This window comes from Pleurotus ostreatus (genome assembly GCF_014466165.1).
Source record: "Pleurotus ostreatus strain PC9 chromosome Unknown scaffold_10, whole genome shotgun sequence".
In the NCBI taxonomy this organism is placed as follows: domain Eukaryota; kingdom Fungi; phylum Basidiomycota; class Agaricomycetes; order Agaricales; family Pleurotaceae; genus Pleurotus; species Pleurotus ostreatus.
The window spans coordinates 219,883-1,257,191 of record NW_023503165.1 but is presented as its reverse complement, the minus strand read 5'-3'; the positions used below and the strand labels follow the sequence as shown (position 1 = coordinate 1,257,191).

Genomic DNA, 1,037,309 nt, shown 5'->3' with positions numbered 1-1,037,309 from the left:
TCACAGGTTCTTCTCGAGTCTAGCGCGACACACCACACTGTTCCCTCTGGCGGCTGACCCAAGTATCGCGAGGGACCTGGTGCGGTGGCCTGGACGACAAATATAGGGCCTTGAAGTACCCCAATGGGGGAGGGGTGGAAGTCCGTCTCTGTAATAGGTGTTGACAAGAGCCCAAGTAAGGGAGCTAGCCTGACATCGTGCTGTCCAAGGTCGACTCCCCTGGTTGAGTTCATTTGTCTGGCAGTGTAATATCTGAATTAGACTGAACGCCCCCCGACGAAAAGTAGAGTGTATAGTTTTTGGATGGAATGAAAAGAACTGGCTCCCCGTCGACCAACTTCTTGAGGAACAGAAAGTAGAGTGTGCATGTCTTCCCTGTTCCTGGCTGTCCGGTTAGCACCACTCCATGGTGCCATTCGTCCACATGTTGGAGGCTGTCGTAAACTCGGGGCGTGGTAATCTCTGATAAAGAGTCGTCCTCACGTATGATATAGATCACTGTAGACGAGGGAATCCAGATCAATGACTTGGCCAGCCACCAACTGTGCCCCCCTTTCTTTGTTATCCCACCAGTCGTTCCAGAGCCGGGAAAATGGACCGTCATCGGATCTCCATGAGGCATCACTAAGAGAGTTGGGTTGCCAATGAGTGAGAGACATGATGGCGGAAGGCTGAAATAGCCCCTATCGAACTTAGGTTTCTCGACAGTGACACTGTTATTGTAAGATTGTGCGTCCGAGGGACGACTCGACTGGAAGGCCTCCGAAACTTCACGGATGTAACAGCATAGACGTTGGGAAGGAGTACATATGTAGAGTCTATCTAGAATTACAAAACACCAAACATCGTAAAGTCGTCCTCATCATACGCTTTTGTCGTGGTTATAAAGACGTAAAATCGCACTCGTAACATGCTAACATATAATCTATGCAGAAGAAATGTGGCCGGAGGGTGGGACGTACTTCCCGCTTCCCTTCGTGAATACGTCCTTCAAGAAAATTCCCATTCACATCAGCCAGCGCGATGGCGCACAATGAGTGGATGTTTACGTACCTTGACAATGCCCGAAAGGATTTGACTGAGCGCTTCACGACTTTCCCAGAGAGGGTAGATTACGACAGAAATCGCGGAGAGGAAGGTCCAGATGATACCGATCACGACCCACGCCGTAAGACCGCCCACGCCGTAGATGGTTTGCGCAAAAAACAACGGTAGTGGGACAATAATGATGAGTACAAGGAGCTGTGTGGATGCAGCAATCAATAACTCCTCCCATAGGAATCGCGACACAGACATACCAAAGCTAAAGACGAATAGGAAGCAAATCTGAAAGCACTTTGCAATTTAACGGGGTCGAGATCGTCGGTCCCCTCAGAGTCAGTGAAGGAAGGTGAAACGGAATGAGCGTCCATGTTTTCTCGCTTCTTTTCCACTTCATCGTCGAGGGAAGGGTTGACTTTTTCTTCGTGGTGACGGCGGCGGGCGGGGTTGTTGATCGCGCGAGTGATATCGAAATCGAAGTCATCAGGCCACTGAACAATAGGTGTCGTGAGCTTTCATCTCGGGAGAAGGGATTCGTACACACAATGAGCGAGGATACTGTGGCTATGATAGCACCAACACCAATAGAAGCCAAGTTTCCAGCAAGCATTTCATAGTCGCCTAGATAGATACATAATCAGCATCGGTTGGTTTGGAATGGTTACGGCGATGATTACCTCCACTAGTCTGTACGTTATGATCGTCAGTGTTGTCGGCTTTCGTAGGCACAAGTATGACACATACCACGACATTGATCTCTCCATCATTCAGAGAGCTGGTGGTAACAAGCCACGCAATGACTCCCACACAGAAGCCGGCGACGGCACCTCCGATGCAGCCCCACTTGTTTGCTTTCCTCCACGTAATGCACAGCGCAATGGGGGCCACGGCAGATCCAAGGATGACGCCCATGAAGGTCTAGTACGAATGAACGGGTGAGTACACCGGGAAGCGAAAAGGAGAGACGCGAAGGACTTACGTATAACCATCCCATGGACACGCCGATGTAGAAGAAGATCGTTCCCGCGACGCCCATAACGATGCCAAAGAAAGCAACCTGAACATAGATCGTAAGAGCCCCATTCAGGTGATAGAATTCAAACATACCATGTAATGACCCATCCTGAGAATCTGGTCCTCGCTCGCGTGAGGATTGATGTACCTCTGAAGGGGTATCGTAAGTGACAGGATGGATATATGAGTCGACATACTGACCTTGTACACATCATACGTTAGGACAGAGGACACTGCAATTAACTCGGCCGAGGTCGCCGAAGTCACGGCAAGGAAAAGGAGGATGAGCAGGGCAGCAGCACCTGACTGCCCCAGAAGAGCACTAGCGGCGGCGGAAGCGGGCAACCCAGCAGAGACGTCTGCCGGCGTGAGGACTTGCATGTCCGGGTCGCCTCGAAGAGCAACCGCCGCGAGACCCAACGTAGTCGCAAACGTGAATGGAATTGCGAACCTGAATCATAAGCAACGTGATTAGATTAGGACCGGAGTTTAATTTTGTTAGAGGGAGACATACCAAGCAAGTCCACCGAGCAAGTACGCCTTGACGGTGCTCCCCGGTCGACTCGCGATAGCCCGTTGCCAATACGCCTGATCCTGGAATACAGTCGCGAAATTTCCGATGATGTTGATGACGCCAAAGATCAGCCCGTTCTTGGAGCGCATGGTGAGGTAAGAGCCATGGGCATTTCCATCGACGGGGGTGGCCGCTGAGGCGGCGTCCAGGAGCTCATGCATACGGGTGGGAGAGCCGATTTTGTCGGACGTTGCGTAGACGGTGAAAACGAAGACAAGTATAATGGCGAAGAGGACTGTGGTGTGCGTGCTGAGATGAGAGTTAGCGTCTGGTCTTCCATGTACGTATCGGAGCGAGGGACTTACTAATCGCATAGAAGCGTTGACCGCATACCACCAACGACCACATAGATAGCAACTCCCAAAGGAATAAGGAAACACGCCTAGAAGAGACATCATAACAGTCGGTCCCGTAGTCATTGATCGAGAACAACGGCTTACAGCGATGGTGCTCATCCCAGTCAGGGCCGTGACCGTGGCAGATCCACCCAATATCAACATGCTAGATACAATGATATTGGTAGCGAGGCTAAACGGTCGTGTATTAGAGGGCGATTGATCGGCGAAGAAGGAAGCGTACCCGAAAAACATGAATATGCCGTGAGCGGCAGCTCCCCAGCGTGCTCCAACTATCTCCAGCCAAGTATGAGCGTAGGGAGCGTTGAGCTTGAGTTTGGCTGCCAACTGTGTCGTTTTTCGTCAACGAAGGACCTCGGCATGGCGGAGAGATACACTAACCATCGCAAAGAGCAGAACTTGAACAGTGGCGCCAGCGCCATACCAGTACGGGCCAGAGATACCGAACTTGTATGCGACAGCACTAGATTGCAGCTGTGCTCGTAGAAGCGTGTGTGAGGATGGCGTCATCAAGTCAAGGATAGAGGCAGGTACTGACCAAGGTAGCCGCCCAGGTCCAGGCAGAGACAATGCCAGAAGCAATCAGTCCCGGCTTCACACTACGCGAAGCACTACTGAATTCTTCGGAGTTCTTGGGCGAGAACGCAGTGTATCGAGATTGTATGGCGGTGAGCCCGATCATAAACACACTGAAGAATAGACCGATCCCTAAACACGAAGGGTCAGCACACGATCAAGATCGAAGTAGGAAGCGGCAGAAGCCACCGAGAAGCGGATCCGGATGAAGTGAGAGTCAAACGATCTTACTCACCGACGACTTACGAAACAAGACCCATGTGAACGAATCAATTCGCGACTCTATGATAATAAGATGGCGTGACATACCAACGCCATAGCCCGCGCCTTGAGGAAGTACGTGTTCCGACATGCGAGGAATGGACAGAGCAAGCGACTGGGGTGCTTCTGGACTTGATCGCAAAGATAGAAGGCCAGACATCGTCGTTATATACTGCAACTACACGGCCGAAGCTGGAGGGAGTCAGACCCTAGCTCTCAGGGCACTTTGAAAAACGCAGGCAGACGAGGTAGCTCTTATCTGAGAGTTAGGTTTAAGCGCAGAGATAAGGATGAGGTAACTTGCATGTGGGTGTGGCCTCCCATGCGGTATCCGAAATTTTCATTGGAGAAACGGTTCGAGGAGGGAAGATAAATACGCCGCAATTGCAATTGCCGCCAGTCGTGGCGCGGCATGGCGTTGAAGTGTTCGTCCATAGATATCATCGTATCGTCGTTTCCTCGAGTACTACAGATAGTGCGATATCGAGAGTCTATCGCCCCGCGTTGAGAATGGCTGTGAATTCGGGTCCATCAACGCTTCCTGTTCCCCATTGGTCAGTGTTTGAATGATGGCCGCGATAATGCGCACCATATACTTCATATAGAGTAGCCGCTTATTGCAAGTCCGGGACCCCAACCTATGATATACTGTTTCCATTTCGTGGTACGTGCTATGTGGCTTAGATGCCTTTGGCCTGAATTCACGGTTTTAATCCTGAACAACGCCGCCCAGCGCGCTCGGCGTCACGTGCCTCTCGTTTACTGCTTTCCTTATTTGGACAAATGCGCCTTTTCTCACCGCCCTCAAATGCGCCAGTCAACTCGATATTATTTGCTCGTTTTCGCGACTGTGCTCATACTGGCCGCCCTGGCACTCCTACACAGCGGAGGGACGTCCGTGCGTCTAGCAAATGCGAGCCTCGAACGGCTGTGTGGGACCGCCGGCTTTAGCGGAGGCGCCTACCTTGATCAGAAGAAGCCGGCGGTGAACAGCGACGACGAGTCGGTCTCCGAAGGTGAACTTGCATTTGGTTTGCATGTTCAGGAACTCGCCAGAACGTGGAATCAGCATGAGACCAAATTCATCAGGGGGCGACCAGGTTTCAGTGAGTACCTCCGGCCTCCATTCCCAAGGTGCTCCCGCTGTATGGTGGCGAAGTGATGTTCCAGAACCTGTATCTCCACAATGGGACTTTCTGTGGGTACATTGCACGGTGATACATCGCTTAGTCGCTGAATCAAGGCTTCAGATGCCATCACGTCTCTTCCAGAGTCGATACCCGAGAGTTCGAGGGTTCTGTGCGACCCGCCTGTTCCAAGGGAAAAGTGGGTTGACCACCCTCCAGCAACGGCCCAGCGATGGCAGGTGCTCACCCCTGCTGAGGCCGAACAAGTCCTTGGCAAGCGCTCAGCTGGAGTTCTGGCTGGTACTACATTTCTCTTCAACGACGGACCGGGAAAGGAAGGCTTTTTGGGTGCGCATATACCGACGATTTTGTTGAAGCACGACTGATTTCGCTCTAGGACACTACTTGTATGCGTACTGATTTACTCACTGGCGACGTATTTACCTCTTCTAGTCACTTTGTAGCCGAAGCATTCGCTGGTGCGTGGCGGGTATATACATCCTCACCTTTATCCCTTCTTCGGAATACCGCTGCCGACATCGTATTTCCCTCACGCTTCATGCTGCCTCGAGGGGACGACTGGAGAGATGTCCGGGCCAACCTTAACACGTACGTATCTGCCTCACCCTGCAATACATCCGTCCGGGCCGTACACACAGGGACTCAAATACTCACCAATTCGTAGATGGTTCCTGAACACGGTCCTCCCCAACACGGCCGTGGAGGATATCTATCAATGGGAAGGTGAATTTCACCTCCGCGTTGACGCTTATCTCGCACAGTAACTAGACGACGATTAGACCGCGCCAAGTCGAATTCGGTGCATGTATTTTCCGAGATCATCATTGTCGACCGATGGACTGCACACCGAGTCCCAGGGAGTGAAGCGCAGGTGTGGAACAAGATGACCGCCGGTGCGCTTGCCTGTCCCTCTGTGCTCGCGCCGTGAACCAAAGTCGTTTGTAGATATCATGGCCTCCCCGGCGCCTTTCGACTGGTGGTCGCCTCTCCGACACTCGCTGATGCAAAGGATCGGCATCGAAGGAAATGCGCGGAACAGACCCGTCATCACCTACATCGATCGGTGCGTTGCTCTCCCCCTCGTGCGGATCGACGGCCCTCACCCCCTCGCAGGCAGGCCACAGGGCGGAAACTCGTCCAAGAAGACCACGACGCCTTTGTCACGGCGCTCGCCAAGTTCGGCGAGGACCACGACGTCGAGATCAACTCCGTGCAGATGGAGCACCTCTCCAAGGCGGAGCAATTCGACATCGGCACACGGACGGATGTAAGCGCCGCTCTCCTCCGCTGCGCTGTGCTTGACACGACTACCGGGCAGATTATGGTGGGCGTGCATGGGAACGGGCTGTCGCACCAGATGTGGATGAAAGCGGGTGGGACGGTGCTGGAATGTGCGTATGGACGATTCATGCGAGGATCGGATGCTGACTGTCGGATAGTCTACGATACAGGCGGTTTTATGCGTGAGTTGTCGGCTTTTGTCGTCTCGTCGTCTCGTTGATATTTTGTGACCACAGGGGATTATCAACTGGTGCGTTGGCTGGCGGTCCTGATGGCCTCGTTTGACGTCTCTACAGCTGGCCGAAGCGATGCACCACACCCACTACGTTATCTGGAACGACACCATCCACGATAAATGGCGGGAGAACAAGAGTGCGCGCTCCTGTGCGACCCGGGGCTTCACTGACTGGATTGTTCGACAGAAACATTGATGACGAAGAACTTCAACAACGTGCATTTGCACACGCCATTCGTGATCGAGTTGCTAGATTCTTTGGTCAAACAGATGAGGGGCTGAGGGTTATTGACTACGAGACTACCATAGATGGCAATGGATGAGCTATTTTTGACCGTGGGAACGAAAACCACTGAAGGCGAAGCGCCCGTTTCCTGGCCTCAATTGGCGATAGTTTCCCCTTATGCGGCGCGTTCAGTGTACCGAGCGAGCGGGTGGGGCCTTCAAGCACCTTGCACCAGTTTCCTGGCCCCACACGGCGATAGTCTCCTCAGTTTGGTGTACCGAGCGAGTGGGTGCGAGCTGGCTTCAAACTACGTTAGTCTCCCCATGTTGAGCACACCGGACAAGCGGGCCTGTGAGGAGGTTGGTGGTGAGTAGAGGCATAGTTTCCCACTGCAACGAACTTGCGTTAGTTTTGGCGTACGTGGCCGTGTTGACTCCATTCAGCGAACGCAACTCCACCTGCAAATCCCAAGTTAGTCGCGCCAAGACACTCTGCATGAACAAACTCACATAGAAGGCTATTCGGCGTCAACTGCTTCCAAGCCTTCGTTTGGGGAAACGGACACCTGTAACCTGCTTGCACCCTCGTCGTTCGAGGCACTGCAGGCGTCGAAAACAAGTCAACACAGGAACAAAACTGGGACCTCATGATTATGAAATGCAAAGTCCGGAGGGTTCGCAGAGAAGGAGGACTACTGGGGAGTTCCACCCTAAATGTCGAGATTGCGCAAGACCGCGGGCAGGATAACGACGGCGCTCGAATGCAAAACAAGTCTTGGCATCGCCAGATGATTCACCGCCATTGAGGACAGCGATGCATCCGATTCTTGGCATACGAGTTCCGTGGAGGCGAACGAAGCATCGCAGGGTGATGCAACACCCAAGATGAGGGCAGGGGAGTGCACAGACTCATTGTGATGGCGAAGGATCACAAGCAGGACGACGAAGGTGCTTGATGCCATAATACGGCGCTGACATGAAGAGGAGAGAGACTGGGGGTGATGATATGATGCACTGCGACGAAGGACGACGACACATGCAGCTGCTAAGGCACAGGCTCCACGTCAACAAGAACAAGTCCATTACCGATACAGAGGAAGGGAACGAAGCACCGAGGGATGACACAGCATGCGATCTAACGAGCTAGCCATGCTAGTGGTGATGGAATAAGATGGCGAGCAGGATAACAATGGTGCGCAAAGGCGAAACGAGTCTGGGGAAGGCGAGATTATTTGCTGCTAATGAGGAAAACAGTGTGTTAGACTCCTGGCTTGCGAAGTCCACAGCAAGACAAACAAGTCCAGCCTTGATGTAGATGAAGGGAACGAAGTGTTGGAAGGTGGTGTCAAGCGTATGCACAGACGACTGTTGACAAGATATCTTTGTCATGGATTGTACAGGGGACAAGTACGGCGATGTTGGGCACCAGATGCGATCTATTGGTTGTAGAATCGGTGAACCGGAGAGGTAAGGTGGCGGCGGACATGCGGACATGAGGTGATTCGTAACCCCATGACAGCACAGACATTGTAATTGACAGAGTGTTGACAACGAACTACCAAAGAGACGTCTTTGTTGTGATGATTGTGGAATATGTGTGACGATGGAGATAATGGACGGCGAGTATAGGCAAAGTCGGAGGCGCCATTTGTACCAGCAACACAGAGAGGGAGTCGACAATGAGACAGAGCCCTGAAAGGAAACACAAAGAGTCAGCATCCGCTACTACACAGTGAACCAGGGTACGTACGACATGTTCTACTTGATTCCAAACACACAGGACTACCAAAGGACCAGCGTGCTGTGACGATGCTGCAAGACAACAGCTCCGCAATGTGGGTACGTGAGATCTGCAAGATGAAGGGTGACGAAGGATGTTGACAACTTGAACGTTCGAGTGTATGTCAATCCAGCAGGCATGCGACAGCCTGGGAGCAAGGCTCAAATGTGCGTCCCATCTTGTATGTGGGCAGTATACAGAGTATACAGCAACCGGGTGTGGGAAGGTTATAGCGATGGTGTGTGAAGATCGCAAAACGAACAGTATCATTGAGATTGCAGAGCACAGTCAAACTAGTCACTGCCAGGCGGCGAGTCGTGTCTATCAATTGATTCAGCACCAAAGCAGTAAGACTGATAAACTCGGAGCAACTCACCACATGCCTGTAATCAATCCAACAGACATAGATCAATGAATACCAGCGAACAGGGTGTGCTCCCACAGTGTTCGCAACCTGAAGATGAGCAGACTATGAGCACAACATTGTGGACATGAAGACAAAAACTTACGCCGAGTGTCCTGCTAGGGGTTCAGTGATTCAGGGGGTCGCAAGGGGTGTCACTTGAGAGCGTGCGGATGTCCAACCAAGAGCAGCAGAGTGTGTTGTGGCAATGAATGGTGACAAATCGAGTGCTACCCCCGCACCTAACCAGCATAATGGACGGCTGATGCGAGGGAATAGGTGAGCTTCTATCCTGCTCAGATAATATTTATATGTTTCAAAGGGTGTACGTACCTTGCTACCTACCAGATAAATCTATGGTCGAGGCGGCAAGTCTCCGATCACGGACAGCTATCCCACATTCACTTCTGTGTGAACTGTGAGCAAATGTTCACCGCCGCTTGACCGCTGATTTGCAAGCAGATCTAGAAGACTATATGGTGGCAACCGCACATTGCCACCATATCATCGTCTAGACCTGCTTGCAAATTTATCCGTTGAATTATACCCTACAGATATGTATCAGTAGCCCGAGTCCAGATCTCAGCAACGGTAAGGATACAACAAGTATTCCAGACCATTGCCTCCATGGAATTACAGCAATATACTCAAATTTCACCTACTACAGGTTCGCACTCCTGTGGTACCTAGATGTACCTGTACCAGCGCAGCGCCGTTACAGCATCAAGAAGCCACCCTAAAAAATCAGGCAGCCAAGCGAACTATAGCAACTGATTTCACCGGAGTCTATCCCGAAGTATACCAGATCTGTACGTTGAACGCAGTTGTACAGAGTGTTGGCATTGCTCAGTGTATCTTTGCTTTGAGGAACTCAAATTTACTGTTGGCTTGAATGAGAAATCTGTCAAGAACAAGGGTATTAGTGCTATAGTGCGGTAAATCATAAGCGTGATTGAGTAAACTCCACGGCATCCGGATGTGGACATACTCTTACCTTAATGAGAACACATTTGTTGTGAACTTTGACACGCAATGTCTGCAATAATTTGAGCATGGCAGCTCATAAATTTATATCTACGAAGGACCTCAAGTAAATACAGTAAGCTCGGAGATTTTTGACTGCATTTCATGGTGTTTGCAGTGTTGGAATTTTGTCAAACTCATCGCAACAAACTGTTGGTCACAAGTACCTTGAACATACTTAACTTCGTGGCTCGCATTGAGATGGCCTGGTCCTGTTCAAGTAAACCAAGGCCACATCGTTACCACAGACATCAATATCTCTCAAGTCTTGCCTCTAGGTAATCACAAAGATTAGTAAAGAGCGAACAGGAAGGATGGTGCAGCGGTACCTTGTATCTCTTGCTTGATCTGCTTGATACATTTACTTGCATGTATACTTTGGGGACAGGCATATGCGATCTTAATCTAGTGCCAAAATTCTGACAGCAACTTGAGACTGCGACAGAATTACCATTGAATAACCTTCTTTGCCCAGGAGCCTTGCGTCGCCTGCAAACCAATATCCGAACCCATTTTGGACTTGATCGAGTTTGGGAACAGTACACACGAATTACTGCACCATGTTAGGATAGTTGATCAGGTATTCACTGATGCTTTATGGCTCATTGTCAGTCGGGTGATTCTACATCTCGACTGATACTTGCAATTTGAGAAGCACGTCAGCATCCCATATTGTCTACAGGCCAAGCAGGTAGTGGGTAGTAGACTGCACTGTGCAACTGTCGTCCAACGGTACAAAGACGACATCATGATCAACATTGATTCGACCTGCGCATGACTCACCTGTATGATACTTTCAGTGGTGTGAACTTCAACTCATTATTTGCGGTGCCATCAAGCTCTCAAGATCACCGTCTGACAACCCCCACTTATCGGTTGGTTTGCACACAAAGTCATATTCATTTCTATCTAATGACACAGTGCTGCAAACGAACTACACCTCAATTATCTACTATGCAGGGTGCATTCGGGCGCGTTGGAACAGTTCAAACGGGAGAGCTGCCTTACAACTAAGTCACGACCATTGCCCATGCTGGAAACTTGCGACACGAAGCTTATCAAGGAAGGGGGTGGCGCGGGAGTCGCTGGGAACGTAGATAGATGGTGAGTCCTCGCCGATCACACATTATATTGGCAAACATAACTAACAGGCTAGAACATGAGAGATGCGTCCAATGGGAGAGCTTCGCACAATGATATGTACTCGAGCTATCTGCGGGTATCTCGTAATTGGATCCTTTGGTGTTAGCAACGGGTGAAGTTTGATGATTGTCTGCTTCTGTAACGCAGGAGGTGTGTCAGATGGAGCACATGGAAGGCGGTCGGATGGACAACTCACTACTGCCGTGCTGACTTCTCTACATGGACCACATTCTGGTGTTACAAAGTGTGGGAGAAGGAAGGGATGTTGTTGCGTGGGTCGTTTGGAATGTCGACAGATGGGGAGGTACTCACTTGACGCCGAACAATACCCACTCACAGGTCGTCGCGAATCTAGGCCATGTACAGCAGGTGGATGCCGTATCTCATTCATCGAGTCATATTGAGTTCTTATGCCCTGTCTTTAGCATCCCGAAACATCAAATGCACGTGTCACTGCTTCCACAACCACTGCTGGTGCAAAGAAGGAATGGGTGTAGGTCGTTGGGAATGTTGACAGATGGAAGGTTGCTCAGAGGTATATTCATCATTGCCGAATGCGCTGGCAACGTTAGGTGATTATGGGCATGAGATATCAAATAAACAACACACAGATTGCCTCGAATCTAGGCCATAAGTGCTAGGCTCGACGGAGGTCACAGCCACGCTTTATGCCATTTGCCGTGTTGGGCTCTTGTGGCCTCTGCTAACGTCCTCAAGGAGGTGTGGGATAGGGAAGGGTGGCATGGCGTGGGTCGTTGGGAGTGTTGGCAGATGGCGGAGATGTTGCAGTTCGTACATTGCAGAAGCAGCCACAAGGTCGGGTGAGTCGTCCCAAGAGTACCAACAACGATCATCCCAAAACGCGCAGCTTGGGTCGTCAAATGCAGAGACTGATATTAGCATGAAGCGCACGAGAGGAGAAGGTACTCACAGGGATCGTCACCACCACGCTCCAAGTGTTGGAAAGCCAGCTCTTGCGTTGGGTTGGTTGTTGGGCACTGCTGCCGCGCTGCACTTTGTACCTTTCAGAATAAACAGTATTGGCGAACTTGTTGTCAGCGTATAGCCTTGGCGGGGGAGCTGGGTGAGGTGGATGCTGGCGAAAATAAGCACAGGAGGCACGAGGACGAAGGGGGGGAAGGGAAAGGGGATCCAAAGTGTCTCTACAGCTGTATTGGCGATATCTATGTGCGCGACTCTGAGAACTGTGCTGGTAACTTGAATGGACGATCTAGACGCTGTACCCCCAATCCGCTAAAGTTGGTGCTGCGTCAGCTTCTTGTTCTAGCTTCTGTTTCGCAAATCTTCTGGAGCGTCTTTGCCTGTTTCTGGCTCCCACTCCACGATCGTTCTGTTGAACTTCTCCGTCCTCAGGTTAGAAGGACGACGAATAGCCGACCCTGAAGGTAGGAACATCCCACTGGCGTCATTCAATATTGTCGGTGTCCATGCGTTCATCCCCGTTTGCCTCATCGTCCTAGTGATCGTCCTATAATTAATATCGATTGGAATACCCGGCAATCCAAACAAGTTAACGTACCTGTACCACGCGGTTGGGCTATGCGTCGGCTATTCTTGGTGTCTCCGTCTGGAACAGCGTCGAGGGCGACAGGCGAGAACTCCCTGGGCAAGCGCATGAATAGATTACGGACTACGGTATCTGTAGATAAAAGATCTACCGTAAGTGTTTCGTTGCGGGCGTATTCCCAGTATGAAGCACGAGAATGGCGGGACTTACGTGTGTTGGTGCGCATCATCGGGTCAATACTGAGGCGTCAAGTACGCACAAATAAGCAGCATTATCCCATCGCCACACAGAAGCCTCCAAGTGAATTTGGAGTTGGTTTGCATTCCAATCGTGGTATCGTGAGATGGCTGGCATGGTCGCATTCTCGCCATGACTCAGACAATTTGCTCCACAGGCTCTCTTAGTGTTTCCTTCCCGCCCATATGCAAGCCCCTTGCCGTTCGAATCTCGAGTCCTACCATCGTGTATGGTTCACTGACCCTGCACAACCACATAGCCGAGCGGATGCGTCGACACGCAGTAATTCACTGGCTTCGGCATTACATTGCCATGGATCTATGTCTGAAAATCAATTAATCGTTCTGGTGTCAGCATCAGGGCGTTCCCAGCGAAATAACCAGGTGAACGTACATGTCTAGATCCTTGTTTGTACCTGCCCGCGATTCGGACTGTTTCGTTAGAGATTCTGGGCGCTGGAAATTCTCGAACACGAGCTCTTCCCAGCGAAATCAATGTGGATGCATACCTGTATCCCGCCCAATTTGTGCTTCTGAGTTGCCCGTTGGGGATTCTAATCAGCACCGAGGGTAGCACATGTGCCCGCCGCATCCCCTGGCTATCGTATCGCCCATCTGTCGCGTGAACTCCCCTGGGGTGTTTCCGTCGTTCGTTCGTCACGTATGTACGCAATGTCCCTGCATCTCAAATCGTGAGCAACTTCCTGAATGGATAACCGAACCTGCGCACAATCAGGGCAAGCTTCGACGCAGATCGTTGCCGTATTGCACCAGCATCTGTTGTCCATACGGCAGCGCAGTCGATTGGTCCCGCATCGTATCGTATCGTATCGTGTATTCTCGACGTGGGCCTCGTCGTGTCTCGCCTCGTCTCTCCGTCAAGCACACGCATGCGTGCACGCGCAAGTACGTTCACAGCGTCTCCACCTTTCGCGCCCTGACGTTCTGGATCCAGGAAGTAAATCAACGTCAATCAGAACACTACATAACTGCAAAAGCGTATTTACCTCCATACATCCATACATCCATACACAATCGCTACACGATCTTCCATGTGCAACGTGCATCCCCAAGGTCACGCCACCGCCTCCCTCCGCCATCCCCATTTGCTGAGCTATTGCTACCGCCGACGCCGTACCCGAATCCCCATTCGCGTTTCCGTCCCGGTTGCGAGGTCGCGCTCTGGAGAACGTACACGTACATACTCCCCGAATCGTGTCCGTCGCCTGCCGTAACACCCACCCCGTCTCCCGGTCCCCTGCACCCACTGCGCCCAATCGCGTGTGGCACCCGTGGAACATCCGCCTCCGTCGCGCGTACGTGTACGTAGACATGGAATTGATGTGGGAGGGGAACCACGTTCGCGTTCGGGCGGCGTTACGCAAGTTCTTGCTTGGTGAGTTCGATGTGTTTCAACGTACGTGGAAGGACTGGGATCCAGATGTCGGTGTGAAGTGCTGCGCATAGCCTGCGAATTAGAACATGAGCACGAGGATCTCATCACAATCAACGCTTCGCTGCAGGCGCGCTGCCTTCGCATGCAAAGAACAGAACGGCGAACGATAAGATCGGGATATCAGAATATCTAAACTCACAAGTTACCCGCATCCCAATTTGCTTCATTTCATTTCGTTTCGGCGTAACCCATTTCCTCCACCCGTCCGTCGAACGTTCGTGTGCGTCCAGAATCAACTCGGGCAGGGTAAAGGGCGAGGGCGAGGGCGAGGGCGAGGGCGAGGGCGTAACCTTTCACGCACGCACGCCATCTCCGCTCAACGTCCAGCCGCAGTTCGCCGCCCAAACGGAGACAGAAACGTTGCCATCAGGGACTTGTGTCCTGATGATGGGTTCCCTCGCCGTCTTCGCATTGCAAAGTCTTGCCGTCGCGCCGTATTATGCGCACACCGAGTTGTTGTGTAGATGGTAGCACCCCAAAATTGCGCTGGTCGTGGTGCGACGCTCCTTGTTCTCTTTCGCCTCGCCTCGCCTCGCCTCGTCTCGTCTCGTCTGCCCGTCCAACACGCACACACGAGTACGTTACCCACCACCTCCCACGCGCGAACTCTGCAAACGAAACACAATCGCGCCGCCGTGGAACCGCGCTTGCATCACTCACGACTGCGCCTGGATTCAGGAAGTAAACCAAAAACAACCCCGAAATAGATCAATTAATCAACGATAATACATATGACCGTGTAGACCTACCACACACCCACATGCCCACGTACATACGTGATCTCCGCATCGCCACATCTCCCGATCTTCTGCCTACTTTCAACATTCACGATTCACGATTCACCGTTTACCCCTTCCGTACATCCCCTTCCTCCTTCACTCCCCCCTTCCTTTCTTCGCACCGCCGTAAACGAAGCTGCCCGTGTAGGCGTAGGCGTAGGCGTATCCCCATTTCCCATTTGCCCTTCGCATTTCCGTCCTGGTTGCGTAGTTGCGACCCCGAATCTCTCCACGAATCAATCTCTTCTGTACGCGCCAGTGCAGCGTCTGGACTGCCGTAACAGCCACCCCGTTTCACCTCCCATTCCCCTTCGTCCTCACTCCCCACTCTTTGTCCTCACTCTTCACTCTCCCGCCTCCCGCCTTCACCTAATCGCAATCGCAAATCGCATCCCGTCGCCGCTCCAGCCTCCAGCCTCGTCACTCCACGTCCACGTCCACGCTCACATCCGCATTCCCGTTCACGTCCACATCGACGTTCAACGAAAGCTCCCCGTTACACGTTACCACGACGCGTATTGGATTGGCGGTATTGCCGTGGGATTGCGATTGCGATTGGCATCTCAATCTCGCTCTCGAATTCAAAGGACCTCGCGCATTTGGACGTTTGGACGTTTGCGCATTTGGGAAAGTCGGGTGTTTCGATGGAGATAGGATGCGATACGCGTGAGTTCGGAAACATTGGGGTGAGTCCGGAGTCTGGGAGAGTTCGCGGGAGTTGGGAGAGTCCAGGTGCGTTCGCGAGCGCCCAACCCCATTCGGTATCGAGGGCTCGAAAACTATAAAAACCATACATCAGCACTGCGAAATGGCAACAGCAGTTCGGTGTTGAACGTTCACATACCTCTGATCCTCCCTTTCTCGCTTTCCCTCCCTTCTCCGCTGTTGCCTCCCTTCTCCCCTTTGTCGTCCTCGCGGCTTCGTCGTCCTCTCGTCGTCATCGCCCCCTCAACCGTTCCCCCTTTTCAGCTGTCGACGCTCCGCCGTTCGCCGCTCCCATCGTCGCAGTGTTCGAGCTTGAAGAGCCCGATGTTGATGCCGACGACCACACTCAACTTTCAGTCTCCTCACAGTTTCGCTTGGTGAGTGCCGATGTCAACCTGGCAGCGCGAGATAGATCGCCAACTGATATCCGCTTTGGTTCCCTAGCCTTGACGTTTCTGGGGACTCGCCCTCGTCGTTCCCCATGGTGAGTAGCGCCTGGACCCTTGGGCGGCCGGATGGGAGATGCGTCGACGTCCATCGTGTTGGTGACTCTCACTGTGGTGTTTGTGGTGGTCGTTCGGCGTCTGCTGACCTCTGCGGAGACAATAGGCCGTGCGTGGCCAGGGTCTTGGTGTGTAGGCATGGGTAGGAGTGATCGGTGGTTGTGACGGCGAAGTGGACCAAAGGGCGCGTTGGGGAGGTATCAGTGTGGAGGGAGGAGGGAGCTGGTAGCGGTGCAGGTGAGTGGATGGTTCCTGGTGCAGTGGTTGGTCGCTGGCGTTCTGGGTGCCGCTGCAGGTGCGCTTTGGAGAGTCTCGTCGGTCGTTTGTATGCGCGGGAGGGGGAGCTGAACGTTGAGCGTTGAGGTTAGCCAGAATTGTCTTTCCCGTCTGTCCCTGTGAGTGCCCTGCATGAGATATGGCTTCGCGTGGGTTGATGTGTTGGTGGGATAGTCGTGGACATGCGTATGTGAGGTTTGGCAGGATGAAGAGTTTCTGGCTAGGTAGCATAGTGTGTGCGTAGCTAGTCTTAAGAGTGCTTGACGTGGTCGTGTATGCGATCGATGCTTCGAGTGTTCGAGTCGATGACGTTGGGAGTCAGACACAATATGTGGCTTAGATGCCACTTTGGCCTGAATTCACGGTTTTAATCATGAACAACGTTGCCCACCTTGCTCGGCATCACGTGCTGCTCGTTTACTGCTTTCCCTATTTGGGCAAGTCCGCCTTTTCTCACCGCCCTCAAATGCGCCAGTCAACTCGATATTATTTGCTCGTTCGCGACTGTGTTCATACTGGCCGCCGTGGCACTTCTACGCAGTGGAGGGACGTCCGTGCGTATAGCAAATGCGAGCCTCGAACGCCTGTGTGGGACCGCTGGCTTTAGCGGAGGCGCCTACCTTGATCAGAAGAAGCCGGCGGCAAACAACAACGACGAGTCTCTCCGAAGGCGAACTTGCATTTCGTTTGCATGTTCAGGAACTCGCCAGAACGTGCAATTAGCATGAGACTAAAATCATCAAGAAGCGACCTGGTTTCAGTGAGTACCTCATGGTGCTCACACTGTATGATATGTTCCAGAGCCTGTATCGTGCAATGGGATGTTCTGTACGTACGTTGCGCGACAATCTGTTGCTAGCAAGTCGTCAACTCAAACATCTGTATCCCTTCACGTCTCTTCCCACTGTTAGACAAGTTAGTTCAAGGATTCTCTGCCACCTGCCTGTTTCAACCGAAAAATAACAGGCACATTTGTCGGCCATCCACCAGCAACGGCACCGCCATTCAATGTGGTTAAATCATGTCCTTTTCCACATGTATCTCGAGTTCTTGCCACTAGTTTCGCTACTTGGAAAGCGAGGTATTTCACATATTCCCCCAATTCCATTCACTTGCAATGATCTAGCTACGATAGTACCTGCAAGCGTGTCGAGTTTACTGACAACTTGTTTACATTTTCTAGTCACTTTGCAGCCAACCCGTTCGCTGGTGCGTGGCGGGTATATACATCCTGGGAATACCACTGCTGACACCGTATCTCCCTCACGCTTCATGCTGCCTCGAGGGGACGACTGGAGAGACATCCGGGCCAACCTTAACACGTACGTATCTGTCTCACCGTGCCGGCCGTACATACAGGGATTCAAATACATAGATGGTTCCTGAACACGGTCATCCCCAACACGACCGTGGAGGATATCTATGGTGAATTTCACCTCCGCGTTGACGCTTATCTCGCACACTAATAACCAGACGATGATTAGACCGAGCCAAGTCGAATTCGGTGCATGTATTTTCCGAGATCATCATTGTCGACCGATGGACTGCACACCGAGTCCCAGGGAGTGAAGCGCAGGTGTGGAACAAGATGACCGCCGGTGCGCTTGCCCGTTCCTCTATGCTCGCGCCGTGAATGAAGGTCGTTTGTAGATATCATGGCCTCCCCAGCGCCTTTCGACTGGTGGTCGCCTCTCCGACACTCGCTGATGCAAAGGATCGGCATCGAAGGCAATGCGCGGAGCAGACCCGTCATCACCTACATCGATCGGTGCGTTGCTCTCCCTCGCGGGGATCGACGGTCCTCACCCCTCGCAGGCAGGCCACGGGGCGGAAGCTCGTCCAAGAAGACCACGACGCCTTTGTCACGGCGCTCGCCAAGTTCGGCGAGAACCACGACGTCGAGATCAACTCCGTGCAGATGGAGCACCTCTCCAAGGCGGAGCAATTCGACATCGGCACACGGACGGATGTAAGCGCCGCCCTCCTCCGCTGCACTGTGCTTGACATGACTACCGGGCAGATTATGGTGGGCGTGCATGGGAACGGGCTGTCGCACCAGATGTGGATGAAGGCGGGTGGGACGGTGCTGGAATGTGCGTATGGACGATTCATGCGAGGATCGGATGCTGACTGTCGGACAGTCTACGATACAGGCGGTTTTATGCGTGAGTTGTCGGCTTTTGTCGTCTCGTCGTCTCGTTGATATTTTGTGACCACAGGGGATTATCAACTGGTGCGTTGGCTGGCGGTTCTGATGGCCTCGTTTGACGTCTCTACAGCTGGCGGAAGCGATGCACCACACTCACTACGTTATCTGGAACGACACTATCCACGATAAATGGCGGGAGAACAAGAGTGCGCGCTCCTGTGCGACCCGGGGGTTTCACTGACTGGATTGTTTGACAGAAACATTGATGACGAAGAACTTCAACAACGTGCATTTGCACACGCCATTCGTGATCGAGTTGCTAGATTCTTTGGTCAAACAGATGAGGGGCTGAGTGTTATTGACTACGAGACTACCATAGATGGCAATGGATGAGCTATTTTTGACCGTGGGAACGAAAACCACTGAAGGCGAAGCGCCCGTTTCCTGGCCTCAATTGGCGATAGTTTCCCCTTATGCGGCGTGTTCAGTGTACCGAGCGAGCGGGTGGGGCCTTCAAGCACCTTGCACCAGTTTCCTGGCCCCAAACGGCGATAGTCTCCTCAGTTTGGTGTATCGAGCGAGTGGGTGTGAGCTGGCTTCAAACTACGTTAGTCTCCCCATGTTGAGCACACCGGACAAGCGGGCCTGTGAGGAGGTTGGTGGTGAGTAGAGGCATAGTTTCCCACTGCAACGAACTTGCGTTAGTTTTGGCGTACGTGGCCGTGTTGACTCCATTCAGCGAACGCAACTCCACCTGCAAATCCCAAGTTAGTCGCGCCAAGACACTCTGCATGAACAAACTCACATAGAAGGCTATTCGGCGTCAACTTCTTCCAAGCCTTCGTTTGGGGAAACGGACACCTGTAACCTGCTTGCACCCTCGTCGTTCGAGGCACTGCAGGCGTCGAAAACAAGTCAACACAGGAACAAAACTGGGACCTCATGATTATGAAATGCAAAGTCCGGAGGGTTCGCAGAGAAGGAGGACTACTGGGGAGTTCCACCCTAAATGTCGAGATTGCGCAAGACCGCGGGCAGGATAACGACGGCGCTCGAATGCAAAACAAGTCTTGGCATCGCCAGATGATTCACCGCCATTGAGGACAGCGATGCATCCGATTCTTGGCATACGAGTTCCGTGGAGGCGAACGAAGCATCGCAGGGTGATGCAACACCCAAGATGAGGGCAGGGGAGTGCACAGACTCATTGTGATGGCGAAGGATCACAAGCAGGACGACGAAGGTGCTTGATGCCATAATACGGCGCTGACATGAAGGGGAGAGAGACTGGGGGTGATGATATGATGCACTGCGACGAAGGACGACGACACATGCAGCTTCTAAGGCACAGGCTCCACGTCAACAAGAACAAGTCCATTACCGATACAGAGGAAGGGAACGAAGCACCGAGGGATGACACAGCATGTGATCTAACGAGCTAGCCATGCTAGTGGTGATGGAATAAGATGGCGAGCAGGATAACAATGGTGCGCAAAGGCGAAATGAGTCTGGGGAAGGCGAGATTATTTGCTGCTAATGAGGAAAACAGTGTGTCAGACTCCTGGCTTGCGAAGTCCACAGCAAGACAAACAAGTCCAGCCTTGATGTAGATGAAGGGAACGAAGTGTTGGAAGGTGGTGTCAAGCGTATGCACAGACGACTGTTGACAAGATATCTTTGTCATGGATTGTACAGGGGACAAGTACGGCGATGTTGGGCACCAGATGCGATCTATTGGTTGTAGAATCGGTGAACCGGAGAGGTAAGGTGGCGGCGGACATGCGGACATGAGGTGATTCGTAACCCCATGACAGCACAGACATTGTAATTGACGGAGTGTTGACAACGAACTACCAAAGAGACGTCTTTGTTGTGATGATTGTGGAATATGTGTGACGATCGAGATAATGGACGGCGAGTATAGGCAAAGTCGGAGGCGCCATTTGTACCAGCAACACAGAGAGGGAGTTGACGATGAGACAGAGCCCTGAAAGGAAACACAAAGAGTCAGCATCCGCTACTACACAGTGAACCAGGGTACGTACGACATGTTCTACTTGATTCCAAACACACAGGACTACCAAAGGACCAGCGTGCTGTGACGATGCTGCAAGACAACAGCTCCGCAATGTGGGTACGTGAGATCTGCGAGATGAAGGGTGACGAAGGATGTTGACAACTTGAACGTTCGAGTGTATGTCAATCCAGCAGGCATGCGACAGCCTGGGAGCAAGGCTCAAATGTGCGTCCCATCTTGTATGTGGGCAGTATACAGAGTATACAGCAACCGGGTGTGGGAAGGTTATAGCGATGGTGTGTGAAGATCGCAAAACGAACAGTATCATTGAGATTGCAGAGCACAGTCAAACTAGTCACTGCCAGGCGGCGAGTCGTGTCTATCAATTGATTCAGCACCAAAGCAGTAAGACTGATAAACTCGGAGCAACTCACCACATGCCTGTAATCAATCCAACAGACATAGATCAATGAATACCAGCGAACAGGGTGTGCTCCCACAGTGTTCGCAACCTGAAGATGAGCAGACTATGAGCACAACATTGTGGACATGAAGACAAAAACTTACGCCGAGTGTCCTGCTAGGGGTTCAGTGATTCAGGGGGTCGCAAGGGGTGTCACTTGAGAGCGTGCGGATGTCCAACCAAGAGCAGCAGAGTGTGTTGTGGCAATGAATGGTGACAAATCGAGTGCTACCCCCGCACCTAACCAGCATAATGGACGGCTGATGCGAGGGAATAGGTGAGCTTCTATCCTGCTCAGATAATATTTATATGTTTCAAAGGGTGTACGTACCTTGCTACCTACCAGATAAATCTATGGTCGAGGCGGCAAGTCTCCGATCACGGACAGCTATCCCACATTCACTTCTGTGTGAACTGTGAGCAAATGTTCACCGCCGCTTGACCGCTGATTTGCAAGCAGATCTAGAAGACTATATGGTGGCAACCGCACATTGCCACCATATCATCGTCTAGACCTGCTTGCAAATTTATCCGTTGAATTATACCCTACAGATATGTATCAGTAGCCCGAGTCCAGATCTCAGCAACGGTAAGGATACAACAAGTATTCCAGACCATTGCCTCCATGGAATTACAGCAATATACTAAAATTCCACCTACTACAGGTTCGCACTCCTGTGGTACCTAGATGTACCTGTACCAGCGCAGCGCCGTTACAGCATCAAGAAGCCACCCTAAAAAATCAGGCAGCCAAGCGAACTATAGCAACTGATTTCACCGGAGTCTATCCCGAAGTATACCAGATCTGTACGTTGAACGCAGTTGTACAGAGTGTTGGCATTGCTCAGTGTATCTTTGCTTTGAGGAACTCAAATTTACTGTTGGCTTGAATGAGAAATCTGTCAAGAACAAGGGTATTAGTGCTATAGTGCGGTAAATCATAAGCGTGATTGAGTAAACTCCACGGCATCCGGATGTGGACATACTCTTACCTTAATGAGAACACATTTGTTGTGAACTTCGACACGCAATGTCTGCAATAATTTGAGCATGGCGGCTCATAAATTTATATCTACGAAGGACCTCAAGTAAATACAGTAAGCTCGGAGATTTTTGACTGCATTTCATGGTGTTTGCAGTGTTGGAATTTTGTTGAACTCATCGCAACAAACTGTTGGTCACAAGTACCTCGAACATACTTAACTTCGTGGCTTGCATTGAGATGGCCTGGTCCTGTTTAAGTAAACCAAGACCACATCGTTACCACAGACATCAATATCTCTCAAGTCTTGCCTCTAGGTAATCACAAAGATTAGTAAAGAGCGAACAGGAAGGATGGTGCAGCGGTACCTTGTATCTCTTGCTTGATCTGCTTGATACATTTACTTGCATGTATACTTTGGGGACAGGCATATGCGATCTTAATCTAGTGCCAAAATTCTGACAGCAACTTGAGACTGCGACAGAATTACCATTGAATAACCTTCTTTGCCCAGGAGCCTTGCGTCGCCTGCAAACCAATATCCGAACCCATTTTGGACTTGATCGAGTTTGGGAACAGTACACACGAATTACTGCACCATGTTAGGATAGTTGATCAGGTATTCACTGATGCTTTATGGCTCATTGTCAGTCGGGTATCTGAGTGATTCTACATCTCGACTGATACTTGCAATTTGAGAAGCGTGTCAGCATCCCATGTTGTCTACAGGCCAAGCAGGTAGTGGGTAGTAGACTGCACTGTGCAACTGTCGTCCAACGGTACAAAGACGACATCATGATCAACATTGATTCGACCTGCGCATGACTCACCTGTATGATACTTTCAGTGGTGTGACCTTCAACTCATTATTTGCGGTGCCATCAAGCTCTCAAGATCACCGTCTGACAACCCCCACTTATCGGTTGGTTTGCACACAAAGTCATATTCATTTCTATCTAATGACACAGTGCTGCAAACGAACTACACCTCAATTATCTACTATGCAGGGTGCATTCGGGCGCGTTGGAACAGTTCAAACGGGAGAGCTGCCTTACAACTAAGTCACGACCATTGCCCATGCTGGAAACTTGCGACACGAAGCTTATCAAGGAAGGGGGTGGCGCGGGAGTCGCTGGGAACGTAGATAGATGGTGAGTCCTCGCCGATCACACATTATATTGGCAAACATAACTAACAGGCTAGAACATGAGAGATGCGTCCAACGGGAGAGCTTCGCACAATGATATGTACTCGAGCTATCTGCGGGTATCTCGTAATTGGATCCTTTGGTGTTAGCAACGGGTGAAGTTTGATGATTGTCTGCTTCTGTAACGCAGGAGGTGTGTCAGATGGAGCACATGGAAGGCGGTCGGATGGACAACTCACTACTGCCGTGCTGACTTCTCTACATGGACCACATTCTGGTGTTACAAAGTGTGGGAGAAGGAAGGGATGTTGTTGCGTGGGTCGTTTGGAATGTCGACAGATGGGGAGGTACTCACTTGACGCCGAACAATACCCACTCACAGGTCGTCGCGAATCTAGGCCATGTACAGCAGGTGGATGCCGTATCTCATTCATCGAGTCATATTGAGTTCTTATGCCCTGTCTTTAGCATCCCGAAACATCAAATGCACGTGTCACTGCTTCCACAACCACTGCTGGTGCAAAGAAGGAATGGGTGTAGGTCGTTGGGAATGTTGACAGATGGAAGGTTGCTCAGAGGTATATTCATCATTGCCGAATGCGCTGGCAACGTTAGGTGATTATGGGCATGAGATATCAAATAAACAACACACAGATTGCCTCGAATCTAGGCCATAAGTGCTAGGCTCGACGGAGGTCACAGCCACGCCTTATGCCATTTGCCGTGTTGGGCTCTTGTGGCCTCTGCTAACGTCCTCAAGGAGGTGTGGGATAGGGAAGGGTGGCATGGCGTGGGTCGTTGGGAGTGTTGGCAGATGGCGGAGATGTTGCAGTTCGTACATTGCAGAAGCAGCCACAAGGTCGGGTGAGTCGTCCCAAGAGTACCAACAACGATCATCCCAAAACGCGCAGCTTGGGTCGTCGAATGCAGAGACTGATATTAGCATGAAGCGCACGAGAGGAGAAGGTACTCACAGGGATCGTCACCACCACGCTCCAAGTGTTGGAAAGCCAGCTCTTGCGTTGGGTTGGTTGTTGGGCACTGCTGCCGTGCTGCACTTTGTACCTTTCAGAATAAACAGTATTGGCGAACTTGTTGTCAGCGTATAGCCTTGGCGGGGGAGCTGGGTGAGGTGGATGCTGGCGAAAATAAGCACAGGAGGCACGAGGACGAAGGGGGGGAAGGGAAAGGGGATCCAAAGTGTCTCTACAGCTGTATTGGCGATATCTATGTGCGCGACTCTGAGAACTGTGCTGGTAACTTGAATGGACGATCTAGACGCTGTACCCCCAATCCGCTAAAGTTGGTGCTGCGTCAGCTTCTTGTTCTAGCTTCTGTTTCGCAAATCTTCTGGAGCGTCTTTGCCTGTTTCTGGCTCCCACTCCACGATCGTTCTGTTGAACTTCTCCGTCCTCAGGTTAGAAGGACGACGAATAGCCGACCCTGAAGGTAGGAACATCCCACTGGCGTCATTCAATATTGTCGGTGTCCATGTGTTCATCCCCGTTTGCCTCATCGTCCTAGTGATCGTCCTATAATTAATATCGATTGGAATACCCGGCAATCCAAACAAGTTAACGTACCTGTACCACGCGGTTGGGCTATGCGTCGGCTATTCTTGGTGTCTCCGTCTGGAACAGCGTCGAGGGCGACAGGCGAGAACTCCCTGGGCAAGCGCATAAATAGATTACGGACTACGGTATCTGTAGATAAAAGATCTACCGTAAGTGTTTCGTTGCGGGCGTATTCCCAGTATGAAGCACGAGAATGGCGGGACTTACGTGTGTTGGTGTGCATCATCGGGTCAATACTGAGGCGTCAAGTACGCACAAATAAGCAGCATTATCCCATCGCCACACAGAAGCCTCCAAGTGTATTTGGAGTTGGTTTGCATTCCCATCGTGGTATCGTGAGATGGCTGGCATGGTCGCATTCTCTTGCCATGACTCAGACAATTTGCTCCACAGGCTCTCTTAGTGTTTCCTTCCCGCCCATATGCAAGCCCCTTGCCGTTCGAATCTCGAGTCCTACCATCGTGTATGGTTCACTGACCCTGCACAACCACATAGCCGAGCGGATGCGTCGACACGCAGTAATTCACTGGCTTCGGCATTACATTGCCATGGATCTATGTCTGAAAATCAATTAATCGTTCTGGTGTCAGCATCAGGGCGTTCCCAGCGAAATAACCAGGTGAACGTACATGTCTAGATCCTTGTTTGTACCTGCCCGCGATTCGGACTGTTTCGTTAGAGATTCTGGGCGCTGGAAATTCTCGAACACGAGCTCTTCCCAGCGAAATCAACGTGGATGCATACCTGTATCCCGCCCAATTTGTGCTTCTGAGTTGCCCGTCGGGGATTCTAATCAGCACCGAGGGTAGCACATGTGCCCGCCGCATCCCCTGGCTATCGTATCGCCCATCTGTCGCGTGAACTCCCCTGGGGTGTTTCCGTCGTTCGTTCGTCACGTATGTACACAATGTCCCTGCATCTCAAATCGTGAGCAACTTCCTGAATGGATAACCGAACCTGCGCACAATCAGGGCAAGCTTCGACGCAGATCGTTGCCGTATTGCACCAGCATCTGTTGTCCATACGGCAGCGCAGTCGATTGGTCCCGCATCGTATCGTATCGTATCGTGTATTCTCGACGTGGGCCTCGTCGTGTCTCGCCTCGTCTCTCCGTCAAGCACACGCATGCGTGCACGCGCAAGTACGTTCACAGCGTCTCCACCTTTCGCGCCCTGACGTTCTGGATCCAGGAAGTAAATCAACGTCAATCAGAACACTACATAACTGCAAAAGCGTATTTACCTCCATACATCCATACATCCATACACAATCGCTACACGATCTTCCATGTGCAACGTGCATCCCCAAGGTCACGCCACCGCCTCCCTCCGCCATCCCCATTTGCTGAGCTATTGCTACCGCCGACGCCGTACCCGAATCCCCATTCGCGTTTCCGTCCCGGTTGCGAGGTCGCGCTCTGGAGAACGTACACGTACATACTCCCCGAATCGTGTCCGTCGCCTGCCGTAACACCCACCCCGTCTCCCGGTCCCCTGCACCCACTGCGCCCAATCGCGTGTGGCACCCGTGGAACATCCGCCTCCGTCGCGCGTACGTGTACGTATACATGGAATTGATGTGGGAGGGGAACCACATTCGCGTTCGGGCGGCGTTACGCAAGTTCTTGCTTGGTGAGTTCGATGTGTTTCAACGTACGTGGAAGGACTGGGATCCAGATGTTGGTGTGAAGTGCTGCGCATAGCCTGCAAATTAGAACATGAGCGCGAGGATCTCATCACAATCAACGCTTCGCTGCGGGCGCGCTGCCTTTGCATGCAAAGAACAGAACGGCGAACGATAAGATCGGGATATCAGAATATCTAAACTCACAAGTTACCCGCATCCCAATTTGCTTCGTTTCGTTTCGGCGTAACCCATTTCCTCCACCCGTCCGTCGAACGTTCGCGTGCGTCCAGAATCGACTCGGGCAGGGTAAAGGGCGAGGGCGAGGGCGTAACCTTTCACGCACGCACGCCATCTCCGCTCAACGTCCAGCCGCAGTTCGCCGCCCAAACGGAGACAGAAACGTTGCCATCAGGGACTTGTGTCCTGATGATGGGTTCCCTCGCCGTCTTCGCATTGCAAAGTCTTGCCGTCGCGCCGTATTATGCGTACACCGAGTTGTTGTGTAGATGGTAGCACCCCCAAATTGCGCTGGTCGTGGTGCGACGCTCCTTGTTCTCTTTCGCCTCGCCTCGCCTCGTCTCGTCTCGTCTGCCCGTCCAACACGCACACACGAGTACGTTACCCACCACCTCCCACGCGCGAACTCTGCAAACGAAACACAATCGCGCCGCCGTGGAACCGCGCTTGCATCACTCACGACTGCGCCTGGATTCAGGAAGTAAACCAAAAACAACCCCGAAATAGATCAATTAATCAACGATAATACATATGACCGTGTAGACCTACCACACACCCACATGCCCACGTACATACGTGATCTCCGCATCGCCACATCTCCCGATCTTCTGCCTACTTTCAACATTCACGATTCACGATTCACCGTTTACCCCTTCCGTACATCCCCTTCCTCCTTCACTCCCCCCCTTCCTTTCTTCGCACCGCCGTAAACGAAGCCGCCCGTGTAGGCGTAGGCGTAGGCGTATCCCCATTTGCCATTTGCCCTTCGCATTTCCGTCCTGGTTGCGCGGTCGCGACCCCGAATCTCTTCCGTACGCGCCAGCGCAGCATCTGGACTGATGTGACAGCCACCCCATTTCACCCTCACTCTTCCCATTCCCATTCCCCATTCTTCGTCCTCGCTCTTCGCTCTCCCACCTCCCGCCCCCAATTTCACCTAATGGCAAATCGCAATCGCAATCGCATCCCGTGGCCGCTCCACCCTCCCAACAACTCGTCTCTCCACGTCCTCGTCCTCGTCCACGCCCGCATTCGCATTCGCATTCGCATTTGCGTCAACGTCAACGTTCAACCAGAGCTCCCCCGTTACGCGTTACCACGACGCGTATCGGGAGTATTGCCGTGGGATTGCCATCTCGATTTCGATTTCGAAGGACCTCGCGCATTTGGAGGTTTGCGCGTTTGGGAAAGTCGGGCGTTTCGATGGGGATAGGATGGAGTTCGCGTGCGTGTGCGCGGGTTCGGGAGTTTGCGAGGGTTGGCGTGAGTTGGGAGTTTGGGAGAGTTTGGGCGGGAGTTGGGAGAGTCCAGGTGCGTTCGCGAGCGCCCAACCCCATTCGGTATTGAGGGCTCAAAAGCTATAAAAACAGACATCAGCACTGCGAAATGGCAACAGCAGTTCGGTGTTGAACGTTCACATACCTCTGATCCTCCCTTTCTCGCTTTCCCTCCCTTCTCCGCTGTTGCCTCCCTTCTCCCCTTTGTCGTCCTCGCGGCTTCGTCGTCCTCTCGTCGTCATCGCCCCCTCAACCGTTCCCCCTTTTCAGCTGTCGACGCTCCGCCGTTCGCCGCTCCCATCGTCGCAGTGTTCGAGCTTGAAGAGCCCGATGTTGATGCCGACGACCACACTCAACTTTCAGTCTCCTCACAGTTTCGCTTGGTGAGTGCCGATGTCAACCTGGCAGCGCGAGATAGATCGCCAACTTATATCCGCTTTGGTTCCCTAGCCTTGACGTTTCCGGGGACTCGCCCTCGTCGTTCCCCATGGTGAGTAGCGCCTGGACCCTTGGGCGGCCGGATGGGAGATGCGTCGACGTCCATCGTGTTGGTGAGTCTCACTGTGGTGTTTGTGGTGGTCGTTCGGCGTCTGCTGACCTCTGCGGAGACAATAGGCCGTGCGTGGCCAGGGTCTTGGTGTGTAGGCATGGGTAGGAGTGATCGGTGGTTGTGACCGCGAAGTGCACCAAAGGGCGCGTTGGGGAGGTATCAGTGTGGAGGGAGGAGGGAGCTGGTAGCGGTGCAGGTGAGTGGATGGTTCCTGGTGCAGTGGTTGGTCGCTGGCGTTCTGTGTGCCGCTGCAGGTGCGCTTTGGTGAGTCTCGTCTGTCGTTTGTATGCGCGGGAGGGGGAGCTGAACGTTGAGCGTTGAGGTTAGCCAGAATTGTCTTTCCCATCTGTCCCTGTGAGTGCCCTGCATGAGGTATGGCTTCGCGTGGGTTGTTGTGTTGGTGGGACAGTCGTGGCCATCTGTGTGTGAGGTTTGGGAGCATGAAGGGTTGGTAGCTAGGTGGCGTTGGCGGTGCGTAGCTAGTCTTAAGAGTGTTTGACGTAGTCGTGTATGGCATCGATGCTTCGAGTGTTTGAGTCGATGACGTTGGGAGTCGGCCGTGAATGACGTGCTATGTGGCTTAGATGCCACTTTGGCCTGAATTCACGGTTTTAATCATGAACAACGCCGCCCACCTTGCTCGGCATCACGTGCTGCTCGTTTACTGCTTTCCCTATTTGGACAAGTCCGCCTTTTCTCACCGCCCTCAATTGCGCCAGTCAACTCGATATTATTTGCTCGTTCGCGACTGTGTTCATACTGGCCGCCGTGGCACTTCTACGCAGTGGAGGGACGTCCGTGCGTATAGCAAATGCGAGCCTCGAACGCCTGTGTGGGACCGCTGGCTTTAGCGGAGGCGCCTACCTTGATCAGAAGAAGCCGGCGGCAAACAACAACGACGAGTCTCTCCGAAGGCGAACTTGCATTTGGTTTGCATGTTCAGGAACTCGCCAGAACGTGGAATTAGCATGAGACTAAAATCATCAAGAAGCGACCTGGTTTCAGTGAGTACCTCATGGTGCTCACACTGTATGATATGTTCCAGAGCCTGTATCGTGCAATGGGATGTTCTGTACGTACGTTGCGCGACAATCTGTTGCTAGCAAGTCGTCAACTCAAACATCCGTATCCCTTCACGTCTCTTCCCACTGTTAGACAAGTTAGTTCAAGGATTCTCTGCCACCTGCCTGTTTCAACCGAAAAATAACAGGCACATTTGTCGGCCATCCACCGGCAACGGCACCGCCATTCAATGTGGTTAAATCATGTCCTTTTCCACATGTATCTCGAGTTCTTGCCACTAGTTTCGCTACTTGGAAAGCGAGGTATTTCACATATTCCCCCAATTCCATTCACTTGCAATGATCTAGCTACGATAGTACCTGCAAGTGTGTCGAGTTTACTGACAACTTGTTTACATTTTCTAGTCACTTTGCAGCCAACCCGTTCGCTGGTGCGTGGCGGGTATATACATCCTGGGAATACCACTGCTGACACCGTATCTCCCTCACGCTTCATGCTGCCTCGAGGGGACGACTGGAGAGACATCCGGGCCAACCTTAACACGTATGTATCTGTCTCACCGTGCCGGCCGTACATACAGGGATTCAAATACATAGATGGTTCCTGAACACGGTCCTCCCCAACACGGCCATGGAGGATATCTATCAATGGCAAGGTGAATTTCACCTCCGCGTTGACGCTTATCTCGCACACTAATAACTAGACGATGATTAGACCGCGCCAAGTCAAATTCGGTGCATGTATTTTCCGAGATCATCATTGTCGACCGATGGACTGCACACCAAGTCCCAGGGAGTGAAGCACAGGTGTGGAACAAGATGACCGCCGGTGCGCTTGCCCGTTCCTCTATGCTCGCGCCGTGAATCAAGGTCGTTTGTAGATATCATGGCCTCCCCAGCGCCTTTCGACTGGTGGTCGCCTCTCCGACACTCGCTGATGCAAAGGATCGGCATCGAAGGAAATGCGCGGAGCAGACCCGTCATCACCTACATCGATCGGTGGGTTGCTCTCCCCTCGCGGGGATCGACGGCCCTCACCCCCTCGCAGGCAGGCCACAGGGCGGAAACTCGTCCAAGAAGACCACGACGCCTTTGTCACGGCGCTCGCCAAGTTCGGCGAGGACCACGACGTCGAGATCAACTCCGTGCAGATGGAGCACCTCTCCAAGGCAGAGCAATTCGACATCGGCACACGGACGGATGTAAGCGCCGCTCTCCTCCGCTGCGCTGTGCTTGACACGACTACCGGGCAGATTATGGTGGGCGTGCATGGGAACGGGCTGTCGCACCAGATGTGGATGAAAGCGGGTGGGACGGTGCTGGAATGTGTGTATGGACGATTCATGCGAGGATCGGATACTGACCGTCAGATAGTCTATGATACAGGCGGTTTTATGCGTGAGTTGTCGGCTTTTGTCGTCTCGTCGTCTCGTTGATATTTTGTGACCACAGGGGATTATCAACTGGTGCGTTGGCTGGCGGTTCTGATGGCCTCGTTTGACGTCTATACAGCTGGCGGAAGCGATGCACCACACCCACTACGTTATCTGGAACGACACCATCCACGATAAATGGCGGGAGAACAAGAGTGCGCGCTCCTGTGCGACCCGGGGGTTTCACTGACTGGATTGTTCGACAGAAACATTGATGACGAAGAACTTCAACAACGTGCATTTGCACACGCCATTTGTGATCGAGTTGCTAGATTCTTTGGTCAAACAGATCAGGGATAAGCAACGTTAGTAGGTCTGTACTTATTTTTTACTTTCTGACGTTTTAGTAGGCAGGGTTGTATCTCTAGTCTTGTTTCTTTATGCTATGTAGTTCGCGATACCGACGGTCATTTGTCTGCTGATACAGCATACTTAGTGGATCTCATCGGTACACAATGAACCCGTCCGCTGGTTCCAGCTCGCTCTCACGTTCGTCCTCCGGACCATATGCATACGCCACGAGGCGTCCGTTCTTCACCATCTCACGTTCAACGGCCTTCATTCTTGCCGCCTCAAACACGTCATCTCGCACTTGCACTCGCTCTTCCTCGAAAAGCTGCTTTATCGACCGCGACATATCCTCCCGCACGAACCACCTCAGAAGGTCCCACTCCGGGGAACCGATCTTTCTCCCTGCATGGGACCGCCCCAGCGCACTCCTCGACATCCCGCACGCCATCTCGGATCGCATCAAGGCGACTTGCTTATGCGAGATCGCCTTACCTGTGAGGGCCGCCCATTCTTTGTCCGAGTGGGGGCAGTCGTAGAGCGATTGAGCGACAGTGTAGTACGCGGCGAGGAAGAGGTGATGTGGTGACGACGAAGACACCGGACAGGAGTGGGCTTCGAGCATCCATCCGAGGGTCGCGAGCGCTGCAAGCGCTGCAGATAGGGGCGCTCCCGAGTCTCTGATGAGGTGTTCAATGAACGTGTCTAAGGCGATATTCGGGGGAGTGAAGACAGGGCGGTGGCGTGGTGGGTTGTTTCGCATAAACTTCTTCGTGCTTTCAGCGCAATGGGTGGCCAGCCGCTGCTGCACGTCTTTCCAGGGGAACTGCATTCATCTTAGGGGGGAAAGGGATGAGAATGGGCCATACTTACGTCCGATCGGGCGCTACTGGTCGTTGCGGCCACTTTGTGGCGAGGTGCGTTGTTGAGGAGTGTTTCAAAGATCCTGGTCATGGTCGTTAGGTGTAGGGACGTTGCAACTTCTCGACGTTTAATCAAAGTTTGGCTGACCCCGTTCTGTATTTGTCACGTGGCCGTGACTTGGCTCTCCGAGTGAGTCCCAAATTTCTCTTTGCCTCCATTCCCAGGAGATTGACAGCCTTCTTGGCCAACCTCCAGAGAGCTCGATTGGCTAGATCTGATTGATTAAGCCTTGACTGTTGCGCTCGGATTCAAACGCTAAAGTGCTGGCTATAAATGAACTCTGAACTCACTGTGTCACATGTCGTGTTCTACTAGTGCGTCGAAGTATTCTATACAGACTTCTGCTCACCGCCAAACGTGCTCGCACCGCGTAAAGATAGGCGGCCGAGAGTCTGCCGGCCGAAGCCATACGCATACTGGTTCCTCTCGCATTAGTAGTATGTAACCGCCCGAGTCGATGAGCACTTACACCAGAGCAATTCCTTTTCTCACGCTCAGATGCTTCTTACGTCCCGCCAGTGCCCGACAACCCCGCAAACACTGCAACCTTCTGGCTTCTCTGCGAGTTCCATACTTAGTGGCTTATAAAAAGTCACACTACACCCGTTTCAAGTCCGGATGCACCTTAAAATAGGCTCTCAGCCGCTCAACCGAGTGGGCGATGAGGAAATCTGGCATCGAGCAGATATCTCTCTCGCCCTCGGTGGGGCTTCCCGCGATCTAGCATCCGATACTACCGCATCAATACTGGATCGTGTGTTCTTGCCTCAGCTCACTGAGCATCTGACTCAATCGGATGACAATACGCCGGCACTCTAACGTACGTCGAAGTGCGCCCTTACCAACTGAAATTACGATCGCGACCGATCTCGGATACGGGCATGCCCACTGTCTCACAAGTCTGGTTCATTCTTCTGAACGACTCGGTATGCATGATTGAGTTCCTACTCCTCCCTTGTTTCACCTCCGATCTCGTATATATAGAGTACATAGGGCTCATGAAATGACCATCCTCCTTCAACTACTACAGCTTCTTCCAGATGAACCACTCAGTCCTCATTGTAAGCGACGTAACAGTTGTGGTGGTAATGCGGGCTCATGTCGAATCTAGGTCGGTGCAGGCCCAACAGGACTAATTTTAGCTATCACCTTAGCCTTGAATGGCGTCCACGCCCGAGTCATCGAGAGGGATACAGCTCGCAAGATTGGCCAGCGAGGTGCGGGAATCCATGCAAGTGCTTGTACCTTGAGGGACGTGTAACTTACTGATGGCATACCTTATAAAGCCTCGGAGCCTGGAAATGCATCACTTCCTCGGCACAGCGTCGGACATCCTGTCCTCCTCCTCGCAGATTCCCCAGATGGCGGCCTACCCGATAGGCGGCAATGTTCCTATCAAGACCATGGACATGCTCAGCGACGCGGCAGAACCATCGGACGCTTTCCCTACGGTGAACACAAATCCCGTTTACTGACTACGTTCCATGCTAATTGTGCCCTTTCAGACCCGGGCAGTGATGCTTGGCCAGGAGAAGCAAGTTGAGATCCTTACAGCCCACCTTTTGAAACTAGGGGGCGTTGTAGAACGCGGCATTGAGCTGGTTTCCTTCGAGCAGTCCTCCGAACACGTTTCTGCTGTGTTGAAGCGATGTGGGGACGAAGAAGTGACCGAAGAACGGGCGACCTTTGACTACCTAGTCGGCACTGATGGTGCTCATAGTCAGACTCGCAAGCAACTAGGGCTCAGCTTTCTGGGGGAGACACGAAAGGCTCAACAAATGATCATTGGTGACGTATATTTACGCGGCTCTCTAACTCACGACCAAGTTCGTCTCTTTCAACCTGTACTTTTGCGACCCTGGCTAATTTGTTACTCGTATTAGCCCCTTTGGCGCATCTGGGGCGATATGTCTTCGTCATTGTTCGTCAATCCCTTGGTTTACTCCCTTAGAGAAAGCTCAAATGTTGCTTATCAATCTACAGCCTTGCTCTCCGCCCTGTTGTCGAGACCCCGGGTCTTTTCTTTCTTTTCATTGGCGGCCCCGAAGCGAGTCAAAGCATCTTATCTGACCACGAAGAACTTGTTTGTTATTTGAGGAGGACGTCCGGCCGGCCTAACTTGGATTGCGACAAGCCCACATGGCTGTCTCCGTATACGTGAGCCGGTTTCATCAATGGGGAAGCGGAGCCCACTAAGATACGAAATTTAGTCCTAACGTACGCATGGTTGATTCGTTCCGCAAAGACAGAGTGTTTGTAGCAGGAGGTGTGTACGCTGCAGCACTGCGTATTGAGCCTTCGAATTAATTGTACACACAGATGCGGCCCACGTTCACAGCCCTGCCGGTGGTCAGGTACGCAGTTGTATTGAACCGGATAAAGTAAGTTTCATGTACTGACAAGCGTGAAGGGATCAAACTCGGGGGCCCAAGACGCCGTGAGTGTTAATCTGAGAACGTAGACATTTGCTCATCTTCCGTAGTTCAATCTGGGTTGGAAACTTGCTCTCGTCGTTAAAGGCCTCGCAAGACCCCCTTTGCTCGACTCTTATAACGCCGAGCGGCTTCCTGTCATCGCTGAAATGCTTCAGCTCACTTCAGCACTCCACGACAAGACGTTCAAGGCCGGGTTGGACGACCAAGCGTGGAAGAGAGGCAGCCACTTGGACCAACTTGGCGTCAATTATCGTGGTACTCCGTTCGTCCTGGACGAGATTGAGGGCAGGCCACCGAGCACCAGCAACTGCTACGATTCAAGACCAAGTGGTGTATTGATGGCGGGCGATCGTGCTCCCGATGCTTCGTCGCTCATCCCCAGTCGAGGCGTACTCACCGGCGATCGGCTATTCGACATATTCAATGCAACTCGCCATACTATCCTCGTCTTTACCGGACAAGAGAGCGACCCTCAAGCATCGCTAGTTGTACAATTGCTCAAGGCTTACCCGCCGGGCCTCTTTAAGTCGGTCGCAGTCTTACCATCAGATTCGACAACTAGCTTAGATGTCGGGTTTGATCTCGTCGTCAAGGATGGACAGGGGAATGGGTATGCAGCATATAAAATTCCCAGCGACAGTACAGTTATTGTAGTCGTGCGCCCGGACGGCGTCATCGGGGCGATGCTGACCAACTGCGATGGGCTGCATCGATACTTAGACATCATATCCTTCTGACGGCTGCTTTAGTGTTATAGCTTTCACTCAATTCCATAGCATCCGACAGCTCTCCATGTATGGCAAAGCAACGATATCAATGGCCCTATTTCAAGACGAATGCTCACTGGAAGGCCAAGTTTTTGTGATTGAGCACATGGCCAAATCAATCCTAGATCCCCGGCAACAGTCGTAGCAGCGGTGCGCACTTCCTGTCACTACTTTCTCATCGTCAGTCACGGCCGGCTCGAAGTCGAAGCCATTCACCGTAGCCTGCCCTCTCAACATGCCCCAAACACTTCCCTGGGAGATTTGGATTCAAGTTGTGTCCTATTTATCAAAGGACCGGGAGACGCTATACACCGTTAACATGTCATTGTATGCGATTTCTTTGGATGCCCACTACAAGACCCTGTGGGTAAAGTACCCTGACAAACGCACAATTTCGAGGCTTCGAACGGTGCGGTATGTAGTCTCAGCCTTCCCACCTTAATTCACGGTGAAGCTGATTGCATCACAGAGACACAGTTTCTATCGCGGGGCGTGTTCACGGCCTAAACATTATTTTGCAATATCATGTTAACACTTGGGCGGAAGTCACTTGCGATAACTCCCCTGCCGAACGACCGACGCTAACACCTTCAATAGCCTATCGGAGGCCTTCCTGCTCCTACGCGCTCTCATCCTTCCAACACTATACCTGTCAAACCCCAGCGGCTCGGATCCCGAATGGAACATCGTGTGTCCCTTCCCCACAACTAATGTTGCTTTCGAACTGATGACCTTTATTGCCGAAAAGGGAAACCGAGCAATTGTGTAGCACAGCCTCTGACCCTCCCACATATGACAATGCCACTCTGGAGGTTAAGCAATAATTCAAAAAAACCCTTGTTGCGTGCTGGGAATGGTAGGGGTATCCAAACTGGAGCACCATGTTGAATTGTCCGAAATTTTGCAAATGCTTGCCCCTGTTGACATAGGAGCGTCTGAACCAAAGCGCCTGGCTTCGCCGACATTTATTTTTGTCATATATAAGCGCCGAAAAATCGTCTCCAGCCTTCTGACCGTATTGACCGTACCATCTTCTTAGCCTCGCCTGCCACCCAGCCCGCTCTACATTCACTAAATATATGGCTAACCCATCTTAGACCCACTCTCACGGATACCGGAATTTGATCCTGCGTTTGTACATTTGATAAGCACTTGTCAAAATTTACAACTTCATGTCGAGCCCCACCACCAACAACAACCCCAACTCTCTGGGACGCAGAAGTACTCTGGGTAGTGTCCTAGACGCATCGGAGGCCCTCCTGACCTTAGTCAAAGATGTGAGCAATGTTGTAGCAGTGCCGTACATGCGGGACGCCGCGGAGGTATCCCTTGGCTTCCTGAACATTGTCCAAGTAAGTTATCCGTAGTCCACCCACAAAGCGCCAGGCCTCAGTGATGTTAGACCATCAGGGAGAGCAAAGAGGAATGGCAACGCTTAGCTGAAAGCGTAGCTCGGCTTGTATTAGCAGTGGCGACGAAGGTTCATTCCACTGGTTCACCTACTCTCGACGGCGATACTATGGATCAAGTCTGGGAGCTCAATAAGTGCGTTCAGATCACTTATACGAAGGCTTAATAGTCATTGATCCCTCCCAGCATGTTGTTGAAAGTCCGCGAAATAGTGGAAACGATGAAGTCTCGAAATCTCTTCAAACGTATTATAGGATTCAGAGATGACGCAACTAAGCTGCAGCAGCATCGTGCAGATTTGAAGGTCGCAATAGATGTTTTCATGGTGGGCTTTTTCCACGCAGCAGGTTTCGTGTTGCGATGTTGACCCTGCCTATAGGTTCGTGCGGCAATAACCAATGCAGAAAATGTGCGGAAAATAACGACATCGCAAGATACGTTACTCACTGGGCAACGGAGCCTTGACGCGAAGCAAGACGAAGTATTGTCAACGCAAAGAATGACAAATGAATACCTACAAAAGATTGATACATCTATCAACGCCCTGAAGACGAACTCGTCGGCACCCTCGTCATATTCGACTAGTCCCGCTACCCCCGGGAACACCATGCTGCTACCCCCATTCTTCCCGGAATCGCCCTCCCGTTATGCGATCCCTTCTAACAGTAATTTCGCTCATCTCCTACCCGCGCACGCCAATATCACCACCATTGCTGGGGATCATGTCATAAACAACATCAATATGGTGACCTCCAACAGACAGTCTCATCAAGTAACAACCATCAATACAGTCAACTCGCACAATGCGTACATAGGGCCGATGGCTTCGTCGAATACCAAAGGTATGCGTTCCGCATCAGTCGTCAGCTCATTATTCAATACCTCCTGTAGGCCAAAGAGGCCGGCGACAGAGACCTTCTCTCGTTACAATATCTCCTAGAAAGGCGGTGCTTGGGTAGTGCCATTTGCAGTTACGTGGTCCTTGTTTTGGATTAGTAATGGTTCCTTGGTGCCCGAGTTCACTTCCAATAGTCACTTTCTACTCTTGTTGTCGGTTAGACGCAGGATCCGACGGCGATAATGGTCGAAAAGCTTAATGGAACAGTCTCCTGGTCCTCCGGTTTACAGCAACAGCGATGCGAATAGCTTTCTCGGTACATCTGAGGTCGCTTCTCCTCGGCAGCAACGTCACGGGGGTTTCTCTAAGTTTGTTGGGTATCCGAGTAAGTTTTCTCAATTTATCAAGGCTGGGTGGTTTGGCAGTTGGGGAGAACAAAGACGCCTGCGTTTGCTCGGCTAGAGATATCAGGCAGTGGCCTCACTGATTCGCCGAAAACTAACTTTACCTTTGTTGTAGTGAAGCAAGGGTGGCGAGGTCGTCGCCGTGCTGTTCCCTTTCCTGGATCTCATGCAGACTATTAGCTTCAGGCGGGTTAAGGAATGGCCGTTCGACCTCTCTTAGTGGGCATAATTAGATATACCATCGATTCACCCATATGCTCGCCTCCACAGTAATCACCGCATGAGCTCTCATGTCGATCAATAAGGCATCACGATTCGTTTGGCAGCCTTAAAGGAGGCCCTCGAACGCATTATCATTATCTCGTTATCGCAATGCTCCGAGTTCTATCAACGAGGGAAATTGGCATGTCTGCCTTGGGGTGCGTGGAGTGGAGTGTTGGCAGTTTAGTGAGCATCTGACCCCCCGGCTGTATTTCATCAAGAGACCGCGGCGCCTGGATTGGCAGTGCTCCGGCTCTGCTCAGTGGGTATCACTGTTAGGTCCCCCGCGCTATCTCCTCATGGCCGACAAATGCCAATGCGTGATCCATAGTATATCGACTATACCTCTTCCGGGTCAACTGACTTATTCGCCGTCCCCAGGCAATCGATATCTCGCCATGGGTCGAGATATAAGTGAAGGCGCTGTCGTGTGACCTATGCTTCATAAACCCAAGAGCAAAATGCATTTTGCTTGTATCACTTACCCCCATTTCTCACTGTGGGTGATTGCATGAAAAGGGGAGTATCTGTAACGCTCCTAGTAGCGGAAATTTTCGTGGCAGCGTAGCGTATCTGTACAAAAACAAACAACGAAAGGAGGCAGTAAGGGGAAATAGGGAGGGTGATCTGCCTAAAACAGATGGGAGCCTTGGCGCCTCGGAAACAGGCGGGCGTTGCGGTTTACACAACTTCTCTTGTATCCTGCAAAACATAGAAGAGAAAAAATTATGAGCAGGATCAATTTACCGTCCTTCCTCGACAGCGCCCCATCCACGGAAGAGGTGGACGTGAAGATACAATCCGTACTGGATCAAATAGCCCGCTTACACGACGATGTTCGCTCTCTGCAGCGATACAAAAACGCGCAGCTATCCGCTATCTCTAAACTTCCCATCGAGGTCTTGTCTATCATATTCGGACTCCTCGCGATGCCGGAACCTCCTCCCCCTTCAGAAATCTACACGAAACCCTACGCCAATCTTCTCTCCATTACGCATGTTTGTCTTCTATGGCGCCAGGTTGCGCTCAATTCCCCTCGATTATGGAGCTGTATATACCCCTCAGCACCACGGCACCTCGTCAAGATGTGTTTGCGACGTGCTGGGTCCTGCCCACTCTACCTGTATATCGACCGCCTAGGGGGAGATCGTGTATTTTCCACGCTCAAGTATTCCGACCGTCTGAAGGAGATCTATATATTTCGTTGCACGCCCGAGTGGCTGAAGCAGATTGCCTCCACAGGCGCTCCCAACCTCGAAGTGCTTTCTTTGAGAGATGTCTCACACTTTCGTGAAACCACATTTCAGTTCGCCGCGAACCCATTTCCGGCGTTGAAGCACCTGGAATTGCCCCAATGCATCCCCAAGCTCAACATGGCGTCTCTCGCATCCCTCCGCTCCATCAACATAGGCTCCATCAACCGGCTCATATCTTCAGCGCGTGCCCTACGACCTGATATCGCTGAATTTTTCGCCGCATTAGATAACCTACCCTTCCTATCATCTCTCGTCCTATTTCACACCTTTTTACCTCCCAGGTCGACGCATCCGGTACTATCCATAACCCTCCCCAGCTTAGAGTGTCTGTGCATCACGCACAAAGACAGGCGCGTAGTTGCTGTGGTGCCATGTATCACGATGCCCCGCATCAAAACCATCAAGCTCACTATCGAGAGCGCCACATACGGGTTTGATACCTCGCTGCTTAGTACGATCTACGCGAAGCTTCCCATTCTCGCCGACTCCCACTCTAAGTTCCACCTAATTACCGACCGTAAAACGGCGAAGTCGAAGGTACAGCTTTGGAGGGATTGCCCTGGCGAAGAGCTCGATCAAGTGGAACCATTTTTCGAGCTGAGCGCTCCTGGTATGGAAATTCTGACAATTGTTCCGCCGACTACCTTGCCCCCCATCCTTTCATATGCCTCCGAAGTCAAGGTACTCAGCAACGACCGCCTTGCCGTTTACCGTCAAAGTCTCCTCTGCAGTCTCGCAGATGTAACCGAGCTTCACGCCGACCGTCTTATGGACCTGGTCATCATTTTATGCGACAATCACGCCGGTTTGATATGTCTGCCGTCCTTAAAGAAGATGGTCCTTACCGCTGTGACGCCGATAAAGTATAGGCATAGCGTGATAGATAGGTTGAAGAAGGAGTTGGAAGCGAGGAGGGCGATAAGTGCCCCTATTGAGACTTTCCGTTTTCCTGCTGATGTATTTTCATTTGATGAGATAGACTCGTTTAGGCGTCTCGTTGATTCCGTAGGAGTTACTGTCTGACGGCTCGAGGTCGTCGTACTCACCCCTCTGAACACAAAAGTCGCCGTTCTGCTTCATGTCTATTACGTTTTATTCGTTCATGTACAAGTACATCCTTGGTACCATGTCATCGATCATCCCTGATAGCGCATCTCTACTTCCCGAAACACCTCAACTCGCTTGGTTATGACGAACCCGAGTTTCTGAAAAAGCTTGATGCTAGGTGTGTTCGATTCCGAGATGCGCGTTACTAATGATCTCGGAGGGATGGGCAGTGGGGACTCGGAGAGACGATGTGACGTGTCCTGGGGCTCAGGCTCTGATGGTGGAGGGAACGCGCCCGAAGGTGACCCTGTAGTAGCATACCCCAACATAAGCTGCAACGCTTCAATCGCCAGACCTTTACGACGCCAATCGGGTTCTAAACATCGAAGGAGAAAATCTTCAGTATACAGTGACTCATCCCTAAATTGGGTTCCTACTTACCTGCGATCATGATCTCAACTTCAGCTTCGAAATCGTCTTCTACGTCCCCATCCTCACGGTTGTCCCGACGACCACCTTTAAGGAACAGATTGACATCCCCGATCATGAGCATCGATTCCAACCTTGGATCACTCAGACCAATGAGATTGAGACGCGCATCATCATCATCCTTAGCGGTAGCAGGCGGGTGGTTGGGGGCAAGGATGATGAAGGTCAACTTGTCTTCGTCAATCTGCCATTTTTCTAAATCAGCAGCAAATATTTTAAGCAACCACCACGAACTTTATACGTCTGGATGAGTCTTACCTTGCATGGAGAACTCCTCTTCCAAAGAAAGAGGCTCACTGGCCGTGAGTTCCCTGAGTTCTTCGTTTTGCATCCATTCGTGGTATTTCTGTGCAGAAAGTTGGTAATTTGATGTGGATTCAGCGGAGGCAACTTACGTACAGGGACGTGGTGCTTTTCGTATGGTACGAGCACCACTTTTCTCCCTTCAAGCACGGTGTTTTCGTTTGCTTTCATCACGGTGATTCAAGTTTCACTGCCACCGCTGCGGCAGAATCTGGGCCAAGTTCCATGCTTCCCGATTCGGCCGTAACTCACTTACATAATCAATTCGCACTTGCCCTCCAGCAGTCACCGACGGACCAGCGACGAGTCACTTTACATGTGCCCCACTCCGTAATTTCCTAGGCCCAAGCCCGAGCGCGCGCAATGCCCAAATTTTCTTCTTCTCTCGATGACCTGAATTACAAGCCAAAGGCCTCCTCATCTTCGATCCCCAAACGGGCGCGAAAACGCGTCAAACCCGATCATCCTATCAATAACCACTCCGGAAGTCCTGGAAAATCGGCAGGCAGGTCGCCGGACGCGACGTACGATGAGAAGAAGGACATTGTTTACCTGCACTTTGCTGGCATCCCTCGGAGCAGTTACTATGCGTGCCTCCTTAACACGCGATTCATTCCCTCGTGCGCAGGGATGGATCCAAAGGAGCTTGTGCGAAACGGCGGAAGAGATGATGTTGAAACGGCCCTACGGAATGCTGAGATATTTGGCATGCCGCCAGCGAGAAGAGCTACTGAACGAGTAGCGGAGGGTATGTCCTTGAACTGGTTTCCTTGGCCCCCCGCACGACCACGCGAGGGATATTCTGAGCTTGGCCATAGACCGGGGAGCAGTGGTGAGGGCGACGGGGATATATGGGCCGGCCCTCCTATACCCTTTCTTGACGACGATGCTACGGTCGTGGATTTTTGGTCTTCCCCACACTTAGAGGCGGCGAATAACGCTGATCGCGTGCCATCCCCGACCCCGACACGAAGCAAGAAACCAAGTATATCTCATAAGAAGAAGGTTATCAGCCAGCCTACCCAGCGAAAGAGGGCGATCATTCCCGGTAGTCCTATTCCTCCAGAGAAGAGTGTGGGAAGTCCAAAACGAAGTTCGGATCAACCTCAAGTCAACGCGTCGCGGGTCAAGCGCGATGCAGCCGCATTCAATCTAGCCTCAAAGGTGATTCGGTCAAAGGTAACTAATGATCGATCTCGACGCGACGCGTCCGAGGCAGAGGATGATACGCCCATGTTCGTCCAAGGCTCATCATCTATGCCCTCGTCGACCCCCTTCAGAAAGCCGACACATCAAGTCGACACGCTCCAGGAAGATAACGATACGCCTTTTTTCATTCCGGGCTCAACATCTACGTCCCCTTTTGGAGATTTAGAACGTCCATCCTCTGACAAAGCGTTTGCTAGTACAGCGTCTCCTCCACGGTTTGAGACCCCTACCGCAGAGGTTCGTGAATCCGTAAACTATATGTCACCTACTCCTTAATATTTGATCCAGATGGATGAATCGGCTTTGTACGACTACCTTTATGGGTTCGGAGCTCCCATAGTCAAGCTTCCGCCTGCCCGATTCAAAGACGATACTTCCGAAAGCGCACCGACGGTCGTAAATGAGGAGCCAATTGTACTCGAAACGCGTTCAAGCCCGGTCCACCTGGACTATTCCGACTACCTACATCAAGATGAACTTCCACCTTCCCAATCCGCGAGCGACGCCGTTGAGGGCGCGACAGCGGCAGTTAATGAAGAAGAAGCGGGGTGCGACACGCTTCCAAGCCCATCTAGCAATGACTACCTTCAGCCGTCGCAATACAATGACGATGTGCCCTTGAGCGCAACGGCGGTAGTAAACGACGAAGAAGCGCTGCACAAATCGTCTCCAAGCCCGATCCACAATGACTACTCCGACTACCTGCATTCAGATGCCCTTCCACCCTCCCACTCTCGTAGCGACGGGTTGAATGCCCACATGAAGGACGATGATGTCCCAGCGGCCACCCTTCCTAGTGTGCTCATAAGCCCAGCTCGTAATAACTATTCCGAGTATCTCCATCCAGACGACGACCTGCCACATCCTCCCCTTGGATCACCCGTGACACATGACACATTTAGGCAGAATGAGTCGCAATTAATGGACGAACTATTTGGTGGTCCATATCCCTTGTCCGACGAGGAAATTCACCGTTCGCTTGTGAATACACCGCCGCCTGCCTATCATGGCACGATCGATCCTGTTTTGCTGGGGGGCGGTGAAGCCAACGACGATGCGCCTATTCTTGAACAAATTCACTCAGCACCATCTCAGTTGTCGCTCTCCTGCTCATCCTCTCGCCCACCCACCCCGCCGCCGCGCAATTCGACGTCTGACCCCATTGATGCACCACAGTCCCAAGAGGCAGACACCGAAATGGAAGACGCCGCATCACTAAGGAAAGGCAATTCTGAAAGTCATTTACTCCCTACTACCGAGTCAAGTATTCCCGCAAAGACGCCCTCTTCCTCGCGGACCCACGATGTGCCGCCTTCTCGCCGGTCCGCACCAAGGACCTCAACTGCCCCTCCGAAAGTAGTTGTTTGGTCCGTCCGTCCGAAAGATGCCAAAGGTCAAGAACTTCCCTTTCCCCAGCGAGTAGGCCGACAGTTTGATTTCCCTGCGGCGCCCATCCAAAGGTTCTGCCATCAATGTCGAAATCGACCGGGCAGACTGATGATGAACTGCACATGCGGGAAGGACTTTTGCATGCGATGTGTCATGATGAGGTTCAGTCCGTTTGGTTTGCTACTAGCTGCTCTCTAACTAGAAAGACAGGTATGATGACCGGATATTTCCTTTCGACGCATCTGCAAAAAACCGACCCTGCCCCATGTGCATGGATATCTGCAATTGCACGCAGTGCTGTCTTCGGCGGAAAGAGGTCTACGTAAGTTCAGTAGGTGCATGCGTTAAAATTGTCGGCGAACCGGACAATTTGGTCCTGCCTCCGCCGAAATTGAAGTCGAGGCACAAACCCTCTTTGAAGCGGAGGGCATCAAGGTCGGTTAGTCCACCACCCGATCGACCTCATCGCGTACACAAACGACCCACGAAGTATCGATCTCCCTTGCCTGTTCCCGATTTCCCTGCTCCTGTATATCAACCAATGCCTCTCCCTGCCGGCCCTCTGGCGTATTGGGCGACTATCTATGGGATGTCCGGACAGAAACTGGCTACTGCGTTCACGGGAGGTGATGCCGCTGAAGTTGTCATCGTCAAACCAATACAACCCCCAACCACTATGGTTGCAGATCAGCCTGCGCCCCACTCAACAGTCCCTCGCCGATTCGTGGGTAAAGTTCAACCGTCGTGGGGATATGGACCAGATCCATATGTTACGGATGTGGAGTCAGACTCACTTCAAGGAACAAGAGTGAGGAGGAAAGGAAAGGAACGACAGCGGAAGCCACCGTATGCGCGTCGATTTATCGGCGACCCGTCCCTGTTGTACGCCAAATTCAAGGAGGACACGTCAGAAACCCCCCCTCTGTCCAAGGATTCCAGCGATGATATATTGGGCCTGAGGGACAGCTCCCCTTTGACGCCAGTCCCTAGCACGCCAGGATCAGATGTCGAGTGGGTGTCATGGGAGATGCCTAAGCTATCACCGGCAGCGGCGGCGACGGAGGCTCCCAAGCGTTCCGTGAGTCTGGAGGACAACGACGTGGCTAGAGCCATCATGTTGGCACTTTCCTCCACCGCCCCTTGGCCGGCACCAGTCGCACAATCGTAGGTATGGGACTTAAGCTGATACTGATATAAACTTCTGTCCACGTTTTTGGGTACTTTGTATATACACATCCCTTCTTGTTTCTGCAAGTGACCAAGCAAATGATGCTGCAGCGAAATATGCCTGCTATCCTATATGTTCTAGCAGGTTGCCTGTGTTGGCACCGTCACGCACACCCTTATCACACCCCGGACTACTCTATGTCGAATATATGAAGGGAGTGATAGCATCGAACCGTTGTCGTCCATATCGTGGTTTCTCCTGGCAGTGTGCATCTCTGGACGAATGTTGGGTCGCTCTCGCCTCACGGTGTACATTCCAGGCTTGCTTCTAGCTCCCAAAGGCGAACCCACTTCAGGCGAAACATTAGGTCCTGATGTGTCTCCGTATTCCTGTCTCAAGTAGGGCTCGATATCTATATACAGGAACAGTCAGCCTTGTGCAAATAGTGAGTTATTCGTGACACCTACGGAGTTTTGATTCCTGGCTACTTCTAAACTTAAATTTGGAGAGTCTTGATCGGTAGATAACACACGCTATTACCATGAATACGACTAAGGCAAGTCCTACACTGAGTCCAGCGACTGCTTCTCTTGTGGGACCCCCGGGACGGCTTTCTGATGCATTCGTTGGTTGTGGGATTTGATCCACACTAAGAAATGATCAACGAAAGGCGGTCCCGTTATTATTCCACTGACGAGCTCACGCTTGCGAGGTGGTAGCATCCTGACTGGAACGCAGCAAAATATAGCCCGTCAACGCGTCGCCATCGTGAGATAGCATTACCAGCAGGGCTCACAAAGCAGATACGGTACGAGATATCAGGTTCGAACTAAACGGGGTCAGGGGATTGTTTGTGGTTTGGGGAAGACTCACAAATTTGGCGTAGTCACTGTGACTTCAACAACATTATTGACATTGACACTGTCTTGACTTTGACTAGAGCACAGCGAGATATAATCATGATGATGGTGAAATAGTGCCCTACGTTGCAGTCACGGTGCGAGATATGGCGTCGTCTGGACCAGACGACGTTAGAGGAGGTAGAGTCACCGTAACTTCGACAATACTGCCGACGCCATCGGTCCTGGTATAAGGCGTCGAGCTATTGTAAGCAACATAATGCGGGCCAGACAAGATATCGTTGAAATGGCTCACACTGCAGGAGGAAGATCCGGAGGTACGCTCCTACGGACGGGTCAATACGACAATGGACAAATACATACTAGCGTGAGTGGCTCACCTAGTTGGGAGCGGGACCCGAAGCGAGGGAGATGAAAAAGCAGATGTGAGCGTCATCGGGTTCAATAGTGAGCCCGAGAGCGAGAGTATGGGCTCCTCGATGTTAGACATTTACTTAACTTATACAGCGCCGGGAGACCGTCAACGATCGGGGAAATTGTTCGAGAGGAAGGAAGGTGAGATTAGCATAGATACCCCACGCCCCATACATGTATGAGACGAAAACAACGTATGGGTAGGAATCACCTTAGCTACTACATCAGCTTTGGGCAATGTCTATGAATCAAGGAAATACCAAAAACCAAGCCAACGAAATGATACTGATGGACCGGCCTTTGGCCTTCTCGACATAAATCAGTGCCATTGAAATCATTGTGGATTTGGGGACCGGCCGCTACGATTTGAGCTTGTTCGACCGATTTTCAGGCAAAGATCCAATTCAAGTTGGCGACAGGCTCACGGGCAATGGCACAACCTCCCTGCGGGTCAACATTCACTGCTATAGATGGCGTCAGGATGCCCACCCTCGGCGTAAGACGATGTTGGGACCCTTCTACGCGTACCGGCTGTGTAACGCTCGAGGGAGGCCACTCGATTGATTTCAGTCAAAGAGTGTTGGCTTGAAACAAATCAATCAAATCATCATTGATAGCCGTTCACTACATAGAAGGCTCACCGACACAAAATAGTAGTATATTACAGTTGCACCGTATCGCCTGCAGGAGACTGATGCACTGGTCAAACGGTACAAGACAAAACTTGCGGAGACACTAGACAGGAGGAGCGTGAGTGACGCGCCCTTTTGATCCGGAATTGTGGATATATCCGCACCACCGGTAGTAAGGTCTGCAATACTCAAAGTATTTGTCTCGTCAGCACCATGAATGATCAGCACATTAATACCTGTCCACGACGGGGTAAACGGCGAATATATAATAGCCAGCCCCCCGCGTTCCATACCCATTTGCCACTGAGTGAGTACCACATGTTGTAGATCGATAATGAAACTGATATGGCCAGTGAATCACGGAGAGAGTAGAGGCAGTGGATACTTTATCGGACTCGAACCATTCTTAGCGATCAGGGGAATACCAATAATTATAGATGAATTGACCGCATAGCGTCGACAAAAATCAACATCAGGATTCATTTCGAAAGGGGGATGGTCGAATGGGTAACGATGATGGATATTTAGACTGGTCGCGTAGTGCTGCGTGATATACGGGTCGCACGAATCCCAGGCGTGAATTGACTTTCTTCTTCTGTCTTGCATCAGGAAAATACTGAATGGTGGCCTCTTAAGTTGCAAGCACAACGGTTGGATGGAAATATGCCCTACCCACCCAACAAAGTGAGGTTTATCCATCAACAGCCACCGACCTCTATAAAAAAAGTCAGTCATTTATCCTGATGAAGCAAGACTGACGTTCGTACGTTGCACCATCACATCAATTGTATCTGCAATGGTATGTTAGAGTTGGCGACGATATTGGATAAGACATATATACCATTATCCTCCATATCCAGTGATGCGGGTGTGTCATCGTTGTTTATTCTCTCTCCTTCGTACAAGAAGCTAGTCGCATATCAGCAATCAGTTGGAGCGAATAGGGGGCATGTGTTCAGACGTTCCAGATAGAACGGCGGCGCTGACTGCAAAATTCCACCCATAAACTCACCGAATACTGCCTACATCTTTCCCCACTTTGTTCGCATACGCGCCTTGCAGTTTACTCAACTTGGTGCTGCGTTTTATCTTGAAGAAGATTTCTTCCCCAGTAGAGCTTGCGACCTGTACATCATCAGACGCAAGGATCACAGAAATTACTTGAGTTTCGTTGGCTCTTGGGGCCAGAAGAGCACGAACGGACCTTGATATTGATAGTGGCGTTGGCGTCTTCTGTTTTGACTTCATCTTGGGGCGGGGGGTTCTGCTCTTGGTCAGACATTTCTTTCAACGAATTCGTGTAGCTCGTCTGAGATAGTAAATGAGTCAAAGTGGCTAGGAGGAACAGGAGAAAGGAGGGAATGCTCAATCGTGATACACTCTATATATAGCTTAAGAGATTATATAAGCGGAAAACAGGAGCCCGTAAAGAAATGAAGAGACGAGGAGGAAGGGCCTCAACTGAAGAGTATGTACTGATAAACAATTATCGAAATAGTGACGATTATCCTACCAATGGCCGGAGCATAAAATAAGAATTGAACGAACGAACGGTCTTCAACACTTCACCGCGATATGTCCTTTTGTACCTTCGACCGCTTCTTGCTACCTTTCTTCGTCTCACCGGCTCGACTCAGCCGCTTCTTCGCTCTCTCGTACTCCAAGTCCTCGTCACTCGAGTCCTTCCACATATCTATGACTTCACCGTTGTTGATGCTATCTTCATGGTTACCCCCTTCGGCCTCCTCGTCTTCGTCGTCATTGATTACTGGAGGGGCTGCATAGCTTGGTTTGAGAGAAACCCGTACACTCTTTCTTCTTTGTACTTTCTCCTCGGCTTCTTGATCAGCAGCGGCGGCAGTTGATGCAGATCCTGGTATTGTGCCGAGCGGAGGTAACGGCTTATGACTGTGTGGGCTTGGGGATGAGTTCATCGTTGTTGTCGAGGCGGAAGCACTCGAAATGTCCGACATGGCCATTGCCGGGCGACCGTTCGCAGCACTGATCCTGGGCGTGTCATCACCTTTGTGGAAGCTGTCGGTGTTGCTTTGTACGGAGGTTTCGAAATGGGGATGAGTATGAGGCACTTCAACGTTCGATAGAGCCGTTCCAGCCGTGGGTTGACACGTCGGTTCATTATCATCACCATCAGAGTCTTCGTCAGCCGTCAACGCTTCATGCACCGTCTCGTACGAAGCAGAATCCGAATCTGAGTCAACTTGATCGCCATCGTTGATGATGTTAGAGACTTTCGCTTTCCCCTCGCCTTTACCCTTCAAGCTCCTCTTCCTCTCGCTCCCTACGGCAAGCCGACCGCCTTCATCGAGGTCCCGAACAGTGGGGTTGACTGCTTGAGACTGCGCCACGACTGCGCCTGTCCCACTCCCGCTGGCTGCAGAGCTCCCACCAATGGCACTCGCACTCGGCGGTACACGTCCACCCAGAGTCATCGGCGAAGGCGACCTCGAGCTTGAATGCTTCAACGCGCTTTTGAGCGGCGATTTCGCGGGTCTACTTCTGCCGACAGCACTACCGCCTGAGAGACCGCTATCCAACGACCCGCGAGGGGATCCGGAGGGCATCGTCGTTGATAAAGGGGAGGAGGATCTCGGTGGAAATGCTAGCGCCGACACAGATGACCCTGCGTGAGGTCTTGACGTCGGAGTAGAGCTAGCAGACAGATGGAGGACGGATCCCGGGGCTTGAGGGATCGCAAAGGGCGTTGTAGCATTTCCGTTGGTATTTGAATTCGCAAGACTTCTTTTACTGGTGTCACCTTGACGGGGGCTTTGCGATTTGGAAGGAAGGTCGTCGGCGCGTGAGCTATAGCTGGAGGCCTTGGTATGGCTAGAAGGATTCTGACGCTCGGTATTCCCTGCAAGCTCATTCTCCAACTCCCGTCTCCCAACACTCGGTGGCGCTTTGACATCCATCAACCCAACCAGCCCACCACTCAGCGCTGAGGAAGCAGCGCTCGATGTCGACGGCATGTTTGAATGCGACTTGGATTTCGACCGTACCAATGTCTGGCCTCCGCTACTGGCGGTGACACCCGAGCCTCCTACAGCTGCCTTCAAATCGCTACCCAAACCACCTCGCCCTCTATTGGCCGAAGCCATGCGGTTAAGACGGGCCATATCCTCGACGATAGTAAGTAGCGTCATGCCTTCGTCTATACTTCCTCGAGCCCCGCTATAGTTTTGACTTGGCGTGCGCGACCCAGCGCCAGAGCCATGGCCGACAGAGGAAGCACGTCGATGGCCTTTGCCTGAGCCCACATTCGAAGGAGACGGGGCCAGAGCCGAGATAATGGGTACACTCATCGCACTGCTCAATGATGCTTTCCTTTGCAAATCGCCCTGGTTACTACTACCGCCACCTGCAGAGGGATGAGTCCGTGGGGGTGGCGACGAATGCAGCGGAGGGGGTGAAGCCAGTGGCTTCGTTGGTGGCGGCGTGACCTGCAAGACAGTCGCGGGACGCTTCATAGACAAGGTCCGTTTGGGGCTTCCAGTGGGTCTATTTTGGTCGTTGTTTCCAACGGTACCTCTGTTACCGCCATCCTTACTGCCGACGCCGCCGACGCCTGTAGCATCTACGTCATCCGTACTTGTTTTCCGGTTGTTCTTCTTCCCCTTCTTCCCCTGCCCCTTCCTCAGCTTATTCCTCGCTCCGCTGGGCGAGCCAGGCGCACCCAACGTACTCGTACTCCCATTCATCGAGGGTCTTCGTACTGTCGCTCCGCCGATCGCCACCCCGCCAGAGGCGAACGAAGGAGCAGAACCAGGGGTATTGTGCGCAGTAACAGTCTGCATGCTTGACCTAGATGGGCTGGAAAACATCTCGCCTAAATCCCCGCCTCCTCCTCCTCCGGCATCACTGTCGCTGTCCCGCCCTTTGCCCTTCCGCATCATGTCCTTCAGATTATCGTTCGTCCTCGTTTCCCACTTCCCACCACGCCTACTCCCTCGCCTGAAGAATCCGCCACCTTCCTTCTCATCGTCATCGGCATGGACTCCGTTGGGGCGTTGGTCCCCTTGGTGGGAGTGGGCTTTCCCAGGCGAGGAGTCCTTCGTAGGCGAGCCGTGAGTGAAGAGCCCGCGGATGCTGCCAAAGAATCCCATGCCTAAGCTCGTTCGCCGTTCGCGTTTGCTGGGGCTCATCCCTCCACTTCCACCCCTCCGACCAATGCCCACTCCGTTGGTCTCCTTCGCTTTCTTCGACGATCTGCCAGTGGCGAACCTCGGATTTTCGACGACAACAACCCTTGCATCCTCAACTTCCTCGTCACTACTGTCCTCTTCGACCTCACCTCTCTCCGGAGGCTCTTCGCTCTCGTTGACTCGCATCTGACTACTGCTTGCGCCAACTCCCTTGCTAGTGTCTGCACCTACACTCCCTCCGACGGCAATGACACCTTCGCTGGCACCTCGGCGCCCCTCTGATTCTGACAGATACGATCGCTTCACCCCACTACCGTGACTCCAGCTTTCCCTCCTCTCCCGCCAGCTATCGCGTCGACCGCCCAGCAGCCACCGAGAGGTAGGAGTGACGGGCAGCGAAGGGGTAGACGTGTTTGTAGCTGGCGTGAACGAGGGCAACGACATAGACGTGGGAAGCGCGAGCTCAGAGATAGCGTGTGCTGGTGGGATGTTAAGATGGTGTTGAAGATGCTGGACAGGAGATGGTTGGCGGAAATGGGGACGCTGTACCCCATTCGCGTTGTCCGTCGTATGGTCTTGCGTGGTCGTTCTGGTGGTCGCAGTCTCACCAGTCTCCGTGGTTGTCGTAGCATGGGAATTGACGGACCCTCCGACATCCAGGAACTCGGCATTAGAGTAAATATGCTGACTACTTGGTCGAGGAGCGTTTATGTCGACTATGTCTGTGTTCGGAGGAGGCAGAGGGAGTAATGCAGGAGAGTGCGAAGGTAACGGTGGGGGTGATGAAGGTAACGGTGAGGAAAAGCGCGGCGAGTTCTCTCGTTCCCTTTCTTGATGGTCGGGGGAGGTACCAATCCTCGGCTCTACATCAACGACGTCACCCCCGTTGACTTGAGACACCGATTGGGAGGGGGCGAGCGAGGATGTCGCCGTGGAAGTAGAGTATTGAGATAACGAGACAAATGAGGCATTCGAGGATATGTAAGATAGACGATGTGTGTCGTGTTGATTTACTTGCGGGAGGGGTTTGCTAGATCCTGATAAAAATGCATGAGAATACGCAAGAGGGCCCGAGGAAAAAGAACACACCTGCAGAGCCAGTGCCCGAAGTTGATAGAGGTGGTGTATGGACCTGACGCGGTTGAGGTTGTGAACCGTGTGATTGAGCACTCGCTCCCGCTACTGGCGACTGGTATAGTTGAAAGGGTGAGTGCAGAGATAAAGGGCGGCGGTTGGGGTCTATGTTGTAGAACGAGTGATCAGTCACATCACGTAGATTCGAAGCAATGGCACCAACCGTTGGCTTCCCTGGCCGTCAATGATGCTTGTTCAAGTACGCTCAGAGCCCGTTGTCCTCTCTCAACCCAAATTTGTCCGCATTCCACGATACCCCTACACCTCCCCATTAAGGCTTGTTCTACAACATCGCCTCGCCTCTTCTCTAATTCGCGTTCCTTGGCCGTGAGGTGCGCCTCGCAGGCCTGCAGCTCCGCCTGTGCCGCGTTTAGTTTACTCGACGTCGCCGTAGACGAGAATGGTGAAGGGAAAGACGAAGATGAGTTCGAATGGGGAATCGAGGCGCGTTTCGTGGATTTCGAAGCTTTAATGAGTCGGTTGACGCTGGTGCCGTAGGCGTCAGCATGAATCGTCAAGAAAGTTCAAGTTCATAACTGACTTACAGAATATCTCTGTCTCTTGCGACATTCCCCACTTCCTCCTCAAGCTTTTCGACGCTTTTCAGCACCTCTCTCCCTTCCTTTATCTTCCCTTCGTAGCCTCTCAACGCATCATCGACGGCTCTCATTGCCTCCACCACGCTCATAACGAGCTGAGCAACGTCTGCTGACGAGCTCGCCGCGTAAGCTTCATACAGAGTTATAGAAACATGGGAGGTGTTAAGGAGCGAGGAAAGCGACGACGAGTAGAGCGTTTCTTGCGAGATCAGGTTTGTGAGAAGGAGTGAATTGGAGGACCTGTGTACCATTAGGACATGAGATGATTGTATTGTGTGCTGCGCGTCGTGCGCCGTGCGTGCAGCGTGCTCAACGCGGTTCGGAGGGACGGAGGTAAAGAATCCCAATTACGTAGTTCGGTGATCGTCACTGTCGCTTATTGACTGTGGGAATATTTTCAATTAGCACTCCTCCAGTTCGATGCCTTCTTGAAACGATAATCGTTATATTCTAAAGCAACAGTACCCTCATTGGCTCTGAATTCTTCTTTCGCTCAAATGGACCCACGACTCGTTTACATTCTCTCGCTTACATTTGCACTAGTACTGGAAAATATGCCATCGCGGCAAAATGCGCCATGGTAGCTTCGTGTCAGACTTAGCTTCCAATCAAGTTCAGAATGCTAATCATAAGGAGCCTGACATGAAATGACAATTAATCGGAAGGTAGCAACGCGAAATTGTGGATTGCCTAACTTTGGAGTTTCAACGTATTCCATGGTGCAAGCTTTGGGTATCGGAGGTAAGCACAGTGATTTGTAGAACCTTACAACATCTGGTTGAATAATTCGTTCATCCAGGCTGATTCAAAGCCAAATTTAAAACAAAACAACAGACGCTATCTCAGACACATCTCCGAGCCCTGATATCTATACCCCGATTTTTCGGGGGGCCGAGTCGTCACGACCTCCAGTTCCCAACGTAAATGGCTGCCCGTGCCGACGTTACCAGCGGTATCAGCGTTGTTTCAACGTCTCTACAAATGGGCCGAATCAGCGGTCTATATTGCATCAACATTGTTTTCGACAAGGGTGGTACATTGTGCTTGTTCTATGCCGCACAGACAATGCCATGTCACATGTACGCTCGCCGAATTTCTGCTGACTAGCATGATCGCTTCGTTATCTCGCTCGTCCATGGTCCGTATGCTCGGCTTCTTACTCGCTTCAATATGACGGGCGCCTAGAGAACAGTTGGTTCTTGGACCCTTCGTGAACTCTGGGTGGATTCTTACCGGTTACCGGTTACTCGTTGCTCCTCAACCGGATATATACTTACCTGGAAGCTAGTATTGGACCTTGTATGCACCACCCAATCCCCAGCTTATCCCATACCTCATATCCCATCCTCCCTTCCTGCATCTGTCTGCATCCGCGATCATCATCGTTTTCCGAACGGTGGCCACGGAGCTCAGGCTAACGAAGCTGAATCTGCCGTCGATTTCAGCACTTTGAATTGTATCGCAAGGTCAGATCGTCGACAGCGGCGATGCTTGGGGACCAAAGTCTTGCGGACTGGGCCAGGTAATCCCTGACTCTCAATAGGATGGATACTATCCGTACCTCTTTATTGTACGGTCAGTGCCGCCCCCAGAACCACTTGATCAGTATGCTGATAATTTCTCACTTCAGATGGCTCGCCGATAAGAAATACTCTAAGAACGTTCCATATTTATTCTACGTATTGAGCATCCCGTTCGTCGCTGGGTGGCAAAGACGGGAGCCGCTCCGACAGGAGAAAGGTGGTTGAAGTGATTTCGAACGGTAAATCAACCTCGAATAACGTAGCGGTCAGGTCTGTTGGTCTCATCGTCTTCGTTGCAATATTGATTCTGAAATTACTACTTTATATAATTAGATGAGCGTCTAATATAAGCGCTGTGCTTCCCGCCGCACTAGCGCCACGGCTCATCTTTAACCACTCTCTCCCCGTCGTTCCTCTACGCGTCGGCACTCCGAACTATCCTTCACCCGCCTTCTCTTTCATCTGCCTCGCTGCCGCGCCATCTGCCATCTGTATTCTGGATCTTCTCAACGTCTATTTCTCCATCAATGTCATAATACTTGCCGCCGGGGTACTAGATTGAACTAGATTGACATGGCAAAGTTATCTACCAATGTGGGGTGTGCGATCGCCCCCGACGTCGACGCGAGATGGATCTTCTTACCCCGCACTTCTCCCTCTTGGTCGCCGGTGCATATAGCGTCCGCGCACAACATGATCGGGATCGTGGGGAACGCTTTGGTTGTCGTCCGTCGTCGTCAATTCCCCTATCAGGCGACCCCGCCGCTATATCGTATATTGCCTTTAAATCACCCAAGATATTTTTGACGCGAAGTAACTCTCACCGAGTGTTGGTATAACTCTTCAGACCGCCAACACGCGTGCAGCACACACGACACATTTCATACGTTAAGAGTTGCGAGTCAAAGCGACGGGAAAGGCGAGGAGTGCGTTGGGGCAAGAAACGCACACAACCTTGTACTTTGGTGGCAACAAATTGATCTCCTGGTAGTGAATGGTCTTTGGAGAATGCGAGGAACAATGGTACGTGATATTGCGAGGATGGCGTCCCATCGGATGACCGCTGCGGAATGCTCATACATCTTCGGTCGCAGACTCACGTTTCCCTATCCCCGTCTCCTCGGCCGTCCCTTCCCCATTCCAAGTCAACGGGGTCGCCCTCGGAACGTGTGGGGAAGCTTCGACATAGCCAACCCCATACACGCCCTTCCTCCTCATCGATCCACTATATTTTCCGTTTTCTGAAACAGAAGAAATCTCAACCCCAGTCCCCTGAATACACGGCGAACGTCCCTGAATATTTCCCCTTGGTGTGGTCTGCGCAACAGCTCGAAGAGGGATCCAATCATTCATTCATCTAGATGCGTCGGTCTACATGGGAGGCGTAGCCCCGCCGAGGCTGGCCGACGTTGCTTCGTCGAATTTCTAGCTTTGACTGTTAAGGAGTGGTCAGGGCATTCGGCGTTGTAAATACACGCCGTGTCCCAGGCACTCTGGGCTGGTCGCCCCTATAATCCTACCCCTAACCTTCCTTCACCTCCTATCTTGATCGCGACGCAACGCATTCTGGAATCTCCGCCGCGCCCCGTCATTGTGCACTGTCCGTCTACCGATTATGCTGCTCATCCACCTACTTGTTCGACTTTCTACTGCAAGTGATATTCCACGTTATATTGTTCGGTGAATTTACCATTTAATGTTTAGCGTTAGCGTGAGTGTATACGTTCTACTTCGGTTGAAATTTTCATGCTTGTTTAGTGCGATCCTTCGTCCATACGCCACCGAAATCCGCAGACTCTCAAGTCGTGGGTGGCGACGATGCCTAAATGATTCATTCAACCGGAGGTCGGAAGCGATTTGCGTTAACCATACTAGAACGGAAGAGAACGACGCTAATATATTTACGCCTATGCGTCGGAAGTTAATTGGAAGAATTCGAAGTCGGATTGGAAAGAAGAGAAGCTTGAAGTTGACCACCAGGTAAGTAGGGATCATGTAGTATGTGACTATCGCATATGTCTTACATAAATGGATAGCGAGCCTATCGATGAGGTCTTGGTCGTCTCTTCGTTCCCCTCATCCTATCGTTCCTTTCATGGACGGTAATCAGCGGACGTGTCTTCGAGATACCGTGCCATGTCATGGTTTATTTTAGTTGGACAGTCGTATCAACTTTCCCTCGGCCTCGGGTTTTTCACAATAAACGGTATGTGGCACCGAACAACGATCCGAAGCTCCATAAATACGGCAAGCATAGGCGTGCGTGTGCAAACCCAGGTTTGAATATGGATACAGCAAAGCAAGAACGCTCAAGAATCCTAGAATACGCTGATAGGAAATCCCGACGTCTTCCATCATAAGATTAGAGGATAACATAAGTCAGCTGGCGCGATTTCGTCATTCAAACGCGAGTACGTGTGCGCAGTCACCCTCATACTTTCCGGGGTAATAGCACGCAGAATACATCCGGGAATGATTATCAATCGCCCTCATACCCACATTCTAACGAGAATCAACGTCTGTTTTTCAATCACTTCCTCCTACAAAGGCAAAGAGACAACTAGCGCTCAGCTGTATGCGACGACCTGCATCTCCATGAAGTAAAGCAGGATATTCCCCGTCCTTTCTTCTGATGACTGATACACACATCTGGTGGATGTCATAAATGGAGAAGGGAAGGAGAATGCCGGATTATTCTACCCCACTGTGGGATATGTTTTCCGGAGTGATCAATGATTTCCGACCTACGGGCGAGCTCCGGCGCGTGAATCGTTGATGCGTGCCACCATCTTCATGGATTCATGCAATCCCGTACTAAGAGAAGCGCATCGTACGCGCCGCCTACCTATTAATCACTATCACTTTAGTCACCGAATGAGCCAAATTGTACGAGTTTGAAACGCCTATCGGACGTGTTCAGGTGAAAGCGACAAATTTCAGCCTCTAGTTCCAGGCCTCACTCAGTCTTCCTCCTAACCCATCATTTTCTTGCAATCTCTTGTAAACTCTTGACATTCCTTGTGCATACGTATACCTCTCCGAGCTCCATCTGTACACAGCAACCGCTCAGTAAACGTTCCTGAGTAAGCCAAATCTCGCAAACGCGGGTCCGAGGATCGCACATTCGCGGCTGCTCTGGAGGTCGGTCAATTCGGATGGATCCATATCGCATTAAAGTCATTTGAATGATTTGGATTTATTCACCGGGGAGGCGGGGAAGGGCATAACTGGGCATAATGACGGTTGTTTGAGTCAAGGTCACGAGCAAGCTATGGAATGCTTGGAACCTGGGGTTCTGGGGAGCTCTGGAGACTGTTGGTGGCGTAGGCTGATGTAGGAATGTGGGTCAGTAGGAATGGCGTAGGGCCCCCTTAGAGGGCAGGAAAGGCGTTCCGATGTCTGTGTAAATGCGGGGTCGACGCGTCGTTGTCCGTACCAAGAGATTCCATGTCTGGCACTGAAGGCAAAGAAAGAGACTAGGAATCGACTGGAAGAGGAGGATGGCGGCACGGCGGCCGACTGGATTCACGGGATTCCCTTTCATCCGTGCATGTTTTGGCACGAAATCTGAGATTGAATCTAGATGGGATATGGTGGGGTTGCAGGGACCGATCATTAGCATCCCCACCGCTTACAGAGAAGAAATGGTCACCAAGCGAGATCTAGAAGAACCTATAAATAACTGGGGGAAAGAAGTTGAAATTTTGTGGTTTCATCGACCAATCAAGCCCCCTCAGTCGCTCACTCTCATCTTCTCCACTCACCTCCACCACCTCGTCAACACCAGCGACGATGAGCTCAACCCACACCGACATTGAGAAAGGCCATGTCGCCCACCACGACCACGAAAAGTCTGCTGTTCACCACAGAGACAACGCCCCCAACGGCGTTTCAAACTCCCCTGCTCAGGCGTTCCCCCGCCCGTCCACCTTATCAAACCCAGGCCCATTGTGAGTTGCCTCCTCTCTCTCGTCGTTGATTCTTGCTAACATGATGCAGGGGCTTGTTTTCTTTCGCGTCCACGACATTCATCCTTTCCATGTTCAACATCTCCGTCCGCGGCATCCCAGCTCCCAATGCCGTTGTTGGAATGGCCATATTCTGTGGTGGTCTTGCCCAGCTCCTAGCTGGAATGTGGGAATTCCCAAGAGGAAACACATTCGCTTCGACAGGTAAGTTGATGTCAATCTACTGTCTCCCTCATCCTAGTCTGTCACTTCTTACCTCATTGACTCCCCATTCCCCTACTTCCTATCCTCTTTCCCCCCTTCCCCCACCTTCTTCCCATCTTCTCCAGCCAAGCGTTGACACACCATGTGCTACCCGGGTCTCGACCCGTGCTTCGGCCATGATGAGATATATCCCCGTCTCATCCAATTCAGATCGCCAGATCATTATCACATTCGCATTTTTCCAATGTTTATTTCCCTCTTGTGATTTGCTTGGACTCTACTCACTTGTTATATCGTGCCGTAATCTGACCCTACTTCGTTTCAGCTTTCACCTCATACGGCGCATTCTGGATGTCCTATGCCACCATCCTCATCCCGAGCTCTGGCATCATCGCAGCCTACCCTGACACCGAGTCCTTTGAAAACGCCATCGGTATCTATCTCTCCGCATGGATGATGGTCACATTCTTCTTCTTCATCGTCGCCCTCCGCAAATCTGTCGCATTCATCGTCCTCTTTGGGTTCTTGACGGTCACCTTTGCGTTGTTGGCTGGCGGAGCCCTGGGAGCCTCCACCGCTTCTCATACCGGCGGTGGATATATGGGCATCTTCACGGCGTTCGTCGCATACTACATCGGGGTGAGCGAGATGTTGACGTCGGAGAAGAAGAAAATCTTCACGTTGCCTTTGGGGGCTTTCTAACTATCTGTATGCGCGAGGGTTCTCCATGGGGTTCGTTCATCAGACGGCAGCAAGGCGTCGCCATCACTGTTTATCCTGTCCATGTCAAGTACTTATGTAACTTTTACGATCACTCACGTTCGACTACGTTCGCCGTGCAATACCAAATATTCGTTCCGAAGCATGTCTTCTCCCCTAAGTCTTCCTTGTTGATTCACCTTCATCTTCATGACGTTCTGCAGCATGCTACATGATACCTCCCAAAGTTCCGCGCATATATGTACAAGCAAAACTGAGATCGAATGATGAGACAGTGACGAAGGGCAACATACTGGTCGAAACGTGGCGCCGTCCTACATGTTCATGAGAAGCGCCGACGCGGCGCGCAGGCCGGAGGCGGTCAAGCCCAATGGCAGCCGGCTCATGGTGGTAGCGGAGGAAATGGAGGAGATGATGGGGGTTGGGAAGGAAGAAGGGAAGGAAGAAGGGCAGCGTCGAGCTAGAAATGTACCTTTAAGTATAAGTACTAGCGGAAGCGCATTGGTTGTCGCGTCGGTCGCGTTAAGGCGCGAGGCGGTTGCCAAATAATGACATCATGCAAGGTGAAGCGCGTGCTCAACGTCGGTCAAACATCGGTGCCACAATAATATTCCTAAATATACATGAATATACCTGATGAAGGATTATCGATGTTGAGTGTATTATTGTCGGCTGAGGCATACTGAAGCTTACAATTACATGAAGTCCTCCGCCTACCAAAATATCGCTCTGCCAACACCGTCGATGGTAGGTAAGAAATAGGCAGTTAGCATCTCACGGGATCAGGAGAAACGAGGAGTGCGCTGAAAAAACGAGGAATGCGGGGGATGGCAAGCTCGCAATCAGATCAAGTGAAGGCCCTTAAGAATAGCTCAAAGGGAAATGGATGAACAGACGGCGGCAGCATGGGAGGCGAGGAGGGAGGAAGTAAGTATGAAGCGGCGGCTTGGCGGCGGCACACCCATTCCGCTCGGCATCCACTCACCACAGAGCAAATCGGCACTCAGACGGCAGGGTGCGTCAGGGTGCAATACGAATGAGGACACGGCGAGGGCTGAAACTCGTTGATTGCAGGATTCGGCCATACGGGTCAACTTGGATCCTGGTCTCGGATTGCACCTTGCCTTGTTCTTGAGATGCCGTCGCTTGTTGGATATCAATCACTATCAATCAGTGTCGGTACGGAAGTGGGTGTGGGTGTTGCCTGAATCTGATTTATGGGAATAAAGATGTTCCACCGCGGACCGGAGTCAATACTCCCCTCTCTTGCAAGCGAAATAGTGCAAACTTCTGAGTAGTCGAGGGAAATCAAATTGAAATATGGACGTACACGACGGCAAGGGGTTAAATACCCAAGGTAACCAGTGCTCACAAACTACGATGCAAATCTTGTGGATAACAGAGTGAGCTCGTGTGTGATAATTAGCAGAGAAACCGCCCATCCTCCCCGTTCACATCATTCCACGTCACACTCGCACTCTAAATATACGCTACGAAGTGGCCAGGAGCAGTAATTCGGCGGCACCAGGCGACCGAGGGACAATTCTGCAGTTATACGGCTTCGGTCCATTGCATGAGATAAAACATCAGCAAATTTTGACACTCGTGAGGGACTAACAGACCTGATGGCGCCGCTAAGATGTTCCACTGTCGGCGGAACAGCGTTCCCTTCCGCGGCGACTTCAGGGAGGATCGAAAAGGTTGCCAGCGTAGTGACCACAACAATATAAAGAAAGCTCTCAGCAAGATGGATGCCAGGACAACTTCTGGGCGATAGGCTGTTTGATTATCAGCGGCAGTAAACCGTGATATAGGGAAACTTACCTTCTACCGAATCCAAAAGCCAATGTCCAGGGATCTGGGGGCGGCTGGGGAAGCGACGAGCGCCTCGGTTCCATATGCCGTTCAGATGTGAATGCCATAGGATCGGGATACCATTCCTCATTATGGGTCAACGCCCTAAGAGCGTTTGACTTGTTATAAACTTACCCCCTTGCTTTCACGAGTTCTGGGGATCTGAATACTGACCAGTTGTTCACCATAACGACAGTGTTCGCTGGGATGAAGTAGCCTCTGTATTCGTCGTCTTTGCTGAGACTGTGGGCCGCGAAGGGAACTGCTGTATTCCACCGCCAGATTTCCTATCATCATGCAGGTTCAACTAGTCAAGCTGATGAACAAAGTATGATACCTTGATGATACAATCAATGTATGGAAGGTACGGTCCGTCGTTGAATGTAGGAAGACGGTCGTTTCCTACGATATCATCGAGTTCTTTTTGGGCTTTCTTTTGGACTTCGGGGTGGAGAGTCATGACAAGGAAGAAATTCTCTAACGTCGCCATCGTAGTGTCGGAGCCCACTAACAAGAGGGCGGTCAGATATGGACCGTAATAGAGGGACAGTAATGCAAAACTCCAAACAAATCTCCAGGCGACCATTTGAGGGTGTTAATCTCTTCAGGTGTCAGTTTGCTAGGGCCACCTTTCTCTTGTAGCACGAATTGGACATACGACGTAGGCGCCGTCCCGTGTGCCTGCCTCGCGTGGTACCTATAAGTAAACAAGGAACCCAGAATAGCCCACCACTTTCTCAACAACTTCGTCATATAAACCACGGACCATTATCTTTGACAACTTCCTACATTTCTCAGCCTCGCGATGGAAGCTCATGCCTGGGCACCACTTCGGTAGGAACTTCACTACATTAAGCTGTACATGGAGGTGACCGACGAGTACTGTTAGATCATCTAGGAGGTATGTGGGGATCAGAGACTCACAAATGGGGACTGCATCAACGAGGTAGTAATTTGGAGTGATCGAATCGGCCAAGTAATGCATAACACCCTTGCTTGCATTCAGTAACCGGTCATCTGCCTCGTTGCCTGTTTCGAGTCGATGACCATATGCCACGGAGAGAACTTCCGAAGCAGAGGCTCTGACAGAGGAACTTCGTTTGACATGTTTCATATCTTTATAGGTATGCACGCACCTCCGTATATTCTCCAGAAAGCTTTCAGGATCGTCGAGATTACTCCTCGCGAATGCTTGAGCGACTTGTTCCTGGAGGTGTTGGTGCTCAGCTACACCAAGGGCGCTGACTTGACCCTGCACTGTGCAGCATCGCCTCGCCGCTCGTACAATGATATTTACTCATGATCATGAGAGGTCCAAAGCCACATCTGCGAAGAGAGGAGAGGTGGTGAGGACGTGATCATGTGGATGCAGCAAGCGATATCTTGCTTACAACTGTCCCATAAGTCTTTTCGGACGATCAGAGTAGATAGCAGAACGCTTCTCGAAGAGATCGATGGCAGCCTCAAGAGAGCTGAGCACTAGTAAATTCCTGCCGAAAATAAGAAGGTACACAACGTCGCCTATCAAGATGATATTAATTTTGTCGATACCGCATTCTGTATTGGAAATGCGCACCGTATAGCTTGCCTCACTCTGTGAACTTCACCCATGGCCTGTCAACAGGGATATCGAAGAAGTTACCAACTATTGGAGCCCGTGGAGGACCAGGGGGAAATACTGGACGTCTTTTGCGCAAAGTCCAGCACAGGGAGGCAAAACCTAGATCGAAGACGACTATGGTGATATAGTGGGACATGGGGGAACTGATGATGAAGATGATTGCTTGCGACTTACCAGAGCTCTCATTATATCGGCTTGTCGGGCTGATATGCTAATTGATAGATTTATCTGAAGTGTGAACCACCCCTGTTTAGACCACACTCCATTGTACGTGTACCCCACTCCTGCCGTTGATAGAGATCGGGGATACAGCAAGTAGTACCGATTGATCATACAGCACAATAGTAGTATTCCCAAGCTTCTGAAGCGAAGGAGGGGTCGTACGTCGAATCACCTTGACGAGGACATTGGCTCGATCAGCTGAAGGCTTGTTACGAGATTGCATGCTGGTATAAATCGGTGATAGAAGATGGGGGGAGCGCCAGTTTCGTATGTATCAAGAGATAGCATCAATCAGGCCCTTAATCCATGTACCGATGGAGACTGACGACTGCCCTTCCAGCGCGGTCCAGAGTCTCCAGTTCTTGTTGTGTAGTCAGCGCGCTCGTTGCCCAAACGCTACCCACAAGGACAACGTTCATTAGCCACCCTTTTGAATTCTCGAAGAATAATGCGACGGACTCAACTAATAGAGATGAACTTTCCTTTGAAGCTGCAGCGGCTCGTAACGGGGTCATCTCACTGCCCTCTTTAAAGCGAAGAGGAGATCGGCTTCTCTGGTACGAATGAATTAAGGCGTCGAGGAAGACCACGTGAGAAACACCGAAGCCTTCGAGCATCGTTGACGCCTTCAAATCCAGTCAGGTAGATAGTAAAAGACGTTTGTTTGCGCCCATCATCCGATTCATCTTGAATGCCACATGGCCATCCTGGTATGCTCGTATAAAATAATGAAATATGTGAGCATCGAAGATTATGATGATGAGTTAGCCCGAAGCTATGCCCTTGTACTCCCAATGGCACATAATATGTCAAAGAGCAGCATGTCCTGTAAAGCGAGTTTGGTCCGGGCGAGGTTGTGGCGCATAATTGGCAGAGACACAGGGAGACCGCGTGTCTTGATTCGAGTCCCAGTGAGTCTGGAGAGTAGAATTTGGGAAAATCACGATAAGGACGGAAGTACTGACAGGAAGAAACTTGCAAAAGGGTAGAAATGTTCAAAGGCTGAAAACGTCCAGGCATCAAATATAAGCCAAGCATACGGCTTTCACCAGAATCCTGTGATATGGCCGTACCCCATAACTCTACCTGGGTTAGGAAAGTCCAATGGGGTTGAGGTTCTGAAGTTTAAATTTACTTACGTGCACTATCCAAATCGTGTCTATCTAGAAGTTGGTTGTATGACCTGTGTCCCCTACTGAACACAGGAAATCAATTACTAAACTCCGGGGATGGTGAAGCATACACAGACCCGAAGAAAAAATGTTATAGCAGCTTGGTACAAAAGGATTGAAAGTTACATTGAGTGTGTGTTACGGGACGAGTCGCTAAAAGTCAGATGCTTTAAGTACGCAAGTATAGGCGAATTGTAACCCAGAATGGTAGCACGGTTGCACATATTTCGATTAACAACCAAGTAAATGTATCGGAAGGGTAAACATAATGGGAATGGAAAGGCCGATTAAACTCTCGCGTAGATTCGCAAGATAAATGTAGAATCACGATGACCAACCTGATTACTGCTGCTTGCAATCGTCGGGCTTGACATCAGTAGCACCGCCGGCCGCGGCGACACGTCTGCGAGGGACGGGAGGGCCGTCGTCATCATCATCGTCCTAATCGATACACATGAGTCACATCAAAGAAAGTAGGGGAATGGGAACGCACAGAATCGTCAAATACATCACCATCCTCATCCTCGTCGTCGATATCTTCAAACTCATCATCCGAATCCATGACTTCATACTCCAGAGCCTTTCCGGTGAAATAGTCGACGGCTCGGGGAATGATCTATACTCGGAGATATTACATTAGATTGCCTTGCCAGATTCGGACGAAACGCGCCTTTTCTTTGAAGTCTTCACCAATCTGGTAATCAACTTCCAGTTTCTCATCCATCTCTTCGAGGTCCTCTTCCTCGATATCGCCGTTTTCGATGGCCTCGTCGGAGGGTGGCACGGGAGGACTGAAGAAATTGAAGAATGACTCCGCTGGTCGTGTTTTGCGGATCAATCGAGTGCGATTAGTGTCTAATAGGATACTCCTGTTAGTGGCTGCTTGAGATTCCAAGTGGCTCCTTACTTTTGTTCCGCTGCTTCTTGATCTCGAACTCTTTCGTCAAATCCTTGTCGTCTTTCCACTTGATCTCAGTTCCGATCGCACGATCGTAGACAAAATCGCCAGAGTACCCCACTTCTTCCTGGTAGACGTATGTCTTCTCGAGGACCTCGTTGTCGAAGTACTCATTGGGGCTGAAGGTGAACAACAGTTTGAAGCCTGGTTTGGAGTCAGGCTTGTCGCTGGGGAGATATTCGATACGGATGTCGGTAAGGTGCTTTAGGGCACCAGCATCTCGATCGGTAATGAGTTCCGAGAGAGCAGGGTGATTTCTCAGTGCAGTTAACCAGAACTCGGGGATTCCAGCTGGCGCATCCTCAGATGCTGGTGCGTCTTTCGGAAGCGGTGTGTAGTCATCGCCGTCATCCTTAGCAGTCTGCTTTTCGCCTTCCTCAATTTCCTCTGGCGTGGGCTCAGAAGTACCTGAGATGATGGCGTGCCGACGCTCGTACAATGGCACAGCGAGGGCTAGGTACTGCAGAACCTAGGTGAGATCAAGTTATCAAGCAACCGAGCGGCCTCACCTTTTTCTCGAGCTCAAGGCACTCGCGTTTGTACTGATTTTGTAGTTCGTTCTGTTTGACCTGTACGCCTTTCAGTGCCTCGACATTCCGCTTTGTCTTCACCGGCAGGCTCTCCAAGTAACCTGAGCTCTTGCCGACCAGACCGGCCAATCTTCCTTGCACCAGCCCTAACATGGCCGATTGGATGGCAGCATCTTCCGATTCTTCTGCAGGCTCGTTATCTTCAGAAATATCAGGTACTGTTGGACGCGAAAGCCCTGACGAGATCGGCGCGTGGGTCAGAGGAGTGTTCTGAGGCGTGGGCGCCGTGATGCTCGATTGCGAGATCGGGACGTTCGACGACATTTTTTCTGGAGAAGAAGGCAGCAGCACCGTAGATTTGAAGCCTGGGTTTTGGGGACACAAAGAAAATCTGGCGGAGTTTCGGAATGTGCCCCAGCGTTTAGGAGATAAATTAGCGCCCAAGTCCACAGGGATCGGGATTGACCACTTACGTCCTTGGTCTGAGTTCACTCAGCAGGCAGGGAACGAGGGCCAATGTAATCTACAGGTGGGGTAAGGGTTCCTTGTCTAGGGCTCAGCTAAACGAAATAATATAGATCCGTACGCTCGCTGCGAAGTGCTAATTGTTGAATCCAATGTCATCTAAGTACTGTGAACGTCTGCTAGTTGATTGAGCTGCTACGAAAAGGCCAGACTCTGTAGAAAACCATTCGGTCTCGAGAGACAGTGAGCAGAGAATCTAACTAACTCGCACCAGTCAGGGCGCCATGGTTCAGACCTGTATACGTACAAAGGTTGAAAGACTTGGTGATAGATCTTCCTGGACTGCACCATCGTGTTGTATCAACAGGGGATATTGTGTACACATTCCAGCACTTGTAGCATACACATTAGGGCTAGGGGTTAACATGATGAGAGGGGAAATCGAAGTGTAGACTTACTACAGCGTACCCAAGTTGCGACAAAGGGACACTCTACTACTAGCCCCGGCAAAAATGAGTGACCCTGGTATTGATACAAGTCAGGAGCCGTGTTATCGGAGCATCTAAAAAAGCATCTAAACGACGTATATAGCTAGGAAATGGGGGGGAAGGAGCAAATCAATGGATACGGGGGATGCCAGACGATATGATTTTCTATTTGTCATTGTCACAGTTTGTCTGGGCCTCGAGCCACCTTGAGAGCGTAGCTCGCATCAAAACAGCATTTGAAGGGTGTAGGCTGTCAGTGCCGTGATGGACAAAAACATGATGATGTACTGAGGGATGAGGAAGGCTGAGAGATGCTCTGCCGACCCTGTCCCACTGTATACTTGCGTCAGAAAGACCTAATGACAGCAGTGAGCCACATTCTACGTAAACGGAGTATACGTACCTGCGTCGTCGCTGTGGGCAGGCACGAGAAGAAGCTATCAACGGGTGTTTCGTCAACAATAAAGAATGAACTTAGCGAGAACCTCCTTACATGCACACGAAACGTAACACCTTATCTTCCTCTCTAATGACGCCTGCACTGACGAGACCTTGGCATATCAGCACACCGAGCACGGGCATGACGATAAGTTTGCCGATGGCCAGCCAAGCGATAGCGCCTATAGGCAGAGTCCGCCATTGGTTCTTTGGGATTTTGAGCCTCGCCAGAGCCGAACCGAGACAGATCAGGCCCAGGGGGACAGATGCGGCGCCGATGAACGTAGCGGTGTCGATGATAAAGGCCAGAGGAGGCTGACCATCGGGGGCGGGTGGGATATGTGTACCAGGGACGTCTACGAACAATGCTTTCAGCTGGGGCACCACGGCGATAGGAAATGCAATGATGATAGCAATGGAAGCTGGGGTGCATAGGGTTCGAAGGACGGCCACAAGCTTAGCGTACACGATGTTCCGTCGCCTGTACCGAGTGATAGAGTGCGTGTCAGCAGCGCTAGTTGGCTGCCCTCCCTCTGCCGACTCGAAGTTGGCTACCACGGTGGGGGCAGGCGAAGTTAAGCGGGAGGGGCCCGGAGAGCTGACAGCAGACTTGATGGGCTCAGTTACCACTGTCGTCGCATCCTCGAAGAACGAGACATGTTTCTTCGAACGGGCGCCGCACACAGTCGGGGCTTCGAGCGTCGTTGTGCAAGGTTCTTGAATCTTCTCGTTGACATTGCTAGCGCCTTCTTCGCAAGACGGGGCGCGTGAGAGTGAAAGGCCAGGACTGAATTTCGCTAATGGGTGAAGGATCGCTGAAGCCCACTTCCTGTGTTTCCTCCGCAACACTTCTTTGACTTCCTCGTCCTCGACTTCAGGGCCAACGTAGTCTTTTGCGACCCAGCTATGGCCTCCACACGGGAATAGCGTCACCTTCGATGAAGAATAAGGTATATCCATATGCAACCGAATGAGGCCACTTACCATAAAGACGAGAATGAAGGCGGAGACATATGCGACGGACAGAGTCTGATCGCTGGAGCCGTTGAACGGAGCGGCGCCGGTGATGCTCATGAGGACGGAGGTGGCTGAAGCAGACAGTGCGTGACTGAGTGACCATGCATGGACAAAGTGGTATGGGCAGACGCACGTATGTCTCCGTAATTTCCCCACCCGCCGGCAACCAGTATGCCGTACCGGAAACGATGAGGCGTCCAGTACACCTGCTTTATGATCCACGCAATGACTATGCCTATGGCTTCGTACAATACCGCAACGAGAACCAGCGGACCTAAGTTGAACGACATGTCGTCGTGATGGTGCGCCGAAGCATAGCATATGCCGCGTAACGAAAAAGAAAAAGGAAACAGAAAAGAGAAACCGTCATGAGTTCAGTCAATTCGAGCCAAAAAAAAAGCAGCAGAGTCGATGCATCTGACGGGATGCACACCTAGAGCGCCAATGTTCTCGGAAGTAAAAGCAGGGACGATCTTCGAAAACATCAAACAAGGTAGTGCGATGTTCTGAATCCGGGAATACATTTCAGCGTTAGTTCTAGTGTGCATGGACGCCAGACCCACCAACATAATTTGTCCCGCCCCCCGCGCTGCTATGGGTGGGAAAATGTCCGCTTTTGTGATAGCAAAACCACATCCACCGCAAATAACTCTATATTCTGCTTTAGGGCATGTCTACATAGGTGAAGGATGGCAAGTACTCACAGCCGTATCAATGGTCGAAGCGAAATCCATATCAATGTCCCCACTGACAACATGTGCTCCGAAATTCGAATGTAGATGTGAACAAGTGAGAAAGCGATTCGAGCGTCGAAGCGGAGCGATAAATATATGCTTCTCCACAAATGCGGGCCGACAAACCCGGCGGGCGCTTGATAAACACCAGTCAGGTACCCTGCAACCTTGGAACTTGCCTACATATCGTTGTGTAGAAAACTACGAGAGCATTGCGTATCTCATTGCGTACATATAAGACACGCGGAAGAATCTGCTTTCTACCTGTTCCGCCGATTGAGGGATTATTGATCAACAGTGCTGGATTAGTACGCACATGTTGTTAACTTACGATACTCAATCCTCCTTTCGTTCTTCGTCCACCATAACATTCTTCTCGACGGCTGAGGTGGCTTCGAAAAGGGCAGACCCAGTCTCCTCGCGAAGAATGTATGGCCCCGTCAGCGCCACCGATACGAACGGGCTAGTAAGCATGAGATACGGAACATCCGACAGCGCCCGGTCATCGGAGATCCGCTTCGTCGCCGTCCAAGCGATGAACGAGACTGTCGTCCAGATAACGTCCCAGCCAATAGACGACTGCGCTGGGTGTGAATAAAGCACGTCCCAGGCCGCGGAGAACAGACCAAATGGAGAACCGCTACCCACGACCTTGCCCCCTTCCAGGATCGTGTGTGTCCGTATCGCGAAGGAGACGAAGAGGACGAGCCCATACAGCGTCCGGACGCGTATAGGGCGTTGTTGGTGGGTGACATATGGGAGGAGGAAAGGGGGGAGGAGGGGAACCACGAGAAGTGCATGCATGACGAGAAGATTCGGCAGGAATGTACGGGACGTAGTGTATGGACTGAGTCCGACGGTAGCGAGCGCAAGAAGGACGCTCACCCAGAGGGTCGCGGGTGCTCTGGACGAGGACTGTTTGGCGGCCTCTCTCGGTATTGGGGAGGAAAGAATGGCGATATAGAAGAGATTGGAAGCTACAGATATAGCTACCAATTGTCCGAGGAGCATGTACGCCCACACGTGTTCGACGCGGTGGTATGTACCTGATGTATGCGTGCGATGAGGATGGCTTTACCTAAATTCAAAATACCGCTGACCTTCGGACGCAAGGATCACCGTCCAGCAACCCACGGTGAATAGGCATAGCTGCTCGCTCCACCACCAATTCAAAGGTCCGTCACAGACGGCGTACCAAGCCTGCTTAAACAACTGCGTATTGACCAGCCACTGCGCCATTCGTTCGATAAGGGGAGCGCTCGTGTTTGGGTAGATGGACTCTTCGTAGTTCACAAAACTCCACTGACTCTCGGTCAGAAGAACACGGGAATCCTTGAGACGCATCACGCACTTGCATGAACTTAAACATGTCTGCATTTATCTCAGCAGTAGCCCGACAGCGAATGGCAATGCAGCACTCACAATACCACGTATGCGCGAAAGAAAGTGTCGTCAACGAAGCGAATAGCGTGAGTTGGCCCCAAGATTTGGCAAAGGCTTGCTTTGAAATGTTGCTCAGGATTAAGTGGAATAGCCAGAGAATACAAAAGAAGTATAAGGCAAATACGGTCAACGCGACGTATCCTACAACTTCCATGGTTGTGGCCGTCGATAGAGTCGCTTAGTTGAGCGCTCAGGCTCATTACAAGCAACCCGCTCTGGCAATATCGGACAGACACGTGATTATTTAGGGACCTTGAAGTTGAAGACTTCAATGTCCATCTACTCGCCACTTGAAAGGAACTTCCAGCTCAGATGAGGTTAGTTACGAGCAATCTTAGCAAAAATGTCAGATAATGGACGAAATAGCCATTGTTGATGACTTCTGGCAACTGACGTAGAAGCCATCATCTTCGAAACATGTCTCAGCATGCCATTGCGATTTTGCAAGATCCTAAGAGATCATTAGAGATACTGAAGGTTCTTCAACATACTCTCAGTCTATCTGACAAGTTGCCCCACAAACTTGGGTAGGTGTATTCAGTTGTTTGGGACGGTGAACGACTCAGTGTGGTTCGTTTGTTGAAGTGAAGCTTTGCGTTAAATTTGACTTTCTGGTATGCGGGAGCCAGATTCAATCAGCAGTGGGATACGTTCCGAAAATTAGAGTGTTAGTGAACGGTAAGATATTGTGGAAAGCGGCAGATTGTTCTCTTCCAAGTTTGTAGCGTACCGGAGCGAACTGAGCAACGCCAAAGGAGTCATCGTAGAGATGCTAAGCGAAATCTTCAAATATGTGAGATGAGGCAACGGCGGTAGTCCGGGAGAAAAGTAGAGATTTTCAAGCTCTAGGCGATGAAGGCAAGGCATCTCACGACGCGGGATCAACGAGGATGTAAGTACTCACGGGAGTGACTTCATACAAATAAGGGTTGACTGTAAATTTTACAAGCGTGATATATATATATATATATTCCTTTCAATAGCTGTACATTTGACGACCTTTGCGCGTACATATTTTCATCTATATGGGAAGTCTACGCAGGGATAGGGATCTCAGCTTGGGGAGTAAGGCGGACAGCGTGGCGTCTGAGGCGCTTGTCGAAGTCACCCACGGCGGAGTGGGCCGTGACGCGGTTGTCCTGTAGATAAATTAGTGGTGAGGCGGTCGAGATATGGCTGCGAGGCATACCCATACGACGACAGTTCCTGGAGTATAAGTCGCGCGGACCTGGAAGTCGGAACCCTTGGAGATATGGTCGAACAGGAACTTCAGGAGGTATTCAGATTCTTCGACCTTGAAGCCAACGATGCGCTTGGTGAAGCCCTGGTTGACGTAAAGGGCCTTCTCCCCAGTGACGGGGTGCTGACGGACGACGGGGTGCTAAAGGACGGAAAGGGATTAGGGGGCTTCGTGGAGGCGAAATACCCCACATACCTCAGTCTCGATGGGCTCGCGGCGCACGGGACCACCCCTGGTGCGAGAAAAGTCGGCCTGAGGAACAGCAGAGTGAACGGCGCGAAGGCCTTCAAGGCGCTTCTTGAACTCGGGGGAGAGGCGATTGTATGCCTCAACCTGCGAAAGGAAAAGTGTGTCTCCACCGTTGTCGGGCTGTACATGGGTTAAAGGGATGTCATCCGGGTGAATATCGATACCTACTTGATCGAGGATGAAGAAGAACGTTGTTCCGGGCGTTTGTTTTTCGTATGACTGAAAGGCGGGACGGTTAGAACATAGGAGGAGATGATACTAGTTGAACACTTACGACGTCAGAATGCCAGCTGGTTTGGTTGATGCGATCACCTCCGAAATATTCACGGAAGACGTCGTATTCAGCGTCACGATAAACTATGACAATAGGTGAGTGATCATTCATCGCAATTCATTGTCTTTTTTATGACATACCGACGTGGAACTCGGGGTAACCTTTGACGTTTCCAGAGGTTGGATGCCTTTGGATAGGGCCAAAGTGTCTTGAAAATTGCGTCAGCGGGTTGCATTCCCAAGAGAACGCACGTCTACTCACCTCGCGATCTCGATCTGCCTGTCGGGACTAAGGTCCTTGAAGTCTTGGTCCCTAAACAAGAGCACTTTGCGCTCGGCAGTGAACAGGGCCAACTCATCCAGTCCCTCCTTGCTCAGCTGAGAGATCTGGACGCCGGTGATCTCAGTGCCCAGGTATGGGGTCACATCTTTAGTAATGGTGTTCGGCCCAAGAAGGTTGGGCTTCTTGGGGTCAGCGCGGCTTCCGGGATCGGTGAACTCTGCAAGCCCTTGTTAGCCAAAATCCTGAAGCAAACATTATGATGATCAGCTCACCGAAAATTTCAGTAGGAGGGAACTTCTCGTTCACGTCGAAATATGGTAAGTAAAAGGGATACGATGGTCCATTCTAAGGTTGACGGTTTCAGTCAGTGAATGCGATTGAATAGTTAGGCGTGACATACTTTTGCGGTCAAATTAGCCTTCAACGAGACTATTTTTTCCGTGACGCCGTTCTCGGAGGCGGTAGTCTTGTCAGCAACAGAAGGGGCCATTTTGTGTGGAAGAAGGGTCGGGTAGATCTAACTGCAGTGGATGCTGAGATGTTCGTGACGACCTCGAGGTTTTAATATGTGTTTCTCCACGGCCGAAAAGGGGTGCTCCCAAGCATGCCATACCGAAGCAATATGTGCACACAGGCACAATCGCAATTGCTTGCTTATCTCTCACCAGAACGAGGACTGCATGGAATGGTGGAACATATGACAATCCCAGACGCTCATAACGCGCTCATGCTACGGTTTAGTAGATATGACGCATTCGGCGGGATCAATGGCGTAACCGGCATCTGGAAAAGCAGAAACCCCGAATAGTCAGCAAGTGAAAAGCAGTGTCGTTTATTGGCTCGACTCCAGGAAGTATGGGGCCAGGGAGGTCGTCGAACTCGCCCGAAGGAAAGAGTGTGATCGACCCTGAATATTGTATCATATCGGACATAATATCCAGGCCGTATTCTGTTGTTATTTCAAATTCTGGAGGTGATTGGGTGGTTGTGCTAACGATGTCCTGGACGTATGTTGATAACGAGCACCGCCGTTCTTCATTTACACCCGCAATACTAGTACATCTCTCCGATGTCTTCATACCATTCCTACACCGATCAGTGAAAATAAAACACCAAGGCGTTTGAACATGCTCACCTGTGGCTTCTCTTTGATGAATCTAGCCATCAACGTTTTGCACGCTTCATCATCTACCACGAGAACATCCACACCACGGCTGCGCAGCAATTCTTCTTCACCCTTAAAGTTCGCGTTTTCTCCAATAACGACTCGAGGGATTTTGTAAAGCAATATGGCGCCGGAGCACATGCTACAGGGACTATGTGACCGTGCCATTCTAGCCACGACGACAAGACATTTGCGGGGATTGCGCGTACCTCAGCGTCGTGTACTGGTGATATCAGGGAGAATCTAGTTGTCTAATCGCAACCCGTGGCAAAGCCGTACCATGGTACATTCTCTGTAAACCTCAACAGGCAACCTTCCCGCATTCTCTAGCGCTGATGTTTCACCGTGCAATGTCGCCGACGACTTTTGAAGGCGTAAATTACGTCCCGAGGCTAGGACATCCGCCATACCATCCCGAACCCGAACCAGGGCAGCGCCGATAGGGATTCCTCCTTCTTTGTACCCATCTTGCGCCTCTTGAAACGCGACGGACAACCCCAGTTGATCTGCGCTTTCCATAGAAGTAGTTCCACTTGAGATGGGAGGAGCGGAAAGGATGTTTCACAAACTCTCACGCTGGAACAGTACCAGTGCACGCTTGTTGAACGTTGAGCGTTTGAACCGCCAAAGCAATGACTCTGGCAATCTGGCTAGATCTGTCCTCTCGCTGCGGCCGACTAATGATGGGTCGTTTGGCTTCGCGATCCCTAGTAGGATAGCTCACTAATCGTAGACCTTACACGGCTACTCTTCGTACCGGGTGCGGGGTGTATCTGAGCCTTCTCTCTCACAACCGCCGCCAAATATCGACTTGTGAGTGGGCCACTGCTGTGCATGGCAGGTACGGGTCCTTTTTTTGTCTATTTACATAAGTGTATATGAAAAAATGAAAATAGATAAAACAGCACGATCTGGAAGAGAAAGAAAAGGGCTGCATCAAGACATTATCGCCCGAACTCTGGGAGAGTGTGTGTATATAGCCGAGACTGCATGCATTGACCTGCAAACTGAGAAATCACAGCTGGCATAAGTTGACAATCGACTTGCGCACGTTCGACAGAGCGTCGCACTCACCGGTTTAGGCTCAACAGCTTTGGAGCAGATAGTGGAGAATTGTTGCCGCACCTCTTCCATGTTCAGCGGGTACACACCGAATGCAAGGTTGCTGTCAGCTGTCAGCCCCTGAGTTTCTGGGCAACCGGTTGAGGACAAGGGACAGAGGCGTCGACCAGCACACGACGATAACTGCGGCCAATCGCTTCTTCACACCCGTCAAGTAATCTGCTGACCTCGAGCTGGTCGACATAAACACTGAGCTTGACCCTCGGGGAGTACTTGCCAAAGTAGTCCCGGCAGGGAGGACAACAACATCGACTATTACATACTGACTGAGAATAAGAGACCGACAACATCACGAAGTATGTACGATTGTTCTTACCTATACCTAATCATCGTACCATCAGGTCGCCAACAGGGAAGGCAAGACAAGAAGGAGATTAGGAATAGAGGCAGGAGCATGCCCACACCCGTTGCTGCGCTAAACGTATCTCTCGCTGACGGTAGTCGAAGCCAACTTGCGTTTCTTCACGAACACTTTTGGCTTTTTACGGAAATGGTCACGATGACTGGTGACGTGGGCGACAACACAACAACCAAAATCTACCTGGTAATTCTAATGCATTACGTCCCAGGCTTCTGCATTAGCCGTGATGGAATAAGTCGTAGAAATTAGATATAGACATATGATAGACTGCAAACTGGGCCTGGGAGAGGAGACAGCGCGATGATGATCACCTACAGAACCATATCGGATGACCCCGCATCGAATGTTCCTTGCTGACTGACGAGTGGTTCAGCATCGAGAGCGCATTCACTATCATCGGGATATTGCAATTCAGCGTCGAGAATGGAGGCGCACTGAGCATCATCGGGGTATTGCAATTCGTCGTCCGAAAGAGACGTTCTTTGTTGGGACGGGCCAAGTGCACCAAGTCCGGGGGCAGATGTCGAATCAGGAGTCATAGGGGCGGCGACGCATCGCGTCATGCGGGCCACATTCTTCAGACATCGAGCTATGTTTGCTCGGTGCTGGCGCAGGGCACCATTGCTAGAGAACACCCTCTGACAATCTGGGCATCGAGGACCAACTGGTATCTTGTTCGGGCACTTGCGCTTTTGGTGGCGCCTAATGACGCCTCGCATGCCTACCTTGCCGCATTCGCACGTAACAATTTCTTGATCGTACTGTTCACGTTTTTTAGCATGCGCGAAGGAGGAACGTTCAAGCGTGCAGAATACTTACGATGATTTTCTTGTGTACCTTGGCGGGGATTGGCGCCTTGGGTACGCTGGGCTCGACCGGTTGAGCAACGAAGAGTGGTAGTCCAAGTCTATTTTGCGCTTGTTCGAGCGGTGGCAGGGGGCCTTCGTTCCAAGCATACGATAGAGCTGGGCCTCGGGCAGGCTTATGTTCCTCTGCAGCGAGCTCGTCGATGAGCCGCATCGACCACATCGTGTCTTCTTCATTAGGGATACAGATTGAAGAGGGTGCAGGCGGGAGGGATACAGCAGAGCCAGCAGTTCCTGGGAGGGCAAGGTATTCCATGGTATTGAGCGGTGAGGGTATCTGCGACGTTAATTGGAAGGCAGACTGAGACTGGCTTCATCCTGCTGCCTATGCGTTAGTACATATACTCAGTACATACGGACAAAGAGCCATTCGTGGGGGCAAAGCTCAAGTGGCCGTTTGATGTGAGCATTGACCGTGGTGTTGTGGCTTCGATAGGAAAGGAAGGTCTGAGTGGCGGGAGTGGAAGTGGCGAACGGTGGCAAGGGTGCATCGTGCTTTGGCCAAACATCTTGCTGGTCACAGAAGGGCTTGAGACGAACCCGTGGAAGGTTTCGAGATTTCGGTAATCGATCATGTATAAGTGCTGGGCGGGAGTAATACGTCGCTCTACAACTTTCCGTATGGAAACACTTCCTCTGTTTTCCGTTCCAGTTATCTGAGACACGTACGACCTTGGGCTTGTTCAGGCCAACAGCAATATGCGAGTCTCCTAAAGTCTCCTGAAGAAGCCAGGGGTCCACGTGGAAGATGTCGACATTGTCGCCAAGGTTCTGATTGTTGACAAGAGGCTGGCTGTAGCCATCCGTCCGACTTGATTGATCTGCGTTCGCCCTCGTCGGTTGAAAACTCTGGGATGACTTCTCTTTCATGTCGCGACAACCGAGCGCGGAGATCGCGCAAGGGCGGATAGGTCTCAGCGCGAGAACAGTTTTTGCCAGAATGATTGGTGGGTAATTGAGTCAAATTCATGGCTTTCACTGCAGAGGAACCAACATAGAGTAGATTGCATTCAAGCTGGAATTGTGCGGCTCAAATTACTCACTTAGGATAGCAGCAACTGGAGGTCGAGAGAAACGTCGCAGACGTCGACGAGGAAGGGGAAGAAGAAGGCACTGATACCGCTTAGCCTCTAACGCAACAGTCAACAACCTAGCTGCCAACATCTCGGATGGATACAAGTGATCAAAATATTCAACATCGCGCCTGGATCGAAGGACCGGGAGAGTCCGTCAGTTCACATGATGAGCATGAACCAAAGCATGATGGTGGCGAACGGTTGATGGCACTGGCGCTTATTGTGGCTCAATGGAAAACCATCATTCGCTCGCCACATGTTGGTGTCGGCCATCAATGTATCGAAGACGTCAACAAGCTTAGCGAAGTGATAGTTCCTTCTCATCAGCAGGCAACGGACCCAAGGTAGTAGATCCCTGGTTTCAGCTCAAACATCACCGACTGTATTCTATAGGTGCCACATGGGTTATGTACTATGTGCTCTTCTGATCGTTGCCAACAGAGTCTCTAGCTGAGATATATGAGCGTAACTAGCATGGGCACTTGACCATTCATCCCCTTTCCCCTCGTTCCTTCGTTCTTTTGACGCGTAGTCGTCCCTTTTGCTTCGTTTCACCAGGCCGGCCTACTTTTTATTATGATGAAGTACCAATACTCGTTGACCGTTTTATTCCTCGCGTCTGTCGTGCACGGTTTGAACGATTGGTCAAAGGCCTGTCTGGACGGCGAGTGCTCCTATGACCTCCCGAGCACAGATGGATCCGTGTCCGGGACATTAAAAATAGTGGGCCCCTTCAATCATCGTGAATCTATGTTCCACTGACGTGTAAGATTAGTGGGGTTCACCAAACGCGATCTCTGATATCACCCCCGCTGCTGGCTGGACTATACTCGGCTGCGACAGCAATGCACTCTCCCAGGATATCCGTCTCGTGTGTGAGACCGATGATCCTGACTCTGGGTGCAACCATCTACTGCAAAACTCAGCTGTCGGGAAAATTGTACGCTTGCCGGAGAACGTATGTGAAGAAATCCCTATCTTCCCTTATCCTGCAGCCGTTCCTTAACAACAGTATTACACAGTGCGGTGGGAGTGCCTTTGCCAGGGTCTCTCGGTCCTGGGTGCACGAAGACCAGACAATCCCTTCTAGTATCGCGGCGCGAATCGTTCGACGGGCTAATGCTCAGCCTGAAGTCCGTGGCCTGGCACTTGATACAGACTTCTCGAAGGTTGATCCATCACAGTGAGTGATCCTCGCTGGAGTGTGAACTGAATCCTCATTAATCTTCGTAGAGCTGGCAACGTATCCATAGCTATCCAAGGCGCGACTATTCCCGGTGCCAATGGAAACCTGACAATAACAGCTCCCAACGCATCAAGACGTCGCAGTCGTCTGTCTCGCCGGGGCTTATTTGACTTTGTGGAAGATGCATTCGACAGTAAGTGGATTAAATGGCCTCCTATGTGAGACTTATATTTTCTGTGTGCATCTCCCAGAATTCAACTCTTTTGACGAGTCCATCACAAAATCTCTGCCTCCCATCGATGTCAACAAGAAATTTCCGCTACTTGATCAGAAGGTCTCGTGCGGCGCCTTCGACGCATCTGTGAAGGCCGACATCAACACGGCGGCGCACGCTTTGGTCACTGTTCGTAATCATCTTCCTTGAATCCGTTCACTACTTATGAACCTACAGGTTGGTATCGCTACAACTGGGACTATCATCCCGCCTAAGTTAGACGAGTTCGGCCTTTACGCATCCCTTAATGCTGACTTAGACGGCACTTTGACACTCTCTGGATCTGCTTCGGTGCGTAGGTACCGTTAAATTGTGATCTTCTCTGAAGTAATAATCTCTTGGCAGGGTGCAATTGATTCGGGTGCTCAGACTCTGTTCCAGGTCGGTATTCCTGGGCTTGATTTCCCTGGGTATGTTCGTGATCTCGCTATTCGGACACACTGCTGACGGATGTGCAGAATATTGAGCATCGGCCCTACGTTCAAGATTATTGGACAAGCCAAAGCTGACCTCGATATCAATATCGACATGACGGTCGATCTGTCTTATAAGGTGGATGGGGCGAAGTTATTCTTCCCTGCGTCGAAGGGACACCCCTCCGGAGGTGGTTTCAAGCCTAGAGAAACACGTACGTATCATCGTATCAACCATCGTCCAGTTCATCCTGAACAAACTGCTTCCCAGCGCTCAAACTCTCACTTAGCCCATCGTTTGCCTCCAAGGGTACACTTGAAGCCCATGTGATCCCAACGCTTGACTTTGGCATTAGCGCGCTTGGTGGCATTGCTGAAGCTACTGTGTCCCTTGACTTGGATGCCAGCGCTCAGATGACGTTGTCTTTAGATGCCAAAGCTACGGGGAGTGCTACTGTAGCGCGTGAAATTGGCTCTAGTTCTATCGAGCCTCCCACGAAGCGTGCCAAAGTGTCAACCGCTGGGTCCGCCAGTGTGAATGGGTGTATAGACATCGGCGCCGCCCTTAATGTGAATGCAGGAGCCGATGGCTCGTTCTTCGGGCTGTTCAACAAGTCAACGAAAGTCAACCTCTTCAGCAAGAGCTTTGATTTGTTCAAGGTTTGTTCACTTTCTCCATGCCGAGCTCGATTGATTTATTGTGTCCCACCAGAAATGTTTGGGAGCTTCTACTGATTCCGCTAGCAAGAGAAGAGGGATTGCGTCATCCAGTGCATTTGCCAGACGAAGTACCGGCCTGAGGGGGCGAGCTCTTTCTTGCCCTGCTGACAATTCTGGAGCGAACTTGATCAGCGTGGTGGATACGATCTTGACTGGATTGGGGTAAGCTGACTTCATGACTTCATATTCACGTTCTCTAGTAATTACTCTTATCCTCTAGCGCATAGTGTCTAACCGCTACCGAGTGCTACGTTGGACTTTCTCTGTACCTTTATTCAATCTCCCTAATACTGTTTTCTGTATTCATTGTTAACCTAATACTCCATAAACCCTAACCCTATGAAACGACGCGGTGCATCAAGTCCGTTTCTGATTTCTTCTCGCTTTCTACCATGCCAATATGACCAACGCAGAGCCACTGCAACAAGTCAAGTTGCTCGCCGCGCTGCGTAGCGGCGACCCTGCTCTTATTCATCCATTTCTGTCGGAAATCTCCAAAGATTCCAAAGACACGTCGCTCGCTACTAGCGACGCCCTCAACACCGGCGCCGCGGCACTCCACCTCGCGATCCGATGTGCCTCTTCAGAGACCGTAAATTTACTGCTTGCGCACAGAGCAATAGACCCGAATGGTGTACACCCTCCGGGCTCTGGGACGACACCGCTCCACCTTGCAGCAGCAACTGGTCGGGCAGACGTTGTACGATTGCTCCTCGAGCAAGAAGGGATTGATGACACGAAGCTCGATGCTCACGGTAGAAACTGCAGGGACTTGGCTAAGGGGAAGGATACGGCAAAGGCCATCGATGGTGAGCTCATACATTTCTGTGGAAGCGGCGAAGCGAAGTGAACAGGTAGACTAACCGTTGCGCAGACTCGAGGGCTTTCTTGAATGCATCATTTCGCTCGCTGCTACGATCCTACATCCTATCACCCCTGCCAGATCCAACAGCGTCACCAATACCACGTACCACGTCCACTTCATCCACTCCACAAACGTCTAACTCGCGCCCAATACCGAATACCCAACTTATTGCACTATTATCCTCTCCACGTGCTCGCCACCCTCTCCTTAACGTCAATTATATCGACGATGCGTCTGGCTTCTCCCTGCTTCACGCTGCAGCCGCTCGACACGACCTTCGCATGATCGAATCTGCAGTTCGATCTGGCGCCGACGTTTTCGTTCGTGACGCTCGTGGTAGAGGCGTAGAAGAGGTAGTGATTCTACGCCCGGGAGGAAATAGTTCTCAGTCTAGAGAAACCTTAAGCAAAGGAAGCAACAAGGAATGGAAAGCCGAAGGGGATAGGATCAAAGTATTTCTTCGCCAATGTGAGTGCTCATTTGTGTTCAGGATCATTGGGCTAATCTAGTTCATCTAGTGGCAAACCATGATACATCCCTTCTGCAACCCTCCTTGTCGCCCATTTCGCATTCGGAGGCGTCTTCCAGCCAACACCTTCCTGTCCCAACCGGCCTGAGCTCTAGTTCAAGTGGCCTCACGACTATTCACGCGCAAGCCACTCATGGACTAGCAGAGCCTCCGAGTCTGAAGGGCTACTTGAATAAATATACCAACGTCGCGAAGGGGTACAACACGCGATGGTTTGTTCTACGTGATGGCATCCTCTCTTGTAAGGCTGTGAATCCACATCTTCTGCGGCAGTGCTCTGATATTCATGTAGATTACCGACACCAAGATGACGAGACCATCGCTTCCCGCGGTTCCATCTCGATGAAGACCGCGACGCTGAAGATATCGCCCGGAGATGCCCGCAGCAAGCTTCGCTTCGAAGTACATTCAACCCCGTCTGGTGTGTTCAAGATAGTCAGCTCTTAATCGACAGCATCGTCTCATTTGCTGAATTGCATAGCGGCGTCACATTCGGCAACTCCAGCCCAAAGGTGGTATATGAAGGCAAGCCACCCCGTTGAAGCTGCAAGGTGGGTACAAGCTCTTGGACGGAGTATCGACTGGTGGCGTGCTCGGGAGCGCGAAGAAGCTGGCATTATGGCCAATCTCGACCACAGTCGGGTCAGCGTATTGGCGAACGAGGATGCAAGAAGTCGAAAGAGTGGCGACAGTGAATGGAGCAAATCCTCCATCCTTAGGAAGAACTTGAAACCGGGCCACGCACTCGGGCCGAAGGGAAGCGAAAGCGATAACTCCTATATCGAGGGCGGTATAGGGAGTGGACATGGGTTGGGTTCGAGCTCGTTGCTTAGTTCTGCCAGCAATTTTGGTGGGCGGACTATGAGCGCGAGTAGCGTTGATGTCAGCATGAGGCATCGAGACAAGCACGGTCGACTGCTGCAACCAGGAGACGAAACCGATGCCGGGGAATCGTACCGATCACAAAACGATGAGGCTTCCTCATTCCACCGCCCGGACGACTATGATGACGACTCTGCGTCGCACGAACATGGGGACGAATCGAATGCAGATGACTCTGCTTCTGGCGATTCCGGAACGCGCGGCCCACCTCACTCGCAGACATTTGGGCTCCATGCGAACAGTCTTACGGCACAGATGGAGATTCTCCTTGCTGCGCTTGGGAAAGCTATTTCCGATAACCCAACAGCCTCTACATCTACAAAAAGCCTGCTTTCTAACACGCACCAGTCGTTGACGACGCTACAAAGTCTTCAGACCGAGTACATAACGATGGTTCAAGCTCGTGAAGAGTGGTATGTCCGGCAACTAAGGAACGAGCGGAAACGACAGAGCGTTTGGGAAGAGAGCTTGAAAGTTGTGGTGCAAGAAGGCGAAGTCTTGGAGCAAGAGCTGCGGCGGCGTGCGCGTGGGAGGGGAGGAGGAAAAGATAGTCGAATGTTGGAGTTCGGAATGGGTCAAGGTGGTACAGTGAAGGCTGGTGCGATGAAACTGCGGGCGAGCAGAATCTTTGAAAGTATGGGTGATGGACCAAGCCTCAAGCCCGGTGACACGGTCAAGGATAAGCAGCCTTTAGTTGATACCGCCGCCGCCGCCGCGCCAGTCACACAACCAGAGCAACCTTCCCAAGCACAATCGTCTCAAGCTTTGACTGAGTTGCCTACGGAGAGAAAGCCCTCGTTACAAAGCCCTCGTGCCTCCTCGTCGAGTATCCCAAGGAAAATACTCTCTCGTAATGTCAGTGGTGGCACACTAAACGCACTCAAATCTTCGGGTGACGCGGAGGACGAAGGTGCCGTTGATACAGACGAGGAAGACGAGTTCTTTGACGCCATCGAATCAAATACACTACCAAATCTCACGATTCCTGAACCTTTGGCCAGCCCATCGCATACGCAAGATTCTATTCTCGGGGGTCCGTCGACTGAAAAGGCTGACATCGAGTCTTTTGACGCTGTAGCGAAGAAACTTGGCCTTAACCTTGACGTTGCTCAGTATGCCAGTTACACTCAACTACGCACGAGACTTGCTTTGGATGCAGACAATCGGCCCAGTACGAGTCTGTGGAGCGTCTTGAAACACAGTATCGGCAAGGATCTCACTAGGATTAGTTTCCCCGTGTTTTTCAATGAACCTACGAGTATGCTACAGCGGATGGTGAGTCACTCATTTATCATCCCTCAATATGTTGTCTAATGTTTTCAGGCCGAGGATATGGAGTTCTCGGAATGCCGTACGTGCTAGCTCGAAGCTATTATCAATCATACTCAATATTCATGTCTCTGCAGTTGACGTCGCTGCTAAAGAAACGGATCCACATAAACGTTTGGCCTTCGTTGCCGCGTTTGCGATGTCCAATTATTCATCGACAATTGGCCGTATAGCTAAGCCATTTAACCCTATGCTCGTGAGTTGTCAAGTGGGACATGGGTGCGTCCGGTCGTTCTGATTCTCCGTCGTCTTTGCTAGAGCGAAACGTTTGAGTATGTGCGGCTTGACAAGGAATATCGTTACATGTCTGAACAGGTTAGCCATCATCCACCCATGTCAGCATGTTGGGCGGAGTCTCCGAATTGGCATTACTTTGGCGAAGTAAGTACCCACTTTCCGCTGTTCGCCAATATCATTAATTTTTTTTTCAGGTCGACGCGCAGAACAAGTTCATGGGTAAATCCTTTGAGATTCGGCCTACCGGTATAGCGCACGCAGAGCTGCTATTGCCTGAGGAACTTGCGCCACATTACCCTAAAGGCAAGGGACCTGTCGGCGAAGGGAAAGTAATCGAGCACTACACTTGGAAGAAGGTTACAACCAACGTATCTGGATTTATTCTTGGCTCCCCGACCATAGATCACTATGGTGATATGATCGTTAGTGGAACTTTGTCCCCTCATACAAGAATCTAGCTAACTGCATCAATAGGTCACTAACCACCGGACCGGGGATCAGTGTATCTTGACGTTCAAGCCGCGTGGCTGGCGTGGAAAGGATGCGTACGAGATCAGCGGTCTCGTTCGTGACTCCTCCGGCAATGTTACGTATGAAATAGCGGGACGCTGGAATTCTCAGCTCATTGCCAGACGAGTCGGGACCGGGAGTGGTCTGCTACATCCCGACACGTCGGTCATCGACCCTCTATCGCCCTCTATCCAACCTGAATATATCCTACTTTGGCGGAACTCGGAAAAGCCAACAGCCCCATTCAACCTCACGCCGTTCGCTATAACGTTGAACGACTGTCCTGATAGCTTGCGTTCGATTATTTGCCCCACTGACTGTCGCATGCGACCGGATCAACGGGCGTTCGAAGTTGGACTTTACGAGCGAGCGAACGATCTCAAAAATGCACAAGAGGAGAAACAACGGGCAACGCGCCGGGCTAGGGAAGAGGGACGGTTACCGCCTCATAGACCGAGATGGTTCTCTGCGGAAACGGATGGTGATACTGGGGAAAGGGTATGGACTCCGTCTAAAATTGGCGATTCGTTGGAATACTGGATAGAAAGAGAGAAAATATGGAGAGAAAATGGCAAAATAAGCTGGAAGGACGTGGACCCAATTTTCACCGAAGCGGAACTGTAAAAGACCTGCAGCGCTGGATCTTGTACTAGATTTATATTATAGTAGCGTTTGTTAGGCGATTACTGTATGGATAGAACATTAATGTACAACTGTAGAGGCTGTAACACACTGCATCGCACCACTGTGATAAGCACATACGTATATCAAAAGAAGTAGTATGGGTGAGTTGTACTACAAACTACATATTCATAGATCCATATTGGCTGCTATTTGTTGAAAGAGAGGGAGCCCAGAATAGTTGAGCTCTTGCCACCAGAGGGGAACTGACAATCCATAGTCCCGACGTTGAACCAGGCCTGGTTCTTGGGCCGATGACATATAGCGGCAGGGATCGAGAAGTGATCGTTTTTGCCTTCTCCAATATGTCGAAGGCAACGATCGCGGCCTCTCAAGACCCCAAAGCCAAACTTATTATCGAAGCTACCTCTCACGCCCTCAACCTACCTGACGAACTAGCTGGTGGTATTGGATGGCATACCTATTTCCCGCATTCGAGCCAGGACTCAGGTGACATTTGATAGTAGCTGTCCCCTGCGATAGATTCGTAGCACTGCTCTTCAAGTCGTGCCATCTTTGTGGCAGGGTTATGAAAGTGGCCTGGATCAAGCTACCCTCGACTAGCAACAAACTCCATTCTGGGACGCGTTCTGGGGTGTTTCCTCTCCCTGCCGCCTGAGTAAGCATCGGCCATGAAGAACTCGACGAGCGTTGAAAACTCATAAGAGACCCGCCCGTCGTCTTTGCGCACGTTCGGTGGTGACCGGTGACTTACAAGCGAGTGTTTGCTTTTTTGACCACATCTGACGTTGCTAGACAAGAACTTCGTGCGTGAGTTAGAGATTATACAAGGAGCACACACAGGAGGCCCCGGCTCCTAGTATCATATAGCAATGCTGAAAGATGTAGGAAGCGCTTCCCATTCTGAAATGTGGTTCCCAACAACGACACTGCTTAGCCGTGCCCCAAAATATAGTGAGAGATACTTTGATATCATAGGTGCACGCAAGCCTCAAGAAGAAAAGCCACCTTTTCGTGGCGGCGGAGTCACCCACAACACGAAACTTTTGATGAGTGACTCACTCTTTGATTAGGCAGGGATGTCCGTATCAGGCCAAGTGAAGGGAACGGATAGTTTCTATAATCGGGTGTGGGGTGAAGCCATCTGATGCTGATGGAAACTTCAGTGGGTGCTTCAGGTTTTATTCTGATGGAATGTGCACACCTGTCCATTGTTCTCGTTGGAAGTAATTAAGTCTGCACATAGGGGTCCATATTTGCTCCCGCTGACTGTTGATGTCTAATGCACAATGACTCGATCTGTGTATTTTGTAATTCGTTAGCCCAAGAACCATGCCTACTTCGACGCCCGGACTATCGATCTGTCAGTCGCCAGTTGGTGGCGCGAAACTGCCAAGTACGATAGCCTCCATGGGATGAGTCAACGTCGAGTGACAACAAATGTAAATCAGGACCCACAGGGTGAAGCAAGTGAATGCTTTCAGGAAAAGATATCGAAAGATCTTGGGAAGAGCAACTTGCAGGGGACAATTATCATCGCATCACAGGTTCTGAGCCATATATTCGGTACGCATGTCAGATCAGGAGCAAAACCCCTGCGGTACATGTGTTGCACTGCGGTACATGTGTTGCAAACATGTTGGAGGTGTCAACAATCTCCGATTGCAATTAAGTGGATTTCCATGGAATGACGTTAGTGACATTGCTGTGTACGTTAAGTTTGAGGGCCAGTGCTCTCGGGGTGGGCCGTATACATAGCTTCGAGGACTTCTGCCGCTCGCGGGCTTTTTGCGGCTGCACCCTTGATGTTACGAAAAGCTCCTGATCCCGAGGGCCATTGTGGCCCAACATTTCTATTCGATCTCCAAAAGCTTGAACCACTACTCAGCGCTCAGCACCCACTGCCATAAACGAGAACGTCGGCTAGACAAAAGTGACTTGAATAACAGTCCAACGATGCTACATATATGACAACACAAAGCCAATATGAAGCATATCAATTCTGTTTTGCCGACTTCCGGAAATGACCATACCACTTCAGGTCAGGAACCAAGTCGTCGGGGAGGTTGAGAGTATGTGCAACAGCAGCAGTCACTTCCTGGAGTCTCGGTCCCCGCACTGCTTCAAGATTTTTCTTCGAGGCATTGGACGAAAAGTAGACAATTAGGTCATCCTCCCGCACGTCGTCTCTCCAAGCTGGTATCGTGCGGACCGTTGGCCTTAAGCCGCTGTTGTCCAATTACAGGATAATTAGCAGCTACCGCAGAGCCTTGGAACACAACCCACCAATACTTCTTCCCATAACCGAATGCCCGCCAACGTGGCGTAATGCAGCGAATTTCGATATTCACCGGTATGGTCGGCTTCGTGCAGTCAGGGTCTAAGAATGCCTGCAACTGATGAGGAGTGATGCGCCAGCCCAGAGTGTATGGAGGGGTACGATACCCTCCAGGCGCCATTGAGCCCCAGAGGGGAGGGATAGTGGTTGGATCCAACGTCTCGGGTGGGTTCTTCGCCATACTACGCGTTTCTCGTGTCAGAGAGACCCATGACGAGCTCAATATGTGAACTCACAATTCACTGGCAATTGCCTTGCCGTTGTCAGTCATGGTTGGCTTCAATGTGTTGATGATAACGGCTAGTGGTTGAAACGGTCGATTCTTGAATTAGTCGGACTCCCAAACACGATCACATGATCGTTCCATGTATGGACGTCTCAGTAATCGACCCAGCACACGGGACATGCCGTGATTGGTTCCAGGGTGAAGCTCCAACACTACTTTCCTTATTCGGAACGGCGCTCCTAGCATTTCATGGTGACTCGAGCCTATATATCTCCGATCGTGTCCACCACATAATCACAACAGATAAATAGACGTCGGGCCGGGTAATCAACGCCACAAAAAATCCCTTGGAAGGACAGGGTTGGCATCTTCCTCGCCCTTCTCCGACACTCTTCGAACTGATGCCGAGTTCTGGGAGAATTTGTCAATCGTCCATCACAAGGCGCGCGCACACACACACACACAGACATATATATATCGATCTGAGTGCAGGAATGATATCAGACACACTGATGGACACCATCTGGTCCGACTTCTGGGCGACAGCCGTGCTTCTACCCCTCACGTTCCTCCTGTCCATGCTCTTCAACGTCCGAAGGACAGAAGACAGCTCGTACGGACTTTGGTCAGCTCTCCTTCTTCAACTCTGTGATAAACGCCTCGACATCTTCGTCCTCTGCCCCCAGTACAGACTATATGTTCCACGTCATCCGAACAATCAGCCAACTGATGCCGACACATCAATGGTCACTACCTCCGACAGCCAAGCGAAAGGCGTCATTGTCGACAACTCGCTCATTCTTCCCGAAATCCAACCCGTTCACTTGGGGGATTATTCAAATCTGCATCAATACATCAATCACTTCTTGAAATCCCCGCAGCCAAGCTTCTCGGAAATCGATGTACACACAACCAACGCGAAGGTGGCTGTGATTGTAGAGCAGAAACGACCTCCCTCACGTCACCCCAAGGATATACTCAGTTATTGTCAGCAGCTCAGCAGGCTGCTGCGCTCGGCCGCCGAGCAGGCCACTGATCAAGCCTGCTGTCTGTTCTCAATGCTGAACTACGGGCATCAGGAGGAAGTGATACTTATTGCGGCAACAGGGGCGTGGTGGATGTTTCGTTTGAGCCGTAGAAGGGAGGTAGACACGCCGTTCATTTATGAAGATTATACGCTCAAATTCTCCCCGGACGAGACAGAAGAACAAGAGGAAATGGGGGATGCCCCCGGCACCGATGGAGAACTCATGCATCCCGCCGTTGCTAGGCTTTTAGCACGCTTTCCATTGCCTTCAGAGGAGATCGACAACAAGGACGAACATCTAATCGAGGCACGGAGATTATATCATCTGCGAGAAAAAGCACGTCGGGATGACATAGCTGATGGCACAGCGCGTGCGGACCGTTACGCAAGAAGGAATTTAAGGAAAGAGAGAGAGAGAGCGGAAAGAGCTGGTATAAGAATTGGAGACAGGTGGAAGAAGTTCGTGAAAGATGTTGGACAAGGCCCATACTCTCCCGAAGACGTTGACATGTGTGTGAAATTTCAACAAGAGATGTACGCAGGCTCGCACCTTCTTCCCTGCCACAAGTTCGACGACCAGCTCGACCCCGACGACGACAGGCTCACAGAATGGACCGACCCGATGCGCTTAGGGAGTCCGATTTCCAACAAGTACATGGCGTTTATCAAGGCCTACCTCGATCGCCTGGCCAAGGAGGAGTCGAGGCGGCGGGGAGTGTAGTAAAAGTTACGGATACTTCTCGAGTGTTGGGGTAGAAATCGGTGATGGGTGTTATGTTCTATGCTTGTTTGTCTCAACTGGATATGTATCAGTCTCGATGGTTCTGCGCGAAGATGGTTGATTATCCCTGTCGTCGAGAAGGCATGTCGACAGAATGTGGGGATCAACTGGGATTTAGTTCTGGCGCTGATATATATCACCAGTGAAGGCGATCGGACTTCATTTATCGTCCGGTCCCCCATGACAACCCTAGAGGTAGTTGAATGGAGATAATGTGGTTCAGAACGCCTGCGAGAATACACAGCGTTCATGTGAGGCACAAGGGTGGGGGAGTGTAGCGATACAGCTGGAAGAGACGTATAAGATATGAATGATTCACGAGTGGAGAGGTGCTTTGTTGTCTCGACCAGGACTGCAGGGAGCCTTGTATCAGTTGCCGTGAACGGTGGACAGACATAGTTTGTTTTCGCTTGATATACGCAGCTTTTGGGAACCAGTAGCGCGAGCTAGCTTCAACGGAGGGAGCGTTCGGGAATTAGGATGAATTTGAACAATATACTGTGCAAGTGGTGGGGGTAGTCCAAGACACTGAGGTACCTCGCTATCGTGTTTACCTGCAATCCTACAGGGGTGATGATAGATGGCGTCTTTCCTATTCACATACTTACAAAAACAACAACGCTCTACAAGGATCTGATGGTCAGGGAACTAAGCTTTCAGTATCATATAACGCCCGTCCAAGAATCAACAAGATCAGCAACGCAGTACCCGTTGATGGGCACATACTGCTTGGTGATCATCTTAATGACCTCTTGGGCAACGAGCCCCCCGAGGAACGCCGCAGTATTCGGGAGGTCTGCGAACGGTGCGCGAACACTAAAAAGAAGGTAAACAAATCGCGGACGGGTCAATCGGTGTGGGTACATACACCTCTCCGACGGCATCGTCCCAGCCTTCTAGCAGCTCGGGGAGTATCTTCTTCGCTTCTGCCGTGAGGGCGTCTACTGTGGGCGTCGCGGTGGGGTTATCAGAATGGAAAGTGGCCAAGGCAGAGAGGGCGAGGTGCGCGGAGACTTGTTTGGGCAGAGTACCGACTGAGTTGGCTGACAAAGGGAGCGGCTGTGAATTGAAGCAGTGTACTGCGTAGCGGAGCAAAGCATACCCAGCGCTTCTTTATCACCATTCAGCGCATCCCACAGCTTTCCTTTGAGGAGTTTCAAGCCGTGGGCGTTCTTGACGAAACTATCTACCAGATCGCTGGGCACCGGCGCAGCAAGGAGCTTCTTGATCACGCCCTTCTCCTCCTCGGCCTTCGTTTTGTACAGCTTCTGAAGATGGACGTAGTTCTCTGTATTACTCTTCATATCGGGGAGCGTGCTACTTAATGGTAACGCGTAGGGTTCTTGTTGGGTGAACTCCTTGAGGGCGGCGAGGAGGACAAAGAAACGAGGCGTTTTTGGTGTGATGTTAGTCAGTCTCGTATCCTGGAAGAGCTCGGCCACTTCGGATGGAACTGTCGTTGATGTCCAGCATTTGTATGCCTGGGCTTCTGCCTCGTCGAAGTTTTCCTCGTCGGGTTTGATCTTCATGGCGACGATAGATTTCTTGAATTCTTGCTTCTCAGGGTATGTTTGTGGGGGCAGTCCACCGTGCTATTGATATTCAGTTGTCGTCGTATACTGGCGGACACAGGGAGACTCGCCTCTGCTTTCCAATCTTCTAGGGCTTTGACAAGGATGACAACGTAAGGGATATGAGAGTGCTCCGTTGGATCCATGGTCTTAAAATCCAGCGACTTCGCGTATTCGAGAAGCCCAGGAAAGGCTTTATCAATACGAAGCGAAGGCGCGGTTTCCGAGTGCGATTCAATGACTGTGGTTCTTTGAAGCAGCTAAACCAGTGGGATGAAGAATGAGTACACTCACTAGCGTGTTCGTGGTATTGGATGTAGAACTCGGCTAGGAACCCTGATGACCGAATCACAAAGAGACATGGATGAGAATCGTCTGACCATAGGAAAGTCGCCAGTCGGTCCAGCAATTTCGAGTCCAGGTTGTGCGCAACGACTACTGTGAATCCAGAGATCCATTCTGGGTCCGTATCCAGAACCTCTTCCAGTGATCTCGTATCGGCCATCCCCTCTACACCATCGTTCAGCTCCAGAAGCAATCTAACCTCCTCTTCGGCTCGAGATTTGCCAATACTGTGGGGGCCGTTGAGAAAGAAGTTGTTCCCCGCATCAGCAGGCGTGACTTTGGATGGATCCAGGATGGTGAAATGGCCGATTCCAGGGAGGACAAGGTTCTTTAGCGTTGAAGTTGATGTTGCTGTCCCGTTAATGACCAAGACGCGCGATGATTCTAGTGCATTTTGCCCCGACGCAGCCCAAAGACTTCACAGATAGAGTATGTATCGCCGAAAGTCAGATTCCTGGTCAAATTCTACGCATCCTGGACGCACTCACCGAAGTTGTCGATCGTAGCGACGCGCCTTGTTATCTGGAGGCCCAGTGGCATTGCTGGTGATTTGATTGACATTCATCACAGCCGATATGAGGATCTGTTACACACATACGTTGGCGACAAAGCCGTCGTGGCTGTTTCGATATCTTGGGATTCCTTCATCAGGCGATGAGAGAAAGGATGATCAATGAAGCGCTCGGCTCGACCTCGTCTCGACCATGCATAAGCGCTGAATTACTAACAGGATCAAGCGCGCGGGCTCCAACAATAACACAAAATCAAGCAATCTGGAGAGGGAAGAAACTGCATGTTTCGTACAAGTGGTACAAGTGTATCTACAGATGATCACCACAATGCTGCCCTACCTAATTAGAACTGTCGATGTCGAAACGTTCGTGCAAGGTCGATGCGCTTCGCCAGATGCCAGTCACGATGCTGGTAAGTAGAGGTAATCTCGGCGCGCCTTGCTGCAAGACAGACAGGCAAACTCAGCAGGAGCTCAAGTTACAGAATCCCCTATGCAGCCACGCTCCAAGACCTGCGCCTTCGTCCAGCTGTCTCGACCTACTGGCATCGATTTGCCAACACCGTAGAGTCCCGATGCGTGATGCGTGACGGAGTCGAGTGGTGCGGGAAGGTGAAATGGGTTGCAATTATCGTTACACGATCTCCTCGAGGTAACCTTGAACGATTAGATGCTCGATGTCCGCCCGTCTGACCATGAACCTCTGCCCCTTCTTGAAATCGATACTCCCCAGCTCCGTCTGAATGACCCCACAATCCTTTACCACCTTTACCAGCACATTCAGATCTTTGATTGGTCGCTCGATGCCCGCCATAATATCCAGCTCGTTTGTCCCAAGGTCGGCTCTGTACTCCATCACACTATCATGGTATTGCCTAAGATAATCGACTTCGTGGGGGGATAGCTTCGATCGAATATCGGCGTTAGAAAGTATATGCGGCAGAGCTCCCCCGACAGCCCAATACATGTCACGAAATCGTTCGACGCGATGGGAGTGATAGGCAAGTAGACATCGCTTGTTTCGGTTGATAGCAGTTTGAATTATGATGAGTCCTGGGGGTGGCGGCGTCCCTTCAGGAGCATCAAGGCTTTGTAGAACGAGAGGATCGGCGGCGCGTTCAAGATCTCGTTGTTCTCGGATGATTGACCTGACGAGCGGATCGTTATATTTTAGGAGAGTATCTGTGGCTGTAGAACGGCGGGATTCCAGTACAAGTTGAGTGGCGAGGTCCCCAAATTGACGCGCCTCAGCCATGGCAGTATGTGGTTCGCAGCGAAGCTTGATGGCACTGTGACTTGATTCAACTTTACTAACCGTGAGAATGCTGCGTGAATGACTATTGCTGAGTCACTAACAATCTCACACTGCCCTTTGACTCAAGCTACATCTACAAAAGCTAGGTGAGCTGTCCGTCTCCTGGTTCGCTACTCCCACTTACACAGAAAAAGATGATACCTCGAATATAAGACCCAAATCCCCCTTCACAATGACCCTTTGTCTACACCATCGCCCTTGTAGTACACCATGTTTGGCGAAGGAGAATCCGAAAGCCCGCGAGTACCCAGCCCATGGGACTCGTTTATATCCACGCCGCCAGATGGCTCGCCTCGTCGCAGCCCAAGCCCAGCCAGTGCAATTACATTACCCAAACTTGTACCAGAGAATGATGACGGTGAGTACGGTATCCAGCATTCCCAGCACTGTTTACCCATCGACTGTATAGGAAATGTAGAATACAAGCTCCAGCTCATCAACCCATCTCCTGCTCGCTTTGCTCGTCTCGTCACCCAACTCAAATGGCGACTACTCGAAGGCGGAGGCCAAGCCTACTATGAACTCGGAGTGTCAGACTCTGGCGAACTCATTGGTCTCTCGAGTTCCGATCTGGAGCGCACGTTGGAGACCCTAGAGATGATGGCTGGAGAAATTGGAGCAAGTGTTATTGTAGTGAAGGAGGTCGAGATTCCCCAACGATTGCTACCTGCCAGTCCCAGCGAGTCTACCACTGACGTGGAGACGTCAGGGACTGAATTCGAGGACACGGAGACCGAGACCGAACCAGACCTACCCGAAGATTCCATCAATCGCGCGCATTCAGATACAATATTCTCCATGGACAGCGACTTTGAGGAGAGGAGCAATACTCTGGAAGTTCCTGGGGCGTCGCCACCAGTGGCACTCTCCCTCGAAATCGCTTCGGTTTATAAACCACGCCCCTTCCGACAGCGTGTCCATGATCCTCGAAACATGATCGTGCCAGGCAAGCGGGACAGACATCACACCAATGGCGAGAAGCGAGGTCTCGCCTCTACCATGATGGCCTCTACTGCGACGAAAGAACACAATAATACCTCTCTATACTCCAAAGAAAGTAAGTCCCTTACTCGGCGACAGGCTAGGGACAAGCGAAGGGAGGAACGCCGTGCTGCTTTGATGATCACCACTCAGGCTGGAGAGGCGGATGAATCATCCGTGTCCCAGCGACTCCTCGATGAAGTCACGGAAGGTTTGGAGAGTCTGCACGTCCCAACCTCGCATACGTTAGCTCCTCATATCCATTCACAAAATGTTCGAGCAGACCCACATGCCGACCTCTTACCATGCGCGCCTGGTCAGGACCGCGCAAGCATGAATTCTCCCTCGGCAGTCGTTCCTGCAGACTCAGAAAGGGAACACCTTCACCCCGGCGACACGAATAATGTGCCATCTGTGCCGACAACTGTCGGTTCGAGCCCCAGGTTGATAGTTGAAGCGTTGGTGGTTCGCAAGATGTCCATCGAGGAGGCATACTTAGACTTCGGCGGATTTCAGATCACTTGAATCATTGAGCATACCGACACTTCGCTCGAAATTGCCGAAAAATAGATGTCTTCCAATATGCCTGCGTCGGTCTACTACATTCTACCTCGTGTAAGAAGACTTCACAAAGACAAATCACATCCTTCCTTTTGTTCCGACCGCCGAAGATGAGCATGCCACTTCAGGTCAGGAGCCAAGCCGACAGGCAAGTTGAGAGTATGTACAGCAGCCGCAATTATTTCCTGGAGTTGGGCACCCTGCACTACTTCAAGTGTCGCCTTCGAGCCATTGGACGTAAGGTTGACAATCAGGTCATATTCCCTCGCGTCGTCCCTCGCCGGGATGGTGGCGACTTCCGGCTCGCGTCGCTGTTGTCCGATTACCTGATGATTGACTAGCTGCATAGCATTGGAGCACAACTCACCATAAGTTCTCTCCGTATCCGAATGCGCGCCACCGTGGTGTAATGCAGCATGTTTCAAAATCTATCGGTATGGTCGTCTTCGTATGTTCCGGTCTAGGCAGGCTGCCAGCTGGCTGTGGAGGAGTGAGACGCTATCCCAGAGTGTATGGAGGAGTACGATATCCTCCGGGAGCCATTGAGCCCCAGAGTTGCGGAATTCTCTGAGGTTCTACGGGTGGACTCAACGGCATGCTGCGCGTCTCTCGTGTCGTCATGGTACCGTAGGAATATGAAGATTAGACGTACAGGTAACCAGAAAGCGGCATCCTAGTGTCCGCCATGTTTCTTCTTTCGACTGATACCACGATAGAGATAGAACAACTATGTCACGGTCAGGTCACCCGTGAAGCTTTTAAATTGAAGCTTGTTCCCTCTTGTTCCCTTGCTTACACTTGCGACCGTGGATGTTACCCTCCATCCTTACCTGAGCTTTTGGTCGTAACCAAGTCGTTCCCATCGTGGCAAGATGTATTTATGCAAGAAGTCGAAGACTTCAATTTTCACATCGTTTTCGGGATCCAACAGTCCAGAGAGCTGATCGTAGGTCAACCGCCACCCTAAGTAGTAAGGGGGAGTGCGGTATCCTCCGTGAGATGAACGCCAAACGGGTGGAATGGTCCCTGGCGCCAAGGTGGCAGGTAGACAATTAGTAACCGTAACGCTGGATGATAAGAAGTTGGTGGTCGTCAGTCCAGTAAATACTAATGCATACCTATTGACCAGCTTGCCATAGTTTGACATTGCTTAGGACGTGGCGATGGGGGATTAATAGTTTCGAAGTTGCTGTTTGGAATCCTACACTTGTGATACAAGTAACCTGAGCAAACCTGTCGTTACCGAAGCGATCGGTCCGCAAGAGGGCAGGTGGGCAGCATATTAAGTTGATACGCGGGCCATCGGACTATGAGTCACAGTTCCACCGTTGCAGACATAAAAAATCATGACTCGCGTCAACACGTAGCCAAGTTTCTCCCATATCGGGCTTGGGGGTCGTTTCCATGATCCACAAGTTCAGTGATTTGTTCGCATGGGAGTCACCGGCATAGATAGTCAGAGGCGAGGTGAGGTACCATCCTTCTGGCGTTGGTGATCGCCAGACGGGGGCATTTCCTCGGGCGGCTGTAAGGGGACACTCCTATTTTCTCCTATTCCCCCTGTCCCGCCCCCTTCCTCCTCGTTCCTTTCCCCTTTCCTTCATCCCCTTTCCTTTCCTTTGTCCCCTTACCTTTCCACTTCCCTTCCGTTCACTCCCTTCGCATCCGAGCCCCGTCCGGTGGCTCCAAAGTCTTCCCGCACTTCGGACTCACTGTAAGGGCAACCTCAAGATGGCCGACAGCGCAGGCCTAGCAGAGGGAGAATCCAAAGTAATGAATAAGACTAACTACAATACATGAGAGAGCTGCTCACCTAGCAGAGGGAGAATCCAAAGAGAACAGGATAAGGATTCTCCATGCTAGGAAGCGAAGTATATACTGTAGTAGCGTGAGAGGAATGCAGGATAACTGTACAGTACACCAGCCACAAGTCCGAACGGATATCACAAGGTACAAGGAAACATGTGATAATGAAGTGGAGGGTAAATGCACAGGAGTCGTGCCAGCGACTTGGGGAAGTAAGGGCGAAGAGTAATGAAGTGGGGGGAAAGGATAGAGGTAACCCGGACGAGCCCCGAGGAGTATAGACGAGTCCGAGCGAGTCCGAAGTGTCCGAAGCGAGTCCGAGGCGAGTCCGAGGCGCGGGAAGACTCCGGAGTCACCGGACGTGGCTCGGATGCGAAAGGAGTGGGCGGGAAGGAAGTGGAAAGGAAAGGAAGCGAAAAGGAACAAAGGGGAACAAAGGAAATGTAGGTAAGAGTCCATGGGATGAAGGAAAGGAGAGAAAATAGGAGTGTCCCCTTACAGTACCGACTCCAGCTCCCTCTGGGCTTATCCCGCCTCCACCCTGTCTTCCCCATGGTCAAACTCTTTCCCTTCGTCCCGGACCCCATTCCAGGTAGACGCCCTGTTGCTCCACCCCCTCCACAGCTTGTTGATGGAGAAGAAGAGCATGAGGTAGAAGAGGTCCGTAATAGCAGACGGTTTGGTCGGGTCCTGAAGTATCTGGTACGCTGGCAAGGCTATGGCATCGAGCATGACTCCTGGGAGCCTGCGAGCAACCTCCAGCATGCTGCCCAGAAGGTCAAGGACTTCCATGATCGTCATCCGGATGCAGTACGCTCACTCTGGACGAGTCCGACGACTCCCGCACCGCTCCGGATGATGTTATGGCCCGGTCTGTCCCGAATACTATCTTTTTCGATATCTTATCTAAACGCGCAGGACACGCCTATTACTAATTCACATTACGGTACCTTAGTAAGATCCTCACGCACAACACATGTCCGCAGTACATTACCAAGCGCCTCATGGAATCGGTGCGCGTTCCATGGAAAGACGGCTGCAGTAGGCATGTAGTAGTACATGAGGGTTACGCATGTATTTTAGTATTTAAGCACCAATAACAGGCCCTAGAACGCTAGCTCGTTCTCTTGGGATTTCCACTAGTAATAGTGAGAACTAAGTCAACTAAAGCTACTTCGTCTATTCTTTTGGTTTTAGTATTCTTGTGGGAGCCACGTTAGTCTTTGACTAGTGTCGCCCTAACAGATGACTCCTACAGCACTGGACCAGTCTTGGGAGCGTTGGCGCAGTCGGAAGGCTCCGGGCTCTGTGCAGTCGTACTTCGACATCTTCTCGCAGCAGTCCGGAGTTTCGGGGTTGGTGAATTCGTGGCGCGGCAGGCAGGAATCTTCGCGTCGGGTCGCCGCAACCTTGAAGGGGGGGTGATGTAAGGGGACACTCCTATTTTCTCTCCTTTCCTTCATTCCATGGACTCTTACCTACATTCCCTTCATTCCCCTTCGTTCCTTTTCGCTCCCTTTCCTTTCCACTTCCTTTCCACCCACTCCTTTCGCATCCGAGCCGCGTCCGGTGACTCCGGAGTCTTCCCGCACTTCGGACACTTCGGACTCGCTCGGACTCGTCTATACTCCTCGGGGCTCGTCCGGGTTACCTCTATCCTTTCCCCCCACTTCATTACTCTTCGCCCTTACTTCCCCAAGTCGCTGGCACGACTCCTGTGCATTTACCCTCCACTTCATTATCACATGTTTCCTTGTACCTTGTGATATCCGTTCGGACTTGTGGCTGGTGTACTGTACAGTTATCCTGCATTCCTCTCACGCTACTACAGTATATACTTCGCTTCCTAGCATGGAGAATCCTTATCCTGTTCTCTTTGGATTCTCCCTCTGCTAGGTGAGCAGCCCTCTCATGTACTGTAGTTAGTCTTATTCATTATCCTTTGGATTCTCCCTCTGCTAGGCCTGCGCTGTCGGCCATCTTGAGGTTGCCCTTACAGCTGGAAGATTGTATTGTCTGCGAGAAAAGGCACGCCAGGTTGACATGGACAACAGCGCGGCACGTGCAGACTGTTACGCAAGAAGGAATTCAGCGAAGGAGAGGGAGACGGTGACAAAAGTTGGTATGAAGATTGGAGACAGGTGGAAGAAGTTTGTGAAAGACGTTGGACAAGGCCCATACTCCCCCGAAGACATCGATATGTGTGTGAAGTTGCGACAAGAGATGCATGCGGGCTTGCAGCTTCCGTTCTGCCACAAGTTTGATGGCCAGCTCGACCCCGACGGCGATAGGCTCACACAATGGACTGACCCGATGCACCTAGGGAGTCCGATTTCCAACAAGTACATGGCATTTATCAAGGTGTACCTCGACCGTCTGGCTAAGGAGGAGGAGTTGAGGCGGTGTAGAGTGTAGTAAAGTTGCAGTCCTTGAGTGTTAGGGTAGAAATCGGTGATAAGTCCCATTTTCTATGCTTGCCCGCCTCAACTGGATGTGCAGACCTATACGTGTATTAGGCCCGATAATTCTGTGTGTCAACGCTCAGTGTTTTGCCTAAGTCTGTGTGAGTCATAAAATAATGACTTAGCCGGACCTAGGCTGGAATATTTACCGTAAAATGACTTGAAAATGATTTTGTGGGTCCCTTTCGGGTATTGAAGAAAACAGGTCAAGCCAAGTCTGTTAGTGTCTAAGTCAGTCATGGAAAGTCAGGCCACCATGTTCAATGCAACAGTCGCTCATGGTCAGTGATGGTCAGGTTAAGTCAAGTACAAAACCGTTCTCAGGCAATAAAATACATATATTCGTACTAATAGTAAACATGATGCAATATATATATATAATAATACAGTACAGTCTATTCGCTTCTTCCATCGCCAATGGAGGAGGACTCTAGAGTAATGTTTAGCAATAATTTTCAACTGGTTGGCTGGAGGCATCACATTGACGTTGAAATATAAGGTACTCACAAACCCCCTCTGTGTCCATGGCATGATGATTGCATGTATTGAGTGGTCTGGAAGCTTGAACTTGAGTATGAGAGTCGGAATAGTTAGCGAAGCGCATAGGGGAATGGGAATCCTGCCAGTAGTCTGTTTGCCAGGTGTGTGGATCCAGAGAGTTGGAGCAGTTGTTATCCACACGGTGCGTTACAGCGAGAAGAGATGTCAAGAGCTTCAATTCGGGGCCACATTGAATGCCACAAGTGTTGTGAACGGTTGTTGAAGAAATAAGTGGACATTGGGGATGTTGGTGAGGAGTTGAAACGTCGAAACGTTGAAGTCCAACAATTGAACTGGCCATCGAAATCAAAAAGATTATGTAATTGAAGACAGGGGAGCACCAGCGCCTGTCACCAGTATTCATGCTCTTCCAAGTCTCTCATCTCGTATCTAAATACCCCTGCATTATCCGACATTCAGCACCCTCAAGATACCCCCTTTGTCACTTCCTGAGAAACTGCTCTTAGGCTAGAGCCTTAATGTTCTCTCAATTAATACATCTTCGCCCCTGGGATTAGTTCCCCTTACATAAGCAATGTCTGAATCCTATTACTTTACGCTCCCATTCCCAGTCAAACTAAGTCACTGTAAGTTTGCTTTTCACTGACTTAGATTTCGTCGTGACCTTCCGCACAAGATCAAAAGAGGAAGGTGCCGGAATTTTTACATCAAAAGTACGGAAACTGACGAATTCCATCAAAAAATGGACTTACGTGGACTTTATACTGACTTAGGCAAAATACTGAGGTCAACGGTCGATTATCCCGACCCCTTATGGTTGTTAGGGCTTTGTCTAATAGCTTTATACCTTAATGTATCGTCCATACGAACTCTCATGCTGCTGTGCTAATCAACTTGATTCTTGGACGGGGTCCTAAAGGCGTGTTGTCTCTTGGTCAACATGAATAAGAAAGAAGCCATCACCAAGATCACCACCTGCGTAGGACTGTAGGCGAACGCGGGTTACACAACACAAATGTGCATGATCAATCACTCCCGAAGGGAACGGTTTGCACCGTACACCCCGGGCCCCGCTCATTCGGCTACAATCACAACATGGGTGTGTATTCTTGATACGGACGCCCCCGCCGAATTGTAGAGTGAGCCACCCATCGAGATTCCGTGTCAGGACTTACGTGGCCCTTGCCCCAACGGCCGAGTATGACACCCTGAATCTCCCAGATGAAACCCGGTCTTGGGTGGCCGTGGTATACGTACTCTCAATATGCACGAGAGGACAAGGGCGATGCCATGCATTGTTCGGGCCATTGACCTCATGATATAAAAATACAATATCTGTACCTAGTGATAAGCCTGAATGAGTGATAGTAGAGACAGACGCTAACTATTCAACCTCTCTTTCGGCATGACGAAGACATCCTTCAAGTTCGTGCTCTTCGTATCATCACCAAGTACATGTGGCTGAGGAAGTACGACACAAACAAACTGCTTTCATTCATTCAACGTTTCATATAATCGATATACCTACTTCCTGGAATCCTATCTCTTCGCCTCGTTGAAATAATGAACACATTCCTTACCATGGAGTGCACGCTCCTTCGCTGCAGCCTCCCTTCTCGCACTCTCTATTTCGTCATGCTTCTTCCGTGTTGCCGCCTCATCAGGAGAGGTGATCACGTCGAGACCGCTCTCAGGCAAGTCATCTCCTTCGTCGTCAGACTCGTGGCTGTCGTCAAGAAATTCTTGGGTGTAGTCCGAAAGATCAAACGGGCGGAATGAACTTTTCTTCCTCTCTAGACGAAATTGCCACCATGAACCAGACGCCCCAATCTGCTGCTGGTGCCCAAACTTAGGCATCGCAAATAGACAATCGGCTTGGCTCGATACTTGGTCGGTAGCTTTTTGTAATAAGCGGAGAATGTCTGAATAATGAACTTTGATATTGGGGGATGACGAGAGGGGGGGTCGTTTCTATTCGATGATGATCGATACCGTGGCGTTCGCAGTGCCTATGTTGACTTCCGAGAAGGATGATTGTTTAGTCTTGAAGAAGAAGCCGAAATGTTCAAGCAAACTGGGACCTTTCTCGTTGGGGGGGTCGTGTGAGCTCGATTTCCGGTAAAATGAGACAATTATCTACGACGACCCCTTTGGCTTGACGGTCAAATTGGGTGCGAGTCGATGATACGGATTCGTCTGGTTTAAACGCTTGTTTCGGTGATACATATAGCTCGTATTGAGGGCATATGATGAATACATCGAGGTTTAGGTTGCAGAGCTGTAGTAGCAGAGTCGTCGAGAGTGCGTACGAACTGTTTTCCGTCCGTCGTACGTTGAATATGGTTGATAGCAAGAAGGAAAGGGGAAGCACTACCGCGCTTCCCAAAGACCTGCTTAGGGAATCCATCGAGTCGTAGCGTTGTTCATCAAACCAACCAGGTTATGACGAGCTTGACTTTCTCTGATCATCGATGGCCCCGAGTCATCACTGTTTTCCAAAGTTCTGGAAACTCACCGACGGAATTGGTAATGCCACGCTAGAGCTGTTTATAACTTCCGGATACAGATCTTGTTTATGCGCCTAAGTAGCTAATATAAGCGAGCGGCGCCCCGATGCGTCATCCTCTCCACCCGTTCGCTTCAGGTTATGACCGCCATCTCCGCGGACACTATCGCCAGTCCCACACATGTCATCATCAACAAAGGCAGAGCATTCCACTTCGCGAAGGTCGTCTGCGTGATGGTGATTCCTTTCTGCTTCAGAATGGTTTGCCAGAGTAGGCCTGCGAGACTCGCGCTGAACGTAAAGCTGACGGCGCCGATGTTACTTGCAACGGCAAGCGCTATGGCGCCAGCGCGATCACTAGCCGGCGGCAACTGAGCGGCACGAATAACTTTCGTGAGGAGAATAGTGGCCCCAATGTTGGTCCCAGATATGTTGCAGAGGGCGACACCCAGGACACCAATGAGCCAGACGACGGGGTGCATTTGGCGGTCAGTTGCGCGAACTAACCAATCGGAGAAGAGCTCTATCCATCCTTGATGGGTCAACGCTTCGATGAGGATGAACTGTGAAAATGCGAATGGCACCAACTTGAACGGCAACCGAGGAAGAGCAGTGAAAAAGGTTGGAAAATGATGGGATAGAGAGTATAATTTTGATTTCTTTTTGTCGTCACGCGGATCATTAGATGACCCGGGAGGAGGTAGTTCGTTAGGTGTACTCGTTCTGTGGGTGAGCCCGGGAGCCTGAGCAGGCAAATGCTCAACTGGGGTGGGAGATTCGGTGCGAGTTGGGAGAACCATCGTTTCCGAGGCGCCAAGAGCAGACCCATCTACAATCGTCAACTCTGTTCTCATAGTCGAAAGTAGGGTCTGAGTAGGCGCGTCATTAGCGTGACTGAAGTGTTTAGATAGCTGGCGAATGGCAGTCTCGTCTGAAGGAGCGTCTGGAACAGGGATGGTGTCCGAACCAGAGTCCGCAGACCGTTTGCGCTTCGGACTGGTCATGCCCAACATGGGAATCCCTTTGATGTATCGATAGTGGTCCCAAGAAATATCGAAGATAAATTTGGCGACGGCGAAGGGGAGGGTGATCATCCACACATCGACATGGAAGAAACTGACGATGATTATGACTATGAGGCAACCAGCAAGTAGGATGCTGCCGACTAGAGCGCCTTTCGGATCGAGGAGGACTGATCGGACATCCAAGTCCCCCGTGACCGGGAGGTTTTTCGGAATGTACTTTTTACTGCGGAACTGGATAGCGAGAGCAACGAAGCAGAAGAGGCTGCATCCCAGGAATGGTAGAATTGTGTACGCCGTGAATGCAACATTATTTACTCTGAAGCCTTCGCAGATGACAACATTGGTTGGGTTCCCCACGAACAGGACCATGCTGGCAGTGTTGGCAGCCGCAAATTCGGACATAAGCCAGGACACAGGGTCGAGCTCTGCAACCTTCGTGTAATACACCAGAAATGCTGTTCCAGACAGAATGATGGGGTCGTTTCCAAGGAAGATGCTGAGGACCGTCAACATGAGGTAGAAGTAGAGGTAGAGCTTGTATCCGTTCGAACCGCCTTTGTTACTGACCCAGAATGCGGCGGACTGGAGTATCCCAGTGATGTCGAGGGTGATGGCCATGTACGCCAGAGAAAAGAAAAGGATGAGGATGTTGTATGGCTTCACCCCGTCGACGCCTACGATGCCATTGCGGATCTGAGTCGGCCCGAGACATTGCGCAGCCCATAGGATGGCGATGGCGATGATTGGTGCTGTGGCAAGCCCTAGGCCGACCCGCCTCGTACCGAAGTATGGTAGTCGGACATGGAAGGAGACTGGGTGGATTACGAAGAGTATTGAGATGATGAATATCACCAAAGTGGCGATTGAACGTCCGGTGATCATGCCTTTGCTATACCGACCTCAACCTACAGTAACACAAAATCAACCATTAACGTGGCGCACAAAAGAGTTCACTCACCAATGAGACCTATTAGATTCGTGGAGGTGCTCTCCGGATATCATCCAGCTTTCCCTGGTATATATTCTTCGGCCGTCCACTGCTTGCAACAGAAGGCCTTGTAACTGGCTGCAAGAACCAGAGTTGCAGTGATGACGACTGGCCGCAGGAGCGCTAGTAGGCGTTGTTGGGCGCTCCACAGCAAGTTCTTGAAGCTTGGCAGGCGCTAGTGGGTATTTTTTGGATCCATTGATAATGCTGTTGAGACTCGAGAGCCGCCCCCGACGTGGTAGGCACGGTGGGACCATCTCGGAGTAGCTGTGTTAACAAATGCAAGTGTATCACCGGTGTATGAATCTGATACTCAAATTTATTCCTAGTGGCAGGGACAACCCATTTCGAAAAGAACGAATATCGGGTGCAGCTGAGTACCACGAGCACCGTGCATGCCACCTAGCATGACAACAGGTAGGCTTGATTTGAGGGCTCTCGTCAAATGGATAATATGAGCACTAATCCACATGTACGGGCTCAAGATATCGAGACAGGCCCGGATGCGACAACAGCCTCAAGGGCAGAGCAGTCGTACGTATCGTTCACAGTTGTCGACAGCTACACTGCACGAGTGAAACCATGCGACAGTCTAGCGGATCTTTGACGAGTATCAAATTTCCAGCTCAGCCATGATTTTCCCGGTTTACCATCCGCCAGGTGGCATACAGCTTAGAGGTTAGAAGATGCAATATGTTGGATAGCGCGAATGGCAGGCGCTAGGCGGTGAGGCTGACTGGGACACTCACCAGGGAGCCTCGCGGCTGGGTCGAGCGAAATCAAACAGCATGGTCACGTCAGTCTAAAGGTTGGTATAGCCCACGTAAACATCAAGATATGGGGTAGACGTGTCCACATCCCCTGGTAGGTCTTCTCTCACTGGCCGAATCAACGGATAGCCGAATGCGGTGACCCGGAGTGTGGTACGCTGTGGTACGCTACGGTATCGATATACCGATCTATTTCAAGGTGTAGCCGAAGGAAGATGCTAAGCTACCCTGACTAACTACCATGCTAAAACCTTAGTTTCGAGGCCCTTCACACAAGCTTTTGCCTCATGATGGACAGACAGCTGGAACGATGTCAGTGAACTATGGTGATGATTGCCCCGATCCATAGGGGGTCTCCTTGTATTTAAGGGGGTCCAGTTGACCGTAGATCCTCAGCAATTCCAGCCAGCCCAACAGTGAGTAAATGACTCATTCTCATCCATACATATTTACTTACCACGCAACTAACAGGCGGTCAAGTTCGCTTCACATCGTTCGTTGATATACTATATATCATGTCGAGCGTTACTAACCTATCGCCTCCATCGTTTACAGAGTCGACATGCGTCCTGCCTTCATCCTCCTTGCCCTCGCCGCCTTTGTTGCTGCCAGCCCCCTCCAGGCTGCGACTGGCACCGGCATTGTCGCTCGCTCCGTCGATAACACCGATGCCGTCGCTGTGGAGGCTTACTACGACTGGCTTCAGACGCAGGACGAGGCTAGCGTGGAGGAAACTCCTGCCTTCTTCAAGAGCGCCCTCGCCGCCGTGAAGAACGCCGCCATCACCCATGGCAAGGCCGCACTCTCCAGTGTCGTCGCCTCCGGGTGCGATAAAGTACAGGAGAAGCTGGCAGCTCGCACTTCCGAGCTCGCTGATGATATCGTCGAACAAGCCTATCAAGATTGGCTTGATTCGATTGATGGCACCACCATCTACGCCACCCCAGAGTTCTTCAAGAGCGCACTCGCTGCCGTGAAGACCGCTGTAGTCGCCCACGGCAAAGCCGCAGTCGCCGACCTCGCAGCACAGGGTTGTGAGCACGTCCAGTCGAAAATTGCTGGCGCAGGTGCCCCTGCTGAGGAGCCGGCGGCTTAATTGCTGGTGTCAGAACTCTACATACAGCATTGTGTTTCCGGCATGTTGTATATACACGGTCATTAATTACCAGGGCCTGATAATTAATCTCTCTATGATACTGCGCATCTCAATTGCCGTCAAATTGCAAGCCTTCAATTGCCTTCAACGCAAGGCTCTTCATTCCAGTTTTCATTCGTCCCTACCCCTAACATTAAATAATGATAATGCCACGTGATAAACGCGAAAGAAATCGTGTTGGAGTCTGTTGGAGTGACTGTCCCACCCACCACCAGAAGCTCGCTGCCTGTGCACAGAATTGATTGACGCACTGCTCAGATCGACCTCGTGACAAGTATCGCACATTCTCACGGAAGCCAAGCCATCATCCTACTAACGCTCACCATGTGTAGCATAATTCGACAGCTTCGTGGTCGGAACCCTGCCTCCTACTCCACCTCACTTTCTCCATGGCTCGAACTGTCTTGGATATACCACTGAAGCAAAGTTCGAGACGCTTTATATCAGTGCCAACTCCGTCGCATCGCCATGCAGCACCCTCAGCACCTTGGCCATGGCTAGACTCTAGCACATCGACGGATGTCACGTCGGATGATGCTGGAAAGCCGAAGTGTCCACATCCTGAAGGCGAGTGCGGGGGATGTTGGTACGGATACCCCCAAACTTTGTTTCCGAATTGGAGGGTAGACCAACAGAGTAAAAGCGGGATTCGGAAAATCATCCAAGCGTCTTTTTCTGGTCACAAAGACAAGTCTATCATATATCGGCTGGACATGTTGGCAAGCGGTGTATTTGAGGCCCAGGAGCCTTTGGACTTTGCAAGTCAGTCAACCGAAACGTTGTGGGAACAAGTGCAGGAACGGGTGAGTGTTCAGTCCTTGCCGCGTAACAGCTACTGACGCCGTACAGCGGCCTGAGGGGACACGGGTTCGTGCTTTATTTGTAGAAGATTTGTCGGGTACGACCCTTCAGATGCTTGGTACAAGGTTCGTTTCCATATTCATCCTCCGCTCTAAAACATGTATTCACTTTCACTGAAGATACAAGATCGAGCCGTTCTTCTTCTCGTCAGCCTTGAATTGGATACCTACGCGTTATCAGGAAGAATTACGACATGGGCAGGGGGATCGTATGTATCTTTTATTTCCGACATCTTCGTATACTCAACATGGGCAGATATGACGCTAGTCCTCAAATTTGTGAGCACAAAGGAGATCTTGCCCCCGCAAGGGGTTGTCACTGCTCCTCAGAGCCCCACTACGACCGTTTCCGCTTCCGCTGGCCGATCTCTGTATCCTGACGACCCCGCTGAAGAGCTCGTAATTGACACGCAAAAACCTCTCTATCTTCGGTCCAGTTAGTATATAACTTCGTCTGTTCCAGCTTCGACTTATGGGTAGCTCAGGCTCCGACACAAGCATCATATATCAGGACCTCCTGGCTCTCCATGTGATTCGTTCGAACAGTGGGAGCACGATCCTCTCCTATCATGCACCTCCGTCAAAATGGAATAGTACGTCGGCGAAATTCTTGTGCGACCGCATCAGCGTTGCCGGTCGAAGCGTGTATTGGCAACATATTTTCCGCAGCTCTCAAGACCCGACCTGTGTGGTACTCTTGATGTTATGGCACGCATTTTATGCTTGGGACGAAGCGCTCGAAGTCCTGTACCGGCATATCTGTTACTTGGTACGCCGGAACTTCTTCCTCATCGATCCATTGTGAACAATGACATTGATAGTCGATAGGAATCTGGTGTAATGAGCACGAACGACCCGAAAATGACCCACGAGCTCCACGTCATCCGAGCTCATATATTACATTATGATTCTCTTCTGGGTGATTTTCGCAAGACCATCCAGTTCGTAGAGAAGATACACAATCCTACCTTGGTCACCACAACGGTGACTCCGTCGTCGTCGTCTTCGGCAACTACATTAAATGGGGCCAATGACGAATGGAAGGACTTGTTGCACAAGGAGTGTGCCCATATGCTTAGCGGCGTTGATAGACTGGAGGAAACCCTCAAAATGCACGACAAGCGGCTAAGGAATGTCATGAATCTGGTACCGTACCTATCATCAATAGCTTCCCCACCCTACTAAACGTGTCTGTTGTAGACCTTCAGCCTGGTGAACATCGAAGATAGCAAGCGTATGGCAGCGTTGGCGGAAGCAACCGGAAGAGATAGCGCTGCGATGCGGCAAATATCCTCACTTACGATGATTTTTCTCCCAGCGTCTCTTGTAGCGGTTGGTCTTCCTCTTTCCTTTAACCACAATCGTTACTCACTATTTACGCCGTGTAGGCTGTCTTCGGCATGAACGTAACAGAGATCAACGAAGGTTCAATCCCCCAATTCCATACATACCTAGCCATTGCCATCCCTCTTACCATCTTCACCATATGGGTCACCGTGGCCCTCCAATTCCGGAGTCAGATCATCGCCAGCAGAGAGAGGAAACAGAAGATGAGCCAGGGAAGCGATTTGGAGACTTCCTGGGAGGACGACGAGAGTCTATCGGCTTGGTCAGGGCTGTGGTGGCCGATCCTCTTGGGGAAGATATGGATGCGAAAAAAGAGGACGCGCGGAACACAGGATGAAAAGGAGTAACGTAGTATGTTATTCATGGCTACTGCATGACTGGCTTCATTTGATGTTATTGTACCCCGCTTTAATGCAGCAGTATTGTCTACTTATAGATCTATCTCCCGGCTTCCGACCGCTCATTGGAACACGGACGTCTTTCGTGAGCCCCAGAACTACAGCACTTTCAGGGCCAATTAGTACTCGGGTCGACCCGTGGGGTAGAGTCAGTCACCGTGCCCTGGTAGCATATAACCTCCCCTTAGTTTCGAAATATTCACCGCATTCTATCCTCGTGTATAGGCACCTCGAGACTCAATTCATTTGCGCGCGCAACAGATACAAGTACATGTCGACGGAGAAGTAAAGAAATATTTTTGTTGGTTTTCTGTTTAACGAAGAGAAAGGATAGACTGCGGCAAGCTTGAAGCACTGGCTGAAGTAGGATGTCGTCAATGATTTGTCGAGGTGCGAGAATCGAAAATTGGCAAACGTACCTAAATTCGGGAGATTGTTTCAGGCAGCGCTTGCAAGGAGTCCTGCACAAATGGTCACGGTCATTCCTATGGTAAATAATTTCCGGCAACGTCGCGTAAGTAAATGCCTTTCTTTTACCAATACAGGGAGTGCAACTGAGTGCAACTGACCGTTCGAGCAAGCCGTAGTGCATGCGATCGACCCAGCCGGGCAACCATTGTCACGCGCAATGGTGATGGAGGGGGCCAATCCTCCCAGTGATCCCCCGAAAGAGATACCATCGAGATGTTCTACAACCCCACCGCAGATGCTGTCGACGCCTGGCCCGTCTAGCGTTCCACTAACTGGTACGGGAAAACCTGGTACGACATCGATAATGCAGGTCACATCGATGGCTGTGACAGAAGCTACGGTGTGGAAGGTAGCAACAACGGCGGCGGCGACAAAGGTTGCAGTGAATTTCATTGCTTCGCGAGAGTGGGTGTGTTATTGGATTAGTTACTCGGAGGTGGAGTGAGGAAGCTGCTTTACTGCTAGCTTGACGGGCTTTTTATACGTTTGCGAACCAAAGACGGGCCTGACCTGCAATGTCGAGTGCATGCCGACAACACGACCAGTAGCCAGAAACGTGCGATGCTACGAGTCAGGACGACGTGCAAAGACGGTATGATGTATCGTGACAGCAGGCCCTGCTGTCAGGTGGTTCTTCTCTTTGCCGTATTCTGCCTTATCGTTTCGCTGCTTCGTTTCAAGTCTAGATATCTTTCTCCTCCATCGAGTATAGTCGAGGTACCTTCAAGTTTTGTGGAGCGATTCTGTGCATGTGGGCTTTTCTCCACAGAGGGTCTTCGTATCCAATGTAGGCCCAATGGGCAAGTCCTCGCTCAAGCACCGCACTCATATGGGCCCTGCTAACAAATAAACTTTTGCTTCCCTTCGCGGGAGCAATAACGATTATAAGACATGAACTGCGTAGTGCCTTCGATTACGTGGTTGTGAAACCATTCAACAACGGATTTCACTATTGGCCACAACACAATTTCTTCAGCATTACACAGTAATGGTTTATAAGTGGTGATAATAGTACTCAAAGTAGCCGCTGAGAATGGAATCAAGATCCAACGGATGTTCTTGTTGAAGATTGATGATGATTGGATAAACAAAGGCAATGACCTTGTCACCTTCAATCGGAACCAGTTCCCTCGCGAACGCCACCTTGTCGCTTGGGCGATATGTTGCAGAGCCTAAGTGACATAAACCCATTTCGGAATGACCTGAACTAGGCTGTAAATGTCCATTTGAGAGTCCGGCTCAAGAATAGACCTATTCAATAGGGGTCACCTGAACGACCATGCTCCGATAAACTTGCGTTCCTGTGGCTTATATTTGTGCTGCATATGGGAGCTGTTCCACGACCGTTCCAGAAGCTGTTACATGGGTGTGTCATTGGTGCGAAAGTACATAAGTCCCATTCGGGGCAGGTAAAAGTAACGCGGTTCCGGGCGCCACTGCAATCTTCAAATGGATATTCAAGACGCCGGAAGCCCCAGGCTCACTCAGAAACTACAGCACCAGCCGGAGGTACGTGGGTTTAAGAAGGAAAGTGATGCGCTTGGGTTCTACAGAGATGTTCTACCGTACGGATATGTACCACGTGCCACACGGATGGACATGCTCAAGCCGATAGCTCGTACGCAAACGCGACAGCTAATTTTGCGAACTGAATTGAATGTTCCCAAGAGAACCCAGGTGCCTCTGTGGTATCGTCGATCGTATGGAAGAGTGGGTTGCGGGTACGGCCTTCGAATGGCATTGCGGCTGGGAAGCCTTGGCGATGCCAGGACGCATGGTCAGAGCATGCATACCCACACTGACATTACGTGATTATCAGTGGATAGCGGGTCAAGGGGGATGGCTCCTACCTGTGCAGTGGCCACGGGGAGACCAATGTATTCGTCGATGAGGCTTTCGATAAATTCATTGAGGTCGGGGTCTGAGAAATCTTGGCGTATGACGATGACTTCTTCTTCGCCAGGTTTTGTGCTGTTCAGAATTTAGCAAACTCGACGGGGCCATACAACGGGGAGAGGGCCTCAGTTCAATGGTGCTTACTATGCGTTCATATCCAAGTTCATGTAGGCATTGACCTCGATTCCATCTGCCTTATACTTCTTCGAGACAGCATCCGAGCCAAGAAGCCCGCCTTCTTCGCCAGCATACCAATGGAATTCCAAAGGCGTAGCAGGCTCGAAACCAGCCTCAACCAGGGCACGGAGGGTAGCGATCACGTTCACTGACCCAGAACCATCATCATCGGCTCCTGGCGAGCGATCGCTGGCGGGATCCTCAAGCTCTCCACGCCATGAAACAGAGTCGATATGAGACCCAACGATAGTAACAGGGGCCGAGGAATTTTGTCCATTGAAGTGAACAATCGTAGATGTTTGAGGAAAGTCCGCATGAGTAAACGCTTCTGCAGTGATATCGTCGCGGCCTGATGTAATCTATTTTATCCGGTTGGCGAAGAATGAATTCACAAAGAGCGACTGAGTGGAAAGCAAGAAGTCACACTTACCTCTTCTACATATCCAAGGAGCCACTGACTAGCCGCCGCACCGGTCGTAGAGTTGTAGAACCTCGTATGAAAATTGGACAAAATGGCGAGATCAGCCTGGAGGTCAGAAATGGAGAGGGTGTCGATGACGGCGTTGACGACTGGTTGATGGGTAGGTTTGCCAACTTGAACAATATAATTAGCGTAAATACAGTGACAAACCGAGGAAATTACTCACATTTAGATTTTAATGGGCTTGCGTTGATGGAGGCGAGTGAAGCAAAGGTCAATGTTAGGAACAACATGAAAGACATCGTGGTGTGTAGGTAGATTTGGTCGACGGTCACTATAGCCCTCGCAGTGGCGATCATACTAATGCTGTTGCATATTTATATAGCATTGGCAATGACAAGCCTCAGCACTGTTCACCCATGCATGCCAACACTGAGCGCAGCATGCTTGAAGGCTTAGCGACGTGCAAATACACTGGGGTAGTCGAGAGCACAAGTCCATGCTCCGGCGCGATCCCTACGCGAAAGAGAAATAAGTTTGTGGAACGTTCTATGGTGCAGAAGGCACACCTCTCGTATAACCCAGACCCAGCGTATCGATGAGTCCTGACAGACCCCGAGTCAATGTCATTTCAAAGGTCGCATGGGACAAAGACAGGAGATAGAGAATATTGAGTGCGAGTATCTGGTTCCATGCCATCATACGTGGGCCACCCTCATGGACACAAATTCCAAGAACCTAATCCGATGATGGCCGCTACACTCTAGGTATGGTGATCGCCGTGAGCGCACTGATGTTGTGACTGTTACTGTGACGAGGTCACGCATTCGAAGCGCAGATCAAGCGCGACGGCTCAAATTGTAGCTGTACAAGCGTACGCCCCATGGGACCAGCTCGACAAAAACCACTACCACCGCCAGAGATCGTGTTCCTCATAATTCAAGATACAACTTCGAATGACTTGCACTCGCTGGCCATGACCTGTCGGCATTTCCATCAGATATGCCTACCCATATATCTTCTACACCACGACATAGACATATCCAGCGATTCACTTTGGCTGCAACCGTCATCCTTTGGTGCCCCCCTTCACTCCATGAGTCTTTCGTGGTTATTTCTTGGAGCCAAGTTCAAGATGGTGACCTGCTACTTTCCAGAGTGGAATGTACTCCATCCCTCTCCTTTGGAAGACATGCGTATTTTCAAGCAGTTTCTCCTGAAGCTGCGAAGCGTCTCCAGGCTTTTGTTGTGTTTTCGCCTCATTTCTACATCGGAACTCAGTTCCTCCAGCATGATTGATTATTTCAAGTGGCAAACTGCCCTCAGTGATTTGCTTGACGTTGCTGGGACACGATCGCCATCTCTCTATATACGGTGGGACGGCCAACGCAATGGGCATACTGGATATAATTTTGTAGCCTCCAATCTGTTACTTCGCCTCTATCTGCGATCATCAAGGAGGCTCATCACAGTCGATTCATTAGATGTGTCGGCCCCACCACCCTTTTCCCAGTTCTCATTATCCAACCTATTCACAGCGCCTTCCATTACCTCACTGGTCCTCAGTAACTACAGCGCGTGGACGAGTGGCGCTTTGCAGGGCATCCATCTACCCAATTTACGGCATTTTGATGTTCAAGGGTACAAATCCCATCCAATTCTACCGCTACACGCCTTTCTTCTGCGGCATCCTCCATTACTCTCACTTACGATCGATCTCTGCCTCCGCCCGTCACTCAAGGATGAAGCTCCCTTTACAGAGGACATGCTTCCATGCCTTACCACGCTGTCCGGCGACGCTGCCTCCGTACTATGGATGCTCGACAGTGATCAAGCCCTCCCAGATCTCACCTCGATAACATTATCGTCGCCCTTCATCGAGGATAGATATGATCGAGATATCCGCTATCACCAGGCTGTCTGGGTTAAATTAGCCTCGCGCAAAAGACCAACGTTGTCATCCCTCACCATTCGCGATGCGCAAATAATCACGCGACTTCTGGGAGTGGAGAAGTCGGGATGGGTTTTGGACGCACCGCTTCCTTCAATCGAGTCATTGACTCTTGAGAGTGGTCGCCTGGACTGGCCAACACACTCCGACGGGGATTCTTCCCCTCCTGACGCCCTCCGAGCGGCGGCTATGCGTTCTCTCCCAGGGTGGTTGGCGAAGTTGTTCCCCAACCTGAAGAATCTGAATATAGAGCACCTAAAGCTTCCGACCACCGGGGCTTTGAGAGACGTACTCCTCGTGAATATGAGGAATATGTGCCCCGGGGTGACTTTATTTGACACCGCCAGGCAACAGCGACTTTAATGAAGGACCTCGCGGTTCCAGGCACAATCGAGACGTTTGCTATCACATAGGTGAGTACGGTAGCCCCTGTTTCGCTCTAATGAACACTTAAGGTCTACCCACGCATCTAGTAAAGGCGTAGTTGACCTGTGTTGTAACTTAAACTGAGCGTTCACTCCGTGGAGTCAACCTGTGTGTAGTGGCTGCGGTTGTACCATACTAAGGCCCTTGTTGACACAGAATGCACCCAGCAAGTCGCAGGAAACCCAATAATATTGAATTATGATACAGGTATGAACTCTGGGCATTATGTGAGTCTAGTATGTGGACGCGTGTCATCTGTTCGGTTGTAGATAAGATTCGTCTAGTTCATCAATCATATCAGTCATGAAGCATTACATCTGGTATGATGATTTTGCCCTAATCCTCGCTCCATATTTATAGAAGACGAAGGGGATCGGGATGATCGCTACTGACACCAATGCCAGCAGCAGACCAGCGTACTGGAAGCCTAGTCCGTGGAACATTTGGTTCACAAAGAGTGGAACCATAGCACCGCAGATGGACCGCATGAAGGTCTTCGCCGCTAGGGCTGAAGCCGCGATATGTGGGTAAGAGTCGATGATATATGAGTTGGCAGACACGTAGATGAGGATCATGGCGAGGCCGAATACACCGCCAGAAATGCATGGTCCTGTTCAGGGTACATCAAATCATTGTGAGTAGGAGATTGAAAGATTAATGTACATACCCATAAAATTGACGTGAGCGTACGCCCCCGTGAAAGCGAATATGAAGAGCGCGACCGGGAGGAGGCTGTGATGAATATAGGCAACGGTCAGTACTATAAGCAGGAATGTAAGGAGGTCCGTACATAGATCCAACCATCATAAGATACAAGCGGGCTTCAGGATGGACTCCGTTAACCGTCGCTTTACGATACATCTTCTCTTGAAGCGGAAGCAGACATAAAGCGATCCCGATACCAATCTGAGTGGGCAGTTCAACGTTGGCGCAAAAGGGGTAGGAAAGTTGGGATATGGCGCGCACCATGATGCTAACGAAGGTGATCCCAGTGAGACCTGCACTGAAACCTCGGATTTCGGCAAAGGCAATGGGGAAGGCAAAGAACAGCAAGTCTACATCACAACAGTCAGATAAATCGAGGGGAAGTAACATAGGTTAGATTCTCACAAAGAAGGCTGTAAACGAAGGACAGATCTTCAGAAGCACATCGTGAGTGAGCCGATCATTTACTTCCGTCTAAATTGAGACTTACAGATGGACATGAAGATAACGACGGGCTCGACGACGAGCATCGTTAGCGGCCGCAAGAGCGCGATCTTCAATGTCTGGGACAAGGGCACACGCTGTAACTCGACTTCCGTAACGTAGGTGTCGTCCCCTGTGTCCTTTCGGAGTTTTTCCGCTTTGCGTCGGAGTAGGAGATGCGCAAGGCTTTCTGGGATGAAGAAAGAAAAAGCAAAGCACACGCCAACGAAGATGAAGAGGACCCAGTCTACGTTGTACGCGTCAACGTTGTAGTCCCCAGAGGAGAGAAAAAAGGCGTACAAATCCACCGCCATCCAGCGCGCTCGCCGATCCAGCCGCCAACCATCGGCCCAAGACACGGACCCATACTAGATGATGTTGAATGATCAGTAGGGTACAAGGCATATTGCCGTTGATGACATACAACAAAGTCATAGAAAATACTGCCATGGGAATTCCACGCTGCTCAACGCTCCAAACATCAGCAATACTAATTTATTGTTAGGTGAGTATAGAACTTTATTTGATATCTCAACATGGCTCACCTTCCTCCCACGTTACACATCGGCGCGGAGGCTGCGATTCCAGCGATCTGCCGACTTACGATGAGTGTAGCGGCGTTCTTGGCCAGTGGTCCAGGCAGAGTGAAGATGAAATAGAGGAAGAAGCTAACGCAATACATCGGTGTTCTCCCAACTACCTCCGACAGAGGGGCGAAGAAGAGCGGCTACATGAGCTTCGATGAGTGATGTGCTTCTGAAGAGGATATCGGGCTGCACTTACACCGACACCAAAACCGATAACGAAGCAGGTAACGCTGAGGTTGATGATTTCTTGGGTGGTGTGTAAGTCTTCAACAGGGCCCTCCATGCTGTGAACTATTCAATCAATCTCGTTGAGATCCAAAGCATTAGTCCTGCGTACTCTCCAGTGACGATCGAGCTGCCTAGCGCCACAGCAAGACACAAGAACGACGCCGCCATAGTGACGAACCTTAATATTTTTAGATTAGATCTATCACCCGAAGGCCACGGGTAGACGCGCATAAGCGAAAACCTTGGAACTCACCACTTCCTAGCAGAAGACCATTCACGAGGGTCTTCGCCCGTACCTTTATCAAACGTCACGAAAGTGTAATCGCGTTGCGACGACGCGACTTCCACATCCTTCTCAAGGGTTTTGTCGATCGCTGATGCCATAACGATATCAGGGGAAGGATCGAAGGCTTCGTCCTTGCCGTCTTCAAAGGCAGTCTGTAACGATGCTCGATGGGATGGAGAGGGCGTCGTAAATGAAGAAGACATCGCCGAAAGAAGGGATGGAGGAGGCAAGGAATTCTTAGCGACCTCGGGCACATTATATAGGTTCAAGAGCAGCCCGTTCGCCGCGACCGGGCGACCCCATCGGGTGCAAGAATGTAGCAGTGCACAGGTGACGATATGGCCTTTATTTTGAGGGCGAAAGTTATTCCGGTGCGCCGTGTCGGCACGCAATGGTACAAGTAGCTGCTCCTGCGCGTCGTATGCAGTAACAGTGCCTAAACGTAAAACTATTATCGGTTGTGATGAGTACGCTGTATTAGAAGAGGGCAAGCCGTTCTTCGATCTGGACACTTTTCTTACACGGAGAGGTGCTGGAAAAGTTAATCCCGTTCTTCATACGAGGATTCCGGGTGAACTGGCAGTTTATTAACCGGTTGTCCTTTGTCGAGAGGTCGATAAAAGCAGTATACACGCAGAGGTGTACGCGGCTCATAGAAAACGCGTTATCTTGGCAGCAATGATATCTCCTGAAAACATCGTAGAGTGTAATCAATGATTACAGCGTCATGCGCACCTTTCGCAATTAAAAGGGTCACAGACACGTACGATTTCATGAATCAACGATGTTTTATCGAGAAGACGGCACAGACTTGACCCGCAGTGCGATCTATCTTGCAGCTCGCATGATGTGTTGCACAAGAAGGATCCCCAATGCCATACTTGGAAGACGTATTGGGTCCAGAACAACAGCAGTTAATCTAAAAGCGGTAGGGTGATCAGCACGAAACCCTGTCCAGGGCAAGAGACATACATGCTGAGCAGTACTTACTACTAGGTACTGCTACCGGCAGTGAGTTTTGGGACACGGATGCTCATTGCGGAAACTACCGCCCATGAAGGACGTTCTTCGTCCATACAAAACCCTAGATTCATCAAGAATCTGCTTGGGCTACGCCACACCGTATGCTTCAGCGAAGGTTCGTGATCTGACAGTGAGTGATGAATCGATAAAAATGTAAGTCGGCTATTCAAGTTCATCCGTGCCCGTGACCCTGCATTCTTGCCCCCTGTTCCTCAAGGCAATACCGCCGGCCCAAACAACTCCGGTGCTATATCTTGGATCTTCCCATCCAACACTGCGCAGTACGCGGTACGTCCTTTAGGTATGGACGAAGTTCAAGCCTGCATCTTTGACGTTTTCGGGACTTTGGTGGATTGGCGCACCGCGATCATCAAGGCTCTTGAGTCCGAGGGAAAGCGCTGTGGCGCATCACGTACGCAACTCACATACCATTCAGTCTATCGATACTGACTGCGCCTCCACGCACCATAGCTCAAACAGACTGGGAGGCCTTTGCCAATGAATGGCGACAGGGATACATGCGCAAAACGTAAGACATCTTATGCAGGTTAAGCAGCCATTACCCCGACGGTAACTGCTCATAATCACGGCGCGATACTAATGAATGAAGACGTGAGATTGCTAATGGACTCGTCGATGGACCACTCAACGTCGATGTCCTGCATCGAAACGTACGTATCTCGGCGCACCGCATCATGATATTCGTACGGAATAATGATTCAAATTCAATATCTTCCAGATCCTCGAGGAAATGCTGGCGTCAAGTAAGTGGAATGGGCTTGGGAAGATTTGGGGTGACGAGGACAGGAAAAAGTTAACTCTGGCTTGGCATTTCCTTGATGGTCCGTAAAGTGGGTACCGTCGTGGCGAGCACGCTAACTTCCTGTTCTCAGGCTGGGCAGACTCCTCTGAGGGTCTCCATGCATTGAAGCAAACAAAAATCATCGCCGCACTATCGAACGGGAATGTTCGGCTGCTCGTTGACATGGTTTGCTTTCTCACAGGTATACCAAATGCTGTATTAAGTTCCCACCTTATAGGCCAAACATGCAAACTTACCTTGGGATGCAGTATTATCCTGCGAGCTTCTGGGCTCTTTCAAACCGTGCGTCAAGCTTCAGTTTCGAAAGTTCAATTATTTACAGCCGGTGGTATAGCAACCCAAAGACATATCTTGGTGCAGCGTATCATTTATCGCTCCCGCCCTCACAGGTGGCGATGGTCGCTGCTCATATTTATGACTTGCGTGCTGCGGCAAGTCATGGGATGAAGACAGTATATGTCCGTCGAGGCGAAGATATTGTAGATGAAGTGAAAAGCAAGGCTGACGGAGGAGAAGTCGATGTTGTAGTCAATTCGATCACTGAATTAGCGGCCTTGATAAACCGTGTATAGTCCAGCCTATCTACATGACGATGCGATGTTGTATCTCCTGGGGCCCCTATACCCCTGTTCAGGAAACCCATTGAAAGTGAACAGCTGAGAACTTCAGCTTGAACGCTGACGCGAGCGGACATCGGCGTTGCGCGCCATGAATGACATTCAAGCATTCATCTTCGATGTGTTTGGCACAGTGGTGGATTGGCGCACAACCATTGTGGAGGAGCTGAGGGTACAGGGTGATCGGTGTGGCGCAAGTTCGTGGATTCACCAGTATCAGGCCTTTTCCGAGTCCTTCTTTGACCATACAATTTGAACTAGGTACGATTAATTGGGACGAATTTGCTGGAGACTGGAGATCGGCGTTCTGGGTCGCAACGTAAGTCCACTGTGATAACGTAGAGCCCAAGCTCTAAACAGAGTCCTGAGAACCTGCCCTTTCGACTTCAGAAATGAGATTGCTGCTGGAGGGAGTGGGCCCGGAAGCATTGACGCTTTACACCGAAAGGTCAGACAAAGCTCCACGTTCCAGTGCAGGCCATTGCCATGCTGACGGATATACTGTGTCAGCTCTTGGACACAATGCTTGAATCGGAAAAGTGGGCAGACCTTGGGAAACTCTGGGATGATGAGCACCGAACTATCCTCACGATGGCCTGGCATAGACTCAGAGGTAATGTACATTCTTATGATGGGTTTTTTGGACGTTGCTCATAGCATGGTCAGCCTTTCCCGACTCTTCCAAAGGACTTCACGCGCTCAAGAAAAGCAAGATCATTGCGGTTTTATCTAACGGAAACATGCGCTCATTGATCGACTTGGTATGCTGCCTGCACCTTTACATTTACCCTATGTTCCGTTAACTTCAGCACGATGCCTGGAATAGGCCAAGCACTCGAATCTCCCATGGGACGCCGTGTTGTCTACAGAGCTTTTTGATACATACAAGCCGTGAGTTTGAGTAACTGGCGACAAGTTACCCCATGTTAACAGGTACTAAATCTGATACTATCATAGGAATCCCAAGGTCTACCGTGGCGCAGCGTATCATCTTTCTTTGGAGCCCAGACAGTGCGCAATGGTCGCTGCCCATGTTTTTGATGTCAAGTCTGCTGCCAGTAACGGCATGAAAACGGTATATGTGAGACGAGGCGAGGATCCGCTTTCAATGGAGGTCAAGAGCAAAAAGGATGGTGGAGAGTTCGACTTGGTAGTTGATTCTATTGAGGAGATAGCTGGTCTCTTTGCACAGTAATCAGTACACTTTCCCATCTATTACTGGCCTTTATATTCCGGACGGGGTATGACCACTTCAATACGAAGTTCGAAACTCTAACCAGATTAAGTACCCCTAGCCCCTGAGAGTGTACTTACTTGCGTGACAGTGACAGCGTGACCAGAAAACTTCTTTCTCTTCTCCCATTAACCCATCGACGATCCCGAGGTGAGTTTAGCATTTTGAGGGCTTCATTGCTGGCTTTTCGTTTATTCTTTCATTATCTGATGAAAAGAGCGCACTCGCTCCAAACCCAGCTCATTGAGGAGGGAGTAACGCCCCAATAGCCCTTGATATCAAACTGTTTTCTCTGATTTTTTCTCTCTGTTTCGTATCTGCTTCTCTTCTTGGGATCGCAAAGCTGATCAATGCTTTTTGTAGAGGTCTCAAGTGTGCTCTTTACTGGGTGAACGAGGCGCGTGTACACTGGTCAACTCTTTTTAGGACACCCGTGTATTTTGTTATCGCGTGAATTCAAACCTTTTTGCTACCTTCTTAATGATTCAGAAATATCGTTTCGCCGCCTACCGAAATCAGATTGAACCCGTCCTCAATACTCTGAACTCACCCATTCACAGCCTTGGGCTCTGATGTAGCTTTCAGGGTCACTCAATTTGTTTCAAGGGCTCGGCGTCGCACGGTGGTACTGAGAACCATAGTCCAAACGCGATTCAAGACGATGCTCCCACAATCTGCACATAGTCTTCTCACTACCCCAGCAAGTTGCTCCTAGTGAGCACGACGAGGATGCCCTTATCGATCGCTCAGGAATGGAAACATATAGACGAACATTCATGGACAAGGCCACTCTGGTCAGCCGAAAGGGTAGGTAACCAACCACTGGTCTAACACCAGCCAGTCGTTGACCCAGAAGGCAGTGTCTTGACAATGATAGCACGAAAGGCGATGGACTCTACAATATCACTCGAGCGATCTCTTTTTCTACGTCGATCCCGAGAGAAATTGTCACTGAGGAGCTTGTTGCTCAAGCGTGGATCAAGACTCGTCAATTGAAGCCCGAAGTTGGCGTTAGGTTTACGCCGGATCAGGTGTCTGGGGCAAATCGCATGCAGGTAGGTGCGATGACTCTGTCTTCGCGATTAGCAATTGTAACCTTTTCCTTACCAGTATGATGTTATCTCATCGGAGGACGAAGAACGACAATGGCTTGAAGACACGCTTGTCTATTCAAAGTCTAGCAACTGGCGAACCTTGTTCAACAGGTGCATCGGACGAAGCCTCGCCACAGGGACTCGAGGTGGATCTGCCTTGCTTGTCTTCGTACCGGGCGTCGAATACCACATTGCTATCATCAACATCTCCCATGTCATTAACGACGCCACCGGCAATCATGCTCTCTTCGCCACGTTTCTCCAGTCCCTGCTTGACGTGGCTTACGCCCCACAACCAAAACATCATATCTGGGGAGAAGAAGTCTCTCGTCTTCCTCAGAGTGCTCAAGGCGCGCTCGAGGAAGTGATGGGCAAGGCCACGACGGAGCAGCTGCGACTGGGAGAAGAGCACTACAAATATCAGCTGTCGGCCTTCTCAAAGCGGTATATTTCCTTCCCCATCCGCGAGAACTTTAGAGACTTGCCGCGGACGACGGGTTATGCACACATCTCCTTGGATGAGAGGGAGACGAATCACCTCCTGAAGAAAGCTAAGTCCAGAGAGATATCCCTGACCTTCGTCATCGTCGCTGCTTTGGGCGTAGCGATGGAGAAGCTGTTCGGTACCAAGACGGAAGAGGGATCCGTTTTCATGTTCACATGCAACACTCGAAGATGGTCGAACCCCAGCGAACGTAACATTGCGTCGTCGATGGCTTCCGCTATCAACTTCGTTTGGGCTCCCAAGGAACTCAAAACAGATATTGGTTCCGTGGCCACGGCAGGAGCCGCTGATAACGTTGCTTTGGAAGTATACGCACGCCATCTTCAGGGCGAGTTGAAAGCCATGCTGAATACGCCCAAGTCGGTTTGGGGATACTCGTATCTTACTCCGGGGTATTGCGGGGCACTTGATAACGTTGACTGGAATCAACCGCGGCCAGCTGGGTTGGCGGTGTCCTCGCTGAACAGGATTGAGAGGGGTCTCCCTGATAAATACACTAGTAAGGACGGCGAACACACGATATCCCTTGCACCAGATGGGTACCGCGTTCAGCTCAGGCAGATAGGTATGCACACAATCTTATTTCACAGTGAAGCGCACTGAAGTCCTTTTAGATTTCCAGCCGTGGTCCCACATATACACATTTCAGGGTAAACTTACTGTCACTTTGGAGTTCTGCGTCAAGTACTACAAGCCGGAGGTTATGCAGAGGGTTCTTGACTCTGCCAGTGACATACTAAAGAGCTATTCTTGCCGGTTGTAATTACGTAACGTCAGAAGCATGCTTTACAGCTTGGATGGTGGAACAAAACAAACGTTTAACGTTTAACGCAGCAGCGTATCCGGAGATGCCACAAGCCATTCCAAGTGGCACTGGTAACCTTCCAGCAGGCAGATCGTAACACTTTAATGGGACTCAGAAATGCTTGGATACAATGAACGCAGGATCTATACGTCAAGTTAGATATACGATACATTGGTTATGCCAGAATCTACGATCAACGTGTAGAATATTCGGGCGAAGCAAGGATGTTGGGAGCAAGGTAGGTAAAGGTTTGATCGTGGGCGCTGGCGCCCACTAAAGCGGCGCAGCTTCGTGTGCGTCGTAAGCGTAGCAGGATCTGCATGTCAACTAGGAATACAGACCAGAGCTAAGAAATACAAAACGGACGTCTCAGACGTAAAGAGCATAAATAGAAGCAAAAAAGAAACCCAGGAGATCATGATACACAGTGAAGGGCGATGGATAGGGAATGTATTGGGTAGTGATTGGTGCGATGGCGTGTTGCAGTGGTGGATGATTGATGTTGCAAATGCAGAGTGCATGCGTATGTGAATCGTAAAGTCGTTAGAGTGTGCGCTCGAAAAGTGGGAGAGAGAATGCGAGGAGAAAGCGAAGGAGGCTTAATGCGATCGCTTGGCCATTCGGACGAACTTCGAATGTCTGCGGACGAAGGATGTGCCGACATCGCGACGAGCTGCTTCGGACTCGGCTCTGGCGTACGCCTCCGAGTAGAGTTGCTCTGGCGATGGGGCGGCTTCGGGCTCAGGAGCAGCCTCACGCTTTCTCTGTCTGCATGTCTTGGTTGTCGATTTAGGGGTGGTGGTAGCGGCTGGGGCTTTCTGAGTTGTCGTTGCCTGGGCGGCTTTGGTGGAGGCAGTGGCGGCCTTCGTTGTTGCTGCAGCTTTCGTAGTAGCAGGAGCGGGCTCTTCTACGTTACCGGAACCAGCGACCAAGGAAGCGATCTTAGGACCGGGCATCTGGTAATCGGAGGCGCGGCCGCTGTAAATCTAGGAAAGGAGTGGGCGGTTAGATATGTAAGGGACTGCGATATCAATCAAGGGAACTTACACCCTTGCCAGTGATACCGGAGTCAGAATCCTTGTAGGCCCCGGGGAAGGATACGAGCTCGCTAGCCTTGGGAACGCCATTCTTGTTACCGCCGACCTTAATCTGCGTGCACGAAGGATAGAACTCGGCCTTGGGAGCCAAGTGCAGAGCGATGATTTCATGACGGAGGAGGTAGTTTCCAGGAGCCAAGTTCTCAGGGAGGGTGAACGAAACGGGGGCGCCGTTCACTGCAAATTCACTATCAGTACGTGCGCCAGCGAAAGAGAGAGAGATGAGAGTAACTTACTGACGTCCTGCTGGAACCATTGACCGTTGCTCTTCTTGCCAGCTTCATGGATCTTGAACCATTTAGCATCAGCGGCATTGAACTTGTCGCATGAGACTGATCCGCAGGAAGCGAGGTAAGTCAAGGACGGGCCAGTGTTGTGAGGCCACTAGAGACGAATGATTGAGCAAGCTAACATCCAAAGAAGAATCTGTTTGACGTACTCTGCCCCCTTGTCCAGTCTTCCAAACGATGTCGACGGAGCTGCCAGGGTTAGCGGTGGCGACGAGAGCTGCTTTCTCGGCTCCAGGGCCACAAGTAATGTGCGATTTGGTAGCTCCATAATTCGGGTCTTGAGTGGAGATCCTCCTGATGGCACTTTGGAACTTCTTGCCGCTTGTAGGATCCATTCCCTTGTAAGTCGTTCCATCGATTTTCACGGAGTCAACGTAGCCATGAGCGGCAGCTTGAAGAACGAAAAGCGAGGAAGCGGCGATAGCTGCTACGAAAAACTTCATCTTGAACGGTGGTGATAAGCGACTGATACCGAATGAGGGGGAAGTTCAGAAAGAATGAAGTGAATGAGAGGAAAGAGGAGGAGGAGGAGGGGATAGGAAGAGCGCACGCAGAAACGACGAGGAAGGGAGGAATGAAGAAAAGGCTTGAGACTCTGAGTTTATAAACTTTGAACCAGTCAGGACTCAGGGATGTCCGCTTTGGGTTAGCGAGGCAATTGTTCGGTGTCAACTGTGCCTTCTTTTGCCTTTTTTATAGGGGACAACGGCACCTGCGGCCATGGCACCCCGCACGAAGTTCGAAACGCCCAAGTCGATCCTGAAGTCTGCAGGTGGTGTATGACCGATAATTCCACTCTGTGCATGGATTTCAAGCGTCCATAGGTGCAGTCCCCGCCCGATGCCCACTCGGCTCACATGTTTGTTCCCTCCGATGCATGTCGGAGCTGTGAAACCCCTGATCAAACACTAGCGTCAAAACAAGCGTCAAACGTCGCACCTTCATTGTCCCCCACATTGTTCGAAATCGAAAAGTTTGAGCCCTATTCGCCGCTTTTACAAGGTTTTGGATTTGATTCGATTCGCGTGTACGACTGCGCCGGCCTCTAGATACGAGGGATTGCCTCTTGATTTCGATCCCTTAACGACGAAAGACTTCTTTCTTTCTTTCGCTCCAACTCCACAGAAGTCATATTCCTGCCAAATCTTCATGTGCGTCTTTTATGGCGTGATTGAAGAGGCTCGATCCCTTAGCCTCCGGATCCCCTCTTTGCCCGAGGACTTGTGTCGAACTCAACAACGCTCATGCGGTGTACACCGCGTAGATATCTCACAGCCCAACGACTATGATTAGCTGTACAATTCAGCAGGGGTCTGGCAAACCCGCCACTCGAAGTTTGAGCCTGGTTGTTATGCGGAGACGTTACTGTCTTTGTGGCGTTTATTAATTGACAATCTCTGTACAATGATCAAATCAATAGCGTTAAATTTCATAGCTGTGCTCGACAACATAGAGAGAAGAGAAAAGAAAAGAGATGGACGTACACCTATGAATGTTCTAATGCAATTGGCTTATTGATGAGCAGACAGGATGTCGACTTTGGCACGACGACCCGCCGGGGGCAAATTCTTGCCACTTTGGTAAGACAGGGACTCGGCACGGGTTGATTGGGAGAGACAAGGGCAACCCATGTATGGGAAAAGGAAGGCGTTTATGTATCCCCTTCATGATCTTCCTTCCCTCCAAGTTCATGAGTAGTTTGCAAGGGCGTGGCGACTAACAAGCCCCATTATTCGCGCATTCCAGGCTTCTAGATTATCCAAGTTTATCTAGCACCTGTTTGTCTCTCGATGCTGCCAGGAGCGACAGGGAACAAGTTAGCTCTGGAATCCGCAAAGTCACGAATATATTAAGGCCGAGCCTGCGAAGTATCTTTGTCCGGAATTAGCCAAAAGCTGGTACAATGCCTCCGGGGTGTCGGTGTCCATGGGTGCTATCTGAAGCTCCTTCATTTGTGGTGATGGTGGTGTTAGGTCAAAGTAAGCGGTGGTGCTCTGACCGTGAGGCATTTCCCTTGCTCATGACAAGCGCCCGTGTGAAGGAAGTATATGCTAGCGCTTAGCTGTTCCCTGGTCTCTTGCTTTCAACCACATCCCCAATTATCTGAAATATTCTCGCTAGACAGCAATTAGCGCGGCCATGGCGCACGGGGTGGTGCGGAGAATTGAATTATCCGTGTCCGTCGCGTAATTTGGTTGTCTGAACGCGCCACAGTGCCTGTCGAACTCTTCCTAAGGAAAGGGAAGTGATATACCCATCGGCCTTCACGCGGCGCCTTCATATAGGGCAAGGTATTCTCCCCATGGTCCACACGGCTCCGGGGATTCGTCTTTTGATAGGGCTACGAGGCGCATCGGTGTGTTTCTCGTGTTTCTCCCGTGCTGTCAGTCTGGTTGCCAACTCTAACAAACACAGGAACCCGTATAGAATACTTAGAAGGATAAAGATCGCTGCAAGATGCGTCGAGTCAAACCGCCAATTTGTCATAGAAGCTTGCAACACGCCCGCACCATTGTGCGCGATACCAGAACATGATACCGGATGCACCCTACTAGCCTACTGCGCTAGACGGCATTTCTGGCTGAGGGGGGGAGGTACGAAATGTGTAGCAGCTACACTGATCCCCAAACTCAGCTAGTAGCCACGAGGATTGATCATTACTCTATCCATACGCCTGGGACGTCTCGTGAGTATAACCTTGAGTGGGGAGACTTTCTATTGAATTTGTGCTTAGATTCACAAGAAAGGGGGTTGATTTCGCCTGCGTTTATTCGCCCGACCAATCAACATCGACTTCCAATTCACGAGTAATATGCGGTCCACCTTCTCCTTACCTCGCCGTCAGAGAAATGGCCTCGACCGGCAGCTACGGCGCGAGAGTTTCCAGATGTTCTAATGGGATAATACAGTTGAGAAACCCGGTTTCTGGGGTTTCTCCGCGTAACTTTGGAAACCCCTAGCAACAATGCAAAGTGGAGCGGGTTGCGTCGGCCGGGAGTCCGCCCGGAACATGCCTAATATATCTTAGCTCCCAACTCCGAACCTCGCCCTTTGTGTAAGTATGGCATGCCACGAAGCGCCCGGTGACTTGAAGCAGGCTCATTTCAAAAATTAGAACATGCCGGAAGGGCCCTTCATGGTGTTCAAGCAGGGCTACCTCAAAGTACGAACCCCCAAGACTTGAATATACTGTAAGACTAATTGAGCGATACAAATAAGTTACGCAGGCCCCTCTCCACATCACTAGACCGTGATCATTTGACGCAACTCACCTCTTTCCGTGTTCAAGCGCACCAGGACAAGAGGAATGGTGTCGCTTGTCACTCCAACGAACAAGTTCATGAAATGGCGTGGGTTAGCGCAATTATTCTGCTTTCCGACTCCACACGACGCCAACGGGCTCAATAACCTCAGGCTCGCGCAATACCGCACAACTGCATGAATGAAAGGATGCTCGATAGGGTAAAGCTGCTAGACACGTCGGAGAGCTATATAAACCTGCCCCACCGCTCCTCGCTTCCTCAGCAAACTTTTAGCCACTCACCAGTAGTAAGCACTCCTCTTCTTCCTCTCTTCCTATCTTCTAATTCGAGTTTTTTGTCTACAGGCTTTATCGTCAGCCACCAATCACAATGCGCGTCGCACTCTTCGTCCTCGCTTTCGCCGCTGTGTTCGTCCTCGCCAGCCCCAACGCTGACAAGAAGAAGAAGGTCAAGAAGCCCGCCGCCGCCGCTCCCGCCGACGCTGCTCCTCCCGCCGACGCACCACCCGCTGACGATGCTGCTGCTGCTGCCTAAAAGGGGATAATCACACTTACATCCCGGTGCGCTCGCTCTGACAGCGGCCCCCGCGTTCCCCAGCCCTCAACAGAGACTCGACTCGTCCAAACTCTGGACACTTTGCACTCGAATGATGTCGATAATCCACCCGTAGTATAGTTAACGAACTATTTGTCGTGCGCACTGCGCCCAATAGACCGTTACTTGCTGCCTTTTCCAAATCTTATCGTCACCGACGAGCCACGACGATCGCAAGGCAGCGGACGGAGGAAGTGAGAGGCATGAGAGATGAAACGACCTCACCAGGCCCTTGAGGCTTGTGCACCCGCAAGATGAAGAGGGAGAAGGTATGCTCCTGCCCTGCGGATAGCAACAACCTAAATAATGTAGAGGGGAGTCATTGTCGAGCGAAGACACGGACCCTCATCCCCATAACTCCCCGTGAAGAATCTGCACGCGGAGAAGGACCGAAACTTTGTGATGCCAATTTCAAGCCCGCCCCATTAGTGACTGCAGCTTAATATTTAGGTAGGATTGGCACATATTACTTCAAGCTCGCGACTTGGTATACGGAGAACCAAATATTCCTTACATTTTCGCTTCCACACCGGCCGGAGTGAATATGGCCTCGCCGGAAGACACACCCCGGTTTCTACATTGGTAAAGTTTATTTGAAGGGGGTTCTTGGGGTTTCTCCGAGAAACCGGGTTTCTCAACTGTATTATCCGTTCTAATGGCACATTCCTCAGGCCGAGCTACCCCAAGCCAATAAAGGCTAATTTACGCCAGAAGGCACTCTTGTTTCTGATGTTTGTCTGACTCGCCTAGTAAGTAATATTTCCTTCACTTATGCGTTAATGCCGCTTAGCAAACGACTTTCCTCGGCTACCGTAACGGTCTTCCATGATTAAAGAAGTCTTGCTAATTCGTACAGGGATTTCAGAATGGCTTGAATACCGGAGCTGATTGAGTGCGAAAGGAAGTCGGCGGTTCTCGATTTTACCTTACCATATCTTGATGGAAGGGAGAATTTACCCAGGCCGTCGATTACCGAGGATTGTTGATAATTTCTACAGGTGGCTAGTATTTTATGGGTACGTTCTGAAGAGATTAGGTCCCTCCATTATTGAGAGCATCGATTCATTGAAGTCTTCGAAACGTCTTTAGATTGACCTGGAGCAGATGCCGCTGCTTCTGACGATTCATGCCTGATGTTAACGGTGAGAATCAATCACAATACATTGCGTTCTTTCTACTGAGATTGCTTTCATCGAGAGGATACCCATTATCGTGGGGATCGAAGCTGCCAATAATTAGTCTTATTCGCCGAAGACGTATATGGTTTACTTTGCCGGCGAGTAGAAAAGTAATTAGGTCCCCGTCGTGTGGTGTGGACCCGATTCGGAGGTTCTCCAATTCGTCATCGATAGCTGGATTGATATGTTGTTTTCAGGATCCTAACCATGATAAACAGATCAATGTATATTGAAGCGAGAAAACGGCCTCCTTATAAATATAAAAAGCAACGAATCAACATGTCCCAAACTATATGCGAATACACAAACAGCCCTATCAAATCTAAAAAATGTCCTCAACGACGCGAGTGAGTGTATCTACTGTTGCGAGTAGTGTAGAGGCTGATGAGCGATGTTTTCTGCAGGGTCGATTTCAAGGTGCTCCCGCTGATAAGTCTCCATTGGATAGTCGATGCCATCTGACCAAGCGCCCTCAGCCGCAAGAGATAACTTGTGGGAGGCTTCGACGGTGGGAGTCGAGTGCATTTGATCTGGATCGCTCCAGGCAGACTCAAACCCTTGCTGATGCTGTCTTTCGATGCCCGAATAACCCAGGAAAAATTGAAATTCTGCATTAACCCCCATTTGCCCCCCGCTGTCCCGTTCGGTGTATGTTGCGGAACTGGGCGTTACTGGCGATGAAACACTGCTTGCCGACGCTGCGCTGTACGTTAAGGAGCTTATAGAGCTACGACTTAAATCCGACTCCATCAGCAACCTCTCGGCGTAGAAGAGGAAAAGCTCACTTCTGTGTGTGCTGGTATTGGCCGTGCTCCATGTTCAACTGCGCTGGGATGGTCGCTACTGGGTGGTGAAGCTCGAGCATCGCCGGGTGGAAAGGTTGCTGTAGCAGGTAGTTCATCTGCCCTACCTCAACCTCGCCATCACGGGGTGGTGTGTTCGTCTGCAAATGGCTGCCTCCCACGGCGATGTCGTGGTCAACACCATGTTCTTGCGGCCAGTATACAGGAGCGTGATTGCCATGTTCGTCAAAGACTGCGAATGGTTGAGAATTGCTCCTCTCTCGATGCAAGACCTCCGCCTGTACCAAGGACGCTTGCTCGGCTGCAATCTCCCGTTGGAAATGGTTCGACTCGGTGTCTAAACGTAAGTGAGGCGGCTTTGGTCGCGAAGATTTGATCCTCTCGGCTGGAATAGTGACGTTCGAGGGAGGCGACTGCTGCAGTGAACTCTTCTCGGGGGATGAAGACGGCGCAGATGGCGCGCCACTGGACGATTCACTTTTGCGGCCCGAATCTTCTGCTGCTAGCGACGCGCGGCGTGAGTCAGACACGGACGAAACGCTAGGCTTCGATTTAACCCTATTGGGTCCACGAACTCTACCCTCCTTGGCGTACTCGCAGACCAGACCTCTAGTGATGCAGCGCTGGCACGCGGGATGCTCCCCGCTACACTGCAAAGATACTTGCTGTCAATAACGAGTGCTCTGTGTACACAAAAGTGACTTACTTTGGCTTTTCGGGTACGACACTTCTCACACGCCTGGGCAGTGCGAAGCCGTGGGTGCTCTGGGGTTCGGTAAAAGATTCCGGTAGTAGGGTCCAACGATCCCGCCAAGGTTAGCCGTTGGTTGTTCGTTATTGCTGGTGCAGGAGGCGGGGTGAGGCGAGGTGCCTCAGGAAATGACGAGCCGCCAAGCGTCCCATAGGTCAAAGGCGAATCTGATGCTATGGTGTGGGGGTCGACGCCTCCCCAGCCGTTCTGGTGGTGGGGTTGACGAAGGTCGTAGTCGTAGAATGACTGCGGCGCGTAGAGGGAATGCTGGGGTACTTCCGGTCCCCGAGGTGTATACTGCGCGTTGGAGTAACTGTCTCCCTCGTGACCTGAACCCATAGGGTAATGAGAAGAGGAAATGTGGGAGGCTGGCCGGCCGTAGAAGCTGCTGAGTTCTCGAGGATCATCCATTGCTAGCGAAGGGAGTGATTGCATGGAGTGGACTGAATGTCGCTTATAAGGATAGCTGAAGTCTGATTTGGTGTCGTACGATGGTCCACACATGAGTAGCCGGACGTCGGGATACGACATACTTTATGGAGGGGCGATGTTGAAAGTGGGTTTGAGGAAGGAGATTGAAAGGCTATTAATTGAGAGCGAGTTAAAGGCGTGGGGTGTTTGGCATGCGATGTAAAGTAAGGAGCTTGCTTTATGTTGCATGTACCCGATCCGTACAGATTCGATTCTGGAATGATCGGGCGCATGAGGTTGATAAAATAAAGGAGCTATTTACCTCAACATCCAGAAGGTAGACGAGATATTGCTACGCGTGGGACAGGGCATCAACGATACCCCCTATTTCTCGGACGACGGGGCTCAAGGCTGTCCAGCAGCGATTGTCACGGAATCAACAACTCTCTGCTCGATTGTTTGGTCCCAAATTTGCTACAATATCGACCACTCAACCTATAATTGCCGCTTTGGGCTCGGGACATACCCGATCGGTAGTCCTACAGTGGTAAGTGTCCCTTGATTGGCCGCGGATCGTCAATTCTCATCTCCTTTACTTCATGATCTCCACCTCCCGCTTTCCAATCGTGGGGCTCTCCAATTTTCAAACATACGCCATAGGTTTCTGGGAGGCTGGCGATTGAAAGCCCCGGGTTGGTTTTATCATGCGGACTTGAAGACACTCAATGCACTCGGCCCAGCGTCTAAAGTTTAACATTCTGCGAGTTTATTTAGATATTCAGGTTAATTATCCAATAATTTTGGGATAGTTTGCGGTGGCCAATGTCCTTGAGCCTTGAGGAGTAGTCCCAGCCTATGGGTCTAGGGGTGTGTGAAATAATGCCTCGAAGAGTCTGGAGATGTTAGGGACTAGTACTCACGAGAGTAATCAAATTTGACAATCAATATCCACAGAACTGGTATGTTGGTCGCGGACATGTCGGTCAAAGTGTCACGGGAGTGGTCGAACTCCGTGCCAGAACGGACGCTGGCTATGCGTTAACAAGCCGGCTCCTGGACGCCGCTCGGTACCGGCATAAACTTGACAAGCAAACGCACTTATTCAAGTCGCATATGCAGCCCTTCTATAACGTCCTCATAACGACAGCTAACACCCTGGAGTTGAGGTCAAATACTTTAAGCTCTAATAGCTAAACTGCTAATTACGACACCTTTCATAGGCCGTGCACCGAGCGGACAATTCGTGTTGAAGGGCTCCCTGTATTTCAAAGTACTTACACAGGCACAGAGGTTTGAGGTAAATATTTCTCGCAGGGCGTCATCGGGACAAGGGCGGTCTGCTTGCGTCATGGGTGTGCACCAGGAAACCTTGGAGAGGCGATAGAATGATAACCCAAGGCCAAACGAAAAAGGGGTCATTGAATTATTTCGATCGGTCACCATACAAGCCTGTGAGAGTGGAAATGAGCATCGTTGGATGACACGCCCATCGAAATTAGCTCACTCCTAGCAAGCGTATCATGAGTAATGATGTATACCTAGTGACACAACAGTCACGAAATAATGGAGCCCCCCTCCTATCATGGTGCTCACGTCTGCCTTGATATCTTCCGTAAATCATAAGCACAAAGATAGAACACGTTAGGGGGGTTCTGAATCACGATGCTTAGGACTTGGGTGAATAATTCACCGTTTGGTCACCGCAGAGTTTTGATGCCATCGGACGGAAACTACCTTTCGGTGAAGTTAACCTTCTCTCGTGTGGGTGAGATCAACGAAGACGGCGCCGCTAATTGCAAGAGAACATAAAATTTGACACGTCAAGGGCGTTCGATGTCAAATACAGCTTCGTCGTGGAGCGATAGTCGGTGTCGTCCGTTAGATGCTGGAATAAAAAAGAAGGAGGAAGGGAGAACCATGGTGGGCGGAGTATATTGGCTTTACTCACGTCGGGTCGAGGTTCCGGGCTGAAGACCTGAGAGCCTATTGATTCAAATGACTGACTCGCCCGTACGTGTATCCCGCAAATCCTGGGATGAACGTCCTTACAAGTCACTGAGATGTTGTGGTTTTTGGCTGCTCGGTTCACGGAGGCGTGCTGGCGGGGAGGTCGTTAGGAGTGATGCAGTGCCGATGCTTTGCCGCTGTGCATTTCATCGTATGAATACGGCCTAATGGCGACTGGATGACGCCTGAGGGGGAAGGTCGTACGTGATGAATTACGTGGGACGTGGCATCGAACACATCGCACGGTGTTTAGTTGCGAATCTGAGGATCAGACGAGCTTTTGCAGTCAGTGCACCTTTTGCATCCATAAGCTCAGGATAGCACCGTTGCTTATGGTAAAGCATCTCGTGGGCCAAGCCGTGTTAACGGAGTTTTCGGTTGAAATTTTAGGGGAGAGGGAGGTATTCGGTCGGTAAGCTTATAACGCGCGGAGTACACTGAAAAACCGCGAGGGTTGGTTTGCGATAGGCGTATTGGGGTAATCGATATTGAGATCGGATTCGGGGATCAATCGTTCGGGTCATCATGCTTCAGCTCGCTCCTATGTAGAGAATGCCCAGAAACGGGGTGTAAGCCAATATACAAGTGAGAAGCCAAGGACACGCACCGTTGAAATTAAGCTGACTATTGTCAATGCGAGCTTGGTGTGTCACGTTGTCGAGAGGATGGCTTCCATCACGTAGCGCATTCATACCAAACACCAGATGGACTTATAACAGGCCTAAAGACCAGAAACACGACACCGAGGCTCATGTAGTACGTTCTACCTGCGGTAGAACGTACTACATTTCAGAGCGGTACCCAAAACGATTGATTTCAGTAGCGTCGATCAAATAGTTACACAGCAATTCCAAATAAACTCATGACGGTCTCCTAGTGCGATTCCAATGAGTATTTGGGTAGTGTTTGATGTAATGATACTTACTTGCTTTGATGATTACGCAGCGTTTGAGGGGAAATTTTCAAGCTTTACAGGAGTGCTGCACCAAGTGACGCCGTAAGCACTCCCACCTAGAGCGAACTAACTAATGTAACATCTTGATAAATCTACGTTGGCGCGGATTAAATAGTTCTAGTGATGGTCTATGTCAGTGACACTCTCAGGAGGGAAAAAGAAGTGATTCGACTGGTGGTAGCTATCCAACGGCATGGGAATCGGGCCTGCAGGCAGCATGTCGACCTGAGGGTATTATTTAGTCACAAGGAATTTCGTTGTTACATTTGACTATAGCTGCCAGTGGATGGGAGGGGATGTCGCATCACGTGGTCCTGGTTCAAATGGATACAGGGGGTGATCAGTATCAATGTATGTTGTTCCGAGTAATCCACGACAAACATACGCGACGGGGGACGTTCGACAGGCGCAAACCGTTACGCACTTTGAGGCGGACATGCTTGGCCGCCTTGCGAGGTCGTAGACAAGGGTGATGAGACGGGGCGTTCCACTATGTGCTCATGGATCACCGACCCCGACGTTCTCATGTGCTGATGTGGATGAAAAAATCGATCGGATCCTGGACCCAACTTATTCTGTGGGAGTCGGCGTGGGGTTGAATTCATATAGGCCTCACAAGGCCTTCCATCTCTATTCTGGGTCATCGCTTCGATGTGATTAGGCGTGGTTCTGTCCCTCTTACGGTGGGAGATGCCCGTCTTGAAGAACCCTCGCGGCCACATGATGTATATTAGGTGTATCTTTGTTCCCTGATAGCTATAAATTAGCTGTGGCCTTGAAGCTAGATCAAGTATCCGAAGCTACCATGAGGATTTCTTTTGTTCTAACACTTCTGCCAGCTCTCGCACTGTCGGTTTTAGCTAGCCCGACTCTAGTCGATGGTAAGTAAAATTCCCGACGTATATTACATCAGTGCGCTGACAGCTCCACCACAGACGCCACAGCTACTCTATGCCCCGGAGGAACTGTGCTCTCTACGTCCTTTATAGGAGAGAATAAAAACGTTCAAGTCAATCAATTATATTGCCCCGCAGACAAACAACCTCGTGTCGCGCGCGACCTCAAAGTAAGGCAGGCGAATGTATGCGGTGCAACATGTAAGCGACTGCAATTTTGCCTCTAGGATGGATCACAGATTGATACAATTTTTACAGGCAACACCAACTGCTTCTTGCCTGCAGGGGGTGGTCCAGACCCGAACGAGTGCCATATCATCGCAGACGCCCTGCGATTCGAATCTGAAAACACAGGTATAATCACTCACGAAGTAACCCGTGGGCATATCGAACTAACCTCAAACTATTCTAGGTGCCCTCTTCCAGATTGGCACCGGGGTACGTTCATGTTCGATTACTTGCAATCGCAAATATTGTGCTAATAGTTGATCTTGCTTAGTCAAACAATACCATCACTATGCAATTCAGAAGTTGCCTCTCGTTCTTCCGCAACCAGGACTTCGTCTCCTTAACTTACTGCCGTTTGGACTGGGTAAGCATCAAGAATATGTAGTGCTCGCATCGGTTACTCAGCACCACACAGGCCGACGTTATCGACTTCGTCGCTCCCAACTGTCAAGCGACGCAGAATGCCCATGGTGGCAATTGTGTCGCCAGTGATCAGCGATGGTTCATCCAGTGAGTTCTATCCTTCTCTGCACAAAGCCCGTCAATTGAAGTACATGTGAAGGGTTCAGCACTCTTGAGAAGGCGACGATTGCTCACTTATTTTAGTGCTACTTCAATACAATAGTAAACATGAATTCACGACTCTTGCCTGTAGCTCGTGACGGATTACTGACGTCGCATCGGTATAAGTGGGGCCGAATGCGCCACCGTTCCGAGCAAGAAGAGAAGTCCCTTCGATTGTGTATTCGGGCTGAGCGTGAATAAGGGTGGATCCATCCCGGAGATGGACTGACCACCTAAGTATGTACCACCGCTCCTCACTGGTGTATGTTATCCACTGTCCGAATGTTCACGCCAGGCAACGCACCCTTGATTACAGTAGCTTTCGGAGTATACATACTATCGTACTAGCACAGCGTCAGGGGTGACCAGAAGCGGAAGAATTGGAGATTCAGCCGTACAATTTTGGCTCGTCAGCGAGCTCAAAGGAAAGGGGGTGGGTGAGAGACCTTGTACCTATAGAAGAATGGGAAAATAAACAATACTCAAGAAGTTCTGAGCTGCGCGGGAAGTTCAGCGTCTGTGATTTCCTACTCATCAAAACAGAGGCGAATAGCGAGCAATAATAGGGATGCATTAGCTACGTTCAACTAACCAACTTGTTCGTCTTGATATCAAATGAATTTTCGATAACTGCGAAGGAAGATACTTGCAAGAGCTTGAAACCACGACAGGAAGCCTCATTTTCCTCGGAAAAGGACACATCCTTCTCAATGGATGATGTAGGGTCATGGACGCAAAAGATAGGCAGTTATTATATACGAAGGCGATAGGCACTTAACGGCATAATTGATCATAGACGGCCCCAGTGGTAGCAGATCATATGATGAGGACAATCACTTGAACGTGGGCCAGTGGCTTTGCCTGCTAGCGGGTAGAGGCATCAAGCAGGGAGATCGAAGTGAGTGGGGAAGTAATAGCTTCGTGTAGTCTAGAATACAGCCTCGGGACTGGCAGCGGGCCGAAAGTTGGTCCACTAAAGGAATGTTAACGGGGACGACCAATGAGTGGAACACGGCCAATTAGTAAGAAACGCAATCTATAGGAATGCCTGCGTACTACATATCTCAATGTGATGCTAACCTATAACTTGAAGCGGTTTCCTGATTAAATCGCTCTCCGATCAATCTCACCCCCACAAAATCCGCGCTTCCTGGTTCAAGTCAAGGTCAATCTGATTGATGACCAGCTTCTCCGTCGTCGGTACGTAGTGCCAAGTCGTGTCTCGGCCTTGTACAGTCACACGCTGAGGTTTTGTGTGAACTCCCAAGATTGTAATCTCGTGCATCCGCTGCTTGATGTCAAACCTCCCTCTGCTGCTAATGGCCAGGCTGGCACGGCTTGCCATAAAGTTAAGGATCCTGTTGCTTGTCGGTGGAATACTGACCCCGTCATCAACGTAAGCATGTCCGATTGCGTCACCGTTCCGGGTGAGTGAGACAAGAAGAGAGTAAGGGCCCTGTCGGGTTTCTTCGATTGTGTAACCGGGCTGAGCATGAAGAAGGATGGCGGATCCATCCCGGACATGGACATTGATATGGCCAAGAGGCGCTGGAAGAGTCACGTCGCCAGAATCTGTGCCGTCCACCACTTCGTGCGTCCACCAGTCGCGCCAAATGACAGAGCCTTGACCGGGGAGTATAGCTACAAGGCACGCGATGATTAAAGCGACAGCGAAAATTGCTGGCAAGTGCATATGCTCACCCTCGACAGTTGTAGAATTAGGGGTGAGAACAGGGGTGACCAGGATGTCTCTTCCTACCAAGAATTGTCGGTCCAAGCCGAACAACTTTGGCTCATCAGGGAACTCGAAGAAAAGGGCGCGGACAGGAGGCGTTCCAGCCATTGAAGAATTGGCAAACAGAGAATACTAAATAGAATTATGAGTTTTGAAGTTGAACGTTGAGTGTCAATCGTGTTTCATACCCAGTAAGGCAGAAGCGAATATCGAGCGGCGATGGCTGTGCGAGAAGCATTGGCTACGCTATCCCATCTATATGGTTCCTGGGGTATGGCGCCCAGGATATTATGGTTTCGATAGAAAGGGGTGAAAGCGGCCAGTTGCATCCAACGGTTACAGAGTTCCTCGTCCGAGTTCCCGTCTTTTGGCGGCGTCAGCGTGTGTACATGCCAAGTCAGATGCAGATCACCCACTGAATCCACAAGTGTCTGCCCCGACGAAAGGTATTTGAAACAATTGGAATTGCAATACACCTTGAATGCTGAAATGCATGTATTGCCACTTACTGAAGTTGTCGCCTAGCTATTTTACGGGGCACGTCAGAGCAAGGCAGTTGAAACCCAGAGGAATGAAATCATACCCAATGCCCAGTCCACTTGCCAGCAGAAGCGAATGTGGAGCGAGAGATGATGAAAGGACGTTGATCTGGGTGGAGCTCCAACAGGGCACGGTGAGTAGCGATTTCTTCCATCAGACCCCACAGGTTGTGCACGTCTATCTCGCCCGAGCCATCGGCATGTGTGGCATTAGTCGCTAGTGCATGTTCAGAGAGGCGCCCGAACCCTATGGTTTCCTGTGTTAATGCATCGCATTGACGTGGTTCTAAGAGGTATACCATTGTGGATAGTGTATGGCGGCGTGTTGACGTTGATTCCGCTTTCGGGGCCAGCATCAAAGCTACGCCGTTCGAGTTCAACAGCTGGGGTGCACGTTGATCGACCATCGACAGTCATGTTACCACTCGGTCCAAAGAGGGATGAATTGTAACTGTGTAAAATCTTAATCAGGGTAACCGACGCAAAGAATACCGTCTCACCACTCTGGGTAATCTACGATTAGATTGCCAGGCTGCCCAGGAAGGAGGAAAGGCACAGATGTGTTGCTGATATTGGTGTTACTGCCACTATAGGGGTAATGTAAGTCGGAGAATTTTGCAAGAAGTTGAACGCGGGGATTTACCATGAGCCATCGCAGAAAGAGCTTGCCTCGTTCATATCCAACCATATCCCGGCAAACTGCACCCCTAAAGCAGTCCAATTCCGAAGAGCATCTGTCCACCACTTCTCTGTATTGTTTGCGAACCAATCCGGAAAGACCTGTAGCCAACGTCAAACAGATTGGTCTGATACAAGGAAACAGGAGGCGTACAGTGTAGCCAGGCCAGACCTGGCCAACGTATTCTGACCCATCAGGATTAGTGATGAAGACTTTCCTGTTAGATAGGATCAGATGGCGTGGCAACGGTGTGGCAGCAAACTGGCAACATCATCTTACTCAATTGTTCCTTGCGTGTAGGGATCGTACTGTTTTTCGGGGTTAATAAGCAGATACATCCGTCTCGGATGAAAACTCACGAGATCAGTCTCATTGACCTGTTTCGGTATAGCAGCATCAACAATTGGAATATCTAGTTTTCATAGGAGGCTTAATTAAGCCAAGTTCAATTACTCGAACGAACTAGGCACTCACATTTTTGATGATTAGCCGCCTAGGTCAATGGTTATTAGATAAATGATAGAAATGTCTTGTGGAGGAGACTGTACCAATTCAAGAATAAAAGCTCTGACATCGTCTGCGGGGAACGAGACGGGATCAGCTGTAAAGTCTCTAACGGCATGATAGAGATCAATGTCGTTCCACATGACTATGCCACACCCGGATCAGTCTAATCGTTGTATGTCAGGACAAGCCAGACTCACCTTCTAGCGGAATGTTGGCGGCTTTCATAGCTAAAACTTGTTGACGTGTTTCATCAATATTTCGATAGCCCCATCTAGAATAAGGTTGAGTGGTCTATATTGTCAAGGTCGAAAGGCGACTAGACCTGCACAAATGGAATCCAAATCCCCAAATGGGCTGCCAAGTGGGCAACCCGACTAATACTCCGTATTGTTCAATGACATCCTGAGGTGTTGGACCGGAGAAGAAGTAGAAGTCAAGCACTCCTCCGATCATCCTATACTCTACTAAAGACACGGCAGAGCCTGGAGGCGTCAATAGAAGGATATCTGCTCCTGCGGCACTTGAGGTACATAGAATTCAGTCATGAACTATTGTAAGGACTTGGAGGGATGGAATCACCTTAGAAGGAATACACCGTGCGAGTTGGACTTCTTTGTCGTGGCATTGAACCGGTGTTCCAGGTACACTGGATGCGATCCGTAGCTGGATTGTTTCGGTAAGTCGAGGACTTGAGCAACATCACTGACCGAACAACATACATGTTTTCGTCAATAGGATCCGCAATGTCTCTTGCCCACATCGTTTGGACGGTGCCGGGGCCACTATGCCCACCCACATCTCTCCTAAAACCACTGCGGGCTACCACCTCACCCAGGCCATAGATATTAGCATCAAGTGGCAACGCTGATGTCAGCTGTACGCGATAATCAGTAATTGGTAGGGCTAACTGAATGCTTCTAGATACGAACTTGAAGATATTGGTCTTCGAACACGAGGGGAAACCCGTCTAGGGCTGTGCTGTTATCAGCAGGGATAACGGGGGCTATTGGAGCCTTTGGAAGCGAGGAGATCCTGGTATCGAATAGAGGTGTGGCTCCAGGTTGGGATCGTCGCGTAATCCAGAACGCGAAAGGAGAGGCATCATAGTTAAAAACCAAGTCGGAAGAGTCTGGTGGAGAATGGCCACGTGGGCGAGAGACAACCGTCTCAGGAACTACATACTGCAAACCATCGGTGTCGAAGATGTTCACATGAAGCCTGTTGAACATTAGTTAATTTCCCGAGTCGTAACAACGGAGCTCACCTAGTTCTCGACTCATGGGTGACTTGGATTGTCAGGTTGACAACGTCACGTCCAAATGCGTTGCATGCCGGATCAGCGAGGGAAAGTTGGGCTGTGAATCCAAAGTCACTTTCCTTTAGTTGATGGAGATTATAACCTTCGAGTTTTTGTTTATCAGCTTGGACTCGATCCGTCCACCAGCTAAGCTACGCACCAGGGCATTGCGAAACGTTGAAACCATTCGTTTCCGATGGGCTTTGGTTTGAAGGATCGGGAAGTAGCTGCCTTTGCAGAACTGAAGGTTTCCTTGCAAATGCCCCAAGCACCAAAACCGTCAAAAAAGCGGCCAAGGGAAGCATGATGAACAGGCTAGTGCTCTCCGTGTATACGGCCACTTCTTGTACACTACGGCTGGTCACCTGAATATCGTCGGGGTGTGATAACTTTTGCTTCTTTACAGAGGGGCTCCACATGGTGTATGTCGCGTAGACCTTCGAAGTCTCATCTATTTATTGAGAAACAAGTAAACACATTGGAAATGTCCCTGCAGCAATTACATCCGAGTAGAAAGGCACGAAGGGTTCAGGCCGGGCATCCTACACCATGGCATGAGCAAGTCTGTAGTACTCAGTATGTAACTGACCTCCGAGGGTGACTTCAGGCTGAAGGGCGAGGGAAGGCGAGATAAGCGGTGACGTTGAAAGGAACCCCTTGGGGATACATCTTGGCCCCATGCCCCTCGACTTTGACGGGCATCAAGGCAGGGAATAGTTAGGGCTGTCTTCGCCCGGGCCCCACACGGCCGTGTTATGGTTGTGTAGAAGTAAGTGCAGTACTTGCGAACACCACGACGTTTCGGAGTTCAGACTCTTCGAGCTCAGCTCATTGCCGGAGTCGTCCGATTGTACGCCAGGAACAATGAGACGATAAAGTCTTTGTCGTCAGAAAGAGTCTGGTAAGATAAATTAAATTGCGTTGGTTAGAAATAACTACTGACGTTACAGTTCTTAGGGAATCGAAGAATTCCGTTCCCGTACGTGGCCACAGAAACCTGATTTCCCTGTTGATTTCCCAGCAGAAACCCTAGTAATATTCGGAGGTGCGGTCAGCGTGTCTCACTGCTCAACATCTATGCTATAGCCGCTTTCAAGTGGGTACATGATTGCTAACTGCTTCAATAATGTGATACTTAATTAATGCCTAGTTCCACAATTCTCCATGTTGAGTCCCTCCCGTCTGGCCGAAATCAAGGCAGAAGAATCCATCATCATAACTCAACTAGAAAGCCTTCGAGAACGCGACCGCGACCTGACTACTCTCATTGGCCAAATGGAAGCCATGCGCACCGATGTCCAAGCCAAATCAGCCTCCCTCGAAGCACAGTTGAAGAAGCTTAAAGCACTCGAATGTTCCATAAATAGACTCCCGAGCGAGCTATTGCTCCATATATTCGACATTTGTGTGGTGACTGATACTATCAATACCAGGCAACCGACTTACCAAGGTGTCGCCCTGTCTGTCTCGCAGGTCTGTGGTCTCTGGCGGCGACTCTGCTTGGCAACGACAGGTCTATGGACCCGGTTACAGTTCGAGTGTACGAAATCAAGCCTGAAAATCGCCGACCTTTTTCTACATCGTTTAGCTGGGCAGCCGCCTGTCGAGATCACATACCAATGCTCCAAGGGTGGCCCGCGAGACGACTCCGTCGAGGATCTCATCTTGGACATAGTGGATACATACTCCCCCAGTTTGAATTCATTGACCTGGAAAACACTGGACTCTAGAAACCTTCCTCTCATCATCACCCTTGTCAACCGGCCCGCCGCATTATTGGCCATCCGACGCCTCCATATCTCTTGCGGAGCTGCTCAGATTGCTAATCATGCACGACAGGAAGAGCGCGCGCGGCGCAAAGTCCTCTTACCTTTCAGTTCCGACAAAGAATGGACCTGTTCCCTGGAAGAACTCCACTTGGATCATATCCCCCTTTCCTTTCTCTCGTCATTCCTCTTTACGAATCTTCGTTTTGTAGAACTAAACTCGACCGGATCAGCGCGTCCCCCCATTCACCTGTCTGTTTTGCGGTCCTTCATCTCGACAGCCAGACAACTGGAGGTGTTAGTCCTTACGCAAATCCATATCTTATTCCCGGGAGAGGACGACATTCCGACTTCTTTAGAACCCGTAGAATCCCCTTCGTTGAAGCATATCGAATGGAACGGCCAGCTCTCCTACACAGACCTGCACAAATTGTTTCGTCTTCTCCACTTCCCGTCCCTGGAGATAATCGACATCTGCGTAGACAAAATAAGCGACCATGGAGTTAGATTGGGCGCAGAGGGCATAATAATCTTCAAGTGCCTCAAAGAGCTCTACATCCAGTTCGAATGCGACTTCGATAACAACAAACACGAGTCCTCACTACGATGCTACGCCTTTCCCCATCTACAGAAGTTGGATCTTATCAATACTGGTCTGTGTCCTATCCATGGCGCTGTGCCGCGACTCGAGCAAATCTTTCGAGACCCTCGTCTACCACACCTTACGCATCTCACGCTGTCACGCTATGAAATAACGACCTCGCAGAGGACGGCAGTTCAAGCGATGCTCGGCTATTTGCCTGCCCTGACCTATCTGGGTTTGGATACCTGCGTCGGTGTTGGGGTGATATTAGGTTGTCTTGCGGACCTCACGGTTATCACCACGTTTGCAAAGGACGGTCCCGGCAAGGGCATCATGTCTACGGGAAGTCCCAGGGTCAAAGTCTGTCCCAGATTAGAAATCCTGGCTTTTTGGAGGTGTAACGACTTGGAGATCGAGGACCTCCGTGCTGCCATAACGGCGCGAAACAAACAATATGAGGCAATGCCCGGACAAGAACAGGACGATGATATCTCTTCGCGGGCCTTGTCAAGGAAGGAAAAGAATGCCCAACTTTTGAGGGTCATTAAACCGTTGAGGAAGCCTCGTTCCCGGCAGCACGGGGGGCCACGCCAGGATCAGGCCAAGATAGACCTCGAACCGTCATCCGTGACCCACATGGACCATGGCGTACCCTTTATCGGGGTCCCAACTCCCACTGCCAATGTCATCCATGTTCGGATCGAGGGCTGCGAAGCTGTGAAGGAGGAGGAAGCGTTGTCGCTTGAGGAACTGGGGGTTTTAGAAGTAGCGTGGAAAGAAAATACGGAAAGAAAGCCTACGTCTTCTTGATAACACATCTAACTTTAATACGAGCTCAACATTCGCTATATACAAGTGACTGCTTATTACATTGCACTTCATTCAAGTTTCGGCAAGGGCGTCGTATGAACGATTAGATATCCATAAATATCCTCGTGTGTGTGTCAAGGACACCTTTAGTCTAACTCGTTGGATACTCCCAGACGCTGCCTTCCTCCAGGTGGAGCCTCTGTGACGGTCGTTAGGCATGTCTTCAAAACCCCCGAAAGCGGAAATATTTGATTGCTCACATTGTTTTCCATGGGAGTATTCTTGAGTGCTTCGAGGACGCCTTTGGCTGACCATGCCTCGAGTTCCGCAACTTGTTCAGGAGTGATAAAAGCCTGCGAGGTGCGCGAAGCGAAGACGAGTTGGGCTGCGGCTGCTTTGATCACTGTGTCGGAATCAGCCAATACTTGTGAAATGGGCTGGTTCGAAGACGCCGATTGATGAACTGTGGGGGAGACTGGGTTGGTGGTAAGCGGGGCTGGAGTAGGCTTCCCTGCGGGTGTATGTCGTCCCCAGCATGCGGCCAAATGGAAAAGGTGGAACGTTTCCATCTGATCATTGTGTACGTGTGGAGGGAAATTAAGATCAAGTCATGGGCATGAATGAGCGGGTAAGTGAGAAATATAGGACCGGGTAATCACCTCCAGCGTCGCTAGGTCCTTCGACGAAGCCGATAGTTGTTCTATCAAGTTCTCATTGTGATCCGGAAACGAGGTCTGTCTTCCCTGCGACGAATAGAAGCTAGCGGGTAGTAGATTAACGTCAATCCTCCGCGTCACGAAGAGGGAATTGCCGCGAGCATGCTAACCTATCTGCGGAAGCATTCACAGTACCCGTGACAATGCTAGTGTCTGAACCAGCTGGACGAGCCGCTTCCAGAGCCTTATGAACCTAGTTGCCTCACATCATTTATGCTATCCACAAATGAACAAACAAAACCATGTTTATACCTCGCGGTGGAGATCCGGATCGGCAGCGACCTGACGAAAGGGCAGACCGATGAGACTCGACGAAAGTAAGAAACACGATGACTTGAATTCACGGGTTTACTGATGCGATACGCTGGATCCGTGCAACTGTCTGGATCGCTAAAATTGAAGTCGACGTTGCGGGACACCGCGACGCTGGCCTTAGGTACAACAACGGAGCCCACAGGGACATTAATGAGCGCGCCGCAAGATCCAAGTCTGTGGAGATTATGTACATCAGATGTAACATTGGCAAACTTTAACGCGCGCCCTTACCTGATCACAGCCATGTCGCCACTGATGCATTCCCGAACTTCTCGTACAAAGAAGTCCATATTCGGACTACCCATCCCGATGCTTACGATAGATACTGGTGCGCCTTTGTATCGGCCAGTGATGGTCAAAAATCCGCGCTCGGAGGATAATCTGAATGGCTGTGGAGACTCATCGAGTAACTTCGCGATAGTCTCAGCGCGAGATGGGGAGCCAACCGTAACCTAGTAAGGCCATGATTCGAGACACGATCTTCTTGATCTCTATCATCAACTTACGATGCGATTGGCGACTTCGCCTGGCCGAAGACCAAGGTGATATACTCGGTGATCCGCAGTACGGGGGAAATCTATTCGCAATGATGATCAGACAATTTGAAAGTGACAGTGATATGTGATGTGTCCGACGTACTGGCGTCTGTAAGAGTGTCCTTCATGGTGAGCGTCTGAAATCAAGAATCCTTTGGCGTCGTGACCGCAGAGCGCTGACCACAGGGTCGAGAACTGTGCCATGCTTCGGGCTCGCTCGCGGGGTTTCAAATCCTGGGCGGCATTGACCTGGACGCCTCGGCAACAACGTACACTTGAGCTACAGCAGCAGCACTGGCAGTATGAGGCGACCACCACGTCGTTCGCGTCTTCTCCGCATGTCGCCCACAATGCCCGTCGCGCCCCGATGGTCAGCAGACCGTGTGCGCCTCTCATCCAGCCTAAGCCTCAAAAGGTCCAGGGTTCGTACACCGTAGGAAAAGCTGTTGTGAGATTCTACACCCGATTTATCGACGACATTGGTCTGAAAATTCATCGAAAAAGGCAAAATAGCTGCAGGACAAACAAAAGAAAGCCTCTGGCTTGGACTTACGGCAGGTGTGATTGGCCTCCCCATCCCTTCGCCGTATTTACGATAGGTACCAGCGCTGATGCGTGTAGCAGACGAAGACATAAGGGCCGCTCGTGCAGTGCGATTTTGTCGAAAACTTTGAGTTACATTATCGTCGCTGTCGCTGTATCCACTGCCTAGCCGGACTCCGTTCCATACGGGATTTCGTCACCACGTCTCGCAACAGGACCGCCTAGAGTAACGTAAGTTGCTTGCCCATTATCCCGTACGGGCTAGATCGCTGTCCTCAACTCAGCCTGAAGGGTCTGCGAGTCGCAAACGTTGGCAGCCAAGACTTTCAAGAGCTCAGAATGACTTTCCTTGATTCTCACTGAAGTATTCTCACCATAGTATAAGACAGCTGGCCAGCCAGTTAGCGTACTGTGCGTCACGCGAACACATCGATAAATAAGCATCATAATTCCCCGTGCTATTTTCATGATGCGTTCTGGAACCGTTCTCAGGAGACTCCGGGGGAGCATGTGTGCTGTCATTCTTCTTCGGATGTTTAGGCACTTTCGGCTGCAATGTATGATTGGTAAGTGAGGTTCCACCCTAACCGTGCCACTGTACGTAAGGCTTCGCAAATTGGTTTATCTGGTCACCCTCCATGCTTACCCTTCTTTAGCCTTCCAGGTTCGTGCTAGGTCAAGGAACTTCCGGTCAAAAAGTCTTCGCTGCTGTTGGAAAAGGTTGCTGCTTGATGGGCTGATGATGTCAATTTCCGATGTTACCTCTCGTTGTTTGACAGGGGAGAGGCGCGGACATGGTACCAGTGATCCATGTACGGGTATCCAACTGCTGGGCTGATCGGCCAGTCTTCAGCTTGTCAATCACCAAGGTACTAGAAATGCCAGCTAGGATACCAAAAACGATCACACCGATGAACTCACAATCAGAGCTTTGCCCGACTTTGTGTCAGTCCCCGTCGTCGTATTCCGTGCGGGCCCAAGCGCCCGTACCTTGATGGCTCCCTTGACTCTTTGTTTGGAGTATAGATATACCACAGGTGAAACCTATGAAAACGTGGTGCATGAATTTGGTCTGCGATGGCAAGACGACCCAAACTGGGAGCTGAGTCAAACAAGAAACTCGAGCGCGTACCGACCGACGTCTCCTCTTCGGGACCGTAATACCACAGCCATCTAAACCCGATCCAGAAAGCTTATTGTAGGGTGCATCCCACGGTCATAAGCCTGGCAAATCACGATTATGGCGCCTCCAATCTGTGAAATCTTGTCGACGAGAAATTATTCGAACCAGTCTCGACTTAGGCTGGCCTCGCGGTACGCAAACCGCTTTGCCTGGAACTCTGCAGAATATTAACACGAATTTACCGCTGCCGCGTCTCCCAAAAATTTGAACCTCCGATGACTACAACTCCGCTTCTTCCTGGTTCGTTGTTAGTCCAGAGGACTCAGGAGATCCGAGCTCGGTTGATCTATAGTTCTTGGATGTGAAAAGGCTAAACTTGCGGACATGCGTGGCAGATGGTAAATAAATGCACGCTCTGGGCCACAAAAGCACGCGAACCGTGGGGTCGACAGCGACCTCGGAAGAAAATTTGGAGGGCTTCATTCCCGGGATAGATGGAGTCGAGTGGTCACGGTGAGCACAGCCTTTGGTGAAACATCAGAGGTCAACTGATTCAGGCTGATTCTGCGGAGGGTAAGCGCCCTCGGACCTAGCCGAAAGAGGTATGAAACCGTAGTTCCGGTCAAATCAGAAATAACAAAAATTGCAAAATTCGTGTCTAAAAGCGAAGACCAAGGCGGGGAATCCGCTGACCGTGCCTTGATAGAACCCTAATGTTTGCGTTCCAAAGGAGTCTCAAGGGTTGTCAAGCGGTGTCCATGTCAGGAGCGATCATGAGCTCCGCGAACCAGATTCGTTCATGATCAAACTGGATTGGAACGAATTTCCTGGGATAATACGTCAACGACCTTTAACAGTACTACAACAACGCAGAAGCACGCTGCCTGCTTCATGCTAGCGAACAGCAGCTCCTCCCTACAACATCTCTCCCGCATCGCTTTCCGCCCGTCAACCTTATAGCGATCCATCTCAGTCCTTCAAACTCCCGATCTCCCTCTTCAACAACCCATATTTCTCAGTTACGTCCTGATCTTAACCCCCCACTACTCAGGTCTTGAAAGCCCACTGTTTCCTCGTCAAGTCCCCCCGCTACGCTTTCATATGAGTCGCTTCAACGGTACATATACACCCCACCCTGTACACCCGGACGCCGCCAGTGTATATCCACAGCACTCAATCACTATGCATCATGAAGAACATGGCTCTCAGTCGGGCTCAGATGACGGCGGGGCGTACGGGGCGTATGTTGATCCACCAAGGGGAGAGGTCGAATTGGATGGTGAGCGCTAATTCAACAGCCCGTCGCTCCGGGCTCTTATGTTTGGAACTGTAGACGACTCCAATTCGTTGACTTCGCAAACACTAAACACTGATGGCACACCGAAGCGTCCAATGAACGCTTTCATGATCTTCGCTCGTAGGCGGCGGCCCCAAGTATCAGCAGAAAATCAGTCCATGCGCACTGGAGAAATCAGTAAAATATTGAGTAAAGAGTGGAACTCAATGGGAACGGTCAATTCTCTATCTCCATACATCCTCGTATGACCTCTGATGCACATTTTGATAGACCGAAAAGCAGTTCTACCTGGAACAAGCCAAAATCCTGAAGGACAACTTCAATAACAAGTACCCCGACTATGTATATCGTCGACGTCCCAATAACACACGCAAGAAGCGCAGGGCTGACTCTGGTAGCCATCTGGTCGACCCTACAGCAGTGTCTGACCAAGGAGACGAGCACCCCCCTGGTGGGGAGTACGGCGAGCCATCCCCCGTAGAAAGCGAAGTTCCCTCGTGTTATAGCGCCGATCCATCACATCCTCGTGTTTCCGCCCACTCGTCTACTCCTTTCAACGAGGCTAGTGGATTTAGTTCGCCCGTTGAAACGCCCAACCCATCATATATGTATTCCCCCGCGGAGGAGTCCTTCTCCCACAACGACAATCGCTCAGGCTACGATGTTGGTCAGAGGCGCTCATCTCAGGACCCGATCCCATCCAATAATTCCATGAATGTCAGCCGACTACCGCCCTCCCTTGCCTATTATACGCCCACATACCACCCGCAGCCGTATCCATATATGTCAGAGCAACCCAGCCACACCAACGCCGCCTGGGACACTGGACCGAGCGGACGAGCCAACTCGAACAACTGGTCGGGCGGCGGTATGGAGCGGCAACTCTCTTCCCATCCAGGGCCGAAGCTCCATACATACTCGCCGACAACTACGCAAGTAGGTTGGCCACCTCAGTCGCCTAGCGCTAGTCCTGGCGATATGCCACACCAAAACGCTCAAAATTTGTTGCCGACGCTAAGTTCGCCGTTCTTTCCGGTCACTCAACCGCAAGGGAACTATGCGGGCACAACCTCGTCTGGATCTCCCCATTCCAGCTCCCCATCACCCTATAACACCACAGCTGCGGCGGGTGGAGGTAACACCTCCCATATGAGTCACGCCAGCGCTGCCATGCCAAACACTAGGCCTGATTCCGGGTATGGCAACCGAAGCTATACGGGATCATCCAATATGCACGGGTCGTCGATGGGATCTTACTCATCCATCTCAACGCAAGACAATCATCCATATCAGCGAGCAATGCAGAGGGGACATCCTCCCCTTCCGCAGTTGACCGACACTCACTCACTCTCCCATCATCAACCCTACCAGCCGTCCTCCTCTCCAGCAACATCCAGAACTCCGTTTTGGCCGAGGGAATCATAAATCACAGCCTGTCGCTGTGCTTGTATATAGATATTCACCCTGCATCGTCCCGTAAATTTCCTCTCCGCAGGCTTCCTGGGTTATTATACGTGGTTTCTTGTGTCATTTTCATCCATACGCACTCTGTAGCAATACCATAGAGCCAACTTCCGATTCATGTGTGCCATTAATTTAACATACCGCTTAGTTATTATTTGCACTTGCTGTTTATCACATCCGACGTAGTTTTGCTGTACATTCGCCTCGTTAATGTAGATAGATATATTCGGACGTAGTGAAATAAATGGTTTACCGTCCCCAGTAACACTACCTTTCCTGAGAGTTAGATCCACCCAGGGACCTCATACATTTGCTACCCTGGCTGCCCCCCAAGAGGTCACCGCCACCGATTTACTTCTTCACTGGATCCAGCTCAAGCACGGCGGCCGACGCTGTTGGAATTATCATTTCGTCTATTTTGATCCCGCGGCTAGCAAGATCTTGCCAAGATAAGTTATCGATACGGATGATCGACACCGGCTACCTTTGTGCCGGCGGTAGCATCATCAGCACCTTGTATTTGTATTCAATTCAATTCCCTTAGTAAAAAGTGCGTCCGTGTCCGGACCCGTGCAGATTATTGGCTCTTCACTTGCCCGATTGAGTTCGGAGAGCCACTCAGCACGCAATCGCGGATTTTGAAACGCGGCACCGGCGAAACAGGTTACTTGATTGACGCATTGGCAGGTAAAAGCACCAGAAAGCACTTTGCACATGCCGAGAACTTGGCCGAGAAGCTAATAATACAGTATTGGAAGAAAAAATGAACGTCCGTGAAACAACGGCGTGCTGTCCATGATCTGAGTATTGGAAATCTTATGGGTGGAGGTTGATGCAGAGGATACGAACATCAATCTGCATTAAAGACTGTGGCTACTTGATGACCACGGCACGTCGCTCTGTGATGCTGCGTCACCTTATTACTTAGTGTGAGAACAATGAATGCCTCTCATGCATTAAATCACGAAACACTTCGTTGCGCAGGCCGGACACGGTATACGGAGGAATACCATTGGCTGAGCTGACGCAATTGAAGAATGCAATAACGGCAACCTTCCTCGGAACTCCCTTGAACGTCCCATGAACGCGTGCCCGAACTTCGCAAGGCAAAGATCAGGCTAGAACTAGCGGAGGAACGAGCTTCGAATGAATCCCTGGAAATATCAGCAGTGAAAACCAAAAGGTTGCTTGATATGTACATAATACCTGCGTGCCATTGAAAATCACGTACCAGCTAGACCACCACTTTCAGTATCAAGGTTTAAAGGTAAATTGACACCTAAAGCACGCAGGAAGTCCTTTCTATTTCTATGGAGTGACCAAGAAACCTTTGGGCGGGTATCTTCAACAGTGAGGTGCGACGGGAAGGGTTGAACTTGGATAGAAGACACGTTGAAGGGCCTAAGCTTTATTGCACTGGTGACTGTATCATAGTCGGGAATGCGTGTTGTTTCCCTCTATGCTTGTTGCACGCAGGGGACCGACCCCTAAGCCGGCTGCCGGGTTTGCCACGAGCCGTCCCCGAGTGCTGACCGAGTCCCGGTCGGCTACTTTAACTGACCTTTCTGACCGCTTGAACTTCTGTACCGTTCGAAATGGCACCCACAAGTTATGTTACGCCAATAGTAGATTCCACTGCAATCTTCAAGCCAGATATATTCAAGGGCAAGGTGCTCTTTTGCACGGGTGGGGGTTCCGGTATTTGTCGGGGGATGACAGAAGCTGTGGTACGCCCGACCTTACGCTTCGCAACCAGCCTCACCGTGACCGGACGCTCACGCACACAGATGCGACACGGAGCCAGTGCGGCTATCATTGGACGGAAGTGAGTTTGATACACCCAAGTTGATCTCTCTGTAAATTAACTCGGCACTCAGAATTGACCGCTTGACGCAAACAGCCAAGGAATTGGCAGAGGCAACTGGCTCAAAGTGTATACCAGTGCAAGCCGACGTTAGAGACCCAAAGGCACTTCATGCTGCAGTTAAACAGACCATAGATACTTTCGGCAGAATCGACTTCGTAATCTGCGGTGAGACAGGCTGTCTCTTTCGCAACGAATCGCATTCAGATTGCCTTCTCCTAGGTGCTGCTGGCAATTTTTTGGCTCCGATTGCTAGCCTCTCGGAAAACGCATTCAGAACCGTCATCGAGATTGACACCGTGGGTCGTCATGGATTCTCTCGCAAGTTGCACGGCTCCCTGACTTCTAATGGGTAGCTCGGGACTTTCAACACCGTCAAGGCAACTATTGAACACGTTCGACGTTCCAAAGGCTCCTACATCCACGTTAGCGCCACTCTTCATTACAAGGGTAAGGGTGGTGGTTTCCTTGCATGAGCGTACTACAATGATTGCTATTACCCAGGTACACCTTACCAGGCTCATGTGTCTGCTGCGAAAGCGGCCGTAGACGCCCTGTCTGCCGTCATCGCCGTCGAAGAAGGACCTCATGGTGTGCGCTCGAATGTAATTGCCCCTGGGCCAATCAGCGGTACCGAAGGAATGGACCGCTTAACACCAAAATCAGACGATGCCCAACGCCGATTCCAAAGCACCCTTCCCGCTGGTCGTTTGGGTGACATAAAAGATGTCGCTAACGCCACCGTCTTCTTTTTCAGTGACGCGGCCTCTTTCATCACTGGCCAAATTCTTCCCGTAGATGGGGGTAACGAACATTTAAGGACCACGTCGCTGCCATACCCCGAGGCCGTGCTCGACCCAGGGAGCGTGCTGAAGTTGATCCCAAAATTGTGAACAAACTCTTACTGTAGTGGACTCTATTGTAACGTATCTTGCATGTGTACGAGAACATTAACCCCGACTTGCTGGCTCTCCTTGTGCTGTGATCTCGGTTGCTGAGGAACTTTGCTGATCACCCCTGGTATCGACATGATTAGCATGTCCATATGAATGACGAGATACGGCAGACTCGCCAAATTGCGTTTAATTGTCGCATCCCTTGATCATGATATAGACATGTACATAAAAGTGTCACAGTTTCACCATTCCCAGGAAGTAAGTTACGAACAGTGAGGACGGATCCGCAAATAACAGCATTGTGGTTGTATTTTTGCCGACTGCCATATTCCACATACATGAGCCCGCGCACACGGACGTCAGAAGCTGGCTATTAATCTCATGCAGGCCTCAAGCCCCTGCCCGTGTAGACTCATGACCAGAGGAGTAATTGTTTGGGGGAATGCCTTAGACTCCCAGTTCCTTTCTACATACACATGGAGGTAATCGTTTACCTGAGAGACCCCGATCGGTGGAAATCCCACTGAAATTGATACCCCAGCTTTACCACCCGTCATCATCAGAATCTTCTTCCTCATATGTCTCCAGTTATGTAAAATTACATGCAGGTATCCACGCCAGACACAAGTCATCATGGATAGTTCCGGGGAGATATGAGAGCCTTCTACCCAGAGCTAGGAAGCACCTGACGCCACGTACCGCGCGCTGGAATCCAAGAAGCATGCAAATGCCCGTACATACAGGCAAGCTATTTTGTGAACCGGTTGAACTGAGCTGGTGCGTGTCGAGTTGGCCCTCAACCACCGTTCCGGTTTGTCGTCCAGACTCCTTAGACAGGGAACTAGCGGCGAAAGGGTGGAATCCTTGCGGAAATCTGGGGACCCTGGTTTGTGGGGGCACACGAGGGACCCAACGGATGGACTTGACGAGGGAAAGTTGATGTCTGGTGGGACTAGTGCTGCTCGATGACGCTCTGGAGCCGCCTCGTCGACGGTGTGCAGACAATGGAGCACGTTGTAAACATGCTGCACAACCCCGCAGTCGAAAAACGCGCCCGGGAATGACGAGGCTTCGGAACCTAAACCCGAGCGGTCAAGTTCCCCAGATGCAGTGGACAAAGAAGACGCTAGGCAGATAACACACCCGAACAGTGTTGGCTGATGGCAGCTTCCTCGATTTGGCAAGCCTCTGAAAATCGGCATTCGTTGATAATGGTTATACACGGCTAAACTTTGAAGTCCGCTAGTACTTCTGGTAACACGACGAGCAGTGCACCGCATGTGTCGTTGCGCAGATGAGTCGCTCATGCTATGATGGGTAAATCACAGTTGACGTCTTGCTGCCGAAATTTGGACGAAACGCCAGCTAGAACTCGTCAGGTCCGTATCAACGAAGGACATCGGTGGCACATGCGAGTAGCGACGACCGAAGAATGGCCGCTAAAACATAGGAACAAGTCTCCGATCGAAATGCTTTCTGAACAAAAACCACTGGCGGTGATTGAAGTGCAAGTTAGCCGTTAAAGTTGTATATTTCTTAGTGGGTAGTGTAGAAAGAAGCTTACCTTAGAGCGGCGGCTTTTAGCTCACTTCGAAGAAGTAACGCCATGCTTCGTTTAAAGAAACCCACAGTTATTTGCGGTATTTTCTCAGCGTCTAGTGCGACGGGACCCGCACACAAGCATCAGGTCCAGGATGCGTGATCTCGCCACGGGCACGCCCGTCTAGAAGAGGGTGGAAAGGATACATCTGAGAGCCTGATTAAAAAGCAAGTAACTTGACCCAACTCACATCGACGGCCTAAGCAGTCAGCGCTGCGAGTCAGGAGGTAGTGTACTGCTAGCAAAGAGTCAGGTGCTTGATTGGCAGATCGCGGTGTCGTTTGTTGCGGTAGGCAGGCGTCCTGTGATCGACTTCCCATAGTTTGTCGGGCGACGGTTACACGATGCACCCTCGTGATCTATTCTTGCTGGAAGGAGGGTGATTGGGGAAGTAAACGAGGTTGTGGGGCATCGCCGTCAGTTCTCCCGAAATTTCGCAGACCTAGGGGTGCAGCCTTTGGAAGAGACGAATAGCCTCTAATGAGGGAAATAAAGTTGGGAAAAGGCCCGTGCATCTTAGATAACATGTACCGAGATTACTGGGTTCGCTGAGTAAGGCAGGTCGGGGGTATTATTCTTGGGAGTATGTTCGAGGGTGTGGTGGTGCTCGCATGCAGCGTCAATGATTGAGCAAGGGGCAGCTCATGAGGGATCCGTAAACCAGGTAAACGTACAAGGAAGAACTAACAGAACTCGGAGCGAAGGAAACATTCGGGTGGTCCCGTTGCGATAACCACTAGGGAGGCATGTTCAAGTGAGGATGTTTTGTACCAATCGGATAGTTGATTTTACACACCTACGCGGGCCGCGCAGGGGGCTAATCAAGGCCAAGGATCCCACAAATTGGCACCGCAACACGGAAGATGCGTTCAAGTTCACGATAGGACGCCTCGAATGAGCGTAATATTTTTCCTGGCGGAGTACCATGGAACAATGCTTCGGAGTGATCCAGAGGAGGTATGGGGGGCGTGTTGGTATACTTCTGAATATCGGAGTAAGTTTAAGCAAGCGCAACGCAAACCGCAGTGGAAGAGACCATGTAGCTCTCACGCGTTATCAAGGTCGCTGCCCCCCAGGTGGCAACACGGAGCTTCGAATTCACAAGTTGTAGCATTGATAGAAAGGGAAAGTGACAGGGCACTAACGGCGTGAAAGTTGTGAGGTAATATTAAAGCGACGCATGGAAGATGATAGAGTGTCTAGATGACCAATAACCTGTCCATATAAGCAAGGCATAGAGCGACGGATGCTGAGTGGACAAAGGTGGTGAATATAGTCAGCCTGTGGCGACAAGCTACCGTTGAGTAGAGAACGTACGAGTGAACAATGTCCAGAGCACTCTACGCAGGAATCATCAAATCTCCCCATGTTCTCACAGCTACAATGCCACCAATAAACATCCCAACGCCAGTAACAATACTGATATTCCCGCTGAGTTTTTCGGGTGCCCAAATTTGTTCGCGAAGGAACCGAGAAAATGCTGATTCGTCGGGGTCATGAGCGGCGCGCCGAGGTTGAATTTGAGGGACAAATGATGGGACAGCGTTTGCTGGTGCACCGCGACGAGCCATTTTGATAGAGCTATTGCACCGTCAGCAACAACAACAACGCGTCTACAAGTCTGAATAAACCTGTGCTTTCGTTTCAGTGAGGGAGGAGAAGGAACCTTTTTTGCGCGTGAAGCGGCAGCGCTCGTGGGTATTCGCCTGGTCGAGGTCACAGTATGTCACGGTCCATGGCGTCACAGGTCCTCGCGAAGACGCGACTTCCCCTCCATCGTCAACGCCGTGGTCATTTCGTCGCGCTTCTAGAGTCTCATCAAGGTGGAAATGTTTGTATCTCAATATATAAGATGGCTCCCGGAAGCTGACTTGTTTCGCACTATACTACCAGGTCTACCAGCATTGACCATGATGCCATTTACATTCCTCCCCGACGGCGAGCACGTTTTCTCGCACTAGTGGTGGCGTAAAAATAATAAATGCTGATCGCGGACGTGCTGGCTTTGCTGTGTCGCCTTGCCACTGTACGGTGGCAAGGTTGAAGACAGCCGAAATGTACGCCTCCTGACGCCCAGGTCTATATTGAGGAATACACGTTGCCTCTCGATACCGCTTGCTTCTGGATCCAGCGGACAATGCGCTAGTGGCGCGCGGAGTGGTTGTCCAGCACATATTGCGCTAAAACTCTCGGGCCCGGCTTCAATGCTTCGCGTACGTGCACACATACACTTCGATGAGGTGGCGCATATATATGCCCCAAGCTTGACTTCGGCGTCATTTTCCACGCCTTTTTGTTGAACAGCCCCCGGAAGGCCTAATGGTGAAGCTTTCGCCTCTGTTATACTCAGCGCCATTCTTCTTTCAACTCGCACTTGCCGATCCATTACAAGATCTTTGCGAAACGCTTCGCAGTCTGGGACTAAAGAAGCTATCATCTTATATATCCGATGTCGCAGCAGCAAATACTCCTACTGGCCAGCACTTCATCGGTATTCTTTCGATGGGCAACGCAGGTCCGATGACACTCTTTGCACCAACCGATCAGGCTTGTGAGTACCGTCAACCCGCTGACCTGAACATCGATTGACACGAATATCAGTTGATAACTTCGCGGTCAAGCTGAACCCCCCAGAACGTCTCGCCAGCATCCTTTCATATCATTTAGTACATGGGCATTTCCCTCTCGGGATCGATGACGGCGTACACGACGAATCATTTGGTGCGCCACTGCCAACGGCGCTACCACCAGCGGCAGTACCAGGCGTCAACCAACCAGCATTAAACCAACCCGGAGTTGGCGGGCACCAATGGCAACCAGGTACAAACCAACCAGGCATAAACCAACCGGGTGTTGGGGGTGGACAACAATGGCAACCAGCCATAAACCAGCCGAGCGTGGGCCAACCCGGCATAAACCAACCCGGCATCAACCAACCTGGCGTCGTAGACGGTCAACAATGGTCTGGTACAGGTCAACAATGGCAAGGGGGTGAACAACAGTGGAATCAAGGCGGCCAGCAAGGTCAACCTGGCACCAACATGGGCAACCCAAATGTCTATGCGAGCGACCAGGGTCAATCTCCTACAGATGGGCAGACACCAGTCCGCCGCGAGGAATCTGAATCGCCTATTCCAGACCTACAATCCGCAATTGGTATGGAAGCTTCGGCTCTTCGTTACCGATATCTGACGTTAGCATTCTAGTTGGTAATCCTCCTATCCCCTACAACACCCCTAATCATGTCACCATTGGTCGTTCCACTCTTATCGACTCGAAATATGTGATGCTGGAGGGAAAGGATCGAGGACAAGTGGTAGCGTGGTCTAACGTTACTGGAACAGATGGGAAGACAAGGATGTTGAACCAAGAGTAAGTCGGCTCCATCCGTGTTTCGCTTTCCAGTGCTAATGTACCCCTAGCTCGGACTGCCCTGTTTTGAAGTCGACGAAGTGGAAAGAAATCATCATCAATGTCGTCCCTGTGGTCCTTTATATCCCCGGTTCTCTGCCCCAGCTGCTTATGAAACATAAACTTGTCGCCTTCAAAGCTATGCTCAAGGAAACAACAGCGCCCGGGATGCCCATGAAGTGCGTATACGATCATTGCACTGTCCCACAGCATCAGTTAATCACTTACGCCGCAGTCTCCTCGATGCTCTTGATGCTAGCAATGGATACGGAAGCCATGGCTTCACTATCTTCGCGGCTTCCGATGAGGCCGTGATGCATGCTAAAGAAATGATCCCCGCTATGACCCTCAATGACCCTCACGCAATGGCAACTGTTATGCAGAATCATGTGAGACCACAATCTTCAGACTCGTACCCAAACGATCCTAACTGACGAATAATAATAGATCATTAACGGCACAACCATTTACTCCCCTACTCTTTGTTCATCCACTTATCCTTTTTACGCCATCGCCTCTTCAGGCGGTCCTCTTACGTTCATGGTTAACAATACTGGCACATTCGTTACGATCAACCACAACGATGGAGGACCCATTCATAGCGCTAGGATCCTGTCAACGGAACTTCTCGCGCATAATGGTGTGGTGCATGTTGTAGATTCGATACTCATGAGTCCATACCGGGACGATAATGCGGCTTATGCGGCGTAAGCTCCTTTTACTTCTTGTTTTTCCGGCTCTAACTTTGGGTTATCATAGGTACAATCAGGCTGCTGCGATGGCTAGTCAACCATTCATACCGGAACAGGGACCAGTGGGCCTACCTACATCCCTGCCTATAGGGACCGGTAACGGAATCGGTGGGGGCGTTGTGATTAACGCCGCCCAGAGGCATTTTGACAATCTGTTCAATTTTGGCGGATGGGATCTGTCCAACTACGGTGTGGTTTTGAGTATATTGACGGGGATATGGTTCACCACCGTACCCTTTTAAAGAAATCGATCTCTGATTGAGACATTGTCAATTCGGCTTTCTTGACGGACACGATCTTCCTATACCTAACTAGCATGCACATACCCCATTTATGACCTCACAGTTTCGAGTAGTTACATTCAACGGACCTTATACAGCTAGAGTATTATTGGGATATGCAGTTTTACAGACGCCTTGAGGCTTTAATACATTTATTTGTGTCTACTGTGTCAGTGTTCGTGCTCAGTAGACATGATGGGTCAAGTTGAGTACATAGCGGATTCATTATAGGTGGATATTGCTCGATTTCCGTCGTGTATGGGAAACTCGTGAGCATGGAATTCATACTTGAGTCATGTCGGCGTAGATTTCCCACTGCCAGACTCAAGATTTGCACTTGTAACGCTTTGGCTAACGTCTTCCATATTTCGGTTCTGCGAAAGGTAAGTGGGCTTCGGTTGACTCCGTTGAATGCTTCTGATAATGTCGCTTCCTGTAATCGCAATAGGTGGGCATGTGAAGACAGGGAGCGGTGTCTATATTTAACAAATTAGTCTCCCAAACCATCCAATGGGGTCACCAACAAAGTCCATACCTGCGTCTCAGTGTAGATGTTGTTGTGCAGCTCTGAGCGCAAGGCATTTCTAGAGTTGAGGGTCTATAGAACGATCGTAAACACGCCGCACGACACTGCGAGGGGTCAAAACCAGTTACCAGGAGGAGTGTATTCCTACGCGAGTGACAATGGGTGAGTACAGATCCACCGAAATACATGCGCACTTACGTGTAGATTCTTCCAAGGGGCTTGTGGAACTTTAATCAATCAATCAGATTGCGCAGGGTAGTTACTCACAAAGGCAAAGATGGCATGATAATTCGTGCCCGGAAAGACGGTCTAGTATTCTTTGATCAGCAGAAGTGTGGCACTCTCGCCCGAGGCGACATACGAAAGTCACCAGGTCCATTACCTATATAGATAGAACCGGTCAAAATGATCTGATTGACAGGTACTTCAGGAAGACTTACACAGAACAAAGATCCAAAAGCAGCCGTCTCCACAGACGAATGGATGAGTCGGGTGATGACGTTGTCAGTGTCTAGTCAGAGCTGTCGACGTCTTCCAAAGCTCAAAAATATTGCACACTTACGCTTAAAGCCCGTACGGTTCTTCGAAAGGTGATACCATAAAAGAACACTAGTGATCAAGTCGGTAACTCTTCCCGCGGCTTCAGGGGAACAACTAACGTAATGGTCACATCGCAGATGACAGCAGTACCAAGCCAGGAGTCGACGATGGGGACTAGCTGAGAAAAATGGACGATGCTGTGTTCGTAAAATTAGTCCATGCTATCATCCTCTGGAAAAATCGATGCACCTCAATAATTCGAGTGCGCCAGCAGAAGCAGCTATTCCAGTCGCAAGCTGAGCAACGGACAACAATACCACGCCGATGTACACTTTCCATGAGCGCGCGAATTGGTAAATGCGCCAGGCTAAGAAAGCTTGGATAGGGCATGATGCTCTGGTTCATTGTTAGTTCGCATGAAGATTGAGGTGAAGAGGAAATTACCAACAGGGAAGTCATAAGCGGCGTGTAAGAGAACGGCCAAGGGGCCGCAGTCAAAATATCGCGATTCCCGAAATTGTCGACTGCGTATAGCCACATCAGGTAGATCGACGCGCCGGTATGTATCGTATCGAGTGACAGGACCCATACGACGAGCGCTCTAAAACGGTGAACGAGAGAAGTACAACAAGAGTAGCAGAAAATAAGCATCAACTGACTTGATAACCTTTCGGTCGTTGAAGCCTGATGTATAGTAGGCAACCGATTGTAGTACGCATATACCATAAAATAATACGTTGAGGACCACAGCGATTAGCACAGGCCCTAGGACGTGCGTCGGGTGCGGCATTAATGAGGATCCAGGCAGGTGATATGAAACCAATGAGCGAAATAGGGATGTTAGAGTAGATTGACGAGCATGGGCTACTCACCTTGCCTTTATACTAATCGGCGGTATTGGAATCGAGTACCCCGATAGAGATGTTGGGAGCACAGACAAGAGGAAACCAACTGGAAATGGTATGGCCAAAGGACGACTGACACCTGGGGCTTGACGCAATTGTGGCAGTGGTTAGAAGCGAACTTCAGGCTTGAGGCAGAGAAAATAAAGGGAACATGTGGGTTTGCGTGGGCGCGGAGGTTCTGACATAACTTGCGAAGCTTGATCAAAATTAAGCTCGTGTAATCAGTATATCGATGGCAGGTTCGTGGATGCGCGTGTAGTAATTGGGTGCAATATCGACGCGCAAGTTGATATCATGGTTTTGGTTTCTCAAGATTTGACAGCTCCTAAACAAAGTGAAAGTGCAGTAAGGCGAGGATCGAAGTGGGAGGACTAAACTTGAAGCGATGATGGAGATCTTGTCCGTTCCGGTGGCACTACCATTAGGTGCACACATAGCTAGAACAACTTGAATACAAAATATAGGGTGATGTCATTCCGTCGAAGATACAAGCCAAGGTCATATATAGTTCAATTCGAGCACCGACCATGCGTCGAGAATTTTAGAATGGTGCCAACCATGGAAGGGGGGTGTTTTCGTTGCCGTAGGACATCAACCCCTGCGTCTTGGATGGGAAAGAAGGCGAAAATAGGAGGGGAGTTTCTCCCAGGGAAACGAAGCTATCGATATCTTGTGGGGTGACAACGGCGAGAAGCGACATTCACCGGCGGGTAGCGAGATGTAGTAGAGAAGATACGGATTCCGATCTTGTCTCTGACATCGCCAGAGAAACGTCATCCAATTCCGCAGGCGATTTTCTAAGATGAATAATCCCGGAGCAATTTACCACCTGCTTCCCTATCGTAAGGCCCTAACATGGTTTCGCCGCCGATGGCAGCGCCACCATTATTGATGGTACTGTTTGCCCTTCTCCTGGGAGTGTCGTGACGTAGTGATACATGAGATACGCGGCGTATTACAGTCCTTTGAATCTGTCTTAAAGGCGCGGATGATGCAGACGGTCCGGATTTATTTGGAGGAGGTGGAGACGTGAGAAATGGAGGAATTTGTGGTACTGGCGGAAGATTCCGTGGAACGAGGGGCGAGCATGGTGGCAGTCGCGAGAGAGCAGTAGGAATCTTCGTCACAACCGTGGCAGAACGTGGGCGAGAATTAACGTTAGCTACTTGCCCGGGCAAAGGTGGAACGGCGGGAATGGGCGAAGCGACTCGAGATTGTGATTGTGAATATTTGTGAAGGCTGGCAAAAGACGATCTTCGTGAAATCGACGGGGATGATGATTGACGAGGTGACGCTGCGCCTCGAGATGGTGTAGTTGGTGGCGGTATTGACAGAGGAGACGGTCTTTTTCGCATAGGCTTGGTTGATGTTACGCTCGCTTGTTGAGTTGGACTTTGTACCAAGGTTGTTGCGCCAGACGATCGAGGAACACGTCTTCCAAATGCAACATTAGTCGTGGCCGGCCGTCCTTTACCGAATCGCCCACGAACTCGGAGCAAAGCATCGTCTTGAGATGGAAGCACCATTCTCGAACCGAATGTAGGTGTTCCACATCGTGACCCGGCGTCCTGTGGCGTATGACTGGACTCTGCATGTTGTTTAGCACCAAGGGCAGTGCATTCATTCAGCCTCAAATCGCTGATGCCATCGCTAGACGGAATAGGCACAGGAACGGCGACGATATACCCAAACAGAGATCCAGCAGCGTGGGTGACTCTGACAACTTTCCACCCGGATGAGCGCATGAGGGCCACCACCTCGCGTAGAGTGCGCTCTTGACTGTTGAACGTCACTTGCATCTGTAGTCCAATCAAGCGGACGTTGCATCGTGGACACGGTCCGCGGATCAAGTTCCATCAGTTATTATCGATTGGGCATAGGGTTCATAGACGGAAAAGATGAGATGGTTCAGGGGGGAAAATGTGTCGAAACCCACCGTTAGATCCATCCAGTACGCATTCGCGTTCGCTTTCCCCAAGTTTGCTAGTAGAGGGGTAGGCGCTAGCCTCACTTGCACCCCCTCGACCCCTTCTGTCATACTGTTGTCTACCTCGCCATTGGCAGTTGTGCTGCCCTCGTTCCTGCCCGTCGAGGTATGACCAACACTATTGAATTCTTCACAATGTTTCCCCTCCGAGCGTTCTTTTCCTTCCTTCGGCAAGCCAAAATTGTCGGCGCATGCTAAGGGAAGGACGAAGTCCGCGATGACTAGCTTTGTGGCTGTCGTAGCCGCTTTTCGTAATTCCAGAAGGATTCTCCTAGCAAAATTGTCAGGCCAGTCATGTAAGACCGCACGTAGGAGAAAAATGGCAGCGCTCTTGATTGGCTGCGGACTGAAGAAATCGTGAACTTGGAATCTGGCGGTTCCGCAATCCAGGAGCTCGGGTCGTTGGTCGCGCCAAGCCTATGCGAGTTGACGGGCAATGTGTGAGCTCAGTGGCATATAACACAAGGACTAAAACCGTGAACCGTGAACAGACCTTTTCACCCATTTTCACTACGACAGGACGATCTTGGATTACGAATTTAAGGCCTAGGTCGATGCCGCCTTCACGCATGGAAGCAAACTCGTTCGCCAGTAACATTGATGTCGATCCAATACCTCCTCCTACATCAACGATAGTGCTCCCGGGGGGCAAGGAGGCCCAATCGAAACCTGCAGGAAGGGGTGTGTGAGCGAGGGCCGTGGTAACGAAAAACCATTAGACTAGAAAGAACAGCCGAGTTGATACGCTCGAAATGAGATGACAGGAAAACAAGCCAGACAAAGGGCTGCAAGACCGAAAATGGCTTTAATGAATCGGACAGAAACAACTGACCATGCAAGATTGCATATGGCGCCTCCCACGATGCCGTACCAACCATTGCTTTGCCGAACCTCTCCAATCTAAACCTGCTACCTTGGGTCACATCCTTCTCAGCGGTCTTCTCTCGCGGTGATGGCAGACTTTTTCGGGACGCTTGGTCATCCTGCACGCGGTTTTCCACAGCCCTTCCACTATTGACCATAAAGGCCGTCTTTAGGTCTGGTACAAGCTCCGCTCCAAGCCCGTCTGTGTCCAGAGGAGGCCCAGAATCATCCCTAGGGTGGAGTCATTGCGCCGGAACAACGGGTTCATCGACGTTCGTTCATGGTAGCATTACAGTCAGATAAAAGTGTGCAGAAGTTTGAGAGCATGGGGACTCACCCTTCAAGCCAGCCAAAGAAACCGGCGCGGGTATTGAACGCGAAATTGAACGGCGTATGTACGGGCTCTCGCGAATGTTTGGTTTTGTCTGACAGATAATATGCTTCTGTCATATATGAAGCAGCTTTGAATAGCTCATCGGTGCTGTAAAGAACCTTTTATCAGATTTTCTGCCTCGGATAACTCGGGATCACATGGGAGAGATGCCGTACCATAACCCAACAAACGCTGCTATTCCATTAGTATCCTCGTACTTCTTCTCTGGACTGAATCAATTAAAACAAACGGGGTCAGCCCATATGTCAAGTAAAGCCACGAACAGAGGCACAGCGGTCTGAAACTACAGACACCGCGGCGTTGAGTTTTTGGGGCGTATGGAGACGAGGAAACGGACAGCAACACGGCTGAATTCTGTCCAATATCCCCGATCAATCAAAGGAAAGTGCGATATGGCCAAACGAGCTTTCGCGACAGTTCCCCTACGGAAAAAGAGGGCCAAGGACCCATGCGGCTGCAACGTGATGTTCGCCCTGGTGCTGAATGGTTTACTTCCAAAATAGGTGCAAGCAGGAAGGAAAGCTTAATCCTGAAGCTCAAGCTCAGGCCCCGCAACGCACATGAGCCCCATTAACCACGCCCTCATAGACTTTGGCAGCCATCGAGTGACACGATGGACGGGATCTGGGTAAGACGACGCACCATTTCACGCGCTCGTCGTAATCTTGATTGGAAGTTGGCATTTCGTCACGTGTGAACGTTTGCGTTCCTGTTTCCAATGTCCCAGTGGGTGCTCGTTTATTCTCACCGAGAAGCCAGGCGGCGTCCTTGCCTGTATCGACCACAGAGGAGATTCTGTTCAAGGCGAATACATCTGGTCGCACCTCGCGCAGGATGTGGTGAGTTGCGAGGAGGCGAAGAACGTGCGCTAAGAGGATGGGAATGGGTGAGTTAGATGAGCGGATTTGGTTAGCTCAGATGTCAAGGTTTGGAATTGAATTGGAGCCGCATCACACAACAAGGTAAAAAAGACGAAGGGGGATAAGAGGGCACAGAAGAGAAGTTGAATTGAGGGCGAGGTGTATAATTTACGTCCAGGTTCGAAGCCCCAATGCACAAAACACGTGATAATGTGATGAGAACGAGACTCACCTAGCTTACTTGCATCAACTCCATTCCTTTCAGCAATCTTCTCAACATGCAGTCCATCAGGACCAGCCTCGCGAAGTATCTCAGGGACGTGGCTTGCCTCGAAAAGACGCATACATGCGGGAAGATGATACTAAAATGAGCAAAGAGATCACTAAAATGGCTATTGCATCGCACAATGAAGATTACCTGCATGACGGCATCACAGATAGTAAGAAATGGCGTTTGCACCATCGCAGCCAATTGGCCAGACGCTGCAACGATCCGTCCGATTGATGTAGCTATCACTGGGTGGGAGGCGTTCAGCGTTTCCGCTGGCGAAGATTTGTCGTATGATGCATCCAGAGATGGGAAATCAAGATGTGGTTGGTATGATAGCGAGGGCGTGGGGGGCGTTTGGAACGCAAGATATTCCGACGATGGTGTTGGTGGATCGGATGAAGACGAAGAAGGTGAATGGAGGAACTTCGGAGGTGGTAATTCTAGTGTGCGTAGAACGTGTCGCCTCGGCGTATGACTGCGTGATGCTGGTGGTGTCGCTGTATCCTGATGTCCGGGCATCGTTGAAGCTGACGAGGCTGTGGTACTCTGGTCTTGAAGGGAATCTCTGCGGGTTCGATTACGACGAGAAGGTGACAATGCAGCCATTGATTGCCAAGTCCTTAGCGTTCGCCGTGAAGATGCAGGAGTCGCTGGGCTGGGCGTGTCTTGTGATATTGGAGAAGGAGGAGGCGAGTTGAAGGTCATCCTGAGCCTGTCTTGGGCTGGAATCATTTGTACTTTGGCCTGAGATGACTTCTTGGTACCCTTGGGCGAGAAAGGCGCCCCTAGGCCCAATCCCGACACGCCTTCAAGGCTGATACCGTCTTCACGACAATTACTTTCGAGGAGGTCCTCTAGACTTTCTTCTTTGGGCGCATATAGGATGTGATGTCTGCGTATGTCGTCATCTGGCGTATCCATGGGGTAATACGGCGTCGAGGGCGTTATTGGAGATGGAGACGGTGCTGGAGTCGGAGACTGTTCTCTGGGAGGCGCGCCTGAATTCTCGGCGTAAACACGTTCGATGTCAGTTATTGCATCGCCGATAATTCCATGCAATGCGCGGAGTGTCGCAAAAGTCATATTCGAGATTTGAACGGGGGCACGGACAGGCTCCTCGCGATGAGGAACGAGGGGGGGCAGTATCGATTTCGCGAGCGAATTGGGGCAGTACGGCGGCAGAGATGGTGGCGGTAAGAAAGAGAGAGGTCCACTTTGGTCCACTTGTGCGGCAAGACCAGTCCAGAGGGGATCGCAATCGGCCGAGGGTGACAGTGGCGAACGCTCCGGCAGGATATATACAGAATTATTATCCTTTTGCGCAATCTGCTTGACTTTCCATGCCCGAACGAACCAAGGTGTTTGACAGTCCTGAGTCTCCGCGCCTATTAGAACGCATCATTCAAAAATCTCTATTCGACAATCCTGAGTCCATCCGCCGTCCGGTCGTTGGAACAATGCTCCATTGGATGGGCCAAGACCATCCAGCAGTACCAGGACAGCAAGCTCGAACTAGAACAAAACCCTAGTATCACCGGGTCGTCGAACGGGGTGGGAGCAAAGGGGGTGTCACTGACGGCAAAGGAGTTATTGCGATGATCTGCGGTTTTTTGAGTTCTTCTCGGTACCTTCCCATAGACTCTGCAAAGCCTTTGCCAGATTTTGGCTCATGAAACTCTGGTTATCTCGTGCCGTAACGGACCTGGAGGCTTCTGGGTGAACTTTTATCTAATATCGTGCGCAGCGCCGCCTGTAAAATCTTGTGCACAAAGTTTCTTGAGAAGATACTATGATAGAAGTCAATGCATAATGGCTTGTCTGAGCTCCAAATGTGAAATAACGTAGTTTCGCTGACGACTCGTGTAGCCTCTCCCTGTCGCTGCGGGCTGCGCTGCCATGTTGGAACGCGGAAGATGTTCGGGATCGGTGGTGCCGGCTCCGGTAACTTCTCGGCCAAGTTTTGCGTTTATCCCAGTTACGGGGCAGTCAATATATATCGACGCACCGCAAGGTGTAGTACATGGAGAGTCCCTTCGTTGCTGAGTTAGTTGGCTAATAACTCAAGTACTCAAGTACTCTGACGTCACTTGTTGAAATAACGCTTCTGATATTGACCGTGGGAGAGACCTTAGCGTACATTAACGTCGATAAACAACATTATGCTTCAGTCTTTCAGTCTCTTGTGCGAAAAGCAAGGACACTCAAGAAGGAGCGACTGCATACCTGAGGCCATAAGGCGTTACAACTCAACGGAAGTCAGACGACCCCGCACATGCTCAGGTCTTGATCTTAACCCTCATCTCGGTCTTCAGCTTGTCAAATATACTTTGAGGGACATTCCGGACGTTATTTGGTTGGCCGTGGACAGCAAAGGCAACGCGTGCGCGTGAGTTTTGTATTCGTATGGGTGCAGACATCCGGGCACCACAAACTATGGAGAAGGGCCCGCCACTTTCGAAGGTTAGCCTAATACATCAGTTCGGCAGGTAAAGCACACCCATATCGCGATGAAGATTTTGAGCGAAGGTCGCATATTCTCTATTCCACGGTACAAACGAATAGGATAATGGCCTCCCGTGGTAAAGGGGGGGGAAGTTTCTTCTTGTTGATGTGCGCGCCAGAGGCCAGGTCCCCGCACTTGCTCTGGGGTGGATCACGGATAATGTTATAAGCCTAAGAGTTCGAAGACTGAATAAGCACGGTGATAGCCAGTGATCTCCTACCAATCTCCCACCGAAGCCGGGGTTTAGACGTACGTCGCTTTCAACATACATAGCAATTGTTACACATTTATTAGGTTCTGTCCAGTTTGCTTCAGAGAAAACGCCACTGAATGATAACGAGGAGTGAGCCTAAAAGAGTTACGGATAGACATATACATAGTTAGTGACGGAAACGGTATCAGACAGCAGAACGGTAGTTCCATCGTCCGCCACTCGGGCTAGCCACAGGAAGCCGTTTGAGCTATGGGCAAATCAAAGAACAATGGACCGAAGCCACTTGCAGACCAAACACCTGTAGGTAGAAGGTAATGTCGATTACTTGAAGCATCATCGCGTGTAGAGAACTGGTCTATATCATGTGCATAGCAGAGATACATCATTGATATATTGCTATCAGCCCCACGCTGCTGTTGTACTAGGGAAAGACGTCAATTTGATATATTGGAAGCACGAATTTAGGTCAGAAAATACCTGTAGTTGACAATCAGGTGTCCATCCGTAGCAAACGACTGAGGAGGTATATCGTCAGCAGAATGCTCGTGCTCAAATAGTGATAAAAACCTTGAATAGATTCGACACTGTGTCATCAGGGGCAGGCGAGAATGCCAGGTTGATGTACGTGAACTGGGATCCGAATGAACACGCAAAGCCGAAATCTGGTGTGAATGTAACGCACCAGTGGGTCTCCTGTCTTCCAACCCAATTCCTTTCGCAAGAACTGAATCACAGCCTGAAACCTGTTCGATGCGGTGATCTTGTAGAAGTTCTGCTTCATAATTGGCGCATTTCCAACAGCTTTGAAGCGTACGACAACTGTTCGAATAGTAACGTCAGCTAACAACGAGGGAAGACTACTAGGAGGGGTCACCTTTGGCTGGATCCTTCTTCTTATACGTCTCCAGAGCAGAAATGGCCTCCTCGGGTATCTGGCTAGCTTCTTGGTGAGCCCATGAAGGCAATGATCTAATTGGCGTGTCTGGTGCCGCACCCGCCATGATGGGACGGAGGAGGAATCATTGTTTGTCCCAGGGGTCCCAAGCATACAAAGGTCCCAAGCGCCCATTACGAGCGCTGCTGTGTTATACCTGTCATTTTAACAGATTTTTAATTTTAATCAGAGTCTCCCGCCCGAGGACCGACCATACAGCGAATTTGTAACAACGGCATAGTTAGGGTCATACATAATCAGTGTTTAGCATAATCCATCGAGTCCGAACTACGAAAGCGAAATATCTGAACGAAGGGACTACAACTACATAAAAATTCTACAACATTAGTCTACAATTTCATGATCATCTCCCAATGACGACACTGCCGTAGCCTGCTTTGGCACCCCAGAGCTTAGCTTTACCAAACTTCGTACCGGCGAACGGATTGGGCTTCAGAGGAATATACTCAGCACCCATCCGGCCGACTCCCGCCGCACCATACCCGTACCCGTAAGCATAACGGGCGCCTTCATCTGGGTCGGCCAGATCATCGGATCCATTAACCATAACGTCTAGCTCCCCTTCACCCTCCAGACTCATGTCCTCGTGAGCCCAGCGAACAAGACGTCCTTCGTCTACGCGGAAGCGATGATCAGGGAGCTGGTCCGCATGATTGTCTCCAGCCGATCTCGCACGGCGTTTGGCAGCGAAACGGAGAAGCGGCGAGTTAGGGAGAGGGATCATGAGGAGGGAGCGAAGAGGTGTAGGTAGGATGGAAGGTCTACGGATTACCAGGGCAGAGATGGCCACAATCGTCAACCTGGGTCTCATGTGAGCAATCAATCAGGCGCTCTTGCAACGGAACGTACCCGGCAAAGAAAAGAATGCGAAGGATTTGTCGATGGGACGTGTGGGCGGGAGGCACAAGGTTCTGCTCTTCATCTTCGGAACCGCCATCTTGATCTTCTTGGTTACTTTCGTCAGTGCCTCCTTCTTCAAGGGTCCCTATTTGGTCGAGGTTGGCACTGCTGTTGATGACATGCTCACAGGCGTGCGGGGTTTCCCAATCAAATGAGTGCACCGATACGTCGCCCTGTTGTTCCTCTGAACGAAATGAGATCTGTGGAAGTACTTGCGTCAGGATCCTGAACTATTGTGCGGCGGTGTACAGCTGTGTAGGCTGCTGTAAGAAGATGTACATTCAGGCACATTCTGCATCCAGCGGAAGCAGCCAGCACGATCGAATCAAGGTACGAGGTGATGCGCAATGAGCCTTACCTCTGTCAAACTACGATTGCATTTGAAATGTATTTTCGCCTGAGCCCTGGTTGGCGACGGAGTTGAGAGTTCATCAAGGCTTGAAGTCCAGACAATTCCCGTTTCTGCGTAGAAGATAAGAATGATGAGTGCGGGTGAGCATTAAATCGCAATTCACGGACCAGAATCGGCGACGGATACGTTGTGCGGGCCAGCTTTATGGTTGTAATCCGTCAGATCACGACTTCCCTTCGCGAATGGACGCCCTCACCTATCAGGCATTCCAACGCGCGACCACACTGAGGCACGGCGCCAAGAGGATCAATCAGCACGATATTAGAAACGTCGAATGTTCATCCAGGCGCACCTCTTCCGATTCTTCTACAACAGAAGATCCAAAATCAAAAACATATCGAATATGCCCTGAGTCCTTATGGTTACGACTTATTTCATCGCCTGAACCAGCAGCGAGTCGATGGGCCACTTGGGTAGGTGCACCGAGATCGATAAGAGGGCATAGATTTACAACAGACATGTCGTGAGGTATTTGATTACTAGGCCCGGGGCCGACCCTACTTCGAGTGACCTTAAGTTTCGAAACGAAACTGCACCGGCTCCATTGACTCTTTACCCCCGCCTGACTTTCAATGCTGGCAGGGGAAGCAGTGGAGAGCTCGGCGATATTGAGAAGGAGAAGGCTGAGGAAAGATGGCCATAGATATCGCTTGCCTCTGGGTATCATGGAGTTGGTGGTGGTGGTGGTGGTGATGGTAGAAGAGCAGAGTCGCAAGTGTCTGACATTCTTTCCATAGACAGCAAGATAGACATCACGAAAATCGCAAGGGCATGAGGACCAAGTCCACGATCAAACTGTGGCGGGCGTCAGGCCTTTACTCCCCCCATTAGGAAAGATTCCTGCACCCATGACCACAGGCGCTTGAATATTCGGCAAAACAGCCTGGTACATGGTGTTTCACAGAACTCCAATGACAACTGCATTGCTGGTAAAGTATCTCTGCTATCCTCATCTACTTGTGCCTTTACTCAAGCTTCGCTCACAGCCTACAGGAAACCAATCGTTGTATACAGGAAACAGAAAGCGGTCGTCGATGGCTACTACACCAATAAGCTAAACGTTGTCAACCAATTTCAGTGACTCGGGGTCGCGGTACCATGCATCTCGGTCCTTCACAGGATATTCCTTGCCGTGCCGCCAGTTTAGGATGGACACGTACTTCGCACCGTGTTCTTCGGGGTCCAACGCCTCGACATCATTGCTACTTTCATCAGAATCCATCTCATAGTCATCGGACTTGGGGTGGACATTGGTTGATTCATTGTTGTGTCCGCCAGAGCGCTCGTCGGTGGAGGAGTCGCAGTGAGCGGGATCTTTGGTGTCTCGATTGCCACCTTGATTGTTATCTTGTGCGCCCCTGCCCCTGCGGGGCCTTGGCGAGCGGCCTTGAGGCGCTTAATTTTGGCCGTCTTCGTTCGTCCTTCGTCATGTCTTCCTGTCGTTTCTGTAATGCGTCCCAGCGAATCAGTGTCGCATAGTCGCGTTGGCGTAGTTCATCGAAGCCTTTCCGCAAGTTAGCGTCCACGGTCTTCTTCAAGGCGAGGATGAAATAAAAGCATTCAACAAGGGACGACAGCTCACGGAGGCCCCACGAATGGGCGTCAGACTGCTGGAATTGCTGCATATATGTACGGAAGTCACCATGTACGCTCCTGCGGGAGCGACGGCACCACGTAACGCAAGAAGACTTTGAGTTCGCGGTTGCGAAGGTAAGCGGTGTCCTTCTGACCACGCTTTTCCGGGTTGCTGACGGGGCTTTCTCAGGTGCTGAAGAACCAAGAGGGGAATACGTCCGTCAACAAGCTTTTCTCGTAGTTTTTGCTTCCATCCTGTACCTTCAGCATCATCGTTTTCTTTCCGTCAGCTAAACAAGGAACGCTGGGAGCGTTACATGCACCTGCGCCTGTTATAAATCCTGGGTTTGATCCCACTTTCCAAGCGTACTTTGTCCTCTCATTTCCCGTAGAGGCCTTCTATGTACTTGCCCAGTACTGCCAGAAAGAAAAAGTACAGCCCAAATCTAGCGTACATACACGACGTAACCAAAAAGCTTGATGATGGTGATGAGATACAGGGGATCACTGAACAAAGTAGAAGTAAATGCCAGCCTAGTCTAGAGGATGACATTGCAGCAAACAAGTCCGTCTGGGAGGCATCTGGTGGTAAACCAAGTAATGTAATGATACACATATAGCGTGGGGGATTGCGGAAGGGGATTGCGGAGGGGAGAACGAGCGGATGACAACTGCGAGAGCGATATATACACAGATAAATAGCAGCTATAGCAGACCAGACCGATGTAAATCAGGATTTTTCAAAATAGGCCGTTAGCAGGAACTCACCGCGAACTACACCAAATTTAATAGGACGAGGAGTCGCCGTCGACTTTTCGGTCAACCATCGTCTCTACGGAGATAGCGACACGATCGTTGGATAATCGCTGTAAGATGAGGTGTCAGTCTCAGGAAACCACGGTGATTTGCGAAGGAATAGTAGGGGACAACGGGTCTTGTGAGAAGGAAATGGTGTGGAGGTATGGTAAACGCCGCAGGTGGCACTGTGGGAAGGGAAGAAGTACGGGAGTAACACGGACCTTCTCACTGGCTACTATCGACCGTTCAACGTCGTAGCGATTCGATTGGTTCGTGATCCTCGACAAGTGAATTGACACTGGGGTCTCGTCAACCTTGTCTCTCAGGCCTTCGCGGGCGTTCAGGCTAAAACTTATTAAGTATCATAGGGGGAGATTCCAACAGAATTCACTCACGATGCCAAGTATGAATTCAGATACACTGGGGGGAATGGTTAGATTGAACCTAACATCGGAAGTGAGGGAACCCACATTTGCTGAGTAACAGGTAAAATCCGAGGAAGACGAAGTTGTCTGGCATCGCAATATACTACGTGGGAATGAGTCTGAGGAATGGTGCAGAAGGCCTAGATGCTCACTGTAATCATCCCGAGGGTAGCATCGAGGCTGTTTCCTGATTAGCTTCATATGCAGTCGGGGATGACTGACAGGCTTACAAAACGATCAAGCCAGTGTTCACAATGTACAACATCAGCACGCGGATGAGAGAGTCAGTCCTAAAGAACTGTATCAATAACGGAATGTCCCAAAAACGTCAATAACCGACCTAGTGAATCCGGTCCGAGATTTGTATAGGTAGTAGCAAAGCGCGATCGCGACGCTACCATCGGATATAGTCCCTGCAGCAAAGTTGATGTAGAACAGTGTCTGAAGTGGGCATGAGCACGTTGCCGGGGCCGAGATAAATTACGACCTACTGAGAGAGTATCCAACTGGATGAACGACGAAATTTTGAAGGCCTTCACGGTGATCACTAGAAAACTCTCGGTTAGGATGTGAGCGTAGCCGGGCATAGCTTTGCTTTCTTACCAAGTCCGCAGACTGATATGGCCGAGGGTGCCGATGATGAGCTTAATCCACGCGGGGTGACGAGAAATGAACGTACTTAGATCGGTCAAAGAAACTGCGACCTGATCACGGCGTATTTAGCACGGTCATGCGGCGGGCATTAGCGTTAACTCACGATGAAAATTGTAAGTGGCCAGTTCCCGCTCACTGGCAGGTGCCATCAGATGAAGGTTTGTGCACACAAGGTCACCGATATAACTTACACCGGAAGGCACGGCGAGCGAACATGCTAGTAAAGGAAGGTCAACGATGCGTTCTAGGTAATGTCGGCATAAGCTTACCTTCGAATAATAAAATCGCAGACGGACTAAAAATAAGACGTAAGTTTTCTCTCTCGGCGAAAGTAAACGGCGCGTTCCATACCGTGATGGCAACATGTATCTAATGAACAGCGCGCGGTCAGAGAGGGCCTACAAGCATAGAGTGAGAGCTCACAATAACACTCCTGCAGCAGTCGTCGTCAGCTTTGGTGTTCAGAGGATACTATGTGATACCACGTACCACACGGGAGTCATGACAGCCATTGGCGAGGCGTAGTTGCTGACAAGGTAGAAGTAAAGTATATGGCCGTCCAGCACCGAATCAAACGTGTCAAGCACCCTACGACGAATGCCCAGTTAATTCAGTTGCGCGTGCCGGATAAAATATTTCTAACCATAGGGTCAGGATCTGGACCGTCAAGTCAGTCCGTTGGGCAGTGCTGGCTTGTTCTTGGAAACTCACCAGTAACTTGAATGATGGTCGGTCGTTGGATCCTCTCGAGAAATAATTGAAAGTTTGCACATTGGTGACTCCCCATAGACTACGATGCAGCCCGGTCAGCGTTCACAAGTAAAACGGAAGAAACTAGGGAAAACACTAACGCCACAGCAGCCAGACCACCAACGAGCAATGAGCCAAGCGTGCTATCGAAAGACATGGACGATGGCAATGTCACACCAGCTCCGGCCCCAGCAGCTGTCGGATCAACGTTCGCGGCCATGGTCGAAGTAAAGATGGACGAAAAGGAAGTTGAACGGAACACTACCAAAAGGTGGGGGTTCTGAGGAGACCAGCCGTCCACCTGTCCCGGTCATATATATAATCGTGCTTGGGCACCAGATCACGATCTCGAGGACCGAAAAGCTTCCACCGGAACTTCTACACAGGCTCTAAGGGCACCGATACCCACGAGGCTTCGTTTACCTTTTATGGGAAATTATGACCTCCAGGCTTCAGCGCTTCAGCTCCAGTTCCTACATCCCATCTGTCCCCGAAAACCCTGCACACTTGCGAAATTTGACAGAATGATTGGAACAGTTACTGCCTCCGGCGAATGAAAGGCCTGAGACCTGACACGATTCAACAATTGCATGGAAGTTAGAAGTCCTTCAGCGGGGGTGATGCGCCCATGAACGAAAAGCGGAGTGAGGTAATCGTTGTTGTGATAAGGAAAACGCAGGAACGATATCGATGCAAAGAGTCCTTTATGGATGTGATAACCAGTATAACGTGAGAATCGCGACGTATCCTGGGCGTGGAGTACGGAATGCTATGGAGAAGTAATCTACACAGTTGAATCAAAACAGAGCAAGCAACATGGAATATGAAGACTTCAAAGAATAATCAATGCGAAATAACTTTAAGAGCTTGTTCTGACCTTGGGCGAATGTCGACTTGGAATGGATCAGGAATTCTATAGAAGGTGAAAATCAGTAACAGCAAGGGACGAGCGGAGATATGGGTCCAGACTAGGGGGTATACGAACCTGAACACAGAGTTATTGAAGTCTACCTTCGGCTCGATCACGTTGCCAAAGTCATCAGTTGCCTTGCTGATATCGAGAGTAGCCATCATGCAGACCATCAAGTACCATAGCGAGCTGTCAGTGAGGTTGGCTCCTGGGCATCGTCTACAAAACATGAGATCAATGGACGTGAGCACATGCGAGATATTTCAAATCCACCCTGACGCGCATTGCGGGGTGAATGCGGACGACGTTGCAGGGAAGATTGAAAATATGTATCTGATGCGCACCTTCGACCAAAGCCAAATACGTAGCTCTTAGGATCCATCTTCTTCTTGGTCACATCATCCGTCTCTTCCAGGAACCTTTCCGGAACGAATGCATGGGCATTTGGATACAGTTTTTCATCTCGCACGATAGCCCTATATGGATAAACGTGGCCAGCAATTGACCATCCGTTCAAACAAATATTGGAGTGGAGTGGCGAGATGCGTCGGGACCGAATGGCGACCGTGTATCAGCAATTCCGATTGTCAGGATGGGGGTAGTTGTCATGGGGGAGCACAAAATGAACAAAGGGAAGCCGTAAGCGCAAGAACTTCTTCGTAACTAAGGAGTATCTGCGTACCAAATGTTGCCGAAAATCTGGGGGGCGACCATATGGGCGAAGAAGTGCCATGTGTGTGAAGAGCATCGTGGAAATGGAGGGGCGAGAGGCGTGCGCATACCGCGGAATTATCAAGGCGAAATTTGATTCCGTGTGGGATAGGGTGTAGTCAGTATATGTTTACATCGAAAATTTTCAAGGAAGGTACCAAGGTACCACCGGGCGGGCGACGAGAGAATCATGAACTCACAAGTGACCCCTTGGGAATGAACATTCCATTGTAAACATCATCCTCCATCAATCGGTGAGGTAAACCTGGTGTCCCAAGATTAATACGCCAGCAAGCTTGTGAAAGCAGCGATTCTCTCACTCAGTGGCACTGGTGCGGCCCATCGGAGTGTTTCCTTATACAGAGCCTCAACTAAATTAACAACATAAGATGCCATTAAACCGGGTGCCATATGTCAACGTACCGTAGGGGAGGAAGGGCCTGTCGGCGAACGTTGGGAGCCTATCAGAACCAACAACAGAATCGATCTCCTTCTGTGCTTTGGCGAGCTCGGCAGGGTACTGCATGATGGCAAGAAGGAAGTGCGAGACAGCCGTAAGGGTGGTATCTATGCTGGCAGAGTACATCGAATTGGCGGTCCATTTCAAGTCGAATTCGAATGTCTCCGATCTCTTCTCCTCGTCATCCAATAAGAGCGTAGAGCAGAACGATGGTTTAGCAGTGCCGGATTTCTGCCTGGCGTAAACAAGGAGGCCAAATTATCATAAGAAGTGGATAACTCACCAAGGACGTCTTCACAAATTCATATGGTTCATCTACGAACTCTTCCATCTTACGTTTCCATTTCTGAGCACTATGAAGGAAACCTGATCCAGGAGCCCATAGCGGAAGTTTCTTGACTGTAATGCGTTTAGGAACTGTGAATGGATGCACAGGCAAAATGGATTACACACGTGAAGGGAATATATCAACGGGCCAAATGCCTCCCCCTGACGCAATTCGATTCGAAAGGATGTCCACACATTCATCAGCAAGCTTCAAGAATTTATCGTCGCTGGAACGAAGTTCGTAGCCGTAGACAGTCGAAAGAGTGAGACTTCCAGCGTATCTGAGAGGATACTCCTATGAAACTAGACCTCCATAACTCGTATAAATGACGGGACTCACAGTTTAGTATGTTTAACCCATTCGCTAGAATCGACGAGCAAGCGTTGCAAGAAAGCTTTTGTAGAGTTTTCGATGAGGGGGAAGTATTGCGGAATAACTTGGGTACCGAACGCGCGGTGCAGGAGTTTACGTTGCCGCCTGCTCTGGTCGCCGTAGGGGGTGAACGCAACCTACACGAAATGGAAGCTACGTTAACGTCAAGCCGGGACTCGTAGGACTGCGCTCACCATGTTCTCACACCCACAACTAATTAGCCATCAACACCGGTATCAGACGTGTCCACCATGCGAATGATGGAAGAATACTCACAGCTCACAGACCATCACCAGATATGGCTTGTCGGAGTAGGTAGATCCCTTGCGCTCCAGCAAGTCGAACGCCGCTTCGCTGGTATTCAAGAAAACGAGACCTTGACCGAGTACGTGCAAGTACGTGACAGATCCTTCACAGAAAATTAGCATCGTGGTGACATCTGAGCCACTAAAATAGACGAGCGCCGAGCAAGACATCCTTCCTTCCCTCTCCGTGATGCTACTTCTCTCCGACATGTTAGGAGAAAGAAAAAGGAGGGACCCAGCACATCAAGGGCGCAAAAAATTTGTAGTATGAACACCCACCAAACTCTTTCGCCCACTTCATCGCAGGTAGCCAAAGTTCTTTAGCAGTTAGGTCCAAGATATTGCCTAACAACGGTACAGGTTTCGGGCCTGGCGGTAGTGCACCCAGGCTCTTCTTGGATTTGCGTTGCCAGAGGTAAACGGTGGCCAGGAGAGCTCCTAGCGCGACGAGTGATGAAACACCCATGATATGAAGTTAAAAGAGTGCAGTAGGTGACGATTAAGAGTCCACCCAGTGGGATATAAACAATGTCGAGCGGGGTCAAGAGTTCGTTGCGGCTGCCTAGACGCGGTGGTGGTACGGGAAAGAGAGGGAGAACAAGACAAAACAGGAACGTGGACCCGAAATGTCGAACATGAAGATTGCAGAGGGTTTATGTAGGACTAACTTTAAGCGGACGGGGACGATGGGATCACGTGGTCGTATACTAGGGAAGTAAGATCGACCCATCCCAATGGTAGCGCCCGGACGCGCCCACCAAGTCCAGATGGTCCTTCGAACCAGAATGGGTTTGTCAAAACCCAAGATAAAACGAGAACGCTCGAGAACGGCGTATTGAATGAAACGCTTATGTAGCGACGGTGAACCCTCAAACTTCCTTACTATCTTCCATAACAGTAATTTGTGAATTTTGCAGAAGCCTTTGGCTGCCGTTGGGCCGTTGGGTAAGCGAATGATCGGAGGACATCGCCGACCCTGGTACAACGAGGGAGACATCAAAAGAGGGTTACGTGTTCCGGCGTCGTAAAACACGAAGAAAAAGACTGCGTAGTATAGACTGTGCATATGTAACGAGAGACATTGCGTAACTATCGTATCGTAACCTGCAACGTAGACCGATTCAAATGTCCTAATAACTATGTACACTTAAATCGGATATAGCGGATGATCTACTATGATTTAGTCCAGTATCAATCTGCAGGGATGGCTGTATAAAATGTTGCATCTCCGTCATGGATTGTGTGCATACCTCAAGGACGTCATAAATGTCATTGACAGTCTTTTGGCACGTCAGCAGCATTTTATATTCCGTCAGGCCCACGTCAGGCCTTGACAAAGCTACTTTTTGGATGCAGTGCTTGCTCTGCTCCAGTGTTCTGCGGGATGGTCCCATAAGTAAACTGATATGGTGGCTGATGGCCTAACAACTCACTGTGTAAGGTATTCCCATATTCCCTCCATATTGACACCTCCGTCGAACCCGACCCAGAGTAAATCACTCAGATTTTGAAGAAGTGTAATGACGTGTGGATTATATATTTTGTTATCCTGAAGTCGTGTCAACATTGACCAACGGCGTTCGGGGGAAAACATACCACGATCGTCTGAAATATATCACTAACACATTTAACCCCTGCAGGTATATGCGGTACCGTAATAAACGGCGCCCAGTTAATCATCTGCTTCAACTGTGTCGAAAGGGAGCTGATCGTCAAAAGCAGATGCGCGGACGTATGTCGAGAGTCTTTTATAAAGTTGCGCCGTTCTGGGAACGTCGATTTGAGCACTTTCTTCGACGTAGCCTGCAGTTGTTCGATCTGCTCGAAAATGGTGTCTAGGGCGCTGTTCAATGACTTCGTCTTTTCCTTATAGTCGTAATGAGGAGGCTTGAAGAAATTCTTCTTGATATAAGCGATACTTCTCTCGATTGCAAGGAGAGCCGTTTGAAGCCAGTCGTATAGGAAGCGGCCCACAGTAGTTTCAAGCAAAGATTTCTTCTCCTCGACCATCTCCCTCGCAACCAAAGGTGATGTTGGGCCACCGCGGAAGCTGTCTATGATGTTCCAGGCGGCAGAGCTGGTCTTGTCGAAATACCGGCCATCTAATGGTTTGAGGGATCTCCAATATTGATTCACTTGGCGTGTTAGTTCATCTCGCTTAGACTCTTCAAGTCCCTCACCCATGGTGGGGATAATCGAGACGTTCGAAAATGCGTCTAGGCCACATATCTTCGCAAATTGCAGCATATTTTTGAGAGGGGTGGGTCCGACTCTATTGGCCGAAAGCGAGTGGAGGTATAAGAAGCCGCTTGGAGAGAGAAGTCGCTTATGCCTATCAGGGTTGAATGAGGCGAGACAATATACGCAAAGTGCGGACGTGCTGCTCACAAATTTGCCAGCCAAGTGGTGATTTTCACAAGTATATCGACGTCGTGGGTCTCGTCAAATCCAGGGGTGTCGACGAAAACAATTTGCTCCTTTGTTTGGGGGTGGGCACAACGATATGCTTGTACGTCTTGTGTACACGGGTCAAGGCCATCACCAATGACTGCCCCATCTTGCAATCCGGTTGCAGTGTTAATGAACTACGGTTGCAACAGAAAAGTCAACAAGGAAAGAAGGACTTGAAAAGGGCGTCTTACTGTGCTTTTACCGGCTCCAGTGACGCCCATCAGACTGTCCGTGAAAGCTTAGATGCACGAAACAATATGTTGTATAATCCACGCACACTATGATCTTGTCCTCTTTAGTCAGATCCTGGATTTGGACACGGCCAGGCATGTTCGTAGATGAACGGGGTGATAAAAGGCGAGTACTCGATGATTTCTGCTGGGAGAGGGGGCTCGTTTGAGATCAAGACACGGTGAGAAGAAATGACCTTACTGGTGCTGGAGTACTAGGCGAGTTACTTTTGTTTACCGTGCCTGGTACCAACCACCTGGCAATTGGGCTGCGTTTGTGGACCTTAGGATTGAGCATTGACTTTCTGTAAAATGTTTTAGATATGTCTATCGCAGATCATCAGAGAAAGGGCTCACGGGGCGACAGCTTTCATAGTTTTGCCAATACACAAGCGGGTCATATCCATAGATAATTTTCCAACCCGCAAGGCGGCGTATCTGAAATGGTCGCTATTTGTGTACACCAAGCACCATATTGGGTTGATGGGAGTCCAATACAGAAGAATTCGGTGGTAAAGGATTCCGTCAAGGATCTTCAGTAATTCTTTATGGACACTCTTTAAATAGGTATTGAGGAAGATTTGCTGAACGTTGGAAGGATATCCCGACTCGATAGCATGTTCGACACGTTCCAGCAAACGTGCCAGGATGCCAAGGCTGCGACGAAAGTCGGGGGAGTTGTTGAGATTGTGAGGAGTTCTGATATCGAGAAGGTGGCTTTTGATGCAGAGGGCGAGTTCAGATGCCGATTTGGAGTCGTAAGCAAGGTTTGAGAAGGGTTTGCACGAGGGGGTGTCCATGTCGCCAAAAAGGTATGAGGAAGACTACGTCAAGTCGAGCTAAGGGGGTATGAGGAAATGAGATGAGGAGCCTAGCGTGCTTTTAAATGTGCCTTGAACACGCACAACCCACCAGGCGTATCGCAGCAATGTAAATCTCAGCGTCTACAAACTACACGATTTCAAGCTGCCAATGTCACGGTAAGAGGTACATACTTCGGCCGATGTCAGGGCGAGAGATGGCGCCAATAACAGAGCAAGGAGATGAAGGCGCGGTGACCCAAGGCGTTTGCATGAAATGAGGCGTCAACTTGGGATGGATCATTGAGGAATCCAACACCACACCTAAGAATAGAGAAGCCCATCCCATTGGAGCCAATAGATCCTTGTAAGCATTCGACATAAATTTGAGACGCTCAAATAGGCGTATATGGGACGATGCCATATTTGCAGGGGGTCAACACTGATAGTGGCGCGGAGAGACCGCAACGGCACAAACGTAAAGCGGCGCTGGATAGCTTGATATGCTTTATGAGTAAGGAGGGATTCCATGTGGCTTCGACGAGGCGAACTGCAAGGTCCCGCAATAAATCATGCTTGTAATGTTTAGCAGATACACTTCACTTAATGAAACAAAACATGAAACCCGATGACGAACGAGAGCAGTAAACAACACCGGAAATGAACAAGGATTGCCGTACTGCTGCAGTGGCAATCAAAGCTGGGCAGCTATGTTGTGCCCCATGATCCCGGGCCCGTTAAGTATATCCATCTCGGAGCGCCTTCAGAAGCTCTCAGAAGTCTCAATCCTGTCACGGTAATATTCTAAGCAACTCACGACACTCGTTGAACAAAGTTCGCAGCCTCGCACCTTCCACGCTCTGAGAGTGTTGCGTTCCTGACTCAGGAGTCTCCAAAGTCTTTAGAGACCTAGTTCTTAAGCCCAGCGAGCTACTCTTATCGTTTTGAGAATACCTTATGAGGCACCACACTCGAAATCAGGTTTTGCGTTCAGATCTTTCCTCGTAGATTACTGCACAATGGCGCGATGTGAGCCTCGTCGAGTTGATCCTCTTTTTACAAACATATGTTAGCGCTGCACCATTGCTTTTACCGCTAGTATTACGGCTCACCGTCCATTGGTGGAACGTTCGTTGCCTCACGTCTTCCGCATGCCGGAATCATTGTGATACTAGTTCTAGTGGTATGTCGGAAACAAGATTGTCCCGCGCCAAGCTTGATGTGATCCTGGCTTGACGGGAGTGCGCTAAGGTCTTCATGAGTTCTTGCATTCTGGCACACTCCTTGTTCATCGTAAATGACTGCCCAGCAGCGCAATATGAGCGTCTTTGAGTTAAATTTGGACGCATTGGACTCGGGGGGTTGGAGTGGGTTATAGAAGACTTGTTCTGCGGTGAAGACGAGTCAAGCCATCAACAATGAGCGCCAGAAGAGAAAAAGGCTCCGCCGACTGGGTGTGATCGGAGAGATACATACACGTGGCTCGCAGATCAAAATTTGAGCCTCGGCATCGTCGCCCTCTACGCCCGACAACGGCCTGCACCAGATATTGGTTCGCTATTGTTGGCGGCTAGAAGGAGCAGAAGTCACCAGGCCAGGGATTCCTTTGGAAGCCGCCTCCCAACCACAGCCAACCACCTGAGCCCGGTATCTAGGAGGAACGTGCGCCCCATTTGTGGATTCTTCAGTACTTCAGCTTGGACTCAAAGCTTGAGGATATCAGCTTGCTTTCCAACCCATCAGCATTGAAACTTGAAGAGGACCATGCGTATTGCACTGTCGCTGCTCTCTGTGCCCGTCTATGTAACCTGGGCCGCTCCTTCGCGGATTCGTGGGTAGTGTGGCCTCTATCCAAGAGAACTTGTCTGACGTTTTGCTTGCATTTGGCGAAGAAGTCCCTTTCTCTTCTTTCGCCGCAGATAACGATGAAATTTCTCAATTTCTGTCGGGACTGGACCCGTACCCCAATAAACCTCGGATCACGTTCAAGAACGACGGGACATTCAAGATCACCGTATTCTCGGACTTGCACTTCGGGGAGAACCCATGGGATGACTGGGGACCAGTGCAGGATGCGAATAGCCTGAAGCTCATGAGGACGGTGCTCCCAAGCGAGAGGCCAGATTATGTGTTAGTATTATTCTATGATTCACTATAGAAGCTCCGTTCATTCTGGAGGGTCTAGCGTAATCAATGGGGACTTGATCACTGGTGAAAGTACGTGCATACCAGCAGTTTACTGAGAAACAGACTTACTTGCAGACACTCGAAGATACCTTCAGGGAGAATTCGACGTCTCTTATTGACGAAATAATGGGGCCTATCAACGAGGCCAAGATTCCTTTCTCTTCTACCCAAGGCGTAAGTGTGCCACGATTGCCTCCTCGGTCGATTTACAGACATGCGGCTTACACGCGGAATACACGCAGAACCACGACAATCAAGCCAATATAACACATCTAGAGGAAATCCAGCGCGAATTGCGCGTTGCTCCTATGAGCTACACGCGTACTGCACCTAAGGGAGTTGGTGGAGCTGGAGGGGAAGGGAATTACTGGGTCCCGGTCAGTTTATAGATGAGAGGAGACTACAAACGGATATAACTTACTCTTTTCTTGAAGGTATACTACAGTGTTCATGGTATGTCCATAATCGCGCTCTGAGTTCAGGCTGAATGAAATGTCTCGGAACGTCTTGACGCGTCCAGACAAAGTTCCCGCTTTGATTTTATGGTTCTTTGACTCTCGAGGTACGATGCCTGCCCCTTAAATAAGTAAAGTCATTCATTCATACTCATTTGATAGGTGGATTCAGTCCAGGCAAAACCTCACAGCCAGTCGATGATTGGGTAGACGAGTCCGTTGCAAGGTGGCTTGAGCGTGAGACTCGAATAATGAACGATGCTTGGGGGCCCGCTGAAGGTCGACAGGCGTTAGCGTTTGTGCATATCCCCCCGTGAGTGCACATTTCCCCTTTACTTCCAGCTGATTATGAGCTGTAAAGTATGGACCCATTTGGCTGACGGACGACTTGATTCTTTTTACTTGTAGGCATGCAATCCAGGCTGTACAAGCCACCCTGGACCCAGATACTAACCCAGGTTTAGACGGTAATTCCGTATTTCCTGCTGTGCGTACAGGGTTGTACTTACGCGAATGATCGCTAGCCGATACACTGGGAGGCGGGTCGACGCAGGCTACCGTGGACTCCAACGACCTTGGCAACGACGAGGTGTGGTGGAGTGCCTTGACGAAAAACGTAAAGAACTTAAGAGCAATCGTTTCTGGACACGGTACGTTCTGAGTCTCAGTCGTCGTCATTATCCTCCAGCTCATGTTTGTCATGATGCTTTATCATACTCTAGATCACGGAAACGAATGGTGTGCTCGCGAGCCAAAGGCAGATGTAATATTCTGCTTTGACAAACACTCGGGATACGGCGGATATGGCGACCGCTCCTGGGGCTTTGGCGTTCGCAATTTCCTTTTCAACTCACCTAAACCTGAGGCCCCGCTGGAGACTTGGATACGGCTGGAATCGGGTGTTACGCGAGCGAAGGTGGTGCTGGATTCGAATTTCGATGTTTAGGCATTTATGATTAGGTGGATTGCGGTAAGTCTGGACGATTCTCTGTTGACTAGTATGGATGATGCCACAATGTTACAAGGTCTATGCCATATACCCAAGAAATGATTGAAAGACATTGTAGGCGTGCAAATGCAACGCAGCGAATGGTGAAAACAAAGTTCAATCAATTGAGATACTGATCACCCATCGACTTGATCTTTGGGTCAACCATCGACAAGATATCAAGGGTGTCTGTCTGCACGCCTAATTTCAGGGCCCCATGCATATACTGCGAGAAACTGGAAGACTCACGAAAAGTTCTTCCCTAAAGTCTTTGCCTTTTTGGCTAATAATTTCACTAACGCGGGCCAGATTAGCTGGCGAGCCCCCTCTTCGGCGATCCGTCCAACGAACTTCCCCACGAAATGTATCGCCACGCGCATCACGTATGGTATGTCGCGGCATAGGTCCTAATGGCAGAATCTAGGTTGATTGTTTAAATGGACGCAGGGACGTGGTCCGTGAATGAGAGGGCGCTCAACACGTTCAATACTTAGCAAGAGGGATATATAAGGAACAAATAACGCTGCCTTATCTTTCGTTAAAGAATGTTATTGTCACTATATACACCAATGATGCAAGACGATCTGTGCCGTCGACTTCAAACTATAAGAGGGTCGATGTCGTGTTGGCACAACAAAATGTCGGCACAACGAAATTGTGTGTTGTACATCCCACGCAACGGTACATCTGAAACAAGTCTTCCCATCGATGGTGAAGAGTCCGTAAGATGTTTGCACATGACGTTTGAGAACAAAAGTCTAGAGTCCTGAAGGAATTTGATACGTAAAGGTGTGGAACAACGAAGAACAGTTGCAATCGGCGCCGCAATCAAGATATTGATCACAGCTAATGTGGCTCTACATTTCGTAGAAGGAATACGTCCCAGGTCTCTACCGTTGCTGAAAGGCCACAGTCAAGTTGTTTGTTCCACGAAGTGAGATAAATAATGGGATACAGCCAATGTTCAGATGCTTGCATAACTTAGGCTCAGGAATAGGAATACAGTTTATCGAAAAGATACTGCGGGATGTGATGGTAGCGCCAAAAGAGACAACACTTCTGTTGTTAAATCAATGTAAATACTGATCACGGATGGGTTTGACTTTTGGATCAACGGCCGACAGAATATTAAGCGTATCCGTCTATATCGCTACACGTCAGAGCCATGCCAAAAGACGGGCGGGAAAACTCACGAAAAGTTCCTCTCTGAAGTCTTTGCCTTTCTTGCCAACGACAAAATCACTGGGTTCCCTGACTTCCATCGATGTAACGTATGCCCCCTTCATCAACTCTTCCTCAGAGGATTTCGCTAATGCGGCCCAGACGAGTTGACGTGAACCCTCCTCTGCGGTACGCGCAACGATCTTTTCGAAGAATTGTGTCACCATACGAATCCCAAACGGCAGGTCACGGCGTAACTCGGAATAGCAGAACCCAGGATCGACACTATTGACAGCGATGGAGGGGGATACATGATCGTTGAAGGATAGCGTGCTCAAAACGTTTAGAACTAAGCAGCGAGAGGTGAGTGATAGGTTAACTGTGGTGACCATGCGCTCTTACGTTTTGTTAAACAATAACGCGCGTTAGCGTCCCTGGGAGCGGGGCGACGGTCAGCGCCAACCAAATAAATCTGTAAGTGAGCTACTCACAGGGGAGTATATTTCTCTTTGCCCGACAACGCGGAAAGTACAGACGATTGGCCAAAGACGCCTTTCGGTATTTCTCCGAACTGGTGCATACCGCTAGCGACGATGGTCACCCTCGGAGTGGTCTTGAATGCCTCTGCTGTCTTCACCAACTTCGGGAGCAGGCGCAAAAGGAGTAGCGTAGGAGAGATATAATTGACCTGAAGACTATTGACCAAAATCAGCAGTATTCGAGCGTGTGGGGGAAACAAAGTGCTCACTTTTGCTCCCAGCCGTCTTCAGTGTCCTCATACCGGGGAAGGGACACAGCGGCATTATTAACGAGGATATCCAATCGTTCGACCTCCTGCTCAAATCGGTCTGCAAATGCCTTGACCGAATCAAAGCTACTCAGATCAACAAGCAATAGCTCGGCACGTTCGAAGCCAGTAACCTCCTTGATTCCTGCACCACAAATGAGGTTAAGTCATCACACGCGCAGAAATAGACCACGAACTTTCTATAGCGGCAGTGCCCCTTTCCTTGCTTCGACACGCAAGCAACAAACGTGCGGGATTCATGGTCGCGAAATGTCTTGCTGCCTCCCATCCCAGCCCAGTATTGGCACCAACCACCAAAACGACTTTGCCTGTCAAGTCGTACTTCTCCAACGGCGGCACCTTGCCAAGTTGCTCCTTGAACAGAGAGGGGATGCTTCGGTTACCCATTCTATGCCTGGTAGAGGAATTCAGCGGAAAATATTGGTATCGTAGCGAACAACGGATACAATATATACTATCTGTTAAAGATAGGGGTTCCGCAGCCGTTCATCTGGAAGCGTACGCCGGAACCGTCGTCAGCATCGTGCCGTTCAGAAACATCGCGCAACCCTTCTTAGCCGTTCCTTAGCCCTGCTTAGAAATGGGTCTGCAACAATGTGGTAGATGTGACGTGAGCACGCCAGATCCTTGCTGCGGTTTGAGGTATCATAGGTGGTTCAATTACTCATCTCGCTTTCAATATGTACATGCCAAGTCTGAATCTCGAGTTTTGCTTCCGCGTTTTACCTTCATCCGTGTAGCAAATCATATATCCGCCATGGCCTCCTGCATTCGCATGGGTCCTCTCCTAACCCACTGATCGGGTGTTAACCGTTCCACCTTGTCGTCGACGCGCACGGCGAAGAGGAGGTCATTATGCGGCGAGAATGCCCACAAAGATGGATCAGGGGCAGGCGTGGATGTTATGGCATGCATCTCGTTCCCTGCATGAAGACAATATCAGCGATGCACGAGTGGAAGGGTAGTGCGACTAGCGACGGGCTCCACGGGGACGCAGCAGTCGCGACTGTCGCCGTGATGGACGGCGGACTTACGGATGATATTATGGGTGAAGTGATCCAGATTCTACAAGGGGAGTGTAAGCGGGAGTTCAGTAGGCGGTGGTAAGAAAGTCCATACGAGATCATTCTTGTCATATCCTGATTTTTATGTATGTATAAGCATCACAGTCGCTACCCTTGAGTAAGGGCTGTACTTACCAAAGGGGTCTAGAGGATTACAAGTCAATAACAGTAGTCAATGTTGGACAGAGCAGCGCTAAATGCTCACTTTCGATCTCTTCTCCGGCTACCAAGAAGCCAAAAAAGAAGAAAGACTTCAGACAACCACAGCGCGGAGTCAGCGAAGAGCAATGAAGACATCAACGTAGCAACCGACGCACTGCTATAACCGTAGCTGGAATCGTCATCCACTGAAGCGAAGCCCAAATCTGAAACGGCTGGACGTGGATAAGTGCATGAGCGGAGTGTTCGCGCGAGATGGTGCGAAGAAGACCTACCAGAGCTAGGCAGAATATCACCGTCACTGCCCATAAGTGGAAGGAGTACCTACGAAACCGGAGTCAGCGGAGGCGTTGGGGATGCTATGCACGAAGCGGGCACTGACGAGAATGGTATAGGAGTTGTGAGCACTCTTTCTAGGCCTGTCAAGGCATCCACTAGCTGGTTGAGTGACAGAAGTAGTACATCTAGACAGGAGTGAGATCAATGACGCGTGTCTAGATTGAAATACACGAACTTTGGGTGGGGACATCAAGACACTTCCTCGCCTGAAGTGCAGAGACATACGAGCCCTAATACGATGTCAGTTAGACCTCGACGCGCTCTCAATAGCCATGCATATCGTGTACATACTAGATACAACGATATCTCAAGTGGAATGTTATGCGATATCGTCTTATTCTTCATCAATGTCCGTACTTTTGCGGCCTTCTTCCCCTCTAACGCTAACCCGTTCTTCGTCAGCCTCTTAACGATCAACGAGAAGGGAAAGATATCGAAGATCTGGCATCTTGGAGGCAAGCTGGCAGGAAGAAGATATGCCTCGTCCTTCCGATTGAGCATTGTACTCCTCACAGTACTACGACGGCGAAACATGGGATACGGCGGTGGGTGGGGGTTGAGATGGCCGCCAGGAGATCTTCCGTAGTCCGGAACGGGGCCACGCGTAGTGTTTGGCAGAGGCAGGTCCGTTTCCGATGCAGACGTTATCGTGATAGTCATTGGCTGTGGCGAGAAGTAGTCCATGTCAGGCGATGACCTGTCGCCGGGTTCCGCTGACATAGGGCGCACAACAGGAGAAGCCATATCAGGCCGACGCGGTATCCCCGCTGGAAGCGCGTACTCCGGGAGGAATTTAACGAGGTGATACAGGTCCTCATAGTATATCCCATCCTCGCCGCGAAGATAGTGCTTGATCGCAACGCTGAAGGCTTCGAGGAGGTTGAGCGCAGACTTTTTCTCGATGATTGTTCTGGCCTTCAAGGTTTCGGGGGTGAGATGTGCTGTGGGTGTTGTTTTGGCTGCATCATCTGCGTAGGTAGACCCGATGAGGCGTCGACCCGGGACTAGCAAATTGGGTAAGAAAGACTGACCTGGAACATGGAACCATATCGAGCGCGCAAAGACGCGACTAGCGTGGATAATCTGGGCCCATAGCCTTCTACCTTCATTATATCGCTCGAATGAAGATGTCGTCCTGTAGGAAACCACAAACCCGAGTATAGTACCTGTCCTAGTGGTATCTCCGCGTCAACATCGTCCGCAGTGTCGTCGAGGTTGATTCATCACGTACGCGGTCAGCATGATCGGCTTGATGGACAAGTCGTACCAGTTGTGGCTGACAACCGTAACCGCAGTCGCCCAGAAACCATAGAACAGCAGGATATGCCAACAACGAAGCAAAGCAGTCGCCAGGAGCGCGTTCACGAAGCTTGCTGCCGCAGGCCTCCGTCGAGGAGCGAAGCTACCAATATATTTCAACAAGAAAGCTCAATGACAGATGAAACATGCAGCGTACGGATCGGGAACCTTGAACCCTTGAGCCGCCATTGCCTATCGACAGCCGTGTTATGTGAAGATCAACACCGACGGCAGAGAAGGGGACTCACTGGACTACCCATTGGTGTGCTGTTGTAGGGCATCGCAGGCGGCACGTAGGCTTTAGGCAATCGAGTGAGACTGGTGCTGCGCCCTTGCATCACGTCGGGCAATAGTATGGTAACATGCTAGCTTTCTTTCACTAGTACCGCTTGCTGGTTCTGGTCGCCATGCAACTGCAGGCCATACTAACCGCCGAATTCGAGCCTCGCTGTAACGTATACCAGAAGAAAGACCGCAAGAATTATCCAGCATGAAGAAGTAATGGAATGGCTTAAAAATATTCAAGTTGGAATCAGACAAATGAATAGACGCTTGAAGGGCGGCTATTCAATGTTTTCGATTGCTTGACCTCCCTTGTTAATCAGTTGTAAGTTGTTGATGCTCGCAGTCTGCAGATAGCTCATGTATTCAACTTGGATCCCCAGACGCGCACACAATAAGTGAGTGAGTGCCAAACCAGCTTACTCGTCCGCGCATCGAACGGGTCAACACGCCACGAACGGACGGCCTCATCGTGTCAGTCGGCGATCTATGGAAAGCTACGCCGCAGCTCCCTCCTGATCTATCTGTTCGCTCGCCGTTGTTCCAGCGTACTTGGCGGCGGCGCGATCACTTTAGTGGTATCAAGCCGTGGACGGGTGGACGGGTGAACGACCCTCGAAACTTTGAGCCACATGCTTTGGGCGTTGCGGCGTTGTGAGATTTGAGCTCGACGTGCTCCACCGTTATTGTTGCCCTGTCTTCGTAGCTTCATCGACCGGCGAGTGAGCCGAGTGTCAGAGAGCCTGTGTCGAGGTCGAGTCAATGATCCCGTCTGAGAGGGGCAAGCCGAAGCAGGGACGGCTTAAACTTAAGGAATACGAGGGGAAACGAAAAGAGGTGAACGCGAACGGGAGTGAGCAATGCAAGTGAGGGAGGTACGCACCATCGGCGTTGGATACAGGTAGTGGGAACGAATCAGTTTGAAACTCACCCAGTACAGTACGGGTCGTAGCTTGGTAGGGTTCCAGGATCGGGATGTAAACTTAAACTCGCAGGGCACCTCTACCGTCCACCGTCCACGATCTCCTCTCGGCGTCGCCACCTCTCACTTGGAACCACAATACGAAACGGACACGATGACGTACCTGGTTCGCAATCGGTCTGAGACGACGGATCGAAGCAGTCAAGCAGTGGGCCGCGTATTGATCCAGATGTTGGAACTGCAAGACGCTGTCAGCGAGTCGGGTTGTAAGATGGAAATGAGCTAATTTCCCCGCTTCCGACTGAATAGCCGACGCCAACTGCGGGAACTACGTGACCGTGATAGAGTCTCTATTGCAGCACACGTTCGCTGAAGCTTGACATACTTTCTCTGTAAGCACCTCACGCTTGGGTGCGACTACATTTCAGTTCGCTGCGGACCCGTTTCCGGCGTTGAAGTACCAAAAGTTTCTTCGTTGTGGCCCTTGCCCGAAGATTGCCATGCAGCACCAGCCGCTGGGTACAGTCTGATAGGTAAGTTGAAGCGGGAGTTGGAGGCGAGGAGAGAGGCATGCCAATTCACATTTTCTGTTTCCCCGCTGAAACCACTTAAGTCGTAGTGCGTGAGTAGTCCATCTCTCAACCAGCGATGCCTCTTGATAAACTCCCCTGTGCCCTCTTCCTTCTTCCCAGCACGCCACCGAACTGCTTGGACACGCCAAGCGTACGCTTTCGGGGAGGATTCTATCTGCCATGAGTCCATGACAGTCTCGTATGCCAAGATCAGTTCATCAAACAATTTTCCCACTTATTATCGACGTCTGAGAGAAGCTCGAACTTCGTCTTGGAATATTAATGGGCTCTTAGATAAGTTTTTCCTCTACTTACCTGCCATTGGTCGCTTCACAAGCAGTATTGCTTCTTCACCGAATGTTTCCAGACGTTCCCTTCGTGTTTTGATCCACGTTCATTTGATCATCATATATAGGTCACCCGTGAGCAAACCGGCGCCTCAAACTTCCCTGCGTTCCCAAATGGAAGAGTGTCGCACTCCCCCAGAGCGCAGCAGCAGCCTAGATAGCTTTCTCGACGTATCTGAAGTCGTTCTGACCGCACTCAAAGATATCAGTGCCGTTTCTCCAGTGCCATTCTTAGGCGACGCCGCGAAGCTCTCTCTCGTTATCTTGAAAACTGTCCAAGTCAGTCTCCATATCTCCCGTATCTATACTTCGCAGCCGTTGAGCCAGGTCACTAGGCGGTCAGAAAGAATAAAGCGCTATGGACTGGTTTAGCGGTAGATATAGCCCGTCTGGTGGCTGTAGTAGCCGCGAAGCTTGACGACACCGCCTCTTGCAATCTAGACAGCGATACGCTGGATCAAATCAAGCAACTGAATCGGTGAGTCCAGTATCCCTACGTGTGCCACCCCATGGCTTCACCAGCGCCCAGCGTGTTACAGGGTATCGAAGACGCGGTCAGACGAATGGTGGCTCGAAATATCTTCACACGTATCATGGGCTCCAGAGGCGATGCAGCGAAGGTGCAAAAGTACCGCAGAAGTCTTGATCTGGCGATCGATATATTCGGGGTGAGCTTTCGCGACACGGGGGGGGGTGCACGTCGGTGGCGCTCACCGCGACGATAGGTCCGTGCGGCGCTCACGAATGCCGAGAATATGCAGCGGATTCGGTTGGCGCAACAGAGGCTGATTGCGGGCCAAGAGGGTATGCACTCCAAGCAAGACGAATTGCTCTTGAACCAGCGAATGGCGACAGCGCTTCTGCGAAAGATCGACACGAGCATAAGCACCCAGGCGGGTTCGCTGGCTTCCCCGCCGCCTGCCGTGATGTCCATCTGCCCTGAGCACGCAACGTCGGCGTCCCCCACTCACTCTGCCACCCCGTCCTCTCCGCTCAAGGGCTTTCCTCACGTCGTTCCGGAACACGCCAATATCACCGTCATCGCCGGTGACAAAATCGTGAACAACATCAATTCGGTGACCCACAATTCCCACTCTCACCGGGTGAAAACTGTCAATACGACCAATTCGCACAACACATATAAAACCGCCAGATCAGGGGGTACGTCAGCTCCTCTGCATTGCCCGCTCGCTCGCAAGTGTGTTTTGCTCACGCTACATATATAGCGGCACGGGGCAGGCGAACCCGTCAGCAGAGGGACCCCTCTCTTCATGCCGTTTGACTGGGAGCGACGTATTACGGCCGCTCTGGTTCTTCGACTTCGATTTACTACATAGTGGAGGCATTGTGTTTTAACCAAGAATGCACTCAGCGGCTTTATCTCAGCCTTGGGTCTCGTGCTCTCTCAAAGAGGCATCGAAGCGAAGAGCGAAGAGCGGGTCCCGTGTGGGCAGGTGGCAAGCGATCAACACCAACGCTCTGGCTCCATCTTTACATCGCGATGAGGCAGCCGACGCACCCGGATTATCGCTCAGTGCTTCGTCCAACCCAGGTACCATTGTCCAATACTGGGTCCCATACTCATTGGTATTGCTGCTTGCATGCAACCAGGGACGCCTCCGCCTATCGATAGCTAGTTGCTGTAAGTCGGAGTGCGGCCGGGTTGGGCACGCAGGCGTACGTAGATGCGATACAGCATGCTGCCCTCGTGCACTTCAACGCCTGTGCAACGTGCCATCTACAAATAGCGAAAACTCCATAACGCGGAGGCCGGCGGCGCCTCGCTCACCCATGCATGGCATCAGCAACATCAACATCAACAAGAAGCGAGGAGTGCAGGCTTTGGGGCCCTTGTGACTGGTCACCCGGCCTGGGGCTGGTCCATATATAAGCTAAAGGGCACCCTTCCCAGTGCTGCGCTGTGCCTCCTGCTCTTTCCGTCCTGCTGACTGCTCGTATTCGCACAGATATAAAGAAAGCGGCTCCCAGATTGCCTTTGAAGGCACTATCTCGCAGACTCGCACCAAGACGGTGCGGAACGCTAATAGCACACGCCTGCCTCAATGGGAGACCCAGAGGCCCTGTGCCCGGTAAGTGTACGCGGACGTGCTGACCCAAGAAGGCGATCGGCAACAGCCTCGAGATTTCAAATTCCTGGACCTGTGGCGAATTCATCTCAGCTGCGAGTAGTGTTAGTGTAAGCTAACAGCTGCCATATCCCCAGATTCGCACCGAGATATCTCACAGCCAATGCCTTTCCTGCTACGGCGGCGTGATTCTGCTATTCTTGACCGTATGCCTGCGTATAACCGACGTTTTCAAATAACTGATCAGAAGTGGTTAGAGCAGGGATAGTGTTAGGATTCCTACTGGACGACTTCGCCCCGGTTCGCCCCTCGAAGAGTATAATGAAGGCAGAAGACTCACAGGTTATCATCACAGGTTTTCATGTTCTGTGTTGTCTCCGATCGCCGTTTGGAGTGACTATCAAGGACCTAGTGAATCCTCTTGGATCTGCTGGACGCTCTTCGGGAACTGATCTGTCTTCGCCTCCGAAATCTGGCTTTCCCTCTAACGCATGCTCACGATGAATGTGGGTTAGAGATACGCTGGTTGACTAATCCACGTTCGCTATCAACAACATGTTTTTCTCGGAGACTCCCACTATCATCTTCGACTCGCCCTTCCGAGCGCGCCAAAGATGTGGTCATCTCACTGATCCGCCGAATCGACACCGTGGATATGATCATCTCTCGGAGCGATGGTGCATTTTTTATCTTCCCGCACACTACATTCTCACCATACCCCTCCCCTCCCGGAGCAAGATCTGGCAGTTCAGCGTAGCGATTCCTCGTTTTCAACTTGTGTGTTTTATGACCACCTTAGGCCTCCTATGTACGAGTGCCTTCGCACAGAGTTCTTATGGTATTGAAAATTTACAACAGCACTAAGCTCTACAAAATATCATGCTACATGGTCCTGCAAAGTATCGATGGCAGCGTGAATTTTGGGAAGGAACTGCGTATACATCGTAGCAGTCAGGATACCCAAAGTGAAAGCTAGGGGGACTTTCAGGTTGTCCAAGATAGTAGCAACGGTTTCGCCACCCTTGGTCACCTTTGCCGCATCCTTCGGGGTCGCTGAGACACCGTCTTTCTTGGGCGCTGGCGATACGGGGTTGAACAGACGAGTGGAGGTCTGCGCGTAGAGCAGAGCTGGGAGGCCGTCTAAAGACGTTGCGTTGTTCTCCGCCCAGTAAGATTTGAGGCCCTTCTTTGGGCGAGGTGGTTCGCTAAGAGTCGATGGATCTAAAGCGAGCTCGGCGTCGCGGTCGAGGTTCTGCATCGGGATGGACATATCAACCAGTTTGCTACGGTGGCCTTTGAAGTCGTAGTAGGGGACGGCGTATCCGCATGACTATTGTGGACAGTGAGTCAAGAAAGATTCAGGACGTATTGAGGATGATGCGTACCGTGCCGACTTTGTAGACGTCAACCATGATGACAGCCCTGGAGCCTGGCTTGCGCACGGATGGCGGCAGGAGTTCTTCGTACTCTGGTGTACCGTATTCATAGACGGTTCCTTCGTGAATGTCTCAACGTCACATTCAAGATGTCCCCTGCGGCTGGTACTCACCTTTCCCGAACAACCTCACGATGCGTGGAAGACCCTCGAATGCATTGAACAAAATCGTAATTCTCCCATTCTCTCGTAGATGGGCGATAGTCTCATTTCCTATCGGAATCCAAGCGCAACCCGTCCATATCAGCTACGACGAACAAGTTCCAGCGCTGCGAGAATCGCACTCACCGCTCCCAGTCAGATCCTCGTACCACACTCTGCGCGAATCCACGACATGGAAGGAGCCTTCCAGCCCTTTGGGCGAAACGTTAACATGACCGTCGCTCTTCAGGGGGGCTGTCGACACCCAGAACATTTGCTGCTTGAGGATCCATGTGATGAGATTTTCGGGGATTTCTTCGAAGAATTGGCCCATCGTGTGTTCGTATCGCAGGCAGATACCTGGTATGAGTCAAAGTGGAGGTTGGTGGCGACCCACGCGGGTGTCGCAGTCAGGGGAGCTTGACGCAGGATACTCCCATCAGCCAGTGGTCAGCGCTTCAGCCAGTAGGGCAACGTGCTCGTAAGTCCTTTAGTACCCCACGCATCACGCTTGCTCCTGCAGCCTTGAAGGTACTGTGCATGGCAGCATTCGAGTGTAATGTCCGTATCAGTGGCGACCGCAAAGCACTATGATAAGTTGAAGATACAGTGGGGACCTTGTCGCCGTGTGGCGCATGATACGGTTTGTCAAAGAGTCCGCGGTCACAGACCCCATAGGTACCCCATTATGGCCAGGCTTCGAGTTCTGGTACATTTCTTCTTAGATAAAGTCAAACCCGTTATTTTACTATTATTAGAGCCAAGACCCGCCCCCGTCTCGTACAATCCCAAGTTATTTAGAGTGCAATACGCCCGTATGATCAAATTAAAGATTCTTACCCTCGAAAGTCTCTCTGGGCCCAGAAACCACAAGAAGGGGCAAGTTTGATAGCAATATGTTCTACGGACTCAGCTGATATGTTCCTGCAAGGAACAAAATCTCCCATGGACAGCGTCGTAACGCATAACGGCTGGGTCCAGACGCCACTAAGCCCGGAAGACGGTCTGTACTATTAGTGCCCCACAGTGCCTCCGTGTCCCCCTGGAGGTGACGGAGAATGAGTTACGCATTCTTGCATTTTGGGGTCAGCGGTAATATGACGCCTTCATCACAGAGGGCGCCGTGTATCCCACCTGGCTATGTCTCTGTTGTTTTGTTATTTCCGGGGTGGTGAGAGAGAGAGCAGATGATTCGCTGAGGTACTATGATCGAAGGACTTAAGCGTACCCCCAGAATGAAGCTAGCACTCACACAATTAATCGATGTATGATCAACACCCCATCGCGTAGTCGACCAGCGCTTTGTTCCGCTGCGGTGAAACATAAATGCAGACTACGGAGCATCCATATGCATCTTCCACGAGGAACCAGCTTCGCGAATTCCTGAAGAATGGAGGGACCATCGAGTCGGGCAACCCTTGAAGATTTGAACAAAGGCGCGCCTCAGCAAATCCAGATCGGTGCGTGGATGTCACTGATGTAGTCCTTGATCATGATCATAGGCTGACCGACATCGAGGTAACGCCGTACTGGGGTAAATTCATATCCTTTGTACTCGGGAATTCAAGACGCGCGACTCCCTGCGGCATTTCATGATCACTACAGATAATCAGCTCTGATACACATATGCATTTCGATTTATGCTACGCACCGTGCTCTAGGGGCCCAGGGGGCGTTCATTTCGACGATCCTTCAATCGGAGCTGAGACTCTTTATGATGAGCATTAAAATACTGATGACTCGATAGACGGGCGGAAATGAGATAGATATCTCTATCTAACTTGATATAGACGTCAAAGCTGTATACTTAGTATCCGTAATTTCGATATTGCGATGAGCCTGAGCTTGCATGCACAATTGCACGTTTGAACGGGGAAACCTTGTACTGCATTGTTCTATAATGGGCCACCCTTAACTAACTAAGAAGTAGACTTCTCGAATTGATGGGTTTAGAGGGATATCGTTGATATTGGGGTATCGGTGGATTCGGAGTCACTGGGAAGGTTCAAGTCCGAAGTATCTTTGCCTGATCCCCGTGCCCGTCTGGAAAGGACGGGGTACTTCCAGGTTTTCTTGAACTCTCGCAAGGAAGTTAAGAACGAAGGACATTGGAGGGAGTAGAAGAACTCAAAAAGGTAATCTGCCAGGGATGGAGCCTCAACCGATCCGATCCATGAAATACATCCGAGTACTGGAAGCTGAAGCTGTAAAGTGTACACACATTGGCGTGCGACGAGAACACGCAAGATAGAGTAATGCCGTCAGGAGAACGTACCCTCATTCCACGCTGATGACGAAGGCAATTCAGGAGAGGCGGACAGAGAATCCCACAGAGGAGTAGGACTTGCGTTTCAGCTCGCTATGATAGGGGTAGGCTCACCACGTCCTCGCCTCCTGCGTGAGACGTGAGATAAGGAGTCAATCAGCCTGCGGATGCATGCATGCCCAGGACGTTTTCTAATCGCCACAAAGGCACACTGGTGGAGCTCGTAGAATTAGAAGACCCGCGAGCACCCTCGAGTTAACAATAGTCTCCGCTCGGTCACAGTCGACTTTACGTGTAAACATCTCGCGATGAGAATGCGGCACTGAAACGATATCAGTTAATATTGCAGTTCTGAGGACGATAGATCGCAGATAAGACTCGCTCGCTGGCTGAGATCAATATTCGGACTCACCACCTCAGTAATCGCAACGCGTGCCGCATGATCACCGATGCAACGTTCGCGGAGTGATGCGAAGTCGGGGAGATGCCAGATATGTTTTGCGGACATACTGCGATAGCTAATAGTTCTAAATTGCGATGTGCTGCATATGCATGACGTCCGGATAAGCCGGCCCATTGACCTGTACGGTCCATGAGCGAATCGAATCGCAGGAATCAAAGTTTGCTTGGGGCCGGCGGGAGAATGCCATGCCTAACATAGGCCAAGACGGATTACCACAACGATCATATACGTCTAAGGAAGGTAGTAGTATATACACCGATTCGTTAGTGATAGCAACGCATCAGAAGGAAAGGAATACTTTTACTCACCACCCTGGGTTCCTGGTTCTCGCTCGCAGACGTCAGTTAATTTGTACCGAGCGTTGTGGTGATGAACTCATACAACAAACGTAAGCTCTAAAGCCAACTAGACGCGACTCCGCGGGGACCATGAAGTCATGGCCAAAGGGTCGCAGCGAAACGGGAAGAAGCCTAAAGTATCGATACTGAAAATTAGAGATCATGATGCAAGATGACATGCTTGAGAGCACTTCTAGGGGAAGCATGCGGTACGTAGCACTCCACCGCCAGCACCCCATGCGACCGTCGATTAACTTGCTGATACACGCTGCACGCTAGACGTCCATCGCTTGATTCTTCAAGTCCGTGTGCGTTAGCAACGACTGCTATCGGTTTATCCCGAATTCAATCGAGTTTCCCAGTAACCAGTAAAGTTGAAACCACAGCGGGACGTGAACCTTGCTGGCTCTGCCAATTAACAGACACCATACCACACATATCCATGGGGGCAATAGCGTTGGCAGCTGAGCCCCGTGAGATGCGTCAGCCACCAACACCCATTTTAGCTCTGAGCCCGAGGAAGGCCCTTATCCAAGATCTCCGCAACTCGACATGTATGAGAAACTCTTCGTCGCCGGCGGAATTAATTTTGACACGCCACTAGATGTGCGGTAAGTCCTTCATGTTGGCGGCAGGGATTTAGAGGGGGAACCTCGATAGAAACATTAATCCACGTAGCAGCAGGGTTGAAACATAATACAGTCACTTTGCAAGTCACATGTTTCCAAGACCACGGACAGTCCCATCGCATCTGACGTCGAGCAGGCGACAACCTGAAACGCCTCCGTGGAGGGCAGATAGACCAAGAAGTAGCCTGACACGAGACGAGTGTGGACGGAAGCAACCAGAAGATCCCTAGACCAGAGTACGCAGCCGCATCGCCAGTTTCAGTTACGAGCATTTGATATCTTGACACCGATACGCAAAGTCCATGGCGAACGTGGCCTGGGTACGTACAACCGGTAACCAGCAAACTGCGGACCAGCCACATCTTCCCTCTCAATGTACATGAAGATCTGCGCTAGGGCACGCTAGGGCATGCGGATGGTCGAGTGACCGGCGGTGGTGGAATCCAGAGGAATCCCTGGCTTGCCGCGGCAGGGATCTGCAGCACTAGAGCCTGGAGGTGCATACGTTGACGACCAGTTGTCTTCTCCGGGGACTTTTCCGGGGACTTCATGGACAAAACGTGACAAGAAGACATATTCTCTTCTTCTTCCCCTCACAAGAAGCAAGGAAGCGTGTCCCTCCAAGGCACTTTAAGGCACCCTCCGAGCCCGACACACGATCTGCTCCCTTCCCTCCTTCCCCTTCCATGTCGTGCCCGGTCACGAGGCGTCCCATCGTCTGCGGGCTGTCCTTCTTTGAGCGACCGACGTCTTTCCGCCCAATGACCACTGAGCGCTGAGCATTGATGCACCAATGCCCAATTGATGCCCAATCGAAAAGCCTTTAAATCGATGAGATCGCTCCACAACACCGTGATCCAGATGTACGGATACGGATTTTTTGACAGGTTTTCGCCGAGCAGGGCAGCGTTTCCAAACTTCAAGCCCACTAGATAATGATAGAGATAAATCACTGACAGATAGACCAGATGGACCGACCGCCCGGGCCCGCGACGAAGAAGGCAATGTCGCTCCTAGAGATAGTGCGCATGACCGTGAATAGCAGTATGAAGTGTCGACCCGAGTAGATGGAGATTGGCGAGTCGCGATTTCGATTTCGAGATTTCTGCCTGATCATGATATTCACGGTATTCATGATTTCATGATAATCAGAGACCCTTCCAGCATGAGACGTGAGACGTATGTATATGGAGGTGTGTGTGGTATACACGCGCAAGCCTGTCGAGCTGTAGCTGGGAAAGGCCTAGTTTCATATACGTAGTTAAGGAGTCGTTCCCGGCGGCACTGTGCGGTACCTGCCTCGGGAGTTAACGCGTTGACTCGTCCTGATCCTGATCGCAAGGAGACAAATCCCAAGTCAGTGCTCCGTCACCGACCTGCCAATCTTGGAGGGAAAGGTGAGCTCCGGCTCTTCGTGACCTTATCGCCAACGTTAATGTGCCTGTCTGCCTTCAAGAATCTGAGTGATCCATGAACGTGTCGATGGTGCGTCGACCCTTTGGAAACGCAACTGCAAGGTTATCTGGATTATGTGGTTATCCTATCGATGAGAAAGAAGCGTTTGGACAAAGAAATGCCAGGGTTGCGGGAGGAAATGAACAGGGTGCGTACCGTGTACGAATTCTCCAGCGTACACAATGTGACAGGCGACCAACTCGTGATATACACGTAGTAGGCCAGAAGAACGTTCGGGTACCGGTAGAACTCGAATGTTCGTGAGCCTTCCAAGGACCAAGCGCAAGTTCTACAGCCGTGTGGTACCTTCGTTTCGTTTCGTTTCGAATTGATGGGATGCTACGCTGTTGCTGGTCAGTTGATCACTGCAAATTAGGAGGACGCAGGCGTACGTACATCTGCGCCTTTTTCGGTACGGTAGCCACATCCGGCTAACGGCAGCCCAGAAACACAGAAATTCGGGAATCTAGAATCCAGAACCCAGAACCCACGCGTCACAAGTACGTCGAGAAGAAGCTGAGGAACTCTACAGCAGGGTCGATGTCGGGAATAACGCGTAACGCGTATGTAAGGGGAGATCGGGACACGGGTTACGGGAAGCGGGCTGAAATGGGGTAGGCGGTAGAAGACGGCGAAGATCACCACGAAGAAGGCGAAGGCGCGAAGGTCCCGAACGCGGCATTCCGTTTTGATGACATGTGTTCTAGTTCTGACTTCCGTCTAGGGTCGGCCGGCCTGGTGAATATCGTGTTGTACTCGGGGCGAAGTGAAGAGATGTTTGGGAGGCGCCCAACGACCGACAAACTCGAACCACCTGATCACCTAAATCGGGCAGAGGGCGAGTGGCTAGTCGTGATCGCAGCCACGAGCAGCCACGAGCAGATGTATTCAGTTCCTGCCACAACCGCCATCAATAATCGTCAATAATTCGCGATAATGTCGCCATAAAATCAACGGGACCGGGTCTTCGCAAAACCGTGTGTACTATCATCAGCATCAGGCACTCCGACACCTCTGATCATGCTTGAGTAGTCCGTACGGAGCGTGGCCAGAAATTCGCTTAAAAAACAACTGTGGTCCACGCAGCGCACCGGTCTTGCGGAAGACACATGTGGTGGGATATCCCAATGTCGCAGAATCTGGTGCAAGGGCCACCACGCCCTCGTGAGCAACTCGTACGTTTGGATCGAGGTAACAACGCTTCAAGTTACCTCTAATGAATATTGGATATGCCACGAATCACGACCATTCCGTCGACTGTACGGATTTTCCCCGGTGCAATATACCCCTCATGGTCCTCCCACCTCGCCACCGTGGACCCCACTACTCCCCGTCCCTACTGCGTCCCACATCTCCAGGCCTATTCCTCCGGGGTTCCCTCTCGCATATACCCCTACCGCACCCTCCGGTTCCTCTGCGGCTCCGGAAAATCAGGACCCACATTCGGCATATGGTATGTTTATCATATTCCTCGTAGTCCCAAACCAGGTGGGCAAGGTACGCACCGAAATTCAGAGTCTTGACGCGTGGCGCGTGAATTCGAATGGTTCTGCCGCAGGCGTACTCTGGCTGGTCCCGAAGGTGCCTCGTCACTCGATCGTCTGGTGACGCATGATGCATGCACCCTCTAACGCCTAATGGTATCATATTAGGAGTCTATGGTACTATTGCGCCACCAGCGAGCCCGTCTGCATACGCCCGCCCATGATTATTTCGTTTATTCCTTGCATTTGTGGCATTACGATTTTTTTTGAGTTCAAAGCCGTAGTGTGATGGTGCTCCGAGCTCGATCGACCAGAGCGCTGGAAATATGATTGACTGCGTGCTTGGACATTTGGACCGGTAACGATCGCCCTCGGTGATAAACAAGACGATCCCGAGTCTTGCGGTACAGAATATGCAATGAAGGCCTTCTGCTATCTGAATTTCACCTCGATGTCTCGTTGGTTAACCGGGACGTGGATTATCCCGAAAGCTGTTCAACGTAAGGCATATGGTTAGCCAGATCATCCAAGCGTACCCTCGCGTACCCCTATGTTATCTATCTCACTGTGAGACAAGCACAGATGTTTCGGAAGTCCCTTCACCTCACGAATGTCACATCTGAAATCCACTCGACCACTATCTCCATCTCCATCATTCCATCTCCCCACTATCTCACCAGCTGTGTCACTCGCTATTTCACCCACTATCTCCATCACCCGTCACCCCCTAATCCCAAATCCCATCGATGAAGTACCCGAATCCGAGCCCCCCGCCGACACTGGACGTACGTTTCATTAACCCGTTTACCGGTTTAGCCGCTCGCCTGTAGTCGCCTGCACCACTGTCGCTGGGAATATGCAGTCCTGTTACTTACTCTCGAAAGCCCGAAATCGCCAGAAAATGCTCACGTACACGCGATTCGCGCAGTGCCGTCTCACCAGGCCAGCGGCCAATACGCCCAGTCCGCGTACACGGTGCAGCTAAGTAGGTAGTTACCCGGAATGTCCACGTCCACGCATGTTCCCAATTCCCACTGCCCACTTCCCCCGCACTTCATGTTCGCGCTTCATGTTTCATTTTACTGCGCATCTACCATATCGTGGCCCATCTGCCAATGATCCTCCGCAACCCTCCTATCAATTCTCCCATACTCCTGACAATACACACGTTCCATACGACCAACACTTCCACACGACCATTCCTTACGAACACACGAGTTACACGAAGTGCACACTCACGATGTATGCATGCACGCTAGAATGTGGAAGGAAGTCGATCGTTTAACCGTCGTGGTACCCGGATCCGAAATGAACATTGATTCCTCGAGCTCTGTTAGTCTCCGGCTGTGACCCGGCCTGCGACCTGACCTGCCCACTGGGAATATGGCTGCCAGGGAGTAAAATACGCCTCAATACGCAAGTGCCGCAGAACTACTGGAAGTAGATGCAAGATATCTCCACCTACTCCCCTGATATCTCCTAACGTCTCCTGATGCCCCCTGATTAACTTGCGTTTTCTGGAGCGCTTGGATTGAGTCATCGAGTTATCTGTGTCTATATCTACAAAACGAGGCAGGTCCCGGATGCATGGAAGGTGTTAGATGCGGTGCGATGAAGACGTGTTGTGTCGATATGAACGTCTATCTTGACGCGTTGATATCTAGATGCTCCGGAGAATGATGGACGATAATAGATAATAGATAACAGAATCTCTCAAGCATCAAAGAACGACGTCGGCGCCAACTTTCTTCGACATGCATGACCGCCTTCATCTCCATGTCCATTATACGTGCATATCGCACACGTTACGCGAGTCATCGTGAATCATGCTGCATTGTATTACAGCAAGCAAAAGAAAAGTTTCCTCTTTCCTCGAAGCTTCGAGGTCGGATATGAACTTCAACGATACTACCACCGCCCCGACGTCGACGTCGACGTATTCACCAAGAACAGCCCAGCCACGTCCAGACGCCCCAATCGAGTGCCAATTCAATTCAATTCAACTGCACGGACCGCCACGTTCACGAAGAACCGCCGTAGACGTCGGCGCCAGGTCCATAAGCAACACTAGTGTCTGCCGTGAGGGGCAGTGGATGACCTGTCCCCGGGCTAAATATACCATCCCCATCGCAGAAATCATACCATCACCACGTATCGTAATCGTAGCATCACTACCGAGTCAAAGACCCCGGAGCTCGGAGCAGATTCAGCGTCCAGCGTTCCTGCCCAGTGTCCAACGCGGCACGTCCAACGCGGCCGGGAGTTTCCTGCGCGCATCAGTACCCCAGCCCACCATCACCCAGGGCATGTACAGAGAAAAACAAAAATAAGCCTTACCTCACCCCTCACCCCTCATGTCCCGTTTCCCGTTTCCCGTTTCCCGTTTCCCGTTTCCCATTTCCCATTTCCCATTTCCCATTTCGCAGACTCCACATGTGCACGCTCCATAAAGCACTGCGCTAAATTGGCAGCGTTTCGCGAAACGCTGTTCCTGGACACGATGGATCGTGGCGGCTGGGCGGCCGGACGGCTGCCCCCGTGCCCCCGTGCCTCCGTCTCGTCCACGCCACGCAGTCCATCCGCCCATTCGTTGCTATATATACCCCTCGTCCGTCCGTTCTTTGTTCCTTCTTTGTTCGTTCGTTCCTCCCTCAGACGCGCGCGGTGCCGAGAGCACTGAGCATGACGCGTGTGGTACGCGGGTCTGGCCATGGCCATGGCCCCAGCCGGCGGCGAGCGTAACGCAATGGCTGGCTTCTGGCTTCTGAGTCCCTGGAGTCGAAGTCAGAGAGCACGTACGGTAGCCTGTGGTACGTTAGCCTGCTAATCCTGGATACGTGAGGTATTGGGGCAATGAAGCTGGAGGGCAGAGCGACCCGCGCAAGTGGGGCGAAGCAGGGTAGCAGGGTAGCAGGGTAGTAGGCACGTAGGTACGTAGCGTAACGTCGACGCATAGCGATTCTCGAACGTAGTTTGGACTTTGGACTTTCGATCTTCGAGCTTCGAGCTTCGGACGCGCACGTTGCACGTTGCACACTGCAGCTTCCGAGTCCTTCTTGTCCGGGACCTCCTGCGTCAGTGGCTTCTTTCTGGACTCGAGCATCGAGCATCGGGCATCGGGCATCTGCCACTCGACTTCTTGTTGTCCTCGCCTGTCTTGGCATATCGGCATATTGCCATATTATTATTGCCATACTGGCATACTGGCATCCTGATATCCTGATATCTTGGTGCGGTGGTGTTCCGGCGGCCCTGCAGCGCTTCGAAGCTTCAGCTTCCTCCTTTCCCTCAACCTCTCAACGTCCGCCGTAAAATAGAATAGATACGCAGATGATGCCCTCCTGTCCTGTCCTGTCCTGTCCTCTTGTTCTCCTAGGTCTCCTAGGTCTTCTAGGCCTTCTAGTTCTTGCTGTACGCGTTACGGTATTTGCCCTTCGGCTTCGATACGAGTGATCTCATCAACGCACAACACATCGTACATCGTACACCATACCTCATACATCAATACATCAACATCACACATCACACATCGTGCGTAGCATCAGCGGAGACCTTGGCTACCGTAAGCACCAGGCACTAGGCACTAGGCACGATGGTATATGTATATTGTGTATATTGGTACGCAGACACTTCGCACTTGGTTGGTGGAGGGGATTCCCGAGAGGGGGAGCGAATAGAAAGCGAGGAAGCGAGAAAGAGAACGGCGAGAACTGCAACTTGAGAACGGCGAGGTACGGAGGTCGGAGGGGGGGACTGGGGACTGAGCTGGAGGCTAGACGCGTCGAGTGCTCGAGTGCTGAGCTGCGTCGGATATGGATATGGACATGGATATGACAACAATTCGATCGCGAACGTCTTGAACATTTGACCATTTGACCATTCGAACTTTGGAGATACGAGATACGAGATACGAGATACGTGTATATTTTTTGGACTCTGCATACTTTGCAGTGAACGTTTGGACCTGGACCTAGACCTAGGCCTAGGCTCTAAACGTCCGTTGCCCCGTTCGAGCGTTCGAGTGTTCAAATAAACAATAAGAGATTCAATAAAAGATTCAAATATTCAAACGTCTAATGAGGACGAGGAGATGGACTCTGGAGGCGTAGGTGGAGGCGTAGGTGTAGGTGGAGATGGACTTGGGAGGTGGAGGTAGAGGTGCATCTGCATTCTTCGCCGTCGTCGCTGTGTTTGTGTGGATCGGGCATTGGCATTGGCATTGTGTTTGCGTTTTCGTTTGCGTGGATCTCGCATCGTGCATCGTGCATCGTACATCGTGCATCGTACATTGATCATACAGCACACAGCATAGGTCGTAGGTCGCGGTCGCAGGTCGTACGTAGACGTGTTGTTTTGGATGAGTTTGGCTTGTGGATTGTGGATGAGTAGGTAAGGGGCTAGGAGGGGTTCGAAGGGGTTAGGAGTGCAGAAGCGAAGAGAACTCAAACAAACAGGAATATACAGGGATAGATAGAGAGATAGATACACAGGAATGGATACAAATGAATAAGGAGAGACGTAGGTCGAGGTCGAGGTCGAGACTCGGACAGGCCCGACTGGACTTGCGTACTTGCGTACTTGAATAGGACTGAGAGAGGTCGAATTTTGGAGGTACGACCTTCGGAGATATGGGCTTTGGAATTTGGAGGTGCGGAGGTGTGGGTCATTTGGACTTTGCATTACTTTGCATACACATACGCCCACGCGTACGCATCGCATACTGATACGGTGCAACGGTAAACCTCTGCCCCCGTTCGCTGTGTTTACTGCATTTACTGCATCCCACTTACCTTCACATTCACATTCCTACCTCTCATTAATCATTTCTTACCTCTACTTCTTATCTTTCTACCTTACCTTTACCCTTAATTCTTTCCTTCTTCCTTTCTACCTTTCTACCGCATGTATCACTCCCCCACCAGTGCATTTCTCCACCACCAGTGCGAATGCACTCTCTGCCCTTACCGCCCTTACCGCATTCACCGTGTGTGCAGTGTGCAGTATGCGATTTGCAGTATGCAGTATGCAGTCGACCCCAGCCCACCACCCCTAGCCCCTAGCCCCTAGTAGAGATAGCGTCCTCCTAGAGCAGTGTGACATACCCGAGCAAGCACCGACACCGACAATTTGACAATCAATATTAATAATCCGGGCAACTCAACAGGCGGACAGGCCTGTCGGTGAAGAGAAGAGACGTATGCACTGGCGGCCGACTCGGGGGAACTGCAGTATCCGACTTGGCTGTGCGAGTCTCACTCACTCAACTAACCAACTCAACTCACTCACTCCCTTAACTAACCCTAACCAACTCAACTCAACCAAACCAAAGAAAACGCGTTCACGGGATGGAACCTATATAATGCGACGAGCCGGGTGGGAGTGGGAGTACAAATAGATACAGCATAGTATGTGTACGACTACGACTACGGGTACGACTACGGGTAAGTAGGGAGATACGAGAGATACGAGAGATGTGAGAGTATGGGAAATGAGAGATATGAGAGTGATGAGAATCAGAAATTCTATGTATGATGAGAGTGAGATACGTGGATGATAGAGAGTGAGATGCGACGAGACGATGACCGATTATATGCAAGTGGGAGAGGAGAGAGGAGAGGAGGAAGGAGAGGGAGGCAGCCGGAACCCAAGGACCATAAACCATAAACCGTAAACCATAAAGCTAAAGCTAAAGAGAGAAGAGGAAAGGGAAGAGGAAGAGGAAAGGGAAGAGGAGGGATGTCTACAGCGAAAACAAAAACAAAAAGCAAACAAACAAACAAACATAAAGGCGGAAAGCGGGATGGCGGGATGGTGGTGGTGTGGGATGGTAGGATGGGATGGGAGGGGAGGAGGTATGTATATGCGAGGTATGTATGAGGTATTATATGCATGATGGGTGCGTGCGCGTGTGGGTGTGCGGTGGGGAAGAGAAGAGAAGAGGAAGAGAGAGAGAGTCTACAAAGTCCCAGAAAGCAGAGCGGCGGAAGGGGAACGTTCTATGGGTGGCGCCGACCCGACCCGCGTCGAGTCGAGCCGGCGTGGAGAATACGATGCGTGAAAGGGATGGCGAGTGGATGGTGGGTGGTGGGTGGGCGGATAGTTGGTAGCGGAGAGCAGGGAGAGGATAGCGGGGAGAGGATATCGGGTAGTAGGGAGTGGGTGTGAGGTGGTGTCGAGTGTTTTACGTGGAGAACTTGGGACGCTGCGGCTTGCGCATCATGAGCGGCGAGCTCGCGTTGTTCGGCGACTCGGGCTGGGGCTGCGAGGTCGTTAGTACGGTTGATTGATTGAAGGGGGAAGGAGGAAGGGATACGCACTGGGAGGTTGTACGCCGGCGACGGCGGGTTTTGGGAGGCATGCGAGGATGCGTTTTTGGTGAGGGCGCGTTGGAGCTACGGAGGAGCGACGCAGGTTAGGTTAGGTTCGTTCGTTTTCGGGGCGGAGCGGTGGGGTGCAATGGGTGTAAAGGGTATGGAGGGTGGGTATGAAAAAGACATAGTATGTAGGGAAGGGTATGAAAAAGGAAAAAGAAAAAGAAGGGAAGAGGAAGAGAAACCCACCTTTGCCTCGCTCTCAGCAGCTCTCTGTGCGTACATGTTGGGGTGCAGCGCAACGTGTGCCATGCTCTTTGCCTGGGGCAGCGACGACAGCGACGAGGCCAGGCTGGGGAGGGCGACGATCTTGGGCTTGGACGAGTCGGGGCTCTGTGCTCGGGAGGCCATTGCGATGTAGTCGGTGAGTGGTGGAGTAGTAGTAGTAGTGGAGTGGTAGTGTGCGGAGTGTGCGGAGTTGTATATGCCAACAGACGGACTGGAGGAGTAGTAGGGTTGTGTAGTCGATCTGTGGAGTGGAGAGTAGGGAGAGGGCGAGGACGGGTGTATCTTTATACCTCTCCGCGCCGCATTTATTTCCCTTGCTCTCGCTTTGCCTGCTGCCTCATATTATTATAATAACCGCCCCCGATCCATCTCTTCCTCACAGACCCTCACTCGCCCTTTCCCCCTTCGGCTGCACCCATCGGGCAACAGATCTGCGATTCAGCGATTGCCAACGAGGCAGGCGCCAGCCCCCCGTGCCCCCCCTCCCATATCCGCCATCGCTGCTCCGACTGCCTTATCCAGCCCGTGGGCAAGTCCATCTCTGCAATATGCGTGTATTATGTATGCATCCAAGGGTGCTCCCCGAAGGGGATGATGACGCGATCCAGATCCGCCCACCAGCGATCCACGCGTCGCGCTGCAGTCCCCCATTTTCGCTCGCGTGCTTCCCACGTAGCTGGTGTTTATTATTTGATTTTGATTTTGATTTGATTATTAGAAAAAGGGATTGCTCCCACGAGCGTTAGCAGGAGAAGTGCCGTAAAGCAGTGACTACTGCCTACTGACCGCGATAAGCTGCATTGATGGTTTATGTAACCCCAATGTGTGCCATCCATCATGGGGATTGGGTGTACTGATGAGCGCGATCCTCAGCCGATCATCATCCATCATGCATCATCCCCGTACTGTGTACTGTAGCACTAGGCACCAAGTACTGTAAGTGCTCGGCGACCACGGATTTACACGAATACGAATATTCCATCTATCAACCACCCGCCCACCGTGTTCCCTCCGATCGCCTCCGTTCACGTATTCACGTACGCGTACGCCGCCTCATCTAATCTATCCGTTCCACCCAATCTACTCGCTACTCGACGTGTCCAATCTATCCAGTCTATCCTTTCTATCCAATCTACCCGACGCTGATGCTGATGCACTTTTTGGTTTTTGGTTTTTGCTTCCGCCCTGGGTTGCAAACGTCGGGATGATACTTGGTGCACGTGTTTCGCTCCCCTCCCCTCCCTCGACGTCGACACGCCACGACACGGAAAGATCCCGCCACATCGCCATATTATATTGCCAAATTGTATTGCTACGCGTCACAGTCTGACGACGTACGACGTGTCTGGCATATCCCGAAGTCCGGAGGCGACGTGGACGTGTGTATTATATGATACGTGATAGATCCATGATGATATAGGGATATGTTGTGGGGAGTATGATATGATATGCACGTGTTTCAAAAGTCGAAAGTCGACTTTCGACTTTCATCCGGAGCCATTCGCTGCGAAACGCGTTGACCGACGTCATCGATTTATCCTCGACGTAGGCTAGCAAGTCCGGACGCCAGCAGTCACACAATATCCTTTCCAGTTTTCCATCTGTTCGTCTATCGTCCATGGTCTATCGTGTATCGTGTACCGTCTATCGTCTATCGTATGCGTGACGTTTCCCTCACACCCAACACCCAACGCCCAACACCCGTTCGACGATACGCGCCGCTTATTGCTTGTTGCTTGTTGCTTATTGCTTATTGGGCGATGGGCAATGGGTGTTGGGGGTGATGATCGTCTATATCTATATCTATGAAGGGGATTATCTATGAAGGGATTATCATTATCTGAAATGAAATGTTAATGAACGTTTGGGCGTGAACGTTTGGGTGTGGGTGTTTGGGCGTTTCGACCATATCTACGCGAAGGGACGATTGACGTTGATCATCATCTTCTCTGTATGTATATGAAGGGGGAGGCGCGACGGCGTGCAGACGGCGTGGATTGTAGGGCTACTTGATGCAGACTTGACCCGATGACCTGACGACCTAGTGCAGACCTAACGCACACATGTACATGTGAGCCTGTGAGTAATAAGTAAGTAAACGAGTACGAGCACTAGTAAACGAAAACGAGCACGAGCACGAAAACGAGTAAGTAATTGAGTCGATGTGGTAGTATATCATCGTGTCATCGTGTCATCGTGTTGTTGAGTTGTTGAGGTATGGTGTAAATGAAGGGGACGAGGAGACGAGGGGAGGGCCTACATAGCGCCCACTAATGCTATATTATATGATATTTATATTTAGGGTGCTAGGTGCATAACGTAGATTGCAATTGCAATTGCGATTGAGAGTGAGAGTGAGATATGTGGGTAGATAGGTGGTGGGTGAGTGAGTAGGTGAGTGAGAGTGAGAGTGAGATATGTGGGTAGATGGGCAGATAGACTGTCGCAGCGTCGCAGCATACCACCCCAATTGCAGTAGACGTCAGGAGGGAGGGCGGGCTAGGGAATGGGGGTTAGGAACTACGACAGGCGTCTTGCTGCTAACCAACCAACAACCAACAGCCGCTAAATATCATCGACACCCGATCACTGCACCGATCCAACGATCCCTCGATCCAATGATCCCGTCGAACATTGAACATTGAATGTCGAATGTTGAGTGTTGAGTGTTGAACGTCGGGCTCAGCCACCGCCGGCCCACTATTCACTAATTACGACTTGTAACTTATGATCATTTTGCAATTGGATTTGGATTTGGATTTGGATTTGGATTTGGATTTTGCCCTTTAGTAGATACCCTATAGTAGATACCCTATAGTAGGTACCCTGACTGCTGACTGGGAGGGAGATGCGTCGCGGGACACGTCACGGGACGAGGAGGAGGGAGGAGGAGGGAAGGGATGGTAGGATGGTAGGATGGCGAACGTACGCGTTGGATATCGGATGTCTGGATATCGATGGCGCGATGCGGTGCATACTTCGGCGTGCGTGCCAGTGTGCAATGACGAATGACGAATATCATCATATCATCATATCATTATCATCATATCTGAATTCGCGCTCGGACTCGGACTCAGTCCCAAATCTCAGTGCTCAGTATTCGAGACACTGCACCGGTGGCACTCGAGTCTCGTGGAGGGGGTGGTGGCTGTGGCGATGGGGATGGCGGAATTTGAATGACGGTCACGGCCACGGTCACGGTACCTAGCACCCCAACACCCCAACACCCCAACACCCCAGCACCACGACTACGACTACGACTACGATACCAGCGAAGTACCCAAGCGCCCCGAAAACGCGTCGCGTCGCGTCCAACCCCCGGCCCCCGGCACGCGGCACGCGCACGGGTTGCAGATCGGAGATCGGACGACGACGAACTACCGGGACCGGGACCGCGACCGGGGAACCGCATATAAGTACGATTCTGCTCATACGATTCTCCTCATACCTCATACCTCGCGCTTCGTGTCCCCAGTCCCCGACACCGACACCGACACCGAAAAGCTCCCGCTCCCCATCCAGATCCACATCCACCAGACTCCAAGGCCACAGATACAGATACGACAGATACGATGGACCGTAACTCGCGAATTCTGCGCTCGGGCGGACGACGCGCGACGCACGACTGGGAACCGCGAATACTAACTATTCTCCTCGCACGCCGTTCAAACGTTCACGGTTCACTCGCCACTCGCAAGCAGTCGCAGGTAGTCACGATCACCGACAACCTCCCGCACCTCACCCCACTTTCCGCTAGCCGCTAGAACGAGCTACCGCCGCAATTTGATGCATACGAACGACTATGTATGCAGGACGGCGTCCAAACCATTTCCCGACACCGGCCGCCCCAGTCCCGCTTTAAACCTCCTCAATGTTCACCTCTGACTGCAAGATCTGAGGCTCTGGAGATCCGACGTCCCGAGGGTAAACTTAGAGATCACCAGGTTATAGGTGCCAGTGGTTCAAAGTAAGTTGCAAGTTACAAGGTTTGTTTGAACGTTTGAACGTTTGACGCGGAATTTGGACGTTTGAACGACCACGCCTCCCGTGCAGATCTTACTGCTGCAGTAGCAGTAGCGGGAGTAGCTGCAGTAGCGGGAGTAGCGAGAGTAGCAGGAAATGCGGGAATGCGAATACCCGCGTTGCTGGGGTGCTCCCCGGGCCCCCCCACCGAGCACACACCGACACCGAGCACACACCGACACCGAGCACACACCGACACGACACGACACCGACACCGCACCGACACCGCACCGACACGACACCGACACCGACACTGACCGACTAATTGGAAGCAAGCGGAAGCAAATCCCTGGGCGCGGATTCCCCGACGAGTCGGCTTCAATGTTCATTGTTGCCTCGCGACAGAACGCGGATGCGGTGAAGGTACATGTATGTATGCCTCTGAGCGGGCGCGCGGCGTATCCTCGTCACGAACGACGAACGACGAATGCACGCACGCGCTTTTTTTTTATATCCCTAAACGTACGCACGCACGCACGCACGCACGCCTTCGACGACGAACCCGGGACCGACCTACTTAAGACAGGCGAGTGCATGGGGTTAGGGGGATGTTGAATGTCGAACGTTGGACGTTGGACGAACAACCTTTCTGCCGCTCAGATTCTCGAGATCCTCCGGGTTTCCAGGAGGTGTTTCCATCCAGTATTCGTTGAACGTTCGTCTCATATCCAATCACGCGAATCGCGAATATCCAATCATGCAAATACCCAAATACCCAAATATCCGAATATCCGAATACCCAAATACCCGAATACTCGGTTTATCAGAATACTCGGTTTATCAGAAACGAATATTCGACGGAATTCCTGGGGGAGGCCCGTACTGAGTACTGATGGGCTACCGACACGGCGGCAACCAGTCGACCAGCGGAATCAAATTTTCAAATCAAACCTAAACCAAAACCCCAAAACCCAAAAGCCACCAAGAACCAAGACCAGGAAAGCAGGACTCAGGAGAGCCCTTTCAAAATTTCACCAATCACCAGCAGTAACCGATAACCGGTAACCGGTAACTGGTAACTGGTAACTACTTAGCACTGACCCTTTCCAATGTGCGAGTCCTTTGCATCTTTACGAGATTGAGACTGAGAGGCGGAGCGGGGGGGTATAGTATAGTATAGTGCATAGTGCCCCCCCGGATATCATCGGCGGTTTCCTGTTGGAGGCGGGCAGGATAGCTTCATGAATTCCAAATTCCTGGTGAAATTCTGCCAACTTCAGATGCATACCGAGTCCCGACGCCTACTAAGTAACGGGGCCTGCTACTACCGACGCCCTGCAGAGTTACCGACGCCGACTAGCGGAATCAAATGCTTACCCTCACTCAGACTCCTTCCCTAAAACCGTTAAAATGGTGCATTCCTTTTCCAGCCGCGCCTTAATACTTATCCTTATGCGCTTACGTTTCCTTTCGCTCCTTTTCGGGACACGTATGTACCGCATTGATGGCAAGGGGACGGCGATGCAGTGATGCGGTGATGCGGTGACGGGGAAGTAGGGGAAGTGTGACTGACGCAGACGGAGGCGGAGGCAAATTTTCGTCGATCGCTAGCGCGATGCGCGCACGTTGTCAGGGTCTCCCGTCTCTTAGGAGCCCTCTTAGCCCGGGTTTCGTGTTTGGTTGCGCGATCGCTGATTGGCGTATGTATATTGGAATATCAAATCAAATTAGTGTCAGTAGGATAGGAATATGATGAAAATTTGATTCCGGCGGGGTGTGCTAAGTGCGCTCGACTACCCGTTGGGATAGCTAGATCAGGAGTTGAGCACTGGAGGGGGAAAGGAGGGGTGTAGAGGATGTAGAGGATGTAGAGGATGTAGAGGATGTACCGGGAGGAGGGAACACGTAGGGAGGTAAATTGAAATATCAAACGAAATTTGATTCCGTGGAACCTCTCCGACATTCGATTCGATGCATCATGCATCATCCGCTATCATTACTCAGGGCCAAGCCCAGTGCAGGCGGGAGGGTTCAATGTTCAGACCTCAGGACTTGTTGCAGGAGAGAGGAACCAAGGAGGAACGCTAAAAAGAAACGAAACGCAATAAAATGAGAGTGGCTGAACAGACTAGTGGGTCGCGGATCGCGAAAGCAGATACGTATGATAGCGACGAGACGAGCCAATGAGATGCTGGGAGCCAATGGGACGCCGTGGCGCAGAGCCAGCGATCCAATGAGGGGGAGGCGGTAGCTGGACTGGGCAGGGAACGAGAGGAACCAATCACTGGATTGCCCTGCACTACTGCACAGACTCGTCCGTCACTCAGACGGTTTGCCAGAAACGGGGTGCTTCTGTCAGAACTTCGCGGAATGTCCCCACCACGAAGGAGAGTTCCTTGCATCGTAAATTAACGAATACTACATTTCGGTGGTTAACATGGCAGGAGAGATGATAAGATAAACGGTAACCAGCTCTTCCCCACCTATACTCCGCATAAATCCAATGTTCCGCCTACCTCTCGGATCCTCCAATGCATCACTGACATCAACATTTCATTTCAACCACCAGCCTGAGGGTGCGCGTGATCCACGACGACGATGCCGCACACGGACCTGAACGAACAATCTGACCTACGGGCAGCCTACGGGCCTATTTGGCAGTTTAGCGGTTACTGGGTCCGCGTTGGATATATATTCAAGCTCAAGATCTCGAGTTGCGTTCTGTTGCGTTGCGAACCTTATGATCGCCTGCTATAGACTGTATGCAGTAGACCCGGGGGAAGTACGCTGCAATAATCAATTATCGAGGAATCTGGGGTTTCTCTTGGAACATAGAGGATGTGGAGGGGCCTTGTATATGTACCGAGAACCGGGCCTTGGCTGGGTCTGCTGAGCGGGGAGTTTATCCGTGCACGGCGCGTGTTATACGTACAATATATGCGGAACTGGGATGAGGAGGCCTTGGTGTGCGCAGGTAGTGCGTGACGGGAGGAATTGGAGTTTATACACTGCGATACACGTCAAGTAGGTAGAGTGCACCACTATCTGCATTCAAACGTTCACGGGCAGCTCATAGTGGAGCATTGCGTCCAGACTCTCCCGCCGTTCCTGAAGGTCTGTCCTGGGATGTCGACTTGTCTCTTCTTCAACTAGTTAGCTCAGGATAGCATCGTGACCGGTTCCACTGACAGTCTGAGTGACACGGCCGCCTCTCGTAATGCGGCACCCTTATTCTCTACCCTACCCTACCTGACCCTGTCAACCTTGCCACCCAGGATGCACATACATAACATACCTATACATACCTAGCACGTTCCTTGATCTGCATCCACGAAGGACACGAAAAAGGAGATGCCGTTCCGAGTAAGGCAACGCACAAACGCCCAAAGACCAAAGCGTGCTAGTCAAGAGCCGAGCGAATACAGTTACGGATACGGATATGGGCGAGCGGATATAGTATGTTGCAAACGCAAACGCAATTGCTTATCTACCGACCCACCACATCACCCATCACCAGGCCTATTCCTGCTCTCACGCCTAGGCTCGCGAGGGCTTCCCAGCTTCGCAACATACGCCATACGGGATTTAGGCGACTGAGCCGCCCGGCCAATGGAAGCGAAGTGCGGTTGGTGCGGTGCTGCAGTGCTGCAGTGTTGCGGAGCTGCGGGCCAGTAGGAATCCAGAATCCCGATAGCGTGGCGAGATGTCGTACATACGTATGGTACCATTACAAAGTGGCAGCAATCAGGAAGCGCCCCGGAATGCAGTGATTGGTGGGAACGTGCCACTTGGAACTTGGGAGGAAGGGTGGGTGGGACAAAGCCGCAACATGCGTTCGCGGATGTACGGCATTATCCCAGGAGCTGGACAAGTAACCAATGTAGACGGAAGTCAAATCTTCCCGGAGGTAAGGTTTGAGGTGGTCACTGGTCGTATATACGGACGGCCTGGAACCTGATTCCTGAGGCTTGCCACTCAGTGCCTTGTACATATTAGTACAGAGTGCTTAGTCTTTAAGTGGACGAAGTCATCGACGAACTTAGATGTAGCTGTACGTACATACCATTCTACCTTGAAAAAGTAACAAACGCCGTGTATGTAGTAATATCCAGGCGAGGCATGTTAGAAGTCGAAGGTCTCCCACCGGTTCGACGGTCGACCTACGTTTGCGTTTGCATTTAGTTAGATGGAGATGGAATAGCTCTGATGAGGCCTTGAGGACTTACCGGACTCCGTGTGCTTACCCACGTCCGCACTTTCCTTGCATCGCACACCACTAGCGGTGACTCAACCGGATTCTCGTTAACGACGATGGCAGCGGGGACAATGAGTGGCTGGTCCGTGATGGACTTACGGGTCACTCTCATTCATTCCACGAGCGTCGAGTGATGACGGCGTGCACTTTCCTTGTGCGTTTACCAGTCCTACAGGGTGAGTCAGTTAGTGAATGACGAACCCTTGATTCGATGATTGAGCCGGACTCACGAGTCACGATGAATCCGGGGAGTTCTTGAAATGCGGCGCAGTGGCGGCTTCACGGTGATTGGCCTGAGCTTTTGAGTGGCACTGCCGTACTTGAGTAAACGATGTACCGCAATCGCATCATGTTTCCATTCAGATCCCCTTTCTTGTTGAGCGTGGCCAGCCAGCGTGGTGTAAAACATAGTTTAGGTGCACGGAGTACTCACGGTGTAGGAATGACATGCCGCTTCATCAACGGCATACGGCAATATGGAAAAGGAAGCAAGGGGACTTGGGAACAAGCATCTTGGGCTCCCCCGGATCCGAGATCGGGGGTGTCCCACGCCGCGAGTAGATGCACAGTTTTACACACGCGGGGTGGTTGGTCAGAAGCCGACCGTGTGTGTACCCGAGGAGGACGTTCCGCATTGTGGAGAAGGTGTTCAAGGTACGGCGCCTGAAATCGGGACGGCGAAAACTCCAAGCGCCCGCCCCTATACACCCCTATATGCTGAAGTGACTTCGCATTTCGGTCGACACCGAGGCATTCTGTATACTGTGTATGAGCCGCTGCTGCGATTCATCACTCATATTCATCTCACTGGTTCTCAGGAGCTGCTGCTATTCCGAGGAACTGTCGACGTCACATCCTCATCATGATCCTTTCGATCCCCTGCGTCTGCCTCCGAGAATCATCAACTGACCGTTCTCAATCCTCAAGGAGAGAAAGGCATCCACAGCAATGCTCGATGATGGAGAAGTCGTGGAATCTGCGATTATACGTGTATTGTGGGTGAAGAAGACTGATCTGACATTGCCTCCGTGTATTGATTGCGTCTGGGGTACTAAGCACACGCCTGAAATAAGTGTTCTTCCGATAAGTCAATTGAGGATTTTATACCCTCGGGCTCAATGATGTTACCCCTGTGCGCCTGCGCCGGAAGGCTCAAGACAAAATTACTCTCGCTCCACCCATCGAAGACGACATGCACTTCGTTTGGTGGGTAGCGACATTGTTCAGTGTTCTGCTCAGATTTCAAAGAACTCGAACTCGGCAACGCAACTTAACTGTAGTCGAGGTGGAGCCTCGCATAACGCCATCCGTAGTCTAATATGGATATGTACTCGTATACACCGCTGTCACTCACGGTTCAGCATGCTTGAGAATCCTACGGCGAAACGCTCCTTAAAAGTGGGGTCTTCTGACTAGAACCGATTGTGTTCTTATGAAAGCCAAACGTTAAATGACTTCCCTCATAGGACGAAGAGGACCAAGGGGCTGAAATATATTATGCTGGGCGGAAGAATGGATCTTACCCTCACGCAATTCCGTAGACCCCTCGCACACACGCACGCAGATACACACACACCTACGTGCTGTTCAGAGTCACAGATCAACATTTCACTTCTTTACGCACACAGTTAATATGTGTGGAGGGGCGTTGACGTACTTTGCTATATATAAGGGGGAGTGATCGCTTTAGTCTTTGGGTCTGCTTCAGTGAATGGTGGTTCGAACTTCGTAGCATTAGGTGCATGCCGCACGGTAAGTCGGGATCATCGGAAGTTACTAGTTACCTGTCGATGCCGTGCTAATCTTTCCCTCCGTGCCTTCTTCACGCACCCTCGGCTAGTACGTGTGTATCACTTAGCCTCTGACCCACCCATCAATATCAATCTATGTACTGACATGCGAAATGTGAATTTCAGCGAATATATCCAAAAAACACCATCGAGGCGACGCTAAGTACACTCGTCTTATTTCCACCGCATTGACGCGGACGGCACTTCCGTTTCCGAGATCAGGCCTCTTGAGCCTAGTGATACCATCGTATTGACTTAGAAATAACACAGGAGACCTGGTGACCTCTTTCAGCCGCATTGACTCCTCCTTCCTCAGCTTGCATAAGACACGGAGACGTATGGACCCACCTAGACCGCCAGAAAAGTAGCACAAAGCACACAGTCAGCCTAGCCTTCCGTCTATCCTATTCGTCGTACGGCCGGGACTATGACAAGCACACAGTGAAGACATCAGGTCAAGCTAATTCGAGTCCCTTCTGCACTCAAAAGGCATAGAATACCATTTGAGTTATTCATAGACCAACCAGCTGGTGGATAGATATCGCCATAAAAGCAGTTAGCAAATGGTAACGCCACTTGGCAACGTTTACGTTGTGGTCAGTCCCCATCGAATAGCCTGAATATATGAAGTAATTGCAATTTCTAGAGTAGATAAATTCAAGGCCAAAAATAATACAGCGCTCGCCTGGTGCCGAATAGATATCTCTTGAACGATTGAAATCACATTTTCGACGCTTTTGGCATAGTCCTTGTTCTTGTCCCCCACACCCCCGCATGCGAGTCTGTCCCATACCCCGTACACATACCCCACACCCCAAACATAACGCTCGTGTGATACATAATGGTTCGTGTGAGTTCCACGTTACTCGACAGCCTGGACACCATCGTACGCCGGCAATCTCTTGCATGCTTCGTCCCAGTCGATGGTCCCCTGCACGAGTTCCGTGACAGTCGCAATCACTTCGTCGATCGGGCCAATTCTTTGATCCATGGTGTCTCGCTCCCTGCCGAGATTTAATTCAGTTGAGGTCAGTGCTAATTCAGAAACAGAAGCGATTCCGCGCGATCAAAGGTAACGGCGAATCAGTTTCACACATTGTGTGGGCACAACGGTGTCACTCAACACGTTTCCTGCGTCGCCGCAGTCATGTGTTCTCATGTTGAAAGGGAAGAGAATGCAAAGAAGGGCCAAGCAAAGGGGGGAAAGAGACTCACCGCAGCGTCATCGTCCGGTTTTGTACGGCTTATTGATTCGAAGGTTAGTATGAACGGTGAATGACGAAACCGAAAGCTTATTTTGTCAAGAACTTACAGGCGAAATCTAGGGTGACTCCGTAGGGCGTGCCCAACTCATCATTTCGGGCGTAGCGTTTGCCGATGGAGGTGTTCGAATCGTCCACACGAGAGAATATTCCGGCATTTCTAAACTTCATTGCTATAGCAAAAAGGAACAGGAAAAAGAAAGAAGTCGAACATTAGCGAATGTGTTCGGCCGTCGGAAAGAATGTTAGATTGAATGGGTGGGAAACGAAGGACGAAGTGGAATAAGGGTTGGGCACGAGACACGTACAGACTTCATGGACCAGTGGATCAAATTCTTGCCGTGCGCTGAGAGGCACGATGAGAACTTTAGTGGGAGCCACGAGAGGTGGCAGAGACAGGACCTGGACCATCGTAGATCAGAGATGGGCTCGTGACTGACAAATCGACGTCATGAATCAGCACAGCATGGCTTACCCCGCGTTCTACATCCTGCTCTCTGCACCAGAAAGAGTGCTCCAGCAGCGTGTACAGAATTCGACCTAAACCAAACGATGGCTCGATGACGTTGGGGGTGAACTCTCGTACTAGATGTGGGCCACGTGAGACCAAGCTCAATACATATGGATCGAGGATCGAGGGACTTACTTGATTGCTTGAATGTTCTACGTTCGATTGTCAATAATTCTGGTGCGAGGGTGAATTCTTTGCCATCGGGGGTGCTAACGACCGCGGGACTGCGTGTAAAAAGCAGTCAGACGACCTATATTTCATAGAAAACGGTGGAACGACAGCGAAACGGTCCCACTGACCCTTGAGCAAGTTCTCCTTTCAGTTTCAGAAGAGCCGATTCGTCCATGGACTCAACGAGTTTTGATAATACACCGGCATCCCCTCTGAAAGTCTTCCCCAAAAGTTTTTTGTCGAACTCTGCCACTTCTTTTTCCGAGACGATTGGTTCTTTCAAGGCTTGTCTGACGACCAGAGGATGCCCAGTCTTCTGCGAGTGCACAGTCAAGTCGTACGCGGCACGATCGGCACAGCCTACACACTCCGTCCAGCCCGTAGAGTTCTCGATCTCAGCATCCCAGCAGTCGGTGGCGTAGTGAGCCATTTCGTTGGCCATATGTTGTCGGAAACGGAGTCGTTGTGGGTCGATACCAATTTTGAGGAGGAATTGATATATACGAGCCAAGAAATAGCCCAACGTCTCATTTGCGATTATGCCTTTATCCACCGCCTCACCAACGCTCATATTCACCACCTCAGTCCTGCCCGCAGCCTGGACGTGTCGGTCCAGAAGAACAAGGACGACGTCTCGCACCTCGTGGAAACGCTCGTGCCGCTTGTCCTCCGGGTCCACGAAGTGTTCTATCTCCGCCATAGTGAACTCGCGTACACGAAGCAACCCAGCCCGGGGAGAGATCTCATTGCGGAAAGACCGTCCGATCTGCGCCGAAGCGAATGGTATGCGACCGTTATTGAAATCGAGCAATCGAGAGAAGTTGAGGAAATGGCTCTGCGCAGTCTCTGGACGGAGGTAACTAGAATTGATATTAGCAGCGTGCGTGAGGGGGGCAAAATCGCGTCAAAAATCACCCTGGATGTTGGCCGGTTGGGCCAATACTGCTAGCGAACATAAGATTGAATTGCTGGGGCTCGCTAACATCGTTCCCCGTATCCGGATTCTTGATGTGATGGGTTCGACAAAGCTCACCCAGCTCTGGGCCGGAGTAATTATCTAGCTGTTATCGATAATCCATAGAGTTCAAGCCAGTACAAGGGGTCAACCCACCTTTGCGAGGATACTCTCATATTCCTTCACGACCTCGTCGGTCAGCTTAACGGCAGTGACTTTAACCTTCGATTTCTTCTTCTTCTTTGCATCCTCTCCTTCCTCCTTTGCTTTTGCCTCCAACCCTCTGGCCTCCCTGTTGCCCTCTAGTCTCCCCTCCAGCACGCCCTTAACCAGATGATCGGCCCTCAAAACCTCCCCATTGACCACGTCCTTGACCATCCAATCGGCGAATCTTGCTACGTGCCCAGATGTCTCAAACACAGGTGCGGGAGTCATTATAGTTGTATCAAGTTCAAGCATATTTTCCGAGACGATAAAGTGTTTCCGCCATTCTGAGATGATGTTGGATTGCAACGAGGAGCCTGGTGGGCCGTAGTCGTACAGGCCAGCCACGCCTGTAAACAGACATGCCTTGTAACATACGTCAATACAATCCGTTTAGTACGTACCACCATAGATTTCGAAAGCTGGCGCGTAGAAGAACCTGCGATTCAGAAGCGCCTCTAGACGGGGCTTTTCGAAGGGGTGTGCGGTCTTGTTCACAGTGCTGGGTGCAGGGGTAGCCATATTCGAGTCTGAGTCGATACTTGAAGCGTGATTTAACTGATTTTGGTCGCGCGTAGTCGAGTTACAGCGTAGGTTCACAGCAAAAGCCGAGTAAAGTGGGAGATATGGCAGAGAATGAGATCGATACGGATATTTACAACGGAGAGGGCGCGACGGTCCACGTATTGATGAAGGAACAAGAAGCAATCGCGACAGCATGCAGTCTCCGAGTCACGATGGATTGACCATGCAATTTTGACGCGATTGGCAACTTGGATGGAGAGATAAGATAACGACCATCGGATAGGATCGCGTGACTCTTTTCTAGGGGTTCCTAGGGACCTTTAGGGCTCTTTAGGGGCAACTAGAGAATGAACTATACACCTATGATATGTAAGTAGATAAATTCGTGGAGTCAGTATTTCTCTAAGTCCCTGGCAATACTTCTTTGTATCTGGACAACAGCTACCCACCCTTGACATTACCTTGAATCGCATGGTTACCGGTCACGAATCAGCATAAATCCCTCTGAGTCGGTCAGTAAAGATCATGTTCTGTAAGACCCTAGCGCCAAATTCAATGCATATACATAGACATTCACCCACTCGGCTTTATTTCATTTCGGCGTAAAGCAAGACAACGCATGCTACGCGCGGGCCGCTTGTAGCGTTTCCCGGTCATTGTCATTTCCAAGTTCTTACGCATTTCTACTGGCTGGTGAGCACAAGCAAGCGGTAGCAGTAAAGAGAAACTGTGCTAGACGGCTTGTGATATGAGCGAGGTTGTACCGATCAACCGCTGATATTCCTGGGAACTGGCTGCTGCTGCAGGCACAACGAGGAGTCAAACATGAAGGTGATCTATTAAAACGGCATGGAGCAGAGCGGCAAAAGCAATAGAGGCCTTGGCTTCTCAGCCAAGGGCCGAGCACGGAATGGTGAGATGCGGAATGCATGGAATCCCTCAAGCTGTCAAGTGTGGATTACTCGGACCGCCGCAGAGCGAGGAGGAAATCTAAGCCACTGCTGTAAGGCGACTGTTGTTCAATGTGGGTAACGGTCCGAGGGGTAGATGGATTGTTATTTCTCTTCAATGGAGATGCCGTGCGACTCAAATTTCAGACTTTTCCACAACGCCGAGCCATGCCGCCACATCACGGATCGATAAAGATACTTCCAGGGCTGAAAGACAATGACAATATTCCCGCATACGAACAAGGCCGTCTACTTCGTCAAAGTTCAGCAAATGCGGTATTGATAGTAGATACAGGCCATCGCAATCTACACGTACACAACCGACAAAGCACGGGCGCGATAACACAGCGATTCGAACATCAGACCGAGAAAAGGCGACATGCGGTCCGATCTGACGAAGATGATCACCAAATCATGGGAGAGGGGGTAAACTCTCGCAGCGCGTTCGTCCCGATGCACGCCTGCATGCTACGCCACCACCACCCATGTCACTTGCACCGTGCCCTATCCCATCACGGATCGGCTGGATCCTTCGGCGAAGGAGAGCCCTTGCCCTGGATGTCTGCCAACGCTTCCTGCATCTTCCCATATCCCTTTGCGACCCACTCCTCCGGCGGGATGCGGGCCACTTGTTCGTCTACGTGCGATGCAAATATCAGATCGTTTTGCCGGGAAAACGCCCAGGTAGATGGGTCCGGAGGGGGCGTGGAGGTGATTGCGCGTAGCTCATTGCCTACCGGAGAAAGTAGCGGCGCATATGGAGTCGAAGACGTTAGCCAACATGACACCGATGAGCGTGGAACGCAGGGGCACCAGCGCAGTGGGAACCAGGAGGATTTAACATCAGAGCAGCCCATGAAAAGTGTCAAAAGAACAGGGCACATACGTATGATATTGTGTGTGAAGTGATCCAAGTTCTGTATGTGAATGTCAATGCTACTGGTAAGTGAAAGAAACGTGCACAGGAAGCATACCAGGTCATTTTTGTCGTAGCCTGAGAGGCCGTACTTTGTGAGCGCAAGGTTACAGTTATAAGAGATTATGCAAATACGCTCACCAAAGGGATCTCAGCGACGATCGTTCATTAGACAGTACGCAGGCGGAGTGTTTTCGGGATGCTTACTTTCAATTTCCTCGCCAGCGACCAGGAATCCGAAGAAGAAGAAAGCCTGCTAGATCCCTCAGCCGCCAACATCCCGTATCAAAGTTGTCCCAGGCCTACCGTAACGACCGTGCCGGGGATGGTTAGCCAGTGAAGCTGCGCCCAGATTTGAAACGGCTATGTGAGAAAAAATAGATCATAGATAAGAACCCAAGCGTCTGATAACGAGTACGGAAGGAGAGGCCGAACCAAGAGAAGACAGAAGATAGTCGTAATCGCCCAGAGGTGAAAGGAATACCTAACATACGCAAGGGGGTTAGCCACGATCCGTTGATGATCAGAAAGATGAAATCGAGAAGCGAGGGATCCTTACGAGAACGGGATGGGAGTAGTAAGAATCCTTTCCAAACCAGTTAAGCTATCGACCAGTTGACCGAGAGAGAGGAGAAGAGAGTCTAAACAGAACAGGAGGTGCTAAGAATGGTATCCAACAAGCTACGGTGACACGCACTCGTGGTAGGAACGTCGATCGTGTGTCGACGCTGCAAGGCCGCGACGTAAGAACTCTGTGTGCTACACTTTAGAGGTGACTCCTCAAAGTGGACATAAAACATACGAGGTAGAGCGATATCTCCAATGGTATATTGTGAGAAATGGCCTTGTTACGTAGCTCTGCTCTCTTTTTTTTGGTTTTTGTGCTCTTCTTCTTCTTCAGAACTCGGTCGAGAAGAGAAAACGGAAATATGGTCAGAATGTAGTAAGAGGGAGTGAGATTCCCGGGGAGCAAATAAATTTCATCGCTCTGGGAGATGATCGTGTTCGTCGTATTGGTTCGGCGGAATGGTGGTAGTGGGAGGTCGCCATCTTTGCGGCGGTCGGGAGGGCGAGTCGAAGGTGTCGTGGCTGGGAACGGGAGCGAGCCTCCGGTAGAAACATGCTGTCGATAGCGAACGTGCTGTGATTGATCAACTGACTTTTCCTCGAGCGTGCCGCCATCGCGAGCATTGGAGGAGAAGTCAGACTTCGGAGGCGAAGACAGATCAGTTTCCGAAGGTCGTCCAGCAGGCAGTGCATATTCGGGCAGGAATTTCACTAGGTAGTATAGGTCCCTGTAGTAGATTCCATCTTCGTTGCGGAGATAGTGCTTGATCGCCACAGCGAACGCTTCTACCAGGTTTATCGCGGTCTTTTTCTCGATCGTTGAGCGTGCTTTCTCTTCATCTGCTGAAATTTCGACGCCAGGAGTTGGGGGTGCTGCATCTGTTTTAATTTCGTATCGGCGCGTGTTGTGACAAATGGCGATTGGGTGGAAGCTACCTGGAACATGAAACCAAAGCACTCTCGCAAACGACCGACTGGCTATTATAATCTGTGACCAAAGTCTTCTGCCTTCATTGTACCGTTCGAAGGACGAAGTTGTCCGATATGAGATAACGAAGCCCAGGACCGTTCCCACTCTAACCACTTTTGTTCAACCATTCGAGAGTATCGGTTATAAGCAGGTACTTACACGGTTAAGAGCGTAGGCTGGACGATTATGTCGTATCCATTGTGGCCTAGAAGAGTCACCATGGTCGCCCAGGCCCCATAGAACAACAGAATGTGCCAACATCGGCTGACTGCCGTAGCAAGAAAAGCATGGACTACGGAAGCGGCAGCCTGCTGCTCCCTCGGTGCAAACCTGGTTATATGGTGACTGTGAGCCCGTACTATTTCTAGCTGAGAAGGGGTCCTCACGGGTCAGGGACTTTGAAACCTTGAGCTTGTTGGCCTGGCACATCCGCGTCCTCCTGCCGGATACCAGTTGGCTGAGTGCCCAAATGAGGTGCAAAGTCCGCAGGCACGTACGATGTTAGTTAATGTGCCCTCTCGGTCCCTCATTGTTTCTGCAAAGGCAATCTGCAAGTCCCTGCGCGAGTACAAGTGGTCAGTAAGGTCGGAAGAGCGGGGAAAACAGTGCAGAACTTCGAAGGCAGCGAGATGTCCCATAGCTTATATAAGGATCAGCCCCGAACAGCGTGGCAGCTCACGTTGGAAGTCATAGGAACACCAAGATCTGCACTCCTCACTTCTCGTTGATGCCATGTCTCGGCGGGTGGGGCACCATCAGCCTCCGAGCTACAGAGTTTTCACCATTCGTAGATTCCGCATTTCGAGAGCATGATGATACAGCCTGGTATATCTCACCCACACACGGATGGAACGACAAACGCTCATGGATCATGCATCGTGGTCAAAGAAGGCTGCTGCGCGCGATTCGCGATTTCTCCCGATTTCTCTGCCAACAACCGGGCTGCACACTGACTTGCATCGCCTGAACTTTGAAGTACCAACAGTGCACGGGGGTTTCGCGGAGCTAGACGAAGTACGGACGGATGAGTACGTTGCAGAACCTGACATTCGACAACGATACCTGGGCATAATAAAGCGCCAAAGCGTATAAAAATAGCATCGAGCTTAGATTGCCAAGCGTAGACCAACAGAAGACACGCGAAAACATGAGAACATTGGAACATTGTTTGCCTCGTTGGAGAAACATGAGACACCGTGATGACAAGACTGATCAATCGTATATCATGGAAGGCTGCTGGCTTTGATACCCTCGGCATAGCGAACCCGAACACTTGTGAAGAACGTGGATAGGTGAATACGTCGTTGTCGAAGAGTGCGAAGGCCAAGACGAAGGCGAGGGGAACTGGGAGGTAGAAGTAGAATCAGGTACGACTATCAAGAGGGACGCAACGACGGGGACTGAGACGAAGCGAAGCTCGAGGTTGACTACGATGGCTATGGCCACGCCGACGGACGGAACGAGAGAACGAGCGATGGGGAGAATGGGAGGAAGAGGGAAAGGAAGGGAGGCGACGTTGTGCCGCCAGCGTTCCAACTTTCCTCGGCATCGGTCGCCGGTCATCGTCCAATCGTAGGTCAGCTTGGTTCTATGGTTTGAAACGAACTGACATACCTTTCGGATCCACTAGGTAACGCTCTGGGTCGATATTTGAGAGTTCGTAAGTCTCTCGCTTCGTTGTCGTTGCCCAACCTACTCTTTCCTCTTCCCCCTTCTCCGCGTCCTCTTCTCCACGTCCTCTCTTCTTTCCCCCTCTTTCCCCCTCTCCCCCGCTTGTACTCCTCCTGTGCTCCCCCACGCTCCCCCTGCTACTCGAGCTCAAATACTCGACTACTCACATACACAGCCCGCTGAACCCAGCCCTCCAACGCGCGGACACTGCGCCTCCTTTATACACCTCCTTCAGGCCCCAGACCCCAGATCTCAGAGTCGGCCGTAGACGCGTAAACGGTTTAGCACGAATCGACGCGCCAGCTGGTGGAAGTTCTCAAAAGTCAACATGAATCCATCTCGTCGTTTTTCTCCTCCGTTCGCGTCGTTTCACTTCTCCGTTCATCCCCTATCCACGCCTTGTCATGTACCAGACATTGTATATCGCATACCGGCGTAGATTGCAATACAGCTCCTCTTCCAACGCAATGGATAGGCTGCACAAGGTATCAGATTGCACGTAACGTAGTAGTAATAATACAAAACAGGCAACAATCTCATTCGACTTTATTGTGTCCGCAGCGGAATAGCATTGAATACTGACTTCCAAGTTTCATTCCACAGCCCTCTGCCCTCCCTCTGGCGCCAACCGAGAGCGCGCCAACGCCGCAGCCATAACCCTTTCCCTCTCCTCCCTGAACTGCGCCTCGCCCACGCGCTCTCCCTCGCCCCTACACCCACGCAGCGTTGCCCACTTCGCCGCATACACCAGCAGCCCGTCCGTATCCGCGCCCCTCACCCCCCTCACCGCCAGCACCTGCAGTATCAGCACCACGTGGTACAGCACCCGCACGTACGCCAGGGACCCCTCGAGGCCCTCCGCCTCGATGACCTGCAGCAGCGCGAGCGCCGGGCGCAGGAGGAGGCCGTCGGGCAGCGCGGGGCTGCCGGCCCACCGGACGATCGCGGGCACGGCGTCCGCCACGCGGCTGATGCGCAGGCGGTTCGCGTCGGAGGCGGCGGGGTCGGGGTCGGTGCAGGCGGCGCAGGCGCAGCGGATGCCGTATGGCTTGAGCGCCCTGGCGCGTGCGGCGCGCGGCTGCAGGAGCCCGCAGTAGGTCGAGGTGATCTCGGCGCCGGGGGGGATGTCGCGCACGGCGAAGAGGAGCATGGAGAGCGAGGCGCGATCGAAATATGAGGTGGTGTTCGGGCTGCAGCTGCAAAGACAGAGAAGGGGAGAGCGAAAAGGCGGGAGCGGTCAGTCGCGGTATTGGTATGAGACGACGGAGGTTTGGTGGTCTACCTGTGGTTGACCCTGGACAAGTCCTTGAAGACGCCCGCATACGTCCTGCCTATCCCCCCAATCAGCACACCCACCCTCACACAAACACGCAGCACGCACCTTCGAGACGACACACCTCGTACGCATTCGTGCGCATAACACCCGTGATGGGCCCGCTCCCGTCGCTCTGGTGCGCGTTGTGCAGCGCCGTGTACGCCGTCTGGTTCGCGGGCGCCATGCGCGCGAACGCGATGCGCAGGTTCTTCTCCGCCTCGGTGAAGGCGGCGCGCTGCCGCTGGCGCGCGGTGGCGGTGGCGGAGAACTGCATGTTGTGGCCGTCGAGGTGCTGCGCCTGCGGCCCGAGCAGCAGCGGGCGCTCGGCCGTGATGAAGGCGCCCTGGGGGATGGCGCGCGTCGCGAGCATGCCCAGGCCCTTGGACGGGACTTCGGCGATGCGGTAGGGCGCCTTCACCTCCGCGCCCTGCCCCTGCCCCTGCCCCTCCCCCTCGCCGTCGCCGTCGTCGTCGTCGCTGAGAGAGGCGAGGAGCACAGGGATCACTGGGTTCGTGTGCGAGCGGGGGGTGGGCCGCGGGAAGTTGGGGTACTCGATGAGCTCCTGCTTCGCTGCGGCGCTGTGCAGGATGCACTCGACGTTCTCTGTGAGGGCCCCGTCCTGCGGCTGCGTCGTGAATATGTTCGCCACCCGCGCGGCCGGGGGCGCGGCGTCCACCGGCATCGTGCGCAGGTCGATCGTCGAGGTCACAGTATACCCCCGCGATTGCGCTGACGACACGGAGTTGAGTCCATAGTATTATCATATTATCATATCATTGTCGAATCATTATCAAAGATTCATGATGCGAGTTTATGGGAGTTTATGTGTGTTATACTGATACTGATACTGGGGTGTATTTGGGGATTGTTGGGAGAGGGAAGTGGAGCTCACCGGTCGCGTCTTCGGCTTTGAACTCGTCGAGGAGGCGACGGTTGAGCTCCTCCATCTGGCGCATTGTGGCCTCCTCCGATCCTTCGCGGGCTTTCCCTGCATCGATCGTGTTAGCCGGCCAGCGAGGTCATCGATCCAGCCATTGGTGGACTGATGGACGTACCTTTTGCGATTGAGGCCATGGCCGTGTTGGAGATCGCTAGGTAGTACTGAGTGCAACCTGTGGATGTGGGTGCCGCTGGTAGGAAGACGATCTTCCCACAATACAAGAACAATGCAATGAAACCATCTTCGAGTATATATCATCCTTGACCCACCTGATGCTCGGAAGCGCGCAGGCCGCGTCGAGGTAACGCAATACGGTACACCCTTTACGAGTTTCCGACTATTCAAGTTGCAGTCTGAGGGAGAGCAACGACGGGGAGTCACGTTATTTATACAACACTTGCTCTTGGTGAGCGCGCATAGAGGATACACATCTGAAGATCTGAAGCAGAAACTCGAACGACTCTGAGTCTACGGATGCAAGGCGACCCGAGGGCGCCGGGGTTCCCGCTGGTCTACGGAGGCGATGGCGGAATCCTCTAACGACCTCATGAGAAATACATCCAATTCGGCTCTGAACGTGAACTTCTGTCAGCACGTCGAATGTCCGAGGCCAAGTGCAATGTATGGCCTACCGCGGTGCCCTCTTTCTCCTGCCCATCGCCCAATCAAACCCAGGGAACTTCGACGCCAGGTTGTGCCAGCTGCGGCGTTCGGTGTCGCGGAACCGCGTGCGCAGCGGCTGCGAAGGGTGTATGGCGCGGAGCGTGACACCTGGGATGCGGGGAGCGGGCAAGGGCGCTGCGCAGGCGAATGCGAATGCGAATGCGGCGAGGCCGAGGAGGAGAAGGATGTGAAGGCGGGTGTACATCATGATCGCGGTCGAAAGGTGCGAACTTCTAGTGCGCTGGTGCGCTGGTGCGATAGTGGGATACACTGGTGGGTGCGTTTGGGCGAATCGTGGGTGGGCTAGCGGTGAGTACTGTACCGCAAAGGCAAGTAGTAAGGATCAAGTCAGCCTCCACCGGTTTGTGGAGTTTTACATAAGGCGCATCATGCACTGCGCACGCACAGGAGATTTCAACGTGGTAGGACCAGCCTAGCAGTTGGTGTCTGTACTCTGTACAGTGGTGCCCGGGGAGCGAGAGGGAGGCGAAAGGCAGTCGTCCGCATGTGTGTCGGCAAGCAACCGCTTTTGAATGTTGCAGCGCCTACAGGTATCACTTTCTCACTCATGGAACCGGAATTGATGTCAGACGAACGAACATTGAAACTGTTGACTTGGGCGCTGATGAAACGATGTGGGCCATCCAGACTCCATACCGATCGTCTGGAAACTGTCAGGCTGGCGTGTAATATTAATGGTAGGGAGTGTGAGATGAAGAGTATTTACATTATCATCACGTTGATGTTTGATTCATTGGGCGTTTTCAACACTACTCGCAAATTGGATCCACAAAATTGGTGTGTCAAATGCACTAGTCATCGTCGGATCCATCCTGATCGTAATCCTCTTCCTCTTCTTCTTCTTCTTCCTCCTCCTCCTCCTCCTCCTCCTCCTCCTCCTCCTCCTCCTCCTCCTCATCATCATCATCTAAGTCTTCCGAGTCTTCTCCCATATCATCTGGGTCCACACCATCCCAGATTATGTTTGTATACCGTGACCGCTCGAGCCTCGCAACAGCGTCTTTGGTGATCTCACAATTCTCGATATACACGTCCCTGACCGGCAAATTGGAGTGCTTTCGCAGCCCGAGAAACCTCTCAAATATGTTGAATGGGTACGACTCGTCGGGATAAAAATCGCGGAATTCTTGCTCAATGATGGTGCACTCCACTAGATCGATGGATTGCAGCTTTGGTGCAGGGTGAGGCAACCCAGACTGGGGCGCCTTGACGAAGCCCTCAAATAGGGAGAGGGGGGCCTGGTCTCGGAGGCGCAGTCTTTCCAATGCCTTGCAGCGTTGGAAAATCGTTATCCACTGCGCGTCTGTGACGTCGGACTCGGAGAACTGGCCTATCTCCAAGTCAAGGACGGATTCAAGTGGCAGGGCCGAGGAGAGAGGAATGAAGGCGGCACTCTGGTTACCATACCCCATGTCGAGAGTGATGGAAAGCCTGTCGGAGATTGGAGGTCCCTGGCACGAAACAACCAGTCGAGACGATATAAAGGAGATCGTTTGCGCGGCAGGAGCGCCTTCTTCAAGGAGCCGTCCACAAAGTCGGACTAGGCTGGAAAGATCTGGTGCTCCTGAAAGACAGTTTTCGTTGGTGAATGCCACGGACGAGCTGGGCGGATACTCAAGGCTGTCAAAGATAGCAGAGGATTCAAGATCAAAGGACGTGATGGATATACGCGTGAGATTCGGAAGCTTAACGCGAGGCGGGGAGGCTCCAGGTTTGTCCCGCACCAAGCCAGTGATGTCGAGTTCTTCTAGTTTGGGAGAATGGCGGAGGGAAGAAAGCAAAGACATTGGTCGCATTGTGGACCAATCATCGAGCGAGATGGCCAAGTGCGTTAGATGAGGCAGCGGTGGGAGCTCAGAAATATTGATTTTTTGGAGAGTGAGGCGACGAAGGGAAGGCATTTGGCGGCGCATGGCAACGAGAGGGAATGGAGCAGTAGCGGATGGTAGTCCCTGATCCGAAACGATCAGGCGAAGGTGTTCCAGCAACGGAGCGCTTGCACCCAGGTTGAACCCCAGGAACCAGACAATCTCGTGCTGCATGGTTGCACAGATATCAATTTCTTTTACACGGCTTATTTCCGCCATAACGGACTTGATCATATCTCTATCGGCTGTGGCGATGTCCAGGGGACTCGTGCTGCAGTATATCCGCAGAGGCGCGGCCTTGGATCGCCTGAAGAGTTCTAGGGCGCAATCGGGCTTCGAGAGGTCGATGGAAGACCACATTCGAGGGGAAGCGAGCGCGATTTTGCGCCATTCCTGACATACGCCAGCAACGTTCAACCAGCCTGCTTCCTTGGGCGTACCAGCAGGGAGCCTCCCGTCCTTCGCAGCAAGAAATATCTGCGACAGGATTTCCGGTGGGAGTGTCGAAGTCCGGTTATAGGGTTTGGAAACAGGAATTGAGGCTTCGTCGAGAACAGTCCTCCTTGCAATTTCAGTGGTACCACGGGCTGTGGCCACGTCAATGGCGCGAATGGACCTAGATATAAAATGAGCTAACACTCGATAGCAAGAGCTGCTGTACAGAACATTATCAGAGTATGCTGGAGTGTCGATCGATGTTGAGTGAAGCTCGACAAGATGAGGATAAGCCCTCGGACCGCCATTACGTCCAAGTTACGGAGCCCCTTTCTTCGAATCTTGGCAGGATTTGTTGGAGAGAAGGGCCCGCGGAAGGCAGAACAAAATATATTGATACATATTGTACATGGCTAGCCGACGATAGACAGAGAGAAATTGGACTAGAACAATGTGGCTGCAATCCCACTGAGTATATCGACCAGCGCATCAGAAACATCGCCCCCATCCACAGGCATATCTCCGTCAACAAGGCCACCCGTGTCCACGCTCCCATCGACTCCTGCAGTATCAAACCATCCGCCCCCGTCGCCTGCAACACTGAAGCCTTCACCCCCGTCACTCATCGCACCTGTCAGCCCATCCGCAACAATATCCCCCATCGTTTCCCCAGCGACATACCCCATCGCCGCTTTGGCTACGAGTTTGGCACCAGTCATCACGGCGTAGCTCATCGCTATCCCCGCTGCTTGTTTGGCTACGACTCTTGCTGCCGATTTCATGGCCGAAGTAGCGATCGATGACGCAGCTTTCCCAGCGGTGTCGGCAGCGGCGGAGAATGCTATTTGAGGAGACTCAGGTAAAGGAGGCGGAGATGAAGATTCGTCGCTTTCCCCGGAGCTCGGAGTAGGTGGTGCATGAGTCAGGTACCTAGTGAACCACTCGTTGAGTTCTGTGGACGGAACGAGGAACAAAGACGTACTCAAACTTCATGACTTTCATTGGCTTTCCTTCCTCTAGGCGCTGAATTCGTATAGTGTGCATACCGTGTACGAGGTCCGTCTTGGTGAACACAGGGCTGCCTGTAGGGCATCTGAAGCCACGCTCGGAGAGGTCGACAGTGATAGGTTCCTTGGAGTCATCGATGTGGATCTCAACTGGAGAGCACGTCTCGCAGGAGAGAAGGCGAGCGACAAAACCAGATCCTATGAATGCACCGATAGGTAATCATAATCATAATCGCTGCGAGCATGTCTGGCACTTACCAATAAAGGTGAAGGACATCCCAGCATTCGCACCATGCGCTTCGAACAGGTCTGCGCCGCATCTATCATTGTACTCTTTGTGCCAGTACCTACCAGAATGGAGCCTGTAATTAGTACGAAGTACACAAGGCTGTCGCCCACGCACCCTGTCTTGGGGAGGCCACCAGGAAGTACGTCAACCGCCTCCACACTGACGAATGGGTCTCCCTTTGCGACAGTTGCGCAGATAACACCTAGAAAGCAGGAGAGCGACAGCCAGTGTCGGCGCAAGACATGAGTGGCCATTTGGCGAGCGAATCGGGGGGGGGGGGGGGGGGAGTGGTAAGTGAAGAAAGGCACACGTGCGGCCTATACCACAATGTACAAGTCCTCGTACCGCAGTAGACCACAAAGGTGATAAGGGACGCAAGGAGAGGAATACTTTATAATACGTCCGATGACCAGTCAAGAGGTCGTCCATTCTGAACTCGTCTTTACTGAGAGGTTTGCGAGCGCGCGATTGACATCGGAAGCCTCAAACGGAGAGGTCGATGGCGAGAGCCTTCTTGAGTCCCTCGTTGAGACCGCCAATGGAGACTGAGCCAGAAATCACGGTTCGCAAGAGAGAAGATGAGCGACGGCTCGAAAGCCAGAACCTGTAAATCTGAGTCCGTGCTCACCAATGAGTGTGATGGCATCCCAGCCTTCGTTCCATAAACCTCAGAGACGCCTAGCCCCATGTGCCATTGCACCCCCTGTGCGTACGTAGTAGCAGACCGCACATAGAATCTGCGCGACTTGATGTCCTCCAACAACGTGAAGAGTTTCTACGTAAGTTTGGTGTTCGGTGAGATTCATACTCACTGAGGGGCCCTCGTGACATCGATCTGCAACTTACCACCATGTTGAAATCCGACTATCCGTACAGTATCACTGACATTGCTCTCTCATCTATCATCGTCGATATAATCTTAGGTCTACACGCTCAGCGCTCAGCGGTCGACCAGGATGCTGAGGCTCACCGTGTTATTGACGAAGAAATTGCTGCTCACGAGGTAGCCATTCGACCCGACGCAATGCACACAGCACCATCTCGAAATTCCCTCTGGAAACCTTGGCATCGATTTTTCTTCTAGTACAGCCAGGAAACCTCACATCGCCATCCTGCCCTTTTCAGAAGAAAAACACTGGCTCGCTGTCGCCGTAGGATGCCGTCGCTGGCGCGAGATTGCACACGCGTCGGTTCTTTTGTGGAGTTCGATTGTCATTTCTCTACCAAGACGCGCTCTGATGCTGCTCGAAAGATCCAAGTCTGGACCTCTGCAAGTGAGCAGGGGACCGCGTTTCATACTCTCAGAGAGGGGAGATTGTGGCCAAGAAAGTCGTGTGTGCGGTAGAGCGTATACAAACACTCCATGTCGAGGCACGGACGGGCCAAGATGTCTTCAAGCTTCTACTCTTGAACGCGTCTGTTCCGGCGTCCCAGCTAGAGCGCTTTCATCGAAGTATCAATATCCTAGCTTTCGTATCGTTACTACGGGAAATGCCCTCTCTTCGGGCCCTACATCTCCGCAACATCGTCCTTCCCCCCGAGCTCCCATCATTACCTCACTTAACTACCTTGAGAGTCTTCGTCCCGGGCATCTTCGCTCTCCGACCTTCAACTTTACTTTCATTCAGCGCTCCCCGAAGAAATCAATGTTGCTTGTCTTGTCAAGGACGAAACACCTGAACTCCCAAGGATACGTGCCAAACTCCTTAACCTATTGCGTCTATCCATCGAAGCTGATGATCTCGAAACCCGCGCCATCTTGGCCAACCTTTCATTCTTTTACTTCATCCGACCTGTTAGAGAACCGGACTTGTCGAGTTTGTCGGGTTATGTGATTTTCTGGGTCAGGGGCAATCACCATCGACCAAGTCAAATTAAGTGCCTTCCATCCATCCATCATTTCGTTTCAGTGTCTTCAGCAGCGGGGGACATACGGGCCCCGGGGAGCTCTCTTTCGCCGTGCTATTACGACGTCGCGACTACACCGCAGCATACTCGGGATTCTTCTCGGTCTTGGCGCTACAGACCGCCCCTACGTCGACGTTAGCAGGGTTAAAAGGATGGGTAAGTCTATTCAGCGTCCGCAAGGAAGTCAAGCACCTCACCGTTTACGACGCTAACATGACAAGCCTGCTCCGGGTCTCGCGAACATGTCAGGGCCCCTCCCCTTCCTCTACTGCAAACGATCACGATATCAAAGTGTCGGTATACAAAAGGTGATCATCTGTTCGACTCATTCTTCGCTCTTAGGAATCTCCTCGAACACCGCAAACACTTGGAGATACCACTCACCAAAGCGACAATCATGCTCTGCTGCATTCCGGAGAGCGCGATTAGGGACTTGGAAGGTGAAGATTCAGCGACGATTGATTGGGAGGGTGCAGAGGTGTACTCGGGGATAGAGATGATGTGTTACGATGATGGACTCGATAACGACATCTACGCACCGGATGAGTCTAACGATGTGGCCTGTAGGCGATGTGTACAGGCTCTCTGCAAAGCCAGCTAGCATTAACTATCCACGCTCACCAGTGTCTCTCGCTCACCCAGATGCGAATATCAAAACCGGTCCTGGCGACCGGCTGCGCACACGAACGAACGGTGAATTAATTGCTAACATGCACTAGGGACATACTTCATGCACGAGCTGCATGCCAGCTTGTTACTTCATTTCATTTTCAGGCTTTCGGTACGTGTCGTACAATCACAAATACATGTGGACCATCCTCTGTCTGCAAGTTATCGTACATACCATACCGTGTAGCGACGCTGAATAGATACCTACTTTACCGCAACAACTTCAACCCCAATAACTCCATGACCAGTAACTAGAGGCGAAGATTAGATAGTAGGGAGCGACTGCGAACTGACTTCTGTGTGTTGGTGCAAGGTGGGGTCGATATGCCGGAGATATAGCATGTGCCGCAGAGCAGAGATTAATGGATCGGCTATGCGACGTGCGCATGCCCGGTTCGATGCCTAACGCGTGTTCGAGCCCGTACACACACAGCGCGTTCGAATTTCGTGACGAGTCGCGTGTCACGTGGGCACCATTTACTTCCGCCGTTCCCTCTCCCAACCACCACCACTTCATAAATATACGGAATGAACCGAATCTTCCGCAATGAACCCACAGTAGCCTAATGTCGTCGTTTCGTGTTCCGCCCGTTCGCGTTGAAGTTCACGCCAACCCCCAATCCCAGGTTGCGCAGATGCTGCACCATTATACGGCTGATTCGCATCGGTGCCGAGTTGTCCGGCGGTGACGATCGAGCCGATAGCCTAGTAGCTGAGTCGTTTTGTGAGGGAGCGCGTCGCTTGAGGTGGCATTGGCTGTGGTATCCTGAAGACGACGAATCAGAATTGGTGGAGGTACCGGACGATGTTGAAGGGGTGGAGGACGGGGAGGCGTTGGGGTTGGAGGCGGTGGAGGAAGCAGACGTCGAGACAGGGGAATCGTTGTCCGCGTTGTTCGAGGACCCCGGCGAAGTGACGAACGCCGCAATCTGAGGCCCGGGATACACGTATCGAGCGTCCGGGTCAAAGGTCTGCGCATATATTCAGCCATGGCGCACATATATTTCAATATAAGACTTACGCCAGGAAAGAAGATACCTGGATCATCGTCGCTGTACGCGCCCGGGAACTTGACCATCTCACTGTTCGTCGGCTTCCCACTACCGTTGCCGGTGATTCTGATCTGCGTACAGGATGGGTAGAATTCAGCCCCACCGCGCTGGGTTGCCAGATGGAGAGCGATGATCTCGTGGCGGATGAGGTAGTTCCCCGGGGCTATGTTCTTGGGGATTGTCACTGCTGCCGTGGCGCCGGACACTGGAGGCGGGGTGAGTACACAGCTCCGATGAGGAGAGGAAGGGAACATACTGAGATCCACCTGGGCCCACGCCCGATCACCACTTTGCTTCCTCGCGACTTGTTGGATCTTGAACCACCGCGCCTGTGTGGCATCGAAGTTCTCGCACCCCTCGTCGCCGCAACTCGCCATGTACGTCAACATAGGTCCCGTGTTATGCGGCCAGAAACTCATATCACCTCCCCTCCAGTCGAACTCCATCTTCGCGCCGGGATTGACTTGGAGTGTCTGCGCAGCGAATTGCGTGTTGTGGTTGCCGGTGGGGCCGCATAGGGTGTCGGCGTTGGCAGCGCCTTTGACTGGTTCGACTGTTGTAATGAGGCGCGTTGCAGAGGCGAAGGGAGATGGTGTGCCGGGAAGGTTTTGCTTGTAAGCCTTTCCGTCGACGGAGACGATGGCTACGACGCCATGTGCGGAGACGGAGGTAGGAGTGGAGATGAGGAGGATGACTAGGGATAGAAGGGATGTTGTTGCTATCATTGCAGGCGCGCAGCTAAATATCTATATCGTCCAGCGATGAGTACTTGAAAAAAGATACAAACAGATCAAACAGTGGGAGGACGCACATATATAGGTGTTGCCTCACCACCTACACGACGACAAAGACGAGAGAACAACGGGGAGGGGGCGAACCTCCTTCAGGCATGTAACCCTTTTCTATTTGTACACGGAGTACATGGTAATTTTTTCTCGGCCAGGCATTGTCCTCGAGGCTCGCAAACAACCTTATTTATCGACCGTGATCGATGGTATATCTCAGGTCGCCCGAGGTCCCTGGGGAGCTCTAGCGAGGCGGGAAGGGCGGCGAGTGGACTGATGGCCAGGGAGCGGTGAACGGTGAGCTGAGGAGAACAGTCGGCGCCGCTGTTCGGATCGTCGTCGAGCGCCTCTACTGTTTATTTGTACACCACACGGTCAACCATCCCTGAAACAAACAGTTAACCCCCTACGGTGGGGTGCGTTTGCGGTGAATATTTCAATCGTTATGATTTACTGAGGACTTTGTGCCTGCGATTGAATAGCAGATTCAACGTCGGCGACAGGTATGCGGTTCAAGACAACGAATTAACAACTGACTTTCTTTCTTCACCATCCCAGTTTGTCTCCGGTGATTTGGCACATTTCGATGGACACGTCCTTAACGTTTAACCGGCATCTTAAGTCGCTTTCGCTGTTTGAGGAACTTCCTGAAAGTATTAAGCGGTAGTGAAGTCTCGGGTTCGGCGTAGTGGCATCCTGATCAATGATAGGCTTCAGGTGCCACAACATCCCGACGCTATCAGTATTTGGATCCGTTCTCAGGGTCCTTCTAAAATGGGAAACATACGAACTCCGATTCTGAACCTCTATTGTCTCCTCATTGTCCGCGTGCGGCGGTGACAATGGCGGCAAGACAGCCATGCACAAAGAAACAAACAAAGAACTACTCTGCTGTATGCCAGCTCCTCCGTAGTCACACAATGGTCCAACAATTAAAAGGCCATTGTGGCCATGTCGCAGTGGCCAGCCCACCGAAGCGTTGGGTATGTATATAAATGCGAGGCTTGCCCAGCACTGACAACTTTATCCTTTACCTAGCTATCCCTCACTCGACGAGCAGTTGGACAACTTAGAGGCCTGAGGCTTTTCCGAATTTCCACTTCCAACTTTTCATACCATCGCTGTGCGATATTCCACCCTTCCTATCATCAAATCAACAATCATCCACACAGCCCTCCAAGATGTTCTCTCGTCTCTCAGCCCCGCTCACCATCACCTTGTCCCTTTTGCTTCTACTACTCCCTACGCAAACGTCCGCTCATGGTTTCGTCCGCACCGTAACTGTCAACAATACCCCATTCCCCCAGAACACCCCGAACGCGAAGCCTTTCGCTGCCGCTACTCGCCAAATCAACGACGTCTCTCCCCTCAAAGGTGCAAACAACAAGAACTTGGGCTGCGGCGCCACCGCAGATCCCAAGAAGCTCTTCGCAGACAAATCGATCAATGTGAAGGCCGGCGACAACGTTGATATTGATTGGGCTGGAGGGGATTCGGGGAACTGGCCTCACAATACCGGTCCGATGTTGACGTACCTGGCCAAGTGCGAGACTGAGGATGGAAGCTGCCAGAAATTCGATGCTACTCAGGCGAAGTGGTTCAAGATTCACCAAATTGGAAGGAAGACTTCCGGCAACAAGGAATGGGTCCAACAGGACCTCAGTATGTCCATTAATTGCGGGTGCTGGCTGCTTGTACTGACAGAGACTTAACAGTGAACGGCGCCCCAGCTACTGTCCCCATTCCATCCAACCTTGCCGCCGGGAACTACCTTCTCCGCCATGAGATCATTGCTCTCCATCTCGGCACCTCCCTTGGAGGCGCAGAATTCTACCCATCCTGCACCCAGATCACCGTCACTGGTAACGGAAATGGCCAAGCGAGCGGAAACGAGTTGGTCAGCTTCCCGGGAGCCTACAAGGATAACGACAAGGGCATCTTCTTCCCGGATGTAAGTTATCCATCACTCTCTATCCCAACAACACTTTACTTAACAATGTGTATCCTAGGCTTTTAACCCGAACGCGGATTACCCTTTCCCAGGTCCTCGTGTTGCCGCCCTCGTAGCGTCTTCCTCATCGAACTCGAACTCTACTGCTTCACCTGCCGCCGCCGCCGCCGCCTCCCCATCTGGTGCAGCGAATTCCACTTCTGAGTCGTCTTCTACCTCCTCCTCAAAGGGTGCGTGCCACAAGAAGCGAGACACCACCCGGCCTAGACATATCAGTCGCGTCATGAGGCATGTTAAGACTTCCTCCCCTACATGGTAATCGAATCACGTCTCCATCTACGCCCTCCTCTCCCCGCGAAACCTATAACCTCCGGATACCTCCTGCTCCCTTGCTCATTCCGCATTGCACCCGACCGCGCAAAGGCACGCTCCTTCAACGATCCATCACGATCACTTCACGCTCATTTCGTTCATCATTAAGTTATTATCGCAATTCACATTCATTAGCCTGTAGCTCGTAGATTTGTCATTGGCATCCACAATTGTATTTGTGCTTCATCTCACTTTGTCTTTAGTTTATCAACTTCCCTGGTTGGATAATAATATATTGGATTACAATAAGGTCTGCGTCAGTCGAGAAGAGGTCCACAGTTAGATAAGTACTAGGGAATCATGCGAACCTTCGACTTGTCGGTTTGGGTCACATTGCTGCTATAACTGACGAGTTGCCGCGTGTCTAGGAGTACTTATTTATGATGGCTCACGGCCATATTCCAAAGGAAGCGAAGCTCTCGCCTTGTGGGGGTGGTCATGCTGATAACTAGATGCGTACTATCGAACTCACTTGGAGTAGTTTCGAGCTTCTCCTTCCCATGATAATGGAACTCAACATTCTCTTCTTGAAGTCCTTCCGCACCCCGCGGCCGACGCCGCTTGACCGAGGCTGATTGAGCAAGTTGCTCACGATGAACTGGTGAATCGCTGTATACCCCAAACGTATAAATGTGCAAGGCAGGGGGACTCAATCCCTACCTCAATCCCCTTACCGACCTACTCAACCGCAATGATCTTCTCTCGTGTCCTCCCTCTCTTTATCCTCGGTCTCAGCTTTAGCTTCGTGTCCGTAGCCAAGCCCGTCGCTGAAACTGTTGCGGTCAAGCGTGCTGGGGGTGACGTTGGCACAGATGTTGCAGCGGCCCAGGTGCTTACCACCCTGAAGGCTGCGAGTGATCACATCCTTCCCCAAATTGGTGGGTCGACTCCTTGGGTATGGGGTTCATGCAATTGACCTGATTGATTCTGTAGATGATTTAATTGACAGCGGCAACGGAAACGTCGACGATTTTGAGCCGCTATTTTCGCAACTAGTCGGCGCATTCGAGACCGCCACCGCGTCGCTCACCGAACTCAAGGGTAAAATCAGCACACCACAGTCAGAGCCCACAAAGGCGGAACTCGCTGCTCTCATCGCGTCAATTATTACTGTGAGCCGCGAACCACTTATGCTACGATGTCGATGAATAACCAAAATCGTTCCCAGGACACTGCCAAGACCTTGAAGAAGGCCCCAATTGGGAGTAGAGTCCTCCGTCCGACGCTCATCCGGGTCTTTGATCTTGCGGTGGAGAAATTTCTCTTAGGCGTAGAAGGGATTGTTGGCGGTATCTTGGTCCTTCTGGCGAGCTTGTGAGTTGGGGTTTCGCTGTCATGATCCCCGGAACTCACGACCCATGTAGGGTCGAACCGGCTCTCCTGATTAGTGTTGGATTAATCCGAGTAGCTTCGCTGCTTGGGCACTCATGAGGATAGTCAATAAACGGTTCTATATTATCTTGAGTTTTTGTTGACCTTGTAAATACACCCGTTTGAATGTTCTGGGTAATGACTTGTATAAGCCGAATACAGTCTTGACATTCGGAATCCATCAATTCAATCTCCAAATTATGTGCCATAATCGTGACTTGCATCATGTGATCGCGTCGCTGTTGGCCGTCGCGTCCGCACCACTGCTTCGTTCTCACCACCATGACCTCCACCGAAGATGCCCTATTTATCAAGGAGCTCCTCAACGAAATGGATAACTCATTCTGGGACGCGGCTCCCTCCTCGCCCATCTCGTCTCCAGTCAAGGCCGCGCCGACGACTCCCAAACCCAAGGCCAAATCCACATCTGTTGACGCGCGGGATCTAACTCTGGAAGAGTTGACGCAAGGCGCAGGGGATTGGAACTGGGAGGATGACTTGCTTTCTCCGCAGAAGTCCCCGATTAAGAAACCAGTGAAGCAGAAAGTGGATTCCGCTGTCACCGTCAGTATTTACATTTACCTTACTTTCAATTAGAGGACGGAACTTACCAACTTGCAGCTGGTAAGACCAGAATTTGCGCGGTGCATTGTAGAGGCAGCGTCTGTTTCTGGTTTGCAAAAGGTTCGATTGAAGCCAGTTGTCCTCGAACGGAGGTTGACGGTCTAGCAACAGGAACTCATCGTTAAACTCGAAAGTAATAAAGAACGACGCATCGTTGTCCTTCGCGACGATTGGACATACCTCGATATCCAGAAAGGTTCGTGCAGGCGCGTCCAGCCTCGAATATGCAAATAACGCATCGTTTCAGGTGATATCGTCAGCATTGTCGGCAGCTGGGAAACCATTCCTGAATCCACGTCATCCACCACTCTATCCATCGACATCACCTCGCGCTCCAATCTCCTTGTTCATCACCCCGACATTTTGTTGACCCCAACGGCACTCTCATCCGCGCTCCAATGCCGTCGAAAACCGTTACTTTCGCACCTAGTCCGGAACCCCAACGGAGACGTAACGCCTGCTCTTATCTGGGGAAACATGCTGCACGTTGTCGTTCAATCGTGCCTTGCGAGTGGGCAGTGGGGCGACGCGCACGTGGCACGATGCATTGATGAAGTAGTCTCGAATGGCCTACTCGACCTGGTGAGGCTAGAAATTGGTGCTGAGCAAGCTAAACGTGAGATTCATGCCCGGGCAAAAGGGCTCCATGCATTCGCGCAGAACTACATATCTTCTACACCCAAGTCTTCCGCTGTCCTCACGAATACACGCGCCACTCGGTCTCAAACGGCTCTCCTTGCGCTGTCCGAGTTCTACGGCAGTGAAGAGGATATATGGTCTCCGGAGTATGGGTTGAAAGGCAAGATTGACGCTGTTGTGGAAGCAATTATCTCGGAGAGCGTATCGCCAATTCGCCCTCCTGTGGTCAACAGCCAAACTCTACCTTTCGAAATCAAAACTGGGAAGACGGTTGCTGGCATGGAACACCGGGCACAGACTATGCTCTACGCTCTGCTTATTGGTGAGAGGTACGGGGTGGAATGCCCGTCCGGCTTGCTTTATTACACGCAGAGCGAAGAAGTCGTGTCAGTCCCCGTCGGTCGAAACGAGATACGGGCGTTGATGATCATCAGGAATGAGATAGCTGCCCATATGGTCGCTCGATCGCGGGACATGGAACTGGGACTTGGTAAGGAAGGCGGAAGGCCCCCGACGGCTCACCTACCTTCGACAATCGACGACGAGCGGATCTGTAAACGTTGTAATGTTGTCAATGCATGCATGCTTTATCGCAAGGTATGACGGGTGCCGTTTCGACATTCAATTTCACATCTGAGACTTTGTATAGGCAGTGGAACGTGTGGACGACATGTCTTCCCCCATTGCGGACACTTACGCTGTGCACACCAGCCATCTCACCGATGAACAGAGTGCATTCTTCCGCAAGTGGGAGGCCCTTATTTCATTGGAGGAGCAGGATCTCGTGCGCTTCAAGAAGGAACTCTGGACTATGGGAGCCATAGAGCGCGAAAAGAAGGGACGTTGCTTCGGCTCGATGCTTGTGGACCGTTCTTTCTCTCCTCCCAACCTCGAAGCATCCAATTCTCTTTCGGGCAAGATTCATCGATTCACGTACAAATTCTTGCGGTCCCCAACCCCTTCGGGCACTGTCAATTCACTCTTGAACGGACATTTGGGCATCGGGGACGCTATCTCAGTTTCCGTAGAGCCCCATCTACTAGCCTACGCTCAGGGTTTCATCATCGACCTTACGCAACGTAGTGTCACCGTAGGCATCGATCACAACCTTGATGACGATATCCTGCGTGCTTTGATACAGCGACGTACGGGGATTAAGGTCGAGGAAGTCGTATTCCGTATCGACAAAGACGAGCTGTTCGCTGGGATGAGCCGCATTCGCGGTAACCTTGCTCAATTATTCTATGCCGATGGAGATACGAGGCGATTGGAGCTCGTCGTTGATCTTAAACGACCCGAGTTCGACGATTCCCCCGCAGCCTTGGCCGAAGTACGACGGATTCTTGACCAATACACCACTGGACTCAATTCTAGTCAACAAGAAGCTATTATCAAAGCTCTGACGGCACGCGACTATGCGTTGATACTGGGCATGCCTGGGACGGGGAAGACGTCTGTTATTGCGACAATCACCAAGCTACTAGTAGCGATGGGAAAGACCGTATTATTGGCATCGTACACTCATTCCGCCGTGGATAGTATTCTTCTAAAGCTGAAAGAAGACGAAAAGCTTCGCATCCTTCGAATCGGAAACATCGATAAGGTAAGTACTGGGATAATGCACCCGAGTATTGATATCGACATGCATCACAGGTCCACCCCGACATACGCAAGTTCACTATCTCTTCTCAGAAGAAGGCGACATCCGTCGAGCAGATTGAAGAACTGATCCTGACGCCGCCTATCGTGGCAACAACGTGTTTATCTCTAGACAAGTAAGGGTGTCGCCTCCGTTCTACATTGCATGACCGTGATGAATGATTCGTTAGCCCCTTATTTTCTCGGAGAACATTCGACTACTGTATAGTCGATGAAGCCTCTCAGGCCACCCTACCAACGTGCATTGGTCCCCTTCGATACGCAGACAAATTCATCTTAGTCGGGGACCACTTCCAACTCCCTCCTATGGTACAGCCTCCCGTCACTGTTATAGCAATTAAACTAACCATGCGTTGACTGGAAGGTACGAAACCCCCATGCGCGGAAAGGCGGCTTGGACATTTCCTTATTCCGTCGTTTGTCGGAAACACACCCGCATGCAGCGATTGACCTGGTCTATCAATACCGCATGAACAAAGAAATCATGACACTCTCTAACGAACTCATTTATAATAATCGTTTGATGTGCGGCTCCAGCGAAGTTGAGAGCAGAAGCTTGAAGCTGCCGAAGCCCGGGTATCTACGGTCCATACATAACGGGAAATCGCCGTGCAGACAAGGAGGCCAGAGTTGTTGGTTAGATAGACTTCTCTCTGAAAGGTACGCACACATCTAAGTAAGAATGAACTCTGCTGACTACCGTCTAGTTGCAAGGCTATATTTGTTGACACCGACCTTCTCCCTGCTCGCGATTCGAAACAGGGCGATCTCGTTCAAAACGAAACCGAAGCGTCTTTGGTCTTCCAACTGACTGAGGCTCTCCTATATTCCGGGATCCAAGAAGAACAAATCGGCGTCATTTCATTGTATCGGCAACAAATCAAGCTCCTGTCACATTTGTTGGCAAAGAGGAAAGGAATTGAAATTTTGACAGCGGACAAGAGTCAGGGTAGGGATAAGGAGTGTATCATTATTTCCCTGGTTAGGTCCAACGAGGCAGGCCAGGTCAGTCCTGCTCCTTCATGTATCCTAAAGCGACTCACATCGTTGCCTCTAGATCGGTGACTTGGTGAAAGACTGGCGACGAATGAACGTATCCTTCACCCGCGCAAAAGCCAAACTCGTCCTCTTTGGTTCACGCAAGACGCTAGAATCAACGCCTCTCCTTGAAGAGTTCTTCAAGCTTATGGATCTTCATCGATGGATGTTGGAGTTGCCCCCGGGCGCCGATAAGATGCATCTCCAGCTTCAGCCGCCTGGAGAAGGAGTCAAGTCAGAAGGGGACACACCAGAATCCACTTTGAAACGTCCCTCGGAGGAGCTGTGCATCACTACTGTTGGGGCGAAGGAAAATTACCCATCCACTCCGACCACTCCATCGCCAATCACCCGCGTAGGAGAAGATGGACGACCAGCGAAGAGAGCGAAACCTTCCCCTATACCTTCCCCTACGGCGCCCTTAAGTCAGCGAGGAAATGCCCGCGGCTCTCGCGGCGGTTTTCTAAGAGGTCGACACATCCTTCAAGACCTTGTGAACGACGTGAAGTAGCAACTCATATATTGTATTTATACGTACTTGTATTCCACCGGGCGGATTCCAGTTTTAAGTAAGTTTAGTGATTTGTACAAAATTGTATCCATTGAATGAAGGAGAAGGCACTTCCAGTCGGTTGACCTAGTTGTGTCGTCGACTTCCCAACTAGGAGGTTATTATAATCTAGTATCATCCAGTCAATAAAATCCACGACAAAATGAGATGAAGCACAAATTTAGACCCGACCGGAGCCATTCCGCACAGTGAACGTCAAGATTTATAAGTTGTCATTAATCGGCTTATGCAAGTCATTAACCAGCAGCATTCGAGCAGGCACATCAACTTAATTCTCTTGCTCATGAGCTCGACCAGAGGTGCGAGTGCGCCGTTGTTAGAGCAGCTTCGACTCGAGAACTTGGGGTGGTCGACTACCTCCTTGCCTCTTCATGTCATCCCTCAGGAGTTTCCCTCCCTCCGTCGCCTCCATCTCACAAACATCAACATTTCCAAACTCCCACGAATGCCTCAACTAACGCAGCTGGAAATTTTGCTCCGCGATCAGTCCGTGATCCTGTTTTCATCCTTACTCTCTTCGCTACGACGCTCCCCTACCTTGGAAGAGATTCAGATTTCCAGCTTGGTAAAGAACGATCTCGCGGACTCCCCATCGCGCATCCCTTTTCCAGAGTCCAGACAGAGCAACCTCTCCTCTTACCTAAACTAGAAAGAATCGAAATGATACTATGCACCTTCATCGAGCCGCAAAACCGCCACGCCGAACCAGAGACATCGCCATCACTCCACATTTTCGAGCGGTTCCTCAAGCAACGAAAGAGCCTCAAGAAGCCGGTCGGGGAGGTGTCTCTTGTAGTGTGCCAAATCACTCAAGAAGCGGTGGAAACCTTCGAAAAGCATGCGCCGATCTTCTGGGATGGTGAAGACACTTACTATGAAGAGGACGAAGAGGATAACTACGACTCCGATGAAGAGGATGACTACGACTCCGATGAAGAGGATGACTACGACTCCGATGAAGAGGACGACTACAACGTTGATGATATCGAAAGCATATATGGGTTGATGTTCGGATTGTAGAGATAGTCAATTTGTCACACTGCATCGATTTACGATTCTAACATAGATTCTCTGAGTCTCCTCATCGCGATCGCGCTGTGGGAGAGTGTCGGGGTCGGGAAATCTGCAGATAGCATTCGGAGCACCTCATGCTATCCAAAATGTTCGGCTAAGGGTTTGCGGACGAGGTCTGTCTGTGGCAAGTGGCGTGCCAATATAAGCGTGAACTCAACATGCAGTAGTAGACTGAATCCCCCCTGATATGTTCCTTGTAATGGTGGGCGCGTGACTTTCAAAAACTTGAGCGCTTGAGCTCTCGACTCTCCCCCCCGACGTACTCTATTCTAATGTTGCGTATACTAGTTACCCCGTTGAGCATTAACTCAGTCAGAATCCAGGTCTACTCGGGCTATTGACGCGACTGAGGTCCGACGTGCCATCGACGAAGAGATTGCTGAGAGGATTGCTCTTCACGAAGCGTCAATCCGTGATCTCAAAACCCGACGCAATGCGTATAGCAACACCTCGATACTCCCCCCGGAAGTTCTTTCAAAAATATTCCTTGCTGCGAAAGATGGGATCCCAGGTGTTCTCAAGGAAGCAAGCTGGATGAACGTTGCCGGAGTATGTCAGGAATGGCGCAGCATCGCGCTTGCTTCGCCTCGAATGTGGTCTTCAATTGATATTTCGAAACCCAATTGCGCCTTGGAATTCCTCAAGCGATCCAAATCTGCCCCTCTGCGGATAAACTGCAAAACGAGGCCCTTAACGATCACCGCGGCGAACGAAGAAATGGTTAAGTCTATTATAGCGGAAGTCAGCCGTATAGAGGAGCTCGAAATCAGCGCTATTACACAAGGCGAGATTATCCGGTTTCTGAGTGACGCTGGTAGTGCGCCACTGCTACGGCACCTTCGACTGGAGGTCTCGGTGATGTCGCCCTCCCAGGATCCATTCCTTCTCAGTTTCATCGAAATGCCTTTCCTTCGTCACCTTGATCTTGAAAGAATCAATATATCTGAATTCCCACCACTCCCTCACCTCACGCACTTGGCCATTTCGCTTACCTCTTGGTCCACAATGCGGCCATCGTCTTTACTTTCTTCTCTCCGTTGTTCCCCAAAACTAGAAGAGATCGACATTACTGGCCTGGTGAGGGATAGCCCCGGAGACTCCCTCCCGCGCGTTGAGCTCCCAAACCTCAGACATATAGCCCTTACATCCCTTGACCTTGAAGCATCTGTTATCTTCACCCACCTCGAGTATCCGCCCAGCGCATCCGTAGCATTCACCAGCCTATCCCCCCCTCTTGAAGAACCAGATCTTTCAAGTCTGGTCAAGGTTTGTGGCCGCTTCAATGAAAAAGGCGCTCCAGTCATCCATAGAGTCCACTTCGATGGTCATGAACTCGACGAGTCTCTCCGATTGGACGTTACATGTCAAGGCCCTCCGCAAGGCCCTCCGATGTGTGAAAGGCTTACCATCATTCTAGAATTGGAACTACGTCACTATTGCGTTGCCTTCGTTGCCCTCTGTTCGGCGCTACCACTCGAAATCGTCCCTACCTTGGGAGTAGGCGGGTTCCACGACATGACACAGGCACAATGGACGACCATTTTCCAGCGTTGCAAGCGGATTGAAAAACTTCGTCTCAACGATGTCCACCTCCCTGTCTTTCAGACCTTGATCAAGTCGTCGAAACGCAAAGCCAAGTCGCCTCGCCTTGTGCCTAAGCTACAGACCATCGAGCTATTGCGATGTACCTTCATTGATCCGGACAACCACTACGCCAATCTTCATGACTCACCATCGTTCACCGTGTTTGAGAGGTTCCTCAAGCAACGAAAGCACTGCAATATGCCAGTCAAGGATGTGCTTATTGAAATGTGCGAGGTCACCGAAGATGCAGTCGCACGCCTCGAGCAGTATACAGACATCGCCTGGGATGGTGAGGAGATGGACTCGGGGGAGGAGGAAGAAGACGACTATTACGACTCAGATGGATTCGACGACTTGTATGGGTTTGCAGGGTTCTAGAAGTAGTACCTGGCGATACTCTGATATTGTGAATCACAATTGTAATAAACTCTGAATTTGGAAGATGGCGAAGGTCCACCTAGGTCATAGCTTTCAAATTGATAGGCTCTGACTACTGGTTAGTCTCCCTTAATTGCAGAACAGCGTGAACGTGAGGGAAAGGAGGGTTTCAAATAATATTCGACGGACGTGAATCCTCAAGAAAACACCTCTGGACGGGCACGTTGGCTGAGTCAACAAGCGCTAAGACAATATTGGAGAGACGAGACTTCACATTCACACACGAGAGCCATCCGCTACCTTTGCTAGAGCCCGAGCCCAAGCACAACGGCCACTAGGCTTAGTCCCACACTGACCACCGACCCCCCTACTTCAACCAACCTGTACGATACTTAGCTCATAGATCACGCCAAGGGAAGAAAATCCCGACTTACATGCCAGTGACAAGGGCCAAGACGCCACCAACAAGCGCTTCCACGGCAACAAGTAAGTCGTGGAGCACAAGGTCGAGTGAGACGATCAGTGTCATGAGCGTTGGAAGAAAGATAATAGCCCGGACGAAGAGCCTGCCCAAGGTCGTGACAAGAGCCTGGTGGTTCATGAGGTTTTAGCCGTCGTGAAATATCAATATCGGTATCATGTAGCTCACAGCAATGATGTCTGCTAGGAGTGCCGCAATTTCGGAATCTGTAGGCCCAAGCTGTCGTGCGCTGACTTTTCCCTTGAGTGCTTTGAGCGAATCGCCGGCGGTGGTGAAAGACTTGGTGAGATCATGCATCAGCGGGACTATGTTGGCGCTGTTCGCGTGGTTGCTATCCATCAAAGTATCTGCAGGATGAATCAGCCAAGGTGTGCGTAGATAAAGTATGGGGAAACAGACATACTCATTTGAGAGAGCGTGGAGTCGGTCGAGGCCTTAAGGCGGGTAAGCACTGCGGCAACGTCAGCCGTGCCAACGTCGCCATCGGTGCGCTCGAGTACACTAGTTTCGGCGACGGGCTTAGCTACGGACAAGATGCTGAAGCTGAGGGCGAGGGCGAAAAAAGGGAGGACTCGAGAGAAGATCATTGTCGTTGGTTTGGGAGTGGTCTTGAAAGTTGCTTGGAAGGTCTCAAACCTGAATTGAGATGGGGATTGAATCGTCCTGGGTCCCATATTTATGCGCTTCGCGCACAATGGACTTTCCTATTTCATCGTTGATCGTGAGCAACTTGTTCGGTCATCCTTGCTTGCAAAACGTCATCCATAGTATGCGGAGCAACTCAAGACCCGGGTGGAACGACCCGCATCATTCCTCGATAATAGGATGAAGAAGCTCAAAGAGGCTACCAAAAGTGAATGCGACAGCACTGGGAACCTTCTGAGAGGTAGCACGGCCACCCATGAGGTGCCCACCAGATGGACGTTGACCATACTGAGTGATGCTAAGCATGTGGTGAGTCCGGATACAGCGTGGATGTGAGTGAGCAGGACAAGACCTTGGGAACCGCATCGGCCGTCGCAAGAGCGCAGCCGTTCGGGGACAGCAAGTGGAAAGTTCGTTCCTAGTAGGTTTGGGTTCGGAAATTTTTGCTCCACTCACTTTGTGCACATGCCGATTTTCAGGAAGAATGGCGAGCGCACTCAGTGACCACTACACAATGACGGAGTCCTATGGGGCGTGCAAGAGGCATGTGTGATAATTGGCCCGCAACGCGGAGCGCACCACTCAACGTCTCATATCTATATTCTACAGTGCAAGATTGTAAAGTGAGCGCGGATTAATGATCGCGATCAACTTACTATTGTATTAACGTCCTCTATTCACGGGACATGAGGCATGAGAAAATACCAGAAACCACGGCCTCGGAGGCGAGCAGTATTCTGTTATGGCTGTAGCGCGACTGGGAAGAAAACGCTTTGTAGGGATGCGGTGTTTTGGTACCGGTTGGTCGGTGCAATGCAGCGAGAGATCACGAAGTTATCATAGGTTTCGATGACGCTGACTGACCTGAACGAAGATAGAGTAAGTGAAAGGTTCCCGGATAACTTACGGCACTCTCCACAACTGCCTTTGACGTGATTGGGTACACGCTTTGGTGGGACGACGGGCCGCTCCATCTGTTGATTTGTATGTCTGGAAAATGTCTTCACCCACATCCTAACAGACTCTGAGTCGCCGTCAGAAGCCTCGTGTCATGGGGCGCGGACGAACAGCGGCCCAACGCCGTTTCGGTGGGTCCAAATGTCCAGGAAATCAAAGCAAATCAAGCTATCAAGCTTCCGCATTCCGACCGCTGCACCGGAGATGGTTCATCGGTTTAGACGGAAACGAGTAGAGTCGTTGAATTAAGCATCCGTCTTGGTCCTTCTCAGCGGCGTCGGACCTCGTGCGTTGTCGTTTTTGCGTACCCGCGGCATCACTACTAGATATAGTGGCGTATGCGCGAGTTTTCACTGCCCTGTCTACAATTCCTGCTCCAAAATGACGGGGCATCATAGGACGGGGCGCCCGTCTGATCACCAAGCAGGGATATATTCTTGTCTTTGTGGAAGAATGATTATAGGTGGAGCATCAGCAGCAAGTGAATTTTTTTGAGGTCCAAGGAGGAGCCAGGGCACGCACTTCGAGCGTGGCTGCTACATGGCAGCCGGAGACCGTGGATGAAAAGTTGACGGACACCAAAACAAATCTGAATCATTTATGAGTTGGTTCTCTCGGGTATAACACAGCTCCACAGTTAGCATACCTAGTGCGGATCGGTTTGTGTGAGTTGCAGCGGCCACTCGTTCATCGTTCAACCGCTGTTGAACTTGTCGGATCGGAGGGCAAATTTCAAGAAGACCGACGGTCCTCCCAATTATGGTCATAAAGGCGCTTCCGCTGCGTAGCGGTATAACTGGGAAAGACGCGTTGTCCAAATGCGGAAGTGGGTCACTGACTCTCAAATTACCATCTGCCGGCCCGCCGACATCACGGAAAACACCGAAAGGGGGCCTTCAGCCAAATTCCGTACCAGCGTCTCTTGTAAGAGGATCGACTGTCATACTCTCGAAGACAGGCTGGTCTATCAGCCTACTGCCAGGGCCCCGGAACCGTTTAAGTCTGCAGCGAACTGTCATGAAGCCAGCACAAATACCCTTGCACCGACTATTCCAGATCCAAGAATGTCTCAGGCATTCTCGCTGTTCGACTTCCGCTCTTCATCTTAGGTCTTATACACACAACTCGGACGACTTGGAACCCACACGGCGGCCTGAGCACGATGATGCCATTTCTGATGCCGAATGGGACCTTCGGACTGGTACGTACTCTTGATACCTACTGCCTCTCGACTCACGGATGCTATCAAGGCTTTGCATCCTATACCATATAGGCCGCGCGATTGATGTTTTAACGAGCACACTCCCCCATTTTTTCTCGTACGGATTGGTATCCTCAATTGATAGAGTATCTGGCACGCCTCGTTCAGTAGGCGCCATTGCCAGCGCAAATCCTCTCGACTTTCGAAACAAAGACGATGTGGAGACCATATATAGCCCCAAAATCCGACTTTCATATACCCCGCCAATTGCCTTGCCGGCGCCTTTCCCCAAAACACTACACGTCGAAGGTTTGTAACCTCTTCGTAGTGTGATGCAGCGTTTGACCGTTTCTTCGCAGGCTTGCCACTTTATCTCAGCTCAGCTGTGTTCATCAGACACACTCTAAACGCACTGTATTCCGACACGCAAGTCATATTGAGGAAAGTTGTTGTCCAAACCCCTGGATCCCGCAAATTTCTTGTTGGCGGGGAGAGTGAGAATTCGACCGCCCATGATAGCAATCGAAGGAACCGAGAAAAAAGCCTTTTCATAGGGTTGACAGTCAACGGTATAGCCAGAGTGAGCGGTGGGCTGGGTGAATGGGATGTGTGCGTAACCTTTCCCTACTAGTATTCGCTACACTATCACTCACGCATCTCCCCTCAGTAATTCCACGTACACATTCTCCCCGTTGTCGGGTCTCATACACGTCCATACCGTCGATTCCATCCAACCCGCCCCTCATCAGACGGTTTATGATGCACTTCGCTCAAGCCTTGGTAAAGTGTTTGGGTTAGGGCTGCTCGACGGTGGTGAGCCCCAAGCTGGGGGTGCTGGGGTGCGAGTCGAAGGGCCAGTAGCCTGCGAAGCCGGCTCGGTTGAGAAGTCGGAGAGCGACACTTCTCCCTCACCTCAGCCCAAAACCCCAGTCGTGTAGATCAATCCCTCCCGAGTTGCAATACCCTATGACCACCACTCATGTTTAACTTTTAAGGGCGAATGTAAGTGAGGCATGTCACTCAGCCAACAAATTTCCTCCAAGCGAGCAATCCCCGTTCAGGTTGATAGGCTAAGAGTGCAACAAGCCAGTTAAGGAAGTCAGGGGATCCATTTATGAGCCCGATTCCCCCTCATTTCTCCTCACAAGTCACGCTATTCCCAGTTTTCGCCACATGTCTAACGTTCAACGATTGACACCCAGCAGAAGACTAAGTTATTGTTCAGCCTCCTCTCCATGCCCCCACTACACCGTTCTCTTCACACAAGTCACACAGCCTTCAACACCGTTGCCACCCTTCCCAAAAATTACTATATAAGTCGTTTTCAAGAAACTGTCGCCACTCCCAATCGCGCCACCCGAAATTTCCTTATCCATCAAAACCTCAACATTCACCAATCCACCTCGTCGCGACGTCTCCTGGTCAATGAGGCTGAGCATTGTCCGACGATGTCCCTGGATGCTGGTCGCCCGACGCCTATAAGTACCTGGGCTTTCGCTCCCCATTTCTCCCATCCCGCTCATCTCAGCCTCGCCACCCCCGCATCACCAACAAGCCACTCTTCGGATTTCAGTCAGAATGCAATACGATAATCACACCTCTCCGTCCTTCTTCAGCAACTTCCTTGGTTTGGCCTACATACCAGACGACCTTACTGCTGCTCCTGCCACTGTCGATCCTCGGGCTGCTTTTCCCGTTGTCTCCTCTGGGTCTCACCTCGACGAGCCAGGATTATGGCGAATCGACAACCTCATGTTTGAGCCGCAGACAACATCGGAGAATCTCAAGCAGGCGCCTCGGTTTACGTTCCCTTGGGCAACTCTCCCTAGCAATGAACACCTAGATCTTCCAGCTGCGCTTCCCCCCCTGAACAGTGTCTCCAAGCCTCGCTCTCACCTTAAAGCAAACCGCAAAGTACGTCTCATTTTGGTTCACAAGCTAGATCCCCCTTGCTGACCATTTTCAAAGGATAAGTGGATATGCGAATGCAACTTTGAGGCCGACAAGAACTACAAGATGTCTCGCCATAAGAAGTACAGCTGCCCACTTGGCCCCAAGCAAGTGCCCCAGTGCCCCACATGTCATCGCAGGTTTGTACTGTATTTACGCCTACTCCCTGCGAAGATGCTCACGGAACCGTCTTTCAGGTTTTCGAGGGATGATGCTTTGACTCGCCATCTCGATAACCCAACACAATGTGGAAAGAACGTTGCGCGAAGACAGAGACAGGTCGCCTCCACCACGCGCCTTCAGTCACCCCAAATCGACTCAACGCCCCCTTCCGGGTGCCCTGCACCATCGCTGGCATCTGACAACTCGTCTTCAGAACCTTTTCTTGGCTTCGCCTCAGCCCCTTCTGCAGGTAGCTCTAGCTCAAACGATGCTTCCTATCAGAATGATCACTTCTATTCTTCCGATTCTCCTCAAGATGATTACACTCTCTTCTAACCAGACAACTGAGACGATCAAACGTCCGAGCATTTACCGATGCCTTCCTATGCCATTCCTATCTAGTTAGACTTCTTGTTTTATTTCCATGGGGGTTGTATCGCTGGACTTTTCCCATTCTATTTGTATTTTTATCATTTTCGAGCATCTTCACATTGCATTCACTCAACCCGGATTAAGTGAGATTAAGTGAGACTTGTCGACAAGTCATGCAGGTAGCCCCGCCCCTTTTTGTCATACAATTGCCTCCTCTTCCACCTACAGCATTGGCCCTGGTTTCACAACATTGGTACTGAACACGGGCATGCTTCTCGAGGTGATATCCCCGTTACTACAGGAGATCTACTGTTCAGAGCCCAATTCAGGAGGTCACTTGTTCGATGGCGTCGATGTCCGTCGCCGCTGAAGGCACACTCTATGAAAAGGCCGTGGCTGGATAACAGAAAGTGTGTGGCCGCCGATTTGGCTTTGGGACCCGCATCAACTTGTCGCTTCCAATCCACAAACTACCCACGGACACACTCTCCAGGATATTCACCATCGCCGTAGCCACCCTTGCCGACGATGAAAAGGTTGTGGATCGCAAGAAGGCTATCGGACGCCTAGCATACCTGGCAGGAGATTGTCTACAACACACCGCGCATGTGGAACACGTTTACTATCTCGTTTATGAAACTAGCATGGGGACAGACGATGCTAGCACGGTCCAAAGCCACCCTACATCATAGAACTTGAACTGACGGCCGGCCCTCTTTCCTCTCGGAACTATTCACTACGCCGACTCCGCATCTCCTCAGCAGCAACTTCGTGCGAGACACCACTATCTACGTTATTGGCGTTCCTCCCAGGCTCTCATGGGTGTCCCTCCTATCAGCTCACCCGGACAATGCCTGCCTTTTTCAGTATATCCAATACCCTCCTTCGTCGCGCGTACAATATCATTGCACCCGAATTCATTCAGCCCCTGTTCTAGTCACTGCGAAGATAGACAAGGTGGCTTTCATCAACTCCGGCTCTGCGCATTTCCATGTACAAGGATTCGTTGGGGAAATCACGTCGTTCGACATCGAGATTGGCGTTTCAACTTTCAATCCGGGACGTGCTCGAGGCATTCCGATTGCATGCAGCGCTCCCATCGTCAAACCCCAGACACTCGTGCTCGGCGGTTCCTTTGCAGGCATCGAGAGGACGGATTGGTCGAACTTGTTCACGCACTTTCAGCATGTACGAACTTTGGTTTTAGAGAACTTACCCGGGGAATAGTTTTACATGCTGAAGAGACTTCACGAAACGGACACCCAAATCTCCTTCCCGAAGTTGGAAAGTATCCTCTTGCGGGGTTGTTATCTGATGGTCCCCACGCCGATTTTTCTCTGGCTGGGTCGGTGCTAGAATTCTTTTACGACCGTAACGAGTTCGGAAACCCTGTCGAAACACTGGAGATCCAGGATTGTCGTATTATTGGTTACACCGTCCCGGAATTGTCGGACGTGGTCCATACGAAGTGGGATCGCAAAAGCTTGCCAAGAGACGAATACATCGCTCGCTACGGCTATGGGCTGGACGACTTCGATCCGGGGGAGATGTTCAGGTGGTGAAACAACACTACTTCTACCGAAGGCGAAATCTTATGCCTTCCTTTCTTTCATGCTGCTTTCATCCCCCACCCCTACGTGATTACTACATTACGACGAACTCTCCGATTTACGTGCTTCTCTGTTCCCCATTCGCTGGCCTACGCCTTACTAAAATTCGATACTCTATCTCATGTCGGCGGTCCCGTAAATCATACGACTTTCCGGAATGATTGTTTCTGCACCACCATTCTGGCCTGGCCTAGGTCGACAACCCCCCGTAATTCTGGAACAGCAGTTCTTTGCTTTCCGAGATCATCGATCCTGATCCTGAAAGTCTTGCACTCTCTTCTTATTTACCCGTTCATGAGGAGTTACGTCGATACTACTCCTTCTTGGTGGATCTCAGCTCAGTCTGTCCTCGGTTCCACGAAAATATGCTACTATTTTGCGGCCGTTGAATTCATCTTTCCTATTTTGTGATCGCGATCGGTGAAGTCACTCAGTGTTCAACCTTACTTCCTAACCTTCACGACCTACCACCACCGCCTAGGCGGGGATTGCAAACTACGACCGCCACACTCCTTCAAGCTATACGATAACGAACACAACCATACTATCCTTCATCACACGATTCAAACAAGATGCTCGCCTTTCTGAGCCAGCTATTGATCACTTGCCTCGCCGTAGCCTTGGTCGTTTCTGCAATCACTATACCTCAAGTTTCTTCGCCTGAGCTAGCTTCACCGCCCAGGGCGGATGCTGCAAAGGTTGTCGTTGCACATCTTATGGTTGCCAATACTTTCCACTATACCCCGGCAGATTGGGAGCAAGGCGAGTTCGCCTAACGTACATAGGACTCCTTCGCTAATTAATCCACCCTCTTCTTGATATTTGATATCTGGTAACACCGCTTACACTGATTACTTCCCGGATTTGCATCCGTAAAGATATCTCCTTGGCGGCAAGCTCTGGGCTGGACGCTTTTGCCCTCAACATTGGCTACGGCGAGTGGTATCCAAACAGTGTCGAAGCAGCATACACCGCGGCCCTCAACTATCCAAACTTCAAACTCTTCATTTCATTCGATATGACATCCATTCCTTGCTCCTCTACGGACAACGCCGATGCCATGCACGAGCTCATTGCTAAATACAGGCTTCATCCCAGCCAACTCCAGTACAAAGGGGGGCCCCTGGTATCAACATTCGGAGGCGAACATTGCTACTTCGGAAAGGAAAGCGTCAATGAAGGATGGGCGAGTGTAATGAAGAGAGATCACCCGGGGTGTACGTTTATACCCTCGTTCTTCATCCAGCCAGCGGCGTCGAAGGACTACTCCGTGCTGGATGGTATCTTTCCTGTGAGTTGTCTGCCGCTTGTTACACAATTCATTGATTGAGTCTCGTTTAGTGGAACTCCGCTTGGCCTCTTGGACCAACCGATATTTCATTCAACTATGACCGGGAGTTCATTTCAGGTCTGAGGATCGACCAGTCGTACATGGCTGGGGTATCGCCATGGTTCTTCACTGTGGGTCTCCCTCTCTCCCCTCTCTGCATCAGCATGTCTGACTAGTGCCTCAGCACTACGGGTTCCCATATAACAAGAACTTCATTTTCCGCGGAGACGACTGGCTCCTTGCGACCCGTATGGAGCAACTCGTACAAAACCGCAACGAGATTGGCCTTGTGGAAGTCATTACTTGGAATGACTACGGAGAGTCGCATTACGTTGGCCCGATTCACGGTGATCAACCTGGCTCGGAGGAGTGGGTAAATGGCTTTGACCATCAAGGTTTGTATGCCTATTCATATAATGCTCATGATCAAGCGAACTTGGCTTAACCTATTTTAGCTTGGCTTCCGTTGCTCTCTTACTATATCACTGCATTCAAGACGGGTGTGTACCCGATGGGCAAGGAGCGTATATTTCTCTGGATGCGGCCCCATCCCACCGCTGCATCCGCGTCAGACCCTCTTGGTAGGCCGGCCAACGCTGATTGGGTAAGTATATGCGCATTTTATTACTGCTTCTCATGTACTCATCTCGACTAATAACTCAGACGGAAGATTATATGTGGGTGGTCGCTCTCCTTGACGCCCCCGGAGACATCACGCTTTCGTGTGGCCCATCGAACGAGGTGACGAGCTTCACGACGCCTGGGCTTCAGAAAGCAAAATTGCCTCTGAAGGCGGACTGCCAGCCACATGCGGCGATAACGAGAGGAGGTGTGCCGGTGGTGATACTCGACCCGCAAGAAATATCGTTCAAAATGCAACCAGGGAGGTACAATTTCAATGCGTATGTTGCGGCGTCGCTATGACGAGCTGGCTAGCGAGCAATGGGATGGGTCTGGCAGGGACTTGACTGTATGAATGATGCTCAATTGTAAAGTAAGAGTAAGACAAGGAATTTTAGTTGTGAACGACTTTGGACGACGGGGTCATCGTTAATATGAGGTCCATGGCTCGGCTATGCCTTAGAACCAAAGGGCTCAGTAGTCATTCTCCATTTGACCATCCTTCGCTTCCCTGATACCACCTCGTTGCATCTCCAAATTAAACTCAAGCCCATCTTCTGATATCTTCCCAGCCCGAAGACTATCATCGACGTCTTCAATTCAATATTCAATCGCCAATGGTGGAGCCTGAGCAATACAAGCTAGGAAGTAAACCAACTCGGAACCGGCTCCACTACGTTTGTTACCGGAACAAAGTGGGTAAAACATGTTCCCCGCACCGCAAGCGATCTAAGTTTAGCAGCGATACTCGGCCGCCAGTGTCAACCAGCAATCAGCTTTTTTTTAATCACTCCGCTTGCATCGCCTACCTTGAAACGTTGGGCATTACGCCGCTATCGATTTATCAGTGTGCGGCGTGCACACGGCTCTTTGCTACCGCACAAGGATTCCTACGGACTGTGTGGCTCGAGCTCATGAGTTGTACATACTAGTACATTGTTATCAACGTTGCTAAGAGCAAATTGATACATAATAAGAAGACTCACAAGCCTTCTGATCGGTAACCCACTGCGTGTACATAACATTTTACATTTAGACGATGCCAGACTGTAATCTCGGCATGCCGAGAATGGTCTTGTCTGAAGCACAAGGCCTTCGTGGCTGCCAGCAAAGCCAGTCTCGGCATTCATCCCGTTGTCGACCAATTGTCGACTTGTGAGAAATCCTTGCGCATCTGTATGAGGCAAATCAGCCGACTTTCTGTGTTATCCTACCAACCAGTGCAAAGAATTGGATTTGTTTGTGTATGTACGCGGCAGGCGCATGCCACTGTAAGCGATTGACGGCGGTGAATGGCCGCCCAGCGCAGGATCCTGTCACGTGCATCGTGATTTCACACACAGCCTCAGTCCGAGAAGGATGATGTACAAACAAGGGCCAACAGGATCTAGGCACTCGGTGGCCTAAATAAAATTGCAAGCGTGGTGGGCGTGCCACACCTTTTCTATCCCTCATCAACTCCACCACCACATTCCTTTCTCTTCTCCCCTCATCTTCATTTCTATTCTCCTCATCCCCTCTTCCCTTCCGCTGGAGTTCTCGTGAAAATAACAATGCTTCCACGTTCTTTATTAGCCCTTTGGCTCGCAAAGCTCTCGTTGCCTGCAGCGTATGCTCAAGTGAAGCCTGGATCGTTTGTAGATGGGGGGAATACACTAGTCAGCGCGATGATGGTGAGTCACTCGCAGTAACGAGTTTTCTACTAGTGCTCACCGCGACATGTTAGATGTTCGTCGGTAACGACGAGAAAGTCTACATTTTGGACAAGGCCGAAGGAAATGCTGCTCAGGTTAACGGGCACCCAGCTTGGGGAGCTGTATGGTGCGCGAGACTTTCGATGATGGGTATGTAAGTTTCTGACCAATGGATGTAGGGACATGAACACACATACCTCGACCATCATGGATGTCAAGACCAACGTCTTCTGCGCGTCAGGCATGCATCTTCCCAACGGCTCATACGTTACCTTCGGTGGTAACGGAGCCATTGGCCCTGGGGGAAATATCGGATCCGTACCGAACAACAGAGGATCTGCCGATTTCGACGCAACGTACCAAGACTTTGACGGGGGTCGCTCGATACGAGTTCTTAACCCGTGCACATCATCAGACAACTTTGCCGACTCGAAATGTCAATGGTTTGACGACCCATCTGTTCTTTCTATGCAGAAAACCCGCTGGTACTCCGCTGCTGAACCACTTGCAGATGGAACGGTTGTCCTTATTGGTGGCTTCGTCAATGGTGGCTACGTCAACCGCAACTACCCCAACGTCGATCCTGAGTTTGAAGGCGGCGCTGCTGACTCTACTTATGAGTTTTTCCCTGCCAACGGCCGTGCTCCTCAGACGATGCAGTTCATGATCCATACCTCTGGTCTTAACTCTTACGCCCATACATTCCTCATGCCCTCTGGTAAAATGTTCGTCCAGGCCAACATATCTACGGGTAAGCCAGTACCTATACTCAGCCGAGTATCATGTCATTAATGTTCCCCGCAGTCATGTGGGATTACGACAATAACGTTGAGACTCCATTGCCAGACATGCCAAAGGGAGTCGTTCGTGTTTACCCTGGTTCTGGTGGCGTCGCTATGCTTCCTCTCACACCCGCAAACAACTACAACCCCACGATCCTCTTCTGCGGTGGTAACGATATGCCGGATGAAGCTTGGGGCAACTACTCTTACCCTGCTATCAACACCTTCAACAAGCCGGCCTCCAAGGATTGTCAACGCATCACACCTGAGCCTACAGATGGTTCATCTGCCACTTATGTTCAGGACGATGACATGCTCGAGTCCCGCACCATGGGTCAATTCGTCATTCTCCCTGATGGAAAGCTTCTTATGGTCAATGGTGGTTTGAACGGCACAGCTGGGTATGCTGAGCGCACCAACGAGACTCCTACTTACGGACAAATGCCTTTCGGTATGTCACTCGCAGCCGGTCCAGTTGGTACTCCCGCTATCTACGACCCCAATGCTCCCCTTGGCAAACGTTGGTCTAATGCTGGTCTTTCGACGTCAAACATCGCTCGCTTGTACCATTCGTCAGCGATCCTCCTTCCGGACGCATCTGTCCTCATTGCCGGCTCAAACCCCAACGTTGATGTCAACCTCACAACCGCTTTCCCTACCGAATACAGAGCCGAAATCTTCTATCCCCCATACTTTTCTGCTTCAACGCGTCCAGTTCCTTCAGGCGTACCAAAGACCCTCTCGTACGGTGGCGACTCCTTCGACATCAGTGTCCCTGCCACCTCATACTCTGGCTCCGCAAACGACGCAGCTGAGAACACTATCATCGCTATTGTTCGTAGCGGGTTTACGACTCACGCGATGAACATGGGTCAAAGATTCCTCCAGCTCAACCACACTTTCACCGTCAACAATGACGGCTCTATCACCTACCACGTCGCTCAAGTTCCCCCCAACCCAAATCTCTTCCAACCTGGACCTGCCTTCCTCCACGTTACCGTCAATGGCATCCCTAGCAACGGTTCATATGTCATTGTAGGAAATGGTCAAGTTGGCGCCCAACCCACTAGCGCGGCAACTGTGCTCCCCGCCAGTGTGCGAGTGGACAGCGCATCCGGATCAGCAGATGGTTCGACAACAGGCACATCATCAGGAAGTAACGGTAACAACAACGGCGCCATCTCGTTTAGCGCTGCGCCCGTCAGCCTTCTCGCCGTCGCCTTCGCAGCAGTGTGGTATTTCGGTCCGTCTTTCATATAACTTTGTTGATTTGACGCTTGCTCATTGTTGTGTCCCTTGTTTCAGTATAATTCCGACTTCCTCGCTGCCATCCATCTTTTGTCAAAGATGGGGGCGACTCCCACCATCTGTATCCCTTTGTACCATCCGCTTTGCCATGCTTTGCTCATCCCCCACATTCGCCAGGAGCCTTTTCGACCCTTGCGCTATCTATACTTGATCTACTTATAGTTGAATAGCCATCATCACACGGACTAACTACTTATTAACTTACTGATTGAATCATTCTCACCAACGGACAGTCGAGTAACGGGTTGTGCTTTCGAAGATTCAATTATCCAATCATCCAGTCAACAGACATTTTTCGCAAGCATTGGGCGTTCTCTTTTACTGTTGGCACTTAGATTTACCACCGTGCACACATGCCTTTTGGATAGAGGGACTGCTTCCCAGGACAAACCATGTATCGCTACCTCATTTACTCCCCCTCGCATTCCATCGTACCTCACTGTCTCTGATGCAAGCCCACGTTCCAGAAAGCTGCGTTCAGTACTTGGGATTGCTCGCCTGCTATGTTCTTAGTTAGGTGCCAATGACTTTGCGAACTGAATTATCCTGCGACACTCTGGAACCAATTATAAACCAAGCAGGTCGTCTACTCCTTTGTCTGTGGATCTCTCCGACAAGTATCCAGGAGGGCTACTCTCATTCGAAGCTTGACTCGCGAGGCGCAAGGTCACTTTGTACATGGTTACATATCCGAGTCCTACTTGGTGCCACTGACAGAATTCTGATCCTTGCTTAGCTATGGTATACGCCTTACTGTGAATATGAAGAACATGCCGAGTCTTTGGCCAGGCCATGAATAGCGACTGTTAGAGACACGGGTAGAAGTCGTGCAAATAGGCTGGAGTTGCCATCTTTCCCACTAGAAGGTAATGAATGACGATGATAAAACGGTCCTCGACTAAAGCTTTGTGTCCCCCCACACCCACAGTATGGTTTTCACGCTGCGAGCCACGCGGGTTATTCGAGCGTTCAAGAAATAGCAAAGAGTACGTCCATTCGAAGGGTATTACAACAGAGTGTTCCAATACAAGATGAGGCATGGATTGGGGTGGGCTATGAGCGATACAACAGGTCGTGTACTAATAGTGTCAATATAAGATAACGTACAATAAGAAAATGGCAATGTCCATGACACCCCGCTATACACATTTACGTCGTCGCCAAAAAAGGATGGAGATGACTCTAGTATCTGGGTATTTTGGGAGAAACGAGTTTCGGCGGAGTGGCCGCGTAGGGGTCGTAATCCATGCTTGTCCCAGACGAGCTTCCTCTTGCAAGGGGGTCTGGTATTGGCATGTCGTCTCTATACGGGGTATTCAAACTTGCGGTGCTAACGTTCCATGCCTGACTATGATTGTCTTGTTGCAAAGGAACGAATGCACTAGAATCAGAGCTACGCATTCCGCGAGGGCCAGCGGTGCCCGCCGTGGGACTCATCATAAACGAGGTCTCTGCTGCGTGGGTAGCGGCTCGTCGTCTCCGTGCGATGAATATTCCAATGAGAGCGCCGATTATTCCAACTATAGCGATAGCACCAACTATTCCGCCTACGATGGCGCCCGTGCTCACGCCCGTGCCACCCGAATTGTCGCTGCCGTGATCGGTACCAGCACTTGATGAACCGTCACCATTACCGGCTGCACTATCTAACCGTATGCTTGGGGGGAGTGCACTAGCATCAGAGGTCGGCTGCTTTCCCAGCTGGCCATTACCCAAGATTAAAAGAGTACCGTTGCTTGGAATTCCGTTGATCGTGACGAAGAGGAACGCGGGTCCAGGTTGGAAGATGTTGGGGTTCGGCGGCGCCTGAGCTACGTGCAAGGTGATCGATCCATCGCTCTTCACAGTGTACGTATTGTTGAGCTGGAGATATCGCTGGCCCATATTCATCGCATGAGTAGTAAATCCACCACGAATAAGTACCACCGTGGTATTCTCGGCCGCATCGTTCGCAGACCCAGAATACGAACTCGCTGGAACGGTGATGTCAAAAGGGTTTCCGCCATATGATAACGTCTTTGGTACTCCAGAAGGAACGGGACGCGTTGTGGCAGCGAAATAGGGAGGGTAGAATATCTCGATCCTGTATTCAGTTGGAAATACTGTGGTTGTATTGACATCGACGTTGGGGTTCGATCCAGCAACCATAACGGACGCGTCTGGGAGCAGAATAGCGGAGGAGTGATACAGTCGAGGAATTTGTGACGCCGAAAGGCCAGCATCGGACCACCTCTTGCCCTCGGGAGCATTAGGGTCGTAAATGGCGGGTTTGAGCACGGGATCGGCAGCGAGGGACATGCCAAAGGGCATCGATCCTATGGGAGTGAGGTTTGTAGCCTCAGAGTAACCCGCTGTACCCTTTTCGCCCCCATTGACCACTAGTAACTTTCCATCTGGTAGAATGATGAATTGACCCATAGTTCGCCCGACTGGCAAGTCATCGTCTTTGTTGTATGCTGGCGTAGTACCATCAGTGGGTTCGGGTGTGATACGTTGGCAGTCTCTGGAAGCAGCGATTTCCCATGTGTTTACGGCGGGATAGGAATAGTTCCCCCATGCTTCGTCTGGCATATCAGAACCGCCGCAGAAGAGGATTGTAGGATTGTAGTTGTTAGCGGGAGTCAGAGGGAGCATGGCAACCGCGCCGGAAGCTGGGTATACTCGAACGACATTTCCAGGCATGTCGGGTAGAGGCGTCTCGACATTGTTGTTGTAATCCCACAGGACTATCAGGCGTTGTCAGTAGATTACAAGCATGGAATAAAAAAGCGTACTTGTTGAGTAGTTAGCCTGGACAAACATCCTCCCTGAAGGCATTAGGAAGGTATGGGCGTAGGAGTTGAGGCCAGAGGTATGGATCATGAATTGCATAGTCTGAGGAGCACGGCCGTTTGCAGGGAAGAATTCGTAGGTAGAGTCAGCAGCGCCACCTTCAAACTCTGGATCGCGATTGGGATAATTTCGATTTATATATCCACCGTTGACGAAGCCGCCAATAAGAACGATTGTTCCGTCAGCGAGAGGTTCTGCAGCTGAATACCAACGGGTTCTTTGCATTGAAAGCACCGCAGGATCATCGAACCACTGACACTGAGAAGATGCAAAGTCATCCGAGCTGGTACACGGGTTTAGGACGCGGATAGATCTCCCTCCGTCGAAGTTTTGGTATGTTTCGTCAAAGTCCGCCGAGCCGTGGTTGTTTGGCACAGACCCAATGTTTCCTCCAGGCCCCACCGCGCCATTTCCCCCGAATGTTACATATGAGCCATTCGGTAGGTGCATACCAGATGCACAAAATACGTTGGTTTTGACATCCATCACTTCGGTCTGGTGAGTATGGAAGTTCCTTGTGTTCGAGTCAGCTATTATGCAGTGGATTTGAGAACATCACGTACCATACTGCACCCCAAGCAGGATGGTTATTTACCTGAGCTTTGTTCCCTTCGGCCTTGTCTAGAATATATACATTCTCTTCGTTCCCTACAAACAACTGGCATGGTTGCCGATCAGACGAAGGTTCACGACCCTTAATGCACCGCTCACCATCATAGCGCTGACCAGAGAGTTACCGCCATCAGAGAAAGCGCCAGGCGACTGTCCATACGCCGACCGAAGCAACGAAACGAGGTATACCGCAAGAAGGGGGTGGCGAGCAAGCATGGTCAATGAACCAAGCACGTCGACGAAGTGCAGCGCAAAGAGTAAGTTCTATTTTAAAGTGATCCAGTCCCGTGATAGAGTAGACGCCCGAGGATGCCAGGGGCTCATCGAACTTGAAACAAATACTCAAATATTCACCGTTTGTTATTTCTTATAGTAGACGAATAGTGCATGAGAATTCAACGTATATCTGCCCCTTGAGCAACGTTGTCTGCTACCCAAGGACTTGTGTTATTTAATATGAAAAGGGGGACCCTGACTGGACTTCTAATGGGTTACCAGTCCGTAACCACCCAAGCTTCTTGAGACAGCCAATCATTGCTAGCAGAGTTTCGGAGGGTAACATACTTGGTGGTTGGCGTCTATGTTCTGAAGGGGCCCTGTTATCAGAATTCATAAAATAAAGCCAAAGCATCACATACGAAGGTTCATAAATTCATCTCGAATAGTACTGCAGCTACCAAGATCCATCCACTAGAATATCGTCGAACCCAGGGAACCCACTCCTAGTTTCGTATCCATGCTTGAACAAAGTGCTTTCTGACCTCTTACACTGGTCTAGGAGCGTCAGCAGACTTCCCCAAGCACAACATATGCCTGCCGAGCCCTCGTACAGGCTCCACGGTCGGTCAGGCGCTGCCATCCTTCCTTCCGCAGTAAGTTCCACATATCTGGTGGCCAAATGCGCAAGGTGAACGGCCCGAGCGAGATATTCTACAGGGCTGTGAGCAGGAGGCCCCTCGGCACCACCCAAGTTGTAGTGCTCGACTGCACAGGCGACAGCAATGAGGGCATACACGGACCCGGCAACACCATGACACAGACCAACACCCTTTCGGAGCAGTCCATGCCTATAGATCAAGGACGCGCCTTTAGATATGCCAGACAGGATCGATGCGAACTGCGCGTGCGATAAAAAGAGGATCTGCGGTGCGTACGTCGCGCGATGAACAAGGGTGCATAGCATGAGCACGATTCCGGTAGCACCGTGGCACCACCTGATCTATTCCGTCAGCAAAAAGTAATACCATTTGTGAGCGACGCACTGTACCAGATCGCTGGACTCTGCCGGATCGACGATGTCGTCCACGTCGGGAGCCTTGGTAGGCCAATTCCCTGTGGTATCCTGGATCCGTATCAGCCAGTCGATCGTTCCCAGTATGTCCTCGGAGTGCTTCTGCAAAATACGGCCAGGGATCATCAAGAGCATATGCAGGATTCCCGCTAGACATGTGTGTATTTCAGCCTCGCATGTCACGGCAGTGAGGTACGCCCTACCTACTCCATGAGCGGCGCCGAGGTACCGTTTTCTATGCCATCGCCACATCAACGGTGGACTGCCGGTGCCATACGCCTTTGCACCGATTTTGCCACGGAGGATGATGGATCCAACAAGAGCAGCTATGCTGCTATCTGAAGCCACCTTGCTTACCTCTCCTCCCAGCCTACTGCTACATGTACTTGACGCAGTCCGGAGTCGCAGGAGGGCATATAAGGTACCCGCGCGTCCGTAGAGAACTTCGCAACCATCATCGTCCAGTAGAGAATGCTGTTCATCCTCTTGAATGGCCAACGAAACCGCATCACGAACTGTATCAAGGCATGCTGAAGCCAACGCTTCCGAGAAGTCGGGGCTCGCCTCCGAGTCCATGGTCCGTTCCACCAATAATGTGGCGAGGCCTATAGGAGTCTCCAAGAAGGAAGCACGAGATGCATCTTTAGGGCTCTGAAGGTGGGTTGAAGACGGTGGGACTGCAGCACGAAGGAGTTTGTCGGCGAGGTCACGGTGCGGAAGAGTGTGCTCTTCTATGGCCAAGCGTGCAAGGTGAATATTCATCAGGATGACTCCTATTTTGCTAATCATTAGTAGCCAACACGCTTGTTAGTCAAGGTCGCACTTACCCGCTTGTCCAATGTAGACACTGCCCTTCTCCTGGGGGTGCTTGGAGGAGATCAAGTGGACATTCGAGACAAGGGCTGACAGAATCTCTTGTATGTACGCATCTATTACAGTAGATGCGAGGTCTGGGGGTTGGTGTGAATGACGAATGTATCGCGTCCGCATACTGTAGTTGGCTGGTCGTTAGTGCCGTGAGACTGCACTGACTTGTCTAGCGCCAGATTACTTCAATATCATATCAAGATTCTAGAACTCTGACCAGTCTTTGATATAATGAGGACAACAGATCTAAATCCAAAGGTTCAACAGACATTGATGTTCTAGATATGTGTTCCAGTCACTGTACACTCTATCGATAAGATCAGCGGCCACCATATCCCGCATAAACAACTTGTCCTGCTTATCATTCTCCTCTATGTCGCGGATGGAGGCGGCCCAGTTGATCTTGGTCACTTTCCCGAGCCTGTCAATCATAGCTTTTGCGATAGAGGAATAGATTGACAAGCCTTCGAAAAGTATATCGGGGCTCATACGCTCCTTGAGGAACAATTCGACCGATAAGGTGAGGCTCGGACGAGGCGTGGTGCCATCGAAGGAACAATGATATAGGGAGAGGTGCTCAAGCTGCGGAAGATGAGTCGGCCGGTCGTCGAACGACTTCGATAGCCTTCGAACGAAGTTTGGACCAACACGCTCGGGATTCAAATATTCAATTCTAGTACCTGTGCGTACGGCCGTAATATATCCGCCCAGTCAGAGTCCAAGATCGCAGCGAAATCCGAAACGTGGAGAACCCAAACATCGGAAGATAGCAATGTTGGCCTGAGAGTATCCAGATACATCCTGGTATGTACATGTTCGATAGATGTAGTACGGACTGTTCTTCTAGTCCCGAGGGCCACACGCGTGCCCTAAGATTTATTACATATTATAAAGAAATATCGTTACTGAGATGTATAAAAAAAGCTCGGCGAAAGCGAAGTTGAGATTCGGTGTCCATGAAGAGGCACAGTGTCATGATAAAGCCGCCAGTAGATCATCTAGTTCCACCTCTACCTCAGACATGGTGAGTCGTTCGAGGGGGGAATATGACCAGCAGCGGTATAGGATGCTGGCCATCTGGCAATTAGGAATATCTTCAGTCTGCGCGGGTTTGACCCCAGCTTTGATATCCTGCATGACCAAGAAGTCACGTAAGCGATGCCGGTACGGTACATTGCCAGTTAATAACTGAAGTCTCAGTTAGAATCCATGCTATATAGTATGAGAGGGGGAAATTAATGCTCACTTCGTAGGCTGTGCAACCAAAGGACCAGACGTCCGAAGACAGTTTTGGCCGAGAGTTATCGTCCTCCAGGAACTCAGGAGCTTGCCATCTGACTGGTCCAGCTTCAGAGCAAGAAGGAGTAAACCCAGATGGCCCCATGAGGTCGTCAATGACCTGAGAGAGGCCGAAATCGCTCAAGGCGGCACGGCCGTCGTCCGTGATCAGTATATTATTCTGTTTCCAATGGTTTTTTGAGATAATAGAACAAGTACGGCGAGAAAATAGAACTCACGCCTTTGAGATCACCGTGCACGATTGGTTTTTCCAAAGTGTGGAGGTAGGTCAGACCTCTGGCAACGTCCCGTATCTGGGTTCAATTGTCAAAGGGGGGCAGAGTGAGTCAGAATCCATGAATAGCACACCAAGCTCATGCGATCGGCGTCTGGGTTTTTGAATTTCAGATATTCAATGGCACTGCCATTCTTGTACCATTGCATCACCATTGCGGGTCGTCCAGCCATATGGTATGAAGTACCGAAAAATCTGGCAATATGTGGATGGTCGAGACGATGCCAAACGAAAACCTCGCGATTCAGCCGCTATCAAGGATACGTCAGGCATCTCTGGCACAATTATGAACGAATGACGAACCTTTCGGGCCTTTACGCCGTCTTGGTCTTGCTTACTTAGAACTCTAAGTAGCTTAACAGCAACCTGAGCAACAGGACGAGCTTCGACATCGAGGCCAATTAGCAAAAGACGCAGCGACGTACCGTCATCACCGTACTGCCCCCAGATTCATCCTCCTCGGGGTCACGTACACGCTCCCACTCTCCGATGTAGATATCCGAAAAGCCCCCGTGTGCCTCAGCCTCCTTCGAAACGGTCTTGACGCACTTTGTCAGGTCAACCACGCGAAGCTCAGGTGAGGTGAGAGAATGTGGGGTTTCTGGAGTCTTGGGTGTCTCTAGCCGCCGGGCGCTTAAGGTTAATGTCTTTGGAGACGGAATCGAAAGCTGTGGGAGGTCGGCAGGAGACGGTCGAACACTATTGGACTCTTTCAAGGACATGCTCTCTCGGCGAGAGAACGTAGGTGGAATTGGCCTAGTCATGTTCTGAGGGTTTCCGTCGACGTCGTGTGGGGGAGATAAGCTAAAGTGGGAGCGAGGGTGTAAGGTCCCTGGGGAAGGTTGGATCTCGGGGAATTGGCAGTGACCAGGCACTGTGCAGAGCAGAGGAGAGTGAGTGATAGCTTTCCTGTAGACGAGCTACTGTCTCGTCAGCTAGTCATTGAAAGAGATCCACGCCGGTACAGAGGATCACTGCCATCCACGCGATCTCTCACAAGATGTCTAGTCGTGAGTATTTTTCATCAGCGTACTGCGCGCCCGAGCATGCTAAGTATATCCTAATATATCGGGATTCAGTTTCCAGGCCCATATGGCGTCTGTAATTAGTTAGAATGTATCCCATAAGCCTTGAAGCGCGCGCTGCGTACAGCTTCGATGAGTACACGAGTTCAATCGCACATCGTTTTAGCACAACAACGAAATACATGAGTCCTAGACTGCATGTTACAGAGGCTCGTCGGCAGAGATGTAGAGCACTGAAAAGCAATCAGCAACGGGAGTGCATCATTGCTGTGCTATGATTGTGAGACCAACCGTTATTGCCCCGAATGAAAGCATCGCCATATCGGTTTGTAACAGCCCCATTGACGTGTTCTTCTGTCTGCTCTAATGCAATATTCATGTAGCCATCGAGGCACGAAAGAATCCCTGATATACGCAGTCCGTGTATCAGGAATATCAATCATGACAGCATTATTGTGTGCTTACCACGGTAATCGACACCAGAGGTAAGTCTGACAATTACGCGTTTTCCAACCACGCCCTTCAAGAAGTCCGTAGGAGAGCCTGTGTGGCTTGGTGGTGGAGGGGGCTGCTGTTCAGGAGGAGGAGGAGGCGAATTGTCGTCTTCCATTGTCGCGGTCGTTTACAACGCTGTATCCGATCTTATCATCAATAGTTCACTTCCCACGGTCACTTTTCCAGTGAACTATTTTCGATCGCAGCTACAACATAGCTCTCTCCTGACTTCCAAAAGATGGACGCTCTACTAGCTAAAGCTGACTCCCTTTCCTCGGCATCCAAAAAGCGCAGACGGCCTACACAGGCGACGAGCAATAGCGCCTCAACTTCGGACTTGACATATCAGTCTCTTGTAAAGCAGACGTCTCTCCCAAAATCCCTGCGACCGACAAAAACTATCGAGAATGTCCCTACTCACAACCACATAGCGAACAAGAAACTTCGGAACAAGCTTGCTCGAACTTCAACACATGCAGCTCAGTCTAAAGCCTTGTTGGAAGATGCCGAACTGCTCTTAACATCAGAAGCAGGTAAAATGGAGGTTGAAGGGGAGATGGAAAAGACATGGCGTGTTGGGCAGTCTGAGATAGTAGAAAGTACCGGCCAAGAGGCTGCTTTAGGCAGAAAAGAGTGGAAGTTAGATGGTGGTCCGTATAAGTCACGGCATACGCGGAACGGCCGGTCGGTAGGCCTTTGTCCGATTTCTATGTAATTGATACCTATACGACTTTTTAGACACCTTGCGATCATCGGAAGAGATGGCCATGCTGCGACGTTTGACTGGCTCACTGGGCAACTGCATGCTGAACTCCAGCTGCAGGAAACATGTCGCGATATCACGTACGCTCATACTAGATTCATTGATTGATGCAGTTTGCTGATATCACTGCTAGGTTCTTACATGATCAATCTCATTTTGCAGTGGCGCAGAGGAAGTATGTATTCATCTACGACAGAGATGGAGTCGAACTCCATTGTCTAAAAGCGCACATCGAACCGACATGCCTGGAATTCCTACCATATCACTGGTTACTTGCAACAATCGTGAGCCCCCGTGCTGTCATAGCTGTTTATCTGCTCAACATCAACCCTAGGGTAACGCTGGCTATCTCAAATACCAAGATACGTCAACCGGCCAACTATTGGTCGAGCACCGCACAAAGCTGGGAGCATGTACTACAATGACTCAAAACACGCACAACGCTGTGATACACCTGGGCCATCAAAACGGCTGCGTCACGCTGTGGACACCGAATCTACCTCATCCGGCTGTTCAGCTTTTAGCCCACCTCGGACCGGTTACCAGCGTCGCTGTAGATCCAAGTCAGGCAGGGAGATACATGGCTACTGCAGGACGCGACTCGACAGTGAAAGTATGGGATTGTCGGAACTGGAAGGGTGCAGTAAGAGAATGGTCGGCGAGAGGAGGGAGCGCTGACCTGGATTGGAGTCAGCGGGGGTTCCTGGCTTCTGCGAGTGGTGGAACAGTGAATGTGAATCTACGATGCTACTATTCCCGACCGCCTACCTTTGTTAACATCATTTCTAGGTCTACTCAACGTCGTCTATACATTCAGCCTCGACCACAAAGGCACCTCCCCCGCTGTATATCACCCATCCCGTCCCCCATCGCCCTCTGACTTCCGTACGATTCACGCCATTCCAGGATATCCTTACTATTGGCCACGCCGCAGGGCTATCAAGTATCCTGGTACCAGGTGCTGGCGAGCCGAACTTCGATAGTTCTGAAGCTGATCCATTCGAGAACAAGAAGACGAGACGAGAACGTGAAGTCAAGGCGCTTCTAGACAAGGTAAGTCTGGTGCTAGCATGCCCCCGGAATGTGACCTCTTATCGCGTACATTAGATCCAACCTGATATGATCGCGCTGGACCCTGAATTTGTTGGATCCTTGGCACTACCATCAAAATTGGTTACTGACACCACGAGCACGCCGTTTGCGCGTTTGCCGAGGATACAACGGCTGAAAGTATCCGGAAAGGCGGATGAAACGGAAGAGGTTGAGAGCGAGGTCGAAGGAGATCATGGAAAGAAGGAGTCGAGAGAAGAGAGAGAAAAGAGGAAAATGCGTGGTAAAGGCAAGAGTCTAAAGAGGTATCTGAGGAAGCAGCGGAAGAATGTCATTGATCCTACAGTGGTAAGTCGATCTCGTCTTTGCAATGTACGAAGTTTGACGAGTGTCATCGGTGCAGGTGGCTATCCGGGCTAAATTGGAGAAACAAAAAGAAGAGAAACGACGGGCAGCGGCAGGCCAAACAGAGAACGATAAACCATCTGCGTTGGATCGATTCAAGAGGAAAAGTTAGGTCCATTGAGATCGAAGTCGTGTACCATGTCTACAATTATTGTTATATTCTTCGTGAATAACCATTGACCGTGTACGCATTACACCGACGCTTCACAAACAGCCAACTCCACGTATGTACCTATTTTACAATCGAATTTACACCCCGTGCTGGCGAGTATAGGTTAGAGCGTGCAAGATCATGTCAGTGCCTAACTTACCAGACAAATAATCTTTCGCAGAGCTCGTACTCTTCAACAATGTTGTCAGCGAATGCCCCCATGATGAAAACAGATCAACTCACGAGACTCTTGATTAGCTCGTAAACACTTTTGTCGTGGTACCGAAGGCCCGTTGCAGGGTCGGTATATGGCGCCTGGCCCGTGGTGAGCAAAGGAGAAGCTTGACGAAATCTGTAATTACCTCCAGTCCAGTTATATCGCAATACCGCCTCTGAGGTAGAAATGATGGCGGCGCCTCGATAGAGGAATCTAAAACGGTCATTCGTACTCCTAGAACGGGTGAAGGATAACATACAAGTCGGTAGATCCTCCTCCTCGACGTTGGGGTTCTTGGACTCAGCTCCTTCGTCGACCTCCATGCTTTCCGACTTCTGCTGCCTCCTCCTTTCCCTCTCCGCCCGCTCCCGTTCCTTCTCCTGACCTAAGACTGCCTTCAGGTTCTTCGTGCGACGATTGGCGTTCTTGGTATAGTTCGGGTTCTTGAAAGGTCTTGGGCTGTGGAGATAAGACAGCTGCTCTGAGAGCGACTACTGATAAATCATGTTAAGTTACTGAACCTGAGATCTGGACTTGGATTCTCACCGGAATGTGAGGTGTAGCTGAGCCATCAGAACTTGGTGCTGGCGCGGGAATCGCTTTCTTCTTGGTTCCTTTGGGAGGCCTTGGGAGTATTAGTGAAGAAAGCGAGTGCAGGGGAACTAAACTGACATTCAGTTCACAAGGATCTTGAAGAATTCAAAAGCACTGGCTCTTAGAGCGATACTCAAGGATACCGTTGCTCCTCATTCGAGTCCCAACTTGCCACGCACGTGATGCTCCTCGCACCCCTGAGACCCTGACTGCGAACTATTATAAGTCCAGCTCGAGTTGTACGCGGTGGTTCACAGAGCACCTTTACCTTCGTTCAGACTTTATCGATTCATTCCTCATCCGATTCCATTACTAAGATGTGCCCTGTGGACGCATCGCGCAGGCATATTCAGCACTCAAATATCTTTAACGCACACTCAATGGGGCATGTCAATCTCATCCAACTCTTCGTTCATAGCTGATATTGACTTGGCTTTCAAATTTCAGGTCTGATACTTCTGCCCACGAATCAAAGCTTCGGGATCTAATCATACGGCGCAGTGAGTGCAGCAGCATCTCGAGGCTCCCCGCGAAAGTTTTCACAACAGTCCCTCAGTTGGTAAAATCTACATGAGTTCCAATCTCTGACACAAGTGACTCCTCGTCGCACTGGATGAATATCACTGTGGTATATAGTCGGTAGCGCGACACCCTACTCTCGTGGACCTTCATTGATATTTCTTGTCCGAATCGGCCTCCGGTGTCATTCCTCGAGCGAGTCAAGTATGCGCCTCCGCACATCATCTGTAGAGCACACCCATACGATATGAGGTAACACAATTAAGTTTTTAGATTCGGGCAACGGTCTGTTGCACTAGAATGGGGCGGCGGTCGCGCCTATGCTGGAGGACCTATATCGCTGATACCACTCTATGTCCTGCGCAGAGACATGCCCTCCTCCCCCTGCCGCCTATCTTCTCCGCTGCCTCATCTAACGTATCTGCAACTTAGGTCCGATACCAAAGGGATCTAAACGTCTCATCACACATCCAGCTCCTCAGCCTTCTGGGTATAGCTATCTTCTCAGGTGACCTCGACGTATCCGCTGTCTGTATGCGAATATAGGCTGTTCGCCCAACGCAGGTTCTAGCTCATGCGGGAGGACCAGACGGGTCGCATCTGTGTGCACGCTTCGCCGAACCAGGGGCCGTCCGGTCAGTAAAGTCCTGGTATACAACTAGCGGTGGTTGGGTGAGGGCTCCGCGAACCTTTACTTGTCGCTGGTTCTGGAAACTCTTCACCTCTTCCTCGAAGCTTCATGTTATACTATAAACTGTCCCCATAATGGAAATAGGAGAATTACAGGAGCTGGGACAATGTCGAGAATTGATTCCGCGAGGACAAATAAGGTCAAAGAAATACACATTGAACGGGCTGCTCAAGCGCTCAGCGCTCAAAAGTCCAACTTGAAAGCGCTGACATTGGACGCACGAGTACTTCAAGCGAATCCCTGACCTGCCGGGGCGTTGAGCTTCAGTAAGAATCCCAAGAATCCAATTTGTACTAGCAAGCCATAACCCAGTGGCATTGATGCTTACGAACGCTTATCATGTTGAGTGCATCGAACTTCCCCCCCCCGGCATGAGCACTGACATTGATTCTATTTTCAGGTCTACTTGTGAACCCCATGCCACTGATGCTCAGCGTGCTATTGATAAAGAGATTGCTGGATACGATGCAGCTATCCGTGTTCTGAAGACACAGCGTAATACGCACAGCAGCATCTCGAGGCTCCCTCCAGAAATATTTGCAGCAATATTTCAGTTGGTGAGATCCGGACAGGCTCAGACAGCTCCGGTACCAAGCTGGATAAATGTTACCAGCGTATGTCGTCAATGGCGCGCCATCGCACTCGCCTCACCTCAGATGTGGACCACCATCGATATTTCTCACCCAGGTAGCGCCTTGGAGTTGCTCAAACGATCCAAGTCTGCACCTCTTCAAATCAGTTGCGGGACACATCCATACGACGTGGGGCTCCATACACTAGTAGCCGGAGCGGTTATGGCAGAAATAGGTCGCATGCAAACTCTTCAGATCTGGTCGATGGTGGACACCGACGTGCTGCAGTTCTTACCCTTGCCTGGGGTTCCAGGCGCTACCATATTGGAGGACCTCCAGCTGTCTGCAAATACGACCGTCTCACAGCCACCGCCTAATGTCTTGCTCAGCGGCATGCCCTCCATCAGCCGCCTATCCCTCGTGAATATTCCCATTTCTCTAGAGATTTCTCCGCTCCCCCATTTAACATATTTACGACTCTCTTTCACTACTGGGGGGATACAAACTTCACTTCTGCTTTCTTACTTGCAGCATTCACCCAACTTGAAGGAGATTGACATTTCTGGTGTTGTCAAGGACACCTTCCTTCCGTCACGCGTTCAGCTGCCCAACCTTCTGCACATATCCATTTCCTCCGACATCCTTGACGTATCTGCCATCTTTGCAAACCTCGACTATCCATCCAGTGTAAGCGTCAAGTTCGCCCTCACGGAGGAACCTGCAGGGGAACCAGACTGGTCGCATCTTGCCACACTGTGCGCGCGATTCGCCGAACCGGACGCTCCTACGATCAGTAAAGTTCTTGCACATGGCTGGCGGTTTAGCGATGCCTTTGAATTCACCGTAGAAAGCGTGGGTTCCGAGAAGCTTTCCTTGGTGGTAGCCTTAGAAAGTGGTCGCTACCCCGAAGCCTGCTTAGCATTATGCTCCGGCCTACCCCTTGAGATTGTCCCCGTATTGGAAGTTGGATGTTTGCAAGACATGCGAGCGCCGCAGTGGGCGGATTTATTCCGTCGCTTCGAGCGAATACGGTGCCTCCACTTGAGTGATGTCTCCACACTACCTTTCAGTGTCCTGACAGAGCTCTCTTTGGAGAAGCCTCACTTTTCTGCCCTGCAAACCCTCCAGCTATCTGCGTGCGACTTGGATAGGGAGGGCTCCAGCGCTATTTTAGGTGTCTTAAAGGATCTCCTCGAGCAACGCAAACGCCACGAGTTACCGATTAAGGACGTAGCACTACAGAGGTGCTTCATCACTAAGGGAGAGCTCGAGGAACTCAAAGCAATTACCCAAGTTGATTGGGATGGCAGGGCTAGAAGAGAGCGAAGACGAAGAAGTAAACTACATTTGTACCGACATGCTTTTTTGAAACCTATTGACCAACTTCGTACCTTTATGTTAGTCGCCCGTCGGTGAACCTCTACGATACGGGACGGTAACAGATACGTCAATCACAACAGTGCAAGTTTCTCGAGCAAGACTCTCCTTCCCTTTGCCTTCCCCTGCTCAACTTGCTTCAAGCCATCGCTGCCAAACCAACCCTTGACGGTCTGGCCAGTTTTCGACTTGCCTCCCCGGTGTATACTGTCGCATAATTCCGCGATGACGAACGCTCCGTTAGCTTCACCCTGTGTACACATCGCTACCGACACGTCCTCGCCAACGATCTCGACGAACTTTTCAGCAAACTCCGCGGCGTCCCATCCTAGGGCGCGGTCCACCTCCTTCGTCGTGTGGTTAAAGTGCCCCCCTTGCAGGAGGTTTTTGTAAAGGCGTGATCCGTGGGGCAGGTCGATTAAATGGGGGTTGGAAGCATCGGGAGACGGGTAGGTTGCCGATATCGCTTGTAGTAAAGATTTAATGGCAGCGGATTTATCTATGCGTCATTAATGTTAATCGAGTTAGCCTATACTGGCAACGTCGGGCAAAGATCTTGACATACCTCCAACAGCGTACAACATGATCTCGGCGAGGACAAGGCTGCCTCCGGGTTCTCTCGCTATATCCGCCGCGTCCGTAGTCACCCAGGATATCAGCGACTCGCTAGCGGCCTCTCTAATCTCTGCTTCTCTTACGTCAGCTTCCTTCTTGCTCGTCAGTGCCCGAATCTCGTCGGTTTCCGCCAGTAACGCAATTTGCGATGGAGTAAAGTGCCGTCTGGAACGAGGGACGAGGAGGTAAAGAAGAGATCGTCGACCTTGAGGTGTAAGATATAGCTTTTGTGCCGAAGCTGTGATTGACGAGACTAATGTCTTGGCGACTTGTTTTGTGTCGCTGGGAAGTGTTAGATTTTTGACAGCCATAGAATTAGTCAATTGACTTACTCGATGACATCTAAGGCAGTGAAGAGAACGAATTGGGCCTCTTCGTCAAGGCAAACGCGTTCAATGTGCGGTTTCAGCGCTTTTAAGACAAGTTTCCGGTCCTGAGCGAGCAGAAGTTAGGGTAGGTCAAGACGACGAAAGAAGGGCACGTCTTACTTTTGCGGTCCCATAAGCGAGGAAGCCTCTGACGACGCGGCTACCGTCTTTTGTATGAACCATTTCGGCTAGTGCATCCTGACAGCTGTCGACGCGAGAGGTATTAGTTTACCATGCGACTCCTACGATAAGGGAATTCGCCTGACCATTCAAACATTTCTCGCCGTTGTTTCTCGCGCTCTGCCTCGTCGGATAGTTCATTGACGGCGGAAATGTACTCCCACAATGCACGGTGGACTATCGCATGCGAAACAGCACCTTTGTCGGAGTTATTGAATCTACCGTCATGTTCAATGAAATCGATAGCAGGGCAAAGCACAACCCACAAACTCACATCTTGACCAGAGAATCTTTCGTTGCGTTCATAATCCTCTTTTTCTGCTCAACACTTGATCCATCCAGGATACCCTTGAGCCCACCTCTAGCCTTCGCCTTATCAACCTCTCCACCATTATCTGTGGCGAAAAGGGCAGCTTCCTTGCCATAGAACTCCCTTACCAGGATCGTACGCTCGTACGAGTTCGCCCAAAGTTCGAATGCATCAGCAAGGACAGAAGATGCTTCACGATGGAGAAGTAATCGAATGACGTGGCCTTCAAACTCGGTCAAGATAGACGCGCGATGTGTCGGACAGAGACGTATGAGTTTTGAGACCAGGAACTGAAAATAAATTGGACTTCATTAGGTGAACAACTCCCTCCTCCGACAAGGTTTCCAATTGTGACTTACTTTCGAGTATTTATTCTGGGCTAAATCTTTATAGCGGCCCCTGAGCTCCGCAGCAATCTCGTCGCGCTCCTTCTGCTTCCCGTTCCTCACAATCGTCTGAATGATCCGACTTGCATCGTGTTTGAATACAATATCTTTGACCTTTCCTCTGATTATATTCATGAGGCTTTGAACATGCTTTTGACGTTCTTCTGGGGATGTGTTGCGTTGACGAGCGAGTGACCACAGCTTCTTAGCATCAACCAAAAGATCGGAATGTGGTTTGGCAGCTTTTCTCTGGTCCTGAACCACTTTTTGGGCCTTTCTAGCCTCTCTGATAGCTAAAAGGAACCTCAGAGCTGAAGGGGATCGACATGGATTATATTGCACTCACCATTGGGGTCTTTAGCAGGTTTGGAGTCGACGTCCATTGCTATATCATCGTGGTCTAAGCCATCTTCTTCATCTACCCATTGGTCTTCGTCTTCATGCTCGTCTTCTACTTCATCGTCTTCGGACTCATCATTGTCGGGTTGCGCTGGGACAGTGATACGCTGACTGCGCCGAGGCTTTGACGTGGTAGCAGCAGATTTCCCAAGATGTGGCTTCTTTGAGGAAGGTCCGCCAGAGTGGGGCGCGGCAGCGCGTTTCTTGCTGGTTTTCACGATTGCAGGCATTTGCACTTCAAAAAGAACTCCTCGAACAGACAGATTTAGAGGTAAATTTGCCTTGTCCCGTGATACAGGGGTACGTCGACTTTCTGCTGCGCCACGATCTCATCCACAACATGTTATCCTCAGTTGAAATGCAATGCACTGTAAGTACACGATTCTTCAAGAATCAGAAAAGGCGCCCTTCTAAAGTGTCGTTAGACCATCTTTTGTACGCGGGTTAGCATCTAACTGCTCCACTGTAACCAAGGCTCTACGGATACTCCCCCATGTCTAGCGCTTCAGACACTAATAAAAGGGCGTTAGCCGCCTCTTGCACTTCTGTCCTACAACCCACATCTCAGACGTAGGCAGCTTCCCTTAGCCCTGTTTTTTGTGCACAAGACTCACGCATATCTCACACTCAGGCTTAACGTCAGCCAACTTACTCACAATGCGCGCAGCCCTTTTTTTAATTGCCTTCGCTGTTGTGCTAGCCGTCGCTAGCCCCTCTGCGGACAAGAGGAAGAAGTCCAAGGCAAAGGGGGCAGCTGTTAGCACCGGTGACCCCGTCATAGATGATGATCCCGCTGCCGCTCCCTAAGGATCAACATGGCGATCATGCATTATCTATTCCTTGAACCCAGTCCTCAACCAATACTCCTCCTCGCGCTTTGGTGATGTTCATCATGATTATATATTTTAGCCATGCTTGCTACTCAATATTAAGCTCATGTTAACGTCTGCTTGAATGCGTAAAAGTATTTGAGAGGTATTACACAAGCCCATGATGATCACCCAATATTTTCCGCCCAAATGATTTCGCCGGTCACAGAAAGTCACCAAGAGAAAACGGTGTAAGTCGAGGGAGGCGAAGATGGGGTTGGCAAACCGATCGGCTCGTGAGAGGTGATTGTGGCCGAGCCATTCACCGGTATTTCAGCGCCAGTCAAACTATCATTTCTCACAGCAGTGCGCGGCGAGGCTGTATACCGCAAGAGGAGATTGTGGCTTCGACATGATCAACACGGAGAGGGGGCCGACGGGAAATAGGCGTCCCCGACGAATATCTATGATCTGCGTGGTATATGATCCTCCATCATTGGCTTATCTCGCCGTGATAGAATAGTCCATACCATCAAGGAACCTCGGTCTGACGTAGTCCACTGAAATATCCACAAGTGGTGATTTACATTATATGTTGAAGCCAGACATAGATGATCGGCGCAGAATGTCCATCAGAAACTTTCAGCCGATCATAGAGCCGAGCCGAAGCAATTCAGCATTGACTCTACGTCGAGAGAGACTGGCGCTGGCGGTCCACTTGTTGCCGTAAAAGTAGAACCTTAACCCTACAGACAGACAAGACCTTGGGTTAGGAGTAATAAACGCAAGCAACATATAAGAACCCACCCTTCGTCCTCTCCCCCCAGCTTTCCTTCCTCCATCAAACCACTACCATCCCTCTTTCCCATATAATCAGACCTCCCAGCCCGGTCCCCCCACCCAATATCAAGCCCCCTACACTTACTTTCAGTCACGGTAAGGTCTTACCATTCCCCCTAGTGGTACTCGACCAACATGCCGCCCAGTGCAGTGTCAGACGGGTATAAACGGCCCTAGACCATCGCATAACGTCCTTGAGCACCGTCGACAACGATTGCCACCAGTTTGCAGATGACATCGAGGGACATAACACTGTCCTCATTGTCAACATCGGATAAAAGCACCCTGGGTTCCACTCACCACCGTTCACACGCGATGGAAGTCCAAAACGCGTCTTGCTATTCACCATATTCGTCGGCGCCGCCGACAACCTCGCCGCCAGTGGTGCATGACAAGTCGCCATATTCATGCGTCCCGCTTCCATCACAACTCGACGACTGCCATGAGCCAGTCATTCTGCACCCAATGTTGCGATACAGCCACGTAGACAGGCTCGAGTTCGATCTGGGTAATCCTGGGGAGTGCACCGCGCGATTGACCAGTCGGGGACACGGCCTACTCGAGCCCGCGACATATCCACCGTTACCCTCGTTATCCTTGCTCATCCCATCATTCCCCTGGCCGATAACTGTACATGCATCATCGGCATGGCGAGGGGTACCAGTGGTGACGGTGCTGGATATTTTATCTGAGCTCGACCGCGCCTTGCGGATCGCCGCGGCTGAGGACGTCGTTCGTGGAGGGCTAATAGCGTCGGGTCGCAGACAAAACAGGCAATCGCCGAGGCTAGACGCCAGAACTGAACCACGAGTCCTCCAGCGCTTGGAATACTTGCGCGGGAGGAAAAAATTCATTGGGCTAACGAAGAGCAATGTTGGCGGTGACGTGATGATAGTTCACGTTGAGTAGGGATGGTGTAGGCAGAATGGACCTTCATTTCCTTTTGATCCTTTCTTGTATAATGTAGTCGAGGTGGGACTTGTACGATACTCTGAAACCGAGGATGAAAATGTTTACCATGCTTGCGTTCCTTGGAATGAAGTCAGCTACAGTGCGTTTTTGTTCAAGGATTAAACGCACGATGCGTAGATATGCAGCGAGTCGTTTGAAGAAGTGCGGAGGTAGCTGAATTAACGGCTTCTATTCGCACAGTCAATAGAAAGTTCCCACCATTAGCAATTCTTCGCTCACAATGATGACAAGGTATTGAGGATTTGCAGGCGTACTAAGGACTGAACATTGGGATGCGTGGGAGAGCAAGGACACGTCAACGTCGAGCCCCATGATCCCGAAAATTTGGGCGTGGTCGGAAGTGGTGCCGTACGAGTTCCAATTGAAAGTAGATAGCTCCGCAGTAGGGACGACGGCGGGTGCGGGCGGCCATTTTCGAGTTCCAGGGGTTGGGGGGCAGATATGAGGGGACAATTGATGATACGGTGAATTGGGTAAGGGACTAGTCGAAGGTGTTCAAGTAGAAGTTCCTCCGAAGTCCAGAGTCCAGGCGCAGGAAACGGACGAAGAAGCTATCAGGATTCAGCTTCCTGATCGCAAACTATCTTCGTCATTGTGGCCCCGGTCGCATGCTTAACTCAAGGCGAAGAGTTTGTATAGCCTAGCCAAGGAATGAGTAAGTGCGCAGAGCCCGGACAGTCGTCTCAATAACCAGAGCCCATTCCTTTCAGGAATATCGATCTATCTGAGGCGACGCGAGATGAGCTTCGCGCCATTGGCGGAACAGCCCAGCAAATAGCATAGTCCTCAGCCCGGGCGTCCTCGACCTGTGTGAAACGAAGGAGTTTTGGGTTTTTAGGGAAGAGCCTTCCTTGGAATGTCTGAGGATTATCAGTATTTGCTATTGGTCAAGGAAGAGAAGGATGCACTCAACCTGCCTCGTCGCGTCTAGGTGTATTCGAGAATACGATAGCCGTTATTTCTTTGGCTTGACTGCACTGATGATGGCCGGCGCTTCTATATTGTTGACCAAGTTGGTCTCGGAGTTCCCACGTCTAAGCAGTACCAGGTATTCCGCATAATCCCGCTCACAATCCCGCTCGTTCTCCCTCCGTTCTGTATCTCATGTTTGTTTCCTGGCTTCTCCGAGTACTGACAACCGTCTTATCTTTTTGTCAGATAGGAGATATAGGGGCGCATGCGCGCTTTTGTATTCCCATGCAACCCATGGTCTTCCTCCATCAGTCATTCTCATACTGTATCGGAAGCCCGGTAGGAAGCGAATAAATCCATTCTTATCGAATTTCGACGCTCCGAACTCAACTCTGGTAGTCAACCGTCATTACGGACCACCGCACGGTGGCCGCAGTTTGGGTGACTATGCAAGTTTGACCCTGACCAAGACCCGCTTTCCCCGTCAGGAGACCGCATGGGGCCCCATACCCCGTATTTTTGTTGGAATAAGCATCCGTGCGGGGAAGGAAGAACAGGATCAATGTGGAGACATCCTTTTCTCAGGGCCCAATGGATCTGTAATCCGACCAGCTGACTTCGATAGGCTTCCAGCGACAGCACCTTAAATACCCAAGGTGAAACCACATTCACCCCAATTCATTTCACCATCTCATCCCAATTCCCTCTCATACAGAATGCCAGGAGTCTTCTCTTACGAGTTCAACAGCAATGTTTGGAAAGGAAAGACTGAATTCAACACCGGTCTCTTCCTTGGTGGTGAATTCGTCGACGGATCAGACAAAGAGACGATCGAGTGAGCGATCATCACCTTTGATGCTTGCTCGTTACTGAATACCGTTACTCGTGCCTAGTGTCATCAATCCAAGTGAGTCTCCATGTCGCGCGAGTTGGGGAATATGCCTGCTTAACCATATGTCAACCCACAGCCAACGGAAAGTTAATTACCAAGGTTTCTTTGGGAACGAAGGCGGACGTCGATACCGCAGTCAAACTTGCCCACAAGGCCCTTGAGACGACATGGGGTCTGAACGCGGGTGGCGCAGAACGGGCCGCCATGCTCCGGAAGCTTGGAGACCTGATGTATGATCACAGGGAAGAATTGGCGGCAATTGAAGCCCTTGATAATGGTGCGGCATTTCATCATGGATGCGCCGCGGTGACTGACTCGCAGCGTACAGGCAAGACCTTCGGATGGGCCCTGGATGTAGACATCACGTTCTCCACGGACACTATCAAGTATTACGCCGGTTGGGCTGACAAAATCTCAGGTCAAACCATCGAAACCGACGAAAAGAAGCTCTGCTACACGAGACACGAGCCTATCGGCATTGTCGTAAGTATAGCCTGACTCCCGAATGAACTTCTCAATCAATTATATTCGCTGATAGGGCCAAATCATTCCATGGAACTTCCCATGTACGCCATGCCGTCACTTTTGTGCCATTGCTCATACTAAGTCTTTGGCGGTCTAGTGCTCATGCTCACATGGAAAATCGGCCCGGCACTCGCAACAGGAAACGCCATCATCCTCAAACCCTCAGAGTTCACGCCGCTGACTGCTCTTCGTATGGCTGCGCTGATCAAGGAGGCCGGCTTTCCGGATGGCTCAGTCAGCTTCATTACCGGCTACGGTCACATCGTTGGCGAAGCTATCTCTTCCCACATGGAGATCGACAAAGTTGCCTTCACTGGATCGACACTTGTCGGTCGTAAGATCATGGAAGCAGCCGCCAAGAGTAACTTAAAGAACGTAACACTCGAACTCGGCGGGAAATCGCCTAACGTTATTTTTAATGACGCGGACCTCGAGCAGGCTGTTGGATGGGCTGCTCACGGCATCTTGTGAGTATTTCTTTAGCTGTTTTTGGTCGATCGACATTAAGCTTACCTCGAAACAGCTGGAATCACGGTCAAGCTTGCTGCGCTGGTTCCAGAATCTTCGTCCAAGAAGGCATTTACGACGAATTCTTGAAGCGCTTCACAGAGCGAACGAAGTCTTTGAAGGTTGGCGATCCATTCGAAGTAGGCGTCGATCAAGGACCTTTGGTTTCGAAGCCCCACTTCGACGTACGTCACCTCTCAGTTAACTCCTTGATTTACAATTGTGATTGACGGCAATGTTAATAGCGTGTCATGGGCTACATCAAGTCAGGAATAGAACAAGGAGCTACATTGCACCATGGTGGCGCCGAGCATACTGGCGATGGGTTTTTCGTTAACCCTACCATATTCACCGACACTACTCCAGACATGAAGATTGTCCAGGAGGAGATCTTTGGTCCTGTTGGCGTGGTCATCAAGTTCAAGGACGAAGATGATGTCGTGCGCTTAGCGAATGACACTGTGTATGGTCTCGCCGCCATCGTCTTCAGTCAAGATATTAATCGGGCCCTCGAGACCGCACATCGCCTAAAGGCCGGCACAGTTTGGGTAAGGCAGCCAAGGCCACGCAACTTTAGATCATTGTTTACGTCTGCGTAGGTCAACTGCGCGAACCAATTGCACGCAAACGTGCCTTTTGGAGGCTTCAAGCAGTCAGGTATAGGTCGTGAACTCGGAGAATATGCTCTGCACAAGTAAGTATCTCCCTTTCGTGTTGATTTTGTAGGGCTTTACCGAGGTCCTCTCTTTTCCAGTTACACAAACATCAAGGCCGTCCACGTCAACTTCCGTCACAGAAAGTAAAAGGCCAAGGGGATTTTTATCTGTCTGGAAAGGTGCAGTTAAGAAATAAAGAATACCAACTTCTTATTGTATTTCATTTGTGGCTCATATCTGTGTTGCGCAATTCCTGTTTTTTATCGTGTATATGTAGAGGTGCATCGATCTTACAGCTCGGCACTTGGTCGCATGTGAGTCAACCGGACTTGACCAACGTTCTCTCTCTCCCAGTTAGTCGTCCACGTCAACTTCCGCCACATAAAGTAAAGGGCCAACAGACCTTTTATAAGATACATTGTATCTTAAAAAGGTGCAGTTAAGATAAGAAATAAAGAATACTCCCATTCTGTATTTCATTTTCATTCGTGTCTCGTAACCGTGTTACGCAAGTCATGGTTTATTTTATGTAGACGTGGATCGAACTCGGCCGAGTTCGAGTAAAATAAGACGTAGAGGTCAATCGTAGACTTCGTCAAGAAGCGACTCGTCCTCTATGTTTGATAACACGAGAAGCTTGAAATAAGGATAGCATTGAGGAAAGGCGATCGAAGGAAGAAAAGTTGGTGCATACCTGCGACGATACAGGTTGAATAAAGACGGGTCCTGCAATGGAGGCGGGGAACTGGCCCGGGAAGCTCCAAGTAAAAGTAACATTGTCTCCAGTGGGACGAGGGACGACGAGGCGATAGCTGAAAGAAATGTGCCACGCAGTCAGCTTTCGTCTCTTGTCGGCGGGACCGGCCTTCTTGTCACCGAGTGACTGAAGCCAGTCCTTTAACCGTTCCAAGAACGCGAAGCCCTTCGCCGATCCCTTGTGCGTGTCAGATATAGTCATTTGGAGAACGACCACTTCAACGTGTCTCAATTTGTTATCCACCACGAGGTAGAAGGCGTCGAGGAGGGGGAAGTTGCTCTGAGAAGGGAGGTACAGCTTCGTGCCGTCCAAGGTAACTTCCTTGAGGGTTTTATCGAAACGGGCGCGCATCAGAGTAGTTGGGTATCCAGGAGTTGATCTGAGAAAATCGGCACGAATTGAGAGAGCTCAGAGTATAAAGGGCTTACGAAGTCGAAGAAACCGTTGACGACCAACTTCCGGATGATAGGGGGGAGGGGGCGGCTGGAATAGGCGTGGAAAGGTCGTCATTATGACCCGCATTGGTGAAGACATCGACGACGAAGTTTTCAAACGCCCATCCAGCTAGTGCGGTACTCTCTCTGTGTTCACGACAATGGCCGATAAACCTAAGCGTGTCATCCCGGTGCAAGATGCCGAGCTGTTGTCGGACGCGGTGCGCAATGTAAAGCGATTTAAAATCCAAGACAGTAGTGTCGTCTGTGGGGTCGGCGGATGCATAGGCAGAAATGATGGTATGAGAAAATTTGTTCTCGCTGTCGCATTTGCGATCCTTCAGTCGAAGGAAGAGCTGAGAAGAAGTCAAAATGCCAAGTGCATCTGTAAGGTCATCCTCTAGCTCTTTATCTTGTCCTTGCAAGTATTTGACGATGTCCCGAAGAGCCCATCCCCACTTGGACACCGCCTTGTTGATCGAGGATTCTCGTTCAGGGTCGGATTGTAGCGGTAATTCGATGGCCAGCTTGACGCTAGCAAGAGAGATGAGTAGGAAGAAAAGTTTCGTATGCCAAAAAGCCTACGCATGCAAGAGATCTTGTCTAGACCAGCGTGCCACAGACAAAACTTTGCCACCCTTCTGTTTGATCCAAGCCTTATATCGCGATGTATGAGGCGACGAAGCTTGGAAGGAGAAGATGAATTTTTTGAGTAGCGCACAAGGAGGAGGAAGCATATCCCCTCCGTCACTGTTGATAAGAGCCCAAGTTCGATCGGCTCGGTGTTGCGAGTTCTGAGGAACCAGGTCGAGCAATTGCTCAGGTGCGACATCTATGTTCGACTGGACACCTCCTGAAGAAAAGTACAGGACTTCACGCTTGCTTAGCGAGAATAGCACGGGCTGTCCTTCGGTTAACTTCTTGAGCAGAAGAAAGAAGAGGTAGTACGTCTTGCCTGTCCCCGGTTGTCCAGACAAAACCACGCCGCCGCATGAGAACCTCTGGGCCAGCTTGCAAAGACGTTCGTACAACTGAACGTGGTGTTCTCTGATGTAAAACTTTCCCTGTGTATCTGCGAGATCGGTATTGGCCAAGGGCGCCAAATCAATATCTCTTCCGGCTAGCAACAACTTGTCTCCTTTCCCCTTTTGATTCCACCAATCCTCCCAGACGGCTCTATATGTATCGCTGCGTGTGTACGGCTTCCATGAAGGATCTGTAATAGAGTGGGGTTGCCAATGACTCTCATTGGGACACATGAAGATGGAGATGGCGAATGACAAGGAGAGATCATATTGGCGCAGTACATATTTGGTCGTGTTAATACCAGAAGTCTCTCGCGAAACTCGTAGACGACGCCGTCGAGCAGATCGTGAAGGTCAACTCTCTGATACTCCAATCAAGCTAGTGGCGCAGTCGTCCTTACTCAGCAAGGATTGAGACAGGGCATGTTTTCGTCGTTGAGCTGTATGTAACTAAAGTGCAGTATGTAATAGAACGATTGTCCAATATCATACATTTGTCCTTGTATTCGTGGTTGCTCTACTTACGCTTTCTCGAAGATGTACAAATACGCTAGTTTCTTTAGCTCTTTCACGCTTTCAGCATCTGCTTTGACGACCTTTTCATCGTTGAACAGAACCCAGTTTGTATCATCCACGCGTATATGGGCAACATAGTGACCTGAGTGGACCGAAGGGCCCTTGTGAGAGATGAACGCCTTGAGCCTGTACCGCACAGGCACATCCTTTGTTCACAGAAAGTAAAAAGCTGAAGGAACTTTTATGTATTATGCAAGTCGGATCTGAAAAAAAGTCACGAATTGTGAGCTCAGAGTATAAAGGGCTTACGAAGCCGAAGAAACCGTTGACGCGGACGACCAAGTCGAGGATGATAGGGGAGAGGGGGCAGCTGGAATAGGAGTGAAGAGGTCATCGTTATGATCTGCATTGGTTAAGGCCTCTATGCCAAAGTTATCAAACGCCCATCCAGCCAGTGCAGTACTTTCTCTGTGTTCACGATAATGGCCAGCGAACCGGTGCAAGGTATCGAGCGCGGCGTGCAATGTAAAGCGATTTAAAATCCAAGACAGTAGTGTCCTCCATGGTGGCGGACGCATAGGTAGAGATGATGATATGAGAAAGTTCGTCAAGTAGGTATACAAAATGGATGACGGAACAGAAGTCTATGGATCCATGGAAATGGAGCGCCAGTGCTAAGCGTAGATAGTATCGGCGCATGCAAGCCTTACCAACATCGCCTTCGCTGGTGATCGTGGAACGATTTCATAAGGGAATTCCTTCGGATGTCTATGGAATCGGTCAGGCAACAACATCTTACAAAGGTGCTAGTCAACTCACGGGATGATACGATGCGTGTATTCACCCTTGGGTATGATCTTCTTTCCCTCATCGTCAGTGAAAGGGAGTACGTTGAACGTAGACAAAGCTAGCGCAAACAATATCATCATCGATTCCTGTGCGAAATCTGCGGCGGGGCAACGACTAGTGTTGAGTAAGTTAGCGCGTGTGTGGGATCGGTGGCATTGAAAGAATATTACCGTCTGCCGTGTCCAAAACCCCCCAGGTCTTTGGGATCAGGTTGCGCGTGTTCGCCCAGAAAACGTTCGGGCTTGAACTCCATTGGATCAGGATAGATTTCTGGGTCATGAAGTATCGCCCTGGTGGCGGTTTAATCCGTGAAATTGACTTGATGGAGAGAAAGCCCGAAGGGACAAACCAAGTATTACCAAAGATGGTCGCCCCTTTCGGAATAAACATGTTTTCGTAGACGATATCGCTGCTTGCCGCGTGAGGGAGAGCTACGGGCGACTGATGAACATCGAGGGTAAGGGTACACTCAAGAGGCGACACGCACCCAAAGGAGCGACCGGAAACATGCGCAAGACTTCTTTCATTATAGCGGTAAGGTAAGGAAGTTGGGTGCAGTCTGCGCCACATGGCAGGCGCGAGGATCCGACGACACGGTCAAGCTCTTGCTGTGCCTTTAGTTGGACGTCAGGGTACATGATCATAGCCATGAAGAACGACTCGACGCCGGCAACGCTTGTGTCGGTACCGCCAGCGTATAGCGCGTGCGCACTCCACATGACCAAGTCCTCCTTTGTTTCGTCGAGGGTTCCCGCTTCTTGGATAGCATCGGATGTGAACGAGCCAGTGCTCTGGCCGAGATCCTACAAAGAGGTGATGAGTAATGTTCCTAGCCCTGTTGGCTGCAATCGGCTCACCATGGCGGTCTTAACCATGTTGTAGGGGACAACAACCATTTCTTCGAGACATGTCTTGAAATAGGCAGCTGTACGCTTCCAGCCAGCGCCAGGAAACCAGGCCGGGATATATCGTACTAGCGGAAGATTCAGTGTGTGAGTCACCGCCAATAACATGGAGCCTTACGGGGAGGGATGAATTCCACCAGGAAGCGGCCCAACTCAAATGTTTCTCCAATTTGAGTCAAACATCTCTCCGCGGTGGCTATGAGTGGGTCATGTGCTCCGGTTATGTTGTATCCATAACCAACCTTGAGCATCAGCCGCGCAGCATACCTATGGGGCAGACTCAGTTGAGTGATAAGTTTGAGTTGAAACGACAAACAGAAAAACGGCCGGGCCCAATGATTTTGGCTCCTCGAGTAGCTGTCGCATCAAAAGGAGGCTGGCGCCTTCCATGTGAGAGTGCCACTTGGAGACGTAACGATTGGCTAAAACTGGCTGTAGAAGCTTCCGACTAAGTCTGAGCCTCTCATCATACGGCGAGAATGCCGTGATGCGATCGTATCCAGTGCTAACATAAGAATAAGAAACAAGGTCTCGTTGAGGAGAACACTGGATAACTCACAGTGGGCCAACCATTTGCACGGGGGGACGGTCGGAAGAATTTGCACCTTGTTGGAGTAAGACATCGTTGATCGACTTGACCGAATTTAGGGCAACGAAATCACGACCAAGGATACGGAAGTAGACGACATGTCCTAGTACATATGTCAGTTTGTTATCAAGTAAATGAATTGACCACCTACCGTATGTCTGAGCCCACTCAGAGAATATGAGCCACTCTTGCCGGTCGCGAGGAATCGATAGAGCACTCCCGACAATAGGATAGCGAGTAGGGCCTGGGGGCAAAGGGACCGTAGACTTAGAGAAAAGCGGTCTCAGGTAAAGAACCAGAGGTAGAAGCAAGCAGCAGGAAACTTGCGTGATAGTGGTGGGGAGTTTATCCATGCTGAGATCTTCACCATTGGAGAAATGGCTACAGTACAAATAAGACCTCCATGCTAGGGGCCAAACCGCTTCAGTCCTCCATCAATCTCAATATTATTGGTACCGGTAAAATGCCATTATGCGTTAGTGGTGAGATCTGTGAGAACGAGAGAGAGAGGAAACATGTAGCAACCTGCCAATTATCGCTGAATCCCATACGGGCTGGTTACGCCGACGGAGGGAATAGCGAATCATTTTGTGAGATGGAACGAGCCCTGCAGCGGAAACTGATGTCGTACGTAGTGGCGGTAAGTCAGAGTCTTATGTAGGAGAGCCTACCTGGCTACCAGACCCTCGTGAGACTGAGAAGCTTCCTGGTTACAACAGGGGTTGCTGCTCGTGGAAAGCCATGGTCAAGAATATTAATGTGATATGTCCGCCATTGATAAACGGCTCCTTACATTAATGCATTACATTTCATTCCATTCCAGGACCCGTAATATTTTGCTGCTACTTTTGCTACGCTATGCTATCCACCACGCCGCTTCGTGATCCGGCCAATTCACTGGCACCTCTTCTTTGTGTACAATGCAAGGAAAAAGTAAGCAATTAATTGATCTATCTAGGGAAACATCTAATGAGTTTACATGATTATCGATTATCTCTCAGGATGTCGACCTCGACGCTCTTCGCGACGTGATTCGAAAGTTTGTTTCACGAATACCTCACGTCACAATGAGGTTCGACCCACCCCCGACTGCCGCTCTCCAAGCAGCGGTCAAGACTGAACTCTGTGCCCTCAAAGTGCCGCTGCACCTCATTGAACGATGGATACGGTGGTCTTGCCAGGTTGTAGAATGCTTCTACCCCCTTCATATCCTCGAGCTGAAAGTATTGCTCGCCATTTGCAATATCATAATCTTCCACATCGACGACACACTATCAAGGACCCCTGCCATTCTGTTGAGCTTCCAACTGAACATAGCCATGGGCCGCCCCCAAAATGAACCCATTCTGGCGTGTCTTGCAAACGACATCCTGCCGCGGATGTGGAGTTATTTTCATCCTTTGGCAGCCAACGCCATTGTAATCGGGTTCCAAGAATTTATCAATGGTACAATCATGGAGAACATGGCTTGTTCCATTCTCCCAATTTCCGCCTCCGCCCCATCCTTCCCGGAATATGTTCGACTCAAGTCCGGCGCACCTGCACCATATGCCTTCTGGTTGTTTCCAAGAGACAGCCACCCTGATGTACGCACGTACATTCAAGCCATACCCGATCTGATGGCATTCATCAACCGCGTTAACGATATTCTGTCCCTGTACAAGGAAGAACTCGCTGGGGAAGACGACAATTATGTCCACATGCGATCGACGCTTTCTAGCCGCAACATTGTAGACACAGTCAAGGAGATCTGCGACGAAACCATTGCCGAGATGAATCGCATCACAGTAACGTTGTCGCACGATCCCGCGGCTCAGGCGACTTTCCAGGGCTATGTCTCTGGATACCTACGCTTTCACTTCTCCACTACACGTTATCGTTTGGAAGACCTTTTCGGAGATTCTTGATGTTGGTAGTCACACTGCAGCGCAAGGGCTGGATCTCGTTGTTCATTCCACACGGCATTCAAGTACAGAACTCATTGGATTTTATCTCGAGTTTCCTACTATATTCATATCCCTGCTTTGATCATGTCGGCTGCCTGGAGTCACATAATGTGAATCACGGGTGACGGAGTAATCTGTATAAGGGGAATCTCACCTTCTCAGCGATAGCGTAGACTGTGGACATAGGTGTCGCGCCAAGTTGAAGAGGGAGGATGCCAGCATCCACGACGCGTAAGTTGGTTGTCCCATACACTTTCAACGTAGAATCGACAACTCCGCCAATAGCCTTAGGGGCCATAGGGGTGCTCCCAACAGGATGGAACACAGTCGCGATATTACCTCTGATCCATCTATTGACACATGTAAGGATCGTTGGGTAAGACGAGATTCCAGCGGTTGAAGACGTACGTGGCTAGTTGTTCGTCTGTTTGGACGTCGGGGGGCGGAAGGGCACTCCCGGTCACGATCTTCCCAAGCGCTCCTGTCTTCACTATCTTCTGAACAAAGCGGACAATTTGAAGCAGAGCCTGAAGATCTAGTAAAAATAAGTATGTTTCAAATCGAGTGAACAAGGCCACACCGACCGTAGTCACGACTCAGGTATTTGTGATCTATCTCAGGTTTGGCGAGCGGGTCGGAGGAAGTGATGTGCTATGCACATGGAGCGGGTGTGAGTGCGGGTGGAAGAAAGGAAGTATCGGCACCCTTTGAGTACGTACCACGTAACCATGGCTGGCAGGATGCTATAGACAGACCGTTGGTTTAGCAGGGCACTTGATTAGTGTATTCGCCGCTCACAAGATGGGCGATAGGAAGCCAGAGACTCATCGATCCATCAGGCAGCGGCAAGCCCGCTGCACCAGGTAAATTAGCAAACATGACTTCGGCTTCCGCCGCAGTGCAATACGGATCCTCAAGCCACTTCTTCTGTAGGTTGAACTGGGCGCGTTCCATCAAACTGATATCATCCGAAGATAGATACTCATTGAGGAGCTCGATAAGCCGAGCATGGTTGTTCTCCGGGACTACCTTTCGCAGGGGTGAAAATAGAAATGGACCACCTGTAGACGTTGATTTTGCACTGTGAAAGTAAACGTTAGACGAGGTGAGTAGTGGAGTGACGAGGCTGAAGGTACTCTTTCCCCGCAACATCTTCAATATCTACGGAGATAGGAATGACTTTGAGATTGGCTAAGAGCACCGTTAGCTAAGATATATGGATTGTGCATACCATATACCTTGGGATTCGGGCGTAAGCAAGAAATTCAGTGATACCATGAGGTGATCCTGCAGGTTTTCACCGACAGGAAGGTCGACTATAGTTTCTATGCCATATTTTCCAAGGATGGAGGGCATCCCAATACCGGATAGCTCCAGTAACCGCGGGCTACCGTATGCGCCTACACCAAGCAGCCATCAGCTGGAACTGGGTATTCAATTTAGTGAACGGTCCTACCGGCGGAGAGAATAACCTCCTTCTTTGCTGTCACAGTATACTTGACATTATTTACGAGGAATTCGACGCCTCGAGCGGTGGAGCCTGCGCCCTCGCGGTCGAGAACAATATTGGTTGCGTGTGCGTTTGTTAAAACAACAAGATTCTTCCTTGGAGCCGTCGATTGAAGATACGCAACACCGGAATGTTGCCGTGTGCCCTTTTCCCCATCAGCAGCCCTGGCAATGTTGCTAAGACCAGTCAGATCACCATCATTTGGGTCGGTGTTAATTTGAAACGATAACGCCTTGAGGGACTCGATGAAGGGAGCAATTAGCGAAGAGTACCATGTGTTAAAAGAGGTCTACATAGAATGTATGATTGACGATGGGAGACTGGACGGTAGGGTTGAAATACCTTGATGGGCCCTCGTTCCCCTTGGTGAGGTGTTAACACCCCAGTGCCAGGGAATATGTCCTGTTCCTGAGGAGAATGCGATTGTGCTTTCTTGAAATAAGGAAGCAGCGATTCGAAGTCCCATCCATTGTTTCCTAACTCTGCCAGGGCGTTGTATTCGGGACGGCTAGCACGCTGCCCTTTGCAATGAGCCACAATGCGTCACTTTGAAAGCAGATACACTCACGGTCCACATCATAGCGTTCATGGCACTGCAACCACCAAATAGCCTACCCCTTCTCACATATCATCAAACGAAAGAATTCATATTTGTCAACTCAAAAGTTGTTACCTGGGCAGATTGATCTTCTTTTGTTCAGCGTATAGTTGAGGTACGGTCTCGAATCCCCACGCGTAGGAGGGAGAGTATGCGGTGACAAGCCACCCGCCAGCAGATGCAACATTTGGATCGTCCGATAAGTCAGGACCAGCTTCCAGCACGCCAACACTGATGTTTGGATCTTCGGATAATCTGCGTATACTCTCGCATTCGAGCGTCGCGAGACGAAGAGGCAATGAAACATACCTGGAGGCAACTGCAAGGCCGGCCGTTCCACCACCGACAACGACAAAATCAAAAGATTCGGCAGTGAACGCGGATACATCGTTGGTGGTATTCGCTAGCATTGTTAGAAAGGGAGTCTGCCTGGTATGCTGCTTCGTAGCGCGATGTTTTTAAGGGGCAGTACAGCAATCCTAAGGACCACTGCTGCAATCCAAGAATTCGACTGATAACGATAGAACCTCCAGGATCTAAGGACTGTGGGTCCTAAAACCTCTGATTTAGCCGAGACGAACGCCAGAACTCCTCCATTCGCCGAAAAGGGACCAGCGGTATGAACTAGAGGTATGAATTTACTTGGAATTCAGATATTGCTGGGTCGCCCGGGATCGCTACCAAACTCGCGCCCATCTCACGCCCACACTGGCAGGCGGTCACGGTGCCAGTGTCTGGATGTTGAGTAATCGTCGCGTTGATCGCACATTCCCGTGTGGAAGGAGAATCAGATCATATACATATGTATATACGAAGTCCAAGTTACACAAGTTTTACCCACCAACGGTACTTGCCCTAGCGATCTCTTCTAAGAGGATCGATTGTCATACTCTCGAAGAGAAGTTGGTTTATCAGCCTACCCTAGCGATACTTTCCACAATTAATCTTCTCGTAGACTCCACTGGTCATGTCCGGGACCGAACTGAGAACTTCCAAGAATTCTAGATTCGAATCGGCGCTTGGATATTTGCACTCTACATTCGTCTTACGGACTCTCACCACCACTGAGCATTGAGCAAGTATGTCTCGATTTACTTTGCCCATGCTCAGGTTCACAAGCAGAGATGCTTTGTATCGCGATTTGGATGAGATGATGAAGCTTCGCCAGAAGTGCAAGCATTTCCGTATCTTGATCATCGGTAGAGCCAACGCCGGAAAAACAACAATTCTACAGAAGATATGCAATACCAACGAGGAAGCATCGATACAAGACGCAAAGGGCAATATGGTTAGTAATGCCGATTCAGTCTGCCAGAGTGCAGCTTTGACTACCTCGCCAAGATACCGATGTCTACGATTACACCATCTAATATGGTGCGTGCTCATAGTGTATGTTGCTGATGACTTGGCTCTATAATCCTACCCCAGCGGGGGATGCATGACATTGAGAAATCTCTGGTCTTTCCAAGTAATCAAGGCTTCGTGTTTCACGATTCCCGGGGAATCGAGGCTGGTGGCAAGCAAGAACTAGACATCGTGCAAAATTTCATAGCCAAGCGGGCGAAGTCTCACAATTTGGAAGATAGAATCCATGTCATATGGTTCGTAAATATGCCAACTCCGGTTTCTTTTGTGGCAATTCATGGCTGTCTATGTTTTACTAACACAGGTATTGCATACCGGTCGACAACGATAGAATATTTACCGCCGCTGAGAAATCCTTTTTCGATAGCCTGAGTCGGCATGGAGGCGTTGAAAGTTGGTTAAATTATACCACACGTAATTCAAGGACTTACCTTGACCAGCTCCGGTAATTGCGATATTTACGAAATTCGACCACCGTGACATCGAGTCGTTCATGTCTCTTCAAGAAGAGGGCCTGGAGGATACCGAAGCAAAGGCGAAGGCACCTAATCATGCCAAAGAAGTCTTCGAGAAAGAATTTCTACCTGAGATATACAACCTCAGCTACCCCCCTCAGCGCCATGTATATTTGAGAGGTTAGTAATACTGGTTGATCATTCACCTATGCATGATCTTACACTTCTTCAGATATGCAAGAGCCAGATTCCAGTGTCTCTGAACTTGCGGAGCGCACGGCAGAAGTACTTGAAAACGGTGTGCTGAGGCTAATGTTCGTTTCCACGCAGAGGAGTAGCATCACACTATGTATCAAATACGCCATAGAGCAGTGGGTTTTATCGCTCTATGCATCATTCATATTTAATTTCTATCTCCTCCTTAGAGTCGTTGTAAAATGGTTTATCGACTACCGCAAAAAGTCGCACAAAGGGCCTGCAGCGTTGATGAGCAGAGCAGATGTCTACCAGTTTGCATGCCATGTGAGGCATTTTACCTATCAAACTCAATTCACTGCCATATACGATCATCGTCAGGTCCTTGTGTGGTTTCCATACGACCTGGTGAGTGTTGCTTATCATATATTTCGTCACCCTTCATTGATGTGCCCGACAAGAATGTGAGGCACTTCTCCTGGATGTCAACCATATCTAATCGCCGCACCAGAGCGTATGTACTCCGCCTGATTTGCCAGCTTAAATCTTGAACTCTTTGCCCCTGATGTAGGCAAAGGGAGAGGTCGGTGTTTCCCTGTCTTATTATAGGGCGTATCGAGAAGTTGATCAATTTCGATCTCACGTAGGAAGTAAGTGACAGATCGCGACCATGAACGTTAAATCTTTAACCATGATCCTATGATCTCTTCCCACACAGCTCGAGGTACGCACCTATCTTCACGAAAAGATACTACCTTACTTACGGAGGCACGGCCAGAAATATGTCGGTGCCCCTTTCGTATCAATGGCGACCATTGTGTATTTATTCTTATTGCTTTAGGGGGTAAGCTCAGTCTTCCAGTTCACCTCGTTCGTGAATGTATGACAACCCCCGATGGTTCCGCCGATATAAGGGAGTGAGCATTTATTTCTTCCTCTCCCTTCCTAGTACTGCGACTCACCAGTCCTGCTCTAGTATGTAAGAAAGTTGACCGGTGCCTTTGCGGCCCAGTTTCACCTCGTTTATAGGGTCTAGCCAATCAAGCTGCCAACCTACAAGATGAATTTGAGGTTTTGGTTTGTTTTTTCTTGGGTCCACCTAACAATGCTCTTGCTAATGCCCATCTAGGCCGGTGCGCACCCAGCGACGAACCGAGTACTAAGGCTTGGAATAGGTATGCAAAGTCGGGCATCCATCCCTTCTATTGATTCCGTTGGGGCAAACGTGTCATTGATTATCATAGCTCTCTGCGTTTCCGCCGAACATTCGTACTCGTTCCCAAGTCGACATCGATTAAGGGTTGCCATTGAAGAATACCAGAAGTCTCTCGCGAAACTCGTAGACGACGCCGTCGAGCAGATCGTGAAGGACAAGACGAGTGACAGTCAACTCTCTGGTACTTTAATCAAGCTTGTGGCGCAGTCGTCCTTGCTCTGCAAGGAATGAAATACAAGGGGCCTTCGGGCCTCAATGCCTCTAGTAAGCCTAAATATTTTTCGTCGTTGATTTATATTTACGCGGAGCGTAGCGGTTGGGGGATCGACTTCTTTGTTTCGATATTATACATTTGTCCTTGGATTTGTTCTTGCTCTACTTATGCCTTCTCGAAGATGTACAAATACGCTAGTTTCTTTAGCTCCCTCACGCTTTCTGCATCTGCTTTGACGACCTTTTCGTCGTTAAACAAAACCCAGTTTGTATCGTCCACACGGATATGGGCAACGTAGTGGCCTGAGTGGACCGAAGGGCCTTTATGAGAGATGAACGCCTTGAGTCTGTACTGTACCGGTACATCTTTGCTTCCCGGTATGATTTGTGCTTGCGAAGATGCTTGAGTGGAGGATGCAGTGGCATCCTCGCCCATGTCGTCAGGATGATTGAATAACCACTCGACGGCACGTTCGGGGTCGCCGGACTGGGGAATAAGGGAGGTCTGCGGTTTTCGTTAAAAGCGATGGACACACTCACCGTTTCACGCAGAGCCTTCCTAGCTTGAGCTGTTGTAAATCCCATGTCCGACAACATGCTGATTTGTTCTGGGGATGGTTCATGCGAACTGCCCCCAGAAGACGCGGCTAGTTGGATAGGCGCATCAATGTCTTCCTCGCTGTGAGCACCATCGCATAGAATGAGGAATGCCGCATACGCACCTGGGTCTTCCATATGGCCGAACAGCCACTCCATCGCCGCTTCAGGGTTGCTATTACCCGTCGCTAAGAGAGCCTTTTGGCAGCGTATGGTTGGAAAGCCCATGCCCTCTAGCTGAGCCATGGCAACTTCGTTGAAGGCTGGAAGTGTGGGTGCTAGGTTGGGGTAAGTTAGGGCAGCAGATAAAAGCCGTTTAGGTCGCTTACCTGCTTCTTCATTAGACAGTTCTTGTTCACCCTGTTGAAGTCCTTGGCCAAGGTGTTGAGCGGTGAAGAGGAGTTCATCATTAATCGGAAGAAGGACTGGGATATCTGCATGAGGCGTGCGTCAATGATGATAAGGTACTCTATCCATGATGCAGACGAACTTAGTTTGGAAGGGACCCAATTGACAAGTTGGAATTTCTTGGCATGGACGATCAAAACAGCGGGAAAAGACGCAAATTTGGTTGACCTAGCGGTGTTCTAGTCAATACTAGAGAACGATGGTCGGGCAGGGAGGTGCATACTTGAGAGCATTAACTGTCTTTCGACATGACGGGCAAGCGTACTCTAAGGCTTCGGTTCCTAGAAGAGATTCGATGCACTGCCACAGTTCGACTTCTTCATATGTCGCTTTGCCATCTTGGTCCTTAGATTTCTCTTTCGCGGGAATAGTCACGCTAACGGTGTCTGTGTTGTCCACCCTGTATCTGACTTTCTTGCAGTCAGCACATTGTAGTCGCTGCTCCATGCCAAACGAGAATATAGCAGTCGCATCTGAAGACCCGCAGCATGAGCATAATTCGAGACAGGAGGGGAAAATGTCGAGCCGACCTGGGTCGCTGCGTTCTTTGTACTTGTGTGCATCCCTGCGGAGGATAGTCAACAAATGAACGAAGAACTCCTCCGCATCCTGCTGCTTCATTGTCGAAAATTCCTCGTGGCCTCTACCGATCAAGCCTTTGAAGCCACTGGGCTTGATACCCTCCTGAAACACCGGGGTTGGCGAATCGTGAGCCAGGGCATTAGACGCCTTTGGGTCTACGGCATAGTTCGCTGGATGAGAATATCGACCACTCAGTAAGCCATCTGCGACTTTGTGCATTTGACATTCGACGCATTCAGCTGGCAGAGAAATAGTGCAGGTGAGATAGTGTGATTTCGCAAGGTCGTTGTAGCGTGACTGAAAGGCGGGAAGGGAAAAGAGAGTTTGAAGAACGGACGCCATGTAACAGCTATTCCCAAGGTTGGAGAGGCCTGTGAGGCCAGGGCCGAAGACGGGCTCGAGGGCGTTTCCAGATTCGTCAGTCAAGGAGAAATCGAACGAGAGGTTCTGCTCCAATTGCTGTAATGCAAGGACATCAGCGTACTGATGTCTAGATCGTTTAGGAGACACACCAATTCTGTCATGCTTTTCTCGGTCTTCTTCAGGGTTTGGACATTTATTCCGAATGCCGCAAGATGCTGCGATAGATTTGGATCTTGCTTAGAGTCATCGCAGCTATAGCAATAAATATCTAGAATGTTGAGTGTCAAGACAGGGTTTGAAAGCGAATGACAGTAGAACAAACCTGCACCACCCTCTGGTGTGATCGTCCCCAACTTGACGCTGACTCCGTGTCCTGTAGATTGATAATGTGCTAGTGCGTGGCCGTTCCCAGCAAGACCACCGAGCTGCTGACGACCACATCCGAGGCATCCGCACGTTAGACAGAGCCATAGATTTTCTTTCAGGTCGCAAGCAGTGCAGTGGGCAAGTCCTGTTGGGTTGAGGCGTACATGTTGAGTAACGGGATGGATCAATGACCGAAGAAACCGACCAGAAGCTTGGATATGGCCAGTGGCAAATTGCTCCAAAGTTAAGGTGTGTTCACACGGAAGAATCTCTTCCTCCCATGCTTTGACCTCGGACTGACGAGCAGAAGACATCGACTGCATTATAGAGTCCGCGAGGCTTTTGATCTGTCTGGGGATGAGAAAGGATTAGTTGAATCTGAATAAGTCTGGGTCGTACCTTCGGATCGGAGAGGGCACTGGGGTACTCCACTCCTTTGTTTGGGTCGCACTTCCAGCACCTGATGGCCAACGTGTGATCGTACTTATCCTCCTCTCGATCTTCTACGATAGCTACTTTCTTCATCTTCGCGGGTGGCTCTTCATCTTCCGTCTGTTCCTTTGTAAGTGATCACGTCGAAGGATCAATGTGATCAACCGACCCGCTGCGTAGTGGGTTTCCGTTTGCGTTTGACATTGAGGGTAAAAGAGTGTCCTGATCTCAGAGAATGGGTAGATGCGTGATTGCGTTCTGCGCTCAAACAGCCACCATTGAAGCAACTTAAGCAGACATCTACGCCAGTGGCACAGTCCTAAGAACGCCACGCGTAAACAACGAAGTAAAGTGGGTAATGAAAGGCAAAACACGCCTGGTTATCAAAGCATTGCGTACACTCCTCCCTGTGAACCAAGTTTGAGAGCTTTGGGGGAGGAAGCCGCCCGATTTCGTCAATATGAGCGCAGAAAGACATACCGTAGTGACAGAGGGTAGGCGGGTGCCAAGCGCTCGACAAAAGTGATCGGATGCTTGCCACGAGCGTTCGATCCAAACAAACGCCGATCGGTGATCTGATTTTTTTTGAATTCTGCCACATCCTAGAATCCGCCAAATTTTATCAAAAATGGCTGCTATTCCAAATGGTAGCGCCCCATCGACGCCTAGCGTTGTTGGGATCAACTTCGGGAACACCTACGCTTCGATAGCAGTATTCACAAAGGTCATAGCATCTGTGCTAGATGCGTGCGTTGGTACTGAAACTGGAACCAGGAAGGCCTCGCCGAATGTATCGCCAATGAGGACGGCGAACGTCAAATAGCATGCGCAGTGTCGTTTCAAGGCGAAGAAATGGTACGCAATCCAATCACTCACCATTGCTTGCCACCCACAACTATCTACAGTACATCGGCAATCAAGCTAAGCATCAACTCGTCAAGAACTCCAAGAACACGATCATAGGATTCAGAAACCTCCTTGGGAAGAAGTGAGTGTTGTTGCCCATGTTGTGTATCCTTATCGAAACCATGCTAGATTCTCTGAGATTCCCCAAAATCAACCAACGACATCGGCGCCTGTGGTGCAGCATCCGAGCATCGCTGATGAGCCTGCGTACAAGGTCGAGGTGCTCCAAGCGTCGCCTTCGCCGCTTCCGCCGAGCACAGCGACCAACACGCCCGCTGCTTCGATCGCACCGACACCGAGATCAGAGCCGATGCTCGTGGAACGTATACTGACCGTGTCAGAAGTGACGACGATCTTCATCAAGTCGCTCGTGCAATCAGCGGAGGACTTCCTTGGGACGAAAGTACAAGGGGCCGTGATCACCGTGCCATCGTGGTTCACGGACTCACAAAAGGGCGCGTTGGAATCGTGTGCTGTCGAAGCAGGTGTGAAGGTCTTGCAGCTGCTCGATGAACGGGCAGCATCGATCGCCACCACCACAACCGAGGCATGGAGCTCGAAGCTTCGTCCGGATCGGACACAGCTGCTAGTCGACCTCGGCGCGTCATCGCTATCACTGACACTCCTCTCTATCCGCGAGGGACTCGGCTACGTCCTCGCTTCATCCTCATCAACAGACGTCGGGGCCGATCAGCTAGATGACGCGCTCATAAAATTCTTTGCCGCCGATTTCACCAAAAAGACCAAAACGCCGCTCAAGGTCGCGCCTGCCACGGAGCTAGTCGACCAACGCGCCGAGGCCAAGCTGCGGCTAGCGATCGAGCACACGAAACGCACTATCAGCGCGTCTCCTGGAGCAGCCACCTGCTCTATCGAGTCCTTGAAGGAAGGCCTAGACTACACAGGCACAGTGAACCGTCTGCGCTTCGACATGCTGGCTGCGCCTATCTACACCGCCGTCTCCTCAGCAGCTCTCGATCTCCTCAAGTCCGCTGAAATCGACGCGTATGATGTCGATGAAATCGTGTACGTCGGCGGCACGTCATGTCTTCCTGGCCTGGACGAGCATTTGTGTGTCGCTGGTGGCTTTTCGGAGGACATCGACACGCCGTTCTCATTGGGCACAGTCGTTGGCGGCGGAGTGGGCGACCCCACGACGATCCTGGCTAGAGGCTGCGCGATCCAAGCTGCCGTCGTCGCCTCCATTCCTGAAGACGAGGACCACGACCTCCTGAAATCCGCGTACCAAGGCAACTCAGAATTAAACCAGATAAGCGCTACCAGCCGGACGATCGGCCTTCTGTTCCCGAATGCCTCTGAGGGCGATGCCGACAAGCTTGGAGGGACATGGATTCCTATCATCGCCAAAGAGACCCCCCTTCCCGCCCGTCGCACCGTCCAGTTCGATGTCGGGCTGACGACGGAGTCTAAGAAGGTCGCGTGCGAGGTCTGGGAGGTGACGGAAGCCATTCGCATAGAGAAGACCAAGCCCCCGAAGGTGGAGTATTCCGACGACGAGGATGCCGGCGAAGACGAGGACGACGAGGAAATTGAGGTGAAGCACAAGTCCGTTAAGAAGGAAAAGCTGCTGGGCGCATTGGAGTTCGACGCGAAATTGGGCATTCAGGCGAAGGGAAAGGGCCCCGCTGCAGGTACCTGGTCTACCACCCTCCAAACGCGGTTCATCGTGAGCATCAGCGGATCGCTGGATGTGGATGTTTCGGAGGTCGGCCCCGACGGTGCCACCGCAAGCCTCAAAGTCTCCAGTTCGTGATACAGAATGGCTTCATAGAATGGCTACGGTACTTGCTAGTAGTACCGGTGGCTTCTGTCATGACTACTAGATACCGCCGTATTGGTGTACTATCCTTGTATAATTGCTGCTTTCTATACGATCGTTGTATTCATGCAATCCGTTCCAACCCAAGGAGAGAAACCATCAATGCCCGTATAAATATTACACCAAGTACCCCATGATCGAGATCGTCCATGTCGACTACAACGTTTCCACTAACAGCAACAAATTACCAGGCCTCATCTTCGTATAACCTAAGATTGTCCAATTCGGGCTGTCGGAGCCTCAGCCCTATACCCTCTCCCTCCTCTATCTTCCATTTCTCGATTAGATCGACGATCTTGGCTAACACGCCATCTCGGTGCATCCGCTTGAACACGTCGTTCCGCTCGACGTAGTCCTGGATCTGGTTGTGGATATGTATTTTGGCGGGGCTCTCAGCATAGGTCTTCGTCGCCAGTTTGATCATCCTGTTGCTGACCGGCCGAGGGTCGCCCCGAGTGAGCATGAAGAGTATCTGCATGATAATCGTCAAATCGACGATGTATCCCATCAGGCAGCGAAGGACGGGGGCCCTATCAAGGGGAGTGAGATGGGAAACGGAGGAGAGTTGGCGGGCGTGAGATGCGAAGGCTCACGATTGCTTGTATACATCATAGACCCATTTCGCGAAAACAACGGTGGCAACGATGGGTATCACGATGGGCGCAGCAGGCCCCGAAAGCCCTCCGATGATCCCAGCGATGGTGCCAACGAGCGTGATCCCTCCAACCCTGAGCCAAAACAAAGTTATATGGCCTCTTGTTAATCTTCGAAACGTGGTAGACTCACAGTGTTTTGTTGGGATCTAGCATGTTCCGCTCTGCTAAGTCGTCTACAATCTGAGACATCAGTTCTTGAAACTTGATGGAATTCAAGTGCTACGCATCCGTATAACCAATTAGGGCGAGCGAAGATGGAGAGTGTTTGGGGACATGCCTTGTTAGGATCTTGAAAATTCCAGACGGCGATCACATCTCGGTGGATCACGTCCAAGCAGTTCTTGAGCGGGCGATTGGGAAAGTTAGCGCTGTGTCCGAGGCCCTCCCAGTACCCTGGAATGAAAATTTCAATGACTTGTGACGACGACTACGAGGGAATGACTTTACTGCGTTTACCAACTCTGGCTGAGAATCAGTGTCTGGTTTGCGAAGGCACATGAGTATGGAGCCCACTCACGCTATGGATGCGTAGATCTTGGTCTCAGAGCTCGTTCGCTGAGCTATAGCGCCGACGAGGGAGGCCTCCTCTGCGACATACTTTCGAACATCCGTGTATGTTCGATCAACGAGCTCAGCCAGTGTTTCTTCGTAGCCCTTCGACGCTATGGAGGGTGAGCCTGGGGAAACGAGCTAGAGATGACTGGACGTACTGGAGGCCTTGATGTAGGCAGGCATCTCCTTTCCGGCAACGACTGTCTTGAGCGGATCTATGCATAGCTTCTCGAAAGCCTGCAACGCATCGTCCCTCGCGAGCTGCAAGACTTCATCACTTGAAAGCCCCGCGGTCCGTGTCGAAGGAAGACGCATGCGCTTCATGGTGACTAATTTATCAAACTTGGTGAACACAACAACGACGGGCACTAATAGACACGTCAAGAGTATGCTTGGAATTCCAGCCAGCATACGGACTTACCGTGACCCAAGTGGAGGTTAATGAAGTTTTCGTCACCAATTTCGAACACTCTGCCACCTGAACAGGGTATCTCTACGCACAACCTATAAATAATGTCGACGGTTATTTCTGAAAGCGTTAACCGCGGGCACGACCAGAACTTGCCAAATCGCGTGCAGTTTATCCTTCAGCTCGGGTTTCCGCCTCCTTTCTTCGATGAAATTGGTGACTATGTTGAAATTTTGCTCTTCACCTGGCTCAAACCCCTGCGAGTCATGCACCACGAAATGCGCATTGTCCTTTGATTCAATCTCGAAGTTTATGTCATGAACACCCGGTTTCCTTTTGGATACACTCTTTAAAATAGATTAACTGTGCAGAACAGAAGGACATCGGAAAAGATGGACGCACAGCTGCTGTGACACCGAAGGCGTTGTTGATCAGAGATGATTTCCCAACACCGGTCTGATGCTGATCTTAGAGGGAGACGGACAAGCACATACTGACGTCAGTCGTACCTTTCCGATGACAAGTACGCGAAACCTCGGACAGACGCGAGTTATGTCGTCTATTGTCGAAGGGAGGTAGCTCTCCGATGTTGCAGGTGAAGCAGAAGCACTGCTCCCAGAAGAAGGGTCCCTCAACTGCAGGGGTCAGATCATGTATCATCATCATCCCACACTCATGCAGCGCGTACCATCGGTTCAGCCTTCGGCAGGGAGTATTCTATACTGATCTCGAACTTCGACGCGTCCGAATTTCGCCAAACTTCACCTAGTCAAAAGCAGAAACGAGGAATTGTCACAAATCCCACTCACCGCCGCCGCCACCGTCAGCAGACTCCTGGAGTATAACGTTGACGGGGATTGTCAACGTGACGGTTTTAGTGCCCATAATGGATAATGATCTATCAGAGGAGACTTTGATTGTAAGCTTCGACTCGGAGCAAATCTCCCTGTAAATCAAGTAAGTGGCGAATGCATTGGAAATTCGATGTCGGTGATCAATCAACTCACATCCCCCCATGCCATATCCATATCCCCTTCACGTCGGTAGCGTGTTTGAGGACTGGTAACCTCGGCAGCCCATCAAGCTGAACCTCTGGCGGTCTAATTGTCTTCTGCGACTTGTAGAAGGTAATGCTAATGCCTGAAATAAATACAGCTTTAGCCTCTCTGCCTCCATTGGGGAAGTATTCCGGACTCTGGGCTACCTGTAAGACGTACGACCCTGATCAGACACGTTGTCAGCGACCACATCCTCAGACAGTGCGAGTAATCTCACCTCGTAGCCATCGTTCTCTCCGGAGAAAGTTGCTCTTAGACTCAATGTTGGCTCGGAAAAGGCAGCGCTTTCACGGAAGCTGCGAAGCGCTCATAACTGCTACACTGCCCGTAATGGAATATTCGGACCTCAACCCGTTGTCAATCTGTCTAACGGAAGCAATAATAGCCATTCGGAATCGGGGAGGAATTCAACAGAATTCAACCCACCGAAGTCAAGATCGGCACCCCGCGTTGATATAGACAAGTTGCAGAAGGCATCCAGCTCAGAGCTCTCCTTGAGGCTTCATTACTTCGGAGAGATACTGTTAGGACTTGACTGAGATCAGTGAGATGTGCCAGACCCTGACTGCACGTGAACAAGCCCGGCGGTAAGGTAGCCGGTGGAGGGCCACCGAGGCCGTACTGTACTTATTTATTTAATACGATCCCCATTCATATGAACTTCAACCTACACACAAATCATGGCTGAATTCTCCACGAAATGGGTGAAAGTGAGCGAACCTGCCCCACACGTATTACTAGTCGAGCTCGCTAGGTAAGTAAATCATTGGCTATGGAATCAGAGTTAGAGAAACACGGACTAAATCACTTTTTGCTTCAGACCGCCTGTCAACGCGTTCAACACAGAGTGCGTTACCAGTTCAACATTCTAGCTAATTTTGGCTCACTGCACGCATCAGCTTCTGGCAACAATATGCCCATGTATTTGACCAAATCTCGGAGCACGGCTCTGATGTTCGGGCAGTCGTGCTATCCTCTGCGAATCCAAAGCTATTCACTGCTGGGCTGGATTTGCATGCAACATCAACCCTCACCGTTGATGATACAACCGATCCAGCGAGGCGCGCTCTCGACCTCAGGAAGCATATCCTGGAATTCCAACGCGCTATAGGGGCGCCCGAACGTTGCCCGGTTCCCGTGATTGCAGCTGTGCACGGCCTTGTTCTTGGACTAGGAATCGATATTCTAGGATATTGCGACGTTCGTTTCGCCGCGTCCAATGCTTCTTTCAGCATCAAGGTGCGTGATTTTGGTAATTTCTACTGTGAATGGATTGATGACCACATTGCAGGAGGTCGATGTCGGGCTCGCCGCTGATATTGGAACGCTGTCTACCATTCCGAAAGTGACGGGGAATCAGTCACTTGTTCGAGAACTCGCGTTCTCTGCTCGAAATTTCTCCGCTCTAGAGGCAGAAAAACTCGGGCTGCTTTCCAGAATTGTTGATGGAAGTAAGGATGAAGTAGTTTCGGCGGCATTAGAGTTGGCAAAAGTGATCGCTGCGAAGAGTCCCTATGCTGTTGCTGCGACTAAGCAACTCCTCCTACACTCTAGGGACCATTCGTACGTGAAGATAAGACACCAGATAATGGGACTTCGCTGATTCATCTGTAGGGTCGCCGAGAGTCTTGAGTATACTGCAACATGGAACTCGGCCGGGTTGCAAGCTAAAGTATTTTCCCTTGCTCTCACATATACCGGTCTTTTCTGACGTAGATATTAGGACACAATGGCCAGTATAATCGCAGTTAGGTCAAAGAAGCCGGCGCAGTATGAGCCATTGCGAAAGATCATCTCGAAACTTTGAGCTTCCCGTCTCGTAGAACCGAGGGGTGAACTCTTCCTTCTCTGTAAAGATCTTATCAGCTGAAACCCCGTGTAATCAACGTATCTCCATAGGATGATAATTTTGTTCAGGCCACCCAATGTGAGAGGTCGTCGTAAGGAAGAAGTGTTAGCGAGGATAACTTCCATTCTCACCACCACCGCCACCCTCCGCTCTTCTTGATTTTCATCATTGTGCCTTCGGAAGCAGACGCTGAGTCACTTGCCAGTAATCATGTCGCCCACCTGCTCTGTTGTTCCATCATTGCAGACCTAATTCATCCCCATCCAAGGTATCTTACACATTGATCTCGCCTACTTTTGTTCCCCGTGATGATCCAACCCGGTTACATAGGTCCCTCCCACCGGGCAACGCCCCCACGCAGCCATATGCACTCCCACAGAGCTTCCACCAAATATATATATAAGACCATCAGATCATCAAGGATTAGCACCTGTTCACGTCCACATTCGAGACTCGCAATGCCAGAGACCTTCACTTATCAATTCGATACCCCAGCCTTCAAGGGGGCATCGACCATCAATACCGGCTTGTTCATTGGTGGTAAATGGGTAGACTCTGTTGATGGGGATTTCATTGAGTACGTTTTGTTGTCGCCGGCCCTTTCAAATGACTTAACCTCGATTATGGACACACAGTATCGTCAATCCCGGTGAGTTGTCCTTCGTATTGGTTGATAGCGCCCACGCTCATCCCGCCTCTACAGCCACGGGTACACGCATCACGAAAGTGGTAGCCGCGAGCGCGAAAGATATCGATATTGCCGTTGACACCGCGAAGCAGGTTCGATAAAGGCTTGTTTTGTTCGTGACAATTCTCTGGCCCTAATCCTGATCGTAGGCATATAAAACCGCCTGGGGAATGAGAGTACCCGGGAAAACCAGAGGGCGCATCATTAACAAGTTGGCCGACTTAATTGAGAAATATGCAGACGAGATGGCTGCCTTGGAGTCACTCAACACCGGTAATGAATCTTTCTATTAGTGTTGATTCCAACACAACAATACTAACGTTGCGTAGGAAAGATCTTCAACAATTCGAGGCGAGGGGACATCAACAGTGCCATTGAAGTATTCCGCTACTACGCTGGATGGGCGGACAAAATCCACGGGAAAGTAATTGAGGTACGGAACTTTCGATTGGTTGTAGTTCTCTTCTGATCCGACTTATCATGGATAGACTCACGAACATGCCTTGGCGTACACCCGCCACGAACCTTATGGCGTCTGTGTAGGCCAATCCAATTGTTCCCATTCATCTGGCCGCGTAACCTATTTTTCTCCTTAGGGTCAAATCATCCCTTGGAACTTCCCATGTACGTCATTCATTTGAGTCTACGCACATATCATCTTTGTGAGCATTACTGATCATCCGTATATAGTCAGCATGCTCTCATGGAAAGTCGCTCCGGCGCTGGCCACCGGTAACGTTGTAGTCCTCAAGCCGTCGGAAATCACACCGTTTACCGCCTTGAGGTTCGCTGATATGCTCAATGAAGCTGGCGTTCCTCCCGGTGTGGTCAATATCGTAACTGGTCTTGGTAAGTTGCTGCTATGAGTCGGCGCCACCAGTCATGTGTCCTTACCAATGGGTGTATGTAGGTCCCATCGCGGGCCAAGCCATCAGTGAGCATCAGAAGGTGGACAAGGTAGCCTTCACGGGATCCACCCTCGTGGGCAGGAAGATCATGGAAGCCGCTGCTCGATCTAACCTGAAGGCCATTTCTCTTGAGCTCGGCGGAAAGAGCCCAAACATCATCTTTGACGATGCTGACCTAGAACAAACTGTCAAATGGACTGCATTCGGTATTTTGTACGTCTTTCTACTTTGGTGAAGTTAATTTCAAACTTACGCGTGTCCATTTTTCTAGTTCGAATATGGGTAAATAACCGCCTGCCGTGTGCTGTCGTCGTTGCTGGCTGACTTAGGGTGCGCTGATTCAGGTCAAGTGTGCGCTGCTGGATCACGCGTGTTTGTCCAAGAGGGGATTTACCCGAAATTCATTGAGGCATTCACGAAGGCTGCTCAAGGTCTCGGAACTGCCATCGGGGACCCATTCGCAAAGGAAAGTAAGCACGGGCCCCAGGTGTCCAAGACGCAGTTTGATGTAAGTTCTTTCAATCCGAGTGTCCCTCCGTCGGGGATTCCCTAATATTGATCTCTCAGCGAGTCATGGGGTATATCGAGTCCGGTAAAGAGGCTGGCGCAAATGTTGCTATCGGCGGCCACAAACACGGGAATAACGGGTATTTCATCGAGCCTACCATCTTCACTGATTGCCGACCCGACATGAAGATCGTACAAGAGGAGATCTTCGGTCCCGTAGCCGCTGTCATCAAGTTCAAGACTGAAGAAGAGGTGATACACATGGCCAATGACTCGATTTATGGACTTGCTTGCGCTGTCTTCACGGAGAACGGAAGCAGGGCGCTTCGCGTCATTCACGCACTCGAGGCTGGCACTGGATTTGTGAGCCTCCCTCTATATTCCCCAACACCTAATTCTCAAGCATTGCCAGGTCAACTGCTATAATACTGTGGGACCAAGTGTACCCTTTGGCGGATACAAGCAGTCAGGAATCGGGCGAGATCTGGGGCAATATGCCTTAGACACGTATGTTCCCGACTTCATACTAAATTTGTGGCGCTAACGGTGTATGTCACTGAACATAGGTATACGCAAGTGAAGTCTGTCCAAGTCAACATTGGGCAAAAGCTCTAGGGCTAGTCTGTCGCCCAAATAATGTAACATTAGTCTCAGAGTCCACAATCAATCGCACTGTTTCGTACTGTCGCTTACTTCTTGGAACCGTTGCCAGTCAAGCTAAAAGTGCCTTAGTGTCACCTGGTGCCATCGTGATGAGTAAGTAGTCAGTTGATGCGCCGTGGCTGATGCGCTCTCTTGGCGCCGGCAATGATAGTCCTTTTGCCCCGACTCTGAGATTTACGTAAAAGCGGGGTAGGTACTTACATATCTAGGAGTCGTTGTGGGGTAATTTGTCTCTTATCGCGATCTACTATGCCCGGAACTTTCACTCAGGAGCTTGACACACCATCATACAAAGGGACTGTCTCCCTCTCCACTGGCTTGTTCATCAATGGCCAATTTGTCGATCCCATAGAAGGGGCGACCATCGAGTAAGCGAGCATCTTATTTGAAGACGCAGTCAGGATCTCATTGATTCCGGTACGACTTAGTGTTGTAAATCCCAGTAGGTGAAGTTCACTTGGTGGTGATTCCCTACTTAACGAATGTCCGACACCGCTAGGTAATGGGAGTATCGTAACTTCGGTCGCGGAAGGAACCTCAAAGGATGTCGATCTCGCTGTACAGGCCGCCAAGAACGTCGGTCACTCTTCCATTCACAAATTAACATTCTCTTGATGGACGTCTAGGCGTATAAAACGTCTTGGGGCCTTAAGGTCCCAGGGAAAACTCGTGGCCTCATCCTGGGCAAGTTGGCAGATTTGATTGAGGCCAATGCAGACGAATTTGCCGCCTTGGAGTCTTTAAACGTTGGTACGTCCGTCCATATGCTCATCATTTGCCAGCATGTTCATGTGTATCATCAGGAAAGTTGTATAGGTACGCTCAAAGGGATGTCGCGAGCGTTGTACGCGCATTCCAGTACTTTGCTGGTTGGGCAGACAAGATTCATGGCAAGACGATTGAGGTACGTGATTGATTGTGAATGGTTGTCTGTCATTTTGTGCCGTTCATGCGGACTTGCTGACTTTGCTACTGTAAAGACGGATGAAAATAGGATGGCCTATACGCGCCATGAGCCCTTTGGTGTCTGCGTATGACTCTAAGCCTTCTCTCTTGCGTTTCCATAATGACGCCAATCCCATTATCTAGGGCCAGATCATCCCCTGGAACTTCCCCTGTACATAATCATCTCTTAGGGGGCGGCGAGGCAATACTGACGCTCGTACTCCAGTCGTCATGTTAGCTTGGAAGATTGCTCCGGCGCTGGCCACAGGGAATACCGTTGTCCTGAAGCCCTCAGAAGTGACACCTCTGACAGCGCTGAAGTTCGCGGGCCTTTTGAATGAGGCAGGCGTACCCCCTGGCGTCGTGAACATTGTTGTGGGATATGGTAACCCGTCCAATCACATCACTAATGCAATGTTCGCTAATCATCGACTTCAAGGTCATACCGTCGGCCAGGCGATTAGCGAGCACCCGCAGATCGCTAAGGTTGCATTCACTGGCTCTACGCTCGTTGGCAGGAAGATATTGGAAGCCTCATCGAGAACAAACTTGAAGGTGGTCACCTTGGAGCTGGGAGGCAAGAGCCCCAACATCATATTTGACGACGCAGACTTGGAGCAAGCAGTCAAGTGGGCTGCAATGGGTATCTTGTAAGCCGTCACCTAGGCTGTCATCACTTTCAACATTGACGGGATGTGACTAACAGCTATAACATGGGTATTGCTCGTTCCCCTCAGTATTTAAGTGTTGATTGACGTGCTCTTTCAGGTCAAGTTTGCGCTGCAGGGTCTCGCATCTTTGTGCAAGAGGGCATTTACCCGAAGTTCATTGAAGCATTCACTCAGGCGGCAAAAGGGATTTCGAGCAACGCCGGAGACCCCTTTGATAACAAGACCCAGCATGGCCCGCAAGTGTCTCAAACGCAGTTCGACGTATGATAGTCCTTTTCATTCCTACATCGTTACTAATTGAGGAGAGGTAGCGCGTCATGGGTTACATCGAGTCTGGGAAGAAAGACGGGGCCTGTGTTGTCACTGGCGGTTCCAAGATCAACAGCGAAGGCTTCTTCATCGAGCCAACAGTATTCACCGATTGCGACAAAGATATGAAGATTGTTCGCGAAGAGATCTTTGGGCCGGTGGCCGTGGTTATCAAGTTCAAGGACGAGGCCGAGGTCATAGAGATGGCCAACGACACAGTCTATGGCTTAGCCTGCGCGGTATTCACAGAGAACGGTAGCCGTGCTTTGCGAGTAGCTCATGCACTTGAAGCGGGTACTGCTTGGGTAAGCAAAGATGGATAAGTTGGCACACTCGCATACTAACCCGGGAGGGTAGGTTAATTGTTTCGGCGGGGGTGATATCTCTATCCCATTCGGTGGTTACAAACAGTCTGGAATTGGTCGCGAGCTAGGCGAATATGCCTTGTCAACGTAAGATTCTTTTCAGAGTACCAGGGGTTGTACTGAATTATTCCCGTTAGATATACCCAGGTCAAAGCCGTTCAAGTCAATCTTGGTGTTCGGCTTTAAATAAATGTGGAAAAGATATTGTATTTTTAGTATGGGACAAGCGGCGTTGTCCTCCACCGTGTCCAGATAGTTTCTCCTATAAAGTTTCTCCTGATAACACGTGACTTACTGCCCATTTCGAAATCAGGACCTAGTCCATCCATCTTTCCCTTCTTGCGTCTCCTCCATAACTTGTAAGTCTAATAAAGACCTAGCGAGCAACTCCGGCAGGCGCCAAGATGCTCTACGCCGCGAGATGCGGGTTGAAGCGATCTGGAAACAAACACCACACAAGTATCCCGCATGAGACGTGTATCACATTTCACTCATACCACTCTGTCGCATACTCAATGCCAAGGTCACAAGTGCCCCTTCTCTCGGACTCAGACACTCAGAAGTCCGTGTCTCTTCTAGCGGGGCGGCCACTGTCACAGCCAGTCTCCGATACGCATCGGCAACGTTCGGCTGACTCCCGCAGCACTGGATGCCGCTCATATAATTCGCAGTTAAGCACTGGTTGGATCAAGAATACTCAGCGCCTTCGTTTTTCTTACTCCACTATTATCAAAGTTATCCTATTCTCCAAATAGACATGCCCATCAACCAGTCAAACACTGATATCACTCATGGATCGGAGATGTTACGCAGTTCGCCCACCGTTTCAAGGGTCTTCTGTTACCGAACAGAAGCGCGGTCTAGGGCAGCGCCTCATTTAAACAGCACGGCGCAGCGCCCATAGCTACAGTGACTCTGGTAGTTTCCCCCGGAGGTTTCTGGCTTTACCTTTCATCCTCTCTTATAATCCTCCTTTTCCCGGGTTTTCTCTTCACAATGTCCAACACTCCTCCGACGCCAAGATTCGACGCTCCACGACCCGGTACTCCTCTGGCTCTGATGCCATCCCAAGGTCGCAGTGGCTCGCTAAGTTCAACACCTGAGCCCAGTGTCTATGGCGGTGATGACCCCTTCGGGGACTCGCGCTCTCAGAATCCTCATATCCAGTTTGTTGAGCCTTCCATAGGCGCGCGGAGTACCAGCGAGTTTGGTGTAAGTTCGGTAACATTGCCCTACGATACCGAGGGCAAGGAAAGCCACTATGACGAAGAAGCCGAGAGGATGCCACTCACTGCCGGTCAGGAATTCGCTGGGGGATTCTATCCTCCTGGGTGAGCAGACTATAGTACTAGCATCCTCGTCAAAGAAGCTTACAACTTACCAGCGATGTGGATAAACTGGGCCTTCCATACCCAGGGACGATTGGCCGACCAGCTTCATCGTACTCGATGGGCGTGGAGAGTGCATGGCGCCGGCGCCAGACAATCAAACGCGGAGTAACACGAAGGGTCAAGCTTACGAACGGCAATTTCATAGCAGAATACGCTGTGCCAACGCCAATCTACAATGCGATCGAAGGAAAGTACAGGCAGACCAACACCACGGAATTCTCGTACGTCTTTCTGTGCTCATGGACTGTTCGACTAACAACGTCCTATCTCATACAGGCATATGCGGTACACTGCTGCGACATGTGATCCTGATGAATTTACGACAGAGAACGGGTGGTCTCTTAGGACCAAAAATTACGGTCGCCAGACCGAGATCCTCATCGCAGTCACCTCCTACAACGAGGATAAAACCCTCTACGCCCGCACGTTGCACGGTGTCATGCTTAACATCCGTGACATATGCAAAACTAAGCAGTCGAAATTCTGGCGCCGTACGGCTGAGGAAGGCAACCCTGGATGGCAACGAATAACGGTCGCGCTGATTGTTGATGGGTTAGACTCGATGGACAAGAGTGTTTTGGATATTCTAGCAACCGTGGGCGTGTATCAAGATGGTATGTGCATCATATCTCCGACATCATAGCCACATCCAACTCTGACTCGTATCAGGTGTGATGAAGAAGGACGTGGACGGCAAGGACACAGTCGCCCATATTTTTGAGGTATAGACTAAAAGATAACTCGATATCAATTACTGACAGTACAATCAATCCATCTAGTATACTACACAGCTTTCTGTCGACGCCAAACCACAACTGGTTCTACCGACAGAGGGAAACGATGCGCTGAACTTAGTCCCAGTTCAGATTATCTTTGTTCTCAAGGCCAAGAATCAGAAGAAAATCAACTCTCACAGATGGTTGTTTAACGCCATCGGGAGGATGCTTGAGGCAAGTCGACTGAGGTCTCCGGGGTATAATGCGCGCTAATGTTTTCTGGTTAGCCGGAGACGTGTGTACTGATCGATGCTGGGACAAAGCCAGGCCATAAATCAATCTACTACCTATGGGAGGCGTTCTACAACGACAGGAACCTGGGCGGATGCTGCGGCGAAATCCACGCGATGATCAAAGGAGGGAAGAAGCTTCTCAACCCTCTAGTCGCGGCGCAGAACTTCGAATACAAGATGTCTAACATCTTGGGTGAGCACAGTCAACTGTTCCGTTTTCGGAATCCATATTAAATACTATCCCTGAACCCCTAGACAAGCCCCTAGAAAGCAGTTTTGGTTACGTCTCCGTCCTTCCAGGTGCCTTCTCTGCGTACCGATATCGCGCAATTCTCGGCAAACCTCTTGAGCAATACTTTCACGGCGACCATTCTCTCGCAGATCGCCTGGGTGCGAAAGGCATTCACGGAATGAGTATCTTCACGAAGAACATGTTCTTGGCGGAGGACAGAATTCTTTGCTTCGAGCTCGTCGCGAAGGCCGGGGATAAATGGACGTTGACATATGTCAAACCCAGCAAAGCGGAGACGGACGTACCCGAAACCGCAGCAGAACTGATCGGTCAGCGGAGGAGATGGCTGAATGGGTCGTTTGCCGCTTCGGTGGTGAGTAGTGTTTCTTTCTGCATGGATGGGAATGCGATCCTTATGTGGCTCGTAGTATGCACTGGTCAATTTCTTCAAGATCTACAAGTCTGGTCATGGGATCATCCGCTTATTCTTCCTCCATCTTCAAGCCTTAGTGCGTTATCCCAACTCCTTCCGACACAGTCGGCTGACTATCTATTTCGTATCTAGTACAACTCCTTCTCGCTGTTCTTCACCTGGTTTGCGCTCGCCAATCTATGGTTGACGTTCAGTATCATCATCGATTTGCTACCGTCACAAGGAGTGGTCATCATCAGCCGCGCATTCGTACGTCTTGCACATCATCAGATGTCAACTGGACTGACTTCGGTTCTCTACAGGCACATTGGTTCAACCTTGCGCTACAATGGCTTTATCTGATTTTCCTGGCTCTCCAGGTGACTACCCTCCTTTTCCCCATGGTTTTGCGCGCATCCCTAACACCATCGCTTTAGTTTGTTCTTGCATTAGGCAATCGTCCGAAGGGTGAAAGGATGGCGTATACCATCACACTTGTGTATGTTCTCATGCCCCACGATGGCTGAGCTAGCGCTTATCGTTCCTCCAGCGTATACGCCGTGTTATCGCTGTACCTTCTAATTTGCTCATTCTGGCTCACCGCTCTGGCTTTCAAAGTTGGTCCTATTCATTGCCTCCACGCAGAATAGTCCCTAACCCACCTCGAACGCTCAGCAAATCCCTTCGCTACTCAATGGGAAGACGTCGTCTGAGGTCATTTCACAGTTCTTTGCTCCTCCGATAGGACCGCTCGTTGCTGCTATCATATCAACATTCGGTAAGTACATATGCGAACCATTAGTTCACTTCCTTGTTCATGATTTTCTATTCTCCAGGTGTTTACTTCATCGCTTCCTTCTTATTTGTACGTGCATGAGCTTGGGGTGTTTTCTCATTTACTAACGTCTCCGTTATGTAGGGCGATCCCTGGCATATGTTCTCAAGTTTCCTGCAATACCTCCTTTTAGCCCCTTCTTTCATCAACGTCCTCAATGTGTACGCCTTCTGCAATCTTCACGACGTAAGCCCGCACCCTTGTTGTATAGCTTGCTGCCGAACTTACATTCCATCTTATCAGGTCTCTTGGGGAACGAAAGGCAGTGACAAAGCGGATGCCCTTCCATCAGTCTCGTCTAAGAAAGGCCCGGAAGCTCCCGAAGTAGAGGATGTAACGAAAGTACAGGAAGATGTTGATGCCGCCTTCAAAGAAACTGTTTCCCGGGCGCTCACTAGGGTCAACGAAGTCGAGGTTCGGGAAAAGCCCACAATGGACGACGAGAATAAGACGTTCCGAACAAGACTCGTAGCATTCTGGATGATCACAAATGGAGCCCTTGTCATCTTCGTCCAGAACATCAATGGCTGGCTTGATATCGAAGACCCCAACATCACGAAGGAGCAAATTGAAGACTTCCAGAAGGGCGTCGTGAGCATCCCGAGCCTTCTACCTTGCCGAGACGGATTCTAACAATCTGCCCTAGGGATCAAAAACCAACAGCTACTTTGCGTTCATCTTGTACTCGACGTTCGCCCTTGCCATGATTCGCTTCTGCGGTGTAAGTCGTTTCCATGGGCATCCCGATGTATCGGACTCATGTCGTTGTATCCACAGTGCCTATTCTACTGGACCAAGAGAAATCTGTTCAGATGTTGTCGAAGAAATTGAGACCCCGCATCGAGTATATACCCATCTATTGTACACTCTCCACCTACTTCTCCACGTATTGAACTGTTGTCTATAAGCTTGTAATTCGTTTATTATACACGGGTGGCTATGTATTATACGCTCTTGTATAGGACAGTTGTTGATTATGATACATTCCAAAATAGAGTCCATGATTTCCTCAACGCTTGACGCGCGCTGATTGCTCACAAATTATTCCTGGGTATGCCAGCTTTCCCCAGGGTCGTAGAATCTACTGGGTGAAGGGGTCCATCGCCTGACGGCTTCCGCAGGGGGTTGAATAGAAACGAATGACATTGAATCGACAGTCTTGGTCTCCTTTTCACAATGAAAAGGCAGTCTTGTTTGCTTGCGCGAGAATTGCAGTGTAGATATGGGTGATGCCTGCTCTCGTCTGTTAATCCAAGTTCGGATTATAATCATGGTCGGCGCGATCCCCTGAACTACGTTAGGACTGTATTGTCGTGAAGGAAGGAATTACCTACAACTGCCTGAGAGGTAATCGCATAGGCGATAGCCTTGCAGTGGGATCAGGATATAGCCGTACTGGAAAAGCTGCGAGTACCTACGAAAGCAGGGCCTGCGTCCGGCAATTTCATGGCCTTTGTCGAGACCGGGTTCTCGCCCCCAATTGCCAGACTGAGGGCCAGAGCAAGTAGACAAAGGGAGTATATGGCTCCAGACTCAACACTAGGAATCATTCAACGACACGCTCGCCTGGCTTGTGTAGATTGAACATACACAGTATAAATTACTTGTTTCAATGAGGGAGGGCCCATTGTTGTGAATCCGCTTGTTTGGTGGTACATGAGCCATATACGCTTGGCTGATGCTGGGATGAATAAACGGTTCCTAGATGAGAGTGTTGGTGACTGACCACAAAGGGATGTGACAATAATCTGCGTGACCATTGCAACTATGAAATATACCATAGACAGCGGGAAGACAAAACCGCAGACTAGAGCAGGATGAGGCCCGCGTCGTTAGTGTTTCGTTGGCAGGCAATGAAGGGAAACTCACTGGCAGATGCTAGGAAAAGGATGCAGAAGGAACACGTGGCCCATCTTGAATTGAAGATCATACAACCTTGATAGACCTAGGTACGGAAGTAAGCGGCTGCTACTGATCACGGGTGGTTATCCTAGACCATTAGACCATTGGCAAGGGCACTGGATAGCATGAGCGAGCAGCGTTTGTTCAGATGGAAGTGACGTACTTGTTGGTCGTATGCAAGATTGCCACCGGTATATCAACTCTCTCGCTTACATCACCGGTTGATGTGAGGAGGATTAGCTTCCAAATGTCTATTCCGGCTCGGACGGTTGAAAGTGTGAACATGGCAACTATAAGGGGGACGAAGTATAGTCTTATACGCCGATGACGGGCGATATATATGGTGGCACTGAACAGAACAATGAATATACCTTGTCAAAATCTGTCATGATGTGCCCAGGTATCGAGGATAGGGTAGAGTTGCTGACCGTAAAACATTGTTTCTAGCTTGACGTAGAATTAGCGAAGTAGTTATCTGAGAAGGAAGACCAGAACTTACAGCTAGTGCAACTACCGATGCTTGGGAACATTTGACCCCATGAACATTCGGAGCAAGGACATGGGTGGAATTTCGGGTCGACATACATTGAACGAAGATGCCTACAACGCACGATAATTGCCGGGGCCCTCTTTATATCTTCTGTGTAAGCGTGAGTGCAGAAGGCCATCTGTATATTCGCTTGCAGTTGCCCCAGCAGTTACGATACTGCAAGCATACCTGTTATTAGAAGTCTTCCTCAACGGTCCGCTTTGCTGTAGATATACGGCTCCAAAGTGGAGTATTGCAGGATCGTCCATTACAATTTAGCTCTTCTGAAGCTCTGTGCTGTAGAGCTTATACAGCCTCCAAGTAGCACGAAGTAAAGTTTCTAGATAAGGCTGTTGATTCCAATGCTTCTCGTGTACTTGACCTCCGCCTATCTTCCTGTCATTATTCCAAGTACAATATATCCAGACTTGGTTTGCCGTTAGGATCCTGGAGGACTCGTACTAGGTTTGCTGTAAACATGCTTCTGACATGCTTCGAAGTTCAAAGACGGGATCGTGGGAGCATCTCGGCCCCTAGATCTTACTTTCAGCACTTGAGCTTGATCACGCTACTAGTCTCAATAAAAGAGACCCTGTTCTCGTCCTCGTCCATGCTCTTCTCCCAGTATACGGATGCCGATGCCCACGGATACGCGAGGTCCCATACGACGCCGAGACAGACGAGCAAGGACATCATCCATATTTACCACATAGTCCCGCAACATTCTCCGACTCAGCTGGACACTCATTGTGGAATCAAGTATCACTGTCGGTTCGAGTCTTGAATCTAGCGTTGTTAGATGAGGTTCGACTCACTTTACATGTCCCAAGACGCTGAGATCTTGAAGGGCGAGACTGCGGCCGACAATGTGGTGGGCATTGTAACCACCGGTTCTTCTCAGTGCTAAATGGCATATGTGCTCCTAGCTTTTCATTTCCCCTTCTTCACGTTGTCATCCACAGGCGAACAATAGTTACTGAGAACGCTGCACGCAGTCCAAAGTTGCATTGCAAGTTGAAACGCTGCGACCGACCGTGAATAACTTTGGCAGTCCAATCTCCTTACTATGCCCTTTAGGTCTCATACATCAGCGCTCAGCGCCCAGGAGGTACTCGTTGCCTTTGCTCCGAATGGCTCGAATATATAACCATACTGTGTACACGGGTGCTGTTTTCATGGCACACATCTTCACGATCGCTCGCGTAAAGCGCCGCTGTCTCTTGGGCGAGGCAACACTGCAAAGCGTATGGTTGCCTTTATGCTTTCTCACCGTTCTGCTCGCTGTTTTACTCCCCCCCCGTGGCCATTGATGAATCTGCTGTGAGCGCAACCCCGACCTATGCTATAGCTCCCTCACTCTGCTACTTCTGTTGCAGGCAATTCTCACCGCCCAGAGCTACGAGCACTGTTCATTATTTCAAGCACAGACTTTGATGAAAAGCCCCGCTCATGCATGGGACCGAACCTGGCGTTTTCGCTTCTCAGAGGACAACTATGGGAACGTCTAGGTATACAGACCCTCGGCATCCGGCAGTTGCGCCACAAGCATGCGAAAGCTCTAGTTGAGGTGCCTCACTCATCAGCACGCCGAATTAGAAGCCAACATCCTGGAGGACGGAAATGTCTCTATCAGTATCATCACCAGTCTCATCATGTTGTGACTTCTGTTCGACTTCTGTTGTAAATCTTCCCTTTGGCTTCCCAGCATCAAAGTTTGGTGTCGAATGTCGATGTGAGTCTTCTAGAGAAAGTCTGAGTACATACCGATGCTTATTTTCTTACATCTTGGACCTAGACCATGATTCCTCCAAGAATCAGGTAGTCGTTATAACAAGCCTTACAGGCGCTGTGCATTCGAGATAATCCTCATCGGACCGTTCATTGTATTGCCACGGGGCATCGGACTTATCCGTCGTGGTGAGAGACTGGGCTGCAAGAGAGGGGCTAGTGTGATAGGCGACTATGAATATCACACCTAAATGCGGAAGTCACCTTCCGTGGGCAACGCTCACCATCATGAAGAAGTCAGCTCGCATCATTTGACTTGGTTCTCACCACCCGGCCGAGCAGCTCCTGCTTTATAGATCCCATGCGTGTCTTCTACTCTCTTCTCCGTTATCCTCGTCCTCCCCCTCCGGTGGCAAACCATGGCAGTATTGACTCTTCCAATGGCTGAGCTGGCGGGCATAGTGGTCCACAGCACCATGTACGGTACGACATTGACTCTAACACCGCACTGCCACCTGTCGTTGACAGTCACTGCGCAGGCTTCTACATTATGCTTTTCATTGGATGCATCTATGTGCTATGTTTTAAGTACCGATCACTAAGCGGACGACACCACTCAAGACCAGTCAACAAGATTCTCCTGACTGTCGCATTCACACTATTTGTGTTGATAACAGCAGTACGTGAAGGGTCGGACATTTTCCCCATTTACGGCTCAATTTTGGCAAAGCATTGGATAATCCAAATATCTCGGCTGTTTGATGCTTTCATCTTCGTCGCGAATGGGACAACACCTGCGAGTGTATACGGCGCTGCCCGGAGCCCCAAGAACGTCGCAAAGACAGCACTTTACGTCGCCCAAACACTGGTCGGCGATATGACCATGGTCAGTTTACTAGCCCTAACGGAACGAGCTTTACTAACAGCAACGCTAAATCAGGTATATCGCCTGTTCATCGTCTGGAACCGAAGTTGGACAGTTATCATTCTGCCGACTTTGACAACAGCTGGGTTACTTGGTACGTGGTACATTTCACCGCCCCCTTCTCGACATGTCGTAACACCATGCGTGGTTACAGCGGCTGGTGTAAATGTCGTTGTTTCCTTTGCTCGCCAGACTCCGGGTGTGGACATCTTTACGAGTGCTAGTGGTCACTGGATCATAACTGTATTTGCGATGACACTAGCGTAAGTGATTCATTTGGTTCCTATTACATGAAGCTGAGCTCTTCTTCATTTCAGCACAAATCTGATCGTTACTAGTACGCCTTTTCTTCGTGGTTGTACTGCGGCGACCTCACGCCCTGTATGTTAGGCCTCATTGCCTATCGAATATGGTCCATCAATCGAATGGTTCAAGGAGTGACTCGCACCAGTATAATGGTTCGTCGACCGCCTCTTCGCGGTTCGCATTTGACTGATCCTTGATACCAGCCGATCATAAACATTATATTAGAGAGTGCAGGCCTCTATACGTGAGCTTGTCAAATTTCAACGCGTCTGGACGCTGACAGACTTGTATATCTAGAGCTTTCTTAGTTATGACTCACATGGCATACCTTGCCAAGGCACCGTTCCAGTTTATCGCATTAGACGCCGTGAGTCTGCTTTGGGTTCATTGACCGGCGATGTCTCAATTCCTTCCTGTGTAGAGTAGCCCGGCAATCGTGAGTCGACGAGGCTTCCAGAAATACGACCTATCATGCTAACTCCATCGAAGGGCATTGCATTCTCCTTGATCATCGTACGCGTGGGTCTGGGACTTGGTACAGAAGACCACGAAATCGCCGCGCGATCACGATCCAATCTCGTCTTCCGCACGGAAAACCAATCTTTCCCATTAAATTCTGTCTCGGTCAGCGTCTCGAAGGAGGTTAGCCGGCGAGTGGATGGGATTGAGGGTGTTATTTTGGAAGACGCGGATTCTACGAGGGACGCTGATAAAACTCTATCAGAAAACAAGTCACAATCGCCGCCACGGGCGGAGTGGTCGGCGTATTAGTATTTGTCAGGCTGTCCTGGAGTCATCATCGGGATGTGTATTATTTATCGGGCTGCTTGTGTATCTAGATCTTTCAAGTACCCGGACACTTGTATGTAACGGAAGCGCCGCTCATGAGCGGCCATTTACGAGGATCATTCAACGTAGTAGGGCTAGTCACTATGTTCCTGGTAGGTGTATACTACACATGGCTCAACTGAATTCACCTCCCATGGATGCATTTACGCAATCGAGATAATACATTCCAATCACCGTCATGCATCACTTCAAATGGGCTTACAACGGATTGTCCCCATTAGCTTCGTAGGTCAGCACGTATGGTCGTGTACCAATGATTGATGGAAGAATCTTTGCCAAGAAATTACAAGGATCAAGGTCGGAGGCGGTAGCATCAGACATAGATGAAGAACAAAAGAATGTCAACGATCAATCATAGAAGACCAGTGCCCGAAGTTCGATGGACTCGCGTAGAGGTGCATCTGGACGTGTAGCGGGGTCTTGAAAGCCGGTGTGAGGCGTGAAAACGGCCACACTGCCGTCTTGCAAGGAATCAAAGCTGAACATCCGGTCAATCAGGGTTCTCTTCAAAGCAACGAAGGCAGCGGCTTACCATTTGATGAGCACACATTCGTCAGGCGCCATATCGCGTACATATTTCCACTGGTGGCTTGGGTTGTATTTAACTCCAAACGTCTCCCCTTCACGGTCGGGGTAGACGAGCGCCGTGGGCACCATGTCCGCCTTGGGGTCTACGCTGCGATAGTCGCAGAGTGCAAGGGGCCAGTCGGATGCTACGTGAGAGATTGGACGCCAAAGGTTGATGATTTGGAAGCGTTTTTGGAGGAGCTGCGGTGCTTCTGAAGGCGGCAGATGGCGGTGAACTCGGGCGACCGATGATTTATTGGTCTGGTCTACGTGGACCTGGGCAACAGGCTGCCTCTTCTGCGGTGTGTCTTCTTTATCTCCGGGACGACGCCTCCGCACGGCTATGACAATGATTTTAGCCGTTTGTATTGTCTCCCACATATAGAAGATACAAATGCATACTGTGATCAAAGATGACAACCTTGGTAGCACCTGTGAGTTCCTTGATGAGCTCAATGCTCTCCGGGTAATATTCATTCGATATCTCTTCGTCATTCCGAAATGATTCATGCTTTGCCGGGCGGCGTACATACTGAAAGCCCGTCGTGTCCAACGACACTGAGGACTCTTTCCCTCGAAGATTCTCTACGACAACCTCCTTGTCTTGGTATGTAAAGTTACGTGGTCGTTCGCCGGTGGTAGGATCGGTATTGATATGCTGGTACGCCCGGGCGCCATCCGCTGGTGGGACATAATATTTGAGCACTGCTGTGGTCGACGATGGGTTTCCTATGGCCATGATGTTCGAGATCGCGCCAGGTCGTGTAGTCTAATGTTTGAGGAGTGTGCTCCTTTATAAAGCACCGGCATGTCTTAGAGAGTCTTAGAAAGCAGAGCAATGTCAAATGACCGATGGCGTGCTTGGGTTGGTGATGTCCGACGCCAGTGGTGTGGGATATGGATGACCATCCCACTGCCGGGGATGAACGTTTGAACCCGGTTTAGCCTTTAATGGCTACTGGACTCGGGTTGGCCAATTTCCTAGCCATTCTTTATGTTGCCTCATAGTAAATCGTCGAGAGGTAGCCGCCATACCTGAATACTTGATACTTGAGAAGCTTCAAGCTTGTTTTTTGTCGCTTCTTTCATCACGTTCTTCTAATCGACGGACCGCGGTAAAAGCTGACCGTGGCAAAGGTCTCGAGACCAAGTAGATTCGCAAGACGTCGCGGGTTCGTCCCTCGAGTTCCCATTAGCACCCTCTGGAATCTCAAGTACATTTCAAAGCTCCGGGAACTGGCATTTTTTGGACACGGTGTACTATCTGGGGGAAGGGTGGACGGTATTAAGCTCTGTTCTTCTTCCATCCTCCCACTCGACAGTCCTGTCAGGGGTCAGGGGCCTTGTAGATGTGCACGTGGCGCTTTCCCACACAACTCGCAACACCGACTCTTCTCCGTTTCGCCTCTGTTCTGCCAATTGCGATTGATGCTGAAGAGAACACCATGTTTGTTCCATGAGAACCCTTTAGTATGTACGGAAGCCGATTTACCATATTGTCCATTCACAATGCATGCAAACCAGGGTCTTCCCAGAAAAGGTGTTACTGGTGCACCTCAGTTCCCTCGACGTACCCCCGTTGTAAAACGAAATATTCCGTATGTCAAACGTGTTGTTGCTGTTGCAAGTGTCAAGGGTGGTGTAGGGAAGAGCACAGTAGCAGGTTGGTCGTCGGCGCAGCGCTACATCGACGCGACTAACATGTTTCACCTAGTTAATCTTGCGTTACACCTGGCTCTTCAACGGACCCCCTTTGCTAGTAGTTCTCAGCGTCTGCGGGTTGGAATCCTAGACTTGGATATATTTGGACCATCCATTCCGACTTTGATGGGCCTACGAAATGCACCCGAGCCAGAGTTAACAACAGGTAGGGACCCACGTATACTCGTGCCCAGCCCTGTCGACAGAAATTACACATTCCAGGAGGCGCTATTACACCACTCACGAACCACGGTCTACCTTGCATGTCTATGGGCTTCCTCCTACCCAAGAGTCCGAATCAGATTGATGACGATTTCGACGACACCCCCGTGGTTTGGCGTGGCCTCATGGTCCAAAAAGCCGTTCAACAACTTCTGTTTGATGTGGATTGGCGCGCGGCGTCAGGAAATGAACTAGATGTTCTAGTGATTGACATGCCCCCGGGTACGGGCGATGTCCCACTAACGCTAGGACAATTGGTCAACGTGAATGGTAACTTCCGGACACGGCTAGCATCCGTCGCCCTAATCCACTTCCCTAGGGACTGTGATCGTCTCTACACCGCAAGATGTGGCCTTGTCTGACGTCCGGCGTGGCATTTCCATGTTCAAAAAAGTTAACATTCCCGTGAGTTCCCGGCGTTGATGCATCAGCAAAGTTGCATCACCCTGAAATAACGATGCTTAGATTATTGGACTTCTGCTCAACGAGGCGACTTTCATCTGCCCATCATGCACCACTGCGCACCCGCTGTTCGGATCGCCGGATGCATTCCGACACACAGCGGAAAAGATGTCGATAGATATTCTGGGCGAGTTGCCGCTTGTGAGCGAGGTGAGTTCCGCTGGAGATGCTGGGAAATTGTATGGCCTTGACCAGCAAGAACCGTCTCACGGAGGAAAAATGTGGCTGGAGGGTATGGCGACACTCGCGGGGCATGTCTGGAATGCAGTCAAATGATCAAATGATCTGTTCGCCCCTTTCTTTCCAAGCTTTTAGGCCGACAGATCCCTCGAGTCCAACTTTTGTGATCCTAGAACATAGGGCAGATGCAATCACTCAGTCCCCTATTTATAGCGAACGGAGTACAAGGGAACGCGTGAACCGATTAATTCATTTCCATCACATTCTTTGGACAACATCGTGCCATTTACGGGAGAAGAATCATCGTTGTGATGAACGGGACTACACCCCCTTGCCGAAGAGAGACGAGGAGGAGATAAGGCCTCGGGCCTTTGACGATGTTCCCGAGCGACCTTCACCGCTCTCAGCGTATTCAGTACGGCTGTGTTCCATGTTGCTTGCGTCTAGCTGGTCTGTCGCTGAGACTGAAAGGGACGCGGAGGCGAATTGCATTTGGCTACGGGAGCCAAGCATGAAGGATAGTTCGGGTGTATCCCACAATGTCTTCTGGAGTTGGACGAGGACCACAATGATTGTTGGGTACATTCCCTGGTATGTGTCAATGCTTGACAGTCTCCATCCTACAACCCAGTGACTTACCATCGCCTGCTGGATGATGGCATTCGCGGCTTGAACCACTATTACTGTCTTCGGGTTGAAGCTCCCGCCATAAATTGGAACAGCTTGGAAGGTCTGTCTGAATTTTCAGAATCAGTTGAGAAGTAATGAACTGTGACTAACGTAGATGGCCAGATAAACGAATCCCGATTCTACCAAGAGAACAAGTACCTTCTCAACTTGCGTCGTTTTCCTTGCGGTGCCCGTGAATGACTTCATGTTTTGGCGATACTGCCTGCGGTTCGTTATGAGGATGTGGTGGTTTGCATCTCGCACGGAACCAATCGTACCAAGCTCGGAACATAATGAGCGTTGTGCAAATTATGTTGGTGCTGTAGGAGAGGCTGAAACTGACGGTGTCCGCCTTCGCGCAGGATTCGATGCCAACTGACGCGGCGGAAGGTCGACTGTCTGGAAGAGTCCAACCAAACTTGTTGTCACAGCCAACTTCGTAGAAAGCGGCCACTGTTCAAGGCGCGTTGGTGAGTAATACTCCCTCTTTTTATCTATGCGCTCTTTCGATCCATGCACTCACCCACTGAACCGATCCACGTCAATCCAGGGATAAAGACGGGAACTAGGTTGTATTTATACAGAACCAGCGTTCGCCAGAGTACGATGCTATCTCCCAGAATAAGCTTGAGTTTTTCATAAGTACCTTCGGCTGAATCTCGTCGGTTTATATGGCTTACCAAGAAGATAAACAGCATCTCGCCAGCCCAGACGAAGTTCTGCAGCTTAGCATCCGCTGCTACTAGTTTGTCGGCGAACAGTTCGTCTGGACCTTCGATGAGGATTATCTTGAAACGGTATATGATGTCGGATAAGTCGATGATCAAGAACATCGTGCATCCCAGGAACAAAACCCATGTCAAGGTTAGTAAAGCCATCGCGCCGATGTGGCGCCATCCTCGTCGGCTGAAGAAGGGTAGTTCAACAACTTCTCGCTAACATAGCTGATTAGGGACCGTTACCAAAGGATGGTCGTCGAGAAGAACATCAACAGAACATAAATTCCTGGTCGATGTCACCAACGTCAATAAAAAGACACCGCTCGCATTAATTGTATGAAATGGCACCTACCATAACACGCAGTCCCGACCGCGATCCGAACGACCTTGATAATAAAGTCGAAGCCAATTTCAGAGAGCACATCCGTGTTGCTTGACATTGGGTGAAAACTGGTGTTTCGGATGGTAGGCAGAATCCGGCATTCCTGCTACGCACGCTCACACTTTATATTCCGTGCTCTCCGTTGACTGAATTGGGTAGATCTACAGCCAACACCAGGTCGTTTGCGTGTGGGCCCATCACATCAATGAACAGAATGATGATCACGGCGCTCCGAAGAAAGATAACATATCGGCAGTGATATTTTCGCTGAGATCGCGCGCAATATTCATCCTGATTGCCTCGCATCGTGTCTCGTTTCGCTACATCCAAAGTAACGATAACATACAACACTATTTGAAGGTCGCAGCCTCTACCGCTTTGTCAAGTTTCGTCCTAGATCACGAGCAGTGCAAGGCTTAATTCGACCTAGACAAGGATCAGTTAGGGCCCACACGTTGATATATCAAGGCCACTGTCATGATGACGCCCAGAATTAGCAGTTCAGAAGCCATACACTAGTGTGGGACTGTGGGACCTCCCTTCATACACAAAATAATGGCTGACCGTCCTTCATTGTCACACGTTTCCGCTGAACCCACGCTGGACGCCAAACAAACCACATGGCGCCGCCTCCCCTATAAAAGGACCAGAATCACACTAGGATCAAATCCAGGAGAACAACATGTTGCACCTCAACCTCTCAAGTCCTCTGTCTCTCTATTCAATCCCGGTTCTATGGTTCCTTGCCTTCTATCCAGCAGAGTGGCGAGTGAGCCATCGTCTTTAAGAGATTCAATCATTTGGCCTTAACTTTCGGGCTTCTTTCCGCAGACCCTCCTCATCGACGGCACCATTGGCTACGACAAGTATGCAGCGGTATGACCTACAAGACGCCCACTAAGTCATTTTATCTTAGTGAACGGCCGCGTGGCAACTTATTGATAGCCAAGGCGAATAAGCTGTCGCCTGAACTCATCAGCAAACTTGAACGTCTTGACGGTGCCCATCTGGTATAGATCAGTTCCAGGCCTTCTTGTCAGTGGATTCTAAACATAATTACACACCACTATGTAGAATGGGAACGAAGCGTTCCCACTCTGGGCCGCTGCCATTGTAAGGGGATTTGCTTCAATAACGCGTATATGACTAACTCTTTCATGCTGTAGATCACCACCAATCTGGTTGGCGTAGATAATCGTACCTTGAACATTGCGTGTCTGTCATAGTAAGTAGGCCCTTCATATACAGTTTGCCAGTCACCCTGACACCACGCTACAGTGTCGGACTTCGTTTACTCTACAACACCATATATATAAATTACAACAGTGCACTCAAGGGCTGGCTACGGTAAGTCTTCGATTATCGGCTTACTTGAATATATACTAACAGAACATTTTAGGACTGCTGTCTTCTTCACAGGACTTTGTGGGTTTTTTCAACATACTCGTAGTATGATATAAGACTAACGATTCGTCTTCTAGCTATCCCATTGTGGCTTTTAGTAAAATCAGCGAACAAACTCACATGATTCGCGTAGAGGGATAGCTGTGGGTGGGTATGCCAGTGCTCGATATCCGGGGAGAAAGGACACGTCTAAGTATTAAGATATTTATGGATTGAAGATTCAGCACGGAGGCTCCTTTGAATATTACTCTAAGTCATCCTCCAACTCAGCGTGGTTCCTTGTAGCATACTCCTCGGAATGAGGTGTACGTTATACTGAATTGAGCATCAACCCCGGGCCCATGTGAAGGCGAAACATCTTTTCTTCAGCATTGACAAAACCTATCTCCGACGTTGGTTCCGAAGATCGAACGGAGCCCACCCCGGAGACAGTACATAACTACATACATTTCCTCCTGTTCGAGTTTGAGTAGTCGCACGCGATGTCCGACAGACGAGCGACTATTATTCTACTGAGTGACGCCTGAACACGCTCAACCTCGCGTTCACACAAACGGAATCGTTCGTTTCCTACGCCAACCCGCTCAGGCTCGGATCCCTGTGGCAGAAGCCCATATCCCTGCGTCGCGTGGAACTCACGCAATGGACACTCCTGGCTACCATGAATTTGCGGACAACATTAAAACCCTTCTCACTTCGCCACCGCCATTTCTTTATATCAGAGATTCGAATACGCCACGCATCACATCATACGTGCTGAATAGCATCCTGGCATCTGGGGAAAACCTGCGATACGCACACGTCGATGCCATAGCGTGTTTTACACCTCGCCTCATCTTCGACGGCGTTCTCAACGCGCTTGCAAGATGGTCCCCTCGATGGAGTGATGGATGCGCGAACTGGAGCAAAGAAGACGCGTCCGATGAAGCTTACAACACTAGCTTGGGTAGTTTCATGAGGGGTCTGAGGGACATTCGAAGCGACGCCACCAGCACGGGCAAGGGTAAAGCCAAAGCTATAGAGGATGCACAGATGGTCATCTTGATTGAAAACGCTGATCGTTTGACCGCTATGCCCAACCTTATGGTCCCTTTAACTCGCTTGGCGGAGTTGGTGAGTTCGCATTTGCACAGGCATTGGGGGCTTCTAACGTAAATCAAGTCTCAATTGGACACTAGTCTTTCTGTGATCTTCTTATCTCGAGTGCGGTGGGAGGATATACGACCCCCTCTCGGGGCATCTCCTGATCCGTTCGTCGTCGATGTACAACCTCTGACGAAAGACGGTGCGCCCCACGACGCGATTTTCTAATGTCTCTACTTATACCTGACCGCAGATGCCACTCAGTTCCTCGAAGCAAACTATCTCCGCATCTGCGCAGAGAATCCATGCGACGCGTACGACCCCTCGTTTCTGCCTTTGTACAAACAGTTCGTCTCGGCGGTCGTCAGCATCAACTTTCCGTTCACGCACGATCCGAACGAGCTGGCGTACGTGATTGCTGCTCAGTGGCCGCACTTCATTGGTGCTGCGCTCCGAGAGGCGTCAGATGAGGACGCCCTCCCGGACGAGCCAACTCGGATGCGCCTCCTTCGTTCTTTCACAGCGTCAATGACAACTGCGTTTGAGTCTCTGTACCCTCGGGAGACACATGCTGCCGATTGGGTCGAAGGTCTTTCCACGGATACAAACGCGTCTTCATCGTCGCTGCCCCGAATGCACAAATATATACTGTTAGCGTCATACATCGCCTCGTCTAACCCTCCGAAGACGGATCTACGGATGTTCGGCAGGGGTCTAGATGAGCGGGGTAAGAAGAAGAAAAGAAAGGGCGGGGGCGGAGCTAGGCAGGGAGCAGGCAAAGTCGCGAAGGTCCCACAACGCTTGATTGGCCCATCGTCGTTTCCGCTGGATCGACTTGTGGCTATCTTAGGCGCGCTTGTGGAAGAGAACGAAGAGTACCGCGTGGAAGTGCACGAGGGGATGAGTATCCCTGGCGAATGGACGGATATGGAGGTCAGCCGGGTTGGTGTGCTCGGGACGGTGAGTCGTATATTGTGGTGTGATACGGTGCGATTGGGGCTCGGCTTATGGAATCACATATGGTAGATCAGCGAATTGACGAGGATGCGGCTGTTACAGCGGACGACTGCTGTTGATAAACTCGATGGGCCGCCTGTGTTGAAGTGTGCGATCTCGTACGAAACGGCCTTGGAATATGCTCGCGAGTTGGGGGTCCCTTTGGTCGATCTCCTTTGGGAGACTGCTTGAGACCGGGGTCACGACTGCGCAATACGTTCATTCAGAAACTAGAACGGGAATACGCTCACCAATGATCGACCTAGGTGATGTGCTCGTGTAATCACTACAGAATCACATATCCCATACCCGTCACACCGCCTCATATCAGCCACCGTACCAGTAATTTCTCGAAGAACCGGAAACTCAGAAGTGCTTTCCTCACGCAGTTGTCAGCCCACGGGGTACGAACCACGAGCAATTTTATTGTCACGTATGTACGCGCGAACTTCGGCGACGGAGGGCTCGGGCATCTCGACGAGCACTCGAGCCCGCCTTCATACCTAACTACCAGACCATCAGAGACTTGATAGCGTTCAACGCCATTTATTAGGACAACCCTTGGGCAAAATCTTATCCGACAGGGAACGATGAGCAAGGCCACCCACTGACGTGTCAATTCTTTGGGCAACGCCTGTTACCTTGGACATACTGGCCAATCCGCGAATAAATCTAAACGATTCGCATTTCCCACTTCTTCCTTCGTCACGCAGCTGCGGTCCAGTGAGTGCTGGTACTTGTAAATAGGCACCTGGAGGGTGAACAAATCAGGCGATGACGTTGATGCCGGACACTGTAAAAGGTGGCCATAGCTCATAAACAAGGCATCATTCCACCAATACTAGGTGAGGCACACACCGAGTAGCGCCGCCGATGCCAAAGCCGGCACGACGAGGATAATCCAGCTTCGATTCCAGACTATGAAAAGTCGGTAAATCTAGTTGAAAAGTCGGTGAACACTCATTGTAATCAGACTCTGAGCCGCCTGACCATAATCATGTCGCTCACCAGTGTCTGGACGGAAAATAGGGTCATACTTGCTATATTCTTTGGGTTCCCAGAGGCTCCGTACACTTGGGCGGGCGTCGTACCATTCTCGACAAAAATAAGAGCATCAAATAGCCGATATATTTGGATGATCCATTGGTGAAAATGGGTAAATCTCATCGGACAGAACTGAATCATCGACGTACTGTGGATATAAACAAAAACAAGATGATCGCAGCATTCAAAAGAATCTTGCTGATTATGCTTGAACTGTGTTTGACGCTCGGTGCTCGATACTTGAAACATAGAGCGTAGGTGCTTCCGATGAAGAGCGACAAGTAGATACCTGTACGACAATGACAAGCCACATTACTGCGTTATTTTACCACGCACCGTACATGATACTGTGCATCACCATGCCAGCCAGCTCGGCCATTACGAGTGTTAATACAGTCATATTTCTTTATGCAGAAAGGGTATGGAGACACATAGAAGGGTGAGTTATCCGTGGAGTTTATCTTCGGAGGGCCACGTACTTATAGAGAAGCCAAATGGTGTGAATAGCCACTTCATGATGGTCAGTGCTACTGGACAAGACCATCAAATGTTATTCATTCGTGATTGTTATATATTACCAAAGAATTCATCAAATTTCCATCAGCATCTCGGATTTTTGGTTGATATTCCGACTAGATGCAAGACACGACGTTGGATCCTGGAAGTAAGTCGTGAAAGTCTCGAATTACGCCACCGTCAAGAGACGGAGCTAGGCCTTGATGCATTGATGTCTGAGACAGCCGTTGTTTTTCCAACGTCCTCAACTCCCTTCGTTTGCCGTTGCTGGAAACACCGAACAACCAAGGAGCAACGAAACCTCAAGCTCGACTTGAAGGCCTAGTCCACTGTTGAGACATCTGGCGCAACCGCGATGCGCGCCTGAAGTGCGCTCAACGGAGCTCATTGTGTATGAGGGAGTTCCTGGAGCATTTGTGAACGGTGATCAACACTCACAATCTGCCAGGGTTCAACGGGCGCTTCTTGCTCAGTCCACGTCTCGACTTCTGCCTAGATCTGTTCTCTATGACTTCGGACTTCTCAGCATTGCGGCTCGTAACCTCGTGCATTTTTCCTTCAAGACGAGTCCGACTCGGGTTATTGACAGAAGGCTGGAGTTCAGTTTCAACCTAAATTCAAACATGATTCCTCGGGGTTGAATTGACGGCATAGCCGTTGTTGCCATCCGAGGCGTTCTTGAGCAGTTTGCTACGACATCGATTTCACTAAAAACACATCACACTTGCACACTAGAGGGCATTTTCGGCGGCCATGACACCATGTACCCGGCAGCCATGATCTCGCTTCCAAGAAATTTGATCCACTACAACTGTGATGCAAGGTCATTACACAGGTGAGTCAACCTAACAGGGTGTTTTGGGCACTGTTTCTTTCTCGGGCGTAGTTTCGCGGAACAGTGTCCTGCAACTCAGTCACAGCGACCTAATCTATCCGTCGGCAATGACATCTCTGACCGCATTGTCTACGAAAGGACATCCAATCAATGATGCACGATTTCATCACCTCAACAATCTTCGTTGCATCCCAAGAGGCCTACGTTGAGCTAGATGACAGACAATAAGGCCTGGGCGGTGTCAGGGTAGTTGTATTGGGGCTAATTGCGACAATCCAGCAGTCCTCGTACGGGTTGGTGATGTCTCATCGATTTTACAAACACTTCAAATTGACCTATCATCTCACTACTAATAGAACTGATGATTTGGCGGACGATTTACCGGGATCAATAATACCATACGGGCTCGGCCCCCCAATCCATGGCTTGTTATATGACCACCGACTGCAGGATCTCTGCGCTGCATATCCCTCTGGTGTGATACCTGCAGACGACTTGCCCCCGCTCATTGCTGAGTGTAGGATCCTTTGTGGAGACTACGGGGCGCTCCGGCGGGTGTAGATCTGATTGTCATCATCGTTACGGTAGACCTCATCTCGACAACCCCCCGGCTGCACATCTCACTTGCCATCATCCTACCCACATTTCCACACTGCTGTCGTCTGGTCACCTCAGGATGCACGACAACCAAACGCAAGTTTATGCCACATCTAAGGGGACTGAGATAGCCCTCTGGATGCGGTGGCATAAAGTCGGGCTGCTTCGTTAGTGCAAGTATCCATCTCTGCTTCCCCTACGCTCCTTGTTTTCATTGAGATGTCTTCAGGCCAAGATCCCTTCCCGCCTGCATTGACACCAACCGTCACTGATTTTTATGGGCTACAGTCATGGATAACATACGCACTCATTGGCTCCTGCTTCTCTTCACTCCTTGTCCCAGTCCTCATCGCGTTATTCTTCTTCTCCACAAGCGACATCCGAGGTAGACCCATCTTTATCCTGAATGTAATGGCTTTACTCTTGGGCATCGGCGAAGGCGTTGTCCTTGTCGTCCTACAGGTACTTACACATTTGTGTTCTCACGACACTCTTACTGATTTAGGCGCTCTTCCGCTTGATGATTACTTACGCCCATAGATACAAAACATATTATCGCCAGTCGTAAACTCGACATCACCCGGGGGTGTTCTAACCTGGATCCTGTTTTCGTTCTGGTCGCCGGCTTTCATTGACTCGATTTTGTACTTGCGTCTATGGGCCGTTTATCCACCCACGCTGACGTCACGAGTGGTTCGATGTATAATTCTGGGGACGCCTGTTGTTTCCAAGATGGCCAGATTTGTCGTCTTGTCCGTGGCAACGGCTGGGTGGGCCCATCGTACAAGGGTTATCGGGACGTTCCTCGCCGGACTAGAGCTTTGGCCGTATGCTAGGGTGGTTTGGTGCTTCCAGCTGTTTGATAACGTGTGAGTGGACTTTGTGTCGAGTGGGTTTCGTTCTCGCTGACGCCTGTGCTTAAGATATATGTCAGCTTTGTTCATATATCAACTCCGTCACCAAATGCACTCCGACCCTCCAATATTTCAGCATCGCAGTAAGCCTCTGACTGTTCAGTGCTGCCCAACCTCAGATCTGACTTTGGTTTCTAAGACCCCTTCACCTCTCGCCTACGCATGCTATTCATCATCTCTGTATCGAACTTCGTCGTCCCCTGTTTATTTAGCACCGCCCAAATCGTCATTGCTTCAACAGACATAGACGCAACCAACCTCGCTCTCTTCCTTACATCCACATATCTCTCCATATCCAACAATTTCGTCACTATCGTCGGCGTTGTGTTCGCTACCATATGGTCAACAGGATCGACTTGGATAGGCAGCAACAGCAATGCTGGCACGACGATGTCTGCTACTCTGCCTAGTTGGGTAGCGAATGGTTCCCAATCTGTGACGACGATACATACTTTACCACCACCACTGCCTGCCCAGGGTGGCCCCCGTTCTCCTTCGTCATCCTTCCAAATAGGTTGGCGCAGTACATTAGACCTGTCTCAAGGCGAAGTACTAGACAGTCCTATCACGGATGCTAAAATCAAGCGATTCGGCTTCATCTGGTCCTCCGGTACCACCCTTTGCTTTCCGCCAGCATAAAGGACAAAGGAAATAACCTTTAGCCTCAATATCATAAAAGTTCGGGCATTTGGACACTCGCAATTCACCATGTACATCACAAGAGTCCTAGCATAAAACTGTTAACTTATATCGCTTCGCTTCTAGGTCAATGTACCAAGTACGTACGTTCGAGAATCTCGAGAACTGTTGTTATAATAATAGAATTTTGATCGTGCACGGGTGCATTCAGAATCTCGCACAACGTAAAATGTGCAATCTGTTTATGGATAAGTTTCCGAGACGACCGACGACATCAAGATTCGAGGAAAGATTTTAACTCAGAAAGCCGAGCCCGGCGGCCACAAGTCGTACCTCCTCCACCGAGTACGTGAATGACGAGCGAGTCAGCCAACGAACCTAGCGCTATTGACCTCAAACTCAAGCTTCTCAGACACAGTAAAGCTAGCCTATTGGTGAACGGACTATTGTCGGCCATCAGCTTGACACTGCTGAACACAGAAGACTCCTTGAAATCAAGTAAGTCCCCTCACACGACCGTAACGAAATCCAGAGAACGGGTTTCCCGACGGCTGATTGGTGAGAAGTTCGAGAGGGGGGAGAAGCAAACGTGGGGGAACCTATGGGGAGAATCCTAGCGTAGAAGCAAGAAGACGCGGTCCCGAATGCTATGGAATGGTAGAGAGCAAAGCGAACGCATGTCTTGATGACCCATGCATCATGCATGACAGCATATCGGCCACCCGATGGCTTGCGGGTAATCTGAGTCGTCGCGAATTGGAAGCCCCAGGCGCTGTTGTGTACAGCACGCTACAGCAAAAATATCGATAACCCACGTGTGGTTTGTAATGTGGCGTAGGCACTTGGTCGAGATACTTTCTATGTGGAAAGGAAGGATGAAAGGAAGAGAGGATGGTGGAGGTGTGGGCTTTGAGCGGTGGGGCGCCCCAACCGTGGCGGCTGGATTCCCGTAATTGGCGTGGGGGTCTCCAAGGGGTATTACTGGGAAGATAGCCTTAGCGAGTCGGGTGTCAAGAGCCCGGCAGAGACTAAGTATACTATCTTCGGCGGCGCTGACACTTGAGAAAAAGGTAAGTCATCTTATGAGCGCAGGTACGTACTTATCCAGAACAAACCCGATAGTCAATGACACTGCGGGGACTGGATAATTAAGTCCTATCTTGTCCCGGCGCAGTCTCGGCCTGATTACACTGGTGACTGCGCGGTTGGTGTTCTCCGGGTCAACTAAGGATTCGATACTGTCTGTGGGAGCTGCCGGCCCGCCTGGGAGCTGCCGCCTTGATCCGCGCTGACGACACGCCTCCTCCGAGGCTTGCAGATGACTGATGCGCTCAGAATATTCCCATTCTACTAACGGTTCCTGTAGATTCTCGTCAATAGAATCGGCAAAAGTAGGATGAAAACACTGCAGCATTCTTGAGTCCGCGACTCGGTATCTGGCGTTCCAAGCTCATAGCTAAGGCGAAACCGCGCCCTGCGTTGTTGCAATGAACCTTGGCAGGATACGACTTATCAGGTGGGTCACCTCCGACAGCAACGCAGAAAGTAATCCTGAACGGCGGAACGTTCAGAATCAGGATGCGTTGGGCCTTGAAACCGTAAACCATGATAATGATAGCGAAAGGTATGTTGTAAACCTGACGATTTCACAGGTGAACGTTAACGCAGAAGTATCTCACCGGGTAGTTCCGTTGATTAATCCTGGAGAATGGGGATACCTCCCAGGCACGAACACCGTCACCAGAGCCGTGTGCAATTCTGAGCTTGAGGGGACGCTCCAAGTCCAGGAGGGCACCGTGAGCGTATAGGTGGTTCACCAGAGGACAGCAACGGTCTTGGGCTGAACACAGGAGGTAGTGTGCTAATAACCTGCGATCCAAACAACGCGCGCAGGGTCAGAGCCTTGAGCTCGGTCGCTAAAACGCCCGGGAGCCACGTGAGTTTCCCAGTTTGGCGCAGTAGGTGCCTTGATAGCAAGAGGGTTGGCCGAGGGAGGGTCCACGATTATCTCCGGAATGCCTTCTCTTCCTACCACTAACAATCATCCATCTCGCCCTCCACGACCTTGAACTAACATTTTACCTCATTTACCTTCCATTTTGACGATTTTCAGGGCCCCATCGCGACGAGCTGACCGCCAACTATATATCTGACGATCACAGCCTTCGCCTTGCTCGAAATACGCACCGCCTTCCTACCACTAAACTACCTCGCCATCAGTACACCTTCCAGGACATCGTCTGGAGGCTTTTGGACTCAATCATCACACCTAAATTACCGCTATACCATCTTCATTCAATCTGCTTGACCAGCCCAGTAGGCCGAATAGGGATGAGATGTCAGACGCCGTTCTCAGGGAAGAGAACAACACCCGTGCGTCGATATACCTGCAATACAATGTGCGAGACGCAGAGAAATCATTTGGTGCGTATGCTCTCTGTCAAGTCGGTTTGTCACTCACGGGACCCCTAGATGCAGTCAGCAGACCTAGAACAGAGTCGCAGAGTCGTATATCGCTCGCCAGTCAAGATGGAAGCGATATGTTCGACCCCAATTTCGACACCGAGTCAGAGTTCCTTGGTACGTCTTCTACTTGGCTCCAGTAGTTACAATCTTCCCCACCATCGCCCTCAGTTCCTTCCATATGGCATCGCAATCACATGCTGAACTTACGACTCTCAATTTCCAGAGTTGGACTCGCCCTACCCAGAGGTACGCTCGGCGGTGGCCAATTTCGATGACCCCACCATGCCAGTCTCGACGCTCCGAGCCTGGATTCTTGGTATCATCCTCGCGATGGTGATACCAGGCATGAACCAATTTTTCTACATGCGGTACCCCTCGATAGTAGTCGGTAGTGTGAGTACATTCTATTCTACTATTCCATTGCTTTATCTCCCATCCACCATGCTTTCGCTACCCTGCACATCCCCCACACGTGGACGATATGCTCGCTTGTTATCGAATGCTTGAACCCCCCCCCCCCTAGTTAGCTTGCTGACGGTCGTTTATTTTCTTAGCTTGTGGCGCAACTGGTTGTGTTTCCAGTGGGACGACTATGGGCACGAATAATCCCCCACGTACAAATATTCGGTGTATCACTGAATCCTGGGCCATTCACTGTCAAGGAGCACGTATGTATATTTGACTGACTCGAACCAGACTAAGGGATTTACTGTGCCTGTTTGTCCCCCAGGTCTTGGTCACTATCATGGCGACAGTTGGCGCTCAGTCAGCCTACGCGACTGATATTGTCGCCGTACAACGGGTCACATACGATAGACCCTTCGGCTTTGGTTGTGAGTGTGCTCCCAAGCATTTGAGCTCCACACATGACATCGTACCCGTAGACAACTGGATGCTTGTTATGTCTACCCAACTCATAGGCTTCTCCATCGGCGGGATTGCTAAAAGGTTCTTGGTATCCCCTCCATCCATGAGTAAGTTTATTCTCTAGCTTGTCACTGCTTCTGCTGTCAAATTCTGGCGATTTTTCACCGTCATCGCTCCACCGACATACTTTTATACGTCGTTTTATTCACTCAACTTCTGCACTACAGTATGGCCCAACACTCTGGTATCTTGCGCACTATTCAACACCCTACATTCCCAGTCCTATGCTGGTATTGGGCAGCATCAAGGGTTAAGCCGAGAACGCTACTTCTGCTATGCCTTTATCGGGGCGATCATATGGTGTAAGTGATTGCTTTCTTTATTTGTGGTCTCTATCACAGTGCCATGAGGACCACCGAACCCTTTGCGGGTTTACGCCCTCGCAGATGGCCAGTCCTTATCGTTGGCTCTTCTTGTGGTGCAGCTTGGTACGCGCAGATACTCATCATTAGACAGATTTCTTCCCAGGATACCTGTTCCAGGCGCTCAGGTATGCAACCTTATTTTCTCCAGCTCCACGAGAAACTGAAACTCTGATAGCTACTTTACCTGGGCTTGCTGGATAGCCCCAAGTAATCCCGTATGTCCTCTGATCCCGTCTCTATCATATAAGAACTAATTAGACTTAATGGACGCTGCAGAAAGTCAATCAGCTTTTCGGGTTCGTTGCTATACATCGGCGGCACTCATTGTCGTATGTCTAACGGTCAATGTCTGGCAGATATCACAGCGGCCTCGGTTTCTCCCTTCTGACATTCGATTGGAACCAGATAGCGTTTATCGGCAGTCCGTGAGTATTCCGCCACCGGCTCACCATCCCAATCCACTAATCAATACTGTAGCCTCGCGACACCATGGTGGGCGGAAGCGAACGTCATGATAGGATTTCTGTTCTTTTACTGTATGTGCTTCCCGTCGGCATATCCTCTTCTTATCGACTGAATGCACTCACGATATAGGGTTCTTGACTCCCATACTTTATGTACGTGGAATTCTGCTGTGATTGAGTTTCGAGGGGCATGCTCATATCTTGGCGAAGTATACAAATGCCTGGAGCAGCCAGTACATGCCGTGGGTTTTCCGTCTGAATGGCAACGACTATCACTAATCATGCCAATGCAGAATTTCAGGAATAGGCGCTTATGATAACACCGGCAAGGAGTATAATCTCTCTCGGATTCTTACGCAAGATTCCACGATGAATATGACTGCGTATCAAGAGTACAGTCCATTGTTCCTCCCGTGCGTTCCTTATTGGTCGTTTGACTTGCGCCACTAACCGGGATAAACACATTCAGCACGACGTTCGCCATGTCCTACGGCCTTTCGTTCCTGTCCATTACAGCCACCATCACCCATGCTGTCATCTACTTTTGGAAACCCATACAAATTCAGTTCAAGAGGTCTCTCAGAGAGCAACCTGATATCCACGCGCAGCTTATGTCGAATTATTCTCAAGGTACTTCCGCATGCTTGCTATTGATATGGTGTACGTATTGACAAACAAAATTTAGTTCCGGAATGGTATTACGCGTGTATTTTTGGTGGGTCGTTTGAGTGTACCATCTCAGCTGTAACTGATTCGGTTCGTCATAGTGTTCACCTTCGCCTTTGCGTGCGTATGCGTACAAGTATGGGACACTGGATTACCGATATGGGCGTTGGTCATCGCTCTTCTCATTGGTAAGTGTTTTTATCTCCACGCATGTCAGCTTTAGATTTCTCAACACTTTCGTAGCTCTTGTCTATATCGTTCCTATCGGTAAGCATCCCGTCTGTCCTGTATTACTTTGCTCCCGTACTAAGCGAGCTTGAACCAGGCATGATCCAAGCCATCACCAATCGCCAGATCGGGCTCAAGTGCGTAGTCTGAATAGCATAATCAAAAACGCAATCGCTGATTCTTCTCAACAGTGTCGTCACGGAACTCATCATCGGTTACATGCTGCCTGGAAGGCCTATTGCCATGATGATGTAAGTTTTTGGAGTCGAAGTCTGGAACGAATACTCACAAATCTGTCTTTAGATTTAAAGTGGGTGAATATCCGTCCGGCGTTGGATCATTACTGAAAGATTTACCAGACCTTCGGATATATCACCGTTTCGCAAGGTTGATATGTGCTTGTCTTTTGTATTTCCATATACTGACCATGCCTTAGCTCTACAATTTACGTCGGACTTTAAGCTGGGCCACTACATGAAAGTTCCTCCGAGACCTATGTTCTGGTGTCAAGTTGTCGCTACTGTCGTCGCTGGTACGACACAGCTGGCAGTACAGACTTGGTACGTCGTTGTGAACTAATCATTGCACGTCATCTTGTTGATTTTCTATATTATCTAGGATGTTCTCAAACATACCGTACGTTTGACTTTCTATTACGTTCGACGTACACTCACAGATGCGCATGCAGTGACCTCTGTAAACCGGATCAGCCGAATAGGTCCGTAGCCCCTAATATTCCCCTATACGTCGCCTAACTTTGACACAGTTTCACTTGCAACTCAACGAGGGTTTTTGGAACTGCTTCTATAATTGTAAGTTACGACTTCCCTCCGAACCCGTCCATATCTCAATCGTCTCTGCTTAGTGGGGTGTCATAGGCCCTAGACTGCTGTTCTCTCCTGGTCAGGTGTACTAGTACGTCGTCCTCTAACTTGGTTCTATCCCATGCTAACTCATCCGCATAGTGGTACGTGCGAGGCATATGTCTGGATGGAAGATGTTTATCTTGGCTTCTAGTGCTATCGTTCTTCTTCCTTATAGGAGCGGCGTGCCCTGTTGTACTGTATTTCATTATCCGAAAGTATCCGAACACCATTCTAAGCTACATAAAGTAAGCCACCTATCTACTTCCTTCGCTCTTCTCTTGAACTCATAATACCCTTTTAGTTTCCCGTGAGCACTCTCCGAAATATCGATATCTTGCCGCATTCACACTAATGATTTGTTCAGCCTCATCTTCGCTGGCCTTGGAATGATACCGCCTGCCACAGCGGTCAATTATGTTCCATGGGTAATCATCGGCTTCATCTTCCAGTATTTGGTGCGGAGAAAACATTTCGCCTATTGGGCGAAGTACAACTGTCAGTACCCTGCTTTCGATTACTTGCGCTGTAGTTGCTGACGGACTGGTAAATATAGATGTCCTGTCTGCCGCCTTAGATGCTGGCACTGCGATTGGTGTAATTTTAGTATATTTCTGGTTCGTCATTGCAGCTATTTCACCGTGCTTGCTGCCGCTCACATCGCCTCATGTTCTTAGTCTCCAGTATCCCATGAACGGGTCAATAGGGAAAGACACGATACAGAGCTGGTGGGGAAATAAGGTGCATACAAGAACATTGGATTGGTCTGCCAAACCATATAGAGCGCTGCAGACTGGCGAGAAGTTCGGGTGAGTACGATTTTCAGCTATGGTAGTTTCTGCTCATCGCTTTCTGGTAGTCCGGAGACATGGTAACATTTATGAGGATGTTTAAGATCAAAATGTATGTATGACTCGGACTTGCGGGCTACGGTCGACCAGATCGCGACAGTATATGTGATCTCGAGGTCGTGTTTAATGTATCATTAGATGTATTTTCATTTCGTTCAACCCACGCCATTTCTACACCCCTTACTATATCCACCCTCCCCATTTGACTGCCAGTTACGACCCACGAGAAGAGAAAGAAGTTAAATGACTATTTATCACTATTTTACATTTATGTATACGTGCACACTGCCCGTTTTATCATTCCTCGCCTTGCATGATGCTAGCGTACATTTAGAAAACAGTTCCGTCGCTTTCAATCTCGAGTGGAGGTCCTCCGGTTGCGGGTCTCTTTATTTTGGCAATTTCTCTGCCTCCTTTCCACGTCGCACTCTCAAGGACTTGAGCAAGAGACAAGGCTTCGGGGTCAAGGCCGAGTTTCGTACGGATTTGCTCTGCGATGCGGTCCCTGTGTGCAGTGAAACCGTTAATTTCGACTTGAACGATGCAATCAGCGACTGGAACACTTGCAATTCGATCACTGTCATAGCCCTCCACTCAATTACAGCTGGATGAGCCGGCGAGACACGAGGAAGCCCGGATTGTTCATCAACGGGAAGAGATCGAGGTGGGTTGGATTTCAACGTCAGTACACCATGGTCCATCAGAAGCCCGCCTACGATCATTTAAACATCTCGGTGGAGCCCAAACCTTTGGAGACTAACCGTTTCGATACTCCGGTAGTCCTGTGAGGAGATCCTTGCCTTCGAATTTCCATCCAAGGACTTTCTCGATTGGTTCAATGACGGAGTAGGTGGTCCATCCTGTTAGTTTGTGGAATGGGACGAGGATAGAGGGGTCAATCTCCTCAGAGGCTGTCTCGGACTTCGAGGGATCTATTAGGGGTAATAGAGAGGGGGGAAGGGATGAGCGTCAGATGGGAAGACAGAAGCGAAGTGATGGAGTAGAAGGGTGTATAGAAGAGGATGATAAACAAACCTCGGAGGGCTTCGCAAGGCCAAACATCCCCTAAAGAAACACCACCAAGCGATGTTCTCGATGGAGGCCAGATGGGGTTGAGTCCCTCGATGAGCGCTGCCCAGAGCGCGGAGACAGGGATAATAGTCTCCCCGGCGTCGGACTTCACGGATTGAGCCTCGAGGAAGTCTACACACATAGCGTCAGCAATGGGGTGTATTTTTGGCCTATCTACGCCTGGAGGGGTCCATACCAAGCAGATTTCCGAGACGGGCGTTATCCCCACCACCGAAGAACTCTTTACCTTCCTTTAGGGCTCCCCCTAGACGCTGAAGAAGTTGCGCGCGGCCTTCGATGCCAACCATCGGGTTGTCGTCTGAGACTTGCATCGCTAGAGCAATATCCGGAGTCGAGATATTGGACAAACCCTTAGCTGAATCAAATCATCATCAACACACCACATCAACGTAACACCAAGGGATATGGCGTACCGTCGACCTGATATGGTTGCTCTTCATCGCTACTGAACATCCCAGATGCAAACATGTCAAAGCTGGCCACCGCCAATCCCTCCGATCTTGTGAACCTCTTCCCCCCATGATTATCTTCGGTGAATCCCCAAGTAGGCCCGGCGCCTGCGTCAAGAAGGACAGAGACGATGAAGAGATCTACCAAGCGGCGGCAGATCTCCTTCGTATCTGGAGGATTTGGCGATGAGGCCCATGTATTGAGAAGAGCTTGGATACGTGGTCGACCAGAGTCAAGGTGGCGCCAGCGACCATGAGGAGGGATCTATGGATGAGCTATAGTTAAACTTGCTGAGTCCAGTGGGGAATGGGAAACTTACCTCCACATAATTTGTTCCGAAATCTCTCTGTGTCATACAGGCAGGTCAGGGCACGATTCAAGTTAAACGTGTTCTATTCACCTCTATTATAGCTGCGCAGAAATCGACCACTGTTTGTTCATTTTCTGGATGATATTCGAAATACTGCAGGCCGTCCTTCTGCGCAAGAGTATGAACTCGAGTGCAACGTTCCCTTATAGCGGGGAGTGTGCGAAGGTACGCTGCTTGTTCCAGCAGTGAATCGGAAGTACTATTTGGTAGAAGGCTCATGGCAACGCCGTTTCGTGCAGATCGGTCGTGTGGGCTTTGTGGAGGAAAGAGCGTCCGGATACTAAGACAGGGGCGCCTTGAGCGCCCAACTACGTTTGGCGCCGCGGACTAAGTCTTTACTTCAACTTTACTTTGTGCTCAGAAACTCGCACTCATGTCACCAAAGCGATCAAACAAAAGCTGGAACCGCAAAGTTTCGCCAAAATACGAGCCAGGGATGTAAAACGTGACAAATGCCGCCGTTATATGCAGATTCTGCACTAACTATCAATACCATGGACCGAAAGTGTTTCATCGGTCCTTGGTGCTAAGGCCGCGTTATCAGTATCGAAAGAAATACAGGACCTATGGATGGCCTAGTCAGAACGCGTTCAAGATGGCATTGTGACGCCGTCGAGCGTGAGTATCGACCCCTGTCTGGAAAGGGGGGAGGGCGCTCGTTGAAGGAGGTCGAACAGCTACCGCGCTTATTAGTTCCTATGGGCGAAGCCACGATCGTCGAGCAAGCCCAAAGATGGATCCACTGTCAATCGCGGCAGCGATCATCACTTGCGTGCAGATTGCGAATAACTTAAAGCAGAATGTAGAGAAGGTAGCAACTTGCCGGCCTCATGTTGAACCCATTCAAGTCTCATAGTTACTTCCAGGTTGGCCAGAATCGGAGGCGCATGCTGCACCTGGCGGAAGAGGTTGTGCAGAGCCTATCCGAGCTGCAGTCCTTCTGCGCCGATTACACGGCTGACCTCGAGGTCTCCAGGGATCTGAAGAAAGCTGTAAAGCAACTTGAGTCGTCAGTCCATTCCAGCCTCCCCGAACATACATCGCTGACGTCGAAATTGGAGGCAATTAAACCAAGTACTCGAACGTTGTAGAGAGTGCTGTGACCCTCCTCAACGAAATCGGGGATATTTCTCCAAGCCAAAGGCATATTTCAAGATGTGGCAAAAGTCTGGGAAAATAGAAGAAGACATCGAGCACATCAGGGATGCTATCCGTTCGTCAATATCCAGGTTGACGGTGAGCACTATCCACATGATCTAAGCTTTCTTGAACCAACTGCAATACGTGTTAGCTACTCACCTCTGCTAGAATCGAAATACTGGCGCGCCGGCTCGAATCGAGAACGGCCAGGACGGAGCAATTCCTGGCGTCCCAAATGATGCAGAGCTTACAGTTGCATCAATTCGATGCCCTGTTTGGATCCATGATGATCAATACGAACGCTTGTCGTCCCATGATTCCGGTTGGTGCTTAATCTGTCCCGAGATCTGTGGCATCGCTCATGCGGCAGCGGCAACATTGCTGTTTATCAGTCATTATCCGACACGATGCCGGACGAGATTGACCATAACTACCTCCTCTATAAAATCCAAACTATAATGGAACGGCATAGCTCACTGGACCTATCAACACTCCCTTTGCCTCCACAGGATGCGTCGGGTAACAGAGGCTCAATGATTCAGAGAGAGTTCGCTTGCGCTCTAGGCCAGCCATCCATGCATGAAGTCCTCAGTCAGACGTGGTCTGTCTTTCGTTTCCTCGACGACCTATCTGCAGTACAATCCCAGAGCACCCATTACTTCTCCGCGTTGATCCTGCTTGGCTGCAACCTCGCTAGATTCGGCTACACCGATAGTGCCGTCCTCGTGCACTCAGCCACCTCAGAGCTGCTGGGTCGCTGGCACACTATACCCGGAGGGGAGGTGTATGTCCCCTACCTTGGGCTGACCCTCTCCGCCTTAACCTGGTCTCTCGCCTTGGAGAAAGATGTCCCTGATCCCCATATCGGCCACCAAGCTATTCGCCTCCTCTCTGCATCATCCTATCACGATGCACCTTCTTTGTGTGGTTACATCTTCGCTCTGAGGGTGCTTGTGTACTGCTCTTTCGGCAGCGGTCAGTACGAAGAAACTTTGCGCTACACGAGGCGGGCGCTAGAAGTCATGTACTCGGCGAACATGAAGGTCATCCCCGAAGCCCCTACAACGATATCTTGGGTGGTATTCTGGGGCGTGTCCCCAGATAACTCCCTTCCAATTGCTGTCGAACGCGATGCATGGATAACTCAGTCGGCCGGCTTCTTCCTCTATTGGGCCGCCAATGCTCTATCATCTCTTGGTCGGTGGGAAGAGGCCTTGACTGCGGCTAACGATGCAATGAATATACTGGCGGCCCTTCGTGATGGATATGATGAAACAATCTTGAAGATGAACCTACTCCAGCATTATGTTGACGATCTTGTCCAGGAAATTCCAAGATGGGAATTGAATCGGGACACCAACGCTGGACCACCTATTCAGACCGTTTGACGATAGATTGTTGGGGTCCCTTTCTCGAAGCGTAATGTAGACGATAGAGTGCTTGCCCCTATCTAGAAGTAGTTATCACGCTTACTTTGTATAGTACAGTATTGTAACTCCGAAAGATATCACCTTTCTCCTCATTACTCTCACCGCGCGTATACGACTTCGCCAGTCCCCCGAGCGGGTCACCACTCCCCGTAGCCCGGGTGACAGGCGACCCCCTTTCCAAAGGCCACTGGAACCTTAGCCAGGCACACAGGGCACCTACTCGAACGACGAGACATCCAATCACACGGTCGTACGTATCAAGGATGTATGTTGATGAATTCTATGTTATAGGGTTTTCCAAAGCCGTAGTGCCAGCAGATACTGTCATAGTACGTCAGTTAAGTTGGTGTTCACTGTCACCACCATCAAGTATGAAATGACCAGCATCAGGTAGGTTGCTCTCAATGCACTCGCTCTAGTGCGGAAGGCTGAGACGGGGTCCTTTTCTCTGGGCGTATATGATGTCAGTTATACCAAATCGTACCGCACGGGCACACTGGAAACAGAATTTCCAACGCCAGGTAACCATGGACGCCGTGGTATCATGAAGGAGTAAAGTTACGCGGTCGAGCAAACAAGCGTTTCGTCCTTTTGGACTCATCAGGAGGGGCACACACCCCTCGACGCGAACACCTACCTTCATACCTACCAGCTACCAGTCCCGGTTGCTTGAGGCCTTGCAGTGCGAATTCGAAAGCGCCAGCCTCGCACAGGTGTCAGCCCACGGGGAACGATGTGCAAGGCGACTTACTAACGCGCACCCGATCGACAGTGCGCTCTCCGACCTGCGGATTTGAGCGTAGTGACCGATTCGCGAAGACGCCTACGCGCTATCTTGCTTCGACTCACTCCTTCGTCGGAAAATCTCCATTCCGCGCTTCCTGCCGATCGCCAAAGCTCGCTGGAGACCGGCCTTGCGAGACTTTGGAGGCTCTTCTGCCTTCGAAGGGACCTGCCCTTCGTCGGCAGCTGGGGCTTCCAACCACGTCGAAAACGGAATATCCAGGTCTTGCCACTCCTCCTCTGGCAATCCCCACCAAGCAACGAATTCCGGCAACCGCTTCAAAGGGCGGATGGGTGACTCGCCGATTTCGCGGTAGCTGAAGCACATATTGATAAAGGTATTGATGTCTGGGTGGGTTCAGTTATCAATGCGGGTAAAAAGGAAGAAACGGTGATGGCAATTCCTGGGGTATCGCGGGGTATTTATGTGCGACCATGTTGGCTGACAGGAGCCGATAGGAGCTAGGATTAGCCCCTGAGGCCTGAGCCCTGGAGGTAATATACGCGGTGATTATTTGCCTTCGTTCTGATTGTATAGACGTGCGGGTGTACGTGTCATTTAACCTCTACGATATGTTCCCTTCATCAGCCTAGTGATATCCCATGCTATCGAACACATACCAACACGCCTCCGGATGCACTTTCGTCGTTGTTGGACTATTGCTATCCCACTTGCAGTTACATGCACAAGTAGCAACATACCTGTATTATGTTGTCGGCTCATTCTTGATGTTTCCGGCGACGAGTAACACCCAGATGTCTGTGCAGCGATAAAATGTCCCTGACAGTGCCTTGTCCAATTCCCAAGCTTTAAGTAGAACTTGGGGAATCTGGCTCAAATATCTTAGTGTTTATTTCCTGAGTTGTCTGTTTTGAGTTTTAGCGTGCATATTCCCTGAGAGGAATCCTGACTCGTGACTTTATGACCTTATTCGTAAGAGTTGAGGCGCCTATGACGTCTGGCTTGAACCTTGCCAGTTTCCGCCAGGATGTCGTTCTGGAATAGTGGCCCAATGCCAATGCCCATGGGCACCTACAATCCAAACATGCTCTACCCATCCCAGTGAGTACTCTACATCTAAACCAACCATGCCTAATCCCCTGCCAGACCGCTGTTAGCACCTCAACAGCCTGTATATGTCTATCGTACTAGTCACCGTTCTCACTCTCACTCCCACTCCCACTCGCGCCGTCACCGCAGCCGCGCGCGCAGCTACTCTTCATCTCGCTCCTCTTCTCGTGATCGTGATCGCGATCGCGATCGGTCGCGGTCTAGGTCTCATTCCGTTGCACCCGCTCCTCTGCAGCGGCAGCCCCCGATGATGCCTCAAATGATGCCTCAAATGGCGCCCCAAATATACCATGTACCAGGTCACATCCGACCCGAAACTCTTCCTCCGAACGCCCAAGTCGTTCACCTCAGCGGGCACCATCACCACAGGAGACACCGCAGTCACGGCCATGAGCGGGACCCACGTCAAGAGATCATGGTACAACCTCCACCACATGTGCAACCCCAGCCTCCTCCGGCTCCGGCGAATTATCAACTCCCCAGTGACGGATTTCTTGACGGCGACCACGAGAGGTATAGCCGATATCCACAAGTTGTCCATTCAGAACCCCCTCAGCATCAACCCGAATCCCGCCAACGGCCGTATCCGCGCGATGATGAGTACGAGCGGCGGCACGGACATCAGGGATACTATGGGGATAGACACGACGATCGGCCGCGGCCTCAGTCGGAATTCGCGTCTAATCACTCCCACTATGGTGGAGGTCACCAATCGCAACAGCAACAGCATAGTCAACAACAGGACTCTCACTCTCCTCGCCCAAGCAGCATGAGTTTCAGGCCAAGTCACAATGGCAGCGCCGGAGGACTTGGGGATATGGCTGCCAATTTCGCTTCAGGCGTACTGAACAACTACGTTCAAGGACATTCTCCACGTCCCCATTCATTCCACAACTCGTCTCGTCCGAATAACCGACCATATCCTGCGGGTGGTGGTAGTGGCGTTTATCAAGGGGGAGCGGGGGGAACCGAACACGCTCCGCCGCCTGGGCAATTGGGCTTCGGCGACATCGCTGCGGCCTTCCAAGGTGGGAGCGCTACGGGCAACTTAGAGGCAATGGGGCAAGCCATTGTCGATGCGTATCGGTATTCGAGATGTACGGGAAGGAAAAAGGCAGTTTGTGTGGGTTTCCTCGTCCCTTGCTCTTTCCATTTCCCCTACCTGACCGAGTTCCCCCGTAGATCGGGATCAACTACATCGGCTCGTCCAACGAGCTCAAGGGGTGCATCAACGACGCGTGGCGCGTCCGGGATTTCTTGGTGGACTCTCACGGCTTCAAAGCCCAGGATATCCTCATGTTGACGGACGACGCCCCCGATCCCTCGATCGACACGCGTTCCATGACCAACTCCCGCTCGCGTTCGAAAACCAGCGGTAGCAGGGACCTTAGCAGAAGCCAGTTCCGCGCACTCAACTCGAGGTCGAAGGTGCAGACGCCGACGAGGGAGAATATCCTGCAGGCGATGAAGTGGCTGGTGGGGAGCCCGAAGCAGGATGATTCGTTGTTTTTCCATTGTGGGTGTTTTTGAGTGGTGATTCGCTGTTTTCTGATATTTTGCATAGATTCGGGACACGGTGGAAGGACACCAGACGTACACGGGGACGAGGCGGATGGGTACGACGAAGGCGAGTCTATACCCCTCTATTTCCATCTCACTTCTTCACGGTTTATGTATAGTAATATACCCAGTTGACCACGAGAGGAATGGGCATATTTTAGACGATGTACGCGTTTCTTCTTCTCTGCGTTGTACGAATACACCACTCAATCTTCCAGACAATGCATGAGATCATGGTAAGCTTCGTCCTTTCGCCTATCATGCTTCGTATCCTTACTTGCGCTGATAGATGAAATGCCTGCCCGAAGGCTGTCGGTTAACCGTGAGTTTCTGCTTGGTTCTCCGCAACATATGCAGCTACTTAATCAATGTTAATATTGGAAGACTTTGTTCGATGTACGTCCGCCCCCTCATGCTGTGTTATAGATCTTACTGATTATGACCCCTTTACCTCAGTGCTGTCACTCTGGGACAATTCTCGGTACGTGTAGCGCAAACCCCACTACTTGCGGACTCTCATCTATGTGCTGTTTTGTGTATAGACCTTCCATATACTGTACGTCTGCGAAGCTACCCCCTCCATTTGGAACTCACGATCCTTCTCTCCGCTTCTTTCCGCACATTTCTCGCATCCATCGTCAATCGCGTTGTATGTCACTCAAGACCCGAACATACGGCACTGCGCGTATAGTATTCCCCGGGTGGACAACGTTCCCGAGGGGATATAACGGAGAAGGCGAAGAGGAGGCTGGCATGTGTTGGCGACATTGTGGGTCGTCTTCTCTGCGTTACTATGGCGTTTCGTTCTCTGACTTGCACCCTCTCCTCACCGCTCTACACCACGCAATGACGTCCAATGACGACCCATAGATTTCCATCGCCGGATGCGCGGATCGCCAAACGAGTGCAGATACGTTCAAAGGCGGAGTGGCTATCGGCGCCACTAGTTATGTGCGTACGCTTTCTCTTTGCGAGCTTCAAGATTCGTTGACTCTTGGAATCCATCGTTTTGTAAAACAGGCTTTCCTCAAGATATTGAGTGCGTAATGATTGATTCGCCCCATCTGGTTACTTGCTGATTGTCCTTCACAATGCCTCGTTCCTGCCTTCCCAAACATATTCGCCTTTTGCTCGACGCCTCGTTCACGAATGTGCAGAGCAACAACCAAGGCAGACATACCTCGAGCTCCTCAACCACCTTTAGTAAGTCCCCCGGGCACCTGCTTCTGAACCCAATTTGCTTACGCTTGCATTAGTGAGATGCTTCATGAGAAATACGACCAGACACCACAATTGGGTAGTTCGCATTCGATCGTGAGTGCTTCCGTTTATTCCACTCCATTCAGATTCTCCTGTCGTGTTATACGGCGTATGGCTCGCAAGTTGGCGTATTGATCTTCATAAATGGTCTTCGACATTTCTTGTTGTCGACGCTAACAATACCATAGGATCTGAACAAGGAGTTTGTGATATGAGCGGAGCCCGAGACATAGGCCGTAGTGGCTCGTATAGTCAATTCAAGCGGTCTCTCGGCGTTCAATGATGAGATACCTCGCCTACTTGTGGCTTCGAAACACCACCTTTGTCGCTTCGGTTGACGGTCGGGTAGGTGGGGGCTATCAAGCGTGGGGCTCTCCTGGCTAGCAGAAAGGATCGAACACTCCTTTCGTTCTTGGATAGCGTAAAGTTCCGGCTTCGGCTATCGCACCTCATTCGATTCACGAGGTAATCTCCTCGTCAGTGGTGTTTGCTATGAAATAGACATATCTGCCCGTTTTGAGCTCTCGATATCAATGGTGGGACATGATCAATCCCCCCTAACAGCACGCCGTAAACTGGCGCGTTGCTGACAGTAGTTTGTCCACTACCACTGGTACTGTGGTACCTTCGGCGTCGCGCGAATCGGATTGACTGAACTTTGCAGTCCATCCAGCGATCTTCGACTTCAGAACTGGTTTCGCCAGTCGCGCAAGCTCTTCTCACCAACAGATTTCGTAGTGGTTACTTTGTGTAGCAAATTCTCCACCGCTCGTCACTCCGCTGTTTGCTTGGTCGAGCTTACCACCCTCTCGATATCGCGGTGAAATGGGGATCACACTAACTAGTGAGTCGGGCCTGGCATTCACCCGATGGGGTAAGCGACTATCATACTCTCGAAGAGAGGTTGGTTTATCAGCCTACCGATGGGGATGGTGGATTGATCAACTGTCCCAGATGAACTGCGTGGGAGGCGTTCAAGCACGACGGACCCAAGGTGAGTGTTATACACCATTATGTGTCCCTTTGGGCTACGATGTCACTCTTGCTCTCCTCCCTCCCCAATCTCGCGGATCTCACAAGCTGTATTACGAAACAAGATTTATATCCTACTGCCCACGGCGGTTTCGCAGATATATGGTTATGTACATTAAGAAATAAATCGTATGAGCCAATTACACAAAACGTGGGTGGATGGTTTGCACATCATTCCCTTTGTCATCCCTCAGACCTCACCCAGGTCGCCGTCAAAGTTCTTCGTTCGTTTGGTAGCCCGGGTGCCGATGGCGAAAAGAAGTACCAAAAGGTCTGCAGTACCATCTGCCCCACGCTACACGGCCCGGCTAACGAATTTATTAGAGACTGCGGCGTGAGTTGGCAGTCTGGCTGATGCTCAAGCATCCTCAAGTATTACCGCTTTACGGTGTTGTCTCGGACTTCGGGCCTTGTCCGTCTATGGTCTGCCCATGGATGGAGAAAGGGAATCTGAATGATTATCTCGGAAGCGAGGGCAAATTACTGAATCTTGAAGGTAGATACAAAATCGTAAGTGCGGTTCAATGAATCGTCCGACCTACTGAGATAAATCTTGTAGCTGCGGCAAGTTTGTGCTGGACTCGCCTATTGTGAGCACGACCTCGACACGGCTTTACTTGATGGTCTATTTTAAACGCTTTGGTAGTACACTCTTGCTCGGTGGTACATGGCGACTTAACAGGCGTATGTCCTAAGGTCACCCCTCAACTCACCTCATGCCTAATCTCTGCAAAGTGTAATGTTCCCATCAGCGAGGCCGGAGATGCATGTTTGAGCGACTTCGGTCTATCGACCATGATTACGGATTTGCAGGGTGGTGCGTCTGCCACTTCGTCGATTGGGGGAAACGTTCGATACGCAGCCCCCGAACTCTATCATGTCAGCGGGGACGACGTCCGAACGATTCCGACTACCCACAGCGATATATATTCCCTTGGTAGTGTCATCCTTCAGGTGTGCGTTCTCCACCGTGGTACATCCCTTTAGCCTCTCATCATGGACACAGACATTCACCGGACTGATGCCCTACCATTATCTAAGGATAGATGGTCAGGTGCTGATTGAGCTATCTCGAGGTGTGCCCCCACATCGACCCTCGGACCCGATCATCACAGATGCACGCTGGAGGTTGTTGTGCGCTTGCTGGGAAACTCATCCGCCGGGCAGACCCACATTGCAAGCCATCATTGGATATCTCGAAGATCCCGATGGGATATTCCATCCAGTGTCGCTTGACCTGCCCCATCTAACCAACATCAAATTCGACTCTATTGTCAATGTATCTCATTGCCGACATATGGAGTGTTGGAAGGCTCCTTACGCGGGTCATGTTGTAAGTTGATAATAAACTTAGTCGTCATTTTATACTTCACTATCTTTGCTAATGTTTGTCGTGCCCGGGTAGGTCATCGTCAAGGTGTTCAGACTTCTTACAGACAATTATGTGGTTCTGCAGGTTCGTCATGGTCGGGCTGTCAACACCTTGGTGTACGATAATACCTCTTTTGTCCAGGAACTGCGTAGCGTTGGGACAATACGACACCAACACCTAGTTCCCTACGTTGCTACTATAGAAGATGAAGATGGCTCGCTGGGGGTCGTCATGCCATTGATATCTGGGCACAGTCTCCGTGCATACCTACAAAACATATCTCTCTCCTTTGATCGGAAGCTCACTCTTGTATGTGATCATTGTCAATTTTCTACATAAAAGAAAAAACTCAACCATATCTAGCTTCAACAGATTGCCAATGGCTTGTCATATCGTGCGTGCCCGGCCCTGCTCAGCCGATGATTATGTTGAGGTCACTGGACGTAGTTCATTCCATGTTTATCGTCCACGGTGGGCTGAACGCTGTACGTGTGTTCAAACGCATCGGCATCTAATTATGTGAACTGAGTGCACTGCTCCTCCAAGTGGAACATTCTCATCACCGACAGCGGCTGTGTGAAGTTGAGCAATTTTGGGATCATGCCTATCCTTTACAAGCGTACTGCGTCCTCCAAAATCTTTGAAACTTACGGTGAGGATTGGCGATGGGCTGATCCGATCCTTTGGCTCGGGTACATCGACGGTCAAACTAGACCATCAGAGACATTTGCCACTGATGTCTATTCATACGGGAGTGTAGTGTACCAGGTGAGTCACCCCCGCTCAGATATTTGACGAGCTGGCCACGAGTACTATATCTATGTAGATAGTGACCAACAGGAAGCCGTTCCAAGACGTCTGGGATGGCAATGAAGGAGGGTTCCAACCTATTCTTGAAGGGTATACATTCAATACGTTTCGCCCGCCTCAGCTTGAGAAACGGGCGGTTTCTCAAGGTATTTTGGAGCTCATTGAGAGCTGCTGGGCGGTTGACCATCAGGCGCGGCCGACGATGCAATCATTATCGTCCAGAATCCACTCCTCCGCTACCGGCCTATTGCTCGCTGCATTGTGCATTGATACCTTATAAACGAACACGACGAAATAAATAAACATGATGATATTGGCTGTGGACACGGGAAACTGCATGTTTCTGGTTTTCTCCGCAATGTTCTGTGCTGTTCCGGGATATATCAAAACGCTCGAAGTCATATATTCTAGATTCAACTCATTCTTGTGCGGCCATTGCAAAACCTCCTGCCCTCACATTACCAAAGATCGATGTAACACTCAATTTCAATGGGGTGGGGCAAGATGAGTAATACCGAATGGCGAGAACTTCGTACAGTCAATCCTTCTCTTTCTCTTCGCTGATGTCGTCTCTCTGAATTTCGATGGCAGTAGTGTGGCCCTGTATATGGTGGGTTGCCTGCTCGTCATCAAATAAGGCCGCCGTCTCCTCAAGAGTCCGATTCTTCGTTTCGACGACGAAGAGATACAGATACACCCATTCGAAGACGAGCCAGCAGCAGTATACGATCTATACGTAGGTTAGCGCGAATCACGTTAAAGGCAGGGTACCAAACGCAAAGACATACGTAGTATTTCCACTGGATTGCGTCTAGCGCGACGGGGTTGACATATTGATTGAAGATGAGGGACAACGAGAGCGAGATATTGTATACCGTGAATCCTTTAGCGCGCAAAGCGAACGGCAGAACCTCCACCGCATACGAGGTGATAAGGGGACTAAACGCGATGCTAGTATTCGATGTAAGCATTAGTGCCATAGTCCCAGCGGGTGAATGAACACTTACTCGTAGGAAGCATAGAACAAGAATATGAAAGCGATGACGGCGTGGGCTGCAGAAGTGGACCCGTGAATAGCGAATTGCGCTGAGCAGACGGTTTGCAGCGTGAAGAAAATGATCATTCCCGCCGTCGACACCAGGAAGAGTGGCCGACGACCTGCACGGTCACATAGCGCTGCGCCCAATAAAGCCCAAGTCAGATTCCATATTTGCAGGATGCCATTGATCAGCAACTGGGAGCAGAATTCATTATAGGCTGGCACATAAGGGGGGAAAGGAACAAAGCTCACCTGGATAGTAGGGTCTATGATGCCAATGGAATCAAAGACTTTGTTCAAGTAGTACGACACGAGACCATTTCCAGACCACTGTGAGAAGAACGCAAGGGCCACGATGATACGCAAACGTCTTCTATTCCCAGGTGTCGCAATAAGGGACAACCACCCTACGTTGGCAGCAACCGTGCGATCAAACTCGATCGCATTCTTGATTTCGTTGAATTCATACTGAACGAGTGGATCATTCCTGGCGGGAAGCGGTCAATGAGCGGAGTCGAAACGGTGGAATGCACGGGCTGTCAACTTACTCGTCACCGTCAGCGTGATAATACGCAAGCGTCTTCAGAGCTTCGTCGTGTCTTCCTTTTCCTATGAGCCAACGCGGGGACTCTGGGGCGAAAAGGATGAGGCACACTTGAACCAGCGCCGGTATACCCTGAAAAGCAGAAGGAATACGCCATGACCAAGTGTTATGAATTCTAAATGTGCCGAATGTAGTCCAGGCGGCCCTGAGCAGTCATAGTATGAATACCTAGGGAGCAGTGAGCGCAGAGAATAGGGACGTACACGATTGCACCTCCTTGCCAAAGTGCGTTGTACGTCGATGTAAGAGGTCCGCGGTATAACGGGTACGAGACCTCTGTTATCAACATGGGTGACGCGGCAGCTAATCCTACGATCAATAACAATCAGCCAGCCTAATTACAAATAGGACTCACCAGCGAAAGAATGCCCGAACCCGATTAGAAACCTTGCACCAATAAACATCCCAACCGATTGTGATGCTGTCTGAACTATGGTCCCCATACACATTAGGACGGCTCCGATGAACACAGTTCGTCTACGTCCCAATCCATCTGCCAGAAACGGGGAGAAGGGGTAACCGCCCAAAGACCCAATATGCTATAGATATTAATCATATAATGTCATCCCTCTAATTTCATGCGGTGCAAAAAAGGGTTGCGGAGAAGTCGAGGAGATTACTTGCCTGGATGGCGTTCAATAAGCCGAGCATGCTACCGGAAGGATTGTTAAAGGACTGTTTCCACTGAGGAAGGCTTTGGAGGCCGTTCATCATAGTCCCATCGTAGCCGTTATTCGACGCTGTCACAAGCCTTAAGAAGAGGTTTCCACCGCCGGGTGAACGGGTGAACAAGACTGAGGACGAGTGAGTATATCTCACAAGAGTACAATCCAAGCGTTGAGAATAATAAGCCTTGTACCGAACCTACAGTTAGCATCAATGAAACACAAGGAATAGATAATTCACAAACCGACGATTATTATACCATGTCCGTCTTGGATCCAAAAGATGAAAATATGCAGGATCTTCGCTGCTTCGGATGTTATCGCCTGGAGTGCGAGTCATTATCGTGAAGCTGGACACAGCAAGACGCAAGCGGAGGTTCACCGCATTCGAGGGATGGTATGGGAGTGTAGCTTATGTACGGATATAAGAAGATGGAAAACCCTTCTTCCACAATTCGCGAGTCATTGACAGCTGACTAGACTTCGTCTTCGTTTGCCCGCAGAATCGCCTTCCTCCACGAAAAGTGGAACACATCTATTAATAAACCTCGTGAAGATGCGAGCCCTCTGTCGATAGATCACCTGTGGCCGAGCTACTGTCCACGAGCAGAGGCAGGACAGGGACAGTTGCCATTGACTATCAGCATGCTGTAAGGGGGGGACAGGCGGCCAGAAAATACTGGTTAAAGAGTTAATCAAGGCCTATAAATGTATGCTCCGTCACCTGGCATGGCACTCCAGCGGTATTCGGAGACATATATAGCATTGGAGGATACACCGACCTGCCGCACGGGAAACTACGTTGCCTGCAAGTTTACGCTGCATTCTGTTCCATTCCTGCTGGAGCTACGGGTCTGAAAGGAAACGTGCACGACGAGATTACCGTCAGGTAGATACGCGCTAAGTTCAAAGACGCAGGTTCGTAGTACGCCCTAGCCCCCGCCCCCGCCCGGCTGGACAGTGGACAAGCATTTGTTCGGTAAGCGTACTTCAAGACATCGGATCTTGTGTGCATAATGGATCAGTAGAACGGGTGGTGTAGCTTTCAACCCCAAACATTCAAAGGTTCGGAATCACGATGGTAGGAGGTCAAGGCGTCTAAGTAATTCACTTCCCTTTCTCAAGGTCCCACCAGTCGACTCCCACCATTAGGGTTCCGGATGAAGACATCTCATATACACGGCAATGAGCAATTGTCTGGAAGATCAGAATATTATTGGCTCGATTCATATACCGACCTTGTACCACCCCAATAGTAGTATTTTCAACGAACATCAATGTATAGAACATCGATGGTGAAACGGTATCATGCTTGCCTTCCACGTCGTTACATATATCTGTAAGCAAGCGGCACGGGTTCGACTCCCGTTCGATGTAGGTTTTGGTCAGGAACGTTTTGCCCCCACGTTGCGTCTCAAGCTGGAGGTGGGGAACAGTACAATAAATATAATATTATACAAATGTTGTTTAGGTGATTCGATAAATAAAAATCGATGTGGGGTGCACTCTATACTGAAGAAGAACCAGAGGGGTTTTTACTGCCAGCTTCTGATATACGATGAGCCAGTGATCTTGCACTTGACCCATGGCCTATACTTTCAGCGGCGGCCGTCGCCTTAGACGATTCAGTTCGCATCTGGCGCTGTGCGGCTTCGACAGGATCATCACCAAATTGATCGACCATACTCGACATGGCATCTCCCGCGGCCGCACGAAAGCTCGCCAAAGTAGTCAAGGTATATATCTGTAGGGTACCCGTCCTGGTCTGCGCAGCCATTGCGCGCGATCGTTCTTTGTCTTCGTACGCTCGGATGTGTAGTAAGAATCGAGCAGTGAGTAAACCCGACAGCCTGGCGAACTTATATCAGCAGATATTTTGGGCTGCGGTGGCAGCGACGATGGTGATGAACTGACGGGAGTGTGTATGCGTTTAGCAACCGCTGGAAGAACCCAGCCTACCATCAACGGGTAAACATCCAGGGAAGTCGTGACTGGGACCCATTGACTTACAGGTGCTTCCTATATATAGGCTGTATCAGCCTTGGCGGCGAAGACAAATACGGTCTGGGAAACCTACCACATTCAATATAACTGCTGTAGTTGTGAAGAGGGAAATAATGCTATGAAGGATTAGCAATCCCTTCGTATCCTCAGAAACGCCGATACATGACACATACCTAAAATAAAGAACACCTTGCTCGAAAATTAGGTTGATGAGGCCTTTGGAGCGTCCCTTCCTTCTGCCGACTTTGAATGCCACGAGGCTGCGAGTGATAGTAAGAATCGCAGAGGAGTATTCGAAGATAACCATCAGGATCGAGAGTAATAGGTTCGCTAGTGGCAAAGGTAAGCCATTAGTGTCTAACGTTAAACCATGGGCATACCTCTTTCAGAAGTGGAGACATCAAGAACCGATAAGTCGTTGTTCACAGAAATCAGAATCCAGAGACGGCTTACAAGGGATTGCTTGACGAACCTACACACCGAAGGCCGGGAACGTGCGCCTACGGCGTACATCAATTGATGTCGGTGGCTATCGCTGCGGGGGTCGCACTTACGATATCTAACGCAATACAAGCGGTGCCAATGAGGCCCAGATAAATTAGGATGTATATGTTCCTTGCGTATATCGCGTACGTTCTCCCTGTGAAAGTTACTGCAATCATTAAGGTCAGCGCATGTCTTCCCAACATGCATAAGGCTCGTACCTATCACAGCTGCTCGCCCGAGGACACTCAGTGCGCCGATTATCTTGTACCACGTGTCGCAGCTAACGCCATGGAGGATATGAGTCAGAAGTTGGAGGGGAGGCCCGCAGAAGGAGGGCTGACTGAGATACACATCATATCCGTAAGCATTGCTGAGGACTGGGACGATTAGAATAGGCGTACCCCTTGTTTGAGTCGATTGGCGATAGCTAAGAGGTAAAGGACGTTGGCCACCAGCGCGTATCGACAGAAGATGTACAGAATTGTTGAGAGTCTGACTTTCGACCCCCAGATGTACTTGACTTCCAGGGGGAACGTTAAAGCGTAGTCGTAGAATAGAAGAGCTGAACTGAGGATCAGCCTGCGACGAGGTTGCGTGCACATACCCAAGAGTACGTACCGATGCTTGACCATTGTATGTTGAACTGAAGGTAACTGAGTCGAGGTCAATAAATTTGGTATATGAAGGGCCAAAGGCGGAATACTCACTGTGTTGCTGCTTTACTGGCCATGCTCTGGTGCCGATACAATTGGATACTGTGAGTGGAAGTTTTGTAAAAGATGAAGAACCAGAACCCCTCATGTATCTTATAACTGTGTAAACATTATGTTTAGGATTCCTTGTTTCGCGGTAACCCCAAACGCAATGGTAAGATGATTAGCGCCGCCGTCTCCTTGCCGTCTTGATGAGATACGACATACAGAGGCAGTGAGCGAATAACCCGATGCTGAAACAAATGCGGTGCTTACTGACATATTAGGATCACCATCAAGCATCATAGGCGGATACAGTGAGAAAGCTGTTATGAATACCATGTCGAAGCGGGGGCGTGGTGTTCGACAACAAGGAGACATGACGAAACCTGTAGTGGTCTCCGGGTCATCTTGATGGCAGATCATTACGGGACGGATGGGAACCTACACCAGAATATCTGTACCGTGCTAGAAAGATAGATGATTCGGAGACTCAGGTATTATCACTTGACATGTACGTAGGTGTTATCGAAAACCTCGGCTCCTATTCGTTCATTGTGTGCATCCCAATGTAGGTACAGTGAGGATGACAACCTAATCGGAATTTCATAACTCAAGCCCAGAAGTCCGGGCGAAGTTGCACATACCGTAAGGTTTATCCTCAGACAATCATGGCGCTGAGCCAGCCATCAAATTTGTCGTGTGCAAGATGAAACCAGACCTCCTGCGAGTAAGAACTTATGCAACAACCGTGATGGAGGCACTGATCCTTCTGTCATATTAGCACGTTTAACCCACACCTCATATGTGGTGGAGGGCCCAAAGTATAGAACATCTCGTCCTCGCTGTCCTTCATCTTCAGACATCATTGTATGCAAGTATCGCATCGGACGTTCAGCTGGACAAGTTGCGGTTCGCTTCTTCGTCTATCTTCGTGTTCTATATCGTGGGGTAAAGGTATATATTATGCAACAGTTCACAGCTGTCGTGAGCTGACGTCTCCTCGTTACGGAAAAGTGCTTTATTTGGATTCTTGAGAGAGGAGTGCAGAGCGTTCCTTAGACCTCTGTATGATCTGGCAGGCAAATGGTTCGGGATAGCTGATGGTGCGCGTTAGACGGACCGGTACATCTCACAATCTGAGCTAGGGCACACACCTAATGAGCTTGTGGGTGAATTTCGGGTTCAAGGAACCATGCTTAGGTGGCGAGATCGTGAAAGCCCATAGAATAGAAGTGATCGCAATGAAAACAGAGTTCTCCCCAAGGGCTTTACCAGGGCACATCCTTAAGCATTTCGCATATTAGCAGAACGATCGATACGGTAAGTGTCTCCACCTTTTCCCGAAACCGAAAGCCCAGGACGATGGGTCGACGACGTCTTCAGTTGGATCTAGAAATCGCTCCGGTAGAAATTGCTGCGGGTCGTACCTCTCGTTCGCTGCGAAAGCGACTGCCCTAGAGTTATATGTGAGGCGTCGAGCTCTGGGCGAACACATGATGATTTACCACACGTTCGGGACCACCATAGCACCTTTCGGGATAAAGAGACCACGATAGATATCATCTTGAGATGTACGCCGGCCCAAGGCTGGGCGAAATTCGCCAAAGTGAGTATATGACCGTAGCCATCGAAATCCACTTACTCAGCGGCACTATAGGACGCCACCGTATAGTCTCTTTGATGACGGCATTGACAAATGGCAGTTGGGCTTTGTCCGCTATACCCGGCAAGCGCTGCGATCCAATAACTTCGTCAATTTCTTTTTGGGCTTGCAGCTGTACCTTGGGGTGCAACGCCATGGCGAGCACAAAGACAAGGAGGGTGGCATATGTCTGCATGCAGGGTATTTAGTTACACGGCCGACACTGAGATCAAACAACCTAGCTGATTCAGCACCCGCTGGAATAGGTAGGGTCAACAGAGAGTTATACGGTAGAATCTCCCACTAACCGCCGTACATTGAACCAGTCGCCCATTTGACAGATTGTTCGAAGTCGGATATATCGTCCTTTTCCATCGATAGTAGCTCCTGAGTCAATGATGGAACGGCTGATCCATCACGCTGATTGCATATTCAGTGAAGGGAAGTATGGGCACGGTTGAATACGACTGACCATGTCCCGCTCCACATGCTCGAATGGCGCTGTAATCAGGTCTTCGATCATTTGTTTTCCGACCACGACTTCCTTCTGAAACGGCATCCAAGACGGGAGGTGTTTCACTGGTAAAGCAAAGTTGAATAAGAAGACTTTTCTCGAGGTGTTGATGATTTGTAATAGGCATACTAAACGGCAGGAGGTCGCATAAGTATGCGCCAGGCATGCTCGCATGACATACCAGATCCATAGTCGCATCTGCATGCTTGATATACTGAATATGACCAAGGAAATTAGCGTATGATGACGGCAGAGGCCAGTATTTGTACTTTACTGTCAGCGGTATCGACTGAAAGGCCATACGTGACAGCAATAACAACACGGCCGGAAAATCTACAGCAAGTGTCAGTGACGTTGAAAGAGTGAATGAAGAACAAACTACATACAGCCTTAGATCGGCATTGAAATTTTCGGGGTGAGTCAACAAGGAGAAGCAGAGTCGACGGGCGAGGTCTTCCTGTACAGGGTGGTATTGTTTGACAGCAGCTTGACTAAGGACTATATGCACAAATCGGCGGTGGAGACGCCACTCGGCATCATTTTGGCGCAGGACTGTGCTCTGTACGAAGTGTTCAGCAGCTGAATCAAGTGTCAGCTTGGGCATGGGGCAATAATCTAGATTGTCAGAATCCAACAGAAACCTAGGTGACGTTGTATATTTGCACGGCTTAGGAAACAGCATAGTTGTATTGAATACGATGCAAGCCATCGATGATCTGCTTTGTAAAAGAGCCAGCGTATACTCTCAACGCCCTGTCCTCACAGTTGCCGGGGAGCTCATGGGCCTTGACAAAGTGGCGGTACAGGGGTTACAGGGGTTCACGTGACTACGTAGATAGCTCGCGCGTGCATGTATACTTTTTCTTCATGCGTTTGCTGGAGTCCCAGTCAAACGCAACATCTATTTGATTGCTCACTCGAAATTCGCGCGACCTCACGAGCTTATTTCAACAGTTTCGTGGTTTGGTCAAATATCGTACACGGTGGGGAGGCAAAAAATCACCTACCATACTTCTTTTTATACTCTCCCAGGAGTTCCCACTTTTCTCTGCGCATAAGTGGACCTGTCGTGAGAAATGCCTCAGATTCGTCGGGATCAAGTGAGCTCAAGCGCCCATTGATTGAACTTAAGGTTACAACTGTAATTCGCCTGCCATTCCGTATGTATCAGGTAAGTATGGATGATGTTCCATGAACTACACGAGAATGCTCGTTGACACAGGACACTCAGTAAGATTTTCCCGCCTTGTGGTTCTTCATCAAATGAATCGCCATCTGGCTCTTCCCTGCCTCGAATTTCTGGAACACTGCTGCAGACATACCCACCGGCACGTCGTCATCGCCTTTGAGCAGTCCGTCGAGCGTAAGTTTGGTGAACTCCTCCAGGGTCATCCATGTTTTGGAGAGTGCTTCAGTGGTACCGTACGCTAGGAGGGGGGAATGAGTACACGGTGCGCCTTTGATGACAGCGGTGAACCTACGATCGTGTAACTCAGATTCGACGAGACTGACCACGTCCATAAAATCAGATCGCAATCAGATTTCTGTCTTAGCGTACTTACGGGGGCATCACTTCAACGACATGGATTTTGCTGTCCGCCAGTTGGGCGCGAAGAGCCATGAGCAGACTGTGGACAGCCGCCTTGGTTGCTGCATAGTTCGGTACCCAGGCGGCGGGAACCATGCTCAGGCCAGACGAAATACCAACGAAGAAACACTCTCTGCCCTGGGCCTTGTAGGGGGTCTCTGCATCAGTGACGTGTTATGATATGCAAAAAGAGGTGAGCCCACCGCCAGCTTCTGGAAATGCGGCATCAATGCCAGAACGGTTGTCAGAACTGATGTGTAGTTAATGTTCAGCTCCTCGGCGACCTCTAATCGCGGTCACACAGAACATATCGTTGGATTAGTGCAATGTAGGCGTCGTGTTGCAGATACGAACGTACTGTTCAAGTTGACACTCTCTGGTTGAGTGAAGTCGAATTGATGTTGAATACCCGCGTTCAGAACGACCGTGTCGAGCTGTGATCCGCAATTCAGGGCCTACTCCGAAATTACACCCCTGATTTGAACAGAACCTACATCGGGATAGCGCTCAACAATTATGCCCAGATCGTTCTTCAGCTGTTCTGCACTTCTCTGCACATCGAGCTGCACAGTCTCCAAGCCTTGGCCGGCAAGCTCATCGAGTCGGTTTTGACGCCGCCCCACGGCAATGACCTGTGGCTTGGATGGCAACTCTTTGAACTTGAGTGCCAGAGCACGGCCAATGCCTGACGTTGCGCCAGTGACCAGGATACACTTGCTCGTGGCGATGCTGGGATTTGGGGTGGACATGCTTGGATGATGGTCGAACGGGACACACAGTGGATTATATACCAACATGCACTGATGTGAAGCTTCTATCGAGAACAGAAGTTTGCAGCATGTGCTTGTGAAGCTACTGTGCCATCAGTAACTCGACGAACCGATACGAACACAGTCATCTACCGTCTATGTAAGTACAGCCGTTGATAATTCTCAGCGTGGGTCCCCAATACTGATGGACCGCCCAAAGTTTGCGTGTGGGCTCACGAACCCGTGAAGCCCGCCCGATGGCACCTGTTCGGCGAAGTAGTAATCCATCATCATTAATCACAAACTGCTCCGACATGTATGGAACAGCTTTGAACTTATTCTTCACCCAAGATCAAGAGGTGCGCGCAGCAGGCGGCTCCGGTTTACGTCTAGGCAATTCCGTCGTTTCCAGAAAGGGCGTGCAACATTCATGGCTGGTCCAGTAAATTGCAAGCGATCCCGGAACTATTCGGCGTGCGTTGCAATATCTTCCGCCCCCCCGTGGCTGACCATGTGTGAGGGAGGTCCTTATCAACTCCATGGGTTTGGCGGATAATCAAGGTCGACCTCAAGATCCTGGGGACTGGTAGCGGGTAAGTACCTAGGTAGGTGTTTGTGTTGGGAGGTGTGTGTCTCTCCTGATGAATCCAAAAGGACGAAACACATTTCTCTAAAATCTGTCGCTCGAGATGTGACTGACCACTGGTATAGGGGGAGTGGCTGACTTACCGCTAGGATGAGGCTCCCGAACGTGATCGTCGATTGGCAATCAGATTTTCTTCCTGTACTTAGACGATGTTCGCATGATTATAATGAAATCATCGCTGTATACCATTGGCTCATTCGGTGCTCGAAGTCATCAGACAGGAACGGCTAAGATCTGAGAATGTAGAGAGCCAGGGATCGGAAAGACTTGGACTATTTTCCACTCGGCACCTTCCACCAGCTCGACCCATGTGCCGATTGTCCTCTCTTCTCCACACAAACCAGTATACATCTTCCAAGCGAATCACGGTTAGTAACAGATTAGACGGCGGCCTTAGGAAAGCGTCGTTCACCTGAAAATCGCCGAGATACGCGATTGCATTGGCCTTTCCCAGGTTGGCCAGTAAGGGCTCTGGAGGCTGTGGTTGTTCGACGCCTGGGATTGTACTCGCGGCAGCCTCTGAGACTACACAGGCGTAGGGTACAATCTAAGGCGAATAACGATGCGTGTCAGACGATTTAGGATCCATTCGATGGAGGTGCTGGTGCACCAGCTTACCTGCTCAATGAGCAAAAGCTTCGTGTTAGGTGAAGCGGCGTGGCGTAGATGCGAAAGAATCTGAGTCGCCTTTGCTTTTCCGTAATCGTGGCATATCATGCGGCATAAGAAAACGGAGGCGTTTTGCACAACCTGCGGCGTGAAAAAGTCGTGCGCTGTCAGGGGTGAGCGAGTGGCCTTGATCTGGGCTCACTAATCTAAAGCACACCTTGTAATTCAACACGTCCGTCTGTGATCGCTGCAGGAAGGGATTCTCTCCAGTGCTAGAAGGAACCATTCATGGAGTTCCTGTCATTCGAAACGTGATATGAGGGGCAAGACATACCTGTTTAGCTTGCTCAATGACAGCTGGCCGGTCTTGTACGATGAACTTCAGATGCTTGTATTCCTTAGCGATGTTCAGGGTTGTATGCCCCAATCCGCCGCCAACGTCTACAATGATCGACCCATCCGGTAAATCTTTCCATTTAAACCCTAGAAGAAGAGGGGTTAGCAGCGACATTACCCTTCACAAGGGGGTCTACCTAGGTGAATAGCATTGGGGGGATCGACCCTCGAAGTCCCTTCCATCGCTGCTGCGAAACGTTTGAGACGATATTCGTTCCCTGGTTCTTCGTACCACTCCCAGGAGGGCTTCGAACTCTTGAACGCGAGCTATCCACGTCGACACATTGAATGCATGTAAACACAGAAATGAAAACGCAAATGGACATACCATCATCGGGGCATCTTTCGGATCCTCGGAAGTCGACTTCCTGGGATCAAGAAGCACTTCTGCGAGATACGCAGACCCTTTGAAGAGCTCGTCTGCGCTAAATCCACGTCCAAGTCAGCAAAAGTGTGCCTAGAGTTGAAACATAGGAAGGGTTTACGTGTGTTCAACCAATGCGCCTATCCCAGGGGTCCCTACGTGTTTATTAACGGGGCTACCAGCACACGTGTTAGACATAAACAAAAGCGAGATTAAGGCCACTTACTCAGCCTTGATCGCCTCGACAGATTTCAAGGTGTCCATCATGGAAGACAAACGGTTATTGGCAAATACATTAGGCGAGACCTCTCGGAAGACGTGATGAGTTGCGAGGAGCCGCAGGACTCGGGCTGATGAAGCGTAAGTATACATGCGAATTGCTAGGTCAGACTACGTACTGATCTTGGTGGGGTCCATTCCATTCTGCTCTGAGATAACCTTCGCGTGCAATCCGCCGGGGGACTCCCTTAGGATTTCGACGGTATTAGTTTCGAGAGCCACACGCAAAGCCGACGCGACATGGAACTACATAGATTAGTCAACCAGGAATCACGTAGTTTAGTAAGTTCCAACATACCCCTCCGACGACATCATATAGAGTCAATGCTGGGATCTTCACTGCTGCGCCTAACTGGGCACACGCAGCAACAGCTAAAACAGACGCATGGATAACTTCCGGCGCCATAGAAAGGCGCTCGGAGGGAGAAGTGGGATCGAATGGTGCATCAAGAGAAGGGTATTCTGCACCTGCTTTGTCAAAGACGGCGTCGATTTGCGCGACTGAAGCTGAGATGATATCGGCGAGCTGGCGAAGGGGAGAAACACGCTTCGGTTTATCCATCCCTCGAAAGTGGGGGATTGATCACTTGTGCACATCTAGGTCGATCCTTTGGTTTATATGTGATTCTAGACAGACAATCCTGGACAGTCATTCGCCATTCGTGACCATTGATCGGTAATCGATATTGGCGCAAACTTCCATCTGGGGATCTTCGACGCCGGTGGTTCGTGTTCCACGCGGGCGGTTTTTGGAGTTTGGTATGCAGGGAACACTGCAATCTGAGACTTGAGACTTGCGCCTTCGTCTGATCAGAGGGGGAGCAATGACATCCAGACCGTATCAAAAAGGGTAGAGTTTCACATACCGTAGAGTTCTGTATCCCATGGAGGTTCAGTGTCTCGGCTAGCCACGGAGACTCTGAGATAATTTGGCTGCAGGTCCTGAAACACCGCCTCTTCCGCGCTGATGTTTGTGTACCTCGGACGAGCACTCAAACGCGAGCGTCAGGCTTGAGGCACTCGCTTGTACCTCGTGGGTACTGAGGACTACTCGCAGTTGCGGCTTGGACACTTCTACTGGCGCAAAGAACGGTTAAAGTCAACGCTCATGCTCATGCTAAAGCTGAAAGCTAGTCGCGGAGAGCTTGAAAATGGACTCTGTGGTACTCTAAGTGTCGTAGGAGGTCGAACCCTAGGGCCTGAGGCCTCCTACAGAAGAGAAACATAAGCGCCCGAAACAACACCACTGACGACGCCACCATGAACATGAAAAACGACTTGTTCTACTCCCGTCCATGGGCAGGTCTCAGAACGCGCTCAGAGCGGCGCAGGATGTTCTCCTCAACTGATTTCATTTCTTGGCTTAAACGGTTTGTGGTTCTGGCCGTCACCAGTTAGAAGAAGAAGCCTGTGGGGTACGTTCCAGCTATCGTTTATGGGTGGAGAGGACTGGCTGGCAGACGCAATATCGAGGGTGCTGTTGATCTCACCCAGAGCTTGCACGATGCTAGCAGCTTGGCCCATGCCATCACATATCCTAGCAGGAACCTCCGGGAGCTCGCAACAAACTGAGGTTCGAGGCCATGGTTCTATCTCTTGTGTACGCTAACGTGCAATTTGAGACCAGGCACACCCCGTGCGTGAGCCTGCGGACGTCCAGCTCGCAAGGGGACCAGCCACATTATGAAGCCTCTTTACAGTGCCACGCGTCCGAAATTTCCTCCCATTCACTGAGGTTAGCTTCGCGGCCATGATAATTATGTGCGACTTCCCATTATCGGACACGCCTCTTCTCGACCCTCAATCGATTTTCGATTGATGTAGATATCCTTACGCGGACCAACCTGTCATTCATCCAGCAACTAAAGGAGCTTTGTCGACAAGAATAGTTCGCACACTCAATGGACCTCCGGATCCAAATCAGCGTCATTTCCTCGTTAAGTAACGAACATTACCCGTATGCAACTACGCCTGACCTCATAGTGGGTTTGATTACGCCAGTCTCTGCAGTTGCGCGAAGCACCATGAAGACACCCTGACTGGTGTTGACCATGACAATACGGACCTCATGTCAAGGTGCCTCATGTTCGAAGAAGCTCGAATTTATGTGAATCTTACAAGTTTGCGTCGCTTCATGATCGACCCATCGGATGGACCGTCCGATACTGCAGTGTTCGCTTACTGTCGGTTACACAAGCCACACTTTGGACGGCTTCTTTTCGTGGTGCTCACGCATTGCAGTCCTTTGCTTATAAATGATGAATCCAAATTCCACCTGAGCTCAGCTTTCTCCCATGTCGTCTGAGTCACCTACACCAACCCTTCTAGACACCCAAAAGCTCGAACAGGGACAGCAGTCTCTGGAGCCCATCGTCGTCAGCATACCTCATCCGTCTTGATGTATGGGTTCGTTGCTGATCGCCTAACTTCCTTAGGTTGAGTTCGAGACTGGAGACACTAGAAATCCGGTGAACTGGTCAAGGGGGAGAAAATGGTTTATGACTCTGGTGGCGTGTATATTCACGGTCACGACAGGTACGGCCCGCCTTCCTCGCATTTCATGTGGGTTCTATTTACCTTGTTGTTAATTATAGCTGCTGCCGCTGGGGCGTACAACATGGGGTTCACGTCCATGACGCGGGACCTTAATTGTACCAATTTCCAAGCCACCATTGGTCTCAGCGTCTATCCCCTCGGATACGGTGTCATTTCTATGTTAACCGTCTCATTCAGCGAGGAATTCGGGCGACACATCATCTATCTGTTTTCCAGCCTGGGCTTCACTGTGATGTTCACGCTCATCGCACTGTAAGGATTCCGTCTAATGGAGTAATAGTCGACCTACTAAAGATACATTTTCAGGGGACCGAATATTCAGATAGTCATCTTAGCGCGATTCTTACAGGCGGCGTTCGCCGCCACAGGAGCAACCATGGTTGGCGGTACTATTGCAGACATGTGGGAATCACACGAACGAGGGATCCCAATGGCCACATTCTCTTATGCAGCCTTTGCTGGTATTGCTCTTGGACCTATCGTAGGCGGTTGGATCGAGATGAATCCCAGACTCCAGTGGCGGTGGATTCAATGGGTCCAGCTCATGTACGTCTTCCCCCAATAACTATGGCACCACCTGACTCTTGGCGCAATAGTATCAACGCTGTATATATCATCCTATATTCCGTGACAATGCGCGAGACGCGCTCCTCCATCATCTTGCTCAGAATAGCCCGAAATCTCCGAAATAAGACCGGAGACGCAAGATATATTGCTCCCGTAGAGATCCACGGGAGGAAACTCTGGAACCTTGTGTACGTCGCCTGCACTCGCCCTCTCTGTGAGTACACGCCAAACTCCGTTGATCGCAGTGAACTGCTTCTGAGTCAATAAACAGATCTCTTGTTGACTGAGCCAATTGTGGCGAGTTTCAGTGTATGTTTAATTTACTAGGTCATGCTGGCAGTTTGTCATTCCTATTGCAGCTTTGGATTGGATTTGCGTGGGGCGTTACGTACGGCGTCCTCGAGTCAGTGAACGCACCCTTTATCTTCTGTTCAAATCACTGACGACGCTTTAGGTCCATTCCTGAAGGATTCCGCACTTTCCATCATTTCAACGATGGTGAAATTGGTACCGTGTTCGTCAGTATGTTGTGAGTGTCCGAAGCTTCGTCCCCCACTTTATCTATCATATTAATGATACGTTGTATGTCAGAGTGGGATCTACCCTCGGTTTTCTGAGCAACCTATACCAAGACAAAATCTATGTGTTCGTTTCGTCCTCTTAGCCACAACGTGCACCAAATACTCATGGATTGTATTTTAGCAAGTACGTCGCGTTCAGAGGCCCCGAGGCACGGCTCTACTCGGCATGCGTCGCTGCAATTATTCTTCCCGTTGGGATGTTAATTTATGCGTGGACCTCATTTCCGTTCGTCCATTGGATAGCACCATGCATTGGGTTTGGGGTATGTCTTCTACTTGGCCCCTCTTGACTTGTGGCGACTCACGAGTTTCATCTCTCTAGATATTCATGGGTGCCACCTACATAATATTCCTGGTCGTATGCAACTACCTCGCTGACTGGTACGTGTGTAGAAAGTATCCCACCCAACCCAATGCACATTTAATCTACCCTAGCTATGGTCCATACGCGTCTTCTGCCCTTGCTGGATCCAGTCTCCTCCGTGAGTCAATTTATACCGGCTTTCTTGGTATCATCCATTCAATGCTAGCGTTATTACAGGAAATGGTTTTGCAACTGTGTTCCCTTTGTTTATGCCCCAAATGTTCGAACATTTGTCATACAAGTGGGCAGGGACTTTGATCGCAGGCGTTGCCGCGCTACTGATTCCCATCCCCTTTGTGAGTAGCCCAACCTGTCTGCTTGGTGCGTATTAACGGTAGCCTGGACAGGTGTTGTTTTTCTTTGGGCCGCAGATCCGAAGCAGAAGCAAGTTCTCGATAAGTGTCACATAAACGACCCCGCCCCAAAATTGATATGAAACCACAACCCAGTGTCTGGTACCTTGGGACCTGGTTCACACTAGACGAATAGTAATGAGTCGCTGAGCCTCACGTAGACGCCACGTATCATGACATCTTCTATAGATAATGCACGTATATATCAATCTTCTAATTATTACTCTAGTACGCTGGCACCAAGGTGCTCCAGACGAAGCTGGTTCTTGTGGGAATATCAGAGTTTCTCGCCACTTCTACGAGATTCCTTCCACCGTCCGTCCTTCGATAGATGACTACACCGCCTGTCCCGGCCACGCCGCTAGCCACCAAGAATTCTTCCCCACCCACCGAAGCAGGACCGAATTCCATGCCTCTCACCTGATCGAGACCAGTGAATACCTGTGTGACTAGCTTGAGACTCTCACGCGTCTTGACCGTGGCAGGGACATGCTCAAAGATGGCAATAGAATCTCCTTGAGGCGCCTGCACGCCGGTGTTTCGATTAGAAACATAGATGTACGGGACAGGGAATTTGGCGGTTGGCTGCGGTATGAGAATTTCGCCTGCTGCCCAAAGTGCGCCTGCCGGTGGGTTTGGGGGGATGATTGAAACACTGTCGATGATGGGGGAAGTGCCGTTCGGGGCAGGCGGAATAGCCTGTACCGTCAAGGTGGAGGCTAGCTCATGTAGAGTGAACAACGAATTACCTATAGAGGGATGTTGAGGCTTAGAGCTTACAGAACCGAAAAAGGAAACGAAGTTCTTACCATGAATTGCCAGGTGCCTTGGCCCGCTACCTTGAGGCTGAGCGATCGAGCCTTGAATCTTCCAGTTGCCGGGGGCGCCGTTTCTAACGAGACGCCAGATTTTGTCTCCTCCCTGGATGATATTCAGCAATGAGGATTTACCTCCAGGATCATCTACGCAGGACATACCAAGTCAGGGACGAACACCTCATCACCATGCTGCAAAGTCATGTGGGGATGGGACACGCCACCAACGGGAGGGGGGAACGTGATGACGGCAGCGGATGGATCAAAGCGTTCTGGGGATCCAGCCGTCGCGATGATACGCCCATTACCTCCGGAGTACTATCCGAGGGGTCAGTTTTCCGTGGAATTACGCCACCGTAGCATAGCTCACATTCATGATCGCGACTTCGCCGTCGCTTAATGGGACGACATGTGCAGGACTGTCACCGCCAGAAGATACCGTGTCAACTGGGTTGGAAAGCACGCCAGTGGAACTTATGTCGAATGACTGGAGGGCACCGCTCTGCACTTCATTGACGGCACTAAGCGACAAACTGTCAAGGGCACGATCTCTTGAAAATTCAGCTTGATACTTACTATAGCACATTCGGATTGGTTGGATGAGCTGTGATCCATGAAGGGTTGGGTCCAGTTGAGAATTGCTGGAGAAGCGATAGCGAAGAGTCGTTGCTGTTGAAAAGGTAGCTCGCGATAAAATTGGTGTATCCACCAGCAAAGATAGTGAAGGAGACCATGGCGTGATCCCGCTGTGCCGCAGGAAAAGTGAGGAGCGAATGAAAGAAGCGGGAGCACGACTGTTCTGGCTGGAGTTTTATATGGAAGGCAGCAGTTCATTTATAGCAGATGTGCTAAACAAGAAGCAAGATCGGCAAACACATACGGGGGCGAAGATGTGGAGGCATGCAGGAATCCGTGTCACTGGACAACGATGCCATGTGCTTCGAGAGTGAGGGAAGAAGTGATGCTGCAGGTGGGAAATATGATCAAGAGGCGGAGATGTGGATGATATGATCGAGAAGACAAGCGAGAGTGGGGGTTTCTCTGCGTAGAGTGTGTGGTTAGCTACCGAAGATAGTGACCTCGGTCAGATATTATGGTATGTCGCCGAACTTCTTTATCTTGGAAATTGCGGAACACGGAAATGTTATTTAGCTTCGGTAGATTTGTAGACGGTAAGAGGAAAGTCCGTCCGCCCGGCGACTCTTGACATAGATTCCTCGATGGTATGAATGGGAGGGGAACCGTGTGCGTTCTTCGAAATATCCGATACACCCAGTCGATAGCGTGGTGACGACCAAAGCGCGTCTCAACACAGTTATTCCGTGGATGATCCAAGTAGCCCGGCAATGTTGATAAGGATGCGAGCAGCGTCTAATCTTCGGCTGAGCTGGCGGTTCCACTGTCGTCGCCATCTATGTCGGATGTGGATACATCAGAAGCCGTGCTCGATGTCTCCATTATCGGATGAAATTGCCATTCAACTGTCTCCAGAGCGGGTGGGCGTGCGTACATAGTTCCCTTTTTTGATGACACCCATTTCTCTCGGAACTCGTCTGACTTGTACATGAGGCTCATGCAGCCGTCGCACTCACCAGTCCAGAAGTTGGGATTGTCTTTCTCGCCACTTCCAATTGTCGTTGAGCCATCTGTAGCATAAGCAACAGCGATCACGACCGTGCGCAACTTGCTGCATGTTAACAAAACGTTGGCGTAATGGATCTAGTAATCTCGCTCAGTGGGGAGTAAATCTGGAAGAGACCACGAAACTTACCGGGAGTCCTAGGCCTTTCTCGTAGATGATTGATTCAGGAATGATTCCGGCAAACTGTATTTTGTTGCATAAGTTGCAAAGATGACACCATACGCGCTTGAGTTGCAGTCGAAGCGTGCGCAGTTCGGGCACGCTGGAAGTAAATGCACAAAGATTCATTGGTGTCAGCCATCCGTGGCCGCCAATATGTAACTCTGTAAGGCTGGTCGGAGCATTCGAAAATGGTATCATCCATATACGAGGCTCGTTGGTGAAATCGAGATATAACCGAGTTAACCGCTTGAAACCTGAGATATCATGCACCGTCTGCTTGTCCACGTAAAGGCAAAATATTTCTCTGCCAGGATCGGAAAAATAAGAAACAGGAATACATCCTAAGATGATGATACTTGCCTCGTCCACTGCTCCGCCGCCAGGGGTAACACCTCCATGCAATATGCCACATCGGATGCTTCTTTGAGAACCAGGACGCGGAACCAGGCTGCCAGAGAGAAACCGCGAAGCATTTTCGAGGCTAGGGTGCATGACTGAATATTTGACCAGGGACCCGGGGCTTTGATGGTTTCGAGGGTAGTCCAACCACTGGAGTCGGTGTCATGGGGCACTAACTGCGCGATTATAGCCTGGACAAGCTCAGGGGGAAGCTGATGGCCTCTAGGGCTCATCCCAGTCTTCATCCCAGTCGATCTGTATGATACACTGTATGGTTGAGCGTTGTGGTAAAATGCCAAGTCTATTCTGGCTGGACTCAGGGGCCCAAGGTGTGTACAATAGGTGCAGTGAATAAAATACAGACATACGTACATACAACAAGCGTCCGCGAACCCCAAAACGAGGAGATTATTCTATGTACTTTTCCTCTGACCGCAGAGACATAGCATCTCTATCCAAGCTCAGAAGGCGTACATACTCTAGAATTAATCTACTCCTTCCGCGTTATTTTCCGCTTGGTTAACTGAGAAATCAAGGGACGCACCTGAAGAAGTAAGCAATAAGGTCCTCCCGCCGCCAGTAGGTCCTACTCCACTCTCGTCCAGTTACCGCGATTCTCCGTGCCATGTCTTCGTGTGCACCTACTCCGCTCGGATCGCCGCGGAAGAATAGCAAGGAGTCGTGCAGATCAGAGAGGTCTACCTGGACTGGGACGTAGTGTAGCCACGGCTGTATACGGTCTGAGTACCTGAAAGTGTGTGGGTTTGTCATTACATTAACTTTGGAAAGAATGAGACGAACCACTCGGGATAGATAGTAGCCTTGAACACCAAAGAATTCGAAGTTATGAGACGTTTAAATCTCCCAGACCAGCCATTACCGTCGACCTATATACTGATTAGTATGCTATAAACACCCGAAAGTTCAACCCCTCACGTCAAGCACATATTTGTAGCTCCCCGCTTCCTTGATAGATTGCATGCGGCGCCACTCATACATCGTTGCTAATTGCTTGCAAACAGGTTCAGCACACGAATGTGGAGAGCCCGAGTACGCAATGTCTAGTAACGCTGGATTGAGTCGGGATTTGCGGAAGGGGATCCCGTCGCCAATGGGCTCGTCTTGGGTTTTGTTTGGCGGAAGAATATTAGCTGTGCCGTTAAGGTCGTTCGTAAACTCTATAAGTCGATTCCTGTGAGCGGGTTTCCACCGGGAAGTTGACGAGTGGAAGATCCCAGTATTGCTTCCTCGCCAAAGAAGGCGTTCGTCGGGTTTGTCATCAAAATCGGGGTCGTCCGCTCGTGGATATATGTCATCTACCCATCCATACGGGGTGGGTATCCGAATATTATGATGCAGCGTCGATGAGCATTGTGAGAACTCCGGGACCATCTCCTTCTGCGGTGTGGGCCCGTAATTATGGGATAGGAACTGCCCGTGCTGGAAGAATAGCTGTGGGTGATTGCATGGGTCCATGGCTAGACGATGGTCGTAGATAAATGACTTATTCGGAGGCGGGGGCGGAGGATTGTCCAAGTCAATCTTGAATTGTCGAGCAGGGGAATCAGGGGAGCAGGCTGATACCCAGCCTATAGGGTTAATCTTCGGAAGGTCATCAATTTCGATGGCTGTGAACGATTCAAAATGAAGGTAATAGTGGGTGCCGGGAGTGCAACTCACGTTCATACTCGCGTGCCGCCTTTAGCACAGCTTGCTGAACACCGTAGTCAGTTAACCGATTCGGGCCGTCATGAGGGGAGAACGTGGCCCGGAACGCAGGTAACACATCGTCGATTTCCTCCAGAAGGCCAATGATCCTCACGGAGCCCACAATGAGTTGATTGTAGCGCCCTTCTTGGAACGACGACGTGACGACTTCCACCGGGCCAGTCTCCGTCTTCCCGAGAGTATAGGAGTCTAATTTGGTTTCGAGCTCCTTTTGGATCTTGCGAAGGTCCCTTGGCTCAATTCCCCAATAGTGCTCCAAGTCGCGGTGGATTTGATCATATTCGTCGGGTAACTGGACGTTGTTCTGTACCACGTATTCCCACCTACAGACACCTCCCTTCGATTAGGTTCCTTGGGGAGAGTTCGCGCGACGTACCAGTCATCAAAACCCTTCGGAGGTGGGCGTTTGTATCTGCGTTTATATTCCGCTATCGCCTCCTCTAAACTCTTGCTAGCGCGAGAAACCTTCTCGTTCCAGCGTTCCTCCGCGTCCTTCACAAGGGTGTAAATAGGATGAGCGCCTTCCGGATTGACTTCCAGCATGCCATTCGGGAGAAACGTATGCTGTCCAAGGGGCTTCTGGGGCACCTCAGCCGCTGCCGCTGCCGGTGCGGGGGCCTGGGGCACCACTTCAGTCACCACTTCAGTCACGTAAACACGAACGGTCTTGGTCGGCACTGGCTCGTATTTCGGGGGAGAAGGCGGTGGCAGTGACACCGGAGGCGCGCATTCCTGGGTATCGTGACCAATGAGAATGAAGACCATCAAGTTCTTGAGGTGGGCTGAGAAGAAGAACAGGAAGATGCACGCGACAATGGCGAACCGGGTGAGGCGAGCGGAGAACGGCATCGTCGCGGCGTCGTCCTGCACGGTCCCGAGCGCTAGACTTCGCGATGTCGAAGCGGAAGTTTGAAGCCTAAGCTTTGAAGCTTGAAACTTGAGGCCACCGATGGTGCTCGAGAAGACCGTCGTGGGTAGCGCTTCTCCTGATCTGATCATGTGATCATATGGACATCTAAACAGAGTTGCATGCGGACTTGGTCCCGTCCTCCAACTCGTCAGATGGAGATCTGAACGCTGAAGTACACGCCCCGAGTGCGCTGGTCGATATACCCCTCAGTTCTGACTCCCGTGCCGACCAATCTGCAATCCTCGCGACGAAATCACGATGATTCAACTCCAGCTCACAGCCGTGATAGCTTCTGTCTCGATTTTCCTGGCCATAGTCGCTATATTCCTTCGAAACGCGCTTTTGGTCGCGTCTGGCCTCTATGTACGCGTAAATCCGACCGGTTCAGAGCGCGTCTTCACGCCTAGCCCTGCTACGGATAAACTTGCATCCCACATATATGCCGACGATGGACTTCTCCATGTCAACCCAAATGGTCAGCATCCTATCATCGATCTAATGGGACGCGCACAGAAGGAGTGGCAAACGAAACTGGACCGTGCAAGTAAAACTTTACCGGCTGCCGTCGCAGAATACCAACGACGTTACAAGAGACTTCCCCCTCCTGGCTTCGACGCGTGGTAGGTTCCTCAACTTCCCTCTCACAATTGCTTTAGCGTGAAATGGGTAGGTGGAATTACGTGCAAGAACACAAGGTGATGCTCCCCGACGAATATGATCAAATATGGCGAGACTTGGAACCGTTTTGGGCAATGGAACCCTCAGATCTTCAAAAGCTCATAGAAGACGAACAGGCTGAGGTGGAAACCTACACTATCGGCAGGGATAATATGACGAGTCCGGTCGCGCTCGTGAATTATACTTTCGCAGATCCAGAACATTGGAAGGAGAAAAATGCTTTGCGTGGGGCGGATGACATCGTCGAACTACTGAAGGATGTTCAACAGCACTTGCCGCCATTTCGAGCAGTCATATCTCCGATGGACAACCCCATGCTGCTAGCGGATGCCCAGGACGAGAGGGCTGCTCCTTGCAGCGGCCGCTAAAAACCAAAGTCAGTCGTCAATACTTGTCGCTCTGCAACTGCTTATTCTTTGTAGCTGTTCCATTTTCTGAGCTTCCCAAGGCCGAAACGAAGAACCTCCAGTTGACCTGCCGTCCGACTTCTCCAGCTTACAAGTATGGCATCGATTTCACCAAGCCATCGCCTGCGCTTCCAAAGGGCAAGACCTTCATATGGAACCACCGAGCGTCCATGGACCCCTGCATCCACCCATCCATCTTCTACCAACACGGAGAATTTCTGGGTCTCGACGACAGGAACATACCGCCTCAAGGGATTAGACCGCGTTTTTCCGATTGTTCGACCTTCGTTCACTATGACATACAACTCCCCACCATGCTGGGGTGGGTCGAGGACGTTGAGCCCTCCGACGATCCAAACTGGGAGGACAAGCACGATCAACGGATGACCTGGAGAGGAAGCAATACGGGAATCTGGTTCGACGGTGGCTTGCGTTGGAAGGCTTCCCAGCGAGCACGTCTGGTGCAAATAGCAAACGAAGTCGCAGGTACAGTGGACGTTCTCATACCTGGTAATGGGTCCTCGTTCTCCGCCGCCGTTGGCCCCGGCGTCCCAATAGACAAGGCGAAGATCAATCCTGCACTGTTCGACATCGCTTTCGCCGGGAATCCCATCGACTGCGACCCCGACGTATGTCGGGAGCTGGAAGAGATCTTCGACTTTCGCAGGCGGCAATCACTGAAAGAAGCTGGGAAGCACAAGTATATATTCGACGTACGTATGCCGTGTTAATACTGCTTGCGCTAATTTTCTGGGCAGATGGACGGCAATGCATGGTCCAGTCGATTCAAACGGGTAATTGTGACGAGGTCGCTTGTATTCAAGTCGACTGTTTATCCTGAGTGGTAGGTCTTTTCTACGTTCTATTAGGAAGCGTCATTGTAGTTGACCGCGAATATGCAGGTTCCTCGATCGCATTCAACCGTGGGTTCACTACGTCCCAGTGCAAATAGACCTTTCGGATTTCCACGACACCTTTTTATTCTTCCACGGCGGCTTGTATGGCGAGGGTGGGCATGAAGAAGAGGCATCGAAGATAGCTGCTGCCGGCCGCGTGTGGGGGAAGACCTACTGGAGGAAAGAAGACATGACGGCTTATTTGTTTAGGTATGCTGCACCCCGAGGTACATTGGCAATCACACGAGCTAACTATCTGCACTAGACTGTTTTTAGAGTATGCACGTGTCGTTAACAAGGACAGACATTTGTTAGTGTTCTCTATTTAGAGTACGTTTAGGTTTTCGGGCGGTGTATTGTCGCATAAGCAGGACCTTTGTATCAATAGCTTCCCTTGTTGAGGCCGTTATGGACAGAAGCATAATGTTGGTTTATTGCTTACGCATGTACTGCGACTGTTGCACTGGGCGTGTGGAAATCAGTGACGTTCAGAGTAGAAGTTGAAACTGCAACTGAAAGTCGTATCGTAACCACCCGTGGCCAAACAACTAGCCTGAGTATTTGGCAACGATTGGAAATGGATCGTCAAATTACACAGTACAGTGACACTGAAAGAGCAGGAACTCTAGACAATATCATTCGATAGGACGAGGATACAGTACGTCTAAGTTTGGTTCTACAAGATAGTTCACCTTGAAAGCAAGTGTCTGGGCAGTGATAATGTTGCGAAAAGCTAGATAAACTCTGTAAATACATGTACCGTTTGCAATACTTGCGCTCAACATGTTCCCTCCGGCTAGGTGGTAGACGGCAATAGGTAGCATGCAGGACAGGGAACATTAGGAGTAACGGTGATTTGATCTTGGCTCAGCTGCGTCGATGGCTTCTCCTGCTGCTGCGACCCACAGTGTGTCATGACTTTCAGTAAGTTCCAGCCTTCTTCGAACATTCCTATTGATTGCAATAAGTGATTCGCGCCCCTATGCCCCTGTACTCTGTGACAGGTTCTTCGCGTTATGTCACAGATCACGAGGCTCCGCGTTGCTTGCGCTTGCTTGGCATATATATAAAGCCACCTGCCACTTTTCGGGCTTTCATCATCTCCTCGACCCCCTTCGGACCCAACGGTGGCTTTGACGCTCTGCCTTTCCCGCTCTCAACGCTCCGGGCACCTGGCGCTACCTTCTCTTGCGCTCCTCCCCATGGCCTTTCATTGCTCCAGCCAAAATCAATACGTTCTACCCTGGACGAATTCTAACCCTAAGTCCTCACGAGCTAGCGGCTTTCATCCCGTTTATTCGCCTCTTGTCCTCGATTTGGGTCTGGTCCTCAGGTGACTTGGACCGCCAAGGGGTGCTTTGCGCTCGTCTGGAACTACGAACCATGGGTATCAACCGCCTAGTACTGCTGGCTCATACCTAGGGCATTCTTTTCGGCCATGATGTTGTCTGTCGCCATGCTCCATCGCATCTCCGGAAAGTGCATTGGCGGTGTCGCCGCTGGCTCTGCATGGCCGGACACGTACAGAGCCTCGCATGTGCCACCTCGGGACCCGTGTTCTTCACACTCAATGCAATCTGTGCTCGCACAGGATGCCCTCGGGCGCTTCCATGTATAGATGCATTGGCGTGCTGTTGAAACGGCTAGGTGGAACCGGAAACGCGCAGGTTCATCGTTCTAAGTGTAGTGAGGCAGGACGCGCTATGCACTAGAGATGCGTCGCGGGACATTATGCATAGCGCGGGGCAACGGAGTCGGAGACGTACAGCTTTTATGGGTCGGCAGTCTGGCGTACACTGAGTCTCGCACAGGCTATTTGGCCAATTTTACTCATGGGTCACCTTTGCCCTTTGGTTCGTCGCTCCACAAGGACGACACATTGCATCGCCGTTCCAAATCCCAAGGCTTGGCGCGAAGCTATGAACCCGCACAGAAAGCTAGCTACTCGGGTCCTAGACCCTTTCCCTGGAGCTGCCCTCCAAACCCCGGCGACGTTCTGCTGGATCCCGTTCGCCGAGGATCACTTCCGTCGCTTGCGTGTTCATCGTTGCATGGACCCTGCACGGAAGGAGAGGTCCTGAAGCAACAGGCGTTGCAACGAATCCACATGGCTACGCAATGTTATGTCTCGTGGATCAGGAGGAGTATACGAGTTGGTCTCGCTTTTCAACAGGCTTTACAGGAAAGCATGAGCTCGAGGATTCTTCGACGGCTATGAAGAGAGGAGATACTGTGGCATGCAGTAAATATGCGACGCTTTGAGCCATACTGCTGGACCCACAATTGGGAGCTACTCTTCGACCACTTGCTATTAGGCGTCAACCCACCCCCAACTACGGGCCCTTCCATTACAGGAAGGCTGTCTAGGTACGTTCTCTGCATGCGATTAGCTGGGCTTTCACTACGTTTTCCTGCCCCGGACGGTGTTCAGCATTTGGCCAGGACATGCTGGCCGAGCGTTATAGGCGTGTAGACGTCACATTCCGGAGGACTTTGTCATGCAGCTCTGACCGCGAAGACGTTGGCTCTCCCTTTCGCACGGCGTGTTTTTTGTCTTTCTTCCCGCCTCTCGTCTGTTTACGGGACGTCTTCATTCTCCGGCTCAGATGACCCATCCAGTACGACATCGGCATCTTCTATACGGTCCCTTTGCCACGCATGTACACTGTGGTTCGTGCCAATTGACGTCGCCTCCATCGTTGTCGCAGATACTGTTCCTTCGGGAATTGTATCAGAGATTCGTTCTCGAGTACGACAATAGTGAGTTTGTGCGATCCGTCGATTTGGTGTGCCTGCAGTATGTATGTTGCGCGTAGAGGGGCTGAGTGGGTGTGCCAGGTGCCCTCTACTTGATAGTGATGGGTGTTGAAGTTGACATGCTGCGACTGAGGGGCTCGTACAGGAAGGCGATGGAGGATACTGCCTGCGTTAGGGAACCAAACGAGCGGAGCTCTGCGCCTTCAAAGGAGAAGTCTTTCGTTCTATGGCACCCTACTCTGCTTGACCTTGGTCCCCTGGATGTGTGTATTTGAACACCTCCGATCAGGTAGGCAGGATGAAAGGCATCCGAACGTATGTGGGAGGAAACTTGCGGCCCTAGTGCCCTTGGAGTACCGGGAGCAGGAGTTCAGTGAAAGCATGTCAGACACGCGGCCTAGCCGGGGGAAATCCTTCGTGATTTCGAGAGTGGGTGCATTGCTGTGCTTGTGGTCTGTATGATGTGACCAGCCTGTGAGGCAGATGTGGCTTGTGCGATGTCGCCGGTGAGGATGGTTCCCATCCGAAGACCCGTCAATTTTTTTATCTTGTTGTCATCTTCGCGATGATGTTGTCTGTCGACCATGGCCAACTTGTCACGAGGCCTTGTGCGTATCATGATTACCCCTTTTCGTGACATAGCTAATGGAGACGTGAGCAGAGATAGATAGGTATTCGCCCCAAAGTCCAGGTAGATTTACATTTGTCTTATTTGCCAAATTAAATTCCCTATTCCTTCGGCTTCCGCAGAGAGTTCCCGCCCTTCACTGATCTAACTTCAACAACTTGATCGCTGCTCCCCGTTTCAATGCGACGATATCTTCCTCACCCAACCCTGTTGTCTCCGCCAAGGTGTTGATGAACTCTGTGCCTTGTTCGATGGTTACAAATGGGTAATCCACGGAGTACAGTATTCTGTCCAACCCGATCTGGCCTATGTGGAATTTGAGGAGATCGGTGCCAAAGTTGCCAGATGTAGTTTCGAAGATGTTGGTGCGCCAGTAATCAGACAGCTTCTTCTGCATGGGCATGCCGTTTACGACCTGGCGAGCGAGCTCTGTTTGCAACGATGAAACCTCAATTTCGGTCAATGCGATATCATGAACGTACGATCGTCGATGCGCGAGAAATCTGACGGAATCCGTTCGCCCATGTGACCAACAATTATCTTCAGTGTTGGAAAGCGGCTAATATCATCGTTTTCATCTTTGGTCCTGCGCTTCCACAAACACACACTCACTCGAAGACTCCATTAGTAGAGAGGCCCATGACGTGGGTCGACAAGGTGGCGGCGAACTCCTGCGACGATCCACGGAGGAACGATGAATGTCCGAACTCCAAGTTGCCGAGCAACGGAATGTTCGAACGAGGATGGAAGTAAACAGGTACGTCCAAGTCTGTCACCACTTGCCAAAATGGATCGAATTCCGCCGTATCATAGAATTTTATCATTGCTGATACGCAATCGTTAGCCCACATATAAGATCATCGCCAAGCTCCACCCACAGCTGTCGTTGGTCTGTTGGTAATCATTGACCAACGCTCCCAAGAATCCAAGCTCTTCAACTGTCCGTTTTAACTCTTGCGCGGCTTCCACGGGATCATGCATAGCCAAAGCAGCAAAGCCGCCAAAGCGAAGCGTGTTGTTCGCAATGGTTGCTGCCAATTCGTCGTTTGCTTGTTTTGCCGTCGTGGCAGCTACCACGGGGTCGGATATTCCTTGTATACAAGGAGACGAACACGACAGAACCATCTGTGGAAAGAAGATAGATCTCAACATTTCTATTGCATGTTGGTGGCATCGCTCACAAAATCTACGCCGTTGGCATCCATGCCTGCTAAGCGTTGATTGTGTACATCAAGCAGGTTTTCCGCCAACTGTTCACTAGTTTGTCCTTGCGATTATAAGGAGCAAATGTGAGCAAGTTTGAGCCCCCTGATAGGGATATGGACACACCGACAGGGGGAGTTTGTTTTCTTCCAGTGCAAGTCAACGATCGTTAAAAAAGAGCAATCCGCAAGACTCCGGCGTACCCTACTGTACTGGCTAACACTGGTGGTGTCCATGCCTCTTCGAAGATAATGGTTCCAACGCCGGTGTTATTCCAGATGCGCGCGGCGAGTACCGACGTGTGAAAAATCGCGAAGACTGAAAAGTAGGCAAGCATTCTTGTTCTGCTTCTCTGCTTGCCGACGTCTGTGCTTTTATGAGCACTTGTCGCTCAGTCTATACATAACCTGTTCCAATAGGCGAGTGCCTTCCGGTGCGGCGTTGTTATTTATATTTACGAGGGCATGCGTGCTTGTAGATAGCATTCTCAGGCAAGACAGATACAATGGCCACATGATAGAGGTACGGGGGTACCTTTACCAGATCCTAGGTCTGAGCCTTGGAATGAACCAATGAGACGGGAAAGAACAAGTCAAGGCACTGGTCAATGTATCGCGTAAATGATTTGGACAATGTGGTCAGCACATCGTGTCTCGCAACGTGTGCGTGTGGGAGCAGAACGTGGGTTATGAGCCTCAAACTTGACCTTCATTCCTTCATTTAAGGGACTAATTTGAGACCGCCTTCTGCTTCTGTAGCTCTCCATCCAGGCTGGGACAATATTTCCTTCGATGCTTGTGTACCTGTGCCTACCTACCTTTCGTGCATCAACAATACGGGGATTCCTCGAGGCGTGTGGAATATGAGGGGATTCCGGCCCTCTACCCGTCCATTTCTTCGAAGGATTCCGAGAACAAATGGTACAGGGAATACACGACACTAGATTACCCGGCGATCCCCCCTGAATAGTCAACGGACTTTTATTCTATGTTTCCAAATCCGTAATACAACGCACTGCATAATCATCTCACTTATACCTTTGATGGACATCGATAGCTTGCTGAATATGACCTCGCTCTCGTAGCATTTTGACACCCTTCCATTTGAACATCACGAACTTAGAGATACACTGTAGTACACTCAGAACATCAGAACATCAACATCCGAGTCAGAACAAACATTAGATATTTGAGCGAGGCTTCAACCTTTCCTTCTTAGAAGCTACTCTCTACGCATAAAACCTGCATCGCGGTGCCATTAGCAGATAGCCGAGACGAGGTGATATAAACTTACTTCTCCAGGGTATACATTCGTGCATCCACTGTCAAGATTTGGGTTACTGGCAATCAAGGTAGGGACGCTAATTCCAGCCGCGCTGGCGATGGAAGTGCACGTATCGCCAGGCTCCACAACGTGCACGGTACTGCAGCTCAAGCATGCTCGGCGAAGGCAAATCACCTAAGTTAGATACGAGTCAATAAGAGAGCGTAGTGAAAGGTTAACAAATTTACCTGAGACGGGAAGATGTTTGAGCAATCATTATTGATGCCGGGGTTGGACGCGGCCAATTGGAAACTGTTTGTTGGTCAGTACTGGGATGTCCAACACTTCTGAGTGTAGATATCTTTACGTAGAGACTCCTTCGCTGGCGGAAATTCCATCGCAGGTATCCCCTGGTTGTACGGTGTACGAACGGACGCAAGGAATCTGCGATTGAGCAACAGCGCCCACTGTGAGGATAGGTGAGAGGACGTTGTAGTCATCGATGGGAAATATTTACCTGCGGCAACGGCAAGGAGTGTAAGACGAAGAATGGCAGAGGACATTGTATAAGAGAGACTTTTGTTAGAAGCTGGGGCATACCATAGCGAACGAGCCTGCTTTTATACGCAAGAGGCCCATGGCTAGGCGGTCAGATAGCTCCGAGTGACTGAAATCACCCTGGAATGACTCGTTCTACGTGTGAGTAGACGTGTAGAGCACATCGTCCGACGACCGAATCATACCTAGTAAAAGCGCAGGCCTGCAGCTCTTCAGGCAACATGCAGGGAATGGGCGCCTTGCCGATTATTGTCCGCCATGCCGTACAACCTAAATACGGATACAGAGCATCAGAAAAAGCGCGAACTCATGGGAGAGTTGATATTCATTCTACTTCCAGCCGCGCTTCTCGGTCTCGGAGTACCGATGGCTAGAGTTGACGTGGGCGTAGAGTCGGTCACATTGACTCATCTAAATCCAAGCGAGCGTATGAGAAACGTTCGCAGTCGCCAGTCATGATGCATTGATGGTCTACGGGCACGTACCTTATTTATGATGGCTTCAGTCGAGGCGATCAGTCAGATGCGCCCCTCCTGCTATCAAACCATAGTTACATCCAGTATACCTTTGCCGCAATGAATCCGATATCGGACAAAGGGTACAGGGTCCACACTGTACATTGTTCGGCAAGTATTGAACACGGCGTACAACTTGAAACGTATCGACTCCAATATACTTGCCACATTGCTGACCCTGCACACCTGCGCCTTCAAACACCTTAAGCCCTGGGGATAGTCAATGCGCCGCCCCAGGGCGCCACCCCATAAGCACCAACAACCTTTGCATTCTGCCAAGCAGAATCGTCGAATGAAGATGACTCGAATCCTTGAGGAAGTGTCAGGGCGGCCTTCCAGCTGCCGTCAGTGACGACCGTTTCGTTAGAACCATCTCGGTATGTGATGAAGATAGTTGCAATGACGCCAGCGGGACCAGCGTCGTTCGTTGCATTGATGGCAAAAGTGTTGAAGGTAGGTAGGAGGTTGGGGATGGTGTAGGCATCGGCGGCAGAGAAGCTGGAACCGGATCCGACTGTGGCTCCATTAACGTATAATGTATAATGGTTGTCACTAGATCAGAAGATCCTCGAGTTTAGTGATATGTGCTCTGACCTCAGAAGGAAATACAGAACTCACGCGGAAATCAAGACAGTGGCGCAGACCGCGACTTTGGTACATTGTTTGATTGTCTTTCTGAAAGCACGAGATCCAACTGGAGCGTTACCACCCACATTGTCGGACGTCCAGATCCAGTTTGAACCAGTGAGGGGAAGGACAGGTGGGAGGGTTGGTTGTCCCCAAACCGAATTCTGGAATGTCCCTTGCACAGCGGCGAAGGCCCAAGTACTGTCGTCAACTGACGGGAGCTGGAAATTGGCGGGGGGCGCAGCTCGGAGGGTTCTCCACGACTCGTCAGTGATGAAGGTCCCGCTTGTGCCATCCGAATAGTGAATCAAAATCGTGGCCATGATACCTGCTGGACTATTGACGACGGTATTCTGACCAGCGATCGCAAAGAGGTTCCAGGATGGTTGTAACGCTACGAACAGGGCCTGACCCTGTTTCCAGTTCCCACCAGCGCCGATACGAACACCATTGACGTAGAACGTGTGAGCGTCGTCACTATCAAGATGTCTATCTTCAGAGGGCCCTCCAAGGTCCCGTAATAGAGGGACTCACGAAGCTACTATGATGGTGGCGCAGACGGCGCACTTGTCGCAAGGAGTCGTGATATTCTTCCTCAGAGGTCGAGTGCTGATGATATTGTTACCTCCTGGTGTCAAGTTCTCGCCAGTCCAGATCCACTTAGAGGCGTTAAAGGAGGCCGGTTGAAATACCCGCGGAGAGGCAGTGGCCTTGCACGTCGGCGTGCTGTCGACAACGTTTTGTCCGCGAGCGCAAACTGCACAGAGGTCAGCCCCTTATCATGGAAGAGCCAATGCTTCCCAATGCGTACGCTGACTATTGGGGGCCGCCACGACAAGGAGTGCCGTGAATAGGCCCACGAAAGGAAAGACAATTGCTAACCAAAGGGAGAGTATGTAAGTATTGCGTAGCGAAAGGGTGGGCATATCCACTCGCCTGCAAACATCATACTGTTTGAAATGTCTGCTTCTGCTTTCAGAGCAAGGCTGCTCATCCCATGTCAGAACAATTGGGCTTTTATAGGAAACGAGCACGCCATTGAGTGGTTCCCTATTGATTGTCAGGCTACTTGGGACCTTCACTGGATCCGTACCACGAGTGACTTCTACTCCAGAAGAACCCACCGAGGATTCATTCAACATGCACTTCTCACAGCACAGCACACACTTCCACTAGCCGTTACCCACTCATTCAGTTCAATGCTCCATTCCAGCGACTGACGCACTACCGACACCATTGAAGCCTGGGGGAAGCGAAAAGGAGTGAACCGACACAGGTTCTGAGACCGATACCGTCTTCTTGAGCACTCCGTTGGCAGTGGCGAATCTTTCAGTATCAACTAGTATGCGTCTCCACGTGATCAGCCTAAATTTTGTCATTGATTATTGATTATTGAATCCTTCGTTCAATTGTGCAGTGTGTTGTGCATATCTTGATCCGGAGCTCCTTCGCCAATGTCGAACTCCGAGCTCGCCGTTAATGATGTTGTACACAAGAAGAAATCAAAGTCGAAGAAGGAGACACCCGTGGCGGCGAAGATCGACGCTACGACAGACGACGCTATGGTGGTAGATTCGTCAAAAAGTGACAAAAAGAAGCGCAAGAGAGCAAAGAAGGAGGAAGCGGACGGTACGCCCAGGTTGTACTTCTTGTTGGTGATATTTGATACAAATCATTGAATATTCAATTCGCTCCGAACTGAACAGATGACAAAACCGAGCTTTCTGGTGATATCCAGGACCCCCAACCTAAGAAACGACGGAAGCACGATGGGAAGAAAAGTTGGTGAACAATCCTTGCTGATACTCTAGACAACACTCATTCTCACCAACAGAGTCAAAGAAACGACAAGATGCCTCTGAACCCTCAGCAAACGACCCCGAGCCCTCGACTTCGGTGTTGCCGACTGATGTCATGGAAGTAGATGCCTCAGGAACCAAGACCGGCAAGAAGGACAAGAAGAGCAAGAAGAAGAAAGCCAAGAGCGCTACTGACGAGTTACCAACCGAACCTACTATCGAAGAAACAACACCTTCTGGTACAGCCGACAATGTCGAAGGGAAACTCAAGAAGAGCAAAAAGAGGAAGAACACGGTCAAGACATCACAAAATGATGCACCATCGTCAACGACCCTGCCTTCGACCTCGTTATCGGAATCCGAAGCCGCCGCGTACCTGCAAACACACGAAATCACCATTCATTCCGCAGAATCTCGAATCACTCCCATCATAAAATTTTCCAATTTGCCGATACCTAAGGAACTCCTTGCTGCCTTCAGTGGTACATTCAAGGAGCCAACACCGATTCAAGCTTGTACTTGGCCTGCGGCGTTCATTGGGAAGGATGTCGTCGGCATCGCCGAGACTGGGAGGTAAGCCCCCCATTTCCACTCTTGACTATCGCTGATGTCTATCAGTGGTAAGACACTGGCCTTTGGCATCCCCTTACTCTCCCGTCTCTTGGCATCTCCGCCTTCTTCACCTGGTGTCACAGCCCTGATAGTAGCCCCTACACGAGAGCTCGCCGTGCAGACACACGACACACTCTCTGCCTTGGGAGAGCAGTTTGGAATCGGATCTGTGGCCGTATACGGCGGTGTATCCAAAGAAGCCCAGATAAACTTACTGAAAGCTAAGCAAGGGAAAAAGTCGAAAACGACAACCAGAATTGTGGTCGGCACTCCCGGGAGAATTTTGGATCTTTCGCAGGATGGCACTTGTGATCTCTCTAGGTACGTGCTTGCCGCTAATCTGCGCTATCGCTGCTCATTCCTCATAGTGTCGACTACCTCGTACTAGACGAGGCGGACAGAATGCTTGATAGAGGGTTCGAGAATGATATTCGTCGCATCATCAGCTTCACCAAGCAAGGGTCATCTCGACAAACCATGATGTGTGCGTACTTCTTCCATCGATACTTTCGTCACTTCCTGACACATCCCCCACCCCAGTCAGTGCGACTTGGCCAGAGGCCGTCCGACGCCTAGCGAGTACCTTCCAACAGGATCCTGTGCGAGTGACGGTCGGGAGCGACGATCTGACCGCTAATACCCGCGTTGAACAAACTGTTGAGGTATTTGATGATCCACGATCCAAAGAGTAAGTCAACGTTTCTCTTTCGTGTTTCGTTACTAACCTCTTTTGTTCGTTTACAGCACGCGCCTACTTAACCACTTGCGTTCTATCAAATCAAAAACGGCTGGCATCAAACCCCGAATCCTTGTATTCGCCCTCTACAAGAGGGAAGCGTCGCGTGTTGAACAGTCACTACATCAGAAGGGGTTCAGTGTTGGGGCCCTCCACGGTGACATGTCTCAAAATTTGCGACTAGAAGCCCTAGAAAATTTCAAAAACGGCACCACCCAATTGCTCGTTGCTACTGATGTCGCCGCCAGAGGTTTGGATATCCCCAACGTGGAAGCAGTCATCAATTACACGTTCCCCCTGACGATCGAGGATTACATTCATCGAATTGGCCGAACGGGGAGAGGTGGGAAGAGCGGCAAATCGATCACATTCTTCACAGGCGAGGGCCACGAAAAGGCCCTCGCTGGTGAACTTGCTCGGGTATTAAGAGATGCGGGCTTCGAGAAAGAGTGTGAAGACCTCCGAGAGAAGTTTCCGATGACGATCAAAAAGAAGACACATAGTGTCTATGGGGCTTTCTATAGAGACGATATACCGGCGCCCAAAGGTCCCACCAAGATTGTCTTTACCTAGATGTTGTATCTGTAGATGCTTGTCCTATCTACCCGAGTGTATCTTAGTGGTGTACTCGACTACTCCTTGCTAACAAGACTAGACTCTGTTGCGTTCTTGGAAGGAAGTCGGCGACGTGTACGTAAGCCAGATCTAGAGTCCTTCTCACCACCGTGCTGCCACCGTGTTGTCGTGGTGCTAAAGCTTCGGAACCCTGACAGTCTCACACGCCGAGTCGCGCTCCCGAGTCCAGACCCACGAAATGACTTCAAAGGCGAAGATCCCTGTCATCAGTACGACCTCCATTCAATCTCCCTTCTTATCGTATCAAGTTCCTGAGTTAGATTGCAGTCGATACCGATCCAGGAATCGACGATGTCGTAGCTCTGTGAGCACTGATTCGGCTTCTTCAACGAGTGGTCGTACTTACTTCCAGGTTAGTCTATTAGCACTAGCATCCCCTGAACTGGAAATCCTGGCCATCCTTGTGTCGTTCGGCGCGTCGTTATCTTCTTGGTCGTCGAGACACCGGTCTGAGATATTATCGTATCTTTTCTGTCTATAGGAAACACGGATTTGGCTGCGTCACGGTTAGTCCTACTTGATGTGTTACCTATCTAATGATAACCCATCGTCCTGTTGTGTTAGTATCAATGTCCTCAAAACTTATCAAGCCTTGTCCGCCCATTTTGAGCAATACCCGGACGATCAGGCCCGTTTTCCTAATTTCCAGCCGGAGACAAAAGCCATACTAGCCCTCGGGGCCACTGGGCCTCTCGAAGGCGATCTCCACAGTGCCCAATACTTCCATGGAAGGTCAGTCGCCCGTTTACCCGTCTCTTCTCTTAGTATCTTAGTAATTCATCGGCCAGAGACGGGTTGGGTGACATCGCGGAACGTCACCCCGAACTCAATCTAGAGACCGTGGCGACCGGCGAGGCACATCCGCAGCTTCAATTGACGAAGAAATACGGGGTCGATGTGGCTCTGGAGCTGCTCCGCTCTCGCGAACCACGCAGCATTACGTACATCGCCCTCGGTCCGCTAACTAATCTCGCTACGCTCATGCACGTTGATCGCGACGCGGTCGTCTCGCGAATAGACCGCGTCATCTGCATGGGCGGCGCGCTGGACGTGCCTGGAAATACGAGTCCTGTAGCTGAATGTCCGTACGCGTTTCTTTGAATTATTCTGGCTTTCTTGCTGACGATGAAGCTCGATGGCTGTGTATGGGTGGTATGTAGTCAATTTCTTCGCTGATCCTTACGCCGCGCAGGAACTGCTGACGCCCAAAGACTCGCACCCACTGCCCCACTTTCCTCTGGATCGATTTTTCCTGCTTCCACTAGACATCACCACACCCCACGAGCTGCGGTTCCCGTACTACAAGGAAACGGTCGATCCGACGTTTCATTCCACTGCGGTACCGTCTGTGCCGTCGGCCAAGACTCCATTGACGCATTTCACAAGCAGCTTCCTGGAGCGGACGAGGGAGGTGATGCTCGAGTTTGGGAAAGACGCAATGGAGCTTCATGATATCGTCGCCGTATGGTGTGCGATAGCGAACCCACAGATTGGTAAGAACATAGAAGATGGGAGCCTATCGCCTGGGTGGAGGATGGTGAAGCGAAAATTTGAGATCGAACGGTAGATGGTGTATCGTCTATTTCACATGAAAGAAGCTCAACCTTTCGTGTCTGTATAGAGTGGGGGAGCTCACTCGGGGCATGCTAGTCGTCGACCGTCGGGAAGACGAGACTGCATACGCGCCTGGGGCGAATCGGGCGCACGTTCAAGCCGAACTCGAAAGGCTGGTCTCCGACCACCATCATGAATGGGAGTCGACTGCCTTGCCCGCCCAAGTCGAAGTCGAGAAACCAGCTGACAACACCCAGTCGTTGCAAGGAGTGCAGTGCATAGTGGAGACGCCAGGTCCAGACGCGCTGCTCAAATTGTTAGTGAAGCGGGTGTGGGGGATCGATGCATAAGGGGTGATATACAAGTACAGCTGATCTAATGGATACATAGTAGCGTGGTTATGAATGCCGCACTTCATAGGGGTGTCGTACTAGCTCTTCGTATAGCTCCGTGGGGAGATCGCGCACGAGCGTCACCGCGATGCCGACGACCGGAAGTGCTTCGAGCGGCGGGAACGTTCGCAGGAGTCGCATCGGGCTCGGCGAGCTCATCACGTCCTCCCGTATCAGCAGCAGCTGTGCGATCACACATAGCACGTTAAGGTGCACACCGAACGCGAGGAGAAAGTCCCACAGCTGGAGCACCTGGTCTAGCGGAGGTGTGCACGCGCAGAGCGTGAGGACGGCTGTGACGAGTAATCAAGTCAACGACGAAAAGCATGGGGGCGGGAACGTACATGGAAATGCGTAGATCTCTGCCGACAGATTCTTGGATCGGAGGTGCGCGTACAGCTCTGGGTCTACAATTTTGAGGCATCGATCTAGCAACTGAGCCGGATGAGGGGGTCACGCAGGGGGTAATATGATCATCGTACCTTGAGACCTCTGTGGACGCCTTCGAGAGTCGGCTGCACGTAGAGCGGACAGCTTTCTTCGATAAATTTGGAGAAACAGTAGAACGCCTCTAGCTCCGATGGCATGGTGTACAGAAACGGCGCCGCTAGAACGTTCATTCCTTGAACATACGTGAAGCCAAGCTGGTCAGATTCCTGTCTGTCTGGGCGTTGGTCAGTCCCAGCAGACGTTTCGTTCTATGAATTGAGACGCACCGTGGTTCCGCCAAACAAACGCGTCTAAGAGGCGGACCAGCATGTCTTCCCGGACGCGTTCTTTGAACCCCCTGTCTGTAGCAAGTGTCCTGCATTGGTGGCGGTAATCAGAAAACGGCGACTCGAGAAAATGGGCGACACACCTGAAAGTATCATTGCGTATCTTCTCCCTCACTTCGCATGGCCCCCTCGAGACGTACTTCAAGAAAAGGTCCGCAGATACGTCGGTTACTCGCAGAAGGATTTTCCATATTCTGGGCCGGAGAGTGGGATCCTGGTTGCACGTTAGTAAACCACGAAACGAGCTCGCAATGAACTTACGATTGAAGACGGTATTCCGTCAACAAGGATAAGACGGCGTAGCTTCTTGAGGCTGTCCTCCGGATCTGCTGATCCTCTTGACCGCGACGCTGTCTTTGGTTGGTTCAGCAACTTGTTGAAGGAGTGCGCCGCCGCCGCCGCCGTCGACATGGTTCAGTGCTGTGTAAAATAGGCCGTGGTTATCTGAATAGTCTTCCAAAAGACCGTAACACGCAGCGAATAAGTACCGATCGTGACGGTGCTGTTAGGCTGTAGGTCAACGTGATAATTGGTTTTGATTTTGAGAAATGGTAGTAGGCGCTTGTCAGTCACCGCCACACTCGGCCTCAGCTCGATTCTTTGGGTTTCAACTTCAACTTCATTTCTATTTCTCTGTGCTTTGCATAGAAATCGAGTTGAGATTGGAATAGACCATGAACTTCTTCAAGACGAAACAGCGGACGCCACCTGACTTGGTTCGAGGCCTTCGAGATGCGATACCGAAGCTGGAAACGGGAGCCCCGGGGGGAGAAACGAGGAGGAAGGTGAGTAACATGCGCGGTGAATCGCCCTTTTGTGACCTCGCCCAGTGCTGAGTTCAAGCATAGGCAAACGAAGATGTCTCGAAGAATCTGCAACAAATCAAGGCGATTCTCTACGGGGACGGAGGTGCGTCTACGAAGCACGTTGACAGAGTACCAGGGTTGACGAATGGTACAGACCCCATCCCTGAACTAGTGGCCCAACTTGCGCAAGAGACATACTCGACCGACCTCTTACACTCATTGGTAGTGAACATATCTAGATTCGAATTCGAGGCACGCAAAGACGTCGTGCAGATCTTCAACAATCTTCTGCGACGCCAAATAGGATCTCGCTATCCGACTGTCGAATACCTGTGCTCCAAACCCGAGATTATCTTCTCAACGCTGGGGGGGTACAAGAACGAAGAAGTAGCGCTGAACACGGGCATGATTCTGAAGGAGATGTTGAGGCATGAACAGCTTTGCAAGATTCTCCTGTACTCCGACGAGTGAGTGTTCAACGACTACGCCTTGCACTGGACCGATCAGAGACATTGACAGATTCTACAAGTACCCCCATTACATCGAGAACACTACCTTCGGCATATCCTGCGATGCATTTGCCAACCTGAAAGAAACGCTGACTCGTCACAAACCTATGGTGGCTGAGTACTTGGACAAGAATTATGATCGAGTACGCAATATCTTCTCGTCCCGCTCATGACAGCGTCTCACCCTTCTCCAGTTCTTTTCGTCTTACACGACTCTGATACTCTCGAACAATTATGTAACGAAGCGACAGTCGCTCAAGCTACTCGGAGAGATTCTTCTTGATCGGGCTAACTTCAACGTCATGACTCGTTACATTGCCAACGAAGCCAATCTCAAGATGATGATGAATCTTTTGCGAGATAAGAGTAAGAATATACAATTCGAAGCATTCCATGTATTCAAGGTGCGCACCTCCGGATTACGGCGGGACTCTCCGCTAAGAACCAAATCGTGCAGGTGTTCGTCGCGAATCCGAAGAAACCGCCCCAGATCGAAGTCATTCTGCGCAGGAATAAAGACAAACTACTTGTATTCCTGAAGAATTTCCATAACGACAAAGAAGGTAAGCCTCTTGTCGTTCAGCTGTGTTCAAATACTGATTGCCTGTTTAGATGAGCAATTCACAGTGAGTTCTCTGGGCGATGACATGGCCAACGTCGCTGACAAAGTGCATCCTCTAGGACGAGAAACAGTTCCTTATCGTTCAGATACAAGGTCTTTGAGCGACCCTACACCCCCATATCCTTCATCTTATTTGTATTTGCATTCGATACCCGAAGCACCCCTTAATGTAGCATCCATCGTCTGGCTTCCTCATCTTCCATCGTTTAATCCTTTCCACACGGTCCTTACTGTGCTGATCACCATTCTAGGGCCTGCCCTTCCTCTAGAACGTCATTCGGTCCCGGCTCGCGTGTTCCGCATATCAGCGCCGACATTGCAACCACGCTATCGTTACAAGTTTCTTCCCATGTGTACTTTAAAGCATAATGCACTCATTTCTACTCGTTTTGCATTCGTTGATGACGATAAATTGCAAAAGCATAATTACAGGTTCAAGTACAAAGGATAAGTACGATATTACTACAATGTCATTGATAGTCCTTTCTCTTTTCAGGTATAATTACGTGAAAGACATATTCAAAGCCCGGAAAATAATGTCGAGATGGTGCTCTCCTTTGTAGATGGCAGGGGGGTGGGGGTTGCTGGGAAGACCCATCAACTCGTAGACGGCGATCATTGCGGAACGAACCGAGTACTCCACTGTGAAGACGGTGTCGTCGGGGATTTCTGTCCATTGACCGAGCCAGGCAAAGTTGTGGCTGCCCTTCGGGACGACCTTCGGCCGATCTTTGTGCTCGCGAGTGAGGAATTGGGAGGTGATGTAAGGGAGCATGGCGGGGATGACTTGGACTGTGGGGAGGATGGTCTCGTACTGGTCGGCCAGGCCGACGTGATATAGAAGCTCTTGGAGGATCTCAGCGCCAGTGCATTCCGACATTGGCTTCTTCACGAAGTTTCCGGGCTTATCGAGGTACAGGCCGTAACCCCAGAACACGGAGACTCCTTCAGGCTGCCCACGGAAGTGGGGTTGGTGGGGAAGGACGTAGGAAAGCAGCCAATTGGAATCTTTGAAAGTGACGAGGGCGCCGGAACCAGGTTCGTTACCGCTCCAATCGACGAGGAGATTCTGGAGAAGGGGGTCGTGGGTGGTGACGGTGAATGATTCCCACTTCGATTCATCGATCCGGTTGATGAAGTTGGCAGGGTTTCCGGCGAATTTTTTGCCAAGTCTGAACGCTATGGAGGACCACAGCGTCCATGCTCCGTCAACTTTAGGATCGGTGATGGTTTGGAGGGCAGATGTGAGCGAGCCAAGCGATGAAGCGGAGGTCATACTGCCATTCGTGACGAAAGTGAGGTCCTCGGGCCTGACTTCGATGATAGATGTACCGTGTGCTTGATTCAGGGTGTGGATTCGGGTGGCGGTCACTTTCTTGCTCGCATCGACGTCAAATTCGACATCAACCACCTTCGTCTCCATCACAAAGTTAACGCCCTGTTTCTGGAGCCATGACTCGAGGGGCGCGATGATGGAATCGTATTGATTGTATGGCGTTCGATCGACTCCCTCGAGAGTGTTAATTCGCGGGAACTCGTGGATGAAGCGATGAAGGTAACGCTTGAATTCGACGGCGCTGTGCCACGGCTGGAACGCGAAGGTGGTAATCCACATGAACCAGAAATTCGTGGTGAAGAAGTGCTCTGAGAAGCATTCCTGGATTTTCTTCGTGCCGAGGGCCTCTTCGCTGGATACCCAAAGGTTCAACAGCTCCAGCCGATCTACACGCGGGTCTATTAACAGGAGGTCGCTTCATGGAAATATTTGAACGTACCTTGATTGCTGAAGCCCATGTGCGTGACGTCAACCTTCTTACCCTCACCCTCTACTAATCTTGCTTTGGCGTGTGATGGGTGCGCCTTCGTGAAGTCCATAATGTCGTCGTACAAAGTCTTGCCTTCGTTGTCCACGGACGGCACGCTCTTCAGGAGATTGTACAAGCAGACGTAGCTGCAGTTGAGCATCCTCCCACCACGAGCGATGTAACCCGGCTCTGGTGCACCTGAACCATCCATCGCACCGCCAACTACTTTCCCCTCGTCGATGATATGAATGTTTATCGCCGGAACGTGAGCATCGCGGATCAGGATAGCAGCAGCGGCTAAGGAACCTATGCCGCCGCCAACGAGGTATGCCTTGGTTCGGGCGGGGTCGCGACGGGCGCTGCCAGCTCGCGACAAGTGTGCATATTGGAGAATATCGGTAATAATAGACATGTTTAGTTGGGTGTCCCACTTTCCGTTTCGCGAGGCTATTTATTGCTCGAGGCATTCATATGGCACTGCTGAGATCCGCACATACATCCTCTTGGAATCACAAGACACGCATCGGACGAGAATCGAGGACTCTCGTAGGCCGGCCTCCTTTTCGAATCTTCCGCCTCGATCGCGACGGACCGACGATAGCAATGTTTGAAGGCGAATAGGCTCGAGCCTAGATCTGATCGATGACATGTGATAGAACCCACTATTTCCGCTCAATCGAGTTTGATATGGAACACATGACCAAAGCCCGAGACACGCAGACACAGACAAATGCCTTATGACAATACTCAACAAGTGTTCAATATATCATTGAAACTGAGAGCGAGAATGAAACTCTACGAATACTATGGTTAAACAAAGCGATTAACTACTGTCCATGACCAGTTACTTGATCATTAATTATTTCCACACCGGGGCTCAGAGTGCAGAAACAGAAACAGACGTGAAAGACGAAGCCGCAGGGGTGCTAGTAGCGGCGAAGGAGGTGCTTGGCGTGACAGTACCCGTCGCACTTGCCTGAGGAATTGGGACGCAGACATATGTGGGCAGAGCTGTGTCATTGCTTGCACTGGCAGTAGCAGTGGCAACGGTGGTCGGAGAGCTGGATGCAAAGGTGTCGGTGCCGACAACGGTAATAGTGGGAGCAGAGGAAACAGAAGCTTCCGTCGTCGCTTCTTGTCGGCGCGCGAACGAACTAGAAACATCCTCCGAGGGAACGGCGGACGAGGTGATCGTTACGGGCTCGGTGAAGACTGAGGAGGTAACGGGGCTGCATGGTCAAACCTCGTAAGAATATACGAAGAAGAAACGGGTAGTAGAGCACTGACAATGGCTCAGGAACGGTGGTCGGGACCGCCGATGGAATGGCGAAGCAGGAGTACACTCCGTTACCGATGGGCACGATGACCGAGCTATTTATTCGACGAGTCAGAAATGACAAATGTTAACGCGAAACAAGACTCGTTACTTGTTGAACGTGGGCAGCGACGAGGGTGGGGTGGCCGTCGGGAGAACACTTGCGCAAGGTTAGTTCATCTATATATTTGGATTCTAACGGAACAACCCACGATGAGAACACACTATTGAGAGCATGATATTAGCCTGGTGTGAATTTCACCGGGGGACTCGAGCTTACCTGGTCACATTGCTACTGGATGGAGTCACAGATGCACTGGAAGAAACAGCGGCCGCAGAAGCCATCAAAGCGACAGAAGAAAGTGCAAGGAGTTTTGAGAACATCGTGTCTGACAATCTGTTCAGAGTGACTGTAGATTATTCGGTCGTGGTCTTGGATAATGCGCTGGTGGGGTTTATATACCGCAGGCATGGGCGGTTAATTCTAGCCACAGCCTATGGATATGGATCTCCGGTGGAGCAGTCATCTGCACAAAGTTGTACAAGTTGGTCATCCTATTCAGCCGAGATTAGTGCTCCACTCACCATGATGCGGACAGAAAGGACCACCTTCCGCAGTTTGTCATGGAGACGTAGCCTTCACGTAGGGTCGACTGCGGACGAAGCACTGCCCAAGTTATTTTTACGAACAGCACATACATTCGGCAGCGGAGCAAAGTCACCGCCCGTGTATATTCATGAACCCTGCGTTCAAACGGACAGTCGGCGAGCAAGTTTAAACTTAGTTCACCGTTGCATCTGTAGTTGTAGATCAGTGCCACGGCCACTGACAGTGACCCACCATCTTGCTGCGCACCGTATAGATGCTATACTCGGTAACATTGAGTTCTCGAGGCTTTATGGGGTAACTTGAATGTCTTAACATGACGGTGAGCTTGGCCCGTACGCGTGTGTGGTGCCTCCTAAGTGCCTCGATAGGGGATTTCGGATATTTCAAATCTGCAATCTGCAGTAGGCATAGATTACCTTGCTTTCAGGTGTGGTGAACAAGTTCTTATGGCCATTGAGTATGATGCTACAGTTGGAGGAGATGCCTTGTGCCTCATTGCCCGACCTACGGTCGGGCGGGCTACAGACTACAGTGCGAGTCCAAGCACACCTGGGATCTTTCTACCTGTGGGTGATAGACCTCGGTCGCTAAACACAAGTCCCTTCGTGCCCCCTGTCCCCTTAGTTCACCTGAATGAGCATACCGTCCGTTTGCCGTTTGCCTACTTCCCATTTATCGTTAAGACATATACTTTCATTGAAAGCTTAACTCATACTAGATGGTGTGCGAGCATCCAGGCTGAATTGGGGTCTCCCCATTCATCTCACGTCGACTCCTACAGTTCATATGTATGCTGATGGACTGGAGGTTGGGATTATCATGATTATCAGTGAAGTGTCAAGTGCGAAGGTAAACCCATTGCTCATGAAGCGGAGCTACACCTAAAGATCGAGTCAATGACGTCTGATTCAACGGTGGTCTCAAGGGAAACGTAATTGAAAATACAATGCACGAATAACAACAACAGTGCATAAGACAAATATATCAGCGACGCGCGTTGGTGCCGTACGAATATCGAAACGATCTAGTGCCCCCCTTTGATGATGTCCGCCGCTGCGAAAGAAAGTCAGTATCTCCTGTAAGGAATCTGATAAAAAAAGCTTACCCTGCTCAGCTATTGCGTACACCGTTGCTATAAAATACAAATAAGCGTCTAGCCTATCAATCATTCAGTTGACCTACATTGTGCGTGTGTTCCAAAGTGAACGGGCATGATAGACAGATCAACAACCCGAACATTCTTCGTACCGTAAATCTACCACGCAATGAAGATCGTTTTACCGACGCAAAGGACAGACATACCTTCAATGTGGGATCCACAACACCGTCCAATTCCTTAGGCAGCATCGAGCAGGTCCCAGCGGGGTCTACATGATGTATAAGTCTTTGGATTACATATAAGGGTAGGCGCGACTTACGGAACGTCGAGCTCACAACTTTCTTGATCCAGCCTACAAAGAGATAATCAATGGGGTTTAGGTGAAGGCTGCGCCCGACTCACTTGCAATCTCCTCATCTGTTTGAACGTTGGGGCCGGGATTGACCTCCTTGGGAGAGGTACCTATGGATATGCTTCAATATCCAATCGAAAGAAGATGATCGGGGGTACAAACCAAACACTTCGGTCAAAGGGGCAGTATTCGCCAGCTTCCTGTTAAACTTGACCATCTCAACCAAAACTCTGAGATCTGGTGAGATAGTTAGTTCATATAATAATACAGCAGGTCAAACGTAGGGATGTACCACTCTCGCGCGAGAAGTATCTTGGATTGATGGCGGGACTAACGTTCGGATCGTTAGAAACGGCGTGCTGTTCACTTATGAGCCAGTATTCCGAAATCGTCGGTGTTACTCACAATACTTCCACGCGAGAAATTGTGGTTTGTGGCAGCAACGAGCGTCAAGTACCTCTTGCCCAGTGTTGGCGGGTCTGCAGTACCACGATGATCAGTCCCAATGTACATTAGCTACTAATGATGCACCTACTAGGGAAGGACTGGAAGCCTGGCACAAAGATCGTCTCATACCCCGGAGAGCCGGTGTCCAATCGCGCTAATTGAATCTTGTACTGCTCGATCAGGCCGGGAGAGAGAGAACCAGCTTTGATATCTCGCTCAATCTCCGCCTTGACACTATCTTTGATTTCCTGGTGCTTGTCCGTTAAAGCCTCCAATGGGTTGAAAGAGAAGGCAGTGATGCCCATGTTGAAGATACCGGTACCTTTGGGGCTAAAAATCCGGTAAATCAAGACAAACAAGTGGGAATAAAGGCACTAACTGCAAGGCCAGGTGCTTGGCCGCTGTGGCAGGGTCACGGAGAAGATCAAAGGTCTCCGCAGGAACGTCATCAAGGATCTCTGTGAACTATTACCTCGTCTGATCCTTCAAAAGTAGAGAAGAAAGGGCGTACCATATGAGATGGCAGAATGGAGATGCTGTTCTGCGCATTAGAACGATAATTGAAGAGCACAGCTACAGAACCTCACCTCTTGGAGGTTTTCTCCGACACCAGAGAGCTCCACTTTCACAGGAACCTTGATCGCTTCCAAGACGTCTTTACGGCCGATTCCAGAGAGTTCCAAAATCTGGGGAGATTTAGTGCTCCTGTAGATACAAATTCACATCAATCCCAACCGAATGATGAGTCACGACTGTGGATGAAAAGTACGTACCCAGAGGAGACGATGACTTCCTTAGTAGCATGTGCAACATAGGTCGAGCCATCAACAGAAAATTCGACGCCGGTCGCGAGGAAACCATCAGCAAATTTATCGTCAGAGACAATCTTGTTCACATTGGCGTTGACAAGAACAGACAAGTTTGCTCTGTTCTCGTTGGGAACGTAGTACGCCTGTCAATCAATGTTAGGTTTCTTCGTTGAAGTGTAGCTTGTCCATCACTTACGGTGGCTGAGTAAGATCTGTAATTAGTAGTGGGGTCCACGCTGCTTGGAACGAAAAAGAAGCCCTTGGGCTGTCAACACATTAAGGTTTTGGTCAGGATCAAGCCCACACGCCATCGCACACAATACACGTACGTCTCCGCCCATCTGCAATCACAATGCATTAGACACGGAAAAAGATCAACAGACCTATCACTCACGGGGTTTTCAGCAGCGCCAATGCCGAGGTTGCCGAGAGCCTCCATGATCTACATTAATACAATGCGATGATGGAGCGAGCAGAAAGGTTACCTTCACAGCCTTGAGTTCGACATCTAACACCGTCCTCTGGTGCCCATTATTAAGAGGACCTATGGTTAGAATGTTGTTCAGAGATGAACAACGTAACAAGCCAAGCACTACTTACCACCGAACGAGTTTGTTTTCCACTTATCCAGCGAGAGGCCACGCGCAGCTAAGAACTCCTTGGGGAGGTGGATGAAACTATGGGAGGTAAGATCGTTAGGACTCGATTGCTCGACGAAGAAGTATATGTGTACTTTTCTGCCTTCTTAATGTACTTGTCGTATGTGTTCCAGTTCCAGCCACTATTCCCCTGCGCAAATGAAAACGATAAGCAAAGGAAACTGTTATGCGAGCGTCGCCCTCACAAGTTTTTCAAGATCTATGGTAAACTAGGTGAGTTTCTACAACGTTCGTTCAGGCAAAGCATTACCGTCTATGTCTTCAGCAGGTGGCTTTATCCAGCACATGAAATTGATAGCGGATGAACCACCAAGGCCTTTGCCACTAAATGGAACTTATAGCTAGCCATCATTACCGGACTATACCGCAACGTACATGTGCCAACCAAACTGGGTACTGTCAGAATTTTCCTGTACAGTCTATGGAGGATAGCTTGAGAAAGAGATAAAGGCTGACAAAGATGGACATGCCTACCGTGGTCAAATTCCAATCGTACGAAGGCTTGCCAAATTGCTGTGCGATTTGGGCAGGAATACGAATCAAGTCATCGTTGAGGTTGGCCGGGCCCGCTTCGAGGACCAACACGTTGACTATGATGGGTGCGTGTCAGAAGCTGAGGTATGTCCTTGATGGACAGGATGCGCATACCTTTCGGGTCTTCGGAAAGCCTTGCAGCGACAACCAATCCGGCAGTCTGGAAAACCGGGCGGATTTCTGGTCAACGTTGCTGTCCTGATAACGAGCGTCAATCAAGCTGAACGGCACTCACCCCGCCCCCTTATGATTAGTTAGTTCAGCAATATACTTCCAAAGAGTCCTGCCAGCTTACCAGCGATGATATAATCAAAGTTCTTATTCGCGACGTCTTGTAAAGAAACCAAAGGCATTTGGGAGAGCTGGAGAGTAGTTCGTTGGGGCTTTCAAGGTGCACAGCGAGCGCACCTCTTATAGTACACAGGAGACGACTTGATGAAACATCAGTAAGCCAATATTTGGGACCCAGGCTCGAAGTTCGGGCACTTCCACGATATCCACTCCAATCCTTCTAGCATCCCCACCGTCCGAGTTTATCAGAAGGGTGCTTGAGTTCCAAGTTCGCCAGATGAGTTCATATTGGGAAGTCTTCCCAAGGAGTGACCGTGAAGCGAACAGATCGCATTGATGTTGTATGCGCGAGTATGCGCGGTGCCGCGTGTGGTTCTGTTCTCTGTGCCAGTGAGGGGCTGCTCGGCCTTAACTCCTTCCATATTTGGGCGAAAATAGGTGTCGACTGTAAGCGCTGGTTTATCTTAGTTCATTTATATGCAAACGGATGGTATATTACACGACAAAAATACCTTTTCTGTCCATTGATATTCGCTGATTGGCAGATGCGGCCTAATCAATTGAGCCTTTGGTACATCAGATGTAAAGGTAACTAATTTGCCCAGCCATTCGTCAACACTCGATAAAGCCAATGAAGTTTCGCTTAGCATTCTTGCTTCCATCCCCCCCGAGATGGCCAAAGGTCCAGCCGAAATTGCGTAGGTCGCGTTTACTAATTACAAGATTTCACCTCACCACCTAGTGACATTCAGTCATGGCCCGATCTTCATTGGCTTTGTCATTAAGACCATTCTATATGGTCTAATCCTTCTACAGGCCTACCTTTATTATGTCACGTTCAAGAAGTAAGTAGATACTCAATACTTCTTGCTCAACACTCAGTGACCTTACTGACTATGATCCATTAGGGACAGGCTCTGGCTGAAATTACTCGTGCATTCTTGCGCAAAACATTCAGCAGTAAACGAACAATTGACCATGCTCATAGATCGCATTTCTAGTAGTGGCGGATACCGTCAATATTGTATTCGATGTGGTGTACATATACACTGCGTTAATCATCCACTTCAGTATGTGGTTTTTGCTGGCGAGGATTCATTCTACTGACATTATATTCAGACGACCCCGCTTACCTCGCCAACGCAAATTGGCGTAAGTATTTTCTGACCTGCACATGCCAGATACCTGACTTTCCCTGCTGCTTGTCCAGTATTTGCGACGGGTAAGTACGCACTGAATTGCATCCATCCTGCAACACTGACCATTCAATTCCATTCAGATCCAGCAATAAACGTCGGTGCTCTTGCTACCTAAAGGTTAACCTACTTATGAACAGCGTAATCGTAGGGCATAACCACTGCGACAGTGCAGCTATTCTTCGCCTGGCGAGTTAAAGTCCTGACAGGCAACATCTGGCTGGTCTCTTTGATCACCATCACCTCCATCTCCAGTGGACGTAGGTAATTTATTACAGTACTCGGACCAAGGATTGACACAGCTCTCAGTGTGCGCAATTGGAGCCGCTGCTGCTACAGAGTGGGTCCCGCAATTCATCAATTTCCAGAAATTCGAAGTTGTGGTCATCATATGGCTCGCTGGCTCGGCTGTCTCAGATGTTGTCATCACCGCAGCTATGACATGGTACCTGTAAGCACCTACATTCATTTTCCATCCTCCTGCAAGCAAAATATTGATATTCATTGGTTGCATCACTCAGGGTTAGCATTTCATTTCGCTGGAGGTGCAGTGGAGCCTTGACTGCAGGTTCTACAGCGCCAACACAGATCCGGATTTGGGTCATCCGACCAAGTAATTGATCGCATTATCCGACGTGAGGCAGTTTCGTCTGCTATCCGGTTCAGCTGACAACCATGCATATGGTTCATCATTTACAGTGACAATTCAGACAGGCTTTCTACAAGCCGTCTTTGCCATCATTGATCTAATCTTCTTCCTTGTCGATGTAAGTCAAAGTTATTCATTTGACATCATTGTGGACTGAGACATGCCTTAGCCTTCAGGAACGTGAGTATGGGTGCGCAGAAGTGAAGATGCAACCGATCTCTGACCTCTTACAGCCATCTTATTTTCAATTGGATCCTATCCAAACTCTACTCGAATGCAATACTGTCGAGCTTGAATTCGAGATCCGGTTGGAAGTTTGGCAGCACTGACAACGGGAACCTGTCAGCTGGGATATCTAGTACTCGGCGAGGCGTAAGCACTCTATTTGTTGTCACCGCCCATGATCTAACAGCCAATGGCAATATGTTTCAGCAAGTTGTCCAAGTCTTTCGACGAGAAGAGGTTGAACTCAACGTTATCTCTGACATCAAAGAAGACAGTTACCCCTCCTCTGAGCGAAATTCCGATCCCGTCTGATGATGATTTATGTATGTCTGCCATATCAGCACCTGCCGTGTTGTGCCTGTATGAATGTATGACCCCCGTGGATGTCACTCGCTTCAATCCCTCAAGGCCTCAAGACTTGTACCAGAAGCCTGAGTATTCTTATCGGACTACCTGCTCACGTCTGGGAGCATGGTGGTGATAGTCTGAGATTTTCATGGTTGATAAACCAGCAGAGATCCTGACGCCTTCACATGGACTCAAGTGCGCCATGCGAACGTGCTATTCTATTTAGTATTAAGATAATACAGCAGCTATTGCCTTCATATTGACGCCCGAGTCATCGCGGCTAACGATTTGCGTTATCGTTGGCTACCAGTTTCATGGTGCTTGTGACTTCGCCTTCTTGGAAGGGAAGCGATTATATGGAAGGGAAGCCAATGTTTGAATACGCGCTTACCAGTGCGGCGTGTGTCCCCATCACAATGCTTTTGGCTAACTGAGAGGGTAAAAGATTGGGCACGGTTATTTACTTAATCATTGGTTCCTATCTGTGTGTGTTACCCACAAACTAACAGGCAGACCCCCAACCACATCACTGCCAGTGACCACTGTGCCCAAACGCATGTGAAGTATTGTTGCAGCATGATGGTTACTCGTGAGTGTTTAGAAGAACTTCCATAGAGACTTGATCACTTTACCGAGCGGATCGCATCAGGTCAACGGTTGACGCTGGCTGCACTTGCCAGTGTTTCGGGCTGAGAAACACACTGGGCATTGATTCCGCCGATAGTCCAAAAATAATGGAGTATACATCCTTCTCATCACCGAGAGGTGAATCACGCTCATTGGACGCTCTCACTGCGACAGGGCAAAGTCCAACCAAAAAGAGGACACAGAATCCCTGGGACACATCAACCACATGGAAACTTTGGATGAAGACACGAGCTGATTGACACATGAAATACTTCAAGCCCATACTTCCTGATTGGCGGGAGTCACGCACCAGCCAGAAATCGGAATCAGATCGGAAGTCAAATAACACACTTTAGATTTCAAATTTCAATTTCAGCGCTGAGCTTTTCACTCAGTGATGGGGACGTCGTCTATTGGGGTTACCTGCGACTCTGAGAGCCCCAGCATCACTCGCTCCGAGTTGAAACCTTGGTCGTGATGCTATATATGTATCTGGACTTGGCCAACTAATGGACTTTCCACTTCAAGTTTTTCTGTTTCTCTACTACGTGTAACATCCTGAAATGGCGAAAGGGCCTGCAGAAGTAGCGTAAGTCGTAGGTGTCAAAACATGTCTCACCACCAACTCACTGCCGCCCGCCCTATGGCAGTCATGGTTCCATTTTTATCGGATTCGTTATCAAGTTGATTCTCTATGGCCTCATCATCCTTCAAGGATATCTGTATTTTGCCACATTCAAAAGGTATGGTTCATTGCACTTACTTTAACAAGAAAATTCTTGACAATTAATATCAGGGATAGAGGATGGATGAAGTTCCTGGTACGTGCACATCCACAAACTCGTAGAGTTGATTGACATCCAACTATCCAGATCGCCTTCTTGCTAGTGGCCGATACGGTGAACATCGTATTTGATACCATCTACTTGTACACAGCGTTGATTAAGCATTTCGGTGCGCCGTCTCAACCAGTCAAGGCTGAAGACTAAATTACCACTAACGTTTCCGTGCAGACGATCCAGGGTATCTTGCTAACGCCAACTGGTGTGCGTGTCCTGAGTCTTTCTCGCACTGATTTGGATGTGAAACTAATCCCTGCTATTCACCATCCAGTATTTGCAACTGGTGCGTGCACTCTTCATACAGGCGGACGGAGCTAACCCACTTACTCTACGATTTGCTCAGACCCTGCAATAAATGTGACAAAACATCTTCATCATGCCAATCTACACTAATGCAAAACAGGGGATAACCACTGCAGCAGTGCAACTGTTCTTTGCATGGCGAGTCAAAGTATTGACGGGCAATATTTGGATGGTTTCTTTGATAGTAGCTACGTCCATTTCCAGCAATCGTAGGTTATCTCTCTTTTGGTGCCCACAGTCATCCATTCATCGCTGGTTCTCAGTCTGTGCTATCGGAGCCGCTGCTGCGACAGAGTGGGTACCGGAATTTGTGAATTTTCGAAAATTCCAGGTGGTTGTGATCATATGGCTTGCTGGTTCCGCCGTGTCCGATCTCTTCATAACCACAGCAATGACATGGCATCTGTGAGTATTCGTACCCCTTCTTTTGCATGCAACTCACTTGGACTCTCAGGGTTAGCTTCCCTTTCCCCTGAATCAAGCTCGCAATCTTACTTCCTATAGCGTCAACACAAAAACACATTCGGAGGCTCTAACCAAGTTATAGATCGCATCATTCGAAGTTGGGTGTTCAATCCAATCTTCTGTTTATGGTTTCTCATTAAGATTTCAGTGACTGTTCAAACAGGCTTGCTACAGACCGTCCTGGCCATCATTGACTTGATATTCTTCCTCGTGGATGTACGTAAACCTTCTCCCACGCAAAGCGATCTGATTCTGTCCTAACAATGGGTACTTAGCCGTCGGGAACGTGAGTAGGATCAAAAACGATGGCAAAGAACCACCAGCGGCTTATCTCTGACCTCTAATAGGCATCTTATCTTCAATTGGATTCTCTCCAAGCTATATTCAAACGCTATCTTGTCAAGTCTCAACTCAAGGTCCGGCTGGAAGTTTGGAAGCTCTGATGATGGACAGCGGTCAACGGTGTTACCATCTCGGCCAGGCGTGAGTCCACCGCCTGCTTGTGATGAACCCTGACTCACTGCGCATAGCATCCTCCGGTTGTCCAAGTCTTCCGACAGGAGGAATTAGAGCTCAGCGTTATCCCAGGGCGTAAGGAAGATTTATACCCTTCTTCTGAAAGAAGTTCAGACCATATGTGATTCCGTTGCCTGTATACTTAGTGATGGACTTTAGGGTTGCTAATTTAATTTAATAACATATCTGGAAAAAAATGATAACACGACTATACTGGGAGAACATCTGTATCATATGTGTAAATATAGCTCACCATTACAACATGTGGGCCAAGTGTCAATGACAAGGTTTGATATTTTGTTTTTGTGTGTACACAGTGTGCGCATTTGTGCGAGAATGCGACCACCGTTTGATGATGTAGCATATGGATGAGTGGTGACCCACTATCTGAGCTCAGGAAGCAGCTTTCAGGTACCTCGGGTACCGAGAATACATACCACCATCATTGGTTGAAGTACTCACCGCATCAATGTCCGAAATGCTAAGCAACTGAAACTTTCCCAGAATCTTGAGTTGATGATTCTAGGAGGTAACCAGACCCAGCTCAGCGGCCAGTGATGGTACCGCCAGGCAACTCACGCGCACTGATGGCAGCTTTGAAAGTTTAGATTCTGATGCCTTCTCATGGTCAGCACGCCGCCCACTGTTTGATGAATGGCAATGTTAAACGATGGGAGTCGGCGGAAGAATGTATTTTATATATAGCTGGGTGATTGCCCTTGGATCCAGTGCTCGACTCAGGATGTCACGCTCTACTCTCTTCCGGCTTCGTAATTTACTTCTCCTTTCTTGTCTGTCGTTCCCCTTGTCGTATGGTACTAATGCAAGCAGCAAGAGCCCGCGCAGGTCGAGCTACGACTATATTGTTGTTGGAGGTACGCAGTTGCCTACTATCACCCCAGCTTTCACTAGCCCTGATTAAAACCTGACACATGAAATAGGTGGCACTGCGGGAAATGTAGTTGCTGCACGACTCACAGAGGACCCTAAAGTAACCGTCTTGTTGCTTGAGGCCGGCGTCTCGTGGGTACATACCATCTTGTTTGCTGTACCGTGATTGAACAATCCGTTTGGACTTGAAGCAACGAGGACGTATTGGCTTCCGAAGTTCCCCTGCTTGGGCCTTCGTTAGTCCCTAATTCCATTTTTGATTGGAATTATACGACAACGGCACAAGCTGGGTACAATGGAAGGGTGATACCTTACCCGCGTGGTCGTATGCTGGGGGGATCAAGCTCCGTTAGTATGTACCGACCTTATCTAGGGCGGAAAGAATACGGACTGACCACGGCGGTATAGACTATATGGTGTTCATGCGTGGGTCCTCAGAGGATTTCGACAGCTATGCAGCCGTTACTGGAGATTGCGGTTGGAAGTGGGATAATATGCAACAGTACATTAGAAAGGCAAGTTGCTGGCAGAGTTTCAACATCCCAGCATGGAGATTGATCTGGGTTCTTGTAGAGCGAAAGAGTTGTTCCTCCTGCTGATAGTGAGTTCTCCAACTCCTCGAATTTGACCACCACGCTCACCCCGAATGGAGGGCACAACACGACTGGCCAATTTCTTCCCGAGTTGCACGGTACAAAGGGGGCTATCAATATCAGCCTACCAGGATTCCCAACTCCTCTAGACTCTCGGGTGCTCGCAACTCTCGATGAGCAAAAGGAAGAGTTCTCATTCAATCCAGACATGGGAGGGGGTGATGTTCTTGGTGTTGGCAAGTTGTCCTGACTCGCCATCACTACACACTGTTAACGCTCTTGGCTGACTAGGTTGGACCATTCAATCTATCGGAAATGGCCAGCGCAGTAGTTCTGCAACGTCCTACCTGAAGCCTGCCCAATCGCGGCCCAACCTTGAAATAATGGTGAATGCGCAAGTGACCAAGCTGGTACAGACCGGCACTACAAAGGGACGCCCAGCCTTCCGATGTGTACAATTTACGCAGCATGAAGGAGGCAAGTCTTTCTCCCTAACCATTCAATAGGACATAATAACATCTGCCTGCGTTCTATAGCGCCGGTCAAGAAGATTTGTGCTACAGGAGAAGTTGTTCTCTCAGCTGGATCCATCGGCACTCCCCTTCTTCTTCAGTTATCAGGTTCGTTGGACTGAAAGGTAACGAGAAGACCGCTCATCGCATTGCAACTAGGAATCGGGGACGGAAAGGACTTGAGATCTGTCGGAATCAAAGCCATTGTCAACAACCCTAGTGTAGGTCGGAATCTATCTGGTGAATTTTATGTACTTCATCTTAAGGGCTGTGCTTATTCCACCGCGTATAGACCATATACTGCTCGCTAGCCCCTTCGCTGTCAATGGGAACCGGAGCTTCGACCCCATCTTTAGGACTCCGTCGCTCCTGAATGATAAGATCACTCTATGGACAGATACAAAGACAGGTCCCCTGGTCGCGGGTGTCACCAATCACCTCGGTTGGCTGAGGCTGCCAAGTAATGCAAGCATTTTTGAAACTGTACCAGACCCTGCTTCCGGTCCCAACTCCCCTCATTGGGAGATCATTTTCTCTGTATGATCCGAATCATGAACATTGCTTTCCACATAACTGAACAAACATTGGCAGAACTTATGGGTTGTCCCAGGTGTCCCCGCACCAGCTACTGGAAGTTTCATGAGCATATCGAGCGCATTAATTTCACCCACATCTCGTGAGTTATCTGTCATTGAAATTGAACAGCTCACTGAGACTCAGCTGTGCTTAAGGGGGTTTCGTGAAGCTTGCCTCTTCAAATCCTTTCACGAATCCTATCATCGATCCCCAATTCCTCTCGACAGAATTTGATGTATTCACAATGGTCGAAGCGGTCAAAGCCAACCTACGGTTTATTTCTGGGAAGGCATGGGCAGATTATGTACAGGGCCCCTTCCTCGAGGACCTCGCATCCGCGAAGACAGATGCTGATTTCGAAGCATACGTCAGAAACAATGCGGGCACAATTTTCCACCCAGTTGGCACAGCGAGTATGTCCCCACGAGGTGCTGGATGGGGCGTTGTTGACCCTGACCTCAAGGTCAAGGGTGTTGACGGCCTCCGAATTGTTGATGGTTCCGTCTTGGTGCGTTCTTATCTATCTGGCCGTAGGATGGTAGGAGTTCTCAACGAGATATTGTACATCTAGCCACACCTACCAAGTGCCCACACGCAAGGCCCAATCTACCTGGTAGGCGAACGAGGAGCTGACCTTATCAAAGCAAGCCAATATTAGCATGATTGTCACTTTTCCTCTGGATAATTCTCTGCGGACAACCTGCGTTCATTTCTACTAGATGAATAATACGATATCCAGTTCCCTTTACATCATGCTTAGCTATGACGATACACACCAATTTTTAATGTTTCGCTGCACACTCACTGTGTTTCTTTTTGCTCTTTCAATAGCATCCCCTTGATCCCCTGATCCCACTCTGTCCCTATGTATTACAGGATCTTCGTAAGTCAACCAAGGTGCACTCTAGCTTATCCCCAAACATGCCACTGCTAATACATAAGCCAGCAGAGGGGAGGGCGACCACCACGGCCGTAATTAATCTGATGGGTGATAAGCTCTGACACAAGCCTGTGAGTGGTTTGGGCCTCGAACACGCGTGGTCAGTGGGCGAGCAAGTGGTGGTGCACTTGCTCAATCCCGAAGTCACCAGCAAGTAAAAAATTCGAGTCCAAGAAAGAGTTCACTCGACCGTTATTTAGCATGGCCGAGGCTACCTGGAGGGAAAGAAAGAACTTCGTCGCTGGGCGCTTATAAGCGGACAACCTCAGCCTGCCCAACGAAAATCGAAGGAAACGCACAAAGGTACCGTTAAATTTACCCAAGGATACAACGTCAAGACTTAAGGCATCATCAAAGGCGCACCAACGACACACCACATATATTGGATGAACGACTATAATGTCCGAAGTAAATCAACACGCGTACTTCACGCTACACAACGAAATCTCCTTCTAAAAACGAGTCAAACGAGCTGAATGTGGGAAACGGGGGTGGATGATATCCTACATGCATAAGGCACTCAAATACTACCCATCGTCCGAAGTCAACCGCTTCGCGCCCTTCAAGCAGCAGATGCAGACGGGAATGTCCCGTTGTAAACGAAAGTCGGGGTAGCAATGACGGACGAATTGGCGGTGCCATTGGGGAAAATATCGGCCTCGTTTCCAGCAATTGGCACACAGAGATAAGTGGGAAGACCCGTTGAGTTATCTGGGACGGCCGTGCCAGAAGGCAAGACGAAGGATGTGACCGACACCATGGAGCTATTGACGGCCCCGTTGAATGAATCTGTTGCGTTCGTGTCTATGCTGGAAGCCGTGGCAATTGGGCTGATATTGAGACAGATGAGAATACAAGAGGCAGAAGTGGGCGAGTGGACTTACAACGGCACTGCAACCGTAGCGGCGGGTGGGAAAGCCGTTTCATAGACAAAGCAGGAGTATATTCCATTACCAATAGGCACGATAACAGACCTGGAAAGATCGTCAGCGACCGCGGGGGACCAGAGAGAACAAACTAGTCTACTCGTTGAACGTAGGAGACCCAATCGAGGGCGTCGGGAAGCTAGGTTGCGTCAATATAAACTTGATTGACAATCTTTCAGACTACGTACGGCGCGAATGTACTATAGGGAGACTAGTGTCAGCAGATTGTCCATACTCAGCCGAAGGCGTTGAAATTTACCTGGTCGCATTCCCAATGAACGAGGACACGGTTGAATTCGTCGTCGAATTATCCGCTGCAGAAGCCACGATGGCCACCAAGGATAGGGCAATCAGTGTTGGGAACATCATATCTGCAGTTGTCAAGAGTATAAGAGTCGAAGTGAAGTATGGGGTATTCGACCAGATATTACTACCATGTCTTTATAGTCAAAGACCTAGGAGGGAAAGCCAAGCCAGGAGTCCCGAGAAACCCAACCTCGCTTGGATATCGCAACTCAGCCGAACTTTCATCCCCTTAGACGGGCAGTAATGGCCTCCGTTGGCTCGCCTCGTCATGGGGATGAACCGGAGTCTGACTGCGGACAAGGTATGTCCTTAGCATTTGAAGATGAACAAGCGATACACCCAGTCATGCTTCGCGGAGTGAACTCACCGTTACAGGACTACATGTACCATAAGACGCCTTCTGCTCAGTCAGTGCCCTTCCTTTTGCGGAGACTTCGAAAAACACGTTAGGGAAAGTACCGCGAATTCGGCCCTTCTCCCGTTCGACTCTGGTATCTCGGGTTCGACGCTTGCAGAGGTGGCCTCCTGGCCTGCTGCGGCATGGATCACAATGTCATTGATGAGGTGATGGTTTTTGCCATGGCTCTTTCGGCAGTGAAATTATTGCGGGGGAAGTGTAGATGCCTTCGTGAACTCAAACGCGAGATGCCCGCCGGTTTCAAACCGCCAATGTGCGAAGATCTACTGCGGAATGTCGTCGAGCCTATTCACTCAAGGGAATCGTCCGTTATCACGCCCTAGAAGCCCTTATCCCCATCTGCCATCTACAAAAACACAACACTCAGATTGGAATCGCAAGTCAGAGCACAGCATAGAGTCACTCACCCAGAGGGTCCATCTGCGTATGATGCCCGCAATGACCAGATGGCTGATTTCTTCACGGATTCATCCACTGTTGCTAAGATGGACCCCATAAGAAAAATGGTGCTCCGAGAATATGGTCGACTCCAGAATACGGAAATCCTTTGACACCCATTGGAACGTATTGGGCTCAACAGGGGAGACTCCGCGCATAAGACACACGCATGAAGGAGAAGATAAGTGCGGTAATCGTCCTACGATATCTACGCGGAGGAGTGACCACTTGGGGCTGGTGTCGCACGGATAATCACGTTGTCGACAACGCAGAAGATGGTGTGCACCACCATTTCCAAGGCCTTGTCACGGTCATTGCTAATCCGCTGTTTGCATATGACTTTGGAATATGGCGAGTGCATCGCTCGTCTGGGGGTATAAATACCAGGGGGCGTAGGTCAAACCTCTCAGCATCGGTGCTTTCCTCACACCTCAGCAGCAGCAGCTAATTCCCAACGCGCAACAATGGTCAACAGCTTCTTCACGTTCGCCCTCTTGCCCGCTTTCTGCGCGCTGCTTGCTGCCGGAGGCCCAGTGTCAAAGGCTCCCGCATCCACCTACAAGCCACCTAAATCATCCAGCAGGCCCATGAGCTCGCGTCGTGTTAGCAGCCGGGGCTTCGGCAGCAAGGGATTTACGTCTACCGGTATCGCCAGCTCCCCAAGTGATGTCCCATCCAGCTCCTTCTCCGAGTACATCCCTAGCGCGAGTGGTGACGTCCCCTTCCCAAGCGGTAGCGATTACCCCAGCTTCCCCAGTGGTGGCATTGCCAGCTCTTCAGTTTACACAAGCTACATCCCTATCCCCTCTGGCGGGAGTAGCGAAGCACCAAGCGCCAGCTATGTCTTCAGCAGCGCCGTTCCAGAGTATTCCAGCTTCCCGGGCAGCGATGGCGCCTCGTACAGCGAGTACCCCAGCTCCGTTGTCCCGGGCTCTAGCTTCGCGAGCGCTAGCTACGTCTACAGTAGTGGCGTCCCAGAGTATTCCGACTTCCCCAGCAGCGTGGTTTACAGCAGCGACGCTCCCGTCTACACCAGCGTTGGGGCCTCTGGGTCATACAGCGGTTTCCCCAGCTCCGTCGACCAGGGCTATTCGATGGGCTTCCCGGGTGCCAGCAGTGATGTCCCTATTGCCACTGGTGCGAGCAGCGGCATCAATAGCAGCGACATTCCCATTGCCACCAGTGCTAGCGAGATCAATAACAGCAACATTCCTTTCCCCACGAGTGCTGGGGCCAGCGAGATCAACAGCAGCGAAATCGCAATCACTACCAGCGCGATCTGAACCGGTCACTTAGTATGTAGCATACTACCCATAAAGTATTAGCAAAGGACGTTATTTGAGATAGATCGGACTTGCCATTTCGTTATTCCTAAATATATGATATTCGATTACCAATATCCATATAGGGCCAATGATACAGCGCGGGGGAGTACGGCGGAGGGGAATAGGAGTAGGCAAAGATGTCCCGTAGTTCGCGCAAGTAGAGTCCCTGGAGGTCTGGTGCTCCATCGTCTCCATCATTACTTGCATCTTAGACTTCCGGGGAGTGGGAAGAGTAGCTGGTCGAGATGGCGAACGCGTCAACTGCATGAAGACATCGATGTATTACGACTCGCATCGATTTGCAGAAAAGTCTTCACCTAGCGAAGAAAAGGAATATCAGGAGGGAGGTTGGGGAGCAGTAAGTGCGAGACGAACTCACTATGGGCGCGTCATCTATACAGCACCAACCTCTTGACTATCCTTTGTTATTGGTACGACAGACTGCATTGGAGGCGCGCGACGGTTCCGTATTTGCGCTTGCGAGTGTGGAGGATGGATTGAGAGAGTCCCGGCTGTCACTCGAGGTCCTTGAAGAAGAGGGAGGAGGTAAGAAGGGTGGCTGAGGGGGTCTTCGGCGTTGTTGGTGTACGGTATCGAATTCTGTCTGTGATGACCCCGAGTGTCTTCTTGAATACCTCCTTTAGACGGCAGAGGAGAGTTGAGTAGACCCATAGTGCCAGATGCTTCGTGTGGTCCTAATCTCTCCGAGTTTGAGTATTTCAGGGTACGAGATGTGAAAGATACTGGACTCACAACAACGTGAGAGACAACGCGTTTGAGATGAAAACTGAGCTCAGAATACGGAGTACTGAGACTAGAGACTGTAGAAGGACGAAGGGTTCAGAGAAGAAGAATTCACCCAAGCTTTCGCCCAGTTACGACGGGTGCTCCCACTGCAGAGGCCGAGCGTCTGGGGTACTGACGGAAGGGTGGAAGTCAAGGGTACTTCCTCGATACTATATATACCACTGCGTCACATGATCCCGTTGATGCTAACCACACGACGTGTTCGTCACGGGGTCCCCTCATGCCCTTACTGGGACGCCCATCTCCCGAATTGGGTAGTGGCTTGGGAGTCTAACAGGTGCAAATGATGACAAGCGTCCGTGGACTTCTTACTTGCTCAAAGTGTCACGGTCTTCAAGTGGCCACGAGACTTTGGCGGCCTTTCTACTGAAATCTCACTCTGATCTAAGTTGCAAGATATTAGTGGCCTATCGCTACCTGGACTGTGACGACCGCATTATGTCTACTATGCTCCTGCCCCCTCGGCTTACAAAAGAAACGGCGGCGTAGGGTCTGGTGGACTCGATGATATTCTCTGCAGCACATCGCTCCTTACTCGAAAGGATTTTATCCAGCCCAGAGATGAAGTGAGCCGGAACGGGCTCTGGGGGTGTCGGCGGGGGCGTTGGTAAGCCCGACATTGGCGAGCCCGCGTTTCCGCCCTCTAGTGCGGCGTCTGCCTTGGTTTGCTGGAGGCGGGAGCAGGGACTGGCTTGGGACCCTGGTTTAGGTGGCGTCGGCGTGACGGCATCGGTGGATACTCCAGAGACCATCAATATTATCATAAATATAAGAGTATACAGGTGTACAGGCCGACATCTCATGTCTAGCATCGCTCAACGTCCAGCAGAATTTAGAGTTCAGAAGTGTGTACTCTACGAAGGGGTGTGCTTTGAATGTGTGTAGTGTAGTGTGTATGGTAGCCCGAGAATAGATAGTCAAGAAACAGGATGCAATGTGTCTAGATTGTGCGTTGGTTTTAGGCTTAAAGTTTGGGAGGTGCGCTGGCGGGCAACGGCTTATACTTGGCCTGAAAAGAGCGTTTGTATTAGTGTTGGACACGGGGGGAGAGGACAAACAGAGTAACGCACCATCTCATTCTCCTTCTTCTCGAAGCCGCACTTCTGGTAGAACGCTAAAACGAAGGAAGTAAGAGTCTATCCTCCGGCGATGCCAACCACCCAAGCAGGCGACGTACGTATATTGTCATCGCTGCAGTTAAGGATTGTCTTGTAGCACCCGCTGTTCTCGCTGATATACGTGAGCGCCTGGATGACCCGCAGCCCCAGCTTCTTCCCCTGCTGGCCCTTGTCGACTGCGATATCTTCGATGTGGCCGACGCTGCCGAGACCTCTAAGGAACTTGCGTTCAATGAAGACGCAGCCGACGGCGACGATAACGTCTGTCGCTTTGTCGACGATGACGAGCGGGTAGTATGTGTGGGGAGCGGAGCGCATGGCGTGGAACTGCGCCTCCCATGCTGCCTGGCCTGGGTCGGGCGTCACGGTGAGGACGCGGAGGACGTCGAGGTGGCCACGGCGGTAGTCCGTTGACGCAAGCGGGCGAATCTGAGCAAACTCCTCGTCAGCAACATGCTCACTGACGACCTTTCACGAGCGCGCTCACGTGTAATGAAGAGTGCAGCTGGGTCTTGACTTCCTCGGAAATGAGGGCGGGCGGGAAGAAAAGGTCGAGCTCGTTGTCAGGCGTGAAAGTCATGGTATTAGTGGTGGTGAGGGTGCCTTGGGTTGAAGGGAATGTGGGGAAAGTACGATGTAGTGGTGGTGTCGATGGTGGTGGTGTTGCGAAGACGATTAGCGTCCAGCAACGTTCGTTGTTATATTAATGCTACAGCACAGCCACAGGGTCAGGGTGTTTCATATCGTTTATCCGCACCCGCTGGCGACTGACGGCGGTGTCGCCAAAGTTCAAACCCGCTTCATTGCAGTGCGCGCTAGGAACGTAGAAATCCGATGTCGGTGTGTCGGCTGCAGAAGCTGTGGTTTGAGTTCGAAGACACATGATACGCGCGCTCAGACAATTGTCGACATGATATCCTGGTCAGTCCCGGATACCTGTTGCGGATAGGGCTAATTCCGGAGGGCTTGAAAATGCCATGGGCACACGCAATTGAGCACTTTGAACTGCAGAGCTTTCTGGACGGTATTCAATACAACCAATCTCCTGCAGGACGTCTGTGTCGTCTCTCATTGTGTCTTTGAAATTCACGCCCAAGTCAACGAGCGCTTGCCGTTATTTGCAGCTGTTAGACTCCCAAGCCACTACCCAATTCGTCCGAAACCCTCCCTAGGACACCACGACAAACCGCCGCCCAGCAAGTGCACCGCAAAATACATCAAGGTGAGCCTCCCATGCCGTTCTAATCACCAGAATCCACGCTTGGAGACGAAATGGCTTCGCGACGATGCCAAATTCATGGTGGTTTGCGGTAGTTTAGGATGGATGCGCATCTGAGCACTTGGATGAGGCGCTATAGCTACCCGACCACCGTAAAATAATCGCGATGCCAGGTTGGAATCGTCGGATTGTCCCCACTCCCCCATCTCGATCCCGAGCGTAGCCTTGCTGCTGCCATTGTGTCTGGCGATTGTGTGAAGAGTTGCTAACGGAATTACTTGGAATTCGGTTGCGTTTACAGATGGTGCGTAATCGACCTATCACATTCGGCATATAGGGATTGCTGACGATGCTATTGTCCCGAGTGTAGAAGGTTGAGATCGACTCGTTCTCTGGGTACAAAATCTACCCCTCGAAGGGCAAGCTCTTCGTTCGCGGAGACAGCAAAGTATGTCATATCATCACACTTGCATCAACCTATACTCTCCGGTGTACCCCCTCCACCCTCGCCTCTCCAATCTCACGTACCGCTCCTTGAACTATAGGTCTTCCGCTTCGCCTCCTCCAAAAACGCATCCCTCTTCCTCCAGCGCAAGAACCCCCGTAAGATCGCATGGACGGTCGTCTACCGCCGCATGCACAAGAAGGGCATCACAGAAGAAGTCGCCAAGAAGCGGTCGCGCCGCACCGTAAAGCACCAGCGAGGCATCGTCGGCGCTGACCTCGCCGCCATCGCCGCCAAGCGCAACCAGACCGCCGCCGTCCGCTCGCAGCAAAGGCTCTCCGCCATCACGAAGGCTAAGTCGGAGAAGAAGGAGAAGGAGACCAAGAAGGCCAAGGTGCGTCCTTTGCCTTTCTTCCCTTCATCCTTTCACCATCATCACTATTCCCGTTCTTGTTCTTGATGCATTTGTCGAGCAATGCATTGATTGCTGATTGATTGCTGGTGGATATAGCCCGCTCGTGTTGCAACCGGCCCCAAAGTATCGAAACAGCAAATGAAGGGCGGAAAGGGTGGAAGATAAGCGATCGTACCTCGACGGCGCGGCGCGGTGTGCTGGTGGTCAACTTCAACCATGTCTCATGCCATATGCGATTCCTTATATGCATCGTTCATAGTACATGCTGTATCCCATTCCTATCCATTCACATTTGCGAAGGCATAGCTATTCTTACATGGTCACCACGTTACTCCAAGATCATTCAAGTGTATAGAATGGAACCCAGGCCCCGATCGTAACTCGTGGGGTCCGTGTGATCGACCACCCTTCCTCAAGTATCACCCGTGTAATCTTTGCCCAGGACAGAGGAGGTTCCCTGACAAGCGATATGCTGCAGACCCCCATAGTCTGGCCCTAGCATCCAGCTAGCCTATTAGCATGCGAACGGCGGCGTCTGCGGTGATTAGGCAAGGCGGAAGTTATATTTATAAGTCATGTATAATGAACACAGAACAAAGTCCAAGAACCGCTAGCGCAGCCTAGAGCCAAGACGCAGGCATGAGGCGGGGAAGGAAAAAGTAGGAGGCGAGGATTAATCGTATAGTGCATGTGTACAACCGACAACACAGAACAAGGAGGAGTATGATACACGAGAGACCGCGCTCCTTTCAGTGTTTTGTTGCTTTGACGATGGAGACCACAATGATGACGATGATCACTGCAATGGCTACGCCAATGATAATCCGCATCTAATGGACATGGTTAAGGAGGCGTGAGCAGGGAAAGGGAGTGTCACGCACTTTCATGTCCTTCCACCTTGAGATTGGGAAAGAATTGAGCGATAGGGTTATTCACAACGACTGCGGAAAGGGCAGGGTCACATACCACATATTCTGCGGGAATAAGGATGCAGCGGGTGAGCAAAGGGCGGAATGATTCCAGAGAGGACACGTACCTTGCGAACACGATTGGCTCCACGGCGGAAGCCTTGCGCGGAAACGGCCAAGTTATCTAGCGGGTTTCGAGGCAACGAGCTCAGCTACGCAGCAAACAGCGAGCGCCCTCGTCTTCGGGGCAGAGCGGAGGCAACGTGGGCGCTCAGGTGACACGAAGAACTCACCAGTCTTATCCTGCAGCGAATCCAGCCTCTCTCCTCGTTCCGCGACCTTGGTGATGTTCTCCCTCATTATGCCGACTGTATCGTCAATTTGCGCCTGGATGGCAGCAGTCTTTGCGTTTCCCTGGCTGGGGCCGGCACCTGGGTTCGCGCCGGAGCCATTTCGTGGAAGATATGGGTCGTATGGTTCAGACCTACGAGAGAAAAAGCCAAACGGACATCAGAACGCAAGGGTTGGTGAGTGGTGCGAGATGAACGAACATGAGGCTGGCGTGAGAGGTGGGGGTCTGCCGACGATGAGTGGGACGACGAGGAGAGGTGGTTGTAAGCGACCAGGCGACGGCGAGGACGAAGACTTACCGTATCAAACGATGTGGGAGTCGTGGAGGGAAGAAACGCAAAGGGGTGTAAGTTTGAGAGGTGCCTTGTTGGCATTTATTCCCACGCCCCTTTCAACGGCTGTGTCGAACCGCCATCGCCGCTGAGGTAACGATCTGTTACGAACACAGTGCGGCTTGTTGCGGCGCAGTACAAGCTTGGCAGGCAGCAGCAGTCGTTACCACCTGGTTGACGGTTGCAGATGGCCGTCGAAATCAGAAATTCGCTAGAGTACTCCTGCTTCAAGGTCATTAATCTACCTAGCACCGGGATCATCGATGATTGCTCAAGCTCAAGCTTTCAGGCTACAGCACGTCCCCATATTGATCTGCGGAAAAGAAGGTGCATTTCGCTCGACTGGCCATCAGCAACGACCCAGGTAACTTTCTCACTCCTCGTTGAAGAAATATGACTACACTGGTTTGCTGATGTTGACAAAATTTATCGAGCTCGCCGTGAATATCGAACGGTGTCAAAAATCCATCAAGACGGAAGTATATTCACAGCCAACAAAATTGGAAATTATACATGATCATCAAATTTGGATTCCGATCACAATCGCAATCGCATCTGAGTAGTAAGTCAGCCACTCTGTATTGGTGGTCAGTTATTATGAGCAACAAATTTTAGGTGAAAAGTGTTTCGTCCTTTTGGACTCATCAGGAGAGGCACACACCTCCCAACACAAACACCTACCTCCATACTTACCAGCTACCAGTCCCCGGGATCTTCAAGTCGGAGAACCTGCCACGCACATAGTCAGCCACGGGGTACGCAGGACATTGTAACACACGCTGGGGTTGCTTGAAGTCTGCGGGCCAGCCGCGAGTCTTGCACGCTTCTCTTCTTGAAACAACGAACCCGCCTAGGCGCGAAACGGTGCCGCCAACCACGCGCACTTCTTGAACTTGCGTAACCGCCTAGCCGTAAATATCGCTCCTCGACTCGCTCAACCGGCGAGCAATCTCAGCCCCCCGCTTGCGGCCAATCGCCTTCGTCCTTTTGATCCCGGCGTATCTTTGAAAGTAGAGACGACGAACGGGGGCCGGGGGCGGGGGCGGGACAGGAGACGGCGATCTCTCCTTCCACCAGGCGACCGCCTTGCCAGAGCTGAAGGAACCGAAGGAAGGCGAAGGCGATGAACTTGAGGACGTCGAACCAGCGACGGACATAGGAGCAGTGGAGGCGAAAAACATCATAAATGCAATGCAGAGATGCTCGTGGTAGTGAATCAAGAATAGTGGGGGGCGTCCTAAGCGTATGTGGGGTTTATATATCATGGCTCGGTGGCTGACGCTGGATAATCTGGATTTGGTTAGGATTCCTTGTGCGGATGTTGGGTGTCGAAATCTGGCCGAAACTTGCTGAGCATCGCCGCCTCTGATTCAATGTCGAGATGTTGGGTCCCGTTTTGCTGGAATCTGACTTAAGCTCCCGATCCTACGGCGTGCATATGATATCTCTCAACGGTGATTTTAACACACCGACATCCGCGCCTCGGTGGGTGGCTGGCACGGCAAGTGTATTCTGGAATACATTGCACTTTGTCAGTGCGACGAGTTGGCGCGAACGTAACGCGTTGTGGGTCTAGTCGACGCCCCTCCTCGCGCCTCCCAAGCGCGCCAAGGGTTGGTATATCTTCCTGCTCGCTGTTGTATTATACGGGATAATCAAGCTCTGGGGTGCGGTGTTGGATGTCGGAAGTTGGCTGACACTCATTGAGTATCGCCCATCGTCCGATCATCGATCAGCAGTCGATGCACACCGACGCTACGAACTTGCACGAGCACTCAAACGTATTTCTGACGTTCGACGCGTCTGTCCTCCTTTGCATCAAACATCCTCCAACACGGTAATAAGGTCATGGCAGCACTACTGTTGGCAGTTGCTCCCCCTACAAGGCGAGCGGGGGTTTTCTGCAGGCGGGCTCACGGATGATCGATGAAGAGCTGTTGAACTGTTAGATATCCTCCGTTCCTTATCTGTTTTTTTTTCGGCGCAGGCTGCGCATCAGGAGGAGGCTGCAGGAGTCTCCCCAGAAACCGTCACGTGGTCGTGCCACCATGTCCTATCAGTATTACTAGTATCAGCATGAGACCTACTAGTATGACGCCTTGAGGTCCTACTTGTACACTCTCCTCGCCTGAGTATGTTACAGCGGTGCCACACACCTCCTAGTAAGGGACTGGCTCTCTGGCGGAGGGCGTGTACGATGCACATGGCAACTACCTTCCCGAGTGCCCCTCGACAACACCCACAACTTAAACCGTCGAATTCATCGCGCTATGAAGCTGGTGCCATTGTACGGATTTTGTGAGGTATTCGCTACCATGATAGCATTCATGGCTGACATCTAGCGTATGAGCGTTAGCACCGTCCAATGCCTAGGCACGGCTGTAATCACATCGTCAACGCATTGACGATAGCTATCGCAGGAGGGACATCGCAGTTTTTTGTACATTGTGCGGTTGAATGATACGCGACGCTGCAGCACATGCGCCCTTTCTCCCCCAGCCCGCACCTGCTTAAGCACGGGAATAAGCTCTACAACTTTAGATGTTACGCGGCGCAATGAGTGTGAGGCAAGGGACACGAACGGCTGAAAAGCCGTTCGAGTATTGAACATGAATATAACCTTTGGTAAACAGAGATATCGACGTTGGGTTCCATCATCGGGTTCACGGACAATTTGAGCGAGCGAGCGCAAGATGCGACAGCGTTGATCATAGCAGACCAGCGAAGACCAGCGAGGTGCACAGGACTTGGGTCTATGATCGAGATGATAGGAGCTGAGATAGAAGCAGATAGGAGCCAGACGACGCTCAATCTCACACCTGCTACTTCAATCATTCTGCACTGTCCCTCTAGAGCAAAAGGGAGACAGTATTCACCATCGTATACGAGGTACATGGAATATCCTTCACGATTGCGATGGGATGCGGAAGCTGTGGTGGCGCATCATCGAGACAAGGTAACCTAGCCCAAACTTGGCCATAACCTTGATATCAAGGTGGTGGTTTGAACCTTCGGGTAGGACGGTCTTGGATCATTTGTCACTTTTGTATGGGGACGAGTATCGAGGGGATGACCGGTCTCTGGAACATGGAGTTGAAGAACTCAACACGGCAACAAGCTGCCCTGGACGGTATTCTCGTTGCAGCATTACCTGCGCTTAGAGTATGGACAGTCAGCTCGCGGTGACCGAGATCAGCGGATCAAAACAGACACTGCAACGATTTACGGATTCACAGTAGCAGAAAACCAACGCCCGGGAGCCTGCGCGAAACCCATGTTTCAGAACACCGAGTTGTAGCGCGCCTTGGCGAGTTAAACGTCCATCTCGGAGACGCTGAACAGTATAAATACTGTCTTAATGGCACCTATGTTCCTCAGCAGTGCTGGTCGCTTCTCCCCTTCCATTCACCTTCACGATCTTACCGAAGCAGGTCTTTCGTAAATAACCGGTTCCGAAAAGCCCAACATCCAACCACTTTCATCATCCTCGAGTTCTACCATGCAATTGGCAATGAAGTTCGCCATCCTGGCTGCTCTTGCGCAGGCTATGTTCGCGGCCGCCTCGCCAGTATACAGCGAAGAGGACACACATCTGCCTGAACGGCGTGAACTCTCTAAACGATACACGGTAAGGATAATGAACGACATGGGCAATGAAATTAGTGCTTACCGCCGCTGTACGATAGGTGCAAGAATGCCAGGTCGCGTGTTCAATGGGCGGTCACCCATGGGGGACCCCGGCATGGCAGCAATGTGTCGACCAATGTGTGTCTGGCTTGCCAACGCCGCCACCAACGCCTCCTAAGCCGGCCCCTAAGCCAGTCCCTGCTCCCCCACCAGCAAACCAAGGCAGACCCCGCACTGGAGGGCGGAAACGCGAGCTCGCCAAGCGCTATACGGTACGTGATGCGGAAACCCATCAGCAACGACGCATGATGTTAATCGTACAATAGGTGCAAGAATGTCAAGTAGCTTGCTCGATGGGCGGTCATCCATGGGGAACTCCAGCATGGCAGCAGTGTGTTGACCAATGCGTGTCGGGCTTGCCAACTCCCCCTCCGACACCCCCAAAGCCTGCCCCAAAGCCCCTTCCGGCTCCCCCTCCAGCGAACCAGGGAAAGCCCCGTACTGGAGGACGCAAGCGTGAGCTGGCTAAGCGATACACGGTACGTTGATAATGTGTTTTCTCTGTGATACATCATTCTTACCTGTGTAATAGGTACAAGAATGTCAGGTAGCGTGCTCTATGGGGGGTCATCCATGGGGAACTCCAGCGTGGCAGCAATGCGTTGATCAATGCGTGTCGGGCTTGCCAACACCCCCGCCCACTCCTCCCAAGCCTGCCCCAAAGCCCCTTCCGGCCCCCCCTCCAGCGAACCAAGGGAAACCCCGTACTGGAGGTCGCAAGCGCGAGCTCACCTACACTGAGGATTGGGCGTAAGCGAAGCCTCGGCAATTGTTTGGGTTCTACTTTGGTGTTGTATGGTTGTTTGAGATCAATGAAGAGGTCCGGAGTGGTAGCTGATAGATCATGCTCGTGCTTTCTCTCTCTGGACTGGAATGAATGCGCTTCGTCAAGAATATGCATTGAGTATGGACCTGAGCATTCAAATATTCAAGGTTCAAGCCTGAAGTCCGTCCAGAGTCAATGGGTATTTCAAGGAGCGGCCGTTTCTTTCGTATGTCGCTTAGGAGAGCAGGGCAGGGACAGCAAAATGCGGTCATATCAGTCTAGATAGTGTTAGAGTACCGACGTCCTATCATGAAGAATAGAGTGAGAAGGAGGCCATGCAAGATATCTACACGTATTTGGTAGCACACGAACAAGGACAGGACTTTCTGCGGCCAGAAATTGGTCACCGACCGTAGTCTTTTTCAAGTAATTTGCCGAATGGACTAGCATTCACAGGTGGGTTTCAGTAGAAAGACCATCAGTGTCTCGTGGCCGCTTGAGGAGCATCTCATGAGTGGTGGCTGTCGACGCGTTCGTTAAAGCGGAGGATGAGCGCCAGGGCGCTAAATGAGACCTCTACAGTCGAGCGACCATCGATTCCTTCGATTCTCATTTCGCTGCGACATCGCCTAAGCTTCCCTCCAATAGATCGATTGCTCCAGAGTCTAGTTGCACCGAAGGAGCGACTTGAACACGACGAGTGTCGCTCAGTCTCATTCGTGGCAACGCTAGCTGAGCTACTACATGGGGTGTGGGAAAAGGATAGAAGAGAAATAACACGACGCTGAACCTTACGGTATGGACGACGTGTTCTGCGCGACATTGTCAAAGTTAATCGTTGTCCTGATTTCAGCGGTTAACGGCCAGGACTTAGGAGCACGAGAACACAATTTCGATTTCCAAGTACATGTGCACAACAACGAGATGCATGAACGCGATCCAGACCAGACTACAGTATGGAAATTGTGTTTCGTCCTTTTGGACTCATCAGGAGAGGCACACACCTCCCAACACAAACACCTACCTCCATACTTACCAGCTACCAGTCCACGGGATCTTCAAGTCGAGCTTGCGTGTCCACCGAACCTATGAAGTCGAGAAAAGACCTGCTACGCACATAGTCAGCCACGAGGTACGCATGACGTTGTAGCGCACGCTGGGGTTGCTTGAAATCTGCGGGCCAGCCGCGAATCTTGCATGCTTCTCCTCTTGAAATAACGAACCCGCCTAGGCGCGAAACGGTGCCGCCAACCACGCGCACCTCTTGAGCTTGTGTAACCGCCTAGACGTAAACAACACCCTTTGAGTCGCTCCATCGGCGAGCAATCTCGGCGCCCCTCTTGCGGCCAATCGCCATTGTCCTTTGAAGCCCGCCGTATCTTGCGGAGGGGACTTGAGCGACCACGGTCTCGCTTGCAGCACGAACATATCCGGCGGACAGCATCGAGGATGGGGAAGGAGACGAGACACCCTCCTTCCACCAGGCGACCGCCTTGCCAGAGCTGAAGGAACCGAAGGAAGACGAGGGCGATGAACTCGAAGAAGTCGAACCAGCGACGAGCATAGAGGAGGTGGAGGTGAAAGACATTTTGAATGTAATGCAGAGATACTCGTGGTAGTGAATCAAGAATAGTGGGGGCGTCCTAAGCGTATGTGGGGTTTATATATCATGGCTCGGTGGCTGACGCTGGATAATTTGGATCTGGTTAGGATTCCTTGTGCGGATGTTGGATGTCGAAATCTGGCCGAAACTTGCTGAGCATCGCCGCCTCTGATTCGATGTCGAGATGTTGGGTCCCGTTTGCTGGAATCTGACTTAACCTCCCGATCCTACGGCGTGCATATGATATCTCTCAACGGTGATTTTAACGACCGACATCCGCACCTCAGTAGGTGGCTGGCACGGTGGGCGGAAGACCCTGCGCGTTAAGACACGATGGCGCGAACGCGACGCGTTGTGCTTTTAGTTGATGCCTCCTTTTGCGCCCTATCCCCCCATCATACTGGTGATGCAGCTGGGCTGCCCTTGAGCTTTGAGCTAGAGCTTGAAACAGATCACATCTATTTGCCACCTTTTGTTTCCAATTCTTAGCTCCTTACCACTGCGATCACCAGTGCAGGAATTCTTCTGACAGTCCACGGGAACTCGCACCTCGAAAGTGATCGATTGACCGCTCAATCATCGCCACACCTCGAATCCGATCCAGTAAGTATCTCGACCGTCCGACGGGGTAATGTATGTGTTTTTCACCGAGACGACGGCGTCTCGAGTCTCGACGTCCTTGCAAATCTCAGTCCTATATCCAGCTGGTGCTTCGGATTGGAGATTCCGATCGTACGCCTCGGAACTGAACGCGTACGAAGTTATCAAAGACGAGCAAGCCAACAATAGCATCTAGGATCTGGTTGCAAGGAAGGTGGGTGTATGCGCCGTTTCTCCATACATACACATTCACTCGTCACCCCGCCAGCCCAAAACCCACATTTACTCTACTACACGCCGTGGAGAGAAGAGGCCGACGGGCGCAGCCCGAGGCTATACACTGGATTTCGCGTACATATGCAGCTCATGCCCTTCTTTGAATGTGCGGTCTTCGGCGTCTCGAAGGCGACGGGATGGCTGCCGCGTCGCTGCGCCGTTGGTTGAGCATCTGCTGCGGCGTCGTCCGTTTGAAAGTCTTCATCGCGATTCGCGCCTACGTTCCCGCGTCCGAAATGTAGCGTGCGTTCTTCCTTTCCTGACGTCAATAGCAACTGACGCCGAGTGTCGGTCTTTCGGATACTTAGTATATGCGCATCCCCACCCATCCGTGTATTCTTACCGAAAATGAAAGATAGGTTACAGCACAATCGCTAACACAATATGGATATAGATAAGTGAATATCGAATATCTAGGAATACGGAGATAGTAAGTCCAATCAAACAGAGACAGTGTCCATTGCTAATATTCTATGGATAGCATGCTACATACTAAGTGACCAGTTCAGAACGCGCTGGTCGCGATAGGGATATCGCTGCTGTTGATCTCGCTTGCTCCAACACTGGTAGGGAACGGAATGTCGCTGATCTCGCTGGCCCCGGCATTTGTGGGGAAAGGAATGATGCTGCTGTTGATCTCGCTAGCACTGGTGGCAATGGGAATGTCGCTGCTATTGATGCCGCTGCTCACACCAGTGGCGATAGGGACATCACTGCTGTTGACATCGCTGGTACCCGGGAGACCCGTCGAATAACCTGGGTCGACGGAGCTGGGGAAATCGCTATACGACCCATCGCTTGTGAAGACAGGAACATCGCTGCTGTAAACCACGCTGCTGGGGAAGCCGGAGTACTGTGGGACGCCGCTGCTGTAGACGTAGCTAGCGCTCGCGAAGCTAGAGCCCGGGACAACGGAGCTGGGGTACTCGCTGTACGAGGCGCCATCGCTGCCCGGGAAGCTGGAATACTCTGGAACGGCGCTGCTGAAGACATAGCTGGCGCTTGGGGCTTCGCTACTTCCTCCGGAGGGGCTGGAGATGTAGCTCGTGTGAACTGAAGAGCTGGCGATGCCGCCACTGGGGAAGCTGGGGTAATCGCTACCGCTTGGGAAGGGGACGTCACCACTCGCGCTAGGGATGTACTCGGAGAAGGAGCTGGATGGGACATCGCTTGGGGAGCTGGCGATAGCGGTAGACGTAAATCCCTCGCTGCCGAAGCCCCGGCTGCTAACACGACGCGAGCTCATGGGCCTGCTGGATGATTTAGGTGGCTTGTAGGTGGATGCGGGAGCCTTTGACACTGGGCCTCCGGCAGCAAGCAGCGCGCAGAAAGCGGGCAAGAGGGCGAACGTGAAGAAGCTGTTGACCATTGTTGCGCGTTGGGAATTAGCTGCTGCTGCTGAGGTGTGAGGAAAGCACCGATGCTGAGAGGTTTGACCTACGCCCCCTGGTATTTATGCCCCCAGACGAGCGATGCACTCGCCATATTCCAAAGTCATATGCAAACGGCGGATTAGCAATGACCGTGACAAGGCCTTGGAAATGGCGATGCACACCAGCGACTGCGTCCTCGACAACGTGATAATGCCTCCACTGAGCACCAGTAACAAGTGGTCACTCCTCCGCGTAGATATCGTAGGACGGTTACCACACTTATCTTCTCCCGCATACATGTGTCTTCAACACGAAGTCTCCACAGTTGAGCCCAGTACGTTTCAATATTAATGGATATTCTTCGAAGGATTTTTCCGTATTTTGGAGTCCCCATATTCTCGGACGAATATTTTTCATGCGGGGTGGTTCATCTTAGCAACAGCGGACGATTCCGTGAAGAATCAGCCATCTGGTCATTGCGGGCATCATATGTGGTAGGACCCCTCGGGTGAGTGGCTGCATGCTGTGCTCCGACGTACGATTCCGCCCTGAGTGTTGTGCTTCCGTAGATGGCAGATGGGGATAAGGGCTTCTAGGGCGGGATAAAGGTCGATGCCCTTAAGTGAATAGGCTCCAAGACGTCCGCAGCAGGTATTTGCACATTGGTGGTTTGAAACAGGCGGGCATCTCGTGTTCTAGCGCACGCAGGCATCTACACGTCGCTCGCAATAATTCCACTGCCGAAAGAGCCAAGGCGAAGACGATAACCTCGACAATGTCATCGTGATCAATACCGCAGCTGCCCAGGAGTCCCCCTCTGTTCATGTCGAACCCGAGATACCAGAGTCGGACGGGAGAAGGGCCGAATTCGCGGTACTTTCCCTAACATGTTTTTCGAAGTCTCCGCAAAAGGAAGGGCACTGACTGAGCAGAAGGCGTCTTATGGTACATGTAGTCCTGTAACGGTGAGTTCACTCCGCGAAGCATGACTGGGTGTATCGCTCGTTCATTTTCAAATGCTAAGGACATACCTTGTCCGCAGTCAGACTCTGGTTCATCCCCATGACGAGGCGAGCCAACGGAGGTCATTAGTGCCCGTCTAAGAGGGCGAAGTTGGATTTCTCGGGACCCCTAGCTTGGCTTACTCTCCTAGGTCTGGAAGAGGTCTGAAGTCCGTCCAGAGTCAATGGGTATTTCAAGGAGCGGCCGTTTCTTTCGTATGTCGCTTAGGAGAGCAGGGCAGGGACAGCAAAATGAGATAGTGTTAGAGTACCGACGTGCTATCATGAAGAATAGAGTGAGAAGGAGGCCATGCAAGATATCTACACGTATTTGGTAGCTCACGAACAAGGACAGGACTTTCTGCGGCCAGAAATTGATCACCGACCCTAGTCTTTTTCAAGTAATTTGCCGAATGGACTAGCATTCACAGGTGGGTTTCAGTAGAAAGACCATCAGTGTCTCGTGGCCGCTTGAGGAGCATCTCATGAGCAGTGACTGTCGACACGTTTGTAGCATGTTGATGAGCGCCAGGGCGCTAAATGAGATGTCTTTACCTCTTTACCACAGTGACAGCGACCATCCTTCGATTCTCATTTCTCTGCGACATCGCCTAAGCTCTCCTCCAATAGACCGATTGTGCTCCAGAGTCTAGCTGCACCTAAGCAGCGACTTGAACACGACGACTCAGTCTCACTCCTGGAAGTCATGGCGATAGCAACGCCAGGAGCTACTACACGTGAAGACATTCGATAATGGAAAATGGATAGAAGAGGAATGATACGATGCCTCTGCGATATGGACGACGCGTTCTGTGCGATATCGTCGAAGTTAATCGTTATCCTGATTTCAGCGGTTAACGGCCAGGACTTAGGAGCACACGAGAACACAATTTCGATTTCCAAGTACATGTGCACAGCATAAACGCGAGCCAGACCAGACTACAGTATGGAAATTGTGTTTCGTCCTTTTGGACTCATCAGGAGAGGCACACACCTCTCAACACAAACACCTACCTTTATACCTACCAGCTACCAGTCCCGCGATCATGAAGTCGGAGAACCTGCCACGCACATAGTCAGCCACGGGGTACGCAGGACATTGTAACGCACGCTGCGGTTGCTTGAAGTCTGCGGGCCAGCCGCGAGTCTTGCACGCTTCTCTTCTTGAAACAACGAACCCGCCTAGGCGCGAACCGGTGCCGCCAACCACGCGCACTTCTTGAGCTTGTGTAACCGCCTAGACGTAAACAACACCCTTTGAGTCGCTCCATCGGCGAGCAATCTCAGCGCCCCGCTTGCGGCCAATCGCCATTGTCCTTTGAAGCCCGCCGTATCTTGCGGAGGGGACTTGAGCGACCACGGTCTCGCTTGCAGCACGAACATATCCGGCGGACAGCATCGAGGATGGGGAAGGAGACGAGACACCCTCCTTCCACCAGGCGACTGCCTTGCCAGAGCTGAAGGAACCGAAGGAAGACGAGGGCGATGAACTTGAAGAAGTCGAACCAGCGACGAGCATAGAGGTGGAGGCGAAAGACATTATGAATGTAATGCAGAGATACTCGTGGTACTGAATCAAGAATAGTGGGGGCGTCCTAAGCGTATGTGGGGTTTATATATCATTGCTCGGTGGCTGACGCTGGATAATTTGGATTTGGTTAGGATTCCTTGTGCGGATGTTGGATGTTGAAATCTAGCCGGAACTTGCTGAGCATCGCCGCCTCTGATTCGATGTCGAGATGTTGGGTGCCGGTTTGCTGGAATCTGACTTGAGCCCCCGATCCTACGCCGTGCATATGATATCTCTCAACGGCGATTTCAGTACACCGACATCCGCTCGTTGGTGAGTGGCTGACTCGGAGAGTGGATTCTGGAAGACGTTACCCGTTACGACGTGTCGGCGCGAACATCGTCGCGTTGTTGTATTCGTTGAGGCGCCTTTTCACCACTCTCTCAATAAGTTGCGATACCTCACCACACAGGCGACGGAGCCTTCTGCGCGGCAGCACCATCTCCCCGTACGTGTAGAGGTGCCCATCGAGCGGGGACTACGGTTGTTCCCCCGGGAATTCGGGCTTTGCACAGGCAAGTTAGATTACGCAATGCACCGTTCTCGTTCATTGCCATGTTTCGAAAGATAATAGTCAAATTGTAGTCGAACGTGAGGCTGGTTCCAAGAAGCGCACACCAATCATGTTCAACTCCCAATTCCTGACATCGCATGACCTGCTGCCATCAACGCATGTGGGTTTGGTTTGATTTCTTGTTCTATCACTTCCACGCCACTGCTTCGACAAGGTATTCATAGCAGCTTTCTCAGCCTGTCCGTTGATGCTCCTTGATGGCGAGCCTAATATGACAGCAAGCACCACATCCATCTCATCTATCTTATCAGAGTTGGGTTCTTTGCTCACCGCCTCAATATTTCATCTTCATGAGTCACATCTAATCAAGGTGGCAAGGAAACAACAGCGCTTGTTTACTTTGACTTCCCATCGTGTTTGGAGTCATCAGGAAGGATGAGACCGAAGAAGATGGGTAAACCAAGGATAAACAAGTATAAAACGTCGGAAAGGGTGAAGACGCTCCACAAATACCAGCCCCCCCACTCTCCGTATCCATTGTACAAGTATACCGAATACTATGGCCTCTAAAGCAGCAACCCAGTGCGTATCTTGTTGTCGCGCTTCGTACCGAGGTTCTTATTGTCGATTTAGCTACCTTCAGTTCGACATACAATGGTCAAGCCTTGGTACTCACTTCCGCACCCATCTACGGAAGATCGGCGACGCTAACCCCTTCTCAGCGCTCCTGTTCTATGACTACGCGTTGACGTTCCCCTCGGAAGTCAAGTACATCTGGGGGTCGAAAATGCGGCTGTCAACCTTTCTGTACATCTTTTGTCGATATGCGTTGGTTGCCAACGTCCTTTACCTCTTAGCCATTGCCAATCAACTCAAGCAAGGGGTACGTCCGAACCTGCTCTCTCCTACCCAGTTGCTTATGTATCCTTGTATCTCAGTCAGTTATACCCCTGCTATTTATCCCTCGGCTTCTGACTAGCTGTCCTCCATGATGGTAGTTGTGATACCTGGTATAAAATCATCGGCGCGTTGAGCGTCTTTGGGCGAGCAGCTGTGATAGGTATAATAGTCTTCTAACCATGGCATGGCATGCGCGCTGACTTGCGGCATCGTAGTAACATTTACCAGCAGAACATATGCAATATACGCACGAAACACCTACATCCTCGTATATCTTGGTCTCATCGGCGCTACCTGCATCGCGTTAGACATCGTGAGTACATACCACCCTCCCACTCACTGCCTCCATATTGAATATTGAGGATTGATTGACGTATGCATTCGGGTAGATGCATGTCCCAGGCCTCCGATGTGTGGGGTCGTCAAGCAATCCCTTGTGAGCAGTCTTCGGACACTGTTGTTTCAGAACACCGACTGATCAGTTCTTGATGTTCGTTCCTCCAAAAGAGGTATGCATACATTTCGTGTTAGACCTTCGATGCTGATTGTTCGCAGCGAATCTCTTACTCTCAATTCTCATGGTCATCTTCGAATACTCCTCCGCGATTCTCACCATCACTCGCAGCCTCATGGCCTTCCGAGTCGGCGGGCGGAAGCAGCACGCAAAAGGACTTATGAACCTTATCTTCGAACAAGGTGTCCTGTATTTCAGGTGTGTCAGTTAATCAGTGTTTCCTTGGGAGCACACTAGGAAGAAATGCGAGCTTATTGCTGATCGATGATTCATCGCAGCATCATTTCCCTCTTCACGACAGCAGCAGTGATATTGAATGTGGTGGGTTTCCTGGATAGTATTCGTCTTCGCTGCCAAGGCTGATGTAGCTGTTGCACAGGAAGCACCCGTAAGTTGATGACACACAGCTGCGGTCTTTCATGGGTACTTAACCGTTGACGGCAGGCTGGATTCTTCCAACGGTTGCTAAATGCATTCACGCTCCCGTAAGTTCATCACTCCATTACCATCTCTACATCTTACTCCCGTCAATATACCTACTGATGATAATACATATTTATACACATGTATTCGACAGGCTATCGGGTCTACTCACCGCCCGCTTCTTACTGCATATCCGAGCATACGAACACGCACGTTCCCTCGCTACGCAGACCCAAACCGGCGCCTCCCGCCATCATGCCACAGGCACGCTAGCGAGCTTCCGCGCCGCGGCGGGAGGCGCCATGTCGAGCATGGTTGATCAGTTCGGTGACGATCCCGTCGAGGCGGCGCAGCGCCAGGCACAGGCTGAAGCCTCTGGTGTGACGACGATGGCCGCAGGTAGCAATAGCACAGATGGGCCAAGTGAGATCTCGCTCGTTCGGCGGAAATCTGGAAGCATACAAGATCACTCCGCCTCTACTTCTGCTGTATGAAGCGACGAGAGAGTGTTCGAAGGGTTGATGATAGAAGGAATCACATAGCCTTGTCGTAACGCTGAAGCGAGTATCTGTAGATCATTTAGTTTGCTTCCTTACATAGAGTGATATCTTCCTTTAGATATTAAAATGAAGGTTGTGCCAGACTTTAGTACTCAATATGAGATCAAGATACACAGACTGACTTTTGAAAGTACTTTTGAAAGTCTGGATGGTTGCTATAAGCGAAGGAAGGGCATACTTCGTGCTATTTGTGCTTTGCTCCCTTGTCAAGGTAATAATGGACAGGGTGGGGGATGTCACGTTGGGGAACTTCATTCTTATCCATTTACTTCTTTCCTTTTATATACATCCCCTTTCCACATTTGTATCAGTGCTTAGTATTTTTTTAAAAGATTTTAAAGAAACCCCTCAGCTTCAACCCTCTACATGGTATGGCTGAGGTATGTAATCCACCATTACACCCAGTTATATTTTAGCGATGCTCACACTTACCATTGTATAACACTCAACTTGTACATTCTACCGGTAGATATATTTTATATATCTACGCGTCAAACCACCACCTGGTATAACTAATAGCACTCACTAGCTCACACAGTCTACAGAAAACCAGCAATATGTGCAGTAATGGCAGGTAGCCTGCCTTAAGACAAAGTTCAAAGCTTGAAGCTTGGAATTAAGCTCCTAAGGGGTTGTTGCTCAAAGAGGAAATTGTAAGGGGAGACTCCTGAGCTGGACTGGTGTACAGAACTTTACTTATTACAGCTGGTGTAATTTCGTCGTACGATACGAGTATATAAATGAAACGACATCGAAGCAACGAAAGAGAAATATGAAAGAATAATGATCGAAAAACATGACTTGTCCCGAGGGAAAGGTCAAAATAATAGATATATGAATACCATCAACTAGCCCAACAGGTATCGTAGTGAAGAAAATATGTACGGAGGTCGCATCAGCACGATGATATGGTATCATCGCCCCCATGTACTCCCTCGACCTCGCGGTCGTGACCAACTACTACGGTCCCGATCCCAATCCCTGTCTCGGTCAGCCGAGGGTCCACGAGGAATATACTGCTGCCCGCTCGCAGACCTGGGAGATGGGGCATATGATGAGGGCTGATAGGACTGCCCGGCGTATGCTCTGGGTGCTCGAGGAGCCGTCGGAGGTCGTTTGGGCGCAATCGCGAGAGAGGATGGGTTGTATGAAGCTAGAGCGGCGGGAGGTGGCGGTGGCGGGCGAAACGCAGTCAAATGGGGCGGCATTGTCGTTGGTACATGGGAATTCCTTGGTCCCGTTGGCGGCGTGTGCGTTCGAGCAGCATAGGAGACATTCACTCCGTTATGTGCTTTCGGCCCCGCTGGTGGGCCGGGAGGTGGAGATGATGCTTCGCTCCGCGTAGACGTGATCTCCCCATCCTCGTGCGAAGGCCGTCGATAATGTCCGGGTCCCCTATAACCATCAGGATATACGGGTATGCTGCTATAATTAGGGTAGGATGGAGTGCGGTTGATATCGTGGAACGGCTGATTAGGCGGTGGTTCAGGTGTGCGCGGTATCACCATGGGGGCTTTGGTCTTATCTTGAACCTCCTTTGGAAGCACCTGTTCCACGAGCTCTATCTTGGCTTGCAACGTCAGAGGGTGGTGATGGACATGCGCATTCTCCTTTCCGCCGAGGGTCTGAGGTGAAGGTGATCGAGATGGAGTCGATGGAGGAGGTGAATGACTTGGCGGAGTGCGGGGACTGAGGGGAGGCGTGCTAGACGGTGGACTAAGGACAGTCGGACCGGAATGCGATTCTTCTGATAGAGGACGGGGTTCCTCTATCTGACGATGCTCATGCTGTGCCATGAATTGACTAACAGGCTCTGCATGAGTATCATGGTCCGTATCCGTTGTTTCAGGAGGGTCAGTATCCATACTGGGGGCGGTATCTAGCTGAGATACAGATTGATGCTCATCAGTACTGCGATGGACTGCGTCCTCCTTGACCTGCATAGGCGTCCCCCTATCGTGACCATCAGGATCACCGTCTCTCGAAGGTGACTGCGACGAAGGGACGTCACGAGCAACTGACGAAGGTTGAACCTTCGCCATCTCTTCTTCCCGCTGCTTCTTCTTGCGCATGGCAAAGTCTTTCAGCGACAACTTAACCTTTGGAGCAGGCTGAGGTGGGGGAGTGGGCGGACGAGGCTCATCTTGACTAGGTTGAGCATTGTCGTCGACCCCCGCATCTTGACTCTCGTCCTTCGAAAGCTCCTGCTCCACAGCAACTAGGGGAAGCTGCTCAACAGGCATCGAAGAATGCAAGGTTTGGGAGTCTGCTAACGAAGACGTCGGGGACAAGAGAAGGACAGGTTCAGACGACGCCCCTGATGGAGTTTCGTCTACAGCCATCTCATCGACCTCGTTGACAACCAACGGCGACGGTTCGTCTGGATCGAGGGGTAGAGGGGCAGGCTGGAGGGGCTCTGCTTCAGGGGGCACCAGTGATGGTTCGACCGGCTCAGTGCTTTCTTCTTTCATAACAATTGACGCATCAATAACTTCGTTGTTCGCTTTCGGAGGTGCATCCTCGGAGTCAGTGGGGGTAGGGGTAGACGGTCGACGCTGCAGAGAAGCAGGGAGGTCCATCGACGGCGGCGTGGTCGGTTGGACGTTCTCAATGCCGTTGGTATCCGGTGTGTCTAGCTTTTCGTCAATATTGGGTAGAAGCGAAGGAAGCGCAGGCGACTTCGGTGGGGTAATCGGAACATCGGTAGATACGTCCACGGAAGTCTTTGGAGGTGAGGTGGTGGAGTCCATGGGAGGCGATCGATGAATAACAACAGGAGATAATAATGATAATTTAGCAAAAGAAGTGGTAGGAGACGTTGAGACTGGGTTGGAGTTCGCTGGAGCAGCGGGACTGGCGAAGTCGAAAGATGATAGAGTTTGACGAGTGGGAGGTATGGACGTGATGGTCGTGGGGTCCAGTGCAGCGGGCATGGGAGGGGGCGGCATGTCAGTCGCGCGAGGGTGGACCAAAGCTGCGTTGAAGGTTGATTAGTGCGTGCGAGCGGGTTGCGGAGTAGGTGGGACGCACTGTCAATCGACATTCGATTTAAAAGAGGCGCTTGAATCACCCGTGATTGTCCATCACTACATCCTTCACTCATGTCCATTGCCACTTCTTCCGCCGGTTGCGCAGTTATTGACTGACTTGGCGATTCGGGGGAGACATCCCTTCGAGAAATCTCCTTCAAGGCGTCTAGATTCTTATGGATCCAGCGCTTTCTCATCTTTGGAGGCATCTTTTCCTCGTTCTCCTCGCCATCTATATCCATAGAATCAGAACGAGGTGACGCGGAAGGGATCTCCGGTGGACGGGGTGGTAACAGAGGTGGAATCGGTGGAGCAGGTATCGAGTCCGTCGCGGTGCGTTTCCTAGGTAGACGTTTGATGTTGCCTACAGTCACGAAAGTCAGTGGACAGAACGAAATAGAAACAGGTTGATGAAGCGTACGTAGTGGTGACGAGAGCCCTACCCCACGAATATCGCTGTGTGCACCTGCCCCGTAAGACGCTTCCTCCATCTCAACGTCCAATACCATGCCTTCTGTAGCTTTCGCCTTCCCCTTCCGTTTCGCGCTCATTGTCATAATTTCAGGCGCGACCTCAGGACACATCTCGACACCACCGATCCCTCCTGACAGAGGAACTTTCTCCCGTGTCCTAAACCCTCTCTCAACACCAACCAACGGACCCAAGTCAATGGGCTTCGAGGTCCCAGGCCCGGGAGAATAGGCGGAATACCCATCAACGAAGGCGGCTGCTTGGGCAATTGCACAATCTTTCGCCTTCGCTCCGCAGGCGCATGTTGTAAAAGTTGAGCTGAGTGTGTGGATGATGATGGACATTTGGCGGCGTAGGTAATCGAGTTGCTCGGCGCTGTCGTGTTCACGATTGATGTCGCTGAAATATAAGGATGGACGTTCAATAGAATAGCTGCAAGGGCAGAAATCACGCACCGAAATAGATGCGGCGTCTGTATGGCAGCTGGAAGGTTATGAATTGCATTACCATCATCCCATTCCCAACCTAGGACAACCTCTTCGTTGGCCTTCAGATCTCGGAGCGCGAATACGCCAAAAGATAACGCGTCGTCTTGGGCCTTTGTATCTGGGGAACGTGAGCACAGCATGGGTCGAAGTACGGCGTTCGGGCGGCACCCATTTCGAGCGAAACGGCTCTTGTCTCCGCGCCATCGAGAATCGAGAGCAACGTCAAGTGGATGACCAATGAGGTGTACAAAGGGTTTCGGTATTCCAAGATGAGCGTATGCGTTGAGGGGATCGGAGAGATACGCTGCTGAGGGCGTAATGAGAGATGGATACGGCGCGATGAGCTGGTCGTTGGGGATAGGCGCCGTGGTGTGCAAGGCGAATGATGGTGGGCGCACTGAGGGGTTCGAGTAGGGTGAATGGGGAACGTGAACTGGACGAACTGTCGTCAATGTCTCTTGTCCTGGCGAGATAGCGGTAACACCCCTCCACCGTTGAGCATGCTGCTGTAGCTTCTCCCTCGTTTCGGGATGGTTGATGATATCGTGGGTGATGGGGACATAGCTCTGCATCCAAGAGTCACCAACGTCGACGTGCTCTTCGTCCACATGGCTTCCATGGCTGGTCGACGGGTTGATGATTGATGGTCTACGAGGTTTTCTCTTCCCGCCATGGGTATGGCCATCGACAGCGTTGGTGACAGCGCTGGGCCTCCGAGCACCTCCCTTCCTATCCCCTACTGGACTTGGTTTCCGCGGCTTGGGCTTGTTGTTACCATTCCCCACGCGCAGAACCTTCTGCTTCTCCAGCTGAATTCTTTTCGCAGCCTCTTTATCAACCTCTCGGGGTACGCAGACCGAACACCTCCATTCACAAGCCTTCACCTCGCCCGGGTCGACAATCCCATAACAAGCAGCATGGACCCATCTCTGGCAGTCATCGCATTGGATTGAGAACCCGTCGTCGTACGAGAATGCGCAAATGCAGTCGATGCCTTCGTCAGGTAGTTCAGATTGCGTTTGGTGACTTGAAATTGCGACTTGGGATTGCAATGGGTCGTTGTGCTTGCGTTTGGAAGGTACGATGGGGCTTGGAGGTTGCAAATTCGTTGGTGAGAGTCCAAGAAGACCTAGAGCAGCCTCTGCAGCGGCATCGTTCATTCCCTCGACCGTATTCATCCGCCAAAATAATGTCAAGAATTAGAGGAAAATCACAAGAAATTGAGGACGTCGGACAGGAGGTAGTTAAGATAAGTTTCGGGTGTGCGTTGGGCGGGAAAGGGAGTTCGGTCGTCGTCAGAAAATGGTTAATCTTCGTCAAATGTCATCGTCGAACTCTGCGTGCATGGTGAGGCCTGTGAGGGGCCAAGCGCGAACAGAATGGCATGTTTGTGGTTGTTTGGATCAGAACGCTAGGAGCTCGACATCCATCTCCGTTGTTAGTATTCTGAAAAATAAAGCTGGTGATGCTTGCTATGGGGCGCGAAACTCTCCGTAGATAGTTCCCAGAAAATATGTCAAATTGCATTCATGCGCCTATGTAGGGGTGTCCCGGCATAACAAAGGGGCGGCAGGGGCGCCCCTTGGACTCGACATCAATGAAACGAATATTCCGCTCTGCTCAAGGCACACCATTCAAGCCAGCTTGACCAAGTCAACATATATTCCCGGAAAAGATATATATTGTACTGATATAATGCGTAAAGGTAGGATCCGTGGTAATCAATATGACAAGCGCTTTAGATCGTTAGTATTTCATGGGGGCATAATTAGCAGTATATTGCAGAAGTTTAACCTGAATTTTACACATATAATACATAATAACCTCCCCCTAGTAGCAGGCAGGCGTTGAGAACATGAGAACGGCGCAGAGCGATGATTTCGAGCGCTTAGGTTAGACTGTGCCTGATCGGCTCGATATTCCTGATATGGCAGGTTGTATTGATGTTGTTAACCATTCCCTCTGCTTAAGCACAGATCCACGTTTGGAAACTCGCGTGTACGACGCATCAAGTGCCTGGTATGGTGTTGCGAGAGGAATGTCTACGTACTACAGACAGCTCACTCATTGCGAGCCCTCGCTGGTGGCTGAACGCTATGCATGGTAACGTCTTTGTGGTATGCTTGGAAGCGGTCGACTTGTATAAAGAGCCACTGTCCCTTTGTTCCTCAGCAACCACCAACGATCCAGTCTCTTTTGTGAGTGTCTTCTACTCTCCTAGCTCTACATGATAGATTAATCGGTAACACAGTTCGATCCGATCACGATCTCACGTTCCTTTCTCAGATAAACCTCAGAAACAATCCAGTCGTGAGTCAAATTTCCACTAATTCGTGATCAATTCAACAACTGACAGCACATACTACAGATTATGAAGTCCATCGTTTTCGTCTTCGCCTCTCTCTTCGCTGCATCCTTCGTCTCCGCAATGCCTACACCCAACCCTGCGTTTGGATGCTCAAGCATTTTCGGCGGGTGCCGTCGCCCAGGCGTCCCCTCCAAAGCTAGTACTAAATCAGCCCCTGCGCCAATCGACATCGGCGCATCGTCATCATCTGCGAAAACCCAAAACGGCTTCCGCCCAGTCATTTAACGCGGTTTAGCGTGAATTACGGTTGCTACCGTTTTGCATTTCTGATCATTTGTACTACAAGTTACCCCCCATGCTGTGTACCACCACAATATTGTTGTATTATACCCTCAACTGGGACTTTCCCTGTATAACGGTTGCATACCTTCGTTCGTCATCTTTCTTGGTCCCTTTTGTTGCACATTTTGGGGTTGCGTCGCGTGCTAGACATGTCGATGACCACTGTACTAGTATCATTGTATCACCACAGCAACGCTGTATCTCCTGTTTTGTACTCTGTAAAAATATCATGGCAAGTCACCAGTCAGATTTGTAACATATCGAGTCTCAATGTCTATCAATAAGGACTTCTGTACTTGAGCCCAAGTGTTCAGTTTTACGGCCCCAATCCCGATGTCCCGCGACCCTCATATTCTTACCAATTTCCTTGCTAATCCCCTGCCACGTTTAGGATTAACCATCACTGTCAGTTTCTCGTTGCTCAGCCAGTGAATAACGGCAATAACGAATCCATTCCCAGTGGGTCCGCTGTCAATGTTCATCATCTGGGCTTGTCGTAGTTATGTTGATTAAATCGGGCCTGAGGAGAGTTTTCATCTCTCTCGGACGATGCCCTCTTTCTAGCGGTTCTGTATATACGATTTCGGAAAGGGGGCATATCCCTGAACAGGTTGTCAAGAGCCTTTCGAATGGGCGGTGACCTATGTTTGGTGGCTACCCGCTTCACCCGACGGAACAGGGCATGCAAAATGTCAAGCAATCCGCCTGTCGCGCCTTCGAATACGAGATTACATGGTCGCGCAGCAAGGAATACCAATACCTAGTAGGCCGATATTTACTACGTCGTTTCACCGTACTTAATTCTAAATTAACTGAAGTTTCTGTCCTAAAGTCTCAACGTGCACCACTATATATTCAAATAGAGTTGCTGTCGACTACGAGATTGAGCGCAGCGTCGGTTGCATCCATCGGGTGTATTGGCTGCTTGACAGCGCGAAGATAGGGATCCGCAGGGACTGATTCCGTTTATGGAATAGGCAACTCGGTTGCTCGGGGAGCAATGCGGTACTCACCATTCAATGTTACCTGTGCCCGGATTTGCCATTCCGGCCGCCCAACGTCGACATGCTCGAGAGTGTGTCAGTGCTCCATTGAAACTGAATAAATATCCGGTCCATTCCCGCATCACTATCAATACACACAGTTGCTTTCCGGTGCATCCTTGGTAAGTGAATGGTTCCTATGGACGTCACCAGTTGCTCAATGTTTTGCGTTCGATAGGTTGACCCATCATTTCGCCACCACACACTCTTTTGATTTTACTATAACACTTTCATCTTAATTCATGTACGTTGGACGGGTTCTCCGTCTCCCCATTTATGGACTAAATCTGCGACCTATCCAGAACCATGAAAGGCTTCTCTGCTGCAGTTCTTATTGCCCTTGCATCCACCGCCGCATCAACTCCTGTTCCATCACCAGCACCCGAACCCCTGCTCAACGACCTGGTCGGTACCATCACGAACCTCCTGACGAACCTCCTGGGTGGCGTTACTGGCACGGTGACCAACCTAGGAAATACGGTGACTGGCACTATCGGCAATGTTGGGGACCTTGCCGGAAACGTTGTCACAACGGTGGGCGGAGTCGTCAACAACTTGCCCGTCGTTGGATCAATTGCAGGGCCGCTCTTGAATAGCTTGAACTAACCTTGCCCCACGTAAGTGTCATTGAACTCTTGCATTTTTTACAATAATCAATTCTCGAACGAACAGATAATTTGGGCGTTCCCACTCCAGATTCGACTTCTGTTTAACTTTAGATCTACAAATGAAGCTTTTGGTTTCGCCTTCTATACCCCCGCCTATTGTACATTGCTAGCCTTTGATCATATGTTTCGTTGTTCTTTCTTCGTGTTCTTGACTGTACGATACTCTGTCGTTTTCTATCGTCTTATGTATCTCGTTTTCAATATATTCAATTAATCACTTACTCAAATGTGCTTGCCATTGAGTCGCGCTTCTACAAGGACGCCGTTCCAACAATATTATCGAGTCCAATAGGAGCTTTCATTAGGGGTGGAAAGGCGCTTAGTGCGTTGAAGCTTTCAATTTCAAGCCTCGGTGCTCGCGGCAATGGACTCAAAGTTTCTGACTCTCCATCTCCCTTTCTGAATATACACTAGGACTACACATCAGGCACACAGGACCCATTCGGTTTGACTGTGGCTGCAGACCTCAGTTCTCCCTAAGGACGACGGAACGTTGCCTGAAAGATGTTATGGAGTCTTTCAGCCAGTGATCATGCAATCAACCTGTCCAGCCGGCGTCCTACCAATTGTGGATCCATGTGGTGTTGCGTCCGATACGTGGTATAGCATTAAAGTTGTCCAAGGGAGGCACCGAGTTCTACGTTGCTATATCCTTGTGGAACCATCAAGAGTCGCCACCGGTGCGGAGACACGAGAAATGTAATTCGAAAACATTCCAGTGCCATGTCACTGGCCCTAGCAATTCAGTAGAATAAAAGGCTGTATGGTATGCGCTGCGGATCTCCTACACTTCCGTCCTCTTGGAACCCTGGTAAGAGCCCCGAGTGTCTCGGTTTCTTGGAACAGCTCACGGAGAGGTAATTGCAGAGCGCTGCCCTCGCCCCGACTCGCCCCAACTTCTATCTCCCCCGCCCCACTAGGTAGGTGCCATGATCTATTAAGCCCAGACTACGAACTAATAAACTCCATTCCTAGAAGGATGAAGTTGTACATTTCAGTACTTCTCTTCGCGGCATTCTCGGTCGCCGCGCCAGTGCCACAACCCCAGCTACCAGCACTACCCTTGGTGGGTGGCATACTGCCCCTCGTCAACAACCTCCTCCAGCCTGTGACTGGAATTGCAGCTGGCCTTCCCCAGCCCGTCGGACCGCTTGTTGCGAACCTGTTAGGAACTGTCGGAGGGATTGCAAACACCGTTGCATAGTTTAGGTGAGAGTGTCATCGAGTTGCGCCGAGACACACACACTGAGAGATTTCGAAGCCGATATCACTGTTTGTTCTCGATTGTGATCCAGTAGCCAGCTAGACTGATGCTACACCCACGCTCCCTCCCATCCTCTCTGCTGTAATTTTTGTACACCACGCTTTGCGCCAATTATGTCTCTAAATAGTCGCATGCAATGTAATTATAATGTCATCGACTTGCCCAATATTCCTAGTGAAAGGTGTTTAGTACCTTCAACTGTCCGACGACTAGGTCTGTTCACGAAATATAGACGATACTTTACACGGAAGTGAAATTGTAGTGTCACAAAAAGCCCCCGGTGACATGCCAAAATGCCGCAGCTGCATCTACCATCGGCAAATGTCCGGCGCCTTCTACTTCGACAAACTGCGCAGCAGGCCAACTATCCGCGAGCTCCTTCATCCCCTGAGGAACCTTGCCCCCTCCATCTAAGCTGCCAGCCACCAGCAATGTCGGGACCGTACACTCCTTTATCGACTTGCCAATATAATTCTCATTCGTAGGATCTTCTGGGGGTGCGATGAGGTCGTAGTCTTGTAACGCCTGCGCCCCAGCCTCGAACCCAGTCAGAGGCGTCTTCTTGATCATGGCGATAGCGCGATCGCGCGCCCATTGTTTGTACAACAACCTGTTAGATGGCGTCGGGTCTGATTGCCATTCAGGGGGTATGGGAAACCATCTGGTCGATGTTACTGCTCCAAGCGCGGTCATGCCGTCCTTTTTGGCCAGTGCAATTCGCTCGTCCCAGGCATCCTTGTTCCCTGGAGCAGTTCGAGGTCCGGTGTCGCAGGCAATGATCTTACCCACTTTCTGGGGATATAGCGCTCCAAAAGCGAGTACGGCGGCCCCGCCCTGAGATACGCCAATCGCTGCGTGGACCTTCGAAATACTTAGTGCGTCGAGGATGTGGGCAATGTCATGAGCGAGGCGGGCGATTGTGACGCAGCGCGGGATGGGACCTATGGGAGATGTCGACGATGGCGTGCTCGAGGATGGAGGGGGAGGCAGGTCCGACGCTCCGTGTCCGCGCTGATCAAAGGTAATGACATTGAATGTGTTGTGCTCTCGCCGGGGCCCTAGAAGGTATGGCAAGTACTCGTTCCACATGGAGTGATCCGTTATGAGGGAGTTGGAGAGAATGATCCATGGCGCATCCGGATTGGTGGTATGCGTGACGACATGGAGCTTGGAATCCGGGGCATCCGCGATGGGGATTTGGTGCTGTTAAGATGTTGCATCAGTAATCAGCGTTGGACCGGATGTTGCTATCGAGTAGAAAGGATGCGAACCTCTTGCTTGTCTGCAGGCCAAGGCAGAGGCTCATCCGACAAACCTGCTACGTCCGTTGCCACAAGGAATCTCGAAACCATGTTGTAAGTTGCGACAACAGCGGAAGCCTCCACATATAAGTCTTGCACCGCTGCGTCAATGTTGTCCTGGTCGAAGCCATCACCCTCTACAACCAATTGACGCAATTCCTGCATCAACTTCTTGGATACGGTCGGCGGTACCTTAACATCTCGTGTCGAGCTATCAGCGAAGGATAGGGCCGCAAGGTGCAACGGTTTGAGGAGATCGGCGAGGGGTTGTTTGAGGAGGCCTTCTGTATCTCGAATTACTTGCAATTGCTGCGTAGTAAGGCCAGCTAATCGTCCAACGGGCTCATGCTGTATCCACTCGAAAGCAGCGCGGTTCCATACCGCGACGCGTAGAATCTGACAGCAATGCGTTGTAGTGCTGAGGGATTCTTCGATAAGAGAGGCTACTCACCATTAACTCTCTGACATCTCCCGGCAGCTTTCCTCTGCTTCGAACTGCACCCAAAAGCGAATTCCAGCCTTCCGCAACGGATGGTACGTGCAACAGAGTGCCATCCAAGGGCGTCAATCCTCTCGCGCCACGACGGACCCGAATGGCGTCAGCAATGGGTGAGGTCCCCGCTGGTGGATAACGACCTGGGACCAGCCTTGATGTTCGCATTCCCAATATTGCTACTGTTGGGAGCCGGCAAGATTTCAACTTGGTAGTATCGATAGACGATCGTATGCCCACATGGGTTCGATTTCGAAAATGAGGGTTGTCAGTTGATCACTTTCGCCGGCCCCTACATTGCCATGATCCGCGTTGCAGGCGAGTTCACGCAAGAAAGATTCTAAACTAGTGTAGTAATGATTTTGGGTGGGACCAGGTGAGAGGGGGACCCTGAGGCGCGACGGCATCGGTTACCTTCTTCAAATTCGGATTCATGCGGGAGGCCCAACAGATCTCTGTCTCCGGGTTTCCACACTCAGGGTTATTGATTCGACACAAATCCTGAATTCTGTAGGGACTAACATCTCGGTTCAATGGCCGGGCAACTGGAGACTCTCACTAACCGATAGGAGTATCCCCTGAACTCCTATTAACATATGTTTGGCACAAGGGCTTATTCTTTACCACACTACTACCACACACTTGTACATACCAATACTCAATTAGTTCTATACCCTGTGGGTAAGATATATGAGTATGAAGATAGCTCCTTGCGGGCCCCTGATCTCATCGTGATGGCTTGTCTTAGCAATTCAGACAAGGAGCAACTACAACATATATATGTCTTTGAAATAAGTTTCTGAGCGTTGCATGGAATCTGAGTAGATGACATGTCTAGCGAGAACTCTAGGAGCAAGCACACAGAGAAACCGCAGCAACGTGATTAGCAGGCAGCAACAAACGGATAGCGGCAGGTAACTACGAGTGTTAAAACGCGTTGGTTGACCACAAATCCAAGAGAGGAAGGTAGTAGTTGAGAGAAAGGGAACAACATCCCTTAAACCGATCTGAAATGTCATATCGGAACTCCGCTTACACATTCACGAACTTGGTGCCCGACCACATTGCCCGGCAGCCCAACTTACCAAGATCCGGAAACACACAGAAAGTCGGAGCCACTGGGCGTAAGTTGCATTGTTTTCAGCGACATTTCTCAGCGACGACAACACTCAGCACTCTTTCCCCTTGACCCCCCTGGTCTTCTGAACGATGCTTCTTTTCTACGTCGCGCATGCTTTTCACTCGTTGACAACCTCCGTCGTGTCGCCTTCGTATTTTCCGTTTGTATATGGATCAACTCTGCATGCGGCAAGGTACACGAAAAGCTAGTCGATGCGGAGAGTACGCTCTGAAGTCCATTTGTAGAGTTTCAATAGCGTTCCAAGTCAATGCGCAAAGGAATCAGCGCCCGCATTCATGGGGGACCTACGTAGTTGGGTATCTAATCATGGTATGCGTTGTTGTATCGAAACGGCCGTAATCCTCGTGCGATGCTCACACCGAAATTTGGATCGTATCTCTAGGCATGGGGAGGGTCCGTCATATCCCACATCCTGCTATCCCTACCACCACCACAGCTCTATTCGATGCAACCATACATCAATTACCTCACCGTTCACTTCTTCCTCACAGCCTTTTTCCAACAATTCCCGTCGGTAAGCCACCCCCATGCCCCCAAAATCAATATTTATCATCTGGATTCCGTATGCCTGGTAGGCCCTCAACCCACGTATCCTCGACACCCTTCTCTTTCCCCTCGACGCAGCTTTAAGGGTCAACTCTATAGCATCGACAGTCGCTATGCTGTCCCCCATTTCCGCGTTTTCCGCGTCGATCAACCCTCTGCTCGCTGGCTCGCCTCTGACGCATTGTATACTCGGAGCCGTGGCCTCGTCAGGCGGCGGCCAAACCGCTTCGATGTTAAACGTCTGGTCCGACACCTGGTCTCTATCCCCGCCAGCGTTCTTACGAGGAACTCCAGTACCTGGCTTGAAGGGGTGGTTCGTGGGGAGCTTGGACACATTGGACGTTTGGGGCGGTGCCTTGATTGCGGTCATCTACGACGTCTTGACGGGACATCCGGCGTTTCTTGGATCAGAGGGCTTACACACCTTGTTGGATTTTACGGATCTCGAGACGAGCAAGTTTTTCAGTCCGTTGAGCGCGAAAGCTGCTTGTTGCATTATCCTAAGCTTTCTATTTGGCATACGTATCTTCTGGGTCCATCATTGGAGTATAGTTCCTCAGACAGTAGTACTAGTCAAGAAGAAAAAGTCCAAGGTTCAGTAGAAGTAGAAGCGTTTGATACAAGGAAATACAGTGGATTGTTATGCGTGGTAGGATATACAGAGTTGGCATTGAATTCAAGGATCTAAGGTCTCCAGTAATTGGGGTAGTCCGCACTTGCGTTTATTCCCTAAGGAACACCATTATAGTGCCGTGTCCAAAGTTCTGTAAAGCAAACGCACCATCGTGATATATGCCATGATACCTTGGTTGATCACACCACCAAGAAAATGTGTCTTGAATACAGGATCGTACTTGCCCTCTGGCCCTTCAGCCTCCCCAAATACGTTCAGCGAATCACGCCAGTTGCGCGTTCGTCCGTATGTGTCCCGGATTGGGTTTGTGGTGTACGGGAACATCTGGAAGAATTTAACATGTAATATGAGCGGAAGGTGAAGGGGGATAACGTACCTTATCGACTTCCACCTCGAGGTCGTCTTCGAAGAAGAATTGACCGGTGTGTGCGAGATTGCCTGGCAAAAACGTTCCGTTGGGCAGAGGCTCCCACTTCGGGAACACCTTGGTGTGGATGTGGACGGCTCGCCCAGTGTAATACCCCGGGAATATCGCTGAGACAGATAGGTCAGTACATATGCAACTAATAGACGAGTCCCTTACTGGTAAATTGCGCAACGCCGTTCCTATCAGTTGGCCATGCGCCTCGTAGCCATGTCTCTTCATGCAGCGTGCGAGGGAATGCAGACAGCAGCCCGCTACGCTTCCCTCCGACCTGCGGTTTTTCATCCTTCAGATGCGGGTGAGGCCAAGGATGCCCTGCATAGTGTCCTGTGGCATTGGCTTGCCAGATGTCCACAAGGACGTTGGGCAGGGGTTTGCATGTCTCTACGTCGATTACCCCGATATCGAGGAGCTGACGAAGGAATCAGAATCCTCAAGTGTGACAGCAACTAGGGAAACGGACCGTCAGAAGGCCGTTCTGGTATTCCGCGATGTTTTGGCGGATTGGGTGGCCGGCTATGTGATAGTACGGTCCTTCGGTCGTCTCAGGCGCTAGTTATCGTGGTTCAGCCACTTCCTCCGCCCTATAACTGCCACTCACCGAGAACACACGTATTGTTCTCGATCTTCGTATCCTCCACGGGCGTGCACGAAAGCAGTTTCTCGTTCGCTTCTTGTATCGCTTGGTCACGGATTCCCCCTGGTGCGTAATCGGCGAACGTCCCCTCCAAGAACAGTTCGTTGTATCCGGGGAGAGATGGGTTTCCCGCCAACACCTTCTGGGCCCACGACCGTTTACGCGCGGCAGTAAACTCGGCTACGGCTGGTGCGCAATGATACGCGGCGACTTGCAGAGCGCGTTGGACCTCTAACTCCTCTGCGGTCTTTGGTTCTTTGTGCGCAGAAACGAGTGCCGAGGCGAGGACGAGAAGAAGCTGTATCGACTTCATTGTGAAGCTCTATTCTGAAGTGCAATAACATGGGTCCAGGATATATATACCCCACCGGACCTTATATCTTCCAGAACTGAGAATATGGGGGGCCGACGCGTACGGTCAGGTCAGGATCAGAAGATCCGATTGTTAGGGGAGCCGCAATTGTCCTAGTGACTTATCAGGCAGCCAGCTTCAGGATCCAGCTGCCATGTGCTGCCATGTGCCATTTCGTTACCATTGACCCCCACCGATTTGCTGAACGTACCCTTTGCCAACAGAGATTATCAGGCATTCGGTGCAGTTCGTCTGGACTCTAGAGCCATTGACCTTCGATTTCCCACCCATTTACACGCGACCCACTTCCTGTGATTTTGTATCCCCAGTAACAGGACATATTGCCGTCATCTTGGTACGTTATCGTATTTGCGTCTCTATAATTCGACTAATACGAGTCATGAATTTTATGTATCAGCCTTGGGCGTTAGGATATTGGACGACCCAGATGGACGGTCAGCTCGTACTATCTGAGGATTTTTTTGTGGACACTCAGTCAACGACGCGCTCTGAGCCTCGAACGCCCGTGCATCACATCATCGCGGGTTCTTTCCGTTCACTATCGTTGTTCTTGCTGGCCTTTTCGCCCTTCAACCGAACAATATCTCATGTTCAGACTATTCCAGCTTTCGGGCCCCATCAGTATCTCGCGCTCAATTCGCAGAGAGATCGCGTGTACACGACCACCTGGGCGCAACCACCGTCCTTGAGTAGCTGGTCGATCGACAAAAATGAACACACTTGGGACAAGTGGACTGTTAACCTTGTAAACATGGTACCGATCAGTGAGTACATGTACAGATCTGCGAAGCGACAGAAGCCTAGCGTTGTGCTCATGCCAGCGAGTTAGCCGCAACGTCGTCCTACATAACCTTACCGCCGCCATACACGCACATTTATTCGGCTGGCGGACCTGCGGGGGAAGTCCATATCGTTGAACCTTCTACACGAGGCTTTGGTGCCAAAGCTCAACAGTTGCTCTTCGTACCAGAAGATGAGCTTGCCGCTGCTGATAAGACCCGTGTTGCACTGGCAGGTTACATAACCTATATCGACATACACGCGTGTTGATTTGTTTGACAGCGGTATGGGTCCCATGCGATAGAAATCTCTAACCGTGGATTTGCCTTCATCCCTGTGCTGTATGTCTCATTGCATTCTGGCTGAATTCTCGCATTCTGATGACCCCGTAGAGGGACCAATTCCATTGAGAGATATCGGCTCTCTTCCTCGCTGCCAGGCGGACTGGATCATATAGGGACTACCCTCTCTCCTCGACCGCATGACGGACCCCGTCATCTTATCATATCCCCGAACGGATCCAAGCTCTACGTGGTCACAGAACATAGTACGCCTCGAGTTTGATGTCCGCCTGGAAATAAACTAAGCCTCCAACAGCGAATTTCCTCGACGTCTACGACATCTCACATACAGGGGACCTCACCCTTGCGCAATCTCGGTCCATCATCCCTCAGGATTTGCGACCGCATGTATCCCTTTACCGCGGGGATACGCTTCGCTTTACTCCACCGTCACCGTCACACCCATCTCCTGGGTTCTTATTCGCCACGACCCGTGGCGCAACATCGGAAACGAGAGGATGGTTAACTGTGTTCAGACTTGATCAGGATGGTGCGATCGTCGGTGAGGATGCTGAAGATGACACTGAAAGATGGGAGACGCCCACGTCAGGTGGTAAAGCTAACGCGATTGAAATTATTCATGGAGAGACGGATGGGGGAGAGGACACGAAGGCGTGGGTCCTTCTCACCGACGACGACGAATCGGTGGAAAGCGGTGGACCAGGAATTCGGGTGATTGAATGGAGTGGTTGGAAGAAGGGTATATCTGTGGCTGCTGAGTGGCCGGGCGAACGGGACTTTCAATCATATACCGAGGGTGATAGAATGCGTGGAGGCAGCCATGCTGTGTGGCTTGACTGACATGTAACTACTTACAATTTCTGATGTCAACCAGGACCTGCTACAGGGATAGATCATATAAACCCTACGGCTTTCCAATAGGCTAGCCAGCCATCAATATCCGCTTCACCCAATACCCGCAATGTTCCTCCGCTACCGTTGTCCAATGGGTCCATTACCCTCAATGAAGGTGCAACTCGCACTGCATCTACCGTCGCCAACCTTGGAAATCCGAATGCTTCAGCATCTGCGCTTAACAAAGGCTTTTCCAACGCAGATTGATAGAAGTCAAGGAGGCGCAAGGCAGGGTTTGTGTTCTCATCTGCCGCATTTGACGTGTCGCTGGATACTTGTAGGCGGCCCAACCAAGTGGCGTAGGGAAGCAGCTGGACACCCATTTTGCGCGATATTATCGTCATGATATCATTCCACTGAATGGGACAAGGGTGAACTATATGCAAGTATCGCGCAGATGCTTCAGTGATGGGTGGGTTGATCAGCGCCATTTCTTTGATCGCGGAGGCGGCGATGTCGACCGGTATCCACGAAACAACCTAAACCATGGTCAAACCCCGTCATGACGCGATTGTCGGCAACTCACCCCGTCAGACTCCGGCAAACATCCTAACGTTATCCCTGATTTGACGATGCTGGGCACCCATTCATGCGTGTTCCAGCATCCGTTAACGTAACTCCCGCTCATCTGCCCAATCCGGACGATCGTTGTCTTGAGCGGGGTACTTTCTGCAGCTTTATGTAGGACTCGTTCAGCAACCCACTTTGATTCAGGGTAGCCCGAGCCGATGGCAAAAGCTGGATCAAGGAGAGCCTCCTCCGGGGCTATTCCGTGTGGATAATCTGGCAATCATACGTAGGTCAGAGTCAATGCAAGTAGCACATGAGTTTCGGTCGTCTTACTCCTAGCAACGCCAATGGAACTGACGAAGAGAATGCTTGGAGGCATTGCTCGGGCTGATTGAAGTGCGAAGTCGATCAGCCGACGAGTGCCGGCCACCAACGGCTCCATTGACGACAATGCTACATTGAAATCTACTCTCCAGGCTGTATAGAACGATGAATAAATGAATTGGCACGAGAAGAAGCTGGGTGCGCACTAACCATTGTGCATGATACAAGTTATGTCTTTCCGCATAATGTTGAGCAATTCTGCGTCCAAGTTGTGAATAGATCCTGCATCGCCTTCGACGAAGATCAGCTTCTGGGATTCCAACAAATTGATGTTCAATCCCCTGTCCACGAAAGCAACCTTCTGTCGGTCTTTAACTGTTCTAGAAGAACTGCTCTCCTTCCTATTCAGCGCGTAAACCTTGCGCACAGAATCGTCGAGTAGGAGGAGTTCCAGAATATAAGACCCCAAGGCCCCGGTACTTCCAGTAAGAAGTACGGCTTCCCCGTGGCCGTACTCGGGGGAGGGATTATGCGCTGGATAGTCTCGGGAGTATTTTTCGACCATTGCTTCCATCTCCGATGTAGTGTCTTCCGTTCGTTGAGCCTCAGAATCGGATGAGTGATTCGTCAAATTCGTTATGTATATCGCCAAACGTCGAATCGAGGGGTGTAGGTAAACGAAGTTGACCGGCATGGACTTGATGGTGTCATTGTCGACTGTACTGAGTGATCGCAAGAGAGAGTTACGGATCCATGTAGCTTGCAAACTGGATATATAGTCAATTTTCTAGTGCGAGGAGTGACAACATGACACTGGTCCACACCTATCGCATCCATTCTGGAAAATATCATCATCGTCTGCAGGGGTTCGCCTCATTACCTTTGCAACAACCGTTCGAACGAAGCTTAAACAGTCTCCTCCACTGGATAAATCGGGCAAAGGGATGTCTTCTTCCGAAGCTTCTTCAAGTTGATCGTATGCCGCGCCAATTTCATTAGCATAGGCATCAATGATGATGTGCCGCCTTGGCGTCCCCTTAGCTGTAAATTCAAACGGTTTCGCTGGGCTAGACACCAGAACCATCTTTGGGTCTCGTAAGTACGCGATGCTTGTATAATTTCAGACAGTACATACTTGTTTAAATATCCTCGAGTGAGAAGGCGCAATCTTGTTGGCTTCTTCGATCGTCGGCCTGGTCATCAGTCAGCTTCAAATTACCAACGATGAGGGGTGAAGGCATGCCAAACTATGTCGCGGAAGGAATTTAGCTGTTCCAAGTCTTCTGGGTCGAAGACATAATTTGGGTGTGGTTCGATCAATATTCCGGCTTGAAAGCGACCCCGCCCAAATACCAGCCCACAGTGAACGGCTGGATTACGATTAATCAAAGTTTCTGCATTTTTTTAGCGTGTAAGCAAATGACGGGGTATTCATAGAACCAACCGATAGGCACTGGGTTTGTCTTTTCAGAAGTGTAATCAGCACTGATGCACCTCAGACATGTCTTTCGATGACTTACCTTTTCCCCTGTGGAATGCATGAGTTGATCGTCCGCCCTGCCATATATCTTCATCAATTTTGGATTGGACGGGTGACGGATGACTAGATCATTTGAGTCGTATCCTTTTCCAGTGCCAGCAGTGGTATTGGAAACAGCAAGTGAATGGGTATGACATTCCTTCTGTTGCATGAGCGACCATATCAGCATAAGTTGTAAAGGACACACCGAGAACACCAGCTTGAAAAGGTTCTCGCCTGCTTGCTCAACGAGAAAGGGGCTACAATGGTCTGATATCTAGGGGTAGAAGTTAGGGAAGGGGTTTGCACGGAGCATGGAATCTATGGGACCTCAAAGTACTCCCAACCTTCGTCCGGTGGGCGACCTAAAATGTGTAAGCCGGGTGTGTAAATCGAGTCAAAGTCAAGGAGAGTCACACACTCGGGACAAATTTTGATGTACCGCCAATTTCAGTGCTGAGATAAATGTTATTTCATAGTCGAGGGTTGCAGTGGTAGGCATACTGACGCGCCGTAGAATGGATACAACTTAACGCCAGCCTCCACCAGTTTATCTCCCACAGATTTCTGTAAAGGTGCACCTCCGAACATCTAATCAAAGCGTTCGTCGCATCAGTCTGTAGAAATCAGAAGTCAATCCACTAACCACACCATCGAATTTCTGGAGTTCGGCTATTCGCTCTGGGTCTTGCGACCATTCCTGAAATTGTTCAGCGATTTTCGCTTCATGAGGTCAGGCAAATTACCTCAACAAATGAGGGAACACAGAATATAAGAGTACTTCCCGTCGCCAAAGCACTTGAATACAGCCGATCCGGAGTAGAAAGTATTGGTGTTTCAGAGGGCTCAAAATTCGACAGTATAACTCCGGTCATTGTCTTTGGAGTCATCGGTCACAGCGAGTGTATTTGTCCGGGTAGCACTTACCGCCCATTGAAGTGAAACAACCCCCATCGCGTCTGTTCGTCAACCAATCGACAACCCAAAGAGTCAGATTTGCCATCCTAGCGCCATATCAAAAACTTACGGAAGAAGGGAAGGGAATGGTTTGACAGCGTTTTGCCACAGATGTCCATGTCTCCATAGTCTAAAGAGAGGTGGGTGAGATTGCAGCTCATAATGAAGGAGATCTGCGTGCTTACAAGGTTGCATTCCCCATTGTAGGAGATTACGGTTACTGAGGGAGATTGGCTTCGGAAAGGATGTCGATCCTAGAAAGGAAAGCAGAGGCCTCGGTTCAAAATTATCAAAGCGATAGCAGAGCAAGTAACAGTACCAGAAGAGTGCAAAATCATAGCGATGTCTTCAGGACCGGTTTCTATTATCGGTGGAACGGGCTCAGAGCTGATATGCTTAGCGTGCCCGTAAAGTTCACGAAAGGTCGGGATTGGAAGTAACTTTACTTCCTGGTCGAGCCTTTCACAAGCGCGTTCTGCAAGGTCTTGCATGGCCTGGTCACTGCTCACGAACATATAGCGAACTCCCATTTTCTCCATCATATCGGCTGTCCCTGCGTTGGAATTACGAGGCGAAATGGGGAACACCTTGCATCCAGCCCTCATAATACCGACACTCAGAGCGAAATAACTTAGCTGGTCTGCCAGGCGAGCGCTCATCATCAAGATGCTGATTCTATCAACTATTTGGGACTCACCGATGACTGCAAGAATGGCTACGACCGGTCTTGTAAGCGGGGAGACTTGTACATGGGCGGTCAAAATCCGCGCAGCCCTGTAGATAGCCTCCACGGCCACCTTCCATGAGATGATGGAAATTACCCCTTCTTTGTCGTACTTGAAGAGAGGGTGGTCTGGATTGTGCTTGTAGTGGAAGTCGTAGATGGCTGGGATAAAAACTGTGCCATCTAGCGGCGGTGCAGTAAAGGTGGAATTGAGGCTGGGGAAGTCACGAAAGGGCATGATAGCGGGCAACCTTTGCCTACGCTCTGCCTCCGACGAATAGCTATTAAGCCATTTTGCCACGATCGACAATACACCAGCCCTCCAGCCGCGTATCACAATTCTGTCATACGTTCACTGGAGTGGCAGTTCCACCAAGAACGGTACTTTACTGAGAAATCAGTTCGGCACCTTGGGTTTAAGCCTGCCGAAACCCCTTCAATGGTTGTTACTCAGCGCCCAGTCCCGAGCCTGACAAAAGAGCCGGTGAGATCGCCCACTGTTGCCAGCAGCACGCATCTCAGGACTCCCCATACTCAAATTGAACTATTCACTCACTATTACGTTTATCCCAGGACCATCGTTGATGAAGGAGAGAAGTAAGGGGGTAAACGCAAAACGGCGGACCGAGGTAGCGACCATAATTTGGACGATACAAACTAGTAATGCATTGCGATTAGTCAAACAGAGAAGACGAGCGTACAGTAGTTGAGGGGCATCTGAATGGTCCACTATTTGATAGTACCGAATCTGTGGCTATTCCGAGAACTGAACTTTGTCCATATCCACGTGAGTAAAAGTAGGGAGAGGCAGGAGATATAAAAGGGGGGTATCTAGAAAAGCATCCTTGGATGTCAGCCATAAAGGCAAATAATAAGTTAAATCATATTTGGGACAGTGAAAACGAAGAAACGGCTGTAGAGCATCCAGAGCATTCTAATCGCGAATCAAAACACATACTAAGGCAATATGTCGACAAATTCATTCTTCCTCCTCTTCGTCTTCGTCTACTTCTTGAATAACATTACCACGGAAAGAAGGTCCAGCACGCCCCGGAAGCTGCCTCCTGCCGCCTCTGGGCTCAATTTGATTGTCCATGGGGATAGGTGACACCCTTTCGACGGGAGAGTGTCCAGTCTTCGGCCGTAGGCCGCCTGCATTATTGCGATTGTTGTTCCGCTTGCCGGTGTTCCTGTGGCCTTTCGGCGCAGGAGATAGAGTAACCACGGGTTCAGCCATTGACTGCGCAAAGGCGGAATTCGCCATTGCCAAAGACGTCGGCATCTGCCCTAGGCCGCCCGCAAACGCCGGTAAGTCGTCATCTTCGTCAACCCAATCACTCTCGTCGCCTAGGTTAAGTGAATGCCGTCCAGTGATAACGTCTCTGAAGCCCGAGCCGTCAGGAGTGGGAGAGATGGTTAACACCTCAACGGGTATGTGGGTTGTCCTTGTCTGCCAACCAGGAGGTTCCAACCCCCAAGATTTCTTCCAACTAGAACGCCCAATGGAACCTGAGTAAGACGCGCCTGGACTCATAAAAGGTGCCTGCCGTTTCTGAGCAATAAACTTTGTACTGGATCCATACCGTCGAGAACCACCATCTTCGGGGAGTCTCCGTGAACTCGCTTTCATTGGTGACGCCGTCCGCGGCATGTCGACGTCCGAGGGATCATACCAAGAGGCTGGGCGTGACGAAGCAGGAGAATGTATAGAAGAGGTGGTGGAGTTAGACCGTACATGTGGAGGGCGGTTTGAATGAATCTGACGAACGACCCTGGTGGTCGAAGATCCTCCCGAGCCTGCTCTCCTATGATACTTGGACATCGGTGAAGCACCACGATAGTGTATCGACCCAGCCGAACTCGCTGACGGAGACTTGCGGTGGCGTTGCATGGTGAAGCTGCGTATGGACGAAGGACGAGACGAATGGTCTCCTCTCTCCGAATTGGGCGTGTGGCTTCCCAAGGAGGGACGATTTGGAATCTGCGGCGAGTCTAAATGAATAGGCTGGATGGATGCTACCGACGATCTCCGAGAGTTTACGCTACTGGAGCGACGCGAGGACACGGACGGACGATGAGGACGATGCCCACTTCTACCGGCGTATCCGCCAGACCCACTCCGCCTGCGCTTACCCGTACCAAACGACGGCGCCTTCCCTTGGGCAGGCGTCTGTCTATATGGCGTACTAGGTGCCTTCGGCGGATTCACGACCTCTTTCCGCTTGCCTTTCCTCTCTTCGTTGAACCATAATCTGAACGTACTCAAGATACTAGCCCGATTACGCGCGTTCCCCTTTCCTTGGCTCCCAGACTCCGCCGGCTTCATATCCCCTGGTGAATTTGCAGGTGTTGGAGCGCCGAGATCTTGTCTACTAGAGGGGCTACCAGCGAACACCCAAGGAGAGCCAATCTGAGGTTGAGGATGTCGCAGCTCAGGCGTCGAAGGGTGGTTGTCCCTGGAGACCTTATGAGGAGGAGACTTGGTTAGCTTGGAAGAACTAGCTTGCGACGACCGTGGTTCGTCGCCGCTGCCAGGTCGCTTCTCCGTCTCCTTCACAGCCTTCTCCTTCTCCTTGTCATCCCTCCCAACGCCCTCAGAAGACTTCTTGCGCACTAACCCAGCAGCCTCCAGCGCCGTGGTAGCACGTTGCATAATACTGACACTGCCAGACCTATTCTTTCGGGCTTTTGAATTCTCCTTGTCCTTCAGACTACTGGCCGGCGTGGAGGGATGGGAACGTGAGGACTCTCCCGTAATGATACTCGGCGACGGTGAGAGCATCGAAGAGCGGGTAGGCGTAGAGGGTAATGGAGGGGTGGTATTCCGCGCCAGAGTCGGAGTGGGCGGTACGAAAGCCAACTGTGGGGCTGAGCGGTTCAGCGTGGCCAGGCTGCGAGGACTCCCCTCGTCAGTCTGCACTCCAACCGTTGTTTTACGCTTCCGTCTATGCTCACTAGGGTGCTTCTTCGGTCCAAGGGTAGCGTCCGTAGTAGCACCGCTCGCAGCACCAGAAGCATTTGGCGTATCACCTTCCAACGCCTTCCTTTCTGCCTTCTTCATTAACATCCACCATACAGCGCTAGCAGCGTCACAGGCATCGGAAAGGACGGAATGTACTATTTGAGCGGTGTCGAAGCCCAGTGTGCTCATGCCATTTAGTAGGTCACGTTCTTGGGGAGTGGAAAAGATGATGGGGGCTGGAGTGCTGAGGAGGGACGAGAAATTGATGTCATGAGGTTGGGGAAGCGGGAGGGGGGAGGGCAGCTTTTCAGCGGTAGGTGAGCCGGGGTCAGAGAGAGTAGAAGACACCGAGCGGCGTTTGGTACGAGCAGGTGTGCGCAGAGGGTACGAAGGCGGCTGTGCCTTCGAGTTGGACCCGGAGCCAGAATTGGATGCGGCCACAGGTATAGGCGAAGGCGTCCTGCGCATGAGATTACTGGCGTCATCCTGTTCCTCTTCTACTACGGTCTCCGGGTGTCTCAGCTTGTCATGAATAGTCGTGCTTAGATCCTCCTGATGTTCGCTTAATTTGCGAAGGGTAGTTTCGCTGGGGTTTCGCTCGCGGTGAGTGAGCTGTTGTCCGTCATCGGCCTTGTATATAAACGGGTCGTTGGAAGAGATATCATCAGGTGTCGTAGGAGTAGAGAATTCAAAGTCGGAGGATGCAGAGTGGTAAGTGTGATCAGAGGCTGCCGATTGGGCGGTGGAAGCTTCAGAAGAACGGACGGACTCCGGGACGTGGATCGACAAGTCGGGTGGCTGCTCAGGCTGTTCGTATCCGAATTCCTTGACCGTGAACCATGGATGGGCCAGGATTTGTGGTATTGTCATACGTGTCGATGTATCCTGTTCCAAAATTCCCTTGAAGAGTTGTCGAGATTCTGTGTTGAATAAGTAAAAAAAACACGTCGCCATATAGGAAGACAGTACGCACCCAGCGAGAGCCATACTGGGTCCTCGAAATCTCCTTTGATTATCTTGCTTTTCATTACAGATTCGTCATCGTCGTCAAAAGGAAGGGTTCCTGTCAGCAAACAATACAGTATGACCCCGAGTGACCACACGTCGACCTCCGGACCTTGATACTTCTTTCCCTGCAGCATTTCGGGCGACGCATATCCAGTTGTGCCGCAGAACGTCTCCATCAGCGACCCGCGCTCGAACTCGCGCGTGAATCCAAAGTCGCCCAACTTGACCCGACATCGCTCATCCAGCAAGACATTCTCGAGCTTCAGATCCCGATGCACGATCCCCTTCTCGTGCAAGTACGCCACAGCAAGACACAGCTGGCCGAAGATAACTCTCGTCTCCTCCTCTGATAGGCGGCCCTTCTCAGCGAGGTAATCGAAGAGTTCGCCTCCACAACAGAGTTCGGTGACAATCCAGATGTTTGCCTCAGTTGCGATGACTTCGTACATCTGTGTGACGTGCGGATGGTGCAGCTGGCGGTGGTGATGGATTTCTCGGGTCAGGTAGGAGGACATGGCTTTTGGAATCTGCTTGATCGCTACGCGGGTGGAGGTTAGACGGTGTGTTCCGAGGCGAACCTTGCCATAGGCACCTAGTAGATGATGAGGGGGTTACGTGCGTAACATATTAGGCTACTCACCTTCGCCTATGACCTTGCCGAGGGTATAATTACCGACCACTCTTATCTTATTCGACGACAGCTCCTTCCCAAGTTCATTATAGGCGGTTGCGAGGTGAGCCTTGAGATTCTGAGTTACGGAGGTGGAGTGCTTGTGACCGAGCATAGTGACATGTAGAAATATAAAGGAAGGACTGAGGCAAAGTGCCTGGATTCTGGGTGTAAATGTTCTGTTCTGCAAGAACGATGAGGAGTAGAGGGTAATATTTTTTCCACGGTCGGTCGTGATCACGTGGCGTGATAGGAGATACAGGGATTCGGAGGTTTCAGGTTGAACTCTCCCCGTATATAACTGTAAGTCGCATTGCATCGTCAAAAAATGAACGTAAATCTGACACCGCTATTTCAGTACCGCGCCGAAGTCTGGCGAAAGACCTGGGTTTTTCCCCAGTATTCTCGCATTCGTTTATAATTATAAACATATAGATCTGTCACCAAGTAACAGGAAATCAGTCCGGGTCACCAACATGCTTGTGATCTACACAGTGAGACCGTCAACAATCCATCACGCTTCACCTCTCGGAGAGATGGCATCCCAACCACGATGCAGCCGCGACTTCTTAGCGCCTTTTGTTCTCTAAACAATGACCATGGTTGTCGCCGCGAAACAACGTTCACACAAAGCCACTTCGAATGTTTGTCAGGCTTCACCGGGCCATCATATATTGACACCCTGCCACCAGGAAGCCCCAGGACTTATTCCACTTTCCTTTTTCTTTCCCTCTTTCTGTGTCTTTAGCCACTGGCAGTGCCACTAGCCACTGGCAGTGCCACTAGCCACTTCAAGTTTTGTATACATAAGACACGATCTCGTCCGGATTACGAGCAACACGCCCCATATCCTTCATCATGGTCAATTTCACCATCCTCGCAGGCGGCTTCAGCTCGTTCGTGGTCAGCTACTTGCTCGATTCAGAGGCCGGCACTTTGACACTTCTGAGAAACACGACGACCGGCGTCAATCCGTCATGGATCGCGTCGCACCCCCAGAACACGAGCATTCTCTAGTAAGTTGTATATCGCCTTTGCTTTTCCTTCAGAGAGTAGTAGATTGACTAGTATCGCTTATGATCTAGTGCTGTTAATGAGAACTCGCCCGTCGGCGCGCTCCAATCCTTCGAAGTTGATTCGGAGGGCGGACTGACGCTCGTTGATACCGTCACGTCTGGCGGCAATGGCCCTACCTTCGCTGGCGTACTCTCCACCGGCGAGGTAACTGCCATGAACGTGAGTTTGCTCTTTCGTGTTGTTATTGTGCTGTGTCTTACCGAATCCAATAATAGTTCGGATCGCCCAATTGCTCCTTAGTAGCCACCGTCCCCGGCGACCCGCTGCGCTTCCAAACAGACTCGCCCGCTGTCCCATTTCCCGTCCCCGACGGAGCGCCTTCCAACCCCCACATGTCCCTCGAATTCAACGGCGAAGTCTTCGTCCCCGATCTCGGCGCAGACAAGATCTGGCGCCTCGCTAACACCGGCGCGCCAGGAAACTTCGAAGTGCGCGGCCAAATCGACATCGACGTAGGCACGGGCCCGCGGCACATCGCGATCCTTGATAACATCCTCTTCACACTTCACGAGAAGACCTCGACGCTCACCGCGCAGCGCATCCCCGAGGGGCCAAACGGCACGACTCTTCCGCTCATCGCGAATGTATCAATCGTCCCGCCGGGTCAGCCCGCTGGAGCCACGTTCGCGGCGGCGGAGCTACTCATCTCTACCCCTTCAGAGAAGTTCCCGAATCCCATCATCTACGCGAGCAACCGCAACATTGGCAACGAAACAGATCCACGGGGCGACGCCATCGCCATCTTCGAGTTCATCAACCCTGCTGGTGCGATCAACGAGACCGACAATGAAACCGACAACGCTTCATCGACATCAACATCGGGCTGTACGTGCCATGCGAAGCGCATGCACAAGCTCCATAAACGTGTCTTCGCCCGAGGTGGTTGTCAGTTCGCCAGACGCCAAGAAGATCAGCCTGAGGCTTCAGCACAGACCCAGGGCCCACTTCGTTTGATCAATCACGTCTTCACAGGACTCGATCAGATTCGCTCGATGGCGCTGGGGTCCGTCGATGCGGGCAGCGACGAGTTCCTCATTGCTGGAGCGGCCATCGGTGAGAAGGGCGTTGCGGTGTTCCAGAGAGTTGATGGAGGGAGGAACTTGACGGAGGTTGCGAGGAATACTGATGTCCCCACTAGGACGAGCTTTGTGTTCTTGTGACGATCCTAACGACACGCACCCAACCCACGGTCGTCGTAAATGTTTTAGATCATACATACATATCTGTATCTTATACCAAACCTATGTAATATCACGATCCGAAATCCATGTCTTTAGCACTACAAAGCATGTATAATAAATGGCTACAAGTCCTCCACCAAAAAAAAAGTATAATAAATGGGAAACGCGCACGTATGTCAAATTCTCGACTGCCTCGACCCACCACGCGCCTCTAGATATCGTCACAACCGAACCTCATCGGGCTTACCCAGATTCCACCGTCCGTCTACACGACCCCGGTTTCGAGCTCGCTCTATACCCCCCATCATACCCTACATCAACAGCATACTCGACCTCCTCCGCGTCCATGCGCCGCCAATCTCTCCAGCTCATCCATACACTCAGTGCCAGAGCCACCGAACACGCAAGGATAGTCACAGTGAACGCCTCAGCGTAACACGCACTACCCTCCAAGCACCGATGTCTCTCGAAACTCGACGTGATCTGCGAGAGAAACGGGTGATGTCTTGATGATTCACGCAAGTCGATCGATGGGGACGGAGTAGGGGAGAGTTCGTGTACATCGAGCGTCTTCCCGAAGGCGACTGAGAAGAGATATCCCGTAAAGATCGGGCTGAGCGTCGCGAACCCGAAGTTCTCTGAAAAGTGGGCTACATATTTCGAGAGGCACACTTAGTCCAACCGCGAGAGACGCGAAAGCGGGCGAAGGGGAACTCGCCTAAGCCGAAATATCCTATACACAGCGTCGGCAGAAGCGAAAATGAACCCCCATACACGAAGCCGAGCATTGCGCTGCCCCAAGAAAGCGACTCTACATCCGTGATCGACTGCTGGAGGACAACCTGCACCAAGAGGAATGCCGTAGAGGCTGCGACGAAGCAGTACGACCTAGGACGGTGCAGTCGGTGTCTGGTGAAGTCTGATATAAAACCTGATTCGCATGAAATTGTATATTGAATGACAGTTATGTGAGCGTTGTGGTTACCGCTACGGAGGGATAGAGGGGGGCATGCGTACCAAAACATATTCGACCAAGACAGTTCATGAGGCTGACGATTGTCACCTGCTTAGCCTGCACGCGCGCGGCGTACGCAATGTCGTAGTCCGGATTGGCTTGGGCGATGAGCGCCTGCGATATCGTGCCTACGTTGTTGATATCTAGAATGGTGTCAACTACTTATACAAAACCAACGTCCGGCTATGGCACATACACATCAATCCAGTGCCAGTCACTTCGTGCAAAATAATGTTAGAAGGAGGCGGATGACTCTCGGAGCTCAACTCACATAATCCAAAGATCGAGAAACACAGCCAAAAGTCGCACGTCTTCCACAGCGCCCATCCATGTATGTTTGCCTCGCCCGTGCTTTGCGAGGGCCGCGAGGCAAGGTCAGAACCCACATTTCCTTCAGCAGTCCTCCTTCTATCCAGCATCCTCCTAACATCCGCAGACAGGTTGGAAAACGGGTCCTCTGAGCCCACCGTCTGTGGAGTCAGAAATGCGTCCGGAGTCGACTCTGGGTGAACCGAAAAAGCCTGCGAAGCACTCGTTGCGGCCCCCTGGTAGCAATTACACACCATAGCTCCGTCCTGGCCACCCAGCAGAGGTGTGCAGCTATCATACTCAGTGCAGTGATGGTATATTGTGTTCGAGGTGGATGCGAAGTTCTCTGGTTCGCGATTACGGTTAGCTAGTGTGCCACGGTTGTTGGGCTTCCAGGGAATAGGATGAACGAAGAAGAACCCGAAGATCATGGGAAAGGCCGTGCCTACAGTCAACAGGAGCAGGAGCGAGGATGTATCGCCAGGCGAAAAGAGGCCAGCGACCGTAGAGAAGAAGAATGCGGACAGTCCGAACCCGGAGAGCACTAGCCCAGTTGTCGATGCTCTCTGTCGCCACAATCAGGACATTAGTAAGTGAGGCGCATATTGCTAGGAGGTGATGATTTAGTACGTACCGCGTGGTCTGGAAATGTTCTGGCGGTGGTATTGACGCTGCCCATGATGCCCGCAGTGCCCGCCACCCCGGTCATGAAGTTGCAGAGCGCGAGTAATGCGAAGCTCAAGCCCGATAAAGGAAAGTCGCTTGGGATAGCACCAGCTTGGTAGGAATAGCGAATGCCAGAGTACCCGCCAAGCAACAGCACAAAAGCCGTTGCAAACAATGGTTTAGGACCATAGCGATCTGCGAAGCGCCCCCAAACTGGTGCGCTGCTGAACACACCAACTTATATAATGTATAATCGAAGAGTGAATTGTGGTTGTGATTGTGATTGAAAGCGGATAGATCATTATATGTTATGCATTATAGATAACGCATTGACAACGTACTGTTCCCTGCGATGCCGACAATGTTCAGTTGCGTGTGGGTCAGTTTCAGTCGTTCACCCAGTTGAGGTGCGTAAGCTGGACAGTGCATGTGTCAGAGTTATCGCCAGTGAGAGTTGGAATGTTCAACCGGTGCCTACCAGAGAACGCCTGTCAGGAAGATTTGTAAGGAGTCTGCCGAAGGAAGGACAGTCTCATAACCCACATAATTTGTCCCCGAGCCCATTGCAACCAGAATGCATGCGGCTAGCATACCGATTCTGGGAACGGTGAGAGCGCTGAGCTCCTTGGGCTGCGAGAGTGCTTCTAGCATATGTTGGAGTTCGTTATCGTGAAGTGAGTAATCTGGCAAACATATAGCGGTGGTATGGCACTCGCGGAACTTGCGTACTGAGTGCTGGGGTGTCTGGCCTTGGGGGCCTCAGATGTCTGGCGCAGCGAGTGCGCGCGCCGCCGTTTAAGGGTTTCCGAAGGCTTGCGACTCGAGACGGTCGACAGAGTGCTTGAACACGGACTTGAAAGTGAGTAGGTGGGTCTCCCGGTAGCCCAGGCGCGTACCTATACGAACCTGTGATTTTGACAAGTCGCGTATGGACGTTGCCAAACGAAATCTACCTGGCGCGATGGAGTGGTAATTGGACCCCTAAGATATTTCCCCACGCCTCATCGCAATAGCGAACAATGCGCAGTGCTCAAAGTTGTACGACCACGACGACAATGCCTCCACAGTCGACACTAAGTAACGACGAAAAATCGAGTGTACGAGCCGCAATCAACTCCCCTCCGAACCTCCTCCTGGTCGCAGCGCTCGCCCGCGTCTACTATGCCTATCCCACTCCGAATTCATGGTCGTATTCGGGGCTGCAGGGCGCGCTCACGTTCACGCTGGATAGCGGCAAGAATGTGTTTGTTCTGAAGCTCGTGGACTTGGCCGGAACGAGAGGCGTCGTTTGGGAGCATGAACTATACGATGGATTTGAATACTTCCAAGACAGACCCTATTTTCATTCGTTTGCAGGTGATGTACGGCTGTCACTATCCATCGGTCGCGCAGGTGTGTATCTAAACCGCTGATACGGACAGACGTGCATGATAGGACTGGTCTTTGCGGACGAATCTGAAGCCAAGTTATTCTACAAGAAAGTCAATAAAAGGAAATCCCCAAATGCGAGTACGTCCTATATCTTCTCGAGTTTCATCGTGAGATGAACGGCTAATAAAATAACTGCAGCGAAGAGCAAGTCACAGGAGAAAGCGCAGAAGAAGGCCGCCAAGGGCAAGATCAACAAATCCATGATCTCTGGCCCTACCGCAGGCTCGTTCATTCATATTGGGCACATCGGCTTCGACTCGGATGCAGGCTTCTCGTCGCGTGGCGTCGACAAGTCCTGGCACTCTATCCTAACCGACTCCCATAACCAACGCGGGGCGGGTAGTGAAATCATAAGGGAGTACGCTACGCAGGAATCACCAAAGAAGAAACCGCCCCCGCCACCTGCACCGCGACGATCGCACGCACACAATGATAGCTCGTCGTCCGCACATAAAGTTCCCCCGCCCCCGCCCGCCCCCCGCGCGTCCAGGCAACCGCCTGCTCCTGCCCCTCCTGCCCCTCCCCCGTCTAGGGCTCCTCCCCCGCCCCAGCCAGCATTTACGCCGCCAGTTCAACCTCCCGCACCTCCTGTTAGGGCACCACCAGCTCCCGTCCAACCCCCAGCACCCCCTCAACCGCCCTCCAGACCCCCGGTCCGCAATAACGCGCCACCACCGCCTCCCTCCCGCCCTGTCAGTACCGCGCCCGTCGCGCCTCCTCCCCCTCCCGTGCGCAGCGCGCATACGCCCCTCGCACCCCCACCTGCACCACCCGCTCCACCATCACGCACAGCCCCCGTTGCACCGGCACCTCCTCCTCCGCCGCCACCACCCCCTCCTCCCATGGGCGGCCCTCCACCACCTCCGCCACCGCCACCACCGCCTGCGGGTGACATTGCTGCTAAACTCGATCTACCCCCGCCCCAGCCTGGTCGAAACGCCTTGTTGGAATCTATCCAAGGCAAAGGCATTCACTCTTTGCGCAAGACCAGCAATGAACCGTCCTCGCGCGCCGCACCGGCCACGCCTGTTGCAGAAGAGTCCAGCTCTGCGGGCGCTGCAACTGCTGGGGCCGCTGCCGGGGCCGCTGCTGGAGCTGCTGCTGGCGGTGGAGACCTCACCAGCGCCCTTGCACAGGCTCTTTCTGCGAGGAATAAGAAGCTTGGTGACAGTGACGATGAAGACGACGACGACGATGATTGGGACTGATAAACTGATGAACTTCGAACTCTACATCTCCATTGTGTGTCAATAACTAATAGCTTATACAACATAATCATTTTACAAAGTGAAAGTGCGCGGGGTATGTATTCTCTAGATGGGGGATATGTATGTGTGTTCACCAATTATCAAGCATGGTTTGGGCGACCTCCTGTAAATGTTGATGATTAGTATGCGTTCATGGGAAATGGCGTCTCGACTCACGCTTAGTCTGGTCAGATTATGGAGGCGGGCGATGTTGACCATTGTCCTCACGCGCCTTTTCATGTCGGCTCGGGCAATCGTCAAATTATACGGGCCAGAGCACTGGCACCATCGTGAGACGTAGTCACTGCGAACTTGCTTGCATTTTTTACAGCGTAGATCCTGCTGGGAGAAGGTCTTCTCAATGGTGAAGACCATTTCCATGAGAGTGTGCTCAATGACGAGGCGGTCGTATTCTCCGCCGCAGCTCTGACATAGCCAGCGAGGCGCAGACTCGAGGTCGTTAGGCTTGAGCTCAGGATCTCGGCAAAAGTCGAAGTCGCGGATACTGTCGCAATGTCTGCAAGGGACATTGGCCAATTTCAACGGCTCGCACGGATTGCGGAAGGCGGCTTCGCTTGCAAACTCGCGTACACCGACGAGCTCGAGGAGGTTGCGCTTCAGCAGGCCGATCTCGACTTGGTAGTCCCTAGCCAGTCCGAGAACTGCACAGACGAATTTCACGAATTCCAAGGCGGGGTTGGTAAGCTGCAGATGGCCACCAGGATGGACAGGGAAGTCGAAGGAATCTTTATCAGGATCGTCGTCATCGAGCATCATCGCGTGGCGTTGGCGGTCAAGGATATCCCCGACCATTCTAAGCAACTTCCTGGTTAGCCGTCTTGCGATGAACTCCTGAATGGCTTCTGTCTCTTTGACGGAGACGGCGTCTCGTTGTGAAGCATCGGGAGCCCCGTTGGCAAGCTGCTTTAACGGAACACGCGTGGCTTCGTTGGATTTCTGCCGTATTTTGAACATCTCAACCATGAAGTACTTGAGGATATTGGCAAAATCGTTATGCAGCGCTGGAGGAAGGAACTCCTGTATATTCCACCGCATCTCTATGGATAGTTGTGAAGGGGCGTCCATTGCCATGGGATCGTCGCATACAATCCCGCTCATATTCGCCTGGTCCATGAATAACAGAAAGTCATAGAACCTTTCGGTCCGCAGATAGATGTGCTGGAAGAGCTCGTGGGAGGTCACTGCGGTTGTGATGTAAGTGGCATAGGCATGCGCTGTGCCAGGCGGCTTCGACGTCGCGAGGAGGATGTGGCTGAAGTCGGCATACACGACATAGGAGCCTAGCCGCTTGAACTCGGCCAAGAGCTGGATGAAAGTCTTGCGCATCAACCCGTGGATGAAGCGGTGGATACTTGGGTCGTACAGGTGCGAGGCACTAGAACAGATCCATCGATAAAAGTGGTCGATTGCGAGGTTGGCTGGGCTGTCCGAATTCCCTTGGATTTTGTCGAGGAGCCATGTCTTTACGATATTCTTCATAATGATGAATGCCTGGGAGGACATATTAGATTCGCCCAAGGTGAGGTCCCGCGGGGCTCCATTAGCGTATTCATCTAGTGTATGGGAGACCGAATCGAAGGCAGTAGCACCCCCACTCCCTTCTAGCTCATTCACTACGACGGAATGTATCACTGAGTTGATCGCCAGGTTTCTGACCGATATTTCCAAACAAACATTACTGTACGAGCCAGGAGCCATGAACTCGGTATTGGGAAGTTCTTCTGTGGGTCTGGAATCGAATTCCACACCGCCGAGGTCAGGCCGCGCACCTGGAGACCACCATAACACGAAATCGTTTTCTATGAGACGTCTTGCAAAGCTGAGGTCAGAAATGAAGAGCGGCTGGTCGCCTTCAATGTGTCCGAGAGGAATATCGTAGTAATCAGCAAGAGCAGTCAATCGATCGAGCCAGATCCCGAGCGACAGGTATCGATTCACCAACTTGACAGTTACGTGCTTCTGCCACTGCAGGACATCTAGCGAGTGTGGAGCCCGAGATTTCGACATGGCCAATAGCGGGAAACTTGCGAGCCTACGAATCTGGTGCTCGTAGTACGACTGGTCTTTCCCAGACGAGATGATAACGGTGTACGATTTCCTCTCGAACGGGCTGAGTTCGCGGTCCACAGCGTTCATGGCGGCTTTGATAGACCGATGGTTGATCGTGGTGAATTCCAGTGTCGATGGGTATGTGAAAGACGCGCATGGTCCGTAGAAAGCCTCGCGCTTCTCCGCCAGATCGCCGTACATGGTTTGAAGTCGGTTATGAGATACGGGTTCGCGATGAACGGCAGGATCTACGACATGTAACTTGACAACACCATCTGGCAAGAATAACGCAAGGACATGGAGTAATGATGACGATGAGTACGCGTGGTATAGCATGATGTACCTCCCGCCTGATGCAGAAACGTTCAGGTATTTATAACGTTTATCGCTGACGATTGCTCGTTGAAGATCGTCCAGGTCGAGGTCAGAAGCTTGAGCCCTGTTGATCGTCAAATGTGATTTCTCTGGAGTGCAGGTTTTTCCTAGTTTAAGCAATGCACGAATAGTCAACGGCACCTAGTAACCATTTGAGCGGCATACGACCGTAAAAGAGATATATCGCTTACTTGTTGCTCATAAACTCCATCGACATTCGGGTCGTTCTCGAGATCGATGAAATGTTCACTGATATCTTGGTACGTATCCTCCTTCACCGTCAGTTTATAGAGGTTGACACAAGGTGTATCCCTAGGTAGATTCTTGGTGGTCTTCTCGTACGAGTAGTAGTCAGGTCTGAAAACTTCCGTTTTAGGTGCCCGCATGTGGACGTAGAATTGCCGAGGAATGTGCAGATTCAAGGAAACGAGTTCCGAGTCCACGGATAACCATAATACATGGCGTCCAGGTATTTGGGTGGGTCGAATTTGCACAATGTCCCAGAGCTTAGAACGACCTTGCGGCCGGCTAGGAGGGATTACACCGGAAATAGACGTCGGTATGGATTCCGTTTGGGGATTAAGTCGTCTGCGCCACACGCGTCTCATAGCTGCAACCCATCCAGGATAGTCGACCAATGGATTTGGGAGAGATGTTGGGGGGTCATCATCGTCATCCACCAATGCACGCTTTGATGCTTTGATACCCGGCGCACGAAGCTGCAATCGCTTAGGTTGCGCTTGGGAACTGACAATATCCTCAACATCCACCAAATCAGGCTGAGACTGCGACTCCTCCTGGCCTCTAGCCCCAAAGAAATCGGTGAGCTTGTTTTGTTTGAACTTGTCCACTGCGCCGGCAACCCTCCTGTGCAGCCAATCCGGATGTTTAATTCTCGGTACAGGATTGGGCACCTTCTGCATCGCCGCGGGGATGGTGATCAGCTTCTGGATGACCGATCCCAACCTCTCGATATAATAGTCCCAATCCAGTATTGATCGTAGATCGAAATTCACGACGCTGTTGTCTTTTAGCCATTTGCGAAGGTAGCTCCGCTTGATGCTCTCTTCTGCTGAGAATATGGCGACTGGAACAGCGCGTTCAGTCACAGGCGCGCCTTGAGGCTTTGCGGAGATGATGAATTTACAGGCGAGGCCCTTGTCTTTGACCATTTGATCACCAAGGAACTCTGCCAGTCGCCGGGCAGTACTGATCGAGGTTGATTTCTGCGCGCCATATTCCGCGAGTGTCTTCGACATGCTTCTGTTCTCCGCAATGAGTTCGACCAGTTCGTCGTCCCCTAGGCTGTCGCCGCGAGTGAAAAGCACGTCTAGCCACTGATCGGCCACTTGCGCAACAGCGTGGTAACACTCCTCCGTCGTCGTCCCTAGCAGGAATTTTTCGAAAATCTGCGACTGGAATATCTTGATTAACTGCAGTTCGCCTCTTCGCTTGACCTCGAACCCCTTGAGCTCAGCTAGGGACCCGTCGTCGTTGAACACGGCATATCTCTTTTTCAACAGCTTGTCCTCTTCCTTGGAACTCGGCAATATCATCGCCTTGTATGGCCCATCCAGCTCGAAGAAGATCGAGTTCTCCGAATGCACAACGTACTCGCCTGTGTCAGGATTGAGATCGTGGTATTGGTGGTTGGTGAACTGGGCATGCACGAGATGGTTAAGCATCGAGCATGGATAAGAGAACGCGAGTGATTTGCCATTCGACAATTTGAACTTAAAGTTCTCGGGGAACACGCCGGGTAGCATGCACCAAATACCATCCGTATCCAGCTCCAAAGGCCGCCCAATCTGCTCTACCAGCGCGCGCGCCATCTGGATGATCGTCGCCCCCGTTAAACAGGTAATACCCGCCATTTCCATCGAATGCCAGCGCGCACCCTTGCGCATGACGTACCCATAGAAGGAGTTGAGGATGCACTTGTGCGCCAGCTGCAGCGAGTCGTACAGCACGATCATCTTCTTCGCCTCGTCGACCTCGGCAATCGACTTTCCCTCGCTAACAACCTGATCCAAATTCTTCTTCCACGTCTTGTGCAGCCCCTTGTATTCATACCGGCGATCTCTGAACCGGCGCACCGTATCGACGTAAAATGGATTCTCCCGCTGGCAGACGATGGCCTCCCGCGTCTCTACCTTCGTTTCCTTTGTCTTCTTGTACACCTTCCGTGAGTAGTCGCCTAGCCGCTTGTGCAACAGAGCCGATTGCTCGGCGGCGCTCAGGTCCGCGAACTTCCTCTGCGGCTGGCCAGGACGCCTCGGGGGAAACGTCTCCTGATTCAACGCGTGCTTAATCATGTTGAACTCATCGCGATGCGCGGGGAAATACTCTCCCCTCCATGCCCATTCCAGGCGCCTATCGCACGTCTTGCCCGGCCTGTTATAGTCGCAGACCGCGCAGACGGATTCCTCTACCATCGAGTCGGGCTGCAGGCGGTTGGACAACATGATGTTGGGGTACATGGCGGCAACGTCCAAGTGGTAGATGAGGGGCGTGTCAGTACGTTTAGGGTTGTCACGCATGACTTCCAGGGCGGATTGGACGGACGCCTTGACTTCGTCGTAGTTGGTGACGAGATCCATTGACGTATTAGACTCCACGGTGATGCAGAATCTTAAAGCTGCGTCGAGGTCGTCGATGAGCTAGGCCATGGTATATGAGAAACCTAAGGAAGGTGGTATGAGAGGACATGCACACCTGCTGCACTGCGGCAGGAACGATCTTGAAGTCTATGGGGATATCGCTGCGGAAGACGCCAGCTTCCAATGCTTCGACATGACCTCCGACATACGTTTCAGAGGCAAGTAGATGCCCTTCGTGCATATTCCCGTGCGCATCCTCATGCCTATTGGGCATAATAATGCCGCCTCGATATGCCTCCACCTTAAATGATAGAATAAGCAGGAGTTGAGCTCGTTTCTCAACAACTTCTTGGTAGCTTCGTCGTGGGATGGTTGACGTACCATGAGCAGAGTCTCGCACAGCGTCCCACTGCCCTTGCGCAACACCTCATCTGGGCACAATGGGATGATGTTGCATAAAGAGAAGATGAAGGGATGCACGTATTTCATGTAGAGGTAGTAGGTCGCCACTGCATCGGAGACGGAATACTGCGCGAGCACTTGGGGCTGTTCGGTTGCATAGCTATCAAGATCCAAGGTCAGAAAAGGATATAGCACAATTAAAGTAGATATAGACTGACGGTGTCATCAACTCGGGGTCCAATTCGATAGGGTTGTAGCCCAATTTCGCGGTCGTGACAGCTTTTAAACCTTGACTCCCTTGAGGCAGATACGAGTCTCTCTTCACCCACCTACATTTAATAATTAGATCACGGGCTTGTGGATACGAAAATAAATTGACCAACCTGAAGCAGTCCATATGGACACATCCCCTGCTCTTGTATTCATCCTCGCTATCCTTCTGGAACCCAGTCTCCAAGTACAAGGATATCCCATGTACTCGAGCGCGGGCATCAAGGAACGGAAAATCGAAGAAGTCCCCGTTGAATGTGGCTAGGACCGTCGGTTTGACGGCCTGTATGTGGGTGAAGAATCGCATCAGTGTAGCTTTCTGTAGTAAAGATAATCAGCATGCGTCCAAGAACATGCGACTGGGGTTTTTACCTCATCCTTCTCGTTGAACACAGTAAACATCCCTTCCATTCCATCCTTCGGAGTGTACTCAAAGTCTTCGATGTCATCACCGACAATCTCTCTATTGGTGATGAGATACCCCTGCCCGTCCACCATATACGAAATCATCATAACTTGGTCGAGCTCGTGGTCGGGGAACTTCAGCGGCGCCTTCGTCGTCTCGATATCGTACGCCAGCACCACGGGGTCCGCGCGCTTCACCCGTTCCGCGATCAGCGCGAACGACGGCTGCTGCGGGTTGTTCATCGGGAATGTGATCGCATACCACAGCCCCACCCTTAGGTCGTTGTCGATCGACACACGTAGGTAGTACGGCACGTCGTACTCGCGTATGTCGATGATGCACTCTCGCGGGTCTTTGTCCCCCGCACCCCGCGCCCGCGACCCGCCTTCCATCCCCCCTTCCTCGTCTTCGAACTGGATATCCACCCCCACCAACGCGTCCTCCGTGCTGTTCCCAAACCCAGACGTCGAGTTGATGACCTCCGCGTAGACGTCTACCGCATCGCGTTTTGCGCTGTTCTCCAGCGCCAGCGGCATGATGTCGCGACGAACAGCGAGCAGGTCCGAGACGTTGCGAAATACTAGCTGTAGATAGAGCCGCTTGTGCCCCATCAAATGATTCGGGAGTTTGAGGTCTTCCTTGTACATTCGCGTAATTCGCAGGAGTGACGGGGAGTACGTTTTGAGCAGATACTCTTCGATGGTGGTCTCTGTGTTGGCCTGGAGGATAAAGATCCCAAGTCGACAGTTGAGAGCCCCATCGACTCACCTTGCAGGCAATATAAAAGTAAGGCTCGTAGGTATATGTGCACTTGAACATTCCGCCGTCGTCTTGAATGAAGTAAAAGTCAACCGCGGCCTTTCCCCCAGGCCAGTCAGGATCCTTCACGAGGGTCTACGATCATGAGCCGTCAAACTCGCAAATGGAAGCGATATAAAGGGCGTACCGGGTGCATATTGATCAACCATCCTTCCCTTCGGTACCCCTCCTGCACCTTGGAAAAGCCCAGTTTCTCGTCCACTTCGTCGCTCACCCTGACTTGCTCGAACCTTTCCGCCAATTGTGTCGCGTCGTCTTCTCTTCGAGGAGCAACTGCCTCGTTCCCTGTGCCTTTGGAGCTTCCACCTCGACCGCGACCGCGACCTCCCCTCCAAGCGCCACCTCTGCCTCCGCCACCACGAAAACGGGTACGAGAATTTAAGCCAAAGGAACCCCTGCCTCTCGCCATTGTAAGCGTGGTGTCACCGTGAATGTGCGACGCGGTGGCTGGCGGCGCGGTGTGTCACATGTCACGTGAATAGTCACTTTTGTGAAAGTACGCCCCTTGTGCGTTTGCGAGGGTCCACTGCAGATAACACACGCCTGAGTAACCGCGAAGAAACGGTTGTTTTCACACTTCCTTCGACTTCAGGATTGCGAAGGCGACAGCAATGAAGAACTAACTCATATCATCATTTCTACCTATGAATCTGCTACCTCGGACGGGATGACATGCTCAGGTTCTTTGGCCATTGTCGTGAAAACAGAGAGTATCGCACTAGCCGGATGGGTGTTTGAAAACTTTGTCATAGAGGCCTTAACCAGCACACACTCCCCGCGTCGTACACCCCCCCCCCCAACCACTCGGCTGCCTCCCACCCCCCGTCTCAGTCTCCGGTGTGCACCCTATCACCCTCGTCTCAAATTTCTCAGACCAACTCTTGGACACTCGACTGCTCTGATGCGCGCCTGTTTCGACAAGACCCTCAAGGAAGTTACCTTGGACGGCACAAAGCTGTACCTCCCTTCTCAGAGCAACTTCCCCCTCCTTAACACCTTCTACCTTATGGTAGATAACAATCTGAGATGTCTTGAATGAAGTGGTCGTCCTCCAAATGACTATATCTTTCACGCACAAGGGATCGGTGAAGGGCTTCACGTTCTTGGGACGGTTAAAGGATTGGCTTCGGTCACTCGTTGACAAGAGGATCGGTCCCGCCGACAAGAGACAAAAGCTGCCTGCGCGGCGCATTTCTTTTAGCTATCGCCTCGTCGTCCCTCGCCCCACTGGAGACAACGTTACTTTTACTTGGAGCTTCCCGGGCCAGTTCCCCGCCTCCATTGTAGGGCCTGTCTCTATTCAACCTGTATCGTCGCAGGTATGCACCAGCTTTCCTTCCTTCGATTGCCTTTCCTCAATTCTATCCTTTTTTCAAGCTTCCCGTGTTATCGACCATAGAGGATGAGTCGTTTCTTGACGAAGTCTACGATTGACCCCTACACTCGCATGCGACACGAAATAAGCTATGATTTGTGTGACACGGATATGAGACACAGAATGGGAGGTGGTATTCTTCATTTCTTATCGTAACTGCACCTTTCTAAGATACATAAGTTCTGTTGCCCCTTTACTTTTTGTTTCGGAAGACTCGTCTTTGTGTAAGTGGCAAAGAGAGAACATTATACAAAATTCACCCCTAAGTTCATACTTTTCTTGGCTCGGTCAGGATAAGATAAGTAGCCCGAAGCGCAGCCGTCACTGAGATACGGGTCCGACTTTGAAGCGGCTACACGCACGCCACGCCCAGCGCAGGTGTCGAATCTGTCATTCTGTTTGACGAGAACACTGGGAGTCGACCACACGGTTGCCTATCTTTCCATCGGCACACCCGCCTCCCCAAAATATTGTCGACAGCGCCTACTATTTAAAATACTCAACATGTCGACACTGGCTTCTGACCTCAGCTGGAAGAACCGTACTCGCGCTATGCAGGCCGTTTTGTCGAGCATGAGGCTCAAAGCGACGCCGGCGACGATCATTCGTGTGCTACCAACGTTGGCGAAATACATCTTGTATCTCCTCGTCCTCTTGAATATTCGCTCATTCCCTTTGGCTTGGCATGGTAGGCCTTTCGTGTGCCCTCTACCGTAGAATTGTGTAACTCACTTTTCCCAGTCAGGGTGTTCCAGCCAGTCACCAACCTACGTATAAAGTACCGCCTTTTCCGGCTCACCCTTCTCTTCAAATCGAAGAAACTCAAGGACAAAGCCGACGCCGAATGGTGGGATTCGGTTTCGCCAATAGGCCGCAACCCCTTCCAGGACACGGTCACATACACCTCCTGGTCAAGTGCGTATATCAATACTCGTTCGGATTTGCTATACAGGGATGAACGATTGAACAACCTCTTTCAGGCATCGATGATAGTGATTTCAACCTTCATCTCTCGAACTCAAGCTACGCCAAGGCACTCGATGCGGGTCGCTTCCAGGCAGCGCTGCAGTGGTTCCCTCAATTCTTCCGACTGGGCGGTTGGTGTCCGCTTGCCGGTGCGCTACCCTCATCATACTCCCCTCCGTTGCGTTGCTGAAAATTACACCGTAAAGCCACTCACTACCACTTCATTCGGGAGATCCCCATGCTTGCGCCGTATGAGGTTAGGGTAAGGATTGGTGCTTGGGATGATAAATGGGTACGACTTTCCCTGTTAATTTCCTGGCTCTATATTGACCGCTTTCTAGATGTACGTTATCTGCCGCTTTGTGACGAAGCCCAAGTCGAAATCCAAGAAGCACGCCGTGATACCACCCACAGCACCCACAACGACAGGGGATGGCTTCATCTCTGCACACGCACTCCACACCCCCGCCTACGATTCCGATCTCAATACAAGCGTCTCGCCCACGCCTGTCCCTTCGTCCACCGTGCATCCCCCACCCTCGGCCAGCACACTCGACAAACTCCTACACAGCCAACAGCATACCGATGAACCCGACGGCGCGGTCCTCCACACGGTCTCGATATCGCAGATTTGTTTCAAGCATGGGAGGATCACCGTCCCGCCCGTCCTCGTCCTCGCCATCAATGGCTTCTCTGCGTCTCCCCAGCGTAGCGCCTCGCCCTCGAGCATGGACACTTCTTCTGTCGTTAATATCTCCCTCCCCAATGCTGGTTCGCCCCAGACGACGGCATACTCGTGCGCGAATCCGCCACCGCACTGGGATACCGTTCGCCAGATGATGTACGTATCACGCGGTGGACACCCGAAGAAGATGCAAGCGCTGATGAAGGGCGGGTGGAAGGAGGTCGAACAAGAGAAGAGGTGGTGGGTTAGTTGCCTGGGCGGCGAGATAGAGGAGTTGAGGACAGAGAGACTGGCGCTCCTTGATGGGATTCGAAAGGGCACGGAAAGCGCGAGAGGGATTTTGTGATGTTGACCTTAGTGAGTCATCAGTCATCACTGGAAACTGGACGGTTCGTTTGGATCCTTGTAGATACGTTTATAATTTAGATGTGTACGCTGCGAGCTCGCGCTGAGCTATTTATAATAAGTAATTTTTGTGACCCTTTCCAGCTTGACGTCTGAAGATCTAACCCTTCAAGCTCATAGCCCGGACCTTCGGTTTTGTTCTAAGTATGTACACCGCAGTCCACAGCCTGCGACGTCACTGTACGATACTCTTCATGGATGTCCACTTTATTTCCCTGTTCTGATGGATACACCGACAAGAATGAGAATCTAGCTATAGCATCCTTCTCTCTTCTAATGTCTGGCTCAATCGCCAAGGCGGTCTTTCGTTTCGTCGTTTCGTACAGAACCCTGCTAGAACCCTGCCTGAGCTGCCGCTCTTTCCGCCAGACTTCCCCTCGGCTCCCATGCCTTCATATGTCCATGAATAAAGTCGGTTTCCTGTGACCCTTCCGCCTCGCCCCAACCACCTCCGCCCGGTGTCTCGATCAGCAATCTGTCACCCTTTCCCATCCACACTGAAGCCTTGCCGCCGATATTGATATTTCTCTCCGTGGGACCACCATCAACCAGGTCTCCATCTGCCTTGGATGCTTTTTTTATCCACGTATTACGCCCGAGCCCCCCTGGCCCACCGCCTTCCATGCCATAAGGCTGTCTCGTACGCCGCTGCATATTCACGCCCCGTTAGAGAAGCACTGGATCTCGAATGTCCCAGGCTCACCTCTGATAGTATAGACACCTGCATTGGTTCCAAGAATTCGATGTCTCTGATAACACCTTCCCCACCACGGTACTTTCCCTGTCCAGCTGATCCTGTCCGCAACCCAAACTGATGCAGCATCACAGGATAACGACGTTCAAGAATTTCGACATCTCCGATTCGGGTATTCGTTATGTGAGTGTGTACGCCTGAGGTTCCGTGCCAACCGGGACCAGCGCCCGATCCACCTGCAATAGTCTTGATGACAATGAACATGTGCAAAAGTTACAATGAACATTTGGCACCTACTTCGTAGTAACCCCATCCACTGACACTCTTCCCATCCTTGTCCTTCCCACCGGTGCCAAACGTTAGATTGCTGGATCCATTGATTAGTGATAATACTACGTATGCGATTAGAGCGTGCGCACTTTGTACACCCTTGACTAGCGGCGCATGCATGGAATGCTTTTAGAACGACATCCACGATGCGCTGGGATGTTAGAACATTCCCTCCGCAAACAGCAGCAGTTCGTGATGGCGATAGAAGCGACTTCTCAGGAATTTTGACTAGATCAGAATGTTAATAGAATGTCATTATGAAGCAAGATCGCTGATGACTTGCTTTCAAGCGGAACAAGGCAGCCAGCGTTTAAGGGAATTTCCAAGTCGAGCATGGAACGCATGCAGTAGATGACTGCCGAGTGCACGACGGAGATGGGCGAGTTCAGATTCCCTCTCACCTCGCATCCTGTCCCCGCGAAATCCAGTACGGCAGACCCCTTCTCAACATTGATATCAACCTTCAGCTGAATCTGTAGAAATTGTGTTGGCGGAGATCATTCTCTAATATTGCCGTGGAGGCACTTACGGGAGAGCCGTCATCAAGGTAGTCGATGGCTTCTAACACATTTGTTCCAGCGCGTCTTGCCACATCTTTCAGAAGGTTGCGAACGGATTGCTCAGCGTTCGCCCTGATGTGGTACATGTATTCTTGAACCGTTTCGAGGCCGTAATCATCCACGACTACGTCACGATAGGTTAGTGTCTGCCGATGGCATGTGGTGGAAAACGTACTAGCATGTATCAGTTGGATTCCCTTGTGGTTTGCAGCAATTTGCTGCGAAGATACTCAGTGAGCCGCACGGTTCATAAGAACACTTGATCCTACCGCCTTCAAATCGCTCTCAACGTCCCGAATGTTCCTGCAGCCTGAGCTACCTGGGTATTGGCTGGGCTTGTCCACCATGTACTCTATCAAGCCTTCGCGGTCGAAGACGCCCCCATTGACAATCTTGAAGCTGACTATTTCAGCACCCTCTTCGAATATACTGACAGACGTTGGGGGCATAGAACCTGGTAAAATACCACCGATGTCTGCATGGTGCCCACGAGAGGCGGTAAAGAAGATGATATCCTTCGTTGCGGAATCGAAAACCGGGGTAATGATCGTGATATCCGGGAGGTGGCTGCGGTTACGATTCAGAACGAGCAACTCAGAATAACGAGTTGGAGATAACACACGAGCCACCTGCGTGCGGCGAATTGGTCATGAGAACGTCTCCTTCTTTGAGCTCCTTTCCATAGAGATTCATCTGATATTTCACAGCACTAGGATATTCGTTAGTAATTCCACGATGCCGCGGATTGAGTGATGTACATACAAACTCATAGAACCGAGGTGAATCGGAATAAATGGTGCATTGGCTACCAAGTCCCCATCGGGAGCAAACAGCGCGCAGGAGAAATCAAGCCTCTCCTTGATATTCGTGCTGATGGATGTCTGCTGCAAGGAACGGCCCATGGCTTCGGCTACGCTCATGAATCGGTTGGCAAAAAGGGTCAACAGAATTGGATCCGGTCCCTTCGAAGCAGGTTTCGACGCATTATCTTCGTTCGACATGGTCGAAAATGGTGGTTCGTGAAATCAACTCTACGGACGGCGATATCGTTATAAATCCTAAGCAATTCCGTTCGTGTTCCGACGGCTCGACTTCGGATTCCCTATCAAAATTCAAAACGGATGGAACATAAGGTCAGAAATATCGCTCATAAGTGGTAAAGGGGGGTAGAAGCTGCCGGGTGGTTGTACTCACGTAGTAGTGAAGCGGAAACACTACGGTCGTACTGTAAACATTCATCTAGACGCCCAGAGATAAGATTATAATATATAGGCGCTGCTGCTCACCCACCAGTGACCCTGAACTTGACTGTCGTTCGCAATTGCAAGTGCGAACAGTTGGCTACCGTCGTGTTGGGAGCGACCCCCAACCTGAGCTGCCAGGTATGACTGGTTTGTCTTGAAGAAATACCACTAGCTTACTAACAACCAGCCCCCTCTCAATGGCTGATTCCGCCTCGACTCTGACAGACGTATTGGCCTTGCAAGATGAGCTAGTTGAAGAGGCAGCTCTAGCACTACCGCACCAATTCTCAGAGTGCTCGTACCCTCTTGGCCAAATCAGGTGAGGTGGGCCCTTGCATGATACCGTGCATCTGTTCAGGCAACCCTGTAGACAGGCCATATATCTTTGCCTGACTTGTTCAGAACCGCGGGGAATCTGCTCTTCGTGTAGTATTGCCTGTCACACCGAACACGAACAGGTAGAGCTATTTCCAAAGCGGAATTTTCGATGCGACTGCCCGACAAGTGCGCTGGCTCACCCCTGCACCCTGCATAAGCAGTTGGAAGATGTGAATTCTTCCAACATTTATGGTCAAAACTTCAAGGGCCTCTTTTGCCGTTGCGGCAGGTCGTATGACCCGAATACTGAACGCGAAACTATGATTCAGTGTCTAGCATGCGAAGTTCGCACTACATTTCAGTCTCCTCGTCCGCTGTCTGCTCACACCCTTGCTAAATAGGACTGGTTCCACGAATCGTGCTGTAATCTGAGAGAACGGCCTTCGTCTCGAGAACCGACCCCAGTTGGCGGTCCGGAACAGGCGGCTGGAGCGGCGGATGAACTTGACGACAGTCGATCTAATGCCTCCTCTTCATGTCTCCCCTCTCCCCTCATTAATGGCTCGGAATACGAATCATTTGTTTGTGCAGGATGCGTGGCCACCATCCCTATACTCCAACGTTATGCCGGAACCCACGGTGTTATCATGGTCATCCGTGAAGCAGATAATCAGGAATGGAAACGAATAGAAAACAGTCCTGCCGAAGGCACCATCATAGTAGACGACGGAAGAAAACCTGACTTTGCTTCAGCCGGAATGAAGCGAACTCGCACACTATCTAATGTCGATACCCCTGCCGCCAAAAGGCCTCGTGGTTCATCGCCCTCGCTCGTTACGACTTCCGCCGAATGTATCGCCCCACCCCCAAATCCGTTGGCTCAAGCTTTCTTCTACCCACAGGAATCTGATCGTTCAGTTCTGAGCTCGGGTGACATCTTCCTTACGGAGGGATTTCGTGACAGATGGTGTCGGTGCGCAAAGGTAGACATTCCCGTCCTGACCAATACTGAACCACCTTCTCATGACTTCCCAAGTGTTTGTCGTCGCTAGAGCCATTCCCCTTCTTGCTACGCGAGGAAGAGACCTACGAGCCCCCAGAAGATCCCGATTCAGGTAAATCCATTAGTTTCATGTATCCTCCATCCCTCATCGGTGATGCTAGGTTTGTCGCTGGAGGAGCTAGGCTTGCGTGCACTGGAACGATTGCCGAGAGACCGCGCTATAGAAGGGATACACGCTTATAATGGAATGAAGTAAGTGACCATAACTTTCCATGCGGATACAGCTTAATGGCCTCTGATGTGCACCAGGGACGATCTGAAGCAATTCCTACGACCTTTTGCTCAGGATGGCAAGATCGTGAATGAATCTGACATACGAGCTTTCTTTGATAAACTCAGAGATTCCGGCAAAGGAGCGGCTCCATAGGCGACAACCGGCCACCGCGATTTGTACTATGTTCCTGATGGTTAGAGGATTTTTGCGGCGGATGTTCTCGCTATTATGAATGCTTAACAAGTGCTTGAATATACATCCCGACTCGAATGTTCCCTCGCTCCGATTGCAGCGCGTCAGTGGGATCCTGATGTTTTGGGCAGCCTGACTAATGTTCCTGTTATTGGCTCATCCCATTTCATCATGGTCACAATCGCAATGGCTATGCTATGAGATTCTAGGCAAAGCAATGGGCATTCTGTGAGTGTCCTGCTCAATATATCTAGGTGGTAGCGGATAACTAAGCCTTCTCAGAGCTCTATCACGTTACGATGTCCGTACCTCATGCCTCTGACGGCGTCCCATATGTAGATGGATGGTGAAACTCTCACATCAGTATTAGTATGTGAGCTAACACCTCAGTACGAACCACCCAGCCAGTAGGAGCTCTTTGCGGGGTACCCAGACTTACACGGCGATCGACAGGGTCACATGTGGCATACCTCGGGGGACTATGGCTCAAGTAGCGAAGTTTGGAGCTGAAGAGGGAACAATCGTCGCCAATATGTGCTATCCCCATGGACAAATAGTGGGCTTCAGTCCATGGCATGTGCTCGACATGTTGAATTCGTTCGACAGAGAGTTCCGCCAAATTCTGACGAATAGATGTCATATTGTACCCACAGGCGCGGACTCCGACCTCCGGCGTTGGGGCCCGACGGGGGCTTTTGGTATACCAACGATCATACATACGCCTACTAAGAATTGAATGAATGGTGTAACATGCAATTTGACCATGTATAATTCCTTATCATAAAATTGGCTCGTGCACTTTGGCACTTTTCGTCCCACATCGAGACCTGGGTCGTTCCTCGGAGCATCCATACTCGAAGCTCAATCTCCACGATGGGAAAGATATCGGTTGATATAACAGCATCTAGTTCAATCATAGAACCCAGATTTCATCAAACAATTGACTAAACAAACAGAATGTGTCTCAACTCCACTTGATTCGGACGCCTCTACAAGGTATATAAATACTAAAAATACACTGACGTGTTCTGCATAATAAGATGAACCACTAATTTAAACCTTCGACATGTCAACACTTCGAAAATGGTGCTTGGTGTTGGTTTGGCGTGGTCATTTAAACGGATAAGGGGAAGCGCCGCTGATGAGTGAAGACAGTGATTGGAATTCATCCAGCAGAATGGAATCATCGGAGGATAGCAGACGTCTAAATGTTCGGGACAAAGCGAAGAAGCACAGAAAATGGTGAACATCAAGGCCTAAACATGGTTTTGGTTTTAAGACTTACAAGGCGAAAGTTTATAGCATCGCTTGCACGAGGCCGACCTCTGGTGAGGCGTTTCCAGTATGAACAGGAAGCTGCGCAAGATACATTTTCCAGGAGTCGTCGGAAACTATCGGCGCGGAGACGTATTCCTCAATGTTCAGGGCGGAAAGATAGGTAGAGAGGTTGGGCAACATCGACGATATTGCCGCATCTTCGCGTCGCCGTTGCGACAACCGGGATAAACCACCTTCCTCAGAGTACCACGCGGGGTCCTGACGGATCACAGAGCTCTCGTAGACATCTAAGACGGGACGTGGGAGACCAGCCTTCTGGGCTGCTGAATACGCCAAAGCGTGGCCGATAGCTTCTATGACAGGCTGAGATTGGGGGAGGATAAGTGAATTGAACGCTTCGCTCCGATGATCACATTGGAGTTGAGAGTAGAGCTGGATATTCTCTTCAAGAAGGGAAGTAGCGTGGGCAGCTAGCAGCGATTCGGATGGGTCAGGCACGGGAACTTGATAGCGGCCTTGAACCAGTTCAGAGAATAGCCGTATACACAGGGTTAGGACGTCCCCTTCCGCTATTATGACGCCCTTGCCATCGTTCTACACATCGAGAGTAGTGGATTTAGTGCAATGAAACACGAGTGGGGTTAAGCGATCGTACCTCTATTCTTGCCATGTAATTATGCTCAAACGTCCCTTGCGCACCGCACCGTTCCGCAACCTCAGTCACGCAACGTTGGAAGTGACGGCAGATGGTGGCCTTGGCGATGACAGATAGCGCATGCCTGATACGTTGGTTGGACGCCATGGCTTCTTGGATGACCAGTGGGAACCAACTAGAAAGAACCATTCCGACAGCCGTGGCCTCAAGCACTGGCCGCTGCTGCGTTCGGAAGGATAGAATAGGGACAGGTTCATTGTGCTTCCCAACTAAGCAACGGTGCATGGAATAACGACCGCCAATAAAAGCGACGGCCTTGATGGCTGATACCCACGGCGCCGGCACTGCAAGGGTGCCAAGTTGAATCCTCCAGATTTCGTCCCACCAAGCCTCTAGGGGCTGGGCCGGGATAGACAGGTCGTTGATATCCGATGAGATGAGCGCCGTATCAGGCAGGTGGACATTATTGAAGGATGTGATGGAAAAGTCGAGAGGGCCGGTCCCACTGCGAGGCGGCAGCCGGGTCGACAAAATACCACGATACATTTCGCGCTTGTTGCAAATTGGTACGAGGAAGAATCGCGACCCATGATCATTACCATTGACGATGAGCCTTGCCATCACAAGGGCCACTTTAGGTATGCTAAATGAGGGCGTTGATGCGGGCATGAACCTGACACGAGCGTCAGTCTCCATCCAACTCCTACAAGGGAAACACTTACTTAGCAGCTTCTTCTCGGGGTGTATGAAGAATATATCCATCCGGAGTCTTCGTCGCGGTGGTTTCGATATTGAATGCATCCAAGCCGTGACCGCGTTCCGTGAGGAGGTAGATACCAACAGTTTCAAATCGCAGCAAACGCTCGACCAGCCGCCTGAGGTCCGGGCGTTTCTTCAAATGCCGAGAGAGCGTGCCGATAGTTAAACCGACGTGGGCTGCTATGATGGTAAACATTGCAATATCAAGACAGCAGATTGGATCCATCATCATGGACCAGAATCTCGGCGAACAATATTGGACATCATCCACGGATAACCCTATTTGCAATGGTTAGATCCTTCTACAGAGCTTATATACTATAGTTGCTACTGACGATATGTTTGCATGAGCAGTCTGGCGCGTTGGTATGAGAGGGAGACGCGTTCATCCTTGTCAAGGTGCTCCACCTTGATTTGGAAGAGTGGGTGTTGTTGAAGGTGGTTGTCCATGTCAGCGAAAGAGGAGGGAGAATAATGTGATGGAGGGGGGTGGTGCGTTTGGACACTTTTTAAGTCATCCTTGACCAGGCAGATCGAAAGGCACACATGGATGGAGAGGGATTCGTCTGTCTGTCTTCGTAATCTGGAGAAGCTCCAATGGAAAAGATGTGATTCCATCGCAGGATGAACGAACCATGTCGAGCTATACACAAAGCAGTAGCACAAGGGAAATGGATGCAGATAATGTTTAGGCCGCCATGAGGGACGATGAATTCTGCCGAGGGAGAAATTAGTTGATAAAGGACATCGGCAATGGTAGGATCCAAGCCTAATGTGGGTCAAACGGGGTGAGATCCAGTCTCACTGGTGTGGGCGGGGGTGCGACCTGGTAAAGAATCATGTCGTAAATGGCCTATGTCAGTGCAAATATCACTTGCGTGCTGAGATAAGTAAGATTTTTCGCTTGGTCTGACGTGGAGTGAGAAGGGGCAAGAACGGATCTGGCTTCCTGAGTTCAGTTCGCGATCAGACTTTGAGCACAGCGCGACTTGAACCAGAATGAGTTCTCTTTCAGGGGAGGCCGAGTGATTCGGAATAAATACACACCAAGTATTGCATTTCCCAGCTTGACATCTATAATCACAGTTAAGCCGACATCTTGGAGAAAGAAGCTTCGTCAACCTCTGCGCGACTGTGAGCGATGCGGCGTACACGTGTCCGCTACTACCGCCACATACGAACGCCAGATCCATCGTCATAATCATCATAACGAGACATATGACTCTCTTCAACGTCCATCTGATTTTCGCGTGCATTTCTCCCTTGAATTGCGAATTGGAAGAACATTGGAATGTTCTCTCCCACAGATGTGCAACTGGGCCTATCATAGATGGGTCGCGCTAGTGTTTGTGTGGCGAACTACAAACTCGGGGGAGCAAGCGCATTTTGTTCCGGTAATCGCAATGTTCTTTGATCCCTGTTGGGCCATTCCGATAATGTTTGAACCCATGGCCACGCATCGATCCCACCGGGTTATCGCTCGCAGATCGCTACCAGTTCATACTTTATCCGCAATAGCTGCTTTCGTCCACGCCGTTCCGAAGGGGAAGGTAAAGAGAAGGGCACGGCTTATGTCGGTTTCTAATCCTTGCCATTGGGCACCGGTTAAGTAACGTTCATGGGATTTCCACGCTCCGTTCTCATCATAATCGTTGCGTAAGGTTTTGACCCAGCTGCCTGCTGTTGGCGTGGTCAAACAGAGCTGCGACCACTGGGCCTAAATTTGGACCTACAAAAAGTCGAAATTCTCATGGGAGGATCCCCTTGGCATACACAGTATGTTTGTGGGTTACCTATATCGTCGTTTTCCATCACCTCCATTACCAACACGAATCATCAAGAAGGAAAAGAAGGAGCCTACCATTCGGCCTGAGCCCGATGCTCTCACAAATGATGGGCGCCTAACAACTCATGACTATGGGCGCTTGATGATACTCCCTCTGTATCTCCATGCATCCAGCTTCCCTCCCACAAACGACAGGCTTCAATACTGATGATTCTGCGAGACTTGCCGCCGTGCGTTCTCCATTACTGCGCTGCTCGCACAGCATAGACTCAACGGCTCCAATTTCATTGCTGGCATTTATAGTCAAATTGTAGGCTTGCAATGGAGACTCGCAGGTGAGGAGCAGCGAGAAGCACGCCGGGCGATGGAGCCATCCAACTTACGCCTATACCATATTTTAAGCATGGGAAATTTCTATGGATCAGCCTATAGCTGTTAGATGGGCCTACTGTGCATGCGTTCCTTGAACTCAATCCTCTCCCTCGTACTCTGCTTGTACGGTGCGGCCGCTACTCATGTCACCCCCGCCGCACCTTGAAAAAGATAATGGTCTATCAAGCACGGGAAGTAAAGCTCCTTTGAGGGCTGGCAAGAAGTCAGTGGAAGTCGACGTCGGCAGTTCGCCGTCCACGGCATCGATCCCGACTCGTACTCAGACGCAGAGCAGTAGTCAACCTACGTTCCCAGAGGGGGGACTCCAGGCATGGCTTACGGTCATAGGAGGGTGAGTCGTCTTCCTAAAATACGACCAGCTAAGCTTATATGTCAGTAACCTCTAAAGGTCGATGGTCCTCTTCTGCACGTTTGGTGTGGTTCAATCGTTTGGCGTCTATCAAGATTACTATACGGTTAGCCTCAAAGCCGTTATGCGTACGACACTGAGCTCACAATCGATCAGCGCGTCTTCCTGGATGAACACACACCAAGCGAAATATCCTGGATCGGGTCTGTTCAGGTGTTCTTCTTGTTCGCCTTGGGACTACCAGCTGGGAAGCTGTTTGATGAAGGCTACTTCCACCACACCGTCATCTCGGGTTCAGTGATATATCTCGTGTCGTGGGTGTCCAGTTCCCTGCCCTTTCGCTGGTAACTCAAGCCTTTGCAGGCTGTTCTTGTTGTCTCTGGCGAAGCCTCATAACTATTACCAAAATTTCCTAGCTCAAGGAGTTGGCATGGGAATTGGGATGGGATTGATGTTCTTGCCTTCCCTTACGATCACGTCCCACTACTTTCGCCGACGAAGGTCGTTAGCGATGGGTGTCGTAATTGCGGGTACGGCTTCGTCTTCGTCTTCTGAGCTCACGGACTGAATGTCAACCCGTTTCACGTTACTCAGGCTCTTCTCTCGGCGGTTGTCTATACCCTATACTTCTTAATAACCTCTTCGACAAAAACGATTGGGGTTGGGGCGTAAGGTGTGTTATTTTCTGTATCTCGCACCTGGAGATGACCTAAATGTCGCCCAAACACAGGGCCGTTGGGTTCATCGACCTTGGCCTCTTATTGATGGCCAACCTGTTTATGAGAACAAGACTTCCCAGTCGCAAGTATAAACCGGATAGGAAGACGGTAGAATTCAAGACGATCATCTATGACCTTCCATACATGGTCTTCGTAGCTGGGTAGGTCTATTAGTTGGCTCCAAGAGCTTGTTGAGCTAGTAGAACTTATCCTTTACCCGCCAGGTCATTTTTGGTCTTCTGGGGCCTCTTCTTCCCGTGTACGTGATGACTCGATCTCGACGTCGTATGGGCCAGCAATCTGATTTGGTGCAGTTTTCTACCTTCAATACTACGGCGCTCAGCGCCATGTCTCTCCTACCGTTGTCAAATACTCAGTAAGTAGATCCCCCTGTTAGCCGGTTAGCATCACACTCACAGCCCGGAAGATAACGATCATGAACGCGGCATCGGTGTTTGGACGGACGATTCCCAACTTCTTGGCTGACAAGTATGGGCCGTTCAATGGTATGTTGGGCTTCAGGTATGGAATACGATATCCCCTGCTAATACAGTACTTCATCAGTCATGATACCTTCCACCATCATATCTGGTGGGCTGATTTATGCTATGTTTGGCGCGTCGACCACAGGTGGAATCATAGCTTTCGCCATCTTCTATGGGTTCTTTTCCGGCGGATGTGAGATTATTCCCCCCGGTTCGGACCGAGTTTAACCATACTTCCCATCCAGTTGTGTCTATTTGCACCCCAGCTGCCAGTCTCTTCGCTAAGGATATATCCGAGCTGGGGTAACGCTTATTAGTCGACCTACCATGACACCTGCCTCTAACATGTTCGCTTCTTTCTAGAATTCGTATAGGGGTACTCTCGTCGAGCTTGGGATTGGCCTTGTTGACTGGGAATCCCATAGCGGGCGCCGTCTTGTCGCCTCCGACGTATGCATGGTGGAGATCATTCGTGTTCTCTTCGGTACGTTTCTGATTTCAGGAATCCCACGTCTGTTTCTGATACTTGCGCCCAGGTGGTCGTGTTCGCAGGAGCGGCCTGCCAGATTCTAGCAAGAAGTTCGCTTGTCAAAAGAAAAGGTTCTAACATCACATAACTCATTGACATCCATGCTCGGACTTGTACTCACGAAGCTGTGGTGGGTCTGCTGATCCATTTCTTGACTACTTTATTTCTGCCATATAATAATTGCTTTGAAATGTCGCATCCAGTAGACACTAATGACATAGTTGGAAGTCGTCGTGCAGGGCCGTCGGTACCTTCGGACGCCACGAAGGCTTACCCCACATTCAGCGCGGTTCCTTATAAGTAAAGGTCTGCATGGCATTGAGGACCGCGTGCCTTGCGGTCCAGCCGTCAAGTACATCATTCCTTTCCTCGGAGAATCTCACGCCGGACGACTACGGGCAGCTATTATTATGATTATCTTGGGCAAGCCACGCTGGCAGGCCAATGCCGTACTCTCGCCTCATCAAAGAAGGTCACAGCGGCCGCTTTCCTGTGCGCTCCTCTTGCGTGTCGCTTGGGTCAAGTTGTATTACAATCGCTCTTTCTCCATGCGGTGAGAACAGAGGAAATCAGCGAGGTTCTCATGGCTACCGCAACACTGCGTCCGCCACGTTGGTCTGCAAGAGGCCTCTTAAACGATGTGTCGGAGAGACTCGTTGGACTTGCTTCGGTCTTTCCTTTGAGTAGAGGAGTAGGGGCGGGTTTGTGGCGCTCGGTAGGCAAAGCCTACCGGCGGGTTTTCGACAAGAGCCACGCCAAGTTCCAATACAGCCAGCGTGGCTAAGCCGTCCTACGATCAAAAGAATTCATCTCAATCATGCTGATGTGATGGCCGTGCATCATGGGATCCTTTGTCATTCCACGTACATATATATACGTTAGGCATCTACCTCGGTGTTCTGTTTGCCTTCACGTTCGCTGCGCTCGCTAGCCAAAAGTATAATCTGCCCTGAGGGCCCTGCGTGGAATATCACAACTGGCGAGACATGCCTGGAGAACTCCTGAAGCCTCGATCGGGTACCCTGCCCCTAAAATTCATTATAATCGGGGGAAGTATTGCGGGCTTAGCGGCTGGATATGCCCTCCGAATGGGTGGCCACTATGTGGAAATTCTTGAACAAAGTGATGGAACAGAAAGGGTGAGTACCTCCTGTTCAGTGCTGCTTGCGTCCAGGGTTCTGAAGTGGGATGCGTAGTGCTTTGGGGGTATTCGGGCACCTCCGAACATGACCCGAATACTAAATGACTGGGGTCTACGTCCGCTCCTGGATAAAGTCGGGGTGAAGTGCACCGAGTACGATTTCTTCGATGGTGAGGTCGCCTTTAGCTTGTGGAGCGATATCTAACTGCGGAAACCAGGGGAGACAGGAGAGCCTTTGGGATTAGTGAGGATGCATGAGCAAATGATGGCGGATCTCATGGCGGATTTCCTCTTCATGCAAGTAGGTGCTAGCTGCAATAAGCCCTCCCGGTCCCTAGAACTATTTGCTAAGCTTGAGGGTCTTCTAGCATGGCGATCTACGGCGCATCTTGTTCGATGCCGCGCTTCGAGCGGGAGTGGAGTTCAAATACAGCATGAAGGTCACAAAGGTTGACCCAGATGCTGTCGCTGTTCACTTGGAAGATGGGCAAGTTCGCAGCGCCGATGTCATTGTGGGGGCCGATGGACATGAAAGCATCGTGCGCAAGTCGTTCATGAATCCTGACTATGAAGAGGGGATACAGGACAAGCACTTGGCTCTCATGTAAGTTCTAGTCCATATACGCACTGGGCCTGTCTCTGATGTTCTTCGTAGTATGGTGATACCTGGGGAAGTCATGGAGGCTCATGATGACCTGAAACCATTATTAACGACCCAGGTACGTTCGTCGCTTTGCGAATCTGCAAACTGGTCGCGTGTAATGACGGTGTGCACTGCAGTGGACTCTGTGGTTGGGGGACAACTTCTTCGTCCACGGCTCATCAATTGTGAGAGCTTATTAAATATTGACGGAGACCGTCTCAGGCTGAGCTCCCTTGTCTAGCATTCAAAGCAAGGATACAACATCAACGCTTTCGTTCCCCGCAAGGGCCAACTCGCAAACTGCCAAGAAACCTGGCGCACCAGATGTCGAGTTGATGAACTTGACATTGACATGGATCAATTCGAGCCGAGGTCAGCCGTCGTTTCTGAGTGCAATGACGAAACTCCTCTGATTTAAGACAGGTTGCGGAAGATGTTTTTATTAGCGAAGGAAGTTATACCAACGGCGCACACAATACGACAGCCGTTCGACAACTATGTGTCCGATAGCTCTGGGATTGTCTTGGTGGGGGAAGCTGCTCATCCAATGATGGTGCGCATTGGAGTTTGCAAACACGGTGTACTCCATTAACGTGAATCTTGTAGCCAAATAGTTCACATAATGCCTCTATGGCCATAGAAGACGCAGCGACGCTCGGCAGACTCTTCTCTCGGATCCGGCACCATGACCAAATACCGCGAATAATGGCTGCCTACGAAGAGCTCCGTCAGCCCCGCTGCGCTGCGACTATCGAGTATGAATGGCGCAAAAGGGTATTCTTCACCCTTCCGAGAGGCGAAGCCCAGATGGCGAGAAACGCGGGTCTGAGAGAGGCGATGAAGAGGGAATCGGATGACTGGGATGAGATCGATGAAGATTATCTTCAGTGGAAGTACGAGAGGGAGCTGGAATTATTCGCTCATAATGCCTTGGAGATAGTCGACGATTGGTGGACCAAGTGGGGTGCTCTCGTGAATCGCTCCTCCATATTAAATGGAAGCACGCACAGTGGACATCCTCCTCCAGTCGAAATATCGGTGCTACAGAATGGACGAATACATTAGACGCGGACTCTGGCACAACCATGACTTACGACTCAAGTACTCACGATTTATCCCTATATTTGACTTGTTCAGGCATTCTTATGATACCCCATCAACATTACACGATCACCTAACTAGGCTGTGCTGGTTCCCGAGTAATAGAAGTACCGCTTTGCTGTTGTTTCATGGGCTTGGAGCATGTAGAAGCATGATCTGGTGATAATCTAAGACTGACTCAAGTTGTTAGAGGTATCGACTGGAAACGTAGTGGAATCTGGGGCCGGTTGCATCGAGGGACCATATGCCATCGCACGGGTATAAGCAGGAGTCCGCAAGTTTAGGATTCCCGTCTTCTGAGTCCAAAGATGACAGAAGGAAGATAGGAAGGAGCAGGCTGAAATAAGGGATTGGTTTGATCTTCCAAAACTGATGCATCGATGGGAAACCCGGGACCCAAGAATAACGAGCGTAGGAGCTACTCGAACCGCATGAATCAGTTCGCGGACAGTATCCGAAAATCGTGGCGATTCGAACGGAATACCTCGTTCGTCATGGTCAGAATTGGAGAAGATCTCAAGCGAATCTTGGGGATTGTCCAACAACATTATAGAAGGACCAGTGGGCTTGTCGGGGACATGGAGCAGTAACGAGTGTTGAGACAAGCGGCCGCCACCGATCCCGTCCGCAAGGCGCTAGCGTTCTTGTTGTCCCAAATGACGCGAACCCTACCTTGACACAAGGTAATACGTCGCGTTCTCGAGTGGCAGTCTCCACTACCAGGCTCGGCGACGATCAGAGCCTGTAGAGAAAATCTGGTGCCTGAACATACAAGATTCAGCTTCTGAGATAGTATCCGTGGCGTATGCAACCTACATCGCAATGAGCATCGATGGCATTGATGGTAAGGATGTCGATTGCGTGCCAAAATTCGTGTGACTCGCATTAAAACTGGATTTCGCGAGTTTCTAGTATTTTTAAAGCCATTGTTTTGAAGCGACGAGGTTGACTAGACAGACATAGCTTCTGCGATGCTAGAGGCTAGAAATACAACACCATGCTTAAGCTTGGTGAGAAGAGGAACAATGAAGTAAGTAGACGTTGATTGGTCCAGTGGCAGCAGCCAAACATTGAGCAACTTGGTCACGTGTCTAAGTTGAATGGCGCGCGACTTCGGTTTCAACCACCATCTGCCACTGTTCCGTGGAATTGTTCCACGACAATGGCTTCATTGACCGCTCTTTTGGACTCGTTGCATACGCATCTTCAAACACAAACGCGAATACTTCCTACCCTGCATGCACAACTTGGCCTTCCACCATCGGCACTCCAAGACGAACTCAATGCACTGAAGGATCATCTCATTCAAAGCGTCGAATCGCAGGTCGAGGGCCGCCGCAAGGAAGTAGACGACTGGATGGTTAAATGTGATGGCGTAGAAAGTGAATGTTTGAAGTACTGTAAATCGCTGGGCGGGAACATCAAGGCCACCGGTACTACACTGGGTGAACTTAGAAAGGAGCAGGTGTTGCCACGGCGGTTTGAATTGGTTTCGGAGCATCAGGAGAAGTTACGACAGGTGAGTTCATATACGAAGTCAACATGCGGGACCTCGACGGAGCCAGTTTCGCGTCAAGATGGTCGAGGCAACGCTGAGGCTGGCTGGTCTAAGTCCCATATCTGCTGGCTAGTTTCGTCGGTTTACAACCGGAGGCTTACTGTTTGTGCAGCTATACCACACCAAGCTAGAGCAGCTAACGACTCTCACCAATCGAATCAACGCCCTCATGCGCACGCTTGGCCCAACTTTCTACACGCCTGATGTCCTGTTAATCAACGACGAACCCCCGGTCGATGTAACACCGGAGCGCTTTCTGAAACTAGAAAAAGAACTGGTCAAGGGGAAGGCTGAGGTGGTAAGCACAGAAATCCTGCTGTAACGAGGTTGACTGTTCATGACGCCTCTATCTAGTCTAAACGCCTTTCGCAACTATGCGAAACCTTTGCCCAAATTGACTGGCTATATACAGAGCTCGGGATGGCTCCGCCGTCTCCTGAAGATCAATCCGTGGCATCCTCAAGTAACAGCGATCCCTTTCTATCTGCTTCCACTTCTACTCCGACGCCCGCTAGCCGCTCCCGAGCCGGTGCTCTGCTTTTTGCAGCACCAGATGACGACGGAGAATACTTAGCCATCTTATCTCGTTTCATCAGTGTTTCAGCTGGCTGCGACTCCACCCCCAGTCCAACAGTTGGGTTAGATGGCGTCGAACCTACATTATCTCTCCTTTCTTGGGCCAACAATCTACTTTCTTCGCTCTCGGAGAACAAACGACGCCGGGAGACTCATATCCAGGCCATGTATGACCAGCTAGAAGTATTGTGGCGGAGACTGGGTGTGGCTGAAGAGGATATGGACGCGTTTGTTGAGGTTAATCGAGGGAGCACGGACGAATGTGTCCGTGCGTACGAAGAAGAATTAGAGAGAATGCTAGATGTCAAGAGAGAGCGTATGGGGGAGTTCGTGGCCAACGCCAGAGAAGAAATCTGGAAACTTTGGGAGGACATTATGGTGGGGGAGGACGAACGCAGAGACTTCGCACCCTTCGCCGACGGTGAGTAATAATTGCGCTAGTCTCGAGTATCGTTACCTAACTTATTATAGATGAATTCTCGGAGGAACTGCTTTCTATTCATGAATCCGAAATACAACGACTGAAAGATGAGCGTAGGCAGAAGGCGCCGCTACTCGCGAGTATCAAGAAGTATTTCGAGATCTGCGAAGAAGAAAAGGAGCTAGCTGCAGCCGCCTCAGATCAGAGCCGTTTGCTTGGACGTGGGACGGGTGGTAGCCGCGACCCAGGCCGGCTGCTGAGAGAGGAGAAGATGAGACGGCGAGTTAAGAAGGAAAAACCTCGCGTACGCATGCATTTATGTCCACCTCATTCGAACAGACGCTGATTCTCTTGTTATTAGCTCGAACAAGATCTCCTAGCCTCTATACCTTCTTGGGAACTGGAGAATGGCCGACCGTTCCTCGTTCATGGAGAAAGTGTCCTGCAAATTCTCATGGAGACTGTCAGCGCTGCCGATCAAGAGAACGCCGCTAAGAAGAACAAGATGACGCACTCGCGCTCTGGTTCTGGTTCAACCAGCAACCACGGCGCGTCAATAACTCGGGCAAAGACACCTAGTGGTACCTCCGGTCACCGCGGCGTCGTTACACCTGCCGTTCGATCTGCATCCAGCATGAGTAACGGGCAACCAGAGAGCTCGAATAAACGGCCGAGGTTGAACGAGAATGGACGTACACCAGCAATGGGAGCCAGTGGGGGTAGAATGCCAATGCCTTTGCAAGATCACCGTGCACAATCGCGAACGGTGAGCAAGAGTGGGAGGTCGGTATCGCCTACGAAGATCCCTGGGAAGTCGTCTCTCCCTAGGCAGGCGCCCCCAGCGCTGGCTATGCCTGTGCCGCGAGTAGGCACCCAACATCATTCGCTCGGGCATGGGCGGGTACCATCTGGACACCCAAGTACGGCGAGCCGAAGTACAAGCGGGTACTCCGCAGGGAGAAGCACTTCTGGCACCTACGCGAACAGCCAAGCACAGCGATACGGCAGCGGGATGCCATCAGAGGCTATGGCGCAGAAGGTGCAGAAGTTACGAAGGGAGAGTTTCAAGCCTCGACCGAGCGCTGATGTACTTGATATCCCTGGCGGTCAAGTACTGAAGAAGTGGGTTCGCGGAACGCTTACTTCCTCTGGATGTGTGAAGGAAGAAGACGAGGGGTATTAGTCCCAGGACGCGATCCTTTGGTTGAGAGCAAATAATCTATATGTACAATATGTTCTATTTCTTCGTTTTCATGTTACTTTTTGATTTGTATCTTTACCCTATCTAGCACCTGGGGTGATGTAAATTGTTGTTCACCCTGGTCGATTCTGTTGTACTTGAAATTCCGTCGACGCTGCTCGCGTTTTGGACATTTTAGGCCGCTGTCAGGGATGGGTTCAGGGGCTGTCCTGATTTGTACAGCCCAAACGGCGATTGCCTGATCCCCTAAGCCCTGTGGCGAGTATAAGATCAGTTGGCCTCTCGACAAGAAACACTCTGAACTACCATGGCCGACCAACTGGTGAGTCGTCTACTCATGTATTCTCCTCGATCTTGTGATGTGCTGAAAAGTTGCGGGTTTTCAGTCCGAAGGTAAGACTTTACCTTGCCTCGATCTTCGTGCGATTGCTCAATAGCCAATCGCTTTTAATCGAATCGAACCCACTTAGAACAAATCTCTGGTATGTTATTACGAGAACAGTTTCATCTCTACGAGGAGGTTACTGACGCAGTTGTGATGTGCAGAATTCAAGGAGGCCTTCTCACTTTTCGATAAAGGTGAGTGAGGCAACAGCTTGGCCATCTTGGCGCTCTCACTTTGCGCGCGACACGGGCGCAACTCATCGCGTCGATCCGTACTGACGGATTGAAATAGACGGAGATGGCACCATCACCACCAAAGAGCTCGGAACCGTCATGCGCTCGCTGGGGCAGAACCCCACCGAAGCCGAATTGCAGGACATGATCAACGAAGTCGACGCAGACGGCAACGGCACGATTGATTTCCCTGAATTCCTCACAATGATGGCGCGAAAGATGCGTGACACGGACAGCGAGGAGGAGATCAAGGAGGCGTTCAAGGTGTTCGATAAGGATGGGAACGGGTACATCAGCGCTGCTGAGCTCAGGCATGTTATGACAAATTTGGGTCGGTGCTTTCGTTTGGGTTGCAACAAAGTGCTTTACTGATGTTTGCGGATGAACAGGCGAGAAGTTGACCGATAATGAGGTGGATGAGATGATCCGTGAAGCTGATGTTGACGGCGATGGGCAAATTAACTACGAAGGTGCGTGCTCGCTGACCCCTCTTGACAACAATCCTCACCTTCACCGCCGTTCTCCATCACAGAATTCGTCAAGGTAGGCTTTATCCTCCATTCAAAAAAGTCCCCCGCTAACTCCTCGTGAACAGATGATGCTCTCGAAGTAAATCAATCTATACCTGCCCTACTACCGTGTCCTATTTCGGATCGCTGAGAGCTCCTTCTGATGTATACGTTATCATCTGTACCATGAAAATCTGAATACGGATATTTAATCGCCAGTTCCCTTTACGGTCAGATCTTACAGCCAAAGCCCAATCAACCAAGTGGGATAAAGTACCTCCTGGAGGATCAGTGGAGCCCCTTTCTGACTCCCATGGTGCGCCCAAGTTTCCCGGTAATGCTGGAGTTGCATAACAGGAGCTACAAGGATCCTGTCGAACCTGACGTCAGCCTCTAGACCTGTACCGGAGCTCAGATCGCGCCTTACTCATACTGCGGGAGCACAGCAATATTTCAATTGATGATATATAAGGGTGCACTCACGGGCGCAAAGGTTTTCCCATCATCTCCCCCACACACACCCACTATCATCATCAGTATCAATATTATGGCTGGATTCATCAGCGACGCTCAGGCCAAGGCCCTTTCTCAAGAGGCGGAGGCCTCTATCTGGAGCAATGATGGGCAGAACGCTAATAGTAATGCTGTCCAAGGCTCGAAAGAGCAGCAATTTACCATCCAGCCCCATCCTGCTGTATGTGATCCGATTATCACTCCGAACAGCTTAGCTGATTGATTACCGCCAGAAAACCAACGATCCGAACGATTTGAAGCCATCGGTTGGCTTCTTGGCCAATGCTGGCATAGCAGCTCACCATGCCACTGGCCCGCAAATTCCGAACCAGGAGATTTTGAACAGTCTAGAGCAACCTCTTGTGAGCCTCATGTCGTGCTTCGAACTTAGGTTGAGATCTGACAATGTTTCCGCTACACAGAGCCGTGAAGAACTTCAGAAGAGGCAGGCCGAGTTGAACAACCTAAACTAGACACCGTACATTATCATCCTCATAACAACTGCCAAGGAGTGCGACTACAGTAGCAGCTAACATATAATAATTCCCCGAAACTTTTTCGATCCACAACGCTCAGCCCAGCGGCTGAGGGACTTGCACGTCAGGCTGAATACATAGGAGAAAGGAGAAGGAGCATTTGCTTAGGAGTCACGATCACGTGAACTTCGAGCGTGAAAGCATCCCCGAACCAGCGGGGAACCAGATTTATCACAACTTTCGAGTAACTGCAATCAAATCGCCGCAAGACGAGATCGACTGGCCTTCGCTTTCCAGTCCCAGGTAACTCGCAGATATCCTCACCACTATCATCCATTTATAGAATCCAGCTCATCAGCAAGTCGCGTAGAATATATGTTATCTCTAGATACAAGCGCTGATTTCAACAACCAGCCTCATCATGCGATATCCACCACCATTCAGCTTCCCCTCGACGTAATTCACTATCTCATCGAGGCTATTGATGTCCACGGCGGAGACTTTCGCGCCGACGAGGAAGATCGCAGATCCTTGCTTGCTGCTTGCTCCCTCGTGTGTCGCGCATGGAACGACATATGCAGGCATGTCATCTTTCGCAAGATCTCCTTCAAGAAGAGATTTTTCTTGATCTCTCGCCTTTGTTTCTTTCGCGACAAAGCCCGCCACCTCACCCAATACGTCAAAGAGGCCGACATATCGTTCGAGAATGATTTCAACTTGAGCGTTCCTCGTATCCACGGTTGGCTATCAGAGTGCTTCGACAGATTCGAGAATCTGACCGTGTTGCACCTTGTGAATCATGAGGATGGATACTGCATCTGTTACGGGGAGGTGTACAGCGGAATCCTCCATCTGCTCACCAATGCTCGTCTTCGGGAGTTCTATTTACATCACTGGGTGTTCCAAACTCCCGACTGCCTTCTCAGCTTGCTCGAATGCAGCTGCCCCACCACCTTGGAAAGCTTATCGCTTAAAAATATCAAGATGATGGTGAGGGGATCTCCATCTATTGGCCCTGCCCATCTCGAGGAGCTCCGTAACCTGGAGGTATACGACTACAAGGACATTTTCTACGGCCCGGGGCAGGTCATCGTCTGCCCGAATCTGAAGACATGTTCTGTCAACGACTGGCCCTTTCCATCGTGGATTGCAACGAGCAGGCTATCCAAGCTCACTCTATGTAACGGTATGCCTACTGATGTCTTCTCTACTGTTCACGCAAATTGATTCCGTCACCACGACTGTAGTCACGCCCTCTCGCGCCATTCCGGTCTTCAAAAGGGCAATATGCCCCTTCGAGTTGGTGATAAAAATGACAGTGGATCCTGAGTCACGCGAGTACAGCACTTGGATCGCAAACTGCTTGAATAGCATCCCCGCTCCCGACCATCTTCGCCAGCTCTCACTGCACATCCGTTTCTGCATCTCAGAGACCGACCCTCTCCACTTCCCAGACTACGCGCCGTTATCGCGTGTCCTCCACCGTTTCTACAAGAATCATAAAGTGGAGCGTATTCAGATCAATGTCGAGCTAGATTTTTGCGCTGTGATAGCCTGGATGTTCAGTGCCTCGGTCGGATCGGCAGAGGTGGCAAGGCTTGAGGATGCATTTGAACTATCGTTGAAAGAGGGTGTTCTATCCATCGAATTTACAATCCGGGGATATTCTCCTGGAAGGGGAGAAGGAACGTTCATGCGCTCGCGTATAGAACGGAAGTCTTGATACCATCGCCTTTCTCCTCGGTATTGCTTATGAGACCACATACAATGTATCTTACCACTTGGTAACTTTTATTCGCTGTTAGGTTGGGTGGACTGGCATAATGGTCGTCGAAGTACACTATTAGGAGCTATCAGGGGCGTCCCCTTTCAAAGGTACTTGTACCGCCAGTCCGGGGCGTGCTGCGCAGCATGGTCCTAAATTGAAATTCTATAAATATGATGGGGAACTACCAATTTATTTATAGAAGCCTCCAATAACTTATGTTAGTTCGACGTCATTATCCACTGGGTAGGGCGATAACATATAAAAGGGTTCAATGAACAGAAGACATTATCAAAACAATACCCCCGAAAACCTCTCAACAATAACAGAACCCGCCTTTATAGTCCATCGCAATGTCTGGCGCCGACGTCCATCCTTCAGCTATCGGCAATAACGTGACACCGCGAACGGGGGCGTCTTCCTCAGCGAGCGAGCCGCACTCGGAGGCTGCTGTTAGCAACAACGATGCCCCAGGTGACGGCGGATTTGGCAACGAGCCTTATCCCGAACAGCGCCACAGCGGCGCCGTCGGAGTTGGGCCGAACTTTACGCAAGAGAGCGTACGTCGCAGTTAAATCTTTGATCGCAGAGAACGAAATAGGGCTGATTCTTATGTGCGTTGTTTTTTGTAGACAATGGCGGAGAAATGGACTGGCGTGAAGGAAGAAATGAAGGGGAAAGTCACGCACAATCCGGGGATGGTCGAAGAGGTTCGTTCACCAACACGCCCGCACTGAATCGTCGTTTAATGTTAATGACGTGTTTTATCAGGGAAAGAAACGACGGACGGGTGAGCTGAAGCGTGAGCAAATGGAACGAGAGGTAAGTCCTAGTCTCACTTCCGTATTCGCAGGCATGTTCAATGGACGCATCCTTCCGACAGGCCAAATTCGACCCGTATGATGATAAATCTCCGGGCCCCAAGACGTTTGAGGAGACACATGCAGTTGGGCGAGAGAAGAGTAACTTCGAGCAGGCCGCGACCGTAGCCCCTGAAGGGACCCATCAGGGGGAAAAGCAAAGAAAAGGGGGTGAGATGAAGCATTTCGGCGAGTAAGCATTCGTCAGGACTTAGACGAACGTTGTATACACAATGTAGAAGAACATATTCCTTTTATGTCTACGCATGAAGACGTCGGTCTCCAAAACTTTGAATCTAACGAGCTTCTTGTCGAGCGAAATATTGACACTTCACAGGTTGCTTGCCGCCCGGATTGTCATTGAAACCAGGAACGTCGTGCACCAAGGGTCGTGGTGCATGTAGGACTATTCCTGCCCTCTTCTATGGGTAGGCTTCATGCTTTAAAGTCCAGTACAGTAACGGCAGGGCCCGCGACTGCCGAGGCGGTAGACGGTTTGATTTGGCAACTTGCATTGCATGTGTTCATGACGAGGGTGGGCGAAGCCAACGCCCATACGTTATGCTCGGATGCTGTCTAATATATACCGCAAACTATTTAGCGGGATGTGGCTCTGGGAAACGCGCTCTTACAGTGTCTTCGGTCTCTCCTCCGCTAGATTCCTCGCTTTCTTCCCTAAGAGCCATCACATCCACGTTGATAGTGGTGTGTTTATTACAAGGCTGGCACAACAAATTAGTGAGATAGCCAACAATATGATGTGTATTCGCTGGCAAAACATGATGATCATACCAGTGTTTTGAACAACGAGGCAACGCTAGGTTGCATATTCATCGCGCGTGCCTTCCTCGTTTTACCTTTCCGGTCGCGCCATACGCTCGTTCGGGATCTTTTCTTCGCGCTTCCTACTTCAACGCCGGCTTGCTCTTCTATTACACCCACAGCAGGGGTACCAGTCGCAGTGGGTGTGCCGCTGAGTTTGCGCTTGAGTTGCTGCTAACTATTAAATCAGTACAATAGAAATCAAATGGCCCAGGGGGCTCAGCAATCCACCAACCGTACTTGTACGTGCGCATTCTACATCATCGGATTCTTCCGACGATTTTTCGTCTTCTTCAAGTTCCAATGGTGGTTGGTAGTCCGCGTCTCTATTGTCGGCTTCTCTTTCGACTTCAACGAGCAAAGCGGACTCCCTAGCGAGACGTTCGCGTTCTGCGCGTTTATTTGCTTTGCGCTTTAATGCTGCATCTCTTTTTCCGTTGGCTTTTCACCGTGCCATAGGCTCGCATACGACGAGTGAGGAAACGGTGGAAAGAGGTTAGGGTCAGGCCTGGGAAACCAAATATTTCCTCCTTCCTGGTTGAACTCCGATGGAGCGACCATCGCCCTCGTCAGATATTACAGAATCACGATTCACCATCGTTACAGACACATCATAGGCTCGACCCATAACTCTCATAAATATTTTCCGACAGCACTAATGTTGATTTCATTTTTGTCAGTAGTACGCCGGCGACGCCTTACGGACAATATGAATATGTCCAAGATGACCACCATGCCCCCCCATATCACGCAACACCTTGGCCGGTTCTTTTTCGCTACGCGCCAGAATTCTCCGAAATTCCTGCGAATACTACCTTTTACACCTCAATGGCCCACGGCTATCTTCCCGACCTTGATTTCCGCATCACCTTCATATACTCTTGCCTCATGATCTGTGGTGTTCTCTGGCACCATGCTCCTCAATATCCCGTGATGCACCCTACCCGACGCCAGCCGCCAGACGACGACCCCCGGTGTGCTTCTCAATAGCAACGGTTTGCGGTGGACCGCCCACGGACCGCTCCAACGCGCATCCTGACATGGTCAATTAGTCCGATAGCTCCAAGACGGGCCTCGCTGATTGTCGTTTCGCAGTTATATCCCCCAGCTAAACGACGAAAATGTGGCTCCGTTTTTCCGCGTTGAACATCTGGCTTTGCCTGCAATTGCCATTATCTGCCGTTTGGAACGCACGAACTCCCGCTGCGGACTATGACGCTGTGTCATCCAAATTGGCGGGGAAAGCCTCGGATACTCGACTCGAGGGAGAATATATAAGGCTTAAAGGTTCATTTTATTGGAGTAATTGTTCAACGTTCAACCGCTGTAATTCGCCCCGTTCTGTAACCCTGCAATGATGTTCTCCAAGTCTATCGCCGTGTTCCTCCTGCTACCTTTCGCTCTTGCAGCGCCCACATCCCCCAACAACATCCTCGAAGCCCGCCAATCCATCGACACCTCTACTCACTGCGGCCAATGGGACACCGTCAATGCTGGTACTTACACATTCTTCCAGAACCTCTGGGGAGCAGGCGGCGCGTCGTCCGGCTCTCAATGTGGTAATCTCGTGTCTTTGAGCGGATCTACCATCGCTTGGAAGACCACATGGACATGGACGGGAGGCAACGGTGTCAAGAGCTATTCAAACATCCAGCAGAACCAAAACGCCGGTAAACAGCTCTCTGCCATCAGCAGCATTCCTGTATGCATAACAACATTAGCTCTCCCTTCGACAGTATAAATTTGACGGATTCTCTTCAATCTAGTCTACATGGAGTTGGTCGCAGTCCACCTCTGGAAACGTTGTTGGTAACGTCGCCTACGACCTCTTCACCGCAAGCACTCCTACCGGAAACAACGAGAACGAAATCATGATCTGGCTCGCTAACCTAAATGCCGGCCCCATTTCTGCCCAATACAACTCTGACGGTACTCCCAAACCGACCGCTAGCAACGTCTCGATCGCTGGACATACTTGGTATATATATTCTATGCACTGGCGCATCCCACTGACGCAATGCCACGTCCCTCAGGAACCTCTACTTCGGCTCCAACGGTGCTAACAATGTCTACTCGTTCCTCCCCACCAACAATGCTGTTATTACGAACTTCAGCGGTGACATCAATGCTTTCCTCAAGGTCCTCCGCAATCTCCCCGTTGCAGAGTCCTGATCGTTGAACTCTTTCTCCTTCCGTTTTATTTTAGTTTTTAACTTCCAGCCAAGGCGTCAGCTCTTCGCAGTACCTGAAGACGGCTCAAGCAGGGACTGAACCAACATCTGGTTCAGCTACATTGACTACGTCAGTGTCCTTGGCTCCCTTACATGTCACGTCACTAACTGATCCTTCATCCAATAGCTCCGCGTATAGTTTAGTGATCAATTAAACACATATAATTGATGCACGTGTACCTACAGTATCAGCGACTGGTGCACATTATCACATCCTTTGTTTAAGAACCGTCAGTGCCTCTACGTCAACGGCGCCGGGCTGGCGGGAGACAAACCAATGCGTCGTCAGCCAAAAAGGGAACCTCGCATGAACTTCCATCGATAATTGCATCCATGCATCGTCGTAAAAGTGATTCACGTCCGGGTTTGAGATCTACTTAAAAGAAACCCGACATCCTGAATCACGAAGGAAGCGTAAGGGTTCCTAGGCTCGGCAAAATGGGAACAAATGTAGGGGGATATATTTCATTTATACAGGCGCACGAAAGGGGTGAAGAATTGTCTCTTAGGGGAAGTATCACAGAAAACGGGGGATCTGGAGGTAGAGGTAACGAATAAAACACGACAAAGAAAAATCGACGAAAGAGGAAATAGTAGACAACAGACCCAAGGCGATATCTAGGGGACCGTTCAATTGGTGTGCAAAACAGTGGCAGAAATCCTCTCACCTTGATTCATTCAGAGTTTGATTTCGAGCAAATTAGGTGATGTCCCTAACAGGCTGGATTTGATCAACCCCAGTAACGCTGACATGGTGTCGTTGTTGCGCCCACAGTCACTTCCTTCGAGGTCGTTGAGTAATTTGACTGTGTCATTTAGAGCATTGTTGGTAGCATCCAGCGTCAATGCGAGCAAGGCCTCGCTAAGAGCGACAGTCCATGCTACGAGATCATCATAGTTTGTGACTGCGCCTAAATCCCCAAGACTCGCTAGAGTAGAATCGAGATCGAGATCGAGCAGCGAGGTAATCAGGGCGTTGAGGTCGAGTCCAAGTAGCGTTCCTGATGCTGGGGTAGGGGGTGGGCTCCCTCCAGGGACAGGCTTGGCTAGCGTCCCGCCAAGATTGAGCGATGCTAACAGATCGTTGATGAGTTCGTTGAGACCAGTGGTACCAAGAAGCCCATCGAGGTCAAGCCAGATAGGGAGCCAGATACCGCCTAGGCCCAGCTCGGTAAGCAAAGGATGCAAATCAACGAAGATGGGATCATTTGAAGATACAGGCGCGGCAGTAGGATGCGGTGAAGCGACGGTCGTAGTCGGAGCAGGGGGAGTAGGAGGGAGAGGGTTGGAGTTGGAATCACATAGACTCAGCAAGGCAAGTGTTGCGTCGAGGATGTTTTTCGTGAGAGTTAACCACGATTCATGCCCGGATAGCGCTGCAAGGGAGGTTGCGACCAATTTGTCTGCACGAACGACGGCATTGGCGTAGGTAATCAGATCGTCTGTGGATGTGGTGGCATCGAGGAGGTTTGCAACGGCAGCCATCAATACTTGGGAGTTTACCGCAATTGTTGATTTGATCAAGACTGTGGACGAATTGTCTCCAGGGCTGGCTATAATAGTGGCAAGACCTGCGTAGAGTTCGTTGGTGTAATCGATCAATTCCTTCGTAGCGTGGATTATTGCCAACGTAGTGCCATCGGATGGAGCCCCGTGATGCATTGAACCGCCGCCAAGGTCGATCACAGTATTCAGACCAGAGAGGAGCCCCGAAGAGTGGCGAGGCTGCAGTACATGGCGGGGGTGTGGTCGGGGGGCTACAGTGTCATTGTCAGGTAATGGTGAGTTTAGGTCTGAAATTGACGGCGATGAACCTACAATTGTGTCGCTTTTTAACCATACGTGTCGAAACGGAACGGACAGGTCCAGAGTTTCCGGCTTCGGTGGTCCGTTTAGTGTTGGCCAAAGGAGTTGCAGACGGGCAGGACTGATGAGAAACGACGAATTCGATTAATATATGCGCCGAATTGGAAAGCATACACATACCAGAGCGCACTTGCCGCGGCATTCAACCATTGGCGGAGCACAGACGCAGGTCTTACCAACCTTTTTGTAGCCGTCTGTGCATTCAAAGCCACAATGGTTGTCGCAGATGGGCTTTGCGTGAGGTGGATAATGACACTGTTGCCCCAAGCCCGTGATCTACGCGTTTACACGCTTTAGCCAAGTCTGAATCGATGACGTAGGTGGTCACTTACGAGGGACGTCAGGAGTTTCAATGCACCGTCCTCCCCAAGTAGACGAACAAGGGCCTTGAGTTGTAGGTTGGTTTGAAGGGTCAATGGAAGTGCTGAGAGACAAAGGCATAGCTTCAAGTCGAGGTCAATGCCAAGGAGCTGGAGAACCGAAAGGTCGACATATGCGCATAGATCTACGAGTAATCGATTAGCAAAGCCGAGAAACGTCGTTGATAACGCGTACCGAGAAGAGTGCGCTTGGGGCGATGCTGACGAGCAGCAATCGTTCGCGACGCGCGTGGGTTGTGATTGTTGTCCAAGGAGGATGCTATGGACGGAAGAATGAGAGAAAAGAGCGAGATGAGAAGGAATGTGGGTGCGAGACGCATGTTGTCGACGTGCTCGCTCGACGCGTCTAGAGGCGGTGAGAGATGGTGGGGGTTCGGGGGAAAGAGGCGATGGGGGGTTGGAATGAGACGCGCTGCTTTATATATGTCCCAGAGCCCCACCATTCTACCGGTGTTTTCATTCCCCGAGCACGCTTTGGAGAGTTCGTAGGGGGGACTTGGGTACTATGCGCAACCCAAAATGGAGATGGGATTCCCTTTATCGGTAAACCAGCGCGGCGCTTAGCAAGACTGTCCTCGGAGCGTCGATCCGAGCATAACCGGCAGACATTGAAAGGACCTATGCTATCTACAGTGCTTCAATAAATGATGAGTGTATACCACTGAATTCCACGTACGCAGTAAATGGGGCCCTTTAGCTATAGAATTGAATGATCTGCGTGGACGCTAGTGAACGGTCTCTCGGAAGCACTTACTCAGTTATTCCACGGAGATGGTGAGAGACAACAAGATAAAGAGGAAGCGAGCGACTAGTACTAGAATGTGTTTAATTCATACTGTCGGGCAAAGCGGGACCCGTATGAAAAGACAGCCATATAAAATATCCATACTTACACTAAGAGGTACTTCTATGTATAAAATGAAAGGACAGGCGATCAATCATGGCAGCGATGTCCGCTCGGCGATGAACAGTCTCTGCGATGGCGGTATCGCATGTAATGTTGAGGCTGAGACTGATGGACTAGTAGTAGGTCGCGGATTAGGCTGAGGCTGAGGACCTGGATTCGACGCGCTGGGTTGGTCACACGATGAGATGTACTCGACACCTCCATCAAGAACGCCTACTCGCATCATAGACAGCAACTACAAAGAAACTCTATGAGTGAGTGCAGATATCAACAAGAAGTGACGTCGCCTACGTTATGCGCGGCGTGTGAGTGGGAGTAGACCCCTCCGAAGAACGCAGCAGTCATGTCCCTCCCAGAGTTCTTTTCTAGCGCACTGCGGCCCCCAGGATGCTGGTCCACAAACAATGAAACATCGTGTATGAACCCAGATATCAGCAAAAGCGGACACTTCTCAGCCTCCTTCTGGACTAGTAGCAACAAAGCATCATCAGTTCGATACGACAAGTGTAATGCTGCAGCGAATTCACGAACATGTTTCCCATGTCACCACTGGTAACTTCTTAGTTGTGACAGGCCATTTCAGCCGATCTTGTTCTCGCTTCAGATCCTTGAGCTTCATTGTCAATACGCCCTTGTCAATCTCGTTACTGGGGAATACCCGCAGATTGGCTGCCAGACCTATAAGGTTACATATGGCGATGAACCACTTCGTCGGGTCATATTGGTACCAGCGGAATGCATTTCTATAGTCCATGGGGAATTGATGATGAAAATTATGATATCCTTCTCCCATGGTGAGGATTGCGGAAAGGAAATGGTCGCGTGGCGTAAGCGCATCATCGTAGGGCGTAGAACCAAGATAATGAGCTACGGAGTTTATGCAAAACGTACTCTGTAATAGAAGTCGAAGTCACTGAAGAGAATAGGATGTCGGATGCTTGACTTACGTGATGTGCGATTGTCAATCGAAGCATACCCGAGAAGCAGAACCCGCCCAACCAGTCTCCCCATCCGATCCCAGGTACCAAGGTGGGAAGGAGATACCCGAAGAACGCTGCGAGGAACATGTACCATGTATGTTGCCATTGAAGCAAGGTGTCATTTCGGAGGTCGGAAGCGTCGACGGAGCCGGAGCGAAGGTTCGTTTTGAAGAGCATCCACCCAACATGGGTCCAGAACAGTCCTCTCTTGGCGTTGTATGGATCAAAGTCTGTATCTGTATGTCGATGGTGGGAACGGTGCGTGCGAGCCCACCAGAAGCAAGAACCTTGCACAGCACTCGTTCCTCCGAATAACAGGAAACACTGCAACGGGAAGGATGCCGTATATGATCTGTGGGACCACAGCCGATGATATCCTGTGTGAGGACAACAGTCAGGCGTCGGCGTTCATTAAACGCATTGGAAGTTTAGGCGCGGACTGACCAGCGGTAATACCTAGTGAAATGCTTAGCAGCTGAGAACTTAGATAGTACTTGTGACGTACCTAGCATGGAATATATGTAGTATGCTGCGGCGAACAGGAGAGTTCTTGCCTGAAATGGCACATGCAGGAGGCCCCAGACTGCAATGCTCGGTGTAACAGTGAGGACGGCGACATTGAACCACCGGACGCCTTGGATGAACGGGAACGAAGAGGGCGGTAGTTGGGCTGCCATTTTGGAGTAACGCCTCTTGCGATCGGTGACCTGGTGGCGGTGGTATGGAGAGCGTCGATGTAGATGCTTGCAGCGCTTCAATGACAACACTGGCTCTCTGGATCAGAGGTAGCCAACGGGGCGTGGGGTAGGAGATGCGCTTTTCCATCTTTAATATCGCACGATTAACCATGTCTAAGAGGGTGGTAAGCTTTATTGGATAATACAAAGTACACGCATGCGATAAAAAATTTCCCGCCTCGGTAGAAATCTGAACACCCATCTGCACCTTATCCGGAAGAAGTCGAAAGAATTACGAGACAAACCCGCCGGCTCTGGATGCACGTACAGGGGCAGCGGATCCAATCAAGAGCGACAATGCGTGCAGGCCATCGGTGATGTCCGTTATATGGTCGTTTGTAAGGTCTCCGGCTTGGCCAGGGCCCGACGTATGTAATATCTGGGAGTATAAAGTTAAAAAGTGAGAATTCAAGGACACACAGATGACATTGTGTACAATGTATTCAGTCCACTGAACGCGGTGGGTAGCCCATGTATCTTGGGACATTTGCCACGGCCCCAGAAGCAGCAACAACAACCGGGTGAGAACGCCGTACCTCCGTTCTTTTGAACTATTCCTATGATTTGGGGTCAAAGGAGCACTCTGTGAACCTAGATCGGATTCGTACCAATGCGTTTATCGACAGTTGGCAAAATTGCGGTGCTGGCTTCGCCCGCTATTTGTGCCGTGAATAGCTCCTGGTGATGGTTTCAAGCCTCGTTCTTGGGTGGTGTATCAGGGAAGACACCCGGGCGGAATTTCTGCATCTTCGATGGGAAACTAAAGACCTAGAACAACCCGGGTTTCTATTGTCTGTGCTCCCTAACGGCGCAGACGGTGCTTGAGCGGATATGTTGTGATTCCAGAAGGTAGATCCAACATTGATTATGAGTCAATATTTCGTGTGAGGAGTCCGTACGGAGACCAATACAGCGCTTAAACATATAGCGGCCTCCGAGATTCGATCCGAATTTCCTCCTGCCTTGGAGCTGGGATACGAACAGGAATATTCATGCCGCGTTCTGCTGCTTCTGCAAGACGTTGGCCTACAATGCTGAGCAGTGGTAAAGGCCAACCAAAGATAAACGATAAGCGCCGAGCCTTGCCACATGGCTATTCCTGACCCTGATTTTGGCAGGCAATATCTTTTCTTAGGCCTCGCACGCTTGTGAGAACTGCTCATGATGTCAGATATAAAGTCTCCATGATTTGGCTGGCTCTGGCTTCAGGTCGCAGGTGCAACACCCCCATTAAATCGCAGGCGACGTTTTCGGCCGATCCCGATCCTCAAGTTTGTTTCGCGAGCTTAAGTGGATGCTCATTTTTCCGTAGTCCGGCTCGGTACCGTGTTCAATTCCTTACAAGAAGCCACAAGTTATCGCTGATTCTCAATAACCTTTCCACTTTGTCACTGTTTAGCATGCTGACTGGTTGAGCATCGGACTCCTGTGGTTTGCTCTGAGCCCGGTTGCTATTCATCGCGTGTGTACGTTTGCAATCAAAGTACTAGCAGGCGATGAGAATTTAGAAACCCATGAGAACATAAGAAGTTGCGGAAGTTCGCAGAAGTGTGTTACTAGCCATGGCAAGTATTGCTTCCGAATCGCTTTGGTTGCTGAAGTCCAACTTCAAAGCTTTTAGGACCCAGCGTACCTTCAAGATAGACAGAATCGAACAGCGGTCCTCTAGCAGTGCGATCGGCACACCGTTGCTTAACGTTTAACATTATAGCACCCATACCTACGGTTTACGACTGGGGTCAGGTCTGTTTCTGGCCTCCGATCGCGGTCTTGAGGGGTCCTGGCACTCCTTCTTTCGTAGTCACCGTCACATCGACTCCATTAGCCAGTGACCACAAGCCCGGGATATGTCCCGCAGTGTTATTTCAATCAAATACTACGGCTAGTGGGCTGGTGGGGATGCTGCTGGTGGGTACAAGCCTTAAGCCACAGACTCAGATTGAATCTCAATCGCTATATGTAGGATCCCATCTCCCGCGCTCATGAAACTGTATTATCGTTGTTGGAGGGATACGTTCTCTGCTAAACTTTGCTAAGCTACTGTTTCCCGCGTTCGTAATGGTAAGATCACTTGCGCCCGGAATTTGCAATGGCGCTTGGTACTTTCGACGACTTTCCATAGGACGCGACGCCCCCCATCGTTACGGGAATCCGCAGACATAGGCTCTCATATATTTCAGGGTTCCCGAGATGACCCAGGCAGATATCCTCGACCATGAGTCAAATCCTCGAATCATACGACTCATAAATAATCGTCCACTGCTCGAGTATCCCACCATGGGCGTGGCGCGGGTTCCCGCAAGCATTAAGGATATCCCAGACCAGGGATTACAACTTGCTGACTTTCTCAGTCTAGTAATGGCACGTAAGTCTTTGCTGCTGGCGTCTCGTTGACTAACTCTTGCACACTGTTTGTAGATAGACATAAGGACCCGACAATCAATGTTTATTGGTATCTTGGTGCGAGCATTCAAGTTGATGCATTTTTCCTGTGTCGCGTCGTATCTGTTCTTTTCGTTAATTCTAATACTGAAGGAGGTTATACTTGTCAAATCTAGGTCTCGATGACCTATAATCTCACTTTCGGCTACGCGCCTGTCACCTACTTAGCTTCGCAACGGGGTCGTCATCTGGCACAATCCCCCATATCCTCCCTTTGATATTCACTGTTGATCCGCTCGCCATCAGTGGCGACAAGACCTTTATTATCTAACTTTGTCGGTGCCCCACCTCATCGAGTAGCACTCGGGTCTGGTGTTCAAAGATGTATGGTGCGCACCCATCAGGTTGGATTATGCTACTGAGAGCGCGAAATAATAATGTCACGCATCACACAAGGACCCCGACTTCCTAAAGGACCTAGCGACCACGGCAAAAACAGACTTGACCCCAGTAGTAAACCGTACACCCACCATCTGACGCGTCCTGTGAATCGTTCAGTTGGGATGGGAAGAACAAAGATTAAAAAGCAGTCCAATCCCCCAGTTATGCCACAGGAAGGCCTCATTTCTCGGTATTGGACATTCTCATCAAAACTACTGGCAATGTCCTTCGTGTTCGCGGGTTTAGTGGCCTTGGCCACCTTAAAGTCCTCTGGTGCACAAAACACGGTTAGCAGCAATGCAACTCTCGGATCACTGCCTCCCCAATCAGTCGTATGTCGCCCCCGTATCTCCTCCAAAGTCAATCGGACACTAACCGTCTCCGAAATGCTGGGCAGTTCGTGGATCCTCGCTCGTTCTCTGTCATTGGCCAGAACGGAACATTCCGAGCATCGTCTTTTGAGGGTTTCTTTAACCCCACATCTACGACGCCCCCTTTCTTCCAGATTTTTGATCAGGAGTTTCTGAAGGTGCTGGGTGCTTCCCCATCCTTAACGGAGATTGCATCGAATCCTGGGTTTGCGTTCGCTCACGAGGCTCCGATATATGTGCCGGAGACCGATGAACTCTTCTTTGCGAGCAACGACGGTGGGCCCTTGGGTATGAGCGACTTGGATCACAACAATGAAGTAAGCAAGATCAGTATGGCCGAAGTGGAAGCTGCATTAGCAAGGAAAAGCAGTTCGCCCGTTAATGTCACAGTGACCCCCGTTAGTACGCCACACTGCGAAGCTTTTTCTCTCGAATCTGATCATGCTCTCAATTATAGCTTAATTTATCCGACACAATCCAGATGACAAACGGGGGGACTGGGCCTTTCCGCTCTCAGCTGCTGCTAGTTAACTCAGGCCGTGGGCCGCTTCCACCAAACATAGCACTGGTGAACCCCAAACCACCGTTCAACTCGACAATCATCTTGGACAATTTCTTTGGCCGTCAGTTCAATTCATTGAACGACGTCAAAATACATCCAAGCGGAAAGATATTTTTCACTGACGTAACGTATTCATCTTTTCGCTGTTCTCGATCTATTCATGATGGGTCTGAAGCACTTACCTTGTCTAGCTATGGCTTCCTGAACAACTTTCGTCCAGCACCTCTAATGCCTAACCAAGTCTACCGGCTTGATCCAGATACGCGCGCCGTCCGTGTGGTCGCGGATGGGTTTGACAAGTGCAATGGAATCGCCTTCACCGCAGATGGGAACACTGCTTATATGTGAGGCTTCTAGGTTAATGTTGCAAACACTGATCCTATCACCTCGTAAAGCTCCGATACCGGCGCAACTGGCGGCAATTCCACTCAAACGGAGCCCTCGACCGTGTTGGTCATACTTTCATTGGTTTGTCGATGATTATTGCGCTGACCATGGTCTCTCCATGCAGGTACGCCTTCGACGTAGACCCCATTTCACACGCATTCAAGAATCGCCGCGTGCTGGCCTACGTAGATGCCGGCGTCCCAGATGGCATCCAGGTAGACACCAACGGTAATATCTACTCTGGCACCGGCGACGGAGTTCAGGTATGCTAGTTATCACTCTCCCTATCCATCGTCATGATGCTATAGCTCAAATACTCTCGTATATCCTCCACAGACATGGAACTCCGAGGGAACGCTCCTTGGGAAATTCTTCTTGGGCACCACTTCCGCCAACATGGTTTTCGCTGGAAAAGGACGGCTTGTCATTTTGGCCGAAACCAAAATATTCTTGGCTAAAATAGCCGCGGAGGGGTTCGATCTGGGAGGAAACTGACTAGTTTAGTGCTCAATGCTGTGCGCCTGTGAGGCGTCTGATCTATATACGCATGAACGTAGCGTGCAGAGTGCGCCGTGAGCTGCCTCAAACAAGCTTCAATTAGTTGGGCGGCCCGTTCCGTAATTAACATCATTTGGTACACACACCTCGTTTGGAAGCTCTCGAGGGGGCAGCCTTGCTTCTAATCATCAGTCAGGCTCGCGCACAAGGATTCAAAAGCAATTGGCATACAAAGGCACTAACGACACTAACGGAGAATGATGAAGGAGACGGAAAAGATATCGACATCGCCGAAGGCTCAGCGCGCAGACTCTGGTGTACAGCAAGTCCAACGAGAGCGAAGTCGACGGCCTTCCGACGCGAAGCACACCACTTCGCACGGACATGAAGCCAAGAGGCCCGTCAATGATGGGAAAGTATCAACGACATCGACGAAGGCTCAGCGACCCCCATTGACGGCCACGCCGAGCCAGATGGATACTCAATATGTCAATATGCTGTTAGCTCTGGACGGAATACCCAAGATCCATAATATGATGGCGTCCTTCTTCACTTGGATATTGCTGGCGGGATTTGTTCTCTTTCCAGGAACATTCAGCAGCTTGCAAGGTTTCCAGACGAATTTGGGGCAGACAGAATTACAAGTGCTGAATGCAGTTCAGCAAGTACCTCTGTGAGTATGTCTTTGATATCACGGTTAACGTGCGGGGCACCTATGCATCTTCAAACGACACGGCAAATAGGTTCATCGTGGCTTGGATATGCAGTGGCATCGGAGCGCTGGGTATGTGCTACATGTGGTGGAGGTGGATGCGCAATTATGTCTGGCTTGTCAATCACATATTTTTGTAAGAAGAACATAAGCAACGGCAAAGTTATGCTTACTTACCGTGCCTTTGTCCAGACCGGGGTGCCTCAACGCACTAGCGGGGATCATCTCTACGCTCGCGAGTGTGTTCGGTGCTCAAGATGGCAGGTTTACAACCACCAGTACGATCACCATAGCTGTCACCATCGTTACCGCAGTAATCTGTGGCATATTGAGTGGGGTGTATACGTTCCTCATAGGCCGGGTGAAGCGCCAACATGATCAGATGGTTGGGCAGCAGAGGGCGGGGAAACATGGCGAAGGGATGGTGGAAAAGATCAAGCGGAAGGCATACGAAACAGAGCCCGAGTCGGGAGTGGTCTGACAAGATACTCAGTATCCGTAAATCTTGGAAAGTTGAATGTTTGGGCCTGTGTTTGTGTAATACGGTCTGAAAAGTGTAATTCCGCACCTTGGTAACGCATTCTTGCGGCAACCACCTAAGTCAAGGTGGTCTCTGAACGTAGAGGCGGGAAACGGAAAATGTGACGAGTCGGCGGCTTGAGATGTCATTTCTATTGATATACCACAGGTCAAAAGTAAGGCGACTACCCCCACATCTGACAACGTCTCAAGACGCGGCGGTGCTATGAAAGGAGCTGTGCGACTCTGGTCTCTACTTCTGTTGACGACAAATTATCGAGCTCGACGTGTTTCTCTAATCCGTGCTCTGGTTGCCAAAGAGCGGGGTTCACATCAGTTGTACGCCGGGCGAATGTGAAATACGCACCAAATCTCGCGAAAACTCGTGCGGGTGTTCCTGTAGCCTCCCGGATGAGAACAGGCAGGTCAGGATTGTGTTGCTTGATAACTGGGTATTTCGAGATTATGAATTGCCTGTTGAACGTTCAGTGCCCGGGGAAACTTGCAGTCAGTGAAGCTAGATGCTTACCGCGTTCCAGCGGACGCTTGACCGGACTGGGAGCACAGAATACGGAGCTCTCGCAGCGCTGGCGAAAAGGCTTTTGAGAAAGACATCGTAGAGCTCGACGTTTCGGGATTCAATATATGTTCAAGACCGGGTGCCTTGAGCCTTGAGACACACCCGTGCACCATTCAGTGTGTGAGAAGAGATTATGTCAGCCGTCGCGTGTGGGTGACAATCAACATTTGCCAGAGTTCTCCTCCTCCCCGACGCTGGCATATCGCATTTGATCATGGACGACGAACATCAGCAGGAAGACTGGGCGGGGAGTCGCATAAACAGGCTACCGTCATTTACGGAGGTTCTCTCGCGACGTACCCGGCCGCCCGTGGATTTGTTCATGTTCTAGTGCGTTTCCTTGGCTTGCGTTTACTTTTCTATGGCTGACGGATTATCATAGCCTCTTCTTACAGCGGGAAGGCGCAGAAGATGTTCTGGATTTCTGGCTAGACGTGCAACAGCACGAAAATCTATGCAGGGCATACTTCAAGGACGTCAGGAAATCTGGCCGATCCATCAAGGAGGACTGGCCACAATATTGGGACTATGCCCGACGGCGAGGGTCCATTTACGGTACCGTGGTGGGGCTTCATCCAGACGGTAGTGGGAAGCGTAGCACCGCGAGCACAGGGGATTTGGTGGGTGAGCAGGAGAAGCGACATTTGGCAGCGACGGACGAAAAGCATGGCGCACGCTCCACCAGCCCCAATTTCATAACGCCCATGTCAGAAGGCACCAGAGTGGGCTCCCCTCCGGCTGAGGACCAACCACGGTCATCAACCCCCTTCTCGCTATCTGGTCGCACGCCCACCTTGTTCAACTTGAAGCGTGCGTCTCGTGCACCGACAGTCATCCCACGTTCTACCCCCATCACACGGCAGAATCTCATAGCTTCCGCTGAACGCATCTACTTCCGCTATCTTTCCCCCGCCGGCAACGTCGTTAACTCACAAGAAAACCACGAAATCTACCTCCCACCTTCTTTACGAATACACAGCTTCCCTCTGAGCAGCGCGTCTGAGCCAAGGACCCAGACGGAGCTCAATTTGATGGCCCAGATACCTGACATGTTCCATGCGCAGAAGGAATATTGCTTCAGAGCAATGGAACAAGACGCCTTCCCTCGTTTCCTTCGATCGAAAGCCTTCGGAAACCTTACACCCGTTTCGGCGCTTGTTCGCCTGATTTTGGGTCTCATCATCCTATGGATAGGCCTCGCCACGGCGTTTTCGCTCGTATTCCTCGACGTGCAACCCAAGTCCAAGCGATTTTTCGTGAGCCCCATTCCCAGCTTCTTTGAACAAACATTAATCGTGTTTGTACGTAGCTGTTTCTCCCGTTTAGCTTTGCAGTCCTCTTCCTCGTGTCGCATCAATACGAACTGGACCCGATCCTCGTGTTCCTGGGGCAGTCTGAGACGACGCCGTTCCGCACGCTGACGATCCGTGAGCCGTACGTAAAGAAGTTGCTGTTAGGGCGCGCGATCTGGGTCAGCGTGCTGACGGCTGCGTTTGTGGTCGCGTTGACGTTCATCTTCTGGGCGGTTCCAGGGCATCGGCTATAGGTTCTCGGTGGATTTGAGCATCTCGCCTAGTCGCTTTTGTTGTTTGTCGGATTTGTTCGCTCGATCTTGTTATGGCTTTCCGCTTCTTAATCTTTTTTTATTCCTTTTCTAATTCTAGCACTCTTCTTATGTGACAAACACTCCGTTCTCTCGTTGGATACCCTCCTTTCTAGTAGTCCCTACCATCAGCCGATGGACTTGAGTATCGCTCATATGTATCCAAATTGCTTAACTGTAGGTAGAAGCGTAGTCTGCAGTGGAATTTCCATGTGACATGAATATTTAACGCGTAGTTAAGAGACAAAAGCACGGTAAGATAGTGGACTATAGCACTTATGATGATGACTGTCGACGTTTCTCCCATTCAGCTTTGTCGGTAAGCCATGCCTGCTTGTAAACCTATTGGTTGTTGATGTGATTAGATTAGAGGTGAAGTTATGTGTGACTAATGAACTTACGTCTTTCTCTTCTTCTGACATTGCGCGCCATCGTTCACCTGCAGCGCGGGCAGCGGCAGCGCCTGTGAGGTGAGTCCCTTCTGTTGTTTCACGGAACTCAGCCATGAATCTAGGGTATGTCCGTGAGTGTCAACGAGAACGCGTTAAGAAAGTGAACTATTATTTTGGTCACCTGAAGTACGAAGAAATCGGCTTTGGTTCTTGGCCAGCAGGTCGATGGTTTCGAAGCTTCTTGTGTCCTTTCGCAACTCGTTTCTTGTTAAGGGTTCTCAAGATCTTAGGGTCGTTATTCTCGAAGTATTCTGCACGTTTCTTCTTATACTCTTCTTTGAAGACCTCAGCCTGCTTAAAAAAGGGCTAGAGATGACGATGACGTTAATCAGTATGAACGAGGGCGTTAGATAGCTTGGTGTAGGTCGGAACGAACCTCCTTCTCCGCCTCAGAGAGGGCATGCCATGCAGCCCCGCTGTCGCGTGCCGACTGCTGCGCTTGATCCACCGACGTAGATGGGGCGCCCACCTGAAGAATCCTGTGCTTGTGGAATAGAATGAAGGCACCTGGGTAACCTCTCGGTGGCGCCATGGCGAGCGTCACCCTGGGTGCTATCCCACAGTAAGCAGCAGAAAAAGAGACCTAGTGCGGAGGAAAAGCGCATACCTTTGACCGGTCGCTTCTTCCTCACAACACGCTTCTTCTTCGCAACACCCCTCACTACGCGTTTGGACTTAGGTTTGGCCTTGGGTTTAGCAGCCTTGGTAGATGCCTTCTTCGCAGGCTTCTTCGCGGTGGCTTTAGCACCTTTAGTAGCGGGGCGCTTCCGACCAGCGGTAGTGGCCTTCGTCGAGCTTGCCTTCTTCTCCATAGTGGACTTAGCTGGAAAATCATGGCTGGGGCTTGTATGGAGCGTTCGACGCGCTTGCAGCGCTGCCGCGACGCGCGGGGAGAAGAAGCTCCTTGAGAGGAGAGGAGCACGCGTCAATGCAGGCCCTGACGGGAGCCTCGCTCGAATCCTGAATAACGACTGCATAGTTGAGTTGAGAAGGGCGAACCAAGTCGCAAAGGTCAATACGAGAAACTGTTACAACGCGTTCTTCTCACGCTTTATTTAGAATTCCCACAGTCATTCGACGATCAGGGGACATTGGGACTCCTGTTGAAGAAACAGTCCGCACGTACAAGTTGGATCGTTCCGAAAGTATGGAAGGAATAGACATATGGATCATGAGCTCTGTGAGCCTATTTGGTCTGCATTGCAAAATATGCGGGTAGTTTTATTACAAAGACCTTGTTAAGTGGAGTACATCATGAGAGTCAGAACCGACTGAGAATGGTTTTGCGGTTTAGAAATTCTGAGAGTGTGGCGGAGTCGTCGCTCAAGGTGATCAAGTCCCCATCCATATGTGCTCGGGGCCTCCAGACGCCTTCGCTGATAAACACTCCCAGTGGATAGCGAACATCGCCGACAACCCCCGCCCAATCATAATCAATGATTTGGCAATCCCATCTGTCCCCGTCATTGGCGATCCATACGTTGGAATCGCGAAGGTCGCCATGAACATGTCCCGAGTCATGCAAGCGATCCACGGCTGCCTTGATAACGGCTTGACATGGCTCGGAGAAATCTTCAACGTGTAGACAGGATTTGAACTGAGCGGGTAGAGGGCGCATAACTACCATCCAAATCCCACCAGGGAGGTCAGAGTAGCTGAGGAGAGCAGGCGCGATTCCTGCTGCGGCCGCCGCCTTATGAGTCTCCGCTCCGTACTTCCCAAATCCGAACTTGATGATGATGTCTTCACCGTCGCCGTCGGTACGAGCAGCGAAGACCAGTCTGATTGGGCTGATCCGCTTGGTGTAGGTGAACTGAATGGTCTTGCCAGTAGCGCTGGTCGAGTCCTGAGGGACATTTGCAACATACGATCGCGGATAAGGGAATTCGATTTGTGTCCCATCAACGACGTGGTTCTGGGGATTTCTGTACACTTCGCAAAGGGACTCGAACAAACCTCGGAGGGCGGTCATGAACCGAAGGAGGTCTTCAATGGCTTCCGTATCAAACTCGTTGAAATGAAGCGGGAGTGAATGAGAAATGACTTCTACGTATCCCTTCAACAGCCAGACACCGCCGTAAACTTGGATATTGGGCCCTGGGATAGTGATGAGTGCTAGAAATCTATTTGATAACGACAGCAAGAAGCATACCATTATGCATGATCAAAATGGAGGGAAATCGGGTCTTTACCCAGTCCCCTTTGTGGGGGAAGTCCCGGCTTAAGACGTGCCTTACTCCTTCTTTGTAGTAAAGGAGAAGCTCGAAGACAGCATCTGATGATCCACAGGTTGTCTCATTCTTGACCTCAATGAAAATGGGCATAGTAGGAAGGTTTGGGAGAGAGACGTGCACAACGCCTCCGTCAGTCTTGTACGACCCAACGGACCGCTTTTCTAGGGCTACGTCGCCACCAAAGAGTTCAGCGAGGAGGCGATGCAGACATGACTCCCGGAGGTCCTCGGTCTTAAACAAAGAGGAGAGCTCAACAGCCAACCTCCAGCCAAGAGGAGACAAGCGGGGATCTGGGGTAATGGTGCGTACGTCCCTCTTGAAGCGTCCGAATTCGGGCTGCAGAAGTGAGATGGGAATGGGGTAGTGGTCGACGGGTTTGGGTCGATTGAATTCGAAAGCATCAGGCGATTTCCGCGCACGAAATGCCGACGGATGGGCACCAGTTGACGGCGTGTCTGTCGATTGAAACCCTGGCTGGGCTTCCCGTAGTCCGGTCAATATGTCTCGTTCTTCATTGAGGTCATCGTATTGCTGTTGTGGCACAATGAAAACCGATACATAATTGGCGTCCGCGTTAGCGACAGGTGCGGGAACATCCATGTCCTCCCATACGGTCCAACTCCCGGCGAAGTACTCGACAGGAGGCAGTTGGGCAACGCGAGTCCAGAAAGTCGAGGATGGCCCCCATTTAACGGGTTGTCCAGAAACCTGAGAGGTGGTCAGTGCGAAGGAGATTGCAATAGTGAATTTATTCGTACTAAAACCATGAAATCATCCTTCATGTCTGTAGGCCTCGTGGTGCGGATAGAATCGTCCATCGAACCAAAATCCACGCATGGCCTGCATAAGTATCGACTTCTCATTCTAGGGTCTTGTACAAGACTCGATCCTTGAAGCTTTGCAAATACATAGGGAATAGAAGTAGGCATGATAGCTGAAACAGCGGCATATGCCACTATACTATTATACCATCTATTCCTCTCGACAGGCAATGCGAATAGGTGTATCCACCCAATGTTCCCCACGTATCACGTGGTTTTAGGGTTTCAACGTTCTATCAAGTAATGAGGCTAGTTTCCACATTCTTTGGCTAATAGGTCTGACAATGGCGGTGACAGTAGATCAAGCCACTCGAATCATCCGAAAATACCATCCTGATGACCAGAGCCCTGCCGTGGTGGACACGCTCCAGAAGGTCACAAACGTGGGATACAGGTCAGCAAACTTGCAATGAATGAGATCTATAAGATTTGTCTGAGATGGGTGTAATCATAACTTCTAGCTACAATGCAAACATCGCATCGTATACGATTACGCTGAAACGAGAGGAAGAGCAAGAGACATATCTTCTCTACGTCGAGGAGACGGGGACGACCTCGCCACCTTCAGATTCGGACCATCGCGCGAATGGGCTCTCCGTCATTTACAACCTTCTATCGAAAATCAAAAATAACTCCTCCATCCCGATGCCCCAAGGTATCCTAGACGCGAACCTCGACATTATACCACACGAGTGCATCCTATTCACTATGCCCTCTGGGTCGTCCCAGACAATCTCTCTTTCAACGGCCAGGTCCTCCGGGATGTTGGACGCGCAGGGACTCGCAAGGATCGAACTAGAACTGGGGGCATATCTAGGGCAACTGCACGCCATTCAAAACGACTGGTTTGGCCTTCCATCCATCGCAGAGCCCGCGGAACCCTCGTACAGCTGGCAAGAATCCTTCGTATTCCTCTTCGAAACACTTTTGGAAGAGATCAAGCCGCTGCCCATGTCCAAACGACTGGATCTGTCATTCGAAGATATCCAAAGATATCTGTCGCGGGCCATCGGTTTCTTCCTGTTCGACGACGTTGAGGTCCCAGCACTCATTGGATTCGCCATTTCAGAAGACGACATTTTAGTGCACGTCCCAGATGAGGCGTCACCAACAGCGGCGATCGAGACGATTCTTCCGAATTTTAGCTGGGCAGTATGGGGAGATCCATTGCTAGAAAGCCTTTTCATGCCACCGGGCCCCTCTCCTGCCGTGATGGAAGGTTATACGGGGGCTGGAGGGACACCCCCAATCGTATTTCCGAGACAGAAGACGAAGCGGTTGTGGTATTCATTGTATTTGTCGTTGCTGATTCTTTGCAAGGGAGAATCGTGCCCAAAGGAAACATCGGAAGATAGTGCAAACATAACTTGGGCGTTGAGAACGGCGCAAGAATGTGCCAAGGCTTTGAAGGATGCGCCATGTTATTGAGACCCATAGGACGATTAGGTGTCGGTGGATAGGATAATTAATTTGTGAATACTTCATGGCTCGGGGTAACACGACGTTCTTTATTGCTCCGTTAATGTCAAACCAAGGGAATATGGGGCACACCCACTCATGAACGAGTTTACAATGCCATAGGATTAACTGGAGTTGGGGTTCGGGCTTGTACCTGCATACCCATTGACTCCTGGGAGTCCGTAGGTTGGGGCGTCTGGGGGGCAGGGGTACGAACCAGTTCTCCTTCAACTTCGTCTTCATCACTGTTACCATCCTGGCTATCGTCCATGCCGTCGTCGTCGCTGTTGAGACTGGGTACACCCTGCGGCTCCCCGTTCGGCATCCCCATCCTAGGGTCCCACTCAAGTTCCTCTGGTTCTTCAACTTCCACTTCAACTCTCTGCTTCCAATCGTACTTGTCCCTCAGCATAGTAACCGCTCTCACCGCTCTATTTACCATCCTATCATGCTGCTCTCTGATTTCCCCACATTCTTTGAGGACATCCTCGTACTCCGGCTTGCGAGCAGTTCCAAACGATGATACCGGGGGCGGCACGGCGCCCATTACACCAAGGGATCCTCGCGTGGTCATTCGTTCTGCCAGTCGGCGGACTGCATCGCTCTCTGTCTTCAAAATCTCGGGTAGCTGGAACGTGCGCACTAGTAAAGCGATTTCGTCCGCCTCCTTCTCTGAAGCGGCCGAACTGAGGTGCAGTGCGATCTTCTCATATGGACTGACGTTTTGTTGGCCTCCATTTCCATTTGAGACGCGACCGGTGGTTTGGTTAGCGCCCCCGATGGTCGCGCCCAACGAGTTTGAAAAGTTTAGTGTTTGCGACAGCAATATGTTGTATTTGGATAGGATGTCAGGCCAAGGGAGCATCATATTCTGGTGACCCGCATCTACTGTGGCCCTTAGAGCCATTATCGATTCCACAATTTGGTTCGCCTTGAATTTTAATGATTCTAATTGGGCAATCGGGAGGGTAGACGAATCAAAATTAAGTCGCGGGGTCGCCATTGTTCTGAGCGGGATAATCGTCGATATTCTTCCTTCGAGAAACTAGCACGTACTTACAATGAATCCCGCTGCTGCTATGGTACTTGCAGGACTTCGCAAGCAACGGACAAGAGTGCTGGAAACAGTCCAAACCAATATTAGCGCTCGGCGCGTGGAAAGTATAGGAGTCATAGGGGAACTCGCACGCTATAGACCATGGGTTTCACATCGTACTCGTCGTTGGCTCTCAAAGTAAGTTTGTGGACAAGTGTCTTTGTGGATAAAGCGATACATCAACAATTTGCAGGCATGTACATGTACAGATTGTGTTTATGTTTCGGGTGCACGTATTCGATCCAGGGGCTCATATACATATGTTATGATATTCAGGTTGGGGAGCATTTAGCACTTGCATTCACCAGGCTTGCAGGCACAGCTAGAATATTTGTGTAAGGCGAAGCATAGGGCAGTGAAATAATATACTGACCTCTCGCCGCAGCTGCAGGAGGAGCTGCCGCAGTTGGCCTGGGAAACGGGGGCGTCGATGTGCTGGAGAAGGAAGGTCAGCAAGTATCAGGTTCTTGTGTGTCGCAAGTACGTACAGCGAACATTGCGATTGGTGGGCTGTTTAGTGCAGGTAGGTAGTTGGCTGCTTGCTGAAGGAGTACCGCGTGAAGGGCCCTCCTTTATACCCCTCCACGCTCCTATTTGACCGTGTTTGCATGGGAGACCGGAACTCGGAAAGGCATAGTCTCCTCCTCAGCCACAAGCTGCTTATCTGCCCAGGTGATTTGAAACAGCAGCAGTTGATGTGATTCGATCATCCATATATTCGCGCATTTGGAGGAGGCGATGTGATTTCTATCCGCAAATTGGCGCATCTGAAGGGAGCCAGCGCTGATTATCAGCCGCGTTCGAGAGCTTTCTAGCGGGTGCCGTAAGAGTGTACCATCTGCTTCAATAGCTATCTATATTTGATTCAAATATTCGGCACGCCGAGAGGAGAGCAAAAGAGGCTCGATCAAGGGGCCTTGACACTGTCACGAAGTTGACATTTTGATCACCCCTATTCATTATACACTTACTTCGAGGCAATCGCCTGGATGTCCATTTGGCGTTGTACAAAGCAGTTAGACTACGATGACAATCTCGGCGTGAATGAACTCAGACTGAGGCATTGTACTTCTCCCAAACCTTAGAAGAAACAGCCTTTCGAGGGCAAGCTCTCCCAGTCCAAAGTTTGAACTGTTGATACCCTTGCTCCAGAAGCACCTCTACGCCTGGCACCGTCGTCCAATTGTCTCCTCCGAGTCTCTTCGCCAGTTGAAGCAGCGGTGTCTCGGCAGGCTTGTACGCCATGTCGACCACGACAGCGGGGCCGGAGCGGTAGTTAAAGACCGACACAGGAATCTGTAAGCCAGTGTTGTGGGCTTCAATCGTGGTAGCTAACGCTGGCACCGTAGATACAATGACATTCGGAGGATCAGACGACCAGGAGCCCAACTCCTCGATGACTTCAATGGCGCTGTTGGAGAACGCGGCCTCCAGCTCCTGTGCCTTGCTTTTAGTTCGATTGAATAGGTAGATTTTCTTCGCACCGAGACTGGTCAAAGCGTACAGGGCTGCTCTAGCAGTCCCCCCTGCGCCGATCACCAAGGCTGAATGGATGTTACCCTCCCCAACGATATTAACGACCGACGTGCGGATTCCTATCCAATCAGTATTGTCGCCATAAAGGATCTTTGAGCTGTCTGTTGGCTTTGCAATAACGGTGTTGACGGCGCCGATGGCTTGCGCCGCTGCCGAGAGCTCGTCTAACAAGGGAATTATATCCAGCTTGAACGGAATAGTCACGCTTGCGCCGCCAAAATCGTGGCTAGCCAGGGCGGCTTTTATTTCTTCGCCGACGGCTTTCGTCTCCAGCAGTTCGTATACATATGGCAATCCGAGCAGAGAGAATGCGGTATTGTGCAATGTGGGTGACATTGAGTGGGCGATGGGAGTACCGAAGAGGAAGAATCGTCGCGAAGGCAGCTGACCCAGCAAGTGTAGAGCCTGCTGGATCTGAGGGAAGGATAACTGGCCAGGGGCAGCCTTGTTGGGCAAAAGGGGGTGCGACACAGGGCTGAAGGAAGTATTGAGAATCCTTGTCATCTGGCCTTCCGTCCCCATGTTAATGGCTATAATGGGCTTCGCTCCGGGCACAGAAGACACCCTCTTGACGAAGGTAAACAGTTCGAAGTTGTCTTCAAGCCGATTGGCCTTCCCCACAATCTTGACGATATCCCCGAATTCTTTTGCCGCGTCGTACTTCTCTTTGACTGCGCCGCTACTCCACTGCACCTTTCCGCTCCAGTCGTGCCAAGATGCGATGATCTGCGAGAACCCTGTCCTTGACACGAGGCCTTGAATTCTTTTAGTCGGCCATGAGGTTTCAACATCGATATACTCAACACCCATGCGAAGCCCCAAATTCAAGAGCTCGAACGCTTCGTCATCCGCATTATCAGGGAAGGATCCTCCTTGTGATGCCGTTCTGACTGTGAACACGATAGGTAACGTAGTCGAACGACGCAGTAGGGCGATTTGTTCAGCAACGTATGTTGCTGGTGGAATATATTTGCCGACCACATCAAAGTCTTCAGGCGAACGCAGGAGGTCAACCCTCAATTCGATAGCATCGACCCCTGTGGTCAGTTCCTCGATGTGGGGAAGCGCAGGCGTGACGTCCGGGTAAGTAAGGGAGAGGAAGTATGAACGGTTGCCCGGCGCGAGATTGTGTGCAAGGTTTGGGCTCTCTCCTGTAATATGCTTGAAGAACCTTTCCACTTCCGCCCTGGTGGTTTTTCTGGTTGTTACTTCGTCCGAAGCAGAAGACTCAGAGGTCACCCAATTAACGAACTCATAATTGGAGCATTCCTTGTACCAAGGTTCTCTTCGTCGGAAAACGTCCGTGATAGGCTCTCCGTATGCCGGCCTGGATACCTCGGCGCCTAGGTACTTCACTACCTCATCGATTTCCCTGATAACATGCACCACCGGTCCTTTCGTCGCGTAATCCTTCAGAAGTTGTCTTGCACCTTCGGTCTCGACAATACCACCGCCGAGGCTTATCACATGTCGCGTAGATTTCTCATCGGCAGTGAGGAGTTCTTTCAGAAGGCTGGTCTCTGCTTCTCGGAATGCTGGCCAGCCATTTTTGTGGACGAACTCCCGAACGCCTGTCTGGTGCTTTTCTTCGAAATAAGCGTCCGCGTCGACGAAGGTCCACGACAAAGCGGAAGCCGCGAGTTGGCCGATGAAAGTCTTTCCAGAACCACGCATACCAACGACCACCACCGATGCAGCCGACTCAGGAGATAATGCGCCGACAGAAGAAGTTGCGTTCGAAGGAGGCAGTTCAACCCCTTCGACTCTTAGGCCAATCTAGGGGGAGATGTTGGGCAAGCCCGAATACCAAAGCAACTTTGCGCCTCACCTTGTTTTCCAAGTCGTCCCACCAGTTGGGCCAAGTCTTCTCGACGCAGCGTTTCTCCTCAAGAATCGTGCCTTTGATGACGGAGCCCAGGACACTGAAGGCCATCGCGACGCGGTGATCGTCATAACAGTGGACGCTCACACCTTCTTTGAGCTCAGTGATGGGCCTCCCTATAATCTCCAGGCCGTCGTCCAACTCGTTTGTCTCGACACCGAATTTAGCTAAGGAACCGAATTGGCTGACATTATTCCACTGTCGATGTAGCACTTACCAAGTTGATCAATCATTGCTCGAATTCGATTGCATTCTTTCACCCTTTGGTTCGCTATGCCTAGGATCCTGGTTTTCCCCTTGGCGACCGCAGCAAGAGCAGTAGCGGTGAGGAAGGCGTCGGTCATCACCTCCATGTCAACTTCCTCGATCGCCTGTAAACTACCGATAGGAGGGCCAGTGACCGTTGTCTCAGTCTCTGTTTGTGTGACGCTACACCCCATCCTCTCGAGTACTTCCTTCGCGAAGCGTGCATCACCCTGCAATGAGGCGGACCCAATATTCTCGATGGTGCAAGTGGTCCCAGTAATAGCAGCAATGGCTAGCGGGTAGGTCGCGCTGCTGGCATCTGATTCGATGGCATAGGCGGGAGGACTGGTGTACGCAGCCTTCGGGATGTCATAGATATCTAGCAAATTGTTCGTTTCAGAATCTCTGCGCCGAATCACATCGACCCCAAATGTCTTCATCATAGCGATGGTCATGTCGATATACGGCTGCGAAATTACTTGTCCACCAGTCAGTTCTAACGTCACGGCTTCAGCGGCATACGGCGCGCAGAGCAGGATCGAAGAAACGTATTGACTAGAAACGCTTGCAGCGAGCTGGATTCTGGAGCCCTTGAGACCGTTGGGTGCAATTGAAAGCGGAAGACAGCCCTGCGATTCAAGATACTCGATTTGGGCTCCATTCGCTTGGAGAGCGGTCACGAGGGGTCCGATAGGACGCTGCTTCATGCGTGCGTTTCCAGTGATGACGGTTGTAGTGCCGTCGGAGGAAGATGTCGATCGGACGAGTGTACACACGGTAGTGAGGAATCGTGCGGCAGTGCCTGCATTTCCCAAGTAAAGTTCCTTGCCTTTGGGTGGAACGGAAAGCGAGCCGTCACCACCCTGGACCACCAGTGTCTCGCCTCCGTCCTCCCATGAAAAGCTAGCCCCCTGTTAAATCCTTCAGATTCAGTCAATCTCTAACATTGGGGACGATACCTTCAGCTCCATTAGTGCAGCCATCATGACAGCTGTGTCATCGGAGTGGAGCAGGTTCTTCAACCTGCAAGTGCCTTGGCCAAGTGCGGCTAGGACTAAGGCTCGATTAGAGATGCTCTTCGAACCTGGGGTGGCCATTCTGACAGGATCTTTGGATGGAATACCGGGAACCACTCTCGCGGCCTCAGACAACGTCTTAGCGATCACATCATCCTTGACCACTGTCGCTTTCTGCTCGTACGTAGCACCTATTTTTGACAAAATAACGACCTTCTTTTCGGGGCCGCTGTTCTTCTTGTCAACGCGCATTATGTCCAGAAGCTTGTCGACCGTGAGGAATTTTGAGGCGGGGAGATTGGCGATACGAGGATCGGACAAAGATATAGGCAGGTTGTACGATTTCAAGCATCGTGAAAGTCGTCCTACACCAACTTGGCTGAGGACACCGAGTTGCCTAGACACCTCCGCCTCCAGGATCATACCAACGCTAACGCATTCGCCGTGTAAGATGGTCGGCGTCAAGACAGCCTCAATAGCGTGACCGATGGTGTGACCGAAATTGACCAGATTTCGCAAGCCAGTTTCGCGTTCGTCAATGGTGACGATATGTGCCTTAACAGATATTGATCCCACAATGACAGAGAGCAAGATATCCTGAGCGGAGGAACGAGTAGCTTTGGTGCGGCCCGAGTAGTCCCGCGAGGGTGTCTGTATAGCTGCAAAGATCTCGCTGTAACGAGATTCCAGCGACGCGAACTCGGTTTCGTCCCAGATAGCTGCGGTCTTAGAACGACATGCCTATTAACATCCCTGATTTCGAAGTTTAGGCGGCGTTCATACCTTAACTACTTCGGCCATACCATTCGAGAACTCCCTTGCGGGGAGCGTTTCTAAGAATGCAGCGTCGATGAAGATGTACTCGGGCTGCCAGAAGGCACCGATCAAGTTTTTGCCCTGCGGTGTGTCTATAGCAGTCTTTCCCCCAACACTTGAGTCAACCATGGCCAAAAGAGTAGTGGGTATCTGCACAAAGCGTACTCCGCGCATACTATACCAAACGTGAAAGAAGTGTATTAGTTTGACATGTACATAAAGTAGGGTAACTCACAATGTCGCGGCCACAAATCCTACGAGATCACCAATCACTCCGCCTCCGAGGGCTAAGATGACGGTATCTCTCGTACATTTGTTAAGTAGTAGAAAGTCCTCAATATTGGCCTTCCCCTCGCGGCTTTTGGACGTTTCTCCGGGAAGAATGACATGGCTCAGAAACCTAGGCCGTGTAGGAACGTTCTCCGATCGTCCAATGGCAGCCACGAACTCTTCCTCGAACGTCGTTAGATGGAAATTCGCGACATGTGTGTCAGTGACCAAGACGTATGTGGACGATGGCAGTGTCGACAATACTGTGGTCGCGATGTGGGGGATCAGGTGAAAGCCACAGTGGATTGATTCCTTTCCCAGTATGGACACTTTGAAGACGTCTGTAGCCGCCATCCTCGTCGCCGGCAAACGAAGTCACGGAAAGTAAGGGGTAGCCTTTGAAATGTCGGCTTCATGATATCGATATTGTTATATTACAGAGAATCAGCCGTGGGAACCTCCGATGAATCCGCGCTTTTACTGCGTCCATGTACTCTGGAACAGCGCCAGCAAGCAGAATGTCAGTAGAACACGGCCTGTGGTTCTCTGATGTGGCCTCGTCACTGGTGGTGATGCCGAAACACAGGCATCCAATGTCACACATGATTATTCCAGTGTATCTAGAGAGCAACGTATCTACCCAATTCTAAGCCATGGATTGACAGTTAGTGTTGTGTGCTAGCCGTCCACATAGCCGCATATTAAGCGGGCGGGGCTACGGTCTCAACTTTACCATCGTGGTACTTAACGGTCACACTGCCATCCTGATCCCATATCATCAGTCTTCCGTTACCCGCGCGCTAGCAGGCCCATCTCACCTCATTTCCGAAGTATGCCGCCTGAGCCATGTGGCAAAACAATCCTACCTCAACCACACCGGTAAGCATCTTAATCCGTGCCATAATCTATCAAGGGTGCCCGTCATGCAGTGTACTTCTCGCACCCAAACAAGCGATGACTCACATCGTATGGCTTTTCCATATGCTCCCGCTCAAACGGCGCGTCGATAATGAAGTTCCCGTTGTCGGAGACGACGGGACCAGCTACCGACGGTTGAGATATGCCCGCCGGATATTTTTGAATTGGTGCTTACCCTTAGCTACCGCCATGCGAAGAGTTGCTTTTGGCGATCCAAGGATGTGGTGTAAATTCTGGAGAACTTTGGCGTATGCGAAAGGTACAACTTCAATGGGCACACCAGGCTTAAACTTATGAGTATTATGCGGGAGGCATGAGCTTTCAACTGGTAAATCGATACGAGAAACGCACGTTCGTCCCCAGGTACTCAACGTTCTTGCGGTAATCGGCGACCAGGATAAACCTGCGATGATACGGGTTAGGTAGGCCAAAGTGATAGAGAGCTGGGAATCTCACGTCCGGGCGGCCTCAGCAAGCACCTTCTCGCGAAGATGACAGGCTCCTCCCCCTTTAATGCAGTTGAGGTCTCGATCAACCCTAGTTATTTGCTTAGAAGTGAAATTTTGAGTGCTGGATGCATCTGACTTACTCGTCGGCACCGTCCAGTGTAACGTCGATTGTAGGATATTGGTCAACATCTCCAAGATTGAGGTTAGAAGAAACAATCAACTCCTTTGACTGGAAACCTGGAGCAACTGAGAAAGAGGTACAACCCAAAACAAGCACAACACACCGGTAGGGATGAAGACACGGTCCTTGTTGGCCTCTCTTCCCTGCTGTACAATGCGCTCGACAACATAAGGGACCGTAGATCCTGATAATTACTGAGAGACATTGGTTGAGGACATTGGAAGTGTCATACCTGAACCGATACCTATTACCTAGACTCTGCTTTGAGAATGCTGATCTCAGCTTAGGCCGAGAATACTGACTATGTGCTCTGGCTTGACGTGGCGGTCTACAGCGGTGTAGGCAGCTAAACGCTTGGCCGATTCGATCGTGCTTAGGGGTTTGAGAATAGCTAAGATAGTCTGAGAGACGGGGGTGCAATGAATTGAGGATGCTCACTATCAACGGCGGTCTCGATAGCATCCTTGGACCCTACAACGACTGGTTGGATACGTGTCGCGGATGGTGCTCTGGCGGCCATGGATAACGGAAGACGCAGGGTTCAGACACGTAGAAGGGGGGCGTTTAATTGAGACCGAGACCGAAGTGAATGCGTATTTCCGTCGACCAGGATCAGTGGTCGAGTCACATCACGATGGTGCCGTTTCGAAAAGGGCAGCCAATATGCGAATGTTCAATCAATTCATTCATGGATCCGTTGATGAAGGGGATGAGGTGAACGCGGGTCCCGACTAATCAGTGAAATCGCAAACGCACGAAAGGTCCGCTCTGTTCTGCGATGGTAGAGGCATCCTGGCTCGGGTCTGATAAGGGGATTTGGGAGAGATAGAGATGGCGGCTGCAAGGAAGCGGCGGTGCGTTGACGGTGATAATAATCTTACTCTAGCGGTAACGGAGGTGAACCGTAGGCTATAACTGCTCATATACTAGCCGTACCGGCAACGAACGGTGATGGAGGAATCCGCTGATGTGAGAACACTCGTGAGTGCTAATCTCTGCCGCCCACTACCCAAATATGGAAACTGAGGCGGCATCACGTGCATAGTGGCTCGAAATAGTGGCTCATCAATGATTCCGTTTCCCTTTACTGTCGCGAACGACTGGGATGAGAGCCATCAAAGGTGAGCAACCCATCACGCTTATTGCCAAAAATTAGCTCATCGTCGACGTGGAGGTGTTCTTCTGCAATGGTACGAGCTTTGAGCGCTGGCTATTCGTTCCTCTATCGACCAGTCTGCAGTGACCCCGCCGTGAAGCAGATTCTCCTGGCAATGAACGAGAAGCAAAGCTTCATCATCGAAGAACTTGATGATTATCATCTCGTCATCAAGGCTGACGAAGAATACAGAATTCGGAGAGAACTCGAGGCGGAAGTGCGTGCCATCGAGATGTTCAAGAAACTTATTGATATTTTGCGCGAATTAGCTGGAGAAGAACACTTACTCTCTGGAAGGATCATGACAAGCTAACTTCACAGCGAAGACCCCTGGGCATTCCACGTTCGGCCTCGTGATCCCTCTCATACGACATGCCATGATCGCAACAACCAGTGTCAACCACAGCACACGCTACTCCGACATCGAACATCACTGAATCTATATATTATTAATGTCACATTGACAATAAACATATGTATACTCTATGATATCTAAGTCTAGGAAAGTCTAAAAGGTATCATCGTGTCGAAACTCAGTCTCAATGTTCAACGACGGGAAGCAAAGTCTGCGTAGACCGACCAAGCTAGGCTGTTTAAGCGTCGCGACTGACATCCCTGAGTAGCAGCAGAGGCGATTAGGAGGACGTTGGGGGATTCAAGAATGAAGACATACCGTCCGAAGATTTTCACTTTCAGCCAGTCGTTGGCTACAAGCACGCGGTTCCGGAGGGAAAAGAGGGTGCTCAGATAAGCACTGCGCCAGAACAAGAATGTAGCAACTCCTCCGGTAGCCACCTGCAACAAGCAATTGTCAATAAGCTGCCTAGAAAAATACTGTCAGACTAAACGTACGTTGCCGTTCATAAATGGCAAATCAGCGATTGCTTTGTCCGAGCCAATGTACCTATTGAGACCGGCGTTAGACCTCCCGTGCACACTAAGGGGCGCATGCTAGTGAACCACTCACGCGAGGGAACCTTGGTGGGAGTATTGGAATGGACGAAGTTTGGACAACTTCGACAGCTGCTTCTCAACGCTTGCCAACTCCGAGACGACAGTCTTCTTCTCTTCCTCGCCCGTTATTTGGTTCATGGTGGCGGAAAGTTCTGCTTTGTGCGCGACGAGTGCCTCCTTCCTCGCCATCTGCTTGAATATGCGAGCAAGGTAGGCACCTTGTTGAGAGGCGACTTGGGCAGTGGGTGCGTATGACGTGGCAGTGCAATCGCCAATAGCGAAGATGCTCCCATCAGTGCCATCCATTCGCATATGATCTACCAGCAAATTTGAGGAGACGTCATGGAATACTGGAGGGGGAATCTCACCATCAACAGCAATGCCTCGTCTGTTCGTCTGAGCGGTAGGTAGCTGTGCAATCAGATCCCTCGTAACTTGCCGTCCAGTATTCCCAGCTGCCCAGACAACCATGCCACAAGGAACCTCGACAATGGACTTATCAGGGTTTTGTAGGACCACGCTCTTGGGCTTAACCTATAGAAATGGATAAAGGTAAAGAGCACCGTTGATGACAAGATCGCGCGAAAACGGACCTCCTTGACCATCGTCTTGGTTAGGATCTCAATCTTACTCTCCTTGAACGTCGACTCCGTATAGTCGATGAGCTGCTTGCTAAACATCGGGAGTACGGACGGAAGGGCTTCGACAAGTGTTATGCGAACTTTCCCCGCGAGTTCGGGGTACCATGACTTGAGGTCATCCTGCGAGATAAATGAGTTGAGAGAAGGAAAAGTTGGCCGATATGAAGTACCTCGAGGAAATCGTGTAACTCGCCACTCAACTCAACACCCGTTGGTCCACCCCCAACGACAACCATGTGGAGCAGGCGATCGAGTTCCTGTTGTGACTGACCTGGGAATGCTGCCGATTCCAAGCCTGCGGTAAATTAGTATATAATACCACGGCAGGAAGAATCATGCCTACAGTCCATGAACTGTCTTTGCATCTGCAGCTAGATGTCAGACGTATGCCCCTATGCCTGATTAGCGACGTACCCGCTCTGCATCAGCCAGCTCCTTCATGAAACAGGCATGTTCTCGAACACCAGGGATGCCAAACGTTTGAACCTCCGCGCCGACCGCATACACAAGATAGTCGTACGGGAGGGTGGTTGTTGAGACTTCGCCTTGGATCTCAGAGTTATCTATGATCGAAGAGCAGCAGAAACAAGTGCTCAGTAGCCACAATGCGATCACGTGGAGGAAGAACACATACCAGTGAAAGTAACAGTCTTCGCGACTGGCTAGATTGACGACATCTTAAGATGAGAGATCGATGACTTGTCATAGTCAAAGGAAGGAACATACATCGACCGACTTTGCTTCAGCCTCAATAACAGACACAGTCCTCGTTTTGTGACGAGTAATGTAGCGCGTTGGTTGTAGGATCGACCGTGTGCTCAACGTTCCAACCGCAACACTAGGAAGGAGTGGAGTGAACAGAAAATAGTTCTTCGGACTGATGACAACCTGAAAAATGTCGTCAATAAATTTATGATGCTTATCGGGAAGGGCATGAACTACGCACGACATTGTAGTCCTCCGTATCAAGGTGCTTCAATAAGCTGGTCGCCCCCCATCCACTTCCCAGAACCACAACCGTCTTCTTCTCCTTGTCGAACGGCAGTTGCGGTCCAGGATGGCGTTCCTTTTGTGTGACGTAGTAGAAACCACCAACGCCTCCGACGACAGTGACCAGCGTTGTGAGGCCGAGGATTTGCAGGAAGTTCCTCCAGCGTGTCTGCTTGATAACCGGCGCTGATTCAGGCTAACGGAAAGAGTTAGACGACTGAATGGAAAACGGTGGCGTTAGATAGGCCTCACCAATGCCGAAGATGAAGACGAATCTGAGAAGGCTCGGCGACATATTTGCTTCTGTACGGGGGAGGCGCGAACCAGCGCTGCAGCCCTAGAACCTTGGAGAAGTGGCCTGGCCAACTTTTGTGCTGCTTTTGTACCGTTAGTTCTGGGCCAACGGGTTTGCACCCACGCGAAGGGCGGCCGGTTGTGAAGCTTACCGGGACGCATGATGGTGGTTCAGCAACGAGTCGACACCGGAAACGCAGCGAGCAGATGGGGGTGTTATATAGGGCAGCACAAAAACTGCACTCCTTCGCCGGGAGAGGAAACAGGTGGGAGACGGAGTCGCCCACATTTCGGCAGTGTTATAATTTCTGACGCTCGTATTGTCACGTGTTTCCGGCAGATCTACTTCCTCGTTGGACGGGATTCAAACGGGATCAGCTCGGAATCCGTTACAACCCGTTATCAAGCTGATAGATAAGTACTCTGCTTCAGTGTTCACTAGCGCTCAACATCCACCTTCCAATAACCTGTCGTCCGCGATGGGAGACGCACTAAATCCCAGCACTAGACGACACCGATGCGCGGGAAATCATCATTCATCACGGAAAGCCAGATAGAACAGAACTCAAGAGCGAATACTTCCTCCCACAGTTCTCTACTTCACGAAGGCATCAAGCAAACACAACTGCGCAGAACAAAAGATTTATAATGATTATTGTCCAATACTATCTCTGGTATCCCTGATCACAACCGACTAGATGCCCAGACCCTTCAGCTGCACTCTTACAAGGCAACGTTGATGGGCGTGCATCCAATGTTGACGAGACCATCTAACATGCGGAAGAATTAGTACCAAATTCTCCGCCGAAAGTCAATGAAGAGGCCCAAGAATGATTGCTTACTGAATTTAGCGTTATCGCAGCAAACGGTTTGCGCGGAGCTGAAAAAAGAGTCAGAACAGACTTGACATCAGAGACGCACAAAGACACGTACCAGCTAGACCCGCCAATGAGGCCGACAATGGGAGAACACTCCGAGTACACCTTGCCGGTAATATCACCGATCTTAATCGGGATGAGGGCGGCCGACGCGCTCTTCTTGAAGGTCTCTGCATCCTCAGACTTGTTGCAGCACTTCACGGACTCGGTGTTGCAGCGACTGTCAGTGCGAAGTGCGAGAGGAGTGGCGACCGCAAGGGAAGCGAGGGCGGCGACGATGGTAGTTTGGAAGAACATCTTCGAAAGAGTGGCTGGTAAAGAGCGAGTGTCTTTGTTAGAGGGTTAAGTAGTGGAAAGACGAATTGGTGGATTCGAATGAGGAACTATTGGTCGAAACCGATGAGTATTTATACCATTCCTGCTCAGTGTACGTACTGCCTTTGCGTTAGTGGTCGGTGCCCGGTGTCTTGCCTGCGATGAATTGAGGGTGCAAGTTTGGTACAGATGCTGTAACATGGTAAACCGATCAATTGACTCGCTTCTAAATTACTTCGTAAAATTTCTGAAGCTTCTTTTCACAATCTCGCCATTGATTCAGTGGCAAACGGCGAAGCGAAACCTGCTTTGAATGATTCCTTGGTGCAGGGTCGGTTAGCGAGTCAAGTTGACACCCTTGAGCGCCCGTGCGTGACTTACTAAGTGAAACGGCGAACAAGAATAATTTGATGAACGAAGGACGCAGATTGGCCAGAGCCCTTCCGTTATGCATTATACATTTACGTAAGGAGTGTCTAGCATTGAGCAACCGGAAAGTTATTCCAGACTTGGAGCTTCGATCTTAACATTTTTACGAGCTATTCTTGCTCTAACTTCTGACTTAGACCGCTGTGATATGAATTTGTCAGATGTGTGCAACAGAAGCACAGGATACTCACGCTGTGTCGCGGAGATGTCAGGATCACAATCGAATCCTCTTCGCAGAACGACGAAGTTAGGCCCAGGATCAGAATGCCGAATTGCATTGAAAGTTCAGCGAAGGCAACCGAAGACGAGTCGACCGCGGCCCGCGAGAGCTACGCGTGCAGCTTGCGGTCGCGGAACGAAGCAGCGGGAGACATTCACAATCACAAATCGCGTAAAATGCAATAGGCGACCGAGAAGGGCGGTTATAACATTCTCAATTCAAAGCCAGAATAGAGCGTGCATTCACAATCGCACGGTCTGATAGGAGTCAGGAGCTCAAATACGATTGGGGTACAATGGGGAATGGGGTCGTGAAACTTGATTTCTGGCCAAGATACGCAGCAAGACAACACCCGAAGGAAACGAGCAGAACAAGACAGATGTTCGCGTGCAGAATGAGTATAGATTCCAGAACCCCCGTGGTTTGAAGATGGAATCGAAGCTATGATGGCAACTTGGGACTAAGTAAAGGCCGAAATAGAAGGCCAGAACGGCTCAGGAGTGCGCGATGTATTATCCTGGGTGGTATTCATCATTCACACCTCGAGGGATCAACGTAAATGGCCAAGGACGAAGCGAGATGCAGTTTGCGTATGATGGACATGGAACGAGTTAACCCGGTTCCTGACTTTACATAATTAATCACTACGATTAGCAAGAACTTGAACCCGAATTGAGAGGGCACAGTGCAAACATTACGATGTTCTCCATTTGTGGCCCGAAGGTGTACTTCACGCAGGAGTGTAGACACTGAGGAACAGCAAGAGGCGAGGAAGACAGTCAGAGGGGCTCGATGCAAGTGAGACTCCACCGTCGTGAGCCAGTGGAAAGGTGATCGCACTTCTAGACCCTAACAGCGGATTATTTGAGAGCTATATGGTGTCGAAAAGGGTTAGCCTTGGGCATGAGGACGATGGGCGCTGGTCATTGAACTGTTGATTTTCATGTCCGAGAATGACGGTCAAGATGGCCTCGAGGATGGATCCGGTAAGTTTTATGGTACGCGATAGTGCCATCGACCAAGTTCACTCGCTTGTCCATAAGGGTCAACGCTAGATAGAGACCATTAGCGACCTCGTGCTTGCAAACATCCATATGCGTGGTTCCTCAGTTGAGTTTGGTCGTGTGACACGATAATCTGAAGGACGCGTACTCAGGCGGTGAAAGATATATAGCAGGACAGACTCACCAACTGCGAAGACCCTTATGATTCGTCGTGAAAACCCTGGCTTCCGACGTCGACTAACAAACACTTTAAAGGTACTGATCGCAGAGACCGGTTTCACAGGCACCGAGCAAATCGAGCAAGGTGCCAGCAATTCGGAGAAGAGTCCATTCATAGGCATTGCGGCCACGGAAGTTGTAAGTTGGAAGATCTTCGCTCCGTCGTGGTCTCAATCCAGTCGGATTGGAGATGGGATGGGATGGTGGGGAGGATGGGGAGATGATACATTAATCTCTGGTGTGCAATCTACTTGCCTCAGGGTCGCGCAGAATATATGTGACTATCCGGAATGTTCATGAATGAAGTCGTTCGTAGGAAGGCAACCTTCTCCTCGGTATAAGGAGGATAGCGGAGGGCACGTAGATAGGTGAGCAAACCAACGAGACAGAGCGGACTAAACAGCTGGTGGACGTGATCGCGAGGTATATCGATTGAGCTCCGAAGGTAAGTGTTGAATGGCGCAGATCTGGTAGCACCTGTATGCGGATAGGTTACCGGCAAATCTATTGACGAGCGGTAGCAGATGATAAAGATGCTTACATCCTGGTTCGCCAACGACGCCGAGTGGCAAGTTCCCTGCGAACTCGTCGATCGGGAATGAAGGGTTTCATGGATAGAGAGTGCGGTCACAGCTGTCGAAAATAACTGTCGTTGAGAAAGAGAGAGAACCCTTCGGTGAGAGCTGGACTATTGACTGTGGTGAGAATACCGAGCACGCGCCAGCGTGCTTTCCAGCAAGTCATAAAAGGGACCATCGGTGACCACGGGCGGCGCACTCAGACGGTAAACCGTCTAGTATCTGCAGCAAGTAGGACAGGCACGTCGACAAGGCGAAACCTTTGCCATCGATAGACACCGCATCTACTATGTAGGGTTCTATAGAGCTCCGGTAATTCATTAGCTGAGCTGATCATTCAAGGCAATGGTTCTTACAATATTGGGCCCTGTTTACAATGATATCCACCACTTGATGACCACCTTAGAAGGACCAAGGGTAGATGTCACTACCGACATGGTTCAATGGCACCAAGCAACGCTAAAGACGAACTAAAGAAGAAGTCAGCAGGTCGCTCCGAGATCATCCAAAGACAGGGCGAATTTCGCGGTTTATTCCGTTCCATTGGTCCATACGGTTTTGTCTGATTTCGGATTAGGCATGTCGTGCGTTTTGCTTCTGTACTTACACAGGTCTGCTGCTAGGTCCTCTGACTTACGTTCTCCTTTTTCTTTGGACTGAGACAAGCATCAATGGGGTAGTGGTAACCTGGGTCGTTGCCATTGGGAGAAGCTCGACCCGCCGCGAGTTCGATTCTCGCTTGATGCACGCATCTACTCTTCGCTTTTTGGCCAAACGGTTGTTCTTTCGAGCCCCTGCTCGAAAGTGGGAACACCCACAGTCCAGAGTCAGAGTCAGTCCAACGTCAGAGTTCTGTGTGTTTGTCCCTTAACAAAATATAGAATGTTCTTCCGGTTGACCACGTAGAGGTCAAGGAAGCGACGAGCCTCACTATTGACGACTTCCGCGAGAAATTCTCGCGCGCTGGAGATACAAGCCGGCACGGCGGCTCTGTGTATTGTCTAGATGCTATTGCATTCCCGCACCGTCGCCAACCTGAAGATGTTTGAATTGTTGACGGTTCCGGACAGAGGACCGTGGCAGAATGATGTTCCCATACCTTCGAGCGCTCCGTGTGTGCAGCGCTCGTCTCCTCGCTTGCCGAAGCTCGGAACATGGAAGATAGCGTCAGCAACGGGCTCTGGCTGACAACTGTATGCTCGTGAGCTTGCATTAACGCCGCGAACCCTGCATCGAAGGGCAGAACACGAACCATCCACGACCCACTGCCCACGTCCTGGTCTCTTCAGTAGCCCCCGCTCACTTGCGCTGTAACGTTGAACTTTATGAAGCACACGACCGGTTTCGAGGGCAAGAGGGGACAAAGCCACCGCCCGACGAAGCCTCTTCCGAGACCCAAGCCGGATCTGAGCTACTACACCAATCCTCCCAAGTCCGAACTAGCCCGGGCATTTTGGCGATGGCGCATCCGTATGGAGGCCTCATTCGCGATCACGGTGCTGGAGCCTTGGGAGAAAGTCGTCGTCTGTAAGTATTACATATCCTCGACAATTCCCCGAACCACGATGGAACTTGGAGTTGATCGGCGATTTGGCCTTGGCAGTGTCTGTCCTCGCGATCCTGTTTACCTTGATTGCGGTCAGCCTCGTAAAGTTCGTGCCGCGGCAGTTGATTACGATGCAGCGGCGTGCGGTATACTACATTTGGGGCCATGAAGCAGAGGCCGGCGGTGTCGACAAGCTGTGGCCAAGCCTCCTGAACTCGACCGACTCTGCCTAGACGAGCTGTACCATATGGTAGGCGTAGTTTCTCCTCTCCATATTCCCGCTGACGAGGAACAGTTATGTTCCATATTCTCTGTTCTTACCAGTGTCTTCAATCCTGTTTCGAGTTGATTTGCAAGTGTCACTGCTTGCTTGAATATATGTCGAATTGCAGATCAAATCAAATGAGGATATGGGTCTGAGATAAGTGCGCCGTTTTCTTACATTTTCAGCCTGTCGGTCCAAAGCTGCTGGGCGTTGTCGAATGCTTTGCCTGCGCCAAATGAGGCCTCAAGCGGCAGGTCCCGATCAGGGTCAATGTGGCGTGGGTACTTTGATTTTGCCAAAGTCCCATCAGCTGATATTGAGTTTCTTCTGTTGCAGTCACGCTCTCGACGAAGGGATAAAATCGAGAAATCATGACCACCACGACCAAGTACATCAATGGCCTCCAAGTGCCCAGCGACCAGCACTTCCCACCTCCAAAGCCCGACCTCAGCATCTACCAACCCCCAAAGTCCAAAGTCGCGCAGTTTTTCTGGAGACGATGGATGTGGTTTGAGGCGACGTTCGTCTTCTCGATGCTGGAACCATGGGAGAAGGTTATGCTTTGTATGTACCCACTGTCTTTCTCGCCTGTCTCGCGTTGTCAGCTTACAATTCGCTCAGTAATGATGGCATTCATATTCACCTCGCTCTTCTTTACCGGGATGATCAAATATTTCCCACCGCACGTAACTCTTATGCGACGACGCGCCATGTACTATCTCCTGGGCCAAGAAGGAGATGAATACCTGCTCTGGCAATGGCTAGGCATCGGTGCTGGGAACGCTCTACGCACAGAACTCTAAAGCTGTTAAGAAGCTATTAATGGATATACAAAGTCGTAAGTATCCTGCTTCCATTGCCCCCTGACAACCTGATTATTCCTTGCAATCCGTCTTAGGGTCTTAGGGACTCATTTCCATTCGATACCATACCCTTTATGACACCGCATTCAGTGTTATTTTATAGATTCTATTTTATGATCAATGACTGCCTTCGGCGTTACTATCATTTCGAGGCCTGAGTGCTGACCCAGGGGTATCTGCATTGTGCAGCGAAGTAGCCTCATCCACTTATCACAATGTCCTGAGATGGTACATCGTCGTATTCTCGGTACTATGCAATTTGCCTAGTCAAGCAAAGCGGCGTACTTCTCACACCCACCATGCCTAGACACACCTTCCACGTTGCCGTTAAGATCATCCTTTCTTTATGCACCCGGTTGTTCCGCCCGTACCACGTTGGATTCCGGCGTTGCGGCAGAGTCAAGCGGCAGAAGTTCACATTTACAGAAACTTCTCTCTCTACGCCGTCATCTGCTTCAACTGGCAAGTGCACAGACTCATGAAGTCGAAACTAGCGCTACTGCATCACTCAATTCCTAACACTAGCAATAAACCGTACTTGCAGTATCCTATGCCATGCCGTCAGCCCACTGTTCGGGCGACTAGAGAATTGGGCAGATGCTGAACACCCATGGTGGGTTGGAAGATGCTATATTGTCGTACGGTGTGTTCTATTCAAGTATTTGAGTTGTTCTACAACATGGCGCTCTCGGCGCAACAAGATAAGTAGTAGTACCAGTACTAGTACAACAGAAAACCAGGCTGTGATTTGTACAGAGTAGATAGGCTGCCCAAATCTATAGGCATACATAAACAATAAACGAGGGACAGGCTCGACGAGGTACAAACATTGTACATAACGATAGATGGAAGAGAGAGCGGACAGCGAGTAGCGAGTGACAGGCGACGAGGCGACAGGAGAGCAAGAAGCAGGAGCGAGAACCCTGGGGGAAATGTACAACAAGATAGGAGGGTACAAGATAGTTATTTCGTGACAACGCTCGACGTTGTGGGTTCATTTCTATATTTCGTTTCGGTTGCTGTCTATGTGTTTCAGGGGTGTGGAGGGAGGAGTAGGACGGTAGGAGGGTGCGGGGGGATATCGATAAATAGTTGAATAATGAGATTGGAGTGGATGGCCTTTAGGGTTGGTTTAGTTGTCGGAAACTTGAAGCTACCATCCGAAAACTCTGACAAAACACCATTTCCAGTCAGCGACTATTGAAGCGTGTGAATGAAGGCAATGGACCCACTCTTCATGAACCTCGATCCCTCCGACTTGATTCCTTCTCACCTTCTCGACATTCCCCACAGCCTTGACCATATCATCGCTCAGCCCCACGGGCCCACAGCACGCGACCAGCATCCCCGTATGCCCCAGGCGGTCCTTGTCGCCTGCGCCGAGCCCGACTGTGCGTGTGATGACGTCTTCTAGTATTCTGCTCATGCGCGGCCGCCCAGGGGAGAGCGACATGGAAGGATGCATGAGGTCTTTGTGGAAAGTCATGTTCGGCGCGCGGGTGTAGTATACGCATATGCGGAGGGGTGCTCGGTCCGACTGTTGGATCATCATGTTGAACATGGGGAGTAGTGGAGTGAGCGAGGCTGAAATCGAAGGGGGAAGCGGGGTGAGTAAAATGGGGAAGAGGGCGAGGGAGGAACCAACCTGGATCCTGGACCATCCAGACAAGTTCGATGGCTTTGACTCGGCTGGCACCATCCAAGTCTTTCTGGATCAATTCCTGTATGGCAGAAAGCGCAAAAGTGATGCCACTGCCGCCGACGATGAACACCGCGGCTGAGTAACTCGCCCAAATAGCGTGTCCAGGTCCACCTTCAGAATATTCACATCGACCACCACATCAGTTAACATCAAATGAGAAGGCTTACCGTAGGGGCCTTCGACCATAACCTTCACATCCCTCTGCACACCTCTCTCAGAATACCCCCCGACTTTCGCCAGCTCAAACAAGTCGTTCGTCCAATCCCCCGCCTTCTTGCACATCAATACCAGCCCTTCCTGCGCGCCACCGACCCCGATATTCGTGCCGCAGCTCGCAATAGTAAATGGGTGCGCCTCCATCCACCCTGTCCACCCCATGCCTGCAGAGAGGACGCGCAGCTGCACATGCTGGCCAGCGCGCCATCCCGCGTTGAGGTGCGGGATCTCGACGCGCGTGAGCCCGAGCTCGGGGATTGGGCGAATGGTGGCGGTCTTGATACGGGTCTTGAGGATGCGGAGGAGCCGGTCGAGGGCGTATATGGCAAGCGTCGCGAGGACGTAGGGCACCATGACCGGCTTGTGAAACCAGCACTGCGCAGCATGAAGTTTGAGCCGGGTGTGTGTCATCGATAGAAGGGGAATGTAACTTACGGCCGGAAGGAGAAGCCCAAACCCGATGAAATGCGATGAAAGGAAAACGTTGTATGCTCGTTGCCGCCAGAAGGGCGTGGAGAATACGTATAGAATATCCACACACACTAGTCCAACAAAGCCCCAAACTACCATAGGCAACTTTATCGATTGTGTAAACGTCCCTTCAGCACTCCACTTGTAAACTAGACACTCCTCAGTGAATTGCGGATAAAAACGAGGGCGCGGACTTACAGTAGCCTACTGAGTGCACGTTCACCGCCAGGACGAGCATCTTCCCAGCAAAGCGGTGGAGAAAGTTGAGCTAGACGAAGCTGAATAAACCTGATCAACGGAAGCTGTGGGAGCGCACCTTCTCGTACCCCAAGCCGAGAAGAACTCCGAGGAGGTTATTCTTCGTCGCTAGTGCAAAGACAATGGGCAGCTGCGACATGGCGACGAATCCCGCGCGCACGGGGTCCTGGAAGGGACTCGACTTGTAGAACGCACAGTACGCTAGGACGCCAAAGTATACGGCCAAGCACAGAGTCTGGCCAATAGAAAAGCCAGGAGCTACACGGGCGCGCAGAAAGACAACAGTCGACCGCAAAAAAGGCCAGCACACGGCCACATGAGGGGGGTAATTTCGTGGGGCAGGCTCGCCCTTCCTCTCACGGTAGGCAAGATACGTTGGGTCGTACACGGTGTCGGACTCGTCTGAGACCATGGTTTTAGCAGAACGCTGGCTGCGCTGGCTGGGTCCCCGGCGTACGGCGATGCTAGGTTTCGGTGCAGACGGTCGGATGTGGTGGAAAAAATAGCCGTTCTTCCACTCGGATGCCCTGGTCAGTCTTGCGAACGCCCGGGGGAATCTACAGAGAACGGCAAGGGCCAAGACGGCGATGATGAAGATATCTGTGTGATATGCGAGGTCAGATCCTGGACGAGCAGTAAAGTCGCTTGGATCCAAGCCCGCGAATTTCTCCCCCGATGAAACGTTCCAGTATGTGGTTGGGTTCAAGGACATGGTGAAGAGGAGGAGAGTCGGAACGGGCACGCGTCGCAGTCGTAAAGCCAAAGTAAAGACAGTGCAGGGTTCTAGTTCTTATAAGCGAGCGGGCTGGGGAACATGAGGCGACGCGGCTGGACGCGCCTATTAAATTATCGTGAGATCACGTGATCCGTTTCAGCTCCTGTTCGAACTTCCACCAGCACAGACCACCGCGTTTCACGAATTCAAGAATCACAATCATCTCTCGAAGAGAGGCGAGAAGTTGGCTTCTCATAGAATTCGGTGACCCCCCAACACCTCTGTTGAGTCGACCCTCGTTTAGTGCTCATCAACTTAGGTGGCTTCCTCATATAAACACCGTTGCAGTGCCAAATACCCTGCATTCTCCCGACTGAGTACGGCTCAGACCCTACAGGATCGCCGACGCTCAAACGCTTCCGATAAGATATGCGGCTCCGACCTCGGTCACCTCGTGGACGCATACGGGAACTCTACACCGCACAGTGCTCACATACCCTGATGTTCCAAACTCGCCACATCCACTCGCCAGTGCCCCCTGAAATTCTGTGCAACTCCATAGTAGGCCGATGCTGTGCACTCTTAGCTGTGGCACTTCTCATTTCGCCCGGGGCGGCCGCGACCAGTACCTCCATTTCACTTGCAAGCAAGGCTCAGAACGGCCGGCCACTCGCTCTCCACGCGTGCAACTTAACAACATACCCGCAACCAGTGATTTATCTCCGTCCACCGGTGGCCCGATCTCCTTAACCTCGTTGCGACCGACTGCCATGATCGATGCCGGCCTTTCCGCTTATTGCAAGCAATTCCAGCTGCGTAAAGAATTACTTAACTGCTCCAGGTGTCCTCCACGTAGAACTTGATCAATTGTCAGGCTCTACCCCAATGATCAGTACCGACATGGACGCCCGTCGCTGTTTCAAAATTCAGTTTCCACGGCCAGACAATTCTGTGCAATTCTGCAGACCTGTATGAAATGGTCTTGAAGATTGTGATTGGACGTCGTGCTCGTTGCGGGAGGCAGATACTTGTATGTTCGGGTCAAGTGAGTGCAGTGAAGATGGCGACGGCCACCATCCATACTCCCGGAAATTAGGATCAAGTCCGAAATCCTTCAGCGGCGGATCTTTGTTCAGCGCACGCTGCTTGTGTGTCAGCCGCGTTTCGTGTGGGGAGAAGTTCTTCGGTGTCATCAAAGTCTCACCGGCGTTCTAAGGTATCTCGAGTCCATACAGAAGCATCATTCTCCCAACATGTCTTCTGGATCGCTCTTTCGGAGTGACAGAAACACTCGAGTTCGTCGATACAGCGGCAGGCGGGAAGGGGGATGAGCAAATGATTTACTCGTCGAAAGGGAATTCGACATGGTCTCCGCGCGAGGAAACGCGACAATGACGACAGCGGCGAGATATGAGGCCTGCATCGACATCGCTCGAGTTCTCTCATACGCAGAGTCCAATCGGAGGAAATGGTACACACGGACTTGACGGCAACTCTGTATCGACACCGCATCAGCTGACCAAGCTCTGCAGACAAAATTACCCACTGGTAGTGGGACTTGGATCGTACTCCATCCATAGTGGAGAGCAAAGGACCACCAATACATCAGCTTATTATGCCCGAAATCGCCAGTACGCAGAGTCCTACCCACAACACCCAGAGTCTCTGTTCGTGCTGCTTCCCCGTCCGTACTCGCTTCGCTCCAGCCACTGTCTTCTGGTACCTTTCGGTGCTGGAGAATTCGCTGCTGATTGGTTATCCCCACATCCCCCATCAGTTACATATCGTTACGTATCTCATTCACGCGGGCCCCTCGCCCCTTTTGTCTGCCCCCAGGGATTTGTATAGACCCCGTGGAATGTCGGGAGCTCTGGAAAACCTATACCCCATGCAGCTTTGCTTGCTTCGTATGTTCCTATGTCGAGACGCTATGTTGTCCCTTCAATTCGGTCTACTGGCGTCTCGTCGCCATCTGTGTAGGAGTCGGATCTACATCTACCCGTTCAAGGAGGCGGAAAGGCAACCATTGCTTGGACAGTAAGCCCTCTCGAAATCCACTAGGTAACCCCTCACTGAATTTCATCGACATATACAGTGTGACGTTCGTGATACCTTTTTTGTATCAGGACAATTACCGTCATCGTGACCAATCAAACCTGCAATTGAATGATGTTGGTGGCGTTACATATACCCAACAATGTTCGCTGTTATCTTCCCCGCGATGGATCGAATAGACCCACTGACCACTGGAAAACAGATTGGTTCTTGCCTAACAGAGGTAAAGGATCTCATGTAGGGGATACAGGGAATACGAGGGACATATAAGCTGCAAGGGACACCGCTCCTTCATATAGCAACTCCCCTCGCTCAACCAGTCTTCGCATCAACCAACATGCAATTTACACCCGTCAATGAAATCCCTGCAGTCAGTGGGCGATCACAGCGCGGAACATGGCAACTTACATTATATATCTATAGATCCGTAAAGAGCTGGAGGCTAGCTTCCGTAAAGGCGTCGCTCAATCCCTCAAATGGCGTCGTCACCAACTCTACCAGCTCGCCAGAATGGTTCAAGACCATCTAGACGAGTGGGTCCAAGCAATAATAGCCGACTTGGGTCGTCCTATAGCCGAGACTTACCCTTCCGAAACCGGACTCATCATTGAGCGTTCCATCATATCGGCTACCCAGCTAGAGACTTGGACAGCTCCCGAAGTCCTTACAGAAGTGGTGCCGGATTGGCAAAAGTCTTGGAAGCCCACAATCTATCGAGCTGCCAAAGGCGTCGTTCTCATCATTGGGTGAGTGCGCTTAAACCACTCTGATAGTTATTGGTTCTGACTCGATCAACTGCCATTGCATGACCTCAGGCCTTGGAACTATCCTATGGTTCTCACTCTTCAGCCTCTCATGGGAGCCATCGCCGCCGGCTGCTGTGCAGTTGTGAAGCCTTCTGAGCTTTCACCCCATTACTCGGCGTTGCTTGCTAAGCTCCTCCCAAAGTATTTGGATCCTTCCGCCTATCGCGTTATCTTAGGAGGACCTGATGTAGGTGCCCAGGCGATGGAAATTCGTTGTAAGTCACATAGTCAGGTGCTTTCGAAATGCAATGGCGCGCGCTGATGCTGTATTTTTACCTCAGGGGATCACAGTACGTCCAACAACCCTGCATTATCCCCGCTGGCTAACATGTTCTGATAGTATTCTTCACTGGGGGAGGGAAAGTTGGACGTATCATTGCAACGGCAGCTGGAAAGCACCTTACCCCAGTCACTCTGGAACTGGGGGGCAAGTCGCCTATCATCGTTGATCCCAATTATGATATCAAGCTGGCGGCCAAACGTATCTTATGGGGGAAAATATCTAATTGTGGCCAGGCATGTCTATCTGCAAAAGCGCCTGCAATCTGATTTATTCCTATCTATAGATCTGCGTCTGTCCTGACCACGTCTTCGTTGTCCGAGAGAAACAGGAAGAATTCATCGCCGCCCTCAAAGAGTACTACCACCAGTTCTTCCCCGACGGAGCGTTGGCTTCTGATTCGATCGGACGCATCGTCAACGAAGCGCATTTCAATAGGCTTAAGGGCCTCCTAGCAAGGACAAAGGGCAACATAGTTCTAGGCGGTCAAACAGATGATAAACTAAGGATGGAGCCAACCATTATCAAAGACGTCACTCAAGAGGATTCGTTGATGGAAGAGTGAGTAATTTTTGTTCATCATGATGGTTCCCGGTCTTAGGCTCACTGTATGATCAAAAGGGAGTTGTTTGGTCCCATTTTACCAATCCTCCCTGTCGATAGTATGGAAGACGCAATTAGCCAGATAAGATCAAGGTATCTATCGTTTCAGCATAAAGCATGCGCGTGCTCTGACTTCGTATTAGGCCTCACCCTTTGATGTTATACGTCTTCACGGATGATCCTAAACTTAAGAAGAATGGTAAATTGATTGCTTGCTCACAACCGACTTTTCTTAAATTGATTTCGTCGCAGTCCTCGCAAATACTTTGAGTGGAAATATCGCCTTTAACGACACATTTCAAGCACTTTCGGGTAAGTTCCTGCTCGTTAATCCCCAAACTACTCCCTCACACCGAACATCTGGTCATAGTCAATGAGTTACCGCTTGGTGGCGTCGGTGACTCAGGATGTAAGCGCCTCCTATTCTCTAGGCATTGTGTAATTGTGTCTTACGCGTTTGAACAGGCGGTTACCAGATTTTGCGCCACGGTTTCAACACTTTCTCCTACCTCCGGAGCTCAATTGATATGCCTCGCGAGTACGTGTCAACTTTTCTAACGAGGCCGAGTCTTCTCGATTTACTTCTCGACTTGTAGTGCCGAAGCATCTCTGGAGGTCCGTTATCCGCCTTACACTAAAGAGAAGGTCGCCTTCTTGGGGACGACGTCCTTCATGAATATTCCGGATAGTCACCTGTAATCTTCGTGTTCGGCTAACATGTAGGCTGCAAACTAGAACACAATGTATCGTCTTCTTATCCTCAATCCGCTTTGATCAAATACATAAGTACCAGGGCGCTACTGACTGACGAGACAACCTTGACGCCAGCTTCCCGATACGAGCAGCTTGCGCCGCCTTGCCTATGTTGCCTAATTTATCCGGTACCTTCAACGCAGATCAGTATGTGCTTTCAGCCCTGAAAAGACGTTTGATGAAAATGGTTGATGTTGCCACAGACTTGGGCACCAGCGCAGGGTAGGTAAGTCTCACTATCGCCCTTGCTGAATTAACTGATATAACATTTCAATGATCGGATATCTACTTTCTATGGCACTCGCGACTTAAATTGACTGAGGCCTACAGTCCACGCTACATACGTTAAGTGATTCGGCTCATCAACCGAGAATCGAACTCGCGATGGGTCGACGAAGGCAATAACTCAAGCATATCCTAACGGGCCGCTGCCTTCCAGCTCATACGGACCGTGCAACCCGCTATCAATGATTCTACCGACATATTTCCTAGCAAGTATCGTTTTTGCGACATAGTCTATCCATGGCGCCTCGTGAGCTCTTATGAATCACCCTTCGTCGACCCAGCCGGTATGACCACTCTCAATCTCCTCACGCCGTCTACCCCCTTCACATCGAATCCGCTACGGACCAGAGACGACCTCGCCGCATTCCTGAAGACACTCCTTCAGGGGCTGGGCCCGCATACCTCGCCAGGGGGGGCTCGCATCCATCTTGGGTTCACCGGAACCCACTACGATGATATAGCGGCGCAACTCGAGGGGTTTGCCCGGCCTCTATGGGGTCTTGCGTCGCTTCTGGCCGGTGGAGGGTCGTATGAATCGGGTGGGCTGAATACCTCCCAGGTATTACGTATCTACTGATAGGGAATTCAGGGGATCACAATTCGAGGACTTGGGCCGCTGGACTTGCGAATGGCACTAACCCAGACCACCTGGAGTTCTGGGGGAGTATGCGGAATAAGGACCAGCGGATGGTCGAGTGCTCGCCTATTGGCTTCGCCCTGGCTGTAGCTCCCGATACGTTCTGGACGCCTTTGTCCCCCGAGTCAAAGACCTGTATCGAAGAGTGGCTGGGTGGCATGAATGACAAGGAGATGCCTAATACTAATTGGCTTTGGTTCCGTGTACGTCCATACAATCATCGGTCTAGTTCGAGTCCGCCGTTGATAAAGTACCCAGGTATTCGCCAATCTGGGTTTGAAGAAAGCAGGCTCTTCGCGCTTCGACGCTGCGAGGATGAAAGCCGACCTTGACCACCTCGATACATTTTACCTATCTGGAGGCTGGTCGCGCGATGGTCCACCAGGCGTCGTCCAGCTCGATTATTACTCTTCGTCCTTTGCCATCCAGGTCGCCCAGCTCATATATTCCAAGCTGGCAAAAGACGAGGATCCAGATCGGAGTGCTGAATACCAAAGACGCGCACAGCAGTTTGCGTTAGATTTTCTGCACTACTTCGACTCCCAAGGTGATTTCTGCCTAGGCTTTCGACCTGAAAGATAGACTAACTTCATTTGGACCTCAGGGCGTGCAATCCCTTTCGGGCGTAGCATGACCTATCGCTTTGCCATGGCTGCGTTTTGGGGTGCTCTGGCTTATGCAGATGCCCCCCTGCCCGCTCCCCTAACTCCTGGGGTGTTGAAGGGTCTCCTGTTGCGTAACATCAGATACTGGGCCCACACACAACCTGGCTCCTTCACACCTACTCATACGCTCACCATCGGATTCTGCTACCCGAACCACAACATAACTGAGAACTACAACTCCCCAGGATCACCGTACTGGGCGTTCAAGGCCTTCATCCCGTTAGCTCTTCCTTCTGACCATGCATTTTGGACTGTGCAAGAAGAGGATTTCCCTTCGGTTGCGCTGGGAGTCGTGAGGCCGCTGAATGAGCCGTTGCATATCGCTAGTAACGTCGGCGGACATACGTTCATTCTGTCCAGCGGCCAGCAGTGTTCTTACGCCGTAAAGCAGAGCGCTGCCAAGTACGGCAAATTTGCGTATTCGTCTGCATTCGGCTACAGCGTCCCTGTCGGTAGTCTTACTCTCGAAGAATTGGGCGGCGACAATACCCTAGCGTTGAGTGACGACGACGGCGAGGTGTGGAAGTGCCGTCGAGACACTAGGGAAGCCCGTATCGAGTACGCCGACCCTGCGTCTAGGACAGGGAGACTCTGGCTGCGGAGTATGTGGTACCCATGGCCAGACGTGCAAGTGGAAACATGGCTGGTACCCCCCGACGCAGACGTGTCACCGCTTTGGCACGTTCGCGTGCATAGGATCAAGACTGCGAGAAAGCTCTGGACAGCAGAAGGCGGGTTTGCTATCTATGGTCAGGGGCGCGATGCTCGTGCTCTCGAACCGGTCGTGGATGTCACTGACGAAAGCCAGTACGGGACAATGGAGAAGGGTGGAGACGTGTGGGTGGCCAGTCGGGCGGGTGCATCGGGCTTTGTGAATATCCCTGTCGAAGGTGCCGTGCGGCGAAGTGGAAAGGCTTTGAGGACCGATGCGAACACGAACCTGATGGTTCCCCGCGCGGTGCTGCCCACGATGTTCGGCCAAGTTGAGCCAGGCGAAAAGAGTAAGTGGTTTGTTGGTGGGGTGCTTGCGGTCCCTAGTGAAGGTGTTGGAGAGGCGCATGAGAGTGGTCCGCCGAAGGGCTGGTTAATGGAGTGGCATAGGAGGCCAACAGTGCCTTCAGAGATCCTGAGCGCGGTAACTGAGTCTATTGTGTGACCCGCCGCGCAGGAATAGTGCACTTGCTGCATAGATATAAAGCGTGTACATTATTAGTGAAGGCTGGTCATTTTTTTCTCAGATCTTGCGTTCCGCTCGGGCCTCTCCTGTGGGATTCACTTGTCCATCCTGGTTGCGGAGAAACCCCGCCAAAAGTGGGTTCTGTAATGACCATCATGGGACTTGCCCGTGTGCTTCATTCTTCTACGTCGATCTCGCGTGTCACCTCTTCTCGGATATCGCGAACTGAACGTGCATGCCACCTCGAATGATGCTTCGGCTACGCCGTCACATACGGAAGATATAAGATGCACTTCGCCGATGTTTTGAAAGCAACATCGCACTATCTGCTCTCCTTGCCAGTCGACATGGCGTGCATGACAGCGTCCTACATCCTACGGGTGCTCGCCTTGACCTTGGGTATCGCAGTACACACAGCAAACTCGGCTCCTCCGGGATTTCCTGCTTCGGGCAATGGACTGTGGTACGACAAGCCAGGCAGCAATTGGGTTACAGAATTGCTTCCAATTGGGAATGGATATATAGCAGGCAAGGAATCGTACAAGTCATCTGTTGCGAGCTTGTACTAATCTCGTACTCGATGCGGCAGCGATGGTTCCAGGAGGAACGTCCCAAGAGGTCACCCAACTGAACATAGAATCTCTATGGTCAGGCGGCCCGTTCTCAGATCCTGTACGCGGTTTCATTCACTTATATATTTGACGAGCTAAAACTGTACATGGAAAGGCTTACAATGGCGGAAATCATCAGCAATCTGAGCAGGCCGCGGTGCACCAATCTTTGCTGAGAGTCAGACAGGCTATCTTTCAGAGTCCAAACGGTCAAACAGGCGGTAAGGCTAGGCGACTAGGGTAGTCAAAACCCGTCACTAATGGATTGGAACTTGACTTTGAAGATACTGGCCTGCTTGCAGTGGATGCAGGTGCATACGGTGTGTACCTATTCCTTCTTGATTCGCGGTTGTAGTCTGACTTATGGATTCCAAGGCTCTTATGCCTCCGCTGGAAATCTTATCACCACAATGAACGTAACGGGTTCCGTATCAAATTATTTTCGGTGGCTTGACCTCGATGAGGCTGTCGCCCGTACCAGTTGGACACAAGGAAGCCAGTCGATTTCACGGTCAGCATTCCTCCAACTTTACCATTAGGCCCTGTGTAAACTCTTCCTGCTTTCAGTGAATCGTTCTGCGCCCATCCCACTCAGTCGTGCACGCAGCGCACATTTACAACGTCTCGGACGACACTGCCAGCCATTACCTACGCCTTCTGCCCGCTCTCACTAGTAACAGACGGGCTTCCTGCACCGTCGGTGACATGCTTAGACTCGTCGACGCTTCAGTTGACGGGTCTTGTGGCTGCCCCCGGGATGGCATATGAGATACTTGCAAAGGTGGGCACGGTCGATGGTAGCGTAATATGCACACCCGCTGCTGGAACAGGTAAACACTTGTATGTCATATTTGCTATTGTTTCTGACTCGGGGGTCGCGGTTTAGATAGCTCAAAGCTTAATGCGACAATCACCGTTATCAATTCTACAGAGTCATGGATAACCTGGGTAGGAGGGACGAATTTCGATCTGGACGCAGGAGATGAGGCACACAGTTTCTCATTCAAAGGACCAGACCCACATTCTTCTCTGGTGCAACTTCTTTCAGCTGCATCCAAACCAGCATCCGCCCTTTTCCAAGCCCACCTCGACGACCTCAAGGCCACGTTCTCCTCAGAATCATTTTCACTGACACTTGGTCAGGGGCCCTCGCGAAGTGACCTAGCGCAAGCCACTTCAGACCTCATTGATGCCTACCAGATCGCGTACCCGGGGACCACCTCCGGAGGAAACCTCTATCTGGAGAATTTGCTGTTCAACTACGGGCGGTATTTGTTGTGGAGCAGCGCAAGAGGCGTACTGCCTGCTAATTTACAGGGGAAGTGGGCGAATGGTTACGGGAACCCTTGGTCGGCTGATTATCGTGCGTCTTTGATTTTTGTGAGGAGAATGACGAATAAATTTCATCCATCTGCGCGGAAGATGTCAATATTAATCTACAGATGAACTATTGGCCCGCCGAGAGTACGGGGTTAGATCTCACGAAGTCGCTATTTGATTATATGGAGGTGAGCCTACCTTGCTCATCTTCCCTCTTTCTCAGCCTTATGTTGTTGTTTTCGAGAAAAACTGGGCTCCCAGAGGTGCCTACACCGCCCAGGTCTTGTATAATATTTCCCGTGGGTGGGTCGTACACAACGAGGTATGTACGATGTACAGTTCTTCGTTTCCTTCGTAGACACGGAGCAGTATGCTGAGCTTTTGGATTCTAGTTAAACGTGAGTTCCACCCAACGTCAAGAGCGTGCTACCCGCCTGATCCCCTCCATAGGTCTTCGGGCATACCGGAATGAAGGCAGGGGGTCCTCTATGGGCGAATTATCCCGGTACGTATGTGACCGATCCGTCCTCCCAATCCGGGGTATTAACTTGAGCTTGCGCGTTGCGTGGCCAGAGGCGGCAGCTTGGATGGTGGGTTCTCTACATTCTTAATGCTTCAACTGTATACCTACGTCTTGTCCTAGATGATCCACGTATGGGACCACTTTGACTACACGAATGACGTTGCGTGGTGGAAATCCCAAGGATGGCCGCTCCTGAAGGTACAGCTGCATATTCTTACGTGCTCATTGTCCTTTTCCGCTGACGGCTCCTGTCTTAATCATAGGGCGTCGCAGAGTTCCAGCTGGACAAGTTGATTCCCGATCTTCGTTTCAATGATTCGACACTCATTGTGAATCCCTGCAACTCTCCTGAACAATCACCTATTACCGAAGGTGTGTGCCCCTACCTTCCATTAATTATCAAGGCCTATGGAATTTCTGTGGATGGTTTACTTGCACGCTAACGCCGGATGCCCTAGGATGTTCTCATGCAATGCAATTGATTTGGCAGCTTTTCAATGCGGTCGAGAAAGGATTTGCAGCATCCGGGGACACAGATACTGCTTTCCTACAAGGTCTGTCGCCCTTACGCTGCGACGATGTGGAGGGTCTAACTGGCTCACATATGTATTACCTATTACTTTACGTTGCAGAGGTGCGAGATAAGCGGGCACGTATGGATAAGGGAATACATATTGGCTCCTGGGGCCAATTGCAAGGTTGGCTTTTCAGTTTCTTTACCCTTCAGATGGGCTCACGGCCATGGATGCTTCGTAGAATGGAAAGTTGATTTGGATAGCCCCACCGATACGCACCGGCATCTATCACATCTCATCGGTGTCTATCCTGGCTACGCCGTGAGCGGATACACACCCTCGATCCAAGGCCCGATTGCTGCGAATGGCACCAAGACGAGGTATACTACACAGCAAGTCATAGACGCAGCTACTGTCAGTTTAATACACAGAGGGAACGGTACTGGCCCGGACGCTGATTCTGGGTGGGAGAAGGTGTGGCGGGCCGCGATGTGGGCACAGCTGGATAATGAAGATGAGTTTTATCATGAATTGACGGTGCGTCGAAACTCCAGATCACGCTGTGCTGGCTCACATTCTCGGCCGACCTTAGTATGCCTTGTATGAGAACTTTGCGGCAAACTTGTTTAGTGTGTACGATTCCTCGGCGTCGATCTTCCAAATCGATGCAAATTTTGGGTTCACAGGTGCAGTGATGGTGAGCTGGGTTCTTATTCTTGGTTTCCAAATACGAGCTTAGAGCACGACAGAACGCTCTGATACAAGCATCTGACGTACCAACACTTTCTGCACCTCTCACTATCAAGCTTTTGCCCGCTCTTCCGAAACAGTGGGCGGATGGTTCTATCAGAGGAGCGCGCGTTAGGGGTAGTATAAGCGTAGATATGCAGTGGGCCGGTGGGAGGCTGGCGAAGGCGACGCTCAAAGTCGATAAGAATGCGCGATCCCGGGCTGTTCGCGTCGTTTACCAAGGGAGGCAGATCGCGTCCTTCTCTACATCTCCAGGTTCGACCAGGTCCCTGCGTGTCTGATAGGTAAAATGTTGCTTGCTAGGGTATGAGCCAGTGTATGTATTCTGATCGTACATCGAGCGTTTTCCCTCTTCATTTATTCGTGATATCCAACACGTAAGCAGGCCAACCAGTATTCAGTCCCGCCTTCCTCGCACCAACCTAATGGACCGAGATCGCACTCGCCGCAAATCAACAACTTCAATCTCGCCCCTGTGTCTTTCATCGGTAGGGTAAGAGTGTCGATCGACTCCTGCGCGAAGTGAACATACCAGAAGGAGGCAATGAGGCGACTGGTCGAGAGAACCCGATATTCTCGAACACCATAGGGGATGGACCGGCGAGCCACCAGTGCGTTGTTTGCGGCGAAGGGGGGAGCTTCGACAAGAGAGGATTCCCGGGCTGATCAGAGGGCTCCATCTAAAGCTTACTTCCAGCCATGCGTCATAAGATCGAGTCAGTGAACTTAGCTGACCTGAACACTAGAGCGTTCAAACCACTTTGCTACTCCGTGCTTCAGGATAATACTCCCACATCCTGGTCGAGGGCAGAGGAGATCGAATTTGTTGGTTGAGATACCAGTATCAGTGGTTTGGATTAGGGTTTCAATTCCTCCAGGGAAGGATGATAGTGGTCGGGGCACTGGCTTGTTGCGTGACGTGGATGATTTTTGAAGAGCTTCCCATAAGCCGGGGGGAAGACCTTGCAAAGGTGGGGCTATATCTGCTGGAGGTAAAGGAGTGGCATCATTTGAACTATCTAGTATCTTTCGCATTTCAAACCACGGACGAGATCCATGTTTTACAGAGCTTTCCCCCGCCCATTCGAAGCCGGCTTTTTCATAAAATCCGCGTAGCTCCTCATGAGCTATAAGCAATATTCGATCGTAGGAGGTGGAAGGATCTTTCGCAGCTAGCTGCAATCGAGAAATATATTCCTTCAGAAGTTTAGAACCAAAGCCCTGCTTTGTGTGCTCCTTTGCAATGCAGATAGAGTGTATGCAGATACTCGAGGATCCAGGGACGTGTGTAGACATGGATTCGTGCGTCAAGGTTGTTGCTGGAGAAAGCGTTGAGCAAACATAGCCGATTAACCGTCGCTGCTCTCCGGAGACTAGATAGCCTCCGAGAAATAGATTCCCGGCTTGCGATTGACGAAACCTATATCACTAGAATTAGAAATTCGTTGATTTGGGTAAGACAGGGAGTGCATGCCGAAATGCCTCAATGGAGGCGGCTTCGTCCTCTGGAAATCCTGCACAGGAAGTGTTAATTGGACCTTCAAGTAAAGAGATACGCTGCACTACCTTGCTTTTCAATTTCAACAGCATCATTCAAATCGTCGGGAGACACCCAATCAAAGAGTAGATTGGATTCGGACATGATGGTAGGTGAATGGAAGTGATGGGCGCTTGATGATCTAACTTCTTAAAAGAGGCCCGGGACCATGATCAAAGCTCGTCAAAGAAAGTGTTGACTTGATAACCGTCCAATTGGTAAGAAAATAGAAAAATCAACGGATAAACCGATTATAATCATTAGGTTCCTCGCAGGTACAATATAGTGAGTGCAACTACGCGACTTTGCCAGTGCCGAAGGCCCTCTAAAATGCCCCTCTTCGCGTCAAAATTGCGTCGAAGTTTACTTTTTGTGGACTGGGCCGTTTGGATCATTACCGTAGCAGCATTTGAAACAATTCTCCCCAATATCCCCTGCGTCCATTCCCTCGGCGCAAGTTGGTGGCGGGGATTTTTTATTGCCTTCGCTGTCGCAAGCGGGCCAGCAAAGGACGTCGGCCGGTGCTCGTTTCACCAGCTGGTTCTCTCGATGCGACACTCTCAAAGCCGACGCTGAGGCAAATGACACTGCAATGGCGGCGAGAAAGGTAGAGCACTTCATAATGGCTTCGAAAGACGCGGTTAGGACCTCCAAGGCTACGTTGGATGTCACAGCTGGACATACTGGTTGGGTGGTTTGTCTCGAGGATGTGTGTCTGATTCCGTTGAATGTAGGAAACTAGGACGCAACGGTCAGCCTACGGATGAATGTTTCGAGGAATTGCTAGCTACTAAATGGTCGAGAGTATGAGAGATGTTCTGGTGAGCCAGCTACTCATTCTCTTGGGGTTTATAAACCTTTCGGCGCGCCTCTGTACTTCCTTCCTTACTTCAAGAAATGGTAAATTTCCGTTCGTATCGAGATTGATCACTTCCAGCAAAGTGGAAGTATACCACCCTGTTAGGTAATGCCCGCCTTAACTCACATTTGACGTAGATATGACCTCCCCTCTTGTCGCCGTACACTCTATCGTGTATCTCACCCTGCCGACTTGCGAGCATCGCGTCTTCGTCGCGATCCCTCCTGAACACGATACAGGAGGCGTCTGGTTCCTGGAATCACGATGGCTAGAGCCATACGCTGCGTCCAGCGAATAACCTACTTGCTGTTGAGCCCAAGGCTCAGAATCCGAAGAATTTGGAAATTGCGAGCCAGAAACTTTTGAGTATAGTGAGTGCCTCAAAGCGATCCCTCCGTTCAACTTACTTCTTTGGGTGTCGTACGTTATTACCGCACCGTTTGTTCCTTCTTTCCCCGTGTTTTATGGTGCCCGAAACGGTCCAAAGAACAACCTTCCTACTCGAAGAAAACGCGTTCCGATGTTCGCAGCCAGCCTATGCAGACGTTCCGATGAGTCCCCCTCGGCTATCCTACATCGTCAACTCCAACACCGCCGCGATTGTTGCTTGTCTTCCGTCTTCCTCTCAAGAAGGCGGGATAAAGTGCGTTCCATACCTAGTCTGCGTCTAGCGCCTATTGGTGTATATGTAAAATGGACTCCTTGCCAGATACTACGCACGAAGGTCGCCGCGGAATATGTCAGATGCGTCGAACTGACGGAGTCCCACAGTTCCTGGGTCCGAACGAAGCTGATTGTAATGCGGAAGAGAGTCGCGATCCAATCAACGTCTGCAACCTTCGTTCTTACCATGCTTCTGTGCTTCTGTTCATCAGCGACGAGGCACGATACGGCCATTCCCATCCGTATAGCTAGCAAAGACAATGTACTGCTCTACGGATCCAGACCCTCAATTGACTCCTGTCAGCTCCTGTCCACCGATTGTTGTGAACAAGGAGGGTGAAGGGCCGGAAACCTAGAGTGACCACGGGCAGTGGAAGTTTTCATCTGCGGCGCGTGCTAGGTACGGCCCTCTTCAGGCGGAACTTCTGCATTCGAAAGCGGAGAGCTCGTGGCTAAATTTTATAAGGTTTCCTACATCTTCGTGGGTTGCCTTTGTGTCCCTTAGTTGCCTACAATCCGCCCGTGCATCTCGGCTCGCGCATACCTTTGGCGGATTCGGACGCTTCGATCCGAGATGGTAGCCTCTTGTTTGGGGTGGACTTGACAAATTCCTTGAGCAGCCCGCCCGATAAATCGCCTGGCCATGATGTATCCTGCCTGACTATATGGCTGAACATCCCAAGAACCCAACGTATGCACCCAATGATACACAAACCAGCTTATCCTGCACACCACACCTTCTACGAGCCTGAGCACCAATCGATGGAGCGTAGAGAACTTCTGCCGATACAACCGTTTAATTTCGTTCATAATCCTTGGGTAAAACAATGGAAGCCAGAGAGAGGCAGCCAAGCACCGACCAGTGCCATCGAGAATATTTGAGAGTAGTTCCGGGGTGCAACCAACTTCAGCACCCCCAGTTCTCCTAGCCCCTTATTGCGTCCCGTGACATTTATTGTGCTTCCTAAACCCACTGAACGGTGGTCGTTCCGGACAGCGACAACACTGAACGGCAAAAATGGGAGAAGTCGCCAACGTTATCGTCGCTTTCGCAGTAATTGTCTTCCTGTTCAAGTGGGTGACATCCTCAAGTGCGTTTCAGTCGGCTCGGGCCCAAGAGAATGTATTTAACCGCTCTCTGAACAGGTAGTGGAACTCCGGACAGGACTGCGGCCGATACCCTTGGCTTCAGACCGAAGAATGCCACCCAGGATATGGTGCGCGACTATTGCATGCTGACTTACTACCTACTCAATTGACCGACTCGAAAGGTGGACACGGTATCTGCAATGTTCCCGGATATACCACCGTAAGTGTACATTTCTTCCGCGATTTCTCCATGGCTCATGGCCACCTTTTCCAGAGATAACATCCGCTACGACCTTTTGAGGACCGGAAATGTCGAACTCACAACCAATAAGATCCTTGAGAAGGGTTTCTTGGAGGCTGTACGTGCTCTGCTGCTCACTCGATCCGGCTAGGGCTTACGCACACTCTATATACCACCTACGCGACGCCGTTTCTTGGTTGTTCTTAGCCCCCGCCAGCCTACTACACTCTATACCCGCGAACGCAGAACCCCGCGCCCGCCCGACCAGCCACACGGAATACCGCCGCTTCGACGTCGAAGCAGCCACAAGAAAGTCTCATAAGTCGCTATAGCCTCCAGGACCGAGTGGCGAACCAGAAACCCGACGACCCTCCCGTGTCGGAGCAGGAGATCGGGGGGAAGGCTGTTTGGGAGGACACGCCGGAGAAGCGCGAAGCGAGCCTCAGAGAGCGTAAAGCTCAGATGATCTTGGCGGCGAGACAGTGAGTTCCCTGTACTATCTGGCTTTCAGAGAGGTTGCTCAGCACTGGCATTACAGACGCCTCCTTGCCCAGCAAAAGCAGAAGCAGGGAGCCAACGCTTTTGCCAGTGGAATATCCACATCCTGATTAACTCACCCCGTAGTTCAGCACAACTTATATAGTAGAAATATGTAATCTGTTCAGGCAGTCACTGAACCGAAGGCTCAAGGATTCAAAAGTAACGAATAGATGAGTGCGAGTGGCGAGGTCACTCGTAAAGAATCCGCATCTCAAAAGGAGCCAGTCAGGACAGGCCTCCTTTGAACAGGTTGACGCGTTACGGGGCGTTGCTGACGTGGTCGAGGGGCTCGGGAAACACATCTGACACACCCTTGCAGCAGTTCGCGACTCTCAGCACGTAGATGATCCAACACCGGGCCTAGATATCCACAAAGACTAAACTAGTGGACTCGTCCACATCCCATAAATAAGCATGCCAGCCAAGGTACACGGAAACGTGGTCATTTTTGCGTTAGTTAGGTATTCAAGCCAATGTAACGTGCCCTTGTCAACATCGGCCACATAATATCCTCCAATACACCGCACTCCAGGGGAAGGAAGCAAAGTAGGAAGGGATCATACAATAAACGGGGGCGGGAGCGGGGAAGGGAGGGAGGAGGAGGATGCGGGCTTGAAGAGCTATTGCCAATTTATAGCAAGTCCCCGAGGGCAGCCATTTCTGGTCCTCCTGATTCGCGCATGCCGATTTCCCAGTCTGCAAGGAAGAAGGAATGTCAGTATATGCGGCACGGAAGAGTGGGCGCGAAGACTTACAGCTGTAGATAATAGTAACGGCCATGAGAATACCAGTGCCGGAGCCGATGGCACCAAGGAGATCAGCAGCTACAGAGAGAAGCCCGAGGATAGCACCACCGAAGGCGGCAGCAGTAGGGATGACACGCTTGAGTTCCTTGTACATCGAGCCTTCACGGTGACCAGCCATAACCTGATGAAAGCACTCCGAGGTAAGAGCAGGCCACGCGAATAGTAAAGAAGCATTTGACATACCATTTGTTGATCCTTGAGTTGTTTGGCAACGTCGCGAGGGCCAGAACCGGAGACTTCAATCCACGTCTTGGAGAAAAGTGCGCAAGTGGTGGAGATGAAAATAATGTAGATCGCTGTGTGGATTGGGTCCAGAATGGCTTCCTTCATGGTGTGAGGAGGGGACATGTAGTACGCGATACCAGAGGTGGCAGCGAGTTGAGGGGAGTCTTCCATGGGCTGTAAAGTTTGTAGCGTGAGATTCAAGTAAGAGCGCGTAATTTTCAAACATACCTCCCAAACACCAAGCAGACGAACGAAGAGATTATCAGGGAAGCGGGTTGCGAGCATTTGAGAAACAATGAAGACGTTGGAGGTGAGTGCGGACTCGAGCATGATGGGCATGTTTGAGGTGTAGAAGAGCTTGACGGGGTAGGAACCGCGTTGACCTCGGAATTTGTTGGACTTGACGGGGATCTCGAGGCGGAAGCCCTGGAGATAAATCACGACGGCGAAGATAACAATCGTGGCAATGAGATTCATGACGTTAGGGAGTCTGTCCCGCCAGAATGCCTCTCTGAGCGCACGGCCTTTGTCGTTCCAGGAGAAGAGGAGATGGAAGAGGGCAACAATAGCTCCTTCAAACTCAGGACCACGGCCGGTATTAATGGTGGTGGGGGAAAATGCTTTCCATACAATGGACTCGCAGATATTCGTGGCAATGAAAAGCGAGATACCTGAGCCGAGACCGTAGCCCTTTTGAAGGAGCTCATCGAGGAGGATGACGATAAGGGCCGCAGACACGAGTTGAATGATGAGCAACAAGCAAACACCTGCACCGAGGTCCCTCGGCTGGCCGTAAAGCCCGGTCAACACGTACACGGTCGCCTGGCCAAGGGAAATGATCAAAGCGAAGACTAGAAAATCGTGTCAACATTCGCGAAAAAAGCACAAAATACGGCGGAGCGTACGCTTTTGAGCACCAGAAAAAAGGGCCCTGTCCTCTTTCAGCGAGAAATCCACATCAATCAAATTTGCACCCGCAAGGAGTTGCATGATCATGCCAGAAGTGACGATTGGCGAAATACCGAGTTCCATGAGAGTTCCACGATTTGACGCAAGGATGACACGCATCCAGTATAGAGGGTCCGATGAATCAGAGGACATGATACCATACAATGGTACTTGCGAGCAGACAAGGAAAATTAGGAGCGTGACGGCAGTCCATAGGATTTTTTGGTTGAAGGGGACTTTGCGCTCTGGCGACGAGACCTCGGGAAGGATTGGAAGGAATGGACGGACGAGATTGAGGAAGCGGACTACAGGAAACAGTGAGCTCAACGTGCCCAACAACGAGGACGACAGCAACGAAAGGAATACTCACAGCCGCTCATGGTGAAGGAGAGAGTACAGAAACAAGATATTCAGCCAGCGAATTTCAATGAAACCATTGCCCTACCGACGTGGCAGTCGACCACGTGATATGGTGCAACTCGTGGGTATTCTGGTTGAAGTGCGTGATGAAAACGAGTCACGCGACGTCTGCACAACTTTAACTTGTTCCTCCACCGCAATGCCTATGGACCCACAGCGCAAAGCCAAAGCAATACAAGCATGTCATGTCTAAGAGTCCTCCTTCCGCACCCGCTCCTACACGAGCCTATGGCCTCGTACTCACGGACGAGTGTCTCACCCGTTTTGGCCTCATTATGCGCGACCACGTCAACCCACACTTCAACCACACGAACGAATCCCAACGTCAAGTCGCAATGAATATTGCCACTCAAAAACTACCCCTTGTTTGCATGATTACAATTGACGGCTTATTCCTCTCCCGTTGGAAAACCCACCTTGTCAGGACCAAGAATGGATTGCGATATATGCTGGTCCTAGCCGACAATGGCTCGAAAGAGTTGGAAGCGGCAATCGCAAAGACCTCCCCGGAGGCTTTGGATAGTTTGGTCCGGTTTTTGGGCATGGGCGATGTGCGGCCTGCATGGTATAGGGTTGATGAATAATGAGGTAGGTTCGAGCGACGGAAGTGAGTTCACGTTCGTTCGTCCACTTGCGAGGGTTCGAGACGACGTACCATTTGCATTTCTCTATTCGTCTCTCGTATTGTCACACTGTTTGCATCTCTATTCGCATTTCCTTCTCTCCGTTCCCCCTTGCCTCGTTTTCTGAATACGCTCCAAGCTTCGTTTAGCCGTTGGTTCCTCTGCAGCGAACGGGCTGGTTCGAGTTGAGTACAGCGGTTGGGAGATAAATGCAAGCTCACCTGTGCATATCGACGTTGGCAATTTCATGGAGGTGACTTCAAGGTGGACGGCGTACTTCCTGGTACAGAAGGGAAGGTGTCGACTTGCAACCGACAAAGTCTTATAGAAATCATCAGCAGCTTTCCAACCCCACGGCAGTCGGCAGATGTTCACCTGCATTCCCTACGGCGTAACGGTTCCTGACCACTACACCGTTGCCAGTGAGGTGGCTACTATCGAGCACCTGCGGTCCTGTGGGATCCCTGCTCCAGAAATTTACGGGTATTCAGCCGACCTGGGACTTTGTTCAAGGCTCAAAGCTCAGTGATGTGTGACCCCGTCTCAGCGACCAGGGCATCATCTCTATCATTCACCAGCTCGAATCATGGTTGATGTCGCTAACGTTGCTCGTTAGCGAGAAGTTAGACAACTCGACTTAACAACATGACTTAACAGAGTTCACACGGCCTTGGGTTAATGACACCGAGATCACCGAAAAGCTTCGTATATACAGAAATAGATTTTCTAATATAGGTATAAGTCATTCGGAGCTTCAATTGCCGCCGTCTGAGTTCAAATACTAGATATCTCGATCGGAAAGGCACAATTGATTCCTAATTTATTTATCTTCTTCCCTCCTCGTACTTTCGTCTTGTTCTTTGGATCGTTGCATACGTCGCCCAGGTCGACATGGACAGCGGGGAGCAGGGTGGCGCCAGCGCTGGGTCACTTCCAGGCTCTACTACGACGGCCTTCGCTGCCCTTACAACCATTTTGCTGGCTACAGGCTCTGCCCTATACGTGCGCGCAAAGTGCAGAACATCGCCACTGCCAAACTCGACCGGAATGGGTGTGGAAAGCATCAGCGCCACGCAGGTCGAAGCTAGGGAGCACGGGGAGGAAAGGAACATTCAATGTGCGTATGCGATTCTCAAGTTAATGTATTCTAATGCAGCGCTTCAGACTCTGCCACGCACAGCGATTCAAGAGACTCGAAAACGCCCCGAACGAAAGAACGTCGACGGCGGGGAAAAGACCCCGTGAAAGAAATTATGAAGGGCAGCAAGAAGGGGAATAAGCTGCTTCTCAAACTCTCCCAAGCGGCTGGAGATACGAGTGTCCCATCATCTACTGCGTCTGACATCGAGTTTGCCGACGACTTGACCGCGACCTCATCCACGCCTGGGCGCTCGAGGGACGCCTCCGTCGCAAAATCACGCTCTACTACGTCTTCGAGGTCGGCCTCGACTACGTCTTCGCACAGAAGCGCCACAATCGCGATCACACCCCAGCGTTGTACGGTAAGCGGAGACACATTGGACGACGGGCCACACACTTTCCAGCAGTCTAATTTCGAGCCAATCACGCGCCTTCACGCAATTAGCACTGATCCACTGCCTGGGGACTCTCCGGTACCAGAATCGGCGGCGACTCCTACCCCTCCTTCAGCATTCGCGGCGACTACACCCCGCGCCACTGTGCCTTCGACCAATGGCGACGCTCCAGAGCCAGACCAAGCGCTTCAAACATCGCCCAGTGCGCCAAGCGTTGACTCGACGGCGCACCACAAGCCTCCGAGATTCTCTAAGCAGAGTGCTTCTCCCCTGCTAGAGCCAATGTTCGCGAGTGGATCATCATTCGAACCATCTCCGTCGTGTTCGCCTCCATCATCCTTATCATCCGTGTCTCTCACTTCCTCTTCGGTTTCTAATGCTGAAGATGATGGCGTGCCCCTCAGTTTTCCAACGCTCAACTCCACGAATTCATTTTGCCAGCCATCGTCGCCGAGTCCCAAAGTTTCGGCACTTGGTCCCACCGAGCACATTCATGGGAAAGGAGGCACCGGGCCAGGAAACTTAAATAACGAGTTGCTGGTAGGTAATTCAATTGGTTCTGCGGGACATTCGAGGAATCCTCGGCATGGGCACACTCCGCATCGGACACCCACACCATCTTCGCAGTCTGGGAATAACACCCCCCCTCCTTCTTTATCCGCTCAAACGCAGATTGCGTCGCTCCGGGGGGCATTGGAGGCCGCACGGCTGAGGGAGGACAAGATGCGGCTGGAAATGGAGAAACGAACAAAGGACCTGGATGCATTGCGGTGGGAGAGTGTAACATGGCGGCAAAGGGAAGCCGAGGTAAGTGCTGGTGTGTTGCGCGTGTTGCGCTAGTTGTTAATCTATTCTTGTTGCAGTTCCAAAATCAAATACTGCACCTGACGCATCATCTGCAAGCCTATACAGCTTTGTACGCGTCGATGTCACCACAAGGCCACCCTCCTCCGCCTCTTCCGCCTGGTCACCATCTCCAACTCCCCAACATGAACGGAAAATCTCCTCATCTCCGGATGTCGAACACGCCCTCGCCTGCACCCTCTCCCACTCGGCTTAACGTAGCCCCTCATGTCCAAGGCAACATCATGCTTTCACCGATGCCATCACCGTTGTCGCAATCCACGCATTCGCATATGTTCCCGTATCCAGCCATGTCTTCACCTCCCACTCCAGGTCACCCAAATCAACCGCCCCCCTCTGCGCCCCCATCATCTAGCCTATTCTCCGTTCTGTTCCCATACGCTGGCAATCAACCAAACGCCGCTGGTGGCCCTTCTAGATCCGGAAGGTCGTCTGTTGGTTCCATGTCGCCCGACCTTGGTGCCCCGGGTTCCCCCTCGCAGTCTGCGTATAATCGAGGTCGCCAGCGGGCACGTTTCTGGCAAGGCAGTGAAATAGACGACTGGATAGAGGCAGGCGGTCAGTCGCAGCAGAGGGAAGCTGAGGGAAGGGCGGAGGAAGAACTGAATACAGTTCTTGCGGACGCCATCCTCAAGCGACCGGACAGCATACGGCGAAGCGGCTCGCAGCAGGTTGTAGATGACGGTGGGCAGAAAGAGAGCGGGGAGTTCACGTTTCCTTCACTTTCGGGTTTTGGGCAGGCCGTGCGCAGTACAGGGACACGGAGCCCTGAGGCGAGCTCGAGTAATGTGGATGACGCGGACGCTCGCGCAGGGCCGGAGGCATTGGTCCCGCTGGCCGAGGGCCAGGGACCGGCGGGGGCAGCAGATGCAGATTGGAGCTCGATAGCGGACCTTGGGCGTGTTGAGGAGGGAGCTGCGGAGGCCGTACCAGAAGAAGGGCGTAGCGCGTAGTCGAAGAGGGTTTTGACTGCCATGTATGGCGCCATTGAGAGTCAGCGTCGCGTCGGCTTGCGTACCATCGGGGTTTGCGTGCAAGCTCGTCAGCGACGTTATGAAACGCTTCGGTCGCAAGTTCGTCTACTTGCTTGTCCCCCACCCTCGACCCTTCATTCCTCATCCGCTTCACCCATTGCCGAATTATACCTCTCATTCAACAGCACCGCGACGGCCAAGTAGACAACACATCTAAATGTTACTTATAATAATTTATCTCCCCTGTCGACGACACCGAACGTTATACCATCCATCCATCCTTAACGTTTGACGCTCCGCTAATGTCTTAATGTCTTAACACTGCGAGCTTTGGGGCCTTCAAGCTGTATGCCTGCGGCTTTGTTAGAGTGCGCCGTTTATAGGTTTCTTCATGTGCATTATAATTACTTCGCCTCACCCAAGGCCTTGTGTCCTGGCTCCGTGGTATTAGTACTGGTCACCGTCGAAACGTTGACTACATTTATTATTATACATGGCGGTCATCTCAGCAGACCGTCTCTTCACTCCGCCGCGACATCTCAGCTACTGGCCTCCGTGGAATGAACGGACACACCCCGTCCTCGGTGAGGCTATTACCAGGTTTTATTGACCTTGTCAACGATTACCGGTTGGGACATATGGTTGGTGGAGTTGGGCGTGATGCCGGCGAGTATCATACAGCAGGACGAAGACGGCTGGTTATATATCTCTTCGTCCATGTCGTCCCACGGCCAGTGAGCCATGATCTCGTCCCGTTCCTCCACTGACTCGGCCTCCGCCAACGCCTTCTCCTTCCATCCCTTGAAGAAAGCTACTGCAGACTCGTAGTCCTCAGCCGTCACCCAGCCCCAACGCCGCCCATGGACTGTAAGAGTTCGAAGCCCCTGCTGGCCTTCAGCGGTTGTCCGAACTGCTTCAGGTAAGCGATCTCCTTGTGCGCTGCCGCTGCAAGGGCTTCTTCGGCGCTATGATCTATAGTCGTTAAATTAGTTCGAGGGCATATTGATACGAAGAGGCAGAAAATGGCATACACGGTCCTCTATTGACGTCCAGGTGTGTTCTTCTTCCATACCACAACGCCAGCTTCGTGTCTGGGCCAACGCAGAAACGGTTGTCCTCCAGCGGTATGCCCAGCCCCGGGGCGACCTTCTCGATGTCTCTGGTAAAGTAAAGGCTCCCGCCAGCGGGGAATGATAGCGACATCATTTGTGATTCGAGCTGAGTGAGCTGGTGGATGATGGAAATAACCTCATGGTCGCTGAGACTGGGCCAGACGTCGCTGAGTTTCGAGCCTTGAACAAAGTCCATAAGAATATACGGCGTTCCAGCGGGGTTGTCCGAGTCGGTTGAATACCTGTAAATCTTTGGAGCAGGGATCTCGCAGGACCGCAGATAGTAGCCACCTCACTGGCAACGGCGTAGTAGTCTGGGGCCGTTACAGGGTAGGGAATACGGGCGACCACCTGCCGACCGTCGCGTAGAGTGACGACAAAGGTGCGGTTGAAACCGCCCTCCGCAAGCTTGGACAAGCTGACGACATCTGTAAGACTTTGGTTCACGGACTCAGCTGCAAGTCGACACAGCCCGTCGACGTCGAAAGTGACCTTCCGCTCCTTGTGACGAAGAATGTCATTGTAGCTGAGGGACAGAGATGATGAGTCAGAGATCCATCTGCTGGGATGACGAGAAGACTTACAACCAACGTCCTGATGTATACTTAAAGAGAATCGTCCTGAGGCGCCTTTATGGCAGAAAAGGCGCGGTGTGGCAATGAAGGTATTGTAACGGAGACTGTACTCTGGCAGGAAGTGAAGAGTAGCCTCGGAGAGCTTGGCTGGTAGGAGACGATGAGCCTGAGGCTCGCTCTCTCAAGTCGAGCCAGAGCATGTCGACCGGGTAGGTCACGGAAGCAGGCAAAAGGCACAATGCAACCAACGTACCTTCCCTTCTGTATCAGCAAACATCCATAAACGTGTACTGCCCATTAGCCTCCAACTAATAGAACCCACCTTTGTACAACCTCTGTACTCTGTACTATTACCATGTTTGCGACAAGCGCTTTCCCGAACTTGGAAGTATGTAAGCCCTTGTTTGACACCAATATGAGTGTCTACTCCATACTTAATGGACAAGCATCAATGGGGTAGTGGTAACCTGGGTCGTTGCCACTGGTAATGGTCGTTTCGACCCGCCGCGAGTTCGATTCTCGCTTGATGCACTAGATTTTTCTTGTTTTTGTTCCTTTTGGCATTCCATGACCAAGTCTCTCGCCCTCTTGATCTGCGATACGCCCACATCAGCAGTGCTCTCGTCTCATGGGGACTATCATAGAATCTTTTCCGCTCTTCTTGCTTCATCTCTGCCCGACACGAGCGTCGAATTCACATTAGATCCCTACGATGTTGCTAAGAAGCAAGAATACCCATTAGAGGATAAAGAATATGATGCCTTCATGATAACTGGTTCAGGTCTGGATCACTTGTTTCCCTATTGCACCGACGAACTTATTATGTCTCATAGCGGCGTCGGCCTACGAGAATCTTGAATGGATCAACAAATTGATTGCATTCGTCGCCTCGATCCCGGACAAGTATCCCAAAGCAAAGATCTTTGGTGCGTGCAGATCATGCTAATACAGTACACTTGGAGTATCCCTGAACGGCAATAAATCAGGGATATGTTTTGGGCACCAGATTGTGGGACGAGCATTCGGCGGGGAGTGCGTGCCAAACGGCGGACGCTGGGAAGTCGGTATCACAGAAGTAGACCTCACAGATTCTGGGAGAGACATCTTTGGTGTGCAGAAACTAGTCAGTCCAACTCGCTTCAACATGCTCTTGACGGATGGGCTGAAAGCTACGTAGAATATCCACCAAATGCACAGGGATCACGTACCCGCCGTTCCGCCTGGCTTCACGCTTCTTGGGTCTACGCAGGTGACTTACAACCAGGGGATGGTACAGTACGCTTCGGACGAAGGAAGCCATGGTTTGACCGACATACGCATAATCACCGTGCAAGGGCACCCCGAGTTCACCAAGCCCATCGTCAATGCAATCGTCGAAGCACGTTCGAAGAACGGTGTCATCGGAGAATCGGTGGTGGAAGATTATAGAAAGAGGGAAGATTGGCGCAACGACGGTGTCAGTGTGATTGGGCAGGCGTTCTGGAAGATATTAGGTGTCGATTCCGGATAGGTGGATAAAGCGAGAATGACTTCCAAGATATGAAATAGTGATAATTATTAGACAAACAATGCAGTATGCGAGTGAAAGCGAGATGATGGTATAACATGAATATCGATATAGTATGCTGGGTAGAAGGTGCGGCATGCATTTCACGTTTTGAAGATGATGATCAGCAACAGTAGGATGAGGATAAGCAAGCCGATGGCCATGGCTGAACCTAATTCCAAGACATAAATTGTGCTATAAACGATGAACTAAAGGTACACGTACTGTTCTCTTTGGCACCGCGGGCCACCCGGTCAAGGCGTCTCCGCGCGCTCGTTAGTCTGTTCCCCGTCTGGTCCAAGTCAGTATCAAGTTCTTGCAACAGCCCCGTATGTACATCCAGTTCATCGTTTATTTGGAGGGATATATGATGTTGTCTCCCAACCGACTGAGATAGACGGTCAAGATGCTCGTCTTGCTCTAATGAACAAGGAAGAGTTTATATGTTGAATGTAGCCTAGCACGCGGCCGTAAGACAGGACTTACCATCCATGAGGCGTCTTTGGGTCTGCAACATGATGCCAGGATCGGCGTCCCCTTGTGGGTCATCCGTGTAAGGCGTGTAAATGGGTTCTGTGTCCTTTGAGGGTGGAGGCGGGGGAATCAAAGGGAGCTCAGACTCTGCCCTCGACGTCGACGGCTCCGGATTATCGAGTCTACGCATCCACCGTATTAGTGAACCGACCCTCGCAGAGCACTGAACACCTGCTCGAGGCTCGAGACTCACGGTTCCACCAAACCTGCATCATTTCCCAACATTGCTCGCATCCTCCCATACTGGTTGCGCAGCAGCTGGGCTGATTGGGTGCGTCCCTCTTTGGCCTCCATGTCGAGTATCCCGGCCCTCAGCTGACCCATGTTTTTCCTGATTTGTGGCAGATGCAATGGGTCGGAGGCGGCATCTGATGACGCTGAGAACGCAGGGAATGTCTGGAGCCGCTGTCGCTCCAGCAGTAGCGACAGCGTCTGCGTTGATGTTGAGGTGAGTTTTGCTAAGGACATGGTTAAATGCAGAAGGAGGAGAGCGACCGTAGCGGTCAAGTTCACCAAGCTGTTCCATCCTACACGTGACACGAACTGCTACTTCCACCGGAGTCCGTTGCAGCAACTGCGCTCGACTGCGGCGCAACCATAGACACTGGCAACATCAATATCACTCATTCAACCCGATAGTAATTCAGACATTCAGATAGCTACACAAGTGCATATAGCGGAGAGAGCATAAATCAATAAGACAATAACAATACACTAGCCGCCTTCTACCTCAGTTCAACTTTGTGCTTTAATGCTGTTGAGGCGAACGACGAGCGGAAGGAGCGACACGTTCTCGCTAGAAGCATAGAACTGGACGCAGTCGAGGTGAACCTATGGCCAGCACACGTTAGTATCTGTCCTCTCGCTTCTTGTGATCGCGCCTACCTTAAACCTAAACAATGCAATATATTCAATACACATCCCTTAAATCGACGATATCAGAAAGAAAACGCACCAACAATCGAAATTAGCTTCGAATTTTCCGAGAACATCCCATCGTTTGGCCATCCCCCGATCACCATCTCCTGCTTCTATATCCGCGATAGCTTGGTTGGCCGACTTCGTGAACGACGAGGTGTACAAGACGAACGTAGAACACGTTAGTATGAGTTTAGAGTAAGCCTTGAAGAGAATAAGTGGAAGAAGTCGACGACGTCAGCGGAGATAAGAGTGTTGAACACAATACGTACTCGGAGCAACTTGGAACTTGTCAACATGCACTCTTTCAGGCATGTATCCAGGAAATCGACGTGGTCTCGCAGTAGCTGATCCACCGTTGTTACTTTCTTGAGCTTCTCCTCCAAGGCGCGCCAATTCGGCTCCAAGACTTCGAAGGTCGCGAAGCACATAATCTGCTGAACAAACGACAGCATCCGGGCTCGCAAAAGAAAGACGCGTAGTCGCCATTGCTCGAAATCGCGATGCTCGGGCAAAGGGCGGCGCCAAGGACCAGTCTTCTGTTCTATCCACATAGATGATAATGCTTGCTCAAGGTGCTTGAGATGGAACAAGAAACGGAAGAGAAGTTGGTATCGGAGGATGGTTTTGCGTGAGACAACCAAAGATAGAGGGAATTTGACGTTGTAATCGAGCGCAAGGGCATCAATCGCTAAAGTGACATATACTAATGAACTCGGAAGAGAAGTGTAGCAGACAGCATACCTTGCATCGGTTTCTTCTCGTCTTTATCCCTATCCTTCTCCTTCTTATGATCATCTAGGGGTATACCGCCTATTCCACCCTCTCCTTCCTCCGGGCCAATGGACCCGTTAACACTAACGACCTTGATTAACCACTCATATAACCCACTCCCTGCCATGATGACCTTCACGTCTTCCCTGTACAAGGCATCCTCGCCCTGCGTTTCCGCGCCCAACGCAATATCGAGCAAGCTTTGCAGCTTCACAATCGACACGGATTTGGCAGACTTGCGCAACTCCGAGTGGGCTAGGTCGAGGAGTTGCGTAAGGAATGAGGATTGAGACAGGAAAAAGTACCGCTTGAGCGAGCGGAGACGAGGGATAAGTTCCAGGTCCTTCACCAGCAGCTGAAGCAGAGTTTGATTCGCATGGGCGTAGGCATCCTGCAGGAACTGATAGAAACTAGAATGGTTGGTTTACACGAGTAAGTTTCATGGTTCCAGAACCACATACCTCTCATCCTCCATTGACACATCGTCAACGTCTGTTTGAGAGGTGTTCCGGCTGATCTCGATGCCACATTCGCGTATGACGTTGAGATACTTGCCAGCAAGAAGGATTTTATGTTTCCACCCTTCAAGGAGAGGGGGAATGCATGCTCCTCCAGGCAATCGTCCGCCAAGTGTCCGAGGTGGAGGTACTCCGGCTTGCTGGCGTTTTGTATTCAACGTAGATCCATCGCGCAACTACGTGACTTTTAGCACACCAGGCAAAAATGTGCTGTTGAGGTTCACATACTGTGTAGCGGCGTTCCCAGTATTCATCCGTATAGTCCGACTCGAGAATGCCGCGATTAATGAACTTACTTTCTTTGACTAGCAGTTCCTCGTAGGGGTCTGCCAAACGGCCAGTCGTAACCCACACTCTCAGCATGGATATGTAGGGTTTTCCAGCTGCTTGAAGCAACGTTCCGTACACCGAGAGTGCTGTTGGATCTCCTGACATATTCCTCATCCGATCGTAAATGATACTCAATACTTCGCCTCCTTTGACTGATATCGAAGTGCCATCGTTGCCGATGCCCTTTTTATCTATTTCGGACAGGACAGCTTTGAGCTTAGCCCCACCTAAGCCGAGGGCTTCATTTCGCGCCTCTTCTTCTGGGTCAACGGATGATTCATCGGAGGACGAGGAGGAAGAGTCAGCAGCGGGGTCGTCGGCTGTGCAGAATTCAAGCACAAGTTGGTAGATGAGCGAAAGCGTATGGACCGTCGGATGAATGTAAAACCACAGTTTTTGGAGAGAAAACTGGGGAGACGTGTTGAACGCGTGTTCAAGTTGAGAGAGAAGTGTTTGGTAATCCTAATGCCAATACTTCAGGGAATATTTGGGCAACAAGGAATAGAACACGAGCCTTCAGCATATCGCGTATCGCGGCACATAATGCGTGGTTGACCAGTCCAAAATCCAAATGGCTTCGATCTTCCACAAACGCTGATATAGCGGTATAATAAGTCCCAAGTGGTAGTATACGTTCAACCAAGTCTCGCAAGGATGGATCTACACGAATTGTTGATTAGCGGTCCAACCACAAACGGGGCCTAAGACGCGCCTAGGGACGGAGACACCGCGAATCGTATGCCCCTAAGAGGATCGTTATCCTCGACGGTGTGGTCGGTGTGGAATGTAATATATGTCGATTCGATACCCTGTCGCAAAGATTGATGAGTGTCATAACGGCAGGCGTTTGAACTCTCGCACCATCAGTACATATAGCAAGTCCTCCAATATGAATGACTCTTGTATTTCCAGCGGGATGTGACCTAGGTCCTCCTGTTTTGCTTTCCCCTTGCCCTTGAGCTTCGGTGCTGCTTGGTTCGATACCACTCGCGAGTTTAAGGGTGCTCGGACGAACGAGGTTTCGGCGATGAAGGACTGTTCATCTGTGCGACATAGTCAACACGAGTCTTCCTCAAGAACATATGCGGTCTACTCACTTGTCCCATAGCCATCACGGTAGATTTGATCACCGTCATCTATCTCTGCATTGGCGCGTCGCGTGGTGACCTAGGGTCGGTATTGGTATTGGGAAGAATGAACTATCCTCGAGCTTGCCTTTGAGTATTCTTTCTGCGAGATAATTGTCTCAGTTTTTCTGCCGCTAGATCGGGAGTAATGGTCCATCACTGGGAGAACTCACAAAGGACCGTCGGCGCGGCGAAGTTCGCTCTCACGACGGCGGGCGTGACTTCCTCCTTGACGCGTGACTTGTGACCAACTGAGCGACCACAGTGCCCACGATGTCGTCGACGCCTTCGAAGAATCGAACCTGAAAAGTCCGAACCTTGAAGCTGAAGCGAGTTGCTATGTAATTCGGCATAGCTAAAAGGTTAACGCAGGAAGCTCCATATACTACCAAGTTTGAAACTCCCGAACTCAGGACCGAAATATGATTGCAGAGTCGAAGGGGTCAGCCGTATCCATCGTGCATCGTGACAGTGCACCATACTATACCGGCGCACGCACCGAAAGTGAGTGACGACCGAAGCGGTGGATGCCTTGAAGGTGACATGTCGTACTTTCGCTGGCACCCGTTCAGTGGCCCTTCGTCGATTGGAGTCCTCTCCAAAACTATTCGGGGCGCCAACCTTCTCACTGTCATCTAAATTAACATCCGTACTAGTAGCTCCGGTGCAGACCAGCTCTTGGCTTTCGCTATGCTAACAACAATGGCTTCACAGATTGAATGGAAGTTCCCCGTTGTCCTTCACTCCCTTTCCTTTAAAGAACACCTAAAGCTTGTGCGGTATAGCTAGGTCATCCAACGCCTTTGCTACCCCAACAGGAGTAATCATTCCCCAAACAACAATGTACTGCCAATCCATGGTTCTCCTTGCTGCCGCCTTCGCGTCGTTGGTGGCGGCCTCGCCTATGGCGCTCCACGGCGCAAACAGCTGCTCGACCGGGCCGGTCCACTGCTGCAACAGCGTCGAGCACCACACCCAGCCTCACGCAAACACCTTGGCGAGGGGCTCGGGTCTTGTGGGCCTGGATATCGAGACATTGGTGGGGAACATTGGCTTGGATTGCAGCCCCATCGGCCTTTCCAGCACGGACTGGTATGTTATCAATATCTAGCTGTCGTGCTCGGCTTTGGTATTCACTACGTTCTAGTACCGCTCAAACCGTCTGCTGCGACGACGTCACTTTCGGTGGGACCCTCCCTTTACTTCCTTTTCTACTTCTTCAGTATGCTTACGCCTGCTTCTCCTCTAGATGGCAAGGTTGCTGTTGGCTGCACACCCGTCAACCTTAGCGTCCTCTAGATGTCCTCGGAGTACCACGATCCTGGACATTTGTACAGAATGGATTAAACTCCGTTGTAGCCACACTCCTTACTCCTGTATTTTTATTGGCATTAAGTACAAATAATCCTCCGTAAACAACTTGCACGCGTGAGGTCTGAGTTGTATGGAGATGAATTTGTCCAGCCATTTCGTGTTGAGGCAACTTGGATGCAACTGCCGAGCAGAGATGCCGTCGTTGGAAGCTCTGACGAGATGAGGGGAAGAGATGCGTGGGCCTGTTGGTGTATTGTTCAGCCCGGTCCTTCTATTGATCAGACGATGAGAGGCGGCAAGATGGGCGCGGTCCAGCACAGCTTTCAAGGTCGATCCGTCTAATGACAAGTACTTTTAGTTGTAGACAATTGAGTACAATAGCAGACCGTATTCCCTCAGACCGATTTACATGAAGAAATGTACATCGCAGCAGCGATCAAAATACCAGCCTCGATTATCGCGGCCTCTTGCTTCCATCATGCACGTTTCACGTTGAACTTCTTCAACAGATAAGTACATACCAGAGATCATCTATGACATAGAATCTATATGACACCTCAAGAACATCGCTGGCAACAAGCTGTCCGCTATACCATGGAAGATATATGACATGGCTTCTGTGGAGCGCAGCGGACGCTGCCTGGAGTAGACTCACCCTATGGTTCAACCCGACGGATGAATACTCCCTGTTAGCATGGAAGTATAGAGTCCGCCTGCAGCGCTAACCGTTATTGCTGTTTGCAGAATAGTTGACCCAGCGTGATTTTAGCGCCACACACACAAAAATAGTCACGACAGGTAGGGCAAAAGTTTTCACTCATATCTCCCTCAATTCTTATTGTAGAGCTTAGACTCAGGTATGAGCCTCATCCCCTGATCAATCCGCATAGGCACATATAGAAATCTCGTTATTTCACCGTGTAAATAAAATCTAGTATTCTGAGAGTTTTCCAAAGTCCCTTTTCCAGCTTCCACGAAGCCACTCATAAACGGTCCATGGAAAGAGGCACACTGGTCCCAGAATCTCTCCGATGGACCAATGTGTGCATGCATATGTGCCGTTTTATGCCTGAGAACATCAAATTCTACACTGGAGTCAGTCACAGCTCGCAGAAACGGATTGTGGCGAGGGCTGGGTCTGCGCCGGACGACTGCCGGAAGCCTGATTTTGATTGAATCTGACTTCTTAGCGGCTGCTGTGTCCTTCTTCTTCGCCGCCTATCGCGCCTTGTCGCGTTTGTTGACCATGGCAAAAGTAGGGAAATGTATATAACTCCGCTGCATATATTTTGTCCCGCCTTAGCGTCGTTAGTCAATGCTTGAGCTCCCCGGCACATTCCAGACCACTTTTTACTACATATGCCTCCATATATCTGTACATTAGTCCTTTATGATATATTTTCACTTAGATTTAGCTGCAATAAGTGTGAAATGGCCACCTTGGACCTTCATTTTATTTACATGGTGAAATAACGAGATTTCTATATGTGCCTATGCGGATTGATCAGGGGATGAGGCTCGTACTTGAGTCTAAGCTCTACAATAAGAATTGAGGGAGATATGAGTGAAAACTTTTGCCCTACCTGTCGTGACTATTTTTGTGTGTGTGGCGCTAAAATCACGCTGGGTCAACTATTCTGCAAACAGCAATAAACTGGCCCTAACAGACTCAAAGGTGCGCTGGCCAAAATGTCAATCTCCATCACAACGTCAAATGGAAGAAGATTCCGCATACTCAAAAGCATGGTGGAATTCAGGAGGAGATGGCCAGGTCCCTCCTACACCAGCTTCCTTCCAAAGTACTTCTCTTGAATCACTTGGATCCCCTGCTCACTGACAATGTTCGCTAAATCCGCCACCATTGCGATTGTCCTCGCCGCGCTCGCCGGTTTCTCCGCCGCTGTCCCCACAGCCGACTGCCGGACGAGCAAGACGTGCAGCAGCGGGAAGGTTGCCCTGGTCGCCCCTGCAGCCCCAGTCGGGTCATGCAGCACCGGGAAGGTCCAATGCTGCAACAGCGTTGAACATAGCACGCAACCACACGTCAACAACCTTCTACTTGGGTTGGAGCACTTTGGTCTCGTCAAGGGTCTCATTGGGGGTTTGACTGGCAACGTTGGAATTCAATGTAGCCCTCTCCTCCTGTCGGGCAACTCCTGGTAAGTCCCTTCGACGCCCATGTTAGACGAGGCAAGACTGATTAAACCGTTCACTCTTGCTCCAGCACGGCTCAAACCGCCTGCTGTGAGAATGTCCACTTCAGTACGTTGAAGATTATTACGTTGTGTGTGTTGCATCGTTATTGATAATTTCACAGATGGTCTCATCGCCGTTGGCTGCTCGCCTGTCAATTTGAGCCTCTTGTAAATGGTGGACTTGTGGCGGACAAGTACCACCGAGTACAGTCGGCCATATAGTGAATTCTGGGATGATTATTGTATTTATTTGGCCACTATATTTAAGGTGTCGATTCACTGGGAGTGAAGGACTAGCTACTGGTCGAGTAGGCCCCTTTGTAGAAATAGGATATCCCTGTAATCCCATCAATTTCTCACGATCGTTCCGTGTCGGCGCCTCGACTCCTCAACTATTTCACCTACCGTTGAGTTGTAGTTCATTGTCAAAATGAAGGATGCGGGTATATATTCGATAAAACGAGCTCTGCCTCGTATGGTTCGTGCTCAACCCTTCTTTCTTGTTGAATATGGAGTCTGACGGATCGTTTCACAGAGTTGGACACCGAAGAACCTGTACAATCTTTGGTTGCGTTCCAAAGGTTCTCGCGCAGACGAATTGAAGTTCACTCGTACCCACAAATCCCTTTTCCAACAGCGCTGGGTCTCCAAGGCCGTTGTGCGGGCATACCACGGCGACTACATCAACGAGAAAATCTTCAAACGGTGGTACCTTCCCGAAACACTCCCGGATGTACGCCCGCGGCGAAAAGTGTTGGGGGACGACAGCACGGACCTAGAGGCATTCGCACTGCGGAAAAAGAAGGAGAAAGCACTGGAGGAAGAAGTGGAAAAGAAAGGCATGGCGCCGGTCGGGAGTCTGATGTTCTCGGAAGTGGAGAGACGGATAGACGTGTTCATCTTTCGCTGCTGTTTCGTGCATAGCGTCTACGAGGCGCGCCGCTTGGTTATTCACGGAGATGTCATGCTCAACGGCAAGAAGGTGCGCCAAACTGCTATCTCGGAAGTTGACCTCCGTGTAAATGATATTCTAGCATCAAAACGCCAATACCCGTCTTGCACCTGGGGACATGGTGTCCGTGAACCCCGACGCTATTCGGTTCTTCAAGACACCAACTGGCGCGCACGACACACCGCTCCCTAGACTCTTAGACCAACCCTCTAGCGCCGTCACCGATGCACCCCGTGAGGATAACCGGAGCCTCACACCGTTCTACCTCCCCCCATACGCCTCCCCATGGATGTTCATTCCAGCGTACATAGAAACGAACTTCAAGACGTGCTCCGCCATCTACGTCCGCCACCCCACCGCGCGACCAGGGTACTCGGAGATCCCCACACCGTACGCTGCTGATGGCGAAATCGTGCGGTTCGCCTGGGAGTGGTATGTTAAGAACCGACCAAGGGTTCGAAGCAAGGCGCAGTTGGCACGGATGCCGGAGGACAGGGCGTTGGCGATAATGGATGACAAGGAAGACCACCGTGCATCCAAGAGGCTACAAGTCTCCCAACGGCGTCTCGGAAAGAGATTGGCGCGCCGTAGACACTAACTTAGGGTTTATCTTCACATATTATTATAAGAGTCTGGAAATACCTTCCATGAAGACAGTTTCATCTGAGATGAGGCAATCTTGATCCCTTTATCGCATCAATGGGGTAGTGGTAACCTGGGTCGTTGCCATCGAACATCGACCCGCCGCGAGTTCAATTCTCGCTTGATGCAGTCGATACGCAACTTTTTTTGCGTGGAACCTTTTCATAGCAACGTAGGAGCAAACATATGATTCCACTTCTCTGTCTCCTCGCTTTCTGTGTAACGTTATTATTTTAATTATGGCTCTGTCTCCCGTCGGTCGCAAGCAGTTTGCTGCTCATCGTGCGTAACATCCCCCACCATACCATCTTCAATATAGCTCCAACGACCAACGACAGTATCATTCTTTGTGGTCAACCTCGTCGTACTCGCGCTCTCAGTAAAGGTCAATGATTTCCAGGAATACTTCTGTGAGTTCCCCAATGGACTTGCGAGCTTGGTTGTGGTGCTGAGGCCGGTTGCCAACGCAGTCATGGCAGACCTCTTCCCCCTCGGTCTTTCCATTACGACTCTAGTCATCCTCGTAGCCCTGTACGTTCACACCCGACTACTGTCTTTGCATCCTGACGTCGGCTTTCGAAGGTTCATCATTGATTTCGCCATTGTGGAGAATTACTCGGGCAGGCCCCAGTTCACGATTCCTCTGTTTGCGATATTGAGCGTCTTTTGGTTGGGTGAGTGCGCTTTCGCGATGGACTTGTCCCCGAGTATGTGCGTAATCGCGGATCGCTGCAGCGTTCAACGCGTTCTCCACCTCCCGCTGGCGCTTCGTCCCCCTCGAGTGCGACACCATCCCGGCCGAGTTCTCTGAAGACAAGGCGTGGTGCAAGAACCTCCAGGCGCTCAAGGCATTCGTCTGGGTTGAATGGGTTCTATGTACGAGCCCCGTCTTGATTTCAACGGAAAGCCTTCTTCTAACTCAGAATGATCTCTTACAGGTTTCTTGATCACACTCTTCACGGTCCGCTTCACCTTCACGGAGAACGCCCGCGGGCGCAAGCATATCTTCAGAGGCCCGCTCTCGCGGTACAACCCCAATGCGGGCGTCTTCGGCCACGGCGTGGGGTACAATTTCGGCGGCGGTGCCGCGCGGGATAGCGAGTTTCTCCAATACGAAAAGTAAGTAGTAAACCCTTCGTCGTCGATGTCATTCGCGCCCGCGACGATTGCTGGCACGTCACCGAGGCGGCCAAAGTTGATATCGTTCCGCTCGTTTGTCCCTCCCGTTCGTTGCCTTTTTCTTCAAGCTGCCCACCTTTATTTCTTGATATCCTTTGTCTGTTCTTCCGTCATGCTGTAGGCTAGGCCAAGCAAAAATGTATGTTGTGATAATGCTGCTGGTGTGCGTGATGAGTGATGGAATAACTAACACAGCCCAACGTTCTTGACACGATCCAGGTAGCATTAGAACGGAATAACATGTATTCTACCCCGAGGACCGGTCGATGTGGGGGGTCTCAGTCTTTAGGCCGGTGACCGTCCTATCTATGAAACTCCTCTTTGAGCGACAACCTGGTCACGAGCCTACTCTAGGGGTTATAGGTAGTTATAGGAGACGTCGAGACTTACTCCATGACTTCCATCATCAACCTACTTGTCGAAACGAGTGTCGGTAGGGCACCACACAATCTGCTTCTCCTCAGTGTACCCCTTGATAGAATATGCTCTTTTTCTCTTAAGCCACGGAAATGGCTTCGCTTCGTTGCATACATTGCCTGCAATGTTGAGGGTGGACTCTTCAAACTCGATACAGTCCAAGGCAAAGTGGAATGCAATATGAACAATTCTGTCTTGGACGGCAACTCCTACACCTTCGTACCCAACGGAGACATCAATTTTATCAACCCAGAGACTCGAAACCATGCCATCCACTCCTGTTAAGAGCCACACCCGCAGGGGGGCTCGGGACTACGCAGACCCGTGGGTGCGTGGTTCCACGTAGAGGCATGGAGGGGAAACAAGGATGCAAGGACATACAGGCTTGGCTTCAGCTACTGGCTGCGCCTCCCACACTCTTGCATGCTGTAAGTACGGCGGTACTTACTCCTGTCCCCTGAGTCACATGATCACCTGATCATGTCGTACTTAAGGCTGTTTTGTTGTATTCCATAACTCTAACTTGTACGACTACTTACAAGTATACAAACACTGGTCCTCATACGTTCTGAGTGTTCCTGCCCTGTGGCAGGCTTCCACGTGCCCTGTATTTCCTGGAGGGGGTTCCTACGCAGGTACCAAGGGTACAAGTGGAGGCGAGGGGAGTGAGATGGAGGCCTCAATGAAGAGGCAAGGGTGTGAGTGCGGATAAGGAACTAATATTCAAACTAAGGTAACTGTATGTATGGTACAGGAATATATACTGGGGAACACGCAGTGTCTGCACATTCATGAAACAGCAATGAGTCCGGTCGTAATAAGTACAGTGTGCTTGAATATGTACTTAGTCTGTAATTCAAGAAGTCCGAGTAGCCACATGTATACGTGGCCCAAGCCCATAGCCGGGAACGCACGTGAATGCGCCCCTAGTAGCTCCTAAGGGGCCTCCTGGATGCGCCTATAACAACTCCAATGCATCGTTGTTTCAGACAACCTCTCAAGAGCAGGTTGTGAAGTATTATAGGGGTTGCCCGTTCTCCCAATTGATTCCTGGTCTATGCAATGTTTGCACACTCCAAAGGAGCCCAGGTCAGTCACTGTTTTCTGTCTGTGAACCTTACATGTCAATGATTCCATAGTACTTGGAAACTATCCTTTGTGCAGCTGGCCATCAGGTTATTGATATAGATGACCCTGGCAATCTGATATTAGCGAGTGCAAATCATCACACATCCTTTGACTGGTATGCACTGGGCTTTCTCAAGGTATGTACATGTTCACATCTTGCTTTGACCAGAGGCTAATGAAGCCAATCCAGACATCCAATACATACCTTGACACCACCAACATACATATAGACACACACATAGGGAGTGATACTTACTGTGTCACCACTCACACTTTCCTTGAGGGATATGAATTGCTTCACAACCAGCACTCAGACCTTGCCCATGGTTCAGGCTGACCTGGCTATATGCCCTTCCAAGCCTTCCCAGTTTCCTCTCAGCCCTCAGATGATGTGACACTGGGTATGCATCTGTGATCTGGCTTTATCCCAGTCTTACTTACCTATTCTCTGTAGCCGCTTCACGGGATTGGGAAGGAGCTGGAACACCATCGGGTGGGTGATATGCTTGTCTTGAGACCCATCTGTTGTTCATACATTTTTAAAGCCATTAGGCATCAAAGGCTAGTCCTTCTATCTTTCTCTTGCCTTGCATTATTGACTATCTTTGTTACAGTGGAAAGCCTTGAGCTCAAGCCTCTTGACTTTTTACTGCACATTACCTGCATTTCAAACATGCATCTCTACGTTTGGGAAAGCTAGCTGTGAATCCTTCAATCCATTTATCGCATGCCACAGGCCTTTACTCTATAACCATGCCGAAAAATGGAAGCCAGTCAATGAAGACTGTCATCATGAAGAGGAAAAGGGACAGTCCTCGCTTGATATGATCCTTGGGCTACATCTATTCTTCTGGGGTTCTTCAATTGTGGAGGAGGAGAAACGACAGAAAGAGTTGGAGGAAAGGGCAAAGCTCGAAGCTCAGGAGAGCTCCAAGCAAGCGGTGTGTTGGTTATCTCTGTTAGTGCCGTATTAGTCATTCTGGGGTTACTTCCCAGGATGGGTCGCACCCTCACTTTCCTCAGTTTGCATCCTACGCTCACTGAGGTAAAGTTATGTTGTCAATCCTTGTCTACTGTAACTGACCGTTATTATCAGGATACGGTTCAGGTACATATCAATATACATAGTTTGCATCCTACGCTCACTGAGGATACGGTTCAGTTTCAACACGGTGAAGGCATGGCTCAAGCAAACCAATCCCTAAGGCCAATGTCTCATATGCATGAGCTATTGTAGAGTGTATTGTGTCTGAATGCTGTGGTTACAGTACCTTTCATTGTTGAGCTCGGATTACCGGAATTGGGGGCCGAGACCGTGTCATTGGCCATGTAACGCCAGTGGCATATTGGGTGGCATCCCAGGAGTTGGGGTCACTGGAAATCATTGGTGTTACATAACATCCAGACCTCAGATCACAGAGGCGAAACTACGCTGACAATAGTCAAAGGGTTGTGATATTAAAATTGCAGGTCCCTTTGGCAATCCTATCTATAGAATAGAGGCAATGGTCGACAGTCAAAGTGACACAACTTTCAAGACAGAAAATAGTGAAAGTAGATGAGGACCCGCTGGAGATAGATTACACCGCGTACCAATCATCCTCCAAGTTACAACATAATGATCGCCATTTTGCTTGTACAATGTGGCCTACAGGAGATCACAAGCTTAAGGACACTCTATTTGTCAAATAGTTGAGATGATAAATTGGTTACTCTACACCTATACAGCACGGTATACGATGCGTCAACCTCGCATCCGCTTCTATGCACCCACCTTCACACCTCCCCATGCGACTCTCTGACCGCCTCGTCTACCATCCTGCTGTTGCCTACCTCCGTCACCCCCGTGTGCGCCTGTAGGAGCCGGGGTCGCCCCCGAAGCGGTCAATTTTGCTTGAGGTAGAGGCATATTCCGCAGATCGTCAAAGATACGCTGGGCCCGTTCGGTGTTTTTTATGAACCAACCGGCGTAGCGACGCCCGATGGTCGATTCCGCGATATGCACCATGTTCTAGAAAAGAGGAAAAGTCAGTCACTGGAAAGGGCGTAATGGAGAACTGAGAAGATGCTTACTCCGTCGATGACGAAATTTAGGTCGCTCGTCGATATTGTCTCGCCATCCAGCAACCCCTTGGAACCGCCTGTCCCCGAGTGAGTACCCTCACCACCTACCACCCTGCTCACGCTCCGACTGGCTTGTTTCATAACCATCATCTCCTGAATCATCTCCTCCTCATCTGTGTCCAGGAAATTGGCTAGCTTGGATGTCCCGAGACTGGTGTAGAGCTTGAGGAAGCTGCGGAGTGTGGGGACTTGCGCAGACGCGCTTACGTCGGCGAGGAAGAGGGCGAGGTGGCGCTGCGAAGAGTCTTGTTGGACGGAGGGGGCGGGGGTGTTGGGGGATGGGGAGGATGGGGAGAGGAGGACGGCGAGGGCTTGCGGATCGTCGTACGGTGGGGGATTGGCAGTGATGAACTTCGGGCAGGCGTGAATGAAGAGTTCCTCGAATGCCGGTAGCGCATCGTCACTAAAAATGTCACCATACAAGAATCAGTATCTGGCATCCCGAAGCCCACGATCGGTCTCTTACCCTCCACGAGCCATCTTCGTATACGCATCAGCGTATCTCTCTTTTGCGATGTTGGCAATGTTGTCGTCCAACCTGCTGGGCGACAGAGCATTGCACATGGCGAACATAGCATACATTCGGTCGCCTGTTTTGTTGATTTGATCGTATTGGTAGCTCCGGGTGTGGTACTGACGCATGCGCATGATGAAGTTGAGGATCGTTACTATGGTCCGGATGGCGTCGGGGTAGCGGCGGAGCATCATGTAGCAGAAGGATACGTAGTAGTACGTAGAGACGTGGCAGGCCGTTACACGGGTAAAAGGCGACTGGTGAAGGACTGTATTAGTAGGCGGTCAGGGCATGTGCGGTTGCGCGTACTTTCTGGTTCAGTTCAACGTTCTCCATGACCTTGAGCGCCAGCGTGAAATCACCGAGGAGGACGTGCACGCGTAGGAGTCCGATGATACTGAAGTAGCCGAGCATGCGGTAGAGAGGGAAAACACCATACTCGCCGACGATCTCCCTGTATCAAACTGTCAGTTGCATACGGCTTATCGTGTTGACAGAGGGAACACGTACGCGATCTCCTCGGGAGATTTTCCAGCCTGCTGGGCGGTGATGTACTCGTTGACCTTGGATTTTTGGATGAGTGAGTACAGGACGTTGAGGACGCTGTAAGAGCTCCAGACCTAGCTATGGATGAGAATATAGCGAGGGCAGAAAATAGTAGTACGTACGCCTCCTCCCTCGGCCAGTAGACCCAGCTCATCATCCGTTTTTGATTTGACCTTGGAGCGCCATGCGCAGAAGGATTGGTATTGATAGATGAACTCATCGATGATATCCCACAGCCACTGCTCCGGGAGTTCAAGTTTTACGGGTCCGTCCGAATCTAAGCAGTCGTTCAAGAAATCAGGTCGAGTTACGATGATTGACACTGACTGAGCAAGTAATTGAACAATTCGCAGCTGTTTTCGTAAGAGTGGAAGCGATCGTCGATGTTTGGTGACAGACGAGAGTAGACATGGCGGTAGTAGAGCTCGCGATAGAGGATGAGGAATATGGGATCGTCGTTCACGAGAGGTGCAATGACTTCTGCCTCCGGCCATTCCGTCTTAGCGTAGAACTTTTCGGTGAACTTGTTCCAGCCGCTCTCATATGCGACGGTGATCTCAGCAAGGTTGTTGTCGAGAACGGCGCGGTGGAAGTGAATTATGAACTTGAGATACGACGTATTTAAGTCACAAATCCATTAGTCTATAGTGAAACGTACATTTTTCACTGCGTCTGGTATTTGTGAGAACGCCGCTTGCTGCGCCATATGTTGCTGAACTGCCATCAGAGTAGCTTCTGTTATTTGGGTAGGCTGAATTTGGGCTAACGCAGCAGTTAATGGGTGCACGACATCCGAGATTGCAGTTCACTTAGGATGCTTACCCTCATCGTAGGCACCCTGGCCATAGTTCCCAATTGCTAGTGAGAGATCGACATCGTGGATGTCTTCCTCGATGTCAGCTTCTGCGGCCCATAGAGGCATACGCTGTTGAGCCATGGTCGAATTACTGAAGGGTCACCGGTCACCACTGGTATCGTCTCAAAGAAATTGGAGCTTTGAGTGACCGTGAGATATCGAATTGCTGGAACAGATCCCACGTGACTGAACGCGCTTCTCGCCTCACAGTTAGCTGCAACGGTCGCTGAGCACCGTGGGCGGATGAATGCTATCTTTCTCCCAAATAACGCGACAATCAACACAAAACTGGCTGCAAACCGTTCCAGTAACGACCTTGCTCCCCAGTAGTCCGTCCTGCGTGCGTCCATATCCTGCAACCACTCCCATGTCACTTTGTAGCTCAGGAAGGGTATAGGCCTTTGGGACGCTTTCAGGTGAGACAATATTCTTACCCAGACTCGCAGTGATCTAGGAGCACCCTTGCAACTGAAGGGGATCTTCTATTCCTTGATTGCCCAGTATTGATTTTGCTTTCGTTCAGCTTCTAAGAACACGTCTGTGGATACTACAAGGTCTGCTTGTATATCCCGTTTCCCTTTTACCCGGAGGACGCACCCACGATTATCACGTTACCGGACTCATTTGGGCGTGCGCAGTGCACATATAAGCTCTGATCATTCAGAGCGCTCTCCAGCTTCGTTCAAGCAGTCATCACCACGCAAAGCGACACCTCCATCTAGCGCCGTCGAAAGCCCGAGACAGAAGAGTGGAGCCAAACGTCGAACTGCTCCTACCATGCAACAACAGCAGGCACCACCGAACCCGTTTCTTCGTGCACTTAACGAGGCGGCAGAACGACGCCGCCAGGATGCCAGTAACAACAATCGCAACAAATCCTACCCCCTGTTTCCCCCTCTTCCAAGCGCCTCGGGGTCAGGTATGGAATCAGAAACGCAGCAAGTAAATGTGAATAATAACGTCGGGCCATTCCCAAGCCGTGGGCGAGGGCGTGGGCGAGAGGGATTCGGTGAAGCGCCTCGAGGTGGACATCAACATTGGAGGAACAATGTGAGCCGCGTTTCATCTTGATTTTGGGGTGGTCGATGAACCTTGATCGCGAATCAGCCTTCAGCTGCGGGTCAACCTTCGCACCAACCTCAAGGTCGTCCATACAGACAACCCCCCAACCCCAGCCCCGTGTCCATTCCATCACCATCAACACCTCACAGTACATACCAACCCGATGTGCCAAGAGCAGTCTCGCCCGTTTCTCGGGCTATGGAGCACGCAAGATCTGTGTTACAACGCCGCCCACCACCACCACATATTCAACGGCTGCCACAACAGCAGCAACCACAACAAACCCGCCCACCTCCTCAACGTACTAAACGTCCTCAGGGTGCGGAGGAGTTACGAAGGGAAACCCTACGCCGTATCAATGGATTCGTTAACTGGAAGTTTGGAAATGAATTTCGCGTGGAGCTGTTCGGGAGCGGGCATTATGGTGTGGCTTCCCCGTCGAGTGATTTGGATTTGGTCATCGTGGTCAGTTGCTTCCTGGTTGCTGGCCGGAAGTGTGTCGTGTTGAATGTTGGATTTCTTTTCGAATAGGATCGGAACCGGATGACCGGATTTCGTCCCAGCGAATCCCGCGGGGATTGGCTTCCCTGTAAGTACACCAATAACATTCAGTGAACCAGTACAGACTCTGACTTCATTTTTCATACAGCTATCTACAATATCAGGTCAGTGTAGGCATTGACTTGCTCTTTTGACGGTCGTTCACCTAGTACTTGTATGTAGGCGGCTAGGGAAAGATTTATGGGATGCAGGTTACAAGAACGTGCTGGCCATCCCCTCAGCCAATGTCCCGATCGGTTAGTAGTTCTTTCTTCCCCAAGTGTATGCTCGCGCACAGCATTCACCACGTGCATCAAGTCAAATTCTTAGACCCCGTTACGGGGATGGAGTGCGACATCAACGTCAACGACCAGCTCGGCTTGATCAATTCGCGGATGCTGAAGATCTACTGTGATATGTCACCGGTACTTCGCCCGATGCTGTTCGCGGTGAAGGCGTGGGCGAAGCCGCTGGGGTTGAATAATCCGAGTGGAAAGATGGGGCCGAGGACGTTTAGTAGCTATGCGCTTGCGTTGATGACCATTGGATTCTTGCAGGTGCGCGTCTCAAATCCTGGTACATTCGGTTGCGCAACTCGAAGACTGAGAAGTAAAGGTCGGATGCTAATGCGGGCATGGCGATGTAGATGCGTGGGCTGCTGCCGAATTTACAAGCGGACTTGGAGCCTCTGGACCCGAAATGTGAGGACGAAGGCAGCATTTTCTGGGTTCGACAGAAACAGAAACGCATCAAGTGTGATATTAGGTATGACTCCCGCTCGGCGGTGCCCGTGCCTGTCCAGAATGATATCGAGCTCTTGATGAAAGACTGGTTCAAGCGAGTACCTTTCCCCCAATGCTCAGTCTAGACCAATCCTGACGCGCACTCGGGCGGTGTAGGTATTGGGGCAGGGAGTTTGATTATGCGGAAATGATGGTTGTCATCCGCGAGGGAGGGATTGTGAGAAGGCCGGTTCCGATGCAGGAGCCAGAGAAGAAGAAAAAGAAGAAGGGGAAAGGGAAAGCATCGGCGGAGGAAGTTCAGCAGTTCGAGCAGGAGCAGGGGCAAAATCACGAAGGGCAGGGGGCAGCGTTAGCTACGGAGGTCGAGGGGGCGCATGCGGAAGAGCCCAAGACTGAGGAAGTTGAGGAAGTAGAAGAGGCGGAGGATGATGAGGTCATCGATATAACGGACGCAGGCGATGCCTTTGAGCTCGACTCGAACGCTCCGGGTGGCTCCTCGACAGCTGCTTCCCAATCTACGCAAGGTGTTCTTCAACCCCAGACCCAAAACGATGGAGCTGCTGCGGCCAGCGCTACTGCAGAAGGGAACGTTGTCACCCAGCTACCTGCTTATGAAGACCAGTGGAAGTGGCACCAACTCGTTGTTGTGGATCCTTTCATACGCAATAAGGTTAGTCTTTTCAGTTTCTTTGCGTTACGTTGCGCGGCGAGTTGACGTTCTTTGACTTGAACTCAATCGCAATTGCGAATCGTGAATCGTTGATCTGTAATAGAATGTGGTGCAGGGGACCAAGCAACGCGTGCCGATTTTTATAGAGGCGTGCAGGGATGCAGTGAGAGAATTGGACGCTGGGAAGACGGTGAATGAGATGGTTGCGGGGTTGGTGCCAGTGGCTTTTCCATCCGCGCCCCCGCGGAAGAGGAAGTTCAAGAATAAAGCCAAAGGGAAGGGGAAGGGGGACCCGACCGCTCAGAAAGTGGAAACACGGTGAGGGAAATTGAAGGGCAGCATTATTTTGCTTTGAGGTACTTTCGAGCTTAAGGAAGATTTCTGTTTTGTCTTATCTAACATATAGGGAGTTGCGACCCATGGACGATGTTTATGCATTACAATGTGATCGCGAGTGCGCCTCGCTCGATAGCGATGAATATAGGCCACGATATTGGTAAATCTAACCTTACACTGTTCTCCGATACGTGTATGTGATGACAGAGTACCCTGACACAACGCGTATATGTTGGATATTGCGCTTAACGCGACGCGACGATGTCACATGGCATAAGGAACTGCTTGTTCGGCCCGACTTGTCCCACTAGCATCAACAACTCGGCAAGAAAGATAGCCCATATGGATCCGATGTATAAGTTCGTAAGTACGCAAACTAACCCAATCGATATTCCGTAATGGCGCTAATGAATTTTCTCGAAGCCGTCGCTCTGATGGTTCTTTTGGATGACAGACATTGAAATCTCGCTTCGCTGGCCGGACAGCGTCAATGAGCGAGCTGTAGGAATCGTACCCCATGATCGCTTTGTGACATAACGTGTCCGAGCAGTGATAAGGGTAAGGGCTCAACGGAACCAGAACATGAGGCGTCGAATAACTTACAGGGCACGAGGCAATCGCGAGGATCAGTTGAACGTGTATGTGGCGTGGCTCGCCCGACGAAGAAACTATGGCGAACAATGGGAATGGATATCAACTTCGCGCGTATTCCGCATGGAACTCGTTCCCGCAATATACTGACCATAGACTGCGGCTCCTTCGAATGGAAGGGGGTAACCATCATTTAATACTCAAGAGTGTGCTTCTTATGAACTGAACCATTTCACTTTGGTAAGCCCTATAAACCTACCTTTGTCGTCTCTTTCCCACTCTAAACGGTGGAATTGTTTCTTATCACCCCTCACCATCGCTTTCATCTAGATCGCCATGCCCGGCACACGAGGCTCGTGAACCCCATCGTCCTTAACTCTGCACATCGAACTCCACATATCACTTCCCCCTTACCCTCACTATGGACTACTTTAGCGGAGAGTACGTTGTTCATGACTTTGTCCTGCTAACTTGGATCTAACGAAACTAGACATACTGCAGGTCCAAGCAATTACCCCCACCCTCACGCGGAAGAGGTTGACTCAGCTACTCCCCCATCTTCCCCATCAGAGCGTGGCGAGAACCACCGTTCCAATCGACATACCCCAACAGCTCGTACGTACGCTCAGCTACTTGGCCGGACCACGGATGGACATCATAGCCACTCCAAGTCCACCCACCGATCTCGAAGTAAATACTCAGAATCACGCTCTCATTCGCATCGTTCAGACCACCGCTCCGATCACCATTACAACGACCCTAGCTCTTCATCAACGAACTCATCCTTGAAATCCAAAGCCAAAGTACAGAAACTCAACTCGCTCCTTCTCCTCACGTCCGAGAAGTTGACTGCGGAGGTCACTCGTTCACGAACAGCCGAAGAAAGGTTGGCTTCAGCGCTGACCCTTCTGACGAAATGCCGCACCGAGCAAGTTCAAGTCACGTCGCAGGTGTCGACTCTGAATACACAGCTGGAACTGTATAAGGCGCAGCTGGCTAGAGCGCAAGATGAGATTCTGCGGGCGCAGAGAATTGTTGACGAGGTGGAGAAGGGGAAGAAGGATGCTGAAGAGGCTGCTGCGAGGGCTAGGGCGCGAGCGAGGAAGTTGGAGGAGGAGAGCGTTGTGAGGCAAGCTATAGAACAGGGGAGGAGAGAGGGGTATAGACAAGGGTTGCGACAAGGACAACAACTGGCTTTAGAGCGGCTGAGTACGCGCCCTAGGAACGAGGCATACGAAGATGAGGAGGATGAAGAGGATGAGTACGATGAAACACCGACCTCAGCAGACTCAAAGTACGCTCTTACCTCTAGCACCAAGCAACGTCTTACTGATCACTCAAAATTCTCCAGATCCGACCGTTCGCTGTCCAGTGCCCCAAAGCGTAGTAAATACAACGATCCAGTGCACATCCCAATATTGGCTGAGCCAGTCCCTCTACGCGTCCCCTCCTCCAGAGCCACTTCGATAGCTCCCTCCGTAACTCGACGTGCACCTTCGTATTCACGGCCTATTCTGGTTGACTCCAAGAGTCCCGAGTCCATCCAACCTCTAGATCCCAGAGCTTCGTCATCTCGTCGAACCCCCATCTCTTCATCGGTTCCTCCGCAGCATGCATCTTCATCGAAACAACGAGACCAACAGCCGATCCAACCTCAACCCCCTCGCGATACCGCCCCATCAATCTCTCGCCGCAATACAGTCATCCCCCCAGACGGATTCATTCCCGTTCTCGGAAGCGACTCCATGATCAATCTTCCTGCTCCATACGAGCTATCCCAGACGCCTAAAACGATGGCCGCGAGCATCAAAGATGGCAAAGAGGATACTGAGAATAGCGATAAAGGTGGCGGGACATCTGTCCCCGCTGGTCGCATGCGCTCCGGAAGCCGCAGCACCGTACGCACCACGCAAGAGCAACGGTCAGATGTAAATCTAACTCAACGCCAATCCACACCAATCTATGCTGTCCCTCGGCCGGCCACTACTATGTCCTCTGCGTCCATCTCGCAGTTCGATATCCTCAGCCCGCCTAACTCGGCGGACAAAGAGCGTTTCCCCATCAATGGACCCTCAGGGCAGGTAAGACCGATCGATCAGGCTGGTGCTAGAGATGCCTACGACAGAAGAAGGGAAGAATATGGAAGACGCGCACCGCAGACACCTACACCCGCACCCAGGAAAGCACCCTTTCCACCCTATCCAGCCGATAGGAGGGGAGTCGTTCGGACCCCAAGCCAGGAGATAACAGAAGAATGGCGGTCAGCTAACTCATCAGCGTCAAAAGGGAAATCGGTACGTTGACCACTCTTTGTCTATCCGATGATTTTGATCCCTTTTCGCGCCGTGTTGTTGTTGCTTTGTTGTTTCTTACTCTTCTTTTTTGGATTCCCCGTCTTTCACGATTACTAGTGAGAACCAAACCAACATATTTTGCTTTTTTTCTGCTACGTCTAGCGAGCCGATCCCCCTGCGCTGGCGCCCCCCGATGCAGACCCATATCCGTCAGTATTACGGAGCCCTCCACGCGGACCTCGCCGTCCAAAGCGTATCGTGATGCCGGAGCCATTGTCTCTCGGCAGTGCCGCAGGTATCATGCAGCAGCAGCAGCAGCAGCAACAACATATCCACCCCCCACCACCCATACTATACCAAGACAAACCACAGCAGTCGAAAATACCATTCCCGCGACAATCGCCCGAGAATCAAGGTCACCAACATCGCCCTTCGCCACTCGAGTGGCTCCAAAAACGGCTCACGAATCGAACTGCATCGAATTCAACGGTGCCTCAGATCAGCGTTGAACCACCGGTAAGTCTCTGCGTCTGCGTCTCACCCGAGAGCTGGTTCAGTTGATGCTGATATGTGTTATCAGTCCCACTCTCCGTCCGGGCATTCCCAGGATGGCGACGAGATAGACATAGACCCCGTACTGTTGACACCCGACAATGCTAGTCATCATGCCTTACCCCCGAGCTACGATGCCCACAACAATAGGGATGCTGCCTCTCATAACAGCCCCGTCATCCTGCTCCCCTCGGACGAGCTACCTCCAGGATTTGTTGTTACATCTACGACTCCAAAGAGCGGGCAGCAGGCCCTCCCTCCCTCAAATAACACCTATGATAAGATGAAGATCTACGCTGATGCGGAACCTCATACTCGACCATCTACTTCGGCTACCACGTTGACCGGCGGTACCCAGCACAAGTCTGAGGACAGCCTCGGCAAAAATGGACTGTTGGCATCGCCGGCTTCACTCAGTCGGCCCTTCTCTATATTTTCAGATGGCTCGTAGTTTCGCTCGTGCATTATATGGACTTGTACCACCACCACCACCACCACACCCCAGTTTGTATAAATGTGTTTTGTAGCAAGTAAACTCAAACATTACCATGTCAGATTCAGATATGACCACCATCTCGCAACAATATAATGGTGACAATCACTTTTGACCATTAATCATCTACAAAATACAACATTGACACGCACTTTCGATTTGAATACATAAAAATACACTATAAAATAACTTGTGGTTCATACGGCATTGGCTTTATCCGAGAGCCATGCCTTCACCACTTGCTTGGAGCTCTCCTTAGCTTTGAGCTTTGACCCTTCCTCCAACTCTTTCTGTCATTTCTCCTCCTCCACAACTGAACCTCGGAAGAATAGATGTAGCCCAAGGATCATATCAAGCGAGGACTGTCCCTTTTCCTCTTCGTGATGACAGTGCTTGTGTCTATGGGCATCGGCTTTTTCATCAACTGGCTTTGGTTTTTCACCGTGGTTGTAGAGTAAAGGCCTGCAGTGTGCGATAAACAGATTGAAGGATTCACAGCTGGCCTTCCCGAATGTAGAGATGGTGTTCAAAACATAGGTAATGTGAAGTAAAAAATCACGAGGCTTGAGCTCAAGGCTTTCTGCTGTAACAAAAATAGTCAATAATACAAGGTGAAATAAAGATAGAAGGACTGGCCTTTAATGCCTGGTGGCCCTAAAATGGGATGTATGAACAACAGATGGGTCTCAAGACAAGCATATCACCCACCTGATGGTGTCCCAGCTCGTTCTGGATTCTGTGAAGCAGCTACAGAGAATAAGTAAGTAAGACTGGTATAGAGCTGGATCTGTTGAAATAAGCTGGTGAGGTCGCGCGAATTCCGAGTGAGCAAGCAGGTATGTATTGCATTTGGCTGGGACTCCAGCAAACACATGAAGAAAAAGTATACATGCACGCGCGAACTATATATTCCATTGTTGGGTACATTGAGAAGGGGCAGATTTTGTTGTTCCCCATTGACACTCACTTCGACAAGTAGGTTAATGGTGCAAGTCATGGTGCAAGTTAGGCTCATAAGTTTAACCCCTATCCTCCGGCGGATATACGTTACTTCACACCTGTCCGAAAAGTCAAGTTAACTACCGTAATACCTTCAATATATGTACAGGAGTACAAAGACAACTCAAAGTTCGGCACGTTGTAACAACGAAGAGAGCAAGGAAACCAAGTAGTCAACAACGGGGATATATACATGATGTAAGGGGCTAGTTCGTGTGCCGGCGAAATGGGAAATGTGTCTGCGTTATCTACTAACCCAAAAGCTGAAGAAATGGGTGGCCAAGGAGAATCAAAGCTCAACTATGTTTGCATTTTGAGTGTGTTCTTCGACAAAGGTGATTAACTCCTATCAATATAAGGAGTTCGAGTAAGTTATGCGTCTGAAACTGAAGAGGATTGCTACGGCTCACATGGCGCCAGGGTAGCTGACACTCTCGCTGAGATGCTCATTTGCTGGGTTGTACGTGAACCCTCTGAATTGATCTTGCACGGTCTCCGACAATGCGGAATCCGTAACGACGGAATCCCTCGCTTCCTCGTTCGTGAAGTCCGGATCGAAGTTGGCGACATCCAAGACACTCTCCTACGAACGCGTGTTCGTTAGCGGGGGGTGTCGACACGACAAGACGGAAGCAGGAAAGTATAGCGAATGGAATATGAAGTAGGAGGAACACTCACCACACTGGGTTTGAACGGTGGCTGAATCTTCTTCGCCATCAACCGATTCCAATCAATGTACTTCGCAAAGAACGGATGTCTCTTGATTTCTTCACCGCCATTGGCACCCAGTCTCTTCGTAGGGTCCCTTTGCAGTAGAGCAGTCATAACGCTCCGTGCTTCCGAGGGCATGTCGGGAGGGAAGTTAAGCGGGTCGGTGAGAATACGTTGGTACATCGTGTTCACGTTCTCATCGTAGAAAGGCGGCAGACCGGTCTTTACAACACGGCGTGAGAGGTGATCATTATAATAGGGGAGATAGGTTTTACTTACCATCATTTCGTAGAGCAATACACCGAGTGTCCACCAGTCGACTGTCTTTGTGTATCCTTGGCTCTCTAGCAACTCTGGCGCGATGTATTCCGGTGTACCGCAGAAAGCTGGGAAAGTACGCCAATCAGAACGGCGCGGACGCAGGCAGTTTAGAGGGAATTACGCACTGTTGGTCTTCTCCGTTTCGGACATGTTCAGTTTGCAAAGACCTGATTCGTACGATCAACATCATCTCGTCAGGAGGAGGAATCACATCTTTTACCGAAATCACAGAGTGCAATGTGGCCGGTGTAATCGAGGAGGATGTTTTCCGGTTTCAAATCACTTTATGAGGACGAGGGCATAAAATATGCTGTCAAAGGGACAGATAGGAACAAGACACACCGATAGACGACATTGAACCCGTGCAGATGCTCCAGTGCGCACAGAAGCTCTGCCGCATAGAATCTACTACGATCTTGGCCGAATTTACCCTCTCTTTGTAGATGATAAAACAGTTCGCCCCCATTCACTGAGATAACGCAAAGCACTATTAGTCCAGGGTTGACGTTATCCTACGCGCTAACCGGGACTCACCGAATGACATGACAAGATATAGCTTGTCCGGATTTTGGAAGGAGAACTTGAGGGGTACGATGAATGGGTTGTTCACTAGGGCTAGGACCGTCCGTTCCGCTAGTATATGCGTGATCTCCCCAGGGCGCTGCGCGATATGAGCTTTCCGGATGGTCTTGAGCGCGTATATCCGTTGTGTGTCCTTTTTCCGCACTTGCATGACTTTGCCAAAGCTGCCTTTCCCAATCACTTTGAGGAGATCGAAAGCTTCAATGGTAAGGTATTCATTTCGGAGTGGTTTGAAGTCAATCTTCAGGTGGAAGGAGCCTGATCCGGACGTTGCTGTGTACCATTGATCTGAGGCATGCTGATAAGGCTGACGTTAGTGCTATATCAATCAAGACAACGATGGGAACCGCACATGTCCATCCAACATGGGCGCGAGGTCGAGGCGGGCCATCAGTAAGTCGTTCCCCATATCTTCCTGATTCTGTACGGCGGAGGCTGTCCGCACATAGGCTGATACGGCAAGATTTGATGTACGAGACACATCGCTGGCAAAGCGAGCCACGATTTGAGTTATTGCTCGTCTCAGACGTTGATAAGTACTCCCAACGACACTCACAAGTTCGCTCGGTAATTCCAAATTGGATTGGATAGATCCCCTCCAAGAGCGTCGATGAGCACTTCGTTCTTGTCAAATTCGAGCACGACGTATGGGAGCCACCAACAGCGCCCGCGCTGCATGCTCTCCCTGTTGCTTGTCGAGGTCCTGGGGGGCGCTGATTCTAAGGCCTTCTGGATCACTTCGGGTACATGCATCCCGGGCGCGAGCGCAAGACCTCTCCCTAAGCGACGTCTCGCGCCTCAATACTAGTGTCCGCGAAACACCATATCTGACGCACCAGAGAAGATCCTGATCGTGAGCATACCAGACCGCGAGATATCTGCCGAGCCATTGGGGGGTTTGGGCGTCGTTGGCCGCGAGGGAATTGGGGTCACAGATCTCGAAATGACACCGTTCTCTTTGGTATCTTTGCCTTCTATGCGCCAGGACAATCATATCAGCAACTCATGGCGATCAGACGAAGGTAGATTGTGGACTCACTTTTTGGTGCCAGCTTTGAGGAGAACATGGTGGGGGGAGGGGATGGGTGATGGTACAGGTCAAGGATGAGAAAGAGAGGCGCCGAACCAGCGACGAGAACGGTTGCGAACACTATCGGAGTGTTACTGATGAAAGTGATGACTTTCCCTTACGAATCTTTCGCAGCATACAAGCCCCTGATTCGGCCCCTATCCCATCATTCAGCTCGACGTCGAGATCAATGCGCTCTGACAGATGCCCGAAATCAGAGGCGACCGCTGGAAAATCATACATTGATAGCATGTTGGATTGAAACGCGAATTTTGCCTAGTAGTTGACACCATGGATGGCATCAAACACCTATAATTACTCAAATGGAATGATAATATCGACAGAAAATGCATCAATTTCGTGGACGCCGAAGGTTGGTGCAGGGTAATTTTCAAAACAATAGTGCTTGGAATGAGTACGCTAGTCCAAAGCTCTAAAGCTGTGTTGACAGTAGGAATCTTCCAAGTAAAAGAGGGAATAGTGCCATAGCCATCGACTAGTGGTAGATGATTGCTGACTGAATGTTCGGAAATAGAACCCCAGAACAGATTTCTGCAAGGCAGGCTGAGAGACAGGGCGATCAGAGCAGTAGAAGGGAAACTTCTCTTTGTATACACACCGAGAATGATACCATTGGTCATTTTGACATTTGATCCAAACACAAAGAACATGGGATAGCAACGATCAATGGCAGAGCCACCCACCAATTAAATCGCCCCTCTTCACATTGCACATCAAGATAGCCCCACAGCTCAGCTAGGTCGTATGAAGCCTTACAAAAAGCGACATGAAGCTCGTGTGCCAATACGGTGTATATCTGCACTCCTCGGTAAAGTATTGGCGGAGTCGCGAGCGGTGGGAACGCACGCAGCAGCGATGCCAATGGACCACGATTCAGCCATCATCATTCTGCAGAGACAGAGATGTCACTCGAAACGGGGGTTATAGACAGGCGTGGCAGCGCCGGCAGACTTCGTTCGCGCGCTCGAGGCCTGCGGCTATCACCGTGGGGGTGGGGAAAGCCCACTGCCGCCGTCTCCCCCCCTCCCGCGGCACGCAGCGGAGGCGGCAGCGCCAGTGCAGCTATCGCGCTGATGTCGGGCAGCGCAGGCATAGGCGGGAACGTCGATTCGCGCAGCCGCCGATCGTGGCAGCACGCCGAGGGGCTGCTTGGCGTCGGCGACATGCTCCCGTCGGTGCTTTCGAGAGACTGCCGGTAGGGAGGGAGCGTCGGGACGGAGCTGTTCGTCGAGAATGTGGTGGTGCGTGCGGAATTGGGTATAGGCAGGCTTCGCTCTCGTGCCCTTCGGTCGGCGCTGAAAAGGGTGATTAAGTCGATCTCGTTGCCCATTCATCAGAATCGGAAGCAACTTTCACTGACCCGGTGTTACTGCTACTGTCATGCGGAGCAGTAGAGTTCTTTGCTGGAAACGCGAAAACGCTGGCAAACGCGCCCCGCCCTTGATCTAGAAACCTGTACCAGCGATTGCTGATGCTATGTGACAGTCCACCCAACGTCGGCAATGTTCTGTGCCCTTCAGAACCTGCCGTAGAGCGTCGCCCGCCCCGTGTGCGCCAAGCCCATCTGGCGCTGGCGAAGAACCCGGGACCCCACTTTGGAGAATGTTGCCCGCGAAGCGGAATGCGCGACGTCATCGAACTGGGAGACGTCAGGGTTTCTTCGGATACCCAGCCAATGCCGGGGCTCCTGGGCGACGCGTCGTGGGCCACCCAGGCGGCGGTGTGCAACCTATCGTCCGCCACCCGTGCGCCAACGGCAGGACGCAGATCGTTATAACCCCACGATTCGCCGGTGGCTGACTTCGCACTGGCGGTGCGCGATTTAGCTTTCTTGAACCCGCGGTACGCGACGAACAATGCCGCCATGAGAAGTATGGTGACGTTTGTCCCGAAGAGCACTTGATTGGTTCTCTGGTACCTGTGGAGGAGGCAAAGACATGTAGATATTGGGGGATAGGCTGCACAATGCTCACCTTGCCTCAGAGGCTATGAGTTGCGCCAAAATCGAGGTGTCGGGATTCGGCATCCAGACTATCTGGGAGGGGATGCTGGGAACAGCACCGTTAACGGATACTTCAACTCTGTAGTATGTAATTCGGACTCACGAAGGCATATCGCCCGCAGGAACTGGGGTGGCCTGCGCGCTGGGCGTACTGGCAGGGCAGCATAAGTATCTTCCTCGAGGCTTCCCGACGCACTCACGCAGAGGGTACAGAGTCCGTTTTTGTGTCTGTCAGAGTCGAAGCCATGGCTACGCAAGAGAGTGTGGGGCAAACGAGCGTGGGGCGAGCCAACTTGAACGCCGCAAAGAAGCAAGGCCCATTTTAAAGGCAGACAGAGCGAAGCATCACGTCGAGATTGATAAAAATGCAGAAAATCCAAAACATCAGAATGATCCATCTGTACAGGCGTTATGTAGGTAAACTCTATCCGAATAGAAGACGCGAGCTGTCCACACGTGTATGAAGAGCAGCGATACCGGTCTATAGGAAGGCCGCGCGTAGGCAGCCACAGCAAAGCACGGCCAGGCTAATCTTGGGAGCCACGGCTGGCTGGCTCGCGCATTGAGGTTATAGGTGACCGCGGCAGCGTAGACATACTGTGTGCGAGTACCGTGGGTCTGTTACCGCTATCGACGGGCGATCGGGAGTTGGCGTTGTTCCTCCTTCATCAGCACTAGAAGGCGCCGCCGCCGAAGGAACGTTAAACAACGCAGGTCCGCTCGCAACTCGGAGCCAATCATGCCCGTAAAGCGAGGGCGGGCTGCTGGGTGCTGGCGTCGCACTCCCTCCCTCACTATGGACAGGCCACTTGAAAGAGGGGACAGACGGGGTCGAACTGCTGTCGCTCCATGTGGACTGCAGTGTAGAAGTGCGAGCAGCTGGCGCGTAGCTCGACATCAATCCTGTCCTCCTGCCTTCACCACGGAGAGTAGCAGGCGTGGCTCCGCCGTCTGTGCTGGGCAGCGCAGGCCCCGATGGAGTTAATTTACGCAGAAGATGGGGATCATAAGCTGAGGGCGGAATGCTTGGTGTCGGCGATATACCTCCTTCGGCAGGAACTGAACTAATGTCGATAGAGGCCGTCGAAGATCGCGATACTGCATCCCGTGGGTCGGTTCCTTGGATATCAAGACTGGGAAACGAAGACGGGGGGGCTGTCCCTACGGGCGCAGATACGAACGGGAATGACTTCCGCAGCCCTTCGTGGTGGTGGGCTCGGGCGCCGGGTGTCGTCGCCGTAGCGGTTCCTTCCCTGCCATTCTCGGAAAAGGGATGCGTCGTAACTGGTTCGACTTCACGACTGCTCGAGACAGCGATCGTTTGGGCGGAATCCGGCACATGCGGGGCCTGTCCGCGGGACCTTCGATCGCCATTTCCTGAGATTAGCCGTGGCGCCAAGTTCGTTGTTTCGTCCTCGTCAGCAGAAGGCCGGCGGGTGTCCACTGGACCGATGCTGTGCTGGTCAGAGACCTGTATAAGCGCGGAAACGAGGCTGACCGCGTCGCTCCTGCGCTCCCGGCTGCTGCTAATGTCGTTGTTTGATGACAATGGTAGCTTCCCCTCTTCAGCAGCGCCTTCTTTCGATCGCTCGCCTCTGGTCCGCCAGCGCCAAGGCTTGGAGAAGATTTGGGGGCACCAGGAAGGAAGCGTGAAACGCGCTTTCGCCCCGTCTTCGGACATCCAACCGCTGTCATATACTGCCCGTGCATCGTTGATAGGATGTATCATATCGTAGTCGGCGCGTGACTTTGCTTTTTTGAATTTGAAGTACCGGTAGCCGAGGAATAACGCTGCCAGGACGAGCATGGAGACATTCGTCCCGATCAGCGCTTGGTTGGTTCTCTGACAGCTAAGATATGTGAATAAGCCTTCACTAGCCATTTGGGTTTCGATTCTCACTTTCCCTCAGAGGCTATCAATTGCGCCATCATACCCGAGTCTTCGAGTGCCATCGGGCTGCTGACGCGGGTTAACTATCAAACGGCGACAAGTCCGTACGACGCGCTTACGAAGGTGTTTCGCCTGCGATAAGGGCTGAGGGCGTACTGGTAGGAGAATGAGGATCTCCGTTCTAGACAACTCTGCAACACTCACGAAAAGGATGTGGATTCGGATGATGGGTTAGTAGAAGCCATGAGTGGGTGGAGAAAAATGGGGGTGAAGTGTAGGCCTGCCTGAGTATGTTCCAGGGACGGGAACTTGTTTTATGTGTGTGGACATCATAGATGGAGTCAGCATCAATACGACATCCATCAAAGATGAAGAACAGCATAAGAGCGACATTCCGATGGAATTCGTCACTAAACTTGTAGTTTTCATCAAAGTTCGAGATCTCAAGCAAGGACATCCACTCACATCACACCCTCACGAATATGATACATCATATACCTGGATACCCATCGCGCCGCTGGCAACTCGGCTTCGAGATAGGCACTTGGATGAGAGTCAGAACAAAGTCATAACGAAAGTCAGACCCAACCATTCGAGCGCGATATGCAACCGGATTAGATTAGTTCTCCGACAGCGGCAAGTCGGTTGTAGATTCATCTATGGAGACTTTTGGAAGCACTGTCAAATTCATGGGCCATCGTATATCGTCTCGCGGCTAAGGCCAGGATGGTCCTTCATTTCGATTCGGCTTGTTGGGTGCGGTATATCGAGCGCTTGAGCTTCCGAGTTGGTTCCCATCGACATCCTTCACTTTTCCCAAGGGCCTCAGTAGCCAACAGTTATTCCGTTGTCGAGGTCATGATCGCCGTTGAGTCGTCGTTCGCATCGGAGCGAACTGGAGGTCGGCGGAAGCGACGGACGACGGACGATCCATCTACGTCGCCTATATCAACACCCTGGAGGCTGTGCACGATAACTAGTACGCCGGAGCTGCCAGCAATGCTATCTTTAGTTCGTCGGAGAGATGGATGTATTTGAAGTTAGTCAGTGATCGGAGTAGGAGGAGCAGGGCAGAGGTTGTAGGTATATCCAGACGCGGACGGCGATAAGAAGTCAAGCGTGGTGGTGAATTGGATGCCCTGGTTCGATGCGATATTGTTACAAAGTCCTTCGAGTGAAAATGGCGGGGGATCGGGTAAGGAATTGAAGGATATGGATGTGTAGAGACGGCGTAAAGCGTGGATCCTCGATTGTCGAGATACCAGAAGGAAGACAGATATGTCTGTGTCTTCTAATTTGTCAACAATGTCGAGGGGGGCATTGTGTCTGGTAAAATGAGGGCTACGCAGAGCTACTAAGTATGAGAGCGGAAATTTAGTAGTCGCGGAGTCCAGTGAACGGGCAACTGGACGCTACAAACGCTGCTCGCCGAGTAGTAGCCTGGTAAACGGGGTTCAATACTAAATATCAACCAATCTGAGCTGCCAATTGGGTACAAGGAAAGGCGAACTCGAGTTGTAGTAGGCGAGGACGGCGAGCTTCAACAGTACAGTTCGAGTCTTTCAAATATCATGGTTCATTGGGTCGATATGTACTGTATCGTACGGTTTATGTAGCCAGAAGGATAATTATTCAAGTTTTCAAAGCTGAGCATACAATCTGAATCACTATTTGGCTAAGTACTACTATTATCAATCTACACAATGGTTCAAACACGATGGAAAGTCGAAAGGGAAGACCGTAGGGGAGCGAAAACTGTAAAAGTGAGCTATGCATTGGTTTTCTCTAAAGGATGTGCTGGTACAGTTAATCATGTCAATGAGCAGGGCGTATATGGCGAAGTGGGTCGTTCCTCAGCACACTCAATCAACATCCATATTCGAAGGCTCAGCCTTTGGTGGCTCCGGTGTCGCGTTCCCGTCATTTTTGGGTGTCTCGGTCCCACTGTTCTTCGGGGTGTCCGTTCCGGGTGTTGGGACCACCTTGGGCTTCGGCCTCGTCATAATTGGCGTAGCGAAATAGATGACTTCGTCCCTCTTCTTCTGAATTTCCTCGCTCGTCAATGCAGGATCCACGTTCTTCGGGCGCTCCGCCTGCCTCGCCACCTGGTCATCGAGCCACTTCTGCACGGTCGCGACCTTCTCCACGACACTCTGCTTATCCTTCGCATCGATGTGGGCATACTTCTCGTCAGCAGAGGTTGCTTGGGACATGTAGAGGTTGAGGGTTTCGCGGAGCTGGGAGATGAAGCGCGGGCGGTCTTCGTTTTGGCGGTAGCGGTTGCTGATGGGATCGCCGATGACCTTGAGGGCATCGAGGCGGGTGACGTACGCTGATTTGGTGGCGTCTTCGCCCTCCTCGCTGTACAACCACTCCTCGGCTTCCTGCAAGGCCGCGAGGAGCTTCTGCTTCTCTTGCGGCTGGTTGAACGCGGCGTACCGATCATCTAGCTTGCCCCGCATGTCGTAAACATACTCCTCCAGCGCGTTCTTGCAATCCTACAAGATACCCTCGTGTTAGACGGAAAAGATGAAAGAACAAACAATTACCCACCTCGGTATCTTGCACAAGCTTGTCAGCGGCGTACATCTGTGCTTCCTGCTCCCTATACTGCTCGAGTATTGACTTGTCCAAGCTCGATGTCCCGGTGACGAACTTGATCTCCTTCTTCTTCACGATCTTCTTCTTCTTCGGGGGAACGGCAGGTGCGCCATCGGCGGGGGGATCCACATCCATAGGCGCTGCCGGTGCCTCTTCCTTCTCCTCAATCTCCTCCACATACGCGTTCTCAAACGATGTAATCCCATGAATGTTCAGCTTTGTCTTCAGCTTCACACAAGTGACGTCGCCTTTGGGGTCGGCGGGGACCTCCTTTGCGCTGAAGCGCGAGATCCAGGGGTTGATTCCTCCAGGGAGATTCTCTGGCTCCGCATACTTGGCCTCGATGTCGAATGGCTCTTTGCGGTAGAAGGTGAGGACTTTCGTGGAGGGTATGCCGTTGCCCTTGGGGTACACGACGAGCTCGGTGTCGTCGTCTGGATCCGTGGGTACGGGTTCCCATTGCACTTTGATGGGGTAGTATGTCACGTCGTGGACATGGAAGTCCCGGACACGGAACACGGGGGAGAGCATCGCGCAAGCGAACGTGGCGCCACGAGCAATAGCTTCGTCCTGGTTGAGCGTTGTAGAGAGCACTTTCCCGGGGAAGGCTTCTTGGATACGCGCACGGACGGCTGGTACACGAGTGGATCCTCCGATAAGCTCGATGGCGTCGATTTGGTCGAGCGTGAGCTCAGAGTCTTTAAACGCCTGTTGAACAGGCGCGACGATACGGTCTAACACCTCGCTGATCAGACTCTCCATCTGGTCCCTGGTCAACTTGCTCGACGCATCAATGTCGTTCATAATCGACTCGACGCTCAATGGGGCCTCCGCATTTGCCGACAACACCTTCTTTAGCTTCTCACACCCCGCGGTGAGACGGAAGGTCGCCTTCGGATTCGACATCACGTCGATCTTGTACTTCGACTTAAACTCCTCCGCGAAATGGCGCACAAGCGCGAAATCGATGTCACGGCCGCCGAGATGGCGGTCATACGCAGAGCTCTTAACGATGAGTTGGCCTTTGGAGAAAGCTACTATGGTCACGGAAAGACTGGAGTGCCCGACATCGACGAAGCAGACGTGCTTGGGGTTGTCGGATTCTGGGAGATCGGATTTGGTGATGCCGTAGCCGAGGGCGGTGGCGGTGGAGTCGTTGATGAGGCGGAGGACGTTGAGGTTGGCAATCGATGCGGCATCGAGAAGCGCGCGTCTTTGGATATCGGTGAACCAGCCCGGAATGGCGATCACCACATCGGTGACGCCCGTTTTAAGCTCGGCGGCGGCGATATCGCGCAGTTTAGCAAGATACATCGCGGTGAGCTGGGTTGCTGTGAAGGTGTGGGGCTCGCCGATGTAGTTGACCTGTTTTCATTAACATCGAAATACATTGTAAAAAACGAGGCATCGGGGGCAGGGAAGACGACCACTCACCTGTGTGCCAACCTGGCCATTGAGATCGATCAACTTTGCATTCAGAAACTTTTTCTCTGCCTCAACATCTGGATCGTTCAGTGTCCTTCCGATAAGTCGTTTCAGCGATCCAATCGTATTTTTGAAGTTGGACGTCTCCTGCGTCTTTGCAGATTCACCGATGGCTCGTTGTTTCGGTCCAAACGCTACCAACGATCTACAGTAACGTACGGTTATACGAATCAGAATCAGAATCAAAATCAAGAGTCAAACAAAGCAACAATGGGGATTATATGGGGGATTGAGGACTTACGGTGTAGCGCGATTGGAGACTTCATTAGTGATGATATCGATACCACGGTGCCTGGCAACACCGATCTATGCAGAGGGCAAATTTTCAGCAACTCATCGTTCGTGCATCGGGAAAGCAAGCGCCTTGCTCAGCCCTTGAAAGGGCCACTCACCTTGCTGTGCAGTGTGCCGAAATCAATACCAACGACAGACATTGTTCTAGAAGAAACAAAATCATGAGTGAAACGCTCGGAAATTGAGCAACGACGCGTAGGACGTACGTGCAGCGGAGTGGGGGTGAGGTGGGTGGAGTGAACGGGGAGTACTGCAACACTACAGCCAGGACATTCAAAAATTAAATCTGATCTGATCAGTGGTCACATGACCCTTTTTGATAACATAGATTCTTCTAGTATGTCGTAGTAGGTCGTAGTACCGAGTGGAAGTGCCGAGTGAAAAGAACAATTATAGCGAGCGCTGGAAACTTTAAGGCGCATGATGCCTGACGCGTCCTCCGAGTCCCGGAAATATCGACCGAAGAACGCAGGCGAGCCCGGCGAGAGCTTGACCCAATAACGCGGTAGATCAGTGGTACCACCGTGAAGTAGACATGTTAACAGCACATCCCCAATAATCTCATCTTCTAAATATTTACTTGTTTCCAAGGCTAACTGGATTCATAACTACTGGCTTCAAGTTACCCGTAGCGGTTCTAGGGTGCAAGGGTATACCACCGGTACGGTGCACTCAATATCATACGTATTATCGTATGTAAACGTCCGCTACATGAGAGCATGCATTGAAATACCATCAACCGCGAAGGAATCAATGTGTCGTTCGCTTAGGGGAGTTAGGGGCGCTTGCGACTTCGTGCACACAGAGAGGCGAAGACAAAAATGGTACAATATTGTATTTCGTGTGTCATATACGTAAACGATTCGGGCTTTACAGATAAAAGAGACGAGAATTAAGTAGCTCAAGCTACAAGAGGTAAGATGAAGAGGAAAGATGCAGAGGAAAGAAATAAGGATAAACTAGAGGCATTGCAGCTCAGCAAGGACGGGCTGAACTTGACTAGCCCTGTCGGTCGCAGCCTTTGCTTCGAGGGCTGAAAGGATACCTTGCTTAACTGCTTCCTCCAATACCTCGATGCACCAATCTTGATTGTTCCACTGCCCGTTGGGAACCTTGACCAACGCATTGATTGCAATCTTCTCCAACGCCTGGCGCTCAGCATAGGTCATCGTCTTCAGCGGGATCACGACCATGGCGGCCTGTTCCTTGCGTGTGACCGCGTCGGTCATGGGGCCCCAGTTGGTGAGGTGCGGGATGTCGCGCTCGTGGTGGACGTGCAAACGCCTCTGGGCGATGTGGCCCGTCCCGGTAATGCCGATGTTCCAGGAGAGCATCCAGTGGCAGTTGCGCGAGGTCTGCCGGGCCCCGGTGCGGTATTGGATGGCGGGGCAGACGGTGAGGGTGACGGGGAGGATCGCCTTGGGGTCGTCTTGGGGCTTGATGACTCCCATACGAGGGGGCATGCCTTTGGGGCGACCGAAGTTGGGCAAGTAGGCCATACTTAGAGTAGCTGGTGTGGTAGTGGTAGGTGAGTCTACGATGAAGGTAGAACTTCGTTAGTTGAAGCCGTGCACAAGGTATTCAGGGTGAGGAACATACCAGAGGATTTGAAGTTTGGAGACGAGATGTTGCTACCCTCATTCGGAAGGCCGGTCTTATATAGTGCCAGCATCGTAGTTTTGCCACTGTGGACAATGCCGTAGGGTGGCTTGTGTGGACGTAGGGTACTGAGTACTGAGTGGCCAGTGGCCAGCGTTTTGTGGAACAATGAGAGGCCACGGAGACCTGAATACTACTTGCCTAAATTGGAAACTTGCTGCTTTTGGCAAAGGCAGTCGTTCTTTGGCTTCATTATATGCGAGGCGAGCCAAAAAGAGCCCTACAAATTTAGACCTCACGGACCTCGCGAGGGCTTGAAGGTGTTTGAAGAGCGGGGTATGGCGCCAAAGCTCTGGAGGATTATACTGCGAAGATTTCGCACGTGGAATCAAAAGCAAGACAGCGGATTCGAGCATGGATGTAACAAGTGCTCCTTCAATGCCCCTGATGAAGTTCGCGTTGTGACAGGTTGTGACGTACCGACAAGTGCCGTCACGCGCCCGCTCACTTCTGTACCATTATTGACCGGGTCCTGTCGGGTCGAGGACTTTTTGTTGCATGGCGCTCGGTGGCATTGAACCAAGATGTACAGCCACTATCAGCCACGAATACGGTCGCAATCGCGACCACCGATGGGAGCTCGGTCCACCACTTCGCCAAGTAATTTTGTGATCCCCTTCCTGGTCGATCCGCGGCAAGTCGGGACTGTCGCGCGTGCTCTTCTATTTCGGCCCCGACCCCGGCTCAGAATTGTTGACTTGCTCGATACTGCACTGTCGAGAGGGACCATAGCCGAGACCGCTGAAGTCGGACCAGAGCTTTGAACCGACTTGACAAAGTAGTCTAGTGGGTGTTCATGCGTCTCCACCCTTCCAATTCCCAGCTTCGGCGTTGATTAAACGAATACAACGTACCGTCGAGTCTGCCGCGTACCCTGTTGCCCGAGCTGCACTCTCGAAGGTCCTTCACGTCACTTCATTCTACGTCCACTCCCAACGCGCCGTAACTTGTAAAATGAAATCAACGCATATGGATCCAGACCTCTTTACGAGATAATGACTGGTCTCCATGAGCCAGCATGAGCCTCGATAGTCCAGGCGGCGAAGATGACCGCCTCCGACTCCATTGTACACCGCCCGGTGTTAATCTTAACGTTAACTTTATACGTTCCCTTCTACTCGGGGCGTTCAGGGTGTCCAATCATTCCCCCGGCGGCCAGTAAAGTCAACTCCCTGGACCCTACGAATCTGGAATATCATCTCGGACGACGTCCCACTCGACATCATCGTTATCAAGCTTTGCCGATTGCACTTCTGCCATTTTAATTGTGGATCCTGCATCAATGGATCACTCCTTATCGTACCCTGCGCACGTTATCTATGACAGCGTCGAGCTTGACAACGTACGTACCTGCTACCAACCACATCAAACCTTGCACGATCAGCGACTCGGGCGCTTTAAGGCGGAGAACGAGGAGTTGGGAGAATCAGGTAGGAGATCCCTTCGAGGTATCGTGAGAGTCCAGGTCACTGTCACATTTTTAATTTTCGATGACAGGATTTCAGTATTATTTCCGGAAATATAAATATACTTTGACACCGAATTTGGACGTCTCTCGATTCAGGTTCAGCGAATTCGATCGGCGAGAATCCAGATACAATCCTGCGTTACATACAAGCTCATTTCCATTTCCCTTTCGAATTTGCGCGGTCGCAATACTCTCTTTTCTTCCCTTCCCTTCTTTCTTTCACTCACTCACCATCACCCTCCTCCTCCTCGTGCCCACCGACCTCCTCCTCAGCGATGGACTACGACCGCTGGGACGCCGTGCTGCACTACCTCTTTCGCCAGACCCAGGGCGACGCATGGTTCCGCCCCGACGAGCAACACATCTCTTCCGGTGTCGCACTCCGAATCTCCCCCGGAAACCCAACCAACAGCGAACCCCCAGAATTCAGGATATTCCCATATGAAAGGGCAGAACTCGAGCCTTTCGAGCAGGCAGTAGTGGGATTGAACCCGGAAGTAGCAGTCAAGCTCAGGAATGCAGCTGTTCATGCTGCTTTGGCGGAGACGTGAGTACTTCTTGATGTTTGTTTCTCTTTTCTCTCTTCGACGCGGCGTGCTTTGCTACGCCCTTTTTATTGCGTTTCAGCGTAGTGCACACGAGTGGTGGTGCGCTTGAGTGGGGATTAATTCCTGCACTCCTGCATTCTCGCGTTCATCTGTGCTCGGTGCAGCGAACACCGACCTGGATAGGGAGACCAGGGATGGACAGGGGGAGGCGTTCTGTGGCGTTTAGCAACGCGGGGGAAGTCCCGAATCCCCCTTCTTCCTCTTCTGGCGTGTGGTTTCCTTTCCTCTGACCGTTTGTTACGTCCATGTCAACGGGCCGGGAACGTGGTTCTCGCGCGCTGTGTTCTATCCATTCTTCATTAACCTTCGAAGATGGTGGATTGGGCGTGATATATTTCTATTCATTTTGGGTGACATCGGTGATTGCCTACACACCAATCCGTTTGTGGTGCACCCACGCTTTCCTTTTCATCTGTCTTTTTATTTTCTCGCTCCCGACTTGTGATGTTTATGATGCAAAAAGCGTATCATTGGTTGGGCTGGTTATACCGTTGATGATGGCAGCATATGGCGCGCCCCCACTAACGTATTTGTTTTCTCCATTGGCGGTGATGTGGTAGATCGGAGATTGGTGGAGATCTTACACGATCGGTGGAGGCTCGCAGTGGAGTCTTCTGATTCCACGGGCATTCCCATTCTGCGCCTCGTTTTATTTTCTATTGGGTTTGGTTTGTGTTTGCAGGAGGGGTTTGTGTTTGCAGGAGGGGTGCTGACCTACGTCATGTATGATACTACGACAGGCCGCCAGAAGACACGAGCATCTATGTCGACTCGAATACAAGAATTCAGATTCTGGATACTATGCTGCATTTGCCGAATGCGGATAAGGAACAGTGCGCGGCCTTCATCGTGAGTTTTACGACTAGGAAGGGCTTTGAGGTTTTACTTTGTGCTGATGATTGTTTCGTAGCGCGATGAACGCGTCTTGGTGGTATGGTCGCACTCCCTCGATGCCATCATCCCAACGTGCCATGATTTCGAAGAACGACTTATCAAGCTGCTATGGCGCTCGCGCCCACCTGTTCCTCCTTCGACCTCGGGATCAGTCGCAGGGAGTGTCTCGGGACATTCGCTCACCGCATCAAACAGAAAAACGAGATCAGGCAGCTCGTACCAGCATGATAGCGTTGACTCGGAGAAAGAGAAACTCGGGCTGGGGATCGGTGGGATCAGTGGAGGTATGGGCGGTATTGGGGACGCAGGACGAAGCAAGGATGCCTTGGCGCCCGAGCATACGGGGGGAAAGCGAGGGAAGATGAAGAGGACGTGGTATGGCAAGAAGGTGTACGTGCGTGATGAGGACGACGAGGACGATGTGGAACGGGGAGCACCGGAGAAGAGGCCTGCGATGTTATATGCCCCGGTGTATAATGGTATCGCTGCTGCCATGGCGTTTTGTGAGTCATTCGCCCGCTCTTTGCTGATAGTGTGCTGATCTGGGTCTGCCTAGTGTTCATCGGGAACGGTCTCAGTAAGTCCCATTGTGTGTCTATGGTGAGGATCTTTGACTGATAATCGCTCTTATAGAGATACTGTTGCAAGAATGGACCATGGACGGGGCTTTCTTACGCTTTGCCCTTTGTATAACGCTGCCACTACTTTATTGCGTCTCCTTGGTATGTCTATTCTATTCGAGAACCTGTTGATGTACTAGGTATTGACTTACTACAACTAATCATTGATCTCCAACAGTTCTTTGCCCTCTCGTTGATCCAAAACATTAGCAATGCGTGCGTATTTCTATTACCTTAACCCCTCGTCACCTCCTATAAAACCCCTGATTAACTCTGCGCCTTGTTCACAAAGCGTGGGCCCCGTCGCACACTTCCACGAAAACTCCAAGTACTACTCCGCAGTGAAGCCCCGAGCGAACAAGGCCGTTGATAATGACCTCCCACACATGACGATCCAGATGCCGGTGTACAAAGAGAGCTTGGAGTCCGTCTTGTAAGTGTATTTTTAGGATGCCAAGCTCCAGTTTGGTTGTGGGTGAGGTGAAGCTAACTGTGGTTGCTTCTTTGTAGGACTCCCTCGATATTGTCCCTCAAGAAGGCTATGCAGACGTATGCCCGCCAGGGCGGGACTTCGACTATTTTTGTGAACGACGATGGATTACGAGTAAGTCTTCGACTTCGATATTGACCTTGCTTAGGTTGATACCTTACTTCCCTAGGTTCTACCTGAAGCAGACCGTGACGAACGAATCGCCTTCTACGCCAACCACGGTATCGGCTGGGTTGCCCGCCCGCGACATGATGACTCGCCTGATGGGTTCAAGCGCGCCGGACGCTTCAAGAAGGCCTCGAATATGAACTACGGCCTAGCGCTTTCGTTGAAGGCAGAGAAGTACTTGGAGGGGTTGTTGGAGATCGAACAGCAGAAGGCGCAGGAGAACGAGAGGAGCAAGAGGAGTTCCACTATGTCTGCGGGCAATCCGCCCTCCAACGCCCATGCCTCGACTATGACGGCTACTACGAATCACAGAACGAGCTCGGGGAGCGGTGCTCCCGTCGGTACTGGTCCTGGTGGCGAAGCGCAGTATGGGATGCAGTATCAGCATCGGGAGGGGGATGACAACAACAATGTGGCTGATTCGGTGGACTTGGAGGAGAAGGCACTGGGGATGGCAATCGAAGAGGAGTTTGAGAGTACCGGTGGGAGATTTAGACCCTGGGCGGCGAATGGGAAGGCATGTCGGCTTGGAGAGATCGTCTTGATTGTAGATTCGGACACGGTGGTGCCAGAGGACTGTCTGAGAGATGCCGCTAGGGAAATGCGAGAATGCCCTACTGTAGCGATCATTCAACATGAGTCGGGTGGGTTCAACTTTCTTCATTCACCCAGGAGGTTCTTCGTCGTGCTGACCGGTGTTTGATTACTTGTAGATGTTATGCAAGTCGCCCACCATTACTTCGAGAACGGAATTGCGTACTTTACTCGGCGTGTCAATCGATGTATCTCTATGGGTGGGTGGCATGGCGCTTCGGGTGTTACAAGCTTCACTAACGGTTGGTTTATAGCTTGTGCCAACGGCGAAGTCGCTCCTTTCATGGGTCACAATGCGTACGTCCTCCCCATGATTTCGAGTTATTTTCAAGTTATCTTAATATTATTTACACCTCTGCAGGTTCCTGCGCTGGAAAGCCATTCAAGATGCCGCCTTCATCGATCCTGAAGACGGCAAAGAAAAGATCTGGTCCGAATCAAACGTCTCGGAAGATTTCGACATGGCGCTGCGGTTGTTGCAGAAAGGGTACGTCATCCGGTGGGCGACGTACTCGAAGGGCGGCTTCAAAGAGGGTGTGTCCCTCACCATCGACGATGAAATGAACAGGTGGCAAAAATACGCATATGGATGTAACGAGTGCGTCTCTTTCCTGCTTACTTGCACCCCCATTTTCGCGGGAAAGGAAGGGAGAGAACTTTTATTGATTTTTGTTTTTATTTGTTTAGGTTGTTGTTCAACCCCTTCGTCCAGTGGTGGAGGAAAGGGCCCATTGCCAAGCAAATTCATCGGTTCATATGGTCTAGCGCCCCGTTGCATTACAAGATCTCGACGTTGGCATGTACGTCCAGCCGTTTTTTCTTTACCTCGCAGGTCACTGATGCCCGGTTCCCTCATATTTTAGACATGTTCTCATACTGTGAGTCCCATCTCTCCTCTCTTAATGGATGGAACTGCCGCTGACTTTGGAATCATTACCCCTGGTTGCGGCAAAACGACAACGACAACATAACAGACGGTATAGCTGGCACGGTCACTATCGGCATCATCAACTACGCGTTCCTAGGATTCCAGTTCCCCGTTGATGGATTCTACATGGCGTCGTTTGAGATCTTCCTCGCCACCACGGTCGTTTTCTACGGTTCAGGCAACTTTGGGTACACGCTCCTGGAGTACCGATTGGGGCATAAGCCGTTGGTAAGTGCCTGAGCTTCGACTAGTGCTACCAGAGGTGGAATGTGGTGGCTGATGGTATACCTTTTATGTGTAGGTCTGGGGATTCGTGGAGAACATCATGTGGATTCCGTATTTGTGAGTACTTCCCCTAGTTCCGATTCTTGATAGGTGCTCATTGTTTGTATGTTTGTAGCTTCTTCTTGTTCGGCGGCATGGCGATCCCTGTGAGCCAGGCCCTCCTCGCCCATCTGTTCTCGTACAACATTACGTGGTCGGCAACGATCAAGGAAGTAGAACGCTCGAACTTCTTCAAGGAGGTGCCGAAGATTGCGAAACGGTGCGTATCTAGGTCTTTCATCCTCAGTTCTTGATGCGTTGTTCATCGGGCTTCGAACGTCTGGCGCCAACTCCTAACGTTTGACGCCTTCCATATCGTGCCCCCTGTCTCCTATACGCCTCCCATGTCCCCGAGCCCCCGAGTTCCCCGTCTTCTCTCTTCTTCTGTCTTCTGTCTCTATTGCAGCTCCCTCTCATGTCTAGCCGGAATGCTGATCTTTGCTTTTATTTTTGTGCGCAGGTTCTGGTTCTCAATGGTGGTTTCCATCGCTATCATAGTAGCTATGATCATATGCAGCACGTCGCTGGTGCCGTACCAATGGCGCGTCGATGGATCGAGTTGGGCGGTCATCTTACCCCTTGCGTACGTCCCTCTTTTTCCCTCGTTGGCTTTGTATCCATATTGATGGCTCTGTTTTAGTATATCGACTGCCAGTCACATTCTACAACCGGTGGGTGATATGTCGCTCATTGAGAGAATATTTTAACTGATGCATATGGTAGATCGTCCTCAACCCCTGGCTTATGATTTTCAGTTACTAAAATCAGCACTCAAGCATGCAATTCGGCACCCATAGACTCTCGTACTTTGTTATCTTGGACAGACATTTGTTGTTTTCCGCTTCCGGTTTTTCTTGCTCTCGCACACACACACGCCTTTCGTACGGACACTCCAATAGGCTGCCACTCCACCCAACACACTGATACGCCGGTACACTGATATCGCTAATTATTTGTCTTGCTCATTTGTCCTACTCAGCCACTCGTTTAGATAGAACAACTCGTAACTCGTAACCCGTAACCCGTAAATTACGCTCTCGCTCTTCTCTTGTGTCTTTGGGGTATTTTGGATTTGATACTCGATACTTAAGCTATATGTGTGCACGTATCCAACTACTTACTTGCCACTCGCTACTATACATACTATCGTACCTCGCATTGTTGCACACACTGGTTCGATACCATGATATATATACCCGTTTCCTTTAAGACAAGTTGTGTGGAAACGCAGCACGAGCAAGAGTAGCGTCGGCGGCCGGATTCTCTGAGGCCTTCGTACAAAACTGGTCGAAATCATTGGCCATCAATATATCGGAAGAGAATAGCGAACAAGAGTGCGTGACAGCGCTTGTAGTTTGAAAATGATCAATGCTATCAGTACTCTCACATTGACCGAATTGTCGTGTGACATATTTTCCCTTGTTTTCCGCAATGGATTATTCTTCCGTGAGAATCGTGCATCAGTAGATACTGTCACAGCAGATCGTTATTTTTATTTTTTTCTCCGGTCGAATTGGGTGTAAAGTGGAAAGAAGACTGGGTAGATGACGAGGAAATGACATCCCTCGTGACGTCACTCGTAATTTCCCTGCAAACCGTGGCTTATCGTGGGTGGGTTCATCAGCGACGGTAACCTGGAGTGTATGTGACATGCTCTGGCCCGGTGGTACGTGCATTCCGGTGCGATTATTCCGAATAATGGGTATCAGCAATATAGGCTCAGAGCCAATTTTTATCGTATTATAGCCCGGGCGGAGGATCGCGAAGAAGGAAGACGACTGACCGCGATAAGGCGATAACTGGGAGCGGAGTTCTTTGACTACATCGTGGCTGAAGCGGAGATCGAAATGGAAAGAAAGTGGACCTGGTTTCGATCAGTCAATCGATCGAGATTTCGGAGGAGAACGAACGCGCTTTTGTGGAAACTTTGGCCGTAACGAAGGAAGTACAATTCCCTATTATAATGCATTTTCTGAAAATTTCGTCCTTATCCTTATCTGGGGCTACTCTTTTCTTCAGCCCTTCGCTCTTTCCTTTTGACCACCAGCATCTCTCGTCGTCGTCGTCGTTTGCAGCGTCGACCCCACCATGTCGGACAACGCGCTCCCCCCGCCCCGCCCCTTCTTCGTCGGTGACGAGGACGCGTACACCACCGACACGGACTCTGACAGGGAACCTCCCACGAGCGCTACCCCATTCCGCACCCAACATGCCGTCCCGCAGAATGTTGCGGCGGCACGGCCCCCACGAGGCCGCCCAATGCCTCAACGACGAGGCTCCACAGGATCACAGACAGCCTCCAATACTCGTGCCGTTAATGATCAAGCTCAAGGTCCAGGTGAAAGCGGAGCCTGGTCGCCGTCAGCGTTGTACCAGGACGACCCCATGGCCACTTCCCCACATTCCCAAATCCTCACCGTTCCCGCTGCCCTGAGCGCCCCACAGGACACCCGACAGCAGCAGCAACCTTCTGCGTCGCCGACGTCCAGTAGAGCCGAACGACCAGTCTCACCAGGTGTACTGAGGGGACGCCCGCCTCCTTCGGCGTACCCCTTCCCGTTCCAGGCGTACGTAGGAAACCCAGACCCAGGCATGGCAATCCCTGGTATTCCTCGAAGGTACAGTCTCGAGATGAACAGGGATGCTGGAAACCGGACGAGCCTTGACTCCGATTCGTGGAGCAACTATGCGCCAGCTGTAACGTACAATGAGCTCGGGAGGCCGCATGCACCCTTCATGGCCGAGGGCGGTAATTCGCCCGCTTCAGGCTCGGGTTCAGCCAACAACTCAACCACCAATTTGAATGCAAGTGTTGCTGGTTCTTCTTCTAACTCGGTATACCGTCAATCTGCAGCAGCCGGGTTATCAGCTTCACCCCCTTCCCCTCACCAAACTTATCCTCCGAGCCAGGGCGGAAATGGTGGTGGCATTCCTCGGACCTCGTCAACACATTCCTTCCGTGCACCATTCCTTTCTCCTGCTTCTCGTCCGTCCTCATCGTTGTGGTCTCCTCCTTCCTATCCACAGCTTCCCACATTCCCCCACGTGCCCGGCGGAACACCACCCTCGAATGGTTCTGACGGTATCGATGGCGGAAGCACGCCAAACTTAGGTCTGTATTCATTTGCATCTATTCATTTATGTGATTCTTTCATTTTCGAGAAGCCTTGCGCTTACGTGTTTGTCTCGGTCTAGCCCAACTAGCGTACCCGTACCCTCCGGCTCGCGCTCCCAAGAAAAAGGTTCTACCTTCAACTCGCCTGGCTGCTAAGTTGACCAAGGACGACAAACCTTGGATGAAGCAGAGGGATGTAAGAGGCTCGTAAGTGCACTTCTGTTTCCCAGCCGTCCCTATCAAAAGATGTGGAATAAGCTTCGTGCCTCTCATGAATGAATGCCTGTCCGTCTATCCATCGGCTATATTAATACACTTCTCGTCTCATGACCATCACTCGTTTTACTCACGCAAACTTGTGCCCACAGGCTGTCCTGGTGGTCCACACTCTTCCTCATCCTCCTCGGCATCATCGGAGCCGCCCTCATTTGTTTCATCGGTGTCTCGAATGTCAACACCTTGTCAGACTCGCAGCTATGCTTGGTGATGGACGACAGCTTTGGGGGTGGGATCAGCGAGGATAATTGGATTCACGAGAATACTGCCTCGGGGCTGGGCGTGAATGCGTTCAGCATGTCCAGTGACAGTGACAAGAATTCGTTCGTCAGAAACGGACAGTTGTATCTCTACCCGACGTTGACGTCGGAGAGCGATCTTGGGTTGAGCAATAATGATGTAAGTTTACATTTGTCTTTACTTTTTTGTCAGCGGTTTGGAGGGATGTGCTGACACAAGGGGTCGACTAGGTGCTCAATGGCGCGAACTTCACAGTCCCGAATTGCTCAGAGGGCTCAAGGCAGGTTGAACAGAAGAATGGGAACAGGACTACGACGGTAACCGTCGCTGGTGAAGGATGCAGCGTCTCGTCGAACCAGGCTCTTGGGAAGGTCATCAACCCAGTGCTCTCAGCAAGGTTGAGTACGAGGGGCAAGAAGAGCTTGAAGTATGGAAAAGTAGAGGTTAGAGCGAAGCTGCCGAAAGGGTGAGCATTTAATGTTCGTGTCATGACGCACTCATGATTTAATGATTTGGTGAATAGGAATTGGTTGTGGCCCTCCATCTCGTTGTACCCTGAGCAGCCTACATACGGAGATGGTCCACTGAGCGGGCGGATCGACCTACTTTCATCCAGGGGTAATACGCCCACGCAGAAGGAGAAGGTGCCGCTGGGTTTCACGAGTGCTACAAGTCAATCCGGCCTGTTCTTTGGACCCTTCAAAGCTACCAGAGACAGTGCTGGTAAGCAGTCGCCCGCCTTTCTCTCGAATTACTTTCTAACTGCCTCGAAATGTAGGTCAAACCTTCACCGGCTCGAACTTGACACCCTCCTTCTTGGCCCCCCTCTCTGCACGGATCTTCGGGTACGTCACCAACAAACGCGAGCCCCTGGACGCGTCCTTCCACACTTATGGCATGGAGTGGACCCCGCAGTGGGTGAGGTTCTATCTCGACGGTAAAGTGCGGAGGGTGCTGGAGGTGCAGATTGAGAACGGGGGAAAGCTGGGTGGTGTGGGCGGGCCGAAGGGGAAATCGATCTTTGACCGTGGCGACTTCCCGAAGACGGCGAGAAATGGGAGCGCGGAGGTCGTGGTGCAGAACCCGTGGGATGGGGCGGCCGCGAGCGCGCCTTTTGATCAACGTGAGCCTTTTCACCTCTTCATTGTCCCCTTATTTCGGTGGGCGTTTGCTGATGACGATGTTGCAGCGTTTCATTTGGTGATCGATTTGTCTGCTGGAGGGACCTCGGGCTGGTTCCCGGATAACCTCGGTGGCAAGCCGTGGTATGACGGATCGGAAACTGCCATGAGGGACTTTTTCAATGCCAAGGATCAGTGGTACCAGACTTGGCCGCTGAACGAAGATGAAAGGTCGTTTAGGATGTGAGTGTCCCGTATTCCTTTATTTTCTTGTTTCTTTTTTGGGGGGGATCTCTGGCTATTTTATTCTGTGGAATTTGTTTGTGGTCCTACATTCTCTATCGCGATCTTCCTTTAGCAAGAGAGGGGCTAGGGATGGCGAGTCGCCAGCGGAGCGCGCGATCATGATCAATCACGATCGGGCCCGTCGGCCCAGCCCTTTCTGGGGAAGACTTTACTTCCTAAATTCCTTACTTCCTACTTCCTCGGTGCCTCCGTTTATCATGGACTTCTGTTCCGGACTCGAGTGGATGTTGGTTTGCTGACTCGAGTTTGTCATTGTTAGCGATTCGGTCAAGATGTGGAAGATTTGTAACATCGACTAAGCAAGGTGACTACGAAGTATGCCTTGCCATCCTTTCGTGACTCCCCACATGAAGAAACAAACCACCGAAGGACTGCGTAACAGAACGATACTATGCTATTATATCAACACCATTGCATTTGGCACATACATGCATGAAACACGATACAACTCATATCGACCCCATAGACTTATACCATATCAATGACTCAAGTTGTTCCAGACACTCCTATACCCTGCCTCCCGGTTGCCTCGGCATACCTATATACTTACTGTTGCCGTTTTTAACACTGTTCGCCATCCGCCATCCGCCACCTATCCATCGCCATCCACGAAACCCCATAAGTGTTTTGTTGACTTTCATATCTTGTATTTTTATCGTTCATTTCTTGCAACCTCCTGGACTCTTTGTTTTAATTTCCGTCAATGTTGAAACGTGCTGTCTTTACCTACTACCTAGATCTGTCGTTCGTTCTCATTTCGCCTTTCCACCCTTGCACGCATACACGCACGAGTTGTTATTACACGCAGTAGCTCTGAATATATATGATATGCTACGATATTCTGTAGAGGGAGAGAGTGCCACCCTTAATTGTCCCCAGTGTTTCCGCTTACTATACTATTTTCGCGATAACTCCGGACTTGGCCCCTCGGTACGTCTTATAATCTGTTGCATCGGAAGTGATAATACAGCAAGCACAGTGGACGAGCAACCCGATTTTTTGAAGCCGGCCGTTGTAATACCAATTGGCCATTTAGTATTGAACACATTACTATGCCAGTAATAATGCATCATGGCCCTACAGACCACAGGGTCGTGTCAAGTCCCAGAAACGTCCAGTTTCCTATTCAGGTAATTAGTATTCGTGGCCCCCACCCTTCCATTGTCCTGCAAGGCCACACTCGCCCACCTGGCCACCCACCACGTTTATTTAACAGTGGCCAAATTACGATGTTAATACTATTTAAGCCCGCCGTTCGCTGCAAGGAAAGACAGCATCTTGTCTCTTAAGTTTTATATCATCTGGTGCGTCCCCGAGATCAACCCATGTCTGATACTTCGATGAACTAACAAAACTACAGCATTCATCTTAGATTGTCGTCGCCACGAAGCATGCCCTACTTGCCCAACCTCGGTCGTCCCCAAGGCATGCCCCCTCGCATGGGAGTCATGAACCCCACTGACCCCAATATGAATCTCGTCGTCACACTCACCGTCTGCCCCGCACTTCAATACCGCACTGGACCGAGGATGACTTCGCGCGACGGTCACTGGATGCTCTGCTGGGACATTGGTGTAACCGGCACTGGCCATACTGCGCAAAGGCGCTGCCACATCGTCCAGGACCCTGGCGTTCCGCACCTCACTAATTGGGGAGTCATGACCGACGCGGTGACCCCGAGGGAAGAAACAAGCAAGGTTGCGATCCCTCTGAAGGTGATGACCTTGGCCCAACGCCAGGCTTTGGAGAAGATAGCGAATAACGCACCGGTAAGAGTTCCTGACGGAAAATGGAATTGCCAAGACTGGTGTCTCGAGGTGTTGCAGCAAGCGGTCAAGCAAGGTCTCCTCTCGGCATCCGAAGTCAAGGCCGCGACTGGCGAGGCTTGGAATGTTCAGCCCATCCACGCCTAAGGGCATATACTATTCTGTTTCATTCTGGTTCTCCTAGTCACTTTATCTGTAAAGGCATAGACCACTCCCGTATATTGAATATCATTCGCGGCGTACTCGTTTTATGAAATCGATTTGCCATCATGTCGCAGACTTCCATATAGCCTCAAGCCCCACCAATTGATCAATTGTCTCCAGGATTGTATCTTCCACATCATGAAAATCAGCCTTCTTCAAGCCAAGAACCTGTTCGATCCGAGCGAAGTCAACAGGGGCCCGGTCCCTCATCATCGTTGGCGGGGTTGTCTGTGTCAATCTATCCTTCAAAGCTGGTCGCTTTTCTGCGATGAAGTGTGTGATGGTAGCGAAGTCGAGACTGTGTGGAGAAGCGATGAAGATGCGTTTGCGCCCGACAAGAGATGAAGGAGGAGCCTTCAAAGCGAGGACGTGGGCTTTGGCTGCGTCGCGGACATCCGTGTGATCAGCATTAGGGGGGAAGGGGCCGTCCGGTGTAATAATTTGGTGGATTAAAAGGACGGTAGATAGAGCAGAGGGATCGAATGTCGGGAATTTCTGTGTGGGAGCAAATGGTCCGTAGAGGAATGGCGGGTTAACTAGAATAAAGTTGTGAGCGATACCACCTCCTCGTAGTATTTGAGAAGGAGTAAAATTCACTTGTAGTGATGTCAACATGAGGATGAGCATCTGCGAACTCCCAAACTGCCTTCTCGGCAGCTGTCTTCGCGAAGCAGTATATGAGGAGTGGGTTTCCTGTTTTGATTACATCCTCCTTGAGAGCTGAGCTCCAATCTGGTTCCGCGTAAGGTGGTGATGTCGATGCCATTGTATGAGCGAATCGGCTTACCCGAATCCTTGATAGTAGCATCGCTGGTCTCTGCTACTTTGTTCATGACGGTAGCGATGGAACTGGTGACCACTATTCTACTGATGCCTGCCTTCTCCGCTTGTCGTAACATGTTGAGTGTGCCTTCCACAGCAGTTTTAATCGTCGAATCAGGGTCTTCGCGACCCGCCAGAGGAGACGCAACATGGATAAGAGCGTCAATTCCCTCGAAGATCTCGGGGAATTCGCCGTGCACCAAGTCAGATATCGGTGCTACTTGGACTCTTTGTGAGTCTTCCGTGTTGTACACGTCGGTGTAGGAAGCTTGTAGGTTGGCAACTTTGGAGGGGCGAGCTGTGCTAATGGGGGGTCAGTAAAGGAACTATTAACTGAAACTAGTAATGTACTGACGCCCGGATGTTGTATCCTGAATTTAAGAGGGTTTGGACGATATGCGAGCCAAGGTAGCCCGACGCGCCGGTGACCTATAGGCGGCATGTCAGGGACTACAAAGTATGCCGTCGTCCTAAAATTCGCACCAAGACTCGTTCGCTGGACATTACGCGGGAAGATATGACTTGCGGGGTGAAAGTGTTGCTGCAGCTGGGATGATTGCGATGGTGGTCTCTTCGGGACGCCTCCCTTTTATATAACCAGGACACCTACATATGTGAACTGACTGCTGATGCAGCGATGCTTGATGCTTGATGGTTAATTGGTCAGATCTTGGTAACATCAGGTGTAAGCCATCTCGGTGACACATCGGGCACGCCCGGCCCGGTCTTAAGCGACACTCTAAAGGGACCTACACATTGACGCGAGGGGCCAACGGAGTGTTCCAAGTCGCGGTGTGCAAGGATCAACCTCAACATAAACCAAACCAAGAATATCATTTCCTGGACTGGGAGTCTGATTTCGTGTGCGGATTCTTGCGTCCTGGATGTTGCCCATATAAACGGCACCATACCACGATGCCTACCGGCATTAGCTTGATATACACGATAGTCAAAGCCTCACTTGAGCTTTTCTGGGGCTTAGCAGTGATCGGGAATGCGGGGAAACTAGCAAGTCATACGTGACTTCTAGGATGTGAGGTGAAGCCTAGGCGTAGCGCGATGTCCAAGCGGTAGATGAGCTTCCTGGCATGCATATAGGGTAGTGCAACTTCATTACATGGGCGATTGAGTGAAAGGTAGGTTCTCATCGAAGGGCATCTTATGTATAGAACTTGCGATTCTCGTTCGCTCCAAACAGATCCCGCCGGATTTCAGGGAGCATCTAATGGGGGATCTCAACACAAGGTCAATCTAAACGAAGGCGCCACCACTCACCCGATCCTCCAGTAATCGTAACCGTTCGTCCAAGGTATTGTCGATTGTGATTCTGCCAGAGGCATTTATCATTCTGATACCACCAGCTCTATAACGCCAGACATTCGCGTTAGCTTCACACCTTCATGGCTAAGCAAGCTCACCCGTTATCGTTCAGGACCCCTGAGACATTAAACTTGATATCCTTCCCGCTTAGGTCCCTGTAAGTCCCAGCAGCCGCCTCCGCCGCCTGAGTGACTTCTTCTACGTCCTTCTTCCGTGATTCAATAGTCACTTCCGATTCCATCAGCTGTAGGAAGCCTTGTACGATGATGCCTTCCAGAAATTGAACATAGCGACCTTTATCGCTGGCAAGTGTAGAGATTTGGGAACGTGCGGAGTCGAAAAGATCTTGGAGGTGCTCTTCGCGTCGGTGAAGGAGCTTTAGTCGGGATCTGTTGGTCAACGTAGACTGCGCGCTGGGCTTTAGATCAGCGCTCCTATATATTGCATAACACAGACGCATATAGCGTACATCTTCTGTGAAACATCGACGCCCTTGAGCTTCTTGTCGTATAGAGCATCAATGGCTTGTTGCTCTTGCTTGACAAGCTTGGCCTACGGATCCGATGCATGTTATTAGCCTTGTACATTGGACATGTGAGCAACGACGGACTTTCTCGATAGCAAACTCTTCATCTGCCTTGACTCGTATCTCCCGAGCCTTCTCTAATGCCTCTTGCTTGATGAACGCGACCTATGGATTCGGCTTAGACTTCACTGGCGTGCTGGAGTCAGCGAGTAAACTGCGGACCATCTTGTTCATCTCGCTGAGCACCTCATCGTCGTTCATTGGCCTGGAGGTCATCGTGATGTCGCGTGTAGTGATGGAGTCGGAGTAAGTTGTGCTCAGAGCCGCAGACCGACCTCAAGATACTGTGTTTGTGAGCGTGGGAACTATGAGCCTTCTTACTCCTGCCCCCTGACTTCCTCCTAACGTCTCGGATACCCATCCAGACCTCTGCCTTGGTACTTCGAAGGGACTTGGCTATCGGAAAGGAAGATTGAGTATGGTGTATGTTCGTAGTATATGACACGCTATGGCTACAGTAGTTGGTAAAAATTGACGTTGTCTTCGGTATGTAGTTGGAAGAAGGAAAGGGGACATCAGGAGTCTCAAAGTCTCTGCACAACCGGATTCAACGCAACTCCACTCGCTGGGTTGCGTACCTCTTCTCTGATACCTGCAACAGAGCTCATGCCAGCTTCAAGCGTTTCCGAAGAACAGTAACCAGTGTGAGACGTCTGGAGCCAGGTCAGCACAGAGATTACGGTGATTCACAATGCTCACCTGTTCCGAGCCATTGTGATTACTGTTATTGTTGAATTGCAAGAAACTAGTGGGACGATCATCTCTTAGCAGACCATTCCACTTTTCCCGAGCATTCAACGTCGCAAACAGGGAGTTGACATATAGCTTCGATAAAATGAATTCAGGGATCAAGTAGCTGGCCATCTCTGTGTCAGTATCCATTACACCACAGATTGCACTGCCCTTACAAAGCGAGTTGAAAGCGCTGGGGAACATTGTTAGTGCTCTATGCTACAAGTACGAGAAGCAAGGGGATCGTACCTTTTGTTCGAGGACCAGTATCCCCTCTGCGACTGCGCATGCCGTTGTCGCCATCCCGCTTTGAATTGCAACTGCTTGGTAATTAGCACAGTCTTAATCCCCTTCTAGTGAGCTCACGTCGAATTATTCGAACAACAAGAAGGTCTGTAGATGCAAATCCTGTTTTACGAGGATGCTAAGGCGCAGAGTTAATATATAGATAGATGACCACTTAGCCCACTAATTGGAGATGGGCCCAACGTACTAGATAGGCCACGAGGCCGACAGTAATGAGGATATCGGCGAGAGCGGAAGATAACAACCAGACCACCATCGGGATATTCGAAGGGTCGGAAGAGAACTGAAACTCTGCCAGCAAGACGCCTCGCGGGGTTATGGATGCGGTTATCATGCCAGAAACTAGAAATAAGTCGGTGCTTGAGAGTCAAGAGCCTTGGCGACTTGAGAGAGAACAGATTAGATCGTACCGAGCGATGTACCCGCAAGAGCAATTATGGAGGCGGCGATGAGTTTGCCACGCGAGAGGGCGAAAATCCTCCAGGACAAGAACATTTGCACGGGGGTAGATAGAAGTACCTAAGCCCCATGGAGAGTAAGTCGCTAGCGTAGGCCAGGATTGGTAAAGAGTACCGTCAATATAGCATCTATACAGCACGAAGGTTAAATGTACAGAGACTGGCACGATATCATGGCTGCACTTACTAGTTGATAATACTTGAGCCAGACCGTTGAGCGAAGTACCATCTAAAAGGAAGTAGCACTCACAAGGATTTGTAGAATCTTCAGGTATGTTGAGAGCTGGTATGGGGGAGAAGAGACAAGAGGCGGTGGCTTCAATGTCATAGACCACCATCACGGTCTCGAGTCCAAAAAGGTAGAGCATCTATAGGAATGTCAGACTAGACAGCAACGCGGGGCCTACATGACTTACTAAGTAGCGAATCCAGATCTTGTCTTTCTTGTCTCTGTCAGAATGTCTCAGTGAGGCCCGGGTTCCGAATGGTACTACGCACGAAGTAAGTGCGTAGGTTCGCCAATAAAGTGTCATCTACAAACCGTGTGCTATCTTTAGTATATAGCCACTAGCCTGAAATACAACGGCGGATCCGTACCTGGGCGATGAGTACCTATTCCAAGTAAGTCAACTCTGATGGCAGGGTGTCTTATTTGGTACACACCCCATACAACGATAAGCTGAGACCAAGGCCAATTAGAGTTGGGCCTCTGCTGGTCATGTTTTATATGGGTGGTTAGGGGGAGCCTCGGTAGCTGGGAAGGTGAGATCGACTCACACACTATCTAGCAGGTACATCGCGTAGGAAAGAGGCAAGTCATACAAGTGGAGCCAACCGAGGTGTTATAAGCAATAAATTTGACCGATGAAGATGGAGCGTTGATGTGTTGATGCATTGATGCACGTTGGGCTGACTCTATAATATTAGATCAATCTCACAGAACGCATGGGCGATTCAGTGACTGCGATGATTAGGTCTGGGAAAAAGTGAGACGAGAAGTTGTATATCATGTGGACCGGCGGAGACTACACACCTTATTGCACCGCATAACGTCCGGCCTTAACGTTCCGTTGATTCCATACGCCACCCACACACTATGTGCACCTTATTCTTGATCCCGCACAGGAATATAGAGAACCCACATATCTCGAGCAAGCGGACATGCCCTACTCGTTGGGAAAGAGGATGTTCATTTGCGGGGAACATGTAGCACCTACTAGTAGAGGTCACCAACTTCTCTCGTACCTTCGAGGCTGCACCATCAACGAGTCTCAGCCATTGCACCGATGTGGCTCGCGATAGGTCGGAGGGATTCAAATTATACATGAGCGATCATCTTCAGTGGTAGAGTTTACATGCAGAGTTTAAATGTCGTCGTCGAACGACAAATCGAACCCTAGCTCATTGGCGACTTTCAGAGCATCCTCTCTCTTCTTTTCGCAGTACTGTAGAGCTGCTTCGAGAATACCTTGCTGTCCTGATCAAATTTACTTGTTAAGAAGGACGTGTTGAGTACATAATATTGTTACCTTCAATATAGTGGCTGATCATTGTTTGAACATCGTGTCGTATTTCAATGGCGAAGTTATTGTCATCGGGTAGTCTTTCGAGAAGGGTACCCAGCATATCGATCAACATGTTTGCCGTGTCCAGTTCATTTGCGAAAGGTTCTACTTCCTCATCATTTGCCTGGCTGGAGAAGATCGTGTAAACCTCTTCCCAAACGGCGTCGAAACCCTGCGCGTCGCGACCTATTTCCCATTTCTTGCCAGTACCGCCTTGCCCCCCGATCCGAAGCACTATTGTGTCGTCGGGGTTGTCTGGGAGAGTGAAACCGTACGCGAGGATGAGCTCGGAATTTGGCTTAGGACCGTAGTTGTTGAATAGCTCTTCGCCAGTTTGCGTTGATGCGTGAAGAACGAGGGAAACAGATGGGTCGCGTACCGAGGCGGCCTCAATCTGATCTGGGTATGAGACAAGCCAAGTGACTGGCTGCCCGCGTGCATGGTTCAGAGTGTCGATTCCTGGGAGAAGGACGGGGTAGGAGGAAGGAGAGGCAACAAGTGTGGGATTCGGTGACAATATCGAAGAAGGGAATGCTCGAGAAGCTAGATATGTTGATGCCGTCAAATACAAGTCGCTATGAAGACACTTAAGGGTTCATTTGTGTACAGCAGCGACGTCGAACATACAAAGTAAAATTTCCCGCCAATGACGCGTCCGCTGCCACCACAGCAGCACGACACGTCGTCCAATTGGTCTGCATGTCAGACAAGCGATCGAGTGTTGCCGCGTAGAGATTGCTGCCCTTCAAAGCATCCAACTCTTGCGGATTGAAGTGAAGCGAAGTTCGCAACTTGCTCTGGTCTGGCATCATAGACAGATATGGTCCGTGACGGAAATGGGGTAGGATACTGCTACTTGAGTTTTCTTGGCTTGTTTTATCAAGTACCCAATGCATACTGAGGTACGTGCAAATTAGTTGCTTCTCTGTGAGTCCCACGCAGTTCAACCCCAGAGACGACAAAGCATCTCGAGATAGTTCCGGGGTAACAACGAGGGACAGAGGGCATGTTATGACATTCAGATCCTTCGGAAGGGGTTTGAGGGACACGACAGCGAGGCCAGAGTCAACTCAAAAATTGCGCTTCGAGTCAGTCCCTGATAAATAAGCCAGACCGATGAATGAGATAGCTTACTCACCGGGCTTGAACTCAATGTCCTGGTGAATACGGCCTCCTCCATTCTGGAACCAAGCTCTGAATCTGGAAGATATACCGTCCGACATGGTGACTGTCTCCGGTTGGCAACAATGATGATCGATGATCGAGCGCATCTTAAGGGGTCCCTTTATTTCTCTTCTTCATTCACCCGAACCTTGAAATTCACTGAGGCAGTGATCAAAAACAACGTTGAGTCTGACTGTAGAGCCTGGCCTCCCCCAACTCTTATCGCGACTACTTGTGGAGTACAAGTCCCCAGGTTCGTGCCCCTATCTATTTAGTATCCCAAATACGGACATCGAAATATGGCCCAAGAGAAGTTCAACTTCTCAAAAAATCGTTGCCAGGCTAAGTTTCAAACTCACGAACACTATTGATCTTCAACTTCGACGAAGCAAGGCGCTCTGATGAGTCTAACCTACTAGAATGTCAACATCACTCCTGGGCATTGCAAAAGGCGTACGATTCTGATTCACAAAGCTGTAAAGGTGTTGCGTTGGCACTTGGTTGGTCATTTTTTCGGCTGCCTAAACTATGGATTATACTTCCTGGCACCACCGTGGTGCGTTTAAAATATTAATACGATCGCATTCGCTCGGTAAGTTATTGATTGATTTGTCTCACCGGTATTACTGAGATGATAAATTTGTTGGCATATACTGTCTGGCCTGGCTTGAATGCTAGACGTTCGGTTGTCTGATTGAAGGCGCCGTGTGTTGCGCCTTAATTTGCCTAGCGACTATCCGAATAGGCTAAGTCCCATGAGTACCCGTTGTAGGTGCGTAAATCTACAAACAAAGTCAGTGAGACATTCGTATTCATGCTAACAACAGACTGACCAACCGGAGGCACTAGAATTCACCTTTACATCGACACTCGACCGCGATGTTTTTGCCCCCTCCTCTTGGTTCTCTCCGCTCTTCCCTTCTGGCACTGGCTCGGCCTAAACAATGCTGTATTGATTCTGGTCTCCCCTGCGACGCCTCGACGCCTCCTAGTAATACTCTCCAGGCCCTAACATGCTACGCCCGCATTTTCTTGACATATCCTGACCGCCGAGAAGTTGGAGACCTCCACCGGACATTTTACGGGTATGCTCGCCTAGCCGGCGTCAATGTCTACGAGAGGTCGATATACGGGTATCAATGCAGACATCAGCATCTCGTCCAGGCCAGCAGCCCGCCACTCACTTGCAAAAATCATGGAGACGACTTCGTTAAAGTCGCTGGTCGGTCCTTACGATGGAGATGCTCTTGAACGGATCACTGAGTCACCACTGGAAAACTCCGGCGAGAACAATGCAGCGATTACTTGCCACTTTGGACAAACAAACCAAATAACATCTACTACCCTTATTGGGGTATACACCCAGGATATTACTGCCACAGTGGTTAATGGCCTCTTTCCTCCATACCAGCATCATCCATCTGCTCGAGTGAAGTACGTTCCACCCTCTTCGACATCTATTGTTATGTTTACATTACCCTCCGTCAAGTCGGTGTTAGCCATCGTATTGTGGGCCATTGCGACTTCGATCCGCGACTTGAACGCAGTTGCTGATAATATAGTCACATTCTCCCTCGCCGACTCCTCTGTTCCGACATTCGTCTCAGAAGTCGCCGAAGTTCTCACTATTCTCATACAAGTCTTAATCAACGCCCTATTGTTTGCCATCGCGTCCGCCATGCTCTGGTTGCTGAAGCACGTCAAGTTCCCCCAGTTCCCGTCGTTCGGCGACCTTGACACCGCGGCAAATTGTTCTCCCACCGACGTGGACAGTGGCAACCCCGAGCTAGCTCTACTCGTCCCGCCCATGGAACCAGTCTTTCAAGCTCCAAGCCCGTCCGAGGCTACCGTGTCACGAATCCTGCCCCAGCCCTCTGGGAAGGGGACTGTGTTCACCCGCCCCGACACAACAGTCTTTCAAGCTCCAATTTCACCTGAAGTTCCTTTGCTGCCAACCCCTCAGGTGGCGAAGGAGCCTGTGTTCTCCCGTCCCAAGGAAACAACGAACCCAGCCATACCTTCGCGTCAAGCTACCGTCGCGCCATTGCCTCCCAGCTTCGGGCAAGTCGTGTTCACCCGGCCCAAGGAAACAGCGAAACAAATTGCGGTTCCATCTGAAGCTACCGCTGCGCCAATCACCCGTCATACTTTTGGGACGGAAATCGTGTTCACTCGGCCCGCCCCCTCTACTTCCGATACATCGTCCTGCCCACCGACACCCACCGACAACGAAATAGATGCGACCGTTCATGTAGTCGAAGGCGGAGAAGTCCCACTGGATGAGGACGAGACAATCAAGAAGGAACTGCCGCCAGTCACTGACAAACTCCTGCTCGTTGGCCGCAGAGAACGCGTCTCGCCTATGCTCATGCCTTTCAATGGTCGGACGGCAGTCTCTAATTTCCCCATCAGGGACCTGATTATTGACGCCAAACTCGGCCAAGGCACCTTCGGCTCGGTGTATCGCACTGTCGACCTGCAGACGTCGACAATGTACGCTGTCAAGGTCATCGAGAAAGATGACGATGAGAAGGAACACGGATATCAGCGGCGATGCGTACGGCGAGAGATATATCACCAATCTGACATGTCCACATACGGAGCTCTTTTCGCCGAAGTCCAGGGTGCTATGGAGACACCTACGCATTACTTTCTTGTGCAGGTCCGTCCTCAGCTTTTTCTCAACTAACATCAACTAAGGCATCAAACAGACTTATTATAAGTGCGGTGATCTTTCTCGATGGTTGTACCGTCGCAAACGCTTTTCAGTGGAGAGAACTGTGGTTTATGTCGCCCAGATCGTGAGTTTCTTAACTCTGTGTTAAGAAGATCGATCTTAACCATCCCGGCCGTTTTGTAGGTCCATATGATTGAGTTGATGCAGCAGAATGGTATCCTTCACCGCGACATCAAGCCAGCAAACATCCTTGTAGATAAAGACGGTTACCTTCATATGACCGACTTCGGCCTCTCACATCAATATGCCTTCATCGACCGAAGACGTGGTCTCTACAACTATCCCCAATACGAACTTTGGAAGCCTGCGGGCACGCCGGAATATGCACCTCCAGAAATGTCCCTCGGCCAAATCTACAATCTCTGGGTTGACTTTTACAGTCTCGGGATCGTTACTTATGAACTCCTCACTGGAGAACTCCCAAGACGCGACGTTTTGAAGAGGCGCGGGGACCGCGTGGAGGCCTTTGAACACCCTAACTTCTCCGAAATCCCTCCCAACCATGAACAATACCTCAACCACGACGCCCTTGACTTCATTAAATCCTTGGTGTATGACCCGCGGTCGCCGTACTGCATGACGACTATCGCCGGCATCAAGGCCCACCCGTTCCTTCGCAACGCGTAAGTATATTATCTTCCGCTTCGTTGGCAATATTGAGTTATTGATATACTTCCGCAGGCCTTGGTATGAAATTGAGAATAACCAAATATTCGACCTCAAGGCGAAGCCCGTCTAATCAATGCCAGATTTGATTTAATCGCATCAGTTATTGATAACGCCCACTCGTACATCTGTAAATTACTCACAGACATTCTTCTGTAACATTGTAACATCATTTTCATTTACTTATGTTGCACCCACTGATGGTAGCTAAATGTCGAAACCTAAATATCACGAATGTAAATCGTACTGTAACAAGAATTGTAACGAAATATACTCATGCTCTGACATCACGGAGAGCTGGCTGGAGACGCCTAGGACGTGGCTGATTCTGCCGTAAGGAGACACCAACGCGACCTATGTATAGGATAGATACACTCGGATTGTCACAAGCGTGAGACTGAGTCGTATTCTAGGGTGAGGAAATTGCCGTTGGACTTGTGTGGTCCCCTTCTTGTACCCCAAGAATCGACCAGGATCAGAAGCCCCCCCGCATTGAGGAGACAATTTAATTCTCAGCCAGGTAAGTATCCAACGGGAAGTTCATTTAGCCAGCCACGGGTGTCCGTTAGCAGCGCTCGAACTGTAGGTATTGGGTGATAATCAAGTACACAAGCACAGGCGGCCGGAACATTCACGATTGGGGTGACTGGCCCCTGTATTCGCCATACACTCAGATGATCGTTACTAACAACTACGGGACATCAGCTGATGCCTCCACAGATGAGAACTGCGCCGGTGACCGCACCCAGCCTCTCATGGTTCTGGACACGCAGGGAAGTAAAGGAACAGCTTCGGTGACCCATGTTTGTCAGGCTGTGGGTATGAGCAGCACTCTTCATATGCATAACTTTGCAAATTCTAGTGAACGACGGGAACCGGTTATGCCTTACGCCAGCGTTGGACCCAGACGACTGGCAACGGTGAGGAGAGGAAAGCAATGAAGATACGCCGCGGGATTTGAAATACCCGCCGAAGCCCATCTCTATCCAATCAGGGCTAGTGGATTTAGTGAGATTTCATGGTCAGCGAGTCACCTGCATGATGATGCACCCATGCTTGCACATATAAAGGTCAGGATTTATGGTGGGATGACTCCCGTACAGAACATCTCACGTCCTCTGAAATGCCCACTCAAGAAGTCTTCGACAAAAAGGACGGCGCCGTCTACACCACCTCCAATGGTGCGCCCGTAGCAGAGCCGTATGCTGCCCAACGTGCTGGGCTCCACGGACCTCTCTTGTTGCAAGGTGCGGTCGTCGAGGGCACTCATACTTATTATTCTCATCGTCTGCCTAGACTTCCACCACATCGACTTGCTCGCCCATTTCGATAGGGAGCGTATTCCTGAGCGTGTCGTGCGTTATCTTCAGGAGACCCCCTATCTCTATGCCTGATTGCCGTCTAGGTACACGCCAATGCTGCAGGGGCTCACGGTTACTTCGAAGTAACGCATAGCTGCGCGGATATCACATCCAACAAGCTGCTCTCCTCTGTGGGAAAGAAAGTTCGTCTGACGGCTCGATTCTCCACCGTCGGAGGAGAGTCTGGCTCTGCAGACACCGCCCGCGATCCTCGTGGCTTTGCTCTCAAACTTCGTACTGAAGAGGGCAACTGGGACTGGGTGTTCAACAACACGCCTATCTTCTTCATCAGGGACCCGGCAAAATTCCCGCATTTCATCCATACTCAGAAGAGAGACCCGCAGACTCACCTTAAGGATGCGGATATGTTCTGGGATTACTTGGGCCAGAACCCAGAGTCCATTCATCAGATGATGATCCTCTTCTCAGACCGCGGAACCCCCGACGGTGTTCACCAGATGCACGGGTACTCCGGCCATACGTTCAAGTGGTTGAAAGATGACGGATCGTTCACTTACGTTCAAGTACACTGCCGTGCGGACAGCGGTTTCAAGGTAAGAATCGAGCTCAAGCGTACATAAATATCAACTCACCATAATACTTTAGACACTCGATGGTGAGACTGCCCATAGGCTTACCGCTGACAACCCCGACTACAGCACGGAGAAGCTGTTCAGAACCATCGAAGCTGGCAACTTCCCTTCGTGGACCGTGTACATCGTCAGTACTTTACTCGCCGTACAGATTTACAACCACTCATCATATATACAGCAAACGATGACTCCAGAGCAGGCGGAGAATTTCCGTTACAACATCCTCGATCTGACCAAAGTTTGGCCCCACAAGGACTACCCCCTTCGTCCGATCGGCAGATTCGTCCTCGACGAAAATCCCAAGAACTACTTTGCCGAGATCGAACAAGTGAGTGTCGCGGTGATCCCTATCGATTGTTTGCTGATTATATCGCGATCCGCTTTGAGGCTGCTTTCGCTCCTTCTCACTTGGTTCCGTACATTGAGCCTTCGGCTGACCCTGTTCTTCAATCGCGTCTGTTCTCTTACCCGGATACTCATCGCCACCGTCTCGGAGCCAACTATCATCAGATCCCCGTAAACGCGCCCATCGTCCCAGTGGCCAACTTCCAGCGAGATGGACCTATGACCGTTACCAACAACCAAGGGAATCGCCCGAACTACCAGAGCAGCATTCAACCCCTCACATACATCTCCAATAAGGAGACCCTTGAGGCTGGTTGCCGCAACCAAGAGAGGATGGCACGCCACGAGAACTTCATTGGCGGTGCCTACCGGGATCTTGGAGAGATCACTGAGCGTGAGTCGTCTATATAAGATTAACGGCAACCAACTCATCGAGGTCTGGCAGTGGACTTTGAGCAGCCCAGGGTGCTGTGGCAGAAGGTCTGGAACGACCAGCAGAGAGAGGCCTACGTCAAAAACGTTGCAGGGCACTTCGGTGGTGTCAAGAGTGCCGTCGTCAGGGACAGACAACGTAAGTTCTCTGTTCCTGCGTGTCTAACGCCGCGTCTCACTGTTTCAAATAGTCTCCGTGTGGGCAGCTGTCGACCAGGATCTTTCGGACCGCATTGCAAAGGCCGTGGGTGCTAACCCAGTTGCTCCTTTGAAGGTCAAGCCTGCTGCCGAGGCCCTTCGTTTCAGATGCAACATAGGTGCCTTCAAGTCCACCGCCCACTGAATGAATATAAACTGATCGCGGTGCAAGGTGGACCCCCAGGGCCAAGTCGGTTGTAGAGGGCTTTAAACGTTACCGTCTTACTGGAATGCAAACGTGAATGTAATTCATATGATGTATCATTACAATTGGAAAGAAAATCATGATTGAACGTACTCGAGTTAAAGAGAAGTAAGTAGTTGAGAGCAGCCAATGTCCGTGGGTATTTTGTACAACAAACCATGCTACAGAGTACGAAAGGGTGCCAGTGCAGACTATTACAATGCGACGTAATTATAGACACAAATGAGTAGGATGAAACTGTCAGTAATGAGCGATTATTTCCGCGGGGAGCCAGAAGGAGAATCTAGCAATGAAGAGGTTGGTCGGTCGAGTCTACTTCGCAGTCTTTCGACTTCGCGCTCAAGGCTACAATAAGAGTGTGTGTCGGCAACGGTATAGGAGATAGTAAGGTTGCGATTCTTACGTTAAGGTCTTTTGCCTGAAGTCGCCAGCTTCTCGCTCGGCACGTCGTTTCATGGCTTGAAGCGTGCTTTCCTCCGTTTGCTATGAAAAGTACCCTGTAAGCAGAATGTAACATTCACGTTTGGGCGAGTCGTCCTACCATCTTGTCCATTGCTTTTCTCAGATCTTCTATCTGATTCTCGTAGGCCTTCCGCTCTTCCTCTAGCTTCTGCCTCTGCCGATCGCTTTCGACGATTTGGAGTTTGGCATCGCGAGCGAGCTTGTCGGCTGCACGGAGGGACCTAGAGTTCTCGGATTTCTCCTTCCCAGATTGATGCAGCTGGTTAGTGAGCTCTTCTATCTTGCTCTCTGCACGGCGCGTTGAGATAGTGGACCGAGGTGAATTTGTATACGATTTCGTCTCCAAATCCACAACACGAACGTTAAGCTCCTTGACCTGCTTGTCGAGATTGGCCTATGACAAAAGTTAGCAGACAAATTACTCGAAGAAATTTATGGTTAAACGTACGTTAAGTTTCTCTAGTGCCGAGTTCTCTTCTTGAAGTTGGTATAACTCGGCTTGGCATTTCGCTGCGTACGCTTCCTTCTCCTTCATACGGTCGAGCGCTTGTTTGACACGGTCCTCTTGTTCATCCAACGCTCGCTCGAGATCTTGCTTCTTCAGCTGCAATTTCTGAAGTTCTCGATCTGAAGACATCTTGTTGGTGTCGACATAATCCAACTTGATAGACTCTAGTTCAGCCTGAAGAGCGCGTCGAGCCTTCTGCAACATCGTACGTTCCGCTTCGGCATCATTCAAGACACTTCGTAGTTCACGAACTTGAGAATGAAGGGCGACAATTTGAGCTTGCTGTTCAGCTTGGGCACTCTCTGAAGCAGTGTACGCCTTGTTGAGATCCTCAATCTTCGTCTCCATACGCTCCTTCTCTTTCTTCCAGCCGCCGATACTCGAAGATTCGTTGTTGTAATCAAAGAGAAGCTGGTCGTAATCAGAGCGTATCTTGCGGTTGTCTTCACGAAGTCGACTAATACTCTCACGCTGTGATTGAAGTTCTATAGAGCAAATGAGTACCTCTCCCGGGTCTGATATCTGGTGAACTATACCTTCGCTGAGCTGTGCCAATTCAGCTGTACCCAATCGTGTCAGCTGTGATCATCTACAGGGGATCAAATAGCTGATCGCACCTTGGTACTTCTTCTGTACCTGGTCAGCAGTGAAGTCCCGAGTCTTCAGATCTTCCTGGTGCTGCTTTCGTTCGTCTTGCAGTTCTTCTACCAGACGCTGATGCAGCAAGCTCAGATCTGTGGCCTCACGATTCTCTTCCTCGAACTTATTCTCCAGCTCACGGAGTTTCTTCTCAGTCGCTTGGAGGCGGGCTTCGGAGGCATTCCGTTCTTCTACTGCTTGGGCATGTGTCTTTTCCATATCAGTAAGACTGCGACGAGCTACAAAAGGGGAGTCAGCCTCGTGGAGAGAGACATAGAGAATACAGGTACCATGAGCCTCAGCACGGGCCGCCTTGGCACGGGCGATCTCAGCGGCTTCAAGTTTGCTTCGGTATTCTCCTTCTTTGGCCTGGTATGTCTCAATTACAGCACGAAGCTCTGTACAGTAATGTTAGCATACACTGCTATCCACGAGATATTTTGAGGCGTACCTAGTTGTGCTGCGGACGATGTTGTGGAGGAGATTTCGTCTTCTTGTAAGCGCTTCTGCAATTGGCGCTTAGCCGCTGAGCAAGAATTAGCCTGATACTGAAAGGTCCGATTGATTGGACCCACCTGAGGCTTCATTCTTCGCGACAGCCACTTCCTGTTGCAACTGGGAGAGTTCGCTCTGGAGCTGCTTCTTTGACGAGGAGGCTTCACGAAGTTGTGATCGCTGACTTTCGATCTCTGCTTGAGCCGTGCGTTGTTGGACCACCTATCATGGGGAATGAGATACAGCCCAAAGAGACCAGGTATTACTTACGAGAGCCTTCCTCGACTCTTCCAATCGAGCGTAACTTTCGCGCTCCTCAGCGATAGTGTTTTGGAACTTGTTCCACATTGCCTGGACACCGTCAATTTGGGCAGCTTCCGCGGCACGACGAGCCTCTGATTCCTCGTGAAGCAATTCGGTGAGTCTCGTGTTCTCGTTCGTCAGCCGTTGTCGATAGTTTTGAAGCGACTGCTTCGAATCATCGCTCCTTTCTAGTTCGGCCAGCATGTCACGAATAGCACTCTCTAGGTGTCGGCGGATGCGGTCAGAAGCAGCCATCTGTATTTCAAGCGTTTGGACCTGTTGCTTGAGTGCGCCAACTTGTGGATCGGGACGCGGGGCGGGATCGGGGAGGGATTCGGTGCGAACGCGCTTGGGAGTTGATGCCTTCGTCGGAGTAACGTTTGCCATGGTAGTGAAATCCAATTTACGATTAGCCTTCAGATTTTGAGCGCGGCCGTTCATTTCCTTACTCAACCGGTCTTCAGTATGCTGAAGCTCCTCTAGCAGTCGCGACTGGAACCCTTGGTCGTTCGGGTTATGGGACAATATGAGTTGACGAATTTCGGCGTGTTGTCTCTCCATAACTTCACGAATCTTGTCCGAAGTCTCTCGCCCACTTTCCGCCTCTTCAAGCTGTCCTTCCAACTGAGCAATCCTGGACTGGTACTCTCGATGTGCCCGGGCGACGGAGTTGGGTGTTTCGGTTTCGTCTGCTATTCGCATCAGCTCCATCTCCAAGTTGTCCTTCGACCGTTGAGCTGCTAACACCTCTTGAGACAATTCAACAAGTTGATCCTGAGCAGCCTTGAGATCCGACTCGAGTTTCTTCGCGCGCATCTCTGCTAGCTCTTTGGCCTTTCGTTCCGTTTCCAGGTCTACTTGCGCTCGGGCAGCTTTGTCTTCGGATGATTTGACAGCTTTGTCCTTTGACCGAAGTTCAAGACTTTCCTGTTGAGTCCGCCTTTCCAGATCCTCTGCCTCAGTCTTTAGCTGATCTCGCATCCTCTCCAGAGATCGAATATAAGTCTCGTTCTGCTGGAGTTCCTGTTTGAGGTTCTGGAGTTCACGGTCTGTAGCACGCTTGACTTTCTCGTAGACGTGAATATGCTCTACAGTGATCTTGTCTTGACGAGATTCAAACTTCTTGATCTCCCATTCGCGGTCCTTCACGTCTTTCAAGGCTTTGTTAAGATCCCTATCGAGCTTGACGTTTTGGTCCTTGAGAGTTGCTAACTCTGATTTCATAGTTGCGATAGTCTTCTCGAGCTGCGCCGATTTCTTGTTCTCGCTCTCCAGGCTCTTCTTCGCAGCCTCAAGGTGGCGAAGGTGCGTTAGCTTCTCTCTTTCAGCTTCCATGAAAGAGTCTTCAAGTTCGTCTCGACGGGATTGGATGGCAACTAATTGACGTTCAAGATCCTGTATGACTGAAGTTAGTGGGCGATGGTTGACTGAATCGTATAAATCTTACCGTTTTGCTCTTCAACGTCGTAGACAGCTCATTGTCAGTGTTGGCTTGTCTGGTACGGACGGCTTGTAGTTCGGATTCAGCTGCTCGTTTGGACTTTTCGAGCTCGGCAACCGAGGCCTGTGCCTTGGTCAGCTCCGCCTGCCCAGCGCGTTCTCTGTCAAGAAGTGATTGATGACTACGCTCTAACGAGTGGTGGTCTCGCGAGATGTGATCGAGCTCAACTTTGAGCTTGTTCTGGGTTTCGGCAGCAAGTCTGCGGGATTCGCTGAGTTCCTGCTGTAGTGTAGACGCTTGACGTCGCAGCTCAGCAAGCTCTTCTTCCCGGCTCTTTTCCACCTCCAAGCGCTTGGACTCCTCACTCGTCTTTGCTTGCATGAGCGCTCGCAGATCATCTAACTCCTCCTCCAGTTTAGTGCGAGCGGCTGCGCTGCGCTCTTTATCAAGCTTGTCCGCGTCTAATTCGGCCATGAGAGTATCGATGTCGCTCTGCAATTCTATCACCTGTTTCGAAGAGGAGTCTCGCTCTGCTTTGATAGTGTCCAACTGGTCGAGCAGCTGTACGATCCGCTCTTCCTTCCTCTGGAGCATGCTAGAGTATTCAGTCGCGGTCCGCGTCAACTCCGTCAGTTGTTCCTTCGTTTGATGAGCCTCTTGTTCCAAAGCGTCTACTCTGCTCTTCATGGCCTCTCTGTACGTGTCGTTAGCATGGCGCAGAAATGGGCGTCAGTTTAACAGACCTGTTCTTGTGCTCGACGCCGAGTTTCCCTTCCAGCTCAGCGACAAGGGCTTCCGTCCTTTCCTTGGCACGCGCAAGATCCTCTTCGCGTTGGACGACGAGGCTCTGCAAGTCTTCGCTGACCTTCGTGAGTTCTTCGTGATCGGCTTGGAGTGCCTGGAGGTGCTCGTGGTGCTCGCGCAGTTCTTCCACAAGCTGCTCCTCGCGCTTCACCCATTCCTGCTGTTCGTTCTCCAGCCGTACGAGATGCTCGGCGGCTTGCTCAAATGCTTGCTTCAGCAGCTCATGCGTTCCGTCTTTCTCCTTCTGCATCTTCCGAATATCGTCAAGGTGCCGATCCTGTGTCTCAAGATACGACTGCAATGCAGCGATTTCCTCCTCGAGTTCCGCTTCCTTGTGCTTGCTCCGATCCAAAATCGCGTCCTTCTCCAGGCCAACTGCCCTCTCGGCCTCCAGCTCGTCCTCCACTCTCCTCTTCTCCGTTTCCAGGGACATCTTCAGGTTCTCCAACGCCTCTTTCTCCTGCTTGTCCCTTTCAGCTCTCTCTCGGATGAGAGCCAGCTCAGCTTCTTTCTTTCGTAGCTCGTCGTCGTTGCGAGTAGCAGCCAGAAGGGGGCGAACCTAGTTTATCATTAATGTGGTTGTATGAACGCCGGAGTAACGGGTGCTATCACCTTGGTATAAAGTTGCCACCATGGCCAATCTCTCAATTCGCCATAAATACGAGCGTTCTTCTGGATTGTGCGGATGGCCACAGCCCTGTTCAATATCTTCTTCATCTGCCTCCTGGCCGTGTACATCCGAGCGACTGCTTGCAGCCGGGAGAATATCTCGTACAGTAGGGCATCGCGTCGCTCCTCGAGTGCGGCGAGCACGCCGGCCTTGAAGAAAATCTTCGACGTTCCGACGCGGTATATAGTCCTGTCTAGATCCAAGGCATCGACCATGAGCAGGCAGGCCTTGCGCCCGTCCATGTATCCGCGTGGGATGATCCCGGGGGTTAAGACCTCGTAGCGCTGACGGAATTCGACGAAGGGGAGACGGTTGGGATACCCCAGACGTGCAATTCGGATACCTTCCAAGACACCATTGCACCGTAGCTGATCTAAAATTAGAGGGACGTCGACTCTGGCGGGCTTCTTGTTCGTGTTGGGCACGATGCACCGCACGAAATGGGGTTGGGTGGAGTGCAGCTGACTCATCAGACTGGCTAGTTGCTCCTTGTGTCGTTGGCCGACAGTGCGGAAGGCCCCTTTTTTGAGGACGCGACGCTTGCCAACGGTGAACATGTTCTGCGTTGTGCCTGGCGCAGGCAAGTCGTCATAGTCGGCAAACAGCGAGGCAACGAATCGCTCGCTTGAGGCTGCGAGAACCCGAGTGATGTTGTCGTTTAGCGGATCCTTGTTCTTGTCCAGCCACCCGTCCGTCCTGTACTCAACCTTGCCCGCATAGTGCTGGACGATGAAGCCCTGCTCGAATCGGGTTGGTTCGTATTTGTCCATGCCTGGGTGATACTTCGACTCGTCCACTTCCGTGCCCCACATTTGATGCAGTTTGTGTGTGAAGGTTGCATCTGTCGCCTTAGGCATGATGCACTGGTCATCCAAGCAGCTCAGAATACCAATTGAGCCACCGTTGGCTTCAATCAAGTCAATCGTCGGCTGTAGGTCGAGCCCAAAGTTCACGTAGTCCCACTCAATCCCCTCCCGAGAATATTCCTCCTGCTCCAAGACAAACATATGGTGGTTGAAGAACTGCTGCAGTTTCTCGTTGGTGTAGTTGATTAGAAGCTGCTCATACCCGTTGACATCGAAGATCTCGAAACCGGCGATATCCAGCACGCCGATGAAGGTCGACTTTGAGGACGGCCTGTCGAGCGCGCGGTTGATCCTATCTACCAACAGCCCGAACGTCTTCTCGTAAAGCGTCTTACACAGCGACGCCAGTTCGTCGAGCGCCTGTTGTTGGGTTCTCGCCTGTGACACCCATTCGCGCCCCGCAAGAACGCTGGGGCGTAGGATTGCCCGAGTGAATTCGGCAACGGGGATGCCAAGCAAATGGCACACCCGTTCGACCTGTGATGGATTAGGCATGAGAGCATCGTCGGAGCGCGTTGAAGTGACGGTGATGTTCCCAATGTGCATAATGGCGGCGACTACGCGGAATAAATCGAACTGCTCCGCCGGCGAGAACCCAACTACGTCTAGAGCGGACTATACAGAGTGAAGCGGTGAAATGAATTCGCGATGTCTCATGCTATTTGGGGCGTGCTGACCTTGAGATGGGACCACTCTTCTTTATCATCCACTCCATCGACCTCCCGTCTGCTCTGGTTCAGGTAGCCGTAATCTTCTATTCCGCCGTCCAAGAGCAGGGACTCTGTTCCGATCGTCGATCAGTCTGCAATAGGGGGGACGGATGAGATACACACCTTTGAACTGCCTGCCACCTCCGGCCATCAGCTGGTAGAATACATGGAAACTACGCTCTGCTTCACTCCTGGCAACAACACGGCTCTTTTCCAAGAGATACCAGTCGATGTACGCCCCAGCGATACTCCCGTCAGGTGAGAACATGATCCTCACGAACTTTCCAAACCGACTAGAGTTGTTGTTTCTCTGCGTTTGCGCATTTCCGAACGCCTCCAGAATAGGGTTCGCCTGCAGAATTTGTCGTTCCAGGAGCCCGAGCCTATCCTTTGCCGTCATGTAGGAGCCGGAGCCCGACGTCGACGGGCTAGCTGTGTGCCCGCTTCGCTTGAAGGAACTATTTCTCGGGAGTCCTGACGCTGGCATTATAGCGCCGAAGGACGAGGAAGGGGCGACGGTTGGTGACCGTGAATGCGAGGGTGTGGACGGCAAGTGCGCGTCAGTGGCAATCGCAGCGAGATATTGGATTACTTTCTTCGTGCTCTCCGTCTTCCCAGCGCCAGACTCGCCTCTAGGAACGGGGACTCAGATAAACACCTAGGAGAGAGCACAAGGGTGGGCGTACGTGATTAGTATACTCTGGTTCTCGCGTTCATCCCCCATGTTCACCCAAGCCCGTTCTGCGACGGCGAATATGTGTGGTGGATTCTCATCGCGCCTCCGGCCCCGGTATTGTTGCACGATAGCATCTGAGTATAGCGGTAGATTCTGATACGGATTAATAGCGACTAAGAACAATCCTGAATATGTCTTGGGTGGCCATAAGTGATCGTTCAAAGGAGGCGCGACGTAGACTCACATAGATAGCTCCGGAACCGTACCTTAGGCGCAGATTATGGACGACGCTGGCCTCGTTCAAGAACGTCAAATCGGCAATGTCTTCTACGCGATCGAACTTTGGGGGGTTCATCTTGGACAAGGCGTATAGAGGCACTCGGCGGATCTACGGCCGCGTTAGCTAGAACGCGACGACATAAAGCTTGAAGCGCACCTCTCCTCCAGACGATAGGACAATGTCCCCCATATCCCCCTCGGTTTTGGATATCCAGCCTGCGGCATAGCCTTCTTTGTCGTCGGGAACCCAGACCCATTTCTTCTCGTTAAATTCTGCTTGTTGAGCAGCAGCTCTAGCAGCCTCCGCACTTTGCGATAGCCTCGGCGCAACCATTACGGGGCGCGTTTCACGCAAAGGAACGTAAAGAAAGAACGGAATGCTAGTCAATTGTCGGGCAAGCCTCAATGTTCAACACTTCCTAAAGCGGCAATTTCAGATTAGATAAGATATACGAGCGCTAAGATCCTGCATGACATTGCTCTCAGTGAGCGACTTGATATACGGAAAGTAAACCGTCACTGACATATGGTATTACCCACATCTAATATGCCTTCTAGCTCTACGACGGCTATACCTCACCCCGAATCTAAAACTCTTGCCCTCAAAGCCTGAGCCCTAAACGCCCTTTGCGAAGTTGAGGCTATTACAATGAGTAATCAGCAGGAAACCTCTGCCATTCACAAGGGCATTTCGATATCTATAATACCGAAGGAAAGTTGGGGAACCTGTCATCAAATGGCCGAAGGGCTTCGGTTTCTTTATCCCAGTAATACTGTGCTGCCTCGAATGCACGGACTACATCGATCCCAGCACCAAGCATTATTCACCTTCAGTAGATAGCGACCTCGTTCCATCTCAATCAACACCCACTGTTCCTAGCCTCCTCGTGACCCCCCCTGGTTTAGTAAAAAAAAGTCGATGATTTTGTTGGTGAATTCGGGATGAAGCCAAGCCGACTCTCGACTCGATGCTATATATCAAAATCAAGTGTGGCATATGAGGGAGATGAGAGCATCAATTCATAGGCGAAAGGGGATACGCCGACAGTTCTTTCAATATGTCGAAGAATGGAATGGGCAGAGGAGGTCAGGAGATACATCGGTGTGCAGGAACGAGGACCTAGCCTCGCACGCTGATCACCCTATAATGATCTGGCCGTTGCCTCCAATCTTGTCAAACATCCGCATCTCAACGTTTACGCTACTTGGAAAGCCAACACGATGTATCTATGTATCCCAGCAAAGGGAGAATTGAACACCAAGTTTAGCGTTACTCTAATCATCTTTGCCATGACTTGTGCATTACGGGATATGGATGGCTTCGACTCAAAGTACTTTGGAGTTTCGAAAGCGAGTGGGACGCGCACCAGCGGACACCCTCTTCCGTCCGTAGGTCGAGTAGAATCAATATTATATATTTCGTAGGTTGCAATTGATGTGCCTGCTGTCTCTTGCTGTGCTTCGCGCTTGTCCGAATTTCTAGCATATTCGTGTGTTCCTTCACCGTTTCTCCGAGTCTAAGGCAATTAGTAGGCAACAGGTATAAGTGGCTTCTGGTAAGATTACTATACATAGTGCTGAACAATGATCTTTGCGCGAACTTCGTGTAGCTCTCGCCGCTCCGCGCCACACTTTCCCTCATGGACGCGACTAAGGCTCACTGTAAGACGGACGTCCGCCTTGTCAAACGCGCCTACAGTTCAGCCTCGTGTAAAAAACGGTCAGACTAGTTGCAAACTATTTAACAGCTTTGTCGTTACTCTGGAGTGGGCCAGTGCGCCTTGACTCGAGCGTTATCGACGACAAGTGACGTACCGCGTGTTTACGTTGGATCGTTCAGATAATGGCAGTACCTCACCATCCCCAAAGGAAGTATCAACACGTTGTGTCGGGGTGCTCAACAGCAAATTAGCGCACAGGCACAAAGAGAAGGAAAGGCAGAAATCGCCACAGTACACCAAATGGGGTAGGACTGATCACTCCTAACTTTCAAGGCCTAATTTATCGTTTAGTAAAAGTTTCCTATTTTAGACCACTACGCCACACTTTACAGTGCACCAGGCTTATGCTCGCATCTCTCGCCCATCCCTCTATTAATCATTCTCAAGGAATAAAATCAATGCTTTCTGTTCTAATCAAGGATATTCTACAGCATACCATCCCGCTGGTCAATGGGAGCGCAGTCACCTTCCTTTTCCAAGGTTCACCGAGTAAGCCCTCTCAAGCTTCTTTCCCGGCAACTTTAGCAGCTTACCACTAAGATGTCACACTGCTTTGTCCATCAATTCTCGCCAGAGCCCTGAAATCATCCGGCTTCGAATGCAGTGTTGTAGGCATCAGGGCCATGACTCGATGGTATGTTGACTATCGTCCGCGCTCAGCATACGTTCAGCGATATATAAACCGATTGACGCGGGGAATAACATGTGCAGCAAATACCACTCTCGTAGCCCGCCCCTACGCCACACTACCTTCAAGCTGAATTCATCCATGTATCCCCCGCTACTTGAATGGTCGTATATCGATTACCATGATGGGTGGCAAAACCAGCCGATGTGAGTAAATAATTCCCATACGTGTCTACATCAATATAACTTACACTCAATACAGGGAACTTGCCCCATTCGACCCTAATTATCTTCGGTTTGAAGACACAAATAACGGGACATACGGTTCGCTGCCTCCTACCCAAGAGCCGTGTAAATACCAATACGGCTCTCTCCTTGATGGGGATCCTCAGCTTGACACTCGTTCTCTACCCCAACAAGCAGAGGTATGTTATCCCGGCTGTCTTTCTATCCCATTAGCCTCACCGTCTATCTATCACTCCCCAGCCAACAGCTCAAGAACCTCACTATGCCACCGCCGTGCCGTCCACCTCAGGCAACTCCCATGCATATACCGCGGTTCATAATGCACATATCTACCCTCCTACCGCGCTTGATAACATGTCCATGGGTTGCCGAACCGATGCGAATAATATTGATTTCTCGGTGAACAACGTAGATGATATCCCCTGGGATCCTTCCTTAGACTCTTTTCTACTAAGCCTTCATCCATTCCACCCTATTCCAACCTCCTCCATGTCGGCTCGCCCCGATACCCAGCTTCAAGTTGGCCCTTTGCTGACAACGCCGGCGCAGCCATTTGTACCATCGCCAGAAGGCCTTGTCGAGCACCCAATCACGCCCTCGTATACCCCGCTATACCATCCGATCCCCCGCTCATACTCGAATAACTCATTGACATCGTTCTCAGATGAGATACCCCGCTTACCAAGTGCACACATATCACCGCCCGCTACAAGGGAACCCTCGCCTCCTCTTCATGATCCCAAAGGCTCGCCACGGAGCACTGCCGATGTCTCCCCAGGGGACGAGCTGAGCTACGACGATGCCGTGCGTCAATTCAAAGCTACCAAACGCCAACGACGCATTGCGATCAAATCAAAGGTCATCGCATCCTCCGGCGCATCAATACAAGTGGTAGACGGATCGAGCGAGTTCGCACCTATATTCAGCGAGCACGACCAGATGTGGTATTGCAATATGTGCGGGAAAGGCATCAAACGCCATGGCGACGTTATCCGACACTGGCGGTCGTATAACTGCCCTGTTCGGAAAGCCGCAAATAGAGGAGCACCCAAGAGGCTCGTGTGCCCATTTCCCTCTTGCAAATACTCGACTGGAAGGCGTGATGGCCTTTCACGCCATCTCAACGTTCACCGCCCTGGTGGGGATTCATAACAATCAGCCTCTGTGTTATCTGAGATGTGTCGTGTTTGCTTATCATATTTCTTATATATTCTCACTGGCAGTATTCGGTTATACGGCTATACCCTGCATATACCTTATATCTCTACCTTCTTGATTTCAATTTTTCTTCTCTCCTGCCGGTGTCCACGCAGAGCGTAGCCCCTTTCACATTTCTCAAAGCAGTAGTTTTCTTACCTATTTAGGATATGACTAGTTATCTAGACATCATGGTATGCGTCGAAAGGAATCGAGCAGAGCCACTGTGCCCAGGAACGATATTAAAGTGATTTGAGTAAAGGTCGTAATCCGGGTCCTGAGTAACCTCTCGCTTCTGACAACCACAGGCTGACTGAGGCTTAGCGGCCGCCAAAGGAGGCGGTTCACGCCTTTGAGCGAAGTAATGCTGCACATTGGCTGCACATTGAAATTAGGTACAATGTTGCTAACTCGGCCATGAATGGGATCTTAGCCACGCACAACGACTATGAATGCCTTTCAGAGCCTCCCCTCCACAGGAAGGAAGGAAAGTGGGTGCAAGCACTAAGTCGAAACCACCATGGTTTAGTCCGCAATGAAGCCCCACTAGCACGACTACGGGCTAGCTGAATATTACTTAGGTGCAATTATCTATTAATTACAGAGAACTGAGTGGTACTATAGGGCGACGAAGAGCGTGTATAGATTGTTGTGGGGCGAAAGACGCGCTTTCATCTCGACACACAAAAACCTTTCAGACTTTCAAGATGAGCCCCATCTCCATGAGCTTGACGAACAAAAGCTCAGGAGTAACAGACTCAGTGGAGTCGAAAAAGACCCTGTGTGTGTTAACGGGCTTCGTTAGCTTGGCCCAGTGGGTGCCGGCGTCGCGGGGGCTGAGGTTCCAGCCAGTTGGAACCAACTCCATCCCTGCGTTAATGAGAGCGGGCACGGGCACGGTAACGGTGAGGAGCTCCTTATCACCCCACTGAATCTCTAGCTCGGCAGTCTTTACTTGGCCGGCAGCAAAATTCCCAACCTCAAGGGACACCAGCCCAGTGAGTCCCTTGTCCTTGACGTAGGTAGCAAACTCGGACAAGAACTCGGAGGGGATCTCCTCTCCAGCAACAGGGGATGGGCCGGCGGCAAACTCGAAAGGTGCCAGGCCAGCTTCATTAACCTTGAAGAAGGTGGTGTGGATGTCGCGAGTGTTAAGATTATGGATGTCCGTGGCCCTGTTCCAGGTGAGCCCATTGATGCCCATGTCTTCTTCAAGGCGGACGGTATCGTTTGGGAGCATGCCGTGGCGATGGGCAGAGTGGATACCGAAGAAATGGCTCATTGAGTGGCGGTCAATGATTGCAAGGAGAGCTTTGATATGCTCGGTGTGCTCACGGTGGAGCTGAACCTGGGCCTCAATGCCGGGGAGGCTGTTGTATCTTTAAAAAAGAGCATCTGAGTTAGTCAAGGACTCGGAGAGTTTCTCAGTGCCAATGGTTGGACGTACGTGATGCGGGAGAGCCCCATAGCCACCTCGCTGAGAGGTTTCCCAAGACCTGGGATATCAATAGGGCTGAGCGTGGCGACATCTGCGGCAGCCATTATGATGGATGGGAGTTATGCTAGTGTAATAGTATGGATAGTATTTGGAGATGATAGAAGATAATTCTCTGCAATGGCTTGATGGAGGAGGTTCTTGAGAGACATCAAGCCTTTATAGCCGTACCACTTGCAATGAAGACGAGACTCCAGTATGTGTCACGGAAGAAACAATTTAGTTATTGTTGCGTTGTGTGCGTTAGACTTGAAGCTTGACCCGAGGGGCGTCAGGAATTGTAACGTGCACCCTGAGATGGAATTGCCCATTTGTTTACTGTTCCATCCTGCCCAATCCATCATTTTAGACCTCTTAACGGGTGCGCTGAAAGAAATACAAGCCACCCAAGGCGACTAAAGTCTAACTACAGATGAACAAGTAATGCCAAAACAAGAGCGAGGCTCACCGAAATTAAATTATATCACAATCCCAGGCATGGGAGCCGTTGAATGTTAGCGTCAGAACAATGGAGACGCACCGAGATGTAAGAAACCTTGTTTAACGGTGTCCCCCATGGATGGCGGATGGTGAGTTGTAAGTTGTAACCTCAGGGCGGAGTTTATTTAAGACGTCCACAGACGCCCACACACCTGGGATATCCCATCCTTGAACAAACCGAGATTGCAAGTATCCCTCCGTTTCCTCTCCTTTTGGCCGTAATCAAGTTGCCTACCATCATGATCCTGCCGCGGCCACACATGCACGTGCCGTCGTAGGACTACTTCAGCAGCGGGCGAATACACGCTGATCAACTCCCTCCAATCCCTTTCCTCTGATCAGCCTCCGTCCTTTCTTGCTATCCACAGCAATAGTCGAACTAATCTGCCGTCAACAAATATCTCTCTGGCAGTACCCAAGCAACCTGTTACATCATGGAGGCACTGATTTCGGACCTGTCACACTACCAGATCTCAGAGTTCTTCTCGGATAACGCACCTGCGACGCAATTGCAATGCAACCAGGAAGCAGAGCGCGTCGCGGGTGCACCTGCTAGCCCCTCAGCCGTCCAAGGTGGGACCAGCTACACCGTTGTCGCTGGAGACTCCGTTGTCCAGTTTCGTGGCGCTGCCTCCGCTCTAAACCTCGAGCTACTAGGATACGTCGAGGCGGCATATCCAGATTTCGTCCCACACCACCAGCGTGCCGGCAAGCTGGGGGACCTCGACGTCTACCTGATGGATAACATAGGTGGGATCTCGATGTATCTCGCTCGAGAAGAGCTGTATCGCAACAACTTTCAACTCCTTCATCAAACCCTGCACGACTACGCCAGGTTTGTGAGCTCCAGGTCCAAGGAGCAGCCCAGCAGCTCATCTGGCCCGATGCAGGTTTTTTGCCTCTGCCTGGCACAACACGCCGGCGAACATGCCATCTCCAGACCGCGTGGTTCTACTCGATAATTACTCATCACAGCTCGTGCAGCTTGCTGCAGGCTTGCCCTCTCGCTTTCGGCAGACACTAGACTCCCTTATTGCACGTCTCCCGGGACTCTTTGACAAGGACTGGCCAATGGTGCCAAACCACACCGATCTACTGGAGAACAATCTCCATGTTGACCCCGGCACCGGGAGGCTTGTGGGCGTCTGTGATTGGAAAGACGCGCAGATCAGCCCGTTCGGGATGTCCCTTGGCGGCCTCGAGACCATGCTTGGTATGGACAGAGTGAGAAAGGGATGGTGCTACCACGCCAATCACGAAGCCCTCCGAAGCGTCTTCTGGGAGGCCTTCAACCAGGCCATGGGTGAGACCCGTGTTGACGACCGCGTCGAAGTCGCCAGATTGGTTGGGATCTTTCTAGCGCATGGATGGGAGTACAACGAAGCGGATGAAAAGGTGGTTGTGGGGGAGGGAAGCTACGGATTCATGTACCTTGACGCTGCGGTGTTGGGGAACTTGGCCTCGACTTCGCAATGATTTGCGTTCCATTCATGCGGGTACTTTCTGTCGAACCATATGCATGTACGCGAGTCCATCTACACTGAGCTCGTTGTGGAATGCCATCATCGAGCGCTCATGGGCGGCAAAATGACCCCCTTTGTCGTGTTCCTTTTGGTACACGACGTGCGAGTCCAACTTCACAGTAAAACACACTCCACATATTGGATATGTAATGTTAGCAATCATATGTTATCCTGCACACTGTGTAGGGAGGAGCATTATGGCGGACGGCAACAGGGGCAGTGGGCGCCTGTGGGCACGAGTAACTGTGGCCTCTGCTCCTCTCCCATCAACAACATGATTGGACCGACTGGACTGTTGGAACCGACCCCTCTTCCTAGCAATTTTGAGCCGAAAGTAGCCTCTTTATCCGAGAAATGCAAGAGCTCGTACGATCGCGTCGTTTCTCTCGAACAACGTTTGATGAGCAGTAATCTGGACCATCGGGATCTTCCTCCAATTCGCGTTTTAGGCTACATTCTGCTGGAGCGGCTTTCGCCCGGAGGCATTGAACACCTTGCCCGCTCCATCCAGAGTTGCCCTGATTCGGACGACGCATCTTTGCTTCAACTTGGTCGATTCTACGCAAAATATTTTCTCAAAATATGTGACTTTTTGCCCTCCGTTCTGCCATGTTGACCCCCCTCTAAGTCTTTCCTAGTTTATAGGCAACAAGGGAGAACTCCGGCACCGTCTCACCATCCATCACGACCATCATTCGATCCAAAGCGTGAATTATCCTTAGTCTTGTTAATGTCTCCTGGGAGTCTTTCTCATGGGTCTGCTAGACAACTGGTGCGTGTCTTGTCCAAAGAAGAATGTATCATCTCATAAACCTCCTCACTGACAGATCCTTGAGCGCGATGATCACCGTGATCTCATCGCTGGCGACTACGATGACAAGTACATGACGCCTGAAGCATACGAGTATCATGCGAAAGTAAACCGACCTACCGTCCCCTTGGAAGCCGCACATATTATCCCGGAATATCTAGCCAATACGCCCGCCGAGCAGTTGTCAAAAGAACAAGAAGCTGAAGCAGACCGGTGGCTTGGATCAGATGTGGCCCCAGATGCTAAGGTGTGTCTTGTGACTGTCCACATCGCTTTCGATTGCTAACACATTTCGACATTGGCATAGATTCATAAGCTATCCCTTATGTGGGTCATGCTTCAGTACTTTGGGGGTGAAGATATATACAATGATCTCAAAGGAGACCGCATTCACCACCCGAGTAACCTTCTCTCTCTGGCACAGCATGACCACCATCGCTTTGACTATCAAAGCCTTTGGTTCGAACCTCTAGTATGCTATCGATATTTCCCTCCTTTACTCAGCAGTAATTGGTCTTCTAGAAACAGACTAACGACGAATATCACTACAAGCTATGTGTTGCCAGTGTATTGGCACGCCCCACAGGCCGTGATCAAAAGCGCATTGAGCAAGTTGTTTTTCGAGACAAGACTGTAGGAGACACTGTGATTCCGGCCCCAAATCCGAAGTACCTAGCCCTTCACGCTGCCTGCTGTCGTATCGCCCGACTGTCTGGAGCCGCCCTCATTTTCGATGAGCTCCACGATGAACCGGGCGATTTCGCCGGCGCAGTACCTTCGCCTGCGATGTTTGACGCAGTATCGGCCCGCCTTGAATACGACACTCGAGGGCCGCGAGTATTAGAGCTGTTATCAGAGGTGCAGGATCATGGTTAGATTTTCGCGGTGGGCTCTTTATTATCGAGTCTTGTGGTCGCAATCATATAACATTACCGCACTTGTTCAGTTTTGTATAGAGGAAGTCATTCTAAATAATTAAATCAACCCTGAAAAAGGAAAATAAGAGCAGACGCTCAACGATATATCACCCAGTTTGTTCTAACGTTGAAGATCAGGCGGAATAAGGGCGTGTGGTATCTGTGGGCGTAAGGTGATTAATGAATCCACAACACTCACGCACTGCCATCCTTAGGACTACTTGAGCAACTCAGAATGTGCGCCCATCAGCTCCCTCAATTCCTTTGCTTACCAGCCCCCCATTCTTCCTTGCTGTCCATCGGGGTATTCATGCCACTTCAGGATCAACAGATATTTCTCTTAATTGGTATTCTTGAGTAAAGCATCCTGCCACATCAGGGAGACATTGATTTCGGACCTGTCACGCTACCAGATCTCACAGTTCTTTTCATAGAACGAGCCTGTGACCCAACACCAATGCGACCAGGAAACAGAGCGTATCACGGGCGCGCCTGCTAACCCCTCAACCGCCCAAGGTGGGACCAGTTACACCGTTGTCGCGGGAAACCACGTCGTCCAGTTTCGTGGTGCTGCCTCCGCTCTGGACCTCGAGCTCCTGGGATATGTAGAGGCGACTTATTCGAGTTTCGTCGCACATCATCAGCATGTCGGCAAGTTGGATGGCCTTAATGTATACTTGATGGATAACATAGGTGGGATCGCGATGTATCTCGCCCGTGAAGAGTTGTATCGCTACGACTTTCAACTGCTCCGTCAAATTTGTGCGACTACGCCAGGTTTGTGAACTCCAAGTGCCATCATCGAGCTCCCTATATGCATTTTCGTCTCCAAACATTTCATTGAGATAAACAGAGGCATCGCCGTAGCTAATACCCATCCTTTCCAGGTACGACACCAAAGCATGGTCCCTTCTTCCCAAACATTTCTCGGAGATCCCCTACAAGGTCATCTGGCCGCTCATGGGCGGCAAAATGACCCCCTTTGTCGTGTTCCTTTTGGTACACGACGTGGCCTGCGCCACGAGTCCAACTTCGTAGCAGATTAGTAGGGGATGTGCGAGGGCAGCAATATGGTTGACTCACGAAATTGGATTGCGCACAATTTCTTGAGGGAAATACGAGAAACCAGTTGGAACCTTGGGTACGAGTTTGTCCCCGAAATGCTTGTTCTGTATAACTTCGTAGTAGATACGGGTAGACGCGGTCGGACCGGCGCGAGAGAATAGGTAAATAGAGACCCAAGTCAAAACTGGCAACTCTTCAACAAAAGAAGTACAGCCAAAAAAGCAAATACGCACCTTCATCGTCTTCCCAAGGATAGTTATCGGTCCAGCCCACTAATTTTTCGTATATCCAGGCAAGGAGAGCAACGGGGGAATCAGCCAGACCGTATCCTAGCGTTTGCGGCCGCGTGGATTGAATGGCAAAGTATCCGCGGCCCTTGAGAGAGAACATGGCGGATCGTTCCAAGCCAGCTTTCTCATGTGGCTTGTAAGGGGTTAGCGCGTATCGCAGGTAGCTTAACGGTTGATACAGTGGGTGAGGTGACAACGCCCTACGAGTCACGATGAGTCGAGCGTGTTACTTAAGAATAATAAGCTTACATCGGCATGTTGGTGTGCCATGCCTTGGATGCTTTCCCGCCGTATTCACTTGCTATCTGACGCGTGATCTGGGATGGATGGTTAATGTGCGAACGGGCAAAATATTATCCCTTGCTCACGAGAGAACCCCAGTCGCCTCCTTGAGTCACTATTGAGGAAAGGTCACTGAGTACGAGTGTGGCTAAATGAACTACAAATACACGTACCATACTCATTATAACCCAAAGACAACATCAACTTGTGGCCAACCTAACCCCCAATTTGGTTTGCCTCTGACACGAGTCAAAAATATGGCTGACCTCCGCGTACTGTGGGGTACTAAATCCTTTCTTCTTGGGAGCCTCAGAAAATCCGTAACCAGGCAATCCTACGGCTACGACATGGAAGCTAGGCCCTTCTGTTCCTTTGGTTAAGAGCGGCAATATCTTTCGAACTTCGATGAAGCTGCCAGGCCCTTCAGGTCAACGATTGATCAGTCGTAAGCTTAACGTAGACGTATGATGTTACTTGCATCCATGGACGAACAACAACGGAATGGCTTTCTCATTGCTGCTTTCCTGGTGGACATAATGGACGTTCAACGTCCCGTGTCCTTCGACTTCGATATCCCTGGTGAATTGGGGAAGCTCGGCATTCAACTTAGCTTCATGCTCGCGCCAGTCGTAGCCATTACGCCACCTATCCACGAGCCGTTTGACATCTTTGAGGGGGGTGCCGTAGTCCCACTCCACATCTTCGAGTTCGTCAGGAAATGTTGCAAGGTCGAGCTTGGCCTTGAGTTGTTTCAAGGCATCATCCGGGACAGCAATTTTGAACGGTGTTGCACCTGGGACGGACATGATAGTAAGCGTAAGTTGAGCAACAGGAGGTCATGCCTTTTGTACCGTGATACGGTTCTCATATGGAAGCCCCATGGGGTAGAAGGAAGCGGACGCTGACTCACAGTGAGTAAGTAATGTGCGAATGTACAAGGGTCACCAGTCATAAGATACTTCCTCCCCAATGTATTCAGGGGCGTGGTCAAGCGAGAAAATGAGAAGCCCACTATGTACATCAAACTACATCTTGTGTGAGGCCTTCTAACCAGGCCATGGGAGAATCCCGTTGACGATCGCGTTGAAGTCGTTGAAGTCGCCAGATTGGTTGGGATCTTTCTAGTGCATAGTATAACGAGGCGGATGAAAAGGTGGTTGTGGGGGAGGGAAGCTACGAATTCCTTGATGCTGCCCTCGAACTCGCAATCTCGCAATGAATTGCATTTTACTTATGCGGGTAATCTCCGTCAAATCAATGATATGGACTAGACTCGATCCCATCTACGTTGGTACGTAGTTCCTTAGCGCGGGAGGAGGGGATGGAGAAAGCAGTCGGAATACTTACCGATACAAGAACGCCGCTGAAATCGAGTCTACGTATGGACGTACGTGAGTCCATCTATACTGATCTCGTCGTGGAATGCCATCATCCCGGAGCTCCCTATAAGCATCTTCTTCTCCAAACTAAACAAAGGCATCGCGGTAGCTAATACCCATCCTTTCCAGGTACGACACCGAAGCATGGTCCCTTCTTCCCAAACATTTCTCGGAGGTCTCCCACAAGGTCGTCTGGTCGCTCATGAGCGGCAAAATGACCCCCTTTATCGTGCTCCTTTTGATACACGACGTGGCGAGCTCCAAGAGTCCAACTTTAGCGAATGAGCGAGGAACAGCGAATAGACGAGGGAGCAATATGATTCACTCACGAAATTGGATTGCGCACAATGTCTTGAGGGAAATACGAGAAACCAGTTGGGAGCTTGGGTAGTGGATTGTCCCCGAAATGCTGTTTTTGTACAGCCTCGTAGTAAATGCGGGTAGATGCGGTTGGACCGGGACGAGAGAATAGATAGATAGAGACCCAAGTCAAGACTGACGACCCTTCAACAACAAAGGAGTGATAGCCAAAATAACAAACACATACCTTCATCGTCCTCCCAAGGATAATCATCGGTCCAGGCCACCAACTTTTCATATATCCATGCAAGGAGAGCGATGGGGGAATCAGCCAGACCGTATCCTAGCGTTTGAGGCCGCGTAGATTGAATGGCAAAGTACCCATAGCCCTTCAGAGCGAACATCGCAGAGCGTTCCAAGCCAGCTTTCTCATGTGGCTTGTAAGGGGTTAGCGCGTACCGCAGGTAGCTCAACGGTTGATACACCGGATGAGGTGGCGACCCTCTAAGAGTTGGCGATGAGTCGACCATGTTAAAATTGATTGAGAGTCAGAATTTTACATGGGGATATTGGTGTGCCATGCCTTGCAGGCTTTCCCGCCGTATTCACTTGCGATGTGACGCGTGATCTAGGATGTACGGTTAATGTGCGAACGCGCAAAATATTGCTCCTGGCTCACGAGAGTGCCCCAGTCGCCTCCTTGCGTCACTGTTGAGGAAAGTTGGTTGAATACGAGTGCAGGTAGTTGAGCTACAAGCACACTCACCATACTCATTATAACCCAAAGACAGCATCAACTTGTGACCAACCTAGCCGCTAACTTAGTTTGCCTCTCTGATGTGAGTTGACAATGGCTGACCTCCGCGTGCTGTGGGACGCTAAAGCCTTTCTTCTTGGGTGCTTCCGAAAATCCGAAACCAGGCAATCCTACGGCTACGACATGAAAGTTAGGCCCCTCTGAGCCTCTGGTCAAGAGCGGCAATATCTTTCGAACTTCGATGAAGCTTCCAGGCCCTTCAGGTCAATGGCTAATCAGTAGAAAGTTGAACGTCGAAGTAAAATGTTACTTGCATCCATGAACGAACAACAACGGAATAGCTTTCTCATTGCTGCTTTCCTGGTGGACGTAATGGACGTTCAACGTCCCGTGTCCTTCGACTTCGATATCCCTGGTGAATTGGGGAAGCTCGGCGTTCAACTTGGCTTCATGCTCGCGCCAGTCGTAGCCATTACGCCACCTGTCCACAAGCCGTCTGACATCTTTGAGGGGGGTACCATAGTCCCAATCTACATCGTCTAGTTCGTCGGGGAATGTAGCGAGATCGAGCTTGGCCTTGAGTTGATTCAAGGAGTCGTCGGAGACGGCAATTTTGAACGGCGTTGTCCTTGTGGGAGACATAGTTGTAAGTGTAAGTTGAGCACCAGGAGGTCATATCTTTTGAACCTCCAATGCAAGCCCCATGGGGCAGAAGGGAGCGGGTGACTCACAACTATTCATAATGACTAGTATGCCAAGAAGTATCTGATACCCACGTAACCCTGAGTTGAAGGTATGCACACTCGCGCTGGTACACTATTTGTGTGACATTGATAATATAATAATTGACTGTGTGAAGTACTATACATTTTGAAGCACCACGGGTAGAGTAGATAAAGAAGTAGCTTAGGGTCCGCCGGCCAAAGCAATGATTTTCGCAACAGCTTGTTCTGCTGTCGCCATGATCGCGCCTTGTGGATTTCCCATGGGCATGGAAGGTATCTAAAAAGTAACGTTAGTTCACCCCATTGCGTCTCACGAAGACAATCAGGGGAAACGTACAATGGAAGCCTAGAAGAATCAAGATCATGAGTTTCGGAGATGATATATACGGAGGGTAGCGACTTACATCCACAACGAAGAGATTGTCAGTACCAAAGACCTTGGCGTTGGCGTCGACGACAGAGTTCGACGCGCTTGTTCCCAACTTGTTGGCACCGATCCAATGGTTGGAATTCATATTTCCCTAGAATAACAAAAAGCATGAATATCATCTCCCGCATTAGTAGAGACGACCTACAGTTCCGTAGTTGTTGACTAGAGTGCGAGGATCAGCAATGCCATACTGTATTGGGAGGGTGAAATAGACGTACCGTATGCAGAGATGGTGGTAGTGTTATCCGGAGTGATCAACGTCAATCCAGACACTGGTGAGGTAAGTAAAGGAGTGCTAGAAGATCTTGGCGGAGTTTCTCACCATTACCAACGCTGGCGACGATGTCGTTAATGCCCTGCAGTAGAACTGCCTTGTCGATGGGGTCGGTGAACCACGGTTCAACCAAGACACGAGGGCGGAGGGCTACATCAATTCCGATACGGCCCTTTGAAGTGATACCCGTGGATCTGCAATCGTCATTAGTCAAGCTCTATCAGATATTTGTGAAACCGTACAGGTATGTTGTGATGGTGAAGATTTGAGAAGTGTTATAAGGGTAGGATGTGGTAACTGAGGCAGCGCCAGGGCGGACAGTGCCTTGAAGCTACAGTGGGTCGGGATTAATTGATTCTTATTAGAGAAAAGGGGGCTCAAGCGCTTACCCATCGAGTCTTTCCGTCGCTACCACCATACGCGCGCCAGAAGTTCATCCTGGGTGATGTTTCGTCGCCTCAGATTACAACTCATTAAGTCTGAAGTGCTTACCTTGGGGAAGAGGAAGCGAAGACACCAGACTGGCTGGAGATATATTGAGCGGCGTCTGCTGGTCGGGGGTCCGACATAATTTCCGCCCAGTTCTCGTATGCGTCAATCTCGGGGTGGGTGAAAACCAACTGTCGTCGACTCAGTATGCGTAGATTACCATAGAAGGGGACTACTGACGTTGATGGAGGGGTTATCCTGGACATTTTCACCCACCGGAAGGTTGATCCATTGCGCTTGTGGTGGCATCTTGGGGCCGACAACTGAGTCGCCCTGGGCAATGGTAAGCATGTCGGTGGGGCCAATACCAGCAGAGAAGAGGAGACGAGGGGATCCGAAGGAACCACCAGAGAGGATGACGCGACCGTTGGGTGTTACGGGGATGAAACCATTGGGTCCGAGACTCGTGTCGTTGGTCTGAACACCAAGGATCTTTGTGCCGTTTCGGATGATGCTATTAACGAAAGTGTAGTCGCGGTATGTGAAATTGGGTCGGGCTTTCGCGGTCTTGAAGTAGGTACCGGTGGGGCCTGTACGCTTGCCGCCTTGGAACTATTGGTTGAATTTAATGTCGGCAATTCACAGAGTAGATGGTGCATTGCAAACACGTACGAAGAATGAAGAGTAGCCATACACGTGGTCCTTTTGGTTGGGCTCATCGTTGATAGTGAGTTGGCGATAACCTTGCGGGTCCAGCAACCTCTTCGCTACATTGAACGATTGCGGGAGGTAGCGAATTCCATCCATCGACGAATGATCTGTGCTGGGAAGACGGGTTTTCATTTTCTGGGTATATGGGGCATGATTGGCCCAGGAGCTAGGCCATCCATTGGCCACTGAGAAATCAGAGTCGGGGGGATACCAGTACAAACTAGAGTTGCGGAGTTAGCACGGGCGAAAATTCATGAAGTAGGTCACATACCCGCCATTGATAGTACTTCCGCCACCTAGGAGGCAGCCAGCGAAGACGTTGATATCTAAGAAGTGTTAGCACCCCGAGCGAAACAAGAAGAGGAATCTGCTTCTCACCCCTGCACCACCAGAACTGATTGCCGTCCGAGAACATGGATTCGAACAGACCTGGAACATCAAATTTGGTGTACTAGATGATTTAAGGGGTCAGACGACCTCGATCGAAGCAAGAGTAGTCTGGAGGACTCACTGGTTGTCCAGCGAGCCAGTCAGGTTGGTAGCGACCTCCCGTTTCCCATGTAGAAGGACCACCACGCTCGAGAAGTAAGACCTTTTTGCCAGTTTCGGATAAACGATCAGCAGTAACGAGACCACCCGGTCCAGCGCCAACGACAATATAGTCGTAGGGAGTAGCCTGAGAAGAAACGCATGAGGAAACCTTAGTTTTCAGACAGAGTGTTGTCCCTACCGAAACAGTTGGTTGGGAGGTAGGGGTGGTGGGCGGTTGGGAGGTGGGTGTTCCACTGCCGCCGCCGGTACCACCAGCAGCCCAGTTATCATAGTCTGCTTGACTCGCGTGCGCATCCGCGTAGCTGATACCGAAGAAGCCAACTAGCGATCGACTTCTTAGCCATGCTTGAATGGGTGTAACAAACGGAAGGTAGACGTACAGTCAGTGTGCTCGAGGAAGTCGGAGTTAGGGTTTGAGGGAGTAGTAACCGGAGCAGAAGAGTATGCCCAAGCCAAGACACCTCCACCAGAAACAGGGAGAGAGCCGCCAGTACCCCAGTCTATAGAAGGAGGAAAGGGTCATTGTAGCTTTAAGTGGCACGAACGTGGCACAACTTACTGGTGCAGTTTTGGCATCTGAATACCCACTTCCAGTGAGTAGCGTTAACCATCGTGTGCTGCAAATCTGTGATGACCGGTCCCGCATATGGACTACAAGTGCCTGAATGAGCCAGAGATTCGTTGTTTTAGAGGTAGGACATACGTAGGTTGGTCATATGTACTGCAAGCAAGAATACATCAGCGCAAGAATTCGACACAAACTGCCAGAGGAACGCACGCAGCCATACGCGTCGAATGGACAACTGAGTTGCCATTTGGCCAAGCGACCAGGAGTAGATTCTGCAACATGGCACCACCAAGGGCAAGACCGACCCATTGTCCAGCGATCGGTGATGTGATCGAAGCAATGAATTCCGTGGGGTTTGAGCCCGAGGTCGCCAGAGGGGGGAGGACTATGCCGTAGGAGACACGATGGACTGGGTCGGTAATCCCCATAAAGGGGATCCCGGTGTCGGGATCGATAAACGTCGAAGCGACCTGGGCAAGGGCTACGAAACACCCTTTCTCAACATCAAGTAGTCAACGAACGAACCCTAAACCACTCACCCGAGCCCGCGCAGGCCAAAATGCTCAAACCTACGCGAAGACGCATATTTGGAGGAAAGGATGAGGTTGACTACCACACGATCGCCAGTGGTATTTAAAACACTGGCTTCGAGCCTGAGGGTATCTGGCGAATAGAAACCGAATGCGAAGAACATCCGTCTGGGGCATGGTTATTCTTGTTCAGTTGGCGTCAGGGGATCGAGGATTCGCTCTGGTACGCATCGGATGGTGATGGAAGGAGAGGCTAATGGCCCACAACGCGGAAACAAGTCGGACTGTCCCGACGGCCTTGTGACCAATCGTTGCGACTGTATTAGTTCGCTGCCCTGTTATCATATATCCCGAGGATATGACGCAGGCACACAGGTTGCTGCGACTGAGTGGGGGATGGATGTATGATCACCAGGGAAGCAAAGTTGTGATCATTTGCGTCAAAAAACAGGATCCACGCTGGTTGTCTTTGACGTGGCTATTCTGTAGGCAAACCGATAAAGTACCGATCTATATCCTGCGCCTCCAACGTCGTGCGTTGCTGCTTGATGTCGACAAGTTGGAATCGTTTAAATAGGCCGATTATCGAAAAATAGCGGGGGCACCGTGGGCAGAACATATCCCTCTGGGGAAGGAGCTCATATACCCGTCCGAACCACCCGTGGTGCAAGAAGAGGTCGACATAGCGAAATGTGCCGAGGATTATGTGCATCAGTTACCGGGGACGTCGCCGGGGGGAGACATGTACTGGGTATACAGTTTCAGCAAAAACTACCACACAATTAGATTGTGGAAGCGATTACTTTGATCATGAAGCCTACTGTACCTCGACGTTGAAGTTGAAGAGAAGGATGGCGAACTTTATCCCACGTGGTACAGTGATCGAACAAACCGAGAGGCGCCCGCCAACTTGCCTACTGATTCCACAACTATCCTCCAGATCGGTACCAAGGCTGTATGTGTATCAAAGAACACGCCATTCGCAAGCGAAAAGCCACCGATCCGCGACATCGCTTGCTACTTCGTAGCCTCCAATTTTTGCTCTTCAATTACATAGTCCTTATTCCTATAAAACGCCGTGCAGATAACGAACTCCATTCAAAACATAAGAGGCCCGTCATTCGGACCGCGGAAGTCGTGACGTCGAAAAGGACATACCTTTATCGCCGCAGGTTAATTCCTTCATGGCGTTCTTTGGAAGCACCATATTGCACCAGTAGCTTCTCTGCACTGAACCGTGACCCACAGCAGTAATACTTGTATCGGCCACTCAACGACTGATGTAACTCTGCGAGAGCGTTCGCCAGCGGTATGAGCACCAAAATTGGCGTTTCGCTTGGAACTTACCCAACCCCAGGCATAGGACGTCAGCCTCGGCTAGACATACGTCTAAGTCAACACAGCTTGAGCCGTGTACAACAACCGCCGAGCGAGGCCCTACCGGGCCACCTTCACGTTTGATAACTCTGCATGAAATGTATATCCCACCCCCCCGCAAGTCCAGGCATGGACAGGGTCAGAGCAGACGGCAAGGATCAATTTAATGACGTCACGAGACCAAGCTCACTTGTGCCAATGTCACCACGTAAGTCTAAGGCGGTCGTTCCCATGTCGTGGAAGGACCATGATTAATCGATTAGGTCAAACTGTCAAAAAGAAAGCATTTCAGTAAGCAAAATACATCCAAACTCTACTGTCCGCATTCGGTGTTGATGTCGTAAAATATGTGAAAGATCAACGGAAAGGTTGTGTTTAATACCCAACACCGATCAGGTAATCCGATAGACCCAGAACGATGCCGCTGGTCTCTGCGGCCTGGATGGGTGCATGGTATATCGCCACCAATATGGCCTGCTTCGTCTGCACGAGGAACACGCCTGCGTCCTGAGGATGAGATCTTGTGCGTGAGCGAACTGCACAAGGGATCGAGGAGCGAGGCGGCGACTTACTCCCTTTTTCCCAATTACGGTTCGATCCTCAGCGATGGTAACGAAGTACTTTACGCCAGCTATTCGGATGCCATTCGCGCGGACGTGATCAAAGTCTTTGTGCGCAGCGACAAGGGCTGCTTGTTCTTCGGGGCTGATCTAATATAGCGTGCTGGGAGTGAGTCACCAACAGATGGCGTAGGGACTGTATTACCTGGAGTCCAGACGAGATAGCCCAGACGCCACCTTGCTGCCCAAGGATGGCTGCCTGTGACACTTTGCCAGTGCCAATGAGGTTGTTATCGACATACGCTGCAGATAAACGGTCAGTAAAGCGCATCGGGTGAGTGTGAAGCAAGCTCACCTTGCCAGGACATTTCTACTTGCTCAAAGAATAGTCAAGCTGAAGCAGATAGTTTGGAAGTGAAAGGCTAAGGCAGAGATGGTCGATCAGATATCGCATCGCTAAATGAATAGAACATCACGTGATTGGAGTTCTCCTGTCCGCCAGGTACAGCCAAGGGCGGTATTTGGAATGACTCTGGGCGCGGAATGGATCGCATTTCTGTGACCCAATATCAATGCTACACGCAGGCTACGCGACAGTACCACACAATTATAAAGTATGTGGTATCCGGCGAAATGTCGACCAAGACTTGATGGATCATGTTTTGCATCACGGCCAACACTCAGGTAAATTGTGTTGTTTCCTTCATGTTTTCGGAATTAGAGTATAGCTCAGTTTTCTGCGGTGAAAGTATCCAGAGATTTGTACGATATTTTGCTCGCCCCCTTTCTGCTAGGACAGAAGGGCGATAGTATGAAGTGATACTAATAATGATCGCCGCCGGTAGTCGAGCGTTAGATGACAACGGTACAAGACACAACAATAAAGAGAACATCTATCCATGATCTTGTACCTCTGATAACAGTTCAAAATTGCTAGGAAGAGGGGTCGGAAGTAAGTCCAGTCGGTCCAGTCATGGTGAGGACTAGAGAAATTCGCAAGTCCACTCCATCCTCCGACGGGACGCGCCGTATCCTTCTCTGTACGGTCGTCGGTCACTGTGCCGCCTCAATGAAATAGACGGCGTGGTGTACAAAATCATGGCTATTCCTTACGAGGAACAACAACAGATTGCTGCAAATCCCACAAACATATAAGATGGACATCCATAGGCCATCTGGATGAAGCGCCCGCCGTTATGTTGATATTCCCTCGTCCACGTGCCGAGTTTTGCTAGCGTTTCACTTTCAGCGTTCCAACGTCTGTGGCTGAAGCAACCCCATTTTCTCCTTCTCTTCTACTTTCCTCTGCGCGACTGGTCATTCTCATTCTGCGGCGCCGTTGGTTAGTGTCCAGGCCCTGACCTGCCTCTTCCTGGCTGACTTGGACGGTTCTACCCTCCAGACGCGTCCTTGCACTTGAGTTTACGTCGTTTCACTCCCTTCGTACCACCGACCGCCCTTTGGTCACTGCAATACCTCCAATAGACGTCCAGGCTCACGGACCACCCTTGCATCGGCCTCATCGACTGTGCAGCTAGTCTCTTAAACGGCTTACGTCAAGTTGGGCTGCAATCTCTGAATCGATTATGTCTGCATCAGCCTCACCATCTACCTCTACCCCACCTTCTTCGGTAGCGGGCCCAAGCAACACAAACGGCCAGAGAATGCTGGAGAATGATGAAAAAAACAGGTGCGGACGTCCCCTGGCCGTGCTTGTCGGATAGCATGCCTAATCTACTCAACATTCGCGTTGTCGCAGCGTCGTAATCAAAGTCGGGATGGTAGGAGATTCACAGATAGGAAAGACGAGTTTGATGGTCAAGTACGTTGAAGGAAGCTTCGACGAGGACTACATTCAGACGCTGGGTGCGTTCATCTCGCCTTTGCCTCTGGTCGTGCGTACTTACACGGAGGAACAACTGATCAGGCGTTAATTTCATGGAGAAAACTATTTCAGTGCGGAGAACGACCATCACATTCTCGATATGGGATCTTGGCGGGCAGCGCGAATTCGTCAACATGCTGCCATTAGTGTGCAACGACGCCGTCGCCATTCTCTTCATGTTCGATCTTTCACGGAAATCGACACTGAATTCAGTGAAGGAGTGGTATCGGCAAGCGCGGGGCTTCAACAAAGTATGTATCTCGAGATGATCTGCGGCTTGAACCCGTTTTGATCTCTTCTTTACAGACCGCAATTCCATTTCTGATAGGCACGAAATTCGATACCTTCGCTACCTTCCCGCGAGACGAGCAAGAAGAGATAACGAAACAGGCCAAGCGTTTCGCCCGGGCCATGCACGCATCCCTCATCTTCTGCTCTACCTCCGCCTCCATAAACGTCCAGAAGATATTCAAGATCGTACTCGCCAAGGCCTTTGATCTTAAATGTGTGATACCCGAGATAGAAGGGGTTGGCGAACCAATACTCATTTATGTGGACGTATAGCTGGGATGCATATGAGGGAGTGGGGATGTAAGGAGGGCATAGTAGTGGGGTGGGGGTCGCTGTGTCAAAGGTGTGTTGAAATACGATGAAAGTAGGTTTGGGGAAGTGGGGTGGTGTTGTTGCGTTTGCGGCAGAGGGATAGATTGAGGTGTGTAATATGTTGGTTCCCCTTATCAACCCGCTGACCCCCTTGTGCTGCCATTCGACTTGTCGTGTTCCCATTGGATGTTCGTCTCCTAGCTGAGGTGATACGGGACCGTTGTTCCTAAAGGATATCCAACATGGCAACCGCTTCTATAGATGCTATAGGCGTCATTAGGCTCATCGTGGCACAAGGACTAACGCAAATGACCTCTGAAAAATGCCTTCTCAGCACATCCGCTGAAGAAGCATATTATTTCTTTTGATTATTCCAACTCATCGTCTCCCTCGACTCTTCCCCCCTTACCTACTCTACATCCATACAGCCGCCGTATAATACTTTCCCCTTCCCTTTCTTCCCTCTTTCACCCTTATCTCATTACACCCCCAGCTATCCCACTTTTCCTAGTATCCACAATCTCTCCCTCTATCTCGCGTCCTTCCTCGCTGTCGTCCTTCCCCTGTTTTCTGCTGCATTCACATTCTCATCCACTTCAGGCGGTCTTCCAACTCGTTTCGCTTCCTGCATCGTCATAGGCATATTCTGGTCATGGACCACTTACACTCGTTTATATCACAGCACTGCTTCGTTTTACCCAAAGGTCTACATACATCCATTTGTGCGCTATCAGTGGGCCCGCATTGTACTCTCTGGCACTTTATGCTATTATTCGCTCCATGTCTTAATGCATTATATGGGATTATTCTTCTTGGATGGAAGATGGATTTATTTACCGTATGGACAAACGAAAATGTGACAACTAACTGTTATCTTCCAGCAGATCATCGTCCGCTTCCCTTGGTAAGTGCATCTCCTCTTCCATACTAGTATCCGGTCACTTATCGTCGTTGCAGAGACAGAGAGGGGTGAGTCCAAATCCGAGCTGCGTGACCTACATTCACTCGACAAAGCGAGCAGTCAACGGATGCCCGAGACTCAAAATACCCGTCATTTAAGCATATATGGGCTTCTCCGATATCTTCCCGGCGTATATATCAGGTCGCATGCACACTGCTTTCGCGATCAAAACAGGCGGGCTTCTTGATGTTCTTCCTCAATGGATACGATGCGTTACCATGCGATTCCCCTTTATCTGCCGTGTCAACAACAACAAAGCCCCAAATGGTTATCTTCGTGTTGCATCCCTCGCCATGCATTCAAAACATACGGCATGCGTAGAGGAACGAATTTCCCGGTCCTGTGACTACCCTCCAGAGGACAGGTGTTTACCGGCTAAATCCAATCCCCAATTGTTCGGCCTATTCCTCGAGCCATCCTTGAGGATCACTGCCGATGAGGGTGGCAACGCGACTTCGATCCCGATACAGAAAATGTGTACGTTATTTTATACCGAATGCAGCCATCTCTGGTGTCCACGCACCATGCGTTAATGACTTCCTTTGGATTGCTCAACCTAAAATTCCCTTCGCCAGCACGATAACATAGCATGGATGAGCTGGCGATTCCCCATTGGAAGCAACCCTCTCACTGGGCGGACGCCGCTCATCAGGCCATGTTCCCGCATACCTACAAGCATATGCTTTTCCGAAACAGCCGTGCCAAACATACTGAGACAGCTATTCTGTCGTATGGAATATGCTGCTTCTACGCTTAGCCTGACAGATCCACCGTCCCGAAAGAAGCGGTTCTGAGGACTTTATAACGAAGCCCTCGTCGGTCGGTTCCAGCCGAGCATCTACTTCATCCAGACCGACTCAGAGAGCATCGGTAAGGCCACTCCACAATGGTTGCCCTGAAATCCATCTTCCTTGCGCTTCTCCCCATCGTTTCCCTGTGCGTGGAGGCCACGCAGGTTATGCACCGGCCAGTCGACTTCAAAGACACGCCCAACTCGTTTAAGATTGAGAAGGCGCCCCAGACGAAAGTAGTGCAGAAACGCGGGACGGGGAAAGTCCAGGTCGCGTACTTTACCAACTGGTTGGTCTTTGTTCTTGGAAGTACCCCATGTGGCGTGACTAATGTGTATTCAGGGGTATTTATGGGGCCAATTTCCGTGAGTTGCTGTTTTCGTCAACTAAAGGCCGTCTGGCTCATACCCTACAGAACCGACTGATATTATCCCTTCTACACTCACCCGTGAGTTTACTGGATTCCTTGTCAGCCAAAGTACTCACAGAACATTAGATATCCTATACTCGTTTGCGGACGTGCAACCTGGCTCGGGAGCTATTGTTCTGACAGACTCTTACGCCGATCAAGAGGTAAGTAATACTCATACCCACACAATATATGGGTGATTCTATTGACAATAATCGATAGAAACACTTCCCTACAGACTCCTGGGATGAAGCCGGCAACAACCTCTATGGATGCCTGAAACAGCTGTACTTGCTCAAGTTAAAGAACCGTAATCTCAAGGTCTTGTTGTCCATTGGCGGTTGGACGTACTCGCAATCAGGTCGGAGCGATCCTGTTATGTGAATCGCCGGTGTCTCACACATCACCTCCCCGTAGGACACTTCTCATTCGTGACATCCGCCTCCAGCCGGGCAACATTCGTGCAGAACGCAGTTCAACTGATCGAAGACTACGGGTTTGACGGAATGTAAGTACCTACCATAAACCAGGACAGATGCCAAACCCATGCTTCTTCCCTAGTGATCTAGATTTCGAGTACCCCGCCACCGCCGCTGAGGGACAAGGGTTTGCAGACCTGTTTACTGCTCTCCGCACGGCGTTCGATCAATTGGCAGCCAGAAAGGGAGACGCCACCCCATACCTCCTGAGTGTGAGTGTCTTTACATACCTGCACTTGCGCGGCCGTTGAACAGCACTACACATGTACAGGCGGCCGTCTCTGCTGGACCTGCTAATTACGCGAACTTGGTTGTACCTCAAATGGATAAGGCACTGAGCTTCTGGAATTTGATGGTAAGCAAATACACTCAGCACTCACATGCACAATCTCACGTTTACCCTCAGGCTTACGACTACGCCGGGTCATGGTTGTCATTCGCTGATAACCAGGCCAACCTCTACGGTGGTACCCGTACTGGGGTCAACACAGATGACGCCGTCAAGTTCTTTACATCCCACGGCGCCACCGCTTCCAAGATTACCATGGGCGAGTATTCAAGTCCATTGATGTATTGCGTCTCCCTAACGTACTGCCAGGCATCCCTCTCTATGGCCGTGCCTTCGAGAATACCGCCGGCATTGGCCAGTCTTACAGCGGAGTAAGCACACGCAAACGCGCCCCTTGTTGGTGATTAAATTCTGGACAGATTGGCCCCGGAACAATCGAAGCTGGTGTTTACTCGTACAAAGCTCTTCCACGTACGTGCGGACCTCCATCCTCTTTGTTTCAGCAATAACTTGCTTTCTAGTTGCCGGTGCCACCGTCGTTGAGAACACTACTGATGTGACGAGCTACTCATACGATGCCGCCAAGAAGGAACTCGTGTCCTACGATACTCCTCGCATCGTGACAATGAAAGCTCAGTATGTCGCCTCAAAGGGTCTCGCTGGTTCCATGTTCTGGGAGGTAAGCTGCTCGGATTCGTTGCAATTTCACACACTCGAGTAGACTTCTCTTCACAGCTTTCCACCGATAAAGTTGGATCCTCGTCACTGGTTGGCACGAGTGCAGGTGTTTACGGGAGCCTCGACACTACGCAGGTCAGTCGGGACGAGTATCTCCGAACTCCAGTTTACTGACCTGTACCCTTCAGAACCATATCTCGTTCGTGGCCCACCAAGCCTCATCTGTCTAAACTCACACTCAAGTACTGACTGGTAATCTATTTAGCTTCCCTAACAGCAAATGGGACAACGTCCGCAGCAACATGGGATCCGGAGGAAGTACTCCCCCTTCGAGCACCACACCGGGTTCTCCGCCAAACCCGACCACAACCACGCCACCTGCAGGTGGATGCGGAGGCGTTGCTGCATGGAACTCAGCGGTGAGTTCGGGTTTAATATACTGGTGATCTAGGCACTGACCGAGGTTGTTTCTCAGGTCGTTTATGTTGGAGGTTCGCAAGCTTCCTATGGTTAGATCATCTTATACTGTAGTCCTTTCGATACGCTGATCGCGCCTCTCGAACCAAACAGCTGGTCATCTTTGGACCGCGAAGTGGTGAGTGCTGCAGTTCCTATCACTACACGCATTAACTCACAATGCATGCAGGTGGACGCAGAACGATACTCCTGGTGGTGCCGGTGCGTCTTCTTCGGTCATCTCCTCAGATATGCTACTTATGTCCCCAAAGCTGGTGTGTGGACCGACAACGGAGCTTGCTGATCACGGAAATATCCACCGCAAGTTACATGCATATCTTCAATATACATTATAATGGATCCCGTTCGAGTGGGAAATATGAATATTTGCCGGTTCAAAATTAAATTCAAGAATGCATCTACTGCAATTACAATAACTAGAGGTATAAGGATGAGCAAAAGATAACCGAATTGGGCCGTTCTAGCATTTCAGATGATTTCTCGAATTTTTCCTTCAACTCGTTGTTCCCAATAACCTTGGCTGCTTGAGCCATCTGCCGCAACAATTCACCAAGCCGCCTGAACACTCGAATCAAGCTCCCTTCGAACTGATCTGTGAGCTAAATAAAACAAGGTTAAGATGGGTTTAATTGGGGAAGTACATTAAATACATGCCTTGCAAATATCCGAGAAGGAGGCGCCTCGGCACCACTGGACAACTGCGTCCATGAGTTCCACTTTGAATGACGATACGTATTCATTTTCGTCTAGCGACAGCTTTGATTCCACCGAGACTTTGGCTATTCTTCGTGCGATTTCTTGCATGACGCGAAGTGGCGCAGCTAGTTCCTCCTTAAGCTTAGTAGTTTGCTCGCTCTATGGATCATTGAGTATATTGTAGGCCAAAAAGAACGTGCGGTACGCTTACCTTTTCGGCGAAGACGAAACAACTGAGTAGGGCAGCACATTGTTCTGGGGATAAAAGATTGAAAACGCCGTTGAAGATAAGTTCTGTCAGCAGCAATTCGTCGCCAGAGCTGATCTCACAGGCGACTCGTCCCTTCATATCAACAATGTCTTCGGAGTCTGTGAACGCCAGCCGTCGTAGCACCCGCTTTCGGCATTTGAGCTCCTCTAACTGCAAGACGTCCAATGTGGCTTGTATCCGCTTCTTTAATGAGCGAATTCGTTCATTACTCTCCCGTTTCTTGGAACACATAGCGTACAGCTCAGGCAGCCGAGGATCCTTGTGCAGCGGACTAGCGTACATTTTCTTTTCCATAAGATCGATTTTCTATAATGACTCAAGATATAAGTAGGTAGGCATGGGAAGGTAGGTCAGTGATACCTTTACAAGCGTCAAGAACTTCTCGTCCTTGATACCCATATTTTCGACAGGATCCAGGAGGGCGATCCCATCAGGGAATCGCCGATGGACCTCGAGGATGCTCTTCCAGACGGTCTCCCGCGCTTGCTCTTGTCTAAGATCGTTTGGCAGGTATATCCGTAGATGGCTAATGGCTTCAATGGTAGCAAGGAGCACAGGGACGATGAGTGGAGTACCCTTCTCGCCGAGGGGACATGGCTGTACGCCGCCGGGTGTCGCGGTGAGTTCTGATCGGTCCTTCGACGCGACGCCACCTTGCGCGCAGTTCAAAAGAACGTCCACAACATATTGTTCGTGCGGTGGTACCTCTTCCGCTTTGGGCATTGGCCTGTTCTTTTTGGACAGCAAAGCCTGTCAATTCCTTACGCGCGGGAGGGAGGAGGGAACACTGACTTTGGGTGGGAGGCGTTTTTGAAAGTTGATGACAACTCCCCAGCCAAAGTCCAATTTCTGGTACTTCACCTTGACCAGGCGGCCGGGTGTTAAGAAAGGGAGAGAGTAAGCAGGATGGGTGATCACATCGCGGAAATCGGATGACATCTGGTCAAGTTGTCGGCGATACTCGTAGTATTCGTCAACGAGCTGCTCGTCCGGTATTTCGAATGTCTCCTTCGCCTCCTCTTCCTTCTTGAGTTCTGTAGGAAGGAAAGCATGAGATGCCTACCACGACGAGTAGTAAAAAGGAGGCACGAACCTTCCTCTAGCTCGGGGATGCCAGCACTACTTTGAAATTGGAAGAAACACCGTTCAAGCATGAATTCAGGGCTGATCCCCTCGACTTTCATCAAATTCAAAATCATGTTGTAACCCAGATGGAAGGCAGAGTCCAAGCGGTCTGCCTCGCCCTTGACCATTGATTTAGCGGCTGTTGGCTCCAGCTTCTCGTCGCACATCATAATTACAACACCCCGATCGTCCAGCCCACGTCGTCCAGCGCGTCCGGACATTTGGATATACTCGCCAGAAGATAGATTACGGAACTCGCGGCCGTCAAATTTGCGGGCGGCGGTGAATACAACTGTTTTCGCGGGCATGTTCAAGCCGATGGAGAATGTCTCGGTGGCGAAGAGGACTTTGATTAGGCCCTCTTGGAAGAGTATCTCGATCACCTCTTTCAGGATGGGCAGAAGACCACCGTGATGGATGCCGATGCCACGGCGGAGGAGGGGAAGTAGATTAGTGATCTGGGGAAGTTCTCGGTCGGCCGCGGCGAGATTGTCGATGGCGTTGTTGAATATATTCCCCACGAGATCTTGTTCATCTTGGGAGTTGAACTCCATCTTAGACATAGTCAACGCCAGGCCTTCGCATTCGCGCTTGCTGAAGGCGAAAACGATGACAGGATTGAAGTTCTTCAGCATAATCATCTTGATGATCTTCGAGATATCGGACTGTCCTGTAGAAACGGATATGAAGGTAACGTCGAGGTTCATTACCTCGTGTACACTCACCTTTTTTATCGCCGCCCTTCTTTGTTTTCCCTTTTCTCCCCTTTCCTCCTTTGGAATCTGCTGGGTCCTCCCCCATCTTATCCTGCAGCATACCCATCGCTTTCGTGAAGTTGTCCTCCCTGAATTCACCCTTCTCGTTGACAACAAGGTAAATACCCTCTCCGCCGGCCGGGAAGAGATAGTGCTGCAGCGGAGTGGGACGGAAGTCGGTGTAGACGACGTGACAGGGTTGTTCATGGGACTTACATATCCACTCTGCGAATTGCATGGCGTTGGGGATAGTGGCGGAGAGGAAGACGTATCGTACGGTGTGCGGTAGCAAGATGATGGTCTCTTCCCAGACAACGCCACGCTCCTTGTCTCGCATGTAGTGGATTTCGTCGAATATGACCCAAGCAACCTCACGCATGACCTCCGAGCCACGATAAAGCATAGAGCGCAGAATCTAACGAGCCAAGTCCATTGATTGAGTGTATCGTATCGTTACAGACTTGGCGTACCTCCGTCGTCATAACCAGGCAGGTCGCCGAGGGATTTATTGTGACATCTCCTGTCATAAGCCCGACGTCTCCAAATTCCGCCAACATTTCTCGATACTTTTGATTACTGAGGGCCTAGGAAAGGCTCGCATGTTGAGGTGTCATGATAGAAACATATTATGTGAGAAGTACCTTGATAGGGCTGGTGTATATGACTCGCTGTTTATTATTCAAGCATTTGGCAATGGCGTATTCTGCTACCACCGTTTTGCCTGCACTGGTATGGGCAGACACCAGGACACTCTCATTTCTTTGGATCGCGTACACGGATACTTTTTGGAAGGGATCTAACTCGAACTTGTATTCTCGATCAGGCTTGGCTGGAGGTACATGTTTCGATATCGGGATGTAATTGTAGCCCGGAGGAACTGCTACCTGATGCCGGACCTGCGATTATGTCCATCAGCGTGTGGAATATACGCACGCACCCAGAGAATATACTCACTTGATGCCGTAGCTCTAATCGCGCGCCAGCTTCTGCAGCAGCACCTGTAAGACCGGCACTAGCCACAACTTCGCGTTTGGCTTCGGTTTCGAAATCGTCCAGCACAATGGGCTTCGGAGACGCCATACGTGGCCGTTTCGGCTTCGAGGGGCCAGGCTCGTCCTCTGGGTTTCGCATTTCTGTATCCGTGTGTCCATTATTCGAAGGGATAGTTGTTGCTTTGCGCTTTAGTGTAGTGGCATTTGGCGAGGAAGCGATTTCTTCAACGCCGGGGTCTTCGTCCTGAAGCAATTCTTCTTCTGCTGGCTGGTCAAGAAATGAGAAGAGGTCATTGGAATCCATGTTTCGCAGAGGGATGCGTGAACGTCAGTAACGAAAAACTACTTTGGATCTGGCGTTCAGTTTGTTTGGTTGTTGTCCTTATTGCCTTCCATTCCAAACACAAATTTGTTCACGTCTTACATAGTGCCCTTCAGTTTCAAGATTTCATGTATCATGTCATGTATATAGGTTGCATGGGCAGGTAGCATGGTGGATACATAGAAAAAAAGCCAGCGTCAAGACCCATCCCTTATCGGCCATTGTCATTGACCAAGAATAACCACACTAACACGCGCGCATCGAAAGCAAGTGAAAGGGATTTACTTCTTCTTTGGTGTGGCTTTTGATAGGTCGACAACTGTAAGACCTGCACCAAAGAATGTCAATTGATAAACGCCGAATCAGAGAGTTGTTGCACAAATGCTGGACAGCGGCGACGGAAAGGAAGAAAGCACAACTTACCAGGGGGAAGACTCTGCGCGAGCTTATCCGCCTTCTCCGGATCGTCTACAGAGAGTGTGTATAGGTACCTTGAGCACCGTACTTTGAATTTGGTTTGGACTTTGCCGCCAGCGATTTTGGATTGTGTCTTCTTTATGCGGGCTTCTGTTAAGGGTGTAATGCGTACGGTGTAATGCGTAGTATAGCGTCCAGAAGATAAAATAGTCATCACAACAGTTGCATTAGTGTCATAGGTTAGGGAGTGGGTATTATAACGCACGGGTGGCATCCTTTCTCCTGGCAATCTCAATGAATTGCTTGATGTCACGGATTTCCTTGGGCTATTGATCCGGACGATACGAGCACATCCAAGACAATACATCGATGTCGTATAGCAGAGATTCGAACGAGATGAGTGAGAACGCGTAGGTCGTATCGTATCGGTAGTCAAGTGAGGCGATCGAAGGAGAGCGCGCGGGGGGGAGGAGGGTGAACAATCAGCACTGGGTCCACGACGAGCAGCATTACTGCATACTACTCACCATGGCGAAAGTCTTGAGGGCGTTGAAGGCGTTAGCGCTGGACTTTTCGGGCCATCCAGTCAGTGTGGATGGCCTACAAACCTTATTTCGATGTACTGTATATCTCTCGGGAACTACCGAAGCCCCAGTTTCAGGATCATGCACATTCATCGTACTCTTAATGCATCGCCGCCAAAGTATTGAGTGCAGCAGTGTTACGTGACTACCAAGATTCGATAATCAAGAGTACCTCGCGATAGCGTCGCCAGCAGGCCAGAGCCTCCCCGGTTTGTTGAATTGCGGAAACAGACGCAACCAACTTTTCAGGGTCTATGCTACTAATGACGCGACTTCTGCTGCTGGTCAGACTTAACTGTATCGGCCATGCCTGGAGCGTACCAGAGGCCCGAAACAAAGGCTTTGATGGTCAAAGCGGTAATGGACAGAGAGAGAGGAGGTTGAAACACGAAGTGGAGGGAGATCCCGATGCTCCAGATTACTGTTGAACAAACGTCGTTCCAGGAAAACCACGCGGTTTCATGAGCTCCTGCACCTCACTGATAAAGGACGACAGTGAGAGGGGGCGAGCGTCGCTTTGTGTCTGGTGCTGCGCTGTGAGGGAGGGAGTGGTGGTACTCACGTGCACAGACCTACTCCGAGACGCCTATGTCTCGACAAATTTCGAAGCGCAAGATAAGGAATATTATATCCACTAGTGAACTATTGCAAAAGTAAAACTGCTACGTAATGCTATTTTGTTCTCTTGACAATCTTTACACCAAGGAATCCAGCCGTCGGCTTCTTATCGTGCGTGCGTGGAGTAGTATTTGTGACTAAAGTCGAAGCAGTTGGTTGGGAGGATAAAGAAGTCGGCGAGAGACGAGGCGGCGCCATCGGCAGTGATGGTAACACTGTCTTCGGTCGCTGTGGCTTGGACTTATAATTTGTGTTGGAGTTATCTGTAGGGCGGGATGATAACGAGGCCATCGCTGCCACTGGCTTCGCAGGGAGAGACGGATGAGAAGGCAGCGAGGAAGCGCTAGGCACGGCTTTAGCGGCCTCCATTTCCCGAAGTTTGGCTTCCATCATGGCTATCTTGCCCTCGGTTCTATGAGTCACATTTACATTAGATGCAAAGCTCGTTCTCGAGCAATAAGAGTAGCGTACCCTGCATTCCGCGATCCACCGCCAGTTTTTATCAAGCTGAGGGTAGTGGGCTTGCCGACATCCGACATGCCTCTCCTTGAATGACTCCCAGACGCATAGGGCTGTCCTGCTTGATCAAGGGGCGCTTGCTGAGCGAATGTTACGACAAGTTTTCGACCGCGTAGGAGCTTATCGTGTGCCATCCGCTGGGCTTTCAGAGCCTCCTGTTGTCATACGAAGAACGTGGCGTCAGTTCAACGAAGTTATCATTCGTCATGGTCAAGATATCCCCGCCCCGGGTAACTTTTGGCGGTAAGGCGATATGGTACAGTAGTGTGTTGTTCGATGCGTTGGGTACAATGCGAAAGAGACCCGGGATGAGCGACCAGACGGGAGAATATAGGTATAGGAAATGAACGCACAGATTTATCGGCATACTCGACGAAAGCGTAGCCCCTCGGTTTGCCTTTGAGTGCGCCGGTCTTGTGGAAGAGGAAGTCCATCTTGGTGACTTTACCGAACTTTGAGAAGACTTGGAGAAGTGAATATCTGATAGGCACACAAAGTTCGATAAGCGACGGTGTAGCACCTGTAGGAGATGTTACTGGCGTACTCGTCGACTGAAGGATGCAAATTCCCAATGTACAACCGATCTTGCAGAATTTGTCGAGGCTGGGGCGGCACTTGCTTCACTTCAAGTGTGGATGAAGCGAGCTGTAGTGTTGGGTAGGAGAGATGATCGTCGAGGATCTCTGCAGAAGTGGGAGTTAAAGGAGACATTATACAAAAGGTCTCTGGGTTAGCGCAGACTTACCTCGGTCTCTGTCATTCCCACGGTCAATCCAGGTTCCTCGACAGTATAGTAAGTAGACGGGCACGATAAAATCTTCAAGCTTCAAGGCCCAATACTCGTTGTAACATTTGCTCAGCAAGGATCAAGCAGGAAGACCTTTTGTGTCGTGTAGTCATTCAAGACGAGGCATTTCCCCTAGGCGTGATAAAAGCCGGTTATAGGGTAAGGAACGTTACTCTTTGGTTCGCTCGACAACGGACTTTGCATTCAATGGGAGATGCGAGTCTCAGAACTGAGAGCAAAATAGCCATAATGGATGCCAAACTTCGGGAAATGGAAGGCCCGGGGTGCCTAGCGGTAGTAGTTCTTGTCTGGCTTGCAAACCAATGGCCTCCTTACCTCCGCGCTCTGCGGATAAAACCTCCAACTCCAAACCTAAACCACGGCGGCAGAAGTCAGTGTTACCGTCATCACCGATGGCTTCGCTCTTCATCACAATCATCCTAGGAACCCTAGTCCACAGCACCCCGCGGCCACAACAAGGAGTAGATGGCCGGCTTCCTTGACGTACAGTTTGACTGTCACAGAATACGATCGTTTACAGTTCATCCGGAGCGTGTTTTTTCAAGTGTAGCGTCCGATAGCCTTTGGTTCGCAACATGGTTGCTGTAGGCCCACTGAGAGTCCAGGGATCGGTGACCCTGGTTGATGCTCGGTTGTCGATTCACTCCCTGCTGAGAGATAAGGTTGACGGTATGCGCCGCAATATATATTGGTTATACAGATTGATTGATACAGATGTGGACATATACATAGGAGCCACGCACACTCTGTGCGGTACACCGTGAGGCAGGACTGTGATTGGGGAGTGCTTGTGCATGTGACCTACCAGAATATAGGCAGCACTACTTATGGGGAAAGCTAAGTACCACAAAATGAGGCGGAGGAGTCCCCTTTCGGGATTCATATGGCTCAGTGATTTAATGTGAAAGACTGAACCAACCCGTCCTCAGCGCTCAGCGCTGGCAATCAATTCTTCTCGTGCATCTGATCCCGGAAACTTTTGTTTGCACGTACAGTCACCAAAAATAGGTGGATGCCCATAATATGAAGCGTCTACACCGAGCTGTTCATCATTCCTCCCTTGACGATGCCACTCTCGGACTGCACCTTGCACCCCCTCGTTTCTCAGACTTTTCACTTTTCGTTTGTCCAGGACCACCAGTTCCACACCACCGCAACACGTTATGTCCCCAAAGCCCGCAGCAATGAGAACGGTGCTGTAAAGTACAACTTTGTCTTTAGTAATGGTATATCTTTGGGTAATTCAGTTCTGTTGGACAACAGAGGTGGCTAGTGCTCACTTTCTCTCAGGTCAAGAAACTGCGCTTCCCTTAATCAAAGAACTGTACCGTCTAACCGCGGGTAGCAAGGAGGTATACATCCATTCCGTATGGGTCGTAGAGCGACCCAATCATGGCGATGCGGCCAAACTGAATGAAGAAGTACTGAAACACTACGTTGGAAAATCATGTAGGTCATCTACTTTCTATCTAATTACGCCACTCAACTAGAGCTGCTTTAGTCCCCGGAAGAATACCCGGAGCAGCCATTCGGACTTTCTTGGCGTCCGATATCCTCCAACCAGGTGAACGAGAAAATCTCGTCGGAGTCGCCCACTCGGGCGGAGGTGGCTCCATGTGAGTCTGTTACCCACCTTCGATTTATGACAAGGCAAACGATGGTCTACTTCAGGATCAATGCACTTGGGCCATCAAAGCAACATTTGCCACTTTGCAAGCTAATCCTCGTCGAATCTCCCCATATTGAACATGCGGCTTGGGGCCCCCTGTTGCAACTTTACGATGTTGTCAAGCGCTCGAATTCTCGTCGACCGACCCGTTGGGCTAGCACGGAGGATGCTATGAAGTGGTTCAAGACTCATATTCCGTGGAAGAATTTTCATCCAGACGTATTGCAAGTCATCGCTGTGCGTTACGCTATGACCAATTTATCATATTTATCAAACAGTAATACTTCGAACAGGACACTTACTTCATGCCTGACCCTCAATATACTGGGATGATCACAACCAAGACCCCCGTCGAACAGGAGACTGCCTGCTTCTTGGATGACGGAACTAATCTCAATGAATTGCCGTATCTGAGAAGCATCATGAATATCCTTCCAACTCATCTTATCCTAGGTGATGTAATGGACATCTGGTACATCCTTTCTCTGCTGTTTTTTCGCAATTGTTATGCTTACTCTACCGCCAAGGCCAAAGCCCATTTATAAGATGATTTCCGAAAATATTGCAGAGGACCGTTCAAAGTTAGCCTCAATCACGACCATTGTCGGAGCGGGGCATTACGTGAGTGTTGAAACCCCCATCCAAGCGGCAACAGAACTAACTGGTTCTTTCTGAAATAGCTACCTGTCGAGAAACCCAGAGAACTGGCTCGCGAAATACTTCGCATCCTCTGCAACCGTGACACGGCACCTCGTCCTTCTCGTTTGTGATATCGATAGTACATAGAATCCAGCATCGCCTAGATAACGTGTAACGTGCGCTCTTGCGGGGCTACGTATAACAACTTGCAATATGAACCTTTCTTTTCTGACTTCTGTCCGAGCTTCTGCCATCGTTAAGAAGCTTAAGAAACGGCACTGGTTCAACTCGGCTACAAAGGGTTTTTCTTCTGCTCCTCGATCGCCGGTCACCGAGGAAGATCCGATGGCTGCGTCTTGGGCGGTACATATTTGTGTTCATTCAAATCGATTCGGCGGAATCAAATGCTCATCAGACCATCAGACCATCAGACAACGCGGTCCTCCACATTCACAATCCTCAGTGACACATTCTCCTCTTCGCTGTCTCAAGATCACAATACGCTTCTCACACTGCTCCTGCACGACTTCTGAGTCTATCCATAGTGATCCATACTGATTGGCATCAATGGAATTCTTACGGCCTTATAGCTAGATGAGACTAGCCGCAGCTAAACTGCATCCTTAACCATGAAACCAGAACCCAGCATGTCCAAACCTATGGTGTCCGCCGGAGAGACGAAGGAAGACTCCCCGCCTTTGCTTGCAGCCGGCCGTCTTGACGGAGGCATGCGAGCCTGGTCAACACTTATAGGAGGGTGAGCGCGAGGCCTTTTTACCCACGAGTCTTCACTGACTGCGTTCAATGCAGGTTGTGCGTTACCACTGTCACCTTTGGCTACGCCAATGCATTCGGCGTGTATCAAGACACATACACTCGGTCCCATACGGCCTCTGCCTCCAACGTTAGTTGGATAGGGTCTACTCAATTGTTCTTTCTCCACGCTATGGGTCTCGTCGCTGGCAAACTGCTCGATATGGGGTATTTTAGATACACCAACGTCGTTGGTTCTGTAATCTTTGTATTTTCGTGAGGAAATCCCCAACCTCCAAATCTTGTGCTTACATTTTCTCCCTTTCAAGGCTGTTTATGGTCTCGCTGGCGCATCCAGATAAGTATTATCAGGTGTACCTCTCGCAGGGTGTTGGGCTCGGCATTGGTGCGGGGTTGCTATATGTACCAGCTTTAGCCGTTCAAGCCCATCATTGGCGCAAGCGAAGAGCATTTGCTATGGGAGTCGTTGTTACTGGTGGGTAGTCGCGTTTAATGATCTTCCACGTTGGATATAAATTATTCTAGGCTCTTCCATTGGAGGCATCGTCTTTCCGATCATGTTGAATCAACTCCTGCAAAGCTCTGTGAGTTTTGGTTGGAGCGTCCGAGCAACCGCCTTCCTCGTCCTGGGTTTACTAGTCCTAGCCAATGTTCTCATGAGCGATAATCCTTCTATTAAAGAGGAGACACAAAAGCCTTCGGTGGTCTCCATTTTAACAGACTTGCCCTATATGTTGGCCAATTTTGGGTGAGCTTAATCATGAAGACAGCGATTTCAATGTTCTGATCACTGGATATGTTCAGGGTCTTCCTTATCGACTGGGGCATTTTCTTTCCTTGTTTGTTCGTTCCCAAGATTTCGAACATCTATTAACATGTTCGACTTAGACTTTTACCTCCAACTTTTCGCTGTCCTTCATGGCGTTGATGCCAACGTTGCATTCTACTCGGTGAGCTGCCTGCTACTATTGTATAGGAGATGTGCTGAGTACTACCTCAGCTTGCAATCATGAATGCTGCAGCCATACCGGGGAGAATCATACCTGGTATTCTTGCGGACTACTACGGGCCATTCAACATCATTGTTCCTTCGATTGCTATCAATGCTACTCTCATTTTTGCCCTATTTGGAGTCAAAACGGACGCAGGAACAATCGTGTTTGCCATTTTGTTCGGCTTCTCCTCCGGCTCATGTAAGTTTGTTCTCATTCTGAGCATTATGACCCGCGTATCTAACGGGTGGACCCAGTCCTGACACTCTGTGGGCCTTGCCTTGCGGCTCTAGCTCGACGACCGGACGAAGTAGGGTAAGCGAGCATTTTGATGTCAATGCTCAGCTTCATATCTTGACTTGGCGTTTATCGAGCATTCGATTTGGGATTGCCTTCTTCATCGCCGCGTTCGGTGCATTCACTGGCACACCGATCAATGGTGCTATACTCGGCTCAACGTTCGCATGGCCGAGAAGCATCATATTCAGTGGGGTACAAATGGACAATTGCTTTCTTCTTTCAAGAGCGCTCACCCTTTTTCTTGTTTAGGTTTCCATCATTGTAGGCTTAGCCTGCGTCATCGTCACACGACAGATGTTAGTGAATAGGCGGGGTACTCAGCTCGTCTAATTTAGTTGGATGCCCGCGGTTTCTGTGTATTCGAGCCCTATGAATAGATAGATCTATTGCTTGGCCAATCCAACACTGTTATCAATTTCTAGCGGTGCGCTGCAGTATGGGCCAACATTTGGAATCCCTTTATAGACTACATCAGAGCTACTTGATTTGGCAGTTCAAACGTGCAGTGCTCCTCACACGCATCTCGGGCTCGGTGTGACTTCGCACTCACTCGGTACTTACTATGTCGCCGTGCATTCTGGCACACACACCGGGCGTCGCTATTGATGGAACACGGAGATGACCCACTCCGCCCGATGTTCATGTGGGAGTATCTTGGCCCCATAGCGCCCAGTCAGGGCCAAGAGTTACTACCTGGAAGTTCACCGATTGCGGAAGCTCGCATCAACAATACAGCACCCATTATACAAACAGACAGACACCCTTACCCACGCCCACAGAAGCACCATGCAGCCTGTTCTCGTCACGGCATCAAATCGCAGCTGTGAATGACCCTGGACACCGCCGTTTCAGTCATGTCGCCGTTCTCTATCCAAATCCAATAATTAATGACACACCAGCATGATCCCACACACAATCCACGCGCTTACCTTGCATCTTGTTTCTGCCACTCATCATCCTCCAACTACCTGTCGACATGGAGTCTACCTATTATCTCGCCGTTGGTGTGGCCGGCTTGTTGGCCTCCTTCTTCGTCTTCAAGAAGCAACGTCTCCCCGCACCTCTCCCCCCTGGTCCCAAAGGCTGGCCGCTCCTTGGAAACGTCACCGATCTTCCTTCGAGTCAAGCATGGGTGAAATTTACAGCATTAGGGCGCCAATATGGTTCGGTTGACTTCTGTATCCAGTTGCTCTCCACTGATACTTGATACCTTGCTAGGCGGAATCGTGTATCTCAATGCGTTGGGCAGATCCATCATCATTTTGAACGACGCCAAATATGCTTTCGATATGTTAGCCAAGAAGAGCCGTAACTACAGCGACCGCCCAAAGTTGATGATGGCAGGACAGTTGGTTGGCTGGGGAGAAGGCCCTGCACTTATCCCCTTCTCAGAAACTTGGCTCGAATACAGACGCCTCTTCTCTCAGTTCATAGGCAGTAGGTCGAAGGTTGAAGGGTTTCAGACTGTGCTGCAAGATGAAACTCGCAACTATATTAACAGTATCCTCGATAACCCCGAGGTGTGGGTGCAACACACACAAAGGTTCGTCTTTTCGATCAAAACATATTCGACGTTTAGCAAATCTGGTGCTTGTTTGAAGATTAGCAGGGGCCATCGTCCTCAAGATCACTTACGGCTATTCCGCTGAGCCCCACGATGATCCACTAGTACGGCTCGTTGACGAAGCTATGGATCAGTTTTCCGAAACTACAGGCATTAATGCATATATGGTGGACTTTTTTCCGATCTGTGAGTCTCCACTAGCTCTCTCGTCGACGCCGATGTGATAGATTTATTACAGTGCGCTTCGTACCTGAGTGGTTCCCTGGAGCTTCTTGGAAACGCAAGGCAGCGAAATACCGAGAAACTTTGGCACAGATGTTGGACGTACCTTACAACCTGGTAAAGCAAAGAATGGTGAGATTTTTTAACGGGAGAGCGTAGAGAACTATGTCAACTGTCTGTGTTAGGCGGATGGAATGGCCCAGCCGTCTTTTGTGTCCCAAGCACTGGCGGATGCCCAGCTTGACCCCAAGCAAGAAAGGAACATCCAGTGGGCCGCTGCTGGTGTATATAGTGGTCAGTGAAAAGCCTTTCTCGTATCTTATCAGTCTCGTCCTCAACTTCTCGCTAGGTGGAGCCGACACGGTAGAATGCATGTTCTTGCCATTGTCACCGCATCATGACGATTTTCCTAGACTGTGGGCGGCATCGAATGTTTCTTCCTTGCCATGACGCGGCACACTGCAGAGCAAATCAAAGCACAGGGCGAAATAGACGCTGCCCTTGGATTTGGCCATTTACCCACCCTATCCGACCGTTCCCGCCTACCTTACGTCGAAGCGCTCTATGTAGAAGTCATGAGAGTCTATACTTTTGGCCCGATAGGTACCCGCCGTCACGAACTACATCCCCACACTCCTATGATGCTAAACGCAACGCAGGGCTTCCTCACGTCGTGTCCGAGGATGACATTCACGATGGCTATTTCATTCCGAAGGGCACTATGGTCATCACAAACAACTGGTTCGAGCATTTCTTCAGTTTTCCTCCGGCGTGGAACTGACGGAATTCTCAGGCAATTTTTCCATGATCCTCAGACTTACCAGAATCCAGAATCCTTCGACCCCACTCGTTTTCTAGGTGATAACAACCGCGCCAAAGAGACGGATCCGCGCGACTATCTTTTCGGCTTCGGACGTCGGTAAGTCCAATAAAAGTGGTGACCTAGCTACTAGTACTTGGGGCTGACTACCTTCTATCCAAGGACTTGCCCAGGTACTTTATTCCTTCCTGCTACGGCTCTGCGGTTCTTACCCTCTTGAAGGTATTCATCTAGCCGAGGCTACAATGTGGCTCGCTTGTGCATCTGTACTGGCGTCTTTCGACATACGCCCGCCGGAAGAAAACGGCGAACCTGTTCTTCCTGAACCCCGCTTTATGGATGGGTCCATCAGGTGAGTGATTTCACTGCTTCTTCGCAACTACTCAAGTGACGTACGGACTCAGTCACCCAGAACATTTCGAGTGCATTATTCGGCCCAGAACTGCGTGAATCCTGTGGGGCAATGTTTGCACTATGTCCTCTTCCGTTTTTACTAGTACCGTACACCACCGGAATCTTGGCAGAATAACAAGAACTGTGTTTCATGAAGTTGAATCGGAAATATGTAATAAACCATATGGGTTTTCTTGCCAGTGGCCTTTGCGATATGTTTCTTCGTCTGACTTAGGAAACATAGAGAGGGAATTCGCACAGCTGGGAGGAACTCGGGAATTATTGAAGTAAGCGTCGGTAGTTTGTGTTCCCACTGTCAGATCCTAGTAACGAACACATGGAGAATATATATATATATAGCTACGTAGCCAACCCTACGTAGCCAACCTCTTTCACTGCTTAGATCCTTAAATATGAGGCAGCAGTACTAGAAGATTGCTGCTGTACCGAAGACTCTACAGTAATGATTTCGCCGGGCTGGGCGCCGAGGTGTAGCTTAGTTTCCATGTGTTGGCTATTTCAGCCTGATCAAACTGCTCACAACTGGCCACAAGCTTTTGTGATTGAGTAATCATTTGAGTCCGAGCCACAGTGAACATGATATGGCACACTTTCTACTGGTCATTGCTATTCTACGGTGCAGCTAACACATCGTGGTGCAGCAGCTTAACTTTCTCTGTGCTTCTGGGAACCATGGAACACTCGAACTCTGCGGGAATTCTGACTCTTACATTAATGAAACCGATTGTCCGTATGGAAGAATGACTCACCGAATATGCCTCATCACAAAATTGGCAGGCGGGATGCCTTTACCAGTTACAGGGCTGATGTTGAACACCGATAGGACTCGAGCCATGTTCAGAAATAGCCAAGCTTGAACAAAGGGAGTCCCAGCGCATGCACTATTCAAGTATATCAGTATTCGTATATGTCAAGTGGTGTAACCATTACCGTCGCCCAAAGCCAAAGGCGACTGTATACGGATCCGTCTCTGCCTCATGGTCACCGGTGGAAAGAAATCGTTCGGGCCTGAACTCGCGTGGCTCAGGGTAGAGGGCTGGGTCGTAGAAAATCGACCTAAACGCCAGTATTGATCTCCCTCCCGCAAGATGGACGGCGGTACGTACCATGCATTGACCATGACCCAGGCGCCTTTAGGGATCGTATAACCGTTGTATATCTGTATGACTATGAATGAAGCAATACTCATAAGAGTGATGAAAACCAACGTCGTCTTCATCCAAGCTGTGCGGCATGAGGGCAGCGACAGCAGCAAAGCGAAGTACCTCCTTAATCACGCATTCAACGTACGGAAGCGAGTCGCGATCAGACAACGTGGGGAGGCGGTCCTTCCCTACGACACTATCTATTTCCTCTTGAGCTTTCTTCTGTATCTCGGGGTGTCTAGTCATCACAAGGAGAAAGGTTCGTAAGGCGGAGGCAGTCTATAACATGATCCATTTAGTTTTTGAGCATGGCATCATTTACCATAATACTTGCCGTATCTATTCCGGCGGCATAGAGACTTCCAGCGGAGATCATCAAGGTGTGGCTATCTTCTCCATCGATCAATTGTCCCGTTTCATCTAACATGCTGTCCGCGACCCAGGATTTCTTGGCTCGGCCTTCGATCTGACGAGGGTAAGCTTGGAAAATGAGGGGGTGAAGAGGAGTGACGTACAACAGAGGCCTTGACGCGTTCGTACGGGATGTGAAGCAGATCATCTGACGCTCGACGAGCCTCCATGGCCCAACATTTAAAGTAACCGCCAGGAAACCAAGAAGGCACATACGCCACTTTTGAGTTTAGTGAGTCACGCATTTCCACTGTGATTGGTGAGGATACGTACTCCAGGGGAATGAATCACATAACCATCTACCCGGGCGCATTGCTTCGGAAGTCAAAAGGCTGACTCGTTCAGATAACTTGATAAGAGGATCATCCTTGGTTGAACATTCAATGCCATAAAGCACGCTCAAAAGAGCAGTAGCCGTGTACCTGATACAGTATGCCTTAGCCAAATCCCAGACGGTCATGGGAAATAAGTAGCTTACGATCGTATGTATTGCGCAAACTCTTGAGGTGTCTCCAAAAAAGTCAGAAGGAGTTTGTCGGCATTCAATTCCAACGACGGTCCGCTTCCTTGAATAGACGGCTTCGCCATCCATGAATGCGTAATTCTCCGGCAATCCTTCCACAAAGAGTTGTATTTGAAGAATACCAACGAGCTCTTATCTTTGCCAACGAGCTCTCCTGCCATGACCTCCAAGCTAGTAAGCGCTTGCCAAATAGGGCCCGGACTGTGTTGTGACACTTACCAAGCGTGGTTTAGTAGCATAAAGATGAGAGCGTTTCTCAAACAAATCCAGAGCCGCCTTGAGGGTGTTTATAACAACGAATTCCCGCCCGAAAGTGCGAAAATATACTAGCGGGCCTAATTGAAGTGGGAGCATTATGAGGAAATTCGGGTGGTCACTGCTAAGTGGTGGCGCACCGTAGATTTTCCCCCATTGACCATATACTTCTGCTGTTGAGTTCCCCCAGGGAATTTGGTGCAGATTACCTATTGGCCATATTGGTTTCGGGCCTTCAACGGTATGAGAAGTCTCTTCCACGACTAGACGCAAGTAAAGACACACCAGGCGGTAAAGGTTTGTTTCTGGTACGTTTGCCTATAACGTTAGAGATAACGACAACAAGGGCGAGTGTGCAGACGGTGGCAAGGGTGGATAAGGTTGCAAACATGAGATCTTGAGAGTTGAAGACAACTTAGAAATCTGAGTAAATCCGTATTTCTTAACAGTAAGCCGCGGTCCTTTATGAATGATTACTGTAAGCTAAAGTAGGAAATTCATGGATGAGGTTGCAGCGGCGTAAGTATGTCCTGGGCGCGTTTTCACCATACGATCCTGTCGGTCTTACATCCGGCGGCGCCGCTGGGACGGAGTCAGATGGAAAATGTGACGCCAACGACCAACATCCATCACCTTCGAAGCCTTCCATAGGCTATACCGACAGGCATGGATATCAATGATGCTGTTATTGATTGAGTCCCCGGGGTCCTGGTCCAATACACGGCGTATTGACCTTCTCTGGTTGTAGGTGCATGTCTATGGAGATTTTCCATCGGATGAATGATGTTCTGTTGGATAGAATTGGATTGGTCGAAGCGAGCTTGATGGAACGGTATCCCACATAGCGTAACTTATCCTTGGCGTAATTGGCTGGTCCGCCTGATTACTTGCCGACTATTGCGAAGTTCGACATCAAACCCTCGAACAAAGAAGGCGGTTCGTATCAGCTGTTCAGTACATATTGTGAGACCCTTCTTGGATTACACTGTGGCGCTACATAAGGCTCACATCATGGATTATAGTGTGGGCTCGGTCGGTACAGCAAGTTTCGTAACGATAGACGCACCCAAGAAGTACTTGTCGCTGGGGCGACCGTTTTGAGTCACCGTTGTTCCAGTGTGGCCAATCATCGTCAAGAACTCTGATTCCGGTGGAAAATAATTTTGAGCGGTGGGTGCTGTAAGCGCTCAGTACTCAGTAGTAAGTACTCAGTACCAATACCCAGCGAGTAGTACTCAACCTCAACTTTGTTAGCGTTCTTGAATGTACACACTAGGTTTTGCTCCCTTTCTTCCCGCACAGCCCAACCTTGAGGCTCGAAACTCGAGCCCGAACCCTCAAGAACCCTCCTACGGGGGGTCTTTGATTGATCTGTTTCAACGAAACTTCTCACTCTAACTCCAATGGACACTCAATAGAACACAACTGAGGTTGGAGCCATCATAGGAGTCAGTCTTCTGACCGGCGTTCTACCCCCTCCGAACCTCGTCGCCTCAACGCGAACAGAAGGAAGTTATGCACGAACCTAATCATTAATCTATCATACAAGCAGCGCTGATGCAGAAGACCACGCCCACGAGAGCCAACAGGATGCTATTCAACGGTCGGCGATTGCACTCCGTGCACTTGCCGTAGACGGCGGAAGCAAGACAACACTTGTGGACCGTCGCGGTTATTTTCGGACTGGCGCCATATACATGATGGTGCGTCCATCAGAGTATTCGGTGTGTACATATTCTCACCCCCTCTCTTGTAGCTTTTAAACCAGCTCAGTCCTTCTAGTGGTCAAACAACATTGGATCCTTTCAGTAGAATCATGTCGTCCATACCTATGCTCCCTGATCGCCCGACACCAGTCCCGCAGTCCCTTTTTGCGGAATCATACGGCAAGTCCAACTGACAACCCAATTACAGCTTGTATTGACTTGCTCGTCATCGTTAGGTGGTTCGCTTATTTGTGCTCAGGTTATGCTGATTCTTTACGGGATCTCGACCCTTCAAGTACGCCTCTGATACCTTCTTGTTGGGCCGTCTAATAAGTTGTGAAGGCATATATCTATTTTCTACACTACGCCAATGATAGCCTTTTCATGAAGTCGTTGGTAAGAACTTTTGGTGAGTCGGTGGGCGTGTGCTTGCTGATTCCCACTCGTAGGTCGCCGTCGTGTGGTAGAGACTCTTAGGTTCTATCTATCTTTGCTTTCTTCAACGCTAAATTATACAGGGCTCTCGGATCTGTGCATGCCTTTTTTGGTAGGTGGATTCGGATAGTTGATGGGTCTATACTTACCCCTCCCAGTCTGCCACACTACATACCATTATCTGGTTGGCAAAAATTCTCTGTGCTTCAATCATTCCTTTGCTGAGAAGCTATACTAGGTGCTTACATACACAAAACCGGCTCTACTGCTACAAGGGGAATGGTCAGTTCTATTTGTCTTCGATCTGGTCAACTTTTGAACGAAGAAAACCACAGGTCTGTCTATGTACGTCTTCGAATTGCTCGTTCAGTTGCCCGTCGCATTGAGTCTCTGTTTCTAGGCAGCGACTTCTGTTGGGGTCAGTTACTCTACATTCTTTTACTGGCACCATCTGGTTCTGAAAAATATCTAGGTGGTTGTCTGCTTCTGCGTCCAAATGTAAGCAACTTGTGTACTCAGGACAATGTGTGGGCTCACTAGTCAACATCAGCTTCTTCGCCAGAACGGTCTATTACTGTGCGTTCCCCTACTATTTTACCGCACCAGTAATTGATCGGAATCCAAGTGACCAAGGGGAGGCGACGCCTGGTCCTGACTGGTATCTTGGTATGTGACATTTGGATACATTTGATGATAATTGCTGTAACTCGACCAGGCCTTCCTTATCACGGCACAAATAGGTGCGTAAGCTTCCACGTTTTTGACATTTGACGCGGACGTCTTACGATGCGGCCGCAGGTTTTGGTATATGTACGTCACCGTTCGTTTTCCCTCTTGATCCAACACCTAAGGGTTCGCCGGGTCTTCAGACACATCATATAGACTGTGAGAAATATCGCTTTCTTGAAGTCAAGCCTTGACCTAATTGTTGGCTTTAGATTCCATTTATGGGACCTTGACAAAGTCGGAGCTGCAACAGTATGTTATCCCTAAGCGAAATGATAAGCTCAAGTGTAGACCGTTGGGCAGTACACAGCGATTGTGCCCCTATTCTTGACCAGGGTTACGTCTGATTCAGTGACTGCCGTCACATTGTGTGTGGTACTTTACGATTCCCGCACTCCGTTTTCCAAGTAGGTGCCCAACTTGAAGTCGAGAGGTCGTTCAGGCGTTGATGCTCTTGGCTTCATAGATCTATCAAACTGGTCAAGACTTTGATCATATATTCAATGAACAGATTTGTCCTGACAACGTAATATTCGTCTACGATTGCATTCCTACTAGCTAATCCTTGGCTTTAGTTTTGTGGTTATCATCCAAACAATCATTGTAAGTCTTTGTCCCACCCGTGGTCATCTCTGCTAATGCTCGTAACTGTTGGTTAGCTCATTGTGAAGCCTAATAGTATTTGGGCCATGGTCATCGAGTTCGTCAGCGTGCAACGCAAGTTCATTCCTTTTTACGACACTCACACGCGAACTCACGTTGCCTATGATAGTTTATTCCAATAGTTTCATGGCTACCTTGAATGCACGGAGCTACTTTCGTGGGCTTTCGAGCGAGCGCGGCGATTCCAACTTCGCCGAAACCCCTAGCACAGGCATTAGTAACGCTAGGTTCCGACGAGGGGATGCATCCACGGAATTATCCACCTTCCAGGCCACAGACCGTGAACCGGTGAACATTGATTTAAATGACCCAGGGATCAAGGTGTTCAAAGAGAGGGTTGTAAAGACTGATTTTCCTTGAGAATGAAGTGGCCGGCGAATGGGAAGGTTAGCGGCGCAGTGATGATTGGTCTCTGATCGGTCTCGGATTATGTAGTGATTGTCAATGTAAATGGTAGAAATTCGTGTATATGTGGTGATCTAAACAGTGTTCATTCTTTGAAGAAATTACTGGTTCCCCCAATCAACCAGCATTCCCTTCGGACAACGTCACTGTTACAGTGTTCAATCCCCGTTTGGGAAGGTACCACTGAATAGGAAATTGGCTCGGAATCATGATTCCTCTTCCAAACCACCTTTGGTAATTCATGTATTCTATGCAAATGTGTGTTGGTCTTGTTATTCTGCCTGCTCCGATGCACTATAATATTCAATCAAATAGATGGAAGGGAAAAGAGGTTTGAAAAACCTAGAGAAACTGAGATATAGTAAAGGGTGTGAGATAAATATATATGTTATATTGCTACACATGCTACATTACCTACCATCATCAAGATCATGGCGGAATACCTGCAGAATATATGGCAGTGTTGACGCAAACAAAGGGAAGAGCCATTTAGGGGCCCAACCAGTCATATCATGTGGTTGCCTATTTTGAATGGCTTCCCCTGGCAAGTGTCGCCAGGAGTCTCGACGCATGTAAAGGCAGAGCTACACAGTGTTGGATTTCACCGACTTACGTCATCTGGGGTAATGCTCTGGATTGATGCTTGGCCACCTCTTTCCTCAGTTTGCATCTTGTCGCAATACTGAGGTAAAGTGGCCGTTTCATGTCATTCATACCGTAACTAATGTTCCTCATAGAACCTCGTGTTAGGTATGAACACTAATACATAGTTTGCATCTTGTCGCAATACAGAGAACCTTGTGTTAGATCTTAAAACACAGCAGGGAGACAATTGGTGTGACTAAGCCATATAGCAAGCAAAAATGAATGAATGGATGTTGCAACAGTTAGCAGATTATATATTTTCACTGAGATAAGATAATGGATCAACTATATCAGAGTGTTTACAGTTATTGAATGTGCATGATGTGACATTTCCCAGTGAGTGGGATGCCACTGATAACGGTTTTTGCCACTGATAGGTAGTTGTTGTTAGGGCAACACTAATCCAAAGACTAACATGGCTCCTACAAGAATACTAAAGCAAGGAAGGTGAAGAGGAACAGCTTAATTGACTTAGATCACACTAGAATTAGTGGAATCCCAAGAGAACGAGCTGTAAGGGCAACCTCAAGATGGCCGCACAGCGCGAGCCTAGCAGAGGGAGAATCCAAAGATAATGAATAAGACTAACTACAATACATGAGAGGGCTGCTCACCTAGCAGAGGGAGAATCCAAAGAGAACAGAATAAGGATTCTCCATGCTAGGAAACGAAGTATATACTGTAGTAGCGTGAGAGGAATGCAGGATAACTGTACAGTACACCAGCCACAAGTCCGAGCGAATATCACAAGGTACAAGGAAACATGTGATAATGAAGTGGAGGGTAAATGCACAGGAGTCGTGCCAGCGACTTGGGGAAGTAAGGGCGAAGAGTAATGAAGTGGGGGAAAAGGATAGAGGTAACCCGGACGAGCCCCAAAGAGTATAGACGAGTCTGAGCGAGTCTGAAGTGTCCGAAGTGCGGGAAGACTCCAGAGTCACCGGACGCGGCTCGGATGCGAAAGGAGTGGGTGGAAAGGAAGTGGAAAGGAAAGAGAGCGAAAAGGAACAAAGGGGAATGAAGGGAATGTAGGTAAGAGTCCATGGGATGAAGGAAAGGAGAGAAAATAGGAGTGTCCCCTTACAGAGCTGACATTCCCTGATGCTCTGTTAGTGTCTATATTATATATTATATATATTATCTATTATATTAAGTCTCGATCCGTGTGAACTTTGAACTTAGGTAATCTTAGGTAAGCAGGAAATGGCCAACTGTTGCGCACGCTTCTTCTGTGTGAGGATAGAGGAATAGGAGATAGGGGAGGATGTCTTGCAAGTAAGATTCTGCTGAGAAGGGGGGAATATATAAGTCATAGCGTATAAATATGGGTAGTCCCTTACACAAGCCTCTGAATAAGCTGAACAGGGTCTGTGAAGGCTTGAGGTTTGTCTGATGGGTGCTATATAGAATGATAGTACAGATATAAATCTCATCATGAAATGAATTCAGTGTATGTAGATCAATATATACTTAAGAGCTAATTAAATGACATGTATTATGATATATTCAATTGATTACCACAATAATGAAGCTCAAATAATGCAGTAAAGGTTGGGCCAAGAGGGTAGCTAAAGCGACTCAACTTCCATGCCCTAAGCACTGAGTTTGGCTTTGGGCTCAGCATAGCATAGACTCTATGAGATTTTACAATATTAGCCATAGCAGAATAACATTTTATTTGTCAGACTTGAATGACAGATTCAAAAAGCAAAGCATTTTGAGTTCAGGGTGACAGGGGATATACAATAGGAGATAGGAGGCATTGTAACTAAACTCAGTTGTTGTGGGACAAATGGGGGGTACTTGGACATAGAATGTTAAATAGAATGGGGGCTGTAAGCAGCTACGTTGAGCACTTTGACAAGTGCTGATATCAATGGCCAAGACTCAGCACAAATTAAGAGGGAATGATGGCAGGAAGTGGTATATATGATGGCCAAATCCTTCAAGAGTCAATCCAAGTGCACAGCAATGGTGAAGCAATAAGTAAACTGTACTCTAATGACTTCTAAGCACCATATTCTACATGAGATACACTTACCAGAATGCATCTAATCTAAGAGAAACAGAGAATATTTCCTTAGTTGTTAAGTGGTCAATGGTTTTCTTGATAGGTATTTTCTCTCTCTGTGCCTACACTTTTGACTTGAATTTCTACATCCTGCCCTGTTGACTCCCTGTAGCCATTCAAGCACTTGCATATAGTATATACTCATTATGTAGTTATGGAGGAGAGAATAGGAAGTTGGAAGTTAGATGAGAATATTCAGTACCCATTCACTCATCTGTATGGTAAACCTCTCAGAGTGACTTACAACTTAACTATGATTTTGTGGTAGTACAATTGGGAGGTTTTACAATGTAACAATTGCATGATTAGGGGATGTCAGAGTTAGTGTAATGGTTGAAACAAAACGGTCAAAACACTACACCAGATATGCTGAGTTCCCCAAGCTGTTTGCCACCTGAAACTGTTGCTGCAGAGAATGAACTTTTGAAGAATGCACTGTAGCAATCAGATCTTTGTTATTCCATTTGTTTTCACCGTATATCACCTCTGGCCTCACTGAGTCACCAATCTACACCACCATGGATGTTGCATTGTTACTGCTTTTAGCCACAGCTTACATAAAGCTATTTACTTTTGAATTACACTGTGTGGTATGCTATGGACTAACGAGCCTGCCCCTAAGCCAGAGTTAGTGCTTTTTGTTTTGTTTTGGTTGCATTATTGGGGTGTCAAAGCTGAATCCTTCATATTGGCGGAATTGTAATGGTTTGACCGTTTTGTTTCAACTGTTACACCAACTCTGACATCCCCTATTATGAAGCTGTGCAATTATGAGAAGGTGCAAGTATGTTGGACTCCTTTCTGAGTTCCCAAATCTCCAAATCTCCAAGTTCCATGAAAGTGTTACTGAGCAAGCAGAACAGGTAAACATCAGTACCATATAGATGAGGGATTATGAAAAATAATATTTACCTATAAACTCTGCCCCAATGACTTCCAACCCCTTTTATTCCTATGAGACACCCTTACCACTCAAAATGAATCCAATTTAAGCAGAGCAGAGGATGGCCCATTGATTTTATTCCATGTCCTTTTTCTGTTACTCTTAACTATAAATCTGAGGAAAACTATGTGATAAATGAAGTGAACACCACCCCTGATTTGATGGGAGCACTAGAACAGGGGAACAGGGGAGGGTAGAAGAAATTGTCATGTGCCGAATGTACAGGACATCATTGATCAACAAGATTTTAAGATGTATTCAATGAATGGGATTCATATATGTACCCCAAAGCCACAGTTCCTGATTTGAGTTTTCTGCATTACTGTAAGGGGACACTCCTATTTTCTCTCCTTTCCTTCATCCCATGGACTCTTACCTACATTCCCTTCATTCCCCTTTGTTCCTTTTCGCTCTCTTTCCTTTCCACTTCCTTTCCACCCACTCCTTTCGCATCCGAGCCGCGTCCGGTGACTCTGGAGTCTTCCCGCACTTCGGACACTTCAGACTCGCTCAGACTCGTCTATACTCTTTGGGGCTCGTCCGGGTTACCTCTATCCTTTTCCCCCACTTCATTACTCTTCGCCCTTACTTCCCCAAGTCGCTGGCACGACTCCTGTGCATTTACCCTCCACTTCATTATCACATGTTTCCTTGTACCTTGTGATATTCGCTCGGACTTGTGGCTGGTGTACTGTACAGTTATCCTGCATTCCTCTCACGCTACTACAGTATATACTTCGCTTCCTAGCATGGAGAATCCTTATCCTGTTCTCTTTGGATTCTCCCTCTGCTAGGTGAGCAGCCCTCTCATGTACTGTAGTTAGTCTTATTCATTATCTTTGGATTCTCCCTCTGCTAGGCTCGCGCTGTGCGGCCATCTTGAGGTTGCCCTTACAGCAGAACAGGATCTCCCATCCTGGAACCAGAGCCCTACGGAAAACGTCCTGCGCCACTCCGGACTCGTTCTCGACGTCTCTCCGGTTTTGCGGACATTCCGGACGCTCTCCTGCTACTCCCACCCACCTCTGAGGACCCAAGGAACTCCATCCCTCACTCCCCTGATGACTCCGAAATGCCGGGCGCCTCCAGCCAGATCCCGCCATCCGAGCCAGTCGCTTCAGGACCGGACTCCAAGACTTTGCAGACCTTGTGGGCTCAGACGTACGAACACCAAACCCAAATCAGTTCCATCCAGGATACACTTGCCCGAATTGAAGGACTCCTCTTAACACCCCGTCCGACTACTCCGAAAATGACTCCGGACTCCGAGCTGAGGGGCACCGAAGCCTCCCAGCATGCCCCGAGTCGATCCGAAAACACCCCGCGTTCCCGCTTGAAGCCCGCCTCTCCCCCAATCTTCGACGGAAACCGCAAGGATGGCCGCGTGTTCTACAACACATGCTCCATCTACTTTCAGCTCTGTCCGGACCACTTTCCGACCGAGCAGGCCAAAATCCTCTGGTGTCTCTCCTTTTTCCAGAAGGATCGAGCTAAGGAGTACGCGGACATGGTGCTCCGGAGTCCAAAGGATCCGTACTTCGCATCCTGGGCCGCCTTCACAACTGAGTTCCGGACTCGCTTCCTTCCGGATCGGGAACGCAAAGCTGCCATGCTAAAACTGGAGTCCACCTGGTACCACCAAGGCCGTCGGACTTTCCAGAAGTACCTCGACGAGTTCTGGGACCTTGTAGACCAGTCCGGATACACCGAGGGCTCCAACATCACGATGAAGTTCCGTCGTGGATTGGACTCCATCATCCAGAGCTGCGTCGCCGAGTCCGCAGACTGTCCAGACGAGGATGACTTTGAGGAATGGTACAAGGCAGCACAGCGGGTTGCTGACACCCGTGCTGCTAACCAATCCTTCCACTTTGGCGTGCACTCCGGAAACTCCGGACACTCTGGATCCCTCATCCGACCAGCAGCCAGCTCCGGAGTTGCTTGGACTCCTGCGGGTGTGCTCCCCACGCCTCGGACTCAGCTCCCGCCTCTGCAACCCCGTTTCCAACCTCCTCCTCCTCCTCCAAAGGCTCTCTCACCCGGTGTCCCAATGGATGTCGACCACACCCGCTCCCGACCCGCCACCTTGCAGCTCTGCTACCGATGCGGCAAGCCCAGTCACATGTCCCGCGAGTGCCCACTCCGGTACAATGTCCGGTTCATGACTACCAAGGAGCGGATGTCCGCCATTGAAGATCTTTTGACCGTGGCCGATGTTGTAGAGAGTACAGGAACTTCGGAAGGAGTAGATGATGAGGGAACGGCCCCGGTTGAGGAATCGGACACGGCGGATTTTGTCCGGGCCAACGAGTGATCAGTGCGACCTCGTTGGTAAATAACCGATTTGCTTGTCTTAGCGTAGACAAAATAGACGATTCCAATCACTCCAATGATTCGTCCGACGTTAAGCAAGCGACTCCGGTTACAATCCGCACACTCTGAAGGTTTCGCCCGCAGTGGGAATGGCGGCTACCCAGTAGCTATAAGATCTCTGCGCTGCCCGGCAAGCTTTCGCTAGATATACCTGTTGAAGTGCAGAGCACGGATACACAACACAGATGCACCCTGCAGGCCCTGGTGGACTGCGGAGCTACCGGAGTCTTCATGCATCCGCGCTTTGCTGATGCCCATGGTTTCACCTGACGCAAGCTGTCCGCTCCGATTCCGGTCTTCAACATTGACGGATCACCAAATGAGAACGGATCTATCTCCGAAGCTGTGGACCTTGTACTCCAGTTCAAGGATCACACGGAACGGATGCTTTTCGCAGTCACTAACATCGGACGGCAGGACATCATCCTCGGATACACCCGGCTTCGGAAGCACAACCCCGAGATTGACTGGCAGACAAAGGAGGTGATCATGAGCCGTTGTCTGTCCAGATGCGATACCTGTCGGAAGGAGTTCCGCCATGACAAGCTGACCCGACGCAAGGAGTCTGTGCGACTCCGGGAGTGTCGTACGGGTCCGATGCCAAGGGTTGAGGAACTGCACTCGGACGATCTCCCAGAGCTTCAGGACTGCAAGGATGATGATGTGGATGACAATGCTACAACTCTGGACGACTCCGGACTTGAGAGGGGTGACCGTATCTTTGTGGCTATTCCTCCTCCGACTCCGGAGTACCTTCGGAGTCTTCGGGAAGAACATATCCAGGCTTCGGAGACAGTCTCGCAGCGCCTCGCATTGGCTTTCCAGCGCAACAAACCCCACGATCCTCGGAACAGCGCAGTCCCGGACTTTCTCCAGGAATCCGAGGACGTCTTCGCAAAGGAATCCTTTGATGAACTGCCCATGCCGCGTCCGTGGGACCATGCCATTGAGCTACTGGACAGAGTGGAACCAACCTCTACCAAGTGCTACCCGCTGTCCCTGGCGGAGCAGAAACAGCTGGACGAATTCCTGGAAGAAAATCTCCAGACTGGTCGGATCTGCCCCAGCAAGTTGCCCATGGCAGCCCCGGTGTTCTTTGTTAAGAAGAAGGACGGATTGCTCCGCTTGGTCCAGGACTACCGGAAGCTCAACAACATGACAGTCAAATATCGGTACCCACTTCCGCTCATCTCGGACTTGGTGGACAAACTCTGGAACGCTCGCTACTTCTCCAAGCTTGACGTCCGGTGGGGTTTCAACAATGTCCGGATCAAGGAGGGTGACAAGTGGAAGGCCGCATTTCGGACTACGCGCGGACTCTTCAAACCCTTGGTGATGTTCTTCGGACTGACCAACAGCCCGTCTACCTTCCAGACCATGATGAACAACCTGTTCCGGGAGCTCATTACGGAAGGTGTGGTCATTATCTACCTGGATGACATTCTGATCTACACCAAGACACGAGAAGAGCATTGCTGGGTCCTCAAACGAGTCCTAGAGATCCTCCAGCAGAACAAGCTCTTCCTTCAGGCAGACAAGTGCGATTTTGAGCAGACCAAGGTGGAGTATCTCGGAGTTGTCATCTCTGAGGGTAAGATTGAGATGGACCCCATGAAGGTCTCCAGAGTCGCGGACTGGCCAACCCCTCGGACTCAGACTGAACTCCAATCCTTCCTCAGGTTCGTCAACTTCTACCGCCACTTCATCAAGGACTACTCGCATATTGCTTGGCCTCTCTTTGACCTCACCTGTGCAAAGGAATGGCAATGGAACGACTCCGCTCAGTCCGCATTTCTTTGGATCAAGGAGCTGATCACTTTGGAACCTGTTCTGGTCTTTCCAAAGGAGGATCGGCCATATCGGGTTGAAGCGGACTTGTCGGACTATGCTACGGGTGCCGTCTTGTTGCAGCTGAATCCGGATGATGGTAAATGGCATCCTGTTGCATTCTACTCTAAAAGTCTACAGGCTGCGGAGCGGAACTACGAAATACATGACAAGGAGATTGTAAGGGGACACTCCTATTTTCTCTCCTTTCCTTCATCCCATGGACTCTTACCTACATTCCCTTTGTTCCCCTTTGTTCCTTTTCGCTCCCTCTCCTCTCCACTTCCTTTCCCCCTACTCCCTTCGCATCCGAGTCACATCCGGTGACTCCAAAGTCTTCCCGCACTTCGCACACTCCGGACTTGCTCGGACTTGTCTATACACTTCGGGGCTTGTCCGGGTTACCTCTGTCCTCTTTCCCCGTTTCATTACTCTTCACCCTTACTTCCCCAGGTCGCTGGCACAACTCCTATACATTCCCGAGCACCTGACGGTTTACCACATTTATACATGAAGCTTGTATGCACTTGTGTATGAGACAAACTCATAACTTAGTTGTAATGCATATGAATATAAACTCTTCATATGTGCTTCACATGGACTTCACATGAAGCATACATGGACTGTACAACTTCGCTTATATGTGAGCTTGACATTAAGCACATATGAATGTCGCATATAAACTTCACATGCAGTTCATATAAGCTTTACATGAAGCTCCTCAACAATTGTTATTGCCTAAAAGTCATGAAGAAGTAAAGAAAATGTAGAAGAAATGTAGAAGAAATGTAAAGCCATATGAAGGAATGTAAAGTTTTGCAAAAGAAGTGGGCTTTATATGTCCTTTATATGAAATAAATGTACGGAAGATGTGAAGTCATGTGCTTCATATGAGCTTCATGTATAAATGTGGTAAAGCACCAGATATACCCAGGAAGAGTACACCATTAGCTCCGATGTTTGGTGATGCCGCAATTGCCTCAACGAAGTGGACAATACATCCAAGTCCATACGGCCCCTTCACAACCAGCGCCGCCTTTTTGTCATCAGAACACTGGAACACTCTGTCCCATGCTTGATTCAAGCACCTGTATAGGCCTTCAGTTGGATCAATTACCGGCGCGTCCCCGAAGTACTTTGCAATGGGGCCAGTTGGAAGTCCATTAGGAACTCCATTGGGCATCCGAGCGATGAGGCTCTTCAACTCGGTTAGATTCTTTTGATATGTTTGCAGGTTTTTGTGGTCCGAGTCGGCCATGCTTAAACAAGTGAGCAAGAAGGTTTCGTTGGGGTTTTTAGAATACCGGCTCCCGCCTTTTTGCCCTGGCGCCTAATGACCAAAGTGACTGAGAATACAATTAAATATGGCTGCCATACTTTAATGAAATCATAATAGAATCTAATGTAATAACATATATTAAACACTCAGAGTACGGAGAAAGGGAGTATTTAATAATAATATTGTGTCAAAATAAGATTATAATAAAATATAATGATATTTTCTCGGTGCCCTAGATCCAACTTCAACAGAGCGGACTTCTGACATTGACCGCGGGGCGACAAACTTACATCCTGTACTATCGTTCCCATAGAAGTTGAGTTTTTCCGAGAACCGTTAGTAGGAGTATTTTTGAGCTTGCCACATTTTCCCCTTGTCCCCCGGCTTGACATAGATTGTAGTTGAGTAGTACTTCCAGCTCCTTGATTTTTCAGATGATGACAAAATCTATCTTGAGCGACATAGAATCATGCCGGCGAAAGGGAGCAAAAAGACATTGAACTTGAACTTTTGTCACGAAATGTAACGCAGTTTCCGCGGTCGGCAAGCGTTGTAAAACGGGAGCGACTGAGAAAGAAGTCTAAACACGGGGCCGACTCCACTACGAAATCAATCTCTAACTCGGCGCGTAAACTAACATGACATAGACGTTCCCATTTGATCCACCCCTAATTCCTGCTTAGATGTATCCTGTAGCAGATAATCCCTGTATGAAAGGAGCTACCTTCCCGTCCGCCGTAGAGACCAGAGATTGGAATGCCGGTTTGTTCTGGTTGGCTAGCTTTCCTAGTTCCGTTCCTACAAACACCTGAGGATCCTGAACATACTGGACAGGGTCGACGGGGACAGTTTCCGAAGACGCGAGTCTCGAATAGGCCGCCTGGTATCCCGCTGTCTGTTCCTCGTAATCAATCTCCGTCAAGGCGACGTCGGCCTCGCTGCTAGATGTATCCTTTTTCGAGAGATATTGGGGTTCAGAGAAAAGTTGCACGAGAACAGTTAGGCCAAGCGGCCTAGATAAACGGGATGATTAAATGGGTTGCTTACAGCAGGACAGAGAACGAAAACTCACCATGTCTGAACAGCGGGGGGTTGCAACATCAAGGAACTCTGCGTCAGGAGTTTTGTCAACCCTACGACGGCGACTTTGCGATCTTTGGGAGGCATCTTTGGTGCTTGTGGGAGAACAAAGTTGCTCAGAACTTGTGCCCATAATCTACATTCGACACCATGAACATTTTGCTGACACTCGAAATTGAAAGAACTCACCCAACCTGGATCTCTTCCATCGTCGTGATAACATAATCGGCGGGAAGGCCACCGTCGTTTAGGGCCATCGTGTAAAGTATGAAGTACGAAAATAGATAAACAAACTGGTCGGTTTTGGTCTGGTGCATCCTGGTGAGAAGCGTCATGACCACGGGTTTGAAATACTGTTTGAGGTTGTCGCTGAACGGGCACGGTCGGTAATTTGTGAAAAAGCTTGGAAAATGGAGGACCCACATTGGAGTATGACGAACGATGGAGTACAATAATTCAAAGCCCCACATATCGTTCGCTTTGGATGGGATCAGTCTCTGTTGAATCACGGCTAACACCGACGCCAGTTGGCCTTGAGCAGCCATTTGTGTCGCGTCCCTTGCCACAAAGGCTTTCAGCAGCTTGACTAGACCGGGGACACTACCCTTCTGGAGCCACACCGCTGGGGTGAGGAGGAAAGGAAGAAGACTACGATATTCGGAGGGTACATCGGAGGTATGCAGTTCAAGCATCTGGGCGAGGATCTGGAAAACGTAGGGAATATATTCTGGGCCATTATCAATGTCAGCAAGTATGAAGCGCGAACGGCGCGGTCCACCTACGGTCGATGTCCTGTTGTAAGATATACGTAAATGGCCCAAATAGTGTTGCTTCGAAATTGGAAAGCGTGGCGGGTGATCCGCCGACGATGAACCTAGAGGATATAGAGATTCAAGAGGAGTGCGGATGGAGAGAACAGTGGTATACCGACCTCATTAGCGCTGATATGCTTTCGAAAATGTATTGATCGAAAAGGGGATTGCTGGGATTCTTCGACACTACCCCAAGTATGTTGACAAGGCGTGTCAGAACCGTCTCATAGTGAGGTGTCAAGGTTTGCCTCGCTGTTATGATGACTCTCATGATACCTTCATAGCGGTTTAGGATTCCATCAAGTTACAGCAGGTAAATGGGACGCACATCTCATCAGGTGATCGTTTTCAGCAACCTTCTCTGGGGTTTTTGCAGCTTCAATCTTTGACAACAGAGCGTTCAACAGATCATGGGCGAAGTCGTGGACGTCTGCTTGTGCGAATCTAAGACATGCTGAATTACGATGTCATCGATAAAACAGGACACACATACAGTAAACGTCCGCTTTGTTTTATGAATAGTATCCGGTCGATAGTGATGGCGGCATAGGTGTAGGTCACATAATTATCGGCGCCTAGATGCCGTACAAGGAGAGGGAGAACGGAAAGCAGTTGCTCTTTAGTTAGCTACGTCGAGGAAGAGGTGGTCACATACGTAAAATCTCTGAAAGGACATTGAGAATCTTACCTGATTCCTGAACGTCAGTAAAAAGCGGATAGCGTCAACTTGGAGGATAGGGTGTGGTACAGCCGCGGCTTGTAAATCTTCGAAGACGTTCTCTGAGAAGAACTTGATGATATCGATAAGTGCGTTCGTTGACGTGACTCCTTGCTGTGTTGAGATACATTAATACAACTGCGATGCGCCATCGGTATAACTTTTTTTTACCTTTGTAGTAGATCCCCTAGTGGCCACCGCCGCAAGAAGGAAGATCGCGCTATCCTTCGCTCGCCAATTGGCCTCTTTATTGGACCGGTACTCCTGCAGCCCCGTTCCGATCCAATTGCCTACAATTTCGGTAGCCTGTGCTTCGTATCCAGAACTGACCAGCGCCTGCAGGAGATCTGCGGCAGCATGTCTTCTCGTACTAAGATCAACGCCGGTCGCTGAAAGTGATAGATCGAGGCGAACGAATTCTAAGGGATCATCCTCAAACTGCTCCACATCGTGTTCACGAAGCGCGACGTTGGGGACGACTACGCCCTCTACTAGAGAGGAGATGACCTCACGAGATTCAAAAAGGGTTTTGTAGTATCCGGAACGAATGGTGCTGGAGATGAATCGAAGGGATTGAGAAACCAGCTACAGTTTTGCATGAGATATATTCATTGTTCCAAAATAGATGCACACGTACAGCGTCGTCACTGATATTGGGGAGTTTATTGGACCCCACCAGGGTCCAAACCTCTTGAACGAAGCCTTGGATGGAGTCTGAATTTTGCAGTTGGTCAGGAAAAAGCTTCAAAAACAAGTCCACAGTCTCGAGGATCACAGTCTTGAGTTGTGAAGGTAGAGAGGGCGTCGTATCGTCGGGCTTCAATTTGGAAGGGAATCAAACGAACTGATGTATTTACATGGAGGTAGAAACTTACATCTCCCCTGAGTTCCACTGGGTCCCAAGCCAAAAAGACATGAAACCACCCCTTTCCGGGGCTAAAAAACTGATCGTGTGTGTCTTCAATTGCTGGGGGAAGGTCATGACACGTGAAGTCGTAGAATATCTCGACTAGAAGCACCATGCATTGGGCCAAAAGAGCGTAGTCCTTCTGAGGGGGAGTAGTGAGGAAGGTTGCGGTTTGTTGGAAGAGCTGGAGGAATGGGGTCATGAACCTGTCAAATACAAGGTTGATCTCTGAGAAGAGTTCGTCGGAGCGAACATGGGCGCGCCATTGGCGGAATATAGAGTGCCCTGTTTCAAGTACTCCCAGATTTACGTTGTAGTCTGTAGGTGATAACGATGAAACCAGTTGCTGGGGACAGTTCAGCCTTGGTGTTCAGCAGACCGGACCGTACTCACGTCTATCAGGTTGGGCCACTTCGAAGGAAAGTCTAGTTCAGCAATGAGGGAAATCGCCTCCGCGATCTGAATTCGCACTGCCTTATCCGATGGAGCAGACAGTGCCAACATGGCTGGAACAAGCTCTGCCCGAAGTTGGGCTTTGTCCACCTCGCTGAGCGGAGGCTCATCCTGGCCGATCATGGTCAGCTCACAAGACCAGATGTCTACAATCGGAGAGTGCTCACTTCCTCCCATCTACTCTTCGCGATGTTCTTCAAATACACGCTACCCGACAACTTAACAGCCCGATCGCTGGATTCAAGAACGAGCCGCAAGAGTGATGCAAGGAAGCCTGATTGGCGACTGAGGGCTTCGAGGGCCTGTTCGGCTTGTTTTCGCGTTTCTGGTCGCAATGATGCGGTAAGAAGAGTTGGGAGGTCCGACATCGTGGTGGTGGTTGCTGTACAAGCCTGGAGGCGAAGTATTTCTTTGTCGGCTAGGGGCAAACGCGCTCCCTCCGTCACGTGATAAGTTGAGGGCAGGTCCGCGCAGCTCTGAAGTAAGTGACGAATTGACACGTCTCAGTGTCACCTTGCAATTCTACCATCATGAAGCTCAAGGAAATTCGTCGAACCTCCACTTTCGCATGGTCGCCAACGACATCACTTCCATTGCTGGCAACTGGAACCGTAGCGGGCGCACTCGACGAATCATTCAGCAACGAAAGCCAACTTGAGATCTGGGCGCCAGACTTCCTCGACAAAGATGAATTCGTTCTCGGTTCTGAGGGCGGACATGGTCCAAAGGGTGTTGTAACGGATAACTCAAGGTGTGTGTCAAGATCAACTTCCAGTCAACAATTTCGTTGGTAACGTACGTATGTATAGATTCAACCGACTGGCTTGGGGTTATGGGGATTCCGGAAAACCGAAGGGCGTCCTGGCTGCTGGCATGGAAAATGGAGAGCTTGTCCTTTGGGATCCCGCCAAGGTACTAGCTGGCGCAAGGTACTTGTCGTCAGTTTCAATATGTTACGTCGAATCAGCTTGTTTGCAGCGCCGCCGAATCCCTCATCTTTCGCAACGACACTCACACGGGCCCAATTCGTGGACTAGACTTCAATCCCATACAACCGAGTCTGCTCTCGTCCGGAGGCGTCAATGGAGAAGTTTACGTCTGGGACCTGAAGGATCCCGGGCATCCGTATTCCCCGATACCTGGCACCCGTAGTACGAAACTCGATGAGATCACCGCAGTTGCTTGGAATGCCCAGGTGCAACACGTCCTTGCTGGAGCCAGCACCACGGGCTACACCGTCGTCTGGGACTTGCGCGGTAAAAGGGAGGTGGTTGCTCTTGCTTATGGCGGAGGAACAGGCACTCTCGCTGGTCAACATGTCGGTTCTATGAACGGCTTGGCCGTCGGAGGGCGCCGGGGCATGAGTGATATTGCATGGCACCCAGATAATGTGAGTTGGGCTGTACAGGGCGGCGATGGTATTAATATTGCATCAGGCTACGAGACTCGTGACCGCGTCAGAGGACGATTCATCACCAATTATTATGGTTTGGGATCTCCGTAATGCACGTGCCCCCGAAAAAGTACGTGTCTGTAGTCGTCGGAAGTGCTAGATGACATTAAGCAAATTTGGCAGATTCTCACTGGACACGAGAAAGGTGTTCTGTCCCTTTCGTGGTGTAAGCAGGACGCAGACTTGCTGCTCTCTTGTGGTAAGGACAACCGCGCTCTTTGCTGGAATCCACAAACATCAGAGATCGTTGGAGAGGTATTTGTCACTTGCTCGTCCACGATGGCCTCATATCAATATCTTGCTGCAGTTACCTTCGGCGTCCAACTGGGCCTTCCAAGTTGAATGGTGTCCACGGAATCCAGACCTCTTGGCTACCGCTTTCTTCGACGGGACCGTTGGTATCCACTCTATTCAATCGACCAACGACAACACACCGGCGCAACCATCGGCGGCGGCGATATCTAATGAAGGCGCCGGATTATTCGATGGCCCCAATTACCCATCTACGTCTTTCCAAAGTAGCGGGACCTTCTCCCTCAAGCAACCTCCGAAGTGGCTCCGTCGACCAGTATCAGGTTCATTTGGCTTTGGAGGGAAGTTAGTGACCGTCTCCAACCTCCCATCGGCACAGGGCAAAACTCAGAGCAGTGTCGTGCATCTTCGTAACGTAGTGACAGAGCCTGCCTTAGTTGATCGGGCTACCAGACTTCAGCATGCAGTCGCAGAAGACAAAATGAGCGAACTCGCAGAGGAACTCAGTGCTTCGCTGAAGGACGGCGCGGCTGAAGGGTGGAAGGCTCTTTTGAGTCTCTTCAAAGCGAACTCCCGCGAGGAGTTGGTCACTCTTCTGGGCTTCTCGAAGACCGAAATCGCGGTGAAGGTTGCAGAGGCCATCGACAGTCTCAAGGCTGCCGCCGCGAACGAGACGTCGACGGTGACGACCGGAGAGCCGGAGCGATCTGACTCCCCTTCGGCTGGTAGCGACGAAGGTGATGCTACTGAAGTCACGGAAGGTGAAGGAGAGAAGACCCCATCCGAAGTTAGCGTGAGCGTGACTTCAGATGTTTCCGGCACAACCTATCCAGCAGATACTGAGTCGACAACTACCGTGCCCAGTCTCTTTGGCGACGATGACCCCGGCACTCCTCAGATGGACGCGGGCGCCGATTTCTTTAGCACGCTTGGTATTTCGCAACAAGACGGTGGCTCAGGTCAAGTTCTGATACCACATACGAGTTATGGACTTGACTCTTCTGTCGCGGCGACTATTGGTTCTGGGCCATCGTCAGTTACGTCGGAGACGATGAAGAACAACACCTTCAAGATCTACCCGAAGGAAGAGTCGGAAACGGACAGATTGGTGACAAGGGCTCTCATACTCGGCGACTTCGAATCTGCGGTTTCCCTGTGCCTGTCTTCCGAACGCTTCGCCGACGCTATCTTGCTAGCCGTCAAAGGGGGTCCTGAACTCCTGCAGCGTACCCAGAAGGCATACTTCGAACGCCGAACTAAGATGCTTCCCTACCTTCGCCTCTTCCAATCGATCGTTGGCAACGACCTTTCCGATATTGTCCAAAATGCCGACCTACAAGAATGGCAGGAGATCTTTGTGGTCCTTTGTACATTCGCAAGCCAGGAGGAGTTCGCCGGGCTAGCTGAGCAGCTCGGACGGCGCCTTGAATTCCAATTCAGCGTGTCTACTTCCTCCAATGACATTGCTACTGCGAGCGAGGCTCAAGAATACAGGAAGCATGCTACATTAGCTTACCTTGCGGCTGGACGCTTGGAGCGACTCGTGAATATATGGATAGATGAACTTTCTGAAGAGGAGAAGGTTTTGGTCAGCGAAGAGGCTAGTCACGGCGGATCAAGATATACGGCACACGTTCAGGCTGTGCAGTCCTTCATCGAGAAGGTCACGGTTTTCCGTTCAGCTATCAAGTATGTTGACGATGATCTTACACCGCAAGCCGCGGGTGACGGCGATTCCGGCACGAAGGTGTACAAACTATCTGGCCTATACGAACGCTACGTGGAGTATGCAGAAGTGCTTGCTGCGCAAGGAATGGTCAAAGAGGCAGCTGTCTTCCTCAAGCTCACTCCGAGCAAGTACCACTCCTCGGTTGCCGGTGTAGCCATAGACCATCTCGACTCGGCTGCGCCGCGTTCTGCAACCGCCGTGCCCACAGCCACGTCTCAGCAGTCATTGGGACGTACGACACATGCCTATCCCCCGTATAGCACGGTGCCGTCTCAGCAACCAGCCCCCGTTCAACCGATTAGCCAACAACCATCGCCGTATAACCCATATGCTCCAGCTCACAACCAAAGTGTTCCGCCCTCTACAGGTCCTGCTCCCCCCGTTGTGTCTCAGTACGCCCCATCGAACAACACGTACAACACGTACAACACATATGCGCCCCCTCGACCGGCTGAAGCGTCAACCACTGTCCAGTCGGTGTCGCAACAACAACCATCTCCCTATAACCCGTACACCCCGGCTTCAACCACAGCTCCTAATCCCGTCGCCCAAGGACACCAGCCCGGGCAAGGCCATACTCAATCACAATTCGCACCGACGCCGGCGCCATACAATACGTATGCACCCACCAACACGCTAAGCACGCCGCCCCATCTCCGTAATCAGACGCAACCGACGCCCATCGCCTCGATGGGTCCACCTCCCAGTCGGTTGAATGGCGCTCTTCCACCCCCTCCCCCAAAACGGGACAATGGCGGCTGGAACGATGCGCCTATCGCACCCCCCGTACGAACGTCGAGCGCAGCGAATAATGCCAAACCTGCCCCTATTACATCGCCATTCCCTAATTCCATCCCATCGTCGCCAGGTTACTCGCCCATGATACCCGGTCAAAATCTTCCCCCTCCTCCACGCCCTATGAGTGTTCAGGCCCGAGGTCAGACACCACCACAAGCATTGAGAGGCCCTCCAACTGGCGTATATCCTCCCCCTCCTCCGATGGGTCGACCACCGCCTCCACAGGGTCCTCCTGGACCTCCCCAAATGCCCCCACCCGGGCCTCCCCATAGTCATAGCCAATTGCCGCCGCCGCCGCAAAGGATGATCTCCCCGCCTCAAGGTCATGGTAACTTCCAGCGTCAGCCTACTCCCAATCAGTACGGACCGCCACCACCCCGCGCTACCATTCCTGGGCAATCCCCACCTCAGGGACCACCTCAAGGACCACCTCAAGGACAGTTTAGTAGACCACCCCCGATGAACAACAACATGCAGCGGCAGAGATGAGGGCGTATTAGTGACTAAGGGTCCTTCGAATTTTAGATGTATCAGCACTCGTCACTAGTCTAGTTCACGTAAACAGACCCAGGAATTTATTTTATGACAATCGCAGTAGCTTTTGCAAATTCATGGCAGCCTTTGGGTTTGAAGGCAATTTCTATGCTGTTGGCGTTGTGAATGTTATCACGTGACTCACTGATATTGCAGGACTTTGATCAGAGTCGCAGTGCTCTGACTTCGGAAGCTGAAGACAATGAGTTTCCTAAATGTCGAAGATCCAGGCCAACTCCCTCCTGGAACTCCCCCGACGTGTAAGTTAACGGTCAGCTCGCTCTGTATTCTGACCGACGACCATTTGTGTGCAGACAAATTCGAAGGACCGTGGTTCACGACCCAGCTATTTCTTTCATCGACAATTGGCGTCACCTCATTCTTGTTATTTTCTTACTGCCGCACAAGATGGCCACTACTTTTCGCTCCTAGAACGAAGCTAAAAGGCTGGTGCTTTGGAATTGAAGCTGTCTTTCAATGTCGCTTATTGCAGTTCCGAAGGTTTCTCGCCTCACGAAGCTCACACTCATCAAGCATTCTTCGGATGGATTCTACCCACCATACGAACCTCGGAGTTCACTGTCCTTCAGATAGTAGGACTGGACGCAGCTGTTGTGCGTGACAATCTGTTAGCGGTTGCACTGCTTACTGACCTTCCCAAGCTCCTCAACTTCTTCAAGATGTCCTTTCAGCTATTCTCGCTGTGCTCGGTCTTTGCAATTTTCATCCTCATGCCTATAAACTGGAAGGTCAATCGAACTGTGAACTTCACCGTCTCAATAGCTCACTTCTTCTAGAACAATGTCGGACTAGGAGAATCAGACGGAGGGGACGACGACGACGACTGGCCGACTACGCGTGCAGCACCTGCTCCGGATGGCCCGCAAACACCTTCTCGCGACTGGCTCGATCTCATCAGCGACGCAAACTCATATCTATCAGCTCACCTCGCGTTCACATACCTGTTCACAATCCTGGCCCTCCGATTCATCCACAAAAACTACCGGAGGTTTATTCGGTCGCGTCAGTTGTTCTCGCTAGAGCTTGTGCACTCGATTCCTGCACGTACGGTCATGGTCACGAATCTACCAAACCACCTGCAAGGTGAACGTTCTTTAGCAGAGTACTTTGAGAATATGGGCCTGAGTGTTGAAAGCGTAAGCGTTTGCCGGGAGGTGCACTCGTTGAAGGTTCTCCTTGACAAGCGAACGGAGGCCTTGCTCGCGCTTGAGCGCGCTTGGGTCGACTATGTTGGGAACCCTAGCACAGTTGAACAATACGATCCATCCGACAGCGCCGCACCCCCGCTTGCTGATATTGAATCATCTGGAATGGACAATCATAATTCCAGATTTGTTGTCCCCCACAAACCCCGACCTACCCTTCGTCCGAGATGGTATAGCGCCAAAGTCGACGCTCTAGAATTCCTCGAGAAGCGCTTCCAAGAGGCTGACGAGCAAGTTAAGAAACGCCGCAAGACCGGAAGGTTCAAACCGACACAGGCAGCCTTTGTCACGTTCGAGAAGATGTCCAGTGCCGTACGTCTTTTCATACCAATGTCTCTCAAAGCGAGTCGGACTGACTTCTTCTCAGCAAGTCGCCATGCAAGTCGCCCATGCGCCGTTCCCTATGCAATGCACGACTTATCCTGCACCCGAACCTCGCGATATTGTCTGGTCCAATATGACGCCGTCAACTACCAATATCCGGACGAGGGACACGATCGTCCTCAGCGCCATGGCCCTGCTCTTCTTCTTCTGGATATTCCCGATCACAGCATTGGCTAGTCTGCTCAGCTATAGCGAAATAAAGAAGGCCTGGCCGTGGCTCGGGAGATTGATAGATTCGAACGACAAGATTCAGGCTATTGTGCAGAATTCCCTTCCTTCCATCGCGATGATAACATTGAACGCGACATTGCCACTTCTACTTGAGGGTGACGGGTAGTCCTTTTCTTGTAATGTGTTGATTATTGACACTGTTTCACGTTCATTAGCTTTGACGTACCTTCAGGGCTTCCGAGCTCGTAGTTGGATCGAGTATTCGCTCATGAAGAAGTAATGTCTCCCTTATCGCGACTTTTGAACTAGCTAATGATTTTGACAGATATTTCCTGTTCCTTCTCGTCAATGTTGTCTTCATATTCCTGCTCGCTAGCACATATTGGCAGCTCGTTCGGGACTTGGCCAATTCCCCAGCGAAAATACCCGAGAAGCTGGCGACAGCGCTTTCGGCAGGTCGTGCTAGGTACTTAAAGTCCCTATATAACGACCTTCCCATTTCATTCCTCCCCTCATAGGCACTTCTTCCTGTCCTATGTTATTCTCCAAGGTGCATCGCCCTCTGGTATATATAATTAATCGCACTCGGTGACTCACTCGCATATCGTAGGTTTGGGTATCATGCCCCTTCAGCTTTTAAACCTAGGTGTCATCATACCCCGTGGCTTCTATCGCCTGTTTCTGACCCGGACTCCCAGAGGTATGCATCTCGTATCCTCATCTATCGCAAGCTTGGTCTTTACAGCTTCGTAGACTTCGCCGAGCTGAATGCACCTCCGATGATTAATTATGGCGTCGTCTACCCCCAAGCCATCTTGATGTTTGTGATCACTATGTTGTACAGTGTCAACCAACCCCTCATCGTCATCTTCGGAGCTATCTATTTCGGCGTGGGGTATGTCGTGTATAAGTACAAACTACTATTCGGTATGCGTCTCCTCCTTCCGAACTCGTTAGTACCCCATTATTTGGATATTCACATTCTTTTCTAGTATTCTACAAGCCATATGAGTCGCAAGGTCAAGCGTGGCCGTTAACATTTATCCGGCTCGTCTGGGGCATCGTTATTTTCCTGATTTTCATGATTGGCCTTTTCATCCTTCGGAAGTCCTATGTCCTATCATCCATGCTCTCCCCGCTACTCCTCGCAACGGTTGTATGGGCGTGGTACGTCCACAAAAACCTGAAGCCCCTCAGCAAGTTCGTGAGCTTGAGCTCTGTGCACGAAGTGGAGAGGGGAGAGGAGACGGCAGATGTGACACGAATAAGAGCAGGACACCCGGTGACTTGGTCGCAAAGGTGTGTGGTCATTACCAACGTCGCTCATAGTTATTCATAACGCCGTGTCACTACTAGCAACCTCAATCGTAGGAGGTACGCCCAGAACGACGACACCCTCTATGTCGCACCCGAAGACGAAAGAACGGATTATGTATGTTTGCATCTGAAACCACACTGCGTTTGAGCTGAACGATAGATCTTGTTTAGTCTCAGCCACCTATGGCTAATTGGTACAGCGGTGTTCTCAAGTTCGTCATGAGACCGCCTCGAAATGCACCCTACTGATTGTCATTCATTTGTAGCACCGGAAAGAGGCGATATGGACACCCAGCCCTCAATGGAGTCTTGCCTGAACCCTGGTTGCCTCTTAAGAAAGGTCAAACCCTCGTTAACAATGACCATCGCGGAAACGGCCGGACACACAAAGACATCAATAACCAAGCCGTCGTTCTAACGTTACGAAAACGACCAAGCGTTCGAAGAGGACCACGTCAATCAATAAATCACGATGCTAGCCACGAACCGTTGATCCCAGGGATACAGTTGGATGACTCCATATCACCGAATGTCTCCGCTGGAGGGTCCAGTAACCCTTGGGATGACGTTCCACCGACCGCTCGCCGTGCGTCACACTCTACATCACCGGGGTTGCAGCGAAGGCTCAGCTTCGACCATGCGTCTGGTGTCATAATGCTACCTGACGAAGACGATTGGCTTGACGAAGAAGAAGATAGCGATGCGGACTATGGGACCGCAAGTGCCATGTTGGAGCAACACGGTACTGATCCAGTGACACCTACACCCGCTCCAGCCATGTCTTTACCAGAAAGTGGGCCGTCCAGCCCCTTGGAAGAGAGGAATTTGACGCCTGTGTCTCCTGCACGTTCGTCGCGTTATGGCACCTACTTCCATCATCCGGAACGAAGACGCCAACCCATCCCCGGTGCATTCCCTACAACACGAAGTTGATATGGATAGGATGTCTGATACCAAGATGTAGTACATATACCATACATGGGTAGTTAGAGGAACCTTTCGACGTTTTTAATCTTAGTATACAATTCGTGATAGCTGGTGAGCTTTGCCTTGGATCACTCGATTATTCGACCCTCATAACCCGATCGTAGAAAGATACCTCTGATTTCCGGAATGCTGATCTCGAATGACGTTATGAGCTGTATGAAGGAGCTACTTAGTGCAAGGCGGACATCAAGCATCACGCAAACCAACTTCACAATGTTCAAGCCGAACTAACCCTTCAAATTCAGCATGCGAAGGAAGAAGTTACCTAACGCTTAGACACACTCAAAGCAAGATCTTGAAAGAGCAATTGCTGCTGCCAACCGCACTACCCTTTCGTCTAACATTCAATTTAAGTGGCAATCAACGGTGCTCATGCCGAAGGAACTACGTACCCTTCCTTTTGAAGCAATTCGCTGCCCGGATTAGCCAAATTCTGCCTGCTGATTAACCTCAGCACACGTGCTTAGCGAAGGAAGTAGGAGTTGCGTTGAACGCATTGGTATGACAAGGTCTTAGAGTAGCAAGCACTCTGAGTTCTACTGTACTATCAATTAAGCTGAGACCTACATACAGACCCTAGGCTCCATTAGTACCAGATCTCCACACGAAACATTTCCTTCCGTTACAAAGCCCGAGGTAATTCACACTTAGAAACTTTGCGGAGCTTGTATGTATCAATATTGCTTATTGCTAAAAGTTTATGTTTATGTTGACTATATACTTGTCTTCTACTACATCCTGGTGTAGCGGCGTAGCGCGAGATAGAGACAATAGGGCAATAGTGTGATGACTAGTGACTGGTCGTGAGCGGATTGATCATAGAGAATAGAGGCACAAATAGGAGATACAGAAAACATAAAGGTCAAGAAGTATAACGAAGGGAAGTACACTTGCGATGAAAGACAACGACTTCCTTCCGGCCGCGACCGCCGGCAGCACAGGGTGGTGGAACAACACAAGCAGACCGTAAGCGGGTCATCATATAGAATGAAATGGTGTAACAGGGAGACAGTGAAACGGTGAGACGATGGAGAACAAATTAATCCAGCGTGATCTTCATCTGCTCGAGTGGTATTGGCACGAAGTTGTCGAGGAAGATGGACCGGGAGTTGAGCTCTGGCTCGCAGTGTGGAGGAACAAGTTGATGCATCAGATCCGGGCGGACAGACAGTTCTGTGCGAGGCGACAGGTGAGTTTGAGATGATGGGGGTTTCGGTATTTACTTACCTTCGCGGGTGAAGTTGAATAATGGAGGGAACTCTTTGCCGTTGGGCATCCTCGCACCCTCTTGGCGCAGCTCATCGAAGAACGGGTGAACCATGGCCTCGACAGAGGTCAGCCGTGCGCCGGGTGTGTACTCTAAGACCTTAGACACAAGGTCGATCGCTTCGGGAGCTGTTCGCGGCCGGAACACCTGTCAACGCAAGCGACATATCAACAAAATGACATCATAATGCAAAGAGTTCGCATGGGCGCGTAAGGAAATTTAATCGTACCTTGGAGAAGGGGTGGGGTTTGATCTGGGGAAATTTGTGTTCCATGTAGTTGGGGTTCATGGTCTTGATTTGGTCGCGGGAGGGTGTGCCCAGGACCTTGATGATTTCTACTAACTGGTCGATGCCGCTCTCGCCAGGGAACAAGGGTTGGCCGAGCATCAGCTCTGCCATGACACACCCAGTTGACCAGATATCTAATCGGTATACGAGTAAGCACGGATGAGCGAGAAAAGCATGAAAGTGAAATAAACGTACCAATGTTTGTGGTGTAATTGGTAGCGCCGAATATAAGTTCCGGAGCGCGGTAGTATCTCGAACAGATGTAGCTGACATTGGGCTCTCCCGCTACGAGAATCTTGGCTGAGCCAAAATCGCAGAGCTTGAGGACGCCGGTAGCGGGGTTGAGCAAGAGATTTTGGGGCTTAATGTCTCTGTGGCAGATGCCGACGGAGTGAATGTAGGCGAGTGAGCGGAGGAGTTGGTACATGTAGAGTTTGATTTGGAGCATGGGCATGGGCTGTTTAAGCTTGGCGTAATGGCGGCTCGCACGGTAGACGGTCTCTGGGACGTATTCGAGCATAAGGTTCAGGTAGACTTCGTCTTTCTGGAAGAGAAGAGTGTGGTGGTATCAGGATGCGTCATACGAAGAAACCGGAACTCACCTTGTCGCCATTCGAGTAGAAGAATGCTCGTAGGTCAACAACGTTCGGATGGGAGACGAGTCTCATGATTTGGAGTTCGCGATTCTGGTTCATATTGAGCACCAGAGGCTACATGGGTAGGCTAGACGGTGACTGACCTTGAAACGTTTGTCCTGCAAAACCTTTTTGATTGCTATCTCGTCGCCATCGTTCGCCGAGCCGACGATCTTTGCAGAAAAGACGACACCGAAAGAGCCGTTTCCGACGACTTTACAGTTGCTGTATGATATCTCCCGTGTCTCGCCAGTCTTGCCATCGGAGGCAATAACTTTGACAACCTTGTGGGGATCGTCTATGGCTGCGCAGAGAACATTGCGTCCAGAAACGAAGAAATCGATGGCGTGTGATGCATGAGATGGCGAGGTTTGGGTGCAGGCCAGGACGCGGTGGATCATTGCCAAAGTAGCATTTGATTTGGGAGAATTCGGGGGAGTGTGAGCGTTGCGATCTGGATGTGAGAGGGGGAGCACGTACGAGAAATCTTTATACCGTTAATGGGCCCGTGAGTCGACATCAAGTCTTGCAATTATGGGGAAGAGAACAGGCCTGTCCGTCGCAGGCGCTGCGTTCCACCTCTTCCCACGCTTCTCCTGTCACAACCCGTCACGCGCATGTCCTCGAGCTCATCAAAGTGACTTTGAACCAGCAGCGCTACTACAATCATTACTGAACTCCTTGGCTGCTGCACGAAGAAAACACAATCCTTCTCCCGGGTTTCTATCCGACACGCCCAAGCACGGTCTCAGGGATACTGAAGCCGTGCCATCCCCGAACTTTGACCGAGTTCTCTCAGTGCCGATGCTGGTGTCTCTGCACCGGGATGGACGCGCACCAGTGATTTTGCAACGGATGGAGAAACCGGCCTGAACGCACACCAAAGGCGAACTCTGCACCAACAATGCCGACAATTGCCAAGTCTCACGATCCACGTTATCGCCCGGTCCGCTCACTAATCTCATCACATCAGCACCAAACCACCCAACTCCTCTTAAACTCCTTGTCTCTTCACTTCCATCTCCATCCCATCGTCGAATATCCTCGCACTCTGCAACAATGGCAACGTATGTTCAGTACTTTGCCAGTCTACGCCGTAGCGCTGATCATGTTCCGCGATAGTGGTGATATTGGTCTGATCGGCTTGGCCGTCATGGTATGTCCATCTGCCCGGGGTACCACTATTCCTCGCGCTGAAGCGCGGCGCCAAAGGGTCAAAATCTGATCCTCAACATGAACGACAAAGGCTTCACTGTCGTTGCCTACAACCGTACCACCTCAAAGGTTGACAACTTCCTCGCGAACGAGGCCAAAGGTACGCCGATCCCAAAGCCGTTGTTACACGATCACCGAATTTGCATAGGTACCAAGGTGCAAGGTGCTTGGTCTATCCAAGAGCTCTGCGCGAAGCTCAAGACGCCGCGGAAAATCATTCTCTTGGTCAAGGCGGGCCAGGCCGTCGATGACTTCATCGCCCAGCTAGAGCCTTACCTTGAGCCGGGTGACATCGTCATTGACGGCGGTAACTCGCACTACCCCGACTCTATCCGCCGTACCAAGGAACTCGAGTCCAAGGGCTTCCTCTTTGTCGGCTCTGGCGTCTCCGGTGGTGAAGAGGGCGCCCGCAATGGTCCATCGCTCATGCCCGGTGGTTCAACCGCTGCGTGGCCAGCCATCAAGGAAATCTTCCAGAAGACCGCAGCTCAGGCATACGGCGAGCCGTGTTGTGACTGGGTGGGCGAGACCGGCTCCGGGCACTACGTCAAAATGGTACACAACGGTATGCATTTCATTTCATGTCACACAGCCCATCTGCGCGTTGTAACTCACACTTACCTCGATCAGGCATTGAATATGGTGACATGCAACTGATCGCCGAAGCGTACGATATTCTGAAGCGCGGTCTTGGGCTCCATGAGGATGAGATCGCTGATATCTTCTTGAAGTGGAACAAGGGCGTCCTCGACTCGTTCCTCATCGACATCACCGCCAACATCCTCAAATTCAAAGACGACGATGGCGAACCCGTTGTCACCAAGATCCTCGATAAGGCCGGTCAGAAAGGTACCGGTAAATGGACCGCCATCGCCGCGCTGGATGCCGGTACTCCCGGTGAGTGTAATCTGTCCCGTTACTGGACGGTAAACCCATGTCTTGTTTTATTCAGTTACTCTCATCGGAGAGGCTGTTTTCGCCCGTTGTTTGTCGGCTATCAAGGAGGAGCGTGTACGCGCCAGTAAAGTTATCGCTGGCCCGCAGAAAGAGCCATTCCGCGGCGACAAGCAGCTGTTCATCGATGATCTCGAACAGGCCCTTTACGCTTCCAAGATCATATCCTATACCCAAGGATTCATGCTCATGAGAGAGACTGCAAAGGAGGTATGTCGTTCCTACTACCCCCTGTAATGATCAATGACCAATCACTCATCAACATCTCACTAGCTCGGTTGGAACTTGAACTACGCTGGCATCGCCAGTATGTGGCGAGGGGGTTGCATTATCAAGGTCCGCGACGTTGTGCATATTCTGCCCGCGATTATTGATACGTATTGAATTCAGAGCGTCTTCTTGAGCGACATCACCGCCGCATACCGAAAGGACCCGAAATTGGAATCCCTACTCTTCGACGACTTCTTCAACAAAGGTACTCATTAACCTCCTTTGTCCGTGATCCGTATACTGATGCGTGCGACGATTAGCCGTGCACACGGCGCAACCCGGATGGCGACGAGTAATTGCTCAGGCCGTCCTATGGGGCATTCCTACGCCTGCATTCAGCACTGCCCTCGCCTTCTTTGACGGATACAGGAGCGAAATCGTCCCCGCCAATCTTCTCCAGGGTCAGGTACGCGTGCTGTCGTACTCACAGTTGTGGATCCTCTCTAAACACCTTTTCAAAAGCGTGACTACTTCGGTGCCCATACGTTCCGTGTGCTCCCAGGAAAGGAGAACGACAAGTTCAAGACTGGACAAGATATTCGTAAGTGTTTTCTTCGGGATGTCGCTGCCGTTGACGACTTCGTGGCTCATGCTTGAGTGTGTAGATGTGAATTGGACTGGGCGTGGTGGAAATGTTTCTGCCTCAACGTACATCGCTTGATTGTGCCAGCGTGAATCATATAAATGGGGAAATGATGTCATATTCAAATTTTAGACAAGTTTCAGGCCCGTGACTTCGTCACGCATGGGACTCAGGCTTTCATGATAGATATTCATTTTTACCATAGGTTCACGGCCCGTTACGCGTCACAGCACATGTTCACCCAAGAAGAGGTTCACAAACCCGTGTAACACATTACACTGTAAGGTTGAGGTTCATGTTCACTGGGATTTTGGGGTTAGTGAGGGTGTTTATGGCCACTTTAGACTACTGTTATGATGTTCAATGAAAACTGAAGTTATATTAGACACTTTAGAGCCCTCAAATTTGCCTGAGATAATTTATTTGATTTTTTAGCCATTTTCCGGAAATATGTTACTAAGCCCCTAAGAGGTTCACTCGCCAGTGTTACCTGTTACAAACACCCACCGAGGTTCAGTTCACACATGACCGTTATGTGTTAAGTAATGCAGAAAACTCAAATCAGGGACTGTGGCTTTGGGATACATATATGAATCCCATTCATTGGATACATCTTAAAATCTTGTTGATGTCCCGTGTCTTTAGTGCATGACAATCCCTTCCACCCTCCACTATTCCCCTGTTCTAGTGCTCCCATTGAATTAGGGGTGGTGTTCACTTCATTTATCACACAATTTTCCTCAGATTTATAGTTAAGAATAACATAAAAGGACATGGAATAAAACTCTGCTCTGCTTAAATTGGATGTATTTTGAGCGGTAAGTGTGTCTCATAGAAAAAAGGGGTTGGGAGTCACTGGGGCAGAGTTTGTAGGTAAATACTATTTTTCATAATCCCTCATCTTTACTATACATCTAATCTGCTAACCACTCACTTTGCCTGGAAATATTACATGAAAGCTTCAGCTAACATACATATCTACCCTTCATGCCCCTAAATTGCTCTAAGGGATATCAGTCATTGTTATCAACAATGGTCAGAGTGTTCCCCAGTATTATTCCAAACCACTGTGACAGCTTTTGCTATGCAGCCCCTGGCAACTGACCATGGCCCGTTACAACTAAGCTACCCTAAGGGCTGATACATGCTATACAGTCCTGATGTTTACCTGTTCTATTTGCTCAGTAACACTTTCATGGAACTTGGAGATTTGGAGATTTGGGAACTCAGAAAAGAGTCCAACATACTTGCATCCTCTCAAAATTGCACAGCTTCATAATAGGGGATGTCAGAGTTGGTGTAACAGTCAAAACAAAATGGTCAAAACATTATGATTCCACCAATACAAAGGATTCAGCTCTGACACCCCAATAATGCAACCGTGTTATAGGCGCATCCAGGAGGCCCCTTAGGGGCTACTAACGGGTGTTCCGGCTACGGACTCAGGCTGCGCATACACACGGCTACATGGACATGTCACGGACTTTGGACTTGTAAATATTTGAGCATGCTGTACTTATTCCTACCGGACTCATTGCTGTTTCATGAACGCGCAGATGCCGCATGTTCCCCAGTATATATTTCCTGTACCGTACATGCAGTTACCTTTAGTTTGAATATTAGTTCCTTTCCGTACTCGCACCTCCGCCTCTACTGAGGTCTCTCCTTCGCATCCCTCGCCTCCACCCGTACCCTTGGTACCCGTGTAGGACCTCCTCTGGAAATACAGGGCATGCAAGAGTGTGGGAGGCGCAGCCAGTAGCTGAAGCCAAGGCCGTACGTCCTTGCTCCCTCATTTCCCCCCTGCGCCTCTATGTGGAACTGCACACCTGCAGTCCATGCATCCCGAGTCCCTCTGCAAGTGTGGCTCTTAACAAACCGAAACAAAAGAATAAGCACTAATTCCAGCTTAGGGGCAGGCTTGTTAGTCCATAGCATACCATACGGTATAATTCAAAAGTAAATAGATTTATGTAAGCTGTGGCTGAAAGCAATAACAATGTGACATCCACGGTGGTGTAGATTGGTGACTCAGTGAGTATGTATACAGGCCAGATATGATATACGGTGAAAACAAATGGAACAACAAAGACCTGCTTGCCACAGTGCATTCTTCAAAAGTTCATTCTCTGCAGTAACAGTTTCAGGTGGCAAACAGCTTGGGGAACTCAGCATATCTGGTGTAGTGTTTTGACCGTTTTGTTTCAACCATTACACTAACTCTGACATCCTCTAATCATGCAATTGTTACATTGTAAAACCTCCCAATTGTACTACCACAAAATCATAGTTAAGTTGTAAGTCACTCTGATAGGTTTACTGTACAGATGTGTAAATGGGTACTGAATATTCTCATCTAACTTCCAACTTCCTCCCCTCTCCTCCATACTCCCTTTCTCTTTCTTCCACAGCCTTCTGGTGTACCCTTACTAATCCTGGCCACTGTTCTGATCTTGATAACATATGTCTATCTAAAAGATTCATATTCAATAGATTAGTAGACTTTTCACCCTGATTTACATTGAGAGGCATTGGTTGTCATTGTTAATGCTTGTCAGAGCACTCCCCATGGTTATCTACAGCCACTGTGTCCCAGAACCCTCATTTAGTAAGCACCCCTACCAACACTCTGTATTCAATACAGTAAATCTGCCATGAAACTTGCATGCAGGCAAGGACATTTCTCAGGTATGCTAATCCCTTCTTATTAGTCATATCTCTTACTTGTAGTCCTGTTTAGCTTAGTTTGCTACTCCCATAGGTACAGATTTGGGGCTAAAAAATAGTAACCAAGATACCTCAAAGTTCAATCTCAGACATTAATTACAGCTGTAGATAAATGATCAAAGCTCCAATTGAATGCTAACTGCATATGTTAAACTTTAGGCTATTATAGTCTGATTAGAAGCTTGTAGAAGCGTCCTAATGCACTCTAATTGCCTTGGTAACAATCACTAATGATGTTGATGCAATCAATCAATAATATGTAATGATTTGCGCTCTATTGACTCTTTGTGTCTATTACTCTAGACATGTAAGGAAAATGACCATCCTAGGTTCCCACGGGTACTGTTCTGCGCGAGGCGTGAAGATTGGTGTCCACTAAATCGCGTCCGAATTTGATTAGCTCCGGAGCAGCTTGGGAACATGCCAGACATCATTCTAATGATGGCTCCATGTTTCATTTTCGCTCCTTTTGCTTCCCTGCTGAGACCGAGGCGTTCCGGTGCCTGTTCCGGCGGTCACAATAGAGGTCAACAGACCTACTAATGGGGCGCTGAACGTGGGAACGTTGCATTGACCGTGGGAGTCGTGCGCTTGTAATATATGTACAGATTGCTAAACAGTGCTTGCGCACTTTTAGCAATCCTGTCAACACCAGTCATCCCATGATGACCTGGGTCGTTCCCATGGGTGTTGGCAGTGTCTATGGGTGGTCCCCAATGCGTGGGAACCGGGCGCTTAGTATAGCGCAACTTTGTTATACATTTGTACAACAAGTGTGCACATCACTTCAACACAACCCCCTGATGCAACACTTGGTGGACCCACGTATTGGGGCACCCACAAACAACCCCCTGGCCCAATACGTCCTCCTATCCCACCAATCCCATCATCTCCCTCAACTTTTCCACTTGTGGTTTGGCCAGTGCTTTGGTGAGCAGGTCTGCCGGCATTTCCTCTGTTTGAAGATAGACTGGCTGGATGCGCTTGCAATCAACTTGATCGCGTAACCAAAAGAAGCTCAAGTCGAGTTGCTTCATTCTGCCATGGTGTTCGGGGTTCTTTGCCACTCTAATCGCTGACTGGTTGTCCATGTAGAGCGTGGATGGCGAAGTTGGCTTGTAACCAATTTCCGAGAGGAGGTTCTTCATCCAGCATATTTCTTTACCAGCAGCAACCCCAGCAACATACTCGGCTTCAGTGGTTGACAGAACAACCATCTGTTGCGCTTTACTGCTCCAGCAGACCGCTCCCAGCCCAATCTTAACCAAGTAACCACTTGTAGACCGCCCTGTCCCTTTATCACCGCCGTAGTCTGCATCACTGTATGTGACGAAGATTTCATCTCCTATGGCGGGATCAGGTCCATATACCAACTTCATATCCATCGTGCCCTTCACATAGCGTAGCAGGTGCTTTACAGCCTTCCAGTGGATCATGCCTGGGTTCGAGTTGAACCTAGCCAGTGCACTCGCAGCAAAGGCTATATCAGGCCGGGACATTGTAGCCAAGTACAATAAGGAGCCAACAGCACTCATGTAGGGGATATCCACCATCTCTTGTGCCTCTTCATATGTTTTGGGACAGTCATCTGTGGTCAACTTCATACCTGGAGCCATGGGAGTCCCCACTGGTTTGCAATCAGACATATTAAACTGTGCAAGCTTATTGACAATGTACTGACGCTGCGAGATGTAGAGTTTGTGGTTGTCCCAGTCTCGTGTTATTTCCATGCCCAGCAGATACGAAGTCTCCCCCAAGTCCCGCAACTTGAAATGCTTTTCCAGCTCAATCACAAACTTGTCAAGAGCCTCCTTTGATTTCGAAACAAGAGTGATATCATCCACCCACACTGGGACTATGATTCTGACAGTGCCATCATCATAGATGTAGAGCGAGGGGTCAGAGTAAATCTTCTTGAAGCCCATTGAATGTAGTGCTTCACCCAGCTTCTCACTCCACAACCGAGGTGACTGCTTCAACCCATACAGAGACTTGTTCAATTTACAGACTATCCTTCCTTGACCCTTGGTTACACCTTGCTTAAATCCCTCAGGCTGCTCCATATACACCTCAGCATCAATATCACTGTTTATGAATGCCTGTGAAATGTCAACTGAGCGCAAGTGCAGATCATCTCTAGCAGCTAGAGCGAGCACAGTCCTGATGGTAGCGTGTCTCGATGGCGAAGCAAAGGTCTCATTATAGTCAAATCCGGGCCGTTGACTAAATCCTTTAGCAACAATCCGGCCCTTGAACCGTTCAATGCTTCCGTCTGCATGATACTTGACCCGAAAGACCCATCTGACTCCAATTGCCACTTTTCCTTCTGGCAAAGGTTCCAGTGTCCAAGTCCCATTAGCAAGCAGCATGTTGTATTCAGCTAGTGCAGCCTCATGCCATTGTGCAGCGTGGGGCGACCTCATTGCCTGAGCATAAGTCTCTGGCTCTACTAACTTGCCAACAGGACCAGCCTCCAAAGCTTCTTCTTCAGACTGTGAATCATCATCATCTAAAGCAGGAGTTGGATCTCGCATTTCCCAGACGTCCGGAGTTGCCTCCCTGGCCTTTGGAGGTGCAGCAGGAACCTTCCACCATTCCCCTGGAGGTCTGATGTCGCGTTTTGGTCTTCTTACAGCCACTGGTCTATCATCGACTTCCGCTTCATCATCACTATCATCCACACGAGGTGCAGCTCTTCTGCGACGAGGACGAGGTGGGGGAGTCTCTTCTGGCTCTGGTGTCTCATTATCATCCTGTTGCGCTTCACCCTCCACCTGTTCTTCTTCTTTCACATTATCATCATCAACAGTGTCATCCTCACTGCTATTGTCCTCATCGTCATTATCAACTGCAGGCAAGTCGATGACCCTTTGCTGAGCATTGTCTTTGTCCTTGGATGTTGCCTCTGGTGCGCTCTGCTGACTGGTTTTCGGAGGAGCTGGTTCTGAGAGGTCGTGCTCATCAATGCCCTTCAGAAGTTGGCCACTGTAAGTGTAGCGCTCATCAAAATCTGCGCGTTCACAGATGATGACCTTCTTCGTCTTTGGATTGTAGAATTTCCAACCCTTGTACCCATCAGGATACCCAATGAATATGCACTTCTCCATATGCGAACCCAAATGCTCCCTCTTGTCCTTCTGGACATGCACATAAGCAACACATCCCCATACCCGCAAATGCCCAACATCAGGTTTTCGTCTATGCCACACCTCATATGGCGTAGCATGAGCTACTGAAGACGTAATGCATCGGTTCAAGACATGAACAAGTGCAGCCAAACACTCAGCCCAAAAGGCCTTTGACAATCCAGCCTCATCCAGCATTGCAGTGATCCGTTCACTAAGCAGTCTGTTTGCACGCTCAGCCACTCCATTCTGCTGTGGTCTGTTTCGCACTGAGAACTGCCTTTCTATACCATGCTCCTCCAAATACTTGTCAAACTCCTTGCTCATGAATTCACCACCCTGGTCGCATCTGAAGACTTTGATATGTTTGCCAGTCTGGTTCTCAGCCCATGCTTTGAACCGCTTAAATGCAGCAAAGACTTCGCTCTTCAGCTTCAGTGGAACCACCACCTTCAGCTTGGAGTAGTCATCAATGAATGTGACCCAATACTTCTGACCAGAGTGGGAATCAATGCCAACATAGTGAACATCAGAGTGTACCAATGCCAACAGCTCATCAGCTCTGTTGGATGACGAAGGAAATGGATTTGCATGCATCTTCCCAGTTAGACAGGGAATACAAACAGGATCTGGCTTTGCAGAAGAGTCCAGTGTCAATCCAACCACCATTTCATCCTTAATCATCTGCTTAATTCCGTCATGGTGTTGGTGGCCAAGCCGTCTATGCCATAGAGTCAGATCCAAAGGCAGAGTGGATGCAACATGAACAAATTCTTTTGTGTCTACTGTACTACCATCTAAATAGCCTATACCAGCATCATTGATTGTAGCACAGAACAAAAGAACATCATTACGAACAAACTCCATTTTCTCCTTTGTGATATGAACATTAAAGCCTTTATTGCGAGTCAAGTACAAAACAGCAAGCAGATTATTGCACAATGCAGGAACATAGAGTACTCTAGTGATCTCCACATCTCTAACTTGTCTACCATTAACTACAGGTCTGAAGAGCACATTTCCGACGCCCTCACTATATACAATGGTGTGATCCGCTAGCCTAATTGGCACTCTATATGTGGTATAATTGCGAATCCATTCTTTGTGAGGTGTCATATGAGAAGTGGCCCCTGTATCTGTATTCCAATGGGTATCATTAGAAAATGCAGCACAAGCTTCATTCATAGAACGAGCACTTGCCTGACCAGCAAACTCCGTCGCAGCATCTGCCTTTTCCACTGCCACTTTGGCATTGCTCCCCCCTGATCCACTTTCTTTGTTGCTAGCAATGACCTTCTTCAATGCTTCACAATCCTTCTTCCAATGACCCTTGCCCTTGCAGAATGAGCAGGTGTCTGCATCAACTGTGGGGTGACCTCTGCCCTTTCCATTGTATGCCCCGCCCTTCTTTCCATAACCCTTGTGACTGGCTCTATTCGCTTGCTCAGTCTGGCGCTGACGATTAAGCTCTTCGCTTCGGAATGCTTGGAGTATAGTATCCTTGTCCAGCTTTTCCATTAGCAACAAAGAAGCTGACAAGTGCTTGTATTCATCAGGCAAAGCCCGAATCAATGCCATGCACTGTAGCTCTTCGTCTAACTGCTCAATGGTAAAGCCTGTTGGACGCAGATTTTGGATATTAGCCATTGCCTTGCTAATCCTGACTCCCAAATCGATGAGACCTTCGTTGTCCTCCTTGTGGATTGAGAACAGGTCGTCATAAGCATTGAAGCGTGCGCCGGGCTTCTTGGATAGGTGTGCCTTCTCTATGGCAGCCCACATTCCCACTGGATCATCCTCTAGACCTCGGAAATGAATCCTTTGGTCCGCCTCAACCAACAGGTAAATCTCCCCAGCAGCCTTTTCAGCTTTTGCCTCCCATTTGGTCAGCTCAGCCTTGTCTGAAGGTTTAGATTCCCTTCCAGACACTAGTCTCCACAGCCCCAGTCGCATCAGATAGGCCTTGGCTTCACCACACCACTCCTGATAGTTGGAGTTGGTCAGTGGCTTCACCTTGACCCCATTATCTGAGCTTGAACTAGTAGACATAGTGTTTCAATACAATTTATAGTCTTGTGTGACTGACAATTAACAGCTTAGAGTCCTGTGATGACTATCAATAACAGCTTAGAGTCCTGTAGTGACTATCAATAACAATGTTATAGTCTTGTTGTGACTTTCAATAAGCTCCAATAGGCCAAAATGCGAGATCAGTACTCAATGAGTCACTAGATCAATCACAATAAACCCCCAGTATAACAATAGGCAGCAATTCAATAATGCAGGAACAATCAATCAGTGTTGTCAAGTTAGAGCTCAGGGCCCATAACCTGTTAAACTTTAGGCTATTATAGTCTGATTAGAAGCTTGTAGAAGCGTCCTAATGCACTCTAATTGCCTTGGTAACAATCACTAATGATGTTGATGCAATCAATCAATAATATGTAATGATTTGCGCTCTATTGACTCTTTGTGTCTATTACTCTAGACATGTAAGGAAAATGACCATCCTAGGTTCCCACGGGTACTGTTCTGCGCGAGGCGTGAAGATTGGTGTCCACTAAATCGCGTCCGAATTTGATTAGCTCCGGAGCAGCTTGGGAACATGCCAGACATCATTCTAATGATGGCTCCATGTTTCATTTTCGCTCCTTTTGCTTCCCTGCTGAGACCGAGGCGTTCCGGTGCCTGTTCCGGCGGTCACAATAGAGGTCAACAGACCTACTAATGGGGCGCTGAACGTGGGAACGTTGCATTGACCGTGGGAGTCGTGCGCTTGTAATATATGTACAGATTGCTAAACAGTGCTTGCGCACTTTTAGCAATACTGTCAACACCAGTCATCCCATGATGACCTGGGTCGTTCCCATGGGTGTTGGCAGTGTCTATGGGTGGTCCCCAATGCGTGGGAACCGGGCGCTTAGTATAGCGCAACTTTGTTATACATTTGTACAACAAGTGTGCACATCACTTCAACAGAAAAGAGGCAGTTGGCAAAGGTGCTTCTGGAAAGGCTTGGGAATATTGAACTCGTGTGAACAGCAGCTGGCATCAGTGAACAACTGACCAATAAGAAGCTTGACGATCAGCTGGAAATCTACCGGGTTATTATCAAGGACAGCACCGTCCTGGCAAAGACCAATGTCCAGACAAAGTCGAAGAAGTTGGATGCTCTTAGGGACGCACTTGCTCGCCTTGCTGTAAAGGGTGACCCCGAGGCTTTGAAAACAACTGCCCTTGCAGAAGGGCTTCGAGATTTGGCTGTAGAGGGTGAAGCTGAGACCATGCTTGTTGTAAAGGACTGGGAGGAGCAGGTGGAAGCTGAAGATGATGATTTATGAGCTGTATAGAGTACAATTGCAGTGTATATCGTGAGTATGCGATGCTGGAAGTAAACCGACAATGTGCCAAAACTGTTGCCAGCTTTTGGGCGTCTATCAGCTGAGTCAGCGTCACACAAAATCGTGAGTGTTGCTCATCCCCACAAGTACATTGTCAAGCGAGCTTGAAACTCTCGATAGAGCGGCTGGCAAAATGTGTCACCGAGATCACCGTATGTGTTCCCAGGAGCTTTGCCGAGCTCGCAGCAGGCTGTCAATGTTACTGTGACAGCTATGTAAACCATAAGTCGATCAGATTTAACTTTATATTAAATCATCACATGTGTGACCTAAAAGTGTGATGCTGACATCATCTGAGTGATCGGAACCCCATCATGAGTTACCAATTTCCCTTGCTCGTCCCGCTCAGCAAGCACCTAACAGTTTACCACATTTATACATGAAGCTCATATGAGCTTTATATGAAGTCATATGCTTTATATGAACTTTATATGGGCTTCATATAGAGAAAATGTAAATATATGTTTCATAGGAATGGCAGGAAAATCTTTACATTTATTCTACTTGCTTTACATTTCCTTTACATTTCCTCTACATTTCTTTTACATTATCTATATATAGTATGTGAGCTTTATATAAGATTTATGTAAATATTTATATGCAATGCACATGAAGTTCACATGAAGTAGATTTGATGGAGACATAATTATGAAAGATACATATGCTTCATATGAATTTACATGGATTTACATGAATTTATAAGGATTTACATGGATTTACATGAATTTATATGGATTTATATGGATTTTCTGCAATTTATTGGAGGTTTTCTGAGGCAATTTCCGCTTTGGGACGTCCAAAAATGAGTTAGCAAGGGTTATCTGATGATAAGTCATTTTTCAGCGAACGGGCGCTTAACGACGAATATTAATATTCTTTTTATTTTATTTTTCTTTTCTTCTCTTTATTTAGGCGCGCGCCTATTCGGCAATCGCCGCGACGCCACGCGCATGTGACAGTGGCGTGCCACGCTGGCACTGCTGCCTTCTTTCTTCTCAACCACCACCATCCCCTCACTTTTCACCCAACCCACACACACGGAATGCCCCCAAGAGCATCACGAAGCACCCAGAAGGTGTCCACGCGCGGCGCAGGGAACGAGGAGGAGGGCTAGGGAATGTAAGTCACCCTGCCCCTTCCTTTTGTCAAAACTGACAGCCCCCACCCCTTCCCACCACCCCCACTTCCCTCTCCTTCCATTTCCCAATGGCAACCATGCCCCCGCGCCCTCGTCATCGCTCCCACGCCCTTGTTTTTGCCCTCGTCGTCGCCCCTGCACTCCTGCGCCCTCATCTTCGCCCTTGTCGTCGCCTTTGCGCTTCCGCGCCCTTGTTTTCGCCCCTGCACCCTTGTTTTCTCCCCTGCGCCCTCATCTTCGCCCTCGTCGTCGCCCCTGCCCTCCCGCACCCTTGTTTTCGCCCCGCACCCTTGTCTTCGCCCCTGCCTTACTCCCATGTGACTAATCCAATCTGAGTCTATTTAGTGTACTACTCTGAGTAGCATTCAAATTGTTTAATAATCTACCAGAACTTCAAATCACCACTTCATACATGACTTATTGAACTATTTGATTGTGAATTAACACACAGAGTCATTCAGGACAAGTGTAATCTATCTGAATTCTTGATAGAGTTTTGTGAATTAATCTAGATAGAGTCTAAACTGACTCTGGATGAGTCGAGTGTTGCACATGCACCTCCACATGACCATGACCATCAGGACATGAGTCAGACATGCAGTCCGCAGTAAAACTTTATAGAAGTATCTTACTAATGATGTGAGTCATACTGACTAGGTATTGACTGTGCATCTATTTATATCTTAGGTAGATAGTAGTATATAAGGAGCCTGTATCTGTCCACAATCTACCAAGTGCTCTACCAGAGAACTTACCTAAGTGTGTGCATCAAGACTATCTAGCTACAAGTAGTACTAGTTTTATAACCAGTGAGTAGACACTAGTCTTTCACTCAGCGCACGCTTGTCCTCCCCATTAGGGTTGATGGACAGATGGTCGCTCAACATGGAGTCCAACCGTAGTCTGAGTGGACTCTCACTCAACTCAGATAGACTCTGCTCAGAGTGTAGTCAGAGTCCCAGAGTCCAGTCAGAGTCCAGTCAGACTCATACAGACTCTACTTAGACTCTACTCAGACTCTCAGAGTGTTGAAGTGATGTGCACACTTGTTGTACAAATGTACAATAAAGTTGCGCTGGGTAAGCGCCCAGTTCCCACGCATTGGGGACCACCCATAGACACTGCCAACACCCATGGGAACGACCCAGGTCATCATGGGATGACTGGTGTTGACAGTATTGCTAAAAGTGCGCAAGCACTGTTTAGCAATCTGTACATATATTACAAGCGCACGACTCCCACGGTCAATGCAACGTTCCCACGTTCAGCGCCCCATTAGTAGGTCTGTTGACCTCTATTGTGACCGCCGGAACAGGCACCGGAACGCCTCGGTCTCAGCAGGGAAGCAAAAGCAGCAAAAATGAAACATGGAGCCATCATTAGAATGATGTCTGGCATGTTCCCAAGCTGCTCCGGAGCTAATCAAATTCGGACGCGATTTAGTGGACGCCTATATTCACGCCTCGCGCAGAACAGTACCCGTGGGAACCTGGGATGGTCATTTTCCATACATGTCTAGAGTAATAGACACAAAGAGTCAATAGAGCGCAAATCATTACATATTATTGATTGATTGCATCAACACATCATTAGTGATTGTTACCAAGGCAATTAGAGTGCATTAGGACGCTTTTACAAGCTTCTGATCAAACTATAATAGCCTATAGTTTAACAGAAACCCCACTGGTGTTCGACAACACCCTGGACCGCGTTTGCTATTCAGCAACATGGGACGTTGACAGGCCGAGAGAAACGGTCAACATGGCAGACGTGACATGGACAATAGCCGCAACCCCGCACACTTGGCACCACCTGCATGTCAATACGAATGGCTTTGGCACAATGGCCGTGCCGTCATACGGTTGAAAGCTATGGGCGCTGTTCCGGCAAAAGGACGACCCAGGGGCGTCAAGGCCCATCGACTGGAGTAATACCATTCAGGGGATTAACAAGAATGTATTGGAATCGGAAGAGTATGAGGCATCATATGCAATTTTGGAACAGGGCACAGCGCTGTAAGTCACCACGTCTTTAACTTCTGATTTAAGGCTGATCATCACAAAAGCATGATGCCAGGAGGGATGCCCCATATGGTGGTGACCCTTGATGATTCTACTGTCTTCTCAGGGAGTCACTTCTACCATGGCCGGTGCATAAGGCGCCACATGTACAGTCTCATCATCACTGCAGCCTTGCCAATTACAACCAACGCAACACACGACGAGTGTGCAATCTCTATCATCCGCAATGTGATAGATATGCTTCGAAAGGCATGTCTCAAGCCGGAGGTAATCCCTGGTAAGTCCTTGTAAACAATCTTAGAGATCTCTTACTCATCCTTGACATCCCAAAAAGAAAAATTGTTGAAGCATCTGCCCGATGTTAGGACGACAGAGGGAATGAAGGACGTCCTCGTCCTCTGCATTGTAGGCAGGATTCTTCCAGTCCTGTTTTGCAGGATCACCTATAAGGAGGAGGAGCTTGACGCCATCTCCCTCAACACCGCCAAGTTGGTCCGATAGATCAACGCCTCCAAGAGGCACCGCTTCGCCACAACATATGGGTGTCCTCTCAACTTCTTTGAGGGTATATACAAAGTCTACCTTCATCAAGTGTTGGCGGTGTACATTGGTCTTTTGAAAACAAAAGACGAACCATATACGATGGAGGAAGAGAAGATTGCGTGTATACCAGAAAGCGAGGGTTATCTGAAGGTCTTGACAGGTCTCCAAGGTAGATGCACTCGCAAGAAGTCGCTCCCCAAGCCTTCAGGCAATCTTTCAAACCCAGCTTTGGATTTGGATGTAGATTACAATGGCGGATTTGCTTTTGTTTTGGAGGACCTGTAAAATACTTAGCTATACTTAAATTGGCATAAATTCACAAACCATTTGGACGTCACAACCCATTGAAAATATTTGACAGGTGAGTTCCTAAGACGACCGTCCAGGAGTGCACGCCGTGTAGGTTTTGCACCACCAAGACAAGGCCCCAGGATTGGTATTGAGTCACGCAGCCAGTCTAATTTTCTAACTGGTAATCCTGCCCTACAATGTAACATGGTCGTCTTGGACTGCCGTGCTTTGTTGCTGGTGTTGCGAACTTAGGTGGCGGGACGGAAGATGGCCGTTGCGGACCATCAATCACCACATAGACGAAAAATTACGGCAACTTCGCCTATGGGTCTGCAGAAGGGCCGCCGCGACACCCACTGTGAGAACCACATCCTTGAAATATTTGCAGCTTGTTCTGTATTTAGATCTAGTTTGTGCCACTCTGGAAAAATTTCATGGCTTTGGCTTCAGTCGTCCGTATTCATTGGATATCGAATAAAGCAACCTTTCGAGGGCGGCGTAGTCTGTTGGGTACACATATGCTAGGGGAAGCCACGCAAAGCAGCCATCCCAGACGTCCCTGTTTGGGTGTCGAGATCGAGAAGACAGACTCTGGCTGTCCTAAACTGTTTATTTGCATGACTAGGTGGCTAAAGTATTGAAGTCTACCTCGGCGTGATTTTTATGGGAGTCAGTCAATTGTGTACTACCGCAACATGGTAGTCCTGGACTGCCGCCTCTCGCACCACCAAGTGGACCAAACCCTTGGTACGAATATTTTGTGACAGGTTATCAATGCCATAATTTGCTTTAATGGGCGCGAGTGTGATAGAAATCCATTAATGTAGAGGTTTTCATTGCGTCCCATCGACGGCCATCTCGGCCAATGGGCGCTTATCCAATGGGTATTACCCATCGTGCACCAAGTTGGGACACGTGGTTTGTATCAGGGGCCTCCTCTTCCGAACACCTCGCGCTGATAGTGGGGGCAGCAAAGAAACATAATTTGAGCTAAAAATTGCAGATAAAATCTGGGCGTACTGCACCACGAAGACTGTTTCGGGGGAATTAACGAAACATGACCGTTGTGGAGTACCTTGGTCCGTTGATAGTGTATATCTCAATCAAGAGAACGAGTCTAGAAAATGGGGTGTGTGGAAGGGATTGTCCGTCTTTTAATTGCAGGGGGATTTACAAAATTGACGCCCTCACTATGTGAATTACGCTTGCAGCCGGTGATGCAGATGTTGTGGGGGAGCAACACAGCATGTCCGTCCTGGACATCTTTGTCTCCTTGAAGCTGTGAGTTGAGGCAGAATATTTCACCCTTCAATCATGCCTCAATCCAGACAGCGGATCAATCTTGCATTGGTAAAGAATTACAGTATGAACTTAGCCAATACAAGTACGGAGGTGAACGAAGAGCCCCTGCATCTCACTGACCCTCGGTCGCGGACTGCTCTTTGTGGCCTTATTACAGAATTCTTGACGCCGGTTGCGCTACAACGCACGCTTGTCTCCAGCTGAGTCAATCAAAAGCTAGGACCTGACAAATGCTCATCGTACTTTGTGGCTTACGCCAAACATCACGTCTTAATGAAACTCCGCTCACCTTAGAATACTTGAACAGCACGTAGCTTGGGCCCTGGGTTCCTTTCTTGTCTTCCCTTCCCTCAACACATCAGTGTAGGGTTGGCACCCTGTTCGAGCCCGGATACATGATTTTTCGTACGTATATTATCGTTTCATTTACTTCTTGTTTTGGTCTGTGACCAGCTGCGGCCGCATAGTTTCTTAGGTATTACTTATTCACTCATGCATGGATATTCCGCGTGCTTATTTACATATACTACAAGTATATATAGTGCTACATATCTACCTACAGAACAAGAAGTTAGTTTCCCCTTCCCTCCGTTGCGTTGCGAAAGTCGAGTCCAGCAGTCGCACGCGGCGCTGCTTGGTCGTGTTTCCGTCCTCCGTTCCGTTCGCCACGTGGTGTTCGGTTTCACTTTGTTCCTTCTCACTTCGCTTTTGGTGGGAACACCACCCATTCCCAGTCCTTGCATTCACACCAGCGAATACAACTTCGCACCTACATTAACAGGAGAAAAAAAATCAATGCAGGACCGCTGGGGAGCCCGTTAAAGGTGTCAAACTGTACTTCATCCAACAAAGACTTTTCAAAGAACAAAGCGTACATAGATACTTGTATTTAGTTGGAGGTGGCAACCGGATTGTGTTCATTCTCATTCCTTCTTACTTCGCTTTTGGTGGGAACACACCATTCCCTGTCCTCGCTCACACAAGTGCGAATTCACCTTCGCAGCTACTCATTAATAGGTGCTCGGTGCTTCACTACCAGACTCAGCTCGTCAATGACCAAGCCTGCAATGTGCGGCTGCCCATATCAGCGGCCTCCGGCGTCGACTTGGCACTATTGATTGCCTATCAATGAATATCGGATGCTCGCATGAGTATCCACATCAGCACTAGGACCCAGCATTGGTCACCATCTACATGTAGTCAAGTTTGGTCTCAGCTCACTGCTGGGGTAATGGCATGTCCACCCGGCCCCAGTAGTACAAGAGCGCTCAGTCGTCTCAAAACAAGAAGTAAATGAAATGATGATATATGTACAGTATACCGTGTATCAGACTTCGAACAGGGTGCAAACCCTACAAGTAATCCTGGCAGCATTTGGAGCCGTCTGCGGTCTGCGCTTTATGGTCTACGGCCCACCGGCTAGGAAGGACAGAGAGAGAACAAGGGAGGAAGGAGAATCATGCACGGATGCTGGAGGAGAACGAGGACCTAGTTCCCTGCAGAGCTCGCTCATCGCCAGGACACGGAGACTCTCTAGCTGGTCTTGATTGCTGTTATGAAGGATGTTCCAGGCTGACTCCATTTCTTCCTGAGGAATCATATTTCTGCGGTGCCGGTCGAAAGTAAGTCCATCTGTTAAACTATAGGCTATTATAGTCTGATCAGAAGCTTGTAGAAGCGTCCTAATACACTCTAATTGCCTTGGTAACAATCACTAATGATGTGTTGATGCAATCAATCAATAATATGTAATGATTTGCGCTCTATTGACTCTTTGTGTCTATTACTCTAGACATGTATGGAAAATGACCATCCCAGGTTCCCACGGGTACTGTTCTGCGCGAGGCGTGAATATAGGCGTCCACTAAATCGCGTCCGAATTTGATTAGCTCCGGAGCAGCTTGGGAACATGCCAGACATCATTCTAATGATGGCTCCATGTTTCATTTTTGCTGCTTTTGCTTCCCTGTGGAGACCGAGGCGTTCCGGTGCCTGTTCCGGCGGTCACAATAGAGGTCAACAGACCTACTAATGGGGCGCTGAACGTGGGAACGTTGCATTGACCGTGGGAGTCGTGCGCTTGTAAAGTATGTACAGATTGCTAAACAGTGCTTGCACACTTTTAGCAATACTGTCAACACCAGTCATCCCATGATGACCTGGGTCGTTCCCATGGGTGTTGGCAGTGTCTATGGGTGGTCCCCAATGCGTGGGAACTGGGCGCTTACCCAGCGCAACTTTATTGTACATTTGTACAACAAGTGTGCACATCACTTCAACATGTTGCTCACATGTAGAATACATTTGAACACACCAGAGAGATTTTTTGAACAAATCCAAGTCATATTCTCAATGGACTCATATTCGGATCACCAAAGCTTTTGAGGTCATATCAAAGTAATCTTATCCACCATAGTCAATACAATAGGGAAATATAATAATCATAAACTCTATTTACTCTGTAGTTACATAGTTATCTTATGCTTTATGCATACTCAATTTAATCACAATGTATTCCAGGGGGGCATTGGATTATATCAGCAGTGAGAGCCCACCTCTCACCCTTGGGTCTCTGAAATCAGGACACTGCAGGGCTAGAAGGGCACAGCATCATAGCTAAAGTCAAGTCCCATGCATGTGCTCTGCTCATCTGCACATTCCGCAATCCTGTCACACAAGTCAGGAGGCCCCTTGACATAGTTCTTAACACTACCATGCTGACTGTATGAGTACATACACTAAATAAAAGAGGGAATAATGTTAAGATAAGAATAGTGAATAACTAAGGATTGTAAGTGTATATTGAGTGTGACTAGCCAGCACTAATGTGGCTCTACTGGATCAGATATACTTCTGTTACACAACAGGTCTTCGGAGGCAGGATGATTTGACTTCTGTAAACAATCTTTTAAGCCAATTAAGTACAAACAGATTCCTATCATATGTACATACTCCCCTCTCCAATGACATTCGCTCTTCTTGCTGAGCGGCCGGGGTGCTTGGACTCTGCAGTGGCCTTCCACCTCACCAGCACCACAGTACCCGCCGTCGGATCCCCAGACGCGTGTACCAGCAAGTCGGTCGCACGCTGCATCTGCACCTGGGACCATTCCGGGGTGTTGAAGACCATCCCGATGTCGGAGGGGGATAGGGTTCGTGGAGGGGGAGGTGGGATGCGGGGGGAGGGGAGAAGGAGGAGGGTGGCTGGCGTCAGTGCTTGAGTAGCTAGGATCGCCATGAAGGCCGCAGATGTCGAGGTTATCAAGTTGGGTGTCTCGAACCGCTCAACCGACTAGTGAAGGCAAGATAAAACACAATGCGAAGCAAAGCAAAGACAAGGTAGACTCACCATCGGCGCGAACGATGAACGGAGAGACAGATATCGTATAGGCGCCAGATGAAAGGGTAGAGGGGAAGCGGTAATATACGCGTGATGAGGGTAAATGTCTAACAGCGCGGTCCTGTGTTGATGCCGTAAATAATCATTAATAAGATGACTGGGAAAAGACGCGTACGAAGAGGGTGTGAGGACCTCAACGACTTTGCTTGCATATGAGTGCATCATGCGCGATGGCAGGGCCGTCGTCGTCTCCGAGATCAACACGACGGCCGGTGTCCACCCCGGAGTGAACAACATCCCAACCTATACAGGTGTAGCGCGAAATCAGCCCCATTTATGTCCATTCGCATCTAAGCAGCACGGAAGTTTGAACACACCTGTACATTGTTCACAAATACCGCCCCGATCTGTTCCCCCAGCTGGGCGCCAGCAGCCCAAAAGCTCGCGAGCTGGCCTGACGCGACTATCATTGGCTTTGCTTTTAGGCCCACAACATCGGGGGGTACGACTTTGACGTCGACCGTCGCATCATCCCCTGGGGCCCGACCGTGATCGCGTTCTTGATCGCGCGTCGACGATAACGGGTTAAACTCGTCCTCCTCGTCTGATTCTACGGCGTACCGTGGGGGCACGGTGTCGCTCAGCGGATCGGTGTCCTATACACGACGGTCACTCCGCGATTCCAAAAGTGAAGGGTTCAGATAACTGACCATGGAGGTATCAGTTTAGAGACTTCGCAAACAGACGCAAACAGACGCCTCTTGATCTTAGAACGCCAACAACGCCGACACTAACGAATCAGAAGTCATGGTGCGTGCCCATCTGCCCGTCCAAGCTGCTCCACTGATCCCGATCTCCAACAGAGCGATAACGCAGAGTACAAGGAGGCATTCGCGCTCTTCGACAAGCGCGGCACTGGCGCCGTTCCCCGCGAAACCCTGGGCGACCTCCTCCGCGCAGTCGGCCAAAACCCGACCCAAGCAGAAGTGAGCGATCTCGTCAACTCGGCACCACGCGAAGGTGCGCTACGTTCCCAACCACTCTACCCACCCTCTGGCCTCCATCTCCTTCCTTTCATCACTTGTTTGTCTGACATGATCCCCATACACGCGCAGTCGACTACAAGACCTTCCTCACCATCCTGAACCGTCCAGATGGCTTCAAACCAGCCGGCACACCAGGTGAGTCTCTCTCTCTCTCTCTCCATCTACAGGACTCGCTCACCCCCGATCCGCAGAGGAGTTCATCCGCGGCTTCCAAGTATTCGACAAAGAAGGCAATGGCTTCATCGGCGTCGGCGAGCTGCGCTACGTGCTCACGCAACTCGGCGAGAAGATGTCAGACGAGGAGGTTGACGAGTTGCTCAAGGGTGTCCAGGTTGGCGCGTGAGTCCCCTTCCCCTCCCCTCGCCCCTTCTCCCCTTCGTATCTCACTAACACCCGTCTCCCTCTCCTCTCACACAGCGATGGCAACATCAACTACGAATCCTTCGTGCGCACCATTCTCAGCCAGTAGTCCCCGCCCCCCTTCTTCGATCTCTCGATCTCTCCTCGGTTGGTAGTCCCTAGTCCCTAGTCAGTAAACGCTTGCCCCTTCGTTACATATCCAATGTCCTCAATTGCAATGGTGTAATCATACAAACCACGTACCACGGCCTATCGCAACCTGTCGCGTCTCCTGAGGCCTGAGGCTGTGTGCCGGTACCTGCGACCTTCCCGCTTGCAGAACTGACACCCAAAGCACTAATCCCTCCCAGGTTTTATCAGTCGTCAACCCCTTCCCTTCCCTACCCACGGACCCCTTCTCCAACGCCTTCAATCTCTCCAGTGCCCCTTCCCCAGCCCTCTTCCTTTTTGCCCTCTGAAGATTTGGACCCTCGCCAGAAAGACACTTAAAACCCAGAAAAACATCTTACTATCCATAGTGCTGTCCCTCCCAACATCACTTCACAGGAGCCGTCTTTGTTATTCTCTCCTCCTTTCCCTTCCCTCCCGAATATAAAAATGAGCAATCGTACTAATATATTGACTCATGCGACGAAAATTCAACGATTCACCAATAAATACTCAGTCCTCAGTCCTCAGTCCTCAGTAAGAGTTCAAATTTACCGCGTCGCCGGGCTCACTAAGACCTGACTCCGCACTCCATCCTTGCTACAAAGTTCTCCGCATCGCATGGCACTGCGTTCGCTTGCCAATTTTTAAATATCAAATACTAACATACCAAAAACGCGGTACCCCCACACCCTACCCCCACTCCTCGCCTCTCTCCTCTCCTCGCCTCTCCCCTACTCATCGTCCGACTCCGTATTATACCCATCATCCCCATCCTCATCATCCGCCCGATCCCTATCCCTATTCCTCGAGCTCCTCCCGCTCCCACTCTTCGTCTTCGTCGTCGCCATCTCGACGACGACCTGCCCGCCGCCCCGCTGGGTCAAACACGCTACGTCCGCCAGCCGCCGCCCCGCGACCCACGGGATCTCCTCGCGCGGGTACGCGTTCACGATCTTGAAGCCCCACCACGCCGCTGCTCCTTCCCCTTCCCCTTCCTCATCAACACCATCCCCAGCCCGCGTCGCGAGGAAATCGTCCAACACCTCCTCGACGGTCCTCCCTCCCCCAACGTCAGCACCCACAGGGCTATCCAGCACCTCCTCCCCATTCCCATCTCCCGGCGGCAATCTCGCATCCACGGCAGCATACAGCGTCGTCAGCGTCGCCTCGGGCCCAAACACCTCGATCACGCGCTTCGAATCCGGCATCCTCATCGCCAACTTCACCCCTCCCTCCCCACCTCCCCCTTCTCCACTCCCTTTCCCTTTCCCTTTCTCCAAGCGCCCCGCAATCCACGCCCTCCACGCCCTCCTCTCCTCCTCCCTGCGCGCCCTCTCCCTCTCCGCCCTCTCCTCTCTCTCCCTCGCCTCTCTCTCCCTTTCCCTCTCCTCCTGCTCCCTCTCCTCCCTCTCCTTCCTCTCCCTCTCCGCCCCCGCCGCGCGCTCGCGGTCCCGCCTCTCCGCCTCCCGAAACGCGCGATCCTGCTCCGCCCTCAACACCCGATCCCGCTCGCGTTCGCGCTCCGCCCGCGCCCGCTCAAGGGCATGCTGCGTCCGCGCGGCCTGCACGCGCGCGAGGTACGGCAGGACGCGTGGCAGGACCTGCCGCTCCAGGTGTTCCAGCAGCGCCTGCGCGGACGTCGGCCCCGGCGTCGAACTCACACCCGAACCGTGTGCATGCGAGCTTGAATGCGAGGTGTTTGAGGTGGCGGTAGTGGTGCTTGAAGTGGAGGGAGTCGATGGCCCCTGATGTCTCGACAGCACCGTCATCACGCTCCCCGCCCCTCCCGCGCCGTTCCCCCTACTCCCCCTCGCAGATGAAGAGGTAATATGGCGCTTCGGCTGCAGCGCGACGAACGCGACGAACGGGTAGGTGGTCGCTTGCAGCTTCTCCGCGGCTACAAACACCCCCCAACGCGTATGTCAGCGTTTATTCATCAAATGAGCGGTAGGAGGATAGAAGGGTGAGGGAAAGTAGGAGGATGAAATGAAACGGTGGGGGAAGTCGAAGTAGAAGAACGGGATAAATGGCAGGAAGTAGGAGGAAGTAAAAGGACAGAATGTACACAACAAAAGGAAAGCACGTACCGGCCCAGCCCTCGCCCTCCCTGACATCCGCGCCCCACACGAGCACGCCGTTGTCGTGCAGCGTCTTCACGAGCACGGGGTCCGTGAGCGTCGACCTACATCACACCACCCCAACAAAAACAAAACCACATTAGCATAAACGTTCGCATAACCAATAATCCAGCACAAAACCCAACAACACACGCACCTCTTAAACTCGCGCGTATCATCGTGCTCCTCGCTCACCAGCACGACACAGCCCACCCTTGCCTCCCTCTCACACACGCGCAGCGCGTCCTCGTACGCGCCGACGAAGAAGTCCGGGAGGACCTTCCTCCCCCCTCCACCACCAACCCCGCCAACCCCACTGCTTACCCTTCCTACGTCGTCTACCCCGCCAATTCGTACACCAGCGCCAGTGCCGTCTCCCCCATCAGCACCATTCATCGAGTTGGAATTCGAGTTTACAGACCGAGCGGCGAGCGCCTCGGCGAAGAGCGCATTGAGCGCCGCGGCGTTGTTCGTGCGCGACGTGAGCGTCGAAGGGCCCGCTTCCACTGCCGTCGTGGTGCTTGCACCATTCGTGCCAACATTACCCCCACTCCCATACGCCGCTTGCTTCGTATACCGGCTGATCGAAATCGCGCCGGTCTCCTCCTCCAGCTCCCTCACCCACCTCTCCACCCCTCCTCCTCCCCCTCTTTCCCCTCCTCCCCTCGTACCCCTTGCTCCCATGCCCCTTGCTCCCCTCAACCCGAAATACGACGCATAGCCCGACGAGCCGGTATACAGGCTGAAGAGCGTGAACTGCGGGACGGGGACGCGCAGGACGCCGAACACGAAGCGCAGAATGCTTGCGAGGACGTGGAAGGGGAAGGCGAGGAGGGAGAGGAGCGGGCGCGGGAGGATGGCCCAGGTCTGTATGTCATTGGAATTAGCATTAGAATTGAAGGAAAGCAAAGTAAAGTAAAGTAAGGAATGAGTGATACATGAGGTGTGAGGTGTGGTTGAATACGACGTATGGAATGAACAGGGCGGGGAGAATGCGGAGCGGGTAGAAAGAAGAGAGTGAGAGCGAGACTCACGTTATTATGCGTATGCCGTTGTCGCTGATGATGCTCTGCGCGGCCGTCGCGGTCGTACGCATATCCCTGACCCTGCTCGGAGTCATCCAGTTCGAACGTCTCCATGTTGCGCCCGCTACTACTGTCGGCATCGCCCGCGCGGGAAGCAGACGTCGAAGACGGTGGGTAGGAGGTGGACGCGGATGTGGAGGGTGAGGTGGGGATAGGGCCGCCGCTGAATATCACGTCTGCGGCTCTCTGTAACAAGCACATCAGCTATCTCCCCCTCCAATATTTCATAGCATATAGCCAACGTGTGCCAATACACAGTGTACCAGCACGAATAGCTCACCTGCACATCCCATGCGACGCTGTGGAGGACACTAAGAGCCACGTCATCGTCGCCGCCGTTTGTGAGGTCTCTGATTTGTTGGAGGGCGCGCTGTTGTTCGTCTGACAGGCTGTCTATGCGCGGGTGCATGGTTGTGGGTGTCAAGCGGGTGGAAGGACGTGTGTATGTATGTGAGGAAGGAATGTGTTCCGGGCGTCAAACGCAAAGGTGAAGTTGTATGCAGATCCGGACTGGGGCGCTGAACAACGCACACCGGAGACTGAGACGGCGGGTGAGAGGCAGCCGAGTTGCGCGGGGGGTGTATGACGTGGGGAGTGTGTGCGGGGTGGCTGGTGTGGTGTTTGGGTACTACGTCATCTACTCGTCCTTCTTCGCGTCTGCGCCGCCGTCGCCCAGCAAGCGGTCGCTGACGCTGCAGCCGATCATCCCCGGGGTCACCACGCCGCTGTCGCATCTGCCCATCATCGTGCTGTGTGTGGTGGTGTGCCAGTGCATCCACGAGCTGGGCCACGCCATCGCCGCTGCCGTCGAGAACATCCCGCTCCTCAGCGCCGGCCTGTCGCTCTCCTCTGCGTTTGTCGCGCTGCCTCCCCTCGCGGCCCGCTGCTCTCTCCGCGGCCAACTGCGGATCATTGCAGCAGGCCCGTTCCACAACCTGCTCACCTTCCTCCTCCTCGCCGCCCTGCCCCGCCTCGCTGCCCTCCTCCCCTCCACAGACCTCTCCCACGTCGGGGCCCTCGTGCTCAGTGTCGACGCACACTCGGTCCTCCGTCCGTACCTGCCCACGGGCACCGTCATCACACACCTGGACGACTATCCCCTCTTCCACCCGTCCCATCCACACCCGTGGCACACCTACCTCCTCGCTCCCTCCCCTCCCACTGCCCTCTCGCCGTACGACAGCCCTCCAGACACACTCCCCCTCCACGGCTGGTGTCTCCCCTCTCCCCAATTCCTCAGTACGCCCCTCTCTTTCTGCCTCCCCATCCAACTAACTATTATCATTACAGACGCGCCGACGTCATGCTGCGACCGTTCCCCCAGCCCCCACTCCCCACCAGACCCCTCCTCCCACCTCGCCTGCTTCGATGCCCTGAACACCACTCCCTCCAGTCGATGCATCGACCCCATCCCCATCCTCACACAGCCCCCCCTTCCTCCCTACCCCAACCTCTCTCCCACGCCCAAAACCCCATACAAACGCTGCTCCTCTGCACGCGATTGCTCAGGTCCACAAGCTATTGAAGACCCATATACATGCGTCCTGCCCCGCCCCGCAGAGCACCTCCTCCGCATCACCATCCTCGCCTCCTCTCCTTCTAATACCTCCGCCCAATACCATGTTCAACGACAGAATACAATGCAGCTACAAACGCTACTATGGACAGGCCCCCGCCGCGAGATCTACGACCAAGGTACTCTTCTCCCCCCTCCCCCTACTACACAACCCCACTAACCCCCTGCCGTTCGTCCACAGTGCACACGACCCAGCGCCTCCCCTTCCCCTTCCCGCCCCCTCTCTTCCTTCGCTCCCCCAATGAAGGGAAGTGGGGGTGGGCACTACTATTGAGCGCATACGCCCGCCTCGCACCTGGGGCGCGCCTGCTGTATACGTACGTCCCATCTCCCACACCCTCCCTTCTCCCCTCCCATCTCCCAAACACGTCCGATCACGTCGTTAACACGTTCAAGTTTCCCATTCACATTCACATTCATATCTTCCCTTTTTTGTATATGGATACATTTACATCGGTATATCCACGTTGCTAACCCGCACTATATAACCAGGTACACCTCCCTCGCCTCCCTCTCGCTCTACACCCTCAACCTCCTCCCCCTCCCGCACCTCGACGGCGCGCACTTCCTCGCCGCCCTCCTCACACTCCTCCTCGCCCCCTCAACTAATTCAGCTAATCATCCTCCTGATTCCTCCTTCGTAAGAAACGGTGGTGGTGGACGGGGCGGTGGGGGTCATGGCGGTGGTTGGGGTGACGAGGACGAGGACGGGGACGGGGATGGGGAGACCCTATTACCGCTCTACCGCACCACCGGTGCTCACCCCAGTCACCCCGCTCAACCTACACACTCCTCCTCCTCCTACTCCCCCTCCTCAGACGAGGACGACGATCTCACGGACAATGACGATTTCTCCTCCCATTCCTCTCAAGACGATTCCTCCTCCTCCTCCTCCTCCTCCTCCCAGCACCAACACCCCTCCCAACACCAGAACGCGCGCGCAGGACGCGCGCCGTTCGCGTTCGCGTTCACGTTCGCGGTCCCGCGCGCTGCTCCTTCCTCCTCCCCCTCCTACCCCTCCTACCACAACCCCTCCTACCCCTCCTACCCCAACCCCTCCTCCCACACCCCAACCTCCCACACCACACACCCAGCGCACGCAGCTACCGAGAGGGACATCGAGTCGGGCCTCCCCCCACCCTCCTCCTCCTCTCCGTCTCCACGCCCATCTTCTTCATGTAGGAGTTGCAGCGCATTCCCCCGGATACGGCGAACACGACTCCTCCTGCGCGTCGTGTATCCCCTCAGGCGGTGTCTCCTCTCCCTCTCCTCCTCCCTCTCCTCCCTCCCATCCTTCCCATTCCTCTCATCGCTCTCCCACCGCACCCGCCTCCCACCCCCACCCGCACGAACACCCACACCCACACCCGCCGCAGGCCCCGCGGAGGGCTCCAGGCGTGCCAGGCGTCCTCGTCGCGCCAGGGATGCCAGAGATGCCAGGGACGCCAGGGACGCCAGCACAACGCGCACAACGCGAACCACGAGACCCACGCCGCCAAACCGCGTGCGCAGACGCGGTGAGCGCCTCGCCGCGCACGCCGCGCGCCTCACGCTCCTCCTCCTCGCGGCGTCCCTCCTCTGCAACCTCCTCAACGCGTACGCCGCTTACCGTTCGCGTACGCCCAATACCCCGCATACCGCGGATGCTTCTCAATTCTTAATTCATGATTCGTGATTCGTGATTCGTGATTCGTGATTCGTGATTCATGATTCGTAGTCCATCGTAGATAACATACCTCGCACATATACATCCTATGAATTCTAGAATTCTACGAATGGTATCAGCACTCCATCGTCCAAGCCAGTCGACGCCCGGCCTTTGAGCCGCAATCGTAATTTGTACACGTAACGAAACAGCAAACTACAGCGAAACACCAAACCACCAAACCACCAAACCACCGACCCACCAAATCAGGCTCCCTGCTCCCATTGAATGCTTGAATGCTGCTCCCAGCGAACGGTATGCTCCCAGTAAATGTTGAATGCTGAATGCTGAATGCTGAATCAGGCCGCCCGCCCCGCCCTCTCCTTGTATTGGTAGACCTGAGATTCGTAAAATCAAACTTGAGCTTGAGCTTCAGAGTGTATGTACCGGTTACCAGTACGCGTGCGTATGGGGGCGTGTGCTGAAGTAGAAGTGCAGTCGGTGTGCAATATGGCGAAGTGGTGCAGCGGTGAAGTGGTGAAGGGATGACAGGGGCGGCAGGGATGCCATGAAGATGAAGGGGACTCTGCGCGCGGGCGAGTCTGCACTGTGTTTGGCCGACGCGTTGCTGGACAGCGTACTAATAGATTATAGGACAGGCGGTGGGCGTATTGTATGCTCGGTGTCACTCGAGAAACGAAATGCCGAGCGCGGTGCGCATCCGGCGAGATGCGGTGCTTAGTGACTGGGCATACTTACTCTCGTAACCAGTGTATCCATGTATCCTTTGAAGACATGGCCTTCAGCCCAATAGTGACTACGCCTCGCCTGGTGCTGTCTCCTCCAAATGCTAAATGCACGAATCAGCCCCATTCCGGATTGCCACTCCTTCTGCTTTCCAGGCGAACGACGGGATTGGAGTCATCCTCTCAGAAGAACGGGGGTAGTCGCTATCCTTGATTACCACTGCGACTTGCGAGCAGTGCAAATCCTGGCCAGTCGTACGGTCGTAAACCCACTCCCCTGACGGTGACACAATCCGTGTAGTAACATGGCATAGAAGATATCAGCATCAAAGAGAACGATGCGAGAGAACAGGCGCAGTGATGATATACGAGACGTGGGACAATGTAGAAGAAGTTTGAGAACGTTGGATGAAGTGGCTAGGAACTAAAGACGTAGCGAAGCAAGGGCATGTATAGTCTGTATTAAACTTGAGAAAACCAACCCGTAGCGTCCGGTGTTCCGTCTAAATATGGTTGCATCTTTCGTAAGTAAGGCTGGTTGTGTTCTTGACAGCCAGCGAGGAATTGATTGTACGACATGTCGATCATTGCCCTTAGCTGACTTTTCAAGCGGGTGTCAATCTCAACAGCTTTGTAAGACTCCAGCCCGCGCAAGGTGATACGATAGCGGGGTGCCTCGAGTGATGCCTGCACAAAGCCTCCCGGCTGTGGAAAGTTGGGAGCAATGAATTCAGGACTATAACAATGGACGGCATCGATATAAGGACGGCCCTTTGGTCCGTTAAAGACGTGCAGGTGTGGACTATTTTGGTCCTGGGCTTCGACTCTCCCTGGGGAAGCACCGGATTTGTCCTGATCGAGGATGACAGATGTCTGTGAGGGTCCAATGGACCCTTCGCCAAAATGCATAGGTAAGGGCCCGGTCTGCTTGTCGAGATGTCAGTCCCTCGGGCCTGGGGTTGGCGGAGATTGAACTTGACAAAACCTAGCGCTGGAGTCTGCTCGGGGCGCTTGGGAATCGTCACAAATAAGTCACAGACATCGTGGTGGGAAAGCGGCAATAGATACAAAGTAAATACATGCAAACTTCTGCTTTCGGTATTTCTTGTATTTCTTGTCGGCAACCTGAAGTATCCCGGCTCAGTAGGTGATATACTAGTTCAAAGGAGTTTATGATGTGGCACGTTGGTTTAGCGGTTTGCGCGCTTGAGTCCTACTTTTTAGCACGGAAAGGTTGCAGGTTCGAGCCACAAATTGTCCTTTTTTCACTTCTTCGTCCTGCTATCTTACCACTAACATTCATTAATAAATAAGCACCACAAGCTATAGTACTGTTTATTGGAGGGAATAGATAATGCAGTTGATACAAGGTGCCACCAGGTATATTAACGCTGACATAATAATGTGACAGGAAGGTCCTAACCCACCCGCAAACCCCCTGGTACAGCAGACCAAACTGTCAGTTTGGAGTAGGTTTGGGCCAGGTTTGGTCCAACCGTGGGAGCCAAATTTGGCAGGTAGGGACTAACATCTCGACGAGCAGACCGGGCCCTAAGGCTCTGTCCATCAACACTTGCCCTGGATGTGTCTGAATGGCACAACCCTGGGCAAACAAAGCCCACAGATAGTCAACCTGGAGTGGCGCTGAGTCAGCCACTCTGGCGTAGTGCGAAAAGTGAAGGTATGCATCTTCAAAGGCTTTAGTGAAGGTCATAGAACTGTCCTCGCACGATAGACAAGAGGCATTGGCGGGAAGTGATTTGCAGAGTGCTTTGAACAAGTTGTGTCGCAGAAGACTTTGGTAGTAGTCCAGGACTTTGATCAGCTTCCCAAAACAGGTGGATCTGTGGCCTCTGAGGGGTATTTTTCGAGGATAACCCTATCCATGGCGTCAATGCTGAAGGTGCGGCTGATGAGCTCGCCAATGTGGCCACCATGGTTTTCATGCTTCGCAATGTGGCCAATTACATGATCCCAGAAGCAAAAATAAGGTTTTGAGTCAGTTCTTATGTGCATAAGTTCAGCGCAGGCAATGGATATGATGGGCTCACTTGGTGAACCTGAGAAGAAAATTTCTCTGAGCTTGTCAATGGAGTAAAGGACTCGCAGATGGGCCCTGATGGCCTCAAGCTCCACGGCCCCACCCACAGGGGTTACAGCAGCCGTGAGATAAAGCCTTGAGGAAAGGATGGTGAGGATGGCAGCTGCCACTGGTGACTTGCCCTCTATTTCAGGCCACCCCCAACAAAGGATCTTTGTCTTTATCATATCCATCAGATGAGGAAGATCAGGCCCATTGACATTGAAAAAGGTCTGCCACCTGCCAATTGTGTGTTAGTGCGGACAATCAGAACACTAAGAAGGAGCTTACAAAGGACATCCAAAAGTGGTTATGAAGTCAATCCTGTTACATTCTTCAAGGGAAACCTGGTTTCACTTCAGCAGTGCCTTTCTGCAATGGACATTCAGGGGAAGGAGACAAAAAGGTGGATGGAGGTCACTTTCTGCCTCCCATGCAGACGGGGCCACGTCTGAAGGAGGTGCCTGTGTGGAGACCGGAGAAAGTAGACAGCACAATGAAGCGGAAGTAGTCACAGCCGCAGAGATCCGCAGCGGCAGACCTCAACTGGGAGTACAAGGTGGGTTCTTTGCTTGCTATGTCACTAGTTCTGAAGAGTGAGTGGGCTTCATGAAGGCATAGAAACAATGGGAAGCCTTGTTGATATTTCTTGCTCATCTCTTCTTTTGGGGCATAGAATCCCAAGCAGGATACTGTGACTTGTCCTCCCCTGAGCCCTTCAGCGGCAGCAACCACGTCCTCCCAGAACTGATGGCACGTGCAATTATCAGTGAACACTGTCAAAAGGTGTTTGGTGGCACACTTTTCGTCTTCCAGCCCATGGTTATGCATGATTTTGAAGGTGGACCTGAATAGGGCAACTAAGAATGCCGCAAAGTAGTTCTTACAATCTTTGCCCTCACAAGGTTTGGGGGCACTTGTCAGGTAGCGATAGACCTGCCGATCTTGAGCAGGGACTGCATTCCCTTGGGATTCGTCGCCAGGGCGAATACAGGCCTGAAGGATCACCCTATCCTCCGAGACCTTCAGTACCGCCTTTGACTTTCCCATTCCAGACAATTGGACGATAGGAAGAAAATGGGAATAAGTGAAGTTCACTGTGTTGTCCATTGCCTGACAGAGCGCCACATGATCTTCACCAATGTATTCACTTGCAAAAGCCTTGATATACGAATCTTTTGGGATGGCGAAAGGAGTTTCAATGCCAACTTCAAATGATGGTGAACATTTGCCCAGAGATGAGGGAAGGGTCAAACTCACTGTTTGCATACCACTTTTCTATGTGATCTGGTATGTCGTCCAAACTGCAATCCAACATCACGATGTCCTTTAAGGATGCAATCTCCAAAATTTGCTCCTCCATGTAGACTCTTCTTGCGATGCACCTGACAAAGGTACACACATAGCCAAGTCTCTCCTTGCTGGGAACAGCGGAAATCACCAGGCTCGGAGGAAGGGATTGTGGAGATAAATGGTAAATTAGGTCCCTGAAGTCATTCTTTCGGAAGCAGGTTTCGGCCAATTCCCCTAGAGTCTCTACACTACCACATGTAGCAACACTGAGGGAGTAGAAGCAATCAAGTGGTATTTGGTGTTGAGTGAGCTGTTGGATTTGCGGTTACGTGTTTCAAGTGTTCTCCAAATTGCATCATGTGTTTAGGTAATCACAATGTACTTATATGTAGATACATTTGATTGTTCACACATAGATAAATAGGTAGTTTAAATTATGTAGTCCCTTGCGTGTTTGCGAGGGTCAACTGCTATTCCATACACCTGAGTAACCGTGAAGAAACAGTTATTTCTACACGAGCATCTGTCCATCAACCTTAACGGGGAGGATGAGTGTGTGCTAAGTGAAAGACTAGTGTCTACTCACTGGTTATAAAACTAGTACTACTAGTAGCTATGTAGTCTTGATGCACACACTTAGGTAAGTTCTCTGGTAGAGCACTTGGTAGATTGTAGATGGATACAGGCTCCTTATATACTACTATCTACCTAAGATATAAATAGATGTGCAGTCAATACCTAGTCAGTATGAGTCGGTATGAGTCAGTATGACTCACATCATTAGTAAGATACTTCTATGAAGTTCTACTGCAGACTGCGTGTCTGACTCATGTCCTGATGGTCATGGTCATGTGGAGGTGCATGCGCAACATTTGGATGATTTGTTCTACAATGGGGAAGCTGAGAGGTGCCCGGAATGAGGCAGCACATACAACTAACCATTGTGGATACTCTGATACGACTCGGCCTTTCTCTTCTTGCTGGAGAATGTAAGGGGACACTCCTATTTTCTCTCCTTTCCTTCATCTCATGGACTCTTACCTACATTCCCTTCATTCCCCTTCATTCCTTTTCGCTCCCTTTCCTTTCCACTTCCTTTCCACCCACTCTTTTTGCATCCGAGCTGCATCCGGTGACTCCGGAGTCTTCCCGCACTTCGGACACTTCAGACTTGCTCGGACTCGTTTCGGACACTTCAGACTCGCTCGGACTTGTCTATACTCTTTGGGGCTCGTCTGGGTTACCTCTATCCTTTTCCCCCACTTCATTACTCTTCGCCCTTACTTCCCCAAGTCGCTGGCACGACTCCTGTGCATTTACCCTCCACTTCATTATCACATGTTTCCTTGTACCTTGTGATATTCGCTCAGACTTGTGGCTGGTGTACTGTACAGTTATCCTGCATTCCTCTCACGCTACTACAGTATATACTTTGCTTCCTAGCATGGAGAATCCTTATCCTGTTCTCTTTGGATTCTCCCTCTGCTAGGTGAGCAGCTCTCTCATGTATTGTAGTTAGTCTTATTCATATCTTTGGATTCTCCCTCTGCTAGGCCTGCGCTGTCGGCCATCTTGAGGTTGCCCTTACAGAGAATGGGAAGAGGTACATGATGAGAAGAGAGAGAGAGGAATAAGTGCTCACATTGAATTCATTATCATCGGAAGCAATGCACGCCAGGTGAGACTTGCAACTGTAAGGTGTAGAAAGAAGGCTATCGCAGCCCACCTTTACACGCCATAATGGATCAAACTCGCTCGACCTTTAGCTTTAGCTTTTTCAATTACGTACAGAAACCTTACTTTGAGCTCTGCTCGTTTGTACAGCTGTTGAAACTGAACCGTATCCTCAGTGAGCGTAGGATGCAAACTATATATATTGATATGTACCTGAACCGTATCCTGATAATAACGGTCAGTTACAGTAGACAAGGATTGACAACGTAACTTTACCTCAGTGAGCGTAGGATGCAAACTGAGGAAAGTGAGGGTGCGACCCATCCTGGGAAGTAACCCCAGGATGACTAATACGGCGCTAACGGAGATAACCAACACTCCCCCTCGACGGGTGCACCGTACAAAGGGTAGGAAAAAAAAGGGTGATAGTAAATAAGAAGAGAGACAAAGAAGAAGAAGAAGAAAAAAAGAAGGTCGGAAAGAGTTGGAAAGAGAAACTGTAGGACACTCCCCCTCGCGGAGACTCCCCCTCAACACACACCAAGGCATTGTCTGAATTGCGTGAACGGTCCTTTGTCCAGAGGCTTCGTGAAGACGTCCGCCGTGTTTTCTTTTGTGTCGACGCGCACACAGTCTATCTCTCCGGCCTCGACTTGCTCTCGAACGAAATGATAACGGACTTTGATATGCTTCGATCGCGCATGGAATACGGGGTCCTTTGTGAGCGCAAGGGCACCATTATTATCACCGTAGATTTGTGTCGCTCCCTGACAAGGCACGCCAAGTTGCTCCAGAAGGTCACGTAGCCACATCGCCTCCCTACATCCTTCATTGATGGCCACATACTCCGCGTCCGTTGAACTATTAGTGACCAGTTTTTGTCGCCTCGAAGACCAGGAGATCGCGCCAGATCCAAGCGTGAAGCAGTATCCCATTGTTGACCGACTGGTCTCTGGGCAGTCGCCCCAAGAAGAATCGGAGAAACCCCGCAACCGCACGGGAGCCTTACCGCCAAGCACTAGCTCCTGTGTCCTTGTCGCGATCAGGTACTTCGTGCAGTGTAGTGCCGCCAGCCAGTGTTCCATTCGGTAACAGTCAAGAAAGCGCGCGAGCATTGACACCGCAAACGCGACATCTGGCCTAGTTCCCATCGCCACGTACATCATTGTCCCAACGACCTGGCGGTAAGGCAGTTTGCTGAGTGCCAAAGCCTCAGCAACCGTCAGGGTGTCGTCTGGTGAAGGTCGCTTGAGCTTCAGTTTGGAATCCATAGGTGTCGATACCGGATTGACATGGAGCGACACCCCAGCGACTGAGGCCAATTTTTCGATGAGAGCCACCTGAGAGAGCATGATTGTCCTCGCCACACGGTCCCTACGAATGTTGATGCCCAGACAAAACCCAACCTCACCCAGGTCCGAGATGGTCCACGCAGTACGCATGTCCCGTTTGAGATCCTCGTTCGCAGTTTTTCTGTTTGCAATGTTGACGAAGTCATCGACATGGACTCCAGCCCATACAAAGTCATCTCCCTTCCTTCGTACATAGACGCAGGCATCAGCCGGCAGTCGCGAGAATCCCCACGAGACCATTTTGCGATTCATCTCCTTATTCCAAACACGTCCTGCCTGCTTCATGCCGTAGAGTCCCCGCTGGAGGCGCCACACATACAAGTCGTTAGGGAAGGTTGCGTCATCGAGTCCTGGAATTTGCTCCATGTAGATCTCCTCGTTCTCAGCCAGCAAACCGTATAGGAAAGCCGTCTTGATATCGACTTGCTGAATATCGTAATCTTCAGCTGCGGCGACATGAAGCATTGTACGAAGGCTCTCCATTCTGACCGTCGGTGAGGTAGTATCTGAATAGTCCTTTCCAAAGACCTGTTCGAAGCCCTTCACGACGTACCGCGCCTTATGTCGTACGACTTCGCCCCGATCGTTTCGCTTTCGGTGGAGTACCAGCTTGCCACTGAGGACTCGCTTGCCTTGTGGAACCTCGGTTCTCAACACCGGCACATATACCTCCATATCTTTCAAGCTCCCCCCCTCTTCTGCAATAGCTTTCTTCCACTCCGGCCATTCATCGGATGCCATCGCTTGCTGAAGAGTAGGGTCGTTCTCGAAGACAGGTGGAGCATCAGCAACAGCGGCAAACGCAGTGCTCACCAACTCGATGTCGTTCGTCGACTCCGCATGTAGGCTGTTAAGAACACCGTCCCGATGTGAGGAGGCAATGTGTTGTGCCACGTCGCCAACGAACAGGGTGCTTGGATTGTCCAGCAGTGTATTGACTTCATCAATCATTGCTCTCTCTTTCTGTCGCGATTCCTCAGAGGCCTTGATCTCATCTACCGTACGTTGAAGATTCGTTACAAAAGGTACGCCGTTCGACATTGCTTGCCGTTCGGTGGGTCGTTTACGACGAGTCGAACAACGGACATGTTCCAGTGGCTCATGTTCCGGTGTCGGCGGCTCTTCAGGGTGGGGTGGTGAGCAGGTTGACGGCAAAGACTTGTCTGGTAATCCTTGAATGTCCTTCTCCTCAATGAACTTGACATGGAACGACTCCACAACTCGGCGTAGCTTTGGATCATAGCATCTATAAGCCTTGGCGTTAGGGGAGTATCCAATGAGAATGCACTCAATAGAGCGTGCATATATCTTCGGCACATGCTTGTCTTGGATCAGCACAAACGCACGACACCCAATTTCGCGAAGATGGGACAAGTTTGGCTTCTCTCCATGCCAAGCTTCATAGGGAGTCATCCCCACTGAGCGACTATATGTGCGGCACGAGAGATAGCCAGCAGTCAGGCAGAATTCATCCCAACGATTTGGTGGAACGTTACTCTGGATCCTCATGGCCCTCGCTTTGGACATGATAGTGCGATGGAGTCGCTCGACCATGCCAATATGGGCTGACGTATATGGCGCCGTGTATTGATGAACAGCGCCGATGCTTGCACAGAACGCCGCCATTGCCGCAGACTTGAGTTCGCCATTGTCCGTCCGGAAGACACCTGTATTGTACCCAACCTCACGCGAGACCTGTAAGTGCCAGTTTTGGAGTTTGGGTAGCGCTTCCGATTTATTTCTAAGAGGTATTGTCCATGACATGTGGGAGAAATCATCTATGATGTTCATGAGGTAGAGGTTTCCGACGGCCGACACAACGTCTTCCGGGCCAGTGAGGTCCACATATACAATGTCCATCCTCCTCACCGCCTTCTTATGCGTGCGTTCATGGGGTACCGAGTTACATTCCTGTTTGGCAAGAATGCAGTTATCGCATGAGGACGGCCTGTTGGAGAAGGAGGTGGGTATACCTTCAGCCATGCCGTTCGCTGCCATCTTCTGGATTGCATCGTGGTTCGCATGACCAAGCCGTTTGTGCCAAGTCTCGATATCGGCCGCGGCGGAGTAAAGGATTGCGTGTTCCGATGCCGTCTTCGTGCAATGGAGTTTGTATAGGTTTCGCGATGTGAGGGATCCAGATGCTATAAGCGCACCACTGTTGTTTTCTATGGCGACTGAGAAGTCAGCTTTGAATGTGATTTGGCATTGCAAGGAACGAGTAAGGCCTGAAATGGATAAGAGGCGGACAGAAGATGTCGGGATGAATAGGACGTCGTCCAAGATGAGAGAGCGACCTCGCCCGACGTAGAGCTTGATCTTTCCTATGCCCACAGCAAATATGGACGAGCCGCCAACACCCTGAACACTACGAGGTGCAATGGGATACAGCTCAAAGAAATCACTCCGCTCCGGGGAGATGTGGGTAGATGCGCCACTATCAAGCCACCACGGCGTTCGGTGAAGATCCATTTCCTGATGGCGAGTGGTGTGTTCAACTATGGCTGCAGTCATAGCATCTGCCGAAACCTGGCGCGACTGTAATGCCCAGTCGAGCGAAGTAGTTAGAGGTCCAGCTATTGCGATCCAGGCGTGATGGGGGGTAGGAGGTGGTATCGTGTATGCTTCATCCGGCTCGATTGCACATCCGGCGAAGTTGCTGTACATGTTTGCATTGAGGTTCTGAGCAGGTGCTGGTATTGGGCCAAGGGGCGCGGGCTGTGGTGTAGGTGAGCTGACAAGGAAGGCCTGCGATCCATGCACGACCCAGGTATGTCCTTGACTGACGCATACATTCGCTGCATTCGGCGTTGGCGTAGACGACGTCGGCACAGGAGCAGAAGCCAGATTTGCTTGCGGGGGATCTACTTTCCTCTTTTTCTTCCCCATAGCGGCTTGCGCCTCGGCAATAGTCTTTCCTGCCATGCCACCACCTGTGGAAATACACGATTCCAGGACATGCCCCCGCTTTCCGCAGTTGGTGCAAGTAGCAATCTTCCGCTTAGAGCTACCGTTCGTGTTCGTTGTAGTGACAAGTGCAGTCGCGGAATTGCTTTTTGCGAGTTGCATCGTGAGGCGTATACGCTCCGTGACTTGCTCTGCCGTAAAGCGATCACCATCTTTCTCAGCCGAAATGGCGTTACAGATGTAGTCACGCAAGACTGGTTGCGAACGTGTGAGGGAAAGCGCGCCGACCATGAGGTGTGCCAGTGGGTCAATTTCGCCCATGGCATGGATCTGCTTGTGAAGGCGCTGCATCTCGATCCAGGAACCCAAGAGGTCTCCGTTCGGGTCTGTGTCCATGCGCATAGCCAGGAATTCGTCCTCGAGCAAGACACGGTGCATAGTTCCTCGCTTTATGTGGCGCTTTTTCAAGAACGCCCAGACTTCGCCTGCCGTCATCAGATCCTCGATGAGTTCTTGCTCTACCTCACTACACCTGAACTTCATGCAGGAAGCAATGGAGTAGCTATTCCGTTGAAGGTTGCGCACCGCGCACGGTTGCAGGAGCGGATCCAGCGTCTCCATCGTGTTCTCGAGATATTCTTCAACATGAGGGACAGACATCCCGAGCTCCATTTTCATGCGACGCTGCCATGCCATGTAGTTGCCTTTTGACAGGTCGAGGTAGTCGTCCTCATTCCAGTTACAGACTTTAATCGTGAGTGCAGCTATGACAGGATGACGAAGGTCGAGAGCGAGTGCTTCTTCGTGCTCCCCATCCTCTTGTTCCTCTCCTGTTGCTCTCGTTTTCGCTTTCGCGCGCGTAGTCCGCGACGGACCCGCGTCCCCATTGGGTGCAGCACTACCGGGCATGCTCGCGTGTAGTGTTTAATAAGATATATGCGTGTCTTTCGAAGTGAGTGTCAAGTAAGCTTTGAAATAGCAGGGTTTCTCTATGCGTTTTCTCGGACGTGTCGCAAGGCGAGGACGTGAGATAGCGAGATTAGGCGTTTCGCGAGGGAAGCAAGGTTTCCTGAGTGAGTAAGCGATTCCACGTTCGAGCGATAAGATGTTCAGGCAGGGCCCATAACCTGTTGAAACTGAACCGTATCCTCAGTGAGCGTAGGATGCAAACTATATATATTGATATGTACCTGAACCGTATCCTGATAATAACGGTCAGTTACAGTAGACAAGGATTGACAACGTAACTTTACCTCAGTGAGCGTAGGATGCAAACTGAGGAAAGTGAGGGTGCGACCCATCCTGGGAAGTAACCCCAGGATGACTAATACGGCGCTAACGGAGATAACCAACAACAGCTCTGCTCGGAACACCAAAACTTGAAGCTCCAGGCTCCAGAGCAGGATATTCAGACAACCACCCCGCCAATTTTATGTTATACAGAGCTTCAGCAAGGCCACCTATTAGTTAGTATCTTGTCATCGGTTTCCGCTGAACCTCTGTGCATGTGACCTCCGACGTTCAACAACGTTCTCCGTTAATCCACCTTATCATCCGTCTCCCCGCCCCAATGCCACCCCGCGCGAAGAAGCGCGACTACACGGCCCTCGATGCGCTCGGCATCGCGACCGGGGAGTACGTCTACCTCGTCACCAAGCACACCGAGCGCGCGCGCCACCTCCCCAACCTCACCCAGATCCACGAACAAGGCTCGCAACAATGGCTGCGCATCGCGCCCGCCATGCCCGCGCCCGGCGACCCAGCCTACGCCGCAAAGCGAGACGCCTTCTTCGCCGCCTGCGACCGCTACTGCAAGTGCGCCACGCCCGAGGACCCAGTACAGTCCGTCTCCAAGTTTCCACCCAGGCGCGATGTACTCCTATTACTGACAATGCCATCCCAGGTCCGTCGTAGCCGTGCAGGCAGCCGGCTTCGCCATGCAGACGTCCATGGCCGAGATCGAGGCCTTGCCAGACGCTGACCAAAGCTACGTCTACAAGAAAGCCAAAGACTACTCGTGAGTGCCGTCTATGATCCCCGAATGGTCCTCACTCCAATCAACGTCCCTCGCACCGACTGCCTGCATCCTCTGATGACCAACAGTTCCGAGAAATGCCGGCAGCGGGAGGCAGAGCTCGGGATCCCCAACCGCCCCATCCCTCCCCCCACCATCGCCACGTCCAACGCGTCCTTCCCCATGATCCCCTACCCGCCCGGCACCGTCGTCCAGTACCGCACCGCGGCGGGTGACACAGCGTACTGCACGATCGTCGACTACGGCACGAGCCGCGTGCGCGGCGACTACTTCGTCATCAGACACCGGGACGGCGGCGCAGAGGAGCACCTCACGAAGAAGCAGATGTTCGATCTCCTAGATCGCTCGATGGATATCTGTGAGCCCGAGAAGTAGCGAGAGCGTGAAGGGGCCTGTGGGTTCTTTATTCGCGCAACATTTCTCTATATTATATATTTTCTCTCTGAGTAATTCCAGAGCCCCCTGCGAGGACCGCGGCGACGGGTTCACCATCCAGCGCAAGGGTAGTCCTGAGTAGCAGCTGACGAGGCAGGAGACGCTCGCTATTCCGGATTTCGCCATAGTTGTGCGCGAGCCCGATGCGTCGATGACGACCAAGTATCCAGCATTTCGCGATGTTGTTTCTTCTACATTAGTCCTTGATGGCCAGTCTCCATTTTGCTAGGCAGAAAAGGCTGACATGTCAACCATAATAATATCAATGCACTATTATATGAACCCTCTACACGAGTCAATGTAAATGAAGCGATCGTCTACCGTCTACTGTGCCTTCTTCTCGGACAATGTCTTCTTTTCAGAGGCAGCCTTCGCCGCCTCCTGCTCAATCCGCCTCTGTTCCCTTCTCTCCCGCCCACGCGTAATCATCGGCTTCGGCTCAAGCTCCGCGAACAAATACTTGCAGATGATCTCCAACAACCAGCACCCCACAAAGTCGATCACCATCGTGGCGGTCAGCTTGAATTTGAACTACGCGTAACATGCGTGATGGGTCAATGCTGAGGACCCCATGCCTTCTTCGGAATACGACTTACCGAAGTATCCATTTCGACAATCTGGAGCCAGCGATTCAGCTCAGGCATGAAGTCTGTTGCGCCAGAGAAGGCCACAGCACTTGCTCCAACCAAGCCCCAATACAACGAGCGATTCTCTCGAATACCCTCACGGAAAGGCCGTCCCTGCATGAAGAATTCAATGGGCTGCGGGAGCGAAAGAGAAGGGAGCCAACCTGGAAGTTGATGGTAAAGGTCGACACTTGCTGAGAGAGCCCAAGCAGATATATGGCCGTGTTCAAGAGACTGGGTTCGAACTTCGCTTCAAGATCTATGATTCCAGGCCTACGAGACTTCCATTAGCGCACTGAACCATCCGAATGAAGTATCAACGCACGGCTCAATGGTATGCGAAAGATTAGTGATGTATACCAAAGACGCGATGTGCAGGGCGAATTGTAGTAAGACGGAGAGCAGAACATAGAGGTTGAAGATGTTTCCGAGAGGTCTCTCTCTCGACAGCTTCTCCACGGGCTAGAAGGAATTCAGTTGAGAATGACTCACCACAAAAGAACACCAAGGATGCAAACCCACCTTCGCGCGAGAGATACACAAGAAGCAAACCGACATCAACATGCCTGTGATTGTAACCTGGTAGTCGCCGAACTTGATGCCGTCCAAATATTGGACGCTCAAGCTGTACGCCGTGATAAGACAATTCAGTGCCAGGATCTTGTACATCTGGATCGTCGCAACCAGCGTGCATCGCCCTTGCCGTATGATATGGGTGACTAGACAAACAAAGTTCAGCTAGAGTACGGCCTGATGAGAAGAGGACTGACTGGCTGAGACGTGAGACAACTTGGAAGTAAATGGCGCTGCACATGACGCGTCTCCGAGTTTGATCTTCGGGACTTCATCTTCTCCCTCCATATCGGCCAGCTTGTCGGTAATGGATGCCATATCAAACTAGAATAATGGGCGAATGAGCAATCGTGCATCACGAGCAAAATGAACAGCACACCTTCTCCATTGGGTTCTTCTGTCGAGCAGTCTGAAGATCCGCTGCTGCCTGCTGTTGTGCCGCGACTGCGGTAGGATATAGGTGGGCAATGGCTGGGGGCACAGGAGGAGGAGGCTGCCCGAACCGAGCTGAGATCTTCAGCTGACTCTCATACACCTTCTTGATCCTCTCATGCTTTTGATGTTCAGCAATCTTTTGCAGGTCTTCTGGTGTTCCATCGAGTAGAGCAACACCAATGTGCGCTTGTTTCAACGCCCCGACGTCATTGGTACCATCTCCAGCCATCAGGGTAGTGTAGCCAAGCGTTTTCAACGTCGTCAAAATCGTTTCCTTTTGCGAGGGAGATACCCGTGCGTAGACCCATGTGTTCTGAACCAAATCATTCCAGCTCGGGCGGTCCACGAACGCCGCCATCGCCGCACCAGTGATGCAGATATCATAATCCTCAAATAGGGAGGTATCCAAGGGCTCAGCAGGGTTAACAGGGATGATCTTGGCCTCGTCGACAGTCTTCCATACGAAGTCTACAAAGAGTCCTTGAATATTCATAATGTGGAAATGAAAGAAAGTGTTTACCGCTGCTGTGCGCCGCGTTCTCCTTCAAGTCCAAGATCAGGGTGTCCCTGTCAACGATTTCCACATCCCGAGCGACGTGCACGGCAGTCAACGGATTGTCCCCAGTAATCATGATACACTATACCGAATAGTCAGCATAAGATTCAAACAGCAAGCAACCCTTTCAAACCCTATGAGATGAATCTGCGAGCATTTTAAGTGACTCTACGGCATCAGCTTTGAGCGGGCAGTGGAACACCAGGAAACCAGCGAATTGCAACGAGCTTTCTACAGCCTCCCGAGACAGTTTGTTGATCTAAGCCGCCACCTCAGTTGATCTGAAAGCGATGTTATTTGGAGGCACAACTTACCTTATCGACAGACATGGGGTCCATCTCTTTGAACCCCAGAGCCAACACGCGACTTCCTTGTCTCGTAAACGTCTTATATGTGTCGTCATAGTGAGCGGGGACAGTGGCTAGCATTCCCTTAATCGTTTCCGGTGCGCCCTTCACAGCTGCAATCGTCTTCCCGCCCTGGAGCGTAGAGACGGACGACATGCGCTTCAGCGCGGAAGAAAATTGGAATCGGCGTCGAATGGAAATTTGCGTGCGATGTGGCGCATGGGCATTGGCAGGTACAAGGATATCACCTATTCCATGTTAGTGAAGAGGTCTCATTCCAGCGAGGTGAAGAACGTTACCTTTCTCCAGTTTCCAGTCTAGAACTTCGACTGTGGTTTTCTCCATAGGATCTCCAACGATTGTTCCGTCCTCCAATCTCACCAAAGCGTGAGCCGCAGCCAGGCATAAAGTGGTTTCGCGAGACGTGTCCTTCACATTAACCAACTTGTGCGGATCTTTGGGGCTGAGAAGGAGGCCATCAGCCACCGAGTCTTCTTCGTAGAGGAATACTCACTCGACACCGATAATACCTTCTAGAACAAGGTTCTCAGCAGTGATTGTACCTGTCTTGTCAAAACAGCAAACATTGACGCGCCCGGCTGATGGGATGCGGAAAGGCTCCGTACAGAAAATTGCTGAGATATGTTAGCATGCATTGGCATTGGCACCCTCGTATGGGATGGAGGACATACCAAATTTAGACAGTGCGACCAGGGAAGCGTTGACAGCGAGGGACAATTCCATGGGCAATTCAGGAGGGACAACACTCGTGATGATGAGAATGCAATCCAACAACAGCTTCGACTTCTTCAAACCACGTTCTATACCCTTGGTCCAAACATACCAACTCGCTGCGATAGCGAAGATAAGAAGGAAACCGATGAACATGAACGACTCGAAGTTATTGGCGGAAACTCGCTCGGTGGAGAAAATCATGGTCCTGACTAATTGACCTTGAGCAGTCCCGAAGCCAGTGCGCAAAACAACCCCGAGACACCCTCCATCCGGCGTCTTCAAAGTCGCCATGCCTAGAGCTCTGTGTTAGTATCCTGTCGAACGTCGGAATGCAGACATAGCCAACCTGATGAGCCTGTTTGCAGTACCTTCGTCCCGGAGAAGAGTGTGTAATTTTTGTGGGCGCCATCGACGTCAAGACGGTCAGAACCCTCCAGCAGCTGGATGGACTCCTTCAACAGAGGTGTCGATTCGCCAGACAGCATAGCCTCGTTGACGATACATGTGCCGTCAATGAGTAGAATATCCGCTGGTATGACCGTCTCGGTTTGTAGGCGAGCTTAGATATGGGCTAGTCAGCATGCGGAGAAAATATATGGGAGAAGAAACTAACTAAGAGAGACTACATCTCCAGGGACGAGCGCGTCAGTTTGAATCTCTGTCCACTTCGAGTCGCGGAAGCACTGAATCGGGTATGGTGCAACAGACATAGTGCGAAACTCCGTCAGGGTTCGGACGCGCTATAGGACATTGTTAGAGGCCATACGGAACAGTGCGCAAGCCGCTGAGAAAAGAACTCACTTGCCACACGACAGTACACTCGAATACAATCAACATAAATAGCGTGAACAAACTATAGTACCAATATTCGTCCATACACCAAAGAGCGACACAGAATATTTGGAAAACGAAGAAGGGGGCTGTCGCATGTTCGCCAAATAGTTCGGTGAAGGATGGTATGGGGATATCGAATTCATTGCCGCCGTAGAGATCATGAAGCTCCCGAACCTTCTCAAGGTTAAGACCTTTCGTGTTTGTGAACGAGGATAGCTCGGGGTTGCTGGAAGAGAGGTAAGGGAGTTTGTGAAAGACCAGGGGAGATACCGAAGCGACGGAGTAGGTATCACGTTGATAGTTGAACGTATACGTAGCAGGATCTTGTGGATTCTTCTTGACGAGCGGGACAATGTCGCCTTGGCCGCGGTGAGTGACTGGGATAATACGAATGCAGTCCGCCTCTTCTATTGAGTGCGCCTACAGTTCGATTAGCACACTCCACATTCGCAGTACACGGCTACGCACCTTCTTCGTCGTAATCCATGCGCGGGCCCCAGAATTCCATTTGGTCATTAGAAAGCTGAGAGCATGGCCGACACCAAGCGACACACATGCTACAAATGTCCATTCTTCGCTAACGAGCCAGTCATCATACTTGACGAAGTACGCGTATGCGAGAAGTGGATATAGGGAAAGAAATGGTGCGCCATAGAGGTGGGTGTACCAAGGTATGGCAATATGAAGGCTTGCTCCTTGGATTTCATTAGATTCTACCTTGACGGAAGCCCTACGGACGCGAGTCTAGTATCATGGACCACTCGGAGGATGCTGCTTACATTGGCAGTTCCGACGAGGCCTTGATGAAGCCTGTCGTTTGAGCGGCGAGGCACGTTTAGCACGTTCCAAGAATGGCTCCGTCAAAGACCGGGACGATGCAAGCAATCTTCCGATGCTTGAGCAGAAATTTCGAAAGTGGTGTTTGGGTAAAAACCGTAAAGCCAACGGAGACGTGTTCAAAATCACATCACATGATCCCCAACTGACTCCTGTCACAGGAAAGGGGTTCTACAGAAAGTCCCTCTCATTTACCAAACCTTTACCGTGGGTTTCTTCCACTTGGATGCGTCCAAGAAATCCAAAGCACTCGAATGCAAAATACTTGACGAACTAGTTGCTTTGACATTAGAGTATGCTTATCTGTTTGTCAAGCACGCTCATCCCGCAGGGTCTTTGCCCAATCCACCAGCAGGCTTCTGACCGATGAACCGCCATCGCCCCCTGCATCCCCTAATATTGCACCAACAACTATCCAGCCGAGCGAAAGGCATTCCTTGACTTTTGCGACTCTTACTGCAAATCCGATACCCCGAGTGATCTGGTCAAGTCAGTATTATTGATATCATTGATTTACAACTCGCAACCCATTATTGAGCGTTTTGTAGAGCTATCGTGGCAGCAATGGCAGCAACCTAAGTCACCCAAATATTCTTTCCCCACGATCTGGAAGTCTTCTGAATGAAGACGACCGAGCGTATGTAGTTGGGCGAGTCTACATATTCTCGTATCCAAAGCCCTGAGGTTGCAGCTCATTACGGAATCACTATGCCGTGCCCCACCGTACATGCCCCCATGTCTGACTCCCTCATCATTCCGCATGCATTAGAACCATCATCGAGTACGAAAGCACACCTAATGTGACAAAAAAGGCCACCATTGTTGACATCGGAAGTAGCAAACCCCATGGTGGTTGGGTCGAGCTTCAGTACGAAGATGGTCATACAGAGAAGTTGTTGAAAGAAGAGATATTCGGCTTTTGTAGAATGCTACTATTGTTCATGAGCCCAGTGAACAATGACAACCTTCCAATCACAGCGGCACATCGGAAAGGCGAGCAAGACACATGAGCCGATTACTGATAGCTGACAATCTAGTGATAATGATGATCCTCAACATTGGTCTAGGCAAAGTGTGTGGCTGTCCGTGGTGTACGGATCGTCGGGGTATGTACTATCGGGGTATGAGTCACCGCCGTATGAGAGATAGACATGCGCAATGTCGGTGTCCGAGGGTGAGGTGTACGGGGAAGAGGTGAATTGGGTGGCGGCAGGGGCGAACGCTGCACGCCAAACGATTGTCGCGGGTCAGTGAATCCGTACTCAGCCCTCAGCGTAGGCGTGAACGAGTTGTACGTCGTGCTCATCTGCGGAGTGGGCAAGCTGATAGTGGGCTTCTTCGTCGGGGGTTTGTCCAAGTACTCCTTGACGGCGATTTCCTCCGCATAATTTGGCACGATGACGCAAGCATCTAGAAGAATACGCCGGTGAGTCAATGGCATGCAGGACGCTCGTGCGGACAGTTGACGTACAGGAAGCCAAGGCCCACACGAACAGGATTGCCCCGACATTGACGCCTCCAATAATAGCAGATTCTTTGCAATCGTCCGGATTATCGTCTATTATGTTTGTCAGACATCCGACGTTGGAGTCAGCGTAGAACACGACGACGATGCTGTATATGCCGGAACCAACGGCAGCGATGACCATGCCGTAGAGTATTTGACAGTAGAGGCGGATCAGGCGCTTGCTCCGCAGAATGACAACAATGATTCTGATAGGACGTGAGTCGAATGCAGTGAATTTGGTGAGACGAATACGCACCCAAAGACGGAAACAAACGTAAAGGCCGTAAATACCACCGCTTGGATATAGAATGCAGCTTCCACCGCTTTGTCGGGAGGCGCACCGCCTATGGATATTTGTTTACATTGCGCAACTCCCATTATATAGACCCATGCGACGTACCGCCTGTCTGCGATATCGCAATCAAGTAGCCAAATCCTGCTAAAGTACCGCCCCCAAGTATACTTAAGACCGTGAGTATCTACACCGAAATCAAGATTCAGCCTTCCTATGAACATGGGCGATGTCACGCAATGACCCACAAAAACACCATATCTGACCGGCAGACAGCAAAGGAAATTCCGTGATCGTATGAAAACCATCTTGTAGGCCAGCTAGAGTCGTGAATGGAGTGGGCGGGGAAGAGGAGCGGGTAAACCTGACCCGGAAAGGCGCAGCCTATGGGGGGTTCGAGTGCGGCTTGGGGGGATTATATAGCTGCAACATCTCCATCGACCATCGTGTTTGATGCATTCAGATGGAATACCAGGACAGCTGTAAGGTGATACACGTTAGCGCATGGATCCCTACGCGTGTTAATAACCTGAAATATAGTGAAGCAAGGCGTAAGAGGTTTACCATCAAACGAGTTTGTTGTCGCGTTTGGGCATAGCCCCGGTCTTAGCGGGGAAAGGATCGCGCTTGTAAAAGAGGGCGCACGCATTCTCAGCTTATCGCCAGGAAGGCGAAACGACGGGAAGTGTTTCATGTCGACCCAGCGTCGGGGACGATGAAGCCTATGGCAAAGTACCGGACGCATCGACAAATCTCTGCTGCGAATTCTTGCCTAATAAGCCCGTAGAAGGTCGGAACCTTCGTAGCGGAGCCGCACAAATTAGTGAAGCTCAAGACTCAAGCAAATGCGATACACACAACGTCTCTTTCGCAATCCCTCTAACAATCGAGTTTATTCTGGTTCTGGATTACTTAGGAGGAGATTGGAAAGACTTATGGAAACCTGTGTGCAAGTGTCCGACCACGGGGCAGGCTTTGTAGACCTGTTGCGCGTCGAACGGCGACATTGTATTGCGAAGAGATTGTAACTACATAACAGCAATTGGGATGGCACGGCATCTTTTCCGGGGTACAACAATCAGAGACGGCGACCACGGCGACCACCCTATGTAACAAATACAGTCAATTACACGGGTACCCAAACCAGATGGCACAATAGGCGTACCTTGCGGCGAGTGGAGTCAGTGGGGACGGGCGTAACATCCTCGATGCGGCCAATACGCATGCCTGCACGGGCGAGGGCACGGAGGGCGCTTTGGGCGCCTGGGCCAGGCGTTTTGGTGCCGGTTCCACCAGTTGCGCGGAGCTTGATGTGGAGGGCGGTTACGCCAACCTCACGGCAACGGGTCGCGACGTCCTGTGCGGCAAGCATGGCCGCATATGGCGACGATTCGTCACGATCGGCCTTGACTTTCATCCCACCTACACAGGACGATTCGGTTCAACTCCAATTGCAGTCGGATCTAAGGCTACGCACCGGTGACGCGGGAGATGGTTTCCTTGCCAGACAGATCGGTGACATGGACGAAGGTGTCGTTGAAAGACGCGTAGATGTGTGCGACTCCGTATACAAGCTCGCCCTCCGCGACTTGGGGGCCGAGGGAGACGGTGGCTTCTTCACGAGGGGCCTTGACTTTCTTGGGAGGCTACATCCGATCATCGAGTTAGCCATCCATCACGAAAACAACGAATTGTTGGCGAGGAGAGGGGGAGAGCATCGCTAGGAGCATTGAGTGGGCTATAGGAAGTTCCACTGACCATTTTGATTAGTTCTGGCTTGAGGAGGGCGACGACGACGATGACCAGGCGAAATTTCCTGCAGTATAAAGTTTATTAGGCCATGTTTGGCCCGTCGATCAGAGACCGTGGGAAAAGTCTCTCATCTGGCCGCGTTGTGTACAAGAGGTCTGTAGTGGTATCTATTTTACTAGAATCCAGGTATTTGGGACATATAAGACTACTCGTTGGGTGTTGACTTCTTCCCGAGTTTGAGTATATGTACGGAATCTACTTCCATTTATCTCGAAACCCTACTCATCTACCTGTGTTACGGCTCAGAAAACTATAATGGTATGCTCATAGGGGCAGCATAGGAGTGGTCTAATATGGCAACGGATAAGCGCCTTGACTGTGCCTCATTGCCAGGCAGCAAGACGGTAACTGGGCAGCAACCTCTCAAGACATCCACCATGGTCAAGATTTTCTCCCTCTCCGTTGTTCTTGCGCCTCCGTCTGGTTCTTGTACTGTTCTCAGCAATGCCACCGATCTTTCTTCGTTTTCCTTCTATCAGAGAGGCTCCGTTGGAGAATTCATGACCTTCCTCTCCCGAACGGTCGCAGAACGGACCCCTCAAGGTCAGCGCCAGAGCGTCCAGGAGAACAATTACGTTGCTCACGTCTATAACCGTGGCGGCGCCGAGCAACTTGCGGGTACGCATTACAATCAAAAGGAACCACGTATACCTCTAACCGTTCTGGACAGCCGTAATCATCACCGACCAAGAGTACCCCGTTCGACCTGCCTTCTCACTGCTCACTAAGATTCTGGACGACTTCACCGCCAAAATCCCGCAGTCCTCATACTCTAATCCATCGGCCATCAGCTTCTCTGAAATCAATGGTTACATCCAAAGATATCAGGACCCGCGACAGGCTGACACGATCATGAAAGTGCAGCAGGAGCTGGATGAGACAAAGATTGTTCTGGTGCGTTGATCATTTGATGATATTAAGAAGACCGCTCATCATCAATCCGGGGTTCCTTCTCACAGCACAAAACGATCGAATCGGTTCTCGAACGAGGCGAGAAACTTGACAATCTCGTCGAACGCTCGACCGCGCTTTCAGCACAAAGCAAGATGTTTTACAAGACGGCCAAGAAGGTAGGCTTCCTGACTCGCCCATCCGGTCTATATTCGCTAAGCTATCATAACAGCAAAACTCTTGTTGCGTTATCATGTGAAGGCGTACACGAGTCTCCCTGTCCCTCGCACGTACCATTTACTACCTGCCTACCTACATCTGTACCTTTCTTGGACATTCCGGATATGATACCTCTTGGTCAGCCTGTAAGTCCGAGAGGACATCGGAGGCTGTGATAGACCGCCAACGCTGGAACGGGCGCGTTACTGAACCTAGTAAACTGATTGGCTGCGCCGTTGACCCTGGAAATGGCAAGCACACTAAATCCTGGATCTTGGATCAGTGAATGAAGTCTCCTGAAGTCTCCCAATTGTTTCAAGTGGTCTACAGCATCATTGCAATCACAGCCGCAAGCCATTGATACGGATGTAGGATTATAGATTTGGCGTGGAGCGAGCTAGAATACCCAGAGATGCCAATGTGTGATCGTCAATTGGTCGTGAACCTTGTTCTCCTTGTGGAATTCCAGCCTGACAGGAGCTTGCTTACCCCCGACTCTCATTGCCGTACTCAGTGGACACCATCGTGATAGGTCCCGAGATTCCAGGTACAAATAGACGCTACACGCCCATCCACTCACTACAACTCTCTTTCTTTCCCCCATACCACCACCATCTCCTCCCACACTTAGCGCATCATGGAGGCATTCAAGGTGTGTAGCACTCGCTCGCCAGACTCGTGGACGATGAACTCAATCCTCTACAGTCACTGGAGATGAAGAAATGGGTCGAGCTCCTCAATAACAAGGATCCCGCCTTCAGGCTCTCTGACATCGTGCGCCCTCTACTCTCTTGCCCTTTGGCTCCAACTCAATACCGCTTAGCCCGCTTACATCGATGCGATTGTCGGTACCGCCTCCGGCGCCGGCATCGACGACCGGAAGATGCTTGTATGCGCTCGCGTCCTTCCTCTCATATACCCGCGTGCTCACCGCATATATTAGCTAGAGAAAGGCCTCGTCTTGATGTCGCGACTCGGTGACAAGTCTGAATTCTCAACTCGCCTTCAGGAACGAGTGATCGATCTCCGTGAGCATGATCGCCCCCCTATGGCCATGATCGAAGTACCCTGACCATAACCACTTTACGTCCCGTCTAGTTTACAAGGACCTACCACACCCGCAGAATGGGTATCTCTCGCTTCCTTCTGATGGGGAAACGACGGCCGACGTCGGTATGGATGGAGTCAAGTATGCGTACCGTAGCGCAGACGGAAGCAACTACAACCCCCTCGTGCCTTTGATGGGTCGTGCTGGAAGACCCTACGCTCGAACTGTTCCTTCAACAAGCATAATTCCTCCTTCTGCTCTTCCGGACGCTGGTCTCGTCTTCGACACACTCCTCAAACGCGAACGCTTCGTTAAACACCCGGCAGGAATCTCCAGTCTCTTCTTCGGCTTCGCGGATCTCGTAATTCACAGCATCTTCAATACCGATCACCATGACTGGTCCATCAACAAGAACAGCAGCTACTTGGACTTGAGCATCCTTTACGGCAGCAGTCAAGCCGAAGTAGAAGCAGTAAGGAAATTGGACGGGACAGGTCAACTGCACAACGATGTCTTCGCTGATTCGAGATTGCTCTTCATGCCGCCTTCAGCTTGTGCTCTATTGGTCCTTTTGAGCCGAAACCACAACGTGCGTACGTCTCGACTTCGCGAGGATAATAACAAACTCATTGTCTACAGTACATCGCCAAGAAACTCTTGGATATCAATGAACGCAAGTCATTCATCAACCCCCCACCCCAGGATAAGGCCAAGTGCCGTCAGCAAGATGACGAGCTCTTCCACCGAGCACGCCTTGTCAACTGTGGTTACTTCATGCAGATCATCCTCGGCGATTATGTGGGCTCCATTCTCGGATTGGCCCGCGACGGGCACGCTTGGAGGCTGAACCCACTCAAGGTGTGTCGTTACTATGAACTTACTCTTTCGTATCCTGTACACTGACATTCTCAACTTGCTAGGCCACTCGCTCAGGGGATCATGAAGTCTCCCCACGAGGAGAGGGAAACGTCGTCTCCGTCGAGTTCAACTTGCTCTACAGATGGCACGCCACTCTGTCTGAACAAGATACGAAGTGGACAGAGGAACTCTTCAAGAAGCTCTTCAATGGAAAAGACCCCAGCAAGGTACATTTCTGCAAGGCACCACTTCCTTTCCCAGGCTAATACATGCTCTCCACAAGATCACTGTGGAAGACTTCAAAAACGCGGCGCACGAACACATGGTCAAGCAACTCCCAGCCGATGTCAAAGAATGGACTTTTGACGGGCGAGTCTCTACGCTCCTTTGATCAGCCACGTCTTTCTTATGTAGGGAATTTTAGATTGAAACGAGGAGAGGACGGCAGCTTCAACGACGATGACCTTGCTAAGATCCTATTGAATGCAACAGAGTGGTACTCTGGGTCCTACAAGGCGGCGGGTACCCCAGAAGTCCTACGTGTCATTGAAGTCTTGGGAATCGAACAAGCGAGAAGCTGGGGTACTTGTTCTGTACGTGCTGAAGAATACCTTGTTGTGTGTGCTAAACTAACTTCGCATACAGCTGAACGAATTCCGTAAATTCATGGGACTGAAGCGTACGTCTCTTGCTCGTAGTGTTTGTACTAAACTCTAACAATGTCTGTTTGTAGCGTATGCCAACTTCAAAGAATGGAATCCAGATAAAGCGATCTACGTGAGCTCCAATATCCTTGACAAGGAATTGAAACATTATCTAACTGGGAATCATGCGTTTAGACAGCAGCAGAATCTCTCTACAAGGATATCGATAACCTCGAGCTTCACGTCGGACTCCAAGCTGAGGAGTCCAAACCACCCATCCCTGGCGCCGGCTTGTGCCCTGGCTACACTATCTCTCGTGCCATTCTCGCCGACGCAGTCTGCCTCACCCGCGGTGACAGGTTCTTGACCACTGACTTCACTCGTACGTTAATGGATACAACCTTTTCTCAATGTCTATTCACTTCGTTACAGCATATAACTTCACTTCATGGGGCTACCAGGACTGCCAATTCGATCCCGAAGACGGTTCGTATGGAGGCATGTTGACTAAAATGCTCTTCCGCTTCCTGCCAAACCACTACCCTGCGGGCTCGGCATACGCCCATTTCCCCTTCATGGTCCCGACCTACATGCTAGGCGAGATGAAGAAAAATGGGAACGAGGAATGGAAGAACTATACCTGGACTCGCCCTGGGCAGCCGAAATCCTTCGCCACTGTAACCTCCTTCGCAGGTGTTTCCAGAATAGTCAAGGAACCCAAGACCTTCGTAGCCCCATACAACGCCAGACTCGCTAAACTTGCCAAAGACCCGATTATCAGCATTCCCGTTCAGGATGTCCTTGTCTCAGATAAGACCAAGCTGTGGCAGACATTCTCGCAGTTAACTCAGAAACTGATCCTTGAGAAGTCTATCAAGAGGGTCGGATCGGCTGATAAATTCGTCGACATTGTTGGGGATGTTATTAACCTCGTGCCTGTATATTGGATCGCTCAGGAAGTTGTGAGTTGTGGTCTCTGTGTTTCATTGTATTGGCTGTTGACTAGTGCAACTATAGATCGGAATTCCATTGACCACGGAAGTCGATTTGAAAGACGACGACGACGTGTTTGAAATCAAGAATCTCTATAAACGATTCGCTGATGTATGCGAGTACGTCAGCTTTCAACATGCGTCTAGCGACACGCTAACATCCGTTCAAGATATGTATACCTCAATTTCCAACCCGACAATGACTGGAAGCTTCGCTCGAGCGCACAAGACACCTTCAATAAAGTCACGGTTCTCGCCAGCATGCATCTCGCAGACATTGCAGGCGTTAGTCTTCTCTCCGTGTTCTATTTTCTCCTGCATCTCTTATTCACAGTGTTTTCAATCCTCACTCAGTTCTCTATACTCGACAAAGCCCGCCACGCTATACGGAACATGAAGTTCAAATCGCACGGCTTCCTCAAGCGGCTGAACGAGGCGTCCTCTTCCTCCCAGCCGCGTCCAAAAGAGCTTGCAGCAGCGCTTTTTGCAGAAGTCGTACCGACATCCGCGCATTTCTCCCAATCCATTGCCCATGTGGTGAATTTCTATCTCGACGACGCGAGAGCGAACGAGAGGAAAGAGTTAATCGCGTTGTTGGGCAACAAGGGGGCACCAGCGACGGAAGAAGCTCGTGCGAAGGTTATGGGATACGTCAGAGAAGCCCTGCGTAAGTGCCCTATCTCTCCAGTGCGCAACAGTTTACCGACGCGTAAGAAATGTAGGCCTCGACCCAATCGTACATCTTCCGCTTCGTCCTCCTTTATACCCTACTAATGAAGCCGTCTATAGGTCAGCGGTGTCTATCGAACCACCACTGCCGACGCAGACGTCAATGGTGTACACATAGAAGCAAGCGCAACCGTCTTTGCCAGCGTCTCTGCTGCTAACCTAGACCCGTCTGTCTTCGGCGAAAATCCCACGTCTACTAGCTTCACTAGGCCGAAAGATACCTCCGGCATCTTAGGACTGGGCGAGTATGGGTGCGTCGTGCTTTGTTCGATCCCTCATATTTGGACACTGAGCAAACTTCTTCGCCTCTATAGCCTCCTTTCGTCTGAATTCTTCGAAACAGTGAGTTATCTCTTGACTGTAAACAACCCTGTCTGATTACACCAAACGACTGTCAGGCCGCCCTAGCCATGCTTTCCCAGATTCTTCAACTCAAAAACCTCGGGCGCGCACCGGGCGCATCAGGGCACTTGACTCGCTTCACGGAAGAGTGGCACGGAACCCCATCGCAGAAGTACATCTCAATGAAGGGACGGGTTCAGCCTTGGCCCGATTCGTTGGTTGTGGAGGTAGGCATATAATATTCACTTGACACTACCTAGATCATTACTAAAGACCATCGAACTCTAGTATTCGGCTTGAGCAATTAGCTATAATTGTACAGTGAAGGACGTGATACCCTTGAAAGACTGAACGAGAAAGATGTTATTGTTTACCTATGCGGTATCTGTACATTCTGTGAAATATTCTGTACAAGGAATGTAATTAGTCCATGGATTCTGTTGTTACTCATCTTTCGACCTCGCAATGGAGGCAAACCACAGTTGGAACATCTTAACGAGTCGTTGATAGCGTGACTGAATGCCGTAAATCGCGTCAAGCGTGAAGCAGGCATTTCCACAATGAACAAATGTATTAGAGATATCACCATATGGCAGCAACTCTTTCAAGAGAGCAGGGTATGTCATTAGCATGAATATACGTAGTCTATATGCCAATGCAAACCCGTCGCAGAGGTGCGAGATCAGATCACTGAGCTACGAGCAGGTACTTCAGCAACACATTAGACAGAGAGGCCGATGGGCACATACATTATGGGATGTTTGGGCTTGATGTGGATGGAGGCATGGCTTGGAACACCCTCAATGCGGTGGTAGGCATTCAAGTTCTTGTGCATCGTGATTTGGAAAACAGAAGCACCGCCTTGGCTAGGAACGACAACAATGTTAGTCTCCGCGATTAGAAGCTCATGGCATGGGCTACACACCGACTGATGATAGTAGCATATGCCAGGAAGAACGCCCATATTCTGAACCAACGTTCGCCGTATTTTGCGACCACCAAGTCCTTGTTAGACAACCAGTTCTTGTACCAACGCCAGAGAGTAGCCGAATAGTGAACCCCAAGGACATCAACGCTCTTCATCTCGAAGCCTGCTCCTTCCAACTACAATTGCATTAGTGGGGAGAAAGGGAAGGCGTAGAGAAGAAATGTACCTGATTGATGACCCAACCGAGCGAGCAAGAAGCATCGGCGCCAGGGAAAACATACTTATTCATGAACAGACCCCTACATCGTGGTAACGCATTAACGGGGGGGACCATAAGGCGACTTACAATACGTACCAGATCAAGTCCTCAAATTGCCAGTGCGGCCTGAAGCCAGCAACTTGGAATACGATGATACCGTCATCATCCAACAGCTCGTAAAGTTGGCGCAAGAAAGCCCCATAGCGACGAACACCGACGTGCTAATATTTGGAGAAGCAGTGAGAAATAGGATAAATCCGCGTTGGATGTGTTATACCTCTGCCATCTCGAGAGCAACGATCTTAGTATATTTGCCCTTTTCATGGGGGATATCTCGGTAATCGCAGCACAAAACGCGAGCTTTGCCTTCTGGCACCTACCAATTTGGTGAGCTTTGCGATGAAAAAAGGTTGTCCAATAAACGTACACCGTTGTCCTTTAGCCTTTGTTCGATGAACTTAACCTGTTCACGAGCAATAGTCACACCGGTGATATCGCAGCCGTAGTTCTTGGCGGCGTGGGTGACGAGTGTACCCCATCCGCAGCCAATGTCGAGGACACTGATGAGGATTGAGTTGAAGCAGGAGCCGGACTAGGAAGAGGCGGAAACGCGTACCGGTCGTTTTCGTTCAGGTTTAACTTTTCGCAGACAACGGTGAGCTTGTTGTCCTGAAGTTGCTCCAAGGATTCTTCAATAGTGTTGTCGAGAACGATGCCAGATGTGTAAACCATGCGTGGGCCGAGGAACCTACGCTAAAGGCATGAGTATATATGGGTGAGAAGTCGAAGCTTTTTTATCCTACCATCCATAGAAGTCATTGCCGCCTGTTCCAGAAGTTAGGCTGAGAAAGATAGCATAATAAAAAAAGTAACGCACGATCATAGGTAGTACGGACTTGGTCTTCATCCTGGTGTTGCGAGTGGATAACGACCTCGGGGATGAATACCATGAAGACATATTTGAAGAGCTCCCATGTGAAGGTCATTTTTGCCCAATCATGTCGCTGCTCCATAATCTCCAACACGTCGCCTAAAATATTTCAGTGTCATGTTCAAAACCAATATGAAAGCGTTACTCACCCTTAAAATCAATCTTGCCCTCAAAGTACGCGTCGTGGAAGAGCTGCATAGGAATCTTCTGCTTCCCATTGTATAGCCTCCTCAGCTCGATGTCTTTGATTTCAATATACTCTTCTATGTCCTTTCCTGGAAGTACCACCTTCTCGTTTTTACGCGGGCCGTACATACTGACCAGGGCCCAGTAGGCGACAGTGACGGGCACCCCAGTGACCACGAGCAAGAATAGATAGGTCTTGAAGCCACCGCGAGAAACGATGGGGAGGACCGACTTCAACAAATACGGCGCAACAACCACACAAAATGCCAACTGATAGTTGGAGAAGGCACCATTTCCCTCCGCAAGGCCAATGAGAGGCGCGTTCTTGATGGCAGGGTAAGAAGTGGTCCGGACCAAGGTCGACATATTTGGAGGAAAAGAAGGTTGAACCAAAGTCGCGTCAGAAATAGCGCGATATTTGAGAAGGGACTGTATTTGCCGCTATTTGCGCAACGCGACATTCCCACGTACTCGTGTCCATTCACTTTCTAAATAGGAAATCCCGACGATTTCCCTAATTGAGCGGGCCACAACTTTCGATAGCGCGCCTAGTTGCTATCGTGCTGACAGGCCATGCCGGCCACAAGTCACCCGCAGCGATCTCCCCGAAGCTCGCACATTCATCGCGACCCAACTTTCACGTTGTCCCCTGCGATTCCCCTTCCGACAAGTCCTCCCATCACCAGTTTATTGTCTGCCCGACGACCCTCTTTCACCGCTGCCCTACCTACTACTGGCATACAGAGAGACGACGCAGAGATAGAGCGCAAAACAAATGTACCTGTCCCAAGTGGTATTGCGACTTCCATGCCCAGCGCTCCCTCGTCGCCAGAGGACGGAGGCAACTTTCGGCGCAGCTTACAGATTGACATGAAGGGCCTGGTTGGAGATGCTGTTGGAAATGTACGTCTCATCCATTGTATGTACTCATATGTACTGCTAACCGCGCTAGATGAGCATCAGTCCCGCTAGTCGCGACGTCGTTCTGGCCGCGTACGTCCCCGTTTGCATGGCCCATCACTTATCCCGCTGATAACATCCGCCTCAAAGCCGTCGTGGTCTATTCATTATCGACCTTGAAGCTCCGCTAGAAGTTCCACGGTTCTTACCACAAGGAGGAACATGGGACGTTGCTGACGTGCAGTGGAATCCCCATCCTTCGCGTGCAGAGTACATCGTGTCGACCTCCAGTGAGAAGCTGTAAGCTTCTATTTTACCGCTCACATCAATGCCTCATATGCAACGCCTGTCAGCCTTATCTGGAATCTTCGCATTGTCGGCAAGACGTCCATCGAGCACATTTTGCACTCACACTATCGAGCTATCACGGATATCAATTGGCATACCACTGAGTGTGACACCGTTGCGTCGACCGGTATAGACTCATGGATATGGACATGGGATCTACGGGAACCAAGGAAACCAATCTTTGGTGAGACCCACCATCTCTAAGATGAGGACACTCGTTTACCTCAGTAGGTCTGTCTGCCTTCAATGGTATGTCGGGACCGCCCTTGGCCCAGAAGGGTCTAACAGCTGCCTGTAGAAAGCGGAACTCAGGTTAAATGGAACCGCCAGGATTCAAATATCCTTGCATCCTCGCATGCTAACGAAGTGCTCATCTGGGATCGTAGAGTATGTGTCTCGCAGGGCGACCCAGTGTATAGCTAACTGTGCTCGCAGAAAGGTTCTTTGCCCATGGTCTCGATTCGCGCCCACGATTCGAAAATATACGGCATAGATTGGTCGCATTCCATTAGAAATGAGATAGTCACCTGCTCCCTTGACCACACTATCAAGGTTTGGGATGTCAATGCATCACCAGCTACCACATCATCTTTTCGGGATCTGCACTCACCATCCCTTGGCTCCTCCCTTCAATCTTTCACCCTTTACCCGACGGACGTTGATGTGGGGGTGTTATCATCGACTGCAAGCTCGAACGGAATCAACGGTACGAATATCCAGATTCTTACCACAGTATCATTTGCCTACATTTGTTGTATGGTTTCAGGAACTGGGAGTTCGAGGTACACCCCGATGGCCCCTAAGACTACCATCCGAACGGTCTACCCAGTCTGGCGCGCTCGGAACCTACCTTTTGCGCAAGGAGTCTTGAGCCTTGCTCAACGTGGTGAAACGGCTTTAGAAATGTACCGCACTGATTCCTCGTTCCCGGGAGCTGGATCTAAAGAAAAGACACCGACTAACGTACACACGACTTCACATGTTCCCGTTGAAGTTTTCGAAGGACATAAAGACGTCGTCAAAGAGTTTGTCTGGAGAAAAGGAGGTCAAGGTACATCAATCTCTCCATTTCAAGCCCGCGTAATTGGTTAACCGCTTAACAGAGGCAACCGAGTATCAGCTCATCACCTGGTCCAAGGATCGCACCCTTCGGTTTTGGCCAATGGATCAGGAAACGATGCAGGTAATTACTCCTTCCTAATCACTCTATGGTTGTCTTACCCACCCGACTTCTACGCCGCAGAAAGTGGGCCACATATACTCACCGCCTCGCGGCCGAGCTAGGTATCCTACTGTCAATGACCAAAACATTTCATTCCGTAATCCACCTGAGGGCACGGAATATCACCCTGCCTTATCTGCTCCTATAGGCCACCGATCTATCCTCGCAGAGGTTCGCGCCGCTCCGCCCCGTATGCGTCGTGGGGATTTGGGACACTACAACATCCACACATCTGCACAGAGTATCAACCCCGTGTTACAACCTCACGTAGGATCCGCCCATCGTGCATCGTTGCATGAGCACTTTGCTGCTGCCAGGGGTAGCAATGGCAACACAGCGCTTCTATCTACACCCGACGTAGGTGACTACGTTAGCGCGTCCACCAATGATAGTAATCTAGAAACAACTGGCTCTGGCTCCGGTCCCATAGGCGTGCCTCCTGGCACAATACGTCGATCAGGTACGATGAGCAAGGGTGGACTGGGAGGGCGTTCGGTTGCTCGGATGGACGCTCTTTCCTGGCTTCAAAATGTTAGAGTTGGTCCTGGTAGTCAACAACATCGAAGTAGTTCATCCGGGCCTGGTAGCTCAAGCACGAGGAGTAGCACTGGACAAGAATCGAATCCGCCTTCGAGGTTGGGATCCAGGTCCCGGCCAGCTAGTGGGTCAGACCGCAGAAATACGTCAAGCAGGCAGACATCTGATACTTATGACGATAATGAGAACGGGGGGTTCATAGAAGAGAAGAGCAAGGACTTGGAAAAAGAGAAAGGGCGATCAAGGAGAAGCTCCAGTCTTAGCCGGACCGGGACGGACGACAAAAAGGAAGAATCCAGCCAGTCCTTGCAAGACGAGTACGAATCCCTTCGCCCTTCATTAGACGGTCTATGTGCTGAAGTTTACGTAGGATAACATCTGTCCTAAACAGACTCTCTTCCTCCAAGATCAAGCTAGAGAAGGCACGTATTATATATGTCCTTGTACCCGTTCTGATCCTCATGTACCCTCCAGCACGACCTCACCAAGAAACGCACATGTACTCTCGGTCTACATGGGCCTTGGGGCGAACCTTCCTCGGTTTTCATTCGTGTTACATTTACCTTTCCCAAGGACTACCCTTCTGCCCTGCACCCCGAAGGAACGCCAACAATTGAAGTGGAACGTAATCCACTCATCTCCAACCGAACTCGCGCACTGATACTACGAAGGTTAAAAGTCATACGTGAACGTAGACGGCCTTGCTTAGAGCCTTGCCTACGATACTTAGCATTTGGCACTGAAGAACAAAATATCCACCCTCCCCCAATGGATTCGGAATCCTCTGATGACGATGAACACCTGACTCGTAAATCTAGAGACCTCACCGTAGCTCTTTTAAGAAACAACAAGAACTTAGCCGAACCAAGAACATCCCAGGGGACCTTCGGACCGAATGGTGTGTTCTGCTGTACCACCTCGAGATTTGTCCTGATTTTATCCTCACAGGCGAGCTGGTCTGCTTCTTTCGTGCTCCCCCACGAATTTTTCGAAGTGTTAACCACGATCTATCAACTTCTCCTTCTAAACCTTCGGTCCAGGAAACCGCCGATGCAAATGGCCTTCACCTCTATCAATCACCATCTCTCCTCGCTGATGCTATTCGGCATCTTGGAATGGCCGCTTCTGATCCAAGCACTCGATCTTTAGGGATTAAGCGCATCGAGGGTGCTGGTGGTGGCGATATTCTTCGCATCATGACGAACCTTTTGACCGTCTCTCACAATAACAAACACTTCTTCGACTCCAAACCACAAGGAGATATTCCGAAGAACTACCACCCCCAGGCCCCCGCCAGGAGAAGTACTATATATATCGCTCGCACGAATGACATCGCCGGCCCAGACCGCAAGGTTGCGACTGGCTATGCGTTCTCTGGTGATAGCCTCGCTTCCGTCTGCGACAGGAACGCCCAGGTAGCCAAAGAATATGGAAGGTATGACCATCAGAGGATCTTCCAGATCCTCCGCTCTGTGCTATCTACTCTATCACGCACGTCCAGCACTTCAGTCAACCATAGGGTCCTGATGCAGCTGTAAGAACAGAGTAATTCGGCTTTGCCTTGTGGTTCGCTAATACGGTTTGTAGGTACGCTGAACTAGCGAAAGAAAAAGACATTCAGATGCTTGCCATGCTTGCTGTTTTACTTCTTCAAGCTGGTGAGTATACCGAGACCGACAGTAAGCTGGCAGATCTATCCCTTCCACCCGACCGTAACCCGACAGGCCTTTCATAGATGATAAAGGAAAGCAAAAGAGCAAGAGTCTAGCCCGAAGCCCTCTATCACCGTTAATTACATCCCTTACTAGCTTCGACTACTTTAGTCTCGCTCGGTCCATCAACAGTGGAAATAGCCCGGCACTTCTTCCCTGGCCTCGTGTCGCGTCTCCCTCCGTGCAAACAACGCCGACACAAACTCGCAGTTCATGGTCCAGCATTTTCAATGCAGGGACCATGCGCCAGCTTATGTCCGGTTCGCATGATACATTGAAAGAGAACTCACCGCCTCAACCTGGGACGCCAACAGTCAATTCCTCCGAAGGCGGCATTCCCGTCCCCTCTCTAAATCGACCCCCACGTACACCCGATCCACCGCGTCGCATCACACGGCATGATAGTATCGTGAGATCTCCGTCAGCGATCTCGAAGTCCTGGAACGAATCTCTTTCTGCTACAAAGCCAGGAGCGGGGACTCCCTCTCCTCCTTATCCAAGTTCAAAAGTACATCCCAAGCGATCCTCTGGGGAGAAAAGGCTAATTTTCACGCCAGAGCCCAATGCTAATATACCCACGTTAGCCGTTGCTTACTGCTTTCTCTCAGCCGTCCTGACATTACTCGCAGTGTAAACCCACTCCAAGAACCTCGCTTTGTCGGACAACTATTGACGCATATACATGTCTATGCTGAGCTACTCTTCGCGTGGCAGCTATACCATCGAAGACTAGAGTTACTAAAATGCGTCCGCAGTAGTATACGTGACAAGGCACGCCAGGAGTTTAATTCCGGTAAGCCTAGCCATATTTCCCCTCCCCCAAGTTTACGTCGTGATTTTTGTAGGTATCTTCCACAGTTGTTCCCGGTGTGGGCCCGAAATCCAGCAAAATGGCAATTCCTGCCCGTCTTGTGGTCAGCCATCGAAGATGCCTCTCTGTTCCATATGTCGGATGCCTATCAAAGGTTTGAAGGTGTATAACATGCTACCGCAGTGGACTGACCACCATCTTAGGTTTATCTAAAAGCTGCCTCAACTGCCTACATGTCAGTCATATCAGGTGTTGGCAGACATACAACCAAGCTTCTTGCTCGACTGGCTGTGGCTGCCACTGTTTTGACACAGGACCTGCGCATCAAACCGTACAGGAGAACCAGTCATAGTATAATAGTCGTATTCAACACATTGTAGCATGTTGTCCACACGGCAGAGTTGTGAGCAAAGAATTTCAAGTTCGCTTTTTAGTAGTGACTAGACTCTGGACTCATGAAATGAGAATTAACACCATAAAAGGTAATACCGACGCCACTCACCGACGCCAGGTATACGGGACCCTTCACGTGATATCTCTTTTCCGCCACGACATTGGGCGCCAATCTTGTAACCTGACCTTTCACCAACACGTTCTGCAGGCCGTCGCGTGAACATGTCGCAATACACGTCGAGCTCCCCTCCGCCACTTCGCCACCCCATCCCGACGCATCCAGCGTATATTCCTGATCCTCCGTCGACGCCGTCTTCCCCGCAAGGCTACCAACGTTTTTCCTCTTCGCCCGCTCCTGCATCTCAGCCAGCGCAGTACCCGACACACGTACCAGCTTACACGACCCCATTTCAACATAACTATAACGCAGGTCATGACCAGATGCATGGCGCGAATATGCACGGGATGCCTCCAAACCCGCCACATCAAGCGCAAGGCATGATGCCGCCGCCAGATTTTGGAGCTTGGGGGATGAATGACGCGACGGCTCAGTTTAGTATGCAGCTTGGTCAAAGCGCTGTTGCCGCAGGGCAGGATTACGTCCAACGCAATGTAAGCAACCGGCCTAGTATATTGCCCGCACTCAATTAACAGTTGGTAGTTTGGTGGTATTTTCCCGACGACATACATCAAACACCACTTTAATGTCTCCAATTCCTACGTTATCAACAAACTCCGCATAATTCTCTTTCCATGGAGACATAAACCTTGGGCTCGACGCGTTCGTCGGTCAGAGCAAGGCACGAGCGAGTGGCAGCCTGCCCGAGAAGACATCAATTCCCCTGATCTTTACATCCCAGGTTTGCTGTTTGTCTTGACCAATGTTCCTTATTTGCTCAGGCAGATCCCCAGTCATGGCTTTGGTCACCTACGTCCTCATTTCTGCTCTACACTCTGGTCTTCAAAAGCGCTTTCACCCACAAGTTCTCGGCGAATCAGCATCGCGAGCTATTGCCGTCGTCATATTAGACTTTTTGTTCGTCAAAACAGGCTGTTATATCCTCAACGTCCAAGAAAGTAGCCAAGTCGTGGATCTGATCGCTTATGGAGGCTACAAATTTGTTGGGTACGACCACAATTCGTTCCACATAGACTGAATACACGTGCTGACTTCCCGGTAGCGTCATTGTAACTATTGCAGCTGGATTTCTTGGTTTGAATAGCACCCTCTGGGGTGCGATCTTCGTCTACTGCTTCCTTGCTAATGCATTCTTTCTGGTAAGTGCGTAGTAGTTCATGTGCCGGCCTATCTAACACTCGCGGACGCAGCTGCGCTCACTTAGATCTGTAGTCATTCCGGATTCCGCGTCTTCAGCTGCACCTACGACGGTCAACCCTGCTCAACGACGGCGAAGAATTACGTTCTTATTCTTGGAAGCGGTTTGTCAAGTAGTCTACATGGGCTTCTTAGTACGGGTGTAATCTATACGGCGGGTCCTTATCGTAAATCGTGATGGATCACCTTTGATGCTTCTATTCGAGGCCGGGCAAAAAACGATTCATGAACAGTCTACTTTACTGGCAAGCATTACCAGAATATTCCTTGTCAGATATATGTTTTCTTCAGGCCAAATGTTGAATGTTGAACGCATATATGGCTGGATCAGAGCGCCAGCGCTTAGTTTTGAGCCACTGGACCGCTGTCACTGTCCTTTCGTCTTGGACCACTACGACTTAACTCGAAGGCCTTCACGGTGTCAAACGCCGCTGAAGGATTCACCATGGAGGTGCGCCATCACAAGTCGAGGTGGCGCAAATTATTGATTCCCTAGTAGGTCCAACCAGTGCCATCCATTGGGTTTACCATGCAACCACAACTCGCCGAGTTAAAGCAAAACCCCCCCTCGAGTGAGGCGCAAACTTCCGAGATATTGCAAGTCGCGTATGAGATCTTCGGCTTCACTGGCACTGGATCGGACTCGACAATACTCCCTGCGGCATCAAGGGTAAATTGGGTCGTAGCTCAGAAGTGCCTAGGCGTCGCATGGAGGGCTGGGAGTGGAAAGATTGTGGGCAACTCCACCAGCACTGATGTCAGTGAAGACTTGAATATTTCGCTTCTCTGCCACTTCTTTTCTCGCATAAAGGACGCGAAATCATTATCGGATGTTCCTCAGTCGCTTCTTGACTTACACCAGGCTGATAAGCCGGTGCGTATTCCTTATAGTATCCCACTCCGTTTCGACACTATTTCGGATCCACACGCCATCAACTACGTTCTTGGAGGCCCGTACCTCGAAGTCTCCATCAACAACCCCCTTGCTGTATTGTACGTCGCTCGATGCCAGCATCAATGGGAAGATACATCGATACCAGCAGTAGCTACACGTCTGGCAGGCGAAGGCTTCGGATTCACCGTCGCCGCTCATCCACTTCGATACCTTGCCTCGAGTTTCGGAGCAGTACCAGTTACCCCCGACAATCCACTTGGATTTCGACCCTCCAACTATGTTCCTACTGACACGGATTATCGCCACTATGTTTCGCAGCGGGAAAAACTACTTCAATCCCCTCGAGGGTATGCTGCATTAATGGCTGGAGGGCTGGCCAGTCGTATGGCTCGAGACTTTGTTGCACCAGAGCTATTTTATGCGAAGCTATCAAGCGACCCTAATCCAACTTTCTTTCATCCTCTGACTACGTCAGAGCTGGACCTCATTTATGGTATTTACCGTCAAGAAACAGGTGCGGGCAAAGCCCCAATCGACTCGCTGTGAGACGGTATAACTCACGCACGCACACCTTCGTAGGCCAGGTTTCTTTGTCGGGGAAGCGTCAGTTTATTCATAAGTCCTGGTGGCCTCCACACAAGATCTGGACGTCAAGCATGCTGGGATTGACTTTTTGGACGACTGACGCAGAGGCATGGTATCAACGCCGCATCACCAAGCTCAGCACTGGTCCATATGAATCTACAGATCTTAAACATGCTCCTGCGTGGAAGAGTGCCATGCGGCAGAATGCAGAAGTCGCTAAGATTATACGAAATATGGAGGTATTGGCGGAGTCGTATATTCGAACTACATTAGTAACAGTATAGACTTGAAGGCCTCGGAAGGCCTTTCTGGTTATGCCCTTCAAGTTTAGAATATTAGGATTCATGTAAATTACTTCAATGAGCGAAACTACGACAGCAGGGCTGTCTGTTCGATCAACGCCTGTGCTGCCTTGCTGCGCGGCACGATCTCGCACTTAAAGGGTAACGGATGACTATCACGTACCGCCGATGATTAGCAAGTATAGCAAACCGCGGACATTTAAACGAACCTTATCATGCCTGTGTCAAACAGGGCTTCAACCTTGATTCGTTGGCCGAACACATCCACGGCCTGGCGAATGTTAAAAACCGACAGGATCGATGCTATATGGATCCATAAGTGTCCTTCCGCCATAAACCTTCCAGGACATATGCGTCTCCCGTATCCGAAGGCCGGTGAAACTGGATCAACATTCGGATCCAACCTTGCCCCAGGACTTTTGGGATGTGGCATGCGTAAGAACCGCTCAGGAGAGAAACGTTCGGGATGAGGAAACATTTCGGGGTCATGAAGTATTGTCCTGGTGAGTGGTTCGTTGTGTGCTTGTTGCCGGATGTAAGTAGACAGAACCCCTACCATGTATTCCCTATGACGGTTGTACCTGCCGGGATAAAGTAGCCATTGTATTCATCATCATTGGTGGCCATATGAGGGAGTCCTACGCAAGTGAACATAAATCTTAGAGCAATCAGAGAGGTCTAGGAAAACTGACCTAATGGTGCGACAGGGTTCCACCTACATCTCGAGTACGTTGGACGCTGAGAACATCAAACTGAAGATATGCAAACGCACCGTAGCACTTCTTTGACTAGTGCGTCGATGTACGGAAGTGAATCGCGATCGCTAAACACGGGGAGTCGTTTATCCCCAACCACTCTATCAAGCTCTGCTTGGGCTTTTGATTGCACTTCTGGATAGAGGACCATTGCCAGCACAAAACATGATAACGAAGATACCTCCTGGCCGTAAATAGGATGTTAGATTGTAGGGTAAAATAGCTATAAGCATGCTCACACTCTCGGCACCAGCTAACGAACCGGAATCAATTCAATTTATAGCCTTATACTGCGTGAGGACACCCACCGGCATATGCAAGTCCAGCACAGCCTTTGATTATTTCGCGCTGACTGGCAGCGTCCGTGTCAATGTCGTTCAGTAGATTAGAGACGAAGCACGGTGAAGCTGTGCCCTCGGCCTGTGTTTTGGATTTCTTAGTAAATGTCGCATTCCATGGAAGAAACGAAACTACCATTGATGCGGCGACGGAGTTGAAAGGGGCGTCTCGCATCTCTAATGTAACTTTCTTCCATTCCTTCGCTTTCTTCTGGAAGCTCGCGCCTGGAAACCAAGCTGGTACATATTTGACTATCAGAAGTCAGTCTTTTCATTTCAAAACCTAAGACCGCCAAAAGCCGAACTTGACTGACGGATGGGGAGAATATCAACCAGGAATGCTCCTGGGCTAGCCGCCTTGGCCATACCATCGAGCGCGCGTTCTGCGATTGTGATATAGTAATCATCTTTTGGAACAACATCGATGCCGTAAACAACTTTCATAATGCTGCTTGCAGCGTTGCTAACGCCATGATCGTCACCATCAACGTGTATAACAAATTGGCTAGAGCACCTACAGGCGAAGGTGATCAATTAGTGCGTCTGGTTCGTCCAAGAGTCGGCGAAGGATGGCATGGGCTTCCTTGAGTTGAATGGGCCAAAACTGGGACACAGACGACGGTTGGAATTGGGTATGGAACATTTTCCTATGCGCTCTCCATCGGTCACCTCCCGTAACCCACAAATCAGCCTGAAAGTCACAATTGTGTGTTGGCACATACCGTACGGCATATGTCCAAATGACCAGTCCCATCCCATTAGATCGTTGATCATGGGTAGGGCATTACGGTCGGAGTAGTTTGCAGACCGTTTCTCAAAGAGGTCGTTTGCCACACGGATCGAGTTCACAAACACGATATGTCGCCCCAAGACCTCGATATGCACTAAATCGCCTGGTTCAATTGTGCATGAGTACTTTGAAAACATCTTGATGGAAGAATTGGCATACCGTATTGTTTGGCCCATTGTGCATAGACCGCCACTTCATTCTCGCGGGGTAAGTCTTTGAGGTTTCCGATGAACGGTACCGCAGGAGGTCCTGGAGGGTATTGCCTAGCTTGATGCGAACGCCAGTAGCTGGCCACCTTTGCAACGATACAGAATGCGAGGATGCATGCATACAACATTGCGCGCAAAGAAGAAAAACGAGAGGGTGATGTAGAAAATTTGTGAATTGGTTACGGCTATAAATTTAAGGTGAACCGCACCACATCGTATCCAACGGCGACAAATCATCAAGTCGCCTCCAGGTGTCGCTTGCAGTGCGTGGCGATCTGTGATGTGATACATGGCGCCGACATCAGACATTAATTACTTCGGCGAGTACGTTCTGTGGCTACGGCAGATGCCAGTCTTATTGTCCTCGCCATGTTCTCGTCCAGTTGAACATATGCTGGTGGGGTTAGCCGTGATGTCGGCGAGGCAAAATGTTATTTGCATTAGCATCCGGGTATGAAGCGCTGATGGTTGCCGTTGCGCCACACAATTTCCCACTGAAAGTCGGGCTGTGGGCCATAGGTTAATAGCTCCCTCTCAAGTTAGAGAATGTCTACGATGCAAAGTTAGCTGTATCTCGAGTGGCGCTGGCGGGATAATTGAGCGGGTCAATAAAGTCTCAGCGCGGAACGGTATGATAGGAAGTATACCTTTGGTTTACCCGATAGACTGAAACGACGAGGGCTGTCCATGATCAGGATGTCACCGCGCGCATTGCCTGCGCGTCTTCGGGTGCCTTCCTGAAGCCGCTCTTGCGCAGCCGATAGAATCCATCGATGTTCTTCAAAATGGGGGTCGACTGATCACTCACGCACACTGATCCAACGAGGCACCGATGGTGCCGCAGTAGGCGACCCGAACAGAAACTGAAATAGCATACAATCCAAGGAGATACATATATTATGATATATGCGGAGAAGGAGGAAGCAAGAGGGCGCTGACCAAAGTCGCCGTTCAATTGCAATGATTCGGAATCGTTGTCTCGGGTCCTGTGCAGCTGGAAATGATGTAACGGAGTCCGTTGCAGCCTCCGAGGTCTTGCGGATTAGGTTAGATCTACATCGGAGACAATAATCAAGTACTTCCGCTTTCCGGAGATGGTATCAGTATACTCCAAACGAGGTAAGTCACGGTTGGCACTCAATGAAACCTGCAAGCTCATCACTTCACCAATTAGGGACAAGTGTATTGTATTGCACTCTGACACAAACGAGATTATCGGACATTAGAATTCTTGGCCGTGGCACGCAAATGAGTCGTGATACGTGGCTCATCAGAGGCATTGACTGTACTGTGTAATCAAAGGACAGCGGTAAGCAAGAGTAATGGAGGGATTGAGTGTCACCCACATAGGCGTTGAGAGCAGTGCATGTGAAGGGCGATACACATGCTAAGAAATGCGAAGTTGCTGTGAGAAGTGGAAGGGGTAAGTGAGCAATTATCATACCTGTGGGTCCCGTCCATCCTTGGCCGCCACATTGACCCCAGTGTTCGGCAGTTCCACCCGGGCTGCTGGGTATGGTCGTAGACGTAGGTTGTGTAGGGGTCGTGGCTGGAGGGGTCGTAGCTGGAGGTGTTGTAGCCGGAGGATTGGTCGTGCCTGGTGTGAGGTTATTCAATCCGAACCAAATCATAACATCATTCTCTTGTTCGGGTACTGTATGTCCTACGCCTTGGGCAAGGATAGCTGTATACCAAACCAGAAGCATCAGAGAATACCATACCACCGCACCCACAAGCAAAAACGACTGACCTTGTACGTTCGGTCCATATGATGTGCGCGTATATCCATTGAGAGGATTGTTGGTCTGAGTGGAAGTCGGTGTCTCGCTAACACCAAAGACGTTAGTCCACTGCTTGATCTCCTCCTGGAAGTTTTGAGGATAAAGAGTGGTATCGCTAGGTGTCATGGTTTAATCAAAGAAGTCCCGGAGTGGACGGGTGGCACTAACGCTGTTCCATGCCAGAACTGGACCTTGGGACGTGTGCCGGTGAATCCGGGGTAGCCAGAGCGTACTTGATCGCCCTTATACACGCAGAAAATGTCAACCAAAGCAGAAAGAGGAACATCGCAAACACGCACCCACTGCTGGCCAGTTTTGATGAGCTGGCCTTGGGCACACTGACTGTTCCACATCCCAGAGCCTGCGAAACATCCATATGGAACACCGGAGAAGAGCGAACCAGCTTTGAACAGATCTGGGTATGCACCCATCAGCACGTTGGTCATCATGGCGCCGGAGGATGTTCCAGTTGCAAAGACACGTGAAGCATCAACGCCGTAGTTGGCAATCGCGTATCTGACCATGGATGCAATGGCGAGGGAGTCTCCTCCTGCATCGTGTGTCAATGTCGCGGTGGAATGGACATCCCAGCATCCTCCTGAGTCAGGGGCATCGGGGTAAATCACAATAAACCCATCTATGAGCGTGCGTTAGTGCTTGTCAAATCGTTTGGCGCGAAAACCATACGAGTATCAGCTAATTGCGCCAGACTTGTTCCCTGGAAGTATGCCTGAGCTGTCCCGGTGCAGTAATGCATTGCGATTATAAGTGGTGGTGGGCTTGCGAGCTTGGTGGGCCTGTACAAGAACATTTGGACTCCCGTGGGATTGGGGCCGAAATTCGACACCTGCTGGAGGGTGCTGGACAAAGCATTGACCAACACACCCGCTGGGCCGACCAAAATCACCGCAATAATCGAAAGGAGACGGGAAAAGGACATCGTGCCAAAATCCTATGCAGCCAGACCATCCTCGTCGTCGTCTATATGTACTCCTCAGAATGATCCGTGCATTTCTCCCACTGTGCAAACTATAATGGAACCACAACGGGTTTCTCCGGAAGAACACTCGTGGATCGTCGAAATGTGCTTCTCCTGGCCCCATGCCCCGTTCAGCGGTGTATGCTCGGGATCATGATGGTGAAAACGCGCCTAATGTTTGAGGCCTGCAGTGGCTAAACGAATATCGCGTGAAGGGAAGTCAATTTCGTGAGGGGACAGCATCGATGAATGTCACTGTCCGTGGTCCTGAGGATAGTGTTGCGAGAAAAGCCCTAGAAATTTCACCGGATATTCCCCTGCTCCTCGAGAGGTGATGGCACTCGGAGGTATACCCCGGAAATTCCCTTTTCTGGATGTATCACGTTATCGTCTACCCCTATTTTTAGTGAGAAGCTTTCAACGAGAGGTTTGACTATGGGTGGAAAACGTATCGGTCGCCAGCATGTCAGCTTCCTAGAGCTTTTTGGGATCAATTTGTCACTCGGAAAGTTGACCTCCTCCTCGATATATCAAGTAATTGTAGTGGAATACCTTCAATGGCATGCTTCGACCGTTTACTTGCACGATGAAGAACCATGTACAGATGGGGCTGGTCATTTTGGCTGTCTCATCGCCGCTGATCTACCGAATGAGTGCGACACGACGAGAAGCCCCTCATTGACGAAAGTCTTAGGCGTCCTCGAGCGTATTTTCACCTAAGAATTACTTGAAATTATGCTTCTGAAGCGTCCATAAGAAAAAAGCGCCTGACCACGTTGGGCGCTCAAAAGTTATTAATTTGCCAAGCTTACTCGGTGACCATGCTTAAACCTCTCATGCATCATGTTCCAACCTCCACCGCGTTGTCCGCGTAGCAGGCCGACGAGCCACGACTTCATAATTACCGTCAACTTAAATCGTCATAATTCGTAATACAACAAAAAAACTGACTCGGTATCACTGGACCTATGGTATCGTGACGGAGGAGCTGGTACCAAGTTGCTGCAACACGATCATCCCGAAACACTAGCACATTCATTGTTATTCATGTTACAATCCGGCTGACATGGGATGTCCTAGGTAGCCCACTGGAGTAAGTTCATCAACATCAACATCGGCGACGGCCAAGCGACAACGCTCAGGCTTTCCGTACGCGACGCCACGCTCAGTTCATCTCATTCACGACTAAATCTAATTCCGAAAAACTGCAATCATTGTACGATGTAGTATGCACGGCGATTTCTAATTCATTGCTCACTGATCTACACGTTGCATATCTTAGATCTACACGTTTCCTGTTCTGCATAAGGGCACTTCGAAAATATGTAAATCTCGCACTCAACGCTACAGAGTTTGGCAAACATGATATTCTTTTTATGTTTTATTTCCGGCCTCGACCTCATTCTATCTGGACCTTTCTATCAAGCTGGTCCTACGATCTCACGGATCTGCGCTTGTATATATAGTGCACCTTCTTTCTTGGCTGTGCCTCCTAAACCTCCCAACTCACTGCCTTTGACATCCCCCTCTCTCCGAGAGCCCTCGTTTGTCGTCGACGATCACTGCTATTTATCCGTTGTGCCTCCTCCTAGTTCCCAATGCTCTGGACCTTTGTCACTCTCGTAGCTGCTACGTCCGTGCTTTGCCTGATCAAGTGGTGCGCGACGAAGCTCTCTAATCGACGGAAAGAGCTGTATCATCCCGGACCCAAACCACTCCCCATCATCGGGAATGCTCTGGACATCCCCAAAGTATCGCCATGGCGTGAATACGCTGGTTGGCGACAGCAATATGGCAAGTTCTCCACTCGCCCCCGGCGTACTTCATTCTGACGATAGAACAGGGGATATTATCCATCTAAGCGCACTGGGCAAGCACATCGTCGTCGTCAACTCCATCGAAAAGGCCGTCGATCTCCTCGACAAACGATCGAGCAACTACTCTGACAGACCGGACATCCCAATGGCGAACATGACCGGTTGGACGGCTATCAACATTGGCCTAATTCACTATGGCGAGCTCTGGCGTAGGCATCGGCGACTATTCCATCAGAAGTTCCGCCAGAATGCTGTATCAGAGTTCCGCCCTCTGCAGACCTCCAAAATACAGGTTCTACTACGCAATCTTCTCGAGAACCCAGAAGAGTTTAGCTTACACGTCAGGAAGTACGTCCCACTTTTGTTAACCTCTCGATAGGCCTGCCGGTCTCACCGATTTACCGCGTGTACTAGTTTCCCGGCTTCTGTCATTATGGCTGCTACATATGGGTATGAGATAGCTCCTCGGAACGATCCCATTGTTACACTGGTCGACGAAGCTTCAACGATGATAACAGAGCATATCTTTTTGGGGTCTCAACTCGTCAACGTCTTCCCCGTTCGTATGTTGATTTCCATCTCTTCCCCATCCTGCGCTAAGCCTCGTTGCTTCTAGTTAGACATATCCCTGACTGGATGCCAGGCGCAGCATTCAAGAAAATTGCGCGAGACTGCCACAACAAAGTCAATGAGATGATGGACACTCCCTTCTATGCCGTTAAGGAGCAGATGGTTAGCTTCTGCCCATTCCCCATTTATCACGTACTCATTCTCCATCCAGGCTAAAGGTGAAGCTATGCCTTCTTGGACATCCGAACTGCTACAAGATCACGACGCAAAAAAGCGCGGCGAGGAAGGTGAATATCTTATCAAAAGCGTAGCCGCTACCGCATTTGCCGGTTCGTCAACTTCCTATTGTCTTGTTACGCAGAATCTGATCTCGTTTGTTTGTGAATGCCAGTGGCCGCTGATACGGTGGGAGAACTTGTGGATGCTTCCATTACATGTGCTCACTTCAGTCTTTCTTTAGAGTGCATCATCTCTTGCTTCGTTCATCCTCGCGATGGTCCTATATCCGGACGTACTTGCAAAGGCTCAAGCTGAGCTGGACTCGGTCGTCGGCAATACAAGGCTACCAAACTTCGGAGACCGTGACTCCATGCCGTATATCGACGCACTCTGTCATGAAATTTTTAGATGGAGTCCAGCGGTCCCATTAGGTGTGTACAATTCCCACCCTCGCGATTCGTTGCTCCATCCAGTAGTAGTTAGCTCTGGGTACGGATTACTGATTCTATCTGATGTTCTAGGCGTACCCCATGCTGCTCTGGAAGATGACATCTACGACGGCCGCTTGATCCCTGCGGGTGCGTTTCCCTATGCTGTACCGATTCCATCGCCAGTCATAATTCCATTCCTCCCATGAACGTGTCGAACATCTGACTAACCGAACGTCTTCTCATTCAGGTACAATGATCTTGTCAAACATTTGGTGAGTAATCTATTCAACTGCCTCCTTCCGGATCACAATATTGTGGCTAGAACTCACTTTGATCTCTCCCTTAGGGCAATGAGCAGAGATGAGCGGATGTATGACCAACCTTCAAAGTTCATGCCGGAGCGATTCCTCAATGCGGATGGCACAGAGGTAACCCACGATCCCCTGCCGACGTTCGGTTTCGGACGACGGTGCGTACATCCTGCGCCACGCGGCACGGTGAACTAGGACCCTTACTGATGATCTACCTCCAGGATATGTGTTGGTCGGCATTTGGCTGACGACACCCTTTGGATTGCAGTAGCGACTATGGTATCTTGCTTCAACTTCACAAAGGCCAAAGACGCCTTCGGCAAGGAGATCGATGTCACTGGCGAATTTGATGACAAGCTTATCAGGTGAGCATCACTCTTCCTAAAATAGTTGTTCGCTGACGTTCTGCGTGTCTTCTCAGCCATCCACGCCCATTCAAGTGTTCGATCACCCCGCGGTCCGACGCAGCTGTAAAATTGATCAAGACATCAGTATGATATCTCCCGCTACCGTCCACTGCGTTGTTGAGCATTTATTTTGTATTTTACTTCATTGTTGTTGTCTTACGATTTTGATGGATGTGCCTTTTGTAGCCTAAAGCTTGCGTGCTTGTATTCTGGGCTCCTTGTTTAGTGCCAAGCTTTTGCCTCTACCCTCTCAGCCCTCTCCGAACCATTATGTATCGTTCCTAGTTGGAACCATGTGATCAGTCGTATATACTCGTAGATCACCTCGTGGGGTGACTTCCATAGAGTCCTGACTCGAGTTCCGCGGGTGTCCCGGATAAGTAGTTCGCGCCACGTCGCCCCGCGAGGTCGCTATACGAACCAGTACACGGGCGCCGCAAAAAAGTCCGCAAAAAGTTTAGATCCACTGTTTGATTTCGTCTGGCCCCTTGCATGTGCAGCTGAATGTTGTTATTGGATAAGGCAGAGATTCTGAGTCAATTCACCATGAGTATTCCTGAGGGGCTGTTTTGGAGAAGTCTCCTCACTAATATGAGCCCTGAGAGTACCCTCCCTTGCAAGTCACGTCTCAATCTTGATTCAGCGTGTTGTTGACTCTTGAGAGGGGTGTCGCGTCGGTCACGTGTGTATCTCCTTCCGCCAAGAATTGGCGATCAGCGATACTGCAAACAACTTGCACGGCAATGGCAAGCCCTCCTCCTCCGTGGACGACACTGAACGGTTAGATTTCAGCAGACACGGACACTACTGATAAGCTAATCTTCTGTCGTCTTGTTAGAACCGTCAACATCTTCGTCTCCCGTACCATCTAACGACGATGACCTCGAACACATTCTTCCCAATCCAACCAGAGTAAAACGAAAAGCGCGTAATACAGCTGCGACTCCATCAAGCTCATCAGCGAAGCCAGCGAAGCTTCCTCGCTTGCACCTAGACGCAACAGAAGCGGTAAATAGGAGCTTAGGTGTGTTATCTCTGCCTTCACCTATGCTATTGCGGACCGACACCATGCTCGCAAGGTACTACGTCTATGCCCCAAACGCAGCGTCGAGCAACTCACCATTTCGACTCTCGAGATCTGCCCTCTGCTAAGCCCTCTCTCGTTGAACATGTCTTGATGCGAAAGAGTAACACTTCTGCCGCTACGAGGATTGTACGACGTAAAAACAGGGACAAAAAACCATGTTTGAGCCCGACACCTTCATCACCTCCTGCGGCCAAGAGGTCCATCACGATACATGCCGCCGGTCCCAGCAGGCATCACGCAAGCGGCTCAACTGGTCTACCGTCTGCACCGCCATTGAGAAAACAAGCCAGCAAACCAGGTGCGTCACCAAATGCATGATGCTGTATGATACGTGCTCATATATCTCCTCAGAAGTTATAGTTATTTCTGACGATGACGAACCACCCTCGGTATCTGCGCCTCCCAAATTCGCTGCGTCCAAGGGTAAAGCGAGGGCTAGCTGGGTTTCCTCTAAGGGAAAAACAAAATCGGGTCCTATAGACATGATTGAATTAACTGATAGCTCCTCCTCGCTCCCTTCGCCTTCTGCGTTACTCAAGGCCAAGCCGCTCCAGACGTACCCGATTTTCAAATTTGCTGGGAAGACTAAACCACAGAATAGGAAAGCGCGCGAGAATTGCCCAACACGCGTTATTAAAGAGGAGGGGCGTGAAGTTCATGAAATCCTTGATACGAGCGAAGAGGAAAGCTCAGCCATACCGTCGTCCTTAAGCCATGTTCAGCCGCGTGCAGCAAGAACCCTCCCATTGCCAGCTACTCATGCTGCCGTCCCTCCTTCTGACAGTCCTCGGAACTCATCAAGTGTCGCCGTCGATTCATATATTGATGCTTTGCTGACGTCAATCGTGGCTGCCCAGAGTGTGCCCATCACTTCACACAACAGTCCGCCTGCAACGTGTGACACCACCAAGAACGCGACTATGGACAGTTTGCTGCCGCCTCGTACCTTCACCCCCATCGAGGACCATCGTACGATGCCTCAGCCACTACCCCGACGCTCGCTTATACGGCGGTCTCTTGCTGCTTCCCCAGTCGATGAGGCTACGAGTGACAACGCCCCAGATGAGCCTGAAGATGGTGTGTTACCGGTATTTTCAAGCTCTAGTCGCATCGAGGACAACTTGCACAGTCTGTTTAACTTTCCGAATCAATCAACTGCCACTGATCCCGTCCTTTTTCCATCTAGAACTAACCACAAGCCCACCCGTGGAGAGGCCGATTTCGACCAACGGTCCATTGGTGACTAGTGATCGTGGTTTCACCCCACCCTCGGACAGGTCTAATAGCTCGTCCGGACTCGATGGCCTCCGTGAATTAGTTAGACGCAGCAGGCTGGAGGCCAAGTCAAGAATCCAGTCACACAGTCCTGAGGCTCCGTCAGTTGCTCGCTCCTCTGCCTCTGAAGTCGAAAACGTCCTTGGGGTTCCTTCTCCCGATGCAGAATTATCCACATCGGATATCCTAGACACTCAGGAGCCTTCGCGTGACGTTGTCTCGGGATCTGAGCCACCTTCGCCACCTGCGTCGTCCGATGCGGACTCTATGGTAAGTTATTCCTCCTCCCTACACTATTAATATACCGATAGTCGTCGATAGCCAGCAACGTCTCCGGTCAGGGTGCCCGAACCCGAGGACGAGATTGCTCTGGAGTCAGTACCCGACATCACGAACGCTGTAGAAGACGAAAGTGAATTTGAGTTGGAATATTGGGACGGCCCCGGGAAAGCTGAATTTCCCTCTGCTCCCTGTGTAGCGTCCGGAAGCGAAGTCACCACACTGGAGGTATGGACACCCTCAACCATCATACCAGCCAATAATGTCATAACGAACCAATCTCTCTTGCAGGTTGGTCTGGAGAAGAAACCCGAAAGTATTGAGACTTCTGGTACTGTGGGTGCTGATATAGCGCCTACCACCGCCGCTAAGGTGAGGTCCAAATTTATTTAAAGCCATCGGTGCTGATAGTACCTAGGACAAGCCCCCTTTCCGTCCTTCGACAGGAGTTCAAGATGTCTTAGCTCTATTTGAAGAATATTACGAACCGGCGTCCTCCGTACCTGAGGCTGCCTCGAAGACTCCCGACAAAGATATTGTCGATGAGCTCCAAGCTCTAGAAATGATACATGTGCATTCCCCCTCTCGTTCCCCTTCCCCATTCGTACCGTCCACGGATCACAGACTCGTCCTAACGTCATCCAAGACACTCGGAGGTAATCCGGTCTTCACATGGCAAGATGTTGTCAGCGACCTTGCGAACTTCAAGCAACCGTGCAAACTGGCAAAGAACATACCACATTCGTTGCAAGACTACATCAACCGAATGGACGCTTGGCACCGATCCCTCCCAGGCATGAGGACTGTTCTTGAGGCTGCTATTGGCGAGAACACCGCCGAGGATGAGCCTAACGCTCCACCGATCAGCATCGTCAATAATTTCGACGATGAGCCATGCCCTCCCTGGGAATTCTACTACACCAACTTGATGTGGCATGATGAAGGTGTCCCTCCACCAGACATGACTGGCTTGAAAGGGTGCGGGTGCTACCCCAGGTGTGATCCAAAGAATGGATCTTGTTCCTGTCTTCAGAAACAGCGCTCCTGGAGCGGGGAATTCACGCCTGATTTTGCCTACGACTCCCGGGGGAGACTCAAGTACCAGAACGTTCCCATCTTCGAGTGTAATGATATGTGCGGCTGTGACGACGATTGTCGGAACAGGGTCAGCATCTAGAGTTATGCTTGTTAATAAAAGGTAACTAATTTGTCTCTGCAGGTTGTTCAGCATGGTAGGAAGTGTGCGGTTCAGATCGGAAAGACTAAGAATAAAGGATGGGGTACGATCCTGCTCTCGTTACCAATTTTATGCTTATCGTGCTCCGTAGGAGTCTTTGCCGGTCCCAAGAAGATTTATGATGGAACTTTCTTGGGTATATACTCAGGCGAACTACTCACTGAAGAAGTCGCTGAGGAACGCGGAAAGTAAGACATTCATTCCGCGGTGTTCTCATTATCTAACATCACCAACCCCAGGAAATACAACAAATTTGGCAGAACATACCTCTTTAACCTCGACTTCTATTTCCTAAGGGAAGGGAAAGAAGAAGAATGGGAGCCAAAGTATGTCGTCGACGCCTACCATGCCGGCAATGTAAGACACGATCTCTGCATTCCATTCTGTTGCTCATCACCCATCTGATATATCCAGTTTACCCGTTTCTTGGTGCGCCTTCCTTCTATTTTGCCTTATTCTGGCTTACATCTACCTAGAATCATTCCTGCTCTCCTAACGCTCGACTAAACGCCGTTTACATCAATGAATCCAACATCGATAAACCTCTCCTTGCTATATTTGCATGCAAAGATATCGAGCCTGGTGCCGAAATCTGCTTCTCTTACAGCGGAAATTATGATGTAAGCAGCTGTACGAGGCTACTTCTGGTTCATCCTGTACTCAAATATACGCACCCCAGGAGGAAGACCTCGAGGAACAAGCGGAACGGGTCGTAAAAGGAGATGCGATCTACGAGCGTTGTATGTGCGGTGCAAAGAATTGCACAGGTACGTCCATAATCATCTGCATATATATTACTTGTCAGACTGCTGAATATGACATTATAGGCATAATGTTTGATTGATAGCGCGATACACATATCTTCATGGTCTATAATACAATTATTCAAACCTGAAATTACATCCGTGATAAGTAAATCATGACTTAGTCGTCAATCACGATGACCTCCCCCAACTGTTCGACCGGAGTGGAGTGGCCCGAGCGTCTACGCTGTGAGTTCCTTGACCCGCCGTCATTGGTTCCGACATCTTTAGCGTTCCCCCGTTTCCTTCTCTTCGCGACTGGTCCGTTGGAATCAATCGTCCGAGCGCCACCTTCATCGTCGGAATCAGGTATCTCAATGGGCGTGTTATCTACGACGGGGATAGGACTCGCAGTTGCTTGTACCTCGTCACCGGCTGGGGGATCGCTCACGGCGGGCGCTTTGCGTTTGCCCTTGGCCTTCGTGGACAAGGTTTCGGGCTGCGGTGGCGGGGGCTTAGGGCGAGCATAAAGTTCAACCCATTGCTGAGCTGTCGTGTCGTGTTGTTTCCGGTTACGCATATACTGCGTCGCGATTGATGGCACTGACATGTGGGATTTGGCAGTTAGAACACGACTTTAACACGCGTAGGTCGCTAAATATACCTAGCGGGTCCTCTAAGCAGCCCGTGAGGGCGTTGCATCAGCTTCAGAGAGCATATATGCGGACTACAATTGGGCTTACGAGGGTTGGGATCGGTGAGCAGAGACGAGAGTGATAACATCACTTTAAATATTGAAAGAGCAGGCGACCAGTTCTGCTTGAGTATGTCGATGCATATATTCCCTCTATCCGAGATCTGGCAAGTGGTTGAGCGTGTTGTTTCTGTGTCGGAGGACATCTACACGCACATTCATATGGTATATTCTGGACAACTCCACCATGAGCGATCAAGTCGCAATATCAACACTAGTAGGGGGGGCGACTCACCTAGTCGTAAACACAACCTTCGGTGCGGAGAATCTAAAGCAAGTCAGCATTCCCCTCATTTCCCCCGCCACCCGCCGAACCTTGTTCAGAAGAACACTCACGGATAGTCGGGTGGCAGATGTATCTCCACGTTGAACACGCCGCCCTCATATGGGCTACCCTGTGGGCCGGGTAACGTGCTCTTCCACAAATACAGGTTATCGTCTGACGGCGAGAGGGTGATGGGCCCCAAGTCTTCCTTCTTCAAGTCGGCGATTTCACGATTTATCCGCTTTATAGACATCTTGGGACGGTGGAGAGATTGTCAGGGACGAGGGCTTCAAAAGAGAGGGAGTAGCATACGGGGTTTGACAATCCTGGAGCCATGTTGAAGGGGAGACGCAAGTGAGTAGTGGTCGTGTTGTGGCGGAAGTGAGCAGTTCGGCAGCCAACAGAGTGCACAGCCACCGGGGGAAACCAAGTCCGACGCGTTGATACTCCTGGCTCCTAATCAGTCCCCTAAGCACCAAGCAATGCATGCTTATTCGTGTAGGATCTTTGGAAAGTTATCGTCCTGGTAGTATACTTAGTAGACATAAATCCAGAACTACAAAGGTGCGAACCCACTACATCTGTCAACTCTATAATATGTGATTGCTTCAAAGATAGCGCTGACAGTGCATTATGTCAAATTTTCCCTAATAATCCACATGATCTATGTACAGTCTGAAGCTGAGACACTAAGCCCACTGACCTAAATCACAATGGAAGAGTTGGAAAGGAAGAACCAAGATGCCCTCCTATCCCCTGTACATCACGTGCTTTATCCTTCCAAATCCGGCGATCGGACTCGCTCGCCACTAGGTTCGTTTGAGTCCTTCCTAGTGCCCATATCGCACTTTGCACTCAGAATGCACTACTTCGAATGGCACACACATCTGCACAAAATGGCTACTCAGCTGCCGTGGAATAACGCAGGCACTGCGTAGAATCGTGCGCTACCAAGGTGGGACCGGGAATCGCTGTGACGATGCACTATTCCGCACTCTCTTTGAATCTCAATCTTGAATCTCATAGTCTTCAGGCCAAATTCCTCACGAGTCCCCAGAAGCAATCCGTGGATCGTCCAACATCCTGCCGTTGACTGAGAACTCACACGAAGCGCAAGTAGCTCTCTATAGCTCCATGGCTGGACCATGGGGTCAACCCCATAAATTACCGAAGATAATACTGCGGCGCTACCATGTGGCCAATCCTCGTGACGCTTCGAAGATATGTCGTTCCAATCGCCCCAACGAGGATACAAGCTTTGGATATCAGCTAGATAGTGCAGAGCAAAGCGCATTCCGTGCCGTATGCTTGCGGCTCCGTAGTATACTTCCCAAGGTTCTTCGATGGGCAATTTATAGTAAGTCCTAGCTTAATTCAGATCGCTGGCTCTTTGTTAATCGGTTGCATTACCTATGCTCTGCCTCTCAGGTCAATTGAGCGAAAATGCGCCTACTATTCTATTCATTCATCCGACGACATCAAGGACAGTGTCACGCTGCTATTAGAAGCATCGCCAAGGTCTCCGCAACCTCTGACACGGGGAGCACTTGTGCGCGGCGCCCACTCGGGGTTTTGTGAGTTGCAATTTCTGCTCGTATATACTTCGGGGCCGCACAACTGACCAGATGCATTTTGACATCGTTTAGAAAACCGACGCCTGATGGCTATTAGGATAAACGGTACAGGCTGAATGGCGGGTTAGAACCGGTACAACGACGACGTCACCTCCAGATATAAATAGAGTGCTCTTGATCGCTGCACTATTCATCCTCAGCGGAAGTAAAAACATGGTCTCTTTCACTTCGCTTCTCATCACCGTGACTGCCGCCATCGGCACCTTCGCTGCACCTCCGGCAAATGCAACCGAAGGACTTGGACTTCTCCAGGCTCGCGCTGGAACTCCCAGTGCGACGGGCACATCGAACGGCTTCTACTACTCCTGGTGGACCGACGGTGCCGCTGATGCCACCTACACCAACGGAGCTGCAGGCCAATACTCTATCCAATGGTCGGGTAATGCTGGCAACCTTGTTGGCGGCAAAGGATGGAACCCAGGAAACAACAACAGGTAGGGAGTTGGATTGTTTTTCACGAAATAGCGGCTAACGTTGGTGCCCCTTCAGAGTGATCAGCTACACGGGTACATACACTCCAAACGGCAACAGCTACCTCGCCATCTACGGGTGGACGCGTAGCCCGCTCATCGAATACTACGTCGTCGAGTCGTACGGCAGCTACAATCCCTCTTCTGCTGCCTCAGCGAAGGGGACTGTGACCTGCAATGGCGCGTCGTACACCATCCTCCAGACCACGCGTGTCAACCAGCCTTCAATCGACGGCACGCAGACCTTCCAGCAATTCTGGTCTGTCCGCAACCCGAAGAAGAACCCTGGCGGCGCCATCAGCGGCACTGTCGACGTCGGCTGCCACTTCCAGGCGTGGGCAGCTGCCGGGATGAGCTTGGGGACGCAGCACAACTACCAGATCGTCGCCACTGAAGGCTATCAGAGCAGCGGATCCTCGACCATCACTGTTTCGGAGGGTGGTTCCTCAGGAGGAGGAGGATCGTCGACGAGTTCCACACCCCCGGCGCAGTCTTCGACTCCTTCTACGGGAGGCACTGCTGCCCACTGGGGACAATGCGGTGGTCAAGGATGGTCAGGCCCTACCGGTAAGTCTTCCACTCCCTAATCAAGAAACGAGCTCAACTTGAGGAATACAGTTTGCGAATCGGGATACACATGCACGGCCCTCAATGCCTACGTGAGTGTCCTTTTCCTGAGCTTAGTTTCTATAATCTTACCCTGTTGCACACCAGTACAGCCAGTGCCTTTGAAAAGGAAAATTGAAGACTCCGTATGGGGACATCGTATTTCTCTCGATGTATCTGTACCGATCCAAAATTGCTTCTTAGTTACTCAGTGGCTTCCCTTCGTTGTGACCATCTGCGTCTATATATCTTGTGAACGCGTGGGATGGCTGAGATCATTCAAGTGTAGTTCAGTTAAGAATCTTGCAATCAAACCCAAATCGTTCAGTATTGAAGGGAGGAAGACAGAGGACCTTTGCGAACACGACTAAACGTCTCGTAGCGGCGTGTGTCGGTAATATAGCTATCAGGCAATCTCGTGTTCTGATAGAAGCTGAATCAACGCGTCAGCACCAATGATCGATTAGCGCAGGCTCAAGGGACACCGCACCATGTTCGGGATCCCGTTGGAGATAGGATATACGTGACTGCAGTTTGGACATATCATTTGTCCTTCTTCGATGTGCAACTATTGTAGACAGCGTAAGAAATTTGCGTTTAGACCCCAAAGGTCGCCAGGGGCATGCGAGGACCACCGACGTCGAAACATACCTCAAGGAGGACATGATGCAGCATTTTCAGTAGGTCATCGTCCATCATCTCGGGCCGCTCGTCTGGCAACAATGTATCGCCTAACTGCAAGCACCATTGCCATTAGGCTAGGTCAAGTGCCATTAGCGCGATGCTCACCATTTTCGTGGTATCGACGAGAGGTTTCCACTCGATTTTGGGGAGCAACCCCCTTATGAAATCAGGGTTAAACTCTGCTTCGCGATGCTCGATCTCTGCGTCTTTAAATTGCAGAGGGAAATTGTTGGTCGTGCAGCCTTTTGCATGGCAAGCCAGGAGATTATGGGTTATGAGTCGCACCATTGGCGGACTGAATCTCCTCTGAATTTCTGTGTGAAGTGATTCAAGTAAGTATGAAAGAAGCTTCAAGCTCTCGATCAGTTCTTGGCAATATTAATTTCAATTAGCGCCCGATCGGCCCAGGATCAGTATCATCGAGCCCATCGTCGGTGCGATATAATGGGGCGTAAGGGAACAGAAGTTGATTCGGCGGAATGCCTTGAGGAGGGCGTGCTTCTGCAATGGAGGAGGGTTTAGGAAGTCGTCTCGAAATGCGTGACGTATGTCATGTTCTTGCGAAGAGTCCGCAGAGGACTAGACAAGTTATTTCGGGCGTTGGCGACTTGTCTAACTAACTCTGACGGACGGTATTGATCCTCACTCTGTCGTAGGCTACGCTGAGCACTTACGGTAGATGAAGGCGCCACGTAAATCCAACTGTAAATCAATTTCGTTGTTCAGAGTACTACCGCGTAAAATGGTTATGCGCAGCAAGCAAAAGAAGTGACTGAATAAATGATTCCAACCTAAGGCGGAATACTGGTATAATAGGGATATGTGGAATGAAAGATGCCGCCCAGCTGAGACGTGATGAATGTAAAGTGACGAGCTGGATGGTAAACGAGGCCCAGCCTTATGACACATAGACTCGTCTTCTAAAGGTGAATTAGAGCTCGTCGCAGAATGGGAGGTCATCGTCGTCTTCATCGTTGTTGTCTTGGGGAGCTGGGGCAGCAGGGGCCGGTGCAGCGGGTGCAGGCGCGGGAGTAGGCTTGGTGGAGGGAGGAGCAGGGGTAGCCGTGGCGGGGATCGTAGCAGCTGGGATATCAGCCCCAACGGGAGGGGGAGGAGCCTGCAGGCTGGAAGCCGCGCAAAGAACCTATACACCGCAAGATTTAACTTCCAAACGAATCATGATAAATGGGGAAATGCGTACCTCTCCGACGTAAATGTTAGTGCATCCTGCGTTGATTTGAGGGTTGTTCAAGTAGAGGGTGGTGGTGTTCACGCCGGTGATAGCGGAAATTTGTTCGCAGGTGTCATCGAGCTTGACAACGTAGGTCGATGTGCAATCCTGGCCCTCATGTCCCAGGCAAATGTTGTCACCAATCAGGAGGTTGGAGCACTCTGGGTCGATGTGACCAAAGTTAACTGTCGCGAGCTGGTAGCTATTGATTAGGCCGGTTAGTCAACCCCCCGCATACAGAGTTCCGAACAAGACAACTGACGTTGAGACGTTGTTCGCCGCAGAGATGGAGTCGCAGATATCCCCCGCCTTAACGGTGTAGGATCTGGTGCATGTCGCAGAGACGGCTGAATTCCACGCAAACATCAGTACCGAAAAACTTCTTAACAAGAACCGAACTGACAGCTGGCAACAGAGAGCGCGAAGAGGGCAGCGGTGAAAGATTTAGAGAACATCCTGCAATTAATGGTTGGGGATTTGCGGGCAAAGAACGTGTAGGGGACTAATGAACGACGAGGAGCAGCACAACGATGAGCAGGGAAACGCGGAGATGGTGGGGGAGCGAAAGCAAACAGTTGATGTTGAATTTATCGAAACTCCGCACTACATAACAATTTTCTGGCGGGACTTGGCAAATCCTCGGCAGCGTGGCAGTCGTCTTGCCGACGCCGCCCTTCAGTCAGGCACCGCTCACTCAAACGTTCGTCTCACTGCAAAGTCGTATCGACATCGTCGAAACCTGCCAGAAAATGAAGTGAGTTTCACCGCCATACGAGTCAGCAAATGGCGCTTTCAAGGAGACCTTGCTAATTTTTCTCCTTTTTTTACAAAGGATGCACGTCCCATCTTTAGTTCGCGCTAAGTTAGCAGTGTCTTGTGGAAGCAATCAACTGCTTTGGTATGGAACTAATATATCAAGCAAATATAGCTGTCGCGCTCGTTGATGACATGGGACACATTCAGTTGGCTACCCGACTGTGCGGGTACGTCGAAGATTTGTCAATATTACGCACAACTTGACCTTGTTTTGCTTCACTAAATACAACGCGGTAGCTTTTCCTGGCTTGGAACTTCGTTTTAGCTTCAGGCTCGGTTTGACAACATCCGCCTGCCTGATGGAAGATGATGTTGGCGAGCGCTTCAGCCCCTTACTGGAATGGAGACCCGACGAGTCACGAAACAGCTTCAAGCTGGACCGTGGCGGTCCCACACACATTTAGACGAGGTAAGAGTCGAATCAATCGCATGGCGTGTATGCGATGTGAGTTGGGACCGAAATGAGCGTAACTGACAATTAGTATTCACGGAACTTGAAGTATCGCCAGCCTAGTGCAACCTAACACCTCATCTTCAAAAGCATGTTCGCAACTTTACGGTATTCAGTAGACGATTCTTAATTATCACGGTTACACTGATTGTAATTTGACATTCCCGTACTTTATATTGGCCTTCTAGAGGCACTGGCTGTACTGTTGTGCGAGAGGGTAAGACATGGGCCGTATTTACAATTGAGGTCGGGATACTCACGTAGGAGTTGAGGGCGGTGCATGTGAACCCTGACTCGCAGACTTTACAGAAGTTGAGCTTCCCTCCTGTTTGATAATGCAAGGTTACTCACCGGTAGGACCCGTCCATCCTTGTCCGCCACATTGTCCCCAGTGGGCAGCAACGCCACCAGGAGAAGGGGGAGGTGAAGATGGTGATGGTTGAGGGACGGCAGTCGTCGAAGGGCTGGGGGGAGTTCCACCTCCACCCGAGGGAGCACCCTCCGAAACGGTAATGCTAGACGACCCGCTGCTCTGATACCCTTCGGTGGCGACAATCTGGTAATTGTGCTGCGTCCCCAAGTTCATTCCAACGGCTGCCCACGCCTGGAAGTGGCAGCCGACGTCGACAGTGCCGCTGATGGCGCCGCCAGGGTTCTTCTTCGGGTTGCGGACAGACCAGAACTGCTGGAAGGTCTGCGTGCCATCGATAGATGGCTGGTTGACACGCGTGGTCTGAAGGATAGTGTACGTCGCGCCATTGCAGGTCACGGTTCCCTTCTGCGACGCAGCGGAGGACGGGTTGTAGCTGCCGTACGACTCGACGACGTAGTATTCGATGAGCGGGCTACGCGTCCATCCGTAGACGGAGAGGTAGCTGTTACCGTTGGGTGTGTATGTACCGGTGTAGCTGATCGCCCTGTGGAAGATACCTCAGCTATCACCATCTTGATACGCGACGGAGTTCCTTACCTGTTGCTGTTTCCTGGGTTCCATCCCTTGCCACCAACAAGGTTGCCAGCGTTACCCGACCACTGGACAGAATATTGGCCTGCGGCTCCGTTGGTGTAAGTACACGTGGCGGCACCGTCGGTCCACCAGGAGTAGTAGAAGCCGTTCGATGTACCCGTCGAACTGGGGGTCCCAGCACGAGCCTGGAGGAGCCCGAACCCTTCAGTTGCATTTGACGGTGGTGCAGCGAAGGCGCCGATGGCGGCAGTAACGGTGACAAGCAGAGCAGTGAATGAGACCATTTTTTGTCCTGTTGAGGAGTAGTTGGACACGAATCCGACATGCTTTATATGTGGATTTTGGAAGTTAGAGTATGTCGCAACTGGCTGTAGTCCGTAATTGAGGCTGTAGTGTTTAACCAAGTTCTGGTTTCCGATTAGGTGACAATGAATTGACGACGCAATCTGACCACATGTAGCTCCCCGAGGTATTTACGAACAGACATAGCTGCTCACAATACCCCGAACGGCAGCCATCGCAGTGCTTCGCGAGTTCTCCTCGATGTCAACATCGGCTTGGCGACGCTTCTCACTGCGTGACTTTGTGCCGACCATATCGTCGGCGAAATGGTTTGAATGGTGGCAGGCGTATTTTCGCGCAATTGAGAGACAGAAATAGACTTCGGCGCGACTATAATCGATAAGTTCGTCAGTCATGGACAAACATAGGGGCGACATATCCAGATTGGAGGGGACTTACACTGACAACCCTACAAACTACATAGTAATCCTTCCGAGAAACAGCGGCACGCACGGCGTTGAGCACCCTCGCACTTGCTGCAGTGCAATTGCGCGCTTCACGGATGCCCCACATCGTACTTGCTTCTTTCATTGAACGTCGGATCCATTCTAACGTTAAACCGACATCGCCGTGGTGTTTGGAAAGACCTTGGATTTTCCGATCTGAACATGGGGTAGAACATGCTGGGGTGGATTGACCATGCTTCTGGAAGATGATGTGGGGGTCTTCCTACTCAGCGCACAATTTTCGCTGTTGATGAGTCCCCGTGCCAGATGCAGCGAGTAAGAGGGTGTAGGACAGAGCAGCTGTTCTCTCCTCTTCTTGATGTAGATATGCGCGAGCCTGGGTACTTGGTTCAGGTGAACGTTCCATCCTTCCTTCGACTGCACCTCCATGGCTGCCCATGCTGACTCTGGTGGCTTCTTGTAGGATCCATTTGGACTGTCCCTGGTGTGACATAGTAAGCAGAAGGGACAGCAACCAACGCGACGCGAAAGATAAAGCCTCCTATGGTCATGTGACTGCCCCTGCTCCATCCAAGTGTGTGGCACTCACCTTGCTTCTTCCCTGCCAGTACAGCCCATCGTCTCGCGCATCGAGTGAGACCTATTCTACGAATTTCGCGGTCGCACTAGTGCTACTCTCACGCCGACTGAATATGCCAGAAATCCAAGCCCAACGTGCTCCCTCTGGGTGGTCACGATGGGCCCAAGAGAGCACGTCGAACGTTTCAGCGGCAAGTCCAATGAACGACATGCTGACTGGGCATGTAAACCATCAGATAAGGGCCAGCCATATCATTTGCCCGGATGGTATATAACTCCAACCGGACCAACTTAAAACCCATCATCGCGCTTATCGCTACTCAACAACCCCCTGGTATCTCATCCTCAAGTAGCTTGTAACTTACGATGGCTCCACGGGTCTGGTTCAGTGAGTAATATAGCTTATAGTTGAATGTTAGTATCGCGTCCAGAACATACCAATTTAACACCGCTGCGTTCTAGTTACTGGAGCTTCTTCTGGCTTCGGACGAGCGATGACAGAGCTCGTCTTACGCGAAGGCGAGACCGTAGTCGCCACTGCGCGTTCCCCTCACACACTCGCCGATCTCATCACCACCCACCCAGCCGACCAACTCCTCGTCCTCAAATGCGACGTCACAATCCCCGAAGACATCCTTTCCGCATTCCGCGGTGCATACGACAAGTTTGGGCGATGCGACGTCGTATTCAACAACGCCGGGTGCGCACTTGTCGCGGAATGGGAGAACGCAGACCAGGACGAGCTGGCGAAGAACGTGTTCGATGTGAATTTCTGGGGCGCGGCGCGTGTGAGCAGGGAGGCGGTGAGGGTGTTTAGGGATTTGAATCCCGCTGGCGAGGGAGGATTGCTGCTGACAAGCGGTTCGTTGACCGGGCAACTCGATTCACCGGGCGCAGCGATATACAGTGCAAGGTAAGCTTCGCGCCTTACAAGCAGCTTCGTCGAGACTCACATCTGTCATATCCAGCAAGCACGGTAAGATGTCTTACGGAGAGGAATAACTCCAAATAATTCACCCCATTGCATCTCAGCCTTGGACGGCCTGACTGCTGCATTAGCTAAAGAAATCGATCCTAAATGGAATATCAAAGTAAGTCGCCGTTAATCTCCTTTAGCCTTTACTCAAAGTCCCCCTCCTCGATCAGATCTGTATAATTGAACCCAGCATGTTCAAAACCCGAATATTCGAGAAGGGCGGTCTTCCCGTCTTTCCACCCCATCCAGCGTACGAGAACCCCGACCTACCTACCCAGAAGCTTCGGCGAGGAGTGGCGGCTCTTGCAGGACCGTTCGGCGACCCGAGGAAAGGCGTGGAGAGAATATACCAGTTGAGCAAGCTCGAGAGGAGCGAAATCCCCCTTCGACTGCCCTTTGGCAAGCCGGCGGTGCCGGGGATCTTGAAACACTACGAGAACGTGACGCAGGAGATACAGAAATTCGAGAGTTTGTCCGAGGGCTTGGAAACGGATGGATGATGGGTGCGTAGTATACCTACCAGACCCAATCATACACTGTTGAGATGAACAAATCAGAAGGCATTGACTATCATGATACGTCCATCACATCTCTGTCCGTGGCGTGATAGGACGGGATTCCATCACGTCCAGATCACTTTGCCCACACAGTGATTGATTATCGATGCCAAACCCGACGCTGAGGTACTCGGGGGCCGTAGCTACTGCCGTTGTTCACCCGCGCTCATTTCTCGGCGCTGAGATGTTGGAGGCGTAGACGGGTGTGACCAAGGCCACTTCCTTTCGACCACCATCCCATACTCTTCAGGATCTCGCTCCTTTCATAGAATGCTAGTTCATTCGTGGATCGTAGCTCTCGTACTATGCGTGCATAGTCACATCCGCAGCGCGGAGGCCCAACAGATCAAGACGAATGGTCTCGCAAAAATCGACAGCCCTCAGCCTGACACGTTAGTTGTTTACAAGTCATGAGCAGGAAACGAAATTGATAACTAGTTCCAGATTCGTTCACAATCATATTGTCATAGCCGTGGACGTGGACGTATGTGATACCCCGCCAGTCTATGCTGCTTATCGCCTCACGGTATTCATAGGTGTCTCAAGCCCCACCACAGTCTGGTATCGACAGCCTGGAGATATACCTCATATCTGTTCCATTGGGTCTGAATCTCACAGTCGCGGCTGGGCCCACCTTCCTGAATAGTGAACCTACCAGCACAGTGAAACATCTCGACTATTTTCCGCCGTCATGTGCCAAAGCGGGTGACTATGAGGTATTCGTTACTCTTATCCGCAAGGAAGGTCCACTAAATATACTGCTCGTTAGCTTACCTTCTACGAAGCGTCCCATGAAGGCGATCAGAGATTCTTCGACATTACGCCCATCCGCGTGCGGGTTGACCAAACGGAGGGGTCTTCTACTTTCTGCGACGCGACCCCACCCCAAGCTTCCCCTGAGTCTATCGCACCCCCACCATTGCCGCCTCTACCTGATGGCCCCGACGCGCCTTTCGTTCCCTCTCCGCCTGAGGACACTCCCCGACCCTCTGACACGCATACAAACCAGCTCATGGAGCCATTGGTAACATCCCAGGAGTCTCCCAACTCTAATCCCACCATGACCTCTGCTCCAGCGTCTGCTAGCGGCACCGCCACCCTCGAAGGGAAAGCACCTACATCTACGGCGTAAGTTCTGTATCTTTCCCGTCTGGACTTCGACCTCAGACTTCAGTTGGCTACAGTGATCCTTTCCACTCGTTTGTCCTACTTCTCCCAGTAAGCGGCGCTCGGACCAAGGCCTCCTCATGTTCTACTGTTCAGTTGATGTTCACCGGCGTCTTCGTGCCACTTGTACTCGTAGTATGGCATGCTTCACTATGAATCGAACTACATGAGTACCTTCACAAGCTGTTGTATCCTCTGAGCGCTTACATGGCAGACGGTGTTCGAAGCATCTAGTCATCATGTGTGACGAGCGTTGGTGCCCTTTAACTTGTATGACATCACTCTCAGAGGCTACGCATCGCAGCGTGCAACGGCCATCGGAACCACATGCAGCTGACGCCATGGGCTCTCGACTATAAAGCCAAGCATTCCTTCAACTTCCCTCCATGTTCAGACCACGTCCCTTCCTCCCCCGCACCCTTGCACCCGCGCCTCAAAGTATCAAAAGCCTCCTCGTATTTCGTCCAATCCACCAAAGTACAGTAACCATGTCCACAGCAAGGAAGCTCACGGACGCCATCAAGGAGGATCACCAAGAGGTATGTAGATACTCAATTTATACCGCAGAATATATGCTAATAGGACTTCAATGTAGATGTATGAGTACCACGAGCAATTCAATAAAGCCAAGGGCGACGTCGACGCGCAAACACGCTGGGCACGCCAGCTCACCTGGGAGATTGCTCGACACGCCGTCGGGGAAGAGATTGTCGTGTACCCCTTAATGGAGAAGCACCTCGGACAACACGGGCTTGACCTCGCGAATCAAGACCGCAAGGAACACTTAGTACGAATTTGATACGCATACATACACCCTCCTAATTACTAACATGCTATTATTTGCAACAGACTGTCAAGACTTTGCTCTCCAAGCTCGAGTCACTCCAGCCTGGGACGGCCCCTTACGATCAGACCGTGTCTGAAATCATGCAGCACCTGCATGAGCACAACGACAGTGAAGAAACCAACGACCTCCCTATCCTTGAAGCCAAGATCGGTGCAGAAGGGAGTGAAGCTGCTGCTGCTTCGTTCACCCGTACCAAGAGATTTGCCCCTACGCGGTAAGCTCTCCAAACATCTCCCAAACCCTGTTCTAATACCTGTAACTTGTCATTTAGTGCTCATCCGGGTGCACCTGACCGTCCTCCTTATGAGACACTCAGCGCCTTCATCGCTACGCCAATTGATAAGTTGAAAGATATGTTCGCTAAGTTCCCAACAGAAGAGATGAAGCAGGCTGCTAAGTGATTGATATTTTACTTCCCCCCCGTCTCGAATCAAAGTGTATTTGTATCCCCTGTGTGTGTCAACTGTCGCCTTTGTGGTCTCCTACTATTCATGCCCAATAACAACCAGATATATTTGTGTATGTCTTATTGCGAGGAATTATGCCGTGTACAATCTCGTATCAATCTCCCGCGGCTAGCTTGGCTAAGTGCTGCTGTTGCTTGCTCCAAGTTCTATCCTTGAACTTTCTCTTGGCGTTATCCGAAGTATCGTGAGGTCTAGCGGGCAAACGATAGAGCAAAGCTACTTTCTGATAAGGCTGGATTTAGGACGGCTGTCTTGGCTCCAGAGTGTGATCTTTCTCGATATTCAACTCGAGCTTGCGTATGTCTATTTGGCGCAGTAGGTTTGTTCTTCATTTCTGAAGCTACAGTCGCAGATGAACCAACGATCGGGATGGGTGAGCTCGAATCTAGTGGTGTCCTCGCTGTTGCTGTGATAGTGCCTTCCTCCTCCATCACTCGTTGGGCCCGCCTTTGTTCATATCTCCATTTGCGACTTCCTATCGTCTTCGGTATCCGGGGTTGTGGTGTCGGTAAAGCCTGAGCTTCGATCACCGGTTTCGACTCAGAGTGACTCTATGGGTCAAGTTGATCCAAGATATACCACAGCCAAGGCAGTCATATCCGCTTACCAGCACAGTTCTCGTAGGAGCCTTCATCCCATCACCTCGAACGATATCACATATATAAACAACGCCATCACCAGCCCCGAGCTCAGGCGCGAAGTCGAATAGGCACGCATTCTGGAAACAGGGCGAGGGCGGATCCGGCCAGCTGCAAGACGGCGGTGTCTGGGGGTATATTTCTGGTGACGAAGGCGCAGTTTCGACGCAAGGCCGCCGGTGCTCCGTTTCTGTGCGATAGCCGCGTATTATGGGAACGAATAGGTCCAGCTCGTCCCGCAGGAAGTGGGTATCAAACTGGAGCGACGGCGGGGGTATCGTCGCGAGCTTCGGAAGGGATGGGAACTGGAGTATATTGCATTGTGATGATTTGAACAGGACCATGAGTGGGATGTACGTACTTTGAGGCTCGACAAGGCTTCGGACCGTCCACGAGCAGTGTTTATTCTTCGAAAGGGCGGGTACGTTTCTCCGAGGGTAACAGCGGCGCCGAATATCAGGTACCTCTGTAGACCGTCGCCGCCAGGGCCAGCGTCAATTTACGACTTTCAATCCCAAAGGCGAGCACGGAGAAGAAACGGAACCTTACCCAGCGACGGTGGTACTCCCCCCAGGGTGACATATCATGGTTCTGAAGCCTGCATACGTTGACGTTGATGCTAACGGGCGCCCCGCCAACCAAGAAACACATCAAACCTGCCCTCAGCCTCCACGATGTCGCTGAATCTGGGTGAGCCGGCAATTTCGAGGATCGTCTGCTTTCGACGGCGCTGGATACAAATATAAAGGCGAGATGACTCTTGAGCGGAATAGGATGCGCTACCAGTATCTGTGGTGACGGCGCCGTGCAAGGCATAGATTGGGCTTCGCATGGGCGATCGGTGATTCGGGGAAATTTCCAATTCGAGCTATTTATTAGCCAAAAGCAGACCTGGTGGTAAGTCGCGCTCGGAACGGGAGCAAAGACGACGATCGACGATCATCGATCATCGCGCTATGTCCGGCTCAATGAATTTACCAACCCTGACTTGGAGGTTCAAGCAATACAACAGACCGTGGGTCAATTGACAGATATCTGACAGCGACCACACAACCCCCCCCCCCCCCCGCCCCCGACCTGAATGAAAATATCTACACTAGACGTATTGCATTGTCAGTAGGAGACGACATATCTGGCGGCCTCCACATTCATCAAGATCCCGCTGGAAGGATTCACAAGGGAGTTAGGACCACATCTGCCTCCCAATCCGCCAGCCATTCTTTGCCAGGCCTGCACAACCATCTAACTGCCACCGGGGCGGTCGCATCACGGTACCGCCGTCTAAGCAGAGTGCTGCCCCTATTGCCGTATTCCACGAACTCGAGAGTCGGGATATCATCAAATGCTGCACGGAATTCATGCAGAGGTCCCGACGTAAACTGGGGCAAACGAATGCCGCGGGGTCGGCAGTGGTTTCCGGGATGCCAGTTCTTGAGGGTCGACGTACTGATCGGACCCCAAAACTCCAACCACTCAAGATTAGGAAGCCACGATGCCATTGACCTCGCCGAATGCGTTGTTGGACATGAGAGTGTGCGCACAGACTCCATACAACGGTTGTCTGCGTGGGCGGAATTGCGCACGCCAGTCATGCACAGATGTGTGATGCAGGCGGCGGTGTCGGCGAAGGGATGGACTCGAACAGAGTCGAGGATCAGGGTCTTGAGGTTGGGAAATGATGCGGGGGGGAATTCAACGTCCATGTTCAAGTTGATGTGGGAAAGGTGTAACATTTCAAGCGATGTTTGTAACTCCAAGAAATGCAGCAGGTCTGGGTACAAGGAGCTATAGCTCATTGTGCGTACCGTCCGGCTCGATGCAATATGAAGACTCGTGAGGGCGAATGGGAAGCTCTGGCGGAAGAATCGCGAAATCAAAAGGGGGGATATAGTGAGCCGGAGGTCCTTCAAGTTGACCGTCTTCATCAGAAGTTCGACGATGAGGATACGGTCCTCATTTCCCTGAGCTGTAAGCGAGAGTGTTCGTACATAGGATGCTCTTCGCCGATCCGACGCCTCGAGCGCTTCGTGGAGCCTTCTGAGCTTCATCGTTGTTGACTTCAGAAACGACGGTGGAAAGACGATCCGCGCGTAGAGGAAACGTTCGGCCAACTGGAGGAACTGTCGTGAAGCGACCAGGACATTCAGCAGTACTTGCTTATCGTCTACGCTGTCAAACACCGCTTCCAGCATTTCTGGAGGTAGCGTCAACATCATCGTTGCTCAATGTTGCGGTACGGTGGTCAAGTTCAGGACGGTCGCGTGACCGATCTGCCCAGACCTGCCATTGCCAATGCAAGAAAAGGTGTTTAGCACATGGTATCGTACCTATATAATGTACATGAATAATATAGATATAGATTATGGATGACCAGTAGGATGTGACGTTATCGATAAAATCGTGGAGGTTATCCCCGAGCGAGGTCTTACGATTCCTTCAAACATAGCATCACCTGTCGTCCGCCTAACACCAAAAATGACCAAAATTGAACCCTAAACTGAGTAACAGTGTGGTCAGTTACACATTCAAGTCCGTGCTTGTGTACACTCACTATTACAAAATTCCACCAACATGCCACATCGGCCTTTAGGCTGTTTGCACAGCACCTGAGTCTCCGAGGGGGGTGGGGTATACGCCTGCTGGCGCTGGGACTGCTGGCGCAACGACGGGTGTGTTGTTAGGAGTGGTGGTGGAAGGGGCAGCGACGGTGCTCGTGGGATGGACGATGGTGGTGGTTGTATGGCTCGTCACTGTGATGATCGCTGGGTCGTCACCTTCTAGGGGTGTCTCCACAGCGGTGGCAGAAAGAGGCGGAGTAGATGACGCAGCTAGCAAGGATGCTACTGCGTTCGTAGTTGTCCCTGTCGCCAATGGAGTTGGCTCCGAGGTAGAAGAAGGCGTCGCTGTGGTTGAAATGGTGACGGGGGCAACTGATGACGATGAGACGGCATCCGATAGTACAGCTATAGAAGTCGTAGAAGGAATGGATGCATCAGCAGATGCGGTGAGTGTTGACGGTGTTGCTGCTGCAGCTGTTTCAATCGTTGAAAGAGTGGTGGGCGTCAAAGTAGTAGACGTGGAAGGGGGAAGAATCGCGGTCGATGTGGATAGCGATGGTGCTGCGGATGCTACAGCGGCTGCAGCAACCCTTGCTCCAGCACCCAGTCCAGCTTTTGCTCCCAGTTTCGCATCCGCACTCGCACCCACACCGGCTTTTGCTCCCAACCCAATCTTACCCCGCAAATCCGCATCAACATCTGCATCTACGCCGAGTCCAAGTCCAAGCCCGAGCGCTGCTATTATCAAATCAAATCAGAAATTGTATCTATGATGAAAAGAACGAACTCACTCCCTAATCCAGTTCCAAGACCAACGCCAGTGCCAACACCGGCGCCGGCGCCTAATCTGGCTTTTGCTCCCAATCCAAGTCCCAAACCCAGTCCTAACCCAAGATCTGCGTCTGCGTCCGCATCTGCTGCTGCTGCAACTCGGGCACCAGCACCAATACCAGCATTTGCTCCCAATCCAGCCCCAAGACGAGTGTTTGCGCCTACACCTGCACCAAGACCTGCTTTTGCACCGACTCCGGCTTTGGCTCCCAGACCCAAGCCTAGCCCGAGATTTGCATCTGCGCCGGCGCCTGATTTTGCGGCGACATGAGCACTCGTGGCCAGGCCCGCGTTCGTTCCCAGTCCTGCTCCAAGACCAGCGCCGGCACGGGCACCAGCATCTAACCCAGCCTTTGCTCCGAGTCCAAGTCCGAGTCCGAGTCCGAGAGCAGTGTCTGCGTCGATATCTGCTTTTGTAGCAACGCGAGCGCCAGCACCCAGTCCAACCTTCGATTCCAATCCAGCTCCAAGACGGGTGGTTGTGGCGGCGCCTGTGCTTGCACCGAGTCCCGCATTGGCGCCTGGTCCAGCTTTCGCTCCCAGTCCCAAACCGAGACCTGTGTCTACGTTGGCGCCCGCCTGCGTAGCGACGCGAGTACCTGCAGCCAAGCTCGCTCCTGCACCTAATCCCGCTCCGACGCCTGCGCCAAGACGTGTTCGAGCATCAGCGCCCAATCCCAACCCCAAACCAAGGCCTGTTTTGAGCCCTAGTCCTGCTTTCCCTTTTAGCCCAATGTCCGCGCCAAGTTGTGTTCCCGCTCCTAATCCAGCACCTACGCCAGCACCTATGCCTGCACCTATGCCTGCACCCAACCGTCCCTTGGCTCCGAGTCCCAATCCAAGATCTGTGCCAGCTCCCAACCCAGCACCAGCACCGAGGCGAGTACCTGCTCCTACCCCAGCACCAATACCTAACCCAGCCTTCCCTCCTACACCAGCACCGGCTCCAAGTCCCACTCCCGCTCCGGCACCAGCACCAGCTTTTACACCCAACCCAACCCCGGCTCCGAGCCCTGCCTTAGCCCCTAAATCAGCGTCGACGTCTGCGTCAAGCCCAAGCCCGAGCCCGAGCCCGAGCCGCGCATCGGCTGTCGATGGTTTAATTAAGCCAGAGTATTTAAGATAACAATCCACTCACTTGCTAATCCAGCATCCAAACCGGCACCCAAACCAGCAACACCGTCAGCAACACCGTCGAGGAGTCCATGGACACCAGCACCAACTCCGTGGACAACTGAGCCAACACCAGCACCTAAACCAGTAGCAACGTTCGTATTGAGTCCCAATCCGAGGCCTAGTTTCGCTCCTGCCGCTAAGCCTGCTCGCAAGCGCGCGTCAACGCCTGCGCCTAGCCCTGCGCGAACGCCTGCATCGGCGGCTAAGCCAGCCTTGATTTGTGGGGTGAGGTAACTTAACCCTGCTGCGTCTAGTTCAGCTGCAAGCTCGTCCTTCGTGGACGCATAAACTCCTGCGCCATCCACGTGAGCTCCAGGGCCGCGCGGGCTTCCATCGACTACGGCATAGGACTGCAGATGTCGGTGGTGATGGTGGTGGTGGTGGCGATGGTGGGAAGCAACGGGGGCGCCGGCTACATAGACAGAAAGAAGAACCAGGGAGAGGAACGAGTGCTTCATCCTGGACTACACAGAATATGCACCGTGAGATGTATTGAAGACGATGACCTTGTGAGTTGACCTACAATATCGATCCTGGAGAGGGAGTCGATAGCAGTGCGGACGGGTCTAAGAGGTCGATTAGTTATTAAGTGCACATACACAATTATGGAGAGAAAGGCTATAAAACATAACAATGCTTGGCGATTGACAAGGAACTTACTGGGTGGTTGGCTACCGAACGCTGAAGCGAATAGGAACGACTCTCGCTCTATTTATGATGCCGACGTTTCCTATTCTATTGTATGCGGGCTCGCCCCCAGGCCGCCTGTCGGCTAATAGAATGAAACTAGAATGCTCATTACCCACCAAACCCCGCGCTAGTTCTGACCCCCAGAAGTCACTATCTAGACGCAATTTGCGATTCTAATGATGACTTACCAAGTGAATGAGCCACTTCGTCGTTGGGTATTTATAGACATGTTCTAAGCAGCTGACACGCAGAACGCTTCTGGCCGGAGTATCGATTGTTCCGTATTATTAGTACAACAACGAGCATGGATTCCGGCTGCTTCCAATACTGCAAAACGTGCAGGAGAATACTGATGAGCAAGGTCAGAGATCGTGTTAGGCCTGCTGCGCTTTCCCTTCAACTTTCCCCCCTTCGTGAGAGCAAGGCTGCACGATAGTATGCCAGTCCGGCGCGGCGTGTTCTGACGAAGGATGGTGTTCACTGGCAAAGGTCACGGCAATTGGATTTCGGGGAAGAGGTACTATAGGTATGCCAGGGTCAAATGGTCAAAAATTTGGAAGTGGATGAAATGTACCGGTGTGTCCAGTGGTTCCAGGTCCCGTGTGTCTATGACCAAAGTCGCACAAGTACTCTCCAACTGGATCGTCTTTCGACTGAATGGGAACCGCTACAGCGAACGCTGCGAGAACCACGGTAAAGCAAAGCGAGCGCCATCTGATCATGTTCACGAAAATATCGGAAACCAACGTAGCTGTATCATCATGAACGATCACTTACGACAACTTCACTTGGCTCGACAACATTGTGAAGTCAACGTGTCTGGTGCAGGTACCGGCACTGGAGAAAGCGATGACGGAGGTGCCTCGCGACCGCCATTCGTCGCTTTTGTAACCATGCTGTCTGGCGTTAGACCTTCAATGATACCTGTCTAGCTAGGGAGACCACCGGTCTGAGATTTTATCCTTGCACTAATCGCTGTCGTAATTGACTAGGTTATTTCGAGGGAGGATAGGAACGGGTAGGTATCAGACTAGCTTCACGGGCTTGGAAGTGAGTCAGAGCAATTGCTGCCTGTTCCGATAGAAAGACCAAGAATACCTAGGGCCAGGACGGGAGGACCCCAAGTATGGTTCCAGTCGTTCTATCACCGCTGCGTAGTTCCACTGGAGTAGACTGTAATGATTGCAAGCGGGTTAGCACAGTCTGAGTTGGAAGTCTGTAGAATTGGAACTTGGGAAGTACAGTAGGCGCCGAATATGCACGTGACAGGAAGAACAAAATTAGCCCCTGCCAGGCCTAAGGGATTTAGAAGACGGACGATAGATACACCATTATCCATGGGCCGACGCGTCGAAATACGAGTTCAATTGCGGAGATGAAGTGACACCGTATACCATTGCCTTCGACCTCCCCGTGGTTAGAGCAAGAAGACAGTCCGGCCAACGACCATGACAAGTATGAATGAAGTCAGAATGAAATACAAATACACCCTCGATGAATACGCACCGATATACCGAAACATAAGAATGCAGACCCTTCTCAAAATAACGAAGATCTTTGTATTGCATCAGGGTTCGACGGGCTACAGAGTATTCCAGCCTCATAACTAACACGCCTGAAGATTATCATCCGTAGCACACGGTCTTATACCGTGGTCAGCGGTTATACGGTACGCACTTCTATCCTATATTTAATCTGATATCACCCGCGCAGTGCACCATCGATAACGCTCATCTGATCTTGTCCGAGTTCAGGAATCTCAGCTGGTTAAGCCAATCCTTGGCTTTGGATTACGCGACCCACCATGATTCCCATCGCTGGTGTACATATATAAAACAAGGGAGCTCTGGTCACAGTGCCCTCCGTCTGATTATACGATCGCGCTCACTCCCGCATCTCCCTCAAAGCTCAAATAATGGCCCCCAACCCGCAATGCGCTGCCCTTGCGGCTGCCAAGGAGAAAAAAGGTCTGTAAATTCACCAGTGAGCTGGCTGATCATTTCTTGATCAAGTTCTACAAAGGTTATTCGTACGGAGAGATCGCAAGCAAACTAGGCAAACCTGAGCAGCACGTCATTGACGGTAAGTTACGAACTACATGGTTGGAGTCCTCAGGCCTCAGGCCTCAGATCTCATCGATCGTAATTACCCAAACCTAGTTTGCACCGGAAAGGTGACACCGACCTCTGCCGAGTTCGATGCCCTCGCTCGTGTTCTGGATATTACGGCTTCCGTACGTGTTATCTCACTCTACTCGATTAACAGCATTCACCTGGAATGTATATAGGCACCTCACGATGCAGCCCACGCTACCAAATAAACTGCCTTGTTGTAACTGCATCAACTATTGGATTGTATCTGTATCTTGAGAAATACTAAATAAATAAACACATGAGTTTACTACTTCAATGTACCACTAAAATGGCTGCTTGATTCGTACGGCGCTGACAATCTCTCCTTATTTTGGGCCCTGAAAAGCTCCTGTCTCCTGTTCGGTCGACAAGCAACACCAAACCATACACCACGTGGTCAGTTGTGGCAATTCGTCGCACCTGAGTCGGTCTCTCATCGACGCGCTCAGGCCACAAATGCGTTTCAGTGCTCCTCGTTCAATATCGCCATCGCCATCGCGGGCTTCCAAGAGGTATCTTGTCCATTAAACCAGCTTATCAGACCTCTTACACCTTATCCACCAGACGGACGTTGAAGCAGCGTAGGAGGTCGTCTACTTTCGGCCTGCAATCCGACTCGGATGATTCAGATTATGACTCTGACCGAAGCTACGCTTCAGAGCTGTCTGATTCGGCCTCTGTGGCGAGCTCCAGTTTTTCCTCCTCTGGATCATTCATGTATAAGTCCGAGTTAGAGGTGCAAACTCAGCCGTGAGTGTACTCCCTTGTAGCGATAGCTCGAGAACTTGCCTCTCATTCAACAAATCCTTACTAGGAGGCCATCAGAAGCACGCAATTCCCTGAGCTCCTCTGAACGCCGATATGTTGACGAGACGATTTCTGCTATACGATTGCGTACACGACACCATGACCCCTACGAGGAATGGGAGAAGGATACACGACGGGATGCATTCGTGCGTGCCTATAGCTCCCCTCCTGCTATTACCATGCTTAGACTTATGACAGCTCTCAGCTCGGAAAGAACAAACCCAGATTCAACATCAATTGATTGAAGAGCAGGAGAGATTACGACTACGACAAGCTCAACACATTGCTGAGCTTCATGCCCGGCAAGCTGATGAAGTTGCTAGGAAGTTGCGAGAGCTTCAGCTGCACCAGCAGAGTGAAGAAAGGCGACTGAAGGAGCTGTGGGATACCAGAGCGAAACAGCAATGGCAGCGGATCGAGGGTGTCATAAAGCAGGAAGAGGACAAGTTGAAGGCAAAGTTAGAGGCGGAGCGGAAGGTCAAGGAGGAAGAGGAGAAGAGACAGAGGGAAGCGGAACTGAAGCGACGACTACTCGAAGAGAAGAAGAGGCAGGAAGAGGAAGCCAAGAAGCGAGAAGAAGAGGAAAGTAAGAGGAAGCAGGAGGAAGAAAGGAAACAGAGGGAAGAGGAGGAGCAGAGGTTACTGAAGGAGCAACAAGAGAAAGATGAACGAACAAAGGCTGAACGGGACCAGCGGCAGGCCTTGGGCGTATCGACTGCTTTAGAAGACTGGCGGCAAGCCAGACAAGCTCTCCACGTGAGTCGTGCTTAGCACACTACAATGGCGCCCATTCACTCCTTTGAACGTCTAGCAACTGAAAACGGGGGCTACACGACCAGTAAAGGCCGACAAGGCAGTGAAGTCTGCATGGAGTGCTTTACGTCGGCAAATTACACCAAAGATTGGGCAGTTAACCAATGATGACCAGACCATTAGCCGTATAGTCAGTACAGTCTGCATTGTTTGCTTCAAGTTACGAGAACTAAACATGGATACAGGCCAGCCAAATATACGGTCTTCTTATGCCGAACCCATCACTCCCACAACAGGTCTACTACTCTGCCCTCTCCTCGCTTTCCAAAGCCATCTTACTTCAAGCCGAAACTGAGGTCACTGCGGAGAAGCGGGCTGCCATCCCCCTGGCCCGAGTTACACGCCATCTACTCAGCGCTCTCCCATCCTTCCACTTCATCTTCCTTGCCAAACTCGTGCAACGGGTGGGCAGTTGGTCTATCCCCATTGTAATACCCCCCGTTGATTTCGATGGCAAACCGTGGAGCGACAATGCTTCTCGCACGAAGGCTATGGGGTATAGGACAAGCGGCGGCGAAGCTTTCGAAAGCAACAGCGAGTACGGAATACGGATCTCGGGTATCATGCGAGTGTTTTTTCAAATCCTCGCGATCCCCGTTTCCCAGACAGACAAGCCGCTTCCACCTTCGTTCCAATTACCCAGGTTCTGGATCTGGTTCGCTAGGATGATGAGCGAGCCTTCGTTGCTCGTTAGTGCGGTAGCCCCCCAGGTTTTGTTTGTGGCGTTGGATGTGTTGGGGAGTGAGGCCAAGGCGCTGTGGGGTATTCAATGGGTGAAGATATTGGGTTTGCTATACGAGGGGGTTACTGTCGGACTAGGGAATGGGAAGTTTATTGGCGGGGACTCGCCTGAAGGCAAGGCGGCGAGGGTTCGCGTGCAACTAGAAGTAGAACGGTTGATGAGTGGGCAATGAATAAATAACTGTGACTAAGTTCGTTGCTCTGTTACAATATGATACATAATTGATTCCGGGAAACAGTAGTAATGTCGTGAATCATGATGCCTTCATATGTGCTTTCCTGCGCCTAGCATGTATGATGGCCTCTGCCTCTGCCCAAAAATCAAGGCGGTCATCGAGAATTGCCCAATCGGCCAACAATTCACGCCTGTTGGCGAATTGAAGTAAGGTGCGATTGATGAAAGGTACCGCCAATTTCTGCGCCTTGGAGTCGAAACCGATGACTATGCGAGGATCAACGTCACCAGTAGCCAGACAGACGGTGCCAGTGTGAGACACATCCACGGACGGTCCGAATTTAAACAAAATACAGACGATCAACGCGGGAGGCATAGCTGGGAGTAAAAGCTGAATTTGTTCGAGCTGAGGGTCGAAATTCTCCACGCCGAGAAACAGATGTGAAAGGGAAGTGAAGTAGCGGAGGAGAGGGTACCATGGGACGTTATTGCCGCCCACTAGGTCGAGATGGGTGAGACGACGGATAAGTTGGGGGAGAACGTTGGGGTCGATCACTTTGGGGGGTATTTCCACGACCCTTGAAAAGACGATGCCCAGTCGGCGCAACGAGGTGCACTTTGACAGGTCCAACGTTGAACTACCGGGCAGCTCTGTGCACGGCGTGCTGGAGCCCCCCGATGCCCAGTAAGCCAAGCTGACCAGGTTATTGCAGAGCGGGACGATAGCCATCACATACTCAGATATGGATGTGAGGTTCGGGAAAGTAAGATGCCTAACAAGACCAGCAAGATGGGGTGATTGTGTGAGCGAGTTTCGCAGCTTTGCAAGGCAAGCATCGTATTCGTCTGTGTCTTCCACATATATGGATCTGTATAATATGGGGTACACCCTGGCCAAAACCAGATTGAGTATTTATACTTCATTGCAGCAAAACAAGGGCACGTACTCACCACGCTCGATATGCTCTACAGATGTAAACCAGTTTGAGCACTTCTGCCGGGCCTGCGGTCTTTACATAGTCTAAGGCGACAGCCTCAATGATACAGCGTTCAATATCTTCGGGAATTGAGGGGAAACTGAGAGCGTCCATGGGGAGAGTGATCGTCGCTGTGAGAGACCCGGCCCGTTGTTCTCCAAGGGAGTTGCTAGTAACGTGACCTACCAAATCTCAGTTCCATACCAGTGACCCAACCCCGTAGAGCGTTTGGTGACTCCAGTTAATGGGATTGTATTGGAGTCAACTTGAAGGGACCTGGCTCTGAAGGTGAAGAGCTAAGTACACTATCGTGGAGCTCATTACTAGGTGAGGCTTGATTGAGCACATCAAACCCTATGCATCACGAATTTAACAATTCATCTGAAGGACCCGATTGGAGCGAGCAGTATTCGCCTGTTCTTCGAATTTTGGGGGGTTCTACGACGTCCTACACACAATCGAAAAAAATGGGCCAAGCACGCCAGGTCAGACACTATGGTCTGCCCCAGTGGCGGTTGGAACACGCGATAACAAGAGGCTGAGGGAATAATTAGGCCGCGCAATCCTTGGTCTACTCACAACCCAGTAGGTCTTCCAATAAGGAGCTCCGTCTTCCTTGGACATAGATATAAACATGAGAACACTTAGATTGCACATTCAATGTAATCATGTGGAGTTTCCCCAGGTGTTCCTGCCCAACGAGGTCTCGTAAGTCCGTTCAACGAGTTGCTTGTGCTGTATTAACGGTTCTCTGATGTGGTTGGCTGGTAAGACTTCTTGTTGACTCTGATCAACCCCCATCAGTCAGCAATTCCGTTCCAATGGGAGCGAATGAACTTCGGCCAGGGACACAGATTCCGAGGTGCCGTAGATAGCATGAACACGCAGCTCATGTAGAAGCCTGGTGTGCGCTTCTTGATCGACTTTCTAATGGCTCGGGGGCATTGGATACGGTACCTTCCAGTTCAGATGACCGAAGATCAACGGCAAAGAGCATCACATTCACAAGAGTCTGTGAATACAATGGTCCGAAGACAATACAATAGGCAGCTGAAAGATTTACGTGGACGATAGTGTCGTGCCACTTTTTTCGAAGCAACATGTCGTTTGCGGCTGGACAACGGCTGGACATTCTCGGTGCACATCTCTGGGAACACGGGGCCAAGTTCTTGGTTCCAAATATTCGAAACGCCTTGATCACACCACCACAGGTCGTACATACAGATTGAACCTCTGGGAAGGTACTAGCGTCTGGCTCATCAAACAAACTTACTACTTTCCTACAATAACTGTTTTGCGGGCGCGTTATATAATGGCGAACATATCCACCGCCGGGCCAGAAGACTTGGAAAACACACTCCTCCGCCATTCACTATCCCGGCCAGCACTCTGCCTTATTGTAAACAAAACAACACATTACAGGTGCGTAGGCTGGTCGGAGTGCGTATATTCTCGCTCAATTGTATGACCAATGCTGATATATTTCCACTCTGTTACAGATTCCCATTCCGTATCCTTTACATTGGCTATCCAATGGTCCCCGGGGGTCATTTCATTCTAGCAGGAATATTCCGCCAATATCTTACCCACACCACGGAGTCGCTAGCCAGACCAAAGCTCCAACTTCTATCTCAAGGAAGGCTGGGCCGACAGGATTCACTCACTCGTTGCAGTAGGCTCCATTTATTTCTAAGCGTAGGCGGACGCTTCTTTACCGAAAAGGACTATCGTGTTTCCCATGAAAAATGATGGTACACCTCGTCGAGAGACATGGTAGCACATAAAGCAGAGCGAAGATATCCCTATCTCTCGAAATCCATCCCCTGCATTCCCCGCCTGAGAACCAACAGTCATGAACGATAGTTTTCTTGATATCATCGGCTCTTCGGGTGCCCCGACGCGAGACAACCTAGGATGGCTCTACCTCTTGGGCATCCTCCTTGTGCCTGGGGCGCTCGTACTTGCGCGGGCCTTCGCGAGGCCACCAAAGCCCCGTTGTCCTCTTCCTCCAGGGCCCAAACCTCTCCCGATCATCGGAAACTTACTAGAAATGCCCACGGAACAGCCCTGGCTAGTATATGATTCGTGGTTCAAGAAATACAGTAGGATCATGCCATATACACGTATCTTCGTTCTCTCTCAAGCAATCTCTAGACTCCGATATCATCCACTTCAACGTCGTCGGTCAACCTGTCATTGTGCTCGGTTCCGCGAAACGCTGTTTCGACCTATTTGACAAGCGATCGGCCATCTACTCGGATCGCCCACGGTTGCCCATGATCCTTGAATTGTAACTGAATCGTTCGTTTCGATCTGTCCCAGTCCCTGAAATACATTCTTCGAGGATGAAATGGGAAATCAACTTGGGCTTCCTTCCTTATGGACCTTGGTGGAAGCGCCATAGGAAACTCTTCGTCCAATATTTTCATCCCAATGTCGTTCCCAAGGTTGGTCTCTCGTCTGTACGCACGGATGCAGCTCCCTGACTTGTTCCTTCAGTACAGACCTGTACAATTGAGAGAGGCACGAATTTTTACCCGACGACTATTGGGATCACCTGAAAACTTCTCCCATCACATTCGCCAGTGAGGCCTTCAGCTTATTTATCCCGAATGCTTACCTATAGCGCGTAGCACCTTTGCCGCTATGATCATGGACGTTTCCTACGGCGTGCGAGTCCTTGAGAAGGGTGATCCGTACATCCTGACTGCCGAAGAAGCCTTTTCTAGCTTGAATGCCGCAACTGTTCCTGGAACCTTCCTGGTCGATCTATTCCCTATTCTGAAGCATATCCCGTCATGGATACCTGGGGCTGGATTCAAACGTCTCGCAGAACATGCTGCGAAGGTAAATACCGTAATGGCCACTCGTCCGTGGGACGCAGTGAAGGAAGCCCTCGTGAGTCAAACCCCGCCATAAAGTGGCATCGCTAACCGACCGACCTCTAGAAAGCAGGCACAGCTGTGCCTTGTATAGCGGCGAGTATGCTAGAAGTTTTGCCCCAGGGAGAGAAGCGGGCAGAAGAAGAGGAGATCGCCAGAAACTGTGCAGCAGTCTCATATGCAGGTACGTTCACGGACTAAAGATGTGGCCTTCTTCGGTTCAACTATGTTCTGAAGGCGGAGCGGACACCACGGTCTCCACGGTCCAAGCCTTCTTTTTGGCCATGGCCATGTTCCCGGAGGTGCAGAAGAAAGCGCATACTGAACTTGATGCCGTGATTGGCGGTCGTTTGCCTACTTTCGAAGATAGACCTCAGTTACCTTACATTCAAGCAATAGTTCAAGAGGCTATGAGATGGCAGCAAGTTACGCCGCTTGGTTGGTGCTGCACACTTTGGGGTCCATTCCGGACTGATGGCAACATTTCTCGGTAGCTGTGTCACATGCGTCCATGGCAGATGATGAGTATGACGGATATTTCATCCCCAAGGTCCGTGATCCTTGGAGCGTTTACGGTAGGCTGACACATATTCCGATCTAGGGTTCTATTGTCGTTGGCTGCAGTTGGTATCTAGATATCTATGTGGTCCGTGTGGCTGATCCTTACTCACTGATACCTTTCAGGTCTATTTTGCATGACCCAGTGATGTACCCCAGACCATTTGACTTCAACCCTGACCGGTTTCTCAAAGACGGGGAGATCAATCCCGAAGTAAGACATCCTAATCAAGCATCGTTCGGATTTGGTCGCCGGTATGAATCCTCCCCTTACATTGTACGTTCTCATTACATTGCGGATTAGAATGTGCCCAGGGCGATTTTTCAGCGACAGCTCCCTGTACATCATCGTAGCAAGCACACTTTCGGTATTCTCCATCCAACCGCCCCTTGATGAACTAGGAAATCCCATTGCGTTAGAAGCGGTAATGACCACGGGGCTATTATCGTGAGGATACTTTTGCATCTCCTCAGCCTCAGCTGTGAACTTCTTGGTGCCATACTTCTAGCTATCCTCGTCCATATGCATGCAGAATCGCTCCTCGCTCGCCGGCCGCCGAGAAACTTATCCGAGACTCCGAGCTGGAATATTATTAAGCGAGGAACTTCAGAATTAAACGTTGAACGCTTTCTCCGCCTATTGATCCGTTCGTGTCCTCACTTACTTCCTACATCAGCCACCACGTGCCTTGTCCGATTACGCACAACTCCTTCCTATCACGATGACTTCTGCCATTTGATTCTTCTGTTTTCTCCCATCGAGCAATGTATCGCTACTTGCAGGTCCATATATACACGGTGCAGCACCTTCATCGCGAAATTCTGGACAACCCTTCGCGCCAAATTGTCAGCCTGGAACATTTCGTGGCATATCAATCAACGCATCGACGTCTATACTTACTTTGTTTCCACAACTTATTCTCAGGGACCAGGTTTTTGATGACTTCGGGAAGCTCCAGATTGACTTTTGGTGGTGCATCGACTCTGGCTAGGCCCACGGAAGGCGTGTTGCAATTATCGCACGAACAATGCCGGTCCTTACCTTCGCACACGATACGGAGAATCTGTATCTAAAGTTAACTCGAAGCCCAGGCCTTCAATAGGACGATAACACTGGCAGGGGTCCGCCGTGCATTGATCGAGGGACTGCTTGACTTCAGAATTGAAGTTGAGATTCGTGTAAATACTGGACAACGATGGCACCCTTCGCGACGTGAAATCACTGAAATATCCGCCACACCGTCAACGCTGTCAAGCGATCGCCGTAGCGGCAGCAATCCTCTACGACCGTGCGCTTGTGGTCATCTCCGAGCGGGCCTATACTTTTGCTTTAATTCTTTTCGTGTCCGTCTCACTTCCCTTCTTGGGCGGAGCCGATACATTACCAGGGAGCTCTCCAGTTATTCGATGCAGCCATTACGGTAACGGAAGGCAACGGGTAGCGTGTCGGTACCGTTCCTTATATGGGAAGTGTTGGGAGTTCTTACAGTGCATCTCCGCCGTGGTCGAAGAAGTTGCAGGATGACAACTAGCACTTCCGATCTCTTCTTACCTCTCTTACCTTCATTCCTTTCGCTCAGAAATGCTGCACGTTCGTTCTGTCAACAAGGAATATTTTTCGGCTTTGAGTCAGCCGTACATTTGGCTCTCAGACAGAGTACTCAATATCAATATCAGTGCTCCAACGAAACCACTGACACAGGCCGATTAGGAAGTTCGTAGATAACGCCAGTTGCTAAACACGCTCTGGGTACGGCGCAAGTGATACGCTTTTTGCTCTCTAGGGATGGCTGACAAATTGGGTTAGTACAATTTACCAGGCGGGAGAAAATCAAGTGCCGCCACGGCCACATACAGCGAAAGGACATGTATACTATTAACAGGTGTGCGTTGGTTTAGTAATGACGTGAGGACTGGCGACCCTGTATTCTACGCCGCGCGGGTGTATTTACAATCTGATTCCGCTGGTTGACAACCACAACGTGGACGGTCGTAATCGACCAATCGGAAGCTGATCATTGGCCACAGGAAGGCACCGTCGACCCTGTTCCTTGTTCGCGGGGCTTTCAAAGTTGTGCATTGAAACTGGCGGTGGCGGGATTTCACCCAAAAGGTCCAAGGCGGCGGCGGAGCGGACTTGTGGCAACAGCCTGATATGAGACTGGGCAGAGCATATGGCCTCTGCTAAGGCCGGTGCGCGTGTTGCAGGGACCATGGTGCTCCGCGCCATGCACGCAGGTCGCGACGGTTTTTCGGTGGGTTCTAAGTGGAGTTTCCTGTAAATGGTACGTGCATATGAATCGGCATTCATACGTATCAGGCCGCGACGCGACCTGATGTCTATACCCTACGCCCAAGTTTGTTTGATGCGCCACTGGCTGAGGCATCAGTCTAGCTAGCCTCGAGGCTAGCACTGTGCAACGTGTATAATCGGTTTTCGGCCGAAAGCGCGGAATGGAGGTAACCACACCTGTCTAAGGCATCATAGTTCTTGTTCTCGAAGTCCTGCTGGACACACGTGTTGAGGGTAGGACATCTTGAGGCATAGTCCCATCGACGTACCCGCGCCACCATGCGTAGCTTTAACCTCGGTTAGAAAGCTACACCACCGCATATAGCAAACGAGGAGGTAAATTGTAGGATGCAACAAATCTACATCAAACATTCGGGGTTATCCAGGGGTTGGAGACATAAATCAGATGGCGGGCGGTTGAGGGGTAGTTTGTACAGAGCAGATAGGGCGATACAAGTGGTAATCAGTGGGTAGTTGGAGGTAATGAATAGACGGCATCGTTGTGGCGTTGTTCCTACACCGATAGATTAGGAAAGGAGTGAATGCTGATGCATGATGCACCGATGGGCCGTAACGATAACAGCTCGTGTAATTCGGCGCCTGCTACATCTAATCAACAGATCAGAAGACGGTGCGACCGTGACGTATCCATCTTACAAACAGGCCGTAGGTTGAGAACAAAAAATAGACGGACCGTGGTATGCTCGTATTAATAAAACGATACATGCAGATTTCCGAGGAAGAGAAGCAGGTACCTCTGCGGCTGAGAAACTCCTAGTACTCACCCCGTAGCCCTCCTGTGAGCACGCGCCTACGAAAGCCTTCGACATCGTTCGGGATCTTCCATGTAAATGGACTTTTGAGGAGGTGCCGACGGAGTCCATTGTCGGCAAGCAGGGAGGAATACGAACGTTCGTACGAGTGCTATCTTGGATTCGGGGGCGATGAAGAGGATCTCGTCGATAAAGATAATGTCCTGTCCACTGAATTAGGATAAAAAGGTGTGGGACAGCCGTTCGTTTTGTCCCGTTCAGTGACCAAGAGAAACAATGACGCCTATTGAAAAGCTGAAAAAGTTCAAAGAAGTCCACGAGACTATAGCTTTTAGGATAGCGATCGACTATTCTGGGGTTGAAAGACGGTCTTTGATGATAACCCGGTTGTGGACGTGTCTGAGATATGATGAAAGCAACTGGATGACTGAGATGGAAATCGGGTGACCAAGGCTAATGTAATCAACGGCAAGTGGGAAACACGATCGTGAATTTGGGGCGATGCAGCAGAGTGGACCAACGGCGGTGTAATTCGTCTCCGTTCCCTGCATTCAGTACAGTATCGGAATTCGAGGAGTGACTAGATCACCATTTACGTGCCACAAGGTCAGCCCATCTCCTGCATATGTGAATCAAGGACCGCTGTTAGGCGGGATCGATGGCTGATCCAGTTGCTTTGTTTCCAGAGTCCCTGGCCGTCCGACAGCGGGACCTTTGATTACAGATCGTCCAACCGAAATATGTCAACATGTGTCGGATATTGTGGTGATCACAGCGAGAAGGGAAGTCAGTCTATCTCGGAGTACGTGCGGTACACAAAGGAACTGGTGATGAGGGTGGCGATAATGATTAATCAGCGCAATGGGGTGAGTGATACATGTGCCGTATATCAGCTTGCGACAGATTGTCTTGCTTATCGATGTAGCTATATACACGCTGGTCTATGCATGTGTCTGAGCCATTCCGTGGAAATGAAATGGTGCATAGATGATAGGTATAATCGGAGGGAGAATATTCTGGTAGACACTGGATAAAGGCTGACACACTTTAGGATATGAATACCCACTCTGTTAATTAATACGAAAGCGAGATGAAACTGGAGGATCAGTGAAGGGTGGTGATGATCTTAAATTAAATCAGGTATTGAGCTGTAGTAACTTCACGGCCCAGCCCTGCGTCATGATCTGAGGCTATTGCAAAGTCCACCGCAACGTTTTAGTCTGCATGAGTGGGCACACGAGTTCAACGTGGAACGACGAAGTCAGATAGGGGCGTGCGAACTCCTATTCTAAATGCAGGTGGCTACGTCCGCCAACCTCCTCCGGTGGATGCTATAGCTTCATCTAGTCTCGTGCCCATGTTCTAACTGAAGTCCCGCGTTAACGCGAGGCTGGACCTCTGACCGTCTGACCGAACGTCCGAGTGGCAAATGACACCTACTACTGTCAATGGGACAAACTGGCCAAGTCGGTGGCGGAAGTTCCGTCCGGGTATCGAGGCCTCAGAGGAGATGACTGGTGCACCTGTGATCATGATGAAGTTAGATATAGAATGGATGAAAGTGATATATCCAGCATGCTCTCATGGATAGCGGATAAGAAGGAATCTTTTAAAAGAGCGAGATTAGACTAATAGAGTGCACGAGTATACGGTAGTGTTTCCGTCACGGTAAACTCCTCTATCAAACTGATATAGCGGCCTTGTGTTGGTGCTTTGGAGCAGGCCTTGTGTCGTGGTGTTCGAGTGGAGGGAACATTGCGTCTGCTAGAGCCATATGTTTCGGATATCAAGGGCAGAGTCCCTATCTGGATGGAAATTGGTAGAGCCAGCGACAATGCGGCAGAAAGAAGGATGGGATGAAAGGATATGTTTGACTGGGCTAGCTGCGTCCGTTGAATTAGATTAAAGGCCGAGTAGATAAAGAGGCGAAGGAAGTTGAGGGCCTTTGTCGTAATGGACCGTATATGGACCGTCAAAGCGAGATCAATGAATCTACACATGAATGAAGGCACAACTGTGCATGATCTCATATTTGTGCTTGCAGCTGTTCTGGATAATTCTGGTTATTGTTTTCGTAGCGTAACTTCACCGTGACGGAGATGAATGGTAATAATTGGGTTGATTCCACTTCCGGCGGGAATAGCGCCGCTCAGCGCCGACGCAAAATCCCACCAAACCCGCCACGTACGGAGTTGTGTGAGAGTGTGATTTCGGTGGCTGATTCGCATGTCATAAAACGTGTTTCGGCCAGCGCAGCAGGAAATTCTCCTACGCCCTAACCTTAACGGTTCGGAGTTCGGAATTACTTCTGCAAATCGTTAAACGATTTGCCAGCAAAACAGTCGCTAGATGCACCATTGAAGCAGAATGGTGCCCTTTAGACCGTTGAATGTGTCGCCGGTTCTGTAGCAAGGCGCAGAAGGGCGGGATGGTGGCGGCGATGGTAGTTACATAACCGATTGTTACTGAGTCACACCAATTTTTTTTAATTGCGTGTATGTGCACTGCCCGCATGGGCAAGGGGTTTCGTCGTGGGAAAGGCGTTATATCCAAATTGGGATGTACGGGTTGAATTGGGAGAATATTTAATATAGCAATCATCCTGAAGCGACAATTTTCCCCTTCGCCCCGTTTTGAATTTCTCCCCAGAGGAGGCCCGGCTGGTCTACAATGCTTTCACTGAATCCTGGTTCGGCTTGCGACGTTTGCGCTGAGGAGTACGGTCCTCATCGTTCGCCACACTCCATTCCCTGCGGTGAGTAGCGTCGGGCACGAATTTCAACGATCTACTGACTCAAAAAAATGCCTTCAAAGGACATGTTTTATGTGCTAGCTGCTGTAGTACCATAGTCGACAAGACCGCCCCTCGCCTCGCACCTGTCTGCCCATTTTGCAGGGAGCATTTCTCTAGTGACTCTGTCCGCTTAATCCGCCTGGATTTCTCAAGTAGTGGATGGAGCACCCCTCGGCGCAAGGGTGGCACTATCGAAGCCAACCTCTTCTCTGGAGTGGTTGGTAATGGTGCTGTCGACCCCACGGGAGAGCTGCTGGCTCGGCACTCTGAACGTATGAAGCTGCCGGAAGGTGGCTCCAAAGCCCGGATCGAAGCCCGCCGCCTAGAGGACAAGGTTGCAAAGGTGGCAGCAAAAAAATGTTCCGTGGAGGAGGTGACGACTCTACACAAGGAACTACAGGAATGGTTGTCGTCAGATGCTAAACCCGACGATCAGGTGCGTTGCAGAGTCTTAAAGGCAACAGGGTGTATCTCTTACAATGTACCCCGCGCCAGACCTCATCATTATTCCTCAGCGCGGCCCTACTGCGCGCTATTCTCATGAACCATGTCGCCCATTCCGAGGCTAGTAAAATCGCAAGACATATGGAAGCCGACCTCAAAGGCAAGCTCGACGGTCTCATTAGTCAGAACCACAAACTTGAGTCGGACTTGCGGAGGTAAGCCCGTCGAGTCATTTTTCCATCATCATGAAGAGTGCTAATGGCCATGAAATTTTATTTTTACCTCCATATAGAGAAGTGAGTAATCCAATCTTGTTGATGGACGCTACTGCTCGTGATATCAATGCTGATGTATCCTTTCTGTAGCGCCAAACATTATCACAAAAAATAACAGAATGCAATAGTCTACGCACGGAACTCAGTCGTCTCAAGGCTCTTGCCTCGACGATTGGTGTTCCCACAGGTTCCTCTTCCCCCGAGCCTCCATATCCGCAATCCCCTTCACCCACACCGCCCGTTACGCCCTCTACGACCCCATCAGCACCCTCGTATAATTCACTTAGCCCAATGACTCACGCCCCAACGCCACTATCACGATTTAATTCTATTCACACACGTTCCGTGTCTGTATCTTCACGACCTTCCACGCCTACTACGTCTCCGTCATCGTCCACTCCCGCCCCACCAACCTCCTTGGTTTCTCCGTACCGTTCCCACACTCCTGGTCCCCCCTCCCGCTCGCATTCGCAAACACCCGCTCTCCGCTCGCAAACACCTTCCGTCCGATCATATACACCCTCCATCCGATCATCCACGCCAGGAGTAGTGAGCCCATCGCACCAGCAATATCGTTCCCAAACCCCAGCGCCACCCCTTCCCCATCATAGTCCGTTGAACAACGGAATTCAACCCTCCCGACCACGTAGGCTCTCCGTAAATCTTCCTTCACCCCAAAAAATCATGCGCTCAGTCTCAGAAGAGAAACAAGAACTCCATGAGCGCTGGATACCGCATGTCGAGCCTGACTCGCCAGTGCCGACCAGCAAGACACCTGCTCCATATGCCACTACGCCTGCTCGCTCGCGCACGCTTAGTACGGCAGCGATCAGGTATAAGGCCACGTCACCCAACGATAATTAGACGCCACTTCAATTCGGACGATTTCTTCATTTTATTATTTAGTCATCTTCCCATCCCGCATCCATCACATTCCCCATCATATCTGTCGACCGAGTATTGTCGGTCTAATCGTCGTCGTGTTGTCGGATCTCCTTTGGTTTGCCCGTGCCTGTACAAGGCGGCTCTCAGCGCTCTCGGATTGTTCTTCTCTCTTATCGTAATCGCAGTAGCATCTAGTCTTTCCTCTCGTATCATCATCTCCGTGACTGCTCTTACACTGTTTTATATTTGTTGTCTTCTGTCCCATTGACTCTCCTTTTTCTCCTCCCGTAACTCACCTGCTTCATTTTCCTCTCTTCCCTCTGTCTATATCGCACTCAGTATATACCACAAGCCTGATGATTTTCTTGTTTCTTTCTGTTATTGGCCTGCATTTGCATTCTTCCTGGTTGCGCGACTCTCACCCGTTATTCATACCGCGGGATTGAGAGCCGCTTCAGCCACAACCTTTCACCTTCAACCTTGTTCGTCGCTCCTTGACGGCCTTGCGACCGAACCTTTGAAACATATCTTTAATTATCCCCGCCGCCTTCCCATCCCATCCATCCAAAATAACAATAAAACCCATACATATACTGTACACCCACAAAGTTACACCTCATTTCCGCAGGGATGGATTGGTCCCTTCCCCTTTGCTCCTTTACTCCATTACCTTCTATCCCCTTTGCCCTTGCCCGCCTTTTCAGATACTTGCCATGCAGTGCCGAATTTTCCTACAAAAAAAATACCAGGCTTCCTGTAGCATTTATCACGATTCACGTTTTATACTTGATTTATTTTCCCCTCCTCGCGTAGCTAGTAGTTATTCCCCCCTCGCCTCGAGTTCTCTATCATAGTACCCGTAGAGTACATATTTTTGTCCCCCGATTCTCGTGCCTTAGAGTATATAGGTATTCTAATAATCGTTGACCTCAAAACCTTGTTGAGCGCGATTCAGAGCTTAAAGATTTAAGTCTGAGTTAGCACAACAGCCAAGCAATGAACTGGGAAGTAGGTAAGACGTATATACTAGCTCGTGTAGATATAAATACTCCCTACTTCCTCGCCTACAACACTGATTCCTTAAATCGAAACGTGAGGCACGCCTAACACGTTGTAATTACTCGGTGATAACATGTTATCAGACAACGTTGCACGGTTATAGCCTCGTCTTGATAACGGATAGCACCATAAACGGGCTTGGAGAATATCAAAATATGGATTTGAGTCGATGGCCGTAAGTGCTGCATGCTCATATCAGCGCGTGTCGACGCCACCAGCCCTCTGGCGCGTTGTTTCATCCACACAACAGCACAACATACGCTATCCTCTACCAGTCGGATCGGCGCAATAGCATCATGCAAAATCCAAATTTAGACGACACTCTCACTGATACGGCAGTTCTAAAACTGAGGAACGGATTCCGGCTGCTTTGTGAGTGTCAGGCAGGCCTCGTGGTTCATGAGGACCGACACCATCTATATCTATTATCTATGAAAACGGTGGACAACGAAGATGTTGGTACTCCTTCTCCTCTCCGCGCCGGCATCGCGAATACCACGCACTGACGATGGGAAACATCTGCCAGTGCTAGACACGCGGATGCCACATGTTGGGGGAGAAGGCGGATGGTCGGGACGAGGCCATGCTATGTTGATGACTTACGGAAGAGACGGAGTGGTGCAGCATACAGCGGGAAACCGAGAGTGAAGGTCAACTGCAGGAAACCATCGCTGGAAATGGGCAGCACATACACACGCATGCGTGCGTGCGGCTGCGTAAGCCCGAGTCGGGGCAGAGGGTTAAGGGTAAGGATTTTCCGCGAGTGCTAAATGGTTTTGCGGTGGCGACGGGCAGACAACCGGTATGTGCATGGCCCTTGGGAATCGAAGAGAGGTGTACGTTGTAGGTGGCTACGGAACGACGACCCTGCCCATTATATGCGAAGAGAACGCGTCCGAATGAATCTCGCATTCTTCTCATGAACTAATGTGTTCACTGAACTATAAAGAATGCACCGTAGCGATGTCAGAATTCGTACGTACCATTGATCTACCCAAATCTGAGTAGGATGCGACCTCGAGATATCGTAAGGTGAAAATAATCAGGGTGCCTGCACATTGAAAGGATAAAGGATGTATATCGGATGGCGATTAAAAGCACGGGGGATTAATGATTAGGGGGATCGACTCCTTAGCAAATTGGCGAACTTAAAACTAGGGTCGAGGACTTGCAGGCTCGATGAAACAGAAGAAGCGGAATGAGCGTCGACAAAGCATGGATGTCGGTAGAACATTCGACGACGGCCGTCCGTCGAAGTTTGACCAGTAGAAATGCACAGGGTGTCAACATGCGATGACAAGGGCAATCCACACAGACGTTCAAACCACGGATGAGTTCCCTTGTACGATTAGATATCAATAATCGTAGAGGCCTGATGCATCGTGGTGCACTTCCACCTTATCAAATAAATCAGACGCCCATCTATTATGTTAGTGTCGGCAAGCTTTGTGGTTTTCGTCGATCTAGGTCTCAACTTCGAATTTGAACTGAGTAACGAAGTACTTCGACCGTTTTAGGCAGCTGGGCTTTGCACTTTGCATCAGTAGAAGCTGCAGAGGGCAGAAAGAGGTCCAAGTCGTTTGAAACGGTCTTGATAAAGTGTAAACCCAGGAGTAGCCAGAACTGACCTTAACCTAATAGTTTCCCTGACTTATGTAGAGCTTCTTCCATAGTCTTCCGTAGCGGTAAAGTAGCAACATCGAGAGGGCACAGAAGCCGTCGCGCTTCATTTATGGGATCGTTGCCTACTACTGGCCGCAAGTTTTGAGTCGTAGGAGCGGATGTCACGTAGTGGTAGTGGTTCGCCGTCTGGGCATTAATGTACCATTAATCTCGTAGCCGTGTCGTTGAGAAAGCTCGCAAGCGGCGCATATATCTAGTCACCGGTGAGTTCAACACACTCACCAACAGCAATTTATACTATTCAGTAGCCGACGCAACAAGCGTTGGAAGGACGCCAGGTGGAGACAAATAGCTACGCGGCTGCAACGACCCTGGGGGAAAATGAGGAGAGGATTGGAGATGGCGAGGATGAGGATGGGAGAAAGACTCAGAGGGTGGCGAGGTACGAGTGAGAGTCGGGATATTTATGTTGGGTGAATCAACGCACGGACCAAGTAACTTTTCGCAGTGCTTCTACTAAGATTATTAGAAGGGTGGCTCGACTGGGGTAAGACGGGTTGTGAAGAAGATGTCAGCGTCTTACCACCTGTGTCACGGTTGGGTTTGCACGAACATCCAAGGGCCTTTGACCAGATACTGCAATCAATTTCGATGCTGCAGCCTTCCTTCAGCGACGCGATTGCTGAGTCCACTACGCCCTGCCGCTCCGTTCTGATGGTGGTAGGTAATACGTATGCCACCAAGACGAGCGCCAATATTTTGTTTCTTCACGAGGCTCAAGCGCCCACGCGCTCACGAGTCGCGATACGAAGGAAGCCTGGTTATAGCGGCGAATCATAGTCAAAGCTAAGTTATCTGGGAAGAACACAAGGGCTGCCTCAGGCATTCGTTTCTATACCTAGCTTCAGACTCGAATTCCATACAAGTACGTTAATTGTCATGACCTTGCTCAAGACATGCTCAAGTCCATTCAAGTAGCTCACAGTACTCCAATGCTTGAGATTCCAACCCGTCTCCCCAATCTAGTCAGGGCTGCGTTGTGGCGTTTTACTTCTTGACGAGGACGAAAACTGAAGCTGCTACCTTTCCCGATTAAGATCCAAGTCAAAATCTCCTTATTTGGTCACACTGTTATCACGAGACGCCTCTCCTTTCTAGCAATAAATTATTGGTATATTTAGGAAATAACGTACAAGGGCTCTATGTAGCGTACAGTATCTGATCTCCGTCAACGCGATCTCTCTGTGTCTTTTCCTGAAGGATATGTGTCACAATACAGGAGTATTCCATTCGCGCTGGTCTGTGACGCAATGAAAGGGACATGGTCGTCTCGGTAGGTAACCCCTTCCCAGTGTCTTCCGTGAGCATCCAAAGTGCCGTGTCTCCGCCAACACTAGTACCTTGAACGACCATCCTTGTTGTTCGCATTGCTACGAGTTTCTCTTCCCAATCATGAACCAATTTCATACCGAAATTAGCTGCATCGGCCGAGTCGTCTGTTTTGACGGCGATGATCTGCTTATGCCAGGATTCGGATTCGTTTGTTTGCATCTGTGGCCCGAGTACAAGAGTAGGGTTGATGTCACCGATATCGTTTCCTGGGAATGCGACTACAAGCATGATGGATGTAATGCGTCGTGGAGGAATAGGGCAGCATTCAACACGAAGATTTACGGGGACACGACTGTCCGGTGCGATATTGTGATATGGGAATGTCACTTGTATTTTTGCGAAGCTCCTCCCTTTGTCTCCCAGCCTTACGGGAAATACAATAGGCGGTTCCCTCGGATAAGAGAATGGAGGGAGGGGAGGCCTTGGAGGCGATGCAGGCGGTTGGTCCAGTCCATACTGTGAAGGGGGAATAAAGCCAAACATCAGGAAGCTTGTGAATGGGGAGATGCGCCGTGAGGATTTTGACTGGGAAAGAGAGACGCCTTTCAGTATGGGATCGTCGGTACCCATCCGACATTCGAACCCGGGTGTGAAAATGCTGTGGAAAGCTCGTCACGACGGGCTGAAGCGATGGCGTAAGAGGGAACTTACTCCATAAGCTTAACGTACTGCCGAGGGAAGTGGCCTTCGTCGTCTCCGCATTGCCCAAAGCACCAATCGGGCGTAGTCATATCAAATACCGAGATGAAGGACCCTTGGCGTAAAGGCAGACCTTGCACCATTGGGTGCTGGGAGTACGTCAGAGTTTATTCCAGTGATACCATGAGAAGATGCCGTACCTTCATGTCACCGTCCCAGTCAAAATACGCCCTGACGACTGCTGCGGGAGTTCGCCTCTTGATCTTCTTGCGAGGTGGGCCCTCTTCCCGACCGTCAACGGCATCAGTCGTGTTGCTAATATCTGTTTCCAGCTGTGCTTCCTGTAGTGCGTCGCTTGCACTAAGTACCAGCTCAGATCCTTGGCCGACACCGTTTGACGAAAGCGATGTCTCTCCAAGCAGGAGGCGCTGACCAAGGACCAAGTGCAAGTCGGGCCTAGACACTAGTCCCATTACCAAGGCATCATGAGAAATGGACATCGTTGCAGTAGGTCAAGAACGTACACCATAAGTTTCCTTCGGCCAGACATATGCGATCCAACAATTCGTCGACAGGACACTCCAAACGTATGGGGAACTTCCTACGTGTGCCATCGTCCAAGCGCAAGGTTATGTTCGGCAAAAAGGACAGTACGACGGTGTCCTCTTCGGATAGTGACTGGAGTGTCAACAGCGGGCTGCCGTCGGAGGTTAACGTTTGCTGTTCTACGTTATTCGATGGTTCAGCTCCAGACCCATACACGGAGTCACGCAAGTGAATCCGCACCAGCAGGTATCCCTTCGGTATCTTCAATGAGTGACTTTAGCGCTTCCACGGGCTCCGTAGGCTCAACCGAGTAGACCTGAGAAGAGTTGGCCATTTCATGCTGGATGCGTATAAGCATGATGTAGATAGAGTGCACGTCACCGGTGGGTGGTGAAGTGAGTCAGGAGCGAAAGATAGAAGACAGCATGGAGAATCCCCACTTAAAATACTAAACAGCATCGAACATATCTAGGCTCTGGCCAATAGTTGTCAACGGTAAACCAACAGTGGGCTAGGCCTCGTCCAGGCGCGTCTGTTCTGTGTTTCTGATGTGACGCTGTGGGCGAAATGCATATCTCAGCCGACAATTTCGGCTTACCCTTGAAGAAGCTTCAAGATTTGCAAGCTGTTGGAACAATCTGCGCTGTAGCCACCCCGATTTCAAACGGCGTGTGCGGGTATATTATGCCAGCAGTGACCGACCATCGCAGAACTCGACATACAGTACGCTGTATCTTCAGATAACCGTCAGTAAATCCTTGTCTCCAAGCAGATTGTGAAACCACTTGTGAATTGTGACTTGGAGTGGATGAATGTACGTATGGCGCTGCGAATGTGAATTGAAAGCCGCCAACCAGGAGGCAATGCTGTCCCCGTGACGCTCACCGATTCGATCGAAGTTCAACTTCTTCCCTCCGAAGTCGTTGTCAGGTTAGTGTCCTCTTCTGTCACTCTTGGGCGCAGCAGAATGAAACGCAAACCGTACTCTTGGTTTCCCTTTTGCTATGTTTCCCCAGTGACGCTCTGTCAATTGGGCGAGCTGACACAACAGCTCAAACTCGTTCCGAACTTGGGTCGGCCAGTACGGGGACAGGCGAGAACTGCTCACTACACGGTTCCCCGGATACGACCGTCCACTTTACCACCTGCTTTCCGTTCACCCGACTAACAATATCTCTAGCACGTAGTCGCCGTGCTCTTCGTCTCTTGATAGTTGGGATAGACTAAACTTGACAAGATGCAGTGCCCTGCTGTAAACCTACGTGCTTCTGGTCTTCGCGTGGTCAGAAATGGATAGATTTGCATTCTCATCCAATGTAGGATGTTGCCACGACACCTACGCTGGGACGAGACTCGAACTTGGCTTCCAACGGAGCGTACAGTGTATTTCAAATTGATAACGAACTCCCTCAGTTCTAGTCGCCTAAGTGGCCAAGGAAGTGACTAGCGACTTCTTGGGCAATTCCAAATGCATCCCCTCAGTGGGAACATCAGAGATTGTGGAACCATGGGATACCACAGACCCACGACGTTGAGCAGGACGCGCAAAGGGTCTTGCCATGTATCCTTCGACCGCTGCGCGTGCGTGGGCTATTCTGTGCAACCCATCCACCTAACTGGTTGGGTTGAGTCCCGGCTCACCATGCCTTAGTAGGTTTCGGACGGTAGAGCATTATTCTATGCATTTCTTGCATCATCATCATCTCGTATGTTTCTACGGAGCCCATACGCTGCATGGTGCATTTTATGTTTTATGTTACTACGGTGTCCTTTTTCTGGTAAAATCATGCATCATGCATATGAGTTGCCAACGTACAACCAATTCTATTCACATATATATATAAGTAACGAAATAAAATCCGAGTCCGTGTGTTTTTTATACCCACGTTTTCACTTCACATTTCTTCCCATGGAACTGAAGGTCGTGTATCGCGTCCTGCGCAAGATCTCTGACTGGACTCTCGAAGGCTATTATTCCGAGGTACATATCGCAGGTTCCGAGCATGTCCCGGAGGATGGGCCCTTGATTATGTGAGTCGCAGGGACAGTTCAACTCCTCTGTTCCTGAAGTCAAGCACAGAACCCCATCGCATCACAACGAACTCATCGACATTGCCACCGTCGGTGAGCCCGCAGTCTCCTTTTCACGTAGATTCGACTCTGAACGTCGCGGCGGTCGTGGCCCACAGCCGCAACCATTCCTTATCGCCGCCATGTCTCGTTCTGGGCCAAGTCGACGATGTTCGCCAACCCCATCACGCGCGCGATCCTGGTCTCGGCGGGCAGTATACCAGTGAAGCGGAATCCCAACAGGACACCAGATGCCGACGCGGGCTCAGCATCTGCTAGCAAAACCCCATCGCAGGCCGATCTCTTTCACGACTCGTTTCTGGCACTTTCGAGAGGACAGGTGCTCGGAGTCTTCCCCGAGGGTACAAGCTATACTGAGCCCCGCATAGCGCAAATCATGTCTGGTGCAGCCTGGGCCGCAGCAGAGTACGCAAAGTGGCAGCGTCGCGGCAGAGCTGACAAGGCGACATCGGGGGACAGAGGCTTGGTGATAGTGCCAGTCGGCATAGTATACACGGACAAGGCGAAATACCGTAGTAGGGTGAGTGTAATTCTTTCTGTGGAGACACTCATACTTGATTTTCTGTCGCTTTCAGGTTGTCGTACGGTGTGTGACCCATAATTTTGCGTGTATGAGCTGGACTGACTCGATGCCTTGTCAGTTACGGGAGTCCCATCGATGTGACTTCTTACTGTGCAGAGCTCTTCGAAGGCGCTTCCGAGGATACACGGGGGAGCACGCGCGAGGTCGTCAAGAACATCATGGCGGAGGTCGAGAGTCAACTGACGGCTCTGACGATCAATGCTCCCGACTGGTAAGCTCAAGCTCAGTGATCCGATGGGCACAGTTGACGCCGAGCCAGGGATACGCTGTATGCCTCCCGCATAGTGAAGGATATGCTGTGGATCGACACGCCCATTCCTCTGCACGTATACGTTGATGTCTCTCAGTCGTGAGCGCCAAGTATTCTATACGCGAATCCCGCTCATCTCAACGCACTCACAGATTCGTGGATATGTTCTCCAAGCCCGCTCATCTCCAGGCGCGGGATACGTTCGTCAGATACTACTCACTTTTACATTACACTCGTCTATCGCACGCCTCTCTCGATCACTTATACCCCCTTTCTAATAACAATACCCATTCATCGCCCTTGCCTTCTCCCGTCTACGCAGTTACCATCTTCCTTAAGCAGCTTTTGAACACCTTCCTCCACCCACGCGCCCTCTGCTTCCTCCCACCCTTCCTCGTCCACCGCCCCGCCTACATATTCGGCACCCTCGCCGCGCGCTTCCTCGCGAAACGAGAGGAGGAGGAAGGGCAAGCCCAGTTCAAGGCCATCTTTGGGGGCTTCGGGTCCGGCTTATCCTATGGTTTCGTCACCTGGAGGCTCAGCAAGTGGCTGCAAGGCATCGCCTCTGGGACACAAGGTGTCTTCCTTTCGACGCGTCCTGGATTATTTTCGGCGCTCCGCTACGTTGGTGGCGTCCTTGCGGGACAAGAAGGCGCGTTGAAGCGGACGATAACACTAGCTGGCTTGTTCTATGGTGTCTCGTGGATTCTTGTCCGCTGGCACAATTCACTCGTTGATAGTAAGCCTTCGTTTTCCCTTTGCGCTCCCTTCCTCACTAAACTGGTGGCGTGTTTCTCAGGTAATTACCGACAGTTAGCCCCTTCCTACTCTTCGTCGTCGTTTCTGCCTGATTGCTAACACCCATGTAGATTCAAGCGTCTCGTAGCTTCGTTCCGTATTTTCCGTGGCCTATCGTCACGTCCCACCGGCGTAACCGAGGCAGAGCTGGACCAGTATGCCCGACCGCCGCCGCCACCCACGAATCCATTCATCAAGCGTCGGCCCGTGACCGGCAACGGAAACGCTTCGGGTCATGAAGACAACCGAACGACAGACACACCTAGCCGAGCTGAAGTACCTACGGGTATGCTAATCCGGCATCTGTTCGACACTCGAGTGAAGGCTCTGCAAACACTCAGTCATGTCTGGTGGTCCTTGGACAGTCAACAGAGGGACTTCCTGAGGAATAATGGATGTCGCGGCCTATGATCTTCTCTTTTTCTCTACCGTGCATATCATATGGTAACAAAGCAGCATATACCACCCAACTGATCCATGATGAGGTGCACAGCAGCAAGTGGGAAGGCGCGGGTCCAGCTGCATATTTGTAGGTTGAGTACCCATGAGTTTCAGTCAGATAAGGTCACCATAAAGCCTAGCAAGGTATTCGAGTCGCCAGCGGTGGCTATCTAGTACTACCCCATAATTATGCGAGACTATACCTAGCAATACTCATTCGTCGAGTCCTGATCCAGAAGCTAGGGAACCCCTAATGAAAGGGCGCTTCTGACCACGAGGCGTTCTTGCTTAGACCTTGACCTCACGCTCTGCTGCTAAATTTCGAAATAATCGCACTCTACTAGCCGCGCACTATTTGTCGGCGCCGTGGGCTACTGGCCAAGCCATAACATTGGACTGCCCAGTCTCTATATGAACACATGCTTGTTCTACACCCATCAAGCCGCTGTGACGTTTGCCTGGATCCCTATAGTTGGGATGATGCAGCGCAGTCACCTCATGCTATTCCTTGCGGTCACATCTTTTGCAAAACGTGGGTGGTTCGCACCATATCCTAGGAACAAACTAACTCGAGGTGTGCATAGTTGCTTGGGGGCTGTAACTCCGAGCAGCTGCCCGCTCTGCCGCAAGGCCTTCGCTCCGGATCGAATCAAGAAGCTGCACGTTGACAGGCCAGAGAATGTAGACCCCGGACAAGAAGACGAGACTAGAGAGACAGAGTTGCTGCGAAGTCTCTCGCTGTCGTGGGGAGAGAATACGCCACAAGAAGACATTGAGGCCTTGACGGGAGAGGTAACCACATTCCTGGAGAACAAGGCCGACGATGTGGTGAGTACGAGCGCCGGTCACGAGCTCTTCGTATACTTACGCCGTCCGCCGCTCAAGTGCATTGCCCTTCGTAAAGCCCGAGATGGGGTTTTACAGTACCATAAACTCCAGAAGAAACGGGAGAAGGATCGAGCAATGATAGTAACGATGAACCGTCTCCTCAAAACCACCATTGAACGTGCAGAAGAAGACAGTAGACTGTCGAAATCTATTGAAGAGAGTCTCATACTCGAAAGAGATCGCTTTAAGACGTACGTCGTTGCTACCATCTATATTGATCGTATTTAACGCTTGTTTTTAGTCAGGTAACCGTGTCGTGTCTATAGTTAATTTGCGTCGCTGATTTAACCTTGCCAGTATTCCGAGTGTGAAATTGTCATCGAGAAGCTCAAGGCTGATCTGGCGAAATACCAATATACTACGAATCCCCTCCCGAAGCCTCCGGAACCTGTTCCTATAGATAGATATCCTGCCTTCGCAAGAGCTGCAGCAGCTGGGCTGCGCTTCGCTTCCGATCCTCATGTCCCCCTCTCGCCTAAACATCAAACAAACGGATCCTCCGCAGAACGGAACGTTAACGGAGCCTCGACCTCCACTCGACCTCACGAGGAATATGTTTCTCCCGACCCGACCGTTCGTGCCGAAATTGCTGCTAGAGATCGGGAGTCTGCCGAGCTACAACAGGCTGAAGAAGCTCGGAGAAGGGAGGAAGTTGCTCGGAGGAAACAAAAACAACCTCTCTACAATACACACCGCTACCCTGCCACGGACACTGAGTCTAGCGGTAAACGGAGCGACCTGATTCCTGGCGCTTCACCTAATCAACGGGTGATACCTAGTTCATCAACTGCGTTGCCACAAGGTGTGAGTGGATGGGGTCAACCTGTTGCATCTGGGTCATCTAGCTTGCTAGGGGAATCTAGCAATGGTTTAGATGCCGCTGCTCCTGCAGGAGCATACGTCGCAGGTTATGCTCGTGGTTATGGGTATGGTTACAATTACGCACCGTCGATGAAGACTACAGTAAGCCACGACGGGGTTTTGTCCATGCCGTCTGCGCAGTCTTTACAGCATGTGGTTCTTGAAGAGACACCACGGGTTGGGTTGGGTTTGTACAGTGCGACCCCAAATCGTCACAGGGAACCAGAAGAAAGTTTGCTACAGCCCCCTCAAACAGCGCCAGTGTCTACGACCACGACCTCGTCAAGACCACATGGCTATCACAGATCTTCTCGATCTCGGCGAGATAGCACACCCGCAGATGGCCATGTTACGGACTCCACAATCACCCCATCCTCTAGCTCATCCGGTGCCCATCGCTCTCGGAGACGGTCAACGCGGACAGGAAACTCCCAGAACCCCCCATCCACCGACTCTGAAGCACATGTAGCTACTCCAGCCTCTCGCACAGCGTCCGACCGTGAAAGCATATCCTCCTGGGGGACAGTGCCGTCTAACCAGCCGCCGGGTTCTTCTGGTAGCAGCGTCGCTGATCTCGGCCTTCATTGGTTCCCCCCTGGAGCCGGGGTGAGGACGAGTGCATCTTCTGATAGCTCCAGGAATCCATACTTCCCCTTCGCCCCGCGGGAACCACCAAACGGTCCCGAGAGCGTGTCCAGCACTTCGGCTGCGAATACCAGCGTGGATGCCACACCCCGAGCTTCCGATCATGCTAGACCAACCGTCACGGATCCCTTGCAAACCCTGTCCATGCTCCTTGAGACAAATACCAACCTGGGATCGAGACACGCACGAGTGATAATTGAGGATCGACCAAGACCATCACGACACTCCACGTTGCCAGAACATTCCACGCGACCGTCGATTGCATCGGCTAGGACAGACGGCCAGTCGCAAGCTAATGGGAGCTCAGACGAGCACCGCAGCCATCGTCGGCATCGTCCCCGGCGTGGATCCACCACAACTGGGATATTGCGTATCATAGACGAGAACGCCACACCTTCTGCGCCGCCTGTGGCCCCCGCCCCTGCTGTCACTTCGTCCGGTGTGGTGGATGAGGGCTACCTCAGCGATGCCCCACTACCAGCGAATCAGAGCTTCGGAAATGCCTTGGGTCTCGATCTGACCGAGGAACCGCTCGCATCCAACCTCGTCATCTCCGCACCGACGCCAATCGTCTCTACACGAAATTTCCTACGATCCTGGAGTTACGATCATTAATGCCTAATTAGAATGCTTACTGGATTTTTTTGCCTTTACTTGCTGTCTTTGTTCTGCTGTCATAAACCGTCTTTATCATACTTATCATGCATGTTTCAGATCGCCTCATACCACAGATTGGCCGTTTAGTGTCCAAGGGCATGCGCAGTGTATTTATACAGTGCTTACTCGTATTTAAATGGAACACATCCGCCGCGATAATTCATTTGATCTTTCACGGGATTCCGGTGGTTAGAGCTAGCATCAGCGAGACTCAGCTAGTATTTGGGAGCATTCCCCAGACGCGCTTGCTGAGAACATCAGACTGCGGAAATTGTCCCAGGACTCTCCACGTTCACCTATCCGGTCGAGCATCGATAACACTTTTAGTTACAACCCCGTCTCAAGGTTCAAAGGCGTGTCGTTCTCAAATTAGTCGTCGGGGAACAACAGCTCTTGAAGAAGAGTTGCAGAAGGTTATTCAGTTCTATGTTCTTCCTTCTATTCTCATGTCATTTCAATTTCTCATCTCTCATTTGAACCGAACTTGGTTGCGCATGTGGGCGTGGTACTCGGAACGTCTGTCGTCGAAGCAATCCCTCGATTCATATGGTCATGTGGGTACAGTCTCCACACGCGGTTCAACTTAACTTTCATTATGGTTGCGGCTGATGCCATCGATCGATAACTGCTCTGGGGCCCATACGAAGGCAAGGCTAGTTCATCAAACCACCGAGATGCGTCAGGAGCTCTGGAAACCGCTGATGCTTTCTAAAGTGCTTAAGTTCCCATGTCTGAGTCGGTGTCCGGATTATATTGGGCGTCCGGCATGGGTTTCGACCAAAATATAATGTTCTACGCCTAACCGATGGGCCAGTCGTAGCCAAGCCTTCGTATATTCAAGGACCAGCAGTTAATCTGAATAGTCCAAGTCATCTGTAGGGTAATATAGGCGCTAAACCTACTACGGCCGTGCGAATAGGACTAGCGCGCAGCGTCGTCATTTGAGTCCGGTTACTGTTCTCCACATCGTTGCGCACCTCGTCCTCATCGTTCTCCAATTTTAACAATGTCTTTAGTAAGTGGCCAAATAGCACGCTATACACGTACGTGATCTGAGCCTCACCTAGATACACGCTCTCGTTGCGGCAGGTCCAACCATCCTGGCAGAACACTCAGCGGGCAAGCGAGACTTCTCCCAAGGTTAGCGATGCTGCGGTGGGGGTACATGGAAAATGGCTGACGAGGAGCTGAATTACAGCAACCCAGACCATCCTCTCCAAAATACCGCCAAATAATAGGTTGGAAGTGAATCTGTCCTCTGCTATCTGAACGCTGAACGTGAACGCTATCAGCAAACTAACTTATGTTTGGGAGCAATACCTCTTTCACTACATTTCTGAAGGCGGATTCACGTATCTAGTCATGGCCGATGACTCTGCTGGACGGTAAGCCATTCATTCCGGCGAAATAGTATTGTCTAACTTTGTCTGACATTAGGAGGATGCCTTTCGCCTTCTTGACCGACTTGCAGAGAAAGGTATACCAGGATTCTGGCTATATACGCTCAGTCTAACACATGACTTAGTTCACGTCAGCCCCTTCGTCTTCGGCTGCTTCAGATTCACCCGCCTACAGTCAACAGGGGAGCTTCGGGCCAGTTATCGCCGATCTCATGCACACATACAACACCGCTCCTCCGCCCGATGAACTCGTACGCGCCCAAACGGAGCTTAACCAGGTTAAGGACATCATGGTTCAGAACGTGGAGCAGATATTAAGTCGAGGCGAAAGGATAGAGCTTTTAGTTGATAAGACGGACGTTATGGCTGGTCAGGCCACCGCTTTCAGACGCGGCGCTCGCACAGTGCGCAGACAGATGTGGTGGAAGAACACGAAGATTCTGGCTCTAAGCGCAGTAGTTGGACTGGTGAGCAGATCACATTGCCCCCTTGCTTATCAGAATCTGGCTAATTTAGACTTCACTCCTTCAGGTCCTCATGTGGATCTTGGCGGCCCAGTTCTGCGGTGCGGGGTTGAACCAATGCGGGAACAAGCCCTCCGCAACGTAGTACAACTTCGGAGAACCCATGGTCCGGCCTATCACACCTCGCATCCTCGAATAGCCTATCTGCCTCTATTTCAGAAGTTCCTATTATACAAGTACTGTATAGTAATCCTGTGTCCTTAGACGTTTACAATTTGGACCCTCGAAACCTGCGGCCGCAGACTCGTCCGCCTATCAGCGTGCTATGACGATAATCTGATGTGCCTCGCTTTGAACCACAAGTGACCCCAACATTACTCCGCTGCTATTGCTTCTCGCATGGTACCATGACCATGCAACCTACCTTTGTGTATTTGATTCCGACAGGACAATCACTCCGCGACGGTTTGCAACTTTAATCCCAGGCCTTGGGTAATGTAGCTAAATGTAGTTTTGAAGTGAGGGATTTGTCACGGAACAGATAGACAGATAGATAGGACGCAATACCAGGGACCGAGATCCCAACTGTTAGGCTAGCTGATTGCTGGACGGAACTTGGATAAGTCACAATGGGCACTTCCGCGCCGATTGCGGTGTCGGAGAACTGGCGATAAGCAGATGTCGATAATATATGTTGGTGGCACACTGACACCGAAGGTAGATATGAAGGAGATGAATATTGCAAGATGATATACAATGTGAACAAACTATCTGATACAATGCCAACGGAAAGGCGGATTTGTGCGAAAGTGAATGTCGCTCGTCGAGAACGAATAAACATACATGGAAGCGGTTCGATGCACATATACTTGATAAATAAAGCGAGTCCTCGAGAGCCTCTATCGGTGCGGGTTGAGTTGGGATATGGAGGACGGGAAGACCGAGCGACAGATGGATGCAGCAAAGTAAAAGAAATTACGCGTATAAACCAGTAACACGAGTGTCTGAACCGATTGGATGCCGCTTAACAGAGTGATGAGTGTACTGTTGAGCGGGAGCATACGTAGAATCTCGAAGACTACTAGGGGTGACTCTTTGGTGGAAAGAGCCTTCGCGCCGCAAAGTAGAGCCAGACGTCGGTAGCGCGGTGAAGCCTCCTTCTTCCCGGTGGCGGTAAGATGTTGGGTTCTGTGAAGTCATCAATGCCGTCGAGGTCGAAGATGGGGGTACCTGCTGCGGCCTCTGACGGTCTGAGTCCTGCCGGGGACGGTCCTGTCTATCGCGTTCCTTCTCGCTGCGACGATCCTCGCGTAGGCGCTCCCGCTCGGCGTCTCGGCGTTCTTTCTGAGCCTTCTCGAGCGCGAGAGCTGCGCTGCTTGCGGTTGAGACAACCATGGGACGCTGGACCGTCATCTGCGATGGTTCGCTTGCCCGGGGCGGTGGAACGGATATAGGTAGAGGATTAGTCGATAGGCTTATTGCTACTTGATTATCTGGCCTAGGAGGAAGGGGTCTGCTATGAGCCGATGTCGAAGCAGACCGAGAAGGGGGGCGGGAAACCTCAGTGGCTCTATTAGAGTCAGTACGATTTGCCATGAAGTGAGCTGAAGACATGTTCGGCAAGGAAGCTGAAACATTGCCATCTTGAAGGAGATCGTGCAAGCGGCGTAGATGATCGGTCTCTTGACCACTAGTGTCGCGTGGGGGAATGGAATAACTGAGGGAAGACCGAGACGAAGAAGCGGTAGGAGGAGAAGCTGGAGGCTTGGTCGATGGGGGCCTGCTTCCACTGCGACTACGACTAGATCGCTGACTTGAGAAGGACTGTGTTCGGGATGGACGGCCATCAGAGCGATCATAAGTCTTGGGCATGGTGAGGGACAAGCCACTGCGTGCCCTATCAGGAACGACAGGGGTGGAAGCTTGTTCGGTGGCAAGTGATTCGCGGAAGGAATGGCGCACGGGGCCAGGGGTCGAATCAAGGTCCTGAACGGTGTTAGATTTCTCCATAACGAATCGCTGCGACATGACCGGAGGCATAGCCGGGACGGGGAAAGGAACACAGCGACAATTCAAGGGGCAACCTTCAGCACCACATGAAGACGTCGAAGGCTCCTCGAGTTCTTCGTCATCCGTGGACTCTTCATCCTCGGGTTCGCCATCGCCACTATCGACGTCCGGAAGGGCTGCAAAGGCCCCGAGTGATGAAGGTAGACCGCCCGTGAACTCTGGCAAAGGAGAGATAAGGTATTCAGGGTTGACGATTTTGGCCTTGAGGTCAAGATCAGAATCCGCGTCCCGGCTGGGTAGCTGAGGGAACTCGGGGACTGGATATCTATCTATGGCATGCTTATGATAGTCCGGATCGACTAAGTTTGAGCCCGAGCGAAGGAGTTTGAGCTCCTCGTTGAGTCGACCCCATTCACCAACGACGAACTTGTACTAGTATCGTCAGCAATGTGTGCAGATGGTCACAGTTCAATTGTACTCACTCGGCTAGAAACACAACGATTAGAGATAGGTACGGTTGAATACCAATGAAGTACTCACTCAGCCATATACTGGTATGCGGCTTGGGCACGGTCGCAGTGTTCCCTCAGACTTGCTTCGATCGCGGTAGCTGTATCCTTCGCAGCACGGCTAGTGAGCACCAGATCTTCGTATTTCCGTTCCACCTCTTTCTTCTCTGCTTCCTTGTCAGCGATCTCTTTGTGAAGATCTTCCACAACCTTCTTCTCGATCTTCAACTTGCTCCGGACCTCGCACATGTAGGCCAACATGCGATGGCTAACGCGTAGGTCTTGGAACTATCCAGAATATGAGGTCATGGATCAAGCGGGGGAATGGCAGGTGGGACCTACCGAGGATCGCGGTTGGCTGCTGAGGAATGTCCGACATTCGTCGATAACACTGCGCAGGTGTTGTTCCGAGGCGCCACGATTACCTATGTCAGCGATAGCTTCCTGCAAGCGACGCGCCTCGAGGTCTGCGGATTGTGTTTGGGGGCCGTGCATGTTTCCGTTGCTAAGAGGTCGGAGGCTATCGAGGTCGATGTGAAGTTTGATGAATGACTCCGTGTCGAAGGGCTGCCTACATAAAGGACAAATGGCGGGGCTCAGGTGATGTAGACAGCTAGCAGGAACACGTCAGTCCACACAAAGGGAGGCACAGAAAGCGAGTGGACATACCTCATACAAAATATGTGCCCACAACGTATAGAATGAGGTGCATGAGAGGAGTGGTCAAACGGCTCTAGGCAGACATCACAAGCCGAACCAGGAGCCAAACTGAGCATCTTGAAGAGGGGGACCGAGGGATGGAAGGAAGCGCGCGTACGATGTCAAGACAAGTGTACACAGTCGGAAGTCGAGTCGGATGGTAGAAGTATAGGTCTGCCTGACCCGCTGCACGTGTAGATGAATGGTGGATGGGATATGTTGGTACCAAGTACGAACCCTCGATGGCGAAGCTGGAGCGTTATAAAGGCTACACGAGGCTGCAGGTAACCGAAGGGAGGAGGCTTTATTCGAATCGGCCTCCATGTCACTCGGCCCTTCCCAATCACAGATCATGGATGGTGACTTGCGATCGCTAGACATTAAGTCCAGCCACCAAGTTCAGGCCAAGCTGCCGGTGTGAGTTACTTCAGGATTAGCACTGGGAGTCAACTCCGCAGATAAGGGTGCAACTGGTTCGCACTTGAGAAGATTCGGCGACGGCTGTCGTAAGCTGCCTTGGATGGCCTAAACTAGGTCATGCTAGAATTCCAGGCATTCTGTAAGGCTGGGTGTACCACCTGATTGGTCCTTGTCGGCAATCGGTACGGAAGTCAAGCGCCTCATGGCGAACACGCAGACTGAGCGTCAAGGGTGTCTGCTCTTTATTGGTCGTGATACGAACGTCTGCATAGAACATGCCATCCAAGCCAGAACGACGACCATGTCAATTTCAGGGATATGTCAAATTTCCGCGGCGTGATGAGCGTCGTTTGGCTCTAACTCTGAGGCCGCTACAGGTAATAACAGTATGGTGAGTTTATCGTACAAGCCTGGTATTAACACGTATGGAGCGCACCTTGTCGTTAAGTTGCACCGAGAAAGAGGTTGAGTTATGCAATTCATTTCAAGGTACTCTCTTGTCGTTCCCGACATTCCGTAATAGCCCGTGGGGCATTCCAGCGATATGAAAGGCACATTGCACGGGGGTTCCGCTTCACCCTCAGCTGGCAACCTCATATCTCGTCAAGTTGACCTTTTGTGCGTAACAATACTGAAACGCGAAACGCGGGGACCCATATTAGCCAGCAGGAGGAGCGGGGTAGTTCAAGGACTGTTCAAGGAGGTAAATCTGCCAAAATTTCATACAAGCTCCTATCTTCCTGCTGATTAATATTAAGGAGCGTTCAGGGGCAACACATGGTTTGCGGAAAGAAGTTAATACAAGCAGAGGGCACAACGGGCGGCTCAGCAGCACACATGAGAATGGTTCGTTACGGATTGATTAAAACGTAAAACGCCATTCATCCAAGAAAATAAATAAAACGAAAGCCACCTGGCATGCCATATCCTTGGGACCTGATCAAACTCAAGTCCTTGTCGGCCGACACCCTTGTATAGTTTAAAAACATCTCGGGATGGATAAAATAAACCGGGTATCCTAACATCGGTAACTTGATTTACGTTATTAAGTGACTAGTTGCGTCTTCGACAGAATGACACCGAAGGATTGAGGCAGATGGCCGCACATGCTGTACAGTGGATGTGTATATATACTGGTGATCAAACACACGGCCGTTTGCCTACGCGAAAAAGGTGGCTAATGCGGGGGCAGTACGACGTTGACTGTGCTCCCCTACGCTGACGTCCTCGACCAGGAGGTTCTTCACGTTTATGTTGAGGTTATACGGACAGGGTATGAATGTTTAGCTTTGCTTTCCGCGTGTCCACGAATTCATGATGGCAACAATGCGTGGTCGATATGATGTAGCTTGGGTGTTCCCTCAAGCGAAAAGTACACATACGAGATATCGTGGGGATGCTGGAAGTTTCTTAGCGAAGTGTCAAGACTCGCACACAAAACAACCCATACCTTTTGAAGACCCATATGTTGTGAAGGAGACCTAGTGTATCTGTTACGAAGACAACTCATGTAGCCTGGGCAGTGTTGCCCGACCTACGAGTCTCACACATGAAGCCACGAAGCCACGTAGTGATTGATTGCAGATTGATTTCCAGAAAACATATCAAGCATGGATTCAGATCAACCGAAGCCAACGCAGAAGACCAGTCCGTCATCCACCAACATACACCCAACGAATAGAAAGACTCTGTACAAACGCCCCCAGCGCTTGCGCAGCTTCCATTTTCTGGAATCCGAAGGCATACAAAGAAAGTCGAGTCATGAAAACCCCGACAGAAGTAGTCGTGATCATCAAAAATCATGGCAAAGGCGTGTAGGGTGATAAGATGCCAACGAGCCTCGTGTATCGTGTAGTTATGATTTATTTTAATCGTGGACGCTCGATGCTACGTCGGCCGAGGTGGGCGGCTGTGGCGTGCCACCTTCCGAGGGTAAGGGAAAGAAGTGAGGCCGGGGGTTCGCTGGCAAGATGAGAAGGTGGCTGAATGCATATGAGAGAAAGATCTACGTCGCCCATTCAGGACACCTGGAGTAGGTTCGCATGCACGGGTCGAGGCAACGAAGACGGCGTTCAAGACAAATGTAGCGGATCGGCGAAAGCTGAGCCAGTCAAAGTGGTCGAATCGTCTCCTGTGAATACGAATAAAATGATAGACCTGTGAGTAAGCATATTGCAGGCAAAGCAGTTCGTCTAGACCATGAACCCGGTTACCCAATGCGCGCACGCAAACGACCCCATGTTACCTTGAAGCTCGAAGTCCAAGCCAATTGAGGATTAAGTGTGGGAGTAAAAGCATTAAATATGATATAGGTAGCCTCCAAGGCAATATTTTTACACATACACAGAGCGTATGACATGTCGGAACCAATGACATGGCCAAGGGAGGTTGTGTATGTGCCCCCTCCCAGAATGATAATCCTATCGTAGCCGCAGGCAACAAGAGAGCATACTCGATTACTTTGAGAATGATCGTATGACCTTGGCGGAGATGTGAAGGAAGAAAATTGAGCCGATGAACGAGAGAGACAGGACGAGGACAATGAAAGGGTCACTAATAGAGTTGCCTTAGCACGGAAGTATCGAGAGAAGACTGAAACGCACACTCTCAATCCAGGTGAGTCGTCGGTGTAAAGCTTCAGCATCGTATTCGAGGAGCCGCCAGCACCAGCTGCCCGCGACGAGTTGGGTTTCGCGACCTGTGAACCAGCAGCACGTCGACTATTTACAGCAGAGAATTGTTTGTTAGTGCTTCAATAGCAGAAAGAACATCAAGACGGACCGAATCTGAGTACCAGGAGGCTTAGCACCAGATGGGCGTGGGCTTCCGTTCGTGCGCGGTGAATCAGAGTCAGACTGTAAAGAAACTCGTAAGTTTGCGTGAGACCTATAGAGAAAACCGAGCATACCATGGCGTAGGGAGCGAAAAAAGTGAAGAGGTGGGTATGTATGTGGTTGAAATTTATGAAAGTCAAGTGTCTGCGCTGGCAGAGGTTTGAAACGTAGCCGTGTGAAATGAAGGGGCGCTTAATGCATGGACTGATCACTAGTGGGTCACGCGACTCTTGGAGGCGCTCGCCGATACTTACCGCCAACTCGGAACGCGTTATCATGACATTCAAGTGCGGTGAGATGAATCTATCTACGATACATAGTTTATACAAGCACTGAACAAATTGTCACAGAATCCGCGACTTCAAGACCGCCTTCTGAGCGGCCTTAAAAGACGTCAAGAAGGTTTCCCAAGATCTCACCGTAGTCTCACAGAGATCGTGACAATTTTGCTCAAGTATATGAGTTGTCCTGAGACGTGTGTATCCCAAGACTACAGGGTAAATTATGCTTGCTGGCATACCAGGCCGCATGGACACATTGGTGCACCTCGTTCTCTGCGCCCTGGCTCAGTTTTACTTCCGGAGGGAATACATTCTGTCCCCGTGCTGGACTCTCATATGCGGCTTCCATTCCGAAGGTGCTCACACTCTGGCCGCGTTCTTCACGGCGGAAGTCGATAACAACCGAAACACTCCTCGTTCACGGACCGAGGGAGCTGAAATGGCTCCCAAGAGCTGCTGCTATCGGTTTAGCATTCACTTCGGGCATCATCAAAGGATGCATGCCCCTCTGTTTTCCCGCTAATCAGGCTAGCATGACTTTCCCAAAGGGGGGCCTTCCCACCTCGCACGTACATCCTACTATCCCCATTCTCAGCGAAAGCTCTCACCATAGATCTTTTGTTGCCTCTTCTCTACCCTATGCACGGCTTCTGCCTTGAACGCCTCCTCACAGCCGCTCGCCCCGACCGATACAACCAATGGAGCCCACGATGAAAGGAAAACATCACAATTACACCGTCCACGAGGCTCACTTACATCTTATCACCCTCCACGCCTTTGCCATGATGCACTCTTTGAATGGCATCTCCATTCCTTCTATCAGGGCTGTTGAGATTCGAAATTACTTTGCAAACATATACGGATAATTGTGAGCCCTTTATCACCTTATGTTCCCATTCGCTTTTAGTGATCGGCGCGTTAAAGGCCGGAAAGACTGGTTGAATAAAGTTCAAACTTCATGTGGGTATATCCCCTGGGACCAAGTGGTTAATGAGCCAAGTTATCATTCATATCCTAGATCATCGTCCGTCCAAGTGATCCTGTCAACGTAGGTTAGCCCGGCATTGAACCTAGGCCCCCTCCGACTGCGAGACTTTCGCTTCTTCCACTTCTACAGTAATCCCCATTGAAGAAGGTGGGCTGTATGGGGTGCTACAGTACTATCCTGTCTTCGCCGTATGGCAGTATTTTGTAACATCGACGGGCTTACTTGAAGTTTATTCCGGCGTCCTCGAGTACGAAATGGAGAAAGCTCTCGGAGAGGACAACCTTATTCACACACAACCTTGCCTCTAGCTCTAGGCCCAGCTCAACTAGCTGATCAAAGATGTCGTTGCGAACGCTTTCCTCCATCAAGGAGCCTTGTATTATCGTAGGCGACCTATGGCGAAGTCTGATGGAAGCATACCACAACCAGTCGGTTCAATCCAACTCCCATCGTAGCCACGCTGACCACTAGTGCCAGAGTCAGTAATGCTCTCCGGATACACAAAAAGGGCCAAATAGCCTTAAGACCCTCGGGTGTTCCTATACATCTCCATATTTACACTACCTAGCGGACAGCTGTGGATAGTCCCCATCTCGGTTTTGAACCGAAACATGCGGGGTTGGCTCGGTCAAGAGATAATCTTAGGCACATATCGCGCATACCAAAGCAGGTCAACAATGTGAGCCGACATTGTTCCTTCTTACCGGCGGTGACAAGCCGATGTACCTCTTTACCTGCACTACCATCGGGTTCTCCCTTCGCACAATCCACACCTGGAGTATTCGTTTCGCCTACTTTGCCGCGCGTAACAGATATCATCATTGATAGTCGATGGCTGCGGGCAAGCAGATAAGGCTTGCCAACGAATCAACGACGAAAAGCTCCAACGGCGGTGTGCTCTATTTCTGCTTACCTTCGCTTCTTGCTGACATACACGATCTGATCTGAACGGTGCGGTTCTGTGCTCCTTATAGGACTCCTACAGCATCAACATTAGAACCAATCATGGTATAAGTACTCCAGGCGCCGACTGTGCCGCCGTTACGCACGCAGTGAGTACTCACAGTGGTCCTTTGCACCTTTGATTGTATACCGTCATCACCAAGGATTTACCCGGCGTAGGGCGTCCGACGGAACATGCTGATTGAACCGAGGTTTCCCGCGCTTTTCTTTCAAGCTGTGATGAACAACGTGTAAGCTGGATGATAAACTTGCTCAGCGGAGCGCTTGCGATACTTGGCTGTTGTTAATGGTCAGTGGGGAGTCATGGTACCTCAAGGTGGTATACATATATTCAATGTTGGTTCTAATCACTAATTGCGCTCTCTCTCTTTCGATGTACTAGTAGCGTTGATGGCGATAAATACAACTGGAGTTGGACATGCTCTCCACGAATCCAATCTCCACGAATCCACAGAAGCCCGGCGGACCCACGTCAGGTCGTTGAAGCTCCTCCACCCAGATATTCCCAGCTCTGGCACCTTGTGCGTCTTTTCTACTCAGGCCCACACCGCTGAATAGTCTTCGTGTGTAAGTCGGAAGTCAAACGCTGATCAGTTACAGCGAGTGACTTCCCGCACTGATATAAGAATAATAAAATAAGTGCCGGCCTAGAAACCCCTTCTCGCATAGAATGCTCGACATCATCTCGAACCCTCTATTGAGTCTCCCGTTATTAGGTGTTGCGGCCATTGGAGGGGTTTGGGCACTGAAGCCGTCTGCACCTCGCCACGCCCTGCCTCCTGGTCCCAGAGCACTTCCACTGATCGGCAACCTTCATCAATGGCCTACCGCAAAGCCATGGCTGACCTTCAACTCTTGGTTTAAGGAGTACAGTGAGTGTTCTCCATATACATGTGGATCATTCAGACAAGCTCTCTGACGCCCCGTCGAGACTCTGATATCCTTTACATGAATGTCGCCGGGCAACACGTTGTCATCTTGGGATCAAGGAAGAAGTGCATGGACCTGCTAGATAAGCGTTCGGCCACATACTCGGATAGAGCCCGCCTGCCTCTATGGATTGACCTGTTGGCCACACATCGTCGTTGCCTTTAAATTCATCACTGATGTACCTGTAGGATGAAATGGGATTTCAACTTCGTTTTCTTGCCCTATGGGACGAAATGGAGAGAACACAGAAAATCATTCAATGACTATTTCCACCCGAGTGTCGTTTATAAGGTACGCTCTCTGCATCCCTCGTCCCCCCCCTCTTGCTTATACCTGAGAAGTATAATGCCAAACAAACTCGAGGCGCTCGAATGATGGCTCGTCAGATCCTGGAGTCGCCCGAGAATGCTGTGGATCACATCCGTTTGTAAATTAGCACTCAGATCGCATACCCACCCTACCCGCTGACAAAAATCTTACAGCGCCGTTACATCCGTTATCATGGATGTAGCCTACGGAATACATATCGCCGAAAATAACGACCCGTACATCGAGATCGCCGAGTCCGCCATTTCCAGTTTAGGTCTCGCCACGATTCCGGGGACATTACCTGCCGACCTTTTCCCGATCCTCAAGTATATTCCGTCGTGGCTTCCTGGCGCTGGCTACAAACGATACGCTCAGTCAGTTGCGCATATCAACCACGTCTTTGCTACCAAACCCTGGAATGCTACCAAAGACAAATTGGTATACTCGTCACTTATGCCGTCAGCCTTTGGATACTAACTATCTACTACCTGGCTAGGCGAAGGGCGAAGCCATTGAATCAATCGCCGAGAGCCTGATAGAAAGTTTAAGCGAAGGGGACGACGAAGAGGTGGCTAGAAATACTGCTGCTGCTTGCTACGTTGGTATGTTGAACGGACTGGAGCTGGGGTTTAGCTGAGCGCGTGACGTTTAGGTGGAACCGACACAGCCATATGTACTCTCCGAATCTTTTTACTGGCTATGGTTCTCCACCCTGAGGCACAAAGGAAGGCCCAGGATGAACTTGACGCCGTGGTTGGCGACCGTCTGCCTACTTTTGAAGATCGAGAACAGCTCCCTTACATCCGTGCTCTCTTGAAGGAGGTTACCAGGTGGCAACCAGTGACACCCATGGGTAAATACAAGACCTCTTCTCGTATCTTGTATGCTTCAGCCTCATGATTTCTTCATTGTAGGTCACGCTCACCGTGTCACTGAGGACGACGTATACGACGGCTACTTCATTCCCAAAGTGGGTTGTCATATTCTAGCGGCATGTATATAGCCCTAATGATGATCCTTTGCGGCAATAGGGAACGCTGGTTGCGACCAACGTGTGGTACGTAAATTTACAGTGAAATATTTCATGATCATGGCTTATCCTGCATTACCTCTCAAGGTCTATGCTAAACGATCCAGAGGCCTATCCCGAACCCTCCAAATTCAACCCCGATAGATTCCTGAAAGACGGAGAAATCGACCCAGACGTCTTGGATCCGGCCCAGGTCGCCTTTGGGTTCGGTCGCAGGTATGTTCATCACCTCCAGCCTTTCTGGCCACTTATACTGGCGTCCCAGAATATGTCCAGGGCGGTTCTTCAGCGCCGATAACACCTTCATCATCGTATCCACCCTGCTTTCCGCCTTTAATTTCCGCCCACCACTTGACGCTCAAGGCAAACCTATCCTGCCTGAAATTGACATGTCCCCTGGTCTGGTGTCGTACGTCTCCCATTCCAACCGTTACTTGCTTGATGTTACTTGATTCTTATGAGACTATTTTAGATACTGCAAGCCGTTCAAAATGGTGATAACTCCTCGCTCAGGTCAAGTAGGAAAGCTTCTCTCAGAGGTTGAGGTCTAAGTTCTATGATGAATTCGCTGTATCTAATCTAGTTTGGGTGGCGCTGTATGAATGTCTTCCATCGCGGTAGAGAGCCGTCTCTGCCATTCTACGTTGTTATGTCCGAGGCTTGTTCGTCGATGCAACGCCTGCACTTGCAGTCAAAGTACCACCCACTGAGGAGTTCTTTGCGGCGGCTCTTCCAATCCGCTTTCGTGTCTATGTAGTTGATATTGAGCTCCTCGCCAGCAACAATTTCTCGAGTTGTCCGGAATTCCATAGCGCGTCCTCGTCGAGTTTTGCCGACGTTTGGATCACAGCCTAGATACGCGATTGAATCTCATAAAGCCTGTATTGCGGCATGCACTTACTATGGTTGAAATATGAACCCTCGATGTACATCGCGAATCCCAGCATTTCGGATTCGTCGTCGTCTAGCATCGCCTCTCCCTCTTCCCAGATCCCGAAAACGTTGCCATGGTCCCTGGCGAGAACGTCTCGAATCCTTTCGCTCCCCTCGAAATAACTTGCTAGCGTCGATGGAATGGCCGAAGATGCTGCCTGCACCGCACATCGCAAGAACGTGTAAACACGGATCCACGTATCCAAACTGTCCGGGTGAGCACGAAGATGCACCGCTTCGTTGTTTTGTAGCGTCAGAAGGTTTTCCCACTTCGACAAGAGTTTTGGAGCCTGCAGGGCGTTCTGTGTTGTTTTGCCAAGAGTATCAAGCTCCTCTCGCCAACATCTGATGATAGCAGAGGACAGAAATCTCGCTGTTTCCAGTTCCGATTCGGATAAAGACTGCGAGCGAAGTACGTTCTTCATGAGGGAGGACTCCGCGGTCTTCCATCGAGCATCAATCGTCTTATCCAAGTCGTCCACTTCGTTGTTCGTGATTGGTGTCGGGTTGGGGATCGCCTGTGGGTTATGATTTGTACAGCTGAAAACGAAAAGACTGGGAAATATACCTCTTTAGCCTGGTCTCTCTTACCCTGCTTGCCTAGCATGCTAGCATGTAGCCTGTCGATGGCCCGCTGTATCGCGACCGCTTCGCTAGAATAACAACCTACCGTCCCCCATTCATCTCTACACTTTTCACTGCAAAACCAAACCCCCTCCCCAATCGCACCGCTCGAATTAGACGGGCGAATTTTCCATGCCAAGCGACGCGCTTTCTGGGCCACGATATCGTCACGAACATACAAAAAACACTCCGCACAAACTTCTTTTCTGAACTTCTTGTAGATTACCCATGCATATGGTTCATTACAGGTGAGTATAACAGTCCCAGATGATAGTCCTTTTGTAGCAAATAGTCCTCGGCCTCCATATGGTGTCGCCTTCTGCTCGTATTCGTCCATCGGTGGGATCAATAGGGGAAGTCAAAGTTCGCGTTGCGGCCGTAACGAAGAGAGGTCAGGCCGAGCTCCCCGAGCGATTTGACGCCCCAACTGTTTCACTAAGTTTTAGCGCTCATTCGTGCTTCAACTTCAACTCAAGTTTGAAGGATCATAAACACACAGGGGACCTTTACACGAAGCAACAAAAAATCTATGCCCCTCTTAACTGTGATTGAATGGCTGCGGATCCAAATCACTCCTTTACTAACTTCAACTTCTTATACTCTAGGCAAGGCACTTGGATAGCGGTGGTGGATGACCGACAGCGTAGACAACCTACATTTTTCAATCCTTCTTGTACTGATCACACGCATCATAGAGAATATAACGCCCACATACCCAGCTTCCAAAGAATGCCTAGAAACTAAGACAGCATTTGGATTGTAGTCAGACCCCCGGAGAAAACCAGTGTAGCCCGCATTGCAAGGCAGCATAACAGTACCGTGGGCGACCCGGGGGAGACTCGGAGAAGGATTCAAAAGACAGGCGGGGCGCCGACAAGCAGACCCCATCCAGTCCGTCTGCTCGTCAATTACCAGCGGCCGTTCTTCTATGCCTCGACAAGGTCAGAGCTCCGAACCCCCTATCCAAGGTCGGATTTTTTGGCACCTTGCTTGAGAGCTTTAAGCAAGGTCATTCGTCACTTTGCAGTCGTCACAAGCAGTTTGACAACCATGATGCTACTCGCAATACAACTGAGACACCTGCCATCTACTTGGGTCGGCCACTATAGGCGAAGATTAGTGTGCCAATTAGGCTGATTCCAATGGCTAGCTTGTTCACCGTCATGCTCGCGGGTGCTATCAGAACACTAGAGCTTCTGGAGCTTCGTATATATAGACGCAGTCTACGCCGCGAACCCTGATACTTACAGAGACATTCGATTGCAGCGCTAGGCTCACCATCGGCAAGTGATATTTGATTTCAAGTCTGACCATACTACTTACAATAATCCTATAGATGTACTCTGTACTAGTCTTATTGTCAGCCCTCGCGGCTTCGACAGTAGCTCGACCTGCGAACGACTGGAGCAAGCCGTGTTTCGATGGGGAGTGTGCCTATGATCTCCCAGCAACTACAGGAGCAACATCGGGTGTGCTGAGGATAGTCAGTGCACCGAGACTAATGTTCGAATCAGTGGCTTACCTTTGAGTAGACTGGCGCTCCCCATGCCATCACAGATGTCACGCCCGCTGCTGGCTGGGTTATCCTTGATTGCGACCCCAATATATTGGAGCAGGATATTCGTCTTGTGTGCAGCAGCGATGACGACACCGAAGCAGGGTGCAACCACCTTTTCCACGGGCACGGGCCAGTCAACAAGATAGTTCGTTTACCAGAGAGTGTAAGTCTTCGCGACCCCTTTCGCCCATGGGCTTTCACGAACCGCTTGCAGTGTGCCGGGGCCAATCCCTTCGCTAGGATCTCGAGGGCCTGGATACCGGAGGACCAGAGACTGCCTCAGGCCGCTAAAGGCCAGGTCTATCGAAGAGATGGGGCAACACCTCAAGTACACGCCTTGAGTATCGACACGGTGGGTAAATTTCCTAGGCTTCCTACCTAACGAACTCACCTCTGGATCAGAATTGGGCTCAAATCGACTCCACAAAGTATGAAACGAATACGCAACCCTGAAGTACTGGCTGACGCACTCTATTGCAGTACCGGTGAGGTATCGTTCGCATTCCTCACTACGAACAACCCTGTTCCAAGAAACACCTACTTCGAGACGTCGTTGCTCCAACGGCGTGATGTTTCAAATTTCGCCGAGGCTGCTATTGCGAGTGAGCTACTATCTCTTATCCTTCCGCGCGAAGCTAACAGCGCTCGTAGACTACGTAGACTCTCCTGAGGTTGCGGACAAGGATTTCAATTTCCACAACACATCCAAGATTGTTGCTAAGCTCTTGGAGCCAAAGGAAATCTTCAAGAAGGAACTTGAATGCAACAAAGTCAAACTCTACGTCAAAGCAGAAGTCGATTTCGACTTTGATGGGCAGGGTACCCTCACTGTTTCCGGGAGTGGCCAGTTGACTCCGAAACCGTCCTTTTCCTCGTTCCAAGGGCTCATCAGTATGTCTATCGCACATGCTCCATTGCGCACCAAAATTCAACATCAGGTGTGCATCAGGTATTAAGGGTAAATTCGCTGGCTCTGTCGACATCACTGGTGGCCTTGAGGTGAGTCCACCCTGGCTCTCCTTCACGCCATACGCTGAGTCTTACAAAGGGAACCATTGCCGACACCGGAGAGAAAACGCTCATCACCAAGAATATTCTCGGCTTACATATTCCAGGGCACGTCGTCTAGATTTCTAGCTCACCGTCCGAATGCCTGACTCCAGGACACAGCATTGTCGACGTCGGCCCAAGGGTTTCTCTTCTTGCAAGCTTCGGCGCCAAGGTCGGCCTTGTGATTGGTGCCAAACTCGAGATCAACTACGACATCCAGAAAGGTAATGAACTCCAGTGTAATCCTTCAATCCTACCTGACCGCGGTTTGTCAAATAGCCGAACTCGTTTGGCCGCCGTCCAACAGCAAGAAATCCATCGCCGAGTTTAGATCGGGAAATAATGGTACAGCTCCCCTTTTCGACCATCATTTGACATAGTGCTCAACAGTGCGCACCACAGAGGTCAAGCTGACGGCTAATCCAAATGTCGCTGCCGTGAAAGGCTCGATCGAAGTGCATGTCATTCCTAAGATAAGCTTTGGTATCAGCGCCTTCAGTGACAAGACATCCCACGCGGTGTTCTTCCGAATGGATGGCAAGGGGGAGCTCACTTTGACGTTGGGTGCAGCGTCGGCTACTTTGAGCAACAAAGAGAAGCTGACGAAAGAAGCGTTTGTCGGATGCGCGAAGCTGACAGGGGAGCTCAAGGCTGAGCTAGGTGCGGAAACCAAGTTCTTCAGTCTCTGGGATAAGTCTACGAAGGCCACGGTTTGGAAGAAGGAGTACGAAATCTGGGAGGTGACTTTTCCTTTCGACTCTCAGATCCAGAGACGGCACCTGATCGTCCGCACCATTCGTAGGCCTGCTATCCGAAGAAGAAGAAGCGTTCAGCCTCACACCTTGAATACCGTGCGGCTATGATACAAGACGACGACACCCTTAAATGCCCCAGTGTATTGACCCAGATGAGCAAAGGCCTTGAAATTTTCTCCGATTTCGTGAAGGGTTCATCGTGCGTGGTAGTGATTCATTTCCTCGATTGATTCTCATAGTCTGTACAGAGTCAAAGAAGTTTAGTCTCGAGAGAGCGAGCGACTAGCTGGACTAGCTGATAGCGTATTCAAACGGATTCCAATCCTAAAGCGAGATCCACAACATAGCGTAACAAGCGAAACGATTAAAACAAAATATCCATCTAATCCGCACAGCGCCTGCGCCGTGATTCATTCCGAAGATCTAACCGCTGGAGAGGCCGTCGCTCGCCGCGCCTTCGTCGCCTTCATCTGAATATTCGGCACTGTCAGATGAAGCGTCGTCCCGTACTGTTTCCGTCCTCTCTTTCTTGTATTCATATCCCATGAAATTCATCACACTAAGAGACGGTCAGTTCCGAAAGCTCGGATTGGAGCGCGAAAACATGCTACTCACTAAATAGTTCCGTCCGCGCATCCCACAACCACTTCTTCGTGGCTTAGTTGCATGGACATGGGGTTCTTCTCTGGAGTAGCCAGGCCAGAGAATTTATTGGGTAGCGGACCCAACAATCCCTGTATTCCGCCGGAGGCACCGACCTCACCAGCAAGGGCAGCCCACGCACCAGTCAAAGGAGTGACGTCTGTATCGATATCAACTGATGGGGACGAGGCATGACTGTCCGACCGTTGGGGAATACCCCGCTTCTGTGATGCCGTGGGCTCCTCGTCACTGCTCCCATTGTCGGAATCATCACCATCATCGGCCACATGGTTCTCATCTCGATCTTGGTGAGTTGTTATAAAAATCTACACCATGTCGTCAATACGAAGCACAGTATGACTCTTCAAAGAAATGCACTCACCCTGCGATCAGCACCCGACCTGGAACTAAATCGCGTTGCTGTGACCACTCTCCGTTTCCTCGGGTCCACTGCGCCCACAGCGATGTCAGGCGTCTCCACAATTCCAACAATTTTTGGAGGCGCAGTCAACACCGCCGCTCGCCCGAATAACATAGTTTGTGGCTTTGCCATCGAAGCCGAAAGCGGCGTTGCCGACCGAAGCGCAGTCGGACTTAGATGAGGTGTCGTAGGGGTCCGCGGGGGGACGTTGAGGCTGAGCCTCCCTTTGGAGATATTGGGCATGTTGCCGTTGGCGCCTAGCGCAGACGTATTCAGCGAAATGCGACGGGGTGGCGTCGAGATAGACGATGTCGATCGGGCCAGTGAAGGGACCGTTTTCGAGCGCGCTTGCCTCGTCGATGTAGTCACACTCATATTCTCGATGTCATTCGGGTCTATGAATGAATTATCTGCTGGCATGGGCACGGAAGACCTCGGCTTAAACCGCGATTTGGACGTAGACGTCGAAAGGGCCGATGGCGTGCGTTGAAGTTGCCCGGGCTTCGCTGACGTCGCCGGCGTGGTTGGTGTTAGACTGGCGGGCGAGAGCAACGATTCGCTGCCTGGCGTAGCGGCGGTTCCTTTAGAAGCGGACGAAGCGGTGTCCGCCGTCTCTTGCCATTGAAGGTGCATAATGACTGCCTTTGTCGCGCACTAACAACAACGATAAGAACACAGTCTAAACAGGGCGTATCATTGGCAAAGAGACACCGCGACCCACCGTAATTTGCGAGCCCTTCGCTGCAAACCACTGCAGCATGTTGTCCGGAGCTCTTCCCACATTCCACAGCTTCGAACTTAAGACAGGGTCGCCTCCGCCCAACTCGCTCAGCTTGAACTGGGAGATCATCTCCCTCCGATCTACGAGCAGAACCAGAACCATCAACCCGAAGTCCAAAGTCTTTTAGCCCCGTAAGATCACCACCCACCGATCGCGAAGACCCTGACTATCCCATCGATAGTAACGCTCACCACCCTTTCTCCGTCGCCCTTCCCATTGCCTCCGACTAGCTGCACGCCGACGTTGACCGTTGTCTGCTGGCCGAATCGTACAATCTTCGTTCCTGCCCGCCAGTCCCAGCAAACTAACGCCTTGTCGGCCCCCGCGGATACCAGAGTTCTGGAGGATAGCGCGACCGCACGGATACCGTTCAAGTGTCCAGACAGTTGTTGAAGGGGCGTATATGTCAGCGAAGAGTATAGATGCACGCGCCCGACGTCGTGGAACCCTACAACGAAAACCTCTGCAGGAATATAGGTTAATGTCATTGTCAAGCAGGCGAAGGAGTAGTGCTCTTACCTTCCTCAAGCAGCCAATCGATACAACTCACGGGCTTCTTCACCTGCAGACACTTCTTCATCTCCCCGGTCTCCACATCCCAGAACCTGATTGTCTCGTCGTATGATCCGCTTATCAGCCTCTTCCCCCTTAGCAGCAAAGTTGTGCAGAATCCCGTGTGCCCGACAAGGAAACGCACACGCTGCGGGATGCCAAAGAGGAAGTTGGACTCCCGGTGATGCAGAGCTCTATAGAGCGCTTCCCTGTAACACATACAAGGAAATTATATTTCTTCCTTCTGATGTCAGAGTCAAGAACGCACCATCCTTCCTTAGGGCCGCCCTTTCCGTCCCCTCGGCCGCGCTCGCTGAGAGTGAGAGAAAGGGGGACAGGATCGTCCGCCGAGATTCTGAAACAGAGATAGCGCCAGATAGCGGGATGGTGAATAAGAGATTGCCACTTGCGCGATACCTGCCAAATCAGTTCCACAGGGCATGAGAATTATGTCGCGAATGAGGGGATACGGGAGCACTTACGGATTCCAAGCCCAACAACCGCCTCACCCCAGCTCTCAATCTCCCCAAGTCCACCCTCGCACGTCTCCTCCCGCCACCCCAGATACCCTCTTCCCCGGCGCCTACCCAGTCTGTTCCAGAGTACTCTTTTTCATTCGCCTGACTATCCCCCTTAGCCGACTCCTCGCCCTTCGGTCCAGCTCCGCTCGAAGGGACGGAAGGCGTCTTCGCGGAAAAAGCAAACGCATCCCCTTCAACAACAAAAACAAGGATCCTCAACGCTAACTCATCCCCGAGGCTGCCTAGGACATCAAATGTCGACTTCGCGTACCGCTCTAGCAGGAGAATCTGCAACGGAATGTCGCCTGGGTGTAGGGAGTCAAGAACAACATGTGCACTGACACACGCCTTAGAACGGGGATCGGTGAAAAGTTAGAAAGGTTAAACATACAGATTATTCCGACCCTTGCGCCCCAATGCACGGACGGCTTGTCTGACTGCGGTTTCGTCTATGTCTCCTCTGGCTTTCTTTGCCTTCATGCGGTTGACGGCGGGGGAAACGGCATCTAGGAGTGCGGCACACTCTGGATCACTGCTGCCATGCGTGCCCAGTGACGAGAAGAACGCTTCTTCCTCCTCGTCTTGCTGCAAGTCAGCCTTCGAGGCATCACGGTACCCTGACCAATATCCGTTTTGACGACGGCGTCCACATACACAGCGCCCGTCCTTGCCATCAACCATATCTATTGAGAAGTAGTCCGAACCTATAATAAATCAGTATATAAGCGTATGGTAAGGGGTATAAACCCCACCTGCGACGTTCTGCGTCTGACCGTTCCTCCCCTTGAGGATCTGTACTTCGGCCTGCAGGGCATGCAGTTGAGCGGCCGCGCTAGCCTGTGCTCGCTCGAGGAGGCGCTTCAGCGTTGTGATACGAGCGGAATGGAGAGCGGCTAAGGATTGGAGATGGGACATGAACTGCGGGCAAACATCGTTTGTCAAACGCGGGCTAGGACACAAGCAATGCACACTTACCTCCTCGTCCACCGCACCCTCTCCGCCTTCCGTAATCATCTCCATGTCCATGTCTAGATCCATTTCCTCGCCCTCGCCAAATACCGTATGAGCTAACGTACCCTGATCCCACTCATCAGTACCGAACGCGTCTTCCAAGGAAGGCTTCAATCTCGACTCCAACCCGTTGATTGCCTTGGCTTTTCGCCGCGTCGAGCCAGCGATGGAGAATGCGGGAGATAGTGACATTGCTTGGTTCGACGCGTGCCCGCTGATATCCCCGCCTTCTGCCGTATTTCCTTGATTTGCAACAAATGACTGCAATGAGAATGGCACGCTAGTTGTCCGCGCGCGGGATAGGGTGGATCCAGGTGAACGGTGAGAAGCGTCTTTGGAGCCTGGACTTGGGGTGGCGAGGAAAGCGATCGGTTGATGGTTAAGAGGTTTCTTTCTCATACTTGATGGGGGTGTGCCCGTCGCGCCTTTCGAGTTGAACACGGATGGTTCGAGTGTGGGCGCGGAAAGCGTGGGGTTCAGAGACGAGGAGGCGCGAACACGAGGAGGCGTCACCACAGCCGCACCGACATTGCCATTTGACACGCTTTTCACCATCATTCCCGACGTGATTGGCGCTCCATTCTTCACTTCGTCGCCGCCAGATGAACCTTTCTGTATCGAGGACAATGGCAGCGGTTTGGACGGGGTACGTGAAGGAAACGATATCGACCGCACAGCAGATACAGATGCAGACGTTTTACCCACATGCGGGTTGACAGAACCCGACGTCGTTGCGCGCCGCATGCCTGAGACTGAAGCTGCAGCTGCGACCGGCGCGTTGCTGTGGGTTGACATTGAGATGGAAGATACGCGGGCGTGAGGACGAATGGGGAGACCACTACTCTTAGCGGATGAGGATTTGTTGGGATCCTGCTTGGCAGGAAGAGAAACGCGCTTGGGGATGCTCGTTGCCGACATCGACGACGATGAGAAAGCAACGTGCCTGGTCCGTGCACATTGTGCTGATTAGATAGACGCCCTAACTATTTTTATCTTTGAGTCGAGGTTGAGGCCAGTCTTTCCAAACGTCTCGGCCCCTTGAGGGTGATCATCGCGGCGACTACATTGGCACAAGACTTGTAGTTGATTCAAACTGGACTTCAAAGCTTCATCTGCGGCATCTGCCTGAATGGATAGTATCGAGATACTTATTGGAATTCCAGAAATCTGATGCGTCAGTCTTGGGTTCGGGACCGTAACCACAGGGCTGCAAACACAGTGGCGGCACTCAAGGCCAATGTTGATACAATTAGAGTGCTGAGGCGCATGGTGAAGTCGGCTCCTGACCGAGTAAATTGAAGTAGAGAAACTTACAGAAATTGTTCAAGCACTGCGTTAGGAGACTAGCATGCGAAATAAAACTGAAGCAGGGAGGATGTAGGATGTAGGTTTGCTCTAGTATACTGATACCGGAAGTCAGCAAATAGACGTGTTGGCAGACGCTAAGGATAATAGCATCCTTGCTTGCGAATACAGTGCCTGAATCGTTCCAGGCGATATGCTACTAGTATGGTAGTCATGGGCTTGTGAGTGGCACGTATCAAGGCCACGAAATTGTATTTCATGCTCAACCTTGTTCATTATAACAATCTTCGAGTTCGAAGGTAAGTCGGTATAGAATTACATTCCGCGATGGATCCCCGTTGGCACATCTAGTTATTGTATCTTTGTAACACATAATCAAACCTTTGCTTTGACCTTTTTCGCATTGATGATATCGACGAACTCGGGCTTGAGCGAAGCACCGCCGACGAGAAACCCATCCACATCGGGCTGCAAAGCTACAGACCAAATCTCAGCTTATGACGGGCGGAAAGGGTGGCGCACGTACAGAGTTCCTTGCAATTCCCGGCGTTCACGCTGCCACCATAGATGATTCGTGTGTCCTCTGCGACCTTGGGCGATACTGCCTTGGTCAAGTATTCACGAATCGCTAGGTGCGTCTCCTGCGCCTGCGCGGAGGTGGCTACCTTTCCGGTGCCGATGGCCCACACAGGTTCGTACGCAATGACGACCTTACTTCAACAGCCGATGTCAGTTCGACCTTGGAACAATAACTGAGAGCCACCTACGCCCAATCCTCTTCTTTGATCGCCTTGACCACGGCGTCCAGTTGCTCCGAGACTACCTTGGTGGTCGCCCCGCTCTCTCGTTCTTGTAGGGTCTCGCCGACACAGAGAATCACACTGAGGCCAGCAGCGACGGCAGCTTTGGTCTTCTGCGCAACCTCCTCAGATGTCTCATGGAAGAGAGTTCGTCGCTCCGAGTGGCCTACACGCGCGTTAGACCAAACCCAACAAGTGAAGAAGCCACCCACCCAAAATCACATATGGTATGCCGGCATCAGCAAGCTGTCCTGCACTGTTAAGATGGATGAGCGACGAGTTGTCGTCTTGGATGGAAGTTGGTGTGCACCTTATCTCCCCAGTGAATGCGCCATTATCCTTGTAGTAGCAGTTTTGGGCAGCAACCTTGATTTCTTTGCGCACGATCTCCTTCAGTGGGATGAGGTAGATCGACGGGGGAGAGATCACGATCTCTGGAGGGCATGTTCGTGCTCGGAACAAGGTCATGGGAAGCAGGCGCACCTGTGTTCAAGTCGAGATCGGCATCGTTCAGGACTTTGACTAAAGCCTGCTTTTGCGCCCGGGAGGTGGGGTTCAATTTGAAGTTCCCTCCGACGAAGAATTGGCGAGGCATGCTGTGTCAAGTGAGATCTTTGATCGTGTAGATGGATGGGATGGGTGCATTTTATATCGCAGAACTTACCTGTGGTGGCGGTAACGGAGGTAAAGAGGATATCGATCTCGGATGTCCGTGTCGGTGCCAGTGAGTCGGGCGGGCGGATTAGGAGCAGATAGGAGATACCTATATATGGTAGTATATGTAGTTTCCCACATTACCACGAAGCACCTACCCCTTCCTTCGTTGTTAACGATGTGCTCCTTGTATTTGGCTTTTGGGGAGTGTCTACACTAGTCTAGACATCTGAAACGGTGGTTAGTTTCAACGACCCGCCTTGTGACCAATCGAGCAGCGAACTCGAGCTATATCCATCTTCGCGATTCTCGACTTCTCGCAACGACACCAACCTTGACAAATCCGGCAACTCTACGTAGGTGATAACTTCCTAGTCATTGAGAGTGCTGAAAGATGTCAGTAAGTTGTCAGAAGTCCCGTGGTGGTAGGGTAGCGTTCTTGAGTCTAGAAGATCTTTGGTAGCGAGCTGAACGTGAACCCCTCTGCAAGAGGGAAAGGGGTGAAAGGGGTAAGACGACGAGGTTGTTTAGTTGTACGCAGCGAAATCAATGCACGACTAGCTAGAGCAGGGAATGAGCGATATACTTGCTGGAGCAATCAAGCACGACGTTGCCGCCAAGACTGTCCCGCACGCACGACTCCGACGTCGACTTGTCTAACCCCATCGCTAGGAACCTTGCGAAGCAGTCAGTATCCTCCCCGTGCACATGAATGCGACTAGACACACGCCCTCATCGCAACCAATCTCTCACCAAATCGACGCCGTGCCTGCGGTACGAACTCGAAGAAGCGATACAATTCCCTAAACCCCAAGCTAAACGCGGGCTAGCTAGAGCGACGAGACGAGTTCCAGTTAAAGTTAGCGTCCGTATGTAAGTCCGCAACGACACACAAATCTCGTACCGGGAATCTCGAGTCCGACGCGACTGCTGAGGTGAATTGAATTGAATTGAGTTGAATTAAAGTATGATGGTCATTAACGTTAACGTTAGGATTTACCATCGACATGGAAGGGAAACTGAAACTGAAAACGGGGAAGGAAAAGAGGGCGTTACGAGAACGACAACGATATACATATACATATAAGTAAGTTAGTATCCGCAGAGAGAGCAATATTATATATGAGCATGGGCCGATTCATAAAGGGTGGAATGCCAGCGATGGAAGGAGGGAGCAAGGTGGCAAGCACCATCTGCAGCCGCATGAACTTCGTCCGACGCAGTTTCAGAAACCGAAATGGGTGAGCGCAAGATGTGTGTTCGATTGCGCTGCGGTATACGTATATGTGTGTGGTTTTGGGTGTATGCGAGGTATGATGGCCATTGGCGGGTATATCATGGGTATCTATGAGAAATCGGAAATCGGAAATGCTGCACTGTGCGGCACGGCAGATCACCGCATAAGATTAACGCAGTGGATGCGTGGAGGGAGAAGCGCGGAGCGTGGAGAAAGGAAAACGGAAATGGAACGAAGGGAAGCGACGGCGAGAGAAGCCAGAACCAAGAAACGCGACAAGGAATAGAAGATATCGTTAGGATGTTGGTATGTGTCTATATGTACAATGTCCACCGTCCGTCCGCGAAAACCGTGCAAATCCAAGAAATGAAACATACTTTCTCACGCCGCGAAGCTTCACGCTCCAGTTGCTGTGCTCGCGCTCGACGTGCTGCCCATCGTATACGCCCGCGCCCTGTATCCCGTCATCCCGTACGCCCCCACCCCCATGCCCACATTGCCGCTGCTTGCCGCCCCTGCCTGCAACACGCTCCGCCTGCGCAGCCATCGCGTCCCCGCCCTGATTGCATCCGCCAGCGCCCCGTGATTCTGCGCCTCGTTGAGGTACAGCGACGCAGCCGGCGACGTCGTGAGCGATGGCGACAGCGGCGACGAGAACGTAGGGGAGAAGGGCGATGATGGGAAGGTAGGCGACAAGGCAGCAGATGGCGAGTACGGTGTGGGTGGCGAAGAAAACATGTTCGAGTCCAATTTCCGTGTGTCATCGTCGTCGTCTTCCTCGCCGAACGATATCCCCATCCCTATGCGTCCGCTACCTTTATCTGCGCACGAGAACCCCGCCCCAGCGCCCCACATGCCCAGATCGAACAGTGGGGCCGTGCTGCCGTCGATGAGGACAAGTCTGTCGAGCGGTGCAGGTGCCGGCGACGTCGACGGAGGATGCGCTCGCCCTTCGACGACGCGCTTCAAGAGGGTGTTCCAGACCGAGGGCATCGGTGTGATTAATGTGTGCAGATGGGGTGAGGGGGACGAAATGAGCGCGTTCGTGAGTAGGGTCGAAGGGCCGGGTGAATGGAGCACGGGAGAGGCGGTTGAAGGAGGGGATGTGGACGTGAAAGGAGTAGAGAACGATCCGAGGGAATCGTCTGAAAGCCTGAACCCGATGTACACCGTTTCCTGCGAGGAGTCAAAGCATTTATGAGTAACGTGCGGTTGAATGTTAAGAAATGCTCACCAGTTCCTCCCATTTCATGATGCCATCTGCTACACCGCCCAAGATCGTCTTCACTGATCCTTGTGTAAGGTAAACGGTATGTGCTTTGCGAAGGACGAGGTGAGTGATGGAGCGAAGATTTGCTACCGATTCGGAGAGTGATTTAGCTATAGCCTCCCTGGATTGATTAGTTGGTTGCGTTTGCGAGGAGCTGGGCGCTGATGTCGACGATGAGACGCGTGATGGGCATGAAGAATACTGAGCCGCAGCGCCCTCCCCACCAGTTCCCGTAATAGTCAAATCCAAGGTCCTCAAATCAATGGCACACATATGTAGCACGGCAGCGGCGCTTTCGAAACATCCTAGGATGATGATGCTTCTTATGTGTCTATGGAGGGATGTGTTAAAGGGCCTCGTGCTGTGGGATCATCCCGTTATGATATCCCGCGGTCAGTGTCAAGAAATTTGAAAATGGAAGAGCTACTCACGCGCACTGGTCGCATTCACACGACTTTGATCCTATATGCGCACCCGAAGACCTCAATGTCCAAGCCAACGACCCCGCCTGCCATTCTGATCGCAATAGAATGGTCTCGTAGAACGCAGGTGTCGCGATTCTGTTAAATAGTCGGCATACAAGAAGTGGTGCTAGGCGGGTTCGGATTTTTTCTGTCTTTGCTCTGTTGATGCATGCATTCGTAAGAGCGGGAACATCGCAGCGTGAGGTGGTCGTAGGTGGTGGCGAGGAAAGTTTTCGATGTTTCCCTTTAGTGTTGAGGATTCGGTCATGCGATGTAGTGAGGATTGATGGTAGAGTTTGGGAGCGTGAGGGTAAATCCGCCTGATAGAGAGGCTGGTCCTGGCCTCGCCGCTCACTTTGCTGTCGGCTTTGCTGTCGATGGTCGCGGTGCCAGGCCGGGCGGGCGGGCGGAAAAGGTGGCGAAGAGACGCACAAATGGAGGATACGCTCAAGAAGCTCCTCGGGGAGAGTGGCGATTGTTGGCATAGTTGGCGAGCGAGCGACGTGCGCTGAGTGAGCGCTGAGAGTAGAGAGCGTGTGGGCGATAAAGTCGTTCGTCAGCGTCGTCGACAACGGCGAGCTGGGGGTCGTCGGCGGGGCTTCCGCTGTCGCTGGAGATTAAGTAGTTCCACTTACGTAAGAATGCAGTGGCGGCGAGGTCGGAAAACGCCCCTTCCTCCGGCTTGGATCTCACTTACTGAATCTGGAATGTACGTAATCCTACTTCGGTTCCCTCTCGACAAAGTTTTCGTCCTGCCGTGGCTTCGTTTTTCTTCTGAGAGGACTTCTATTGATCACACGTTGTGGTCAGGCAAAGCGAAATGTGAGACATCGAAATTGCTGGTCTGTCTGTGGGATTTCTGATGGCCTTACCATTCAGCTGATGAATTCACATTTACACTCACAAAATGACATGTCAATTTTTGTCGTTACATTCTGATGGTTCGAATCACATTGGACGTATCAGCTCGCCGCCGCCCACACTACATACGATCTCTGGTACTTGGCGACCATCGACTAAATGGGAAGAGCACCGAGGCTATGTAGTCTGCCCTCTGGAGACTAACCTTGCATCTTAAGCTCGAGCTTCAAGCTTTCGGGTTCCCAGGTAGGAATATCAAGCCCATTACTCCAAGGCGCAGCAACGCAGGAGCTTGGACGACCACAAACCGGCGGTCCAGGTGGGACAGGGTCAGTCGAAACTCCGAGCGTTGTAGTTGTAACTTATTCCAAGTTTAGACCATCGGATTGGGATTCAGTCTGATTCAACGTCGCTTGAGCTCGCACATCAGGCCGTCCCCGAAGCAGAACGCGAACGTAGCAGTAGCCAACGAGACCCCTTGGAGATATTTCGCAACGATACATGTATGTGTTCACCTTAAGTACATTTCGATTGAATTGCAGGCTGAACTAGATTCTAGGGCTGCTACAGATACAGTCAAGCGATGCACAGTATACATTACTAATACGCTTTGAGGTGTCTCCAAAATTCCAGGTTATCCTTCCAACAACGCGCGTGTTGGCAAGCAACATGGCCATCAAGAGCACACGGAAGTATGTATATGTGAGTGCAAATAAACTTCCTAGCGACCCGTGCATTCCTTTCGGTTTCATCTATGTTGATTGTTATTATTATATAACTAGCTTCGCCGTGATGCTGTAGGACACTGTATTGACTCGGTATGACTAGACGCGGACTCGGCCACGAGAGTTACGAGACGGACATTTTTGGTTCGTCTCAAGTTCACATCATATCCGAGCAAAACCCCCATGAATCGCGGTCGCGGTAATGGATATTCGGCACAAAGACTCGATCGTTCTCATGCATGCACGTTTCGATCGAGAACCTGACCAGGAGAGCCATCTACAAGGAGCTCCACAGCACGGAGAGCGCCAGGAATGCAGTCTAGCAATACCTTTGGTGAATCCGTTTTGGCGTCCACAGCTAAGAGCCGCTAGGAGTGGAGCCGGTGTATCGCTTGGATTGCAAGTGCGCTCGTGCCCGGCTTTGACTCCTGAAGCCCCTATATGTAGATAGGGCGTAGGCTTGCTCTGGTCGGTGAAACTAATCACCGATGGTGGATGTCGAGGCGAACGCACAAAAGCCAAATAGAATGTGTATATTGTCGTCAACAAGAACTTCGTATTCTTATCCATCCATCAATCCATTCTTCCAGAATGCCTGCAACAGATATTCATCCCAACAGCCTAGGCACCGTTCACCAGCAGTCGGACGTCGCGGAAGCTGAGGTCAGCCATCCAAATATTTTGCCTATGTTTCTACGAAAATGACCGTTCCCGCATTAGACTTGGATAGATGCAACTGAGCAATTTGCAGAACACTGCGCCCAAACCGTCACAAAGTTGCTTGGAGAATCGTCCCTTTACTTCGAACAGCCCGCCTTCGCCACCCCACAAATCCAGTTAACCAAATTCGTTGAGCGACTCCTTCGCCAAACGCACACGCCCCTTTCGATCGCCGTCGCCACACTTACAGTCATCAATTGGATCACTGAGCATGGCTTGTGCCCCCTTGCCTCCTCTTCGCCCCATCATCTCTTCATGGGAACATATCGGGCCGTTCTGCACTCTGCATTAGACATGCGCGACGTCGATGCGGAATGGGTCAAATTTGCCGGAGACCTTGTGCCTCTGGCAGAAGTCACTCAGATGAGAGAAGAGGTTGACATGATGCTGCAGACGCTAAGCGAACGTCGCTGGGCTGTCCTCAGCGATTTAGTCAGTGAGGACGTCCACAATACCGTTAATGTCCTTTACAACGTTAGTGCCTAGTTGTTCAAGGGGCGCTACTCACATGCTTCTGCGACAGGCCGAACTTCTACAAGCGAATGAGCAACAGCGTGAGGCGGAAGAATTTCTTCTCATGGAAGAGGAATCGGTTCGCTCTGGCTTCTTAGTGTACGAGCGCGACCCGAGCTCTGACAGTCCGAAGTATGACTCCGATGATTCTGACGATTGGTCTGATGGGAAAGACTATGTCAGCCGCCGAGACCAGAACTTATCTTGGGCAGATGCCTTCGACGAATTACCTCGCGAATCGAAGGGCTAGTAGCCTTTTGCATTAATGAATTCTTTATGGAACATTGTTCTCCGCAAAATTTCATTTCGAACGGACCATTCACATCTTCACATTGTACAACACGCAGCACTACTGTATCATCCCCATCCACCACGTTCTCAATATACCTTTGACCTCCAACCAATCTCCAACCGTCCATGCACACCGATTGTGAGTGGGTACACCCTTGAATAATCGACTCGAACCGCCAGCGACCCCACTTGTGAGCAAAATCAATCAGGGGCTTCAGGAGTACTACTCACACACATCTACACATTGCCGATTCACAAATCGTATAACTAATGAAACCGATTATCATCGAACATTGGGCAAGGGCATCGCCGCGAAAATTGTTTAACACTGACTACCAGTTTGTCAAAATATCATACACGGCGACCTTCCTTCGCATGGAGTGAATGTCTCGACTACTTGACTTGCGCCGTTGGATGTGTGCCGTGACGCTGGTATATAGTGGGCGGGATATCCGGAAGGTCTTTCCATCTGGTTTACCAACGATCGCCAGTGGTGCTCTTCCGCAGCAACGAAATCAGTTACTCTTGTATGCGGAAAGTGACAATCACTTGTCCACCCCGGTTACGAAGCGCCCAACTGCCTGAAAGTACGTTAGAACCCTACACGTCGAGAAGGGGACGCAGTACGAGGACCCTTTTCAGGAAAGGAAACTCCAGTCTGTATCAGCTCCGAGGATGAAGAGAAGTATGAAAGTCTCATATGCGCCCACGCAGCCATGGAAAGCTCCAGGTAAATACAGCCTTACCCTGGTCATGTCTTCATTGTGACGAGGTCCCCATATATATTCACGGAGCAAAGCATACGCTGACTCTGTAGTTTAACAAGTTCAAAAGGGGACAACATAGGAGCTTCTGGTCGCAGAAATTGTGCTCGATACGACAGAGAAAAAAATGTTACATATATCTCGTGCACCTATATCTCGTGAGAGCAGTCCCAACAAACATGATGACTTTTCCCTCAGGCTTCTGCTTCCTCGCAATGCCCGTATCATGTGCTTAGGAGTCCCAACAACTTTATTCGGATTATTGATAGGAGTTCTATGAAAGTCACCCCCGGCGACAAAACCAGTGCAAATACTCCACTAAATGAGAATATTGTCGCAAATATAGTGCAAATTGAGTTGGTCAGAGCGGAAGCAGATTTTGGATCACAATATGCCTACGTAAGCCACAGTATGTATCTCGCCTCCTCGCAACATAATTGCCTACAACTTTCTAACATCCACAATATGCCCACAACACAAGCTCCTCGTACCATCTTCATATCCAGACGACATTATTGGCCCGCGATGGACACCTACTTCAAGGTCAGTTCACCTCGTTGAAAACTCCTAACTAACTCCTAATTATGTACTAAATTAACCATCCTCAGAAGTTTGGCAAGGATGCGACTGCGAAAGTCGCGCACCATTGTGCAAAGATGACCACCAACCTTCTACAACAAACACCCCTTTATTCCAAGCAACACGCCTTCTCTACGCCTCGTACAAAATTGAATGTCTTCGTAGACCGACTTCTACGAGAGACGAAGATCCCTCTCCCAAACGCGTTGGCTACAATTCGGGTCATCCGTTGGGTGACCAAGGAAGGATTGTGCCCCCTCTCGTCATCCTCGCCCCATCACCTGTTTCTGGCAACACTCCGAGCCGTGTCGCATTTTGCGTCGCTAGACAGGGGTCACGACGTTGACGCGCAGTGGGTGCGGCACTCAGGAGGCGTTGTGCGTTTGAACGAGATCTTCTTGATGAGAATGGAGCTGGCAGAACTGTTACCGACGTTGGGTGAACGTCAATGGGCGCTCCTGAGCAATCTAGGTAGCGAAAATAGCACTGTTGACGAGCATTTCGATGTAGGTCCAAATCCATTTTTCACAGTGAAGCGCTGCAGCTCAACTTACACTTTGCTCTCTCAGGCAGAATGTCCGCAAGGACAACAGTTGCATCATGAAGGACCCATTCCTCTAGTAGAAACAGCCGGTTCTAGCCTTCTGGTGTATGAGCAAGACTCTGGCTCTGATAGCACTCACTACGACTCTCAATGCCTGGAGGGTTGGCATATCGAGCCAGTGCAGTACATTCATCGCCGAGAGAAGATTCGTACGCGCGCTCGACGAGTAGCCTCACGAATTTTCGGCTCCACGAGTCAGACTATTCCCCCAAATCTTTGGTCTCTCCATCATTAGATTCCCTTTTTTCCACACGGACAATTCGCATCTATCATTGTATACCTTCGCATTGTATGACCAACCCTTTTCCCATCACACTACATACATCAAGAGAATTACAGTCAAGTGCACAAATCGGAGACAGCTCCAATCTTCTACCCCTATGTCTATAAACTTCAGATAGAAGAATGCTGAGTGAAACGCATGCACTGTTTAGTTGATATTCCAGCAAGAATGTACTACTCATTTTTTCTTCGCCATTCGCTGCTTGCGTTTTCTGCCGATGAGCGAGCCTAGTTTATTACCAAGGCCGTCTCCCTGCTCCTTCGCCTCCTTCGCCGATGTCGGGGGTGCGACCGTAGATATACGTCGCTTTTTTAGAGAAGATTTCGACTCCTCCACCAAATTGTCGTCCTTGGGTGACGCGTCCGTTCGTGAGCGATGCGGTTTGGTCGTTCGTTTGGAATCGTCGGGCACTGTCTCTTGATCATTTTTCCTTGAGGGATTCTAATTCTCATATTGAGTAAGTGCCTTGGAGGTAAAGCAGATCGACACTTACGGATGCTAAAGCGGCGCGTCGCTGCACAACCTGGATATTCTCAATCGAGAACTCAACGATCAAAGTGTCCTTCCCGCCCTTTGGAGGCCCACCCTCGGACTCAGCCTTCATCCGTTGCAGGCGGGCATCGTCAGTCTCTTTCGTTTCCTTGAGCCGCTCTTTCTCAACCTTCATGAGATCCTTCAATTCCTCCTTCCACCAGCCTCGGAACAACGTCATAACCTCCGCATTGTTGTTCGCCCATCGCAATACTCGAAGAGCATCAGCGTGTTTATGCATTTCGAGGAATCCGTAACCCTTGCTACGCCCCTTGCCTGTGATGGGGTCCACGCGTTCTTGCTGTCGGACGATCTTGGCTTGCTTCACCCCAGTGTTGCGAGTACCGCGAGGCTTTTTGCCCTTGGCGGGAGGGAGGTTCTCATCCCCCTCCCCAACAGGCTCATTGGTAAGTTCGTCTTCGGTTAAGGCACTCCTGCGTCCTTCACGAACATCGTCTTCGAACGCGCGTGTAGCGTGTATCGCTAAGCGCTTGAGCATACGCTCGGTGACAAAAATGGGGATCTGCCTTATACTCAGGCGTGTTTTCGAGATGAAGAGAGAGGGGTTTGTTCGAAGCAAAGACTTGCGGGCACTGTAAGAGTTTGTACGGCGTTCTACTTCTGTGGCGCTGAGCGAATCGGCAGCCGGAGTATTGGCAAAGATAACTGCGAGAAAATGTCAGTGGACGTATACGGCAATGACATGAAGCTACGAACCTCCCTCACGCAATAGGTAGAGATTGCGTTTGTCCGCCTTCTCTCTTTGCTTCTCGCCTTCTTCCTTGAGTTTGTGTGCGACGTCTCTCGTAACTGCTCTGACAACGTCAAGCGTGCGACCGTGCAGGACAAGACTCCGTGCCAACGAAGATGAGGGATCGGGAGTCAAAATAGATGGAAGAGTGAATGGATTCGCTTTGGGCTGGGAAACGCCGTTAGTTCCATTGCAAAGAACCGTGAATCACTGAGTATAAACGCACAGTGATAGAAGTACCCGTAGTTTCGGCGCGGAGAAGATCGCTTTGTTCTATGACTTTATCGGCGTCCTCCTTGTTCCAAAAGCATGCAAAGCCGGTCCCACGAGAACGGCCTGTGTCATGATCCATAGTGATGCGAGCATATCGCAGGGGTCCAAATGCTCTGAATCTGAAGCCAGGTGTCATTTAGTGTTTAGCTGTTAAGTGTCAGCCGAAGTCGCCAAACGCACAATGTTCTAAGCTCGTCGTCGGTGGCGGTGAATGGAACATTTCGAACAAATAACGTTGTCCCTACATCTGTGGCCGGGAGTTGTGGCTTCACCGGCTCTTCTTCAGATTCGACGTCGCTAGCACCATCGCGAGAAAATTCGTCGTCGTCGTCACCGTCGTGGACACCGAGTTGACTAGCACCAGAATCATCACTCTCCTCGTCATTATTTTCATCGCCACTCTCCATGGACACGTCAGACCCCTTTTCTACTTCTTCATCTGCCTCCAGTTTCGCCTTCTCCTCCGCCCACCTATCCTTACTCAACGCCCAATCCACAGCTATAACCCGCCCTGTCTCCGTGATCTCCACGTCTTCAGCGCCGTCGGCAGCAGTGCCTTCAGCGGTGGCTCGTAGCTTCTGCTCTATCCGACGCTGTTTCTTTTTCTTCTGCTTATCTGCAGCCAACGTCGCAGCCAGGCCTGGGCGCAGAGTCTTCCCATTGCACTCCGCCAAAGCTCTTTCAGCGTCCTTCTTACTCACCATCCAAACAAACGCGAATCCTTTCGCACGCACTTTAGTTTCCTCTTCGTTGTCGTTTGGTGTGGTAGGAATGTGGATAGAGAATATAGGGCCGTAGGGGAGGAACATGGCACGTAGGTCTTGATCCGTCGTGTCCCATGGAAGGTTTCGTACGATTAGTCGACTGGCTCGGTTAGGAGTGGCAGCCTTTGCCGATGTTGTTCCTTCAGTCGCAGGGATATGCCCACTTTTATCTAATCTCTTCTTGAGGGTAGCCGAGAGATGGGATCCCTTGAAGATGTGGGCATGTAATTTATCGACTGCTTTGTTAGCTAGTTCCGGGGTAGAAAAGTGGACGTGTGCTGTAAACTCTATGTAGTTAATATCTCAGCGATTTATTTCTTCCTTACCGGTCGTGGGATCATCATTTTGGCCATCCACTTTGACAGGCCAGACAACGTCTTCAGCACCAGTATACTTGCGCATCTTCTTCCAAAGAGTCTTAGAGTCTATCGAAGGAGGAAGTCCTGAAACAACCAAGGTGCGAATAGCGAGAGGGTCATTTGGTGGACGTGGCGGCTGAGGCGGCCGTGCCTTGCGTTCACCAATAGGTTTGCTGGGCGCCGGTTTCTCATTTTCTTTGGGCTGCTGGTCGGTTAACTCAAGTATACTTCGAATGAACTGCCGTACCTTATGATCGGCCCACTGAACCCGCAGCTTGCGACCCACTAAGGAAATTCCGTCGCGCTCGATGGTTTCAAGCGCTGATTCCGCATCTTCTCGTAGGGCGAAAGAGACATACCCAACCCCTTTAGAAACTCCCGTACCCTGCTCCAAAACCACGAATGCAGATCGCACGGGGGCAATATCAGAAAAAAGCGTCTGGATGTCTACAGATGTTGCTGTGTACGGTAGATTGGATACGAAAAGAGTGGAGCTGCGGACATATGAGTATTTAGTCGCTATATCGGTTGTAGCTGACCCACCCATGGCTGCCCTCTTCCCGTTCTTTTCTCTTCCCGAGCGTTGAGGTCATCTTGATGCGAAACTTTGAAGAGGAACTTTTCCAATCTCAAGGAGTAACGTGATCGTGGGAGTACACTATAGCCTAATATGGAGGTAGGGTCGGGCCGGGCCGCCTTTGTAGCACTTGGTGAAAACCACTTTCAACACTCACTGACTGGCAAGTTATCATCTACATCTAGACTTGCGGGATTTGTCAAGGCGAAGCTGCAGGTGCCAATGCGAGAAGTCGAGAGTTGGAAGACGGGTCAAGCTCGCTGCTCTATTAGCCACAAGGCGGGTTGTTGAAGCTAACCACCGGCTGCAGATGTCAAGACTAGTGCAGAAACTCTGCAAAATCCAAATAGAATGAGCGCGTCGTCGTTAACAACGGAAGGGGACCTCAGGTGATTGCGCACCCTTGTGCTACGGTGTGTGGATTTCGAATTCTTAGACATACCTCAATCTATCGACTTATCCACCTATCAACCCACGATCCCAACATGCCCCCAACTCCTTTGGCAACGTTCGCCAGCGGTCGGCCGTCTCGTCGGAAGGGTCGTTTCTTCTGTGTCACCCACTACCATTTTGGCGATTAGGGCAAGTTTCAAGGTATGTATATGTTATTGGACGTCGAGACGACGACATGGGAACAAAATTGCCAAGTAGTCGTAACTCACCTGACGGAATGCAGCATGCATGTCCTTCACGGCGAGAAGAGTGTCTTCTTGCTACTATTCTCGACCCTGACCTAATGAGTACCTACGACCGAACGCTTCCTGTTCTAACCCTGGACATTACCTATGTACTACATTCGCAAGTAAGTACATGAAGTTTGCCTGACTTGGACTTGAAGCTCGATGCTCAGACTGAGATTGGTATCAAATGTCCAGGGGAATATACAAGTTAACAAGTCAGTGATATTCCTCTACGAATGTCACTCTACAATGCCATTCAGTAGGTACACTAGCATCAACACACACCTCGAACTCATCCTGGAGGATACAGTTGTTTGGTAGTGAGGCTATAACCTTCGGCGTTGTCTTGCCCTTCCAAATGCACGACAACGACCAACCCAAAACGATGAACCTGGTCTCGACGGTGCTCCGGCTGAATCCTGACACATTTGTCTGCGCAACAGCCTCATGCCCCCGGATTACGGTCTTCATGTTTTCAGACCAAAACTTCACCCGCTGGAACGGTGGAGGGCCTATCAAAGACCCAAGTTTGCTCCCCGCAGTCTTCGGTGTCGTCCAGTCAATTTCTCTAGCTTCCTGCCCGCCCTTCATCCGGACGAACTTCATACCAGATATTCCAGCTTCCGACTTCCCCAGAGAACCACACTCCCATTTGTAGCGTTGATTATCAGGCCCGAAACACCTGATCTTGTCCATCTCCTTAGCCTCCTCGACCAGCAGCCACCGATTTACGCGAGCGTCGGCGGCTTCCTTAGCATCTTGAAGACTCTTTAGGATCGAGGTTCGTTTCTTTAGAGCTTCAGGTGAATCTTGGGCCAGATTGGTCCGTTGCTCTTCGAATTCGTTTGTAGCATTTGATACTCGATACTCGTCGTACGACCCGACGAGGCTGGGATGCAACATTGTCGCCTGCAACTGGACATAAAGCACACGCATCTTCTGAAGATGTTTGAAAACAGCGGGGTCGACGTCCACTTCCATCGGAAGTTTGCAGTAGTCAAGAAGGCTGAAACATCGTCAATCAGTGGAAAATATAGATTGAGTTGGCGAGCCAACCTATAGTGGCGCAGGAGAACCAATGTGGGCGAGCCCATGGGTGTAGGTAAGCCTTTCAGGATTTCGCGCGCTTCCTCTAAAGAACCCGCTGCCAAGTTGGTTGTGGCAACGGGATAGCCATAGAGTTCGATTCTGGCATCGAGGACGTTATAACTCTCTGATGTTTGTGTATCCTTAGCGTATTGACCTCCCATTTGAAAGAAATTAGCCACAGAAACCCTGGCTTCGTGCTCCGTTTCCTTCTTCTTGCTGACGTCCTTGGCTCTATAGTTTGAGAATATAATGAATATTTTAGGAATGAGAGCAGGAAGAACTTACGAGCATGCCACGATGATTCGGTGTCTGTATCCATTAATGATGCCGTCAACAAAGTAGTCGCCATACATATTTCGAAACGCGGAGGGGGACATATTTTGCAATCGGTTCTTGAGAGTGGGATCCTCTAGTCTTTCCATAGGGAATTTACCTTCTGCTTGATACTGAACGAAGAAGATTGAAGCCCTTTTGTGCGACTCCCTCGCAAATAGGGATCTGACGTCCGCCCCTATGTCCACCGGGCAGGGGAGATTGATCTTAGCACCAACATTAGCGCCGTATTCACTGCGCAATGTATAGAGGGTTTCGTGGGAGATAATGTTGGCCGATCCCCTCGCCTCTGGAACGGCGCTGTTCCGCAGAGGAGTACTGGCGGTGGATGCGAGCGCGCATCTCATAATATCGCCCGTCAAAACATCTACCCCATCACCTAGTCGGATACCAGGTCTCGCCGGGATAGTTAACTCTCGGTCCAGCTTGGTTACCTTGTGTGATGCGACATCCTTCTGTATAAATTGTTTGAGCGTGAAGCATCATAGTAATGATGATAGTCGTACTTTCATTGCTGTCGGCGACGGAGAACGGGATCGAATAGGCGTATTATCTGGTTGAACGTCCAAGTGCTTATGCTGACCGGAAAGACGTTTAGGATCGTTGTCTCTGTATTTCACTGCATTCGGCAGGTTGGAGTCCGATTTGTTCTTTCGATGGCCTTGCTTGGGCACGGTGAGCTTGGAAGGAGTTTCTGCAACCGGGGGTGGTGTCAAGAACTCATTGTCGATGACTTGCATTACCACTCGTACAGCGAAAGAACCCTTCAGGCGATATCAGGTCCGAAGGTCGTGTACAAACCACAGGGCTCGACAACGTACCTTTGGTTCGTATTTCGTGGAACCAAAGATAATGGAGTCGCCATGCTTGACCTGGTAGTGCTCCCCTTTGGACAGTGTCTTGCTTCCCCTTCCCCAGTAGATGAACGTACCGAACGTGGAGTTGTCGTGCAGGATGATCTACGAATGATAAAGGTTATGACGTGCCTGGCAGCGCACTAGGTATTGGCGTACCTTTCCATCCGCCCGCAATTCTAGGTGACCATGTTCGCGACTCATACAGTTGTTGTCGAACATGCGAGGTATCCCTACCGAGCTCCCATCCATGGGAAATTGTAATACGACTTTCCGTGGTGCGTCACTGTTGGGTTCGGTAGCATCTTTCGAGATAAACTCCACGCCTGATTGCGACATATATTCAATCAGTAATAAGTAATATGCCAGTAGTGCAGGGCAGACGACAGACCTTGAACCTTGGAAGCTGTTGGGACAACCATCGTGGAGGTAGCTCGACTCAAATGTCCACGGCGCTTAGCAATGGGTGATATATCACAGCTTGTGGAGACTAACCGGTAAGTCAAAAGCTATCCCCAGCAGGTATGCATAAGCGCCTTATCCGTTGATATACCCATCTGGCAGGTCTCGCTGAGTGAAGTTCCAGACGACCCAACGCGAATTCGATTGACAAAAGGGTTCGCTCCAAAGACCTTGCGAGTTAACATAAGTATGTCGACGCGCCAGTCTGGTATCTAAACATGGAACCGTCTAGCTGGCTTCTTGCTAGTAACACCGTCCAATAGGGTTAATAAAGGAAAGCTGGGGAATCATTTGATTATCGACGAAAGGTGTGGCCCAAGTTCCTCACCATTGAATTGTAGTCTGAACATGCATGAGACGTGTCGAGCGATGCACTTACCCACAACTTTCCGATGAACTACTGAGGTCGGAAGCTTTGAGAGTTGATACAACTCGTCGATCGCGTCTTTTGCTGGGTGTACGATTTATGGCTGTTCATTGGGTTCATACGCTGCACGTAGTGCATTGGTAGCTTTGTGGCAACGATGAGGAACGGAACACGCAAGTCGCTTTCCAAGAGGGAAAGTTGGGGTCACGGTCACGGGGTTGAGAGAAGCGCCCACTTCAAGTTCAAACTTCTTGAAACTACTTCAGAACTATTTCAAACTGCTCGACACACAACCAGCACAATGCAGTCTAGTGAGTCCACCGCGACACTCGATGCGTCCTCACAGAGGTTATATTGCTGGAGACTCAGCTGCGCTTCTGCTTCACATCAGGTGCGTTGCCTCCGAGCACTTGGACATTGTACGCATCTACAATGAACGCACAGCCTTGTATTTGCCTTCGGGATTGAATGGACTGCCGTGTCGAAGATACCGGAGTGAGATACATTCATGAACAGTGGTCAATGAAGAATAGAGTGCAGCCTGATACAATTGCCAGTCGAGGGCTCGAGGAGGATCTTGCATATACCTGGACCTCTAGGGCACCCACAAACGCAATGGGATTATCTGGTTTACATTTAATGGTTTTACATTCAACAGCCCAAGTTGCGCCGAGCTTGAGGGCATCCCCTTTCCTCGGTCTCTTTTTCATATTGCCGCCCATATTCGTCCTTCGACTCACAAAGTCCTGGGAGAGTGTGCACGGAAAGGCGGTGTGCATCAATGGCGTTCGATGATATCGTTTGAAAGGCGCCATCCAAACCTAGATATATATATATATATGGCGTAACATTAGCTCGCTGAGCGGACTAAGTCTGTCGCATGCCCCTCGCTGTTTGAAGACCTGCGAGTCATTTGCCTGTGAGTAGTCTCTTTTTAGGTCAACTGTAACGCTCAGTCTTTGGATCCAAGGCCGCAAGATAGACAGAGTACTTTCTTCAAGAATATACGACTGGAAGGGTTCCCCTAACATCAGCAACCCTCCCAGTCGTGTGCTCCAGATATAAGTAATTTCCCTCTGATATATTCCCCCCACCCACGCACCCATTGTTGATTTTCGAAGTCGCTAGCCTTCTCGCGCATGCCAGTCAACTTAATCCGACATCTCCCGTTGCCATCTTTCCAGTGCTCTCCATGAAGTGTCGCCGTTTGTCTGCTGACGCCACTGCAGATGAACAAGTTTGCATTATCAACAGCCCCTCGCTTGTCTAGGTGTCGAAACGTGTGTTTTTGAACGGACAGAATAGCCCAAGCATCAGGTTCTAGATGTCGTTGATGGCTGTCGGTGATTCCTCACGTCGGGGTCACACAAGGTTCGTGCAGACACATATTTTTAACATAATTCGGCTTATTCACAAAACGCAGCTATACTGAGCTGTGCGGAGACCCTCCATTCACAGCATGAAACCCCGCATCTAGCATTTGCAATCGCCGGGCTTGCAGGTACAGCTGGAGAAAGGTTAGTCATCACCGATTATCCTCAATACTTGGGGCTGACCTGGCGTTGGTGCAGTCGCTGCTTCCGCAGTGCTGGGAGACGGGGACTTGGGTGTTCTAAGTAAACATGCTGGTCAGCGAGGCTCCTTCGTGGACATGGGCGGGTACGTACAGCGAACATTGTTGGTTGGTTGGTTGCTGATGTAGTTACTCTTTGATAGCAGAGGTGGTTGCTGAGGACTATTAGGCCCCAGAGGCCGCGCCTTTTATGTGCTTTCCCTCAGCTATTTGATGGTGTTTACACGACAGCCGGAACAAGGGGATAAGGGCATACTCAAGGATAGCCTTACCCATCATCGGCGGCCTGACGCCAGGTGGTCCAGAAACCAAAGAATCCTATTTCGTGATTCTCATCAAGGCGCTGTCATTCTGTATCACCCCATTCGACGGACACCGAACTGGTTCTGTGGTTCGCCCATCCACCTATACTATGGCAGAGCGATTTACTTCCAGATTTATTCTTGGTGCGGTGGTTCCACATGCTTCCCGCCAGAACTCAGTCGACCCTGGAAATTTGGAACCGTACCCCGTTGCCTCGGTTCCAATAAGCAATGTCAACGGGTAGAATAAATCGCCAGATCGGGGACTTGTTCGCAAGGGCCAAATAATTCAACGGCTTAAGGTGAGTCATCATTCTTTTTTTACCGCCTGTAATTTAACGCATTAAACAGGTTAGTTACACCGTTGAGCTCTGAGCCCCTTCATCGTAATCCTCTATCAAAGGACGCTCGTAAAGGACGGTCCGCGGTCGCCTCTACTCCATCAACAATAGTATGATTGCTACGGCAGGTGTGCCGAAAGCACGAACTCCCCCATTCACAGGTCTCTCCTGGGATCATGCGCCACTAGCATCACCATGCTTGATCACCGCCTGCAAGTCGACACCGAGCCCAAACTCAATTGTATCTCTATCCTTTGGTTCGTAGCGACAATGCGGCTACCAGTTTGGCTCTGTTGTGATAACGTTTGGCCGGTTCATCTTTTCAACTACCCCCTTCGCGTCTTCTACCATTATGTGGTACCCCGGCCACTCTCTCCTGCACCGACCTTCCACTCCATTAGCATCCACGAGGAATTCTACCGCTTGTCAGGAACCTTATGGGTACCCTGCTGTATCGTAGCGAACCTACCCACCGCCCAAGTACGCATTCCGCCTCAGTCTAGATCGTCACCGACGAAGCTATTCGCAGCACCTTCCACCTACACGTTTTCCGGTCAACGAAAGGAACCTGCACCTCGAAAATCGCGCAGTTCGATGGCGACCATGTCAGCCCGAGGCGACCGCCGAGGCAGAAGTCATTTCAGAAGCCGCAGAAGCGACCGGAGCGGTGCTTGCCTCGACCGCAGACCCAACCAACCTCAGATGCTTTGAACACGGCTACGACCTCCAAGTAATTAATCAGTGATGCTCCTCCGCCGACGCGGGGCGTGATGACCATCGACCTCCTCTCCTCTCTCTCCCCTCCCTCTGGGCTCGCCCACCGCTTCTGCCGCGAATGTTCAGGCGGCGAGAACTACCACACCTACGTCACCCTCATTGTCGCCGTAGCCGCTTGCCCTTCACGGTCATTGTCTATGCTACATCGCCTTCCACCGTCCGATAGGACCGCCCCGCCCCCGCCAATTAAACAGTAGCAGCTCGGACGGTGTTGGCGACCCCCCGCCTCAGCCTATTCAGTCCGAGTACTGTCCTGCGTACGGCAGATGCATACCCCCTCCTCTCAATTTCCATGCGCACCATCAAGGGTCCCCCTGCCTCAAGCTATCCCCCTCAATGCCAAAGGCGGATGAGATTGAAGAAACATCGCCGAATGCTCACAAATCTCTCCGTTATCATTATCCCTCAACTCCGCAACCAACTAGGCTGCCATCATACGCTTCGCAAAAATTCACCCCCGCCCACAGTTCTGTCATCCTGACACTCACTAACGCGCCAACCGTGACGCCAATCTGCCCGTGGGTGGATGGGTGGTGCTGGTGCTTCCTTGGGGTTCAATATCTCATGTGGAGACTCAGAAGAACAATATCATGTCTCATCTCTCACCGAATATCCGAAGACACTAGTGCCGCGTGGGCCCTTTTTGGGAGCCGCCTGCCTTCTGTACGAAGTAGAATAATTGGAGGGACAAAGTGGTGGCTCATACAAATACACGCTCGCGGGGGCCTAAGTGGCACTACCAGTTATCAACATATTCAACGCGGGTCCTTTTTCTCGTCTCCGCCCGTATGTGCCTCTTCCGTCTCCCTTGCCTTTCCTACACCGACACTTCCGACATGTAACCTCAGCCCAGCCACCGTGTCGTCCAGCGTGCTTCCGTGGAAGAGGAGCTTCGCCTTCATTCCATTACTAGCTCCTAGTTTCACCCTTACCTCACTCGTATCATCGCCACCCACGGGTCCACCCTTCGACTTCGGCGGAGCGGCGTCAGGGTCACCGTTAGGATCGAAGGGAGGTATCACCAAACCCGTTCGGAATCCGTGCTTCGGTAAATGAGCGACTTGGAGGGGGGCGTTAACCACGCCTTGCGAGTCTCCCTTTCCGATCCTGCTTTGAGGATGCCCTTGGATTATATCGTTATCGATGGGCTCCACTATGAATGGACCTGCGTGGTCGGTTCCTCCTATGCCTGCATCTCCCATATCGCCGGTATTCGCACCCTCTGTCAAGCCCTCACCAACGTGTCGTGCTTTCATCTTCAACTTCCATGCAGCGCCGCGCATCAATCCGGAGTCTAATCCATATATTCCGGTTGCAACTCTGTGGCTGGGCGTATGGCTTTTATCTCCATCTCTGCCTTCGACGATCGAGGAGATAGGCTGCGCAGAAGAGAGGGCGATGAAAGTCGTCACAACGACTACTATGGCGAGGGCGGGCAGTTTCACTTTTATGCCGTGCATTACCATTGCTGTGGTAGTGGCAGCTCTGGCGTCCTGGCCTCAAACCTCGAAGGACTTGGGGTCACCTTGTTGGAACAAGTACAAGCACGAGAACGGCGGGAAAACGGGATAAGAGAGGGGATTAATGAGAGGATAAATGGAAGAACAACCGTGCTGATCGTTCATTTACTCTATACTACGTTAAGAAACAATGGAATACTTCTAGTTTAGATGAATCATGCTTTGTAGTGACTAGTGCCCATAGCTCGAAATTTGGCGCCGGTGGACGTACCCAAGGGCGAACTACCTTCTATGACCCTTGCTCAGAAACTAAATGGTGCGTATGTCATTACATCGGTAGTTTTAGTGAAGTTATGCTTGTGCGAGGTTGGATCAGGGCGTACGCCCCTTCCCCCCTTTTTTCTCCTAAATTACCTCTCGGAAGCATCGGTTTGCAAGGGCACCCAGCGGCAGATATGGACGGCTTGGGCTCTTCGTATTACATAACCGCCAAAGCACGATTATCTTCTTTCTGGTATAGGGTGACACCTTCTACAAACACTCGACGAGCACATCAGAAATACATTGCAAACAAATGATCCCCAAGTTCTGGGTTCGCGAAGGCGCTCGGCCTCAGAGTATAGTAGCGCAAGCGATCGTAACAAGAGCACTCATCGCCACTAACGCCCCTGGCGCTAGACCCAAAGCACCATTAGTCGAATCATTTAACTTCCGGCTTGTTACTGGCGCCCCAGCCTCTCTGCAATTATTTACCACTTCTATTCAGGGCGGTCAACCGGAGGACACAGAAAAGAATACGAAATGGGACTGACTATCCATAGCAGCCTGTGAGCTATCAATCGCCGCACGAGAATTATTCAACGACAGCTCGCAATTCAAGCAGGACGCAACTGAGTCCATCCCAGATTCAGTGCAGACACATTTGACGGCGTCGGCAGTCATTGGGCAGTCTAATTGGAGGTGGTCTAAGCCTTCGCAGGTACTTTGGCAGCTGTCGCCACTCGTAGGCAAAGATTCATTAGCTTGGTGAGTCATAAGTTGTCGAGGGAATATAGAGAGTGCGAAATCTGGCAGCGGCAATGTAGAAGGGGAAGCTGCCGCGCCAGCTACATATATGGGTAGACCGATCGCTTCATGAGCACGCGCATAACATGACATGAAGAGTTATTGCCCACCAGTACGCGAAGCCATAAGAACTTGAAAGAACGAAGACGATATCAAGTTCATGATCAAACTCGGGGAGACCGCAACCATTCTGGAGTCGGACTCTACGGAGTTCTAACTTGTTTCTAAGTGGTGGGCGTCGAGCTCGCAAAAGTGCTCAACTTGCAATTTCCTGCGTCGGGGCTATTTATGTAGATATGATTCACGGGCAGCAGGACCGCGAGAGAATATTGAGATTGAGGCTCGTGGGCTTTTGATCATCATACATCATGATGGGTGCAAAATTAGACAGATCGTCAAAGCGGGTCGGATAGTCCCACACACTGAATGTGACTCTGAGGATTAGATTTAATGGCAGAATATATTCAGGAGCGCGCGTACCTAGCCGGGGGGGCTGGAGTACACTCAGTGCTGTTCAGAATGAGTGGATCGCGAAAGTAGATGAGCCATAGACGCCAGGCACCAGGCTCACGCAAACATTGCCCGTAGGGTATCATTGACAACATAAACGAGACATAGGTTCCTCATCAAACTACGCTCTCACGCACCTCGGCCTCAAGCGAGGATATCCTCCCACTCGCTACCGCCGCGACGGAGTCCGCACAATATGTCCACGGCACAACTTGTCTGGCTTATAACGGGTAAGGCGCAGGGCATGAACCATAGGTGTACGTGCTGACAACATCTGCGGTACGCTGCCTAGGGGCGTCCCAGGGTTTCGGGCGTAGACTCGTTCATGCAGCGCTGTCTAGGGGAGACAAGGTGATAGCTACGTCTCGCAGCATCGAGAAAGTCCACGACCTAGTGCAGCAGGCTGCTGCGCGCTCCGAGGTGCTCGCCGTCCTGACCCTCGACGTAACGTCCGAGAGGCGAGTCATAGAAGATGTAGTCGATGAGGCCGTTCGTATATGGGGACGCATCGACGTGTTGGTGAACAATGCTGGGTACGGTTACCCAGGTCTTGTGGAAGAGGGTGGGTGAGTCCGCCTCTCCCTTGGTTGGTATTGTCGTGTCGTGGGCCGTCGCTTACTCGGAGGTCATGCGCCCATCCAGAACTGATTGGATAAGACTGCAGTTCGAGACCAACTTCTTCGGATTAATGGAAGTGACTAATGCCGTGTTGCCGCACATGCGATCTAAACGGAAAGGAACTCTAGTCAACATGGGGAGTAGGTCGGCTTGGAAGCCAGAAATACCTGTAAGCGAGAACTGCGCTACCGGAATTGAAGAGTTTGTTGATCACGGGAATTGCTCAGTTTATAGGGCCTTATTCGGCGTCCAAAGCAGCGGTTCACGGTCGGTGGCAGTCACTTCGGGTATTATTTCTGCGAGCTGACGACAATTACCGTTTCATCATACAGCTATCACCGAGACGCTCTCCGTCGAGCTTGCGCAATTTGGTATCCATGTCCTACTCGTCGAACCGGGAGGCTTTTTGACAGAAGGAGCCTATGGGTACCCTCCCTTCCAGGATCCCGCCAAGATGATCCCAGACTACGACGAAATGCGTACACAAGCCGCAAGTGGGTTCGCTACGATCCGGCAGGGTATCAGAGGGGATCCTGATAAAGCGATGAACGCCCTCGTGGATGTAGTCAGAGGGGAAGGAGTTGCACAGGGGAGGGAGTGGCCGGGGTATTTGATACTAGGAGAAGACGTGGAGGCTGATATTAAAAGAAAGATGAAGAAGATGGAGAGTGTTTTGGACACATGGTCAGATGTTACGAGAGGGGTCAACCTCGAGCCTTGATTGTTCCCCTTATTTTGATGATGACAGTGTATGTACTGAATTGCGATCTGGGGTACTTCACGGCAATCTACAGCCTGTCGCAGAGCCGCGCTGTCAATATGATCCCATGAGATAACGGAGCACCAGCCTAGATGAAAAGCGCGAGCGAACCTGGACTCTGCCGCGGAATGCGGTATGGCAAAAGTGGTGGTATGGCGCATCATTCCAAAAGCAGTCGATAGACAGTGAGGCGACGTTGCGCGGTTGAAGGGAGGCAGTATTCTATTATTAGGGACCGACGGTGGGATCCATCGGTGCCAAGGCAGTGGCGCGACCGCTCTCCGCCCAAAGAACGGTGTCCTTTTGAATGGTATGAATAGGGAACTGCGGTCAGAGTCATACGACGCACCCAAGGGGAAGGTAAAGGCCGCCCAAGAAGTGGATACCTAGCAGTCTTGCATCACGAGTCGAGTTGGATCTTGCAAACAAACTGTCGATCTGGCGGTTTAGTATCCTGTGCGTTGACACCTATTACAGCAACCGGTGGAGTGGAGTTCCCAGTATCCAGGGTCGAATAACGGGAAGCATGTGGAATCACAGGGAATCACGGCACCAAGAACAAATCTGGAAGTAAATCAGTACATATGCCACAACGTTGGTGATTGAACTAGCCACAAAACCAGTTCGGGGTCCGTCAGTTGGGGTGGTGTATTTTGAAAGCCAAGGCATCCATCTTGATGGGAATCAAATGAAATTGGTTTCTTCGGTTTTTGAACCATCTGGCCCCACGCCGCCGATAACGAGCAAGCTATATCTGAGTATAGCCTTATACTCATCCTTCCGGCTGCCGTGCAAACACTATCAAATAGCTGAGCGAAACCATATAAAAGGCGTACCTGTCGAGGGGAACAGTCCTCAGCAACCACCTCTACAGTCAAAGAGCAACTGCACCAACAACCAACCAACCATCATGTACGCTGTACGTACCCCGCCCATGAATGCTAACGATACACGACTGACGAGGCTGTCCAGAACATCCAAGTCCCCGTCTCCCAGCACTGCGGAAGCAGCGACTGCACCAACGCCAGGTCAGTAACCACACGGCGAAGGTGCAAATGGTAGCTAACCTTGACCGTAGCTGCAATTGCAAGCCCGGCGAATGCAAATGCTAGATGCCGGAATTTCCTCCCGCTGAGAGGCTTGCCCACCGTCCAGTATAATTAGCTACCCAATTGCGCTTTGTCAATCAGTCTCGTGAATAATGTGAAAGTTTCTGCCTATACAAACCTAGTATATCTGCTCCGTGAAGTGTAGGCGACTAAACGTTCCCATTGATTAGTCGATACATTCGACCTCTTATTTTCCAAGAGATGAAACGCACCGCTCGAAACGAGACATGTGAGTTGCCATTGCCGTTGAAACCCACTTCGTCGGGATCGGTGGCAGTAAACGTGCGCCGTGGCCATGAAGTAGATAGGAACCGTGAAAATACAGCCGATTACGTTGGGATTCAAAGCGAGGGTTAGCGACTCAAAGAATCAGCAACGCCGGAGGAAGGGGGGGAGAGGGGAGCCATTTATCAGAGGGATATACAGTGGCGCTTTATATCTGGAGCGATGCAAAGACTTGACTGTGAGGGTTGCTGATTAAGGGGACCCTTCCAGTCGCATATCCCTGACGAAGGTATGCTGCCGCTGGTGATATTCTCTTTGAGACATCGTAAAAGATGACAGTGTCGCAGTGGCAGACACACAGGCCAAACCACGCGCAATTTGCGGGCTCGCGATAAACTTGGGCTGCTCATCAAGCTATGGGATGTCAAATATCCATTGGTCAGTACATCGCCTTTGCTCGCATAACAATGAATTGAAATACCGTCTTTCGTCTTTCCTCCCTCGCCCTGGGGTCAAACCGAAGCGTGAGCCTCGCGTCACATACACGATGCTCTGCGTAGGGAGGTCGGCCCCGAGCCTTGAGTAGTATGTATGCACCATCGAAAGCGCCATCGAGCGCATACAGCCTGTTCTAGCATCATAGTACCTCTATGCCAACCCCCGGTTGCTAGTCACGTTGTGAGCATAATGTCAGAAGGAAGCGCGTAAGACGAGCCCCCTCCAGAACTCCAGAGTTGCGAGCGTTGAAACTCTAACGACGACCACACTAGCCAGAACGCATCAGATGGCTAGATACCCAAATGTCGATGTTTTCGGCAGTTTTAGTATCGCTAAATCCACAACGCGTTCGACATGCACATTGGGTGCAGAGTAATTTGAGAGTGTTTGGAAAGCCAGAGACAAGCCGCACAGTACGGCCTCAAGAATTCAATACAGGTAAATTCGACACCAACTTAGTTCTTACCACATAGTACGCTAACGGCACATGGCTTGGGGGTCTTTGAACGACGACGTCGCGTGCGATCTTGTGGTTGATGGTGGTGGTGAGAGGTAAGAGTTATTGGGCGCTTAACCGCCCTCTAAGACCCGTGACCGTGTTTGAGCTTTTCCACTTCGTTCAGGATGCCGACCTGCTATTTCCAGATTTAGAAATAGGGCGGGGGCGTAGCCCCTCGGCAGGTGCCGCAACAGGGCTCTTCTCGCTTCTCGCTCCCGCACTATTATGTTCACCTGGAGGCGGCTTCCTGCACGTTTGGCGAATGCTGTCGCTGGCGCACGGCACAACTCACAGCTTTCTGTAGTCCCAGAGCTGGTAGGCACCGCACCATGGCACCAGTATATCGTATTCTTGCGAACAACGATGCGTCCGTCGGAGTACCCCTCTAGAATGACATCGCAGCTTCAACGGCACCTTCAACTACGAGTCAGGGAGAGCGGCGGCCTCGTAAACTTCTCCTGGTTCCCGGAAAAATCCTCATTGACCAATCTACGCGACCCTCTTGCATACGAGGCCACCGCGTTCTTTCAGTCCGGATCCTCTTTCTCATACCCAGAAGTCAATATGAGCAATGTTGATGGTGTCGCAGCATCTCTCGAAGCTCACGCTCGAGAGCAATCTCCTAAAGCTACTTCGAATCACACCCACATCTATGTTTGTACACATGCTGCGCGTGACTGCCGATGTGGCACGGCAGGCGGCGAAGTCGCCGCTGCCCTTCGCGAGGAGGTCAAGTCTAGAAGCGAAACGGAGCGTATATTTGTCTCAGAAACAGCCCACGTTGGGGGACACAAGTACGTGCTTGTTGTTACGCACATCATAACAGTCTTAATACATCTGAAACACTAGATACGCTGCCAACGTACTTGTGTATCCGCACGGCGACTGGTATGCTGACCCCACTGTTGTGTTCTCATTGCTAGCTAACACTCTTGAACAGGCTCGGCCTTGTGACTCCCGATCTCGTTCCAAATTTGCTCGACGCTATAATGGACCACTCGAAACTCCCAGTATCTCCAAATACTACGCCTCTACTCTATCATCATTGGAGAGGACGAATGGGACTTGACAAGGATCAGCAACTTGATCTATATCAACGAACTACAGCGCAGCATTAAGCCCCTCGACCCTCACATTCCATCCATCTTGCGGAAATCCTGGCGCGTTCTCACCCCCATCCCCACCCCACCCCTTTGCCATAAAAGCTACAGCAAAAAGCAACGATCCGGAGCCAGGGAAGTAGGGTGTCGGGACCCTCACTCCCCCAATCGGCATTCCAGCATCGTCAAACTGGAACGAGGGGTGGAGAAGCCATTCCACCGCCTTGTCGGGTTGCCCATTTCGAGCCGCCGACATGGCTAGCATAGGGAAGTCCCAGCTGTGTACAAAATCAACTAGAGATTATCATGATCCGTAGACTAGCTTACCCCCAACAATTTGAAATATTCCAATGGGACCATACCTCTTCCGCAGTGGTTGCCGCAACTTTGACGTCAAGGTTCTTTGTTTGTGGTAACCACCCATGTAATCCGACAAGCGCCGGGTGGTCATTTGTGAATGCAGGATCGTCCCAGAAATTGCCTTCGATTCCCTCATAAACGGAATACAACCCATTCTCCATCGGAAGTGCGGCTAACTTTTCTTTGACACTCGCCCATGACCCAGGAGCTTCTTCGCCCAGTCTCTCCAGCCAGCCACTGGCGAGCTCCAATCCTAGGTCCCAGTACGCCAGCTCGAAAGCTGCGTTTCGGGTTACATTCGGGCTGGTGTCTTCGCTGACGACGTACATCGGTGGGCCAATGTCGTACACCCCTGAGCTCTCATTAAACCACGCAAAGCTCGCCATCCAATCCGCTGTCTCCTTCACGACGTTTTTCCATTTTTTGAGGATATCGTGTGTGGGGAAGGCCCGATACTCGTACTCAGCAAAGACGATTGGATGCACTTGCTGCCATATCAAAAGGTTGTTGATTTGCCCCGGAGCGGAACGCCCTGAAGGATCGGTCATTTTGGGCCATCGAGCACCAGCGTCCCAATTTTGTTGAACCTGAGCTCGCCTGATGGAGCTAGACAGGAATCGCGAGTACACATCTGAGGACCGGCGCAGAAGTTCCCAATCATTCCACAGTGCCCAATGTGCTGAGTGCCAGAAGTACATCTCCATGTGGAATTTGCCGTACTGAGAGGGATCCTTCTTCAGAAAAAGGCAGTAGGGGTGCGGACGTCGGACTCACCCATCCGTTGTTCACGAGCCCAGACTGAGTTGACAAAGGAGAAGGATTTGGTCATGTTGACAAAAGTGGGGATACGACATACCTCTTGCGGGGGCGTATCACCCGCTTCGTTCACTCGCAACAAATATCTGGACAAAATTATTCGTCGCTGGAGCTCCACTGCTCGCGGGTCCGTGGACCCAGTCAACACGTCAACGAACCCTCCACTTTGCCAAAATTCATCCCATGTGGCCGACGCCGATTCGTGTGTTTCTCGGAAGGATGGGAGGGGCGTAGACCCCGCAGGACTAAACGCTACTGTGACGGCAAACGATGAAGCTGACTCCAACGGTTTCACTGTATATCGATGCATCGACTCTGAGTCTCTGTTTATTTCGAAGGCATCACCCCCCAAAGAGGTGAAGAATGTGGAGGCATCCATCGTGTGCCGTATTACAGCCCGAGCTTCGTCGAGATTCCTTCCGATCGAAAGTTCCGTGGTGTGGTTGGCGGGTACGTCCCACCTACCAACGAACGGGGCGCTGAATTTCGCCTTGCCATCGTTCCACGGAAAGTCCACGAACACGTTCAATTGCCCTGATCTCAACAAGCTCGATTCAACGCGGATGCCTACACTGTCACTTTCCTGACTGGCAATCGTCGTGACAGTAACCCGCTCCCCTTCCCATGCGAAGGCGCTCGTTAACGTTCCAGACCAAAGGTCGAGTTCCTGGTGCTTGTCTGTTAGATCGTCCTCTGTGGTATTCACATTTCGTCCGTCGCGTGTATGGAATGCAAGACCTATCCGACCCAAGTTTACGCGGTTGGGGTTGGAAATCAGCCATTGCTCAATGTCTGGGTCCCCGCCGTTGAAATCGTATTGAACTAGTCGGCCGTGGTTGTCCCAAGATACTCCACGATAATTCTCCACATCCTGGACTGTCTTCCCAGGGGGCAAACTATCGTTCTTCCATCCCCACGACGACATTGTAGCGAATGGTAGAAAGGTTTGAAGCCCGGTTATGTCTGACCCGAAGGCGAAGTTCCCATTGCCAACCTGCAAAGGTGTCGTTGGGTTAGAGGATGTGCGTATTGGATTAAACCTTTCGACAATGGGTCTACGGTCGATCAGTGAAGCCCTTACACATGCTAGTAGGAGGAGAATGCCAAGGAGCATGTCCATTGCCGTAATGACAAGGTTATGGTGGTTCAGCCCATCCTGCGCTGCTGGTGTGGAGTACTTGAACGCTCTTCTCCGGGCCGACGCAATTTCGACGGTTCAGATCATCCGTCTGAAGAATCCCATGTGACCACAATGTGAACGGCGCAGAACCATGATCTCAGCCGGCTTGTGGGCACGCATGTACACATGTGAGTGTCTTGTTTTGCCAATAATAAGCTGGTCCATTTGTGGTGCATACAAAGAGGAACGTTTGATTCTGCTTTACAAATTTGATACGAATTTCAAAGGATTTCAAAATACGTTAGCACACGCAACGCCGCCGCGACAGCAAGCGCAGCTACGGCAGCCCTGCGTACGAAGACCCTCGCAGTGCTTCGCTTGGCCCCTTCAGCACCAGCGCTGTCGATTGCGCTGATGTCCGATGCCGTCAGTTCTACAATTCGCGGGCCGTCAACACAGGAGATTCAGCATACTATACGAACCACAGCACTTACTCAAATCCCCCGCACGCTGGTATCCTTTGAGTCTCGACTCCTTGGAACTCGTGCTGGAGTAGCCGACTAGCGTCAGAAACACCCTTGCTTGGCTGGGCAGAAGAATACGTACGTGACGACGACAACGCCTTTGGCTTTAGCCCAAGCTAGAAGGATTTGATCAGGTGTCGCGTCGAGTCTTTCTGCTATCTCGCTGAGTGGTTTGTCCACTGGGCCGCCAGGCGACCTTGTAATTGGACTATTTTGGAACAGGCATAAGCATTACTTTACTTGGAAGGAAGAAAGTACTTACATCAAAGTACTGTACCCCTCGATCACGATATCTACGGCAGAAGTTAGTGTGCTTTGAGTGGTTAAATCCACGAAAGTGACAGAGACCATTCTGTTTTGAGAACTCCAAAATGGGGGCTTGTTGCGCGTAAACGTAAGGATGCCACAAAATCTAACAGAGAAATCAGCCGCGCTTTCCCTATCGAATGATGACATATTCGCCAACGTACCTGATTCGCGACAGGTTTAATTTTTGCTGAGGCTAGCAATATCTTCAGGTCTTCGACACCGAAGTTACTGACGCCGATGCTCCTGAAAGATGGGTAGCATGAGCATCACGAATTCTGCGAGAAGATGCAACACGAACTTGGCGAACCCCTTTTTCTGGAGCGCTTCCATCTTCGCCCATGCAGTTGGTATGTCTGGCGTGGCAAGACGAGGATGGTGGATCAGGTACAAGTCAACGTACGATATCCCCAGCTATTCACAGTTAATTTTGTTAGGAACGAATTCTACTCAGAGCACGGACGTAGGCCACTCACATTTGCTAAGCTATTTTGAATGGAGGTTTCGATATCGAGCCCGTCCAAGCCTGAGTATTTGGTGGTCACATATATCTCTTCCCTCGCTAGCCCGCTTTCTCGGATAGCTTTCCCGGCCTCTACTTCATTGCGATACGATTGAGCAGTATCTAACACCACCGCCAGTCAATCTTCATGGTCACTAGAACCCAAGACGTTGGGAAAACTCACCGACATGGCTGAAGCCGAGCGAGATAGCCTGGTCCACTTGGTCGATCACATTTTGGCCATTCCCCAAAGTCCACGTCCCAAACCCAATGCTCGGAATTTGAGTGCCTGTACATAGGATCTCGGATATAAGCGGGCGCTTCCAAGCCCAATATGTTAGGGTAACACACCGTCGTTGAGCTTGATGCTGTCCCAAGGCATGTTGGTGGTCGTTCGCAGGCGGAGGATGTGGGAGCGGGGAGACCTTTGTATTTTACCCACAGCTGCACGGGCCACGCAGTGAATCAATGATGTATTTATACCTCTACTGGGAATAGAACCCATGCCGACATATTCTCAGAGTGAGCCCCTTTGGAAGTCCGCGATGGCTGTGACATACGCACGAAGTAATGCACCATATCACGACATGTTGCGCGCAAGGGAGCTGAGTCGCTCGCAAACATAGACATAGTAAGGAACAGGGGGGACCCTATACATAGTCCGACCTTCAGAATCTACTCCCACCGCTCATCTCAGTGTGATCGCGGATCTTTATCCTCAATGGCCGCCATGACCTCAACAACAGCCTCGCCCTTTCCAAGTTCAATCTGAGTGGAAGCAAGAGACGGTGTCGGTGCTCGTCGTTTATGCCAGGCGATTCCTGTAGCCAGCATAGTAAGTGCAGACAAGAACAGTGCAATCCACGACAATTCAACACCGAGTGTGACTATACGGGTATGATATATATCAGAGCCAGAGTAGGGGATGCGAAACCTGGCTGCCTGCTCACTATAACCAGCATCGCGGTATGCCACGGCGATTCCCAGTTGTCCTATCAACGTTGGACCAAAATCCGCAGGCAAGTTCAGGTTCTCCGTTGCCTCGACTTCGATGGTATGCCCTCGGGTGAACGTGTATACTGTAAAGAATGCGAGTGATATGACGTTGAATATGAGGAGAACTGCGAATGCCAGTGCCTGATACCCGAGTGTAGAGGATGCCAACTGGGTATTCGCGAGACCGAGTTTCTTGGCAATACGAGGAGGTAAGATGTTGTAGACGTTTTGTAGATGGACGATTACAATATTTGATACGAGGGTCGTCAGGAGCTGTGCGGCAATGAAGAAGACGACTATGGTAATCATCACATCTAATTCGGCACGAAACTATGAAAAGGATGCATTGGCGAACAAGACGAGCTTACCGTGGTATCCTAGCTCTACAGTCACACCAGTTTGCACCGAACTGTTTATAAGATGCTGGATGCTCTTGTGTCTGCGTGGAATTGAAATCAGGTTGAGCCAGAGAGGAAGACCGAGGACTGACTTTGCGAATGTCGCAACAGACGCAGACTCGGATGCGATGAGGAATATGAGCGATAGCAGCAGCAATATAAAACGAGTGCGAAGTAATGGCAGTGCGGATGTTGACTGCGGTACATGTAGCATCGAAGAGCGCGATTGAGGAGGAGAGGACTAGACGTTTGGGAGGGAACACCCTATAAGCTGAACAGTGGTCCCGATGGCACAGGCCGAGGAACGCTTGAATGGATTCGCCCAAAGGTTAACAAGAAGAGGAATTGCGATCCTTTCTACGAAAGTGTTGTAGGCGTGAAGCTTCGAAGAGGTCTTCAGATTCCGCGCGTATGCGAAGAACTCCTTCAAAGGGGCGAACCAAAGTTCTGTGCAAGATTCTAAAGCTTGTGAAATGAACATAGTCTTCTACAGCAGCCATGAGAGGTTCATCCGGGCCACAATTCGTCGCACGGCCGTGGAAGTGAAAAGGAGTCAAGTCTATTTAAGGGATGGAGGGAGTGCAGTATACTGCGCTAGCTCCTCCTCGCTTACGCCCCCCCTCGGTTTATTCCCTTGTGGAAAAGTAGCTTCGGTTGAGGGGCTAGAAGTTAGAAGTTGGAAGCTTTCTGTGTCCGATTTTATCGCCTCTACTGTGCGCCGGGCTAAACGGTGGGGTAAGTTGCTCTTTGCAGAGGAGTATTACTTTGAGCGGAGGAAGGTGTCGTGGGGAAAATGTGCACGGGTTGAGCCCGTTCAAGCGCTAATCCCCGACTCTCTTAACGACCCTGTGGAACTTTTTGGCTTTGAACGGTAACTGTTGTCGTGCATGGGATATGCTGGATAGACGAAAACTAAATAATGAAGGAAAATAGACATTAGAATTCGCATCAGTCAAACTACTCCGGGCCCCGGATGAATGTTACTCTGCAGCGCCACTCCGCAGATATACTAGCATCGATACACACCTCGAACTCGTCCTTGAGGATACACTGATCTGGTAGTTTAGCTGTAACTTGCGGAGGTGTCTTGCTTGTGCAGTTACATGTCAGCGACCATCCTAGAACAATGAACTCTGTTCCAACAATGCACTGGTCGAAAGTCGGGGTGTCTGTCTTCGCTACGAAACCGCGCCGCCCTCCGCCACTTTCTGACGATAATCTTAAATGCTTGAACAGTGCTGAGCTTCTGAGAGACCAATGTCTGCGTCCCGAGATCTTTGGCGTGGTCCACTCGATCTCCCAAACGACCTCGCCACTCTTCAATTCCACCCGCTTCAAGTTCCCAAATTCGCCGATAACAGGTACCCCTAGAAGACCGCACTCCCATATGTAGCTTTGGTTATCAGAACCAGAGATCCTAATGTCCCTACTCATTTCCCTCGTCTTTCCAATAAGTGACCATCTTCGTACGCGATTGTTGGCTTCCATCTCGGCATCTTCTAGTTCATCCAGAATCGTCGCCTGTTGCTCGAGAACTTCAGGTGAATCCCTGGCAAGCGTCGGTCGCTGCTCCTCGAATCGTCTAGCGGCGCGAGCAACCTGATCCTCTTCCAATGTTTTACTCAATGCTGGATGTACAAGCAGAGTTTGCAATCGAGCATGGATCTCGCGCATCTCCTGAAGGTGTTTGAAAACGGAAGGATCGATGTTCACTTCCATTGGGAGTTGGGGATAATCAAGGAGACTGAGAGTCATCAGCACAAGTCGAGGCGAAGGAAGCAAACTGACCTATAGTGCCGCAGAACAACCGAGATTGGGGAGCCGGTCGGTGGACGTAAAGCTTTCAGGATGTTGCGCGCCTCGTCTAAGGAACCTGCTGTCAAGCTGGTTGCAGTGACTGGATAGCCGTATAGTTCCATTCTGGCGTCGAGGATGCTATAATTCTCCGATGTCTGTGCCTTCTTAATGGACTTTCCTCCCAACTGGAAGAAATCAGCAACAGAAAGTTTGGCCTCATGCTCCGTTTCCTTCTTGTTGTCTACGTCTTTGGCTCTATTGCACCGGTAGAATCTTTGGTAGAGAATCGAGTATGAGGGGACTCACGAGCATGCCACAATGATTCTATGCCTATACCCGCTAATGATACCATCGACAAAATAGTCACCATGCATATTTCGAAATGACTCGGGGGACTTGTTTCGGAGCTTCGCCTTTATAGTGGGATTCTTGAGTCGTTCCATGGGGAATGTTCCTTCAGCTTGATATTGAACGAAGAATATAGAGGCCCCCTTGTGAGATTCCTTCAAAAATAAGGTCCTGATGTCTGCCCCAATGTCCACTGGGCAGGGGAGATTGATCTTAGCGCCGACATTAGCGCCGTATTCACTACGCAAGGTATACAGGTTGTCGTGATAATATTGGTTGATGCTCTTGCCTCTGGTACGGCAGAGTTCCTCGGGGCAGCCCTGGCGGTGGATTCAAGTGCACACATCATCCGGTCGCCAGTTAATACATCCACACCATCGCCGAGCTCTAAACCAGGTCTCGCTGGTATGGTTAATTCTCGATTCAATTGTGTCCGCTTGCGTTGTCCAACATCCCCCTGCAGTGGTTGGTCAGGGTCAAGCAAATATATCAATATGATATCATACCTTCGCTGCAGGCGTGGGCGAGCGGGAACTTGAAGGTGGGTGCTTCTGAGATCGTGAATTCGGATGTCCAGAAGGAGGGCGATCGTCAACGCCTTGGACCCTTCTAGCTTTATCATCCGGTAAGTCAGAAGTCGATTTGTTGTTTCGACGGACTTGTGGAGAGAGTTCAGAAGGCGCTACCGCAACCGAGATCGGCACCGTGGACGATTGATCAATACCCGGCTTGACCACCTGCGCAGGCGATGTTGAACGAGATCGTGTTTCTGGTTGGTCATCCAAAAGGTGAGACAAAGGTTCTATAGGGCGCTGACCGTCGTGCCTTTTGTCCTTGGATGTGCCTGGTAAGTCCGATGTCGATTTGTTGTTTCGGTGGCCTGGCCTGGGCACAGCGAGTCTAGGAGGCGATACAATTACTTTAACCTGCGTCGCGAGTGACTTATCAATTTCCTGCTTTGCAACCCGCGCATGGGAGGGTGAATGAGGTTCTCTGTGTATTCCTGTACCCACCAGCCGGTGTGTCGCCTCGGGTTTATTGTTGTCTTGCTTGGGTATGGCGAGTTTGGGAGGCGTTACCGCAATTTGGGGCGCTTTGTCGACGTCTTGTTTCACTACTCGCGAAGGGAAAGGTGAGATGGAGCGAGATTGACTAGGCGTCTCTTGCTGGGCATTCGAGTTCTTGTCCAATGTCGGTTGCGCAGAAAGCCGTTTGCGATTGCCCTTTTCGCGTTCAAGGGTGTTCGCCAGGTTTGGGTCGGACTTATTTCGTCGGAGGCCTCGCTGGTGCACGGCGGGCTGCTGGGGGGCGAGGGGCTCAGAGGATGCTGTCGAAAGAGGGATCGGCGCGGGGTATTCCTCGAGAATAACACGCATCTCAACGCGCACTGGCTTGGAACCCTTTGTGAGAACAACATTAGCGAAAAAGGGTGAATTCTCGAGCGGGGGTTCGTGCACCTTTGCTTCGTATTCGGTGGAGCCAAAGATGATAGAGTCGCCATGCCTGACCTGGTGGTGCTCCCCCGTTGACAATTTCTTAATCCACTTCCCCCTCTGTATGGAGGTGAAGGATGCAGAGTCGTTGTACAATACGATCTACGGAAAATCGAGATCATAACGTGCTTGGCAGCCCTCCAGTAAACAACACACCTTACCGTTCTTCCGTAATCTCATGCGACCATGTTCTTCGTCCATACTCTCATTGTCGAACATACGTTGTATCTTCACCGATTGTCCATGCTTGGGAAACTCCACTATTACTTTTTGTGGTAGGTTGCTATTGGGATCAATAAGATCCTTCGAGACAAACTCGACACCTCAAAGCGAGGTTGGTTCAATGTGAATAGATCTGGGCAGACAACCTACCTCGTACAGTTTTTGGTGTTTCTTGGTTCCCTTGGTCAGCCATGTCGCAGTGGTGGCTTGTGAGAGATGCTCAACAATAGCTCCTAATATATTGGTCGTAGCGCTTAGCCCCTAGTCCAACCATGAGGTGATATTGTTTCGAGACTGGTCATGTTGGGCATATCATCCTTGGAACAGGGCTCGAGGCTCCGATGTCCTCGGCTTGTAGATGGGCTCTCATCAGATTAGCGCTTCAGCGCTTCCACGACTCCCAAGATCACCAACAGCTCCACAGTTCGAAAGGCGTTCATTATTACCGGTGCCCGAAAGTGGAGGTATTATAAATATGTCGTCGCGCCGGTCTGATCTCGGAAACTTCATGCCTTCCAAGAACCCTCTAGTTTGGCTTATTACTGGTAACACTGTCATTTATTAGACATCATCCCCGACGTAGACACACACTCACCACGGCTCTCCTCTTTATCTGATCTCATGTTGCAGGCACATCTTCAGGCTTCGGTCGATCCCTCGTACGTTCCGTACTAGCCAGGGGCGATCGAGTAATCGCGTCCGCACGATCCATCGATAAGTTGAAGGAAGACTTGGATGCCGGCGATCTTGCTGGCCACGGTCCTGACGCTCTGCGCCTCCTGAAGCTCGACGTAACCTCGGGGCAGCAAGAAATCAGGCAAGCAATCGCACAAGCAGCGTCCATATGGGGTCGCATAGACGTGCTGGTGAATAACGCTGGTATCGGGTTGCCTGGTCTGCTTGAAGAAGGAGGGTGCGTCTGCAATTGAGCGAACAAGGAACCCAAGGAGTCATTACTGACGGAAAGGATAGGTCGGATTTGTTGCGCCGACAGTTTGAAACGAACGTGTTTGGATTAATGGACGTCACCACAGCGACCCTGCCATACATGCGCGCCCAGAAGTCTGGTACTATCGTCAACATTGGGAGTCGAACGACTTGGAAGACTGAATTCGTGGTACGTAGTCTACTCCTTGTCAACTGAAGGGTTCCATCAATTTGGTTGCATCAGGGGATAGGATTTTATGGATCCTCTAAGGCTGCTGTCCACGGTAAGCACAGATCGTCGATAGCGGTCGCAATAGCGTCCTCATAATTTGTGAAGCCGTCTCGGAAACGCTCGCGCTCGAGGTTGCGCCCTTCAATATCCGTGTTCTTCTAGTTGCGCCGGGTTCATTCCGTACTGGAATCTACTCCCAGCCCTACTTCACTTCCAATCCTCTCGAGGACTACGATTCACTACGTGCTGAGTCGCAAAAACGATTTGCTTCTGTCCCTGGTACGGAGAAAGGCGACCCGGACAAGGCCATGGAAGCGCTAGTGGATACCGTACGAAGCGAGGGCGTAGCCAGGGAAAATGGGAGAGATGGGGAGTGGCCAGGCTTGTTAATACTAGGACCGGACGCGGAGCAAGATGTGAGGGTGAAGACTTCAAAGGTAATTGAGGTGCTAGACAAGTGGGGAGACGTAGCTAGGAACGTTGTCTTTTCATAGAACTGAAATAAGCGATACTGGTTGAGGTTCAGCGCTCAAGGTATTGCGTTCCTTGGCGTTAACGACGTAGCGCACATCCCTTGGGTCTGCTCTCGGTCAGGACTCGTGTCTGGTGCGCGGGGAAGGCTCTTCTCCCGTCCTCGACTGCTATGGGCCATTCGGGAGGTGCCTGGGCCTACGGAGGGACACCCATAATATACTCATGACTATTTATACAATTGCGACGCGGTATGCATAGTCCAAGGGCACTACGAATAGGTTTCGATTGAGCAGGAGATGCTTTCGAGTGAGATCCTCGGACGATAGCCTCTGGGTCAGGCTCGAGCATCGACGCCTGTCTTCAAAAGATGCCGGTCGTTTTTCCGTGCGCGCTGGTGCGCGAATGAAGGCGCAATCTACAAGTCGTTAGTTCCTATGGACGACTCTTTCGATCAAGTATGTAAACTCAGAATCTGAAATGTTGAGTATGCGACCCCTATTTCCCTATCGACGAGGCTCCTGAAAGGGTCCCACTGGGGTTCCACTCAGGCTCGCTCGTTCCGCTTCTATGGAACCGATTTTCGTTGAAGCCACACTCACCGTCGTATATAGCGAAGATTTGCAAGATCCTGGTCAGACTCGTCATGACCTGACTCGGCTAGGTCTCCCACACCCCAAGAGAAGCTTGAAGAGTACTTCGCTTGTTCCCCCTCGTACCGTAATGTTAGTTTGGCCGACACTAGAAAGAGGGAGCGTAAGTTGTTTTCCACTTTGCCAATAAACCGGGGTATTCTAATCCATAAAGCACAGGCTCTGCACAGGAACTTACTTACCAAGACGAAACCTTCCGCCATCAAGCCAGATATGCTTGACAACCTTGGAATGTGAGCTTTGGCTATATAAATTCAGCCAATAATGATACTGATTCATATGCGCATAGCTCTTATATAGATTACGAAGAAAGGCAAGCTAGCCTTCGCGCTCGTTTTACCTCCGCTTGATTTCTATAGGGAAATACTCGAGCACACGGAAACTCTTGCTCGGAGATCACGACATCACCCGTATAAAACGCGATGCAAGGTGAGTCATTAGAAAGAAGCTTCTTGTACAGAGCCAGCAGCACTGGTTTGAAGGGAATGCACTTTCTTAACATCATTGCGGCTTCCCGCAGGAACCACACTCACCACAAGTCCGGTCTCCTGCGACACTATCTAGTTCAGGACTCAAATGCGTGAAGGATGTGGGCAGTCTCAAGTGAAAACTATATTCATAATTATTCACAGTAGTCCTCCCTCAGGCTGAATCTCCAATCCCGACAGCAGCATCCCCTCTAAAGGCAAGTGCCTTGGTTCTACACATACTCACTTGCGCCTCAAAATTGTCCCGCATTGGGTGAAACTTAATTAGAGCAAATCTGCCCGACCTCGGAATTCTGTCTCGTCCGCCACACATATGAATATCCCGAGGTCGACCGAAGACATTCCCTCTTCAACGGTAAGACTCGATTTTGAATGTTACATTTCTTGATAATTTTATGGTTGACTTCTAGACACCCCCACCTTGTGACACCCATCCCAGCAGCGGAAATACACTTCGTGATATCGCTCTGAAGAGCCAGAGACTTCTGGCCTTGCAGAAGGATCTTTCTAGAACACTGTCACGGTCGAGGCAGAATGCGCCTCAAACCACTGATACTGCGTCTACCGTTCAAGAGGGCTCGTCATCCAGACCAGATGATTCGAGTGCGGCGTTGATTCAAAGTACGACTGAATTATAGTCATCCCGGAATGTGTCAATGACAGTTTAAAAATGTAGGGCTGGAAGAACGTCTGGAATATTCTGAGCAGGCTTTGAGCCAGGAGAGAAGAAGACGTATTCGAGCCGAGGAGAAGCTGGCAAACATTTTAGGCAAAAGCAACTAGTCTCTTGTATCTTCCGAGTCGAAGTCATCACATGATCACTAAGTTGGTATTTTGTAGTGATGTGCGGGCCGGGCTAGGCTCAAAAGCCTCGGGCTTGGGCCAGGTAATAGTGGGCCAAGGCCTAGTGGAAATGTGAGCCCAGCCTGATAGTAAGGCTTTGCGAGGGCAGGGCTCAGGCTCAGGCTCAGGCCCGGGCTTATCATTTATCGTAGGCAGTAAACAGTACAGTATACCAGAAATTATGGATCTATTGATTGTATAGTAATCTCACTATCATCTTCGTCGTCAGGCTCAGTATACTCTCCATCGTCCTCATCCGCAAATAAGATAGCCCGTCTGTTATCATTATCTGAGTTACCTTGCTGCTCAGTCTCCTCCAGCTCATCATCGTCATCCAAGGATCCATCAGCAAACACGATGTTTCGCCGATAGATGGCCTTAAGAACTTGGAGGGCTTCGACGATGTCACCCTTGAGACGATTGCGCCGTTTTGTAATGGTGATACCGGTGGAAGAGAAGGCCTGTTCGCTCGACACCGAGGAAGCCATGATTGGGAGATAATCGCGGGCTAGAGATGCCCATACCCGCATCCTGTTGGCGTTGATCTGGATATCCATAATGAGTGACTGTAATGGCAAAGGAGGGATGCAAACTCACCCCCCACCAATCTATCATGGAGAGGCCACAGCGCTTCTCATTCGGTGATTGGATATACTCGTTGAAGCCCGGTAAATATGGCTTCAAAGGGTCGGATAATTGGGCAGGACGCTGTAGAGCATCTTCATCGTCTTCGTCATCAGAAAGCTCTCGAAAAAGCCTGCTGAGCTTGCGGCCCTCCGAAGAATGGTGCTGACGTGGTCCAGTTGTGTAATTCTGTGATTCATCGCCGTAGAGTTCCTCGTAGCGTTCGCGATACTGCAAATTTCGTTATTAGATATGGAGAGCCAAGATCATAAAGCCGTAAGAATAATTACCAAGTCCTCTAGACGTTTGAGTGCCTCCTTGTAAAGCGACTTGCCCCAGTGTTTCTCGATATGCCTGCCCTTCGAGAACGGATCAAGGACTAAATCGAGCGATGTTAGTAACAGATCTACACTATATGTAGTTAGACTTACACATTACAACAGTATACGCGTCCGATTCTTCAGTATACTGGTAGTATTCCGCAATCTTGGCCAGCGCCGCTTCAAGTGCAGGCAGAAATCTTGCATACTTGGGCCAGATGGCTGGATCCGACCGTGCCGTCCATGCCTTGTGAAGTGCCTCGAGGGCAGGCAGTACAAGGTGAAGCGATGGGCCGTTCTCCGATGAAAAGGCTTGTTGAGCGCGATCAGAGTGCTGATAATCACGATGATGAGAGAAGGACACAAAGTGGAATAGTTTTGAGCTTACAGCGAGCAAGCTAACACAAGACTGGACTTGCGCCCACTCTGCACTAGTAAGAATCAGTGCATCAAGTTTCGCTCGCTTCACGCGGGACTTTTCTTCACTCATGAGGCGCCGCATAAAGGCATCAACAACCTAACACCGATCATCATTAGTATAGGAATATTGGTGGCGAGGGAAAGACTGCTATACCTCTTTTAGTGACTCTGCACGATCAAGCATAAAATATGTAGAGGACCACCGAACAGGCATGTCATTCTTGAGATGGACAGGTTGGGTGTATCTTGGGTGTGCGGGCCGGTTGCGTTGGATGTCAACAAAGATCTCCTTGCGCTTCGACGACGATCTCTCCTGTATATCACAGCGAGAAAGGGCATATGAGTAATAGACTTATATATTTGAACATTCAGATATACGTACCTTGATTGAGATCGTTCTAACCAATCCGATTTCATCACGATGCTGAGGTTCATCAGGGTCCTCAGCGTCAACATTCAGATCCTGATTTGGGTTGGTGGGGTCGTAGTACTTTGATTTGCTGTATGTGCTCAAAAGAAGCTGGGTTGCTGTTATGGACCGACGTTTCTTTCTTTCTTTTCCAACTATCTTTCTTATCTTATCAGGCACATGATGTATTACGACTTACTACTTACGTCATCCGGGCCGTCTGACTAATGGTCTCAGTCAGCGCCTCGCCGCTACTGCATGGGCGCAGTCAACAAGCGTCATACCACATGCAGCTGAGCTAAGCATTCCATGGAAAGACGGCAGGATGCAGCATGTAGTTAGACATGAGGACGTAGCATGTACAGTAGTATATAAGTGCCCTAATAGACACCCAGAGACGTTAACTCGTTCTCTTGGGAATCACACTAATACAGTGCCTAAGTCAGCGTCTTCGTGTTTCCTCCTCGTCTCTCACCTCTCATCTAAATACTTCTTGCTCCGATTCTTGTTGGGTCCGCGTACGCTTATTGTGTATTAGCGTTGCCCTAACAGAAGAACGAGTTACTCCTTGTACGCCCGCCCAGCAGCGTTAACTGCGAAGAACCGACCTCAAGACAGGATACGTTTCTCTTCTTCATTTCATCTACCGCATAACTTCTTTCAAACTTCCGCCGATAAGCCCGTTAGGCTTTGATTGTTGGTTTCACACCCCTATAGTCTCCCACCCCATTCGAACCGCAGATTCAATACTCCAGCGGGGTAACGTTTAGACGACCCTCCGAGTGAATCTAAAGGCGCTGACTGATCACTAATCCTCGGAGAGGGGTCAGCGCGCGAGGTGCTGAGTAAGAAAGAAGGCTCTACCTCGTCGGTTCAGCAAGACGGTGTGAAACTTCGCATCTAGCCAAGCCGACGAATCCTACCTCGTCAATTTCATCTGCTCAGGCACCGGCGCGTGCTAGTGTGAAATTTGAAATTGATTGACAGGAACCCGCATGCCCGCAACCCGCACGCACCTTACCCGTTCCCATATCTACACCGTTTTCCCTTACTACCTCATCCCCGACCCGACCCTTAACCGCCGAAATCAACAAACCGCCATCCAGGCGTTAAGGAGCACCCCACAACTTTTCGAGACCATCATCATCCCAGTCTCACCTCCCAACCTCCGCAAATCGCCTCGTCACACCCCCGGTCGCCACTTTATCAACGGAAATAATGTCATACTCGACGACCAGACCACTCGTCGCTCAACCCTACGACCGGCAGCGCAGGCCCGCGCTTCTAGGGAGGGATACATCAGCAGACGCGGCCGCGGCCGCCGGAACTAGTATCTGGGGAGGAGGGATGGACCCCAACGTACCAGCCACCTTCATCCCGAACCCTCCAACACCACCACAACAGCCAAACGACATGATGGCGGCAATGAGGGAGATGATGGAGAGTATGGAGGCACGGATGGAGGCCCGAATTCAACAAGCACTGAACCAGCGGAGCGGACCACCCAGCACGGGTAGTCGAAGGCCGCTGCCTCAGATCCCAAAAAGGGGCCCAACGCCACCACCCGGACCCCCTACGCCGCCGCCGCCCCCAATACCACTCGTGGACATTCCCGACACGCCCCAAGCCAGAAATGGCCCGAAAATGGCGCGCCCGGAACCGTTCGACGGAGAAAGGGCAAAGTGCCGGACCTTTATCCGGAACATCGAGGTGTATGTGTTCGTGAACGCGTATCAATTCCCCAACGAAGCCACAAAAGTTCTCTTCCTTCTCTCCTATGTCCAGGGAAAGAAGGTAGACAACTGGAAGAATACGATGACGGGCAGAGTGCTGGACTGGGTAAGAACGCGAGTGCCGGACGAGCAGGTCTCGAGCCTCAGAAGAATTTGCCGGAGCCTCCAGGAGGCGTTCGGAGATCCCAACCCGCGGGACACGGCCATCACGGCCTTGGCCCACCTACATCAAGGATCGGACACGGCGGAGGACTACGTTATGAAGTTCAACGCCTACAAGGACGACACAGGCTACAACGACGTGGCCTTGGTCGAGTTGTTCAAGAGAGGACTGAACGCGGGTTTGCTAACCCGGATATACGGTAGGAGGCCCCTACCAGGAAGATGCGAGGAATGGCAGGAGGAAGCCATTGCCTTGGACAGACAGTGGAGAGAGGCACAGGCCTACGCCAAGTCGGCACCGGCCAAGCCAGCGGCAAAGACGACGACGACGCCGCAAAACCAGTGGCGTCCGTACTACCAGAAACCAACGCCGCCCCAAAATCAACCGCAACAGCAGCAGCAACCGGCGAAGCCCACACCCCCGGCTCCGCAAATCGCAGCTAGAGATCCGAACGCGATGGATGTGGACAGGTCACAGAGGGGGCCAATCCGTTGTTACAAGTGTGGAGGATTGGGGCACATGGCCCGGGACTGTAAGAGGAGGTTGGACGTGAGGCAGATGACGTACGAGGACCAGCAGGAGTACTGGCGGGAGGAGCTGACCCGCCAGGGTTTTTCCGAAGGAACCCAGGAGGCGTCGACCTGAGTTCCAAAAATAAGTATACAGCACTCGTCTCGGAGCCGGACTCCTCTTTTGTCGCCAAAACCCATGTACCAATAGTTATGGACAATATATCTATTTCTTCGACATCAGACGAGACACCTAAGACGCAAGAAAAGGAAAAAACAACTAAGGATATTTATGTGCAAAGATCGTTCTCAAACAAGAATTATGTACCCATCGACATTTCCATTACAACGCACGATACCCTGAAAGCTTTGAACCCGGAGTCGATGCTAGACTGTGGAGCATCAGACTCATTCATCGACCAAGGATTCGTAAAGAAAAACAACATAAAAACCAAAAAACTAGCAAACCCGGCGGTCATCAGAAATGCGGATGGCACGTCCAACAACGCGGGAAGAGTGACGGAGAAGGTGGAGATACGGATGATGTTCAGAGGACATCTAGAGGTCATGGTGTTCTACGTGACCAACCTAGGAAACGTCGACGTGATCTTAGGGCTGACCTGGCTAAAAAAGCACAACCCGGAGATTGACTGGAAGACGGGAGAAGTAGTCATGTCGCGATGCCCAAGGCAGTGCCTGAACTACCAGGACCAGCAGGGACAGCTCATGCAAGGAGAGCCGTATCCGGGTGAGGACGAATCAGAGGAAGACGTGGAAGAGGCAGGAGAAGTGCTGAAACCCAAGCTGGGCTTGAGGAACATATCGGTAGCAGGAGTGAGGCAGTGGAACCGCCTCAGAAGTGGATACTTGCGTGAACTGGACGACTTGACCAACCAATACTACGAGTCGGTCGCCCGAATGTACGTCAACCGGATGTGGAAGACGCACATGCACGTTGAAACCGAAGAAGAGGAGGAGATGCACTTAAGGGCAGTAGGAAAATATGACTATGTTATTGAACACGATCAGGAGAAACTAAGGGAACAAAAGGAAAAAACGGAAGAAGAGATGGTACCGGACTACTATCACGACTTCATGAAAGTATTTAGAAAACGAGACTCGGAGAGGATGCCGGTGGAGAGACCATGGGACCACGCCATTGAACTCACCCCGGATTTCGAACCGAAGGCCTCGAAGGTCTACCCATTGTCGCCGGTCGAACAACAAGAGCTCAATGATTTCCTCGATGGGAACCTGAAAAAGGGATACATTAGACCCTCGAAGTCCCCGCAGACGTCGCCGGTCTTCTTCGTCCAGAAAAAAGATGGAAAAAAGAGGCTAGTTCAAGATTACCGGTATTTAAATAAACACACCGTGCGGAACGCCTATCCTTTGCCGCTAATCTCGCAGTTGGTGGACAAGGTAGCGAAGGCGCGGCTATTCACGAAAATGGACCTCCGATGGGGGTACAACAACGTACGAATAAAGGAAGGAGACCAATGGAAGGCCGCCTTTCAGACGCCAAGAGGGGCATTCGAACCCATGGTTATGTATTTTGGACTTAGCAATTCCCCTTCCACTTTCCAAACTATGATGAACGAACTCTTTAAGGACCTTATCGACGAAGGGCTTGTAGTTATATATCTGGACGATTTACTTATCTTTACGGACAACGATGTACAAAAGCACCGAGAAGTGGTACGCAGAGCGTTAAAGATTCTCGAGGACAATGATTTGTATGTAAAGCCAGAGAAGTGCGCGTTCGAGGTGAACGAAGTAGAATTCCTGGGGGTAGTAGTGAAAGACGGCGAAGTGCAGATGGAGGAAGCGAAAATAGAAGCGGTAAAAAATTGGCCGGTTCCGAAGAACGTGCAACAAGTGCAGCAGTTCCTAGGATTTAGCAACTACTATCGACGGTTCATTAAGGACTTCGCCACCGTCGCTAAACCGTTGCACGAGCTCACTAAAAAGGAGGAGCAATTTGTATGGAATGAGAAAAGGCAGGGAGCTTTTGAGAAGCTCAAAACATTATTTACGGAGGAACCGATCCTGGTGCTACCAGACACGGATCGAGAGATGAAAATTGAGGCGGACTCGTCCAACTACGCATCGGGAGCAGTGCTCTCCATGTTATGCGAAGACGAAAAATGGAGACCCTGCGCTTTCCTTTCGAAGGGGTTCTCGGAGACAGAAAGGAATTACGACATTCACGACAAGGAAATGCTAGCTATCATTCGCGCCCTGGAGGCATGGAGACACTACCTAGAAGGAAACAGCCGTCAGTTCACTATTTGGACGGACCATAAAAATCTGGAGTACTTCATGACAACCAAAAAGCTGAACAGACGCCAGGCGCGTTGGGCATTATACTTGTCAAGGTTTAATTTTATTTTAAAACACAAGCCAGGAGCTTCGAATATGAAGGCAGACGTCCTGTCGAGACGACCGGATCTTGACAGGGGGGAGGACGACAATACGATGGTCCTTCTGAAGCCGGAGTATTTTCGAATCAAGGCCATGCAGCAAGGACATGTCCTAATCAACGGCGCAGAGTCGCCCATTTTATCAAAAATTAGAAAATCAAAAAACTATGATGAATCAGTAGTCAAGGCAGTGACCGAACTAAAGAGGTCGCCGACCAAGGTGCTGAGAGAAGCGGAATGGTCAGAAGAGCAGGACCTCGTATTATATCATGGAAAGGTGTACGTACCTAAGGATGTTGACATCAGAAGGGAAATCGTAAAATTACACCACGATTCAACTGTCGCAGGACACCCAGGAAGGTGGAAAACCATCGAGCTGGTCTCGCGTAACTATTGGTGGCCGGGAATGAACAGATTCATTGCGGAGTACGTCAAGGGATGCGACCAATGCCAACGAAGCAAGGCCTACTCCCGACAACCGCAAGGCAAGCTTCAACCGAACCCCATTCCATCTGAACCGTGGACAGACATATCCGCGGACTTCATCGTCAAACTCCCCAAGTCGGCTGGATACGATGCAATCCTAGTAGTCGTCGACCGATTCACCAAGATGGTTCGCCTCGTCCCAACAACTGAGGAATTATCGGCCCTTGGGCTGGCTAAATTATACCGGGACAACGTCTGGAAACTTCACGGACTCCCTAACACCATCATATCAGATCGGGGACCCCAGTTCGCATCACAAGTGATGAAAGAACTAAACAATTTATTGGGAATTCAGACGAGACTGTCCACGGCCTTCCACCCGCAGACGGATGGACAGACGGAGCGAGCGAATCGAGAAATCGAAACCTACCTCCGAATGTTCATCAACCACAGGCAGGACGACTGGGCAGAATGGCTGGCCATCTGCGAGTTCTCATTAAACAATAAAACCCAAACGAGCTCCAGGCAGAGCCCGTTCTACCTTAATTACGGGAAACACCCCCGGATGGGAGTCGAGCCGCGAAAGGAGTCCAAGTTAGAAGCCGTGGACGAATTCGCGAAACGAATGAAGCAGACATGGGAAGAGGCGCGGTCCGCATTAGTAAGGGCAGGAGAAGAGATGAAAAAATACGCGGACCGACGAGTAGGAGACATGCCGGAATACCGAGTCGGGGACAAGGCGTTCATCTTTACGGATAACTTAAACACGACCAGGCCGTCGCGCAAACTAGAGCAAAAGAAAATCGGACCGTATGAGGTGATTGCGGTGCCCACAAAAAACGCGATAACATTAAAACTCCCAAAAAATTTATCTATTCACCCCACCGTTTCCACTCATCGCACTGAAAGGGCGAACCAGCCCACCATCCCAGGGCAACGAGTCCCACCACCGCCACCGGTGCGAGTACGAGGAGAAGAGGAATTCGAGGTCGAGGAGGTGTTGGACAGTCGAATGAGGCGCGGGCGCCTTGAATATTTAATTAGGTGGAAGGGCTACACGATGGAGCACGACTCGTGGGAGCCGGAGAGGAATCTTGAGAACGCGCCGGAGCAAATTGAGGCGTTCCGCTCCCGACATTCTGGAGCTCCACGGCGCATCTCTCGAGCTCTCTTTGAACAGCTCGCCTGGAAGCCGAAGTATGTATTTACGTCACCAACCTACACCACAAAAACAAAAATATACGAACTGAGTGTGGAGGCGGAAACCGGCAATGAACAACCCGGCCAGCACCACGACCACCACCATAGCAATGATCCCATTGCGTTCGTTGGAACTAAGACTGTTCCAGGTGGCGAAGTAGGGGACGGTAGTATTCATATCGAAGAAATAATGTCGTCAAGTGGAATTGACGAGTCGTAGGAGGGGGGTGATGTTATGGACCGACGTTTCTTTCTTTCTTTTCCAACTATCTTTCTTATCTTATCAGGCACATGATGTATTACGACTTACTACTTACGTCATCCGGGCCGTCTGACTAATGGTCTCAGTCAGCGCCTCGCCGCTACTGCATGGGCGCAGTCAACAAGCGTCATACCACATGCAGCTGAGCTAAGCATTCCATGGAAAGACGGCAGGATGCAGCATGTAGTTAGACATGAGGACGTAGCATGTACAGTAGTATATAAGTGCCCTAATAGACACCCAGAGACGTTAACTCGTTCTCTTGGGAATCACACTAATACAGTGCCTAAGTCAGCGTCTTCGTGTTTCCTCCTCGTCTCTCACCTCTCATCTAAATACTTCTTGCTCCGATTCTTGTTGGGTCCGCGTACGCTTATTGTGTATTAGCGTTGCCCTAACAGTTGCGAGGTTAACCACATGAGCGATACACCTAGCATCTACGTTAGCTGTTATTCCACTACAGAAAGATAGCCGACATGTACCGTATGTGCTGTTGTTTCCGATCAAATCTATGTCCATCCCGGTGCATGCGCTCCTCGAAGTGCTCAAGCATAGTGTCGTTGTTTGAAGCATTATCGCAGGTCATATGTCCGACCTGTAAGCCAACTTGTAGTGTGAGGAGACAGATCGCTATGGCCAAAGACTGACCTTGTGCTGAATATGCACCCGTTCAATAATCTTGTATAGTGCGTGGCCGAGACGTTGGCCGTTGTGCGAGTTGTTGAGCTGGGTGAAACCAATCAGGGCCATTCCCATCTTCCACACACCTGGTCGCTCTTCTTCAATCCAATGGGCCGTTACCGCAAAGTAGGCGTCAATGTTTGACGCCTGCCAACAGTCGCATGTTAAGCTCACACGGCCTTGCACCATCTCACTCTGTACAAATGACATCAATGAGTATGTCATGCCCAAGTGAGTAAAAAAGGCTGACATTGACTCGTTCGCGTATTTTCGTGAGTGCTCGCTTGAACGTGACCATTATCTGGTTCCGTGTCATCTTGCGCGTCAGATGTTTCACACCGTTTGTTGCCCGTGCAGCCGTGTTGATCATGTTGCGGAAGGAAGGGTGTTCGAGAGCTTGGATAGGCTACAACAGTACATATTTGATAATAAACTGCGTCAAATCATGAATAAGGAACTTACCAAGTCGTTCTCCACAAGCCAATGGATGGCTGCTTCGTGATATACCTGGTCGGTGTACGGGGGTAGACGTGTTGGAATTTCTTTGAGGTGCGGGTCCAACGTTTTCTGTTGACTGGTGGTCTGTTTTTCTCTAAGTTGGGCACGGTATTTCGGAAGCTTCGGCTCGAACTTGTTGGCTTTACACCAAGCCATGTAGGGTTCCTTATTGAGAGAGGGTAGTCAGATCATCAAGTGGAGAAACAATCGAAATACATACTCGATGCGCTGACTCAATGTGTCGTCGTAACGTACTGACATCTGCCACAAAGCTCGGTCGCTCTTCACCCTGCCTTCTGCATTCAACAAGGGTTAGTAAATACGACAGATTCTTTCGAACGGCTCACCGTGGGCACTTCAAACATCTTCGCCGTTTTCTCTTGCCTTCTGGGGCACTCACTTCAAACGCCTCTGCAAAGAATTCATTTAGATCACGGCTTGTATCTTCCCGGCGTTTATTTGACATGGTATCGTTGTCGATGGCCTGTATGTTAATGTCTTTCAGAAAACCATCTTCGTCGAGTTGATTCGTTGCAGGCAGCGTGGTATCTACACCGTGGTATGAATGAGCAATGATTTGCTGTTAAAGTGAATGTGCTACAATCACCTTGACTTTCAGCTGTCCTTGCTCGCTTTTGAGATGATGATGGCTGAGTGCCATCCTGCGAGTCAGAGTCGGAGTCCTCTACAATTGGTTTGCGCTTGCGACGAGATGCAGGGACTGGTGAAAGCGGGCCTGGATATGGAGGAGTAAGAAAGAGGGCGGCGCAAAGGTGAGTTTTACTCACGGTTGCTATTGGCGACTCTCTCTATCTCCATCCTAGCTTCTTCATGGGAAGGATCGGTTGCGGCTGGAGATGAACCGGTGTGGGAAGCCCATTCTTGATTAGCTTCTTGGGCACGGAGAGCAGCTTCAGCTTCGGCACGAAGAATAGCTTCAGCTTGCGCAGCTCTATGAGAGGATAATTGCTTCTCGCCGATGTTGTCTGGATCAATAACCCTCGCCGAGGGGGCACTAACTCGCTTGGTACGAGAGACTGTATCTGGCGCCATACTCGGAGATGTACTTCCAGAATCATCGAGCTCGAAAAGGGCAGAACTGAGCCAGTGGGCTGGCTGTACAGTTGCTCGGAAGTCTCCGCGTGAAATTTCAGGGCCCGGTCACCAGCCTCAGGCTTCGGGCTTTCGAGTTCACAAGCCGAGCCTGCAGCCTGCAAAAGCCTTACACATGGCCTGGCTGGGCTGGGCTCAACTTAGGCCAGGTATGGCAAGGCTCCGGGCTTTGAGCCTGGCCTAGCACATCACTAGTATTTTGGAGGCTTTGATAGCAGTGTATTGCGACGCTCTTGAACTACGATCGCATTTGCTCCCGCTAACTCAAAAATACATTTCTTGAATAGAGGAAATAGACGAGATGAATTTACCGTTCCCTCCAATGGTTGCAAACAAAGCGGCGCTGCCGCCGCTGCGTCTCTTCTTTAGCCCCTAATTTGCCCTGACCGGGGACAGTTGCCGACTCCGGCGTGTTGTCCTCTCAGCTACACCATGTCCTCCGTCGAAGCCACTGTAATCATTGTATATCTCCGGCATATGGCTCATCTAGTACAGAGTTCTGCGCCTGAACTAGTCCAAAAGCATATGCCACGATTGGGGCTTCCCTGCCCACAAAAGGGGAACATCATCACCGACGCCCACCAGCCGTTCACGATAAAACTGCTGTGGCCAAAAGTCCCAAGAGGAGGTGTAGGCCTTACTGCTGTTCTTTTGAGTGCTCATCCAGAAGAAATGTTACAGCCTCTGCACAGGAACCTGATTGACAAAACAGGACAACGCGCCCTCACGGGAGCAATTCACGCACTTGATCAACTACAAATGTATGGTTTTGGCACATTCGGCGCTTACTTTTGCACGCTAATCTCAAGTTTACAGTGAGACGATCTATTATCAGGAGAGGTGGGACAATCTTTGCCACTCATGCCTGTACTCATTCTTCCCCCACACAGAGAGTTGCTTAGCCATGGACCGCACCACGCCGAGAGGCCTCGCCAACATCCGTACGCTTTAGCACAAGCCAGCCGTGTGCCAACCCAGAAGCCGCAGCAGACTCAACCTCAGACGATGCCGCAACAACCTACCGTAATAATACCGGTGGACCCGATACCTGAACAAACCATCCCTGGCGTAAGGCGGCTCAAATTCTTCCCTCACAATAACTATGTCTGATCCGTATATCTTAGATTGACCCGAAGGGTATGACTGGGATCGCGCCCTCCCCCAAGACACCTACGATAGTTTCAGAAAACGATAGAGCAACACATATCAACATGGCTCTAACGGAAGCCATAGCCCAAGCCGGGTCAACTTCACAGTCTCTGAGTAATGCGTCAGACAAATCCGATGCCCTGCTTTTGAAGGGCGAGGTAACAAACAGTGGGACCCTCTTCTCAAGTGGCTCAGGAACTGCTCAGCCACAGGCGGTAAGAGGTTGATATCCATGATTTCATACTATGTTCAAGAACCCTCTACAGCCATCGGCAGCGAATTCCCTTCGTGTTCAGTTCTTTCGTGAACTTAGTTTGAAAGACCAAAAGCTCGCAGAAGTGCAAAGGGCGGCAGCGGAGAAGGAGAAGGCGTTCGTTCAGCGACTCAACGAGGCCAGGAAGTCAGAAGAAGTCTTGTCATCCAAACTGAGTCTAAGCGACGAGAAGCTGGTGGAAATGCAGAGGCGACTGTCTGTCGCGACGGCCCAGGAGAAGGCGCTTATCCAACGTCTAGCGGAAGTCAGGACGTCGGAAGAGGCGTCGTCGTCGAAGCTAAGTCTGACGGAGAGGAATCTCGGGGAATTACGAAGGGCGCTCGCAGCAGCAGAGGCAAAGGAAAAAGCGCATGCCGAGAAACTTGCTGAAGTTGAGAAATTCAAAGAACTCAAGTCCAGATTAAGCGAATCGAATCACAGTATGTTACTACTTATTCTGATGGTGGGCTGATTTGTTGATTGAATCTAGGGCTGGAAGAACAATTGAGTACAGCAGAGCATGCTTTGACCGACGAGCGGAGGAAGCGTCTGGAAGTTGAGGAACACCTAATGAACACAGAGGCCAACTTCTCCAGCGAACAGAGACGGCGCATGGAAGCGGAGGCTCGATTGGACTCTGTGGGCAATGCTCTAGTGGACGAGCGCAGAAGGCGTTTAGAAGTGGAGGGGATATTGGCAGACATTACCAGGGAACAGAAGGAGCCTTTTGTTGTACCAGCTTTGCTGGAGGCCTTCGTTTCCATCTCGAAAATGACGACCGCGATAAAGAAAGGTCAGTGATTATCAGCGTTAGTTCATGTGTTACACCGTTATACCGTCATGGTGCGGAGCTTAATGGCCTACTTTATGATTTTATATTTTATCGGAAAGACTTTGTTGTACAACATTCATTTTCTTAGATTAAAAGTATGTCAAACTAGATGTGCTTGAAAGAACTCCGCTGTTGGCGCAAACCGATGTTGGTGTTCAAGATGACACGTGGTAGGTGCGAAGAAAGTACTCACACATTTGAATCGCAGAACGCTTGTATACGCGCTCGAGGATGGGGGAGCTATAGTTCACATACTGGATGCCGAATCTGTGATACATGTGAGTGATTGAACTGGAACCAAGCCTTTTACTGGACCTTGCACTTAGTCCGCTGGCCCACTCAGCGTTATCGAGCATAGCTATAAGACGTCAGCGTGAGTGATTAAGCAAATACCAATGAGTTACCCCATGCAAATGTTCCTGCGATAGGCAGTTTATCTTCGTGAATAGCCAAAAGAACCTCCCCGAGGTACGTCATAAAGTAATCTGGGTGCCGCCGCGTGCATTAGCGACTGACAATGGGGAACCAAAATTGACGAACTTGTCCGAGTTACATCTTCAGTGATTTGAGACAGCTCTTGGCGTTCGTTCTCGAAGGGCTCGACAAATCCAAACTCAGCTATGTACTGCACGGCTCGTAAGTCGTAAATAGCGTCAAATGCAATTGCGCAGAGGCCCACCATCTTCTTCGTTGGCCACCTTTTTTGGAGCTCTTTCAGCGAGTCCCTCAGGAAGTTTGGCGTAGCCTGCAACCAGCCACTCAGAGGATCGGCCGACGGCCCTGCAGCCCAGCCAGCTTCGGAATCAAACAATACAACTTGATTGCAAGCCGGCCATAAAGGATGGGATACATCGTTGACACAGGCTTCTATGCCATCGGACGGCGAGGAGACCCATTGGGTACGGTATGCATCAATGGCAAAAAAATCGGCGGTGCCTGCGATTGCCCGGAGTCAAGCTTCGTAGCACCGCACAAACAGCTCGGTCGCACCTAAAATATCCTCCCGTTCCTTCTTCGTGAAGCGAGGCAGAATAGAAGGTGGGAGAGTCTCTTTCAAAGCCTCAGGCCAATCTCCTGTCGTATAAACAGGATCAGAGAATTTGCCAATTCCGAAAGCGGCGTGGCGTTCCACCGCTTCGTGGTCTGCTGTAGAGTTGGCCCTCCACGGCATCCCGCTGTATGACATATTGAACATGATCACGTATCAAGGAAAACAGTTTGCTCACACAAAGTCATCGTTCTTGAAAGCTATCTCTCCGTTGATTCTCATGCTGCGGAATACTGGTCGACGTAGAGGGTTGATGATGTGGTATATGTAGCGCAGGGACATAAGTGCTTACCCTTGACGGCGGCGGCATGCGCCTTCACTGAGACGAGCAGAAGTCCATTAGCTGGGTCAAAATGTATAACTGTGCCTTCAGCAACGCACATAGATTATACGCGCAGTGGTATGGTGCGGTAGTCTTATTGATACCCGGCGAAAATGCTATATCTAGAAAAAGACAGTTAATACGAAGCATACGAGGATCATTGTCGAGGTCTGACCAAATGGATACGAGGCAATTTGCCCACAATAGACGCTGGGCTCGTTGAAGGTATACCTAATTATACACGTCGCTGGCGGTCTTGCTATGGGGATTATCGAGACCATACCAAGTCTTTACTCGCCCATTGAATGCACGGAAAACGGTGGTCGCGTAACTGTACGGTTGCACTACGTGAGACAGAGGCAGAATAATAATGGGTTTAGCTACCGCACTGTACGAAGTCATCAACAATCTTCGGGGAAGTGAAGCCCCCATAGTACGCCACTAAAGCTAGCGGTGTATCCCAGTGAACTGCACACACGGAGTCACGAGGTCAGCAAGAAGGGAAGGCGGGTCATCATTGTTCACAACTAACAGAGGGTGACCACGGGCTCAACTCCGGACGCGAGGTGATAGTCAATCACTTTCAAAGGAGAGGTCATTTTCGCCGAGAACACCTAAAATTGACTCAACATACCATCGGAGTAGTGCTTTAGTGCAACATCGTTCAGAGGCGAACCAGCCGTCCCGAAAGGAAATATACGGGCCCAAGAGAGTCTAGTGGTTAAGGTCAATGAAGCGTTAACCGGACTTTGGGTATCTGAGAGACATACGAGAAGGAATGGGCATTGACACCGAGTGCTGCGATACGTGCAACATCCTCTTTGTACATGAAGTAATGAAGATCGACGACATCGGCTGGGACCGATGAGCATTGGAGTTAGCACGCAACTGCCCAACGTACCGTTGGAACCGTCTGACACGGCGCCTGGCTGCCTACTAGCCCAGTCCCACATTGAGGGTCCTTTCCCATCGCTTTTGGCTGCTCCTTCAACCTGGTAAGAAGCCGTTGCCACCCCAAATTTGAACCCTTTTGGAAGTTTTAAATCTGGAAAGATCTTGCTCGGCCTTGGAGCGAACCATTCAGGATAAAGACCAGGTGGGTTGGAAGGGAGTACGACTGGGGTTTTTGGGACTGGGGTGGTAGTAAAGGGTGGGTCTTCGACTGAACCGACCTAAAGTACCAGTGAATCCAACGAATTACCCTGCTTCTGAGGGAAGGACGCTTACTATATTCCAGAGCTCTTGCAACCCCCTGGGAGAGAAATCGTGAGGGATGGATCCCACTGGCGGGAAGATGGCGCCTGTCTGAGGGATGACGGTAGGGATAGCGCTGTGGATGGTTGTCGTCAGAGGCGTGTCTTGAACGGAACCAGTCGCAATTCCAATCTGGGTGCGGGAAGGCTGGGATTCTTGTTGCGCCAGTACGGCTATCGCAGGTGCAAATAAGACAATCGCGATGCTAAAGCGGTAGTTCATTTCCTCGCGAGTTGCTAGTCGGTTGGCCTCTGGGCCATTCCGATCTTCAGTCCCATCGTTTAAGTACCCCAGATTCAGGTGTCATCAACGATGGATTCCGGAGAGTTCTCCCGTGTCTTCTTGCTGACAGCCTTGGTCACAACATTGTATCACACTGGACTTCGCGTAACAAACGGCCCTTGCACGGACCGCTCAATGACACGGGTTGAAGGGCTTCTACTGAGCACTGCTGGCTTGGACGTGTTATGCTGCCTGGGTAACCTACAAGAGGACTTCTAGATCGTGAATCATAGAGAGACGGTACAGAAGTACTGACCGGTGACCCCTTGCGAAGAATACGCTGGTAGATATTATTTGTGTTCCATTCGATGTCTTTCGAGTACGATCAATTGTTGAAATCGCCACTCGTGCGAGCCTGTGGGAGCTGCCACCAAAGACTACGTTCACACGGTACTATCACGTGACGACGCCTCTTGGCTTCTTACCTCTATCACCTAATTTAGCGCCCACCCTCGCAACATTCCACCCTCTCAAGCAGCTCCTCCCCCCCTCGCCCATGGGGCTCCCCAGGCCCAGCCAATTAACGGATCACAATGCATCGAGCCCTGGGTGCAGCTCCCACCTCGAACCCCACCGCCCCGACCCCCGAGTGCCTATGGATCAGAGTTTGGAGACCCCGCATCGGTCCCAAACCTCGATGAGTTCTACGTGCCATTAACTGGCCATGCCGACGCGACGCCGACTAGGAAACGAGCCAGAGTTGAGGCGAGCGCTGCCCCTCTGTCCCTCAACCCACCCAACGTCTCTGCAGCGATCCGGCAAGGAGGCGGTACCAAACATATATCGTGCGCAGAATGGCGCCGAATCTGCGTACAAGTTTTGGAAGATATCGTTGAAGGCGCTAGGAAAATGCTGGGATGGTCTGACGAAGCAGAGGCCATGCATGAGATTCTCAACGTAGCGAAAGTAATGAAGACGGCCCTAAGCGAGCTCGATGGCTCAGTGTCAGTCGACAACGACATTTTCATGTCCCAACCTGCTATGCCCAGCCCCCCTCACGGTAGCTCTCTTGACGCCTTCAAGCTGGAGGTCAAAGATCTGTTCCGCAATCTGGAGGCCAACATCTCCGCCAGGATCTCAAACGTGGAGAGACACCTGTCATCTGGCTCAGCATCTTCCCAGCCTACCCCGCCTGCTCATAATGGCTCTAACACACGGCAGCAACCTTCCGCCCCAACAACGTACGCTGCGGCAGCGAAAGTCGGCCCCCCTGGACAGCCCAAACCAGCTCAACAGTCAAAGGCCACATCAACTCCGCCTGCTGCCAAACCTAACACCAAGTTCATTGTTTGCTTCCAAGGACGCCTACCCCCCGAGGTCGACCGCAAATCCTCTCAGTTCCTGTTCCACCACCTCAATCAAGTCTTTAATAATAACGCCGCTGCCCGCAACGATGGCCTGGAGATACTGGGCGCCGAATGGAATCGCAGCGGCAATATAGTACTAACCTTCCCATCCCATGTTAATCCCTCCGTTGTTTATAATCATACTGACTTGATTCATTCAATAGTTGACCACAACCTTAATGATGTTATAATATCCCACGACACTAAATGGTCCAAGGCGGTCTGTTCGAGAGTCCCCTCGATGGGATTTGACGGCCACTATTGGGACTCCAAAGCCCTCGGCGTGCTGCTTCGACGCAACCCCGTCATCAAGAACCTCAAGATAACACAAGAGCCCCGTTTTGTATCCAACCCTGCGGATGGACTACCCCCGGTCGCGCCTGTGGTGTTCGCCTTTGAAGACCCAGATGGATCAAAACTCAAGGAGCTGCTTAAAACCCCGATTTTCATGGACGGCCGCCACACCCCAGTACACCCGTGGAGGGAGAAGCCGAAGCTGACCCAATGCGACAGATGTCAAGGTCTGGGGCATACCGCGAAGTTGTGTAACAAGCCGAACGTCTGCGCCAAGTGTGCTCAGAGGCACCCCACGACAGAGCACAATGTTTACTGCCCGTCAGTCCTCAAGGACGGATCCAGCACCTGCAAGTGCACGCCCCGGTGCGCAAACTGTGAAGGAGATCATTGGGCTACAGAGCCCAGTTGCCCGGAAAAACGCAAATATGTTCCCAGACCAGCGCCGCCTCCGCCTCCTCAAGCATCTCAGGCACGGCAGCAGCAGCTCCAAATGCCAGCACGGCCTGCTCCACCCCCACCCATGCAAGTTGATAAATGAACGGAGCTGACTCTCTGAAGATCGTGCAACTTAACGTCGCTCGTTCCTCGATGCGCATTCATACTATACTTAATTATCTAACTGATGTACATATTCTTATGTTGCAGGAACCATGGTTTGGCCGCATAGGGCTCGACAAGGCAGATTCCACGCCCGAAGGGCGTCCCATTAACGGCCTCCCTGCATCGCCAGCATGGGAATCATTTGCCCCGTTTTCCCCTGGACGACCCAAAGTTGCTACATATGTATGGCGCAACGTTCCTGGGCTCACTGCCACACCCCGGCCAGACATCGCTAAGCACCCTAATATCTTACCTGTAGAGTTTACTTACGGAGACTTCTCTTTCCTAACAGTCAATGTATATAACGAAGGCAACGGGGCCAAGGCAGAGGTGATAACTATGTTGTCCCTCCTTCCTCTCAATCCCCTCGTACCTACTGTTGTCGCTGGGGACTTCAATCTGCACCACAATGAGTGGTCGCTCTCCCTGGTCCCCAATCAATTATCAGCTGAAGATTTGCTAGAGTGGGCGACTGACAACTTGTTTATGCTAGCTAACCCCAGAGGAGTTCGCACAAGAGTCGGGACCAGCGGGCAGCAAGACTCCATCATAGACCTCACCTTCTTCAACTGTTCAGCCATTAACGCTGCCGCCTTCACCCCTCCGATAGTAGATGAAAACTTATCCTTCGGTTCAGATCACAATGCCCTGGTTTACGCTGTCAACCTCCCGGTCGTCGAAGACGAAGGTGCCTCTGATAACTTTGGTAAACGCCTCGATCCCGGAAAACGAGAAGAATGGGAAGCCGAATTCTCTACACGATATCAGGCCATAGCAGATAGCTTCAATGATCCCGCCTCCGCACAAGAGCTAGATCTTGTTGTCCAGTGGCTGACAGATTGCTTCACTCAGGCCACCAATGCATGCATGCCAGACCGCAAGCCGAATTCACCCAAGAGTGCGCGATGGTGGAACGATGAGTGCCAAAATGCCGTAGAGGAAATGCGAAGAGCATCCCGCGAAGATAAACCAAAACTTCTCCACCGCATGCACCGAATCACCAAGAAAGCCAAACAAGGCTGGGCTAATTCAGTCCTTGAGTCTGCTACCCCCGACAATGTCTGGCGGATTGCAGACTGGTCGGCGGGAAAGCGTAAGTCTCGAATCCCACCCCTTGTCACTGACAATGGAGTTGCAGTATCCTCAGCTGAACTTGGTGAAGCCCTCAAAACTGCTTTCTTCCCTTCGGCCCCTCCGCAAGTCGCAATACAACAGCCTGATGATCCTCTGCCCAGGCATACTCAGGTGTTTGCACCTATCACCATAGACGAGGTGAGTGAAGCTTTGAATGGGACATCTAACGTTTCAGCCCCAGGACCGTCTGAAATCAACTACCGGCTAGTTAAGTGGGGATTCGGGGTGTGTGGCTCACTTCTTACTCGCATCTTCAATGCATGCCTTTGCCTAGGCCACCATCCTAAACCGTGGAGGGCTACCACCGTGGCCATCGTTCCAAAACCCGGGAAAACAGATATGTCCAACCCGCGGTCATACCGACCCATCTCCCTGCTGGAGTGCCTCTCCAAACTGCTAGAGAAGGTCATAGCACGAAGGATTCTATTCGACGTAGGTAAACATCAATTAATCCACACTAATCAATTTGGGTGCCGCGACAAGTCATTGACGACAGACGCAGGCGTTACCCTCATGCACGACATTCAATCTGGATGGAAGAAGGGACTAGTTGCCACCACACTCGCCTTCGACATTAAAGGATTCTTCGACCATGTCCATCTTGATCGCCTAGTAGAGGTGCTTCGCCTAGCCGGCTTTCCGCAAGAAATCCGAGCTTGGGTTCGTAGCTTTGTCTCCAGCCATCAAGTATCCATACGTGTCAACGGTACAAATACAGAACCGTCGACCTGCTCCATCGGAATACCTCAAGGATCCCCCCTCTCGCCCATTCTTGCTGCGCTCTATACTGCACCAGTCATCGAAATCTCGATAAGCAAAAATCGGTCTACACTTTACTTCTACGTTGACGATGGCATGCTTGTGGCCTTCTCCAAGTCAATCCCGCAGAACATCTGACAGCTCCAGGAAGACTTTCAGGTCATTAACTCAGCCCTGCAAGCCATAGGGCTCTCAGTTGACCACACGAAGTTCGAAGTGATGCACTTCACCAGAGCTAAGTCTCCAGAGCTGCTTCCAATCCGAATCGTCCTAAGCCCAGATAATGTGCTAACCATCTCTCCCAACCCAGTAATGAGATGGCTAGGCTTTTTCTTAGACCGCAAACTAGAGTTCAAAGAACATGTCCGCATAATGTGCAATCGTGCCATGTCCAAAATCCAAGCGTTGACAGTGCTGGGCAACTCGGTCCGCGGAATGAACCATGCCAACCGCCGCCTGGCCTACAAGACCATTGTCCTCCCGGTACTAACCTATGGGGCGGCACTTTGGTATACAGGTGTTCGCCAGAAAGGCTTGACAAAGCAAATGGCCAAGATTCAGAACGCAGGCCTTAGACTCATTTTGGGAACCTTTCGCACGTCGCCAACCGCTGCCCTCCACCACATTGGATCAATCCTCCCCATTCCACTACTACTTGAACGCACACTCGATAACATGGCTATTCGCTTGCGAACACTTCCACGGCACGCACAGCCCATCGTGCGCCTGGCAGAGCCCTGGAACCGCGGCCCAGTCCAGGGACCTACCCATTCAAAGAGCAGGACAAAAAAGCTCACAAACCTCCAGCAACTCGCAACCCGAGCACATTTTACACTTGACATCGATGAACGCACCAATCCATATGCCACACCTCCTTGGCAGCTAGGGAACATATGGGGCTGTAGGCTGACTTTCTCGAGCTACGCCCCACGGGATAAAGATGTCCGCAAACAGCTGATCCGCAACATCCGTGAATGCGAAAGCAAGGCAACAATAGATCCAACGGTGATCAACATCTTCACAGACGGCTCTAGGCATTTGGTAGGTGACGAATTCAAAACTGGAGCTGCCTTTACTGCTTTCTACCTAGGCAAGGAGGTTAGCAAGGGCCTGCTAGGCCTAGGTGCTTGCTCCGACAATTTTGATGGTGAAATGTTTGCCCTAGCGCACGCATCCAGGCACCTCCACCAAATCCTGCAAGACCGACCACAAGTACAACGTGTCCGTTTTTTCGCTGACAATACTTCGGCCATTTCGGTAGTCTACGATACCAGCCCTCACCCCTCGCAAGATGCTTCAGTAATTTTCCGGCGCAGCATAGACAAGCTGCTATCCGACCAGCAGGATGTCACCATTGATGTATCGTGGTCGCCAGGCCACTCAGGAATACGAGGCAACGAACGAGCGGACCAACTAGCCAAACAAGCCGCTACCCAAAGGTCTTTCATTGGAACTACTGTTGCTTGGGCAAAAGCACGCACCAAGGCAACTGCGCTCGAACATTGGGTACAGGAATGGAAAGAACTCCCGAAAAACTCGCCCTCGTCTTTGTCCCTCACACGGCCACCATCAACTCGGTTAGACAAGTTCCATCGGACGTTTACAGGAAACCGACGCACCTACTCGCACACCGTTCAGGCCCTGCTGGGTCACGCATTCACTGGGGAATATTTCGCCAGATTCGTTCCACGGCTGCACGCAGCCTGTCCATGTGATGACTCTTTGCTTCAAACTAGAGCTCACATCCTGGTAGACTGCCCGCTGCACGAACATGCAAGAGACGCTCTACGCGAAGCGTCGTCAAATCTTTCAGTAGATTTTTTATTGGGAACTCAAAAGGGAATAATGGCGGTGGCCAAGTTCATCAGCCGGTCGACTGCCTTTCGTCCACCCGACTCAAATAACAGCTGAGCCCAACCTTTCTCTCTGCTCTCCCCTTACTTCCCTGGTTCCTATACCTTATAATTCTTATAATTCTACAGCCTCGAGCAGCATAACATTTATCTGACACACCCTTCTCATAGATGAATCTCCCCGAACGCCCCCGGGAACTACTCCTAGTACGGCCCCACTCACAAATGGCCCCAAGCCTCGTCACAAACGGGTACGGCAGGTAGCTTTTTCCCAACGGCCTTTTCCCACAGGGTTTTGCCAATGGGTTTTTTAACGCACCCTCGCCGCCAACGCCTGGTTTGGGCTCTGGCTCCCAGGCAGGGATAGTAGCTACACGTACGTACCTACCCCCCCACCGCGTCTTAGTAGCAGTAGCATACTTGTTGCGGTATATAAATGCAGACATAAAAAAAAAAAAAAAAAAAAAAAAAAGGTACTATCACGTGACTGCGAAGGGACATACTTCTTTAGGGACTGAAGTTAACCGTCAATCAAAATTGCAGCTTCCACCACAAAACTCTCAATGTATGGCTTTTGCGTGGCGTTCACGCAAGCATCGCCTTGATTTCTTGCTGCAAAGCCAGGGCGATGATGATCAGGACGGCATCGTGCTAGACCGGTTGCTACACGGTCAGAGCATCATTGGCAAGACAGGTAACGCGCACAAGTTCTCGTTTGACGCGTTATCTCAGAAGTGTAGCTAGGACGGCAGAGATTGACTCCATTCGCTTTCAAGATAAAGATCTCAATGTTGTAGGAACTCTGGATCGGGGGCAGTTTGGTGTGGTGAGCACTTATTTCCGATATTGTTTCATTCGCTGAGGTGACTAGATCGATGTAGTGAAATGTGTGCTTGATGACCGCGTGTACATCCGGAAGTCTACGGAAAAGCAACTAGCTCTGCGAGCCCGCGGCGTAGGTCGTCATGATCGGAACCATGCACGTACTGACCATTTGAACCAGCAATGCTCACCGCAATATGAACGCGATATTCTCCTGCGCGCGAGACAATCCCAATCTGAATGGGTCCCCCATCTTCTCTGCGCCTTCCAAACACCCACCCACCTGAATCTCCTCATGGATTACGCCGAAGGCGGTTCGTTGTGGGATGTCCTCGAATCCCACCCCGAGGGAAGGATACCCGAGGACGACATGTCCTGGTGGGTGCCGCAGATAGTCAGCGCCATAGGCTGGTGCCATGAGCAAGGCTACGCACATAGGGATATCAAGCCACATAATTTCGTGCTTACGAACAGTGCGCGCGTGCTGCTCATTGATTTTGGCTCGGCAGCCCCGCTGCTCCCCCCTCGACCTGATGGCTCGAGGGCGCTGCCGAAGCGAGCGTGTATGGCGCCTTGCGGTACCTGCGACTACATTTCCCCTGAGATCCTCAGGTTTCACGAAGATGCGCTGGTAGCATTGGAGATGGACGGCGAGGATATCATCAACAAGTCTTTGGATGAGGAAGGGTATGGCCTAGAAACAGACTGGTGGAGTTTGGGTGCAATGTTGTATGAGTTGGTCTATGGAGTAGCCCCCTTTTTTGCGGAAGATATTCGCCAGACCTATGCACGCATACTGGCCCACGATGTAGGTATTTTCCACGACCTTTCCTAGACGTCGACATGACCCTTGGTCATAGACATGTCTTCGCTTCGATAAAAACATCAAGATCAACGAACCACTTCGCGACTTGCTGTCGAGGTAAGCTCCGTCGACATGTATGATGCGGAAAACGTAACAGTTTGAACAGATTACTTACTGATGCTGACCACCGGATGGGAAGACGAGGAGTAGGAGAAATCCTCAACCACCCTTATTTTGAGGACGTCCCTTTGGACTCGCTAACGACTCGTAATTGGTTTCTATCTGTCTTTATCGAATTTCTCAACGCATGGATTTCGCAGGACCTCTCCCAGACACCCTCCATATCCCTCGATTCATCTACGCCGAAGGATCAGCAGCGGACCCCGAGCCGTCCGGAGACGAGTCTCGGTCCCAAGGATTCGCGTTTTCGATTTTCTTTCAGTCATCGTCACCAATGTCCGAACGGCCTGAGGCCGCAAACGAGACCACGAGCTCTTTGAGCCGATCGACATCCTCCAACGGCAGTTCGTCTTCTTTCATCGGCTTCTCGTGGGGTCCCACTATCGACGCCTTCCCGGATACGCCTCCCACACCGACAGAACCGCCCATACCCCCCATTCATCCGGGGTTGGTCACACCGCGCCCTACATTATCTGCTTTGGATACGGGACGTGCTGGTCTCAGTGCACGACAGCCTCAATCCTCCGCCAGCAGGCTTCTCACCCCCGGAATCCCTTCAATCCCGTACACGACCCCCGTGCGCCTTAACGGCATACTGCCATACGCCACGCTCCCCCGGGGCAGCACGATCCGCCGCAGCGCAACAGTCCGGCGCGCGGTATCGGACCGCGAGGCAATGAAGCAGCTCGTCGACTGCATCGGCATGAGCGCGCGCAAGAAGGTCCTCGAAAGCGGCAAAAAGCCACGCATCCTCCCGCCTTTCAAATCGCTCAACCACTCCGGGACGCTGAAAGAGCTGCGGTTCTTCCCCGCGCCGATCGTCGTCCCCGCCTACGGCGATACGTCCTCGCCCATGTACAGACGACAAGCGGTCGCCGTGCTTGGTTCGGACGACGGCACCGCGACCGAAATCGAATCAGAAGGCCCGCCGAGTCCGAGCCCCAGCCCGCGCCCCGGGTCGGCAATGTCGTTTATGTCGAAAAGGAGCGGGACGCCGACGATTACGACGACGTTCTCGCAGCGCATGTCTGGGAGCTCGTTCCTTTCGATCCCGCGGCCGTCATCGGGGAGACCGCGCTCGACTTCTACGGGGTCTCTTCCGGCGCCGTACAACGAACCGTACAACGAACCGTCCTTGTCGTTGGACGAGGACAATCTCGCGGACGTCGCGGCGCGATACGCGTCGTTGATGGCAGACCTTGAGGCGATCGAGGAGAAGCTGCGATACGTTGCTGTGATGTCCACCTAAACCACTTGAACACCCAGATACTGTACCCACAATCCAGCCGAGTTAGTTTTGGAGTTTCAACATGAAGCTATCCCTGTGGCCTCATCCCTCGCTACCCAACCTTGGAGCATCAGCTTCAAGAATCAAGATCAAGCTTCGGGCCACTTGCCTTGCCCGCTCCAACGAGTATCTATTAACAGACTTCGCATCTTACATACTTGGAGAATAAATGCTTGCTCAGCATTATGCATAGCCTGCCGTGCCTAAGCTCACCTTATATCGCCAACAACCACTAACCGGGATGCCTATCACTCTTTGCGACTTGTACTGACGGAGATGTTTCGTATGTGTAGGTTGAAATGAAGTCGCACTCTCGAGGTCGCTTTCATGTTCACGCTGACCTCTCTCTCACACGCAGAATCAAAAATAGGTCGTTGACGGGTCACTGGACCGAGCATTATCAATTATCGAACACAAAGTTAGAGACGAAATTTGAATCTACATTTGGACATACAGCACGCAGGACATTACGGCGTATTGCGAGCTCGTTGAGATTTGTCCGCCGTTTCGTGCTTTGGTACTTGCGTTTCAAGCTGGTGGCGGGAAGCCAGCTGCGGTCGCTGGCGTTGCAGGCGAGTGTTCTGTCCTATTGACGTTGAAAGCACTGATGAAAGTTCAAACATAGTGGGTAACGCAGTGTTCGCGCACAACGACTCCAACGTGCGTTCAATCAATCTTCACCCACCAATGTCATGAAAGCTCACACAGTCGGCACGTAATTAGCAATGCCGGCAGGGCAGGGTAGCTTAAAAGCGTTGCAGTAGAATCGCATCACAGCGTGCAATCCATGGATCGCATCCTCACTCTGAACAATGCTCTCGGTATTGCGACCGCCGTGTCCTACTACAAATCAGTGACGCCATCGAATGCCCCAGTCGCGCGCAATGAACTGATGGTTAAGAGCTGGTTCGAGAGGACTATACAGGCTCGCGCAACTTTAGAGAAGGTTAGGTTTTGATGCAACGTTGTCCCGAATATACATTGAACTCTTAGGTCGTAGTGTGTGCCATGTCCGTCATGGAGATTGCGACCACTCTTCATCTGTTTGGAGACCACGGCTCCTGCCTTGCGTCACTCACCCCTCCGACCGGCCATCTACAACGGCTAATCGTCGTAGCCTCTGTGTCTGTATTCGCGGCTTTGCTGCGACTCTGGTGCTTCGGTGACTTCGGCAACCTATGACTCACTGTAACCTGCGAGTCCTTTGCTGCAACACCACTTTCCATATCGCACTGTTAGCCTAATCCACCCAGCGCGAGCTGGAAGATCATCTTTCTCTGATCTACGGGTAAAACCAGTAATGTCAGCGCCAAAGGGGTCCAGTACTATTTGAGTCCTGTAAGATCAATCAGTAAGACACATCAGGCAGTGCCCACATAAATGTGAGGTGGTCGGACACAAAGAACTATTAACGTGAAGCTAATAGTATCATCGTTGAAGGGACCTATTCAACCAATGTGAGTTACAGGAGGTAGTAAGTATTGTAAATAGAACCAAACCCCGGAACATCGCTTAAACAAGCCCTTCCAGCTTTCCATAGTGGAAGGACAGCGACTAGCTAATGAGGCTATTTCTCCTCATTGAACTTACACTCGTTTTTCGTATGCCTTCATCAAGCGTGTAGTCTAGACATACTGAAGTGCTGAAGAAACGCGTACTAATGAATTGAAACCTTGCATGTAAAAGTTATTCCCGACCCCCTCGCCACCGAGACAAGAGGCGTCTTGTGTAAGCTAGAGATTTCCTTCCAACTTGATCCGAATAGTCAAGTTCTGGACGCAAGGCTAACTGAAATCATCCAGTTTACTACTAGCCCGACTCGGACCTGTAGGTGTGCAAGCACTTGTAATCGCTGTTACATTACTCCAGTTGCCCTTAGTAAATTAACCTTAGACCTCCAGGCCTTCAGGACCCGGTGATTAATGATTACCTCGAAGCAACGAAGTTTACCGTTGGCAGGAGGTGACAGGAGGCTGCGGATTCTTTACCACGATAAGGGGCGCAGCGTGATGCAGCGCTTTTGATTGGGTGGTTATTATTGGAGGTGTGTCTCTGATCTTGACTCGTCATGAACTCTGCCGTCTGCCGTCGGAGGAATATGCAGTAACGGATATATATACTCTGCACTCGCGCATATGGCGCGTGTCTATATCGTACGTTATGTTCAACCCTTTCAACCCCCCACCAGCGCCGCCAGCGTTTGGCAAAGGGAAGATACTCCCAGAAAAACAAGCATCGTATGTCTCTTTCGTGACGGATATGTTGCGGAAATTGAACAGCTTTGCAGATGGCCTTCGCGGATTATATTCCACTGGTTAGGCCCATTCTTGGCAGTAGGATATTCGAGGCCAATTCAACCAGACGGTAAGTGCGGTCTGAGATTCAGCCTTTGTATTTCAAGCTGATAGAAATCACTCTTGAAGATCTGTGGGAGCTACCACCGAACAAGAGAACGGCACATCTGACCGAACTCGTACAAAATATATTCTATGCTCGATGCCCCCCAGATAAACGACCGAATTTCTTTCGAGAGGACCATGGTGGAGACCAGGGATCCGGAATAGGCTCGAATGGGGATGCGACCGACGAGGAGAAACCCCACACCAAATCGAAGGCGACGAAAGCACCTAAGTACGACTCGTCACTGTTCAAGTCGTTGCATTCTGCATTCTTTTACCGTTGGTGGATTGCAGGCATTTTTTACCTCGGTGCCGGTAGGCTTTGTCTCCCGGAGCCTCAAAATTGCTGTATTGATCGATCCTGCTTTAGATACATTGAGGACCACGACACCTCTCGTCACAAAGGTCCTGCTAAACTGGCTGACCGAGTCGTATATCTATCATCATCTTCCAGACGAGGTCAAAGCGACGGCGGCGGTTTCTCAGCCTCGGGGCATCGGCTTTGGCATTGGTCTAGCGTTCGCACTGTTCGCCATGCAGCAAATGGCTAGCTTGGTATGTGAATTACTGTCATCTTATTCAAACGGCCGCTTATCGCCGCTGAACTACAGCTAAACAATCATTTCTTTATAAGTAAGTCATGCAGACGCCAGGCTCTATGGAGGGTTGTAGAACTTACTTTCATCTGCAGTCACAATGGTCAATGGTCTATGCGTTCGATCAGCGGTAAGCTGGCAACTTAAGATACGTTGTTACCGGTATTGAGTCGATGCCGAAGCTTATAGGCAACATCTTCCAAAAGTCCCTACGTCTCTCGGGTCGGGCTCGGATATCACACAGTGTTGGTCAGATCACCACGATGATCTCGACAGACGCTACTAGACTTGACCGCTTCTCGATGTATGTTCATGGGTACGTGACAGCTGAATATCCCTACCCAGTAGCGTCACTCATTATCCTCTAACCAGGTTATGGGTGTCCCCGATCCAGATCATATTGGGGATTGGATTGCTTCTTGGAAACGTGAGCTAGCTATTGCCTGGAGCGGCGGAATTCTAGTTGACGTTACTTGTGGCTCTTCAGTTGGGGTACTCGGCCTTGGTAGGACTGGGAGTCTTGATTCTGGGCCTCCCTATCCAAACGGTGCTGGTGATGATTATGTTTAAGCAACGCAAAAAGGGTGTCAAATTCACTGACACCCGGCTGAGGCTGACCACAGAGGTACGCAGCTGTTTGCAGCCGGGGCACCACATCTAATCGCCAGAGTCCAGGTCTTGCAAGGCGTCCGCTTACTGAAGGCGTATGGATGGGAAAAGTTTTATATCCATCAGCTTGAGCTATTGCGTAAGAAAGAGATCCAAGCATTGAAGAAAACGGCGTAAGCGCGAGGCTCCTTTCTCCAACCTTGAACTCAGATGTTCACCGAAATTCAGTACAGCACGAGCGGGTATAATCGCCTTGATGTCCTTTGTTCCTGTCCTCGCCGCCGTCCTTTCCTTTGTAAGCATCGCCGCCGTCTTGCCTACCCAGCATCTCACACTGTATACGCGCCCGACCCCTCCAGATTACTTACTCTCTGAGCGGTCATGAGCTTAATATTGCCATCATTTTCAGTTCGCTGCAACTCTTCAACGTGAGCAAATTACCGACTCTCCATCGCGAATGTCGAATGGTTAACCGTGAGCGTAGGTCATTAGGATGCCACTTGCGACACTACCGGTTGTTTTTTCATTTCTGACCGATGCTCTCGTTGCGTTGGGTCGCATCTCAAGCTTCCTCCTCGCTGAAGAGCTACCGGAACCCTACCCAATCAACTATAACAACAAGAGGGCTATCACCGTGGACGCGGATTTTGCTTGGGAAACAGCGGCCAAACTCGAAGACAAGTTCAATGTGCATTCCAAGAAGCACAAACACACGAAGGCGGCGAAGGATGAGAAGAGCATCCTGCCCACCAAGGCTGCCGAAGCGGAGGGAAGTGTGGAGTCACATGAGGCGAAAGAACAGCCGTTTGTATTGAAGAATCTGTCGTTGGAGATAGACAGAGGCTCGTTCGTGGCGATTGTCGGCCGGGTTGGATCGGGCAAGGTAATCCTGCACACTTCCTGGCTAGCCGCTGAGACACTGATGTGTCGCGAAGAGTTCTTTGTTACAAGCGCTCATAGGCGAGATGCGGAAGACAAGAGGAGAGGTACGTGACTGACTTCATCAATTCTTTGTTGTGCCATTCAATGAGAATCCCGTATAAAGGTTAACTTCGGAGGCTCCGTGTCATACGTACCTCAAAGAGCTTGGATTCAAAACGCTACCCTTCGCGAAAATATCCTCTTCGGACACGCCATGGATGAATCCAGGTTTGCTATGTATGTTGGGCTTTTTTCATGTCGCTAAATATCCCACAGGTTCCGACAAGTCATCAAGGCCTGCAGCCTCGAGCATGACATCGCGATGCTTCCGCAAGGAGAGGAAACGGAGATAGGGGAGAAGGGTATCAATCTGAGTGGTAAGTAAACACTACCTCTCCAGTGAATATTCTGAAGCTTATTCCAACAGGCGGACAGAAGGTAAATATCTCACATTATCCGTAGATGTGGACGAAGGACTAACACTTGTGATACATCACAGGCCCGAGTCTCCCTGGCACGCGCTGCTTACTCCGATACCGATATTGTTCTCTTAGATGATCCGCTCTCTGCTGTCGACGCTTATGTAGGGAAGGATATTCTCGATAACTGCCTGCTGCGTGGCCCGTTGGCAGATCGTACTCGAGTGCTTGTGACACACGCTCTTCACGTTCTTGACAAGGTCGATTATATCTATGTCGTAAACGACGGCGTACTTGTCGAGCAAGGAACATACGAAGTACGCTCTCAAATCATTTCGCATGAATTTTAGTATTCACTGCCTGTGACTTTCATTAGGCTCTGATGAAGGATAGTGTCTCCTTCGGCCGACTGATTGAAGAATTCGGTTCAATGGAAGAAGACAAAGAGGATGAGCAGCCTCGTCGGGAAACGCCAGAATTTAACCTCAGGGTGCAGAAAGGAGCAGCGGCCGGTGAGATGAAGAACGCAGCTCTCATGCAGACCGAAGAGAGGAATGTTGGCGCTGTGACTTGGGACACCTATGCTAAGTACCTTCGGTTTGGCGGCGGAATATTCTGGGCCCCATTTTTATTGTCCCTCCTCGTGCTGAATCAAGCTGCCGCTGGTAAGCTTTTGACCATTGTCCTTTTTCCTAACTAAAGCGTCTGTGAAGTCGGGAATAATCTGTTCTTGGGATTTTGGACAAGTCAAACTATTCCTGGATTCACTCAGGGGTCATATATGGGAGTTTATGCCAGCCTCGGTGTCGCTAATGCATTGTTTTCGTTCTTGCTGGGGATGTCGTTCTCGTGAGTAGAGCTGACTGAATCTTCTACATGACAAGTGTTGATTACCCCTAACTGCCCCTAGCTTCGCTGCGTTGATTGCTGGCTTCAATCTGTTCAGAGCTGCTTTGAAAGCTGTTTTGCATTCGCCAACGTCTTTCTTTGATACGACGCCGATGGGTACGGACGCAAGCTATTTTACTTCTATTTGCACATTCACCCTGTCGTAGGACGTATTCTTTCTCGGTTGTCAAAGGATCAGGACACTTTAGACACGGAACTGTCCATAACTCTCTATCAGGTAAATGAACCGTCTTACTCAACTTCCACCGGTCCTCACCACATACTCTAGTTCCTGAACACATTCAGCTCTATCCTCGGCACAGCTGGCTTGGTGTTCTACACATTCCCGTACCTTGGGATCATGTTTGCGCCAATGGCGGTACTGTATTATGGGATATCGGTCTATTATAGGCGAACTTCTGTCGAGACGAAACGACTAGACTCGTTAATGCGATCTGCATTATACTCATCGTACTCAGGTCAGTTATCACCAGATGCTTGAAAATTCAGGAATGCTGAACACTACACACATAGAAACATTAACTGGCCTGTCGACAATACGAGCCTACCGAACCCAGGTACGCCTCCTTTGTGAGAACCTAGATGCCTCCCCTCATCACCTATAGGACACTGCGGTGACGCATGCTCATGAAGGACTTGATATGGAGAATCGGGCATATTATATGACCGTTTCCATACAACGATGGCTTGCCCTCCGGCTCGATGTCTTCGGTAACGTACTGGTCTTCGGCATTGCTCTTTTTGCCGCTGGCTTCCGCGAAACCGTGAACCCGGCCAGGATTGGCGTCGTGCTCACATACACGTTAAGCAGTGAGTACCTGAGATATCTTCAAGTGTAAGTCCTGCTAACGTATCTGCACAGTAACCCAGGTGTTCTGTCAGTAGCTCCTCCCATCCTGCTATGTAACTCGATATACTGACGCTTAGTTATGAAGCTGAAATGGTGAATCAATTCGCACAAAATGAGCAAAACATGAATGCCGTCGAGCGGATACTAGTGTATACCGAGTTACCTCCTGAAGGAGACCTCACGACACCAAACGACCCTCCAGAGTCATGGCCTGAAAAAGGAGAGATCGAGTTCTCTAATGTCGAGTTCGCATACAGAGAAGGGTTGCCTCTTGTCTTGAAAGATATCAGTTTCAAGGTTAGGGCTGGGGAGAAGGTGGGGTCTCGCTCCATGTAATCGCTGTTTGCAACTGATATTGGCCATCTAGATTGGTATTGTCGGCCGGACAGGGTCAGGTGCGAATCTTTCGTGAACAACGTCTAGAGCTCGGCGCTGATCGTTTTCGTAGGCAAGAGTTCATTACTTCAGGCGCTCTTCAGGTACTCCCATCTCAGCCTCAACATGTTGAGTACGCCTGATTTTCTTAAAGGACGGTCGAACTCCGGGGTGGAAAAATAGAGATCGACGGACAAAACATTGGCACCATAGGCCTTAGCGTGCTTCGCCGGAAGCTTGCACTTGTGCCCCAAGACAGCACCTTGTTTCTGGGGACGCTGAGAGAGAATCTGTGCGTCCTTCTGCCCCCTTGTTGTACTGCAGTAGCTCAGACCAACTCCCAGAGATCCTGAAGCGTCCCGGACGGATGCAGAGCTGATATCTGTTCTTCAAAGGGCGTGGTTACTCCCCCGAGATGGCCGCAGCGACCCCAACGCCGAAGCAAAGTTTAGCCTCGAATCGACTATTGGTGACGAAGGTCGGTCACTGCGACAGTTGGCTGGGTGTTGATAACGACCCAGATTCTACATAGGTTCCAATTATAGTGTTGGAGAACGCCAACTCCTAGCACTATGTCGTGCACTCGTAAAGAACAGCAAAATCATTGTCCTGGTACGTAACGAACAAATCTAGAGAAAATGTCCCCTGATTATTCCTCCGTCCTCTATAGGATGAAGCAACCAGCAGCGTGGATGTGGAGACAGATGCCAAGCTGCAGCAGACGATCCAAACTGAATTCGGGACTTCTACCCTGTTGTGCATCGCCCATCGATTGAATACCATCGGTGAGAGCTTCCGCCAACATAATATTTTGGATTCTAACAAGCTTGGTAGCTTACTACGACCGAGTACTCGTCATGGATAATGGGAAGGTGGCTGAATTCGATACAGTCCTCAACCTATTCGATAAGGAGGACTCCATCTTTCGGTCGCTTTGCAATGAAGCCTCGCTCTCTCGTCAAGATATCGTTCGTATCAGATCAGACTCCGGTTTTTCTAGTAACTAGCATTTGAACACTTGCACATAGAGTAGAGTTCTTTAGTTCATCATCTCGATTTCCTTCGTGTAATACAGCAATAGAGCTGGATACTTATTATAATTCGTTATCACGGGATGTATTATATGAGAGTCGTCGGAGGACCGTTGGTTGGCTCATCTATCCCCGATATTGCTAGAGTCCAAAGGCCCGGTGTCCTTCACCCGGAGGGCGACGTTCGCCGTAGGAAATAATAAATGGAAAGGCTACGACTTGCTGGATAAAATCAGGAAACTTATGTTGAAATAAGCTGGTGAGGTCGCGCGAATTCCGAGTGAGCAAGCAGCTATGTATTGCGTTTGGCTGGGACTCCAGCAAACGCATAAAGAAAATGATACATGAGCGCGACACTAATTACAGTAGTCACGTGCATCCCCTATACCCCTGTACCGCCAAGATTGCTGAAATCCAACAACAATTGGGCAGAAACACCTTGTACATGTGTTAGTATAGAATTTCAATCAAATTTCACGACAAGGCAGTCCAATGAGCAGTGAGGAGAGAACCAGTCGATTTTAGCATTGTTTTAGCATTCTGATGATGACGAGCGCTAAATTGATCGCCACTGCCGCGGCGCCCCAGTTGCCAAGTAACACTTTCTTGAATCGCAACTCTCACATCGTGTAGGAAATAATACACAACAAGGATCCGTTATGTTTCGATCTGCCGCAACCAAGCTTGCGCATAACTCAACGATACCTGCACTTGCAGGGAACAAAGAGCTCAGGCCGTTGCAAGACCTCATTACTGCGGAAAAGGGATGCATGGTCTCGTATGTCGTTGACATATACCTGGCACATGGCAATTAACTTGACGCTCGTATCCAGATTGCAGAACTTAAGCGGCGAGTTCGGGAAGGCCGCTGAAGCGCTGCGCGTCTGGGGGGCAGGCGAGGGCGACGATCTCGGAGTGAGTCAATCCCATATTCATCCGCGGTACCAGTAGGCTCACAAGTACGACGTACAGGACACATTGACGTCGTGTACAACGCTCCTCATCGCTGTGTCTAATTCCATCGCTACATACGCTTCGGCCCACAATGTTATTCGGGCGTCCATGAAATCAATACGGTCTGCTGAAGAGACCCTTGACGAATTGAAGCGACGCCGTAGAGCCCTATATGTTAAAGCGGAATCTGCGGAGCGAAAGCTCAGTAAGATGAGCCCGGAGAACAAGAGCCTGCAAGTACAAACGGACCTTCTGAATCGCCTGCGGGGGGAGATCAGAGTGGTCGAGGGAGAGATCTTGGAAGGAGAGAGCCGACTCGGGGATGATAAGCGTCGCTCGGTAAGGATGTGGATGGGAGTCAAGTGGACTGGATTGGGTGAGCTCTGTGAGAAAGGGCTGGTGCGTAGTTCTACCCCATTGTCTTCTTCTCGCCTTATTGGCGCATCAGATCGCAGCTGAGTACGGGAGGTCCATCATCGCGGTGAGTATACAGTGAAGGGTCTACCACTCAACTTCATGTCTTCATCTCCTAGGAAATCCCCGAAGCCAGTACACCACCGGGTATGCCTCGCGTAGCTTACTATGGTCACCAAAAGACTCAGACTCTCGTTGCCGACGCTCAGCGTGGTATGGAAGGAGTTGGCGCCCCAGGATCCAACTTCTCGCGTTCATCAGTCACTCGAGACGACGGCCGATCAAGCACTCAACTTCCCCCTTTACCGCCCTTAGGCGACTCGATTTATCCTCAGGATGTCCCTCAAAGTCCTCAGGCTACTCTCAACTCTCTGGATGTTCCCCGGTCTGTTGCAGGGCTTTCGGGCCCAGATACATCGTATTCCCCCGCCGTGGAACATAATTATAATCAGAGCTTCAATTCAAGCTTCGCGCAATACAGCGGGGAGCCGTCATCTCCAATTCATCACCCTACGCCCCATGGTCCTCAGCCTCCTTTTTCTTACCCAATGCCGACACCTCAGGCCAATTACCCGTCGGGACCCCCTCTAGGCTCTTCCAATGCATCTGCATCCAGGTTCGAGTCCAGCATCGAGCCAAGTCTGGGCACTGGTCATTTCATGGATGCCTCTGATTTCAGTGGAATAGGCTCAGGATATTCCATGTCGAACCAGCGCAGTAATAGTGTGGACGACTTCGGTGTCAATTTCAGCGGTCCAACGCAAACTAACGCACCTGGCGGTGGTAGATTTGCTACATTCCCAGTGAAATCGAGGGCTGCTGCTGCTGCCCCTGCTCACGAAGAGCCCCCTTCCGAGGATTCGTCCATGCTCACCGCTTGGGACGCACAGAAAGACCTGTACGGTTCATCTGGCGGGAAGAGAGCGAGCATGGTGTCTGACGTTAGTAGCGTTGGATTAGCGTATGATCGCGGTGACGTACGTGCTACGCCTCCGCCAGAAGGCCAAGGATCAGATAGGCATGTTCGGTTTGGTGCAGTAAGCGATGTAGACGAAGAAATGGTGAAGCGTCACCAGCAACAACAGGAAGAACATGACGAAGCTACTCCAACCCCTCCGGCTCAATCACCGCCAGCTGTATCGACGTCGTTTAGTAACACAAACGCCCCACCAGTACCACCAGCGACGTCCGATCAAAACACACTCAGGTCCCCCGTTGGACCTCCTCCTGCATATCAAGATGACAATCCGTCCCAAGATCGCCTTCCCTCCCCCGCCAGAGACACCCAAGAAGAAGAGAGAGAACTGAACGCTGCAGCAGCCAGAGAAGTCAGTCGCGAATTCGATTCACTCACGTTTAGCCCGCCAGGACGTCAAAGCAACTTTGGTTCGACTGGACGGGATTCCCCCCTTTCCTTCGACCGAGCCAGGGAGGCTGCCAATGCCCCAGCCGATTCCTCGCCGCTCGCCGCCCCACAGCCTGGATTTGCTGGACGAGAACGCTCAGTTTCTCCGATGCCCCAAAGGGCTTCACCGGTGCCCCAACGGCGACCGACACTCGATGTGAATGTCAATGTTCAACAACCGACGCCAATGTCTTCCCCATTTGCGCAAAATCGCGCTTCCCCTGTTGCAGCAACTTCTAGCCCGTTAGCGTCGACGCCTCTCGAAACGGCAGCGCCGCCAGTTTCTGCACTTAGCATTCCAACGCGAGAGACCTCAGATTCGCGCTCAGCCTCACCGCTGTCCAACGCCTATCGGACGCCCCCAGAATACTACAGTCCACGTCTAGGTTCTTCACGTTCGACGTCCGGCTCTGTAAGCAGCGGCAGTGCACTGCCTTCTCCAATTCCGGGCACCAAGACAATCAGTGCCGCTGCATTTCGACGACCGCCCCCAAGAAAACTCAGCGGCGATTTGCTAGGCAGTCCCCCGTTCAGTGGTGGGATCGGCGCGAATACTATGCCGGGTCTCGCAGACACTACTCCGTTGGTACTGAAGAAACGGCTACCAAACGCACCTCAGCCCGACGGGAACATGAACACACCAAGCCCTCCACCCACCAACCGAGACGTTCCCCAGCAACAACAAACATCTCCGCGCCCTCCTACCTCTGGTGGTGCAGAAGAATACGACCAATTTGACTACATTAGCGCTTACGCCAACAATTCTGGCGATGGTGCTGGCAGTCCACGCGCTGACTTTGGGAAGCTGGGCAAAAGCGGCGGACGGGAAGGAGACGCTGTCATGCATCCGCCTCCTGGAGGCTACGACCGAGGAAGATTTGCGACGAATACAGAAGGGGGTGCAGGCCTGAGATGAAAATAGAGATTACGATTTCGACTTCGACGATTTTTTTCGACCTGGACATCAGCACCCCGAAGACTAGCATGGAATAGTTAATTACCTGGACATTTTAGCTTGCTACCCCTCCCTCTTGTTACGACCCAGCCCCATGACTATGCATGCCCCTTCTAGCCACCCCTTGAAGTTAATGTTCGCCCTTTAGGACCTAGGTGGCCCCACGCCATCTCCGTTTCTTCTCGCGAACTCATCGATACGGAAAGCTGACCGAATGTCATTAAGACGGGCTGTGTCCAAGCTGTTAGCCTATAACCATCGAGCTGCCTGGAAAATCCTCCAGAAGTCAATATCTCAAACCCCATAAGCATATGTCTCCTACAGCACTTTCCCAGTACCTCGCCAAGTAACGCGATATTAGTATTCTCCGTCGTTTCTCCTCGCCTGCACGGAAGACAAGAAAACCTTAAGCAAAGTCGTCGCATGAAACCTTCCCGTCCGTTTACTTGGTATGCGTTTCAACCATGGGGATAGATAAGGGAGGTCGCGACAGCCGCCGTCACCCCCGCGTCGACGCCGTGCCTGTGTTGGGATGTTCATTGTCCATTGTTATGTTCAACTTCTGTTCGTGATATTCTGGCAGGTCTATGATTTCGCTAACGATGTCAATGACAACATGTGGCGGTCCACTGTGATCACCGGTGATCATCCTCGGGGACGGGATTTCATGCACGCGACCAAAAAATGGCATTGCACACGACCAAACACTCGGTGGGTGGGTGCGCGTCGTGAAGTGTATCGTCATCGAGGCCTGCTTCATGTTGATTGTCGTGTATTACAGGCCATATTTTCAAGTTACTTGCTGTATCCCATGACCAACCCGACTCCAAACTGGTATAGACGTCGCTGGGCACACCAGGCCCGGGATCAGGTCACCAGGACGTTTTATTTAATTCGAGCCCATACATTTACGTCGTCACTGGCCTGAAATCACGACAAGTAGATCCGCCGGTTAGTTTGCATATTGCATCCCAGGGGGTGCCCCAAGTGCAATGAATCGAACTGGTGAACTGGTGACCACTGATTTCGCATGAACCGTCATATCTGTCAGATGACCCATTTTTCAATATTGGTCTTGTATTCTTCTGATACTGCGGAGGGCAAGGGAAGCAAGAACCAAGGGCAAAGGAGTTGTTGGCACCGCAGCAATACCATCATCATCTACATCGCCGCCCATCAAGAATAGGTCACCAGTGACGGGTGAATGGGGGTGAGAATATGATTGCGAACCGAAGTAGCCAAGTTAAAGGAATTGAATCTATCGGCATGCCGAGTGCAGTTCTGAAGGGTAAAGCTGCTCTAGGTTCTCTGACCTACTCGTACAGGAATCGGCCACCGGGGACTGGGCCTCCGTACAACGCAGCACCGTCAGCGGCGTATAGAATACCTGTGCCACCGGTGTAGTGTAGGTCATAGTGGGGATTCCCCGGACGACAATTGAAACCTGCAATCATATACGTAGCGCCAGGACTTGAATGTTTATCCGCCTTTGCCTACTTCTATGTCTAGTGTCAAAGATAAGAAATACGCATTGGCGAGAAGTTTGAACGATAACATGCCGTTCCTGGCCTGAAGCGAAAGCCCTTCGCTATCAGGCAGCTGGGCCCCCTCTCTCAGGGAAATGGAGCTTGAAGAAGCCACCGACGTACTGCTCGGAGCATCAACCAACTTACCAAACACGAAGTTGACCGAAATTTCGTATTATTGGACTTGATGTGAAGTTTCATCACGATGGAAATCGACGAGGAGACCGTGAGAGACTCTCGAGGCGCTGTAAGGTAATTCGAATTCGAAGTTTATCTCAGATTCAACGTCTGAGTCGTTCGCGCGGCCAAGGTGAGTTCTGTCCTATTCTGCTGTTCTGCGATTGTGACCATACATGAAAAGGTCTTGGTCCCGCATGATTGCCATCACAGACAAGAGCGCAGTGCAACTTCCGTATCTCCATACCAATACACGCATTTGCTTGGGATGGGCCTTAGCCTATGTAGCACATGGTGAACAGAATGGGTGGGTTGGAGATGAACCCTATATCCCATGTGATTGGGCGTAAACGCGTCCATGCAGGGTGCGACCGCTGGCGATCTGGAAGGGACGGAAGATATGGGACCGTGTCGATGCAATGAAATCCGCTGCGCGTTTTTTCCACTGAGACACGGTCGAATAAAGCAAGCGAGGGCAGGACCGAAAAAAAAACAAGTGAAGAATAGGAGGTGGCGGCGACTTACCCAAGTTGTAACATGTTGGATCGTGGCAGGTCAACGGAATATGAATCTGACAACCCCACCTATCATCACTGGTCCGCCTGGAGCCAGCGGCCTTGGAAACCTCAAGCTGTGCGCTTTATCTGGTTCTCGATCGAATTTCACGCGCTCCGCGTGGTTGCCCTTCGAGCCTTAGTGCAGGTTCCTGGATAGACACCGACACGCACTTCCCCAATCATTCATAAATCGAGGTGCTTCGATTGTGACGACCATCCGTCCTCCTTCCACCCAAATTACTCTGATGGCGGAAAAGTCAGAGAAGAAGTTCGACCATGAGGTCGCCAGCACCGGCACCCCCAGCATTGACGGAAGCTCGCCTTTCTATGATCCCTCCAAGGAGTCCATTTGGACCCGCCTTGGTGTGAATTTCGAGAGTTTCAAACGCGCTCCTGGCACCACCGGGTACGTACACCATATTATCTTCGGGACTCAGATTGTCGCTGACCACGGACACTAGTGGACAAGTCATCTCTGGCGATACCAATCTCACCGATGTTGAGAAGCATCTCGCCGATGCACCCATGCTGCAGCAGAAAATGAAGCCCCGCCATATGACCATGATTGCAGTCGGTGAGCTTCGCCCTTGTTCTATCCTCTCGCGGTTTCTAATTCATCAACAAAGGTGGTAGTATTGGTACTGGTCTTTTCGTCGGTTCAGGTTCAGCTCTCAACAGTGGTGGCCCTGCTGGTGTTCTCATCGCTTGGATTCTCATCGGTGTCATGTTGATCAACGTCACACAAGCACTCGGTGAAATGTCTATCTTGTACCCGGTCTCTGGAGGTTTCTACACGCTCGCTGGTCGCTTCCTCGATCCCTCATTCTCCTTCGCTATGGGCTGGAATTATGTCTTCCAGTGGGCCGTTGTATTGCCCTTGGAAATCACTGTCGCTGGTACCACGGTTGGGTATTGGACAGACGACGTTCCTATAGCAGCCTGGATCACAATATTCTGGATTGTCATAAGTGCGTACTCCTTCCTTCCACTTGCCTTTCTCTGGCTAACTCTTAAACAGCTATATTGTGTGTGTTCGGGACTCTGGGCTACGCCGAAGAAGAGTTTTGGTCTTCATGTCTGAAGCTCTTCGTCGTCGTTCTGTTCTGCTTCATCGGCGTGTAAGTGGCGTATCATTCATCAACTCATGTCCATCACTAAAACGTACCCGACCCTCAGTGTGTGTATTTGCGGTGGTGGGCCCTCCGGCGGTCAATACAGCACATACCAAGGTGGACGCCTTTGGAGTAATCCTGGCGCTTTCTCCAACGGTTTCAAGGGTGTTTGCTCTGTGTTTGTCACAGCCGCGTTCTCATTCGGTTAGTCGACCTGTACTTCTGCCTTACCCTGGACGTGCACTGATGGACCTACACTATTCACTAGCCGGAACCGAGTTAGTTGGTCTTGCCGCTAGTGAAACCCCCAACCCCCGTGAGACGATGCCATCCGCTGTCAAGGGCACATTCTGGCGTATTGTGAGTTCCGAGTCACTTACATAGTCGCCGTGCTACCATACTCACTGCATTGTATAGACGATCATCTACATCACCTCCCTCACTATTATTGGTCTCCTCGTTCCCTACACCGAGGATCGTCTAATTGGCGGCAGTGGAGCTTGTAAGTATTTTACCCAGTGGTTAGCCCTAGACTGGTTGTTGACCGCTATCCTTTCCAGCCGCCTCGCCTTTCGTTATTGCTCTCAAGAATGCTGGAATCAACGGCTTAGATCGTGCGTTTTATATGAGCTAACACACTAGTTCGGTACCTCACACTTTCAGCAGACTTGGTGAACGCTACTATCTGTATCTCCGTTCTTTCAATTGGTCTCTCTTGCGTCTACGCTGGGTCCCGTACACTCACCGCGTTGGCTGAGACTGGATACGCCCCAAAGATCTTTACTTATGGTACGTTATCACGAGCACCATTTAAACCTCGTTGCTCATCCTTCTGTGCAGTTGATAAATCCTCGCGACCCCTCTTCTCCGTCATTGCAATCCTTGCGTTCGCCCCCATTGCATATGTCAACGTCGTGGCCGCTGGCGACACCGTCTGTCAGTGATGTGCTTGACCCCGATTGACCCTAGCTAACGAGCCTGTTATCTAGTCACGTGGTTACTCGCCCTTTCAGGTCTCTCCACCCTCTTCACATGGCTGTCCATCTGCCTTTGCCAGTACGTACCCACAGCTGACTTCGTGTCCACGCTGTTCTAACCTTAGTTTCAGCATCCGTTTCCGTAAGGCTTGGAAAGTCCAAGGCCACTCGTTGGAGGAGCTTCCATTCAAGGCTCTTGGCGGTGTCTATGGCTCATGGTTCGGTATCATCCTGATCGGGCTTGTCTTGATCGCGCAGTTCTACGTTGTGAGTAGCAAGCGCACCGCACTCCACGGCCATTTTTACTGACTTCGGATAGGCTATCTGGCCAATTGGTGGCACCACAGGACCTCGGGATGTTGTCGAGTCCTTCTTCCGTGCGTCACCACAGGCATGCTCGTGCTCCTGTCACTAATACATTCTCTCACAGAGGCCTACCTTGCTGTACCGGTTATGCTTATCTTCTGGATCGCTGGGTATGCTTGGCAACAGCGTCGCCCCTTGCGCGCGTCAGAAATTGATCTTGACACCGGCCGTAAGAGTTGGCTCACAGTGGAGCAGATGCGCGAGGTAAATTTCCACCCCATCTTCCTTCCTCCATTATACTTACGATCTTTCTCCCTTTAGTACCGTGCAGAACGCGCCGCTGCCCCATGGCACGTCCGTACTTATCGCATCCTGTTCTCCAACTAGAGCACGGTGGTATATTTCGTTCCTTCAGTAGGGCGCAAGCGCCTACTGGACCTTGTTGCATCTTTGGAATGGAGGCATTGTTTGATCTATTTACTGTATTTTCATGACTCCGTGTACGTCATATAATCACGAATGTTGTTCGTTTTTCTACGCATCACTGTAATAAACACATTTAAATCTCCCTCTCGTTCATCAGCAGAGCGCACGTTGCGAAGGTAATTGTTGCAATCTAATTCCCGAAGTGAAGTCAGTTTAGCATAACAGCCAGCCTTTTACGCGAGGTCTAGAGGGTTGTCTAGTACCTGGTAGTCCCACACATCGTTATCGCGCTCGTGTGCGCGTTCGCTATGAGTATAGGCGTTCTGGACGGTGTTCGTGATGGATTTGATATCTGGTACACCATGCGGGTGAGGCAAGATAGTTGGATTGTGTCTTAAATGAGATATGTATCCACTTCTGTCGGACCAGAGAAAAGATGATGCATATTACGCACTAACTATGCTGGCTAGCGAACGAAGTCAACACTCCATCCGCACGGCATGAGCCTTCAAGATAGGCAGAAGTATCGGAGCATCAAACGGCGGCCCAGTTGTAGGAGTTGAGACAATTAAACATTAGATCCGAATAAAAGGGACATGAACAGATAATAGTCTAGGTGTTGCACAATCACATATGTATGGGCTTGGAAGAGGCAGCCATGGCAGCCTCCTTGAAAGCTTCGCTAAGCGTGGGCTATAAAAACGACGTTGTCAGCGACTACGTAGATAACTGAGGGTTTTGATACGTACATGAGCGTGGGTCGTGCGCGCGATGTCTTCTGAGCTAGCACCGTACTCGATGGCAAGGACAGCCTCAGAAATCATTTCACCAGCGTTAGGACCTATACGGCCAATTAGTTGAAGACAATGGTTCCAGGTTTGATGAGCAGCTCGTACCAATGATGTGGACGCCAAGGATCTTATCTGTCTCCTTCTCCGTGATGAATTTGACGAAGCCCTCCATGTCCAAGTTGGTCTTCGCGCGAGAGTTGGCAGTGAAAGGGAATTTTCCAATTACATACTTCACGCCGTCAGCCTTGAGCTCCTGCTCCGTCTTGCCGACCCAGGCAACTTCGGGGTGGGTGTAGACGACGGATGGGATGGCAGCGTAGTTAACGTGTCCGTGTCCGTGCTTCACGTACTCAACGGCGGCAATTCCTATATCGTGGATTGTTCAGATACATACGGGAGAAGGAACAATGGGAAAGTCTCTACCTTCTTCCTCGGCCTTGTGAGCCAGCATGGGACCGAACGTGACATCACCGATACACTTGATGTGCTTCGCTGAGGTGTTGAACTGATCGTCAATTATCACGCGTCCCCTGTTGTCGAGCTCGACGCCAGCGGCCTCGATGTTGAGGCCTTCGGTGTACGGTCGGCGACCGACAGAGACGAGGACAACGTCGGCATCCAACTATGATTTTATCGGCTTCAGAACAACGCGCAACGGGTGGATAAACTATAACGCACCGTCTCCTCCTTGCCACCTTTGGCTGCCTCAGTCTTGATGAGGACTTTGCCGCCCTCCTTGTCAGCAGAGAGGACCTTGGTGTTCAGCTTGAACTTTATGCCCTGCTTCGACAGTATTTTCTGGAACTGCTTGCTGTCGGAACGGAACGGGATCAGAAACGACAACGGAATGGCCTACGAGACGGTGACTTACGCGACCTCCTCGTCAATACCAACGCCACCAATAGCTCCCAAGAATTCGACTACTGTGACCTCGGCGCCCAAACGACTCCAGACGCTACCCAGTTCCAGCCCGATGACACCACCACCGATGACAACCATCTTCTTCGGGACTTCCTGGAGGTCGAGAGCACCTGTCGAGCTGACAATCTGCTTCTCGTCGATCTGAATGCCGCCGCCGGGGAAGGGTGCGACTTCAGAACCAGTAGCAATAATGATGTTCTTGGCTTCGACTTCAGTCTCGCCCCCGTCGAGTAGCTGGACCCCAATTCTCGTTGGGGAAACGAACGAACCGGAGCCCTTGATATAGTCGACTTTGTTCGCTTTGAATAGGTATTCGATACCTTTTGTCAGGCCCGTGACGGCGTCTTCCTTGGCTTTGAGCATCGTCGGGAGGTTAAGGCTGACGCCAGAGACTGCACAAAGACGTAAGAAAACATATTTCCGACAATTCAGAGCAACGCACCGTCAATTCCGCGCCTCTTGAGGTCGTGCTGCGTTTGATGGTAGATGTGCGAGTTGTTGAGCATGGCCTTGGATGGTATGCAGCCAACGTTCAGACATGTTCCTCCCAAAGAGCCTCGCTTCTCGATGCAAGCCGTCTGCAAAATTTGAGCCATTAATTGACACCCTACCACACCCCGAAGATCCGTCGTACCTTCAGCCCCAGCTGGGCGGCCTTAATTGCTGCAACATAACCTCCGGGACCTATGAAAAGCTCAGTCTCTGGTAGGTTCTGCGCCAAGTCCCCTCTCACCTCCACCAATGACCACAACGTCGTACGGATCTGACGAACTGGCGTATCCCCTGTACGATTGCACTATTGCAGCCTGAGCACCTGTCTGGCGCAACCGCCGCGCTGCGCGTGGTGCGCTCTGAGACCGCAAGAACTCATGAATGGATGCTTCAGGGACAGGTAGAGTTCGCTTTCTTACCTTTTGTGCTATTCTACGGAGGTGCAACATGCTCGTCGAAATTTTAGAGGTGAATGTACGAGGAACGCTCCGCGTTCGAAGTGAAGTAAGTGATGACCCGGTGTGACGGTCACAGCTCACGCTATTGCTTGACAAACGTCACATGACTGACTCGGGCACTGAAGCCGACCCCTACCTAACACCAAGTGAACCATCAAGGGGAGGTTCGCGGGTCATTTCACCTCTCAGATCACGGAGAATCGAGTGACTGGATGTAGTTCAACTGCGCGATATGGATACACGGTAGAATGACGATAGATGTACAAGAATTCATATCAATACAAAGCTAGAGAGTATCATTATTGCCAGGGCCGTCTGATATTTGAGTTCGAAGTTGCCAGAGAATGAGAGAGTGTGACGAAGGGACGATCTCAAAGGTATTTGGAGGTCGTGCCATAACGACATTGAGGGAAGGCCTTGAGAAGGCACATTGATACAAAGCTGGAAGGGGTGATTATTGCAGGGGCTTGAGGTCGTACGGTATAAACGAAAAGGCGCGCGCGAGAGAAAGGACCAAAAGAAAGGGGAAAAGATATGAAAGAGTGGTAAGGAGCGGGCGGTTTCAAAAGAGTGTGACGCGTGTCCGGGTCGTTTCGTGGTGAGGATACGGCTTCAGAGCGACATGGATATCCCGATAAGCGCAGGCCATAAGACAAACACGATGCGGAACTTAAGCTTCTCCACGTCTATCCGCCTAGATGCATGGTCGCCATTTGTATTCGTATTCCCTGGTCGCTCGCCTTTGGGAAGCGGAGCTGCGTAGATCGTAGTTTCAGCTGGAGAGGCATTGTTACTACTGGTGGGAGTCGCTGTCGCGTTCGAGGTCGTGGGAGGAGCACTTAGAGTCATCAGATCCGCCGGGGCGAGCGCTTCGGCCTTCGCTGTGTCAGGGAAGGGCAGGACATCGAACATCGCAGTGTACACCGTCAATCGAGGCCGCCTAGACGTGAATCGGAGGAAACTGTCGCACAGTTGGGTGATGTAGCCAACGGGAGACAATATAAGCCTTACAATTTCGAGTCTTCTGAATAGGTGTACTTGGGGATGTGGACTTTGTGTTTCCGTTTCGTAGGTGAGACGTTGCGAGCCAGGGTCTGCACAAAAGTCTTGAACCGCGTCAGCCATCCTGAGCCGGCTAAGCGGGAGCCTCACATCATTCTCAGAGTACATGTTTATGGTGACTTGGCCGATGTTTGACAAACGCGGGGAAGTCTTGTCGTCTATCCAGGTCGTCCAATGGGAGGTTCCAGCGATCCAAGCCGTTGCAGAGACGGGCGTGGTAGGGTAGAGTGAAGCAGAAGTATATACGGCATAGGCGGCCAGAAACAAAGCACAGGAAGGGCGCATGGCGGGCGATGTCGTGGCAAGAGCTGGGTGAGAGCTGGGTGAGAGTCAAGAAGGAAACTCGACTCCAACGAGGAAGTAAACTTCGCGATTTCCCACGATTAACTTTCCCGCTCCTCGAGCTTCGAGTCCACCGCGTCCACCGCATGAATAAATCTCAAAGTCCCCGAGAACGTCACACACCACATCCAATGCCGTGCCATTGAGCAGTCTGTATGGACGTATCCTTGGCAACGATATTTGCTAGGGTACCACGCACTCTCCCGCGTTTCAGCTACACAGCACCTCCCGAAGCTCTCGGCCAAGCGTTGAAACCATCAACACGCGTTGCACGAGGGTATATAATATGAGCTCGAAGTACTGTGGATCGCCCATCCGCATAGGCTGGACCTTTGCGAGTAACTTCACTTTGCTGCTGGCCAGCCTCGACACGACACCTCACGACCAATTACGAACCAATTCGGTACAATATTTCAGAGGGACATGAATCGAGACCTAAACTCTGCCAGACGCCGTGCGAGAGCATGCTGCTGCCTTCCCATACCAGTCGGCGTGATCCTGTTATCTGTCACCGGCACTGTGTTGGGAGTCGGATTGGGGACCATTGGGATACTGGCTACAACTAAACTAGGTGAGATCTCCCAGCCTCTAACATATTTGGGACTACATTGATGGCATGCAATCTTCAAGACGCCCAGTTGGAGTTTGATGCCAAGATGGCTTTTCAGATGCACATTTTTCAATACATCCTCCTTGCCATCTTCTCCATCCTGGGGTGAGCAAGCTTCATTGTCTGATATATCCCTCCACTGACTTCGAGGTTTAGATTCATCGCAGTAGCAAGGAAGTCGCGGAAGGTCGCCGGATTCCATTTTTCGTCATATGCGGCCCATCTACCCTTCAACATTGGCTCCGGTGCCTTTCTTCTCTACATATTATTTGCCATGAAAGGCGGCCAGGTGCTGGAAATGTGCACGCATGTGTTAGGGGACTCCAAAGCCAAAGATATTTTCCTCGTGAAGGATGTTTGCAACCAGAACGCGTCGGCCATACGCGGCGCATCCGTAGCTATCTTAGTTGTCATCTACCTTTGGGAGTTCTGTAAGTTTCATCGCTGTCAAGTTTCTCTTATCCCTGATTCGTCCCCTGGTTTCAGACTCTTTATTCATCCTGAATTCATACACGAAGGAACTCGCTCAGGTAGACTACAAAGTCGATGAATATGTGATATCACCATGAAAAGTATTGTATACAAATGCTTATATTCGAAAACACGATAGCGTGTCTGTAGATCCAATTCTAGTCGGGCAAGCTCCACATGAAAGACTTGCCCGTTTCCTCACCGTGTGCCAGACTTTCGCCCACGAACTTGAGCGCCGTCACCGCTGGTAACCGATTCGCCTTGCCCGACATGCGCACCTTCATCGTCCGGATTGTCAAGAATTCCCATTGCGCCTTCTCCCCTACGGGTGTTCCATCCGCCGTCCAGGTCAGCAAAGAAATAGCACCATCAGAGCTACCTATAGCCAGAATTCCGAGATGGGAGTACTCGCGTTCGTGGAATGCCATCGAGGTGATGGTCGGGACAAGCCTTGAGTACGACGATAAACGTGTCAGATCAAGCGTCGCCATCGGACGGCCGTTGATGGTGTGGAGGCAGAGTCGGAGGCGAGAACAAGTTGCGACGTAGCCCTGCTCAATGGTTAGTACTTTGATTCCCTTTCTTTCGCGCACGATGCACTCACGGTGCTCTCATTGATGGCAACGAGATGAACCGAATCTTCTTCAGAGTGTCCGTGCCAGATAGTTCGTACATACATTCCTCTGTTAAGATCCCATAGGACTGCCGAACCATCCTTGGAACCACTGAGAACCGCTGACCAGGATCTGGACGCTGTGACACAAATCACTTCTTCTGTATGAATTCTCATGATGTGGGACAATGTGATCTGCAGATTGCGTTCCCTTCCATTGATTGCAGGCGTAGTCGTCTTTATTTGCGCTCCTCGAGTGATTTTCCACAAGCGTACCGTGTAATCACTTGATCCAGTGACGAGGCAGTTCGCATCTGCGAAAGAGGCGCATGTACAGTAAGCACCTTCTATAACCTGTGTGACCTAAGACGGGAAAGTTCACGCTGAGTCCCTCGTTGCAAAAGAAGGGAAGAAGCTCACTTTATGATCGACAACGGCACGGAGAGCTCCACCAGTTGTGCGGCTTGGTCCCCACTCTATTTGCTCATGTGGATGATGGGGGAAGGATAGAACGCCTTCGGGATAAGGCAAAACACGCTCCCCAATGTTGTCGAGAACAAGCTCACGAACGGGCACAGCGGACCCTAGGTCTGACCCCTATCGTGAGATTGTGGTCAACGTCCAACCAACAAGAAACGTACCTCTGAAACAACGGTTCGCTTGAGAAAGGAGGAACGGGTCTTCTTCAATTCCATGCAGCGTACCAAGTGGCAACGTCGAGAGGCCATGATGATACCGAGGAGGATGAGGAATTGTGAAAAGCTTTCTTGGAGTTTGCCCGACTGGATGGAAAGTTATTTAGTGTCATCTTTGGAATAAAGGTTATAGCACGCACAATTGTGAATGATGCCGACTGTGGCTTCTCTTTCAAGCTCATCCGTTATACTTTCGAGGTCTGGTAACAAATGAATATGTCTTCTCCTTATCGAATACGAAATCCTACCTATAGAGCCTTCATAACTCAAAGGATGGAAAACATTCAGTGCATCTGGATCCCTTTGTTTGCAACCCCAAATAAGGTCGATCCAAGCAGGTAAGTTCTCGCTAACTTGGTCACTTTCCAGAGCCTAGCAGGGAGATCAGCTTATTCAAGGAAAGTTAGTACGTGCGCGACTGACTCGGCGACTTAGGATAATAAATAACAACGGATCCCGCTTGGCCCAAGGCGGAAGCTTGACGTCGTGGATTCTCTCGCCGGTGCCCTGCTGGATGCCGAAGTCAAGGTTCGCTGAATTCTCAAGAAATCTGCAAGGAATCTGTCAGTTCAAGAGCGCGGCAGGGGTGGGAGAACACACTCGGGGCAGGTGTAGAATTCTGGTATGAGCTCCCTAACATCGCCTCGAACGTCGCGCGCGGCGGACTCGTATGCACGCCCGATGTCGCTATATTTAAAATAGGCTCGAACTGGTACATCTCGACGACAAAGTGAAGGCGCACCTGAACAAACGGTCGGGCAAATCCCAATCTCCGCCCTAAAGAGAAAGTCAGAAAAACAGATATAATGACGAGTGAACTACTAGACTAACCTGCAGCGTCTTGAACATGTTGGTGAAAGGAGCCATGCGAATCAAGAAGTGGCAAACAATCATCGATGAACTGAAGTGAGTTCCGTAGTGGAAGGGCTTTTCGTCCACGCTCTCAAGATTAGAATATCTAGCGGCAGCAGCTTCGCAGCGTGCCGGTGTCAGGGCCCCCATCGGCTTAGTTAAACTACGTTGGAAGTTAAGGCGAGCGTGCAGGCTTTCGAGAAGATACATACTCTCGATAGACTTCAGGCGAGTTCAAGTTTAACGACGTAGATGTATAATCCTGTAAAACCCAAGCTAGGCAGTGTCAATGTCAACGCACTGAACTTTGAAAGGGGCTGGACCCTACGGAAGACAGGGTATTGAGTGGCATCGCTTGGTGTTCGGCCAGAGAGTTGATTGAGGATGCTGAGGTAAGTAAACTGAGGGAGAGTGTTAGCGCTATCCATTGTATATAATTATGTGACAATACATTACTAATTTCCCTAGCTTGCCACTTCCTCTGTGCAGTCGAAATCTCGTCAATCTTCAGGCCAGACAAGACCCGCGAACTAACACGGCCTAGTAATGGCGACTTCAGAAGTGCTGACCCTATGCCGGGAGTAGAAACCTCTAGCGTAGTCCGACTAATGATAGTCGAAAGTCGATGATACGTGTCAGAGCGACGTTCCTTATGCAGAAACACCACCAGCAACGATCGGCTGTCCTTGAAGTAGATTTCAAGTCTAAACAAGGATGTGAGTTGTGCTTGAAAAGTAACGCAAGGTCAAACATACGCAACATCTCTGAAGAGAAAAGTTTTGTCGCTGAACGAAGCGATTTGGTCGTGCGACCTAATATCTCCTCAGAAGTATTTGCAGAGGATGCTAGATGTGGCTCACCACCGTTGAGCACGCTGAGGTCCATCAAGTTCGACTATACTTCCTGGAACAGAGAAGAGATGTCGCGGGGCATCATGTGCGTCAATGACCTCCCCGTCATCGTTCTCAACGACCCCGTCTAACATATACACATGTGTTTTCCCGATTATGAGAAGACCGGCTAGATATCCTGCTTAGCCCAATAATGGACGGATGTGGGGACACATACGGGATGAATCAACCCCAGCGATTCGGGCAACAGTAGCAACTGCCTCGATGACATCGCCAGGCTCTAGTTCATGCCGAACTCTTCTATGTTTATCATCTGCTATATCTTCTGCGAGCTGTCGATCTTCGTGCATGTTAGTAGCCGGAGTTGCGGGGAGAACACGAACGACAAACCCTCCATCTCGGTTGCGGAGATTTCATACGACTCGGCCCAAGGAGGTACTTCAACTTGTATTTGAGACGAAGTCTCTGATTCTGGCATGGTGACGTCTCTTAGGTGATCATAACTCTCTAACCGAGAACTCCAAGTCTTGTCGTCCTGGGGTTCCATCTTCTTCCTGCTTAAATCAGTTACACTGTCATGGATGTAGATATGCAGTTTACCTAATACGTTGTGGCCCCTCCGTTTCGTCGAGACGCCAAAGGCGATCATCACAATGAGGCCAGAGGCCGCGTTCGGACTCTAGAAGGAGTGCCCAGTCGCCCAGTCGAGATATCTGCCGTCGATGCTCGCGTCTATAACAGAAGAGTTGATGCTGGAACATCATACCGAACGCATGGTTGCCTACAGGTCAAGGACATCCTTCCGAAGTCTCTTGCGCTCAGAAGTCTGGATGGTCTTCCGCCATTCTTGCATCCTTGCCACAGTCTTCATGATCGTGCGTTCTCCAACTTGCATGCTGAGTCGCGCTGACGCAATCCTCTGGCGCACAGATCGCACGTCAGCCACAAGGCTTGGGTCAATCGCCGTCCTCTCCGCATCCGGATTTATGGACGCCTCAGCCATTTGCATCGTATCTAAGATCTGCGCCGAATGAGAAAGGCATGACGGTACGTCATGGCATCCCTCGTACCTGGCGTTTCTGACTGCCAGCAACCGAGTTGTCCAGAGCAAACGCCAAACCTAGATGGTTCAGTTTCTCAACCGTGCTGGTTGTCTTGCTATTCAAGGCAGGCAGGGCAGTTATCCTGGATACATACGCCTTGTACGCGTCAACGAACAGCTGCGTCGTCTGCTGTGATTTGAAAATCTGCCGAAACGTGGAACTAGAGGCATGCAGATTCATGAGTTCTTCTATCAGTAACTCGATGACCGATTCTGAGGAAGAGGGCGGGGCTGAGAGTTTCTCGCGTTAGAGATCGAGGTATTGAAGATAACAAGCAGCGCCTTACCCTGATCCGCTGCCATCTCTAATGCCTTTGACATTGACTCCAGTCCTTCTTTCAGAGCGCATAGAATAGCAGGGACTATCTGGGGACACACTACTACGTTACCACCAGCATTTGCGTTTGTACTCCCCCGGCCGAGAAGGATCCCAAAGGCTGCTTCGTTGACGTTGCGATCCCACGCCCTGGGGAGGACGGCTTTCAACACATTCCACCCGCTTATGAGCTCAAACTTCCGGCTAAATGTCGGCGAGGCTTGTAGACTCATACTGATCAGCGCTAGCACCCGCGTGGCGATGAATGGGGACGGGCGATCCCCAAGCAACAGCAGAGGTATCCGCGTATGGGGCAGGGAAACCGCGAATCGCGTGTAGGATGTCGGCGAAGAGAGGATGGACAACAGGGCAGCGAAGACGTGCTCTGCCTTTTCGCGTCCACCGGTTTGGTCAAGGCGGGATACAATCGACAAGGGGGAAGATGGCGAGTCGGGCTGACCAATTGGGTCTAGCAAACGACGTCTAGCTCGGCTAGCAACGGTGGTGACCGTGAACGCACCTTCGTGCAAATTCGCAGCCAAATACGAAACGATTGGCTTGATCGCCTCATCCTTGGTGAAGTTAGCCTCGGCTACGACTCTGAGCGCGTCTATGAGGTGCGGCAAGTCGTCGCGACAATACCAATCCGTCTGGACGGCGAATAGAAGCTTCCTGACAAGCCCCATTTTGACAAAGCGCTGTTTGCTGTTGAACCTCCTGTAACGGCTGGTCTGAAGAAGTGTAGTGAAGTGCGCGAAGTACTCCCGTTGTATCTCGTCCTTGGTCCGCGACCACAGCTCGAAGTCCAGCGCGATCGCGCGATAGGCTATGGGATTTACTACCGTTGACTGACTTTGAAGCAAAGTCAGCGCCGGCGATATTGCACGAGACGGCGAGAGGGACTAACTCGGGTGTCTTGAAGTTGACTCCAAGAAATTCGAAAAGCGTCTCAAAACTCGTCATATTGATAAACTGGCTCTTCTGGCGTAGGATGTCCGCGAGAATCTCGTAGCCCCCTTCAAACCGTGTCAGTATACTAACACCGCGGAGATCAAACGCTTAGCTCACGCATGCGCTCCATGTTCTCCGAGTTTTTCCAGCTATTCCGCAAGCCGTCTACGAGTATACCGAGTGACCTGGATAGTTCATGTGGAGACTACAAGTCGTAAAATGTCAGCGCGGAGCCCTTGTAACTCGGGAAAATGAAGATTAGCTACCTTAGCAAGTTGCACTAGCCGCATCGCAACAGGCGCACCGCCCAGACGCCAGAGGGCCTCATCCAAGCACGCCGCCTTTACGACATAGACATCGCCGTTGACCGACAACTCCTGCAGCTTCTGATGCCCGTCGTCCCCGTGGCGCGGAACCTCCAACGTACCTATGAAGCCAGACTGCGGCACACTTCCCGCAGACAACGACAACAGTATAGACGACTCCGGCAAGGCAAGCCCATCTTTTATGGCTTTCAGCAGCGAGAGTTGCTCGGAAGAAGCGCCTGCCTTCGAAGCGACGTTGGACATGAACATCGTCAGTGACGTCGAAGCCTCGTACGTGAGGAACTTGACCAGATCCGAGTCTTGCAGGTTTCCGGTGTAGCGTGGGCCCAAATGGTGGATGAGTCGAGGGTGTTCATCGGCTGCGCGTGAGATGTCAATGGGGATGATAAAGTGGGCGCTCGCTGAATTGTACCTATGGAACCTCCAACTAAATATGTCGAGGCCATGCACCACGACATTCCGGTGTGATTTTCAACGCTTCCTATCTCGAAAGCTTGCACCCCCTCGAGCGCGAGAGGTTGGATCAACTTCAAAGTGTCAATTAGAGCACCATCAATGAAGAATTCTACCATCGATCGTTAGATATATCAGAGAAAGGGAGCCGTTCACTAACTTAAGGAGCAGTGTGATCTTTGTGAGTGATACGTGACGACAAAATGGGTCCACCTGGACTTGGTGATAGGAGCTGAGTCCACCACCCATGGCGTCGACAATATGCCCAACTGTGATTCGAACTTGCCATCAGGGCGTAGATAGAGCCCCAAAGACGGGCGGAGGCGAACGAGCGGATATGCTGTAGCTGGCAGTGATTCTATCCATACCCACATCTGCATTGATTGGTTCAGACGTTGGCACCGGCGAACGCTTAACGACGAACCATAATGCTGCATCCCGACGCCAGTGCCTTTGTATTGACTCCCGAGAGACAGATGGAAGAGGTAGATTCCATCGAGAAGTGTTCAGGCCACCGCGATTTCATGCCTGACCGTATCGGCTCTAGAATGTCCACATCCAACGAATCATCCCCTTTCACTGCCCTTTGAAATATAAATCGTGCTTCAGGAGTTGTCGCACCCATGTCAAGCAGCTTCTTCAGCAGCTTCGACACGACCTGCCGCTCCCTCGCAGAGATCCCTGTTCGGCTGCCATAGTAATAGCCCAGCAGCGGCTTGATTATACCACTTGCGCTGAGAACTGCTTGATTGCGGTGGCTGAACCGGCAGAGTTGCTCAAAGACCTTGAAGAACACCATTCGAGAAGAGTGGTCCTCCACGGGAATGCGCGGTAGGGTATCCCATAAAATATTGACCGCACCAGGGTGGCGTATTGGACCTATCCTACTACATACCTCTGCAACTTGGATATCAAGTTGCCCGTCATCAGATGGTGCAAGTTTGAGGAATGACTCCGAGAACGATGCATCCTGTAGGAGCAGCGAGAGCACGAGTCCTAGCACGTCTGGGCGCGTTTTCCCGTTGGAGACGAGGCTGCTCAGTGACTGCGCAAGCGAATCAAACCCAACGCTAGTCTGGGCATATCTAAGAGAGTTGCGAAGGTGATAGTCTTTCACACTCACTCGGAAATAGGACGTATTTCCAGGGTGGTCTTGCATGGCATCCCTCAGAATGGCAAACACCAGGCGGGCCGTTTGAATTGCACGTTCCACAAGTTGGTCCTCTGGTTCCACGACAGGTCCGTTACTCTGGAGCTGGGTTGTCGAGAGCGTCTTTATCAAGAACAAGAACCCATCGAGTTCTCGGAAGACATCCTTTGTGCACGAGTTCTGCAGCATGATGCCGTGTATCTCTGCAAGTGACTTCCGGGTAATTGGGGCAAAGAGGGGCAAAGTGCAAAGCAAATCACGCACCTGAACTTGAGCCGCCTCGTTCTCCGCCAGCTTTAAGCTCTCTATAGAGTTCCGCATGAGCTGTATCAAAACATCGCGCGCAAAGTCCTCCGGAGAAACGTCGTCGTCGTTCCCTTCCTCTGATGGTAGTACCGCCGGGGATGGCTCAAAGCGAGAGCGTAGTGGAGTGAGAAGAGTTCTAAACATAATCAGGCATTCCCCAGTAGAAATAACCTTGTCTCGACACTGATGGCCACGCGTATGTAAATGGTATTCAAGTAGTTCCAGCAGTTACAGCGGGGGCAGAATCACATGATACGCCCCTGAAGCCCCTTAATAGACACTCCTAATCCTAATCTCTTTGTGTGGCAAAATTCCAGCATGCTATAAATAACACTCATGAAGGCGTGCTAGTACGTTCGGCCGTGAGCATTTCAGATATATATATATTCAGATTTAGTCCCCACAGTCCTCAGCCATTCGACAAGGAAGACTTCGATTCGCAACGAAGCTCCACTTTCTCGACAAGATATCATCGTATCAGATGGGATTCTGGCTTTTGCCAAGGATTGTTCTGAACTTCGACGTCGCCACGTCGATACATAGTAGACATTTCGTTGGCTCAGCCATAGAGAACATCATGAAATGGCGATGTAGAGCAGTTGGTCGCTTCTCAATGGCGGAGTTTGTCTTCTGTCACGGAAAATCCTGTGCTCAAAGACTCGGAGCGCCCATGATCGTAGTAAAATGAAACCATTGTCAACGAGAAGTCGAGTCACCTTCAGCACTGCATGGTGGGTCTGGGAAATGATGACTCGTTGACTGGCTGTGATCAGCAGTATAAGAACCGACTCCCCAAATCCCTACTCACCTCAAATCACCTCACCAAATGTCTACTTCAGAAGACAACCCGTTGACTTCGCTTCGTATTTCCCCTGCCACCCTTGCGGACTACGAGGAAATCAAACCAAGGCCTCCCCACAAGGGCCCACCCTTCGCGCTCATCAGGACCAACGAGCACCCAGACCTCCCCCTCCGAATTCACAATTATACCGACAAAGCAACCCGGTGGCACATAGGCGACCCGCTCGTCCAAGCTGCCCGAGCCCTCATAACGGAGCGCACAACGGGGAATATCGTTTCTCGTTCTTTCTCCAAGTTCTTCAACTTTCATGAACGACCGGCGTACAAGCCGACGGGAGATGAATACACATCCGTTGTAGAGGAGAAGGTGGATGGAAGTATTATCAGCCTGTTTTGGTATGCAGGGCAATGGAGGATGGCTAGCAAGGCCCAGTTCTCCGGACCCCACGTGAGCGCAGCGGAGGAGGTGCTACGCGACCTGTACCCCGGTGCCACGAGCCTTCTCGACAAGGAAAAGGCATACGTCTTCGAGCTTGTATACCCCCGATTGCCTTTGGCCATAAAGTATACAGAAAACAAGCTTGTGCTTCTGTCGATCATTGGCAAAGACGGTTCCGAACCTCCATGGGATTTCGATTGGTCGATTTTCCCGTTCCCCCGACCTCGAGTCCAGCGAGTGGAGCACGGAACGGCATTGAATATGAAGGAATTGAAGGCGCTGAACCTAGCAAACGAGGAAGGGTTTGTTGTCAAATACTACAGGACAAAGGATGACCGACGGCCTCAGAGGATTAAAGTCAAGTTCGAGGCCTACCTTGCGATATGCGCGTTCGATAGGTACTCCCCGCGGATCATCGTAGAAGATTACATTCGCGCGAGGGCAGCCATCCCATCCCTGGATTGGGCAAATGTGGTCAAGCCGAAGCTGGAGGCAGTCAGACTCGCAAACGCTGAATCCCGGGCGGGAGCAGCAGATGATTTCGGGGGAGAAGCGTGGCTGGCTGCACTGGCAGCTTTAGACGCACGCGTCTATAAACTCTTTGAAGAGAAGGAACGCGAGTTACTTCGAGCGAGGGAAACGTTACGCAGTGCTGGATACGATATTCCGGGACCCCGGTCAGGCAAGGAGAGGGGACCTTTTGTTGTGAAGATCAAAGAGAATGCAGACTCGACAGTGCAGAAAGCCTTGTTTGCGTGGGATGCGGGTGCTGGAGATAAGAAGGTGATAGAGTCTTTCCTCAAGGCCGTAGTACTGCCTGAGGATTTGAAGTCGGGAGAAGCGGTCCGAGTCGAGGCGGTCCCTTGAGAAGGTACATTTATACTTTGGAAATAATCTAGTTCATCCAATACTCAACCCGTTCGTTCGAAATCATCCATGAGTTCAAAGATGGTCTGTAGAAGCGCAAAGATATCGTGTTCACCCTCCTTGCTGTACGTAAACAGCGTAATGAAGTGTTGTATGGATGCCAAGTGCATGTTTATCGGCAGCCGAAATAGTTGCCCTTGATAACTGCGGGGCACCCAGAGGTATCTATAATATGGTTTGTATCAGAAAACCATCCTTCCCGGCGTAGCCAGGATGCGACCTGCCTTTGTCTAAGGGGCAATCGTTGTAGTCATCGCAACATTTGATACACGCACGCGAATCAGATGGCTCGACGAGTTCAACATAATGCTTGTACCTAAGATGCGTTCAGCCCGGGCGTTCAGTATCAGTGACAAAGAATGAACTCGCCCAAGGCACTTGCTCCCTCGCGGATTACCTTGGCCGCCGTCCCCACCGCTGGAGTCGTATTGGCCACCACCGTCACTCGGATTCAGACGATCGAGCGCACCGGCGTTGATGCACCCAGTCACTGTCCATTTGTTAGCATTCAAGAGTTTACCAGAAGGTAGGGATGACGTACGCTGAGCGTATCGTCCGCCATTGGGTCCCCGCCCGGTTTTGAATTCGACGTTTCTCCAGAAATTACCGGGAAGAGTGCCCTGGCTAGCATCATAGCGACCAGCTGGCGAGCAGTAAGTCTTCATCCCCCCTGGTCGCTCGCTGTCACCAATGTTCGTATGAGGCTCCCTGTAACGCATCAGACGTCAGCTGCATGCTCAAAGTAACTCTGATTGGTACAGACCGTGGCACGATCATACTAGAAATAACTCATGTTAGCAGGCGACGCACAGCGAGGAAAAGGGGGAGCACTCACCAGAACTTGTTGGCATCGGTGACATACACGGTGTTGTCGGGGCTGGGTGCCCTTGCCTCTAAGGCATTGGGGATAGCCACGACGACCGATGCAACGAAGGAGAGAATCAAAGCGGCCCGCATGTCGTTGGTAATGAGACGCTAAGATGAACTAGTGGCGACTCGTGTGTCTGCCACTGGTAGGACTTCCACCTCAATGGCACCCATCCTTTTGTAGTGATTGTCCTATCTGCATTGGGACATTTTAGGTCCGTTCTTGTCACTGAGGATCCAGACGCGAAACGAGAAGCAAAGGCGAGCAAAGGCCATTCATGCCCGCGTCGTGTCGAAACACGCGCATGACTCCGTCATACGGTATCATGTGGACGACGGACCTTGGCTTAGATGGATTCGCAGGATTGGGGTACCAGCTTTCTATGCTTGCTCTCGGTCTCGGAGATTGTCGTATGTTCGCTGGCTGTGGTTGAAGTTTGAAGCTTGAAGGGCAGATTGGTGACTAGATCCCAGTGGTAGATCGCGAGTACCCTCTGTCCATGATTCTCACCACGCCCAACAGAGCCCAGCGAAACGGTCACTGGTTCAAGCTGCCGCAGCCTAGGTGGCGCGACCCATGTGGAAATCCGATTCACTAAACGATCAGTTATCGGTGCACTGTGATATAAGAAATACAGAGATTGCTCGACTGTACCAGCAAGATTAATCACTATACAGCAGTAATATTCATGCCCTTGGGGAATCCAATTGAACCAGTAAAAATCTATACACTTGGGTATGCAGCGATACCTCAACCCCAGAGAAACCGCTTTCCAGGTATTATCAGAAGGGATGGTACGGGGATGGAGCGTCGATGCGTCGTGAAGTCCGTGATGGAGGCGAAAGTCGGGTGAGCTCCCCGTAGTGTCATGAACAACGCTCGGCGTGGTAGACAGTCCACCCTTTACTCTGAAGATACCCGTCCATCGCTGTGAAAGCGCACCTCCTCAACTCCCTCTCCAGCAGCCAGACATCGTTACAAGTAATCACCCCGCAGTCGTGGAGAATGCAGATGGCATCGAGGAACCACGTACGAGAACTGAATTCAGCACCATGCCGATCTATGACCCGGCCATCATCGACCTTCGGGATCTCCACCGTCTTGAACATCGAGAGCAATCCATCCATCCCGACCACTTCATGATAAGCCCCTAGACTCTCCAGATCCCCCAGCCGGACAATCGCAACAGTCAACGGCGACCCCACGATATCCTTGCTCGCTGTCTCGAACACCCAGCGATTCGCATTATTAACATCGCTTTTGACATGGAACACAGTCCCGCCCGAGCCAATTGGTGATTGGGCGGGATCAGGGACAAAGAAAGCCCAGTTCCAAGATGCAAGGTCTCCGCGATATGTCAACAAGGCGTAAAGACGTCCTGGCTCTAGACTGCTGCTTGGATGAAGGGTCGAATGTGTCGCCATTGGTGGTTCGTCGGTGTCGTTAAAAGCATTTGAGTTGGACATGATGCTCGCAGTATTCTGCGGGGCGAGGTTATAGATTGAGGCGGTACCTTGCAGGCTGCAGATATCAGACCAGGCAGCCATCCATGAACGAACATCAGCATGTCGTAAACGAAAAAAGCGTGGTTATGAAAAGACGTACCGAATTAACGCGGGATAATCCTCCCAAACGAAGTTTCAAGATAAGTTGTTCACTCTGCAACCGTTGATGTGGTGATTCCCATGTTTCCGGAAGATTCCAAGGCTAAATTGCCTCAGCCATAAAATGAATTTCGTTGATTTACTGCGAGATTCCATAGAATGCAGAGCACAAGAAAAATGCGAAGACGGAAAGGCTGAGTGCCCAAGAAAAGGTACGAAGCCTTCACCCGTCACCAAAGTCCAGATGAAAGCTATATCGAACCAAAGAATTGGCTAGACTGTGCCATTCTGGCCACGGAAGAGAAAAAATGATTTCGGATAGCGTCTAATCCAAAACATAGACCTCACGGGTACATCGATGTTATACAAAGCTCCTATTAAGCTACGCACCAATATCGACCAATATCGATGGCTTGTTCGTTGCTTCCTTCGTTCGTCAATCCCTCTGAGGAGGAGCGTGGGATTGTGAGCGTGACCAGAGCTCCTGAACCCCTGGAGGACTCGTGCTGACATAGGCTGACATTCTCACCACCCACATCACGCCGATATTTATAAGTAGAAGGTTCTGGCATAGAATGCTAAAGAGCCCAACATGTCTGACCCGTCTTACAAAGGAGTCGCAATAATTACAGGTGCTGCCGAGGGCATCGGACGGGGCATCGCCCTACGACTGGTATCCGACGGATTCGACGTTGCGATCAACGATATTCCCGCCAAGATAGACGCGCTCGAACGCGTGGCCAACGAAATCAGAACAAACTCTTCCCGGAGAGCTATATCTGTCCCCGGAGATGTTTCGATCGAAAGTGATGTGAAAGGCATTGTTGAGAAAGTGGTGCAAGAGCTTGGAGGACTGGATGTGGTACGCCTTCAGTGTGTTCAGCTCAGATGTTAGATTTAACTGAGTGATGGTTAGATGATTGCTAATGCCGGTATCGCCGTCAACAAGCCAATCGCTGATAGTACGTAGGTTGAGAATTCACCGAGACTACGCTGAAGATGGACTACATAGCAACGGTTGATGAATGGGATCGGCTCTTTTCCGTCAATGTGCGCGGGACATTCCTGTGCTACAAGCATGCTGCAGAGATCATGGTCAAGCAAGGCAGAGGTGGTCGGATAATCGGTGCATGTTCGATCGCCGGAAAGAAAGGTACGCGTTGCCACTCGACTCGATCAAACATTGCGACACTGACGCTAGCGCGTAGGTATCCCGGAAGCAGCATGTTACAGCAGTACCAAGTTCGCAATCCGTGGGTTGACTCAGAGTGCAGGTACGGATGGGTACCTCTAGCAAATGATTTGTTCAATGGAGCTGACGTCCCGGAAAATATAGCGCAAGAGTACGGGAAGTATGGTATCACCGTCAACGCCTATGCGCCTGGCGCTATTGAGACGCAATTCCGTGAGTAATATCATAGATTGTAACCGCATTGATACCATTTTATATTTCAGTGGGGAAATTTGATGGATACCACGCCAGCAAAAGTGGCTTGAAGCCTGGAGAATGGACCGAAGCCGTGAGCTGATCGATCTCTACTTTATAAACACATTGAGGCCTTATTGCGACGCATTGTAGCTAAAAGGTGGCGTAGCTCTCGGAAAGAACGGATCGCCCACCGAAGTCGCAAGCTTGGTTTCGTATCTCGTCTCCAAAGACGCCCATTTCATCACCGGTACGTCTCCTGAGTCACTCGTCTCCGTGTATTTGAATCCAACGATGTTGTTGTGCCAGGTCAAAGTGTGAGCCTACCCGTTTCATGTATTGCAAGCTGCGAGTCCCTGAATGGAATGTATAGATCCTCGTCGATGGCGGAGGGCTCTTTGATTAAGCGACTCACGATGAACTCGAATATTCATCAAGGACAAAACATGTTTGATCAAAATATATGTATCCAATACAATAAAATTAACAACCATAGTCAGAGCTCAACTTGCTTCGAGGTCAGTCTAGAAGATTTATAGCAAGCTACAATCCTGGAAACTCCTGTCCCTTCGACAATGACAACGCACAATGCTGAATTGTGATACACCATCACCAATAACGAAGCTCACGCTACTCGGGTCACCTAGCCTGAGAAGCTCGACTAAATATAATAACCCCCTGACCCCTGGTAGACTTGCGCGCAGCGCTGACATACGACGAGCTATACTAAGTTCTAACTTACCCACATTACACCGACATATATTGGCTTACTTCTGGGATGTGAAGATAATCCCCCACATGTCCGAACCATCTTTCAAAGGCGTCGCGATAATTACAGGTGCAGCCGAAGGCATTGGGCGAGGCATCGCCCTCCGCCTCGTATCGGACGGGTTCGACGTTGCGATCAATGATATTCCAGCAAAGAAGTCGGCACTCGAGCAATTAATCAGCGAAATAACAAGTTCAACCCCACGGAGGGCCATTGCCGTTCCGGGTGATGTATCCAACGACGGCGACGTCAAGGGAATCGTTGATAAAGCAGTGCAGGAGCTAGGGGGACTTGATGTGGTACGTCTTGCGGTGGGATTCAATTTCAAGCCAAGAAATTAACGAAGGGTGGCTGGCTAGATGATTGCAAATGCTGGGATCGCCGTTAACAAGCCAATTGCCGAGAGTGCGTCCGTTCAAACACCACGTTAGGCTACTTGTGCTGAAGGCTGTTCAGCAACGACGGACGAATGGGATCGGCTATTTGCCGTCAACGTTCGCGGAACGTTCCTATGTTACAAGCATGCTGCCGATGCCATGATCAAACAGGGAAGGGGTGGTAGAATCCTCGGCGCCTGCTCAATCGCTGGGAAGAAAGGCGAGTATGATCAACCTTTTACCATAACATGTACTAATGGCACTTCGCAGGTATTGCGGAAGCAGCGTGTTATAGCAGTACGAAGTTTGCCGTTCGTGGTTTGACGCAGAGTGCAGGTACGTTGATCCCACTCCACCTATGATGGATAAGTCAGGCCAATACAATCTTTGTTTCAGCGCAGGAGTATGGGAAATTTGGGATTACAGTAAATGCTTACGCTCCCGGCCACATTGAGACTCAGTTCCGTGAGTGGAATCACTGTCCCTTCCGATGACCTGACCGCCCTCTACCCTCAGTTGGCAGGTTCGACGGATATCAAGCTACCAAGAAGGGCTTGAAACCCGGCGAGTGGACCGAAACGGTGCGTTTATTCTTACGTATAATGAAGCAACTCACGAAGGTGACTGTATGGTGGGGACAGTTGAAAAGCACGGTAGCCGTCGGTAAAAATGGAACACCCACCGAAATCGCTAGCTTGGTGTCGTATCTCGTCTCGAAAGATGCCCATTTCATCACAGGTGCGTCGTGTTTTTTCATTCAAATAGATGGGACTAATCGCGTGGCACCAGGTCAAAGTGTGAGTGCCTCCAGTCAACGCTCCGAGCAACTGATGAGTAACATGTGCATGTGCAGATCATCGTCGACGGCGGAGGGATATTCGATTAATTGCTTCGTCACAAACGTAAACATCTATAACTTTGTGATCAAGATACATATTCTTGGGGTATAAATATTCTATATCGAAAGTTGGCTGTTGGCAATGCAAATTATACCACTGAGAATGCAGAACCGCCGGCCTTTGCGTCCATTTCAATGACCGGGTCCAGCCCTTCCGAAATCGGGTTACTTTTTGCGAGACTAAAAGAATCGTGAACTGTTGCTTACCCATGACTTTGAAGAATGCCTTCGGATCCATACCTTGCGCGGACACAAAGTCAGTACCAGTCTTCTTGAGAGACTGCATGGCCGCACGGCAAGCATGTACCATGGCTACACAAGATACAAGCGAGAAGACTATACAACGAGTCAGCTACTAGGGTAGGAAAGTCAAACATGGACGCACTAATGATCTTGGCACCCATCTCCTCGGCTTCTTTGTAGGTGAACGGGGGCGTGAGTCCACCAGAGATGACGTTAACGAGGACCGGCTTGGGTGCTAATGCGGCGACGGTCTTTTCGAGGAGGTCCTTGGACTTAACCCCTTCGATGAAGCACACATCCGCGCCAGCGGCTGCCGCAAGCTTCAACCGCTCAACAGCCTCCTCCATTCCTAGGACTTGGGCCGAATCCGTACGACCAATAATCACCTACGCCGTCCAAGACTCTGGTCAACATACATCCAAGGGCCGTTATGAAAATCTAAAATTACTCACGAAATCAGATCCGCCGGGGATCGAGTCCCGGGCGATGACAGCGGCGCGGATGCGCGTAATGAACTCTTCCCTCGAGACAACTTGTTTGCCGAGAAGATGACCACATCGCTTGGTTTGCACCTGATCCTCGATATGCAGACCCGCCACACCGCACCTAGCGTATTGGGTCACGGTTCTGGCTACCATAGCAGGCCCGCCGAATCCAGTGTCGGCATCTGCAATGACTGGACATGTGGGGTCGAGACTGCAGACCATCTGTGCGGACTGAGAATATTGATTATTAGCAACATCACGCGTAAAGGGACGGCGAGGTACTCACGCCTACGAAATCGTTAAGCGTCGCGATGGCGAGATCGGGCTGCCCCATCCGGGAAGCAGTGGTCGCTGCTCCGGATTGGTAGAGGCAGTTGAACCCAGCCTCAAGTGCGCATCTCGCACTGATTCCATCGCAGATGCCTGGTGCGACCTAATGGGGAAGAAGGCTCAATATTAGGGACTTTGCACACAGTTCCTTGAATTATATAGTACGTACCACGATCCCAGGGCGCGCAAGCATCTGACGGAGGCGGGTAGCGGGGTTATCAGATAGAGGGCCTTCGAGGTAGTTCTTGGGGTCCAGGCACGGATTGTAGTAGTTCCCAGAAGCATCCGTATGGGTTGACTTGGGAAGGACATCCTCCACAGCTGGCGCAGGGGCGGGATCCGCGGCTGAAGAGGTCTTTGAGAAGTAATCGAGAGCGGGGGACATTTGTAGGGAGCGAGATGTGTTCAGAGTGTTCGAGGGAACAGTGGCTTTGAGAGAAGAGAGTGAAGGGGGATGACTTTCACTGTTCTTGCGCGGAAGGTTATATAGCGCGAAAGTAAAATGGTTTGTGATGGAAATACAACCGCGACTTTCGTCGTACACATTGGGCACCTATGGAAGATCAACAAAAATGAAGCGATATCGAAACAGCGGATAGGGCCCCCACAGACCAATAAAGAGCTCTAAGCGATAGTGTAATGTTAAGCGATCAGGCCCGCTTTCTACTTTTCTCGTATTCGCCGCACTATGTCTGGCGTGGACTCGTGGACTTGCTCGGCGATAGAAGCTATCTACCATTGTAATATTGGAGTTGATGAACAACCGCCCAGTAGCCGACGGTTGTGGGCAGCTTCCAGTCAAGTAGGCTCAGAAACGAGCGCAATGTAGTTGGTGCCTTGGAGGGCGACCAGTGAAAGGATTAGGATAACGCTATTTCAGAAAACAGCAACAAGCGATGCCTAAACGTACCTCCGCTGAGAATGATGATCACCTTGAGAACAGCGCTGTTACTCACAAGAGTCCGATAGGGCTAGAACAAATTATCAGATGCCTTGGTGAGCCCTCATAACAAGCATGGAGACAGGTCTCTGGGCGCCCAAGCGGCGAAGCGTTCTTGACTTTAGCCCATAGAATTTGACACATACTTAAAAAATGACCCGATCTCTCGAAGCCTAGAGAACACAGCGTTGTTCGTTGGAGACATGAATTGAAAAGAATCCGGTACTCACGTCAATATATCCGTCCGAAACTTTGAACAGATGGCTGCCAGGCCGCCGCAGAATCTTAGCTCAAAGCGTCCAAGTGTCCGCCGTAGGACGTTCAGGGGGTTGGCGAGTCCCATATACCCGTTTTCTACTATATTCTGTGGTAGTACCCAGGTTGCCGTTTCCCTAGGAATTCAATTTGGATTGCCCAAGTCCTTTGCCCATGGTTTCGCGTCGCGTCGCGTCAAAGCGTGGAACAGGTTGAAAGGGTGGAACTGTGGCGTGAGATCTTGCCCCTGTACCCCCTCACGCTCTCAATATTTAATATTCAATGTTCGATGCTTCTCCCCACAATTAAAATATTAAACTCTCACATGCGTAGTGTATAAAGTGAGTTTCTGCTCTTCACTCTTCTTCACCTTCATCCATGTCCGACTTATCTCTACCCTCGCAATCAAAAGGTGTGGCAATCATCACCGGTGCCGCGCAAGGTCTTGGCCGTGCCATCGCTCTTCGTCTAGCTTCCGACGGCTTTGATGTCGCCCTAAACGATATCCCCGCCAAAGCTCCTGCGCTTGAGGAGCTGGTAAACGAGATCAAGGCTGGGGCTGGGACGAATTCGGAGCGGAGAGCTATCTTTGTACCAGGAAGCGTGGCGAAGGAAGACGATGTAATGGAGCTAGTAGCGAGGACGGCGCGAGAGCTCGGAGGCCTCGATGTGGTGCGTTTATAACACGCCAATGTTCCCTAAAGCTTGCTCTATAGTAGGCGTAGGGATCTGTCACGCTGATTGACTTGTTTGATCATTTGATTGTGCAGATGGTAGCCAATGCAGGGTTCGCTCTTAATGGTCTCATTTCTGATAGTACGTATGTTTTCTATGTAGTGAATAAACACGGAGGGATATAAAATGGTCCTTAATATCCACAGCTTCGGTCGAGGATTGGGACGCTTTATACGCTGTCAACGTTCGCGGCACGTTCCTTTGCTACAAACATGCAGCGGATGCCATGATCAAGCAAGGTCGGGGCGGTCGAATAGTTGGTGAGGAACATCTTCGATTGCATCGCTATGAATACGTTTGTGATATCTGTATGGGGCGCAGGGGCTTGCTCAATCGCTGGCAAGAAAGGCTTCCCAGACTCACCGGCCTACTCCAGTTCCAAGTTCGCGGTCAGGGGGCTAACGCAGAGTGCAGGTGAATCAATACATCAGTAACATTTCACAAAGAGGACTTAAGGCCGAAATGTATCAAATAGCCCAGGAGTACGGAAAATACGGTATAACGGTGAATGCCTACGCCCCCGGCTCCATCGTCACAGAACTCCGTGCGCTTCTTCCTCCCCTTGTTAATTGTTGTTATTTGACGGTCAACTTGACTGTGACATTGGCAGTCGGCAAATTTGATGCGTACAACGTTAAGAAACAAGGGTTGGAACCTGGTCAATGGACCGAATCTGTGCATTCATATCTACCAATTCGTCCGTTGATCCCTCTGACTTATCCATGAATATACGACAGCTGAAGAACCGTGCCGCACTCGGAAAGCTCCTAACACCCACTGATATCGCGAACTTGGTGTCGTTCATAGTATCGAAGGATGCTAGTTTCATCACTGGTAAGCTTTCTACTCTATTGTGGGCGGTACCGAAAGCATTGATCACAACACTAATAATGCGTATGATAGGCCAAAGTGTAAGTGGTTTTCCCAGCGTCTCTCGGGGTACTAACTGTACTGACGGACATGGGTTTACAAGATCATCGCTGACGGGGGTGGTTTATTTGATTAAACCTTCCAAGAACTAAACATAAGGTACGAATAAAGTAGATCTCGGAAGATGAGCTCTTGCTGCAAAGTAAACCTGCAAAGTGAAAAAAAGCAACGCTCTTCGGTATTCAAAGATATGCCTAACTCAGAGTCTCCCTCACAATCCCGTACTTCCTGGGAGCCTCGGGCGAGGTCTCAATGAGGAATCGGTTGCAAGTAAATATCGCCAGGAGGCCCCTATTTTTTCGCTGGGGCATTCATACCACGAGCTCCTTCAGATAGAAGGTGCACATTATAAACCAGCACACTCAAGCTAGAATTTACGGCTGACAACCTGACCCTGAGTTACCGTGCTGATCCAAGAGCCAAATATCTGTGTGCTGGATGAGCATCCCAAATGCAGTTGACAGCAGTACCTAGGACTCACGCCGAAAGCGCTGAACGCTTTTACGGACAACACTCAGTGAACATATAATTTACTAGCTGACAGAAGAACTCACTAAAAGTTAGAGGCCACTGGTTGGGTTGAGTTTGCCTGAACACTGATAAGCCGCGAATCTCTCGCGGGCTGCTCCACTTAAACGACTGTCAGCGACATCATCAAGCAAGATAAAACTTAATGCCTACTCTGGACCCGGGGTTTGCATCTAAACAAACTCCCACTTTCCCATCAATCACTCCACCGTACTGGTTCATCTTCTCTAGCTGGTAGGTATCATTGTAGCTTGCAACGTGGGTGAACATTTGTTGGCCATTTTTTCTGAACATCTGCATCGGCTGTTTGTAGCTGATGGTGGCTGGCAAGTACCTTCGTTGGTTCCCGCAGTCGTATTGAAGATTGGATACTTACTTGTCCATTAATTCGAGGAGTTTTCCGTACTGTAGCTAGGCATATGGGTTATTGGTGTCGTGTCGCTGGACGTTGTCCCAATCTGAAGCTTAAAGTTCTGGTAGTAAGGGTAGAGTGTCGAGTTAATTTGTCCTCTGTGTTTGAATGGAATGTAGAATGCCCCGCCCCCGTTAACGAAATTGTACGAATCGGGTGTCTGGTTGGTGGTGAAGACATAACACTCGCACGCCCAGTCCAACGCCATCCAATATGCCTTGTCTTCGTCGTATATCCGCGACCCAGAGAAAAGCGGGATATCTTCACTGGGAGACATAGTAAGCTGGCAGTGCGCAGAGCGGGAAAGAACTTACACGCTCCAGAAGGATGTTCCACTTGGAGGCATTAGTTGAATCGGAGAGGATGGTGTGCGGGTTGATTGGCGACGAAGTGGTGTGTCCTGTATAAGCGAGCCTTCCAGGCTGGGTGATCCTATATGTACCACTGAATCTTCGCTTGATATTAGAGAAACATTGGCGGGATTGTATAGGCCCTGAGCCGCTGGAACAGGTCCGTTTAGAGTAGTTGTTGAAGAAGTCATGCCAAATGACTGATTGGAACAAAACTCTTCCACAATCTGGACAGTTGAGCTTAATGAAGTATCTGCAGCATGGCTAAATTTGATGAGGTCCGTATGGTTGGTGTTGATTGACAATCGGCGCTCCCCTGCAACACCCAAATGGCAGACTGCTCGTCAACAATATACTCACACTTTCAGTGATCGGTAGTGGTCAATGAGCCTAATGTCACGTACCCATACTCTCTTCCCCACCACGGGCCATCCAATCCTCGTTTTCTTGGTCTCGTACAAGGTTGCGATTTTGATATGGTTCCTGTCTGCTAGGAGCCGCCCGAAACTGTTGCCCAGAGCGAACAGGTCCGTGGACGCTGGCCGTAGTGAGCTGATAAGGTCATAACGGACGTCGACGTTGAAAGCTCGCACAAAATTCGCAACGAACTTGGCGCCGTCAACCCCGTTTCCACCACGATGTGGAGTGCCGAAGAAGACCACACCCCTCACAGAATTTAGGATTGCTTTGTATTGCCCATCGGCCTCCAACTCCCTAGCGAGTAGGAGTGCCTGAAGAATGTCAGCCATAATCGACGGATTAAGGACGCATCCAAGCACCTTTTTAATGACCAAACCACCCATAGAGTGAGCCAGGAGAACTAGTGGCCTACATGGCTTCATAGTGTCAATCTATCACGTTAATCACAAGCACAGATTTACTCACATCCCTCTGCCTTATATGTCATAATTTTTCAAGAAACGTCTCCGCAAAATTGCCCAGCCTCGCTGCTGACACTGCATCACCGACAACCTTCGCGTTATATCCGTACACCATGACACGAGCGTTTGGCGCTTGCTCTGGAAGATGATCTCGAAGCCATATGAATCGAGTATCCTTGCACTCCCAAGATTCAAACGAGTGACCGTTTAGACCGTGCAGGGCGATACTCATCAGGAAAAACCGCGCCGAGCCGTAGCACCCTGCCAAGGGTCCATTGGCTGACTCGTCCGACATTCCGCAGGGCCCACCATCATTTCGGTACATCGAGGTACAGGTGATACTGAGTATTATACCGGGACCCTTGATCATGGTTGAAAAACATATGTAGTATCTTATGTATATTGTGCAATCACAACAATAGTGACTACAAGGAGCAACTACAGTCTGATGTGCGAAAACAGCCCGATGTCAATGTGTGAATTGAGATAAAAGGAGGGGGCCTCATCCAGTACGTTCTCTGAGGTCCAGTCTACGTCTATCTTCTTGTTGCATTTACCCATCAGATGACAGCCCCGAACGAAATGCTCGACGGAAACCACTGAGGACTTTCGCCGATGGGTGCGAGTAGACCGTTGGATAACGAACATACCAGCCACGGGATCGAAGCGGCGCAATGGTGTGAACCATTCAACGTATGCCAACGGCAACGGGTGCGAGCCAAACTGCGGGGGTAGGGTAAATATAACCCGTATTTGAGCCACTTGGACCTGACCTAAAGCACGACACTGTAAGTTAAATGGGTGAGTGGGACATGGAGCCAAGACGCACCTATTAGGTCCTTGTTAGCTTTGTACGACCCCATGTCCTCTATCACCAATGCTGTATCAAAGTGTGGTGGAATAGCCTTCTTGCGTCCTTGTCGAGGTTGCGCGCAAGTTGCACGAAGTTGAGTCATCCAGGTGTCGCTATTGAGGAACCGATTTTGAGCCTGATATAATGTGATTTTCTTGTAGACATCGAACCGGTCATAGGAAGATGGTTCAATGCGAGATGTAGGGTCTATCTTTCTAAGATAAGCTGTAAGTGTAGGCGCGAAGTCAATGGCACCGTGGAGGGTCTCGAGTTCGGCTAGTGTGCGGCAGAAAGGGGCAACCTTCGCAATTTTGAAGGATGTAGGAGCGGAAGGAGTGGGAGGAGTATGAGGGAGTGCATGTTCGTCTTCATCTTCGGCGCTTTGAACGTGTTTCATAGGGAGGGTTGGATCCCATTCATCGGCAGGTTTTGTAACTAGCGCAGGGATACAGTTATGTTTCCACTGAATGAAAGAGGAGCGTAAGTGTATGGCTTCGCGTCGTTGAAGCCAAACAGCCATTTGCTCCAGGAAATCCCGTCGGTTCGAAGCACGGTAAGCTTCTTTCGCAAAGTCGATATGAAGTCGTTCGGGTGATTCACAGTTATAGCCGTCGAGACTACCAAGCTGTTTGATGGCGTCGATGTAGTGCTGTATGGCATGGAGCTTGGGGATGTTGAAATGGTCCCGAATTCCGAGCTCAATGAAGATATCTTTGTGCTTGTGGAAACACTCGAGGGAGACTTGCAATGCGTGGAGTGATGTTGTGGTATGTGATTGAAATTGTGCGTAGTAGATGAAGTCCACGAGCGCCCGTACCACAGTGAGAACTTCGTTGTTGACAGCACCAACCATGACTCCCACGAATACCTTCTGCATTTCTTTATGCTCCTTCCCAGTCCACTGCGAAATCCCGGATATGCCTTTCTTGAAGTGACGAAGTGCAGGTGCATCTGGCATGGCCTTGAAGCGAGCATCAAGTTCATCCGCACCTATAATATCACTACACCATTTGACAAGGTGATCTTTAAACACGCCTTTGTGAAGCTGATGCAAAATATCAGGCGTGATGGCAGTGAAGATGTTGCAATGAGGAAGGTGTCGCCAGAAGGGTTTGTACACGGCACGTAGCCCATGTTGATTAAATTCTGGGGGAGGGAACTCGTCCTTTCGGTGCGCTTTCAATATTTGCAGTGTGGCCGCAGGCTCTCGGATTTGTACAGCTTTCAACAGCTTGCCACGATGCTCTGGACGTACGACACAACGAGGACACTGGTTCTCCTTGCAGCAGGCAATGAGGCACTGCTCGGGATAGTCGGCTACATATGCTGCGAGAACGGGATGCAACTTGCGAATGAACGTGTCGGCGCAAATCATTTCCACTCCATCATTTCCCGCAGCTATCAACGGTTCGACCAGCTTCGACATGCACTTGTGGAATAAGCGATAGATTTCCAGTGAGCGCACCGCCTTCGAAAAGCATTGGAGCTTCGCAACCGGAAGGTAACCAATCAAAACGGTGCCATGGCAGGATGGGCGACGGCGGATTTCTTTTGACAAGTTCCCGATTGACAAGTAGACTGGCCAGGCAGATTTATCACCACCGAAATTGGACAGCTGAGTTTTATCAGAGGCAAGGATAACTGGTGCGACAAAGGAGCCCTTTGGCAAGGTTTCCTGGTGTATCATTGGTGAGCATATATATTTCTTACTCTAAATCTGTGCTAACGTTGTCACACTAAGTCAGGTTAATGAATTAGTGCCCAGATGGTCATGGACTACGGCGTCGAGTTGCACCTGGTTGTTCGTTGATTTCGGGATTTATTGGAATAGAGGAAATACTCTCAGAAGGGTATGGATAGGGTGAGGTCGGTTATTAGAAATAGTATGTCAATCAACAATACTACTCCTAAGTAGATAGGGGTGTGGTGGTGTATCTACTTGTACGATAAGTAGCAAGTATATACGGGGTTATAGGTCTATATAATAAACCTATGGAATGAACTAGGTAGCTAATAAACTGAAGTTAGTATGCCAGAATCCTACTCGTTTCAGATCTGGACTTGTAAAGGGTTTCCCTACTCGTTTCGGGATAGTCAAACTGTCAAAATAGCGTTACTGACACCTACTCGTTTTCAGTGCAGACTTAGCTGTTAGTGCGTTACTGTCACCTACTCGTTTCGGTGCAGACTTAGCAAAAGAAATAGACTGTACTTACTTTTCAGGTCTCTACAAACGATAATGCTGGTATCCTACTCGTTTCAGATACAGCCAAACTCAAGAACTAGAATGTGGGTGATAACTTGTATATTTATTGGCAGAGAGACTAGCTCCCTTTTATACCTAAACTATTTGTACCTAAGAACAATGGTAATAATAGTGAGGTAAATACAAATAAATACGGGGAACAATGGTCTTTAAGAAACAAAGACCTACAGGAATAATAGGACAAATAATAGTACACAGTAGTATAATAGAGGTAGGACAATGGTCTTTAAGAACAAAGGCCTATTAGAACAATAGAGTAAATAAGGGTATACAGTGGAATAATGGAGAGACAATGGATACCATTATAAGTGGTTTCCATATCAACAATAGAAGATGTAGAACAATAGAATCCATAACTATTGGTTTCTATGGTGAATTTCCATGACGAACGAACGTCAATGGAAAGATAGAACAATAACCCAACAATGGATAATATCCTAGGGGCTTCGCTCCTAGGGGTTCAGGGGTTCATCCTAGTTCCTAATGTCTTTATACCGAACCTATGTTCTGGTATGACATTAATCGTGGGGAACTTAGAATTTGACTGTCCTCAGTCATTCCAGTATGAAGCGATGATGGATTATTCGATTTTTGTATATAAAAAAAAAAGAAAGCCAACGAAAGACGAGAAGTAATAATTGCAAAGATAAAGGTAGCTATAAAAAAATGTGTCATTGAAAGGACATTGGATTATAAGGAAAAGAAAATAGAAAAATGAAGTGACGGGTATTTAATCGAAAATATGGACTTTATAACGCATGGAGGAAGGGGCGACGATAATTTCCGGCTGATCAAGAAGCGCACTATCCTCATCCAGGAGGCGGCGATCTTCTGATAACAAAGCGACATGGTCCTTATGAAACCAGAACGAAACAAATACCTTATGTTCCACTTGAAGCCCTTCATCATACAGCCTACGGTTAAACCGAATGATGACCCTAATAAAGTGACCATCAGACGTCTGGGAGTGAAATCCCACCACAGCACCGAAGCCATAATGGCGTGGCTCGAAGACGATGCTATCCAAGGATAGCAAGGAGTTAGTGGGAGAGGCGAGGAGTTGTCCCTCAAAGGGATCAAGAATATCCTCGACGTCGATTACTGTAATAGCAGAGCGGGGGTGGAATATGCGGATTTCCGTGCAGAAGGCGAGCGTCTTGCGTTCCAGACGGCATCCCCTACCAAGGGCTTCCTTCAAGGCAGGTGAAGGTACACCATCCAGGAAGATAATTCCTGGGTGACCAGCGAGGAGGAATGGTGTGAGGGCGGTGATGACGATTTCGTTGGTATGCTGGAAAATGTCTGTTAAGACATCGCCTATAAGGCTCGGTATTGCGCCTGGTACTTCAACCGTTGGTGTCGAATCTAAGGGTCGGAATGCGGGAAGGAAAAAGGATATGGGGGGTATAATGATATCCGGCTGCTGAGCCAGAGCCTCCTCAAGTTCGCGTCCCCATGACGTGGTAGGCACATTGACTGGGGCTGAGGTGTTTGAGGATGAAGACATGACGTTGGCGATAGGTGACAAGTGACGACTATGGTATTGGTTGGTGAGCAATGATGATAGTGACGATTGTCGAGCGTAACGTTGCTAGCAGAGTGTTCTGTCTAAAGAGACTGCCTATGTGTCGACACCTTCAACATATTGCAGGGTCATTCGTTCCTGGAATTTTTTAAGGGTCCAGTTCCAATTTTGGGCATGGCAATCTTAAACCTTTTTTGGTATTCTTTAACTCCGGAAGACTTCGAGTCCCTTGATGAAGCTTAATTCAATCGCTACCTGTTTTCCTAATTTTAGTCCTTGGCCACCATAGTACTGGGTCGTTCCTTTTTGTTCCGTTTAGTTGTAACTTCGGGCTGGACTCCTTGGAGTCGCGGGGAACTTATAGTTTGTTCTTTCGTCATGAATTAGATTTCATAACTTGGAATAACTATTAAGTGTAGACGTGGAATGGTAGTTTACAACTAAAATTTACTAGCAATCCAGTTGACTACATAGGACCTAGTAGATTGAAACCATTCGCCCCATAAAGTTTTCCATCCGTCCTTAATGTCCCACACGTCCACCCATAAGAACCTTTCGGCTTCAAACTCTCCTGTCTGCCGATTATACCAATGGACTAAAATTTTAAAGTCCCGACCATTTCGTCCAATGATTTGGGCTACCCATCCAATGCGTGTCTCTGTGGACAGGCATGCATGAATTGAAATGGGTTGTTCAGTATATGTGATCCGATGTTGATGGTGGGTTGGCAGAATCGCAAACTGCTCATGGTAAGCAGTGCGAATTCGGATTGATGGGGGTTCAAAATTGCCGTATCGAATGGTGGGCAAGTAGCTGTCCTGAATATGTATGGGTCGCGTTGGGGAATAGGCTGGGGGAGGATATGTGATAGGTGGTAGGGTAATGGTTTCCCTTTCCTGAATTTCTTGGAAGTTTGAAGTAATGGACATAGAGGATGATAAAGGCGGTTTAGCAGATTGATGGTGATGGTTTGAGAGTTAGTTTTCTTCTGCAAATGATTCGTCCATAAAAAAATTCTCTGAGTCCACATCTCCTGGGAATTCGTCTGTATCCAGTTCTTCTTGGAATTCCAAAAGGGGGTCATTGCGGGTAAGGTACTTAATGATCCGAAAGGCGGCATAAGGGTCACTATGTACTGCTCCATCCAGCTCCTTTATCACATATGTCCCATTAGGAGTTCGTCGTACTACTTCGTAAGGGCCTAGATAGCGTGGTCGAGTCTTGAATCTTGTTAAATGATCTTCGAGTCTGGTATTTCTGACCAGAACCAATTCTCCTGGTTCGTAGGATTCCTTTTGGATTCGGTGGTGGTACCGCTTCATAAACTGGTCCCGTGAAGCACATCTCGCTTTCCTAAGTGTCTCAGCAGCGGCTGCCAAGTCTTCCTCTCGTTTCTCTAGCTGCCTGAGGCGCAATGCCAGCAACTCTGAGCTTGACATATTTTTCCTGAATCCTACTACTAAAAAGCTTGCCTCGACATAGTCCAAAGGCAATACGGGGTGTACACCGTGTAGTAAGTAATACGGTGAGTATCCTGTGACAGAGTTCACAGTTACGCGGTCAGCGAATAGGGCGGCGTGCAGGTGTTTATGCCAGTTGATGACTTCTCCAGTTGGTGTCTTCTTGCAGCTCTTGACTATGGCTTCTCGTAGGATGAAATGTCCTCTTTCTACAACTCCGTTGGCATGCTTATTGTAGCTTGATATGCGGACTTGAGGGATTCCCAGACGTTTGACTAAGTCACTAAATGCAGCAGCTACTTCTCCTCCATTATCTGTCACTACATGTCCTACTGCTCCGTAACGACAATAAATGTGTTGCCAAAAGAATTCGGCTAATACATGAGAGTTTGCCGCACTGATGGCCTTGGCTTCAGTTATTCCTGTTAGATCGTCTTTGGCAGCAACGATGAATTTGAAACCACCTGAGTGTGGATTCATGGTCATTACATCAATATAGACTTTCTGAAAAAGTGTAGCAGGGGCTGATATCTCGTATGGCATTTGCAGGATTTTGGTGTTCCGAGTCTGACATTCATGACATGTGGAGACATGGTAGTGGACATCGGGTCGAAGGTGAGGCCAGTAATATCTGATTCTAATGAGATCAAATACAGCCTGTTCTCCTTTGTGACCTAGGTTTTCATGGGATTCTTGCAGTATTCTCTTTCTCCTATTTGGGTCTAGGATTACTTGCTGTGGAGGTTGATTCACTATTCGTCTGAACATTCTTCCTTCATGAATAAAATATCCTGAGGCCTTCTTGAGGAACCTCTTTTGAGCTTGAAGGGAGACTAGGGATGGTAGTTCGGAAGTGTGCAAATATTGAGAGATTTCTTGCAGTCGTTCGTCCTTGTATGTCACTTTCGGATGTAAGGAGGGTAAGGTGAGAACTTTGGCAGGGGTCATGGTGAAGGTTCTATTGGCTTTAGGTCTGTTGGAAGGTATTGAAACAGTCAAGGCTATATTGTCTAGCCATTCTTCATTATCCTCGATAAAGTCTTCAGATAGGGGTCTTCTCCTAGACAGGGCATCTGGGCCACGATGTTTGTCCGCGGGAATGTGAACTAGTTCAAAATCAAACAGAAGAATACCTTGAATCCACCGATTCATTGCATTGTTTGGTTGAAGATCTGGTTCTTTCAACATTCCTTTAATATACTTTGCGTCTACCTCCACTATCAGCTTCTTGGCTCCGATTATGTATATTCTCCAATGTCGCAAGGCTCGGTATAACCCGTATAGTTCCAGTTTGGGTTGGGAGTATCTTGATTCTCTATCTCCCATTGGTAATGATCCATATCTTGCGGGTCGTTTCCTTCCTTGATCATCGATTTGGGACAATATGAATCCTACTGCTATATAGCTTGTATCCACTGATAAGATAATTGGGTTGTTGGATTTGTAGTCAATGGTCCGTAGAGCTGGTGCTGATGTGACTCGCAATTTGAGTTCTTCAAAAGCTTCTTGTTGTCGGTCCGTCCATACGAAGTCGGTATCTTTTCGGACTAACTCTGTAAGAGGTCTGGCTAGCCTTGAATAGTCCTTTATCCATATTCGGACTGTTCCACAGATTCCTAAGAATCCCCGGATCTCCTTGACATTTTCGGGGGTAGGCCATTTCAGAATTTTTCCAACCCTTTCTTCATCAGGGCATCTTCCTTCCGGAGTACATTTTTGACCTAGAATTACAACGTTTGGTCGGCAGATATGGGTTTTCTTTCCTGAGAATGTGGCTCCTGCACACTTGACACGATGCATTATCCTGTGCACATCTACCGCATGTTCCCAAATGAAACGGCGTATTCCTTTATTATCAGGAATTGTCTCAGGCCTTCCCTCATCGTCTAAGTATTGTGATTCCGGTCCTTTCACTGGGAGATCATCAATGAAGATGTTGGCAATATGCGGAATTTCGTCTTGAAGAATATGCACCATGCATTTCTGAAATTCTGTGGGAGAGTTGGTATATCCCATAGGTAATGCGGTGAGTCGTAACATTCCTAGTGGTGTCCAAAATGCCGTCATGTCCCTGGATGCAGGGTCCACTATACGGGCGTCAAATCCCCAGAATAGATCAAATGTGGTACAGCATTGGCGTCCGGCAAAGGGTTCCACAAAATCGTCTACTATGGGTAGTAGTCCAGCATCACGTATAGAGACTTTATTCAAAGGTTGTAGGTCGTGAACGATTCGTAGGCTTCCATTCTTTTTCAACACACAGAACCACCGGTTTCTATAGGATGACTGGCAGAGTTCATAAACGCCTGCGTCTATTTTACTCCTAAGCATCTCTATGACTTTATCTTTGATTCCTGGCGGTATAGGAATGTTCTTGTATTCCCATGGTGTGTGTGGAACTGTCGCCATAATATAATCGGAAAAGTACTCCTTCTTTAGTGTTCCTCGATCTTGCTCTTCAAAGGCTAGAGCGCCTTCGTTTAGTCGGAGAATGTGTTTGAATAGTTTTTCTTCTTCAGGCCATAAGAAATTGTCCTTGTTGACTTCCATCATAGAGATTCTTTCCTCCGTAAGTCGTTCGGTGGGTATAAAGTCTGGCGGTTGAGTAGGTAACTCTGGAAGAGAGTCTAAGGGGTTGGTAGGGAAGGTCCGGTTAACTTTGGCATCCTCGGGGTATACTCCCGATACAGGGTGTATCTTTTGGCCGACTCGTTTATACGCAGTGTATGCCTTGAAATTCCAGTCATGAAACTCGCCGGGAGCTTCTACTGGCATTAATAAGGTATCTTCTTCCCAATCTATGTCGGAGGGTTGGGCATATAATTGTTGGATTTCGGAGTCTATTTGGTGTAGGAGATAAACTCCTGAGTGGTTATCCTGCACCATAGTTCTAGGGTATGTAAAGTAGATTGGCCTGCAACTTTTGCCTTAGGTGATGGTTGTAAAGACTATTTGAGTAGTTATAAGTAACTTGTTGAATGGGTATAAAAAAAAAAAACGGAAAAGAGTACGACCAGCGTGTAATGGTAATGAAGGTAATTTGGTACTAGTTTGTATACTAAATGTCTGCGGGGTTGGGAGATTTCCAAGTAATAGCATGGCGTCTACCATGGCCATCAAAATAGTATGTAGGGTCTAAGTATCCATCATCCAGGAGTTGGCGCACATCGTCCTTCATGAAGCAGGTGAGCCGTCGCAAATGACGAACTGCGTTAGACAGGGGTGTTCGCCTGGCTAATTCAAAGGCTTTCCCAATATAGGCCAGGTATGAATCTTCGTTGATGGTAAGTAATGGGTTGTCGGACGGGTAAGGATGTTCCTCGTAAATGGGTTCGTGAGGTTCGTTTAACGAATGGATACACCGTTGACTGAACCCTTGCGTGATTACTGGAGAGTCGGGGTCAAGGAAACGGAATATGGAACAATGGTTGTAGAAGAAATGGCGAACTGGGTTTTCGGTGGATAGAGTATCGATATGTTTGCGGAAAGAGCCTCGAAGGAAGTAGTCGGTAATATGTTGCAGTAATTGGGTGGTTCGCAAGCGAAGGCGTCGAAGTCGCAGAATATCGTATCGCCAGATATTCTCGCGTGTTTGTGGATGATGAGCTTGACCAGGTTCTTTATATGCCGTCCTGAAGAATGAATCATCTGCGAAATAATTTCCGGGGGGAGTGTGGAGCGTTGCGCCGGCGCGAAGCTGTGGGTCTCGAATTGTGTCAAATTCTGGGGTTGAGTCGAATGGAAGGTTTGGATCGAGGAGACAATGAGGCCGATCTGGCAAGTCAAAGTCGAGGTATGCCCGTTGCAATCTTCGATTGAGTCTTTCTCGTACTTCTTCGTCTTCAAATTGCGTGAGCGTTTCTGGGTGAACGAATTCGGCACGCATTCGTGCGCAAAGATCTGCGACCCCGTTTCCAATGACTATATCTCCGTCGTCCAGCCATTCGCTTCCGGCATCGCAGGTAAGGTCCAGAAAGTCATGCTCACGAATCTGGGAGCTGAACGACCATGGTGGTCCTGCGTAGAGTTTCATGGTTCGAATTCGTTCGATGCGTCCTAGCGCGTCGTTCCAAATGGGATGATGAGCGGGGGGTTCTACGGAGTAAAGAGGTGATAATTTCGTCGGCTCAATAGGTGCAGTTTGGATGCGGACGACGGTAGATTCCGCGTCATTATATCCCCACATATCTGGCTGGTCTGTCTGAAGTTCAATGAACGACTCGCCCGGGCGTAACGCACTGGGAGGTAGAATTGACGGAAATATGGGGGGTGGAGTTGGTCCTTGGGCAGGCGCGTGGACTTCGAGCTGCGGGCTGGGCGGTTTCGAATCATCCTGTGGATAGGCAAGTTCGAAGGTCGGGGATCGTGCCGTAGTCTCCAATTCGTGAGGGTTCGAAGCGTCTGCCAGTTCCGTTGCGGTTTCCAGATCGTCATATAATGCGTCGATTGTGGTGTCCGTTACCCGTTCTAGTCCGTCGTGATGATTATTTATTCTTTTTGGCATAGTAATGTTAACGAGTTCCAATTCTCCGTCGATAGGTGATAATGGTGTTGCGATGAAAAGTAATGACCGGGGAGGTGAAGGTGGGTAGTCATCAACCAACGTAAGTCGCGTGTCGTAAGGGGAAGGGTGTAGCGGTTGTTTTCCTGATGTCTGCGCCGAGCTCTGCCAGTTGAGGTATTCGTCGTTATTTCCCTGTTTTTCTTCATCGTCCCTTTCTCGAATTTCTTCTTTTCCGTCTTCTTTTCCTTCATCTTTTCCTACTGCTTTTCCTTCTATATCTTCGTCTTCGAGTCCGTACCGTTCGTGTAGTTCCATACGTCGAATAAATCCTGCTTCCTCCGTTAATTCTCCCTGGACGCGGTGATTCCAGGTGCCGTTGCGCATAAGAGTTCCTCGCGGAAGGATTTCACCGTCCTCGTATTCGCTTAACGTGGATTTGAGAGAGTATGATGCTCGATATCGTTTCTGCAAGTCAAGCAGCCATGGATGCTCAAATATCGTGTCTTCGAAGCATTCGCGATAATGGTATTCCAGTCGCAAGGCGTCCTCACGTCCTTCGCCTAGGAGTTCGGTTACGTTGGCGCGGTATCGTATGGCATCGACAAATTCTCGGCCTTCTTCAATGTCGGTAATAAGGGATTTGGAGTGGGTTACCACCCATCCGTTGGAAACGTCGGATCGTGCGCAGCCGATCATGCACAACGATTTGGCGGGATAGCGCAGTACAATATCAAATCGTACTGCACAGGGAATGGGGGGTAGTCGACCAGGCCCGGGGAATCCATCGTAGTCAGGTTCTCGGGGCGCTCTACTGTGACGGAGTTCCAGGGGAGTAAGGACCCAGTCCTTCCACATATCTTCATTGAAGGGTGTGGCTGCACGTTCGCCTAGCAAACCATAATGGCGTGTGCGTCTCCGGGCATCGTTCTGCGTAGATGGAGGGGAGTGAGTGGGGAATGGGGGTGCTGCGAATCCGCCTTCGTCCTGCGTAGGAGGATCGCCGTGGGCGCTCTCAGAGATATCTGAAGCGAGGTTGAGGTGGTTGAGTACATGAATGAGCATGGTCAACGCACCCATTTCGTGCGCCTGCTCTAATGCGGCCCCGTCGTCCTCTACTGGAACTTTCCGGTAAGTCTCTTCATTATCTTCATCGTCCTCACTATCGCTAATGAAATCCTCCAATCGCGGCTTCTTTATGGTACGAGGTCGGGTGTTGGCGCCTGCGCCGCGTTCACCATTGGACATTGGCTGGGCCGTTCCAGCGACCGATTTGTGAGTTGGGTGAGCGCCGCCAGGGCCTCGTTTACGAGTACGTCGTCTCGAACGACGAGTGGGGGGTCGAGGTACGTGAGAGACAGAGTGGGCGCTTGTGGAAGTCGGAGTTACAGTGACGCGGCTCGACGAGCGCATGACACGTGGGGACGGACTTAGTACGCTTGATCGGGTATGCGGGGTATGATTGCCGCCGGTTCCTCGAGCACGCGATTCGGATTTAACTGCGCGGGGCATAATTGAGTGATGGGGCGTTGGATAGCTTAGCAGCACGTGTGGGGATTTGATAGGAGTGGTTAGGGGATTGATGATAAGTCCCAGAGTTGGAATTTGGGGCTTATAAGTCCTAAGAACACAATGGATTACCCAAAAAATCGAAATCAATTGTCCCATTGCCCAAATAAGTATTTCCAGTGTTCCCATTATTGTGCAAAGTAGCATAACAATAAGAAACTGATTGTCAATTGGGGAAAACTTGAATAAATCGAGTAATCCTTGTTTAAATCTTCCCGTGAGTGTGAGAGAACTTGTCAAGTCCTCTTGGTACACAATAACTGCCGAGTCTTCTTGGTCTACTGACTTATCACCTATTCTCGTGTCAATTTCTGTAACCGTGGTTTCTGTGGGAGCTTCTAATACGGTTTCTGGAATCATGGTGGGGCCTAAAAGGGTAATTTCTCCGCTCGGATTTAGAAGATAGGAGACAACAGGGGCTTCTTCTTGAAACAAGGTGCTTTGGGCCATTAAATAGGCTCGCCGTCCTCTGCCGCCAGTGAAGAATTCATATCTTTGGTCTGAATCTTCCGGCTGGAATCCTATATAGGTCCCGTCTTCTTTATGTTCAATAGATACTTTGTTCGCAATCTGCCAGGGAATACCTAGAAGCATATCATATCCTCCTTGGTCTCCAATATAGAAGTTTGCTCTTGTGACTATATCACCCCAGGCAATTGGGACATTTTGAACAAAACCACGCAATTCTCCACGTCCTCCATTTGCATCAGTCATAGTAAGCACTTCATTGGGATCGTATGGTAATGCAATCAAATCTTGGAATACTTTACGGTTGATTACGTTAAGTTCTGATCCTGTGTCAATGATTGCTGATACTGCTTTTCCATTGTATGTCAAAGGAAGTCGGAGAAGTGGTCCACGGTTGTGATCTGCCATGGAGTATGAATGGACTTCTGCGGTAAGTTCATTCACTTCAGGGGGTTTGTTATTTCGATACTTCATAAGTGAAGGAAACTCTTCTGTTAATTCACGAGATGTTCCCAATAATTGACGGACTGGTAAATTGACATGAGTGTCCAGTATGGTGTTAATGACTTGTCCTTCGGGTATCTGAGCAGATAATTCAGATTGTCGAGGTACAGGTTTGGGTCTGGATTGCATTTCTTTATTAGGTTGTCTTCTGCGGTTTGCTAGACCAGATTGAGTCTGATCTGCCATGTCAATTTCACGAGTGGGTGCTGATGCTACCGGTGCTGGAGTAACAATTCTAGGTGCGCGGTCGTGAGGAATACCATCAGGAATTTCCACTATAGGTTGTTGGCGAATTGGAGGAAGTACTGGAGGTGGTCCTGGATTATGTTGAGGGTTGGAAATCGCATTAGGTGGGTTGTTGGGATAATGTGGATTGGTTATTGCATTAGGAGGATTCCTGGCCACCGGTTTGTGCGGTGTGGTAGGCGCTCTTGTTCTGGTAGTAGGTCCAGAATAAGGAACACTACGATCTACTGGTTTCGGAGCTTTGGAAACCTCTTCAATAGCATTCTTCCTAGCATTAGTAGTCTTGCGATTGGAGTTCCTTTCTACCCCAACATATACTTCTGCTGGATCTTCCAAATAGTCTTCTTCCTCTGTCATATATCCCAAATAGTCTTCTTCGTCATCCTCATATTCTCCTCCTGAACTAAAGTAGTCGTCCGAGTCCACTCCAACATAATGTGATGAAGCTATGAGCAGGTTTGCCTTTGGTAGAGCGTCTATAATACGCTTGACTGCTGCTATAATGGTTTCGCCAGGCTGTTGAACAACTTTAGTTCCATTGCGGAATAGAAGTGTGCCTCCTAGATCTCGGGTAATATGACCAGAATTAACCAGTTCTTGAATTCCTTGACAGTCTCTTGCGGTATGACCGTCCTTGCCACAACCAAAGCAGACACGGGGTGGTCTTCTTTGTAACTGGTTGTTGTCATATGATGCTGAATTCATTGGTCGAGAGTTCAAGGTTCGGTTAACTGATCCTGGGCGTGGTAAAAATAATTCTCCCATCTTATCCATGGCTACTGGGTCAAGCTTGTAGGCCCGATAATATAAAGCACCGTATTCAGGATCTTGAATTGAGAGTTCTCCCATACGCTTGATTAACTCCGTGACTTCATCGGCAACTGGGTCTCTGAGTGGAGTGGGTGCTGGGAAGGTTGAACTAGTCTTCTTCTGTATCTTGTTGGTCTTGAAGTGAACCTTGGTCGGAGAATCGTCTTTATCTGAATCGGATTCCGAGTCACTATCCTCTTTCTTGTGGCCAGATTTCTTCTTCTTCTTCTTGGAGGATAATTTCTTCTTCTTGAGATACTTGGAGATTTTGCGTAGACTGATTTCTCCGTCCGAGTCTTCTGTGTCGTCCTCTGAGTCTGATCCATGAGAGTACCAATGTGGAGAGTCTGAATCAGAGTCTGCGTAGTTGTATTCAAATCTTCCACGCTCTAGAAGATATTCAACTATTTTGGTGACTTCTTCGATAGGGTATGCCTTGGTTGATGGTAATTCTGGTTTTAGAGCCCTAATTTGGAGTTTGATTTGGTCCTTCAAGGCAGACGGTAAGCCTTTCCAAAAGTACGCAGATTCATCGTCAGTCGTAATTAGGTTCTGGCTAACCAACCAGCGTGAAATTGCCAAAAATTCTCTTTGGTATTTCCGCCAATCAGCTAATTCTGTAATCTCCTTGGTTCTCCATTTCTTGGTGAGCTTGCGTAAGGCATGAAGATTATGACGTGTCTTTTGCCTATCAGCATCATAGAGTTGTAGCATTTCTGTTTTGAGATTAGTCCAATCTTTATTCTTAAAGTGTGGTGACACTTTAATAAGATCTCTGACTTTCTTGGAGCAATAATCCAAAAGCTTTTCGCCATAATCAGGTTCCGGTACATTGAATGCAACGCAAAGATTCTGGAATTTCTTGAGGAATTCCTGAATATCTTGTTTTGCTGAATAAAATTTGGCAGGAGCAGATTTCTCGCCGGCCCGCGGCATCATTTCTGGTGTCTTGCCATTGGTGAAGGGGTTGGGTCTTACCGAAGAAGAACCCTCAGCCTCATCTCCTCGAGCCATTGTATTGTGTAATGGATGAGGAAGTGGTTAAAGATGTTGTTGTTGTGGAGAGTATTAGAATCCAATTGAAATCCCTCGCGGTGGGCTCCAAATTTATGTCACACTAAGTCAGGTTAATGAATTAGTGCCCAGATGGTCGTGGACTACGGCGTCGAGTTGCACCTGGTTGTTCGTTGATTTCGGGATTTATTGGAATAGAGGAAATACTCTCAGAAGGGTATGGATAGGGTGAGGTCGGTTATTAGAAATAGTATGTCAATCAACAATACTACTCCTAAGTAGATAGGGGTGTGGTGGTGTATCTACTTGTACGATAAGTAGCAAGTATATACGGGGTTATAGGTCTATATAATAAACCTATGGAATGAACTAGGTAGCTAATAAACTGAAGTTAGTATGCCAGAATCCTACTCGTTTCAGATCTGGACTTGTAAAGGGTTTCCCTACTCGTTTCGGGATAGTCAAACTGTCAAAATAGCGTTACTGACACCTACTCGTTTTCAGTGCAGACTTAGCTGTTAGTGCGTTACTGTCACCTACTCGTTTCGGTGCAGACTTAGCAAAAGAAATAGACTGTACTTACTTTTCAGGTCTCTACAAACGATAATGCTGGTATCCTACTCGTTTCAGATACAGCCAAACTCAAGAACTAGAATGTGGGTGATAACTTGTATATTTATTGGCAGAGAGACTAGCTCCCTTTTATACCTAAACTATTTGTACCTAAGAACAATGGTAATAATAGTGAGGTAAATACAAATAAATACGGGGAACAATGGTCTTTAAGAAACAAAGACCTACAGGAATAATAGGACAAATAATAGTACACAGTAGTATAATAGAGGTAGGACAATGGTCTTTAAGAACAAAGGCCTATTAGAACAATAGAGTAAATAAGGGTATACAGTGGAATAATGGAGAGACAATGGATACCATTATAAGTGGTTTCCATATCAACAATAGAAGATGTAGAACAATAGAATCCATAACTATTGGTTTCTATGGTGAATTTCCATGACGAACGAACGTCAATGGAAAGATAGAACAATAACCCAACAATGGATAATATCCTAGGGGCTTCGCTCCTAGGGGTTCAGGGGTTCATCCTAGTTCCTAATGTCTTTATACCGAACCTATGTTCTGGTATGACAACGTACTTGAATTTTCCACCACCATTCAGCGGTCCACATTTCATCGTACAGCCGGTTCTCTCCTGAAGCATCCCCATACACATGCTCAGGAAGATAGGCCAAGTAATCCTTGAATGCTGGATTGCCGATAAGCTCACAAACACATTCCACAGGATCCCGCCGCCATAATTCAACCTCTTCAACGAAGGCATGCCCATGCTTATCCACACGATCACCTGTAATACTGATCGTCTCGCACTCCCAATCTGGGCCGGTGGGAAGCTCGTTAAGCTTCTTATTCAGCTTATACTTGCTTGAAAATGACAAGTTACTCTGTTTCTTCGTCTAGAACACTCGGTCAGTTGCAGCGCCATCCAAGATATCAAAATCACTTACAATATCCAGCTTTAGATATTCCTCTATAGCCGACTGACCGACATTTGCAACAAGCCAGCCCACTGTCTCCCATTCACTCTCAGATGCAAACGGATACCACTCATCTCGGCCTGCCCTAACGTTCTCCGACTGCCATTGCTCAAATTGTGTGGTTCCTTTTTGCAAGCGGTGTGGCTCCATAGGAAATCTTTCAACAAATCGAGCCAAGTTCCGAGGATCACCAGGGGACGTGAGTTCGGAAACCTCCTCATCGAAGATATCCTCGACCGTCGTATGCCGTTGTCGAGACATCGGATCGTCTTGAATTGGTGTGGAGACTTCTGTATGACCGGCGAACATGGACTCATCATTTCTGCTCATTGCAACACCAGCTTGTCCAGTTCCCGGTACTTCAGCAATGGCGTCTAGGGGCTCAATTGCTGCTTGCCATTTTCTTCGGCACAATGCTGAGTTTTTTATATGTCTGGACAGGCTGGCGCGTGTTGGCAAAGTTTTTCGGCAATAATCACACACCGCAGGAGGCATTGGGAGTTGATAAGAAGCAGTCCAGCCGTTCCGTATCAGTAAGCTCAATCCATCCACACCCTGACCATATTTGATATTCACCGAACTTTGTCACATGGTTAGACGCGTCTCCTGGTTGAACTCGAACCACCACCTCTATGACCTCCACTACCCCCGTGTCATGTCTGTTGATCAACATTCCATTTGTGTGTCATTTTCGTTGATCAACAATACAAGGAATCAAGTTCCGCTTTGCTTAAATACGGCGATAGATTGCTCACTTTGACCTCAGGCTCCTCCTGCTCTCATCCAATATGCGCGCCCAAGTTTATGACTCGATTGATGCCTCTGATAAAGAGAATGATGATGGTAGACGGCCGCCTCGTAATCGGCGGGCTTCTGAAAGAGAGGCTCAACGCCGTAAGCACTTGTATATATTGCAGTCTCAATATTAACAATGACCCTCTGGTTGCAGTTCAAGACGAAGCCGATAGGGCTGAACGAAAAGCAAGAAAGGCCGAGAAGAAGGCTGAACGAGAGCGGAAGAAGAACATGCAGACAGCTGCCTCCACTGCTGCCGCAAATGTTGCTTCGCAACGAAGCTATCCCATTTCAGATGATGAGGGGGATGTCTCAAGTGATGATGATAGCAAGGTAAGCAGCTACACTAGTACGGTGTTGAAACAGAATAACAATAACTGACATATCTCTAGTACACCTCTCACAGAGTAGAAGCGCGCCCCCAGGCCATCAAGAAGGTTCTTGTACAACGCAACACTCGTGTCCCTCAAGTTCTTAGTGTCGACTCAGATGATGACGATTCCAACGATTCTCAACGTGGCCGCACCACAATGAAGACTGTTCGTCGTGGTGACCATCGTATTCAATCTCCTCCACAGCCACTCCGTCACCAATCCATATCACCCATCGCACGTGGGCCCTCTCCTAACACTGGCGAGAAGTGAGCTCGTTCCGCAGACTCAGATGATTTACGGTCAGTCAAGGAACCAAAGCAGCAAACCAACGCTCGACCAAAGCAGGCCGACTATTCTCCACTAGTCCAGGAAGTCATTACTGTGGCCATTCAACTCTGGCGCTTGAAGATATTCTGCGAGAATGCCTTTCCTACCGTGCAAGAAGAGGCTAAATGGGTTGGGGAGGTTTGGCGTCAGGCCTGTGTTAAACTTCAAGTTGAACATGCCCTTGACATGAATATCAGTCGCTTGGTAAGCCAATTCAATCGCTCGATCTACTTCTCACGTCTGTTTCGTAGATCACCTCCCGAACTTCCCATACCCGCGGCGAGGTCAAGACAAAGGTGAAGGCATTTGTTCCATCAATCTTTGACCTGGAATCCTCGCAGCACCCAAAGATCATCGAGAAAATGCGCTCTCGTGCCACGAAGTTAAAAGATGGCTACAATTTTGTCTATAAGGTAATTGGTACATGATTCATTCAGAAAACAGGTCTGACTTTTGTTTCCCGGCAGAGTCCTCACAAGGATGTCGCAAAGCGCAAGGGACTTTATCGAGGAAAGATCATCCAGAAATGCGTGAACGCTATATGGTTCGCAAACCGCCGTGATGAAGGTGTCCGTTTTCCCGACAGTTTCTCCCCTATCCCATTACCTGCATTAGCTCTTATCTTCGCTGCAGTGAGTAAACTTCTATCACCGTTGCTAGTACTTGGCCTCTAATAAGTCTAGATTGAAAATTGTATTGATGAGTGGATCACTGGCATTCACACAAGCCTTGACTTCACAGCGACCGAATATGAGGTTGTTTACCAGGACCACTTGAAGTCCCTTCACTCATTCCGCGATCACTCAAAGCACCTCAATATCCTGGGTAATATTTGTGCGAAGCTATATAACACTGGACGGTAGGCCCATCCGATCATTACCGTAAACATGGATGGCCTCTTATAACATCTATTTTACAGGTTTCACTCCGGCGCGCAGCCTCTTGACACTTTCCGCCCACCAGCAATCACTCTTGATGCTTTAAACGCCGCCATTGATGAATACAAAGCCGACCCTACAACTGAGACAGACGGTGAGGATGGCAACATCTCCGAGGACTCGGCGTAGTCATGGTTCAATTACTTCCAAGCTCGACAACATCTTCCCTTGATTATATGCTTTATACTATATTACCCTGTATTCCTGACCTTTCGTACCCTACAATATATCCCGATACAAATACTATTGTGTGATTTATAAAAAATCTATTGTACTATGGACTGTTACATAGCACTACAACACAATGATGATATAGCGTCTATATGGAATACACTGTGCACGACAGTTACTACGGAACCTATGGAGTAATATAAGGGTCATGCTCCATGATACCTAGTGCTACATATCGAGGGGGATAACAACAGGTCGACCGTGTCAATCATGGTGAGGTATGTCGATGTCACCTTGATATTTTTTGCTGATGCTGATGACCTGTGGTTGAGCATTACATAGTACTGAGATACCGGTACATGGTAGTCACTCGACCTGTGAGCCTTCTGACAGCACTGTGAAACCGTTGTTGAATGTATCGTCGATGTTGAACCTTCGGTCTCCCGGGCTTTCCTCTGATCTCTTCAGCGCCAGAGCACGCCTGAGATTCCTATGGTTGCGGAATGATACGATGGCGTGCCTATGTTCGGGGTCTGTACAAACCACACAGCTCGCGCTACAGGGGCAAGGCGGAGCTGTCTCAACCTGAAGTACTCGAGGACTTCTTCCTGCTTGATTGCATCAGTAATGTTCCAGTTGTTGGCATGAAATAGAAAGCGACTGAGGGTGTTGAGAGGTTGCTGTTGGATGCGAGCGATATCAATGAACACGTTGACACTAATGGTGGTATAGGATAGCGTTGAGCGCTGAATCATACCCTCAGGTTATTGATACAGAAGGTATGGAAGGACTATTCCTGGGCCAGTATCACCACAGGGGCTTTATGTTCCTGCCTCGTTCCAACCTCGTTTTGGTTTTATGGCAAGTACTTCCTCTGCATGACGGTCGAAGCACTTCTTTCCCCCCTACTAAGGTAGACGACATACATATTCGGCCAACGTCACGTGAGGTGACAGTCACCAAGCTCAACATGGCCGCGCAGACATCATTTGCTTCATTTGCAATTTGTATTTGGCGTACGGACATTTCATCATGGCAAATCCAAGATATATAGTACCTCAGGTGTATATAATATTTTCAAGATTTTATGTGTAAAATTGCGCAAGAAGTAGGGTAAATAGTTGGGAGCAGCAAAAGAAACCCACAAAATGGGAGTGTCATGCCATGTCAGAAGGTACGCGAAGCATTGTCTAACTGTGTCATGATTTCTGGTGGAAGAATACGATGGCCTCTATACTTTTTAGCTGCCCATGCCGCTTGCTGTCCATCAAGACCACAGTGATAAGCATCCATGAACCTGAACGAGCGGTTGGCAAAGCTGTGATACACGAAATTCAGTAACATAACTAGCAAGAGAATGAATATTGATATGTACACACCGCCGCATGCTCTCCAAGGGAATGCTATTGAGCGCTTCAATAGCATTCCGCTCCAAAGCATCTTCTCGCGAGGACTCAGGATTGAGCCGATAGACGTGCTTCGCGTAACCCCAGCATTGCTCAATGAAATTGAGCTCGCAGTGAAATTTTGGAAGGAATAGTACCTGAAAGCCCCGAGCCTTGCAGGTGATCTCCAAGAGGGAATCAACATTAACGAAGTCGGGCTCATTGAAGAGAAGGCGGCGGCAACAACAATTGAAGGGAGGTTTGCGATTACCCTTGCACTTGAAGTCGGGGCATTGAGCGCGAAGATATCCTGGTTGGCCCCTTGGTGGAACCGGGACACCGCGCTCCTCGAGAATAACCTTCATTCCTTTAAAGACTCCAGCAGAGGGATGGCCCTCAGGGTAGTACAGGTCCTGTGAGCGGCCATCGTGGAATTGCGCCCCATGCATCTTGATTTTTGTCTTCAAGACCTTCCCTGAGGAGTCGTACACGAGTTTCCCATCAGCGCCTCGTTGTGAGATGTCGACCCTAAAATTATCTGATGGCTTCAACGGCATTTTAGACGCAGAGAGGGAGCCATCAGGTCGCTTCAAATGAATGGTGGCATTGTCGTACACCAGGATGTGCTCGTACTCCGGGTAGTCCTCCTCAAGTATCGCCATGGCTGCTTCAGCTTGCTCCATGATGTCGTCCGCATCAAAATATCCGTCGCGGTTTTTGCCAGGCTTCATGACACATCGAGCACTCCGTTTCCCATCGCGCGAGAGAAGCCAACCGAATTTAGGTGAGACGTAGTCAGCGACCATCAAAGAAGGACCATCACCCTTCGCATAAGGCTTAGCGGATGCATTCTTGTGACACCAAAACTTCCGATGACGGTCGTTCGCATAGAATATTGTCTCGTCGTGGAAATGGACGAGGACCGGCTTGCCTTCAGGACGAGGACCATACTCCGGTAAGTTATCTTTACACCACTTCTCCATGCGCGTCTCCAATTCCATCCACCTAGGCAAGAACTTGTTCTGCCGATACCACACTACATCCGCTCGCTCGTGTCCATCGGCGTACTGACCTCGCTTGGCATAGCCAAAGCGGTAGCCAAGTGTTTGAAGCCATCGCCGTGCGCTCCGAAATTGGCCTGGTTATGCCATGCTTTGCCATCACATCGGGTTGTGCCAGGTAAGTGACCAGCTTTCTCGCCGTGATGTCCTTGCCAAGCTCTTGAAGGTGTAGGCAAATGTCGTTGACAAGGTCCTCATCAGCAAGCATAGACTCGTTCCAGTCCCCATACGGATTGAAGGGAAGCATAACACGGTCCTGGATGTATGCGCGACAGAGCTCGCGCAAGCGGCGGGAGCAGAACCGGCCTCTCTGCAGTGCCACAGCTGCTTGCAGCGATGACGCGCCCCAATTGTTGTAGGTGAGTGACCGCCCATCTGTGTACAAGCTGAGCAGGGAGCACATCCCATTCATCCGATGGCGCGTGAACGCGTCAATGAGCGGTGCCTTATACCCTCCGGATTTGCCGCGAGACACACCGCGGAGCTTTGCGCGCATATCCTTCAGCGCTTCGAGCGCGTCAGCAATTGCTGGTGCCTGACGTCGGAAACCGGGCTGCTTCGCACATTCAACCATTCTCGTGATGTATTCTGGGCTCGGGCCGCTCTCGTTCCTTTGGCTGGCTGGCTGAGAACCGGAAACTGGATCCTCTGGCAGCGCGCGAGACACTTGCTCTATTGGGAAAGCACGAACCGATGTCGCGTCATGATCAGACACTGACACGATGTCATCATCTTCATCCGGCACCTCTTCAATTGTCACTTGCCATTGCCTTTGCTCCACGGAAAGAAGATGATATGATATTTCCGGAGCTTTGGTTGGCTCCTCAAATGGCCCTTCCAACTGAAATGATTGAAAATGCGGACATTGGTGGAAGAGAGAGCGAGAGCCAATGCAAGTTCCACCATGGCAGGGGTTTGAGCTGCTGAATACATCCTCCTCCTCAGGATTCTGGGCTATTATGATTGAGGATGCCCGGGAGGGAGCTCTGGGTGGTTCCTGCTGCGAAGGTCAGTTTTTTTTTGCCTTAGAAAAAGACCAGAGACTCACATTCTCCTTGTCTTCCTCTTCATATCTCCGCTTTTTCGACTTTTTCTTGGGTGAAAGTCCCTCTGCAAGCCTTTTCAACCCATTAATCAGGTTCTTTGCACGCTGTAGAGAGTTCTGGGATTTTCGGGGCATATGATCTGGCTTTGCGAGCCCGTCGCGTCGCGTCAAAGAGGTCTTATTGACGTGTTTAACATGTATTTTGCCTACTGCCTACGCAGTTATGAGTATTTTACTATTTTGATCATACAAGATCATGCTTACTTAGTATCTTCATTGATTGCCATGACATCTTTGCTTTAGACTACGTAGTAATAATTAAACAGTGAATTCTTTGTCCCGCCGCTCGAATAAGACTTGTCACACTCCGGCACGTGACGTTGGCCGAATATGTATGTCGTCTACCTTACCGCATGGGCTTAGAAAGTCGCTGATACGCTGCCAGCAGCCGTCATAGCGCTCCCACTAGTAATACATCAAAGACACTGGGGTGACTATCGGATGAGCAGGCGCATTGTGCAACTCACCATTTCCAATCGCCTTGCGCTCGTCTTTGTACTTTCTTTCCCCATAACCTGGGGGTAGTTAGGGTAAATAAGAATAGAAGGTTGTCTTCGTCAACGACCCACTCAGGGACGATTGCTGTTGAACATCGTAATGGAGCCTGAAGCTAAGCCTGAGGATACTTCGCGATCGTCTGCGCGACGATGGGGTCGAGAGTATCTTCGGAGTTACATATTATACTCAGGAGCGATGAGTGGCAGACAATTTCGTTGGATCGCAAGGCTGATATGGACACGGGCCGTTAGCCCTCGGGGGTCTGGATCTAAGCGCTGGAAGGCGATAGATTGCAACCGTTTAGAAGGCCATCATCTGCGAAATGCGAGACTCGGGAGGGTGCCAGGTGAAAATGGGGTTCGAGGACTGTAAGCGCTCTCATTCACCATCGCATGATAAGGTAGGCGTCGGCATGCGAATCTCCATCATCGCTGGGTGTAGCCTAGTCGGAAGCGTCGTCGTTGTGATCACCAAGGCCAGGAAAAACACTTGAATTCTACGAGATCAACAATTTGTCGATGCATCCGTAGTAAAGAATGTATCATTGCATTGAAATGGACGGTGAAGGCTGGATCTCGCCGGAAATAGGACTCGACACTTTGGAGCGGAGGCGTACCTGCATGGTGGGCAGGTGCTATTTTCTAGCGTTTTCTAGCAGAAGGAAGTTCGGGACTCCGAGAGAAGGGCGTTTCTAACCAAGCGCTGTAGCGATGGGATTTTCTCTTCTCGTCTTTATTACTTTATCGCTCTCGCCGTATCCCCTCGAAAATATTTCCAAGGGGACCCAGAGACATATAAGCTGTTGAAGCAATCCAGTAAGGTAACGCAACATCGCTTGTTTGAGCAAGATGACCACTCACCTGCTTAAGAAAATATGTCTCGCAATATTCTCTCAGCGATTTGATTCCGTCAGGGAATTCTAACAATGAATCATCTGCATCACACCGGAACGTATTTTCTTGACCAGTGCGACCGATGTCGATGTTACCTGGGGATGAGCATGATTTCAAGCAGGGACTGCAACGGGTTTCAATATCATCAATCCTGCGCAATTCTGTGCTCCCATGTCGTCGCAGAAGCCTCGAGGCGCTGTCGTTGTCGGATTCGCACGAAGAATGCAGCGGAAAGCGTCGAGCTAAAATTTCAACCACTACCTCCTCGACGTACCTTCTCGAAAAGCGGCGCTTCCAGCTGGAAGGTGCAGATCATTAAGGGCGAATTCGCGGTCCTGGTCGAGGACTGGCCCCTGGTTGTCGCCTTGGCTCAAAGTGCGTTTTCGATCACAAGGTTTACGGTATTACATAACTCTGACAATGGACTTGCTCATGCCAAAGTTCTTGTTTTCTGAATCCCACTTCTTCACGACTTCGACAGCGCCGTATACCCAAATTTCGCGATGGCAGGTTTCCTTCGCAAAAAGAACGCAAAGCCCCAACAGCAGGCTCAGGCTCAGGCTCAGCCTACGCAGCAACAGCAGCGCCAACATTTCCAACCAGAACCGGCGGCGGCACCACCGCAATCCCTGCCTCCGTTGTATGCCAGATTCGCGACGTCGAGTAAGAGTTCGTCGGCGAATGCAGGAACGGGTACGCCCCCCAAAATTGTGTCAGGTCCAATGGCTCTGGGAAGCAACGCAGCCAGAGGCTTGCAGGCCCGGAACGACGTAAACGAACCACGGAAATCCGCACCCAGAGAGTCCTGGTACAGACCTGCACCACCTCCGGACCCCTTGCCTCCACCACGCCTTCAGGTACAGCGGACAAGCTCGCCGAAGCGCCACGCCTCCCCGAATCACCGTTCCTCAACCCACGCGAAACCTAATGACCACCATGTACCATCACCCATGATTCCAGACGAAAAGCCTCTACCGATTCCTGTACTACCATCGACGACCAGGCAAGCCTATAATAATGTACCACCACCAGCAAGCTCACGACGAGAAAGTGTAATGACGTCGCCCAGTCGGCCTTCTGCGCGATTACCTGCAGGATCAGGCACTGTGCCCCAAGATCCTCAATCTCAGCCCCCGTATGCCAATACACTATTAAACTCGAGCAACCACGATCTACCTTCGACTCGGAGGTCGATTCTCCGAAACGCTAACCCACCACCTGCCCGCGACGAGATGGCAGGCCGTTTAGAGGGGAATCGCACTGAGGGGATCAGGCGTACCCCCTCAGCAACACCTCCGAACCAATTTCGAAATGCGTTGCCCCCAAACGCTTTCCATAACGTTTCATCAAGGGCCCCCGTGGCCGTCGTATCTAATCCCTCGACAGTACCTCTATCGCATCGGACATCGATGCAGGCCGAATTGGTGATTAAATCCCTTACTTTAACCTCTTTGCTATGCTGTCATCTGTCTCCACCGCTTCTCGCCCGGTACAGTGATCGTGTTGCTTGTGACACATGAACCTTGACGCGCCGAGATAGCGTAGGCTCGCCACACGTAACTTGAGGTTATCTTCCTGCCACCCACCAGAGATGTAATGACATTGGTGGATGTCTTGGGTGTTGCCCTTGACTATTTTCCGTGACCCAAGCCTCTTTTGCGATGCCTTTCCCTTCATCACTGTACCGATTGCGATCCTTTTCATCTCCGATGGCGCGTCATATCTTTTTGTTACTTACTCTATCTTTGGCTTTTGTTAGGTGCACCCCTCTTCGAGAGAGTATAATACCGCGTCCTCGTCGAGTCTACATCTCCCAAGTCCCACCAACTCTCCACCCAGCCCTCCTCCACCATCTGAACCGATGGCGATAGGGAAAATCAAATCTGTGAGAGTCTTCCTCCATTTCCGTCAATCCATCATACGTGATGTCATGTCGTTCCTAAACCCCCGAGCGCTGACATCTGAATGCTTTGATTGTTTTCCATTCTTCGTCCATGACGGCAGGTATTACGAGGGGATCGCATTCTCGCACAGACGCCTGCAATCCCTCGTTTGCCAACCGAAGATGACGCCCGAATAACCTCTTCGATGCCGAAATCGCTCGCAGCAGAAGCCAACCCAAGGCCGAAGAAGCCCGTACCCATCAATGGATCTTCACATTCTGTATTGCAGAAGAATGCAGCTCCTCAAGGAAGGTCTGGAATGACACGCGGCAGCTCTCCGTCACTTCAGCAGCCACAACAACAGGCACCATATCAACCGCGTTCATCATATATTCCAAGCAGCCCACAACCGACGTCGTTTTCACCACCTGTCTCTCCGAAACTTGACGCGCAGCCTGCGATGCAAGGAAAGCCGCTCATCTTCTCCGCGATGCACGCTGTACATGACGTGCCTCAGGGGAATCGCATCTCTGACGATATGGGACTTGGGAGGGCAAGTCCGCCGAAGATGGCTCACAACGCAGCGTTCGCCTACCCTTCTCCTCCCATGGAATTCAGCCCCTCGCCATTGGACAGGCCGCTCCCCCTCCCTTCACAGAATCTTCTCGCTAATCTACGAACAGAAAGTCCGCTCGTCCGACCTCAACCGCTATATGAGACTCAAACACCTCCTCCAACGCCCCCAAAAGAACACCAACCTCCCCAGCGCGCTCCAGGAACGTCGCCGCAAGTTCTTGAGAACCAACTTCCAACCGGGAAGGTACTCAATCGTCGAGATTCTCCCGACAGACAAATCAACCACTACGAAGCATCTCCCTCAGCCTCTCGTTCGGGCAGCCCTCTCAACCACCGTACCTCCCTCCACCACCGCAAGCTATCCAAGTCCTCCTTAGCTACTCGCTCTCAAGTCAACTCCCAAGCTAGCTCCAACGGCTCCTTAGTGAACGTAGCATCGGGAGCGAAAGGAGGATCACATCCTGGGCACACGAGGTCGCGTTCCGGGACCGTCTCTTCTCGCCTGATTCCACCAGCTGATCCAAATAGAGACAGCGAGACAGATAGCATGCTGCTCGACGACGATCCCTTCGCGCGAGTAGAAGGTGTGAAGCTCTTACCTGCATCCAATGAGTCTACTAGCAAGCATCGCCGAACCCCTTCAACCCCTGACTCCGTCTCATCCTTGGCAAAAGAGAAACGAACACGGACGACGTCAAAGCCTTCTTCTGTGGAAGGCGTGTCGCTAGATGAACATCCTATCGGGAAGCCTGACTCTTCGCCAGTCAAGCCGGGAGACTATCGGGAAGCTAGAACCATGCGAAGAGGTGAAGGGCTGGAGAAGCCCCCTGCCTTCATGGCGGACATGCCCATCCGGAAAGACCGAACTCCCATCCCATTCCCTTTAGAAGTCTTCCTCGCTGATCCAACCCTGCTCTCCGGATTACTGGCATACTTGACCTTCTCTGAATGGTGCAGATTGTCGACGATGAATAAGCAGATACGCGCTCTGCTCACCGAAGCTCCTGGGTCGAAGGAAATCATCCTTGAAAGATACTTGTCGACGGTAGGATACGCACGCTGGATATACGATGGTGCTGATCCTTTGCCACTATCAATAAGGGTAAGTTTGTTTATCTTCTGGGGTACGGCATGGACTCACACGAATGGTATAGGACCTGAATGATTACATGCGCGGTGTGTCGACCCCCACGCATGAGTACTCCCGCGTTGCTGGACTCTACATCCAGTCCCGTGCGAATCGGGGTATCCCGGGGTACGATGCCATTCAAGAGACGGCTCGATCGCTGTCCGCTTGCACTCGAGCGTATTCTCGAGTAGTTCTCCGCCTTCGGGCGCAGGCAGAAGCCCAATATGTTCTTCAATCTGCCCAGCAGCCCCGAGCGCCTCCCCCGGCGATATTCAACTACAACGGCGTCGGATCGTGTGGACGTTCGATGTCAAGTCGTGCGCCGTCCCCTTCATCGATGTCCCACTCGCATGCACATTCCTCGGTGATGGGCCACCAAGCAACGCATGGTTCGTCGCCAGGAACATCGACCTTCCGCTCGCCCTTGTATCGTCTACGTCGTGCGCCACTACTCCGCGTCTTTGTCCCTTCCCAGGAAGAGTGGCTGTCCGATGCTGGTGTGGTAGACTGCGAGAATGAACTGAGACGTGCTGGGATCGTTGATCTCATGCGACTTGGGGATGTTGTATGGGACGTGGCCGTAGGCGATGAAGGTAATGTGGGCAGATTGGTATGGGATGGAAGCTATCTGCTGGTGAGTTACTCGTCATTAGAGTTTGTGGGCGTTAAAGTTAAATGACCTGATCACGCGATGTTCACAGGACCTGGATTATGCATACTCCTCTGTGGGCGATTTGCCAAAATACATTCGCAGTCTCGCTTTCCCTCCTTCGTATTTTCATCGAGTCATCCGCACGGGCTCGTCATCCAGTAACCCCATCGCCCATATTGATGTCAGCCCATGGGGGGAAGAAATCGCTGCAAACCTCCAATTGCTTCAAGACAGAGTTCGGACAGAGACGTAAGTTGATGCACTTAATTATACAACGTAGGTTACGTACTGATGTTACTTTTTGTAGACCTCAAGGAGCGTATCACAATGTCGTTCGTTGGGTGCATCGCTCCTCCTTCACCATCCGCCCAGGCCGAGGGCGAACACCGAATTCTCGACCCTCGTCGCGACCGTCATCCCGGGCGGGGTCGCGCCCGACTCCCAACTCGATTATGCAAATAGGGAACTCGTCGCGCATCCATATTCCGGATACAGACGGGCTGTGTGTCGATCCTGGCTGGTATGGCACGGTAATCGTCGAGACGGAGGGTACCAACGAAGCACTTGCGGACCTTCAAGACCGGTGTGGACCGGGTGCCTTCCCTCCGCGAGCGACGCCCACACATGAGAGGTTCACACCTACGAAGGACAAGGAAGCGAAGAGAATATTCCGAATACTTAGAGAACGAAGGTTCGTGTCCATTTCCGTGCCATCGTCTCCCTTACCAAAATATTCTCTTTCTGTAGTCGCCCTGGAGAAATATGGATCAGGGCGGTCAGCGCTAAAGAACGATTGTTGTAAACCACAAACACTGGATATGTAGCCCGTAGACTGAGTGCCTTTGTCGCTCTTGCACCGTACTATCGTTAAACAAAGTAGTTAAACTTTAATCATGTAAAATCACCGAAGTCCTGGTATATCGCTTCCCCTCGTTATAGTATTTTACTGCTATTAAATGCACTCTTGATTTCTTAGAAAGTCGGACAAGTCTTGGGTATCCTAAGACACTCTGACCGTGTCGCATATCATCTCGTTTAGATCTTTTGCAGGTAAACTGCGTTTGAATATGGGTCCGTGTTTGGTCGTATTTGCACGTATAGACGCGTTCCGTTCTTCACGTGACTTGTTGACCGTTCAGATTAAAGTTTCAAGTTCGTTTCGTTTACCAACGCGCTCCTTCCACTTCCAGCCCACCACCTCCGGACAGAAAATTCTGGAAATATTTCGCAAATATGCCACGAAAGGCCGCTGCAGCTACCGATGCGTCTGCTAATGATGCTCCGGCTCCTCGTCGTTCCTCCCGCATAAAGGAGCAGCCCAAAACTGAAATCGCCCCGAAGAAGGCAGCTAAGCCCCGGGCGAGGAAACCTAAAGCTGCTGAAAAGGAGCCCGAGGTGGCGAAGGAAGACGTGGAGAAGGAGCCTGAGGCTGCCGATGCGCCTGAGGAGAAACCGGCCGAAGTCGCTGAGCCAGAGGCGAAACAGGATGGTAAGGATAAGGGCGAGGAAGAAGGTGAGGCGGAGACAGCGGAGGAGGAGGCCCCCGCGAAGCCTAAGTCTACCCGTGGGCGCAAGCGAAAGGATAGCGGCGATGAGCCTAACGGCACTGAAGAGGCTGAGAAGCCGGCTTCTAAGAGAGTGAGCGTTATTTTCTGTCAGACTGATTGCGGAGATCTGACAGGGGATGGTATACAGGCCAAACCCGCATCCAGGGCTAAGCCCGCTTCTAAGGCTGCTGCGAAGGCAGACAAGCCAGCATCAAAGGTAGAGAAACCCGCATCCAAAGCCGCCGAGAAACCTGCATCCAAGGCCTCAGCCAAACCTGCGTCTCGTGCCGCCTCCGCTAAGCCTCCATCGACGACCAAACCCGCTTCTCGTGCCGGGTCCAAGAAACCTGTCTCCAAGGTTAGTCATGTTTCTTCTATTGCCTCGTCTATCTGCGATGGTTGACGCCGCAGCGTCACGAGTTGCGGAAGACTGACGCAGGTTTTGTTTTGCTTATCAGGTAGAAGGGCAAGAACCTGCACCGAGTACCAGTGCCGCAGTCGATGAAACTATCGCCGAAGAACCAGAAGCAGAGCAGGCTGCTACTGATGCTGCTGTGAGTACCGAATCCCGCCCTCAAAACCCGTCTGACCATCGTTTTTGGCGGATAGGCATAAGCATCGGATGCTCTCGACGATGGCCACGTTACTCTTCACTTCCCAACTTCTCGCCTCGTCCGAAATCGACGCTAGGTCCACCATTGCCAACATATGTAACTTTGTCAACTTCCCAAGTGTATATTGTTCCATGGTCTATTTAACTTTCCCCTCTCCTCTTTTGCCTATTTCTTTATTAGCTCTCTTCTTGGCTGGTTTTTCATGTCATGTTATCGATGCTATCCGTATGTGTGTGTACTTCGTCCAAGCTGAATGTGTATCATCATATCATGACACATCATTTGTACTCCCCATACCTATACGATCTGTCTTCATATTTACTTTACCCCAGTCCCTAACTTCTCTTCTTACCATTTGTACATGTCCCTATCGATCACTCTACGGTCCTCCATCGAAATCCTTGCTTTCGGGAGAACGTTGAGGCGAAGTCAAATGTACATAGCTCACGAAATATTGCAAAATTTCCTTCTCCTAAAGAGTCGCATGCCTTCAGGAAGCTTCAGGCTCCGAGGCTGCATATCTATGTACGAGTATCAACGTCAACCACGTTCTTGAAAAAAAAACACCCCGAGGTGTAATTTCTAAATCAACAAGTACTGAAGGTCTGACTACCATTTTTGTAAATATGGGCGTCTAAAGCAATATTGTAATTTGTGGCACAATCCCTTCCTTCTCTCTGACCACCATGTCTCGCCCGCACACTCCGCTCACCTCTCCCGACACCCCGGCGACCCCAAAGAGGCGAGCAGTCGTCTTAGAGTCTCCTTTTATTCTAGAAGGTCCCGCGACCGACGATGGGAACACTCCCAGAAAGCGGCTCAAGACAGGAACCTCGATTTCTACGACTTTGAAACTGAACGCGCGCGCTGACATCCATGACATTCTGGTTCTTAACAATCCCTCGTTGTCCAAGAAGCGCGACGTCTGCGTTGTATCAGGCATGACCGATGAGATGGATGTCATCGAATATTCGCATGTTGTTGCTCGCACGACTCGGCCAGCGACGGTGATTATACTGTACGGTATATTTCGCACTCGTGAGGCTGAACCTTCCGCCTTTGCAGCTCGATAAATGTGAATGGTGCTGGGGGATGGATTACTACACCCTCAATCTGGACACGCGCAAGAATCTCCAGTCACGTATGTGCTTTGCTCGCTCTATGATTTTTCTGACCCTCCCAATAGTGCGCGTCAACCTCCATAGGTTCTTCGATATGCCCCAAACGGGTTGGTTATGGGTACCAACGGATCTTGACATCATGACTAGATTCGAAAATGCCTACAAAGTTAACACTCGTAAGAAACCAACTGAGGTGGGCCTGGTTCTTACCTCATAGCCCTATTCCTTTGCTGATGCCCATTCAACAGCTCTACGAGGTCGAAGAGACCAAATTTTCCTACTACCTTGTTGCAGCCCCCCAGATGTCGAATCGCCATATATCCATATACGACCCTTCACTGAAATCCAACGATCCTGTTGCTTTCCAGCGTCACTTTTACCCCTTCACTACGCTCCCAAAATTTGAGATCAACGTTCATCCGCACTTCGTGATATTCAACACCGGATTCAAGCTGGAGCAGATTTTTGGGTCAGGCGCCGTTCTTGCTATCGCGACGCTCTCGAATTACTTTAATATCACCGGTTCCCTCGTATACTCATTGAAGAGTTGCTATGACGTATATCGTGTATGGATGTCGGCTTCGCCACCTGAGGCCTTTCTGCACTCCGAAAACCGTCACTGGGAAGACCTAGATGCGGCCCGCAGGCCAGCCGGCACATCGTCTTCTGGAAAGAGTGAAGCCGGTGGTAGTCGCAGCGCGGGGAGGAACACGCGAAATACGAATCCTGGTCCCCTTGGTGGTGGTGGTGGCTCTTCCACTGTCGATCGAGAGACTGTGCCGCTTGGGACCGACACCCCAGATGACTTTGTTGATACGGAACTCGTGATGCCAGATGACTCTATATCTCTCTTACTAGGCGATGATGATGAATCTCAGAGTCATCAAGCGAGAGAGGAAGAGGAGGAGGAGGATCATGAGGCCTTCTTTCGTGGAGTCGAGAAGTGGGCGGAGGATGTATGTGAAGCAGCCGAAGATGGTGCTTCTGATCATGATCATGATTCGTCAGACTCGGACACCTCCAGCCATAATAAGACCCTCATTGGCAATACCCCTCCATCTAAGTGCGGCGAACTCGAAGACGTGACGATGACGGACGTTTCGCTGAAGATTGGCTTGACGGAGACTAGTCACCAACCACCCATATTTCACTCCTTCTGGGACACTTACTAGAGGCTATCGCGCGTCGCTCAATCTTGTATGTATCATCGTCTGATCTTCGAATCAACAGAACCCTAAACTTGTACAGAGTACTTCGGTATTCCAACAGAGAGGGTTACCTGGAATGTCCAATGTGTCCAACTAACGATCGAACAAGCAAATAAGACGTGCGATAAAGAAACAAGAGACCTAAATACAATGTCTGCTCTCAGAGCAACTATAGACGAAGCCGAACGCAGGTATGTGGAATAGCATGGCGAATCGTGAAGCGCATGACCAATCGTAGAAGGTATTAGGGATAATATACAAGATAGTCTAATAATACAGTAGCGTCTCGGTGTCGGCGATCATAATGAAATACCCCAACCCTCGTATCCTCGTCGGGTTGACCAGAGCTTCGAGGACTCGGGCTCGGTGTAAGGAGACGCAGATGAAGCGTAAGGATGGGCACGTCCAGCCGTTAAAGGCATAGCACTCCCAAAGAGGCTGAATTCCTCCGCGCACCCGCTCCCGTGCTCATCAGGGCACTCGACGATAGAGCAAAGGGACCGATCCTTCGGCGGTGAGGCTCGGAGAGACGATGTACGCGGAAGAGGAACACAAGTCGCGGGCGATATGCGGATGGAAGTATACGTAGTCGGGAGCGAAGCATCGTACGCAGGTACTGGGATGCGCTTGCTTCGGTTCGCCCGGTGCACGGAAGGCAGGGTAAGAGAATCCCGAGAGCTACTCCGCACGCACTTCGAAGGCGAGGAACTGGGTACGGGAGGGGGAGGAGGCGCCGCCACCCTCAGCGTTACGCTCGGTGCTCGGGATAAGGACGGCCTCAAGATGTCCTCGTCGTCGCTGTCGTCCAACGAGCGCTGCCGAGGGAACACCAAGCTCAGAGGAACTTCGTCCCCGAGCTTGCGCCTCAGACGATCCATCTTCTGACGGCGAAGCGTGTTCTGGGACGGAATGACGAAGTCTGGCTCGATAAGCGAGTCCCGAGGCGAAGGTGTCCTGGAATGATGAAGGGTATAGCAACTCTTCGTCTCATCAATTTTGAAGCTCGATGCTCTGGACAGGCCGAATGAAGCTTCGGGCGAGGTGGGCGAAGAGGGTATAGTCTCCAAAGATGGTATCGCTAGGCAGGGCGCAGAGTTGAAGCCAATGCGCATGAGGGGTGGTCGTGTTCGCGACCGTGGTCCGCAAGACCTGGCTGAGCGAAGCGAAGTCTCAGAGCGCGTTGACGACGGCGACCCAAACACGGACGCAGGCGAGGTGCTGCGTGATGTGCTGCGTGATGAAGAGCTGCCGGAGGACGAAGAAGACGACGAGGTCAGCGAGTCCATAGAACCGCGATGAAATGGGTACGGCTCATCCCTGTACGCAATGAAAGGTCCTGTGGAATATAAATCTGATCAAGGTGGTTAATATCCAATACTACATGGTGATACAAACGCTTCTTACCTATCCCATAGGCGTCCTCGTCGATCAGTTGAGGCGTGCTGCCGAGCATGCGTCCCAATTTCTTGGTCGAACGCTGCAGCTGCTTGCGCTGCTGCGACGTGAGTGAGTTGGTAGTAGGGGGCGGCGGGGGGAACACGATCTTCGAAGATGTCATGATAACAAATGAGCTCAGAACGAAGGTCTCAGGAAATGCTCAATGTCGCAAGGATAGAGGATAAGACGACGAAGGGATGATGCTGAACGAAGCTGAAAGCAGTGTCGAGGGGCTCCAGAGACCCAGGATGAGGAGCGAGGGACATGAGGCGGGGCATTCATATAGGACAGAAACAAAAGGAAGCCTGGCCGTGCACCCGTTGTCCCGAGACTCCCGACTATCAATACTGATAATAAGGATGCTCGAGACAATAAAATAGCGCCCACATGCCCGAGCGCCATTATTGTAGTCCCCCCATCTCCGTTGCGCCAGATCAGGGTGCCTGCAAAGCTCAATTGTTCTGGTGTGCAAAGCTGACGGACTTACCGAAGGCAAAGCTTGACCGAGAACAATAGGAAAAGCGACCGTGGGAATAGACGCCCATAATTACATAATCTACACTTGCATTACATCGTCTGCAGTTGCCCGTGTGTTGCCCTGGTCTATAAGATATGATAGTGCAGAGATATTATCATCGCATCTACAGGAATCGTGAGCTCCGCATCGCAGGATGTGCAAACTCCACTTACAGCCGTCCCACCTCCTTCTCGAGACCCGATAGCGCCCGTTGAAGTATTCTGAAGACGCTGGCATACTCCCCTGCTCTGTCGCGTAGTATGCGACCGTGGGCGGCCATAACCGAGCCCGCCCAGACAAGGTCAAACTCCAGATGAGGGCCCATTTCCATATGCTCTCCGATGAGGCGCAGGAGCTGAGCCAGGTATACCACCGGGACCTGTCTCGCGACCAGTCGTATATCGCCTCTCGGCACGCTCTCGTACACTTTTTGGATCAGCGAGCGCTCGTTCAGCCGGAGGGCCATGATCAGCGCCTTGAGGTGTTCCCGCTCGCCGAGCATCGCGAGCACCGCCTGGGGAGTGAGGTCCATGGAGAGGTCGAAGGGATCGAACGTGATGCTCTCGTCCAGGGAATATATGAGGAGGCCCTCGGTGGATGCCGCGGCCCAGGCGCGCCCTGTTGGAGAAAAACGAATGCACTTCGTGCGCGCCTCCTGGCGATATTTCCGTACCGACATGTCTCCAGCACCCCTCGCCGCCCCGGGTAAGCTGAGGTCCATCCTATCCTCCAGATCGCTTTCCTCGCCCCTCCTGTCGATCAAGTCGACGTTGATCCCGGCGTCATTGACCTTCCTGCTGTCCAAAAACTCCTCGGTGCCGTCCAGGGAGAGATTCTCCGAGATCTGGAACTTCTTCAGCATGACGCCCTCGCCGTTCTGCACATCGTACAGGACGACATACTTGCTGTTCCCGCCCGCCAAAACGCACCGCCCGTCCGCAGAGTACGCGAGGCTGTTGAAGGACTTGCCCGAGGTGCTGTTCGCAGCCGACACGCGGTCATCCGCTTTCCGCCCGCCAGAGATGTCCTTGCGGCCCTCGATCACGTTCGTCTGCTTGCCCTGGTCGACGTCGAAGAAGACGATCTGGCCGTCGAGCGTGGACGCGGCCAGCTCCTTCCCGTCGGGTTTGAACGCTATCGAGAGGACGTCCGATCCAAGAACGAACGGCTCGACCGCGCGCGACCGCCCGAACACGCTCCACACGCGGACTGTGCGGTCCCAGGAGCCGCTGGCGAGCTGGTTGGCCCCCGCCGGGTTGAACGCCAGCGCGCACACGGGCCCTTCGTGCCCCGTCAGGATGTCGAGCAGTTTGCCGGTCTGCACGGACCACATGTACACCTCGAAGGAGTCGGTGGAGCCGGCGGCGACGACTTCGCCTGACGGGTCGACGGCGAGCGAGGAGAACTGGACGGGGGCGGGGGATGTGAAGGTGCGGAAGTTGCGGTAGCGCACGAGGTCGTAGGCACGGACGGTGCCGTCGAGCGACGCGGAGAATAAGACGGAGCCTTGCTTTGCGAATGCGACTGCGGAGATCGGGGCGGTGTGCTCGTTGAAGGTGATGAAGCAAAAGGAGGAATGCGCGGACCAGACCTTGATCTTCCCATCGTCTCCACCCGTGGCGATCGTTTGCCCGTCCGGCGCGTACGACAGCGTGTTCATGTCGAAGTAGTGTCCTTGCTGCTTGAGGATATACGACTCGGACTGCCACTCCCACACCAGGAGCTGCCCCATCTTCTTCGCCCCGAACGCCAGCCACTCACCGGAGGCGTTGATTGCAACCGAGCTGATCTTTTCTTGTGAAATACTGAGCGTGTGGATATTCGAGAACTCGGGCAGTTCCCAGAGCCCAAACACACCCGTGGAGAACCCGACGACGAGGAGACTCGATGCGCGGTGGAACGTTGCGCAGATGACCTTGGTGCCCGGCTGGTGGAAGTAGTTCCTTTTGTGTACACCCCAACGTGTGTGTGCGATGTCGTCCTCTGAATCCGATTCTTGCTTAGCTTTCCAAGTAAATACAGCCCCGTCTCTGCTAACTGTGTATATCTGCATACCATTATCTAGCTGACTGTGCGAACAAGCAATTCACTCACTGATCCACCGTCTGCTGAGAAGAACGCACCCAGCACCACATCTCGATGCCCCGCGAATGTTTTCGGCCGAAAGCCCTCGACGGGATTCAGAGTAAACAAGCGAGCAGTCATGTCTCTCGAGCTAGTCATAAAGCACTGCGAGTCAGGCGACCACTGTATGCTGAGCACATCGTCGTGGTGCCCCGTATACGTCCTGTGAAGGACGAATGGAGCGAATTCTCGCACAAGGTGATTCGGCGTCCGCCATACCTGGACGTGCGAGCCGTGCGTCACTGCGATGTGCCTGCATGTCATTCAGTATCCCTGCGCACAGCTGCAGACGGCCACTCACTTCCCGTCTGGTGAAAACTGAACATCCTGCACGGGTTTGTGGAAATTGAAGTGGTGCAGCACCACCCCACGGCGAAAGTTGACCAACAGCGCGCGTCCGTCTTGGGAGAGTCAGGACAGCCATGTACACTGATCGCGATGCGTACCTTCATCCACTGAAAGCAACACATTTGCGTCCGGACTGAGTGCGATGGCTGCAACGTTCTTGCGATTCTCGAATGGGAATGTAAACGATTTATTGCTGCCTGCGGTGAGCTTAGACTTGCCGTCATGAATGCTGCGCTTACTTGACGAGGTCGAAGACAGAAACGCGATTTCCAACAGGACTTAGGATTGAGTTACCGTCTGGGGTGAACAGAACATTTCCCTGGCGATAAACCGTGCCGCAGATGTTGGAGAACTGGAACCACATTAGCATCTGGCATAGGATGAGTGATTATTTAGTAACCTTGTAATTTGCTTTCATGATGCACACACTGGCATAATGATTCACGAAAAAAAGGCACAAAGGTGTGAAAACCTACAAAAATTATCTGATAATAATCGAATCACGAATCACGTGATGTAGAGCCACCCACGGAACGGTGCAATCTTCAGATTCTTCTCCGAAAGTTGAAACATAACATGTCCGACGAACCGTCTCAGGGGGAGTCCTCTGAGGTGCAATTCGTGGAGCAGTCTGGCGACGAAGAGAACCTCTGGGAGGTTCTCGAAATCACCGCCGAGCGCAGCAATTCTTATCGCGTCAAATGGGCCGGAACTGATCCCAGCACTGGCAAACCATGGCAGCAGAGCTGGGTGCCGAAGCACGATTGCACGCCAGAGCTCGTGAGTTCATGGAGACAGAAGAAACGGTCAAAGCGGCAAGGTGAGCCTGGCGAGGGATTTCCCCTTCTTGAATGCAAGCTGACCCCCGCGCCCAGGAAAGTCCTCTGCTGGGTCTACGACGCGCCGGTCGGGGTCAGCAACGCGAAAGTCATCTTCCGCGCCTTCCGATGCGTCCACGGTTGTGTCCTCGAAAAAGCGCAAAGTCGTCGACGAGGACGACATAACACACGCACCCCTTGACAGTAACCACCAATCTGCGAAGCCTGTTAAGAAGCGACGGCGCATCCTACCTGAGGCTGTCCCCACGGAGGAAGAAGAGGAAGAGGATAACGACGGTACGTTAATTAGACCCATATCTGCATTTCTCCCTAAACAGCATCTCTCAAGTTATCACCGTCCCTGTGCGAAACCCCGTCAAATCGAATCAACCCCTTCGGGAGGTACACAAGACTCCCCCGGCCAAACCCCAGCAGAATGACCGCCGTTCTCCCCCCCTTCGTAGTGCAACCGTTCAAGAGGCACAATCTCCCTTGCATGACCCGTCCCCAGCGCGCGACCCATCTCTACCACCACAACTACCATCTCCAAACAAACGCGCACCTCCCACACCGCCTGCAGTCACGCAGCCCGCATCTCCAGTACGCCCACCGGTCAATGACTTCCGCCCTCATACGCCAAGGCTCAGCCCCAACGCGGAAGCGCGACTAGCGCGTTGGGAGAAAGATGTTAACTTCCATGAACCCAATACCAACGACACAGTCCACCTGCTCAATGACGATTCCTACAGAAACGGAGTCGTCCCCGAAACTCAGGAACCGCTTTTAAGTCCGCCCCCACCCGACGTTTCGCCAGTAAGGCTGCACACGATCATGGACATCCCGTCCACACCTAGGGAAAAATTGATCTGGCGAATGAGACCAAAAACACCGTCTCTCGTCTCTCTACTACATGGCAGTCCAGCAAAGTCTTCGCCCTCCCACCCGTCCAGAAAACCTCTTCGCCCTGTACCCGTTGTCACCCCTTCTGCCTTCGCCCTTAATATGCCTTCGACGTTCGACACTATACAAACTGCAGACATAGATGAGGTAGACAACGACCACGCCGACGATTCTATTGACCAATTTAGTTCACCGTTGAAAGGCGCACAAGGTCGCCGATCTTCTAAGCAGCGGAGCGCGCCAACTTCAAATAACAAGCGAACGCCTTCTCCAAGGACACCTAAGCAAATCTCTGGAGGCTCGCGCGCGAATTCCCAGTTAGGATCTGGATCACGAATGTTCCAGTTCAACGCGTCAGGCCTTCTTGGCACGAGTAAGAGTAACGACGCAGAGCAGATACAGGGCTCTGATCCTCGGATACAACTTCGAGAAGAGGAGGAAGAAAACACGCAGGATCTAGCAGCCCCACTGCAAGATGACGACGTCCAGGTAGCACCTCATTATGCATTGCTGCAGAATGAAAGTTGATTCAAAACTAGATACCACAACCGCAAGCATCCACGATTAGCAGTCCACATCCCCCGCCTAATGACAGCCCCAAGGTACCACGACCCCCGAGTCCAATATCGCCAGGATTGCAAAACGGGACCGTCATCGACGATTCGACCGTCTCCGATCTGCCTCAAACGGAATCGCAGGAATCGCAGGATCGTACTAACTCTTCACAACCTTCCCATGTACGCCGTCCCAAATCCCACCCCGTTCGCAATATATAACTAACATCCAACAGACTTACCCACCAACGCAAGGGGAACATCTTGGCGCCGCCCTCACCCTCTTGAACACTAAATCCGAAGAGATATCGAAGATCGAGGCTGAGTTATCAACGGAGAGGGCGAAGAACGCTGAGTCGAACAGGCAAATTGACTTCCTGCGCGGCCGTCTTGTCGGCTTAGAAGCTATGGCTACGGAAACAGCGCGGGAACGGAGTCGAGAGCGGCACGATGCTGAGAGGATGCTGCAAGATGCCCAGCGGGCGACGCGAGTGGCTGAAGATCTGGAAGCGGTTGCCAAATTCAACTTGGATAAGGTTCGCGCGGTGGAAGAGAGCAAGAGGGAGGAGCTGGTGGTCGAACGGGATCGCTGGAAATCTGAATGCGATGAAGTGCGGGAGGAGAGGGACCGTCTTGTTGTCGAGAAGGCGTCGCTTCTCGACGCATTGGAATTGTCACAGAAGGGGCAAACGGAGTGGGAGACGGAGAAGGCGGCAATGGAAGCGGACATCGCGAGGCTCAAGGCGGCAGTGGAGGCGGCGAACGAATCGAAGCGGTCCACGGAGAAAGACTGCGAGTTTTTCAGGGACCAGTACGCACAGGCCTCTGGGTTCGTTACTACCGTACGGGAAGAAAACGCGGAGCTGGAGAAGCGGGTGAAGATCGCAGAGAGTCAGACAAGTACCGGTGTAGACGCCGTTCGGATGCTCTACGAGCGACAGGTAGAAGCGGCGCAGCAAGATACGGCGCGATGGAAACACCTGACAGACATTCTCACAGAGCGGGATATGCGTACTGGGGGAGAGGATATCCGACGACGAGCAAATCTGGAACCGGAACTTCGGAAACGGGTGGACGAACTTGAGGCGACAATCTTGCGGTTGCAGGACGACGTAGATACCTGCAAGGCAGAGGCCGCTGTCCTGAAGCGCGACAAGGATCGTTGGGTGCACTACAACGAGGTATGGAAGAAGACGGTCAGCGCGCAAGCTGATGAAATCGCGAAACGAAACAAGTTAGTCTCGTCGCAGTTGAGCATCGGGGACAGCATCGAACCTGCTCGACTGCACTCCGTCGAGGATTCGGATGAACTAGTTTATCCGTGCTTGTGGAGATTTGACACTTTGCAGCCCCCGTTCTCGTGTACATCATTGTTTGCCGATATCGAGGTAAGTGGCTGTGATGGTTATCGTCAAATACTTATTAACGCTATCTCAAAGGGCCTTCACCACCATGTCATCTCTGTCCACGCTGAGGATCCATCTGACCCAGAGTAACCGCTATCGCTATCGACGTTTGTATTATTGTGCTTTTTATGTATATTTCACGCTATCTTTTTCGGTTATCATCGTTTAACTGTCCCAGCACACTTTCGCCGACCACAAGATGACTCATGCAGCCATCGGCAACCACGATACACAGTAATGCAATTGCAAGCATCCAACGACCATCGTGACTGACTGTGACCTTGTTGGGGGTGCGCTAGATGCAACTAAGGACTGGGAGCCGGCAACCGGGAGTCGCAAAAGCATGCAGATCATCGAGCTAACGTCGTATTTGAGCTATGGTTCCGTTGAAGCGCAGTCGTACATACAGAAGAGAAGGGTATATATATACACATCGGAGGACAAGTCCTCAAGCCGCGGGACTCGGCGGGCGATGCCACTGCTCTGCTAACTGATACAATTTGTTTAACTCTCCAGCCGGTTTGGGTCGTGTCTCGCGCACGGTATTGCTTGCTTGCGCTAAGCTGCGTGTAGGTTGCCATCCACTTCAACGGTCCAACCAGAAGTAATCAATAAACGACCCTGCTAATACGGATGAACATTACTCACCCAGGCTCATTTGGAGTATTCCAGTCGCAGCGCGTGCAGAGCCAGACGAGCGATTGGGGGCCTACAGCGAAACACCGAATGGAGAAAACTCGAAACCAGATGCGTGCTTTAGCTAGCATGATAGTTTCTGTCATTATCAAAAGAAGCGTTGGTGATCAGATCGACGCCATGCGAGGTAAGTTTAATCGAGTCGTATCTGGATCTGACCTGCGGTATGGCATTCTGGGCATCTGCAGGCCAGTTTGTCGCCTATTGGTTCGAAGAAGGTGCGTTTTCCGACTGCAATGTTCGTTCAAGAATCAAGGCTTGTCAGCTTGTGACGGTGATGTCTCGGTTGGCTCCTGAGGGCTGAATCACGGAAGATCAATGGTAATGTGGAACTTACTTGGCGGCGTCATGAAGCGACCGTGAAGAACTAGAGCTAGTGTGCTCCGTCAATGGGGGTCGTTAGAGAAGTTGGGGAAGGTGTTTTCTGGGTTAATGATAGGCGAGGACATGACTTGCGAGTTTCAAAAGTTCGAGATCAAACATGTTGATCGGTTGAGCCTAACGACAACATGGACTGCCACAAGGCACCTGGCCCGGGCGAGCCCCACGGTGACTACCTCAAGAATCACGAACCGAACACGAAGGTTGCAACCTATTTTTGTACTCGTACTCGTGGCTATTCGCGTTGTTACCACCTATGGTGCGGTTCGCTTCGTCACCGCTACTTTTGTGCACCCAAAAGTACTCCTTCCAAATTAGGTATTTTGACTAGTCCTTTTGCTGAAGTGCTTGTTTCAATGAGGGGAGTGTGCCCTCTACTATCACTTAGACAGATTTGCAAAATTTTGGACAATTCGACCTGGTGCTCCAGATTGGACGTCCCTACAACTCCCGGCATGCTACGAGGGGTTGTCGCTCATCTTGGCTAAATACCTATCAACTTTTTGAGTGAATCCCTTTCCGAGTAGTAGAGCAATGACGATGCCGGTACGACGAGTACCCAAAAACATAGATTTGCAAACTTTTCGTCACAGTGTGTCACGCGTCATTCAGACCCAGCAGCGCAGCCGTGTGCCGCCGTATGCATTCAGCCGCTCGCTCGGCAACACATGGATCTGCAAAACAAGGGGCAAATAGGAGCTTCTTTGTCACGCAAAATGTTGCTGGTTTTCCTGTGCATGAACCAGTAGGTATGAGTGCAAGGGACTCTAGATTCAGACTCTAGCGCTACTATACTAGCTAAGAAAAAAATCAGAAGTCTGTAGGATTGTTATTACTCCCACAGCATTCAAGTCAAATTTGAAATGACTATTTGCACGTCACATTTTGCCCGCAGAAATGGACTTGCAACTTCTCAAATGCCTTAAGATTTTTACAGTAGCTCAATGAAGTCTATTTCTCAAACATACTTCATGTCCGAGCATAGGACATGGAATCTACAACAACTTAAAATTGGTTTTGCATATCTATGTGTGTTTGCACCTCAGTACACGTGATAGTACAGTGTTCAACCAGTCAGTGGGAAATCCTCAGTCAGTGGGAAACGAAGTTGAAATTCAAGGACTTGACCACCATCGGACTTTGTGTATAAGTCGTCTGATAAGTCATCTACATTAGATATCCGAAGCAGCTTAGACAAGACTTGAATATATAACATGGTAATTAGTGCCGAAAACTATCTGATATTGTGAGCACTAGAGTTCTGAGCACACTGAATTCTATCAAACAACAATGGTCATTAGATGCATATCATAGACACCTCTCAAAACCAATATATGTTGGGTTAGCAAACACACGGCAAGTCTATCACTAACCAAATACGGCTATCCGTTAGCCGAAACGGGTAATGCAAGTTGGCCATGCGTCAACTTGCACCATTTCCGTTTCATGTTCTTATCACACCTTTTATTACTTACATCTGATTCACTGCCCACGCGCACGCATGTGCGACTCGTAACCGTTATATATGTGTTTCTTTAGTTTTCGGCACCTGAGTTATTGTACCCCACAATACTGAGGTGAGACCTTTTTCTTTACCTATCTTTACTTAACGTGTACTTACTCGTACTCATAGTCTATTACTTCTACAATATATCCATGATTTTGGACTGAAACTGTAGCACAACAACAAAGAAAACATATTGTGGGCAGCTGGCTTGTCACATCACACTTTCCTAATTTGGATACTATTGAGTACTAGTTTTAGCTATACCCACACTTCAAGAATTTTTTGAAAATCTCCTCCATCTCACTACACAACCCCTGCTACAATGGTCGGAAGAGCCAAATCTATAACACAGAAAACCACTGAAACCAATGCACTGACAGAGCGATACATGAGAATTGCAGTCCAGATTTACCAAAAGGAGCAAAAGAAGAATGGTACCAAAATGGGACTAGTGGCAGTCTGCACAAGCATACAGAGAACTTGTGTCATGACAAGAATGGCATGGAAATAAAGCTGGCAAAATCTTCATTGGAACGGAGGTTGAAAGAAGTGAGAAGTCAGGCAGAGTCCAATGCGGCAAAGGGGTGGCTTACAGAAGAGGAATCAAACATGGTCGTCCAATTTGCAATCAATATGGCAAATGAAGGATGGCCCCTGAGCAAGAGTCAACTTGTTGCACACGTCAATTTGATTTCCCAGGCAAGACACAGCCCCGAGTTTGAGGGAGTAGGAAAGAACTGGATGATGTGATGGATAGAGAAACAAGGTGCACAATTGTGTTCATACTGGTCCCAGCCACTTGAAGTTTCACGTGCTCGGGCAGTGAATGTGGATATGAAGGAACAGTATTTTCGCTTGCTTGGAAAGATGCTGAGAGGGAAAGAGGGGGAAGTGCCAATCACTCCTGATTTGATCTTTGGTGCTGATGAAACAGGAATCCAGGAGGGTCTTAGTACATGTGAATATGTCTACAGTCCAAAGGGAAAGAATGTTCAGCATCAGCAGCGAAGTGGAAAAAGGAACAATACCACCCCAATCGAGACTATCTGCGCCGATGGGACTGTATTACACCCAACAATTATCTTTAAAGGGAATAATTTCCAGACGGCATGGGTGCAAAACAACCCGTTGAAGGCCTAGTGTGTTCTTATAATATGCCGGGGTTTAATGAACTAATGATGTGTCTATAAAGTGTTTCAGTTCAAAAGAATGGGTACATGGAGGGAGATATCACATACCTGTGGCTTGTCAATGTCAATGAGCAGACAGCTGAGAAAGCAGGAGGAAGGCACCAACTTCTTATTGTTGATGGCCATCAATCTCAAATCACTGTCAAATTCTTGGTCTACGCACAACAGCACAATATCCACGTACTTTGCTACCCATTGCACTCGACCCACATATTCCAAGGACTCAATGACATTATCTTTGGCAGCTCAAAGCAACCATGGAGTGAAGAGCATGACCACTATGAGCTCTCGAGAGGGGTACCAGTGTTAAGAGCCACACTCGCAGGGGCTTAGAGATACGCAGACCCGCGGGGGCGCGGTTCCACATAGGCGCGGTTCCACATAGGCGTGGTTCCACGTAGGCGCGGTTCCACGTAGGCGCGTGGAGGAGAAACGAGGGGAGCAAGAACGTACGGGCTTGGCTTCAGCTACTGGCTGTGCCTCCCACACTCTTGCATGCTGTAAGGGTTGAACCCTTTCGTTCCGTGCACTCCGGCTTCCCCTATCCCCTGTTGACCCCTCTCCGACTCTTCGGACGCGCCCGCACATGACTTGGACGTCACTGACCCGTACCGGACACATGTGATAACGGATCAGACAGCATGGATCAATGTTTAGTCTCTTTTTTGTTTTCGGACTCTAATATTTGGACTATACTAGCACCATTACTCGTTCCTGGTTCCTTTTCTTTTCGGACATTTCTGATATTTTCTTAGCTACAAAAACTGTCTATACTTGTAGTTAGAAGAATCAAGCTTGTTTCCCCCCCACATCGAGTCAGAATCTAAGTCGTCCGAGAGCTTTCTCCTCATCCGTTGTCAGAGTTCGCCGTCGTCCGAGTCCGAGTCCGATCCGAAGCTATCTTCTCCTGCCGTCCTTATCATTCTCCTGCCGTCCTTATCATTCTTCTGCCGTCCTCGTCGTACTATCCGAAGCCGGGTTGTTTGTTCCGCGTCCAAGCGCGTCCGAAGCCATCCGAAGTGTCCGAAGCATCCGAAGTTTCTTATACGTTCTTTCTCACTCTCGGACTCATCGTTTGTCACACATAGTTCACTCGGGTGTCGCACGGACTTGTCCTGCCGGAGGCGGACCCTCGCATTTTATTAGACTACATACTAGTCTACGTGTACATTCACTACTACAATGCCCTGTATTTCCAGGAGGAGTCCTACACGGGTACCGAGGATACGGGCGGAGGCGAAGGAATGCGACGGGGGAACCTCAATAGAGAGGCGAGGAATGTGAGTGCAGAAAGAACTAATATTCAAACTAAGGTAACTGTATGTACAGTACAGGAATATATACTGGGCACGGTGTCCGCGCATTCACGAAACAGCAATGAGTCCGGTCATAGTAAGTACAGTGTGCTCGAATATGTACTTAGCCTGTAATCTGACAAGTCCGAGTGGCTGTGTGTATACCCGGCCCGAGCCCATAGCCGGGAACGCGCATGAATGCGCCCCTAGTAACCCCTAAGGGGTTCCTTGGATGCGCCTATAACAACCAGTTACGAAGCACAACTTTCTGGAGGTCCATGCAAAAGCGCACGCAAAGGCATTCACTGTGGAGAATATTATTGTGGCATTCCGAAAGACGGGTGTCGTCCCTTTCAATCCTGATGTTATTGGAGCAGATGTGATGGCACCATCAATTACGATGTCGAGTCAAGGCCACCAGTTACAGATGCCAAGTCCTATCCGTTCAATGTCAGACATGATTTATCGGGACTTAGCCTGGCGAGCAGAACAAGAGGAAGGAGACAGGGACTTACTGTTGCATCCTCAAGCAGCTATTCCCCCTTGTGCGATGACACCAGTTTGCAGTGCACTCAATGATCTGGCCTCCACATCTGCTTCATTCCTCATATTGTCAGCTCAACCACCTTCATCCGCTCAAATTCCAGCCTACAAGCCACTCACCATTTCACCTTTCAAAGAAAGCCGTTACAAAGACCTTCTAAATCAGCCACCAAGAACCCAAGTTGAGCATCAGCTCATGGAAGCATTGAGAGAGTCTGAGTTGTGGGACACTCAGCAAAAGTACAACATGGTGGGAATGCAGGCTGCTACACTTCTTCAAGGAACCTATGTAGCAAGGGTCAGGACGTCACTCCAAGAGAAGGAGAAAAAAGATAAAGAGAAGAAGAATATTTTGTTTGGAGATGGAATGCCAAGGGTCTTGAGTGACCAGGAGTTTGTAGACATTGTGAAACAGAAGGAGGCAGAGGCAGAGAAGAAGGCCTGTCAGAAGGCAGAGAAATCAAGGTGGAAGGGGTGCTACACAATTGTGATTCAGCAGTGGAAGAAGGATGATGAAGCACAAAGAGCACGGAACAAGGAGACTACTGACCAGTACCATGCACAGCTTGCAGCATGGAAAGCAGAATCAGAGACCACAAGAAAAGAGAAAAGGAAGCCAGGTTGGACCAAGCCAAAGAGAGGAAATATAGAGAAGGGTGAACCATGGCCAAAGCATGCAGATTTTGAGGGAGAGGAAGAGGTCAACACGATGGATGATGATAGCGATGTTGATGAGGTGGCCCAAGACGATGAGGCGGAGCTTGATTAGGAAGATCATCGCCACAATGATTAGTCAGTATCTCAATTACGAAGTTGCAATGTGTGATGTGACCATCCCATTGACATGGGAAAGTGTGATAACAATATTTTACAACAGATAACAAGATCGTGGCACAAAGGTCCCCAAATGAAGCTGATCTCTAGTGGGATATATGACATATAGTTCATATCAACTCATCCTGCTACTCTGATCAACTCCAACCCTTCATAGTGCTCATTCTGGTGCCAGTCTATTATGTACCCATCCCACTGACTGGTTGAACACTGTAAGTACACCCATTCTTGATAGCCCCAAAACTGAATGAGTCAAATTTGCAGATGTATCTGATTTTGCACTATATAGTTATATGGGTATTAACAGGCCATTATCCATACTAAATCTAATCAAATGTCTGCATTAATGCCTTTGGAACTTATTAAGGACTGTGTCAAGGGGCCTCCTGGCTCCTCCATTAGGGGCACGGGAAGCGGGGAATGTGCAGATGAGATTAAGCTTTGATGATGTACCCTCCTAGCCCTGTGGTGTCCCGGTTCAGAGAGAGCAAGGGTGAGAGGTGGACTTCATGGAGGAGCCCACAATGAAGACAAGTGTAGACCAGGTGACAGAAAGGAACTAAGATTCAGAGTGAGGAACTCATGTGTACTTGTACCTGTGCTACTATAATACTAGGTAACATGTATATGTAGTGAGGCTAGTAAGTAGCTACACACGTACATGAAACATGTAACAAACTAATCATAGTACTGCACATCATGCCTAAGCCTCAAGGACGAGCCCAAGGGTTTCTGAGTGTCCGAGTGTCCGAGTGTCTGAAAAGGGGTGTAAGGGGGTGAGGATCAGTATATAGCATTTCTATACATCCTCTAAGCACTCATAATCAATGATTGATCATCAGTGCCTTGTATCTTTGTGGGCAGGAGAATTGTACATGAACCGTATCTGTAAGATCGACCTGACGTGGGTACGTTGTTAGGAACTGAGCACTATAGTCCTGAACAAGTACAATCCTGAACAAGTATTCAGGGGAGCTTCTCAGGAGCTCCAGCGCTTATTACATCAGCCGAGGCGCGAAGTCCATCTTTGTTCTCAAAGCCCAAGTCAAATCCAAGTTTACAATGTCATCTTCCTCACGAAACGCCTCTCGTACGACCGAAGATACATACGAAGGGCAGAACGACCAGAGGCTCGACGACTTGCACTCCAAAATCCGCACGTTGCGAGGCGTGAGTTGCCCTCCACGTTGCCGCACGTTTCGTGCGCGGACTGTGCTGAACTGACAATGCCCCCGCCCACTAGATTACGACCGACATACACGACGATGTGGAGCGGCAGAATCTGATGCTGGACGACACAGTACGCTCGCCTGCTACCCCAGACTTGACATACGTGAACCACTCACCACTGGCGTGCTAGGGAAACTCGTTCTCCTCATTTGCCGGCTCACTTGCGCAGTCGTCTCGGCGGGCCACGCAGGCATTCGGACTGGGCGAAGGCGGCCTTAGGTGAGCTTAAATTCCACGGATTGCTCCAGAATGACCGAGGGCTAACGCTGGGGATGATAGGACGTGGCGCGTCGTCATGCTAGTTGTTGGGGCATTCTTTGCGTTCTGGATAGGTTCGAAGGTCTATTCGTGGTGGGTCGGTAGTCCATAGAATGGGTGACCTTGTGATGAAGAGCGCTAGCGGACGTTTCGGATTACTTACATCTAATTTATGGCTTTGGTTAATCGCTTTCTGTTACTGGATACGATTCGTATTTACTATTTACTGTCTTGCATGAAAGTCATACATGATTGTGATTGTATACACCAGAGCACGATGGGAAAAAATTGATACAGTAATGGCTTCGTATTGTATAATCGTAAGTTGAGACACGGAAAGCAACGAACCGCGAAAGATGATGAATGAGGCCATGAAAATTACACTAGCAAGCGAAGAGAATGTACTGCACTGGCTTAAACCTTCTCGTTCATCTCTTGCTCAGCAACGTCGTTCCCTTTGCCGCTGAAGGCGCTGTCCTTCTCTACCATCGACGAGGCAGAGCCAGGATGAGTACGTAGACCACGGGTGCTGAAGATTGCGGCCACAGTGATGCCGATCGTCACCAATAACGAGGCGAATGCGATCCACGGAAATACGGCGGTAAGACGCACTGAAAAAACACGCAAATCATCAGAAATGGGAATACACACGGGAGCATGACCTGAACAGTACGCACGATAGTCGATCTCCCTGTAGATACTCGTTGCTCCCAGTTGAGCCTCCACCGTCTGAATAACCGAATGGGGAAGCTCCACGTTGCCAACAAAGGCCCGTACGACCGCCGCGCGGGTGGCGAAGTAGTGCGTGAATGGAACTTGGACGGAGAAGAGGAAGAGTGCGCAGAATGCTAGTGAGATCCACTGCAGTCTCAAGGTACGCGTTGACAAAGGCGTGGAGGTAGAGCCGAATTTTATGGGGAACAAGAGGAAAAAGACGAAGGCGGACGTCAAAAGCGCGGTCAAGAGACACGCGACGGTTGCGATGATCCCCGTCGTTCGTACGTCTGCGCGAGCATTAGAAAGGAGATTCGGACAGGAATGCAACGACCAACGCGTACCAGAGATATCGATGGTGACCACGGCAGGCGGGGGAACCTTGCTCTTCAGCGAGCTCTGACTCTGGTCGCTCTTGATGAGTGAGTTCAGACCTGCGCCGCTCGCCATGACCGCGAACGCCCATGTCAGCGACAAGGAGATGAGGCGGGGAACTCTCAACGGGACAGACGACGAGCTCATTGTGCACAGCGAACGAGCGGGGGAGGAGAGTACGAGGAAGATTTGTGGGGCAGACCTTTTATACTGTCTCTGCTCGATCGTCGATTCGTCACTGTCAGCCTGTTTTGGTGCAGATCCTGCAAATAAGCGATTACACCCCAAAAAGGAAAACCAAGAACGATGTGCAGCACATGCTACTAGTGCATGTGCTTGGAAGGGGTGCGGAAAGCTTTGAAGGAGATATATAGCATGGACATTAGGCGATTGCAAAGGGATCGAGGAGGTCGAGGAGTAGAATGTGATTCTCCAGGTGGCTTCCTTTGCGGAAAAATCGTCCAGGGAGGGTACGATCATGAGAGGGCAACCACAATCACGAGACCCGAAAGGCACAACCGTGCATGTGAGTTTCCGGGGCAGTAAGATCACTACGACGACAAGGAAAACCTCGAGACAGGTATAGAGTACAATGAGGAAATCAGACACAGTGCCGGAGCTCTCTTTATTCGGATCCACAGGCCGTCTATGACATGAGCAAGACCACATAAGCGCAGGGGTTTGGTGGAGAGTCCGAGAGGGTTGCCTGAGAAAGTCTTGCACCTCCACATACATACCCCACATGCACCAAGGTGAGGGCCGCCGCTGAGCAGAGAATGCCATTTTCGACCGGGGCTGAATCTGAATCAACAAGATCGCATGCACAGTAACTGCCCAATCCTGAGACACGGGCAACCGTATGTGCCCGCATTCCTGTAGATTCCTGTAATATGCCCGTTAACCAGGAACCGTCCATGCGGTGAGCAATGCTTGAAAACATACGAGATGGACTAAACCACAATACTCCAAATATGCGGATCCTTTTCGGTTGACGGCGGCGTTGGAAAGTCATATAGGCTACAAGCAGCGGAAAGCGGTTATATGGCAATCGCCGTCCTGAGCCCACTACGGTCGTGAAACTGTATGTGCGGCAGAGATTGACCACCGACAACGGAGTGCTTCTTCGATATCGGAGTGTCCTAGGCCGCAAGGCAAATTTGGGGGAAAAAAGCTTGATGAGCATTCTGGCACCATCTTCGCGAGCAGCGAGGAGTTCGACGTTGAGTAATGGCCCGACAATGGAACATCAAAGCATCGTTGCGAGCAACTGGCAGCAGGACCCGGGAAATTCCCACTAAATGTCGGTTCACAATCTGCTAGTGTTTCGTCCATATATGGAAGGAGGGTTGGTTCAAAAATAATAGGCGTCTCCTAGTCTTACATAATACTCCCACGCCTATGTTGGTTATGATCGTCTCCCACCTTATCTCCTCATTCCCAGACGTCGATTCTCTGTCTCCTACCAAAGTGTCCCCCCGCAGGTTGTTCATCACGCACACATTTTGAAGCCGAGGGTGATCATCGTTGGAAGCTGGCACCTGGAGCCGCGATATTGAGCCCATCTGGTAGGTCAGAGGTCAGCTTACACGCTTACTTAGTGCTGTTTTCTTACGTTCTACTGCAGCAGGCTCGCCTCCTTGTCGATTGGCCCTCTGCACCCGCACCACAGGCTCACTGGAAGAAGTAGATCCCAACAAGAAGAACTCTCTTAAATATATTCCGCCCAATATCCAAGTCCATCGCTTTATTCCATTGGCCCGCTACAGCCTCGTTCTCCCTTGTGCGCACACACCTTGGGTAGATCGCGATGCGAAGAACACGCCGGAAAGCTCAATGGCTTACGTCCAATATGTATATGATCTTGATCTCGCAGTTACTCCATTGTCGCGCTTTAGCTATAAAATACACCGAGTACCATTTGAATGCTTATCTGTTTCTCATATTGATGTCGTCTGTATCTGACCCCATCAGCGTTGACAACGATGTTCCTAGTGATCAAGCCAACTCACCCGCGACATCTTTGGATCTATGGATTGGTAAAGGTGATGCCCAAGTTTTGTGTTAACGACACGGTGGACTGATCAAACAAACACTAGGTCGTAAATATGTTGATGTACCAAAACTTGTCTCGAGCGAGTTATCTCGCCGTGTATCTCTCTCGGCAGCTTCTCGGAACCTCCTACCACCCGACCACATCTCAATTGCTCAACTCTTGCATTACCAACCACCGCATTTATCCCAAGCGAATCAATTTATCATCCCCTCGTCCTGTTTTTCTGCGGAACCTCATAACACAGGTGCTGGCTGGCTATGCGACAATCCTATTCCTTCACGGGACTTCCTTAACAAGCTTCGCAATGAATCCGGTCAGGCAATGCTAGACGGAAAGAAGTCTATCCGATATTGGGCAGCGACCCATGTATACCTGCCATTTGAGGCTCTCGGTTTCTGGGCTCTCCTTACCGACCTACACGACGCACGCCAAATCTGGATTTCGGCAAAGCGTTGGCTAGACACACACTCTATAGCCTCAGATACAAGCCAGCAGCGCCGATTTAAACTTGTATTGGAGCGTACAACCTGGCGCGGCCTTATCCCGCGATTGGGCCGAAGTGCTTCAAAAAATGAAATGGCGGGATTCTTATCCCAGGGAATGCTATCAACGAGTCACATCGATACTATGCTACTACGAATGCGTTGTCGGCTACGCTCAGATCCACCAACCCGTGCATCTGGGCATAAGGTGGTTCCATCGAGCACATTCGACGCGGCCTTACGTGCACTCGGTGAAATGGCCTCTCCGTACTTTGAAGACACACCGCCAAGCGAACTTCATGTGATTGGTGTTGCGCTAGCAAGGCTCACGGAATCTGACACGGCTCAGATCTTCTCAGTTGGTTACTCGCACCCATACCATTGGGGGGCGTTTGTTATCACCGTCTCAGGTGCTCGAATACAGCTGCGATGGGGCGACTCACTCAGGCGCGCCATTCCATCGACTCTTCTCAAGGGCTTCAGGAAATGGGCTAGGCACCATGTCCCGCGACGATTTTTGACAACCGACAAGGGCTTACAATGCTCGATACAGCCTCTCGGGGATGCATATTCGTGTGGAATTATTGCGGTCAATGCTCTGCACCACGAGTTGTTTGGAGACGCCCTTTGGATGAACAAGAGGCGTGATTCACTGCGCTTAGAGGAGTTCCTAGCATCAATGGAGTACTGTAACGAACAATCGGTAAGACTTCGCTATAATTAAAGCATAGAACCGTCTAATTCTAGTCAATCAAGGACCCCGATCCGCCTTTGCTACCTTTCCAGCTCCTCATCCAGCCCTCCTCGAGAAATCGGAGCCTTAACACAATCGCTCATTTACCCCTGCCGTCCCAAGTCCTAGCTGCACCCCCGCCGGCTGCACCCCCAGTTGTAACACCAACCACACCTCTGGTGGTACAGACAATCACAACGACAGTTGCGTCACCGGTGAAGCTATGCAAAAAACACGATCGTGCAACAAGCCCTGTTCAGCAGAGAAAGCGCCACTGCGCAGAAGTCACCGTTCCAAAGAAATCCAACGCAAAGAAGTCTGCAAATGCGCAAGTGGCGAACGGCACATTCCAGATTGTCCAACTAAAGTGGGACCGATATGAATGCAAACTTCGCTTGTTGGACGCGAGGTGTCGGCTTTATCCTACCTGCCCTACCAAGCTACGCCATGTCGGCTGTTCGTATTGCGGGAAGGACAAAATCATGACGGAACCATACAGTATTTCAGCGTTCGAAAAGCATGTCGACTTGTGCAAGCGCAAGGCAAATGGGAAGCATGTTCGAACCCTTTCCTTTGCATCAATCTCAAAGCCAGTTGCGACATCAAAATCGCTGCAATCCCCTTGTTCCGGTCTTACACCCGAGCACCATCCCCTTGTTGCACAATATACACAACTTACGGAGGCTTCATCTGCTGGCAGAGTCAGTTATCTTGACATCGCAGCCAAGATGTTCAACAAACAATATGCCGATCTTGACCCAGCACAAAAAGATGCGGTAAATCTTGCGCAACGTACGACACATCGTTGGAATATTGATCACGAAGGTTGTCGAATCTATTCGGTCAATTGCCAGCGGCTGCTAGATGTTCCCCTTGATCCAGACGGCAAACTCCCTACCTGTTCTGAATGTAAATCCCTGCTTGGACTCCACGAGCTCAAGGTTGCGCTCCGTAAGAAACGCGCTTTGGATAAAAAACGTCAATACATTCCACATCGCTTTCAAAATAAGGTCCTTGGAGGGTTGTATGCAAAAGACTGTGGCGGGGTTGTTGCTCAGCTTGTTGATGAGGTACGTATGTTGAATGCGTAGCGCGCACAGAGCACTGAATAAAAGTTTCTAGTCATCCAGTCATGCAAACCTCCTTCAATCCTTTTCACGGAAACTTGTAGAGGGAACTTTCGATGCCAACCCCGTCTTTCTTGATCTTATTGAGGTCATGATCTCGCGGGCGCAGCGGCAGGAGGATGAACATGGTGCACAAAATACACGATACCCACCAGCATTGGATGAGTTCTGCCATGAATTACAGTGTATTTCCCCGCAGGCCTATCGCACATTCAAGCTGCACTTCGCTGGACGCACCGAACGCAGCTTCAAGCACATACGCTCCAAGCACCCTCGCTTGATGCCAGGCATATCATCCCACATGTTCGATCGCGCACAGAAGTACTTGTCCGATTATCAGTACCCGGCAGATGCACCATTAACATGCTCAGTCGATGACACCAAGCTTCTCCCCTCTTTGCAGCCATACCATGATTCAAAGGCATCAAAGTGGTTTCTCATCGGCAATGTTGGGGATCCAATGGAGATCGCCGATGTCAACCTACTGCATGAACAGATCAAGGAAGCAAAGGATCAAAAGGCAACAAAGGCACGGCTTTGGACGGTCGGTATTCCCCTCCCAAATGTCCCCCCCCTTGTTGTCGCTATTGCTCCCATAACAGAAAAGAACTCGGCCATTAAATTGGCTGATATGGAGGAGCGAGTTCTTCGGATCCTCATTGTCGACCCCGCAAAGCCACTCAATATCATCTCTCTTGGCTCAGATGGGACATCTGTTGAACGCCAGGCTCGTCGCGAGCTCGTCCGGCGCGGATTTGCGACTGAAATCATATTTCGTCTTCCTCGTTCAAACCCAAACATACCGGCTGTTACTATAACACTGCTCCGGATTGGTACTCGGCTCCTGGCCATTATTCAAGACTCGAAGCACCTTCGGAAAACCTTTCGGAACAACTTATTCTCTGGTGCTCGCTTGCTTGTCCTTGGCCGTGCCCCCATCTTTTATGAACAGATACGTACAATGGTGTATGACCGAGAGGCTTCACCTCTCTTTCTACGTGATGTTGAGAGGTTGGACCGACAAGATGATCGAGCTGCTGCACGGCTGTTCTCAGCATCAAACCTGAAGCATGCTATCAATTGCAGTCATCACGGCCTAGCAATTTACCTTTTCGTATTCGGGGAACTCTGCGACGCTTACCAGAGCCGAACCATCACTCATAAGGAACGCGTCAAAATGGTCCTTCGTGCAAGCTTCTTCAAAACGATGTGGAAGAACTTTTTGAACGAGAGTGAATATCCACTGTCTCGCCATTACCTTTCCGCAGAGGCAGATGATATTATTGACATCGTCGTCAATGGTCTTCTGAGTCTCATTATTTTGCACCGCGATCATCTCCCTTTCAATCCTCCAATTCCGCTTCAGCCTTGGTCGCATGGTACAGAAATCAACGAACACGTCTTTGGTCTTCTTCGTCAAAACATTGCCGACTTTACAATTCTGGATGCGCTACGTATGATACCGAAGATCGAGGTTCAGTTGATGGCAGCCTGTAAACGTTCTCCAACGGCTGAAAATCTTCGCCAATCAGCTGCTAGCTACTCACATACCTATTTCGACTCAGACTCGTCGATATCAGACATGGCAAGGCTAGCGGACTTTCCTACTGACGATGAGATGGGCTCTATGGCAACAGCAGCTTATGAAGAGGCCAGGGATCTATGGGAGATACTAGGATACTTTCCGTCAGTTGAGAACAGCCCTAACAATGTGGGGCGTGTTCACCCTCCAGCAGTGGACATGGATACCAATTGCGATGATGATGACGATGAAACAGATCTCGATGCACATTCAGATCGGCGGCTTCTCAGTGATGCACTCAAGGCTGCATCAGAGTCTTATGCCATACAGTTGCCATCATCCCGCTCAAACAATTTGCTGGATGAATGTGGATTTGTTGCAGCCGCATTGGATCTGAACGAGCTTGAGAAGCTGTAAGCACCAGTTCGAGGCATGTGGCTCCTCACTAATTTATCTATTCAGCGACTCCATACCGGAGGAAGATCCCGAAACACTGTCCATGTTACGCTCCAGGCTTGGCCAGCTGTTGTCAAGCTTATCGGCACATAGCAGTACGGGCCAAAGTCTTGTGGACGACCTGTTGAATACAGCATCAGCACAATATTCACCGGCATCCTTGACACCGTTGAATTCAAATATTCCTCTAACATCAAATCTTCCATCTATCAATTTCGAGACTCTTGTGGCTACTCGGGAGACTACTCAGAGCAAAGAGACATTACACGCATGCCAGAAGCTCACGCAGACGTCTATGAGACCTGAAAGTGATGACACTCTACCACTAGGACCCGCACCCAAGCTGCCATCAGCTCGCCAACTTCTTGCTCAGAAGATTCACGATGTGCTGAAGGCGGAGCAAACTGAGCAAGGCGCAAGCACAGGATTAAATAGGCAAATGCGGTGGGAGAACTCTGCGGGAACATTAGCCACTGGCAATGCAGCAAATGCGCAAGTTGTGGCCCAGAGAGATGCGAACAACGTAAGTAATCAAATCAATGCTAATTTCATCATTCATCATTCATTTTCAGTTGGTTAAAGCTCGTCAAGTAGCATTTGCTCCACTTCAACGGTTATCTTCATATACTGCTGCAGCAGGCCTAAGCATGGTGGCGCCACTCAAGGATGGGGCATACGCAGTTATTGTCTCTGAAGGGCAGCTTATGATTGGGAAAGGTGAGTTTCAACGACTCATTCCCGACTTTAATACTAATATATAACTGTAAGTGCTTACAATATATCAACGAGGTGGCGGTAAAGTTGCGCGACATGGATGGGTACCTGAGGCTACTAGTGTTGGGGCTATATCATATGTCGGCATGCAAACTTGGGCCGAAATCCCTCGTCGACTCGGCTCTCAGCTTTTCCGCAGCAACTCCCAGAAGGCAACATCCCACCTTGAGCTACCGCGGTTCACGCATCTTCCGGCGGCCTGCTTCCTCTACTATATCCCATCGGCCAACGTCAAGCTTGGCGAGAATGCCTTGAAGCTCGAACTTGCAACACAATTCTTTGAAACTGTTTACCAGCCCCTGGCGGGCTTGAAACCCCTTATTCTGAAGGGTATCAAGGCCCTTGCATCCCGCAAGGAAACAACGAACACTGAGGACTAGATACTTAGTGAACAAGTTGTTTAGCACTTAGATATTACCCCTGCATATTTTCGCATTTTTCTCGTATTTATTTGATTTTTTAGAGGTTGATTCTGTTTATCTCCTACTTTTTCCGCCTCGCGGCGAAGGTTGCTTCGTTTCCCCTAGTTTTCCGGCTGATTTTGGACATTTTTACCTTCTACTTCACGCTCAGAAAAGTGGTTTTTTCGAACCAACATTTAGCGGGAATTTCCCGGGTCCTCTGGCAGCAAGTCTGATGTTTGGGCGCTTCATGTTCCTCGTATCATCACCTGACCTCTCGATCGGTTCAGGGGGTACGACTTCCGATAATCGATTCGTGTTGCCTAATCTCTATGCACACATAAGACCTCGTCAAGAGCGCAAGGACATTGGTCGGGCTTCTCTTGAAGCGTGGGGTGCAAGCCTACATATGTAGCTCGCTAGAAATATGCACGGTCTAAAGCTGCAGACGCAGTAACCCTAGGCTACGTGTGAGGATTTGGACTGTATGAGCCACGTTAGAGCAAAGAAGTAGGTTGACGGCGGTCGTGTTGGTATTGAGAGATGCTACAGTGAGTACGTATGTCCGAATGAAATTGAAGTCCATGGAATTAAGCAAAATATATCGAAGTAAATCAGCGGGGATTGCCTTCCCGGACTTATAAGAGGGTAAGAGTCTAAAGCAATGTTGTCAGCAGCGATATGATGGTCCCTTACTCCCACTTACGACGTCGATTGAGTCTGTGTACATGGAATCGAAGGTAGTGACGTTTGACGTGATGGCAATTTGGTCGTGTGCAGGGCTATACACGAATTTAAGCTGAGGAACCGCTGCAAAATGGATAAACGATGTCAAAGAGTGTGAGTAGGGAGACCGCTTATTACTCACATCCACCATCATTGGCATAATAGGCTGAAACGCGGGTCTGTGAGTGAGCAGGATATCTATGAGGGTATTACACATACGAATGAGTTGCGTCTGGTTGACGATCCACATGTTCGAACGTGGCACAACTACGTCTACAGAAGATATGTCAGTATACTCAACATAGAATTGCACAGGTTAGGACCGTACCGCGAGGAGAGGCCACGAGCTTCAGAACACTGCAAGCCGTTAGCTAATAATCCCCAAGAAGATTGAATCGGCAACTCAACGTACTCTGAACTTCCCGACCCTATGGCCGTATCGGACTGATTCGGTGAAAGGCCCAAGTACGGTTCCCTCACAGATGCTGGCTTCTGCAACGTCTATGAGACATATTGAACGCCGAATCTGACGCTTCGCTCACCTTCATGAGAAGGGTCACTGGCCCGGCGTCGTCTCCTTGCCACCGAACCTGAAGCGCCCCGGACTCGGAAGGAGTAAGCCCAAACGGCTTCACGCGATTGTGAAACGGCCGGGCGACGTAGCCTAATGCCGCACCGTCCTCGCAGCGAGTGACCTTTAGTTTCTTAAACTGCGGCTGCCCTTGGGATCTGGAAAGTTGTATCAGCGACGAGCGTATAATCGGCAGGTACGAACAAGCGCGTACCCAGCGACTGGACTTGGGGAAGGAGCTGCATGCCGGCCTTTGATCGACAACACTCAGTAAAGGACATGTTTTGCCAAGTGCAAGTGAGTTTACCGTGTACGCGAACACGAGTAGGCCGTTTATGTCTTTTTGCGAGTATTTCTGCAAAGCGCTTCGGCGGGAGCGGCGGTAGCCCAAGCGCCATTCGCTCCCCGTTCGTCCTGGGTTCTGGCCCCAGACTCAAAGTCCCCCGATATCCCTCATCAAGAGAGAAAGCCGGTACTGAAAAGAGCGTGATGGAGATGAAGAAGATATGATAGATCATTACAGGCATCCAGGCATAAGAAAGTGAAGGTGGGGCGGACGCCGAGTCGTATTGGTAGGAAAGAGGTCGTAAATGGGGAATGGGGAACCACGTCCATGATGGGCTCAGATAATAAGGAAGGGGGATTCTGCGAGTAACCACTGGTGGGCTGTGCGGGGCCTATCATCATGTTCAAGTTCAAGGTTATTGTTTTCTCTTCATGTGAGCCAGCAGGCACGCTAGAACAACAATCACGACCGGCTTCGTGATGCCCATCATCAACTGTACTTGTACCGAAAAGGTCACAAAGAGAACCCGGCCAGGGTAAAGAAGCCGAGAAGCGGTCTGTTTGCAGAATATGCAGAGACGTTTGAGTCGCTTCCAGTTATAAAAAAGTTGCCATGATTCCTGCGGGCTTGCTGTTGGATCGTTGAGAATACTTTGGTCTTGTCGTCGCGAGAGTAGATGTGAGAAATGCAAGATCGCGACTCTTATCGGATCTAATCTAATCTAGAGCAATCCCCAACCATCTGCAAGAAGTCTGGCCAGGCAGACTTCTTGCAGATGGTTGCTTGTCGGGTCGTAGCCCGTGCCCAACTCTCCGAGAGCACAAACGCTGGCCACTTTTGCGGCGTGCACCATGAGAGTCGCGGGCTGCACGAACTTGAAACAAGCAGTGACAAACAATTTTCTTGCAAGTCTTTCCCTCATTCTGTTTATCACTTGACATCCTTTTGACGCGACAAACGAACACGACCCGCGGAATAGCAAGAGTCACGAATTTTACCTCTATTTCTCCCAGATTGGCCGGGGGATTGGGAGAACTGTTCTGGTCGTCGTGTCAGGCGGTCGTCTTGGTGCTGCGCTGACATCCGAAGGCAGTGCGGCACACCGAACCGGATATCAACGGCTGGCAATGGTGTTCGTCGACAATTGATCGTTGTGGGGGTCGTTGGAACGATTCCTCAGGCCTTCATCTTTGGTTCGTCACCATTTCTGATTGCAATGATGTTAGTTCGTGGTGCTGATTTGATGATGCTTTCAGATAGCCAGGCTAAGAGCATATTCGAACCACGCCCGCATTCCTCCATTGACGAGCGACACACGTACGCAAGCCTAGGACTCAGTGTAAAGACGAATTCACTGGCAGTAGACTCCTCGGGCGGCGATTGCGCTTTTTCCTGCTGGCGTAATTGGCGAGAGTAGAAATAACGGTGGGGGAAGGTCTTCGTCGTCACCATCTCACCCTTCTACCCCGGCCGAAGGGAAGCACAGGAAGCCAAAGTTGAGAATTGTCGCATACACCCTCGAGCCGCCATGTTCATTTATTTGCGTCCTCTGTCCACCCGGCCAATTTCTGGATAGTAATTTGGCCACCTCGAACAAATAAAGCCAACAGCCCTGACATCTACCCATATACTGAGACCCACAGTCACGTTTGGTCTCTCTACTCTCTACCTTCATCCCCCACTTAGATAGGCCGGACAAACGGATTTAAGCATACACCCATGGCTTCGCGAAGCAAACTGAATCAGATCTGCCAATTCTGCAGATGCACACCGCGTACGGAGCTCAAGAAATGCCACAAATGTGGCAGCGTTAGGTGGGTGTTCATTTCCCGTTTGCTTTATTGGCCACCACGAACTGAACAGCTGCTGCGTTCCAGTTATTGCTCGCACGCCTGTCAGCGAGAGGACTTAACGGTAATAGTCACCTTCACCTAAGAGTAGGTTTCAGAGGATAACCTTAATTGACGCGTTACCTAGAATCACCAGCGAGCGTGTCGCGTTGCGCGCGAGGGTGTCATCATCCCGCCTCTCGACTTCTTGAAGACCCGGAAAGAGAAAGAACGCCTCACGGAGATCCTCACTCACTGCGTTCCGCGGTTGCGTACCCTAAGCGAGCTTAGGTGGGCGTACAAGGCCGGAGGTGATTCTAGGTCTGTAGATGAACCTTAGGATTGTCAAGCTACACGATGGTCGTGAGCATCCGCGTACCTTGGGCTAGGTGAGTGTAGCTGGCTGGAGTAGCTCGCTTAGCATAAGACACGTGCCTAGGTTCGTCTAGCTGGCACGACGAAATGGGGGGCGACGCGGACAGCCTCAGCCGGATGAATAGATGATGACATACATTGATATGTCTTCGCACCAAGCCCGCGCGAGGAAGCACGCAAAGTGATGTGTTCAACATCGATGATTTTCATGATATATAGCCTGTATTAATGGTAATTGTATAGAATCAGTGTATGTCCAAAGCGCCAGCAACTTGAAGGCAAGCAATCTATGTAATAAGTGAAAGAGCTCTGGGTTCGTCTTGAGTGTGAAGTAGGAAGCAACCATTGCTGACTGTTAGTGACAGTAAGCAACGGAAACCGCTCACGGAACTATGTTAGAGCTACACCGAGGGCCGGCGTACACAAGGCGTACGTTGACATATCTAGATTAGCCACGGCTACCCTAAGCATTTATTGTAGGGCAAGTGGATTAATGTTTGTGTAGCCGACCTACACGAACCTACGCGTGGCTAGACGACGCTCCATGTGATCGACTTAGGCGCAGTTCGCGTACCTTGGTGTATCTCATTTGCACACTCCTAGACTCAGCCAAACACTGTTCGTCATGGTCAAATAGCTGAACCTCTATGTGTACGTCACTAACATCAGCTACACGAACGTACCCGAACTTGGGCTAGGGAACGTCGGAACGCAGTGACTGCGCTGTACAACGACCTCGCGCGCTGGATGGAGGCGAAGTCCAGTGCCCTGCTTGAGCGTTGTATCAACGACCTCAAGCTCAGGTACACCCCTAGCGCATGCGAGACGCACGTGCTGCGCGTCGTCGTATCGCGCGATGAGATGTGGCCCTCCTCCACGTCGACACCAGGGGAGTTGTTCACCGTTACGAAGTTCCAGGTGATGGATGTGCAGTACGCGCGGGAGTCGATGGTACTATGGAAGGATTGCATGAGGGAGCTGGAGATCCAGCGGAGGGAGGCAAAGGCGAATGGCTTGGGGATGATCGCTGTCGTTGGTATCGAGTGCCCCGCGCTAGCCACGGTGAGGCTCCTCCAGTTTACGGGGGTGGGTCGATATCTTCTGGTGACTCCAGCAGAGAGTGGCCAACGTAGCCATCGAAGGGCTCGGCGATGAACTTCGGAATCCACTACAGATGAAAGCAAATATATACTCTCCAGCCCACAGGCCCTCTGATCTTCGATTATATTCAAATGTGTACCATTCACTACGGCCTTGTACTACCACGACACACTATTCCATGCCGTTGTACCAAATCCAGTGCGAATTTAATAAACTAACCATCAGTGCCGGGACTCCGGGTGGGCCCGTTTTCTTATATGAAATACATTACATTTCCTAAACTTCCTAACGTGCTCCCAATGCCCTCGAGAAGGAGCTTTACTTTGTTACATAATTTATTTTTACCCAAATATTCTAAGTCCGAGTTGAAACGGATACTTACTATTTACCGCCAACTTCGACCTTACACTCATTCGTGACTTCTCTTCTCTTCCTGTCGACAATGACAGTCCTTTTATCTTTCGTTCCGGCTCGACAGCCCTTTAATCTCTTTGCCGCAGCGCTGCACAGGGTCAGCGTGCGCCCGATAAGAGAACGAGGCGAAAGCGAGGCCGAGATCATATATAAAGGCACTGGATTCAATGAATGAGATGCAAGTGTAGTCGCGCTGCGCAGGGATATCGCTTCCTTCCCCCCTTCCCTCTTATACACACCGTATACCATCTACATCATCGCTCAGGACCTTCTAGTTCTAGTATGCGCGTCTGCCGCTGCACCAGCGCTATTGGCGGCTTTTTGTTGCTATTACGGGCCGAGGAGGCTTACGGCTGGTTCCGTCTGCCATGCACACACCCGTTGGTCGAAGGTCCGTTCGTCCTCACTATTATCTAGCATGACTGCCGGATGGGATTTCGTCGCTGAGCCTTGGTGTTAAAAACAGACCGTATCGACCCGATAGGCTTCCCCGGTCAAGTACCGTCCCAACATCTTCACGTGAGATACGTAATCCTTTGTTATCCAACGTTGTTTTCTAATCGCTTCATCCCGATTCGCAACTCCTGTGTGTTGATAGACTGTTCACGGAGGATATAGTGAGATCTTCACTCGTGGCTGAAAGAAAGCATCCGTGTCATAGCTTATTACTGCTCTCCATAGATTTCAACTCTACAAGCACGTATGACAGCCTACGCGCCTCGCGCTGCACCTCGTGCCAAGTCGCTCAGGTATCCCAACTATCTCTCTTCGCGTCAATTCCGGGTCTTACTTACACTTGGACTCGTCGCCTTAGGATCTTTCGAACTATTGTGCGTACTTTCAGCACCAAAAATCTTACCTCCCCCCTTCCACACCAAATACAGGGTTCCCAACGTTGTACTTCCGCGACCCGAAGACCCACCAATACGAAATGGTCCCCAATGGCGGCCTCCTCGTCTACTACCAGAACCGGGGCAAAGGCGACGTTGCGAACGGCGGGTCGGGCCTGAAGGCGTTCCCGCCAGGGTTCAAGATGATCAGCGGTGACCCTACGCGTCGGGCGAAGAAGTGAGTCATAATATAAATACACATTTACGCAGACATGCGCACACTCGTAGCTAGCAGTGCTAACTGTATAAATTTATTGATATTGATGTGATGCAGGTACACAGAGGGTATGGGGACGCAGGAAGAACTAGCTGAGCGTGCTATCACATATACGTGCTTGAGGTACACGACAACGAACGAGGACGTGTATTGTGAGCCCTAATATTGGCCTGAATGAGGTGTTGGGTGCTTATTATTTGAGACAGCTTACGGCTTCCCATCGACGGACTGCGAAGCAGGGTTCCAAGGCCGCGTTCACATGCCCTCATGTTGGGATGGACAGGTTAGTCTCCCGCAAATTCCACTCCCGGGACGTACTGACACGGCGCCTTCGCCACCCATTCTTGTCTCTTCGCTTTGTCACCTTCGCCTTGTCCCCTTCAGAACCTTGACTCCCCGGATCACAAGTCGCACGTCGCATTCCTCTCAGGCTTAGACAACGGCGAGTGCCCACAGTCGCACCCCGTGTACCTCATGAAGCTGTTCTACGAAGTCACCTGGGACGTGCACCATTTTTCCGCGCGGTGGACAGAGTCTGATGGATGGCCGTTTGTATATTCAACTGGGTGCGTCTCTCCGCTACATAATACACCACATACCATATAACATATACTCTCGCGGTGCTCATTCCTGTGAACTCAACAGCGACCCCACCGGCTATTCGTGGCACGGCGACTTCCAGAACGGATGGGACGTCACGTAGGTCCACCTCTCTCCGTGCTCTGTCGCGCCGCTCAGGCTCAATTCTTGCATCGAAATCGAAGTGTGTTGCAGGACGCCATCGACCATTGCAACAACGCGAACGACGACACGGCGAACGGCGTCGTTTCGGCGTGTCCCCTCTTCACGATCATCGACGCCGCGACAGCCGATCAGTGCGACCTTGCAGCATCGGTGAGGGAGAGTGTTGTCAGTAACTCCACGAAACTACCAGGGTAATTGATCCTCCATCCTCCGTCCTATGTTCCAAACCACTATAACATAGTGTGGAATCCGCCATGTACAACGGTCTAAAGGTGTTGATATCTCCTCTAGATGTAATCCTCTCCAAGCCGGACCTACGGATGCGACAGGGTACACGGATGACAACTGTCCTAATGGGGCCGGCGACGCTGAAACCAAGCCAGTCGCCCGAGGTCATGGCGGCAAATGCAGATTGACGAAGAAGCGGTTCCAATGGTAGACCGTCTTTCCATCATAGAATTTTGGTAGAAGCTTTGTGGCAGCGTAAGCTTGCTATTATCATCTATTATCTTTGTACGTGAAGCGATAACTAGATTATACAAATCCATATTACATGGCCGATTAATATTACACTGTGCACTATGTGTTGCGCAAGAAACCGCCGGTGCGGCTGTTCAAGTTGTCTACGCGGTTGACATCCTTGAGGCACGACTGAGTAACCCAATCTCTGATTACATTAGATGCTTTCTTGCTGAGAAGTTGATAAAGCCGCTCTTCACCTTACGAGCGCGCAATTAACGTACCTGGAGACTCTGCATCAGATGCTTTGGGTGTAAGTATCACGGCCCCTGGCCAGCTGCGGTAGCACCGTCATGGACCGCCCTCCGAGAATGGATAAGGCCCCGCGTCTGCGCGTGCATGCGTTCCGCACCTCTCTACCACTCATCCAGCTTTGAGTTAAGATTGTGACTTGCGCGGTAGGGTACCGCCGGGGGAACAACATCGCTTGAACATCGCCGTGTCATTGACGCGCTCCCAG

At 50.7% G+C, this 1,037,309-nt stretch overlaps 348 protein-coding genes and 4 non-coding genes across 352 annotated transcripts; 179 read left to right on the top strand and 173 right to left on the bottom strand.

Moving 5' to 3' along the window:
• Positions 1–925: 925 nt before the first annotated feature.
• PC9H_002175 (uncharacterized protein) lies at positions 926–3,982 on the bottom strand (the record flags this gene model as incomplete). Its single annotated transcript, XM_036771817.1, has 15 exons — positions 926–988; positions 1,054–1,242; positions 1,299–1,532; positions 1,586–1,662; positions 1,782–1,959; positions 2,021–2,098; positions 2,149–2,205; positions 2,257–2,506; positions 2,570–2,878; positions 2,935–3,011; positions 3,070–3,157; positions 3,209–3,312; positions 3,367–3,459; positions 3,524–3,693; positions 3,871–3,982. The coding sequence occupies 15 exons, from the start codon at positions 3,980–3,982 to the stop codon at positions 926–928; spliced, it is 2,079 nt and encodes a 692-aa protein (XP_036626438.1).
• A 648-nt stretch (positions 3,983–4,630) lies between these two features.
• PC9H_002174 (uncharacterized protein) lies at positions 4,631–6,768 on the top strand (the record flags this gene model as incomplete). Its single annotated transcript, XM_036771816.1, has 14 exons — positions 4,631–4,928; positions 4,982–5,020; positions 5,073–5,297; positions 5,347–5,356; positions 5,403–5,558; positions 5,635–5,693; positions 5,750–5,863; positions 5,916–6,033; positions 6,084–6,237; positions 6,289–6,361; positions 6,410–6,433; positions 6,488–6,501; positions 6,548–6,623; positions 6,674–6,768. 14 exons carry the CDS (start codon positions 4,631–4,633, stop codon positions 6,766–6,768), a joined length of 1,455 nt encoding a protein of 484 aa, XP_036626437.1.
• Positions 6,769–17,815: 11,047 nt separating this feature from the next.
• PC9H_002173 (uncharacterized protein) lies at positions 17,816–19,044 on the top strand (the record flags this gene model as incomplete). Its single annotated transcript, XM_036771815.1, has 10 exons — positions 17,816–17,865; positions 17,919–17,968; positions 18,028–18,141; positions 18,194–18,311; positions 18,359–18,512; positions 18,564–18,636; positions 18,685–18,708; positions 18,763–18,776; positions 18,823–18,898; positions 18,950–19,044. 10 exons carry the CDS (start codon positions 17,816–17,818, stop codon positions 19,042–19,044), a joined length of 768 nt encoding a protein of 255 aa, XP_036626436.1.
• Positions 19,045–30,081: 11,037 nt separating this feature from the next.
• Positions 30,082–31,388, top strand: PC9H_002172 (uncharacterized protein; the record flags this gene model as incomplete). The annotated part of the gene is made up of 10 exons (XM_036771814.1): positions 30,082–30,131; positions 30,185–30,243; positions 30,303–30,416; positions 30,469–30,586; positions 30,636–30,913; positions 30,962–30,985; positions 31,040–31,053; positions 31,100–31,175; positions 31,227–31,325; positions 31,375–31,388. The coding sequence occupies 10 exons, from the start codon at positions 30,082–30,084 to the stop codon at positions 31,386–31,388; spliced, it is 846 nt and encodes a 281-aa protein (XP_036626435.1).
• A 74-nt stretch (positions 31,389–31,462) lies between these two features.
• On the bottom strand, positions 31,463–32,262 carry PC9H_002171 (uncharacterized protein; the record flags this gene model as incomplete). Its single annotated transcript, XM_036771813.1, has 2 exons — positions 31,463–32,134; positions 32,182–32,262. The coding sequence occupies 2 exons, from the start codon at positions 32,260–32,262 to the stop codon at positions 31,463–31,465; spliced, it is 753 nt and encodes a 250-aa protein (XP_036626434.1).
• A 1,010-nt stretch (positions 32,263–33,272) lies between these two features.
• Positions 33,273–35,404, top strand: PC9H_002170 (uncharacterized protein; the record flags this gene model as incomplete). Its single annotated transcript, XM_036771812.1, has 10 exons — positions 33,273–33,293; positions 33,344–33,449; positions 33,556–33,683; positions 33,738–34,058; positions 34,116–34,153; positions 34,216–34,389; positions 34,443–34,498; positions 34,552–34,586; positions 34,643–34,669; positions 34,715–35,404. 10 exons carry the CDS (start codon positions 33,273–33,275, stop codon positions 35,402–35,404), a joined length of 1,596 nt encoding a protein of 531 aa, XP_036626433.1.
• A 1,202-nt stretch (positions 35,405–36,606) lies between these two features.
• PC9H_002169 (uncharacterized protein) lies at positions 36,607–38,306 on the top strand (the record flags this gene model as incomplete). Its single annotated transcript, XM_036771811.1, has 6 exons — positions 36,607–36,786; positions 36,837–36,979; positions 37,031–37,169; positions 37,224–37,686; positions 38,091–38,211; positions 38,267–38,306. The coding sequence occupies 6 exons, from the start codon at positions 36,607–36,609 to the stop codon at positions 38,304–38,306; spliced, it is 1,086 nt and encodes a 361-aa protein (XP_036626432.1).
• A 769-nt stretch (positions 38,307–39,075) lies between these two features.
• PC9H_002168 (uncharacterized protein) lies at positions 39,076–40,626 on the top strand (the record flags this gene model as incomplete). Its single annotated transcript, XM_036771810.1, has 1 exon — positions 39,076–40,626. The coding sequence occupies one exon, from the start codon at positions 39,076–39,078 to the stop codon at positions 40,624–40,626; it is 1,551 nt and encodes a 516-aa protein (XP_036626431.1).
• A 113-nt stretch (positions 40,627–40,739) lies between these two features.
• Positions 40,740–41,613, bottom strand: PC9H_002167 (uncharacterized protein; the record flags this gene model as incomplete). The annotated part of the gene is made up of 4 exons (XM_036771809.1): positions 40,740–41,026; positions 41,092–41,334; positions 41,398–41,485; positions 41,539–41,613. 4 exons carry the CDS (start codon positions 41,611–41,613, stop codon positions 40,740–40,742), a joined length of 693 nt encoding a protein of 230 aa, XP_036626430.1.
• A 192-nt stretch (positions 41,614–41,805) lies between these two features.
• PC9H_002166 (uncharacterized protein) lies at positions 41,806–45,208 on the top strand (the record flags this gene model as incomplete). The annotated part of the gene is made up of 3 exons (XM_036771808.1): positions 41,806–42,888; positions 42,940–44,201; positions 44,251–45,208. The coding sequence occupies 3 exons, from the start codon at positions 41,806–41,808 to the stop codon at positions 45,206–45,208; spliced, it is 3,303 nt and encodes a 1,100-aa protein (XP_036626429.1).
• A 563-nt stretch (positions 45,209–45,771) lies between these two features.
• Positions 45,772–46,504, bottom strand: PC9H_002165 (uncharacterized protein; the record flags this gene model as incomplete). Its single annotated transcript, XM_036771807.1, has 7 exons — positions 45,772–45,857; positions 45,912–45,931; positions 46,005–46,037; positions 46,082–46,144; positions 46,194–46,310; positions 46,364–46,393; positions 46,449–46,504. The coding sequence occupies 7 exons, from the start codon at positions 46,502–46,504 to the stop codon at positions 45,772–45,774; spliced, it is 405 nt and encodes a 134-aa protein (XP_036626428.1).
• Positions 46,505–47,812: 1,308 nt separating this feature from the next.
• PC9H_002164 (uncharacterized protein) lies at positions 47,813–53,261 on the bottom strand (the record flags this gene model as incomplete). The annotated part of the gene is made up of 9 exons (XM_036771806.1): positions 47,813–47,829; positions 47,882–47,905; positions 47,956–48,023; positions 48,127–48,239; positions 48,319–48,423; positions 48,704–52,314; positions 52,367–52,516; positions 52,575–52,897; positions 52,957–53,261. The coding sequence occupies 9 exons, from the start codon at positions 53,259–53,261 to the stop codon at positions 47,813–47,815; spliced, it is 4,716 nt and encodes a 1,571-aa protein (XP_036626427.1).
• A 5,064-nt stretch (positions 53,262–58,325) lies between these two features.
• Positions 58,326–59,407, top strand: PC9H_002163 (uncharacterized protein; the record flags this gene model as incomplete). Its single annotated transcript, XM_036771805.1, has 3 exons — positions 58,326–58,483; positions 58,533–58,705; positions 59,031–59,407. The coding sequence occupies 3 exons, from the start codon at positions 58,326–58,328 to the stop codon at positions 59,405–59,407; spliced, it is 708 nt and encodes a 235-aa protein (XP_036626426.1).
• Positions 59,408–60,915: 1,508 nt separating this feature from the next.
• On the bottom strand, positions 60,916–61,769 carry PC9H_002162 (uncharacterized protein; the record flags this gene model as incomplete). The annotated part of the gene is made up of 5 exons (XM_036771804.1): positions 60,916–60,970; positions 61,048–61,191; positions 61,250–61,384; positions 61,454–61,566; positions 61,617–61,769. 5 exons carry the CDS (start codon positions 61,767–61,769, stop codon positions 60,916–60,918), a joined length of 600 nt encoding a protein of 199 aa, XP_036626425.1.
• Positions 61,770–64,636: 2,867 nt separating this feature from the next.
• On the bottom strand, positions 64,637–66,106 carry PC9H_002161 (uncharacterized protein; the record flags this gene model as incomplete). Its single annotated transcript, XM_036771803.1, has 5 exons — positions 64,637–64,735; positions 64,788–64,910; positions 64,956–65,149; positions 65,202–65,712; positions 65,762–66,106. The coding sequence occupies 5 exons, from the start codon at positions 66,104–66,106 to the stop codon at positions 64,637–64,639; spliced, it is 1,272 nt and encodes a 423-aa protein (XP_036626424.1).
• An 853-nt stretch (positions 66,107–66,959) lies between these two features.
• ECM3 (Protein M3) lies at positions 66,960–68,947 on the bottom strand (the record flags this gene model as incomplete). Its single annotated transcript, XM_036771802.1, has 8 exons — positions 66,960–67,091; positions 67,139–67,172; positions 67,229–68,106; positions 68,158–68,261; positions 68,324–68,464; positions 68,624–68,696; positions 68,754–68,841; positions 68,895–68,947. The coding sequence occupies 8 exons, from the start codon at positions 68,945–68,947 to the stop codon at positions 66,960–66,962; spliced, it is 1,503 nt and encodes a 500-aa protein (XP_036626423.1).
• A 313-nt stretch (positions 68,948–69,260) lies between these two features.
• On the bottom strand, positions 69,261–70,521 carry PC9H_002159 (uncharacterized protein; the record flags this gene model as incomplete). The annotated part of the gene is made up of 4 exons (XM_036771801.1): positions 69,261–69,970; positions 70,025–70,226; positions 70,276–70,295; positions 70,347–70,521. The coding sequence occupies 4 exons, from the start codon at positions 70,519–70,521 to the stop codon at positions 69,261–69,263; spliced, it is 1,107 nt and encodes a 368-aa protein (XP_036626422.1).
• Positions 70,522–71,401: 880 nt separating this feature from the next.
• On the bottom strand, positions 71,402–72,902 carry PC9H_002158 (uncharacterized protein; the record flags this gene model as incomplete). The annotated part of the gene is made up of 9 exons (XM_036771800.1): positions 71,402–71,506; positions 71,557–71,748; positions 71,803–71,976; positions 72,025–72,075; positions 72,131–72,213; positions 72,271–72,338; positions 72,392–72,629; positions 72,685–72,757; positions 72,813–72,902. 9 exons carry the CDS (start codon positions 72,900–72,902, stop codon positions 71,402–71,404), a joined length of 1,074 nt encoding a protein of 357 aa, XP_036626421.1.
• Positions 72,903–73,465: 563 nt separating this feature from the next.
• Positions 73,466–74,096, bottom strand: FCY1 (cytosine deaminase; the record flags this gene model as incomplete). The annotated part of the gene is made up of 4 exons (XM_036771799.1): positions 73,466–73,498; positions 73,548–73,719; positions 73,787–73,800; positions 73,857–74,096. 4 exons carry the CDS (start codon positions 74,094–74,096, stop codon positions 73,466–73,468), a joined length of 459 nt encoding a protein of 152 aa, XP_036626420.1.
• Positions 74,097–75,371: 1,275 nt separating this feature from the next.
• Positions 75,372–76,796, bottom strand: PC9H_002156 (uncharacterized protein; the record flags this gene model as incomplete). The annotated part of the gene is given in 4 exon segments (XM_036771798.1): positions 75,372–75,821; positions 75,880–76,203; positions 76,283–76,582; positions 76,596–76,796. 4 exon segments carry the CDS (start codon positions 76,794–76,796, stop codon positions 75,372–75,374), a joined length of 1,275 nt encoding a protein of 424 aa, XP_036626419.1.
• Positions 76,797–77,578: 782 nt separating this feature from the next.
• On the top strand, positions 77,579–79,822 carry PC9H_002155 (uncharacterized protein; the record flags this gene model as incomplete). The annotated part of the gene is made up of 11 exons (XM_036771797.1): positions 77,579–77,725; positions 77,778–77,960; positions 78,025–78,185; positions 78,236–78,381; positions 78,440–78,591; positions 78,640–78,753; positions 78,808–78,872; positions 78,921–79,090; positions 79,147–79,535; positions 79,588–79,757; positions 79,816–79,822. The coding sequence occupies 11 exons, from the start codon at positions 77,579–77,581 to the stop codon at positions 79,820–79,822; spliced, it is 1,704 nt and encodes a 567-aa protein (XP_036626418.1).
• Positions 79,823–79,995: 173 nt separating this feature from the next.
• PC9H_002154 (uncharacterized protein) lies at positions 79,996–84,571 on the top strand (the record flags this gene model as incomplete). The annotated part of the gene is made up of 11 exons (XM_036771796.1): positions 79,996–80,404; positions 80,470–80,813; positions 80,883–80,932; positions 81,085–81,230; positions 81,282–81,410; positions 81,471–83,146; positions 83,195–83,222; positions 83,278–83,396; positions 83,459–83,581; positions 83,632–83,859; positions 83,912–84,571. 11 exons carry the CDS (start codon positions 79,996–79,998, stop codon positions 84,569–84,571), a joined length of 3,912 nt encoding a protein of 1,303 aa, XP_036626417.1.
• Positions 84,572–86,585: 2,014 nt separating this feature from the next.
• Positions 86,586–87,198, bottom strand: PC9H_002153 (uncharacterized protein; the record flags this gene model as incomplete). The annotated part of the gene is made up of 3 exons (XM_036771795.1): positions 86,586–86,817; positions 86,876–87,109; positions 87,164–87,198. 3 exons carry the CDS (start codon positions 87,196–87,198, stop codon positions 86,586–86,588), a joined length of 501 nt encoding a protein of 166 aa, XP_036626416.1.
• Positions 87,199–87,665: 467 nt separating this feature from the next.
• On the top strand, positions 87,666–88,901 carry PC9H_002152 (uncharacterized protein; the record flags this gene model as incomplete). Its single annotated transcript, XM_036771794.1, has 1 exon — positions 87,666–88,901. The coding sequence occupies one exon, from the start codon at positions 87,666–87,668 to the stop codon at positions 88,899–88,901; it is 1,236 nt and encodes a 411-aa protein (XP_036626415.1).
• Positions 88,902–89,623: 722 nt separating this feature from the next.
• On the bottom strand, positions 89,624–91,525 carry PC9H_002151 (uncharacterized protein; the record flags this gene model as incomplete). Its single annotated transcript, XM_036771793.1, has 7 exons — positions 89,624–89,777; positions 89,830–90,004; positions 90,064–90,553; positions 90,592–90,773; positions 90,827–91,293; positions 91,366–91,419; positions 91,476–91,525. 7 exons carry the CDS (start codon positions 91,523–91,525, stop codon positions 89,624–89,626), a joined length of 1,572 nt encoding a protein of 523 aa, XP_036626414.1.
• A 497-nt stretch (positions 91,526–92,022) lies between these two features.
• Positions 92,023–92,643, bottom strand: PSF1 (DNA replication protein psf1; the record flags this gene model as incomplete). The annotated part of the gene is made up of 1 exon (XM_036771792.1): positions 92,023–92,643. One exon carries the CDS (start codon positions 92,641–92,643, stop codon positions 92,023–92,025), a length of 621 nt encoding a protein of 206 aa, XP_036626413.1.
• Positions 92,644–92,913: 270 nt separating this feature from the next.
• PC9H_002149 (uncharacterized protein) lies at positions 92,914–94,209 on the top strand (the record flags this gene model as incomplete). Its single annotated transcript, XM_036771791.1, has 2 exons — positions 92,914–93,061; positions 93,113–94,209. The coding sequence occupies 2 exons, from the start codon at positions 92,914–92,916 to the stop codon at positions 94,207–94,209; spliced, it is 1,245 nt and encodes a 414-aa protein (XP_036626412.1).
• Positions 94,210–97,902: 3,693 nt separating this feature from the next.
• Positions 97,903–98,466, top strand: PC9H_002148 (uncharacterized protein; the record flags this gene model as incomplete). Its single annotated transcript, XM_036771790.1, has 2 exons — positions 97,903–97,920; positions 98,014–98,466. The coding sequence occupies 2 exons, from the start codon at positions 97,903–97,905 to the stop codon at positions 98,464–98,466; spliced, it is 471 nt and encodes a 156-aa protein (XP_036626411.1).
• Positions 98,467–100,553: 2,087 nt separating this feature from the next.
• PC9H_002147 (uncharacterized protein) lies at positions 100,554–100,871 on the bottom strand (the record flags this gene model as incomplete). Its single annotated transcript, XM_036771789.1, has 1 exon — positions 100,554–100,871. The coding sequence occupies one exon, from the start codon at positions 100,869–100,871 to the stop codon at positions 100,554–100,556; it is 318 nt and encodes a 105-aa protein (XP_036626410.1).
• A 783-nt stretch (positions 100,872–101,654) lies between these two features.
• On the bottom strand, positions 101,655–103,790 carry PC9H_002146 (uncharacterized protein; the record flags this gene model as incomplete). Its single annotated transcript, XM_036771788.1, has 2 exons — positions 101,655–103,434; positions 103,504–103,790. 2 exons carry the CDS (start codon positions 103,788–103,790, stop codon positions 101,655–101,657), a joined length of 2,067 nt encoding a protein of 688 aa, XP_036626409.1.
• An 836-nt stretch (positions 103,791–104,626) lies between these two features.
• PC9H_002145 (uncharacterized protein) lies at positions 104,627–105,399 on the top strand (the record flags this gene model as incomplete). Its single annotated transcript, XM_036771787.1, has 4 exons — positions 104,627–104,629; positions 104,692–104,719; positions 104,775–104,796; positions 104,859–105,399. 4 exons carry the CDS (start codon positions 104,627–104,629, stop codon positions 105,397–105,399), a joined length of 594 nt encoding a protein of 197 aa, XP_036626408.1.
• A 449-nt stretch (positions 105,400–105,848) lies between these two features.
• On the top strand, positions 105,849–108,013 carry PC9H_002144 (uncharacterized protein; the record flags this gene model as incomplete). Its single annotated transcript, XM_036771786.1, has 8 exons — positions 105,849–106,262; positions 106,309–106,385; positions 106,440–106,528; positions 106,576–106,755; positions 106,805–107,088; positions 107,148–107,465; positions 107,520–107,651; positions 107,708–108,013. 8 exons carry the CDS (start codon positions 105,849–105,851, stop codon positions 108,011–108,013), a joined length of 1,800 nt encoding a protein of 599 aa, XP_036626407.1.
• Positions 108,014–110,138: 2,125 nt separating this feature from the next.
• Positions 110,139–111,331, bottom strand: PC9H_002143 (uncharacterized protein; the record flags this gene model as incomplete). The annotated part of the gene is made up of 5 exons (XM_036771785.1): positions 110,139–110,333; positions 110,386–110,506; positions 110,576–110,967; positions 111,039–111,202; positions 111,256–111,331. The coding sequence occupies 5 exons, from the start codon at positions 111,329–111,331 to the stop codon at positions 110,139–110,141; spliced, it is 948 nt and encodes a 315-aa protein (XP_036626406.1).
• A 581-nt stretch (positions 111,332–111,912) lies between these two features.
• Positions 111,913–113,343, top strand: PC9H_002142 (uncharacterized protein; the record flags this gene model as incomplete). The annotated part of the gene is made up of 1 exon (XM_036771784.1): positions 111,913–113,343. One exon carries the CDS (start codon positions 111,913–111,915, stop codon positions 113,341–113,343), a length of 1,431 nt encoding a protein of 476 aa, XP_036626405.1.
• Positions 113,344–113,717: 374 nt separating this feature from the next.
• PC9H_002141 (uncharacterized protein) lies at positions 113,718–115,898 on the bottom strand (the record flags this gene model as incomplete). The annotated part of the gene is made up of 12 exons (XM_036771783.1): positions 113,718–114,016; positions 114,074–114,138; positions 114,197–114,312; positions 114,373–114,461; positions 114,517–114,543; positions 114,602–114,841; positions 114,895–114,962; positions 115,019–115,084; positions 115,140–115,321; positions 115,378–115,465; positions 115,519–115,587; positions 115,663–115,898. 12 exons carry the CDS (start codon positions 115,896–115,898, stop codon positions 113,718–113,720), a joined length of 1,545 nt encoding a protein of 514 aa, XP_036626404.1.
• An 851-nt stretch (positions 115,899–116,749) lies between these two features.
• Positions 116,750–118,113, top strand: PC9H_002140 (uncharacterized protein; the record flags this gene model as incomplete). Its single annotated transcript, XM_036771782.1, has 8 exons — positions 116,750–116,833; positions 116,890–117,130; positions 117,190–117,247; positions 117,329–117,389; positions 117,458–117,560; positions 117,612–117,706; positions 117,759–117,823; positions 117,876–118,113. 8 exons carry the CDS (start codon positions 116,750–116,752, stop codon positions 118,111–118,113), a joined length of 945 nt encoding a protein of 314 aa, XP_036626403.1.
• A 136-nt stretch (positions 118,114–118,249) lies between these two features.
• PC9H_002139 (uncharacterized protein) lies at positions 118,250–119,353 on the top strand (the record flags this gene model as incomplete). The annotated part of the gene is made up of 7 exons (XM_036771781.1): positions 118,250–118,355; positions 118,420–118,477; positions 118,549–118,606; positions 118,669–118,771; positions 118,825–118,919; positions 118,985–119,049; positions 119,116–119,353. 7 exons carry the CDS (start codon positions 118,250–118,252, stop codon positions 119,351–119,353), a joined length of 723 nt encoding a protein of 240 aa, XP_036626402.1.
• A 768-nt stretch (positions 119,354–120,121) lies between these two features.
• Positions 120,122–121,754, top strand: PC9H_002138 (uncharacterized protein; the record flags this gene model as incomplete). The annotated part of the gene is made up of 4 exons (XM_036771780.1): positions 120,122–120,199; positions 120,253–120,447; positions 120,503–121,556; positions 121,606–121,754. The coding sequence occupies 4 exons, from the start codon at positions 120,122–120,124 to the stop codon at positions 121,752–121,754; spliced, it is 1,476 nt and encodes a 491-aa protein (XP_036626401.1).
• A 641-nt stretch (positions 121,755–122,395) lies between these two features.
• On the bottom strand, positions 122,396–123,626 carry PC9H_002137 (uncharacterized protein; the record flags this gene model as incomplete). The annotated part of the gene is made up of 4 exons (XM_036771779.1): positions 122,396–122,782; positions 122,844–123,070; positions 123,130–123,277; positions 123,333–123,626. 4 exons carry the CDS (start codon positions 123,624–123,626, stop codon positions 122,396–122,398), a joined length of 1,056 nt encoding a protein of 351 aa, XP_036626400.1.
• Positions 123,627–128,575: 4,949 nt separating this feature from the next.
• Positions 128,576–130,303, bottom strand: PC9H_002136 (uncharacterized protein; the record flags this gene model as incomplete). Its single annotated transcript, XM_036771778.1, has 3 exons — positions 128,576–128,945; positions 129,004–129,671; positions 129,728–130,303. 3 exons carry the CDS (start codon positions 130,301–130,303, stop codon positions 128,576–128,578), a joined length of 1,614 nt encoding a protein of 537 aa, XP_036626399.1.
• A 3,647-nt stretch (positions 130,304–133,950) lies between these two features.
• Positions 133,951–134,847, top strand: PC9H_002135 (uncharacterized protein; the record flags this gene model as incomplete). The annotated part of the gene is made up of 7 exons (XM_036771777.1): positions 133,951–134,026; positions 134,081–134,242; positions 134,300–134,395; positions 134,454–134,479; positions 134,541–134,633; positions 134,685–134,779; positions 134,832–134,847. The coding sequence occupies 7 exons, from the start codon at positions 133,951–133,953 to the stop codon at positions 134,845–134,847; spliced, it is 564 nt and encodes a 187-aa protein (XP_036626398.1).
• Positions 134,848–135,959: 1,112 nt separating this feature from the next.
• On the bottom strand, positions 135,960–140,009 carry PC9H_002134 (uncharacterized protein; the record flags this gene model as incomplete). The annotated part of the gene is made up of 19 exons (XM_036771776.1): positions 135,960–136,474; positions 136,535–136,700; positions 136,757–136,932; positions 136,985–137,093; positions 137,152–137,354; positions 137,407–137,558; positions 137,608–137,694; positions 137,751–137,887; positions 137,940–138,003; positions 138,096–138,198; positions 138,261–138,279; positions 138,335–138,435; positions 138,491–138,564; positions 138,616–138,813; positions 138,873–138,956; positions 139,013–139,167; positions 139,223–139,511; positions 139,558–139,693; positions 139,751–140,009. The coding sequence occupies 19 exons, from the start codon at positions 140,007–140,009 to the stop codon at positions 135,960–135,962; spliced, it is 3,027 nt and encodes a 1,008-aa protein (XP_036626397.1).
• Positions 140,010–140,754: 745 nt separating this feature from the next.
• Positions 140,755–142,749, top strand: PC9H_002133 (uncharacterized protein; the record flags this gene model as incomplete). Its single annotated transcript, XM_036771775.1, has 1 exon — positions 140,755–142,749. The coding sequence occupies one exon, from the start codon at positions 140,755–140,757 to the stop codon at positions 142,747–142,749; it is 1,995 nt and encodes a 664-aa protein (XP_036626396.1).
• A 151-nt stretch (positions 142,750–142,900) lies between these two features.
• PC9H_002132 (uncharacterized protein) lies at positions 142,901–144,444 on the bottom strand (the record flags this gene model as incomplete). Its single annotated transcript, XM_036771774.1, has 9 exons — positions 142,901–142,948; positions 143,010–143,318; positions 143,409–143,508; positions 143,576–143,658; positions 143,718–143,747; positions 143,810–143,954; positions 144,012–144,232; positions 144,287–144,357; positions 144,420–144,444. 9 exons carry the CDS (start codon positions 144,442–144,444, stop codon positions 142,901–142,903), a joined length of 1,032 nt encoding a protein of 343 aa, XP_036626395.1.
• Positions 144,445–147,083: 2,639 nt separating this feature from the next.
• PC9H_002131 (uncharacterized protein) lies at positions 147,084–148,704 on the top strand (the record flags this gene model as incomplete). Its single annotated transcript, XM_036771773.1, has 3 exons — positions 147,084–147,261; positions 147,316–147,494; positions 147,550–148,704. 3 exons carry the CDS (start codon positions 147,084–147,086, stop codon positions 148,702–148,704), a joined length of 1,512 nt encoding a protein of 503 aa, XP_036626394.1.
• A 1,634-nt stretch (positions 148,705–150,338) lies between these two features.
• On the top strand, positions 150,339–151,500 carry PC9H_002130 (uncharacterized protein; the record flags this gene model as incomplete). The annotated part of the gene is made up of 6 exons (XM_036771772.1): positions 150,339–150,470; positions 150,531–150,568; positions 150,621–150,775; positions 150,830–150,906; positions 150,964–151,057; positions 151,112–151,500. 6 exons carry the CDS (start codon positions 150,339–150,341, stop codon positions 151,498–151,500), a joined length of 885 nt encoding a protein of 294 aa, XP_036626393.1.
• A 2,943-nt stretch (positions 151,501–154,443) lies between these two features.
• On the bottom strand, positions 154,444–154,674 carry PC9H_002129 (uncharacterized protein; the record flags this gene model as incomplete). The annotated part of the gene is made up of 1 exon (XM_036771771.1): positions 154,444–154,674. One exon carries the CDS (start codon positions 154,672–154,674, stop codon positions 154,444–154,446), a length of 231 nt encoding a protein of 76 aa, XP_036626392.1.
• Positions 154,675–155,422: 748 nt separating this feature from the next.
• On the top strand, positions 155,423–157,508 carry PC9H_002128 (uncharacterized protein; the record flags this gene model as incomplete). Its single annotated transcript, XM_036771770.1, has 8 exons — positions 155,423–155,654; positions 155,705–155,824; positions 155,984–156,259; positions 156,310–156,475; positions 156,526–156,693; positions 156,750–156,903; positions 156,962–157,221; positions 157,274–157,508. The coding sequence occupies 8 exons, from the start codon at positions 155,423–155,425 to the stop codon at positions 157,506–157,508; spliced, it is 1,611 nt and encodes a 536-aa protein (XP_036626391.1).
• Positions 157,509–157,840: 332 nt separating this feature from the next.
• Positions 157,841–159,403, bottom strand: PC9H_002127 (uncharacterized protein; the record flags this gene model as incomplete). The annotated part of the gene is made up of 12 exons (XM_036771769.1): positions 157,841–158,023; positions 158,083–158,145; positions 158,202–158,217; positions 158,272–158,300; positions 158,341–158,382; positions 158,435–158,455; positions 158,514–158,584; positions 158,636–158,682; positions 158,733–158,810; positions 158,863–159,009; positions 159,062–159,214; positions 159,273–159,403. 12 exons carry the CDS (start codon positions 159,401–159,403, stop codon positions 157,841–157,843), a joined length of 981 nt encoding a protein of 326 aa, XP_036626390.1.
• A 912-nt stretch (positions 159,404–160,315) lies between these two features.
• Positions 160,316–167,612, bottom strand: ICH1 (ich1-like protein; the record flags this gene model as incomplete). The annotated part of the gene is made up of 12 exons (XM_036771768.1): positions 160,316–161,317; positions 161,455–161,922; positions 161,999–162,174; positions 162,377–162,600; positions 162,707–162,850; positions 162,919–162,972; positions 163,406–163,631; positions 163,856–163,985; positions 164,042–165,265; positions 167,179–167,241; positions 167,294–167,430; positions 167,486–167,612. 12 exons carry the CDS (start codon positions 167,610–167,612, stop codon positions 160,316–160,318), a joined length of 3,975 nt encoding a protein of 1,324 aa, XP_036626389.1.
• A 297-nt stretch (positions 167,613–167,909) lies between these two features.
• On the bottom strand, positions 167,910–169,338 carry PC9H_002125 (uncharacterized protein; the record flags this gene model as incomplete). Its single annotated transcript, XM_036771767.1, has 6 exons — positions 167,910–168,366; positions 168,416–168,666; positions 168,825–168,928; positions 168,986–169,018; positions 169,075–169,102; positions 169,171–169,338. The coding sequence occupies 6 exons, from the start codon at positions 169,336–169,338 to the stop codon at positions 167,910–167,912; spliced, it is 1,041 nt and encodes a 346-aa protein (XP_036626388.1).
• Positions 169,339–171,238: 1,900 nt separating this feature from the next.
• On the bottom strand, positions 171,239–173,300 carry PC9H_002124 (uncharacterized protein; the record flags this gene model as incomplete). Its single annotated transcript, XM_036771766.1, has 19 exons — positions 171,239–171,319; positions 171,473–171,596; positions 171,647–171,671; positions 171,722–171,779; positions 171,829–171,856; positions 171,907–171,966; positions 172,017–172,117; positions 172,168–172,223; positions 172,280–172,291; positions 172,356–172,380; positions 172,434–172,465; positions 172,522–172,547; positions 172,600–172,625; positions 172,682–172,699; positions 172,754–172,763; positions 172,820–172,918; positions 172,974–172,987; positions 173,042–173,120; positions 173,182–173,300. 19 exons carry the CDS (start codon positions 173,298–173,300, stop codon positions 171,239–171,241), a joined length of 993 nt encoding a protein of 330 aa, XP_036626387.1.
• Positions 173,301–173,923: 623 nt separating this feature from the next.
• On the bottom strand, positions 173,924–174,704 carry PC9H_002123 (uncharacterized protein; the record flags this gene model as incomplete). The annotated part of the gene is made up of 4 exons (XM_036771765.1): positions 173,924–173,993; positions 174,066–174,209; positions 174,335–174,466; positions 174,673–174,704. 4 exons carry the CDS (start codon positions 174,702–174,704, stop codon positions 173,924–173,926), a joined length of 378 nt encoding a protein of 125 aa, XP_036626386.1.
• A 276-nt stretch (positions 174,705–174,980) lies between these two features.
• Positions 174,981–176,632, bottom strand: PC9H_002122 (uncharacterized protein; the record flags this gene model as incomplete). Its single annotated transcript, XM_036771764.1, has 8 exons — positions 174,981–175,072; positions 175,125–175,392; positions 175,445–175,560; positions 175,615–175,769; positions 175,829–175,998; positions 176,056–176,074; positions 176,138–176,270; positions 176,446–176,632. The coding sequence occupies 8 exons, from the start codon at positions 176,630–176,632 to the stop codon at positions 174,981–174,983; spliced, it is 1,140 nt and encodes a 379-aa protein (XP_036626385.1).
• A 963-nt stretch (positions 176,633–177,595) lies between these two features.
• On the bottom strand, positions 177,596–179,647 carry PC9H_002121 (uncharacterized protein; the record flags this gene model as incomplete). Its single annotated transcript, XM_036771763.1, has 7 exons — positions 177,596–177,715; positions 177,763–178,498; positions 178,555–178,751; positions 178,809–178,842; positions 178,895–178,995; positions 179,050–179,152; positions 179,205–179,647. The coding sequence occupies 7 exons, from the start codon at positions 179,645–179,647 to the stop codon at positions 177,596–177,598; spliced, it is 1,734 nt and encodes a 577-aa protein (XP_036626384.1).
• A 1,764-nt stretch (positions 179,648–181,411) lies between these two features.
• On the top strand, positions 181,412–182,223 carry PC9H_002120 (uncharacterized protein; the record flags this gene model as incomplete). Its single annotated transcript, XM_036771762.1, has 5 exons — positions 181,412–181,478; positions 181,540–181,777; positions 181,833–181,864; positions 181,920–182,008; positions 182,077–182,223. 5 exons carry the CDS (start codon positions 181,412–181,414, stop codon positions 182,221–182,223), a joined length of 573 nt encoding a protein of 190 aa, XP_036626383.1.
• A 103-nt stretch (positions 182,224–182,326) lies between these two features.
• On the top strand, positions 182,327–183,235 carry PC9H_002119 (uncharacterized protein; the record flags this gene model as incomplete). Its single annotated transcript, XM_036771761.1, has 5 exons — positions 182,327–182,396; positions 182,452–182,602; positions 182,698–182,756; positions 182,814–182,939; positions 183,012–183,235. The coding sequence occupies 5 exons, from the start codon at positions 182,327–182,329 to the stop codon at positions 183,233–183,235; spliced, it is 630 nt and encodes a 209-aa protein (XP_036626382.1).
• Positions 183,236–184,347: 1,112 nt separating this feature from the next.
• Positions 184,348–185,633, bottom strand: PC9H_002118 (uncharacterized protein; the record flags this gene model as incomplete). The annotated part of the gene is made up of 6 exons (XM_036771760.1): positions 184,348–184,419; positions 184,471–184,787; positions 184,841–184,872; positions 184,930–185,133; positions 185,187–185,370; positions 185,423–185,633. 6 exons carry the CDS (start codon positions 185,631–185,633, stop codon positions 184,348–184,350), a joined length of 1,020 nt encoding a protein of 339 aa, XP_036626381.1.
• A 357-nt stretch (positions 185,634–185,990) lies between these two features.
• PC9H_002117 (uncharacterized protein) lies at positions 185,991–188,445 on the bottom strand (the record flags this gene model as incomplete). The annotated part of the gene is made up of 14 exons (XM_036771759.1): positions 185,991–186,169; positions 186,281–186,311; positions 186,366–186,385; positions 186,446–186,454; positions 186,516–186,561; positions 186,628–186,684; positions 186,745–186,793; positions 186,852–186,933; positions 186,984–187,038; positions 187,100–187,749; positions 187,840–187,979; positions 188,040–188,210; positions 188,265–188,299; positions 188,356–188,445. The coding sequence occupies 14 exons, from the start codon at positions 188,443–188,445 to the stop codon at positions 185,991–185,993; spliced, it is 1,614 nt and encodes a 537-aa protein (XP_036626380.1).
• A 1,899-nt stretch (positions 188,446–190,344) lies between these two features.
• PC9H_002116 (uncharacterized protein) lies at positions 190,345–191,586 on the top strand (the record flags this gene model as incomplete). The annotated part of the gene is made up of 5 exons (XM_036771758.1): positions 190,345–190,509; positions 190,566–190,708; positions 190,760–190,898; positions 190,956–191,395; positions 191,457–191,586. 5 exons carry the CDS (start codon positions 190,345–190,347, stop codon positions 191,584–191,586), a joined length of 1,017 nt encoding a protein of 338 aa, XP_036626379.1.
• A 1,608-nt stretch (positions 191,587–193,194) lies between these two features.
• Positions 193,195–194,227, bottom strand: PC9H_002115 (uncharacterized protein; the record flags this gene model as incomplete). The annotated part of the gene is made up of 4 exons (XM_036771757.1): positions 193,195–193,647; positions 193,703–193,812; positions 193,867–193,965; positions 194,041–194,227. The coding sequence occupies 4 exons, from the start codon at positions 194,225–194,227 to the stop codon at positions 193,195–193,197; spliced, it is 849 nt and encodes a 282-aa protein (XP_036626378.1).
• A 12,482-nt stretch (positions 194,228–206,709) lies between these two features.
• Positions 206,710–207,250, bottom strand: PC9H_002114 (uncharacterized protein; the record flags this gene model as incomplete). The annotated part of the gene is made up of 3 exons (XM_036771756.1): positions 206,710–206,787; positions 206,846–206,920; positions 207,089–207,250. The coding sequence occupies 3 exons, from the start codon at positions 207,248–207,250 to the stop codon at positions 206,710–206,712; spliced, it is 315 nt and encodes a 104-aa protein (XP_036626377.1).
• A 10,747-nt stretch (positions 207,251–217,997) lies between these two features.
• On the bottom strand, positions 217,998–220,760 carry GRS1 (Glycine--tRNA ligase 1, mitochondrial; the record flags this gene model as incomplete). Its single annotated transcript, XM_036771755.1, has 10 exons — positions 217,998–218,139; positions 218,351–218,378; positions 218,448–218,570; positions 218,706–218,799; positions 218,873–218,982; positions 219,044–219,132; positions 219,208–219,939; positions 219,995–220,140; positions 220,191–220,588; positions 220,643–220,760. The coding sequence occupies 10 exons, from the start codon at positions 220,758–220,760 to the stop codon at positions 217,998–218,000; spliced, it is 1,980 nt and encodes a 659-aa protein (XP_036626376.1).
• Positions 220,761–222,225: 1,465 nt separating this feature from the next.
• Positions 222,226–224,387, bottom strand: PC9H_002112 (uncharacterized protein; the record flags this gene model as incomplete). The annotated part of the gene is made up of 11 exons (XM_036771754.1): positions 222,226–222,446; positions 222,600–222,630; positions 222,688–222,707; positions 222,771–222,779; positions 222,837–222,882; positions 222,936–222,992; positions 223,065–223,113; positions 223,189–223,270; positions 223,327–223,381; positions 223,432–224,128; positions 224,326–224,387. 11 exons carry the CDS (start codon positions 224,385–224,387, stop codon positions 222,226–222,228), a joined length of 1,329 nt encoding a protein of 442 aa, XP_036626375.1.
• A 2,042-nt stretch (positions 224,388–226,429) lies between these two features.
• Positions 226,430–228,226, bottom strand: PC9H_002111 (uncharacterized protein; the record flags this gene model as incomplete). Its single annotated transcript, XM_036771753.1, has 5 exons — positions 226,430–227,033; positions 227,120–227,168; positions 227,219–227,881; positions 228,045–228,140; positions 228,208–228,226. The coding sequence occupies 5 exons, from the start codon at positions 228,224–228,226 to the stop codon at positions 226,430–226,432; spliced, it is 1,431 nt and encodes a 476-aa protein (XP_036626374.1).
• Positions 228,227–228,560: 334 nt separating this feature from the next.
• On the bottom strand, positions 228,561–228,963 carry PC9H_002110 (uncharacterized protein; the record flags this gene model as incomplete). Its single annotated transcript, XM_036771752.1, has 2 exons — positions 228,561–228,663; positions 228,725–228,963. 2 exons carry the CDS (start codon positions 228,961–228,963, stop codon positions 228,561–228,563), a joined length of 342 nt encoding a protein of 113 aa, XP_036626373.1.
• A 604-nt stretch (positions 228,964–229,567) lies between these two features.
• On the bottom strand, positions 229,568–231,312 carry PC9H_002109 (uncharacterized protein; the record flags this gene model as incomplete). The annotated part of the gene is made up of 2 exons (XM_036771751.1): positions 229,568–231,231; positions 231,282–231,312. 2 exons carry the CDS (start codon positions 231,310–231,312, stop codon positions 229,568–229,570), a joined length of 1,695 nt encoding a protein of 564 aa, XP_036626372.1.
• Positions 231,313–231,522: 210 nt separating this feature from the next.
• On the bottom strand, positions 231,523–232,629 carry PC9H_002108 (uncharacterized protein; the record flags this gene model as incomplete). Its single annotated transcript, XM_036771750.1, has 4 exons — positions 231,523–232,009; positions 232,062–232,284; positions 232,345–232,433; positions 232,490–232,629. The coding sequence occupies 4 exons, from the start codon at positions 232,627–232,629 to the stop codon at positions 231,523–231,525; spliced, it is 939 nt and encodes a 312-aa protein (XP_036626371.1).
• Positions 232,630–233,225: 596 nt separating this feature from the next.
• On the top strand, positions 233,226–235,002 carry PC9H_002107 (uncharacterized protein; the record flags this gene model as incomplete). The annotated part of the gene is made up of 7 exons (XM_036771749.1): positions 233,226–233,378; positions 233,681–233,828; positions 234,004–234,192; positions 234,366–234,443; positions 234,505–234,580; positions 234,626–234,846; positions 234,908–235,002. The coding sequence occupies 7 exons, from the start codon at positions 233,226–233,228 to the stop codon at positions 235,000–235,002; spliced, it is 960 nt and encodes a 319-aa protein (XP_036626370.1).
• A 513-nt stretch (positions 235,003–235,515) lies between these two features.
• PC9H_002106 (uncharacterized protein) lies at positions 235,516–236,729 on the bottom strand (the record flags this gene model as incomplete). The annotated part of the gene is made up of 3 exons (XM_036771748.1): positions 235,516–235,923; positions 235,974–236,209; positions 236,261–236,729. 3 exons carry the CDS (start codon positions 236,727–236,729, stop codon positions 235,516–235,518), a joined length of 1,113 nt encoding a protein of 370 aa, XP_036626369.1.
• Positions 236,730–237,970: 1,241 nt separating this feature from the next.
• On the top strand, positions 237,971–239,059 carry PC9H_002105 (uncharacterized protein; the record flags this gene model as incomplete). Its single annotated transcript, XM_036771747.1, has 3 exons — positions 237,971–238,451; positions 238,505–238,740; positions 238,799–239,059. The coding sequence occupies 3 exons, from the start codon at positions 237,971–237,973 to the stop codon at positions 239,057–239,059; spliced, it is 978 nt and encodes a 325-aa protein (XP_036626368.1).
• Positions 239,060–239,803: 744 nt separating this feature from the next.
• Positions 239,804–240,543, top strand: PC9H_002104 (uncharacterized protein; the record flags this gene model as incomplete). The annotated part of the gene is made up of 4 exons (XM_036771746.1): positions 239,804–239,990; positions 240,046–240,224; positions 240,281–240,426; positions 240,477–240,543. 4 exons carry the CDS (start codon positions 239,804–239,806, stop codon positions 240,541–240,543), a joined length of 579 nt encoding a protein of 192 aa, XP_036626367.1.
• A 222-nt stretch (positions 240,544–240,765) lies between these two features.
• Positions 240,766–244,954, top strand: DNA2 (Tripartite DNA replication factor; the record flags this gene model as incomplete). Its single annotated transcript, XM_036771745.1, has 10 exons — positions 240,766–241,047; positions 241,105–241,167; positions 241,219–241,303; positions 241,355–242,343; positions 242,396–243,349; positions 243,400–243,521; positions 243,576–243,714; positions 243,770–244,065; positions 244,113–244,410; positions 244,463–244,954. The coding sequence occupies 10 exons, from the start codon at positions 240,766–240,768 to the stop codon at positions 244,952–244,954; spliced, it is 3,720 nt and encodes a 1,239-aa protein (XP_036626366.1).
• Positions 244,955–245,049: 95 nt separating this feature from the next.
• Positions 245,050–248,050, top strand: PC9H_002102 (uncharacterized protein; the record flags this gene model as incomplete). The annotated part of the gene is made up of 4 exons (XM_036771744.1): positions 245,050–245,074; positions 245,259–246,030; positions 246,081–246,111; positions 246,401–248,050. The coding sequence occupies 4 exons, from the start codon at positions 245,050–245,052 to the stop codon at positions 248,048–248,050; spliced, it is 2,478 nt and encodes an 825-aa protein (XP_036626365.1).
• Positions 248,051–248,480: 430 nt separating this feature from the next.
• Positions 248,481–249,118, bottom strand: PC9H_002101 (uncharacterized protein; the record flags this gene model as incomplete). Its single annotated transcript, XM_036771743.1, has 3 exons — positions 248,481–248,639; positions 248,700–248,878; positions 248,935–249,118. 3 exons carry the CDS (start codon positions 249,116–249,118, stop codon positions 248,481–248,483), a joined length of 522 nt encoding a protein of 173 aa, XP_036626364.1.
• Positions 249,119–251,150: 2,032 nt separating this feature from the next.
• On the top strand, positions 251,151–252,272 carry PC9H_002100 (uncharacterized protein; the record flags this gene model as incomplete). The annotated part of the gene is made up of 4 exons (XM_036771742.1): positions 251,151–251,334; positions 251,407–251,643; positions 251,694–251,943; positions 252,002–252,272. The coding sequence occupies 4 exons, from the start codon at positions 251,151–251,153 to the stop codon at positions 252,270–252,272; spliced, it is 942 nt and encodes a 313-aa protein (XP_036626363.1).
• Positions 252,273–252,912: 640 nt separating this feature from the next.
• On the top strand, positions 252,913–255,380 carry PC9H_002099 (uncharacterized protein; the record flags this gene model as incomplete). Its single annotated transcript, XM_036771741.1, has 6 exons — positions 252,913–253,248; positions 253,303–253,424; positions 254,120–254,210; positions 254,401–254,486; positions 254,580–255,006; positions 255,063–255,380. The coding sequence occupies 6 exons, from the start codon at positions 252,913–252,915 to the stop codon at positions 255,378–255,380; spliced, it is 1,380 nt and encodes a 459-aa protein (XP_036626362.1).
• A 620-nt stretch (positions 255,381–256,000) lies between these two features.
• On the top strand, positions 256,001–257,682 carry PC9H_002098 (uncharacterized protein; the record flags this gene model as incomplete). The annotated part of the gene is made up of 6 exons (XM_036771740.1): positions 256,001–256,190; positions 256,307–256,719; positions 256,770–256,889; positions 256,943–257,153; positions 257,214–257,362; positions 257,422–257,682. The coding sequence occupies 6 exons, from the start codon at positions 256,001–256,003 to the stop codon at positions 257,680–257,682; spliced, it is 1,344 nt and encodes a 447-aa protein (XP_036626361.1).
• Positions 257,683–258,932: 1,250 nt separating this feature from the next.
• On the top strand, positions 258,933–261,115 carry PC9H_002097 (uncharacterized protein; the record flags this gene model as incomplete). The annotated part of the gene is made up of 4 exons (XM_036771739.1): positions 258,933–259,052; positions 259,106–259,200; positions 259,253–259,824; positions 259,878–261,115. The coding sequence occupies 4 exons, from the start codon at positions 258,933–258,935 to the stop codon at positions 261,113–261,115; spliced, it is 2,025 nt and encodes a 674-aa protein (XP_036626360.1).
• A 1,230-nt stretch (positions 261,116–262,345) lies between these two features.
• On the bottom strand, positions 262,346–264,823 carry PC9H_002096 (uncharacterized protein; the record flags this gene model as incomplete). Its single annotated transcript, XM_036771738.1, has 4 exons — positions 262,346–263,889; positions 263,938–264,509; positions 264,559–264,653; positions 264,707–264,823. 4 exons carry the CDS (start codon positions 264,821–264,823, stop codon positions 262,346–262,348), a joined length of 2,328 nt encoding a protein of 775 aa, XP_036626359.1.
• Positions 264,824–265,280: 457 nt separating this feature from the next.
• PC9H_002095 (uncharacterized protein) lies at positions 265,281–266,888 on the bottom strand (the record flags this gene model as incomplete). Its single annotated transcript, XM_036771737.1, has 4 exons — positions 265,281–265,821; positions 265,870–266,047; positions 266,102–266,671; positions 266,726–266,888. 4 exons carry the CDS (start codon positions 266,886–266,888, stop codon positions 265,281–265,283), a joined length of 1,452 nt encoding a protein of 483 aa, XP_036626358.1.
• Positions 266,889–267,737: 849 nt separating this feature from the next.
• Positions 267,738–269,102, bottom strand: PC9H_002094 (uncharacterized protein; the record flags this gene model as incomplete). The annotated part of the gene is made up of 6 exons (XM_036771736.1): positions 267,738–267,953; positions 268,012–268,224; positions 268,283–268,357; positions 268,413–268,589; positions 268,642–268,704; positions 268,764–269,102. The coding sequence occupies 6 exons, from the start codon at positions 269,100–269,102 to the stop codon at positions 267,738–267,740; spliced, it is 1,083 nt and encodes a 360-aa protein (XP_036626357.1).
• Positions 269,103–269,564: 462 nt separating this feature from the next.
• Positions 269,565–269,973, bottom strand: LSM6 (U4/U6-U5 snRNP complex subunit lsm6; the record flags this gene model as incomplete). Its single annotated transcript, XM_036771735.1, has 3 exons — positions 269,565–269,596; positions 269,655–269,768; positions 269,829–269,973. The coding sequence occupies 3 exons, from the start codon at positions 269,971–269,973 to the stop codon at positions 269,565–269,567; spliced, it is 291 nt and encodes a 96-aa protein (XP_036626356.1).
• A 123-nt stretch (positions 269,974–270,096) lies between these two features.
• UTP7 (Small subunit (SSU) processome component) lies at positions 270,097–272,188 on the top strand (the record flags this gene model as incomplete). Its single annotated transcript, XM_036771734.1, has 7 exons — positions 270,097–270,542; positions 270,597–270,701; positions 270,755–270,905; positions 270,956–271,354; positions 271,411–271,674; positions 271,729–272,019; positions 272,075–272,188. 7 exons carry the CDS (start codon positions 270,097–270,099, stop codon positions 272,186–272,188), a joined length of 1,770 nt encoding a protein of 589 aa, XP_036626355.1.
• Positions 272,189–272,308: 120 nt separating this feature from the next.
• On the bottom strand, positions 272,309–273,016 carry IES6 (chromatin-remodeling complex subunit ies6; the record flags this gene model as incomplete). Its single annotated transcript, XM_036771733.1, has 6 exons — positions 272,309–272,337; positions 272,388–272,418; positions 272,471–272,542; positions 272,590–272,657; positions 272,704–272,903; positions 272,991–273,016. 6 exons carry the CDS (start codon positions 273,014–273,016, stop codon positions 272,309–272,311), a joined length of 426 nt encoding a protein of 141 aa, XP_036626354.1.
• A 1,603-nt stretch (positions 273,017–274,619) lies between these two features.
• On the top strand, positions 274,620–276,236 carry PC9H_002090 (uncharacterized protein; the record flags this gene model as incomplete). The annotated part of the gene is made up of 1 exon (XM_036771732.1): positions 274,620–276,236. One exon carries the CDS (start codon positions 274,620–274,622, stop codon positions 276,234–276,236), a length of 1,617 nt encoding a protein of 538 aa, XP_036626353.1.
• A 35-nt stretch (positions 276,237–276,271) lies between these two features.
• Positions 276,272–278,685, bottom strand: PUF6 (pumilio domain member 6; the record flags this gene model as incomplete). The annotated part of the gene is made up of 8 exons (XM_036771731.1): positions 276,272–276,696; positions 276,763–277,094; positions 277,145–277,245; positions 277,301–277,385; positions 277,447–277,578; positions 277,635–277,960; positions 278,030–278,349; positions 278,403–278,685. The coding sequence occupies 8 exons, from the start codon at positions 278,683–278,685 to the stop codon at positions 276,272–276,274; spliced, it is 2,004 nt and encodes a 667-aa protein (XP_036626352.1).
• Positions 278,686–280,419: 1,734 nt separating this feature from the next.
• Positions 280,420–281,013, top strand: PC9H_002088 (uncharacterized protein; the record flags this gene model as incomplete). Its single annotated transcript, XM_036771730.1, has 1 exon — positions 280,420–281,013. The coding sequence occupies one exon, from the start codon at positions 280,420–280,422 to the stop codon at positions 281,011–281,013; it is 594 nt and encodes a 197-aa protein (XP_036626351.1).
• A 1,691-nt stretch (positions 281,014–282,704) lies between these two features.
• Positions 282,705–284,715, top strand: ALD5_1 (aldehyde dehydrogenase (NAD(P)(+)) ald5; the record flags this gene model as incomplete). Its single annotated transcript, XM_036771729.1, has 10 exons — positions 282,705–282,823; positions 282,882–282,895; positions 282,957–283,157; positions 283,209–283,363; positions 283,419–283,446; positions 283,503–283,872; positions 283,929–284,097; positions 284,158–284,460; positions 284,512–284,606; positions 284,667–284,715. 10 exons carry the CDS (start codon positions 282,705–282,707, stop codon positions 284,713–284,715), a joined length of 1,503 nt encoding a protein of 500 aa, XP_036626350.1.
• A 432-nt stretch (positions 284,716–285,147) lies between these two features.
• On the bottom strand, positions 285,148–289,996 carry PC9H_002086 (uncharacterized protein; the record flags this gene model as incomplete). The annotated part of the gene is made up of 16 exons (XM_036771728.1): positions 285,148–285,204; positions 285,263–285,704; positions 285,754–286,293; positions 286,345–286,935; positions 287,310–287,486; positions 287,610–287,944; positions 288,011–288,068; positions 288,120–288,263; positions 288,320–288,439; positions 288,499–288,580; positions 288,637–288,952; positions 289,007–289,122; positions 289,173–289,321; positions 289,371–289,559; positions 289,614–289,746; positions 289,795–289,996. The coding sequence occupies 16 exons, from the start codon at positions 289,994–289,996 to the stop codon at positions 285,148–285,150; spliced, it is 3,651 nt and encodes a 1,216-aa protein (XP_036626349.1).
• A 714-nt stretch (positions 289,997–290,710) lies between these two features.
• PC9H_002085 (uncharacterized protein) lies at positions 290,711–291,550 on the top strand (the record flags this gene model as incomplete). Its single annotated transcript, XM_036771727.1, has 1 exon — positions 290,711–291,550. One exon carries the CDS (start codon positions 290,711–290,713, stop codon positions 291,548–291,550), a length of 840 nt encoding a protein of 279 aa, XP_036626348.1.
• Positions 291,551–291,654: 104 nt separating this feature from the next.
• Positions 291,655–294,107, bottom strand: PC9H_002084 (uncharacterized protein; the record flags this gene model as incomplete). The annotated part of the gene is made up of 13 exons (XM_036771726.1): positions 291,655–291,684; positions 291,744–291,939; positions 291,998–292,124; positions 292,174–292,240; positions 292,309–292,332; positions 292,388–292,670; positions 292,726–292,780; positions 292,828–292,989; positions 293,046–293,388; positions 293,442–293,615; positions 293,668–293,716; positions 293,773–293,952; positions 294,007–294,107. The coding sequence occupies 13 exons, from the start codon at positions 294,105–294,107 to the stop codon at positions 291,655–291,657; spliced, it is 1,791 nt and encodes a 596-aa protein (XP_036626347.1).
• Positions 294,108–294,799: 692 nt separating this feature from the next.
• PC9H_002083 (uncharacterized protein) lies at positions 294,800–296,124 on the top strand (the record flags this gene model as incomplete). Its single annotated transcript, XM_036771725.1, has 7 exons — positions 294,800–294,985; positions 295,039–295,071; positions 295,126–295,298; positions 295,367–295,455; positions 295,503–295,697; positions 295,750–295,888; positions 296,094–296,124. 7 exons carry the CDS (start codon positions 294,800–294,802, stop codon positions 296,122–296,124), a joined length of 846 nt encoding a protein of 281 aa, XP_036626346.1.
• Positions 296,125–296,590: 466 nt separating this feature from the next.
• On the top strand, positions 296,591–297,159 carry PC9H_002082 (uncharacterized protein; the record flags this gene model as incomplete). The annotated part of the gene is made up of 4 exons (XM_036771724.1): positions 296,591–296,687; positions 296,749–296,789; positions 296,842–296,887; positions 296,957–297,159. 4 exons carry the CDS (start codon positions 296,591–296,593, stop codon positions 297,157–297,159), a joined length of 387 nt encoding a protein of 128 aa, XP_036626345.1.
• Positions 297,160–297,307: 148 nt separating this feature from the next.
• PC9H_002081 (uncharacterized protein) lies at positions 297,308–300,367 on the bottom strand (the record flags this gene model as incomplete). The annotated part of the gene is made up of 13 exons (XM_036771723.1): positions 297,308–297,628; positions 297,682–297,812; positions 297,864–298,016; positions 298,068–298,172; positions 298,229–298,314; positions 298,370–298,619; positions 298,677–299,187; positions 299,241–299,359; positions 299,414–299,602; positions 299,663–299,804; positions 299,857–300,009; positions 300,059–300,208; positions 300,266–300,367. The coding sequence occupies 13 exons, from the start codon at positions 300,365–300,367 to the stop codon at positions 297,308–297,310; spliced, it is 2,412 nt and encodes an 803-aa protein (XP_036626344.1).
• A 150-nt stretch (positions 300,368–300,517) lies between these two features.
• On the top strand, positions 300,518–302,569 carry SSZ1 (Hsp70 protein that interacts with Zuo1p; the record flags this gene model as incomplete). The annotated part of the gene is made up of 4 exons (XM_036771722.1): positions 300,518–300,601; positions 300,664–300,744; positions 300,795–300,877; positions 300,925–302,569. 4 exons carry the CDS (start codon positions 300,518–300,520, stop codon positions 302,567–302,569), a joined length of 1,893 nt encoding a protein of 630 aa, XP_036626343.1.
• Positions 302,570–302,819: 250 nt separating this feature from the next.
• PC9H_002079 (uncharacterized protein) lies at positions 302,820–305,538 on the bottom strand (the record flags this gene model as incomplete). The annotated part of the gene is made up of 15 exons (XM_036771721.1): positions 302,820–303,165; positions 303,229–303,363; positions 303,422–303,510; positions 303,569–303,684; positions 303,739–303,752; positions 303,809–303,953; positions 304,002–304,211; positions 304,265–304,334; positions 304,396–304,599; positions 304,655–304,708; positions 304,762–304,887; positions 304,941–305,017; positions 305,062–305,198; positions 305,260–305,445; positions 305,528–305,538. 15 exons carry the CDS (start codon positions 305,536–305,538, stop codon positions 302,820–302,822), a joined length of 1,920 nt encoding a protein of 639 aa, XP_036626342.1.
• A 452-nt stretch (positions 305,539–305,990) lies between these two features.
• PC9H_002078 (uncharacterized protein) lies at positions 305,991–307,117 on the top strand (the record flags this gene model as incomplete). The annotated part of the gene is made up of 6 exons (XM_036771720.1): positions 305,991–306,064; positions 306,131–306,157; positions 306,210–306,549; positions 306,602–306,873; positions 306,925–306,982; positions 307,034–307,117. 6 exons carry the CDS (start codon positions 305,991–305,993, stop codon positions 307,115–307,117), a joined length of 855 nt encoding a protein of 284 aa, XP_036626341.1.
• A 500-nt stretch (positions 307,118–307,617) lies between these two features.
• PC9H_002077 (uncharacterized protein) lies at positions 307,618–309,877 on the top strand (the record flags this gene model as incomplete). Its single annotated transcript, XM_036771719.1, has 14 exons — positions 307,618–307,736; positions 307,795–307,808; positions 307,863–307,939; positions 307,997–308,120; positions 308,177–308,280; positions 308,336–308,386; positions 308,444–308,471; positions 308,538–308,696; positions 308,758–308,968; positions 309,027–309,037; positions 309,100–309,263; positions 309,323–309,625; positions 309,675–309,769; positions 309,829–309,877. The coding sequence occupies 14 exons, from the start codon at positions 307,618–307,620 to the stop codon at positions 309,875–309,877; spliced, it is 1,509 nt and encodes a 502-aa protein (XP_036626340.1).
• Positions 309,878–310,174: 297 nt separating this feature from the next.
• PC9H_002076 (uncharacterized protein) lies at positions 310,175–312,401 on the top strand (the record flags this gene model as incomplete). Its single annotated transcript, XM_036771718.1, has 14 exons — positions 310,175–310,293; positions 310,354–310,367; positions 310,425–310,501; positions 310,552–310,675; positions 310,729–310,829; positions 310,906–310,956; positions 311,015–311,042; positions 311,097–311,255; positions 311,310–311,520; positions 311,577–311,587; positions 311,639–311,802; positions 311,853–312,155; positions 312,208–312,302; positions 312,353–312,401. 14 exons carry the CDS (start codon positions 310,175–310,177, stop codon positions 312,399–312,401), a joined length of 1,506 nt encoding a protein of 501 aa, XP_036626339.1.
• An 810-nt stretch (positions 312,402–313,211) lies between these two features.
• CHS2_1 (Chitin synthase, class 2) lies at positions 313,212–316,925 on the top strand (the record flags this gene model as incomplete). The annotated part of the gene is made up of 18 exons (XM_036771717.1): positions 313,212–313,546; positions 313,600–313,827; positions 313,883–314,220; positions 314,276–314,328; positions 314,386–314,556; positions 314,610–314,808; positions 314,871–315,220; positions 315,276–315,356; positions 315,413–315,529; positions 315,583–315,639; positions 315,697–315,758; positions 315,810–315,876; positions 315,935–316,037; positions 316,096–316,124; positions 316,179–316,280; positions 316,338–316,685; positions 316,741–316,815; positions 316,872–316,925. 18 exons carry the CDS (start codon positions 313,212–313,214, stop codon positions 316,923–316,925), a joined length of 2,769 nt encoding a protein of 922 aa, XP_036626338.1.
• A 3,747-nt stretch (positions 316,926–320,672) lies between these two features.
• PC9H_002074 (uncharacterized protein) lies at positions 320,673–322,255 on the top strand (the record flags this gene model as incomplete). Its single annotated transcript, XM_036771716.1, has 11 exons — positions 320,673–320,736; positions 320,793–320,932; positions 320,984–321,139; positions 321,194–321,272; positions 321,333–321,441; positions 321,496–321,515; positions 321,569–321,636; positions 321,688–321,728; positions 321,782–321,851; positions 321,906–321,920; positions 321,974–322,255. 11 exons carry the CDS (start codon positions 320,673–320,675, stop codon positions 322,253–322,255), a joined length of 1,044 nt encoding a protein of 347 aa, XP_036626337.1.
• Positions 322,256–322,681: 426 nt separating this feature from the next.
• On the bottom strand, positions 322,682–323,639 carry PC9H_002073 (uncharacterized protein; the record flags this gene model as incomplete). The annotated part of the gene is made up of 3 exons (XM_036771715.1): positions 322,682–322,811; positions 322,866–323,241; positions 323,303–323,639. 3 exons carry the CDS (start codon positions 323,637–323,639, stop codon positions 322,682–322,684), a joined length of 843 nt encoding a protein of 280 aa, XP_036626336.1.
• Positions 323,640–324,328: 689 nt separating this feature from the next.
• On the top strand, positions 324,329–325,561 carry PC9H_002072 (uncharacterized protein; the record flags this gene model as incomplete). The annotated part of the gene is made up of 6 exons (XM_036771714.1): positions 324,329–324,370; positions 324,425–324,563; positions 324,615–324,767; positions 324,824–325,093; positions 325,143–325,228; positions 325,289–325,561. 6 exons carry the CDS (start codon positions 324,329–324,331, stop codon positions 325,559–325,561), a joined length of 963 nt encoding a protein of 320 aa, XP_036626335.1.
• Positions 325,562–325,786: 225 nt separating this feature from the next.
• MTF1_1 (Mitochondrial transcription factor 1) lies at positions 325,787–326,967 on the bottom strand (the record flags this gene model as incomplete). Its single annotated transcript, XM_036771713.1, has 6 exons — positions 325,787–326,053; positions 326,105–326,197; positions 326,246–326,357; positions 326,413–326,587; positions 326,658–326,760; positions 326,815–326,967. 6 exons carry the CDS (start codon positions 326,965–326,967, stop codon positions 325,787–325,789), a joined length of 903 nt encoding a protein of 300 aa, XP_036626334.1.
• A 950-nt stretch (positions 326,968–327,917) lies between these two features.
• Positions 327,918–328,763, top strand: PC9H_002070 (uncharacterized protein; the record flags this gene model as incomplete). Its single annotated transcript, XM_036771712.1, has 8 exons — positions 327,918–328,004; positions 328,067–328,101; positions 328,152–328,245; positions 328,310–328,348; positions 328,402–328,460; positions 328,514–328,582; positions 328,635–328,660; positions 328,717–328,763. The coding sequence occupies 8 exons, from the start codon at positions 327,918–327,920 to the stop codon at positions 328,761–328,763; spliced, it is 456 nt and encodes a 151-aa protein (XP_036626333.1).
• A 518-nt stretch (positions 328,764–329,281) lies between these two features.
• Positions 329,282–330,910, top strand: PC9H_002069 (uncharacterized protein; the record flags this gene model as incomplete). Its single annotated transcript, XM_036771711.1, has 4 exons — positions 329,282–329,752; positions 329,801–329,924; positions 329,976–330,682; positions 330,749–330,910. 4 exons carry the CDS (start codon positions 329,282–329,284, stop codon positions 330,908–330,910), a joined length of 1,464 nt encoding a protein of 487 aa, XP_036626332.1.
• Positions 330,911–333,929: 3,019 nt separating this feature from the next.
• Positions 333,930–335,263, top strand: PC9H_002068 (uncharacterized protein; the record flags this gene model as incomplete). Its single annotated transcript, XM_036771710.1, has 4 exons — positions 333,930–334,172; positions 334,251–334,579; positions 334,634–334,707; positions 334,764–335,263. The coding sequence occupies 4 exons, from the start codon at positions 333,930–333,932 to the stop codon at positions 335,261–335,263; spliced, it is 1,146 nt and encodes a 381-aa protein (XP_036626331.1).
• Positions 335,264–337,599: 2,336 nt separating this feature from the next.
• PC9H_002067 (uncharacterized protein) lies at positions 337,600–342,117 on the top strand (the record flags this gene model as incomplete). The annotated part of the gene is made up of 33 exons (XM_036771709.1): positions 337,600–337,687; positions 337,736–337,843; positions 337,953–338,122; positions 338,284–338,397; positions 338,460–338,562; positions 338,614–338,703; positions 338,824–338,958; positions 339,113–339,146; positions 339,197–339,236; positions 339,298–339,317; positions 339,378–339,446; positions 339,499–339,557; positions 339,616–339,638; positions 339,696–339,727; positions 339,779–339,898; positions 339,955–340,115; positions 340,171–340,200; positions 340,253–340,339; positions 340,395–340,418; positions 340,477–340,516; positions 340,571–340,630; positions 340,683–340,689; positions 340,739–340,766; positions 340,816–340,939; positions 340,998–341,015; positions 341,068–341,097; positions 341,146–341,191; positions 341,245–341,281; positions 341,397–341,490; positions 341,610–341,740; positions 341,799–341,859; positions 341,920–342,051; positions 342,102–342,117. 33 exons carry the CDS (start codon positions 337,600–337,602, stop codon positions 342,115–342,117), a joined length of 2,331 nt encoding a protein of 776 aa, XP_036626330.1.
• A 306-nt stretch (positions 342,118–342,423) lies between these two features.
• On the bottom strand, positions 342,424–344,224 carry PC9H_002066 (uncharacterized protein; the record flags this gene model as incomplete). The annotated part of the gene is made up of 8 exons (XM_036771708.1): positions 342,424–342,598; positions 342,655–342,805; positions 342,855–343,025; positions 343,129–343,296; positions 343,361–343,540; positions 343,599–343,899; positions 343,955–343,981; positions 344,036–344,224. 8 exons carry the CDS (start codon positions 344,222–344,224, stop codon positions 342,424–342,426), a joined length of 1,362 nt encoding a protein of 453 aa, XP_036626329.1.
• A 514-nt stretch (positions 344,225–344,738) lies between these two features.
• Positions 344,739–346,533, top strand: PC9H_002065 (uncharacterized protein; the record flags this gene model as incomplete). Its single annotated transcript, XM_036771707.1, has 5 exons — positions 344,739–344,816; positions 344,872–345,014; positions 345,097–345,241; positions 345,297–345,467; positions 345,538–346,533. The coding sequence occupies 5 exons, from the start codon at positions 344,739–344,741 to the stop codon at positions 346,531–346,533; spliced, it is 1,533 nt and encodes a 510-aa protein (XP_036626328.1).
• Positions 346,534–347,398: 865 nt separating this feature from the next.
• PC9H_002064 (uncharacterized protein) lies at positions 347,399–347,795 on the bottom strand (the record flags this gene model as incomplete). Its single annotated transcript, XM_036771706.1, has 2 exons — positions 347,399–347,675; positions 347,749–347,795. The coding sequence occupies 2 exons, from the start codon at positions 347,793–347,795 to the stop codon at positions 347,399–347,401; spliced, it is 324 nt and encodes a 107-aa protein (XP_036626327.1).
• Positions 347,796–348,347: 552 nt separating this feature from the next.
• Positions 348,348–350,860, top strand: MCA1_1 (Ca(2+)-dependent cysteine protease; the record flags this gene model as incomplete). Its single annotated transcript, XM_036771705.1, has 6 exons — positions 348,348–348,421; positions 348,467–349,553; positions 349,613–349,946; positions 349,995–350,097; positions 350,447–350,471; positions 350,654–350,860. The coding sequence occupies 6 exons, from the start codon at positions 348,348–348,350 to the stop codon at positions 350,858–350,860; spliced, it is 1,830 nt and encodes a 609-aa protein (XP_036626326.1).
• A 1,423-nt stretch (positions 350,861–352,283) lies between these two features.
• On the top strand, positions 352,284–354,744 carry PC9H_002062 (uncharacterized protein; the record flags this gene model as incomplete). The annotated part of the gene is made up of 12 exons (XM_036771704.1): positions 352,284–352,553; positions 352,607–352,792; positions 352,842–352,872; positions 352,929–352,966; positions 353,018–353,236; positions 353,289–353,615; positions 353,688–353,738; positions 353,796–353,963; positions 354,027–354,048; positions 354,102–354,139; positions 354,201–354,422; positions 354,481–354,744. The coding sequence occupies 12 exons, from the start codon at positions 352,284–352,286 to the stop codon at positions 354,742–354,744; spliced, it is 1,836 nt and encodes a 611-aa protein (XP_036626325.1).
• A 258-nt stretch (positions 354,745–355,002) lies between these two features.
• On the bottom strand, positions 355,003–356,511 carry PC9H_002061 (uncharacterized protein; the record flags this gene model as incomplete). Its single annotated transcript, XM_036771703.1, has 7 exons — positions 355,003–355,194; positions 355,253–355,415; positions 355,472–355,698; positions 355,756–355,990; positions 356,052–356,252; positions 356,311–356,416; positions 356,463–356,511. The coding sequence occupies 7 exons, from the start codon at positions 356,509–356,511 to the stop codon at positions 355,003–355,005; spliced, it is 1,173 nt and encodes a 390-aa protein (XP_036626324.1).
• Positions 356,512–358,058: 1,547 nt separating this feature from the next.
• On the top strand, positions 358,059–358,149 carry PC9H_002060. The gene has a single exon. It is a non-coding gene; the product is annotated as a tRNA-Gly (tRNA).
• A 130-nt stretch (positions 358,150–358,279) lies between these two features.
• On the bottom strand, positions 358,280–359,992 carry PC9H_002059 (uncharacterized protein; the record flags this gene model as incomplete). Its single annotated transcript, XM_036771702.1, has 11 exons — positions 358,280–358,622; positions 358,687–358,727; positions 358,783–358,791; positions 358,850–358,892; positions 358,950–359,106; positions 359,157–359,276; positions 359,327–359,428; positions 359,481–359,523; positions 359,664–359,824; positions 359,881–359,915; positions 359,970–359,992. 11 exons carry the CDS (start codon positions 359,990–359,992, stop codon positions 358,280–358,282), a joined length of 1,077 nt encoding a protein of 358 aa, XP_036626323.1.
• Positions 359,993–361,098: 1,106 nt separating this feature from the next.
• Positions 361,099–362,717, bottom strand: PC9H_002058 (uncharacterized protein; the record flags this gene model as incomplete). The annotated part of the gene is made up of 10 exons (XM_036771701.1): positions 361,099–361,240; positions 361,292–361,411; positions 361,463–361,544; positions 361,600–361,789; positions 361,813–361,856; positions 361,908–362,019; positions 362,072–362,146; positions 362,295–362,327; positions 362,383–362,446; positions 362,500–362,717. The coding sequence occupies 10 exons, from the start codon at positions 362,715–362,717 to the stop codon at positions 361,099–361,101; spliced, it is 1,080 nt and encodes a 359-aa protein (XP_036626322.1).
• A 623-nt stretch (positions 362,718–363,340) lies between these two features.
• Positions 363,341–364,450, bottom strand: PC9H_002057 (uncharacterized protein; the record flags this gene model as incomplete). The annotated part of the gene is made up of 6 exons (XM_036771700.1): positions 363,341–363,540; positions 363,595–363,620; positions 363,676–363,845; positions 363,905–363,987; positions 364,060–364,135; positions 364,196–364,450. 6 exons carry the CDS (start codon positions 364,448–364,450, stop codon positions 363,341–363,343), a joined length of 810 nt encoding a protein of 269 aa, XP_036626321.1.
• An 859-nt stretch (positions 364,451–365,309) lies between these two features.
• Positions 365,310–367,306, bottom strand: PC9H_002056 (uncharacterized protein; the record flags this gene model as incomplete). Its single annotated transcript, XM_036771699.1, has 11 exons — positions 365,310–365,447; positions 365,509–365,643; positions 365,715–365,869; positions 365,923–365,977; positions 366,040–366,188; positions 366,239–366,368; positions 366,430–366,526; positions 366,587–366,640; positions 366,692–366,815; positions 366,864–366,990; positions 367,043–367,306. The coding sequence occupies 11 exons, from the start codon at positions 367,304–367,306 to the stop codon at positions 365,310–365,312; spliced, it is 1,428 nt and encodes a 475-aa protein (XP_036626320.1).
• Positions 367,307–369,038: 1,732 nt separating this feature from the next.
• PC9H_002055 (uncharacterized protein) lies at positions 369,039–371,222 on the top strand (the record flags this gene model as incomplete). The annotated part of the gene is made up of 14 exons (XM_036771698.1): positions 369,039–369,119; positions 369,180–369,279; positions 369,339–369,552; positions 369,607–369,846; positions 369,897–370,081; positions 370,139–370,176; positions 370,227–370,270; positions 370,322–370,396; positions 370,459–370,512; positions 370,570–370,711; positions 370,771–370,829; positions 370,884–370,930; positions 370,990–371,108; positions 371,160–371,222. 14 exons carry the CDS (start codon positions 369,039–369,041, stop codon positions 371,220–371,222), a joined length of 1,461 nt encoding a protein of 486 aa, XP_036626319.1.
• Positions 371,223–371,390: 168 nt separating this feature from the next.
• On the bottom strand, positions 371,391–372,714 carry PC9H_002054 (uncharacterized protein; the record flags this gene model as incomplete). Its single annotated transcript, XM_036771697.1, has 5 exons — positions 371,391–371,914; positions 371,975–372,086; positions 372,143–372,298; positions 372,351–372,501; positions 372,557–372,714. The coding sequence occupies 5 exons, from the start codon at positions 372,712–372,714 to the stop codon at positions 371,391–371,393; spliced, it is 1,101 nt and encodes a 366-aa protein (XP_036626318.1).
• A 637-nt stretch (positions 372,715–373,351) lies between these two features.
• CAP3_2 (Glycosyltransferase Family 90 domain containing protein) lies at positions 373,352–376,760 on the bottom strand (the record flags this gene model as incomplete). Its single annotated transcript, XM_036771696.1, has 9 exons — positions 373,352–373,699; positions 373,752–374,088; positions 374,145–374,438; positions 374,662–374,673; positions 374,728–374,931; positions 374,985–375,070; positions 375,120–375,811; positions 375,864–376,234; positions 376,288–376,760. The coding sequence occupies 9 exons, from the start codon at positions 376,758–376,760 to the stop codon at positions 373,352–373,354; spliced, it is 2,817 nt and encodes a 938-aa protein (XP_036626317.1).
• Positions 376,761–377,079: 319 nt separating this feature from the next.
• Positions 377,080–379,131, top strand: CAP3_1 (Glycosyltransferase Family 90 domain containing protein; the record flags this gene model as incomplete). The annotated part of the gene is made up of 7 exons (XM_036771695.1): positions 377,080–377,441; positions 377,492–377,789; positions 377,824–377,875; positions 377,922–378,619; positions 378,665–378,750; positions 378,809–379,012; positions 379,068–379,131. The coding sequence occupies 7 exons, from the start codon at positions 377,080–377,082 to the stop codon at positions 379,129–379,131; spliced, it is 1,764 nt and encodes a 587-aa protein (XP_036626316.1).
• Positions 379,132–382,323: 3,192 nt separating this feature from the next.
• Positions 382,324–383,727, bottom strand: PC9H_002051 (uncharacterized protein; the record flags this gene model as incomplete). Its single annotated transcript, XM_036771694.1, has 7 exons — positions 382,324–382,616; positions 382,670–382,746; positions 382,800–383,013; positions 383,066–383,312; positions 383,369–383,454; positions 383,517–383,536; positions 383,594–383,727. 7 exons carry the CDS (start codon positions 383,725–383,727, stop codon positions 382,324–382,326), a joined length of 1,071 nt encoding a protein of 356 aa, XP_036626315.1.
• A 920-nt stretch (positions 383,728–384,647) lies between these two features.
• Positions 384,648–385,216, bottom strand: PC9H_002050 (uncharacterized protein; the record flags this gene model as incomplete). Its single annotated transcript, XM_036771693.1, has 4 exons — positions 384,648–384,848; positions 384,902–384,965; positions 385,021–385,120; positions 385,171–385,216. 4 exons carry the CDS (start codon positions 385,214–385,216, stop codon positions 384,648–384,650), a joined length of 411 nt encoding a protein of 136 aa, XP_036626314.1.
• A 713-nt stretch (positions 385,217–385,929) lies between these two features.
• Positions 385,930–387,279, bottom strand: PC9H_002049 (uncharacterized protein; the record flags this gene model as incomplete). Its single annotated transcript, XM_036771692.1, has 4 exons — positions 385,930–386,278; positions 386,345–386,830; positions 386,888–387,110; positions 387,165–387,279. The coding sequence occupies 4 exons, from the start codon at positions 387,277–387,279 to the stop codon at positions 385,930–385,932; spliced, it is 1,173 nt and encodes a 390-aa protein (XP_036626313.1).
• Positions 387,280–387,807: 528 nt separating this feature from the next.
• On the top strand, positions 387,808–390,073 carry DBP3 (RNA-dependent ATPase; the record flags this gene model as incomplete). Its single annotated transcript, XM_036771691.1, has 7 exons — positions 387,808–387,982; positions 388,060–388,134; positions 388,188–388,725; positions 388,771–389,085; positions 389,133–389,248; positions 389,305–389,452; positions 389,509–390,073. The coding sequence occupies 7 exons, from the start codon at positions 387,808–387,810 to the stop codon at positions 390,071–390,073; spliced, it is 1,932 nt and encodes a 643-aa protein (XP_036626312.1).
• Positions 390,074–390,314: 241 nt separating this feature from the next.
• PC9H_002047 (uncharacterized protein) lies at positions 390,315–392,040 on the top strand (the record flags this gene model as incomplete). Its single annotated transcript, XM_036771690.1, has 7 exons — positions 390,315–390,345; positions 390,404–390,440; positions 390,494–390,598; positions 390,701–390,868; positions 390,925–391,221; positions 391,268–391,699; positions 391,758–392,040. 7 exons carry the CDS (start codon positions 390,315–390,317, stop codon positions 392,038–392,040), a joined length of 1,353 nt encoding a protein of 450 aa, XP_036626311.1.
• Positions 392,041–392,088: 48 nt separating this feature from the next.
• On the bottom strand, positions 392,089–393,269 carry PC9H_002046 (uncharacterized protein; the record flags this gene model as incomplete). Its single annotated transcript, XM_036771689.1, has 6 exons — positions 392,089–392,375; positions 392,427–392,517; positions 392,565–392,746; positions 392,799–392,887; positions 392,942–393,072; positions 393,120–393,269. The coding sequence occupies 6 exons, from the start codon at positions 393,267–393,269 to the stop codon at positions 392,089–392,091; spliced, it is 930 nt and encodes a 309-aa protein (XP_036626310.1).
• Positions 393,270–393,532: 263 nt separating this feature from the next.
• On the top strand, positions 393,533–394,896 carry PC9H_002045 (uncharacterized protein; the record flags this gene model as incomplete). The annotated part of the gene is made up of 7 exons (XM_036771688.1): positions 393,533–393,643; positions 393,707–393,767; positions 393,819–394,131; positions 394,184–394,316; positions 394,368–394,577; positions 394,631–394,750; positions 394,855–394,896. The coding sequence occupies 7 exons, from the start codon at positions 393,533–393,535 to the stop codon at positions 394,894–394,896; spliced, it is 990 nt and encodes a 329-aa protein (XP_036626309.1).
• Positions 394,897–395,297: 401 nt separating this feature from the next.
• PC9H_002044 (uncharacterized protein) lies at positions 395,298–397,012 on the bottom strand (the record flags this gene model as incomplete). Its single annotated transcript, XM_036771687.1, has 2 exons — positions 395,298–396,517; positions 396,571–397,012. 2 exons carry the CDS (start codon positions 397,010–397,012, stop codon positions 395,298–395,300), a joined length of 1,662 nt encoding a protein of 553 aa, XP_036626308.1.
• Positions 397,013–397,477: 465 nt separating this feature from the next.
• Positions 397,478–398,299, bottom strand: PC9H_002043 (uncharacterized protein; the record flags this gene model as incomplete). The annotated part of the gene is made up of 5 exons (XM_036771686.1): positions 397,478–397,829; positions 397,888–397,971; positions 398,028–398,075; positions 398,128–398,139; positions 398,196–398,299. 5 exons carry the CDS (start codon positions 398,297–398,299, stop codon positions 397,478–397,480), a joined length of 600 nt encoding a protein of 199 aa, XP_036626307.1.
• A 1,250-nt stretch (positions 398,300–399,549) lies between these two features.
• On the bottom strand, positions 399,550–402,778 carry PC9H_002042 (uncharacterized protein; the record flags this gene model as incomplete). Its single annotated transcript, XM_036771685.1, has 27 exons — positions 399,550–399,578; positions 399,631–399,657; positions 399,708–399,780; positions 399,828–399,892; positions 399,944–399,976; positions 400,027–400,086; positions 400,139–400,213; positions 400,269–400,335; positions 400,382–400,455; positions 400,512–400,753; positions 400,803–400,881; positions 400,935–400,959; positions 401,011–401,128; positions 401,197–401,375; positions 401,429–401,497; positions 401,562–401,573; positions 401,627–401,674; positions 401,718–401,776; positions 401,833–401,909; positions 401,966–402,021; positions 402,077–402,090; positions 402,142–402,215; positions 402,267–402,310; positions 402,366–402,481; positions 402,540–402,585; positions 402,661–402,668; positions 402,721–402,778. The coding sequence occupies 27 exons, from the start codon at positions 402,776–402,778 to the stop codon at positions 399,550–399,552; spliced, it is 1,827 nt and encodes a 608-aa protein (XP_036626306.1).
• Positions 402,779–403,388: 610 nt separating this feature from the next.
• Positions 403,389–405,098, top strand: PC9H_002041 (uncharacterized protein; the record flags this gene model as incomplete). The annotated part of the gene is made up of 13 exons (XM_036771684.1): positions 403,389–403,414; positions 403,469–403,561; positions 403,625–403,649; positions 403,705–403,786; positions 403,836–403,868; positions 403,927–403,938; positions 403,996–404,009; positions 404,064–404,172; positions 404,222–404,363; positions 404,501–404,547; positions 404,612–404,679; positions 404,731–404,741; positions 404,795–405,098. 13 exons carry the CDS (start codon positions 403,389–403,391, stop codon positions 405,096–405,098), a joined length of 966 nt encoding a protein of 321 aa, XP_036626305.1.
• A 1,226-nt stretch (positions 405,099–406,324) lies between these two features.
• PC9H_002040 (uncharacterized protein) lies at positions 406,325–407,220 on the top strand (the record flags this gene model as incomplete). Its single annotated transcript, XM_036771683.1, has 6 exons — positions 406,325–406,350; positions 406,412–406,504; positions 406,558–406,582; positions 406,634–406,715; positions 406,775–406,811; positions 407,145–407,220. The coding sequence occupies 6 exons, from the start codon at positions 406,325–406,327 to the stop codon at positions 407,218–407,220; spliced, it is 339 nt and encodes a 112-aa protein (XP_036626304.1).
• A 77-nt stretch (positions 407,221–407,297) lies between these two features.
• Positions 407,298–408,012, top strand: PC9H_002039 (uncharacterized protein; the record flags this gene model as incomplete). The annotated part of the gene is made up of 6 exons (XM_036771682.1): positions 407,298–407,311; positions 407,454–407,473; positions 407,535–407,587; positions 407,647–407,657; positions 407,719–407,854; positions 407,902–408,012. The coding sequence occupies 6 exons, from the start codon at positions 407,298–407,300 to the stop codon at positions 408,010–408,012; spliced, it is 345 nt and encodes a 114-aa protein (XP_036626303.1).
• A 617-nt stretch (positions 408,013–408,629) lies between these two features.
• On the top strand, positions 408,630–411,117 carry PC9H_002038 (uncharacterized protein; the record flags this gene model as incomplete). The annotated part of the gene is made up of 12 exons (XM_036771681.1): positions 408,630–408,762; positions 408,829–408,910; positions 408,970–409,130; positions 409,187–409,293; positions 409,352–409,607; positions 409,663–409,848; positions 409,908–409,991; positions 410,043–410,123; positions 410,176–410,420; positions 410,475–410,559; positions 410,615–410,967; positions 411,031–411,117. 12 exons carry the CDS (start codon positions 408,630–408,632, stop codon positions 411,115–411,117), a joined length of 1,860 nt encoding a protein of 619 aa, XP_036626302.1.
• Positions 411,118–411,961: 844 nt separating this feature from the next.
• Positions 411,962–412,694, bottom strand: PC9H_002037 (uncharacterized protein; the record flags this gene model as incomplete). Its single annotated transcript, XM_036771680.1, has 5 exons — positions 411,962–412,229; positions 412,284–412,373; positions 412,426–412,464; positions 412,514–412,525; positions 412,585–412,694. The coding sequence occupies 5 exons, from the start codon at positions 412,692–412,694 to the stop codon at positions 411,962–411,964; spliced, it is 519 nt and encodes a 172-aa protein (XP_036626301.1).
• Positions 412,695–413,951: 1,257 nt separating this feature from the next.
• Positions 413,952–414,770, top strand: PC9H_002036 (uncharacterized protein; the record flags this gene model as incomplete). Its single annotated transcript, XM_036771679.1, has 1 exon — positions 413,952–414,770. The coding sequence occupies one exon, from the start codon at positions 413,952–413,954 to the stop codon at positions 414,768–414,770; it is 819 nt and encodes a 272-aa protein (XP_036626300.1).
• A 557-nt stretch (positions 414,771–415,327) lies between these two features.
• On the bottom strand, positions 415,328–416,383 carry PC9H_002035 (uncharacterized protein; the record flags this gene model as incomplete). The annotated part of the gene is made up of 2 exons (XM_036771678.1): positions 415,328–415,450; positions 416,090–416,383. The coding sequence occupies 2 exons, from the start codon at positions 416,381–416,383 to the stop codon at positions 415,328–415,330; spliced, it is 417 nt and encodes a 138-aa protein (XP_036626299.1).
• Positions 416,384–416,583: 200 nt separating this feature from the next.
• On the bottom strand, positions 416,584–417,317 carry PC9H_002034 (uncharacterized protein; the record flags this gene model as incomplete). Its single annotated transcript, XM_036771677.1, has 4 exons — positions 416,584–416,628; positions 416,690–416,733; positions 416,797–417,166; positions 417,225–417,317. The coding sequence occupies 4 exons, from the start codon at positions 417,315–417,317 to the stop codon at positions 416,584–416,586; spliced, it is 552 nt and encodes a 183-aa protein (XP_036626298.1).
• A 940-nt stretch (positions 417,318–418,257) lies between these two features.
• RPL24 (60S ribosomal protein L24) lies at positions 418,258–418,981 on the top strand (the record flags this gene model as incomplete). The annotated part of the gene is made up of 4 exons (XM_036771676.1): positions 418,258–418,260; positions 418,327–418,404; positions 418,502–418,795; positions 418,913–418,981. The coding sequence occupies 4 exons, from the start codon at positions 418,258–418,260 to the stop codon at positions 418,979–418,981; spliced, it is 444 nt and encodes a 147-aa protein (XP_036626297.1).
• A 584-nt stretch (positions 418,982–419,565) lies between these two features.
• On the bottom strand, positions 419,566–420,449 carry SYB1 (SNAP receptor, synaptobrevin; the record flags this gene model as incomplete). Its single annotated transcript, XM_036771675.1, has 7 exons — positions 419,566–419,646; positions 419,698–419,713; positions 419,783–419,790; positions 419,853–419,908; positions 420,018–420,208; positions 420,276–420,301; positions 420,375–420,449. 7 exons carry the CDS (start codon positions 420,447–420,449, stop codon positions 419,566–419,568), a joined length of 453 nt encoding a protein of 150 aa, XP_036626296.1.
• Positions 420,450–423,906: 3,457 nt separating this feature from the next.
• Positions 423,907–424,848, top strand: PC9H_002031 (uncharacterized protein; the record flags this gene model as incomplete). Its single annotated transcript, XM_036771674.1, has 4 exons — positions 423,907–424,035; positions 424,094–424,306; positions 424,361–424,573; positions 424,627–424,848. The coding sequence occupies 4 exons, from the start codon at positions 423,907–423,909 to the stop codon at positions 424,846–424,848; spliced, it is 777 nt and encodes a 258-aa protein (XP_036626295.1).
• A 1,294-nt stretch (positions 424,849–426,142) lies between these two features.
• PC9H_002030 (uncharacterized protein) lies at positions 426,143–426,448 on the bottom strand (the record flags this gene model as incomplete). The annotated part of the gene is made up of 1 exon (XM_036771673.1): positions 426,143–426,448. One exon carries the CDS (start codon positions 426,446–426,448, stop codon positions 426,143–426,145), a length of 306 nt encoding a protein of 101 aa, XP_036626294.1.
• A 1,396-nt stretch (positions 426,449–427,844) lies between these two features.
• Positions 427,845–428,708, bottom strand: PC9H_002029 (uncharacterized protein; the record flags this gene model as incomplete). Its single annotated transcript, XM_036771672.1, has 1 exon — positions 427,845–428,708. The coding sequence occupies one exon, from the start codon at positions 428,706–428,708 to the stop codon at positions 427,845–427,847; it is 864 nt and encodes a 287-aa protein (XP_036626293.1).
• Positions 428,709–430,950: 2,242 nt separating this feature from the next.
• PC9H_002028 (uncharacterized protein) lies at positions 430,951–431,253 on the bottom strand (the record flags this gene model as incomplete). Its single annotated transcript, XM_036771671.1, has 1 exon — positions 430,951–431,253. One exon carries the CDS (start codon positions 431,251–431,253, stop codon positions 430,951–430,953), a length of 303 nt encoding a protein of 100 aa, XP_036626292.1.
• Positions 431,254–432,356: 1,103 nt separating this feature from the next.
• PC9H_002027 (uncharacterized protein) lies at positions 432,357–434,128 on the top strand (the record flags this gene model as incomplete). Its single annotated transcript, XM_036771670.1, has 6 exons — positions 432,357–432,379; positions 432,431–432,680; positions 433,100–433,133; positions 433,180–433,206; positions 433,253–433,409; positions 433,789–434,128. The coding sequence occupies 6 exons, from the start codon at positions 432,357–432,359 to the stop codon at positions 434,126–434,128; spliced, it is 831 nt and encodes a 276-aa protein (XP_036626291.1).
• Positions 434,129–435,108: 980 nt separating this feature from the next.
• PC9H_002026 (uncharacterized protein) lies at positions 435,109–439,360 on the bottom strand (the record flags this gene model as incomplete). Its single annotated transcript, XM_036771669.1, has 4 exons — positions 435,109–437,168; positions 437,225–437,587; positions 437,645–438,093; positions 438,150–439,360. 4 exons carry the CDS (start codon positions 439,358–439,360, stop codon positions 435,109–435,111), a joined length of 4,083 nt encoding a protein of 1,360 aa, XP_036626290.1.
• A 2,821-nt stretch (positions 439,361–442,181) lies between these two features.
• On the top strand, positions 442,182–442,481 carry PC9H_002025 (uncharacterized protein; the record flags this gene model as incomplete). Its single annotated transcript, XM_036771668.1, has 1 exon — positions 442,182–442,481. One exon carries the CDS (start codon positions 442,182–442,184, stop codon positions 442,479–442,481), a length of 300 nt encoding a protein of 99 aa, XP_036626289.1.
• An 825-nt stretch (positions 442,482–443,306) lies between these two features.
• Positions 443,307–443,747, top strand: PC9H_002024 (uncharacterized protein; the record flags this gene model as incomplete). Its single annotated transcript, XM_036771667.1, has 3 exons — positions 443,307–443,354; positions 443,411–443,463; positions 443,519–443,747. The coding sequence occupies 3 exons, from the start codon at positions 443,307–443,309 to the stop codon at positions 443,745–443,747; spliced, it is 330 nt and encodes a 109-aa protein (XP_036626288.1).
• Positions 443,748–444,071: 324 nt separating this feature from the next.
• PC9H_002023 (uncharacterized protein) lies at positions 444,072–445,769 on the bottom strand (the record flags this gene model as incomplete). The annotated part of the gene is made up of 3 exons (XM_036771666.1): positions 444,072–445,010; positions 445,079–445,504; positions 445,560–445,769. The coding sequence occupies 3 exons, from the start codon at positions 445,767–445,769 to the stop codon at positions 444,072–444,074; spliced, it is 1,575 nt and encodes a 524-aa protein (XP_036626287.1).
• A 1,279-nt stretch (positions 445,770–447,048) lies between these two features.
• Positions 447,049–447,890, top strand: PC9H_002022 (uncharacterized protein; the record flags this gene model as incomplete). Its single annotated transcript, XM_036771665.1, has 3 exons — positions 447,049–447,051; positions 447,125–447,256; positions 447,318–447,890. 3 exons carry the CDS (start codon positions 447,049–447,051, stop codon positions 447,888–447,890), a joined length of 708 nt encoding a protein of 235 aa, XP_036626286.1.
• An 82-nt stretch (positions 447,891–447,972) lies between these two features.
• PC9H_002021 (uncharacterized protein) lies at positions 447,973–449,296 on the bottom strand (the record flags this gene model as incomplete). Its single annotated transcript, XM_036771664.1, has 6 exons — positions 447,973–448,017; positions 448,070–448,246; positions 448,299–448,456; positions 448,506–448,758; positions 448,810–448,898; positions 448,948–449,296. The coding sequence occupies 6 exons, from the start codon at positions 449,294–449,296 to the stop codon at positions 447,973–447,975; spliced, it is 1,071 nt and encodes a 356-aa protein (XP_036626285.1).
• Positions 449,297–449,783: 487 nt separating this feature from the next.
• Positions 449,784–451,278, top strand: PC9H_002020 (uncharacterized protein; the record flags this gene model as incomplete). The annotated part of the gene is made up of 5 exons (XM_036771663.1): positions 449,784–450,120; positions 450,186–450,358; positions 450,419–450,477; positions 450,529–450,683; positions 450,734–451,278. 5 exons carry the CDS (start codon positions 449,784–449,786, stop codon positions 451,276–451,278), a joined length of 1,269 nt encoding a protein of 422 aa, XP_036626284.1.
• Positions 451,279–451,331: 53 nt separating this feature from the next.
• Positions 451,332–453,875, bottom strand: PC9H_002019 (uncharacterized protein; the record flags this gene model as incomplete). The annotated part of the gene is made up of 9 exons (XM_036771662.1): positions 451,332–451,811; positions 451,859–452,115; positions 452,176–452,319; positions 452,377–452,933; positions 452,991–453,250; positions 453,302–453,359; positions 453,520–453,536; positions 453,591–453,629; positions 453,687–453,875. The coding sequence occupies 9 exons, from the start codon at positions 453,873–453,875 to the stop codon at positions 451,332–451,334; spliced, it is 2,001 nt and encodes a 666-aa protein (XP_036626283.1).
• A 2,470-nt stretch (positions 453,876–456,345) lies between these two features.
• PC9H_002018 (uncharacterized protein) lies at positions 456,346–460,121 on the bottom strand (the record flags this gene model as incomplete). The annotated part of the gene is made up of 3 exons (XM_036771661.1): positions 456,346–459,248; positions 459,302–459,775; positions 459,977–460,121. The coding sequence occupies 3 exons, from the start codon at positions 460,119–460,121 to the stop codon at positions 456,346–456,348; spliced, it is 3,522 nt and encodes a 1,173-aa protein (XP_036626282.1).
• A 743-nt stretch (positions 460,122–460,864) lies between these two features.
• Positions 460,865–462,243, top strand: PC9H_002017 (uncharacterized protein; the record flags this gene model as incomplete). Its single annotated transcript, XM_036771660.1, has 4 exons — positions 460,865–461,022; positions 461,092–461,242; positions 461,299–461,848; positions 462,011–462,243. The coding sequence occupies 4 exons, from the start codon at positions 460,865–460,867 to the stop codon at positions 462,241–462,243; spliced, it is 1,092 nt and encodes a 363-aa protein (XP_036626281.1).
• Positions 462,244–462,507: 264 nt separating this feature from the next.
• Positions 462,508–464,905, bottom strand: PC9H_002016 (uncharacterized protein; the record flags this gene model as incomplete). The annotated part of the gene is made up of 9 exons (XM_036771659.1): positions 462,508–462,914; positions 462,983–463,195; positions 463,282–463,422; positions 463,476–463,496; positions 463,551–464,154; positions 464,223–464,491; positions 464,596–464,670; positions 464,733–464,742; positions 464,798–464,905. The coding sequence occupies 9 exons, from the start codon at positions 464,903–464,905 to the stop codon at positions 462,508–462,510; spliced, it is 1,848 nt and encodes a 615-aa protein (XP_036626280.1).
• Positions 464,906–465,309: 404 nt separating this feature from the next.
• Positions 465,310–466,893, top strand: WSP1 (Wiskott-Aldrich syndrome protein 1; the record flags this gene model as incomplete). Its single annotated transcript, XM_036771658.1, has 3 exons — positions 465,310–465,615; positions 465,676–465,763; positions 465,824–466,893. The coding sequence occupies 3 exons, from the start codon at positions 465,310–465,312 to the stop codon at positions 466,891–466,893; spliced, it is 1,464 nt and encodes a 487-aa protein (XP_036626279.1).
• Positions 466,894–467,023: 130 nt separating this feature from the next.
• POL2 (DNA polymerase epsilon catalytic subunit) lies at positions 467,024–474,283 on the bottom strand (the record flags this gene model as incomplete). The annotated part of the gene is made up of 11 exons (XM_036771657.1): positions 467,024–467,056; positions 467,110–469,518; positions 469,569–471,821; positions 471,867–472,037; positions 472,093–472,278; positions 472,359–472,539; positions 472,598–472,708; positions 472,763–472,968; positions 473,022–473,774; positions 473,824–473,949; positions 474,002–474,283. The coding sequence occupies 11 exons, from the start codon at positions 474,281–474,283 to the stop codon at positions 467,024–467,026; spliced, it is 6,711 nt and encodes a 2,236-aa protein (XP_036626278.1).
• Positions 474,284–474,929: 646 nt separating this feature from the next.
• On the top strand, positions 474,930–475,308 carry PC9H_002013 (uncharacterized protein; the record flags this gene model as incomplete). Its single annotated transcript, XM_036771656.1, has 2 exons — positions 474,930–475,193; positions 475,252–475,308. 2 exons carry the CDS (start codon positions 474,930–474,932, stop codon positions 475,306–475,308), a joined length of 321 nt encoding a protein of 106 aa, XP_036626277.1.
• A 445-nt stretch (positions 475,309–475,753) lies between these two features.
• On the top strand, positions 475,754–477,246 carry PC9H_002012 (uncharacterized protein; the record flags this gene model as incomplete). The annotated part of the gene is made up of 5 exons (XM_036771655.1): positions 475,754–475,937; positions 475,991–476,164; positions 476,230–476,364; positions 476,422–476,507; positions 476,557–477,246. The coding sequence occupies 5 exons, from the start codon at positions 475,754–475,756 to the stop codon at positions 477,244–477,246; spliced, it is 1,269 nt and encodes a 422-aa protein (XP_036626276.1).
• Positions 477,247–477,638: 392 nt separating this feature from the next.
• On the bottom strand, positions 477,639–479,890 carry PC9H_002011 (uncharacterized protein; the record flags this gene model as incomplete). The annotated part of the gene is made up of 10 exons (XM_036771654.1): positions 477,639–477,953; positions 478,009–478,245; positions 478,297–478,366; positions 478,419–478,557; positions 478,613–478,802; positions 478,859–479,013; positions 479,065–479,107; positions 479,159–479,456; positions 479,512–479,598; positions 479,652–479,890. 10 exons carry the CDS (start codon positions 479,888–479,890, stop codon positions 477,639–477,641), a joined length of 1,773 nt encoding a protein of 590 aa, XP_036626275.1.
• A 440-nt stretch (positions 479,891–480,330) lies between these two features.
• PC9H_002010 (uncharacterized protein) lies at positions 480,331–481,881 on the top strand (the record flags this gene model as incomplete). Its single annotated transcript, XM_036771653.1, has 6 exons — positions 480,331–480,452; positions 480,504–480,795; positions 480,853–481,434; positions 481,488–481,566; positions 481,616–481,706; positions 481,764–481,881. The coding sequence occupies 6 exons, from the start codon at positions 480,331–480,333 to the stop codon at positions 481,879–481,881; spliced, it is 1,284 nt and encodes a 427-aa protein (XP_036626274.1).
• Positions 481,882–483,216: 1,335 nt separating this feature from the next.
• Positions 483,217–485,062, bottom strand: PC9H_002009 (uncharacterized protein; the record flags this gene model as incomplete). The annotated part of the gene is made up of 4 exons (XM_036771652.1): positions 483,217–483,792; positions 483,854–484,526; positions 484,576–484,891; positions 484,948–485,062. 4 exons carry the CDS (start codon positions 485,060–485,062, stop codon positions 483,217–483,219), a joined length of 1,680 nt encoding a protein of 559 aa, XP_036626273.1.
• A 1,851-nt stretch (positions 485,063–486,913) lies between these two features.
• On the top strand, positions 486,914–488,961 carry PC9H_002008 (uncharacterized protein; the record flags this gene model as incomplete). The annotated part of the gene is made up of 13 exons (XM_036771651.1): positions 486,914–487,122; positions 487,180–487,246; positions 487,297–487,454; positions 487,504–487,670; positions 487,735–487,813; positions 487,871–488,020; positions 488,084–488,118; positions 488,174–488,235; positions 488,287–488,365; positions 488,424–488,537; positions 488,590–488,647; positions 488,708–488,828; positions 488,881–488,961. The coding sequence occupies 13 exons, from the start codon at positions 486,914–486,916 to the stop codon at positions 488,959–488,961; spliced, it is 1,380 nt and encodes a 459-aa protein (XP_036626272.1).
• An 898-nt stretch (positions 488,962–489,859) lies between these two features.
• PC9H_002007 (uncharacterized protein) lies at positions 489,860–491,722 on the top strand (the record flags this gene model as incomplete). Its single annotated transcript, XM_036771650.1, has 9 exons — positions 489,860–490,012; positions 490,070–490,184; positions 490,233–490,315; positions 490,383–490,618; positions 490,670–490,733; positions 490,795–490,842; positions 490,899–491,029; positions 491,081–491,210; positions 491,264–491,722. The coding sequence occupies 9 exons, from the start codon at positions 489,860–489,862 to the stop codon at positions 491,720–491,722; spliced, it is 1,419 nt and encodes a 472-aa protein (XP_036626271.1).
• Positions 491,723–492,920: 1,198 nt separating this feature from the next.
• Positions 492,921–495,496, top strand: PC9H_002006 (uncharacterized protein; the record flags this gene model as incomplete). Its single annotated transcript, XM_036771649.1, has 5 exons — positions 492,921–493,277; positions 493,429–493,614; positions 493,671–494,313; positions 494,364–494,617; positions 494,675–495,496. The coding sequence occupies 5 exons, from the start codon at positions 492,921–492,923 to the stop codon at positions 495,494–495,496; spliced, it is 2,262 nt and encodes a 753-aa protein (XP_036626270.1).
• Positions 495,497–496,231: 735 nt separating this feature from the next.
• On the top strand, positions 496,232–496,745 carry PC9H_002005 (uncharacterized protein; the record flags this gene model as incomplete). Its single annotated transcript, XM_036771648.1, has 4 exons — positions 496,232–496,463; positions 496,522–496,602; positions 496,665–496,675; positions 496,728–496,745. 4 exons carry the CDS (start codon positions 496,232–496,234, stop codon positions 496,743–496,745), a joined length of 342 nt encoding a protein of 113 aa, XP_036626269.1.
• A 443-nt stretch (positions 496,746–497,188) lies between these two features.
• Positions 497,189–497,627, top strand: PC9H_002004 (uncharacterized protein; the record flags this gene model as incomplete). The annotated part of the gene is made up of 3 exons (XM_036771647.1): positions 497,189–497,335; positions 497,388–497,516; positions 497,577–497,627. 3 exons carry the CDS (start codon positions 497,189–497,191, stop codon positions 497,625–497,627), a joined length of 327 nt encoding a protein of 108 aa, XP_036626268.1.
• A 378-nt stretch (positions 497,628–498,005) lies between these two features.
• Positions 498,006–499,353, top strand: PC9H_002003 (uncharacterized protein; the record flags this gene model as incomplete). Its single annotated transcript, XM_036771646.1, has 2 exons — positions 498,006–498,816; positions 498,878–499,353. The coding sequence occupies 2 exons, from the start codon at positions 498,006–498,008 to the stop codon at positions 499,351–499,353; spliced, it is 1,287 nt and encodes a 428-aa protein (XP_036626267.1).
• A 395-nt stretch (positions 499,354–499,748) lies between these two features.
• Positions 499,749–500,452, top strand: PC9H_002002 (uncharacterized protein; the record flags this gene model as incomplete). Its single annotated transcript, XM_036771645.1, has 4 exons — positions 499,749–499,955; positions 500,028–500,105; positions 500,167–500,217; positions 500,279–500,452. 4 exons carry the CDS (start codon positions 499,749–499,751, stop codon positions 500,450–500,452), a joined length of 510 nt encoding a protein of 169 aa, XP_036626266.1.
• Positions 500,453–500,690: 238 nt separating this feature from the next.
• On the bottom strand, positions 500,691–502,119 carry PC9H_002001 (uncharacterized protein; the record flags this gene model as incomplete). Its single annotated transcript, XM_036771644.1, has 5 exons — positions 500,691–500,831; positions 500,888–500,977; positions 501,048–501,251; positions 501,313–501,448; positions 502,022–502,119. 5 exons carry the CDS (start codon positions 502,117–502,119, stop codon positions 500,691–500,693), a joined length of 669 nt encoding a protein of 222 aa, XP_036626265.1.
• A 312-nt stretch (positions 502,120–502,431) lies between these two features.
• PC9H_002000 (uncharacterized protein) lies at positions 502,432–503,463 on the top strand (the record flags this gene model as incomplete). Its single annotated transcript, XM_036771643.1, has 5 exons — positions 502,432–502,779; positions 502,844–503,055; positions 503,111–503,216; positions 503,284–503,378; positions 503,436–503,463. The coding sequence occupies 5 exons, from the start codon at positions 502,432–502,434 to the stop codon at positions 503,461–503,463; spliced, it is 789 nt and encodes a 262-aa protein (XP_036626264.1).
• A 523-nt stretch (positions 503,464–503,986) lies between these two features.
• PC9H_001999 (uncharacterized protein) lies at positions 503,987–505,874 on the bottom strand (the record flags this gene model as incomplete). Its single annotated transcript, XM_036771642.1, has 5 exons — positions 503,987–505,065; positions 505,127–505,235; positions 505,295–505,450; positions 505,507–505,679; positions 505,730–505,874. 5 exons carry the CDS (start codon positions 505,872–505,874, stop codon positions 503,987–503,989), a joined length of 1,662 nt encoding a protein of 553 aa, XP_036626263.1.
• A 618-nt stretch (positions 505,875–506,492) lies between these two features.
• Positions 506,493–508,118, bottom strand: PC9H_001998 (uncharacterized protein; the record flags this gene model as incomplete). Its single annotated transcript, XM_036771641.1, has 6 exons — positions 506,493–506,696; positions 506,753–506,928; positions 506,993–507,353; positions 507,409–507,818; positions 507,886–507,897; positions 507,947–508,118. 6 exons carry the CDS (start codon positions 508,116–508,118, stop codon positions 506,493–506,495), a joined length of 1,335 nt encoding a protein of 444 aa, XP_036626262.1.
• A 3,047-nt stretch (positions 508,119–511,165) lies between these two features.
• On the top strand, positions 511,166–512,816 carry PC9H_001997 (uncharacterized protein; the record flags this gene model as incomplete). The annotated part of the gene is made up of 7 exons (XM_036771640.1): positions 511,166–511,246; positions 511,297–511,770; positions 511,830–512,062; positions 512,126–512,278; positions 512,330–512,383; positions 512,446–512,584; positions 512,658–512,816. 7 exons carry the CDS (start codon positions 511,166–511,168, stop codon positions 512,814–512,816), a joined length of 1,293 nt encoding a protein of 430 aa, XP_036626261.1.
• A 260-nt stretch (positions 512,817–513,076) lies between these two features.
• On the top strand, positions 513,077–514,012 carry PC9H_001996 (uncharacterized protein; the record flags this gene model as incomplete). Its single annotated transcript, XM_036771639.1, has 3 exons — positions 513,077–513,492; positions 513,563–513,667; positions 513,724–514,012. 3 exons carry the CDS (start codon positions 513,077–513,079, stop codon positions 514,010–514,012), a joined length of 810 nt encoding a protein of 269 aa, XP_036626260.1.
• A 262-nt stretch (positions 514,013–514,274) lies between these two features.
• PC9H_001995 (uncharacterized protein) lies at positions 514,275–514,743 on the bottom strand (the record flags this gene model as incomplete). Its single annotated transcript, XM_036771638.1, has 3 exons — positions 514,275–514,357; positions 514,418–514,524; positions 514,580–514,743. 3 exons carry the CDS (start codon positions 514,741–514,743, stop codon positions 514,275–514,277), a joined length of 354 nt encoding a protein of 117 aa, XP_036626259.1.
• A 101-nt stretch (positions 514,744–514,844) lies between these two features.
• Positions 514,845–516,176, top strand: RAX1 (Bud site selection protein, Revert to axial protein 1; the record flags this gene model as incomplete). The annotated part of the gene is made up of 3 exons (XM_036771637.1): positions 514,845–514,960; positions 515,013–515,886; positions 515,940–516,176. 3 exons carry the CDS (start codon positions 514,845–514,847, stop codon positions 516,174–516,176), a joined length of 1,227 nt encoding a protein of 408 aa, XP_036626258.1.
• Positions 516,177–516,509: 333 nt separating this feature from the next.
• PC9H_001993 (uncharacterized protein) lies at positions 516,510–517,497 on the bottom strand (the record flags this gene model as incomplete). Its single annotated transcript, XM_036771636.1, has 5 exons — positions 516,510–516,575; positions 516,635–516,743; positions 516,807–516,991; positions 517,062–517,237; positions 517,293–517,497. The coding sequence occupies 5 exons, from the start codon at positions 517,495–517,497 to the stop codon at positions 516,510–516,512; spliced, it is 741 nt and encodes a 246-aa protein (XP_036626257.1).
• Positions 517,498–517,946: 449 nt separating this feature from the next.
• PC9H_001992 (uncharacterized protein) lies at positions 517,947–519,782 on the bottom strand (the record flags this gene model as incomplete). The annotated part of the gene is made up of 3 exons (XM_036771635.1): positions 517,947–518,782; positions 518,838–519,627; positions 519,678–519,782. The coding sequence occupies 3 exons, from the start codon at positions 519,780–519,782 to the stop codon at positions 517,947–517,949; spliced, it is 1,731 nt and encodes a 576-aa protein (XP_036626256.1).
• A 242-nt stretch (positions 519,783–520,024) lies between these two features.
• Positions 520,025–521,168, top strand: PC9H_001991 (uncharacterized protein; the record flags this gene model as incomplete). The annotated part of the gene is made up of 2 exons (XM_036771634.1): positions 520,025–520,134; positions 520,202–521,168. 2 exons carry the CDS (start codon positions 520,025–520,027, stop codon positions 521,166–521,168), a joined length of 1,077 nt encoding a protein of 358 aa, XP_036626255.1.
• Positions 521,169–521,307: 139 nt separating this feature from the next.
• Positions 521,308–522,201, bottom strand: PC9H_001990 (uncharacterized protein; the record flags this gene model as incomplete). Its single annotated transcript, XM_036771633.1, has 1 exon — positions 521,308–522,201. The coding sequence occupies one exon, from the start codon at positions 522,199–522,201 to the stop codon at positions 521,308–521,310; it is 894 nt and encodes a 297-aa protein (XP_036626254.1).
• Positions 522,202–523,344: 1,143 nt separating this feature from the next.
• Positions 523,345–528,414, bottom strand: ARO1 (3-dehydroquinate dehydratase (3-dehydroquinase); the record flags this gene model as incomplete). The annotated part of the gene is made up of 6 exons (XM_036771632.1): positions 523,345–525,606; positions 525,659–525,879; positions 525,930–526,869; positions 526,918–527,700; positions 527,758–527,965; positions 528,026–528,414. The coding sequence occupies 6 exons, from the start codon at positions 528,412–528,414 to the stop codon at positions 523,345–523,347; spliced, it is 4,803 nt and encodes a 1,600-aa protein (XP_036626253.1).
• Positions 528,415–528,761: 347 nt separating this feature from the next.
• RKI1 (ribose-5-phosphate isomerase rki1) lies at positions 528,762–530,128 on the bottom strand (the record flags this gene model as incomplete). The annotated part of the gene is made up of 11 exons (XM_036771631.1): positions 528,762–528,824; positions 528,879–528,965; positions 529,024–529,103; positions 529,154–529,268; positions 529,330–529,381; positions 529,435–529,515; positions 529,568–529,664; positions 529,712–529,792; positions 529,841–529,859; positions 529,911–529,999; positions 530,047–530,128. 11 exons carry the CDS (start codon positions 530,126–530,128, stop codon positions 528,762–528,764), a joined length of 846 nt encoding a protein of 281 aa, XP_036626252.1.
• Positions 530,129–530,795: 667 nt separating this feature from the next.
• PC9H_001987 (uncharacterized protein) lies at positions 530,796–531,069 on the top strand (the record flags this gene model as incomplete). Its single annotated transcript, XM_036771630.1, has 2 exons — positions 530,796–530,981; positions 531,034–531,069. The coding sequence occupies 2 exons, from the start codon at positions 530,796–530,798 to the stop codon at positions 531,067–531,069; spliced, it is 222 nt and encodes a 73-aa protein (XP_036626251.1).
• A 288-nt stretch (positions 531,070–531,357) lies between these two features.
• NDE1_1 (NADH:ubiquinone oxidoreductase) lies at positions 531,358–533,805 on the bottom strand (the record flags this gene model as incomplete). The annotated part of the gene is made up of 14 exons (XM_036771629.1): positions 531,358–531,379; positions 531,438–531,559; positions 531,617–531,668; positions 531,732–532,035; positions 532,087–532,252; positions 532,312–532,479; positions 532,530–532,654; positions 532,703–532,724; positions 532,774–532,922; positions 532,994–533,021; positions 533,086–533,247; positions 533,306–533,545; positions 533,602–533,723; positions 533,796–533,805. The coding sequence occupies 14 exons, from the start codon at positions 533,803–533,805 to the stop codon at positions 531,358–531,360; spliced, it is 1,692 nt and encodes a 563-aa protein (XP_036626250.1).
• Positions 533,806–534,366: 561 nt separating this feature from the next.
• Positions 534,367–534,818, bottom strand: PC9H_001985 (uncharacterized protein; the record flags this gene model as incomplete). The annotated part of the gene is made up of 3 exons (XM_036771628.1): positions 534,367–534,413; positions 534,486–534,523; positions 534,577–534,818. 3 exons carry the CDS (start codon positions 534,816–534,818, stop codon positions 534,367–534,369), a joined length of 327 nt encoding a protein of 108 aa, XP_036626249.1.
• Positions 534,819–537,951: 3,133 nt separating this feature from the next.
• On the top strand, positions 537,952–538,033 carry PC9H_001984. Its single transcript has one exon. It is a non-coding gene; the product is annotated as a tRNA-Gly (tRNA).
• A 578-nt stretch (positions 538,034–538,611) lies between these two features.
• PC9H_001983 (uncharacterized protein) lies at positions 538,612–539,065 on the top strand (the record flags this gene model as incomplete). The annotated part of the gene is made up of 2 exons (XM_036771627.1): positions 538,612–538,813; positions 538,890–539,065. The coding sequence occupies 2 exons, from the start codon at positions 538,612–538,614 to the stop codon at positions 539,063–539,065; spliced, it is 378 nt and encodes a 125-aa protein (XP_036626248.1).
• A 403-nt stretch (positions 539,066–539,468) lies between these two features.
• On the top strand, positions 539,469–539,900 carry PC9H_001982 (uncharacterized protein; the record flags this gene model as incomplete). The annotated part of the gene is made up of 2 exons (XM_036771626.1): positions 539,469–539,661; positions 539,719–539,900. The coding sequence occupies 2 exons, from the start codon at positions 539,469–539,471 to the stop codon at positions 539,898–539,900; spliced, it is 375 nt and encodes a 124-aa protein (XP_036626247.1).
• Positions 539,901–541,113: 1,213 nt separating this feature from the next.
• On the bottom strand, positions 541,114–543,319 carry PC9H_001981 (uncharacterized protein; the record flags this gene model as incomplete). The annotated part of the gene is made up of 7 exons (XM_036771625.1): positions 541,114–541,129; positions 541,193–541,544; positions 541,606–541,773; positions 541,830–542,253; positions 542,314–542,498; positions 542,548–542,617; positions 542,666–543,319. 7 exons carry the CDS (start codon positions 543,317–543,319, stop codon positions 541,114–541,116), a joined length of 1,869 nt encoding a protein of 622 aa, XP_036626246.1.
• A 2,395-nt stretch (positions 543,320–545,714) lies between these two features.
• On the top strand, positions 545,715–547,765 carry PC9H_001980 (uncharacterized protein; the record flags this gene model as incomplete). Its single annotated transcript, XM_036771624.1, has 11 exons — positions 545,715–545,747; positions 545,801–546,123; positions 546,193–546,410; positions 546,524–546,699; positions 546,750–547,024; positions 547,085–547,159; positions 547,210–547,265; positions 547,319–547,378; positions 547,437–547,475; positions 547,532–547,604; positions 547,663–547,765. 11 exons carry the CDS (start codon positions 545,715–545,717, stop codon positions 547,763–547,765), a joined length of 1,431 nt encoding a protein of 476 aa, XP_036626245.1.
• Positions 547,766–548,390: 625 nt separating this feature from the next.
• Positions 548,391–550,562, top strand: PC9H_001979 (uncharacterized protein; the record flags this gene model as incomplete). The annotated part of the gene is made up of 4 exons (XM_036771623.1): positions 548,391–548,643; positions 548,694–548,944; positions 549,000–549,288; positions 549,346–550,562. 4 exons carry the CDS (start codon positions 548,391–548,393, stop codon positions 550,560–550,562), a joined length of 2,010 nt encoding a protein of 669 aa, XP_036626244.1.
• A 308-nt stretch (positions 550,563–550,870) lies between these two features.
• On the top strand, positions 550,871–554,583 carry PC9H_001978 (uncharacterized protein; the record flags this gene model as incomplete). The annotated part of the gene is made up of 19 exons (XM_036771622.1): positions 550,871–551,111; positions 551,173–551,255; positions 551,310–551,415; positions 551,479–551,514; positions 551,570–551,705; positions 551,762–552,024; positions 552,081–552,557; positions 552,617–552,702; positions 552,759–552,836; positions 552,907–552,912; positions 552,965–553,019; positions 553,088–553,104; positions 553,158–553,235; positions 553,301–553,409; positions 553,496–553,591; positions 553,670–553,735; positions 553,794–554,089; positions 554,145–554,249; positions 554,302–554,583. 19 exons carry the CDS (start codon positions 550,871–550,873, stop codon positions 554,581–554,583), a joined length of 2,616 nt encoding a protein of 871 aa, XP_036626243.1.
• Positions 554,584–554,659: 76 nt separating this feature from the next.
• Positions 554,660–555,944, bottom strand: PC9H_001977 (uncharacterized protein; the record flags this gene model as incomplete). Its single annotated transcript, XM_036771621.1, has 5 exons — positions 554,660–554,781; positions 554,835–554,982; positions 555,038–555,722; positions 555,777–555,816; positions 555,869–555,944. The coding sequence occupies 5 exons, from the start codon at positions 555,942–555,944 to the stop codon at positions 554,660–554,662; spliced, it is 1,071 nt and encodes a 356-aa protein (XP_036626242.1).
• A 370-nt stretch (positions 555,945–556,314) lies between these two features.
• Positions 556,315–556,677, bottom strand: PC9H_001976 (uncharacterized protein; the record flags this gene model as incomplete). Its single annotated transcript, XM_036771620.1, has 3 exons — positions 556,315–556,465; positions 556,524–556,577; positions 556,631–556,677. 3 exons carry the CDS (start codon positions 556,675–556,677, stop codon positions 556,315–556,317), a joined length of 252 nt encoding a protein of 83 aa, XP_036626241.1.
• Positions 556,678–558,379: 1,702 nt separating this feature from the next.
• PC9H_001975 (uncharacterized protein) lies at positions 558,380–559,177 on the top strand (the record flags this gene model as incomplete). Its single annotated transcript, XM_036771619.1, has 5 exons — positions 558,380–558,452; positions 558,508–558,578; positions 558,633–558,670; positions 558,725–558,809; positions 558,899–559,177. The coding sequence occupies 5 exons, from the start codon at positions 558,380–558,382 to the stop codon at positions 559,175–559,177; spliced, it is 546 nt and encodes a 181-aa protein (XP_036626240.1).
• Positions 559,178–559,862: 685 nt separating this feature from the next.
• On the bottom strand, positions 559,863–561,590 carry SEC61_1 (translocon subunit; the record flags this gene model as incomplete). Its single annotated transcript, XM_036771618.1, has 6 exons — positions 559,863–559,927; positions 559,987–560,158; positions 560,221–560,436; positions 560,491–561,113; positions 561,168–561,515; positions 561,581–561,590. 6 exons carry the CDS (start codon positions 561,588–561,590, stop codon positions 559,863–559,865), a joined length of 1,434 nt encoding a protein of 477 aa, XP_036626239.1.
• A 225-nt stretch (positions 561,591–561,815) lies between these two features.
• PC9H_001973 (uncharacterized protein) lies at positions 561,816–562,214 on the top strand (the record flags this gene model as incomplete). The annotated part of the gene is made up of 1 exon (XM_036771617.1): positions 561,816–562,214. The coding sequence occupies one exon, from the start codon at positions 561,816–561,818 to the stop codon at positions 562,212–562,214; it is 399 nt and encodes a 132-aa protein (XP_036626238.1).
• A 930-nt stretch (positions 562,215–563,144) lies between these two features.
• Positions 563,145–565,605, top strand: PC9H_001972 (uncharacterized protein; the record flags this gene model as incomplete). Its single annotated transcript, XM_036771616.1, has 3 exons — positions 563,145–563,370; positions 563,418–564,595; positions 564,652–565,605. The coding sequence occupies 3 exons, from the start codon at positions 563,145–563,147 to the stop codon at positions 565,603–565,605; spliced, it is 2,358 nt and encodes a 785-aa protein (XP_036626237.1).
• Positions 565,606–566,219: 614 nt separating this feature from the next.
• On the bottom strand, positions 566,220–567,670 carry PC9H_001971 (uncharacterized protein; the record flags this gene model as incomplete). Its single annotated transcript, XM_036771615.1, has 5 exons — positions 566,220–566,456; positions 566,480–566,598; positions 566,658–567,003; positions 567,030–567,264; positions 567,636–567,670. 5 exons carry the CDS (start codon positions 567,668–567,670, stop codon positions 566,220–566,222), a joined length of 972 nt encoding a protein of 323 aa, XP_036626236.1.
• Positions 567,671–567,758: 88 nt separating this feature from the next.
• On the top strand, positions 567,759–567,844 carry PC9H_001970. The gene has a single exon. It is a non-coding gene; the product is annotated as a tRNA-Gly (tRNA).
• A 36-nt stretch (positions 567,845–567,880) lies between these two features.
• Positions 567,881–568,823, top strand: PC9H_001969 (uncharacterized protein; the record flags this gene model as incomplete). The annotated part of the gene is made up of 4 exons (XM_036771614.1): positions 567,881–568,094; positions 568,147–568,239; positions 568,300–568,436; positions 568,491–568,823. 4 exons carry the CDS (start codon positions 567,881–567,883, stop codon positions 568,821–568,823), a joined length of 777 nt encoding a protein of 258 aa, XP_036626235.1.
• Positions 568,824–568,963: 140 nt separating this feature from the next.
• PC9H_001968 (uncharacterized protein) lies at positions 568,964–569,861 on the bottom strand (the record flags this gene model as incomplete). Its single annotated transcript, XM_036771613.1, has 4 exons — positions 568,964–569,031; positions 569,085–569,279; positions 569,346–569,515; positions 569,587–569,861. The coding sequence occupies 4 exons, from the start codon at positions 569,859–569,861 to the stop codon at positions 568,964–568,966; spliced, it is 708 nt and encodes a 235-aa protein (XP_036626234.1).
• A 267-nt stretch (positions 569,862–570,128) lies between these two features.
• On the bottom strand, positions 570,129–573,045 carry PC9H_001967 (uncharacterized protein; the record flags this gene model as incomplete). Its single annotated transcript, XM_036771612.1, has 11 exons — positions 570,129–570,224; positions 570,279–570,285; positions 570,349–570,515; positions 570,584–571,002; positions 571,056–571,495; positions 571,547–571,779; positions 571,832–572,395; positions 572,448–572,593; positions 572,646–572,742; positions 572,795–572,968; positions 573,031–573,045. The coding sequence occupies 11 exons, from the start codon at positions 573,043–573,045 to the stop codon at positions 570,129–570,131; spliced, it is 2,358 nt and encodes a 785-aa protein (XP_036626233.1).
• Positions 573,046–573,901: 856 nt separating this feature from the next.
• On the top strand, positions 573,902–574,359 carry PC9H_001966 (uncharacterized protein; the record flags this gene model as incomplete). Its single annotated transcript, XM_036771611.1, has 3 exons — positions 573,902–574,152; positions 574,208–574,245; positions 574,310–574,359. 3 exons carry the CDS (start codon positions 573,902–573,904, stop codon positions 574,357–574,359), a joined length of 339 nt encoding a protein of 112 aa, XP_036626232.1.
• A 1,854-nt stretch (positions 574,360–576,213) lies between these two features.
• On the top strand, positions 576,214–576,741 carry PC9H_001965 (uncharacterized protein; the record flags this gene model as incomplete). The annotated part of the gene is made up of 3 exons (XM_036771610.1): positions 576,214–576,533; positions 576,599–576,636; positions 576,692–576,741. The coding sequence occupies 3 exons, from the start codon at positions 576,214–576,216 to the stop codon at positions 576,739–576,741; spliced, it is 408 nt and encodes a 135-aa protein (XP_036626231.1).
• Positions 576,742–576,999: 258 nt separating this feature from the next.
• NAM9 (mitochondrial 37S ribosomal protein nam9) lies at positions 577,000–578,119 on the top strand (the record flags this gene model as incomplete). Its single annotated transcript, XM_036771609.1, has 3 exons — positions 577,000–577,047; positions 577,105–577,551; positions 577,604–578,119. The coding sequence occupies 3 exons, from the start codon at positions 577,000–577,002 to the stop codon at positions 578,117–578,119; spliced, it is 1,011 nt and encodes a 336-aa protein (XP_036626230.1).
• Positions 578,120–578,214: 95 nt separating this feature from the next.
• On the top strand, positions 578,215–578,292 carry PC9H_001963. The gene has a single exon. It is a non-coding gene; the product is annotated as a tRNA-Gly (tRNA).
• A 110-nt stretch (positions 578,293–578,402) lies between these two features.
• PC9H_001962 (uncharacterized protein) lies at positions 578,403–579,286 on the top strand (the record flags this gene model as incomplete). Its single annotated transcript, XM_036771608.1, has 6 exons — positions 578,403–578,445; positions 578,502–578,573; positions 578,634–578,694; positions 578,746–578,837; positions 578,899–579,039; positions 579,102–579,286. The coding sequence occupies 6 exons, from the start codon at positions 578,403–578,405 to the stop codon at positions 579,284–579,286; spliced, it is 594 nt and encodes a 197-aa protein (XP_036626229.1).
• A 3,363-nt stretch (positions 579,287–582,649) lies between these two features.
• Positions 582,650–585,008, bottom strand: PC9H_001961 (uncharacterized protein; the record flags this gene model as incomplete). Its single annotated transcript, XM_036771607.1, has 9 exons — positions 582,650–582,898; positions 582,961–583,414; positions 583,478–583,782; positions 583,835–583,979; positions 584,036–584,145; positions 584,194–584,348; positions 584,399–584,675; positions 584,730–584,833; positions 584,894–585,008. 9 exons carry the CDS (start codon positions 585,006–585,008, stop codon positions 582,650–582,652), a joined length of 1,914 nt encoding a protein of 637 aa, XP_036626228.1.
• Positions 585,009–585,704: 696 nt separating this feature from the next.
• Positions 585,705–588,264, top strand: PC9H_001960 (uncharacterized protein; the record flags this gene model as incomplete). Its single annotated transcript, XM_036771606.1, has 9 exons — positions 585,705–585,977; positions 586,035–586,454; positions 586,521–586,578; positions 586,639–586,654; positions 586,713–586,786; positions 586,848–587,086; positions 587,176–587,360; positions 587,429–587,942; positions 588,046–588,264. 9 exons carry the CDS (start codon positions 585,705–585,707, stop codon positions 588,262–588,264), a joined length of 1,998 nt encoding a protein of 665 aa, XP_036626227.1.
• Positions 588,265–589,290: 1,026 nt separating this feature from the next.
• Positions 589,291–592,166, top strand: PC9H_001959 (uncharacterized protein; the record flags this gene model as incomplete). The annotated part of the gene is made up of 5 exons (XM_036771605.1): positions 589,291–589,310; positions 589,360–590,163; positions 590,221–591,163; positions 591,326–591,679; positions 591,744–592,166. The coding sequence occupies 5 exons, from the start codon at positions 589,291–589,293 to the stop codon at positions 592,164–592,166; spliced, it is 2,544 nt and encodes an 847-aa protein (XP_036626226.1).
• Positions 592,167–593,546: 1,380 nt separating this feature from the next.
• PC9H_001958 (uncharacterized protein) lies at positions 593,547–596,142 on the bottom strand (the record flags this gene model as incomplete). Its single annotated transcript, XM_036771604.1, has 13 exons — positions 593,547–593,553; positions 593,618–593,790; positions 593,886–594,140; positions 594,198–594,304; positions 594,365–594,406; positions 594,460–594,521; positions 594,582–594,708; positions 594,774–595,119; positions 595,174–595,306; positions 595,378–595,600; positions 595,658–595,795; positions 595,861–595,971; positions 596,031–596,142. The coding sequence occupies 13 exons, from the start codon at positions 596,140–596,142 to the stop codon at positions 593,547–593,549; spliced, it is 1,836 nt and encodes a 611-aa protein (XP_036626225.1).
• Positions 596,143–596,794: 652 nt separating this feature from the next.
• On the bottom strand, positions 596,795–598,160 carry PC9H_001957 (uncharacterized protein; the record flags this gene model as incomplete). The annotated part of the gene is made up of 5 exons (XM_036771603.1): positions 596,795–597,206; positions 597,272–597,829; positions 597,885–597,959; positions 598,017–598,064; positions 598,114–598,160. 5 exons carry the CDS (start codon positions 598,158–598,160, stop codon positions 596,795–596,797), a joined length of 1,140 nt encoding a protein of 379 aa, XP_036626224.1.
• A 321-nt stretch (positions 598,161–598,481) lies between these two features.
• On the bottom strand, positions 598,482–600,049 carry PC9H_001956 (uncharacterized protein; the record flags this gene model as incomplete). Its single annotated transcript, XM_036771602.1, has 4 exons — positions 598,482–599,763; positions 599,814–599,870; positions 599,924–599,959; positions 600,009–600,049. 4 exons carry the CDS (start codon positions 600,047–600,049, stop codon positions 598,482–598,484), a joined length of 1,416 nt encoding a protein of 471 aa, XP_036626223.1.
• A 1,617-nt stretch (positions 600,050–601,666) lies between these two features.
• SSE1 (adenyl-nucleotide exchange factor sse1) lies at positions 601,667–604,324 on the bottom strand (the record flags this gene model as incomplete). Its single annotated transcript, XM_036771601.1, has 5 exons — positions 601,667–602,302; positions 602,358–603,770; positions 603,840–604,035; positions 604,132–604,196; positions 604,283–604,324. The coding sequence occupies 5 exons, from the start codon at positions 604,322–604,324 to the stop codon at positions 601,667–601,669; spliced, it is 2,352 nt and encodes a 783-aa protein (XP_036626222.1).
• Positions 604,325–605,143: 819 nt separating this feature from the next.
• On the bottom strand, positions 605,144–605,856 carry PC9H_001954 (uncharacterized protein; the record flags this gene model as incomplete). Its single annotated transcript, XM_036771600.1, has 2 exons — positions 605,144–605,718; positions 605,784–605,856. 2 exons carry the CDS (start codon positions 605,854–605,856, stop codon positions 605,144–605,146), a joined length of 648 nt encoding a protein of 215 aa, XP_036626221.1.
• Positions 605,857–607,586: 1,730 nt separating this feature from the next.
• On the top strand, positions 607,587–612,699 carry PC9H_001953 (uncharacterized protein; the record flags this gene model as incomplete). Its single annotated transcript, XM_036771599.1, has 20 exons — positions 607,587–607,858; positions 608,660–608,768; positions 608,830–609,316; positions 609,370–609,390; positions 609,447–609,535; positions 609,612–609,649; positions 609,726–609,866; positions 609,944–610,037; positions 610,093–610,735; positions 610,805–610,885; positions 610,940–610,982; positions 611,047–611,283; positions 611,373–611,485; positions 611,549–611,563; positions 611,660–611,841; positions 611,915–611,955; positions 612,014–612,157; positions 612,398–612,520; positions 612,578–612,608; positions 612,661–612,699. The coding sequence occupies 20 exons, from the start codon at positions 607,587–607,589 to the stop codon at positions 612,697–612,699; spliced, it is 2,943 nt and encodes a 980-aa protein (XP_036626220.1).
• Positions 612,700–614,025: 1,326 nt separating this feature from the next.
• On the top strand, positions 614,026–617,294 carry PC9H_001952 (uncharacterized protein; the record flags this gene model as incomplete). The annotated part of the gene is made up of 8 exons (XM_036771598.1): positions 614,026–615,049; positions 615,133–615,259; positions 615,421–615,727; positions 615,799–616,034; positions 616,092–616,291; positions 616,347–616,691; positions 616,758–616,932; positions 617,255–617,294. 8 exons carry the CDS (start codon positions 614,026–614,028, stop codon positions 617,292–617,294), a joined length of 2,454 nt encoding a protein of 817 aa, XP_036626219.1.
• Positions 617,295–618,386: 1,092 nt separating this feature from the next.
• Positions 618,387–618,908, top strand: PC9H_001951 (uncharacterized protein; the record flags this gene model as incomplete). The annotated part of the gene is made up of 1 exon (XM_036771597.1): positions 618,387–618,908. The coding sequence occupies one exon, from the start codon at positions 618,387–618,389 to the stop codon at positions 618,906–618,908; it is 522 nt and encodes a 173-aa protein (XP_036626218.1).
• A 120-nt stretch (positions 618,909–619,028) lies between these two features.
• On the bottom strand, positions 619,029–620,291 carry PC9H_001950 (uncharacterized protein; the record flags this gene model as incomplete). Its single annotated transcript, XM_036771596.1, has 5 exons — positions 619,029–619,501; positions 619,563–619,697; positions 619,753–620,090; positions 620,143–620,216; positions 620,271–620,291. 5 exons carry the CDS (start codon positions 620,289–620,291, stop codon positions 619,029–619,031), a joined length of 1,041 nt encoding a protein of 346 aa, XP_036626217.1.
• A 655-nt stretch (positions 620,292–620,946) lies between these two features.
• On the bottom strand, positions 620,947–621,909 carry VMA4 (V-ATPase V1 sector subunit E; the record flags this gene model as incomplete). Its single annotated transcript, XM_036771595.1, has 6 exons — positions 620,947–621,009; positions 621,063–621,150; positions 621,206–621,520; positions 621,577–621,659; positions 621,718–621,798; positions 621,856–621,909. 6 exons carry the CDS (start codon positions 621,907–621,909, stop codon positions 620,947–620,949), a joined length of 684 nt encoding a protein of 227 aa, XP_036626216.1.
• Positions 621,910–622,217: 308 nt separating this feature from the next.
• PC9H_001948 (uncharacterized protein) lies at positions 622,218–623,909 on the bottom strand (the record flags this gene model as incomplete). Its single annotated transcript, XM_036771594.1, has 14 exons — positions 622,218–622,346; positions 622,393–622,549; positions 622,602–622,618; positions 622,675–622,745; positions 622,792–622,849; positions 622,919–623,073; positions 623,142–623,250; positions 623,305–623,318; positions 623,377–623,388; positions 623,440–623,557; positions 623,606–623,639; positions 623,688–623,722; positions 623,787–623,801; positions 623,853–623,909. 14 exons carry the CDS (start codon positions 623,907–623,909, stop codon positions 622,218–622,220), a joined length of 981 nt encoding a protein of 326 aa, XP_036626215.1.
• Positions 623,910–624,553: 644 nt separating this feature from the next.
• PC9H_001947 (uncharacterized protein) lies at positions 624,554–625,977 on the bottom strand (the record flags this gene model as incomplete). The annotated part of the gene is made up of 4 exons (XM_036771593.1): positions 624,554–624,666; positions 624,719–625,329; positions 625,382–625,823; positions 625,893–625,977. 4 exons carry the CDS (start codon positions 625,975–625,977, stop codon positions 624,554–624,556), a joined length of 1,251 nt encoding a protein of 416 aa, XP_036626214.1.
• A 1,049-nt stretch (positions 625,978–627,026) lies between these two features.
• Positions 627,027–629,394, top strand: PC9H_001946 (uncharacterized protein; the record flags this gene model as incomplete). Its single annotated transcript, XM_036771592.1, has 4 exons — positions 627,027–628,580; positions 628,630–628,719; positions 628,779–629,278; positions 629,337–629,394. The coding sequence occupies 4 exons, from the start codon at positions 627,027–627,029 to the stop codon at positions 629,392–629,394; spliced, it is 2,202 nt and encodes a 733-aa protein (XP_036626213.1).
• Positions 629,395–630,444: 1,050 nt separating this feature from the next.
• On the top strand, positions 630,445–632,451 carry PC9H_001945 (uncharacterized protein; the record flags this gene model as incomplete). Its single annotated transcript, XM_036771591.1, has 9 exons — positions 630,445–630,568; positions 630,618–630,676; positions 630,727–631,236; positions 631,289–631,402; positions 631,454–631,603; positions 631,663–632,014; positions 632,066–632,191; positions 632,244–632,369; positions 632,423–632,451. The coding sequence occupies 9 exons, from the start codon at positions 630,445–630,447 to the stop codon at positions 632,449–632,451; spliced, it is 1,590 nt and encodes a 529-aa protein (XP_036626212.1).
• A 258-nt stretch (positions 632,452–632,709) lies between these two features.
• Positions 632,710–640,642, bottom strand: PC9H_001944 (uncharacterized protein; the record flags this gene model as incomplete). The annotated part of the gene is made up of 18 exons (XM_036771590.1): positions 632,710–632,800; positions 632,859–632,938; positions 632,997–633,311; positions 633,366–633,910; positions 633,962–633,985; positions 634,043–634,303; positions 634,355–634,462; positions 634,516–634,590; positions 634,640–634,781; positions 634,830–636,257; positions 636,310–636,997; positions 637,047–637,666; positions 637,720–639,258; positions 639,321–639,424; positions 639,477–639,985; positions 640,040–640,224; positions 640,274–640,417; positions 640,466–640,642. The coding sequence occupies 18 exons, from the start codon at positions 640,640–640,642 to the stop codon at positions 632,710–632,712; spliced, it is 7,035 nt and encodes a 2,344-aa protein (XP_036626211.1).
• A 2,156-nt stretch (positions 640,643–642,798) lies between these two features.
• On the top strand, positions 642,799–644,054 carry PC9H_001943 (uncharacterized protein; the record flags this gene model as incomplete). Its single annotated transcript, XM_036771589.1, has 3 exons — positions 642,799–642,863; positions 642,919–643,081; positions 643,143–644,054. The coding sequence occupies 3 exons, from the start codon at positions 642,799–642,801 to the stop codon at positions 644,052–644,054; spliced, it is 1,140 nt and encodes a 379-aa protein (XP_036626210.1).
• Positions 644,055–644,793: 739 nt separating this feature from the next.
• On the bottom strand, positions 644,794–645,641 carry PC9H_001942 (uncharacterized protein; the record flags this gene model as incomplete). Its single annotated transcript, XM_036771588.1, has 2 exons — positions 644,794–645,478; positions 645,547–645,641. The coding sequence occupies 2 exons, from the start codon at positions 645,639–645,641 to the stop codon at positions 644,794–644,796; spliced, it is 780 nt and encodes a 259-aa protein (XP_036626209.1).
• Positions 645,642–646,508: 867 nt separating this feature from the next.
• PC9H_001941 (uncharacterized protein) lies at positions 646,509–647,550 on the top strand (the record flags this gene model as incomplete). The annotated part of the gene is made up of 2 exons (XM_036771587.1): positions 646,509–646,913; positions 647,059–647,550. The coding sequence occupies 2 exons, from the start codon at positions 646,509–646,511 to the stop codon at positions 647,548–647,550; spliced, it is 897 nt and encodes a 298-aa protein (XP_036626208.1).
• Positions 647,551–648,327: 777 nt separating this feature from the next.
• Positions 648,328–649,284, top strand: PC9H_001940 (uncharacterized protein; the record flags this gene model as incomplete). The annotated part of the gene is made up of 4 exons (XM_036771586.1): positions 648,328–648,369; positions 648,425–648,655; positions 648,716–648,880; positions 648,931–649,284. 4 exons carry the CDS (start codon positions 648,328–648,330, stop codon positions 649,282–649,284), a joined length of 792 nt encoding a protein of 263 aa, XP_036626207.1.
• A 544-nt stretch (positions 649,285–649,828) lies between these two features.
• On the bottom strand, positions 649,829–651,768 carry PC9H_001939 (uncharacterized protein; the record flags this gene model as incomplete). The annotated part of the gene is made up of 9 exons (XM_036771585.1): positions 649,829–650,135; positions 650,200–650,355; positions 650,409–650,574; positions 650,624–650,880; positions 650,930–650,997; positions 651,049–651,077; positions 651,136–651,178; positions 651,229–651,383; positions 651,441–651,768. 9 exons carry the CDS (start codon positions 651,766–651,768, stop codon positions 649,829–649,831), a joined length of 1,509 nt encoding a protein of 502 aa, XP_036626206.1.
• Positions 651,769–652,450: 682 nt separating this feature from the next.
• Positions 652,451–654,040, bottom strand: PC9H_001938 (uncharacterized protein; the record flags this gene model as incomplete). The annotated part of the gene is made up of 8 exons (XM_036771584.1): positions 652,451–652,613; positions 652,671–652,836; positions 652,889–653,145; positions 653,202–653,269; positions 653,321–653,349; positions 653,408–653,450; positions 653,501–653,645; positions 653,727–654,040. The coding sequence occupies 8 exons, from the start codon at positions 654,038–654,040 to the stop codon at positions 652,451–652,453; spliced, it is 1,185 nt and encodes a 394-aa protein (XP_036626205.1).
• A 264-nt stretch (positions 654,041–654,304) lies between these two features.
• Positions 654,305–657,781, bottom strand: CDH1_1 (substrate-specific activator of APC-dependent proteolysis; the record flags this gene model as incomplete). The annotated part of the gene is made up of 20 exons (XM_036771583.1): positions 654,305–654,400; positions 654,461–654,469; positions 654,528–654,644; positions 654,699–654,715; positions 654,772–654,825; positions 654,876–655,021; positions 655,070–655,158; positions 655,217–655,265; positions 655,320–655,447; positions 655,497–655,868; positions 655,929–656,187; positions 656,239–656,293; positions 656,346–656,418; positions 656,479–656,643; positions 656,698–656,840; positions 656,900–657,019; positions 657,079–657,170; positions 657,223–657,240; positions 657,298–657,568; positions 657,661–657,781. 20 exons carry the CDS (start codon positions 657,779–657,781, stop codon positions 654,305–654,307), a joined length of 2,394 nt encoding a protein of 797 aa, XP_036626204.1.
• Positions 657,782–659,369: 1,588 nt separating this feature from the next.
• Positions 659,370–659,922, bottom strand: PFY1 (profilin, required for normal timing of actin polymerization in response to thermal stress; the record flags this gene model as incomplete). The annotated part of the gene is made up of 4 exons (XM_036771582.1): positions 659,370–659,501; positions 659,567–659,704; positions 659,760–659,857; positions 659,910–659,922. 4 exons carry the CDS (start codon positions 659,920–659,922, stop codon positions 659,370–659,372), a joined length of 381 nt encoding a protein of 126 aa, XP_036626203.1.
• A 1,218-nt stretch (positions 659,923–661,140) lies between these two features.
• On the top strand, positions 661,141–662,003 carry SPG1 (septum-promoting GTP-binding protein 1; the record flags this gene model as incomplete). Its single annotated transcript, XM_036771581.1, has 4 exons — positions 661,141–661,244; positions 661,314–661,420; positions 661,482–661,690; positions 661,746–662,003. 4 exons carry the CDS (start codon positions 661,141–661,143, stop codon positions 662,001–662,003), a joined length of 678 nt encoding a protein of 225 aa, XP_036626202.1.
• A 1,886-nt stretch (positions 662,004–663,889) lies between these two features.
• PC9H_001934 (uncharacterized protein) lies at positions 663,890–666,409 on the top strand (the record flags this gene model as incomplete). Its single annotated transcript, XM_036771580.1, has 18 exons — positions 663,890–664,083; positions 664,137–664,159; positions 664,210–664,367; positions 664,426–664,564; positions 664,621–664,711; positions 664,765–664,894; positions 664,954–665,037; positions 665,089–665,242; positions 665,281–665,342; positions 665,391–665,442; positions 665,493–665,650; positions 665,707–665,784; positions 665,838–665,848; positions 665,915–666,068; positions 666,125–666,158; positions 666,220–666,244; positions 666,296–666,327; positions 666,378–666,409. 18 exons carry the CDS (start codon positions 663,890–663,892, stop codon positions 666,407–666,409), a joined length of 1,611 nt encoding a protein of 536 aa, XP_036626201.1.
• Positions 666,410–666,542: 133 nt separating this feature from the next.
• On the bottom strand, positions 666,543–670,269 carry MTR4 (ATP-dependent RNA helicase mtr4; the record flags this gene model as incomplete). The annotated part of the gene is made up of 10 exons (XM_036771579.1): positions 666,543–666,718; positions 666,777–666,981; positions 667,034–667,399; positions 667,454–667,825; positions 667,886–668,127; positions 668,187–668,888; positions 668,944–669,388; positions 669,444–669,557; positions 669,615–669,869; positions 669,928–670,269. 10 exons carry the CDS (start codon positions 670,267–670,269, stop codon positions 666,543–666,545), a joined length of 3,219 nt encoding a protein of 1,072 aa, XP_036626200.1.
• A 299-nt stretch (positions 670,270–670,568) lies between these two features.
• Positions 670,569–671,234, bottom strand: PC9H_001932 (uncharacterized protein; the record flags this gene model as incomplete). The annotated part of the gene is made up of 4 exons (XM_036771578.1): positions 670,569–670,615; positions 670,711–670,854; positions 670,970–671,030; positions 671,232–671,234. The coding sequence occupies 4 exons, from the start codon at positions 671,232–671,234 to the stop codon at positions 670,569–670,571; spliced, it is 255 nt and encodes an 84-aa protein (XP_036626199.1).
• A 726-nt stretch (positions 671,235–671,960) lies between these two features.
• PC9H_001931 (uncharacterized protein) lies at positions 671,961–673,136 on the bottom strand (the record flags this gene model as incomplete). The annotated part of the gene is made up of 4 exons (XM_036771577.1): positions 671,961–672,318; positions 672,378–672,580; positions 672,779–672,905; positions 672,970–673,136. 4 exons carry the CDS (start codon positions 673,134–673,136, stop codon positions 671,961–671,963), a joined length of 855 nt encoding a protein of 284 aa, XP_036626198.1.
• A 1,163-nt stretch (positions 673,137–674,299) lies between these two features.
• On the top strand, positions 674,300–675,672 carry PC9H_001930 (uncharacterized protein; the record flags this gene model as incomplete). Its single annotated transcript, XM_036771576.1, has 7 exons — positions 674,300–674,471; positions 674,524–674,682; positions 674,735–674,849; positions 674,905–675,139; positions 675,196–675,374; positions 675,430–675,523; positions 675,583–675,672. 7 exons carry the CDS (start codon positions 674,300–674,302, stop codon positions 675,670–675,672), a joined length of 1,044 nt encoding a protein of 347 aa, XP_036626197.1.
• Positions 675,673–676,170: 498 nt separating this feature from the next.
• On the top strand, positions 676,171–677,937 carry PC9H_001929 (uncharacterized protein; the record flags this gene model as incomplete). Its single annotated transcript, XM_036771575.1, has 10 exons — positions 676,171–676,298; positions 676,352–676,570; positions 676,624–676,790; positions 676,841–677,063; positions 677,120–677,154; positions 677,204–677,265; positions 677,316–677,508; positions 677,565–677,622; positions 677,682–677,799; positions 677,857–677,937. 10 exons carry the CDS (start codon positions 676,171–676,173, stop codon positions 677,935–677,937), a joined length of 1,284 nt encoding a protein of 427 aa, XP_036626196.1.
• Positions 677,938–678,583: 646 nt separating this feature from the next.
• PC9H_001928 (uncharacterized protein) lies at positions 678,584–680,433 on the top strand (the record flags this gene model as incomplete). Its single annotated transcript, XM_036771574.1, has 10 exons — positions 678,584–678,770; positions 678,826–679,150; positions 679,209–679,357; positions 679,410–679,525; positions 679,579–679,687; positions 679,743–679,756; positions 679,807–679,996; positions 680,053–680,134; positions 680,187–680,312; positions 680,376–680,433. 10 exons carry the CDS (start codon positions 678,584–678,586, stop codon positions 680,431–680,433), a joined length of 1,356 nt encoding a protein of 451 aa, XP_036626195.1.
• An 805-nt stretch (positions 680,434–681,238) lies between these two features.
• Positions 681,239–683,352, bottom strand: PC9H_001927 (uncharacterized protein; the record flags this gene model as incomplete). Its single annotated transcript, XM_036771573.1, has 12 exons — positions 681,239–681,326; positions 681,377–681,508; positions 681,558–681,683; positions 681,734–681,786; positions 681,836–682,051; positions 682,095–682,238; positions 682,288–682,403; positions 682,457–682,605; positions 682,662–682,870; positions 682,926–683,041; positions 683,102–683,194; positions 683,247–683,352. 12 exons carry the CDS (start codon positions 683,350–683,352, stop codon positions 681,239–681,241), a joined length of 1,548 nt encoding a protein of 515 aa, XP_036626194.1.
• A 13,361-nt stretch (positions 683,353–696,713) lies between these two features.
• CSE1 (importin-alpha export receptor) lies at positions 696,714–700,372 on the bottom strand (the record flags this gene model as incomplete). Its single annotated transcript, XM_036771572.1, has 14 exons — positions 696,714–697,047; positions 697,107–697,250; positions 697,304–697,483; positions 697,538–697,841; positions 697,897–697,988; positions 698,046–698,202; positions 698,255–698,370; positions 698,420–698,553; positions 698,615–698,758; positions 698,816–699,229; positions 699,282–699,461; positions 699,520–699,897; positions 699,945–700,115; positions 700,172–700,372. The coding sequence occupies 14 exons, from the start codon at positions 700,370–700,372 to the stop codon at positions 696,714–696,716; spliced, it is 2,949 nt and encodes a 982-aa protein (XP_036626193.1).
• Positions 700,373–700,534: 162 nt separating this feature from the next.
• SEC31 (protein transport protein S31) lies at positions 700,535–704,725 on the top strand (the record flags this gene model as incomplete). The annotated part of the gene is made up of 6 exons (XM_036771571.1): positions 700,535–700,755; positions 700,814–700,933; positions 700,983–701,394; positions 701,441–701,527; positions 701,581–701,712; positions 701,765–704,725. 6 exons carry the CDS (start codon positions 700,535–700,537, stop codon positions 704,723–704,725), a joined length of 3,933 nt encoding a protein of 1,310 aa, XP_036626192.1.
• A 122-nt stretch (positions 704,726–704,847) lies between these two features.
• Positions 704,848–708,801, top strand: PC9H_001924 (uncharacterized protein; the record flags this gene model as incomplete). Its single annotated transcript, XM_036771570.1, has 16 exons — positions 704,848–704,898; positions 704,964–705,030; positions 705,085–705,220; positions 705,264–705,384; positions 705,433–705,519; positions 705,568–706,308; positions 706,364–706,706; positions 706,767–706,827; positions 706,877–707,017; positions 707,070–707,101; positions 707,162–707,251; positions 707,305–707,478; positions 707,544–707,850; positions 707,908–707,983; positions 708,040–708,080; positions 708,135–708,801. The coding sequence occupies 16 exons, from the start codon at positions 704,848–704,850 to the stop codon at positions 708,799–708,801; spliced, it is 3,135 nt and encodes a 1,044-aa protein (XP_036626191.1).
• Positions 708,802–709,894: 1,093 nt separating this feature from the next.
• RIM11_2 (regulator of ime2) lies at positions 709,895–711,566 on the bottom strand (the record flags this gene model as incomplete). Its single annotated transcript, XM_036771569.1, has 7 exons — positions 709,895–710,028; positions 710,083–710,269; positions 710,352–710,545; positions 710,607–710,955; positions 711,014–711,097; positions 711,151–711,350; positions 711,527–711,566. 7 exons carry the CDS (start codon positions 711,564–711,566, stop codon positions 709,895–709,897), a joined length of 1,188 nt encoding a protein of 395 aa, XP_036626190.1.
• A 549-nt stretch (positions 711,567–712,115) lies between these two features.
• Positions 712,116–714,146, top strand: DOR14 (6-phosphogluconate dehydrogenase, decarboxylating; the record flags this gene model as incomplete). The annotated part of the gene is made up of 10 exons (XM_036771568.1): positions 712,116–712,202; positions 712,259–712,361; positions 712,410–712,826; positions 712,892–713,158; positions 713,214–713,425; positions 713,489–713,551; positions 713,606–713,690; positions 713,746–713,891; positions 713,948–714,026; positions 714,091–714,146. 10 exons carry the CDS (start codon positions 712,116–712,118, stop codon positions 714,144–714,146), a joined length of 1,515 nt encoding a protein of 504 aa, XP_036626189.1.
• An 8,624-nt stretch (positions 714,147–722,770) lies between these two features.
• PC9H_001921 (uncharacterized protein) lies at positions 722,771–723,261 on the top strand (the record flags this gene model as incomplete). Its single annotated transcript, XM_036771567.1, has 2 exons — positions 722,771–722,825; positions 722,963–723,261. The coding sequence occupies 2 exons, from the start codon at positions 722,771–722,773 to the stop codon at positions 723,259–723,261; spliced, it is 354 nt and encodes a 117-aa protein (XP_036626188.1).
• Positions 723,262–726,624: 3,363 nt separating this feature from the next.
• On the top strand, positions 726,625–726,981 carry PC9H_001920 (uncharacterized protein; the record flags this gene model as incomplete). Its single annotated transcript, XM_036771566.1, has 2 exons — positions 726,625–726,757; positions 726,815–726,981. The coding sequence occupies 2 exons, from the start codon at positions 726,625–726,627 to the stop codon at positions 726,979–726,981; spliced, it is 300 nt and encodes a 99-aa protein (XP_036626187.1).
• Positions 726,982–731,554: 4,573 nt separating this feature from the next.
• Positions 731,555–732,669, bottom strand: PC9H_001919 (uncharacterized protein; the record flags this gene model as incomplete). Its single annotated transcript, XM_036771565.1, has 5 exons — positions 731,555–731,908; positions 731,966–732,077; positions 732,132–732,259; positions 732,334–732,612; positions 732,667–732,669. The coding sequence occupies 5 exons, from the start codon at positions 732,667–732,669 to the stop codon at positions 731,555–731,557; spliced, it is 876 nt and encodes a 291-aa protein (XP_036626186.1).
• A 94-nt stretch (positions 732,670–732,763) lies between these two features.
• Positions 732,764–733,471, top strand: CDC4_3 (SCF ubiquitin ligase complex subunit cdc4; the record flags this gene model as incomplete). The annotated part of the gene is made up of 5 exons (XM_036771564.1): positions 732,764–732,766; positions 732,820–732,976; positions 733,072–733,137; positions 733,194–733,341; positions 733,420–733,471. 5 exons carry the CDS (start codon positions 732,764–732,766, stop codon positions 733,469–733,471), a joined length of 426 nt encoding a protein of 141 aa, XP_036626185.1.
• A 772-nt stretch (positions 733,472–734,243) lies between these two features.
• Positions 734,244–737,123, bottom strand: PC9H_001917 (uncharacterized protein; the record flags this gene model as incomplete). Its single annotated transcript, XM_036771563.1, has 5 exons — positions 734,244–735,409; positions 735,600–735,694; positions 735,787–736,496; positions 736,664–736,900; positions 736,995–737,123. 5 exons carry the CDS (start codon positions 737,121–737,123, stop codon positions 734,244–734,246), a joined length of 2,337 nt encoding a protein of 778 aa, XP_036626184.1.
• Positions 737,124–737,211: 88 nt separating this feature from the next.
• Positions 737,212–739,951, top strand: PC9H_001916 (uncharacterized protein; the record flags this gene model as incomplete). The annotated part of the gene is given in 5 exon segments (XM_036771562.1): positions 737,212–737,953; positions 738,005–738,409; positions 738,472–738,724; positions 738,783–739,045; positions 739,059–739,951. The coding sequence occupies 5 exon segments, from the start codon at positions 737,212–737,214 to the stop codon at positions 739,949–739,951; spliced, it is 2,556 nt and encodes an 851-aa protein (XP_036626183.1).
• A 2,551-nt stretch (positions 739,952–742,502) lies between these two features.
• PC9H_001915 (uncharacterized protein) lies at positions 742,503–744,079 on the bottom strand (the record flags this gene model as incomplete). Its single annotated transcript, XM_036771561.1, has 6 exons — positions 742,503–742,686; positions 742,733–742,763; positions 742,826–743,001; positions 743,053–743,108; positions 743,203–743,969; positions 744,022–744,079. The coding sequence occupies 6 exons, from the start codon at positions 744,077–744,079 to the stop codon at positions 742,503–742,505; spliced, it is 1,272 nt and encodes a 423-aa protein (XP_036626182.1).
• Positions 744,080–751,557: 7,478 nt separating this feature from the next.
• Positions 751,558–752,397, top strand: PC9H_001914 (uncharacterized protein; the record flags this gene model as incomplete). Its single annotated transcript, XM_036771560.1, has 3 exons — positions 751,558–751,829; positions 751,891–752,004; positions 752,091–752,397. 3 exons carry the CDS (start codon positions 751,558–751,560, stop codon positions 752,395–752,397), a joined length of 693 nt encoding a protein of 230 aa, XP_036626181.1.
• Positions 752,398–752,781: 384 nt separating this feature from the next.
• On the bottom strand, positions 752,782–757,071 carry PC9H_001913 (uncharacterized protein; the record flags this gene model as incomplete). Its single annotated transcript, XM_036771559.1, has 17 exons — positions 752,782–752,988; positions 753,054–753,197; positions 753,248–753,356; positions 753,409–753,545; positions 753,606–753,802; positions 753,854–753,980; positions 754,036–754,559; positions 754,612–754,729; positions 754,781–754,906; positions 754,962–755,242; positions 755,294–755,457; positions 755,509–755,629; positions 755,687–756,022; positions 756,076–756,288; positions 756,343–756,469; positions 756,531–756,970; positions 757,032–757,071. The coding sequence occupies 17 exons, from the start codon at positions 757,069–757,071 to the stop codon at positions 752,782–752,784; spliced, it is 3,411 nt and encodes a 1,136-aa protein (XP_036626180.1).
• Positions 757,072–758,463: 1,392 nt separating this feature from the next.
• Positions 758,464–759,507, bottom strand: PC9H_001912 (uncharacterized protein; the record flags this gene model as incomplete). Its single annotated transcript, XM_036771558.1, has 5 exons — positions 758,464–758,810; positions 758,872–759,113; positions 759,164–759,251; positions 759,308–759,386; positions 759,448–759,507. 5 exons carry the CDS (start codon positions 759,505–759,507, stop codon positions 758,464–758,466), a joined length of 816 nt encoding a protein of 271 aa, XP_036626179.1.
• A 770-nt stretch (positions 759,508–760,277) lies between these two features.
• On the bottom strand, positions 760,278–760,960 carry RPS14 (ribosomal protein S14, S11; the record flags this gene model as incomplete). The annotated part of the gene is made up of 4 exons (XM_036771557.1): positions 760,278–760,304; positions 760,365–760,621; positions 760,677–760,845; positions 760,958–760,960. 4 exons carry the CDS (start codon positions 760,958–760,960, stop codon positions 760,278–760,280), a joined length of 456 nt encoding a protein of 151 aa, XP_036626178.1.
• A 428-nt stretch (positions 760,961–761,388) lies between these two features.
• YKT6 (palmitoyltransferase) lies at positions 761,389–762,161 on the top strand (the record flags this gene model as incomplete). Its single annotated transcript, XM_036771556.1, has 4 exons — positions 761,389–761,629; positions 761,682–761,905; positions 761,971–762,081; positions 762,135–762,161. The coding sequence occupies 4 exons, from the start codon at positions 761,389–761,391 to the stop codon at positions 762,159–762,161; spliced, it is 603 nt and encodes a 200-aa protein (XP_036626177.1).
• Positions 762,162–762,758: 597 nt separating this feature from the next.
• Positions 762,759–767,022, top strand: PC9H_001909 (uncharacterized protein; the record flags this gene model as incomplete). Its single annotated transcript, XM_036771555.1, has 20 exons — positions 762,759–762,773; positions 762,827–762,895; positions 762,945–763,010; positions 763,065–763,149; positions 763,220–763,758; positions 763,809–764,027; positions 764,090–764,254; positions 764,311–764,396; positions 764,452–764,620; positions 764,673–764,706; positions 764,761–764,804; positions 764,867–765,053; positions 765,104–765,633; positions 765,689–765,783; positions 765,834–765,948; positions 766,018–766,350; positions 766,453–766,643; positions 766,707–766,734; positions 766,791–766,961; positions 767,008–767,022. The coding sequence occupies 20 exons, from the start codon at positions 762,759–762,761 to the stop codon at positions 767,020–767,022; spliced, it is 3,156 nt and encodes a 1,051-aa protein (XP_036626176.1).
• A 394-nt stretch (positions 767,023–767,416) lies between these two features.
• PC9H_001908 (uncharacterized protein) lies at positions 767,417–769,404 on the bottom strand (the record flags this gene model as incomplete). The annotated part of the gene is made up of 11 exons (XM_036771554.1): positions 767,417–767,429; positions 767,484–767,600; positions 767,660–767,838; positions 767,889–767,961; positions 768,018–768,142; positions 768,199–768,297; positions 768,349–768,481; positions 768,538–768,669; positions 768,725–768,746; positions 768,799–768,951; positions 769,002–769,404. 11 exons carry the CDS (start codon positions 769,402–769,404, stop codon positions 767,417–767,419), a joined length of 1,449 nt encoding a protein of 482 aa, XP_036626175.1.
• A 207-nt stretch (positions 769,405–769,611) lies between these two features.
• Positions 769,612–774,948, top strand: PC9H_001907 (uncharacterized protein; the record flags this gene model as incomplete). The annotated part of the gene is made up of 18 exons (XM_036771553.1): positions 769,612–769,941; positions 769,991–770,031; positions 770,089–770,238; positions 770,292–770,470; positions 770,515–770,535; positions 770,585–770,673; positions 770,722–770,992; positions 771,053–771,337; positions 771,390–771,469; positions 771,530–772,362; positions 772,416–772,467; positions 772,520–772,943; positions 772,994–773,579; positions 773,633–773,724; positions 773,781–774,336; positions 774,387–774,550; positions 774,616–774,722; positions 774,772–774,948. The coding sequence occupies 18 exons, from the start codon at positions 769,612–769,614 to the stop codon at positions 774,946–774,948; spliced, it is 4,437 nt and encodes a 1,478-aa protein (XP_036626174.1).
• A 235-nt stretch (positions 774,949–775,183) lies between these two features.
• On the top strand, positions 775,184–776,443 carry PC9H_001906 (uncharacterized protein; the record flags this gene model as incomplete). The annotated part of the gene is made up of 5 exons (XM_036771552.1): positions 775,184–775,573; positions 775,623–775,821; positions 775,874–776,087; positions 776,143–776,239; positions 776,291–776,443. 5 exons carry the CDS (start codon positions 775,184–775,186, stop codon positions 776,441–776,443), a joined length of 1,053 nt encoding a protein of 350 aa, XP_036626173.1.
• A 299-nt stretch (positions 776,444–776,742) lies between these two features.
• On the top strand, positions 776,743–778,061 carry PC9H_001905 (uncharacterized protein; the record flags this gene model as incomplete). Its single annotated transcript, XM_036771551.1, has 3 exons — positions 776,743–776,748; positions 776,797–777,706; positions 777,772–778,061. 3 exons carry the CDS (start codon positions 776,743–776,745, stop codon positions 778,059–778,061), a joined length of 1,206 nt encoding a protein of 401 aa, XP_036626172.1.
• An 85-nt stretch (positions 778,062–778,146) lies between these two features.
• PC9H_001904 (uncharacterized protein) lies at positions 778,147–780,299 on the bottom strand (the record flags this gene model as incomplete). Its single annotated transcript, XM_036771550.1, has 12 exons — positions 778,147–778,212; positions 778,285–778,579; positions 778,636–778,717; positions 778,772–778,794; positions 778,852–779,018; positions 779,074–779,087; positions 779,143–779,254; positions 779,309–779,424; positions 779,487–779,635; positions 779,691–779,841; positions 779,895–780,065; positions 780,122–780,299. The coding sequence occupies 12 exons, from the start codon at positions 780,297–780,299 to the stop codon at positions 778,147–778,149; spliced, it is 1,524 nt and encodes a 507-aa protein (XP_036626171.1).
• Positions 780,300–781,441: 1,142 nt separating this feature from the next.
• Positions 781,442–782,892, bottom strand: PC9H_001903 (uncharacterized protein; the record flags this gene model as incomplete). The annotated part of the gene is made up of 7 exons (XM_036771549.1): positions 781,442–781,459; positions 781,518–781,558; positions 781,616–781,855; positions 781,922–782,067; positions 782,121–782,194; positions 782,252–782,589; positions 782,640–782,892. The coding sequence occupies 7 exons, from the start codon at positions 782,890–782,892 to the stop codon at positions 781,442–781,444; spliced, it is 1,110 nt and encodes a 369-aa protein (XP_036626170.1).
• Positions 782,893–784,529: 1,637 nt separating this feature from the next.
• Positions 784,530–786,776, top strand: PC9H_001902 (uncharacterized protein; the record flags this gene model as incomplete). Its single annotated transcript, XM_036771548.1, has 12 exons — positions 784,530–784,749; positions 784,775–785,096; positions 785,163–785,311; positions 785,365–785,480; positions 785,530–785,647; positions 785,710–785,723; positions 785,779–785,968; positions 786,059–786,115; positions 786,216–786,240; positions 786,315–786,437; positions 786,501–786,644; positions 786,701–786,776. The coding sequence occupies 12 exons, from the start codon at positions 784,530–784,532 to the stop codon at positions 786,774–786,776; spliced, it is 1,554 nt and encodes a 517-aa protein (XP_036626169.1).
• A 653-nt stretch (positions 786,777–787,429) lies between these two features.
• Positions 787,430–791,408, top strand: PC9H_001901 (uncharacterized protein; the record flags this gene model as incomplete). The annotated part of the gene is made up of 12 exons (XM_036771547.1): positions 787,430–787,466; positions 787,525–787,710; positions 787,766–788,071; positions 788,125–788,850; positions 788,960–789,318; positions 789,370–789,699; positions 789,746–790,492; positions 790,547–790,752; positions 790,804–790,921; positions 791,041–791,184; positions 791,244–791,331; positions 791,392–791,408. The coding sequence occupies 12 exons, from the start codon at positions 787,430–787,432 to the stop codon at positions 791,406–791,408; spliced, it is 3,264 nt and encodes a 1,087-aa protein (XP_036626168.1).
• Positions 791,409–791,488: 80 nt separating this feature from the next.
• Positions 791,489–792,579, bottom strand: PC9H_001900 (uncharacterized protein; the record flags this gene model as incomplete). The annotated part of the gene is made up of 6 exons (XM_036771546.1): positions 791,489–791,910; positions 791,972–791,983; positions 792,051–792,165; positions 792,218–792,233; positions 792,297–792,329; positions 792,398–792,579. 6 exons carry the CDS (start codon positions 792,577–792,579, stop codon positions 791,489–791,491), a joined length of 780 nt encoding a protein of 259 aa, XP_036626167.1.
• Positions 792,580–794,113: 1,534 nt separating this feature from the next.
• XYN1_2 (Glycoside hydrolase, 10) lies at positions 794,114–795,162 on the top strand (the record flags this gene model as incomplete). Its single annotated transcript, XM_036771545.1, has 4 exons — positions 794,114–794,394; positions 794,450–794,997; positions 795,049–795,089; positions 795,145–795,162. The coding sequence occupies 4 exons, from the start codon at positions 794,114–794,116 to the stop codon at positions 795,160–795,162; spliced, it is 888 nt and encodes a 295-aa protein (XP_036626166.1).
• A 280-nt stretch (positions 795,163–795,442) lies between these two features.
• On the bottom strand, positions 795,443–796,008 carry PC9H_001898 (uncharacterized protein; the record flags this gene model as incomplete). Its single annotated transcript, XM_036771544.1, has 4 exons — positions 795,443–795,469; positions 795,527–795,604; positions 795,688–795,771; positions 795,826–796,008. 4 exons carry the CDS (start codon positions 796,006–796,008, stop codon positions 795,443–795,445), a joined length of 372 nt encoding a protein of 123 aa, XP_036626165.1.
• Positions 796,009–796,651: 643 nt separating this feature from the next.
• On the bottom strand, positions 796,652–797,406 carry PC9H_001897 (uncharacterized protein; the record flags this gene model as incomplete). Its single annotated transcript, XM_036771543.1, has 4 exons — positions 796,652–796,864; positions 796,922–797,153; positions 797,214–797,298; positions 797,355–797,406. 4 exons carry the CDS (start codon positions 797,404–797,406, stop codon positions 796,652–796,654), a joined length of 582 nt encoding a protein of 193 aa, XP_036626164.1.
• A 996-nt stretch (positions 797,407–798,402) lies between these two features.
• On the bottom strand, positions 798,403–799,469 carry XYN1_1 (Glycoside hydrolase, 10; the record flags this gene model as incomplete). The annotated part of the gene is made up of 4 exons (XM_036771542.1): positions 798,403–798,420; positions 798,479–798,519; positions 798,570–799,135; positions 799,189–799,469. 4 exons carry the CDS (start codon positions 799,467–799,469, stop codon positions 798,403–798,405), a joined length of 906 nt encoding a protein of 301 aa, XP_036626163.1.
• A 1,410-nt stretch (positions 799,470–800,879) lies between these two features.
• On the top strand, positions 800,880–801,989 carry PC9H_001895 (uncharacterized protein; the record flags this gene model as incomplete). The annotated part of the gene is made up of 5 exons (XM_036771541.1): positions 800,880–800,901; positions 800,976–801,426; positions 801,482–801,489; positions 801,546–801,604; positions 801,660–801,989. 5 exons carry the CDS (start codon positions 800,880–800,882, stop codon positions 801,987–801,989), a joined length of 870 nt encoding a protein of 289 aa, XP_036626162.1.
• A 327-nt stretch (positions 801,990–802,316) lies between these two features.
• Positions 802,317–803,369, top strand: PC9H_001894 (uncharacterized protein; the record flags this gene model as incomplete). The annotated part of the gene is made up of 5 exons (XM_036771540.1): positions 802,317–802,438; positions 802,491–802,530; positions 802,583–802,762; positions 802,816–803,174; positions 803,231–803,369. The coding sequence occupies 5 exons, from the start codon at positions 802,317–802,319 to the stop codon at positions 803,367–803,369; spliced, it is 840 nt and encodes a 279-aa protein (XP_036626161.1).
• A 332-nt stretch (positions 803,370–803,701) lies between these two features.
• On the top strand, positions 803,702–804,461 carry PC9H_001893 (uncharacterized protein; the record flags this gene model as incomplete). The annotated part of the gene is made up of 4 exons (XM_036771539.1): positions 803,702–803,752; positions 803,809–804,000; positions 804,063–804,274; positions 804,332–804,461. The coding sequence occupies 4 exons, from the start codon at positions 803,702–803,704 to the stop codon at positions 804,459–804,461; spliced, it is 585 nt and encodes a 194-aa protein (XP_036626160.1).
• A 257-nt stretch (positions 804,462–804,718) lies between these two features.
• On the bottom strand, positions 804,719–807,381 carry PC9H_001892 (uncharacterized protein; the record flags this gene model as incomplete). Its single annotated transcript, XM_036771538.1, has 3 exons — positions 804,719–805,078; positions 805,135–805,470; positions 806,413–807,381. 3 exons carry the CDS (start codon positions 807,379–807,381, stop codon positions 804,719–804,721), a joined length of 1,665 nt encoding a protein of 554 aa, XP_036626159.1.
• Positions 807,382–807,751: 370 nt separating this feature from the next.
• PC9H_001891 (uncharacterized protein) lies at positions 807,752–810,188 on the bottom strand (the record flags this gene model as incomplete). Its single annotated transcript, XM_036771537.1, has 3 exons — positions 807,752–808,461; positions 808,515–809,642; positions 809,693–810,188. 3 exons carry the CDS (start codon positions 810,186–810,188, stop codon positions 807,752–807,754), a joined length of 2,334 nt encoding a protein of 777 aa, XP_036626158.1.
• A 2,147-nt stretch (positions 810,189–812,335) lies between these two features.
• PC9H_001890 (uncharacterized protein) lies at positions 812,336–812,740 on the top strand (the record flags this gene model as incomplete). The annotated part of the gene is made up of 4 exons (XM_036771536.1): positions 812,336–812,387; positions 812,443–812,502; positions 812,580–812,653; positions 812,708–812,740. The coding sequence occupies 4 exons, from the start codon at positions 812,336–812,338 to the stop codon at positions 812,738–812,740; spliced, it is 219 nt and encodes a 72-aa protein (XP_036626157.1).
• Positions 812,741–813,008: 268 nt separating this feature from the next.
• On the top strand, positions 813,009–815,086 carry PC9H_001889 (uncharacterized protein; the record flags this gene model as incomplete). Its single annotated transcript, XM_036771535.1, has 6 exons — positions 813,009–813,064; positions 813,117–813,302; positions 813,367–813,505; positions 813,558–814,115; positions 814,171–814,302; positions 814,358–815,086. The coding sequence occupies 6 exons, from the start codon at positions 813,009–813,011 to the stop codon at positions 815,084–815,086; spliced, it is 1,800 nt and encodes a 599-aa protein (XP_036626156.1).
• Positions 815,087–815,167: 81 nt separating this feature from the next.
• On the bottom strand, positions 815,168–816,179 carry PC9H_001888 (uncharacterized protein; the record flags this gene model as incomplete). Its single annotated transcript, XM_036771534.1, has 2 exons — positions 815,168–815,978; positions 816,040–816,179. 2 exons carry the CDS (start codon positions 816,177–816,179, stop codon positions 815,168–815,170), a joined length of 951 nt encoding a protein of 316 aa, XP_036626155.1.
• Positions 816,180–817,917: 1,738 nt separating this feature from the next.
• PC9H_001887 (uncharacterized protein) lies at positions 817,918–820,102 on the top strand (the record flags this gene model as incomplete). Its single annotated transcript, XM_036771533.1, has 12 exons — positions 817,918–818,167; positions 818,220–818,355; positions 818,410–818,512; positions 818,565–818,650; positions 818,699–818,967; positions 819,018–819,131; positions 819,185–819,385; positions 819,442–819,497; positions 819,549–819,574; positions 819,632–819,760; positions 819,810–819,953; positions 820,015–820,102. 12 exons carry the CDS (start codon positions 817,918–817,920, stop codon positions 820,100–820,102), a joined length of 1,602 nt encoding a protein of 533 aa, XP_036626154.1.
• Positions 820,103–825,241: 5,139 nt separating this feature from the next.
• Positions 825,242–826,948, top strand: PC9H_001886 (uncharacterized protein; the record flags this gene model as incomplete). Its single annotated transcript, XM_036771532.1, has 4 exons — positions 825,242–825,326; positions 825,386–825,801; positions 825,861–826,024; positions 826,213–826,948. The coding sequence occupies 4 exons, from the start codon at positions 825,242–825,244 to the stop codon at positions 826,946–826,948; spliced, it is 1,401 nt and encodes a 466-aa protein (XP_036626153.1).
• Positions 826,949–830,851: 3,903 nt separating this feature from the next.
• Positions 830,852–832,586, bottom strand: PC9H_001885 (uncharacterized protein; the record flags this gene model as incomplete). Its single annotated transcript, XM_036771531.1, has 5 exons — positions 830,852–831,641; positions 831,695–831,831; positions 831,883–832,145; positions 832,207–832,407; positions 832,469–832,586. 5 exons carry the CDS (start codon positions 832,584–832,586, stop codon positions 830,852–830,854), a joined length of 1,509 nt encoding a protein of 502 aa, XP_036626152.1.
• Positions 832,587–834,137: 1,551 nt separating this feature from the next.
• On the top strand, positions 834,138–836,361 carry PC9H_001884 (uncharacterized protein; the record flags this gene model as incomplete). The annotated part of the gene is made up of 7 exons (XM_036771530.1): positions 834,138–834,259; positions 834,309–834,352; positions 834,418–834,843; positions 834,936–835,113; positions 835,162–835,251; positions 835,305–835,901; positions 836,022–836,361. The coding sequence occupies 7 exons, from the start codon at positions 834,138–834,140 to the stop codon at positions 836,359–836,361; spliced, it is 1,797 nt and encodes a 598-aa protein (XP_036626151.1).
• Positions 836,362–836,802: 441 nt separating this feature from the next.
• On the top strand, positions 836,803–839,400 carry PC9H_001883 (uncharacterized protein; the record flags this gene model as incomplete). Its single annotated transcript, XM_036771529.1, has 3 exons — positions 836,803–837,219; positions 837,277–837,480; positions 837,577–839,400. 3 exons carry the CDS (start codon positions 836,803–836,805, stop codon positions 839,398–839,400), a joined length of 2,445 nt encoding a protein of 814 aa, XP_036626150.1.
• A 1,048-nt stretch (positions 839,401–840,448) lies between these two features.
• On the top strand, positions 840,449–841,451 carry PC9H_001882 (uncharacterized protein; the record flags this gene model as incomplete). The annotated part of the gene is made up of 7 exons (XM_036771528.1): positions 840,449–840,457; positions 840,510–840,582; positions 840,641–840,680; positions 840,735–840,827; positions 840,880–840,919; positions 840,968–841,309; positions 841,374–841,451. The coding sequence occupies 7 exons, from the start codon at positions 840,449–840,451 to the stop codon at positions 841,449–841,451; spliced, it is 675 nt and encodes a 224-aa protein (XP_036626149.1).
• Positions 841,452–842,281: 830 nt separating this feature from the next.
• PC9H_001881 (uncharacterized protein) lies at positions 842,282–844,601 on the bottom strand (the record flags this gene model as incomplete). Its single annotated transcript, XM_036771527.1, has 5 exons — positions 842,282–843,748; positions 843,799–843,802; positions 843,857–844,113; positions 844,168–844,438; positions 844,495–844,601. 5 exons carry the CDS (start codon positions 844,599–844,601, stop codon positions 842,282–842,284), a joined length of 2,106 nt encoding a protein of 701 aa, XP_036626148.1.
• A 2,799-nt stretch (positions 844,602–847,400) lies between these two features.
• Positions 847,401–847,855, bottom strand: SBH1 (Arf guanine nucleotide exchange factor sbh1; the record flags this gene model as incomplete). The annotated part of the gene is made up of 4 exons (XM_036771526.1): positions 847,401–847,497; positions 847,548–847,664; positions 847,726–847,799; positions 847,853–847,855. 4 exons carry the CDS (start codon positions 847,853–847,855, stop codon positions 847,401–847,403), a joined length of 291 nt encoding a protein of 96 aa, XP_036626147.1.
• Positions 847,856–850,680: 2,825 nt separating this feature from the next.
• PC9H_001879 (uncharacterized protein) lies at positions 850,681–852,830 on the top strand (the record flags this gene model as incomplete). The annotated part of the gene is made up of 12 exons (XM_036771525.1): positions 850,681–850,882; positions 850,942–851,077; positions 851,129–851,231; positions 851,282–851,367; positions 851,423–851,687; positions 851,746–851,851; positions 851,902–852,102; positions 852,164–852,219; positions 852,281–852,306; positions 852,367–852,495; positions 852,545–852,688; positions 852,752–852,830. The coding sequence occupies 12 exons, from the start codon at positions 850,681–850,683 to the stop codon at positions 852,828–852,830; spliced, it is 1,533 nt and encodes a 510-aa protein (XP_036626146.1).
• An 88-nt stretch (positions 852,831–852,918) lies between these two features.
• PC9H_001878 (uncharacterized protein) lies at positions 852,919–853,819 on the bottom strand (the record flags this gene model as incomplete). Its single annotated transcript, XM_036771524.1, has 3 exons — positions 852,919–853,130; positions 853,181–853,676; positions 853,781–853,819. The coding sequence occupies 3 exons, from the start codon at positions 853,817–853,819 to the stop codon at positions 852,919–852,921; spliced, it is 747 nt and encodes a 248-aa protein (XP_036626145.1).
• Positions 853,820–854,978: 1,159 nt separating this feature from the next.
• Positions 854,979–857,463, top strand: PC9H_001877 (uncharacterized protein; the record flags this gene model as incomplete). Its single annotated transcript, XM_036771523.1, has 14 exons — positions 854,979–855,042; positions 855,201–855,319; positions 855,369–855,557; positions 855,609–855,746; positions 855,797–855,822; positions 855,875–855,996; positions 856,046–856,285; positions 856,344–856,393; positions 856,443–856,510; positions 856,565–856,668; positions 856,724–856,789; positions 856,847–857,184; positions 857,247–857,398; positions 857,448–857,463. The coding sequence occupies 14 exons, from the start codon at positions 854,979–854,981 to the stop codon at positions 857,461–857,463; spliced, it is 1,692 nt and encodes a 563-aa protein (XP_036626144.1).
• Positions 857,464–857,622: 159 nt separating this feature from the next.
• PC9H_001876 (uncharacterized protein) lies at positions 857,623–862,045 on the bottom strand (the record flags this gene model as incomplete). Its single annotated transcript, XM_036771522.1, has 11 exons — positions 857,623–857,758; positions 857,815–858,167; positions 858,224–858,916; positions 858,984–859,123; positions 859,192–859,506; positions 859,563–859,804; positions 859,864–860,012; positions 860,078–860,453; positions 860,508–860,820; positions 860,869–861,034; positions 861,092–862,045. The coding sequence occupies 11 exons, from the start codon at positions 862,043–862,045 to the stop codon at positions 857,623–857,625; spliced, it is 3,837 nt and encodes a 1,278-aa protein (XP_036626143.1).
• A 762-nt stretch (positions 862,046–862,807) lies between these two features.
• Positions 862,808–863,827, bottom strand: TPI1 (triosephosphate isomerase; the record flags this gene model as incomplete). The annotated part of the gene is made up of 6 exons (XM_036771521.1): positions 862,808–862,908; positions 862,959–863,146; positions 863,200–863,398; positions 863,445–863,488; positions 863,543–863,666; positions 863,716–863,827. The coding sequence occupies 6 exons, from the start codon at positions 863,825–863,827 to the stop codon at positions 862,808–862,810; spliced, it is 768 nt and encodes a 255-aa protein (XP_036626142.1).
• Positions 863,828–865,519: 1,692 nt separating this feature from the next.
• On the bottom strand, positions 865,520–867,771 carry PC9H_001874 (uncharacterized protein; the record flags this gene model as incomplete). The annotated part of the gene is made up of 4 exons (XM_036771520.1): positions 865,520–866,299; positions 866,358–866,754; positions 866,825–867,461; positions 867,762–867,771. The coding sequence occupies 4 exons, from the start codon at positions 867,769–867,771 to the stop codon at positions 865,520–865,522; spliced, it is 1,824 nt and encodes a 607-aa protein (XP_036626141.1).
• A 1,263-nt stretch (positions 867,772–869,034) lies between these two features.
• On the top strand, positions 869,035–869,926 carry PC9H_001873 (uncharacterized protein; the record flags this gene model as incomplete). Its single annotated transcript, XM_036771519.1, has 3 exons — positions 869,035–869,106; positions 869,164–869,637; positions 869,687–869,926. 3 exons carry the CDS (start codon positions 869,035–869,037, stop codon positions 869,924–869,926), a joined length of 786 nt encoding a protein of 261 aa, XP_036626140.1.
• Positions 869,927–871,196: 1,270 nt separating this feature from the next.
• On the top strand, positions 871,197–872,149 carry PC9H_001872 (uncharacterized protein; the record flags this gene model as incomplete). The annotated part of the gene is made up of 3 exons (XM_036771518.1): positions 871,197–871,274; positions 871,340–871,816; positions 871,880–872,149. 3 exons carry the CDS (start codon positions 871,197–871,199, stop codon positions 872,147–872,149), a joined length of 825 nt encoding a protein of 274 aa, XP_036626139.1.
• A 225-nt stretch (positions 872,150–872,374) lies between these two features.
• On the bottom strand, positions 872,375–875,468 carry NOP4 (RNA recognition motif-containing protein; the record flags this gene model as incomplete). The annotated part of the gene is made up of 8 exons (XM_036771517.1): positions 872,375–872,638; positions 872,691–873,394; positions 873,446–873,640; positions 873,681–873,871; positions 873,933–874,794; positions 874,843–875,077; positions 875,123–875,369; positions 875,419–875,468. The coding sequence occupies 8 exons, from the start codon at positions 875,466–875,468 to the stop codon at positions 872,375–872,377; spliced, it is 2,748 nt and encodes a 915-aa protein (XP_036626138.1).
• An 872-nt stretch (positions 875,469–876,340) lies between these two features.
• Positions 876,341–878,830, bottom strand: PC9H_001870 (uncharacterized protein; the record flags this gene model as incomplete). Its single annotated transcript, XM_036771516.1, has 8 exons — positions 876,341–876,376; positions 876,418–877,138; positions 877,189–877,452; positions 877,507–878,009; positions 878,061–878,318; positions 878,376–878,513; positions 878,568–878,734; positions 878,800–878,830. The coding sequence occupies 8 exons, from the start codon at positions 878,828–878,830 to the stop codon at positions 876,341–876,343; spliced, it is 2,118 nt and encodes a 705-aa protein (XP_036626137.1).
• A 4,155-nt stretch (positions 878,831–882,985) lies between these two features.
• On the bottom strand, positions 882,986–883,696 carry PC9H_001869 (uncharacterized protein; the record flags this gene model as incomplete). The annotated part of the gene is made up of 1 exon (XM_036771515.1): positions 882,986–883,696. One exon carries the CDS (start codon positions 883,694–883,696, stop codon positions 882,986–882,988), a length of 711 nt encoding a protein of 236 aa, XP_036626136.1.
• A 1,765-nt stretch (positions 883,697–885,461) lies between these two features.
• On the top strand, positions 885,462–886,604 carry PC9H_001868 (uncharacterized protein; the record flags this gene model as incomplete). The annotated part of the gene is made up of 5 exons (XM_036771514.1): positions 885,462–885,495; positions 885,558–885,831; positions 885,908–886,052; positions 886,111–886,150; positions 886,216–886,604. The coding sequence occupies 5 exons, from the start codon at positions 885,462–885,464 to the stop codon at positions 886,602–886,604; spliced, it is 882 nt and encodes a 293-aa protein (XP_036626135.1).
• Positions 886,605–889,199: 2,595 nt separating this feature from the next.
• On the top strand, positions 889,200–890,092 carry PC9H_001867 (uncharacterized protein; the record flags this gene model as incomplete). The annotated part of the gene is made up of 3 exons (XM_036771513.1): positions 889,200–889,768; positions 889,824–889,862; positions 889,915–890,092. The coding sequence occupies 3 exons, from the start codon at positions 889,200–889,202 to the stop codon at positions 890,090–890,092; spliced, it is 786 nt and encodes a 261-aa protein (XP_036626134.1).
• A 12-nt stretch (positions 890,093–890,104) lies between these two features.
• PC9H_001866 (uncharacterized protein) lies at positions 890,105–892,370 on the bottom strand (the record flags this gene model as incomplete). The annotated part of the gene is made up of 5 exons (XM_036771512.1): positions 890,105–890,179; positions 890,235–890,352; positions 890,402–891,153; positions 891,209–891,232; positions 891,291–892,370. The coding sequence occupies 5 exons, from the start codon at positions 892,368–892,370 to the stop codon at positions 890,105–890,107; spliced, it is 2,049 nt and encodes a 682-aa protein (XP_036626133.1).
• A 281-nt stretch (positions 892,371–892,651) lies between these two features.
• Positions 892,652–894,084, bottom strand: PC9H_001865 (uncharacterized protein; the record flags this gene model as incomplete). Its single annotated transcript, XM_036771511.1, has 10 exons — positions 892,652–892,803; positions 892,865–892,917; positions 892,977–893,102; positions 893,157–893,187; positions 893,243–893,306; positions 893,365–893,446; positions 893,502–893,614; positions 893,677–893,825; positions 893,887–893,991; positions 894,054–894,084. The coding sequence occupies 10 exons, from the start codon at positions 894,082–894,084 to the stop codon at positions 892,652–892,654; spliced, it is 906 nt and encodes a 301-aa protein (XP_036626132.1).
• A 311-nt stretch (positions 894,085–894,395) lies between these two features.
• On the bottom strand, positions 894,396–895,310 carry PC9H_001864 (uncharacterized protein; the record flags this gene model as incomplete). Its single annotated transcript, XM_036771510.1, has 3 exons — positions 894,396–895,012; positions 895,067–895,137; positions 895,189–895,310. 3 exons carry the CDS (start codon positions 895,308–895,310, stop codon positions 894,396–894,398), a joined length of 810 nt encoding a protein of 269 aa, XP_036626131.1.
• Positions 895,311–896,053: 743 nt separating this feature from the next.
• Positions 896,054–899,149, bottom strand: PC9H_001863 (uncharacterized protein; the record flags this gene model as incomplete). The annotated part of the gene is made up of 7 exons (XM_036771509.1): positions 896,054–896,840; positions 896,885–897,148; positions 897,200–897,532; positions 897,586–897,698; positions 897,748–898,836; positions 898,891–899,057; positions 899,107–899,149. 7 exons carry the CDS (start codon positions 899,147–899,149, stop codon positions 896,054–896,056), a joined length of 2,796 nt encoding a protein of 931 aa, XP_036626130.1.
• A 282-nt stretch (positions 899,150–899,431) lies between these two features.
• On the top strand, positions 899,432–900,609 carry PC9H_001862 (uncharacterized protein; the record flags this gene model as incomplete). Its single annotated transcript, XM_036771508.1, has 5 exons — positions 899,432–899,501; positions 899,587–899,869; positions 899,929–900,073; positions 900,128–900,167; positions 900,221–900,609. 5 exons carry the CDS (start codon positions 899,432–899,434, stop codon positions 900,607–900,609), a joined length of 927 nt encoding a protein of 308 aa, XP_036626129.1.
• Positions 900,610–911,516: 10,907 nt separating this feature from the next.
• Positions 911,517–913,291, bottom strand: PC9H_001861 (uncharacterized protein; the record flags this gene model as incomplete). The annotated part of the gene is made up of 8 exons (XM_036771507.1): positions 911,517–911,654; positions 911,708–911,887; positions 911,991–912,146; positions 912,203–912,403; positions 912,459–912,534; positions 912,586–912,787; positions 912,846–912,974; positions 913,027–913,291. 8 exons carry the CDS (start codon positions 913,289–913,291, stop codon positions 911,517–911,519), a joined length of 1,347 nt encoding a protein of 448 aa, XP_036626128.1.
• A 492-nt stretch (positions 913,292–913,783) lies between these two features.
• PC9H_001860 (uncharacterized protein) lies at positions 913,784–915,554 on the top strand (the record flags this gene model as incomplete). Its single annotated transcript, XM_036771506.1, has 6 exons — positions 913,784–914,112; positions 914,168–914,191; positions 914,242–914,419; positions 914,476–914,715; positions 914,767–915,193; positions 915,244–915,554. The coding sequence occupies 6 exons, from the start codon at positions 913,784–913,786 to the stop codon at positions 915,552–915,554; spliced, it is 1,509 nt and encodes a 502-aa protein (XP_036626127.1).
• A 131-nt stretch (positions 915,555–915,685) lies between these two features.
• Positions 915,686–918,431, bottom strand: PC9H_001859 (uncharacterized protein; the record flags this gene model as incomplete). Its single annotated transcript, XM_036771505.1, has 18 exons — positions 915,686–915,714; positions 915,779–915,852; positions 915,901–915,943; positions 915,990–916,070; positions 916,126–916,210; positions 916,265–916,521; positions 916,576–916,760; positions 916,812–916,866; positions 916,926–916,952; positions 917,015–917,077; positions 917,131–917,186; positions 917,239–917,286; positions 917,345–917,423; positions 917,488–917,535; positions 917,590–917,669; positions 917,726–917,810; positions 917,857–918,127; positions 918,183–918,431. 18 exons carry the CDS (start codon positions 918,429–918,431, stop codon positions 915,686–915,688), a joined length of 1,815 nt encoding a protein of 604 aa, XP_036626126.1.
• A 368-nt stretch (positions 918,432–918,799) lies between these two features.
• PC9H_001858 (uncharacterized protein) lies at positions 918,800–920,672 on the top strand (the record flags this gene model as incomplete). The annotated part of the gene is made up of 2 exons (XM_036771504.1): positions 918,800–918,810; positions 918,935–920,672. 2 exons carry the CDS (start codon positions 918,800–918,802, stop codon positions 920,670–920,672), a joined length of 1,749 nt encoding a protein of 582 aa, XP_036626125.1.
• Positions 920,673–925,047: 4,375 nt separating this feature from the next.
• PC9H_001857 (uncharacterized protein) lies at positions 925,048–927,536 on the top strand (the record flags this gene model as incomplete). The annotated part of the gene is made up of 7 exons (XM_036771503.1): positions 925,048–925,174; positions 925,221–925,306; positions 925,352–925,435; positions 925,484–926,110; positions 926,163–926,224; positions 926,274–926,374; positions 926,428–927,536. 7 exons carry the CDS (start codon positions 925,048–925,050, stop codon positions 927,534–927,536), a joined length of 2,196 nt encoding a protein of 731 aa, XP_036626124.1.
• An 826-nt stretch (positions 927,537–928,362) lies between these two features.
• PC9H_001856 (uncharacterized protein) lies at positions 928,363–928,757 on the top strand (the record flags this gene model as incomplete). The annotated part of the gene is made up of 2 exons (XM_036771502.1): positions 928,363–928,521; positions 928,569–928,757. The coding sequence occupies 2 exons, from the start codon at positions 928,363–928,365 to the stop codon at positions 928,755–928,757; spliced, it is 348 nt and encodes a 115-aa protein (XP_036626123.1).
• A 978-nt stretch (positions 928,758–929,735) lies between these two features.
• Positions 929,736–935,660, top strand: PC9H_001855 (uncharacterized protein; the record flags this gene model as incomplete). Its single annotated transcript, XM_036771501.1, has 34 exons — positions 929,736–929,812; positions 929,863–929,939; positions 929,999–930,289; positions 930,345–930,529; positions 930,586–930,607; positions 930,666–930,700; positions 930,753–930,886; positions 930,943–930,997; positions 931,058–931,195; positions 931,246–931,352; positions 931,408–931,474; positions 931,539–931,607; positions 931,664–932,062; positions 932,115–932,165; positions 932,225–932,328; positions 932,377–932,477; positions 932,528–932,538; positions 932,600–932,836; positions 932,896–933,184; positions 933,233–933,368; positions 933,430–933,524; positions 933,575–933,645; positions 933,697–933,886; positions 933,942–933,985; positions 934,034–934,238; positions 934,291–934,305; positions 934,364–934,593; positions 934,646–934,673; positions 934,727–934,757; positions 934,808–934,945; positions 934,998–935,131; positions 935,186–935,265; positions 935,324–935,438; positions 935,488–935,660. The coding sequence occupies 34 exons, from the start codon at positions 929,736–929,738 to the stop codon at positions 935,658–935,660; spliced, it is 4,134 nt and encodes a 1,377-aa protein (XP_036626122.1).
• A 683-nt stretch (positions 935,661–936,343) lies between these two features.
• Positions 936,344–939,373, top strand: PC9H_001854 (uncharacterized protein; the record flags this gene model as incomplete). Its single annotated transcript, XM_036771500.1, has 5 exons — positions 936,344–936,462; positions 936,518–936,599; positions 936,657–937,037; positions 937,087–937,119; positions 937,172–939,373. 5 exons carry the CDS (start codon positions 936,344–936,346, stop codon positions 939,371–939,373), a joined length of 2,817 nt encoding a protein of 938 aa, XP_036626121.1.
• Positions 939,374–941,917: 2,544 nt separating this feature from the next.
• PC9H_001853 (uncharacterized protein) lies at positions 941,918–944,454 on the top strand (the record flags this gene model as incomplete). Its single annotated transcript, XM_036771499.1, has 15 exons — positions 941,918–942,078; positions 942,134–942,246; positions 942,299–942,640; positions 942,691–942,790; positions 942,849–942,988; positions 943,053–943,144; positions 943,202–943,286; positions 943,345–943,398; positions 943,451–943,573; positions 943,625–943,720; positions 943,774–943,840; positions 943,893–944,028; positions 944,081–944,138; positions 944,192–944,331; positions 944,389–944,454. 15 exons carry the CDS (start codon positions 941,918–941,920, stop codon positions 944,452–944,454), a joined length of 1,773 nt encoding a protein of 590 aa, XP_036626120.1.
• A 666-nt stretch (positions 944,455–945,120) lies between these two features.
• On the bottom strand, positions 945,121–947,146 carry LPD1 (dihydrolipoamide dehydrogenase precursor; the record flags this gene model as incomplete). The annotated part of the gene is made up of 10 exons (XM_036771498.1): positions 945,121–945,186; positions 945,243–945,334; positions 945,390–945,650; positions 945,708–945,906; positions 945,963–946,095; positions 946,156–946,597; positions 946,648–946,783; positions 946,840–946,889; positions 946,939–947,056; positions 947,117–947,146. 10 exons carry the CDS (start codon positions 947,144–947,146, stop codon positions 945,121–945,123), a joined length of 1,527 nt encoding a protein of 508 aa, XP_036626119.1.
• A 621-nt stretch (positions 947,147–947,767) lies between these two features.
• On the bottom strand, positions 947,768–948,502 carry PC9H_001851 (uncharacterized protein; the record flags this gene model as incomplete). The annotated part of the gene is made up of 3 exons (XM_036771497.1): positions 947,768–948,116; positions 948,167–948,249; positions 948,308–948,502. 3 exons carry the CDS (start codon positions 948,500–948,502, stop codon positions 947,768–947,770), a joined length of 627 nt encoding a protein of 208 aa, XP_036626118.1.
• Positions 948,503–948,982: 480 nt separating this feature from the next.
• On the top strand, positions 948,983–949,738 carry PC9H_001850 (uncharacterized protein; the record flags this gene model as incomplete). Its single annotated transcript, XM_036771496.1, has 4 exons — positions 948,983–949,130; positions 949,190–949,274; positions 949,326–949,600; positions 949,656–949,738. 4 exons carry the CDS (start codon positions 948,983–948,985, stop codon positions 949,736–949,738), a joined length of 591 nt encoding a protein of 196 aa, XP_036626117.1.
• A 60-nt stretch (positions 949,739–949,798) lies between these two features.
• On the bottom strand, positions 949,799–957,399 carry PC9H_001849 (uncharacterized protein; the record flags this gene model as incomplete). The annotated part of the gene is made up of 31 exons (XM_036771495.1): positions 949,799–950,191; positions 950,245–950,616; positions 950,674–950,843; positions 950,895–951,035; positions 951,089–951,148; positions 951,197–951,320; positions 951,372–951,498; positions 951,549–951,635; positions 951,691–951,725; positions 951,780–951,963; positions 952,013–952,076; positions 952,129–952,201; positions 952,252–952,504; positions 952,556–952,612; positions 952,661–952,820; positions 952,869–952,991; positions 953,042–953,208; positions 953,252–953,383; positions 953,437–953,672; positions 953,722–953,984; positions 954,041–954,297; positions 954,361–954,524; positions 954,579–954,917; positions 954,973–955,085; positions 955,138–955,225; positions 955,287–955,705; positions 955,759–955,911; positions 955,960–956,173; positions 956,224–956,874; positions 956,923–957,162; positions 957,214–957,399. 31 exons carry the CDS (start codon positions 957,397–957,399, stop codon positions 949,799–949,801), a joined length of 6,045 nt encoding a protein of 2,014 aa, XP_036626116.1.
• Positions 957,400–958,081: 682 nt separating this feature from the next.
• On the top strand, positions 958,082–959,362 carry PC9H_001848 (uncharacterized protein; the record flags this gene model as incomplete). The annotated part of the gene is made up of 1 exon (XM_036771494.1): positions 958,082–959,362. The coding sequence occupies one exon, from the start codon at positions 958,082–958,084 to the stop codon at positions 959,360–959,362; it is 1,281 nt and encodes a 426-aa protein (XP_036626115.1).
• A 172-nt stretch (positions 959,363–959,534) lies between these two features.
• On the bottom strand, positions 959,535–960,379 carry PC9H_001847 (uncharacterized protein; the record flags this gene model as incomplete). Its single annotated transcript, XM_036771493.1, has 6 exons — positions 959,535–959,587; positions 959,647–959,738; positions 959,792–959,912; positions 959,964–960,130; positions 960,186–960,200; positions 960,258–960,379. 6 exons carry the CDS (start codon positions 960,377–960,379, stop codon positions 959,535–959,537), a joined length of 570 nt encoding a protein of 189 aa, XP_036626114.1.
• Positions 960,380–961,156: 777 nt separating this feature from the next.
• On the bottom strand, positions 961,157–961,714 carry PC9H_001846 (uncharacterized protein; the record flags this gene model as incomplete). The annotated part of the gene is made up of 1 exon (XM_036771492.1): positions 961,157–961,714. One exon carries the CDS (start codon positions 961,712–961,714, stop codon positions 961,157–961,159), a length of 558 nt encoding a protein of 185 aa, XP_036626113.1.
• Positions 961,715–962,486: 772 nt separating this feature from the next.
• PC9H_001845 (uncharacterized protein) lies at positions 962,487–963,726 on the top strand (the record flags this gene model as incomplete). Its single annotated transcript, XM_036771491.1, has 9 exons — positions 962,487–962,756; positions 962,811–962,856; positions 962,907–963,047; positions 963,103–963,168; positions 963,231–963,299; positions 963,350–963,414; positions 963,474–963,570; positions 963,630–963,637; positions 963,694–963,726. 9 exons carry the CDS (start codon positions 962,487–962,489, stop codon positions 963,724–963,726), a joined length of 795 nt encoding a protein of 264 aa, XP_036626112.1.
• Positions 963,727–964,118: 392 nt separating this feature from the next.
• On the top strand, positions 964,119–965,352 carry PC9H_001844 (uncharacterized protein; the record flags this gene model as incomplete). Its single annotated transcript, XM_036771490.1, has 6 exons — positions 964,119–964,388; positions 964,449–964,494; positions 964,546–964,690; positions 964,990–965,204; positions 965,256–965,263; positions 965,320–965,352. 6 exons carry the CDS (start codon positions 964,119–964,121, stop codon positions 965,350–965,352), a joined length of 717 nt encoding a protein of 238 aa, XP_036626111.1.
• A 101-nt stretch (positions 965,353–965,453) lies between these two features.
• PC9H_001843 (uncharacterized protein) lies at positions 965,454–966,807 on the bottom strand (the record flags this gene model as incomplete). The annotated part of the gene is made up of 6 exons (XM_036771489.1): positions 965,454–965,515; positions 965,572–965,700; positions 965,750–965,993; positions 966,060–966,323; positions 966,379–966,525; positions 966,592–966,807. The coding sequence occupies 6 exons, from the start codon at positions 966,805–966,807 to the stop codon at positions 965,454–965,456; spliced, it is 1,062 nt and encodes a 353-aa protein (XP_036626110.1).
• A 1,188-nt stretch (positions 966,808–967,995) lies between these two features.
• PC9H_001842 (uncharacterized protein) lies at positions 967,996–969,358 on the top strand (the record flags this gene model as incomplete). Its single annotated transcript, XM_036771488.1, has 9 exons — positions 967,996–968,289; positions 968,343–968,433; positions 968,499–968,647; positions 968,697–968,766; positions 968,828–968,896; positions 968,963–969,027; positions 969,090–969,186; positions 969,256–969,263; positions 969,326–969,358. The coding sequence occupies 9 exons, from the start codon at positions 967,996–967,998 to the stop codon at positions 969,356–969,358; spliced, it is 876 nt and encodes a 291-aa protein (XP_036626109.1).
• Positions 969,359–970,193: 835 nt separating this feature from the next.
• Positions 970,194–971,748, bottom strand: PC9H_001841 (uncharacterized protein; the record flags this gene model as incomplete). Its single annotated transcript, XM_036771487.1, has 6 exons — positions 970,194–970,488; positions 970,537–970,799; positions 970,977–971,303; positions 971,352–971,400; positions 971,458–971,463; positions 971,528–971,748. 6 exons carry the CDS (start codon positions 971,746–971,748, stop codon positions 970,194–970,196), a joined length of 1,161 nt encoding a protein of 386 aa, XP_036626108.1.
• A 143-nt stretch (positions 971,749–971,891) lies between these two features.
• Positions 971,892–973,993, bottom strand: PC9H_001840 (uncharacterized protein; the record flags this gene model as incomplete). Its single annotated transcript, XM_036771486.1, has 2 exons — positions 971,892–972,226; positions 972,283–973,993. The coding sequence occupies 2 exons, from the start codon at positions 973,991–973,993 to the stop codon at positions 971,892–971,894; spliced, it is 2,046 nt and encodes a 681-aa protein (XP_036626107.1).
• A 1,309-nt stretch (positions 973,994–975,302) lies between these two features.
• On the bottom strand, positions 975,303–976,079 carry PC9H_001839 (uncharacterized protein; the record flags this gene model as incomplete). The annotated part of the gene is made up of 1 exon (XM_036771485.1): positions 975,303–976,079. The coding sequence occupies one exon, from the start codon at positions 976,077–976,079 to the stop codon at positions 975,303–975,305; it is 777 nt and encodes a 258-aa protein (XP_036626106.1).
• An 11,675-nt stretch (positions 976,080–987,754) lies between these two features.
• On the bottom strand, positions 987,755–988,534 carry PC9H_001838 (uncharacterized protein; the record flags this gene model as incomplete). The annotated part of the gene is made up of 3 exons (XM_036771484.1): positions 987,755–987,775; positions 987,827–988,144; positions 988,196–988,534. 3 exons carry the CDS (start codon positions 988,532–988,534, stop codon positions 987,755–987,757), a joined length of 678 nt encoding a protein of 225 aa, XP_036626105.1.
• A 479-nt stretch (positions 988,535–989,013) lies between these two features.
• PC9H_001837 (uncharacterized protein) lies at positions 989,014–990,788 on the top strand (the record flags this gene model as incomplete). The annotated part of the gene is made up of 8 exons (XM_036771483.1): positions 989,014–989,119; positions 989,175–989,353; positions 989,413–989,632; positions 989,699–989,925; positions 989,973–990,134; positions 990,189–990,353; positions 990,405–990,580; positions 990,641–990,788. The coding sequence occupies 8 exons, from the start codon at positions 989,014–989,016 to the stop codon at positions 990,786–990,788; spliced, it is 1,383 nt and encodes a 460-aa protein (XP_036626104.1).
• A 5,487-nt stretch (positions 990,789–996,275) lies between these two features.
• PC9H_001836 (uncharacterized protein) lies at positions 996,276–1,000,814 on the top strand (the record flags this gene model as incomplete). Its single annotated transcript, XM_036771482.1, has 6 exons — positions 996,276–997,196; positions 997,777–999,333; positions 999,386–999,994; positions 1,000,062–1,000,261; positions 1,000,320–1,000,703; positions 1,000,760–1,000,814. The coding sequence occupies 6 exons, from the start codon at positions 996,276–996,278 to the stop codon at positions 1,000,812–1,000,814; spliced, it is 3,726 nt and encodes a 1,241-aa protein (XP_036626103.1).
• A 431-nt stretch (positions 1,000,815–1,001,245) lies between these two features.
• Positions 1,001,246–1,002,174, top strand: PC9H_001835 (uncharacterized protein; the record flags this gene model as incomplete). Its single annotated transcript, XM_036771481.1, has 4 exons — positions 1,001,246–1,001,650; positions 1,001,708–1,001,917; positions 1,002,018–1,002,113; positions 1,002,169–1,002,174. 4 exons carry the CDS (start codon positions 1,001,246–1,001,248, stop codon positions 1,002,172–1,002,174), a joined length of 717 nt encoding a protein of 238 aa, XP_036626102.1.
• A 685-nt stretch (positions 1,002,175–1,002,859) lies between these two features.
• Positions 1,002,860–1,004,466, top strand: PC9H_001834 (uncharacterized protein; the record flags this gene model as incomplete). The annotated part of the gene is made up of 4 exons (XM_036771480.1): positions 1,002,860–1,003,180; positions 1,003,239–1,003,314; positions 1,003,360–1,003,487; positions 1,003,543–1,004,466. 4 exons carry the CDS (start codon positions 1,002,860–1,002,862, stop codon positions 1,004,464–1,004,466), a joined length of 1,449 nt encoding a protein of 482 aa, XP_036626101.1.
• Positions 1,004,467–1,004,801: 335 nt separating this feature from the next.
• On the bottom strand, positions 1,004,802–1,006,060 carry PC9H_001833 (uncharacterized protein; the record flags this gene model as incomplete). Its single annotated transcript, XM_036771479.1, has 2 exons — positions 1,004,802–1,005,853; positions 1,005,907–1,006,060. 2 exons carry the CDS (start codon positions 1,006,058–1,006,060, stop codon positions 1,004,802–1,004,804), a joined length of 1,206 nt encoding a protein of 401 aa, XP_036626100.1.
• A 435-nt stretch (positions 1,006,061–1,006,495) lies between these two features.
• PC9H_001832 (uncharacterized protein) lies at positions 1,006,496–1,009,346 on the bottom strand (the record flags this gene model as incomplete). The annotated part of the gene is made up of 7 exons (XM_036771478.1): positions 1,006,496–1,006,580; positions 1,006,630–1,008,503; positions 1,008,551–1,008,833; positions 1,008,882–1,008,981; positions 1,009,027–1,009,121; positions 1,009,168–1,009,280; positions 1,009,329–1,009,346. The coding sequence occupies 7 exons, from the start codon at positions 1,009,344–1,009,346 to the stop codon at positions 1,006,496–1,006,498; spliced, it is 2,568 nt and encodes an 855-aa protein (XP_036626099.1).
• Positions 1,009,347–1,009,504: 158 nt separating this feature from the next.
• On the top strand, positions 1,009,505–1,012,696 carry PC9H_001831 (uncharacterized protein; the record flags this gene model as incomplete). The annotated part of the gene is made up of 6 exons (XM_036771477.1): positions 1,009,505–1,009,748; positions 1,009,804–1,010,043; positions 1,010,096–1,011,135; positions 1,011,186–1,011,383; positions 1,011,437–1,012,588; positions 1,012,640–1,012,696. 6 exons carry the CDS (start codon positions 1,009,505–1,009,507, stop codon positions 1,012,694–1,012,696), a joined length of 2,931 nt encoding a protein of 976 aa, XP_036626098.1.
• A 5,061-nt stretch (positions 1,012,697–1,017,757) lies between these two features.
• Positions 1,017,758–1,018,987, top strand: PC9H_001830 (uncharacterized protein; the record flags this gene model as incomplete). Its single annotated transcript, XM_036771476.1, has 2 exons — positions 1,017,758–1,017,772; positions 1,017,935–1,018,987. The coding sequence occupies 2 exons, from the start codon at positions 1,017,758–1,017,760 to the stop codon at positions 1,018,985–1,018,987; spliced, it is 1,068 nt and encodes a 355-aa protein (XP_036626097.1).
• A 1,127-nt stretch (positions 1,018,988–1,020,114) lies between these two features.
• On the top strand, positions 1,020,115–1,020,652 carry PC9H_001829 (uncharacterized protein; the record flags this gene model as incomplete). The annotated part of the gene is made up of 4 exons (XM_036771475.1): positions 1,020,115–1,020,222; positions 1,020,296–1,020,352; positions 1,020,413–1,020,501; positions 1,020,562–1,020,652. The coding sequence occupies 4 exons, from the start codon at positions 1,020,115–1,020,117 to the stop codon at positions 1,020,650–1,020,652; spliced, it is 345 nt and encodes a 114-aa protein (XP_036626096.1).
• Positions 1,020,653–1,020,954: 302 nt separating this feature from the next.
• PC9H_001828 (uncharacterized protein) lies at positions 1,020,955–1,021,776 on the bottom strand (the record flags this gene model as incomplete). The annotated part of the gene is made up of 3 exons (XM_036771474.1): positions 1,020,955–1,021,151; positions 1,021,218–1,021,544; positions 1,021,599–1,021,776. 3 exons carry the CDS (start codon positions 1,021,774–1,021,776, stop codon positions 1,020,955–1,020,957), a joined length of 702 nt encoding a protein of 233 aa, XP_036626095.1.
• Positions 1,021,777–1,023,611: 1,835 nt separating this feature from the next.
• PC9H_001827 (uncharacterized protein) lies at positions 1,023,612–1,029,156 on the top strand (the record flags this gene model as incomplete). Its single annotated transcript, XM_036771473.1, has 7 exons — positions 1,023,612–1,023,687; positions 1,023,927–1,024,867; positions 1,024,921–1,025,967; positions 1,026,020–1,027,959; positions 1,028,009–1,028,525; positions 1,028,575–1,028,719; positions 1,028,771–1,029,156. 7 exons carry the CDS (start codon positions 1,023,612–1,023,614, stop codon positions 1,029,154–1,029,156), a joined length of 5,052 nt encoding a protein of 1,683 aa, XP_036626094.1.
• A 659-nt stretch (positions 1,029,157–1,029,815) lies between these two features.
• On the bottom strand, positions 1,029,816–1,031,001 carry PC9H_001826 (uncharacterized protein; the record flags this gene model as incomplete). The annotated part of the gene is made up of 9 exons (XM_036771472.1): positions 1,029,816–1,029,833; positions 1,029,884–1,029,987; positions 1,030,046–1,030,069; positions 1,030,123–1,030,176; positions 1,030,232–1,030,260; positions 1,030,316–1,030,395; positions 1,030,446–1,030,632; positions 1,030,689–1,030,725; positions 1,030,782–1,031,001. 9 exons carry the CDS (start codon positions 1,030,999–1,031,001, stop codon positions 1,029,816–1,029,818), a joined length of 753 nt encoding a protein of 250 aa, XP_036626093.1.
• Positions 1,031,002–1,032,479: 1,478 nt separating this feature from the next.
• Positions 1,032,480–1,034,119, top strand: PC9H_001825 (uncharacterized protein; the record flags this gene model as incomplete). Its single annotated transcript, XM_036771471.1, has 4 exons — positions 1,032,480–1,032,574; positions 1,032,638–1,032,674; positions 1,032,738–1,032,861; positions 1,033,680–1,034,119. The coding sequence occupies 4 exons, from the start codon at positions 1,032,480–1,032,482 to the stop codon at positions 1,034,117–1,034,119; spliced, it is 696 nt and encodes a 231-aa protein (XP_036626092.1).
• A 728-nt stretch (positions 1,034,120–1,034,847) lies between these two features.
• Positions 1,034,848–1,036,769, top strand: PC9H_001824 (uncharacterized protein; the record flags this gene model as incomplete). The annotated part of the gene is made up of 10 exons (XM_036771470.1): positions 1,034,848–1,034,870; positions 1,035,078–1,035,096; positions 1,035,161–1,035,262; positions 1,035,324–1,035,547; positions 1,035,644–1,035,738; positions 1,035,793–1,035,869; positions 1,035,971–1,036,152; positions 1,036,232–1,036,285; positions 1,036,351–1,036,521; positions 1,036,622–1,036,769. 10 exons carry the CDS (start codon positions 1,034,848–1,034,850, stop codon positions 1,036,767–1,036,769), a joined length of 1,095 nt encoding a protein of 364 aa, XP_036626091.1.
• Between the last annotated feature and the right edge of the window lie 540 nt (positions 1,036,770–1,037,309).